General features: G+C 38.0%; 2 protein-coding genes, 1 long non-coding RNA gene, 4 other non-coding genes and 1 pseudogene across 17 annotated transcripts; 4 read left to right on the top strand and 4 right to left on the bottom strand.

Moving 5' to 3' along the window:
* Positions 1-67,113: 67,113 nt before the first annotated feature.
* NBEA (neurobeachin) lies at positions 67,114-740,530 on the bottom strand. 11 transcript variants are annotated; one of them, XM_027557425.1, is made up of 59 exons: positions 740,208-740,530; positions 646,919-647,150; positions 643,431-643,531; positions 643,094-643,189; positions 633,169-633,290; positions 631,209-631,335; positions 626,002-626,121; positions 623,886-624,032; positions 593,418-593,615; positions 592,559-592,692; positions 570,838-570,946; positions 562,699-562,851; positions 560,452-560,620; positions 559,942-560,021; positions 559,162-559,224; positions 558,968-559,065; positions 555,163-555,255; positions 538,251-538,359; positions 535,884-535,965; positions 535,532-535,655; positions 534,509-534,701; positions 531,591-532,601; positions 529,488-529,705; positions 526,940-527,093; positions 521,093-521,101; positions 517,756-517,936; positions 515,357-515,487; positions 511,448-511,555; positions 507,312-507,480; positions 505,781-505,876; positions 478,387-478,825; positions 467,011-467,147; positions 464,646-464,772; positions 453,639-453,766; positions 426,306-426,367; positions 406,968-407,032; positions 387,917-388,025; positions 381,729-381,895; positions 324,081-324,205; positions 300,916-301,059; positions 279,228-279,364; positions 196,097-196,214; positions 195,674-195,776; positions 187,856-187,971; positions 173,394-173,506; positions 153,000-153,140; positions 143,312-143,431; positions 132,306-132,458; positions 110,494-110,661; positions 93,685-93,747; positions 93,276-93,365; positions 90,318-90,510; positions 88,373-88,444; positions 86,043-86,198; positions 85,345-85,515; positions 74,641-74,742; positions 72,050-72,246; positions 70,786-70,937; positions 67,114-68,980 (listed from the first exon to the last, which is right to left on the bottom strand). In XM_027557425.1, the coding sequence occupies exons 1-59, from the start codon at positions 740,502-740,504 to the stop codon at positions 68,890-68,892; spliced, it is 8,883 nt and encodes a 2,960-aa protein (XP_027413226.1). In that variant the 5' UTR covers positions 740,505-740,530; the 3' UTR covers positions 67,114-68,889. The 11 variants fall into 11 exon arrangements, with proteins under 11 accessions (XP_027413226.1, XP_027413225.1, XP_027413223.1 ...); XM_027557424.1 differs by having other exon boundaries at positions 90,318-90,495; positions 466,993-467,147; XM_027557422.1 differs by having other exon boundaries at positions 466,993-467,147.
* MAB21L1 (mab-21 like 1) lies at positions 273,174-277,633 on the top strand. Its single transcript, XM_027557434.1, has one exon. The coding sequence runs from the start codon at positions 275,558-275,560 to the stop codon at positions 276,635-276,637; it is 1,080 nt and encodes a 359-aa protein (XP_027413235.1). The 5' UTR covers positions 273,174-275,557; the 3' UTR covers positions 276,638-277,633.
* On the bottom strand, positions 389,369-391,314 carry LOC113902316 (annotated as a pseudogene).
* Positions 551,682-551,753, top strand: TRNAY-AUA. The gene has a single exon. It is a non-coding gene; the product is annotated as a tRNA-Tyr (tRNA).
* Positions 740,531-780,730: 40,200 nt separating the features above from the next.
* TRNAC-GCA lies at positions 780,731-780,803 on the top strand. The gene has a single exon. It is a non-coding gene; the product is annotated as a tRNA-Cys (tRNA).
* A 93,534-nt stretch (positions 780,804-874,337) lies between these two features.
* Positions 874,338-874,409, top strand: TRNAC-GCA. The gene has a single exon. It is a non-coding gene; the product is annotated as a tRNA-Cys (tRNA).
* A 1,147-nt stretch (positions 874,410-875,556) lies between these two features.
* On the bottom strand, positions 875,557-875,628 carry TRNAC-GCA. The gene has a single exon. It is a non-coding gene; the product is annotated as a tRNA-Cys (tRNA).
* A 126,856-nt stretch (positions 875,629-1,002,484) lies between these two features.
* LOC113902318 lies at positions 1,002,485-1,007,021 on the bottom strand. Its single transcript, XR_003513753.1, has 2 exons — positions 1,006,645-1,007,021; positions 1,002,485-1,003,403 (listed from the first exon to the last, which is right to left on the bottom strand). It is a non-coding gene; the product is annotated as an uncharacterized LOC113902318 (long non-coding RNA).
* Positions 1,007,022-1,153,433: the final 146,412 nt, after the last annotated feature.

Consider the following 1,153,433-nt stretch of genomic DNA (forward strand, 5'->3'; position numbering starts at 1 on the left):
GGTGAGTCGTTGTGGGAGCCAACATGCTCCTTTATGAAACAGTCAAGAGGCAGTGAAGGGTTTGGGGTGGGGCGTGGCATACTGAGATGTATGCTTATAAAAGACCAGTAGAGGCTTGTGTGAAAGGGGACAAGCTTGGCAACTGAAAAATCATTAGGTGACTGGCAATATTTTAGGAAAGACATAGTGAAGTCCTGACATGTGCAGTGGTGATGGGGATGAAGAAGAGGCAGTAAGGATGTGTTTAGGAGGCCAAAGCAACCAGTGCAATCTACTTATTTCTCTGTGGTGATTTGGTGAGTGTGGCATGACTAAACAGGAGGGAAGATGATAGGGCCAGTGTGCTGGGGTGGGAGACCAGCTTGCTTTGGGATATATATATTGAGTTTAGGGGACAACCTGCAGAACAAGTCTGGGCTGCACACAGGGGTGAGGAAGTGCACCAGAAGTGGTATTTAAAACCTTAAGGAGCAGATGCCGCCACTGAGCAGAGTTAAGAATGCAAGTAGAGAAGAGGGCTGAGGAAGGCGCCCTCAGGTGGGGAAAAAAACAGGGAAACTTCTGGTTATGAATCAAGTCCTGGTCATCTGGGGCTGGTTGTTATAGAAGTTATGGCCTAACTTCCTGAACTGTCCCCGGGGATGGCGATCTGAAGCTTCCAACAAGTCTGATGGATAACAGGCTGGCTTCCTGGGGTTGCTCAGTGTACATAAAGGATTGGTTTCACGGGCTTGTTGCTGAAGGTTGCAGGTCAAAGTTATATTTTTATATATGGTCTGGTATTGTCCATCTGTATATTCAGTCTCCAGGGGTGCAGATTTAGCTTCTGGGAGCCTTACTGAAAGCAGTTTCAGAAATGCCAAGAGAGCAGACAGTACAGGGACAAACAGGAGGTGAGCACATACAGATATGTACGCCCTGCGCACATGCAGCATATGAGCCCCCTGCCCGTTCAGGGATATTCTGTTAAGAGCAGGAGTAATAAAAGGGTGATAAGCCTCCAAGAATGTTCAATCTTTAAAAGAATGAACTTGGACCTTGTTAACAGGATGAGAATAAGCCACCATGAAGGGGGTTGAAAATATCAGATGGCCTGGTAGATATCTCATATCTCATGCAAGACTCATATGGATCTCTAATTTCATCAGATCCAAAACTGAGCTCACGTTCTCTCTTGCTGCAAACAAATTTCATTCTCTGAACACCCTGGATTAGTGGGCACTCCCCTCCAACCAGACATCCATGTCATTGAATCACTAAGTTCTATTGAGTCTACCTTCTAAGCACCATCATGCCCATCTCCTGCTCTTCAATCCCACGGCACTTTGGTTTACAATCTCAATAATTTTCAGTTGTTCTATTGTGACAGGTTTAAACCTGGTCCTTTAAACCCCTGTCTGTCCTATCTTAAAACTGCTGAATTTTCTTTTTAAAATTCAAATCACCATATTTTTCTGCTTGCATTCTTTCAATGATGCCCACAAGATAAACAGCCAGCTTCTTAGGATGGCACTCATTCATTCTCTCCACAAACAGTTCGTAAGAATCTATGATGCACCAGCCATTGTGTTGGGTACTGAGTAATAACAGGAAACGAAATAATAATAGGAAACCAAATAAATCAACCCCCTGGTTCCTGAAGTTCACAGTCTAGTGGTGGATAGACATTAATCAGATAATTGCACAAGTGGCGTTTCAGCTGTGATGAGCATTATATAGGGGTACAATGAGAGAATCTGAGAGGGAAATTTGATGGAGACAGGAGGTCAGGGAAGGTGTCATGAGGTGAGATTAGAAAGCTGGGTAAGAGTTAATAGCAAAGAAGAGGGTAAAGAGCATTCTGAGACGAGTTTATGCAAAGCCTCAGTGGTGGAAGTGAGCATGCTAACTCAAGGGACAGTGTGGAGGAAGAAAGGTCCGAGACACCTGAGAGACAGGCTTGGTGGGAGATGGTGGTTTATCTTTATCCTCAGGGAAACTGATGGGTTTTAAGTAAGAGGTGGAGGTGGTGATGGGATCAAATGTTCATTTCAAAGAGATTACTCTGGCAGCAGTACAAGCTTTAAGAGGGTGGGGCTGAGCAGACAGGTAGAAAGCAGTACAGATAAACTCACTCTGGAGTGAGTGTGGGGATGGGGAATTGGGTGTTTAGGAGCTATTCTTAACAGGACTTGACCATGAGGGGTTTAAGCAAGAGCTGTTAGGGGTAATTTCCACTTTCTTGCTTACAGAAGGGATAATGGTCCCTCTGATTCCCTGAGTTAGGAAACTCTGGAAGAGAGCCAGCTTGAAGGAGGAGAGGTAGATGCTGAACTTAATTGTAGACATGTTCTTCTTGAGGCGACTCTGACACGTCCAAAAGACCTCGAGCGTGCAGTAGGATATGCTAGGCTGGAGCCCAGAGGAGACATAAATCTTCAGGCATCCCTACATGGGAACCCACTGACGGATGAGGATGCCTGAGACAAGTGTGGAGTAGGAGGAGAGGGTCCAGGACTGAGCACTTAAGAGCTTCAACCTACAATGGTTGGATAGAGGAGAAAATGTGTAAGAGAAGAGACAGAGAAACAGCTGGAGAAGCAGGCAAGACCCAGGAGAGGGCTGTATTGTGAAAGCCAAGGGTAGAGAGTAAATTAAAGATTTTTTTTTTAATGTTGGCAGAATTTAGCAATGCAGAGGTTATTAGGGATCCTTTAGCAGCATTTCTCAACCCTCTGTCATGGCAGAATGGAAAAGGATCCCTGCCTGATACCAAGGGTAGCCAAAAAAGGGTGGCGATTCCACTCCTAGGTGTAAATGGACATGTTATTACAGAACCGAGCAATTCCACTCCTAGGTCTGCATTGGAGAGAATCTGCTTTTCAATGCAGGGGACTCAGGTCCAATCCCCAGTTGGGGAACTAAGACTCCACATGCCGTGGAGCAACTAAACCCTTGCGACACAGCTAGAGAGTCCATGAGCCACAACAAAAGATCCCACGTGATGCAACAAAGAAGCCGTGTGTGCAACTAAGACCTGACACAGCCAAATAAAATAAAATAAATGAACATTAAAAAGAGTAAATTCTATGAAATGTGAAGTGAGACAGATCTTCCTAATCCTGCTAAGTGAGGGGCCTTTTGCACAGCTGGTAACTGGTCCTCTAAGTCCATGACACCTTGGCCCTCTGGTCTGACAAGGGACACCAAAATGCCAGTGCTCTCAGCGAAAACAATCTTATCTTGGTAATGTTGTTGTTTTTTTTAATTAAGACTTTTTATGACCCTTTTCTCTTCTGCCTCACCTGCTGCATGTGACACTCCCCTTCCTCGACACCTTCTCCTCCATTTCTACTCATCCCGTAAGAGCCCGTGAGTGCATCTCAGTCTCGGTGAAGACTGTGCCAACCTCACTCACCTCCACCCCAGCGACTAAACTGGGTCACCCCTGCTCGGGGCTCCACTGTATATTTACCACTGCTTATCATTAACTCTCATCTCCCTAGACGACGATTATATGTTTGCAGGCCTGTCTCGCCACACTGGAGCTTCTTGGGAGGAGCGCTCACCCGTGTTTTTCTATGTGTCACTTAGCACTGTGCCTAAAGAGAAGAGATGCTTAACAGATATTTTAAGGCAAAAGGATGGACTAACAGAGAGGAAGAATGCCTTAGGAAGCAACTGGGGTGTCAGTGAAGAAGAAAAAGCTTTCAGATTGTTGTAAGGTACTCTAGTTTTCTACATTAAAATAAAGAAACAACAATTACTGTCTATACATTGGCTAAAAGTGTGCCAGTGATGAGCATTCATCAGTAATGAACAAGTAGATGGTGGGAGTGTTACCCTACAACCTTCTTCAACTTAAGGGGTTGTTTATTTAGTTAGCATAAATCTGACTTTTAATAAGTTTTGTAGAAAGGATGTTTAGCAAGCAAATTTTACCCTGAGTACAGAGAAGTCAACACAGGCAGTGTCTTGATTCTCTAACATTTTGATGCCATTTTGATGTACTAATAGCTGCAGATAAGAACTGTACTGATCAAGTAAGAAGAGATGTTAACTAAATGTTAGCATATCTGGAACTGAAATAGTCAATTAGGATAATCTTTGGATAACAATTTCAAAAGACTCAAGCCCTAAACGAGGAATTATTCAGGGTTGATATTTTTCTCTTGGCAGTTAAAACGGCTGTATTATCAGCACTATCTTTTTTGTTTTGTATGTGTGCTCAGTCATGTTCAACTCTTTGCGACCCCATGGACTGTAGCCCACCAGGTTATTCTGTCCATGGGTTTTTCAGGCAAGAATACTGGAGGGGATTGCCACTTCCTCCTCCAGGGGATCTTCCTGATCCAGGGATTGAACTCCTGTGTCTCCTGCATTGCAGGTTGATTCTTTACTTGTGAGCCATCAGGGAAGCCCATTATTAACACTAGAAACCCCTGAAGCCAGAAACATAAAAATAAGACCCCACCAAGCCAGTGAGGCGGTCACCCCTAAGGGTAGTGGCTAGTTGAGTTACAATTTTATTGCTTGCAAAGATTAAGTATTAATACATCAAAAATTATTTTTAAATAAAAGGAAGACTTGTTTATTGCTGAATTTTGGACATCATAAGCAAAGCAAAAGAAGGGGGGGAAATTCCACCCCAATGAAGACTTTAACATGTGTCCTCTAGTCTTTCACATAAACAGGATTATCCTGCACTTACCTACATATAAGACATTCAGCTAATACTTATTGAGCACTTTAGGCAGAGGAGATGGTCACATAATTAAAACAAAGGGACGGAAAAGCCCTCTGTCCTGAAACTTGTATTTTACTTAGAGGGAAATATACATATAAGTATAAACATAATAAGACAATCATTCATTGTTTTTCACTGACTCTCAGACACCAACAGTATCAATCACCTCTGTTTGCATAATAAAACACATCAAAGGAAAGGCCATTCTTTAGGTCATTCCGGAGATTGGATTCAACTGATGGTACTTCTGGTCTCTTCTGAGATGACTTCTGCATCCACGGTCATCTGCCTATTATCGAGGGAGCTCTCCTGGCTGTCAGTTGGGGCAGGGGAGGCAATTGGGCCGATTGTTTCTCATCACCCAGCAGGCCAGCTTATAGGGCCGGAGCCAGAGTTCCAAAGGAGAGACGGGATATATACCAGTCCTCCACAGAACCAGGCTCAGAACTGGCCCTTCATTTCTGCAACAATGTGTTAATCAAAGCAGTCCACAGGACTGGGCAACTTTTAGGGAGTAGGAAAATAGAGGAGCTATAAAGTCACATCAAAAAGCATGGATACAAGGAAGTAACCAATCGCAACCATTTTTTGGAAGCTATTCATCACTGTTGACTGTAAGGTCCACCATCATCTCATTCACCACTATGAAAGATAACAGCTGCCAACTCATTGGAAGACATATGTGATTGTCAGCTGCATCTCAATTTCATAGATGTTTAACTGTGGAAAAAAATATGCATCACGAATCAATGAAAGGTGATAGAAAGTCATAAGACGATGGGAAGAATATAAAACCAGTAAAGGTGATGAAGCGTGCCGGCAGTAGGGACACATGATGGAATGGTAATCAAAGCAGTCAAAGGAGACTTTGCTGAGGTTTGAGCAAAAGCTGGAAGTAGGTGAGGAAGGAGACAGGCAGGTATATCTGTGAACATCCAGCAGAAAAGCCCTGAAGTAAGAGTTTGCCTGGTGTGCTCAAGAAATGGGAAACGAGGTTGGGGTAGGGAGAATAAGGGGCAAAGGAGTAAGAGATGCAATCCAAAAGCTAATGGAGAGGGCTGTGCAGGCATTTCCTGTGTCTTTGACTCTGAGTGAGACGGGAGGCAGTGAGCACGGGGGACTCCGTGAAGAGTTTTAATGCCTTCACAGATTCCCTCCACTGCTGTCGGAAATAACCTGTGAGGTGTAATACCAAGAAGATGAGTGAGAAGATGTTGCACTAATTCAGCTGAGAGATGGTAGTGGCCTGCTCTAGGATGATAGCGATGACTCCTGTGAGGCTGAGATTCTGGGTAGATCTTGAAAGTAGAGGGTCAAAGGACATCATGATAACTTAGACTGGCTGTGACAATAAAAAAAATGACATTGAAGTTCTGTCCTGAGCAACTGGAAGGACAGAACTTCCGTTTGCTGTTGCAGTAGCCACCGGTAGAGCATATTCAGCAAGTGGGTAGAGACAGATTTCTACTTCTTAAATTGACAGGATTGATTTTTTTATCTATTAAATATCCAAGTGTGTTTTAACCTTGATTTCTCATTAAAATGTCATGCAGGGACTTCCCTGGTGGCACAGTGGATAAGAATTTGCCTGCCAACGCAGGGGACACGAGTTTGATCCCTGGCCTGGGAAGATCTCGTATGCTGCTAAGCTCCCGCACCGCAATACTGAGCCTGAGCTCGAGTCCACGAGTCGCAACTGCTGAGCTCATGAGCTGCAGCTACTGAAGCCCACATGCCCTGGAGCCCACGCTTTGCAATAAGAGAAGCCACCGCAATGAGAAGTTCGAGCACCAAAGCTAGAGAGTAGCCCCCACTCGCCGCAACTAGAGAGAGTTGCACAAAGCAATGGAGACCAGCAGAGCCAAAAATAAACAATTAAAAAAAAAATATGTCATGCATATTGTGCTTGTTATTCAGTATTCTTCTACAACACCTTTTAAAAACAGCTGTATACTACTCCTTTTATGGATATACTACGATCTTTTTAATCATTGCCTACTGACGAACATTTAGATATTTTCAATAAATTATGAATACAAACATGGCTTCAAGTGAATAGGAAAATCTTTGGGTAGATCAACTATTTCCTTAGTATAAATACATCCAGTTGGAATTGCTGGGACAGAGAGCTTATCTACTTTTAATATACACGTGATCAAATCACTCTCCAGAGAAGTTGTATCAATTTATGTTCCCACCACAATGCATGACTGTTTTCTTAATTCCTTAAATGGGTCTTTATAGTCAGAGATTCAGATTAGAGAAAATATTTCCTGAGATGAAAACAATTTTACTCTAAATCCAACAAACTATTATGGCATACCTACTATCTCCTGGATGTGTGTCTTATATGTCTTGCCCTAGGCACAACTTTATTGAATTCCCAAAACCGCTAAACAATTATTAAGAACTGAGCCCAGAATCCAAAGTCAGAAAGTGACCATGTCAGGATGTGAACCCTAGGTCCAATGGCTTGTGTACTGAAGGGCAGCGACAACCTCGATGCATTGGGCCCACTGAGAGTCACAGGGCACCCGTGTGGGCCGACAAGAACAAAGATTAAGGAAACAAACACGCAGATTTCCAAAAAGAGCCCCATTATTCCTGAGGGTGGGTACCAACCAACATGCAAAACATCAGAGCGTGAACAGTAAAGATAGAATGAAGACAGAGGAGAACGGCTCACCCTGTGAGCACTGATATGCAAGTGCTGTTGAAAGAAATCAGCGGTTCAGGGAGCTGAGAAGAGAGCCTGAACATTCCCGCAAAGAAAAGAAACAAGAGCTTGAAGTCATGTCCTTCCATCGTTGTCCCACAGTTGTACAGAAGAGGAGAAACAAGACAGTTGGCCAGAAAATATACACTATGCGGTGAAAGGAAATTATGATGTAACCAAGGCCATGGAAACCAAGCCAAGAAGGCTGGGTGATTAAATTACTAAGGTTGAACCCCCAGCTGGGAGGAATCCAAGAGGAAGAAGGAGGTGTGTCCATATGTGTGAAAATAAGGCATTCCACTCATAGACATTTTCAGGAGGCCCTCAAAAGGCAAACAGCAACCACAGCGTGGTAAGACCAAAGTTCTGCTACACACTGCCAGGCATTTCAGATGTAGGAAACATTACGGATTAGGTGGAGGGGTGACGAGGCAAGAGTGAAATATGCTATTATATGGTAAAAGTTAAATAAAGAGTAACTCTGAGGAGGCAGACAGCTATAGCAAAGAAAGTTATGGAATCCTCTTCACCTTAGACGTGTCAGTGAGGCGCACAGGTCAGGGTCCTGCTGGGCTAAGAACGTGGTTCTGGGTCTAATCGTCTGCTCACGACCATGGCTTTCACCTCTACTGTGAGTTCTCAAAGGAAACGTGACCCTGCTGCCTTGATTCAAGGTTATTCTCAGACCTTTAATCTCGGGTATGGCAGTGCATCTTAGTCCAGCAAGAGGCCCAGGTGACAATCAGCTTTTTTTTTTTTAATTGAAGTGACATTCGCATAAAAATTAACCACTTTCCAGTATATAATTCTGTGGCATTAAGTACCTTTACAGTGTCCGGCAACCACCACCCTTGTCCAGTTCCAAAGGGCAATTAGCTTTTGCTGAGTTTAGCAGCTGTAAGAGCTATTTGCCATCTTGAACCTTCACCGCGTGCATCAGATGAGCTCATATATTAATGTGTGTTAACTTAATACAAGCGTCCCCTGTCTGTGCTTAGAACCTGAGCCAGACACTCGGCTCTGTTAAAACACACTTGGCGTCTGTTGCTGTTATTTCCCAGAGGTTTAAAACATGAGGCATGCTCTATAAATGAGGTAGGGAATGGTAGGAGAACAAGTCATCACTGTATTTTGTTCTTTTTCTTTTTGAGCTTAAAATAAAAAGCAAGACCAGTTACTTGAATGTTTTCCAGTGTATTCTAAACCATTGAAAGGGACCCTCTCACTATCTTTGTATTCCCTATACCCAGCAGACCGTGTTCATTCTGTTAAACAGAATGAACCATTCCGAACCATTCTACACACCCATATGCACATACTTCCTTCATAATACAGGAAAGCGCTGTTCTGTGGTTGGTTTTGGGTTTGTTGTTGTTGTTTTTCCTAAAAAAATTATATGTCTTATAAAAACGAACAATAATAAGAAACAGTGACAGTGAAAAGCTGGGTTTAGAGCTGGAAAGGACCTGAGAGAACATTTTATACCCTTAACTGACACGTAAGTCTATAGAGAACTAAAATCATGTCAGCCAGACAAGAAAAGCCATCTCCGCAGGGTTTCAGAACTCTCATGGAAAGTCAAGATCCACGTCTCCCCTAGTTTCCGAGGAAGAAAGCCTCATCCCAAAGGGGCCCCCCGCCATGGGAGTCTCGCTTGTTTGGGGGTTACGTTGGCAACCTCGCAAGCACTGTTTCACCAGAAGGAAACTGAAGCTGAAGCAGGTCGGGACGGAGAAGTGAAAGCCTGAGTCTGCTCTGTGCCCCGCCCTCCGGCCGGCCTTGTTTCTCTGAGGGGATTCCTCTGCAGTTCCATGGACTGGGGAGCTTTGCTGCTGTTGCTGTTGCTTTCAGTCACTAAGTCAGGTCTGATTCTTTGTGAGCCCATGGACTACACCACCCCAGGCTTCCCTGTCCTTCACTATTTCCCAGAGTCCCTCAGGGTGCCCCAGGGATGCTCTGAGAATCCAGTTCCCCGCCTCTGGGCTCCCACTCTTGGCCTGGCCCTTCTCAGAAGTTCCCTCAGTTCAGTTCGGTCCAGTCGCTCAGTCGTGTCTGACTCTTTGTAACCCCATGGACTGCAGCACCCCAGGCCTCCCTGTCCATCACCAACTCCTGGAGCTTGCTCAAATTCATGTCCATCGAGTTAGTGATTCCATCTAACCATCTCATCCTCTGTTGTCCCCTTTTCCTCCTGCCTTCAATCTTTCCCAGCATCAGGATCTTTTCCAGCAAGTCGGCTCTTTGCATCAGGTGGCCAAAGTATTGGAGCTTCAACTTCAGCATCAGTCCTTCAAATGAATATTCAGGGTTGATTTCCTTTAGGATTGACTGGTTTAATCTCCTTGCTATCCAAGGAACTCTCAACAATCTTCTCTAGCACCACAGTTCAAAGGCCATCAATTTTTTGGCATTCATCTTACAGGTTTCCCAGGAGGCAGGGAGGGTGGTCCGATATTCCCATCTCCTTAAGAATTTTCCACAGTTTGTTGTGATCCACACAGTTAAAGGGGGAGCTTTACAACAGAAATTTATTGTTTTCAAAATAAAAATAAATACATTTATTTTTCAGAAATGTATTTTCTTGGACTTTCTGGAAAGTCCAAGATTAAGTTGCCAACAGGGTGGTCAAGAAGCAACCATTAGAAACAGATGGGGAACAACACACTGGTTCAAAATTGGAAAAGGATTATGTAAAGGCTGTATATTGTCATCCTGCTTATTCAACTTATATGCAGAGTACATCATACAAAATGCCAGACTGGATGAAGCACAATCCTAGAATCAAGACTGCCAGGAGAAATATCAACAACCTTAGATATGCAGATGATACCACTCTAATGGCCAAAAGTAAAGAGGGAAAAAACAGCCTCTTAATGAGGGTGAAAGAGGAGAGAGACAAAGCTGGTTTAAAACTCAACATTGCAAAAATTAAGATCATGGCATCCCGTCCCATTGCTTCATTACAAATAGATGGGGGCAAAGTGGAAACAATGTCAGACTTTATTTTCTTGGGCTCCAAAATCACTGCAGATGGTGACTGCACCCATGAAATTAAAAGACGCTTGCTCCTTGGAAGAAAAGCTATGACAAACCTAGGCAGTGTATTAAAAAGCAGAGATATCACTTTGCCAACAAAGGTTTGTATAGTCAAAGCTAAGGTTTTTCCAGTAGTCATGTACAGATGTGAGAATTGGACCATAAAGAAGACTGAGTGCCTAAGAATTGATGCTTTTGAATCATGGTGCTGGAGAAGACTCTTGAGAGCCCCTTGGACAGCAAGGAGATCAAACTAGTCAATCCTAAAGAAAATCAGTTCTGAATATTCATTGGAAGGACTGATGCTGAAGCTGAAACTCCAATACTTTGACCACCTGATGTGAAGAACCGACTCAGTGGAAAAGACCCTGATGCTGGGAAAGATTGAAGGCAGGAGGAGAAGGGGATGACAGAGGATGAAATGGTTGGATGGCATCACTCATCAATGGACATGAGTTTGAGCAAGCTCTGGGAGATAGTGAAGGATGGGAAGCCTGGTGTGCTGCAGTCCATGGGGTCACAGAGAATCGGACATGACTTAGCAACTGAACAGCAGCGAGGGTTGATGTCTGGTGAGGGCCCTCCCCTGGGTTGCACATGGCTACCTCCTGTGTGCTCACTTAACTGTGACTGCTCCCCAGCGCATGCGCATGTGCACGGAGACAGAAGGAATGAGAGAGAGAGCGCAGTGTGGGGTCTCTCGTTATAAGGACACTAATCCTGTTGGCTCCAGGCCCCACTCTATGACCTCATTGAATCCAGTTACTTCCTTAGAAGTCCCGTCCCTAAACTCGGCCACACTGAGGTTAAGCTTTCAACATTTAAATTTTGGAGGAAAGGCACATATTCAGTCTATGAGGCAGGCATGCAGAACTTGTATGGCTCAGAGCAAGGGGCTGTTGGAAAAGCAAACAAGAATCCACATTCTAGACCACAAGGGGGTGGTTTCCAGGGCGGCCACAGTCCTGTAGTTGTGGTTTACCCAGGCAGTAGTGTAACAAGCTGGGTTTTGCTCAAATTTGGGTTTGAGTGTTTTGTTGTTGCTGCTATTTTTTTCTTTTTGGGGTTTTTTGCTTTTGCTTCTGGGCTTTTTTTTTTTTTTACCACAGCAAATATGTATGAGGTGGGCCCAGGGCCTTCTGCACTGCCACGGTAGAGGCAGAGAATCAACATCTTCTCCAGGCCTTTCCACCAAATTTGAAGCAAATGCCAAGTCTTTAGACACCAGGTCCAGGCCTGGAAAATCTCAGTGGAACAGATTCTTCCAGTCCTGCTAAGGGCAGATGCCAATTTCAGTAAAGGGACTTCTTCACAGCTGGTAACTGTGTCTCCAGGTCAGTGACACCCAGGCCCCAGTGGTCAGGCCCAGGAAGGGCCAGAGACAATGGACACCGTGATGCCACTGCGCTCAGCTAAAGCCACTTGGCAGAAGGCTGGTGACAGGCTTCCAGTTCACCAAGAGACAACCCTGACTTGACCCTTGGCCCTGTCCCTCCCATTTCAGTGGGGACTCCAGATACCAGGACAGGAAGCTAGGTGATTCTACTTATTTTAGAAAATAAAAACCTGGAAAGAAAAGATGAAGAGAGCTGTATTTACTCTCACATGTATGTGAAAAATGAGACATTCCCATCTCCCCACTGAGCATTTTTTGCCAGGTCACCCTCCTGCAACCAGAAGTGTCTGGAATCACTTTCCTAGTTGTCCTCTGAGTCTCTGCTATTAAATAGAGAACACGCACTTTGGAGGGGAGGATCGTTCCTTTGTGTAAAGAAAAGTTCCTTTTGGAGTAATCCTGAGTTCCTTCCTGGGAGTACTGGGTGCCTTTCCCACACAGTTCTTCATAAGCTCTTTCCAGGAGCTATTTCCACCTCTGGACACACACTGAGATTTTGCTCCCAGATCTGATGATGGTTTTCAAATGCCACATGCATTACTGAACTTAGTCCCTGCTTCGTAGTCTCCTCAGCCTTAAAACAAAAGCAAATCCTTTTCTTAGCCATTTCTAACCACAGTAATGTCTTTTGCACAATCGTAAAGATGGTTCTCATACAGAATACATTATTCTGATCAAATATAAAAAATGTACAGTGATGTCAAGCCACTGACTCAAAGACTAGAAATATGAAAGAGGAAGCATTTTTACAAAGGACTTTCATTTAGGGAAGCTAATAGAAATCCACAGACGTTGAACACATGAGATTGGGTTGAATACATGTTTTAAGACTATGGACTTTAGAGTCATATAGACTGGAGTTTGAGCTTGAGCTCTGCTGTTTACCAGCTTTGAGAACTTGAGCAAATTACTTAAATTCACAACTTTAGATTTCTCTTGGGTAAAAGTGAGATAGTAATTCAACCCTGCAATGCTGTTAAGAATTCAATGAGGTGATATTGTGGGTTTCCTTAAGCCACAGTGCATAGAGCAATCAGCTGGGAGCTGTTAAAAATATAAATGTCTAGGCTCCCATAATGGACTGAGTAATGCCCCTCCAAAATTTGTCTACTTAGGAGCTCAGAAAGTGAACTTGTTTGGAGAAGGGTCTCTGCAGATGTAATGATGGTAAGGATCAAGGTGAGATCATCCCAGAGTAGAGGAGACCCCGAGTCCTTATGAGAGACAGAAAAGGACCCAGAGAGACACAGAAGACAGAAGCAGAGATTGTACTGATGGGTCTACAAGTCAAGAAATCCCAAGGAGCGGGGAAAATCTGGGAGAAAGGCATGGGAGGATTATCCCTGTGAGCCTCTGAAAGGAACCAACCCCATGGACACCTTGATCTTGAACTTCTAGCCTCCAAAACCACGAAAGGGTATGTTTCTATTGTTTTAAGCCACCAAATTTCTGGTGATTGCTGACTGAAGTCCCAGGAAACACAGAGACTCTGATTTAGCTGTACTTCTGAATTCTGTGCAGGCACCTGCCATGTGCCAGCAAGTGTTCTAGGTCTGTGAGGGCTACGGTGCAGCCACACTTGGCCGCTGAGCACTTGACAGATGGCCAGTGTGGACTGAGCTGAGCTATGAGCATAAAACGTCATGGATTTCAAAGACTGAGCACAAAAAGTAAAAGGCCTCATTAATAATTTTTATATTGATCACACACTGAAATAATATTTGGGGTATATTGAATTAACGACAACAGATATATGTGCTTATATAAACCAGTCCATCCTAAAGGAAATCAGTCCTGAATATTCATTGGAAGGACTGATGCTGAAGCTGAAACTCCAATACTTTGGCCACCTGATGCGAAGAACTGACTTATTTGGAAAGACCCTGATGCTGGGAAAGATTGAAGGCGGGAGGAGAAGGGGACAGCAGAGGATGAGGTGGTTGGATGGCATCACCAACTCGATGGACATGAGTTTAAGTAAACTCCGGGAGTTGGAAATGGACAGGGAGGCCTGGTGTGCTGCAGTCCATAGGGTGGCAAAGAGTTGGACCCGACTGAGCAACTGAACTGATAAATTAGGCTAATTCCACTTGCTTCTCTACACCTTTAAAATGTAGCTACTAGAATATTTTAAATTACATGTGTGACTCAAGTTGTGTTCCTCTTGGACAGTACTGTTTCAGGCCCTGGGAATACTGTGATGAGCAAACAAGTCCTTGTCCTCAGGGGCCTCACATTCTAGCACTTTCCCCCAGGGCAGGACAATGGGGAGTGGTTGGGAACAGACTTCCCCTTGGGGGATGTGGTGACAGAACCTCGATTGTGGGACAGTTTCTCGGCACCTGCTGGCTTGAGGTGCCACGTCCCCAGCCTCAGGAAGCCCAGGGGACACCCCTCAGTAGGGACCCTAACTTCATTAAAGGCTGTACTCCCCACTAGCAGCGCTCTGATGAACCCTGGGCCGGATGTCAGTGACTGGCCCACGCTTCCTTCCTGCTTTCTGCTGGCTTGCTGGGTGCCAGGGAGCGGGCCAGACACGCCTTGTGTTGCTCACCAGCTTTGCACGGCCCACCTCCATCTCAGTCAGCACAAACTGAGGACAACGGTTTGCCCACTTGGTTTACTTACTAGTTACGTGAAAAATTAAAAAAAAAAAAAAAAAAAGGACAGAGAGTCCCTATGGTTTAAACATTGTGCCAATTCCACTGCAGAATTTATCTCAAAGAATTATTAATTTAAAGGTAAAGTTAACCAGAATTCATGGGAATACTACCTGCAAATATAGATAATTTTACTTCTTCCTTTCCATTCTGGGTGCGTTTTAGTTAATTTTCCTGTCTCATTTCCCCAGCTAGAACTTCCAGTACATATTGAACACTTCCTCATGGGAGGCACCGTGATTGTTTAATGTGCAATATTTCATTAAATTCTCTAAACACAATAAGTGTCATTACCAACCACATTTTATCAGCACGTTAACTTGGCCTGGGAAGGGTTAAACGGCCTACCAAGAGTACCCAGGTAGTAAGTGACTAGTCAGCTAGCAAGTGAGGGAGCTAGGCTTTGAAACAGTATCAGTCTGATGTCATAGTCCACGGTCTTAAGCTATCCTCGCCAGGCTGCCAAAGCTAAGCTTCCTCTCAGCCCAAGAGGAGCTCCTCCAACCTTCCAAAATCAGACAGGGCTGCAGGGCTCCAAATGCCTTTCCAGCGGAACTTGAGACCCAAATAGTTGGGCTGCCATGAAGACCATACTGCAAGTCTGACCAAACTGCGCTGTGTCTACCCAACAAGGGCCCTCTGCAGCCTGCGGTAGGGTCTTCCTAAGGACAAAGAAGGCACAGGGAGAAGAGGAAGGAAAATCCCGGAGAGAAGGGGCCTGACTCCCCGACATGTCTGAGGTAGTAAGACCAAGGAATGAAGACGCGCAAAGCGACAACTCTCTTTCCTGGCAGTACTGACTCTGAGTTCACTATGGCCGAAGACTGTCTTGATGTGTTTTGGCCATAAGAATTACAGAGACTATAACACATGTCCACACAGCTAAATCTAATGCACCGTTATTTCTGTCCCAGGAAAGGAAACTGATAAGCCCCGAGCAGCCACTTTCAACATCTGCTGTGCCTGTTTGAGCCACATGACCCTTCCAGCAGCCCTGTGGGAGAAGCAGCTCCTGTGCATTCGCTGTAAAGAAGAGGGGCTGAGGGCCAGAGAGGCTCCTTCCTCACCACAGTCACACAGCCAACCAGCGGTGCAGCCGGAGCCTGCGATATCTCCACTCTCACCTGGGACCCCAAGGTTTTGGATGGCTTCCCTGATTCCGTCCCCCGAGAAAGAAGAGATGACAGTCCACAGAGCACCACTGAAGACAGTCATCCTCAAACTGAAGCACAGGCCCCAGTCTGACCCTCTGCCACGGCCTTTCCTTCTGCTACCTGCATGTGGGTAATTTCAATTTCCAACTCCTCAACGTGCACGAGTTCTCTCCTGAAAATGGACTGGCCTGAGGACAAGTCTTTGCTTTTGTCCTTTGCCATCTCCACTGCCACCGTACACCTTCCTCTATTTTATAAAATAAAAATAAAATAAAAAACAATCCACAACCCCCAAATTTTACTATGCTGTATTTCCCCAGGTGTAAAAACCTCCAGGGCACCAAACAAAGAAACAATGAAAGACTTATAAATGCCCTCCCATCCTATTAATACGTAAATTCAGTAAACTTTTAGAGCTTTATGCTTATAATTATTTTTCAAAACTTGTAAAATCTTTATATTGCTGTGCATGTGTGGTCAGTTGCACCTGACTCTCTGCGACCCCATGGACTACAGTCCACCAGGCTCCTCTGTCCATGGGATTTTCCAGGCAAGAATACTGAAGTGGGTTGCCATTTCCTCCTCCAGGAGATCTTCCCAACCCAGGGATTGAACCTGAGTCTCCTTTGGCTCCTGCATTGGCAGGCGGATTCTTTACCACTGAGCCACCTAGGAAGCCCCATATTGTTGTGGTCAATTATTTATTAACAATTATAATAATACCTCAATTCAGAAGAAAATGTTGACACCTACAAACTTAAAAATATACATATATGCACACATACTTATATATACTTATCACAGAAATATGTGAAAGAGCTGTCATAAAACACAAGCACAAAAATATAATTAACTTGAATAGTTCTTAAAGAGAAGTAGAATGGAAATGCAAAGTTGAAGAGAAGTGTCTGTACTTGTATTTTAAAATGAATGCTGGTGGATATTAAATCATTCAGTTGGACACATTCAAGAGAGTTACTAAGAGCTATATTTTGAATTGTCAAATTGTACAATATGCCAGAAGTTACATCCTTTGCAATTACTTTGCAATTACTTATGATGAAAAACTTATGATGAAGAACTCAGAGGTCAACTGCATAATATGGGTGGGGTTACAAAGTTTTTCAAAATTATTTTAAAAGGAATGTAAGCCAAAAAGTTCACGGGTCATTGCTTTAGGATATTCTCATTCTCTGAAAACCGGTCCTCTATTAAAAGAAAAAATCTGTCAACCATACCCACCTACCCTTAGTTACTCTGCAACCGATGAGCATACAGGGAAACCAGGAGACCGCAGGGAAAATGCCCCACCCACCGGCCAAAAGAGCACCCAGGCCTGTGCTGTTCTCTTCCCAGGTGGCTTTGGAGCCTAATCCCTCGAGGGCGGGGATGCGCCATTGTGTCGGTGCTTTCTCACCATTGTCAGGACCGGCTCCACTCCTCAGAGCAGCCGGCGCAAACGATGCCTCACAGGTGTACAGCCGTGGAGCCCCGGACCATTTGCAAAGATCTTTGAAAGGCCCAATACTCTCTGAATGCAGAGCGCTCTCTTTGTTATTCCACCCCATTAGGTGTGTTTTCTTTTGTCCCTGACAAGCACAGGGCTTTAACTTCTGGGATATTGAATTTCCCTGGCTTCTGTCTCCTCCTTCCCCAGGCTACTGAAGAGGGGTGGTGGTCTTCTGCTTCCCACCCCTACTTGCCTGCCCCAGTTCTTCTCCTGGTCACGGTGAATTTGGATCTGCAAAAGCCTTGTATCAGCCTCAATTATTTTTTAATATAAGATAATATTGGTCTTGGCACCCAGGCTTGTCAGGAAGGCTCCCCTCAGCTTTCTCTCAGTGAACTGGTTGCTCCTAATCAGAGACCTCTCTTCTGTTGCTTTTTCAGCCTGAGCTCAATCTGGTGTGAACAGCCTTTCCTTGGCCTTCAGGTTCATGTTCTGGGCACAATTCGGGATAATCACATGCTTTGTCATTCTTCCTTATCAAATTCTGACAATACCTTGGGAATATGTGTTTTGGTAAACATTTCGAGGCCAGTTCTAGATTAGAGCGGGGTTTCTAGGTGGCTGATCACCTGAGGTTTTCCCAGAGAAAAACTGACTTTTCCCTGGATGACTTATGTGCTAGTTCTGTTTTTGGTGCAGGAGGGGCCTTAAATTATTAAAATGATGCATTGTGATAGGATCACAGGCCTGTGTTTGGATCCTGGCTTCTTCATTCATCAACTGATTTGGGGCCTCTCTGAACCTCAACTTTCCTATTTGGAAAATGGGAATAATAACTCCTCCTTTATGTGGATTAACCAAGATAATGCTTGTAAGCACCTACTTCCGTGCCTGATATCTAGTAAGTACCCAATCAATGGTAGCTGTCACTAAGGGGGTGTGTCCAACATAAGAGTCAAGATTTAAAAGGGTTCCTATTCCATTTAGAGGAAAATGTTAGGGCTTCCCTGGTGGCTCAGTGGTAAAGAATCCACCTGCCGATGCAGGAGACGAGTTCAACCCCTGATCCAGGAGGATCCCACATGTTGCACAGCACCATGTGCAACAGAACTACTGAGCCTGTGCTCTGGAGCCTGGGAGCCACAGCTACTGACCGCACGCACCGCAACCACGAAAGCTCGAGTCCCCTAGGAGCCCACGCCTTGCAATAAGAGAAGCCACTGCAATGAGAAGCCCGCACACCACGACAAAGAGAAGACCCGCTGGCTACAGTGAGAGAAAAGCCCGCACAGCAACAAAGACTTAACACAGTCAAAAATAAATAATTAATTTAAAATTAAAATATTAACGTCTCTTTCCTCAGCCAGATGCTGTGTGCTACTATTTTACTAATATTATCTTTTCATGATAGTTAAAATTCTCAATTGAAGTCTTTTCTATCCTTTTTTCTCCGTTGCATACTGAATTTTGTAGAATCCCCAAATTAAAGTAACATTAGCTTTCTTTTAACTGTTCTAAGCAAAATCATTTGTGTTATTTCTGGAACTCGAGTCTCTGTTTCAAGAGCTAGATTTTGTGGACTCCCCCTGGGTTTCCAGGAGTCCCCAGCCTGTAGAAATCCCAGGACGCTCTGGTCAGCGGGTGTGTATTCAGTTTTCAGAAAGCATCTGAAAAAGTTCCGCGTCAGAGATTGATGGTTCTCAGCTTTCAGCTTCGGTTTCTCTCAGTCTGAGGACCATTTGGATGTGGGCCTAAGAACATAGTCACACAATGTCAGAGTATTAGTATTAAGTAGGCGATGCCCCTCTTCCTGCCTCTCGGCCTCATTTAGAAGAACACGAGAAAATAAATCTAATCTTCTCACGGTTCCTTTGGGCCACACCACAGCAGGAATATTATATGATTCCGAGTTACTTATTAGAAATATTCCTATGGGTATCATGTTGAGGATTACTTTTCTAAGGTTATTATGGTGCCTGTATCATTAGGAAAACAAAGTGTAATTCTACCTGCTATCTCGTTCTGAAGGCGTCTTCTACATCTGGACAAAAACCAACGTCTAAGTCAGGGAGTGGGACTCTTATCTTCTGTTTCAGTCTCACTTTCTGCCACATTTTGGATGACAAGAGGAGGGTGGGGGGAAAATCACTTTCTCAAACCATTTGCTTCTAATAATAGTGTAGAGGCTTATCTCTTCTTTCAAAGGAGATGATGTGAACCCAGAGGGAGCTGAGCGTTTGAAAAGACCAGGGCCCAGAATAGAATTAAAAGTTTTGCACTTGCACTCATATCTGAACAGAAAATAAGAAAAAATGCCTGTGGAACTAATTCAAGGCAATGCCATGTCCGTATTGATGATCAGAGGACCGTAGTCACGGAGTCGCTTTATGGAACAAATCTGGAGAATGGAATGCCTTAGTGACCTTGAGTAAGTCACTTCACTTCTCTTCATCAAAACATCCCCTTCCTTTGGCTCTCTCTTTGTGTATTTGTTGTGTGTATGTATCAATTATCTGCATTTTGGTTTATCTGAGGCAAATCTTTCAAATCCATTGACAGCACTTAGCATTTAATTATTTTCCAAGTTGACAGCTCCCCTTTTCAGCAAGAAACACTAACATTTCAATTCCTTACTTTACTGACATGTCGATCCCTTCTAGTTTTCACTTGCTTTTTCTGCAGCATCCATCCTGGCTGGAGAGCCCCTTGCAACATAAATCGCGTTGCCATTTTTGCTCCAGGGACATTTGAAAGGGCAGTATGGCTTCTCCTGAAACATTTCAGGGCCAGCAAGAAAGCTCTGCCTCTCTCCACCCCAAACCCCAGGTTTTATTAAGGTATAAACAAGAGATGATATGGGAAAGGAAATCTCTTTCTAGCTCCTTCTAAATCAGTCTTCAAAGCAAGATTCCTTGCTTTGCTGGAAGTGAAATGTCCACAACACTTTCAAGCACTGGATCTGATTAAGAGCACAAACCCATTTCCAACCCAAACACCAGTGAGTTTTGAATTGCTTTCTCTTGGTGCAGAAAGCTGAGGGGGACTTCATTTGCATCCATACATTTCTGGTCCTTGAATTTGAAAGCCGTACTTTCTCTCTGCCTATGCAAACATAGCTGATGCTGACCTGTCCAAAAATGATAAATCACTCCTTGAATAGCTTTTGGAGAACCTGAAGAGGTCAACATTTCTCTACTCCCATGACTACGCCTCCTCAGCTACAACGAAGTAAGAATATTGTGCAATTATTTAGAGGAAATTCGGGGCCTTTGGGACAGTCGATCATATAATTCAGGCAAAAGTGGATTTGGGGCCCTGACATTTGCAGATAATTGTGCAACCCTCAGCTGTGTGAGCCGGTCCTAGGAGAGCTCCCACCTTCCACTCACCCCCTTTCTCCCAGCTTCACTTTCTGCCTCTTGATTAGTAATAAAATGAATAAATCAAACAGACCCTGGCTTGGCTCTTGTGAGCTATGCTAAGAGAAACGAATATGAAAACTGTAAAATACCAAAGTAAAGGTGTTCTCCTCAACCTCATTTCTCATTAAAAAAAAAAAAAAGACTCGTTCTGCAAACATGAGCTTCGAAGCTAAGGCTCAGCCCAGATGTTATTAAGTATAAATATTTATAAGACCCATAAAGATCCTGGCTAAGCTCAATTGTGCCTTAATGCGGCGAATGTTTCAAATTCGGCTCTTTCACTGTTTGAAGCCTTTAGAAGGCAGGATACAGTAGAAGACGCATTGCTGTTGGGGAGAGGAGGGGAAATTCTCTTTCATGTTTTATGGCCAGTTTTTCATTGAGGGGTATTGCTTTTCTCAGAAATCACTTCTCAAGGCCTGCCTTTTCCAAGAAGCCAGAAGAAAGGACGTTTGCTGCAGCCCTGACTTCAAGGGCCCTGGGTAAGGCACACACGTGATGAAACGTGCATCTTCCATGTAAACTGATGGAGGAAAGCCAGGGGATCTCTTTGTTCTAACCTCATTTCATGAACCATCCAGCAAGATCCTCAACATAATCATCCATTAAATGGGTGTGTGACGATGATAATAAATGGAGCACATTTAGCTCATGTTTTAAAAACTTGGATTTGGTTAACAAGAGCGTGCTTTTCCAAAAAGCAAAATTCTTAGCTACACTGTATAAACACCCCCGTTGGTAACTTTTAGAGGCATAAGCAAAAGAACTGTGGAAGTACAAGCTGTAATTTTGAGATGAAACAGTTCGAACTACATGAGCATTTGGAGTCTGGACTAAGAGTTTGGTCCCTCCAGGTTCTTGAACAGAGCTCAAAGTATGAAGTCCCTAGTTTTAAAATCCATTTGTTTAATGGGAAGAAAAATCTTCCTACATGTCTTGTGTACCTATGGACCGTGAAATGCCTTTGCTTTCTAAAACCCCTTTGGTTAAACTCATCACCTTAACACTTAACAACCTGGTGCATGAACTGTAAAAAGATTTAGAACTTAACAGGATGATTCATCTATGTATGGGAATGAAAAGAACTTTGGGTTACCCCTTAGGACGGGTCCTAATCTGTGAAAGGATCCCCCTGTCTTTGGGAAAGTCCTGAAGTTCTTTCAGAGCCAACTGGCCGCTGCCTGGTCTGGAGCCCCTCCCCCCACTGCTGCAGTCGGGGGTCTTCCTGCTGCTGAGAGCTCAGGAGTGGAGACCCTGGCTCCTCCCAGGCACTTGGCTTTGATGGCTTCTCCGTAAGTTCTCCAGGCAAGTCCACACCTCCCTCCCCTCCCCATTCTCACTGCTCAGCCCGTTTTGGCTACCGAACCTGACAATTAATGTTGACCCTGGAAACACTGACCTCCCCAGTGGAGGCCTTCATCTGCTGGGCGCATCTGGCAAGCGGTCAGTGGTGCTTACCTGGATTCCCTGATTAATGTAGATGTAAAGATTTTATCAAGGCTCCTGGCGGCCGGGCTTCAAGATGTAATCACAAAATCAATCCACATAGACTAACTGGGCATAGACTCACTAAGAAGACATCCCTCGATGTCAGGCACTTAATTAAGGCACCGCAGCTCCGCGGCCCCCGATTGATTCTTTTCTTTCCCTAACAGGTGATGCTGTTCCTCTGGGTGTGGACACAACCATTCTCCACTGGAGAGGACCCTGCTTTCGGAGCCTTGCAGTTTGTAGGAAGACCACCAGGGGGCACCTGCGCATCATTCCATTCCCCAGGGACTGGCTCAGAGACTGGGAAGATCCCTGTTCCAGGCTCCAGACGAGCTTCTAGAGGTAGCATCTGTTCTGCTGCATTCTGCTGGGCCCCATGGTTCTCTCTGCGCCTCAGGCATCCCTGGAGGACAATTACGAGATCCTCACCTCCCCTCTCTTTTCCTTCCCACTTACGGCACCATAGTGCTTGGTAGAGGAGAGGGACTGCAAAGAGCCTGCTGCTCTGGCCTGAGCATCTGAGAATGTCAGCCAGGTTTGGCCCACTTGACAAAGATGTTTCCTACTGAAAATTCAAAGACTTCGGCAATGGAGGTTACTGGCAGTGCAAGCACCTTGTGAAAAGTAGCACAGTTCAGAGATGATCAATTCACTGCCACTTGATGATGCTGAGCTCAGGCTGGGTAGTCCTGCCTGGCCTTGATGGGCAGGGCTCATCTGGCCTGATCTTAGCATGTTATCATTTAATTCCTCAAACATTTGCCAGGCACTGTGCTGGGGATACAATTGCCATACTTTAGTGATTACAGATTAGTGAGGGAAGAACGTCCATAGGTCTATAAAACAGAGTGCCTGGGCAAGAGCTGGGGGAGAAAGGCTTTCAGAATAGGGCACCATCTCGTCTGCCTCAGCCCTGGGGGATGAGTCATTGGACAGTCCCTTAGGCATCGGGGCTAGAACCATCCCCAGCATCTCTGTGCCTGAGGGCCTGGCTGCAGAAGGGCAATTCTAGTCCCCTGGAGCGACCAGGGGCAGGCAGAAACTCCACAGAAGCTCCGACATTCATCCAGTCATTAACACGGATGGAGCACCTGCAACATGCCAGGCAACAAAGCGAGTCCCAATAAACCAGGCTGGGACGGCATGCTTCACCGCGAGGCTCCTCCCCTGTGGTACCCGCGGTGGACACCGGGGTCGTGACTCCAGTCCAGGCTGGGGTGCCATGCCTCACCACACAACGAGGCTCCCCCACTGTGGTACCCGCGGTGGACACCGGGATCATGACTCCAGTTAGTCAAGCAGAATCCACCTGGTGCTGGGTGCGAGACAGCAACCCTGGAAGACCTCTTTGTTGAACTCGTGTCTTTTATTAAGCTGCTGAGATTTGCTTGAAACAACTGACCCATGTTTTGGAATTGGAAGCAAAGATAGTACATCATTTACTAGAGTGTTTTCCACGTCCCCATGCCTCCTCACAAAGGAGCCTCAGCCAGTGTGATCAGAATGACTCTGTTTTCAGCAGAGATGTTTTTCCTTTGCTCGATTCTCCTATTCTTGCTCTCTGGGTCCAGCCATTGGCCATCCTAGAGGACACTCTGCTGGGCTGGCATCTTGTTTTGAAAAATACTTATTTTTATTTATTTGACTGTGCTGGGTCTTTGTTGCAGCATGTGGCACTGCAACTTTTCTGTTTTAGTTGTGGCATGTGAGATCTTTAATTGTGGCATGCAAGATCTTTAATTGCACATGGGATCTAGTTCCCTGACCAGGGATAATAACCCAAGCCCTGTGCATTGGGAGCCCAGGGTTTCAACCACTGGACCACAAGGGAAGCTCCTAGGCTGGCATCTTTGACATGGGTTCAGGCTACTGTCACCAGACTTAGTCTCATCCACAAATGCAGTGGTCTAAAAAATATAAATTTAAATATTTTTTCTATAATTTTTAATTTCCACCTGATGGTCACAAACATATTTTCCATTTATTCTGATTCCTCTCCCCTTATTTCCAGGGTGGTGTTGAAACTCCACTAGTTGAATCTGACAAGTGTTGAGGGAGGCTGGAGGAAATTCAGTCCCTGAGTCATGAGTCGGTGAAGGTTCCCTCTGAGCTGTATACTCAGCCTGCCCACACAGCCCCTCGGGTTCAAGGCTGTCTTTGCCGAGCACAGACACAGCAGTGAGTTTCCTCTGCTGCAGCCCAGCCCAGTCTGCAGACCCTTTCCAGGGTCTCGACTTCGAGGGCTGACTCTGTCCAGAAAAATGGTCAGGGCAGCAATCCTGGGACTCTACTTCCAGTCCTGGGGAATGTTTTTTAAAGACACTAGAGAGGGAAAATCATTTTCACCCTTGAGGATTTGTCCTTCAAGGAACTCCCTGTACCTTCAGGTTGGCTTTGGAGGCACATAATGAGATGGTTGGATGACATCACCGACTCGATGGACATGAGTTTGAGCAAGCTCCGGGAGTTGGTGATGGACAGGGAACCCAGGCGTGCTGCAGTCCATGGGGTGGCAAAGAGTCGGACACGACCGACTGAACTGAATGTATTCTTAGTGGGTTCAGGCTTTGGGAAACTGAGATGGAGGCAGCTCTTCCTTCTGCCTTCTGCACTTTTTTTTTTAAAGAAAGTGTTAATTTTCATCAACCTTATTTCCATTTTTTTTGTGTAAGAGTCTGAGGAAGAACAGCTAAGACCCATCTGTGGTGGTTCCCCCCCATTCAGCAGTCTGAGCCGTGGGAGTTGCCATCCCACCTTCATCGGCCAGCTGAGCACTCTGGTCCTCGCTGGGGAACCACCAAACTGGCATAGGAGGCTCTGGGCCTGTGGACCCATCTGCGACCTCAGACCAAGCAGCAATACGGTCGGGAGGTGGTGCAGATTCCGTTCACTCTGACCCCCCTCCTCGGTCACAGCCCTTCCAGCAGCGACCTGCTCTGCCTTTTCAGCCTCCTCGGGAGCTCGGCAGAAGCAGAGGTGAGCTGTGACCTCCGTGGGTGTCCACACGGTGTGCTTAGCTTCCCCGGGCAGCATTCACCACATCAGACGCGCTGAGGGTGCTCCCTTGTGGTGGCACAGATGGCAGTGTCCGTGTGACCCAGGGCCAAGGCTGCGCTTCGCGGGATGATGGGGCTGGTTAATGGAAGAGCCCCCAGGAGAGGCCGCTGGGCAGTCCCTGGGGTCAGGAACCCACCAGAAGCCGTGGCTCCCGGAAGCCTGCCGGGATCAGATCAGCTTGCTGGCCAGTGTTCCTGGGGCACGTGGCGCTGACATCAGCCAGGTCTGCAAGGGCAATGGTGGCGCGAGCTCCAGCAGAAGCTTCTCCCAGGTCCACAATGTATTCATGGAAGCCCTTGCTTCTGTAGATGCACCCTTCCATTCAGAAGTCAAGGTCAGTGCCACCTGGGTGGGTTCCTGCTGTGAGGAATTTGAGGACATCTTTCTCCTAAATTGCCATCAAGGGCTCCTGACACCATGCAAGTTTCTCTTTAAGTTACCATGGGAAGCCAGGACTACGCTGTGTGGCTTCCTCTCTGGGTAGGAAGGCAAGGTGTCTTCTACATTTTTGCATTTTCCCAGGCTGCCACCCATACCCCAGGCCACACAGAGTAAGGGAAGACAAGGTCTGAGAAGGATTACCAGGAGAGAGATGAGTTAATATCTCAAAAATGTTACTCTTCCACATTGATGAGCTTCCCAGGTGGCGCTAGTGGAAAAGAACCCACCTGCCAATGAAGGAGACGTAAGAGACGCAGGTTTGATCCCTGGGTCAGGAAGATCCCCTGGGGAAGGGCATTGCAACCCACTCCAGTATTCTTGCCTGGAGAATTCCCTGGACAGAGGAGCCTGGCAGGCTGTAGTGCATAAGGTTGCACAGAGTCGGACACGACTGAAGCGACTTAGCATGCATGCACGACATTGAGGTGTTCTTAGTTTTTATCCCTAAACAAAGTTCCAAGTTCACTTTAAGAACCGTCTTTTATCTTCTGGTTTCATTTGCGGCCCCTGTGTGGCTCCACTGCCCGCTCTGCCAAAGGTCTGCTCCCAGCTTTACCGCTGTTCCTCTGACCCCATCCCTCAGTCCCTAACGGAAAATCTCAGCCCTTCTCTGAGGCAGTGACGAGGTGGATATGATGTAGCTTGTTGGGAAAACCACAGAATCTGTGCTCAGCTGATCCTTTACCAGCCCCGACGCCGCCACGCATCTCTGCGTCAATCAACCACCCCATACCTCCCAGGTTGCTGCCCCTGGGGAACATCACTGGGTAACTCGCTCATACCTCCCGCGAAGGGATTTGTTAGACTCTGGAACACCAAAGATGAAAGGCACAGGCAGGCCTGCCCTCAAGGAGCTTCAGCCACAGGAGGAAAGGGAACAAAACGTGAGATTCAAGGTAAGAAAAGGAGCTCAGTTTTGAAAACGTAATGTGTGACTGGCAGAAATTTCGGCAGCTGAGGCTGGGACCTTTAAGAGATAGTGATGATTTAACAGTGATGTGGGTCAAGCCACCACCACAAAGAACTAACTCATCTAATGCTGTCCATGTATGTCCCAGCCCATGTGATGCCCTGGTATCTTCACATACATCATCGCTTTGAATGAGGTTGTAGGTATCATTATTACCCAAAGTCAAATGTGAGAAAACCTTACACAGTTTCAAGAATATCTCCAGGGCCTTGAAGTTGATAGAGAGGCTAGAGTTCAAGGTCAGGCTGACGGGTTTCAAGTCCGAGCTCCTAACCAGGGTGCCACATGGCTTGCCCAGGTGACAGTGTTGTTACTCATGTGTCCCCATTGTTTTGTTGTGAACAATTTGGGGGGCCAAGTGCCAACCTGTGCTTCATGGAATATCTCAGAGCACAGGGCAGATGTGGCCTCTAGTCGGTGTCATCAACTAGCTGACGGCTTAAGCCTCCTTCTTCACCCTCGCTGTGAAATGATACCTTAGAACTTCAATTTAATTCCACAAAATGTTGCTGAACATCTAAAGAAGGTGGAAATGAGACTGTGATGCAAAGATAAATAAGACATAATCTCTCGTCTTGGGATAGTTCTGATTTATGTGTGGGGAGGAGAGAGAAAGAGGAATAGAAAACCACCAGACCCAGTCTGTGCCCTCGTACAGGGACTGAGAAACTTCTGGCCTCCAGGCCAGGTTGCAAAGCCACTGAGACCCATGGGAGCCTCCGTCAGATTTGGTGCACACCTGACTTCTCCACTGAGCACAGCAGGAAGAGTGTCTAGGACCCATGACACTTTCTGGGGCCCCAAAGCTATTTTTACTTTTCTTTTAAAATCAGAAAAGAATAAAAAGCAGTAATAATGAACCTAGCTTGGATTATATTTGTCTTATGCCAACAGAGGCATAAACAATATTATGTATTTAGTCCATTTCATAGAGGAAAGAGCCAAGGAAAGCTAAAGTGCCTGGGCCCACAACAGTCCTCATTTGACTGCCATGATGGCCCAACCCCAACCATTCAATGCACCCTGGATTTTATAGGCTACAGAGAGCTGTGCTTGACTTGAAGTGAATACTCTGAAACTTGTGATAATGTTTTATTGACGATCTCAAGAAGGGATTCAACATCTCAAGATCCAAATGTGAGGGGGAAATGATTTTAGAACCATGAAACTTTGCCTCTGTCATACCAGGGAAAGAAGATCTAATACCAGCATTCCTTCCACGGACCCCAGCAGTATCACTCTGATCCCTAGAATTAGTATGAATCAGTTGCTAAGAAAGCAGCCTAATCTGTTTCCCAGGCCTACTGAGGATGCAAAGCATCAAAAGCAAAAGCCACACTCTGGAAATGAGTGAGTAATCCATGCTCTCTGCTGGAGAATCCAGAAGGGAGTTTGCACCATCTCAACTGCTGAAACCTCAGTGCCTGTTGATGGGGGCAGCAGGCAGGCCCCCTAGCCCATGACAGCTGCTGGCAGGGGAGACAGGCTCTTGTTACCAGCCAGGGCCTCCCTGAGAAGACTGGGGGGCCTCAGAGGAGGTGCCAAAGCTGAAACCCAGAGTATACCAGAGGGGTGGAGAGTGGAATGCAGGCCCCTCCAAGCACTAGTCCCAGAGGTGGTGGGAAGGACAGGGCAATCAGTGGAACCCAGATATCTACGACCCGGCCTGGAGGACTGCCTGCTCCCCCAACATCTCAAAGGATGGTCCTGGGTTTTAAGCTTTTTTCAAAATCACCATGAGGACTTGGAATGTGGGAGAGGGCAGCTTAGACAACACCGAGAGGGCTAAGATCAGACGATGACTCATGATTGCAAATGCTGACCGAGTCTACCTCCTACCTGAAGGGCAAAGTGACATTTCTCATCCTTTCCCCAAATAAATCTTCTGTGCACAGCATTCTCTGAGGACCTCAAGGCCTGTCAAGGACTTGGCCCTGAGCTCATTGAAGCCACAGTAATTGCCAAGTTTTGCAGATGTTTGCACTGACTGCTTTATGTTTTGCAATATTCCAGAGCTGTTCCCAAGTGACGCGCATCCATTCACCAAGTTAATGCTTAATAAGAACGATCTACAAAGGGTGACCGAAAGATGAGGAGAGTGAAGACTGCCTCCAGTGAGCATGAACGAGCGAAATAAATAAATAGATGCCATGCTGATCCCAAAAGAAGGAAGGTGCAGGAAGGGGAACTTGCACAGCAATTCTGGGGAGCAGGTGGGGAAAAGGAGGACAATGTTTACTTGTGGACATGGGCATGTTTCTTTTTCTCAGGTGTGACGTGAGATCCCACCTGGGCTTGGGATGCTTCTGCCAAACTCAGGTTGAGATGAGTGTACAGATGAGTCACACTTGAAATATACAGAGATGAGCTATATCTGAAATGTACATGGATGAGCTATACTTGAAATGTACATGGATTGGCAGCTATACCTGAAATGTACACAGATGAGCTATACTTGAAATATACACAGAGGAGCTATACCAGAAATGTACATAGATGAGCTGCACTCCTCTGTGAACTGTGCAAGGTGAGCCCTTACAGAAACACGCATTGATTCCACAGCCAGGGAGGGATTAGTTCCCGGGGAAAGGAAAGTTTGGTTAACTCTGAAGGAAGCACAATGATCACAAAGCTACAGAAATGAAATAACCAGTCCTACTTTTTAACTTTTAACTTTTAACTTGCTTTTGTCTATATTGTCTCATTTAATGTTTGCAAAAATCCTGTAGGCACCAGTATTAGTATCTCTACAAAACAGAGAAAGAGGTTAAAGGATTTTCCTGAAGGTCAGTCAACAATTTAGTGGTATATTTGGGATTCAAAGACAGGTCTTTATTCTTTCCCAGTATTTACATGATATATAAAATGCTATATCTCCTTTATATTTAACATATATATATATATATATATATATATATTTATGTAATTCAATTCAGCTCAGTTGATCAGTCACGTCTGACTCTTTGCAACCCCATGGACTGCAGCATGCCAGGCTTCCCTGTCCATCACCAACTCCCGGAGCTTGCTCAAACTAGGGTCCATCGAGTTGGTGATACTGTCCAACCACATCATCCACTGTCATCCCCTTCTCCTCCTGCCTTCAATCTTTCCCAGCATCAGGGTCTTTTCCAATGAGTCAGTTCTTCACATCAGGTGGCCAAAGGATTGACATTTCAGCTGCAGCATCAGCATAATACATATTTTATATTGCAAGTTTGGGGAATTCCCAGGTGGTGCTAGTGGTAAAGAACCTGCTTGCTAATGCACGAGACATAGAGACATGGGTTCGATCCTTGGATTGGGAAGATCCCCTGGAGGAGGTATGGCAACCCACTCCAGTATTCTTGCCTGGAGAATCCTATGGACAGAGGAGCCTGGCGGGCTACAGTCTACAGGGTCATAAAGAGTCAGACAAGACTGAAGCGACTTAGCAACGCATGCACATGTTTTACATGTAGTATATGTAATCCTCACCTCTATCCTGCAGAAGTGGTATCATTATCTTCATTTAAAGATGGCAAAATTAAGGCTCAAGGAGTGAGATCATACAACAGATCTGGGGTCACAATTAATTTCACCAAATTTTAGACCTTGCTTTGTGCCAAGCCAGGGTTTTCTCAGCTGCCAACAAGAGCAAGCACAATTCAAGGGGGAAAAAAATGACCACAAGGTCTCAGACATCACAAGTTGAATTTTTAAAAATGTTTTAAAGGGCAAAATAATCGTCTGGTGCGTCGTGGGTTTTTTTTTTTTTCCTCTCCTGCTAACAGGCTGAATTCCATGTAGGAATGGAGCAATGCCATAATTGCACAGGATTGCAAATGTACGCTGGCTCGTTTTATTAATTAAGCAGGCCTGGATGCTAATTTAGTTGCTATGGACCACAGCTCCCAGGAGATGCACGTAGAGGCAGAACCTTTAAGGGGATTTATAGATAATGCAGGTGGGAATTTTTGAAGAGGAGGAATGTGATTGCACAATCATGTTAGCACAGAATCCAGCTACTTCGAGAGCGATGTCCATGGACTGTGCTATCCGCCAGCTGGAGGGCTTGGGGACGGATACCGGGAGTAATTATAACAACGAGAGAGCAATTTTCCTATAACTCTGGACCTACCCTCTTTGCAGGAACCCTAGCCCGCCTTCGTCCTTCGCATCTCCCCTGGGGCTTCAGGAGACTTGTCACCACAGTTCACACCAGCTTCCTCCTGCCCCAGCTCTCCCACCGCATCTCCAGTCTCTGAACCTGCAGAGCTGCTGATGCTGCTGGGGCCTGACGTCGCCCTGCAGCTGGAGGCCGCCCTGGCTGACCCTCAGCTGCCCTGTCCCTGTCTCACTCCAGAGACGGGCCTCGGGGGCAATCTTGTCTTTAACACGTGGCCTCCTCTGTTCCAGGGGTCACGGAAGACCGCCCAGAGCTCACCACGTCTCACGGAGATTTTAATGAAACAGCTCTTCTATTTATTTGTGTTGCTGCCTCCAAGGCCTGGGGCCATGACATCAGTCCCTGAGAGGGGAGGCCCGGGCTCAGGGGACATCAGGCTTTCTGTCCAGTTGCTTAGGTTCTGACACTAACCCGGCTTTTCTGCTTCAGTCCTACACTCTTCCCTCTGTTTTTTTCTCGGGCGTGTCTGAATCCTGGGGTGAATACCGTTTACCTTGCACCCTGTGGCACTTGTTAAAAGTAAACAGGTTTTCCCTGAGCGTTGGCAGTTCCACCAGAAGGAGAACAAAGGTCAATGCAGTCATACGGAATCTGATTAACACCAAGCCGCAGAAACACACCCCTGGATTAGATGCTTTCCCAGCTGCCCCTGCCCTTTGGACAGAGGAGCCGTTCTAGCTGGTGTGCAGGCAGCAGCTATGCTTAGCTCGCTGAGTGGGAATGTGTTAATCCACATTTCAAGTTAGGTTTGCCTATTGTTATTTTTTAATTATATGTACTTTAAGAGTGATGTTATCATTTGAATTTTAAAAAATGTATAGAAAAAAGTTTTATTACATTGGAGTAAAAGAAAAAAGAAATTTTAATCAGGTTTACAGAGGTATAATTTACATTCAATGAATTCCACCCTCTTTAGTGGACCGTGCGATGTGGTGTGCTGAGTCACTCAACTGTGTCTTGACTCTTTGCGACCCCATGGACTGTAGCCCACCAGGCTCCTCTGTCCATGGGATTTTACAGGCAAGAATACTGGAGTGGGTTGCCATTTCCTTCTCCAGGAGATCTTCCCAATCCAGGGATTGAACCTGTGTCTCCTGCATTGCAGGCAGGTTCTTTACCACTGAGCCACCAGGGAAGCCCCAACAAATATACAGGCAGCTATATAATCACCACAATCAAGCTTCCACTCCTTCCCACCCAAAGGTTTCCTGTGTCCCCTTGCAGTGAACTCCTCCCCTCTCCACCTCCAGGAAGCCCAGCCACTGCTTCATTTTCTGTGCTTTTAGTTCTACCTTTTCTAGACTGTCGTTATGAATGGAATCACACACTGTATCTGGTCTTTTTTTTCTGTTTTATTTCAGCGAACACAATGCCTTTCAGATTCATCCACGCTGCTGCAGGTACCAGGAGTGCAATCCTTTTACAGCTGAGTAGTATTCCTTTATGCGAACGCACTGCAATCTGTATATCCATTCCCCAGCAGATGAATATTTACATTGTTTCTGGTTCTTCTCTATTGAGAATCAAGCTGCCATGAATATTTTGTTTACAGGTCTTTGTAAAATCAAATGTTTTCATTTAATTTGGGTAAGCAACTCAGAGTGGGGTTGTCTGGCATACGTCAAGTAATACGTAGGACTATTTTTTGAAGAAGAGGGGAGTTCAAGAATGCCATTGGGTAGTTCATACAAGGAGTAAAATACCAAGGTGATGCATTTTAAGATAAAGTCAGCTCTGCCCTGGGCTCCATCCCACCTTCCAAGGTCTGGAGGTTAGTCAGTTTACTGCCTTACAGGTCTAGACACGAAGGGTGGGGCAGATAATTGCCATTATCTGGTGGCTCCCCCCACAATTTAGCAATGGGCAAGTACTTAAGCTCACCATGCTTTTGCTTCCTCCACTGTAAAATGAGCATTAGCCTACATAGATGTGCTATGAGCATTTAAAGAAGTGTGCATGTAAGACCGTAGAAAATAGCGGGTACCCAATAAACACTGCCTATTTAAGGTCTGGGGGGAAATCAGAACTAGCCTTTAAACTGAAAGATTAGAGCAGAGATCATTTGTCTTCCTCAAAAGCTCTGATATTTTGAATGAAATATGCTCACCAGACGATGTGACAAAGACATTTATTCATTTAACTCATATTCATGGAGTGCCTGTTGAGTGCCAGGTGAGGCTAACAGGCAAAGTCCCGTTCTCATGAAACTTAAGGAGAGGCAGGCAGAATGAAAGGTGTGTGTTATATTTAAGCACAAACGCTAATGAGCACAGTGAAAGCAAGGGGGTGGAGTGTGCAGCCCTTTCCAGCTTCTAATTCATCTCAGTTATGGACCCTGCATAGGAGGAACCAGAGACCAGCCCTTCCTGGTCTCCTTCATTCATTAATCATCAGCAAACATTTGCCTGATGCCCTTTAGAATCCGGCACTGAGGGCGCATATAGACAGGAATCAGACATCACTTCTCCTGCTGGGGAGTTTACAGCCTCGTAGGGGATGAGACCAGGATGAATATACAGCGACAGCTCCTCTTCCTGCTGGAACTGCTCTGATGAAAAGGATCATGAAACTTTGATGAGTCCACAAGAGAGGCAGCTGAGCACTGTTTCCGTTGGCCTAGATTTAACAACGGGATGATGCCATAGGGCCTAATGGCACCAACCTGCTGTTTTGGGTAAATGGGATCCACAGACGTGGAGGGCCTTCTCCTTGGGGTACCTGTGGAGAGGTTAAAGCCCCTGGAGGAGGAGGCAACACAAATCAGGCCCCTCCCTGCAGCCAGCTGGCATTTGCTAGAGACTTCCAGAGGAAACAGTATGAAAAAGCAGCAGCGCTGCTGTGCAGATATGCAATATGTCTTGGAAAATAACAACTGTTTCAGAAAATTGGAAAGGCACTGTGCTGAGAAGCCAGTTCCCATGCGGAGGAGTCATAGGGACTGACAGATCTGCCCTTCTCTTGGTCTAAGGCAGTGATTGGACAAGCAGTAGAGTTCATGCCACCTGGGTGTCCTGCTCCAGTTCTTACCTGGCTTTCAGCTGTGCCTATGGCTGCCTTTGAAGTGGCAGGCAGACTGCAAGCGGCCCTATGAGGGATCCAAGATATAGCCATGGGGCCCGCGGTTTTCAGCATCCCCGTTATTTGGGCACCCGTTCCTCCCCGACCCCAATCATGCAGTGCTGTGGGGTTACACATCACAGTTTCATACCCTCCTAGTCAATAGATGGTCATGACGTTTAGGCCTGAATATTCTGCCCCTTCCCCTGGTGGCAGAGGCTGGGTTTGGTGTGGTCTTATGACCTGAGCTGGGCCAGTTAGAGACTTTTCCTGGAACTTGTGAATTTGCAATCATGGGTGTGATGGCTTTATGGTGAACTACTGTCCTACACAACATTTCCCAGAATTCCCTCTCCAGTACGTTTTCAGACAGGGTGGGCTGCAAGGAATATTCTCTTCCAAGCATGAGAACAGGAGGGAAGCAGCTGCCACATACGCCACTTCTCCCAGTCATTCGATCAAACACTAACATGGGTGTTGCTGTGAAGGGGTTTTTCCCTTTGGACTTAAAGTCCTAGATCAGTTGATTTTAGGTTAGGGAGATTATCCTGGGTTGGCCTAACCTAGTCAGTCAGAGAAAAGAAAGCTTAAATCTGCCCAGGACAACAGCTTCCATCCGTGCCTGTAGGTCCAGCCTACTTCTGATTTTCCTTTCTAAAGGCCGCTCTTTATGAACCCACTAGGCTCCTGTGTCTATGCAATTCTCCAGGCAAGAGTACTGGAGTGGGTTGCCATTTCCTTCTCCAGGGGATCTTCCTGACCCAGGGATCAAATCCCAGTCCCTGCATTGCAGGTGGTCTCCTGCATCGTGGGCGGATTCTTTACTGACCAAGGAAGCGCCCTGTATGGGCTTAGCCAGCCAATTCCTCACGATAAATCTGTAGGGGTGTGTGTGGGTGTGTGTGTGGGTGTGTGTGTGTGTGTGGGTGGGTGGGTGTGTGTGTGTGGGGGGTATGTGGGTGTGGGTGGGTGGGTGTCTGTGGGGGTGGGTGGGTGTGTGTGGGTGTAGGTGGGTGGGGTATGTGTGTGTGTGTGTGTGTGTGGGTGTGTGGGTGTGTGTGTGTGTGGGTGTGTGGGTTTGGGTGTGTGGGTGTGTGGGTGTGTGTGTGTGGGGGGTGTGGGTGTGTAAGGGTGTGTGTGGGGGGTGTGTGTGGGTGTGTGGTGTGTGGGTATGGGTGTATGTGTGGGTGGGTGGGTGGGGTATGTGTGTGTGGGTGGGGTGTGTGTGTGTGTGTGGTATGTGTGTGGTGTGTGTGGGTAGTGTGTGTGGGTGTGTCTGTGTGGTGGGGTGTGTGTGGGTGTGTGGGTGTGGGGTGTGTGGGGGTGTGGGTGTGTGGGGGTGTGTGTGTGGGTGTGGGTGTGGGTGTGGGTGTGTGTGTCCTATTGTTTTTTCTGCGTGCCTGGTTGAATCCTGACTGGTACGACAAAAGACAGGGCTTTGTGTTTGGGTTATTATTGCAGAGTCTGCTAGTTGTCCTGAGTTTCTATTCTGTTCTCTTTTTATAGGAGAATCCTTGATTTTTAGCTTGGCTCATAGCTAGTCAGAGGTTCAAAATCCAAAAGGGAAGTATTGACCCATGAGAAATAAGAACATAAAGCCACAGAAAGATTTCCGTGCTAATATTTGTAACATCTTTTTTCATAGTAGCTAAGAACCAGAAACAGCTCAATTATCTATCAGGTAGTGAACAGATATATGGACCAGGTACATCTGTATAATGGAACCTTACTCAGCAATTAAAGGGAATAAATGCTATGTACACAAAAACAGGGATGAAGCTCAAAATCATTCAAAAAGTAAGCAAGCCAGTCACAAAAGGCTACATATTTGCAAGTCATATATCTGATAAGAAATTTATATGCAAAATATCCATACAATTCTCATGACTCAAAAATAAAGACCTATAACCCAGTGAAAAAATGGGCAAATAATCCTAGCAGACATTTCTCCAAAGAAGATATGCAAATACCAATAAACACATACAAAGATGGCCAACACCACTAGTCATTAGCAAATGAAATCAAAACCACAATGAAATACTCTTTCATATACACTGTGCTAAGTTGCTTCAGTCGTGTCCAACTCTTTGTGACCCCATGGACTGTAGCCCACCAGGGTCCTCCATCCACGAGATTCTCCAGGCAAGCATACTGGAGTGGGTTGCCATTTCCTCCTCCAGGGGATCTTCCCGACCCAGGGATCGAACCTACATCTCTTGTGTCTCCTGCCTTGGCAGGCAGGTTCTTTACCACTAGCGCCACCTGGGAAACCCTTTCATATACACTATGTTATGCTATGCTAAGTGACTTCAGTTGCGTCCGACTCTGTGCGACCCCATAGACAGCAGCCCACCAGGCTCCCCCGTCCCTGGGATTCTCCAGGCAAGAACACTGGAGTGGGTTGCCATTTCCTTCTCCAATGCATGAAAGTGAAAAGTGAAAGTGAAGTCGCTCAGTCGTGTCCGAATCTTAGCGATCCCATGGATTGCAGCCTAACAGGCTCCTCTGTCCATGGGATTTTCCAAGCAAGAGTACTGGAGTGGGGTGCCATTGCCTTCTCTGTCATATACACTAGGATGACTTAAAGAAAAGGGACAGACAATAGCAAGTGTTGGCAAGGATGCTGAGACACTGAGAATTGAAAATGACTACCTGTCTTCAAGGCAGAGAGAGGAAGTGGAGTTACCAACAGAGATAGGGAGTATTCAGAGGTCCTTTGTATTCCAAGAGAGGAAGGACTCCGGAGGAAAAGTCCACAGACAGCTGCTTCGGGTGCTGTCAAGAGGTCAGTGAGGATCCAGACCAGTAAATAAGCACAACCAACCAAGTCATCAATGTCCCCCAAGAAAGCCCCACTGACTGCACCACCACCATGATCTGCAGAGTTGTGGGGGCCACAGGGGAAACAAGAAGAACCTGAAGAAGTGGGCAGGACTGAATGCTGCTCTTTAGGAAGACCTGGATGTATTTCTGGGAAGAAAGGGTCTCCTCCGCAGAGTGCGCAAAGTGGCCACGAGCCAGCAGGATGGTGCGGGTTGGATAAGGAGTAGGGTAGCCCTTGGGGTCCTTTCCCAATATAACCCCTCTTCCTCCTTCTCTGGTAAGGATATTGGAAAGCTTAGTTTCTCTGGCTTAACAGCCCTTTGGTGTGATAAAAATAATTATCTGCTTTATTATAGATATAACTCATTGGATATAAGGAGGAAATGGTTTTACTCTTCCTAGTAACTTCTCTTTGATAAGGTCCATGTTGAATCTTCCTTTCTCATCAAGGGCCAGGTCCCTTCCTCACATGATTTTGACCAGATTGCATACATCTCCATCATTCCTGGTAACTAAAATAGTTTAAATTTGGCATTTAAGATTCAGTCTTTATTGTTTAAAATGTCTGCATTCTTGAACTGGAGGCATCACTGCTGTAAGTGGAGGAAGGGTGTGATGTGACTCTGAAATTCCTCCCGTCCAGTTAGAGCGCCCCCTGCCCCATATGGGAGCAGGAGGGAGGTAGGGTCTGCCCTGGTGACTGTCACGGGCTGTGCCCCTGGCCTCACGTGGCTCAGCCTGGTTCTGTCTGCTCTGCGGTGGCCTCCCCTGAGGTGGTTACCTCCATGTCAGTACTAGGGGGGTTCTTCCTGGAGAACTCTTCGGTTTCACCTCCACCCCCGAGAATCGTTCAGCCTCACCAGCAGGAACTGTTCCCCATCCGTTCTCCGCATGGGGCATCCAGTTGACCTTGAAATGCCCCTGGCTCTTGTGCATTCTGTAGCCCTGAGTTCTTTCATAGCACAGAAAACAATGGGCTCTTCTTCTGCAACCTATGAGAACTTCACTCTGGAGGCCAGGCTGGGCTTCCAAAGCAGCAGCATTGAGAGATAAAACATAGGATGCCCAGGTAAATCTGAAAATTTCAGACAAACAATAAATCGGTTTTTAGCATAAGTATGTCCCATGCGGTACTGGAGACAGACTGAAAAAAAAAATTATGCATTGTTTATCTGAAATTCAAATTTACTTGGGCATCCTATAGTCTTATTTGCTATTAATAAATCTGGCTGCTGTACTAAGAAGCAGACTGAAAAGGAGACTTGGATGCGGGAAGTTTGGGGGTGGTTATTCTCAGGATGGACACCCATGGGGGGAGTGAAGCCAGCAGAACTGGGCAGAGAAAAAAGTTCAGCTGCGAGGCAGTCACAACGAAAGACCTCGGCCAGCTCACCAGGGAGCTCTGGAGCTGGGATGGTCCTTGAGAATTGCCCTACACCGAGGGGAGCTGGCTGCTGCTTCATTCTCCCAAATGGATCAGTGGACCAGTCACTGGCTGTGGGCTGATTTCAGAAGGAGGCGTGACCCTAGGCAAGGCTGGGCTCTTGTACAAGAGGAAATCTGCACCTGAGAGGCTCAGCTGCGAGCTGGGAGCACCCAGCACTTCCGGTGTATGTATATTTCATCTCCAGTAAGTGGAAACCAGGTGCCTTTGGAACGCGTCCTACAAAGGGCTGACGTAGATCAAACAGCAACGAGTGGCAGGAGAATTCAAATTGTCGTGAGGATAAAGGGCAAGAAGCCAAAGTGAAAAGAAACTGCACTGCATTTGTGACAAAAACAATGATTTTCTTTCAGCCTAACACCCTTATCAATTGCATCAGGGGAATAAAACGTGTATGAGGACTGTGGTTTATCTTGGTTGAGAACGGTAAGGCTAAAGTGCTTGTACGGAGTTTGGTACCTCTTCACATTGAACCTTGGGGCTCCAGCAGAGTCCTCTGCCTGTAACAGAGGTGTGTGCCAAGCCCACATCCAGAAGCCAGGCCGGAAACCAGAGTGGGCTATCCCGGGGCATTGCTTCTCTCTGGAAGCCTGGCCTCTACCCCTGCCAGCACCCCCTCTGCTCTCCTCTCCTCCCTTCTCCTGGGTCAGCCCTGCGGCCCACTCACTTCCTTGCCTCTCACTGGCTCCCTCGTCCCCAGGCAGGATCTGTCTTCTGACACGTTGGACACGATTTTGGCTCAGCTCTGGCTAAGGACTCCAAGGTGGGGCCTCCTCCTCTGGTGTCCTGGGATGCCCCGCTTCACTTCCTCCAGCACCGCTGGCTCCACAGATTCGGCCGCTACACCCACAGCCGCACCCAGGTCTTGTCATCACCGAGCTGCTCCTCAGAGACGCTCCTCCATTAACCCACCCGCCGGTCGTCGCAAGCTCTGATTTTCCATTCTCTCCCTGTCTTCCTCCCCCAGCCTGTGTTCTCAGCTTGCAGCCCTGGGTCCCTCCCTAGATCACAATTCATCGCTGCAGTCTTGCTCTCACCTCAGCCTCCTCAGCCTTTTCCTCCCATCCCGCCCACTCTGGGCCGCCGCACCCCTTGGTCTCATCCCCTTTCCCCGGGCTGCTGGGGCTGCAGGAGAAATGCCCCCCGACCCCGTCTCCCTGCAGAGTCAGAGCCCCGGGGTTGGCTGCCTCTCAAGGCCCCTCCACAGGCCTCCCAGAGAAGCTCCCTCACTCCTTCAAGACCTTATCTGACCCCTGCTGCCGCCCACACCTGCCCCCCAGGTGCCTCAGAGAAAACAAGGGGGCCCCTGAAGGAGACCCCTCAGCCTCCTGCCACGCCCCCCCAACTCCCCCACACCTGGCCAGCCTCGTCTCTTCCCTCTTGTCTCGGGGGGCCCTCCCTGTGCCGTGCTGCCTTCCATCTGGGCTCCAAACCCTCTCTCCTCCACACTTTCAGTCTCCTGCTAATGATTTCCTGTCTCACCAGACCTATTCCTTTCTGCTGGCCCTGTCTGCCTTTTCTGATGTACAGATATACTCAAGACACTCTACGGCTTTAAAAGACATGATTGATGGACTTTAAACTTCTAAGAAGTGCTACTGGGTCTTCGTCCTATACTGGTTTTCAAATTCCCTACGAGAATAAGCGACACTTCAAGGGCCCATGTCCTCCGTCTACAGTTCACGTCCCAGAAATATACCTCCTGCTGCTGCCACGCCTTCCCAGTGATGTCTAAACCCTGGACTGTTTCCGTCTCCATCTTACTGGTCTCGCTTGCTCCAGTTCTTGGTTCTGTTCTCGGGTCTCCCCTGAGACTCTTCTCAGGCTGCTCTTCCGTGGGTTCCCCTACCTGTGACTGACCCTCAGCGTTGTCAAGGGTTCTCTGCTCCATCTTCTCCCCTCCTCTCTCAGCTCATGCTCATTTTCCCAGGGCATAATCCTCTCCAAGCAGGCCCTTGACCCACAAAGTGTCGTCCAGCCGGTCCTCTCCTGGGCGCTTCAGCCCAGACACCCAGCTGCTTCCGAGACTCCCTGCTTCAGCATCCCGGGTGGAGGGCAGTTCCTTAACCCAGCGCGGCCTCAACGCACAGTCTTCTTCAGGTAGGTCCCCCGGCTTAACGTTCACACCACCTTCTACCAACGGGCTCATAACCAGAAGCCGTGGAAGAGTACTTGATTCCTCCCTCTTTATATCTTGTCTGGACAGAAAACTAACACACCAGACTGCGGGCCACCACCTGAGGCCACCCAAGATGATACCTGGAGTTTCTCAAGCGATGTTCTTATACTATGACTCGCATCTGAGCATTCATTGCAGCGTTTGTTCATCCCTTCATTCTCTCCCTCACGTGTTCATCCAGCCACCAACCAGAGCTGAGCATCTTCCACAGCTGGCACTGTGTCTCAGAGTCCTCCCAGCCAAGAGCAAAGAGACCTGGAAACATGTTGTGTGGACAAGCACACAGGTGCTCAGCAGATGCAGATGAGAAAAGGATACAAGGATATCCTTGTACACACCAAGGATGACGCCATTTGCACATTTTCTTTAGAAAAGGTCTATTAAAATGCTCTCTCGATTACTCAATTGGCTTGCATACATGTGTGCATGCTCAGTTGTGTTGGACTCTGTGATCCCATGAACTCTAGCCTGTCAGGTTCCTCTGTCCATGGGATTTTCCAGGCAAGAAAACTGGAATGGGTTGCCATTTCCTTCTCCTGGGGATCTTCCCCACTCAGGGATCAAACCCATGTTTCCTGCATCTCCTGCAACGCAGGCACATTCCTTCACCACTGGGGAAGCCCATTTTAATTGGCTTATTTATCTTTTTATGTTTGAGTTGTAACAATTATCTTTATATTCTGAATACAAGTTCCTTGTCAGATATACGGTTTACAAATACTGTCTCCCATTCTGTGGGCTGTCTTTTTACTCTCTTGATTGTATTATTTTCAGCACAAAAGTTTTGAGTATTGACATAGTCCAGGTTATTCATTTACTATTGTCACGTGTGCTTTTGACATCATATCTCAGAAATCACTGCCTAACTCAAGGTCATGAACATTTACTTCATTCATTGCTTTAAGTGTTTTAGTTGCCTTTAAAGTCTGTGATTTTCATGTATATATATACATATATTTTATTTTTTGTCTGTGTTGGGTCTCAGTTGCAATACTTGGAATCTGTGTGGCAGCCCTGAGGCTCCCGTGTGTGGGCTTTGTAGCTGTACTGCACAGGTTAACCGCCCCACAGCACGCGGGATCTTGGTTCCCCAACCAGGGACTGAACCTGTGTCCCCTAAATCAGAAGGTGAATTCTTAACTAGTGGATCACCAAGAAGCACCCATGATTTTCTCTATTGTATAAGGTAAGGGGAGTCCAACTTCATCCTTTCCCTCACTTGAATTTGCCTTCGGTGAAAATTAGTAGACTATATGTCTGTGTATGGATCTATATTTGGACTAACAATCATATTCCATTGATCTTGATTACTCAGTCTTGATTACTTTATCTTTGTATTCAGTTTTAAAGTTGGGAAGCATGAGTTCTACAAGGTTTTTGTTATTTTTCATGGTTGTTTTCACTGTTCTGGATAGCTTGAATTTTCCTATGAATTTTAGGATCAGCTGGTCACTTTCAGCAAAGTAGCTAGCAGGTCCTAGAAGGTAATATAGGAGAAAACCTACCTGACCTTGAACATTTTAATGGCTTCCTAGGTACAACACCAAAGGCATGATCCATGAAATAAATAACTGATTAGCTTAGACTTCATTAAAATTAAACACTTCTGCTTTGCTAAAAACGAATGTCAAGACCATGAGAAGACAAGCACAGACTGGAAGAAAATATGTGCAAAAGATATCTGATAAAGGACTTTTATCCAAAATATCCAAAGAACTATCAAAACTCAACAACAGAAGAACAAATAACCTGATTGAAAAATGAGCCAAGGCATTAACGGACACCTCACCAATGATGTACAGATGACAAATAAGCACAGGAAAAGATGCTTCACTTTCTATGTCAACAGAAAAATGCAAGTTGAAACAACAATGAGATACTACTACACAGCTTTAAGAATGACCATGAACCAGGACACTGACAACACCAAATGCTGGCAAGAATGTGGAGCAACAGGAACTCTCATTCATTGCTAGTGAGAATAAAAAATGGTGCAACCACTGTGGAAGACAGTTGGGCAGTTTCTTAGGAAACTATACATATTCTTATCATGCTGCTGCTGCTGCTGCTGCTGCTAAGTCGCGGCAGTCATGTCCGACTCTGCGACTCCATAGACGGCAGCCCAACAGGCTCCTCTGTCCCTGGGATTCCATATGGTCCAGCAAGTGTACTCCTTGATATGCACCCAAAGGAGTGAAAACCCATATCTACACAAAAACCTTCATGAGGATGTTTATGGCAGCTTTGCTACAAATGGCTAAACCGTAGGAGCAACCAAAGTGTCCTTCAGCAGGTGAACCAATATAGAGGTTGTCAAACACTCAGACGATACAGTGTTATCCGGTGCTAAAGTGAAATGAGCCGCCAAGCTATAAAAAGACTCAGAGGAACCCTAAATACATATTACTAGGTAAAGAAACAATTAGAAAAGTCTTCATACTACACGACTTTATGGAGAAGGCAAAACTCTGCAGACAAGAAAAGATCAGTGATTGCCAGGGGTTGGAGGAATGAGGCTGTGAAGGCATGAATAGGTGGAGCACAGAGGACTTTTAGGGCCGTGGAAATACTCTGTACAATATCATAATGGTGGATATATGGCATTATACATTTGTACAAATCCACAGAATGTATAACACCAAGACTACACTAGAATATAAAGTGTAGACTGAGGATTACGATGTGTCAGTGTAGGGGCATCAGTTATAACAAAAGCACTGCTCTGGGGAGGAATGTTGGCAACGTAGGAGGCTATGCATGGGGGCAGGGCAGAGAATATACGGAAATTTTCTGTACCTACACTTCGATTTTGCTATGAATCTAAAACTTCTCTAAAAAATAAAATCTAAAAAAAAAAGTCATGAGGGATTTGGTAGATATTGCACTCAAGCTGCACATCAATTTAGAGAGTATTACTATCTTAATAATGTCAAGCCTCCTATTCCATAAATACCCCCTTCCATTTATCTAAATATCCTTTAATTTTTTCAACAATGTATTGCAGTTTTCAGTGTATATGTATTGTATCATCTCACTAAATGTATACCTAAGTATGCTATTGTAAGTGAAATTGTTTTCTTAATTTCATTTTCAGATCGTCCATTGCTGGCATATAGAAACACAGCTGGTTTTTGTATATTGAGTCTTTTTATGATGTAAGAGTTTTGGATTTTGTTAAATGTTTTGTCTGTGTCTATTGAAATGATTATGTGGTTTCTGTTCTTTATTCTATGGTTTATTACATAAATTGCTTTTTATATGTTGAGCCAACCTTGCAGTCTCAGAATAAGCCCCACTTGGCCATGGTGTATAATTATATATATCGCTGGACTTGGTTGATTAGTACTTTGTTAGGATTTTTGCATCTGTATTTATAAGGAATATTGGTCTGATTTTTTTTTTTTTTTAACTTGTAATGTCTTTGGGTGGTTTTGGAATTAGGGTGATTCTGTAGCATTTTCGCCAAAAATACATAACTAACTCAATGATGAAGTAACATCAGACATACCTAAATTGAGAACAATTGTATAAAACAACTTGCCAGTGTTCTTCAAAAGTGTGAAGGTCATGAAAGATAAAGGAGGCCAGGAAAAACTGGCCCACGTAGACTTGGCTGACATGACAACTGAAAGCAAAGCATAAGAGCAGATTGGGAACTGTAACATAAGAATTACATCAGTGGGCAATCACTGAAACTTGAAGGAGATGAGATAATAACATGGAATCAGCGCTACGTTTCTGATTTTGATAATTACACTATTTAGGGAGGATGTTAACATTTGGGGAATTCTTTGTGTTATTGTCACCAACTTTTTGATGTCTGAAATTATTACAAAATGAGTTAAGAATTATTTTTAAAAATGTAAGTATATGGGTATGTGGTGTCCTTGGTTCAACGAAGGAAAGAATGTGTTTGAGAGCCAGGGAGGCATGAAAATCAAGGCCGGAGTTCAGTATTTCTGGCAACAGCAAGTGCTGAGTGTTTCTGGAACAGAAAGTGTGGGGAAGTGGATGAGACCACTAGGAATGAGCACACCCTGAAGGCCGTGGGCAGTGTGGAAGGACTGGGCCTTGGGAGACCAGGGGGAGACTCGGGAGAGGAAGTGATACAAATGGGGAAAGTTACAAAGACTGGCCAAGAACTTGCAAAGAGAAACTCTGTCCAGGGATGTTAGAGTCTCCTTTTAGAATTTTACTGTAGATTAAAAAAAAAAAAAATCTAATACTGGAGAGGAAAATAAAAGGCTCATGTTTTGTATCTAGAACAATAGCAATGTTCAACCCCCAATTCAATCTCAAGAGGATTGAGCCATTTGCTTGAGGGGCAAGAGTTGAAATGTGGGCTTTAAATGTGTTACTGCAGGAAGGGCTGAGGTGGGGGATTTCCTCACCATGCTAATGAGATTGAATCTAAGGGTCTGAAGATCCAGTTTTTAGGAGCTGAAAGTCCTTTTACTGAGGATGGAGGAGTCTCATGCTGGCCTCTAGAAGAGACTTGAGGAAATATCTGTCCTTAGACAAGAACCAAGGCAAGCTGAACATGAGCTGCCCTGACTCTGAAAAAAACAGTTTGAGCAGAGAACTAAGGAGCTAAAAGGAATCATGGCCTGTAATGGGAAGAGCAGGGTAGAGAACGAAAAGCGAGGGGTTGTCCCCTCTTCAGCCAGATCCTTGGAGGTCCAGAGACTCCTGAAGAAAATGTTGAAACAAGCTCACATACGTTTTGCTGTATTTTAAAATGTTTATGTCCAAGAATTTTCCCCCCTATATTTCAACTATATCCACTGGGTTGAACCATATGAAATTGACAAGCCAGTGGCAGTGAGTTGTCAGGGAAACCGCATGTTAATATAAGACTAGCAATGGCCTGGGTAGGACACAGAGGAACGCAGGCAAGAGACAGTGAGAGCCTGAACTGAGGCTGAAGCTGCTTCATGGGTAGACTCCCCGGAACCTGAACACTTGACTGGCTGTTGAGAACTGGATAAATGAGAGTCAACGGAAGAGGAGATTCCAGAGCAAGTGACCAATGGAACAATGTACTTCTGCCAGGAGACACAGGGACTGAGAGATGCCAAACAGATCTGTCAATGAGGAGCTCTTGGAGACTGTTTCAGTTTTCTGTAGCCATTGTAATAAAATCCCATGAACTTGGTGCCTTAAAACAATACACATTTATTTTCTTAACGTTCTGGAAGCTGGAGGTCTGAAATGAGTCTCTATGGGGTAAAGTCAGGTTACCAGCAGGACTGGGTCCTCTGGGGGCTCTCGGGGAAAAATCTCTGGGGGTGGGGAGTGGAGGCATTGGTCATTGCGGTCTTGGCTTCCACTGTCACACTGACTTTTCCTCTTCTGCGTCCGATTTCCCTCTGCCTTGCTTTTATGAGGATGCTTGGGATGACATTTAGGGTCCACCTAGATAATCCAGGATAAGCTCCCCATCCCAAGATCCTTAACTTAATCACACCTGCAAAGTCTCTTTTGCCCTGTGAGGTGACACCCATGGCTCCCAGAGATTAGGATGTGCATATCTTTGGGGACTAATACTCCGCCTACCGCTTGGCAAGAATATTTCCCTGCAGCAGCTGGGGGTACAGCAGCAGAACACAGAGGCTGACAGATGGCTGGGGCCTGGGCTGGCGGCTCATCTGAGACTTGAGGTGGATGTAGGAGGGAAGATACCAGCCCCTGAGGATGGGTGAAGGGTAAGAGTATGCACAGGACAGGGAGAGTTAGCAGTCACAGCAGGCAGAGGGGAGACAGGGTGTGGGGAAGCTCAGAGAGGAAGGAGATTCTAGAAGGAAGAGGTCAGCACCATCAGGCACCACAGAGAGGATGAGAGAGGGACCGAAAGGAACCCACTGCTTTTGGTGCTTAGAGGCCACGGATAAACTGCTGGGGCAGGGGGGGATAGCAGGGTGTAGGGCAGGAAAGTTCATTAACAGAGGTCTGTATGGGAACACGAGGTGAGGCTGTGGAGCCACGAACATAGGCTATTTTTGAGGAACTTAGCTAACATGAAGATAGGAGCACAGTGAGGATAAGGATGGGCTTCTCTGCAGCACTGTTCACAATAGCTAGAACACGGAGGCAGCCGAGATGTCCATCGACAGATGAGTGGATAAAGAAGTTGTGGTACAATGGAATACTACTCAGCCATAAAAAGGAACACATTTCAATCAGTTCTGATGAGGTGGATGAACCTAGAACCTATTATACAGAGTGAAGTGAGTCAAAAAGGGAAAGATAAATATCATATTCTAACTCATATATATGGAATCTAGAAAAATGGTACTGAAGAATTTATTTACGGGGCAGCAATGGAGAAACAGACATAGAGAACAGACTTCTGGACATGAGGAGAGGGGAGGAGAGGGTGAGATGTGTGGAAAGAGTAACAGGGAAACTTACATTACCATATGTAAAATAGATAGCCAATGGGAATTTGCTGTACGGCTCAGGAAACTCAAACGGGCTCTGTATCAACCTAGAGGGGTGGGATGGGGAAGGAGATGGGAGGGAGGTTCAAAAGGAAGGGGATATATGTACACCTATGGCTGATTCATGTTGAGGTTTGACAGAAAACAACAAAATTCTACAAAGCAATTATCCTTCAATAAAAAATTATCCTTCCCTTGTGGCTCAACAGATAAAGAATCTGCCTGCAATGTGGGAGACCTGGGTTCGATCCCTGGGTTGGGAAGATCCCCTGGAGAAGTGACAGGCTACCCACTCCAGTATGCTGGCCTGGAGAATTCCATGAACTGTATAGTCCATAGGGCCGCAAAGAGTCGGACACGACTGAGCTACTTTCACTTCATTTCACTTAGGATAAGGATGAACGGTCCCAGGCTGTTAGGAATGGAGACAACATCCAAGTCTGTGAGAAGGCAGCTGCAATCTCAGCCTTTCAAGCTGACTAAGACATAGATGGACAAGGACATAGTCCCGAATGCTTCCACCCTTACTGCTAAGACGTTCTACTATCTTCCATGTGTACAGTCTTAAAGCTCTGTTACAAGAGCATAAAATGACCAAGAAAATTCTGAAGACATTCAGGTCTTTGTGCGGTTCCCTCTGGGCATGCAGCACCAGACAATTAGGAAACAGAGAGTTTGCAACCATGGCCCCCAGAGATGGGACGAGATGTGCTGGATGGGCAGCCAGAAAGATGCCCCTGTCTCTGGGCAAGAAGTTAGTAAGTCAGGGAAGAGTTCTTTCAAGAATAAAAGCTCTCTGTGTGCCCCTATGTGGGCAAAACACCTTTCTTTCTCTTTCTAAACACCCTTCCCTTTGAATGTTGAGGGCGCAGCAGATGTTTGAAAGAAAACAGGATATTCAACATTTCTCGTTAATCAGGAGAGAGCACAATAATTTGACCTTGCCTCTCTGGGATTAGTTTTCATTGTGCCTTTTAAAAACTGAAACAAGTCTTGTTTTTTAGTTTTACATCCCTTTCCCTTTCTTCTTCCTGGGTTTGCTTATCCCTCCTGTTCTGGGAGAGCTCTGTCTTGGGTTGTGATGGTTTGTGTTGTACTTTTACCTTCTGCTTTGCTCCCCACTCTCTTTATTCCTGCTCCCCCCCACCCACTTGTCCTCTCTTATCCCTTTGATTCGGGAGGAGCTGCTCCCTAAATATCTGAGAATGTCTTCTGTCCAAGACATGCCAGGGAGACCACCGGCATCCCTGCCTTCAGAGGGAAGGAAGGCCCAGGCCGGGCTGGCGCCCAGCAGGGACAGGGTGGCAACCCTCATCAGCCAGAGGCTGCGGGATCCCAGAAACACATTTGGGTCTGTCTTTGTGAAAGAAAATGATACTTCTGCAGGCAGGTGGTACTATTTTGGGGAACATTTTTATGTGCAGTTTAGAGTGCACATTCTATGCGCAGCTCAGACAGAAATAATCGGTTTAATGTGTGTCTGCACCATCATGTGGTCAAGCTGTAGGTGAGAGCAGATTTACACACCGAAATCAAAAGGAAATAGCGGGAGCCGTCTTCTGCTACATTCCTTGACAACAAATGGTCATGCGGTGGAGGGCGGCCAACCCAGTGCTCAACTCCTTTCTCTCCTTCCCAGAAAGGGCTTTGAAAGAAAAACTGGTTTCCAAGGTGCTTGACTGCATCTGTTAAATATAGATTTTTATTAACAGGGGGCACATGTAAACAAAGTCTATATAAACAGAAAGATGCCTGGCAGCAAGGGGGAGTATGCTCAGTGCAGGGAGTTTTTCTTAACATGAAGTGTACGGCAGTTTATGGGAATTCTTGAGCCAACATTTCAGTTCAGGAAGACATCCTGCTTCTCTGATGCCTGCTACAGAAGATGGTCAGACGGAAGACCTTAATTTCCATGGCACCGAGTGCTTGTCATTGTGTGTTTTCGTTAAAGAGAAAAGGGTTTGTTCTCTGAGGGGCCAGGATGCCAGAGGAGCCATGGTAAGAAAATAAAAACAAAACATACTAAGGTTCACTGCATAATTTTTCAGAAAGTTCAACTTGCAAATGAAAGAACTGTATTGAGGACTTTTTTTTTAAGTAAAAGTTCCACTGAAAGCAGCCACGTGTGCACACCTCAAGAAGGAGAAGCGCTTTCAGTCAAGCCACTATGCAGATCTACACCCAGGGTCACATTCAAAATATGTATGTGTCACCCCTTGGCTCCCCAAGCAATGAATCAGTGCAGACTCTGCAAAAAAAAAAAAAAAAAAAAGCAGCTGTATTGAGTCTTCGAGTCACCTTGGCCACAGCTTTCAGAGTTGGAGAGGAGAAACTTTGAGATTAAAGGGCAACATTTTCCCTCTGAAATGGAATAATTGCGATATGGGATTTGCGTTTTTTTTTCTCTCCTCCAAGTTTTGAAGAAAAACAATGTTCTTCCTGCTGTGATGAATTTATTCTGAGGTCTGAAAGGAAACCCGTGTCCCGAGAGGAGGCGGGTCCTGAGTCAGGAGGGTGAAGGCCGGCCTTTCAGCACATGTGTTCCCGTTTATCCAGGGGCGGCGCTCGGGTGTGAAGGGGGGAATACCCAGGGTGAAAAGATTCAAGGGGATCAAATTATTTTTCCATTTGTCTCAGAATGAAAGAAAGAGAGGAAATAAAAGGAGGAAGGAAAATCATTTCATTATGTGGTGATCCAGTGTAACCTGGGGTAGCAGGCGAGTGGCAACTTTCTTTTTCAGAGAAGCTCCCTCTAGGGTATCCTGAGCCTCCCAGGGTGCGGGCCAGCCCTGTGGAATCCAAACGCAGCAGGAGCGCGGGAACAGGAGTTGCACGGATGTCTACACTTGTCATCTCTCACATGACCTCTGGGCTACCAGCCTCCCTCACCCCACCTGGGTGGATGGGGTCAAGGGGAAAGAGGAAAGAGAAAACTGTTCAAGCGAACATTTACTACTTGGTAACATGTTACCCGCTTTACATGCGTGGTCTTCATCACCATCACCATAAGTCTGAAAAGCAGAGATAGCTATTGTTGTTTAGTTGCTAAGTTGTGTCCAGCTCTTTTGCCTCCCCATGGACTGTAGCCGCCAGGCTCCTCTGTCCCTGGGATTTCCCAGGCAAGAATACTGGAGTGTGCAGCCGTTTCCTTCTCTGGGAAATCTTCCCAACCCAAGGATCAAACCTGTGTCTCCTGCATTGGCAGGAGGATTCTCTACCACTGAGCCAACAGCGAAGCCCAAAGGAGAGATTACTGTCCCCATTTTAGAGGTAAGCAGAAAGTTTCAAATATTTCTGTGGGCTGTTTTCCAAGTGCCACAGTTGGCGATGGAGGAGGCATATCTGTTACCAGACTCAAGCGCTTCTTGGCTTTGATGCACTGACTTCCCGCCCGGTGGCCTTGGTATGTGAAATGGTGGTTCGAAGGTCCATTTAGCATCAGAGGATAAAGGCCACAACTGTTTCCCCCCACAGCTCACACGCTATTAAACGTGGGAAAGCAAAGACCAAGTGAATGTCCTCAAAGGGCAGGAATGAAAACCGCAATTAGGACTCATTTGGGGAACAGGAAGTGTGCCTTCCGGTTATTGCGGGGAAGGCTTAATGAGGCCAGTCCTAGGGGCTCCCTAATTCACCGGATAAAAGGTGGGGGCACAGTGATTCGGTGCCCACTGGTGATCAGCTCAGCGAGGCCCCACTGCTTGAGGCCCGCCCGCACCGTGACATTTCACACCGGCTGATGATCAGCTGCTTTGCCAACATTTGAATACACATGTGGAGTGAAAAGCCTCAGGCCCTGTGGCCTTTCCACCTGCCTGTCCCCTTCGTGTCCCCGCATCAGGGGTGTGGCACCTTCATACAGGAACTCAGCCCCAAGCCCTCCCTAAGCCCACCTCATCTCCCACAGAGCCAGGGACATGAGAGACAGTCCTCCTGGCCCCACACCCCAGAATCCATCAGGTGGGTCACAGGCTAGACTTCAGCTTGTCCTTGAGCATGGGGTCAGAGAGAAAGGTGTTCTGCACTTGGGCTCCCCATGACAGCGGGGAGAGGGGTTGAGAGAGCTCTCTCAAAGCCCAGGCCTCTTAGGAGTCTCCCACTTGCCTCTGAAGCTTAAATGTGGGCCTACTGATTTCTCCCGATCACAAGAAGCAGGGTCAGGAAAGAAAGACAGACAAGGAAGAGGAGGGAGGGCAAGCAGCAGTCATGTCAAAACAAACATCTGAACATCTAAACTCTGCTCTGAAGGGATGTCGACATGGCTCCACGGTTACTGGGTGAGAGAGGGGAGCAGGGCAGGCCCCAGGAAGGCTGGTCATGCAAGCTGGCCCTGCAGGCCAGCTCAAGCCCCTGCCTACCCTGATCACCAAGGAACAGACCGGGGGAGGGGGGAGGTTTTGAAAAGACATCAGGAGAGCCATGAAATGCAGTCACTGAGAGACTGAGAAATGAGGCCCTCAGGGTGGTAGCTCAGGGCCTCCAGGTGACGGTGACCTCTGCCAACTGCCTGCTGGGGTCAGGGGGTGGCTCACACCCACAGTACATGGCCACAAGCCACAGGCTTGTGTGGTCTAGAACCTTCTCCTCAAGATAACAGAAATAAGTGTTTGGAAAGAAAGGTGAATTGAGTGACAGCTCATGACCAGGCTTTGCATGTGTTACAGCAGCACCAGGGCCCCCTGTGGTCGGGTCAGGGTGATCCCTGTGGTCTCACCCACAGACACCGCCTCTGTGCCGAGACGCAATCTCCCAGAAGGATGACTGCGTGGGCACGGACCATGGGTCCGGGGAAGAGGGGCTGCTCCCAGACGCAGGAAGAGCAGCGGCTCCAGAATCTGTGACCCCAGCATTGGGGTGAAAGCCTGCCCCAGAGCCCAAGGCTTCTTGGAGACAGACGAGCCGGGAGGAACTCTGGAGTCCAGCACTCTCCATTCACGCATTAAAAACATGGCAGCTCAGGAAAGAGCTGCCCTGAGTTCAAGACCTCCTGAATATTTAGCTAGCGGTTCCCCAGTCATGAAGATGGAAACAGAATCCCTGCCTCTGGCGACTGTTATACCAATTGAATGAGACAGCACAGGAAACCACCTGAGTAGGCCATCACCCTGCAATCATCATTTGTCAGTATGCAGACAGAAACAACTAGGGAGACCCATAAAGGTCACAGCCCTTCCCCGAGCCAGTCCGTGGAAGGGCTGGGAAGGTCAGGGGTAGGCAGCTCCCAAGATGCCCACCAGATCCTCTGAGTATTCACAGCTGGAGTAACTCCCTCCCACAGTGTATTCACAGAAACAGGAGAAGTGATTTTATATTGGTTCCAAGGTGAAGGTATTAGTCGCTCAGTCGTGTCTCTTTGCGACCCCATGGACTGTAGCCTCCAGGCTCTTCTGTACATGGGGTTCTCCAGGCAAGAATACTGCAGTGGGTTGCCAACCCCTTCTCCAGGGGATCTTCCTGACCCAGGAATCGAACCCAGGTCTACACTGCAGGAAGATTCTTTACTGAGCCACCATATCACTTCCAAGATGAGGTTAGACGCGTCTGCAGCTCAGAGTAGAACGGTGGTTGCCAGGCAGGGGTGGGGAATGGAGAGGCATTTGTCAAAGGGTAGAAAGTTGCAGTCAGGCGAGGCAAACACATTTTGGAGAGCTAACTTACAACTCAGTGATGACAGCTGACAATACCATATCGCACGCTTGAAATTTGCTAACAGGGTAGATCTTGAATGTTCTTGCCCCCCCACCCCGAAAAGGGAACTGTGTGAGGTGGTGTTCTTTAACCTGCCTGCAGTGATCATTTCACAGTGTATACATGTATCAAAACAGTAAGTTGTACACCTTAAATACCTACAATTCTGTCAATTATACCCCACTCCCAGAAGGCTAAAAACCCCAGACTGTGGCTGCCATCTTAGGCTCTGTCTTGGGCAACCAGAACCCACGTAGACCAAGTATGTGGAATTATCGAGCCCCACACCCCCGCCCCAACATTTCTAGAGACGAGAAAGACTTTGGATTGGAGCTGCATTTTTTTCCTGGGGCCGCGGTAACAAAGCACTGCGCGCTTCAAGGAGTGAACAATGGAAATGCGTCGCCTCCCAGGTCTGGAGGCCACAGCCTGCGGTAAAGCGGTGCAGCCGGGCTGGCTCTTCTGTGAGGGACTGTCCTCTCCTCTCCCCGCTTCTGACGCCGCCTGCAGGCCCTGCCATTCCTTGGCTCGTGGAAGCATCGCCCTCATCTCCGCCTGCCTCTTCACAAGGTGTTGCGCCTGTCTGTGTCTCTGTGCCAACTTCCCCTTTTTCTAAGACACTGGTCATACTGGATTAGGGCCCACCCTAATAGTCTCATCTTACCTTGACTACCTCTGTAAAAACCTTATTTCCAAATAAAGTCACTTGCTGAGGCACTGGGGGTTAGGACTCCAACAGATCTTTTTTAAGGGTGGGGGGATGCACAATTTAATTCTTAACAGGGATTGTAGATTATTGGGATAAATTGAAGGAAGCCTTTCAGAATTACCCGGAAGTCCATGAATAATTACAGTGTCCAGATGGTTTTTACAATATGCCCTGGGCAGTGAAGGGGGCAGAAACTAAGCAGATCCCCTGGTGTTAGAGTGAGAAACCACATGATTCTTTCCATTTGGGGGCCTGCAAGAAAACAGCCCGTCTTTAATGGGTGATGTGGGCATGGTTTCCTCCCTCAATTAGTTTGCGAGGATGCTCTAACACTCCACTCCACGCTGGGCGACTTAAACAGCAGAGGTGTATTTTCTCGTAGTTCTGCAGGCTGGCAGTCCAAGATCAAGGTGCCAGCAGGGCTGGCTTCTCCTGACCCCTCTCCCCTCCGCTTGCAGATAGCTCTCTCCTGTGTTCTTACGTGCTCTTTCGTCTGTGTGCACACACCCCTGGGTCTATTTCTATAAAGACACCAGTACCATCGAGTCAGGACCCACACTAACAGCCTCATTTTAACTCAGACCCTTTAAAAACCCTTATGGCCAAATACAGTTACATTCTCAAATAGTGGGGGTTCGTTCTTCAACATATGACTCTGGGCTGGGGGGTGGGTGGTGGACACAAATCAGCCCGTAACAAGCAGCTACAGACGAAGGCGGTGTCATGACTTGTTGAGGAACAGGGCGGTAGTTGTAGGTTGGTCTTTAAGACAGGATGGCTGGCTGCCTCCAATCCCTGCCCTGGGGAGTCGGGGGGAGATTCCCAGATGGGCCTGTCTTTAATCCAGGCCACCCCAGAATGTCTCCTGACTTTTTAAGTCCTGTCCCAGCACCCCACCTTTTGGTGTGTGGGCTTTTCTGCATGGCAAGCTCCTGCGTCCATCCCCAGGTTGGAGGGATGGCTCTGCTCTCTGAGAAGGTCGTTCTTTGCTATCAGGGTGGAGCGGCCTCGGGCCCCTCCGGCCAAGCCAAGAGGACTTCTGTTTTGACTCTTCGTTTTCTCACATTTTCCCTTTAAACACAGCCTGTCTTATATCTCTCTTTCTTATTTTTGTTTCTAACCCCCTCTGTTCCTCTTCAATGTAATTTTAAAGTGAAAACACATGGCCGCAGACCCGCCTCTCCCCATTTACTCAGCTGTACCTACTTATTCAATTTAAACTGGAAGGCTAGTTTACAAACTTTCAAAAATAAGTCCTGGGCCAATGTGGAGAACTGTATAAACACGGGTCTAATTTCATTTCTACTTGTTTTTTTTTTTTTTTTTTGGTCTTTCTTGCAAATGACCTTCCTGGTATAAAAGCCAAAACATATGCATGCACACACACATACACACTTTTTCTTTCTGGAAGTTCCTCCTTGATTTTGAATTCTGTAACAAAATAAACAGGTCTTGAACAGAAATTGAGAGTTTTTAAGAGACAGTTTCCAACAAACTGTCAATTAACATTAGTGACATCATTCAACACAGTATCAGTTTAAAGGGCTTCGGGACAGAGTGTTTGAATGTTAGAAAAATGACTAACTGAGTAAGTGAATTCTGCTTTCTCTCCATGAAAGGCACATATAGACTAGTTTGTCTGTTAATCCTAATCCTTTTTAGCTTTTGGAAGAAAGAGGAAGGCAGTTTGGGAAATAGGGAAAAGGACATAATTTTTGGCAATATAGCTGTTCAATAGGGAAATAAGGAAGAGCCAGTCTTAAATGTTTAGCAGAAAATATAGCAAGGAGGAAATCTCTTTAGAAATAAAGAGAGTCAAAATGAGAAAATTAACCCCTGAAAAACTCTGGAAATCAACTCAAGTTGCTTTTTCCTAAAATGACCCGTATTGTAGTCACGCAAGTTCCTTGTCACACTCTTGTTTGCGCGCGTACAGAGCGATCAAAAAGTCCTGATCAACTACAGTGTTAGTTTTCTTTCACCTGCAGGGCTCAGGGCTATACATTTCCACATAAGATCTTATGTGACCCTCACAAAAACCCTCTTTAGGAACTTGCCCAAGATCACCGCAGTAGAGAAGCAGCAGAAGACTCAAAGCCATGTCTTACGAAGGCAAAGGGAAGGCTTTTCCTCTCAGCTGGGAGGTATACACAATCTGGGATTTTGTCATAGTCTCAAATGTCACAAACGACCCTCCATAAAACAATATTCTTTTTTTTTTTTGACTGCATTGTATCCTCCCCAAATTCATATGCTGAAGCCCTAACCCCAGTGTGACTGTATTTGGAGATGGGTCTTTTAAGGAGGCATTTCAGGATAAATGAGGTCATGAGTGAGGGCCCTTGTCCAATAGAACTGGTGTCACAGGAAGAGGTAGACGTCCAGCCCCCTCACCCGAGCACGTAGAGAGAAAAGGCCACACGAGGAGACAGCGAGAGGGCAGGGTCTAAAAGCCAGGAAGAAAGACAACAGCCCCGATGGCACCTTGATCTTAGATGTCGAGCTTCCAGAACTGTGAAAAAAGTAAATGTCCGTCGTTTAAGCTCCTCTGTGGTGTTCTGTTGTGCAGCATGAGCTGATTAACTCAGTTCTGTCGGAGACTCCTGGCTGAGGGCTATGTCCCTTCTAATACCCCATTGAGGAAACCAGATGCTTGTCCTTAATGGGGCCATAAATTTGTGAACAGAGGCCTCTGTGTCAAAATGTGGAGAATTTCTTGAATTTAAGACTTTGGGTAAGAAATGGAAACTTAGATGGCTGGACCCACACTTGGAAATGAAAACCATAATCACATAATGTAAAAAATATTACTAATATAACAGTGGGGTTATAAAACTAGCTTCTATTTCTTGCTTGACTTAAAAAAATGGGTGAAAATCCTTCACCAGGTGTGACCCAGGGTATCGCTGTGATGAGACGGAGGCTGTGCCGGCCCCACCCTCCTGCAGATCCACAGCGCAATGGCAGGCTTACATGTCACATGTGTTTTCTCGCAAGAGAATTCAGTCCATAGCTGTGTAATTGTTAGAGTTCGTAATTAGAATGCTATCTTATAAATAAATGTTATTTTTAAAGAGATTTCCTCCTGGCTATACTTTCTGCTAAACATTTAAAACTGGCTCTTCCTTATTTCCTTCTCAGGCAGCCAGATGATTCTCTCTTCAGACCTGTTGATAGTCTGCTCTGCATCACCAGCTCTTCCGCATGAGAGCGATCCCTGATTGGGGTCCATCAGAAAACAGATGCCCTGTTTGAGGCAAAGCCCTCCCTGTGTGATGTCATTTATCATCCCCCCACAAACACACATTCAGGGGTGCTGTTTTAAACCATCATGTGCCTGCTCTTGCATGGGCTACTCCCTGACGAAGTCCAGAGCAATAGCTGTTCATTCTTAATCCTGACTGCTTTACAAACAGCTGTGGAAAATAGAATCAAGGCTACCGCTGCTTAGTCACTGAGCACTTTCTTTTCCCTGGTCTTACAAGGTCTTCCCTCTGTGTACACGGGTCTCAGTCCTCCAGTTCTTGGTTTGGTAACAATCAGAAACAAAAATAAGCCCAAGCAGGTTGAAGGTAACAGATCAAATACAACACCCGAGAAGGTTCCCCTGAGTTTACTTCATCTAATTTTTTGTTTTGGTTTTTGCCTAAGCAAAACTTATAATGTACAACAAATGGCAAAGGGAAACCTGGAGTTTGAGTTTCTTCAAGATGGATCAGGGGTGCATTGGGCTGCAGGGCAGTTTTAGTAATGGTGGTTGTGGAAGGAGATATCCCCTGCAAACAATCCTCAAGGCTGACTTATCCAGGACAACTGTCCAGCCTGAGGCCTGGTCACCTTGCCCCATCTGACCAGCCACCCGAAACTGAACAAAGTCCCAAGGAAAGAACTTCTGTATTTATACTACTTACTGGCTCACTGTTTCTTTTTGAAACTAAGATTAGCAAGTGACCTTTGGGTAATAATATGTTTTCATAAAATTTACCTCTCTGGACTCATGACTCAGTTTTGACCTCCTTTAGCTTTTTTTTTTTTTTTTTTGCCAATCCCAGCATTTTAAGATGCTTTGTAGTGGGATGGTTTTTGAATAGCTAAACCTCCATATTGTAAACAACAACAAAAAAAGTCACAATTGTTTGCTCTGATTTTTGCCCAAATTTTTACCTGTGTTTACTCCTTCAATTATGTGCCTCTCCTTATAAGCTCAGAAGGTGATCTTTCACCCAGTCTTCTCCAGTGGTTACTCCAGCATCCCTGTGCCAGCATCTCCCCTTCCTTTTCATTTGCTTCGACAGCTTTCCCCCCTCAACTTGTGCCAGTTTTCTCCTTGGAACTTCGGGTCTGGATTTCTCATCACAGTATATAAGGAACAACTGGATCTCATTCCCAGACACACAGCACTTCCACACTACCTTTTACCTGCTGCAGAAAAGCTGGCAAGGACAATTCAACAACCATCTGCATTTCTTTCTGGCCTATATATGGATCAGACATTAATGCCCTTCTAAAATCTGCATTCTACTTACAAAAATCAATGGAGACTCAGGATGCTCTTACTTTGTAGATAGATGTTTGAGGTTCTGAGAAAAAGATTTTTTCCCCTCATTTTCAGTTTATAAATAAATGATTTGGTCTCACATTTGGATGAACTTATCAGAGGCCCCTTTGTCAAGTAAGTAGGAAGATGTTGTTCCTATAATAATGAATTGTGAAGGTTTTGATTTCAAAGTCCCTCCCATAAGAAACAGATACTCTCCAAGGAAAACTGGGCTCCTGGTAGTGGTGGAATTGTTCATTTTATTCAGCTCTAGTTTTTTTTTTCTGCTTCCAGAGGCAGGGCCAGGAATAACATTGTACGTTTCAAGGAAGTAGATTTTTTATAATAAGAGGAGCAAAATATTTCAAATCAGTCCAACCACAGGGTAAGCTCCCTGGGGAAGCTCTGAGCCCACCACCCCTCACAGGACCAGATAGGAGGCACTTGTGGGGAGGCTCATTAAGTCCATACAGGTGACAAGGAAGAAAATGAACTTTCATCACCAGAAAGACAGGGCTTGTTTCCATCTTCATTACAATGTATCAGTGAAACTTAAGAGGAAACCAACTTAAGCTTACCACCCAACAAAGGCAGGCACACCCTCCAAAAATCATTTCAAATCAGTCCCCAAAGAAAATCCACATGTTCAGATTTGGGGGACACAGCAGACAGTCTGCTGCCTCAGTCAGGTGTGCCCTGGGAGGCTCCTGAAGTCTGAGAGGCTGAGCTGGGCACGATGTAATAGCTGCTTTCAGAACCATCCAACTGGAGTCCCTTTTGTCTGTGCACCTTCTAAGAACCCACATGCTTCCTGAGGAGCCCCTGGCTTTGCCTGCACCCTCCCCACGTGAAAGAGCGACAACGAAGGAGAAGCAATTCCCCGAGTGGGAGGTCACTGCCTCTCCTTCCTCACATCCTTGTCTCAGCTAAAACCCCTATCTTTCAGATCTCAGATCCTGTCGCCACCTCCTCCAGCCAGCCTACCCTGGCCCCAAACCCAGGCAGGAGTCCCCCCTCTGCTCGCTGCTCTCTGCCCACAATTGTACTGAAGCAGCAGTGGCAAGTCGGAGAGGGCAATGGCACCCCACACCAGCACTCTTGCCTGGAAAGTCCCATGGACGGAGGAGCCTGGTAGGCTGCAGTCCATGGGGTGGCGAAGAGTCGGACACGACTGAGCGACTTCACTTTCACTTTCATGCACTGGAGAAGGCAATGGCAACCCACTCCAGTGTTCTTGCCTGGAGAATCCCAGGGACGGGGGAGCTTGGTGGGCTGCCATCTATGGGGTCACACAGAGTCAGACACGACTGAAGCGACTTAGCAGCAGCAGCAGCAGTGGCAAGACCAGCTGGCTTCTGGGATTCTGGCCTTCTATGTGCTACTGAAGAACAGGGTTGCCGGAACTTTCCAGAATTCAATCTAAAGTCATATTTATTTATACCTTGATGTATACTTGCATAAAATAGAGACATACTGTCTTTACGTCTCACGTTGAACAAAACTGCAGCTGTTGAGAAAGTGCACTGATCGCCTCCCTTCTTGGTTTCGAACCCTTCCCACAATATCTCCCTTTCATTCCCTTCTTTTTAATGTTTTCATGTCTCCTCAAAGCAATTTGGGATTCTAATCTACTTCAATAGGCTAGAGAATCATCTAGAATGAGGGTGGGGTAGGACACCTTTAAGCAAACAGGAGGAGGGTGTTGTGAGGGGATCAGGAGAGAGGATGTGGGGTGTGTGGGGGAGAGAAGTGGTGGAAGGCGGGGAGAGAAAGGGGAGTGAAGAGGGGAAGTTTCCAGACCCAGTTCCCAGGCTTCACCTGGAGCCAGACATCGCTCTTCTCCCAGAGAGGGGTTGCTCCCCTCTCTTCCCCTCTCCACTCCATCCCTGCCTGTTTTCCTTCTGAACTGAAGTCAGTCCCGGAGAGAGCCTGATTGCTCCTGCCCCGGACAATTTACTTTAGCCTGACCGTCTTTCCTGATCATCCTACATGAAGAAAGCAGCTGAAAAGACAGAGGAGCCTCAGGCTTGGCCCCACACCTCTCTTAGTGAGAAAAGAGCCCTGGGGACCAGCTTGGAAATAGTTATTTAACTGTAGGTGCAATAGTTCGGATACAGCTTATACATATCAGCACCAATCAGCACTTTCAGGATTCCTGCTACAACATAAGGAATTAGAGACCTGGATTGTCATTCCCCGCACTCCTCATAGCAGTCACGCCGGGGACTGGAGTGGTGAGTGAGCCCCGAGTCTCCCATGGCACTGCCACCCCTGCTCCGAAGCCAGAGCCTCACACAGACCTTGGCTACTGCAGAAAAAGTCACAATAACAGCTGCATTTGCATACATATATCCCCTCAGAAGATACTAACACAATACTGTAAAGCAATTATATTCCAATAAAAATTAAATAAACTTACAAAAAAAAAAAAAAAAACTTGCATCTGCCTGTGCTATAAAACCATTGCTCCTTTTATTTCTGGGTGACCCACATACAGAGAGGAATTATTTTCAGAGCTAATTGTGAGGAGAGCATTGCATGTGGCCTTCGACAAGATCGCTTCCCCCTCAGGCCTCTCTGTAGACAACAGGATTGGTGATGCCGCCTGATGTGACTGTTTTGAGGTGAGAAACTGCATTTCTGTCCCAGGACAGCGCACACAGGGCTCATAACCATCTGTAACTGGAGGTGCTCTGGTTCCCTCTTCTGTTTTTGAAACCACAGAAATCTGAAGTTCAGCTGCAGCAGCCGTGATTATCGTTTTGGTTACTACAGTTGCTTACTTCTTCAGTTCAGTTGCTCAGTCATGTCTGACTCTTTGCAACCCCATGAGTTGCAGCACGCCAGGCCTCCCTGTCCATCACCAACCAGACTCATGCCCATCGAGTCAGTGATGCCATCCAACCATCTCATCCTCTGTCATCCCCTTCTCCTCCTGCCTTCAATCTTTCCCAGCATCAGGGTCTTTTCAAATGAGTTAGTTCTTCCCATCAGGTGGCCAAAGTATTGGAGTTTCAGCTTCAGCCTCAGTCCTTCCAATGAACACCCAGGACTGATTTCCTTCAGGATGGACTGGTTGGATCTCTTTGCAGTCCAAGGGACTCCCAAGAGTCTTCTCCAACACTACAGTTCAAAGCATCAATTCTTCGGTGCTCAGCTTTCTTTATAGTCCAACTCTCACATCCATACATGACTACTGGAAAAACCATAGCTCTGACTAGACAGACTTCTTACTGTTCTCTATTTTAAAAATTTTTGCTATATATATATATATATTTTTTTTTTTTTTTTGGCCGCAGCACGCAGAACTTCCTGACCCGGGATCTAACCTGCGACCCCTGCACTGGAAGTGCGGGGTCTTAACCACTGGACCACCAGGGAAGTTCAACTGTTGTCTGTTTTAAAATTCCAGTGTATGGATATGCATTTTTGTGAATGTTATTATCCTCACACTCAGCCTGCCATTTCAACTATTCCATCTTCATTAGGAAGCCAAAGTTCTCCCATTTTCTCATACAGAAAAAAGACACACCAGCACAGAAACAAAACACTTTAAGACCCACGACGCCTCGGGGAGAACTAGCATGTGCTGAGCGCTCGGGGGCCTCTGGGCCATTCCCCGGCCAGGGGCACTGCTGTCCTATCTCCTTTCTTCTAGAAACAACCCTCTCCTGGCAACCCAGGCTTCTACTTTCCCCCGGGGCTTAGCCTCTAGCAGTGGGTCTTTTGACCAGCTCAGCAGTGCATTTACACAATGGTTTTAGTATATTTGATTCAATATCTTAGTCTTTCCATTTGGGAAGGAAGTATGGTCTACCACTTGGCCTGAAATAGAGGTGCTTTCTGCTACCTCACCGACAAATCACTCCTCTGTTTCAATAACCCAGAACTGGTTTTCTCTGCTTGTAAGAAACCTGGGTGATGGAGGGGAGGCCCCTTCTCCAATACCCTTGGGGCTCCCTCTCTTTCTGGTGACCTTGGGAAAGAAATGAGAGCAGGGTCTGCCGGTGGGGCTAGGATTTGGGACACTCGCACCCCCTCTATCTGGGCTCTGCAACCCCTCCTTCTGCCGCACAGGACCGGATGGAGGAAGGTGGACAGGGGCCCTCCAGGAGCAGCAGGGGTTTCTGACAGAACCTGTGTTCTCTGTGGGTGAGGCTGAGCCAGCGGCCTCCATGGCCTCCTGTAGTACATATGTATGTTTGGATCTAGCGCTGTTTAACCACCTGGTCAGAGAGGAAGTTAGCTTGGTTTCATCCGGGGCAGAAGCTGGCAACCCTGGCTTGTGATGCCTCTTCCCAGACTTTCAGGCCTGCTCTGCTCCTGAGGAGAGGTGCCAGGCTGAACCAGAGGTGGGTTTCAGGATTTTAGGAAAGAACATTTCAAACACATTTAGGGCATTACCTTTATCTGACCAGGGCTTCCACTTCCCTCATAGCTCAGTTGGTAAAGAATCCACCTGCAATGCAGAAGACCCTGGTTTGATTCCTGAGTTGGGAAGATCCCCTGGAGAAGGGATAGGCTACCCACTCCAGTAATCTTGGGCTTCCCTTGTGGCTCTGCTGGTAAAGAATCCACGTGCAATGCAGGAGACCTGGGTTCGATTCCTGGGTTAGGAAGATATCCTGGAGAAGGGAAAAGGCTATCCACTCCAGTATTCTGGCCTGGAGAATTCCACGGACTGTATAGTCCAAGGGGTTGCAAAGAGTCAGACGCGACTGAGCAACTCTTTACTTTCACTTTATCTGACCAAGACAGACATGAAAAATGACTATCTACAATTTCCACACTTTCATTTGAAAGCAAATGTTCAGCACACATAAAAGGCATCATCTCAGAATAAGAATAGTTGAGCAAGTTTAGTTTGAGGAGAAACTCAATCTCTGGCCTTTGATTTCACTTCAGACCAAGGCTATCTTCATCCTGGGCTTTCAGATCAGGCTTGGGAAGTGCTGGCCTAATTACACAGGGGAATACGAGGGCGGTCCCCTCCTCTGCCCCATGGCGGGAACAGAACGGACTGCAGCTGTTGGCACTGGCAGTGGGTGCTCAGGGCCTCCCTCCCTCATCCCACACTCTGCATCCCTGGGTGCTGGATGGAGGGTGGGGGAGGATGACCAGGCGGTTAAACAGCACTAGATCCATTAGAGGCGGCGGAAACCACTGGCTCAGCCTCACCCACAGAGAACACGGGTTCCATCAGAAACCCCCTGCTGCTCCTGGAGGGTCCCCTCTTCACCTTTCCCCATCTGGTCCTGAGAGGCAGGGGAAGGGCTTGCAGAGCCCAAGTAGAGGAGGTACAAGTGTCTCAAATCCTGGCCCCATGGGCAAGTCCTGCCCTCACTTCCTGACTTACTGCCTGTGTGGCTGGTGGAGGCAGAGGTCCTGACCTCTGGCCATCAGCAGCCTAGTAGGACAAAACAGATGAGTGGGTTGGATGACCTCTGAAGTCCCTCAACAACACACCTAAGGGATGCTCCCCTGGGGTACCCCCAGCCCCACTCCACCCCCGTCGCAGGCATAGCCTAGGGCTCTTCTGCTTTCAGAATAATCTCCATGGGAACCTCTTGCCATCAGAGGGGAGGGAAGTCTGTACAGAGGCATCCGAGTTTCTAACCATAGCTGTCTCTACCAGGGTTTTGGCTCTAACCACCAACAGGGAAAACAGTTTACCATCCAAAAGAATGATCACTCAGGGAAGAATAAGAATAAGAAGCTGGCTCTCCCAGCAGCGTTGAGTGACCTCCTGTTCTGTTTCTGTGTGATCAGGAAGGGGCATCGCAGAACAGAACTCAATCAAAGGGCATCCTTCCTTTCCTACTAGGTGCTAAACAGACCTGAGTCCAGATTTACGACTGCAGGTGGTGGCGGGAAGCTGCCGGCTCAGCCTCTCCCAGAGAGAGCAGAGATTCCATCCAAGAACACAAGCAACGCAACCCCTCCTGAGTTTTGGCCACGTCATAAACACCCTCCACCTGGTGCCTGAGGGCTTCGTTGTTCAGGGGACTACTTCACGGAGAGGCAGCCCATTATGATTTGGGAAGAACGCGGCACACCTGAAGAGCCGAGCCTCTGAGAGTCTCCATTACCTGCCCAAGGTCAGAGAGCAGGAGAGTTAGGGCTCAGACCCAAGTCTTCAGTTTTGTTTTGTTTTTGTTTTTTTTTTGCCTCCACATGACCCATGCATTTACTTATTCATTGGTTTATTCATTCATTCAATCGACATTTTCAAGGGCTTAGTCGGTTCACAGTCCAGTGGGGAAGACAGACACATAAATGACAGTGACAATGTGGCTGTGTGCTGAATGCCTGCCACACCAAAAGGAAAAATCTTGGCAGTTGAGTTGTCATGTAGTGGAAGGGAGATGTGTGTCAGTGAGAATACAGGGAGATGGTGCAAAAGGAGAGGCGTGTGCAAACAACCCTGTGAACAGAGAGATGGGTACCAGCTACATGGGGATGGGGGCTTCCTGGAAGAGGTGGCATGGTGCCAAGGCCACTGTAAGAAGGAAAAAAGTGCTCATCAAGATGGGACAGTCAAGACAGCGGACCTAAAAATCACAGGAGAAAGGGGCAGGTGAAGATCGTGGGCGCTGGCTAAGGACAGGACTGGCTCAGGGCTGACAAATTCAAAGCAGGCACAGGAGCCAGTGTGAGGCAGGATACATTTTTAACTTTTATTTATTTTTTAAAGGTTTTTTTTCTTGATGTGGACCATTTTTAAAGTCTTTATTGAATTTTTTTTTTTTTTTTTTTTTTACAATATTGCTTCTGTTTTATGTGTTGCCTTTTTGGCAGCCAGGCATGGGGGAATCTTAGATCCCCAGCCAGGGACTGAACCTGTACCCCCTGCATTGGAAGGCAAAATCTTAACCACTGGACCACCAGGAAAAGTCTCCATTTTTAAAAGTATACTTTTTTTTCTTTTTTCCGCCAGAAAAGGAAACAAACTTTTACTGGACCACTCAGTGAATGCTTACAAAGTGAATGAGCTGCAGGAAACACATGGCTGAGGAGTCCAGCACTCTACCACACACCCCCAGTGCCCAGAAACCCCCGTATGGCCCTTAATTAGTCACGACCTCCCATCCATAATCACAGTGCTCATTTCTGAAAGCACGTATCAGTTTCACCAGTCTTTGTACTTTATATAACATGGAGTCTGCACTCTCTTGTGATGGGGTTTTTAAGTCAACATCTATGTTTGATTACCAGGAACAAAGCTGCCAAGAGCATTCTTTTCCATGTCTTGTTGATGGATGGAAGTAGGGGTTTCTTTTGGATCTTTACCTAAACATGAGATCGTGGGGTCATACATAGGCTAGGAATAGATGCAGCTTTACCACCAAATTTGGATTTGTCACGTTTTTCTAAGCAGAGCCAGGGGCAGGGAATTGTATTAATTAAGGACGCTTTGATTTGTTCTCAAGCATCAAAAAATACAGCTTTGATCAACTTGGTGGGGTGGGGTGGGGGGAGTATTCATTGGCTATTGACTAAAGCAGGGGTCCAGAATTGGGACGCCTCTAAGAATGAGGGCAATTTGGGTGCCCAGGGACTCGTGGCTGGCAGACAAGTGTTCCTGCTCTGGCATCCTTTCACAGCTTTATTCTCTATTGCACATAGGCTTTCTCTACACAGTGGAGAACTGGTTGCTGGCAGGCCCTGGTTTCTCAGTGACAGGTTAGTAGGTGACAGTCCAGTGACACTGTAAGAAAGGGAAGACATCTCTCTCCCTAGCTTCAAAATACCAAAAAAAAAAAAAAAAAAAAAAATTGGTTAGGGGCTTCCCTGGTGACTCAGTGATAAAGATCCCGCCTGCCAATGGCAGGAGACACAGGTTCCATCCCTGAGCCGGGAAGAATCCCACATCCCTTGCACCACAGCTATTGAGCCTGCACTCTGGAGCTCAGGAGCCGCAATTTCTAAACCCACCTGCCGCGGCTCCGGAGGCCCGCGGGCCCTCGAGGCCCTGCTAGGCAACCAGAGAAGCACCAGCATGAGAAGCCCCGGCACTGCAACTAGGGAGGAGCCTCACTGCTCCCCGGCGACTAGAGACAAGCCCACACAGCAACCAAGACCCAGCACAGGCAAAACCAAACAAATAAAATTATTTAAAAAAAAACACATTTTGGGAAAGGTCACTGGTAAACCTACCCCTGACCAAGCACCGGGGTCAACAGAAAAGGGGGTGATGTGGTGGGACCAGGATGGAACCATGAGGTCCCAGGGGTTGAGTGCCAGGTTTAAAAAAAGTCACATGATAAGTAGGGGAGGAGGAGGTACCCCCAGAAAACCCACAGCAGATAAACAGGGAAAGCGACGCCAAACAGGTGAAAATGAAAGGCGCCCCCTAGACTGTGGAAGGCGACAGCCACCTCGCCAAAGCTCAACTTAGGCTTTAAAACACCCCAACGTAGAGACGATTAGCCCCATTTTAACTGACGAGAGAACTAAAAACTTACTTCCAGAGTGAGGAGTCGAATGACGCGACCCAGCCCTTCTTTGGTTGAAAATGCCCAGAATATGAGAAGCTCTTAAAACTCTGTTGGCGTCGCTTCTTCCGAAGGGATGAAAGTGGGCAGAGAGTAGGAGTTTAAGGCTTTGAATAGTCCTTCTTTTACAGCCTTGGGCACCGCTGGCATTTGGAAATTCCCGGTACCTTCACGGGAAAGGCCCCCGGCTGTGGACGCCTCCCGCGTTTTTGGCAGTCAACGTCTTTGCAGCAAATAATTATGCTGCATAATTAACTGGCGTAAGGCGATTTTGTCGTAAAAGATGACCTAGCTGACCGTCTGATACACAGAAAAGGAATCACGACAGTCGATGATTTGCCCCAAGTGTTACATTTCTTCTTTTCAAGCACATTATGTTGGAGGAGAAAGAGGCTGAGGGTCTGGAAGGAAGGTGCAGACTGGGACTCACATCTCCCACAAAACTCTGGAACTTCTATCAGCGGAGCTGTGGCAACACACCAGTGGAGCACACAGCAGTGTAGAGGCCTTTCACTACCCAGCACAGAGCTCAGTGACAAATATGCATCCTAGAACTTGAAAAGTGATCATCAGTACCTCTTTTAATGAAGCAAGAGACTTTATGGAAAAAGCGCAGTGCTGAATGAGGAAATAAATCAACAAGCAAAAAAAAAAAAAACAAACTACAAAATACTATGAACATAAGACTTAGGAGACAAGTGTTTAGGTACAGCCTCCAAAGTAAAATCAGTTATTTGAGCAGTATTACCATGAATCTACACACATTTTAAATGTATTAAAGTGTTTGTATTTTGCCATTACTTAAAAAAAATTTTTTTTTAATTAAAAAAAAAAAAAAAAGATCTGGTTCCTTGGGGTTGCTGGTGCCCCAAACCCCTGCCAGATGGTCAAGCCAAGCAGCTCAAGTTTCAGCAAATTATGGACCATCATTAGGACTCTAGTTCATGTTCATAGATGCTCTAGGCCTTTACATGAGGTGACACTGATTTCTTAAACTTGTAGGACAACATAATGAATGCATGTAAGTGAAGTGTCCAATGAAATGTGGAACAATCAGTGAATTCTTTGCATATTTTATTTTTCTTTTTTTGATTTCCAACTCACACACATCTGGCATATTTTACATCTTTGCAATAAAACATGGTTACAATAGCTTAAGGAATTTATATATCCAAAATATTTCACCATGATCTCAAGATGAAATGAACTTGTCTTCCAGATGTTCATTATCCTCCCAATTCTAAGCTACAAACTCAAGATATTGCTTACAGCCTGGTGATGAATAACTTAATCATTACGCCGATTCCCCAGAATTTCAGAATCTCATAAATACAAACAACAATGAAGAAGGAATTCAGTGCTAAAACTTACTAGTACAAGGTGGATAACAAATAAGTAATCACATCAATAAATAATGATATGTTTCTGGTGCAAAGTGCCAATACAAAGAACCCATTATCTTGTTTTATCTTTTTAAATAAATGACTGCAAGTGAGTGTAAGTTCTGAGAAAATTACATTCCTGTAACATGCCTCATAGCCCTACCGACACAATATGTACATCTATGACGATACGGTCACCAAATATACAAAGAAGAAACATGAATAAAGTGTATATACCCCTGGGTGTATAACTTGATCAGTACAATGTATGGAAAATCATTTGATAGCGTCATTTTATATCATAAAAGATGAATTGCCTTAGGCTAAGAATGTGGCTTTAGGTGAGAATTTCACAAGAACCTAAAAGAATAACTTCAGTTATTGTTATAATAAAGTCTGACTTATTTATTAAAGAAACTAAGCTATTCAAGAACCAAAGAGAGAGAAAAATTAAAAAACAGCAAAAAAAAAAAAAAAAAGTTAGCATCAGATCTCCTCCCCTAATGTACACACGCTAAGCCAGCAGGATGAGTCTGGAAGAGTTGTCCAGGAGTTGGGAAGTCATCACTAAGGAACTAACAATCGGGATTCCTATTTATACAATAAAACCAGGACCTCATCCCTAAGCCCCCTTTCTGCTGTGTCTTCAAATTATGAAGGGTAGGGCTGAATTTTCTTTGTATAAAGTACCCAAAAATGGCAAATAATGGCTTAGTATCCAAATGCTTTATGAGCAAATTTCACGTAGAGGGATGGAATTCAGATTAAAAAGTGCAAACTATATTTTGGTGAAAATGTGAAAAATTATCGATTGAGCCCAAATTCAATCCTTTCATACAAACGGTGTCCTTGGACAGATCTTACTATTCCCTACTGTCAGTGCGCCTGTTCCATCAAGACATAGGGATTAAAGAACATGCAAGTTGTAACTCCACAATAAAATTAAGAAACGTTTTGTTCTTTATACAAGGTTTTACTTTTACAAAAGTATCCCTTTAAATAAGATGCATCTGATGTACAAAGTATCAAACGTGGTTTTTTTTTTTTTCTTCTCAGCTTGAAAAGAGGCTGGAAATGGGATGCAGGTTAGGTTCAAAGCTTAAACTTTGTAACAACTGGACACAAGGTTCCTCAGAATTGTCAAAAGTCTCTTGTGACACGTCCTACCACCTTTTCTCAATAAACAACAATATATGAAATAATTACCAAAACATCTCCTAATTCATATAATTTACATGATATAAGCTTGCCTGGTAGCAGCTGGTGTTCAGTCGTGAAAAAACACACAAAGTAAAATGGCTGCTGACTACAATGTACAGCTATTGCTGGGTGTGATGGAATGTACAAACGGAGGTCGATGTAGACGAGTTTTTCTTCCACCAGAGATATTGCCTTTCCATGCAGCACTTGTGCTCTCAGCTTTAACTTGGCTTTTGGTTCTTCATTTGTCTTCAGTATCTGTTCTGATGCTCATAATGCCACCGATTAAAATCTATATTAAAAGCTACAATGCTACCAGAAGCCATGCCAGTGATCAGAGTCCTGGAAAAGCAGAGACAATAGTTAAGAAAGACACAAAATCACTGACATGGTTCTACTTTACACTAAACAATAGCATGATCTCAAAGTTCACCAAGTTTTTGTTTTGTGTGCCCTGAGACAGGATTAAAATTTATTCTTGGTTCTCCTGAGAGACGCTGCCTCAATCCAACACCTGGACCGCTGGACCAAGTGTTATCAACTTGACCCCACAGCTCATCAGATGAACACCTTTCTGAGGACAGCATCTTCACTGTATGTTTATCTGTCAGTTTGTAACTCATGTGCACGTACTTCTGTTTGAACATATCAGGGGCATTATAAAACACCAAGAACAACTGAAATTAGGGATGAGCTTGAAAAAGGAATAGAAACTTGACTAGTATCTTTCCTCACTCCTCCCGGGAGATGCTAACACGAATGCAGCTTTGTCTGTGCGCTCATCTACTAGAGAGTATATGAGAGGATGAGTATCTCATAAAGCCCTTCCTGCCCTCCGCACCCCTCGAGAGGAGCTCATCACTTCCTGTTCCTGTTCCCATGCTCCTGCCTCCCTCATATGTATTTATTATGATTATTGGAGCTTCTTGGGATTGGTGGTCTTGTTTTATCTCCTCCAGACTGTGCACAGTCCTTAATATATGATGGTGGCAGCAAATGTTTGCAACATGAATACATGAAAGGGATAAGAATGCCAGGGGAATCTTGAAATACTTAAGAACACAAATTATTTCAAATACTTTAGAAACATGAATCTATATACAAATAATTACACAGTAAGCCACTTCCATTTTTCACGAATATAGACTCTGCTTAAATTTTCTTAAAAAAAAGGTTGAGCTGCAGATCAAATATCTCTTTCCCAAACTAACTTAAATTTTATTGCTTTTCTTGATGACTTCAGGATCATTTTACTATAGTGTGAAGATACTTTATCATGTAAATCTTAATATTCATACTATTTTAAAACCAATACTTATAAAGAATACATATACACATAGTTGAAATGAGTTGCTTAATAAACTTTTCTTATTTCTGTTATATAGCAAAAATGAGAAATTATTTACCATATTAAGATCATATAGTTTTAATTTGTTTTTTAAATTTAGAAAATTTAGGCTTTGCATTCCAAATATTCATTTCACCTTATAATAAATGCAAAGACAAATTTTAGGAAATAACAAAATCCTGTTGCAAACTGAGGAATAACAGAAAACTATATTACTTTGTTAACATTCTTATTGATTCCTTCCAAGTAAAGATTACAGTATCTTAGGGCAATACATAAAATACCACAAAATAACATAAATGAGAGATGTGTGAATAAGCAAATGGGAGGTGAGACTGTTTCAAGTAACCAGTGCCTTGTATTTGTAAAACAGAGGCCAGCTGCAGTCTGCACTTTGCATTTGGCTGCATTTAGCTAGACCTATGCCTCAAGCCAAGACTCTGCTAAAAAAATGTGTGTCTTTCACATTATGGAAGCCAGGCAGGCCTGTCTGAGACCAGGTAAAGATCTGAGAACAGAGAAGTTGGTGGGGATAACTCTACGTCTTGGAAAGTAGATGAGTCTGTTTTTCTCCAGACTCATTTCTTTATTTTTTCCCCTTATTCTCTTCCTGTTTCCTTCTTACCAGTATCCTTTCCTAAAGTACTTACTCCTCTCCTCACTCTGCCCTTTTCAACAATAGTCCTTCTTCCATCTGGATGCTCGAGTATTTTTCATTGCACATTTCACCCTTGGTAAAATCTAAAGAACTTTCAATGACAACTCTTGACTGATCACATTTCTCCCCGACATGGCTCACCTCTGGTCATGGGATAAATCCATTGCTCTAATGCCAGCATCACAGCCAGGGTAAATGTACAGCTGCTTGAAGTCACAGGCCTGCCAGACCTCCACCACACCATTGTCCCCTCCGGTCACCAGGTTCTGCCCATCACTACTCAGGAGAATGGCCTTCAGACAAGGTAGAAAAGCAACCATTTCTTTCAGTGTTTCCCAAATGACCAGTGGTCACTACTGAAAGGCACTTGCCACAGGTCCCTTGTCATCATCATCTACTTTTAGCCATTTGTCCAAGTTTTCCAAAGTCTAACCCATAGACTTCCCAATGTAGAATTTATCAAAGTAAGTCTTACACAAAGGATCCTTTAAAACCAATTTAGGTTACAAAGTAACAGAAGTTCCAATAAGATTACCAATCTAGTCCAGAAAGAACTTGAGAATTAAGTAACATGATGTTTGTTAAGTTCTGAATACTAACAATGTCAAGACTTTTTAGAACAAATTGCAGAACACATTTCAAAACTGTTTTTTATAATGATAAACCAGAAATTCCAATTCATTTCTGAGTGATGGGCAATTCAGTATGTAATTTTGGTACAGGGTTTGAAAGATAAGTTTCTATGACAATAAACTCACTTTTAAGGTCAGGAGAGTGCAGTGTAGGAATAGCTTTTTGTCAGGGGAGTTTAAGAAAAATCTCCCTCAGGGTCTAGTGAGGGAGTGAGTGAAAGTTTCTCAGTCCTGTCAACTCTTTGCAATCCCATGGACTATACTGTCCCTGAAATTCTTCAGGCCAGAATACTGGAGTGGGTAGCCTTTCCCTTCTCCAGGGGATCTTCCCAACCCAGGGATCAAACCCAGGTCTCCCTCATTGCAGGTGGATTCTTTCCCAGCTGACCCACAAGGGAAGCCCAAGAATATTTGAGTGGGTAGTCTACCCTTTCTCCAGTGGATCTTCCCGACCTAGGAATTGAACTGGGGTCTCCTGCATTGCAGGTGGATTCTTTACCAACTGAGCTATCAGGGAAGCCCCCCTTAAGGGTCTAACCTCTAATCAAACTACAGCTGTCACCTTCAAAGTCTAATTCACTGAGTTAACTACTTGAGATTAAATGAACCCTGGCTTTGTTCAAAGCATCATCAATATGAATTTATATGTTTTTATAAACCAGTACACATTTACCTGAATACCCGAGAATTTCTAGTACGAGTCACTGAATGCAAAATAGTCAATCTTTAACCTCTTGGCTCAGTCCCTAGTTAGACTCAACATGCAGATTTACCCGTGTTGAATCGTTGATCTCCATTTGAGCCAAAAGTTTTCCGTTGATGCTGAAATTGCTGAATCGCCCTCGTTCATAGTAGATGATACAGTGGCCTTCACTGGAAACAGAAATCAGGCGTGGAAACAAGCAGTTTTCTGGTCCTTCGAGGGCTCTGAGCAAATCTCCAGTGATTGTGTGGACGAGGCAAGGGCCCTCTGCAGAGTAGGGAACAGCAATGGCCACTCATGTTACTCTCACAAACCCACAATTGGCACCTGAATATACACTCAGGTTTGTAGGAAGAGGCAGAAAAGAAAACTATGCTGGCAAGAGCCAAGCACTGATGTTAGATAGCAACAGACAACTGTTATGTGACACACACATGTGTCTTCCAAACTTTTCATTTGGTAAATACTTGCTCTTTTCCTTCATAGGATAATACTCATTAAAAGAGGATACAGTCCATACATTACATGAGAATAAAAGAGACTGTATGTCCCGCAAGTGTTCTCATGTGTTTAGAAAATTTTTCTTTACAAAGTTTGGGAGAATTATCAAAACAGTTGCTAAATTTCTTTAGTATCATCAAAATTTTAACACTGTGCCACATAAAGATACATTACTGTCAATGTACCTTTTCTATGGTCTATATATAAAATGTAAAAGGCAAAATTGAGAAAATTAATCAAGTAATTCAGACTGTAGGAACATTGTTTCAAATAAATGAAGAATGAGGCAAGAATGTAAAAGTAGTATGGGGAATGATTTATTTTGCTTCAACTGTTTCTCTCCCCCGCCTCAGGCAGAAACAGCGCTGAGATAAAATATTCACTGCTGCTGCTGCTAAGTTGCTTCAGTCGTGTCCACTCTGTGCGACCCCATAGACGGCAGCCCACCAGGCTCCTCTGTCCCTGGGATTCTCCAGGCAAGAATACTGGAGTGGGTTGCCATTTCCTTCTCCAATGCATGAAAGTGAAAAGTGAAAGTGAAGTCGCTCAGTCGTGTCCAACTTAGCAACCCCATGGACTGCAGCCCACCAGGCTCCTCCGTCCATGGGATTCTCCAGGCAAGAGTGCTGGAGTGGGGTGCCATTGCCTTCTTCAAATATTCACTAGCCAAGTTCATAAAAATAATTGGTTAATATAGTTTGGTATTACCTATCCAAGGCAATGGCACCCCACTCCAGTACTCTTGCCTGGAAAATCTCATGGATGGAGGAGCCTGGTAGGCTGCAGTCCATAGGGTCGCTAGGAGTCGGACACGACTGAGCGACTTCACTTTCACTTTTCACTTTCATGCATTGGAGAAGGAAATGGCAACCCACTCCAGTGTTCTTGCCTGGAGAATCCCAGGGACAGGGGAGCCTGGTGAGCTGCCGTCTATGGGGTCGCACAGAGTTGGACACGACTGAAGCGACTTAGCAGCATATCCTTTAGAAATACTCCAAAAAACTTTATATGAATTTTATTCCTATTTTTCAATCAATTGATTTCAGTAGATATATATTTTTCAAAACAAGTTATATTATGAGGCTATACCCAAATTTTTTCCTGATTACTAAAGTAATAGACGTGCATTCCAGAAAATATGAAGAATTAAAGAGAAAAATAGCAATCACTTGTAATATCAACCATCATCTATAGAAAGTTACTGTTTTTTCCCTATGCGTATTATGTGGCTTGTGTTTTCCTTTTCTTTTTTTTTGCTTTATAGAACAGAATGACGTTATACATATTACTACTAAAACAGACATTAAAAGACACTTATTGAAAATACCTTTTGTATTCCTCCCTGGGTTATTTACTCTTAAATACAAAAGCAAAGTGTCCCTGTGTGTTCAGACATCACATCTTCTATGTATAATAGCAGTCAGAATAAGGCCCTAGAAACAAAATCTGATCATCTCATCATCTTGCTAAAAACCTTCGATGGTTTTCTACTATGTTCAAAACAAACGCAAATTGCAAATCCTTATGCCTCGGGTCTCCCGCCTCTTCACCCTTCTGTCTCCTCACCTCCGTGGTGCCCTCAGCACACTCAGCCCCTCTGGTTTTCTTTCAGTTTCTCTTAAGCATTAGGCTCCTTCCTGCCCCAGAACCTTCCATGGAGAATTGGTATCTGAGCCAGAATTAGAATCGAAGTTTCCTGACTTCTCCCGAAGCAGTACTTCTTCCATAAAAAGCCAAAAGAACTAAGCCATCATATTTCCTCTCCCACCTACCCAACCTTGAGAAGAAAGGACTAGTGGAGGGGGTGGACCCAGGGCTATGTCTGGTGAACCGCCTGAGCCCCCGTGATCCCCTTGATCACGGCTCTCTCCCCCTTGGCTTCTGAACGTGATTTGTAATGACTGCATCAGATGCGTGTGCTACAGTTTGATTTACCAGTGTTCTGGCTAGAATGCCGGTGACCACAAAGTACTTCATAAAAATTTACATCTATCTTATATTAGTACTAGCAAATATTAATAAAACTAAACAGCTGCAAAGAACCTAGGGATTGCATTTGTCTACGGAAAGACTCCTCAAGGAAACAAATCACAAATCATGGTTAACTTGTGAAAACAGTACAGTTTTTAAAGACCTAAAATGAAAGAAATGTCTCCTGACCTTTAGCACCACTGATAACAAGTCCAAGTTCTGCACAGACAGAAACGCAGACTACTTCATGGTCATGGCCCGTGAGGACAGCTCTTGGAGCAGGATAGTCACCTGGAAGGGAACAACAGCAGTGAGTGTCCACAGACCAACAGCAGGAATGAAGGGTTCTACCATTAAATCGAACACTTAAAAATAACAATCATTAATGTTTAGTAAGGGCATTTACTATTAATAGCTGTGTGACCATGAGGCAGTTATTTAATCTCTCTGCTTTTTCCTCATCTGCAAAATGAGGAAACCTACTGTGCCTACCACACAGGAAGCTTTTGCTGTTGTTCAGTCACTCAGTCGTGTCCAACTCTTTGTGACCCCATGGACTACAGCATGCCAGGCTTCCCTGTCCTTCACTGTCTCCCAGAGCTTGCTCAAACTCATGTCCATTGAGTCGGTGATGCCATCCAACCATCTCATCCTCTGTTGCCGCCTTCTCCTGCCTTCAATCTTTCCCAGCATCAGGGTCTTTTCCAATGAGTTGGCTCTATGCATTGTGGCCAAAGTATTGGAGCTTCAGCTTCATCATCAGTCCTTCCAATGAATATTCAGGGCTGATGTCCTTTAGGATTGACTGGTTGGATCTCCTTGCAAGTCCAAGGGACTCTCAATAGTCTTCTCCAGCACCAGAGTTTGAAAGCATTAATTCTTCTTTATGGCTCAGCTCTCACATCCATACACAACTACTGGAAAAACCATAGCTTTGACTCAGGATGCTTAGATGATGGCTAAGTCAACAAATGTGACCTACTTATAACATCATGATAGTGGCGAGAAATACTTTTTTTTCTTCTGATTACTGTGAAGAAATAGAAATCAAGCTTGCCAAAACATAGGAGGTAGGTACAATTATTTTTTCTATTTTATAGAACTCCAAAGCTTTGAAAGGTTGTTCAACTTACACAAGTTCATATAGGAGCAAGTGTTGGAACTGAACCCAGAGCTAGGTAATTTTGCAACACTTGCTCTTACCCCTTTAAAAATGTTCCTTAAGATCTTCAACAAAACAGGCTATGGTGCTTTGATTTTTTTGGAGATGGGAATGGAAAGTAGTAAAGCAAAGAAGAGACAATCAGATGATCATCTTAATTCTCCATCTGACTTTGGTGCGATCCTAGCCAAGAAAGAGCAGCTGAATATTCTGCATCAGCATTCTGACTGCCAAGTGCTTTGCCCTCTGTACTGAGTGCATGCCTTCTAAGTGACAGGTCTTCTCAGCGGGTTAGGAGTTGGGAGTATAAAGAAGACGTACGCTGTAACCTGGAATTGCTTAGAACACATCCAACCACCATGGCACATCTTCCACAGGTTGACCACTGGAGGCACTCAACAATGACAAGTGTGAAGAACAAACGTGGGTGCACAGAGCGAAATGGGATTAAACAAAAAAGCAAAAAGAAAGAAAAAAAATCCACAAATGAATGGAGAGAAGCAGAATATTGGTGAATAAACTGCATGCCTGTAAGACTGTGAGAAGGGCCAGCAAAACTGTGAGGGCTTCTTGCCCAGCGACGTCTTGCTGGGAAAGTCATTCGGAGAAGCCACTTTCGAGATGGAGATGAGGGATTGCTACAGTCTCCGTACAAAAGTGTGGAGGAAAAGGAAACAACAGAAATGCAGACAGGAATTTTGGAAGGTGCATTGGGTATGCTGCCATCCTGGGTACAGTCTGGAGTGGCTGCTTTGGTACAAGGGAGAAGAGAGCCAGTGTCAGCTGTACAGGATAGGATATGAGGACCCAACAGACTCTGAAGTGAAACTCTGTTGAAGGCAGGGTGCTCAGAAGAGGGCCATGAAATGCTTATTAACAATTAACATCTGCCTATTCATGTCAGATCCAACAAATATTTATCAATGCCTTGTAATATCCAAACTATTTCCACTTTTCATTAACAACGTCACACTTATTAATGCCTTATATTGCCTCTTTAATTATTAAATAGTTCCAGCAAACTTGTATGATTTTGTTATTCATCTTGGATGTATTGTTTAGTTGATGCTACAATATAATTTCAGCAAAGAGCAAGTATTATACATAAATAAACCTTTGTGCATATATAAAAATATCATTATTTCATGTTGTCAGTATCATTTGACCATCACTTTTTCTTGCTTGAGAAGTCATGTTGTAACTTGGCCTTGTGACTGCAACTCTTCCAGAATTCTTGGTATTTATCAAATTATGGTCTGTGTATCCTGGGATCTGTGGCTATTTTATTGAGACTGAAAAGTTCTATGAAAAATTTTAAATTTCAGATTTACATTTTGATGATACTCTATATTTTTAACCAGTTGTAAAGATGAAATCTTTCTCCACCATCAAAAATCTATGCTGTGGCAATTAATAGTTGAAATGCACTTAAAGATTACGATGAGCTAATTAAGTCAATGTTTCTCAAACTAGATTCAAGGAGTCCAAGAACACATTCCTTAGAGTCAGAGATTTTTGGGGGGTTAGTAATAATTTTGTACTTTTTAAAAGGGGTCAGTGTATTAGAAAGTTTGAGGAATATTATTGTAGACTATTTTTATTGATAATTAAAAAATTCAAGTTGGTAGCTTCCACACAACTATGCGTATTTTCATTTGCTTTTAGATTAAAAACATTAATTATTTATTAAATATTTATAGCATATATAAGGTTAAGAAAATAAAATGAATTACCTTGTACTCACCCCCAGCTTAAAAATATAGACTATTACCAATGGCTTTAATGTCCCCTTTCTCATACCTTAGAAAATATTAAGACTTTTGAGAAAGTTCTGTATTTCTCTCCTGTTCACTCTGCTTCACCTGGTTGTTGGGTCTGTGATCTTTCCTTTAGGATGCCTGAGATCCTGCATGCTAGCCTGCTTTTCTCTGTGAACTCATACTTTTTTCTGGATCAGGCTGAACCCCCTCCTCCATCTCATCTCTCAGAGAGACGTCCTACACTTCCTGGGCTGCGATTCCCTCACTGTGAAGGAGGCGGTGGAGGAAGTGAATGTCCAAGGGCTGGAGCTTGTGCCCCGCTCCTGGGTCAGCCACTCCCCTGGTAATGATCCAGCCCTGGGCAGTGCTCTGATTCCTGCCCCATGTGGCAGGAGGGAAGGCTTCAATAGGTCATGCATGGAAAATTCTGTGAAGAAAGTACATAATGAAAGCGTTCTACCCAGCAAGGTACTCAATACTCTTTCCATCTGCCAATATCTCTTCCTTCAGACCCACTGGTGTTCTGTCTCCCCAAGAACTGCTCACTGTTTTCTGTGAGTTTCCTCACATCCATCAGCTTCCATTTTGTGTTTGAGACATTTCTTACCTAGATGGTGAGTGGGAAGGGAAGCTAAAAGCCCATGTTAGTCTGTCATTTGATTCTAAGTTTATGCTTCAAAGATGCCCTATGTTTCCTGGCAAAATGAGGATTAATTACTGACAAGATTTTATGTGTAATATCATCCTTAATTTTTCTAAGTGATTATTTTATCTTGGAGAGACTGATGAATTAAACATCTTACAATTATATATTTAATAAAATTTATATAGTTTTATAAACCTTTCCCCTATATGCCACAGAAAAAGTTAAAGGCAATCTAGTTCTATTGCAGGAAATTTTTAAAAATGTATAAAAATAGTAAACATATTCCTTAAGTATGTAATACATTTTCTATGAGGAAGTAAGTTTTTCCAAGGCTTACCTCTGATTTAAAAATTTTAAAATGTTTTATTTTTCATTACAATTTCCCCAGGTCATTTGAGTAAACTGCGAAACTTAACTATTAGAAGATTCTGTAGGGCCCCTGAGAAGCATGGTTTCCTGCTTTCAACTACAGAAGAGTAAATAACATGTTGTTCTGGGGTTTTGAGTTGGGGAATCTGCAGCGGCAGCGGGAGTGGGGGTAAACATATTCCCTATAATTCATTTCACTGCCAGGGACAGATGTCACCCACCCGGACAATCATTCACAATCCTAGAAATATTCCGTCAGTGTCACATCACAATTGATGGATGTAGCTGAGGGTCAAAGGGCGCCGTGCAGAGGGAGGTGCAGGTGAGACCTCTCCTCTGAGGACCAGAGCACCACTGCCCTCCTTCCAGAGTCAGTTTCTCAGAAGAAGAGCTTTCTGTGTGATGGAATTACGATGAATGAAAAAAAAGAAGTCCGATTTTAAGATTCCTCCTAAGCAAGTATTTGGAAAGAGCAAATATACCAGGCTTACAATAAACAGATTCCATCTCATTTTTATCACAAGTCATTTCAATATTTTTTAAATGGATGATGAAAAAAGTACAAAGGTATCCGATGCTGCTATCCACATAGAACTGACAAAAGAGCCTTTCAGCGTGATAGGCTGTGGCTTTCAGACAAGTGATCAAAGTAAAGATTACTCATGGTCCTTATTATTTTAAACCTCATTTACGGGACTACTGATATGCAGGAGAAGCTTGAGTTCTTCTACATTAGAGCTAAACAAAAACAGCAGAGATTTTCTGTGATCCTTAGTGTGCTTCTGCTGGAGTCAGAAAATGAACCTCCTGATGATATATGACATTCAGATTTTATCCCTGGCCTTTGTGGGGTCATTGCAGAATCACTGCAGAAAGTATTTTCAGTCATGTTTATACCTATATAAAAATGATGGATTTTTGACCTGAGTTTCCAGAATAAGAGATTTCAAAGGGTGTAGTATTTTCATCAGGGCTCTCTGATTTCAAGATTTATTTTGGAAAAAAAAAAATGATGCTAGACATCATTTTAGTCATGAGGAGTCCCTTCTTGAGACACTGTGTCCTTGGCCACCTGAGGGCCTGCTGCAGAGGTTTGTGGCCCAAGTACTAGAAACACCTGGGCCTGCATTTTCCACAGGTCACAAGGTAACCCACATAAAAACATTTCATGGGTTGGAAAAAGTCCCATGATGTGATTTCATTTTATCACGCACTCATGGAGTACTTGAAAAAAAAAAATAGACGATAGATATAAACCTATCTAGTCATTAAGTCTAAGTTATTCTTTTTCTTCTTCAGAGAGGGCACTGACCACATTTTCCCCTGAGCATTGCTGTTTCAGGGCAGATGTCTGTCCTTGAAGTCCTGAGCCTTCAAGACTAGGATCTAGGTCACAGTACTCAACTGTGCTACCATCCTCTTCCCCAAATAATCTACAGTTATCATCCGCCTGCCTTTCCCCAGGAGGTGCGATTCTGCATGGTGCCCAGAGATCCCGCTGGTATAGATCCAAGACACCTGGATCATGAGAGCACATTAGTCACGTCTGTTTCTTAGATTGCTTCTGGCTCAAGACAAAGACTCTTGCAGCCTCAGTTCTTTAAAGGGGGAAGGAAAAGCAGAAGCTGAGTGGCAAGCAGTCCTCTTCTTAGTCGAGAACCCTATTAAGTCTCCAAATGTTGGGCTGAGGGCACAGGAGGAGGTCTCCTGCAGAATGGGCCCTGTACTAGGGGCGTTACATTATGGACATTGTCTTTTGGTCCCCAGGAAACCCTACAAGGTAAGAATTATTACACACGTAACTACACCTCCTCTCAAAGTTATTACACATGTACCTACTATTACTACTACTAAGTCACTTCAGTCGTGTCCCACTCTGTGTGACCCCACACCTCCTCTCAAAATATATAATTATATATATTATACATATAATATCTTTAGGTTATTCTTTGTCTAAGCTTTCTTCATCCTCCATAGCACCACTGGTTAGTGGTGGCTGTGGAGCTGGGCACCAGGATGGTCATTTGAAAAGAAGGCTGGATGCAGACAAAGCAAGGGATGTGATTTGGCAGATGTTTAGTGATAGGTTGGAGCTGGCAGGAGTGTCAGTGTCCAGAGCTGAGGCTTACACAATGGGAGCCCAGGGAAAAGATGTGTGCACAGCTGGAGTCTCCTTTTCAATGGGCTTCTCATTTTATAGTTTGTTTTGCATAATGCTCAAACGTGAGCTAAAGCCTTGTTTTTCAAAAGTGAAATTGAAAAAGCACAATAACAAGCTCTTACACATATGACTCAAAGTGTATTCGTAGATTTGATTTGCAAAGATGAACAGTAAATTCTCTTTCAAAGTTTCCTGTTGCTATGATTAAAAAAAATGTCAACCAGCTCTCTATCCAGCACCTTGTATCTGGTATAGACATTAAAACCACATATTTTACAAGCAGACTGGATTTGGAGCCGAGGCCCTGATGTGTTTTAAGTGTCTGCTGAAGAGACAATGTTGACTTGCCCTCTTGTGACTATCTCGTTGGAAGCTACCGCACGTAATGAGAAATGTCAAGTCCCAAGATCAATGAAATTTGGGGCTCCAGGGATTCAATAGGAATAGCATTGATCCTTTTAAAGAACACCGGTCAGAGATGGGCTGTAATATATTGTAGAGAAGGGCTCAGGAGGATAAGCGGCCAAGTCCAAGATACCTGCCTGACAAAAAATTCAATCAGCTTTGAGCACAGATTGCCTGCTCCGCTCGCCTTCCTTTCAGGCGGTCGCCTGCTTCCAATTAAAGTGCGCAAATTAATTTTTATCACTTCCAAATTAGTTTCACAATTTGTGTAAGAGTCTGCTTCAGATCAAAGCGTGTGTCCTTCACATCTCTGCAATTCTGTTATCTCGTCAGGCACCTATTTACATCTACAGGAAAATTGTCTATGTTCGGAGTTGCAAGTTTGAAAGAGTAGCAGTGAATATTAGCCTGCAATATATTAATAAAACCAGTATAATTAATTCAACTGGAACCTAGGCCAGGTAGCCTTTGCATGTTTCTTTAACGGTCTGAAACTCTGTAATCATCTGCTTACACGTTTTCATTGTATTTGTGGCAAATTCATTAAAACTGTAAAGGCAATTAGAAAAAGATTTATTTATGAGATGTCCAAGTTAGTCACAACAATATATGTATTTGATACAATGAAGCCATTAACTTTTTCAAACTTACCTGAAAAAATGCAGAAACATTATTTTTTCCCTCTGTGACACCAATAGAGCTATCCATTAAAAAATAATAATGACAATGTAAAAGAAGCATACATCTATTAAAGTGCTTGGGTTTATCTTGAGGAAGTTTTAGTGATGTGCACATAAGGTGAGTAAATGAATCCTATCACATTATGGTGGTGTGCTGGATAAATATGATTCAGCCTCTGACATACAAAGCGAATTTAATGTCCACAGCAAGACCAAGTCCTGAATTCTAACAGCTACTGGGATATTACATTTCATGCTAGGACTTCCCTCTTCAAGTCTAGGTTAATATATACAACCCTTGAAACCTAAGGGCATTGTGTCACACACTTTAATATGAATTTAGACGTAACTAGCTTTTTGGTCTTGTGTAGCAATGCATTATGAGATAGAAAGCACATATAGCCTGATTCTCTGACCTGTGAATTGGTAGCTAGAACAGATTAAACTGAAACTGGAAAAAGAAAAGCTTTTCCCTTTCATATTGTGGGTTTTCTGATGGCAAAGACCCATGGCTGATCCCTGATGTGACAGTCAATTCAGTGTGTGCTTTGACTGCCTCTGCAAAAGGTGAATTGACCAACATATAAGGTCTCTCTAGGCATGCCTACATGAGCTGGGAGGTTGCCTTTTCTAACAGATTAAGTCAGTTACAAACCAGTCAAGTCGATCAACTACTAAAAATGACTTTTTTACTATCATGATTTTTACTATCCATGTGGCAAAAAGCTGAAATCAGTTTTTATATAATCATCCATCTGTGCCCAAGATATAACATTAAACATTTTGTAGATACAAGTACTTAGGAAACTAAATATTATCTGATAGCAATTCATGATTCATGCAATACTCAGTACACTTGATAATTCCAAGCAAGAGAAGCAGTTTTGTGACTCTTACAGTCTATATACATTATAATACAGACTTTTGGGTGAACCCCAGAAAACCAGAGACTTTGACTGCCCAGCCCTCCCAGCTGCTAATACAGTACCAGGACACAGCACATGTTCAGTACATGCTTGCTGCTTGGCCAATACTTTAGCAACTCATCCTGTTTAATCTAGAAGAGCATTTCTTCCCTTTTATGTTAAGGATAACAAATACAGTGGAACCATGCTATATATGCTCACATTAAATGTCTAGGAAAGTCTTGGCAGGGTGCGTTTTATGAAAGTTCTTTAGGTTTATAATGATGATGACAGTGTTTAATAAAAAAATGTATATCCCCACAAATGGAGACAATACTGTATATGTAATATTATGCAATAATTTCTTAGGGATAATCCTGTCTTTATTTAAAGCTTAAATAAAATGCTACATTTTAACAAATCTATCAGTCACAGTTTTGTTCTTAAGAATTAACATAAACATTCCTATTACACAGCTCCTACCATAGGAACTTTGAATACTCTAAATAATACTACATTTCACTCTTCTTGCTAAGTGATGGAGCAAAGATACGATCATTTGTCAACCATCATTTCGTTTAGATGATAATTAGAAAATAAAGTAGTTAACAGATAATTACTATAATTTAACATTTTTATCTCATAGCAGGACATTATATTATCTTCTCTACTACCAGATGGTAGTTTTTAAGAAATGAATTCTTTTTGGAAACATCATTTTCATCATTTCTGAGCTTCATTTTGAAGATGTTAATTAATTGGATTTAAAACACTATTTTGCTTCTTTATAAAGTTTTTTCTATCTAATAACTTCTAATTTGTATCAATAATAGATGGAAGATACCACACAGCTCTGGTGTTCAATTCAACTTCTCTTGTAATGAATGCTACACTAGTCTCAAAAAAGGAAATTTGGAAATATGTAAAAATACATTTAGACAAAATACATGTGATAATGTACCATGATTAAGAATAATAAAGTATAATAATAAAGTAGGTCAAATATATTTTACACACACACACACACACCACAAGAATCCTGTTAAAAGCAAAGCCCTTTTTTTAGGGATACAGTTTTAAAAAGAGTAAATGACTTATTAGCAGTTAGAGTATGATGTTTTGTATACTGTAGAACTGGTGGCTGATTAGTTGCGCTGGTTGGAAATCAAGCAACACTGAATATGTGTTTTCCTCAAACCAATATCTCACAACTTGGAGCAGAGGCTAAAATGTATAATTACACATACTTTCTCTTATTCAGTATCTACAGTCAGAGACACAACTTCATAATACACTTTCAGTCGCTTCATCTACTTTTCTTCACCTCTAGCTATGGGCGACAAGACTAAATCACCGGGTCATCTAAATCACCCGGTCATTCCTTCTCTCACTACCTTCATATACACATGAAGATTTCCATGCCCAGCTCTCTCACAGTTATACCTTGGTCTCCTAGACGTTTCTTTTTTCTCTATAGTATTTCAGTGGCAGGTACATAGTATTCCTGGGAAATTCTTAGCTCTGTTTCATCATAAATATTCCCAAACTCATGTTTTCAGAGTACTGTTAACATTGTGACCAATGTATGAATTATAATTGGAATAACCCTAGTTTAGGTACTCACCATTATTAACAGTTTACAGAAATCATTCTCTATTTTACAGGAGATACAAGCTTGGTAGTTAAAAGCAGTTATTATTTCTAGGAAATCTGTTATCTAGTTCCTCAGTCATTTAACAGTATTTATTGAAAACCTATAATGTGTGCAACTATGCCAGGAATCAGAACCTTCAGATGCAAAGAGAGGGTCTCATGGTGCGCTTCACAGCTTCCTCAGAACAACATTTCGCAGGAATAATAACTGCTCTTTCATGAGCAAAAGGTTCCTCGGAAAACATGTTTGAGAAACCATGTGTGCGTGTGTGTGCTCAGTCGTGTGAGACTCTTCGCGACCCCATGGACTGTAGCTCACCAGGCTCCTCTGTCCATGGGATTCTCCAGGCAAGAATACTGGAGTGGGGTTGCTATTTCCTTCTCCAGGGGAATCTTCCCAACTCAGGGATCAAACCTGTGTCTCCTGCATTGGATTCTTTACCACTGCACCAGCTGGGAAGCCCTTGAGAAACTCTGGTTTATACAAACATCAACAGACGTATTTGTGTGACACTTTCAGAGCTTACATAGAGAATAAGAGTATATATACTGTGTTTTCTAAAATTTATTTTACTCTGGAGTACCTCTTTTTTTTCCCTGTGGAATATTTTTGGGAGCACTGTTGAGTAAAAAACACTCAGGAATCACCCTAAACAAAGAAATCATCTTATTCAGCTTTTGCTCCCCGCCATGCCTAACCTGAGGGGGTACTCAATCACTGTCAAATAAATAAACAGAGATACTGACTATACCCCTGATAGAAAGCAGTAAGTGTCCTCAGGAGGCACAAATAAAGTGTATGGAATTTCAGAGAAGGGAGAGAATACATTCAGCTGAGAGAAATCACAGGAAGTTGAAAGGACCAGGTGACATGGAAGGAAATTCTGAAAGGATGGGGACATTTGGAGACCGGGGAAGGGCAGCTGGGCAGAGGGTCACTGGGAGGGGATCTGGGAGTTTCCTCAGGCTGAAGGTTACAGTGGTTGCTCTCTTTTTACACTTTGAATACAGCTATATTCCAATAAAGAATACAGCTATATTCCAATGCTATTTAAGCTTTCATATTTTAAGATCCTTACAACCCCAGCAAAAGTTATTAGGGAAATTAAAGGAATTTACAGTCTGATGGGACAATTCCAGACCAATACTTACTGCTGTTCGGGTTGTCCCCTATGATGTGGTGTCGCCCGCTCCAGTACCAGAGCAGAAGGGTGGCATCGCGAGACCCAGACACAATGTAGCAGTCCCCACCAATGTACGACTCAGACCTGGCCAAGCATGTCACCACGTCCCAGTGGCCGAATACAATCTGAGTTAGCTTCCCTGCAACACAGAAACGGCAGGTTGAATCCAATGGCTATTTTTCTTTCAATGGTAGTAAGCTTAACTTTACTCTACTAGATTTGTGGAAAGTGACTCTACAGACCTGCAAACTTACAAGGTAATTCAAATCTAGCTACAGATTTAGGTTCTTGAATCCCTTCTGAAAAAATGATACAAGAACGTCACTTTGGTTTTTTTTTAAGAAAAGAACTTATAAAATAACACAATCATGATTTTTTTCCTCCCAGGCTAGGCTAGACTAAGGGGAGCTTTAAGGCCTTTTACTGGATTTGATTTGGGGGAGGGGGACAGTAGTCCCTTTTGTCCCATGAACTCAGGGCTCAACTCACGTTAAAGTTCAGAATGGATGAAATTAGAAGCAGTCAATTACTTCCAATGTGGACATTTAATTGGAATCTTGGCATCAAGATGAAGACACCTACATTAAGAAGTATGACTTCATATGAAGCTTTAGGTGAAACAACGGGCATTCTGATGAGGATAAGGTATTTCATAGCTCAGTTTACCTGTTTCTGTAGAATAAACTCTGAAGCTCTTATCCCAGAATCCACAGATAAGAATATAGCGATTATCTGCCGTGACCACAAAACAATGTGCATTGATTTGTATGCTCTGGTCAACGAGGTCTGTGATCTGCCGTTTATTCACACCAGAGTTATTGGCTAAATGTAAAATAGATACAGGAATTTAAAGAGAGATTCTACAAAGAGTTTCACCAAGCACTTATAGAAGGAATACTTTTATGCTTCATTTATCTAGAAATGGGTTCTAATGCTATATGATTAAGATTTTAGCATTTCCTCATGAGGAATATAAACTGTTTAGTAGCAATGATTATTTATGAACCATATTATATATTTAAAAATTTGTTGGAAATTTAAGTAGTTCTTCCACTGATATGAGGAATTCAAGATGGGAATTTACAACATAATAAAAATATTTATATGCACTTAATTCAATAGATATTCACCCTGCACAAGTTCATTATTGACCAACAAGTTCAATAATAATAAGGAATAAATATTGTATGAAGTATGTTACATAAGGAAAAAATGTCTTCATATTTGCCCCCATCTGTCATTTTCTGATGGCCTTTATGATTCATGGGAAAAGAAGAAAGTAGGGATTTGTGCGAGGGGTGTTGTTATGTAGGTGGCCCCTCAGGGAGCTTTAAGTCAGCAGCTTTAAAGACCTGGATTGTCAACAAACAGAAGCCTTTCAAGAATGGGCTAGCAGGGGAGGAGGGGAATGAGAAAGATGGGAGAGGGGCTGGGGAAGAAAGAGACAGGCAGAGAGTCACGGGCAGCACTGGGGCTGAATTGAATAGAGTCAAGAACTGAGAGACGCCCTGTGATTTCCCCAGTGCCTGTCTGCATGCCAGCCTGTCCCTTCCTCCACACCGTCCTTCCAGGCCAGATCCCTGGGCTGAATTCTTAAACAGAAAATGCAGATGTAGAAGACCACCATCACTTCCTAACACCAATTAAATGTAAGTGTTACTATTTGTGGACATCGACTAACACTATAATAATAATTACCAGAGAAGGCAAAAAGTCAAAACAAAAAATTTTAAAAACAGCAAAGGAAAAGAAAATCAAAGGTCTGAGTCCCTTGAAAACTATGTAGTTGGTGCTTGATTAATAGAATACAGCTATTAATCTTCCACGGTTACATTCTAGCTGTACGTGAAACTGTTGCTATTTTTTTAGCAGAGAAACAGCTAGAAGCTGGAATCCACTTGAAAAATATTCCTTGTCCTAAGCATATATTCTCCAAGAGAAATATAAGTGCTCTTCTGTGTAGGAGTATAGGTAACTAACCTAAATGGCTGCCTTGCATCTTATTTCTGGGTTCAAAGACGGAGGCTGAATTAATCGAAGGAAAAAATACCATAAATTGCTTATGGCTTTATAATTTTTCAAACCACATTCTATTTTTTTCTTATTTAGCTCTCATATGATCCCATGAGAACAGGCAGAATGAACATTATTAGGAACCATCCTACAGATATGAAACTGAGGCCCAGAAAGATTAAGACACTTGTTCTGCATCACACAGCTAATAAATGTGTATGTGATTATTTAAAAATGGAGAGGGAAAGGGTGGGAAGATTTGGGAGAATGACATTGAAACATGTAAAATATCATGTAAGAAACGAGTTGCCAGTCCAGGTTTGATACACGATACTGGATGCTTGGGGCTAGTGCACTGGGACGACCCAGAGGGATGGTATGGGGAGGGAGGAGGGAGGAGGGTTCAGGATGGGGAACACATGTATACCTGTGGCGGATTCATTTTGATATTTGGCAAAACTAATACAATTATGTAAAGTTTAAAAATAAAATAAAATAAAAAAAAATACTTTGAATACTGCTGCAAACAGTTATAGCTCCTGAGTTTGCAATTCATATAAAATCTTAAATTAAAAAAAAAAATGCTTAGCTCTACTGAATGGAGATTTCCAGAAAAGTTATTCTTTAGTATCAACTTTCTTAATAATAGCTTTGAATCCTTATATATTTGAAATAATATAAAGTTGTTAAAGAAGAGTTGTGGCTGAAAGAAAGCACAGTTTGGAATTATATACCTTGTTTAGAACCAATCTAAATGACCTCTGGAAATACCAAGAAAATACCACAAATCATTATTTTAATAACAAAAAATTCTTAGATGACATGTTATGATTTGCACAGCTCCTTGATGGCAATTTGACATTATTTGTACATTAATTTGTGACAGCAAAAGTATCATTCAACTGTCATTTGTGATAAATAACCACATAGGAAACTGTGGATAGGCAGCATTTATGAAAACGTATTTTTTGTTGTTAACATACCAATTAGTGGATCCATTTCAATGGGAAGATGATGGGCTTGGTCCAAGGAGTAACCTGGAGCTCCTCTGAGGCCTAAAGATTAATTAAAAGAGAAAATGACCATAAAGTTCTCAGAATGGAGGAATTTCCTAATAAGCAGTGTTATAACAATTATACAAAATATGTATTTTCTTAAAAATTATTTGGTAAATTACTGTAAGAATCATTCAGTCACACTACGTGTTTTTGAAGACAAATCTTAAAAAAAGCATTACAACAGGGACTGTTGGTTTCCACTTAAGATGGAGAAAGCTGGGAAGAGTTGTTATCCTAACAACAGAAAAAGCTGGATAAAATAGAAGACGATAACATTTCTGGAATCCATCAGAGAGCTGAAATCTAAGTAAAGGGTTATGTCTACATGTAGAAATGGGTGTAAGCATGGGCTGACCTGGGCCAAGGCAGAGAGGAAGATGGGACTCCCATCCCTTCCAGCTTCTTTCAAAAGATGACAAGTCAACTGAAGGTACACAACTGAGCCACACCTAAATCTTAACCTAAAAGCTACTTTCAGAGGATTAATATTTAGAGCTTGACTGAGTTCTTTAGTCCTAATTTCTTACATGGGGTAACATATAAAAGTTTAGAACAACTCTAAAGAAAACAAAATTCAAATCTTCACAGCTTTCTCTCAGTGCAAAATATTTCTAGAGGCTAAGACTCCTGTGAATGATAAAGTCATATTTGGGTTGGTCTGAAAGTTCATTCAGGTTTTTCTGTAAAGTATTATGGAAAAACCTGAACAAACCTTTTAGCCAACCTCAGATATTTTTAAGAGATGTCTTCTCCATATTTCTGAGTGAATGGAAGTCGCTCTACTTCATGTTGAAAGTATTACCAATAACCATAAAACAGGGGTATTCAGAAATTCTTAGGAGATTAAGCTAAAAGTAATCTGGTTTTCCAGAGTGATGCAGAAGTCAGTAGAATTAAGATTCAGGTGAACTTGGTGTGGTTCAGCCATTCAAACTTAGAGACAGTGGGGATATTGAGGCTTCTACGGAGATCATATAAGTAATGAACTGGGCCAACTAAATCATTTAGTCACATCCACTGCTGTCCTGGCTGGATAAGTATCAATTTGTCGAATTTTCATGACAGAATTATATCACTTCAAGATGTACTGGCTGGAACCTTCAGGAATGAGTTTGGAGAAAACACACATGAAATGGCTAAACAATTTAGATTTTGTCTTCTCTCGGACTCAAAGCTCCACAAAGAGAGGGATGCTATTTGCCTTGTCCACTGCTGCACTCCCAGTGCCCAGGACCACTTGACACAAAGTGGTCATTCGGATATTTCCTAAATGAGTTAATCAAGTGGGAGAAAAAGGATTTGAAACCACCTAGATTCAAACTTGTTTTTGTTTAGTATGGGATAAAATTTGTGTGTTTTTTTTTTTTTTTTCTTCCCCTTGCAGGAGCAGGGTGGGAGGACCTGAATTATTTGTAGAACTGATTCAATTCATCAAATACTTATTAGATACTGATCCATTAGCCAAGCATTCTGTGAACGTCCCTGTGGCTCAGTGGGAAAGAATCTGCCTGTCAATGCAGACACAAGGGTTCGATCCGTGGGTTGGGAAGATCCCCTGGAGGAGGAAATGGTAACCCATTCCAGTGTTCTTGCCTGGGAAATCCCATGGACAGAGGAGCCTGGTGGATTACCATCTATGGGGTCACAAGAGTTGGACATGACCGAGTGACTAAACAACAACAAGCACCGCGTGCGGCACTGTAACACAGCAGCAATGAAGAAGGCAGACGAGTTATTTAGTGAAGTCTGGCAGTTATTTATTCTGCTGCTTTCTGTAGCTCATGTGGCACACTCGCTAGCCCTCCACACACTTACCTGAACCACAGCATTTTAGACCCCGCTAGTAAGTGACTCCCTTAGGCCCACGTACCTACTGTGTTGTGCCATCGGTTCACGGCAAACAGCCTGCTGCAGGTCACCGTCACCACCGCAGGGATGGTCAGGTGGGGGAGTGTGTTGGCCGCCACGTGCGTCACTGGGGAGTTTGACGGAAACTTCAGCACCATGATCACATCCTGCTGCATCTGATCTTTAAACATGAGTGGACTCTGTGGAAGGAAACACTGTTGAATAGAAAGGGAGGAGAGCAAAGAAAACAGAAGGAATAACAGAGTTAGTGACAGCATGGGGGAGCGTGAGATTAAAACAAGCTAGCGTGAGCGCAAGCAGGCAGCAGAGCAGTCGGCGCTCTGGTCTGTGAGGCGGGCACAGCCAAAGGAGCAGGCACTCCGCACAGCTGCTGGGAGAGGACCCCCAATTACTAATAACCAGCTGCAATTTAGGTGCTGCCAGACGATGGAAGAGGGCTTCCCTGGTGGCTTGCATGGTAAAGACTCTGCCTGCAATGCAGGAGACCTAGGTTCAATCCCTGGGTCATGAAGATCCCCTGGAGAAGGACATGGCAACCCACTCCAGTATTCTAGCCTGGAGAATCCCATGGACAGAGGAGCCTGGTGGACTACAGTTCATGGGGTTGCAGAGTCGGACATGACTGAGTGACTAACATGCTTCCAGAGATTTAAGAAGTTAGCTTAGAGATATGTCCACATGATGCAGTGTAATTTTTCAGTGCGGTTACACCACTGTGGTGGAAAGATCAGTCAAGCCAGTTCCCGACAGTGTTTATGTGAAATACGAAGTGAATTGATTCTTTCATCTTTTACCTGGATGATGTGGGGGCATGGCTACAGTCTAAATAATTAAAATTCCACAGCCTCCCTTGTCCGTGCTCCATGGGCACGTTTCTGCTGTGTCTCTGATGACCGTGGTTTAGGCTCCTTCCCGTGCTCAATGGTGAGCTTCCTGAGAGACAACACTCTCTTTGCTTTTTTAATCTTTGTTTCTCAAACATCTAGTATATGACTTGACAGAAAGGAGACACTATTAGTACTACTAGTAAGTAGTATGGTGGTGGTGGTTTAGTCGCCAAGACATATCTGACTCTTTGCCAACCCATGGAATGTAGTCTGTAAGGCTCCTCTGTCCGTGGGATTTCCCAGGCAAGAATACTGGCGTGGGTTGCAAAATACTGTACACATTATTACATAAAAGATAGATAAGAATGCTGGAAATAACCACTATTTAGCTTTCATGCATGTTTTCTAATTGTTCACTATTTTATGGAGACGTGTGTGTGTGTGTGTGTGTGTGTGTGAATTCTCTGCTACATAAACTTAAAAAGCTGATTTTCTTTATAAACAGTTCCATGCCAATTTAGCCTCTAACAATTTCCCCTAGGAAAGTAATGAGTTCTGACTGGGCATTTCTCCAGGGTAAATATTTTTTACTACTATTATTATTAAACAGAGAAAACCAACACGGGGATAAAACTCTTCTGCCAAAGCATTTCATAAAATAAAGTGTGAGAGAGATTCTCTTGGACAGTTTGTTAAAATGCTTCCTCTCAGGTCTGCAGGCCCCATGTCTACGCTGTGCCTGGGTGTGGGGCTGGGGACGGCACGCGTGGTGAAAGCCTCTCTGTTTGGCTGCATGTGAGGACCCACCTCAAGCAGCAGAGTTCATTAAACAGTGAAATTGCTCAGCTGAGTTACTGTATAGGAAAAGAAATGTTTTCAAACACACACATTTGTTTATGCTTCAGTAGGTGATGGACTACCAACCCTTTGACGGTATAGAGGATGCCTCGCCTCTGTACTGCCAATGCTTAATGTCATGCCTGGCACACAGAGGGGGCTCGATTCAAATGTGTAAAGTAGTTGACAGGATAAATGAAAGGTATGAACAATACTTCTATCACACAATAACAACCTGTACATTTGTTTATACATATATTATGGACCATGTTCCAGGGCATTTTACTCCAGTATGAGGATATCTGGTCCCTTGACAATTATCTAGAAAAGTTGATGAACTGTAATTCATGCTGCAAATACATTTTTGCCGTCAAGCATTTTTTTTTTCCCTCAGTAAAAGCTTAGTGGAAAATCACAGTGAAAAAGTAAGTTCTAAAGTAGTTTCTTAGAAAAATTTTTACCTTCAAATTAAATAAAGAAATGTTAACTGTTTGCTAAAAACTGAAAAGGGGTCGTATTCTTATGAAAATGGATCTTAAAAGATTCAGATTGAAATGAAAAGACTATTACTTCTTCCCTTGCAAACTGAGAATATAATGCCAGCTAACATTTACTGAGTACCTGTATGCCAGGGGCTGGTCTAAGTGCTACATACAGTACTGAGTCATTGCATTTTCAGGGCTGGTGCGATTTGTTACCCTCAGGCTACACAGGCTGAAATGTAAACAAAGAGCTTAAATACCTCGCCCAATTCATTCATTAGTTCGAGGCAGACATGGTACTTGACCCAAATCTGGCTCTGAGGTCCTTATTTTTAATCTATTTTCTTGACTGCTGCCATGCAGAGGCTGTATATTATCTTTATATTTCTTTCCTTTTCTTAAAATGAATACTTCCTCTACCACACTTTGCCCCCAAAGATCAAACCAGCTACCTTTAGATTGTGTTTCTTTTATATTTTTCATTCTAATTTATAAGTGTAACCTAATTTTGGTGCCTGTGTATATCTATAAGCCTGTATGTGTATGAAGGGGTTTATGTATATGAGCCAACTCCTAATAGAGAGGGCGGCGATTTTTGTGAATCCAAAATTGAGCTAGCTGAAGCCGAACTTAAAGGTAAGAACTATACTCCTTTTTCTGTTTCTTTCTAGGTAATCAGTATATCCTGAGGCTGAAGAGTTAAGCCAATACATCGAGAAGATTTAAAACGCTGCTAAAAAAATCACTATTTTATTTGAACTCTACTCAGGTACAAAGAAAGACAGAAATGTTCCGCAAGCTGCTACGTCTTACCAGGTGCATGGCAGAGCTCCGAGGCGGATGTGGCTCAATAAGCAACTGAGATGGCGTTTGTCCAAAGTTCTGTATCTGTGCCTCCATGGCCTGCAGGGGAAGGAGAGTGATTGTCACAATCAGTATGCATCAACGAGAGAGGTCAACACACTCTGACAACGCAAAGTGTATCCCAAGTCAGCCATGAAAAAAGTCCAGAAAATTCACCGGGTGCTCTTCTCCCAGGGTGCAGAACCATCCAAGTGTTAGTATTTTGTAGACAAGCTCTGCTTCTCCTTCCAAACATGCTTCCGTTAAGTCACTATTCTTATTTAGAAGCTGGGGTTAAATGTGGAAATGTTATCCTGTGAGTACATGCAAGCAGCTAGAGACCAGAGAACACTCTGAACACTAAATACAACACAAATACCTTAATAAAGTCCTTTGTAAGAAGAAACGTATGGGGATCTCTAATGAAATAAGCTTCTGGAATCTTAATAGGAAAAAAAAAGAATGAAACATAAAGTCCACTAAGGATACAAGATAAAATTCAAATAAGCATGTCTTCTAATCAATTAGAGAGTAATAAGTAGAAAGAACATTAAGACTTCTGTATAGTCATCAAATACAGCAAAACTTTCACTACAAAAAATACAGTTTAGTGTGCTATGCTATTCTAAGATATATTCTGAAATATTATCTATAAGCTATGAATTCATTCCTCTCAAAAATCTTCTGAAATTTTAGAGAGAACTAACCCAAAGAGGAAATAATTCTTGGGGCATCCTGACCTATGCAATATGCCATTAAAACCTATGCAATACGTCATTAAAACCTATGCAGATGAAAATATTAATGAGACTTTGTCATTTCCAATGAATATTTCTAGATTGCAAACTGTCTGAAGTGTGCAATACACCTTTTTGGTCCCTATGTCAAAGAGAAAATCTTAAAAGAGATTTAAGTATTTCTTCTATACATACATTTTACAGCCAAAAAATGCAATATATTAAACCAGACTAACAGAAATATTTTTCTGAAATATTATAAGCATTTAAGTCAATAAGGAGAAGCACAATATTTACTATGATTATTACTATTATTTACTATTATTATTACTCTGTTACCATGTTAATTTTTCCCCTAAAATTGTATGCAGTTTGGTGGCACATAAAAGTGAAATACGAAAGTCATTGCTGAATGCTTGGGAGTCAGGTAAGTTGGTAGATGACTCTTGGCACAGCCCTGCCACTAATCGTATCACTATCTTCAATTCTCATTTATAAAGTCTTTAAATTTAACAATCTGTCCTCCTGGACTGCATTTTAAGAAAATGTTTATCAATAAAAGTGTGAATTTTCAAATTTATTAGCAATATTAAACATGAATGCATCATTATCTGCCATATTTTAGCAAGTGCATAATGGGGCTTTGGCTCTTTATTTGCAGAGGCAACAGGATGAATTACTAAATCTCTTTAAGTACGGTCCAATTTTAATGTATACATTTATTTGCATGGTGTCCACTCACATGAGAACTGTGCTGCTGCTGCTGCTAAGTTGCTTCAGTCGTGTCCGACTCTGTGCGACCCCATGGACTGCAGCCTACCAGGTTCCTCTGTCCATGGGATTTTCCAGGCAAAAGAACTGGAGTGGGGTGCCATTGCCTTCTCCATGAGAACTGTGACTACCAACTAAATTGTGCTAACACAGATACCATCATACTTCATCTCCCCAAAGCAAGATTTATGATTAGAAAGGGGAGAGACTATTTCTGGTTAGGTTCACATTATTAACAATAAATTCTGAGAATTATTTGGGGGAAAAAAAAAAAAAGAATTGTATTGTTAAAAGTTGCCCTGGTTAGAAAATGTCCAATACCCAGCTTAATGCATCATGAACTAAATATAATGATATCTACTATTACTTGTGTTTTTACTCCTCCAGATAGAGGACCAGGGAGTGGGGAGGGAGACAGAAGTAAAATCAAACACATTTAAATTCCTAGATCAGTGCCCTGCATTTGAGTAGGTAGCTTTTAAATGTTCAAAAAGGAAGTGGATCAATAAACATGCTTTGCTTGACTTTAACTTTTTTCCTGAAGGGGAACTATTAAAATTATATTAGAAAATGTTATGAAACTGACTTTATTTCTAGAAATCGTCTGTACAGTTTGCTCTAGTGGGTCCTGCCACTCATCCTTTTGGATTGAGGCAGAGTATACATGCACATATATATATCTTAAATGCTTCAAATGGCATCAGGGTGAATTTTAAGTTGTACTCAATCTTACCTTTTCAATAAGTCAATCTGTTCCCAACATTCAACATTTATTTCTTTTAAGACAAAACTGAATTTCTCTTTCCTACGGTCTACATCACATGCTTTCATGACCTAAAGGTTCCTAGTTCAATATTTATCTTTTAGCTATCATGTAATCCTGTCCTCCAATAATTTCTTACCCTTTGAGTTTAAATTGATCAGACCTTTCTGATCTTGAAAAAGCATGTTGTCTAAGTCTATTAAAATGTTTGAATGGTATGTGAGCACCTACTGATTTTCTTGACTGGCTCCCCCACATTTAGAAAGTAATCAAAGTCTTCTTTTCACCAAGATGGGAGGTACTACTGCTGATTATCGTTATTGGGCAAGTGGAAATCTGTTATATTATTATTTGTATATCATTCTCTCCACTTTCATATGTTCAAAGATTTTGATATTTTTTAAAAAGTGATGCTGAGGAGAAAATAGTTTTCCATGGGCAGGTTGGGCTATGAACAGAGATACAAATAAAACTAGAGCAGAAAGGGGTGGGGGATTGATTAATTTTTATGGTGTCATTTCTCTGTTACTAGCTCATATTTTTGATTGCCTGTTTCATTTCTTTAAACATATTGAATCTTTTAAAAATAAAAAAGGGAGGGAGGTACTTTCTATGGGCACATGCCCAGGGATATACACAGTCCACACTGCAACTTATGAAGCATAAAGATTGAATAGTTGTTCTGATGGAGAAGAAAACACCTCCCTTCATGCTAACCTTGGGCAGGGTTTTAAATCCTTGCCAGATGTCCTAAATCATAATCAATGTCCTCCATATTCTCACAGCCTATCTTCCCCTTTATCATGGAACTCAACACAGAATTCTTTATGTGTGTCTGTTTGCTCAGCCTGCAACTCTCTGCAGGTTAAGGCTGTGATTTAGTCCTTCGAAAAATGTCTGAATACAGAAGTGGGGAAATGGTAGGGCATTTGGGCAAAACCGAAAGGTAGCCTGAAAAGAGAAAAGCACAGTAGCGAGGAAAACTTCAGAGCTCTTGATTCTTACAACTCAATACCACAGAAATAACTTAACGAACATCTTTTGAATGTTTACTCTACGCCAAGGCATACAAACTCAGACAGCAGACTGTCCCCCAGAAGTTTTCAGCCCACGAGGACATGAGATGAGGACATCAAGGTGCATGTTAGGGAGGATCATGGGTGAGGCAAACCCAGAGGGCCCGGGAGCCCCGGGGAGTGACAATCAGACTCAGGTGGAGGATGGGGGAGGGAGAGAAGGGCTGTAAGGACAGGGACTTCCAGAAAAAGAACAAGAGCTGAGGTTTGAAGGTTAAGTAGAAATTAGCTGGTCAACATCATAAAAAAGAGTTTTTGCTATGTGGATTTTTTTTTTTTTTTGCCATATAATGGAATTTTCCTAAAGACATCAAGTAAAAAACATCCAAACAACTACTAAAAGTTAATTATAACTTGGATTCTTTCTATATTATCAGAAATGGGATCTTAAAAAATTCAAAATATTTCTATTTCTCTATATATTGCTCTGCATGGGTCAGAAAGATAATGTTATTCATTAAGACATGTATTTATTTTGCACCTACCATTCTAGAGATCTCTGATACTCACCAAACAAAACAGATACAGATGACTACTCTTGTGGAGGTTACATTCTAGCCAGGATGTCACAGGGGCTTACGTTCAGCCAGATGTCACATACTGGCATCCCATGGGCTAGATTCAGCTCACAGGCACAGTTTCTACTTGAGTCAACATGTACAGGTCAGGAAATTTCATACAGTAAACGGGTTTTTTGGCTTCTCTCATAAGAATCAGAAGCTCCTGCGTGGCCCCATCATCATTCCTGTGTGGTAACACTCGGCTGGAGCACAGAGACTCCTTTTTAAGGCCCATCGCTCATGTGACCCGTGCATAAACTGCCACCTCGCCCAGCTTCAATAGTTTATGCCCTGCTTGACCACATCAGCATTTGTGAATCCTTTTAAAATCGAATACCAAAACTTTAGTTTATGTTACAAAAAATCTATTGCATTATGTATATTGTCTATTGCCCTTTTCAGTGAAGAAAGGATAAATTAACATTGCATATGAGAGCACATGAGTTGTGTAATACGTATGACACACACAGGTGTTGTACACTTGAAACACCGCAAAAATCAACTATACTTCAATAATAAAAAAAGAAACAGGTATGTTCTAAAATTAGAGGGTAAAAAGACTGCTTTTAACACCTTGGGGGAAGTTCTAAAACAGGAATTCTGCAGGGAAAGGCAGAGAAGGAAAAGGAAAATGTGAACCGAATTATGCTTAGGAGGACAATGTAAGTACCTCTGATTTCCAGATTTCATACACACACATGACACACAACTCAGTTTTACCTGCTTACATGGAATATAAAGCTCCTACTAGGGAAAGTTCCCATACACACTGTTTCCCTTTTGTCCTCCCTACTTTCTGATTGTTCCTCTCCTTAGTATTGTTTGGCTCTCTTTGTAAAATACTCCAGGACCCACCTGTCAAATTACAAAATTACCCCTGCCTTCAAGTAGCTCTCCTGTGTGTGCGTGCTCACTGCTCGGTCGTGTCTGACTCTTTGCAACCCCCACGGACTGTACCCCACCAGGGTCCTCTATTCACTGGACTGTCCCGGCAAGAATACTGGCGTGGGTTGCTATTTCCTCCTCCAGAGGATCTTCCCCACCCAGGGGTCGAGCTCCAGTCTCCCGTGGCTCCTGCAGATTCTCTACTGCTGAGCCACCTGGGAAGCCCCATCCAGCTCTCCCTTTTCCCACTTATTCTCAACGAGTTTTCTCTAGTCTTTCAACTTCCCCACAGGTCAGGGCACTGTGTATGGCGGGTGTCGGTGATGATACCACGTACCAAGGTGCCCAGTTGGGGGGTAAATGAGTGATAGAACTGACCCCGATTGCCAAAGAAAGGGGCCCTTTTTGCAATTCAACCTCCTGAACAGGGTGGCTTTTTACATTTGCATAAAGAGGCCCTACAGTTCAGTTCAGTCACTCAGTCGTGTGCAACTCTTTGTGACCCCATGGACTGCAGCACGCCAGGCCTCCCTGTCTATCACCAACTCCCGGAGTTTACTTAAACTCATGTCCATTGAGTCAGTGATGCCATCCAACCATCTCATCCTCTGTTGTCCCGCTATGTGCTTGCGATAGCTGTGACACAAGCTTTATTCCTCTGACCTGCTATATCTCTTGCTTAACTGTTTTGTTTTCCCTTCTTGCCTTTCCTCCCAAGAAAGTTCTACCTCCTATATGAACAAAGATACAAGTTTGGGATTAGAAAGAAAGAAAAGAAAGTGAAGTCGCTCAGTCGTGTCCAACTCTTTGCAATCCCATGGACTGTAGCCTACCAGGCTCCTCCGTCCATGGAATTTTCCAGGCAAGAGTACTGGAGTGGGGTGCCATTTCCTTCTCCAGGGGATCTTTCTGACCCAGGGAACAAACCCAGGTCTCTTGCATTGCAGGCAGATGATGCTCTACCCTCTGAGCCACCAGGGAAGCCCACGTTTGGGATTAAATCCTCAGAAGAGAGTGAACATGCTGTGGTGCATGTGTGTTGCATGTCTGCCCATTAATACAAAAAACTTCACAACCAAGGTACAAGGAAACGTGGTGACAGTTAAGGCAAAGTTCAGAATGATGTTCAAATTAATGGTAAATTCAAAATAAAAGACAAAAGTTAGGTGAACAAACGTGCTTTCTCCTTCCCTCTGTGTAGTCTGGTTATCTACTTACGCTTTCCCTGGTAGGCATCAGATAAACACTTTGATTATTCTCTTTTCCTTAGTGCAGATGAATTTAGCCCAGATATATTTTTCTCTGATGGAACCTTTACAAGTTCCAGTTTTTTTTGGCAAATGTTAATTTAGCATTGTCTTTCAGATGAAATGCCATCAGGTCTAAGTGCCATGAGAGAGACAGTAGGAAGAAGCTAATAAGGTAGGCTGTCAAATGACCTGTTTTATATCCATTTTCCTTGGTTGGTAAAATCTTTTAAATGGTTTAAAAAAAATCAGCATTTCGTAAAGTACGATAGGCTATGCTATCTATAATGCAAAATACCAGATTATGTTCAAATTACCAATTATCAGCAAATTTCAGAAAATTTAAGAAAAAAAAGTAAAAGCTTGGGAACACAGAAAAAGATTTTCAAAAAATTTAGTGTTGTGCTTATCTCAGTATACAGCTCTTATTTAGAATGATTTTAATGCTTGAGAGTGGATATTCTTTTTTTCCCCTTTGACAGAAAATACAACTTCAACATATAATACAATTAAAAATATATATGTGATTTTTATCACTCGGTTCTACCTACAATTCTACCAATTCTCTATCAAATAGGAAAAACATGGAATTCTGAAAGCCTGAAATGATAAAAAGAAAGATTACTTAATGGCAGAATGTATTTTAACTGATAAGCCTTTGCTTCTGGTTTATTGTTGCAATAAAACAAGATCATATAAAGCATTACTTTTTAATGCTGGAAAAATAGCAAAATAAATCAAGCAAATAATATCTGCACTTTATTATTTCTTGCCTTATAAACATTTAACTATATAAAAAATTAAAATGCTATTTTATATTAAACTGCTTCTAGTTTTTCACAGAAACTACAAAACAGAAGAACCAAGATGTTTCCTTTGTTTTAACAATCAACTGCATTAAGGCTAAGCCTATGCGTGCATGCGTGCTTAGTCACAAGTCTTGCAGGACTCTGCAACCCCCGGACTGTAGGCCGCCTACACTCGCAAAAGTATTAGAATATTTAAGCAAATATTTGATAACTCAAGCAAAAAAGGACCATATTTGTTTTAACTATCAGACTATGTTAGAAAATATCTGAGGGGTTCCAATTTGCTCATTTACTTGCCTCAGTGCTTGCTTTTATTTTTTTGGTATAAAGCTGATATATATATATATATATATATATCAGCAAATTTTTATATACAAATATGTATATATATATATATATATTCTTTTGGTATAAAGCTAATACATATATATACACATATACAGATACATACTGGAGATTTCTCTTCCTGCTGATTCCTACACTTCCTCCTTAGAATGATAAATTATAAGGATATTACATAATTGACTTAACAAATTAATGTGAAAAACACCATATCCTCTAGATAAAAAAGCTCTGTCTGGAACATCTAAAAAAATATATTAGGTCAGTGCCACAGGTGGCAAGCTCACTCACTTTTTCTCCTGAAAAATAAGTCAAATCAGGTAGAAAAATCCATGTATTTTAATGAGAAGGTAGTGGCTGTTCTACCCTGAATGCCTTAAATAAGTTTGCTCCAGAGTGGTGGCTCACTCAGGGCACAGAGAAGTGAACTGGATCGGCATCCTTGCCCCTGGGCGATGGTCTCCAAGGACCGCACCCCTGGTACTGGGTTGGCCTCTGACTGGTTGGGACGCAAGGTAGAAGGCAAAGCATTTATTGTGCGCCCCCTCATTGTCAGGTCACAGTTTGGCACTGGCTGTGTTGCAGTTCTCTACCTAAGGCCACAGGTTCTGCCGGGTGACCAATTCCCAGGGCTACTTCTCCTGCCAGCTTCTGGCAACAAGCTACCTCCCCTTACACCCTCAAGCCTAGGCCTGGTAACCAGATGTTAACCCAGGGGGCTTCAACTTCCCTTGATTATCTACTTTAATCTGCCCCACATTTTTGTAAATAGGACTATTTTTAAACTCTTGATTATCCCTTTAAAATTTGTTAAAACTGTGGTTAAGATTTACCACATAAAATTTCACAGTGTAAAATTTACCATCCTAACAATTTTTAAGTGTCCAGTTCAGCAGTGTTAAACACATTCATATTATTGTGCATATTCTCTAGAACTCTCTTTAGCTTGAGAAACTGAAACTCTGTACCCATCAGACAACTGCTCATTTCACCTTCCCCCAGCTCCTGGAAGGGTTTCCCTGATATCAAGGGCTTCCCTGATAGTTCAGTTGGTAAGAATCCACTTGCAATGCAGGACACCCTAGTTTGATTCCTGGGTCGGGAAGATCCGCTGGAGAAGGCTACCCACTCCAGTATTCTTGGGCTTCCCCTGTGGCTCAGCTGGCAAAGAATCTGCCTGCAATGTGGGAGACCTGGGTTCGATCCCTGGGTTGGGAACAACTCCTGGAGAAGGCAAAGGCTACCCAGTCCAGTATTCTGGCCTGGAGAATTCCATGGACTGTACAGTCCACGGGGTTGCAAAGAGCCAGACAGGACTGAGCGACTTTCACCTCACAGCTCCTGGAAACCACCCTTCTACTTTTTCTCTCTCTGATTTTGACTATTGGAAGCACCTGGAATCAAACAGTAATTTGTCTTGTTGTGACAGGCTTATTTCACTCAGAATAATGTCCTCAAGGTTCATTCCTGTTACAGCGTGCCTCAGAATTTCCTTCCTTTTTAAGGCCAAATAATATCCCATTATATCTAAATGGCATACTTTTTCATCTGTTCACCTGCTCATGGACCCTTGGATTGCTTCTACACTTTGACTGTTGTGAATAATGCTGCTATGAACATGGATATGCAATATATTTCTTTGAAATCTTGCTTTTAATTGTGGATATATAACCAGTAGTGAAACTGCTAGATCATACAGGAAGTCTCTCTTTAATTTTTTGAGGAACCTCTATATTGTTTTCCAGAGAGGCTGCACCATTTTACATTCTCATAGTACTCTCAAGGATTCCAGTTTTGCCAACATTGCTATTTTCTGTTTGTTTGTTTGACTGTATCCAACCTAGTAGGTATGGAGTGGCACCTCACTGTGGTTTTGTTTTGCATTTGCATAACGATTAGTGATGTTTAGACTCTTTCCCTGTTTTTCTTGACCATTTAGATATCATTTTTCGGAGTCTTCATTATCCCTCTGAAAGGGCAATGTGCTGAGACACATACAGCACACTGATGGATACAACTAGGATTAGTGTTCAGGTATAATAAATAAGAAAAATGCTGGCTCGCTTTTGCTTCATTTCCAAGTAGGACTGACCAAAAGGTGATTACACCCAAGTAAGATTTTTATTGAGGATTTAGAATATTTGAGGGATAAACACTGCTATAAGCTTCTTGGGGGAGACCATGGAGTCTTATTCAATCTATGCTTGTTAACCCTCAAAAAAAGAACTAAAACATTCTGTTCTGGATAATTTTCAGATTGACCTGGAAGCAAGAGTTTTAGCAGATGAGTTCTTAAGGATGCCCCCAGGTTTTTGGTTCTTTGCCAACTTTGGGTTTGATCATTCAATAGTACATAGTAGAAGACTCAGTCCAGAAATACTTAATGATATGTGAGAGGTAACAACAGTACAATATCCATGCCAAATTCTCCTTTGATGAATAAATTCACATAAAGCAAACTCTATGCTGGCTGATTCAGGAAATGGAGGAGGAAGGAGGTTGAGGAGAAGGCGGAGGGGGTAAGGGAGAGTAGTATCGGTGGTGACCTGCTTCACCACACAAAATAAATTCACTTGGAGTGTCTGATCATGGAAAGACAATAATGAGAATAATAAAGCTGAAATGGATTTGTTTGGTACATATAAAGATATGAAGACTAAGGTTCACCAGGTGTGGGTATAAACATTACAAAATGAAATCATACCCTTTGACTCAATTAAATTCAAATTAAAAATAGTACTGCATGTATTTGGCAAAACAAAATGCTCTTCTTTGACATAAATGGGAAACAATAATTTAGATATACTATACTGAGATCAAATGGCTATAAATAGACTCATTATCAATATGTTTAAAACATTTAAACATGAGTCCTAAACATCTAACTAAAATGGTTAGGTACTTAGCTTGAGTAATACCCACTTCAAGAAACTGAAGCATGCAGTATGTTTTGAATAATTGTTAATTTATGCTAAGGTAACAACTGTGTAATATAACTGAAATCTATGTTAATTGAAGATAAGGAAGTCTCTTCCAGCTATTCCTATTACAAACAGCAGGCTGCAATTTTCACCCTTCTTCCTTGTGTAAAATATGACTTTAGATGCTTGTAAAAGCATTTGCTGTTAATTTCTGAAAATCAATAATTAGCACTTCTCAGCACCACACAATAAAAATAACACAAAGAGAGAAAAAAAGCATACTTCACATAAATGACATACATCTCACTTTTTACTAAGTGCATTATTTATGCTTTTCTATGCACAATTGATCACTATGGACTAGCTAAGGACTGCAGTAATTAGAAGGAGAAAAGATAAAACTAAATTAAAAGATTTATTCACCAATCAAAATTAAATGTGTATCATTAATTTTCTTGATACTAATTTCTATATAGAAACTGTATTCTTGAATTATCTCAATGCATGCCTTATTGCTACAGATGAGAAGCACAACAACAGATACATTTGAACCTATACTCTTACCAGATTTAGGGATTCTTGTTGTTCCCAAAATGATTCTTTAAAAGTAAAAAAGACCCAATGTGTATTTCTATTCCAACAATTTAAAATGTATGGCTTTTCTTTCTATGTTAATTTGGCTTTTGAGTTTGTTAAGATTTTCAGCTCTGTAAAATTTCTAGTAATTATAGGGGGGGGGAATGAAAATGGTTTTAAGAAATATTTATCTGCCCTTTTGTTGATTATTTGTTATCATGCCTCAGAATAGTCGCCTAGGAGAAGAACCCTGAACATCCCCCATCTGAAGACAATTAGGCGTCACGGCACCAGTAAACAGACAATATTGTTCTACAACCCACTCAAGCGACCCAGGAGGGGTGGGTGTTAATATCCCTCGTCAGATCAAAGAGAGAAGTCAGAAATGAGGGAAAGTAAAGACTAGGAATAACAGATTCTCAGAAAGAATAGGCAATTATTATAGAGGCCATCAACGTTGTCATGATAAATACCTTCATTTACATGATCAAGATGAAAAGTGGGTTCATTTTTTTTTCCTTATAAATTTTATGAGTTCCTTTTCTAGGAAAGTCAGCATTGCAGCTGTTTTGGTTAAAGACACATTTGTCTTGCTGGTTCTTGACAGCCCTATCATGTCAGTTCTCTGCAGTAGCAAGGAATGTTTCAGCAAGAAAATAAAGTGAAAACTGAAGAGATCTATTCTACTTCCTATGGGCATATTTTCACCATAGCAGATCCAAAGGAATGCTTTGTTATCCCTGTCAGATTGAAGAAAGAAAGAAATGAAGAATATATAGTCTAAGACTAAGAAATACTGGTAACAGAAAATTAGACTAAAATAACCACATTTTTATGACTACTGGTAATATCAAAATGTATAAATAAATGCTGCATGGTCCATATGTTCTAATAATTTGCTAGCAAAACAAGCCTTTTATGGTAGACTTCTGTGTATATCTCTCTCACAGTCAAAGAGAAGTCATTTAAATCATTTTTCAGTTTGGCAGTGTTGACTACAGATATCATGATACAGAGAAATAAATTATTAAAACAGAAGTTCTTCCACAATACTTCATTTAATTATGTTTGGGGGCAGGAGTAATCAATGTCCAGTAGTGCTTCACGGTTTACAAAGTATTTTCACATATCTTTTCACATACAATCCTCAAGTACAGTCCTATGAGTTAGATATCATTTCAATTATCATATTTTAGGTGGTTAAATAAAAGTACATTAAAGTGACTCCCTTATGTCACTCAAATAATGATGCTGGGGCTGTGATATAATCTGTTATCTGATGTCCACCTTTCCATCATCTTTCATTGACTGCTAGGGATCAAACAATCATACTCTGAGGCAGACAGGCTTGACTAATTATACTCCTGATTATAACAGAGATAATTTTAAGAAACAATTTTAGAATATTTTTCACTCATTATAAGAGTAAAGGACAAACGAGAAAAAAAATGGCTGATAAAGATTTCTTACAGTTACCTTAAAATTTTCTCTACAGTTACTGAAGTTTTACTGAGTTAAAAGTTTTAATAAATTTAAAAGCATGAACAAATAGAAAATTTACAGTTTAAATTAAAATGGAAATGCCCATTAAAAAGCCTTTTACTTTTTAAAGAATTATTTTGGGAATAAGAAGAATATCATGTCTAAAAATAAGTAAGGGACCTCCCTGGTCGGCTAGTGATTAAGACTCAGTGCTTCCAATGCAGGCGGCACGGGTTCAGTCCCTGGTCTGGCAACTAGGATCACACATGCTGCAGTGGCACAGCAAAAACAAAACAAAACAAAACAAAACAAATAAGTAAATATTCTGTTATTTTAAAGAATTTTTTTTTCAAAATAAACTTGCTTGAGCCCTCTTCCTGGATGTTCTGAGATACCCTTGGGATGGAGGCAAAGAGGATGGAGAGTGGATGGAGCTAGGAGACAGTGGAGGGCAGGGAAGCCTGGCGTGCCTCAGTCCACGAGGTCGCAAGGAGTTGGACATGACTTAGCAACTGAACAGCAGCACAGTGCTTCCTACACTGTAATGCCTCAGGTCACCAGGGGATTTCCTAACATTCAGATTTACTAGGCTGTGTGGGGGCATTGCTGAGAGCAGAGTATGAGGGTCTATCTATCAAGTTCCCAGGTGATGCTCATTCTGATACTGTTGGTCTATGGACTGTATTTGAGTAGTAAGGAGATAGAAAACCATGGGACCAGATATAAACCAGAACAGCCTGTTTCTCATGTAGGTCATAGGATTAAGTTTCTTGGCCATCATTTGGGGAGTAAAAACATAAAGCAAATTACATAATTTTATTAACATGAAAAAATAAATATGAAAAACACTCATTATCATGCTTGAAAAATACTGCTTAAATAGTCAGATGAGCTCATCTATGGAAAAAAAAAGTGTCTAGAAGACTATGATAAAAGCTCAGGCTTAAGACAATTTAAATAATACCTAATATCCCCCAGATCTAGTGTTTACATGTTATGAAGAGCTTGGTACCAAAACTGTTCTGTCATGTTTCTGCCCAGAGGCTGTCATGATAAAGTTTATTATCAATTACTGCTTTACAAGTATAAAATAAGTTAAGCTGTCATATTTTTCTCAGCCAGAGATCCTAAGCTGTCAAAGAATGTCAATTTTAAATCTGACATAGAGAAGAAAATTATCTGTTATTCTGACCTCTAATTTCTTGACATTTTAATGCTATAATTGCTGTGGTTAGTGCTGCTTCATGATTTCACCTGTCAAGGAAGAATGAATCAATAATCTTAAGACATTTTTCAAATTTTAGCCCTAACTTCAAAGTTCTAGGTAGACTGTAGATGTATATATATGTGTGTGTGTGTGTGTGTGTGTGTGTGTGTATCTTTTCTATTCTCTTTTACAAAAGGGACATATGTAGATTTTTGTATATTAAATTTCTCCTTTAAATCAGCATTTGTTAAGGCATTAAAAATTATCTTCTTTAGGCTAGTTGGAGCTTAGTGTAAGATAACTGCCACTTTCTTTTGGTTTTATCTTTGTGAAATAGAGTGATTTCATATTTAAAAATACTGAAATGAACTTTGGGGCTTCCCTGGTGGCTCAGACAGTAAAGCATCTGCCTGCAACGTGGGAGACCCAGGTTTGATCCCTGGGTCAGGAAGATCCCCTGGAGAAGGAAATGGCAACCCACTCCAGTACTCTTGCCTGGAAAATTCCATGGATGGAGGAGCCTGGTGGGCTACAGTCCATGGGGTCGCAAAGAGTTGGACACGACTGAGCGACTTCATTTCACTTTTTACTTCACTTCAAGATAAACTTTATCAAATAAAAGGAATGCAATGAACTCAATAAAAGGCTCAACGTTTTGAACACTACTTTCCCCAAAAGCCTTTGTCTGATCATTTAGGTATAGAGCAACTCTCTCAAATCACAGCATCACAGAGCAGACCTCCTGGAACTCGATGTTGATGTTTTGATGGAAGGCAGTGTGCCCTGCAGAGAGCCTCCTCACTGCATAGGGGCAAAAATGACCACCAAATAATGATGATACTATACTCTGTTCCACCTATCCACAGGGTTCTTTCTTGTGACAATAGACGCTAGATGCTTTTATGCTGGCAAACATATGTTTGGTATTATCCCTTCTTTATGGACAAAGCAATGGAAGTGGAAGAACACTAAATGACTTGGCCACATTAGAAAGCTCACAGGATTCAGGCAGGTTCTCATCTTTGTAGTTTCTTAAATATTAATACAGAATTTATTTTGTGGAAATATGTTAGTTGTGAAGTAAAGGAGGTGAGCATGGGGAATGTGGAGGGGGCAATTAACTCCTATTCCTTGCAAGGTCATTTCATCTGTCATATCTGCAATGTCCTAAGTGCTTCCCTAGTGGTCTTAAAGAGATAAAGCTATCTTGATTTGACACAGGGCCTCTGGGTAGGATGGGCTTCCCAGGTGGCTCAGTGAGTAAATAATCTGCCTGCCAATGCTGGAGACATAGGAAACATGGGTTCGATCCCTGAGTCAGGAGGATCCCCTGAAGGAGAGCATGGCAACCCACTCCAATAATCTTGTCTGGAAAATCCCATAGGCAGAGAAGCCTGGTGGGCTACAGTCCATGGGGTCTCAAAGAGTTGGACATGACTTAGCATCTAAACCACAAAACACTGGGTGGGTCAGGGCCAGTGCTCTGCTAGTGTGTGTGTGAGCCCGTGCTGCCCGGCGGAAGTAAGGTAACAGTGTTCCAAGTACATGCTCTCTCACCTAGTATTTTAAGAACTGACAGAAAAGTTTTTCGGTGAGAGAGGTGGGCGAGGGGCTTAGGTAGGGAGGACATACATGGCACTGAGTGACTCTGGGAGCTTCTCTAATGGAACCTCAGTGTTCAGCAACTATGCCCTCAGACTGGGAAAGCTGGAACCCCTTCCCAACCTATTTTTTAATTTTTTAAATTACTCTCTTTCATGTAATGTTTCATGGAGATTTTCTACAGTTTGACAATTCTATACAGTTTTTTTTTTTTTTTTTTTTTTTACTGTCCAAAGCAAAGGAGTGTTACCTTGTAGTAGCAGGTATTTTTATAGAATTCAAGTAATAAACACTATATCCACATTTAAAAAGTCTCAATCCTAATTCCATTTCCTTTTCCTTTTCTCATTTATCTCTTTGTTCTCATTTAAATATGCTCAGTCACTCAGTTGTGTCTAACTCTTTTCGACCCTATAGACTGGGGCCTGCTAGGCTCCTCTGTCTGTAGGATTTTCCCAGTGAGAATACTGGAGAGGTTTGCCATTTCCTTCTTCAATTTAAGTTGGAAAGATCTGCTATTTTCAGTCAATTTTAATGCTGCTATGTTCTTTCATTATGCACAATATGCTTAAAATATTTTTATTTTGCTCAAGATGATCAACTTGCAACTTAAGGACAGCATATTATAATGGGTGGAATGTACACTAAGATATTCAGGAGCAAAAATGTTTATGATATTTAAAAGTCAATAAACAATCTGGAGTTGGTCTTGCCATAAAAGGATAAGCTACTGTAATTCTCTTCTTTTTCTGATTCTAAAGGTACTGGTTCTGAAAAGAAAATATAGTGGTAAGGTATTTATAGCACTGAGTATATGTTAAGGGTACATTATTAAGAGAATAATTAAGCTCAGAATTAGAATTCCCAGTTGTGAACAAACTAATCAGATTATTTTGTAGACAAAATCCCTTATTTCACCTACAAATGTTCAAGTATCTGGCTCTTTTCTCACTCATCCCTTCTCTGTCCCTATCTCCTTCTTCCAGCTTCAGGCAATAATTCCATTTCCTTGTGCATACAACATGGTAGAACACTACACCTAATAATATGCTTGCAATGTGTTCTCCAAATATTTAGCCCCAAGGGCTCAATGATCAAGGAGCATGAGGCTCTTCCCTTCCCTCTCCTCTTCTCTGCTTGAAGCCATACAAATAGAGTCATTTTGTCTTTATAGAAGTCTGTAAGAAATAACTTTATGGATGCAAATTTTTCTTTTAGAGCTTTATTTCCCAAATCTATGAGTTTTCCACCTCTAAAATTAAAAAATAAAAAAATAAAAAAGCATCCTAGTGACTGGAAATGTAGAAATGATTGCTTGTTTTGCATAGAGCAGATGGCAGATATCTGGTAGAATGGAAGACTGAGATACAGCTTCCTTGAAGCAAGACTCATCTAGCAGCTGTTGCATCTTCACTCTTTACACCTATCTGAAATAATTTTGTGCAACGTACAAGTGATTTAAATAATATATTTTATGAATATTTTCATAAAATATACTTATACACAAACTATAGCATATAATTCCCAACTGTTAGCTATAAAATTTCAGGTTGAGAATGTGCAGGAATAACATACTATAATCTCATCTATTTTACTGATGCATTTTTTGAGTATTTCGTCTAGCAGGCTGTAGTTCTGCTTTTATTAAAAAAAAATAGGTATTGGCAGGTTATTTTAATGTGAACTATTCATATTTAAATATTCAATGCTGCTGCTGCTGCTGCTAAGTTGCATCAGTCATGTCCGACTCTGTGTGATCCCATAGACAGCAGCCCACCAGGCTCCCCCGTCCCTGGAATTCTCCAGGCAAGAACACTGGAGTGGGTTGCCATTTCCTTCTCCAATGCATGAAAATGAAAAGTGAAAGTGAAGTCGCTCAGTCATGTCTGACCCTCAGCAACCCCATGGACTGCAGAGGTTTCTTTAATTTATAACACATAAGGCATTAAGCATTTCAATGAAGACGCTGAAATAAAATAAAAGAGGGATACTAAAGTGCACTGTGTATGTCTGCATTTCAGAAAGGAACTACATGGTAGCCTCATTACTTGTTTTGACATACAACACTCACTTTTCCACATTTGTCAAGAACTTGAAATCTATGTTTTATAAAATTTACATTGGAAGGAGATTTATGCAGGAGATGGAAAGCCAAGTTTGTGTTGAAGGGCGGCAGAAATTTTCAGAATCATATCCAACTTATTACCTACCTCCCTCAGCACAGGGTCAGTGATACTGTCCAGGTTCACAGAGCCTTCATAGGTTAGGTAATGAAAAACATTCAGAGCCCGGACTGCTTCCGGTCCTCTCTGCTTGTATCCAAATACAAGGTCAATCCACTGATGGAGTTGGCAAGAAACAAATTCACTTTCCAGGGCCTGAATCAGTCAGGAAAGAGATAAAGAGACCATGAAAATTTAGTAAATCTCCATTCTTAACTTGAAATATTCTATATAAATAAGTAGAATTCATTCTTTGCCCTCCTGTATTTCACCTCTATGTGTCAGACCTATTCTTAGAAATGACAAAGTATAATCTCTAATAAAACACAGACCTAAAAGAAAATTTTCTTTTTAACTATTAAACATACTCTTGACTTAACTGAATATGTGATATAAATTTTAACATTAAATAGATTTCTTTAAAAAGACACATTCATGTTTAAAAGGAATTTGAATTGCCTGTTTTAGTGCCATGCATAATAATTTCATTTTTAATTTTTAACCATTAGTTTCAAAGTAAACAATTTAATTAGAAACTTTGATATATATTTACTTTCCTGCCCAAAGTCTTCAAATTTACGTCTACATTACTAAAAGGGAATGACCTGATATGAGTTAACTCTGCTATTATACTGTTTAGGAACCGCTGGGTAATTTGGGGTATTTGCTAGCCAGTGGGAAATGAATGCAAATTACTGAGAGTTAGGGACGATAAGAAACTTCCAGAAAGAGTCAGGAAAAAAAAAGAGGCCTTTTCATTTCCTGAGAAGCCATCCAAGCGTCACAGAGGTGCCCTGGTAGGTAGGCATGCAGCCCTGTCGCAGCCGTAGTAGAGCAGTGGCCATCACAGTGTGGCTCACTATGCCTCTCACCTCCCACCCTCGCTCATCATCAGCTTCTTACTGATTTGAAGGGCACACCGATTTCAGCAACATGAGGAAAAAGCTGTAGCACTACCTTCTTAAATTTCAACTATGCAAAGCCACAGAAAACAATTTTTGCAATTACAGCTGTAACTAAATATGTGAATGAAGTCATTCTTTGGCTGCATGCCCCCTGATTTCGAAGGCGTTGAAACCAGCTTGGAATTCAATTAATAAATGGTTTCTTAAATTAGCCCTTTGATAATTATATTTCATTTTTTTAATCTAAAAAATATCTGAATGATACTTTTCAACTTTTCCTGTGATCACGTTTTTAAAAAATAGTTTATTTATTTACTTATTTTGGCTGTGCTGGGTCTTTGTTGCTGTGTGGCCTTTTCTCCAGTGGCAGCGAGGGGGTGCTACCCTCTAGTTATGATGAGTGGACTTCTCACTGTGGTGGCTTCTCCTGTCGCCAAGCACGGGCTCTAGGGCGTGTGGGCTTCAGCAGTTCTGGCTCCCGGGCTCTAGAGCACAGGTTCAGTAGTAGCGGTGCCCAGGCTTAGTTGCTCTGAGGCATTTGGGATCGTCTTGGATCAGGGATCAAACTGGTGTCTCCTGCATTGGCAGGTGGATCCTGGATCACATTTAACTAGTAACCTATTCCCATCAAACTCCCTTTTTATTTATTTCAAAAATTTTGGCATTTTGTTTATACCAGTGATTATGAATGTTTCTCATTCAGAAATATAAACAGATATTTTAAAAGGATAGCTTTCATACTAAAACTAAACTGAATTTCTATTCTCTGTATCTCACTGGACAAAATAGTTCGGACTAGAGAACAAGAAAAGGGACGAAAATACAAAAGATACATTGGTTACAATCCCATAATGATTATGTCTATCACATTGGTTTGGTCAATTTGTATAAATGAGAAGACAGTAATTATTCAGTGCATGTGCAATAAATGAAAGGAAGAAAAAAAAACGAATAAATGGAGGTTCATTATAGAGTAGCTATTGCACAAATCTGTTCACTGGAAGTCAAACAGTAGTGAAATTCTTTAAAGGAAGATCTTACCAACGTAATTACATAATTAGCTCAGCAGTGACCATTTCAAATCAATCTTGTAGAGACTACTAGACATATTTGGAAGAAAGGGTCAATGAAATTTACTGCATTTGAATAAAAAAATTATTGAACTACATGCCTAATGCAACTATGAGGGGTGAAAGCAATGATCACTGTTCCCTAATTTGAGTTTTAAAACATTTATTTAGCATCTCCAACTGCTTCTTTCATTTTCCTCTGCCATGGGCAATGCTATAAAGTGTTTAATGTTTCTCCTTTTGTTTGCATGTGTCTTTATAAAACATTATACACGTAATTTTTTTTTTTACATTTTTTTACACACAAACATTTTTTTGGTGTGTATTTTTGACTCACAAAAATGGAGTGGGGTTACAGATTTCATTGTTTCTTACTTTCTTCACTTAGCCTTGTTTTTTAGGATCTAGCTGTGTGGCTAGGCATAGCGAATCCACTGTTTTCAGGGGCTGCTCAGAACTTCCCCAGCAGTGAACACTAGACTGCCTCCAATGTGCTGTGACACAATGCTCTGTGACGAACGCCCACTCCTGCATCCCTGTCTGACTCTTTATGAGAATTTCTTGGGACTCATAAGCTGGAGCAGGACTGATACATCCCTGCACTAGATATGCATAAACTGAGTCTGAGTCATCAGTGTAGATTGGCTGTTTCTGTCCACTCCCTCAAGCAGTGCATGAAGGTGTGTCTACATGGCCACATCCCCACTGACAACTGGGATTGTCCAGGAGCTTAATATTAGCCTGTGTTACAGATTCAGAACAGTATCTCACTGCTGTTACAATTTGTTTTCCTCTGATTACTGAGGGGTTTGACATGTTTTTTAATATGCTGTCAGCCATTTGGGTTTCCTCTTCAGTACATTTTCTGTTCATGCTTTTTGCCCATTCTTTTCTGAAAGTTCCTGTCTTTACGTTTTTTTTTTTCCAGAAATTCTTTATATATTTCAGGTAGTAGTTTGTTGGCATCAAATTTTGCAATGCATTCTCCCAAAGGTCACATGTCTGTTAACTTTATCCATGTTGTTCTTTGTTGAATAGAAATTCTTAATTTGGAAACAACAAACCTTTTTTCTTTATGTTTATGATCTTGGGATTTTGTTTTAAAGTAACTAAAATAACTTTCTATATTCTGATGTGTCAGCTGTGTTATATTTATGGTTTTACTTTTCATATGCATGCATGCATGCAATAAGTTGCTTCAGTCATGTCCAACTCTGCAACCGTATGGACTGCAGCCTGCCAGGCTCCTCTGTACATGAAATTCTCCAGGCAAGAATATTGGAGTGGGTAGACGTGTTCTCCTTCAGGGGATCTTCTCAACCCAGGGACTGAACCTGTGTCTCTTACATCTACCTGAGTTGGTAGGTGGGTTCTTTACCATTAGGGTAGCCTGGGAAGCCCTACTTTTCACATACTGGCCTTTAATCTATCTAGAGTTCAATTTCACTATATGTGGCATTAGATCAGTTCAGTTCAGTTGCTCAGTGGTGTCCAACTCTTTGCAACCCTGTAGACTGAAGCATGCCAGGCTTCCCTGTCCATCACCAACTCCCGGAGCTTGCTCAAACTCATGTCCATTGAGTCGATGATGTCATCCAACCATCTCATCCTTTGTTGTCCCCTTCTCCTCCTTCCTTCAATCTTTCCCAGCATCAGGGTCTTTTCCAACAAGTCAGCTCTTTGCATCTGGGGGCCAAAGTATTGGAGTTTCAGCCTCAGCATCAGTCCTTCCAATGAATATTCAGGACTGATTTCCTTTAGGATGGACTGGTTGGATCTCCTTGCAGTCCAAGGAACTCTCAAGAGTCGTCTCCAACATCACAGTTCAAAAGCATCAATTCTTTGGCACTCAGCTTTCTTTACAGTTCAACTCTCACATCCATACGTGAAAAAACCATAAAACTGGAAAAACCATAGCTTTAGACTAGACAGACTTTGTTGGCAAAGTAATGTCTCTGCTTTTTAATATGCTGTAGAGATCCAGTATAATTTTTGTTACTATAGTAAGTCAGTTTTTCCAATACCATCTATTAAACAAACACACTTTTCTTAAGCAATGTGCACTGTCATCTTTAATGCTTGTATATTTGAAACAAAGATATAAAACTTCTGTTGTTTAGTTAATATAATATTCTTCCTAATAGAAAAAGCAATACAACCCTTCTTCCCTTTTGCTTTTTCCCTCTTCTATCTATCATCTACCCACCTATGTTCCCACCCTGACATTTATCTGTCTAGACATGTGTGTGTCCCCAGCTCTTTGAACCTTTTAGTTCTACTGTTATCTTAATTTATCTTTATGTCTTAGATATCTTAATATCTGGTAGATTCATTCTTTTAAGAGCCTGCTAAGCTATTTGTGGACCTTTATTCCTCCCTGTGGGCTTTACTGGTGGCTCAGTGGTAAAGAATACACCTGCCAATGCAGGAGACCTGGGTTCAATCCCTGGTCGGGAAGATCCCCTGAAGAAGGAAATGGTGATCCACTCCAGTATTCTTGCCTGGGAAACCCCATGGACAGAAGGAGCCTGGAGGGCTATTTCCATGGAGTAATAAAAGAGTCAGACATGACTTAGTGACTAAGCAACAACAATTCTTTCTTGTAACTTTCACAATAAGTGTATAGATACATCAAAATAATTTTGATTGGGATTATGATAAATTTATAGGTTAATCTGAGAAAATCGAGACTAGGTTTTCCCATCCATGGTCTCAGAATGTCTCTTTATTTAAACAGATAATTTTCTAAGTACTTTGTTACATACAGAAGTTAGTATTTTCTCTATAAAGTGTGGTGTTCCAAGGACAAAAAAACAGAAACAAAAACAAAAACAAACCAAGGAGGGCCTTGGGATGTAGGAATGGAAAAAACCAGACCCTATCATCCTTCCCTCCCCATGCTGTTAACTATTAATGAATTTCAAGTCCTCCTGAGCAGTATAACCTGTCTCCCTTCCTACCCCATCAGTTCAGTTCAGTTCAGTCGCTCAGTTGTGTCCAACTCTCTGCGACCCCATGAACCGCAGCACGCCAGGCCTCCCTGTCCATCACCCTACACCATAGGGAGAAGGTATTTGCCTTAGTCTTCCCCCACCCAGTATACGTGCCTCATACAATCAGCACATGATCCTCAAGACCCCTATCCTGCTCCCTTGTACCCTGGCTCTAAAAATGGACTAAGGACACCTGTTCAACGTTGGCTCTCCCTTGAGCTAGCTGGCTGTTCCAACAGCATCTTCCACTTTAATAAACTTTATTCCCTCTCATTCTGTTTCGTGTCTGGAAATTCTTTTCCAACCCGCGCATAGACCACAACATAAAGGACATGGGTAACTCTGGTTAAGTTAATTCCCAGGAAGTTTGTAAATTTTGATACAATTATAATATTTTAAAAATTATATTTTAAACTCAGTTATAGATGATGTAGTAAAATGATATTGATGTCTATAAGTTGATCATGTTCCTGGTGACTCTTACTAGTTAATATCTTTATTTTTTCTTATAGAATTGTTTTCAACTTTGAGAACTATATTAAACAGTGGTGACATGGGATATCACTATCTTTTCTCTGATCTTAAAAGGGTCAATGCAAAAAAAAAAAAGGGTCAATGCACACACACACATTTAACATAGATTTAGAGTTACTGGGTTTTAGATTATTATTACTTAGAATGATATTATTACCCATAGTTTTCACACTTATATCCATACATGAATCAGCCCTATTAATTTTTTCCTTTCCTTCCCTTTAACTACTTTGGAATCAAGATCCCAGTAGTCTCATAAAATGAGCTGAATGGCTTGTTATGTTTTCTAGAATTGTTAGGGGAAGAACACTGACTGAAACGGCCCTTTAGTAACCATTCGCATGAGTTGTTTTATGACAGGAGATCCTGGTAAGGAATACAGAACTAATAAGCCACCACCAACCAGAAGAGTTTGGGAAAGGTCAAAAGGAGACACCACGAGTCCGTCCACTTTCCAGAATCCCTCTCACTAGCATCCATCTTGGCTGAAAAATGCGTGAGCCACCAGGAAAGACTCTGAATTAGAATGATTGGCCAAAGACCACGCAGAAACTAATCCCATCACCATAAAACCCTAGACTGCGAGCCACGCGGCAGAGCTGTTCTCCTGGGTTCCCTTACCCTACTGCTCTCCACCCAGGTGCCCTTTCCCCAAAAAATCTCTTGCTTTGTCAGCACATGTGTCTCCTCGGACAATTCATTTCCGAGTGTTAGACAAGAGCCCAGTTTCGGGCCCTGAAAGGGGTCCCCCTTTCCTGCAACAGAATAATCTGCCTAAGAAAGGAATTCTTTATCTCTTAAAAATTTGGTAGAATTCACCTATAAAATAATATGGCCTTGGATATTCTGGGGGCTGGAAAGATTTACTATTTAAATTTCTTTAAGGTTTGTAAGGTCTTCTGGTGCCAATTTTGACATGTGATATTTTTCCTTATATTTATCCATTTCATCTCAGTTTTCAAACTTATTATCTCATGGCTCTCTACAAAAATCTTTAATTACATTAAAAAATTCTATGCCTGTACTTACTTACCCTATTCTATACATTAGATAGTTGAGTCAATTAATAAAGAAACAATAACTAATTTCGCCTCAGGTTTTTTTTTGGGGGGGGTTATAAAATTAAATGACAAAGGAATAATCAGGTAACAGATTAAACAGACGGTCTTATAGATTGTCTTGCTAATCACTGCAAGAAAAAGAAAAGAAAATCCAGTCAAAACACTTAAAAGTTAAGTCTGGTTCTAAATCAAATGTGTATCTAAGAACTGAATTTTAGATATCACATAATTAAAGCATAAAGACCTATCTAAAGTTGAAGCCTGACACTGAGATTAACTAAACTTTGAACAGTATTAATCTGTTAGTAAATACATGCTATATCTACTTATTTGTTCTCTTTAGAACTGTGTTTTCATGCATGAACCTATTTTGGACTTTGAAACAAGATTTTATTGCAAACACAATTGAAAAACAGAAAGAAATACTTGATTACTAAGCTATTAGGGTTATAATGGTCTTAATAGCTTGTTTTACTCTCTCCTTGCATATCTAAAAGCAGAAGCAATTGCTTTAAGCCCAGATAAACCAATTCCCAATCCATAATTCTACCCTGGGGATCTGAGAGGAAGGAAATAAAGAGTGAGATTTGAACCAGAGAGGATATCTCTTAGATGAATAATAGTTACCTAATTCTAATTTCCATATTGTCCCGTGGATATTAGATTGCACAGAATTCTTTCTCTGGTAGGTTTAGGACAAAGCAGTTCAGAAACTTATGAAAAAGGAAACGAGGCTAGTGGAATTAACTGTGAGGAGAGAATGTTATTTTCTTCAGAATTCTTCTATTTAAGAATATCGAATTTCTATTTCTTCTTCTAGACTAGAAGAGGAACATTTCCAAGCCCTTTCTTGTATTGCCTCAAAAATCTGCTTCTGATGCTGGAAAATCTAACCAGATAGAGTTGCATATATACTAGTGGACAACGACAAATTCATATTGCTACTTCTTCTGTAGTGTCTATGCTGGCTTCTCTTCATGATTAAATTGAAGTTATAGTAATGACATAGCGAAAGACTTATTTATTTTTTGGCTGCACCATGCAGCTTGCAGGATCTTAGTTCTGAAACCAGGGACTGTAATTATTTTAAATAAACATAACATCTGTTCAATTGCTAAATCATGTCCAGGTCTTTGAGACTCCATGGACTGCAGCATTCCAGGCTTCCCTGTCCATTGTCTCTCAGTTTGCTCAAATTCACGTCCATTGAGTCGGTGATGCTATTTAACAATCTCATCCTCTGCCACCCCCTTCTCCTTTTGCCTTCAATCTTTCCTAGCATCAGGGTCTTTTCCAATGAGTTGGGTCTTTGCATCAGGTGACCAAAGTATTGGAACTTCGGCATCAGTCCTTCCAATGAATATTCAGGATTGATATCCTTTAGGATTGACTGGTTTGATCTCAATGCTGTCCAAGGGACTCTCAAGTCTTCTCCTACACAATTTGAAAGCATCAATTCTTCAGCGTTCGGCTTTCTTTATGATCCAACTTTCACATCTGTAGATGACTACTGGAAAAACCATAGCTTTGACGATATGGACCTCTGTCGGCAAAGTGATATCTCTGCTTTTTAATATGCTGTCTAGGTATGTCATAGCTCTCCTTCCAATGAGCAACTGTTTTTTAGTTTCATGGCTGCAGTCATCGTCGGCAGTGCTTTTGAAGCCCAAGAAAATAAACTTTGCCACTGTTTCCACTTTTCTTCCTTCCATTTGCCATGAAGCGATGAGTTTGTTTTAAATGTTTATTTTGGAGGGCTTAAATTATTCTCTTACTTGATTGCTTTCTGGGTGTATAATGCACTGCATTATTTTCCATTCCTGCTAGCATGGTCCTAGCCTGAGCTCTCACTGCTCTCCACATGGGCTACTGTCAGCCTCTGACCTCCTCCTCCACTCCAGGTCCTGCACCCTGCTGGCAGAACAGATTTCTGAAACTATCAGCTCTTACTGTCATTCTTGATTTCAAATCTTCCAAGGCTCCTCCTAGCAAAACACATTCAGTGTAAACTTTCCCTGACCCCTAAGACCTTTCAAACCTTGATCCCACCCTCTCCCACTATTTCTTTAGGCTTCTAGATACAAATCCTTGGCTCCAGCAGCATAATTTACAGCCCTGGGCACATAGCAGCTGGTATGACCTCTGAACCTCTGTTGATCCTTTCCCCTTAACATGAAAGCATTTCATCCTGCTGCTGCTTTTTCAAGTCCGAGACATCCTCACTCAAGTCCAATGTTCATTTTCTGAGTTCTCCACCTCAGTCTATGAAGTCTTTTATGAATTTTTATGACACTTATCATGAGTACCCTCTTGTTTAATGTAGTAAATAATGTATACAAATTTACTTGTGAAAATCAATTTGCATATAAATTGTAAAGTGCTAGACAAAGGAATGGGGTTATTACTGATTAACACTTAATTGTTTCAAACAGGCCGCACGCACTACATCCTCAATTAGAATCAAAGCATTTGGAATGTAGAGACTGTGTCTAATACTTCTATTCCATTTCCTATAGCTCCTAATCAGCATTAAATAATAAATATTTATCGGGTGATTATTTAAACTATGGGAAAGATGTGTTGGTCACCAAAAGAAGGAAGGAATGTCAGGAAGTGAGGGTGAGTGGGAAAGAAATTCATTCACTCATTCAACAAATACTGATTGATGATCTGCGATGTGCCAGACATTACTGCAGATCTTAGGATTAGAGCCAAAATCCTTGTCAGAGAGAGACTGACTAAGCCCAAGATTATTAGTGAGATGGAGTGTATGTCGAGAGGTGATAAATGTTAAGGGAAAAAGAAAGTCAAGAGATATGTATGGATGGGAAGCGGATTGCTGATTTAGAGCAGGTAGTCATAGAAAGTGTCCTTGAGTTTGTGACAATTAAGGACTACAAGGAGGAAGTGAACTGTAAGGGCATCTGAAGGAAGAAGATCTCAACCAGGGGGACCATTCATTCATTCATCATTTATTCATTCCATATGGAGCACCTCTTATGTAACAGGAAGTGTCCCCAGGGAGACTTCAACAAACAAGGCAAGATCTCTGACCTCCAGCACATCCCACTGAAACGCAAATAATCAAAGTGAGCCAGGTCCCAACCTACAGCCCACCTACTGCATGCCAGGCGCCAGCCTTGAAGGATATACAGATGGATAAGTAAGGCATGTACTTAAAAACGATCACAGTTTGGTAGAAGATAAACATGTTGACTTGGGCTTTTCCTGATGCTCAAATTTCTGTTAAACCTGATAGGCACTAACCCCGCCCCCCCCCCCCACCCCGGCCCATTCTCCCCTTCCCCTCATCCTAGAAAGGAGCACCAAAATGCGGTGGCTCTCTCTTCGCTGCTCTAGCCATTATGACTCTGTACACCTGGCTCCCAACCTTTCTTTATCTGACTCTGTGAGACTAGAGAAATCTGAAGGAAAATGGCCACTGCAAGGAAGTTGCAGAGGGAAACTGTTGGCTCTAACTTAAAAATTCTCCAGAGCTGATCAGTTTCTTTCTACCTTCACGGCTACTGTGCTGGCCCAAGTCACCATCCCCGCTCCCAGTACCTCCAACAGATGTGCCTGATGCTACCCTGTGCCTGAAGAATTCATTCCCATAACTGCAGCCTGAGAGATCCTCTCAGAACACAGGTAAAATCTGACATCCACTTCCATATTTGTGATCCCTGTGCCTTGCGCTACTTCTTTTTTTCCACAGTACTGATCACCTGCTAAAACACCAGGTACCTTACTTATTAATTTCTGTTTATGGTCCATCTCTCTTTGATCGAGAGTAAGCTCTATGAGGGCAGAGATCTCTCTCTGTTCATTGGTACTATACCCCAAACACGCAAAATAGCACCTGGAGCTCTCAGAAGTTACCTGCTGACTGAGCGCTGACTGAGCCTGTCTGTTTACTCGTGTGGGTTCCTAGCTAGAGGGTGACCTTCTGAATGGCCACTGGCTCTGCTGGTCACACTTATGGCTCCAGAGCCCAGGGCAGTGTGAAGACTGGGGTAAATGAAGGGATCCCTAAATCAGGCTTTACTCTAGCTTGATTTAGAGTACGATTCATGAGCACATCTTCTCTGTGTTTTCCATCCTTGTTCAGAGCTGGTTCTCAACAAAGGTTACATGACCCGCAAACCCCCAGTTCTCAGAGATAAGGATGCTCTAAAGCTCCGAGGGATAAGGATACCCTATTCGTCCAGAGTGTCCTGGCTAACAGGTGGCAGGGCGGGCACTCACACACAATGTACCTAACACAATGGTGCTGATTTAGTCACTAAATCATGTCCGACTCTTTGGAACCCATGGACTGTAGGTTCCGCCAGATTCCTCTGTTCATGGGGTTTCCCAGGCAAGAATACTGGAGTGGGTTACCATTCCTTTCTCCAGGGGATCTTTCTGACCCAGGGGGGTTGAGCCTGGGTGTTCTGCATTGCAGGCGGATTCTTAACTGACTGAGCCACTAGGGAAGCCCTATCTATTTTTCAAGACTGCCAGTAATTCTTATGTTACGCTATTTGCTAAACTTCATCTTTGAGCAAGGTACAATATACCCTAAATGCCGATTTTCACCTATTACAAAAGACACTTTATAAAGGATGTAATACATTCAAAGGAGAACGCCATGGCATTGTGCTCTCTGCCTCAGTGCACCGCGCCTGCTCTGCAGACAACCAGGAACACACTGAGTGGAGGGCTGGGGAGATTAGCAGTGCACATCCATGGAAGCCCTTCTTCTAAAACAAATTTTAAGAAAGGGCAGATTATGATTGATGAACCCAGCATTAGGGTAATGTTATCAGAGATACTTTCTATTTCTGCCCTTTGTGAGGAGGTCAGATTATAATCATGTTAGAACTGAACACAGTGCTTTATTAATGTTTCATGAGTGCGTCGGTTGCAATCAGCCTAGCTTCATGTGGATAAATTAAACCGATTCTTGATGTATGAACTCAGTGCACTGAGAATTTATTGAAATGCCTACTCAAAGTGTCTCTATCACTTTTCCAGGTTTGCTAATGAAACCAAATTTTGAATGTCACAGTTCTTCAGTGAAACACAAAGCTTGTCACCATATTTACAAAATACAAACAACTGCAATCAATTGTAACTAAAAAAAATGGACTAAAAGAAACATATCATTAAAAAATCCAAGTACTGCTTCATTTAAAAAAAAAATAAGAAAAGGAAATGAAGCTGTCAGGATGTAAAGACTTCTACAAACGCATCAAATGCCTTTTTAATTGTTGGCATAGAATAATGAAACTGATCATTTATAATCAATGATATCTCTTTTTACAACATTATTTTTGTCTACTTTGCCTTGAAGTTGTTAACGACAGCTTGATAGAAGAAGGAGGGAATGTTCCTTTGTATGGATGCAGAATACTAATCCACACGAGAGCTGAAGGCCTTTTGTGGTAACGTGAGTGTCATTTCTTTGGGCTATATGACATTTTCATTTTTTACCTTACGCTCATTACAAAGAACTCCTTCAAATCACTGAAGATAATCCCAGTCCAAGTTATAAATATACTAAAGTACGTTTTCTCTAAACCCATTTCATAAGTACTAAATCCTGTATGAGCTTCAGAGCCAGTATAAAGACAGAAACTTTTAATATTACAAAATAATATTAAAAAATGGATGTTGTATTCATAGAATTCATGGAAAACTCATGAAAATTTAAATATTTCTATATTTTATATTACCACCCAGGCTTTGTATATTATAGAAAGATTCATCAGGTAAATATTTCTTCAGCAAAAAAGAAGAGAGGTAGATAGCTGCTTACGTTTTCCAGTTTTAACACAGATGACTATTTCTTCATAATATCAGTATGATCATTTCCCATCAGTATGATGGGAAAATGGACCAGAAGTTGGAGCAAAGGAAACTATGAACAGAATGCTGTTAAGGAAAACTTCAATTTAAAGAAAAGCAGTACAGGAGACCCTGAGACAGGAGAGCAGTTGTTAGACACACCAGCTACACTTGAAAGGTGTCTGGATAGCTCTGATGCATTGAGAATCTTCCTAGAGGCAGCAGCTTGGGTCTGGCCTTTGGCTCAATTCTGATACACCAAGAATGGTGGCTACAGACACAGAATCTTGCTGATGCGTGTGGTAGCTTTCCCTTTCTAGCCTATAGAGTCCCTTCAAGGAAAACCCAGGTAAAGAAGACCCAGAGAATAACCCATTCTCAAGCCGCCTACTGTGTGCTGGCTAGGCACTTCCTATAAAGGACTGACTCAACCTGGCACTGCCTCCTCGTGCCTCACAGAACCAAGATGCAGGCAGTTTGACTTTTCCAAATAAGCAGAATTTTGTGTAAAATCTTTCATTCCATGCAGAATAGGTTTAGTTCACAAGCTTTATGATATTCATTAATGCTTAAAAGATACCAAGAATTGTTTTTAAATAGAGAAAAAATATGGTGCTTTGCTTCTTTCATTTCTTCAAGAAACCAAGTTGGAACTTGTCATGTGCTCAGTTGTATTTGCTTCTTTGTGATACTATGAACTGTAGCCCGGCAGGCTCCTCTGTCCATGGAATTTTCCAGGCAAGAATACTGGAGTGGGTTGCCATTTCCTCCTCCAGGGGATCTTTCCAACCCAGCGACTGAACCCGAGTCTCTTTCATGTCCTGCATTAGCAGGCAGATTCTTTACCACTGAGCCACCTGTGAACTGGAACTTATTACTTATAATAAATATGTTTAATGCCATTTTCAGAAATGCACATGTATTTATTTCTCATATTTTAGTTATAAAACTTATTCTTTTGGAGAGAGAAAGCAAACGTTTGAGAAACAGTTACTTCACCATATTATACACAATCCTTCTAGTTCCTAGTACACTGAACATGAAGGTTGATAATATGTGTTTACAGTGATATTATACAGATTTATTTTGAAGAAGCACTGTATTCTGAAAATAACAAGTGTTGAAGAGGATATGGAGGGACTAGAACAGTCAGTCATACATTGCTAGTAGGAATGCAAGATACACAGTCACTTTGCAAACAGCTAATTTTGTAAAAAGCTAAACATAAATTTACCACATGACTCAGCAATTCTGAATTTTAAGTCTGAATTTTGCAATAAGGAGTTCATGATCTGAGCCACAGTCAGCTCCTGCTCTTGTTTTGGTGACTGTATAGAGCTTCTCCATCTGTGGCTGCAAAGAATATAATCAATCTGATTTCTGTATTGACCATCTGGTGATATCCATGTGTAGAGTCTTCTCTTGTGTTGTTGGAAGAGGGTGTTTCCTATGATCAGTGTGTTCTCTTGGCAAAACTCTATTAGCCTTTGCCCTACTTCATTTTGTACTCCAAGGCCAAATTTGCCTATTATTCCAGTTATCTCTTGACTTCCTACTTTTGCATTCCAGTCCCCTATAATGAAAATGACATCTTTTCTGGGTGTTAGTTCTATAAGGTCTTGTAGGTCTTCATAGAAACTGTTCAACTTCAGCATTAGTGGTTGGGGCATACAACTTAGATTACTGTGATATTTAATGGTTTGTCTTGGAAACAAACAGAGATCATTCTGTCATTTTTGAGATTGCACCCAAGTACTGCATTTCATATTCTTTTGTTGACTATGTGCTACTCCATTTCTTTTAAGGGATTCTTCCCCACAGTAGTAGATATAATGGGCTCCAAAATCACTGCCGATGGTGACTGCAGCCATGAAAGGAAAAGACACTTGCTCCTTGGAAGAAAAGCTATGACCAACTTAGACAGCATATTAAAAGCAGAGACATTACTTTGCCAACAAAGGTCCATCTAATCAAAGCTATGGTTTTTCCAGTAGTCATGTATGGATGTGAGAGCAGGACTATGAAGAAAGCTGAATGCCAAAGAATTGATGCTTTTGCACTGTGGTGTTGGAGAAGACTCTTGAGGGTCCCTTGGACTGCAAGGAGATCCAAGCAGTTAATCCTATAGGAAATCATCCCTGAATATTCATTGGAAGGATTCATGCTGAAGCTGAAACTCCAATACTTTGGCTACCTGATGTGAAGAACTGACTCCCTGGAAAAGACCCTGATGCTGGGAGAGATTGAAGGAAGGAGGAGAAGGGGATGACAGAGGATGAGATGGCTGGATGGCCTCACCGATGTGAGGGACATGAGTTTGAGCAAGTTCCAGAAGTTGGTGATGGACAGGGAGGCCTGCCATGCTGCAGTCCATGGGGTCGCCAATAGTTGGACATGACTGAGTGACTGAACTGAACTGAGCAATTCTATTGCTGGGTATAAACCCCAAAGAAAGGAAAAAAACTTGTCCATATAGAGACGTCCATTGGAATGCTCATAGTAGCATTGTTCCTAACAGCCCCAAAGTGGAAAGAACCCAAAAGTTCATCAGCTGATGAATGGATAAACAAAATGTGGAGTATCGTTATGAAAGAGAGGAACAAAGAATTGATATACACTATAACATGGATAGACCTCAAAAACTACGCTAAGTGAAAGATGTCAAAAACAAAACAACACATATTATATGGGTCTATTTAAGTAAAATACCAGAAGAGGCAAACCAAGGAAATTGAAAAAAGATTAATCGCTGTCTGGGGTTGGGGGTGGGCACAGGTTCTTTCTGGGGTAAAAGCAATGTTCTAAAATTAGATTTTGGTGATGGTCACAAAACTCTGTAAATATATTAAAAATCATTATACAAGTACATTTTATGATAAATAATGCTTTTTTATTAAAAGCATTTTAATAAAATGCTTTTTATTTTATTAAATAAAAATACCATTTTTATTTAAATATATATAAGGTATATATATATACCTTATATACCATATATAAGGTATTCCCACCTTACAGATGAGACATACGAGGACAAAAGATATCTCATAATTTGCTCAGGGCAATGAAGCTAGTAAATGGGAGAGCTTAAATTCCAGAGCCAGGGAACTTTTAAACCCCAAGTCAATCTCTCTCTAATATAACCACCTGGCACTTATTACGCTTACTCCTTGGAAGGAAAGTTATGACCAACCTAGATGGCATATTAAAAAGCAGAGATGTTTGCCAACAAAGGTCCGTCTAGTTAAGGCTATGGTTTTTCCAGTGGTCATGTATGGATGTGAGAGTTGGACTGTGAAGAAGGCTGAGCACCGAAGAATTGATGCTTTTGAACTGTGGTGTTGGAGAAGACTCTTGAGAGTCCCTTGGACTGCAAGGAGATCCAACCAGTCCATTCTAAAGGAGATCAATCCTGGGTGTTCATTGGAAGGACTGATGCTGAGGCTGTAACTCCAATACTTTGGCCACCTCATGCGAAGAGTTGACTCATTGGAAAAGACTCTGATGCTGGTAGGGATTGGGGGCAGGAGAAGGGGACGACAGAGGATGAGATGGTTGGATGGCATCACCGACTTGATGCATGTGAGTTTGGGTGAACTCTGGGAGAAGGGGATGGACAGGGAGGCCTGGCGTGCTGCAGGTCATGGGGTCACAAAGAGTCAGACAAGACTGAGTGACTGAACTGAACTGAACTGGCACTTATTAATTATCAGTGCCCACATGAAAACCTGTGTTCAATCAGTTCAATCAACAGCACGAGCAAGAGAAAAGTTGGTCCAACAATTTTTGCTACTTTGCTTGCCTGAGTGAAAAGATTTGTTTTATTTCACTAGTTTGGACCTGACTAGACAGCACTAAGCCATGCCTGTTGGGCAACCCAAGATGGGCGGGTCATGGTGGAGAGATTTGACAGAATGTGGTCCACTGGAGAAGGGAATGGCAAACCACTTCAGTATTCTTGCCTTGAGAACCCCATGAACAGTGTGAAAAGGCAAAATGATAGGATACTGAAAGAGAAACTCCCCAGGTCAATAGGTGCCCAGATTGCTACTGGAGATCAGTGGAGAAATAACTCCAGAAAGAATGAAGGGATGGAGCCAAAGCAAAAAGAATTCCAGCTGTGGATGTGACTGGTGATAGAAGCAAGGTCCGATGCTGTAAAGAGCAATATTGCATAGGAACCTGGAATGTCAGGTCCATGAATCAAGGCAAATTGGAAGTGGTCAAACAAGAGATGGTAAGAGTGAATGTCGACATTCTAGGAATCAGCCAACTGAAATGGACTGGAATGCGTGAATTTAACTCAGATGACCATTATATCTACCACTGCGGGCAGGAATCCCTCAGAAGAAATGGAGTGGCCATCATGGTCAACAAAAGAGTCCGAAATGCAGTACTTGGATGCAATCTCAAAAACGACAGAATGATCTCTGTTCGTTTCCAAGGCAAACCATTCAATATCACAGTAATCCAAGTCTATGCCCCAACCAGTAATGCTGAAGAAGCTGAAGTTGAATGGTTCTATGAAGACCTACAAGACCTTTTAGAACTCACACTCCAAAAAGATGTCCTTTTCATTATAGGGGACTGGAATGCAAAAGTAGGAAGTCAAGAAAGACCTGGAGTAACAGGCAAATTTGGCCTTGGAATACGGAATGAAGCAGGGCAAAGACTGATAGAGTTTTGCCGAGAAAATGCACTGGTCATAACAAACACCCTCTTCAAACAACACAAGAGAAGACTCTACACATGGACATCACCAGATGGTCAACACCGAAATCAGATTGATTATATTCTTTGCAGCCAAAGATGGAGAAGCTCTATACAGTCAGCAAAAACAAGACCAGGAGCTGACTGTGGCTCAGACCATGAACTCCTTATTGCCAAATTCAGACTTAAACTGAAGAAAGTAGGGAAAACCACTAGACCATTCAGGTATGACCTAAATCAATTCCCTTATGATTATACAGTGGAAGTGAGAAATAGATTTAAGGGCCTAGATCTGATAGATAGAGTGCCTGATGAACTATGGACTGAGGTTTGTGACACTGTACAGGAGATAGGGATCAAGACCATTCCCATAGAAAAGAAATGCAAAAAAGCAAAATGGCTGTCTGGGGAGGCCTTACAAATAGCTGTGAAAAGAAGAGAAGTGAAAAGCAAAGGAGAAAAGGAACGATATAAGCATCTGAATGCAGAGTTCCAAAGAATAGCAAGAAGAGATAAGAAAGCCTTCTTCAGCGATCAATGCAAAGAAATAGAGGAAAACAACAGAATGGGAAAGACTAGGGATCTCTTCAAGAAAATCAGAGATACCAAAGGAACATTTCATGCAAAGATGAGCTCAATAAAGGACAGAAATGGTATGGACCTAACAGAAGCAGAAGATATTAAGAAGAGATGGCAAGAATACACAGAAGAACTGAACAAAAAAGATCTTCATGACCCAGATAATCACAATGGTGTGATCACTGACATAGAGCCAGACATCCTGGAATGTGAAGTCAAGTGGGCCTTAGAAAGCATCACTACAAACAAAGCTAGTGGAGGTGATGGAATTCCAGTTGAGCTATTCCAAATCCTGAAAGATGATGCTGTGAAAGTGCTACACTCAATATGCCAGCAAATTTGGAAAACTCAGCAGTGGCCACAGGACTGGAAAAGGTCAGTTTTCATTCCAATCCCAAAGAAAGGCAATGCCGAAGAATGCTCAAACTACCGCACAATTGCACTCATCTCACATGCCTATAAAGTGATGCTCAAAATTCTCCAAGCCAGGCTTCAGCAATATGTGAACCGTGAACTTCCTGATGTTCAAGCTGGTTTTAGAAAAGGCAGAGGAACCAGAGATCAAATTGCCAACATCCGCTGGATCATGGAAAAAGCAAGAGAGTTCCAGAAAAGCATCTATTTCTGCTTTATTGACTATGCCAAAGCCTTTGACTGTGTGGATCACAATAAACTATGGAAAATTCTTCAAGAGATATGAATACCAGAACACCTGATCTGCCTCTTGAGAAATTTGTATGCAGGTCAGGAAGCAACAGTTAGAACTGGACATGGGACAACAGACTGGTTCCAAATAGGAAAAGGAGTTCGTCAAGGCTGTATACGGTCACCCTGTTTATTTAACTTATATGCAGAGTACATCATGAGAAATGCTGGACTGGAAGAAACACCAGCTGGAATCAAGATTGCCAGGAGAAATATCAATCACCTCAGATATGCAGATGACACCACCCTTATGGCAGAAAGTGAAGAGGAACTAAAAAGCCTCTTGATGAAAGTGAAAGTGGAGAGTGAAAAAGTTGGCTTAAAGCTCAACATTCAGAAAACAAAGATCACAGCATCCGGTCCCACCACTTCATGGGAAATAGATGGGGAAACAGTGGAAACAGTGTCAGACTTTATTTTTCTGGGCTCCAAAATCACTCAGATGATGATTGCAGCCATGAAATTAAAAGACGCTTACTCCTTGGAAGGAAAGTTATGACCAACCTAGATAGCATATTCAAAAGCAGAGACATTACTTTGCCAGCAAAGGTTCATCTAGTCAAGGCTATGGTTTTTCCAGTGGTCATGTATGGATGTGAGAGTTGGACTGTGAAGAAGGCTGAGTGCAGAAGAATTGATGCTTTTGAACTGTGGTGTTGGAGAAGACTCTTGAGAGTCCCTTGGACTCCAAGGAGATCCAACCAGTCCATTCTGAAGGAGATCAGCCCTGGGATTTCTTTGGAAGGAATGATGCTAAAGCTGAAACTCCAGTACTTTGGCCTCCTCATGTGAAGAGTTGACTCATTGGAAAAGACTCTGATGCTGGGAGGGATTGGGGGCAGGAGGAGAAGGGGACGACAGAGGATGAGATGGCTGGATGGCATCACTGACTCGATGGACGTGAGTCTGAGTGAACCCCGGGAGTTGGTGATAGACAGGGAGGCCTGGCGTGCTGCGATTCATGGGGTCGCAAAGAGTCGGACATGACTGAGCGACTGATCTGATCTGAGACAGCATGCTAAAATCCTTACTACCTCTATGTGATTCACTCAGCAAATATTTGGTGACTAAATACTACTGCAGGCACCAGGGCAGATATGACTGAGAAACTGAGAATCACTCAACTCAGAAATCACTCAGTACATAGTGGGTTCTAGGGTTGAATTTGTAGATGCAGTATCTTTACATTGATATCATAGTCAATATTCAAGTATGTGGGGCTTCCCTGGTGGCTCAGTGGTAAAGAATCCACCTGCAATGCAGGAGATACGATTTTGATCCCTGAATTGGAAAGATCCCTTGGAAAAGGAAATGACAACCCACTCCAGTATTCTTGCCTGGGAAATCCTATGGACAGAGGAGCCTGGTGTCTACAGTCCACAGGGATCACAAAAGAGTCAGACACAACTTAGCAACTAAATGACAACAATAACGAATTCAAGTATGTAAGGGTACTGTGGTAACTATGGACTACCTGTTCTAAAAATAAGCAGATTCTTAGAAACATGCATCACTAAAGAATAAATCCTTCACATTAAAAGATAAATTAAAGAGAGAAATCTCTTGCTTAAGAAGATAGTGTAAAACGACAACATATATCCAAAAGTACCAATTTATAGATTGAGAAGTGAGAGAAATCCTACAAAAAATTTAGGTACTACATGATATCACCTCACTTCCCAGGTGGCTCAATGGTGAAGAAATTGCCTGTCAATGCAGGAGACACAGGTTCCATCCCTGGGTCAGGAAGATCCCCTAGAGAAGGAAATGGCAACCCACTCTACGATTGTTGCCTGGAAAATCCCACGGAGAGAGGAGCCTGGTGGGCTACAGTCCATGGGGTCACAAGCAGTCGGACATGACTGAGCACACATGCGTGTGTACAAGATATTACCCCAGGATGAGACTAAATTACAGATGATCTATTTAGTAACTTTGAAGATAGGTTAAATGAGTCTTTAAACCGAGTCTACTGCCTCAGTACCAACTTTCTAGAGTAAGTATATTGAAAGTAAAATATGTCTTAGAGACAGAAAAGATAGCTCTAAAATTGAAGGCAGCATGTGACTGACTGACTGTGACAAAAAGAGACACAAAATCAGGGGTAGGGTAGAGGAAGGGATCATATATTTTCTGATCCTGTTTATCCAGAAAAGGCAAATCTTTATAGAGACAGAAAGTAGATCAGTGGTTGCCGAGGGCTGGTTGGAAGAATGGGGGAAATTGTGAGGATGCTAAAGGGAATTGGGTTTCTTTACAGGATAATAAAAATGTTCATAACTGACTGTGGTGATGGTTGTGGAACTCTATGAATAGACTAAAACCCATTTTTTTTAACTTTAAATGGTTGACTTGCATGGTATGTGAATTATATCTGTGTGATATATGTGAATTACACAGCTCTTACAAAAGAAGGGACTTGGGGATATATGAGATCCACTGTAATATGTGGGCATTATTTGGATTCTAATTCAAATAAATATACTGTCAAAACAAAATAAAACATATTTATGGGATAGCTGGAAAAAACTGGGAGTGAAACAGGGTTAAAAATATATTTTAGGTCATTGAGTTTATTGATCTAATTCTTCAATTGGCCAAGAACCAGAAAAAGAACACTAGAGAGGTTGTTTGGTAAATCAGTTAATTCCATATACCAAAACCACACTGAGACTAAAATCTCCTTAAATATGGATAAATATGTTAAAATCTATAAAATAACCACATGCAAACATTTTATCAATATCTACACATTCTTTTACACCAGATATCTGTCATACAGATTTAAAAAGCAGTGGCATTTTCTGTCTAAGAGCGTTTACAGTATGAGTGTTCTATTAAAGTCAAGGATATGATACTTTAAGGTATGTTTCACCCACTCCAGTGTTCTTGCCTGGAGAATCCCAAGGGCGGGGGAGCCTGGTGGGCTGATGTCTATGGGGTTGCACAGGGTCGGGAACAACTGAAGTGACTTAGTAGCAGCAAGGTATGTTTCACACCATACAATTTCTTACAGATAAATATGTTCTAAATGTACACTATTTTGTTTTGAATATTTTATGAGTGAAGAAAGAGAACAGATACAGCCAGTAGACAAAAATAAGGAATGGGTATTAATGTCAAGCATTTTAGAATATGTTGCATTAGTCAATAGATGCTCATCTGATTGTCTTCTCCTAAGGGAGCAAAGATAACTGAATTACCATTCCTTTATTAGTCCTCATGAAAGGAAAATCCACTTTACAATAAAGAACATTGTCAAAAGACAACTGTAAAATCCTTTCTTTTTTCTCAAAAAATTAACCTTGTATTTACAGATGTTAAATGAAAATTTGTTAATAGCTAAAAACATAAAAAAACTACAGAGTATTTTTTACTTCCTTGTGACTGCTCAAGAAAGAACAAAATTGCTCTTACCATCCTGTTGATTCGTACAAAGTCTTCAGGTTTTTTTGCCCAAGGGGGAAGATCAACATCATTTACCACTACTTCATCTTCTCTGACTCCAAGATTATATCCATTACTGTTGACAAACATCTCCGGAAGGTAATAGAATTCTGGAATTAGTTCCTGCCAGGAATAAAAAATGCAGCATATTAAACCACTTTAAAAATCAGTTGAACAGAAGTATTAATTTATAAAAACTATATAACAGAATTAATTTCTTCACTTAAATCCAGTATTTTATTACTTGATTCTATTCTTCATTTAATTTTCTTCATATAAGAGCCTAAGAAGATATTTTTCTTCAACAATATGCTTGACAAATTATAAGATTTTCAATCTTGTCTTGCCACGGATTACTTAAGAGAAATGGGTTACAGAATCAACAATAGTTCCCAACAGTATTAGTAAACAAGTATACAATGCCATATACACAAGTCTACGCTGTTCAACAGACTTTTCTGAATACTATTAAAATACCAAAATTTAAAAAAAGTTTAAAATATTGCTAATATTGTTTAAAAATCATGCAGCATCTTCTACTTTTCTTTTTGACTCCCCTGGCAATTACAATACATGAATTTCATGAAGAGACTCAGAGTTTCACTTTATAATTTGGCAAAATAAATTATTTTTATACCTACCACTAAAGAAAACTAAGAGATAATGCAACATACTAAGTTTTAAATATTCTGCATGTGCCACTTGAATAGTAAACTCTTAAACTGAACGCAAAGACAACTTGTGTTACTTAGTGTATGCACGTAGGACATTAACAATTGGGTTCAAGGCAAATTTGTGTTTGATGCACAATGTCTAGTATGTGGTTTGCACAAATTTAGAATAAATATGCCACAGAAACTGATTTCACAACCTTAAAAATTTCTGTTGTCCTTTTAAAAAACTGCAGGAAATGAAGATGAAAAACTACAGTTTTTACGTATACCATCAAAAACACGAAAATACTAATCTTCACAAATATCAAGATGAGGGTTAAATTAACTTTATACTGTGAAAATTATAAGAACATTTATTTGAGTAACATGTTCAACATGGATGGCATAGTAACCAAAATTTGCATCTCACTATGGGTACACAGGGATGCATAAAAACATTAAAAAAATCCCAAACTGCCCCAAGCCACAGAAAGGAAAATAAAAACTCCACAAAACAAAGCAAGCAAGCAAACAAACAAACAAAACAGAACAGACTCTGAGGTCTTCAAATAAATTGGATTCTTCAGCCCAAGAAATGCACATACACAAGCATTCTCTCTATGGGTTCTCATACTAAAACCAACATTTATCTGCTATAGCATAAGAGAATTTCCATGTGAGCAAATCCTCTGTGAGAAATTGACCCTTATCCATTCTTATGATGATAAATGTGAACCATAAGAAATATATAATAATGTTTACTTCTCCTGCATTATCAGAGTTTGAACAGATTCACATAAATGAATTTTCTGTATAAGCAGAGCTTAGGTTTTTAAGAATCCATTTCTTCCATTTAAACAGAAATTTCCAAAATCCATTACATAATCCCCAATATTTATTTATTCACGTAGTAAAGTCTGAATACCAGACATTTTGATGGGTACTGAGAAAACAAATAATGAACAGACATGGCCTTACCTTTGAGTGATTCATATTCTGGCCTATGGGGCAGATGTATGAACTGGTGGTTACAATACACAATAATAATGAAAGAAGTGCAAACAAGGCACGAGGGAGCAGGAAGGATAGAGCAGGCAACTCTGGCAAGTCAGAAAAGATTACACTGGAGATGGGACATTGAGTTTGATAAAGATGGGGAAGGGGCAGGGGGACCAGCAGGGAGTATTGCCAAGGAGTGGCAGGAACTGAGTATGCGTAGAGTGTAGGATATTAGGGGACAGATCAAGATAGAGGGATGAGGCATACGGAGTCAGATGAATAAGGAAGTTTTATGTCCACCTAAGCTGTTTGGATTTTGTACTGCAATAATTTTAAAGAAGAGCTATTGCCATGGTTACATCTGTTTTAAGGCAAGACACTAAGAGTCAAAGTAAAGAATAAAGGTGGAGAGGAGGGAGCTCAGGCACATAAAAAGGTATATAAAAAGGGTGGCTCAGACAGTAAAGAATCTGCCTGCAGTGCAGGAGACTGGGGTTCAATCCCTGGGTCTGGAAGATCCCCTGGAGAAGGGAATGGCTACTCATTCCATTATTCTTGCCTGGAGAATTCCATGGACAGAGGAGCCTGGTGGCTACAATCCATGGGGTCACAAAGAGTTGGACACGACTGAGCTGCTAACGCTTTCACTGTTTGAGAAAACATGGGAAATTAGTTCAAGATGTAGAACATTGCTATTTGAATGTTACCCGTTTTATATATGATACAGAGTAGAAGGAGCCTCCCAAATGGTCCCAAATGGGGAGAGGAACGAAAGCTCGCACAGTTGCTTCATGTAGAGGGTGATTTATATGTAAGAGGCTCACATAAGTCAGGGATTTCCCTTCTGTCTTTTGTTGGATGTTTGTGTTCATGTTCTGTGTCCAGAACTATACTACATAAGCTTTCTTAAGGACCAAGAGGGATATGCTGTACATCCACATGGATACGGCAACACAATTTATTTTTTTATTTAGACCGCCCAAAGAGTTTCAGTTTATCTTCAACTGTCTCGGTGCTCTCATGTTTTCCGTACATATTATTTCCCATTGTTTCCTGTGGAATAGGGTTATATAATATATATGGTTATCATTAACCTGCATGCCTCTGTAATACTATTTAATATTTCACTGAATGTTATTCAGTTATATTTGCAAAGGCATAAGAAGCCTAGGATTTTATATTAATAACAATTTGGGCAAAGCAGATTTTGAGCCTAATGTTGTGAGGTTTATATTTTGTTGAATCCCCCACAGCTTGTGGTGCTATACTCTGTACACAGCAGGTGCTCATTAAATATTAAACTGTTGAAGATGCTAGACAAAGTTATTTTAATATCACTAGAAATCCTCTGGGGAATATGCAAATGGTTGGAAGAATGCTTCAAGATAGGAAAAGAGCTAGTGGAGTACTCGATTAAACCAAAGAAAAAAGGATGCACGAAGAAATAAAATTTGCATCTCCTGATAGGATACTTTTGAAGCTTAAAAAATGTTATCTTGTTTATTTTAGTTATGCTGAAAGGTTCAGAAGTGGAAAAGAGTCCAATTTAAATTTTTGAAAAGTTGGTTTTAACAATGCTAGAAAAGTTGTAGCAAATCTGAAAACGTGGAAGACCAGGTCCTTTTCATTCTAATGAAATGAAATTAACTTTAATTTAAGTTAAATGAAATTTAACTCCAGAAAAAACGGGCTGGAAGCTGGCTGTCACCAAAGAGAACAAAGTGAGGCTGAGGAACCTCCGCCCTGATGGTTATTTAGGGAGGGTTCAACAGGAACACTTGGGAAGGCTTGAATTGTGGCCAATCATGAAAAAGTAGGACCATCAGGGCCTTCGGGATGATCCTTAAGTGAGACATTTTCTCCACTCTGGTCCTCATCTGGCCGACCAGACCATGGTCATAAATTAGGGTGTTAACTAAGATGTTGGTATAAGCTCTTGGTGGCTTGACATTTGACAGGATGAAGAAACTCTCCCTGAATCACTCTGTCAGTTACTTTTGGTTTTTTAGGATACAGATTAAAAAAAAAAAAAAACCACACAGACACATTTTAAAGCAATATGAAAAATTCCTGAGGCACGGCATATTTGTAAAACCTTGAAGCTCCAAAAGACCAAAGTTGCAGAGCTGGGGAATTTTTTTTTTTTTTTCCTTTTTCCCGGAGGGAAAGAAAGAGAGAGTAAACCACAAAAAGTCTAGGGAGAAGTTGCCAAGGTAGCTGAGTGGGTGCAAGTTTTTATGCCTTGATTTTATTGTTTTAAAATCTTGTTTCAAATGGCATTTTGATTTTAAATTTAATACATAAATACAAGGCATCTGTACATAATTTATGCTCACATTTATATTGCTTAAGACATTTATTTTTTAAAATTTCATGAATAATAGAGTTTCATCGCTGAGATTTAAATGTTAGGTCCAAGAAGATAATAATCACTATGTCTGGGCTCCAAGACAAGCAAAGAGCTGAAATGTCACATCTGGTCATTCAATCTTGAAACAGCAGGAATTATCATTTGTATCTTACTGTGTCATGCACTATTCTAAGAACTTCACATCTTTCTCTTAATCTTCACAAAATCTTCCTAGGACAGGTATCCTCATTCTTCCCACTTTGTAGAAATGAACATTAAGGTTAAGTGATTTGCTAATAACTATACTGCAAATAGGTGATAAAGACAGAAGCCAAGCCCAAACACTTTAGATCCAGGTCCCTGTGCTCACATTCTGGTTTTCCTTTTAAAGCAGTAACAACTCTGTATGACTTCATTCTGTTTTAATTTTCTGTGTAGCAAGTCTCCTTTTCTTTCTTTTTTTTTAAATTTACTTATGCTCCCGAGTCCTACTGTGATGGAAATTCCAGACACGGATCTTGTCTCTCTTGTTCACCTGTTCACCACTGACTTGTAAGAATGGTGCCTGACATATAAAAATGGTACTCAATACATATATGTGGAATGAAAAATAAATAGATCATTGCGATATGTTCATTAAATCCTGAATTTTTGCCATGAAATAGTGGTAAAAAGTTTTGAAAGCTGTGGTTTTCAAACTATGTTAGTTAAAGCAGTTACCTCAGGGCTACCAGTCAGTTGTAGTGAAAGGGAAGGCTGGCAGGCTGGCAGTTTGGGGACTGTCCCTTCCAGTGGGGAAGTGCAACTTTCTGTGCATTGGGATCAAATCATTCTGAGTTGAGATCCAGACTTCTTGCCAGTCTGGGCAAATTTCTTAAGCTTTAAGAAAAAAACAGTTCTTGATATACAAAATTGTGATGTATGTGTCACATACATCACAATTGTGTATGTGACAGCAACTAAATCACAGTTTGGATGTGAGGATTAAAGGGGGGCAACATGTGTGCAACAACACATTCCACAGCTTTATGCAAAGCACATTTTTGAAGCTATTCACTCAGTTGATAGAGTTTATCCAGTATCAAAATACATCCTGTAATCAGGTTTTTGTTTTTTTTTTAAAGTTCTGTCACTTTGGGTATTTATGTTTGAATGGATATCTATGTAGACATTTCAGATGATTTAAACGTTTTTATCAAATATTTAGACTAACTTATATGTAACCTAAGCTAAGCAGATGTATAAGTTACTTGCACTTCAGATTTTGGTTTTGTCCAAATGCACAATCAGATTCAACAGAATGGTATAAAGCAAACTGAAACTTACAAATTTCTAAGAATTAGTAATTTACAAAGTGTTTTCAACCATCCCTGTAACAGTCTGCTATCTGGCACGTCCATTTGCCGATTCCTCCCACAAAGAGGTGGACTCTATTCTCCCCACCTCTGAATACGGGCTGGCTACTTTCAACACAGAGAATGGGACAGAATGACACCCCAGGGCTTCCACAGATGCCTAAGGCTTGGCAGCTGCCTCGTTTGTTTCCTGAGAAGCCAACCATCACATAAAACTGTGTGGCTGCCATATGACTGGAAAGATTGTATGGACAGACAGACAGTCCTGGACAGTCCCTGACCACTTCGTCAGCTCAGATGAGGCACAAAACATGAGAATAAAGCCATCTTGGCCCGGCCAAGCCTCTCCAGCTCCCACTGAAGCACAGACCTGACTGGTTTCTACTGAGCCTTAACTCCAATTTCATGATGGTCAGTAAATAATAGTTGACGTTGTTTTAAGATGGGTTTGGGGTGATTTGTTACACAGTGATAGGTAACTGAAACAGAAATTGATGCCTGGGAGTGGAGTCCTGAAGTAATAAAAACATGTGGCATTGGCCTTGAGACAGGCAGGAGGCAGAAGCTGGAAGGATGGAGGTAAGGAGGTGAGGAGACTGTTGGAGGCAGGTCAGTCAGGAAGTTGCTATTGGAAGCAGGAGAAAATCAATGCATGGTTTGCAGTATGGGAAAAACTAACCTGATGCATGCCTGCAATCATTTCAAAGACAGAAAAAGACCTAATGAACTCGTGCTTCTGGTTAAGGATGTTTCTAAGCAGAATGTCAAAAGTGACCACTGGTTTCTTGTAATAGTATTTGTCGTTATTGTTGTTTAGTTGCTCAGTTGTGTTCGACTCTTTTTTGACCTGATGGACTCAAGCCTGCAAGGCTCCTCTGTCCATAGGATTTCTCAGACAAGAATACTTGAGTGGGTTGCCATTTCCTACTCCAGGGATCTTCCCAACCCAGGGACTGAACTTGTATCTCCTGTATTGTAGGCGAATTCTTTATTGCTGAGCCACCAGGGAAGCTCCTTTACTAGTACATGGATAAAGTATTATGAGCTATGGAATAACCTGCTCAGATTTAAAGTAGTACTTAGAGAAACACAGGGGCCTAGGACAATCTTGTCAGATTCTCAAAATTAAAAAAAAAAAGTTCAGACAAGGATATTCTAAGGTGCTGTAAGTAAAATATAACCATAGGTAAAAGGGCACCTGTAAAACCCTTTGTAACTATTCAGGAAAATTTAAGATAGCCGTTTGCAGGCCCACTTGGCCACAAAAAGGGATTCCAAGAATCTTATGAGCAGGCTCCTTCTTGAAAGAACTGGTGAGCAACAGTTTTTTTTTCTGATAGTGAACTATAATTTGATACACAGAAAAAATCCACGAGTTTTTAAAGTTGCTGCACCAACTTGGGCAAAAGAGGGTTTGGCCCCAACTTTCTGTGACCAGGAGTTGTACCTTCCATAGTAGCCCCTTTCTGAACAGAGTGTCTGTTGAGGTTTACCTGTTCCTGTCTCACCTCTGGGGGCTGAAAGTACATGGGACAGATAACTCGTCTTTTTATCTTCCAGATCCCCAAATTAGGAATTTCTGCACCTCATCTGTATCTGGACCTGATAGACATCATCAGCTACTAGATTTTGAGCCTGACCCAATAACGGGATGAGACTGTGGGGGATAAGCTGAGTATATTTTGTTTGTAGGAGGAATGTGAATTGTGACTGGAAAGAGGACTTAAGAACATTTTTTTCAAAGTTGACCACAACAATCCCATCAACCTCCATGTACTTCTGAGATGTGACTTTGCTGCTCATTTCATGGGGAAGTGGAGTCCATTTATCCTGTCCCTTGACTTGGGCTGGCCCTGTGACTTGCCTTGACCAAAAACAATACTATGGAGGTAACAGTACGTGACTTCCAAGCCTAGGCAATAAGTGGATTTGCAGCTTCTGTTTTTTATTTTCTTGGTAGGGAGACACCATGAAACAAAAATTGTGATGGTCTTCCCAGACAGACTATACAAAGAGAGGGAGGACCAGACAGTCCCCATCAGTTCCAGCCATACTTGCTAAGGCACCAGGCATGTGAAGGAAGTCATCTGGAACTTTTCAGACCCAGAGGAGCCAACCAATTTGACCCCACATGGATCAAGGACAAGCTGTACCTGAGGAACCTTATTCTGATTGCAGAACTCTGAGAAAATAAATGGTTGCATTAAAAAAAAATTTTTTTTAAGCCACTAGTTTTGAGGGGTGGTTTGTACACAGTAATTAATGATTAGAGTATGACTTGATCAGTCAATTACTCCAAACTAGTCAATGTGGCTGGGCTTCCTAGGTGGCGCTAGTGGTAAAGAATCCACCTGCCAATGCAGGAGACATCAGAGACGCTGGTTTGATCTCTGGGTCAGGAAGATCCCCTGGAGGAGGGCATGACAACCCATTCTAGTTCCTCGCCTGGAGAATCCCATGGACAGAGGAGCCTGGCGAACTACAGTCCATAGGGTCGCAGAGTCGGACACGACTGAAGAGACTTAGCACCAGCTGGTATGGCTGGATATGATTGTGAGATCATGCAGAAAAACCAAAGCAGCAGACCATCCAACGGATTAAGCACTGGGAATAACCGAATGGCCCTCAGTGCTGGTTCTGGCTCCCTCTTTACCTGCAGTGTGAACTTAGGCGAGTCACTTAATATCTGTGAACCTACTTTATGGAATAGGGACAATGATCTCTATCTTATGCTACTGTTTTGAGGACTGTATCAAATAACCAAGAAAAGAGCCTGTTTGAAAACTATTGAGAATTACTCGAGAAGAATGAACTCCCCTATTACAACTGGTAAGTGCACTCCTACAGAGTCACGTAAGGCACCAGCTTGCCTACTTAAAACAACAGCTCTTCTGTTTACTCTCTTACCATTGACAGATTTCTGTTAATCAGCTTCTCTTTAAGGAAAGAGGCCAAGTAGTTTAAAATTTCCTAAATGAAAAATAGTGCAGAAAGACACCAAATATTATTAAAGAAATGGCAAGATGAATATTAAAACAGGCATTTTGTGTCTGTAAATGTGATTTCTAGTATGTTTTAACAGCTATACTAAAACCCCATGGTACAGTTAATAGTATTATACGTGTCCCTCAATAATAAGAAAATATCCTCAAACAGAATTTCTAATTTACAAGCTTATGACAAGTTCAAGCTGCTGAGAAATTGGACTTGAAAGTATGTCTTAGAATGATAGAAGACCACTATTAACACTATCATAATTGTATACCTATTGCATCAAATCTGACATTCCAGTTTAATATATTTTTCTGAGAGAGCATACCATTTTATGGCTTCCTAGTGAAATCAAATCCAACCCAGACGTTTTCACTTTTCTAATATAATTCACTGCAAGGTTTTAAAGCCGCCATCTCTTTTCTTCCTTTTTTCCAAAGATTGATGCCCTGGCATTCGTTAATTCCACAAGAGCTCATAATGGGTCAATGAGTCAGTGGTGAGCACCTCCATTAACTGTATTAATTTACACTATGTCACCTTAATGACATTTTGTCACAGCTCCCTTTTCTGACATCTGCATAGCTATTCAAAAAGTAATATAACAACTTTTGAAGGCATTAAGGAAAAATTAGTATAAGAACTTCAGTAAGTTGAATGTCACTGTTACCAAGACTATGCTAGAGCAGAGAAATTTAAAAAAAAAAAAAGGTAAAAATGAACTGGTCTGACTTAACTCGTAAGATCTCTCTTTAGAGAGGTCACTTCACCGTGGCTCCTTCTCTGCCCAGCTTGCACTCATTACCGCAGGACAAGACCGACGCTAACAAAGAGAGAATAAAACCATTCCCTTTGTCCTAGTTCTCTTTTATACAAGACCTTAAATCTACATTAGGAGATACTGCAGAGGCATTTTTCTTTAGAAATATAAAAACACTGGTCCCGAGACTGACATGTAACTAGGCGAGATACCTGGTGATCAGAAGAATCAATAAAATTCTTAGGATAGAAGGTAAAGCCTAAAACTCTACCTACATACATAAATTAGGATGACTGACTCACGTGTGGGCTTGTGAGGGTGAACGTTTGAATGAAGCTGAAAAACCAAGTTTCTGTTTCCTGATGATGTCAAGAGTCAAGAAAATGGTGTCACGAAAACAAGCATTTTCACTTGAAAGTTTGATATAATATGGACACAGGTCTGAATTAAGATAATTAATAATCTTATGTATGATAGAAAGCCTTAAAATATAGATAAGAATATTTAATTCACATTTAAAATAGCTATTGAATGCTTTTTAAAGTTACTGTGTTAATTCTAAAAGCCTACTGACTCCCCATTTTATGTTAACTCTCAAAGCATTATTAAATAAGAAATGGATTCTCTTCTTGATATCATTCTTTGTAAATCAGTTTAAATGATGGTTTATGGATCTTTCAGAGTTGAATTCCTTAGTGAAATCATAAGTTTGATAGGAGGAAAATATGGGCCTTCAGAGTTTCATATAGTAAGAATGAATATTAAATTATCTTATTTCTAAATGTGAATACATTGTACATATAAACTAATATTCATTTATGCAAACTCTGACAGCAACAAATAAGACACATAAAGATGCTGCAGTTTACTTGGATCCATTCTTTTTGTTTTCTGCTTTGAAAGAAACTAAATAAAAGTTGTACTCATTCAATTTCTTATAGTTCAGTAACACTGTAACTGCCTTTTAAAAATGTTTGCAATAAAGCATAAACATGTAAATGACAATTTTTACTTTAATTCACTACCTTTTGTTGGATTAAAACACTAAATGGAATGATACTATAACATTTGTATATTCAGCAGCATGAGTGGCAGTGATGAGAAAAGTCTGAAGAAAAAGGGATTAAAATAAAAAACATATATCTATGTAATAACCGGATCATATAATCTTATCAGAAAAAAATGAGGAAAAAATTGAAGAACAAATGTATTTTAATGTTTTGAATGAGACTATTTTTTTAAAAATGAAAGTCCATACAAAGGAGTAATACATCTTTATATATACCAATAGGTAAGCCAGTAGAAACAGTAAAATGACTCTGCTCTCCGGCTGGCCCAGGATATTATGTGTGTGTTGGTTTAATCTAATGTGTATTGTTGCGTAGTATCCCCAGGCACAGTCAAGTAAAAGCTAAGGCTGTACAGAAAAGCCTACATTTTAAATGGGTCTTGTCATTAATGCTTTATTAATTGCCCCAGGCTACGTAAACCCAAAGCTGGGCAAGCTATAACAATATGACACATTAAGGTCAAATCCAATTCCTGCTGTGTTTTCTGGAATGGGCCAAATATTGAGTTAACAGCAGGAAAGGCAATTTATAGGCTTTTCTTTCCATCTACCGATTATTCGATCTAAATTAGATGGGAATTTTTTAAAATAACAAAAACATCTTAACTGAGTAATATAAAAGAATCTTGAGTCATTTTCTGTGACACTCAAAATTATTTTCAAGTTCCTCTTAGGTGTACCACATAATTTTAAAATATGATGGAACAAAGCTGCAGAATAAAGTATCTTATACACCCACTTAAACAAATAAAAATTTCAACACAGTTTGAAATTAATATCAACAAATAAAAGAGCTTACCTTTACATCAGAAGTATCTCTCTGACTAGTTCTCCAAGACCTCGCGACGGACGAGAATGTTCGATTAGGATGGTCAAATTTTCCATCATTTGCATTCAGGAAGAAGGTTGTGAAGGGTTCCTAAACGAAAAAAAAAAAATAGAAAAGGAAACCAATAATTTGACCCTTCTGAACACAACTGTTCTTTTTCTTTGTAAAACATGACTTTTTTGGAAACCTTTTGAGGTGGAAACCATTTTGAAACCCTTTTGATCCTGTCTTTTGAGGCAGGATCCTGTCAGGAGGGGCTGGTCTGAGTCACTCTGGGTCGCTCAATCACCTGTCACTCTGCAACCTTGGCAGCTTATGTTGCTTCTTGGCCTTCAGTCTTCTGATTTATAAAATGATGGAGTTCTAGTGCTCTGTGATTTTATGACGAATGACTTTGCATTGCTGTCAACATATAACTCAGATCTACTTTCTCATAACTAAGGCCACACATAGTAACACTGCAATAAGAAAATCTCTCTGACACTATGGTGTGAAAATTGCATAGGGGATGTCCATCTTAAGACTACCTGAAAGTCTCCTAAACTTACTATATTATGACTTGATGTTTCTAAAATGCAAATCTCCTTGACTGAAATCCTGCCATAGCTTTTCAGAACTCTTAGGAAAAAGCAGAAACTATTTGATTTGTCTTAAGAGAGCCTGAGTGATATGGAACCTGCTTAACTCTTTATCTCTTGCCATTCCCTTATTCACATCCTAGGTCTTGCCATGCTGGTGTCATTTCTTGTCCTCTGTATGGGATATTCCCTCTTCCTGCTACAAACTTTACCCTCTACCTCATCAGCCTGACTTGGTTAAGCTCTTCTTATCCTTTAAGTCTCAGCCCAAGATGTTGTTTCCTTCTGAAAGACCTCCCTTGATTTGCCAAGCTCTCCTATGTTCAAATGGCAACATATATTTCCTCTAACATCCCTGAAGAATTTGTGACTGTTTTTTGAAATTGATTTTTAAACATTTTTTACTGGGGTATAGTTGCTTTACAATGTTGTGTTAATTTCAGCTGTACAACAAAGTGAATCAGCTATATGTATACATATATCCCCTCCCTCCCACCCCATCACTCCATCCCATCCCACCCCTCCATCCCACCCATCTAGGTATCACAGAGCACTGAATTGAGCTCCCTGTGCTATACAACAGCTTCCCACTAGCTGTTTTACACAGGACATACGTCAATCCCAATCTCTCAATTCATTCCCCCTTACCCTCAAGTCCACCTTTCTGTTCTCTATGTCTGCATCTCTGTTCCTGTCCTGCAAATAGGTACACCAGTACCATTTATTAGATCTCATATACATGCATTAATATATATTTGTTTTTCTTTTTCTTGTCCATCTTCCCCACTATATGAATAGGTTCCAATGCTCCTTGGAAGAAAAGCTATGACAAACCTAGACAGCGTATTAAAAAGCAGAGGCATTACTTTGCCAACAAAGGTTCACATAGCCAAAGTTATGGCTTTTCCAGTAGTCATGTATGGATGTGAGAGTTGGACCATAAAGGAGGCTGAACACTGAAGAATCGATACTTTCGAACTGTGGTGTTGGAGAAGACTCTTAAGAGTCCCTTGGACTGCAAGAAGATCCAACCAGTCAATCCTAAAGAAAATTAACCCTGAATATTCATTGGAAGGACTGATGCTGAAGCAGAAGCTCCAATACTTTGGCCACTTGATGCAAAGATCTGATTTATTGGAAAAGACCCTGATGCTGGGAAAGATTGAAGGCAAGAAGGCGACAACATAGGATGAGATGGTTGGATGGCATCACCAACTCAATTGACACGAGTTTGAGCAAACTCTGGGAGATGGTGAAGGAAGCCTGGCATGCCGCAGTCCACGGGGTCGCAAAGAGTCGAACATGACTGAGTAACAACTACCAGATTCACTGTTTCATCTCCAACACTTAGAAGAACTCCTGGTACATCCAAGCTGCTCAATGTATTAAAACAATCTGCTGAAGGAATGAATGAAATGACACTAAAACAAATCAGATAGGACTAGATCAACTCCAGTCCTTCTAGTATTCTGTGACTATTACCTTACTGCAACATGGTGTCCATCATTAAGTACATATTCCCTTAGCAGGAAACCTAGGAATAATGTTATCACAAGGTCCTAATGCATTTAAATTTACTGCTTTTTTGTTATGTTACTCATCATAACAAAGATGAGTATTTATTTACTTTCCTATGGTTCAGTCCCTCTCTTAAATCTAGGATAAATGACATGTCACTCCTAGGTTCAATAACATTAAGAAATCTTTTCTACATATGTAGGTTTTATTTTCTTAATATATGATCTCTGTTCATTCTTTTATATCTGTAAAACATACTCTGTCTCTTTAAACTCCTCTTTTTGTCACTCATCGTAAAGTCCAGTTGTCCGGCAACAGCTATAAATATTTATATTCCTCAATATCTTCCTGAAATTTAGTATGGCTGGATGTCATCAATTTTATAACTTTGTAACATGCCACCAATTTTCATGTCTAATACTGAATAACAGAAAAGTATGGTGAAAGAGATAAGATGAAGAATGATATAACACTATATAGGTAAATTTTGATTTTATAAATAAAAATAGATTTTGATTTACCTCAAAATCAAATATGCATCCAGTAGGTCTATATTGTTGTTTTAAGATTTTAAGTGATTTGACAGACAAGTAGATGCCACCAAAAATAAGTATGGAAAAATAATTTAGGGATGTCTTTCACTAATTAATTTACTTTGTAAATTTTAGACTCCCTATTAAATATAAGGTAGTCAATGCAGCATATCTTATCACTAAATTAAAGTGGGGATAGAAAAACTCTAGAAATAGCAAGAGTAAACTGAATGAAATATGACAGATCTAAGTTTGAATCTTGGTGGAACCATTCACCTCTCGTAAGCAAGTTACTTAACCTCAAGTAGGTAGCAATATGAAGTAACCACATCTCAGTTCCTTCATCTGTGTTAACTGGGAATAACAATACCTGGCGGGTAATTCAGATTAAATAATATTGAGAAAGGCTGTAGCATCAGAGATGACACAGAGTGGTGACGATGATGACCAGCTTCATGCCTGGTGTCAAGTACCCATGTTGGGCTGCAGCCAGACTGACAGTTCCTTAGGTCTTATTCATCCCTCTATCCTTAGAGCCAAGCATGGTGCTTGGGTCACAGTTAGTGCTTAACTAATGTTTTTGAATATACATAAACATACAAGGTACTGCTGGGAGAAGGAGTATGGTTGGATAAGAGTAAGATACAGTTTTTCTAGTCAGTTTTTAACTACTAGTTTGACCAAAAAGTTGCATCTTCAGAATCCACTTCTTTGTTATTCTAGGATGCTGATGTAAGGGCATTTATGTTTTCTTTGTAGGTGGTAGGTAGAGAATAATTTAGAGGGATTCAAGTTGTCTTCATGATTTTTAACCTATTATAGATATGAATGAAGACCCATTTATATATGAAGAGTCTTACTTCTTATCATCAACCACTAAAAGCTGATCTCTACCCTAGCCTGAATTATCAAACCCTTCCTTAGTTCTGAACCCTTAGTGAAGTCATGCCAAGAATAAGTGCAGATGGGCACAGTGAAAATACACCTGAAATTGAAGAATTATTACTTTTGGTCATGAAGTTGATGAATCTGGTTGTACCCAAAACACAGAATATTGAAGAATTCCACATTTTTTGCTGTTCCACATAGCCTTTAAAAGGATCTGGTTAACAACTGTTTGAGGGTCACATACTTCTTTACTGATATATATTCTCATTATTTCCAAAGGCCTCCAGCTGCTACAGTGGTAGACTACTAACAGAAAGGGATAACCTATTTGTTTATAAGTGGGTAATGATCTTTCAAGCCCTGCTCACTGCAGAGATTACCTTTTTCCATGTGTTTCCATATTACCTTCAAGGCACAGTCCAAGGACCTTCTGTTTCATTTGATTCATGCTTGACTAACACAGAGGATCAAGCTCTATATTAAGTTTAAGAAACTTTAATATTTATTCACCTGACACACGTTGATCAAACCATTTTCAATGTGTATGCTCAGTCACTCAGACATGTTTGACTTTTTGTGACCCCCATAGCCTGTAGCCAGCCAGTCTCCTCTGTCCATGGGATTCTCGAGGCAAGAATACTGGAGTGGGTTGCCACTTCCTCCTCCAGGGGATCTTCCTGACCCCGGGATTGAACTCATGTTCCTTTCTTTCTATGTGTATATCACCATATTAGATATTTTATCATTCTTCTAGAAAATTTTTGCTTTGGAGATAAGGTGGACAAATAAACAGAAATTTCAGAAATTAAAATACTTGGACTTGTTGGGATTTAAAAACTTCAGGTTCTGTCCTGCAGTATAAACGGCTGATGGCAGACTTCTTTCTCCTGATTACATCTACCCTAACCTTCCAACTCTTCCTCGGGGACAGAAAGTCAAACTAGCCTGTCCTACATGGGAAGTACGAGGCCTATTGAATTAGGTCATAACCTTCAGTGCCTGCAAGGACACTAACAATCTGTCCTGCCTTCCAATGATGTGCAAAGAAAGTGAAAGAGTTACTCGCTCAGTCGTGTGTGACTCTGCGACCCAATGGACTATAGCCCGCCAGGGCTCCTCTGTCCTTGGAATTCTCTAAGCAAGGATACTGGAGTGGGTTGCCATTCCCTTCTCTAGGGGATCTTCCCGACCAGGGACTGAACCCATATCTCCTGCATTGCAGGCAGATTCTTTACCATCTGAGCCACCAGAGAAGCCCTCCCATGATCTGATCGCAGACAACTCACCCTTCCTGGGCCATCCAACTCTGTCACTCTTCCCCTCTGCTCTTTAGACAACTCCTTTATTTTTCTGTCTTACATGACTTCCACTCAGTCATCCAGAAGAGTCTTTTTTATACCCCCTCTGCCCTCTTCTTTCTCTTTGTTTCATTTGAAACAAACCTCATTCCTTGGTAATAGTGCCGGGACATAATTTTATCAAAGAAAAGATACATATACCTTGAAGTTATATAAAGCATAATAAAGACCAAAGGGAAGGGAACTAAAGTTATGAGCACTTTTTGTGCATGGCACTGTATTATCTCAGTTAACTAACTCAATCATCCCTATTATCCTTTAAGTGGGTGTAATTATCCCCGTTTTACATCTGAGAAAGATCACACTCTCTGAAATGGAGGAATCATTGTTTACACTGTGCTGTGTTTAACTTCAGAAGTTTATTTTCTCCCAGTGTTTTCAAAAGAAATCAGAAGTATCTTTTAGAATCTTCAGAAACCTTTGTGTTTCCCATACACCAGGCTCTTGTTTAAGAATCCTCATCTTTCTCAAAGTAAACATACATTGTCCGTTAAGTATCAGCAATCAAGAGAAACAGGATGGCAATATTCTATTCAGTAGCATTACATTTTGGTCTTAATTACAATGTTTGCATTAAGTGCTCTTACTCTTTTTTTTTCCCCACTACAAATATATACTGCCGAAGATATATTACAGTTTAAATAGGCTTTTGGGTAGGATTTCAAGACAACTCATAATTTATGAAGTAAGTCCCCAATTCTAAACAATTTATCAATTAACTTGTTGTACAACCTATTTAACTTCCTAAAAATTATGATTAAATGTTTGATAATGGAGTTTTGAACAGGTAGGTTGAATATACTGAATGTGGAACTGGAATAGGTTACTAAAGGATATAAGAGTCCAATTTAATTACTTCATTGAATATATTTTATATTCAGGGTAAGATTTAAAGCAAAAATATTCTAAGTAAAATGTGTCCTTTTATACTATTTAATGCTGAACAAACTCTAAAATTCTATAATAGTTTATTCATCATTTGCCCAACAGCAGGTTAGCAGAGAAACAGCTTTTTCAGAAACGTGTAATTTAGACAAGTGACTTTACTGGTGGTGTGTCTAAAATAATACTTTTAAATTTCAAGTAATGAGGTATATAGCTAATTTGCATTTTAAAGCAATTATTATCAATGTCATACTAAATATATTGACTGAAACTAATAATGAGTTTAATGACTTTGGGTCTAGAAGGCTTGAAAGATAAAGAAAAGATATTTATTTTAATCTATATTTTATTTTTATGAACAAATTTTCATTGACACAAATTTTAATGTATTTTCTACTTCATAAACTCCTTGAGATGGGAGTGAGGAAATCACAATTCCCTGGGCCATTAGGTTAAACACTTAGTAAGCTATTAGACTGTGATACTTCTATTTATAACAGTACAACTTGAGATGCATTGGCTAAATGAGTTCCCATAAAAGCAACCCTATAGATTTCTTCTTTCAATGCAGGTCACATGTGACTACTGAGTACTTAAAATATGGTGAGTTCAAGCTGACTGTGCTATAAATAGAAAATACATCTGGATTTCAAAGAATACCAAAAAAAAAAAGTGAAATATCTTATTTACAATTTTTATATTGGTTACATGTTGAAATTACAACATTTTGGATCTATTGGGCTAACAAATATATTTATGAAACTAATCTCACCTTTTTACTCTTACTCTTCTTACTTCTTGTTTCTTTTTACTCTTAAATGTGGCTACTAGAAAATTTAAATTATATACGTAAGTGGCTTGCATTACATTTCTGCTGTTCAGCACAGCTATAGACAATTCTAAAAGGGAGTGTGTAGGATAAACAAGGATAGCATTTCTGCTGTACCCCTGCAGAGAGTCAAATTTGTACTCCATTTCTCTAGAATAAGAAATACATTTAGGGGTGAATTATAATTTATTATTTGATAAAATGTTTAGTTTATCAGGGATAGAAGTGTTAACTTAAATCAAGCTGTTGATAATAAGCATTTTTATAAATTCATATTTAAATTCTTAGAAAACCAATTTTAGACTTATTTGATTATACAAAAGCCACTGAATATTTTATATATTTCAAAATACTATAATACATAATATGTATAATATACTGTCATATAATTCTCAAACCAACTGACTTGATAGTGGTTTTTTCAGAAATGGTTCCTGACTTGTTTTTAATCCCAAGATACCCTAAAAAGGTGTCTTACGCCTCCGCAGGGTGATGGCTCATTACAGCAATAACTGTTTCTTGCTTTTTGTTTTCTTGTTGGTCTATTTTTGAGCTCAGATAAAATATTTTACATTTATTGTAAAGGACACCAGCTGTTTGAAATCTTGACTGGTGAATTTTTGGGTTTCTGTGTTTAGTTTTGACCTGTGGCTGAAACTGCTGCTATAAAGTTCTCTATATATGTGTGACTGTAATTCAGAAAAGCCTTTATCTCTTTTTATGAGCATCTAGTTATTTTCTTACACCTGGAGAGAATTAATAAGTTATTACAACCCATAAACTAAAGGTGTTTTGTTCTGATTGGTTTATAGTGGTAAACAGACACGTATAAATCTAATATTCCCCCCAAATTAACAGAAAGTTTTTTAAAAATAGAACTTCTCTAAAGTCCTATAGTTAAAAAAATTCTTAAATGGCTAGCTCAGAAACATTTTTATAAAGGGATCCAAATTTACATAGTTAAGGTGAATTTTTGAACAAATTAGACAAACAACTTTGGTCTAAAAAAGTTTTATGTCTTTTCCTTTAGTTTATAATTATAGACTTTGTTTTTTAAAATAAGATTTGAGTTTGTTTCCTTACAGACTAAGCTAAACTTTAATTTCTTACGTTGGTTTAGGATTATGAAAAATATAAAACAGGCATCCAATTAAACTGAATCATAATTCTGACAAGCTTTTTTCATAACAGTAATTATTTATAGTACATTACCTACCATTAATTTACAAGTTACCTAAAACATACACATACTACATGTTTGTTATGAGTTCAATTTGCTTGAGGAAACTCTCCAAACCAAACTGTTTTTTTAGGCAGTGGGGAAAAAAACCCTTGTCAGTTGGAGATGCATTCCCTACTTTGTCAATGTGTTTCTGAGGCAAATCAGCCTCATGCAACAGAGTAGTCTGAAGTATATTTTGGTAAGAGGAGATAGCATTATATATATTGATTGTATTGACTGAGACATTTACTCCACAGTCATTTATAGTTTTAAAAATATCTGGCCATCTGACTCTAGTAATTGCTCTCAACTAAACTAGATTGAAGAGGGCAAAACCAAGGCAAAGAAATTTTGCTAAGATTTTTTGCATTAATATAGATGAGAAAGAAGAGGAACCTGAACTAAGGAAGTGCCAGAGTTAATAGAGAATGGAGATAGACTGTAGATGGTAGAACCTATCACATGTGATGTCAGACTAGATGTAAGGAGCTGATAAAATGGAGAAAATATCCAGGTTAGGTAACTGGGTGTGATAAATGAAGATTATTTAGATAAGTAATCAGTAGGAAACACCCCTGCACATTTATGAGTGAGATGAGAAATTTATTTTTGGAAATGTTCTTTATAGTACTGCGAGGTGTTCAGGTACAAAAATATAGAAAGACACAGAAATAAGCAAATATATTCATATCTTAGAAATTCAGGTTAGGAGCCCAAGAGAAGTGTCTGCAATAAGAGAGAAGCTGGCAGTCATCAGTTTAGAACTGAATGATATAGTCCAGATAACACATAGGAAAATCCTGGGGAACAGAAATATTGAGAAAAAGAAAACTGAGCATGAGATAGGGCAGGACAGTTAGAATGACAGGAGGGAAATCAACAGAGGATACTGTCAGAGGAGCCATGAGATGGAGAAACTTCAAGTGGGAGGAGGTGATCAATGGTGACACATGCTTCAGATACACCATGGAGCTCTGCCATGGTGCCCTTCACAGAGATAGTTCAGCAAAGTGGTGGGAGTGGAACCTGCATCAAGCAGGATAAAGACTGAATGTGGTGATAGACCAGCACAGTGCAGAACCGGATAGTACCTTGACTATGCAGGCGGAGACATGGGAAGTCACTAAAGAGTGGGTGGGGGCTGGGAGGAGGCATGTATGTATGTGCATATGTATGAAAGTATGTGTACGTGTAAACTGCGTGCTTAGTCGCTCAGTTGTGTCCAACTCTTTTATGACCCCGTGGACTGTAGCCCGCCAGGCTCCTCTGTCCATGGGATTCTCCAGGCAAGAATACTGGAGTGGGTTGCCATTTCCTCCTCCAGGGGATCTTCCTGACCCAGGAATCGAACTCCCGTCTCCTGCATTGCAGGCAGATTCTTAGCCTGTTGAGTCATGTGTAAGTATGCATTTAAAAGATTGGAGAGATTTGAATTTATTTATGTCTTAGGAGAAAGACAAAGCAACAGAAAGTCTTCAAAAACATTAACTGTTTTTAAAATACACAGTCTCATGAAGCAAGACTGGGAGGGCTGGGAAGAACGCCAGCCGGTGACAATCAGTGAGAAAGGAAACACTGGATATTAAGGACACAATCTAGGAGTCTGGTTCCTTTTGTAAATGGTTTAGGTTTAAGAAACTCAATCTATCTTTCTAACCCAATTTTGCAAATAAGGCAACTCATTAACAAAAAGGAATCAGGTTTTGCTAGTTTGGCATCTTTCATTTCTACTTCAGTGGTCTCTAATCTCTGCTTAAAACTAATAAGTATATTTGATTTTTATTTAATTTCCTTATATTAAATACTGAGATATTAAAGGCAAACTGTAACTTAATGAAGGCACTCACGATTCGAACAAGCCAGGATAAGGTGGATGTTGCCGTAGAATAATGTGTGTTGTAATGGTAGGGAGGACTCTGATCATCTTCCCAGGTCTCGTAGCGCTCCGCATAAAACACAGCTCTCTTTGGGTTCAAAGCACCGATCGGCTGTAAAAAGAGAAAAAGAAGCACTGTGTTTAATATAGTCATATTAGATATTCAACATTATAACTCTTTACTTGAAAGTATTTACTGTGAATTCATTTTAACAATAGACTATGTGTTATTTTGCATTATATTTTTACCAAATTTGATTTTGATATTGACATTTGATTTTGATAATCACTACATTTGTTAAAATTCACTCAAGAAATGATTTATGTATGCAGGGTTTCTAGGTTTTATTGAAAGTTTCCATAAACTAGATTCTCAGAGATGAGCCAGTTTAAACTGTTAAGGCAAAACCAGTATTTTGGTGTTATTTTGTCTACCTAACCACAGCCATAATGAATATTTAGCTTGATCACAGGAAATCGAGTGAGAAAGTGAAGAAGCAGTTGACCATGTGACCATCACATTAGAAAAATCTTGTCTTAATAGCCAGTTACCCAGAGTGTGAAAGACAGTAGTCACACATATGGAAACCCTGTTGGAATTTTAGTCCCATTATTATACAGATGTAGCAAGTATTCTTTTATTAAATTCACCTGGAAATCTGAGGCTGGTGGAAATAATCCAGACAATTCAGATTCCCTGGAAAGCATTGTGTTAAGGCCATTAAGTCTTGTCTTAGCAACACCACTACACTACTGATTACGACATTAATCCCTACAGTGGAACACATGGTAAAATGCTCAGGATACTACATATGTGTGTGTATATATATATATATATTTTTTTTTTTCAACAAAGTATATGTTAGTTGGACCATTGTCTCAAACTTCCCAGGACACCATTTATCAAGATTTTCTAACATGTAGTACTCACGATTTCAAATAGCAAACTGCCTTAGCTTAAGTTTTTGTCTGGTTTTGACTTATTGGCATATGGAACCCATTCATATAAACCTAATAGCTGCACTGCTTTGTTTTAGGTTGCATACTGTAAGAAACAAAAGTTTCTCTAGAAAGCAAAAGATGAATAGTATGTAAAATATATAATTCCTTTATTTCAAAATGTAATATTACTAGTTAGCTATGAAGTTCCCCCCAGGGCTTAATTTTAACAAGAGAAGTAGTAGAAAATTAGTGTTTCAGTGGAAGACAAATAATGTTACACAAGAGAGAAAGATTAATAAATTGCTTGTAAGCTTTTTCTTTGGGTCTCAGGGGACTAATTCAAACAATACCATGATGTCAGCAGTTAAAAAGTCTTTTAAAATTTTCATAATAAACTCTTATTTGCAAGGATTCTTATCCTGAATATTAAAACTATTTATAAATTATGTTATTTTTCCTTAAACTTAATTATGACTTAACAAAGACTAAATAATGTTTTCAAAACTTTGGCTTAAATATAGTTTTTAAATATTCTAAGGCTTAAACCTTATTTTCTGCTAAATGTTACTGCCTATCTCTCAAAAATTTTTTACTTGCATACAGAAAGCAATGTAACTTCATTAAATGTCAACAAAGTATTAATAATATTTAACATAAACATATAATTTTTTGGTAAAAGGGCAATTACTACAATAAAATTAATGTTGAGTTCTATTACAAATTAAAATAGTAAGTTGTTCATTTAAACTGGCCTATATATTTTATGGTATTCTCAGGTGGCACAGTGGTAAAGAATCTGCTTGCCAAAGCAGGAGATGTGGGCTCAATTCATGGATCGGGATGATCCCCTGGAGAGGGAAATGGGAAACAACTCCAGTATTTTGCCTGAAAAATTCCACGGATAGAGGAGCCTGGCAGGCTACAGTCCAAGGGGTTGCGAAGAATTGGATATGACTGAGCATGCATGCACATATTTTATACTTTTTAGATATGCAGATAAGTTTTTCTAATTCAATATTATAAATTATAATATAATTATTTTTTCAGAGCATTTAAATGTTGAGTACTTTATTCTGTCTTGAATAGGCTTATAGATCTTTCATATGCATAAAATGTCTACACAATCTCTCAGGATTGACCTTACCTGACACTGTTCTGCAAGGCCTCACAAAACCAAACCCCCAAAAGGGCCTCATGGCTCTTCTTCTAATCTTTTCCAGGCTTCCCTCAACTACTTGAAAGTAGAAAAAGTAAAAATAAATCTGTACGCTTTTTATTTTATTCAAGTTCCATCAAAGTCATTTTATTGGAGTGTTTTACAGAATAATATGTTGTAGGAAACAGCTGCCCTGTATTAAAGCTTATATATGCCTCCACGAGTAATTTCTTAAAATACATGTCTACTGTTGAATTTTCATCCAATGCATTTAGAAATACATTTTATAAAACAAGTATAAATAGTTTGGCTTGTACTTATTATTCTTCTATTATTTTACTTCAATCAAGAAGCAATACTTTATTTAAAGGAAAAATGCTTCAAAATATCTGTTTGGGAAATGAGTTTCATCACAGATGACATATCTTCTTATGAGATCCAAATAGATATATCTATCTATCTATGTCTATCCATCTGTTTGGCCTACGTACCAAACTATCTACCCACTTACTTACCTACCTATCATCAATCAATTAGTCACCTACCTATACCTATCTACTCAGTCACTCACTTGTCTGACTCTTTGTGACTGCACAGACTGTAGCCTGCAAAATCTCCTCTCTCCATGGAAATTTCCAGGCAAGAATACTGGAGCAGGTTGCCATTTCCTCTTCCAGGAGCCCGACCCAGGGATTGAACCTACGTCTCCAGCGTCTCCTGCATCGGCAGGTGGATTCTTTACCACTGCATCACCTGGGAAGCCCATACACCACCTACTTAACCCATGTATAAAGTGATAAGGCTGCAAATTTGTTACCCTTTTAAAAATTGAGCAACTAATGCAATGTCAATACCACTTGGATTTAGTAAATAAATAAGGTAGAATTATGATTTAAAAAACAGAACACCTAAAACTACACTTAATGAAATTTACACATTATTTTGCAATCTTTTTCGATTTTCATCATAACTACCATAGCAACAATCAGTTTTATTTTCTCTCAAACAGTAGGCATTTAGATATAGCCAGCTCTGGGCTTTTTAGGAATTCCCACATGAAATTTATAACTGAAAGTTTACAGCTTGCTACTAGATTTGCTATTTTGTCCTTGTGAATTTGTATGTCAAGTTGATGCTTAACATATTGCAGAAAATTATGATAATAACAATGCAAAATTTAAAATAATTTTACCTCTATACTTTATTATTATAATTCAAATTCTAACACTGCTATAAAGCCTGTATAGCTTGTAAAAAGCATTATTTTCAATATAAAATTGATGGAAATTACATGTGTAACATTATCATGTCTACATGAAACACTATAAAATTTACTGAAGAAATGCTGTTGAGGATTTTCTCTGCTCAATCACTTAATTTACCTGTTTTGAATACTGAGAGAGAGATTTGTTTCAGCAATAGTATCATAAAAAGCTTTGTTTCCTGATAAACTGTGATTTTTATTGTATGGGACAAAATTCCTGACAGATGCTTATGGAGATTTACATTACTAAAGGCTCTGAGAAATATTACTGTAAATAGCATTGCTTAACTGTGTCTATTCCTACTAGAACATCATCTTTCTTTTGTTTTGCTACTAAATGCAATAGAACTAGTGTCTGCTAAAAGGTACTTTGAAAAATTCTGGTTAGAATAATTATAGTATATATTTTTGATTGTTAACTTTTTTTTGGTTTCCTTTTCCTATTTTCTTTTCCCTTCTGTTCTTTTCAGTTCAGTTCAGTTCAGTCGCTCAGTTGTGTCCGACTCTCTGTGACCCCATGAATAGCAGCACGCCAGGCCTCCCTGTCCATCACCAACTCCCGGAGTTCACTCAAACTCATGTCCATCGAGTTGGTGATGCCATCTGGCCATCTCATCCTCTGTCATCCCCTTTTCCTCCTGCCCCCAATCCCTCCCAGCATCAGGGTCTTTTCCAATGAGTCAGCTCTTCGCACGAGGTGGCCAAAGTATTAGAGTTACAGCCTCAGCATCAGTCCTTCCAAAGAACACCCAGGACTGATCTCCATTAGAATGGACTGGTTGGATCTCCTTGGAGTCCAAGGGACTCTCAAGAGTCTTCTCCAACACCACAGTTCAAAAGCATCAATTCTTCAGTGCTCAGCTTTCTTCACAGTCCAACTCTCACGTTCATACATGATTACTGGAAAAACCATAGCCTTGACTAGACGGACCTTTGTTGGCAAAGTAATGTCTCTGCTTTTGAATATGCTATCTAGGTTGGTCATAACTTTCCTTCCAAGGAGTAAGTGCCTTTTAATTTCATGGCTGCAATCACCATCTGCAGTGATTTTGGAGCCCAGAAAAATAAAGTCTGACACTTTCTACTGTTTCCCTATCTATTTGCCATGACATGATGGGACCAGATGCCATGATCTTAGTTTTCTGAATGTTGAGCTTTAAGCCAACTTTTTCACTCTCCTCTTTCACTTTCGTCAAGAGGCTTACACTACCATGACAAAATAAATAAGTTACAGGGTTATATTGTACAGCAAAGAGAATATAGCCAGTATATATAATAACTTTAAATGGAATATAACCTATAAAAATTTTGAATCACTGTTTTGTACCTCTGTTACTAATATTGTATATCAACTACACTACAATTAAAAAAGGGATAAGAAAAAATAAATTTCTCATTAAAAAAAAAATTACTCTGTGGTCCTTGACTAAATACTATCTTGAACAAACCAATTTTTAAAGACATACAGTAGGTAACTAGAAAAACCTGACTATGGTCACAGTTTTAGATAATATTAGGGAAATACCATAAAGTTTTGTTAGGTGTAAAGATAGTATTCTGGTAATGGAGGAAAATGTATTTTTCTTATTAAAATATTTAGGGATAAAGTGTAATATTTTTAATTTACCTTAAAAGCACTTCGGTAAAACAAAAAAAAGCTAAAATGTTAATAATTAACATCTAGGTATTGGGTAAGTGGGTATTAATAACTGTTGGTGCTTTTCTTTTGAAAAGTTTTATAATAAAAAGTCAAAATAAAATAAAAATGGAATGTAAAAACCAAAAAAAATCTTTCAAATTCTAACCAATAGTGCTTATGTTTTAAGTTGTTCTTATTGATAAGAATGCTTTTAAATTGGAAATTTGTGGTTGTAAAATGTGTGAAAATTTTGGTCTCTTAAATAGATTAAATCTCCCCTTTGCAGTTTTATGCACACTATTAACTTGCTTAATATGGCCTTTCATCATCAGGTGAAATTCCGCTAATCACAACACTGTTCCCACTTACATTCTTAAGAAATGGAGTCTGAAGTAATGAAGCATTAATAAAAGGAAGTGTTAGGAATTATATTTTGTTGGCTTTAACCGAGTGTATTTCTTTTAATACTTTTTCATAGGGTGAATAAACACAATTAATTATATTATGAAAAAAGATAAACTTTGAGCCAAAGTTGCAATTTGATTAGCAAAGTTTATGAGCACGTTAGTACATGGGTTGGTTCCACATGGGACCAAAGTCTCTGCAGAGGGAGAGTGGCTCACTCCAGGCATTGCTGTTGCCTCCTCTGCTTCTATTTGACATGGTTGTCTCAGCGTTTAGGAAATGTGGAGAGCATCTAGGAGATAACGTAGTCAATAGGCATTTAATTTAAAAAAAAAAGTACATTCTACCTATTGTGGAGAAATTATAGGTAAGAAATGAGAAGGAAATACAACCTGTGTTAACTAGTACAATTTCTCCTAGAACTGTGGGGATAAAATGAGAAAATCTATGTACACTACTTTAGCACTATGCCTGGCACATAACAGTACATGTCAAATGTGGGCTGTTATTATTCAGTTCAGTGCAGTTCAGTTGCTCAGCCATGTCTGACTCTTTGCGACCCCATGAATCGCAGCACGCCAGGCCTCCCTGTCCATCACCAACTCCTGGAGTCCATTCAGACTCATGTCCATCGAGTCAGTGATGCCATCCAGCCATCTCATCCTCTGTCGTCCCCTTCTCCTCTTGCCCCCAATCCCTCCCAGCATCAGAGTCTTTTCCAATGAGTCAGCTCTTCGCATGAGGTGGCCAAAGTACTGGAGTTTCAGCTTTAGCATCAGTCCTTCCAAAGAAATCCCAGGGCTGATCTTCAGAATGGACTGGTTGGATCTCCTTGGAGTCCAAGGGACTCTCAAGAGTCTTCTCCAACACACAGTTCAAAAGCATCAATTCTTCCGCACTCAGACTTCTTCACAGTCCAACTCTCACATCCATACATGACCACTGGAAAAACCATAGCCTTGACTAGACGGACCTTTGTTGGCAAAGTAATGTCTCTGCTTTTGAATATGCTATCTAGGTTGGTCATAACTTTTCTTCCAAGGAGTAAGCGTCTTTTAACTTCATGGCTGCAGTCACCATTTGCAGTGATTTTGGAGCCCAAAAAAATCAAGTCAGCCTCTGTTTCCACTCTTTCCCTATCCATTTCCCATGAAGTGATGGGACCAGAGGCCATGATTTTCGTTTTCTGAATGTTGAGATTTAAGCCAACTTTTCCACTTTCCTCTTTCACTTTCATCAAGAGGCTTTTTATTTCTTCATCACTTTCTGCCGTAAGGGTGGTGTCATCTGCATATCCGAGGTTATTGATATTTCTCCCGGCAATCTTGATTCCAGCTTGTGCTTCCACCAGCCCAGAGTACATGATGTACTCTGTATACAAGTTGAATAAGCAGGGTGACAATATACAGCCTTGACGTACTCCTTTTCCTATTTGGAAGCGGTCTGTTGTTCCATGTCCAGTTCTAACTGTTGCTTCCTGACCTGCATACAGGTTTCTCAAGAGGCAAGTCAGGGGGTCTGGTATTCCCATCTCTTTCAGAATTTTCCACAGTTTATTGTGATCCACACGGTCAAAGGCTTTGGCATAGTCAATAAAGCAGAAATAGATGTTTTTCTGGAACTCTCTTCTTTTTCCATGATCCAGCGGATGTTGGCAATTTGATCTCTGGTTCCTCTGCCTTTTCTAAAACCAGCTTGAACATCTGGAAGTTCACGGTTCACATGTTGCTGAAGCCTGGCTTGGAGAATTTTGAGCATTACTTTACTAGCGTGTGAGATGAGTCCAATTGTGCGGTAGTTTGAGCATTCTTTGGCATTGCCTTTCTTTGGGATTGGAATGAAAACTGACCTTTTCCAGTCCTGTGGCCACTGCTGAGTTTTCCAAATTTGCTGGCATATTGAGTGTAGCACTTTCACAGCATCATCTTTCAGGATTTGGAATAGCTCAACTGGAATTCCATCACCTCCACTAGCTTTGTTTGTAGTGATGCTTTCTAAGGCCCAATGGACTTCACATTCCAGGATGTCTGGCTCTAGGTGAGTGATCATACCATCGTGATTCTCTGGGTCGTGAAGATCTTTTTTGTACAGTTCTTCTGTGTATTCCTGCCACCTCTTCTTAATATCTTCTGCTTCTGTTAGGTCCATACCGTTTCTGTCCTTTATCAAGCCCATCTTTGCATGAAATGTTATCATTTTGCTGTTATCATTACCCTGGATAATTCCTAAGAAAGTTAGTTTAAAATATCTTAGTGAAAAGTACTCAATTTTACATAAAAACAATAGAGGTAAAAATAAAATACCTTAAATCTTCATGTGTCAGTTCTAAAAGATGTCAAAGTGCTAAATAGTGGGGTGATGATGAGTCTGTAAGTTTCAAGATCATCACTACTCACTGTTCCATTTCAGCTGGGAAACAAGGTTCAAAGAGACTGACTCTGGCCTAATTTTGCCACAATGATGCTATATTTTAGATGTGACACATGGCAGGTGAAATAAAAGCACATACAGCACACAGGAGAAAAGTGCTCCAGCTGTTCCCAGTTCCTTTTTTAACAGGTTACATTTTTAAAAGTAGGACAGGCTGCAGTATTTTCACCTCTCTATCTCCCTTTCTGAAAGGATAGGACACTTAGCTAAATGGGAAGGCATGAGAAAAGAGGCTAAGCAGATTTTAGCATAAGCGGACAAATTAGGACTGGGTGGGGACTTCTGTGTAAATCCTTAAGGCTCCCTGTCACCCTCTATGTGTCCCCAACAAACAACAGTGGAGAAGAAAACAAACCAAAAATGTATCGCTATTTCTGTGTGTGTGTGTGTGTGCATACTAAGTCGCTTTGCTGCTGCTGCTGCTGCTAAGTCGCTTCAGTCGTGTCCGACTCTGTGGACCCCAAAGACGTCAGCTCACCAGGCTCGCCCATCCCTGGGATTCTCCAGGCAAGAACACTGGAGTGGGTTGCCATTTCCTTCTCCAATGCATGAAAGTGAAAAGTGAAAGGGAAGTCGCTCAGCCGTGTCCGACTCTTAGCGACCCCATGGACTGCAGCCCACCAGGCTCCTCCGTCCATGGAATTTTCCAGGCAAGAGTACTGGAGTGGGGTGCCATTGCCTTCTCCGCTAAGTCACTTTAGTCATGTCCAACTCCTTGAGACCCTATATATAGACTGTAGCCCGCCAGGCGCCTCTGTCCATGGGAGTCTCCAGGCAAAATAATGGAGCCTGCCATTTCCTACCCCAGGGACCCGACCCTGGAATCGAACCTCCCTGTCTTCTGTCTCCTGCATTAGCAGGAGGGTTCTTTACCACTAGAACCACCTGGGAAGCCCTTCTGGGTACTATGTTTCTGTGTTAGTCACTCAGGCAGGTCCAACTCTTTGCAACCTCACAGGCTGTAGTGTGCCAGGCTCCTCTGTCCATGGGATTCTTCAGACAAGAGAATGGCTTGCCATTCCCTTCTGCAGAGGATCTTCCCGCTCCCGGGAATGAACCCTGGTCTCCTGCATTGCTGGCAGATTCTCTACCGTTTGAGCTACAGGAAAGTCCTGGCTACTATAGTGAATGTGAATCAACTTGTTTCTTTGTCTGCACTTTTCGTGGTTTTTCTTCTTTCCAATTAGAAGGAAAGGAGCATAATACACAACCAGGTGAACTAAAAATGACTGTCAGCTATTCAGGGTATGGGCCAGTTCTTAACTGTCTTTTTCTTTCTACTGCCTGGCACAGAGTAGCTGTGCAATAAATGCTTATGTAATGAAAGAATAAGTTAATGAATACAATTATTAATTTGAAACTGGTGCCCTTTTGCATAGTACCCCTTGCAAATTATTGCCTTCAGTTTGGATTATTCCATGAGTTTGAAACAGTATCCTCTGCCCACAGGATTTTCCAGACAAGAATACTGGAGTAGGTTGCCATGTACTCCTTCTGCCTGGATCTTCCAGAAGCAGGTATTGAACTCAACCCCTTCATACATTGGCGGGTGGGTTCTTTACCACTAGTACCACCTGGGAAACCCAAAACAGTATCCAGATTTTGCCAATACATATCTTGTCTTAAGCAAAGGAAAAAAGGAAAGATATATCCATTTGAATGCAGAGTTCCAAAGAATAGCAAGGAGAGATAAGAAAGCCTTCCTCAGAGATCAATGCCAAAAAACAGAGGGAAACAATAGAATGGGAAAGACTGCAGATCTCTTCAAGAAAATTAGAGATACCAAGGGAACATTTCATGCAAAGATGGGCTCAATAAAGGAAGAAATGGTATGGACCTAACAGAAGCAGAAGATATTAAGAAGAGGTGACAAGAATACACAGAAGAACTATACAAAAAAGATCTTCATGATCCAGATAAGCACGATGGTGTGATCACTCACCTAGAGCCAGACATCCTGGAATGTGAAGTCAAGTGGGCCTCAGGAAGCATCACTACGAACAAAACTAGTGGAGGTGATGGAATTCCAGTAGAGCTATTCCAAATCCTGAAAGATGATGCTGTGAAAGTGCTGCACTCAATATGCCAGCAAACTTGGAAAAATTGGCAGTGGCCACAGGACTGGAAAAGGTCAGTTTTCATTCCAATCCCAAAGAAAGGCAATGCCAAAGAATGCTCAAACTACCGCACAATTGGACTCATCTCACACGCTAGTAAAGTAATGCTCAAAATTCTCCAAGCCAGGCTTCAGCAATATGTGAACCGTGAACTTCCAGTTCAAGCTGGTTTTAGAAAAGGCAGAGGAACCAGAGATCAAATTGCCAACATCCGCTGGATCATGGAAAAAGAAGAGAGTTCCAGAAAAACATCTATTTCTGCTTTATTGACTATGCCAAAGCCTTTGACCGTGTGGATCACAATAAACTGTGGAAAATTCTGAAAGAGATGGGAATACCAGACTACCTGACTTGCCTCTTGAGAAACCTGTATGCAGGTCAGGAAGCAACAGTTAGAACTGGACATGGAACAACAGACCGCTTCCAAATAGGAAAAGGAGTACGTCAAGGCTGTATATTGTCACCCTGCTTATTTAACTTCTATGCAGAGTACATCATGAAAAACACTGGGCTGGAGGAATCACAAGCTGGAATCAAGATTGTCGGGAGAAATATCAATAACCTCGGATATGCAGATGACACCACCCTTATGGCATAAAGTGAAGAAGAACTAAAGAGCCTCTTGATGAAAGTCACAGAGAGCGAAAAAGTTGGCTTAAAACTCAACGTTCAGAAAACGAAGATCATGGCATCTGGTCCTATCACTTCATGGCAAATAGATGGGGAGAGAGTGGAAACAGTGGCTGACTTGATTTTTCTGGGATCCAAAATCACTGCAGATGGTGACTGCAGCCATGAAATTAAAAGACACTTACTCCTTGGAAGGCAAGTTATGACCAACATAGTCAGCATATTAAAAAGCAGAGACATCACTTTGCCAACAAAGGTCCGTCTAGTCAAGACTATGGTTTTTCCAGTGGCCGTGTATGGATGTGAGAGTTGGACTATAAAGAAAGCTGAGCACTGAAGAATTGATGCTTTTGAACTGTGGTGTTGTGGAAGACTCTTGAGAGTCCCTTGGACTGCAAGAAGATCCAACCAGTCCATCCTAAAGGAGATCAGTCCTGGGTGTTTATTGGTAGGACTGATGTTGAAGCTGAAACTCCAATCCTTTGGCCACTTGAAGCGAAGAGCTGACTCATTTGAAAAGACCCTAATGCTGGGAAAGATTGAGGGCAGGAGGAGAAGTGGACGATAGAGGATGAGATGGTCGGACGGCATCACTGACTCAATGGACATGGGTTTGGGTGAACTCCAGGAGTTGGTGATGGACAGGGAGGCCTGGCGTGCTGCAGTTCATGGGGTCGCAAAGAGTCGGACATGACTGAGCGACTGGACTCAACTGAACCTTTTCTTAAAATAGTACTTATCCGTCAGTTTTGCAACAGAAGGCAGTCTAACAAAAACGATTTTCACATTGGGTTCTATGTTAAGGCGACCTTCAACATACATTTAGAACAGATTTCTTACTTGGCCGTAGCTTTTTTTGGCAGATGGTATATAATTAAACTTATACATTCACATTTTCATGTTCTAACCAGTTTTATATCATCAGAGTCAGCTACCAATATACTTAGTTTTGCCCATTTTTCATGTTTTGTTAAAGCCTGAGCATTAGGTAAATTACATGCTAATGCAAATAAAACTAACTTCATCATAGATATTGTTAATTTATAATGAGAAAGAAAGATAAAATGACCGTAGAAACTTGCACCACATTGCCTAGTTGAGCACTCCCTACGCTAACAAGGTAAATAAACCCTTTTCTATGTGGTGTGTCGGCGTTTGACAATATCAAGGGTGGACCGTTGAGAGTATTCACACTTCAGTGCATCCATTTGCATTATCACATTTCTAAACCTCGAGGCATTATCACTTCCTTTTTAAAGTGGCATAATAATTTGGGAAATAATGGTAATGGTTATCATCATCTGTCAATCAAACAACTCCTGTGTTAACAAAACATATTTTTTCCACACAATGAATGGGTGTGTGTGTGATGTCCTATGCTCATGTCAATATTAGTAAGATTTGGCTCTTGTGATGAAACTATTTCATTTATCAGAGGGCTTGACTGGGAAATAGGAAAATTCCATTTACACTTTAGTGAGCAAGGGGCTGTGCTTCATGTCAAAGCCACATAACCACTCTAATTGCAGAGTAAAATTCACGGGTGTATGTAGATAACTGAAACAGTGGCATATATCATGCTTTAAGGTAGATTTTGCCACAAAGTCACATCTCCATGAGGAAAATCTGTATAAATTTGGAGAAAAATCTCTACACTCAGTGTTGGTTGAGTACTGAAAAGATATGTCAATGATGGGTTGTTTCATTAGCTGCCCATCATGTCAAACAATACATATGACCTCTAACCTGCACATGTAATGAATAAAACTTGAACTTGTGATGTCTAATCTGAAGAGGGGTCTAATATATTTTACTGATGAGGAACTTACTTTAATTGCTCCTGTGCTCTTCAAATGTTTAGTTAAGTGGGTGAAGGAAGAGTAAGAATATTATAAATGCAATAAAATATTTCATTTAAATAAATGTGTATCTCAAATTTAAATAAACATTTAACTTCAGTAATTTGATGTTTAAGGCTTTCGTTAACTTGGAAATCTACACAGATGAAAAAACAGTCATTTATTGCATGAGAAGCATTTCATATTTTATTAAAAATTGTTGCTTTTGATTTTATTAAAATAAAATTAAATCGATCTTCATCACTAGATCGCTTCCAATCACGAACTCTCAACTGAGAGTTACAGAATTCTGCTTTATTGGCCCCTAGTCACTGAATGCCACTGTGTGTTGGGCATTATGACGGATGCCTTACCTACATTATTGCACCTAACTTACAACTCCATGTGAATACTGTTGTGTTCATTGTAAAGAAGAGGAAACAGAGGTTCAGAGAGCTTAGGAAACAAGCCTAAGTCTGCATAGCGGGTGAGAGAGCTACATTTGAAGAGCTCACATTCTTTCCATGTTCTGTTTATGACCTCTCTCTTTTCTCCTCTTAATTTTAATACCGATACACATAAAGGAAAACTGAAAAGGTGCGATGATTCTGGAGCTAGCCTTTCCCAGCAGCCAGTACAGAGAACAGAAACCTCCAGTATTCCCCTCTCTCTATAACTGAGAGCTGAGTGCCTGCTAAAGCCGACTTTGTGAAGAGTAAGAAAGCCATCTCCAACTCATATTGCTATCCTGCCCATGGCACTGAAGCCCCAGGGAAGGTATGTCTGGGGCAGACCGATTATTTTTATTTATTTTCTCATTTTTGGTTCTTGTCTGGATCCTATAAAAATATCATTACTAATTTTTCCAATGTGATTTTGTTGAGTATTGGTGGCAGTTTAGTTGCTAAGTCGTGTGCGACTCTTGAGACCCCATGGACTGAAGCCCACCACGCTTCTCTGTCCATGGGATTTTCCAGGCAAGAATACTGGAGTAGGTTGCCAATTTCTTTCTCCAAGGGATCTTCCCAACCCAGGGATTTAATCTGGGTCTCGTGCACTGCAGGCAGATTCTTTACCAACTAGCTACCAGGGAATTCCTGTTAAGTATTAGATGTGGCTTAAAAATGAAATAGCCATTGTTTTGTTAATATTGTCAGAACATTTTGGGGAAGTATGTAAGAAATGTATGTAACAGCTGAATTATGTACTTAGATCAGTTATGGGAAGAAACAGACCCAGGTGTACACAGATGTTTTACACCCTTTCCTAGCCCTCTCATTTGCTTCAGTGAAGCATCCAGGATTCCTTGAGAGAGAGATCCTTCTTTGCATTGAGAGTTAGATCTGGATTTTATGATACAAGCAATTTGTAGGAGAGGGGCTCTTTAAGAAAAGCAGCATAAAACTATAGATGTACAATTAAGGGCAAGTGATAAGAAGAGGCCCCTGAAACTTGAGGAGCTTTGAAGTTTAAGCTTCACTAGCTTAAATTAATTATGATAAATTTATTTCTGACTCCACTTAATGTCATATATTACAACCATTGTGTTGTTTAGTCACTAAGTCACACTCAACTCTTTTGTGACCCAATGGACTGTAGCCTGCCAGGCTTCTATGTCTATGGGATTTCCCAGGTAAGAATACTGGCCATTTCCTTCTCCAGGAACTCTTTCCAACCCAGGGATCAAACCCGTGTCTCCTGTACTGGCAGGTGGATTCTTTACGACTGAGCCACCATGGAGGTTCATATATTATAATTATTATTGTCGTTCAGTCGCCACATTGTGTCTGACTCTTCATGACCCCATGGGCTGCAGCATGCCAGGCCTCCCTGTCCCTTACCATCTCCCGGAGTTTGCCCAAGTTCATGTCCCTTGCATTGGTGATGTCATCCAACCATCTCATCCTCTGTCATCCTCTTCTCCTTCTGCCTTCAACCTTTCCCAGCATTAGGGTTTTTTCCCAATGTGTTGGCTCTTTGCATCAGGTGGCCAAAGTATTGGTGCTTCAGCTTCAGCATCAATCCATCCAATGAGTATTCAAAGTTGATTTCCCTTAATATTGACTGGTTTGATCTCCTTGCTATCCAAGGGACTCTCATGAGTCATCCCCAGCACCACAGTTCAAAAGCATCAATTCTTTGGCACTCTACCTTCTTTATGGTCCAGCTCGTACAACCGTACATGACTACTGGAAAGACAATAGCCTTGACTATATGGACCTCTGTTGGCAAAGTGATGTCTTTGCTTTTTAACACACTCTCTAGGTTTGTCATAGCTTTCCTAACAAGAGGCAACTGTTTTCTAATTTCATGGCTGCAGTCATCATCCTCAGTGATTTTAGGACCCAAGAAGAGGAAATCTGTCACTGCTTCCACCTTTTCCTCTTCTATTTGCCATGAAGTGATGGGGCCAGATGCCATGATCATAGTTTTTTAATATTTAGTTTTAAGCACAGCTTTTTCACTCTCCTCTTTCACCCTCATCAAGAGGTTCTTTAGGTTCTCTTTGCTTTCTGCCATTAGAGTGGGTGTTCATTGGAAGGACTGATGCTGAGGCTGAAACTCCAATATTTTGGCCACCTCATGCAAAGAGTTGACTCATTGGAAAAGACCCTGATGCTGGGAGGGATTGGGGGCAGGAGGAGAAGGGGATGACAGAAGATGAGATGGCTGGATGGCATCACCGACTCAATGCACATAAGTTTGGGGGAACTCTGGGAGTTGGTGATGGATAGGGAGGCCTGGCGTGCTTCGATTCATGGGGTCGCAAAGAGTCGGACACGACTGAGCGACTGAACTGAACTGAGCACATATCTGAGGTTGTTGATATTTCTCTTCATAATCTTGATTCCAGCTTGTAACTTATTCATATTATATGTGTAGTAAGCAACCTACTGCCAATTAGTTTGTTCTCCTTCATAACCAATGAACATTCCTTGAGAGTTAGGTCTGTATCTTAAAATCCTCTTAGCACCTTGGAAAGTTCCTTTTACACAGTAGCTCTGCTGCTGCTGCTAAGTCACTTCAGTCATGTCCGACTCTGTGCGACCCCATAGATGACAGCCCACCAGGCTCCCCTGTCCCTGGGATTCTCAAGGCAAGAACACTGGAGTGGGTTGCCATTTCCTTCTCCAATGCATAAGAGTGAAAAGTGAAAGTGAAGTCGCTCAGTCGTGTCTGACCCTCAGCGACCCCATGGACTGTAGCCCACCAGGCTCCTCCATCCATGGGATTTTCCAGGTAAGAGTACTGGAGTGGGGTGCCATTGCCTTTTCCACACAGTAGCTCTGTGTATACAAACCTGTAGTTCATTTGCTATTGTATAGATTACAGAAACTATAAAGAAGAAACTTTAAGATATAGTATATTTGACATTTTATGATAGTGAGTTAGTTTAAGCTCCCTTTCTTTAGGGTATAGGAATTCAACATTCCTCTTGTCAACTCTCAGCCTTGCACATGAGGAGACATTTTCTGGGATTTCTAAGAAAGCAAAGTTTCTTTTGTCTTTCACATGAGGAACTTGGTGAGATGCTTTCTTTGGATAGTTTGATATGAGTCTGGAACTGTCATGGTCATTTTGCTCCTAAAAGGGGATTTCCTGGAGCTACAGGAAGCTATCTAGTAGAGAGTGAATATGAAGCTCACAGAGGGGAAGGCAGAGCAGAATGGTGGAAAGAACTCGGTACTTGGTAGCATTATTTGCATCACTGGAAAAAGAAACCTGACTGAAAACTAAACCTTCCTCCTCTGAATTTTTTTTAAATTTAATTTAATTTTTTAACTTTACAATATTGTATTGGTTTTGCCATATATCAAAATGAATCCACTACAGGTATACATATGTTCTCCATCCTGAACCCTCCTCCCTCCTCCCTCCCCATACCATCCCTCTGGGTCGTCCCAGTGCACCAGCCCCAGGCATCTAGTATCGTGCATCGAACCTGGACTGGCGACTCATTTCATATATGATATTATACATGTTTCAATGCCATTCTCCCAAATCCTCCCACTCTCTCCCTCTCCCACAGAGTCCAAAAGACTGTTTTTTAGTTGTGAGAACCAATAATGTTGATTTACTGTTCAAGCCAACTGCTTAAGCTGGGCTGTCTGAAACCTTCATCAGAAGTCCTGACACAACTAGTATTTATGAAACCAATGCAATGCAGAGGTATAAAGAAAGAAAAGAAATAATCTGTGACTTTTTACAGGACTGTACATTTCTTAATGTCTTAACTTTTATGCAGTAAAGAACTAAAAATTAGTTGAGGCTCTAAATGTTTACTAAAACAAATTCTAAAATTTATTTACTGATAGAAATTATGACTTGGGTCCTAAATTTTGTGTAGGAAAAACTTTTGTTATTGGAGAGCTTTTAGAATGTTTCTGGTTAATACTACTGTTCAAATATTCCAAATATCCCTTGAATTTCTGAAGATTAACAGACTTTTCATTAAAAATTTTATTTGTAGCACTGGTTATAACTACAAGAATTTCATGTGCTCCTCAATGGTAATCTCTTCACTGTAATATTGTTGCATCATTAGAAGTTTTTCTTTCCAGTTATATTATTATGCTTCAAATATCATTTTCCCATTAGGCATATAATATGATATATTTTCATACACTAAAATCTTATTAATGATTTTTATACAGGATGGTTTCTAGTTTGTAGCCCATTTGTAAGAAGTTCCTATTAAGAAATTCAATTAAGCATGGGAAACAATTTAAGAATAATTTACTAACAGATCAAGGTTTTAATTTGCTACCATTTTCTATCATGTTATTTTGACAGAATGTAAAGAACAAATTGCTAAAGAATGGAACATAGAATTGGAAGAAAAAGTGATGTACCCCTTAAGAACCATGGGTTCAAAAGTTCACAATATGAAGGACTCTATGTTTGCAAAAGCAGTCAGCGTTCATGTCGCCTAATTTGTTTAGGCTGTCTGTTTACCTCTTTTATTTATCTAGCACTAAATAAAATTACGAGAGCACATGTGGGTCACAAAAGGAAAAGTTCTGGCAAAAGGCATACAGGTTACATAGATCATCTTTAAAAACTTGAAGAATGTTTACATATTCTAGTTACTTTAGAAATTGTGATTTCCTCATTTAACTTATCTTTTCTATAAGAATAAACTAAAAATCTATAATTAATAGTAAATATTTTACCATATGCCTTATCTCATCCATATTAATCAAGATGAAGGCTATATTTTCTTTGGTTGGGATAATGTTTCAAGAACCTTTGAGTCCAAGTGTCTTAGTGTACTTGAGCTTGCATTTTTCAGTCTGTTCCAGCCCACACTATACCTACTGCCATAATGCTGGATTCCCAGATTTCTGGTATCTGAGTTTTCCTCTCAGCTCTGGACTGGAGTCTCTCCAAGATGGCTAAGATACGTCTTTACTGACTCCTGTACACTCCTTCACCTAGGACAGGGCTTAACATACATACAGTAAGTGTGTGGTGTGTGTTGAATTAATGTGTGTGAATGTGTGTTGAATTAAAGAATGGACACGTAAATGGAGGAAAGAGAGGAACTTTGGTCTGTAAGCCTCCTTTCATCATAATATCCCAGTTGATTTCAAAGAAAAAGGGCTTTCTTCCCTGTGCTAAAAATAATCTGAAATACCCATAGCAGTAGTTAACTCATGAGGTTATAACACTATGTAACATGCTACATGACTATCTGAATGATAAAATCATTTTCTGTAAAATTAAATAAGGATGAACTATATTATATAGGGAACTACATGAGAGGAATTCTCATGTAAGATGCTATATGAATCTACACTATACATTTCATTGTGTGTGTATAAATATATATACATACACACATGTACATGTATACACACATAGTGTCTAATACATAGTGACTTGAATTAATGTTAAGTAAAACACATGTTAATAAGATTTTGTTAAAGAACTAATTTAACAGTTTTCACCTCCACATTTATAAGTTAGTTTGGTCTTGTTTTACATCTAAAGATTATACCTCAATCTTAGAAATTCATGTCAGAAATGCATACCGTTCAAACATCCTAATTTCAATAAGGATGTAACAGTGTATATTTATCATCCTTATTTGAAACTTGAAAGATAATTCAAAGTATATATCAATGATTTACTACATTATATTTATACACAATGTATTAGCTAATGCTGATATGCCAGGTGCTCTCAGTATTTTTACACTTACCAATTCAACAACAACCCTATTATTACTGTCCTCATTATACAAGTGAGGAAACTGAGGAAAAGAGAAATGAAATAGTTGTCTAAAGCTTCAAAGCCAGTAAGTGGCAGAATTAGGATCTGCCAGGCAATCTAGCTACAGAGTTCTTGTTCCTAACCTCTATTTACTGCTTCTCATGTACTTCCCTATATAATATAGTTCATTCTTATTTAATTTTACAAAAAATGATTTTATCATTCAGATAATCCATAATCAGATTTGCTTCTGAAGGGCAGGCCTTATGAATTCTGCCTGACTCTGAATACTTATTTGTACACAGTAAATGATTAAAGATTTTTGTTCAGTGTAATCACAATGGAAAAATTATTACTTTTGCAGCCATATTGAAATTCAATTGCTAGCACTTTTCTACCAGCTATGTGACTCTCAATAAGATGCTGGCTAACTGATCCCTTATGTCCCTGAAGTACCTATAACAGCACAGCTAAAATCAGCAATGAGCTAGCAAGTTTGATGGGAAGTCCCATAAAATATAAGAACTAGAGAGCGAAGGGCAGATAACATGGAAAAATTAGTACACAGGCTTCAGCCACAGGCTAAGAAACATTCCATATGTAATAACAGCTCATATTCATGAAGTGCTTCTATGATCCAAGAGCTATGTTACATTCTTTAAACGCACATGTCATTAGACCTCCACAACTGTATGAAGTAGGACTTATTCTCATATTACGAATGGGGATACTGAGGCAAAGAGAATGGCTTCAGCTCCCACAACTATAAGCAGGGACATAGAGAACTTCAACTTATGTGGATCTAATTTTCAAAGGCAAGAAAAAAAGGCAAGAGAAGGTGTGCTAAGTTAAAAACTGTCTGTGAGATTAAACTTAAATTGGTTATATTGCTCACTTTCCTGCCTTGCAGGGTTTATACTACACTTTTTCATGAGCTCTTTAACCTTCTCCCCGCCAAAACCAAAAGTATACACATATGCACATATGCCTTTCATGCTGTTGTGGAATACTAAACTAGACAACCAAGGAAGACAGAAAATCCAGAGTGGATGAGCTGAGGCTTAAAATGGCTAAACTATCTAAACTTTACGGCCTGGCTATGACTTTAGCTGAGGCTAGAGAGAAGCTTTTGGGGCTGAGTATCTAGTTCTTCACTGAATTTCAAAGAGTTTCATATCCCACATTAAGTTTTGTCTCAGCAAATGAGGTGAACGAACCAAAAATTGGCTTTTTATTCTTATCATTCATTATGTATTTTTTCTTGCTATTTTTGGGACAAATCTTCTTTTATCTTAACAGATCCTTGATAAATTAGTGTGTCCTACTTTCTTTTTCCTTATAAAGCTTCTCTCCAATGTATGTATGTACTACGGTTAAGATAACATGTCTATCATCTAAGAAATATATCGCATAAATTATTGGTCATATTTTGTACTAATTTGAAGTTTCTGGCCTGAACCTTTAAAACCTAGAATATCAGAACAACCTGTCCTTACATATGCTATTCCTCAAATAGCCATTTCATTTTGTCTATACTAGTACTAATTTAACTTCTTATAGCTTAACTCCTATGTTAAGGGTTGATGAAATTTAGATGCTGAGTGCAAAAAGAGGAAACATTCAGCTTTACCTTTCTTACAACACTAATTGAACATACATACTCTGGTAGAAATGTTTTTAGAGTATAGCCTTACAAAGAAAATTGACTTCTATGTATTTAAAAGTTACCTTTGATAGATCCCTGAAGTTTCCCGGAAGAGTCAAATCCAGCTCTTCTGATTCATAGTTTGTTAATACCCATGGAAACACGGGGTATTGGTTCAGATCATTGTATGTCCGTCCTAGTAAAGAAAGAGAGACATGAAATCTGTATACACTAACTGCTTAGGAAAGTGTTGACCATCTTTATAATCAATGAGGCAACTATTGCATTGCAGAAGTAACTCTTTTCTTTATTGAACTATGTATTTAATCAAAAGCACTTACAACAACGTGTTTCAAGTGAATTCACTCAATAATAATATAGAAGTAAGTAATGAGAATTACTTTTTTGTAAGATAACTTGAAGTGATTGCTAGCTATCTGTCATAATCAATCTCTCTTCTTCCTGGCCTAGACCATGTTTCTTAGGCTCCCTTATGAGTAGCTATGGCTGTGGGGCTTAAGTTCTAGTCAACAGAATGTGAAGACAGTTGGTATCGGCACCTCCAGGCTTGGTTCACTGCAACTTGGCACTTGATGCTCCATGTTCCATCTCTTTCCAGCTGTATGTGATGAAGATGCTTCTGTCACGTTGGAAGCAGAGCCTTGTAGGCCAAGCTCCCTGAAAGTGATCGTGGGGGAGGTCACCAGCTGGCCTGCCCACTTGCAGATCATGTGATGGTATTCTATTATACAGAGTATATATCTAAAAATTCTATTGCCAGCACACTGAATACTACATTGTGCTTCTCTTGACAATCAAAGTAGAGAATTTTCAAGTTAATGGAAGTACACTGAAGTCAGTATGGAAAAGCAATGAGGCGAATGTCAAGCACGCTTTTTTTCACTCCCTTAAGCTCACAAATTTTCTTTTCCTATTATGTTGTTTCAGTTTAGCGGGGAGCTCCTGAATGCTAGCTGAATATTTTTTCCTGTTTGTTTGTTTTTTAGTTTTAGACATAATAATTTTTGGGGGGTAGGATACTGAAGCCTGTGGGGCTGTGGCAAACTTAGGGAGAGCACAGCACAGGCTCACCCTGATTAAACTGATATTGAAATTACAAATGATCAGATGAAATTAAGAGAAACATGATTAAAGAAACAGGGTCCAAAGACAACTTTTGTTGGACAAGATTGTTTCTTGTAAAAATATGATATGAGAACATAGGACTTTCTAGATTTCCATTCAAGCCCATAAAAAATAGCTATTTCCCTGATATTAGTGATATGGATTTCACCTTGTACGCCTTGTTGCACACACCATATTAGTATAACAGTAGCACAGATATACATACATTTTCTTATCTATCTTCAAGAACTGACATTAAATGATACCTACTCTTGTAGCAATTGCTCATTGATTGTGAAATAGAAAAAAAAAACACATAATCTGAGGAAGAACTAAATCTGTTAACAATTATAAGCATGAAATCAAATTAATTAATTCACTGAGTAAACATTTTATTGGGTGATTGTTTTATCTGTTCTTATGTGAGCACTGAAGAATTGATGCTTTTGAACTGTGGTGTTGGAGAAGACTCTTGAGAGTCCCTTGGACTGCAAGGAGATCCAACCAGTCCATTCTGAAGGAGATCAGCCCTGGGATTTCTTTGGAAGGACTGATGCTAAAGCTGAAACTCAAGTACTTTGGCCACCTCATGCGAAGAGCTGATTCATTGGAAAAGACCCTGATGCTGGGAGGGATTGGGGGCAGGAGGAGAAGGGGACGACAGACGATGAGATGGCTGGATGGCATCACTGATTCGATGGACGTGAGTCTCAGTGAACTCCGGGAGTTGGTGATGGACAGGGAGGCCTGGCGTGCTGCGATTCATGGGGTCGCAAAGAGTCGGACATGACTGATCTGATCTGATGCGAATCTCTGCATTTTACAACAAAAATACCTATTGTTTTAAATGCATAAATTAATGTAGGTGCTTATCATATATGAAGGCAATTGAAAGGAAGCAGAATGTCACTCCCACTTTACATTTCCTGAAATGAGGTGAGAGTAACAGGATTTCCTCTTTGTTCTCTGCCATAGCACTGTCGCAGATGTGTTACAGCTAATATTTGCCTGCTTCTCCACTAGTCCTGTAAACTCCAAAATGTAGGGTCTGAGCTTTAAAAATAAAAAGCAAAACTCTTTTTGTTGAATATTCTGTTTGTCTGATGGATAGCTGTTGAAAGAATGAATACATACGTGATAAAAATGGGATAAATTGAGCCAGATTTTAAAATATGAACAAACATAAGCCAAATAAAGAATGGAAACTGCAGGACAGTCCTGTTGGAGGATGAGGACTGTGTAAAGGCACAGAAGTACACAAGAGAGAGAATGGCCTCGTGAGCATGCGTGTTAAACCACCAGAAGGGCATATTGGCAGCCAATGAATGTGCTTACTTTACATTTGCAAATAGTGATGAGAGTAAACAAGAATTTGGAACCTTTTAATTAAAGTTTTTCTTTAGCAGAATATGGAGACATTCTTCTAAAGCAGTCACTGTAAGATACACAATGTGAAATTCTAAGATTTAATATTATTACTGAGAGTTCATGTTCCTATTAATCTAGGACCCCTGATGACTCTCAGGTGTGTTTTCTACGCTTGTACATACACAGGGAATCTAGCCTGGCTGGGCAGAGCTATCTCTAGGGTTCTAAGTAGTTCCCTGCCATATTTAGAGCTCTGCCATTCTTTCAGTTACCATTCTCCTTAAAAATCTATAGATTTTAATGAAAGTGAGGTCTTCCAATGTAAGTGTATTTTCCAAGATTAATTTGATGTTATTTATGTAACATATTACTTATATAAATAAATGAACAGCTGAAAATTATATATATATTTTAAAAATTTCTGATGACATTTCATAACAAGGAAAAACTGTCAAAATAAAATAAATAAAATGCCAATTTACATTAACTCAGTACTTAAATGTATTGTTTAAGCACAAACAGCATAAAAATAGAGACCATACTTGAAGACACTGGCTTTTTCTAGAAATGATTTTCTAATAAAAGACATAATGCTATTTTTAGGAAAAAAATTTTAAAAAGAAAGTATACTCTTTACCACACACATACAAATTGATGGCTGCCAACAATCACAGCTCACCATACTTAACCTGTCCTGCATTTTTTGTAATTCACTTTTAATAATCTTTGGAAGATTCTTTAAAAATAAATGCTTAGAAAACTTTGGTAAGTTTTAAATTACTAAAGCCATTTAAAATCTAATAAATACAATAAACAATACAAATAGCTGTTCTGACAGTTACATTAAAATCTTTTTATATAAAAATCTCCACATAAAGGCTTTACAACATGGACAGCAAATATATATTCTTGATTTTAATTAAAAACTCATGATGTATTTAAAACCCTTATGGATGAAGTTGGTACTCTGGTATTTTCCATTTATAAGTTTTAGCCACAAATTAGCTATTTTATTAAACACCTTTGTGAAATGAAAAAACAACAACTGCTGTTTACAAAATTAACCAAAAAAGTGAAATATTTTCAAAGTAATACCTGTTAGGTTCTGGTAAATATAGGTATTTATGAATTTTTTTGGATAATTGAAATTTAGTAAATAACCTTGTGCTGTAATTGGTAGGGTTCCTTTCTTTTCCCAGTAGTAATAAGTGAAGAGCTTTTTTTTTTTTTTTTTTTTTACTAACTATGCTTATAAAGACTTATCTTGGAAGACGAATATTAAATATCATAAACTTATAATACTAATCTACTCAAACAATAAAAGTGAACACAGTAAATGAGATCTCAAAAACACTAGATATGTTTCTTCATTAAAAAAAAAAAAAACTTTTAATTAAACCATCCAATTTAATGTTTTTATATGGCACTTTAGTTTTGAAGGTAAAGTGATCTAGAGACAGCTGACAAAGAAATTATAACTGCAATTCCTTGGTGAAAATGTTAATGACAGCAAAATATTGTTTAATTAGATGATTGTAGCATCTGGATTAACACTCTTTAAGAGCGATGTTCCTGTGCTTGTCTGCTTCTTCACACTTTACAGACATTTTGTCATCTCTAGGTCATTAGGAAAGGATTTTTAATGATTTTTCTAGAAGCAAGCAGTTCAAGTTACATCTAATTAGATGACAATAATAAGCCCAACACATGCAGTGGCTAAATATATACATAATTAACCAGGGAGGGCTTGTACATCACAGAGGAAAAAAGTGGAAAATGCTAAACAGGAGAAAAAGGTTGGGGTTGAGGAAGTTGTGCTGAATTCATTAGCTGATCATATAAAAAACAACTCAGAAAGCTTTTTAAGAAACCTTCCAAACCTAACTGGATCACTTACATGAAGCTATGTTAGCAGTTACTCTATTTTTTTTTTAATGCCAGATTTTAACACCTTGTTCATAGTCTTATCTGATAAAGTACAAAATGAGGCATAGGCTGTATCTTTTGAAGCATAATAAACAGAAATTAGGTCAACTCTGGAAGTTAGAGGTTGAGCTCACATTTTTAGTCAAACTCTAAGCATCATTGAAAATCTTTCAAAACTTAATGTTCTTCCAGTTCAGTTCAGTTCAGTTGCTCAGTCGTATTTGACTCATTGTGACCCCACGAACCGCAGTACACCAGGCCTCCCTGTCCATCACCAACTCCTGAGAGTCCACCCAAACCCATGTCCATCGAGTCGGCGATGCCATCCAACCATCTCATCCTCTGTCGTCCCCTTCTCCTCCTGTCCTCAATCTTTCCCAGCATCAGGGTTTTTTCAAATGAGTCAGCTCTTTGCATCATGTGGCCAAAGGATTGGAATTTCAGCTTCAACATCAGTCCTTCCAATGAACACCCAGGACTGATCTCCTTTAGGATAGACTGGTTGGATCTCCTTGCAGTCCAAGGGACTCTCAGGAATCTTCCCCAACACCACAGTTCAAAAGCATCAATTCTTCAGTGATCAGCTTTCTTTATAGTCCAACTCTCACATCCATATATGAGCACTGGAAAAACTATAGCCTTGACTAGACGGACCTTTGTTGGCAAAGTAATGTCTCTGCTTTTTAATACGGTGTCTAGGTTGGTCATAACTTTCCTTCCAAGGAGTAAGTGTCTTTTAATTTCATGGCTGCAATCACCATCTGCAGTGATTTTGGAGCCCAGAAAAATAAAGTCTGATACTGTTTCCACAGTTTCCCCATCTATTTGCCATGAAGTGATGGGACTGGATGCCATGATCGTAGTTTTCTGAATGCTGAGCTTTAAGCCAACTTTTTCACTCTCCTCTTTCACTTTCATCACGAGGCTCTTTAGTTCTTCTTCACTTTCTGCCATAAGGGTGGTGTCATCTGCATATCTAAGGTTATTGACATTTCTCCCAGCAGTCTTGATTCCAGCTTGTGCTTCCTCCAGCCCAGCATTTCTCAAGATGTACTTGGCATAGAAGTTAAATAAGCAGGGTGACAATATACAGCCTTGACATACTCCTTTTCCTATTTGGAACCAGTCTGTTGTTCCATGTCCAGTTCTAACTGTTGCTTCCTGACCTGCATACAGGTTTCTCAAGAGGCAGGTCAGGTGGTCTGGTATTCCCATCTCTTTCAGAATTTTCCACAGTTTATTGTGATCCACACAGTCAAAGGCTTTGGCATAGTCAATAAAGCAGAAAGAGATGTTTTTCTGGAACTCTCTTGCTTTTTCCATGATCCAGCAGATGTTGGCAATTTGATCTCTGGTTCCTCTGCCTTTTCTAAAACCAGCTTGAACTGGAAGTTCACGGTTCACATATTGCTGAAGCCTGGCTTGGAGAATTTTGAGCATTACTTTACTAGCGTGTGAGATGAGTCCAATTGTGTGGTAGTTTGAACATTCTTTGGCATTGCCTTTCTTTGGGACTGGAATGAAAACTGACCTTTTCCAGTCCTGTGGCCACTGCTGAGTTGTCCAAATTTGCTGGCATATTGAGTGCAGCACTTTCACAGCATCATCTTTCAGGATTTGAAATAGCTCAACTGGTATTCCATCACCTCCACGAGCTTTGTTCTTTAAAAATTAATTTCTTTAAATTTCTTTAAAAATTAAAAAAACCTGTTGTTTTAAAATAGTTAAATAAATTTTACAACAGTTCTATGTGAGACTTTCATGTAGTTTTAAAGATTATGCTTTCAAATACTATTTAATGAGATGGGAAAAGTAGAATGTAAACCTTTAGGTGTAGCAGAATCCTAAAGATTACCACACACAGAAAAATCACCAAAATCTTAAATATGATATTTATGGCTAAACTTAGGACTGATGAAATTTTTAAATTATAATTTTGTATATTTCCATGTTTCTATAGTATATTTGTTAAATTTATAAACATAACAAAATAAAGGCCATGAAAGCATTTATGGGCCTTTAGGTGACTTTTCAAAACAGTATGTTTTCTGAATATTTGATAAGCTTCTTTTACTATGTGAAGTATTTTTACAAAATGCACATATATAAACTATTTATATGCAATTGTATATATATATACACATATGTCACATGAGGATCTAAAAATCTACATACTGTATTAATACTAGGACACTGCTGCTGTCTGCTTTAGTCTTATTTTTAAAAGAATCTATAATGGAGAAAAGACAAATTGTCCAAGTATGAGAGACCTCAAGAAACGGACAGCAAGAAATGAGTCATAAAATGTAATTCACATTTCATGTTAAAGTTATGGAGAAAAACGGTAAATCTGAGATTGCAAGAGAATTACTAGAATATTTTTTACAGAACATGTGGATTTATTAAGTCACATTACCCTATATTTTAAAAAACTTGAAGCCAGAAAGGGTTGTTTCATCTTCTCAATCGGTTTCTATTCTGTAACTCTTTTGTTTAATCCAGGAAATTTAAAGAATCCCTTATCCAGCGATTCTAGTGCATTCACATAATAGATTATAAAATCATGCCAACACAGAGTATGAATATTAAATTAGCTCAATTTGATGAGAGTTTATAGAGCAAAACTTTGACTTCATAATCTTATTGGAAAGAAGTGATACAGACATAAAATGTTAAGGGCACACTACCTTAAGTGCCAACATGCGTAGCACAGACAGTGCCACAGAAGGTGTGAATGCTATAGGAGATTAAGGCAATTATTGTAAAGTATTTCTTTTAAGAATATAGGTGTAACATGGTGGTTCTCCAAATGTGGACACTGGAGCAGTGGCATCGGGATCACCTGGGGACTTATTAGAAATAGAAACTTTTAAGCCCCACCCTAAACCTACTGAATCAGAACCTGTGTTTCAGCAAGCCCTCCAGATGATTCTGAGAACCACTCCATCCTGGATGTGGGGTTGGTGACTGTGTGGCTCGCGTCGTGGCTGGCGGCATTCTCCGGGAGTTGTAATCATCAGAAGAAAGCCCTCTCACCTAAGGTTCTAAGTCTTTCCTAGGAGTCTCCATCCACTGACTGCTAACTGTAGGAAACAAAGGCCTGGCCACCTTGCCTCAGGGCAAGACATCTCTGAAAGGTATCCCAGCTCCCGGTTTCCTGTGGGACCTGGTGAGGCCTTTCCTGCAGTTACTCTGGGGCTCAAGTTCTCCTGCTCTGTTCTACTTTCTTCACTCCCCTACAGACACTGATCCCAAGGACACTCTCCAATAAACTTCCTGCAAGCACATTTCTGTCTCAGAGTTTGTTTCTCTGGATCTGAGACCCAAATGAACATGTACCAGGATCTACATTAGAGATAATAATTCAAGGCCCAGATCTAGTGCTAGCATATCCCTATGGACAAAAGTCATGATGGTAAATAAACATCAGAAGTTCTTTTGGTGAAATACAAATTAAAAATGATTGTCTAAGAATCATTCATTTTTTTTCAGTCTTAAAAGCAGCTATGGATGAAGGCTGATGAGGTAAAAATTGAACAGCACCATTAATATCCTGAGACAGTGTGGTACAGAAGTTGAGTGATGCTCTACAGCTAAACCACCGACATTAGAATCTCGACTTCACTTATTACTTCTGTGATGTGGGCAAGTTATTTACTTCTCTGTACCTCATCTCCTCAGTGGTGAAATGGGGTTAAGGACCAGGGCTATTGTTAGGATTAAATGAGTAAATACACCTAAAACACTTAGGACCACTTAGTGGAAACACTAAAGAAAACACTTAATGGAAAACACTTAGAAGGAAACACTCAGTGTTTGCAACATTATAAATGTCTCAATAAACATTAACTTTTACCATTTTTTCTGAATGCTGCTATTAATATTAAAGAAGTGTTTAAAAAAGAAATAATAAGACTAAACAAAGAAATAATAAAAATATTTTTCCTAAATCTTGATATTAAGAGTAATTAAAGAAATGTTTAAAGAAGACTATGATAAAATATAAGCCAACCATTTGTTGCCTTTGGGTTACCCAGCAAATTAAATATAATGTGTCAATAAGAACACTGATAAATCTAAAGTTTCAATCAATTGACTTAAGTATTTACTGAACAATAACTATATCCCTAAAACTGTGCAATGAAACAACATGATTATTCAGTAGAACTGTGTTAGTCAAAGTGGTCCTGGTAAAGTTTAACATCTTTATAGTTCCCTTTATTCTAGGATCCTTTAGAGTCCTGCCTTTAAAGAACTTTGAAAAGTGTTCCATTAAGAAGAGATGAATGGATATATATGATATTCTCCACAATTCAGGAAAATAGGCAATTCTAGCTGCTTCCTAATCAAGTACTCAATAGTGGCTTTGGTGAAGTTTCTTTATAAAAGCATCACCCAACTCTTTAATGCTGGGTCAGTTCAGTTCAGTCGCATCCAACTCTTTGTGACCCCATGGACTGCAGCATGCCAGGCTTCCCTGTCAATCACCAAATCCTGCAGCTTGCTCAAACTTATGTCCATTGAATCGGTGATGCCATCCAACCATCTCATCCTCTGTCATCCCCTTCTCTTGCCTTCAATCTTTCCTAGCATCAGGGCCTTTTCTAAGAAGTCAGTTCTTCGCATCAGGTGGCCAAAGTATTGGAGTTTCAGCTTCAGCATCAGTCCTTTCAATGAATATTCAGGACTGATTTCCTTTAGGATTTGATCCTTTAGGTTTGATCTCCTTGCAGTCCAAAGGACTATTGAGAGTCTTCTCCAACACCACAGTTCAAAAGCATCAGTTCTTCAGCTTAACTAATGCTGGTGCTCAATATAAACTGGCTCCTCTACTTAGAACTTCAAGACTATAGCAAAGGAAGAATTTGCAGGAATACATGCAGGGTGAGTACCTCTGTATGTATTTTATAACTTTTACAGGTTGTCATTCTACTCTTATATGAAGGTTCATTTTATCCACATAATCATCTACGTATGACAAAATCCTTAGAATACATTTAAAGCCCATCTTTTTCTATGAGGCTTCCCTTGATTAGACTAGGTCATACTAATCTCTCACTTCTCTAAATTTTTATTACAGTTAACAACACTTGACTGCATGCTTTCTTGTATGTTCTACATGTGTTCATACGTAAATCTTGTTTTGATAATTAGATCTTAAATGGTTAGACCAATCATGGTTAAACTTTAAGCATAAGAACCACCTAGAAGGCTCCCTGCAATGCAGAGGGCTGGGCCTCACTTCAAGTTTCTGACTCGGTTGGTTTGAGAAGGGATCTGAAAAATTGTGTCTCTAAGTCCCCAGGTGATACAAATACTGCTGGGTGGGGGACCTACTTTGTAAACCACTAAACTAGAGTATATTACAGTGACTTCTACCTTCTGTATAATGACACTGTGCATTAAATTATTTACTTTTTTTCCCTGCCATACTTGTTACTACAGCTGTAATCCAATTTTTGAGCCCACATTTTCTTTTTTCTTGGAATGACTTCTGCTTTACTTTCTAGTGAATGCTTATTCCTCTTTCAATTTTCAACTTAAATGTTGCCTATGAGAGAAGCCTATGAAAAGACTACAAGAAACTTTTCCTGTAAGTATATTGCCTCCTGGATTTAAGACTTCAAATGAAAGTGAAAGTTGCATCCGACTTTGCAACCAGAATACTGGAGTGGGTAGCCGTTCCCTTCTCCAGGGTATCTTCCCAATCCAGGGATTGAACCCAGGTCCCCCACAATGCAGGCGGATTCTTTACCAGTTGAGCCATGAGGGAAGCCTGAGAATGCTGGAGTGGACAGCCTATCCCTTATCCAGCAGATCTTCCTGACCCAGGAATCAAACCGGGGTCTCCTGCATTGCAGGTGGATTCTTTACCAGCTGAGCTACCAGGGAAGCCCAATAACTTTGTATATTTTCTCATTATAATAATTATGACTTTTTGCTGGAATTGCTGGTATACATATCTGTTTTCCTGAGTATACCATGACCCCTTCAAAGGCAGAAACCATGCAGTGCTCTCCTCTGAAGTGTTAGTGCCAAACACAGTACATGCCACATAGTAGAAGTGTTCAGAATGATGAACAAGTCGATTTCATATCTAGAGTTCTAAAGGCTCTCCCAATAGCTCTTCCTAACTTTAAGGAATCTGATTTCTGATTCATGTGAAATACAGCTATCAGTTTAATTTTCTTAAAATTTCATATTGCATTGCCTTCTACTACAAAACTATACTGACTCCTAGATTCAGACTGTTTATAGTCTGGCTGTTAACCAACAGCTCCAGTAGTAGCCAAGCTGTGATACTCACGTCTACTGAACACAGAACACGTATTCAACTGGCAGAAATTTGTAAAGCTCTGTTCTTTTTTTTTTTTCCTCCCCAAACACATTCTTAAAATTCATCTGGTTTGCTTAGCTCTTACACCATTCACTATTTATAGCACTTATTCAACACTTAACCATCAGCTGTCTTAAAATGCTCCCTTATGTATATTTCATTCACCCGAGTAGTGGCAATGCTCTGATTCCTAAACGTAAATGTGAAGTTGCTCAGTCGTGTCCAACTTGTCATGACCCCATAGACTGTAGCCCACCAGGGTCCTCTGCCCTGGGGATCCTCCAGGCAAAAATACTGGAGTGGGTAGCCATTTCCTTCTCCAGGGATCTTCCCAACCCAGGGATCGAACCCAGGTCTCCCATATTGCAGGGAGACTCTTCACCTGCTTTATACTTCTTTTTACTCTATTGTCTACAATAGACAGACTTTCATATTTACTTATAATCATATTAAGGAAAATACTCAATACATTCTTTTAAAAGACGCCTGTGGTGTATACATTTTTTATGTCACCAAATAAAACAGACCACAATTATTCAAAAGAAGTTAGGAAGACACTCAAATTCCCCTTACTATCTGTGTGTCCTGGCTCAGAAACCCAAAGATTGTCCCAACCAGAAAGAAAAGCTCTGTCTATACTGCTCAGGGTGGGCTTGCCTGGTGGCTCAGACAGTGAAGAGTCTGCCTGCAGTTCAGGAGGCCTGAGTTTGATCCTTGGGTTGGGAAGATTCCTTGGAGAAGGGAATGGCAACCCACCCCAGTATTCTTGTCTGGGAAATTCCACAGACAGAGGTGCCTGGCGGTCTAGAGTCCATGGGGTCACAAAGAGTTGGAGACCACTGAGTGACTAATACTTTCACTTCATACTGGTCAGGGAAGCTTTTAGACCAGATCATGATGTTATCTCTATCAAGTCTGCAATTTTTCTAGAGTTAGACAGAGCAACTGCCAGAAAGCAACAGGCATGAGGCAGGTAGTGGTGACAGCTGGAACTGTGGACCACACTTTGGGAAATGTAGCTGACATAAGTAAGAGGCAGTGAGAAGGGACGGAGACTAGACGTGTCCTTTAACACAGCCAACTAGATAACACTCCATCCAGGACAGGCAGAGAGAATTCCATTTTAGAACAGCAAAACCTTTTAGGAAAAATGCCAGCTCCACTGGAAACTGAACTAGGAGTGAGGCATACCACCACGTCTTTCAGTTTTAATTCCAAAAGCTCCAAAAAGGTACCAGAATCTAGGGGGAAAAGTCATACGCTTATCCATGACATATGATAGACCATGAGTCTTGACAGATCTTTGAAGGATAGATAATAGAGAAACCTAACACAGGGAATATGGAAGAATACCACAGAAGGAAATAAAAGAGAACTTTATCCTGAAAAATCCAGGTAAAGATCCATGTGAAAAGTGAAAGTTGCTGAGTTGTGTCCAACTCTGTGACACCATGGACTGTAGCCCAACAGGGTCCTCTGTCCATGGAATTCTCCTGGCAAGAGTACTGGAGTGGATTGCCATTTCCTTCTCTAGGGGATCTTTCTGACTCAGGGATCAAACCTGGGTTTCCTGCATTGCAGGAGGATTCTTTTGAGCTACCAGGGAAGCCCCAAAGATCCATGTAGTTGAAAACAATATACTGTATTAATGAGAAGATTTTAATAAAAAGTCAAAACCCATCTTAATATGCAAAAATATATGGACTCCAAAAACAAGTGTTTCATAATAATATGGATTCTGGTAGTAAATTATATTGAAAAAGATAAGCAATGAAGAAGAAGTACATTGAGTGAAAGTTCTTATTTTGCATAGGACTGATTTAAAATGTTGATTCATTTTTTAGTTCAAAGGCAACAGAAATATATTTCAGAAACATTTTTTAAAAAATGTAAACATATCAGTATCAATTCTCTAGGAGAAGCAGTAACAAAAAGATTATGTTATAAATCTCTAAAAAAAGTAGGCAGAAATTTATTTAAATGGCCAAAGAAAAAAAGAACAGCGGGGAAAGCAAGAAAATATTACAAGCAATAGTATAGGACAAGATGATATAAGACTAAACATATCAGTTTTAAAACATATGCAAAGAAATATCAAACATGGCTACTAAAAGATTTAAAGTCCAAGATAAAGTTAAAACTTGAAATTTCACCTATGGTCTAAGACAGAAGTTGGCAGATTTGATATTCTATCCTTTTTTACTTTGGCAATGATACTTATGTTACATCATGCTGCTTACCTAAATATACTAATGAAATTAGGTTTTTTACATTTTAGATGTTTAAGCTCATTCTACTCTCTCTATGTATATAATATGTATTAATTAAATAGTATAACATATTTCCTTTATTTTTGAGTAAGTAAATAGGTTTTTTAAAAGATATATACATTGTATAGACTATTATGTGAATATATATAAATATGTCATGAAGATATGTCTATATAATGGTGATGTATGTATAAAGTATACAATAAAAATTAATATATGTAATAAAACAGTTCTTTGGTTGTACCTCTAGCATCCTATTTAACAAAGGCATTAATACTATAATATGTAGTAAATGATTAAAATGCAAAACCATTTTAAACAACTATTTATCCCTTTATGTCAACAAATTGAGTTATTTTGTCTATTTAATACATATCTATATCATCCATATTTAATATAAACCTATAGCACTCATATTCATACACATATAATAGATTATAAAAGAGCTATACTACACAGTTATCCTTTTAAGCAGTGATTCAGAGAACAGGGCTCTAAATCCACAGTTCTGAGCATTCATTCACAAAAAAAGAATAATCATACACATATGCTGCTGCTGCTAAGTCGCTTCAGTCGTGTCCGACTCTGTACGACCCAATAGACGGCAGCCCACCAGGCTCCCCCGTCCCTGGGATTCTCCAGGCAAGAACACTGGAGTGGGTTGCCATTTCCTTCTCCAATGCATGAAAGTGTAAAGTGAAAGTGAAGTCGCAGAGTCTTGTCCGACTCTTAGCGAGCCCATGGACTGCAGCCTACCAGGCTCCTCCATCCATGGGATTTTCCAGGCAACTGCATAGTTATATAAATTTATCTTATTGTAAAAAAAAAAGTTTTTGTAGAGCCTGATTTACAGAAGCAAACTCTTTGTAATTCAATGTGAATAAGGGCTTTGGAGCCTAACTTAAGAAAAAAAGAAACAGGTACTTAAATCTCATAGACATACTCAGCCACTGATGACCACTGATTTAGCAGAAAAATAAAACCACTACCCTCTGTTAATTTACAAGCATGGTATTGTTAAAGTTGATGGCAGTTACTCGTCATTCAGAAATGCAATCTGATTTTATATTTTCATTTGAAGATTTTTAAGGAAAAAAACATGTTGTAACCCAATCACGCCACAATCCAGGTGACATCTGTACTAGGCAGAATCCCGTTGTTATTCTCCTGTCTAGCTGCTACTGATGAGAATGACAAAGTAGTGAAATTACATTTTCCCATTATTATTTCCAGACACTCTCTGGCAATGGTTTGTTGACTCTAATAAACCTTCAGACAAAGCTGTCAGCAAAGGAAATGGCTGAAGGAGAGTAAGGAAAAGCCCCTTCAACAATAAAATGCAACTAAACCTTAGTGCTAGCTGGTATAGTTTCTGATAGCAATCTAATGTGAGTGCTTCAATATTTATTCTGATGCTGTTTTTGAATCCCAAGGAGAACAATGTATTCCATCAAGTCACATTATCGAGGATTTTGATGAACATAAACATATTATGAGATTAAAGAATGAGATGTCTTACCTGCTATAGTATTAAGAAACATCAAATATTCAAAGTTTGAAATTTCCCTTCTTTGCCAGCGCTGAGTCATGTTGGAAGATTTATAAAGCTGTCGAGGAGTGGCCAGTGATATCCTCCTAGCAATTAAGCAAATTATAACAATTTCTTTAAACTCATAACCTTTATAACTCAAATAATAACTAATATATGGATTTTATATAATTTGATATATGGTGTATCCTTCTTAGATAAATTACAAAAAACATTTTAGTTATAGAACTAGCAATATTTGAAAAAATCTATTACAGAGAAGATACACATATTTATTTAGAATAAATCAATATGAAAGCACGATTTGTATAACATTGCTCCAAGTGGATATTTTACAAGTCAACAAGAACAAAAAAGGCGAAACTGTACTCAAAATAAGTCAAAGTAGCTTTTAAACAACACAGCAAACTTACCCCATGCTAAGATGCTAGGTAGATGGTCAGGTAGCAGCTTATAAGCATTTGACTCAAACCTTATATAATAATGACCCCACTGAACTTTTTAAGCCTGTCTCCCCACAGAGTGTGCACATGAGCACAGCCTCTAACCACATGACACATAATCCTCTAGAAGGTCAAAAGCAAACAACTGAGAACTTTGAAAATAAAGGAATATCTTTGAAAATATAGGACTAGAAGAAGGAACATAGGAATATCTTAAGAGAGTAAGTCAGGAGAATTTGTGTAAATTATGAACCTTTGAAGGGATGTGTTTCTCTAAAAGCTGACTGATTTTGTGAAAGCATGATAAGGCTGAGTTTCTAAAACAATCACCACTTAACAAAGAAGTTCGCAAACGTTTTGAATTTATGCCACTTTTAGTGTCTCAGGAATTTTTTCCTGGTGCCCCTAGCCCAAGAGAAACATCTAACAGTTCTCCTTATTGAGTAGTTAGGTCTAAATAACTTAACACTTGAGCCATAACAACTTAGTAGCTGTTTGAGAATACAATATTCAAAAACTGAAAGAAAAATAGTATTTTATTTCCTTCTTAAATAACCACAATTACTTACTAAAGGGGTGCAGTGCACACCTGTTGGGCACTGTACAGCTTCTTAAACCTGGGAATCATACCTGACACTACCATTTTCATTTTCTGTCCCACATGAATTTTCATGGAGTGGCTGTTCTTTTTTTAAACCATAGCAACCCCTGAAAATTAGTTTCACAAAGCTAAGATGTCATCAAAAAGAATACAAGAATGCAGTGCCATCAAATGTTGAAGATTAAAACTAAGTTGAGCTGAGTTCGTGCAGCATTTGATAGATGCTGCTGTATTTCCTTTGGAGAAGGCAATGGCACCCCACTCCAGCACTCTTGCCTGGAAAATCCCATCAATGGAGGAGCCTGGTAGGCTGCAGTCCATGGGGTCACTGAGTCGGACAAGACTCAGCGACTTCACTTTCACTTTTCACTTTCATGCATTGGAGAAGGAAATGGCAACCCACTCCAGTGTTCTTGCCTGGAGAATCCCAGGGACGGGGGAGCCTGGTGGGCTGCCATCTATGGGGTCGCAGCAGCAGCAGCAGCAGCTGTATTTCCCTAAAAAAACGTAAAACGCCCTGCAGTAGGCCTGAGATTTCACTGTGATATCTGAGGGCTCCACGGTGGGAGCTGCGGACCTAAGACTATTTTTATCTCCCATGTTTTATTATCATGTTTACATTCACATGAGATCTTAATAACCATGGCAAGAGCTAAGACATATTTTGCTCTTTAGTTGCTAAGTCATGTCCAACTTTTTGTGACCCCATGGACTGTAGTCAGCCAAGTTCTGTTCATGGGATTTCCCAGGCAAGAATACTGGAGTGTGTTTCCATTTCCTTCTCCAGGGGATCTTCCCAACCCAAGGACTGAACCTGTGTCTCCTGCACTGGCAGGTGGATTTCTTACCACTGAGCCACCAGAGAAACCCAATATATAAGGGTTGAAGAAAATGAAGGACGAAGGAAGAATGGGAATAAACTCGGTGTGTCAAATTAAAATTTGAATTAAGAATTTAAAAAATAATTATGTCTAACTCAATGCTTAAAATGTTAACTTAATATTTTGTAGCAGCCTGGTCACATATTAACATTTTTGGAGCTTTCCTAGTTATATATACTTGAGATAATAGATCCTAAGGATTCCATAAGAACTATATAATCCTAATTGCAATGGTCAGGGGAATATATATTTCATACTTAAATACTATATCTTAGTACACTTTTCAATTAACTGGCAATATGATTTTCACAGGGCTACTAAAAGGGCTTCCAGATTTTAAGCCATTCCAGCACCACTATTCAAAAATTTTCCAGGCCAGATACTCTCACTTACACAATTATTTATGCTATAAATTTTAGCCTTGATCCTGGATTTGTCATAGCAACATGCTAAAATATTTTCTGAATTATCAATTAATAAACTATATTGACCCAATTTTTATTTGCCACTATTATAATTATGTGCTTAGTCCAACTTTAACTGTATTACTATTGTAATCATATTCTTGCTAATCTGACTAAAACTATTACCAGCAGTATGCTTAGTCTGCTAAAAGCAAAGTATAGAATAAAGTTGTAAATTTATTTGTTGACATTTTAAACCTAGAAAATTTAAGAAGAAAACTGCTGATACGGAAATAATCCTGAGCACCAAAAACACTCAAAAACCAAGACCTAACAAATTGTGATAAGGATAAATAATGGGACTCATGGGAGAAGGTTATCATGTCATTCTTAGAGTATGAAGTTGTGAATAAAAATACAGGCATACGAAATGAATTTAGAAAATCAGATTACTATTAGCAAGTTCATGGGAAGGACTAGTTTTTCCTGTTTACTGCTCTCTCTTTTCTACTATAAACTCGCTGAGAGCAGGAACTATGTTATACATACTGTTATGTCCTTAGCATTTAACAATACTTGAACTAGAGTGGGGTCTAAACCAAATGACTTGAGTTATTGGATTTCTATCCCTCAAAAAAATAATGGATAAAGACAGATGAAATTCAAAAAATAAATAAATAAATTCAATCATAAGAAGAAGCAAAATGGTAAATAGTAAATCAATAGGGCTGTTAAAAATATCCTAAAAACATTTAGACATTTGAATGAGTATAGTTGGTACATATTTGGGCTACACAAAAATGCTTTTACAACTGGGGAATAAGAAGTAGATAAAATTGCCTTCTGGAAAAAAATACTAAGTACTATAACAAATGGTAACCATTTAAAATCATTAACTCTATATATGCAACAAGATATATTCTTAGTAAGTAAAGAATCTAACTATACTCAAAATTTATTGATTATAATGACCGTCTGAATAGAAAATAGCAATACATTAACCAAACAATGGCAATCAGTATGGAGTCTAGAAAACGGACAAATTCTTTGTCAGTATTTTTCTATCATTATGCATGGGGTAAGGGTATTGCTCTTTTGACTAATGTGGACCACTTTGATAGATGACACCAAATAGAAATTAAGAGAGTGGGCTATGGTCTTGGGCAAGATAAGTAACTTATCTAAACCAAAAACTTCCTATCTGTAATATGGGATAAGAACTCCATTAAGGAACTTCCTTGTCCATCTGGTGGTTAAGGCTCCATGCTGCTGCTTCAAGGGGCAACCATTTGGTCACTGGTGGAGGAACTTAATATCCCTCATGCCACATGTATGGCAAAAAAGAAAGAAAGAAAGAAAAAAATTAAAAAAAGAAATCCATTAAGAATCCACATGGTTTTAAGAATTAAGGGCTGAGTGCCCCTCTGCCACGTGAGGACACATGGACAGGATGACCATCTATGAACCTGGAGTTGGGCCATCAGCAGACACCAAATCTGCTAGTGATCCTGGACTTTCTATCCTCCAGAACTGCCAGAAATAAGTGCCTGCTGTTTATAAGCTAAAAACTAATGCCTATAAACTTGAACACAAAGTATAGTCCCTGGGACTTGGAAAGTGCTCAGCAAATGAGACATGCATGTAAACTAAAAGGGTGTTCATTAGGCTCTGCTCAGTTCAGTGCAGTCACATCCGACTCTTTGCGACCCCATGGACTGCAGCACGCCAGGCTTCCCTGTCCATCACCAGCTCCCGGAGCTTGCTCAAACTCATGTCCATCAAGTCGGTGATGCCATCCAACCATCTCATCCTCTGTTATCCCCTTCTCCTGCCTTCAACCATTCCCAGAATCATGGTCTTTTCTGCTAGCTTTATGGAAATATTCCTTTTGTTCTAAATCTTTGCAATGTGATCTCTTTGGTGGGCTTGCCCAAGAAGTGGCATAAGTGATACATGAAGTCGATTTTCTGGCAGTATACCTGCCTTTGAGTTTGATCATTTTTGTCTGTTTGCTTCTAAAGCAGTCTCCTTGGGGCTTAGTTTAGGGTATATTCCCTAGCGTTTGATAAGTGAAAGCGAAGTTGCTCAGTCACATCCAACTCTTTTGCGACGCCATGGACTGTAGCCCACCAGGCTCCTCAGTCCATGGAATTTTCCGGGCAAGAGTACTAGAGTGGATTTCCATTTCCTTCTCCAGGGGATCTTCCTGACTCAGGGATTGAACGTGGGTCTCCTGCGTTGTGGTCAGACGCTTCACCATCTGAGCCACCAGGGAAGCCCTTGAAGCGTTTGATAAACTCTGCTTTAAACTGACAAACTGCTACTGCTAAGTCGCTTCAGTTGTGTCCGACTCTGTGGCGACCCCATAGACGTCAGCCCACCAGGCTCCCCCGCCCCTGGGATTCTCCAGGCAAGAACACTGGAGTGGGTTGCCATTTTCTTCTCCAATGCGTGAAAGTGAAAAGTGAAAGTGAAGTTGCTCAGTCGTGCCTGACTCTTAGCGACCCCATGGACTGCAGCCTACCAGGCCCCTCCATCCATGGGATTTTCCAAGCAGTAGTACTGGAGTGGGGTGCCATTGCCTTCTCCAAAACTAACAAAACCTGATGTCAAAGAAACAAAGTAAAGAATGGATTCCTTGGTGATTTACCAAGATACTCTCAGCTGGAAGACTTCTATTTGTAGGAGTCAGACATCATCCCTTCCCTTTGACAATTTTCTAAATGTAACAGGATCTTACATATCATACACTCTTTGTAGGTGTCTGTGTGTATATCTGTTTACCTACTCACCCAGCTCCCTACCTCCTTACCTGCCTACCATCTATATCTATGTGTGCATGCCCACATGCATGTGTATAGTGTATATGTGTGTTCACAGTCCACAAAGTGCATTCATTTTATGGTCTCAGGACTTTTGTTGAAATATCTTTCGTAAAATACTGTGCCCATTTTATAGCAGATGAGAACTTCAGTCTTCTTGCTTCATGTTATTCATTCTTTCAACATATATGTACTGAGTTCCTACAATCAGATCAGACCCTATCATTGTTACCCAGCCAGTAAGTGGCAGGTCTGAGCCTTGATTCAATGTTCTGCCAACCTCCATCTGCTACCTCCAAGGCTAAATATCACAGGAAATAAACAAAACTGAACTTATGAGTATTTTATTGGGAAACTTAATGAGTTGAGTCTTTGTGGGGAACACAAAGGGAGTAACAAAAAAGTGTCTTCAGATAGAATCTCCAGTTACTAAACATATGCTTTGTTTCCAGTTTTTCCATCAAGAAGAATAGCATTCCAAAAATCTGAGACTAAATGTGGTTGAAAGGAAAATTACACTCATAAGAAATAAGGAATATAGTAAAAGAGTTTCTGATTGTTTTAAATGATTTCAGGTCCTGAAAAGTAGAAGAATACCAAAAGAAATCAGAAAACTCTACTGGTAATCTTTGAAGAATCATGGTCATTGAGAAGTATGCCAGGAGGCAGATGATTATTCTTTAAAAGGAAAAAGTTAGGCCTATTTGTGAGTTCTTAATGTCAATTCCCGGAAAAATCCTTGACTTGATGATTAAACAATTTGTAGGTACTTGCGAAAGGAAGTAGTGATTACTAAGAGTCAGCTAAGATTCAGTAAGAATAAGCCTTGCAAAACTAACGTCATTTTTTTTTTGCTAGATTAAATGCATTTTTCTTTTGACTTGTATTTTATATAAGTACTTCATTGTCTACTAATGTCTTAGGTGAATTTTGTTGTTCAAAACAGCAAATATCCTGAGTATGTGCATACACGTCTGCGAATTGGTTTTACACTATAAGCTTAATATGAGAATAGAGACTTTGTAATGTAGGGTAACTCTAGTTGAGTAGCACTTAAAAGCACCTTTGCAATTAGGCAGTGTGCTAGGTATTGTAGATTAAAAGATAAATAAGACACAGTTCCTGTCTTTTAAATGTCTGTAGCCTATTTAAGGGGAAGGTAGACAAAGATTGGTTTTCCTTTCCATGCATGCAGTGCTCTGGAATAACTCCCAGGCACTTAATGATCTACATGGAAGACACTGTTGCTTGTCTGCCCAAAGCCGATTATTCTCCTTCTTCCTTAACAACACAAAGTGTATTTTTTTCAGATAGGAAGTGGCAGGGAGCTCAGAGGTATATTTTTCCTTGACTTGTAGGGGATGATTTGGCTTCACGTTCAGTGTTCAGTGATTGTTTGAGGGGCAGGAAGGTGACTCCATTCTGGGCAAAGGCACTTCTAAATATACTCCAATCTAAAACACAGAATTTCACGAAGTCCTTTGTGTCCTTCTCGTACTTGAACGCAGTTGTATGAAGATGTGGTATTCGGAGCAGTAGTGGTTATTTTGTGAACATGAGGCCAACTTAGAGTCCTGACATTACTGAACCTCTGAGCCAATACTGGCAACTCCTTTTTTTATGCTTTATATTTTTATTTATATATATATTTATTTTTGGCTGTACTGGGTCTTCCCTGTCGCTTTTCTCTCGTTGTGTGCGGGGACTGCTCTCCAGGTGTGGTTTGTGGGCCTCTCACTGTGGTGCCTTCTCCTGTTGGAGAGCACAGGCTCTAGGCACGCAGACTTCAGTAGCTGCAGCACAGGCTCAGCAGTTACGGCTCACAGGCTCTAGAGCACAGGCGCAGCAGTCGTCGTGCATGGGCTTAGTTGCTCCATGGCACGTGGGGTCTTCCTGGATCAGGGATCGAATTTGTGTCTTCTACACTGGCAGGTGGATTCTTGACCACTGAGCCACCAGGGGATCCTGTGGCAACTTCTTTTTAATTCCACCTCTTTAATAAAACAAACCTCCCACAACCAAAACCCTATTGGTTAAACCACTTTTAGTCAGTTATTCAGTTACTCGCAGCCAAAACCAACTAATTGATATTAGTGATACATAATTACTGACCATGTTTTCTACACAGAATAGTATCTTTGACTAAGTAAGATTTCAAAATAATGCATTTAAAATACAAAGATGAAAGATTCAGGAAATGATTATAACTACACCATAATGAATGACTCTTAATCTCAATAAACCCTAAGAGTTTTGTTACTGTAATGAAGAAGTCTTTTTACACAACTTTTATAAAAAACTATATGTTATTACACAACAGTTAATTACAAACATCATGAGGCTTTTGGTATGTCTTTCATAAGATCTTCAGCAAAAATGTCTTAACATGCTTACTATAAGATGCAATCAACTTTCTTAGTCATTTAAATAAAATTATGTTAAATAAAATTATGCCCTATTCTGTCATTCTTAAAATAGCTGTTTTCATAACCTCTTTCCCTACAAATGACCTGCAGAGGAAGACAATTCCTAGGTTTTCAAAATAATTACAATGGCTTAACTCTATTCAGATTTTTGTTGTATTTAGATGGAAATATGTTAGCAAACCATAGATAATGTGTAATATGATATAATTACCTGGCTTGTGGCAAACCATAGCTGGTCCCTACTCCAACCCGAGGCAAGCTATAGACGACTTTTTTTACTGTTGCTTGATCAGGGAAATTAAACATAACTGAAGCTGTGGCAAGAAGAAAAAACATGATTTAGAAAACCACAGGAGAGCTAACCATCAATTTCAGAAATCATTTTTCAAGTGCCTTTCATGATTTATTTGTAAAGGTAATAAATCTTCATGGAAATTAGATTTCCTTATAAGTTTATCCTAGGATTAACATTTTCAAACAAATACATTCTTTTTAAATTTTTATTTTTGCATTAGCAGCAGCATATCAAAGAAAGAAATACAATGCAAAAAATCAAGTCAGTGTCACATCATGTCAATCGTTAACATTCAAATATGAACAGCACGTTTTTAAAAAAATATTTAAGGAGACTTACTTCGGTTTGCCATAAACACTTCCAAAGCAGTATTTTGTAGAAGATAACGTCTTGAAAATACAGCTCGTATCTCGCTGAACATCCATTTTCCATGAAGTCCCTCAGTGTACGCAAGGACCTAAAATAAAGTTGGAAGGGAAGTGTCAGTCAGTGGAATATGTGTCTCAGACTTAGTCTGACAATACCTTAGTGCTGTATAAAATCAGTAAATTAGGGGTTATCTTCCTGAATTCATGATGTATCACAATACTGCCAATCATTTGATTCTGTATATTTACAAAACTTCTACCTCTCTAAATTTTTTGTACCTGGCTCATGTAGAAATGAAGGAACAAAGGAACAGAAAAGTTGTAAGTTCAAGGTGACCCTGTGACAAAATAGAAAATGTGTTATGCCTTGGTGGTCTTATATACGATTGGTTAGACCAGGTGGCTGGATATATATGGTTGGTGCTTTTCCAATGCCATTTTTCCTCCTTAATGGAAAACCATTTAGTCCTCAAAGTGGTCAACCCCAAGCAAGGGTTCATGATTGGTCTAAGCCTGAGGTCAATGAACATTTCTGGTAAAATGTGAAACAGTAAAAATTTTTAGGACTTGCAGGTCACCTGTCCTTCTCACAACTATTCAACTTTGCCATTGTGGTAGGAAAGCAGTCCCAGACAATGTGTAAGTAGGTGGGCACGACTCTGTTCCAATAAAACTTTATTTGCAACAACGGCCTGAATTTGTTCCTGAGGCCAGAATTTGTCTGACCTTTGATCTAAGATAGTGATGATAAAGTCATCTTTGCTTTCTCCAAATTCCCTTGCAACTGTAAGTAAGGACATGTGACCCAGAACTGGCTAATGAGAATGAAACCAGTCATTTGGGGATATTCTAGAAAAGCTGATAAAAGGTGTCATATGTAGCTGGCATACTTCTATCTCCTCCTTACTTGAATGGAGATGTAATGGCAGAAACTATAGAAGCAATTGTGTAGCCATTAGAGTAAGGCCAAGGGAATCCCAGGGAGGCTGACCCTAATACTAAGTTGCTGGAACATTCTCAGCAACTATCCATATGTGGACTTCTTGTTTCATAATACAGATAAATTCACATTTGATTATTCTGCGGCAGTCAAATCTGCAATAAACACATTTTTGGAGTTAACAGAGATAGAGAAGGACAGGAAAGTCTGGCATGCTGCAGTCCATGGGGTCACAGAGAGTCAGATACAACTTAGTGACTGAATAACAACAAAATGAGTATAATCTCAGAAACAAGAAGAGATCTTTCCATGAGAGCTATGATGGCACCTTTATACTAAAAGTGGTATGCCAGGAGGATGGGTGATTTTATGTCTACATATATTATATTAGACTTTATATATATTAGTGTGTGTATATGCATACACACATTAATTTATTTTTATTTTTCTCTTTGAGGACCATGATTTAATGGATATTGGACCTAGTATTATTTTCCATTAATCATATTACCGGTTTATTTTATTGAATATCTTTAGCAGGTATTCAATAAAATACCTTTTATTGATACCTATGGCTCACACACATAGAAGTTGGGTTGAGTCTAAGTGCTTCATGTAAAACTGTCTTACCAACTGTGCCAGTTATTCAATGATTGGCTCTCAGCTCTGGAGTCACCCTTAATTGCTTATCATGTGAAAATGAATCTGTGCCCTTAATTTTTCCTTTGGTAGCCAGGAGTATGTTGAGGTCCGTCAGGAAAGGACTCTGAAGAGACGATGCTGAGGCAAGGGGTTTTTCTTCCCCATTCTGTATGCGCACCTAGCAGGTCTCTGCAGAGCGTGGGCTTCTCCAGGGCCTGGCTCCTGCAGTGTGGGGTGGCTGACAGCACCGGTGACTAGAAGTTTTTTCCAGCACTTCAGTGCCCCAGGCACTTTTATGGCAACGTGCTCTGAGGAGAACCCTCCTATAAGGAGCTTCACCAATCCCTAGAGGGTGGTTTTCTGGGAAGTTCCAAAAGACAGAGCACCAAGCTCCCCTAGCAGAGCACCAGAGTGACTTGGTACCATGAAGGGCGCTATAAGCCATGTCCTCCCTACCTAAGTCGGGGGCCGCTGCTTGGGTTCAATGTCAGCTCAAAGTACAGTGGCTGCTCCTCATGTATCCTGTTCCTATGTTCTTTAGAGTTCTTTTTATTTCTTACTAACTTGTTTCTCCAAAATTCTACTAGAATTTATATTATAATTATTTCTATGTAACAGTGTTTATAAATTATAACACTTTCCCTCTTCAAATTGCTATGTGGCTTCTTTCTCTTGACTGGTTACAAACTGATATAGGAATTCAATCAGTTCTCCTCCGGGCTGGGACCACAACAGTCCGCAGGGGCCCTCAGGGACCCTTGGGAGCAAGAAAAAGGAAACTGAGATAATCAGAGGAACTCAGTAAAGCCTGGAGGTGAAGAGTAAAAGAGACAGAATAAAATTAAATTATTTTGCTAGCAAGTAATAAACAGCTTAGGCTTCCATGGAGGCTCAGTGGAAAAGAATGTGCCTACCAATGTAGCAGTCGTGGGTTTGATCCCTGGGTTGGGAAGATCCTCTGGAGAAGGAAACGGCACCCACTCTAGTATTCTTCCTTGGAAAATTCCGTGGACAGAGGAGACTGGCAGGCTACAGTCCACGGGGTCACAAAGAGTCGGATATGACTGAGCAACTAAATTAATATCAACAACCATAAACAGCTCAGGAGGCAAATTCCAGAAGATAGATCCAAAGTTCCAAGCTGTTTTGAACAAGGACAGCATCATCTGAATAAGCGGTATAGCCTCCATTCAGAGAAGCCAAGGAAAAGAAAAATTTCCTTTACAGTCACTGACGTTATAGTTAAGCTTTTGAAATCCTCAAAAGGGGCTGATAAAAGACAGTGCTCTGAGGCATTCATAATTTCCTTCCAGAAAACTCAAGAGAGCCAACAGTCCTTTTCTTTTTTTAAAGCATGTCACCTCCTACTTTCGCGTTTCCTTTCAGATTGATTATGGCACGAAACTCTCCTAATTTAATTAAAACTTCTCTTTTAAGTATCCTTTCCTGTGAACTGCCTTTCCTGGTATCCAGCTTAAGAGTTATCATGTACTAACCTCCAGTATCTCTTCTATGACATCATTTTATGTCAGTTCTGTGCATGGAACTTACTTATTTATTTGCTTTTTGTCGGTCCCCTCCCTGTGATGTGAAAGTTCCATGACAATAAGGTCCTCAGTCATCTTGTTTACTGCTCAATACACAGAGCCTAAAGCAATGCCTCGCACATATGTGCTCCATATACATTTGTTTACTGACTAAATCATCAAGAGAAACAGACAGATAATGCATATGGGGAGGGTTACAAAGAGATCTTACAAAGCATGTGCATCTGTGACTCCTTTGCTGAATTGGAAAGAGCTTTCCAGTTTCACCTTCAGACTTCTCATGTTTATTATCCTAATGTTGGAGCCTGCAAGAAGTCTCTCCTGACTTGAGATTTAATCAAGATCTAAACAAAGTGATCTAAATAGAATAACTGTTTCATATTTTCTAGTAGGTTAATTTGCACTCACAAGGAAATCTAGATTGGGTTATGTGCTGTGCTGTGCTCAGTCATTAAGTCCAGTCTGACTCTTTGTAATCCTGTGGACTATAACCCACTGGGCTCCTCGTTCCATGGGATTTCCCAGACAAGAATACTGGAGAGGATTGCCATTTCCTCCTCCAGAAGATCTTCCCGACCCAGGTATGGAATCTGCATCTTCCTGCACTGGCAGGCAGATTCTTTATCATTGAGTCACTAGGGTAGACTGGGTTATACCATATCCTGAAAGGTCTGTCTCCATAAAAAAGGATTCCTTCATTCTAGATGGGCTATGGAAGGTCTTTTAGGCTCAGGCATTTCAGTTGATTGACTTAACGCCTCTCATTTAAGAAAATATATACTGAGGTGTGTCACAGAATATCATTTGACACCCCTGTTAAACATCGGTTTCATTTCTGTTAGGTAATTAGACATTTTTTTTTGGTAGTGAAATTACTGCAAATAGGATGGAAAACAAAATATTTAAAGAAACGATGAAATGTTGAGATAAACCATTAGCATTCAAATAACTTCACTGATCGCCGTGATCGCCTGGGACTATACCCGTCCCCTTTCCTCTCCTCTGCTCAGATGCCAAGAGAAAGCTCTGAAACAGAGCATGAGGGTAACTAGAGAGAGTTTACTGACTCACACTCAGGGGGCTCATGGAGGCCAAAGTAGAGAGCTGTGACACTGGAGGCAGAGAGGCTAGTAAGGATGCTACTTTGGGCATACGATGAGTTTAATCAATTTGTATATGCTTCAAAAGGGCAAAAGAATATCATTTACAGTTGATTAAATACTGAGTTTATGGTATGTTTCTATAAAATTCTGGGCATCAAGCTTAGGTCTGAAATATGACTTGATACTATAAAATTGCCTGTATTTTATTTATACCTCCACTAGTTCCATCAGTTCAGTTCAGTCGCTCAGTTGTGTCCGACTCTTTGCAACCCCATGAATCGCAGCACGCCAGGCCTCCCTGTCCATCACCAACTCCTGGAGTCCACTCAAACTCAGGTCCATCGAGTCAGTGATGCCATCCAGCCATCTCATCCTCTGTCGTCCCCTTCTCCTCCTGCCCCCAATCCCTCCCAGCATCAGAGTCTTTTCCAATGAGTCAACTCTTCGCATGAGGTGGCCAAAGTACTGGAGTTTCAGCTTTAGCATCATTCCTTCCAAAGAAATCCCAGGGCTGATCTCCTTCAGAATGGACTGGTTGGATTTCCTTGCAGTCCAAGGGACTCTCAAGAGTCTTCTCCAACACCACAGTTCAAAAGCATCAATTCTTCGGTGATCAGACTTCTTCACAGTCCAACTCTCACATCCACACATGACCACAGGAAAAACCATGACTAGACAGACCTTTGTTGGCAAAGTAATGTCTCTGCTTTTGAATATGCTATCTAGGTTGGTCATAACTTTCCTTCCAAGGAGTAAGCGTCTTTTAATTTCATGGCTGCAGTCACCATCTGCAGTGATTTTGGAGCCCCAAAAAATAAAGTCTGACACTGTTTCCACTGTTTCCCCATCTATTTCCCATGAAGTGATGGGACCGGATGCCATGATCTTCGTTTTCTGAATGTTGAGCTTTAAGCCAACTTTTTCACTCTCCACTTTCACCTTCATCAAGAGGCTTTTTAGTTTCTCCTCACTTTCTGCCATAAGGGTGGTGTCATCTGCATATCTGAGGTTACTGATATTTCTCCCAGCAATCTTGATTCCAGCTTGTGTTTCTTCCAGCCCAGCATTTCTCATGATGTACTCTGCATAGAAGTTAAATAAGCAGGGTGACAATATACAGCCTTGATGTACTCCTTTTCCTATTTGGAACCAGTCTGTTGTTCCATGTCCAGTTCTAACTGGTGCTTCCTGACCTGCATATAGGTTTCTCAAGAGGCAGGTCAGGTGGTCTGGTATTCCCATTTGTTTCACAATTTTCCACAGTTTATTGTGATCCACACAGTCAAAGGCTTTGGCATAGTCAATAAAGCAGAAAGAGATGTTTTTCTGAAACTCTCTTGCTTTTTCCATGATCCAGCGGATGTTGGCAATTTGATCTCTGGTTCCTCTGCCTTTTCTAAAACCAGCTTGAACATCAGGAAGTTCATAGTTCACGTATTGCTGAAGCCTAGCTTGGAAAATTTTGAGCGTTACTTTACTAGAGTGTGAGATGAGTGCAATTGTGCTGTAGTTTGAGCATTCTTTGGCATTGCCTTTCTTTGGGATTGGAATGAAAACTGACCTTTTCCAGTCCTGTGGCCACTGCTGAGTTTTCCAAATTTGCTGGCATATTGAGTGTAGCACTTTCATAGCATCATCTTTCAGGATTTGAAATAGCTCAACTGGAATTCCATCACCTCCACTAGCTTTGTTCGTAGTGATGCTTTCTAAGGCCCACTTGACTTCACATTCCAGGATGTCTGGCTCTAGGTGAGTGATCACACCATCGTGCTTATCTGGATCATGAAGATCTTTTTTGTATAGCTCTGTGTATTCTTGCCACCTCTTCTTAAAATCTTCTGCTTCTGTCTAGTTACATAGTGTTCTGTAAATTTCAGGCTCTTCTATAATAACGCTTTAAGTTACTTTTTCATTTAGTCCAAGATATTTTTCTAAACCATAGAAGTACTTTCATCTAGACTTGAGGTTTGTGGTTTTGCTTTCTTTCTTAAGTCAACCTTTCCACATTATCTGATTTGTGCTTCCCGGGCTGTCCAAATTTCTTAATATACTATGAAACCAATCAACAAATGCTCAACTATTCAGTTTCATTTTCTGAAAAGATGAATAAAGAATTTTTATTACATCATACAGACAGAGGAGCCTGGTGGGTTAGTCCTTGGGGTCGCAAAGAGTCGGACACAACTTAGCACCACACACATAGGTCATAAACGGGAAAATTAAAGCATCTTGATCACAAATTTTATGAAGCTCTTGTGATTTCTTAAGTGACCACTGACCTGCTTTGAACTAAAGGCTTTAATATCCAAAAACAGTGAAGGGAGAAAGAGATCACACTGCTTTATACCCTGAGGTCTGCCCCACTCACTTGCCAACTGAAGCACACAGGACGCAATCTAAAACAAATGTAATAGAGACCCCTTGTAAACCGCTTCACCCAAATGTGTGCTTAACACACATTATTTGATGACTGTGTTGAAGAAAAATAGGGTTGCTGTGCACTCATGTGTATCAGACATGCATATTTGTCAGAAACATGGGTATGGCTGTCAAATCAGTTTCATCTTTTTTTCCTTTAAAGACAGTTAATATTGTGTGACCTAAAAAGTACTTGTTTTGTGATAGCTTTGGTGATCTCAAATCATCTGACTGCATATATGAGAAGAAGTATTTGGATATGAAAAAACTAAATTTTGCTTCAAGCTGTATTTTCTGTTAAGAATTGATGAGAATGATGCAAAGGGCTGGCTAGACATGCCCTGTTCAGTGTTCATCAGGTCATCATATCCAACAGACACTTGCAGCTTGAACAATTTAATTAAAGGGCTGTTAGTGCAATGGGAAACTGTAACCCCCATTCCTTTTATAATTCTGTACAAATTACCAGTGATTCTGGATGTAGCAAATATATTCAGGATGGAAGAGTACAAGAGTGGTTTTAGGTATGCATTCATGCACGGTCTTTTCCCTTTTGCCAGATGAATAAAGAGGATTCTAAGGCCCAGAAGAAAACCAGAACCACAGAGCAGAAGAAGCTCGGGTTCTAAATTGACCATGTTGTGGAAGATCATCTCTGACTGGCAGTCGAGGTCATGGAACATGAGATGAGGAAGTAGGAAGCAGCAAAAACGGCCAAATGTTTGGAACTGCCTTCTTCCAGTTCTCACTGCATGTCCTGGTGATACCAGTTCTTCATCAAAGGCATAGCGAGAATAAGATATAAGAAGTAACTAATTAGAAGTGTATGGAAAAAAGGAAACAGCAACACAGTGAACTATTCTCTTCTAATTGGGCAATGAATGATTTTCCAAGAGGTCAGTTACGTACATATGCACAAGTTAAAAGTGAGTTTTCAGATGCTTACCTTCTTAAAATCTATCTGCCTAAGGATGAATATGTGAGAGAAATACATGTTGTCTTTCCCATCTCTCTTTTCCCATTGCCATTCTCTAATTACAAAATGGGAGGGGGCTCTCTATGATGTATCATCTGGGGTACAAAATCTGTTGAGGGTTAGGAGCCTCAAATAAGGGACAATTCATTAGAAAGTGTATGCCCTCAATGACTGGATTTGAAAAATCTTTAAGTTAAATGGTTTCCTAATTCTTTACTTTCAAAGAGCTGAAGTTGGATCTAATTGGGTTGATAGTTGGAAGATAATTAAAGATACTTTTTGATGATAGATCCACTAGATGATTTTTAGCATACAACCTAGAAGTGGCACAAAAAGCTATATAAATGTGGCTGGAATAAAATGTCAATATCCTTCTATTTACTTATAGTTTAAAATTGTGAACAGCATTTTTCAACAGAACTACAAAAAAAGAAAGTTAAAAACTATAAGAGTTATCATTCACACTGGTCAGAATGCCTACCATCAAAAAGTCTATAAATAATACATGGTGCAGAGGGTACAGAGAAAAAGGAATCTTGCTCCACTGTTGGTGGTAATATAAATTGCTATAGCCGTTATGGAAAGCAGTATGGTGGTGTAAAAGCTACAAACAGTTAACATATGGTCTAGCGATTCTTCTCCTGGGCATATATCTGAAGAAAACTATAACTCAAAAAGATACATGCATCCCAGTATCTCTACAGCACCATTTATAATAGTCAAGACATGGAAGCAACCTAAATGTCCATCAACAGATGACTGGATAAAGAAGATGTGGCATAAATACACAATGAAATATTACTCAGCCACAAAAAAGAATGAAATCATGCCACTTACAGCAACAAGGGATTATCATACTAAGTGAAGTAAACCAGAGAAAAACAAATATCAGATGATATAGTATGTGGAATTTAATTAAAAAAATGATAAAAATGAACTGATTTTCAAACAGAAATAGACTCAGACATAGAAAACAAACATGATTACCAAAGGGGAAAGGGCAGGAAGGGATAAATTAGGAGTTTAGGATGAACACTTATACACTGCTATATATAAAGTAGATAACCTACAAGGACCTACTATATAGCACAGGGAACTGTACTCAATATCTTGTAATAACCTATAATGGAAAAGAGTCTGAAAAACAATATACATCTGAATCACTTTGCTGTATATCTGAAACTACCACAATATTATAAATCAACTATATTTCAATTTTTAAAAAGTTAGGGGTAGCTTTAATATTGATCCCTGTATTGTTTTAGCAATAAATAATATTCCTATGTAGATATACTAACCATCTCATTGAGATGAATTTCCCATAGCATTTTAACTTTTTATGTTTTGTAATTATTTTTCAAAGCTCACAATATATTTATGCTATATGGTTATAAGCTGATAATATTTCTAAAAACAATTTGTTTCAGAATAAAAATGTTAAACACTTAAAATTTTATGGTTTTAGGAATTTAAAATACTAAAACTTTAATTCGTTAGTGTATATGCTTTCTGTAGATTATTAGAATATAATGATCAATATACGACTTTCAAGCACAAAATACGTTTTAGAATAGCTAAGTTTGGAGGAGAGATCAAATGGAAATATTTGTTGAGTAAGAAAGAGGAATTACATAAAATGTCCACTTGAAAAAAGATTATTTATACATTTTAAAATGGATGTTGATAACAGCCAAATCATTATTTCTTTGGATATATTTGATTCTATTGGGCATTTCTGAAAAGTGATTATTTTTAAGAATTTTATTTTAAAATATCAGTATGTAGAACATGCTGGATACCAACCACATCTTTAAAAAAGGTTAAACTTATACAAAGTATTAAATGTTAACATGTGTAATATGTAAATTGTTTTATACATGTGTAACGTGTATAAAAGTTTTTTACAGGGTGGGTTAAAAAAATGTTAGAGGACAATTACAATGGACCCGTACTACACAATAAAGAAAACCTCAAATTTCTCATGGAAAAGTCTCACTAAATCTTTTTATCCAATTAATAATGAATAAAGTCATCAAAATAAAACTGTCAGGAGTAGGCATTATAATCAGTAAAATATAATATGGACCAAAAAATGATCACTTAGTCAAATCTTTTCATTAAAATTTAGATGGAAAATAATTAGTCCCAATGAAAATAAATAATTCATGTAATATACAATTAAAAATGGAAAAAGCTGAAAATGGTTTAACTGTGAAGTAAATGAAAATGATCAAGAAATTAGGCTAGCAAAAAGACAGTTTCCAGGAAATACATTTTCAATGAAAATTTTATAATATATACTATACTGTTATACTCCTGAGGTTAAATATTCATAAACACAGTCATCATCACTATATGAATTAAAATTACAGGGTCAAAATATCGTATAACTGAGAAAAATTTAGGCAGCTCATCTATACAGAGTTTTTCCTTTAGTTTTATTTTATTTGGCTATGCAGTGCGATATGCAGGATCCTAGTTCCCCAACCAGGGATGGAACCTGTGCCCCCTGCAGTAGAAGTGCAGTCCCGACCACTGGACCACCGGAAGGCAGGGAAATCTCTAGAGGGCTTTTTATTTAGCATTTTGCTCTAAGTCATCACTTTACGTACCTGCCTCTCCTACATTTAAAGCCTTACTAGGGTTCACCTCTCTTATAAGCTGTGAGCCCTCGGGCAAGTTAGTTCATTTTTAATTCTTCAGCTTCCACATCACAAGATGGAGGAAATGACAGTACCTAGACTCACAGGTTAGTTGAATGAGTTCTTTTTAAAAATGCTTAGTACAGTTCCCAGCACACAGGAAGTGCTTAGCAAAGGTTAGCCTTCTACTCTAATGCCTACCTTCTCATGTGCACGTGTAGACATACACACATATATGCACTGAGTACATCTCTGGTTTTAACCTTCAATAATGACACTGCCAGTGAGAGAGTAGAAAACTTGGACCACAGCATATGACCTTTAAAACTAACAGCCATAACTGTTTCCTTAGTGGCAGTTTGCATTCTAGAAGTTTTCCAAATCACAACTATTTGAGACCTCAGCTACCACATCCCTTGTTAGCAGTGATAACTCTAGGAAGTGAAAGTGAAAGTTGCTCAGTAGTGCCTGACTCTTTGCGACCCCATGGACTGTCCATGGAATTCTCCAGGCCAGAATACTGGAGTGAGTAGCTTTTCCCTTCTCCAGGGGATCTTCCCAACCCAGGGATCGAACCCAGGTCTTCCACATTGCAGGGGGATTCTTTATCAGCTCAGCCACAAGGGAAACCCAAGAACACTGGAGTGGGTAGCCTATACCTTCTCCAGGGGATCTTCCAGACCCAGGAATTGAACTGGGGTCTCCCACATTGCAGGCGGATTCTTTACCAACAGAGCTACAGTGTCTTCTCCAATTAGGCCAGCTCTTGCTCTTTTCATGATTTATCAATTGATTTTTTAGTGACTCTTATTTAACAAATATTTATTGATTGACCGTCACCAGACGATAGTGAATGAGAGGCAGAGTCCCTGTTCAAAGAGGTCATAGGCTCATGGGGACTCTCCAACAATGGGGAAGGTGTGAGCGGAAGCAGGGAAGGAAGAGGGTCTCAAGCAGAAGGAACATGTAAATACAGTGCCTTGGGGAATGGGTTCAGGCAGTCTGAAATACATACTGTCAAGAGGAGAGAGGTGAAAAATAACGTAAGAATGATGAAAGGTACATAGGGAACCAGGATGTGGGGGCTAAATCAAGTAATTCATGTTAAAGAGTTTGGACTTCTGATCTGAGAGCAATGATGAGCCCCCTTTGTTAAACAAAGAGGTGAGATGATTAAATTCAAACTTTGGAAATCACTGCTGTGACTACAGTTTAGAGGCTGTTTTGACTGGTGAAAAACAATGCTATTCTAATAAACTATACAAACATTATTTTATACTCATTAGTAGAAAGCCATGAACTCTTTCCAAAAGGTAGGATTTGTACCACTCCAATAATCTCCTTCACACTATGGGAAGTACTTTTAAAGTGATCTGTTCTATAACATACATCCCCGCAACTGCAGAGTTCATTAGAGTAGAGACTAGGTTGTATTCCTTATAGAATCAGCACATGAAAGGAACTCAGTCTATTTTGTTGAATAAAATATTGCAAAATTTAATTTACAAACAAACTCTGATTTGCAGTTGGAGTCCTCTGTGCCTCCTTCATCTTCAAAGGCATGTAACTCTCAAAATTAGGGTAAAACTCTCAAAATTTAAAAAAAAATATATATTGGCAAGGTTGCTTCATTTTTGTCCTACTCATGAATGTCCCCATATGTAAGTGTTATACATTTGGCTGTGTTTCATTTTCTCAAATTTGGCAAACTCTGAAATCTTGTATTTGTCCCTCTGCTGTAATTTTACACAGGGAAGGGCCAGAAGATGGAGAACTCTACAGTATTAGAAGGAAACTATTTTCTAGTTTCTAGTACTCACTTTCATTTCTACACTGAGCATATTAACTTCCCTGGTGTTACTCTGCATAGTGACAATTTTTAAAGCATTCATGCTTATATAGCTCCAAATAATCCTATTGGGTTATTTGGGTTTCTGGGTTAGTGGGTTTCCTTTGAATCAAACTGTTAACAGGGTATGACTTTGTAGATACTATGAACTGTCAACACAAACTGTTTTTCTCTTTTTGGAAGTATTTCTTATTTAAGTTTTTAGATACAGTCAGAAATGATACAAGATTAGATGGGAGAGCTGCAGTAATTATTGTTGTAGATGTAATTACGTCTGCAACGAGCAGACATAAAGGAGAAACTGCTTTTGACTAAAGATCTAATCAGGGTATAGAGAGAAATATTTGAAAACATTTTAACATTTTTTATTTTCCACTTTTTATTTTACAAATTTAAAACAAAAATTTAATTATGTATTTCTCATTTAGTGAGAAATGCATAGTGAAAAGAGGTGTTTTTTTTTTTTAAAGTTTAAAGGTAAAACCATTCTTTTTTCTCAAGTTGATGTTTATGTTATCCTGAAAACAAAACAAAACTGCATGCAATACAGATACTCGTGCACTTTTCAGTTCATACCATGAGGGCTTCAAACACTGGAAAAGAAATCTGGATCCCAGCACATCATGAAAATCCTAACAGAATTTAAAAAGCATATGTGCGTATGGGGAAAAAAAAAAAGTGTATGTGCATATGGAAAATAAGCAGGTACTTAAGAAGTGGTAACTGCTTGTACTAATAGTGGTATAAAACCCCATATTAAGCTACAAGGGGCATTACACCGAGCTCTTACATTCTAACCACCTTGATCGCTTTCCGCTCCAAATGTGCCATCTTCGGTCACGCTTCTGCACCCTTGCACATGGTATTTCTTCTGCCTGGCAGATCCGTCCCTAGTCTGTTCTTCTGATGAACTCCTATTGATACCTAAGCTCGAAGAGCCTGCTGTTCCCTCTGAGAGCCCTCTACCCAACTCTGACACTCACCAAACCATCATTATCATGGTTGATTTACTCGCTGGTGTCTCTTGCAAACCTGTGAACCAACTGATGGCTGGAATTCTCAATGCATCTCTGTGTTTTCACATGTAGCACAAGGCTCAGCACGGAGCACTCACTTAATAGTGGTGATTAATTATGAATGCTTTTACTGATATATATTTAGTAATACTCATACACAGAAAAGTTATTAATTTATTTGGCCTATATTAATTAAAAGCTATCACATTAAGACAGTCCAGAGTTGATTCCCAATTTATTATGTACCAGACACAGCATGAAAGATATCCCTTCCTGATAAGTTCCTTTTCACCATGTTGATTACCTGACCCTACCACTCTGGCCTTGGGGACTGAACCAGGATTGTTATCTAATATTAAAGTAGATACCGTGACTTCCCTGATAGTCCTGTGGCTAAAACTCTGAGCTCCCAATGCAGAGGGCCTGGGTTTGATTGCTGGTCAGGGAACTAGATACTTCATGCTGCAGCTAAAGAACCTGCATCCTGCAACCAAGATCAGAGATCCTGTGTGTGGCGACTAGACCCAGTGTGCACGCCTGCTAAGTACTCTCTCAGTCATTGCCGACTCTGTGACGCTATGGACTGTGGCCAGACAGGCTCCTCTGTCCGTGGGACTCTTCAGGCCAGAATACTGGAGTGGGTTGCCATGCCCTCCTCCAGGGGATCTTCCCAGCCCAGGGATTGAATCCACATCTCTTATGTTTCCTGCATTGGCAGGTGGGTTCTTTACCATTTGCACCACCTGGGAAGATCCAGCACAGCCAAATAAATAAATATTAAAAAGAATAAGTAGTTATCTAACTAGAACAGCCACAAATAGTGGCAGTGAGAACCCTGTCCATCATAGCCATGCTATTATGAATGCTGGCTGGCTGACCCCATCAGATAATCTTTTTTAATGATTTCAATGTGAGATATTCAGGGATAACTCTAGCAGGAGGGTAGGAAGAAGCCAAAAGATGGAGAAGACAGGCATCAGAAATCATAAGGCAGCAGGAATCCTGAAGAAGCAGAAGCCAAGACATTTTAAAAAAGATGAGCCTAGTGGTGGATGCAACCATCTCCTGCTCCAAACACATCTGGGACCACTTTGCTCTGCTGGCTCCAGTCCCATTGAGTTTTTCCCAGTCCTGGGTCCATACCATGCTGTTTCCTGTCACAGGGCCAATGCACATATTTTTCCCTCTCTGGAAATAGCCTCCCGCCCGTATCTGCCTACTTTAGTTCTACTCATCCTTGAGCTCTCTTGACTTCTTATTTTCTCAACTGACCTCTCCTGCTGGGTAAAATCACCCTATCACACGCTCTCATAGCACCACATGTGAGAGACATTCTCTTCAAAGTGTCATTTCGCAAATCTATTATGTAATTTATTAATGTAATTGCCTGTCCCCCTCCACCTTAATCATTTGCTTCTCTTACTACTATATCTCCTATTGCTCAGCACGGTGCCTGGCACACTGTAGAAACTCAATAAGTACTCTGCTCAATGATTAAATTTTAGGTGTATTTAAAGTCAGGCAGTCTGTAGTAGCAAAAATATAAACAATTGGCACCATAATGTTAATGGATGGCTGGGACTGAAGGGACAATTAAAAGACCCGGGCACTGGAACTCAGATGGAATTTCAGTTTTGCACAAGGCTTGAAGAGATATTCCCATTTGTATTTTACTATGGGACTTGCCTGGTGGCTCAGGTGGTAAAGAATCTGCCTACAATGCAGGAGACCAGGGTTTGATTCCTGGGTCAGGAAGATCCCCTGGAGAAGGAAATGGCAACCTACTCCAGTATTCTTGCCTGGAGAATTTCATGGACAGAGGAGTCTGTGTCCCATTTAATTTGCTATTAAGGTTTTGCTCTCCAGTAATAATATAAATAAACCAAATGATGTTATTTCCTCCAGATATGGAGGTTATTTACAGGTCTCAGTCCTAACCCCTTCTTAACGCTGCTTCCCCTGGTGCTCGCCATGGTGTCTGGCACACAGGTGGGGGCAGCTGCATGAAACTCCACTGCATGTTTCTCCAATACTCAGGCTTTAGTAAACAAATAAAAATGTAGCCTAGAGATGTCCACATAAACTAATTCATAAAGAGTGTTAATATATTTAGCTAATTATAAATTATGTCATGCAGTTAGCAAATTTTTTTTTTTTTTTTGTCAGAGGGGAAACATTCTTACTGGGTAAGTAGGTAGATTAGAAAGATCCTTATCCTCATAACTAATGCCATTAAGACTAGGGTGGGGGTATTCCACAGAGGAATAACAAATTAATCTAGATGAGAAGTAGGGAGAAAAAGACATGTTTATATACACATATGTATATAATTTTAATATTTCTATATATCTAATACACAGAGATACATGAGACAAACTATATTATTTACCAATCTCCTTCTATAAACACTGAGATACAGTAAAATTCTGCTTAAAAAAAACTCCAGAAAACAGCACAAATTGCTCTTTCTTGATTAAAAACATGATTAACCTCCCCCAGAGTACAGCTGAAACAATATGGAGATACTATTTTTATCTATAAGACTGGCAAAATCTAAAACTTTGATTGTGAGGAAAACAGGCAATCATATTGATGGGGAAAGTCCAGGTTAGTATAATATATTAAGAACATTCTGTCACTGCCTATCAAAAATGTCAAATACATATGCCCTTTAATGCAGCAGTTTCATTTCTAGGGATTTATCCTGTGGATATACACTCAACAAAGCAAGATGAAGTATGTACCAGATTTTTCACTGCAGAATTGTTATAATTAAAGAACAATGGAAAGAAGTGAACATGGGTGGGAAGGAGGAGGACACTAAATAAAAAAATATACATTAAATAAAATTTTTTAAAAAGTGTCAAATAAGCTTACATTATTTGAAATGCCTTTTTAAAGAAAAAAAATACAAAGTTACAAATAAAAATTAGCTATGTAAGTGAATAATTATTTAGAATGAAAATAGAACAATTACAACAAATACTGGAGGCTTAGAAATGGAGGTTTTTATTTCTTTTCCCTGAGGCGTCTTAAGGCAATTGAGTAAAGTGAGATCACAATACAATCCTTGGTAACTCTGATCTCTCAGAAGGCCCTGTGGAGTAAAGGGGCCTGATGTAAAAGCTTCGTTAGCTTGCAGATTACAGGAAGTCTATAAGCAAATATAGGTGTCTCAATGATGCATATACTCAAAAAATTTCTAGTTGCAGTAAGCTTACTTAATTTCTCAATATACATTTTATTTTTTAAAATGTGCCAATATAGATCAGAACTGTCAGCTACGCCTTAAACAGGTAATAACTTCCTTAAGTTTACCATATCTCTAACAAATCTTTTTGACATCACAAGCAATATATTTAGTATTAATATTAAGCACAATATTAATATTATGTAATTTTAATTAACATCGTGTTTTTATGTCATTTTTATTAATAGTAAAATACCTAATGCATGTTCAACATTATATTTCAAAGTATTTAAAAGATATTGGATAATTATGGAAAAATACTATTTTCCTGCCCATTAAAAAACAAACAAACAAAAAAAAGACCAATGCTTTCTTGCTCAAGGACTGATACGCCGGTGTTCAGTTGCTTTATAGTAGCTTTGCCTGAAAGCATTTCTCATGTGATGAGGAAAAGATATTTTAATGCATTTTGAAATAAAAACTCTAACCTCTAATAAATGTCTAGGCATCTAGGCATTAAAATGAAATTCAATGGTAAATCAAAGCTAAACAAAAATTACATTTCCTTAAACTTTTTAGCTCCAAGGTAAGGTTTTACAAAATAATATTAAAAAGAAAGTTTAATATATGATAGCTGACAATTTCAAACTAATCCCTAACTCTACTTGCTTTTTCTTTTCTGAACCGCTGAGGAAAAGTCCAATAGACAGCAGAAGATGAATCTCAGGTCCAGTACAAGCTTTTCAAGCCTAATCAAATGGGTGTAAAAAGATATATAACAAGATGAAAGTGCTTTGCTTTTACATATGGCAAAATAAATCGGTGAAAAGCTGAAAAAAGAAGTGAGATGTTCTGCAGGGGCAGGTTAAGTCTGATGCTAATGCTTACTTAAAATGGTGACAGTCTGGAGTGGTGAAGCCTTGCTGGGCTGCTTTAATTTCTCCCTGGAATAGCTCTCTCCCAACCTTCTGCAGCACATCAAAGTCTCAGGAGCTCAATTAAAATTGGATTATATTGAAATGCTCTATCTATGGGAACTGTGTGCTCACTAACACTTTTCTCTCAGTAATACTCCAGATGACAGTTGCCCATCCCAATTTAAACAGTTGTCATAGAGACGGGGAACTAAAGCAGCAGAAACTAACAATACAAAGGAAAGGTAAGGGCTAAGATTTCTGTGAATGAGGAGCTTGCTTTTTTTCAGCAACACTATTTATTACACCGATGACAAAGTACAAGAGACACAAACAGTATTCCATTTTGTGTCTTGCATGTGAATGGAATGATAACTAATGGTAGCACTAAGATTATGTCAACATACATAGCCAAGTGTTTTCTATTTGGGCATGTTCTGCTTTTACTAAAAATTAAAATCAACTGTTTTTCCCAGTGCAAAGCAGCTATCAGATACTGTGAGAGTAAAGGGACTACGGCTATCAAGCCTATGAAGATGCCAATATCTACTTCTTACGTGCAGGTAAAATCCATAAAGAATTATTTCTTGGCTAAAGATCTGTTTTCCTTGCAACAACACAGGTGTAGAAGTTTAAATTGGGGTTGAAAATGATAAAGCATGACCTGCATGCATGCATGTTTCAAATGTATACCAATTTTTAGTAAATCCAGTTAACTTTAAAAGGTGTCCTAATACTGACAAAAAAATTTTTCAAATTTGATTCTGTAACTTATTTCTGGTTTTAATTAGCAGGTATTCTATAATCTTCTATAATTTCTCTTCCTGGCATCAGAGTTTATCAACATGGGTGGAAAATTCTGTCAGCTCCCTAAAAGCCCAAGAATGAAGATAGCTTAAATTTCTGGCAGTTCTAAAGAGCAGTGTATTTGAGAGTGTAGGCTGCTACTAATGACACTATGTTCTCATGTAGATGGCATGTCTCTGGCACCAGGAAAACTCTTAACCTTTCTTGTAATTGGCTTATCGCAAGTCCCAAGGTTGTTTTCCAATCACTGTGCGGATCACCATGGAAATAAACCGACTAGTGCGATTTTAGAGTACTGTGTTTTGTTTTTTTCTTTTAAGATCTCAATACCTGGGGTTCTTTTTCTCTTGGGAAGACTCTGTTAGGATTTTGAAGCAGCAACAAGGCAGAGTGCACAAAGAGCAGGCCAAGAGGGAAGGAAACAAAAATGTGTCAGAAAATCTAAAAACCGCGCAGATCAAAATTTGTCAAAACAAGGCCCTGGTTTAAACCAACAAGGAGGGCCCCTACAGCTTGGGCCTTGACAAAGCACAGACTTTTTATTTATTTATTTATTTATTTTTAGCCCAGCTGTAGAAAACACCATCTAATGAACCTGTCTGGGGCGGCTGTCCCCATCCTGTCAGGCATGTCAGGAAATGACAAGCACTGGGGACAGGCCGCCGCCAGTCATAGACAGGCCTGCCAGCTGGAGAGTTCAGCCCCAATCTAATCACACCACCAGAAAATAACTTTCACGCTTTCAGCCTGACAGGATGGACTCGAGGAAAAAAAAAAAATAGGGCTGGAAACAATGCTTTTTATTTCAATTACGTATCATTTTTACGCAGTAATAAAAGGAAATTTACTAACACACACAATCCATGTTACTTTGTATTAATGCAACAAATTGTAAATGTCATTATTAGAAATGGATATAAAGGTACTTTGCTAATATGGACACAGAAAAAGAAAGGGAGAGCACCTCCATCTCTTGCCATACCTAGGCTACATTGTATTGGAAATTTAACATTGTTTTCAACTTGGTTTATTGATATCATAATCAGTTATCTTCAAAGAGTTTTCTTGTAGAGATCACTGGGGAGCAGTGGTGTTGATTTTATTTCCTGCATTTTGAAAACTAGTATGTATGAACCTGGGTCTCCTGCACTGCAGGCAGATTCTTTATGAACTGAGCCACCAGGGAAGCCCAATGTATGAAGAGAGAAACAGGATAAAACTATTTTCCAATGCATATTTATTTATATTAATAAATATTAATATGATTTTATATATTTATTTATAATATATAAATTTATATATTATTTATTTGATTTATTAAATTTTATTTATGTATTTATTGCATATTTATTGCATTTGTGATGTTGAAAGTGTCATTATGAATAAACACGACCCAATGAGGACATTATGACTTGGCTTGTGTTTATATTGCACAACTTGACACAAGGGACTAAAAGAGTTGTAAAAATCACTAATTAATTTCTGTGAATCAGATGGTCGTTTTAGCATCAGGTAGATCATCACATAAGTATGTTCATTTTACACATAACTATTGAAAGTAGAGTTACATGTAATATGTATAGGTCAACCCTTGGTTCATGATATGACCACTATAAATAAATGATTATATAATACAATACACTTTACACTCAGTAGTGTTTTTCACTCATATTTCCCATAGGGTAACTGCAAGCATTTGCATCAAAACAAAAAAGGCTCTGTGTGTATTTGTGTGTCTATAAATGCACAGAACAGGCTGAAAGTGCTATTCATTCTGATTGCTAAAAATACACTCCCACTTATTTTTGAAGTCATGAGTCACAATATTCAATTTAATGGTTTTAATATTACATTAAATATTAATATGTTTGAGATATGTTACTGAAAATGTCACTATTGAAAATACAAAGTTAGAGTCTAATAACTGCCATGTACTAGTTTGGCTGATTCAGTCAACTTAAGTGACCTCTGTGAGCCAGTTTCATCTATAAAATGGTGAAAATAGTGTCTGCCTCATGGGACTGTGCGGATTAGACAGTGTGCAGAGGGTATCCAGCACAATGCCTAGAACACAGTGCATGACTAACAAAGTTGCTACCGCATTTTACTTAAGAGAATCCAAAGAGCAAATGATACAAAATTAGGTTTTACTGTCTAAAAATAATACTCCCTATGGAGAGCAAATATGGGGCTGGATATTGATTTTACTGTATAAAAGACAAGTCTTTCATAATAGCCCAATCACACTGAAATCACAGTAAGTAAACAGAATGCAGCAACTGAGACCGGAATATGCCTAAGCTATGGTTACCACCCTTACTCCCGGCAAATAACCATGAGAATCTCAATGAATACAAGAGAATAGGACTAAGCTACTCTGTTCTAAGATAACCGAGGTGAAGTGGGCATGCATTAAAAATGTCACATTTTCTTATACAAAATACGTGTTTCTGACATATAATGACTTCACTCAAACTTTTGTGTATAATTTTGTCATTAGTTTGCTCAGTACTGTGTTTCTGGTGCACTATCTAATTCACTTCAGTCATACAGGAGTAAGGAGAGCTATGGCCTAATGACCTCAATTTTCACTTAAAGAAACAAATTTCCTTTTTGCAAAATAAGACAATTTTTCTCCTGTCAACCTTGTTTTAAAATATTAACCTTATTCCCATTACAGTAAATAGTCATATTTGTCATCCAGGTTTGCTTATAATTGCAACTTTATCAAGTTATAAAATATTGCTCCTGTTCTTACTTTACCTATCCCAAATAAAAGATGAAAAATAAATATTTTCAATGGATTATCTTTGCTACCATGTAAATGCGCTTAAAAATGTCTTCTGTATTTTTGTTTGGCATCAACTAACATCAAAATTCTCCAAGCCAGGCTTTAGCAATACATGAACCGTATTGCTACGTAATGAACAACTTCCAGATGTTCAAGCTGGTCTTAGAAAAGGCAGAGGAACCAGAGATCAAATTGCCAACATCCGCTGGATCATGGAAAAAGCAAGAGAGTTCCAGAAAAACATCTCTTTCTGCTTTATTGACTATGCCAAAGCCTTTGACTGTGTGGATCACAATAAACTGTGGAAAATTCTGAAACAAATGGGAATACCAGACCACCTGACCTGCCTCTTCAGAAACCTATATGCAGGTCAGGAAGCAGCAGTTAGAACTGGACATGGAACAACAGACTGGTTCCAAATAGGAAAAGGAGTACGTCAAGGCTGTATATTGTCACCTGCTTATTCAACTGCTATGCAGAGTACATCATGAGAAATGCTGGGCTGGAAGAAGCACAAGCTGGAATCAAGACTGCTGGGAGAAATATCAATAACCTCAGATATGCAGATGATACCACCCTTATGGCAGAAAGTGAAGAGGAACTAAAAAGCCTCTTGATGAAAGTGAAAGAGGAGAGTGAAAAAGTTGGCTTAAAGCTCAACATTCAGAAAACGAAGATCATGGCATCTGGTCCCATCACTTCATGGGAAATAGATGGGGAAACAGTGGAAACAGTGTCAGACTTTATTTTTTGGGGCTCCAAAATCACTGCAGATGGTGACTGCAGCCATGAAATTAGAAGACGCTTACTCCTTGGAAGAAAAGTTATGACTAACCTAGATAGCATATTGAAAAGCAGAGACATTACTTTGCCAACAAAGGTCCATCTAGTCAAGGCTATGGTTTTTCCAGTGGTCATGTATGGATGTGAGAGTTGGACTGTGAAGAAAGCTGAGTGCCGAAGAATTGATGCTTTTGAACTGTGGTGTTGGAGAAGACTCTTGAGAGTCCCTTGGACTGCAAGGAGATCCAACCAGTCCATTCTAAAGGAGATCAGCCCTGGGATTTCTTTGGAAGGAATCATGCTAAAGCTGAAACTCAGTACTTTGGCCACCTCGTGCGAAGAGTTGACTCACTGGAAAAGATTGATGCTGGGAGGGATTGGGGGCAGGTGGAAAAGGGGACAACAGAGGATGAGATGGCTGGATGGCATCACTGACTCAATGGACGTGAGTCTGAGTGAACTCCAGGAGATGGTGATGGACAGAGAGGCCTGGCGTGCTGCTATTCATGGGGTTGCAAAGAGTCGGACACGACTGAGCGACTGAACTGAACTGAACTGAACATCAAAAAAGAGAGCAAAACAAGGCAAATAGAATATGATTATAGGTTTTCTTGATGATGACTAGATACACTCTTTCTGGAAATCTATGGCCTGCCCTTCTGTTAAAAGCCATCATAATGGATGCACTTATTCTTGGAGTAAACTTACTGGATATATGAAATACTGAAAATTTGATAGAAAGTCTAAATTGAATATGATCAAATTACTATAATGCACCATAAAATAATGTGGAATTCCTAGGAAAAAAGGAAGAGAACAGAACCATGGTGGAGTACAACTTGTATCTGTAATGTTTTGTTTCATAAAAATTATTAAAAGCAAATATGGCAGAATTTTATAGTATGTTAAAGGCAGACATCAGATACATGGCATTGATTATATTACTCTTATTTTTTTTCTGTTGATTTATTTCACAGTAAGATAATTTAAAATATTAACAAAATGAAAAGTATTAAGTGTATGCTTTTATACCTATCTCTCTAAAGATGTGCCAAACATTTTCACATGTTCAACTTTATTTAGTCATCATAAAATCACTGTGTGATGTGTAGGGACAGAATTTCTACTTCCATTTTATCAGTGAGATGGAAAAGACTTAATGATGTTAGCCTACTTCCATTAAGGTCACAAAGGCCTGAATGCTGGTGTAGCTGAGACTACAGCCTCAGAGTTTCCATATAGAGCACATTCTCCCAAAAATATGGGCAGGTTTTCTCAAATTTATTTCATTAATAATATTTTCAATGATTTCTATAATAATTTAATGTATATCTTGGTAAACATTCAATGATATGCTATACAAGGCACTAAAGCAAAGCAACTATATTAAAAGCAATAAAATTTAATAGACTTCGATAGTAACTCACTAATAAGCATTAATTTGTCTTAAATTTTTTTTCTGAAACATGGTAGGACACCAAAAAAAAAGTAATAAATGTTGTGATTCAGCATAATACTAAATAAATGACACCAATTTTAGTTCTATATATAAAAATTAAAAAATGGATCCATATCAAGGATCAGAATACATTGTGCCCTACCTTTATAATGCTGTCTGAATAAAAGCCTTCTAATCATTCATCCAGGTGGTCTGTTCTCAAAACAGTACCTTGCCTGCTAATCAGGAACATTCAGATAAGTGCTTGCAGTTGTAATTCTTCAACATTGTATAAACAAGCCTTTATTGGGAAGACGGTTGTTTTCCACTTTTCCATGATATATAAACCAATATGTTCAATTATAAAATTCACATTATATACACTAATTAATGCTATGTTTAATAACGTGAAATAAAATCCAAGTGATGTACTATGGCATTTATGTTTTCCTTGGAAAATGTTCGGCTTAATTGGGTTTGCTAAGAAAGACAAACTCAATGTTGAAGTAAAGGAACTTAAAAATGACAATATGGTTCAATGACATAGACCTTACTACAGAACTTACTCTAACTGGAATAAATAATCTATGAATGTGTTGAGGATGGTCCTGGAAATGGAGCTCATAGGAAACACCGATAAGCACTTGTGGGAGTGGGAGAAGTGAGTCATAGGAGATGGGAGGAGGGAAGAGCGTTGGGGGCACTCTCTGTACCCCTTTACTCACTCACATGACATTGCTCAATGCTGATGGCTGTTTGGAACGTAACTAAAGGATTTGATTGGTTCCTTTGGAGCACAGACAAAAACAGAAGGATCTTTCTCTCTTTTAACTTCTAGCACAGTTCTTCCTGATGGACCCTGAGTTGGCTCCAACTGTGATGTAGACCTAGATGGAGCACGTGAAGTGCTGGAGTCTCCTCTCTGCCATGCCTCAAGGAAAGAGCTCTTATTAAAGACATCCTACCAATTAGCTTCATTGGGGTGATTATCAATCTTTTAGGAATCAATACATCAAAAGAGTAATGAGGAAACAATGAATATTAAAACATTACCATGGAATGTGATGAAAAGAGGCTGGAAATATAAGTTCTTAGTTTTAAATGTTTTCATCTAACAGAAAAAGAAAACACATTAATCAAGCATTCATTTTAATTTCAAAGAAAGAACATATCAAAGGAAAAAACAGAAAGAAATAAAAGTTAAAATAAAAATAAAATCAATATAAAGTTAAAGAGGTAAAATTCTTGAAAGTCTAAAAATGGTTCTTTGAAAAAAAAAAAAGTGAAAAGACACAGCACTTGGTAAGTATCTTTAAAATAGAGGGAGAAAAGAGTACACAAATCTAACAAGTAGGGTTGTAACAATGGATATAGAAAGATGCTTACAATTGAAAATGAATACTCTGAAAAACTATATTTTAAAATAATTTCTGTTTTACAATGTTGAACAACTCCCAGGAGAGGTAAGTATTGCTTGGATAGTAACTAACTGGGTGTCCACATCCGGAGGGGTTTCTTCCACCGTGAGTTTCCACTTCAAGTTACTGTCTCTCAAACCTGAGGTCCAGCCCAGACCTCCAGTGTCGAAGCTGAATGCCTCACAGGAAACTCAATGCAATACATCCCACCTGAAACTTAGTGAAGACCAAAGGTGTTAGTCACTCAGTTGTATCCGACTCTGCAACGCCATGGACTGTAGCCTGCCAGGCTCCTCTGTCCATGGGATTGCCCAGGTAAGAATATTGGAGTGGGTTGCTATTTCCTTTCTCCAGGGGATCTTCTCAACCCAGGGATCAAACCTCGGTCTCCTGCACTGCAGGCAGATTCTTTACCATCTGAGCCATCAGAGAAACCTATTTTCCTTAAAACTTGCTCATCTTTCTTAAGAAAAGTAAGCTTAAATAATTGATCATTCTGAAGTCAAGAATGAAATTCTGTGAAAATTAACTTTGTACTTTATGAGTTAGGTGATTATATTCAAAGTACCTAAATTCTTGAAGGCTTATATTTCTTATCTATCAAATAGTGAAAATAAGATAAAAATTCACAGAAACATTATGATGAATAAATAAAACAATGAATAGGAAAATCTCTAGCATGGTGCTTCTGTGCGAAACAATTGCTCAGAAAAACGTTAACTATTACAGTAGTAAAGTTTCCATTATTATCTTAATGGATGGCACTATTATTCATTAAATAATCAAAGATGAAAATCTGGAACTTATCTGTAAACGTTACTTTAATCCCTATCTCCAACTGATGACTAAACAATGTTGATTCTAGCTCTAAGTGAAAGTCGCTCAGTTGTGTCAGACTCTGCCACCCCATGGACTGTAGCCTGCCAGGTTCCTCTTTCCATGTAATTCTCCAGGCAAGAATACTGGAGTGGGTAGCCATTCCCTTCTCCAGGGGATCTTCCCAACCCAGGGATTGAACCCAGGTCTCTCACATTGCAGGCAGATTCTTTACCATCTGAGCCACCAGGGAAGCCCTCCAAAATAGTTCACAAATCTGCCCTTTCCTCTCCATTTCCAGGTCTAAAGCCCTCACTTGGCCGACAGCAAGTCTTTTAACTCGATCTATAATCTGTTTTGATCCATAGTATACCCTGTAAATTATGTGTATGGTGCACTCACTTCTCCCCAGTCATAGCTGATTGAGACCAGGGTGAACACCTGTTTCAGACACTAGACAATCAGATCCCCTCTCCTTGAAATTTGAAATTGGAATTTTAGTTTGTATTGGAGCAGAAATAAATTGTAGGGAGCCAGTGAGGCTACTTTGGGGTTTTGAGCAGGGAGATTTAGGGAAATCTAATCAGTAGAGAGAAATAACAACAGAGCAGAAGCAGAGACAAGAGACGACATGGCCAAAAAAGGAAGAAATCTAGACTCTCCAAATCTAGAAATTTAGGTTTTCCAACTCTCCGTTCCAGTCTCCCATCAAGCTCCAGCTGTACTTGTCATTGGATGTAATAAATCACCACTAACTGCTTAAAATAAGTGCTCTTTTAGTTTAAGCTAGTTTGAGTTCTATTTCCTGCAGGCAAATGATTCCTGAAAGTTTATACTTGTGATAATAATGGAATCAGGATTAGAACTTGTGTCTGGCACTTGGCTGCTTACATCCTATCAGATTCTATTTTCTCCTGTAGGGTTCTTGACTAAGAAAACACACAAAAATAATACTAATCAGGTGTAAAGCTAAGAACTTTAAAACAAGTAATAGCTGATACTATCCTCTCTCACTGCAAGGCTATTCTGACAAGAGTTGGATTGAAGAATTTACTGTGGATCTGAATCCAAAGCAAGGCTTCCACCACCCAGCATGAAAAGAAATTTGGGGGTATAGAGACCTGGATAGCTCTGTGGGGAAAAATGGCTGGGCTTCAAAAGAGACCTATCTCAACTTGATGATTCTACAGAAGAAGGTAGAAGAAGGCAGGCTGGCTAGCCTATCTTGAGCGATCAGTTCTGTCCAGATGTGTTTACCTCATGGGAGCCCTGACAATTTAACATTATACTGACCCTACCAGTAGTGAATTTTTATGGGTCATTGAATACTGCAAATTCTGGAAAATCAGAGTAGAAATTTCTTTCCTATGGGAACAAAACCAAGCAGTAGTTTCTTCTCTATGGACAAAGCAGAAATGTGAGGAAATAAAAGATCTCCCCTCAACAGAAGTCTTAGCAGTAAAAATTGTCCAGACAGAAAAAGTTGGGCTATGGTATGTCATAAATAAATCGTGAGTTTCAAGAGCAATCTCTCCAACTGAGGCAATAAAAACCCGCTGAAACCTCCAATGGACTTTATTCTGGTTTAAGAGAGAGGAGACTTGTGAGAAGTGTGAAGACTGTGTTATTTTCCCCTGCAGGGTCAAGAAGGAAAGATGGTCAGGACTAAAATAACATACAGCCATAGTGGAAAAGGGGAAGACCAGCTCCTGGAGCGATTGGGGCAAAGGATGGTGGTCACTTGGGCGGTGTCCCTTGGAGTCTGGTGGTCAGGATGTCCCCGGTTTATCTGCATCTGTGCTCCTGTAGCCCCAGACAGTCTCACCCACTCCGTATTACTGCCACCACTAGCAGACCCCTCCTCTTGGGCCCTTATTCTATTCAATGCCCCCGTCCTCAGTGCCACCAGAGTTAAGCGGAAGAAACATTTCAATCTGTCCGGTACAGGGAGAGACATGGTGCCTAATGCATTCTCACCACTGGAGCATTGGTTCACTTGGTGATTTTATCACTGAAGCATAGTTATACATGGCAACTGTATCACAATGAGGCACTTTAGGCTTGCCTTCTTAACTAAACAAATCATCAGATTACATTAGGCTTCCAAAAGTATACCGACTCTTGTCTATATTATACTGAGTGCTATTTTCAGACTTTTGCTCATATTACCTTTAAATGAAACTAATATCTTATTCATGGATGCCTAGGAAATCAAAAGGTAAATGAGATAGTATCACTATAAAAAGCATTTCTTTATAACTATTTGGGGATGCCAATGTGATAAGCACTATATTAAGCCAATTAGAGACTTGAATGATCTTACCTTTAAAAGACCATCAATTGAAATATAAAATTAGAATGAACTCATAGGTGCAAACAATTGACTGCAACTAAAGTCCTAACTTATCTGATATTAAGGAGTGTCATTTTGTGCACTAGGAAGCAGTCTAAAATTTTGAAATTTGGGTAATGTGAGACCACGAGAAAATGTCTACATTTCCTTCCCCAAAAGACTGGATTCAGAAACAGTTTATAAGAAAGGAAAAAAGAGGTCTTAATAAATAAGGGAAGTTTGAATTCTAAAAGAAAGAAATAAAAAGAAATTTAGGCATAACAACTTGGCAGGCAATTTGAAAGGCTAAGTAGAGTTGTCCTGGTACTTTGTAGATGTTTACTTCTTGTCTCCATCACTGAGCATCAAAATGTGCTAAGAGTGAGAGAGGAACTAAGTCTACTTCTTTTGCCATCTTTTATGCTTGACTTGGGCCAATGGTTTGTCTCTTACAGTCATCTGAGGGGCAGCATGTACAGTGGAAAGGGTCAGGCTCCATGAACTAGCCCACAAAACTCCTCTCCCAAATGGCAGGTTCCAGGCGACATTCTCCCTGACCTAACTGGCAAGGAAACCATGTGTACTCACACCAACTGGGCATTTGTACACGAAAAATAGAATGCTGTTTTTTATGCTTCTCATAAAGCCGCTGCTGCTGCTGCTGCTGCTAAGTCGCTTCAGTCGTGTCTGACTCTGTGTGACCCCATAGACGGCAGCCCACCAGGCTCCCCCACCCCTGGGATTCTCCAGGCAAGAACACTGGAGTGGGCAGGGATGTGTTTTTCTCTACATTTAATAAGTAATAACCATTCTACCCATCATCTGACATAATCATGACTAATGCTTCCTGCCTTCCCTAAATTGAGGCAACTGGATCAACACAGGAGTCAGAGTTAAGAATGCCTGTCGTATAGCACCTCTCTCACTAAGACAAGGACACGTAGAACCTAGTGGTACGGTGGAAAAGCATGGACTCGGGCATTAAATAAACTTCAGTTCCACTTGTGATTCTGTCATTTCACTGCTTTTGTGCTTTGCAGAAAGCAATTTGGACTCTCAGGGTCTATTTCCACATTTGTAGGATAAAAAGTACTGATATTTTAGGATTGTATAAGAATAAATAAATATAATAAAGCACCCTATATTTTGCTCTTTCCTTATCTCCATGTACCATCAATATAACTGTAAGGGAATGGTGTTGTGTTTAATAAATTTGATTCAAATGCCACATGAAAAGAGCACTATCTTCCTAACCATGCAGGCCACTTCATGAAGGCAGGTTCTTTACACTCAGGACTGAATAAAGGTAACTCTTTGATAATAAAGTGGGATGTACAAATCAGCATTCCAATGTTAATGTTAAATAATCAAAAGGTTAATATTAAATTTCAACATGAGAAAGTCAAAGCTCAGTCATGTATAAGGAAAAATAGTATAATGTAATATATATATATAATATATATAATGTAATTATAATATAATCATATAATGATATAGTATAATAAAAAGTATAATAGTATAAATAGCATAAAAGTACTCGAGGAATTCTCTGGTGGTCCAGTGATTAGGACTCAGTACTTTCACTGCTATGGCCCGGGTCCAATTTCTGGTCAGGGAACTAAAGTCCCTCAAGCTGTGCAGCGTGGCCTAAATAAATAAATAAAAATACTTGATTGCGATTGTTTGAGAATTTGATTTTATTCAAATTCAACAAATATTTATTTGGATTCTTGTTAGATTTCTTCTGTTCTGGAGCCAGGAAAACTTGGGTACAAATTAAGTGTATGGAGATTTCAGAGAGAAACAGATAAATTTAATGGTTTTGGGGGAAAACTTCTTATTAAAGAAGATATTTGATATGGACTTTGAAGGGTGCCTAGTCTTTAAAATGTGGAAAAGGGATGGAGGATGGAATTCAGCAGCCTATAAAGGTAGGAGAGGCTTGTAATGTTAGGTTGAAAAACATCAAACTAATTAAAACTGGCAACAAGGCCTTGGTGATTAGAAGAACGATTTCTTTTAAGGTCAGGAAGTGAGAAGAAAATTTAGGAAGAAAAATAAAATGATGCATTTGGTTTGGGATAAGCAAGGCATCCTGAGAGGACTCCCTAGGAGAGCAGGGAACTAAGACTATGGAGCAACAGCAAGAAAACAAGATGAGGAGATGTTTGGCATTATCTACACAAAAAGAGCTTAAAGCATGGAAAGGGATTAGGTCTCTAGGCTAAAGAATGAAGGGGACTGAAAAGATGCACCTTTGGGGATGAGACAGTCTATATTAAGGTCAAAGCAGAAAGAAGAGCAGCCAGTGAAAAAGACTTAAGGGCCAGTGAGTTAGTAAAAAAGTGCTTGAGGATTTGGGAAGCTCAGTGTGAAATGGTGTATAGAAACTGGAGACTACTAAGACATAAAAAGCCACTGAATTTAGATCCTGATAGATCTAAAATACAGGATAGATGTAAAAAGACAACAGGATTTTGACTGAATATATATATAAGATGCGTGTTCCTTCAGTTGTGTCAGACTCTCTGTGACCCCATGGGCTGTAGCTTACCAGCTACCCCTGTCCACGGGATTCTCCAGGCAAGAATACTGGAGTGGGTTGCCATGCTCTCCGCCAGGGGAACTTCCCGACCCAGGGATCAAACCTGGGTCTGTTCCAACTCCTGCATTGGCAGGCACGTTCTTTACTAGCGCCACCTGGGAAGCCCATATAAGATACAGTAAATACAAAGGAAAAGGGCTATGTAGTGTTTGAACAAATACGAGCTTTGGAGCCAGGAAAACTGGGTATGAATCTTTGATGTTTCAAAGTTGTGACATCTTTAATGTCAAACCTTTTCTTTTGCAAAGTGGTGATAATGATGTCTAACTTCCTTAGTTGTTGTGAATATTAAATTTGGATATCGTATGTAAAGTGCCTAGTACAGTGTCTGGTCATATTATGTGCTTGAAACTAACGAATGTTAGTTTCTTTTCACTTGCTCCATGGAGACCATCAGGCAGAGGATAATCCATTGAAGGGGCATTTAAGATAATCAGAAAGATAGATGTGAAAAGTAGTAAAACAGCAAGAATCAGGGTGTGGCATGAATAATACATTTAAAAATCAAATAAGGACTTCTCGGTGGTCCAGTGGCTAAGATTTTGTGCTCCTGATGCAGAGGGCTCAGGTTCAGTCCCTCGTCGGGGAACTAGACTCCACAACTAAAGAGTTTTCATGCTGCAACTAAAAAGATCCTGCATGCTGCAACTAAGACCTGACAGCTAAATAAGTAAATAAAAATAAATATTAAAAAATTAAAAATAAAAAAGGGAAAAACACTGGACCAGGTATCTGAAGATGTTGGTTTTATTCCCAGAAACATCATTTACCATGGAACTCTTTGATAAACTCATTTAAGCTTCTACTCAGAACTCAGCTTTCCCATTTATAGAACTGAAATAGAAATTCTAGTTCCACTGAACAAAAATGACTATTTTGGGGATCAAAAATAAGATGTATAAGAAAACAGTTTACAAACTATTACACAATAAAAAGTATTACTGGAAGGTATACACACCTAGCATTTGGTAGCATTACGGCTATCCATGTCTGCATGTGCATGCACACATTAAACTGTCAGTTGCTAGCTGGATATTAACCTTGAATGATTCTCACTTCTCTCTGACACCTGAATCCTAACCATTTGTTACTTTTCCTGAATATATAAACCCACTATGTAGACAAGGATGAAATTTAGGTTTTAGGTTCAGGTTCATAAATTAATCTCCAACTTTTGAGTATCTCCATTCAGTATATATTTAAACTTGTAATTTGGTCATCTGACTTTCCTGCAGGCTCAGTACAAAGAAATATAATATATTTTTAACATTTTTGGAGCATTTAAGATTAACTCCATGGCAGGAGTAAATTACAATCAGAAGGGAATTCAATGCCCCCAAAGATATCTTAGATTCCAGCAAAACACCTGTGTTACTATTTCGCAAACAGGATAGTGGTTTTTACATTATAATTGCATCTTACTGTGTGTGATATAATGTATCCTTTGGAATAAGTGACCAAATGCAAAGCTATAAGAAACAGGTAAAAGAGGAAAACAAAGATTGGAGTGTTTTAAAGTTTCGATTACTCATACGGTCATTTGATAAAAGGAATGTATTTACTATTATTTAAGAAACACATGCATTATGTGAATGGGAAATGTGCTTAGAAAATGAAAGTAACAGTCAAAATTGATTATAAAATATACTGTTTCCTTAACCTAATGTTCTCAGGACAATTAAGATAATAATCTAATGGGTTTTGAAGTGTTCCATCACTGACTGAATCTCTAAATTTAAAGGAGCAATTTTGGGGGCAATGAATGGAAAGATGCATTTCAAAATTTTATAATTTTTGTTTTTTGAAGGTATGGCAAATAATAAAAGTTGCTACAAAATAAAACAATAAATATCCCGGTTGCTTTTTGTTGTGTCTTCAGAATGTCCAAAAGACAATAGTGATTATGTGGTTTTTGATAAGGGAGGTGACTAAAAAGTGCCTTGTCAGTTTTCCATTCCTTGCCAGCTGCATTAAAATGCAGCTCTGAGCACCTTTTTTCCCCCTCAGTCTGGAATTTCAGAAGCAAAGAGTACAAAAGAGCTGATGAGCAATGAACGCTTCTCCCTTCCTCAATTAATCTTGTCTCTCTACCTTTGCTTTTGCTTTCCCTCTACATGAAGGTAATAATGACACCCTCATCCATTATCCTTTTATCCCTGTTATTCTCGTGAAATTGCTTAATAATATGTTACAGATTCGTCTTCACTCACATAATTCTTCCTGTCATTTGCAGTATATCATCCTACAAACATACAGCCCACTTTCACTGGCCGTTCTTTGAAGATTATTGTCAGTGACATCTTCAGGATGCGTTTGGAATCTGGAGCATCATTTCCGTTGCGATGGGGAATTACACTGACTTATCTGTCATTGCCAAAAGCACAACAAGCAATTCAGTGTTAATGCAAAGGTAACATGGGTTTTTATCCTGCCTCCAGAATGAGAGCTCTTGTAAATTTATGCTAATATGGTCCTTTTAGAGTTTAATAACCTCTTACCCTACTAGAAAAAGACTTACACATACACAAACACATACGGACTCACACTCCCATGTACCGGAAAGATAGCTGGTCAATGGGTAATTATGGATTTTCAACCTTTTTTTCATATTTGTGTTCATTTCACTTGGAATATTATATAGATATGTTATGGAAATTAGTATAAATGAAAAGATTACATTTCAATCCCTAGTACTCAACTATTTTTGATGAAAAAAAATATTTTAACCAAAAGAATTTGTAAAAGTTCCTCCACAAATGGTGTTTTAGTTAGCTTTTCCATCAAGAGTTCAAGACCACTACAAATGAGCAGTTTTCCCTGATTGAGGGTGGCATTCCAGAGGGACCCAGGCAATCCAGTGTGTGTGCCAAGTCTGACAACACATGACAAGCTGGTCGGCGTGCAGTAATTTGACTAATTATACCGGATTAGAGCATATTAATGCAAGCTGTTTTCTCCAGAGTTAATGACCTGCTGACTGGGTTCTGTTAGGCCCCACTAGGTCTACAGGCAGCTAAAAAACAAAACCCTGTTTTGTAAGCCCTCGTCATTTCACATCAGCAAATGAGTATATCAAACGATCGAGCAGCAAAATGTAAGCGACATTTGTCTGCTTGAAACTCCTGCAGCCTTCCCCAACTTTCCACCTCATGGGCTTCTTTTATATAAATTTGATGTCAGTTTTCTTTTTTCTTTTTAAAAAAAGGAGTAGCCAGGAAGTAAAATCTGGGAGAAAAAAGAAGTAATATGGGGAGTATGTTATTGTTGGAGGCATAGAGGCTGTTGTTTTGAAACAGGGTTTATGTGAAAAAAATTTAAAGTGGACATTGATTTTATTACACATCTATGTTCCCCGTAATAAGACTATGTAACAAATGATGATGAATGCCAAAAAAAGATGAATGTGTAATAAAATCTTTTCTATGCCTAATTTTATCTGAAAGATATTTCTGTTTCAAAGGGATTTTTAAGTTTTAAAAATGTGGCTGGATAATTTAATAATTATATAAATGTAGGAAAAGGTAAGATGTTAATATTTTTAAATTATTTGTCCATTTCTTTAAAATTAAGTCACATTTAACTCAAAACTAGCTAGGAACTTTAACATGTCCCTGAGTGTTAACATTTATATAATTTATGTTTATAATTTTTGCTTCTGAAAAGATATAAAGTGACTTATGGGAATATATAAGGTATTTGAATTGGAAATATATGAAAAACAAGGTCAAAAACAGAAGATTAATCTAGATGTAGGATTAATAATAAAAATGAAAGAGCACAGCAGAGTCATTTAGGCTTTCATTGTTTGGGCCACAAATTCATGAACTCCCCAAAACCAAGGGAAAACAAAAGAGGTAATAAATTCACCATAAAGTTAATAAGACAAAAACCAGTTCAGGAATAATTGCACAATTATTCCTAATCCTAAAGCTCGAAATAAACTTAAGTCAAGGGGTTTCACAAAAAAGGGCACTGTTCAGTATAATAAATAATGTTTCAACAATATCAACACACTGAATTTCAAGGCTTTTAGCATTTCCCAAAGCATAACTTAGAAAAATGACTCCTACAGAGAGCTTAGAGGACAGAGGCCACTCTTGACTTTTGAGGGAAAGGGGCTCATCCAGAGTTTCTGTGCAAGGGGCTGACTTAAAGGGCCAGGAGGTGCCTCCCCCAGGCAGAATCAATGGCAGCTAATCCATGCGTTTGCCAATACTCTGTGGTTTGGCCTGGCTCATGAGTATGAGCACAGGGAATCAGATTCCTGTAGAGAACTGGAAACAGGAAATGTAGAATGCACTGTATAACCGGCAGGAAGAACTGCAGCCGAAATGTGTCATGATGTAGTGAAAGGACAGGGGAGCCAAGATGGGACGGGGGCGAGTCTAAAATTCAAGTGAACCAAAGCTATGTCCAAGTACAGGAAGCTTACGTGTTGAAGGAGAAACGAGGATGTCTAGAGATGAGCAGACCAAGTGGTTTAGGAAAGACAATAGACAAGAGCAGTCCCTGGAGCTGACTTCTTGACTTTTAATATTCCAGACTATAAAAAACATATATCTTTACAATAAAGTTCCTGTTTCTGGAGGTAACTTGGAACAAAATCTAGTCCATGCAACCAAAGGATCTAACCAAAAAAGAGGTCAACACAATGAGCCAAGTAATTTCTGCTAACCAGGTTTCACCAGGAGTATAGAATATTTAGGAATGAATAGACTCCTCAACGGGCTTCCCAGGTGGGTTAGTGGGTAAAGAATCCGCCTGCAATGCAGGAGAAGCAGGAGACTAGGGTTTGATTCCTGGAGGAGAGCATGGCAACCCACTCCAGTATTCTTGCCTGGAGAATCCCATGGATAGAGGAGCCTGGCAGGCTACAGGCCATGGGTCACAAAGAGTTGGACACGACTGGAGTGACTGAGCACGCATGCACACAAAGTTCTTAACATTCAAGCAGGCTTCTATAAATGCTCTTTCACTCAGCCAAAATTTTAATTGATGTTGGGCGGTATGTGAAGATTTTGCTTCCCGCCATGTACCTATAGAAATTGAAAGCAACATTATATGCTTTCACTGACAGTGCAAGACACGGGTAAGTCTGACAAGCTCCTTTGGATATCTAGTGTTTCTTTTTTGTTTTTAATGCCTGCCTGAATAGAAGACCATCCCATTTCTGTTATGGGTAACCAGGAGCTGGGGCTAAGACAGATTTGAGAAAAGATGTCTGAGATCCCTCAAGGAACAGAGAAAAATCTCATCCTCAAATTTTTGTTGTATAGTTGCTAAGTAGCGTCCAACTCTTTTGTGACCCCATGGATTGTAGCCCACCAGGCTTCTCTGTCCATGGGATTTCCCAGGCAAGAACACTGCAGTGGGTTGCCATTTCCTTCTCCAGGCGATCTTCCCGACCCAGGGATCAAACCTGTGTCTCCTGCATTGGCAGATGGATTCTTTACCACTGAGATGCCAGGGAAGCTCCACAACTAATAGTCATAAAATTATTTGCTTAAAACAAGTAATAAATTAAGAGGGAGAGATAAAAATAAAAATGTTTATGTTGGGCATTAAGGTCACTTTTCAGCAAAGGTCTCCAAAGTCAGTGCAATTTCATACATTGCTTTTTAGTTACTTGACTATAGCAGCGATTCACAGACACTATTCTTTGGGTAATTCATTTTCACTACCACTACTACCCACTCCAGTATTCTTGGGCTTCCCTTGTGGCTCAGCTGGAAAAGAATCCGCCTACAATGTGGGAGACCTGGGTTCAATCCCTGGGTTGGGAAGATCCCCTGGAGAAGGGAATGGCTACTCACGCCAGTATTCTGACCTGGAGAATTACATGGACTTACAGTCCATGGGGGCACAAAGAGTCGGACATGACTGAGAGACTTTCACTCACATTCCAGGTTAGACCATCAAAAATTCTTTCAATTCACTCTCATACTAAAGTTAGAGTAATTATTGAGAAAAGTAAATCTGCTTAAAATATTTTACCAGCTTTCCCTTCCCAACACTTGATAGTAAAGTGTAAACTTCTCAATATGGTCTATATTCTCCCTCAAAATTTGGCACAATCCCTTTCTAATCTAATTCTTGCCAGCAGCCTATCCCTTACAGTGTCCCACTATACAGCTTCTTTCAAATCCTTGAATGTATCCTGTTCTGTTTCATCTCCAGGCCTTCATATGTAGTGGGCCAAGAATGAGCATGGAAGTCACACAGATCTCAATTCTATTGCCAGTTCTACTAATGTTTAGGTCTGTGATTTGGGGCAAATCGCTCAGCTTTTCTGAATCGCTATTTCCTCATCTGCCAATTTGGATTATAATATCTATCTGTAAGAGACTGTGGGGATAAAGTTGTGTAGGTAAGTATGCAACAAATGATAGTCACTGTAATTACTTTAGATCAGGGCACCAATCTATCAGCAATTAAGATCAACATCAGTGAGTTTGGGTCAAACATCAGGGAATCTTGATTATATTACAGTCAGTACTGTAACAGAAGTACTAAAATGGTCTTTGCAAACCTAGAATAAATTATTATGGAAAGGGATATAACTGTAACATGTTCACTCAGGCCATTTTTGAGTATTATACTATAAGAAGTACACTTAAAATTAAAGAATGCCCAGAAGAGGCTGGCCCATGTGGCAGCTGTGCAGGTGGTGAGAAGTGATAAAGTATTTTGAGGTAGTGATAATTATTTGCTGAGATTGTATATGTGAGACATGAGAGAGAGAGACAAGAGTCAAGCAAACTTCAAGGCTATGGCTTGAACAACTGGATTGCTAAGGTTACAAAAAAGGTTAGATGAGAAAGACTATAGGTAAAACAATTTTTTTTGGATCAGGTGCAGAAGGAAAGGAAAACAGGAGCTCAGAACTAGACAAGGCAAGCTCGATTTATCTATTAAAACAGACATCCAAGTACAAATGCCTAGTAGACAGCTGAGTATAATAGCCTGGAGGGTGACACAGAGATTCAGGACACAAATATACTTTGTGGATTTTTCAGAATATTAATGATATTTAAAGTCATATGACCAAATGAGATTACCTAGGGAGTAATTGTAAAATGAAAAAGAAGTCCAAGAACTAAGCACTGGGGATCTCCATGGTAGGGTGGGTAAGGAGAAAAGAAGATTCAACAAAGGAGACTGAAAAGGAGAAATGAGTGAGGAAGGAGGATAACCAGGGTTTCTGGAAGCCAAAGTAAGACAGTGAGTCAAGGATGAGAATGGGATAAATTATGTTGAACAAAACTGACACTGGTCTCCAGATTTGGCAAAAGGGAGATCACTGGTGACGATGACAAAAGAACGTTCAGTGAAGTGGTGAAAGAAAAGTCTTTTTTGAGTGGATTTAAAAGAGAAAGAAGAAATCATTGGGAACAGCTTTACAGGAAGAAAGTGTATAGTAGCTAGAAGACAAAAAAATAAGAGGAGATTTGTATTGGTATATACATTCAAGATGGTGGGTGGATAGTAAGAAAGTGTCCTGCAATGTGAATTTAGGCCAGATGACTTAAAAGTCCTTTTTACCTCTATGGTAATAGTTCTATAATTGAGAAATGGTTTGAAGTTAAATACTTTTAACTAGGAATCAAAAGAATGGACTGTTCTAGTTCTTCTAACTAGCTGTATGATCATCAACAAGTTATTTGGGGGCTTTATTTGCACTGAAAAATTGGAACAATGAAATAATACACTGCAAATTCTAACTCTAAACATTTAAGAGGTAATGTACTAAGAATTTATCTTTTGACTATGTTGCAGGGAATGAGTAAGAGAGTAGCTGAACACTAATGGGTTGAGCGTTAGGCATTTGCTAGTCCTTACACACTATTCATACCTTCCCAAGATCCTATGAGGCAGATCTTAAAGGTTCCAATTTTTGGATGAGGAAATTAAAGACAAGAAAAGTTAAGAGGTTTTATATCCAAGTTTGGCTAATTGTACAGCCTGAGTTGTTTTAAACATAACATCTTGATGTCACAATTCTGTGAAGTATTTCAAATTAGTACTGCTAAATTAATATATATGATTTCTCAAACACTTCCAAAACCTAATAAGACAGACCTATAAATCTTTCTAGGATAGAGTGAGTAGCCCATCCCTTTCTCCAGTGGATCTTCCTGACCCTGGAATCGAACTGTGGTCTCCTGCATTGCAGACAGATTCTTTACCAACTGAGCTACCTGGGAAGCCCATAAATCTTTCTAAACATTTTAAAACTGCCATAAATAATAATAAATCAGACACATTTAATAAATAAAACTGGAAATATCTGAGATATTCTAAAGAATTAATATGAATCTGGTTTAAATGATTATAGGAATTTACTTTCTCAACTTACCAGTTATTTAAATTTGAATTAAAATCAACTTAAAGTAAATATTATTTATATACACAAGTAAAACATTTATGAATAAAATAAAATCTGTAAATCAAACTTAAAGAATAAAGTAGAAAGTTTTCTATCATTAAAACTAATTAATTTAAAATCAATTGAATAATAATTAAAAAAATAATTTTTAAAGTTCTCTCATGCACAAAAGATTTCCCAGATACTAAAACTCACTAATATTGCTAAGATTATTTATTTTATTATATTATGTCTTAGATGAGGAAAATGTATTTATTAAGGAAATTTCCCCAAGAGGTAATGGAAATTGAAAGCCACATATTTTTAACAACATTCTATTTCTTCCACCTTGTACTTTGGCTATCCCTTCTAAGATGCAATCACAAATTCAGAATATAGCTTCAACTCCAGTTTAGGTCTAGATGTATTCCTGATAAAACAAGATTTTTTTTTTTTTTTTCGTGCACACTATATAAACCCTGGGAGCTCAGACAGTCAAAAAATCTGCCTGAAGTGCAGGAGACCTGGGTTCAATCCCTGGGTCAGGAAGATACCCTGGAAAAGGGAATGACAACCCACTCCTGTATTCTTGCCTGGAGAATCTCAAGGACTGAGCAGCCAGGTGGATGATACTCCATGTGGTCGCAAAGAGTCCGACACGACTGAGCAACTAACACTAGCACTAAATATAAATGAGGAGTTGAAAAGCTAATAATTAAAAGTGGATTAAACAATAAAAATTAAGTGATTATACTTTTAGTTCAGAACTCCTACTTCCATTTTTCACTCCCAATTCTCAAATTCCAGATGAATTGTTGTATCTAAAATTTGAGAGGAACCACAGAGCATAGTGAGTTAATCTTAAAGCAACAAAGGTCAAAGACCAAATATCTATCCCTGAAATAAGTTTGCTATTTCTAAGCCTAAATTAAAAATACTATGTATCTTTACATACTAAATCTTGTAAAAATTCAGTTTCCACCCAAATGTTTGGATTCCATGTGAATTTATCATGGTTCCAAATAAGAATATATATATTTTATTTACACATATATTTTGATAAGCACAGTAATAGAATAGAGTCTCATTGCAAAAGTAACTTTTAGAAATGTTTTTTTGAATTCTGATTTTTTCCCCATTCATATTCTTTACAATAATATATCTACCTATGTACGTATTTACTATTAAAAGTCAATTAAATTCTACAGTTTATTTATCTATTGTTAACTGGCCATTTGGATATCCTCTTTTGTCAAATGCATGTTTAATCTGTGCACATTTTTAATTGGGTTGCCCATCATTTCCTTACTAGTTTGTAAGTTGCTTTCATTCCAAGGATATGAGCTCTTTGATACTGCTTCATGAATAAGTCACAAAACTATTCGTATACTATCATTTGTCAACATACATCCATATGTATATAGATGTATATGTGAATATATATCCTGAAAAAGTATGGTATTATAAATGCCAGGTTTTACCTCTGGACTGTTAGATTATGGGCACTGTTAATTTTATTTTTTATGCTATTCTATATTACTTACATTTTAACATTTAGCAAGTATTATTATATTATGTGCATTAAAAGCAATAAATGCAGTCTGTAGGCTAACAATATACCTTTAAATTTATGCAGTCTGCAATTACACTGGGGACTAGTAAATATTTACATGAAGAAAATAATTATTTTAAAAAGGGAATCATCACTGAATCCATGAGGAAGACCTGTTATTGATTATTTCCTTGAAAGTTAAACAATATCATTAGCTAAACTTTTATACATGGAGAAATGGAATTTTGTAACTGTAAGTTTTATATGCTCATAAAACTTAAAATAACCCCAAACTTGACTTTATATTTTCTAGTTTACATTTCCTCACAGGGAAGATTTGAGAATTTATGGACCCTCCCCAAGTCTATCAGTAGGCCCAGACCTGGGGTACGGTATCAGATATGATCAAGAGGGTGCAGATATGACCAGCGGGGTGGCCAGGCTCATCTGCAGGGCATGCCATTCCACCACCGTGGACTTCAAGCCCTTCAGGTGTGGTCACTGGCTATGCAGCTCGGAAAAGAAGAGCACATGCGACTCACAAGTGTATAGCACTTGCCTCCAGCACGTGGCTGGTAACACTGGGGATTTCCAATCTGTTTCTCCATGGTTAGAAAATAAATCATGAAGTAAACCTCATGGAAAGAAGAAACAAACAAAATACCAGAGAATATGTAACCAAGAAAGACATACTTCAGAAGTCACTTGCTCTTTTCCCATCTGTGAACACAGCCTAAAAGTACCCTAACACTTCCCTTTGATATTATAATTATCTATAACCCTCTCAGATACTTTTTTCTACATGTTCTCTCATTTAATGTAGTATCAATAGAAAGTTTCACTATGGTTGTATATGCTGAATTGAAAGTGTATGTGCAAATTTCAGGTCTTTGGAATGAAAGTAAATAAAAATGATTTCTGTATAGCAAGGTGTCTTCCACAAGTCAACTCAAAGTCGCTGTCTCAGGAAAATCTTCCCTGAACTTGCTGACCGGATCACATTCCCCAACAAGTGTACATTCAACGGTCATAAATTTACATATATTTGGGTGCTTATTTGATTTATTCCTGTCTTCCCACTTCAGTAAAGCTCCAAAGAGCAGACTGGCATTGTTTTAGCTCTCTCTACTATTAGACAGCCCAGTCTCTGCACCAGTAGGGCATTCAAAATATTTTAAATTAAATACATAAATAAGTTTTTAACGGTGTGAAATTTTTATGAAAATGTTATTTTAAGATCAATCTTTACAGACATACACTTGTATGTGTGAGTATATACACATGGATACACAGAGCACTTCGGAAGTGTGAACATTAAAATTCGCTGAAGGAATCTGAAATTTAAAGGAATTAACAGGTTTTCTTTCTCATGTTGGAGGCTCTGGTGATGAACAAGAAGTTGAGGAAATGGAACTCGACATGGAGTACATGGGTTCAGAATTAAATGATTTGTAGAGAGCAAGAATTATATCCACCATCTACTACTTTTCAAGAAAGGGAGATGTGTATTCAAAAGCCACAAAACACACACAAATGGTGAAGTGGGTCATTAGTGCTGGAAGCTCTGTGTTTGCAGCCACTGTGGTCCAAATACAAACAAAGATGTAATCGACTGCATATAATCTAGCCTGATTGCTATTTGCCAGGCTGGCTCTTAATTCTTAGCAAGTCAGAGACAAAGCATGTAAAAAAAATTAATGGAGAACCCAAAATAATATTCTGGAGGATTAAGAATTATATCATCCTGCCAATTTTTTTTTTAAGTTGGAAAACTATACTATTAGAAAGCAGCAAAATGTTTTATATTAGACCCTCCACTAAACATTTAGCTGGTATTTTCCACACAGTAGTCCAATGACAAAGGGTAAGCGGTAAAAATGTGCTTCTGAGAGTTTTAAACCATATTGTACAGAAGTCACATCAAATTAATACTGAGGACCATTTAGGGCTTTTATTCTGAAAAGCTTTTGAAAGGGGATTAAACTATGAAAACTCTCATGATACTAAAGTACCTATTAATGGGTTGAGGAGGTAAGAAAGGAACAATGAAAGTGTTATTTTTAGATAAATCTTTACTTTTTGTGTAGCAGCACAAAGCTTTGCAGAAGGGCTCAGCAATAGTTCTCTAGCAATATCCCACGCATGGAGACGCTGATTAGTGGAATTCTGTTGCCTTTTCTTTTTAGAAATAGGTCATTTTCTTTACATCGATGCATTAGAGGTAGAGCACATTAACTAATATACACATAACTTGGTATGGACAAACCCAAACAAAACGTTATTCTAAGTATTTCAATCTGAGGAGACCCTCAGGACTCTTTTTTTTTCACTAGGACTCTAACAAACAACTCCCTTAAAAAAAGGAGTTTCTACCCTCTCTGATAGTATTTTACAGAATGAACAATTATGTTTTCAAAAGAAGAAGTAGGAAATAGCTTTGAGGAGTGAGAACATGAACCTAGATAGTTGTCATCTCATCAAAAATAATGAACGCTCAAGAGGCTGCAACTTCCTGTCTCCCAGCCATTGGTCCAATCACAGCAGGCTACCGAAGAGAGATTAGCAGGCGAGGAAACCGTCTTCTCCATCAGCCCCAGCCAGCACCTGTAACCGCCAAACAGCTATCGACCAGTGGACCTGACAAGGTGACAACCCCAAAAGACAACTGGAAATGTCTCCGCTTACTCACTGAGCTTCCCTTGGGTGCAGCCCGGGGTGGGGTGAGGGTGCCGCATCTGCCCCATTGCAGCCTTTCCTGCTCCACCCTGACACACAGCCTTGCCCTCACACAACAGTCTTGGCTAATGATGCAAACATGAAGTGTAAAGTCTCCTTAATTTGACCCTTGTTAAACTCCTAATTGGATTGAAGTGGGCTCTGGGTGGAAAGCAACCCTGGATTATTCAGGGAAACTCTTACCAAATGAAGCCCAAATTACAAAAGGCTGCTCTGGATGCAGGACATCACAAAGAATAGGCAATGAACTGCAGCTGTCACTTAACTTAAAAATCTAATCAATTGCCTTTTTTTAAAAACAGGTAACTTTTAGAACAGTTTCTTCATTGTGATACTCTTCAGAGGACGCTTGACCCAAATTTAATAAGCTGCTATTACAGCAGAAGAGCAGCTGTAGCGCAAACACTGTCGAGTGATACTGTGCATTCAGAGCCTTAATGATTTTAAAATGACTACAACCATTGCTTCATTCATGAGGAACAAAGCTCGGGCTCTCTGCTCACAACGTCTTAACACAAACTGTCTGAGCAGACAGCCTTCATTTGTCCTCCCTGCACCCCCGAGGTCAGCCGCCTGGCCGAGGTATCTCAACAGTTTAATTGTATTTCTTCTGGGTGAAGTCTGGGTGAAGAAACTTAGGCGTCCTTGTATATGAAACCTCACTTTTCTGCAAGGAAATATACAGCTTAAGTACAGAGACAAGGGGGTGCAGGATATGCAGACAGGTGTAAAACATGAAGTAATTATAGAAGCTCAAATTAGTTCTTAGGCCTGAGGCAAAAAAGAGAACAGTGCCTTGACAAAAGGGAATAGCAAATAAGGGTAGCAAACAAAAAATGGCTTGAATGTGTAAATTAGCAAGAAAAATGAGACAGAAAAGCAGCTTTACTCTACCATTATTCCCCACATGAGAACAGAGCAGCTGAACGTGATCAAGAGAGCTTTGGAGGAGAGAGGCAGGCATCACCACGGACTCAAGCCAGAGAGTGGCAGCTCCGTGCTCTCTCGTCAGTCACTCATTATGTGCTGAAGTGCTCTTGAGAAGTGCCTCTTATACTTGACCTATCATATTACTTCTTCTGTAAACACATAATCCCCGCTTGTTAGGTGGTGTCAACACTAGCATTCATTCACCATGGTTGTCTTTTTGTGAACAGACACTTTAGAAGTGCTGCCAAAACCCCAGAATTGACACCATAATAAAACAATTCGAATTTCAACCAGGTAAACAGATCTTATGCTCCTTCTGTAAAGAGCAATGTAAAAAGCATTACAGCAATTTTCTCTCATTTGGGGAAAAAAACAAAACCAAAACAAAATTGCTTGCTTATGGCAAGGCTATTTTTTTTTTTTAACAAGTGATTAATTTGGGATACAGATTCAAAGCAGAGATAATACCTCATCTTAAACTGCTTGGTGTGGTCACATCAGTTCTACTAAACACTATCTTTAACAACAAAACAGCACATGAGTCTCAACTACAAGGTCATGAACAAATGATTTGTAGTATCAGAAAAGTATGTCTATATGCCTCTTGTACCAGGCAGGGTTGACCATAAGATACTAGAGGAAAAACATTAATGGACCATTTGCTATGCTATGTGTCCATTAGTGAAGACAGATGATCATTTAAACGACAACAGAAATTAAACATTTAATGTAGCTTATTGACAAATATATTTCTAGTATGTTTACATAAATATTCTTAGGAAAATTCAGATTCGATGCAAAAATACTTTCAGGGCACATGTGGATAAGGTAAATAGTCAAGGAGAAAGTATAATTTATTAAAGAGATGGGAGCACTTTGTTTTTGAACTTCTTTTCTTCAAATTATCTGGAAGGACATTTGAAAAAAATACTATGTAATTCTGTCTCTCCCAGTGCTTTAAGAAAAGTATCTCATCATCTAACACTGTTACAGCCATCTCTAAGATAAATGAACCATGATGTCTTCAGTGGCAGTAGTGGTGTGTCAGTGTGGCTTATTTTAGCAGGCAACAGAGACTCCTGCTTTGGCCCCACTGCTCTGGGTATTAGGTAGGAACCAACTTGCCCAAGGGAGGAAAAAACTGAATAGTGATTAGCAGTTATTTGCCACACCTCATGGAAGGTATTTTGGTAATTCTTACTGAATACATAAAAGACAAGATGTGCAATGAAAGGTTTTCAACCCAGGAAGGATGGAGTGTTACAAGTATCTACCCCCTACCTCAGCAGTAAATATCCACATAAGCAAGTAATTCTTAACACCAGGAAAATGTCTGCTTAATATCCCTGATGAATTTCCTACGTGAACTTTTATTTATATGACACTTAAAGAATAGAGTTTTTGCACAAAACAAAATATGCTAATATCTACAATGTTATAAATCTATCATTAAATAAAGTGGCTCCTAAAATAACAACTGTGTGCAGGAAAAGAAGTACAAGTAAATAAAACAACATATTCAAGGTAAAAAGAGCCACTCTTACAAATAAGGTTTAGTAAGCCATAAACAAATGTTCATTTTGAGTGAATTTTATTTTAAATAGACTTCTCTTTAAATATTTGGTAGAAAATTAATGGAAAAGCCTAAGTGTACTTATTTATGTAATACCAGATAAGACCATAGATAATCTGAAGTCTCCTAGATATACTTAAGACTTTAGATTTCTCTCAAGAGAAATCTCATCTCCCATCATTAAAAGAGACAATAAACCACTATATTTTTCATTTATGAGGTTCAGGGTGCTATCTAAATTGATGGGTCAATAGTTAGAAAAGAGAAATGACTAAAAGATGCTATACCCAGACTTACACCAATCTTCCTGAAATGTAAATTAACCTCATGGGTACGCCAGACAATTTGGGAGCTACCTTCTTCAGCACTCAAAGGACATTAAGTCGTTCACTGGAAGAACACAACGCTAAAGGAACCCCATAGTATAAGAGAATATGCCTAACTTATGCTAGGAGTGTAACTTACGTTCTAGGTGAATGTTGTAAGTGAAACAATTTTTCGTATTAAAATATTTTTGAAAATTCTACTGTCAATGTCTTAATGAAGAGAAATATAGAAGTTAAGAATGGCAAAATTGATCTACATTTTTCAGTCCATTCACATGTATGTGTCCACACATGCATGCTCAGCAGGGGCATTCCTCCATTCCCCCACAGAATCCTGACTGAAGAACTCTGAGAAATAAAGTTCACGACTTACAAGAAAATCTACTGGAAGTGACTGTGGTCTTTCATACTGTTAATTTCTGTACAGTCAGAATGTTTGAAGATTTTACATGGACACACCTAAACAAGTCAATTGTTACTTAAGTAGTTCACAGTTTGAATGATTAGAACATAGATTCTCTCTAGAAATTCAGGCAATTAAGGACTGGGCTTGATAAAGGTAAGGAAAAGATCCCAAACATAAGGAAAGTACATAAGACTTTATTTTTAAATTAGTTAAATTTATTTTGGGGGGGACATTATTTTGAGAAGTTCAGTAGACTGCATCGTGGGTCTAAGCTCTAGACCTGACCATGGGTGGGACAAGAAAAATTCCTAGGGATTTTTCTTGATTTTTTTAGAAAAGATGCTTTATAAGAACCATATAAATCTTTTAACCTTTCTGGGAATGGAACCTTTTTAAAAGCATTGTTAACCTTGTGTACGAGACAGCAAAAGAGACACTGATGTATAGAACAGTCTTATGGACTCTGTGGGAGAGGGAGAGGGTGGGAAGATTTGGGAGAATGGCATTGAAACATGTAAAATATCATGTATGAAATGAGATGCCAGTCCAGGTTTGATGCACGATACTGGATGCTTGGGGCTAGAGCACTGGGATGACCCAGAGGGATGGTATGGGGAGGGAGGAGGGAGGAGGGTTCAGGATGGGGAACACATGTATACCTGTGGCGGATTCATTTTGATATTTGGCAAAACTAATACAATTATGTAAAGTTTAAAAATAAAATAAAATTAAAAAAAAACAATCCAAATAGAAGAAAAAAAAATAAAAGCATTGTTATAGATTATTGCTTAATTTCTGATATAGGATTCTAAAAACGCATTTGAAGGGACACAATATATGGAAGTACAAGACTGCCTATATCTTATTGGAAAGTACTGTTAGAATAGTCTTCCTTACTCTGTGCTATAACTTCCATCCATTGGTTTTACTTGTATCATCTGGAAGATCAAATATAATTATACTCTCTATTATAAATGACAGACTTTGTAGAGAAAACTACTTTGGTCCTCTGTGTACCATCCAAGTTAGTTTCTTAGGCTAAACTAGCCTCAGTTCTTTCAAGTGTCATGACATGATTTCCTAATCATTTATGAATTTTTCTGTCAAAGCATTCATTAAATCAGGTTTGCGTCACTTGTAGATTGTATTTAAATTTAATTCCACTATGTCAGAGAAGATTCTCTGTATTATTTCTATCCTTCTAAACTGAGTCTATTCTTATGGCCTAACATATGGTGTAGCCTGGAGAATCTTACACTGGAACACTAGAAAACAATTCTGTTGTTGGGTGGAATGTTCTTCAGAAAACCATTAGGTCTGGTCAGTTCATGGTGTTACTCAAGTCTTCTATATGCTTGTTAACCTACTGTCTAGTTAGTTGACTCACTATTACCAGTGGAATACTGAAGTCTCCAACTATTACTGGAGAACTGTCTGATTCTCCCTTCAGTGCTGTCAGATTTTGCTTCATGTATTTACGGCTTCGTGTTAGGCACAGAAATATTTATGATTGTTATACCTTCTTAAGGCATTAACTTTTATCTTTATAAAATGTTTCTCTTTATCCCTAGTAATATTTTTTTAGTTAAAAGTATATTTCTTCTGATATCAGTACGGTCATTCCAACTCTTTTATGGTTGCTGTTTGCATGGTATACCTTTTTTTCACCTTTTTGAAAAATTTTCATCCTATCTGTACCTTTGAGTCTAACTGGGACAAAGCATACAGTTGATAGCATATAGTTGTATGCAGATAGCACATAGTTAGATCTTGTTGCTTTAGAAAAAAATCAGTCTAATAGTTTATTTCTGATTGGACTGATTAACCCATTCACATTTAATGTTATGGTTGACATAACTGGATTTGCAACTGTCTTCTCTATGGCTCATGTCTATTTTTCTTCATCTGTTTCTCCTTTACTGCCTTTACTCACATTAAGTAAACAGTTTCTAGATCAACATTGTAATTGCTTTAATGATTTTTAAAACTATATATATTTGAGAGCTTCAGACTTTACAATATACATCTTAACTTATCAGAATACAAATTTATTTTTTAAAAAAATTAGATGCTACTTGCTTACCTGAAGGATTTGAGGCACTTTTAAGTTTTCTCCTTAAGTGTTTAACACTTCTCTGTTAACAATGTTGAATAAGAAAGTGCAAAGTACAAAACTTCCTAATATTTTGCTCTTATCTGCTTTTCTGACACATCTCACATTCTCCATAATTTCTTAAAAATGATTGGTTTTTCAGCCAAACTTACAAGTTCTTTTAGTACCCTGATATCATGAATTCATTTCAAGTGATCATTACTTTCTCATCATTTTCTTATTTAGCATCAATTTTATTTTTACTCTTAACTGTACTTATTATATTCCTCCTAAAGATATAAAGCTAAATACATAGAGTTGTGCTGAAAAATATTTAATAGCCAAAGGTTTATTTTTAAAATGATATATCATAAAGAAATCTTTAAAAGTATAAAACAGATTGTTTCTAAAAGAATAATTATGGGGGAAGGGATAGTTAGGGAGTTTGGGATGGACATGTACACACTGCTGTATCTAAAACAGACCTACTGTACAGCACAGGGAACTGCTCAATGTCATGTGGCAGCCTGGATGGGAGGGGAGTTTGGGGGAGAATGGATACATGTATATGTATGGCTGAGTCACTTTGCTGTCCACCTGATACTGTCACAGCATTGCTTGTTAACTGACTATACACCAGTACAAAATACAAAAGTTTTTTCTTATAAGCATCCTTGGAAGAATACACTCAAACAGATTTGACTATAATCCAAATGATAAAAATGTGATTTACTGTTAAATTTTCAGGAATACATATACACTGCATATGATAAACTATACCTTCAAAGATAAATCTGCGGATGTTTTGTGCTGACCTCAAAAATTGAACAAAGTACAGAGAACTGAATGACTTCAGATGTGGATGGGTATAAGAAGATTTAAAGATCTATTCTAATGCTCTCATCATACAGGGCAAGAAACTGGACAGAGAGATTAATGAAATCCATTAATAAAGGTCAGATAGTTCATTTGTAAAAGATCAACCCCTGGAACCCAAGTGTTCTTCCTAGTCAAGGTCTTTACTCACTCTACTGTGAAACTAAAGGAAGCTATGTATTTTATAACCAAAGACTTGAAGGAAAAATATTTGGGGTAGTTTTACAAACCTAAAATGAGCCAGATATAATTGGTTTATACAGAAATATCCTGAGACACACTTTGGCAGCATCAGATACAGATAAAACTACTGGTTTAAGACAAAAAAGATGTCCTCTTCATTATAGGGGACTGGATTGCAAAAGTAGGAAGTCAAGAGCTACCTGGAATAACATGGAAGTTTGGCCTTGGAGTACAAAATGAAGCAGGTCAAAGGCTAACACAGTTTTGCCAAGAGAATGCAATGGTCATAGCAAACAACCTCTTCCAACAACACAAGAGAAGATTCTACACATGGACATCACCAGATGGTCGATACCAAAATCAGACTGATTATATTATTTGCAGCCAGAGATGGAGAAGCTGTATACAGTTAGCAAAAATAAGACCGGGAGCTGACCATGGCTCAGATCATGAACTCCTTATTGCTAAATTCAGACTTAAATCGAAGAAAATAGGGAAAACCACCAGACCATTCAGGTATGACCTAAATCAAATCACTTATGATTATACAGTGGAAATGACAAATAGAATCAAGGGATTAGATCTGATAGACAGAGTGTCTGAAGAACCATGGAAGGAGGTTTGTTACATTGTATAGGAGGTAGGGATCAAGACCATCCCCAAGTAAAAGAAAGGCAAAATGGTTGTCTGACAAGGCCTTACAAATAGCTGAGAAAAGAAGAAAAGCTAAAGGCAAAGGAGAAAAGGAAAGATATACCCATTTGAATGCACAGTTCCAAAGAAGACATAAGAAAGCCTTCCTCAGTGATCAGTGCAAAGAAAAAAAGGAAAACAACAGAATGGGAAAGACTAGAGACTCTTCAAGAAAATTAGAGCCACCAAGAAAATATTTCATGCAAAGATGAGCACAATAAAGGACAGAAATGGTATGGACCTATCAGAAGCAGAAGATATTAAGAAGAGGTGGCAAGAATACACAGAAGAACTATACAAAAAGATCTTCATGACCCAGATAATCATGATGGTATGATCACTCACCTAGAGCCAGACATCCTGGAATGCAAAGTCAAGTGGGTCTTAGGAAGCATCACTACAAACAAAGCTAGTGGAGGTGTTGGAATTACATTTGAGCTATTTCAAATTCTAAAAGCTGATGCTGTGGAAGTGCTGCACTCAATATGCCAGCAAATGTGGAAAACTCAGCAGTGGCCACAGGACTGGAAAAGGTCAGTTTTCATTCCAATCCCAAACAAAGGCAATGCCTAAGAATGTTCAAATTACTACATGATTGCACTCATCTCACATTCTAGCAAAGTAATGCTCAAAATTCTCCAAGCCAGGCTTCAACAGTATGTGAACCGTGAACTCCATATGTTCAAGCTGGATTTAGAAAAGGCAGAGGAACCAGAGATGAAATTGCCAACATCTGCTGGATCATCGAAAAAGCAAGAGAGGTCCAGAAAAACATCTACTTTTGCTTTGTTGACTACACCAAAGCCTTTGACTATGTGGATCACAGCAAACCATGGAAAATTCTGAAAGAGATGGGAAATACCAGGCCACCTGACCTGCCTCCTGAGAAACCTGTATGCATGTTAAGAAGCAACAGTTAGAACTGGTCATGGAAAAACAGATTGGTTCCAAATCGGGAAAGGAATACGTCAAGGCTGTATATTATCACCTTGCTTAATTAACTTCTATGCAGAGTACATCATGAGAAACGCCAGGCTGGATGAAACACAAGCTGGAATAAAGATTGCTGGGAGAAATTTCAATAACCTCTGATATGCAGATGCCACCACCCTTATGACAGAAAGTGAAGAAGAACTAAAGAGCCTCTTGATGAAAGTGAAAGAGGAGAGTGAAGAAGTTGGCTTACAAGTCAACATTCAGAAAACTAAGATCATGGCATCCGGTCCCATCACTTCATGGCAAACAGATGGGAACACAATGCAAATAGTGACAGATTTTGTTTTTTTGGGCTCCAAAATCACTGCAGATGGTGATTGCAGCCATGAAATTAAAAGACAGAACACTTTCTAACACCATATACAAAAATAAACTCAAAATGGATTAAAGATCTCAACGTAAGACCAGAAACTATAAAACTCCTAGAGGAGAACATAGGCAAAACACTCTCTGACATACATCACAGCAGGATCCTCTATGACCCACCTCCCAGAATATTGGAAATAAAAGCAAAAATAAACAAATGGGACCTAATTAACCTTAAAAGCTTCTGCACATCAAAGGAAACTATTAGCAAGGTGAAAAGACAGCCTTCAGAATGGGAGAAAATAATAGCAAATGAAGCAACCGACAAACAACTAATCTCAAAAATACACAAGCAACTCCTACAGCTCAACTCCAGAAAAATAAATGACCCAATCAAAAAATGGGCCAAAGATCTAAATAGACATTTCTCCAAAGAAGACATACAGATGGCTAATAAACACATGAAAAGATGCTCAACATCACTCATTATCAGAGAAATGCAAATCAAAACCACTATGAGATACCATTTCACACCAGTCAGAATGGCTGCCATCCAAAAGTCTACAAATAACAAATGCTGGAGAGGGTGTGGAGAAAAGGGAACCCTCTTACACTGTTGGTGGGAATGCAAACTAGTACAGCCACTATGGAGAACAGTGTGGAGATTCCTTAAAAAACTGGAAATAGAACTGCCTTATGATCCAGCAATTCCACTGCTGGGCATACACACTGAGGAAACCAGAAGGGAAAGAGACACGTGTACCCCAATGTTCATCGCAGCACTGTTTATAATAGCCAGGACATGGAAGCAACCTAGATGTCCATCAGCAGATGAATGGATAAGAAAGCTGTGGTACATATACACAATGGAGTATTACTCAGCCATTAAAAAGAATACATTTGAATCAGTTCTATTGAGGTGGATGAAACTGGAGCCTATTATACAGAGTGAAGTAAGCCAGAAGGAAAAACACCAATACAGTATACTAACGCATATATATGGAATTTAGAAAGATGGTAACGATAACCCTGTATACGAGACAGCAAAAGAGACACTGATGTATAGAACAGGCTTATGGACTCTGTGGGAGAGGGAGAGGGTGGGAAGAATTGGGAGAATGGCATTGAAACATGTGAAATGTCATGTATGAAACGAGATGCCAGTCCAGGTTCAATGCACAATGCTGGATGCTTGGGGCTGGTGCACTGGGACGACCCAGAGGGATGGTATGGGGAGGGAGGAGGGAGGAGGGTTCAGGATGGGGAACACATGAGAAATAAAGGTTAAATTTTTTTAAATTAAAAAAAAAAATAAAAAAAACAATGAAAAAAATAAAAATAAAAAAATAAAAAAACCTAACAATGCACCTAAAATAAAATAAAATAAAATAAAAGACACTTGGTCCTTGGAAGAAAAGCTATGACCAACCTAGACAGCATATTAACAGCAGAGACATTACTTTGCCAACAAAGGTCCATCTAGTCAAAGGTATGGTTTTTCCAGTAGTTTTGTATGTATGTGAGAGTTGGACTGTAAGGAAAACTGAACGCCGAAGAATTGATGCTTTTGAATTGTGGTGTTGGAGAAGACTCTCGATAGTCCCTTGGACAGCAGGGAGATCCAATCAGTCCATCCTAAAGGAAATCAGTCCTGAATATTCATTGGAAGGACTGATGCTGAAGCTGAAACTCCAATACTTTGGCCCCCTTATGTGAAGAACCAACTCATTTGAAAAGACCCTGATGCTGGGAAAGATTGAAGGCAGGAGGAGAAGGGGATGACAGAGGATGATATGGTTGGATGGCATCACCGACTCAATGGACATGAGTTTGAGTAGGCGCTGGGAGTGGGTGATGGATGGGAAAGCCTGGGGTGTTGCAGTCCATGGGGTCACAAAGAGTGGGACATGACTGAGCAACTGAACTGAACTGACCCCTAAATAGATTTTCATATATCAAGGTCTTTTAAAACTTACAAATCCCCTAGCTACATGAATATATTTAAATACACTCTAGTATCTCAATTGTTGATAAAAGTTTTTAAATTGAATATCTTAAAAATATTCAAAGCATCAAACTAAAAATGATTTTGTGAGGCTGTCTTTGGCTTCCAATATTTCAGCAACCCCTCTCAAACTCGTTTGTTTGCTTTTGTGCAACTTGTAGGGACTCAGCCTGTTTTCCTCTCTATGCTCTCATTCTATCCCTTGTGGGTTTTCTTCCCCAAAGGTTCTTCTTTCTCTCTCTGTCCAAAATCTTGTCATCACTTTTCAAGAATTCAAGATTCATTACTTTCAATATTCAATCTATTCCAAGTTTAATCTTGAAATTATTTGATTTCTTTGAATTCTATCTGTCTCTTTCTATGGCCATATTCTGTTTCAAGTTCTACTCTGCGTCCTACCTTTAAATTATTTCATTAACTCATCTATCTAGGAATATTACTTCATCTTCTCCTCACTCTCATCTGGGGCTGCCAGATAAAGTACAGGATGCTTGTTCAGACAAACAATGAAATGTTTATCTAAAAAATACATTTAACTGGAAATGCTGTATTCTCATATGCTAAGATTTTGGGTAGAGATGGAAAGAAGGGGGGAGTCCTGTATTTCCATGTGTTAAACCCCATAAGATGTCCAGTTTCTTCATCACCCCATTTTCTTTCAATTTATCAATCTGACTATACTTTTTTCCCCTCTAGTCTAGAACCAGTAGTCTATCAATCTAATTATGTGTCTTAAATATTTTCACATCCTTATCCTTCAGCCATAAGCTCTCCCCAAATTCTTATTCAAGATATATTCTGTTACTTAGTTTCTCCCCTCTTTCCCTTCTGTATGGCTGAGTGATATGGATCATTGACACCATTACAAATTTATGATTTCCATCACGGTGGTTCTTTCCTCTTCCTCCTCGATCTTTTACTTCTTGACCAGTGTATTATCCCCATTCTTCTTAGTGATGATTTAAACATTCAAGACCCTCCTTAACCCTTACGTAAGGCCCAGTGTTTTCTGTCACCAAGAGAAAATTGAGGCCTTGTTTATATACTCCATCAACTGTTTAAACCACTATCTATAAACTTATCTCTATCCATAGTTACCTCCCATAATGCAGCAGGCTCCTCCTCATATATTGCTAGACCTTACCTGTCTGTTTCAAGCCAAGGTCCTCATTCTCTATTGTTACCAATACATACGGCATGCAGGAAATGAAATGCAATACTAACAACTGTGTGGAGTTTACCTTCAAGAAAAACTGAGCCATCTCACAATTGTAGGCTCAAGAGAATGATACCATTTACTTCTCTGGGTTTAGAGATAGGTCTCCAAGGATGAGCCCCCTTGTTTTCAAATTTTAACTTCTCTTCTATTGCTCCTCTCTCTAACCCATAAATACGTGCAGGTCTCTTTTAAATTTTATTCTGCATCACTCCATAATTACCACCATATCTCTTACATTTCATGTCTATCCAGACCCCTTGAAAGCATATTTTACGCTTCACTTACTCCAATTTACTCTTCAACCCCACTGTAATCTGCCTTCTATCTCTGTGATTCTGCTGAAAGTTATGTGGACAGACCCAAAACTTTTCCTTTTACTTGACCTCTATATAGTAGCTTAACTGTTGTCTGCGCGCTTTTTATTAAAACTCCCTTGTTTTTAGCTTTTAGGACGGTCCTATCTCTTTGTCATCTTCTTTACTTCTCTGAACATCACTTCTCATTCACCTCTTCTGGGGCATCTTCTTCTGTCGGTGATGCTCAGGATAACGTCCTTGGGCTAAGCTCACTCTATACTGTTACTGGCCACTTTCAAGCAAGCATGTCTCTAAGTATGAAAAATATGATTCTAACTACAGAAAATAGTATAATGAATCCCAGACCTTTCTCATACGCTTTAGAGAAAGTTTATGTGTGTGTGTGTATATAAAATCTGCCCTCTTGACTCTTCCACCTGGATAAACCCACAGATCCATGGATAAACCTGAACTCATGATCTTCCCAGAAAACCTGCCCTTGCTCCATATTTCTGCATCTCAGTTGGTAGGGTTTCTGTACTCCAGTCACTCAAGGCAGGAACTTGAGAATTATCTCAGGTGTACTCAAATACTCTTTCATGATTTCTCTGCCTTCCTCATGTAGATGCTTTTCACAGTGGAGAGATGAGCTACATATCCACTACATCAGTTAGCACGATGCTTGAGAACAGTATAGAAAGAGAAAAAAATTAAGCTCAATAAATGTTTGCTGACAGGATCGATTCCATCCTTCAGTTTTCGCACAGAAAGCTTTCTTAGCTTGTGTTTCCATGCCCCTCCTTTATGATCCCTAGTAATTCCTCCTCTTCTAATCACCTAGTATTTCCCTCTGAATTGTTACTATGTGCTCCGTTTTTTATAATCACCTTTGGCCTGAAAGCTCTGTGAAGGCAAGAATAGTATTACCAGGGCACAGTAGAGGGCTCAGAAGATAATAAATATCTGAGAGTTGAATGACTTAAGAAGTTCTTTGCATGAGTCTTCTGCAGGCGATTTCAAAACAATGTTTTCCACATTCCTGATCTAATGTTTAGAAAGCATTACAATTGCATTTTCCTCCCTTGCATTCAGGAGCCAGGTGATAAATTTAAAAATTTTCAAATACTGCTTACACATGTGTTTAATACTAGAGATATCATGATTCATGAATACTGAAGATTTATTATTATTTATTTCAATCTCTCTAAATTCTCCTGAATGAAGATACTTAGTTGGAATGAGTGTCTTCAGGAAAGACTAATGATTAAAAAAAAAAAAAAAAGTTCAGAACTGCCAGTTTTGGCAACATAAGGCAGGAAAGAACCCAGGAATTGCTTCCTTGTTGTCTTATGACACCAAGATAACAGTAGTTGAATGAGATGGCTATGCAGAGTATTAACCTACTAACCAAATTTTGGTTTTTAATAATTATCAGGAGAGAAAACAGAAGCCAGCCTGTTTGTTCAATATGCCAAATATGTTTGTTACATACATCATGGGTGAAATGCAAAGTATGAAAGTTTGTCCAGTTTACTTGTAATCAGTCTATCGATGAAATGGCTACTAAGATCACTGTCATCAGTCTTGCTTATAATCACTAAACCTGCCCTAATATTATTTCTTCTTATAATTTTTATACCTTAAGATTAAGAAATGTTTTATCACTCAACAATATATACTGATCATCTACTCTGCAATAGTCCTTTTCTAGGCATTGTGAGGTAAAGGTAAGAAGACTGGTGAATTTTTGCTTGTCATCCAGGAATTCTGAATCCATTTTGGGGACAAAAGACATCTACAAATTTAAATTACTTTCTAAAAAATAACACTCATCTATACTATACCAAAGGGTGTTGCTGGTGGCTCAGACAGTAAAGAATCTGCCTGCAATGCAGGAGACCCAGGATTGATCCTTGGGTTGGAAAGATACCCTGGAGAACGAAATGTCAACCCACTCCAGTATTCTTGTGTGGAAAATCCCATGGACAGAGGAGTTTGGCAGGTTACAGTCCATGGAGGTTGCAAAGAGTTGGACACAATTGACTGACTACCTCTTTACTTTATACTGTCAATGGTAGAAAGGCTGATATACAAGACTACTGAGATGGAAAAAACCATTTTTACTCAGGAAAATCACAGAAAGGATACATTTTGTTTTAAGGAAGGAAGGAATGCAATTCTGATAGGTTGAAGAGAAAGAGGTAAAAAGGCAGAGAAAAGAATGGAAGAACTACATTTAGAAAATAGTATATAGTAGGGAAAGCAAGGACAGGTGTCAAGAAGTTAATATTAGAACACTGCTGTGGTCCGATAGTGAAGCACCTTGAAGATCAGAGAGGCATTTTTCCTTTGCTCCCTCACTTCCACCCTCTTCCTTTCATGAGGACTGGGAGTCAATCTAAGGCTTTTGAACAGGGATGTAATATGATAGAAGTTGGTCTGTAAGAAAGTCAACATTCTTCAGCAGCAGCATTCTTCATGATGGCCTAGAGAAGGGAAAGACAGAAAGAGGGATACACAGTCCAGTGACCAAGTGATAAAGACCTTGAACTAGAGTGATGGTAGTATGGATGACAAGAAGACATGTGAAAGATTCTAGGTGAGAATGAGAATCCACAAGACTTGGTGATTAAGAGAGCATCAATATGTTAGAGAAGGAACAAAGGGCAAGAGAGGAGTCAGCCACTAGGATGTCAAGTCCTTGAAATTATATGTGACTCAAGTCATTGACAGAAACAAAGGAAGAAATGAGAGATAGTAATCCTCAAAAAAAGCTTTTGACTTAAACTTGAGAGGAAGATGGTCCAATAACATGGGGAGGACAGGAATATCAATTTGGAAAATACCTCCCAGGATGTAGAAAATGACAATGATGAATTAACAGAAGTCAGGACTGGAGGTACAGATTTGTGACACATCTCCACAGAGATGATGGTTCAAGCGCTATAACCATAAAGCGAGATGAAGTGAAACAGCATACAACTAAGCCCTGAGCAATGTGGATGTTAGGCGTGCCAATCCCCAGCACAGTCAAACAGCCATGTTTCGACTCTCCACAAACTTAACAATAGCCTGCTGCTGTCCAGAAGCCTTACTAATAACATAAACAGTCAATTAACACATATTCTGTATGACCTATGTTTTATATATTATATTCTTAAAATAAAAGAAATTGTTATTAAAAAAATCATAAGGAAGATAAAACAACTTATAGTATATAAAAGTATTAATTGGAAAAAAATCCATGTATAATTGGACTAACATACCTCAAATCTGTGTTGTTCAAGGGTGAACTGTGCTCATATTTGGCAACATAACCTTGACAGGAGAAGCAGCTAAACTGTATACTCATATTTAGGAAGTTAGAGAAGAAAGACAGATGGCAGTCAATGGTGAAAAATCAGTGCGATAAGAAGCAAGATAGGATATGAATGCAGGTAGTGGGCAGAGCAGAACAGTTATGTGCATGGATACTGAAGTCACAAGAAATGGTTTCATGACCTAGCCCCAGACAGAGGACCTCCAATACCTATTCTAAGCTTTATTTTTCTTATCTCTAAAATAAGACTACAGAACCTACCCCTCAGAGCATTTATTACCACCTGACATGTCACAGATGTGTTTCCTTGCTTATGGGTTTGTTAACTTGGTGTCTCCCCACTAGCACTGCAAGCTCCATTGTGCAGTCTTGACTGTTTTCAGCTCTTTAGAAGGTGAGACATGCTTCTTGGAGCCACAGGAGAAATCCTACTCAACCAGGTGCTGCACACATCAAGTTTTTAGCAGGGACTTGCACAGAATAACCATTCAATAGCTGACATTATTCTTTTTGTCAAGAGAAGAAAATTTCCAAAAGGAGGAGGAGGTCAACGGTGTCAAGAAGTCAGTCAGATATGTGAATTAACAGGTTGCGATGCATTTTTTTCCCCTTAGCATTATTACAAACATAACATTCAGCAGAATTAAATGATCATCTCTGATTATTCTATCCCTCTTTCCATTTTCCCCCCCTTGATTGAGCCCTTCTTTCCTTCTTCCCTTCCTTTATTTAAGCAGATATTTATTGAGCACTCATTATTAGATGGGCAGTGTTTTAGATTCTGGGTATGGTAGCAATGAAGAGACAAAATCCTTACCCTCATTAGAGCTTAGATTTAAATCGGGGTGGGGGAGACATTAATCAAGATAAATAAGTAAAAGCATATGTTAGTGGTAAGCAGTAGGAAGAAGGCCCAGAAGGGAACAGAGTCTGGGGGAGAGAATGCTGCCATTTTAGGTTAAATATCTGAATGGCCTGAGGGGAAAAGGCATGTAGATCAAGGAAGACAAGTCCCACAGAGGAGCCAGCACATGCCTGGCCCCCATGTGAGTGGCTGCCACGGTGCTTGGTGACATCAGCAGGTGATAACATCAGAAAGAGAGGTGGGTGAATCAGAGTGGAAAGGAGCTGACTGAAGGACCAGTAGGCCATTTTAAGGATTTTGCCTTTTACTCTAAAATGGGAAGCCACTAGGGAATTCTGCACTTATGGATGTCATGAGCTGACTTTATTTTTCATGGATCTTTCAGCCATGTCAATAAAAGAGTGGAAGGGGATAGCAGGACTGGGATAAGGAAGGAAGCCAAGATGCTTTGGGTGTAACTAACAATACACCTCAGAGATGATGCAGTGTATTGATACTGAGCGGGACTGAAGCTATATAAAGCTGGTGAGAAGACTGGTTCTGGTAAGATTCGCTGATGCCACTGGGTGTGGGATACAAAAGCATGACAGGAGTCAAGATAGCAACTAAGATGTTGGCCTAACTAACTGGGAAAAAGGAGTTACACTTAGTAGGGCAAAGATGGGGCTTCCCTGGTGGCTCAGACAGTAAAGAATCCACCTGCAAAGCAGGAGACCTTGGTTCAATCTCTGGGTTGGAGATCCCCTGGAGGCAACCCACTCCAATATTCCTGCCTGGAGAATCCCCATGGACAGAGGAGCTTGGCAGCTACAGTCCAAGGGGTCCCAAAGAGTCGGACACAACTGAGCGACTAAGCACAGCGTAGCACAGGGCACAGATGACGGCAGGAGGGGCAGGATGGAGTTGATGAACAGTGGCTCAGTTTGGCTATGTTGTGTTTGAAATGTATCCTGCAAGCGTGAGAAGATGTGGGGGAAACAGCTGGATGAATGGGTTTGAAGTTGAGGAGAGAGATCTTGGCTGAAGCTATATGTTTGGGAGTCATCAATGTATTTTACAGGGGAATACAGCATGAGTAATCATCAGACGACCATCATATCTACTACTGTGGGCAAGAATCCCGCAGAAGAAATGGAGTAGCCCTCATAGTCAACAAAAGAGTCCAAAAATGCAGTACTTGGGTGTAATCTCAAAAACGACAGAACGATCTCTGTTTGTTTCCAAGGTAAACGATTCAGTATCACAGTGATCCAAGTCTATGTCCCAACCAGTACGCTAAAGAAGCTGAAGTCCAATGGTTCTATGAAGACCTACAAGACCTTATAGAACTAACACACAAAAAAGATGTCCTTTTCATCACAGGGGAATGGAATGCAAAAATAGAAGTCAAGAGATACCTGGAGTAACAGGGAAGTTTGGCCTTGGAGTACAAAATGAAGCAGGGCAAAGGCTAAGAGTTTTGCCAAGCGAATGTAGTGATAATAGCCAACACCCTCTTCCAACAACACAAGAGATGTCTCTACACATGGACATCACCAGATGGTCAACACCAAAATTAAACTGATTATATTCTTTCCAGCCAAAGATGGAGAAGCTCTATACAGTCAGCAAAACAAGACCAGGAGCACTGTGGCTCAGATCATGAACTCCTTATTGAGAAATTCATACTTAAATTGAAGAAAGTAAGAAAAACTGCTAGACCATTCAGGTATGACCTAAATCCCTTAAAATTATACAGTGGAGAAGTGACAAATAGATTCAAGGGATTAGACATGATAGACTGCCTGAAGAACTATGGACAGAGGTTCGTAACATTGTACAGGAGGTGGTGATAAAAACCATCCCCAAGGAGAAGAAATGCAAAAAGGCAAAATGGTTGTCTGAGGAAGCCTTACAAATAGCTGAGAAAAGAAGAGCAGCTAAAGGCAAGGACAAAAGGAAAGATCTATCCATCTGAATGTAGAGTTCCAAAGAATAGCAAGGAGAGATAAGAAAGCCTTCCTAAAAGATCAATGCAAAGAAATAGAGGAAAACAATAGAATGGGAAAGACTAGGGATCCCTTCAAGATAATTAAAGATACCAAGGGGACATTTCATGCAAAGATGGGTACAATAAAGGACAGAAATGGTATGGACCTAACAGAAGCAGAAGGTATCAAGAAAAGTTGGCAAGAATATACAGAATAACTATATAAAAAAGATCTTCATGACCCAGATAACTTTTCCTTGGAAGAAAAGTTGTGACAAACCTGAAGAGTGTAATAAAAAGCAGAGACACTACTTTGCCAACAAAGATCTGTCTAGACAGAGCTATGCTTTTGCCAATAGTCATGTATGGATATGAGTTTAGTCGCTCAGTTGTGTCCAACTCTTTGCGACCCCATGGACTGCAGCATGCTAGGCTTCCCTGCCCATTACTAACTCCCAGAGCCTGTTCAAACAAACATCCATCGAGTCAGTGATGCCATCACCACAGTTTAGAAGCCACCAGGGAAGCATGGAAGTGAGAGTTGGACCATAAAGAAAGCTGAGCACCGAATAATCGATTCTTTTGAACTCTGGTGTTGGAGAAGACTCTTGAGAGTCCCTTGAACTGCAAGGAGATCCAACCAGTCCATCCTAAAGGGAATCAGTCCTCAATATTCGTTGGAAGGACTGATGCTGAAACTGAAACTCCAATACTTTGGCCACCTGATTTGAAGAACTGACTCATTTGAAAAGACCCTGATGCTGGGAAAGATTGAAGGCAGGAGGAGAAGAGGACGAGAGAGGATGAGATGGTTGGATGGTATCACCGACTTGATGGACATGAGTTTGAGCAAGCTCAGAAATTGGTGATGGATAGGGAAGCCTGGCGTGCTGCAGTCAATGGGGTCACAAAGAGTTGGACACGACTGAGTGACTGAACTGAACTGTCATCCACTCATTCAGCTATGATGGAGTATGTGCTGTATGCTATCAAAACAACCATAGAAATCAACCAATTCTTCCATCAGAAGCACAGGACAGATGATATTAATTTAATAATTCATTTAACAAATATTCCAGAGAAGGCAATGGCACCCCACTCCAGTACTTTTGCCTGGAAAATCTCATGGATGGAGGAGCTTGGTAAGCTGCAGTCCATAGGGTTGCTAAAAGTTGGATATGACTGAGCATCTTTACTTTTACTTTTCACTTTCATGCTTTGGAAAAGGAAATGGCAATCCATTCCAGTGTTCTTGCCTGGAGAGAATCCCAGGGATGGGGGAGGCTGGTGGGCTGCCGTCTGTGGGGTCGCACAGAGTCAGACACGAATGAAGTGACTTAGTAGCAGCAACAAATATTTACCCAAGCAATATGCTAGATAAGCTCAGGGATCTAGAAACAAAATGAGTTGGGTTTGAACCCTACCTCAACAGTTACTATTTGGACTTGGGTAAAAAGGTTAAAAGTAGTCTAAGCTTTTAATACGTATCAATTATTTTAATCTATGCCCCAAATCTATAATGTAGATATCATTATCCCTATTTACCAGTGAGAGAACAAGTTTAGGGTAAGTTTAAAGGGTTAAAAGGATGACTGAGAAAGTAGGATCTAGGCAGAACTTAGCACAGTCTTAGTATAATAAGTACTCAAGTATAATAAAAAACTCAATAATAACTAATTTTATCATTCTTTATCTGTTTTATTTATTTATTTATTTTTGGCCATGACATGTGGCTTGTGGGATCTTAGTTTCCTGACCAAGGATCAAAGCTGGTCCCAGTGAAAGTGCTGAGTCCTAATCACTAGACACCAGGGAATTCCTACTTTGTCTCTTTTCAAATACTTAAAAAGAAAAAGATGTTCTCGGAGCCCAGTAAGTAACAATGATCTCCAACTTTGCCCTTCAAGGTTCTAAAACATGCTGTTTGAATGTTTAACTCACTTTTTGGCAGACGGTTAGAAATGAAGAAGCCTAATGCCCAAGGTCGAGGCATACAGTTAAGACTAGCATTTATAAATGGTAGCACTAAATATCTTGCAATGAGATTCAGGGACTCTCCAACTGGTTCCTAGGTCAATACTTAGGTAGTAGAGTGGGTATTTTAGGTATTTCAGTGCATCTAATCAAGTGGTACTTGCCTTAAAGGTATTTATTATCTGGGCTCTACAGTACAGTGAATACTAAATACTGAGATCAATAGATAAAACTAGTAATTCTTAACAGCAAATCCTGCTATTGTTTCTAGAAAACAGGAGAATGAATAGGACATAAGCTACAAAAATGACCTACCTGAAGAGACTTCAGTGTCGTATTTACTGAATGTAAGGCTTTAATAAAGTTGTAGCTTTCCTGTGTTGGCAACTGTGTCTGTCCTCATTCTAGTATGCCCTCAGTAAGCTACCAGAACTTAACCTGCACAACAAAAGTGCCACTCATTGAAACAGTTATAACAGGAAAGGAAAGCAAGTTGATGGGATTTAAAGTGTTACAGGCCACTGAATCACTGACTACTTGGTGAGGGCATGTAGAGAAATGTCATTCTCAACAATGCTGGTACAGTGAAGCCATATTAATGAAACAGTTTTGAAACATGAAGGCTATTCATAAGGACTTTTTTACAATCTTCTGATTTCATTGGGAAATTTAATCCAGACAGAGGAATCTTCCATTAATGATTTTCCATTATTTTACTTGTGGGTTATATTTCCCAGTGGTACATTTTATTAAGAGGCTCTTATCACTTGATGTTTTCAATCCTATTATCTACTCACGGGCACCATAAATATATTGAGATTCAAACAAACAAAAGACGGCCAAGACATGGCATTCCACTCAACACTGGGGACTAACAATATAAACTTTTACCCTGAAACGTGTTTCTTAGCATTTAAAATACCTGATTCATTTTTAATGCACATCAAATAAACAAAAATAGAGTAGCTGTATCAGCACAATGCTAGGAAAAAATGAGTGGTATAGGTTATGACTTGGAGAATGTTTTTGGAATCAGACAAGAGCCTGAGAATAAATCATTTACAGAATGAGCTGTGTTCCAGGCTTCATTAGTTCTGATTATCCCCCAAATATGCTCAGCAGAATGCAGTTGGGTCAGCTGGGACTGACACACAATAACGCAGGCAACTTACAAACTCCTCACAGCACGAAAGAGCTCATGAAACACTGCTCGTGCATTTAGAGTCATGTGATAACACCTCTTATTGCATAAGCCACCAGATGAAACAGATGGGGCAGCTCTGCACTTTAGAATGTCTCTTTTGTAAAAGCATGGGACTTCCCTATTCTCCATTTGAGACACAAACTGCAAGAAAGCTAAATCTGAGGCAGGCTTGCTTTGCGTTTTATTGTCTAGGTGTCACAGCAATAATAAGTAAAGTATTAATAAAATATCCTCATTTAGAAAAAAAAAAAGTTGGCAAACAAAAATCTCTGCCTACAGTTAGAGAAATTCAAGACTTTAACACAATCACCAAAAAAGTTAATATATATATTTTTTATAGTTCATGGTAAAGACACATGGGAAACTTTCAGATACCATTAGTAGACAAAAAGTTTGTTGACAAAGTAAAATTGATAAATATGTCAAAATATATAAAGTACACATTTTACATAAATGGGGGTTATTGGCTATATATTTTGACAAGGTCATGAAAAACAAGTATTAGAATTTCAAGTGTCTGGCAAAAGAAGTAAACAAATAAAAACTATCAAAAGGCTGTGGACTGTGTAATCTATTAATGTAATCTATCTACAAATCTTATTAAGTAGATAAGCATCTTAGTATACCTAGGCTGAGCAAAAACAGTATGTTCATTATAACTAAATTCTGTTTTGCTATGAATGTTCTATATGTAGCCTAGGACAAATTTTAGGAAAGAACTGTTATGCTTGTTAATTCATATTTAAAATAATAACAAATTTATTGTAAGTCAAACCATGGGAAAAAGAGCTAAAAATAGTGAGATAAAATGAGCTGGATAAATAAAAAGAAGTCATGAACTTAGGACCCCACTGTGAGCTTAAACAAATGAGATATCTGTTGACACACATCTTGGCAACTGTACCAGAGTTACGGAGGATCCCAAAAAGGGTATAATTGCCTTGTTTCACTTAACAGAGGTCTATTCTGTATTCACCAGTCCACTCCAGATGTAATGAATTCTAGGCTCCACACTTGATGGACAAGAATGGCTTCTGAGTGATGAGGTGCTGTAGGTGTGATGTCTGAAAGGCCAGACTGTATTCAATTTGATACCCTAAATTCTGAGTTTAATGGACTTATTTCCATTAAAGGGGCAAGACCATACAGAAGGCATCAAAACGTAAAAGTGTCAGACACTTTTGGTTCAATATTAGGAAGAGCATTCTAACAATCAGAACTGTATGTAAGTGCGAGTATCCATCTGCGTAGAAAACAAATTTCTCATCAACAGGGGTAAAAACAGGCTGGATGAGCACTTTGTAGAAATGTCATAGAGAAGATCCAGACAGTTAATGAGGAGGCTTGTATTATATTCTCCTCTAATGTTCTCTCCTGCTCTCATACAAAATGCCTCCTTATGAGGTGGAATTAGTTTCTAACTCCCAGCTGTAATTGGTTGGTGTGTCTATGTGTGTGTTATTCGCTCAGTTTTATCTGACTCTTTGTGATCCCATGTAGCCGCCAGGCTCCTTTGCCCATAGAATTCTCCAGGATTCTATTCTGGAGTGGATTGTCATTCCCTTCTCCAGGGGATCTTCCCAACCCAGGGACTGAACTCAGGTCTCCTGCATTGCAGACAGATTCTTTACTCCAAAGCCATGTCTGAGCCACCATGCAAGCCCCTTAAATCTTAGTTGTTGTTGCTTGGTACATTTTAATAAAATGATCACTGTAAAATTTAAAATTTACTACATACTAGTATATATAGTTCTTACATACAGTGGAATACTTACAACATATTAATCATTACTATTTACTAGTAATTATAAGTAATTCTATAACTAAAATACAGATAGACCATTTATAACATCAGATATATCACTGATAAAAATCCTGTAGTATCTATACTAAAGAAAAGCTTTTATTGAGGAATAAAAACAGTCTGTATTCAGACAGCTTTCTTGAAATAATTGCATTTATTTTTTTTTTAATAATTGCATTTAAATTCATGATAAAAGGAGTTTTCAATGTGTCTTGAATTGAAAGATGTACAATATTGTGGCTTATATAACTCACTGATGTCACAGAGTAAAACCATATGTATAAAAACAGTATACAGATAAGTAATTGTGGAAGACTTATTTTTCCTCGTCATTTTCATAAAGATATATCCCATTAAACTTAGGTTGGACAATGAAGTGGTTCTTAGGTGAATTAGTCCAATTTGATATTTATTAGATAGTCTATGCATATTTCCTAAGTAGTTTCTCCCTAAGGAATAGATTGATATAATACCATAAAATGAAAATCTGTAACATAAAAAGTGTCTGAATATTAACTTATTAAAAACCTCCTAAAAAGAATGCAATCTTTAATAAAATTAATCAATCATATTTTTAATGTAAACCTAAGTCTGCAGCTTCTCTTCAGAATAACACTTACATCCTAGTTGCTGTTTAGTACTAAGTTGAGTACAACTCTTGTGACCCCACGGACTGTAACCCACCAGGCTCCTCTGTCCTTGGGGTTTCCCAGGAAAGAATACTGGAGTGGGTTGCCATTTCCTTCTCCAGGGGATCTTCCTGACCCTGGGACTGAACCTGTGTTTCCTGCACTGGCAAGAGGATTCTTTACAACTGAGCCACATGGGAAGGCCCTTACATCCTTATTGTTGTTATTGTTCAGTCACTAAATCATGTCTGACTTTTTTGCGACCCCAAGGACAGCACCACTCCAAGCTCCTCTGTCCTCCACCATTTCCTGGAGTTTGCTTAAGTTCATGTCCATTAACTTGGTGATGCTATCCTAGTTCAGTTCAGTTCAGTTCAGTCGCTCAGTCGTGTCCGACGCTTTGCAATCCCATGGACCACAGCACGCCAGGTCTCCCTGTCCATCATCAGCTCCCAGAGTTTACCCAAACTCTTGTCCATTGAGTCGGTGACACCATCCAACCATTTCATCCTCTGTCGTCCCCTTCTCCTTCTGCCCTCAATCTTTCCCAGCATCAGTTCAGTTTAGTTCAGTCTCTCAGTCGTGTCTGACTCTGTGACCCCATGAATCGCAGCGTGCCAGGCCTCCCTGTCCATCATCAGCTCCCAGAGTTCATCCAAACTCATGTGCATTGAGTCAGTGATGCCATCCAGCCATCTCATACTCTGTCATTCCCTTCTCCTCCTGCCCCCAATCCCTCCCAGCATCAGAGTCTTTCCCAATGAGTCAGCTCTTCACATCAGGTGGCCAAAGTACTGGAGTTTCAGCTTCAACATCAGTCCTTCCAATGAACACTCAGGACTGATCTCCCTTAGGATGCTAACATTATCTCTGGGTATAGACAGGACATACATGTATGTATTCGTGCATCAGATCAGATCAGATCAGTTGCTCTGTCGTGTCTGACACTTTGTGACCCCATGAATCGCAGCACGCCAGGCCTCCCTGTCCATCACCATCTCCTGGAGTTTACTCAAACTCATGTCCATCGAGTCAGTGATGCCATCCAGCCATCTCATCCTCTGTGGTCCCCTTCTCCTCTTGCCCCCAATCCCTCCCAGCATCAGAGTCTTTTCCAATGAGTCAACTCTTCGCACGAGGTGGCCAAAGTATTGGAGTTTCAGCTTCAGCATCAATCCTTCCAAAGAACACCCAAGGCTGATCTCCTTTAGGATGGACTGGTTGGATCTCCTTGGAGTCCAAGGGACTCTCAAGAGTCTTCTCCAACACCACAGTTCAAAAGCATCAATTCTTCAGCACTCAGCTTTCTTCACAGTCCAACTCTCACATCCACACATGACTACTGGGAAAACCATAGCCTTGACTAGACGGACCTTTGTTGGCAAGGTAATGTCTATGCTTTTCAACACGCTATCTAGGTTGGTCATAACTTTCCTTCCAAGGAGTAAGCGTCTTTTAATTTCATGGCTGCGGTCACCATCTGCAGTGATTTTGGAGCCCCAAAAAATAAAGTCTGACACTGTTTCCATTGTTTCCCCATCTATTTGCCATGAAGTGATGGGACTGGGTGCCATGATCTTAGTTTTCTGAATGTTCAGCTTTAAGCCAACGTTTTCACTCTCCTCTTTCACTTTCATCAAGAGGCTTTTTAGCTCCTCTTCACTTTCTGCCATAAGGGTGGTGTCATCTGCATATCTGAGGTTATTGATATTTCTCCCGGCAATCTTGATTCCAGCTTGTGCTTCTTCCAGCCCAGCGTTTCTCATGATGTACTCTGCATAGACGTTAAATAGGCAGGGTGACAGTACACAGCCTTGATGTACTCCTTTTCCTATTTGGAACCCGTCTGTTGTTCCATGTCCAGTTCTAACTGGTGCTTCCTGACCTGCATATATGTTTCTCAAGAGGCAGGTCAGGTGGTCTGGTATTCTCATCTCTTTCAGAATTTTCCACAGTTTATTGTGATCCACACAGTCAAAGGCTTTGACATAGTCAATAAAGCAGAAATAGATGTTTTTTTGGAACTTTCTTGATTTTTCGATGATCCAGTGGATGTTGGCAATTTGATTTCTGGTTCCTCTGCCTTTTCTAAAACCAGCCTGAACATCTGGAAGTTCACAGTTCACGTATTGCTGAAGCCTGGCTTGGAGAATTTTGAGCATGACTTTAGTTATATATATATGTTAAATGCTAAGTTGCTTCAGTCATGTCCGACTCTGTGCAACCCTACTGTAGCCCGCCAGGCTCCTCTATCTATGGGATTTCCCAGGCAAGAATACTAGAATGGGTTGACATTTCCTACTCCAGGGGATCTTCCCAACCCAGGGATTGAACCCATGTCTCGAGGCTCCTGCATTGGCAGACGGATTCTTTTCCCCCAATACCCCCTGGGAAGGATGCACACACACAGACACACACACACAGTATACAGTCTAGATTCTGTACTGCCAAGTGCAGTCGCGATCAGACAGCCCTTGGTCTACAATTGCTTTTATGACCCTTGGTAAGACACTTAATCTTTCTAAACCTCAGTCCCTTCATTTGTAAATGGGAACTAATACTTGTGAAGATTAAAGGAAATTAAATGTTCATTAAGTAGTAGTCCCTAGTCCTTATCACCCATCTCTCAAATCATTGAATTATTTTAAGTATCAGATGAATAAATGCATATAAAAGTCTTTTATAAATTGAAAAGCTTGTTGCAACTGTAAGGTATTGCATTTGAAACTGTAAAGTATTGAATTTAACAGGCAACATACCCCTGCACTACATTATGGTTAATAGTATTCATTAACGTTTTCAGCATGTAGTAGATGCATCATAATATTATAAATTTCTGCAGCACAAATCAGCAACTTAGAAGAAAAGATCAAGTTTGAAAACAGAGAAAACAATCATCAGTAACAAATATTCTCTATGTAATTTTGTTATAATCCATAGAATTTTAGAAAAATATATCATTTATCTGCAATGGGCTGGGCCTGTACATATAACAGGAGAACAGAGGCTTTATCATGCAGGTGAAGAAAAGGAAAACAAAAATTTTTCCCCAAAATTTCACTAGCCTGTTTTCTAGTCCAAACAATCTGGATAATTTTATCAATAATTCACACTACTTGAGTTATATTCAGGGTTGACGCTCTAGTGTGGTTATGAAGTATATCTTTCCTAGACTTTCTGATTTAAGAATATCAGAGCCATTTAAGGGTAAAGCAACATAAATTATTTAAAAATTGGAACATTTTCTTAAAAAGTGAGCTCATGTAATTTGATAATGCTCTGACTTTTTAGTTTTAAAGATACAGATATTGAAACTATCCCAGCTGATAATTTCATTCTGACATGAGTTTAAAAGGTTAAGTTACTCTCTGAAGAAAGGTAATCTGGTTGCCTTTCACGGCAGCCTGCAAGCTCTGCAATCTGCATAGAGAGGGGCATTTGTCATCATTAGCTGAGCTGTGACAGCTGGCACCCAGGGTGTCCCAGAATCAAGGGGTGGCAGAGACACTCTTGGTTTAGGTTGCCATTAAGTGTAGCAGGTTTCTTGAGGATCAAGTATATTTTATGAAAAGCTTTGTGATGTAACTAACAACAGTGAACATATTTAGATTTTCCATAACATGGATAATACAATGATAGCACATAATTAGCAGGTTGCCTCTAGACAACAAGATGCCAGATTACAGGATGAATAAACATCTACTGCCTGCCACTTAGAGGGGGAGAATTGTTTCAGCACCCAAATAGCTCCAGCAGAGTGGTTTTTTTTTTTTTTTAAAGGCTACATTAAAGTGATCAATTGATTATGTATATTTAAGAAAACAGACTGAAGATAGAAAGTATACTTCTCAGACATGTTTTAAATTTGGTTGTAAACAATGCATAATGTCTTAGGAGTGAGCTCAAGTATACACACTCAATATACTACACAACCTTTTGATAAAATGAATATGAAAACTAAAATCATTTGCACAGATGAAATCCTCCAACTGTTGGAGGTATGTACAGTTGATAAAACATATTTTAAAATATTCCTCGGCAAAAGTTTAAAACCAGAATCTTTTTACCAAATGAGTGCTACTAGCCACGGTCTGAAACAGTTGTGGTTAATACACCTATAAACTAGTTTTCAAATTTTAACAGTTTATAAGCATGTTTGCTTCATACAGTGCAAAACATATAAAGCAAAAAGTAAGATTATATTAAGAAATAGGTTGATCAGATCTTTGAAAAATAAGAAGGCTACAATCCCTTTAAAAAATCATCAATGCTTGGAAACATAATCAATAACACTAGGTTTTATATTATTATGTAAACTAGTTTTCTACAAATAAAACTAATTTTTGTGTTAATGTAAAATCTATGCAAATACATGCAGTCATTTATCAGGAAAGCTGACAAGCATTCCATATTGGAGGGGGAAATGAAACTGCCTCAAGAATAGAGGCAATTAATTATTTCTGTATTTTTTCTTCTTCTGTCTTGAGGCACAAAAGTTATCCATCCAGTTAAAACAGCAAATGAAATAAAGAGATTTTTTTTTATTTAAACACATATGGCTTTTGCCTGCAATACTGATCACCACAAGGTCTACAGATGCCCGTGGCTAAATTGTACACTGGCAGATGCACACAGGGGAAAACTGTGGTAATGCAGCGTGGAAAGCAAAACAAATGAAGAACTGAGTCTGCTAGTAAAAGGGGGAGACAAACCAACAACAACAACAGCAAAAACCCAAACCCCCAAATCAAAAAACCCACATTTTTCCTCCCAGTGAGTTATTCGTTTATCAAACACAGGTTCATGTTGCAAAAAAAAAAAACCAAACACGTGACCTTGGTCTGCTGCAAAAAGTGAAAACAGTTTTAAGTAAGTGAAGGCGTTTTTCTGTATACACATGCACATGATGTATGTGAGGGACTGTATGTGAGGGACTGAGCAATATATTTTTATTTATATGGACAGGATAACTAGTAATGTTTAAACTTCTCAATTTTACAATTAAAAGTGTATGACATTCAAAACTGCCACAGTATATATGACTGGATAAATACTGTTGGACCCTTTAGTTATTATTACTTTAAAAATCCATTTAGCTGCAATCTCCTAAGGTATTATTGAAAACTATAAGGGTTATTACAGAATAATCTTGCAGATGTGATATTAAATTCTGGTGGAGACAAGAATCCTGTATTTAGAGGCTGCTTCCTTTTAACAGGTTAACATAAAAATGTATAGAAGCCAATTCAACCTTTTACTATCTGAAAGACTGTGTGTGTGTGTGTGTGTGTGTGTGTGTGTGTGTGCGTATGAGCAGGCTATTTTGCAAACCATAAAAAGAGTGTACTTCCTAAAAATGGTTTAAGATTATTAAGAAAGCAATAACTTCTTTCTTAATAGGCCTGTAAGCATGCATAACATTAAAATTCCTATTGTAATTGCCAAATTAAAATAGAAAACAGAAACCATTTAAATAATTTTATATCTTGAGGGCAGAAAGAGAAGACTAGTTGTACTATTCCAAGTTGTAAAAGAGCAAAATACTTGAGAGGGCATCATTATCAATGAAGATGTTGGTACTATTACAATTTAAGAATTCTTTGTTTGGAATATTTATAACTATTTAAATTTAAATGGCAATGTATATTTATACAAAATTAGGATTTGAAGCATATGTTCCAAGAATATGTATATATTAATGAATATTAGCTCTAGTAAACCCTTTGGCATCATCCCCCACCATCAAGGGAGGATTAATTTACTGAAAATGTAAGGTAATACACAATGCAAATGTTGAGAGATTTACTTCTCCAAAGACATAAAGCTAGTAATGTTACAAATATTGCTAACTTACATAAGGAACTTAATATGCATTTTGATGTGTAAACTGTAAACTATACTCCTAAATCTAATATATATATTCATGTGAGCATAACAAATATTACCAGTACCTGTGAAAATGAATCCTTTACTAACCATTTAATGTCACATAGTAAAATTAAACAACTTTCATGTAAAATAAAAACTGTTAACCTATTGCCTGTGTATCTGAAATAGCACTTTATATTTTGAGTCTATTTTGGGACTCTCTGATTAAAACTGGTCTTAAAATAGAATCATGATTAAGATAATAAGTTCTAGGGGAATAACTAAAGGTGTTTATAGTCTAAAGTTTTTTGATATAAAACTAAAACACCCAGATTCATTATAAATGAATCATAAAATTTACGAGTAAAAAAAAATTAAGTGCATGAAGCAACTTCTTGTGTCCATGGAAATGTTCTATGTGCCAGATGTTATACAACTCTATACATTTGTCAGAACTCATAGACTGGAACATTCATATTGAAAAAGCATAGACTAGAACAGTACATATGCAAAATATGCATAATAAACCTGACTTTCATAATAAAAATGATTTCCCATAAAAATAATAATGCTATAACTTTTTCCAGTAGGTTCACAAGTTTTTATCAGAGACACGATGTCTTACAAATTCTTTATGTCCTTCATGTTTTTGATTTGATCTAGATGTTTAGATAAAACAAACATATTGAGATTAAAAAGTAGTAAGAACTTATTAGTACTCTTGACTTGATATTTTTGACAAATCACATGGAAAAATTGTGCTTTCATGAAAATAGTACACAGAGTACTAAATAATAGTAATAGTTCAGATAAGTATACTAAAATGTATATTACTAGTATCATGAAAGCAATTATACGGAAGTGGAAATTAAATATTATTTAGGTGCTCTACTCTCAGAAAATGGTTATAATCTGTATCAGTATGTAAAGTTATCCAAGAAATTGCTATTCATAAACTGATTTCCTTTTTTTGCTATAAAGTATTTATTTTATTTGATATATGTGACAAAAGGTAATAGGTTTTACTAATGCAATTATTATTTTAAATTATTACTCCAGTTAACTGATCATTAAAAAAAAACCCTATTTTAGAAGAACTACTTTGCTAATTAAGAAATAAGCTCCAAAATTGTAAATTAGTAACAGAAAATGTTACTTCAGACATGCAGTCACTATAAGCTGATTATCTACATCCTGTATTCTAGTCTCAAGGTTACGAAGAATGTTTTCAGTGGCTAATCACATACAGTCTGGACAGTAATGAGAGGTATGCAATCCTGGATGACCCACTACAGATGGACAGATTAACAGACGCTAATCACATCTGATTCCATTGTTTTCTCTAAGTGCAATAAAACTGTACTGTACTAAGAGTACTGAGGATACAGCCATATGCATGAATGTCTATAAATCCATGTCAGTGATGGTTTGAGGAATACCTAATTTTCATATATTCATATGGAGAAGAATCACGAGTCCATTTATGTCACAACATGTTTACTATATCCAAATTAAAAACATAAGTTGAAATCTAGTAAAATGAATTTAAATTTTACAGTTTATAAAGATAATGGTGACTTTCTAAAGGGTCAATGGGGAACTGGAATGTTGGAACACTCCGTAATACTCATCAATAAATGACTGATTAACCTCACTACCCTTAAATGTTTGCAAACAGTTAGAGATCACAATTCATTGTGAACCATAAGAAAATCTTTTGGTTGATAACCCTGCCCCTTAAATTTGTCAGTTTACAGATACAACTTAAAATATCCTGCATCTCTGTGTCTACATTCAAAATAAGTGAGGAAACTGAGACAATGATCTGAATAATCAAGGCTTAAATTTATTTTTTCTACCAAAAGAAAGGTTTTGGCCAGAGTTATCCAGAATCACTCAAATGTGCAAATCTAGCAGTGGTGATGATTCTGGTTAAGTACACTTCCAAATTCTATTTTTAATCTCAAAATTACTTTCAACATTTATTAAGACCAATAACAAATTTTCTAAGCAACAAAGTAAGCAAAAAAAAAAAAAAGAGTACTCCCTGCTACCATTGTGACTGTATGATCATGTATTAGGGGAATGAGGAAAACTGAGGCAACAGTCTAGAATATTCAAGTGAAGAATTAAGAAAATAATTTTTAAATGTAACCACAATTATCAAGATACTCTGGTTAAAGAAAAATAGGGTCTAAATCGTGCCAACAACGATCTCAATTCTCTGCTCTCCTTTGCCATAGACGATATTAAAATATGAAATAATTATTTTAAGAACTCACTGAAACTTTTGAAGCTTTCAAGCTATTTTGTTTCAAGTATTCTTACATAAGGAGTCACAATAGAAAGAAAGGTATAGATGCACCATCAAATCACATCACCAGAAAAACTCCGTCTATTTTTATTTAATGTGACACATAAAGAAAATCCTGCACAAATATCTGTCTTTAATTTCTCCAGTGTTAAAAAGGAAATATATTGTGTCTGGCAGAATGAAACAGATGAAATAGCCTAGGTGCATTTTAAAAAAAGAGGAGGTGGGTTCGGGGTGGGGGTGGTGGGGGCAGGGGAAGAAATCAGATGTGTACAATGAGCCTTCAAAACCACTCCAGCAGTAGGGATAAATAATTTAATAAACTCAACTTCATATTCTTTTTATCTCCCCAGTGTAATAAGCACATATTAAAAAAATAGAACTTTATATTCGTGAATACTTGTGAGTAGAATAGCAGCCAGCAGATAATGAAAAAACAGAACAGTATCTATCTGTGCATTTAATATGTGTGTGCATAACCTCTAACTAACAGATACATTTTTCCAGATGAAAGGTCACAATTGCTTAAATTTATGAACATGTAATTCATATTTAAATTAAGATAAAAAAAAAGAAACCCTGCATTCCTACATTTCTCAACATAATAGAGTTTTTCTTTAATCTAATGGGGTGTCTCTTTGCCCATTATTTTGTGTGTCCCATATAAGTTATGTAGGTTTACAGAAGGGAGAATAAGTTACCTACGAAATACCACTTTAGAAAAAAGTTATTTCGCCACTGTTATTTTAAATGCTTGGAAGTAGTAAGGATCACAATATTTAATTATTTTATATTCATTAACATTCCTACAATTTTTGACAATGGTGTGCTTGTGATTTTCTCCATTTTTTAAAAATAATAGAACATTCTAAATCAAAGCCACCTAGTGAACTAAGTGAAATGGAAAAGTCAAGTTGGTTAGACCTTAATATCCCAAATACCACTCAAATATGAGCATCTCAAACAATCATTAAATCCTGAGATTCTTGGGGTCTTTTCTTCAATTAGGTCAGTTTTCTTCAATTATCATTCTATTATTAGCTCTTGTCAAAGATGTCTGCACAGCATATCAATGAAAACAATTAAGTATTTATATCCTGAAGCATTGGACACACACAAGCTTTCATTCTAATACTAACTACTATGATTATGTTTATAGTGAAAAAAATGTATATATACAAGACTGGTGTCATTAGAGCTGTTTTATGAACTTTTCACAAGTAAATAAAATTGATTTTAAGCTATTTCCGTGCATTACACAACCATATAAAATAATTAGTTCCATAGGTCAAATGATATTTTATAAAAATTACTTTAAAATTGTTAAATACATCGCTCCAACAAATCAGATCTATCTCCAAAGCCTAGCTGAAAATCAGCAGAATTACACAAAAGCGTACTATATATTTTAAGTTCCTCTCCATAGGTCATTTCAATTAAAAAAAAAGGTGGGGGGGAATAGAAAGCACACTCCTCAGAACAGTTTAATTTTCCCTTCAACAATGAGAGGTGTCTGAGATCACTGGAAGGATCAGCTACAGAAGGCAATTCATTTCACGTGTTCAGTGTAACAGAAAATCACGGTGTTGCAGCAACAAGCAATACTTGCGCGGGAGTATTATTCTAGGGCGCCCAGTTCACCCGCGGTGATGAGAGCGGGTGGGTGAATCCTATGTTATGTAAATCACTGTCAGCTCCCAGCGTGAAGGGTGCTGAAGGAAGCAGCTCAGGAAACACGGTCCCAGCGTCCTTGAAGCCCAAAGACTTCACTTCCCGGGAACACGCTAGGACTAACGAGTTTTTAGTCCTTTTCTCACCATCCATTTTTCTTCTTCAAAGTGCAAATCGTTAGTGAAAAGGCCTTGCTTACACCAATTAGTTTGCACAAAGTGCTTTGGCGTTTAGCTCTGCTTTAACCCAATTAAGCCGCACAGTGAGCCCCGAAGATGCGCCACCTGCGCGCCTGGCTCCAGCGCTACCGCCCGGCGCGCCTCGAGTCCTTCGAGTCCGACCCACCCGGACGGCCGCCGCCGCGGTCCCCCGAACGGCCTCGGGGCCTCCGAATCCCAGGCTGCCTCAGGTCTTCGGCAACTGGGGGCATTTGCAGGTGGCCCAAGAAAACAACGGCCACTCTGACCTGAACCCAAGGGAGAGCGCGCTGGGCGCAAGGGCCCCGCGACCCCGGGACCAGAAAGCGCGGGCTCGGCCGCGACCACACGTGCGCCCGGGCGGCGGCGGGGAGCGTGGGCAGAACACTTGCAGCAAACGTGGAGAAACCCGGGACCCTTAATAAGGTTTTCACATACCACATAAGAGCGCACACACAAAACCTATGGGACATGGAGCAGATAGAGGAAAGAAGGATGGTCAGGGAGCGTAGGGCCGCGGGACCGGCAGGGAGCACGCGGGACCTGCACTGGGTGGGGACAGAGGTGGCTTCCCCCAGAGACCACCGGCACATCTTCGTCTTCGTGGCCGCAGGTTCCCCGGCGGTGACTTGCCTCCTCTTCCTTCTCTTCCAACTGCCAAAAGGTAGTATGCGTTCACCCGCCTCGGTGCCAAAGTAGGGAGGGGCTGGCGGTTACGCCCAATCCCTGCTCCTAAAGGGGTGCAAGGTTCTTGGGGAACAGAGTAGGTGGATGCTGTGGGCCCCGAATCTAATATACTGTTTTAAGCTAAATCGGAATCTACCACCCTTGGATAACAAAAAGTATGATGCTGTACCTGTGCAAAGAAGAAAGGAAAAAAAAAAAAAAAAAATTCAAACGCTTGAGTAGAAAGTGGGAGCCCTGAACAAGATCTTGTTACAAGTGGCTCTGAAAGAAAGTGACTACAAACCTGTTCCAGGAATTATAGGATTTTGCTGGAAATAGTCTTAATTCAAGGTAGGGTGTTAAAAATCTGCCTAGGTTTAAAAACTACAGAACCCCTAAGTAGTATTTCTTCCACTTCCAGTACATCAAGCACGCAGTTGGTACCAGCAGGGGGGAAAAAAAGCTCTACATAAATCCATTTTGCCCTCCTTTTTTAGATTCCCAAATTTAAAAATATTGATTTCTTTCAAAGTTTTTTTTAAAAAATGATGTAAATTTTAAAATCCCAGGTGACTGCAAATTAGTTTTCTTTAAAAATCTTAACCATTTCCCTTAAGTCATTGCAATATTATAAAATCAGAAGTCTGCTGTCAGATGACCACTAAAGATCCCTTAGGAGAAAAGATACATCCTAAATTAACACATCTGTAGACAAGACAGAAAGCCCGAACACATAAATTTTCAGGATAGGTATCTGCCCCTAGGTCTCATCTCCATGACCTCTCCTGAACTGTCATGTATTCAAACACACCTCATTATGAACTCACATTAAGATAATCTCTGAATCTCAGAGAGTTTTCTTTCACAGATATGTCTGCCAGTGCGTACAAAAAGTTAGTGTCCTGGTTATAATGTTGGGCAAGTCTATCAAAGTACAAAGAGGACTGCAGATGGGGGGAGGGGTGTACTAAACATTTTTTAAACATCCCAACTTAAACTGGAGTAGACAACATCTAACAGCAATCATTTTCAGATTCCTTTCAACAACTTCAAATGAGGAGAAAAACATAGGTAAAACACTGCATAACATAAAAAAAAATCATTCTAATATGGGAACATCCAGAAAATTACACTGGTATCAGTCCATCCAAAACCAGCCTGCATATACACTGAAGAGCAAACTCCCAACCTGCATTCAAAAAGACCTCCAGGATTAACAGGCGTTAATTATCTCACTCTAAATGCAAGTTAGTGACTTTTGTTTTAGAAAACCCCATCTAATTCACCAATTGATGGATGACCATTAGTACACCTGTATTTGCATTTCGTTGGTTAAAAAGACAAGCAGGGTTTTTCAGCACAGAAGAGAACCACTTTGCCAAGTCTTTTCAAAACGTCAATATGCTTCAATTAATACCAAAGCTGAGAGATTCCTCCTGATTTCCAAAACTGTCTAGGTGGCCTGGGTGGTTTTCTGCCCAGCAGCAGCCTCCTACCTTTAGTTTGTGTGCCTATATCCAAGAGGGGGGATTAATTAGCCGGGCTGGAGCTGACGGAGGCTGTCGTGACGAGCCCAGTGGCGATTGGCCGCCAGCCTGCCTGGCCCTGCCTTTATAATTTCCACACGAGTGCATCTGGGCTCTTAAGACAAACCAACAGCAGCTTCTTCTGACATATACACAGGCGCACACTCACCCCCGACGCACACTCAGCACACTTTTTCTCCGTCCGATTCACAGCCCGGCACACACCATGATCACGGGCAAGCGTAAATAAATACGGAAAGGGTTGATTATTTTGACTACTGGAAGAGCTTTGCTGGGTCTCACCGCAACTTTTGTTTTTATAACTGAGGTGATCTCTGCACGCGTTTCTCTCACACAAGGAAGGATTCTTTAAAAGAGGAAGAGAGACGGAGAGAGAGAGAGAGAGAAGGGGTGGGGGGAGAACAACCTTTCACTTTAAGGCCGGCTGGGCTCAAAGATAAAAGGCAGGGGAGAACAGCGCGAGGGAGTCCCCGGCCGCCGCCGCACTTCGGAGAGACGCTTCTGGTACAGTTCCGAGCGCCGCGGCCCGTTTCTCCACCGAAGTTGGCTCCAGCTCTAGCAGCCGCGTTGGATCCCACAGCTTACTGCGAGACTCCGGTGTACAACCCGGATCTCTGCCCCAACATGATAGCGGCCCAGGCCAAGCTGGTTTACCATCTGAATAAATACTACAACGAAAAATGCCAAGCCAGGAAAGCTGCCATTGCCAAAACCATCCGGGAAGTCTGCAAAGTAGTTTCCGACGTCCTGAAGGAGGTGGAGGTGCAGGAGCCCCGGTTCATCAGCTCTCTCAACGAGATGGACAATCGCTACGAGGGCCTCGAGGTCATCTCCCCCACCGAATTCGAAGTGGTGCTTTACCTTAACCAGATGGGGGTGTTCAACTTTGTGGACGACGGCTCGCTGCCCGGCTGCGCCGTGCTCAAGTTGAGCGACGGCCGCAAGAGGAGCATGTCGCTCTGGGTGGAATTCATTACTGCCTCCGGCTACCTCTCGGCGCGCAAAATCCGGTCCAGGTTTCAGACGCTGGTGGCTCAGGCGGTAGACAAGTGTAGCTACAGGGATGTGGTAAAGATGGTGGCGGACACCAGCGAAGTGAAACTGAGGATCCGAGACAGGTACGTGGTGCAGATCACCCCGGCTTTTAAATGCACCGGGATCTGGCCCAGGAGTGCTGCCCACTGGCCACTTCCCCACATCCCCTGGCCGGGACCCAACCGGGTGGCAGAGGTCAAAGCGGAAGGGTTCAATCTCTTGTCCAAGGAGTGCCACTCCCTGGCCGGCAAGCAGAGCTCGGCCGAGAGCGACGCCTGGGTGCTGCAGTTCGCGGAAGCGGAGAACAGACTGCAGATGGGGGGCTGCAGGAAGAAATGCCTCTCCATCCTCAAAACCTTGCGGGATCGTCACCTGGAACTGCCGGGCCAGCCCCTTAACAACTACCACATGAAGACTCTGGTTTCCTACGAGTGTGAGAAGCATCCCCGGGAGTCGGACTGGGACGAGTCCTGCCTGGGTGACAGGCTGAACGGGATTTTGCTGCAACTCATCTCCTGCCTGCAGTGCCGGCGCTGTCCTCACTACTTCCTACCGAACTTAGATCTGTTTCAAGGCAAACCTCACTCGGCTCTAGAGAACGCTGCCAAACAAACGTGGCGACTGGCGAGGGAGATCCTGACCAACCCGAAAAGTTTAGAGAAACTTTAGAGGACAATTTTAATCGAGAGCCGAAATGTGATTATACTATTCATTCTGAAAAGTTCTCATGCAGTGTAAACTTCCTGTTCGATTCCTATCTAATATTCCACTCAGCAGTGCAAACAATCTCTTCCTTCAAAAGGAGTGCTAAGGCAACCGCTTAAGGCATCATCTCACCCACCCCTTCAAGGGGAGAAAAAGTAGGGAGAGCAGATGGAGAACACCCCAAACCCACAAGTATTAGAAGACTTCTTTACAAAGGATTTCCTATCGCCCTTGAAAAGTACACAGGAACACCCGGAAAACAGCCTGGCTGTAACGCAAGACCGCTGTGAATGCTAACTATCAGAGGATTATAGCAATCTTGGCTGTGAGTAAACATGATTTGGATATGCCATCTGAAGGAAAAGTGTAATGTATATTTTGATTTGTAACAAATATTGTGATCTCACATTGTCTTTGAAAGTGTGGATGTTGGTGTTTTGTGATTTGGTGAACAAAAGTTAAATTGGCATTTTGGATGTTCCAGACATTTTCCACTAACAAAGATATAATTTAAAGGTAGATTTCCTCCTGGTACTTTTATCTGTCTTTAAAAGTGTCTGAACTTTAAAAAGTTTACATTTTGTTTCAAATATATTGCTTGTTCTATTTCTAACATTCCATAAATATACTTGAAATGTTATTTAAATATATTCAAAGAAATTTGAATTCAGCTTATATAATAACGCTTGAATATCTGAATTATATATTTGAAAAATGCACTTGAAATACACTGGATAATTACTTTTGTGATTTAGATTTTAATTTCTGTTGCTGGTTTTTATTTAATTAGAAGCTAATAAATGAAGTAAAATAAAACTTGTTGTGTCTCACTTTAAATTGTTTTCCTGTCAAAAGATGTAATCCTTAAATTTGAAAACTGAACCACTTGAATATTTTAAACATTTTGAGAAATATGCTAATGAAATAATTAAAAATAAAACCTTAAAATATTGGCAAAAAGCTCTTTTTGTATAGGTACACAATATAATGATCTACTGTTAGCTTCTGACTTACTTATAAGACTATTCCATTCGACAACAGAAACAATTTAAATCTACCTTTGAAAGCCTGCTATTTTGGGTTAATTATTTATGTAGAATTTTTGACACTATAAGGATGAAATATGTCATGACAGTCATGGTTGCTGAGTTAAAAATCAGACAAACTCCGAGAAAAATGAACTTAACAAAGTCCTAATAAAACTTTTGAAATTTGTATATGAAAACTATGCTAATAAAATGAAGATAATTTCTGACCTAATATATGTCAAACCTTATTTTATGCAGTAAGGGTTCCAGGCAGGATAAATTAATCAGAAATCCAAAATTACCGTTTACTTCATAGAGCAAGCCAATGATAAGAGCATAAAGACAAACTTTAAATGATTTAAAATCAAATGCACTACATTCAAACTCATTTTCAAAATTCTATTCTTTTGGAGCTAGAAATAAAAGAAGTCCTGTGACTATCCTCCAGAGTATTTTAAGAGTCAACACGTCTGGGAGGGGCTAATCACCTATGGGCCCTGGTTAGTTAATTCAGGTGCAGGTAAATTTGAGACTTTTAATTGCTATTCCACAAATAGCATTTTATAATGTTTTGCTTCTATATATAAATTAAACACAAATAATAAAGTTTTGGATCTTTGGGAGTATTTGTTTTTTGCTATTTTAGAACAACTGCCTCTGAAAAATACTTTAAAGGCAGATTTTTGTAAAATGATGCTTGTTTATCTAGCATGACTTATGTTCTTGAATTGATAGCCTCAGGAAAAAAAAGTTTACAAATGGCACAGTAACATAAAAGTTAAAACAACAATGGAATTGATTTCAGAAGAAACTTCAGAGGTATAGAGCTGCTGAATACTCAGGTTTTAAGTTTTACAAAATAAAATATAATAAACAAATACTTATGCATTTCAAATCATCCAAATATATGTTGTCCAGCACTACAACCACAGAAGACCTCATCTTTAAACATCTGAGCACCAATACATACTATGTATACACATTTTAAAGCAACGCTTCTCGGAGAATCGATTTCTCTTCTTAAATTCACATATAAAACGCATTCTTATTTCAGGAAATGAAAACTGGATGTAATAATAGAGATGAATTTATATCTAAATGCCCCTCCATAGTTTTCTTACAATCTTTTAATAAACAGTGATTCATACTTCAATGTATACTTTCGGAAATTAAAAGTGACCTTAGTAAGAAATTCCATGAGCCCTTTCCCAGTCTTCCCAGAGAATCTGAGATGCTGTACCCCAGGGACTTGGGAGCAACTGGCTTCACTACCAAATCTGCCCAAGTGCACACAAAGGCACTAGCACAGAGAAACTGTTAAAATGTAATAACAGGATTTAAGATGGTTACTATATTCTCCAATCCCATAAAATAGAGCAAGTGTTATTTCACTCATTTCATTTTCTATGAGGAGGATGGGAATGTGCTCCCCTCCCCCACTGTCATTTAAAACCAAGCAAAATTGAAAACCACTTCCTGCCTGCCACAAAGTCACCAGTACTGCACACGGAATCATTTTAACTCACTTTTGTGTCGATCTTCTTGAAGGCAGGATCATCCTCATCTACCTCGAAGTAGATTTCGGTCGTGGTGATGGACAGAGTCCCCTTGGCCACTACCACAGGAGCAATGAGCTGGGCAGGAGTGCTGAGAACCACTGGACCTGAAAGAAGAAGGCACCAGAGGAGTCAGGCTGTGCCTCTTTGCCCTTGCTTGCTCCCTCCCGGAAGGGCACCTCAGGTTTTTAAACATGCACTGAAAAAAAGTGTCTATATTATGCGGCAAGCTCCTTTCATGTGAGATAGGTCTGCTTAGTTGTTACACATTCTTATAACCAGACTGGAGATAAATAATTCTATAAAAACCCAAGAGGTCTCAAAATCGAATAAGTGACCCTCACTAAGCAAGTTTGCAACCTCTGCCTAGAAATCCTACATGGTTAGTGGGGCGCTGACATTAACCAACTTAAAAGTGCAGAATGACTCTCTCAGGCCCTGATTTTCCATTGAGCACGCACGGGCTTTCCGTTCGGAAGAGACGCTCAGGGCAGTCAGCACGGTCCCCAAAGACCAGCCAACGTGTAAATCCCGTCCACTGGGCAGCAGCGGCCCCCCAGGATGGGGGGGAGGATGTGAAGAGGTACAGGTCTAATATGTAAACCCCACTGCACTAACGGGTTTGCATCTTGCAGGAAGGTATCCCCACGCGCACATCGATACACTCGCAAAACGCGGACGTTAAATACATTGTTTATGCAGAAAAGCAGGAAAATTGTAGCAGTGATTTTTTTCCTCACCTGTAATAAGCCAAACATTATGAAATTGTAAGACGACTGAACAAAACGATTCTCAGAAGAGCATCTGCAAAGTGCCCTTTCTCAACTTTGGGGACTAGAAAAACTAAGCTTCAGTAAAGAGATTTTTAGAAAGTGTGCCTACTAAGGTGCTTACTTCGAATTCCTTCCACCTGAGTTAAAATCGAAAATTAAAAATCTTACGTATTAGAATATTAATTCAAAAGGGGAGGGGGTTACTTAACTGCCCCTTTAAGATTCCCCGTAGAGCGGGGACATTCTTCGCTCCCCTCAAGTCTGTACTTAAAATATAGACTTAGAAAAAAAAAAATGTATTCGTTATTCTGTAGCCAGGGCTCATTATATTCCCTTCTACCCCCGCACCCCCCTCACCCCCAACCCACCCTCTCCAGTACACACTTAAATGAGTCACAGTAACAGTAGAGGGAAAGGAATGAAAAGGTAGGTCCCCTGCGGCCGCTCAGGCCCGGGCCCCTCGCGAGCAGCGGCTCCTCGCGGGGAGACCCGTTCGCACCGCCGGAACCGCGGCGAGCAGGCCGGGCCTGGTCCCCGTCCGAGTGCGGGGACCGCGGCGGAGCCCACGATTCCAGGGAGCGGCACACGCCGAGTTCACGACCATCCTGCACAAAGCCGGGCGTTTCTGCTGCAGGAGGACCAGGGAGGAATCGGCCGGCTGTCGCGCTTAAAGGGCGGGGGTTTGGGGGTGGTGGTGTGTGTGGCTGTGGGGCAAACTGGGTGTCAGCCTGCATCCCGGTCGGGACCGCCCGCCCGGGGCGGGCTCACGAGGAGCCCCTGCTTTCACTCTGCCGCTTCCCAGCCCCTTCAAGCCCGCAGCCGGGGAGCCCTCCCGGCCCCGGCTACCGGCGCGGGTCTCCGGCGGGCAGCTTCCGCTGGGGCCGAGCGGAGTCAGGGGTCCGCCTTGGCTCCATAAGGTTTTTCTTTCCAAAGGGCTAGGCGGTCGATCTGAAGCGCCACTTTAAAGGCTCATCAATCTTAATCTAGGTTGCTCAAGTAATTATGCCCGAATCTCTTGTACGATTACAAGTGGATTTGGGTTTCTATTCCCCAGGCCCTCCTTTGTGTTTATTGGAGGGTCTGCGCGCGCGCTCCTCCGAAGCCCCCCGCGCTCCGGCCGGTTAGAACCGCTCCCTTAACCCTTAAGCCGCCGTGTCGCTCGTTTGGAGGCCACTCTTCGTACTTCTCTTCGGTAGAAATCCGGGAGGTTTACTCTTGACTGGGGCGAGGTGAGAAAGAAGGTGACCTGATTCACCTCGGAAACTGTGTCTTCCTACCCATCCTTGGGCCTTGATGAACCTTAAGCAAAGTCCTCATTCTAAACACGGAAAGCTACTGATCTCTGGTTTCATAGAATATTCTGGTGTTTGGAGACGATGAATGGTCAAAAACATTAAAAATGGCGAACTGCTTCGTTCTCTTAAAAAACAGTTTAAAATATCCAAACAAATTGGAAAAAACGGTAAAAATCATGATACCCGTTATTAAAACCACAGAAACTGATTGACCGAAATAGACGGTATTTTAATTACACAATTAATTTTAATTACGAATTTTAATTACACAATTCTGTGAACTTTTAACGGGGAACACATTTCCGCTACCTGTTTCTCTGACTATCTGAAAGGCGGCTGCGTTTCCTTTTGATTTTACTCCAAACGCGTTCTACTGAATTGGGATTTTTTTTTTTTTTTTTTTCTGGGGGTCGGTGGTGGGCGGTTATAAAAGGGCTTCGAACTGGTCCTTCTTTAAGAAAGGCACTCATGAAATATTCAGCTTTAATAGTGTGTCATTTTTACCCCTGTCCTTTGGAAATCTCCAATTACAACTTCCAATTCCATAGCATGTTTAAGGAGCGCTGAGTCTTTTTGTTGTAGCCTTCAGGGAGCAAACCAGCCGCAGAGAGAACAGAGTTAATCCACTACAGCGATAACAGAGAGGGGATTATGTTTTAATCCCCTTTGGGGGAGCCTCTGGATTTTAGGGATCCGATATTAAAATGTTTACATAAGGCAAGGTCACAAACCAGCACCCAGCATCTTCCAAGTGGAAGATCTGGTTATTTGGAAACCTTGGATTCCTTTCCAAATAAAAATAGTTCAGAAAGGGCAGCACGTCTAGACGTCAGAGTGATGTGGCAGATTCTGTTCTAGAAGATAACTAGATACATATTTAATCTGTTGGGTGTAGGGAACTGGGGACTGGATGTAGATCTATTCATGCTAATCAGTACCATGGCAATAAAAGGATCCATTGTATCAAGGTCCTCAGGCACACACAGAAGTAAAGTGATGGATATTAAAAGATAGTGAAACAAATGGATGGAACCAAACCACCCCCCTTTTTGTTGCTACATCCAGTGGTTTAAAGTTTTACCATCAAAAGTGCTAACTAAAGGAAAAATAAATGTTACTTACCTTTTAGAATTGGCAGTATAATGTCTAAGAAGTATTGATCCATTACTATTTGAGAGGACAGGGATATGACTTGCCATTAATTTAGATGCTAATTTAAAATCTGAACTAGAACAAAGATTACCCAAGCACAATGGAAACTCTTAAGAAGAGTTAACTTCTCTTTAGAGCCATGGGATCTTTATTCAGTGGAGGGGTAGAGTAGAGTAGAAAATACATATGTTTTATATTTAGGAAGGGAACTATTCATCAAATATATATTTAAAAGTAGAATGTTAAAAACCACTTGTGGGTTTGGAGGATTTTACTGAGAACAAAATTCTAAGCCTAGAAGTCATGATACATCAACTTTTAGACAGAACTTTACAGTTTACACAGGTCTTTTACATTTTTACTTAACTACTAGTTCAATAGTCACAATTTGGGGGCTATGGATGTATCATACCCTCCTGCCAAAAACCACCAGGAACACAACTGGAGTTGAGAAGGTGGTGCTAACTGCTCACTGCTGTGAGGGAGATAGGAAGGAACCATGAGATGACTAGGTAAGAGGGTTCAGAAAGGACTTGCTGTAGGATCAGAGCTCTGGTTAAGTGATTTGGGGAAGGGTTCAAAGAAGAGCTTTGCTCTGGATTGGGCTCTGTCAGGATTGGCAATAATTCTGTGATTAAGCTTAATCTTATTTAGGACTAGACCTTCCCTGGTAGCTTGGATGGTAAAGACTTTGCAGTGTAGGAGACAGGGTTTCTATCCTTGGGTCAGGAAGATCCCTTTGAGAGGGAAATGGCAACCCACTCCAGTATTCTTACCTGGAGAATTCCATGGACAGAGGAGCCTGGTGGGCTACAGTCCATGGGTTCACAAAGAGTCGGACACAACTTGGCGACTAGACCTAGGCTAAAACTGTGATTGATAGAGAAGAAGCAGTCACTCCTATAAGGAGTAAAGGAGGATGTTAATGTTCAGGTAAGTTGTATAGAGTGATCTTGCTTTTGTCTGTGCTTAGACAAAATTATAGTGTTTTTTTACCTCACATCATCATGTGGACTTGTCTGATGCTGGTGTTCTGTGAGGTTGTTTAGGTCCAACAGGAGAACACCATGACTGAGCTGTGAGCCCCAGGCCAGCTCCCAGTGATCCTGAGGCCTCCTTGTAAGGGTCAGGCCAGTTTCCTGAGGTCAGAGGCTGCTTTTCTCTTCCTCAGATTCAGGAATTAATCATTTTTTTAAGGGAGAGAGTCAACAGCATTCCAGCTATTAAAAGTCAATTATGGTGATTAAATTCTCAAACTGCTAAAATTCTTACAAGCTTCAATATAAAGCAAGACAAAGAATATATATATATATATATGGACAAGGAGTTGAAATTCAATTAAAATTGGCATTGTTACAATTATTGATGACTTTTAGTTGGCAAAAAATATACTTAGTGTACATGAAATTATGATGTATTTTAGAGTCACTTGAATATTTTCTAAACTTAGTTTAATATTAATGAAAGTTTTATTAGCTATATGGATTTACTCCAATCTCAATTACTCTGAAACCACATGTTCAATTTGCTGTTGGAACACGTAAAAGACCATTATTTGGGGATAATAAGCATTGACTAATCTTTGTAAAATTACTAAACTTACAGTCCTGCATTATTTAGAAGAAGTAAAACTAATGTGAGATTCTTTATATTTAGTGGAAAAGGATATCATTCCAGAAAATTTTAGCACAAAAATATAGTATGTAAAATTTTACAAAAGCTTCTATAGTGAGAATAGAATTTGTAGGACAATAACTCACGGCAGGAGTGACCAAACATATCTAAAATATTTATTGCTGCTTTGAACTTATTTTTAAGTAGGGCACTACCAATTTAAAGGAATGTTTACACCATATGATTACATGAATGAAATGTTTAATCTCAGGGAACTGAAGACTATGAGAATATGAGAAAGCTGGAACTTTGTTTTGGAATCCTAGGAAAACTTTAACCATTAAGAAAATGGAGGTGTTTGTGTATGTGCCTAAGGGTGAGGGCAATTAGGGGTGAATGCTGCAGAAGATCTGAGTTTCCTACTACCCAGAGTTTCCTGGGTTTCAAGCATTTGAAATGCCTCAAAAAAAAAAAAAAAAAGGAAAGTAACAAAATGTCTACCAGTGACGCTTTTCTTTAAATGCAGAAAATATTGATAGTGGTCCAAATATATTACCAGAATAATGATGCTCTGAGATTTTTCAAAAACTTTTCTTGCAGGGAAAAGAATTCCAGAATATTTTTGCTTAAATCAGGAAAATATAACTTGAACAACTCATAGCATACATAACCCAAGAGTAATAAATTTGCATTCCAGCATTATCACCTCCTTCCCTAACACACACACACACACACACACACACTCCCCACACTACCAATTATGAACACTCTATAAATCCAAATTTTATACAAAACTCACTCTACCCAAGAAATGGCCTCTTTGTGCTCTTTGGCGACTTTTTGAACATAAGTGAAAGTCACTCAGTTGCGTCTGACTCTTTGTGACCCCATGGACTATACAGTCCATGGAATTCTCCAGGCCAGAACACTGGCATGGGTAGCTGTTCTCTTCTCCAGGGATCTTCCCAACCCAGGGATTGAACCTAGGTCTCCCACATTGCAGGCGGATTCTTTACCAGATGAGCCACCAGGGAAGCGAACCTAATCTATCCTTAAGTTTTGAACATAATCTATCCATAAATTGAGATGAACAATAACCAATCATCCCGCTGTGCAGTGTCTTCCTTAGATTGTTACTGTGTAAAATGAGACAGATGCTTCAAAATACACATGAGTCTTTTCAGAGGTGAGCAAACCTACTTCTGGTAAAACTCAGCTTACCAGAGTCTGAAGCAGAAACAGAAACAATGGAGCCCTCTATATAAGATAAACTGAAGACTACATTTTAACAAAATATCTATTCACCATGGTAGAACATCTATCTAAAACCCCATTTAATGTGTTTATAATAAACAATTTTATAAGTCCTAAGAGATAATTTGATAGGCCTTAACTTTAGTTAACCTATCATTTATGTTTGTGATTCTTTTGTAGACCCGATAACTCTTTATGTTAAAATGAAACCAACAAAAACCAGTGCATTTTCGGCAAAGACAACTCTACAGAAGGAACAGCTTACAAAGCATATATACTCTAAGTAAAATATTCCTGAATTATTTCCCAGCATAAACATATACTAAAAAGCAGTGATAATTTCAATGTTTGTGGGTGATAATTTGCTCTGCCTTTTGATTCACTAGGTGAGCCAGCTGAGAAAACTGTGATTCTAGTTATATCACGTTCAGTACAACATATGGAATCCATTCTTCGGTTTCTGGAAAGGTACTGACTCTTTCATGGCACTAGGATATCATTTAATGATCAAGAAGAGTAACTTCCTACTAGATTGGATGAGTGAATAAACTGGGGGACATGATTTAAATCTACTGGACCAGGATGACTAAGTCTTTGCACCCCTTGGTTAGAGGACTGACTTGTTTTTACTTTTTCATGGTTTCCTGGGCACATCTTTATTGCAGCACTTAAAATGCATCAGATGTCTGCATTTAGAAGGCCGTTTCTCCCATTTGGCATAAGCTACTTGAAGACAAGGGAATTATTTTCTCTCAACTGAATACAGAAAATGATAAACATCTTTGTTGCATTTATATATCATAGTAAAACGGTCAATTAAAATAACAGATTACATCTTTTATATTTTTCTGGAATTGATTTCAAGTTGTTCTTTAAAAATATGCTGGACTTTGCATTTTATAGAAGAGATCAATTTTAAAATATGCTCCAATAGGAGTTAAAATGCAGCTGGTCATTCCAGCTATATATACATATAACATGCATACTATTATTTTTTAAATGACATAATTTTATAACTGCCACATTTTTCCCAGTGTGTAAGTTGTTTTCTCTTTGTAAATTAAATACCGAGACAAATGTTGAACTCATTTAATTCATTCATTCATGTAGCTAGCAAAAATTATTCAATTATTCACTGTTTCAAGCACTGAGAGAATGCAGTAATGTATAAGGTGTGGATCTTACCCACAAACCGCTTAAAATACATAGCAAAGATAAGAAATATATAGGAATAAGTATGGAATAAAGGAGAAAGAGTTTACCTAAGCATTGTTAAAGCACTTGACATGTATGAATCTCATTTGTTCCTCGTAACACACCAGCAGATAGGTACAGCTATGACTTCCATTTTACAGAGAGAAAATGAGACTGGGAGCTGAAGCAACTTAGGGAAGGTCACTCAACTTGGAAAGGGCAGAGACATGATTCAAACCTGGTGACCTGACTCCAGGGTATTTACTGGTAAGTATACTGCCTCCCGGGCTTCCCTGGTAGTTTATCTGGTAAAGAATCCACCTACAATGTGGGGGACCCCAGTTCAATTCCTGGGTTGGGATGATCCCCTGGAGAAGGGATAGGCTACCCACTCCAGTGTTCTTGGGCTTCCCTGGTGGTTCAGACAGTAAAGAATCCTCCTGCAATGCCGGGAGACCTTGGTTTGATTCCTAGGTGGGGAAGATCCCCTGGAGGAGAGCACAGCAACCCACTCCAGTATTCCTGCCTGGAGAATCCCCATGGAGAGAAGAGCCTGGTGGGCTACAGTCCATAGGGTTGTGGAGAGTTGGACTAACTGAAGCGACTTAGCATGGCACAGCAAGGCATACAGCCTCCCACCAAGAGCAGAACATAAAAATACTAAAAATCCTATAGACAGTCACCGAACTGTAAGATTTCCAGTCTCTTGGGGAGGATGTGGTGGGGCCAGGTGAGGCAATGAACTGAAGTGAGTTGTGATGGATGGATGGGTAGGATTCAGATAGGTGGATGTACAGGGAAGAGTGTGTGAGCAGGAACAGAGTTTGAACAAATAGGGCGGGATACGCACAGGAGAAAATCAGATGGGACAGCAGTTAATAGATGTGAAGGGGAACAGTGCTGGATGAGACTGAAAAAATACATGTAGCCTTGAATGTCATATTTTTTAGGTTAAGGAACCAAAGATTAAAGCTCAGGTATCACAGTGTGGAGCAGCAGTGTCTGTCCTTTTTTGAGCTCACGCATCTCTTGAAGATGATTAAATATTTGGTCCCTTCCTAGAAAAATCCACATATGAACATTCATCCATCCTGACTGCATAAAAGCGAAGTACTCATATTTTGCAGAAAATAAAATTCGGTTATTTATCTTGATGTCCTCCTCTATCTAAAGATCTTTCTGCCTCTGTATTTACTGTTATTTCTTTTCCTCCAGTTTTCTTCAGGAAAAAAACTGCTCATCCTCAATTTGAACTTTCGTACTGTTCAAGTCAGGTACTCTCTCCACCAGGCTATCAGTCCTACCCTCCCCCACTTCTGCTTCTCTCTTATCTTGGTTTCCTCTCTTTAGTTAAGCTTCTAGACACCAGTTTTTACCTCTTAGTTCATCACTCCCATTCACTGCTTTTGTCTTCACCCTCATCCTCTACTTAGGCCAAGGTGTTAGGGACCTACATGTTAATTAAAATGCTAAAGGCTTGGAAAAGTCCTTCCATTCATTAAAAAAAATAAAAAAGAAAACACAATCTGTGTAACGTTTTATTTTTAAACCCAGAATTTCCTAAATATATTTAACTACATATTTTCTTTTTAGCATATTTCAAAATAACTGTGTTCCAAGGAATATCAGTTTGAAAATTACTGAGTCAGAGTTCCTTGATTTCTGCAGTATATTACAGACGAAACTCATGCTTATTGCACTTTATAGAGAATTTTTTTTTTTTTTAACAAACTGAAGTTTGTGGCAATCTTGCATGCAGAAACTCTTATCAGCACCAATTTTTGCAACAGCATTTGTGCACTTCAAGTCTGATTGTCACCTTTTGGTAATTCTCATAATATTTCAAACTTTTTCATTATCATTATATTTGTTACAGTGATGTATGGCCAGTGATCCTCGATATTACTACTGTAATTGCTTTTGGCCACCATGAACCCCACCAAGATTGTGAACCTAAGTGACAAATGTTGTGTTTCTTCTGACTGTTCCATTGACCAGCGCATTCTCTTGCTTTTCTCCTTTTCCCTGGGTCTCTCTGTTCTCTGAGACACAACAATATTGAAATTAGGCCAATTAATAACCCTACATTGGCCTTGAACTGTTCAAGTGAAAGAATCAGTCATAGGTCTCTCACTTAAAATCAAATGCTAGAAATGATTAAGCTTAGTGGGGAAGACATGCTAAAAGCAGAGATAGGTCAAAAGCTATTCCTCTTGTGCCAAAGAGTTAGCCAAGTTGTGAATGCAAGGGAAAAGTTCTTGAAGGAAATTAAAAGTGCTACATCAGTGAACACATGAATGATAAAAAAGGAAACATCTTTATTGCCCATTGGAGAAAGTTTGAGTGATCTGGATAGAAGATCAAACCAACTACAACTTTCCCTTAAGCCAAAGTCTAACCCAAAGGTTCTAACTCTCTTTAATTCTATGAAGGCTGAGAGAGGAGGTGAGGAACTTTTTCAGAAAAGTCTGAAGCCAGTAGAGGCTGAATCATGAGGTTTAAGGAAAGAAGCTATCTCTGTAATATACAAGTAAAAAGTGAAGCAGCAAGTGCTAATGTAGAAGCTGCATCAAGTTTTCCAGAAGGTCTAGCCAAGATACTTAGTTCAGTATCTTGAACAACAGATTTTTTTTTTTTTTAGATGAAAAATGACCGTCTATTGGAAGAGGATACCATCCTTCTAGGACTTTCAAAGCCAGAGAAGTCAATACCTTAAGCTTCGAAGAACAGGTTGACTCTTGTTAGGGTCTAAAGCAGCTGATGACTTTAGGTTGAAACCAATGCGAATTTGCCATTCTGAAAATCCTAGGGCCCTTAAGAATTATGCTGAAACTATTCTGTCTGTGATCCGTAAAATGAACTAATGAAGCCTGGATGACAGCACATCTGTTGACAACCTGGTTTGCTGAATATTTTAAGCCCAATGTTGAGACATACTGCTCAGCAAAAAAAATTCCTTTCAAATTATTACTGCTCCTTGACAATCCACCTGGTTACCCAAGAGCTCTGAAGGAGATGTACAAGGAGATTGATGCTGTTTTCAAGCCTTCTAACATAATGTCTATTCTGCAGCCCATAGATCAGGGAGCTGTTTTGACTTTCAAGTCTTTGTAAGAAGTACATTTCATAAGACTGCAGCTGACATAATAGTGATTCCTCTTATGAGTTTGGGGAAAGTAATTTGAAAACTTTCTGGAAAGGATTCACCATTCTAGATGCTATTAAGATTTGTGATTCATGGGAACAGATAAAAATGTCAACAGGTGTTTGGAAGAAGTTGATTCCAGCCCTCATGGATGACTTTGAGGTGTTCAAGACTTCACTGGAGGAAATAATTGTAGATGTGGTAAATACAGCAAGAGAACTAGAATGAGAAGTGGAGCCTGAAGATGTGACTGCAGTGCTGCAATCTCATGATAAAACTTGAACAGTTGAGGAATTGTTTCATATAGATAAGCAAAGAAAATGGTTTCTTGAGATGGAATCTACTGCCTGTAAAGTTGCTGTGAAGACTGCGGAAATGACAACAAAGGATTAAGAATGGTACATAGGGACTTCCTTGGTGATCCAGTGGCTAAGACTCCACGTTCCTAGTGCAGAGAGCCTGGTTCAATCCCTGGTCAGAGACCTAGATCCCACATGCCCCAACTAAGACTCGGCCCAGCCAAGTAAATAAATACATACATACTTTAAAAACAAATGGTACATAAACTTAGCTGATAAAGCAGTGGTGGGGTTTGAGAGGACAAAGCTCAATTTTAAAAGATTCTGTTGTGGGCAAATGTGATCAAATAGCATTGCATGCTACAGAGAAATCATTTGTGAAAGGACGAGTCAATCCATGTGGCAAACGTCACTGTGGTCTTATGTTAAGAAATTGCCACAGACACTCCTGCTTTCAGCAACCACCACCTTGATCAGTCAGCAGACTTCACATAGAGGCAAGACCCTCCACCAGCAAAAAGAGTATGACTAGCTGAAGGCTCAGATGATGGTTGACATTTTTTAACAATAATATTTAAAAATTAAGATATTTTCACTTTTTTAGACACAATACTAGTGCACACTTACAGACTATAGTATAATTTAAACATTAACATAATTTCTATGCACTAGGAAAACAAAAAATCACGTGACTTGATCGACTCCAATACTCGCTTTGTGGAACAGAACCTACAATATCTCCCAGGTGTGCCTGTATTCTCTCCTGTTCTCTTTCTTCCTGACCTCCTTCTTGGTATCCCTGAGATGTTGTCCTTTGTTGGCCAGTTAAACCTTATGTTCCACAGGGGATCTGACTTTGGGCTGCTGCTCTTCTCTTTATATATTCTTACTTTCCTTCGGTGATCTCAGGGGTTTAAATTATGAATTCTATGCCCAACTTGGCTCTCAAATTACAAACCTTCATATATATTAGAAAAACTCAGATATCCAACAGACCAGGATGACCAGTCATCTTCATTTCTCTTTCCCCTAAAGCCCTGCATCTTTACATTCCCAAACACATTTAATAGCTTCTAGATAATTACTTCTCCCAGGCCAGATTCCCCTCATTCCTACTCCTCACAACTGATTAATTATCATGGTCCCTCACATCTGACCTCCTCCGTGTTGTTCGAAGCTGTCCCCTTCTCTTTCTTCTACCACCAATTTAGTTCAAGCTTTCATTACCTCTGATGTGGGCAACAAGAGCCTCTTACCTCAAGTCTAGACATCCTAAAATCATAATCAGCACAGTGGCCTGAGTGATTTTTTTAAAATTAATTAGTTCTTTCCATTGCCATGCTTAAAAATCATTATTGTCTCACTGTAGCCTTTAGGGTAAAATATAGGGTCCTCATGGCACAAAATGCACCACCTGTAACCCTGTCAATCTCAGCTTCAGAGATTTCTGCCTCATACTTTGACCTGAATAACTGAGAACTAGTGTAGTTTCACAGGGAAGGTGATATTTTAGCACGTGATGTTCACATGTTGTCTGTAAAAACTCCAAATTTTAACTTATGATTCCAGACTCAAAACAGGAAACATCCATTCTAGGAAGGCTTTCCAGAATACACATGGTGGTCAAGGGCCCTGTTTTGTGTTATCATGGTTTCCTTTGATTATCTAGGACGTTTTTTTTTTTTTTTTATTCCATTATCTGTTCTCCCACTATACTGTAAAGTCTTTGAAAACAGGAACTTTAATCATGTGTCTTTTTACCCCAAATACCCACCATAATGTCTTACACACAGTATATGTTGAATATTTTATATTTGTTTTGCTTGGATAACCACATCCAACGTGAGTCAAGTTAGGATCTGACAACAGAGAATAAGGACTCAAATAGGTCCTTCCAGCTCTTATCTTTATTGTGTGTGATGAATTTTGACATTTTCTATTTGAATCTTTTCTCTTTTATTTCATTTACAAAAACACTGGTAATAGTTCAAGTAATTGATTTGCTAACCCATCAATAGGTTATAACTTAGGATTAAAAAAAGAAAACAGTGATGTAATAGATGAATAAGGGCTTTTGGTGAAAGAATGGGTTCACTTCTTGGCCCACTTATTTGTTATGTGATCATAAATAAACACCCCAAAGTCTGACCCTAAGTTTACACATCTTAGAATGAACTGTAATACCTAATTCATAGAGTTGTGAAGTTTTCAGCCTGTAGGGCTGTTTTTTCCCTTATGCAAATTCTATCTCCCAGCATCATTTGCCCATCTGCACTTACTCTTTACTACTTAACTAGCTCATCCTCTCCCCACACCCTGAAAACTGCCTGGTGAATACAGACTTATCCACACAATCCATTCTTAGATGCAAGATTTATTTGTGTGTGTGAGTGTGAGAGAGAAAGATTTTATTTTTTCACACTTCTCATTTTTTACTGGGGTATAGCTGATTAACAATGTCATGATAGTTTCAGGTGAAAAGTGAAGGGACTCAGCCATACTTTTTAAGAAAGTTTTCCTGATATTTGGTTCTTAAGGTTCCTATTTTAGATACAAATTGAACATATTTAGCCGCTTCATCTGCTAAAATATATTTAGCTGTTTCATCTGCTAAAAATGAGGGGAAAATTCAACAGAACTTTTCAACAAAAAAACACATAAAACATTACTATTGGTCTTCTTTTGATCAATAAAACTGCCTAAACTCTTTGTCTGGAAAGAAGATTTTTAACAATACTTAGCCAGCAAATTCTGCCTGACTTTCTCTTCTTTTTTGCTGATACAAAGTTCTAGATTTATATTTTATTGGACTGATGCCTGAACTGATGGAGCAGATTTTACTGGAATAACTACATAAAAATGGATTTCCATGTAAAAACTTATTCTTAGTGCTATTTATGTTGGAGATCCTTCTGCAGGCTGTGACTCTGGCTCCGAAGCACTAAGTCATTGAAGCAAAATAATTAAATCAATAAAATATTTTCAGTATGCAGAAAGACTTATTTGTCCTTTTGTATGGCACTGCTCTGAGAAGACAATGGCACCCAACTCCAGTACTCTTGCCTGGAAAATCCCATGGACGGAGGAGCCTGGAAGGCTGTAGTCCATGAGGTTGCTAAGCGTTGGGCATGACAGAACAACTTCACTTTCACTTTTCACTTTCATGCATTGGAAAAAGAAATGGTAACCCACTCCAGTGTTCTTGCCTGGAGAATCCCAGGGACGGGGGAGCCTGGTGGGCTGCCGTCTATCGGGTCCCACAGAGTCGGACACGACTGAAGCGACTTAGCAGCAGCAGCATGGCACTACTCTAAATGTGGGGGCAAAATCAGTTTTTCACCTAATTGTGAATTAGTGCCAAATTCTTTCAGAGGGAGCACAGAACACTCTGGAATGAGGCAGTGATACCATAATGAAACCACCCCTTCCTCTTTTTCAATTAACTAAAACCCATAGTCTGACATTGGGAAAACAGTTTTGTTATCTCACACTTTTTTCCTCCAAGTGTGACAAACGAGGTGACCCATACATTTTCAACAAGAGAATAAAATTCACTCATTCGTACACTTAAAAAAAAAACAAAAAACATGGCATATTGAAACATTAGCTTCCTAGGAGAGAGATGGTACTTGAATTGAGTTGCAAGCTGCCCCTATTTTGCATGTTGGTGGTATATGGTTTAACTATAGTTTATAGTTTAACTATAAATCTGAAAGAGATTACTTTGTGGGATACTCTCCATACAGCGAAAACAGTAAAAAATAAAAATAGGTCTCATCTAAAATGCTTTATTAGAAAGAAAGAGATCTCATCACAGTGGTCTTGAAAGATCTACAGCATACAAAGAAATGCTTATTCTTAAAATTAAAAAAAAAAGATGCAAGAAAATTATATATGATCGGAATCATGGTTTATGTGTAATAAACATAGTTGAATTATATCCTTTTATATTTTAAATTTACAGAATTTGATTGGTGGGATATCATTACAGTTAAAAGTACCTTAAAAGTGTTTTTATAGACTACAGAATCCATGGTTGGAGGAGACACATACTTTGGCAGATAAAGAGAGATGGATATAGTAAAATGTTTGCAGACTCTAAAATGGCCATGGAGACACTAAAAATAATTAAGAAAGGCTAAGAAAGATAGATATTCAAGGTGAAGCTTTCACTGATTTTCACAACTCTTCAACTGAATTTAAAATTAACGTAGAAGTTTAAATATTTTAGCTTTGGTAAGAAATGAGCATATGTTAACACTGTCTCTAAGATCTTTGTGAATTCTGTGTTTGAAACTGAACACGAACCCTTTGGGTATACTATTTATGAGTGCAAAGCAACTTTCTAATTCCAAGAGAGAAAGACTTACCAGGACTCATGAGGCTTTTTCAACATCAAATAGCTTTTACTAAACAACATTTTGATGAGTTAAGTGTGACTGAGTCGGGGACATATGGATTAAATTTCCCTTAAAATACACATGGGTTTAAAAATTAAGGAAAAAATCCTGAGCAAAAAATAATGCTTTTCAGAGAATCTAGCATGTTTAAAAACTATTTTCCTTTAAATACAAATATCAGGTTGACTACAGTCTAGTTAGACTTTGTAATTAAAACTACTTAATTATAAATGCCAGGGATTTAAAAAAAAATATTAGTTCTATCGGGAAAAGAATCTTCATTAATTCTACTTGATTTGAGTTGTGTGGAATAGTTAGGCCTAACTCAAGCAGACAAGATCTGAGTCAGAGTTTATCTCCATCTATGAAACACTGACCTTGTTTTCATGTACAGAACTTATTCTCTTATTCCATTAAACAATTACAATATTTTTTTTTCTGTGATTTCAGCTCATACTCTTTTTTTCTTATTTAAATAACACATTTCCTTGAAAAAGTCTTCAGTTTTAGAATTCTGCCGTTCCTTTCATTTTATTATTATAATTGTCTAGAATCTTGAGTTCTTCCTTCTTGTTTGCCCTATGTTTTGCTTTACCTTCCTTTCTTAGCTCAGTTTTTAGGTAACCTTCACTTGCTATATACACAACTTTGTCTCTGGGTGCTGAACATTCCAAGTTAGAACACTTAAAGGCCTAATTATCTCTCTGATCATCTTAATTGTCTACTTTCACTTACCTAGGGTAGACATACTCTGTACCATAATTTCCTGGTTATTTGATTTACTGAAGAGTGGAAGTAGAACTAATTCTCCTGATGACTTTCTTCCCTATCAGTTTCTGAACCCCAGAGTTCTACATAGTCACTAAGTACTCAAAAGGTGTTAATAAGTAAGTAAATGAGTACATGAAATGCAGTCAAGTAGATTTAGGGAGGTAGGAATGGTCAAACTTAAAAAAATTTCTAAAAAACTGGTGTAGGGAGTCAACTATACAGTGATGGAAGATAATTAAAATTGTGAAGGTGAGTACTTTATATGTATACAGATGTTGAATTATAATGCTGAATACCTGAAAATTTCATAATTTTAAAAACTCTAAACAAGTTTCTCCCCCATTCACATTTGATAATTGCTTTCATTTTGAATTGGTAGAACAAAGACTGAAAGAAATGCAAACAGTTCTACCAGTTAACACTGAGAAAAGCAGTCTGAACAACCACTGCCCAATAAACATCAGTGGAATTGCACTGGGAACTGTTATGAGCATTAAAGGTGAGCCATGCGAGGAAGGTGACTACATTCTACTTTTCTTAGGTCTCCTACTTAGATCTAAACTTTTTCTCAGTCTTAAATTCACATAATGTATTTCTTATAAATTTCAGATTCTTGATTTTGGTTAGAAAGTGTGTGTATGTGTGCACCTGTGTGTAAAGGATTGTAAATCTACCACCTCACCACTTTGAAAACCTTCCCTCCCAGAAAAATCCAACCCCTTACATTCTAACACTTCTTCCTCCTAATGCTAGTTTCCTGTACTAATTATAATTACTCTTTTCAAAATATTCAAAGCAACATTATAGTCCATTGGTTACAGGACATGTTTTCTATGTGGTAGAGAAAAACAATTTTTTGATTAGGAGTTCACAGGGGTATCTTCATGTTAAAAATGGTGGAACCTCAAGAAACATTTAGTTAAAGTGACATAATTCCTGGAAATTGGGATGGAACCAAGATTAGCTTAACTGTAGGTATTCTTACTCTGGAAAAGTCAAGTGATTATCTGAATGAATGAATCAGTATGAACATATGATCTGATAATTCAAGCCCCAAACACTTAATTTCAATAGCTTAAAAGAAGTTTTATTTTGTCTCTTGATTTTGGTATAAATTATCCAGTAATTATCTCAGCTTTCCAGCTTACGTATAATGAACTTTTTCAATGGGAACATTTTAAGGGCAAGTAATCTTTTTAGACAATTTCCTCATGGTTCAAAGGTACAAGGGATATAGTTGCTAGTGTTACAGTCTAAAAGGAGGGAAATATACAGAAAAGCATCTGCAAAACAAGGCTTCAGTAATAAAGTGTCTTGAGAGTAATATAATCAAAATTTTATGGGTTAGCTATAATAAAAAGATAGATAATAACCAGCACTGGGAAAAATGTGGAGAAACTGGACCCTTGCACACTGCTGACAGGAATATAAAATAATGCTGCCACTTTGGAAAGCAGTCTAGTAGTTCCTCAAAAAGTTAAAAATAATTATTTGACCCAGCAATTCCATGCCTAGGTATACACCCAAGAGAAATAAAAGCATATGTTTGCATAAAATGTTGCAAATGAATATTCACAGCAGCATTGTTGTAATGGCCAAAAGATGAAAACAAACCAAATGTCCATAAACATTTGATAAACAACGAAGGATGGATAAACAAAATGTGATACAGTCCAACAGTGGAATATTATTCACAGTAAAAAAAGACATACACGTTACAACATGGATGAGCCTTGAAAACATTATGATAACTAAAAGAAACTAGTCACAAAAGACTCCATATTATATGATTCCACTGACATGAAATGTGCAGAATAAGCAAATGTATGGAGACAGAAAGCAGGTTAATGGTCCTCTAGGGCTGGAAGGAAGGGAGGGAAGATGAGAATTTTGGGAGGAATAGCTAAAGAGTATGAGATTTCTTCTTGGGGTGATGAAATGTTCTTAAATGGTGGTGATGGTTACATAACTGTTAATATACAAAAATCATTAAAATCATTGTGCACTTTAAATGAGTCAATTGTATGGTAACAGAAAAGTTGCTGCCAAAAATTATTATGGGAAGCTAAGATTGGCTAGTGAGTATTTCATAAAGTATTGTATTTAAGTAGGTATTTTAAAAGGGTAGAGATTTTGATAACAGGAGATAAGGGATGGTGTACTGCAGAGATGTATCAAGGACATTTTGGGTGGAAAGAGAAGTCTGAACATTGGTGGTGTGGGCTTGCAGAAAATCTTTTCAGTTATTTGACATTAAGTATATGGGTGGATTGTTGGTAATAATAGCTTACATACACACAAAACATTTTTCTACCACTTACAGAACTGATAAAGCATAAAGGACCATTGTCATTAACTCAGAATTCCCTAAATTAGCAAAATTACTAACATTTGGAAGCAATAATAAAGGAATCCACATGCATTATAATTCTATTATGTAAAATATTTCTATTGTTTTACAAATATGTGACAGAATTACTACTCTAAAAAAAATGAAATACATTTTATCAGTGGGAGAAAAGTCTTTCGATCAAGTAAATCATTCACTTGTCAATTCACATAAATTTGAGTTAATTTTAAATTTTACTCAACAATTGTTTGAAGAAATAACTTGCCAAATTAAATTTCAGATGAAAATAAATGAGATTTTAGATTAAAATCAGTTGAATTAAAATAATTTCAATGTTTTAAGTAAAAATATAATTAGTAAATTGAAAATTTTAGTTACATAGGATATCTTAGGTACTAATTCACATTGGTCAATCACTATAAACTAAAACAGCAATTTAAATAAATTAAGTTAGGTGTTATTGTAATTACTGAATTGATTGACATAGTTCTATATTATAATCATATTAGCCATTTGCAAAATATGTAATAAATTGAGCAATTAATAATCACACACATTTATTTAACTTGCCTCTTGAGATGAACAGCTTGGGAAGAAAAGGAACTAAAAGTGAAATAGAAAATTGTTGACATTTAAAACTGAAGAACTTTGTCGACATTTTATCTTTATTAAAACTAAAAGAAAATGGAGAAAACATGAGAAAGGGTCAATATTTAAATCCAAATGTGCCAAAAATGCTCTGTCAGATTTTAACTTACAAGATGATTTGGGGAAACCCATATATAAAGGTAAAATTAATTACCAGGCTTATTCATAAACTTTTAAGTACAGTATACTAGGAGTCCATAAAAATTGAGTTATAAACCAAGGATCTTGTTCTACATCATTTTAGAAGAGTCTTTAAATATATACACATATTTATTTAAATATACTACTTGGTTCATTTTAGTTCATGCCATATACTATGAATTTCTAAGGAAGTATATTATATACTTCTTAACCTTATGCAAGCTACTTACATTTGTCTTGGCCTCTATATCCTGATTTGTAAAATTCAGGTAATATAGGTTATTATACATGAAGCTCTTTGAATACTGACTGGTTTCTAGCAAGACATGCTAGCTATTCTTACTCTTTTTTTTTTTCCCTATAAATAAAAACTGACCCTAAGAAAGGCATTATTAATGAACAAATTTTAATTTCTGAGACAGAGATAACAATTATTTGGATCAGAATTCGTTAGAAAACAAATTATATATATATGGTTTAAAACTTATTAACAGCTGATTTTTTGAACCTAAAAATACTGGTTTGTAACCAACTTTCCAAATTATTTTTCTGTAACATTGTCACTATCACAGCAGTCCAGATTAGTAAACAGGCTTTAGTATTTACAAAATGAATCTATGAGGCACCTACAAACTATACAGATGCTTTCTGTGACCCTTACTTCTCGCTTCACAAAACATCCATACCCTACTTCTTTCCTACCGCATTCAGAGATCAGGGTCACATCTGTGCACTGCTGATTTAAACATGAACACTGAAGATCTGGTAGAAGATCAGTGTTTTAGGACACTTTGCAAGGTTTTTCAGACAATGGATTCTACAGAGACTACTAGTTAGGACCAGGTAGAAAGTAAAGGAACAAATTTGCTCAAAGAAAAATCTGTTTAAAAGACAGAAGTGGGAGGAGTACTGAGAGAGTGAATTGGTCAAGGGCCGCACAATTGGATTTTTAAACAATTTACTTCAAGTCTACTTTCTTTGTTCTTCAAGTATTTTAACTTAAGGTTATTTTGAGAATTTTGCTTATAAGCATAAATTAATATTAATAATTACTCTGTCTACTATTAAAAGAGAGAAATACAAAGGAGTTATTAAACTTTATCAGATTTTGCCTCTGGTATTACTGGGCAGATCTTATCATAATAAACTTCAAGGCAGTAGCCAGATATGTATTAACTACCTTTAGTGGAAACTGAAGTCCAGAGATGCTAAACTAAATAACTGTATAATTACTGAACATATCTGTGAGGATATGGGAATGAGGTAAGACAACACATTATCTAAAAATGTCAGGAATCATGTTTGTGAATATTCACCAGTTCATTAGGATCAAGAGTAAGACCGGAAAAACAACAAAAAAAAATTGTGGCAAAAAGAAATAATGACTTCATTTGTTTAAATTGCCAAATGGCCTCAGATAAAAATCTCTGAAGTATTTTTAAAAAGTACAAAAACAACAGAACCAAAACTTGAACATTTACTTAGGAATCTGAGGCAAACACTGGTTCATAGACTTAAGAGTAGTTTTGAACAGGACAAATCATTTTCATGATACAGAATTGCTAATAACATAGGGACATCCAAGAACTGATATTAGAACCGCCTTATTAAACATTTTCTAGGAGAGGGACAATAATGTGCTGTCTCCAGTTTACAATCAACAATAACTTCTCTTGGTAAAATGAGAGTTTTCTAACTGGCAGAAATATGGTTGGAGACATTCCTAAAACATGCCAGGTAATTTTTGGCACACTTCTAGAAAAAGGAGCACTATTTTATAAATAGAAGGATGATTATAAGTCCACTTCTCTGTTGCCATCTGCCACTCCGAAGTTGTATGGGGTGAAAAAGCAGAATAAAGGTTAAGACTCAGCCTCTTTTGAGACTCTAAAGCAGGAGTTTTTAGTCTAAGATCCAGGATATAATTCCACACATTGGTTTCCAGGGATCAGTGAGCTCTCTGTACAGGACTGTATGGGTATCTTCATGAAATAATCTACTTCCATCGGATTCTCAAAGTGGTTTAAAACCCCAAAATGGTTATGGGCCAACACTAAGACATCTATAACCCATCGGGCCATTGATCTGCTGCTCTGAATTGACCTTAGACGAGCGCCAGAACAGAGTGAAAACTGAGAATGGGCATGCAGTGAATGTTTTGTAGTAATGGGGATTAGTGCTGTGGGAACACAGAAAAAACAGTAATGGGGAAGGAATTCCCAAGAGTGACAGCAGGGACGAAATGGCTAATTCCACAGTCACCTGGTTGAAGTAACTATTTTCATAGCTGTTAGCATGTTAGTCATAGGTTAAATTACCATCGTGTTCCCCTTGCCACCCTCACCCCCAATTATTTAGGCAGTTAGTGAGAACAATTTGTGCTCTCCATTATTTTTTCTATATTAAAAGTTGCTCTTCATTACACAGAGAGTAGATGCTATTCATTTATCATTAGCCTGATGTGTAGTTTCCTCTTTTCAATATTAGAAATGAGATAAATTATTAACATTAAGATGACTGAGCACTGTTCTAACCACTGGCACAAGCTTATTCACCAGAAGATTGACCTCAAATTCACCAACATCATGTGCACTTATTATAACAAAAAAAATAACAATTTACCTGCGAGATTGTCGATTTCTTTCTCTTGGAGTAGACTGACCGCATCGTCATCTCCTTCCAGCATAAGCTCTGTCTCTGCATTCTGATTCACTATCGCTTGACTTCTGAATGTTTTCTTTGACTTTACCACGTCTTCTTCAGTCCCTAATCACAACCAAAATATAGTAACTTAGGTCACTGTGATTGTTTTACTTTCAGTAAGTGTTAGAGAAAAAGCTATTACTTTCTTATAGATATATACTGCATTTACATATTACTTTCAACTATAGAAAAAAAATGTACCTTTTGTATTTCATTTGTTCTAAATAACTCTGTGAGAAACGCAAGGGGTGTTAATGTTACAGGTGAGGAAACAGGCGGAGAAAGCTACATGCATGGTTGGGAACCTAGAACTTGGCATTCTAAGATCACTGTACTTTCTACAAAAAAATCTGTACTTCACCACAAACTAGGTTTTCTGATCCATAAAAGTTACACACGTTTACACAATTACACTTTAGTGTGAATCAGATAATCAACTGATCAGATCATTCACAAAAGTAGATAAGTATGAAGAAAACAAGAAAGCATTCACATCTGAAGGGAAAAGATGTAGGCATAAAATGTAAATACTTCACAACAGCTATTTCCTTAGCAATGAGGAGAAGGGGATGACAGTGGATGAGATGGTTGGATGGCATCACTGACTTGATGGACATGAGTCTGAGCAAGCTCCAGGAGCTGGTGATGGACAGGGAAGCCTGGTGTGCTGCAGTCCATGGGGTCTCAGAGTCAGACATGACCGAGCAACTGGGCTGAACTGAAATTAGCTGTGATATCCTTATTTTGATATATATAAAGTAGTACAAGGGCTTCCCTGGTGGCTCAAGGGTAAAGAATCTGCCTGTCAATGCAAGAGATGCGGGTTCAGTATTCCTGAGTCGGGAAGATCCCCTGGAGAACAGAATGGCAACCCACTCCAATATTCTTGCCTGGGAAATCCCATGGGCAGAGGAGCCTGGAGGGCTACAGTTCATAGGGTCGCAAAAGAGTTGCGCAAAACTTAGCGACTAAACAACAATGAAAGTAGTACAAATGGCTAAAATTCAAACACACAAAAAGTAACTGAGAAAAATTAGTTGGCCTAGCATTAACATGTTAATCTATGTGAATGTTAGAAATTACAATACATTTAAATGTCTCATGGATTTGACTCTTTAACAAATACTTCAATATTTAATTCAGACATCTGCTTTGGCAGGTGATAATGAATGTGAAATTATCAGAGCTACAAGTAAATTATATATATATATATATATATACATATATATGGCTAAGAAATACCTATATTTCATGTCACCTGAAGTTGGAATTCAATATGGAGGAATATGGTTTAATTTACTGTGTTCCTGCTTTAGTATTAGGGTATAGGGTTCAAAGGGCAGCATTAACTAGAAAAGTATCTTCACATTTCATTTGGTGTGCTGCATATATTCCTGAAATGAAAGTCGCTCAGTTGTGTCCGACTCTTTGCGATACCATGGACTGTAGCCTGCCAGGCTCCTCTGTCCATGGAATTCTCCAGGCAAGAAAACTGGAGTGTGTAACCTTTCCCTTCTCAAGGAGATCTTCCCAACTCAGGGATCAAACCCAGGTCTCCCACATTGCAGGCAGATTCATTACCGCCTGAGCCACCAGGGAAGCCCAAGAATACTGGAGTGGGTAGCCTACCCCTTCTCCAGGGGATCTTCCTGACCTGAGAATCGAACCAGGGTCTCCTGTATTGCAGGTGGATTCTTTATCAGCTGAACTACCAGGGAAGTCCATTTCTGAAATGGAGGCATAATAAATCATTGCTATATAGTATTTTTGTATCATAGTTTCAGGGGATGCTATGGTTTTGTGTACAAACGTACTTATTTTCCAAATCTTGTCATACCTTTGGCCAAAAATCCAGTGAACAATGAATACTTTTGGTTAATTCTCCTAGTCCAATATAGGGATTTCCAACAGTCCTTCCTGTCTACTGATATTTGCTCAACCATTTCTTGGTTAAGCATCTAGCTGTGGTAAAACTTGCACTGTAAACCAAAGTGTTAGCTTCTTTCTTTGCAGCATTCACAATTCTTTTTTTGTTAGCTATTCACGGCCAGTTCTGTTTGCTAAAACATTAACAAATTGACTCAAAGGTAGCCCACAGAGGAGTAAAAAATACATGTTGAGGTACACAGTCATGTCACAGTAGCACTGTGTCATTAGCTGAGAGATATACTCTGTCATCCTAGCTTTTGTCGGACACGACTGAGTGACTTCACTTTCACTTTTCACTTTCATGCATTGGAGAAGGAAATGGCAACCCACTCCAGTGTTCTTGCCTGGAGAATCCCAGGGAAGAATCCCAGGGACGGGGGAGCCTGGTGGGCTGCCGTCTATGGGGTCGCACAGAGTTGGACATGACTGAAGTGACTTAGCAGCAGCAGCAGCATTTAGAGAGCCCAGTTTAAATACAGCGTAACAGTATAAAGTAATGGATTGTTAAATATATCTTTCAATAAACATGTAAGAAAACAAGCAGTACTATTAGAGATCAATGCTGCTTGGAAGGTGAGGAGACTTAAATGGGTTATATGTGTAGTCTTCTTTCATTGGCCCACAGATGATTCTCATTTCTGGAATAAAAGATTGAGGACTGATTACTGAATGCTCCAGAACCTCATCTTTATTTCATTTAGAGTCCTGGAGATATAAAGCCAGCCCAACAGTGATCTTCTGGGGGCAGCTCTCTATATGCTGTTTGTTGCTTGCTTAGTATCTTAATTTGAGAAATTCGAAGCTTGCACCTTTTGGAACAAAGAGGCAAATTCAAAGATTAACAACCAAGAACTCTCTCCTGAGTCCTTTATAGCCATATGTCTACTAGACATCTTTAGCTGCATATTCCTAATTCCACATTTCCCTAAATGAACGAATTATCTCTTGTTCCTTCACCTCCTCCTATTTTGATCAATACACTTCATTAAGCCACAGACACATGATTCACCCTGTAAGGTGATGCTCTCAACTGTAATTCAAGCCATCATCATTTTGGTTTAGAAGGCCTTGCTGCTGCTGCTGCTAAGTCGCTTCAGTTGTGTCCAACTCTGTGCGACCCCATAGACGGCAGCCCACCAGGCTCCGCCGTCCCTGGGATTCTCCAGGCAAGAACACTGGAGTGGGTTGCCATTTCCTTCTCCAATGCATGAAAGTGAAAAGGGAAAGTGAAGTTGCTCAGTCACGTCCAACCCTTCGTGACCCCATGGACTGTGTTAAAAGCATTCCTTCAATAAGGTATGTTCTCTCCTTCCTCTGTCCATGGGATTTTCCAGGCAAGAGTACTGGAGTGGGTTGCCATTGCCTTGACAGCTCCCTTATTTACACCATCCTTCATACTTTTGTCAGATTATTATTTTATTTCAACACTAATAACTTGAAAATATTTTCCTGCTTAATATTATTTATTAATTCCTCCAATCAACAACACTCAATACAAGGCTTATACCCTAAGATAAAATCTAAGCTCCTTAGTATGACTGATTAAGGCCTTTTATCCTCTCATTACCAGTTTTGTTTAACCTTTTCTTACTTTCCCATGAGCAATACTGAACCATTTACAGCTTCCAGAATATGTCATGCTTTCTTGGATCTCTTTATCTGTGTTAAAAGCATTCCTTCAATAAGGTATGTTCTCTCCTTCCTCCTTTGTTTGGGTAATTTCTACTTGGCCTTCAAAACTCACCTCTCTTGGGTGCCTTTCCTAACCAACCCATACTTTTGCAGTCTACACAGAACTCAACCACACTGAGTGGGTGCTCTCCCTTATGAGTATGTCTTCTCCTCTGGGCTGTAGCTTCATTCTGCAGCATCAATGCCTGGTACTAAGCATGTGTGCCACAAACTTGCTGAACTGAAGTTCAAGTCTACACATCCCGAGTTCCCCTCTCTGAATTCTTTAGGTAGGTCTGTGTGCTCTTTCCCTATACATCCATCATATCTCATAAGTCTTGCTACTACAGTAGTTACATGTATTATAATTGGTTGTGTGCTTGTTATCTCCACAGAGCCAGGAAGCTCCTTCCTTGATGAGTAGAAACATCATTCTGCCTTGGTATGCCCAGTTCTCAGCACACTGACTAGGTCAGAGCAAGTTCTCATAAATACTGAATAAATGAATAAAAGTTACCTCTGGATATCTCTTAACCTGAAAATCCCAGGATGTCTCAGAGATTCTTGGTGAACTGCCTTCAGTTTGAGAGATAGTTGAAGAATCTTATGTATTAACACAAAAGGGAACTTGGTTCTTAACAAGAAATAGTCAATAACCTCCTTTATGTATGCATGAGTCAGCTTGATAAAGTAAGTTTTTGCTCATATCACAACTGTCTGTATTCTGCTTTGTCTTTAAAAAAAAAGGCTTTACATTACTCTTGTTATTAAAATTAAAATTTACCAATAAGCAAATTGCAGTTAAAGGAATGTGAGCTCTCAAATGTATATTAAGCTTTCAGTGTTACCCCCTCTAGTTTTAAAGCAGCAAAACAATTGCGTGTTTAAAAGATATGTAGTAAATGAATTCCTACCAACACACCAGAACTTACCATCCCTGTTGAAGTATTATCAGTTTGCAGCTCGGTAAACTTCCTAATTTTATGGTACTGCACCAAACATTTATCTAAATTAATGTGTATGAGATCCAAAGGTGCTTTTCAATCACAATATCCTTTATGAATTAGACTTTCATTTATCAAAATTACAGGCAAAAAGAGGTAAGGTCTCAAAGGGCTGTCTCATTACAAGGCTTATAAACACTGTCCTTAGGAAGAATTGGTTTAACACCCAACAAATCAAAATCTGATTGGGAAGGGAATTTATCTGAGATCATCTATCTTCAGAAGACAAGTTGGACTGAGAGCACCTCTTGGCCTCTTTAGCCATTCATCAAGAAATTAACGAGCGAGTACCACAAACCACCAGAAAGCCTTAGATTCGAAAATGTGAATTATGTGTAAACCTGGACAGGATAGACATATATGCTTATTTTCCAGGAAAACATTAAAATGCCGTAACATTTGAAAGGTTTCAAAATAAAAAAATCCCATCAAATTATAGATTCAAGAAGTCAAATCCAAAATTAAACTTAAAATATTTTCCACATCATATTACAAATGCAGGAAACTATCCTATACACATTAGATTTCTTAGTATGTAAATATGCTTACAGCTCTGTATGTGAAAATGTTATCTAATATAGTACATGGCATTACATGACCCTAAATAAAGCTCCTCTCTCATAATATTTCTCTTAATAATAAGGATTCATATGAAACAAAATATATATTAAAAGTGAAGTTAAGAAAACTAAGATGTTTCTAGTTTTAGTACTGTTACCTATACTCTAGCATTACTATTATAATATAATAATAATTATCATTTAAAAGTTTTATTGTTATTTTAAACAAGTGTAAGTTAAAATACAGAAATCAGACACATTAACTTATCTTGATAATGTTCAGAGAATATGTCTAACTGGAAACTCTGGGCAATTAAGGCAAATAATTTATTTCATTTGCCCATCATATCTTTTTCTACTGATAAACAGAGGCAGTCATTGTACAGAAAAGTACTATTCAGTAGTTTATTTCTGTTTAAGGAGTTATTCTATAGTCAACTCTAAAATATCTATACTAATAAGGAAAAAATTAATTTATAATAATAGGCAAACAATAAATAAATATCTATACCAATAAGGAAAAAAGTAATTTATAATAATAGGTAAGCAATAAATCATGTCTGTTTTGCTAATGCACAAAGAAAAGATAAACCCACAGCAAGCCAATTTTAGTGTGGCATGTTTCTTATCAGTTTTATATTATAGTTATTACTTATTCTGCATTTAATTTTCATTTATTAAAAATACATGGATGTATATATGTATCTATCTACCTACCTACCTACCTATGTATCTACCTATATTATGTATATTTACTCTGTGAGAATCTCTTCTCAATGTTATTTGATCTGTACAATTTAAGTATATGGTCTATAACTCATGATCCTCTCCCTGCCTATTTAATCTCACTAATTTGCCAATTTGACCTCTTCACACCTTGTGTTCCCCAAGAGCTGAAAGCTTTTGTTACCAAACATGCCACACTGTTTCAAACCTTTAAGTATGACATGTGGAGTTTCTCTTACATGGAATTTGCTCACCTGCTTTGTTCTTCAAGATTCAGTTTGATTACTCTCTTCACTGCACACATTTTGTATCTTACATATAGTCCCAATATACTGTTGTTTTTGATATTTTTTCCTAAGGTTTTCATTTAGGTGTACTCTTAATTAGATTTTTATTTCCAGTGCAACAAGTGTCAAAAAAGTGGCAATCAATAAATATTTGTTGAGTGACCACATGAAAATAAATATATAATCAGTATATTAATCATTTTATATGTACAGCACTTCAGTTTAGTTCAGTTCAGTCACTCAGTTGTGTCCGACTCTTTGCGACTCCACAGACTGCAGCACGCCAGGCTTCCCTATCCATCACCAACTCCCAGAGCTTGCTCAAACTCATGTCCATCTGAGCTGGTGATGGAGAGTTCTGACAAAACGTGGTCCACTGGAGAAGGGGATGGCAAACCACTTCAGTATTCTTGCCTTGAGAACCCCATGAAGAGTATGAAAAAGTACAGCACTTAAGTTACTTTTCTCTTTACGTCCTTTACAATTTCCTCATACATGAGGAAGGTGAACTATGTGATTTGCAATTCTTTCCTTCTTTTTTCCTGTAAGCATCCATTAAGAACATACTAAAAAAAAAAATACAGACCAATCTCCTAACTTCAGTTTCCTAGGCTGTTGGAAGAGGACTAAGTATTTACTAAGTGAACTCTTAAAGGATAATTGCAGTGTTAGAATGAGACAATGGATGCTGAAATACTTTGAAATGCATGAATATTTTTTATACAGTGTTAGTTGCTCAGTTGTGTCCAACTCTTTGTGACTGTAGCCCACCAGGCTCCTCTGTCCGTGGGATTCTCCATGCAAGAATACTGGAGTGGGTTGCCATTTCCTTCTCTAGGGAATCTTTCTGACCCAGGGATTGAACCCACATCTATCACATCTCCCATAATAAGCTCTTAATGTTTTGTTAAAATGTTGAGAAAATAACAAGAGTATTAAAAAGAGTTTACTAAGTCTTTAATTTAAAACTGAACAAGGATACAACCAATTCTTTATTGATTACAACACTGCTGCTGCTGCTGCTAAGTCACTTCAGTCGTGTCTGACTCTGTGTGACCCCATAGACGGCAGCCCACCAGGCTCCCCCGTCCCTGGGATTCTCCAGGCAAGAACACTGGAGTGGGCTGCCATTTCTTTCTCCAATGCATGAAAGTGAAAAGTGAAAGGGAAGTCGCTCAGTTGTGCCCGACTCTTCGCGAGCCCATGGACTGCAGCCTTCCAGGCTCCTCTGTCCATGGGATTTTCCAGGCAAGAGTACTGGAGTGGGGTGCCACTGCCTTCTCCTGCCTAAGGTTTATGCAAAGGGGGAAAAATGCAGGCTGATGTGAGGATCAAAAAACTCAAATAAGCTACCAAATGCATCTTAGGTCTTATGAGCACAATACCCAGCAGATACTGATTATTCAATAATGGTTTCCCTTCCTTCAGTTGGGATTAATCTTCCTATCACCATGCTGTTGTGATACTGTTTGTATTCATTACAAGGCAGTATGAGACTTCAATGCCTCCATTAGACCAGATACTTCCTGAAGACAGCAAGGACAGCATGTAGGCAGGTACCAAGAAGTGTTTGTAAAGTTGAAGAGAGTGTAAATAGCTTACATTAAAAATTGTTTTCCCTCAATAATCATATCATTCACTTAAAGGTATTATTAAATAAAATGATATAAGAATCAATATATTTGAAATTTGTTTTTGATTTTGAATAGAGGCATCTTATGAATATAAATATTTGTAGTATCTTACATAAGGAAAAAGTCGGACACGACTGAGCGACTGAACTGAACTGAACATAAGGAAAAAAAATGCTTTCTCAACAAAGTTGATATCATAATTTGTTTTACAGAATTATATAGATGATCCACATAATACATAATTTTCTTCCATAATTGGAAAGAGATGGAAAGAATGGAAATTTCATCTCATTTTATCTAAATATATGAATAGGAAATTCTAACATTACTAAACATCTTAAAATCAGTTTAAGATGGCATTCATTTTTGGGGAAGAAATTCTTTTCAATATATAGCATTTCACAACATTTTTAGCTTAGAAAATGTGTTTTGACAAAATGGACTAGGACTATTAATAACATATGATACTTTGGCAAATTTTAAAATAGAGGTTGTTCTTTCTCATTAAAGTTGAAATCAGAGCAAGAAATACCTTTACAGAATAGTGCTTTTAGTAACTCCAAATGGTATTATTTAATTTCCACTTTAAAAGAAAAAGACTTTAAGATAAATATACCTCTCAGCTGATTACATGAGATATGGTGGTAATATCTCATGCAATAATACATATGAATCAATCTATTATAGAGAAGTTTACAATTTTGAACATTTCAAAAAAGATGAAAAAATGCTTTTTGTTGTATTGAGAAGCCTACCGTTCAAAAATATTTTATGCCAATCTTAATGTGACATAAAAGCAGCAGATACATACATAGAACAAACTTTACTATAACAATCATTTACTAAAAAAATACATAATTCTCTCCATAAATAATTTAAATTCAAAATTAAATTTTGCCTTTGACTTTATAGTACAAATATAGCATTTCCTTTCTTAAGAAGCATGAATGATGATGACAGAGAAATAAAGATTTGCTAAACACCAAGGACTGAAAAAATACTCTTCTGTACAGAATAGGATTAAAGGAAAAACAGCCTTTGTAACAGAAAAATCCCAGTGGTGAACACTGTTAAAGTGACACTGAATAAAAACACTATTGGAAAGAATGACTGGAAATCTCAGGATCTTTTTTTTCTCCTTTATATCTGATGCTGAGTCAGGAGCCTTGCTTTATCAATACAAAATTATTTTATGAAAGCATATACTTTCATAAGTGAAACAGACTGTTTCTATTCAAATAGACAGTTCCCATCTGTTGTTTCAAACAGACTTTAAATAAAAAATCTGAAGTTACTGACCACAGTTAATAAATATAGAAAAAAAATCTGGACAGTTTAGACTCCTTCCTTAGTTGTGGGTATTTTAGTCTGAATGCACTGGATTTAATCATGGTTCTTACTTCATTTTTGTTGACAGAGAATATATTTTATAATCCAAAATAGACACTATCTATACCACCATAAAACTACCAAGAAACTAGTTTCAAATTTACAATGAATTTGATTCAGAAATGGTCATTCTTCCCTGAACTAATAATTGATGCTACTATTTATGGTCCATCTAGCATATCATTGTATCACATAAAATTAGAGTACAGCATCCTTTGTGCTTTTACTAGTGAAATGAGTAACTTGTGCAGCCTCTGTTTTAAACGAGATATAAACCTTATATCTGCAAGTAGGTTGTTCTCTGAAAAGCCCCCCAAAAATATTTCAGTGGCAGGATAAATATGCAGAATTAGCAATATGGGCATTAATTAAGATGGAATGTTGACAGATTATTCTTCTAAGTGGTAAGTTCTTATTCACATTAGTTGTGCTTGTAAACGATTTGCTAGACTATAAGAAATAAAATGGCTACCTAACATCAACAGTTATTGCTCTGTGGAAAAGGACATCAAGGACACTTGCAAGTAAAAGAATTGGATCAATATTAACGTGATTTTCATTTCATGCTTCCCCAACTCCAGTAAGCTGACAATATACTCTGATTATGTGAACTGCCTCAGAGTAACACAGAAGAGGTTATTAGAGCAAGAGGTGGAAATGGAATGCACTTTTTATATTGACAGGCCTGCTAATAGAGTATACTGATTTTCAAAGACAAGCAGTGCATTTTTACAATTTGGTTCTGACAGCAAAAACGGAATTTCATTTATTCCTAATTCAAAATATTTATATGTAAGCAGTATTTCTTACAGCAGACCAACAAAGGGGATATTCATAAACAGCATTTTTTAACAAAAAATGCAATTAAAAAGGTTCAAGAAAATATTGTTGAATTTAAGTGCTGCATGCTAACTTAACAATCTTCTTAATGCAGTGAACACAGAAAACTGCTCTATGCTTTTTAAAGGAAATTTGATAAGTCCTACTTTATACATGATGATAAATAGTTTTTTTATTCATGTTTTAGACTGAATATTATGTGGTAGGATTCTGATTAATCATTAACTTAGGGTGATTTCAGAATATTTTAAATAGGATTTCATTACATTAAAAATCACATGGCACACTTGTGGGAAAAAAATGCTAAAACATATAGAAAATTTGGGCCAGTCTGGAACCCTCTAAATAGCATAAAGCAGAGAGATAATGGATTATTCACCTTTGTGACTTCTTGAATAAATAGCATAGTGTTTGGTCCCTATGTTAAAAAGTATGCTTAGAAAAAGGTCAGCAGGAAATAAGTATGTCAAAATGGTAAAGGCAGCTATCTTCACATGGTTGTCTTTGAGTGCCCTTTTCCTCCCTTCTTTAAATTTTTTGAGCATTATCTAGGTTTTCTACAATGATCATGTTTATTTTCAGGAAAGAAGGTAGGGAAGATGAAAGGCAGGGGAAAATACATAAAAGAAATTTTTCACTATGAGTCTAGGGTAGATGGCAGATGAGTGGCAGAATGGAAAAGTTTTGTAACTCTTGGAATGAAAGAAAAGATGAGCTGGACAACTTGAACAGGGGCTGAGAGGGTGGGGAGACTTCCTCTGGCAGTGAATGGAATTAACCTGGGGAATGAAGCTTGGTGTTTCTTTTTTCAGATCAGTCGCTCAGACATGTCCGACTCTTTGCGACCCATGGACTGCAGCACGCCAGGCCTCCCTGTCCATCACCAACTCCCAGAGTTTACTCAAATTCATGTCCATTGAGTCGGTGATGCCGTCCAACCATCTCATCCTGTGTCACCCCCTTCTCCTCAAGCCTTCAATCTTTCCCAGCATCAGGGTCTTTTCTTTCTTAAGCCTTACATAAAATTCAGTGTGGCTATTTTACTTTAAAAATATGAGAAATGGGAATAGGAGATGTTTTGGATAAATAAGCAACTGGCTCGGAGACGTGGGAGTGTTAGACACTTCAGCTGTGTCCGACTCTTTGTAACCTCAGGGACTGGAGCCCTCCTCCAGGCTCCTCTGTCCATGAAATTCACCAGGCAAGAATGCTGGAGTCGGTTGCCATTTCCTTCTCCAGGGGATCTTCCCGACCCAGGAACTGAACGCACTGTAGATAGATTCTTTAATTTTTTAAAAATAGGATAGTTAAGAGATGGTGTTGGTATAGGTTGTCTAAAACACTTTTAAAAACACCAAAGATATTTTAAATAATGTTTTTATAAATGACATTGAATGCACAGTCTGTGAATGACTGTCAGTTCATCTGTACTGAGAAACCTATGTGGATGACAGACTAGACCAGTGGGCCAAATTCAGCAGATTAACTTTAGAGAGTGGAAATGTTCAATGAGACTCTTGTACTTGGAAAATTTCAAATGTATCTACAGCAACACATTGTCTAGGAAAAGAATGGTGTTTAGATTGAGATTTTGCACTATATAAAATTTATTAGTTAAAGCCTTCATAGGTGGGTCAGTGGCAAAGAATCTGCCTGCCAATGCAGGAGATGCAGGTTTGATCCCTGTATCAGAAGATCCCCTGGAGAAGGAAATGGCAATTTGCTCCAGGATTCCTGCCTGGGAAATCTCATGGACAGGAAAGCCTGGTGGGCTACAATCCACAGGGTTGTAAAACAGTTGGACTAACTTAGCAACTGAACAATAACAAGCATTTATTAGTTAGCATGACACTTAATTTCTATGCTTTGTCATTTTCCCAAATAAAAATACTCTTATGCTCTGCTGACAAAGTCTTTCACAGGATAGCTCCAAACAGCCTTTTCCTTAACTCCCCACACTATCTTTTTGTTCCCCAAACAATTCATGTTGTGTTGTGTGGTCCCTTTGTCCATGTTGCCAACATTCCACTTACTGGCTTGGGAAGATCTCCATTCATCCTTTTAAGTCTAACTAAAATTTATTTATTCAATCAGACAGCCTTATTCACTGAGTTTATGTAACGTTTTTAATATACTTTGATGAAAACATTTATCATACTCTATTTTAATTATTTATAAATGTAATTTTGGGGTACATTTTATAAAAATTAGTCTAAAAATATGGGCAAGAATATGAGCAGTTCCATGCCACTCAGCAATAGATCTATCGATATAATTTTGTTAGCTCCTTATCTTTGGTGGCTTTTGACTCACTAGGTGGAAATAAAGTACAGACATAAAAAAAAACAATTGCAGAATTTGAAAATACCATACTTATAGACCTATTCCATATACTGTCATGCTTCAGTGTGGTCATTGAAAGGATGAATATATGTGTTAAAATGCTGTATGTATATTTTGAAATATCAAGGAAAGATAAGAAAGCCTTCCTCAGCGATCAATGCAAAGAAATAGAGGAAAACAATAGAATGGGAAAGACTAGAGATCTTCTCAAGAAAATTAGAGATACCAAGGGAACACTTCATGCAAAGATGGGCTCAATAAAGGACAGAAATAGTATGGACCTAACAGAAGCAGAAGATGTTAAGAAGAGGTGGCAAGAATACACAGAAGAACTGTACAAAAAGATCTTCACGACTCAGATAATCACGATGGTGTGATCACTCACACTCACCTAGAACCAGACATCTTGGAATGTGAAGTCAAGTGGGCCTTAGGAAGCATCACTACAAACAAAGCTAGTGGAGATGATGGAATTCCAGTTGAGCTATTTCAAATCCTGAAAGATGATGCTGTGCAACTGCTGCACTCAATATGCCAGCAAGTGTGGAAAACTCAGCAGTGGCCACAGGACTGGAAAAGTCAGTTTTCATTCCAATCCCAAAGAAAGGCAATGCCAAAGAATGCTCAAACTACCGCACAATTGTACTCATCTCACACTCTAGTAAAGTAATGCTCAAAATTCTCCAAGCCAGGCTTCAGCAATATGTGAACCATGAACTTCCAGATGTTTTAGAAAAGGCAGAGGAACCAGAGATCAAATTGCCAACATTCACTGGATCATCAAAAAAGCAAGAGAGTGCCAGAAAAACATCTATTTCTGCTTTATTGACTATGCCAAAGTCCTTGACTGTTTGGATCACAATAAACTGTGGAAAATTCTGAAGGAGATGGGTATATCAGATCACCTAACTTACCTCTTGAGAAAACTGTATGCAGATCAGGAAGCAACAGCTAGAACTGGACGTGGAACAACAGACTGGTTCCAAATAGGAAAAGGAGTACGTCAAGGCTGTATATTGTCACCCTGCTTATTTAACTTCTATGCAGAGTACATCATGAGAAATGCTGGGCTGGAGGAAGCACAAGCTGGAATCAAGATTGCTGGGAGAAATATCAATAACCTCAGATATGCAGATGACACCACCCTTATGGCAGAAAGTGAAGAAGAACTAAAGAGCTTCTTGATGAAAGTGAAAGAGGAGAGGGAAAAAGTTGGCTTAAAGCTCAACATTCAGAAAACGAAGATCATGGCATCTGGTCCCATCACTTTTTGGGAAATAGATGGGGAAACAGTGACAGAGTTTATTTTCTTGGGCTCCAAAATTACCACAGATGGTGACTGCAGCCATGAAATTAAAAGACACTTACTCCTTGGAAGGAAAGTTATGACCAACCTAGACAGCATATTAAAAAGCAGAGACATTACTTTGTCAAAAAAGGTCAGTCTAGTCAAGGCTATGGCTGACTATTCCAGTAGTCATGTATGGATGTACTATTCCAGTGGTCATGTATGGATGTGAGAGTTGGATTATAAAGAAAGCTGAGCGCCGAAGAATTGATGCTTTTGAACTGTGGTGTTGGAGAAGACTCTTGAGAGTCCCTTGGACTGCAAGGAGATCCAACCAGTCCATCCTAAAGGAGATCAGTCCTGGGTGTTCACTGGAAGGACTGATGTTGAAGCTGAAACTCTAATACTTTGGCCACCTGATGCGAAGAGCTGACTCACTTGAAAAGACCCTGATGGTGGGAAAGATTGAGGGCAGGAGGAGAAGGGGACAACAGAGGATGAGATGACTGGATGGCATCACTGACTCAATGGACATGGGTTTGGGTAGACTTCGGGAGTTGGTGATGGACAGGGAGGTCGGGTGTGCTGCGGTTCATGGAGTCACAACAAGTCGGACACAAGTGAGTGACTGAACTGAAGTGATACCTTGAAATGAATGAACTGTTAAGTAAACAGCAGCAATTAAGTACATGAAATTGTATTAATATGAATGCTTTAAATGAAATGGTTGAAAGATATGATTCCTGCCCTCAACTTATTTTTTTATCTCAGAATATAAAATACCTAAAATGAAAACATTTTCTGATAACTTCATAAGGTGAGCTACTACCAAGTACAAAATATTGATCCCATTCAAAGAAGTAAGTTAGGCTTTTTTATGCTTCCATGTCTTGGAAATTTCTGTTCTTAACTCTGCTGCTTCTGATAAATTCCTAACCTTCTCTCAAGTCAGTTCATAAGTAACTATTTCAGTGAAGCTGATTCCAACCCACTATCCCCAGAGTTATCCATCTTCCTTCCTTTCCTTTATGAAGTACCACTTCCCTCTATGAGAATAGCTTATTTCTTTCCATTATACGAGGATTTTTCAACCTTGGTACTACTGATGTTTTCGGCTGGATTTTGTTGTCCTTTTGATGAACTGTCTGGTGAACGGTTGGGTATTTTAGCAGCAGTCTTAGTTTCTACCCTTTAAACAGCAGGAACACAGGCTGACTTTCATCCCTGCTGAGAATCACTACACTAAACTAAGTGCTGTGAGGAGGTAGAAACTGTGTCTCAGCCTCTGAACCTTGTACGTCGTGCATGCATGGCACGTGGAAGATACCTGATAAATGCTCTCAAATGAATGAAGCTACCATCTTGAGTCAGTTTAAAGCCTTCCATCTAAAGCTTCAACATAAAAACAGGGGAGTTGTTAAAACCTTGGTTGTCATGAAAATGTTCTTATATGAAAACTTTAAAACGCATTTTATAAACATATTTTATAAGACAGCATTTAAATAATCCATTTTAGTTCTTTTAAGAGACTATAAAACCATGAGGTAAAGATGAGATTATATTAAAATGTGCACTGGCATCAAAAAGAGCTGAAAGATGATTCCATGTATGTCTTTCTCTCACTCATACAAAAGTTACATCATTAATTTTTCAATAAATTATTTTAATAATAATCAGATCATCTATTTCATTCAGGTATGAAGATTTAATTAATAATACACCAACTAAAATGAACTTATCAATGAACAATTATAAGATGTCTGCTAGAGACAATATGGTACAAACAATCGAGACCACTAGGTTAAAAACTCAAATAATCTTTTCCGACTAAGTGTAAAGTCTTCAAAAAATTGAAGTAAAAAAAAATGAAGTCAGATAATTTGAAGTTCCTGTCTCAACAACCGTATATAGCTGCATTAGTATTCTTTAAATTCTCAGTGCTTTTCTTGTTTCTTGAATATTGCAAGTAGCACTTTACAGTAGTCATGCATATACCATCAAAACTAATTTAATTCCAGATTTATTACAGAGCTGCTTTTTCTTCATCAAGGTCATATCATGATGGCTTCACAAGCTTGGATAAACCAGGTGCTAAGTGGACACATCTCTGAGGAACCTAAGGATGTTCTCATTTGCAGTTCTCAGCATATCTTATTATTTATTGCCAAAGAAATGACTGATTAACTTTGTCATCTTTGCTCCAAGTTTTTTTTTTTCCTCTGGCTAAAGCAGCCTGCCGTCCTCTGCGATGACTGATAAGACCTATTTAGGATGATGTCTTTGATCACAGACTTGGGGGACTCTGAGATCTTAAGCTTTGATGAAACATTGTTCCACTATAATTTCATGGAAGGGAAAGAGAGTCCAAAATGATAATTGACAGTCAACAAGACAACCAAACTTATTAAGATTTTAACTATTTTTTTGACAGCATAAACTTTCAGTGCCAGAATCTGTCTAGTTTAGGTTTTATTTTAATATACAAGCAATACATAGAACACTCCTATTTCAATCACTTGCTTATTAGCTAATTTGCCCTAAAGAAGAAAGTCCAGCAGATCAAAAGATGAATTTATAGTTTAAAATATTTTCACTATATTCTTCCATTGCTATGGTCTGCAAAATTCCTTATAATCAATTAAATTTGCACTTGAATGAGATTTTGGTATTAGAAAATACTGAAATAGCACATTGAGTACATATGAAATTAGAATATTAAACACCAGGAAAAAAATTACATGCCTCTAGGTTTTTATTAATCACATTCCAACACCAGAGGCTGAAAGTATATCAAATCACACCAAATCTTTTGCACATGACAACCTCATAAATTATTCAACTCATTAGTATTACTAAGAAGCATGAAAAACTCCATCAGTGCTAAGGAGGTTTTCCAACTGAAAAAGGTCAACCAAAAGTTTCAATAATGAAATGCAAGAAAACACTTTTCAATGTAAATATGAAATAATTCTCTTTTATGTCTCTTTGAAAATATATTCAATTCTGATTATTTGTTCATTTAAAAGAAAGTATTGCTAACACATTTTATTGCTAATGTATTTGTTTTGTGGCTCCAAATGAATTACCTAAAAATAATGTCATGAAATTTAAATTGCAGCTGTTTCTGCCCAGCACACGAAAGTTTAAGTATAATTTAATCTAAAATGTTTGAATTGAAGGAAAAGTCTACTGATTCAAAACATATTTATTAAAACATTAACTCTGCAAATTCAGTTTCACTTCTGTTATATTGATATAGGCTCACATTCTTGAAACATAGTGTACTACACGAACAGAGAGACATGACCAGTGATCAATCTCAGGGACTGCTTTGATGGCCATGTAAATAAATATTCTCTATTTAAATAATTTTAGGTTATTCTTTCAGCTTGTACAACTTGGTTAACATTCTGAAAACTTAGATCACTGATTCAAATACTTCTAGCCATACTTAACATTCCAGTCATAAAATATCCTGTTGTTCCTAAAACAATTTTGTTGCCACAATGTAGATGAACAGAAAAAAAAAAAAACAAAACTGACTATAGATTAAAGCTGACTTTCTCTGTGCATTTAATGTTTAACTTTCAAGACAGAATTTGAAATACTGCAATTATTTAATACAGAAGAAGAAATAATTGAATTTCAGTTTGTTCTAGAAGCTCTCTCAAAATTTGTAGGTTTGTGCTATATTTATACCCTTCATCTACATCTACACAAACCAAAACATTAAATCATTTGGATGTTAGTCTACACACTGCCAGACTTTAAGGTACTTAAAACACATTTAAATGTTTAATGGCAGGCAGAGTGGCCAGATGATGGCCTGAGTTTTGTTAGCTTTTATGAATGTTCTGGGAAAATGTGAATACAAAAGCTTCCTTTAAAATATACAAAATATGTTTTCAATTAAGTCTTTCAACATCTATTTTCATTGAATGAAGTGCTTTGTAATAATTACTGACATTTACTTCCTATTTCTTCTGAAGAAATACTTTATACATAGGTTAGAAGGCACAAAAGTGTTTGGGAGAAGATACAGGACTATGTTCCTGGCCATCTGTAATTCCTCTTTCTACTTCTAGGTACAGATCACTCCAGGGAGCACTTTTCACTCACCTCTTCACATCCTCCATACTTCACCTTACTCCCCTACCCTCTACCCACTTCCTAAAGTCCTCCGATGTGAAGTTGAAGAGGAGTCTTCTAGAACTGTTTCTGGAAGTAGAATCGTTTGAGTTCTTTTTTGTCTTCTACTACCCATCCTAGGGGCTTCCCAGGTGGCTCAGCGGTAAAAGAGTCTCCCTGCAATGCAGGAGATGCAGGAACCATGGGTTCAATCCCTGGGTTGGGAAGATCCCATGGGTTCAATGCCTGGAGAAATCCATGGACAGAGAGCCTGGCGGGCTACAGTCCATGGGATCACAAAGAGTTGGACACGACTGAGGCGACTGACCACAGAACAGCACACTCTACCTTACCTCCAGGAGTGACTACAAAGTAGACCTGGTATGGGCACCATGTAGATGTCCTGAATGCTTCATGGCATACATGTGGATGCATAACATAAAAACATACCCTACCTTCCTTTTATCAAAGAATCCAACTCAGGAGGGATAATAGGTTCAGAATATTTCCAATGATCTACTATTCAAAATTCATAAACACCTGTCATGCTGTGCTAAGTCGCTTCAGTTGTGTCTGACTCTCTGTGACCCCATGGACTGTGTAGCTTACCATGCTCCTCTGTCCATGGGACTCTCCAGGCAAGAACACTGGAGTAGGTTGCCAGGCCCTGCTCCAGGAGATTTCCTGTCCCAGGGATCGAACCTGCATCTCTAATGTCTCCTGCATTGGCCAGGAAGTTCTTTACCACTAGCACCACCTGGGAAGCCCTCATAAATCACTATATATTTTAAGACACATTTATACTACACAGATGTTTACTATCACCTATATCTTTCATCTACTTAAAAATCAGAATTTTATATTTTATTTTAGATTCATTAATAGTGGTTACTGTATTACTAAAATACATGACAATCTTAAAAAGGTGTTAATAAAAAAAAGTTTATTTCTGATAAGGATTGACACTGGTTTAGCAAAACAGACATTTTACAAATTGAACATACACAATAAGGCATCCATTTTTATAGAGAAGGAAAATAAATATTTTTCTAACAAACCCTTTATACAAGCAACCTGTAGAATGACAAATGTGGTATAATGTGAATCCTATACAAATGTGGTATTGGCAACTCAGTGTCACTAATAATATCACGCCAGCTCAACCTCTATTACATATTGTTTTAAAGACCTATATATAGAAAACTATAAAACACTGGTGAAAGAAATCAAAGAGGACACTAACAGATGGAGAAATATACCATGTTCATGGATTGGAAGAATCAATATACTGAAAATGAGTATACTACCCAAAGCAATTGATAGATTCAATGCAATCCCTATCAAGCTACCAATGGTATTCTTCACAGAGCTAGAACAAATAATTTCACAATTTGTATGGAAATACAAAAAACCTCGAATAGCCAAAGCTATCTTGAGAAAGAAGAATGGAACTGGAGGAATCAACCTACCTGACTTCAGGCTCTACTATAAAGCCACAGTCATCAAGACAGTATGATACTGGCACAAAGACAGAAATATAGATCAATGGAACAAAACAGAAAGCCCAGAGATAAATCCACACACATATGGACACCTTATCTTTGACAAAGGAGGCAAGAATATACAATGGATTAAAGACAATCTCTTTAACAAGTGGTGCTGGGAAATCTGGTCAACCACTTGTAAAAGAAAGGTTCGATGCATGATACTGGATGCTTGGGGCTGGTGCACTGGGACAACCCAGAGGGATGGTATGGGGAGGGAGGAGGGAGGAGGGTTCAGGATGGGGAACACATGTATACCTGTGGCAGATTCATTTTGATATTTGGCAAAACTAATACAATTATGTAAAGTTTAAAAATAAAATAAAATTAATTAAAAAAAAAAGAATGAAACTAGAACACTTTCTAACACCATACACAAAAATAAACTCAAAATGGATTAAAGATCTCAACGTAAGACCAGAAACTATAAAACTCCTAGAGGAGAACATAGGCAAAACACTCTCTGACATACATCACAGCAGGATCCTCTATGACCCACCTCCCAGAATATTGGAAATAAAAGCAAAAATAAACAAATGGGACCTAATTAAACTTAAAAGCTTCTGCACATCAAAGGAAACTATTAGCGAGGTAAAAAGGCAGCCTTCAGAATGGGAGAAAATAATAGCAAATGAAGCAACTGACAAACAACTAATCTCAAAAATATACAAGCAACTCCTACAGCTCAACTCCAGAAAAATAAATGACCCAATCAAAAAATGGGCCAAAGAACTAAATAGACATTTCTCTAAAGAAGACATACAGATGGATAACAAACACATGAAAAGATGCTCAACATCACTCATTATCAGAGAAATGCAAATCAAAACCACTATGAGGTACCATTTCACACCAGTCAGAATGGCTGCCATCCAAAAGTCTACAAGCAATAAATGCTGGAGAGGGTGTGGAGAAAAGGGAACCCTCTTACACTGTTGGTGGGAATGCAAACTAGTACAGCCACTATGGAGAACAGTGTGGAGATTCCTTAAAAAACTGGAAATAGAACTGCCTTATGATCCAGCAATCCCACTGCTGGGCATACACACTGAGGAAACCAGAAGGGAAAGAGACACGTGTACCCCAATGTTCATCGCAGCACTGTTTATAATAGCCAGGACATGGAAGCAACCTAGATATCCATCAGCAGATGAATGGATAAGAAAGCTGTGGTATATATACACAATGGAGTATTACTCAGCCATTAAAAAGAAAACATTTGAATCAGTTCTAATGAGGTGGATGAAACTGGAGCCTATTATACAGAGTGGAGTAAGCCAGAAAGAAAAACACCAATACAGTATACTAACGCATATATATGGAATTTAGAAAGATGGTAACAATAACCCTGTGTATGAGACAGCAAAAGAGACACTGATGTACAGAACAGGCTTATGGACTCTGTTGGAGAGGGAGAGGGTGGAATGATTTGGGAGAATGGCATTGAAACATGTATAATATCATGTATGAAACGAGTTGCCAGTCCAGGTTCGATGCACGATACTGGATGCTTGGGGCTGGTGCACTGGGACGACCCAGAGGGATGGTATGGGGAGGGAGGTGGGAGGAGGGTTCAGGATGGGGAACACATGTATACCTGTGGCGGATCCATTTCGATATTTGGCAAAACTAATACAATACTGTAAAGTTTAAAAATAAAATAAAATTAAAAAAAATACATATTGTTTTCAGATGTTTCTAATTTCAAATGAGATGAATTCAATATGAATTGATGAAAATGCCTAAATGGATGTATATAAAATAAAGTTTTAAAAATTTTAAATTCATATTATAAAGCATGCAGTTTTAAGTAGATATTTTTAAGAATTTCTTTTGTAGGACATAAAGGTAACAACTCATTTTAAGTTGCTGTTAATTCCTTAGGTATCAGAATCCTTAGGTGATTTTTTTTTTTTGAGTTGATTAAAGAAATCACCTGCAGTACAAGTCAACTATAATATATATATATTATATATATATATATATATATATATGTTTTAGCACTGTCTCTCTTGTAGTTACTTTTACTGTATAGTATTATTTTAGGTATAATAGTTTTTGGGCTTCCCTGGTGGCTCAGACTTCCCTGGTGGCTCAGACTTCTGCAGTGCAGAAGACTGGGGCTCAGTCTCTGGGTCAGGAAGGTCCCCTGGAGAAGGGAATGGCTACCCACTCCAGTATTCTTGCCTGGAGAATTCCATGGACAGAGGAGCCTGGAATCCTCACATATTTATTTTTGTTGTGATCCTCAGTAAACTATATCAATTCACAGACTATTTATACAGTAAATTTTCAAAGCTGTGTACATTTTCTATTAAGGTTACATATTTTCTCTATTTAATCTATCAGAACATGAATTGCATCCTCTGCTACATATTATTAAGGTAAATTTTAAAACACATGGCTCACTATTGTGTGTTGGTGTTGTTTTGTCACTATGTAAAGTTCAACTCTTTTGTGACCCCACAGACTGTAGCCCACCAGGCTTCTCTGGCCATGGGATTTTCCAGGCAAGAGTACCGGAGTGAGTTGACATCTCCCACTCCAGGGGATGTTCTGAACCAGGGATAGAATCCTCGTCTTTACCACTGAGCCACCTGGGAAGCCCCATGGCTCACTTATTACTCTCAAATAAATTAAAAAAAAATAACAAAAATCAAGTGACTGTGAGAATAAAAATAGTTAATAACAAAAATATATGGACAGTATTCAATTACAGTATTTTCCAAGGGTATGTGGTTTATAAAACTGTGACATGATCAATCAAACTTAAATTTCTTAGACTATTTAAAATTAGGTGCACAGACAGAATAGCCCTATGTACACTTTTTGGTGGACAGAAATCTAAAGTATTTAGATTTTTTAAATTAAATTTATTAATTTTAATTTTTATTAAATTACAAAAAATTTTGTAATTTAAAAAAATTGTATTTTTATTAAATTTTTATTTAATTACAAAAGCAGCATTTTTATTAAATTACAAAAAATATTTTGATATTTACTATTTTATTGCACATTTTATAAAGGACAATTTAGGATGCAAGTCTACTGTAGTGTGATAGCTCATGCTATCTTTAATATAGGATGGTATTTATCAAACTTTATTTGCAGTTGGAGGATTGTGAACTTACATGGGCATATGGAGGCATTATTTATTTTATTAGACTGAAAATGATAGAATAGAATAGGGTTAAAATAGAGAATGCCATATAGTGAGATTATTAATAAGATATTTAAATACTCAAGTATGTGCAGGTATATGTGTATATACATAACAGTATACATGTTTGTATATATTTTTCATGTATACTCACACAGTGTACATATGTACACATACCCACACAAATTATACATAAAAATATATAAATTTGAATACACAGTTACAATAGTAAATTTTTTAAGTGAAAAAAATCTGAAAGACCAAAGTTTGAAACATGCTGAAAAGGAAAATGACTCTACTCTTGTTTTAGGCTCTGTGAGAAGGTGGGGGGTAATAACCAATTATGTAAAGTCTTCCTAATCTATTACAAAGAAGCTGAAGAGTCTAACGTACATCAAGTGGGAGAAATACTGGGTTAACTAAGTGTAACCTAAATGATGCTGCACAATAAAGTAGAATGTAACATTTTTGACTTACGACATGGAGAACCTGAAAAGGTGCTGAAAGAAAAAAGAACTATCAACCACAGAGAGTCACCTCACATGGAGGAGCATTCCAGTGTAAGAGGCACCAGTACTCACCGTACTCTATCGCAGCTTTGAGCAACGCTTCAGCATGAGTGGAGCCAAAGGCATTACGGACAAACCGTCTCCTTCGACGAAGATCATCTTCCCAGTAATCCAAACGCCAAAAATCATGCAATTGGCTAAGAATGGGAACATGAAAAATAAGAATGATTATTAATAATGATGTATAACTGGAAATACACTTTTTTAAGTTATATGAATTAACAGACTGTTTACACAAAAAAATTTAAAAGCTTTACACACTTTCTTTTTATTAGGATTAAATATTATCTGGAGACCTGGGTTCAGTCTCTGGGTTGGGAAGATCCCCTGGAGAAGCAAAAGGTTATCCACTCCAGTATTCTGGCCTGGAGAGTTCCATGGACTGTATAGTCCATGGGGCTGCAAGGAGTCGGACATGACTGAGCAACTTTCACACATTCAACCCCTCAAGAACGTGAATGGCATTATATATTATATATTATGGTAAATCTAACTCTTAATAACGAATACAATTAAATCTTTATTTCTTTAGTCTCATTGGAAAATTAAGGTAACTTTTGAGATATTTCTGTTTTACAACTGCATTTGTATACTTATGTTTTCTCTGCAAATGAACAAACTTAAAACAGTAACATTCTCATATTTTAGGCATTATAACATTCAGGTCTGCTTTCCATACAATGTTCCTTCTTTTACTAAAAACATTAATCACTGGGAGTTTAGAACAAATGCAGCATCAAATTACAAGTATTAATGGCATAGTTTGCATTCTTTTACACTGTTTTTAACAAGGCTTGTAAATCACAGGATAGACCTCACTACAAATAGTTTGCAATTTAATGACCATGGTTTCTTAGTAACTGAATTAAGAACTATAAAATATTGCCCACTTGGATTTGGTGGAACAATGATTAAAATAATGTGCTGAAATATTCATTGAAATAATTCCCTACTGCCCACAGCAACCTAAGAAAAGTGCAATTTTATCCATTATTAATAATACTGAATTAGAGCTGCAAAAAATTCCAGTATGTGGTAATTGTCTTGGTAAATTATTATTCTAACGCTCACAGAGTCCTTGGATGATTTTACAGCTTTCAGCTAATATAAACCATTAACAATCATGGCCATCATTGGGTAACACTGTCTAAACTATGTTACACTTTAAACCAATATTAAAAATCTACGTGATATTAGAGAAAACAACTGAAATATATTTGTTGTATATTGATGGAACATTTTACGATATCACTTTTAAGTTCAATTTAGTTTTGTAAACATTAGTGATAAATGCTGCTGCTTGAAAAGTCTGTTTCTCTCTGTATAATACTTGGAGACATATACTCAAAAGATAATATCAACATTCTGACTTTCCTGAGCATCACCACTCATAAAAACATATAAAATGCTTTCACAGAAGGTTCAATTTCAGTTTTTACTTTGATATTTTATTATACGAGAACACTGTGCTTGATTAAGGCAGAAACCATACAATTTGCTCATCATTATCTCTCTAGCACAATGTCTGGCACATACTATGATTTTAATAAGCATTCAATGAATTAATTTAAAACAATTTTTGTTACTTTGAAAATCTGCAGAAAATCATATTCATTGAGAACAAAAATTTTACATTTTATGGCTATTTGATTTTTTCTATAACTTAATTGTAAAAGGACATATCAATATAAGGGATACATAAAAACATTAAAATTATAATCATTTAAAGTGTATTTTAATATACTTGTTTTTCTAAACATATTATTTTTCTGTCACAATAAGGATTACCTGTTGATTAATTATTACAAATAGTGTACCTCTGTCATTAATTTAAAACAGGATAATTTCTTTCCCTACAAACGCAAATTAATTCTAATAGTTTGAGGAAGACCACTTGCTATACTGATTTTCCTTAAAAGTATGTTAAATTTAAGTAACCAATTTGACGTGCAGAAACCTGATATCTGATGTTTTCGCCAGTTTCTAACCACAGACATACTTTCCTCTATTCGTGCAATTAAATGTAACTTAAAAATAAATTGGATGATACAAAACAAAAATAACAAAATTCTGAATGGAGCATGGAAGGCAGACAGGTTAAGGACCACAGGGCCTGAGAACAACAAAGTGGTGAGTTCCTCCCTGGTTTATTTTTTTTGTCTCAGATACCCTAGATTTAGAGGCAAAGAAGCTAGCAATCCAGACAGGACAACAGGTACAGAAACAAAAAAAAAAAAAAAAAAGGAAAAGCCCCATAAAAGCATGTTTCTCTAGCAGAAAGATGAAGAAAAGGGCATCCAGGAAGACAGGAAACTTGATGACAATTGCTGTACTCCAACCAAACACCATAGAGAAGCTATGTTCCCCACAGACACACACTAGCAGAGGATGAGTAGAGAATGTAGATCTGAAACCTCATGATGGTCTAATGGGGTGCCCTCACATCCACACTGGGGTGGTGATATCAGAGAAAGTGAAAGAAGGAGCCAGGACTCTCATCTCTGCTGGTTGCTGACCAGGTGCCCCACCCTCAAGGGGTCAGTGGAGAACACGTGGAGAGCCTGCATTTCCTTCCCCTATGGACAGAATGAGGCATCCTTCTCCCTTTCCTATGGGATGGTATTGGAAGGAGGCACAGTAGAGTCAGGACTTCTACTACTAACGGAAAGCAATGAGGCTACCCCCCCAATAGTGGACAGCATGTGGGGAGCTGGAACTCCCACCCCTGGCAAGCAGTAATAAAGAGTTGCCCACTCCCTCGATGTCAGTGGAGGGGAAGTGAGGAACCTAGATTGCTATCTCCACCTGGTGGTGAAGAGGCTGTTCTCCCCACCTGCCCTGGTGGAGCGATGTAAGAGAAAGTCATCTAAAATAGAAGAGTTAAATGAGATAAAAATATCTCAGAAAATAATAACTTAAAACATGTTTCAATTTCAAATTACTTGTTATACCATGAATCTGGAAGATCTCAAATGGAATGTAAAAAAATCATCAATAGATGCCAATGCTGAGATGATAAGGATATTAGAATTTCCTGACAAGGATTTTAAACCAGCCATGATGAAAAAGGCTAGGCTTCAGTGAGCAATTAGGAACATACTTGAAAGAAAAAAACAGGGAAAGACTCAGCAAACAGTTCCAGCAAAATAAATAAATAAATAAAACAGATGATATAAAGAGGTACCAAATGGAAATTTAAGAACTATTAAATATAGTGAAAAAAATAAAAACCTTAGTAGATGGGTTTAACAGAAGAATGAAGGGGACAGAAGAAAAAAAATATTTAGTTAACCAGAGGATAGAACAATAGAAATTAACCAATCTGAATAGTAGAGAGTAAACAGACTGAAAAAAATTGAACAGCGCCTCAGAGATTTATGGATTACAACATCTAACATTTGGGTTATTGGAGTCCTGGAAGGAGATGAGAAAGAAAGCAGGACTAAAATAGAGTCTGAAGAAATAATGGCTCAGTACTTCCCAAATTTGAAAAAAAGAAAAACATAAATGTGCATAGATTTATGAAGCTGAGTGAACATAAGAAACACACAGAAGCACAGTAAACCCAAAGAAATATTTGCTAAGACATGCTATAATTAAAGTTCTGAAAAATAAGGACATAGGAAAATGTAAAAGGCAGCCAGAGAAAAATGACATCTCTTCCATAGAGGTAAAGCAATTAGAATGACAGCATATTTCACATTCAAAGCTATGGTGGTCAGGGGAAGTGTAAAATTTTTGCTATGTGCTAAAAGCAATGTCAACCCAGAATCCTACAAACAGTGAAAATATGCTTTAGGAATAAAGAAGAAATGAAAATATTTTCAGACAATGAAAAAGAATTTGTCAGTCTCAGAACTAGTCTAAAACAATGGCTAATGGCAATCATAAACACAGGGAAGCAAAAACAGGCTTTACTTTTCCTCAAGTGTTCTCAAAATTGAGAACACAATTTTGCTTTTGAAGCAAAAATTACAACACTGCCTCATGTGGCAGTTGTGCCTGAATTGTGTACAGAGGTAATGTTTAAAACAAATATAAATGAGTGAGGGTAAAGTGATGTAAGGGTTTCACTGATGGTTCAGCTGGTAAAGAACCTGCCTCCCAAAGCAGGAGACACAAAGAACGTGAGTTTCACCCCGAATCACGAAGATCTCCTGAAGGAAATGGCAACCAACTCCAGTATTCTTGACTGGAGAATTTCACAGACAGAGGAGCCTGGTGAGCTACAGATCATGGGGTTGCAAAGAGTATGATATAACTGAGTGCACACACACACACACACACACACACACACACACACACACAGGTAAAAATTTCTATACTTCACTTGGATTTGTAAAATGACACCACAAGTAGACTGTGATGAGCTATGTAGATAGAATGTAATAATTAGAGCAACCTGATTATTGAGCTATGGATGGAGGTTCATGACATTATACAGGTGACAGGGATTAAGACCATCCCCAAGAAAAAGAAATGCAAAAAAGCAAAATGGCTGTCTGAGGAGGCCTTACAAACAGCTGTGAAAAGAAGAAAAGTGAAAAGCAAAGGAGAAAAGGAAAGATATACTCATTTGAATGCAGAGTTCCAAAGAATAGCAAGGAGAGATAAGAAAGCCTTCCTCAGTGATCAATGCAAAGAAATAGAGGAAAACAATAGAATGGGAAAGACTAGAGAGCTCTTTAAGAAAATTCGAGATACCAAGGGAACATTTCATGCAAAGATGGGCTCGATAAAGGAGGGAAATGGTATGGACCTAACAGACGCAGAAGATATTAAGAAGAGGTGGCAAGAATACACAGAAGAACTGTACCAAAAAGTTCTTCATGATCCAGATAATCACGATGGTGTGATCACTCACCTAGAGCCAGACATCCTGGAATGTGAAGTCAACTGGGCCTTAGGAAGCACCACTATGAACAAAGCTAGTGGAGGTGATGGAATTCCAGTTGAGCTATTTCAAATCCTGAAAGATGATGCTGTGAAAGTGCTGCACTCAACATGCCAGCAAATGTGGAAAACTCAGCAGTGGCCACAGGACTGGAAAAGGTCAGTTTTCATCCCATTCCCAAAGAAAGGCAATGCCAAAGAATGTTCAAACTACCACACAATTGCACTCATCTCACACTCTAGTAAAGTAACGCTCAAAATTCTCCAACCCAAGCTTCAACAATATGTGAACTCTGAACTTCCAGATGCTCAAGCTGGTTTTAGAAAAGACAGAGGAATCAGAGATCAAATTGCCCACATCTGCTGGATCATCAAAAAAGCAAGAGAGTTCCAGAAAAACATTTATTCCTGTTTTATTGACTATGCCAAAGCCTTTGACTGTGTGGATCACAATAAACTGTGCAAAATTCTTAAAGAGATGGGAATACCAGACCACCTGACCTGCCTCTTGAGAAATGTGTATGCAGGTCAAGAAGCAACAGTTAGAACTGGACATGGAACAACGGATTGGTTCCAAATAGGAAAAGCAGTAGGTCAAGGCTGTATATTGTCACCCTGCTTATTTAACTTCTATGCAGAGTACATCATGAGAAATGCTGGGCTGGAGGAAGCACAAGCTGGAATCAAGACTGCCAGGAGAAATATCAATCACCTCAGATACACAAATGACACCACCCTTATGGCAGAAAGTGAAGAAGAACTAAAGAGCCTCTTGATGAAAGTGAAAGAGGAGAGGGAAAAAGTTGGCTTAAAGCTCAACATTCAGAAAACGAAGATCATGGCATCTGGTTCCACCACTTCATCATAAACAGATAGGGAAACAATGGTAACAGTGACAGACTTTATTTTCTTGGGCTCCAAAATCACTACAGACGGTGACTGCAGTCATGAAATTAAAAGATGCTTATTCCTTGGAAGGAAAGTTTTGATCAATCTAGACAGCATATTAAAAAGCAGAGACATTACTTTATCAACAGAGGTCCGTCTCATTAAGGCTATGGTTTTTCCTGTAGTCATGTATGGATGTGAGAGTTGGACTATAAAGAAAGCTGAGCGCTGAAACATTGATGCTTTGGAACTGTGGTGTTGTAGAAGACAAGAGTCTTTTGGACTGCAAAGAGATCCAACAAGTCCATCCTAAAGGAGATCAATCCTGAGTGTTCATTGGAAGGACTGAGTTGAAGCTGAAATTCAAATATTTTGGCCACCTGATATGAAGAGCTGACTCATTTGAAAAGACCCTGATGCTGGGAAAGATTGAAGATTGGAGGAGAAGGGGACAACAGAGGATGAGATGATTGAATGGCATCACCAACTCAATGTAGGTGAGTTTGAGTAGACTCTGGGTGTTGATGATGACCAGGGAGGCCTGGCGTGCTGTGGTCCATGGGGTCGCAAAGAGTTGGACACTACTGAGAGACCAACTGAACTGAACTGAATTATTGAGCAACCTAATTAGAGCAACACTAAAAAGCTATACAAAGACATATGTTAAAAATGACTATAGCTAATGAACTATCAGAAAGAGAAATTAAGAAAAACCCCATTCACAACTATGTCAAAAAGAATACCTAGGAATAAAATTAGTCAAAGAGGTGAAAGACCTGTATGATGAAAACAAAGACACTGAAGAAAGAAATTGAAGTAGAGACAAAAAAAATATTATATTCCATGCTCACAGATTGAAAGAATTGATTCTGTTGAAATGTTCCTATTATCCAAAGCAATCTACAGATTCAATGCAATCTCTATCAAAATTACAATGGTATTTTTCACAAAAATAGAACATAGAATCCTAAGATTTGTATGGAACCACAAATGGCCCAAATAGACAAAGCAATCCTGAGAGAGAGATCGCAAAGCTGGAAGTGTCATGCTTCCTGACTTCAAACTATATTACAAAGCTATACGAACCAAGACAGTATGATATTGAGATAAAAACAGACACACAGCTTAATGAAACAGAATAGAGAGCCCAGAAATAAATCGACATATTTTTTTATCTCAGTTAATTTATGGCCAAGGAGACAATACACAATGGAAAAAAGACAGTCTCTATGAAAAATGGTGCTGGGAGAACTGAACAGCCATATGCAAAAGAAAGCTAGACCAACCTTACATGATACATGAAAATTAACTAAAAATGAGTCAAAGGCTTTAAAACGTAAGACCTGAAACCATAAAACTCTTAGAAGGAAACACAGGCAGTAAGCTCCTTGATATCTGTCTTGGCAATGAGTTTCTGAATTTGATATCAAAAGATCCCTTGCTGGCACTAGTGGTAAAGAACTTGCCTGCCAGTGTAGGAGACATAAGAGACATGGGTTTGATCCCTGGGTCAGGGAGATCCCCTGGAGAAAGACAAGGCAACCCACTCCAGTATTCTTGCCTAGAGAATCCTCACAGACAGGGGAGACTGGAGGGCTGCAGTTCATAGGGTCAGAAAGAGTTGGATACGACTGAAGTGACTTAGCACACATCGAAAGCAAAGGCAGTGATAAAAACAAACAAGTGGAACTAAATCAAACTAAAAAGTTTCTGCATAGAAAAAAATCAATAAAATGAAAAGGCAGCCTACCAAATCAGAAAAAATACTAGGGAACCATATTTCTATATCTGATGAGAGATTAATATCCAAAATGTATCATGAACTTGTAAAACAAAACAACAAAAACACCAAACAACCTGATTGAAAAATGGGCAGAGGATCTGAATAGACCATAATAATAAAAACGTTTTCATCTGTAATTTCTAAAATCTATTATCTTTTTTTTTCTTTTTTTTGAGGGAAGTGGGAATTGAGAAAATTCAGATATTTATTCTCTCATTTGTTCTTCTGGTATTTTCCCTATTTTCTGTGTGGAAATTATCTTGATATTACTGAGAGTCTGGTCTTTGATCATTTGCAGGATTTTCAATATTTGAACAGACATAAACTCTTTAAAAAACCCCAAAGTTCTGTTTCCTTTGAATCATGCTTGTTTTTCTGTTTATAATTTAAAGATAGTGTGAGTACAAGACAGGTATTGAGAGTTGTGCTTTCAACTCTGAGCAAAGAGTATCATCCATTAAAATGAATATTCACTTATTTTGTTCTCTCCTTTCTTCAATGTTTTCATTCAAAAATATATTTACTGAGTACTTATCCTGTATTAGGCAATGTTCTTGGTGTTGAAGATATATTTTAGCAGATTAATATGTATAAGATATATTCCTTTCCTTTTATTCTCACTCATGTTATTCATCCTGCTTTCCCACTGAAATTGAATATGTATTATTGACGCTTTAACTAAATCACTCCTCTATCACACCTCTTATTTAATATTTCAATAGATGCATTTAGCTATATTCTTCTGTAACATGTGAACTATTCCAGGAAAAAAGATAATAGAGACTACTCTAATTTTTAAATTTTTAATTCAAATTTTAAAATTTTAATTAAAACATAATTAACTTAAAAAAAATTAACTTTAAAACTACTCTAAGTTTTCAGTAAGTTTTAACCCTAGATGTGATTAATAATTTGCAAGCACCATCAAAAATTTTTACTCTGTGATGTACCTATTTAGGTGACTAAATTTTGAGTACTCTAAGAGATTCTTTTAATACCTTACATAAGGTCAACAAGCACTTCTCTTCTTGAAGGAGCGCTCATTTAGACTTCCTGCACTTGGAGAGCAGTCAGGTGGACACACAGCGGACCCACCGTGCCATCGCTCTCATGGTTGTGCAGGTAGTCATGCTGCACTGAAATTTCACTTGTATGTGCAAGTTTATAGCAGCTATGAGCTCATGTGTGAAAGCTCTAATGATGTCAGCTGGGAGGATGAATGTGCTATCATACGTACTATTTCCCAATATTTATATATTTTGGTCCTTATAGCTTTGTTTTGCCTTTCAAGACTGACTGTAGAAACACTGAGCATTATATATACATTTTATTCATGATTGTGATTTTACAAGTATAGTACATAATTGCCAGAAAAGAGGAGGTAAAGAGCCAGTAATTAACGAAGGGAAGATTCCCAGTTAGGTTGTATTATGATAATTAACGTCACTATCAATGTAACACTGTTCACTAATTGGAATTTGGTGTTATTTTAGCACAAACAGGGTTCAGGAAGCATCACTTTTCTCCAGGAAATTTCTGATAGTTATATTTTAGACTTATTAGAATGCACTCAATCTTCTTAAAAAGGATATCCCCCCTCCCCATCCCCGACCCCGGCCAGGAATCAATCACCTTCCTAAGCTAGGAGGAAAAATGAATTTACCTGGTGAGGCATAATTGAACAGTTAATTGGTTACTTGATATTTGATAACAAAAACTATCCAGCGGAGCAGACAAAAGAGTAAAAGGAACAAAAGAATACTTTGCTAAACATACACACAAAATACAGTCAGAATTGAATTTTGGCTTGGCTAGAGAACTGGTGGTGATCACTTGAGCTCAAGGTTTCTGGGCATGACGTAATTCTGTCAAGATCGACCAAAAACACAAATGCTAACAGACTAATAGTTAAAAATTGTTATCCTTTCCTCCTCCAAACACACTGTAGATGGCATTCCTCCATCTGTTTGGAAATAAAATGTCAGATGTGAGTCACTTCCAGACAAAAGTTTTAAGAGTCAGTGGGAATTTATTGTGTTCCCCTCCCTTTGTCGTAGCCAACAAGAAAACAAGCACTGATGTGGAGTCTCCATCATTTTCCATCCCTGAGTGCCTTCAATGTGCAAAGCTTCCCTATTGTCCCAGGCTGAACATGTAGCATGAAGGAAAAATAAACCTTAATTGTGTTGAACTGAGATTTGAAGGTCCTATGTCACTGTTATCTAACTCCAGAACTGAGTAAGCTCCTAGAATAATAATACTTACAGAAGGGCCAGTATTTACTGAGAGATTATGGTATTCCAGGTACTTTTCTAAGTATTGTGTATGCATTAAGTCATTTACTCTCCATAAATTCTGAACATTTTACAAGTGAAGAAATGGAGGTGCAGAAAGCTGAATGGAGCGCCCAAGATTAAGCAACCAGTAGGTGGCAGAAGTATCTGTCCTCACCCCAGCTGACTTCTTAGCTTACACCACACTGCCTCTAACAGTAGAGAGAGCAACCAAGAAATGAACTATCTTGTGGCTATTACTCTGAAAGTAATGTCCGACTTCTGTCGTGTCCGACTCTGTGCGACCCCATGGACTGTAGCCCACTAGGCTCCTCTGTCCATGGGATTCTCTAGGCAAGAATACTGGAGTGGGTTGCCATTCCCTTCTCCATAGATGAATATAAAGACATGATTCCTATCTTTGTGCAGTTTGTAGTCCATTTCATAATGCAAATAAATTTATAAGTTTTTTTTTTTGTAAGTGTTAAAAAGGAAAGAGATGAGATAAATTCTCTTTAATAAAAATGGGGGAAACAATTTACTGTATAAGTGGATGTGCCAGTACACAAGCATGACTATGCCAATGAAACATGATAACAAAGTATGTTGGAAAAACAAATTCTGTATTTATTGGCACTTAGTCCTCCTCCGTAAGAAAAATCATCAACCTTTTATTTAACATGTCTGGTGTGCTATTGAGTTAATTCCTAGTGATCTACACTACATCAATGTTATGTGTGTGTACACACATGCACTCTAAAGTATAAATCAACATAGATAAATTTGACCTATGTCTAGCTGTTAGTACTGTTCTGACCCTCCTATGTATTACTAAGCACTTCTCCCAAAGTTTCATTTCTCTGACACTTTTACATCCTCTCTGACCTGAGGCTGTGTATTATATTTGGTGATTTAAATGACAAAGTGATTGGTGATACTTCTAAAAAATGCATCCTTCCTGTCTTTGAAAAGTGTACCCTCGCATCCTGACACTGTAAAGTCAGTATACAAAGCCAAATCCTAGACTCTGGTCCAGGGTTTTCAAGCCAGGCTAGTTTGTTCCCTCACCCTGCATTACTGAACCTGAAAAGAAAGACAGGATTCCAAATACATCACGGGGGATGCATTCCAACGTCTGTCCATGTCATTTGTTCCCATGCATACCAGTGGGGAGTAGTTACTGTGAATGATGATTTTTGAGACACTCTCTGAAACATTTTGGATTCACAGAGAGGGAGACAGTGACTGATGAATGTATGGGAATTAAACCAGGCTTCCAATTAAATTTAATGAAGCTTTAAATGAAAAAAAAAAAAAAGTGAATACTATTAACCTGGTTGGGAAGATTACCTGGAGTAGGAAATGGCAACCTGCTTCAGTCTTCTTGCCTGGAAAATTTCATGGACAGAGGAGCCCGGTGGGCTACAGTCCATGGGGTCGCAAAGAGTCAGACACAACTGTGCAGCTGAGCATGCACACACATGTAGATTGCACAAGCCATACTTAATAATGAGAAAAGCCTTGTTAGCAGCCAAATCGAATACCTTAAAGGCATGAAGAAGAAAGTGGGTAGGAAAGTCAACTTTTTGCTTAAAATTTTGTTTCCATTACAGGTTTCTTACTTTAATCAGAGTTAAGTCTAACTTTCTCTTAATGTTGCTACTCTTCAGGATGGTTCCATGGTAGCTTATGCTACCCTCTCCCTTCCATTTCCACTGTATTGTTTACTGCAGTGACAATCTGTTGAACCTCTTTTCATCTTGTTTGCTCCTAATTTACATTTTTAATAAAAAAAAAGAAAAAGGTAGTATCATTTGGTTATAGTATAACAGTATAATCTTAGTCCTAGTGCATGAAAAGTAAAAGCTTTCAGCATAAAATACACTGCACAAGAAAACCCTTAGTTTATTCAAGGTGACCTTTGAAAAGCCACAGTGATGTCGCCCAGTAATTTTAAAGAGATATATTTATACTGTAAATTTGAAGGTAGCCAGATATCTATTTGATAAAGGGCAGAACAAATCATTCAAGAAAATATCACTCTGTCCTTAAAGTAATTAATCATATCTGATGGCTTATATTTCTTTATTATTTATTATTGTTGAATGAGAAGTCTTCTAATCGAGTACTGTATGTTTTAATTGATTCTCTAATTTGCATTTTGCTTTCTTCAGGGAAAGCAGTTTTTTTGAGGACAAAAATGTTATCCTTTTGCTTTTCGGGTGCACCAACGCTCCTTATGAGCCTGTTTTTTCGGTATTGTAAGGAATACAGTGGTTTTGAGTCTTTAAGGGATAGTTTTCCATGTGAAAATGAGATGAGAAAAATAAGCCCATAAGCATCTGGTCAGGTTCTCTGTAATTTTGGAAGACACGAGAGCAGCTACTTTAGGTGTGGTGTCCAAGAAATTGGGCTCAATTCTTACAAAATACTTATTTACAATGTTTGTAAATTCTGAATCTCCACTAAAGGAAGAGGAACAAATACAGCTGTCGAGTATCTAGCAGAGAGTTAGAGCTGGTTCTTGAGCTTTCTGTAACCAAAAGCTGAAGATGAAGGGCCTCCCCATTGGAGTCTTATTAACTCCTTTCCTGTAAGGGTTACCTTTACCAACGAGGTTGACCGGGTGAGATCAGAAGAGGTGTTCAGTTCAGTTGCAGAGTTGTGTCTGACTCTTTGCGACCCCATGAACTGTAGCACAACAGGCTTCCCTGTCAATCATCAACTTCCAGAGCCTACTCAAATTCATGTCCATTGCGTCAGTGATGCCATCCAACCATCTCATCCTCTGTCATCTGCTTCTCTTCCACCTTCAGTCTTTCCCAGCATCAGGATCTTTTCCAATGAGTCAGTTCTTCACATTAGGTGGCCACAGTATTGGAGTTTCAGCTTCAGCATCAGTCCTTCCAATGAATATTCAGGACTGATTTCCTTTAAGATGGACTGGTTTGATCCCTTTCAGCCCAAGGGACACTCAAGAGTCTTCTCCAACACCACACTTCAAAAGCATCAATTCTTCTGCACTCAGCTTTCTTTATAGTCCAACTCTCACATCCATACATGACTATTGGAAAAACCATACCTTTGACCTGGCAGACCTTTGTTGGTAAAGTAATGTCTCTGCTTTTTAATATGTTGTCTAGGTTGGTCATAGCTTTTCTTCCAAGGAGAAAGTGTCTTTTAACTTCATGGCTGCAGTCACCATCTGCAGTGATTTTGGAGCCCGAGAAAATAGTCTCTCATTGTTTCCCCATCTAGTTGCCATGAAGTGATGGGACCGGATGCCATGATCTTACTTTTTGAATGTTGAGTTTTAAGCCAACTTTTTCACTCTCCTCTTTCACTTTCATCAAGAGGCTCTTTAGTTCTTCTTCACTTTCTGCCATAAAGGTGGTGCCATCTGGGTATCTGAGGTTATTGATATTTCTCCTGGCAATCTTGATTCCAGCTTGTGCTTCATCCAGCCTGGAATTTTGCATGGTGTACTCTGCATATAAGTTAAATAAGCAAGGTGACAATATACAGCCTTGACGTACTCCTTTCCTGATTTGGAACCAGTCAGTTGTTCCACGTCCAGTTCCAACTGTTGCTTCTTAACCTGTATACAGATTTCTCAGGAGGAAGGTAAGGTGGTCTGGTATTCCCATCTCTTTAAGAATTTCCCACAGTTTGCTGTGATCCACACAGTCAAAGGCTTTGGTGTAGTCAATAAAGTAAAAGTAGATGTTTTTTGGAACTCTCTTGCTTTTTCGATGATCCAACGGATGTTGGCAATTTGATCTCTGGTTCCTCTGCCTTTTCTAAAACCAGCTTGAACATCTGGAAGTTCATGGTTCATATACTGTTGAAGCCTGGCTTGGAGAATTTTGAGGATTACTTTGCTAGTGTGTGAGATAAGTGCAATTTTGCAGGAGTCTGAATAATCTTTGGCATTGCCCTTCTTTGGGACTGGAATGAAAACTGACCTTTTCCAGTCCTGTGGCCACTGCTGAGTTTTCCACATTTGCTGGCATATTGAGTGCAGCACTTTTACAGCATCATCTTTTAGGATTTGAAATAGCTCAACTGGAATACCATCACCTCCACTAGCTTTGCTCGTAGTGATACTTCCACAGGCCTACTTGACTTTGCACTCCAGGATGTCTGGCTCTAGGTGAGTGATCACACCATCATGGTTATCTGGGTCATGAAGCTCTTTCTGTGTATTCTTGCCACCTCTTCTTAATATCTTCTGCTTCTGTTAGGTCCATACCATTTCTGTCCTTTATTGTATCCGTCTTTGCATGAAATGTTCCCTTGGTGGCTCTAATATTCTTGAAGAGCTCTCTAGTCTTTCCCATTCTATTGTTTTCCTCTATTTCTTTGCACTGATCACCGAGGAAGGCTTTCTTATCTCTCCTTGTTATTCTCTGGAACTCTGCTTTCAGATGCATATATCTTTCCTTTTCTCCTTTGCCTTTACCTTCTCTTCTTTTCTCAGCTCTTTGTAAGGCTTCCTCAGACAACCATTTTATCTTTTTGCATTTCTTTTTCTTGGGGATGTTCTTGATCACTGCCTCCTGTACAATGTCATGAACCTCTATCCATAGTTCTTCAGGCACTCTATCAGATCTAATCTCTTGAATCTATTTGTCACTTCTACTGTAAAATAGTAAGGGATTTGATTTAGGTCATACCTAAATGGTCTAGTGGTTTTCCCTACTTTCTTTAAGTCTGAATTTGGCAATAAGGAGTTCATGATCTGAGCTCAGAGGCAGAGAGGCAGACTTGCGACAGCCAGAGCTGGAAGGCAAGGGGTTGTTACAATCTCAGCCCCAGAGCCAGCATCTTCCACTAAACTGAGAGCAGGGTCCCAGCTGCTAACCACAGATTCCTGAGATCCTGGATGATTGACATCTACCAGGAGGGTCGCAGCCTGAGATCAGCTATCCAGAGGAGACACACGGCACACCCGGGAAACTAAGTGGCCGGGACTGGGGATGCGATTAAAATGCACGGTACACCTAGGACAGCGTGCTCACCAAAAACTTGGTCGCCTGAGCTGCTCAGACCTGAGAAGGGCACAAAACGCATGCCCAGCCCACAGAGACTGAGCCAGAACTGTGTCTGAGGGTCTCTTGTGGTGGTTTGGGTCAGCAGTGGCCTGCCACAGGGGCCTGCCACAGCAGACCTAGGCATGGCATAAGCCCTCTTGGAGGAGATCGTGATTAACCCCTCCATAGAACCACCAGAACTTACAGAGGACTGTGGAAACAGACTCTTGGAGTGCACAAACAAAACCTTGGGGGAACCAGGACCCAAGAGAAAGGAGCAGTGACCCCACAAGAAACTGACCCAGACATGCCCATGAGTGTCCAGGAGTCTCTGGCAGAGGTGTGGGTCAGCGGTGGCCTGATTGAGGGTCGGAGTCACTGAGTGCAGCAGTGCCTGCATGAGACCTTTTGAAGGAGGTCCTCATTATCTTCATTACCTCCACCATAGTTTGGCCTCAGGTCAAGCAACAGGGAGGGAACACAACCCCATCCATCACCAGAAAATTGGATTAATGATTTACTGAACCTGGCCCCACCTATCAGAACAAGACCCAGTTTCCCCCTCAGTCAGTCTCTCCCATCAGGAAGCTTCCATAAGCCTCTTATACTTCTCCATCAGAGGGCAGACAGACTGAAAACCACAATCTCAGAAAACTATCCAAACTGATCACATGTACCACAGCCTTGTCTAACTCAATGAAACTATGAGCCATGCCGTGTGGGGCCACCCAAGACAAACAGGTCATTTTGGAGTGTTCTGAGAAAACGTGGTCAACTGAAGAAGGGAATGGCAAACCACTTGAGTATTCTTGCCTTGAGAACCCCATGAACAGTATGAAAGGGCAAAAAGGTATGACACTAAGATGAATTCCCCAGGTCAGTAGATGCCTAATATGCTACTGGAGGAGTAGAGAGATAATTCCAGAAAGAATGAAGAGACGGAGCCAAAGCAAAAACAACAACCAGTTGTGGATGTCATGGGTGATGGAAGTAAAGTCCGATGCTGTAAAGAGCAATATTGCATAGGAACCTGGAATGTTAGGTCCATGAACCAAGGCAAATTGGAAGTGGTCAAACAGGAGATGGCAAGAGTGAACATCAACATTTTAGGAATCACTGAACTAAAATGGACTGGAATGGGTGAATTTAACTCAGATGACCATTATATCTACTACTGTGGGCAAGAATCCCTTAGAAGAAATGGAGTAGCCATCATAGCCAACAGAAGAGGCGTGGTTCCAGCAAATAAGTGGAAAGCTTTTATGAAAAAATAGTTTAAAGGACATCTTCACTTTTATAACTTTCGCTTTCTATACCTTTTCACTTTATTCACATTTGTTAAAAAACAGTGGTTCCAACATCATGAACAATTAAATAAGGAGGCAGGACTGGAGAGTAGAGAAATCAGTTCCAAAAAGAAAAAAAACAAAAAAGAACTTTATTCAATGAGCTCTCTGGGACACACATGATTAGCAAATCGGGTGAACTGAATTTTCACTCTTTGTCTTTGCTTCTTTAACCAACTTTTTTCTGACTCATTCTGTATTTATTACTTATTTTTGGGCAATAGCATACAAGCTTTTTGGTGCAACTTTCCACTCCTTTATGAATTTTCTTCCTTTTCCAGTAGAGCTAGCCTCAATTTAAAGAAATCTTAGGGCAGAAATAATTACTTTTATCTTAATTAGGCAAAGTGTAAAGTTACTTATGAAACATTTAATTCTATAAAGCAATTATCCCACTTGAAGAAAGGAGATATTCTTTCATCTTAATAATTACTGCTGTGGTGGATAGGCTTAAATTTTAGAAATAATTAAAAATTATGTCCCATAAGACTTCAGAAATTGATCACTATAAGAAATTACACAGGAAAGAATTTGCTTAACTTTGAGGAAATTCTTATGCTAAACTGTACAATTTTCAATTATCTTTAAAATTATATCTATTACTGCAAAGTAAATGTTTTCAATAACATAAAAAATTTCATATAAATGATATATTAGTTACATAACACTTACATGCCTGGTATTATTTAAAATGAAGTTTATGATTTCACTGTTACATTTTCTAAATCATGGTTCATTTATAAAATGGGGATAAATAAATCTACTTTATAGAATTGTTGCAAGGAAGGCATTTAGCATTTGGCCCTGTGCATGGTACACAGAAGTAAGCAGCAGTAGCAGGAGGCAGAATAGTTAGAAATAATTTCAAATCCAGCCTTGCCTCTCACTTAGGTAAATGACAGCTTGTCTTGAGTATTAGTTTCTTATCTATGTGGGAGTAATAGTTCTCATTAAAGCTCTTTGTTCAGTGCTTGCTACAAGTCCACCAATAAATAATAATTATATCAGCTCTTATACAAATTGGATAGTTATGTATTTCTATTAAACAAGTTTGCCAGAAATTCAGATGTATTTTTGAAAGGTCTAGCATTTTTTAATCCAACACCTAACTGTAGTGACAGTTATGCAGAAGTAATAAACCTTTTATCATCCTCTGCAGGGTCCCTGGAGTGTTCCTCTTTCCAATATCATCACCCATACTGCATTATCTAGAACCTTGGTTTCCCTCAGAGTGTCCCCCAAACCTGTGCTGTTCATTCCTAGTCATACGCTTTTCTTTTCATTTAAATGTACATGCTCATATAATTAGCAATTAATTGTGCATTATTCTTTGCGATGTTTCGCATCGTTTTGTATCATATACCATTATTTTCCAGAACAGTCTTGCTTGTAAATTTGGCAATTAAATATTTGACAGTATTCTGGTAGATCTCAACTTTTCATTTCTTCGTGTATTTATACCTCGACTCTCTTACTAGACTGTAAACAGCAAGACACCAGTTTCTAATTTACACAGCTTCACAAGTCTACGGTACTTTAGAAGAGTTTGCAAATAATAGGTAAGAAATAATGCTTGTTAATTTAATTGTTCCCTCATGGTGTTTTCATGTAATAAAATTAGATTTAACTTAATTTTTCTAAATTTTTATTTACTTATTTATTTTTTGGTTGCATCTGCATCTGCACGGCATGTGGGATCTTAGCTCCCCAACCAGGGAACGAACCCATGCCTTCTTCATTGGAAGTACTGAGTCTTAACCACCAGGAAAGTCCCTAGATTTAACTTTTAAAACAAAATTATAACAGTGACAAGTCTTGAAAAGCAGAGCAAAGCTACCAATTACTAATCATGCTAATAAATTTTAACAAAACCATACATGGTTTTTTGTCTTTTACACTAATACACACTAAGTGGGGTGGAAGAAGTTATCAAAATCTCTTAGAGGGTAACATGCTTAGTAGAAGGAATGATTTGCCAGTGACATATTTAATCCAAATAGAAAAATAGAACAGCAAATTTAAAACATGGTGACAAATTAGTGAGCTTTGTGAAATTTGTTTTATGGTGCATGATCATTTCAGTAATCAAACACAAGCTGGTCCATTTGTATTTGATTCATTCTGTTATTTGTGAGGCATGCCAAGAAAAATGTTCTGTCCAAAAACAGTTATCTAACACATATATTTTAAATTAATTGAAAAAGTATGGTTACTTGTTTCACAATTAACTTTTTATTTACAAAAGCTCTTAACTCTGTTGATACTCAATTTTGCCTGTTCAGAAAACAACCAACCCCACATCCCCCCTACTTTCTTTTCCCTATATCAGTCCTTAAAAATATGAAACCATTTTTCCAAGTGATCTTCCTTTCTGATTTATATTTGTCACACTAACAGAGAAGAAAGCACCTACTAGTTGCATAAAAATACAGCAAACCTTTCATAATATATTTACCTTAATTCTCATTAATACAGATATTAATAAATATTTTAAAACTGTATTCACAATAGAGGAATAATTATGTCACTATTTTAAAGCTAATATTTAAGAATAACATGTAAGTTTGAATTCAATTTTAGTGTTCAGATAAAATGTTTTTCCATAGGGTAGCATAACACTTGTGTTTATATAATTTAAGTATATTTAAATGTTCACCTCAGTGTTGATCATTCAGTTATTAGAATTATATTTAAATTTTCTATTAAAATATAATATTTGAAAATTTTCTTATTCTTTTTTTTTTGAGTGGCTATAAACTATTTTACCAATTTGGATAAGTTTCTTGAGTTAAATTTTACTTTTTGTTTGACTCAATTTTCAAAATATAAATGGCTTATGTAAATTTAATAATTAGGACACACTAAAAAAAGATTTGTTCTATACATCCTTTAGTTATGGATGGACAGTTATTACTCAGTATTTAATAAATTTCTTATTTCCTCCTTTACATAAAGGTAGTTTATATGCTTAAAACAATAACATAATATCATGACTAGGAAAACAGCACCTAGCTCACAATTCACTAATCTGTATCTATTGATTTGACCTTCATTGGAGGTTATTTTGAATATAAGTATAAATAATGAGGATAAAATGATGTAGAGTTTAGTTGATAATAAATGACTTCTGTCTTCCCTAAAACCATATTCTTTCTAAAATAGACTGATATGATTGATTAATGAACTACTTAAAGATGGCAACAACCTTTTGTAAAATATTGAAACATTCTTCTCCTACAATTGCCTCAAGATAGAGGAAAAGACTATTGGCAAATGTTTTAGAATACTGTTCCATATAGAAAAAACTCAATTAACAAAATGTTTAGGGGTTCTAGTGAAGAGTTTTCTGTTTAAGTGGAAAGCTGCATTAAACATCCCAACTCAACATCCAAAACTCATTTGACCATGTAATACTTTACTCAAGTAACACTTCCTGACAGCCCTTGGGTCATACTTTGGAATATGTTGTAGAGATATGGTGATTTTTCATTTAAAACCACTAGGTTCTATAAGCCAGGCACTGTTCAGTACGTTAGCTCACTCATGAAACCTCCCACTTGCTCATGAGGACAGAGACTTTTCTGTCTTGATCATTGCTATATCCTCAGTCCTTAGAAATAACCTGTATTACAGTGCCTGTTTTAAATGACTACCATCCTGTAGTAACTGTGTTAAGAGTGAGGCTAACAAAGGTCAGTAAAGAGTATTTTCTACTTGAGAAACTTACAGCCTTGTGTAAAAGAGGACAAAGGTATGAACAATTATAATATAATAGGGTGAGTGATGTCTGAATGAAGTGTTCTGAGGGCAAATGAGAAAGACTTATGAATTTGCCTGGAGAGGTCAGGGAGAGACGATGCTAGCAATAAGGCTTTAAACAATAAAGAAGGATGGACCAGGTGAATAAGGAAAGGGGTGGTATGGATTCTGTGCTGCAGTCACACGAAATAACCCTAAGGTCTCTAACTCTAATAACTGATTTCTTAGTGATTTTCTCCCTTTTTTCTAACACTGGAGTGCTTCATAAATAAGTGAATGGATAAATGAATTTTGGTTCAGTGAGACTTGTGATTATGTCAAACATTCCATAGTTTGAATCCCACGCAAATCTTCCCAGGGAACTTTCCAGTCTATAAGTTCCAGATTGGAAGTGGTGATATATGGAAAAGAAAGGTTACTGTGAATTTGAAGCAGAAGCAGAAGGAAGGACTGAGCCAGATTACAAATAGCATCTAGGCCTGCATGCAGTTTAATCATCTTCAGTGTTCTGAATTCTGAAGTTTTCCCCCACTCATTGTCTTTCCCAAGACTGCGCTATGATGCTTTAAAATTATATAATTTTTCTTGCTCTGAAGAAAACATAGCATGTTATATGTCTCTCTTTACTTTTTTGTGACACTCTTTGAGCTAATGTTTTCTGAGTAGCAAATATGAATCAGGCATCATATTATATTCTACAAACATATCATTTAATCCTTACAACAGTTATATAAGGTATATATATTAATCCCAAAGTTCACAGATAAGGAGAGGGAGGGTCAAGAACCCACACACCAAGCCCAACCAGGCAGATTCAGTATTCAATAAACACATATTTAATTTAATGACTATTTTAGAATAGGCACTATTTCTAGGAGGTAGGGATACAGTAATGATTAATACTGAAAAGGTCTCTGTCCTTATGGAATTTACATTTTCATACAGGAAACAGACAATAAGTACGCAAAAATTAGTAATAAGAGTTATGATGAAAACAGAGTTATGGGGTTTAGAGTGACTGTATTACACACAGTCACAGTCATATTTAGGGAAATGCTCTATTGGAAGGTAACATATGAACAGGTATCTCAGTGATGAAAGAATCCTGTCACCCAAAGATAAAAGATAACAGCATTCTAAACAGTAGGGAGAGCTAGCTTAGAAGGCATCACATTGGATATGAGCTTGCATGTTTTAGTACAAAAAGGATGTTAGTGTGACTTACAATTATAAGAGGACCAAATGTGCCCTGAAATTAGGCAGGTGCAGGATTATTTAGTGTCTTGAAGGAGTCTCTGGAAGATTTTAAGAAAGGAGCAGTGATAAGAGCTGATTTACCTTTATGTCATTATGGCAGCTGTGTGAAGAAAAAAATGATCCTAAGCTAGTGTGAAAGCTGAAAAGCAGTTTAGGGGGATGGTGGGAAAGCTGAGATGCAAACAGTTGTGGTAGGCAGCATTGGAATTTGAGAGAAGACATCAGATTTGGGATATATTTTACAGACAGAGCCAATAGGACTTGCTAACATAATACAGAGGCAGAGGAAGGGTACTGAGTGGTGAGGGAAAGACAAGAATGAAAAATCACTCCTAGCTGGAGGTGTAAGCTCCCAGCAACAAACTGAATCTTTCACAGATAACAATCATTAAGATCACAGCAAACCGGAAACAACAACCAGAGAGCTGTGGAGAGTAAAGAAAAACAGTGTGATTTTGGCAAAGTGTTAAAACTAAAGAAACTGGTCAATATGAGGTGAGGTCTTCATTTCTGAGGGTTTGTCTCCAGGGCAGCTACAGTCATGGCATCTATGCAGGGTGACTGAAACTCTGATAGAAAGCTTGCTCCTGGAAATAGGTAGAACAAGGAGCTTGAGGTGGACTGTTGGACAGTGAGGTGGGAACTACTGAAAAGAGAGTGCCTGAGAAGGAGAATGCCAAATTCTATATGTTTAAATCCTTTTCAAGTCTTTTGCTGGATCATGAACCATAAGACAGAAAAAAGCAGCATGAACTGAGGTCTGAGCCACAACCCACTGTAAATGTGATAGACTTTTCACTGTTTGAGTCTAATCTAGTTGTTGTTGTTCAGTTGCTAAGTCGTGCCCGACTCTTTCGAACCCCACGAACTGCAGTACACCAGGCTTCCCTGTCCTTCACTATCTCCTGGAGTCTGCTCAAACTCATGTCCATTCAGTCAATGATGCCATCCAACCATCTCATCCCCTGTCGCCCCCTTCTCCACCTGTCCTCAATCTTTCCCAGCATCAGGGTCTTTTTAAACAAGTAGCTCTTTGTATCAGATGGCCAAAGTATTAGAGCTTCAGCTTCAGCATCAGTCCTCTCAATGAATATTCAGGGTTGATTTCCTTTAGGATTAACTAGTTTGATCTCCTTCCTGTCCAAGGGACTCTAGAGTCTTCTCCAGTACCACAGTTCAAAAGCTTCAATTCTTCAGTGCTTAGCCTTCTTTATGGTTCAACTCTCATATCCATACATAATTACTGGAAAAACCATAGCTTTGACTATATGGACTTTTGTCAGCAAAGTGATGTCTCTGCGTTTTAATGTGCTGTCTAGGTTTGTCACTGCTTTTCTTTCAAGGAGCAAGTGTCTTTTAATTTCGTGGCTGCAGTCACTGTCTACATTGATTCTGGAGCCCAAGAAAATAAAATCTGTCACTGTTTCCAATGTTTCCTTATCTATTTTCCATGAAGTGATGGAACCCGATGCCATGATCTTCTTAGTTTATTGAATCTGAGTTTTAAACCAGCTTTTTCACTCTCATCTTTCACCCTCATCAAGAGGTTCTTAGTTTGTCTTTGCTTGCTGCCATTAGAGTGGTATCATGTGTATATCTGAGGTTGTTGATATTTCTCCCAGCAATCTTGATTCCAGCTTGTGAGTCATCCAGTCTAGCATTTCACATGATGTACTCTGCACAGAAGTTAAATAAGCAGGGTGACCATATACAGCCCTGACAAAGTCCTTTCCCAATTTTGAACCAGTCTGTTGTTTCATGTCCAGTTCTAACTGTTGCTTCTTATCCTGCATACAGGTTTCTCAGGAGACAGGTAAGGTGGTTTGGTATTCCCATGTCTTCAAGAATGCTTCACAATTTGTTGTGATCTAAACAGTTAAAGGCTTTAGCATAGTCAGTGAAGCAGAAGTAGATTTTAAAAAAAAATTCCCTTGCTTTTTCTATGATCCAACGGATGTTGGCAATTTGATCCTCGGTTCCTCTGCCTTTTCTAAATCTAGCGTGTACATCTGGAAGTTCTGTTCCTAAACTGTTGAAGCTTAGCTTGAAGGATTTTGAGCATTACGTCTGTAGCATGTGAAATCAGCACAATTGTGTGGTAGTTTGAACATTCTTTGGCACTGCCCTTCTTTGGGATTGGAATGAAAACTGATCTTTTTCAGTCCTGTGTCCACTGATGAGTTTTCTGTATTTGGTGGCATATTGAGTGCAGCACTGTCACAGCATCATCTTTTAGGATGTGAAACAGCGCAGCTGGAATTCCATTACCTCCACTAGTTTTGTTTGTAGTAATGCTTCCTAAGGCCCAATTGACTTCACACAGAATGTCTGCCCCTTGTGGTTATCCAGCATTATGGTAACCCAGGTCATTACGATCTTTTTTGTACAGTTCTTCAGTTTATTCTTTCTACTCTTCTTAATCTCTTCTGCTTCTGTCAGGTCCTTGCTGTATCTGTTCTATATCATGCCCATCTTTGTATGGAACGTTTCCTTGTTATTTCTAATTTTCTTAAAGAAATTTCTAGTTGTTCCCATTCTATTGTTTTCCTCTAGTTCTTTGCATTGTTCATGTAAGAAGGCTTTCTTTTCTCTTCGTGCTATTCTCTGGTACTCTGAATTCAGTAGGGTGTATCTTTCTCTTTCTCCTTTGCCGTTCGCTTCTCTCCTTTTCTCAGCTATGTTTAAAGCTTCCTCAGACAACCACTTTGCCTTATTGTATTTCTTTTTCTTGGAGATGGCTTTGGTCACCACTTCCTGTTATGAACCTCTGTCCATAGCTCTTCAGGCATTCTATCTACAAGCTTTAGTCTTTTGAATTTATTTGTCACCTCTACTGTATAATCATAAGGGATTTATTTAGGGATTTATTCATACCTGAATGGCTCACTGGTTTTCCCTATTTTCTTCAATTTGAGCCTAAATTTTGCAATAAGGAGGTGTTAATCTGAGGCACAGCAGCTCCAGGTCTTGTTTTTGCTGACTGTGTAGAGCTTCTCCATCTTCAGCTGTGAAGAATATAATCAATCTGATTTCGGTATTGACCATCTGTGATGTCCATGTGTAGACTCATTTCTTGTGTTGTTGGAAGAGGGTTTTTGCTATGACCAGTGCGTTCTCTTGGCATAACTCTATCAGCCTTTGCCTTGCTTCACTTCATACTCCTAGGCCAAACTTGTCTAGGTATCTCCTGACTTTCTACTTTTGCATTCCAGTTCCCTATTATGAAAAGGACATCTTTTTTTGCTAATAGTTCTAGGAGGTCTTGTAGGTCTTCATATAATCGTTCAGCTTCTTCAGCATTAGTGGTTGGGGCACTGACTTGGATTACTGTGATTAAGACCTGTTTTAAATCCTAGAAGGAAAACTCCTATTCTCATTTGTCACAAATTTAAGCAAATGCAGAGTATCTGTAATTTATTTTACTTCTCAATAATATTACTCAGTATACGCAAACCTTATTTTTTGTGTGCTTTATTTCATAAATGAAGAAATCATAATCTTATTAGTCTACTAGAGTCCCTCTAAATAAGATTAACAAAAATTCTGGATATAATTTATGAGTAATGGCATTTGCAGAAAAGTTTATTTTTATTGATTTGGTATAAAACATACAAGAGCAACAGTGTGCTTGTGACCACTTCTATCAAACCGACTGCTGTTATTTTGGGGTCTCTTCTACAAACAGATTCTAGCACCAACAAAGATTAGAGTCAGATGAATGAAAATGGCATCAAAAGTGATATGGATATAGCTGAGATCTGAGGGAAAATTCAATTCAGTCATACAGAAAATTAATTTACAAAACTGACATACATAATTATACTTGAAGAAGATTTAGTAAGAACTAAGAAATAACTTTATGATGGCCTGGTTTGACAATTAATGACAGATAAAATCTTCAACTAACTTGTGTATATTTCTCAATTTCACTTTTCTGAATATTGAAGTCTAATTCTTATAAAAATTATGGGGAGAACAGCAATTTCCCTCTTGGAATTCCTTCATGTTCCGCATTTCCACACTTCTAATTTACTTATCTATATATACCCATGCATCTATAATTCTTGTTTATCAATATAAATCTATGTAAAGTATCAGCATACATACATATACAAACATATAATATTCTTTAAACAAAGCTTGGTATTAAATTAATGAGTTAAATTTAAAAAACAGAGTAAACCTGTAGAATTTATAATGATTTTGTATATTTTAAACCATCCTTGTTATTCATAAATTCTTTCTAAATCATGTCTATTCTCTTTATATCACTTCCCTAATATCTATGTTAACTGGCATATAACTGCAATTTCAAATACCCCCACTCATACAACATACATGAAACTCAGTACAGTAATGAAGAAAAGAAGGCTAGGCATATCCTTATACTAAGTTACTATTTCTAGAAACCTTTATGCTATGCTATGCTCTGCTAAGTCGCTTCAGTCGTGTCCGACTCTGTGCGACCCCATAGACGGCAGGCCACCAGGCTCCTCTGTCCCTGGGATTCTCCAGGCAAGAATACTGGAGTGGGTTGCCATTTCCTTCTCCAATGCATGAAAGAGAAAAGTGAAAGTGAAGTCACTCAGTCGTGTCCGATTCTTAGTGACCCCACGGACTGCAGCCTACCAGGCTCCTCCATCCATGGGATTTTCCAGGCAAGGGTACCAGAGTGGGGCACCATTGCCTTCTCCAAGAAACCTTTAAACTAAATGCAAAAAATTTTATGGTATATAATGAGTGATTTAAGATTTTTCAGGTAAGTTGTAGGAATAAAAATACTTCCTACTTTAATGAGGTACTTTGCATAGCAATGATATAAACAAAATAACTACGAATATTGTTAACATGGCATATAAAAATTAGAGATGATATGATTTGAAATTCTTCAAATAAATATAAAATCTAAAATTAAAAAGTGGTGCTTCCTTTGCTGCTTTGGTAAGAAAATTTTTTTCTAAAAAATATTCTTGAAGACTTATGTTCAAGATACCTATTCATGCACAGTACTTGCCAGGTGATCTTTGCTTTCAGAAAGTTTAAAATCTCTAAAATGACATTAATATCCCTTAGCCTAGTCCCCTACTTCAGAAGAGCCAGTTTGTTTTTTTTCCCCTGAATTTTGCCTTCTACCTACCCTGACACTTCATTGAGTGCTTCATTCTCTGCAGACAAAGATTCCCTAACTGTTTCCTTACTCTAGTACTAGTTGCTAGCCTGGAAAATAACAGGAAAATTCATTTTACTGAATTCTATCATCTTTCAAAACATTGCATTCTGCATTTTCTTGTATCTGGCTTCAGATGGACAAACGTCTCAAAAGAAAGAATGTTTTTAAATTCTGTATCTTTGCCTCTGAGGAATTAGGAAAGATAAAAAAATACATCTACTTTGAGCTCTAACAATATTGATTTTTATAGAAAAGATATTAGCACAGAATAGGTCTTAAATCTGACAACCCCTGGATATTTATTTCTTTAGGACTGTTTTTACCGCAATTGGAAGAAAAATTACAAGGTAACTAGAAGTGATTCAGTTAACAGACTCATCTTATATACCAATACTTTTAAAAATAAAAAACAAATTATAATAAAAAGCCATCTAAGGCAAGATACTGTACGAATGTAAATTCTACAACAAAGATTACATATCAACAGTACTGAGTGCTACTTATTTCTGAACCTCCTGTCTTTCAGAAAACACACATATACACAGAAACCCTACAAAAGACACAACCATAGAGAAGACTAGAAGACAGGTTATTTATTAGAAAAAATTGCACCCTTAGTCACAAAAATTACTAAAGCAAATGAACTGAGACAGAATAATAAAATTAGTATAGCTAGCATTGAACCATTTACCAAAAAGGACCACTTTATCTGTGCTCTTTTCTTTTGCAGAATCCAATAAACTGCCATTATATTCCTTCTAAATGGTTCCATTACAAGGATTCTATAACAACAGCCTAATCTCTTGATAATTATAATAAATGCTTGTAATCAAAGAAGGAACCATTTAAAATATGAAGGAGAAAGGCTGTTTTCCATCAAACTCATTGTAGTTCCGTGACCTGTGAAGCATCCAGCTACAATACAGCTTTCTCTCCAGTTTTGTTCAAATAAATATTTAAGAAAATACTAGATCAATGATAATTTGGATTGAAGTATTTCCGCATTTTTTGTTTCAAAATTTCAAACCGTGTTAACATTAAGAATAAAAGGGCTTCTTTGTCTAGAGTTTAAGTTTCCAGAATTTAAATGGTAAAATGATTTGATTAGATTTGTTTCCTTTGTCGGGGAACAAAAGCAATAGTTATTTTAGAAAACTGGAATGATGAGCGGTTCACAATGCTTATGGCTTTGAGGAAGTATTATTTTCCTAGAAGACAGCACATCTCAACACAGAAGTTGGGGCTCTATTTACTTGAATAAACAATGATTTCCAGAGCGCACAGAAATAGCTGAAGGCTGATAAAGTTACGGGAAATGACTATGCATGATCAGAATGGCTTTCATCTGCATTTTGTTAGGCCAAGCATTGATTTCACTTTTCAACTGTGAACAGCAAGAGGCCAGCTGTGGCCAGAGTGGGAGCAAACTGTGAACCAGGGATACACTGGAGGGGGAATAGTTTAAAAAAATAAAAAGTAAGACTTTTTAATAAGTCTTAGCAAAAAAAAAAAAAAAAAAACTACTTGTTTTAAACGTTTGGAGAAATATATATATAGGGATTTCCACAAACTGTCAAGAGTGGTGAATCTAATTTATGACAAAATGAAACCTTTGTGCTCAGCTGTGGGAATAAACAGAATTATGAGGAGAAAATAAACAAAGAGAAGGAAAATATAAAATATACTGCCTTCAAGGCAGAAACAACTACATTTTACTTGGTATTCCCAGTTGTGGTAAGAGGAAATTTATGACAGCACACTGAAAGCAAGACTCCCTTTGTGAAACCTTTCACATCTATTTAACTAAGCACAATCATTGAAAATGACCTTTATCCAAACCCTTCACAGGAGTCTTTAAATGATCTAAAATGACTGCCAGATATTCTTTAAATAATATTACTTAACTAAAAGTCATTACCCAGGGGCAATATTAAAGTACTGGAAAGTAAATACAGATCTATTTTTGGCAAAATATAACATAGGCTTAATGAAAAATTGGTAACACATTAAACATCTTTGTCAAAAAGCTAATGAATAAAACAAATTATCTGAGTTTTTCAGAATTGGTAGGGAATATATGTTTTTCACACAGAAAACATCTTACTTGCCTCTTAATGAAGATAAGCATGATAGAAAAAGAATCAAAAAATAGATTAATGATACTTACAATTGTAAAAAATTAGCCATATACCCAGAGAAGGCTACTAAATGAACTAAATTTTCATACTTGCTAAATACATTAAATTTCAGAAAACTAACAGATATTTATTTAATGACTTCTCTTATTGTCCTAAGTGTATAAGATCTGACCATCTCTATCTTTTCTCTTTTTAATTTACATTTAATGGCAGATCAAAGGCTACCTAGTAGACTGGTAATGGCCTAAGGATAAGTAAAATAGGTCAGGAATAACTGATAGTTGATTAGAAATGTGTATACTTGTGAACCCCAAAATATGAAACAATTTCAAGGCTTAATAATGTACTTCTGTTTCAGTTAGGAAAACTGGACATGCTCTGAGGGTGGGGGTAGAATTTCCTCTATTAAGAAGATGATTAGTTCAGTAAATCATGGCTTTGAGATAAAGATGATTACTATATCTCCTTGATGGGAAAAGGAGAAGGGTATAGGAGGTTCATTTCACCACAAAGCAATTATGGTGAGCCGGAACGTTACCATTTATCATGGCTGAAAGATGACACTCACTGTTAGCCAAGGGAAACTGCTACTCAAATGCTCCCATTGAGATCAATACACCATGCTTTTTTTCCCCCCTAGCAAAAAGTAATTATACAACAGAAACTTCACAATCAATACTTTCTCAGGGTAACTTAAAATCGGCTATAAAGGCATGAAGGTATGGCGGTATCAGCTGTCACTGAAGTCTACCCCATTAAATCCAAATTAAGACTGTTTTTCTGTGTTGTTAATCAAATCATTCCCAGTGTTATTTCAACTCCTCAATACTGGTTCCTTAGAAATAAAGTGTCAGGTTTTTCCTGTGTTTTGTTACTAAAGCATACCAAGTTACTATCGACTACATAACAATATAGGAAAGTTGCCATTAATTAACCCATTAGTATTTTTCAAGGAAATTAAAAAAAAAAAGAAAAAAAAATCAATTCACATGGAAAAAACAATCAGTGTCTCTACTCAGTAAAAACTAAAGTACCTCACTGGAAGCATGTTTCCTAATCTTGCAATTGAGGTTCTGACCTTCTCCGAACTTCTGAGATCCTTAAGGAGAACAATCTACAATTTCAAAATGTGCAACCCAACTTTTCTAAAGATAAACAATCGTTACAATTAGGATGGCAGATCTTAAGGTGATCATATATATGCTTATTTACACACATGGATCAAAATAGGTGTTACAATCATTTGAAAATCTATCCAAATGTCAATTTGACAACTGCCTTCTGTAAGATAGGGCTTAGTCTTATAAACCAATCTAATATATCAGAAAAGGTTAAAGGGCATGGAAAAATCACTCTTTCAGTGAAAAAAATTTTGACATCCAATTTTCAAGCTGATTTATCAGTGGAAAGCTAAAATTGATAGGTTGCCATTACTGGGGAGTAGTGTGTCTAAGAAAGCTGTTACAAAACCTCTCGTTTTGATTTAGCCACATTAATCAATACAAACCTATACTGTTTCAATTTTTAAAACATTGATCTTCTGCGTAAGCTTAGTACAGCCACATTTATCAACAATCATAAAAAAACTCTATATATTTTTAAACAAAGGTTCAGAAAATAAAAAGATCAAATGAAATTCAAGTTTATTTGCCTTATTGGTTAATCATTATTACCAAATATTGTTTAGTTAATCAAGATATTGAGGGTTTTTTAAATTTTTTTTAGGAAATAACTGTTACTTTCACTTTGTTCTCAATTTTAACTAGTCCAATATCATTGCCTAGGTTTCTTAGTTAATTTAGTCTTACTTAAACTTATCCTAGAGTTATTCTATCCTAAGTTATTTCTAAATACTTACAATTAAACAGATAAAAATTATAGAGTGAATTATTATTTACTATAGAAATATGTTTACTTGTTAATGAACAGCTGAGAGTGACAGTCAAGTGACAAGGAATTTCAGAATGTGTGGTAGAAATATTATGGGGGCACAGTAGTCTTAAATATTTCTGAATTCACAACTATATAAATGAAAATTCTGCTAGTAAAATGAGAATTTTGCTCAAAGTCATCCATTGTGTTCTGGAAGATTTAAAGTAGAAAAAGTAAAAGTCAATACATTTTGTAAATAAAGTGCCAGTGTTGTCACACACTATTAGTATTTTATTGTAAGTGCTATTTAAGTATCTAGAGGAAAGGAGCAGAAGGAAATATTATTATGGAAAAATCCTGCCTTTAAAATTTTTTCCACAATAAAAACATTCAAGTTATATATTTAGAAAATATATACTCATATTAAAAGCTTATCACATTTACATAATTTTTTATGCATACCTGAAATACCACTGCATTTACTGTGGATCTCTATAGAAAACTATATAAAACATAAAGAGAAATGGAAAAGAGTGGGAAATGATGTGAATCATACATGTTAACTGTTATTTATTAAGATGCCCTTTCCACATGTGCATATCATTGTGGTGAGTCTTATACAAAGTCAGATAAATGGATTCAGTCCCTGCCTACTCAGTATGAAACAGATAACATCAGAAGAGATTTTATTGTATTAGACACATACCACAGATAAGACATTTCCAACTAACATGTTAAATAAAAGAAAATATTAATTACTTAAAGTTTCAAACCCAGAAACACATGACTTGTATTTTTTAACCAGGTAGAAGTAAACAGCTGAACAAAAGAAAAGAAAGACAAAAATTGGTTATTATAAAAACAACTGTAAAGTTAAAACAAGAACATTTTAAATTTATACCATATATAATAAAAAAAGAAGTACTCTGTAGATAATATATAGATACACTCATGCCAACCTTCATTTATCAAAGTTTAAATTAATAAAACTGAACTTCCACAGAACTTACTAAAAATTTTAATACAGCAAAGACTCAGAAAGGTTTACCTGAAGAACAAAAATAATGTTTGAAGAAGAAGAAAATGTACTTCAATCAATGCAGGGTTTCAGACCTAGAGTATCTAAGCCAATAGTGGCAGAAATATATTTTTGAGAGGAAAAGGTAAAAAAAAAACAGATGAAATCTTTAAACTGAATTCTGTCTGGTGATCCTTAAACAAGCCTCATAATTAACTTTGGGAATGGTACAATATTACGTTCTTATCTCTCTAGAAAAGGTATCCATTTTCAAAATGGACATGGTTGAAAATAAGTAATTTAAAAATGTCTTACAATTCTAGGGTTGTAGGTGCTAAAATACTCTGATTTAGAAGAAAAGCATAAATAAATTTGAGTAATGACAAAAATAGTCTGTAACCGAGTGATTAAAATACTCCTCTGATTATGTATCAGGTACTTCTGGAGATATATTACTCTTACATATCTCAAGGATACTACTTAATGCCTTAGAGATGTAACTTACCACTTAAATTAGGGAGAATTTATTTAGGTATAAAAATTGAGGATAAGTAAATACTCTTTAGAACATGACAAAGGACTCAATAATAAAGTGCTAATCCAGGTGGTGCTAGCAGTGAAGAACCAGCCTGCCAATGCAGGAGACATAAGAGACATGGATTCGATCCCTGTGGCAGGAAGATCCCCAGGAGGAGGACATGGCAACCCACTCCAGTATACTTGCTTCAAGAATCCCATTGACAGAGGAGGCTGGTGGGCTACAGTCCATAGCATTGCATTTAAAATTGATATTAATTGTGTTCATGGTTTTTCTATTTTCTGGCATTTGCTTGCTGTGTTACTCACTAAGCCATGGTATGCTCTGCCAATCAGTATGTTTGTGACTGGGTTTGGGTTTTAGAGTCTCTGTTCTTTTCAATCTTTATCTTAGTCATTTCTAGACACCACCTGGGCCTCTGTGCTAGATTTACCCCTCTCATATGGCCAGCCCATCATATCACAGGCCAGTACCAATCTGACTAGCTATTTCACCACAGCCCCAAACATGGAAGAAAATACCCGTTTATCTCCAACATAAAAGAATATGTTTAAACAAGAACACACACACGTCTGTATCTTTTCCTGAAATTATTTTCCCTATTTATTTTTTTAAAACACTAGTAGAAATGTTGTCAACATTATTTTTGTCATTAAGGTCAAATTTTATGAATATTTTTAATAATTTTCAACTTTCCCAACTTTTATATATTTACTCTCTCTTTCTACGTTTCTCCCAGCAGCAGAGAAACACAAAGTACGTCCTGTTTACTACAAGCTGCTGATGGGCGAGGAGAATGCCCATACCAGGACAAGTCACATCTAGCCACGCCTGACCTGCTCACCGCAATGGTCTCTCAGTGGCTTTCTTCTCTGTCCTTTCCACTCAGCCTGGAAGTTCACTAAAAAGTGGTTTTTCCAAAGACACACTGATGATTCCTTTGAGCACGTGAAGTGAAGTGAAAGTTGCTCGGTCATGTCCAACTCTTTGCGATTCCATGGACTATACAGTCCATGGAATTCTCCAGGCCAGAATACTGGAGTGGTTAGCCTTTCCCTTTTCCAGAGGATCTTCCCAAAACAGGTCTCCTGCATTGCAGGCAGATTCTTTACCAGCTGAGCCAAAAGGGAAGCCCAAGAATACTGGAATGGGTAGCCTATCCCTTCTCTGGCAGATCTTCCCAACCCAGGAATCAAACTGGGGTCTTCTGCACTGCAGGAGGATTCTTTACCAACTGAGCTATGAGGGAAGTCATGTGGAGGCCTGCAATTCTCTGAAATAAGACTCAATTCTTACTTCCACTTTAAGGAACCATGTCTGTTTTCTCTGTGGCTCAGCAAGTAAAGAATCCACCTGCAATGTGAGAGACCTGGGTTTGATTCCTGGGTTGGGAGTATCCCCTGGATAAGTGAAAGGCTACCCACTCCAGTATTCTGGGCTGGAGAATTCTACGGACTGTGCAGTCCGACTCGCAAAGAGTTGGACATGACTGAGCGACTTTAGACTGAACGACTTTCACTTTCACTTCTGTTCTATTTCCTCATCCCCTCTAAGTAAAGCTATTTAAAGTTTATACAGAGGGCTAACAAACACATGAAAAGATGCTCAACATCACTCATTATCAGAGAAATGCAAGTCAAAACCACTATGAGGTACCATTTCACACCAGTCAGAATGGCTGCCATCCAAAAGTCTACAAGCAATAAATGCTGGAGAGGGTGTGGAGAAAAGGGAACCCTCTTACACTGTTGGTGGGAATGCAAACTAGTACAGCCACTATGGAGAACAGTGTGGAGATTCCTTAAAAAACTGGAAATAGAACTGCCTTATGATCCAGCAATCCCACTGCTGGGCATACACACTGAGGAAACCAGAAGGGAAAGAGACACGTTTACCCCAATGTTCATCGCAGCACTGTTTATAATAGCCAGGACATGGAAGCAACCTAGATGTCCATCAGCAGATGAATGGATAAGAAAGCTGTGGTACATATACACAATGGAGTATTACTCAGCCATTAAAAAGAAAACATTTGAATCAGTTCTAATGAGGTGGATGAAACTGGAGCCTATTATACGGAGTGAAGTAAGCCAGAAAGAAAAACACCAATACAGTATACTAACGCATATATATGGAATTTAGAAAGATGGTAACAATAACCCTGTGTATGAGACAGCAAAAGAGACACTGATGTATAGAACAGTCTTATGGACTCTATGGGAGAGGGAGAGGGTGGGAAGATTAGGGAGAATGGCATTGAAACATGTAAAATATCATGTATGAAACGAGATGCCAGTCCAGGTTCGATGCACGATACTGGATGCTTGGGGCTAGTGCACTGGGACGACCCAGAGGGATGGTACGGGGAGAGAGGAGGGAGGAGGGTTCAGGATGGGGAACACATGTATACCTGTGGCGGATTCATTTTGATAATTGGCAAAACTAATACAATTATGTAAAGTTTAAAAATAAAATAAAATTAAAAAAAAAAGTTTATACACTGATTAGACATAGCTTGCTTTTGACTGACATTATTTTAATTTCTGACTTTAGACAATATATCACAGTTTCTTTGATTCCCAATTGTGACAGATCTTAAAAATTCTACCAGTCATCTAAACTCTCTCTCATTTTAATGCCACCTAATCCACCTAACGCGGGCAGTCTTCCTGGTGGGCAGTTTTGATCAATGCTTACTTATTGCTTCTATAAGCTATGTCTAAACTTCTCTTCTACTAATGCTCTTAGAAATTCAAATCTCTCTTAATCTGTAAGGTACTGCTACGTACAATCGCTTATAAGGAGGTGAACATCCTGCCGGCATTAATGTGTTTAAGGACATAGGACAAAGCAGCTACATTATGCATCAGTATCTGCTGGTCCCCAGATTATAGAAAGGCAGATGACACAAGAGAATCATGTGCTAAGGTACATTGTTCAAACCAGACCAATTACTCGTTTCTAGTACAAGTTCAACTGAAATACAGCTCACAAAAGTCAAACTAGGGGCTAAACCAAAGTTTCCTTTGTTGCCAAAGTTAAGTATTTTCATTTTCAATTTACTTTAACTTATGAATTTTCAGTTCATATTAAAAACTAAGATGTATTATTAGAGTGTATATTATTAATAACTATATAACTTTTGAAAATGTAAGCCTATTACAAAATTGAGATAAACAGAGAGTGAATGAGAAAGGAAGAATGCCTTACTTCCAGGCTTATGAAAGAGTGATAATAACAATTCAGTTATTTTCTCCATTAATTAATTCATTATACATATCATTGACCATTTTTATATGTAGTAATGTCTTCTGAAATATATAATTTACCTCCCCAAAGATATTATGCTACATAAAAATAACAACAAAATTATTCACTCCAATATCCTCTTAGTACTTTTTTTCTCCTTTAATGTTTCTTGTACTTCTGACTCTAAATAAGGGCTAACCCATGTGATGCTTAAATATGTGTTAAAGAAAATAGAATTACATGATTTGCTTTGAATATTAAGATTAAAAAGGACAGTACAAAAAAGGGAATATGCAACAGCATTTTCATCATCCCTAATAAAACCTGTGGTCCTTGACCTCTTTTTAAGAAAGCTTTGAGTTAATGGGATAAAGAAGTCAGCATGAAGAGAGTCTATAGGCTTCTGGTATCATGACCACTATAGAAAAACCCTGTTATCATGTCACCAGAGTTTTAGTACTAAATGATAAATATCCTGGCCAGTACACCCATAAGATGTTTCCCGTCACATTCATCACCCAGAGGTACTATATTGCCTGTTTCCTTTTCTCTAGTGCCCTGTGACCTCGTTTTAACATTCAGTATCATATGACATGAATGCCTATTATATCTGTCATGGCTAAAGAATAATTGCTTTCCCCCTCCCACTTCTCATCAATTTGATTTTACAACTGAGCATTATATATGGCATTATATATAATTAGACATAGAAGAATACAATTAAAAAAGACAAGAAACAAACTATTCTTATGAATATAAAGTCACACCACTGTAATAATTAGTCAAATAAACTAGTTTGGAAGGGGTGGAAAATTTCATTAAGGATCAAGACGATTACATTTTTTCTTCTCATGAACTCGAGTTCTGATGTTGTATCACCACAGGCAGGTCATGACCTCTCAAGACTTATTTTCTTATCTGGTAAAATTGAGTTGCCTTCACATCCAGGTCTAATCTTTCACTGGGCATTAAAGATCTTCCTTGATTGAATCTGAACTCTCTTGGAGTCTTATCTTTAACTACTAACAGTTTTGTACTTTATTCTGGATCATTTACTGTAATGAAACAAGCCTGGCTTTTTCAATTCTGTGCTATTTCTTGGGACTGCAAAGATGAACATTCATCCATTTCTTTATAAAATATACAATCTAATCAATGCTTCACTTAACTGTTATTAAATATTGCTTTATGTTAACATTACAATTACCTAAGAATCGGTATGATCTCACAAACTAGATTACAGCTCCTTGGAGCTGAGACTGAGACTTACATATCTTTGTATTCCACACAGTACATAGCACAGTGGCCTGCTGTGTGTCATATCATTGCATAGTTGTTTAACATTTATTAATTTGGATGGAAGAATGTATATATTCTCCCAAATGACGTATTAACTACCAGTTAGCTAACAAAACACCAATCCATGTCCTAGCACACTGCCAGGCACTTAAACTCTTGAGAAGTTGCTATTCTGAAAAAGCCATTAACCAGCTTAATAATCAACCTTTGGTATATAAGTTTAACATTATAACACCAATCAACTGAATCACTACATTAATAGAAAAAAAAGAAGAAAAATCATATGGGCACTATAATAAATCAGGAAAAAACACTGACAAAATTATTTACCTATTAGGATAAAAAGTTTTTAACAAACCAGTATGGAAAGGGAAGGGAAGGGAAAAGAAGTTCCTTTTACTTGATAAAGAATATCTACAAAAAGCAAACAATGCACCCTATGGCAAATATTATGATTATGGCAAAATATTTAAAGCCTTTCCCTTGCCATTAAGAACAAAGACAAGTATGTCCACTATCACACTTCAATTCATTCAACACGTACTGGATTTCCTAGGCACTGTAATAAAGTAAAACAAACTAAAAGGTATGAATTTGGGAAAATGCAGACCAAGACTATAATTCAGTACATTTTACTTCTACCTGAATGTTCAAAATGAAACAGACAGAAAATACCAACTGTTGGAGAGAATGCAGAACAACTGAAAACTCTGGCAAACTGTTAAGCAGTAAAGCTAAACATAAGACTATACTTGCTGTTGTTTAGTCTCTAAGTCATATCCAACTCTTCTGCGGCCCCATGGACTGTAGCCCATCAGGTTTCTCTGCCCATGGGATTTCCCAAGCAAGAATACTGAAGTAGGTTGCCATTTCCTATTCTACGGGATCTTCCAGACCCAGGGATTGAACCTGTGATTCATGCTTTGCAGGCAGATTCTTTACCACTGAATCACTGGGGAAGCTAAGCCGGTATTATCATGTGGCAATTCCAATTCAAGGTACATGCCTACCAGAAATATATTTATTTCTTTATCAACAAATAATGGAATTGAAACAAACATATGAAAATGTTCATAGCAACACTATACATAATAGTCACCATCTGTGTAATCATAAATAAGTTCAGGTATATTCACAAATGGACAGACTACTATGCAGCAATGAGAATAACCAATTATACACGCAAATGTATCTATTGTTTTTCAAGTTATTCTCCCCTTTAGACTGTTATATAATATTAAGTATAATTCTCTGTGCTAGTTGACTCATTGGAAAAGACTCTGATGCTGGGAGGGATTGGGGACAGGAGGAGAAGGGGACGACAGAGGATGAGATGGTTGGATGGCATCACCGACTTGATGGACATGAGTTTGGGTGAACTCCGGGAGTTGGTGATGGACAGGGAGGCCTGGTGTGCTGCGATTCATGGGGTCACAAAGAGTCGGACATGACTGAGCGACTGAACTGAACCAAATACAGCAGGTCTTTGTTGGTTTTCCAGTTTAATTGCATAGACCGCCTTAGTTTTTGAAAATTCATTGATATTTTTCATTACAATATGTGCACTTTTACTATATTTTAAAGTTAAAAAAATTGCTAATTATTTTAATGCCTTTTGTTTGCTTTCTTCTTTTCTGCTACAGTAATCTGTGGTCCATACCATTTCTGTCCTTTATTATACCTATCTTTGCATGAAATGTTTCCTTGGTAGCTCTAATTTTCTTGAAGAGATCTCTAGTCTTTCTCATTCTATTGTTTTCCTCTTATTTCCTTGCACCGATCACCGAGGAAGGCTTTCTTATCTCTCCTGGCTATTCTTTGGAACTCTGCATTCGGATGCTTATATCTTTCGTTTTCTCTTTTTGCCTTTAGCTTCTCTTGTTTTCTCAGCTATTTGTAATGCCTCCTCAGACAACCATTTAGCCTTTTTGCATTTCTTTTACTTGGGGATGGTCTTGATCACTGCCTCCTGTACAATGTCATGAATCTCTCTCTGTCCACAGTTCTTCAGGGACTCTGTCTATCAGATCTAATTCCTGAAATCTATTTGTCACTTACACTGTAAAATAGGAAGGGATTTGATTTAGATCATACTTGAATGGTCTAGTGGTTTTCCCTACTTTCTTCAATTTAAGCCTGAAATTTGCAATAAGGAGTTCATGATCTGAGCCACAGTCAGCTCCCAGTCTTGTGTCTGCTGACTGTATAGAGCTTCTTTTCATGCAAAGATGGACACAATAAATGAGAGAAATGGTATGGTCTAGCAAAAACAGAAGACATAAAGAAGAGATGGTAAGAATACACGGAAGAACTATACAAAAAGATCTTCATGACCCAGATAACCATGATGGTGTAATCACTCACCTAGAGTGAGACATCCTGGAATGAGAAGTCAAGTGAACCTTAGGAAGCATCACTACGAACAAAGCTAGTGGAGGTGATGGAATTCCAGCTGAGCTATTTCAAATCCTAAAAGATGATGCTGTGATAGTGCTGCACTCAATATGCCAGCAAATGTGGAAAACTCAGCAGTGGCCACAGGATTGGAAAAGGTCAGTTTTCATTCCAATCCCAAAGAAGGGCAATGCCAAAGAATGCTCAAACTACTGCACAATTGCACTCACTTCACACGCTAGAAAAGTAATGCTCAAAATTCTCCAAACCAGGCTTCAACAGTATGTGAACCATGAAGTTCCAGATGTTCAAGCTGGATTTAGAAAAGGCAGAGGAACCAGAGATCAAATTGCCAGCATCCACTGGATCACTGAAAAAGCATTAGAATTCCAGAGAAACATCTACTTCTGCTTTATTGACTAAGCCAAAGCCTTTGACTGTGTACATCACAACAAACTGTGGAAAATTCTTAAAGAGATGGGAATATCAGACCACCTGACCTGCCTCCTGGGAATCTGTATGCAGATCAAGAAGCAACAGTTAGAACTGGACACAGAACAACAGACTGGTTCCAAATCAGGAAAGGCGTACATCAAAGCTATTTAACTTATATGCAGAGTATGTCATGTGAAAGGCCGGGCTGGATGAAGCAAATGCTTTCCAAGCACTGGGCCAAGAAAGCAATTTAAAATCAGTCTGAGACAACTGGAAGGTTAAATATCTGGGATGGATAAGTAATCATCACTGGGCTCTGAGTTTGAGGCTTATTCACTGGAAAAGGTAAATTTTAACAAGGTTATGAAATGAGAGATGGCACCTTGCTGCTTCATGACAGTTCAGATGTAAAAGCTTGGAAGCATTTGAACTGGGGGAAATTAACCAACAAAATTATAGGGAATAGAGATTAACGCTGTAGAAGAAAAGGATATCCTGTCAAACCCTAATCCCCACAGTTTCTTCTTATTACCAGCCTCATCAGTTTAACCTAAATGGACCTTTTAGTTCTTCACTGGCAGGGGATTGGATTTTGCCATTTGCCTTCCTCCTCAATCACAGATCAGTACTTAAGAAGCTTCGTCCTCTACCTAGCAATTTACCATCTCTGCTACTGGTCCATGCTGCTCCTTAGCTGATACTCCTTTTGATCAACATCAACAGTCCTACCACCACTGTAGATCACTTCCACAGGGGTAGGAAAATCTGTCTCTTCTCTTAATCTACATCGAGTTAAAATATAACTCTCTCCCTGCCAAAAAACATCCAAAACCAAACCAAACAGATCGACCCCAACCTGCCAACAAACAAAACATCTCACAGCAGATACTCAGTTCTTATCAGTGCTTTCCCTATTGATTAATTCTTTAAGGAAATATGAAACAAAGGGTATCTGATAGTCATAGCCTTTTCATTCCCATAGAATTTATCCTCTCACTGGGAAGCAAGTGCACCTAAACATTTACTAGGATGAAATGCTGGACAGCGGCCTCAAAACAGGAGATCTCCAGGCTGCTCAGTTGGGAACAACACCATTAAACCTAAGCAGGCTTATCACAACTTATCTCCCTTTATTGGAGCATGTGCCCACAACTTCACAACCCTTTTTCCTAACTACTCCGCTACTCTTAATCTTCCTCTCCTTCAACAGTTTCACCATCTGGAAGGGAGGAACACCCCATTCCTTCTGTCATCAGTCTCCCCTCAAGACTTTTGCCTCCTGGTGACCATTCCTCAGTTCTTGCATAATTCTAGACAACTGGGATAATTTACAGAATGAATGAAAAGTAGGGGGAAAAAAAAGAACAATGAACCAAAGGACATGTGTGACAGCAAAAAGACTTGTCTTTATTCTAAAATAAGAGTTGCCTTGTGCAAACTTATGTTTTATGAATAACAGTAACATTATAATTATATTGTCATTAATGTGATGGAAGTTCTAAATAAGGAGAAAATTCAGGCTTATAAAAATGTTTACAGACACTTGAAACACAGTAGGCAAATGAAATTTAACTAAATTTAAAATGAGAGGAACAACATTTTTAAAAAGTGATGAAGGTTTCTCTGGAATGATTGCAACATTCAAATATAGCAGCCATATCAATGAACAAATGCCAGACAGCAACTTCATAATGCTTAAGGGCTCTGTGCTTTACAGCACTACCCGTAATGGAAAAGTTAATGTAGCATTGAATAAAAGTGAGCTGCTCAGCTGCTGCAGTAAAATCTCTAGATCATGGAAATAATGGGCCATTCCCGCACCACCCCCCCCAAAACAACAGTTTAAAAAATAAAAAGAAAATTTTTAAAAAGTAAAAACAACATCAAAGATTTATGACTTATACTACCCAGTGAATCCCTGACAAATCATATGCCAGTTAGATTTCCCCTCAAAACACTTTAAAGGTAAAAAATATTTAACAAAGAGGTGTTGTCTTTCAAATATTCAAGAATCAATAGTTTATTAAGAAACCGAAAACAACAAAAATATCATTCATATTAAACTACAAATTAAAAAATTAGGAAACATGCCTAACATTTTCCCTAAACATTAGGCCTAAATATGTTAACTTTAGTAATTTTTAAAAAGCTGCCTCAAAATTTTAAAACCAAAGGCTGAATTTCTGACTTTACAGCATAGTTGGTGATATTTTTCTCTTAGAAAAACTTTATTAATGAACAATACTCTCCAAAGGTTTATTTAGGAAAGTTATTTCTACTAAATATTCTAGATGTATAAAACTATGCATACTGTCATGTATTTCTATATATTTGTAAAAATGCTTACTCCTTGGAAGGAAAGTTATGACCAACCTAGATAGCATATTCAAAAGCAGAGACATTCCTTTGCCAACAAAGGTCCGTCTAGTCAAGGCTATGGTTTTTCCAGCGGTCATGTATGCATGTGAGAGCTGGACTGTGAAGAAAGCTGAGCACTGGAGAATCGATGCTTTTGAACTGTGGTGTTGGAGAAGACTCTTGAGAGTCCCTTGGGCTGCAAGGAGATCCAACCAGTCCATTCTAAAGCAGATCAGTCCTGGGTGTTCTTTGGAAGGAATGATGCTAAAGCTGAAACTCCAGTACTTTGGCCACTTCATGCGAAGAGCTGACTCATTGGAAAAGACTCTGATGCTGGGAGGGATTGGGGGCAGGAGGAGAAGGGGACGACAGAGGATGAGATGGCTCGATGGCATCACTGACTCGATGGCTGTGAGTCTGAGTGAACTCTGGGAGTTGGTGATAGACAGGGAGGCCTGGCGTGCTGCAATTCATGGGGTCGCAAAGAGTCGGACACGACTGAGCGACTGAACTGAATGCCAATTACTAAATGCTTTCATTTAGATGACAGTGAGAAGTATAAAAGAAAACCATAAGGTAAGTAATTAGAAATCAGACTGGTAAAGATATGTTTGCTGCTGCTGCTGCTAAGTCGCTTCAGTTGTGTCCGACTCTGTGCGACCCCATTGATGGCAGCCCACCAGGCTCCCCCGTCCCTGGGATTCTCCAGGAAAGAACACTGGATTGGTTGCCATTTCCTTCTCCAATGCATGAAAGTGAAAAGTGAAAGTGAAGTCACTCAGTTGTGTCCGACTCCTAGCGACCCCATGGACTGCAGCCCACCAGGCTCCTCTGTTCATGGGATTTTCCAGGCAAGAGTACTGGAGTGGGGTCCCATTGCCTTCTCCGAAGATATGTTTAAGTGTCTGTTAATATTGTGGGCTTAAAATATTAATTTCTTAATAACCACTAGATAAAATGTTGCAGGATAGTGTAGAATAGGAATAGTGTGCGAGTGCTCAGTCATGTCCAACTCTTTGCAACTCCATGGACTGTAGCCTGCCATGCTCCTCTGTCCATGGAATTCTCCAGGCAATAATACTGGAGTGGTTTGTCATTTCCTACTCCAGGGGTCCTTCCAGACCCAGGGATCAAATCCATGTCTCTTGTGTCTCCTGTACTGGCAGGAAGATGCAGTAGGATATTGTTTTCTAATTTATCTAATTTATATTCCACAATTGTATGAAATAGTTATTATGTTGTATTTTATAAATGAAAAATATTGAAGCTTGGAGAATTTAGGAAATTTACCAAAGTTACACAAATATTCAGCTCTGGAGATAAATTTTACTCAAGTCTGAGTCCTTGAACGTAATACTATCTATATAATTATTTAATTAATACTTATAAAGCATGTAAGTATTTTAATAATAATATAACTTAAGTTCATGTAATGAACTTAAATTTTACATTTATCAATTTAGTTTATTTTTCTTATGTTCAAAGTTTAACAAATGATGCACTGAAAATTAGAATTCTGTTAAACACACAAAATATTGTAGTTAATATATTCAAAATATTCTGAATTATAGTATTGCTCATTCTTTCTATATTGCAAGGTAAAAAAAGAAAGTCAGAGGTGGAGGCTGAAGTAAAGTCCTTATTTAGTACTTTATCCAAACTTAATAATTTCTGAAACATTAGCAAATAAACCTAAATAATATTATTATTCTTTATTGAGTACATTTGGTAACATTTCAGAATCCTTTGGGACCAGTTATAGGTACTTTGAACTCCTGCATTCATTCATTCTTTCATTCAATTACCTCCTCACTTACTCAGCAATATTTATTTACAGACCACCTCTTACATGTCAGGTACTCTGATACATACAAAGAACTTTGGCTCCTGAGGAACTTGGGGTTTGGGTAGTAAAGTAAAAAGATAAATATACATGTATGGCAGGGATATAAGCCAAGTAAAAATGTGTTAAAGAAGCGAGGAGGAAGGAACTAAACCAAAAATGTAACACTTAAGTTCAATCTTCTCCACTTTAAGCTCTCACAGACGTCAAGTAAATAGTTGGAAATTCTAATCTGACCAGGTGGCATTTCAACAAGTCAGTCTGTGGACAACAAACACATGCTGGGATGGTCTGAGTGTTTGATTCTGGGCAGAGGCTGGAATAGCAAACCCTCCTTAACCATACTTTCTAGCCCTAGCATCTGAAACCCAAAACACACTGAACTGAGTTGATATACTACTTTTTAGGTGTAATTTAAGTATTTTTGGATTTTTTAATATTTAAGACGTTATCCTTTGGGGAAATATGGGGTAAGGAGTGAAATAATCATAAGAATTAAAATAACTAACATTTGTACTTACTGTTTTTAACCATCACAACCTACTTAAGAGCTGGCTATATCAATAATAATGTAAATTTTAAATGTGAAAAAGAGATCAGAGAGGTAATTTTAAAATATTTGGAGTACAGAATGTTTTGAAAGATGAAACAAAGAATACTAATGTAAAGGGATTTATAATATATACTCCGAATAAAAACAAATAATCTTGGGTTGCAGGACGATGGATGAAACTGTAATTTCAAAGTGAAAAGCATTATTAAAATGGCAGGGCTTCAAGTTGGACAGAATAGATATTGAAGAACCTCAAGAAACACAAAGTGACAAATGTGAGGTATTTTATTCCTCTAGGTCCTGAATTATATATACCAAAATTAGATGAGCAGAGAGTAGTCACAAAGGTGCTTTGTGGAGCATATGTTAGGTTGTATTATAAGATGACTCATTTTATAGATCAAATGAGTTACCAAAGTTGAGGGTTCATCAAAACGATCTGGGAGATGGTAAATAAGCAGTAATTAGGTTAAACCAGAAAAGAAAACTTTACTTCTGATATGGATTTAAAAGACCTATATGTGACACAGAATTACATAAAAATTAACTGATTTACCAATTTTACTTTAAAGTAAGTAGCAACTATTCCTTCAGGGAACAGTGCCCTTGAACATCAAGTTAGTGCCTCTGAACTAGCAATACTTGAAACCAATGCTCACATAACTCGGACCATGACACCATCAAATCTACTGTAAGGTGAAAATTGTAATTATCACTCAATTATTATATTTGTAATGACTACTCTTAAAGAAGTTAACAAGGTATTTTGCTACTTATCTTTTTCATATGTTAACTTACTGCTTAATAATGTACCTTAAAGTACACTAAAACACACTCAGCTTCTCAGCTGATAAATCTAAAGCTTTAAAAATGCCTGTGTGATGGTTTATATTTGGCATATTTTATTGCCTAGCCCTCAAATGTCTTTCTTCATACAAAAGTCAGCCGTACTCAATTTTAAAATTTATATTAAGATTCAAAAGGCATAAAAACCCTCTTGATGGAATATCCCATTCCCTGGCTCTGAACTGCATCTTCATCTGTAGAGTGTTTGACTGCAATTTGGTAACTATTTACTGAATAATGGTAACACCAAAGAACTCCACTTGAAAGAAAAGAGTTTCTGTCTTACTGTCTACAAAGAGATATTACAATTTGTAGCTTCTACAAAAATCATATGAATCAAGTTTTTAGGGCTTATATTAGCTTGAAAAGCTCTTAAAACAGTTTTTCTTAGGGCTCAGTTGTCTATACCTAAAAGTAAAGGAGCTGATTATATCTTTAATGATACACATCAGCCTTTTCTTCATGGAAGATTGTTTTCAACTTGATGCTAATGGCCTAAGATTCAATTAGTAAAGATACATGATTCATCTTATTTTTCTGGGGACTTGTATCATATCAGTAATTGGTCTTTCCTGACAGACTTCAGGGCTTCATTTTCTTTGTTTCCTTCCTGAATTGCTACTAAAATGCTTATGGGCTTGTTTTACAGATTTTTATATTTCTAAAGTAATATTATAAAAATATAAATACCATGCTTCCCCCACAGAAGAATTCTCCCCACAGATTTTACATTATATAGCACACATTTCAAGTTTAGAATTTATTATTACCATGCAAATTGGATTAATAGTAGCCAAAGTACCAAATCCTATTTGAAAAGAGGATTAAAGGTTTTACCATGCCAAACAAAACTGACAAAAAGTTTTTTACATATGAAGTTGGTAGGAGACAAATGTAAACTAAGATCATTGCAATAAGAGTATTAATAACATTTACTTTCACAAAATGTTGAACAAACGTTGGATTTTCTTCTGGTTGTGGAGATGGTCTCAGGTATAGACTTTTAGTTTCTTCCACTAATTATCCTAGGGCCACACTTTTTTTTTCCTTCTTGAATGACTCAATACCCTCAATTTTTGTTTTTGTTGTTTTTCAGAATGCCTCACTAGTTGTTTACAAAAAAGTGGGATAAAACAAACAGATAAACAGACATTAAGACTTTATGTTTGAGAAACCATATAATCTCAAATATTAAAAAAAGTGCATACAGAAAAAAACTAACACAAGGATGTGATACAATGAAAACACAGTATAGGACAAAGCTATATTAAAACATCCTTGTAAAAACCAACCTTATTATATTAACATTAATAATCTTAAAATGCCAAAAAATGAAACTTTAAAAAATAGTCACAATATGTATATTATTTGCATTTATTTTCTTTTTTTCTTAATGAGTATTAGATACTGAAAATACTATCTGAAAATAGAGTACAAATTACAATAAATAATTATTTTCTAGCATTACTTATTAGAAAAAGGGAATGGTAAAATGCATCTGTAGTATCACTATCTGGGCCACATTTATTCCATCACAGAGTTAATTCCTAAAGCTGAAACAATCATTACATTTTGATGTTCATCTGTTTTATTGAACTACAACATGGGAGATTTATGGGAATGCTATCATGTCAGGGTCACAAGATTAAGTGAACAGTGATGACAGTAAATAAGCCATTTCTCTATATTCCAAAGGGTTTAACTCAGTTACTTAAAATGCCATAAACATAAATAGTCTTCTCTCTCTACATTGTATTTGTGACAGATGACTTCAAAATACAGCACTCTAGGGCAATGGCACTTTCCAACTAAACAGGCAACCCTTGTTGACAAAAGACACAAAACGACTTGTAAACACAAATATTAAAAGCAATTTCACATTTTAATCCATAAAATTTTAGTGTGCATAAAATATAGAGCAGTATCACTGTAAACTACTCATTTATAAAAGCAAAAATGATGTAGTTATAAAAAGGGTATTTGCTGAGGAAAATATTGTTCAAATTCAAATTCTTAAATGTTTGTAAGAATGTTTTCATGTCATTTCATGAGTTTCAAAAAGTCAATGAGTTTAACACATTATTTTAGGGAGTGTAGTGATATTTAAGTAAAAATATCTAAAATATCTTTAAAAAATATCAAAAAAGCACGCTTATAAAAACAGTTACCTCAAAGGCATCCAGAGAGTTTTCTCAACAGCCTAATAATGTACTATCGCCAATGATTCTTACAAAATTGCCACTGCCAAGATAACAGATGCTACTGCCTGAAAAATATTTTCTACAGTTTGGTATATGAATATTTTAATTAGCAGCCAAATAAAGGACTGAGGTACTGTGATAAACTTAATTTGACTCTAGGCACTTATTTCAAGTGGTCAAAAAATTTTTAACTTTATGCTATTTGAAGGTCAAGGAGAAGTTTTGTTACTGTGGAGATCCAAAACATTAATTTTTATTTTAAAACTAATTATGAAAAAAAAAATAAAACTAATTATGTCAATGCCTGAGAAAGTGTCTAATTTTTGTGAGTTTTATTATTTTATATTTGTTTATTGATTTTCTTCATTATTTTCATTTGTGTAGATTATGTCATTCTAATGTTATATGACAGAATGTGGTCCACCGGAGAGGGGAATGGCAAACCACTTCAGTATTCTTGCCTTGAGAACCCCATGAACAGTATGAAAAGGCAAAATGATAGGATACTGAAAGGGGAACCCCCCAGGTCAGTAGGTGCCCAATATGCTACTGGAGATCAGTGGAGAAATAACTCCAGAAATAATGAAGGGATGGAGTCAAAGCAAAAACAATACCCAGTTGTGGATGTGACTGGTGATAGAAGCAAGGTCCGATGCTGTAAAGAGCAAGATTGCATAGGAACCTGGAATGTCAGGTCCATGAATCAAGGCAAATTGGAAGTGGTCAAACAGGAGATGGCAAGAGTGAACATCGACATTCTAGGAATCAGCAAACTAAAATGGACTGGAATGGGTGAATTTAACTCAGATGACCATTATATCTACTACTGTGGGCAGAACCCCTGAGAAGAAATGGAGTAGCCATCATGGTCAACAAAAGAGTTCCAAATGCAGTACTTGGATGCAATCTCAAGAAGGACAGAATGATCTCTGTTCATTTCCAAGGCAAACCATTCAATATCACAGTAATCCAAGTCTATGCTCCAACCAGTAACGCTGAAGAAGCTGAAGTTGAATGGTTCTATGAACACCTACAAGACCTTTTAGAACTAACACCCAAAAAAGATGTCCTTTTCATTACAGGGGACTGGAATGCAAAAGTAGGAAGTCAAGAAAGACCTGGAGTAACAGGCAAATTTGGCCTTGGTTACGGAATGAAGCAGGGCAAAGGTGAATAGAGTTTTGCCAAGAGAAGGCACTGGTCATAGCAAACACCCTCTTCCAACAACACAAGAGAAGACTCTACACGTGGAAATCACCAGATGGTCAACACCGAAATCAGATTGATTATATTCTTTGCAGCCAAAGAATAGGGAAGCTCTATATAGTCATCAAAAACAAGACCGGGATGACTATGGCTGAGATCATGAACTCCTTATTGCCAAATTCAGACCTAAAATGAAGAAAGTAGGGAAAACCCACTAGACCATTCAGTTCAGTTCAGTTGCTCAGTCGTGTCCGATTCTTTGCAACCCCATGAACCGCAGCACGCCAGGCCTCCATGTCTATCACCAACTCCTGGAGTTCACCCAAACTCATGTCCATTGAGTTGGTGATGCCATCCCGCCATCTCATCCTCCGTCGTCCCCTTCTCCTCCTGCCCCCAATCCCTCCCAGCATCAGAATCTTTAATGAGTCAGCTCTTCGCATGAGGTGGCCAAAGTATTGGACTTTCAGCTTTAGCATCATTCCTTCCAAAGAACACCCAGGACTGATCTGCTTTAGAATGGACTGGTTGGATCTCCTTGCAGTCCATGGGACTCTCAAGAGTCTTCTCCAACACCACAGTTCAAAAGCATCAATTCTCCAGTACTCAGCTTGAAGAAAGTAGGGAAAACCACTAGACCATTCAGGTATGACCTAAATCAAATCCCTTATGATTATACACTAGAAGTGAGAAATAGATTTAAGGGCCTAGATCTGATAGATAGAGTGCCTGATGAACTATGGATGGAGGTTTGTGACACTGTAGAGGAGACAGGGATCAAGACCATCCCCATGGAAAGAAACTCAAAAAAGCAAAATGGCTGTCTGGGGAGGCCTTACAAATAGCTGTGAAAAGAAGAGAAGTGAAAAGCAAAGGAGAAAAGGAAAGATATAAGCATCTTAATGCAGAGTTCCAAAGAATAGCAAGAAGAGATAAGAAAGCCTTCCTCAGTGATCAATGCAAAGAAATAGAAGAAAACAACAGAATGGGAAAGACTAGAGATCTCTTCAAGAAAATTAGAGATACCAAGGGAACATTTCATGCTAAGATGGGCTCAATAAAGGACAGAAATGGTATGGACCTAACAGAAGCAGAATGTATTAAGAGGAGGTGGCAAGAATACACAGAACAATACAAAAAAAGATCTTCACAACCAAGATAATCAAGATGGTGTGATCACTCACCTAAAGCCAGACATCCTGGAATGTGATATCTAAGCAGACCTTAGAAAGCATCACTATGAACAAAGCTAGTGGAGGTGATGGAATTCCAGTTGAGCTATTTCAAATCCTGAAAGATGATGCTGTGAAAGTGCTACACTCAATATGCCAGCAAATTTGGAGAACTCAGCAGTGGCCACAGGACTGGAAAAGGTCCGTTTTCATCCCAATCCCAAAGAAAGGCAACGCCAAAGAATGCTCAAACTACTGCACAATTGCACTCATCTCACACGCTAGTAAAGTAATGCTCAGAATTCTCCAGGCCAGGCTTCAGCAATATGTGAACCATGAACTTCCTGATGTTCAAGCTGGTTTTAGAAAACCATGGACATGGAACAACAGACTGGTTCCAAATAGGAAAAGGAGCATGTCAAGGCTGTATATTGTCACCCTGCTTATTTAACTTATATGCAGAGTACATCATGAGAAACGCTGGGCTGGAGGAAGCACAAGCTGGAATCAAGATTGCTGGGAGAAATATCAATAACCGCAGATATGTAGACAACACCACCCTTATGGCAGAGGTGAAGAGGAACTAAAAAGCCTCTTGATGAAAGTAAAAGAGGAGAGTGAAAAATTTGGCCTAAAATTCAACTTTTAGAAAACGAAGATCATGGCATCTGGTCCCATCACTTCATGGGAAATAGATGGAGAAACAGTGGAAACAGTGTCACACTTTATTTTTTGGGGGCTGCAAAATCATTGCAGATGGTGATTGCAGCCATGAAATTAAAAGATGATTACTCCTTGGAAGGAAAGCTATGACCAACCTAGATAGTATATTCAAAAGCAGAGACATTACTTTGCTGTCTCGTCAAGGCTATGGTTTTTTCAGTGGTCATGTATCGATGTGAGAATTGGACTGTGAAGAAAGCTGAGAGCTAAAGAACTGATGCTTTTGAACTGTGGTGTTGGAGAAGACTCTTGAGAGTCCCTTGGACTGCAAGGAAATTCAACCAGTCCATTCTAAAGGACTGGTGTTCTTTGGAAGGAATGATGCTAAAGCTGAAACTCCAGTACTTTGGCCACCTCATGCGAAGAGCTGACTCATTGGAAAAGACTGTGATGCTGGGAGGGATTGGGGCAGGAGGAGAAGGGAATGACAGAGGATGAGATGGCTGGACGGCATCACCGACTCAATGGACGTTGAGTTTGAGTGAACTCCAGGAGTTGGTGATGGACAGGGAGGCCTGGCGTGTTGCAATTCATGGGGTTGCAAAGAGTCGGACACGACTGAGCGACTGAACTGGACTGAATGGTATGTAAAGCATTTTATAAATTATTTTACTTTGGAGAGACTGACAGGCTGTTAAAGTTTTCTCTCTCTCTCTTTAAGGGAAGATGAACTTTGATACTTCTAAAGGTATTTGCTGAATCTGGTAATACCACTTTGGTCTTTTCCCCATTTGGAATATTCTCCCAGCTTCACATTCTTTTCCTTTCATTTACTGAAGACTCAGAAGCTGCTCACAATTTTCCTTTCCATCCCAAATACTGTAATTATATGTCAAGGTTGTATACATCATGCAAAATACCGAGCTGGATGAATCACAAGCTGGAATCAAGATTGTCAGGAGAAATATCAATACCTCAGATATGCAGATGACACTACTCTAACTACAGAAAAGTAAAGGGAACTAAAGAGCCTCTTAATGAGGGTGAAACAGGAGAGAGAAAAAGCCAGCTTAAAACTCAACATTCAAAAAACTAAGATCATGGCATCCAGTACCTCCACTTCATGGTAAAAAGAAGGGGAAAATGTCAAAGCAGTGACAGATTTTCTTTCTTTGGGCTCCAAAATCACTGCAAGTGGTGACTGCAGCTATGAAATTCAAAGATGCTTGCTACTTGGAAGGAAAGTGTGACAAACCTAGATAGGATATTAAAAAAGCAGACACATCACTTTGCCAACAAAATTCTGTACAGTCAGAGCTATGGTTTTTCTAGTAGTTGTGTATGGATGTGAGAGCTGGACTATAAAGAAGGCTGAATGCCAAAGAATTGATGTTTTTGAATTGTGGTGGTAGATAAGACTCTTTAGAGTCCCTTGGTGGAGAAGGCAATAGCACCCCACTCTAGTACTTTTGCCTGGAAAATCCCATGGATGGAGGAGCCTGGTGGGCTGCAGTCCATGGGGTCACTAAGAGTCGGACACAAGTGAGCGACTTCACTTTCACTTTTCACTTTCATGCATTGGAGAAGGAAATGGCAACCCACTCCAGTGTTCTTTCCTGGAGAATCTCAGGGACGGGGGAGCCTGGTGGGCTGCCGTCTATGGGGTTGCACAGAGTCGGACACGACTGAAGTGACTTAGCAGCAGCAGCAGAGTCCCTTGGACTGCAAGGAGATCAAACCAGTCAATCCTAAAGGAAATCAACCCTCAATATTCTTTGGAAGGACTGATGCTGAAGCTGAAGCTTCTATACTTTGGCTACTTTATGCAAAGAGCCGACTCACTTAAAAAGACCGTGATACTGGGAAAGATTGAAGCCAAAAGTAGAAGGCCGCAGAGAATAAGATGGTTAGATAGCATCACTAACTCAGTGGAGATGAATCTGAGTAAACTCTGGGAGGCACTGAAGGACACGGAAGCCTGGCATGCTGTAGTCCATGGGTTCACAGAGTCGGAAGTGACTTAGCGACTAAACAATAACAATTCAACTTAAGTGCCAAATGCAAGATTCTATCCTTTCAGTTTCTTGATCTCATTATTATGATTTTCAACTTGACTCCACTTAATTATTGTATTTTTATGACCACATTCTGGTTGTGTTAACCTGTTCTTATATATTTCTTAAATCTTAAAATCAAACATCTGAGAGATTCCCATAGTTTCAGTTCACTGACTCTTATTTTCTTGACTCCATTATTTTCTGTGTATCAGTCCCCTGCTTTCTTTACTTGCTTCCTTCCTTAACTATTTAAATTATCACTTATCACTCTATCACTTCAATCACTTTCTTATTTTTAACTTAATATGTTTACTCCTTTGCCTTGATGAAACTATCCAGCAATAAACAACCCTGGAAGTAATGAATTAAAGATAATGTACTTTTAAACCTATTTAAAAATAGAGCTTAATAGTCACAGATACAGTTCTTTCTCTTTTTGGCTATTGACAGAATATAAGAAGTTTCTTACATATTTTAAAAATTTACAATTAGGCTCCTTCCTTTTATTTGGAAGGAAATGGAGTACAGACCTTGTAATCTATTGTAATCAAATGTTTTGCTGTATCAGAGAAAACATCATGTGATACACTCAGAGAAGTTGGGAAAATAATTCAAAATATAGTATAATTAACTCAAAATAAAATCCCACTACCCTACAAGAATCCATATTATAACAACTTTTGGTGGTTGGAAGAAGAAAACATATAGATGTATTGCTGACACGATCTGTTGAGGGACAATGTGTGTACGTGTGCTGTATGGGGAGTGGAAGATGAAAGAAAGAAGTAAATCAAGGAATAAGAGAGATGAGATTTGTTGGGGATTGGAAGTATATATTTGGCCATGTCTAAGAAGTTCATCACATGCACGAACAGTGACCTACTGTCATATGGAGCTCTATTTTCTTCTTTATGGTAGACTTTTCCATTAAAATATGATCTGGGCAAGGCAAACTCAATAATCATCTTCCCATCTACACCACTTCTTTCAGTGTTTCTGAGTTCTAAGAATGGCACCACCATTACCTGGTGAGTGATGACAGCAACCTGGACAACATTCTTGATTCTTTACTAACCATTTAATCATCAAGTCACAATGACATTACATAATTTTAGATGTATGTTTTCTATTAAAGTGGTTAGAATCAGTGATCTAAATTAATTAGAACACAATGAGTTGAATGTTAAAGATTCAAGTACCCAATGTTAAAGATTTCCAAGTACCCAAGGAAAATGAAAATCTGTTCCATGGTTACAGAACCTAGAGTTCAAACAGATGGTTGCAAAAAAGTCCCAGCCAGGGAATAAAACGGATCAGAAAACTAAGCAAAATCCCCACTACGCTGTATGCCAACTTCTCCAAAATAAGCAGGGTTTTGGATCTAGAAATCTGAGGCTATTTTTACCTTCTTAGCAGATATGAGATACTCCTTTTAAAAGGCAGCTGAACTATCCCAGAAGACATGCTGGACAATGAGTCTTAAGGGAAGAAGAGACTGAGGTATCCAGGGTTTGGGTAGTTTATTGTAAGACTAAGAAGATGATGTAAGAAGAGGGTCCTGAAAGTGAGATGGTACATTTACTTCCAATGAAAGGGCAGGAACATGTGCAGCTGTTCCCCAGGTACTACAGCTCGTTGTATTAATGCAGAAACTAAAGTCTAATTTTGTCCAGCAACAGACCTGCTTTTAAGAATAAGAGTATCTCTAGAGCCCAGAGTAAAATGAAGATCCAGAGCTTTACATTAATAAGATTATCAGAATCTCAGCATAATCCTTGAGTGTGTGGGGCCCTATTAATAAATAAGACTGAGTTTTCCAACTCCCATGGAAGGGACTCAGGGCAAATTAATTCAGGTTTAAATAAAATCTGAGTACAGTGGCTATAGTTCATACCCATTATAAATGGCATCAGTAAACATTTTAAGTCAAAGGACAGAGAAATGGAGCCAGGAAGTGAAAGTTAATACGACTGTTTCAAAATATTTCAAATCTAGACTTTGTTTCAAAAGTATATGTATGAAACGAGTTGCCAGTCCAGGTTCGATGCACGATACTGGATGCTTGGGGCTAGTGCACTGGGATGACCCAGAGGGATGGTATGGGGAGGTAGGAGGGAGGAGGGTTCAGGATGGGGAACACATGTATACCTGTGGCGGATTCATTTTGATATTTGGCAAAACTAATACAATTATGTAAAGTTTAAAAAAAAAAAAGGTATATGATTTTCACTTGAAATACTACCTGCTCACTCCTTGCTTTATGTTTTAGTGTTAAATTACATTACTTTAAGTTAATATTTTGTGCTTATAATGCTGATTTTGGGTTATTTCATTACTTTGATTTTAAATTATTGATAGAGTGAGAGAACTCTTGATACAGATCAAGTCTTGTTTTGGAAGTGTAGACTATCAGATTGAAATCCAACAACTATGTCCATCCTCTCATTTGAACCTGTTATATTTATTTATATAACTTTTTAGAAGCAATGGCATGCTATTCTATGAAGTTTCATAGCCATTAAATGAGAATGAGTTATGATACGAATATTTTTTATTTCTAAGCAGGTCAATTTTTTGGTCATCTTAGATTTCACAGTATTAACAAGATCACAATTAATATTAATAGATTGTTTCTTCTACTTAGTGCTACCAACATACTTGTCAATACAACTTGTAATGTATGTTTTTAAAAAGCTCTCAAATTCTAGTTTTTCCACAGGGAAGAAATCAAGATCAATAACATTATATGAATTCAAAAGTTAAAATATGTTAGAGCCAATGAGCAGCATAATTGAGTCAAAAGATAAAATTAAAAGGAATTGTATGTTAAAACTAAACATTTTATATAAAACAGGAAGTAGAATATTATAGAGATGAAATTCCTTCAGATTTAACATATATTTAATAACAAGAATATATCTATAAGTGGTATTCAACCTCTCCACTGAGGAAACTACAAGGCTATTGGAAGAGGCAGGCACATCTACATTGCTATAAAACAGTAAGTGATATACCATAGACAGTTGCAATACAGATAATTATCACAAACTATGAGGAATCAGGTTTACAAAAGATAGAGAACCCAGGAAACTCTATAGAAAGGGTGACATGTGACCTCAGCTAAAACAGGTTGACCATATTTTCCTATTTCTTCTAGTATATGTCTTCATAAAGCAGCCAGACTAATCTTTTTAAACATAAATCAGATCATGTTACCCTTCTGCTCAAAACCCTTCACTGTTTTTCATGCCACTTAGGATAAAGTCACAAATCCTTGTGATCTACAGGACTTTAAATCATCAGGCTCATATGTTCCTCTCCAGCCTCATCTCAAGACACCACCCCCACCACTCACTGAGCTGTAGACATAGAACTCCCCTTTCTGTTCATTTTATTATCTCTATAGTCTGAGTCTTTGTAATGTTTGTCTCCTAATGTTCTATATTCCACACTTTGCTGATGATTCCCTTCTCATCCCTCAAAACTTGGCCTAAACTGACCTTCTTTGAAAAAGTCTTTGCATCTATTGAGATAATCATATGGGGAGGGAGGAGCGAGGAGGGTTAAGGATGGGGAACATGTGTGTACCTGTGGCGGATTCATGTTGATGTATGGCAAAACCAATACAATATTGTAAAGTTAAAAAATAAAATAAAATTTAAAAAAAAGGAAAAAAAAGAGAAAAAGTCTTCCCTGAAATCTCTAATCTAAAATAAAGATTCTCTGTTACACTCTTTCTTTCAGAGTACCCTATATTTTTCTTTCCTAACGTTTGCTGAATTTTGTTATTAATGTTTTATTTCTATAATTATTTGTTTACTACCAGCCCCTTCTACCAGACTATAATTTAATTATGTGAGGGCAGGCCAGGCTTTGGTGCTCAGCTGTTTCATCAAATACTAGTCTAGATGTTGCTGTGAAGGTATTTTGTAGGTGTGATAACATGTATAAACAGTTGACTATAAGTAAAGGATATTATGCCCAGTAATGTGGGTGGGACTCATCTAATCAGTTGAAGGTCTTAAGAGAAAAGACCTAGGTTTCCTGGAGAAGAAGGAATTCTGCCTCAAGACAGAAATCCTGTCTGTGCTTCCAGACTGCCAGCCCAGCCTACAGATTTCAGATTTGCCAGGTCCCATAAGCATGTGAGCCAATTCTTTAAAATAAATAAATATCTATATATCTATATTCATATCCATACCTACATCTATATCTGTATCTTATATATATTCTGTTGGATCTTTTCTGTTTGTCTGGTGAACCCTGACTGATACAGTCTGCTTCTACTTGTAAAACTGTGTGATACTATACAGGTTTCACTTAAACTCTGAAATCTTCAAATTTCTTTATTGTAATATGAAAAAAAAAATTCAGTATCAACCTTAATAGAGATTTTCTGAATGTTAAAAAAAAATCTCATTTAACATTCTTAGTATAGTGCCTGGCAAACAATAAATATTTAATTAATGTTAGATGTGGTGGTATTGTTATTATTATAAGAAACAAATATCTAGAGTTAGCTATTTTTAAAGATGTTTATGTTATAATATTACTTTAAATTCAAATAATAAAGTTTTCTTAAATCTATCTTATACTTGAGATCCCAGGACAGTTGATCAACTATTATCCTGGCCATATTCCAGATGTTCTCTCTAGCTAACAGAATCACTTCTACCAGAATTTTTATTAGTGTCCTTTCCACAGGTAACCAACCCTTAAATTCTGCCAGACAGAGACTGGATAAAAACATTCAATGAGATAAGACAGTCCTAATATATATAAATGAAGGACCTTAGCAATCTAAATATAGTGACCTGACTCACTACTATTTTTCTAGAAAACATTGTGCAGAAGAAAACAAAACAATTTTATACCCACAAAATTTTAGTAGAAAAACACTTTATTATTGTCTCAAAAATAGCCTAATTTGAGATGAAAACCTTTCCTAAGAAAAAGTGAATAGAGAAATATGAAATAAAATATTTTTAAAGAATGTTATTACTTCTCCATAATACATGCTTATATTATTACTTATATGTAAGCAAAATTAAGAATGATATAAATCTAATAATTTGAAGAGTTGACTCTAAAAGATTAAAAACAAACCATTTCTACACTCTTGCTATATATGAGAAATGATAGTCTAAAATACTTGTCTAAACAAATTTTGTATTGTTATACATAATTATAAATTAGAAATAACTTCCATTAGATTACTTGTAAAAGTTTAGATTTTCTTTTAAAGCCATTCTAAAGAGTCATTAAAAAGATTTCAGGAAAAAAATTAAGCAATTTATAATACTTTAAAATAATAGTCTATGAGTAATTTTTAAGTTTATAGTTATTTTTTATTTATAACTTTTAAAATTAACCTATGAGTTACTCTTTACTTCTAGTATTTTTTTTTACAACTCACCTATGAGAAACCGCTCCCCATGCACCATGCTTATTTGTGAGAATGTTCAAGATTTTCTGTTTCAACTGATTTGCAGTCACGTGGTCCCGATGCTTTGCGGCACTTATGAGATGGTCACACATCTTCTCTTCCTCTCTTCTATCAGCAGCATATTGGGCACACTGTGACTAGAAGAAATACCAACAGTGCATGATAATACACCTCTATCTATATAGGAAAGAAATGGTATCTAGCCTTGAATTAAAGGGTAATCATTATCAATTCAATTTTTAAAATTCAGATAATATAATATTTTGAAAGATATTCTAGTATATATGTATGTGTATATATATATGCATATACATATGGTCACTTTTTAAACTGGTAAAACTGTGTTCTTTCTATGTGTTTATACATAAAGTGTATGGAAAGCAATTTGAATGTTAATAATCTGGGTCTCTCGCATTGTAGGCAGATTCTTTACCATCTGAGTCCCAAGGAAAGCTCATTAAGTAATATTATCAGATAATTTATGACTTTTAATCTACTTTCCAATTCTGAAATTCTGATTTTAACATATTCTAAAAGTGAGCATTTTAGAAACAAAATAGTTTATCAAAAATACAAATCTACTTATTATTTTACCAATACAATGTTGTTGTTGCTGTTTAGTTGCTACGTAGTGTCTGACTTTTTGTGACCCCATGGATGGTAGCCTGCCAGGCCGCTCTATAGATGGGATTTCCCAGCAAGAACACTGGAGTGGTTTGCCATTTCCTTTTCCAGGAGATCGTCCCGACCGAGGGATTGAACCCAGGTATCCTGCATTGGCAGGGGAATTCTTTACTGCTGAGCTACCAGGGAAGCCCCTAATATAGTATATAAGTGTTCATTGTTCAGTCATGTCCAGTTCTTTGCCACACCATGGACTGTAGCCTGTCAGGTTCTTTTATCCATGGAATTCTCCAGGCAAGATTACTGGAGTAGGTAGCCATTCCCTCCTCCAGGGGATCTTGCTGACCCAGGGGTTGAACCCAGGTCTCCTGAATTGCAGGAAGATTTTTTTTTTTTACCATCTGAGCCACCACGGAAGCCCAATATAGTATCAGCTCAGTTCAGCTGCTCAGTTGTATACAACTCTTTGCGAATCCATGAACTGCAGCAAGCCAGGCCTCCCTGTCCATCACTAACACGCGGAGTCCACCCAAACCCATGTCCATTGAGTCAGTGATGTCATCCAGCTATCTTATCCTCTGTCGTCCCATTCTCCTCCTGCCCTCAATCTTTCCCAGCATCAGGGTCTTTTCAAATCAGTCAGCTCTTCACATCAGGTGGCCAAAGTATTGGAGTTTCAGCTTCAAAATCAGTCCTTCCAATGAACACCCAGGAATGATCTCCTGTAGGATGGACTGGTTGGATCTCCTTGCAATCCAAGAGACTCTCAAGAGTCTTCTCCAACACCACAGTTCAAAGCATCAATTCTTTGGCACTCAGCTTTCTTTACAGTCCAACTCTCACATCCATACATGGCCACTGGAAAAACCATAGCCTTGACTAGATGGACCTTTGTTGACAAAGAAATGTCTCTGCTTTTTAATATGCTATCTAGGTTGGTTATAACTTTCCTTCCAAGGAGTAAGCGTCTTTTAATTTCATGGCTGCAGTCACCATCTGCAGTGATTTTGGAGCCCAGAAAAATAAAGTCTGACACTGTTTCCACTGTTTCCCTATCTATTTTCCATAAAGTGATGGAACTGGATGCCATGATCTTCGTTTTGTGAATGTTGAGCTTTAAGCCAACTTTTTCACTCCCCTATTTCACTTTCATCAAGAGGCTCTTTAGTTCCTCCTCACTTTCTGCCATAAGGGTGGTGTCATCTGCATATCTGAGGTTATTGATATTTCTCCTGGCAATCTTGATTCCAGCTTGTTGCTTCCTCCAGCCCATCATTTCTCATGATGTACTCTGCATAGACGTTAAATAAGCGGGGTGACAATATACAGCCTCGACGTACTCCTTTTCCTATTTGGAACCAGTCTGTTGTTACATGTTCAGTTCTAACTGTTGCTTCCTGACCTGCATACAGGTTTCTCAAGAGGCAGGTCAGGTGGTCTGGGATTCCCATCTCTTTCAGAATTTTCCACAGTTTATTGTGATGCACACAGTCAAAGGCTTTGGCATGGTCAATAGAACAGAAGTAGATGTTTTTCTGGAACTCTCTTGCTTTTTCCATGATCAAGAGGATGTTGGCAATTTGATCTCTGGTTCCTCTGCCTTTTCTAAAACCAGCTTGAACATCTGGAAGTTCACGGTTCATGTATTGCTGAAGGCTGGCTTGGAGAATTTTGAGCATTAGTTTACTAGCGTGTGGGATGAGTGCAATTGCGCGGTAGTTTGAGCATTCTTTGGCATTACCTTTCTTTGGGATTGGAATGAAATGTCTTACTTAAAAATGTTATGTTCCTGATAATTATATATAAATCAAAACTGTGCCATTTAATAGTGTTCCATGAGAAATGCTGGACTGGAAGAAACACCAGCTGGAATCAAGATAGCTGGGAGAAATATCAATAACCGCAGATATGCAGATGACACCACCCTTATGGCAGAAAGTGAAGAGGAACTAAAAAGCCTCTTGATGAAAGTGAAAGTGGAGAGTGAAAAAGCTGGCTTAAAGGTCAACATTCAGAAAACGAAGATCATGGCATCCAGTCCCACCACTTCATGGGAAATAGATGGGGAAACAGTGGAAACAGTGTCACACTTTATTTTTCTGAGCTCCAAAATCACTACAGATGGTGACTGCAGTCATGAAACTAAAAGACGCTTACTCCTTGGAAGGAAAGTTATGACCAACCTAGATAGCATATTCAAAAGCAGAGACATTATTTTGCCAACAAAGATTCGTCTAGTCAAGGCTATGTTTTTTCCTGTGGTCATGTATGGATGTGAGAGTTGGACTGTGAAGAAGGCTGAGCGCCAAAGAATTGATGCTTTTGAAGTGTGGTGTTGGAAAGGACTCTTGAGAGTCCCTTGGACTGCAAGGAGATCCAACCAGTCCATTCTGAAGGAGATCAGCCCTGGGATTTCTTTGGAAGGAATGATGCTAAAGCTGAAACTCCAGTACTTTGGCCACCTCATTCGAAGAGTTGACTACTGGAAAAGACCCTGATGCTGGGCGGGATTGGGGGCAGGAGGAGAAGGGGACGACAGAGGATGAGATGGCTAGATGGCATCACTGACTCGATGGACATGAGTCTCAGTGAACTCCGGGTGTTGGTGATGGACAGGGAGGCCTGGCGTGCTGCGATTCATGGGGTCGCAAAGAGTCAGACACAACTGAGCGACTGATCTGATCTGATCTGACCTGATGCCATAAATGGCAATGTGGTAGAGAAGATAGTTTAGGAATTTAGAGTTTCATTCAATTTCACACTTTATGTAAATTCTTTTTTCTCTGTATTCAGTTTTATATTCATAAAATAAAGGGCTAAAACAAGATTTTCTCTACAGAGTATCTTAGCTCTGGAATTTAGTGTATTCAAAGTGTCGTTGAATGATAACTACTCTCTTAATCTTCTCTACCTAATAATCAGTTGTCCTCTCAGCTATATGTATTCAAGTTCATTGGTATTAGAAACATAGGCAATCTTGTGTATCAAAAAGGTTCAATACAAACATGAACATGTGATGAAACATCTCTTTAATCCTAAGTCTTTTTTGTATAATGATTTACGTATAGAGTGACTGAATATTTTAATATTATCAAGTATTAATATGAGTCATATAATTATAAAAAAGTTTTATACATCTAAAATACACATATAATGAGTTCACATTCATTATTACAAAGTAAAAATCCTTCATGGAAGGTATATGAGCATAATCCTTTCAACTATCTCTAGATTTAGACTACCAAAGTCATGTCTTCCAGAGAAATAATCCTTCAGTAACCTAAGAAGGATTAATTCATTTTCCAATTTATCTTTTTGTACAGGGACTCACCAATTAGTACAATGATCTGTCTCCATAATGAGGTTAGTATTTCATTAGCTCATTGGAGAGTAAAATTAAATTTTCATTTTTCTTCCTTAACAATTACAGTGGTTAGCCAAAAAACTTAACTGTTAAGTACCCATCTCAAATTAAATATACTTTTTTTCCTAATTACAGGCTTATATGGGAGATATAGAAATTCCTCAAGAAGTCCTAGTATAAAATGTTATGGCTTTTATAAAATCTATTACAATTTAAAAGTGGAATATGTTTGGTAAACTACACATGCACACAGATACACACACATCAATGCACTTTATTAATATAGCTTTAACCTAAAAGGAACAAATAGAAAATTTGGGTTAAAAAAAACAATGCACGCTCATTAAGTAACAATGATAATACTCTCAAAATTTGGTTTACATCAGTATTTTATGTGTACACAATCTAAAAACACTGAGTTGTTCACATTCCGTTCACAGCATCTATACCTCCTTTAGCTGTGTGTCCTTAATCAGAGAGATCTCATTTTCACCAAGATGGTGAAAATGGTATTAAGGGTGTGTGAAAACAATCTTACTCTTTAAATGTATAAAGCACGCATACACAGTACACAAACAAATAAACAGCATATTGGCTATAATTATAATAAATCATGGTAGGGGCTGATTAGGGTGACAACTATTTAAAAATTTTCCTTAGGGGGACAATAATGTACAAAGGTTGTAAAACATCACTCTTAGCTTAGTATCATCTTGGTTAAATATATGTTAGAGCTTGTAATTAAAATCTGATGGCTTGAAAATGTATCTTAAATGCTTTCACATGTCAAATATTGATCTGCTTATATCCCCACAAAATAACTTGCTTTTCTTAGTAGAAATATGATCAACTCAAAACTGATTCTGCAGGGAATTCAGTTAATATTCTAAACCTTATTACTAAAAGAGGTCAAAAGTCAACTGAACATTGCTATTTTGTCTAGAGTTCTGACATATCTTATACCTAAACATATTATTCAAAGCAGATAACTTAATCTTTTCTCATCATCCAGATTAGAGTATGATACCTGATTTGTAAAGATTCGATGTTATTTATGGTTGGAAAGATACAAAACTTCATTCTGACAAACACTTAACTGTTGATGTATTTTTATTAGAATTTATATTTTTTTCAAATAAGACTGCTACAATCCCATATGACAGGTGTGTGGTGTCTCATTTGACAAATGAAGTGGATATTATGGTTATTATAACAAAACAGTTATTTCTGCCTTATTTTCAGCGAGGTAGATCAGAGATCTCTAGACCTATATCAACCTGCATGACTAAGACAGCTGCTTTATTGAGATAAAAACCTCAAAACTGGAAATATGGGTTCTAGCTTCCAGTTGCACGACACTTGTTCATATGCTGTATCAGGAGCATAAATTGGTGGACTTAGGTATTATTTTCAAGGCCAACCTAAGTCTAACACCAGGTCACCTAAATATTTCTGAAAATAAGTTTATTGAATCAGGGTAATATGTCAAATAATTATTGACACGCTAGAAATATAAGAATAATATTTATTTTAAAAACTATTAGTATGTACTATGTACTACTTGGAATACCTTAAGTTTTTGAATATAAAATAGAAATGATAGTTTGTTCTTTATGCAAATTATAATTTGTGCTTATGAAGATTTCAAACTATTATGTTTCCATATATACATACAGATCTACATATACATCATATATAATAGGATTGCTTCATTTGTTAATAAAGTATAAATTATAAAAATAAAATATGAACTAAAATGATCTTTGGTCACTCTAAATAGAGATGAATACATTATTAAATAATAAATTAGAGAAGAGTAAAACTGTTTCTTCACATAACCACTATTACACCCATATCTAATGGTGTGTAAACTATGCTTAAAAATTACTAAAGGAACTGCACTGTAAAACTGTATGTGCCTTTAAGAATAAGTTAGAACAACCTCAGTCTATCAAGTGGTTAAGCATAATGCTAGAGTAGTCTTTTCATATTGCAAATGAGGTAATAAGAAATAAGTGCCCTGTCTGACATTTACTAAAGCTTTTAAAAACAACTGAAATGCCTTCAGTGAAACTTTCGTCTCGAAAAAAAAAAACTTATATAAGGTTACCATTGGTGACAACTGACTTGTAAGAGAAAAGCAGAATTTAATTCACTCCCAAAACCTTACCTCAAACTCTGCATGTTTATGTACATCCTCAGCTCTCTGTCTGTTCAAAATAAACTCAGCTTCATTTGCAACACGAACTATATGGTCCTTCATAGCATGGCATAGCAATCTGAAAAGAAAAATACCTTTGGAATTAATATTAATAACTGTGCAACTCAACTTTTTTCAGTAATCAAATTTCAGTATTGTAAATATTAACTATGCATAAATTTTAGATAAGTCTAAATCATACAATTACAAAATATGCTATTAAACTGTTTCAGCAATGCCTTTTAAATATAGTGTGTCTTGTGAACAAATGATTCAGTTAATTTAATAAAGTTATTAAACACAAGAAAAACAAGGATTCTGGACACTTTTAAAATGGTTAAAACAACAGAATTCAATGTCATGAAAGTAAAGTTTTACCCAAAACCTGGATAATCGTACGTTAGAAAATCTAGACTGGATTCTTAACTTTAATTAATATAGACACTAGGACTAAATTACATCTAAAATTCACTTATATGCTCAGATCCTTAATTCTAAGATAGAACCTTCCTGAAACAAATTCTGAGGAGCAGTGAGTTCAAGATAGTTTCTCACTAGAAATCTTACAAAAATCTATGTCTGTTCTGACATAAACTTGGTTATCCCATGGTGAGATTTGGGTTAAATTGACTGTCACTCTAGGAACAGCAGAACTTCCTGGCCATATGACGGAGGCCTCACTTAAGAGGAACGCAGGCACATTCCAAAGGGAATATTGTCTAGTTTTCAGGATGGATGTTAACAACTTAAGTTATTCAAAGAACATAAGAGTAAGGGGAAATCTACTAGAAGCCATAATACTTGGCTCTAACTTGGAAAGTGGCTCAAACACTTCTGTAAATAATGTTGGAGGGCAAACAATCATACAGATAGTCTTAAATTTAATCACTGAGGAAGCTGGGAAAATAAAAGAAGTTAAAGACTAAACTTCCCAACTATTAACTTTTGATGACCTCATTGGTCTATATTTTATAGATAATCTTCAAAAGAGAAGAGGTTGGAATCTTTGGTTCAGTGGCTTTATCTAGTGCATGAAGGCTGAAGAAAGCCAGGAAGAAATCTAATATGTGTGAATTAGTGCAGATTATATTTAAATAGATTAACAGAAGACAGCAGGAAGGGAGAGACTCAGGGTCTGGCTGGTTAATAGGTATTATACCATTCTTAGCAACAAAACAGTGGATGACCAAAGCCAAGAGGCATGGCGGCAGAGCAGGGGATGGGGTAGGAGAGATTCATGCCTCAGATACACCAGAGAAAACTGTATTGGTTGTCTGAAAGTCTGTCCTCCCAGTTCTTCACTGAGGAGTTATACATCAACTAATGCATGATATGTTTGTATGTGTGTTTTTTTTAAAGCATAAATTTATTAAGATCCATTTATATAGTGTTTTACAGACCAAGTATACACACACACACACACACACACACACAGAATCCTCAACATTCAGGCAATCAACACTATTCTCAGAAGTGCATTGTAAGAAGACAGACTTCTTTGCCCTCATCTCCTAAAATGACACTTCTGTTTATACTCCTAAAAATGATGAATTTACTACACCGCCTCTCAAGAACAATCCCGCTGAATCCCAAAGCCTCTTCAGAGGGTGAAGAGAGATTAGCAGAGAACCTTCTCCACAACACAGTGCCACACCCAGATGGGTAGTGCAAGAGACACAGAAATGGCTTCAAGGAGTGTATGCCCAATAATGGGGCTGTGAGGAGAGGCTGGGGGCCCTACAATACTGAATGGCTTCCAGGGCCTCTTATTCCTCCTCATCTTCTCATGCAGCCATGGCTCCTGGAGATTTAGGCTCCGGGAGTACATCTGGCACCTTACTAGGTGCTTTGCCTAAAGCCCCTATGGTGATGTCAAACAGAATTCTGTCAATTTCTATTGCTGCTGCTTCTTTCATTTCTTCTTGATTGCCCATGCTTTCGAAAGTGTCCTCTAACATCTTTTCTATGATCCCAGCCTTCATCGTCTCTTTGGACAGCTCCCACACGGTGGCCTGGATTTCCAAGATCTTCACAAGATGCTGCATGGCCTTCATCACCTCTGTGTTCTTCTGCAAGAGAACCAGCCACTCACACAACTGTCGGCTGGTTCTTCACCCCTGTGAGCACGGAGTTCATGTGCGCTTTGGATGTACAGAGCTTGCTCATGGCCTTCCTTGACCTGAATCATCTCCTTGGCCAGAACCATGCAGACATCCTTCTGATCCTTTCTGGCAGCATCATTCATAGACTGTTTCACTTTTTCTTCTTCTCTATGGATATCTCATATCTGCCCGTCAACGACTCTCATTTCTTATCTTTAGTGACCATTCACTGACCAGCTCTTCCGGCGGCTTCTCCTGGGTTTTTCCAAATAGCCCCATGGCGAACTGAACTGAACTTGCACTTCCCAGCTTTCCATTCCCTGAGCCCAGGCAGGTCACAGGCAGCTGCTTGGGTGGGGCCATTGAGAGGCATGTGTGATGTTTTATTTCCATGCCTCTACTTATCTGACTCTTTTAAAGGGGAGCTAAAAATCCCCAAATCTAAGATTCCTTTAGAATCTTCAATTCTATCTCACTTCAGGAAGTCACTCTATTGGCCATAATCAGCTTCACATATTATATTTTTAAGCTCAAATAATCTACTCTGTGTCACAGTCACAGATAAGAATCCTAACCTCTCTCTCTTCCCTTCACTTGTCTCTCCCTGGTTCTAGGCAGAAAAAAAAAAAAAAAAAAGACTTACAACTTCCACTTCTGTGATCCCTCTGTTTTCTCTTAGTCCTTCATCCACTGCTCAATTTATTTCCTTTTTCACTAACTTGGATCCCGTGATTCCACATTTTAAGCATCCTCTTGCAGCACCTTCACTCAATCCGTGATCTGTGCTACAGCTGCTTAGGAAATATGTAACGCTAGGTAAAGATGGGGGTATCCCTTCTCAGTCCTACATCTGGACCTCTGAGGAAACTTAAGTTGACTTTTCTAAGCTAATTTTGTTAATGCTGTATTCCTCGTCATGTGTGGTTATTTAGGTCTCTGTTTTTATTAATTAGTGGAAGTTAATGATTAGAAAAAAATTTCTTTAAATGCCTAAATCTAAAAAAATCTCTCAGACTTTCTCAAGGAGCTGCGTGTATGTGTTGACAGTCCTTGAGCACTCAACCAGGCAGGTTTCAACCCTACCTTTGTGTTTACTTCCTGCTGCCACAGAATCTTAGCATCCACAGGTGAGAGTCTGGAACTTTCTCCTCTTTCCAGAGCATGAAAACTAAGCATGTGCAGGGCCCTTTAGAATTTCAGAAGTATGTCCGAGCTTTTCAAAGTGCTGTGTACATTTTGGAGAAGGAAATGGCAACCCACTCCAGTACTCTTGCCTGGAGAATCCCATGGATGGAGGAGCCTGGTGGGCTGCAGTCCATGGGGTCGCTAAGAGTCGGACACGACTGAGCGACTTCACTTTGACTTTTGACTTTCATGCACTGGAGAAGGAAATGGCAACCCACTCCAGTGTTCTTGCCTGGAGAATCCCAGGGATGGGGGAGCCTGGTGGGCTGCCATCTACGGGGTCGCACAGAGTCGGACACGACTGAAGTGACAGCAGCAGTGTACAATTTCACTCCCCTGCTGTTCCTCTCAAGCTTTTCGGTTTGTCTACCATTGGCCTCAATTGTTCTCTATCACCTCAGGCAATGGCAACCTAAGATACTGGCCTATAAAGGCCTTCAACAAACACCCTCAGTAAAGCAGCTTTCTTTTCACACTGGGCCAGTTCCAAGTTAGGCAAAAGGAATCTTTTAACCTATTCTTCCAGGGAGTCACTAGACAGATCAAAAGTAAGTGATTAAAATTCTTTGCTAATGATGTCTATTTCCCTCTGGCAGAGTGGCTTATAATGTGTGCTTTTTTAATTGTTTCCTTTGAACTGGGAAGCAAAGGTTGGCACTGGAGTTAAGTTAAAATGTCACAAAATTACTGCACCATCACACCCCCTAATAGTTTTTGAAAATATTTTTGTTGTGTATACAATTTTTGAGACTTTTTTCTTCAAACATTGAAAGTATTATGTCCTTATCTTCTAGCTTTCTTTGTTGCTGTCATTCTACTTTCCCATTTTTCTAAATGATCAGTTCCTTCTTTCTGGGTGCTTTTACCTCTTTATTTTTGGCTTTGCCCAGTTTCAGTACCATGTGTCTAGCCTGGGTTTCTTTTTATTTATCCTACTTGAGGTACACTGTGATTTTCATATTACTATATTTTTATTTTCAATCAGCTTTTAAAAATTCACAAACATTATCTTTTAAAATATTTTATTTCACCTACTGTGTATTTATTTTCCTTTTTCAATTCTGATGATTTACAAATTAAACTTTCTTATTCTACCTCCACACCTCTTAATATCACTTTCATTTTTCATTTCTTTCTCTTTCTGCATTTTGGGTAAAAATCTCAAAAACTATTTTTCAAGTCAGTGTAATTCCCTTCATCTTTGTATAATCTGATGAATCATTAATACACAAGAGTTTTTCCAAATTGTATTTTTAAAATCTATGAAACTGTTAGTCACTCAGTAATGTCTGACTCTTTATGATCTCATGGACTGTAGCCTGTCAGGCTCCTCTGTCCATGGGATTCTTCAGGCAAAAGTAGTGGAGTGGGTTGCCATTCCCTTCTCCAGCAGACCTTCCTGACCCAGGGATCAAACCCAGGTCTCTTACATTGTAGGCAGACTCTTTACTCTCTGAGCCACCAGGAAAACCTTAAAAAAAAAAAAAAATATATATATATATATATATATATATATCCCCCAAGGACTATCAAGATTAGAATTAAGAAATTCAGGAAATAAAATAGTACAAAACCGAATGAATAAAAAGAGACCATGGGAAGCTTTGAAAAACTGAGAGGTGACAGAATTTAAGGCTTTCCTGAGCAACCAGGAAAGCCATATTCATATTCATCCTAGGGGTAGGATGTGAATGTTCTACAGCAGAAGATAACCCTCACTGCCCATTCAGCTTTATTCACTCTTCAATCTGTTGAAATCTGACTTTAAGATCATCCTATATTAAGCACTAATCTTGTCAATTTTATTTATTTTTAATCTGCTTCTTTATTACTTAAACATTGTTTTAATTCAAGCCTAATCATCTGTCATCCAATTACAACAGCCCCCCGATTTCTCTGACTCTCTCAAATCTTCAGTTCCTCTGTTACATTTTTCGCTCTGCCACTAGTGTTATTTACACTTCTTGGCTACTTTTATTGACAAGATAATAGTTAAACATTATACATAGACATCGGTCTCGGAGAAGGCAATGGCAAGCCACTCCAGTACTCTTGCCTAGAAAATCCCATGGATGGAGGAGCCTGGTAGGCTGCAGTCCATGGGGTCGCTACGAGTCAGACGCGACTGAGCGACTTCACTTTCACTTTTCACTTTCACACAATGGAGAAGGCAATGGCAACCCACTCCAGTGTTCTTGCCTGGAGAATCCCAGGGACAGCAGAGCCTGGTGGGCTGCCGTCTGTGGGGTCGCACAGAGTCGGACACGACTGAAGCGACTTAGCAGCATAGACGTCGGTCTACTTTTCCAACTTTTTTTTTTTTTAACTTTTCCAACTTTATCTACTGCCTTTTCAGTATATGTTTTTTTGTGTTTCAGAGGACATAGTTCTTTTAATGATTCATGCAACTTCAGGATTTCTGTATGTGCTACTTCTTTGTGGAACTCTTACCACTCACTCCTCTCCATACAACTAAGAGACCTTGTCCCAATTTCTCAGATGTTCTGGGAATTATATTTATCACGCTGTCTTATGGACTTCTCCCCCTCTTTTTTCCTTTTAACAAGTCTCTCTTAGACTGTGAAGTTCGTTAAATGAAGTACAATCCCTATTCATCTCTGTATCCAACATGATTTGCATGGTAGCTGTTGAGAAACATGGACTCACCAATAACACATGACTAAATGGAAAAAATGACTGAATGAATTCCTGAGCAGGTTATGTAGGAAGGAGGGGAAAAGAAGAAATATAATTTTAATGATAAATTAGCTTAACACTATAAAATTCTATTATATATTTAGCACATAGAAAACGTGTAAATAAAAATATCATATAACTTGGTAATTATGGAACATTTTCTTCCTCAGAGTATCTGTACAACACAGGAAGTAAATGAACTGGTCTTCATCTTCTACTCTAAGTTTATTTTTCAAAGGGACTAGAAAAAGAAAACAATTTGTTGAATCCCATTCATTCTTCTTCTAGAATGGAGCTGTCATAGATACAGGAAAGCAATCAGGGAACAAAACAAAGCATTCTCTTCCAAATGGAATACATATCATTATGGCAAGTTCTGTTTACTAGGAAGTCTCTAATTCTATGCAATTTGTTATAATTTAAATTGTTTTTCATTGATTAGAAGCCCTGAGATCCTGAATTTTAAATATAAATAGTTTCTGTTGTTTTATTGAAAGAAAAAATGTCAACAGAAAAGGCAAATAAATCTTTCATCCTCTATAGATGAATGGGAGAACAGAAGGAAGAACTAGTTTATTTTTAAATTCTGCTTTTTATTAATGTTATAAATTTGGACAAATAATTTTCCATGTGTCTTAAGTTTTAGTCTTCTGATTAGAAAATGGGTGTGTAATGTCTCACATATCCTAAAAACTAGAAGAAATAGTACATGCTCAAGCTGTAAGATTAGATTTTTAGATCCTGATTTAGTCAAGAAGACAGGTCCTTATCAGAAGAGAAGTGGCCACACAGTGTAGGAGCAGATGTAATACCTCTGTGTTAATTTCAGTGGCCCCAGAATGTAAAAGGAAAGGCATAAAGTTTCTGGTGACACTGTAAGGAAAAGTTTGACTGAATCAGAAAAGTTCAATTTCTTCCTGTGATTTTTTTAAAGACTATTAAAAAATCTGGAAAAAAATACGATTCTCATTTTTCAATTTAAATAATATAAAGTTCAAAGGAGATTATAATTTTTAAAATAAAATTATGTCCATATTTGCTTTATTGGATAATAAAAAACATAAAGGTATTTTTTATTGTTTTAAATCTTATTTTCACAAAAAAAACTAGAGTTGATTTTTTTTTTTTTTCTTTTTTTAATCCTACATAGTGTGCCTCTATCTGTTTAGGCCCTAAAAGAAGCCTTCCCCAATCATTACTGTCTACAGGAACAGGTCCTTCTTCTACAGTCAATGCAATTTTTATACCATTTTTTTTGCACGACTTATTTATAATGCCTGTGACATTTTGAACTGTTTAACATTTTGTGCATATAAACTCTAACTTCTCAATTACAAATTACTTTCAGATGAAGACCAGATGTAAAATGTATTTATATCACTGCTAACACTATTTAACAAGTATTTTATAGCATTTATTCAGTTTTTTTTCCTGTATGTATGGTAATTATATAGAAATTAAGAATGTCAGAAATACCTGTACTGCTATTACACTATTTTTGGTAATTAGAAAATAACTAATCCTTTTAGCTTGGACTGTGACTCTTTACAACAGTCATGCTATAAAATAAGTATTCTGTTTTTCCACACATTGTTCTGTAGAGAGCAACTGAGGGATATAAATCGTCTGTGTTGTCACCTTATGAATATGGGAACTAATCAGCCTATAATCAAAGCATTGAAGCCATTACCCAGACACCTTGGGGAGAGTTCCTAGACTAAATTAATGGCCAGGCCATGACTATGTGCACACGTGCTCAGTTCCTCAGTCGTGTCTGATTCTTTGCAACACCATGGACTGTAGACCACTAGGCTCTTCTGTCCATGGTACTATCTATACAGGCAAGAATACTGGGGGAGCTGCCATTTCCTCTCCCAGGGGGTCTTCCTGACCCAGGATTGAGCTCATGTCTCGTGCAACTCTCACACTGGCAGGCAGATTCTTTAACACTGAGCCACCTGGGAAACCATGCCATGACTGGTTTTTTGAATCCTAGCTGGCATTTGCTTGTAGTAAGAAAGAACAATAAAAACAACAACAAAACTATGTCTTTAGGAAAAAAGGAACAGGAAGAAATATGGCACTGAAATGACTCTACCAAAAATAGGGTACCTTTCCCTTTTCATTGTTTTAAATGTATGAAACCATTTGTGTCTTATGAAATAAACTACTTCAGTTCAGTTCAGTTCAGTCGCTTAGTTGTGTCTGACTCTCTATGACCCAAGAATTGCCCCACACCAGGCTTTCCTGTCCATCACCAACTCCCGGAGTTCACTCAAACTCAGGTCCATTGAGTCGGTGATGCCATCAAGCCATCTCATCCTTTGTTGTCCCCTTCTCCTCCTGCCCCCAATCCCTCCCAGCATCAGAGTCTTTACCAATGAGTCAACTCTTCGCATGAGATGGCCAAAGTATTGGAGTTTCAGCTTTAGAATCAGTTCTTCCAAAGACCACCCAGGGTTGATCTCCTTTAGAATGGACTGGTTGGATCTCCTTGCAGTCCAAGGGACTCTTAAGAGTCTTCTCCAACACGACAGTTCAAAAGCATCAATTCTTCGGTGCTCAGCTTTCTTCACAGTCCAACTCTCACATCCATACATGACCACTGGAAAAACCAAAGCCTTGACTAGAAGAACCTTTGTTGGCAAAGTAATGTCTCTGCTTTTGAATATGCTATCTAGGTTGGTCATAACTTTCCTTCCAAGGAGTAAGCATCTTTTAATTTCCTGGCTGCAATCACCATCTGCAGTGATTTTGGAGCCCCAAAAAATAAAATCTGACACTGTTTCCACTGTTTCCCCATCTATTTCCCATGAAGTGATGGGACCAGATGCCTTGATCTTTGTTTTCTGAATGTTGAGCTTTAGGCCAACTTTTCCACTCTCTTCTTTCACTTTCATCAAGAGGCTTTTTAGTTCCTCTTCACTTTCAGCCATAAGGGTTGGTGTCATCTGCATATCTGAGGTTATTGATATTTCTCCCAGCAATCTTGATTCCAGCTTGTGCTTCCTTCAGCCCAGCGTTTCTCATGATGTACGCTGCATAGAAATTAAATAAGCAGGGTGACAATATACAGCCTTGACGTACTCCTTTTCCTATTTGCAACCAGTCTGTTGTTCCATGTCCAGTTCTAACTGTTGCTTCCTGACCTGCATATAGGTTTCTCAAGAGGCAGGTCAGGTGGTCTGGGATTCCCATCTCTTTCAGAATTTTCCACAGTTTATTGTGATCCACACAGTCAAAGGCTTTGGCATAGTCAATAAAGCAGAAATAGATGTTTTTCTGGCACTCTCTTGCCTTTTCCATGATCAAGAGGATGTTGGCAATTTGATCTCTGGTTCCTCTGCCTTTTCTAAAACCAGCTTGAACATCAGGAAGTTCACGGTTCACGTATTGCTGAAGCCTGGCTTGCAGAATTTTGAGCATTACTTTACTAGCATGTGAGATGAGTGCAATTGTGTGGTAGTTTGAGCATTCTTTGGCATTGCCTTTCTTTGTGATTGGAATGAAAACTGACCTTTCCAGTCCTGTGGCCACTGCTGAGTTTTCCAAATTTGCTGGCATATTGAGTGTAGCACTTTCACAGCATCATCTTTCAGGATTTGAAATAGCTCAACCCGAATTCCATCACCTCCACTAGCTTTGTTTGTAGTGATGGTTTCTAAGGTCTGCTTAGATACCACATTCCAGGATGTCTGGCTCTAGGTGCGTGATCACACCATCGTGATTATCTGGGTCATGAAGCTCTTTTTTTGTACTGTTCTTCTGTGTATTCTTGCCACCTCTTCTTAATATCTTCTGCTTCTGTTAGGTCCCTACCATTTCTGCCCTTTATTGAGCCCGTCTTTGCATGAAATGCTCCCTTGGTATCTCTAATTTTCTTGAAGAGATCTCTAGTCTTTCCCATTCTGTTGTTTTCCTCTATGTCTTTGCATTGATCACTGAGGAAGGCTTTCTTATCTCTCCTTGCTATTCTTTGGAACTCTGCCTTCAGATGCTTATATCTTTCTTTTCCTCCTTTGCTTTTCACTTCTCTTCTTTTCACAGCTATTTGTAAGGCCTCCCCAGACAGCTATTTTGCTTTTTTGCATTTCTTTTACATGGGGATGGTCCTGATCCCTGTGTCCTGTACAATGTCTTGAACCTCCGTCCATAGTTAATCAGGCACTCTATCAGATCTAGTCCCGTAAATCTTTTTCTCACTTCCACTGTATAATCATAAGGAATTTGATTTAGGTCATACCTGAATGGTCTAGTGGTTTTCCCTACTTTCTTCAATTTAGGTCTGAATTTGGCAATAAGGAGTTCATGATCTCAGCCACAGTCAGCTCCCGGTCTTGTTTTTGCTGACTGTATAGAGCTTCTCCATCTTTGGCTGCAAAGAATATAATCAATCTGATTTTGATGTTGACCATCTGGTGATGTCCATGTATAGAGTCTTCTTTGTGTTGTTGGAAGAGGGTTTTGCTATGACAAGGGCGTTCTCTTGGCAAAACTCTATTAGCCTTTGCCCTGCTTCATTCTGTACTCCAAGGCCAAATTTGCCTGTTACTCCAGGTCTTTCTTGACTTCCTACTTTTGCATTCCAGTCCCCTATAATGAAAAGGACATCTTTTTTGGGTGTTAGTTCTAAAAGGTCTTGTAGGTCTTCATAGAACCGTTCAACTTCAGCTTCTTCAGCATTACTGGTTGGGGCATAGACTTGGATTACTGTGATACTGAATGGTTTGCCTTGGAAATGAACAGAGATCATTCTGTCCTTTTTGAGATTGCATCCAAGTACTGCATTTGGGACTCTTCTGTTGACCATGATGGCTACTCCATTTCTTCTCAGAGGTTCTGCCCGCATTAGTAGATATAATGGTCATCTGAGTTAAATTCACCCATTCCAGTCCATTTTAGTTTGCTGATTCCTAGAATGTCGATGTTCACTCTTGCCATCTCCTGTTTGACCACTTCCAATTTGCCTTGATTCATGGACCTGACATTCCAGGTTCCTATGCAATCTTGCTCTTTACAGCATCGGACCTTGCTTCTATCACCAGTCACATCCACAACTGGGTATTGTTTTTGCTTTGGCTCCATCCCTTCATTCTTTCTGGAGTTGTTTCTGCACTGATCTCCAGCAGCATATTGGGCACCTACCGACCCGGGGAGTTCCCCTTTCAGTATCCTATCATTTTCCCTTTTCATACTGTTCATGGGGTTCTCAAGGCAAGAATACTGAAGTGGTTTGCCATTCCCTTCTCCAGTGGACCACATTCTGTCAGACTACTTAACTCTCACCAAAGCTAAAATAATGGTGCCTAGAAGGAAAGTCCATTTGAAGTTGTTCTCAGAGGTACTAAAAAAAACCTAAATACATATATATATATGCATATATTTTTAAAATATGGTCTAAATGTAATTCAGATAAAATTTATGATTACTAATCTTGAAATAATTTCCTTTTTACTTGAAATTTAGCCATTATTAAATGGGAGCTGTTTATCTTAGTTTTCAGTAAATGTATTATTCATTGTCAATATCTAAATTTAAGTCTATAAATTAGCAATACTGTTTAAGATCTATACATTTTGTAAAAGCACAGAATTTTTTACCTGATTTATGAAGCTCATATGTTTAATAATTTACTAATATTTAAAATGAATAACTGAATAGTAAGAAAAAAGTATAAATAAGGTATTACATGAAAAAATATAGAGGGAACTTTGTTTTTTAGGCAGTTCTATGGTTTCTTGGTTCAAAATCAGAATCTCAACTCTAAGAAAAAAGTTTCTTATAGAGTCTGAAGGTGCTGGTTTTTCAAACATGTGCTTTGCTGTGCTTAGTTGTTCAGTCGTGTCCGACTCTTTGCGACCCCATGGACTGTAGTCTTCCAGGCTCCTGTGTCTATGAAGATTCTCCAGGCAAGAATAATGGAGTGGGTTGCCATGCCTTCCTCTAGGGGTTCTTCCCAACCCAGGGATCAAATGCGGGTCTCCCGCATTGCAGGCACATTCTCTACTATCTGAACCACCAGGGAAGGCCAAAAATACTGGAGTGGGTAGCCTATGTCTTTTCCAGGGAAACTTTCCCATCCAGCAATCGAACCCAATCTCCTGCACTGTAGACAGATTCTTTACAGCTGAGCTACCTGGGAATCCCCTTTTTAAAACATAGTTTTTGCCACATCAAGGACACGAAACAAACTCAAGCAAACTAAAGCTTATTGGTTCAATTATTAAATAGCATTTGTTAAATTAAAGAGGATATTAAAGTTTAGGTTATATTATCAGTAAAAAATTATACTTGAATGCAATATGCTTCTCTTCTTCAAAATGTAAGAAATGTAAGGTATGTATTTTCCAGATTTTAAAAAACAAACCAATAAATTGGAATCTCATGAACCATAGGTCAAATTCCATGCTAAACAAGAATATATTCTGACTTGTCATGAATATTCATTAATTGTATCCTATACATTTCCAAAAGAGTGATAAAGGTTTATTTTAGGCAAATGATTAATTTATTTCAAAAGATTACTCAAGTTCTATAATTTAAAAGTCTTTCTTATTTGCTTTATAGTTCAATTCATATTTTAATAATTTAAAATCCAATTATTATTGCCAAGATATTATAGGCAATTTTACATCCCATTAACCTTGCTTTGTTTTAATTATAAAGATCCTTTGTTAGATTCCTTTAAATGATCCAGTTTATAATTTCAGCCTGTCCTAGGGAGTATTTTAATTCAGCTGCACATTCATCAACTGTTTTTGTCCTGTTAATTGTAGACAACTGCACAATTGCTTTCTCCACCTATGATTGATGAATTTTATTCACGAGTGTAGATGTTAAGTAGCATAAACATTTATAACAATTTCCACTTAAAGATTTTTATCTTCATTCCCACAAGGACAAATTAAAACTGATATTTAACAACCAAGAGAAAACATTTTATGCATGTTTCATTTTACAGTATTAGCAAATGTTAAGAAAAATGTTGCATTTCCATGCAAATGTGCTAAAAGTGTATGCAAAGAATCTAACATGTGCCTGGATATAGTGGGCATCAACAAATATAGGCCAGATAAACAAAGCAATATGTCTTTACTATAACTACATCCCAACCATTTAAATATGATATTTTTTTGATTTGGAACTCCCAGTTCAAATTTATGAAAGAGAAAAGTTTAAATTGAAAAGGAAAGGGCCAAAGTAAAAATAGGAGTCAGCAAAATATAATATGTCATAACAAAAAATAATAAAAAAACTTCTATTTTTAAGGTGCCAATATTACTGTAGTTGTAAAAAAAATGTCATATATTACTTCCAACTTTCAGAGAAACTAGGCAAGATGTGAAACAATATCAGAGGGAGATTATATTACATGCCTAGTTTATCAATAGGAGAACTGGTATTTGAACCTTGTATAAAGAAAGTATTTTGAGACAATGCTACTGAATTGATAACTCAATAATATGGTCAGGGGAGCCTCTCTGAGAGTGTGACATTTAAGCGGATTCTCAATGACGGGTAGAATCAATCATGTGAAGATGTGGGGAAAGAAGACTCCCAGCAGAAACAGCAGTAAGAGCCTGGCCCCAGGTTTTCCACTCCACACACTCTCTCTGAGCACCACATTTGCATCCTTATCCCCCACTGACCGCATGCAAGCTGAGAACTCCTGAATCTAAATCTCTACATGAGCTGTCTCTTTGGGCTTCCCAAGTGGCTCAGTGGCAAAGAACTCACCTGCCAATGCAGGTGACGTGGGTTCGATCCCTGGGTCAGGAAGATCCCTTGGAGGATGAAATGTCAACCCACTCCAGTATTCTTGCCTGGGAAATCCATGGACAGAGGAGCCTGGTGGGCTACAGTCCATGGGGTCAGAAAAGAGCCAGACAAAACTCAAGGGACTAAACAACAAGAGCTGTCTCTTTGAAGCCTGACACCCAAAATCTAAGACATCAATCTAACATTTCTACTTGGAACTTTCATAGGTGCTACGAATTCAGAGCATGTGACTGCATGCTCAGTCGTGTCTGACTCTTTGAGACCTCATGGACTGTAGCCTTCTGGCTCCTCTCCTCATTCCAGGCAAGAATACTGGAGTGGGTTGACATTTCTTACTCCAGGAGATCTTCCTGACCCAGGGATCAAAGCTTTGTCCTGCACTGGCAGTGGTTGGTGGTTTAGACGCTAAGTCGTGTCTGACTCTTGTGACACCATGGAGTGCAGACTGCCAGGCTCCCCTGTCCATGGGATTCTCCAGGCAAAAATACTGGAATGGGTTGCCATTTCCTTCTCCAGAAGATCTTCCCAACCCAGGGATCAAACCCTGGTCTCCTGCATTGCAGGCAGATTCTTTACCCACTTAGCTACAAGGAAAGCCCTAACGGATTTATTTACTTATTTATTTTTACCACTAACTCCACCTTCGAAGCCCATGAACTCAGTGTAACCAAAAATAAAAACATCTCTTACTCAACCTACGTCTCTCTTTCTGTATTGTTCTAAGTAAACTACACTATTGTAAATTATCCAGCTCTTAAACAAGAAAGCAAAGTACCCATGATTCCTTCTGTCCTCTCTACCATTCAATCTATCAGCAGTTCTGTAGATTTAATTTCTAAGTGTTCTGTTGTGTGTTGAGTTGCTCAGTCTGTCCAACCCTTTGTGACCCCATGGACTGTAGCCCACCAGGCTTCTCTGTCCATGAGATGGATTCTCCAGGCAAGAATACTGGAGTGGATTGCTAGGCCCTCCTCCAGGGGATCTTCCCAATCCAGGGATTAAAACCAGGTCTCCCCCATTGTAGGTGGATTCTCTACCACCTGAGCCACCAGCTACTTCAAACTTGTCCACTTCTTCCATCCTCATAGCCACTCTTAGTTGGTTTATGACACCATTCTCTTCAACGAGATTCTGAAATTTCAGACAGCTATCTCGCTTCCAGTCTCCAGCCCCAGAAATCCATTTGTCACTCTGCAGATTATGCCAAACTTCTTCCATCCTTTACACTCCTGCATCCTTAGCACTACTTACAAACCCCTTCATGGTAGGATTCTTGCCATAAAGGGATGACCCTGGCCTCTCTGTGGCTGGCACACAATATGCGCTGAAACAGCTGTTTGCGTGACTGAGAAGAGCTCTCCAGCAACACGTCTTGCTGGCTCTCACCAATAGGCTTTTGCACTATACTATTCCCTCAGTCCAGAATTTTATTCCTACTTTTTTTTTTTCCTTTCATCTAGCCATGTCCTAATCATTTCTCAGTTCTCAACTAACATGGTGCTCTGTTTACTGTACTATACCAACTCATGAGCGCTCAGTCGTGTCTGACTTTTTGCGACCCCATGGACCCTGCCAGGCTCCTCTGTCCATGGGATTCTCTAGGCAAGAATACTGGAGCGGGTTGCCGTTCTTTTTTGGCAATAGGGCCTCCTACTTTCACTCTTTTTATAGACTAATTTTAAGAGCAGTTTAAGGTTCACAGCAAACTTAAACAGAAGTTACAGAGATATCCCAGATGTCCTCCCCAACTTATTGTACTCTCCCTCATTATCACTAATCCCCATTACAGTGGTTACATTTGCTACAAATTATGAACCTACATTGATAGACTGCATTATCATCCAAAGTCTACAGTTTACATGACCATTCATGCTTTGTGTTGCATATTATAAAGGTCTGGAAAAATGCAAAATGATATGTATCCAGTATTACAGTATCATACAGGGTCGATTCATGCCCTAAAAATCCTCTGTGCTTTGCCTATCCATCTCTGCTTCCCCTTAAGCCCTGGCAACCACAGATCTTTTTACTGTGTCCACAGTTTTGCCTTTTCCCATAATGTCATATAGTTAGAATCATACAGTAGCTTTTTCATATATTGGATTCTTTCATCTTGAAATATGGAATTAAAGTTCCTTTATGTCTTTTCATGGCTTGATAGCACATTTCTGTTTAGCACTAATTAATAAATACTCCATTGTCTTAATGCATCAGATAAATAGGTAGTTATTTATCTATTCACCTACTAAAGTGCATCTTGGCTGTTTACAAGTTTTAGAAATTGTGAATAAAATGATTATAAACACCACATGCAGGTTTTTGTGTGAATGTAAGTTTCTAATTCCTTTGGGTAGTACCAAGGAGCATGGCTACTGTATTGCATGGGAAGACTAAGTTTAATAATGCCAACCTGTCTTCCAAAGTGGCTGTACCATTCTGCATTTCCACCAGCGAAGAATGAGAGTTCCTGTCACTCCACAGCCTGAGCAGCACTTGCTGTCGCCAGGGTTCTGGGTTTTGGCTCTTTTAATAGGTGTGTAGTAGTATCTTACTGTTGTTTAAATTTCCGTTTTTCTGATGACCTATGATGTGGAACATCTTTTCCTTTGCTTATTTTCCATCTGTACATCTTTTGTTTAGGAACTTGTTAAGGTCTACGGCTCATTTTCTAATCAGTTTTCTTATTGCTGAGTCTTAAGAGGTCTTTGTATACTTTAGATAACAGTCTTTTATTAGATGTGTCTTTTGCAAGTATTTTCTCTCAGTCTGTGGCTGTCTTCTCATTCTTGCTACTGTCTTTTGCAGAGCAGAAGTTCATTTTAATGAAGTCCAGCTCATCAGTTCTTTCTTTCATGGATCATGCCTTTAGTTTTAGAACTAAAAACTCATCACCAAACATATCATCTAGATTTTCTCCTTTGTATCTTCTATGAGTTTCATAATTTTTCATTTTACATTTAAGTCTGTGATCCACACTGAGCTAAGTTTTGTGAAGAGTATAAAGTCTGTGTCTGCATTTATTTTTGGACATCCAGTTGTTCCAGCATCATTTGTTGGAAAGATTATTTTTGTTTCATGGTATTGGCTTTGCTTGGATGCACTTTTTGAAAACCCTGACATTACCACCAACTGGAGAATGCACCCCTCCAGACTAGGTTAAGTGCTCTTCCTTCTTCTCAGATTAGTACCTGTAACATCGGACCCTATCACAGCACCCTTGTGTTACTGTATGTGCTAGTCTGTTTGTCTTTCCTCCAAAATTTAGAAACATGTTTGTCTCATTCACTTCTCTATTCCCAGTGCCCATAATGGTGTTTGGTATATGAAAGTGAAGTCGCTCAGTCAGGTACAACTCTTAGCAACCCCATGGACTGTAGCCTACTAGGCTCCTCTGTCCATGGGATTTTCCAGGCAAGAATACTGGATCGGGTTGCCATTTCCTTCTCCAGGAGATCTTCCTGACCCAGGGATTGAACCCAGGTCTCCCACATTGTAGGCAGATGCTTTACCATCTGAGTCACATATAGTAGGTGCTAAATAGACATTTGCTATGTTAATATATACATGAGATGTGATTATATATTTATAGCTAGCTATATTTCACTATTTGTTCCAAAATCATTTTTACTGGAGAAACTACTGATATAAAAATGGAAAAACAAACCTAAAATGGCACAAAGAATATTATGATGAGCATTTAGAGGTTTTCCTGGATTAAATTAAAAAAAATTATAACTACTTTCTATAATTCCAACTCCTTCCCTAAATCAAAATAAATGCCAAACACTACCAATGAATAACAAAACAGTTTCAAAAGCTAAAAATCTCTACTAGCAAAATTTTCACTCTTCTTCTTTTCCAAGAAATAACTATAATCTTAATCTTACAAGCTAGAGGTTCAATTTGTTAACTCTTCAAAATTCCTGATAAACAGCATAATTTTCGTTTTTTACTTCACAGCTGAAATGAGTTAGCAAAACTAGCATTATGTGAAATGAGAGATTTTATAACTCATATGACAATGAACTGCCTGAACAAATAATTTTTTTCTATTTTTCATTGCCTGAACATGGATAATAATTATTATCAATTATTTTCGCAATAAAGTTTTATAAGAAGTAGAGTATATTACTATGTTTAAAATGATTATGCTATAAAAGAAAACTAATATTCTCTTGTATCTTTTGCTTGGCAGTAGGGCAAATTTCATTTTAATATTTAGAGTTGTAATGTTATGACTAAAAATAACTCAGTCATAAAATATCTAAGTGAGAAATGCATAGTAAGATGAATTGTTGTAAAAACAGAGGCTATTTCTCAGAATATAAAACATTGATGGAAAAAAAACCACTAAATTGTATTTAACTTTTTTCAAAATAGGTATTTATAGCATATACAACATAGGTTTCAAAGACTACCCTGTAAAATATTCTTTCATGACACCTCTTTTGATAAAGGTAAGTTTTACATACAGTAAAATTATTTCCTTATTAATATAATTAAATATGGTTTCAAATGAGACACAGACTATGCCAAATCTTCAGGCATTATTTTCCAAAGAACACACTCTGTCACAGATGAAACTCAAGTTGTAAGGGATGCAAGTCTTTGGCTAAGAGAAGCTATACATGTCAGGATGTTGTCCGTTACATCTGTCTTACTATATTCACTGCCAATAAAGTATAGGAAAAATCATAATGAACGACAGTTTATCATAAAAGTGATAAATGCAATAATGAGCTCAAATATAAATCTCACCATGACATCATTTTAACAATGGTATAAACATGTTCCTAGCCAGACCACTGTAGTTCCTACATTTAACTTCTCTCGCATTTTTACTGGGATAGCAGAGAGCATGATATGGTCGAATGAAACTACTTCATACGAACTGAGACGGGCTGAGGGAGTAAACACTGAACACGGCTTTGAGAACAGATGGAGCAGCAGATGGGACTGCAGGCTGGGTTCACTTGATCTGTGTAAAACAACTTTACTATTTGGTAAGACATGGCTCAGAACTCACACAAATCTTACAGACTTTGTCCCTTTATTTCATACCTGCTTCCCCTCTCCCAAATGAAAATTGCTAAACATTTTAAACTTTGTTCCTTTAAGGTATAAGTACCTGTGTGATAAATCATTTAACTAAAATATATTTTGTTACATATTTTTGGAACAGATGGCAGGAAAGAGCAGTCACCCAGTGGAATAAAATGTACACTGACTAGTTGTCTAAATACTGTACAATTAATTACCTTCCTTCATTGATGAGCTCAATAAATGCAAGTCCTGCATTCTTCTGAATAGAATTTTGCCATTCCTAAAAGGAGAGAGCAGACCACGTGTAAGAAAAATGAGCACGTAAATGAAAGTTAACATCTGGTTTAAGGATCATGTTGATGCTAATAACTTCCATGTGATATTTCTAAATCTTTCTAAAAGATTGTTAACAAATGCTATTTTCTGAGAAATGAGAATTTTAAAAGCAATCCTTTACTGTTTAGTTAAAAGGCGCTTTTGAATTCCCAGTGATGCAGACTGAGATAGAAAGTGAGGTCACAAGAACAGATCCTCACTGTGACAGTAAAATGTTGCTTATTTTACACTCTTTTTATGGCATATTTAGAATATGTTTTAAAGAGCTTTTTGCTTATTAATTTATTCCAGGGACTTTAATTTTCTTGGTCTTTCTAATATAGCTGGCAAATTTAGTTTTTTAGATTAAAGATTATACCCCTTTCAATGATACTACAAATAAATATTTGCCTAATAAAGTTTTATTAAAAATCCTTATTGATCAGTCATGCCACCCATCTATAGAGTTTTCCTCCATGATTTTCTACTAATTAAGTGTTGGCCATGACTATGGCTTTTGGAAACACAGTCTCCATGTCACTCCTTCACTCTGTTCCTGATCTTGTTTCCTTTTAAAGCTTTGAACACATGCTGGGAATAAGTGTGGTCCCCCAAAGTAGGTAATTGCTTTGTAAATATTCTCTGTTCTAAGTAGTTCTGTTAAGAAATAGAACAAATCATGAATCTATATTTCCCCAGGAGACAGAATCAACAACTTGGAAACAGGGAGGTGATAGTCTGAGGACAGGAATGATCTAATAAAAGCCTAAATGACTCTGTTTTCAGCAAAGCCATTGTGTTTAAACGCTTCCCAGGTAACAATAGTGGTAAAGAAGCCACCTGTCAATGCAGGAAATTCGGGTTCAATTCGAGTCAGGAAGATACCCTGGAGAAGGAAATGGCAACCCACTCCAGTATTCTTGCCTGGAAAATCCTATGGACAGAGGAGCCTGGCGAGCTCCAGCCCATGGGGTTGCAAAGAGTCAGACGTAACTGAGCACATTGTATTTTAGCTGCCATAACCTTTATCAAAATGATAAGATCTTTGTTGCACTGTATTGAACTTATTAAACCTTTCAAATAATTTTTGTTGAAAACAATTATAGGCAACACTTTTCTCTACATTTTAACAAAATGACTTATTGCTATCCTCATATATTTTGCATTAATTGAGGCACAGCATTAAGTCAAAGTCTCCAAAGAAGAATAAACAGGAAGACCTAGGCTGATTCTTGGGAGCCATTCACATTTTTAAGATTAGAAAAAGAGTAGTTGAAAAGGACAAGAAAAGATCTAGCAAAATTAAGAACAGCTGCAAAATATTAGAAAACATCCATGTACATACATTGGCTCAGGAAAACTGAAAAATACAAGACCCTTTAATCACTAACAGCATTTTTTAATAATAAGCTAAAAATATTATTATATGTGAACTGAAAAATTAAAATATAGCAAACCACAAAATATATGAAACACGAAAGTGAAACTACAAAAATAAAAAAGACGTCATTCCAGAGGAGGGTAAGGGACGCTCTGGTGGTGGAGTCGCACCAGAGCCAGAGGATGGCCTGAGAGCTGGTGCCAACTCAGGCTGAAGAATGGGCCCAGGAGTTGGTGCCTGAGCTGGCTCTAGCTGTGGAGAGACTCCAACTCTGGTGCTGGTGCTGGATACAGTGCTGAGGTTGGCACTAGGTGTGCTGTTGACCCTAGTTCTCTCTCTGGATTTGGTGCCAAACTAACTCTAGCTCAGACAGTAGTGCTAGAACTGGTTGTGAATTGGATCCAGTTCTGGGACTGATTCTAATTCTGGCACTGGTGCCAGGCCTGGTGTGAGAATTGCTGAGAGAAATGACTTTAGACAACTATAGATCTGGAACTGATGTCACCTCTAGAGCTGAAGCCAGAGCTGGCGTTAAAAAGGAGCTGGTAAGCTAGCTGGCTCTAGATATACGGGTGGACCTACCTTTATTCCAGTGCTAGTGCAGGCACTGGTTCTAGCTCAGAGGTACTGCTGGGACTGGTTCTAGTATTTGCTATAGCTGTGTAGTGCTGATGGAGTTGTTTGACAGCTAATGATGGAACTACCCCTACCTCTGGAGCTGGCTCCACTTACATAGCTGGTTCTAAAGAGAGAACACGGTATATTTCTCCATCTATTAGTGTCCTCTTTGATTTCTTTCACCAGTGTTTTATAGTTTTCTATATATAGGTCTTTAGTTTCTTTAGGTAGATATATTCCTAAGTATTTTATTCTTTCTGTTGCAATGGTGAATGGAATTGTTTCCTTAATTTCTCTTTCTGTTTTCTCATTATTAGTGTATAGGAATGCAAGGGATTTCTGTGTGTTGATTTTATATCCTGCAACTTTACTGTAGTCATTGATTATTTCTAAGAATCAATATAGTGAAAATGAGTATACTACCCAAAGCAATTTATAGATTCAACGCAATCCCTATCAAGCTACCAACAGTATTCTTCACAGAGCTAGAACAAATAATTTCACAATTTGTATGGAAATACAAAAAACCTCGAATAGCCAAAGCGATCTTGAGAAAGAAGAATGGAACTGGAGGAATCAACCTACCTGACTTCAGGCTCTACTACAAAGCCACAGTTATCAAGACAGTATGGTACTGGCACAAAGACAGAAATATTGATCAATGGAATAAAATAGAAAGCCCAGAGATAAATCCACGCACATATGGACACCTTATCTTCGACAAAGGAGGCAAGAATATACAATGGATTAAAGACAATCTCTTTAACAAGTGGTGCTGGGAAATCTGGTCAACCACTTGTAAAAGAATGAAACTGGACCACTTTCTAACACCATACACAAAAATAAACTCAAAATGGATTAAAGATCTAAACATAAGACCAGAAACTATAAAACTCCTAGAGGAGAACATAGGCAAAACCCTCTCCGACATACATGACAGCAGGATCCTCTATGACCCACCTCCCAGAATATTGGAAATAAAAGCAAAAATAAACAAATGGGACCTAATTAACCTTAAAAGCTTCTGCACATCAAAGGAAACTATTAGCAAGGTGAAAAGACAGCCTTCAGAATGGGAGAAAATAATAGCAAATGAAACAACCGACAAACAACTAATCTCAAAAATATACAAGCAACTACTACAGCTCAACTCCAGAAAAATAAACGACCCAATCAAAAAATGGGCCAAAGAACTAAATAGACATTTCTCCAAAAAAGACATACAGATGGCTAACAAACACATGAAAAGATGCTCAACATCACTCATTATCAGAGAAATGCAAATCAAAACCACTATGAGGTACCATTTCACACCAGTCAGAATGGCTGCGATCCAAAAGTCTACAAATAATAAATGCTGGAGAGGGTGTGGAGAAAAGGGAACCCTCTTACACTGTTGGTGGGAATGCAAACTAGTACAGCCACTATGGAGAGCAGTGTGGAGATTCCTTAAAAAACTGGAAATAGAACTGCCTTATGATCCAGCAATCCCACTGCTGGGCATACACACTGAGGAAACCAGAAGGGAAAGAGACACGTGTACCCCAATGTTCATCGCAGCACTGTTTATAATAGCCAAGACATGGAAGCAACCTAGATGTCCATCAGCAGATGAATGGATAAGAAAGCTGTGGTACATATACACAATGGAGTATTACTCAGCCATTAAAAAGAATACATTTGAATCCATTCTAATGAGGTGGATGAAACTGGAGCCTATTATACAGAGTGAAGTAAGCCAGAAGGAAAAACATAAATACAGTATTCTAACACATATATATGGAATTTAGAAAGATGGTAACAATAACCCTGTGTACGAGACAGCAAAAGAGACACTGATGTATAGAACAGTCTTATGGACTCTGTGGGAGAGGGAGAGGGTGGGAAGATTTGGGAGAATGACATTGTAACATGTAAAATATCATGTAAGAAACGAGTTGCCAGTCCAGGTTCGATGCACGATACTGGATGCTTGGGGCTAGTGCACTGGGACAACCCAGAGGGATGGTATGGGGAGGGAGGAGGGAGGAGGGTTCAGGATGGGGAACACATGTATACCTGTGGTGGATTCATTTTGATGTTTGGCAAAACTAATACAATTATGTAAAGTTTAAAAATAAAATAAAATTAAAAAAAAAAAAAAAAATAAAGAGAGAACACAAAACGAAAGGATCTCTATTTCTATTTTTTCCCGTCCATAGGAAGGGAAACTATTTTATGTTCTCTGAACCCAAGCAAAAAAAAAAAAAATTATGGGTTTAGTCTATCTTGCTCTTCTGCCACCTCTAACTGTCCTGGTCATCCTTTCTCAGACATGCTGCTGCTGCTGCTGCTAAGTCACTTCAGTCGTGTCCGACTCTGTGCGACCCCATAGATGGCAGACCACCAGGCTCCCCTGTCCCTGAGATTCTCCAGGCAAGAACACAGGAGTGGGTTGCCATTTTCTTCTCCAATGCATGAAAGTGAAAAGTGAAAGTGAAGTTGCTCAGTCATGTCTGACTCTTCTCGACCCCATGGACTGCAGCCCACCAGGCTCCTCTGTCTATGGGATTTTCCAGGCAAGAGTACTGGAGTGAGGTGCCATTGCATATCAAACACTTATGTGACATAGGATTTTAAGATGAGAAAAGCTAAAATGCCAATTTTCTAACACACAGTTTAAAACTTGATAACATAATAGTACTTTCCATATGTCTCTGCAACTTCATTTTTGTATGTTTATATGCATATTATATGATTAGATTTTAGATATTGAATCATTGCAGGAAGAAGCACATTTTATTCATCTGTGGTAACCACAGAAACAGAAGAAATAGAAGATGCAAACTGCACAATGACTATATACAGCATTAAGGCAACAAGAGTTCAATTCTGAAGTTTAGTGATGTTAGATGGGAAACAGAGAAAAAAGATCTTACATATGAAATTTATATTATGTTTAAAACATTATAAATATACATTTCCCAGTATCTTTTTTCTAGTTCTAGTAGTTATTTGCTTGCCAAACATGAATATTATATTTTCTACGACAGAAGCCGACTGGTTACACTTTAAGGTTATATAGCTTGGGGTACAAGAGTAGTTTTCCAGGCCTGGTCTTTAGTAAGGACCAAAGCAGAATTCACCTAGTGTGAAGATTTTCAAAATTTCACATCAACTACAATAATCAATTTGGACAATTTTAATTTATTAAGTCAATTTCTTTTAACTACATTAATTAATATTTATAAGGCTAAAAAAATGTTACCAGTTGTCTTTCCTTAAGAAAGTGAGTTTAATTTTTTTTATTTTTCAAATTGCAATATGAGATCAAAGTCCCAGACAGAAGACATACTAAGTCCAGGTCATACATATTCATTTATATGATGTCTGAGAGGAAAAAACAAAGCCATATAATTTAAAATTGTAAGTAATATAAGAAAATATAGTAAATATGCATTTTAAAACATAAGAGCATAGAATGCTCCTGTTACGGTGGATGGCATGGGTTACAGCTTGTATCACCCCTTTATCCACTGCACCCCAGGGTGCTACTTCAATAGAAGGCTTAGAGAAGTAACAAGCCGTAAAAGTAACAATAAAACTAGATATTTTAAACATAAGTTTTTAAGAGTTTAAAATCATTGTTTTCTGGAATCTTGCATGAGACATTTATTTTAATCTCTATTGTTACGGTGAATTTTAAATATACCTCATAAGGGAATGTGGATATTTCTTTACTTTAAAAAACGGTAAATGAGAGAGAAAAAGGAAAAACAGAATATTTCACACAAAATAAAGTATATTCTCTCAGAAAATGTCAAGATCGAATATGGTTTGTTTGTTTGTTTTTAAATTTATTTGGCTGTACTGGATCTTAGCTGCGGCACGGAGGATCTTCGATCTTCGTTGCAGCATACAGGTCTTTAGTTGCCGCATGTAAGATATTTAGTTCCAGCATGTGGGATCTAGTTCCCTGACCAGAGATCAAACCCAGGCCCCCTGCATTGGGAGCGTGGAGTCTTAGCCACTGGACCACCAGGGAAGTCCCTTTAATGCAGGTTTTAAGCTTGTTTAATGATTTCTGAAACGACAGTTGTGCTAGTAGTGAAGTGAAGTTGCTTAGTCGTGTCTGATTCTTTGCAAGCCCATGAACTGTACAGTCCATGGAATTCTCCAGGCCAGAATACTGGAGTGGGTAGCCTTTCCCTTCTTCAGAGGATGATCTTCCTGACCCAGCTGAGCCACAACAAATAATCAATTTTGAGGGCATCTTTAGTTGAAAACTCTAAACTCCTTGAATTGTCAGCAAAATATGGTATATAGTATTTGGTGGTAAACAAGAATGTGTAAGTGGAAAGAAAAAAAATGAAATGTGAAGTAAAAAGTAACCCATAGGAAGTGTAACAAATAGCATATTCTCCTATTCTGTAAATGAGTCTTTAGATTTTACTCCTATGAAAAAGGGCAATACTATAACAATAATTTATGTTGGCAAAGCAAATATCAAAGTGTGTAAAGAAATAATTTTAAAACTTTGGAAATGAGAAATGGATCAAGCCTACATCATTATTTTCTCACCACTTAATATTACTTTTATTACTCATGGAACATTCGCTCTGAAATATAATTATCTATAATTTGTAGTGGTATCTCACACATATGTGTCCCCTCTAGATTATAAACTCATTTATAAAAAGAAAGATCTTATTTTATCCAACTATGTATATGTAATAAGTAGCAAGTGACTGGCATACTATACATACTCAATGTATTTCTGTTGTTGAATTTATTTCTCTAAAATCTATAGTATCACAAATCCATGAGTTCTGACTGAACTAACAAAAAATCAACAGGACTGTTGCTAAAAAGCACCAGTCATATCAGAATAGCCTCTGAAGATATGCCCAGGCATCAGTGTTATTATATTTTAAAGCTTCCCAAGTGATTGTGACGTGAATTTAGTGCTGAGAACTACTGACTAAAGTCATTCTTCCCTCTCAACAAGACTGCACACACACAAACCTCAAAGTTCCTAACTCACCAGCATGGAGTGATTTAGATATTATAAAGTGATGTGTATATTTCCTTTCAAATTGTTCAATTATTTAAACTCCTTCTACTTATTTGTAAAGTAGTATATTATTGTATCATAACTACATCATAATTATTGTAGTGTCCACATCCCTTATTACTATGGCCCTTTTTAGCTCTCAGACAGTATTTCATTCCCATAATATGGTATTTGTGTAAGACTGAAAGTGTTACCTTATAATGAGCATGTAAAAAAATGAGTAATGAATGAGGTTATGCAGTGATTCTATTCCTTTACACTGATACACATTTGTTTCTGCATTTCAAAATGTATTTCTTAAATGCATGTTGCTGTGTAACTGATTTTAGAAGTTTCAAAAGAATTATTAGGGAGGACCTCCCTGGCGGTCCCATGCTTTCAATACAGGGTAAGGGGCTTTGATCCCTGGTCAGGGAACAAAGATCCCATATGCCACCTTGCACAGCCAAAATTAAAAAATAAAAATTAAGTAAAATACTGAAAGGGGAGATATTAAAAGCTTTGTGACAAGAAAAGTACACAACATATAAAGTACACTGAGAGTTAAGAAATAGGAGGTAGCTGGACAAGGAAAGGACACTTTAATCACTGTCCCAAAACAAAGTAAATGAATACATGAAAATGTATACAAAAGGATAATAATAATAATTCATTGTCATCTCAACAAAGTCAATTTCTTGGCAATGACAGGAAAAAAGTATACTCAAAAATCTTAGCTACAAAATCATTCCAAAGTTTTCTGCCATTTGAGAAAACATACACTCACTCACTTGCTCCACTACTGAAGAAAATGAGCAGCCATAAGAAAAGGTGTAAATTAAACGTAGGCATCAAATTTTTATCCTCGTGGGGAAACATACTAAACTGGGTTTGAACGCGTGTTGAGAGCTGTCAAGTATAGACAGGTTTGTCACAATTTTTTAACTCTTCTACGTGGATGCATAACATTTCCTCAAGATGAAGGACTTTTTCAGAGATTTGGATATCAAGTTAAGGATCCTTTGAAACTAAACACTTTGAAGACAAATAGGTTCCAGAAGGATGACAATGAAATCCCCATGTTCTCTTCACAATCACTTTATGGCAGTTAGATAACACAGTAGAAATACTGGACCCTGCACATAATTTTTCCCCCACCAGTGTTTTCTCCTCTGTATCAATTCAGTGCACAGTTTCCATTGCCTTCTGTTTTGTATATAATTAAATTAACCAAGTTAATGTCCTTAGAGACTTAATTCATTTCAAATTTCTTGAAAATAAGGGAAATATTTCAAGGTAAAAATGGGAGGTTAAACTGAGATCTTGTCTTTTGGAACTCCAGAATCAGTTTTTACTTCCTATATCTTTAATGCCTATTTATCATTAGTTGCCAATAAAAGAAATAGGTAGGTTCCTCAAAACAACTTTATAACAAATGTTCATTATAACTGGCATGCTTATAATTCTGTTCAATAAGAAAAATTGTTAAGTACAAGGACTGAAGTAAAAAAAAATACTATGCAGAGAGAAAAACAGAGATGAGTAATGTTTTCAATGAATGCAAAATAATGGAAAAATAAGCAAGTACTCAAAGTATAGACTTTTAAAAAAATTTTCATTGCTTATTTTTATGAATAGTTTACAGAAAGCATTGTAGGAAAACCTGAAAGTAAGAAATGAATAATCAATGACTAGTACAAAGAGATTATTTATATGGAGGTCAATAATAGAAAAATCATTAGGCAACATGGAAATATATCTGGTTGATCACTAAAAGAAGAGTTGGTGTACTGTACAAAGATAATGAGGTTACGTAGGATCTCAGTAGATTGCTGAATTGTGTAGTAAAATTACTACAACTTTTAATAATAAATAATCTTATGAATATATACATATACATACTTATGTTTGTATTCATAATGAAAAATAATCTAGTTTGGTTTACAATATATATTTTTAAACAGCATTTTCTATATCTATGAACATATACAACATATAAGCAAATTTATATTCAGCTGAACTTGAGAGGATACTCCTTCTTTACTGCCTGCTACCAGAAATGATCAGAAGAAATAAAGGAAATGCCAACTTTATTAAATAAGAGAATGTTTCATATTTTAAGATTTACATAGGTAGGAAAAGAGTAAAAGCTAGAATAGGGTTTTAGAATGTAGTTTTGAGAAAAAAGAACTTTTAAAACTTAAAACCAATAAAACAAAATCCTACTGGTCTATAGTCAATGAAATAACAAGGAATGTCTTTCTCTAATATCAATGATTAATGGTAAAAAAATGTTACATTTAACAGAACATGTAAGAGCGAAGTCTTGACTGATATACTATTTTATCTTAAATTATATAATACTGTTCATACCACTCGATGATCATCTTTCAATGTTATGTTTTTCTAGAGCTAAGAATAGGTGTATCAGCACAGTGATGCTGAAAACTTGTTAACTTGAGATACTTGGCCAGAAAAAATAAGATAAATTAAAATATGAATATAAGAGAAATTATATCTTTAGAATTAAGAGCTCTAGACTGTATGGGACTATCATAAAAGTGCTGGGTATTATTATATTAAACTATGATGCAAGTTTAGTTTGTCAAATATGTTCACAGATAAACCAAAGATAAAATAGACATTTAATGTTTCTCAAGATGTATTTTCTGAGACCTTTTATATACTAATACTTTGTGGCTAACTTCTGTACTTATATAGAAGCAAGAAACCATTGAGAAAATTTCCTTATTTTCAACAATAAATAGGGAAGCAACCATTCAGGATTGAGCTGTTGATGCTTCATTGTCTGCTTGGCTTATTCACTCTCATATAGCAAACATGTAGTGCACACTATCTCAATTGACATCTTGGCAAAATAATAAATTATCCCATTTATTTATATATATATAACTTAATTATATACAAATTATACCCCAAAATACCTCATAGCCATTATCTATGCTACCATTTAAAAATAGAAGGAAGTTCTAGTATTAAACCTGGAATGTTAAAACCCTGTTTGTGCTTTATTACCATGAAGCAGAGTTATGTACATTACAGTAGAATATTTTATATTTATTCATGAATAACAATGCAATTATAGTTGGATAAGCCATTAGAATTTTAGTGTTGCACAGAAACTGATGTATTGTCTGTCCTTTTTACTCAGGGCAAGAATCTTTGACACAATTAGCTGATCTTTGCTTGAAGACCTACAATATTCTGGACTTCTGGAATACCTAGTTCTATTTTTAGACTACATTAACATTTAAAAAAACACAGATGTTCATATATGAAGAAAGAGCTGTACTGACCAATACAGAATCTACATCACATGCAGCTATTGTAAGCACCTCAAATGTGGTTAGTGTGACCTGATAAACGTTCTAAGTATTAAACATATGCCTGATTTGAAAGGCTAAGGAAAAAAGAAATGTAAAATACCTCATTTTAAATACTTTTATATTGATTACATGTATGCTGAAATTATATTCAGGTTACATGAAATATACTACTAAAATTAATCTCACCTACTCTTTTTTCACTTTTTAAAATATAGTTTTAAAAAATTTAAAGTCATATGTAGCTCACATCATATTTTGATTGGACAGCACTACTCTAGATTATCAACTGGGAAAAGTAATTTGTAAGCTATTGCTGTTACAACAGCAATTTTTGCTTATACTATTAACAATTTTGCATTTATGTGTAGAAATATAATTTGAAAGGATATATATTAAATGATAATTTTTTACTACTCCTGGGTAGTGAAAATATGAGGTAATAGGAAATTTTATTCAAACCTCTAATACTTATTTTTAAATTGTGCTTAATTTTCAGGGACTACTTTTGCATTAAAAATCATCATGGGCATCTATGCTCAACTGATTTTCAACAAGAGTACCAAGATCTGTTGATGGGGAAAGGATAGTCTCTTTAGCAAATGGTGCTAAGAAAAATGGATAATCATTTGCAAAAGGATAAATTTGGATCCCTATACATACTGGATATAAAAAATAACTCAAAATGAATCAAAGATCTAAATTGAGGTCCTAAAGTAACAAAACTATTAGCAGAGAATAAAGGGGGAAATCTCCATGAGCTTGAACTTGGCCATAGGTTCAAAAACATATCAAAAGCATAGGTAACAATAACAAAAGTTGATAAACTGGACATCATTAAATTAGAAACTTTTGTGCATCAAAGGACACTATCAAGAGAATGAAAATAAATAACCTACAGAATCAGAGAACATTTTTGCAAGTCATATACTTGATAAGGATTTAATGTCCAGAATAACACTTTCAACTCAACGACAAAAAACTCAATTAAAAATGAGAAAAGATTTTAATAGGCATATGAAAAGATGTCAACATCACTACTTATCAAGAAAACATAAATAAAAATCACAATGAGATACTACTTCATTCTTATCAGGAAGGGCTATAATTTAAAAAACAACAAATAAACAAACCAAAGATAAAGAGGGAGAGAGACAGAAAATAATAAGTGTTGGAGAAGACATGGAGAAAATTGGAACCCTGGTTTATTCCTCATAGAAATATAAAATGATACAGACTTTGTGGAAAACTTGCAATTCCTCAAAAAATTAAACCCAGAATTACCAAATGACTCAACAATTCTACTCAATTATACACCTGATATCTAAAGGTATAAGCTTAAAAGAAGTGACAACAGAGACTCAGATAACTTGTAGGTCAATGTTAATAGCAGCATTATTCACAATATTCAAAGAATTAACTCTGTAAGTAATTAATAAATACCTATACTAGGTGCTATACTATACTATACTATCTATAGTATAGATAATAAATATCTATACTATACTGCAAGGTGTGGATGGCGTGGTAAGGAGCAAAACAAAAAACATCACTGGCAACATAAAAATAAAATGATTTTTTTATGGTGTAAATGTATAGCATAATTAAAATTAATAACATTCATAATGCAACCTTGAAAGACTCTAAGGCTTTGTCATCCTTAAGTTTAGTCTTTCTTTTTGCATAGTTTAAAAAAATTCTACAATTCAAAGAGATATCAATGTGAAATAAATATACTGATGAAACTATACAAAACTTATTTTCTCCATTGGCTGAATGAAATGCTTCCAGTAATGAGGAATGGTTGGCATGATGCTTACTCTAAAGGAAACTCCAATGTAATAGATAAAGAATATCATGCCTTTATCACCTATAAGAACATCTAATTAAAACATGTAAACAGGGACCTATATTTCCTGTCTAGATATATGTATTTCAAATGTAAAAGGGAAGGACGGATTGATTAAAATCATATAACAATAAACCTGAAAAGTTTCATGAAAGAAAAGAATTTGAAATAACTGGGAAGATATGAAGTAATAGTAATAATTCTGAATTTTATATTTTGATAGTGGTAGTGGTTACATCAATATAAGGAATAAAATAGCACTGATAGGAATGAAATAGCATACACACAAATGAATGCATGGAAAGGATAGTGAAAGCTGAAAAATGTCTGTAATCTAGTTAAAAGTATTATACCAATATTGATTTCCTTCTATTGACACTGTATTACATTTATATAAGATGGTGCTATTGGAGAAGGCTGGGGAAAGGGTACACTGGATTCTGTGTACTATTTTTGCAACTTCCTATGAGTCTACAATTATTTAAACAACAACAACAAAACCACAGAAAAAAATGATCATGAAGAAATGTGCAAGCAAAGAAAAAGAGGACAAATAAAATTACCTACTATAAAATATTTTATATAACTTATTATAAAATAAAGTATGTCTAAGTACAGAGGATTAAATGGAAAAAATCCACCAAAGAGCAAGAGAATATACAAAATGGAAGGATAATGAAATATATACTGCTGTTTTCACTATTTTTCAAATTGTTGTAATGCTCCTGAAGAATTTATATAATGTAAATACACAAAAATAAAAATTAGAAGAAAACAAACAAACCCAAACAGGGAAGACAGGAAAGGGGTGGACATTGTATCCAAGTATGGAAAGGAGTTTTAGTTCAGGGAAGTGGTCTATCAGTATCCAGGGAAATCTGTGTACCTCAGAATATACTATATTCCTTCTCCTGTGTCACAGACACTGTAGCACTCTTAAAGACTATCTTGCAGGAGGCCAAGGCTTACCAATTTCTTTTTGTCCCAATTTTGGCAAAAATTGATGAGAATTCATACATAAGAAAATAACTGTTGTTTCTCTGATATTAGTACCATTTTCACACAAATGAGCCCAGCACTGAAGTTTAGCTGTCATTTTCCTTCTGTATTTATAATTCTGGTTGGATATGAACTAATCATTATCAAGGATTGAAGTGCTGCATCATGTACAAGTATCATACACATTAAGGTAGCTTAAAAATATTTTATAATAGAAAAGTGATCAACTCAAACTATACCTGCCAATTTTTCCAGAGTTGAAATAAAAGAAATCAACAATAAAAGACCCCATGCTACTGCTGTTGCAGTTCAGTCCCTAAATCCTGCTTGACTCTTTGTGACCCCGTGGACTGCAGCACACCAGGCTTCCCTGTCCTTAACTACCTCCTGGAGTTTGCTCAAAATCATGTCCATTAAGACCTCATGGAAGTGATCAAAAGTAATTGAATTCCATGCTCTTTAAATCTTTGATTACATTTTCATAGAAGATGGTGTAAATAATTGGGTAGACAATTATTGCTGTGATTGCTCGGTAGCATTCTCCCCAAGACACATTAAATAAACATTTTCTGATTACAAATACTTAGTAATACTTTGGAGAAGGCAATGGCACCCCACTCCAGTACTCTTGCCTGGAAAATCCCATGGATGGAGGAGCCTGGAAGGCTGCAGTCCATGGGGTCCCTAAGAGTCGGACACGACTGAGCGACTTCACTTTCACTTTTCACTTTCATGCATTGGAAAAGGAAATGGCAACCCATTCCAGTGTTCTTGCCTGGAGAATCCCAGAGACGGGGGAGCCTGGTGGGCTGCTGTCTATGGGGTCGCAGAGTCGGACATGACTGAAGTGACTTAGCAGCAGCAGCAGCAGTAATACTTTAGTAGTAATACTTACTAAAAGCTTTTTTCTTTAGAATGTATACATTTCATTGTATAATTTTCTCCCTATTTTCTAATAATTGAAAGTGATTATTATGACCCATATTGAGAATGGTCTATATACGTTACAACATTTTCAATTTCCTACTTAACTTTTATTTATATTTAGGATATATTAAAAGTTTCTGGCAATAAAGATGATACAACCATATTAATTCCAAAAATCTTTAAATGCCTGATTTGCTCCTTTAACTTTGAGATGACATTATACCACAGATAAAAGCTGGGGTTAGGTTAGGCATGGTCCAGAGATAAAGGTAGGGATTTCTTAGATATTCAGGAATAAAATAGTGGCTTTATTCCTTTAAAAAACACAGGCAGAAATGGTAACAGGAAACAACACGGACTATTAAAAGTATTTACAAGTGAGATGTTTCTATCAATCTCAACTCTAGGCTATTAAGATACTATAATCTTTTATATGAGGAACCACTCTTTTGAGATGTACTGCATGGAAATGGGTCTACCTGTATTACAAATAAACCCAAATAATCACATGTCTCCTACTTAATTTCTGATACACTCCAAAATGAGCTGGTCACTGGTCTGAGCACATACAGGTTCATTTCATTTCTCTCCAGACCTTTGTTTAGACTGAATCTCCTTGCCTGCTTAGGCTGTGTAGAAAGTCTATTAACTTCAAGAGGTACGTCTTTAGTCCATCTTATTAAAGCCTTTCATGAAAATCTTATTTTTATAGTTCACAGTATCAATTTTCTATACCACATATAGTTATCACTTGATGATACTCAATTTAAAATATCAAGCCATTACTTTTTATTCTTCCTTCATTTTAAATTCAGCTAGACTAACAGGCAAGTTTCATGGAGAACACTAGATTTTAAGAAATAGAAAAATATATCAACAGATCTTTAATAGAGATTACAAAGCTAAAATAGAAAAAGTTGTAACTAAATAATTCAATGTGACATAATTTCACCATGATAATTAGTAAGATTTCATATTTTCAAAGATGCTTGAAAAAATGTAGTTCATGTATATTTTTCTTAAATTTATCACTTTATTTTAAACACCAAAAACTCTTTAAATATTGAGTACTTATGAAGAAATATTCTTTTGCAGGCCTCTATATTCATCTTATCTATGTCTTTGCACCTCAGTCTTAGGTTTATTATACTTAGAAGAAGAAAAGTATGTCTTTTCCTCTGTACCATCTGATTAAACTGTATCAAATTGGAGAAAAAATTTAAAAAAAATTAAAAGTTCAAAGGCTAAATCATTTAAAAACAGGAAGATAGTTCTTTAGTTGTGGTTCCTTTTGTAAGTGCTGTGTTTAGAAGTCCTGGGTTATGGCCTTGATCACATCAGGGAAGTCACTAGAATTCTTTAAGTATATGATGTATTTAAAAAAGAATAAAGGCAAACAAGACCACAAAATATTTCATGTTAGTAACTTCATACACAGATCTTAAAGAGACTTGCAAGGCTGACTTCTACTTTATGTTACTTATATATTTTGGGGTTTCTAATGAGAATAAAAATGATTTATTAAGCATACATTTGCTTAATCAGTGTTTCAAGTCAGAAAGTACTTAAATACTGAGACATATTTTTTTTTACATAAAAGTCTCTCAATTTATAAAACATTTTTTATTGACATATAAGGCACAGAAAAATGCAAGTGACATCTGCTAAGCTTTACTTATGAAAACTTAAAGAAATCCTATGGGATAACATCACTCAATTTTTCCTGGAGTACCTCTGATGGAGACTTCCTAAAAAAAATCTGGAAATAATTAGAAACTATTATAGTACCTTAAAAAGTTTACTTGAAAACTAAATCTGCTCTTCATCAAAGAATATAATACATTCAGAATAATGTAATGGAAAAATAAGGTACATATACAGAATAATGAAAAGCATCTCAACCACATCTGATTGTGAAACTTAAAGAAGTCGACAGAGGACAATAGTAGACCTGTGAGATACTGAAGAACTCTGGAGGAAACACTATATTCACTGATTAAGCACTGACTTTTCAAGACACTTTATATTATTTTACTCCAGTTCATTTTACTCTTAATTTTTAAAAAAGATACTACTAAGTACATTTTAAAAACAAATTGAAAGAAAAGAAGAATAGGTAAATCTTGAAATTTACTTTTATGTCATGAGATTTATAGGAAGAAGAAAACTCCATATCCAGTAAAAAAATGTTTTTGAATATCTGTGGAACAGTTAATGCAATATAATGATAATGCTAATAGCACCTTAGAACTTAAAATATGTTTTTCAAGAGACCTAAAATTCCACTGGCATGTATGTGCCTTAGAGTTTAAAAGACTGTCCATATGAACTGAATTATCCTTGACAAGTACCTTCAGACACTTGTAATATGATCGCATGTAAATTTAGACCATATTTTGCACACAAACCACTGGCAATAGTAAGTTTATTCAAGAGCTCAAGATAAAAAGAAAAGAAAAGCTGATAGACTTAATAATATGTGGTAGTTAACATGAAATTTCCGAAATCAAAAGCATCAAAATAAAGGCATCTAATGAAAGAAAAACAAATGCTGTGAGAAATGCTGCTTTTTCCTTTCCTTTTTCTGTTCTTCACTACCTGTTTTCTCCAAACAAAATGTTATCTTTCCATGTTTTATCCAAATTTAGAGAAAAAAAAAACAAATTCTAAACAAATAAATAAACCAGAAAATTCCATTTGCATTGAAAACTTATTTTAACCAATAATTAAACCACAGTGTGGATAACATCTTTGTTGTGTGTTCCCACTGTGGGAAAAACTTACTCATGCAGTCCATCAAGATAGTTATTCATTCAGATTTCCAGATTAATACTATTTTATTAGTACTAATAACTGCTGATCATAATAACATGGAGTTATATCAACATGTGCAAAGGGCTAACTGTAAAACAGAAGAAAAACAACTCAAAACTCTGCTGTTCTAAGAATTCCTCAGGATTGCCTCTGCCTTGGCACCAAAAAAAAAAGCCTACAGAACCATGCTAATTCTATAGGGATCAGCTCCATTGTCAAAGAAATGCATTAAGGTCTGAAGGAGAGAACTCAGCCATTGGACAGAGCTGCTTGCTAAGCAATCTCCACAGCACCCGCACCTATATTTATCTCTCTTTATCAGAAGTCTGCTACTGCTATGTTGTCTGGCTAATGGATGAAAACAGGATATAAATCATCATGAATTTGAGTCGTGGAGAAAATGGCAGATTATTTTAAGAAATTCTGAAGACATGTCCATTTTTTGTGTCCTCAAAGCCAAGGTTTTATATATCTGTCCAACAATGAATGATCTGCAAAAGATGTTTTTATAAGCTAATTTTAAAGTAGAACAGTGAATTATTCCCATCTGAATTGCATCAAAGGAAGATTACTGATTTATCAGTTATTTCTTTAAAAATATTTTGTGGAAAGTACAGTTTTTCAGCTTAACAGAAAATGAAACAACTGCAGCTTGTTTTTTTTTTTTTTAATAAAGACTTTTAAACCATTTAAACAAGGTATTTTAAATCAATAAACCACTTAAATATTTAAAATGCACTGAATTATTTTAGACATTCAACCTAAAGATCAAGTTGAGAGACATGTTTATAATACAGCTTTGCTGAAACACTGAAAGAAAGTGCACTGCATAGAGAGCTTAAATTTCTCACTCTTCCTTTCAATCAATAACTGAGGCAAAGTTTCATCTCTAGGGCCCTTAATGGCAGGAATTCCTGGAGCCAGCAAATGAGTAATGTTAAACCTATGATTAGATGATGAGGCCATCAAAGACACTAGACCCTAATGCTACATTCTTCTTTATTTTTCTGAACTGCAGTGAAACCAGGAGCTAAGGAAGAAGGAATTTTACATTATTTTCCCCCATGAAACCATTTCTTTCAACCTGGCATCATCAAGAACCTATGAGGTCCAGACAGATTTCACAGTGTCTCTCGAACTCAGGACTCTGGCTTTGGGTAACAATTCTCAAATGTCCTGCAGATGAACTCCTGCCAGGGATGCTGTTTCCTTTAACATCTTCCTTATTTATGTATCTGGATGAAAAGTGGAAAATGGATCTAATGATATCCCTATGAATATATTCTTGAAGAAAGTAAACCTGAAGACTGAAAAATAGGTAAGTTTTGGTTGTTTTACTTTTGTTGATGCTTTAAAGGATTGGTTGAAGCCCTATTGCTATTTATTTGGAAGTTAGTTGTGATTTTAGTCAGACCTCAGGTCAGTAAATAGAAACAGTATATATAAATTTTCCTTTCTACTGAGGAAATTAGGATGTAAAAACTACTTATTACAAACATACATAAGTTCTTTTTTCATTCTCATATTACAAAATATTTAATACTTATGTGAAAATCAGGACCACCAGGAGACTTGGCAGAGCTGGCGAGAAGAAAGACCATTAGGTCCTATTTTGGTTATCAGAAAAATGTTACATACTATTTTCTTCTAATTGCTTAAAAAAACAATAGCCAGAAATTATAATTCTATTTTTAATTCTGATTATTAAAGATAAATAGTATAAGTAGATTTTTAGATTTTATACTGAAATATATAAATTACATTAAAAAAGGGAAAGCAGCAATGTATCATATCAAAAATCCCTCACTGATCAGCTGTGTTTTATACTCTGGCTATTGCATTAGAAAAACAACCTCCAGTTTGCGTTATCTCTAATAGTGAAAAAGAAACCATATTAATTAACAATGAACATCAAAATTATAAATACTACTCTATAATTTAAAAAAGATGGATGTAAAGAAGGGTATCAAAATAGCTATAACAAATTATATATATATATATATTTGCAGAAATTAAAAAATAAGGAACAATAGAAGGCTAGGTAAGATGGAAAATAAGACAGCTAACAGGAGGGGAGAAGGCGGGAGATTAAATCAATATTTGCATGGTAAGATCATTTACATAAATACATATCTCTATTTTCTTCATCTATGAGATAATAGATATTTTAAAATACATAAACATATACATATTTATTTACATCCATTCTCCTGTTTAATGACATAAAGCAATCCTCATGTAGTTTAATGTAATCACATGATTAAGATTTCATACCTGAGAACAAAGCAGCATAACAAGCTCAACTACAGATGTGCTGGACTTCATACAAACGAGGCCTACAAAAAAGAAAGGTTAAAATAAAATGAAATAACAGTGGTAGAAATCATCATTCTAAGTTAATTCATTATATAGTTTTAACTTATAAAACATTATTAAAAAATAGAATTCCTAAAGTAAAATGAATTGAGATACTCAGTAACACATTCTTATAGCATTAATTTCAAAATATACAGATATTTCAAGAAGATATGAAAAATACATAAAAATTGACCTCAGACTTGGGTTATTTATTTGGTCAGGGCATTTCTTATATTTAAACAAGGCATGTGTAGCTTTCAAAACTGATAAGCCAGTTAGAGCTCCTTTTATTCCAATGACATTTACAATGTGATTGTCTCCAGAAATATAGAACAATAATCACTGAATATCTATCTAAATTTTCTTCCAAAAGACAAAATTAAAATAATTTTTACTTTATTATATCTACCCATAGGTTTTCAATGGTTAAATGAATTTTGAAATATTAAAAAAATGAATTTCTCATACAATAAGCATGTTATACAATACTTATAAAATAAAATATTCCATTGTTCTGCTTCCAAAGTCTCTGAATAGAAGTCAGAAGTAAAAAGAATTCAATGTTATAATGGCTACTACTCATTGATCACGTGCTATGTGCTGGGTACTGTGTTAAGTGCCTTATGTACAAACATCTCCTTTAGTTCTCATTATATTTTGTGACATACTATTATTATTACCATTCTACAGGTAAGAAAATACTCTTCTTAAAAACAGTCTAAATGTTGATTATATATATTATTCATTGACTTTTTTTCCATTCAAAGGATGACTGCTGTATAAGAAGAGAAGGCAGGTCATGATTGGGTAGTATTTTTAACATATAGAGAAAAATGTAACCAAGGATTAATAACAATCTCTGGAGGACAGTATGTTAATCATGATGTTTGCTAATTTAAAATATATTTTTAAAAGTTTTTAACTGTTTCTAAAATTAACTAAATTAATAGACTCATTTTTCTTTTTATATGAAGACAAATATAATCAGTAAAAGCACTGCATAATGAGAAATGCCATGCTACCAGGGAAGCCCGATCTTACATTAGCTGTTGCTAAATAGCTAGCTAAAGTGAACCAGTTATTTTTTCCTTCTTAAGGTGATTTCAGTAAAGAGTCTCAAATGTCTTCCAGACACTAGCACGTATATTTATTGTAGGGAGTGGATAAATACCCTTTTGTGCCCATTCTGCTAACAACTCTACCCTTAATGTGCAGACCTACAGAACAAGTTGTAAAAAGGCACCAGTATTCCATTTTATCAGATCTTTGGGCAGACAGCTAACTAATGAAATAAGAGGCAGATGTGAAAAGCTCATTTAAGAGACAATTGTTGTAATTGATCAGCGATTCTAATGCTCAGGAGCTAGAGTCAGAAAGATTAATGGGACGTTTATCACCTGTTGGCTACTCAACTATTTGAAATTCAGACAAAGAAAAACTAAGTAGAAGGCCAAAGAGCTATGCATAGTAGAAGAATTAAAAAATTAAAATTTGTACTGCATATCAATTTAGATTTTAGACTGTAAGGCTATATAATGAAGTATTAGGTTACAAGGCTATATAATGATTGATTATACAAAGAATTATTCATCATATATTCTGTGTACTAGAGTTTTGAAATACATACAGTTTTTACAAATCAGAAAAAAATATGCAGTTATATTCATTTCTCACAGACTAATTTTAAATGAACTTCTAAAGAACTGCATGTAACAAGAATATCCATATTTTTCCCCAAATATATACTATCATTCCATAATAAGAAAAATATAGACAAATGCTCCGTCAATGCTTTTGTTCAAGGAAGTGATAACAAAATGACAGGATAGTGAAACTGCAATTTGATAAAAAGTATTCTGGGAACTTTGAAAATGGCCATTGTGATTTCAGGTCACTATATCTTTGCACCTTTACTAATGAGATGTAATTAGAACGAACAGAATGATAATGGACCCTCTTCAAATTGAAAAAAAAAAAGAAACAAAAATGAAAACCTAATTTTGCCATGAGAACACAAGCAGAGACAATTTTGGAAGGGTCATCACCTTTCAAAAACTTTATAATCATTTTGGTTGGCACTATTTCTAAGTGTCAACAAAAGTATTACTAAGACAAATGGATTTTTATTAGAGATATGCACTGAAGATATCTAGAGATATTGAGACATTTAATAGAGCTATTGAAAATACAAACACTGACGACAGTATCCTTGCACATTCTATAAATAATAAAAGCACTTATTTTTGAAATTTTAAGGTGAAAGCAATAAATGTGATTTTGTACAACTTTAGCCATAAGCTTAAGAAAGCCAAATTTATCTAGCAATGCTACAAATAACTCAGGCTATATATGCATAAAGCAAGTATTTTACAAGCATATGTCTCAAATGAGATGTGATTTTGTTTTCCTTTTTGTATCTGGCAAGAAATTTATCATCAAATCAACTCATTTGAAAACCCCTTGTATGAGTAAAGGACAGTGTTAGCACTCAGGAGTATAAATAATACAACAGTATCTACATCTTCCTAAGGGCTCCATCTTTCAATTCAAATCTAAGATTATCTAACACTTACAAAGAACTTGATCATTTACAGGTTGCATTTATACATGCTGTTTTATTTGATTCTCTTAACAACTATTTGAACTAGTTATTATTACCTCATGTGGTAGGTTAAAAAATGAAGGGATTCAGTGACTAGCCCAAGGTGTTTCATTCAGTCAGTGGTGGAACTGGAACCTGAATTCAAGTCATCTAACTCAAAAGCCCATTTCTCATCTGCTGCAGAGCTGTTTAAACAATTTGATACTAAAACAATTTGATACTAACAGGATAACAACATGTGACAGTGAGAAAGATCATAATGGTTAATTCCATCTTGGGTGATTTTGACAGTTTTCTAGGAGAAGATAACATATATGTTGGTCAGATGTGGGAACAAAAAGCTTAACAAAAAGTACAGAGGGAGCAGAGGACCAATAAATCCTGAGAAGACCTTTCTAGTAGCTGGGCTGATCAAAATATACACAGTGTGAGAAAGTGGGACTGGAGGGTTAAGATAAAATTCAAAGATTATATATCTCCAACTGAAAGAAATAAAATTACACGTTTTTGAAAGTTAAGAAGAAGAATATAGAGAAAGGGATACAATGGGAAATGATACTAAGGATTAGTTATTTCTATTCCATGATGACTTTTCTCACCTTGTCAATTAAGAAGTAGGCCCCAAGGGAATTAAACTTATGTGCTCCTCCAACAAATACAACAAAAAGCCACCTTTATCTGCAGATATATGCTAACCAGAATAAATATTCTGACTAGAAACAATGATGGAATACTGTATATGAACTATGGATAGAGGTTCATGACATTGTATAGGAAACAGGGATCAAGACCATTCCCATGGAAAAGAAATGCAAAAAAGCAAAATGGCTGTCTGGGGAGGCCTTACAAATAGCTGTGAAAAGAAGAGAAGCGAAAAGCAAAGGAGAAAAGGAAAGATCTAAGCATTTGAATGCAGAGTTCCAAAGAATAGCGAGGAGAGATAAAGCCTTCCTCAGTGATCAATGAAAGGAAATAGAGGAAAACAACAGAATGGGAAAGACTAGAGATCTCTTCAAGAAAATTAGAGATACCAAGGGAACATTTCATGCAAAGATGGGCTCGATAAGGACAGAAATGGCATGGACCTAACAGAAGCAGAAGATATTAAGAAGAGGTGGTAAGAATACACAGAAGAATTGTACAAAAAAGATCTTCATGACCAAGATAATCATGATGGTGTAATCACTCACCTAGAGCCAGACATCCTGGAATGTGAAGTCAAGTGGGCCTTAGAAAGCATCACTACGAACAAAGCTAGTGGAGGTGATGGAATTCCAGCTGAGCTATTTCAAATCCTGAAAGATGATGCTGTGAAAGTGCTGCACTCAATATGCCAGCAAATGTGGAAAACTCAGCAGTGGCCACAGGACTGGAAAAGGTCAGTTTTCATTCCAATCCAAAGAAAGGCAATGCCAAAGAATGCTCAAACTACCACACAATTGCACTCATCTCACATGCTAGTAAAGTAATGCTCAAAATTCTCCAAGCCAGCCATCAGCAATACGTGAACTGTGAACTTCCAGATGTTCACGCTGGTTTTAGAAAAGGCAGAGGAACCAGAGATCAAACTGCCAACATCCGCTGGATCATGGAAAAAAGGAAGACAGTTCCATAAAAATATATATTTCTGTTTTATTGACCATGCCAAAGCCTTTGACTGTGGATCACAATAAACTGTGGAAAATTGTGAAACAAATGGGAATCCCAGACCACCTGACCTGCCTCTTGAGAAACCTATATGCAGGTCAGGAAGCAACAGTTAGAACTGGACATGGAACAACAGACTGGTTCCAAATTGGAAAAGGAGTATGTTCAGGCTGTACATTGTCACCCTGCTTATTTAACTTCTATGCACAGTACATCATGGGAAATGCTGCGCTGGAAGAAGCACAAGCTGGAATCAAGATTGCTGGGAGAAATATCAATAACCTCAGATATGCAGATGACACCCTTATGGCAGAAAGTGAAGAGGAACTAAAAAGCCTCTTGATGAAAGAGGAGAGTGAAAAAGTTGGCTTAAAGCTCAATATTCCAAAAACTAAGATCATGGCATCTGGTCCCATCACTTCTTGGGAAATGGATGGGGAAACAGTGGAAACAGTGGCAGACTTTATTTTTCTGGGCTCCAAAATCACTGCAGATGGTGACTGCAGCCACAAAATTAAAAGACACTTACTCCTTGGAAGGAAAGTTATAACCAACCTAGATAGCATATTCAAAAGCAGAGACATTACTTTGCCAACAAAGGTCCGTCTAGTCAAGGCTATGGTTTTTTCAGTGGTCATGTATGGATGTAAGAGTTGGACTGTGAAGAAAGCTGAGCGCTGAAGAATTGATGTTTTGGAACTGTGGTGTTGGAGAAGACTCTTGAGAGTCCCTTGGACTGCAAGGAGATCCAACCAGTCCATTCTACAAGAGATCAGTCCTGGGTGTTCCTTGGAAGGACTGATGCTAAAGCTGAAAGTCCAATACTTTGGCCACCTCATGCGAAGAGTTGACTCATTGGAAAAGACTATGGGAGGGATTGTGGTCAGGAGGAGAAGGGGATGACAGAGGATGAGATGGCTGGATGGCGTCACCAACTCGAAGGACATGAGTTTGAGTGAACTCCAGGAGTTGGTGACGGACAGGGAGGCCTGGCGTGCTGCAATTCATGGGGTTGCAAAGGGTTGGACACGACTGAGCAACTGAATTGAACTGAACTATAGATCATAGTATCTTACCAGTGTAAAGTGAATTCAAAAACGTGTTGAAAGATAAGGTTGGCTAGCTGACTGGCCAAGATACATGTATTTGATAAGATGAATTAGGTGGACAAATTTGAGATGGTCCAGACCCATGCAGCAAAAATTTGCTGGGTCCAGATCAGTAAAGGACCATTCATGTCACTGGCATTTTTTTGGGTTTCCATTTACTAGGGGTGAGAAATCAGCTTCAACTTTTAGAAACAGCAAGAACAAAACCCCCACCAAATCCCACTAAACTGTAAAATGAATGTTAAAAGTTTGCCCTTTGGGATACAACCGTCTTTCTTTAATACAAGAAATGCTGACACTTTTGTTCAATGTTTGAGTCTGACTTCATGTATACACAGAATTACAAGATCAAGTTTACATGCTTTAAGACAGTGTGGAAAAATTCCATGTCTAACAGGATGCCCCCTTATGGCGGGAGGTGAAGAGTACGAGGTGTTATGGTGACAAACAAGGAGTCATACTTGGAGGTGGGACTCATCTTCTAAGGACCATTGTTTTCTTTCAGCAAGGGCCCTCTCCCAAGGGAGAAGAGCCTACACGTCTATGCCTGGGGCAGTGCTCCGAGTATATTCTCAGTAAACTTTAATTAAAAGAATAAATCTAAAAACCACCATTCACTGAGTAAATAAATAGTTGATGTATATTTATATAAATGTTGGAGAAAAAAGATTTTAAGGAAAAATAAGAGTATTCTTTTAAGAACAAGAGCCTAATGTATTAAAAAAGCATTTATTGAGCATTCTGTCTTATGTGCCAGATACCAGGCCACGTGCTAAGTTTAAAAATAAGTGACAAAAGTGGGACAGTTTATATAAACAAATAATCATGACATAGACTCTTAGGAGATACACAGAGACAACAGAGTGTTAGACACACAGAAAGGGTAGTGAGCAGCTCTGCCGAGGAGAATTCATAGGGACTGTGACTTCTGAGTTGCATGATGCTAATCGTATAAGCAAAAAAAGGGGGAAAGTCATCCAATTTAGTTTTTAAATAACTTTCTAATGATTTTAACTTTTAGAAGTGCCCAAATTGTGGCTTCCCAGGTCACTTGGCGGTAAAGAATTCACCTGCCAATGCAGAGGACATGGGTTCGATTCTTGAGTTGGGAAGATTCCCTGGAGAAGAAAATGGCAACCCATTCCAGTATTCTTGACTGAGAAATTGCATGAACAGAGGAGCCTGGTGGGTTACAGTCCATGGGGTCACAGAAACTTTGATATGATTTAGCCACTGAGCACCAGCACAAAACTTAATAAGGTCAAAAACTTATCAATTATCAAACTGAGAAATTAGTGTGGCTTTATAACTTAAAACTAAAAAATCAAAATTAAACAAAAAATTAATATTAAATTAATATTAAACATCCTTTGAAATACCAATAAGGGTCTGAATTTGTATTATTATTGCTATTAATATATGTCTATGTAGTATTACATACTATTTTAATTGGACACTTCAAGATTTGCCTATATGTTTCATGGAATTTAAAACTGTATAACTAGAAACAATGCATAATATTACCTTCAAGAAACAAAAATAAAATTAAGTTCATTTCCCTTTTTAAAATGTAATTAAACAATTACAGCTTATTTTTATATTTAGACTATAAATTTTAATTGAAAATTAAAAACACTATTTTCAAAATACTACACAGACAATGAAAGTTCATTCATTCAGTGATTTACTTTAGTTTACATAAATATTAAGCTAAGACAAATTTATGGCAGTCTTACTCTCTTTAAAAGAGGAACATAACTGAAGTCTGGAGGTATTAGGGCTAGCACACATTTTCTGTAAAGGCTCAGATAAAATATATTAGGGTTAGGGTATGGCGTCAGGTGACAATAATAAATTTCTGCTACAACTACTCAACTCTGCCACTGTATTGCAAAAGCAGCCACAGACAATACATAATCAAATGAGCTTGGCTGTCTTCCAATAAAACTATTTCCTCATTCCAAGGTTTGTTCATGTGAGAGAGAGAGACAGAGACAGAGAACACATACATATGCACACATACTTATATATATATCTTCAAATTTTTAAGCTATAGGGGAAAATATTTTAGATGTAGACATTTTATAATTTCAAAATCCAAAAAAGCTCTGGAAAAAATCTTTCTTGCACGATTGTCATAACCTTAATCATCAGCCATGGCACCCCACTCTAGTACTCTTGCCTGTAAAATCCCATGGACGGAGGAGCCTGGTAGGCTCTAGTTCATGGGGTCTTTAAGAGTTGGACATGACTAAGTGACTTCACTTTCACTTTTCACTTTCATGCATTGGAGAAGGCAATGGCAACCCACTCCAGTACTCTTGCCTGGAAAATCCCATGGATGGTGGAGCCTGGTAGGCTGCAGTCCATGGGGTATCAAAGAGTCAGACATGACTGAGCAACTTCACTTTCACTTTTCACTTTCATGCATTGGAGAAGGAAATGGCAACCCACTCCAGTGTTCTTGCTTGGAGAATCTCAGGGACGGGGGAGCCTGGTGGGCTGCCGTCTATGGGGTCACATAGAGTCAGACATGACTGAAGTGACTTAGCAGCAGTTACAAACTTTATTCTACTTAGTGTGATTAATAGTGTGACTATCCCTACATGTTGCTGTAGATATATTAATGTGCTTAAGTAACAAGTTAATCCAGGCTCCCCTAAAGATGCTATGAAATACATGTACAAGCACCTATTACTCTTCTTAAATTCTAAAATATCTGAATTACAGAATATATCAGGCTCTAAGCTATTAAAATATAAGAGATGTGAGTTTGTTTTTTAAGTCAGAAATCAGTGGTACTTTCACATGAAATATTTTCAATGATTCATAAAGAAATTAATATTAATTTTAATTGCCATCTCAAAGTAATTTGATATTGCATCTTTTCCCATGAAAATTCTGTATGTTCAGGACTAAAAATCTGTTTCCATATGAGAATAGTTGGCTAAGTGCTTTTAAATTATAAATTTAGAATGTTTAGATTGCTCAGAGACAAGACTAACTGTAATTGTAGCTACATAATCCCCTGTCATTTTGACTGACTTATTGAAATAAACTCTAAATTGTTTTTCATTTGTTTATTTTTGGTTTTGGTCATTGTATTTACACAGCCTAGGAATCTTATTGACTGTGAATATGTTTTCTTTAATATCGTTTTGCTCCTGCTAAGAATTTTTGCATAGTGATAAAGTTGAAGTTCCTAATATTCTTTCACAGATAACTCTTCCGTGGAATGATAGGTTACAATAAAAAAAAAAAATGAACCTACATAGATATTTCCTCCTGCTTGCTGAAGAGAATATTCGTATGGTACTATTATTAACACCTATAAAATATGAAACACTGATGTAAATTTACTCTTTTTTACTTATGCTTTAGAAACCATGTTTGTGCTAGCCTATCAAAAGTGCTGCATCAAGGGAAATATCTTGGAAAATTCTTGGTATTCAGTGTCACTTTTTGTCTCCACCTGACTTTCACTTCTCTTTGTACATCCCACAGAAATACTATTTTACATTTACACATGCTAAACAATAGATTATAATTTCCAAATCACTTGGGATCAAGTTTTGAGTTGGCTGTCTCTTGAGATATTCTCATTTAAACTACTTATTTTAGGAACTATAAGTAAGCCACAGAGATGACGGTATCTTTGACCTCAAGGAATGAAATCCCAGTTACAAAAATAAGGCACATAAATATATGTATATAGGTGTCCACAGAGAATATTATACAAAAAAAATAATACAGTACTATGCCTCCAAATAACTTAAAACAACTATTATTTTAAATAGAGGTCTTCATTAAATACTGTTACCTACAGTATTAGACTCAAGTTTTCACTACAGAAGTAATTGACCTGAGTGTCTTGCCCTTTTCTTTAACTTCCTGATTTAATCACAACAGCAATGAATAAGGGTGAAATAAGGGAAATAAGAGACATTTTCACTATCATAAATCATCTGGATCCTGCAATTCTCTTTGGGTTAAATTTAATTATAGAACCAATTGTTATTCCTGTATCACTCCTCTGCAACAACGTTCTTCTCTTCTCCCTGTGCTCCTTCAAATTCCAAAAGCCTCAATTAAATTTTAAAACTACTAAACTATGTCTGCTTCAAATTTTGACATTACCTTAGAGACTCAGATCCTGAATAATTATTAAGAATAATACATATATATTTAACCATGTAATTCATTTCAAGAAATATTAATAATCAAGAGAAAAAAGCAAGACATTTATACAATTAAATCACATGAATAGAGTTGAATAAAAATAGCTATACCAATAGCTAGTTATGAAAAATGAAACAATAATTTATATTCTATAAAATGTGGGCTCCTCCTTTTAAACACAGTATGTATAAGTGAATAATTTCTATATTGACAGTTCCAAACTATCCAAATTCTGACTTTCATTTATCTATATTCTTAAATAAATATATTTAATAATTTTAAGTTCTCAAGTTTAAATAAATTTAAGTTTAAAATTGCTTTTTAATAAAATACACCTTTAAGTTCTTTATTTTTGTATTCAGAAGAACACTGGCTCATTTTCTTTTAAATATTTATGTAATACACAATGGAAATACTATGAATTCCTTTTCTTAACAATGGATTCAAAAAGTCAAAGATAAAAACAAGAAACATAATTAGTAAAAGAAAATTATTTGATAAATATAATAGTTAAGGCATAAACAAGGAAAGAGAGGGTATAGTTTAAGGTAGGCTCAAGTAGAGGTCAGTCAGATGAAACTTACATATTTTCAAGAGTACATTAACTCTATCCAATTATAGGCTTAAACTGTCGAAGCGCTCTTGAGAAAACAAGCTAGAACTTCAGAAAACTCATTTGTGCTCAAAGCAATAAATTCTCAAATTTGACCCAAGCAGAATCTTCTTTACTAAATCCTCCATTTCAAACAAAATATCAAATAGAGATGAGTAATCAGTCCAATTTTATTCATTCTTAAGAATAAAATAAAGCTTTTGTAACATGGAAGAACTTGAAAATTCCTTCAATTTTAAAATTCAATGTTTTTTTTTTTTTAAGATACTGCCAAAAGTCATAGAAGTTATTCTAAGTATATATTCTGCCTAAGTAATAATTTAGAGAGATTATATGCCAAAAATTATATAATCAAAAAAGGATAGATCACTAAATTAACAAGATTATTTTACCCATACCAGAAAACTCTATATTCAACTCATGTGTGCATGCTAAGTCACTTCAGTCGTGTCCAACTCTTTGCGACCCTATGGAATGTAGCCCTCCAGGCTCCTCGGCCAGTGGAGACTCTCCAGGCAAGAATACCGGAGTGGGTTGTTCTGCCCTCCTCCAGGGGATCTTCCAGGTCCAGGGATTGAACCAGAGTCTCCTATGTCTCCTGCACTGGCAGGCAGTTCTTTACCACTAGTGCCACCTGGGAAGCCTATCCAATTCATACCTATCCGCAACTCAGAGTCAAATTATATACTTCTGTAAGTACCAGAATACAATCTGATAATAATAGAGAAGTCAGGGTGTGAAATGCTCTGTCATTAAAATAAATAACAATTCAACATAAAATATTACACCCATTTATTAAAGTAAATGGTGTTTTTATTTCTTCTAATTTTTGCCATAATAGAACTATTACAAATAACAGCTGCTTTTTGAAATTGTATGAATTGGGAAATCTATGAAGTGAGATATAATAAATGGTAATAAAAAATATCTGACAAAAAAGAGCTAGTCATTCCCAAGAATTAAAGACATTTCATGATTCAGTTGTAAAAACAACATTGTATACTTACTATATGCAGGGCACAGATATGAAACAGATACGTTCCATGTGCTAGAGAATCCTGCATTCTAATGGAGGACACAGCAGACAAACTCATCAGTTCAACATGAAGAGAACCGTTATCTCAGAACTATTATGGGATGTTGACTTGGTAAACAAGATAAATGATGTCATTAAAGTAATTCTTACTGTGATATAGGAAAAGGGTGAAATTGAATAAGAGGAAATATTTAACCTAAACCTGCTCCAGTATTCCTGCCCAGAGAATACCATGGACAGAGGACCCTGGCCCACTACAGTCCATGGTGTCACAAATGCTCAGACACAACTGAGCAACTAGTATACACAGACACGCACACACAGTGTGCAGTTATTAACTTTTTTGGAAAAACTGACTTAGAGATAACTCTAAGATAAAAAATCACCAATAGTTCGACTTGTAAAACAGAATTTATTTAATCTGATATATAAAAACACCCATTAACAGAGTATCAAACCTCAAGATTTCTCCATGTATCAAAACAAATACATTAATAGAAAGCAGAACTAAAGTGAGAATACTTGCTAGATTATATGTTGCAAAGTACAGCTACTGAAATAATCTGTATAACTTTTTTACATAATCAGTTTTCAAGTTTAAATAATATCCTTGATTAGAAGATTATGTTCGGTTGGGCTTAGTGTAATTGGAATAACCCTATTGAGGACAGAGAGAACAACATTTTAGCCGTAGATAATAACATGTGTATCATGAATCACAGGTCATATTTCTGTATAGAGGAGGAGAAAATAATCCTCCAGCAGTTAAAACTGGTATAACAAGTCTAAATTGTAGCTTTCATGGATTCTATTATGCACAATAAAGTTTATATTTGCTTTATATGCAATAAAATAAATTCTGGATGGATAGATAGATAGATTTAAAGGATTGATTCTACATGGAAAGGCAATGTATATTCAAAAGGAAGTAAACAAGTTACCCAGGAAAATAAACTTCAAAGGAACATAAGGGGGAAAACGCTTAGACCTCTGGTAAAAGTCCACAAAGGTAACTATTTTACTGGCTTAAGCAGAGCTGAAACAGAAAAATATTTTCACACAATCAAAATCTCACCATGTATAAAAATTATACAATTTTGGTTTTCATTATTATACAATATAAAAATTAAAGATGACATCAATATTCCACTGATCTTTGCAATAATGGGACAAAAAATAGTTTATAGTACTACAATTTCTGAGGGATGTAATGAAATAAAGTCTGTTTGTAAGAAAAATAGGATGGTACAATGTGAGTTCTAAAAAACAGTTACAAGAAACCAAAGATTCTCACTTGGCAGATGGGAAGATTTCTGGGGAAAGAGTTACTGCAGAAAGGGCTTATTTCTCTTGTGATCCAGGGCCCACCTAAATCGAGGCAACTCTACATAAATGAAGGTCATCTGTAATGTGGAAACTGTGTTTTGATACCTGAGAAGGACAGACTGGAGACTGATGGTCAGGGGTGACATGCCCTGGGGCTGACCTCAATCTCTGAAACTAGAGACACTGAACAACATATCTGGACAGCAGAGATCATGGACCAAGAAAAAATTTGCCCATGTACATTCTCTTTAGTTGTAGTGATGTTTAAAATACGATGTAGGTAGATGTTTTAAATTATTTGAATATTAGTAAGAACTAATTGGTTTGTTAATATTATAACTTTTCCTGAGCTCTCAGAACTAGGCAATTTTATTAGCATTATAGAATTCTTTAATCTGGATCTAGTTTTTAATTAACTCAAAGAAGATCTAAATTGAAAATCTCAAGACATGGCTTTAGAATACAAACTAAACAGCTGCATACTCTTGAGCTAAGATATCTGCCTTTACTGATACTAAAGTTCTTTACTGGTAAACAACAGATTAGTGATTTTGAAACTTTTTGTTTTTTACTACAATAATTCTTCAGCACTCAGCTTTCTTTATGGTCCAACTCTCACATTCGTATGTGATTACTGGAAAAACCACAGCTTTGACTATACAGATCTCTGTTAGCATTTCATGTCTTTGCTTCTTAATATGCTGTCTAGGTCTGTCCTAGCTTTTCTTCCAAGGAGCAAGAGTCTTTTAATTTTATGGCTGCAGTCACCATCTGCAGTGATTTGGGTGGTGGTGGTGGTGGTGCAGTCACTAAGTCATTTCTGACTCTTGCGATCCCATGGACTGTAGCCTGCCAGGCTCCTCTGTCCATGGAATTTTCTAGGCAAGAATACTGGAGTGGGTTGACATTTCCTTTTCCAGGGGATCTTCCCAAACCAGGAATCGAACCCGGGTCTCCTGCATTGCAGTTAGATTATTCACCCACTTAGCTATGAAGCCTAAGAAAATAAAATCTGTCACTGCTTCCAATTTTTCCCCTTCCATTTGCAATGAAGCAACAGGACTAGATACTATGATCTTAGTTTTGTGAATGTTGAGTTTTAAGTAAGCTTTTTCACTCTCTTCTTTCACCCTCATCAAGAGGTTCTTTATTTCCTCTTCACTTCCTACGTTTAGAGTGGTACCATCTGCATACCTAATGTTGTTGATATTTCTCCTGGTGATCTTGATTTATGCTTGTGATTCATCCAGCCCAGCATTTTACATGATGTACTCTGCATATGGGCTTCCCAGGTGGTGCTAGTGGTAAAGAACCCGTCTGCCAATGCAAGAGTGTTAAGAGACGTGGGTTCGACCCTTGGGTTGGGAAGATCCCCTGGAGGAAGGCATGGCAACACAATCCAGTATCTTGCCTGAAGAATCCCATGGACAGAGGAGCCAGGCAGGTCATGGTCCATAGGATCACACAGAGTTGGATATGACTGAAGTGACTTACCAGGCATGCACACTCTGCCTATAAGTTAAATAAACACGGTCACAATGTACAGCCTTTCCCAATTTTGAACCAGTCAGTTGTTCCATGTAAGGTTCTAACTGTTGATTCTTGATTCACACATAAGTTTCTCAGGAGACAGGTAAGGTGGTCTGGTATTCCCATCTCTTTAAGAAATTTAAATTTTGTTGTGATGCACATAGTCAAAGGCTTTCGCACAGTCAATGAAGTAGAAGTAGGTGTTTTTCTGGAACTCCCTTGCTTTTTCTCTGATTCAAAGAATGTTGGCAATTTGATCTCTGGTTTCTTTGCATTTTCTAAAACCAGCTTGTACATCTGAAGTTCTCAGTTCACATACTGCTGAAGCCTAGCTTGAAGGACTTTGAGCATAACCTCACTAGCACGTGAAATGAATCAGTCTTATCATGGCAAAGGGGCTTGCTTAACTCAATGAAGCTATGAGTCATGCTGTACAGGGCCACCCAAGACAAATTAATAGCAGTGGAGAGTTCTGACAAAATATGGTCCACTGGAGGAGGGAATGACTAACCACTCTAATATTCTTACCACGAGATCCCCATGAACAGTATGAAAAGGCAAAAAGTTTATGATACAAGAATGTAGAAGGGTCAGCCAGGCAAATACAGGTAAATGGAAAGCATTCCATGATCATTACAAAAGAATTCAAATATGGAAAGACTTTTCTGAAGCCCTCACATTCTTTAAAAGTCAGAAATATATTGACTTAATTTCATTCCCTAGCTATAATGTATAAAACATATAATCACCATGGGAAAAATTAATTTATCTGATATATATATATATATATATATACATACACACACACACATACAAAGTATTACTGAAATGTATATAAGGTTTTATATTTGTTGGCTTTATAATTAACTGAAATTAAAGGATTATATAAATAATCAAATTATTTATATAAATAATTTATATAAGTATATATATTCATACTATATAAATAAATATAAATAAACAAATTAGCCTCTGTTTCATTACCTGGATCAACCCCTCTAGCAACTGGCATGCAGTATACTTATATATGGGAAATACACTAGTCCCATTGCCAGATGCTGCTGTTCCATAATTGACAATGATAGTCAATTGTTATTCTGTAGGAATTCTGTCCATAATTAACTGAATTTTACATCCTCCCTGATACCTTGGGCTATAGAAGCTAGTGAAAGCTCTCCATGAACCTATTAAAACAGAAGCAAAAAGTAATATTCTCAAGCTTTTAAGTAATAATATAATATCATAAACTTAAAAGAATATTTATATTTCATGATCCAAAACAATCAGAATTCAATTTTAAAAAAGAGGTGGATTTACCTTAGAGCAACTGAAGCATACAGAGAGCCATCAAGCTACTAAATAATCTCAGGATAAACACTGCAAACTAATTACATATTATAACTATATTATGTCCATAATAAGAAAATAAAGTGGCTGAAAAATATAACCACTGTAAGTGCTCAGCAGTATATTTCCTCTTTTAAATTTTCTAATTTACTTTTTCTTTCCCAATTATTTATTTCTTCAATGTGCATAAACATCAGAGAAAGGATGAAATGATAAAAGCCTGTAGTGATTTCAAGCTTAGTTTATGGAGGGTTCCATGTAGTTTACCATATATATAAACACTGTATCTAAATCAGAATGTAGGCAATTTTCACAATATAAAAACAAATTATTATTATGCCTCAGTAAAAACTACATGTGTAGCCTCCAAAAACAGACTTGTTATTAGATGTAACATGTTTCATGGAATATATAGACCATTTCTTCTCATTGTTTATTGATTTAGAGCATCCACATGTACTGATTTGCCAAGATCATCCAAGCTGATGCCTGCATGAGTGTAATTTTAAATATCCGCTTTTTCTCTTCTAAAAATGTTCTGTTTTGCATGAAAATTTGTATGAATAATTTTATTAGAACACAAGACAAAGCTATTTTCTTTTTAAATTATATTATTATGGAATATTGGAGAAGGCAATGGCACCCCACTCCAGTACTCTTGCCTGGAAAATCCCATGGTTGGAGGAGCCTGGTAGGCTGCAGTCCATGGGGTCACTAAGAGTCGGACATGACTGAGTGACTTCACTTTCACTTTTCTCTTTTCATGCACTGGAGAAGGAAATGGCAACCCACTCCAGTATTCTTGCCTGGAGAATCCCAGGGACAACGGAGCCTGGTGGGCTGCCGTCTATGGGGTCACACAGAGTCGGACACGACTGAAGCAACTTAGCATAGCATAGCATGGAATATATGATATAGGTAGCTACAATCTATTATTTCTTGAAACAAAAATACTTTCCAAACACCATATTAAGGTTATTGTTCCATAAACTGTGGCCCACCAGGCTTCTCTGTCCATGGAATTTTCCAGGCACGAATACTGGACTGGGTTGCCATTTCCTCCTCCAGGGGATCTTCCCAAGCCAAGGACTGAATCTCTCTTGAGTCTCCTGCACTGGCAGGCAGATTCTTTACCACTATGCTACTTGAGAAGCACCCCATATCAAGGAATATGATCCATTTCTTGTGTCTGTGTGCGCACGCACATACACACTCAGTCACATCCAACTCATTGTGATCCCATGGACTGTAGCCCGCCATGCTCTTCTGTCCTCCACTATCTCCTGCACTAAACATTTAGTTGTTATATATTAGTATTCTTTGACCTGCAACAGTTTGCAGCTTTCTTTTACGTTAAAACTTCCTGTTTTTCTCCCCCAAGATGTCCTTCTCCACATTAAAAAAAAAAAAAATTCCCTATGTTTAAATTCAAGCTATATTATTTGGCAAATAATACTCCATTTCAAGGTCTACTTCCCTGGTAGCTCAGACGGTAAAGCGTCTGCCTACAATGTGGGAGACCTGGGTTCGATCCCTGGGTCGGGAAGATCCCCTAGAAAAGGAAATAGCAACCCACTCCAGTATTCATGGAAATACTGGAAAATCCCAAGGACTGAGGAGCCTGGGGGGCTACAGTCCATGGGGTCCCAAAGAGCTGGACATGACTGAGCGACGTCTCTTTCCTTTCCCTTCCTTTCAAGGTCTACTCTTGATTTGTATGCTGCTTTCATATTTCTTATCTCTTTAGAAAAGATGCAATTCAATATGCTTTTACTCCTAATTTCTCTCCTGGGAGATTAGGAAATAATATTATCTCTGACTGTATCCCTATAGTATACTACAAAATACTTTATGTAGTATCTTATACATACCACTACATTTGATATACTATATGTATCATATTCAGCAAGTCCTTTTGGTAAATAAAGTTTCTCTGAATTTTCATCAGTCCTTAACTTTATACTGCTGCGGCTGCTGCTAAGTTGCTTCAGTCGTGTCCAACTCTGTGCAACCCCATGGACGGCAGCCCACCAGGCTCCTCCATCCATGGGAATTTCCAGGCAAGAGTACTGGAGTGGGTTGTCATTGCCTTCTCTGAACTTTATACTAGGTTGTTGGAATACGGTTCCAGTTTAGCTAGCCAATGAGTATATGGTGAGAGTCATAAAAATTCTAGTGAATGAAAAAATAATACTAGTTTGAGGGCTTTAGTAAAACCATTCTCCTTGACAAATCATGTCTTCTTTAATCATCTTCATCAGCTAAAATGAGATTCCCATATTGCAATACAAAACTTAGCAGTTTGAAACTTTTTACTTATGATGAGAGTATAATTTCTCCTTTTAGAGGATATTATTTTCTTGTTAGAAGTTACCTATGATGGAAAAATATTTGTTAACATATATATTTCACATATATCCATATATTAACTATCTCCTGCACCCTCCTTTGTGTGTATCTAGTTTCCAACCCTGTTTCACAAATGTATTCACTGCTGTGCTGGCAATGAATTTCATTATCTCTAATTGTCTGTAAAAGTCTTCATTTTCCCTTCATTTTTGAAGAGTATTGTCGCTGGACAAAGAATTTCAGGTTGGAAGTCTATCAAAACTTAAAAGATGTTCCATTATTTTCTGATTTGCATAATTTCTGACTAAAAGTTGATGATAGTTTTATTTTGAAATCATGGTTTTTCCTGACAGTGATCTCAAAATTTTAACTATAGGTTAAAATTGACTGTTTTTACTTTGTGTGTAACTTTCTGTGAGATATAACATATATATTGATCCATGTATCACCATCATCCCAAAGAATCCCTTATAATATTCCTTTACAATAACACCCTTTCCTACCTATAAACCCTGGTCAACACTGATCTGTTTTGAGAATGTCCAAAAAATAAAAAGGAAACATAACATACAGAACCCCTGAGATGAGCATTTCTTTCACACAATAATGCCAATGAGATTCAACCAAGCAGTAAGGTTTACCAACAGTTTGTCCCTTTCTTCTGCTGTCTGAATCCACCACAGTCCTTTTAAAAATAAAAAACAAAAAACTCACTGAAAACCATTTTCTCCAGTTTTGGCTATTCCATGAATATTCATGTAAAGGTTTTTGCATGAAAGTAAGTTTTCATTTCCTAATGTCAAGGAATGGGATCACAGGGTCATATAACTGAATGTTTAACTCAGTAATACTCCCAAACTGTCTTCCTCAGTGACTGCCATCATGCAGTCTCAAAGCCATGGATAAGAGTGTCAGTTGTTTCAACTTCTCCCCAGCACTCGGAATTATCATTTTTTTTTTTTACTTTAGTCATTCTTCTATATGTTTGTAGTGCTCAGCCAACCTGGTTTTAATTTGCATTTACTTTCTGATAAGATTGACCATCTTTTTATGAGCTTATTTCACAGCCTAATGTGATCTTTTCTCAAGTATCTGTTCAAGCCATTTTTAAATAAGTTGGTTTGCTTAATATTGATGACTACTTTTGAAATTTTCTCTTGAAACCTGGTTTTGAATAGTTTAATTATGTTGTTCCATGAATTTTTTTGTTTTTTCCTTTGTGTTCATCCTGACCAAGGTTAGTTGAATTTCTTGGATCTTAGGATTTGTAGTTTTCAAATTATTTGGCTGTTATTTAAAAAAAAAAAAATACACATACACCCATATCATCTTAACTTCCTTTTTCTTGGACTCCAATTTTATGTATGTTAAACTGCTTGATTTATCTCATAGGCTCCTATGGCTCTGTTCCCTATTTATTTAGTCCTTTTTTCCCTACTTCAGTTTTTAAAGATACAATTCTATACTTCTAATTCAGTATTATTGTCTTAGTGTATAATAAGCCATTAAATCCATCAAATGAATTTTCCAGGTTAGTTACACTGGGAGGGCAAGTCTATTTCCTATGATTCTATCATAAAAAATTCAAGATCACACTAACTCTTTTAGAATTTTCCGTCAAAATATTACACTATTGCATCTTTCTTCCTGTCAATAGCTTATAAGTAAGTAAGTGTTAGTTGCTCAGTCCTGTCTGACTCTGCAGTCCCGCTGACTGTAGCCCACCAGGCTCCTCTGTCTATGGAATTCTCCAGGCAAGAATACTGAAGTGGGTAGACAGTCCCTTCTCTGGGAGATATTCCAGACCCAGAGATCGAACCCAGGTCTCTTGCACTGCAGACAAACTCTTTACCTTCTAAGCCGCCAGGGAAGTCCTGCCAAAAGCTCTTATAGGACATTATACCAGGTGGTGATAGCGGTAAAGAGCCTGTCTGCCGATTCGGGAGCCATGAGAGATGCGGGTTTAACACCTAGATTGGGAAGATCTCCGGGAGGAGAGCATGGTGACCCACTCCAGTATTCTTATAAGGAGAATCCCATGGACAGAGGACCCTGGGGAAAACAGTCCATAAGGTTACAAAGAGTTGGACAGGACTGTAATGACTTAGCATGCATATTCAACTTCGATTACTAGAGAAATGTTAATCTTGACTAAAGACTGTTATTTCATGATCTTCCCATTTTTGAAACTAGTACAGTGAAGCAAAACAGGATCTTATGCATTTAAAGTAAAATTCTTAAACATATGCAGTATATACTATGTAACAGACACTCAAAGATATTCTAAGGTCATGTTCAGTTTAGTTCAGTTCAGTCACTCAGTCGTGTCCGACTCTTTGCAGCCCCATGAACTGCAGCACGCCAGGCCTCCCTGTCTATCACCAACTCCCGGAGTTCACTCAGACTCACGTCCATCGAGTCAGTGATGCCATCCAGCCATCTCATCCTCTGTCATCCCCTTTTCCTCCTGCCCCCAATCCCTCCCAGCATCAGAGTCTTTTCCAATGAGTCAACTCTTCGCATGTGGTGGCCAAGTTAGATTATAATATATGAAGGCAATCTGGCTGTCAATGTTGAGTCAAGTGATACAGCTAATCCAACAGGCAACAAGGTGGAATCCTTGTTGATTCCTATGAAAAACTCTTTTTTGAAGATGTTATAAGTATGATAATCTGATTTTCTTTCAATTTATGTTTTTATCTAGATGCTCAGAGTGGTTTTGTTTTGTTTTCTCTAAACTTAGAATTTTACATTCTAGAATTTTACTAGAATGTATCTCAAGGTTGGTCATTTAGGTAATTTTCTCAGATATTCAGTGTGCCTTTTAAAATATATATTTTAAAACTTTTTTTTAATGCTAAGAGTTTCTGTGAATTACTGATCCCATTATCTTTTATTTTTCTGTTCTTTGCTTTGTTTATCTATTTTGGAGACTCATATGAATGTTGAATATTCTACATTTGCCCCTTTCACTCTCATCTTTTCTCATCTCTTTAAGTCACTATTTTTTTGATATTTATAGTTTCTCTTTTTACCTTATATATTTTTTTATAGGCTTATCTGGTGAACTTATTTACTTCTTTATTTCTTCTAATTTAATTTTAATTTCTAAAATTATTTTTCCCTTTATTTCTAGTTCTTTCTTAATTCCTATCAGTACATCTGTGGGTTTCTCTACATTCTGATATAAATTACTTCTTATCCTATATAATTTCCTAATGTTTATTAAAATTTTTCATCTTTTTTTTTCCTGGTATTTAAGGCTTTGAGGCATTTTCTACTTCCTCTCATTTTTCTTTTCCTAAAATATGGTATTTTGTTCCTTTTTGTTACTATTTTTTGTGAAGTTGGGTTATCTGAACTTTTAGATCATTTTTAAATAGATTTTCTTTTCCTCTTCAGATTCTAGAGATCTCTCTTGTTTGTTTTTATGTAGTTTATTTTTATTTTTTTGTTTTGTTTTTCTTTTTTAATTTAATTTTATTTTTTAACTTTACAATATTATATTGGTTTTGCCATATATCGAAATGAATCCGCCACAGGTATACATGTGTTCCCCATTCTGAACCCTCCTCCCTCCTCCCTCCTCATACCATCCCTCTGGGTCGTCCCAGTGCACCAGCCCCAAGCATCCAGTACCGTGCATCGAACCTGGACTGGTGACTCATTTCATATATGATATTATACATATTTCAATGCCATGCTCCCAAATCAACCCACTCTCTTCCTCTCCCACAGAGTCCAAAAGACTGTTCTATACATCAGTGTCTCTTTTGCTGTCTCATATACAGAGTTATTGTTACCATCTTTCTAAATTCCATATATATGCGTTAGTATACTGTATTGGTGTTTTTCTTTCTGGCTTACTTCACTCCGTATAATAGGCTCCAGTTTCATCCACCTCATTAGAACTGATTCAAATGTGTAGTTTTGTTTTTTTTTTTAAATGAGTCTACTTTCTGAGATCTATTAGCTCTGTCTGTCTTCCCGGTTTTATGTGGATGTTTTGTCTCTTTTGTTCTCTGTTGCTCAATTTGGATTCTATTCGTAGCAGTTTCTCCTCAATGTGGGACTTTGTCCTGGAAGAGAACTCTGCTTGGGTCAATTTTTCATGGTGTTTAGATGCTCTCACCCCTTCTAAACATACCAGGGAACCCCTGGATTCATCTCCCTGTTTTATCTGCTGTTTTCAAACTGGCCTTCTGGCTTTTCCAGTCAGTAGCTGTACAACACCATATTCTTCAGATGTTCTCTTGTTTCCCACAATCCTATCCAATTCATCTGCTGATACCGTGTATATCTCCTAGTTATAGCTGGATTGTCCCCCCAGGCTACTTTAGGGTTCAGTAGGATACACCGTCACCTGGTTTTGATGTAAAGGTATACTTGTTGTTGTAGTTATTGTTTTACTATTCACTGTTCTGCTCATCGAGGAATTCAGGGATATTTAAAAACTAAGGCCCCATTGCCATCTACCATAATTTGTCATGTACTTTTTTTGTATTATTGCAATTTTAAAAGTGGATAACTACTGAAACTATTTTAATTTGTAAGTTCTGAATTAAACATACTCAAGTTTTTCTAATTATGTGGGCATATTGTTACTGTGAATAATTCAAAGGTGACGTAAGTTCTTTGAGTAGGCTCATTTCTTTCATAACATTTCAGTGATGTTCTTAATTTAAACTATAAATATTCTTATTATATAATTTTAATAACATTTATCAGTGTTACTAAAAGTATAGTAGATACTTTAGTGACATTTCCTGCACTGCTATTATCCCTTCCTAAGATGTTTCAACTTAAACGCTGCTTCTAAGGTGGGTTGTGTATTACGTCCACCCCAGTCTTAACTATAACAGGGATAGACACCTAACCCAAGGTTGAGCCATTCAGATTCTCTCATGATAGGAAGTGACTCTAGTCAGATGGTAAAAGAAGTTTATATTCAGGCACATTGACAGTCAAGTATGGGGTGCTATGCTGGGCCACATCCTGATGACTAAGAAAATGAAGTTAGTATGAGAAAGAAGTGAAAAATTTGAGTTGATAGAGACAAGCAAAGATAGGAGGATATAAAGCTGCCTTTAGAGGTAAAGGGAGTAGCCCTGGTTACTGACTCCCTGTTCCCCTTTCTAGGCTGCCTCAAGTCTATCTGTATTTCATTTCCTGTTTCTGGATGCTTATGAGACTAACTGCTGTATCCACATCATAATTAAATTATATGTAATGATCTTGTGAGTTCTCAACCAAATATAAATAATGCTCACAGAATGTAACAGTGATATTCAGAGCCACTCTGTGCTGTTGTGGAATAAGACAGAGTAAAGAGCACTAGGCTAACATACACAAACACACACACATGCCCACACTGAAACATCTTCTCTTCTAATTAACTTGGGTGATTACTGCTTCTTTATTACTATGGCAACTCTAGACTCATGGTAGTTCTAAGACCTCCTGAATAAAAATTACAAAGATCTAATATCAGCACTCAAACTACAACTGGACTTTCTTCCTTAAATCTTAACTCAAGATTAAGCTTACACTTATAGGCTGCTCTCAACTCTTTAAGAAAAGGCTCATGGTTCCTCTGAAGTGAATCCTCCATTGCTCCTTAAGATAAATAAAACAATTTTGGATCAAAGGTTGTTCTGTCATCTTGGGCTGGTATATTTTGATACTTGCATACATACCTACCCTAACTTCTGCATATTAGTTTGAAAATTGAAAGGCTATTATTTTTCTTAGAAAAAGTTCACCAAGCTCCTAAAAGTTCATACTAAAAAATCCTTAATTATTGCCAGGAGAAACACACACAAACACACACACACATCAAAAGCTATGCAAAAACAGCAAATGTTAAAAAATGAACTTAAAAGATGTGAACAACGCTGATTACTCTAGAAACATACAATAATAAATTTAACACAGTTCAACTAATAAAAGTAATAGACAAATTAAGAAAATAAAAGGATATTATTTTGACATGTGTTTTAAAGGACATAGACAATATAACCTACTGATAATTATTCTGTGAGAAAAACTTAAATGGAATACATGTGAATTAAGAAAAACTGAATATAAAACAACAAAAAAAGATGCAATTCAAATATATTTTATGATTATTTGAAATTAGGAGTAATTGCTTTCTCTTTTCATAAGACGCTAAAATATCCTCAGTTACCTAAATCCAGTTTTGTTCCTACCATGTACACATGATGAGATCAAAAGCATTGAGATTTATTCATTAGAAGGATTATTTTTAATATTCAACAGCTACAAGTAAGATATTCTTATCATGTAACTCTTCTGCTCTTCAGGATAGTTTGACAGTTTTTCTCCTCAGAGGAGAGAAATAATGTACCAAACTATGGAAAGAGGGGAAATGGAGCAGAGGGAAAAAGAAAGAATGATCAAGAATACATGTTCAAGAATGAGAACATGACAGGATACATAACATCCATAGGCTGGGGTAGAGAGCAAGAACAGACTTTGTGTACATAGAGGAGCCATCTCATGGGTGTGGATGATTGATCAATATTGGGAATTCTCACCACAGAACACAAATTTTATCTATCTCCCCTTATTTTATTTTCAAAACTTACCTCTATTAAACATTATCAGTAACAAAAATAATGTTCTATTCAAGTACAAGAGAAAAAGATACTCAATATTATGTACAAGAATCTAGGCTAGGCAATGTTAATAAAACCAATAAAATACTTCCTATTTACAAATGAAGATAATTTTATTAATACTATATAAATAAAACAGCAGAGAAGAATAGACGAGAAGGCATCAATTTGGCATAAGGAATCTGAAGCAGGACTCAATGGATGAGAATAATTTTGAGGAAATAAAACCATAAAATGATCCAGTGCAGAAGAAAGAGTTATACAAAAACAAAGAGATGGGACATCTGTGACTCACTGAATGTTAAAGGAATGTCTTCTATAGCAAAAGGACAGAGACTAGTTGAGTCTGAAAAGGAAGGTTATGACTAAATTGTGAGGGATACCAAATGTTGTTCTGGAGTACAGCAGAGAATTCTAGATTTTTTTTGATTGTTCAGCCTAGCAGAAATTTGGAGGACTGTACCTTAACATGGTCAACTTGCTATTTTGTCAAGGAATGGCATTTACAAAACAAAACTCAAAACCGAATAATCTCCCATTTGCTATCATCATTTTATTAAGAAAAATAATTTTAACGAAAAAGGAACATTAAATCAATATAGTTTTAAAAATTGGATATATTAAAATTTATTGGATGTAGAAAAGTGAAGAAATAAAATTATATTCTGCTAAGTAAACACAAAGTGAACTTTGAATATATAACTTGTTCTAATGCTTCATTTTTAGCATAGTTACCTTTTTAAAAAATGCAATAGGAATATTCCTAATGCTCTTTCAACTCAATTCAGAGTTTTTGAGGTAAACTTAGGGAAGCCCATGAAAAAAACCTCGTAATTACCAGAGTATTTCTCCATCTTCTCTGCAGTGCTGGGAAGAAATAAGAAACAGACCAGATGTCTGACCATAGAAAATTCTGGAAAAGGGGGCTGGCTACATATGGGGGGTTCTGACTGACCAATGTAGAGCAGTTAAAGGTCATCTGATAGTAATTCCTTAGAACTTAAAATTGTCACAAATTATCATTTAGAAACCAATAATGTAAGCCTCATAACTTCAAATAATTCATTCCTTCTTTGCTTTGGCTACTGAAAAACAGTGCTGAATTTGTGTCCTAATTTTAGTAACAGTATAGGATCCATCACTAACATTACTACATTACTAACTTTATTCCATGTTTTGTTTAGCATGTCTTTGTTCACTATTTATGATTTTCTTTGGTAAATTTGTAGTCATTTCTGGAAAATATATACATAGGAAAAAATATTTGGGTAACAAGGAAACATTTGAGATTTATTTTTCAATAATGCTTACTGAATTTTTTTCTTATTATAATTATAACATGTGTTATAGGGTCACTGCACTAACCATTCTTTTGACCTAGGACACTCTTCTAGTAAACTGCATGGCTTATCTCCTTTAAGTCTTTGCTGAGATGTAACTTTTTCAATTGAATAATTTAAAATTAATCATCCTTCTTTAAAACTGCAACCTAATCCTGAGTACTCTTGCCTGGAAAATCCCATGGACGGAGGAGCCTCGTAGGCTGCAGTCCATGAGGTCGCTAAGAGTTGGACACGACTGAGCAACTTCACTTCACTTCACTTTAATCCTGACACTGCTATAATCCCAATTCCCTATGATGTATTAGTACTTATCATTTTACACAGCACTGGTACCACCTTCTAATGTGCTATCTCATTTAATTATTTAGTTTGTTTAGTGTTTATTTGTATTTTCTCTTTGATAGAATATAAGGTCCACAAGGCTCTTTGTTATTTACTAATATATTCCAAGTATCTAATAGCACTTGGTCTAGAGCAAGAAGACAACCATATGACTCTATTTTAAGAGCTTTATATGCATTATTTAAAATTTAATTCACACAAGTTCTCTATGTGGGAGTACTATCATTGATTACATCTTACAGAAAGAATCTAAGCAACAAAACGGATTAAGTAACTCACAAAGGTCATATAGCTAAGAAAGTAGTGAAACAAGGATTTAAATTCAGGTTATTAACTATTATTGTCTCCACTAATAAGAGACAGATTGTGCAAAAGCAATTAAGACAGTAATAGAACAGGTACAGAAAAATATCTACAGTAAATAGGAAGTGAAAAGCAAATATATATATATATATATATATATGCAAACATATATGAAATTTGCTTATTATAAGTCTGATAAATCCAAGGAATAGCATCTAAAACCATCATTTACTTATAAGATATCAACTAGATATTGATTACCCCTTTCTGAAGCTCATGAATATTTATAAGTCAAAACTTCTTTTTAAAGAAATAAGGCTTAAGACAACCATATTTTTCAAATCTCCTAATACAGGTGCATGTATTAAATCTTCCCAATAGTTTATTTATCTTCTTTACCTTCTCACTTCATTTAAGCTGCTACTGAGTAGAAGATAACAGCTTCATCAATTCCCAGTTAAGTATCTTTATATTTTCTCAGTTAAGGACTGTCATATTACATGCTATTTGTGACTAAGCAAAGTCACTTAAAGAAATATCAATCTTATAGTTAAAAGGAGATTTTAGACATCATTGCTTAGCAAATACGCAACCTAAAAAAGGATATATAGCAGCCCTAACAGATTGAGATTATAAGGGCCAGAGTTTCCCTTTCCAACAATTTTTCAAAGTTTTTCATTCTGTTATGAGCACTGATTGTGAAAATACTCTATGTTTTTTAATAAATAAGGAGAAAGCATACATGAATATCTTACTAAAATGTGTGGAAGCAATGTCTTTTTATTCTTTTGGCAATAAATATTCCTTTAGTAACACAAGTTAGGTCATGATTAATAGATACATTACAGGAAACTAAAATAATCAGAATATAGAGAGAAATCATACCTTCTATCAATAGCTCTTGTCCATGACTGCCAAGAAGTGTACGAGATAGGAATGGGGCAAAGTCTACAAAAATTTCACGAAGAAGAGGAGCAACTTTTTCTAAAGCTCTTTCAAGTTTTGCAGTGATGCTGTTGAAATTAAGACATAAAGACTAGTAAATATGGTTCAATATAAAACTTCAAATAAACTTTACTTCTGAATTAAAACCTTTAAAAAAAGTCACAAAAGTCCAGTTCTGACCCACTAAACAGTAACAGCTTCATGTAGAAGGCACAATGTAGAGTTTCACATTAGTCACAAAGCTACTCAAAAGGCCACAGCTAAATCATAATGATTTTACTGTGAAAAGGAACCAGGGTCCTGTCACCCACAAGAGCCACAGATACTGGCCATAACTCTAGGAGTTTCAAGAAAAGAAGCTGCTATTTGTCTGCTTTGTCTATCCTCCTGTTCACCAAAGAAAAACTGTTTCGAATACCTACTATATGAGTCACTGTGAAAGTTACAAAGAATAAACTCTTGTTCTCAAGAGTTCCCTGAAAAGCTGGACAAATAAAGGAATAACTGGAATTCAGTATGACTGAGCTGAATTGCTTTGCCAAAGTAGGTATTTTCTATATCATAATAAGCCCACTCACTTTTTATTTACCAATCATTACATCATTATTTATATTGTTGAATATTAAATGTCAAGTTACATGGCCTTACATAAGCACTCTCTGATATTCTTGAAAGTACCTTGAATAGGATATGTAAAAATAAAAACATGGATAAAGAAAATAATTCTGCTGAAAAATAAATTCTGCTCAATAATTCTGCTCAAATAAATAATTTGGTTATATCTAAATATCTTTCTTAGAAGTAAGTGCTTTAGAGTAAGAATGCTTGGATTGGAAGGTTGACTTCAATGTATGCTACCCAGGTGACCCTGGGACATCAAACTTTCTACACTGCAAAATGAAGATGATAACTCTACTTCCCCACTGAGAGTTAATGAGCTAAGGCATGTGAAATGCACAGAAAAGAACCTGACATACAGTGAGAGGTCAATAATGATAGCTCTTGTAACTGTTACTTTGAATAAAACACACCTATACTTACTTATATAAAATGTGACTCATATATTTGAACCAAAACAAAATCAATATAGTAACCTTAGATAAGCACACACTTTTCTACATGGATGACATATACAGTAAGGAATTAAACCATACTTCACAATAATAAGAGTTCTTCCACAGTGCTAAGTTATATTTTTGTTATATATGAGAAAACCATAAATGACAAAAAATTAACCACAAAAAAATGTGCAACATGATTAACATTTAAAATGAAACTATTTTATTAAGTGAATAAAGCGGAATTATGGAATAATATAGGATAATAATAATAATATCCTATATAATAATAATATCCTATATAATATAGGATAATATAGAATTATATAATAAAGGATACTTTCTTTCCTAACTTGGAATCAGCATGATCTGAACCCTCTCTTTGTGTACACAAAGCCTCACCATTAGCACTGCAATCTAACTTTTCCTCCTTTTATATGGGTCAACAGCTTTAGAGAAATAAGAACTCAGGTTTAATAACTTAAAGAGAATATCCTGGAGGAAAATTTTTAGGCAAGAAAAAGGGAAATGGTGGGGTTTGCAGACGTGCTAAAGATAAAGAGCTTTCAGTATTTGCCCCTACTCTGTTACTCTAGGAGTAAATACCTACATTAGGGCAAGGGTTCTCAATTTCTCAATCTTTATTCAGTGTATTGCAGAAACATCACTAAGAAAGTCATCTTTCTTTAAAAAAAAAAAAAGAAAGGAAAAAAGCACAGAAAGAAATGAAAGATACTGAATATTATCTTCAAAGCATTAAAATAAAACAGTTGCTAACCTAGAATCTATTCTGGTTCAAAATATCTTTCAAAAAATAGAGGTGAATTTCAAATATTTCTAGTTAAAAAAAAAAAACGGAAAGAATTCATGAGTGGCAGGCCTACACTAAATGAAACAAAAGGAGTATGGAAGAAAGAAAATAATAGCACATAGAAGTCAGACATTCAAAAAAAAAATGATGAGCAAGAATAAATGATAAACACTTGGGTAAATATAAATACATATTGACCGATAAGACAGTAATTGTATTCTCTTGAGGCATTTAAAATTTAACATGCACACACAGAGGCATATATATGTGTAAATGTGGTTACAAAATTTGGACTAAATGAAGTTAAGCTATACTGAGATCCATGCATTGCCTGGGAAGAGGACTTAGATAATCAAGAATTAATGTTCCAATCTGGAAGATGATCACTTAAAACACTGTTTCTCAAAGTGTATTCTCAGCAGTACCAAGATCACTTAGTGTAATGGTTAATTTTATCTGTTACCTTGACTGGACAACAGGGTGGCCAAATGTTTGATTAAATATTATTCTGGGTAAGGTCTGTTAGAGTATTTCTGGATTCGATGACAATTTGAATGGGTAGACCGAGTAAAGCAGACTGTCCTCCCTAATGGGCCTGTGCCTCATCCATTCAATTGAATATGTAAATAGAACAAAATGCTTGATAAGAGGGAACCCCTTCTACCTGAGAGCTGGTCTTTGCTGGCCTTCAGACTCAACTGAAACATCAACTCTTCTGGGGTTTTGAACCTCTCAGCTTTCAGACTAGAACTTATACTATCAGGCCTTTAGACTTGAATTAGAACTACATATTGGCTCAGCAATGTGTTTTAATAAGCCTCCTATCTAACTCTGTTGTATAGAGATGCTTAAGATCCATTGCACTAAGCAAAAGAAATAAGGTATAAATTCAACCTACAGTTTCTTGTTACTTCTCTATAGTGAGTATTTCTTAATGGCAATATGAATAAAACTGATTAATCACTGCCAAGAATTGGAAGGAAGGGAAGCAGAAAGCAAACTCTTAATAAATATTAAGAATAAAAAGGAAGGACTTTCCTACAGACTACATGAATGTTAAAATAATAATAACAGAATATTGTGAAATATATTATAACAATAGAATCTACCAAAGGTCGCACAAGACAAAATAGAAAATCTGGGGATAACTGTAAAAATTTAATTTATAAACTTTTCCTCAAAAGGAAATCTAGAATCAGACATCTTTGTTTGTGAACTCTACCAAATATTTTAAGAATAAAAAAACAAACAAAACAAGACAAATTTTTAAAAAATCATATGCAACCTCTTCAAAAGATAAAACAGCTGAATATAACATCATAAAAAGATTGGATTTCTTTTAGGAAGTAAAGGTTTGTTTAACATTTTTAAAATTAAAAGTCATTATAATAGACCACATTAACAGAAAAAGGAGGAAAATCACATGGTCATCTCTATTACTCCCCTCCAAAAAGAGATAAAATTTAACACTCATAGTGATGGTAACTGAGTTAATTATAAACACAAGAGAATTATTATATTTGATAAAAGTATCTTTAGTAAATAGGAAACATCATTATTAATGATGACATATTCATAACTTTTCATTTAAAGTGAATAAAAGAATGACTGCTCTAGTCACTTCTATAGAAAACTGTTCTGGAGGTACTAGGTGATACTAAAAATAAAGAAAAAGAAATAAAAATGTGTAAGAATTTGTGTAATGGGGAATAAAACTGTCAATATTCAAAGATCAAATGACTGTGTACATATATGCTTATTTAGAGATAATAATGGATAAATTAGAAAAAAAATAAAGGTTTCATGATATTAGCCCAATATATTGAAACAATATATATACTGGAAAACAGTTAAAATGAAATTTATACAATAAACAGATTTACATTAAAAATATCAAATTCCACTTTTCATCTTAAAGGGGTTAAGAGTCTACAACTACCTCCCATGCTAACAACAAGAAAATTTTACAAAATGCAGAGAACAACTATTTTCATACAAAATGCAGGGTATGAGACCATAAATTCCGAGGAAAAAGAAATAAACGACATGAGTCCCATCATCACTCAGATTTCCTACATGGAGGTATTTCAACAAGACTAAAACTGTAGTTCAAGGAGAACAGAATATGTAGGACACAGCACCCACAAGGAAGGTGTCATGGAGAGAACAGCAACCTTTGGCTGAATAACAATCTCTGTATGTGATATCTGAAAGCTCCCAACGTTAGAAGAGAACAACTTAGAAAGAACAATTATGGAAGAGTCATAACAGACATCTGCCTCCCAAACAGGGCCTAGAGACTTCTGTAGACACACTGAGCATTTTGGAGAAATCCAGCATACTTTCTAAGCATGGCAAAATTAGTCCAAGAATAAAGGCCATTCTAGATATGGAAGAACAGTTTTTTGAACAAATAGTCCGACACAAACTGGACTTTCATAATCAAAAATATAAACCTGGACACAGATCTCCGGAGAAGGCAATGGCATCCCACTCCAGTACTCTTGCCTGGAAAATCCCATGGACGGAGGAGCCTAGGAGGCTCCAGTCCATGGGGTTGCTAAGAGTCGGGCACAACTGAGCGACTTTACTTTCACTTTTCACTTTCATGCATTGGAGAAGGAAATGGCAACCCACTCCAGTATTCTTGCCTGGAGAATCCCAGGGACAGAGGAGCCTAGTTGGCTGCCGTCTATGGGGTCGCACAGAGTCGGACACGACTGAAGTGACTTAGCAGCAGCAGCAGCGGGACACAGATCTCACCTCTTACATAAAAATCAGCTCAAAATGGGACCCTGACTTAAAACTAAAACTGTTACTGAACCCACAGAACTCTATAGACTACACAGGAAAAAAAATCTTTGGGACTTCGGGTGAGGTGAAGATTTCTTAGACAAGACACCATGATAAACTAGACTATAATAAAAATTCAGCTTTCCTCTGCTACAAAGAACATAAAAATAAGCTATAGTCTGAGAGCAAATACTTGGAAACAACATTTCTGAAAATGTACTTGTACTAAGAATACTGAATGCACAAGACTCAAAAGTGAAAAAGCACTCTAATTATAAAATGGGCAAAAGACAAAAACAGACATTCCACTGAAGAGGACATACTAATAGCAAATAAGCACACAAAAATATGTTCAGAATCATCCATTAGGAAAATTCAAATTAAGACCACAATGAGATATCCTTATATACCTACCAAAATGGCCTACAAAAAAAAAAAAAAAAAAAAGATAAAACCAAATTCTGATAAAAATGAGGAGAAACTGGACTATTCATATGTTGCTTGTGGGAGTTTTTTAATAAACCTGAATAGGTACTTACCATATTAGCCCAGTAATCTCACTCTTGGGCACTAATCCCAGAGAAATGAAAACATATGTTCACATAAAAATAAAAAGGTTTATTGTAGCCTTTTTTTTTTTTTGGTACTAGCCAAAAACTGGAAAAAAACTTGAATGTTCTTTAGAGGATGAATGGCTAAACAGTCATACATCCATATCATGAAATATTACTCAGAAATTCAAAAGAAACAACCCATTAAAACACAATGACACTTGGATGGTTCTCATGACATTACACTGAAAAAGGTCAATCTTCAAATTCACTTCTGAAACACTTATGGGTCAAAGAAGAAATCACAGAGAAACTTAGATAAAATACTGAAAATTAAAACAACATTAAATTTGTGAAATATAGCTAAAATAATGCCTAGTGGAAGTGTTATGGCTTTAAATCCTCATAACAGAAAAGAAGAAATCGAAAACCAAAGAATTAAGTAAGCGCTTGGCAAGTATTTTCTACAGAGGGTAAGATACAAAATATTTTAAGATTTTAGGCAATGTTATCTCTGTTGCAACTACTTAACTCTGCCATTGTACTGTGAAAGCAGTCACAGGCAATACATAAACAAATGATGTCACTGTATTCCAATAAAAGTGTATAAAGTATATGATGACAGGCAGATTTGGGCCCTGGGTGGTAGTTTATAGACTCCTGATCTACTATCCACCTTAAGACTCTAGAAAAAGAAAATTAAGCAAACCTGAAATAACTAAAAGGAAATTTTAAAAAAATAGAATTTGATGTAATTGAAACAGAAAAAGAAGTAATGAATCAAATACCTACTTTCTGGAGGGAAACTACAGTATTGAAAAATCAATGGTACTCTACTAATGCTAAAATGAAAAAAGGCATAAAATATTAATAACAAATTCAAAGATGAAAGAGGAAACATCATTAGAGAGTTCCTACACTATTTTAAAATAATAAAATTATGAAAAACTTTATGACAATAAATCTAACCATGTAGATAAAATGGCTGAATTTTGGTCACAAGTGACCAAAACTGATGCAAAAAGAAAACAGAAAATCTGAATAGTCATCTACCCACTGAAAGAATTTAATCTGTAAAACATTCTCAGTAAAAAAAAAAAAAAAAATTCCAGAGATTGCTTCACTGGTGAAATCTCAAACATCTAAGAATAAATAACATTAAAGCTAAAAATAGTTGCAAAGACAAGATGGTCAATCTGAATGCAGAGTTCCAAAGGACAGAAAGGAGAGATAAGAAAGCCTTCTTAAGTGATCAATGCAAAGAAAGAGGAAAACAGTAAGATGGGAAAGACTAGTGATCGCCAAGAAAATTAGAGATACCAAGGGAACATTTCATACAAAGATGAGCACAATAAAGGACAGAAACTCATCAGTGGCCTGGACTGGAAAAGGTCAGTTTTCATTCCAATTCCAATTCCAAAGAAAGGCAATGCCAAAGAATGCTCAAACTATCCCACAATTGCACTCATCGCACATGCCAACAAAGTAATGCTCAAAATTCTCCAAGCTAGGCTTCAACAGTATGTGAACAGTATGTGAACCAAGAACTTCCAGAAGTTCAAGCTGGATTTAGAAAAGGCAGGGGAAACAGAGATCAAATAGCCAACATCCGTTGGATCAGAGAAAAAGCTAGAGAATTTCAGAAAAATATCTACTTCTGCTTCATCAACTATGCTAAAGCCTTTGACTGTGTGGATCACAACAAACTGTGGAAAATTCTTAAAGAGATGGGAATACAAGACCACCTTACCTGCCTCCTGAGAAATCTGTATGCACGGCATGAAGCAACAGTTAGAACCAGACATGGAACAACAGGCTGATTCCAAATCGGGAAAGGAGTACGTCAAAGCTGTATATTGTCACCCTGCTTATTTAACTTAAATGCAGAGTACATCATGTGAAATGCCAGGCTGGCTGAAGCACAAGCTGGAATCAAGATCGCCCAGAGAAATACCAATAACCTCAGATATACAGATGACACCACCGTTATGGCAAAAAGCAAAGAACTAAAGAGCTTCTTGATGAATGTGAAAGAAGAGACAGAAAAACCTGGTTTAGAACTCAACATTCAAAAACCTAAGATCATGGCATCTGGTCCCACCACTTCATGGCAAATAGATGGGGAAACAATGGAAACAGCGAGAGACTTTATTTGATTGGGCTCCAAAATCACTGCAGATGCTGACTGTAGCCATGAAATTAAAAGACGCTTGCCTTTTGAAAGAAAAGCTACCACCAACCTAGACAACTGGAAAAGGTCAGTTTTCATTCCAATCACAAAGAAAGGCAATGCCAAAGAATGCTCAAACTACCACACAATTGCACTCATCTCACATGCTAGTAAAGTAATGCTCAAAATTCTCCAAGCCAGGCTTCAGCAATATGTGAACCGTGAACTTCCATATGTTCAAGCTAGTTTTAGAAAAGGCAGAGGAACCAGAGATCAAATTGCCAACATCCGCTGGATCGTGGAAAAGGCAAGAGAGTTCCAGAAAAACATTTATTTCTGCTTTATGGACTATGCCAAAGCCTTGACTGTGTGGATCACAATAAACTGTGGAAAATTCTGAAAGAGTTGGAAATACCAGACCACCTGACCTGCCTCTTGAGAAACCTATTTGCAGGTCAGGAAGCAACAGTTAGAACTGGACATGGAACAACAGACTGGTTCCAAATTGGAAAAGGAGTACATCAAGGCTGTATACTGTCACCCTGCTTATTTAACTTCTATGCAGAGTACATCATGAGAAACACTGGACTGGAAGAAGCACAAGCTGGAATCAAGATTGCCAGGAGAAATATCAATAACCTCAGATATGCAGATGACACCACCCTTATGGCAGACAGTGAAGAGGAACTAAAAAGCCTCTTGATGAAAATGAAAGAGAGTGAAAAAGTTGGCTTAAAGCTCAACATTCAGAAAACGAAGATCATGGCATCTTGTCCCATCACTTCATGGCAAATAGATGGGGAAACAGTGGAAACAGTGTCAGACTTTATTTTTTTGGGCTCCAAAACCACTGCAGATGGTGACTGCAGCCATGAAATTAAAAGACGCTTACTCCTTGGAAGCAAAGTTATGACCAACCTAGATAGCATATTGAAAAGCAGAGACATTACTTTGCCAACAAAGGTCCGTCTAGTTAAGGCTATGGTTTTTTCAGTGGTCATGTATGGATGTGAGAGTTGGACTGTGAAGAAAGCTGAGCACAGGATTGATGCTTTTGAACTGTGGTGTTGGAGAAGACTCTTAAGAGTCCCTTGGACTGCAAGGAGATTCAACCAGTCCATCCTAAAGGAGATCAGTCCTGGGTGTTCATTGGAAGGACTGATGCTGAAGCTGAAACTCCAATACTTTGGCCACCTGATGAGAAGAGCTGACTCACTGGAAAAGACTCTGATGCTGGGAGGGATTGGGGGCAGGAGGAAAAGGGGACAACAGAGGATGAGATGGCTGGATGGCATCATCAACTCGATGGACATGAGTTTGAGTGAACTCCGGGAGTTGGTCATGGACAGGGAGGCCTGGCGTGCTGCGATTCATGGGGTCGCAAAGAGTTGGACACGACTGAGAGACTGAACTGAACTGAACTGGGTCATCTTGACATCCATATCACTTCTGCTTCATAAAATTCACAAAACTCAGTTCCAGATGAACTATCCATCTCAATATGAAAAGCAGCCAGAGGATGAGTTGGGGAAAATTCAGGCAAAGATCTCGTCTACAACACAAAAAGCATGAAAACCCCAAAAACTTGATAAATTGAGTTTCATTAAAATTTACAGCCTCTTTTGATGAAAACAGATTCCACAGATGATAAGAAAAGCCACAGAATGGGAGAAGGTATATACAAAAAACATATAACCATCAAAGGGTTCATTTTCAAAATGCATAAGGAGAAAAGCCTTTACAAATTAAGGAGAAGACAACTCAATGTTTTAAAATGAGTAAGAGATTCAACAGAGAAATCACAAAAGAGGAAAACCAAAGGACCAATAAATATTGGTCCCTTTGTCCATGCCAAAAAGTCCCTTCGAGGAATTTACAACTATCTAAGATAGTTAAGATATTATGTAAGATATTACAATATATGATATTACATAAGCTATTACAATGGATAAGAAGATGCTCAACCTCATTAAGTACCAGAAAAATACAAACAAAATACAATGGAATGCCACCGACTCAGTGGACATGAATTTGGACAAATTCCAGGAGACAGTAGAAGACAAAGGAGCCTGGTTAACTGCAGTCTAAGAGGTGGCAGAGTCAGACACAACTTACTGATTGAACAACCGCCACCAGCACTATGCTTTCACCAAAAGGCAAAAATGGAAGTGACAATAAGTAAGTATTGTTACAGATTTAACGAATTACTCTCGTAAGGTGCTAATTGAGTTTAGTAAACTTGTATCAACCACTTTGGAAAACATTTGTCATTATCCAGTAAAACTGAACAGACACATATGAACCAGCAATTCCACTTAGTTATTTACCCAACATATATGCATACAAATGTGTAGTATACCTAAGAGTAATGTATAAACAGCATTGTTATGTAAAAAAGTAGCATTACTTGTAATAGTGCAAACCTGGAAAATTTCAAATACCCATCATCAGTAAAACAGATTAATAAACTGTAGTATATACCACTAAGAAATAAACATGAACAAAACTATTGCTACATGCAATACAGATAAAATCTCAGAAACATAATGTTGAACAGAAGAAGGCAGAGACAAAAAGAACCCATACTGTGCAATTCCATTCATATAAAATTCAAAAAAGACAAAACTAATCCAGTTTCAAGTCAGAGTGGTGGATATGAAGAAGAGCAAGAATAGAGTCAAAAAAAGGCACATAAGATGGGGGCTTTGAGGTACTTGCAATACTCTGTTTTTTGCCTTGAGTGGTGGTGACACAACATCATTCTTTCACTGAGCTTTTATAGTCTACATTTGTGTGATACTTGAATTGAGAACATGAATAAATGTGTGTGTGTATGTGCAATTTTACATCAAGCATGTGGGCCAATCTCTTCTAGGAATGTTCTTTGATGTATGCATGCTAAGTTGCTTCAGTCATGTCCAACTCTTTGCAACCCCATGGACTGTAACCCATCAGGCTCCTCTGTCCATGGGATTCTCCAGGCCAGAACACTGGGGTGGGTTGCCATTTCCTCCTCCAGGGGATCTTCCCAATCCAGGGATCAAACCTGACTAACCTGACTATCAAACCTGACTACCACTGAGCCACCAGGGAAGCCATGTTGTTTGATATGTTACTACAAATCATTTTTATCTATTTATCAAGATACAAAAGATAATGTTTGGTGATTCTACCTCCAGTTATATATGTTACATATAACTGTATTCTGAAAGCCTATATTTTAAACTCACCACCCCACCACATCTTGTCCAGTTTTATTATGTGCCCATGTGCATGCTTCTACCTTACATGACACTGTAACATGTGCTATATGACAGTGGATTATAAATTCAGGAAACAGATCTTGAAAACCATTCAAGACTTCTCAGTTTAGACTCTGAAATATAATAAATGATTTTTACATAATGAATAATTATCTAAAAATATCAAAACAATGAAATACATACTTAAACATTCTTAAGAATTCTTAACTGTATCTTTAAACTTAATGAATACTGTTTCACTCTTTTTTGAGGTGGAAGGAAGGGAGTAAAATGAGTGAAAACAACAATTAGTTATGAATACCTCATGTTTTCAGCCGAATCTTCTGGCATTGGAGCAACAGTTTGAACAGCTGGAAGGTTTTTGCTGGTAGCACCATTCACAAAACTAGAAGACGAGGAAGAAGACGAAGACCCCGAATCCACGGCACCTGTTCCCAAAATAATAGTTTTTAGTCTTAAATACAAACTTATTGAACAAAATAATTTTCATTACATCATTACTGAGTTTGAAAAAAAATTCATCTGAATTTCAAAATAGAATTAGGCCATTTAAAAAATCATTTGGCCAACAGTACATTAATAACTATAATTATTAAAAATAGCTATTGCATTGAAACAGTTTATTTACTTATATTATGCTAACAAAACTACAGATTACAAATGGGGTATAAATAAAAGACATCAACAAATGAAAACAATTTTAGATAAAATGAGTCTGATAAAACAAAGCAAATTTAGATGTGAAAATACTATCTGCTTTTTCATTGCTATGTTGTTATACTTTTAGTTTTCATCATTTAAGATATAATTAGCAATAAACTGTCTCAACATAAATTTGTGGCCCTGAAGCATCAATGCTTATTTTAATATGATAGCTTAAGAAGGACTATAATAAGTATATTTGTACCCAATTTTAAAATAACGAGTTTCCTCAACGATATGAAGATGCCATTTTAGAACAGATTTTCCTATATTACACCATATATTAAATAGCCATGGAGTTGAGGGACATCTAGTGTTCCTAAATGTTATCTTTATCTTATCTTACATTAATATCCATAAAACCTGGATTTCACAACAACACTTACACAGCACGTTTGTGCCAAAATCTAAACTAGTTTTGGGTCCAGTTTAGATGCTGACCCTCAGGTTATTTGTGTGTCTGTTTGTGTATCTATATATATGTATTTCTAAGGAGGATATTCATTGCCTACATTTTTATTGTAATATATGTTTTATACTATGACTAGACCTCTGGCTACCATCACTTTCTAAATCTATTATTAATTCATAGAATAGAAATTCAAGGAAAATATCATACCTTGTTTCAAATAAATATAAAAAATAAATTATTTGCTTTTTACTCATAAAAGTAAGGATTTAGTCCATAAACACCAAATGCAGATTTTTTTTTTCCTACTACACTGGCATATTTTAAAGTTCTTAACACTTTCCTGAGTTTACATTTTGCTAAAAGGAAAACATTTTTATTCTTTCCTCTAGAAAGCAGAATGAATATAAAGAGTAAGGCTATAAACTAAATAGAAAAAAAAAAAAAAACTTTATATAAGAAGTCTTCAAACAAGTTAGAAATAAATACTTGTTTTAGTATGTATAAATCAAAGATGTTTTGTTCTTTAACACAATGCCATTAATGATGTTTATTTGCTAACATAAATATGCTTCATAGAGTACGTTCTACTTACTACAACCCCATAAATGTGCTGTTCATGATGTGTCAGGACTCAGGTGGTATGATAAACAAGATAAATACAGAAAGCACAAAGAGCTATGAAATTAATAAAAATGGGAATAATCTAAGTAATGATAATAGATGGAAAAGTTCAAGGCTATACAGTTTGGAGAAGAGAAGGCTACTATAGTCAGGGAAGGAAAGTCAGGGATCATCTTGCGTTGTGTAAATACCTAAAATGGAATCACAAAGATTTGGGTAAGGATTTATTTTGCTAATAATCAACAGGAGCATTTCTGGAAATTTACAAAAAAATAAAAAAGTTATTTTAGGCAGGCTTTTAAAAATTGTAGTGATTTGGAATTTTTCTGTTTCTAGAATTTTTAGGAAAATGTTGGACAATGAATGGATATAATTGTAATCTAAGTATATAAATTAATACAATGTCAAACAATGGTTCTTATTCACATGCAGTTTTTGTTAAGTTGAGGCTCTTGCATATCGTCAAGGTTCTTAGGGGAGCTTTGTGAAAAGTATATATTAGGTTTCAACCAGAAAATGTTACTAAATCCATTTGCTGTCACTAATATATATAGTATATTTTAATATTCTTGATACAGTTTACTAATTTTTACATATCAAATGTCAGTGTTCAAATTATATTTTGGCTTTGCTCCCCAAATATCCTTAAGCAATCTGAGTTCACTATGAAAGTAAACAGCATCTTGTTTTGAGAAGACTCAAAACAAAACCCATAGTGTTCTCAAAAGTGCCTAAAAAGTTTACCCTAGAATTACAAAATCTGAAAACATGAAGAATAATCTTCTTAAAGATTAAGATAATCTTAAAATAATCACAGTATTTTAATTTTTAAGATCAAATAAGCAGAAAAAATGAAGATACAGAAAACAGAAAGAAAAAGATGAAGTATCACAAAAATAGATAAGGACAATACCTGTTGTATTAATCATACTTTTTGGTGTAGCTCCAGTAGCAGCAAATATATTAGAGGTACTGCCTGTTGGCAGTCCACTTCCAGCAGCAGTGGCTCCTACAGTGGTTACAGCTAAACTACCTGGAGGTGGCTTCTTAACAGGGACCACAACACTCCTGCAAAGAAATGATGAAAAATAATACAATGTCTAAGATGAATTCTAATCTTCTATTGGCAGATACATGTAATCAACATTAAATTATCTTTTAGAAAACATTTTTTTGATGTGGACCATTTTTTAAGTCTTTACTGAATTTGTTACAATATTGCTTCTCTTTTACATTTTGGTTTATGAGATCTTAGCTCCCCGAACAGGGATTGAACCTGCGCCCCTTGCATTTGAAGGTGAAGTCTCAATCACTGGACCACCAGGGAAGTCCTATCATCAAATTTTCTCCTCTTTCTTTTTCCTTTTTCTGATTGCAACTTCATTGGTGAAAATAATATAGACAGTAAGGATATACTGTAAAGTGTTAACTATTACCATTTATTTGGCAAATATTTACGTAGAATCTAGAATTTGGACATCTTTTTTAAAGATGACATGTGGTCTATAATCATGACCTTAGGAAAATGTGAAAAAGGTGTGCTCTGGTTAGAATATTTTTCATATATGTACATAGGGATTTTTTTGTAAATATACATATATAAAGTGTCCATTGTATCTCTATTACATTCTAAATGTGGAAAATAGTCATAAAAACATTTGAAAGCCAAATTCTGAACTTCTTCATAGTAAAGCTAAATATTAAGGCAAGGAGTACGGAATAACAAACTGGTTCAGTGGTAAGGAGTCTGCCTGAAATCCAGGAGACATGGGTTTGATCCCTGAGTTGGGAAGATCCCCTGGAGAAGGAAAAATACTCCTATTATTTTTTTTTTTTGGCCTGAGAAACCCCGTGGACAGAGGAGACTGTAAGGTTACAGTTCATGAGGTCGCAAAAGAGGCAGACATGACTTAAGAGAATAAACAACAACAAACAATAAAATTAAACTTTATTTCCCTGAATAAAATTGAGTTGTTTTTCATAATAGGGATACTATTATAATGAAAGAGAAATGAGAGGATACACTGGACATTCGGTAAAAGATCTCTTTAGTTTTCAAACACTGACTTTGTGAGCTTAGGAGTTGAAAATGTTCTCGTTTCTTTAGCATACTTAAATGAATTTCATTAAAAAAAATTCTGAACTTAACATTTGTGTTAACCTTAAATAATAAATAGATGTGAAGAGTCAATTTAAAAGACAAAGAAACCATTTCTTTAACATAATAAATATTTTTACTTTCTTTCAGTGAAGCTTCATCTTTCTCAAAGTTTACAGTACACCAATTCTATTTAATAAATACTTTCAAGCATTACTCACTTATTTATCTTGAAAGTAGATGTATGAGTTATTTTAAGTTCAAATATAATGCCTGAAAACAAGTGAATGTCAGAAAAAATATATCCAATTTAAATTAGGTCTTTTTAAAGTACTGTCTCTGAGACGTTATTTTATTTTAGTTTTTTGGCTGTACCAGGCCTTTAATTGAGGCATGAGGGCTCTCAGTTTTGGCATGCGGGGTCTAGTTCCCTGACAAGGGATTAAACCCAGGCCTCCTACAATGTGAGCATGGAGTCTTAACCACTGGACCATCAGGGACGTGCCTAAAATAGACCTTTTAAACTAGGTCTTTTAGATTGTAAAGAAAAATTTAATTTTCTTATTAAAAAGCTCTATTTAAAGGAAACTGTATCAATGGCTCATTGACAAGTCTATGGTTTAAACTTCTTTAATACCAACAATTTTTAAAACAAAAATGACTAATGTAAAAAAATTTAAATTTATAAGGATTATTATTTTCAAATTCAGGGCATTTAAAATATTTTTGTGACCATAGTAATTATAATGTTAGATAATTTTAACCTCTGCCCTCCCAAATTCTTCCGTTAGCTCTTTCTGGATACTTTTTTCTTTTTTCCTTAATGGATAGAGTCAATTCATTAGACTCAACCTTGTACTTTCAACTATCTTATTAAATTTCCAAAAGCACACACTATGCTTTCAATCCCTTCATTGACCATTCCTGATCAAACACTTTATTTCACTGAGAGGTGGTGTGACATTATGGAGAGTGTATAGGATGTGGAGTTAGAAGATTAAGGCTTGACAACTAAATCACTTCAAGCTACGTGATATTAAATTTCAGTTTTTCAGTAAAAATGGAAAGGCAAATATGATTTATTTCACATATACCTGGATAAATTAAATGAGACTGCATTTAAAAGAACCATGTCAAATTAAGAGATGTCCATTACCAGATGAATGGATAAGAAAGCGGTGATACATATACACAATGGAGTATTACTCAGCCATTAAAAAGAATACATTTGAATCAGTTTTAATGAGGTGGATGAAACTGGAGCCTATTATACAGAGTGAAGTAAGCCAGAAAGAAAAACACCAATACAGTATATTAACGCATATATATGGAATTTAGAAAGATGGTAATGATAACCCTGTACACAAGACAGCAAAAGAGACACAGATGTATAGAAAATCTTTTGGACTCTGTGGGAGAGGGAGGGGGCGGGACGATTTGGGGGAATGGCACTGAAAAATGTATAATATCATATAAGAAATGAATCGCCAGTCCAGGTTCAAAACAGGATGCTTGGGGCTGGTGCACTGGGATGACCCGGAGGGATGGTACGGGGAGGGAGGTGGGAGGGAGGTTCAGGATGGGGAACATGCGTACACCCATAGCGGATTCATGTTGATGTGTGGCAGAACCAATACAATATTGTAAAGTAAAAGAAATAATAATAATAATTTTTAAAAAAGAGATGCCTTATAAATGTTAATAATTGTTACCACTTTCTAAATTGAAATAATTCTGTGCCTATAAGGTAAGGTATTTATTTACAATGATATACACAAAGATCAACAGAAAAGAAACCAAACTAATATTTTGGATTTATCGTCAAAACTCTTTCCTAAACTTATAAACTATTTCATTGACTAGCTAGCAAGAAAACAAAGTTATCAATTCTTGATTTGAAAAGAAGTAAAATTATCATTTTTCCCCTAAATCTTTCATTAAAATTCCTATGGATAAAATAAAGAAACACAAACTGATTGATAGTGCTATGAGGTGTATTTGTAAATGGTACAAAAAAATATATATATAGCCAAAGTTTCCTGATTAACTGATCATTACCAACTTCGTACAAACTCTCTGTGACAAGGCATCTTGTCAAGAACTGAAGCTCTGAGATGTGTATTAATAAAAATGAGTTATATGAATAAGGGAAAAGAATTTCATCTCAACAACTTGTACTGATGGTTTGTAAATAAATGCAAACAACATTAAATGTCTTCCTACTAAAACTTCTGAAAACATCTGATTTAATATTAGCTGACATTAAAGCCTCCAGACACTTCACTGACAGCAAATTCAGCAGTATAGTAGTTACTACAACATGGGATATAAATAGAGTACACAGTGACTAGAAGCCTGGTTTTTAATGTCAGACATATCTGAGTTAGAATTCTACCTCTAAGGTATCAAGCAAGTAAATTCTCTAAGCCCCATTCTCCATACCCTTAAAAATGAGACTCATAATTGTTTGCACCTTGTAAGATTGTTACAAAGATAAAATGATATACTATTAACACATATCAAATGTTTAGCATTTTACCTGGAACACTGTAAGTGGTCCAAAAAGCTTAGCTATCATTAGTACTGCTATGGCTCTCAAATGACACCACCCTTATGGCAGAAAGTGAAGAAGAACTAAAGAGCCTCTTGATGAAAATAAAGAGGACAGTGAAAAAGCTGGCTTAAACATAACATTAAGAAAGCTAAGATCATGGCATCTGGTCCCATCACTTTATGGCAAATAGGTGGGGAAACAATGGAAACAGTGAGAGACTTTATTTTTCTGGGCTCCAAAATCACTGCAGATGGTGACTGCAGCCATGAAATTAAAAGATACTTGCTCCTTGGAAGAAAACCTAGACAGCATATTACAAAGCAGAGGCATTACTTTGCCAACAAAGGTCCATCTAGTCAAAGCTATGGTTTTTCCAGTAATCATGAATGGATGTGAGAGACTATTAAGAAAGCTGAGTGCTGAAGAACTGATGCTTTTGAACTGTGGTGTTGGAGAAGACTCTTGAGAGTCCCTTGGACAGAAAGGAGATGCAACCAGTCCATCCTAAAGGAAATCAATCCTGAATATTCACTGGAAGGACTAATGCTGAAGCTGAAACTCCAATACTTTGGCAACCTGATGCGAAGAACTGACTCATTTGAAAAGACCCTGATGCTGGGAAAGGTGGAAGGTGGGAGGAGAAAGGGATGACAGAGGATGAGATGGTTGGATATCATCACTGACGTGATGGACATGAGTTTGAGTCAACTCCGGGAGTTGGTGATGGACAGGGAAGACTTGGGTGCTGCAGTCCATGGGGTCATAAAGAGTTGGACACTACTGAGCTACTGAACTGAACTGAACTGATGGCTCTCAAAAGTACTGATGCAATCTGGGTCTACCACAGCAACAGTATCCAGAGTGAAAGAAGCAATAATCCTGATATATTGTGTCTGTTAGACCTCATAAAATCCTATGTGCAGTTTTAGACACCATATTTCAAGAATAACAACAAAAGCATCATGTTTATAAAAGAATAGTTAGAATGACAGTAGATCTAGAATACAGGTCGTGTCAGTCAAGAAAGACTGAGAGTCTAGATAACTATAATAAAAAATCTTAAAGATCTTAAAAAAAATCTTTAAGATTGCCATTAACTAGTTATGTGAATTTTGTAAAAAGGATACTATTTTATCTGCACAACTCAAGAACTGTCTTAAGTGTAAACTGAGATAGTGAAGATAAGAAATGGCTTTTAAATAGTGACTTAATAAGACAAGTGGGTTTTATAATTGCTCATGGATTTTAAAACAACTCCTTTCTTCTTTCCACTTGCTCCCTCTTTTCTATAACACTTATTGAACACCGAAAGGTTAAGGGAATTACAACTACACTGACAAGTCAGGAGATACATAAGACAAGTTAAGACATAATCCATGCCTTAGAGATACTTGAAAAAAAAAATAGAAGAGACAAATAAATCAACTGTTCAACATATTTCAGTAACCACTCTGATTAGAGTTAGGCACAGGAACTTTCAGAAACATAAAGGATGAACATTATCAGGGAAGAGTAAGCTGAATCAAAAAGGATCAGTGGGATTCAGCTAAGAAGATAAAAGTTCAATAGCAAAAACTTCTTAAGGCAAAGAGATATGAAAAATCATAAAAGATTGAAGAACTGTAAATAGATCATTATAGCTGGTGAAAGGTGACGACTTTCTATTTCAACCTAAGAAGTTCATCTTTTATTGTGTAAGAACAAGATATTATTTAGAAATCTTCATGAGATTTACATTTAAGAAAAACATTTCTAGCATAAATGTGGAAGGTCCATTTGGTGGGCCAACACCTGGAAAATAGTGAGGCCAGCTGGAAGATAACAGAGGGAACACACTTCAGGGATGCCAAGAGCTTAAAGTGAGGTAATAGCTTTGAAAAAGGCCTACCGAATCTTTTCTGGGGTTCAGGTCTTTTAGCCAAGTTAATAGTCATCTACTACTTTTTCAAACTAATTATAAAGCTATCTCATTTATTCCAGGATTTTCATACTTTATGGGACTTTCTGGAAACAATGTATTATTTTCCATGTTGGGAAACTGAGTCCCAGAGAACCAAAGAGAATAGATAAGGGTCACACAACTAATTATAAAGAGATCCACTACTAAGAGCCACTTCTCCTAATTTCTATATTATTACTTTAAAAAAAATTTTTTTTTAATTTTTTAATTTTTTTAAATTTATTTTTTTAACTTTACAATATTGTATTGGTTTTGCCATATAACAACATGAATCTGCCACAGGTATACACGTGTTCCCCATCCTGAACCCTCCTCCCTCCTCCCTCCCCATACCATCCCTCTGGCGTCCCAGTGCACCAGCCCCAAGCATCCAGTATTGTGCATCGGACCTGGACTGGCGACTCATTTCATATATGATATTATACATGTTTCAATGCCATTCTCCCAAATCATCCCACCCTCTCCCTCTCCCACAGAGTCCAAAAGACTGTTCTATACATCAGTGTCCCTTTTGCTGTCTCGTATACAGGGTTATTGTTACTATCTTTTTAAATTCCATATATATGCATTAGTACACTGTATTGGTGTTTTTCTTTCTGGCTTACTTCACTCTGTATAATAGGCTCCAGTTTCATCCACCTCATTAAAACTGATTCAAATGTTTTCTTTTTAATGGCTGAGTAATACTCCATTGTGTATATGTACCACCGCTCTCTTATCCATTCATCTGCTGATGGGCATCTAGGTTGCTTCCATGTCTTGGCTATTATAAACAGTGCTGCGATGAACATTGGGGTACACGTGTCTCTTTCCCTTCTGGTTTCCTCAGTGTGTATGCCCAACAGTGGGATTGCTGGGTCATAAGGCAGTTCTATTTCCAGTTTTTTAAGGAATCTCCACACTGTTCTCCATAGTGGCTGTACTAGTTTGCATTCCCACCAACAGTGTAAGAGGGTTCCCTTTTCTCCATACCCTCTCCAGCATTATTACTCTTTTTCTAACAAGTTTTACTGACATTAGACATTTATCTTGAAAGAAAAAAAAATTAAACTATGAAGAAAAAATAATTATTTCTGATTTTAAGGTGATATTACAATTTACTGAAGCTCATTAGAAATTGCAAGTCTATCATTTTCATGATTTATTAATTGCTACTTTGTAAAATATTTAGAATACCTTTTTTCTTTGGAAGGAATGATGCTAAAGCTGAAACTCCAGGACTTTGGCCACCTCATGAGAACAGTTGACTCATTGGAAAAGACTCTGATGCTGGGAGGGATTGGGGGCAGGAGGAGAAGGGGACAACAGAGGATGAGATGGCTGGATGGCATCACTGACTCGATGGACATGAGTCTGGGTGAACTCCGGGAGTTGGTAATGGACAGGAAGGCCTGGCGTGCTGCGATTCATGGGGTCGCAAAGAGTCAGACACGACTGAGCGACTGAACTGAACTGAACTTTGTAAAATATTTAGAATACCAATAGAAAAATAGGATGTATGAAAAACAACTATTTCATTAATTCACACTTTAAAGAGAGATGCCTTTTTCAACTCATTGAACTGTCTGTGGAAATGTCAGGAGAGAAAAAGGCAACAATATTGGGAAAATTAGAATACAACCATGCTGGGTCAAAACTGCATCATCTGACAGCTGGCCTTAAATACTATATCCAGGGCACTTGGAACATAATAAAAGGTGGGATTTCAGTAGCTCGGTATCGTTGAAACTTTGAATTGTAATGGTTGGCAGAGTATTAATCAATTTAGATTACATTTACCTGCTCATCCTTTAAGTGATATGATCAAAATACTTAACAAAACATTAGAAAAGTATAAAGACAGAATTTGAAGTACTCAATAATTATAAGTTTTTATATTCTTACTTAATTCTAAGCTTAAAGAAATCAAGGTAGGAGGATTCCATCATTTCTACAAAAAATTTTTTTTATTTATCCTAAACTATCATTCTTAGCACTAATATTTAAAGCACTGATGTTAAAAAAAATCTATAGGGAAAATACTTAGACAAAGCCTATACTTGAAGTTTAGTAATATGAAGGCTATCTATATTGTTTTTTAATCAAATAGTATTTATAAAATACTTTTTTTCCTCCAGAGATTTTCTTTTTCAGAGAATGAAACACTGGAAAGCAAGGATACTAAATGTTTTAGGGGAAAAATACAAACTACTTCACTTAATCATATCAAACCCAGTAATTCAAACATAAGCAGGTCTTTAAAATCAAAAGGGATGAAGTATACACCATAAGATCATTGTCTATTAGTCAGAGAAGCAACACAATTACAAGCTTTGGATGATAACCAAGATGAAAAACAATTTTTTGAAATATAATGACAGTTAAAATGTATGGAGACAAACATATTGTCCTCTGCCTTTTTTTTTTGTCTTTTGTCCAAACTAAGGGGGTGTCTCAGGAATCCTGGGGAATTAAGACTGAGCTAAATCACAGATATATACACCAAATTGTCAAAAGATTAAAAGCATTTGGATATGCAGGATTAAATTTTAGTTTAAAAGATGTGGTAAAACGTAATGAATGGTTTTAGAGAAAACTGTTCCCTCAATCTAAAAGTTACAGTTGCTGTTACTAATACATTAAAAAAAAAAAAAAACACAGCTCAGCTAGACTATTTTAAAAACTATACATCTATACAGAAATCTATCAGAAGAAATAGAATTATTGAGGAACTTTGCAACTATACTCTAAGTTCTATTATGAGATTATTAAACTGTTCTCTTAAAAATAAAACCGTAAGTATTTATTTTTGCTTCGTAGTAATAGAACAGTAGGAAAGTTCTTATAATTTCGTTATCACACTTGCTCTATACATACGGTGTTCCCTCTACAGAATAGCACTAATGGATGTCTAGCAGTTTCAGTGCTCTACAGTCATAAATATAAATTTGTTAGGGTCACTCAGTGAAATCAAAGACATATACTTCAATCTGCACAGATGATGTCTGGAGGAAATGAAAGAAAAAGAATCAGTGCTTTCCATATATGCAGATGAGAATATTTATATGATGTCTCATAATACAACCTGATGGAAGATTTAATACTAAAGGAAAAAGGTTTATTTTAGTTAAGTCTAAATGTTTCTAAATTTTGATGTTACAATTTACCTAATAAAAATGATATTACAAACTTCAAAATGCTGAAATTAGTCAAAATGCCATCCTAAGTGAAGAGAAACTCCATATGAAAAATGTAATTGAATGTATGACTCTTATGACATCAGTTGTTTTAGGAAGTTATTCCCAACTTACAATCTAGAGAAAATATAAAGAATGCTTCGCTAGCATGTTTCCAAAAGAACCAATAAAATATTGGCTAAATCAAGGAAAATCCTAGGTGATTTCCACTGGGATTGTATAATATTATGTATGATTTAGTTACAAAGAAATGAGCAACTGAGTTTATAGCTATTTTCAACCAAAGATAAAAATGAAAAATACATTATTGGTAGAGTAAGACCCAAGATAATTCTGTGTTTGAAACTAAAAGTATTCAGGACTTTGCATCTAAAGTCTGTCTTCTTGGATCCTATTTTCAAGGAACTCAATCTGATGCTAAAAGACATGTCATAACTTGAATTTCAGATTTTAGTGCTTCAGAAATATGTTTATATGCTTCATAATGTAATTATAGCTACCTTAAGACAGATAACACTTTAAGGCAAATGGTAGCAATATATCACAAATATAATTGAAAAATGCAGTTGTCCAGAAGCACTTGTGGGGATGATGTCTCTGAAAAGCTGCTCAAAGCTCCAGAGTTTGAAGTTAAATTTTTGATGTTGTCACTCTCAATCTATTGAATGGCTGACAGACAATCAAACCCGTCTGGCTGGCTGGCAGCTCATTTTGCTGGCAGGTGGCAAACAATTAGACACACCAATTTGTGCCTCCTGATGACATTAAAGCATGAAACTAAGTTGTATGCAGGGCCTAGTGATTTGTGTGAAAGCATTTCAAAAATAATACTCTTTGCCGTGGCAACTCATTTCAAACTGCCACCTCCCATTATGGCTTTGAGCGGTGAAGACGACAGACTTGAGTTACGTGCAGTGCAAGGCCGCTTCTGTTCAATCCGTCATCAGCGCCCCCTGAGACCTCAATCCCCTCCTTTCATCAGTATCACCTCATCATTTACATTTGATAGTACTTGAGCTACTGCATATATTAACTACACTGGAGACCCTTCTCCTAAAAAGAATTGGAATACGCTTTGTGCTCCACGATTTCATTTCTACTTATGCAATTTTGAATAATGACTGCACTCCCACTGCATTTTGCACAAATGCTACTAAGAACAAATGGAAAGTTCTATTTTTTGTAAAGCAATATCCTCAAAAGTGTAATAAATTTTGAGTGGCTAAGAATATTGGCACTCAGGTGACAGCTTTGTTAAGTTTTAATGAAAAAAATTGTCCTAACAATAATCCAAATTAGGAAAGATTTTACCTAATCTTTATTTCACTGGATTCTCTTATACAAATCACAATATTTCTCTTTTTCTACTGCTTATATGTTAACAAAATTTAGATACAGAACTTTAAAAGGAACATAAAACTTAAGATCCCAAATTAAACTATTATAACAGTTATTTATAGATAGATTTATAAATATATACAATTAAAAATACTTATGTGGTTATGCTTATATAAATTCATTAGCACACATACACATATCTCTTAGGAATGCAAACTAAATATGAAATGGCATAGCGAATATCCAAGGAACTATATGAATAAACCTCTAAACTACTAAAAAAAGAAATAATTTCTTATATCCCTGCTTTTTTAGTTGTTAAAAAATGTCTGATACTTAACACATTTTACCTTATATGACACATATTTGCAAAGATTTTATCTCCTTTAACTACTGTAGGTGCACAGAAAACAAAACTGATTCTCTCTTTATATCTGACATGATGACTAATGTCATTTATATTTTCACAATAGATTTTCAAAAAGTATCTGTAGGACACTGGTTAAAATGTTTATAAGCAATTTTAAAATCCTATTTATGTATAAAAAAGATAATGCACCCTAACTGAAAATGCCTTTTTTGCCACACCTCAACCCCTAAACTCAAAAAGTACTGGCTCTAACTTGGACAAAGCAGTTTATCTATTTTAGAGAAAACAATATGGAATAGAAACTGCATTCTGACTGTATATTTATTTTGACATTACAGTTTAAGAAATATCTGATTTACTTACTTTTTTCTCTTTAAAACAAAAAACAATTACTTGTCGATTACCTCACATATATGTATATAGCTATAAACATATATGTATACATATATATATATATGTATGTACATAATATAAACACACACATACATATAAAATCACTTCTCCAATGTACAGTAGTCACTTGATGATAGGTCATAATCAGAATCTGTGTTACCCTATTTCCAATTCAATGTGTCATCCCCCATTTCATACTGAAGCCCCTTTTTTGAAACATATAATTAAAATGTCTGACTATGAGATCAATCAGGTTGGCCTATCACTTTGATAGTCTTTGTGATAAGAATCTACAGTAATAAACATGTTTGCAAGATCTGCCTAATTTTTTTTTTTTTTGCCTAATATTTTTAAATTAAACAGACACTAATTTTCCTTCTATACATGGAGCACTGTGAATAGTAAGTTCAGAACCTACCTGTCAAAGGAATGAAACTGCATAGGAAGAATAGCTTGCGCTTCTCTCTTCAATGCTGGGTCTGGGTATGGGACAGGCTCAGGGCCACATTCTGCAATTTCGACTGGGGCGGCCACGAGACTTTTCAGTATTTCCTTGACATTGATGCCTTTGGTTTGACTTATGCTAGATATCGATGGTGCAGACTTCAATATTTCACTGGGGTTCTCGGTCAGGCTTTCCTGTGACTTTTTCACTTCATTCGACAAGGTGGATAACAGTTCACTCATAGCATCAGGGCCTGTGCTAGTCTCTAATTCTGCCCCATTCAGGATGTTAGCCACTTGCTCCTCTCCAATTCCTGAATCGGTATGAGGAATGGAACTTTCTAGATGAATATCCTCACCAGGGGTTGGTGCTTCTTTTTCCTTTACAGTGTCTGGGAATGCAGCAGGTGTTTCTATAATGATAGAAATCAGTTTAAACAAAATGCTTCACAAGTGAAAACCCACCGTTATTAATAAAATATACTCACAGAAAAGAAAACCTGTAAGAAAAAAAAACTCTGCTAAACGGATGTGCATAACAACACAACTTGGTTAAAACATATCACCTATATACACCTGTTATTTTATTCAGTAAGCATCAACAGAGCCCTGTTTCTTTTATAAATCATCTTGCATGTCAAAAGTGATACTTTTATAAACATGGAGAAATAATTCCTACTATAATTTCTTATAACGGCTTATAAATACTTATATTAAGCTCCCTTTTATCCTTTCATTGTCAGCTACCAATCATGCAAGATAAATTATACTCCTTTAATATTTTCCTTAAAATATGAAGCCATTTTTATATCGTTTTTGGTATTGCAATAACCAGTAATGAAATAACTAATTGAAAATTTTAAACTAAAGGTATTTTTTAAAATTATGTGTAATACATAAAATTCTAAGAGTTAGTTGCAAAAAGCATGTCAAATGATTAGTTCAAAAGGATAAATGCTTTAATAATAGAATAGTGAGCCTTGAGAATTTAACCTATATGTGCCTTTAAGAACAATTATTTTGGAATATTCATGATGATTCTCTATGAATAAACGTAAATTTCAATATGTGGAAATCGAATCACAAATATATATGTATGAAAACATATATAGTATTACCAATTAAAATAGATAAAAAGAAAAACATCTTTTAAAATCTTAAATCCTTATCAAATCTCATTATACAAAGGCCACTATAATAAAATATTACCAAATTCTAAATGATGACGTTGAAAAATTTATCTAATCTAGTATAGTGGAGGAATTTCCTGGTAGTCTAGTGGCTAAGATTCCACACTCCCAATCTTGGGGACCTGGGAACAATACTTGGTCAGGGAACTATATAGATCCCACATGCTGCAAAAAAAAACAAAAAGGATCCTGAGCACCACAACTACAGATCCCGCATGACACAAAGACTGAAGAGACCCAGGAGGCAATTAAGACCCAGTGCCATCAAACAACAGCTTCACAGGTGGCTCGGTGTTAAAGAATCTGCCTGCCAATGCAGGGGATATGGGTTCAATCCCAGGATCAGGAAGATCCCCTGGAGGAGGACTGGCAATCCACTCCAGTATTCTTGTCTGGAGAATCCGATGGACAGAGGAGCCTGGCGGGCTATATAGTCCATGGGGTCAGGGAGTTGGACACACCTGAGCATGCACACACCGTCAAATAAATACTTTTTTAAAGTATCATGGAAATAGTAATAGTATTTAACTTAATAAAGTTATGCTGAAGCAGAAAATAAGATACATATGTAGATTACTTGCACTTCATGCATAAAATAGATATTTAGTAAATGGTAGCTATTTGTACTACTTTACTAACTAACAGTTATTCTTTATAAAACAAGAAGGGCAAACTAAATTATTTTGATCTCTTTGAAATTAACATTTGTAAGTTCTATAAAACTAACCTTAGGTGTTTTGCTGCTGTTATTTGTTTAGAATTTTATTGGACAAAGAAATTAAAAATATACATCTCTTACAAGTCCATGATATACTGTAATTTTCCTCATATTTATGAAATAGCTTTTAGTTTTGCTTGCTTGCTTAGGCAAGGGCTTTATTACTACTTTGTAGAATATGATAATAGTATTAAGACACTGGATGAACAAAATGAAAGACAGGTTGCTCTTAGTTGTTCTCAAGGTTAAAACTTAACTGCATAAAGTATTTTTAAGAAGTCAGAAAATTTCAGTAGTATTTCTGGCAAAGCAGTAGAGAAGGAAAAGGGTAAGAGGTAAACATAATAATTTCACATTCTTAAATAAATCCTTGTGACAGACGATTAAGACAAAGTAGAAAAACTATATCAGGAATAAGAAGGACAATAAAGAATCAAGATGCTTCTGGAGTATCAAGCTGAAGAAGAAAAAAAAAGGGAGGGGGTATCTCACTAACCAAAAAAGCACGTGAAAAAGAAGCAAGTTGTTCAGGAAGATAATGAATTAAATTTTGAATGAATTGAGTCTGCAGAATCTATGGGACATTGATATCTGGAAGTCAAGAAAATTATAGCTACGTATTTGGGGCTCATTCAACCAGAGGTGGTAACTCAGACTTTGAAAACTGTTGAAATTACCTAGGAATACAGAATGAGAAGGTGGTTAAGCCAGTTATTTCCACTCTTACAGAAACTACTGAATTTACTAAATTTATGTTTAATCTATAGACTATACATTCACGGAGAGAAAACAGTTACAGTAAAAAAATCAGGACGGAATTAAATAGCAGTAGTGACATTCCTATACTAGTAAAACAGAGAATGTAAACAGAGAAACAAAACAGAACTCTAACAATAAAATATCACAGCGGAATAGCTACTAGCCTGGGCTAAATTTTCTTACAGAGTTCAACTGCCACAAGACATTCAGTCAAGGATAGAACTTAGTCTAAATTTAGCTCATTTATAGATTTGGTCTACAGGTTTGGTTTTACTCTAAACGTGTTTCAGAATCTTATGATGTGTTTCACATCAAGAGCTAGACAAAAAAGTAAACTTTTCAACTCAGGCTAAAATATAAGCATTCTGTTAGCATATAAAATATCTAAGAACATAAAATCTTTGATTTGAGTTCATAAAGTACCATATAAAAAGATTTCTTTCTACTATCTATAGAGCTTTTTGCTTTTCTGTTCAATAGACTCTCTCACTAGACAATTAAAATTAATAACTCAGTAGATTGATACATAGAACTTCAATGTAAATCTTGACTTCTTGATTATAAAACAATTAAAAGTTTATTAAATTTGAATATTAAAATATTTTCAGATGATGCGTCAAAATATTATTGTTGTCCAGTCACTCAGTCATGTCCAACTCTTTGCTACACCATGGAATGCAGCACACCAGGCCTCCCTGTCCATCACCAACTTCCGGAGTTTACCCAGATTCATGTCCATTGAGTCTGTGATGCCATCCAACCATCTCATCCTCTTTTGTCCCCTTCTCCTCCTGCCTTGGATCTTTCCCAGCATCAGGGTCTTTTCAAATGAGTCATTTCTTCGCATCAGGTGGTCAAAGTATTGGAGTTTCAGCTTCAACATCAGTCCTTCCGATGAATATTCAGGATTGATTTCCTTAGGATGGACTGATTTGATTTCCTTGCAGTCCAAGGGACTCTCAAGAGTCTTCTCCAACACCACAGTTCAAAAGCATCAATTCTTTGGCGCTCAGCTTTCTTTATCGTCCAATTCTCACAACCACACATGACTACTGGAAAAACCATAGCCTTGACTAGATGGACCTTTGTTGGCAAAGTAATGTCTCTGCTTTTTAATGTGCTGTCTAAGTTGGTCAAAGCTTTTCTTCCAAGGAGTGAGCAGTCTTTTAATTTCATGGCTGCCATCACCACATGCAGTGATATTGGAGCCCAAGAAAAGAAAGTTTCTCACTGTTTCCACTGTTTCCCCACCTATTTCCACGAAGAAATGGGACCGGATTCCATGATCTTAGTTTTTTGAATGTTGAATTTTAAGCCAGGTTTTTCACTCTCCTCTTTCACTTTCATCAAGAGGCTCTTTAGTTCCTTTTCACTTTCTGCCATAAGGGTGGTGTCATCTGCATATCTGAGGTGATTGGCATCCCTCCCGGCAATCTTGATTCCACCTTGTGCTTTATCCAGCCTGGCATCTGGCATGATGTACCCTGCATATAAGTTAAATAAACAGGGTGACAGTATAGAGCCTTGAAAGACTCCTTTCCCAATTTGGAACCAGTCCATTGTTCCATGTCCAGTTCTAACTGTCGCTTCTTGACCTGCATGCAGATTTCTCAGGAGGCAGGCAAGGTGGTCTTGCATTCTCATCTCTTTAAGAATTGTCTATAGTTTGTTGTGATCCTACAGTCAAAGGCTTTAGCATAGTCAATCAAGCAGAAGTAGATGCCTCTCTGATATTCTCTTGCTTTTTCTATTATCCAACAGATGCTGGGGATTTGATATCTGGTTCCTCTGCCTTTTCTAAATCCAGCTTGAACATCTAGAAGTTCTTGGGTCATGTACTGTTGAAGCCTAGCTTGGAGAATTTTGAGCATTACTTTGCCAGTATATGAAATGAGTGCAATTGTGCAGTATTTGAACATTTTTTGGCACTGTCCTTCTTTGGGACTGGAGTGAAAATCGACATTTTGCAGTTCTGTGGTCACTGCTGAGTTTTCCAAATCTGCTGGTATATTGAGTGCAGCACTTTCACAGCATCGTCTTTAAGGATTTGATATACCTCAACTGGAGTTCCATCACCTGTACTAGTGTTGTTCGTAGTTATGCTTCTATGGCCCATTTGACTTTGCATTCCAGGATGTCTGGCTCTAGGTGAGTGATCACACCAATGTGGTTATCTGGGCCACTAAGACTTTTTTTGTATAGTTCTTCTGTGTACTCTTGCCACCTCTTCTTAATATCTTCTGCTTCTGTTAGGTCCATACCATATCAAAATATTTACACAATGATAACAACCTTAATTTTATTTTTACTGTAAATGATAAAAGAATTATTTCAAAAAGATGCAGTAATTTAGATATTTCATAAGAATTCTATTCAAATACATAGGTTTTGTAAAGCATAATTTGTGATGTTATTCATGTAGAAATGAAAATAAACACCAGTGAAAAATTTTATAATAATAACTGCAAATAGAAAACAAGTCAGGCATGCATGCTAAGTCACTTCAATTGCGTCTGACTCTTTGTGACCTCATGGACTGAAGCCAGCCAGGCCCTTCTGTCCATGGGATTCTGGAGTGGGCTGATTTCCCTTCTCAGGGGATCTTCCTGATTCAGGGACTGAACCCGTGTTTCTCTACTCTCCTGCATTAACAAGCTGGTTCTTTTTCACTAGTGCCACCCACAGGTCAGTATTCAGAAAACCTACCTTGATTTCCTGTTATTCATTAACCTTTTACAGAACATGCTCTCAGAAGATAGCATAAACTTCAGCTTAAAATCCACGTTTCCAAAATGTTCTTTCCACACTGTGGTACTTTGAGAATTTAACCCAAGTGATTTCAATAGAAGCCATGCTTGAGCAGCACACAAAGTATAAATGATTGCAGCTGTGCAAGTTGTATTACTGACAGGAGACTTGTAATTTTTCAGTAGTTCTCAACAGTTTCTATAGCAATAGGCCATGTCAGTACACAAAGGAGAAACATTCCCAGCCTAAGTGATCTTAACCTGGTCAGAAACAAGCAGTTGCGTGCCAGATGCCTCCTTTTCTTACTGTCTTTCATTGATTTCCATTGAACCTAATGACTTCATCTAATGCATTTTGGAAAATATGGGGTTAAGTTCAGCAAATGACATACTTTCTACATGGTGACCTCATTTGTCACATTCCTTCCTCCAAAAAAAATTTCTTGTTTTACAGTGATGTATGAAGTGTTTCTATATTTCTTACTTTTTCAATTACTCAAGTTGCTATTTTCCAAACAACCTTAAAAGTAATAACATGAAACGAACATACAGCTTCTTGCTAGTACAGGACTAAAAATTACATTAAGATTAATTATTTGATTTTCATATAGCAATATGAAGTAAACTATTCACATTCGAGTAATTTAAAATGAACTAAAAATCTGTATGTAACATACATGGATCTTTTACTATATTAAATGCAAATTAGGTAAACTGCTTCCATTGTGTAATTGTAAGGGATTTGATCTAGGTCATATATAAACGGTCCCGTGATTTTCCCTACTTTCTTCAATTTAAGTCTGAATTTGGCAATAAGGAGTTCATGATCTGAGCCACAGTCAGCTCCTGGTCTTGTTTTTGCTCACTGTAGAGAGCTGCTCCATCTTTGGCTCCAAAGAATATAATCAGTCTGATTTTGGTATTGACCATCTGGTGATGTCCATGTGTAGAGTCTTCTCTTGTATTGTTGGATTGAGGGTATTTGCTATGACCAGCGTGTTCTCTTGACAAAACTCTGTTACCCTTGCCCTGCTTCATTTTGTACTCCAAGGCCAAATTTGCCTGTCACTCCAGGTATCTCTTGACTTCCTACTTCTGCATTCCAGTCCCCTATAATGAAAAGGACATCTTTTTTGGGTGTTAGTTCTAGAAAGTCTTTTGGGTCTTTATAGAACTTTTCAACTTCAGCTTCTTTCAGCATGACTGGCTGGGGCATAGACTTGGACTACTGTGATACTGAATGGTTTGCCTTGGAAACAAACAGAGACCATTCTGTTGTTTTTGAGCTTGCACCCAAGAACTGCATGTCGGACTCTTATGTTGACTGCGAGGGCTTCTAAGGGATTCTTGCCCACAGTAGTAGATAAAATAGTCACTTGAGTTAAATTCGCCCATTCCAGTCTATTTTAGTTCACTGATTCCTTTACTTCCGTCACCAGTCACATCCACAACTGGGTGTTGTTTTTGCTTTGTCTCTGTCTCTTCATTCTTTCTGGAGTTATTCCTCCACTCTTATCCATATTGGTGCCCATCCATATTGGGCACCTACTGACCTGGGGAGCTCATCTTTCAGTGTCATATCTTTTTGCCATTTCATATGGTTCATGGGGTTCTCAAAACAAGAATACTGAAGTGGTTTGTCATTCCCTTCTTCAGTGGACCACGTTTTGTTAGAACTCTCCTCCATGATGCATCCATCTTGAGTGTGGCTCTACAGGGCATGGTTCATAATTTCATCGAGCTAGACAAGGCTGTAGTCCATGTGACGTTTGATTAGTTTTCTGTGATTGTGGTTTTCAATCTGTCTGTCCTCTGAGGGATAAGGATAAGAGGCTTAAGGAAGTTTCCTGATGGAAGAGACTGACTGTGGGGGAAACTGGGTCTTGTTCTAATGGGCGGGGCCATACTCAGTAAATCTTTAATCCAATTTTCTGTTGATGGGCCAGACTATGTTCCCTCCCTGTTGTCTGACCTGAGACCAAACTATGGTGGAGGTAATGAAGATAATGACAACCTCCTTCAAAAGGTCCATGCACACACTGCCACACTCAGTGCCCCAGACCCTGCAGCACCCACCGTTGACCCACGCCTCCACAAGGGACTCCTGGACACTCACAGGCAAGTCTGCATCAGCCTCTTGTGGGGTTACTGCTCCTAAAACAAATCCCTTATAATTATACACTAAAAGTGACAAATAGATTCAAGGGATTAGATCTGATAGACAGAGTACCTTAAGAACTATGGACGGAGGTTCATAACATTGTACAGGAGGCAGTGATCAAGACCATCCCCAAAGAAAAAAAAAATGCAAAAAGGCAAAATGGTTGTCTGAGGAGGCTTTACAAACAGCTGAGAAAATAAGAGACTCTAAATGCAAAGGGGAAAAGGAAAGATACACCCATTTAAATGCAGAGCTCCAAAGAATAGCAAGGAGAGATAAGAAAGCCTTCCGCAGCAATCAATGCAAAGAAATAGAGGAAAACAATACAATGGGAAGATCTCTTCAAGAAAATGAGAGCCACCAAGGGAACATTTCATGCAAAGGTGGTCACAATAAAGGACAGAAACGGTATGGACCTAACAGAAGCAGAAGATATTAAGAAGAGGTGGTAAGAATACACAGAAGAACTCGACAAAAAAGACCTTCATGATCCAGATAATCATGATAGTGTGATCACTCACCTAGAACCAGACATCCTGGAATGCAAAGTCAAGTGGGCCTTAGGAAGCATAACTACGAACAACACTAGCACAGGCGATGGAACTCCAGTTGAGCTATATCAAATCCTTAAAGACGATGCTGTCAAAGTGCTGCACTCAGTATACCAGCAAATTTGGAAAAATCAGCAGGGGCCATAGAACTGAAAAAGGTCAATTTTCACTCGATTTACAAAGAAAGGCAACGCTAAAGAATGTTCAAATTACCAAACAACTGCACTCATCTCACACACTAGGAAAGTAATGCTCAAAATTCTCCAAGCCAGGCTCCAACAATATATGAACGGTGAACTTCCAGATGTTCAAGCTGGATTTAGAAAAGGCAGAGGAACCTGAGATCAAATTGCCAACATCTGTTGGATCATTGCAAAGCAACAGAGTTCCAGAAAAATATCTACTTCTGGTTTATTGACTACGCCAAAGCCTCTGACTGTGTGGACCACAACAAACTACGGAAAAATTTTCAAGAGATGGGAATACCCGACCACCTGACCTGCCTCCTGAGAAATCTGTATGCAGGTCAAGAAGCAACAGTTAGAACTGGATATGGAACAAAAGACTGGTTCCAAATCGGGAAAGGAGTACATCAAAGCTGTACATTGTCACCCTGCTCATTTAACTTATATGCAGAGTACATCAAGTGAAATTCCAGCCTGATAAAGCACAAGCTCGAATCAAGGTTGCTGGAAGAATTATCAATAACCTCAGATACACAGATGACACCACCCTTATGGCACAAAATGAAGAAGAACTAAAGAGCCTCTTGATGAAAGTGAAAGAGAGTGAAAAAGTTGGCTTAAAACTCAACATTCTGAAAATTATTATCATGACATCTGGTCCCATCAATTCCTAGAAAATAGATGGGAAACAATGGAAGCAGTAGGAGACTTTTTTGGGGGGAGCTCCAAAATCACTGCAGATGGTGACTGCAGCCATGAAATTAGAAGACACTTGTTCCTTGGAAGAAAAGCCATGACAAATCTGAAAAACATATTAAAAAGCAGAGACATTACTCTGTCAACAAAGGTCCAACTAGTCAAAGCTATGGTTTTTCCAGTAGTCATGTATGGATGTGAGTTTGACTATAAAGAAGGCTGAGCACCAAAGAACTGATGCTTTTGAACTACGGTGTTGGAGAAGACTCTTGAGAGCCCCTTGGACTGCAAGGAGATCCAACCAGTCAATCCTAAAGGAAATCAGTTCTGAATATTCATTGGAAGGACTGATGCTGAAACCCCAATACTCTGGGCCACCTGATGCAAAGAACTGACTCACTGGAAAAGACCCTGATGCTGGGAAAGACTGAAGGCAGGAGAAGGGGATGACAAGGATGAGATGGTCGGATGGCAACATCGACTCAATGGACATGAGTTTGAGTAAACTCCGGGAGTTTGTGATGGACAGGGAAGCCTGGCATACTGCATTTCATGGGGTCCCAAAGAGTGGGACACGACTGAACTGAACTGAACTGAACTGAGGTAAACTGCATAAAAATTAGCAGAATGCCAAAGAGAAAAGAAAATACAGAGCCCAACCACTCTACCAGTTATTCTCTTTTGATCTTCAGTTCCCCTAGCTTTGGCCTCTTTATATGCAGATCAGTATCTCCTAAACAGCCAGGTATTATCTTTGAGAACATCACATACCCTAATGTGCCACATCCAATCTGTTATCATATCCTATCAAATTTTACTTCCAAAATATGTCTCTTATTTACCTTCCTGTTTAATCTCTACTGCCACCACCCTCATTCTAAGCCACAGCATTTCTTACGTAGAAAGCAACAGCCTCCAATTGGTTTCGTCAGTTTTCCTCCCTGCTCTTCTATTCCCTCACTGTATTCAGAATACTTTGTACAACTATATGATACTTGTAGTAGGCAGAACAATGCTCCCTCCCTTCCAACGATATCCACATCCTACTCTCCATAGCCTGTGAATATTACCTTACATTCAATGTAAGGGCTTCGAAGAGACCATCCTGAATTACCCAGGTGGACTCAATCAAACTCCAAAGCAGAAAGTCTTTCCTGGTTGTGCCAAGAGGAAGATGTGACTCCAGAACAGTCTGAAAGATGCCCTGTTCTTGGTTTCAAACATGGAGGGAGAAGGAAGAAGGCCATAAACCAAAGAATATGAGTAGCCTTGGGAAGCTGGAAAAGACAAAGAAAATGGATCTCCTCAAGAGCCTCCAGAAAGGAATGTAGTCTTGAGGACGTCGTGATTTTAGTCCAGTTAGAAGTCCATGTTAGACTTCTTATCTACAGTAATGTAAAATAATAAATTTGTGTTGTTTCAGGTCAGTAAGTCTGTGGTAATTTGTTATGGCAGCAATAGAACACTAATGCAACACTCCTCTGCTTAGTTTAAAAACCACAATCTTGCAAGCCCTACATGTTTTAGTTCCTGCCTATCTATATAAATTCATGGAATGATTCTCTTTCCCGTCATTCTTGTGTTCCATTCACATATGTTTGCAAAATATGCCAAGGAATTCCTCAGAAAACGCAGCCACATATTCATCCTTCGTTTCAAAGTTTAATATTGCTTCCTTGAGGCTTTTTTTGAACCTTAAATTCAGTCAGTTCAGTTGCTCAGTCGTGTTCGACTCTTTGTGACCCTATGGACTGCAGCACTCCAGGCTTCTCTATTCATCACCAACTCCCGGAGCTTGCTCAAACTCATGTCCATCGAATCGGTGATGCCATCCAACCATCTCATCCTCTGTTGTCCTCTTCTCCTGCCTTCAATTTTTCCCAGCATCAGGGTCTTTTCCAATCAATCAGTTCTTCATATCAGGTGGCCAGAGGATTGGAGCTTCAGCTTCAGCATCAGTCCTTTCAATGAATATTCAGGATTGATTTCCTTCAGGATGGACTGGTTGCATCTCCTTGCAGTCCAAGGGATTCTCAACAGTCTTCTCCAACACCACAGTTCAAAAGCATCAATTCTTAAGCGCTCAGCTTTCTTTATCGTCCAATTCTCACATCCATACATGACTACTGGAAAAACCATAGCTTTGACTAGATGGACCCTTGTTAGCAAAGTAATGTCTCTGCTTTTTAATATGCTGTCTAGGTTGGTCATAGCTTTTCTTCCAAGTAGCTAACATCTTTTAATTCATGGCTGCAGTCACCAACTGCAGTGATTTTGGAATCAAAATATAGGCAGCCTCTAAAAGCTAGGAAAGAGAAGGAAACAGATTCTCCCTTAAAGCGTTCCAAAGGAATACCATCCTGAAAACACCCTGGTTTTAGTTCAGTAAGACCCAGTTATTAATGAGGTTATTAATGTTTTTCCTGGCAATCTTGATTTCAGCTTGCGCTTCATCCAGCCCAGCATGCCTTATGATGTATACTCTGCATATAACAGCCTTGATGTACTCTTCCTGATTTGGAACCAGTCTGTTGTTCCACGTCCAGTTCTAACTGTTGCTTCTTGACTTGCATGCAGATTTCTCAGGAGGCAGGTAAGATGGCTTGGTATTCCCATCTCTTGAAGAATTTTCCAGTTTGTTGTAATCCACACAAAGGCTAAACTCAAAGGCTTTAGCATAGTTGATGAAGCAGATGTTTCTTTGGAACTCTCTTGCTTTTTCTATGATCCAATGGATGTTGGCAATTTGATCTCTGGTTCCTCTGCCTTTTCTAAATCCAGCTTGAACATCTGGAAGATATCAGTTCAGGTACTGTTAAAGACTCACTTGGAGAATTTTGAGCATTACTTTGCTAGTGTGTGAGATGCGTGCAGATGTGCAGTAGTTTGAACATTCTTTGGCATTTCTCTTCTTTGGGATTGGAATGAAAACTGACCTTTTCCAGGGTTGTGGCTACTGATGAGTTTTCCAAATTGGCTGCCATATTGAGTGTAGCACTTTCACAGCATCATCTTTTAGATTTGAAATAGCTCAGCTGGAATTCCATCACCTCCATTAGCTTCGTTCATAGTGATGCTTCCTAAGGCCCACTTGATTTTGCACTCCAGGATATCTGGCTCTAGGTGAGTGATCACACCATCATGGTTGCCTGGGACATTAAGGCTTTTTTTTGTATAGTTCTTCTGTGTATTCTTGCCACTTCTTTGTAATATTTCTGCTTCTGTTAGGTCCATAGTGTTTCTGTCCTTTATTGTGCACATTTTTACATGAAATGTTCCCTTGGTATCTCTATCTTGAAGAGATCTCTCATCTTTCGCATTCTATTGTTTTCCTCTATTTCTAAATTAAATTAGGTTTCTTCTTTTGTATGGTCTCATGAAAGCGTTAGTCACTCAGTCGTGTCTGACTCTGTGGCCCCATGGACTGTAGAAGTTCAGGCTCCTATATCCATGGAATAAGAATACTGGAGTGGGTAGCCACTACCTTCTCAAGGGGATCTTCCCAACCCAGGGATTGAACCCAGGTCTCCTCATTGTAGGCAGATTTTTAAACATCTGATGTACCAAGGCTCATAATACTGTGAAATTTTATTTTTTAGAGTGCAACATAGCTTGCAATTATATTATTTAATTGTGTGGTTTCTAAAAGTCTATCTCTTTCACAAGAATGGTACCTTCATAAAGATAAAAACTTAGTGCCCACTATTATGTATATCCAATACCTAGTATGTAACAGGAAACTATTTATTCAGCAAATATATACTGAATAAATCTTAAAGTAAACGGAAAGAAAGATTAAATTAGAAGATTAAAAAAAAAAAAGAGGTGGCAGGCTTTTGTTGGTTTCCTTTACTAATATCGAAAGCAGACATTTATTTTAAAGAGTAGAAGTTTTGGAAAAATATTTGCTAGGAGTAACTGAAAATTACATAATTTTCACCTCTAAATAATATAAAATATATAGTGTATCTGACATCAACATGTAATTAGAACTTGAATGTAACTATTTATTTAAAAATATGAGTTTAATTTCTAGGTATTAATTAAATAAAAACTGCGTGGTAAAAATATTTGCATATAAACTGTTGGCATATCCTTCACTGTTTCCTTTGTATACAATTCTAAGAGTATAATTAGTGGGTTAAGGATTATGAATATTTTTATGCTATGTAAAATGCACATATCTGCATTCTTACCCTTCAAAATTTTACCCAATTTGAAAATTATGGGGGGAGAAGCCAAGATGGCGGAGGAGTAGGACGGGGAGAACACTTTCTCCCCCACAAATTCATCAAAAGAGCATTTAAACGTCGAGTAAATTCCACAAAACAACTTCTGAATGCCGGCAGAGGACATCAGGCACCCAGAAAAGCAACCCAACTCTTCGAAAGGAGGTAGGAAAAAATATTAAAGACAAAAAAAGAGACAAAAGAGGGAGGGACGGAGTTCCGTCCCGGGAAGGGAATCTTAAAAAGAGAGAAGTTTCCAAACATCAGGAAACCTTCTCACTGCCGAATCTGTGCCGAGCTTTGGAAGCACAGAGGGCAACATAACAGGGAGAAAAAATAAATAAACAATTAAAACTCGCAGATTGCGAGCCCTACAGTAACTCCCCCAGCGGAGAAGCGGCGCAGACCCCTGCATCCGCCATTAGCAAGCGGGGGCTGGGCAGGGAGGCGCGGCGCGGGCTGCATCGCTGAGAGTAAGAATCTGGCCTGAATACCCTGAGCACTATCTGAGCGAAATAATTTGGGCTAGCAAACCAGACTGTGGGATATCTACCACGCGAAAAGCCAGCCCTAACCTAAGACCGCCAGGCCCGCGCACGGAACAAAGGACTGAACAGAGATAGCCGGCTGCAGACCTTCCCCCTCCGGTGACAGGCAGCCAGAGCTGGAAGGGGGCAATCGCAGCCCCAGAGAGACATTATCTATAAAACTGTAAGCAGGCTTCTTTGCTAACTAAACTTCTTGGGGGTCTGGACGGTCAACATCTGCCTGAGAAGGTGTACCAGTTTTACACCCAGATAACCGAGTGGCGGGGAGGCGATAAGTCGCAGCATTGGCACTCGCCAAACACCTCATCACCTGAGCTGCTCGGACCTGGGAAGAGCACAAAACGCAGGCCCAACTGAGTCTGCGCCTCTGAGGACTACCCGAGTGCCTGAACCTGAGCGGCTTGGACCTGGGAGGTGCATGCAACCCAGGACCGGCCTCGGATTGTTCCTGGCGGAACAACCTAGAGCCCGAGCAGTGTGGGCAGGGTGGCTACACGTGCCGTGAGCGGGGGCAGACCCAGGGTGGCTGAGGCACTGCGAGCCCACGCCAGTGTTATTTGTTTGCAGCATTCCTCCCTCCCTCCCCACAGTGCGACTGAACAAGTAAGCCTAAAAAAAAAAAAAAAAAAGTGTCTTCCACCGTCCCCTTTGTGTCAGGGCGGAAACCAGATACTGAAGAGACTAGCAAACAGAAGAAGATATAACAGAGGGAAATGCCTTGGAAGCTACAGGCAATAGATCAAAACCCTGTGGTTACTACGGACTACATAGGAAGGGGCCTATAGATCTTGAGAAATATAAGTCTGACCAAGGAACTAGCCAAAACTGAACTGAACCCACAACACCCACAACAAAACCAAGAAAGTCCTAGACATATTTTTATTATTTTTACGATCATTCTTTCTTTAATTAAAAAAAAAATTTAAGTCCTCTATTGTTCCTTTAATTTTCACTTTCATAACCTATTACTTTGCAAAAAAAAAAAAAGACCCTATTTTTTTTTCTTCAGAAAACTTCATATATATATATATTTTATAATTTTTTGACCTTGTTTTTTTTTTTTTCCTTCTTTTCTTTAACATTGTATTTTTGAAATTCCAAACTCTACTCTAGATTTTTAATTTTCGCTTTTTGGTATATGTTATCAATTTTGTACCTACAGTTTTTTTTTATATAATCTCTGTGACTTTTTTTTTTTCTTCTTCTTCTCTGTTTCTTTCTCTTCTTCTTTTATATAACATTGTATATCTGAAATTCCAAACTCTACTCTAGATTTTTAATTTATGCTTTTTGGTATTTGATATCAATTTTGTACCTGTATTTTCTTTATAATTTTTGTGACATTGTTTTTGTTTGTTTCTCTCTTTATTTTTCTTCTTCTTCTTTTTTTTAACATTGTATTTTTGAAATTCCAAACTCTACTCTAGATTTTTAATTTTTGCTTTTTGGTATTAGTTATCAATTTTGTACCTGTACTTTCTTTATAATTTTCGCGACCTTGTTTGTTTTTGTTTGTTCATTTTTTCTCTCCTTCTTTTCCTTCTTCTTTTCTTTAACATCGTATTTTTGACATTCCAAACTCTACTCTAGATTTTTTAATTTTTGCTTTTATGTATTTGTTACCAATTTTGTACCTTTAAGAACCCAATCTTCAGGACCCATTTTTCACTAGGGAGCGAGATTACTGGCTTGACTGCTCTCTCCCCCTTTGGACTCTCCTTTTTCTCTACCAGGTCGCCTGTGTCTCCTCCCTAACCCCTCTCTACTCTACCCAACTCTGTGAGTTTCTGTGTGTTCCAGACGGTGGAGAACACTTAGGGAACTGATTACTGGCTGGATCTGTCTCCCTCCTTTTCATTCCCCCCTTTTATCCTTCTGGCCACCTCTGTCACCTTCCTCCTTCTTCTCTTCTCTGTATAACTCCGTGAACATCTCTGAGTGGTCCAGTTGTGGAGTGCACATAAGGAAGTGACTACTGGCGAGCCCACTCTCTCCACTGATTCACCTCATCTCATTTGGGTCACCTCTAACTCCCTCCTCCCTCTTCTCTTCTACATGTAACCCTGTGAACCTCTCTGAGTGACCTTCACCGTAGAGAAACTTTTCATCTTTAATGTAGATGTTTTATCAATGGTGCTGTATAGAAGGAGAAGTTTTGAAACTACTGTAAAAATAAGACCGATAACCGGAAGCAGGAGACTTAAGTCCAAACCCTGACTCCAGGGAACTCCTGACTCCAAGGAACATTAATTGACAGGAGCTCATCAAATGCCTCCATACCGACACTGAAACCAAGCACCACACGAGGGCCAACAAGTTCCAGGGCAAGACATACCAAGCAAATTCTCCAGCAACAAAGGAACACAGCCCTGAGCTTCAAGATACAGGCTGCCCAAAGTCACCCCAAAACTATAGACATCTCATAACTCATTACTGGACATTTCATTGCACTCCAGAGAGAAGAAATACAGCACCACCCACCAGAACACCGACACAAGCTTCCCTAACCAGGAAACCTTGACAAGCCACCTGTACAAACCCACACACAGTGAGGAAACGCCACAATAAAGAGAACTCCACAAACTGCCAGAATACAGACAGGACACCCCAAACTCAGCAATTTAAACAAGATGAAGAGACAGAGGAATACTCAGCAGATAAAGGAACAGGATAAATGCCCACCAAACCAAACAAAAGAGGAAGAGATAGGGAATCTACCTGATAAAGAATTCCGAATAATGATAGTGAAATTGATCCAAAATCTTGAAACTAAAATGGAATCACAGATAAATAGCCTGGAGACAAGGATTGAGAAGATGCAAGAAAAGTTTAACAAGGACCTAGAATAAATAAAAAAGAGTCAATATATAATGAATAATACAATAAATGAAATTAAAAACATTCTGGAGGCAACAAATAGTAGAATAACAGAGGCAGAAGATAGGATTAGTGAATTAGAAGATAGAATGGTAGAAATAAATGAATCAGAGAGGATAAAAGAAAAACGAATTAAAAGAAATGAGGACAATCTCAGAGACCTCCAGGACAATATTAAACGCTACAACATTCGAATCATAGGGGTTCCAGAAGAAGAAGACAAAAAGAAAGACCATGAGAAAATACTTGAGGAGATAATAGTTGAAAACTTCCCTAAAATGAGGAAGGAAATAATCACCCAAGTCCAAGAAACCCAGAGAGTCCCAAACAGGATAAACCCAAGCAGAAACACCCCAAGACACATATTAATCAAATTAACAAAGATCAAACACAAAGAACAAATATTAAAAGCAGCAAGGGAAAAACAACAAATAATACACAAGGGAATTCCCATAAGGATAACAGCTGATCTTTCAATAGAAACTCTTCAAGCTAGGAGGGAATGGCAAGACATACTTAAAACGATGAAAGAAAATAATCTACAGCCCAGATTATTGTACCCAGCAAGGATCTCATTCAAGTATGAAGGAGAAATCAAAAGCTTTTCAGACAAGCAAAAGCTCAGAGAATTCTGCACCACCAAACCAGCTCTCCAACAAATACTAAAGAATATTCTCTAGACAGGAAACACAAAAACGGTGTATAAACTCAAACCCAAAACAATAAAGTAAATGGTAACGGGATCATACTTATCAGTAATTACCTTAAACGTAAATGGGTTGAATGCCCCAACCAAAAGACAAAGACTGGCTGAATGGATACAAAAATAAGACCCCTACATATGTTGTCTACAAGAGACCTACCTCAAAACAGGGGACACATACAGACTGAAAGTGAAGGGCTGGAAAAAGATTTTCCATGCAAATAGGGACCAAAAGAAAGCAGGAGTAGCAATACTCATATCAGATAAAATAGACTTTAAAACAAAGGCTGTGAAAAGAGACAAAGAAGGTCACTACATAATGATCAAAGGATCAATCCAAGAAGAAGATATAACAATTATAAATATATATGCACCCAACACGGGAGCACCACAGTACGTAAGACAAGTGCTAACAAGTATGAAAGGAGAAATTAACAATAACACAATAATAGTGGGAGACTTTAATACCCCACTCACACCTATGGATAGATCAATTAAACAGAAAATTAACAAGGAAAAACAAACTTTAAATGATACAATAGACCAGTCAGACCTAATTGATATCTATAGGACATTTCATCCCAAAACAATGAATTTCACCTTTTTCTCAAGCGCACATGGAACCTTCTCCAGGATAGATCACATCCTGGGCCATAAAGCTAGCCTTGGTAAATTCAAAAAAATAGAAATCATTCCAAGCATTTTTTCTGACCACAATGCAGTAAGATTAGATCTCAATTACAGGAGAAAAACTATTAAAAATTCCAACATATGGAGGCTGAACAACACGCTGCTGAATAACCAACAAATCACAGAAGAAATCAAAAAAGAAATAAAAATTTGCATAGAAACGAATGAAAATGAAAACACAACAACCCAAAACCGGTGGGACACGGTAAAAGCAGTTCTAAGGGGAAAGTTCAGAGCAATACAGGCACACCTCAAGAAACAAGAAAAAAGTCAAATAAATAACCTAACTCTACACCTAAAGCAACTAGAAAAGGAAGAAATGAAGAACCCCAGGGTTAGTAGAAGGAAAGGAATCTTAAAAATTAGAGCAGAAATAAATGCAAAAGAAACAAAAGAGACCATAGCAAAAATCAACAAAATCAAAAGCTGGTTCTTTGAAAGGATAAATAAAATTGACAAACCATTAGCCAGACTCATCAAGAAACAAAGGGAGAAAAATCAAATCAACAAAATTAGAAATGAAAATGGAAAGATCACAACAGAAAACACAGAAATACAAAGGATCATAAGAGACTACTATCAACAATTATATGCCAATAAAATGGACAACGTGGAAAAAATGGACAAATTCTTAGAAAAGTACAACTTTCCAAAACTCGACCAGGAAGAAATAGAAAATCTTAACAGACCCATCACAAGCACGGAAATTGAAACTGTAATCAAAAATCTTCCAGCAAACAAAAGCCCCGGTCCAGACGGCTTCACAGCTGAATTCTACCAAAAATTTAGAGAAGAGCTAACACCTATCCTGCTCAAACTCTTCCAAAAAATTGCAGAGGAAGGTAAACTTCCAAACTCATTCTATGAGGCCACCATCACCCTAATACCAAAACCTGACAAAGATCCCACAAAAAAAGAAAACTACAGGCCAATATCCCTGATGAACATAGATGCAAAAATCCTTAACAAAATTCTAGCAATCAGAATCCAACAACACATTAAAAAGATCATACACCATGATCAAGTGGGCTTTATCCCAGGGATGCAAGGATTCTTCAATATCCGCAAATCAATCAATGTAATACACCACATTAACAAATTGAACACTAAAAACCATATGATTATCTCAATAGATGCAGAGAAAGCCTTTGACAAAATTCAACATCCATTTATGATAAAAACTCTCCAGAAAGCAGGAATAGAAGGAACATACCTCAACATAATAAAAGCTATATATGACAAACCCACAGCAAACATTATCCTCAATGGTGAAAAACTGAAAGCATTTCCTCTAAAGTCAGGAACAAGACAAGGGTGCCCACTCTCACCATTACTATTCAACATAGTTTTGGAAGTTTTGGCCACAGCAATCAGAGCAGAAAAAGAAATAAAAGGAATCCAAATTGGAAAAGAAGAAGTAAAACTCTCACTATTTGCAGATGACATGATCCTCTACATAGAAAACCCTAAAGATTCCACCAGAAAATTACTAGAACTAATCAATGACTATAGTAAAGTTGCAGGATATAAAATCAACACACAGAAATCCCTTGCATTCCTATACACTAATAATGAGAAAACAGAAAGAGAAATTAAGGAAACAATTCCATTCACCATTGCAACGGAAAGAATAAAATACTTAGGAATATATCTACCTAAAGAAACTAAAGACCTATATATAGAAAACTATAAAACACTGGTGAAAGAAATCAAAGAGGACACTAATAGATGGAGAAAAATATACCATGTTCATGGATTGGAAGAATCAATACAGTGAAAATGAGTATACTATCCAAAGCAATTTATAGATTCAATGCAATCCCTATTAAGCTACGAACAGTATTCTTCACAAAGCTAGAACAAATAATTTCACAATTTGTATGGAAATACAAAAAACCTCGAATAGCCAAAGCGATCCTGAGAAAGAAGAATGGAACTGGAGGAATCAACCTACCTGACTTCAGGCTCTACTACAAAGCCACAGTTATCAAGACAGTATGGTACTGGCACAAAGACAGAAATATAGATCAATGGAATAAAATAGAAAGCCCAGAGATAAATCCACGCACATATGGACACCTTATCTTTGACAAAGGAGGCAAGAATATACAATGGATTAAAGACAATCTCTTTAACAAGTGGTGCTGGGAAATCTGGTCAACCACTTGTAAAAGAATGAAACTAGACCACTTTCTAACACCATACACAAAAATAAACTCAAAATGGATTAAAGATCTAAACGTAAGACCAGAAACTATAAAACTCCTAGAGGAGAACATAGGCAAAACACTCTCCGACATACATCACAGCAGGATCCTCTATGACCCACCTCCCAGAATATTGGAAATAAAAGCAAAAATAAACAAATGGGACCTAATTAACCTTAAAAGCTTCTGCACATTAAAGGAAACTATTAGCAAGGTGAAAAGACAGCCTTCAGAATGGGAGAAAATAATAGCAAATGAAGCAACTGACAAACAACTAATCTCAAAAATATACAAGCAACTCCTACAGCTCAACTCCAGAAAAATAAACAACCCAATCAAAAAATGGGCCAAAGAACTAAATAGACATTTCTCCAAAGAAGACATACAGATGGCTAACAAACACATGAAAAGATGCTCAACATCACTCATTATCAAAGAAATGCAAATCAAAACCACTATGAGGTACCATTTCACAACAGAATGGCTGCTATCCAAAAGTCTACAAGCAATAAATGCTGGAGAGGGTGTGGAGAAAAGGGAACCCTCTTACACTGTTGGTGGGAATGCAAACTAGTACAGCCACTATGGAGAACAGTGTGGAGATTCCTTAAAAAACTGGAAATAGAACTGCCTTATGATCCAGAAATCCCACTGCTGGCCACACACACTGAAGAAACCAGAAGGGAAAGAGACACGTGTACCCCAATGTTCATCGCAGCACTGTTTATAATAGCCAGGACATGGAAGCAACCTAGATGCCCATCAGCAGATGAATGGATAAGAAAGCTGTGGTACATATACACAATGGAGTATTACTCAGCCATTAAAAAGAATACATTTGAATCAGTTCTAATGAGGTGGATGAAACTGGAGCCTATTATACAGAGGGAAGTAAGCCAGAAGGAAAAACATAAATACAGTATACTAACGCATACATATGGAATTTAGAAAGATGGTAACAATAACCCGGTGTACGAGACAGCAAAACAGACACTGATGTATAGAACAGTCTTACGGACTCTGTGGGAGAGAGACAGGGTGGGAAGATTTGGGAGAATGACGTTGAAACATGTAAAATATCATGTAAGAAACGAGTTGCCAGTCCAGGTTCGACGCACAATACTGGATGCTTGGGGCTAGTGCACTGGGACGACCCAGAGGGATGGTATGGGGAGGGAGGAGGGAGGAGGGTTCAGGATGGGGAACACATGTATACCTGTGGCGGATTCATTTTGATATTTGGAAAACTAATACAATTATGTAAAGTTTAAAAATAAAATTAAAAAAAAAAAAAGAAAATTATGGTGCAGTTTTGCTTCAACATAAATGTATTGATTATTAGTAGACTTTTTACTTTTTTTTAAATCTTTTATTTTATATAGGAGTATAGCCGATTAACAATGCTGTAATGATTAATAGCAGATTTACATAAATCTTATTTGTACTTACATTGCGTGTTAACTGTTTAGTTTTCTTTTTTAATATTTTTTCATCACTATGATACATTCTTTTAATTGATCTGCAAGAACTTTTTATTTACTAAAGCTTTTATTTATTAACTTTTATCAATATAAACTTTTTTCTGTTTGCATTTTTTCTTTTAATTTTGTTAATATTTTTAGAGATGCAGAGAGATAAAACTTTTTAGCTGTATTTTTACAACTTCATATTTTGATGTTATGATTTAAAACATCTTTTCTTATTTAAAATATTAATTTTAATTTTCTTGAATGATGTTCAGTTTCCTTTTTAGCTTTATTTATTTTTTCTTTTACTTTTTTTTAAATTTTATTTTATTTTTAAACTTTACAATATTGTATTAGTTTTGCCAAATATTGAAATGAATCTGCCACAGGTATACCTGCGTTCCCCATCCTGAACCCTCCACCCTCCTCCCTCCCCTCCCCTCCCTCTGGGTCATCCCAGTGCACCAGCCCCAAGCATTCAGTACCGTGCATCGAACCTGGACTGGCAACTCGTTTCATACATGATATTATACATGTTTCAATGCTATTTTCCCAAATCTCCCCACCCTCTCCCTCTCCCACAGAGTCCATCAGACTGATCTATACATCGGTGTCTCTTTTGCTGTCTCATACACAGGGTTATTGTTTCCATCTTTCTAAATTCCATATACATGCGTTAGTATACTGTATTGGTGTTTTTTTTCTGGCTTACTTCACTCTGTATAATAGGTTCCAGTTTCATCCATCTCATTAGAACTGATTCAAATGTATTCTTTTTAATGGCTGAGTAATACTCCATTGTGTATATGTACCACAGCTTTCTTATCCATTCATTTGCTGATGGGCATCTAGGTTGCTTCCATGTCCTGGCTATTATAAACAGTGCTGCGATGAACATTGGGGTACACGTGTCTCTTTCCCTTCTGGTTTCCTCAGTGTGTATGCCCAGCAGTGGGATTGCTGAATTTTAATACATGCAGAATTTATTTAGCATGACATATGAAATAAGTATATAAATTAAATTTTTTTCAATTGGCTACCTCATTTGCTAATCCTACCTCTTGCCAAATACTTCTCCTTAAATTTGGTTAGAAAAGTTATACTCATCATATATGAGATACTCACACAAATTCCAGCCTGATTATCAACTGCTTATGCCATACATCTGTTCTTATACAAGTAGCACAATACCCTTATTTAGCACAATTCCCTAATTATAAATTATTTAGCACAATACCCTAATTATTAAAAATAATTCTTTTCCCTGAAAATAAATTGTTAGAGGAAAACTATACAATGTATTTATGTTTAAGTTCACTTAAATATTAATGTTGTTTCAAACCTAATGTGAAATAATTACCATAAAACTTCAATCACAACTAGGACATGTCATCAATAAAAATTTATTTTCTGTTTTTAGTGTTTATTAATTAAATACATTTTATGTCTACCATCAGTATTAAACTTAAAAAAAAAGTGTTTAGCATTCTCACTGGCTTACTCATTTACTTGACAAATATTTTTATTTTATTTTATTTTTTAACTTTAAAATATCGTATTGGTTTTGCCATATGTCAAAATGAATCCGCCACAGGTATACATGTGTTCTCCATCCTGAGCCCTCCTCTCTCCTCCCTCCCCATACCATCCTTCTGGGTCGTCCCAGTGCACTAGCACCAAGCATCCAGTATCATGCATCGAACCTGGAGTGGTGACTTGTTTCATATATGATATTATACATGTTTCAATGCCATTCTTCCAAATCATCCCACCCTCTCCCTCTCCCACAGAGTCCATAAGACTGTTCTATACATCAGTGTCTCTTTTGCTGTCTCGTATACAGGGTTATCGTTACCATCTTTCTAACTGTATTAACTTCCAAGTGTCATGCTAGGGTTAGGGATTACCTTCTTCAAGCACACATTCTAATAGACAATTAAACAAATAAATAAACTGTATAAATTCAAGAAAGGAAATAAAAAGGATGCTGTGATAGAAAATAAGGTTATTGTGGGTGGAAGCTACTTCGCTATGGTAGCAGGGAAAGCTTCTGTGAGGAGGCGATGACCTTTAACCAGACACCTGAAGAATGAGTACTCTCCAGTCATATGAAATATAGGGAAGAGAGCCAAAACTTAGAACAACAAACAAAGATCACGAGGCAGGAAAGTGCTTGGCATAATTAAAGAACTAAGTTAGTTTGATTGTGGCATAGTGAGCAAAGGCAAGAACCACATGAAATGAAGTTACGAAGGTTGTGATATTTTACTGTAAATGTTATGAGAAATGTTTTATGTTAAAAAGAGACATAACTTCATTTATATTTTAAAATGAACTTCAGCAAAACTATAAAAAAAAAAAGAACAAAGATTAACAAGACAAGAGGTGAGAAAATCACTTAAGAGATGATTGTAGTAATCCAGGAAAGTCAGAACCAGAGTACTCTTGCCACAATTAAGACATTTAACTTTGTTCACAAAACTATAGGAATTTATTAGAAATTTTTAGAAAGAAAAATCATTATATTGGCTCTATTAGAAAAGATTATATGAATATATTATATTAAATATAAATTATACTTCATTACATTATTTTATTTTATATAATAGTGTTACTTAAAATTTTGTCATCAGTAACAGACTAGAGACAAGTCCAATGAAGAAATTATACAATTCTCAAAGAAGGGCTATGGCTTTGAACTGAAGAACTATCGAAGATGAAGAAGAGAGAGGCCAAAGAGCTAGTTCAGAATTTTCTAAAAGGCTTAATCATGAGGGAAAAAAAGGGAGTGAAAAGTGAAGGAGCTGAAAAATAGTCCAGATCAGTCGTCTCAAAACAGAAAATAAAGCACAATAGCTTGTATTATTTGACTCCATAGACATAAATTTAAACTTCAATAAATATCATCAGAATGAAGGTAACATTGGGAAAAAACACAAATATTATCCATGTTGTTCACTGAGAGTGTGTGCACAGGTGATCAATCTACACAAATGTCATTATACTTGTAACTTTTTCAGTATATATAATAAATAAAAAGTTTTAAGCAAAGAGTGATTCCCCCAAAGAAATGTCTCTATAAACAATTTGAACAAATATTGGGAATATAAGTACTTAAAGTATATAGTGTGATGAACTTTTGCTTGTGAACTTATCTACGTAGAAATGGCAATATTAGTATTCATGGGAATAACATATGGCTTGTCTATTTTTGTTTTGTTTCAATAACATGCAGAATGGAGAAAGCTATTTTACAGAGGTATGTTGACAGAATGAGAATTCCGAGAGCTCAGAACATGTATCTATTTTACAACTTTTATCCAAAACGAAGCTAGAAATACTGTATCTTCAAAATACATCCTCAATGTTCATCAACACTCAATTCCAATAATTTATATTATACAGTTATAATCAAGCATAAATATATTTCAATTAAAGATTTCATTTTAATAAATGTCTTAATTATGAATCTTCTTTTAATGAAAAATATAAGATATTCTATCAAATACATAAAATGACAGGAGATAACTTTCCAAGATGAGTAAAATTAAGATCACTTAAAGATTGAGATACTTTACTGGCAATAACTGTCAAATATTAAATAGTATTATTAAAATAATTATTACTAAACTATGGAAAATGTTGTAGAAACTGCATACTACCAAAATTATAACTTTTATTTTTGTCCTTTAATCTATTCTGATACATGCTGCAATCTCTCCTGCTTGAAAGTACTGAGTTCATTTAACAAATATTATATGTCTGACAAAGAAGCCAGCCCTATTACATATTTACAACTGGAATGAAACTATTTTCTTATCTTGCAAAAATACTATGAATTGACTTTGCATTTCCAACATCACCAACAGAACTTTTCTTCTTAATAACCACTGCATGACAGCATGCAGTAATAGTCTTTTATGATCACCTTCCATATTATCACATAATAAAGAGAAGAGGAAATTCACCACATCAGCCTTAAAGTAATTCAAAATTTTAAAATACCCTTAAGACCTTTGTGCAGTTCAGCTAAAATTGTTTCATAGCAAACCTTTCTAGATAAAGAAAGCAGTGCACAGATATTCTGATGCAGGCTTCTGAATCTGGTTAACTACTCCAGAGCATATTCCAGTCACTGAAGTTAACCTTTTAGAACAGACTTCTACACAAAACAAACTCCAGACAACAATCCATCTAATCTAGTCTAATCCTTCTTAGTTTATACAACTCAGATACTTTTTGTAAGCACCAAAATCTGAAAAGAATTTTTTTCCTTTATATTATCATTATGTTCAAATTTGCATTTATAAAAAAAATCAGTGCATTCAAATTATACTAAACACTTTGCTGCTTTATTTGTTCTATGAGTTGATCTTCCATATCATTAGCTGATGGATGAAGACACCGGTGATCATCTGGAGCTCAGGTACCTTCTCTAAAATTACTCCTGTTATTGGCAGAATTCAGTTTGTTGATGTTTGTAGGCTTAAGTCCCCCACTTTCTTGCTGACTGTTAGCCGGGAGGTACTCTCAGCTTCTACAAGGCAATCTCAGGTCTTTGCTGTTCAGCAACAAAGAACTTTCTTTATGTCATATCCCTTTCACACCAAGGTGCTCTCACAGCCTGTTCTAAACAAGCCAGAGAAAACTCTCAACCTTTACAGGGCTCCTGTGATTAGGTTACTTGAGCCATCTGTACAACTGCCTTTTCTTAAAAGCAACTGTGCTAACATATACTATATAACCTAGTCACAAGAATAAAATCCATCATATTCCCTGTGCCAGGAATTATACAGAGTGTGTACACAGGAAAATCCTGGGTCGGGGGTTGGGAGCAGAGTTTGGCTCACCTTTGTTCTTCACAGAATAATCTCATGTTAATCTTAACCAGAGACATCATTCTGGCTGTTTTATTTTTCATCTCTGAAACTTTCAATTGGTTCTTTAAAAACGCTTTCATTTTTCCCTGTATTATGTTAATTTTTTCCCTTAGATTGAAAAACATCATGGACATACTTAACAATAGCTGTTTGAATGCCCTGATCTGACAACTCTGCAATATGTATGTATCCCTTCTCAATCTGCTTCTGTTGACTGATTTTTTTGTTTCCAGCTTATGCATCACATTTTTTGTCTTTGCACACTTAACAAATTTTATTGAATGCTTAATGTTGAATAATTGCATTGATTGAAGAATTTTTTGAATTCCTTTGAAAAGAGTTGGAATTTTGTTCTGACAGAAAGTTAAATAATTATAGATCACTGTGATGTTTTTGAGGCTTGTTTAAAATCTTTTTACTTGTCATTCTACAGTAGCCTTCATTTTAGAGCTAATTCGGTCCCATTAACATGGTGGGACTTTTCTGTGATCTCTTCTGCATGCCACCACTGTGCATCTTATTATCCATATAATTAGGCAGCCTTAATTTGAAGATGATACTTAAAGAAATACAAGGGAATACAAATATAAAAACTATTTTGCTCTCAATAGCCAGGTACAAATACAACGTATTATATCTCCATGAAACCTGAGCCGTATGCTGAGATGTCTATAAACAACTACATTAATGAATGGTTATTGTATAACAATTGATGAAATTTAAGAATACCCAAACAGGTCAGGAGATGAGGTCAATATTACCTTTGTAAAATGAGTGGGCAAAGCTCTGCTCGGGAATTAACTTGGCAAGGAATCCATGGTTCAAACTTGGATGAGGGATAGATGGTATGACCACAACTGTGGAGAAAATCATGGAATCAAATTTGAGCCAGCATGTAACAACCTGCAACACGGTCCACTGAAGATCCAAGACAATTCTATATCACTGCAACATGCAAACAGTACTAGCAATAAAGACTGTGTCTCTGGAGGAAGGAAAGAAGTTATGTGTTAAGGGAAAGGAAATAACATACTTGTTAAGTAGAGTCATTTGCAACAAACACAGAGACATACAAACACACAAGAAAATCAGAACTGGAAGGTTTCACTAAAATATTGCTTGCTTTATACATACATGACTGAACGCATTAAAAATGAAGAGACAGTTGATTAACATATAGAGTCTCTGTGTTTTAAATGGTTGAAACACAGAAACTGGAGTGTTAGGATAACATTTAACTTGTCAAGTAAGAAGTTAAAAGTAAGATTATACTACAAAGAAATACCACGTTTATATACTCAAAATAAATACAGCATGCAACAATAAGGAATTAAACACAATCTGTATTTCCACACAGAAACAAAAAGTAAATGAGATATGATATGAGTATGGAAAACAAAATGCAGAGATTTGACCACTAATTTCTACTCGTTTTTTAAAATATTCAATAAATGTATATATCATATGCATTTATTTAGGAAGGATAATTTCCATTACAAACTAATCTAGTGGTACATGAAATAATCACTGGGCTGCTAAGGCAACACTGCAAACAATAGAGAAACAACCTTGAGGTAAACACTGGCAGGAAATGCAATAGACAAAAGGCGTCCTGTGATATTAAAATATTAGTTGCCAAAAATGTATCTATCATTTCCAAGCAGCGTAAACAAAGCTAATAATACATGAACTCCTACAACATAAGCATCTTCTATAGATGAGAAAGATAACATGACCCAAAACGGTTCACTGCTGTCTAGAAATTTCTGACTTTAGTCGATGCAACTTTGGTATAAAATTCAGAATGTATGTTTGTTTATGATACATCTCTGGCTGAATATTTAGCTACTGAATTAACTACACATATTGAAAGAAAGAAAGGCAGATGGAAAGAAAGAAAGATGCTACTGAGCTTGGCTACAAAGATTTCTAGTTTGGCTTACTGTTGGTTTTGAACTACTCTATAAGGACCTCCTACTTTCATATGTTTATAAAGGTTAAAAATAATACATTTAAAATATATGAGTTATTTGTATATTAAGTAGTAGCATAAATGTTTTATGCTAATAAACAGAAAAACTAAACCCAAAACCTTGATAAAATGAGAATATAGCCAATATCATTCTACATTTTTGTGTAATTAAACAAGATTAAATTGGCATTTATATACTGCCTACTTATAAATACTTGAGATGATTATGAATAGAACCAGTTTAAATCTAGATGTAAAAATTAAATAAAAAGGAGATAAATGATGATGAAAATTCAAATAATTAGACAAATATTAAGTACCTGTACTTGTTGGTGAATTTATTTCTTGTCTGATGTTTCTACCTGGTTGGCTTCCAGTTCTTGCAGTCTCTCGCTGGGGTTCTAAAATGTCACGATACTTGGAAACCATCAGAACCGAAATGAAGTAAACAACAGCTAGAGCTAAGAACTGTGCCTGCTTGCTATCATCCTGCATAAAATGAAAAGGTAGTTTTGACACTCAAAAAATTTTAAGTTTAAGTTCTCAGAGTATAAGAAACTATTCCTGTTTTATTTTCTTTATGGAGGAAAACATACGACATTTAACTTTTGCTAAAACTTGCTAAGTATATACTGTTAGTATTATCTAAGTATATATTAAAAAAAAAAAAAACAACTCCAGAAACATATCATCTGATTTATAGGTTGAAATATAATTTAAAAAATGAGAATGTTAAAAATTTGCTGAATATGCCACAAAATTTATTATTTATCCTCTTCACTAGTATCTATTACTTCTATAACATCAGAGAATGCATATTTATAAGATATGCAGATAGCACAAGTTTGAAAAGAATAATTTAATGTCTGGCTAAAAACATCTAGAGTTTCAAATACTATAGCTGAAAAATAATAACAGAATAAAGTTACTATTGGACTACAGATACAATTCTAACATATCACTACCTGAGCAGGAAATATGAGTAAAATAAGGGAGATATAAAAATCAGGGAGCATAAAGCATGGATTTTATACAAGTTCAATATGGCAGCTTCAGAAAAAGCTAATGCAATGTTTGACACATGAACAGATAAAAATAAATAACAGCCCCACTATTCTGTACTGGAAAAATAACCTCATTTTTCCAGTGCAGGATTGGGAGCCAATATTTAAGGGTCCAAATTTCAAAAGCTCAATGACAAAATGAAGTTATTCCAGAGGATAGCAGTGATGTGGTAAAAGATCTGAAAAAGGCTGACCATATTAGGATAAAGAGATAATATTTATTTATTTCTTTGAAGCAGAACTGCATATAACCTTGAAAGCTCTATCGAAAAAGCCTAGGTAATTATCCTAGAGGGATAAAAATGTTAAATGACCTCTAAAACTATTTGCAGATTAGACTATATTTAAGGAATCATAAATAGATGGTTATTAAGCCTTTTTTCTAAGTTAGGTAAAAGTGATGCTTCAAACCAAAACTGCAAGTAATTACCATGGCCCAGAGATAAAACAGAAATAAGGAAAACAAACATGCATTAAAGTCTATTAACTCTATAAACAGTCACTTTACATTTATTACTTCATTTCAGCACTAGGTGAACAAGACTCAAAATTCATGTGCATTTGTCAGAAAAAAAAAAGCAAACAAGAAAGATGACTTAATACTCTGAAATAGAATTAGTATAGGTAATGGAGAAAATGACCAAAATAGATTACATTTGTTCTGAAATATTGTGAATTTAGTGTTTCATACTCTGTGGGTAACAGACAGCTTTTAAATACATTCCTTTTCCTTAAATACCTAAATTTTAAAATCTCATATGTTTGTGAACTTAAGGCAACATAAAGTGACTTGAACAATTCAAAGGTTAAGTAGAAATCTTATAATACCTACAACTGACTTTAAAATATAACAATTCAAAAATACTTTCAAATTCTGGAGATTATTTGAAAGAAAAAAAGCCTTCCTTGGAGTTTATGAAATATGGTGGTAAAAGAGACAGAATGCTCTGCAAAGGCCTAATTTGGGATTCTGACTCTACTTCATACTAGCTGTGTGATCTTAATGTTTTTCAGTCTTAGCTTTCTCTTAACCTTTTACTGAAAGCTGAGGGTAATATATATGTGTCTGATACACAGTGTAAATTGAATGAACACAAGTTATGTTACCTCAGTGATGTTTGGAAGGAACACCTGAACATTAATTCCCTTCCTTCAGGAAGAAAGCTAGTAAGAACCACTGTAGGGTTATCCAATATACAATAGTTACAAAACATCTATAGATATTAGAAAAAGTATACAATCCACTATAATAACCTGATACAGAACTTACTAACAATTTAAATGCAATGTCACACAACATAAATTCCTTCTATGTTAGGTCTGAGTGAGTTTCTTGGAGATGAAAACATGATCCATGTTTAAATCATCTATCATTTAAAAAAAATTCTTCCACAACACATTTTTTTTTTTCCAGGATAAATAATTCCCATTTCTGAATGGTTTAACTGTTCATAAGTATTTTCTTCTACGTCCAGATTATGCAGATCCTTACATCAAGATTTTTACACTATTAATGCGTTTTATCTCCCATTTTAAAAACTACTTTACTTTTATTAATTAGGAAAGCAATACAGGTTTATTATTAAAAAAATTGAAATTTTAAAAAGTACAAAATAAAAAGTGTTTACCTAGAGATAATAACTGGCAGCATTTGGGTGCCTTTTTTTAAATAAAGGTGAACATGTGCATGTATGTATACGTGACACACAACAATGCAGTATTTGTGTAGTCTAAGTACTTTTGTATAGTGTTTCTTTCCCTTACAATATATTATGAGTGTTTTACATGTCACAAAGTTTCCCTCAAAAATATGATTTTAATAGCTACATAACTTCTTGCTAAATGAATATACTGTGATTTATTACGCTCTGCGTTGGATATTTATGACGTTGCCAATTTTCCTGAGGACAGCTGTGATAAGCACATGAGTAGAACCAATGGGTCATAGGCATCAAATTTATAAGAGCTTTAGCACAATGTAAAAAGCTATTTATAAAGTTTATCCAATTTGTACTCCTACCAGTGATAAATGATAGAACACTTTCAGTATACCTTTGTAATGACAGATACTATTATTTTAAAATTTTAGTTTTTGGTAAAAATATCTTGCTGCTGCTAAGTCGCTTCAGTCGTGTCTGACTCTGTGCGACCCCAGAGACGGCAGCCCATCAGGCTCCACAGTCCCTGGGATTATCCAGGCAAGAAACTGGAGCGTGTTGCCATTTCCTTCTCCAATGCATGGAAGTGAAAAGTGAAAGTGAAGTCGCTTAGTCGTGTCCAACTCTTAGCGACCCCATGGACTGCAGCCTACCCGGCTCCTCCATCCATGGGATTTTCCAGGCAAGAGTACTGGAGTGCGGTGCCATTGCCTTCCCCGAAAAATATCTTACTCTTGTTTTAATTTGCATTTCTTTGACTACTAGTTATAATGACTTTTAAATCATATGTTTATCACCTTATTTTCATATTTCATATCTACTGCCTATTTTTCTGTTGGTATGGTTGCAATTTTCTTAGTGATTTATAAGAACTGATATATATTAAAAAGAATGTAAATTTTTCTATTATATATTTCTACCATGTAGTATGTATTAAATATTTTAACCACTTTCTCAAGTACAAAGTACTCTATCCAAGTTATTATTAAATGCAAATTTAAAATATAAATGTCTATGTTTCATAAACCATCAGTTAAAAAAAGTAAAATAGAATCCAAAATTGCTGATAAATAGCAACTATAGTAAGAAGTACTACCAACATTCAGTCTGCTGTGAAATGCTATGGATGCTTCTACACAATTTGTGGAAGGGCCAATCTTATTTTTACTTACTTTGAATAAGTGATCATATAATTGGAGGGGTCTATGAAATTGTATCCTTAAGCTATATTTTCAATAAGCTTTATTAAACAACCTTTCTAACTCAAATTCCCATTGGTGTCTCTATTTCCAAATGCAGATTCTTCTCTCAAAAGTAATTGCCACCAAAAGTAATTCCCAAGAACATCTTTATGAATTAATCTCTTTTACCAATAATATAAGGAACATTGATAACAACAAAATATTCAGAACCTAGAGATGGAGCAAGGAATACTAAAAGACAGGAATTGTTATTCAAGATAAAATCGGTTATAATCTTCGAAGTTATCTTCATTCTTAGTATACATACAAATTAACTATAATTTTCACATCATTAAAAAATAAAGTGAATAAGCTTTCAGAGAAAGCAAAGCTTAATCATTTTACAAACAGAAGCACATTATAAACCTACAAGCCCTGACACTAGGACATTTAGTTTTAAAATGCAAGTTTCCTATGAAATTTAAATTATTTTATACAAATTACAGTGAAAAGTTTTCTTTTTTCTCTGGGAAATCAAGCAGGCATAACTCACCACATCCCGAAAGACAACTGCACGAAGGCGATTGATATCAACATCCTGAAGAAGCCTATCGGGATCCTTAATTGGAGAAAGGTTACCTGGAACATTCTCTAGTGGAGTCTTAAAAAAGAAAGAGAGAATTGTGAAAAAATAGTATAATACAGAAATTTATATTAATTTCTATTAATAATACCTTCAATTTTGTAATTAAACTGGCCACACACTTTACCTTCTCTCATCACTGAACAATATTTATTGACTGTTCTCTTCTACTTTTACCATGGTTTCACTTACTAGTGTTCTTGTTCTTCATCTGCATAGCTACCGCTATAGATAAAGAAAGGCTGGAGGACTGTGGCAGAAAAAAAGACTAAACTTTTACTCTGGGCTCAAATCTCTCCTGTGCAACCTCAAATTTGTTACTAACTTTTTCTAGGCTTTACATTCCCTACCTCTAGTTAACAAGCCTCTTTAAGTCATCAGGTTCATTTATTCGTCATGTTTTCATAATATATGAGATTATTATATTACATTATTATATGAGATTTCATCTGTGAAAACATTCCATGATCCACAAAAAGTCAAAAAAGGTAAGCAAAAAATGTTTTACTCATGGCCTTAATATTAAAGCTGGAAGACATTAAAGATCTTTACCACTAAAATCCTTTTTATATCTGAAGACACAAAAATCCACAAATTTTAGGTAACACGTCACACAGTAAACTCGTAAGACAGTCAAGATCCCTAAACTCAGTCAAGTACTTTTTCACTTACAAAACATAAGAATTGTGTGAATTAAATCAGATAATATATGTGAAGTATCAAATACAACTCCTGCATATAAAAGTAACTCTATTTAATAATAGACCTCCTTCTATTTTCTATAAACCTCAATTACACTATTCCCCTCTTAAATTAAAATATTTGATTCTCTTGCAGCACAAAAGCATACACTATTTAAAGGCGGATAGTTACTTTACTTCCATTACAATTCCAAAACTTACCAGCTATATAAGCTTAGGTGAGCTTGGCTTTAATATTTAAATAATAGGCTAATGATCTTTATCAAAGGATAATTAAAGAAATAATATACTATTTACAATATATCTGAAAAAATTACATATATTTTAATCTACATACTACTTTATAGTTTACAAAGTACTTCTATGTCCATAATCTAATTAGAGATGTGTTTTGTAGGAAAATCTTATTTAATACCTCCTTTTTAGAAAACATAAAAAATGAGGCCCAAGGAAAATGTGTGGCTAATACAAGTCCACTCAGATTCGTAACACATTGAAATTATTGTTAACTATGGTTTACTTATTCAAGTGCCACATTAAAAATGCATAAAAATAGGGAAACAACTCTCACAAACTGGGTTCACTGATTCTCTGTTTTGAAATATGTTTTCTTACCAAGTCAACTTTTCCTCTAATAGTTCTATATCCATAATTTATAATCTAATTTTCATTGCTAAGGTTCTTGCTAAAAGGACTGACTAGCTCAATTACCATGAATTTCCTGCTCATTGAGCTTTTCTGTCCATATTCTATCATCAGTGTACTATTAGGTTGGTATACAAGTAATTGTGGTTTCAGACCATGAATTTTAAATCATTATAACTAGGCTCAAACACATCTTTATTATTTAAAACAGGAACCATTACAATCAACATATTTTGCCAGCAAGAAATAAGTTCTGCTTATTTCTGTAGCATAAAAATATGTGTTCAGGATTCGATGAACTCTTGGAAAAGTTTTCTGCCTCTTGCTGGTTGTGGAACCGGTTTTCCCTGCAAAAAGCTGTTAAGAGGCTTGAAGAAGTGAGGTGAGAAGTCAGGTGAATAAGGCAACTGAGGCAAAACTCTGAAGTTCAATCCATTCAACATTTGAAGTGTTGGTTGTGCAACGTGTAGTCAGGTGTTGTTGTGGAGAAAAACTGGGCACTTTCTGTTGACCAACACTGGCTGCAGGCGTTGCAGTTTTTGGTGCAGCTCATTGATTTGCTGAACAATTACGTTTGCACCAACCTAATACTTGGTTTGACAGGCTTGAAAAGTTCCCTATTATGTACTGAATTAACTATGGTCACCTTTAAGATCTAAGCACTCAAAACTACTAACTTATTTCATGACATAAATATTGATTGGTTAACTCCTAGAGAGAAGAAAGGAATTACCATTAATTAAATGCTCACTTCATTTCTCAAATTACTAAGTACTTTAACATATTACTGTTTTTTATTTAATTCATACAAACACCATACAAATTAAGATATATGTCCACTTTAAAGACTGGAAAATTGAGGAACAAGAGACTATGAAATTTGTTTCATTTCACAAAACCAGTAAATGGTAGAGGCAAGATACAAACTCCAAACTGTTTGATTCTAGAGTTTGTGCTCTTTTATAAAGTATTCACAATGCTATACACAATCTGCAATTGAAAAGATGTAAAAGATACAAACACACTCAAGTAACGTAGTCTCCTGTGCCTACACAAATAAGTAGAAGCAACACTGCTAATGTGTTTGCATTTAATTTTCTAAGCAATGGAGGCTTTGTGGAGACTTGTCAACAGTAAAATATATGGTTTAATTATTCTAGGAATGTGTCTCTAACAGTAGTGAAAAAGAAAGAGGCTATAATACAGATACACTAAATGTGTGGTTGTTTTGACTGAAAACTGCAAAAGTTTGAAGCGACAGAATTTTTGTTAATAAATTAAACTCTTCATACCTTCACTAATTGAACCTTCACTAGTCAGTGTCAAACATCTAATTACAAGTACCCTGAGTGGTAAGAGACATACTAGGTTTTACAGAAGTATCAAACAAAGGAACCTCCTCTAGACTGAGTTGGCAGTGAAGGTATTAGAAAACATTTTACTCAAAGTTGAACTTAAGGTAACACCAAAAGTGGAACATATTTACTGGGGTGAAAAATAAGGATGGGAACCTGAAGAAAAACAAAGCTATGTAAAAGTTAAAAGGTTAAAAAAATTCTTCTGATGAACTGAATGAAGTCTACAGTGTGACTAAAATAAAATAGTAAAAGCAAGGGTAAGAGATTCCAAACTGTAGCTGAAGTAAGCAACAAACATACAGGACCTAAAAATCATTACTGAAACTTTGGAAGTGATGCAAATGGTCAAATCAAATACAAACACATGTTGCTGCTGCCGCTGCTGCTGCTGCTAAGTTGCTTCAGTCGTGTCCGACTCTGTGCGACCCCAGAGACGGCAGCCCAGAAGGCTCCCCGTCCCTGGGATTCTCCAGGCAAGAACACTGGAGTGGTTTGCCATTTCCTTCTCCAAAAAACATATGTTAAATAGAGCTAATTTAGAATGACAATCACTGCTGCATTTTGAAATACTGCATACCACATATTCATTTCATGGGCATTCAATAATTTTTGTTGAATGCCATGGGAATTCTATCCCCCAAAGCATAACCATTTAAAAACTGCATTATTCATACACTGAACTCGGTGAAAATTTAACTACTGAAGCTAGTAATAGTTAAGAACTTTTCAGTGCTATGAACTGATATAATCTTTATAAGAATCCTATGAATTAGAAATGACTAGAATCTTCCTTTGAAAAATGAAAGTGTTAGTTGCTCAGTTGTGTCTGACTCTTTGTGACTCAATGGACTGGAGCCCATCAGGCTCCTCTGTCCATGGAATTCTCCAGACAAGAATACTGGAGTGGATAGCCATTCCCTTCTCCAAGGGATCTTCCCGATTCAGAGACTGAATTCAAGTCTGTGCATTGCAGGCCAGTTCTTTAGTGTCTGAGCCACCAGGGAAGCCTAACAATTTGAAAGAAGAGAAGCCAGCACTGGAGATTCCTTGTCACTTTGTGCTCACAAACTTAAAAAAAAAGTAAATTATATTTAACTTAGAAAATGTTTAATTACCTTGGAAGCTGCTGTGGCAGTCACACCTTGGGGAGCTTCTTGAGGTTTACTGCTTCCATGGGAAGATTTGTTCCCTCTGTCTCTCTGTCTCTGCCGACATTCTAAACAGTTTCTCACAGCAACACAGCAAACTATTTTAAAAAATGAAAGCATATTATTAATATAAATTGTTGACTCTGATACTGTTTTTAAAAGTTGTTTGGTTCTATTTTTTCTTTCAACTTTCACCATCCCACTATGGTTCTTAAAATCAACCAGATCAATAAATATTTTTAATTAGAAAATACAGTAATGAAAAGCACACAAAAATATTCATGTAATTAAAAAAGTGAAAACAAATTACCATAAACTATCAACCAACTCAAGAAATACAACACTACTAGGATATTTGAGGCTCCCAATATATCCTTCCTATTCTATCACCTTCCATCCTTCAAAATTCTTAAATGTATGAATTAAAATTGATTAAAAACATACTCATATTTGATGATTTTTAAAAATAATAATTATCTGCCCATAATTTGACCATCTTAGTGACTATACAGAGCACGGCTCCCCATTTTAGGCAATAATAATGAGGTACTCCATACAGCCAAGTCTGACAAGTGCCAATATCAACTTGTTTTCATGGTGGCAAAGTCACCTTCATCAAGCAGCACATTCAATAATTACATACTCGCTTTCTATTTACTTAATTATTATAAGAAGCAGCAAAGCATAGTAATAAATAGTATAGATTTTGGAATCAGTCCACATAAACTTGAAATCTGGCTTTGCCACTTATGAGCTATGTGATCTTGGGCTAGCTGCTTCAACTACCTATGCCTCAGTCTCCTCATGTGTAAAATGAGTATAAACAAAATGACTTCCTTAGAGGACTACCCTGAGGATTAGCTGGATCGATATATGCAAAGTGCTTAGAAGAGTAAACAATATATATTGACACATAATTGTTTACCTCATTATTACTCACATAAAAATTCCCTGTGAATGATAAAAACCAAATCTGCTAAAAATTATCATTTTAAAAATGAAATCAGCAGTAAAACTTAGGAATATATTCAGAAATAAAAGTTCTCAATAACCAAATAAATGCTGTTTTTAAGATATTCAGGCATTAAAAAATATTTCTCTTTCTCACAAAGCTCAATCTGTCAGCTATTATTAAATACCAGTGGAAATGTCCATATGGCCCACAGTAAATAATCCTACACCTCTTGGCTGAAGTTATCCATATGGTCAATCCTTCCCTAATAGGATATGAAATGATTCGTCACAAGAAATACAAAATAGCAGTAAAAAGTAGATTTATTCCACCATTCTTAAATCAAGTTCTTATTCCTTTCTTGGATCAGAAACTTGTACCCTGAAACTATACATATGAAGATTTTTACATAACTTTAAAAATAATGGGTGAAAAGAATACACGTAAGAACATCCTATCAAATGCCTGACTTTCTCATATCCTCCCTGTTCACACTCTAAGGCAAGTATGAAAACAGTAGCCATTTTTGTCTAAAAACAGTAGTTGTCTGGTCCCCTGTAAAGACTAAACAGTAAAATTAAATTTTGCCTTTATAAAAGGTAAAAGATGTAAGAATGAATACTGCCTAAGGAATTGGTCAAATTTACCAAGAGTTTTCAGGGCTAAATTTTATTTGTAACACAAGATAGCAACAAAAAAATCATAGCTATAGTAATATCTACTAGTATTAAATGTTCATTCCAAAAAACAGTGAGACTGGCATAGTCAATTTTATCCTTTAGCATTGTTTATAAAGCTACGCTATTGGTTTTCTGATGTATTTGTGGGCCCAAGATAACCAGCCTGTGTATTCATTTACAGAAAAAAAAAAAAAAGAATTCATAAATGGATTTACATTAAAATCACTTCAATGAAAAATGCTATTGTCCTACTGATTTTGAAAGAGCTCAAAATATATTCAACATTGACTTTATTTCAAATTTCATTGTTGTTCATTCGCTAAGTTGTGTCTGACTCTGCAACCCCACGGACTGTAGCACACCAGACTTTCCTATCCTTCACTCTCTCCCAGTGTGGTCAAATTCACAGTCCATTAAGTCAGGATACTATCTAACCATCTCAATCCTCTGCCACCCCCTTATCCTTTTGTCTTCAATCTTTCCCAGCATCATGGTCTTTTTCAATGAGTCAGCTCTTCGCATCAGGTGGCCAAAGTGTTGGAACTTCAGCTTCAAATTAGAATCCATTAAAGATTTATTCCATGAAATCTCCAATGTGATATTATTTTTTTTTAATTTAGTAATTCTACATTACATAATCAAATTGTATCACGGATACTTTATGTATCACAGAATATAAAAAAATGATCTGTAGGTAATTATTTAACATGCACCATTATTTTTAACAGACTTACCTAGCCTTAGGCACTGTCGCATTAAACCTCCAGAAGACATGTTTTTTTCAGCTTCAATCTCACTAAAATTTAGAGAACTGGCAAATACAAGTACATCAACCATAGCCATCAATCGGCTGAGGAAAGTTACTGCTGTTTCAGCTGACATGCCTTGTGTCACTTCAATATTTTCCAATTCCGTCTTTAAAAAAGTAGATATAAATCTTGTTTAAAATTTGGAAATATAATACATGCACATACATACAGCAGCTTAACAGTAGTTTAGTATATTTAGTATATTTTGTAAACAAAATAAGCTATAAATCATAAAGTAATTCCATGTAGTGTAAGAGGTGATTATCAAGTTTACTAGCTTAGCTATGAATTAACTTCAAATAAATAAAAAATTTATTTTTAAAATCAATGTTAGATTTAAATATCATTACTTTAAACACTACATTCCAAACTTAAGATCATTTCATAAAGACACTTAGAAATAATCAATGTAAATATTTATACTAGTTTTGTTCTAAGTTTATTAACAAAGACATGCAACTCTTTTTTCTTTCCTAAAATCCTCATTCTTATTTGTAAAAATATGCTAATTTTTCTTTCCTATGAATGTATGATAATATGAAAGATATATGGCACTTTCATTTGATATCAAAGGGAGACAACTGTCAATGGTCCAATTAGAATACATAATAATTTCTTATCCATTTCAGAATAAATGAGTATGAAACCACTAGGTACCTCGTATGAGTAACAAAAATTTAGGGTAAAAATACTCAAGATCATGAATTCCTCTACCACTATTAATCAGTGACACTGGCAATGAGAAGAATTAGTAGCATTTTAGACTGGCAAAGCTGTACTTTCACTAAAATACTGTCTATGCTAAAATATAATTTTCTGCTTTGGAAGGAAATGGTACAAAGTATTCTGTTTTGTAAGATATATAACTTTGCATCTTACAAGCAATAGCAATATTTCTTCTTTTATTTTTTATTGTATGTTGTGTAAGATTTTAATTATTTTGGTTCATTATGATGCTGCTGCTGCTAAGTCACTTTAGTCATGTCCGACTCTGTGCGACCCCAGAGATGGCAGCCCACCAGGCTCCGCTGTCCCTGGGATTCTCCAGGCAAGAACACTGGAGTGGGTTGCCATTTCCTTCCCCAATGCATGAAAGTGAAAAGTGAAAGTGAAGCCACTCAGTCGTGTCCGACTCTTAGCGACCCCATGGACTGCAGCCTACCAGGCTTCTACATGCATGGGATTTTCCAGGCAAGAGTACTGGAGTGGGGTGCCATTGCCTTCTCCTGGTTCATTATCACTAGGCCTCATTTTCTCAGTGCCTCAAAAACAGAGAAAAGTAAGAAATACTTTATAAATAAAAAATACTACTGTTTAAATCATCTGAAAACGGGCAAGCTAGCCATACTGATTAACTTTACTTTTTCACCAAATGATAAATTCAACTACAAAGTAAGCATGTATTATAGGTATCTGCTCCTATTTAATGCTCCATTTGACACTATTCACACCCATCATTCTACACAGACATACACCCACTCACATTAACAGGGAAATATCAGCAGGAAACATATTAAAAAACAACATCTTCAACACTTCTTGTTTAAAACATGGGTAAGAAAAATGATAGCTGACTAGAGTAAGCACTTATATAACTTCTGCCACTAATTCACTTCAGTTGTGTCCGACTCTGTGTGATCCCATAGATGGCAGCCCACCAGGCTCCCCCGTCCCTGGAATTCTCCAGGCAAGAACACTGGAGTGGGCTGCCATTTCCTTCTCCAATGTATGAAAGTGAACAGTGAAAGTGAAGTCGCTCAGGCGTGTCTGACGCCTATCAACCCCATGGACTGTATAGCCTACCAGGCTCCTCCGTCCATGGGATTTGCCAGGCAAGAGTACTGGAGTGGGTTGCCATTGCCTTCTCCCATTTATATAACTAAACAATTATAAATGGGTTATAAAAAAGAACAACCTTTATCCTTTCCATTTAACATCAAAATATTGTTAAAACATTCCCTTTAAGAGGAGCTTGGAAATAGACAATTTTTTTTCAACTGTTCGTTTATAACATTATGCCAATTCAGCTTCTATGGCCTAAAGAAATGATTAATTTCATTACTAGGATGTTTTTAAAAATAAAGATGTATTATTTGCCAGCACTTCACTAATATACAGCATCATTTCATAGCAAGAATTAAAAATCTGTTATCATAATACAATAAAGGCAAAAAATGAAATTTTATATAAAACTTCCTTTTAAAATCTGTTATCAACATAAGTGTTTTACAATGGAATGGAAGATCTGGCCATTGCTTCGGCCTATTAGCATTCTGAAAACTTTCAAAATATTAGAATTTTAGGATATCTATACATGGATTCCGGAGAAGGCAATGGCACCCCACTCCAGTACTCTTGCTTGGAAAATCCCATGGACCGAGGAGCCTGTTAGGCTGCAATCCATGGGGTCGCTAAGAGTCGGACACGACTGAGCGACTTTGCTTTCACTTTTCACTTTCATGCACTGGAGAAGGAAATGGCAACCCACTCCAGTGTTCTTGCCTGGAGAATCCCAGGGACGGGGGAGCCTGGTGGGCTGCCGTCTATGGGGTCGCACGGAGTTGGACACGACTGAAGTGACTTAGCATAGCATAGCATAGCATACATGGATTCTCAAATTCTTCATTTTGAACTAGGAAAATTATGGGAAATCTAACTTATTTTATTAATTAATGATTTTATTTTGAAGTCTTTTAGAGTCTATAAAGTGTAAACATCAAAATATTCAATTTTAAATTAATAAATTATGTACAGAAATTATAAAAGCATTATTAATCATCCATGAAATTTGCCAAACTGCTATTTTTGACCAAACAAAATAAAATTTTAAAATAAGTATTCTTAACACAACTAATAACCATAAAGGAAGTTCCCATTAATTCTAATTAAAAGCAATTTATAAATATGATGAAATGTTATATAAACATAATATAGGTCTAAAAATAAAGAACATCCACATATGATTATTATTAAATCTTAATATATATTCTATCCAATTTTCTTTCAGTGGCACCAGTTAAAATCTGATGGTACATATGACTGAAATATTATTGTTTTCATTATATTATGACAGTTTAGTCTAAAGATTAGTGTGAATAATAACATAAATAACCCTCTGTTGAATCTTCCAAATATACCAAAAATGTGCCTAATGTTAAAGATGGTATGGAAACTCAAAATATAACCAAGTGAAAAATTTCATAAATAAGCAAAAATAAAATTTAAAACTGAAAACCTGAAAAATTACTAAAGTAATACTAACCTTAGAACCCTGGACATGCATTAGACAAAACAGACAACAGACCAAAAAAAATACAAGAAAAGAAAATCGTTAAAATTAAATGAAAATACAATGTAAAATTGAAACACAAAATAATATATTAAAAAATATATTTGATTATTTTATTAAAAGCAAAAATACTCATAAGAAATATTCATTTTATAAATTATGTATGATTAAGATTAAATATCAAATAGACTTCTATTTATTTTTTCCATTAGAGTAACTTCCCAAATAATACATATGTAAATAAAGTTCATATATTATAAATATGAAAATTCTATTTTACAAAATAAATATCTTTTCCTAAAAAATGACCAAGGAAACATTTCAATAAGCAAACTGACATAATGTCTCTGTAAAAGCCCTAACTTACTATCAGTTTAAGCAGAAAAGACTTAGAAAAATTAACTATACCAATACCTTCTAAAATTTTCATTAAGGAATCATGCTATTTTGTTTCCTAAAATATTTGGAGCCCTTCTTATAAAACAAAATCTCCAGGAATTAGTAAGATACTAAAATATTTGAGTGATTCTAACTTAAAAACCACTCTCCTTTGCTAGAAAAGAACTTAGATACACTAAACAAGACTGCATGTGAACTAAGATAATCACAGAGACTTTGTACCAAGTTTCAGAGTATTACTAAGAATTATATTCAGGATATTTTAAAAAACTGGATAGAATTAAGTTTCATGATAAAGTCAACAACTGTTCTTAATCTTTGATTTTTGCCATCATATGTAGGCATAAATTTCTAAACACTATTTTCAAAGAGTGGGTGCTGTTCTGTGCTTAGTCACTCAGTCAATTCCAACTCTTTGCGATCACATGGACTGTAGCCAACCTGGCTACTCTGTCCATGGGATTCTCCAGGCAAGAATACTGGAATGGGTAGCTAATCCTTTCTCCAGGGAATCTTCCTGACTCTGGGATGGACCCAGGTCTCTTGCATTGCAAGTGGATTCTTTGCCGTCTGAGTACAGGAGAACATTTAAAAGCATTCTGAGAATACTGAAGTATAGTAAGTGTTATGAGATAAATAAAACAAAACAAAAAAATTGTTAGTGGTTTTTCCAAATTTATTAGCTACATTTTCTAATAATGGCAAGAAAAAGTAAAAAACTAAAACTAAGTCCTTATCTTTATTTTTTGCCAGAAATGGTTGCTCTTCATTCTTATGATTATAAAACTATTAGGAAAGGCAGAAATATCAATCTTTATTATTTTTCTGTAACAGAGAATGAAACTGAATAAAATTCTAAACATTCAGTATGATTGACCAAAATGGTTGACCACAACCCTGAAGTGATTATGCAATTTGTAGCTGATTTATGCTCTTTGTTTATCTTCTTTTTTTCCCTCCAATTCCTTGCTTTCCATTCATGACCAACTTGGAACAAAGTGTGAAAATAAGTGAGAGGATTCAACTGACTAGTAATAGTAACATTAACTTCAAAATCTCAAGAACAGTTAACAAAATAATGCAGGCTAAGTTGCTTCAGTTGTGTCCAACTCTTTGCAACCCTATGGACTGTAGCCCAGCCAGGCTCCTCTGTCCTTGGGATGAACTCTAGGAAAGAATACTGGAGTGGGTTGCCATTTCTTCCTCCAGTGGATCTTCCCAACTCAGGGATTGAACCTGCGTCTCTTATGTCTCCTGCATTGGATGGCAGGTTCTTTGCCACTAGAGCCACCTGGGAAGCCTGAACAAAAATAATGCTCCTTCCCAAAACCAGACTAGTCAAGCTACACACTAAGAGTTTTAAATTTCTTTAGCTGACTATTTAAGTTCAATTATTGTTCTAATTTGAAGACTTGCAACTATTTTTGTAATTTATTTTCTATGTAACTTATTTTCTATGCTACATAACATTTTACATAATCTAGATAAAACTGAAACTCCAATATTCTTCAAGTTCAAGGTGTCAGTATAACACAAATAATGTGTATCTATACTCTTTTTTTCCTTAAAGTTTCCACTGAAGTATTTCTCTAGAAGTAAGATTAAGCAGCTGAAATTTTTTCATGTGATGACACTACTACAGCAATACACAAATGCTATCCTTAGTATGAGTTATGGTATTCACATAAGGTCCCAGGGCAAAAAATAGACCACCTCTATACCAGTGCCATGGAGACAGCAGACGAAAAGATTACACCATTTTACTTTTTGCCATCAAAGTGGATCACCCATAATAAGTAACATGGCTCAAATATCCTATTTTAAACTTCAGAATTCTACATTTGACAGGCTTGTTTTGTAAATGGGAAGATCATTCTATCATGATACAATTCTGAATAAAAAGCTCCAAAAGGAAGTAAAAGAGGGAAACATTCAGGAAGAGCCTTCTCCATCTAGTGACATTACCTAACTTAAGTGTCACAAGTTCCTGTGGGGTAAGTAAAATTAGCACTGTTAAAATGAAGAAATTAAGGCTGACATCATATCTAGTAAGTGGTAGAAGCCAGGTTAAAATACAGATTTATCTTATGCTGGAATGCAAATGCCTTCAGTTATATCCTAACCGGAAAGAAAATCGTGTCTGAATCTTATTGATTATTGGAAAACAAGCTTGTTTTTGATGAAAAGGAGTAAATTATTTGAGATACACACTTATACTGAGAAATAGAAAAGGTATCTTCCTGGGTTGAGCTTTTAATAGCGATTTATAAAGAACACTTAGCATTCTACTTACCCATTCCAGATTGCATACAATTTCAACATTAGATGTGTCAAATGCTAAAAAATTTAGTTGGGTGCATGTGAAAAAGTTACATATCTTCTAATAAAACATAATGACCACAATATTCAGTGAATTTGTTGAAATTAACTTTGATAAATGCTCATTAAGTCAAATGCAAGCTCTTATTTAATAGGAAACCTGGATTTATCTTACACTCTAACTACTAAATTTTAATGAATTTTTAATTTAATGCTTTACACTGAAACATTATACTATGGTATTTGTATTTTAGGTCAAAATGGTGCCATAAGTCAGTGGTCAGCAACCTAGGACCCACAAATCAAATATAAATAAAGTTTTATTAAAATACATTCACATTTACTCCTCTGTGTTATGAAATATGTCTGCTTTTGCAAACAGCAGATTTAAGTAGTCAGACAGATACTGCATAGCCCCCAAAACCAAAAATATTTATTATATGATCATTTATCAACCACTGCATACCAATATTACTCATACTTATTCCTTAGATACATATCTGTATATAATACATGAGTATTTTTAAAAACTCCACAAACCTAAACAATATTACAGATCATTCAAACATTAGTTTCAAATGTCTCTATCTCTCTTCATATATCTAGGATTGAAATTCTAGGGTATCCATGACAACGCTTCCCCCTTTGGTAATATGCATATTGACAATGTTTCCTTTTTGACTTATTCCATCCAGAATTCTCTTTCAGCTTTTTATATTAATATTTTAAATCTAATTTAAAGAAAGTTAACACAATATTGTAAATCAACTACACTCCAATAAAAGTTTCTTTAAAAATCTAAGTTAAAAAGCTCCATGTCTTTAGTTTTAATTTCTTCCTTTATTCAACATCCTCCTTGCTCACTTTTCCCACTATTACATTAAAATTTTTAGCAAGAGAATTAGGCAATCAAGGAACAGAAAACATTACTCAAAATTGGCACCATGTTTTCTCCCAGTAGGAAGTGGGATAAAAGGTTCTTGATATTTCTTTTAAGGAAGCAATTCATTCAAAGAATATAAAGTTAGCTGTGCTGTAGAAGCAGGTACAGGTGCAATCAGTTAATCAGCCAAAATAGCAGAAATACAGAGACAGAGACAATGAAGAAAAGTTTCTACAATTGAATGAATTCCAAAGTCTATTGAAAACAGTCTAAAGAAATAAGTACTGTAGTTTTAACTTCTGAACTATGGTAGTTATAACTGCATAGGTAATAATTTTGGAAGTCAAAATATCAGTGTCTTTATTATACATTCATTATAAAACAAAAAATGAGCAAATTTTGGTAGTATATTATTTAATTCATAATGTTTATTAATACTTTATTATTTTCTCTATCTTGATGGAGATCTTCTAGTTTAGAAAACTCATAAATATTTCAAATTTATAAAACTTTTCTTATCTACTGCTAATTTTATATAAAGATCGCTTCTGTTCTACAGAAGATTTTAAAACAGTATTATACTTTAAAGTAAATTTCAATATAACTTTTTAAAATTTCCTGATAACAATGATAATACATAAACATAAAAAAAGTATATGATGTAGAAAAATCCCAGGATGAAACATTAAGTCAATCTTCAATGGACAGAAGAGGCAAAAACCTCTTCCTGTCTCAATATTAGAATGTATTCTTAACATCACATGCAACTCTCAATTTACCAGAATTTGGTATAAGTTACGGGAGGAAATCAGAGATGAAAGAGAAGGGATGGTATGTTACAGGATATCTGCACCCTTCCCACACCATCAGCTGTTTTTCTTCCTGACTCTGTTTCCTTGGTCAGCTGCTAATTTCATGAAGGCCCTAATTAGGACCTGTTCTGTTGCACTCCCTCCTGAACTAGCCTTCTTGCCTTTGGAGACTCTTGAATAAATTCATGGATGAAAGAGAAATATATGTGTGAGGCAGAAGTGTGCTGAGGATGTATACACTCTTTTGCTGCTAATATTTAAGTTTCAGTGCTGCTTCAGGGATAATGACAAAGGGAGAGTGAGAAAAAGTCATGTAGAAAAAGCTTGTTAATGATGAAATAAAACCAGACATCAGTTTGGAAACACTGCCTCAACAAGTAAAAGACATCCTAATAAAATGGCAAGTTTCTCTCTGGAAAAGTGATCTATTTTGGGCTTACGGATGAGTTTCCAATATGGCTGCAAGAACACAGTTATTAATATGAGAAGCATATTCTCGCCCATCTGATCAGTTAGCTATGGAGCTTGTTTTTCATTATATGAATCAGAGATATATTTTTAAATGATAACTAAAACACTTAATTGTTTATCTATTATATGTTAAATGACATATAAATAACATTGAATATCTTTCAATTTATGTTAATAGATTCTGATGTCTTACAAAGAGAAAGTCTATATTTTTAAAAAATAAATGCTGAACCACAAAATCATGTCAGATAAAAATTCTAAAAGATGTCATATGACTAACATAAAGTTCTTTGAGATTTTTAAGAATTACCAAATTTTTCAAGTACAGAAAATGTTATGACATTTATAGTTTTTCTATTTGAGGTACCTAAATTTTAAGTAAGAAACACTCTAAGAATTCATCTGATTCTCTTTTTGAAGCAAATTACTGGCTTCAAGATTAAATCTCAAAGAATAGAAATATAAAACTACTATAAATAGCTTAAAAATAATATTTTAAGCTAATCATATAAGACTGAATATCTAAAGATGTCTTTTTCCTATTTTAGATTCATGACTCTGTTATATAATAAATACGTACTTGTATTCCAAAATTTAAGATTTACATAACAAGAATTTTAACAGTTTATTTTAATGTAGATTTGAAAAGATAAACAATATAGAGAAAATAAAGTTAAACCATTTATGGTTATAGCTCTAAGTTACATTCATCAAAATTATCAGATAAATATTTTCATAAATACACACAGCTGAAACCCAACACTGACAATTAAAAGAAGTGAGAATAAAAATGTATGTAATTTCAAATTATATGGTTAAAAACTTCTCAGGTGAACAAGTCTTGTTAAAATCCATGTTTATAGTACAGAACGCCACTGACATGCTCTGATAATGTAATTATAAAACATAACCACTAGATGGAGTCAAAGTACTTACAGTTGGTGATGTAGCAGCAGAGAGCAAAGGTAGAATTCCTCCACAAGCAATGATGATGTTGTCTACCATTTGGGAAATGAGGTGAATTGTGTTATGTACAAAAATAATATTTTCATTGCTATTGACAAAATCCATCACAGACTTTGTGGAATGGCTAAAATAGCAGAAAAACAAAACACAAACAAACATTTCTTTGGTTTAAGAATAAAAAGTTTACAACTTATTTTTAATGTCATTTTTAAAGTGAAAAATAAGAGCTAGGCAAATTTAAAATGGAGTTACTAGAAAAGAAAATAATTTACAACAATTTAGATGTCATATTACCAAAACCAGCATTCATCTCATCATGGATTTTTTGTGAGTCCAAGCATATTAACTTATTATTTTATTTCTGCTTAAAACACTACAGTGTCCTAATTCGACTCAAAGACACATGACTAGGTCAATGAATTTGGCTGAAACATTTATTTTTGCCAAAAGCTAGTTGTTTGGTATTGAAAAGCAGAGGAAGTGGATAGTTAGCTGACAAATTGTTGTATCACCAGACCGCAGCTCCAGCTTTGACCAGACATATTGAAAACATATACTGTTAGTCACAGAAGTTACATGACAGGGTAGCATAAATGAGTCAGTAAAAATTCAAGTACTTACTGAATAAAAAATGGAAAAGACCTCAAAAGTCAGCAGTGCAGCTTTGCCATACAAAACATATAATACTGATTCCCAGAAAAATACATGCACTGCTTCAGTTTGATTGTAGATCAAGAATATGAACTATTCTCTAACAGAAAAAATTTTACTCCATGATCAAATTTAAGTCAATGATTCTAACCTTTTCTGAATTGCAAAACATCATCTATAATATCTTAGATCTCAGAATGATTTCCCATGTCCTAAAAACTAAAGTGCTATCTATCATTTAAACTTTTTAAAAATTTTGTTAAATTACACAAAATTATGTCTGGGGAATTTTATGAGAGTTCATGAAATAAAGCACTGAAAGACACACATAATGTTAAGAGAAGGAAAGTTGAGTATCACTCACTCAGCAGCTACTAAAATATAACAGGTAGTAAATTATACAATGTCTCTCCACACATTGATACTCATGTTAATAGTAACGTATTTCACGGTATTCCAGTCTCCTTATTTACCATCCCCCCCCCCCCCCCCCCCCCCCCCCCCGGGTATCTTACCATGTAACATTAGCAATGGAAAGACCATTGTTTCTATCATGTAAGTAGACTACGGACAAATTAACCAAATAAAATCAGAACTAAAAACTGTCTATGGCAGAGGCTGATTTCCTCTGTAAAGTTATTTCTTTTTCCCTGCTAATGTGATGTAGATTTTGTTCTATTGCTGAGCTACATCAGGTACAGGAAAGATTGGTTTCACCACAGCTACTGTGTTTGTGAGCAGCTAAAAACACGGCTACTGTGTTTGTGGAGGCCAATCATTATAATTCCATTCCTGTCTTCTGGTAATTGACTTAGAGAAAACATATGATCCAGCTGACATATGAGATATCAATACGGAATTTCATGAGGGGATACACTTAGAAAAAGTAGAAGAACAGAATAGGAGGAAGTGGAGGAGAAGAAAAAGGAGAGAGAGGAGGAGGAAAAAAGACACAAGGAAGAACAGGAAGGAAGAATGGGGTGAGAGCCACAGCAGAAGAGTCCTGCCTTCTAGTTGAGGGAAGTTTCCTAGGTTGAATTGATTCTGGGAGCTGAAGCAACCACCTTGAATCTTCGAAGGATAACCAAGAAAAGCAAAGGAAGTTATTTGCGTGTTAAGAATATTGTGCCACTGATTTTTTGAATCGCTGACGGTAGGGTATTGCTATGTACAGCCATCTGCTTCCTAATTTATCTGCATGAACATATGACATTTCAAAACTGATTAATCTGTTGCATATGTGCTATTACAAAATAAAACTGGAAGTGAGGCAAGGTAATTTTAACATTCATGTAGGCTTTGTTTTCTTTTTTGAAATTTATTCAATTTATTTAAACTGAAAAACATAAAACAATTGAACTTTTTTATGTTATTTTCTTTCAATGATTATATCTGAAATGATGTCCACTTACCACTTAAACAGTACAAGCTCTAAAAATGATGTCATAAGTGATTTTAAAATTTTAGCACTATGTGTTAAATCTTATTACCAAGAATAAATGTAGTATATGACATTAATTTTAACATCGAAAGATAAAAATGTAGAAATTTATCTGAACCAGTATTGAACCTTTTTTTGTTTCATTCTCTTTTGTATATAGAATAGGAGATGGCAGATGTCAAAGTTTTGCTTTTTAATCAATTTAAGCCTAAATTCTTGATTAGTTTTTAATGTGAACCACCCCATAGTCATAACTCTTATGAAAATATTTATGTTTCTACAGAAACTCCAGTGTTCTTTTGAATACATTTGTGAGATTTTTTAATGATATAATTTACTTAATAATCAGGTAATTTCACTAATCTAAAATAGTCATTTTTTTTTCCACTAAAAGTAGTCTTATTTATAGAAAAGAAACATTTCTACCTCCTCCAAACATGTACATCTGTTTCTAATGCAAATAGCAAATCGGTGAGAAGTCGCTGGTGCATTGGAGACCATTTAAACTCAGGAATACGAAACATTGTAGTGCGTGGCCCTGGGCTGAACTGGCGCCGCTGTTCCTCCGTCATTGGCATTCCTCGAAATCCTAAATCAACTCGGAGATCTCTGTCCTGTTGTGTGATAGACCGACCCTGAACAGCCTAGAGATGGAAAAGATGGACTTTTGTATCGTGCAAAAGAAATGTCTGATTTCAAAATGAAAACAGTTAAGTACGGTTAAGTGAGCAAAGCTTTTGCATATGACTTTAATAGATTAGTATATCTGCTCTTATCATTCACCTGGTAATTGCTTGCACAGGAGATTTTCTGACAAGAAAAGGATACTATTATTATTTTTATTCTGTTTCAGAAACTAGACAAGGCAATCCAATACTTAAGTTTAACATCAAAGTTCACACTGAAAACCAGGTCCTCTTTTGCCCTTTTTGAGCCTTTACATTAGACCACATTCCTTCTTTATGAAAGTGAGCAAATACTCAAAGTGAAAAATACTGGATATATATCATCAACTAATTATAATCAGAAATACAAGATTAAAAGAAATATTACTTGAACAGATTCAAGTTAACTTCAAAGTGAATTTCACTTACAATATTTCAACTGAGAAAAACAAATGTCTTTTATAATTTAGAAAACCAGACAAAGGTCTGTGAACTCAGAATGAAAACCAGGCAAACCTAGTATTATTAAGCTCAGTAAACAATGTACCATGGTTTCCTTTATTTTAAACTTGGGCTTAATTTAGCATTTTCATTCCTCTGCTAATTATCACGGTAGCACAACTGCCACAAAAATACAAAACGGCAGTATTTAACAGAAAATAAAAATACCTTTTCCACATACAGAATATATTTTCAAAGATTCTTATTTGAATACAAAGACACTAGTGAGGTGAGGTACAGTGTACTCTTTCTAACATAATGCTAATGGACACATGCTAAATTATTCTTTGATATTAAAAGGTGAATGGAAAACCCAGGCAACAGCAACAAAAACCAAGTCACTAAGGGTAAAAATTTCTTCAACTCTTAAACATAAGGTATTATTTAGTGGCAAGTATATACTCAAAGCTTAACAATTAAAATTCATATCAGAAAACATCATCTGTTTCTAGCTTTAGTATGGTGAGGCCCAACTGCAGCACCAACATTTCCTCACTACCAAGCCTGAGAGTCTTTAATTTTCTCATACAAATCCCCATACATGTGGCTATAAGGAAAACTCTCACTGCTAATTGCAAATTTTCTCAGCCATGTTGTCTGCCTTACAGGGCTGCCATGAGGATTAAATCTGAAAACATATGGCACAGTGCCTGGAACACAGTAGTGAAGTGAAAGTCGCTCAGTAGTGTCCGACGACTCTGTGACTCCATGGACTGTAGTCCGCGGGATTCTCCAGGCCAGAATACTAGAGTGGGTAGCCTTTCCCTTCTCCAGGGGATCTTCCCAACCCAGGATTCAAACCAGGTCTCCCGCATTGCAGGCTAACCTGCTGAGCCACAAGGGAAGCCCGGAACATAGTAAGCACTTGATAAATAACAGTTCCCTTTTCCCTTTCCTGTTCATTTCATTAATTAGGTTAATATGGACTCCAAGTCCTCTTCTCTATAATTCATAGAACAGGGTTGGACTTGAAGCTTAAAAGGTTAAAATTAATCAAGTATTCAGAATGAAGATCTTGAGTGCAAATGTGTAAAAGTAGTCACAGAGACAGAAAATATTCAAACTGGTAGAGACCTTAAAGGTCATGTTTCAATCTGGCACAAGCTCTTCTTGTACTATATGAGAAAATTCAGGCCCAGAGAGGTTGAGCAAAGTTATACACACAGAACGTGGTAGAGGTGGATATCTGATTCAGATATTTTGAATTTATTTTATATGTAAACCCACACCACTCAATTCCATAAATTATTATTCTACCATAATTAAGTATAAACATGGTGTGACTGATAAGAAATTACTCTGTTTTGGTGCTAACAACTCCGTATGTCTTCAATGAATTTTGCGCACATAAAGGGTAACTTACTTGCGTCGTGGTGGTGGTCTGGATTTTACGGATTTCCTTTCCTGACTCTTTGCCATCGTCAGATCTCTCAGTGTCTGAAATTATACTTCCTGCATCAACATTTGGTACAATTTTGCTACCAGAAGATTCCGTTTCCAGGGTCGTAGCGGTCATTTCAGCATATTCTAACCCTTTAGATGATGATGCTAAGTCTCTGTCAGAAATACTGCTCATTCCATCTGAAGTTGTATGGATCTTGAACTCTTTTTCTTCTATTATACTTGATGTACAAGTCAAGTCAACACTACCAGTCATGTGAGCAAGCAATCCAAGATCATCACCAAGATGTACTTGAGTGTCCTGAATATGTGGAATAATGTGATTGCTAGAAAGTTCAGGAAGGAGTTTCTCCTCCTGCTTGGGTATTTTATCAAAGAGAAATGATGTGCTACTGTTGGGAAGTTCATCCTTCTCATCCGCTAATGTTATCAATGGACCGTTATCCTTTTCTTCATTTTTTTTAATAATACCAACACTTCCATGTACATTGTTCTGGAGTTTCTCAACAGCAGCACTATACACATTATCCAACAAAGACTCAACCTCCACAAGAGCACCATTCTCTCCACCTACTAAAGTCTCTGGTGATAAATCCATATCATCAAGCTTCACTTCTGTTGCTTCCACTTTCTCTGCTTTTATGTCAACTAAAAGATCATGTACTTCCACATGCACACCACTTCCTGGTCTATCTGAATTCCCAAGAATATCATCGGGCACTTTTGTTGACATAAGCAAGTCTCTCGTGTCTGTGCTGACAGGGTAATCTGTCTCACTTTCTGGGCTCTGGCTTTGTGAGAGGTCCTCTATCTCTCGAATTTCCATTCCACCTTTTGCTCCTGTTGTCTGTGATGAGAGACCAGAGATGGTGCTCACATTTCCCTTCTTTCCCTTTTTAATGTTTTCCTCCTCTTGTCTCTGATATTCTTCATACATTTTGGCTAGGTATTCCTTATGTGCTTCATAAGTGACCTTAGAAATGGGTAAAGAAAACACTTAAAGGCATTTTTGTATATGTTAAAAGAAAAAAAAAGATATAAACTTATGATAATAGCAAAAATGGTATCAGTAATTTTAAGGTATCAAATATATATTAATAACCCTAAGACAAATGCTTAACTTCATCAAATAATTAGAATATCATCAAAATAGTCATATATGATTTATTACATGATTTGTCAATGCACAGGTAAACTAGCATTAAAGATTTAAATAAAATGATATCTTTAAGTGAAGTATTTCAATGTTATCCCAGTTAATATGCCAGCTGAACTCCTACATATTTTATTTATTTGAGCTAAAACAGAATTGGCTAATAATACACAATATCCAAAGTACCATGGTGTGTGAGTATGTGTGAGTGTGTGAGTGTTTTAGTCACTCAGTCATGTCCAACTCTTTGCAGCCCCATGGACTGCAGCTCGCCAGGTTCCTCTCTGTCCATGGGATTTCCCAGGCAAGAACACTGGAGTGGGTTTCCACTTCCTTCTCCAGGGGATCTTTCCCACCCAAGGATCGAACCCAGGTCTCCTTCACTGCAGGCAGATTCTTTACTGTCTAAGCCATCAGGGAAGCCCCAAAGTACTATTACTATATCAATATTCACCGTATATTAAAAAAAAAAAGTGTGTCTATTGCAACAAGTGAGGTCAAAAAAATAACACATATTTATAAATATATAGCTATAAAACGTTAAAACATTGCATCTTTATAAAGACTAGTTTAATTTGTTACTTTATATAGTCTCGTTTAGGAATAATCAGTACACAGTGTAGCTAGAAATAATATATAATTCTCACACAAAGACTTGCAATGAGTTTCCCCATAAAACACTACTATCAAACTTATTAATGCAATGATAAAAATGAGGCGCTGATATATTATACAATATAAATTTATCACAGAATAAAGGTCTTTAAAATTTTTAATGTTTAAAATACTGTAGACACATGATGATAATTTATATTTAAAATGACCGTATAATAGAATTTAAGGTTGAGATCTTGCTTTGAGGATTACCTTAATATAAACCCCCTTTATTTTACAGAAAAAAAATCAAGTCCCCAAAGTAGGGCTTAGCAAACTATGGCTCATGGATCAAATCTGCTTATTTCCTGTTTGGAATACAGCCGTGTTCAAACTTTACACATTGATTATGGTTATTTTCACAATGCATGACAGAGTTGAGTAGTTGTTATTAGAGGATGCACAGCCAACAAAGCCTAATAACCACTATGCAAAGGGATTAAATCAGTTTCCTAATGCCACAAAATTGAACTGTGGCAGAGATTGGATCAAAAGCCAACTTCTGACACCTATGCTTTTCCTATGACACCACCACATGATGAGAAATCTTAACTGAACTTCTGTACTCTACTATGTACATATTCTAAATTTTAATTCACTACTTCCTTTTCCCCCAAATCAGACAATATTTAAAATATAAACAAACATGGATTCTTAGGATTAAAAATAAAGATTATGCAATTAAGAACAACACTAAACTTAAGTACTTTAAATGCATTTATTATTCACTTAAAAACAATTTCCAATTTAGAAAGGCTTAAAAAGTATGTATCAGACTCTATTTCATGAAACATTCTTATAAGACCCAGTATAGATGTTTGAGTTAAAAGACTCAGACATAAGTTCCCAGATATCCTATAAAACATATGTGGGGGTCACATCTAGAGTGTAAAATTTAATTATAACAGGATCCCTAAAATACAGAGAAAAACAGAAACAGAGCAGAAAGAAAATTGTGATAAAGGAATCAGCCATAATGCAAGATGCCCACAAGATGGCGCCAACAGAGTGTTTACAGACATTTAATACACAGCTGAAATCCTGGTGGTGTAAAATGTTAAATCCCTTGTTACCTTGGAATGGGCTATTGAGAGTGTATCCACCCAGACTCTCCAGCCTCCCCATTCATATTTTATGGCATGATACAAAAGAATCCGGAAGATATTGTAGACCATCTCTGTGATCTTCTGTTCCTCAGAATTTTTAGGATTGATATAGCCAAGAGAAAACATCCAATCTTGCCACACTGAACACTGCAATAAGCATCTTGTGAGGTGAGGGGGGAGGGGGGAGAGAAACTCATTAAAAATTCTTAGATTATATTAGAATTTACTATTTGAGATAAATAGCAAAAATATGATCTGACTTAGGTAAATCAAAGTATACAGTTATTCTGCACATTTAATATTTTAACCTGGAATGACTTTCTCCATTTTTCTACCTAGATAAATCCATACTATAATTTAAAATTGCTTTCCCAACTCTTCCAGTTAGATTAGTTATTGTTTCCCTACTCCCTCATCACATGTAGTACTCACAATGCACTTAACACATTATAAATTAATCATCATTTCACTGTTATCTTTCCCACTAAACTGTACCAAATAAGATGTACACCAAGACAACCTGTGTAGCACAGTGCTTTATATATGGCAGACATTCAATCAATATTTGTTAAATTTAACTCATGCAGGAACCGTGGTTCCAAATTGTACCTCATGTCCTAGCCAACCAATTTAAAAATACATGATAATCAGTTACCAGACCACCTTAAGAGAAGCGCAGATGATCTGAGTAAATCCAACATAATTTCATTTAAAGTACTGTTGGTGGTAGACAATGACCAGGAAAAGGAATTGTACATTTTAAATAAGGGGTTTGGTGTATGTATATTCATATATACAATTAAAATATATTACCCATAAAGTTAAATAAAATTATATAAAAATAAATAAAAGTAAATGCCTTTTCTAATGATTAAAAGCATTAGCAATATAGGATATGTAAATTTTTTCTTTGCAAGAGACTGAAAATAATGGAGAGAAAATAAGATTAGTTATGGGATAAAGCTTTGTTATTGTATTCAAACTACTCACCTTCTATTTTCTCGGCTGTTACTAAAAAGTTTTATCATATCAGATAAAAATAAACGGCGAACTTCCATGAGTTCTGCACTTGGTGTAGAGTTTTTCAACAAAGTTGCCACCACTTTAAGAATCACTGAAAACAAATAAAAGTTACAGTAAAGATTTATAACTGCATTGTATTTTCTGCTCAAATAGTATTTACTGATTTTCAACTAAATGCTTAGCATGATGGTAGGCGAGTTGTAAATGCCGTTAAGTTAAACTATAAATGCCATACCGACTCACGTGGTTGGGAAAAGTTTTGATTTAGTTTCACATGTTACCATGTTACTACTGCATTAAAGAATTGCTTTTTGCTCACTTGGATTCTGAATTTTCACTGTAGAATCTGGCTCTGGATGTGGTTTGTGTACAACTTGAGTACATACTTGCTCTGTCAAAATCTGAAAGACAGAAATTGAATTTCATTAAGAAAAAAAATTCATAATTGCAAATTATAGATATACAAAGAATCTGCAAAAAATGTCTATTTGTTCAAATCAAAAGAAATACATCTTTTAAAGGGTCTACCAGTAAATTCCACATACTTCTAAACTATTTTAACTCTACAGTCTTCAAATTTTGTTTGTTACAAATACAGACAAAACTAAAGCCAGTATCTATAGAAGGAAAGATTCATTAGGAATTCCAAGAACAAATTCTGTTTGAAATCACTTTTCAGTGCACATCTTTAAAACGTTTAAATTGGGGACTGTAAACATTTGGCTGTTGTCATTAAAAAAAAAAAAAACTTAGAAAATCAGTAAATAAGAAAATAATGTCTGAGTCTGGATCCCAACTTCAAATGAAGAAAGATAAAGAAAAAATCTTTATAAAAAATGTGGCTCATTGTCATTAACCAATGAGGTGTTTTTTTGTTTTATTTTTTCCAGTTTTAATTAATTTATTTATCTTTGGCTGTGCTGGGTGTTTGTTGCTGCACATGGGCTTTCTCTAGTTGCGGTAAGCAGGGGCTACTCTTCATTGTGGGGCATGGGCTTCTCATTCCGGTGCTTCTTTTGTTACAGAGCATGGGCTCTGGGTGCCCAGACTTCGGGAGTTGCAGCCCATGGGCCCTAGAGTGTAGGCTCAGGAGCTGCGGGGCATGGGCTTAGATCTTCTAGGACCAGGGATCGAACCCATGTCCCTGGCATTGTAAGGTGATTCTTAACTACTGGACCACCAGGGAAGTCCCCCAATGAGTTTTTTTTTGTTAAACTTCTTTTAAGTAACAAGAAATTACCAAAGTTAACCATAGAAAGGAAAAGACAGAATTCTAAAACATTTACTGCCTTTTCTACTAGCACCCAAGCTCTATGAGTACAGGATTCCTATACATCCTTTTCACTGCTACATTCCTAGCAATTAGCAAACTGCCTAACACACTGCCCATAGTCAGTAAACATCTGTCACAGTAAAGAATGAAAAATCATATATAAATTATGGATATATGATTTTTCACTATATTTTAGGCTATACCCTGTGTTTACCTCTTTTCTTACATATATTAAAAAAAACAATAAATTATATTTAATAAGGATATCACTTTATATTATGACTTAATTTCATGACTTAGGTTAACACACTGAGTTTTGAATGAAACTTTTTAAATAGTTCAACCTAAAGTAATATAGAAAACTTTGAGGAAACTATACAAGTTACTTGAGAGCTTAGTTATACATCAGATCAGATCAGATCAGTCGCTCAGTTGTGTCCGACTCTTTGTGACCCCATGAATCACAGCACGCCAGGCCTCCCTGTCCATCACCAATTCCCGGAGTTCACTGAAACTCACGTCCATCGAGTCAGTGATGCCATCCAGCCATCTCATCCTCTGTCGTCCCCTTCTCCTCCTGCCCCCAGTCCCTCCCAGCATCAGAGTCTTTTCCAATGAGTCAACTCTTCGCATGAGGTGGCCAAAGTACTGGAGTTTCAGCTTTAGTATCATTCCTTCCAAAGAAATCCCAGGGCTGATCTCCTTCAGAATGGACTGGTTGGATCTCCCTGCAGTCCAAGGGACTCTCAAGAGTCTTCTCCAACACCACAGTTCAAAAGCATCAATTCTTTGGCGCTCAGCCTTCTTCAACTCTCACATCCATACATGACCACAGGAAAAACCATAGCCTTGACTAGATGAACCTTTGTTAGCAAAGTAATGTCTCTGCTTTTGAATATAGCTACTTATAAAAGTTGGGGATGGAGAGTAAAATAATCAAGAGACAGGGATGGATGGCCCTTTCAGATCAGAAAAAGATCATGACATCCAGCAGTGGCATTTTTCTTACATTTCTGCTCAGACTTAAAAATAACAAAAAAGAAGATAGGATGTTTACTTAAGTGTACTACTTACTTAATGTGTATCAAAAAGGTACTGACTGAAAATTAAAAATAACCTACTGTTATTCAAATAATAAATACAGGGCACAAGCATCCCTCTTCACTCCCATACTTTTATTGAAACAAACACTTTGCTGTTTAAATACTCAAACATACGTGCAACATAGGAAGACTGCCAAATAATTGTACGTGGATATGTTTTAAAACAAAGTTTTTAAAATGTAACTATGCGTTCATTATTTTTTAAGAATTACTACCTTTTTAGATTAAATGATCAACTACTATTTCAATCACATAGAGAGTTTCCACTGCATACGTTTAAAATTCTCATCACACATGTAAAAACTTTTACCTCATAAAGTGTGTTGTATGTGGTCACAGTCACAGTGTTTGTGTGCAACATCAGCCTTTCTCCAAGAAGAGTGAAAAGGCTGTGGGTATGCATGATTTCAACTTTTCTTCTGAAGAAAAAGGGAGAAAAACATCATACTATTAAACACACAGGATTTTATAACCATATGACTTTAGGATAAGTAGTAAAATCTATAAGCAGATACAGAATTACAGAAGTAGTTATGTTTACTAACTTTCACCTTCTAAAATAAATGACAGTTTATAGCATAGCTGCCTTCTAAATTACCAAGACTGCTACTTAAACACTTCTCAAAACATCTGCACAAACTGAAATGTTAGGTATACAAATTACAAAATATTGTATAAATGTTGACAGCTGTAATTTTCAAATTTCTAATAACTATTTAGGAGTTATTATATTATGCTAAATTATTGGTTTCCCTTAACACACAGAGCACAAATTTTTCAAAACCTTTCTGTCCAAATTCTATGAAATAATCTATGTAAAAATTTAATAACAAAAATTTTAAATTATGGTTAAAAATGAATACAAAGCAAAGTAATTTGGCAGAAGTAAAGGAAACTCAATACTGCTTGTATTTGTGGCTCATTTAACTGCTCCTCCAAATCCATACCTAGAAGTTTTGTTGTTGCTCAGTTGCTAAGTTAGTTGCTAAGTTGTGTCCAACTCTTTGCAACCCCATGGACTGCAGCACAGCTCTATTAGAGATCTCCTGGAACACTTTCTCACCTCTCATTCACATCACTTTCTTACAGGTCTGGATCTGGATCTTCTTGGCTTTCAACTCTCAGTATTTCATCTCTTACATTGATTTTCCTTGTTGTTTGGATTTGGCAACTATGACATAAACTGACTAGATAATCACCAAACTTTTGTTCCTTTTTTCCTGAGCCCATAGCTGTACTGTAATTATAGTCTCTATTGCAGCTGGGTGTGGCCACTAAACTGAGTTCTAGTCCATGGAATTTGAGCAGAAAGTTTGTGGGTCAATTTTAGGTCTAGCCCACAGGAAAAAACTCTTCCCCATAGAAGCAACAAAGAAGCTTTACAATAAGGATGAAGAGGTACCAGATGAAAAGAGCATCGCTTGAAGAAATCACCTACTACGGATACCCACTTGGCTCTTAAGTGAATAAAAAAGAAACTACTAGTGTGGTAAGTTACTAAAACTTCACTGTCTGTAACAGGAGCTTTCGCCATCTTAACTAATATAGAAATCAAATAATCAACCATTTATCTGGACACCACTCACCAGGAAATGCTCTCTTCCATTACCCTTCTAACTACAATACACAACACAAAAGAGGTAGGACAGCTGATCCCCTCACCCAATCCTCCTCAGCCCAGACAGCAGAATTACCTAAACCCAAGAGGCAGCTAGGGCAAGTGTCGAACGGCTATGTTTGCAAAACATGGACAGAAATTTTTTAGATTGATATAACTGATTATTTTTGCTTTTGTTGTCAAATCCATAAAACCACTGCCAAGACTGACGTCAAAGAGCTTACCTCCTATGTTTTTTGGTGTAATGCTCAAGTCTTTAATTCATTTTGAGTTATTTTTTCTTTTTTGAGATAATTTTTATCTAATGCATAAGACAGAATTCCAGTTTCATCCTCTGGCATTTGGTTGTCCAGTTTTCATGAATCTCCGCCCATAGTTCATCAGGAACTCTATCAAATCTAGTCCCGTTAATCTATTTCTCACTTTCACTGTATAATCATAAGGGATTTGATTTAGGTCATAACTGAATGGTCTAGTAGTTTTCCCTACTTTCTTCAATTTAAGTCTGAATTTGGCAATAAGGAGTTCATGATCTGAGCCACAGTCAGCTTCCAGTCTTGTTTTTGCTGACTGTATAGAGCTTCTCCAACTCTGGCTGCAAAGAATATAATCAATCTGATTTCAGTGTTGGCCATTTGGTGATGTCCATGTGTAGAGGCTTCTCTTGTGTTGCTGGAAGAGGGTGTTGATCAAGACTATCCCCAAGAAAAAGAAAGGCAAAAAATCAAAATGGCTGTCTGAGGAGGCCTTACAAATAGCTGTGAAAAGTGAAAAGCAAAGGAGAAAAGGAAAGATATAACCATTTGAATGCAGAGTTCCAAAGAATAGCAAAGAGAGATAAGAAAGCATTCCTCAGTGATCAGTGCAAAGAAATAGAGGAAAACAATAGAAGGGAAAGACTAGAGATCTCTTCAAGAAAATTAGAGATACCAAGGGAACATTTCATGCAAAGATGGGCTCAATAAAAGACAAATATGGTATGGACCTAACAGAAGCAGAAGATATTAAGAAGAGGTGGCAAGAATACACAGAAGAACTGTACAAGAAAGATCTTCACGACCAAGATAATCAAGATGGTGTGATCACTCACCTAGAGCCAGATATCCTGGAATGAGAAGTCAAGTGGGCTTTAGGAAGCATCACTATGAACAAAGCTAGTGGAGGTGATGGAATTCCAGTTGAGCTATTTCAAATCCTAAAAGATGATGCTGTGAAAGTGCTGCATTCCATATGCCAGCAAATTTGGAAAATTCAGCAGTGGCCACAGGACTGAAAAAGGTCAGTTTTCATTCCAATCCCAAAGAAAGGCAATGCCAAAGAATGCTCAAACTACTGCACAATTGCACTCATCTCACACAACAGTAAAATAGTGCTAAAATTTCTCAAAGTCAGGCTTCAGCAATACGTGAACCATGAACTTCCAGATGTTCAAGGTGGTTTTAGAAAAGGCAGAGGAACCAGAGATCAAATTGCCAACATCCGCTGGATCATGGAAAAAGGAAGAGAGTTCCAGAAAAACATCTATTTCTGCTTTATTGACTATGCCAAAGCCTTTGACTGTGTGGATCACAATACTGAGGAAAATTCTGAAAGAGATGGGGATACCAGACCACCTGACCTGCCTCTTGAGAAATCTGTATGCAGGTCAAGAAGCAACAGTTAGAACTGGATGTGGAACAACGGACTGGTTCCAAAGAGGAAAAGGAGTACGTCAAGGCTGTATATTGTTACCCCACTTATTTAACTTCTATGCAGAGTACATCATGAGCAACACCGTGCTGGATGAAGCACAAGCTGAATCAAGATTGCCAGGAGAAATAATAACCTCAGATATGCAGATGACACCCTTATGGCAGAAAGTGAAGAAGAACTAAAGAGCCTCTTAATGAAAGTGAAAGAGGAGAATGAAAAAGTTGGCTTAAAACTCAACATTCAGAAAACTAAGATCATGGCATCTGGTCCCATCACTTCATGGCAAATAGATGGGGGAACAGTGGCAACAGTGCCTTACTTTATTTTTGGGGGGGGTCCAAAATCACTGCAGATGGTGACTGCAGCCATGAAATTAAAAGACATCTACTCCTTGGAAGGAAAGTTATGACCAACCTAGACAGCATATTCATAAGAGACATTACTTTGCCAACAAAAGTCTGTCTAGTCAAGGATCCAGTTTTTCCAGTAGTCATGTATGGATCTAAGAGTTGGACTATAAAGAAAGCTGAGTGCCAAAGAATTGATGCTTTTGAACTGTGGTGTTAGAGAAGACTCTTGAGAGTCCCTTGGACTTCAAGGAGATGAAACCAGTCCATTCTGAAGGAGATCAGTCCTGAATATTCATTGGAAGGACTGATGTTGAAGCTGAAACTCCAATACTTTGGCCACCTGATGCAAAGAGTTGACTTACTTGAAAAGACTCTGAGGCTGGGAAAGATGGGAAGAAGGCAGGAGGAGAAGGGGATGACAGAGGATGAGATGCTTGGATGGCATCACCAACTCAATGGACATGTGTTTGAGTAAACTCCGGGAGTTGCTGATGGACAGGGAGGCCTGGCATGCTGCAGTCCACGGGGTCGCAAAGAGTCATTCACAACTAAGCGACTGAACTGAACTGAACATGGTCCAGTTTTCCCATCATTTACACCAGAGATTATTTTTTCCTCGTTGTTATGTCTTGGCTCCTTTGTCAAGAAGTACTGGTGATGTATGTCAGCTGTATTTCTGGACTATTTTGTTCCTTTGATTCAAGTGTCTGTTTTTATGCTAAGACTATACGGTTTTGAATCAGAGAAGGCAATGGCACCCCACTCCAGTACTCTTGCTTGGAAAATCCCATGGACGGAGGAGCCTGTTAGGCTGTAAACCATGGGGTCGCTAAGAGTTGGACACGACTGAGCGACTTCACTTTCACTTTTCACTTTCATGCATTGGAGAAGGAAATGGCAACCCACTCCAGTGTTCTTGCCTGGAGAATCCCAGGGACGGGGGAGCCTGGTGGGCTGCCATCTATGGGGTCGCACAGAGTCGGACACGACTGAAGTGACTTAGCATAGCATACGGTTTTGAAAACTGTAAGTTTGGATTATAATCTAAAATCAGGAAATGTGATGCCTTCAGCTTTGCTCTTTCCCAAGAGTGCTTCAGTTATTCAGTGTCTTCTGTGGTTCCATAAACATTTTAGAATTGTTTGTCTATATCTGTAAGGAAATGCCATTGTCATTTTGATAGCAATTGCATTCAATCTGTAGATCACTTTGGGTAGTATGGGCATTTTAACAAAATTCATTCTTCCAAACCATGAGCATGTATATCTTTACCTTTGTCTGTGTCTTCAACTTTTTTTTTTTTTTTCCTTATCAATGTCATAGTTTTCAGTATACAGATCTTTCAATTTCCTTGGTTAAACTTATCCTTAGGTATTTTATTCTATGAAATCTTTCATTCTTTCTATACACACTTAACCTCCTTTCCTATTTGTCATCTTTGTTTCTAGGTGCTCCTTATACATATTTCTTCTAGTTCACCAATTCTTTCTTTTTTTTTAATTTTATTTTATTTAACTTTACAATATTGTATTGGTTTTGCCATATATCAAAATGAATCTGCCACAGGTATACATGTGTTCCCCATCCTGAACCCTTCTCCCACCTCCCTCCTCATACCATCCCTCTGGGTCATCCCAGTGCACCAGCCCCAAGCATCCAGTACTGTGCATCGAACCTCGACTGGTGACTCATTTCATATATGATATTATACATATTTCAATGCCATTCTCCCGAATCATCCCACCCTCTCCCTCTCCCACAGAGTTCAAAAGACTGTTCTATACATCAGTGTCTCTTTTGCTGTCTCGTATACAGGGTTATTGTTACCATCTTTCTAAATTCCATATATATGCGTTAGTATACTGTATTGGTGTTTTCTTTCTGGCTTACTTCACTCTGTATAATAGGCTCCAGTTTCATCCACCTCATTAGAACTGATTCAAATGTATTCTTTTTAATGGCTGAGTAATACTCCATTGTGTATATGTACCACTGCTTTCTTATCCATTCATCTGCTGATGGACATCTAGGTTGCTTCCATGTCCTGGCTATTATAAACAGTGCTGTGATGAACAGTGGGGTACACATGTCTCTTTCCCTTCTGGTTTCCTCAGAGTGTATGCCCAGCAGTGGGATTGCTGGATCATAAGGCAGTTCTATTTCCAGTTTTTTAAGGAATCTCCACACTGTTCTCCATAGTGGCTGTACTAGTTTGCATTCCCACCAACAGTGTAAGAGGGTTCTCTTTTCTCCACACAGTCTCCAGCAATTATTGCTTGTAGACTTTTGGATCGCAGCCATTCTGACTGGTGTGAAATGGTACCTCATAGTGGTTTTGATTTGCATTTCTCTGATAATGAGTGATGTTGAGCATCTTTTCATGTGTTTGTTAGCCATCTGTATGTCTTCTTTGGAGAAATGTCTATTTAGTTCTTTGGCCCATTTTTTGATTGGGTCGTTTATTTTTCTGGAGTTGAGCTGTAGGAGTTGCTTGTATATTTTTGAGATTAGTTGTTTGTTGCTTCATTTGCTATTATTTTCTCCCATTCTGAAGGCTGTCTTTTCACCTTGCTTATAGTTTCCTTTGTTGTGCAGAAGCTTTTAAGTTTAATTAGGTCCCATTTGTTTATTTTTGCTTTTATTTCCAATATTCTGGGAGGTGGGTCATAGAGGATCCTGCTGTGATGTATGTCGGGGAGTGTTTTGCCTATATTCTCCTCTAGGAGTTTTATAGTTTCTGGTCTTACGTTTAGATCTTTAATCCATTTTGAGTTTATTTTTGTGTGTGGTGTTAGAAAGTGCTCTAGTTTCATTCTTTTACAAGTGGTTGACCAGTTTTCCCAGCACCACTTGTTAAAGAGATTGTCTTTAATCCATTGTATATTCTTGCCTCCTTTGTCAAAGATAAGGTGTCCATATGTGCGTGGATTTATCTCTGGGCTTTCTCTTTTGTTCCATTGATCTATATTTCTGTCTTTGTGCCAGTACCATACTGTCTTGATGACTGTGGCTTTGTAGTAGAGCCTGAAGTCAGGCAGGTTGATTCCTCCAGTTCCATTCTTCTTTCTCAAGATTGCTTTGGCTATTCGAGGTTTTTTGTATTCCATACAAATTGTGAAATAATTTGTTCTACCTCTGTGAAGAATACCATTGGTAGCTTGATAGAGATTGCATTGAATCAATAAATTGCTTTGGGTAGTATACTCATTTTCAGTATATTGATTCTTCCAATCCATGAACATGGTATATTTTTCTCCATCTATTAGTGTCCTCTTTGATTTCTTTCACCAGTGTTTTATAGTTTTCTATATATAGGTCTTTAGTTTCTTTAGGTAGATATATTCCTAAGTATTTTGTTCTTTTTGTTGCAATGGTGAATGGAATTGTTTCCTTAATTTCTCTTTCTATTTTCTCATTATTAGTGTATAGGAATGCAAGGGATTTCTGTGTGTTGATTTTATAACCTGCAACTTTACTATAGTCATTGATTAGTTCTAGTAATTTTCTGGTGGAGTCTTTAGGGTTTTCTATGTAGAGGATCATGTCATCTGCAAATAGTGAGAGTTTTACTTCTTCTTTTCCAATTTGGATTCCTTTTATTTCTTTTTCTGCTCTGATTGCTGTGGCCAAAACTTCCAAAACTATGTTGAATAGTAATGGTGAGAGTGGGCACCCTTGTCTTGTTCCTGACTTTAGAGGAAATGCTTTCAATTTTTCACCATTGAGGATAATGTTTGCTGTGGGTTTGTCATATACAGCTTTTATTATGTTGAGGTATGCTCCTTCTATTCCTGCTTTCTGGGGAGTTTTTATCATAAATTCAAATCAATAAAATTAGAAATGAAAATGGAGAGATCACAACAGACAACACAGAAATACAAAGGATCATAAGAGACTACTATCAGCAATTATATGCCAATAAAATGGACAACGTGGAAGAAATGGACAAATTCTTAGAAAATTACAACTTTCCAAAACTCGACCAGGAAGAAATAGAAAATCTTAACAGACGCATCACAAGCACGGAAATTGAAACTGTAATCAGAAATCTTCCAGCAAACAAAAGCCCAGGTCCAGATGGCTTCACAGCTGAATTCTACCAAAAATTTAGAGAAGAGCTAACACTTATCCTACTCAAACTCTTCCAGAAAATTGCAGAGGAAGGTAAACTTCCAAATTCATTCTATGAGGCCACCATCCCCCTAATACCAAAACCTGACAAAGATGCCACAAAAAAAGAAAACTACAGGCCAATATCACTGATGAGCACAGATGCCAAAATCCTTAACAAAATTCTAGCAATCAGAATCCAACAACACATTAAAAAGATCATACACCAAGTGGGCTTTATCCCAGGGATGCAAGGATTCCTCAATATCCACAAATCAATCAATGTAATACACCACATTAACAAATTGAAAAATAAAAACCATATGATTATCTCAATAGATGCAGAGAAAGCCTTTGACAAAATTCAACATCCATTTATGATAAAAACTCTCCAATTCTTTCTTAAGTACATAATCTGTTTAACATGTCCATGGAGTTGTTAAGTTAGTACCTTTTCATTTCCAGAAGTTATTTTTGTTATTTTTTTAAAAGCTAAATAGCTTGTTTCAATATGATCTTGTTTCTTAAGAATTTTAACTCCTATTTTGTTTGATATTCATTTTTGGCATATGAGAAAATGTTCCTTACTTTTGTGTACTGAGCTACACATCTGAAAGGAATTTTGTAATATTTTCCTCAACATTTTTAAGTTTTTACTGGTACAAAGTGTTTCAGGGTATCTTTTTTACCCATCTTGTTTCTTCTCCAATTATTCTTAACAGTCCTGGTAAGTCTCCTATGCCTTTATATTTTCTCTCATTTTATGTTTTTGGTCCATGCTTTGAGATCTTCAGTTTACTAATTTGGGTGAATACAGAAAAATAATAATTTAAAGAGGCAGAATGTCACCTTTGGTAGTCTACTTGAATTTCAGATGCACTTACAAGAAATAAAGTTGAAAGATTCCATCAAAGCTTCCACACTAGTTCTATTTCATTGAGTACATAACTTGATTCCCTCTTACCTCTTGTCTCTGTCTTTTATGCCCCTTCAAATGAGTTGTTATCTCCTGTTTTCACAATGTTGCACTCAGATCACCCTGGTGTGAATTTTATATGAAGTCCCTCCCTGAGGTTGTTGTAAGGCAAAGATCCCTCTAAGCACACTGATCTGAAGTATGTAACTTATCATGGTGTAGGTCCTGAAGCCAGCATCCTAGTACTCCAATATCCTTTTACTTACAATCTCCATCTACTTTTACAAGTTCAAAGACAAGGAAAAATCATCCCATCATTTCAGGTACTTCTTGCCATTCTGATGGTAACTTACATAGAAGTCAAAGTTAATATGCCTTGGAAGGGGAAGACAGAGGAGAGGAGAGAGAATGGAAGGCAGAGATCACTGAGATCAAGATTTGCTGCTTTTTAGTCTTTAACTTAGGCTACTAACATACTTCATTAGCTGTTTGTCAGTACCACGGGAGAGGAAAAATCCCTCACAGACTGCCATTTTTACTCTACTGGTACCCCAACAGAACATCAAGACTCATTTATACCTATCCAAGTACCTACAAAAGTCAACATTTTGGTAGAAGAGAGCCAAGCTTGGAGTTTAGAGTAGATGAGGAGACAGCTTTTTTTTTTTTAATTCTTTTAACTGCTGTATCCCCAAAATCTGCACCAGTACTTTTTACTAACAGACAATAAACTGGACTAATTTCAACTAGTCCAAAAAAGAAAGAAGCAATTAGGTTAAACAACTGTCAACATGTAACAGGCACTTGCTAGAATGAAAAACTAACAGACAGCATTTTGATTCATTTAACTACCAATAGTATACTTTTTGGAGAAGGCAATGGCACCCCACTCCAGTACTCTTGCCTGGAAAATCCATGGACAGAGGAGCCTGGTAGGCTGCAGTCCATGGGGTCGCGAAGAGTCGGACACGACTGAGCGACTTCACTTTCACTTTTCACTTTCATGCATTGGAGAAGGAAATGGCAACCCACTCCAGTGTTCTTGCCTGGAGAATCCCAGGGACGGGGGAGCCTGGTGGGCTGCCGTCTACGGTGTCGCACAGAGTAGGACATGACTGAAGCGACTTAGCAGCAGCAGCAGCAGTATGGTTTTGAGTGAAATTATCTTTTAGAATCATCCAAAAGCAACAGTGTTTGAAATTTAAGACTTTAGACAAACATACTTGGTTGAGAAACTTTTATTTCCACAATAAATATTCAGTAACATGTACTTTAAAAATTTTAAGCTGAAATAGTCATAGTTTTACTATGGTACAACATTGGGCATTTTGATCATCTAGTTGAACCATGTGTCAGAATTCTGTCCTGAGAGTAACTGTAATTAAGCCATTTTCATGAAGGGCCAGTTTGGCTTTCTATTCAAGCACATATCAAAGAGAAGGTTACTCAATTTTCTATGTCTTTTTATTTTGAAAATTCTTAAGATTTATAGAAAAGTTGAAAGGATAGTACAGAGAGGTCCCTTATATTACTTACCCAGCTTTCCAATATGTTAACATACCTAATCATGGTACATATGTCAAAACTAAGAATGAACACAGGTATATTATTAACTACAGACTTTACTTAGATTTCATCATGACTTTTTTTTTTTTTTTTTTCCTGTTCAGTATCCAATCCAGAATACCACTGTACATTTAGAACTTCTGGTCTTTAGCAGGTTCCCATCCATTGTGTTTCATGTCTTTCAACAGTTTTGAAGAGTATTGGTCAAGTATTCTGAAGAATGTCGCTCAACTGGGAGGCATATGATGCTTTCTTATAATTAGACTAAGGTTATTTGTTTCTTAGAAGAATACCACAGAGATGAAGTGCCCTTCTCATCATATCGCATCAGGGAACATGCTATCAAAATGACATATGACTGGTGATGTTAATCTTATTCAATAGTGAAAAACTCAATCAGATTCCACTATTTTTTGGAAGTTAGCCAGTAAGTCCACCCCTCACTCAAGGAGAGGGGGTTTAAGTTCCATCGTCAAGCAGTGGGAGTAACTACATTTATTATTTGGAACAGACTTCTCAGTTTTTATGAGAGATGCCAAATCTATCTCTAGTTCAGCTCACAAAGTATATGGATTATCTCCCAAGCTGTGTCCTAGGTACTTACAGAAATCAAAAACTCAGTAGAGACGACGCCACCTAGACTTCAGTTTAGTTTCAGCCACAGACACAATTCCGCTTCACTATAGAATGATTCCCCCATACACAAATGAGATGCTGACTTTGGGTGGTATCTTATTTTTTAACAGTTTTAAAGATGTCTCTCTTAGGATTTTAGGTATATTAATTACGGCACCTATTTCCTGAAACTAATAGTGTTTTGTTTCAAATCCTGTCTCATGCTAGTAATGATTAGATTATAGTAAAATCATCCCATTTCTATTTGAATACCACTAGTGTTTCATATTTATATTTGGTGTCAGGTACATAAGATATCATAAGGAAGAAATATTCTACTTTTATCAAAATAGTTAACTTTTTGTTAACTATTCAAATTAGCATGTAGCAATATGCTGTGAACTCTTTATATTTATTATATAGTATATATTTTAATGATAAAGGTCAATGAGGGAAGCGGTATGATTTTATTCATTCATAGGGATAAAAACTGAGATTCAAAGATGTTTCTGAAACCACTCAGAAAACACACGGCTAAGGTAAGATCCAAACCTAGGCAGTCCAACTTGAGAGCCAATGAACTACGTGTATATTGTTAATCAATTATATCCATTAACCATCAAGTTGTATATGCTTTAAGTGTTTTTTTTCTTTTTACTACTAAATTTAATTTCATAACATTGATAGGAATTATTTAAACTGTGTAGGTGTATTTAAGCCTAGTCCTGCTCCATCATTCTCCAATAGATAACTCATTTTAACTAATCAGTCATTGATTCTACTTAATTAATTCCATTAATAATGTAATTCCTGAAAATTCTTTCAAGATTTTAAAGGCGCTTTTTACATTCAATGGTTGCAGTTTTTTAAAGGCGCTTTTTACATTCAATGTTTGCAGTTTTTTAAACAATTTGTTCCTGAAAAATTGTTTCTATAACTAACATTAATATGATTAAAATATTAACATAATCTATATATACCTTCATTTCTACCAACTCCCCGTTAGAAACCACCGTTCTTGATTTATTTCTTATGAATTCGACTAGACTTTCTCACTGCAAATATAATAAGTACTATGTTCTCATGTTCTCTTTCAACAAAAATAGCGTCTATTAATAATACATATCCATCTTTACTATTTATTTTTAATCTTTTAACAATATAGTTGTTATATCTGTATGTAGAGACTTAGCTCATTGGTCTTATAACTACATAGTATTCCATTTAATAAATGAACTATAATTTATTTGTTAACAAATTCCCCCATTAATAGAAATTTAAGATTTCTCCTAACATTTACTATCATAAACAAAGAAAAAATGAATAACTCTGAATAGCTATCATTTCACATGCCTGCAACTGATGAATTGTTAGGTTAAAAAGTACACGTATTTGTAATTTTGACAGATATCAATGAAAATAAACTGCACTCCATATGGGGTTATACTAGTTTATGCTCTAGTTAGCAATATGTGAGATGCTTGCTCTTCCCATGTGTCTTGCTAACAGAGAAGGATGCTGAATTTTGAGATTTCTATCCATCTAATACATGAACAATGTGCTTAGTTTTAGATTATATTTCCCTTACTACAGGTAGAATTGAGCCACCAGGGAAGCCCCAACAGGTAGAATTACATTTATATATATATATATATATATATATATATATATATATAATATATATATTCTACTAGAGGTAGAATTTACCTCCTTTCAAATACAGTTGTGCCACATGTATTTGCCTCTATAAATTGTTCACTTACATACATCCTTGCCTATTCTTCTACTGGGTTGTCTTACCAATTTCTAGAGAAAGCTCATCATGCAAGATTCTTTTAACTTCCTCAGTTTCTATACTAATTAAGAAAATTATCACTGATTTTGTACATTCATTACATTTGCCCTTTCTTCAGTTGCTTAGCGGTTAGCTAGCCATTTTTATTACAATTTTTAAAAAATCAGATTTTAAATGATTATCTGTCTTTTAAATCTTTAATTCCTACTTTCTAATTTATTATTTCCATTTATTGTAATTCCTTATCTAATGTTTATGCTTTAATTCTTTTATTCTGTATTTCTTTTCTATTGTTTCATAGCTATGATATTCCTCTAAGTACTTCTTTGCTGCTGCTGCTAAGTTGCTTCAGTCGTGTCCAACTCTGTGCAACCCTATAGACGCAGCCCACCAGGCTCCTCTGACCCGAGGATTCTCCAGGCAAGAATACCGGAGTAGGTTGCCATTTCCTTCTCCAATGCATGCATGCATGCTAAGTCACTTCAGTTGTGTCCAACTCTGTGCGACCCTATGGACAGCAGCCCTCCAGGCTCCTCTGTCTACAGGATTCTCCAGGCAAGAATACTGGAGTGGGTTGCCAGTTCCTTCTCCCAAGCACTTCTTTAGCTGTATTCAATGGGGTTTTGAAGTTGTTTTCTAAAAATTCTGCAATTTCAGTGTACTTTCTCTTTGACACAAAAGTTGTTTAATAAATTTTAAATGTCTAGGAAGAAGAAACTTTATTTTTTTAATTTTATTCCTATTTTCAATTTTGTTGCATTTTAACAAGAAAATCTTGACCGTTTTGTCTCTCTGTTTTGGATTTTTTTCTTTGACCCTACTACACCCTACCATGTCCAGCCTCCCTGGTGGTTCAGATGGTAAAGAATCTGCCTGCAATGCAGGAGACCCAGGTTTGATCCTTGGGTTGGGAAGATCCCTGGAAAAGGGATGGCAACACACTCCAGTATTCTTGCCTGGAGAACTGCATGGACAGAGGAGCCTGGTTGATTACAGTCGATGGGGTGGCAAAGAGTCAGACATGACCGAGAGACTAATACTTTCACTTTCACACCAAGTCAAATTTTCATTCATGGACTTCCCTGGTGGCTCAGATGGTAGGGCATCTGCCTATAATGCAGGAGACCCATGTTCGATCCCTGGGTGGGGAAGATCCCCTGGAGAAGGAAATGGCACCCCACTCCAGTATTCTTAAAAAAAAAAAAAAATTTTCATTCATGTTCCATAAGCACTTGGGAGTTACAGTCTTTATTAATGTGGTACCTACTGACTTCAAGCTATATTAATCAGATTTACTTTACTATTTATATTCCTCTCCCTTTTGCCTTTTTATGGGCTGGGGTGAATTAGAGTTTGTTTCAATGTTTTAAATTATTAGTGATTATTTCTCCTGTAATTTCTGTTTCATTAAAGTTTCAACCTTTAATATTATAAAGTATCTTTGTTTATGTTGTTTATTGCTTTTTGGCTTGAATTCTAACTTGTCCAATAATAAGACCATGATTCCTGATTTTTTTCATTTGTATTTATGTATTACAGTTTTGGGTTTCCCAGGTGGCACTAGTGGTAAAGAACATGCCACCAATGCAAGAGACTTTAAGATATGTGGATTTGATTCCTAGATAGGAAGATCCCCTGGAAGATGGCATGGCAACCCACACCTTAATTCTTGCCTACAGACTCTCATGGTCAGAGGAGCCTGGTGGGCTATGGTCCATGGGCTCACAAAGAGTCGGACACAACTGAAAGGAGTTAGCATGCATATGTCACGTTTTATGCTTCTTGAATTTTATAGATTTTTAAAAATCATCCATTATATGCATTGTTCTCAGTTTTATTTATACAGTATTTTTTAATATATTGACAGCGTTACAGTTTTCTTTTTTTCATCTTTTCTTTTTCTTGGCTGCATGGCATTTGGGAGCTCAAGTTTCCCAACGAGGGACCAAACCTATGCCCCCTGCATTGGAAGCACAGGGTCTTAACCACTGGACTACCAGGGAAGTCTTGATGAGCATTACAGTTTTAACTGTTCATCTTTGTTGTTATAAAGGAATAAGAGGTCCTTTATGTGTAGGCAGTTCATGTATTTCCCAATGATGGGCAATGATAAAATCTCCATATTTACTCAAATTTTCCTCTCTCCTAAAGCATCAAATTTTATTCAATAGGCCTACATTTTTATTGTCAGCTTACATGGATATCCTTTGATTCTTTGAACTTTGTCTAGTTTCCTCCTTTCCCTAGTTCTTTCTCAATTCATTATAACAATAGAATTTCTACCTTATTAGGGCATACAAAAAGGAGATACCAGTCTGTTATTTGTTTAAGTCTTAGTTTTACTATTAAATTAATTCAGTGTTCATCAAGAGTACTTGGCTGTAGTCTGTCCAGTCAGTCCTAATTGGCTGAAATTAACCCCTAGTAATTTTCTCAAGAATTATTCAGAAAAACAGTTCCTTACATGATTAAAAATTGTTTGGCAGCACACTTTTATGTAAAGGATACTTTGGTTTCCATTTTCTTGAGTACTTGACAGTTACTGCTTTACATTTTCTACTGATGGTTGTCGTAGACAAGCTGAAGCCCAGAGTAACTTTTTTTCCCTTTAACTTGTGAATGTTGAAAAAAGGACTTAAAAAAATTATATTTAAATCCAATAGTATACTTTTCTACAGACCATTTCAAGAAAAATGTTCTTGGTACACAGCATATACCCTTTAATATGGATGGCAAGATCTATATTAGAAGCTCACTGAATTATAGGTTTAAAAACACTTGTGTAGTTACATTGTTCTGCTTTTCTTATTTGGAAACTCTATTTACGCTGTTTATGTTTTTGGAATTTCTATGTCTTCTGTATGGATCATTTCCTCTTTAATCCTTCTGAACTCTTTTATATTCATCCATATAATGCGCATCCATATATTCCATGCACATTATTTGCTTTGTTTTCATTTTTATCTTCCGTGTACCTTACTGTGCTATCCACAGAGTTTCTCTTCCTTGAGCATCTTCCAATTTCATTTTTGTGTGTGAGTTTTTCCTTCCAATTTGTTTGAAATTTTTGTTAGCTCATGATTCAACATTTCAAAGTTATTCCATCATTTCTTCTAACTTCGTAAATTTCTGCTTTGGAGCTTCCCTTTCTCACAAGAAATTCTTTCTTACTTTTTAAACTTACAGTAAAAATTTTAACTATATTTATTGTGTACTTCATGGCAATATTTTCCAGTGACTATTCGTCATGTACTGGTTAGTTCTGCTTATCGTTTCCACATTTCTATGTTTTAAAATGTGTGTTTCTTGACAATTTTTAAGAGCTTGCATAGAGGGAAGAAGCCTTTATTAATTATTCCCAATCAATTTCCTATTCTTAACCAAAGTTAAATGCTGCTAAGCTGCTAAGTCACTTCAGTCGTGTCTGACTCTGTGCGATCCCATAGACTGCAACCCACCAAGCTCCCCCGTCCCTGGGATTCTCCAGGCAAGAACACTGGAGTGGGTTGCCATTTCCTTCTCCAATGCATGAAAGTGAAAAGTGAAAGTGAAGTCGCTCAGTCGTGTCCGACTCTTCGCGACCCCATGGACTGAAGCCTACCAGGCTCCTCCGTCCATGGGATTTTCCAGGCAAGAGTACTGGAGTGGGGTGCCATGAGCCATATCTCTTGAAGTTAAAACTGAATATGCTCTCACTCCTGGTATTCTATCACTTAGTAAACTTACAGTTCCTCAAGTACACATTACTCTTTTCTACAATCCTGGCTTTGTTGAACTATTCTCTAGATCTATAATATCACCATTCTCTCTTAACTATTGATTTGGTACCAAAATGAAAATAATATTTACTTTTCTAGACTATTTAGCATGTTAGACATGTTTTATCTGAATGGTGTGAAATTTTCATTAGTATTATTGATCACTCTCCACAGTTCAAAATACCAAAAAAAAATTAGCAATTCAAAAATTCTGAGAGGAACCCTATCCATCGTTGCTAAATGGCAGTATTTGGGCTCATTTGTATATAAAATGGACTTATACAAGACTATTCATGCACAGGACAACATAGTATGAAAAACATTCATTATATCAGCAAGTGATTTTTGTTTATTTTTTTCTCAGCAAATGATTTTTAAAAGTGTCTAAACTCTGGACTTTGGGGAAAAAAGGAATATTGTAGGATCTTCAAATCACAATAAGCCTCAAAATTAGAAAATAATACAAACAGATATTAAATATTGACTTAGCTGTCAGCAAAACCTCAATATACATATTTGCCTGTGTCAAGAAAGCTTTCATTGAAAGCATATCCCCATGTCCTTTATTTTATTTGATGAAATATGTTACATTATCTTTAAAAGCATGCAACAGGAATAAAGTAAATTACTTAAGTGTGAGAAACTGTTAAAAAAACATTCTTTTATAAAATGTTTTTCTTTTTACCATAAGAAGTTATTTTCATTGTAACATCATTCCAATCAAATTTACGTGTTACTAAACCAGTAAAAACACAATTTCAGTAGATACTTCTATAATTCATTATGAAAAACATCAACTTACTTGTGACCTAAATGCTTCAGAAAATATCCCAGAACCTTCAGAGCTTGAACCCAAATACTTTCACTTTTAGAGGCCAATAATTTGTAGATTACCCTAAAATATATAGAAATAAATGATCTTTTGAGCACATTTGAATATTAAAAATATAAGCACTGTATACTTTACAAGGAAATTATAAATGTATAAAACATAAAATATCTCAGAATTTTAAATTCTTTGAAAAAATTTGAAAACTAGCATATTAGTTTTCTTTATATTTGAACTTCAAATACATACTCAAAAGGACAAAGCAATTGGTTGTTCATAAGTAATGCCTCCCAGCACATAGAATATAATTTTCAATATTAAGACTCATGCTCAGTTAAGCCACATTTCTTCTTCTATTAGAATTTCCCCTAACATTTGTACTTAATGACCTTTTTTCCTGGTTATGGCTAATTGGACCAGGGGAGTACATACCTGCTCAATTTTTCTTTTCTGAAAATTTGGAATAAGTTCTGAGAAACAATAGCTAATCTTTGTTGGGCTCTTGAATTAGGAAATGATTTAGAACAGAAACGGTAGGACAGCCTTGCTCTGTTCACAAAGGCGAGTCTATATACAGAAGAATAAAGCAGCTATATAGGAAGTAGCAGAAAAAGCAAACTGGTTTCCTCAAAGAGTTTCAATTCTTGGTTCCTACGCAAATGTGTTGTACAACAAACTAACATATGACCTAACTTACAATCCCTTCAAATAATATTTATATGTACTTCAGAAATTTTATCTCATTTTTTTCCAAAAAATAATTTTTTTTTCCTGTAAGGTGTGTGGATACTTAGTTGCTCAGTTCTCTCCGATCTGTTTGCAAAGTATAATTTTCCTATCATTTCAGGGACAGTAACAGAGAAAAACAAATAATTGAAAGTTAATAACATCTATTTTAAATTGTTTAACAGTAGCTTATACTATTAAAAACAAAATAATATATTGTTGATAATACTATCTTATTACTCTACTGAAGAATAGATGAGGAGAAGAGTGATTACTTCCTTCAGAAGATAGTTTTTTAGAAAAGCCTCAAGTTATTAGCATTAGTCACTCAGTTGTGTCCGACTCTTTGTGACCCCATGGACTGTAGCCTGCCAGGTTCCTCTGTCCATAGGATTCTCCAGGCAATAATACTGGAGTGGGTTGCCACTCCAGTTCTTGCCATTCAAGTTCTTAAATGAATGTAAATTTACACTGAAATATACTTTCAGACTTATTAAGGACCAATATCAGTAATGAAAAAAAAAAAAAAAAGACAAGTATGAGAACAGAAAAGTTATTATTTTGTCATTGATGTTTTAGTCACTAAGTCGTGTCAAATTCTTTTGTGACCCCATGGACTATATGCAGCCTGCCATGAGATTTCACAGAAAAGAACACGGGAGTGAGTTGGCACTTCCTACTTCAGGGATCTTTCTGACTCAGGGATCGAACCTGCCTCAGATGCACTGGCAGGTGGATTCTTTACCACTGAGTCAACTGGAAAGCCCATAGAAAAGTTATACATTTCAAAAAAAGAGAAATATTCAGGGAATCATAAAAAGAACATTCAATAGCAAAAATAATCTTGAAAACAAAAGTAAAACCTCACAGCATAAAAATGTGACTCTACTCAAACATGTTATCAGAAACTCCACAGAATTCCTATTCTCTAGGAATAACTTTGAGTTTAAGGGATAAAAAGGTATAAATACATCTGAGATCAACAGAAATTATGATTTAACATTTGAAACATGAAAGATCTTAGGCCATCAGACATCTATGCTACATAGGATTTTTTTTACAACCAAGTACTTATTTAAAAAATAATATGAAGAATGAATAGGAAATTTACCAATGATTCAGTTAATGACCGTTTACTTACAATATAATCTGATAGGTGAATTCTAGTTAATTTGCTTTAGCCTACTATATTCAGCCAGAAAATGATGTAAAAAAGAAACTGTCTACAATGGCACCCCACTCCAGTACTCTTGCTTGGAAAATCCCATGGACGGAGGAGCCTGTTAGGCTGCAATCCATGGGGTCGCTAGGAGTCGGACACGACTGAGCGACTTCACTTTCACTTTTCACTTTCATGCATTGGAGAAGGAAATGGCAACCCACTCTAGTGTTCTTGCCTGGAGAATCCCAGGGATGGGGGAGCCTGGTGGGCTGCCGTGTATGGGGTCGCACAGAGTCGGACACGACTGAAGTGACTTAGCATTAGCATACTTTTCTTTAAAGGTTTTGAGATACAAAAATATTACATTTTTTGATGCTCAGTTCAATGTTGTATTACCACAAGGTTTTCTTTAAGCCCAGTTTAATATTATCAGTATTAAATTAAGTGCAATCTTTGTGTTCACTTCTTAGTATGTATGAATTATAATTAATCAAAAATTTCCCCAGACATAACTGTTACCCTTTAGTTCCTATTTTCTAGGGTATAGATTTTAAAATTTTATACCTAATATATCTATTTTTTCAATATTTTAAACAAGAACCTACATTCTCCACATTCTTTTTAAAATGAAAAACTAAAGTAGCAAATTTTTCATCTTTGTGATTGTTTTTAACATACTGGTAACAAACAATGTGACATGTCCAGCTGGTATCAACTATGAGAAACATGATTGTACCATATGAAATTGCTACTATTCAGTAAAATCACTAAGTTTCAGCAATTTCATAGAGTTCAATCTCACAGTAAAATATACTTGTAGTTGTTACTAATGAAATGTATAATTTTATTATTCAAATAGATTAGCAACCCCATGGGTTGTAAACTCAATGGGAAGAGTGATGTCACAAGATGGATATCCACATAGAAATAAAGTGATGGCTTCTCTAACTTGAAAAGGAAATCCTTCAAGATTATAAAGTTGTTATTTGCTGATATAAATGACCAAGTAAAAGAAGCACTAATAATATAGTCTTTTGACAGTTATTAATATATTCTTTCCAAACTCTTTTTAAAACCTGTGAAAGCTCACTGAGTTACATGTGGCATTACCTAGATTTCTTATTTATACAAATAACTCAGATTCCAGAAAAAATAAGAGAATCCCTAAGAGGCTAGGTTATAGGTTTAACGTACTTAAGAATACTAACCAAGAAACTGTTTTATTCATATCTACACAATTACTTTACAATCAACATAACTAAAGTTTTCAAATTCTTCGGTTTTGGATTCTAATTCAAAAACATTTCATCCCCATCTTCCCATCACACTGCCATTGTCCTGGCTCATTATCCCTAATACTTAGGAATAAAATAATTTCTCTACTGGTCTTGCTACATTAGTTTTATCCCTTTCCAACTCATTCTCCACATTGCTCCTTGGAAAAATAGAAATCTGCAAATCATTTCTATATTCAAAATTCTTTAGTTTTCATGACCAACAGAAAAAATTTAAAGTTCTTACCATTTAATGGATCTTTCAACCTGGCCACTCTCTACCTCTTGAGCCCAAACTTAGAATTTTCTAGAGCTTTCTTTAGCTGAAATATACCATGTGCTCTCATCTTTTTGTCAAAAAATTTGCTCTTTCAACTTCTTGAAATGCCTTTACTACAGTAACAATTACTCTTTTTTGAGACTTGAGACCCATTTTCTATACATTTCATCAGTTTCCTGAGTATTAGGAGGATTAATAACAGCTTTCTCCATCTATTCCCTTCTTATGTGTAAGATTTTTCTATATATACCCAAAAGTTAACTGAATAGGATTATTCTGGGAAGCATACGTGTACTAAATTAAACTCTACTAATGATACTTATATTATATTCATACCTTATTCCATTTCTTTGATCAAAGGCTGGTATCATTGATGCTGGGTGTTCTGACATTAAAGCCACTAGTAACTGTAACACATCATGAATATTTTCATCCTGCATAATAAGGATCATCAATATTTATTCAATAATAAATGTTTTTTAATGCATTGAATAAAATTGTTAAAATGGAAGACCCAAACCATATCCTACCTCATGCATTGTAAGCAGGTAATTTAATATACTCTGAAGTTCATCTTCCTTGACCCCTCGATCCTAATTTAAAATATATATATATTTAATTTAAATTTAAAATTAAAACTTTAATTAAAGACATACATCAAATTAATCATTTTAAAATAAAATATAAACTACTTAAAAGTAATGATGCTTTAATTATAATACTCAGATACTTCATAACCCATAGGCTATATCAAATCAAGTTAAATAAGTAAATACTTAGAAACGTATATTCGTCTAAAATTGCTAATATTTGATTGAATTCACTATCAAAAATATTATATTTTCTTCATCTAAGTATATTCAATCAGTATTTTCTAATCCCATATTCTTTTCTTAAAATGATGCAAATTATAATAAGACTTTACAATATCAATTACTGTGTATTTTGCCATTATTTTCTATATATCTTAATCTTTAAAAATCCTACTATGATAAAATATGTAACATATGACTTCTCAAACAGAAACACAGATGATTTTCTAGAATAAAATCTTCATGCTCAATTTTCATGCACATATTCCTTGTCTGTTTTTGTTACATCCCTCAGTATGGAGACTTTCAGAGAATATTTAACACAAAGTTTAATGCAAAGTGAAGTTCAACAAGAGTTAATACTAAGATTTATAGAATATTGAAAGTAATTCATGAATTGAAGGTAGTTATTACTGATTTTACAATATTGATTTAAACTCTGGCAAAAATTCTTTTCACTTAATATACTGCAATTATGCATTATGTAAAACTGTTTACCTTTAGTATAAGCTGTTTCAAGAAAAGTAACATAAATGCCCGCAGTGATATAATTTCTTTTTGTGATGGCCGGGGACCATCTAGAATAAAACAGAAATCAAAAAAATAAACCAAAAACCTCCATCATTGTTATTATTAAATAATAAGCTCAATGAAATTATATTGTGATATTATGGAAAATTTAAATTATATACATTGCAATTATAATATAAATTAGTAGTAATTCTGTACAGTTTCAACAGTAGAGAATATAAAATTTCAGATTGTGGCAATTTCAAATTGCTTACTAATGTCAGATTTGGGAAAAAATTATTTTTTTTAAATTATAATATATTACTATACACTGATAAATTATAACATCTGTCTTACATGGATACAGTTCCCTACTTTTATTAACTTAATAAATTCCCTTTTCCCCCTCAAATCAAAGTTTTCCCAATATTTCTTCATCTAATTTCTTTCCCAATTTCATCACCATGGCACAACTTACATAGGTAATACTGTACTTACCTAAACCTTTGGGTGTAATGCCACTACTATCAGCAGGATTAATGACCCAGTAGTAATATTTTAGTGTATGCATAAGCTGTAATACTGTTCCTACTCTGCGTATGGTGGTGTAAATGGTAGCAGTTCCAATAAATTCAGCAGACAAATAGGTGTATAGAGAAAGCTGAACCTAGTACAGAATATTAACAAAGCATTAAAATAAATTTAAAATGCCTCAAGTGCTTACATTAAAAATATACATTCTATTCTAATTTAAATGTAAATCTATATAAAGGCTGAGAAAGAATCATCTATTATGAGGTTAAAAATAATTATTTACTAAGTGTTATTTATATTATAAAGATAATCTGCAATCAACATATTCTAATAAAATTATTTAAAAAGCCAGCTAGACTAAAGCCCTTAATCAAAGTACAATGTAGCAGTTGAAAGGAACATAATATCAGTCAGCTATATCATATTTAGAAAAATTATACATTGTTGTTATAGACCCTAAAAGTTCATGTAATTTCAAATTTTCTTAACCTATTGTCACAGTATCAGAATCTAGCATGTAAGTATAAAGACAACAAGTTTAACCACCCTATTTAAAGAATGAACAAACACCAGGTTTGACTTTTACCACAATAATTAAAATGACAAACCATAAAAAAATAGAATTTTGAAGTTATGTGGGAGACTTGAAAATTACAAAAGGCAGCTCAAAATGTCCCTTGATTTCTACTAGAATAAAAGAGAGCTAAATTCAGGTATGCAAAATAATAAAAATGTTATGCTGATATCTAAAAAATTATGAATAAATTTCTTTTAAAACAAATATTTTTACATATCATGATATCATGAAAAAAAATCTATGCTCAAATAGAATGAATTTTCCAGCCACAATGATGACAATTATTGTGATATAATTAGTTATCTGGTACTTTTTTCTTTTCCTAATCTTAACAATCATTGTACCAGATTTTCTTTCTTCGAAAGGTTGTAAGTCACTATCTAATGACTTCAGAATGCATTTATTAAATCAAGCCTAATATTTTAATATTTTTAGCATTGATTTTTCAAGAGTTCCTTTTACATTCTGAATGTTTTTAATCACTATTTTCTCCGGTTATGTAACTATCATAAAAGATTTACCAACTGTTAATATTATCCCACATCTGCTTCCTTTATTCCTATTATATTATACATATAGATGTATAAATATATTTTGATAAAACTGTTTTTTTGATGAAATGTTTGAAAGGAGGTTGTTAGCATTCAGACACTTCACCACCAAATATTTCAATGTGAATCTCCTAAGAATAAGGCCATTCTCCTACATAGAACATAATATAATTCCTCTACTCAGTAAATTTAACACTTATGCAATACTAATATCTGAATCAAGGCTAATATTCAATATTTCCCTCTTTTCCCAATAGTTTGACATTGTAAAATACCTCCTAATCTATCATTTTGGAAAGGCAATGGCACCCCACTCCAGTACTCTTGCCTGGCAAATCCCATGGACGGAGGAGCCTGGTAGGCTGCAGTCCATGGGGTCGCGAAGAGTTGGACATGACTGAGCGACTTCACTTTCACTTTTCACTTTCATGCATTGGAGAAGGAAATGGCAACCCACTCCAGAGTTCTTGCCTGGAGAATCCCAGGGATGGCGGAGCCTGGAGGGCTGCCGTCTATGGGGTCGCACAGAGTTGAACACGACTGAAGTGACTCAGCAGCAATCTATCATTTATTTATTAACATCATCTATGGAGATCATTTAACAAAATCCTTAATTTTGATATTATCAAATGCATTACTTAACCCCCTAAAAAGAGAGGTTTGGAAGGTCTTAATTAAGAACCTTTTGGCTATCATCAAACTGTAAAGGTATCTTTCAACAATTTCTCCTATAAGCTTTATAGTTTTACCTCTCAAATTTTGGTCTTAAGTCTAAGTGGGTTTCACCTTTAATAGGTTAAGAAATACAGGTTTGATATTTTTTTAGCAACCATCACCACTATCTAGTTCCAGAACTTTCTCATCACCCCATTAAAAAAATATAATTTTTAACTATAGTTCCACTTATTTTAATATTTGAGTATTTACCTTTTTGATTTTAATACTGCCTAATATGACTGCTTCAGACTGACTATAACATAAATTGAAAAATTTCAACATTTTCTACTCAACAGTTTAGATCCAATAACTATATATTTATAATTTATAATATTAAAATAAAATAACTGAAGTTAAACAGTATACCTTTGCAGGTGTATGTATCCAGATGGCTGGGTTGAATAAAATGTGATCACAAAGCTGCTTCAGCAAAGGTGCTCCGTGAGATAAACCATCAAGGTATTTTGCAAACGATAAAAACTGCTCCAGGACAGCTCTAGTTATATGAACTCTTGATGACTAAAGAAAGAAAGTAGAAATTCAAGCTCATGCTTTTCATTTAGTACTCAGGAAATATGTATGTTTGACAGGTATGCTTCTTGGTACTGAGGAAAGACTAGTTAACAAAACACAAAACTGGAAAAAATAAAAATAACTTACATTCTAATAAAAGAGAAGACAAGAACATCCAATAAACTTAAAAAGGTAAAACATGTAACATGATAAATATAACAAGTGTATGAAAAGTGTGAAAAAAGAACATGAAGTGAATGGAAAATGTGTGGAAGGGTGGTTTAAAGAGATTTTACTGAGAAGGTAACATTTAACTAATTTGAAGTATAAGGCTAGCAGGCTAGCAATGATTTTGTATTAGTAGGCTATGTGACAAAACACAGACAGTGAGATCAGCAACAGTCTGACAAAATTCAAACCAAGCCTTAGAACATAACTTTAGATGAAAACTTCGTAAGATGGAAGAAATAATCCTAAAAAAATAACTTATTGCAAGGGGGAGGTAGACAAAGATAAATAAATATTTGAGTTACAAAAAAGCAGATTGGTCACTCATTTTAAAGGAACTTTAATACAAAAAGTAATACTACTTTAAAATTCTAAACTATTTTAACCATGGATAGGGGAATAAGGCTATGGTTTTTCCAGTGGTCATGTCTGGAGGTGAAAGTTGGACTGTGAAGAAAGCTGAGCACTGGAGAATTGATGCTTTTGAACTGTGGTGTTGGAGAAGACTCTTGAAAGTCCCTTGGACTGCAAGGATATCCAACCAGTCCATCCTAAAGGAGATCAGTCCTGGGTGTTCACTGGAAGGACTGATGTTAAAGCTGAAACTCCAATACTTTGGCTACCTCATGTGAAGAGTTGACTCATTGGAAAAGACTATGATGCTGGGAGGGATTGGAGGCAGGAGGAGAAGGGGACGACAGAGGATGAGATGGCTGGATGGCATAACCAACTCGATGGATGTGAGTTTGAGTGAACTCCGGGAGATGGTGATGGACAGGGAGGCCTGGCGTGCTGCAATTCATGGGGTCGCAAAGAGTTGGACACAACTGAGCGACTGAACTAACTAAACTGAACTGAGGGGAATAAAATTAAAATAACAGACAACCCTGTATGCGAGACAGCAAAAGAGACACAGATGTATAGAAGTCTTTTGGACTCTGTGGGAGAGGAAGGGGGTATGATTTGGAAGAATGGCATTAAAACATGTATAATATCATATAAGAAATGAATCGCCAGTCCAGGTTCGATGCAGGATACAGGAAGCTTGGGGCTGGTGCACTGGGATGAACCAGAGGGATGGTATGGGGAGGGAGGAGGGAGGAGGGTTCAGGATGTGGAGCACGTGTACACCTGTGGCAGATGCATGTTGATGTATGGCAAAACCAATACAATATTGTAAAGTTAAGAAAAAAAATAACAGAGCAATAGTTAGAACCTATCTTATAGATCAGATTTTAGCCTATAAAAATTGTCATGTGTCTATAAAAACACTTAAGTGATATAAAATCAGATTGACCATTAGGAACATATTCATTTGAGGAACTAATTCATAATCTGGAAATAAGCTTTTAACTTCTCCACCTAATTAAAAGATATGCTTAGAAGCATCAGGTGGGTCCTTTAACATCATTAAAAAAAAGTTATTTTGTTCTTCACAGCAATTTATACTGTTGGGTAGCTTTTTAAATTCGAAAATTTATCTTTAGGACACATTTTTCTACAATTGTGCTTTTTTATTGGCCACACAAAATCCTACCAGGCATAAAATGAAAGTTCTTCAAAAGCATGTGACCTTTACCTATAAGTATGCAGTACTTATTCTGTCTACCTTGGATAACTGTTATTTACATATCTTTCTTTCCTGATATTAAAAAAGGATACTATCTTATTCATCTTTTAACTGTCTGGAACCTGCCATAATTCTTCACTAAATGTTTAACTGAATTCATGTCAAATTCAAGAACAGAGTAAGAATAAAACAGATAAGACAAAACACTGATCAGAAGAGGATAGAAGGATATCCAATTTTGTTTTAATGTTTTAACTAAGATAGATTGAAAATATTTTTAAACTATGATATTTGTTTTCATTTTGTCAAGGAAAGCTATTTTAAAAAGAGACTTATTCTTGGATAATTTATAGTTAGTTCCTTAGTCACTCAGTTGTGTCCAATGCTTTGCAACCCCATGGACTGTATCCCACCAGGATCCTCTGCCCATGGAATTTTCAAGGCAAGAATACGAAGTGGGTTGCCATTTCCTACTCCAAGACAATTTATAGTTATTAATCTGTAAAGTGCAAGCTCTGAAATTTAAACTATATGATGTTACTTTTGTGTGGTAACTGAATACCTAGTTTGCAAGAAGTGCTATATAAGGGGTGAATAAACACATTTGGAAGTATAATCTGGGAAGCTAGAAAAAACTATTTTATTGTAATATCTACTCCAAAAAGTTATTAAGCCAAATAAGAGTGATGAATGTTAGAGAGAGAAATTGCTATGCAGTAAAAAGAGGTCTTCCCCACACTTAAAGCAGCCCACAATGAAATGGATTGCTAGAAATGTTTTTAAAGAACCTCTTCTATCTCCCTCTCTCTCTCTCTCTCTCTCTCTCTCTATATATATATATATATATATATATAAATATATAAATATATAAAACATGCATCATATATCAAGCAAACTATACATTGTGGGAAATTATTTTAATTACTAGAGGTGTATCATAACGTAGTCGATCTTCATTACCCATTTAGCTCCTTATGGACACCAAGATCTATCATTTATGTGTATTATTATTGTTGTCAGAGAGAGAGCATCAAAATTTTCACAACATTAAGTTCAAAAGAGACCGAGACCTAAGCTGATCAGTCAAACTGGAGGGAAGGATCTTCTTCAGTAATTGGGAGAAAAGAGCTCTCTCCACTTGGATGTGAAGGCTTATAGCACCAAGTCGGCCCAGCAACTCTATGACCACAAAGAATAATAGCTACAAGCACAAAAGCATAACTGTAGGTAGCAGTAGAGAGAGAGAGAAAAACCTGGTCTCTGATGACATACATAATTGAGACTTAAGCTAACCCTGAAGTCCAACTTACTGGATATGTTTTTCTGGCTGTAATGAATTATTTTCCAACCTTCCCCATCCTATTTCTGTGCTTCCAGTGGGTTTGGCTAGTTGAAGACTCCAGCAGGAAATTAAAGGATAGGAAGAAAATGAAGTCTGGGACATTCATCTCCCTGGCTTCACCCCTTGAGGTCAATACATTATATTCCTTTATTAAAGGCCACACTCTAGTCAGGTATACTTCTCCTATACTTAAAATATCTTTCTATTTGAATTGTGTTTTAAACATACATTCCTCTCATCTCTTCAAATGTTGATATTTCCTTTAACAATGCTCAGAAATCATTTAAAGAGCCTTGTATTAAATGCTTTCAATAATCAAGTTTGAGCACAGCATCTGTTTCCTAACAAGACAACTGATAAGCCACCTATCACTAGACTTCCAGTTACACTAGCAAGCATATTCCCTTAATGTTTAAGATAATTAATCAAATTCTTATTAACCACAATAAAAATACTGAATACATCAAACTGCCTCCAAGTTTTTTTTCAAATTCATATTTTGGCAAATAAAACAAAACAAAAATACCTTAAAAGTTTTTCATGAAATAGTCTAAACATAATGAATAAGATGGCCTCTCACTAGACTATTTTCTTTAATAATTAACTTGTATCTTCTAAAACAAGGAGATAAAGCTAAGTGACAGTTAACCATTAACTTGTTATTAGTTGATAAATAAAAATGGAACTTTATTATCTACACTACTCACCTAACAGATGATTATTTGAAAATAAAACAGGTGAACATTAATATAAGAAAAAATAAAAAGTTATTCTTTTACCCTGATGCTGGGAAAGACAACACAAAAGAAGAAAAGGGTGGCAGAGGATGAGATGGTTAGATAGAGTCACTGACTCAATGAACACGAATTTGAGCAAACTCTGGGAGATAGTAAAGGACAGGGAAGCCTAGAGTGCTGCAGTATATGGGGTCACAAAGAGTTGGACACAACTTAATGACTGAACAATGACAACAATTATTTTATGTAATCAGATAAATACATAAGCCCTTTACATTTATTTAATTCAATTCAACAAATACATATAAAAGAAGACATACTTTTAGGTAGAAGATACAGCAATAATATGCAAAAAATGTTGTCCCTGTTTTCATGAAGCCAAGGCATACACTATAGCAGAAGGAAGCAGAAAACAAAAAGTAAAAAAAAAAAAGCCAGATTGGTGCTATAAAAATTAAGCAGGGAAATAATCATTGATGGTTAGCAAAGGAGTACTAGTCTATTGAGTTATCAGAGAAGACTTCTCTGATAAAGTGTCATAAGCAAAATCCTAAATGACGTGTAGAATCAAGCCATGTGGATATCTACAGAATTACCAAAGCAATGTGAAAAGAAAATGCAAAAGTCCTATGAAGAGCTCATGCTTACTATTTTAGTTTTTAAGAGAAAGCTCTTCAAAGAGGCCTTTGTACGGTCAGTGTGGCTGCAACAGAGAAAGAAAGAATGAGAGTGGTAAGGGATATGTCAGAGGTAAGAGACTTATGAATTTACTTTGAGAAGGATGGACTAGAAGGACCTGGCACATTTCAAGACTAATCTGATTGCAAGCAAAAAATGGACTGTGGGTAACTAGTGGTGAACGATGATGACAGTGTGAATAAAAATGGGCATAAAAACAAGTAGAGGAGTATTAATAAATAGCTCCAGTACTCTTGCCTGGGAAAATCCCATGGATGGAGGAGCCTGGTGGGCTGCAGTCCATGGGGTCGCTATGAGTCAGACATGACTGAGCAACTTCACTTTCACTTTTCACTTTCATGCACTGGAGAAGGAAATGGCAACCCACTCCAGTGTTCTTGCCTGGAGAATCCCAGGCACAGGGGAGCCTAGTAGGCCGTCTATGGGGTCTCACAGAGAAAAGACACAACTGAAGTGACTTAGCAGCAGCAGCAGTCACTGATTCTGGATATGTTTTGATACTAAAACAACACAGTATGCTGCCAGAAGGAATTCTGTGTGTGAAAAAGAGTCAAAAAAGAATTAACATTTTTTATCTGAACTACTTGTTGAAGGGCAATACTGCTAACTGAGACAGAGAAGAGTAAAGGACAAAAGATTTGAAAGGAAAATCAAAGGTAACAGTTTGGATAATTTAAATCTGTGAAGCTTATTAAACATCTAAGTGGAATCAGATTCAAGGGAGAGGCTGGTAGTTGGGGATACACATTTGAGTATAAGCATCTGCAGTATAAGGAAAGCTAAGGGAACCCTGAGCTCAATCAGAGTACAGTGTAAACAGAAAAGTGACAAGATTTCTAGGATTAAGCACAAGGATACCACAGGCTTTAAAGTTTAGGAAGAAGGACTAGGAGAGAATTAAAGGAGGCCAAGGAGATAAGAAGAAAGCAAAGAAATAATGTTGTTACAAAATGCAATTGAACAAAGCAGTTCAAGAAGGAAATAATGTTAAACTAAAATATCAATAAGTCAAATAAGACTTAACATTGATATGTCATTTTAAGAGAAGCATAAGGATTAGAATGGGAATGGATCTATGACTACATAGGATTCCAGGAATATAAAAATATTTAATTTTGAAAATCAACTAATGTAACTCAGTAAACTAAGAAAAAAATATAGAAAAATCATAATTATCTCAAATAATGTAGAGAAGGAGTGATGCTAAAGCTGAAACTCCAATACTTTGGCCACCTGATGCAAAGAGCTGACTCATTTGAAAAGACCCTGATGCTGGGAAAGATTGAGGGCAGGAGAAGGGGATGACAGAGGATGAGATGGCTGGATGGCATCACTGACTTGATGGACATGAGTTTGAGTGAACTCCGCGAGTTGGTGATGGACAGGGAGGCCTGGCGTGATGCGGTTCATGGGGTCGCAAAGAGTCGGACACAACTGAGCGACTGAACTGAATGCAGACAAAGCATTTGATGATTAAGAGTGTGAAAAGGCAAGTCACAGAGGAAGAGATATTATTGATGCATATCCAATAAGGACTCATATCCAAGATATATACAGAATTCCCATGAACCAATAAGAAAATGACCAACAATTCAAATGACAAAGTGGAAATACTCTGAATAGGTATTTAGCAAAAGAGCACAACTTAAAGGACAACAAACATGTGAAAATGCTCAACTTAATTTGTAATCAAAAAAATGCATATTAAGACATAAAGTGATCCACAGAATAGAAGACTATCTTTGCAAATCATATATCTAATAAAGGATTGGGATATAGAATAAAAATTTCCTACAATTCAGTAATAAAAAGGAATACCACAGTTTTTAAAAATGGTCTTTGTAATAAATATTTCTTAAAAAATACACAAATGCTCAACATCATTTAGACATCACAGAAATGCAAATACAAAAGTGATAAAACATTTCACATCCACTATGATGGCTAGAATACTAAAAAAAGTCAGATAATAACAAAGGCTTCCAAAGCTGTGAAAAGACTAGAAACCTCATACACTGCTGAAGGACTGTAAAATGATGGAGCTATTATTATTAGTCTAATGTTCTTTTTATTTGATTTGAAGACTTTTCACAATATTTCTAATTTTAAGCTAAGTTTTAAGTGTACAAGTGAATGCTCACTTTAAAATTATGCTAATAAGCTCTCAGTAAATCGATTAAGTATATTTAAGAGGTAGTTCCTGATAGTGATCAGGAACAGCAGTGTCACAAAGGTATTTCATAATATCTAACTCCTGTCAAATGTAATTTAACACAAGTCTTGAAAACAGCTCTTAATACTTCAGACATAGGAAAAGAGTATTCTATTATTAAAAATAACTAAATAGACTTAATGAAAACATTAATAAATTTACTGAAAAAATTATCTGACTAAAAAATGCTGTCTATGATATTTTATAATTTATTACTCCTCTAGCCTTCAAGAAACAAAAGTACTTGTTTCAAAGAAAACACAGAAGAATTTTAAATGTAGATCAATCTGAGGTTAAAAAAATATTTCCAAAAGACCTCTAAATTTTATTTCTCAAGAGAAAAATAAGTTTATTTCTCTTAGTTCAGGTCTCACCTCTATTATTTTCTTGGATAGTTCCATTTACAAAGCATCTGAATGTCATATGAATGTTAATGATTAACTCTTAAGAAGAGGTTTGGGAGCACTAATGATGGTGATAGATATTTCTTAAGGAAAGAAAAAAACTTATTTATGAAATATCACTTTACTGTTTGAAGGAAATCACATGGTACAATCAAACTCCTGTGAGACCATTATCAGAAACTCAGCACTCATTGCCATTATAGTACAGTTGTAACTAAAGCAAATGTCATTAAAAAAGCAGGGCATAAATGACACACATAGGAAGAATTAAAGTGATCTAGTTTGCACTGTTTACACTATGTATTGATTAGAAAAAAATGCTACTTTAAACATTCAAATATATTAAAATCAGGGACAAAGCAAAAACTAATGTTTCTGTTGCTACCAAATATAGGTTTTTGTTTACTACCTTAAAACTGAGAAAGAAAGCAAAAAGAAAAAAAGTAAATCCACTTAAAACTAAAATTGATAAAATGTGTAAGAAACTTGGTTTGAATGCAAAAGACAGCAAAGAATCAATTAGAAAAATAATTAAGAGAAACATTTCTAAATTTGAAGACAAGTAGATGAAATAATTTTTCTTTAGTTTCTATTTTTATTCAAAATTTCTTTATTATGTAGATTTCTAACACCCAATTTAGTGTCTATACATATATTCAAGTACATAACTTAAAAATATTTGTGAATTAACCAAATATATGACCTCTGCAGTCAATGTAAAGGGGAGACTACAGAAAAAAAGTATAATGAGTGACTGTCAGTGGTCCATCTGTGTAAAGCCATCAATACATTTCACTTACCTTTTCAAGTAAGTAGCCAATGACTAAAAAGCCTTTTCCACCCAGCATCTGTTCTTGCATGGCTACTGAACTTTTAAGTAGTTCAACCAGGAATGCCAAAAGAGTAGCACTGCATGTAAAGTACAGATAATTCCATTATGTCACCATCAAATATTGATCATAAACACAATTTTATTAATCTAAAAGGTAACAATCATATTCAATTTTAATCTATTTTGCTGTTATCTTAGGTAAGAATATTTCTCACAAGCATGAAAAAAATAAGGTTTTATATCTTTAAAATTAAACATTATATAGAAACATAACTATGGAGTTATTTTACATTCCAAGGTAAAATATCTAAGTTTATCTTTATACATATATATTCCCTGAAGTAAATCTTACATAAGAAACATACTTTTCCATAATAAAAACTACCATGATATTCTTTTGAAGCCCATGCTCTCTTAGAAAATTTAAAATATTTTAACAATATTATTTTGGTCACCTTTTTTTTTTAAATAAACTTTTCATTTAGACCTATTTTTCAAAAACAACTTATATATATATATACACACACATACATATATTAAAATATCTAGAGAAATATGCAACATATTACTTATGTCCCATATATGCCCTCAGGAAAATTCATGAGAGCAAAGAAAATAAGATGATTTATGTCATACTGAAATAAAAAGTGACAACTGATGACACAATGTATACACAAATACATAAAAGCACAAAAAGATATGTGCCAGACAAAGATAATGTACTTGGTATGTCTGTGGAATGAAGGAAGAAACAAAAGAAAAATAAATGATTGCATTACGTTAAGCTTTGTTAATGTATTACTTCACAAAATTACACAATTTTCAAATCAGCAGCATTGATACATGGCAGCATTCCTAATCAAGAAAATATATACTCTTCATAATATATCTTTGTTGTAGTTTATAATAATAAATAACTCCAAGCCAAACTTTATCAATACTTAAAATAATATCCACTTACACTGGTTTATAGTATACCCCAAATTGTATATTTAGATTTATATAAATTTCTAAATATATTTTAGATTCACAATTACTCATTTCTACATGAAATTAAGAAAATTTGGTAACGAGGAAAATTTGAAGACTCAAAAGGAACTAAAGTTATTCTATTTTCTGAAGTTACTCTAGTTCTTCAGGTTTCTATAGGATTAACACCACATTTCTCTGATAATGGGGCTATTTTTGTTCAAATCAGAAATATTCTCATAAAAAGAGTCAATAGAAAATTAGCATCATTATTATCACTATAAAAATTGATAGTTTAATGGAAAGCCTGATATAAGCTAGATAGTATATATTAAATATTTTAAATAAAATACTTTGTTTCAAGAAATTAAATTCAATTATATTAACTGGTCTTCTGTCTTTAAACCACATAAAAGAAAATAGTAAACTAGTATTGCAAATCACTGATATTCTTGTACTTTGTCCTAAAGTCAAAGATAGATATTTGTAAGAAGAACACAAATAGCAAGGAATCCCCTGGGATTTTATTTATTTATTTTTTTAATGTTTCTGTAAAGAACACCTATAAGCAATCTAGTCCATTTTACATGAATTTTATCAATAGTCAAAGCCACTTCACAAATAATTGCTTAAGCATTAGCACACATAATAGGTCTGCCTAAGTGTCTGAAAAAAAATAAAGAAAACTATTGCATAGAAATTATACAATTTCCTGACCTGTTCATGGAATTCTTACCTACACATGAGTTAGTGCTTTAGTGGGAAAGAACAACTAAAATTCCTAAACATCAGCACTGCCAAAAAGAAAGACTAGAAATGCCTCACCATGGTTCCTATGGTCCATGAAATAAAATACAAAGTAAGTATTTCTTACAATAAATCACGCTCCTATACGGAACTATACAAAATGACAAAGATGCCCTAGACGTTCTTATTCTTTGATGTCAAAAGGAACACTCTTTCTCAAACTAATGAATTAATTAAGACTTCTAAACATGGTGGAGTTCCCTTACAAAATGAGAAATATTAATTTTATTATTCCAAAATATTAACAAAGACAAGCCATATAATGTTAATTTTACTTCAATTTTAACTATGACAACAACTGAAAAGTAAAACGCATTCACTAACAAAAGTATTTTTAATTTATACCTAAAACCCAATGCAATAGCAATACTACATCTTTTCAAAAATATCTTTAAAATAGGTATATTTGACATGGTGGACTTATTAGTAAATAGATGGCCATCTTCGAAGAGGTACATTTTCAAACATAATTTAACAAACTTACCAGTAACTAAAATGCATCGGATTGCTTCAGGGCTCACAATAAACTTGCAAAATTCTGTGTACTGCCATACAAAATTTCTCTCCATTCTTGCCTATTTCCAACTCCCCTAGATACAAAGGCAAATATAAAGGATACTTCAGCCCATTCCTATATCTCCTACATACCACTTCCTGTCTAGACACATCAGTTCATCTGTAGAGGATCTAAATATTTAGGATAAACCAAAAAGCAAGTATTTGTATCAGCCAAAACTAGTATACACAAGACAGAACATTCTTTTGAAAAGTATAGCAATACCCAGAAACAGATTTTCACAGGAATATTTTATTTGATAGAGAAAAAGTAAACTGATTTTTACCTCAGAAAGTCAAATTGCTAAACTTTTCAACAGATAGTACTATAACATGTTCTGTAAGTAGTGATTCTACTTCAGGAATGGTTAAGGGTTTTTAATACTGTCTTCTTTTAAGGAAAATGACACTAATAACCTACAGGGTTATTTCTTCAAAATAATTACCATCTTTGGATCCTTAATGAATTTTAATTAAGAAATATTTATTTCAAATATACTAATAAAGGGCTAGACCTTAAGCAAAAATGAAGGAAATAATATGATAATACCTCTATGACTGAGCATATTAATAATCTCTTTACTGGTCCACATTATTAAGAATAACCACAATAGTCTTGCCCCATAAATAACTGATCATAATAAATAACTATGTATAAACATGACTCATTTTTGTTACTAATGAAAAAATATGTACTACCTTTAGGAGTCATTAAAATTTATGTCAATATAGATCTTGACTTTATTTTAATCTAACAATCCATTTCAATTTCTTCATTATTTTTTAAAAAATAACTAATGTAGATAATTCATGTAATGTGATTTCAATTCTTATTATCTTGAAGGAATTTTACTATTTAAATATACAATATATCATAAAGATAGACCTAAAATATCTGAAATGAGTAAGACTGAATATATAACCTAAGTTCAATTCAAAGACAGTTCTTTGGGTACAGGAAACTGGCTTCTCAATTTACGTTGTACTGAAACAATCAAATTACCTCAGCCAGATGGGCTTTTTAAATGCATTAAGAAGAATGGAATTAATAATGTAAAAATTTGAAGGTTCCCCCTGAAATTCAACACCCTCTCCACTTACATAAGGGTGTTTTTAATCTCTTAAGAAACCTAACAGGCAAAATAACTGTCAGAATAAATTCAGAAATAGATTACGTTCTAACAAGATTTAAGGTACCTGTAACAGAGGAAAATCTTTTGACTTTTTCATATGCTTTCATCTTTTGGGTAGCCCAATCTACTACTGAGAAACACTGAAATCTTGCAAAAGATGAATACATATATAAAATATCTAAAACATAGTTTCTATGCTACTTCTTTCACTACAAAACTCTTCCAAGATGAAAGCGATCCTAGTAGGAATAAAACCGTAAAAGAAATCAACTCAAGTCCATACCCAAAATAATTTCACACTCAACATAATTAATTTCCAGTGATACATACAAAAAACATCCCACAAGTTAGAGGAGTTAAATCCATTCACAGTTCAAAATTAGAAAGGTCTAAACCAAAAGTTTCTAACTCCAGGTACTTTTAGCAGTCACTTTTGGACCAAATGTTCCTGAAGATGCTATCTCAAAAGACTGCTACCTAACTGGCTACTTAGGCAATAAACCCTGATACACAAATTGTCATTCATCAATTCAGACATCAAATGGAGATACATGCTGAAATAAGTAAAATACATTTATCTTCAAAGTCAAATAAGGAAAACAGTGAAATGTGGGACAGCAAAATGTGAGGACAGATGAAATACACTGGGGAGCACATGAAATCCTTAGACCCTAAGCCATGGAATCTCTCCTCAGTAATTTCTACCTTTTCTTTCAGCTTCAGGACTGAATTGCTATCACTGTCTTGGTTGTCAGGGAACATTATTTAAAGGCCCTACTAAATATTAGTCAGGCTATTACACGTTTTTACCTTTCTTGCTCTGGTAACAGATTTTAATTTTATGTTTCATCAGCCTATTTTGTTTCTGACAAGATATATTAGAGCAAAAAAATAGACATTTGTAAAATTGCAACTGAAATCTTTCAAAGTCTGTCTTATGAAGAAAATGAAATTTTAAAATTTGTACATGTAAAGGAATAAATTCCAAACCTCTTATGGCATCATTATGTGTAAGTTTATAGCATTTACCAGAATTTACATTGTATGACAACCAAATAGCCTTTTGATCATCTCTGTTCACAGTTCTCTATAAACAACCAATAGGTATTTATTAAAAGGTTCCAATGTAAAAAAAGATAATGCTTAAAGCCTATGTGTAATTTAATTTCAACCAAAGGATGTTCACAATGCTGTAAATGTCCTAGACTTTTACAAAAGCTTTCTGGGCATGTTACAAGTGGGACCACCACTGTATATGTAATCCATGAATACATGCGAAATTTAGAAATTTAATGATGAAACTCCCTAATACCTAAGAACTTCAAAGCTTCAAAGGAAAAATAGAGATAAATTATAAGGATGAATAAGTGATCTTAACTATATATTCATATGCTATGCCTTTCAAGAGTAAAACATGCAAAGCAGGGAGGCCAAATAGCCAGGTTCTTCTCCTGATGCTGGCTCTACTTTCAGCCAAGCCCCAGCCTATTTTACAGAGGTAGGATTAAAAACATACCTTGTAAGTGCTGAAACCGCCATAAAATAAAATAAATATTAAAACAGCTAGCTACACAGAAAGGTGAAATAATTATTTGATAGTTAAGCTTCACAAACGTTCAAGAATTTTCTATCCTTTTCATAATTTATTTCATTTTTAAATGATCTTAGTTAAATCAACTCCTTTACTTCTTTTCTGTGTGTTTGTGTGTGTATATAACATGTTACTGTAACTCCATCACAATCAAGATAAAAACAAGTTTGATCACACACAAAAAACTCATTTATCCTTAGACCTTTACAGTCACATTCTCCCAACAGCCAAAACAACCTTGGATAGCTACTTGTCTCTGATAGTGATATAGTTTTGACTTTTCAAGAAATGTTATATATATATATAGAATCATACTGTATGTAATCTTAATATGTACTTCTTTACCAAAATATATTGTCTGAAAATCATCCAAATAGTTACATGTATCAGAAGTCTCTCTTTTTTTTTTTTCTTAACTTTTAATTGATGAAGAGTATTCCCTTGAATGAACAGACTATCTAAAGGGCACATCTGAACTGTACCTGTGCATGCTAAGTCGCTTAAGTTGTGTCTGACTCTTGCCGATCATATGGACCATACCCTGGCAGGCTTCTGTCCATGAGATTCTCCAGGCAAGAATAATAGAGTGGGTTGCCGGGCACTCCTCCAGGGGAACTTCCTGACACAACCCAGGGATCAAACCCGTGTCTTTTATGTCCCCTGAATTTGCAGGCGGGTTCTTTACCACTAGTGCCACCTGGGAAGCCCGAATTGTACCAAGATTATGGCAATTATGAACAGTTGGACTACTATAAACATTCACATAAAGGTTATTGTGTGAACACTTTTCACTTATTTTCTCACAAATACAAATCCAGGAGTTGAAAGTTGTTATATAAGTACATGTTTAACTTAATAACAAACTGCCAATTGTCAGAATGGCTGTACCATTTGCCAATGCCACCAGTAATATGTTCCAGTTGCTCTTCATCCTTGCTAGCACTTGGCATCATGCATATTTCATTTTTTTAGCCCTTCTAAAAATGTTCAGCTACATCTCAGAGCATTTTAAATATATCTGATAAGAATGTTAAACATTTTTTCATGTGCTATTTTGACATCCTTATATCTTCTTTGGTGAAGTATCTGCTCAAATCTTTTGTCCATTTTTTAAAACTGGATTTTATGCTTTCTTATTAATAGGGTTCAAGAGTTAGTAGTCTTGATATACGTCCTTTGTCAAATAAGTGATTTTCTATCATCTTCCTCCAATCTGTAAAAGGTCTTCTCATTGTTTCTTTTGTAGAGTAGAATATTTTAACTTTGATGAAGCCAGTGTCAAATTTGCCAGTCTTTTTCTTGTATATATCACACTTTTGGGTCATGTCTAAAATGACTTTGTCTAGCCTAGATCACAAAGATTTTCTCCTATGTTTTCTCAAAAAGTCCTACAGTTTTATATTTTACATTTACGGTTGATATTTGAGTTAGATTTTATTAAGGCGTGAGGTTGTAGTCAAGATTCATTTTTAGCATACAACTATCTTTCCTCCTATACGGTAGATTTCGCACCTTTGATAAAAACCAAACAAACAAAATTAAGAGTACCTATTTTAGTTTTAAACAGAAAAGACTTCAGGGGAAGGAAAATATCAGAGATTACGAACAGCATTACCCAACGTTAATGGAGTCAATTTTCTAAGAAGACAACATCTAAAGTGTATATACCTAACAACAGAGTTTAAAATTATGTAAAACAAAAACTGATATAATAAGGAGAAACAGATGAAATCATTATCATAGTTGGAGATTTCAACATCCCTATCTCAGAAATGGACAACTAGTGGTTAGAAAACCAGTTATGACTTAGTTGAACACAACAATAAACAAACAGCTGGAGATAACTGACAACTATATACTACTTCATTCAACCACAGCAGAATAAACATTTCTCTCAAGCTCACATAGAACATTCACTAAGATGGACTGCATTCTGGGAAACAAAACACATGTAATAAGTTAAAAATAATGGATATTACACAATTTACTCTCAGATTACAATGAAATTAACTAGAAACCAGAAAGACTTTAAACAGAAAGACAAATGGAAAATCCCATAATGTGAACATTAAACAATACACTTCTAAATAAAACATGAGTCAAAGAAGAAACCTTGAGAGATATTAAAAATATTTTAAATGAAGAAATGAAAATGAAAATATGACTTATCAAAATTTGTGGAATAAAATGAAAGCAATGATTCCTGGGAAATTTATAACATTGAATGCTGTGATACTGTGATTTTAATAAAAAACATCTATTTGTTCTTGGCCCCATTTCTGGCACAGAGCTTTGACACAAAGCTCCCTTTAAATTTCTTTAGGGAGGGGAGCAATAAAGGTGTCTTTTGTCATGTTAGTGAAGTGACCTTTAGAATTTACTTAAGGATGAAAGCTAGTTGCCAACCTGCCGCAGCTGCTGCTGCTGCTAAGTTGCTTCAGTCATGTCCGACTCTGTGAGACCCCATAGACGGCCTCCCACCAGGCTCCCCCATCCCTGGGATTCTCCAGGCAAGAACACTGGAGTGGGTTGCCATTTCCTTCTCCAATGCATGAAAGTGAAAAGTGAAAGTGAAGTCGCTCAGTCGTGTCTGACTCTTAGCGACCTCATGGACTGCAGCCTACTAGGCTTCTCCATCCATGGGATTTTCCAGGCAAGAGTACTGGAGTGGGGTGCCATTGCCTTCTCTGAGTTGCCAACATAGCCAACCATATAATCAGAGGTTTGGAACTTTCAGTCCAGTCCCTCCCTCCTCCCACCTATTTACCTCCAGGGAGGGGAGAAGAGCTGGAGAGTGAGTTCAATCATCAACAGTCAATGATTTAATCAGTGATGCCTATATAATGAAGATAACATTAAAAAAAAAAAAAAAAAACAAGAACAAGAGATTGGGAGAGATTCCAGGTATGTGAATAAAAGAAGATGCTAAAAGGTCTGGCACGTCTGGAGAGGGAATGAATGCTCTGTGTCCTTTTCGCATAGCTTGCCCTGTGCATCTCTTCCATTAGGATGTCCATCTGTATCCTTTATCATCCTTTTATAAAGGACTTTATAAAGTCCAGTAAATAAAATGTTTCCCTAAGCTCTGTGAACCACTCTAGCAAAGTAACAGAATCCAACGATGGGAGGTTGAACTTCCAGTTTATAGCCAGTCAATAAGAAGTACTAGTAAGGATTTGGACTTGCAATTAGCATCTAAAGTCCAAGGAGGAGGCTATCAGAACCTACAATCTATAGTCAGTTGGTGAGAAGCACAGGTGATAATCTGGACTTGCAACCAGCAACTAAAGTGAAGAAAGCAAGTCCTGTGAGACTGAGCCCTCAACCTGTGGGATCCGATGCTATGCCAGGTTTGAGTGTCAGAACTGAGTTAAATTATACAATACTCAGCTGGTGTCACAGAGAATTTCTTGGTGGAATGGAAGGAAAACCACACTTCTGCATGTTGAAACAGGGGTGTTCATACCTCTGTAATGAGGTAATTTTTAAAAATATATTTTAAAAAAAAGACCTAAAATCAATAATATAAATTTCTAACTTAATAAGCTACAAATAAAGAGAGTAAATTCAATCCAAAGTAAGAAGTAAAAATAAATAATAAGAATCAGAGTATAAATCAAAGAAATTGAAAATAGGAAATCAATTAAAGCAAAAGCTGATTCTTTAAAAAGATCAATAAAATTGATAAGCTTCTGGTCAAACTAACAGGAATAAAAAAAGAACAAGACAGGAATACTAGTATTAGAAATAAAAGAAGAAACATAGCCACACATCTCATGAAAAAAAAGTGTGAGCAATTCTATGCTGACAGACTTGAAAACCTAAATGAAATTCAGAACCATTCTGCCAAAAGTCACACAAGAATAAACAAACATTTTGAACATATCTACATCTATTAAAAAAACTGAATCAACAATTAATAAGCAGAAATCACCAATCCCAGATGGGTTCATTGGTGAATTCTACCTAACATTTAAGGAAGAAATTATACCAGTTAGTTCTCTACAGATTTTTCAGAGCATGGAAGCAGAGGAACTATTTTCCTAACTCATTATATGAAAAACTACAATGAGTTAGGAAAAACTATCACTCAAATCAAAACTAGACAGTCATAATAAGTACATTCTAGACCAATATCTCCCATGAACAAGTAGGTGAAAATTCTCAACAAAACCTGACCAAACTGAATTTAAACAAGATAAAAGAATCATACACCATAACCAAATGAGATTTACTCAAAGTATGCAAGACTGGCTCAAGATTCAAAAATCATTTTATGTCATCCAACACCCATTACAAAGTGTCCCTGGTGGCTCAGTGGTAAAGAACATGCCTGCCAACACAGGAAACTCAAGTTCGATACCTGGGTTGGGAAGATCCTCTGGAGAAGAAAATGGCAACTCACTCCAGTATCTTTGTAAGGGAAATCCCATGACAGAGGAGCCTGGTGTGCTACAGTCCACAGGGTCACAAGAGTCAGACACGACTTAGCGACTAAACGACACCAACAACAATTACCCATACAGCAATATGCTACAAAAAATTCTCAAGTTCATACCTACAGATGTAGGAAAAGCACTGGACCCAATCGAACAGCCATTCATGATAAAAACTCTCAGGGAACTAGGAATAAAGGGAAACTTTCTCAACTTGATAAAGACTATAAAAAACCTACAGGTAATGTCATATTTAATGATGAAAAATTCAATTTTCCCACTAAGATCAAAAAGAAAGCAAGGATGTCCCCTCTCACCATTCCTTATCAACACTACACTGGAAGTCTCTGCTAATGTGATAAGACAAGAAAAGGAAATAAAACATATACAAATCGGGAAAGAAAACACAAAACTGTTTTGTTCACAAATAGCATGATTATCTATTTTAAAAATTTGAAATAACTGATTAAAAAAAAAAACCCTCCAGGAACTAATAATCTATTAGTTCATTCATTGCTGGTAGGAATGAAAATGGTACAGACATTTTGGAAGAGTTTGGAGGTTTTTTATGGGACTAAACATACTTCTACCAGATAACCCAGCAATCATGATCCTTTGTATCTACCCAAAGGTGTTGAAAACGTATATATACACAAAAACATGCACACGGATATTTATAGAAGCTTTATTTTTAATTGCAAAGACTCAGAAGCAACAAAGATGGCCTTCAGCAGATGAATGGAAAAATAAACTGTGATACATTTAGACTATATTTAGTGCTAAAAGGAAATGAGCTATCAAACCATGAAAAGACACGGAGGCACTTTCACTGCATATTACTAAATGAAACAGGATAATCTGAAATAGTTGCACACTATATCATTTCAATTATATGACATTCTGGAAAAGGCAAAATTATGAAGACCATAAAAAGATCAGTAGTTGCCTGGGGACAATCGAAAGGGTAAAACAAAAAATAAATTTGGGGAAGTGAACATACTTGTTATGATATTATAATATGGCTATATGCCATTATACTTTTTTCAAACCTATAAAATGTATGGCACCAAGATGAGGCCTTAAATATGGAGTTTAAGTGATTATGATCTATCAAAATATATTCATCCTTTTTAAAAAAGATGTTAAAATTTTGGTGACTGACACCGATAATAGGGGAGGGTATGTATTTGTGAAGAAAGGGAGTATATGAAGATCATTTCTGCTACTTCCTTTCAATTTTATTATAAGTCTAAATTTTTCTGAAAATTAACAAAAATAAAAATCCACTTAAAAAAAAGAATGTCAAAAGTAACAGAAAATGAAGAACAGGTTATGAGCTTCTATCTGGAGGAGGCTCAGTCTGAGATAATTTCCTCATGGTTTGGGGTATATGCGCCTAAATATAAGGATGCTAGAGAAAAACCTCTGGGTGTTTTCCATCCTGGTAATAAGACCATGAATCCAGAAACAAAATAAAATAAAAGTCAATAAAATTACAATACTAAATTAATTAGAATAATACCATATTAATTATTTTATTAAAGATTATACTTATTGCACCTAAGGTCAACATATCCACAGGAGGGAATAGGAAGAGAGCAGAAACACTTGGGAGTTTAACACACAGTTTCCACCAGAAATATTGTGTGCTTCTGAGTATGAACTGTGAATATTCAGGCATATGGTAATTTTTCTCAGAAAAGCTAGTGATACTTATGTTAGTTTTAGACTGTATGAGTATCATAATATCAAAATGAATGAAACAATTTACCTTATTTCAGAAGCAATGTAAAGACATAGAAAAACTAAAAGAAATGAATGTTATTCCATGCATAAAATAACATCTTCAATTACAAAATATTATTAAAATGTTGAAGAACAGAGAATGTGGATATGCAAACTAGAGGAAAATTGAGGCAACAAATGCATAAAGATGTGACCGGTTGCCAAAATTCCTGAAATTAATAATTTGTATTTCATTCCTTTGCCAAAACAATGCCTTTCTTTGTTTGTTTCTGGTCAAATATAAAGCAGAAGCCTTCCTTTACGGCAGGAAAAATTCACAAAGCAAAATTATGTGTTGTAAATTAAAACAGCACAAAATAACATAGCACTAAAAACAAATTTCAGTAAATGTAAAGGAAACTTTTTATGAAGGAATTATTGTAGAAAAGCGATCATTTATGGAAAACACTTTAAAATGGGCTGTAGAAAAAAAGCTTATTTGAAAAGTCAATGTAATCAGACATCGTAAGTCTGAAAGAAATAAAATGTCCTTTCTTGTTGATAGCTGACAAACCCATTAAACTGTTAGATGTACTACAAACTGTATTACCAGATATTTTCTGTAAAGGATCCACTGAGTAAAAAAACTTTGCTGACAAAGAAAAGGTTATTTGAACATTACACTATATTTTCCCTATGTTTCAGGCAGAATACTGTATTTTAATTTTTATTTACAGATTAATTTCTACAATAAATTCAATGTAAATTCCATTTTACTCTACTTAAATCTCACTACACAAATTATTATTTGGTTTTCCTCCTTTAATAGTAATAGGTGTGTGTGTGCTGTTGTTGCTATTTTTTATAGTCACTGAGTCATGTCTGACTCTTTTGCAACCTCATGAACTATAGCCCACCAGGCTCCTCTGATCACGGGATTTCCCAGGCAAGAATACTGGAGTGGGTTGCCACTTCCTTCTCTGGAGGATCTTCCCAACCCAAGTATTGAACTCCAGCACTGTCAGGTACGTTCTTTACTACTGAGCCACATGGGAAGCCCCAATAGTGGTATGCTGCTACTGCTAAGTCACTTCAGTCGTGTCCGACTATGTGCAACCCCATAGACAGCAGCCCACCAGGCTCCCCCGTCCCTGGGATTCTCCAGGCGAGAACACTGGAGTGGGTTGCCGTTTCTTTCTCCAATAACGGTGGTATACATACATCAAATATATTTTCTGAGTCTGTTTTGCTTCAAAGAACACTTTCATTACCAATTTTATAAACTTAAAAAAAAAAAGCCAAAATAGCAAATATGCATATAAAGAAGTGAAAGATATATATATTCCTAAGAAATATACAGAAAATAATTCTACAGATACAGAGTCTTAAATGTTTAAATACTTCTGGAAACCAAAATGATAATAATTATATTCTATATATACAAACAACAACCTCCATAAGGGACAGAACCATTACACACAAGAACTGATTTCACTTCTTTAACCTATCAGTTCCAGTGAAACATATGTAGAAATATTTGATATTATATGTATAATAGGCACTTTTCCCTGAACTAAAAACCAGAAAACATGGTCAAAGAATTTTTATATCACTTTGAAGTGTAAGTGGAAATTTAGGTTGTTAAGACATTGAAATGCTAAAATTTTCAGGTAATTTTGTTAGTTGATATATGACAATGATGTTAATCAAGACTTCAAAATGAAAATTTAATTATTAAAGGGGCTATAAAATTCAAGAAAATTACTGGAATATCTTTGGCTAGCCAGATATTTTTTAGGGAAAAAAATCGATTTACACCCACTGAAGAAACGAGTCATAAATATTTACCTTACAAGAGTATTCTTAATTATAAGATCATTGACACAAATGTTTTATGGGATTTGCTGAATTTTTCATAGCTTATATTTGATTAGTCTATTAAACAACCTGTATTGTAACTAGAAACAGAAAGAACACTTTTCTGATAAAAATATTTACATAATTACAAGAACTCATTTACATGATCACTTGTGGTTGGTTTTTAGTTTATAAAATTTGTCAGTTAAAAATAGCATTAAAATACATTTTAGTAATACAAAATTGCATCACATCAAATAGACTACCTACTATTCTCTGAGGAAATAAAACTCAATAATGCTTACTATGTACCAAAGGCTCCTTGTGATAGATATTTTATATATTCTATCTTACTTTAATTGATATTACTATCAGATAAAGACTGCATTACTAAAATCACTCCACATCTTGCAAAGGTGATTCTTAAAGAGTTAATAATCATGGCAGTTCAGAGTGAGAGTTCTGGAATCGGGCTTTCAGAATTGTAATTCTGGTCCTAATCTGCCACTTAATCTCTGTGACCTTTAACAGGCATGAAATTTTTCTCTCCCTTATCAGCAGAGAGGATTAAATGAGATATTATAAACAGCTAATGGCATACAGTAAGCTCTCAGTAAATGCCTTGGGTTAGTACTACACACCCTCAGATAGCCCCAGCACCTAAGAACAGATAGCTTAAAACAGAATACAAGTTTGAGCCTTAGTCTGCCCTAACAACAAAAGATGCATAACACTGTCTCTAAAAAGAGCTACTCAGTGTATTTTTAATCCTTTGATATACAAAATCCTACTTATATCTTGTGCCAGTAAACAGGTATTTTTTCAGAACACATTATTCCTAAGTCAAACACATGGGGAAGATTTGTTTTGCTTTCTATCATCTATAGAATTCAGTAACATGTACTCAAAAAAAGAAGTTGGCGGCTAAGTTGGAGAAGACAGGACATTATTTGTTAATGTCTTGATATACGATCATTCAAATCAAAGGAATATGGTATTTTTAATATACAGACCCTTCGTTACACATAAAATACAGAAGCCATGATTATTTCAAGATTGGAATTATACTTCTTGAAATCATTTATTAAATATTTGTTCATTATTTACTCATTATATAAGTATTTATTAAACCTTTAGTGAAAGGCAATTTGTTTAATTATTGCTCTCGATGACCGCTTGACAGAATGGGATTGAAAAGTCCAATACAAACATTATTAATCCATGAGAAATGAAAAACCTTCCAAATAGCTTTCATCACCGGCAGAATTACTCAAGGTGATGATGGTGATTGAGAATCATTATGAATAGGATGGAATCACTATAACAACTCTGCATAGATGAATTAGTCAAAAATATCACATTAAAAATACTGTATGTGTTTTCAAAAGCTATCATTTATTACATTTTTAGTTCACTTTTTGTTTGTTTTACAATAAAGGCTAAACTACATGTCAAAAGAAAAAGCAGTGAAAAATCTTACTATTGGATATTTAATGGGGATGCTAATGGGGTAGCTACAAAATCTAAAAACCAGCTAAAGAGCACCATCGCAAATCCTTGCAGGTATTTTATAACTCGGTATTGGCTTCCAAACATGGGTTAACACATTCCTCACTTTTAAACCACTATCCTAGAAAATGGATACAGTTCACAATCAGTTTTAATCACTACAACTGAAATTCAAAGTATGAGTCCTACTTCATCACTTAAATAAGTAATTTTCCATTGTAAATAACATCATTGGTAGAACAGCTCAAACAGAAAATAATATGACTCCTACCATAACAACCAATCTCTATGCTTGATGAAATATATTTGAAATATAAAACCATAGTATTAGGATAATCTTAAATAACCCACTGTCATCCGAATAACAAACCCAGCACATATTCAGTGCCTATTGTATCAATCTACATATTTTATTGCATTTAATAATCTAGTGAGTTATTATTATTCTAATTATATAATGGTAGAAACTAAAGAACAAAATAGATAACACACTCAAAGTTGTATTAATGATAAATGCTATATAACACAACACTTCAAAGCAATTATACTGCAATAAACACTTTTTAAAATAATCATTGTGCTGTTGTTCTTCTTCAGTCCCTGAGTCACGTCTGACACCTTTAGACCCTATGAACTACAGCACCCCAAGCTTCCCTGTCCTTCACCATCTCCTGGAGTTTGATCAAACTCAGTGATGCCATCCAACCATCTCATTCTCTGGGGCCACTTTGTCCTACTGCCCTCAATCTTTCCCAGCATCAGGGTCTTTTCCAATGAGTCGGATCTTCACATCAGGTGGCCAAAGTACTGCAGCTTCAGCATCAGTCCTTCCAATGAATATTCAGGACTGACTTCCTTTAGGATTGACTGGTTGGATCTCCTTGCAGTCCAAGGGACTCTCAAGAGTCTTCTCCAGCACCACGCTCAAAAGCATCAATTCTTCTGCACTCACCTCCTTTATGGTCCAACTCTCACATCCATACATGACAACTGGAAAAATTAGCTTTAAATATACAGAACTTTGTTGGCAAATTGTGTCTTTGCTTTTTAATACTCTGTCTAGGTTTAGGTTTGTCACAGCTTTCCTTTCAAGGAGCAAGTATCTTTTAATTTCATGGCTGCAGTCACCATGTGCAGTGCTCTTTGAGCCAAAGAAAATAAAATCTGACACTGTTTCTACTTTTCCTCCCATCTGTTTCCATGAAGTGATGGGACAGGATGCCATGATCTTAGTTTTTGAAAGCTGAGTATTAAGCCAGCCTTTTTACTCTCCTCTTTTACCCTCATCAAGAGGCTTTTTAGTTCCTCTTAGCTTTCTGCCATTAAAATGGTATCATCTGCATATCTGAGGTTGTTGGTATTTCTCCTGGCAATCTTGATTCCAGTCTGTGCTTTCATCCAGCCTGGCATTTCACATGACGTACTCTGCATATAAGTTAAATAAGCAGGATGACAATATACAGCCTTGGTGTATTCCTTTCCCAATTTGGAACCAGTCTGCTGTTCCATGTCCGGTTCTAACTGTTGCTTGTTGACCTGCATACAGGTTTCTCAGGAGGCAGGTAAGGTAGTCTGGTAGTCCCATCTCTTGAAGAATTTTCCACAGTGTGTTGTGATCCACACAGTCATAGGCTTTTCTATAGTCAGTGAAGCAGGAGTAGATGTTTTTCTGGAATTCCCTTGCCTTTTCTATGATTCAACGGATACTGGCAATTTGATCTTTGGTTCCTCTGCCTTTTGTAAATTCAGCTTTTACATCTGGAAGATCTTGGTTCATGTACTGTTGAAGCCTAGCTTGAAGGATTTTGAGCATCACCCTGCACACATGTGAGATGAGCACAACTGTACAACAGTCTGAATTCTTTGGCACTGCCTTTCTTTTGGATTGGAATGAAAACTGATCTTCTCCAGTCCTATGGACACTGCTGAGTTTTCCAGATTTGCTGGAGTATTGAGCCCAGCACTTTAACAGAATCATCTTTTAGGATCTGAAATAGCTCAGCTGGAATTCCATCAGTTTCACTAGCTTTGTTCGAGTAATGTTTCCTAAGGCCCATTTGACTTCACACTCTAGGATGGTTGTTTCTGGGTGAGTGACCACACTGTCTTGGCTATCCAGTAAGACCTTTTTGTCTAGTTATGTGTATTCTTTCCACCTCTTCTTAATCTCTTGTGCTCCTGTTAGGTCTTTGCTGTTTCTGTCTTTTATTGTGCCCATCTTTGCATGAAGTGTCCCTTCAGTATCTCAAATTTTCTAGAAGAGATCTTTAGTCTCTCCCATTCTATTGTTTTCCTCTTAAGAAGGCTTTCTTCTCTTTCCTTGCTGTTCTCTGGAACTCTCTTCAGTTGGGTACATCTTTCCTTTTCTTTCTCTTCTATTTGTAAGGCCTCCTTAGACAACCATTTTGCCTTCCTGCGTTTCTTTTTCTTGGGGATGGTTTAGGTCACCACCTCCTATACAATGCTATGAACCTACTCTGTCTGCCAGATCTAATCCCTTGAATGTACTTGTCACCTCTACTGTATAATCATAAGTGATGTGATTTAGGTCATACACTGGAGGTTTTCCCTATTTTCTTCAATTTAAGCCTGAATTTTGCAATAAGGAGCTGATGATCTGAGCCACAATCACTTTCAGGTCTTGTTTTGCTGACTGTATAGAGCTTCTCCATCTTTGGCTGCAAAGAACATAATCTGATTTCAGTAATGACTATCTGGTGATGTCCATGTGTAGAATCATCTCTTTTGCTAGTTGGAACAGTGTGTTTGCTATGACCAGTGTGTTCTCTTAGCAAAACTCTTGTTAGTCTTTGCCCTGCTTCATTTTGTAGTCCAAGGCCAAGCCTGCCTGTTACTCCAGGTATCTCTTTGACTTCATATTTTTGCATTCCAACTCCCTATAATGAAATGGACATCTTTTTTTGATGTTAGTTCTAGAACGTCTTGTAGGTCTTCAAAGAACTGTTCAACTTCAGCTCCTTCAGCCTCTGTGGTTGGGGAAGAGACTTGGATGTTGCACGGTTTGCCCTTGAAACAAATCGAGAGAACCAAGAGCATCTGTCATTTTTGAGACTGCACCCAAGTACTGCATTTTGGGCTCTTCATTGACATGAGGGCTACTCCATTTCTTCTAAGGGATTCTTGCTCACAGTAGTAGATATAATGGTCGTCTGAATTAAATTTGTCTATTCTGTTCCATTTTAGTTCACTGATTTCTAACATGTAGATGTTCGCTTTTTCCATCTCCTACTTGTATGCTGTATGCTCAGTTGCTTCAGTCGTGTCCAACCCTTTGCAACCCTACAGACTAGCCCACCAGGCTTCTCTGTCTCCTCCTTGATCACATCCAATTTACCTTGATTCATGGACCTAACAGTCCAGGTTCCTATGAAATATTGTTCTGTAGAGCACTGGACCTTACTTTCACTACCAGACACAGCCACAACTGAGTATCATTTCCACTTCTGCGCAGCCTCTTCCTTATTTTTGGAGCTATTTCTCTGTTCTTCCCCAGTAGCATACTGGACACCTATCAACATGGGGGGCTCATCATCAAATGTCATATCTTTTTGCCCTTTCATACTTATCATGGAGTTCTTGAGGCAAGAATACTGGAGTGGTTTGCCATTCCCTTTCCAGTGGACCATTTTTTGTCAGATGGCAATAATAATAAATAAACCTGGGGTTTGAATTCAAGTTTTTCTAACTTGAACATTCACACTAGTTAACAACTATAATATGTAGCCTTCATGATAAAACAAAGTCATAAATTTCTCCTGTACATACAAAGCCTATTTTTAAAGGCTCTAGAAAATAATTTCTTCAATAAATTATTTTAATATTAAGACTGCAATATATACAGTAAAACTCACCAATGATTAGAATAATAAATTATAGTGTCAACAGAAGTGAGACTTACATAAACAATAAAATGCTTCATAAATCAGGCTACTGAGTGGAGGAAAGTACATGAAACTAAGATGTTTTAGCTTGAAACATAAAAGGCAAAGAATTAACTTACTTCAGAGCTTATCTCAATTTTTCCAAAAAGTAGTCAAGAATTAGACAATATTGCAATTTGGGGCATATGTTTATTATACAAAAAAACCTTTTCTAAAATAGGCATATATAAAATATTGTTGAAGATTTTTAAAGTTCAAATAGATTCTCATTCATCTGTGCATGCCTGCATGTGTGCTAAATCATTTCGTCATGTCCAACTCTGTGTGATGCTATAGCCTGTAGCCAGCTGGGAATCTCTATCCATGGGATTCTCCAGGCAGGAATACTGGAGTGGGTTGCCATACCCTCCTCCAGGGGATCTCCCCAACTTAAGGACAGAACCCACATCTCTTTAAGTTTCCCGCATTAGCAGGCAGGTTCTTTACCATTAGCACCAAGGAAAAGGGAAGTTGCTCAGTTGTGTCTGACTCTTTGCGACCCCATGGACTGCAGCCTACCAGGCTCCCCCATCCATGGGATTTGCCAGGCAAGAGTACTGGAGTAGGGTGCCATCACCTTCTCTGATGGAAAGCCATCCCTATTCATCTACAAGTTTAAAGTTAACTCCAGTACTTTGGCCACCTCATGCGAAGAGTTGACTCATTGGAAAAGACTCTGATGCTGGGAGGGATTGGGGGCAGGAGGAGAAGGGGACAACAGAGGATGAGATGGCTGAATGGCACCACTGACTTGATGGACCTGAGTCTGAGTGAACTCTGGGAGTTGGTGATGGACAGGGAGGCCTGGCGTGCTGCGATTCATGGGGTCTCAAAGAGTCGGACACGACTGAGCAACTGAACTAAACTGAACTGAAAAATAAGATAACATATCCTATTTTAAATTCTCTTTCATATGAATTTAAGATGTAGCCCCAAATTAAGGAATTCTATCAATCCTTGTCCTAAAGCTAACAATTTATGTTCTTCAAGTAGAGGGGTATGTTCCATTTAAAAATTTTTTTCAACGTTTTAAAAACTGAAAGACAGTACTACCACCAAAATGGTGGCCCTCCAAACTTTAAATATAACAAAAGACTTCATTACTGATACACACAAATGTCAAAAAGCCAACCTCAGACATCAAGAGCTTTGAAGTAACTAATGAAAAACTATTAGATAAGAATTCAAAATAGCACATAAGTGAACCACACGGGAGGGCTGAAATACATACCCAAAACAGGTATGTATTATTACTGAAACGGAAAGTGATACATTTCTTATTATACTTTTTTTTATTGGCCATAAACTAAGAACATATATATCACTGAAAAAATTAAAGTTATTGCATGGAAAAATTAACATGAATGATATAAAAGAACTAAAAACAAATCCAAATGAAAATCAGAAAGCTGATCCTTTATACTACCTTTTACCTGTTATAAAATAAATACAATTTAAATATCAAAATATAATAAAAACACTAAAATGAGTTTTGAAAACAGGATACAACAAATAACCATGTCCTTGGTCCTGGTCCTTGGATGAATGGACCAGATACCTGTTAAATAGTTTTAGCACTGAGATTTTATAACTATTCAATAATATAAATTATTGTAATCATTTTAGGTGTAACATTCAAACTGCATAACCTTTCTAATTTTTCTGCATGAAGCAAATAGTGATTTGCTTCAGGTTAAATATTATATATTATAATCATAATAATTATAATATATTATAAATATAATTATAATATATTTCAGGTTAAAATAATTATGGACTTAGTATTAATTCATAAGAAATATTTAAAGTACACATGAAGTTTTCTAATTGCTATTTCACTTCTAACTTCTTTTCATAGCACTTACTAGGTTTTAAATTACTGATCATAATGTGTCCTAGTTCACTTAGATGATAAAGAACAAAACATTTGCATTTAAATTAGGACTGGGATTTAAAGTTTCATTTTTCAACTAAGCTGATCTACTTCTCAGTAAAATGACTGAAGATCTGATAGCAAAGTAATATCTCAGCAGGACATGGCCTCCATACTCATTTTCACATGAAATGCTAACCATTACATTATACTGATTTAAAAAAAAAAAGAAAAAAAGCATGACCCATGGATGAGAGCTGAGTTTTGTAAATGTACAGGTCAGATTTAGATTTAGATTTATACTTTACATAAAGATGGTCCCAATATAGGGACAATACTAGGAGCAATATTAAGACAGAAGTTTGTTAATAGCTAATTTAAATAATTAATATGAAAAATCATGTTACATTTCAAGACCTCTAAATTTTTCCCATCTTAATTTCATTCACTAGTTTTTCTATCAATTCAAAATTGGATGATCCATAAAGAATCTCATGTATATATGTACATATTAATGAAGCATTTCTATGTTACTGTTTAGTAAACTAAATTAATGTTTACTTATATAACTTTCCCTTTAAATTCTCCAAACATATACAGAAATAGTTAAACTATTTGTGTAATTCACATTTAACTTATGCCATAAATGATTCTACAAAATAAGGTTAAATTGGAGTTTAATACATGAGGTATTTTTTTAATTAAAAAAAAAAAGAAATTATAAAAATTGCACATGAAATAAATCTAATTAGAAATTCTGAATATATAAAACATGGATATGCCACTGGTTAGATTTAGGCTCTTAAACATAAGAAAAAAAGCTAATTTCAATTAACATTGTGCTAGTATTATGATACTAGCATTATAGAATAATACTAATATTTAGGATATAAATTGTATAACCGTTATTAAATACTATTCTTGAGAATAAACTTTACCCTAGTAATTTTGTTTAATCTGACAGGATTTCACCAACAATTCGAACAATGAGCATTCATTTGCAAAGGGAAAGGCCAGGACTGACACTTTTCCTACTTCATATTATAATCATTATGCTATACCTAGTAAGAATTTTTTTATTTTTTATCAAGGAAGTCACTCCTTTGTGGTTATAAAATTTGTCAACTTTTTTTTTACTTTGCGTAAATATATCTGCCTTAATCCTAAAGAAACTTTATTAGCATTTTAAGGATAAAAACCACTATTATAATATATTTACATAGCACCAAGGGCACCATGCATAATCTAAACAATTAAAAAATACCATAAGTTACATATTGAAAGAAAACTTACCAGACAGTGGTTTCCACTTGACTGTCATTGAGCTGCCGGTTGTCTAGTTGTGCAAAAAGTGGGAAAAGCACTTGAATCCCTCCAATTGAATGAATTGCACTATGAATTGAATGTGTAACTATAGCTTTTACATCCTATGTTCAAAAACAAAAATGCTTATTAAATTTTCTAAAGCATATTATCACTATTTCCTTGTTTCAAATAACTTTGTAAGAAAATTAATTAAAATAGATATTTTTAAATCAATTTTTTAAATTTTAAATCAAAATAATATAATTTTATACACATTTAAAATAAAAATTTGAAATATTTTGACAATCACTTAAATTTAAAGCTTAAGTTGAGAGATTTTTACACTGAAAATATGAGTGTCTAAATCAAAATATATTTTAAAATAAGAGATGCTATTAATACAAAAGCACTCAAGTAATTTTTATTAGGGAAAAAATACTTACAGGAAAGTATTTTTATATTTACAATTATCTATTTACTAATTTACTGATTTTATTTCAAAGGATAAGAAACATAAAATACAACAGAAAAGACAGATTTCCTACTAAGGAGACAAATCCAAGGTAAACTATACTGCCAAATAAAATGCAGAAGGCAACAACACCGTTCAAAGAACTAGAAAACCAAAAAAGAAAAACAAACAGCAACTGGAGATTTACAGGTGAGCAATGAGGGTTCTTGCCTGGAGAATCCCAGGGACGGAGGAGCCTGGTGGGCTGCCGTCTATGGGGTCGCACAGAGTGGGACACGATTGAAGCAACTTAGCAGCAGCAGCAGCAATGTATAAAATGTAAAATAAAGACACAGTGTTGATGAGAACATTAAGACTAAGCTACTATTCACCTACCTGGAGCATTAGAGCATGTGGGGAATGCACAAAGATCGAAGCGTTTTCCTTTGGTGATGATTCCAGGCATAGTTGAGCATCAGTGGCTTTAGCGTTATATGTAAATGCAATACTACTTGCAAGTTTCCCATCATACAGAACCTGTTTATGATGTTCTGCTAAATGAATATCACTTTCAGACTTAAACTTGAAGGTGCTCTGAAAAAATAAAACTTAAGTTAAACACTCTTTAAATGAAACATAAAAATCTCAAGTTTTAAAGCAGAAAAAAATTTAAGATACATGATTTGTTGTGACATTTCCATGTGTTGGGAACTTGTCAGTGGCATTATTTTGTTATTCTCACCTCAGTTCTGTGAGTTACAGTTTATTATGCTAATAAACATCTTCATGTTATCATTTTTACTAAAATTGTGATCATATATAAAATAATTTTATTAAGATATTATAAGGTCAGATGGTATTAAATGTAAATAGGCTTTTACTTCAACAATTCATAACATAAATTAAAATTTGTCTTGTTAACACTTTCAAAAGCATGTATAGAAGTAAACAGTGCCCGGCACATGAACTATTAATAGAGAAACAACACTATTGGTTGAGACTAAAGAAAGTTTATTCACAAAAATATGTCTTTATTACAAACAGTGTATCAAGATAGTGGTATCAATGCTATTCTACAAAAAATCACAATAGCCATTTCAAAACCCAGAAGAAAAGTTCATGTTATCACTTTAAATAAAGGACAAGAAATAAAGGACTACAATAAGAAAAGTATGGTTAGAAAAAGTTAAAATTTCTCTGCAGGTGTATAAAACTGACAATGATAAATACATTTAACCTTTGCAAAAATCACATATCAGTATCCCATCACTTTAAGGCAAATAGATGTGGAAACAATGGAAACAGTGACAGACTTCCTTTTCATGGGCTCCAAAATCACTGCAGATGGAGACTGCAGCCATGAAATTAAGACACTTGCTTCTTGGAAGAAAAGCTATGACAAACCTGGACAGCATATTAAAAAGCAGAGACATTACTTTGCCAACAGAGGTCTGTCTAGTCAAAGCTATGGTTTTTCCAGTAGTTATGTTTGCATGTGAGAGTTGGACCATAAAGAAGGCTGAGCACTGAAGAATCGATGCGTTTGAACTGTGGCGTTGAAGAAGACTCTTGAGAGTCCCTTGGACTGTGAGGATACCAAACCAGTCAAATCTGAAGGAAATCAGTCCTGAATGTTCATTGGAAGGACTGATGTTGAAGCTGAAACTCCAATACTTTGGCCACATGATGCAAAGAACTGACTCACTGGAAAAAACCCTGATGCTGGGAAAGATTGAAGGTAGGAGGAGAAGGGGACGACAGAGGATGAGATGCTTGGATGGCATCACTGACTCAATGGTCATGAGTCTGAGCAAGCTCCTGGAGTTGGTGATGGAAGGCCTGGAGTTCAATCCATGGGATCACAAAGAGTCAGACACAACTGAGTGACTGAACTGAACTGCATGCAGATCAAACATGTCAGGACAAATTTAGCCAATTATCTACAGTTTTCTGAACTACTACTGAAAGAGTCTTACTAACTTGAACCTGGATGCAAATTGTTCATTATTAGCATGTCAGAAGACAGGAGCAGCATGAAAAATGAAATGTGTGTGTATGTTGCTATAGATGGTACCTTTACTTTTTAAATGTATGCATGTCTATATATTTGAATATTAGACATAAGGTAAGAAAATGTCACTATTTTGGATCAGATCTTTTGCTATCTTCTCAATTAAATGGGATGTAGAACATTATCTCTCATTTCAATGTTTCCTAATTTAATCATTTTTATAACTCATGGATTCATACAAGATAGAGGTAACAGGTAAATTAAAATCTGAATCAAAGACTCTACTTCAATTCCTAATGTACTAAATAGGTGACATTATAACAGGAAATTGAAACAAAAAATTCTTTTAAAAATATTTTAATAAATATATGTGCTAACTACTGGCAATACAAAATCCATGTAATTGCCTCCTTCACTGATTGCCTTAGTGTTATAAAATAAATACTTTATTATGTATGTCAGAAAAATCATAAACGGTCAAAATGTTTAACATCTGAATATTTTTAAGATGCTATTTAAAAAATTATTTTGGAGTACAGTTGATTTAAAATGTTGTATTAGTTTCTGCTACACATCCACTTTTTTTTAATGCATTCTTCCCATACAGGTCCTTATGGAGCCTTGAGAAGGGTTTCCTGTGCTATACAGTAGGTCCTTATTAGTTATCTATTTTATATATAGCAAAGTGTATATGTCAATCCCAACATTTGTGTTTTTAACACCTTTTTAGAGTAAGATTTAACAAATATGTTAGAATTTTGACCTATTTTGTGAACCAAAGATCAAAAGCACTATTAATTATTTTAGAGTAAAACCAAAGAGCTAACTTGTAGAAAGGAGAAGGCGATGGCACCCTACTCCAGTACTCTTGCCTGGAAAATCCCATGGGCAGAGGAGCCTGGTGGGCTGTCGTCTATAGGGTCACACAGAGTTGGACATGACTGAAGCGACTTAGCAGCAGCAGCAGCAGCAGCAACTTGTAGAAATAAAATTATTTGAGGGAATTTGAGAGAACGGTATATAGAACACTGAGACACTGGGGAACCTGACCAAATAAGTAAAGACTACAGGAGTTGGATAAGATAAAGGCAAACTGTAGGACAATCAAGTAGAGAAGTGAAGTCTCTTTATGCTGTTAATAATATACCAAGAAGAGCAATATGTAAAGGATGGGAATAGCAACTGGAAAAAGAGCAACATATGCTCTTAGTAGAGGCTACATTAGGATTTTTTTAAAAATTTGGCATCAAAAGCAAAGACAACAAAAGCAAATATTAACAAGCGGGACTACATAAAACCACAAAGTTTCTGCACAGCAACAAAGAGGAAAAGTGAAAGTGAAGTCTCTCAGTTGTGTATGACTCTTTGCGACCTCATGGACTGTAGCCTAACAGGCTTCTCCATCCATGGGATTTTCCATGGACAAGAGTACTGGAGTAGGTTGCCATTTCCTTCTCCAGATCTTCCAGACCCAGGGATTGAACCCAGGTCTCCTGCATAGTAGGCAGATGCTTTACCGTCTGAGCCACCAGGGAAGTAAACTAGGAGAGAATATCTACAAATCATATGTCTGATTCAGGTATAACCTAAATCAAATCCCTTATGATTGTACAGTGGAAGTGAGAAATAGATTTAAGGGCCTAGATCTGATAGACTGCCTGATGAACTATGGAATGAGGTTCTTGACATTGTATAGGAGACAGGGATCAAGAACATTCCCATGGAAAAGAAATGCAAAAAAGCAAAATGGCTGTCTGGGGAGGCCTTACAAATAGCTGTGAAAAGAAGAGACGCTAAAAGCAAAGGAGAAAAGGAAACATATAAGCATCTGAATGCAGAGTTCCAAAGAATAGCAAGAAGAGATAAGAAAGCCTTCCTCAGCGATCAATGCAAAGAAATAGAGGAAAAGAACAGAATGGGAAAGACTAGAGATCTCTTCAAGAAAATCAGAGATACCAAGGGAACATTTCATGCAAAGATGGGCTCGATAAAGGACAGAAATGGTATGGACCTAACAGAAGCAGAAGATATTAAGAAGAAGTGGCAAGAACACACAGAAGAACTGTACAAAAAAGAGCTTCACGACCCAGATAATCACGATGGTGTGATCACTGACCTAGAGCCAGACATCCTGGAAGGTGAAGTCAAGTGGGCCTTAGAAAGCATCACTACGAACAAAGCTAGTGGAGGTGATGGAATTCCAGTTGAGCTATTTCAAATCCTGAAAGATGATGCTGTGAAAGTGCTGCACTCAATATGCCAGCAAATTTGGAAAACTCGGCAGTAGCCACAGGACTGGAAAAGGTCAGTTTTCATTCCAATCCCAAAGAAAGGCAACGCCAAAGAATGCTCAAACTACCGCACAACTGCACCCATCTCACACGCTAGTAAAGTAATGCTCAAAATTCTGCAAGCCAGGCTTCAGCAATACGTGAACCATGAACTTCCTGATGTTCAAGCTGGTTTTAGAAAAGGCAGAGGAACCAGAGATCAAATTGCCAACATCTGCTGCATCATCGAAAAAGCAAGAGAGTTCCAGAAAAACATCTATTTCTGCTTTATTGACTATGCCAAAGCCTTTGACTGAGTGGATCACAATAAACTGTGGAAAATTCTGAAAGAGATGGGAATACCAGACCACCTGATCTGCCTCTTGAGAAATCTGTATGCAGGTCAGGAAGCAACAGTTAGAACTGGACATGGAACAATAGACTGGTTCTATATAGGAAAAGGAGGATGTCAAGGCTGTATATTGTCACCCTGCTTATTTAACTTATATGCAGAGTACCTTATGAGAAACGCTGGACTGGAAGAAACACAAGCTGGAATCAAGATTGCCGGGAGAAATATCAATAACCTCAGATATGCAGATGACACCACCCTTATGGCAGAAAGTGAAGAGGAACTAAAAAGCCTCTTGATGAAAATGAAAGTGGAGAGTGAAAAAGTTGGCTTAAAGCTCAACATTCAGAAAACGAAGATCATGGCATCCGGTCCCATCACTTCATGGCAAATAGATGGGGAAACAGTGGAAACAGTGTCAGACTTTATTTTTTGGGGCTCCAAAATCACTACAGATGGTGACTGCAGCCATGAAATTAAAAGACACTTACTCCTTGGAAGGAAAGTTATGACCAACCTAGATAGCATATTCAAAAGCAGAGACATTACTTTGCAAACAAAGGTCCATCTAGTCAAGGCGATGGTTTTTCCAGTGGCCATGTATGGATGTGAGAGTTGGACTGTGAAGAAGGCTGAGCGCCAAAGAATTGATGCTTTTGGACTGTGGTGCTGGAGAAGAATCTTGAGAGTCCCTTGGACTGCAAGGAGATCCAACCAGTCCATTCTGAAGGAGATCAGCCCTGGCATTTCTTTGGAGGGAATGATGCTGAAGCTGAAACTCCAGTACTTTGGCCACCTCATGCGAAGAGTTGACTCATTGGAAAAGACCCTGATGCTGGGAGGGATTGGGGGCAGGAGGAGAAGGGGACCACAGAGGATGAGATGGCTGGATGGCATCACTGACTCGATGGACGTGAGTCTGAGTGAACTCCAGGAGTTGGTGATGGATGGGGAGGCCTGGTGTGCTGCGATTCATGGGGTCGTAAAGAGTTGGACACAACTGAGCGACTGAACTGAACTGAAATGAACTGATAAGGGGTTAATATATAAAATATAAAAGTAACTCACACAACTCAACAGCAAAGAAACAATTCATTTAAAACACAGGCAGAAGAGGTGAACACACATATTTTTTCTGAATATGATGTAAAATAGATAGCCCAAAGGTACATGAAAAGCTACTCAAAGTCACTAACCATCAGAGAAACACAAATCAAAACCACAATGAAGAGTATTATCAGAAAAACAAGAGATAATAAACGTTGGTGAGGATGTATAGAAAGGCAGAGAATAACAAGGATGTTCACATCCAAAGATAAATAAATGAACAAAGAAAAAGTGGGATATATGTACATTGGAATGTTAGTCATAAAGAAAGTATGGTATCTTGCCATTTACAACAACATGCATGGGCCTTAAGAGCATTATGAAAAGTAAAATAAGTCAGACAGGAAAAAAATATATGATCTCACTTGTGTGTGGTACCTAAAAGAAAAAAAACAAACAAACAGCAAGTTCACAGATACAGAGAACAGACAGATGGTTAGCCAGAGATAAAGGAGGTGGTGGTGGTGTTCAGTCTCTAAGTCATGTCTGACTCTTTGTGACCCCATGGGCTGCAGTACACCAGGTTCCTCTGTCCTATACTATCCTCCGGAATTTGCTCAAATTCATTTCCATTGGGTCAGTGATGCTATCTAACCATCTCATCCTCTGCCACCCCTGTTTCCTTTTGCCTTCAATCTTTCCCAGTACCAGGGTACTTTACAATGAGTCAGCTCTTCCCTTCAAGCAGCCAAAGTATTGAGGAGTTTCAGCTTCAGCAATGAATATTCAGAGTTTATTTTCCTTTAGGATTGACTGGTTTGATCTTGCTGTCCAAGGGACTCTCAAGAGTCTTCTCCACCACCACAATTCGAAAGCAATTCTTCAGTGCTCAGCCTTTTTTAGGGCTTCCCAGGTGGCACTAGTAGTAAAGAATCTGCCTGCCAATGCAGGAGATGTAAGACACACAGGTTCAATCCCTGAGTTGGGAAGATGCCCTAGAGAAGGAAATGGCAACCCACTCCCATATTCTTGCCTATAAAATCCCATGGACAGAGGAGCCTGGAGGGCTACAGTTCACAGTAGCCAAGAGTCAGACATGACTGAAGCAATTTAGCACAGCCTTTTTTATGGTCCAACTCTCGCATCCTTACATGAGTAATGGAAAAACTATAGCCCTGACTATATGGATCTTTGTCAGCAGACTGATGTTTGCTTTTAATGCGCTTTCTAGGTTTGTCATATCTTTCCTTTCAAGCAGCAATCATCTTTTAATGTCGTAGCTGCAAGTCATGGTCTGCAGTGATTTTGGAGCCCAACAAAATAAAATCTGTCACTGCTTTCATTGTTTCCCCTTCTACTTGCCATGAAGTGTTGGGACTGGACACTATGATCTAAGTGTTCTGTGTTTTTTTTTTTAACTTTGAGTTTCACGAATTTGGGGGGGTGGCTAAATTGCTGAAAGGGGTGAAAAGGAATAAACTTCCAGTTATAAAATAGGAATGTAATATACAGCAGGGTGATAGTGTATGGTATATTTTAAAGTTGCTAAAAGAAAAAAATTTTTAAGTTTTTATTACACACACACAAAATTTGTAACTATGATGATGGATGTTAACTAGAACTTATTGTGGTGATCATGTTGCAATATACTCAAAATATACAATCATGTTGTACACCTGAAACTAATATATTTCAATTGTATGTTAATTTTTCTAAGTTAAAAAAAAGGGGAAAAAAGTTTTGTAGAGATTTATACAGCAAACAAAAGACGAGATCATGAGTAGAATTAAGATTCTTCTGCACAAACACTTATGTACTGGGCGTGCATACTTCAGCTATCTTGAGTATCGTTGGTAAATGCTGATTTCTCAATTATTCTGTTGTAGCCAGAACCAGTGGGAAATATCTAAAAGCGTCACCAGAATTATTGTTCATTATGAAGCATAAGTCAATATAAGGTGCTGCTGCTAAGTCGCTTCAGTAGTGTCCGACTCTGTGCGACCCCATAGATGGCAGCCCACCAGGCTCCCATGTCCCTGGGATTCTCCAGGCAAGAACACTGGAGTGAGTTGCCATTTCCTTCTCCAGTGCATCAAAGTGAAAAGTGAAAGTGAAGTCGCTCAGTCGTGTCCGACTCTTAGCGACCCCATGGACTGCAGCCTACCAGGCTCCTCCATCCATGGGATTTTCCAGGCAAGAGTACTGGAGTGGGGTGCCATTGCCTTCTCCCAATATAAGGTAGGTCTATCCTAACCCTATTCCCAAATATCTTATAAAACATTTTACCCAGGAAGCATGTACCCAATGATGAGATTATTCTGATGTTCTAGTTTTTTGTTTTTGCTTTGTTTTCTTTTAAGCACAGCTTCCTAGAGGAGATTTTGCTTCCTAATTACAGACTTTGCTTATTAGTGCTTTTTGAATATAAAATATGGGCAATTCTGACAAATCTATATAAAAACTCTACTTTAGCTAATAAATCAAATACAAATAGGCCCATTAGATGATTTTCTGCTGGTTTCATTGGGATCCTTCAAATACGGTATTGCTAACAGACTCATTTTTTTTTTTCAGCTCCAACTGATATTCATTCTTCCAATGTGAATTAATATAAATAATGTTTACTCATAAATGTTTGCCAAAACAGTAAAATGCATGAAATAATAATGATTATAAACAACATGCTACCTAGTGTTCACTCATAATCAAGCATTTTAATTTAAAAATGAATCTTAAAATATATGCAACACCAGCAAAAACACGGCAAATTTGTTAACTCTCCCCTTACTAGCTTTCAATATAAATTTATATTTTAAAAATTTATTTTCCTAAATAAAATTCTATGCTTATGGAACAAAAATAATTAAGTCTTGAAATATCTAGAAAATAGAAATTAGAAGTATAAATAAATGTACTTCAAAAATTCTCTAAAAAGGCAGCATGTAAACATGTTAAATGTTATACAATCCTCAAATTGTCTCTTAACATGTCAAAGTGTGAAGGTATAAATTATACAACTTCCTAATTCCGATGAGCTGTCATATTCACTGTTCTTAATGCAGAATGACATGAGCATCTGACCCTTTGGAGGAGAGAGGAGGTAAGTAACACAGATAGTAAAACTCTTGAGGAAAGAGCAGATGAAAATTGTTTTTAGACCACACACACTGTTGTATCTAAAATTTTGTAGAATTTGAACCTGAAATTCTTTTCAAAGAGCAAGATAAACCAAAGTCTCAGCCTGTAACCGAAATTCATGTTGGAAAACCATACTTTATTGATTCCAATACTTAAGACAGTTTTTAGTTTACCATGCTATATACCACCTAGAATTTCCAATGGAAATTCAAGCTTCAAGAACAGCTTACAAATATTCAATTAACTATAATCTACTATTACATACTGTTAAACTTCTGACATTGTATTTATTTTATCTGTAAAACAGCCCATCTCGGGTAAAGATTGCAATAGCCATCTTTGTTTTCTTCGAAAGCTCCACTAAGAGTTGTTGAGTGAGTTACTGCAGTCACTACAGAAACTGGTATGGAGTTTTCTCCAAAAATTAAAACCAAAACTTCCATGTGGCCCAGCAACTTCACTTTTGGATATATATCCAAAGAAAACAAGAACACTAACTAGAAAAGATATACACAGCCCCACATTCACCGAACATTATTTACTTTAACCAATACATGGAAGCAAACTAAGTATCCATTGATAGATGAATGAATAAAGATAAGATGGTATTAATTATTTCATGGGGTCGCAAAGAGTTGGACGCAACTGAACGACTGAAATGAACTGAATTATTCAACTATAAAAAAGAAGGAAATCTTGCGATTTACAACAACATGGATGGACCTTTAGGGGATCGAAAGGGAAAGTGTATCCATGCTCAGTCATATCCGACTTTTTTCGACTCCTTGCGACCCCATGGACTGTAGTCCACCATGGTTTCTCTGTTCATGGAAATCTCAAGGCAAGAATTCTGGAGTGGGTTGCCATTCCCTTCTCCAGGGGATCTTCCTGACCCAGAGATCAAATCAAGGTCTCCTGCATTGCAGGCAGATTCTTTACCATCTGAGACACCAGGAAAGCCCCTTAGAGTATTAAGTCAAGTGAAATAAGTCAGAGAAAGACAAACATTACTCATACGGAGAATCAAAAATTGAGGCCTACATACAGAGAACCGACTAGTGATTGCAAGAGGTAAGTGTAAGGGATGGGAAAGTGGATGAAGGTGGTCAAAGAGTACAAACTTCTAGTTATAAGATAAATAAGTTCTGGGTATGCAATATACCTTATGATCCAGCAATCCCACTGCTGGGCATACACACTGAGGAAACCAGAAGGGAAAGAGACACGTGTACCCTAATGTTGATCGCAACACTATTTATAATAGCCAGGACATGGAAGCAACCTAGATGTCCATCAGCAGATGAATGGATAAGAAAGCTATGGTACATATACACAATGGAGTATTACTCAGCCATTAAAAAGAAAACATTTGAATCAGTTCTAATGAGGTGGATGAAACTGGAGCCTATTATACAGAGTGAAGTAAGCCAGAAGGAAAAACACCAATACAGTATACTAATGCATATATATGGAATTTAGAAAGATGGTAACAATAACCCTGTGTACGAGACAGCAAAAGAGACACTGATGTATAGAACAGTCTTATGGACTCTATGGGAGAGGGAGAGGGTGGGAAGATTTGGGAGAATGGCATTGAAACATGTAAAATATCATGTATGAAACGAGATGCCAGTCCAGGTTCGATGCACGATACTGGATGCTTGGGGCTGGTTCACTGGGACAACCCAGAGGGATGGTATGGGGAGGGAGGAGGGAGGAGGGTTCAGGATGGGGAACACATGTATACCTGTGGCGGATTCATTTTGATATTTGGCAAAACTAATACAATTATGTAAAGTTTAAAAATAAAATAAAATTAAAAAAAAATTAAAAAACAAACAAAAAAAAGAATGTTGACTATAGTTAATAACAGTATGTTTGAAAGTTCCTGAGAGTAGATTTTAAAAGTTCTCAATACACACAAAAATTGTAACTATGAAAGGTGACAGATTTGTTAATTATCTTTACTGTGATAAATCTTGCAATATATACATGTCAAATCATTATGCTCTACACATTAAAGTAAGAAATTTGTTGTTGTTATTGTCTAGTCACTAAGTCATGTCTCACTCTTTGCAACCCCATGGACTGTAGCCCACCAGGCTCTGTTGTCCATCCATGGGATTGTCCAGGCAAGAATACTACAGTGGGTTGCTATTTCCTTCTCCAAGGGATCTTTCCAACTCAGGGATCGAACCCGCATCTTCTGCTTGGCAGGTGGAATCTCTACCACTGTGCCACCAGGGAAACCCAAACTAAGAGAAGTTATGATAAATTACATTTCAATAAAACTGGACAAAAAGCTTTAAAAATTAAAAAAGAATATCATATTGTCTGTACAGTACAACGGAGTTAAAATCTGTAGCTTCAAAACCAGTTAGACTTGCATCTGAATCTCAACGCTATCACCTACAGTTGTGAAACCACCCACAAGTTATTTGCCTTTCATCTGCTACACACCCAACACACAAAATACTATAAATAAAGCACTATAAACAATACCTGGTACTTTTAAAGCCAAATGGTAGCTGCTATTATCACTATATCCTTTTCTACTTAATACTATACATCTTCTATGTTAATTTTTCTTAAACATTACTCATAAAACATTCACCATAAACTTTATGGTAATGGCATAATATATAGATGACAGTGAAATTCAGGTAACTGACATAGCTGCTAATTAGGCAAAATTTCACTGAGTAGAACCTTAATCAATCAAACTGGAATTACTTAACACGAATATGAGAAAATGTGTCACAACACTGCTAAATGCAAGAAAACTGTTTATCTAATTATTATATGAGCAGAGGCATGTTATTTTCTAACACTAATCTCTGAAACCTTCACAGGCATCAAAAATATAGTCATTTATCATTGAATTTATGTTAGGATAACATACATATGACAAAATCTATTCCTTTCCCCAGACTCATTATGTGACAAATGTTGCTGATATTAACATAGTAATGACATTCCAATATTCAAGGAATCACTTTTCCTGATATACAATTAAGAGAATGTTTCCACTTATATAATGTACAATGATTTTCTCTTCAAAATGAATAAATAGTCCATCTGAATTCATTAAAAAATTAGCATCCAAACTCTAATATCTCCAAACATCTCAAGGCAAATACATAAATAGGATTAAACCATTCTCCTGCTAGCGATTTTTTGATAATTCCACATTAAAGGAAATTATTTTGATATTCAAAGCCTTCATCAACTTGGTTTCAGCTTACAGTAATCACTCTCACATTCTACCACAAATCACTCTATCTACTCTCTATTTTGCTTTGCAGTCACACCTGATTATGGAACAATCCATAAACATATCCCTTGCTTCTATCTCTTCATTCATGCCCACTGTCCTGCTCTGCCTCTTAAATTTATTTTTTCAAGAACCCTAAAAAATATATTTCTCTATGAAGAGTTCCTAAATCTTCTGTAGCTGGAATTAATCATCATTCCACAAAATGTTAATAGTATCTGCATTATACTTTCTTTGTGGTATACATACCAATTTTTAATTACAAATGTTTACATATACAATTATTCTCATAATAAAGTATAAGCTTACTCATTTTTAATCCCCAAAGCTTAGAATGGTTCATTGAATAAAACAATTATTTAATATGTTATTTAATTTTACTCAACTACATGCCCTGCATGCATGCATGCTAAGTCGCTTTAGTCGTGTCTGACTGTTTGCGACCCTATGGACTGTATGTAGTCTGCCAGGCTCCTTCATCCATGGTGTTCTCCAGGCAAGAATACTGGAGTGGGTTGCCATTTCCTCCTCCTGGGGATCTTCCCACCCAGGAACCAAACCAACGTCTCTTATGTCTCCTGCATTGGCAGGCAGGTTCTTTACCACTAGTGCCAGGTGGGAAGCCCAACACATGCCCTACAATCATGATTACCAGTCCCTGATAAACAAGAATGTAGAGAAAAGAAAAGATTATATAGCCACAACTGTGCCAACAAAAAGGGCAAATGGATTAGTATAGAATATTTCAATGAATGAAGACAGTACTTCAACATAGCTTAAAATGACCCAACCAATCAAATCCTAAAATTAAGACAAAATATCAAATTAGCGTAAGTGCCAAGTAAGAATCATTAAGTACAGATATGAAACCACTCATGTCCTTTGTCCTACACTGAACTTTTAATGAATTTAAGTAAATTTAAGTAAAAAGTTATGCAACAGTTATGCACTGAATATTTAATGAATTTAAGTAAATTTAAGTAAAAAGTTATGCAAAACTTCCACTCTGGCTCATAATCACTACTTTTTAAAAACAATTTTTGTGAAGCAGTTTAGTGATACTTCTTTCCCTTTTTTGTTTGTTTTTTGGGGGAGTATAATTATGTATAATACCTATGTATCATAGGTATCATTATAACTATGATGCTTATGAACTCAGAGCCTATGGTTTCTAAAAATAATGACCGAAACAAAATACTGCAAATGTATAAATAGCTTCTCCATGTCTGCATTTTAACATAGCTGAAATATATGTACATTCCATTATCAGATAATAAACCTTTACTTTCATTTTGTTCATAGAGCTATCAAAGTAATCAGAAATGTTTAATATAGTCTCTTGAAAGTTATAAAATTTTGGGAGGGGAAATATAATGTAAGATGTCTAATAAAACCTAGCCTTACTTGGGAAAACAATGGTCTTAATTTTTTCAATCTGTTATATAAAGATCATTATTTTGTAGTTTGGCTTATAGCAGCAAAACAATTTCATATCATAATTAATTGTATCATATTTAAAAAATATGATCCAATTTAAATGACTGTAAACATATAATCAATCATGTAAATATAATTGTCTTGACTTAATCCCATTTGTGGCATTCAGATCACTACCAACTAGTCAAATAATAAGCTGATCTATGCATAAATATAAATATTTATTGCATTATTACTTTAAGAAGCATTTTTAAAAAGAGAATTATTATATAAAACGATATGAGTAGGATGGGGATGAGAACAAGGAATGACTGTGAATAGGCATGTGAGATCTTTCTGGGGTGGTGGTAATGTTCTAAAATTGGATTGTGGTGATGTTTGCACAACTCTATAAACATAGATAAAATAATGTGTATACTTAAGAGGAGAGAACTGTAAATTATATGTCAATAAAACCGCTACATATGTTAACAATAAAACATTCAAGAACATTTTGCACTAATTATTCTCAAAGGGGGATTCCCTTGTGGCTCAGATGGTAAAGAATCCTCCTGCAATGCAGGAGAGCTGGGTTTGATCCCTGGGTTGGGAAGAGACCCTGGAGAAAGGAAAGGCTACCCACTCCAGTATTCTGGCCTGGAGAATTCCATGGACTGTATAGTCTATGGGATCGCAAAGAGTCAGACATGACTGAGCGACTTGCACTTTCACTTTCATTCTCAAAGGAGTGACATATGATGCAGCTTTCTTAAATATAGAACACTTCAGTATAATATTTCAGTATGGAATATTACATGAAAAAAGAGGACAAGATACATTCTTTTCAAGGACACATGGAATGACTAGCAAAAAGAACACATTTGGGTTCATAAAACAAACTTCAGCAAATTTCCAAAGACTAAAATCATATGAATGAAATGCATATATTCCTTGAAAAGTAAAATTAAAAAGCATTCCAAGAAATATAAAATATGAATTCTCTGACATTTGTTTAAAAATCTGTATTTATGTTTTAATTTCTATACAGAGAACACTGTAGGCTGGAACTTCAATGGTGAGTTCTTACAAATACTGAAGAGAAAATTAAAAGAAGAAGATTGAATGTATACAACAGTCTTTTGGACTCTGTGGGAGAGGGAGAGGGTGGGATGATTTGGGAGAATGGCACTGAAACATGTATAATATCATATATGAAACAAGTAGCCAGTCCAGGTTCTATGCACAATACTGGATGCTTGGGGCTGGTGCACTGGGACGACCCAAAGGGATGGTATGGGGAGGGAGGAGGGAGGAGGGTTCAGGATGGGGAACACATGTATACCTGTGGCGGACTCATTTCGATGTATGGCAAAACGAATACAGGATTGTAAAGTTAAAAAATAAAATTAAATTAAATTAAAAAAAAGAAGAAGAAAATTGAAAATGATACTAAAGTAATCCATGTAGTCAATAAACAAACAAGCCACAGAATGTGAACAAGGCTCTAGTACCCAGACATGCAACAATATATTACCTAAAAATGTCTGCTTTCCAACCAAACATCAAGAGAGAGAGAAAGAAAGAGGAAAATATGACACATATATGGAAAAAGAAGCAGGCAACAGAAACGGCTTGTGAGAGCAGCCCAGATGTCAGATTTAACAGAAAAAGATTTCAAAGAAGCCATTAAAAATATGTTCAAAGAACTAAAGGAAACCACAATCAGAGAAGTAAATACAGTTATGAAAAGGTCACATTAAACAGACGGTATCAATTAAGAGATAGATAATGCTACATAGGAAAGTGAAGTGAATAAATTTTAAGGGTTCTAATCACAGGAAATTTTTTGTCTTTTTTCTTTTTTTTATATCATATCTGTATCAGAAGATGGATACTAGCTGAATCTATTATAATAGTAATTTCACAGTCTATTTAATCAAATCACCATGATGTATGCCTGAAACTTACTCAGTGATGTATGCCAAATACTTCTATATAAAACTGGAAAAAATTAATAAAATTAGTATTTTATTAAAATAACAGTAAAATTTGTATTTTAAAATAGTAATATAATTAAAATTCAACATTATTTCTTAAAAGAGAGAAAGATACTATAAAAACAATCCAAATAGAAATTCTGGAGTTGAAAAGTATAACTGAATTGAAAAATTCTACAGAGGGTGTGAACAGTAGATGTGAAAAATCAGAAGAATTAGCAAATATAAATACTGATTATGCAACCCAAAAATCAGAGATGAAAAATACTGAAGAATGATCAAAGTCTCAGAAAAAATGGAGGAAACAAGTGTATGAACATATAAAGAAAGAGAATATCAGAGGTAGACAAGAAAGAGAAAAGAGAGGCAAATATTCAAAACCTTAATGGATAGAAGTTATCAATTTATTGAAAAGCACTGTATTACTCATTCAGCAAGCCGATGAACTTGAAGAAGAATTAAAGCAAGGAAATCTGCTAACAGAAAAGTCGTACATAGTAATGCTGAAACACAAGGAGAAAATCTTAAAAGCAGCAAGAGAAAAATGACTATTTACTTCTCATCTGAAAAAATGGAGGCCAGAACACAGAGGAATAAAACATTCAAAGTATTCAAAGGAAAAAAATAAAAATCAACCAAGAATTTATATCCAGCAATCTGAAAGGAAAACAAGATACATGCCCAAGTAAATAAAAACTGATATAAAGGGCTATTAGCTGATCTAAGTTCAGTTCAGTCGCTCAGTCATGTCAGACTCTTTGCGACCACAAAAACTGCAGCACGCCAGGCTTCCCTATCCGTCACCAACCGCCGGAGCTTGCTCAAATCATGTCCGTCGACTCGGTGATACCATCCAACCATCTAATGCTCTGTCATCCTCTTCTCCTCCTACCTTCAATCTTTCCCAGCATCAGGGTCTTTTCCAATGAGTCAGTTCTTCGCATCAGGTGGCCAAAGTATTGGAGTTTCAGCTTCAACATCAGTCTTTCCAATGAATATTCAGGACTGATTTCCGTTGGGATTGACTGGTTGGATCTCTTTGCAGTCCAAGAGACTCTCAAGAGTCTTCTCCAACACCACAGTTCAAAAGCATCAATTCTTCAGCACTCAGCTTTCTTTATGGTTCAATTCTCACATCCATACATGACTACTAGAAAAACCATAGCTTTGAATAGATGGACCTCTGTCGTCAAAGTAATATCTCTGCTTTTTAATATGCTAAGTTGGTCATGGCTTTTCTTCCAAGGAGCAAGCGTCCTTTAATTTCATGAATTACATAAACACAAGAAATAACAAAGAAAGTCTGTCAAGCTAAAAGTAAAGAGCTCAGACAGCAATTTGAATTGACATGAAAAACAATGAGCATCAAGTAGTCATGAAGTTATAAAAGATGGTAAAAATGTATATTTATTCTCCTTTATTCCCTCTTAATTGATTTCAAAGCAATTTTATAAAATATATATACATTATGTGTGCTTTTGCCTATAACATAAAAATGTAATGCATTTGCTAATAACAACACAAAGGAGGAGGGTGGAAAAAGCCATATTGAGCTAACGAAGTAAGTTCAGGTGGTAAATGAACAAATGAGGGATCATCATAAATAAAAAATGAGCTTAATATAACAAAATCTATAAACCAGTTACTTTTCCTTTCTTGACTTCCTTAAAAGACATATAAGTATATAATATAATAATTAGAATAATGTAATGTTGGGTTTGTAACCAACACTGTAGTATGTACTACATATAACAATTTAACACAAAAAGCAAAAAACACAATAGACCTATAAAAGTAACATTTCTATATCTCACAGTAATTAACTTGGTATAAACCTGAAGCTGATCCTAAGTTAAAATTTAAGTGGCAAGTACTACAGCAAACATTAAATAAATAAGGCCAAAAAAAAGTGAAAAAACAAATGAAAATGCTACAGTAAAAAATAATCATTTAATTCAAAATAAAGCAGTAAAGAAGGAATAAAGGAATCAAAAGAACATAATGCATAGGTAACAAATAAAATGATGAATGTAAATTCAACTATATCAGTAAAATTAAACGTGAATGGAAAAACAATACAATCAAAAGAGAATATTATTAGACAGGATAATAAAACAAGATCTACACTGTGTTGCCTATAGGAGACATACTTCAGATTCAAAGTTGAAAATGGATTCAAAGTAAATGAAAGGGAAAATTTATCAATAAATCACAAGCTCCAATAACTGTGCTAATATCTGAGACAAACACTTCAAAAAAAATATTACTAGATATAGAGAAACATTTAATAATAATAAAAGAGTCAAACCATTAGGAAAATGATAATATATGTGGACCTAACAACCAAGCACCAAAATACATGAAGAACTTGACAGGTAAAAAGAAAGAAATAGAAAAGTTGACAGTAACAGACGAAAACGTCAATTCCCAACTTGAATAGTGGAGAGAACAACTAGGCAGAAGTCAACAGAGAAGAGAAGACTTGAACAAAAATATACAGACTAAGAATTATAGGAAAAATTACTAGAGAATAAGACAAACAAACAGCAGAGAAAAATACAACAAAACCAAAAAAGCTGATTCTTTGTAAAGATCAAAAGTGGCAAACCTGTACCTAGACTATTTAATATGTTAATATTATCATCTCAAGAGGTGATCATCTTAATAAACACAGAAGTAATTGACAAAATCCAGTACCTTTTATTTTAAACTGTCCAGCAAAACAGGAACAGAATGAAGTTATCCCATTCTGATAAAATGCATCAATGGAAACTTCACAGATAACAACACATTTAATGCTAAAAACTGAAAGTTTTCCCACTAATATCAGTAACAAGACAAAGATAACTGTGCTAATGTTCAATCTTATACTAGAGATTCTAGATAAGAAAAAGCACTCAGAAAGTAAGAAGTAAATGTATCTCTATCTGCAGATGACATAGCTTTGTACATAGAAAATCCTAAAGAATACACACACACACACAAACACAAACTATTAGTGTGAATAAATTCAGCAAGATGCAGTATACAGAAATGAAACACAAAAATCTACAGTATATATTAGTAAAGAAAATCCAAACATAATATTTAAAAATAACTCTGTCTTACAACAGCACCAAAATAATAAAATACTAGAGAATACATTTAATAAAAGAAGTCCAAGAATTCTGGCATTTGACTTATGGCAAAAAGTACTAAAGACCCTCTTGATGAAAGTGAAAGAGGAGAGTGAAAAAGTTGGCTTAAAGCTCAACATTCAGAAAACTTAAGGTCATGGCACCTGACCCCATCACTTCATGGCTAATAGATGGGTAAACAGTGGAAACAGTTGCAGACTTTACTTCCTTGGGTTCCAAAATCCCTGCAGATGGTGACTGCAGCCATGAAATTAAAAGACACTTGCTCCTTGGAAGAAAAGTTATGATCAAACTTGACAACATATTAAAAAGCAGAGACATTACTTAGCCAACAAAGGTCCGTCTAGTCAAGGCTATGGTTTTTCCAGTAGTCATGTATGGATGTAAGAGTTGGACTATAAAGAAAGATGAGTGCTGAAGAATTGACGCATTTGAACTGTGGTGTTGGAGAAGACTCTTGAGTGTCCCTTGGACTGCAAGCAGATACAACCAGTCCACCCTAAAGGAGATCAGTCCTGAGTGTTCACTGGAAGGACTGATGCTGAAGCTGAAACACCAATACTTTGGCCACCTGATGCGAAGAGCTGACTCATTTGAAAAGATTCTGATGCTGGGAAAGATTGAAGGTGGGAGGAGAAGGGGACAACAGAGCATTAGATGGTTGGATGGCATCACCGACTCAATGGACATGAGTCTGAGTAAACTCTGAGAGTTGGTGATGGACAGGGAGGCCTGGCGTGCTGCAGTCAATGGGGTCGCAAAGAGGCAGACATGACTGAGTGACTGAACTGACTGAACTGAAAAAGTACAAAACATCTTTGAAAGAAATTATTAAAACAAATAAATCTAAAGCCATACATGTTCAAGGATTGAAAGACTTACTATTGTGTAGTTAGTAAATGTCCCTTAATTGATCTGAAGATTCAATAGTATCTCCACAAAATCCCAACTGGGTTTTGTTGTTACTGTTTTGTTATTTTTGACCCCAGAAATTGACAAGCTGATCCTAAAATTCATGTGGAAATGACAGAGATCCAGCATTTCCCAATTTCAAAATTTACATGAAATGCCCAGAATAGGCAAATCTATAGAGTGACTGCTTAGGAATGAGGAAGACTGAGAGAATAAAAAGGTGAGAGCTAAAGGGTACAACGTTTCTTTCTGAGATGGTAAAATGCTCTAAAATCCCCTATGTTGATAGCTGCATTACTAAAACCACCGGATAATTCAGTTTTTAAGCAAGTGAATTGCATATATGTAAATTATACCTCAGTAAAGCTGTTACACAAATAAAAACAAACTCATGAATGCCGGAGGAAGGGATAGTTAAGGACTTTGGGAAGGTCATGTGTGTACACTGTTGTATTTAAAATGTATAACCAACAAAAACCTATTGTATAGCACATGGAACTCTGCTCAATATAATGTTCCAGCCTGCATGGGAGGTGGTTTTGGAGGAGAATGGCTACAGGTATATGTATGGCTGAGTCCCTTCACTATTCATCTGAAACTGTCACAACATTTTTAATTGGCTATACCCCAACATAAAATGTTTTGGGTGTTCAACAAAAATAAAAATAAAAATTTTTAAATGGAGCTCTTTTCCTCTTGCTATTTTCCCTGCCTTCTGGAAAATTCATAAAGCTAACAGGAAGGGCTAAACAAGGTAGGAGTTGGCACTAGGAGGAAAGATGAGGAGTTGCAGTGGCCAGAAGCATAGCAGAGCCCTGAGCAAAGTCAGGAGCATAACCACACAAGGAAGCATCATGGTGTCAAAGTCCTATAGAGGGGAGGAGGGTGTTCACCCAACAGAGTTATCCAGGTATGGGAGACAAAGACTAAGAAACTGTTTTATTGAGCAGACAAAAGATACATTATATATAACCGCTGTGAACTAGATAATTTTCCTATAAAGGGCATTATGGGTCAATTAGCAAAATTCTAACGGGGTCTGTGAATTAAATGGTAGTAACACACTGATGTTAGAAATCCTGTAAAAGAATGGTCTTGTTTGTATAAACACAATAGTCAGGGAAGACAGGGCATTATGTCTGCAATACTTTTAAATGGTTCAGGGGAGAAATTTATCTTACTACTGTGCTTGTAATTTTTCTGTAAGTTTCACTTTCTTTTCAAGTTTAAGAATGAGAAAGAAAAAAGGATGAAAATTCAAGAGATAGTGACAAATATTAAAGATAAGCAAAGTAAACCAAACAAGTATAGTCAAGTCTCTGAAGAAAACAAAAGCAATGAAATAGAACAAACAGTAAATAGTATCAAAAATTCCTTGTAATACAAAAACATGCAAAACTGCATACTGAAAGTGCATATCACTTAACTAAGAAATCAACTCAGGATAGCCAAGACATATCCAGCAAAATTGCTGAATTCAAAGGAAGAAGTTAAAAAGAAATAGTCCTTTGAACAAAACACTTTAAGCCAGAAGAAAATCAGTAACATGTTTGAGTGGTACAAAGAAATGTCAGTCTAGATATAGCCAAGCAAATGGCTATCAAACATAATGGCTCTTGATAAACTAACACGGAAATGTAGCTCTCAAAAACATTATTCTGAGTCCTTCCTGAGGAATAAGCTATATAATTAGCTTCAGATAGGTAAAACAGAATGGGCTCCCCTGGTGGCTCAGACAGTACAGAATCCACCTGCAGTGCCGGAGACCAGGGTTCGATCCCGGGGCTGGGAAGAACACTTGGAGGAGGGCACAGAAACCCACTCCATTATTGTTGCCTGGAGAATCCCCAGGGACAGAGGAGCCTGGCGGGCTACAGTCCATGGGGTTCCAAAGAGTTGGACATGACTAAGCGACACAGCACAGCACAGGCAAGACAGATCAATGTAAGGACTGTGATGAATATCAAATATATACTTATAAAACTATGACTAAGAATTTAAAAAGAAGGAGAATAATATGTAATACATCAAGGCTGTATATTTTCACCCTGCTTATTTAACATATATGCAGAGGACATCATGTGAAATGATGATGCAAAAGCTGGATGAAGCACAAGCTGTAATCAAGATTTCTGGGAGAAATAGCAATAACCTCAGATACACAGATGATACCACCATTATGGCAGAAAGCAAAGGGGAACTAGAGTCTTTTGATGAAAGTGAAAGAGAAGGGTGAAAAAACTGGCTTGAAACTCAACATTCCAAAAATGAAGATCGTGGCATATGGTCCCATCACTTCATAGCAAATAGATGGGGAAACCATGGAAACAGTGACAGACTTTTCTTGGGCTCCAAAATCACTGCAGATGGTGACTGCAGCCATGAAATTAAAAGACGCTTACTCCTTGGAAGAAAAGCTATGACCAACCTAGACAGTATATTAAAAAGCAGAGACATTACTTTGCCAACAAAGGTCCATCTAGTCAAAGCTATGGTTTTTCCAGTAGTCATGTCTGGATGTGAGAGTTGGACCATAAAGAAGGCTGAGTGCCAAAGAATTGATGCTTTTGAACTGCGGTGTTGGAGAAAACTCTTGAGAGTCCCTTGGACTGCAAGGAGATCCAACCAGTCCATTCTAAAAGAAATCAGTCCTGAATATTCACTGGAAGGACTGATGTTGAAGTTGAAACTCCAATACTTTGGCCACGTGATGCCAAGAGCTGACTCATCAGAAGAGTCCAGTGCTGGGAAAGATGGAAGACAGAAGGGGGTGGCAGAGGATGAGAGGGTAGGATGGCATCACCAACTCGATGGTATAAGTTTGAGCAAGCTCCAGGAGATGGTGAAGGGCAGGGAAGCCTGGCATGCTGCAGTCCATGGGGTTGCAAAGAATTGGACATGACTGAGCAACTGGACAACAACAACAATAATATGTAATAACTACATGACTCACAATGTAGCTAATCTCTTATATTTAGTTTTCTAGGACTGTCATAACAAAACACCAAAGTCTGAGTAGCCTAAACAACAAAAACCTATTTTCTCACAATTCTGGAGGCTAGAAATCCAAGTTCAAAGTGTTAGCAGGGTTGGTTTCTTCTGAATCCTCTCCCAAACCTCTCTCCTTGGCTTGTAAATGGCCCACTTTCCTTCCTATGCCTTAACGTGGTATTCTGTGAGTGTCTATATCCTAAGTTCCTTTGCTTATAAGCACAATATTCATATTGTATCAGGACCCACCCTAATGACTGCATTTAACTTTACCTCTTTAAAGACCCTATCTCCAAATATAGACACATTCTGATACTGGGAGTTGGAATTTAAACATATGAATTTTGGGGGAACCACAAGTCAGCCCATAATATACCTCAAAATTTAAAAATGGCAAGGAGAATAGAGAGAGTATATGCAAAACAAGGTTAAGTGTTTTCAGTTATTAGTAGAATAGTGTTGGCATAGCTATTCTTAGATTGTTACTTGTGTAATTATGGGCTTTTCTAATTCTATAACAATATGTGTACTTGCCACAAGAACTCTCGAAGTGGAAGAAAAGAGATACATATTTAACTAAGAGGTCAAGACAAATTTTACATTTCCCATTAATAAAAACTAGGGATTCCTGGAGTAACGATTGACTTCAGGGCTGAAACAATAAAACGTTCAGGATGAGCCAGATATGTCGTCATAGGAAATAGTAAGGATGTTATGAAAGACTAGAGTCATGTCAAAAGGACTAAGGGACCAACTAGAAGGGATATGAATTGCACAGATTTGGAGCAATCTGAACTTCTTAAAGAAAAACACAGTAACTACAATTGGTTGAAACACCTCAAATACACTTAAATCTCTAACCTTATAATGACACTTTAAAAAATAGTAATTGGACATCTCTGAACAATGAGGAATGACATTAGATTATATTATTTCCCCTGAGAGAACATTAGGTAGCTTTATTAATCAGAGTTGGCAGAGGAGAAAGTTGTTAGTACATTAACTAGATAAAAATCTGGTAGAAATTAACCATTTTATGACCAATGGGTAACAATTATTTGACTATGGGAAATAAGATTCTGCTGAAGGCATTGCACTGAAGGAATAAAACTAGAACTTTGGAAGAACATACAGAATAGTTTTCTTTCCATTCATGGAAATTCTAGCATTCTAAATATACTATAGCTATTAAGTAATATGCCTGGTATTTTAAAGCAAATATACCTTAACAAATATGACCAAATGAGTGTTGTATTTTGCAAAAGAGTTCTCTCAGAACTACTTACACATATATTCCAATACTCAAAATATTCATTATATCTAGGGTCTTAAAAATATTTGCAGAATCTAAAGAGTTTTTAAAAGACCTTAATTAACAGGTGCTTGCAATTTGTGGACATTTTTGGAAAAAAATCACATCGTAAACTTTTATTACAAACTGAAAATGAGGTTCTTAAAAATCTCAACTTGAATGGATATGAAAGAAAAACTTTTAAAGGTATATTTAAAAAACAGGCTTTAAAAAAACAAACAACAACAACAAAAAACAAACATGTTTGTCATCACTGAAGAGTCTTTAGGTAAAGATAATAAAAACTCGAGCCTGCTCAGGTAATGTAGTGCAGGTAATAGTTCTACTATCTGGTTATGGGATAAAAGATGGCAACCCACTCCAGTACTCTTGCCTGGAAAATCCCATGGACAGAGGAGACTGGTGAGCTACAGTCTACAGGGTCATAAGAGAGTTCTACACGTAAGAGAGTTATACAAGTTAGCCAACTAAACAACAACAAACAAGGGCTGAAAAGCAAGTACTTGAGGTCTGAACAACTCTCATTCATTTCTTGTTGCTGAAATGCTGTATTCATTTCTTCTTGTGATGAGATTCCTGCTTCTGTGCGCAGTTATTGAAGATGTAAGGTGACCAGGGCCACTGCTCCTGGTGGTACAGCTGGTCGTGCCAGGGCCTGGATGCTCATGGTTGCAATAATGACTGAGGCCAGCTGAGGCAGCTGAGGTTCTTGGGGAGATGATGATGCGACTCGGGGCTTTCCGGAGTTGGCTTTGCACTCCCACTACCAACTGAATTCTATAGCATTTTAAATTATATTTCTGAAGGCAAACTGTCATCCTCAAGGGGTTGATTTAATTTTGGGAAAAAGAATAAAATAAAAGACCTGAAGCCATCATAAAACCATCTTTCATCAAAAATACAGTTTATCTCTAAAGTAATGAGAACTGTTTCCTTGTGTCACTTAAAAACTAACCCTGCAGGCAATTTCAGAAAAGAAATGCAATTAACTTGAAAAATGGTAACATATTTTGAATATGCATATATCTTCCAAAACTAACTGGCTAAAAAGGAAAATCATTTTAAATATTATAGTTTAAAAATAGTTTCTCTATTTTACATAGCAAATTTATATAACCATACTTCATAGGCACATTAAGTACCAATTACTCAGAGGTTTTTATTTCTATAAAAATTTAATTTACAAATGTATTGGACATAAATATATGTGTAAGACAGCAAAAGGAAGTAAGAATGAGATCAGAAAAAAAAAAAACTACCTATAAACAGATCCTCAAAAGGAAAAAGTGATGGAAATGGAGTAGAGAGATATTACAGTAGATTCCTGTGATTCCTTGTGGATTCTAAGGAATTACATAGCTGGCAACAGAAGAAGAAAAACTGATCTTTAGGATTGAGCAGGTATTTCTGCCATGGGCAAGGTCTGGTTAATGCATAATGCAGATGGACAATCATACTAAAAGGGAGAAAGGAGTTCAGAGAGCAGAGAAAAATCTTATGTTTAAATTTTTCTTGTCTTACCTTCGTACGTGAATTTTTAATTCATCATTTTGCATACTAGATTTCAAGGTTGCACCCATACAACTCTTTGGTTCTTGATCCCTCCATCTTTTCTACCTCTCTTCTAACGTTGCTATCAATCTATATCCAAGTTCATTCATATCTCTTTCATGTCCATGTTCATTTCTCTTTCTGGCAATAGGCAAAGACTGGATTTCTTTTTTACCTTAGATGTATTTTTCAGTTCCAAAATTTCCATTGATATTTGTATGTTGCAGTTGATAATTTCCACCTATTAACTCATTACAAGCACTTTTTTTTTTACCCTATTAGTTACAAAAAGTCCCCAAAAGTCCTCATGTGATAATTAAACAATTCTAGGTTATCCTGGAGTTGGGTATGTGCTAATTTTCTCTTCCCTTGAAAATAAGTCACACTTTCCTGACCTTTCATAGGATGAATAATTTGTGATGATATGCTGGACATTTTGGATATTATTCTGTGGAGACTATATTCTGAAATATCCTGATGCTTTTGTTTCAGGGGATCATTTCCTCTTTTAGGTATGATTACAGACTGTCATTTTTTCTATGTGTGGCATCTCAGATGTCAGTTCATTTCTTGAACTGTTATTTACAATCTAGTATCCATTTATCATGATCATACATGGTTTCATGGGTCAGCCACACACTTCAACTGTTTTCTTTTAGTTGTTGTTAACACAGAATTCATACCCTTTTATGACTGCCTCTTTTCTAGGGGCCCATTACTCATCCTGTATTGCTGGTTACCCCAATGCTTGTTACCTTATATTTTCTGGCCAGGAAGATTGTCTATCAAGATAAAAAATGACGAACTTAGCCCATGCTGACTGCCTGGTTCCATGTTTTGACTCTCCTCTAAAACTTGCCTGCTTTATATTCAGTCTCCAAGGCTCTGATGTCTTCTGCATTACGTCCAGACTTTTTATATGGTTATCTGTGGGAACATCAGTTTCTTAGGAACTTTCTCTTCCATACAAGTACTGAAAAATCTCCAAAGTGACTTTTAATTCTGATGGTTGTCTTATACATTTTCCCCTATCACTTAGATCTTAATCTTAATATAAAACACTGTTAAAAATCATGATGCTACCATTTTCTTGAATGACAGAACACAAAACCAAATACTGAAATATACAGCAAATAAAGATTGTTTGTCACATGTTTATTTCACAATTAGGAAATCTCCAGTAATGATTATAAAATATCTAAACTTTGTAAACATCTGTTTTGCAAGTTTATGTCAAAATGCCATCTTATATTATAGATGACTCCATAACCTTGCAAACAATTCAATAACCACAATCAAATGGAGCTCCAAAATCAATCTAACTCAGAGTGAAAAGTGAAAGCTGCTTAGTCATGTCTGACTCTTAGAATTCTCCAGGCCAAAATACTGGAGTGGGTAGCCTTTCCCCTCTCTAGGGTATCTTCCCAACCCAGGGGTTGAATCCAGGTCTCCCAAATTGCAGGCAGATTCTTTACCAAGGAAGCACAAGAATACTAGTCTGTAGCCTATCCCTTCTCCAGAGGATCTTCCCGACCCAAGAACTGAACTGGGATTCTTTACCAGATGAGCTACAACTTTACTAAACTACAGAAAGTTACAGTGAGAAATTCTGTCTTCCATGAATTACTCACAAACAATGATTTATTTAATTAACCAGTGATATCCTACCTCATTTACTGTTTACCAAAGATAACCAGGTACAAAATATTCACTGACAAGTTACAGTGCTTAAAACCAGGCATTCCAGATAAAGAAAATTACCTAGCACTCTAATGATCTACAGATGAAAATCACTTGAGACAGGTTTCATGGTATAGATGGTGTGAAGACATTATTTGTGGAGAGAATTAACTTATTTATTTCAAAGCCCAGATGTTGACATGCTATCTACATTAAGCTCCAAATCACAGACAATACGGTCTGACTATTACAATGCTTTCCGTGGTGTCTCTTTTCTGCAGACATTTTGAGGCAAAAAAATACAAATATTGTTATTATATAACAACTAATGATATAAGCTTCATTTTTAATTTAAACCAAATGCCAACTAATTAATATACCCTACCAAAATCTGATTGATTATACTGTTTGCAGCCGAAGGTGGGGAAGCTCTATACAGTCAGCAAAAACAAGACTGGGAGCTGACAGTCAGCTCCCAGTCTTGTTTTTGCTGACTGTAGCTCAGATCATGAACTCCTTACTGCACACTGCAGACTTAAATTGAAGAAAGTAGAGAGAACCACTAGACCATACAAGTTATGACCTAAATCAAATCCCTTACAATTATACAGTGGAAGTGACAAAGAGATTCAAGGGATTTGATCTGATAGAGTGCCTGAAGATCTATGGACAGAGGTTCGTGCCATTGTACAGGAGGCAGTGATCAAAATCATCTGCAAGAAAAAGAAAGGAAAAATGGTTGTCTGAGGAGGCCTTACAAATAGCTGAGCAAAGAAGAGAACCAAAAGGCAAAGGAAAAAAGGAAAGTGAAATGGTGAAAAAGCTGGCTTAAAACTCAACATTCAGAAAATTAAGACCATGGCATCCGGTCCCATCACTCGATGGCAAACAGATGGGGAAACGATGGAAATGATGACTGGCTTTATATTCTTGGGCTCCAAAATCACAGCAGATGGTGACTGCAGCTATGAAATTAAAAGATGCTTGCTCCTTGCAAGAAAAGCTATGACTAACCTAGACAGCATATTAAAAAGCAGAGACATTACTTTGCTGACCAGGATTGGTCTAGACAAAGCTATGGTTTTTCCAGTCGTCATGTATGGATGTGAGAATTGGACCACAAAGAAGGCTGAGCACCAAAGAATTGATGCTTTTGAACTGTGGTGCTGGAGAAGACTCTTGAGAGTCCCTTGGTCGGCCAGGAGACCTTTTCAGTCAATCCTAAAGGAAATCAGTCCTGAATATTCTGAAGCTGAAGATGAAACTCTAATACTCTGGCCACCTGATGTGAAGAACTGACTCCTTAGAAAAGACCCTGATGCTGGAAAAGACTAAAGGCAGGAGAAGAAGGGGATGACAGAGGATGAGATGGTTAGATGTCATTAATGACTCGATGGACATGAATTTGAGCAAGCTCCAGGAGTTGGTGATGGACAGGGAAGCCTGGCATGCTGCAGTCCATGGGGTCACAAAGAGTCGGACACAACTGAGCGACTGAACTGACTGACTGACATACCTTAAAATTTCCACTGCAACGCACGACCCCTTCTCTCTCAGGAAGTGACTTTGCCTCCTACTCACCAAGAAAACTGAGACTATAATGTATGAGCCACCTCAGCTTTGCCCCCTGTCGTAACACAATCTCATCTTCATTTGCATCCTCTGTACCCTTCCTTAATTTTCTAAATTTCCAGAAATAAAGTTTCAATGTCAAAATTTTTGCAGGTGCCTGTCCTGATGATATTGTACTTTTTAAATTCACAAGTTGAGGAAGTACACACACCCATGAACTTAAGAGTCAACCTTCATTAACAATAAGGAAACCCACAGGCTAAGCCTAGAGACTGGGAACTTTCAAAACTTAAAATTTTTTTTAGGAAATGCCCAAAAGGCATTTTCTTTTTCTTTCTCTTTTTCTTAATGCATTACTTTAATTCTGGGAATTTTTTTTGGGGGGTCGGGGGTACATGCCACACAGCATGTGGGATCTTAATTCCCCGACCAGGGATTGAACCTGTGCCCCCTGCAAGTGGAAGCATAGGGTCTTAACCATTGGACCACCAGGGATATCCTGAGAAGCATTCTCTTTTAAAGGTTCTGACTCTGATGCAGATAATGACATATACTCTATTGTTACGTTAAGGTTCAAGGAATATATTCTTTATCACATGAGTACTTGCATATAGAACAAAGTGACATAGAGTTACTACTTATTTTCACCGCTGGTATAAAATAATGTGATAAGAAAGAGCCACATGACAAACTGCTAAGTTTGTAAAGTAGTTCAGAACAATATTTGCTCCTTTCTGAAAGAGAGAGTTAATACCTGCTCATGTTTAATCTTTTCTTTTTTCCTTTGCTGCTAATAAGGTCCCATCAATTCTGAAGTTTCACTATAGCAACCACACTGGATTTATGGCTTTCATAGCTGTATTTTATTTTCTACTTTATTCATATTTCACTGGTTTGTCACCTGACTTAATATCATTCTGTTAATGCCTGAAGAAACCAGCTTCAAATATTTATATGGAATAAGGAAAAGAAGTATGAAAGGAAGGCAAGTGGCATATTAACTCAAAAATTTGAATTATAGAAACATTTCCATGCAAATTCAACACATGGCATAACTAGGACTCAAACCCAGCAGAGTACTCATGAAAGAAAAAGTGGCTGTAACAAGCACAAATTCACTTCTGTGGATAGCAAAACAAATAAAATGGACAAAAGATGGCAGCAAGTACTGTCACTTTGACAGAGAAATGAGAGCACTATTGTCATTCAATATTATTATGGTTATTAAAATCACTGGGAGCAGAAACATCTTTTCATAAGGGTAAATTCAAACTGTCACTTACATGTCCAATATAGAACATAAAATTTTAAACAGAAATATTAATGCAAAAATGCGAAGGCAAAAGGAAAAATATTTTTAATGTTTAGTACTCCCTTTCCCATAGCACAATCTTCACACTGATTATTTAAACACCAAGTTTTAAAAAGGAAAAACAATTCTTCCATGAAAGATCATCAGAATTATAAACACTTTGAATTATACTGTAGTATTCTCTCTCAACTCCATACAGTTTGGGATATCACAATTCCAAAAGTGACTTACACAAAACTTATATATTTCCCCAGCCAGGTGTACTGCCCATTAAGAATGAATTCATATATGTGAAAGCAATATCTTGCTTAAATAAATCTTTGTTTTTAAAGTCAAAAAAACAAGAAAATATGGTAAATCACACTAAATAGTCTTGCAAAAGTACAATATGCACTAGTCTGCCCACTTCCATGCAACAGCAAAGAACAAACAAAAAAATAGACGCTAACACTGAGTAGTTTCAGCTACATGTAATTTTTTACATCATTTTCCTTCAAAATCATTAACTATTCTATTTGGGTTATCTCTAACATTTCATTTGTTCATAATATAATTCATATATTTTATAATTTGAGATTTCAAATATCATGTTAAGCAATATGGTTTTACAAAAGTTATTTAAGAATTATGTCAACAAAAGCTCTGGCTTCATCATTAGAAAACATTCTAAAGAATAAAAAAATGTTCAGGAAGGGAAGGGGAAAATAGTTAAAAAGAGAAAACAACACCTTTGAAACAAAATGAAACAAAATAATGACTCAGTTCCAAAATACCGAAATGACTTTTAAACCACATTTAAGAAAACCTATCATTATATACTATATTGTGTATGGTATTTCACCTTTCACACCTATAACTTTCCACAGAATTTATAATAAGATGATCTTCCTACCTTATATCCAGGTCCTAACTGATGAATTGCAAATATCTGTGCAGGGTTGAGGGCTTCACTGAACACATACACGGCACCAAGTTGACCACAGAATACCCTATTTGCATCAGCAGTTTCTGAAGATCCGAGAAAGCACTTGTCATAGCTCTATTTTTAAAAAGTCATAAAAAAATCCAATGTTTTATTTTGCAATGACAAAATATTTAAGGATATCTGCCTTCATTGTAAGTAATACCATAAAGCATAATAATAGTAACAGAAAAAACCAACAATTAAGACTCTATGGATTATTTAAAAAATAATAAAAAAAAACTAAAGATTTTTTTGGGGAAAGTTAATCAGTCAAATGTTTCATATTTATTGGCAAGCAAACAATGACTATTCTATAATCACTTGACCAACTTTCCAAATTCTACAGTTAAAAGCAAAAGAGCTTAAAACTATTTATTTACAAAAGTATAACTTACTTTTTAAACTATAATGATTTGTAATTGTCCATAAATAGTTACCTGAATCAAAAGAATGACTCTCAAATTTAACCATAAACACACTGGACGAAAAATTTTAAATTCTACTTAATTTCTCCATTATGGATATATTTCTCTATTTCTCTACCCTAAGTTAAAGACACAAAGAAAAATCACTTCCTTCTCCTAGATGAATTGGTATAACTCAGAATCAAATAAACAATAATGATCAAAATCTGCTGACAAAAGCAGATGGTATTATCCAATGCTCTACATCTGGGGAGTTTAGCATCTAAAAAACCAAATTTAACAAGATCCTTCCCACTTCTAATTCGTACATCTCACCTAACTCGTGGCCCCATCTATCCAGACCAGCGAAAGTAGTCACTATTCACTACCCATCCTCACAGGTTATTCTGCGAGGAAGACATTATATATGTATGGCATCCCTTTGATGCCTCAATAATATAACTAAAAAATTGTGAAAGAGGTCCAATGGAGAAACTCCTCATAGAATACCTAATCGTTAATTAAAAGTACAGGAACTGAAGAACTGACTACATAATGTATGTGTGCATGTGTGTGTGTGTTATTCTCTAGGCCTCTCCATTTCTTGGAATATTATTGCAAATAATTAAAAAATCAGTCTTTGTTTCCTTTCTTTTTAAAAATATGACTATAGAGTCAATGGCAGTCAACAAAATCACCCTACAATAAAAAGACAGTCCCCTTTGGAAGGCAAATATGAAGCAGAATTTTACTGAATATTCTAATTTTGGAAAAAAACTATTCTCATAAATATGTATTGACTATGACCCAACTATAAGTTTCTAGGACAGAATAAGCAAACTATTCCTATAAAGGAATAGATAGTAAATATTTTCAAACTTTGCAATCTACAACTTGCTTCAGTCACAGATTCTTTTTTGATTTTTTTGTTTGAGCCTTTAAAGAAAAAAAAAAACTTTAAAGAAATATAAAAACCAAGATGAACTTTTCACTTCTGCCCCAAAGCCTTTGCATTCACGTTTCCACTGAATGGGATATTTCTTGCAAATACCCACATGGCTTTCTCTAGTCTCATCACTAAGGCCATCTCTGGATGATCTGGCATCTCCCTTCCCTACACCTACATTTTCTATATTTGTTCCCACTTAACCTTTCTCCACAGTATTTACCACCATTTATCTAATAAACAATATTAACAAACTATTCATATTGATTCTATTTAAGGTACTCCTTTCACATCAAAATAAAGTATAAGACACATCTTTTAATGCTTAAGATTCTGAAAAGAACAGAATATTGCATTTAAATTTTGACCTAAAACTTAATAATCTGCCCAACCGATTTTCTTTTTTTTTTATCACTGCTAAGTCGCTTCAGTCGTGTCCGACTCTGTGCAAGCCCATAAACGGCAGCCCACCAGGCTCCGCTGTCCTTGGAATTCTCCAGGCAAGAACACTGGAGTGGGTTGCCAGGTCTTTTAGCCATTTCATTATTAAAAATTAAGGCAAAATTCACTTAATAGAAAAAAACTTCAAAATAAAGCTAGTGTCTACCAAACAATTATATTATTCAATTCATGCTATAAGCAGTAATATATCAAAGACTCAAATACATTAAAATATAGATAAATAAAAACTTACATCATTTGTGTTAACATGCCAAGCCATATCACCATAGGATACCAGCTGTCCATTAACATAACACCGAATTTCACTGTTTCTCCAACGATTGTAAATGTGGACAATGCTGATCATGTACCACTTAAATGAAAAATAAGGAAATCAATATGTAATGTTTGGTTATTATTGATTAAAGGCAATCATAACATTTATCCCACACTACAAAAAATTACTTGAAGGAATATTAATGATAATCCACTATGAATACTTCAAATTCCCTCTCCCATTTCTCATTTTACAGATGAAAGAAATGATTTATAGAGAATAAATGTATGATGGAAATAGAGCAAGAACCTTTGGAGCCCTAGGCTGATATTCCTTTCACTATATCAAGATCCAAAAATTGGGGAAACACAATTATATTTGTTGTCATTCATTTAATAATATTTGCAGTGTGTCAGGCACAGTGACAGTTTTAGATCCTAGGTCAAGATTTATTTATTCAAGATTCCCTGGAATTTAGGGAGTAGTGGAAGGACCCATACATTAGACAAGTAAATGAATACAGAATTATAAAACCATGATGATGACTGTGGGTGGAAAAGGACATTGTAAACTGAGAAAGAATAATGTAGGATTCTACTTTGGATTGTATAGTCAGGCAAAATCTGTCAAAGGAACACCATTTTAATAGCTATAATAATATTGAGATAATTTCAATTTCACAATGTAGAATTATTAAATCTAGGAGTAATTATATTTTCTAACTAAACAGTGTATGACTATAAATTAAGAAACAAGAAATAAGTTTATACTGACCTCTAATTTTATAGTTACTAGTGTCAACAAAAAGCACTCTGACATGAGATGGTTTAAGTTCTCTAACAATTTGTGAATCTAAACCTTAGTCTAATTCAGACAAAAGCCTGCTTCAGATAATTGTGTATTACAGATAATATGTAAACATTATTTCTAAACAACAGAAAAATACAAATGATTTACAGATGTTTGAACAATTTTGCTTTCACCAGTAAGGAGGGATTTAGACTCATCCCCCCCCCGCCACAACATAAAAATATAAAACACAAACTTTGTTCTTCAGATTACTTAAAAACACTATTCAATTATTTGACATAAAATTATTTATTACTTTGTATGATATTTATAAAGCCATAACAGTAATTCTCAACCACTAAAATATTATTTATTTCAAGGTACCTGAAATACTTTGAACAAAAATTAATTTTCCTCATTTTGATTTACAAAATAAAATAGTGCACTAAAAAACTCACAAAATAAAGTACCACAAAATGACATTCTTCCTTAGTTACAAAAAAATGTCAGGTCAACTGGAAAAGGTCAGTTTTCATTCCAATCACAAAGAAAGGCAATGCCAAACAATGTTCAAACTACCACACAAATGCACTCATCTCACAGGCTAGCAAAGTAATGCTCAAAATCCTCCAACCAGGCTTTAACAGTACGTGAAACGTGAACTTCCAGATGTTCAAGCTGGATTTAGAAAAGGCAGAGGAACCAGAGATCAAATTGCCAACATCCGGTGGCTCATCGAAAAAGCAAGAGAGTTCCAGAAAAACATCTATTTCTGCTTTATTAACTATGCCAAAGCCTTTGATTGTGTGGATCACCAAAAAATTGTGGATAATTCTTAGAGAGATGGGAATACCAGACCACCTGACTTGCCTCCTGAGAAATCTGTATGCAGGTGAAGAAGCAACATTAAGAACTGGGCATGGAACAACAGACTGGTTCCAAATCGGGAAAGGAGTACATCAAGACTGTATATCATCACCCTGCTTATTTAACTTGTATGCAAAGTACATCATGAGAAATGCTGGACTGGATGAAGCACAAGTTGGAATCAAGATTGCCAGGAGAAAAATCAATCACCTCAGATATGCAGATTATACCACCCTTATGGCAGAAAGAGAAGAACTAAAGAGCCTCTTGATGAAAGTGAAAGAAGAGAGTGAAAAAGTTAGCTTAAAACTCAACATTCAGAAAACTAAGATCATGGCATCTGGTCCCATCACTTCATGGCAAATAGATGGGGAAACAATGGAAACAGTGACTTTATTTTTGGGGGCTCCAAAATTACTGCAGATGGTGACTGCAGCCATGAAATTAAGATACTTGCTCCTTGGAAGAAAAGTTATGTTCAAACTAGACAGCATATTAAAAAGCAGACATTACTTTACCAACAAATGTCTATCTAGTCAAAGCTATTGTTTTCCCAGTAGTTATGTATGGATTGAGAATTGGACTATAGAGAAAGCTGAGCACTCAAGAATTGATGCTTTTGAATTGTGGTGTTGGAGAAGACTCTTGAGAGTCACTTGGACAGCAAGGAGACTCCAACCAGTCCATCGTAAAGGAAATCAGTCCTGAATATTCATTGGAAGGACTGATGGATGAAGCTCAGGCTCCAATACACTGGCCACCTGATGCGAAGAACTGACTCACTGGAAAAGACCCTAATGCTGGGAAAGATTGAAGGCAGGAGGAGAAGGGGACGACAGAGGATGAGATGGTTGGTTGGCATCACTAACTCAATGGACATGAGTTTGAGCAGGCTCTGGGAGTTGGTGATGGACAGGGAAGCCTGGCGTGCTGCAGTCCATGGGATTGCAGACTCGGACACAACTGAGTGACTGAACTGAACTGAAGTGCAGTATCACTAAAGAATTTTAGGCAGGAAAGTGAAATGATCATCTCCATAGCTTAGGAACATAACTGACAGCAGTGAGGAAGTGAGACTGTTGGGACTAAGAGCTGTTGTTGTTCAGACGCTCAGTTGTGTCCAGCTCTTTGCTACCCCACAGACTGGAGCGTGCCAGGCTTCCCTGTCTATTATCTCCTTGAGCATGCTCAAACTCATGTCCATCGAGTGAGTGATGCCATTAAGATAAAGGCATCGGTAATTCTAAAAGGGGGGGACAGGAAGTAGCTAACAAAACTGACTGGAGGTGCTAATTTTAAAAAGGGAATCTAAAAAGGTTTCCAATTTTTCACTTAAATGGATAGTGGTAACCAACTTAATTAATTAATAAAGTTAGCCAATTATTAGCCAGATAATTAAGTTTGGAATTTGCTTTTGGTCATAACATCAACATGTATGATTAAATGGGTGAATAAATAAATAAATACACAATTTAATGAATGATCTCAAAATGAATAATACTTATTTATAAGAAAATAAACTTTTCTATCTTCTTTCCTTAGGAAAATCAAGATGTACTCTACAGATGACAGACAAGTGACTTTTTGAACCAAAAAAAGCCCAAGTTTTGACTTGATAGTTTTTGACTAAAGGAAACAGGAATAAACTTGGAGAGTGTATATGTATACTGATACTATAAATGTACACTGAGGTCTGCCTTTAGTTTGAGACTCAAAAATAGCACTATAAAAGAAAGATACTAACAGGAACAATAAAAAAGGCCTATATTAAGAATTCAGTAGAAAAATATAACATGATATTTACACAAATATCAATAGTAGTTAATATGCATTGAGCACTTACTACATATGAGGTAATATACTAATCATTTACATTCATTTCCACAAGTTCAAACATCTGGTTAAGTGATAGCACTAGGAAAACACTTCTTGATAGTCTAATTAAACTTCTTAGGAGGAAGGATAACAACTTAGCTAGGGTATCACCTGAAAAAACTAAACAAAGGGAAAAAATAAGAGAGTGGAGTTATCTTGACTGATGTAACAGTAAGAACCAGCCTGCCAAAGTTGGAAATGTAAGAGCCACAGGTTTGATACCTAAGTCAGGAAGATCCCCTGGAGAAGGTCATGGCAACCCACTCCAGTATTTTTGCCTGGAGAATCAATCCCATGGACGGAGGAGCCTGGCAGGCTACACTTCATAGGGTTGCAAACAGTTGTACACCACTGAAGCGACTTAGCACAAAATCAAATACTTATGATTTTCAAGATTTTATAAAAATCTTTACAGAAAGCCTTTCAAGACCCACTTCACTCCCTGATCCTACAAGATATATGTACATACACACACACACACACATATATACATATACATATATATATATAGAGAGAGAGAGAGAGGGAGACTTGTTACAAATAGGAATGTATTTTTCAAAAGGCAACAATGTAAAAACAAAGAAAGAGAGAGAAAAGAGAGAGAGAGAACAATCAGGTTAAACTGCTTTTTATTAATTAATGGTAATTTTATTTGATTCTTAAGTTTTCTTATTTCTACTATTTGAAGCACTGCTTCTCAAACCTGTCTGATGAGAAAAATCATATAGAGCATTTGTTAAAAACTCATATTCCTGCCATGAAAATAAGTCCAAGATCAGTATTTCTAACAAATTCCCACTAAAATTCAAAATAATTTGGCACATTTGACAGATACTGCCTAGGTCTCATCCCAAATCTAATAAATTAGAATTTCTAGAGGACAGTCAATGAGACTTATATGAAAATTAGTGGGATCTGTATCCAGAAAAAAAGAAATCCCCTTCTAATGTATAAATTTATTTAAAATCATTGCTTTCAAGCTATTTTCTAATATATTAATAAATTATTGCTAAATTGTCATTCTTTAATAGAAATAACAATTAAATTATCCCTTACATAAGGGAAAACTTTTTATTAGACTTCTGTAAAAAATAAAGGTATATATTTGAAAACCCCATTCAAAATAGTATTTTCTTCAGTATGTGGCACAACACACATGGAATAACAAAAGACAAAGAAAAAGAAATGAAGTAGTCCCTCCACCTTACATGAGTTCCAAATCTGTTAGGTTGGGTTCCTGAGGATATGGGGTAGAATATGCCCTGAAACTGAATAAAACTCCCTGAAAAAAAAAAAAAAAGAAGATCCACAAAAGCAAGGGTGTTGTTTGTTTTGTTCACTGTCATCTCTCCTGTGCCTACAACAGTGTCTGACAGTCAGTAAATATGCACTGAGTGTTCACTGAAAGAATGTCACAGCAAGAGAGAGAATGAGAGAGTGAATGAGAGAATCAGACACGGCAAGAGGTCAAGAAACTGGTTTATGTCAAAAGTTAGACATAAAAGTAGAAAGAAAATGCAGACAGAGATAAGAGATAGGAGTCATGAAAAAACCAATAAAAGAGAATATTATGGAAGTCAAAATAGGTAAGTTTTAAGATAGTGGGAATGGTGAACTGCATTACTCTCAATAGATGATTTACTTATACATACCTTGCGTGGCTGAAAATCATATTTCACACAGTGCTGAAAACCTTTTCCTTTGGACTTCAGTGATGTAACGATCAAACAATTGCCAACAAAATGAGCAGAGTAACCAACTCCTTTACTAGTACGAAAACTGCAAAGAAAACTGAAAGTAGTATACTATCTTCTGCTACAAAGAACAATATACCTGAAGATTACTATTATATAAATAATAAAAAACACAATTATAAAAATAAAACTTGTATACCTATAGAGTAGAAAGGGTATTACAGGTACCAATAAAGACTAAAACAGGAAAACTTTAGAACTAAAAGAAGAAATTTAAGTTGGGAAAATAGAAGACTATAGAATATTTTAACATTTCAATTTCACAAATACATAAAAACAAATTAATGGTCAATAAAAGGCTACCAAGTAGATTTCGTAAACTTTCAATGACCACCTGGATTAGCATATATAGAAATCATATACACAGTTAATGTTTCAAAAACAACTTCCTCTTTAATTTTACTTTATCTCTGAAAACAGCTTACAAATTTACAGAAAAAGTGAGAGCCAAGTTTGGAAAAAAAGGTAGGTAATCAAGCAAAATCAACCAAAAGAGTACATGTACTGTCTAAAACAGAAAAATAGAAAAAAAGATGTGACTAAGATAGAGTTATTTTCTTCCAGAGAAATACTCGTCCAGCTGTGAATTCAATCACACATAAAAACCTGTAAATGTTCTGACAAATGACAGTATTACTGCAATAAAAGTATGATCTCCCAAAATGATCTTTTGGAAGTTTAACCCCATTTATGTTTGGAACTTCAGATGTCCGTTAAAACTCTCTCTCATACTATCCATACATACTATCCACATGTAATCTTTCTGTAGTAGAGTCTACAACCTATCAATAGCTCACATTTTTCAAAACTCACATTTCTGAACTAGTCATATATAAAAAGCACATAAAATATTATGCTACCATTAAATCCTACATGATAGGTACTATTATTATCCTCATTTTACAGCTGAAGACACCAAAGTACAGGATAAACAGTGAGTGGTAAAGGCAGGACTTAAACTCAGGCAATCTTATTTCAGAGCACTGCATTAAATGATGTAATACAAGTAAGCACTTATAATGCCTAGTACATAGTAAGGTAATAAATGAAAGTTTGATGTTCTTGTGACTTGACATTATTGGTAATCTAAAATGACCAAGTTCTGAGTCTTACAGGTGAACTGTTGGGATGATCCACCCATTCTGTTAGTTATCTACTAAATAATCAATCTTATCTAATTATAACATCACATGGTTATCCGGAGAGGGAAATGGCAACCCACTCCAGTATTCTTGCCTAGAGAATCCCGTGGACAGCGGAGCCTGGTGGGCTGCTGTCTATAGGGTCACTAAGAGTTGGACACGACTGAGCAGCTTCACTTCCATGCACTGGAGAAGGACATGGCAACCCACTCCAATATTCTTGCGTGGAGAATCCCAGAGACGGGGGAGCCTGGTGGGATCCTGTCTATGGGGTCGCACATAGTCGGACACGACTGAAGCAACTTAGCAACAGCACATGGTTATCAAAATCAGTATTTCAAAGCATATCTTAATTATGCTCACAGAACCATGTAAGTGAAAAGGCAAAGTGAAAGATATCTGAGAGTAGTTTGTTTTTCATTTTCTCTTCTCGATCAGCATCTTCACTCAGAACATTCAATTGATATGTGCAGACTCGAGACAGAAGGTCTGTAACACTTGATTCTTAAAATGGAATTAAGGGGGAAAAAAATAGGGCAGATAGCCTAGAATCAACGGCAAAAAATGAATAAAATAAACTGACATAACTGTATCTTCATAGGTTTAACATATTTATTTACTTATTCTACATACTATGTTGCCTTGACACTCTGTTACATATTTTTAAAAATTGAAATGCTTAAGACAAAAGTACTAAAATTAAATATATCACTTACCAATAAAGATAAGGTTTATCCTTATCAACATTAATGTTATTTAATGGATCCATACGAAACCAAGTATTTAGGGTGAAGCCATTCTGATAAGGCCACTTTGCAATAGGAGGCAATGCAATTGCCTACAAGATAATGATAAAAAATAGGAAAGTATCAGTTAAAGAAAATGTGACAGTAACTAAGGTCAAGTATGGCTTTCACAGATTAAAACACAATGAAGGTATGATTATCAAAGAATCATGGACAAATATAAAAATAGAAATTATTATCTTATTAAACTAATCTATTAATATTCCTTGTTCACAGGTATACATGTGTTCCCCATCCATTTTGATATTTGGCAAAACTAATACAATTATGTAAAGTTTAAAAATAAAATAAAATTGGAAGAATAAAAAAAAAAAAAAATTAAAAAAAAAAAAAAAGGAAAAAAAAAAAAAAAATATTCCTTGTTCATTATAGAAGCATTACACTTTCAAATAGTCAATAGATAAAGTTTCATCTCTAAGTTATATAGTATGGTTCAAACTGTACTCCAATAACACCTCCTTCAATTTCACCAATATACAATCCCTTACACATATGCTGTAAAATTTTCAGTTTTCAGCTTACATTAGGTTTTCAGTAATATTTTACTTGATAAAAGCTGAATTTTCAATCAAAAAACAATTGTGTTAGAAATTTTAATGGAATCAATATTGAAGAAACAGAAGTATTAAGAAATAACACTAATACTGAAATGAAACAAAGAAGGGGAACATGAGGTTTATCATTCAGAAACTGAACCATTGAAATTTATGATCAAAAAGGACTCAGATCCACTTACAAGTAGGAAAGGAAATAATACAGTATTCAGTTGATAATAGTAACTAAAAAAAAAAACAAAAAAAACTAGCCACTCTCGGGAAAAGAAATGAGAAAGCAATATATTACTTGACCTGAAGTCAAGAAATATCTAAGTGGATTCACTTATCTTCCTATGAGATATCCAAATTCCTTCACATAAAAGATAAGTATCCTTAATTATTTTATTACTGATATGTTCCTCCAAGCAGATCCTTCATATCGCTGCTAATGAACTCAATCAAATATAACACACAGCTTCCATATTAAATATCCTCTGCATATAAAATAAATTCTAAGTTTCTTAAGGTTACACAAGGCTCTTTACACACTGGCTCCAACAAATCCTTTCAATCTTATTCTCTTCTAGTGCCTTACCTTACATCCCAAAATATATCTGAACATACCAGCTGTTTCAACAGTTACATGTTCTGATCTGTTACCTGTTCCCAAGTTTGTACATGATGCTACTTCTGCCCGAAACACAGCCTCCAATAAGATCCCAGTCAGTCAGTTTAGTCAGTTCAGTCGCTCAGTCGTGTCCGACTCTTTGCAACCCCATGAATCGCAGCACGCCAGGCCTCCCTATGCATCACCAGCTCCCGGAGTTCACCCAGACTCACGTCCATCGAGTCAGTGATGCCATCCAGCCATCTCATCCTCTGTTGTCCCCTTCTCCTCCTGCCCCCAATCCCTCCCAGCATCAGAGCCTTTTCCAACAAGTCAACTCTTTGCATGAGGTGGCCAAAGTACTGGAGTTTCAGCTTTAGCATCATTCCTTCCAAAGAAATCCCAGGGCTGATCTCCTTCAGAATGGACTAGTTGGATCTCCTTGCAGTCCAAGGGACTCTCAAGAGTCTTCTCCAACACCATAGTTCAAAAGCATCAATTCTTTGGCGCTCAGCCTTCTTCACAGTCCAACTCTCACATTCATACATGACCACAAAGAACCATAGCCTTGACTAGACGGACCTTTGTTTGCAAAGTAATGTGTCTGCTTTTGAATATGCTATCTAGGTTGGTCATAACTTTCCTTCCAAGGAGTAAGTGTCTTTTAATTTCATGGCTGCAGTCACCATCTGCACTGATTTTGGAGCCCAGAAAAATAAAGTCTGACACTGTTTCCACTGTTTCCCCATCTACTTTCCACGAAGTGATGGGACCAGATGCCATGATCTTTGTTTTCTGAATGCTGAGCTTTAAGCCAACTTTTTCACTCTTTACTTTCACTTTCATCAAGAGGCTTTTTAGTTCCTCTTCACTTTCTGTCATAAGGGTGGTGTCATCTGCATATCTGAGGTGATTGATATTTCTCCCTGCAATCTTGATTCCAGCTTGTGTTTCTTCCAGTCCAGCGTTTCTCATGATGTACTCTGCATATAAGTTAAATAAGCAGGGTGACAATATACAGCCTTGACGTACTCCTTTTCCTATTTGGAACCAGTCTGTTGTTCCATGTCCAGTTCTAACTGTTGCTTCCTGACCTCCATACAAATTTCTCAAGAGGCAGATCAGGTGGTCTGGTATTCCCATCTCTTTTAGAATTTTCCACAGTTTACTGTGATCCACAGAGTCAAAGGCTTTGGCATAGTAATAAAGCAGAAATAGATGTTTTTCTGAAACTCTCTTGCTTTTTCGATGATCCAGTGGATGTTGGCAATTTGATCTCTGGTTCTTCTGCCTTTTCTAAAACCAGCTTGACCATCAGGAAGTTCACAGTTCACATATTGCTGAAGCCTGGCTTGGAGAATTTTGAGCATTACTTTACTAGAGTGTGAGATGAGTGCAATTGTGCGGTAGTTTGAGCATTCTTTGGCGTTGCCTTTCTTTGGGATTGGAATGAAAACTGACCTTTTCCAGTCCTGTGGCCACTGCTGAGTTTTCCACACTTGCTGGCATATTGAGTGCAGCACTTTCACAGCATCATCTTTCAGGATTTGAAATAGCTCAACTGGAATTCCATCACCTCCACTAGCTTTGTTCGTAGTGATGCTTTCTAAGGCCCACTTGACTTCACATTCCAGGATGTCTGGCTCTAGGTCAGTGATCACACCATCTTGATTATCTGGGTCATGAAGATCTTTTTTGTACAGTTCTTCTGTGTATTCTTGCCATCTCTTCTTAATATCTTCTGCTTCTGTTAGGTCCATACCATTACCCCTCAATTCCAGGCTAATACAATTCTCTCTTGGGAAGCTCTCCTGAACTTCACCATAGCCTAGTTTCTTGTTTCATTGTTTTCCCATAGGAGTTAGTCCCTAGCACATAGCACTTAGTAGCTTGTTGTAACAAGGTACTTTTATGTATACCAAAGAGTTCCTAAAGAGTCAGAAATACAGTTTATACTCCCAGCATTGTGACTTAAGACACAGAAAACATTCAATATGTGATCACTAAAAAATCTCAAAGTAGCAAAATGCCTACTGCATTTAAAAAAAAAAAAGGAAAACACACATACAAACACATAAATGGAAACATACTATTTGAAATGAAGACTGAAACCTTAAAAATGAAATGCAAGTTTTCCAAATATGTCATGTCCTTTCAGATTTTAATACTAAGCAATTAGTCCATTTTGTCAATATAGCTTTTTTAACTTTTTAAAAAAGGAAAATGTTTTACTGAATTTTTTTGTTTGCTTGTTAGTAAAATGTAATTCTTGCCAAGTGGATGAGATGGCTGGATGGCATCGCCGACTCCACGGACGTGAGTTTGAGTGAACTCCGGGAGTTGGTGATGGACAGGGAGGCATGGCGTGCTGCAGTTCATGGGGTTGCAAGAAGTTGGACACGACTGAGCGACTGAACTGAACTGAACTGATACATCCATAAGTTTCACTAAACCAGACATCACCTACTATAGCTGCTTCAGAGTACCAAGGTAAACAGGAGAAATATTTATTGAGGACATTGAATGGTGATTCTACAGAATTATAAAAATAACTTACATGTACTCATTTGTTCATAATGCCTGTGGAACATAACAGGCACAGGGTTAGATTCATGGTTTCCAAACTCTTGCCATGATCAGCTTACCAAGTGCACTTCCATATCAGCAACAGCAAGTCATGACAACACTGCCACTGCAGTATTAATAAGCATTCAGGAGGGCAGCTCACTCTTTCTCTTTTCCCCCATTACTCCACATATCCAAGCAATCTCTTACTTCCAGCCAATGGCCCCAGCAGTTTCTATTAATACATCATCAGTCTCATCATATGGTCTACTGAGCTCTACATCAGAACTTAGACAATGCATTGAACTAAGAGATGCAAGAAAGAAATTGAATTGAACTGCTCTTCAAGTTTTCCAGAACTATTCTTCCACCATGGAAAAGACATGTGGTACTCATTTGTTACTATCCAAATGGTAGGACGGAAAGAGTCCTAAATCACATTCAGTTGCAAACATCAGTGAACTAAATACAACACAAAAAAGAAAAATCTCACTAAAGAAAAATATAATAAGTTTCAGTGATAATGATATGACAATAGTCTTTGGTCTTGCTTCCCATATTATATGATATAATAACATTCTTTGGGGCTTCCCAGGTAGCACTAGTGTAAAGAATCCACCTGCCAATTCAGGAGATGCAAAGGACACGGGTTTAGTCCCTGGGTCAGAAAGATCCCCTGGAGTAGGAAATGGCAACCCACTCCAGTATTCTTGCCTGTAAAATCCCATTGACAGAGGAGCCTGGCAGGCTACAGTCCCCGGGGTCACAAAGAGCCGGACACAACTTAGCGACTGAACAGCAACAATAATTCCATAGATAAATATGGATCTTTATTTATGGCCAATCTCTTCAACAAGATGGTTAACTCTACTCAAGGACATTCTCTTAAATTTATTTTTTATTACATGTATATTCTAAAATTATCTTTTATTGAAGTATAGTCTTAAATTTAATAAGTAACAGCTAGAAAAAATGTTTTGGGGACCCAAAATGTCCCATTTCTACAGGGTATGACTCAACTTCCTGTTCTTACTTATGTACCAACCAAAGTCTTTCATAAAGTACACTTTGTATCCCTAGTTTTTTTCAACTCTTTAATGCATACATGCTCCTTTAATCAGTGCACAAAAGCTAACTTTGTGAGATGACCGCCTAATATGGAACTCAGGTTCATTCACTCCCAAATCATTCAGGCCTAAATACCCATTATCCCATGGTGATAATGGCATCTCCTTTGGACTATGTCTGTGATTATGGACTTAAGCTGCTTTCACATTTGTTCCATACTTCCTTCTACAATATTTTGGTATCCATAAATAGGGTCTCTCATTGTGTCCAGTGAGTCCACAAAACTCTGAAATCTGTATCCCTCACTGCCTCCTAGACTGGTTGACTCCAAAATTTACATTTCTGTCTCATTTCGCAAAAATCAAATGGAGAAGATTCTGATGTTCAGATAGGATGTGTTCAGTTAACTATTTCAATGAATATAGAAATGTACTATTTCTTAAATTAAGCAAATTCATGAAATAGATAATAATCATGAAAAACAAATCTAAACAATATATTCATAAAGGTGACAGGGCATATAAAATGTAATCTTACATTTATCATTCACCTTCACACAAAGCACTGAAAAACTCATTTAACTCTCTGTAAATATTACCAAATTGCTCATATGGAGGCAACAAAACTCATAGAAAGTATCTCCACAATGTGAAATACAATTCAGAAGGCCTAATATGTTATTTTGGTCATTTTGGAGGGAAAGTAAATGGTATCATGATTTTAATCATCTAAAGGCACCAATGTGAGCAGTGGTCCAAACACTATGTACTTTTTTATTACTAAAATGCCACTGGTTCATGCTCATTCAGAAACAGATCATCAAAACACTGTGATAGGAAGGGTTTAAAATCAGCTCCTATCTAAATTTTTCAGCAGTTCAACAGCAGAAGTAACATATTTGATAATTAGCCAATTTGTTGTTAAATGAAATACTGGATTTAAGATCAGGCAAATTCTTAAGGTTGTGACTCTACTTTAAGGCTATGAACAATGTTTACACTGAGGAGGCTTATTACTTAGTTTCCTTAACTGACAACAGCAGTAATGTCACTTATCTTGTACAGACTGTATGACTCAAATGAAATAATAGTTATAAAAGTTCCAGTTCCTTCCCTACTTCCTCCTTTACACAGAATATACCCTTGATCCAAACTACTCTTTATGAAAATGAGTGATGCAGGGAAAACCAGGAAAATGGGAATAGATAGTATAAATCAACCAATATCCTATGAGCAAAAACAATTCAAACATATACTACGAATGACATTAAAATTATCTCTGTGCGTGTTCTGTGTATGTAAAATGTATTGCATATTGATAGGTAATTGATGGCCAAATGGCTAAAAACATGATGAACTGCAACCATACTAAGGCAATTCAGGCAATTTATTAAACCAGAGTCATTCATTAGCTTTAGCTAAACTTTGTCAATTCTATATATAAAATAGGAACTTGCTTATATTTCATTCAAAACACTTTGCTCTTCTTTCCCATACCTTAGACTGAAACCTATCAGACATCAGATCAACAACAGTTCTGTAAAGTGTGTTAGAAGTATGTATGTGTGTGAACAGAACTATTATATCTAAGAGAACCCTCACCCACTTAGGGACAGTGACAGTATTTTCTCTGCAGATTATATATGTTCCACTCTAACAAATAGATACGTAAAATGATTGACTTCCATCATGTAATTTTTTTTAAATGTTCCGATGTTTTGTTCATAGTTGGTGAAACTGTAACTTAAAAAAAAAGATTAGTAACAAAATATTCAGGAAAAAATATAAAATTAGGAGAATGGCTAAAAAAATGGGAGATTACAAGAACACTGAAGTACTTAAAATAACCAAAGAGCAATAAATATTTACATGATGTTTCACAACGTTATAGTGCTTAAACAGTACATTATTTCATTACAGGCTCACAACCCCTATTCCATTATAAAAGTACTAATCTTTTACATGAAAGTAAGCCAAGAAACATTAAAGACTAGTCCTCTACAATAATGAACTAGAGGATTCAGAAATCAAAATTTGTTCTTATAGCCAAAAATTCCACATATGCTCTACAATATTACCATATAGATTGAGATGATTAAACCAAGAACATTGAAAGAGCTATTTCTTTGAAAAGAGGAACAAAATGGAAACACCTCCAGCTAGACTTGGGTTCTATCCCTGGGTCAGGAAGATCCAAGGAAATGGCAACCCATTCCAATACTCCCTTGCTTGGAGAATTCCATGAACAGAGGAGCTGAGCAGGTTACAGTCCATGGGATCCCAAAGAGCAGGACATGACTGTGTGACTTTCACTTTCACGTTCCAGCGAGACAGACTGAGGGAAATTACAGTAACAAGAATGGAAGAGGAGGCATCACTACACATCCTACAGACATTAAAAGGATAATAAGAGGATACGATGAAAATTGTATGCCAATATATTTGATAACTGAAATTAACCAAAAGAATTACTTGAAAGACACAAAACTACCAATGTTCACTCAAAACAAACAAAAAACTTTCCTATATCTATAGAAATGAAATTCGTAATTTAAAACCTTCTCACAAACAAAATCCCAGACCCAGATGGCTTCAACAGTGAATTCTAGCATACATTCAAGAGTGTGTGTGTGTGCATGTGTGCTAAGTTGCTTCAGTCGCGTCTGACTCTTTCCCACCCTATGGACTGTAGCCCGCTCCTCTGTCCATGGGATTCTCCAGGCAAGAATACTGGAGTGTGCTGAGTGCGTTGCCATGCCCTCCTCCAGGGAATCCTTCTGACCCAGGGATCAAAGGTGCGTCTCTCACGTCACCTGCACTGGCAGACGGGTTCTGCACCACTAGTACCACTTGGGAAGCCCACATTCAAAAGTAAGTATTATCATACTACACAAACTCTTCAATAGAGAGAAATGAATACTTCCCAACTCATTTTACGAGGAAATGAGCTTATGATTCTTAAGATCACAAATGGAGAAAGATTTTACAGGAAAAGAAAAATGTATCCTCAAATCAATCATAAAAATAACTAAAATTTCTTAGTAATATATTAGCAAATCAAATCCAGTATTGTATGAAAAGGTCATTACACTGCAATCAAATAGATTTTTTCCTAGGAATGCAAAGGTGACTTAACACTGAAATATCAGTTACTGTAACTCACCACATTTATAAGATTAAGAAGAAGAACTATATAATCATTTCAATAAAATCAGAAAAAGCATTTTACAAAATTCAACAATGATATTAACATACTGATGGTGAAAAAAAAATGCCCTGCAAATATGAATAGAAGTGAATTTCCTCAACCTGATAAAGGACATTATCTTAAAATGTAATGCTAATAGCATATGCAATGGTGAAATATTTAATGCTTTTCCTAAGACTAAGTCAAAACTCTTATGATTACTAACTGTAGGTCCTAGCCAGTGTAATAAAGTATGAAATGCAATTAAAAGGTATCTATTAAAACTTGCTAGGACAAGTAAGTAAGTTTATTAAGGTCTCACGATATAAGGTAAACAATAATAAAATTTTGCATTTTTACATATTAACACAAAACAATATGGAATATTTCTGAATGAATTTAACCAAAAATGTTTAATACTTGCATGCTAAAAACTACAAAATGCTGAAAAATCAAAAGAAAATAAAACAAAGGGAGAAATATACTGTGTTTCATGAGTTGGAATATTCAGAACTAGATCCACACAAAAATGGCCAGTTTTCAAGAAAAGTATCAACATAATCCAAAGTGAAAAGAACTGTTGCTTCAACAAATGGTTATGAAATAATTAATAGTCACATGTTAAAACAAACAGAACTTAACTTCCAATGTTCCTTTACACCATATTTTAAAAAATTCACACAAAGGGATCTTTGTGCGATCCTAACATAAGACCTAAATATAAGAGTTAATATAACCAACTTTCAGTAGAATGCAGAAAAGAAAAAACCCTATAACCCAAGAATTTATACCAATTCTTAGACTACAGACAGCATATGACATAAAAGAAAATTTTACTTGAACCTCATCAAAATTAAAATCTTTTGCACTTCAAGAAATATTGTTAAGAAAATAAAAGACAAGCATCAGATTGGGAGAAAATATTTGACAAATGCATTTCCAAATTAATTTATATCCCAGATATATAGTGAACTCTTGAGATAACAAGACAAACAATCACATTTTTAAAGTGAACAGAAGATTTGAACATAAACATTACAAAAGATTTAAGAATAGCCAATAAATACAAGAAAAATCCTCAATATCAGCCATAAGGGCAACACAAAATTAAAACTACAATAAGATACCTTTATACTACCATTTACAAGTCTCAAATTAAAGAGACAGGACTGAACTGAATGAACTGAATATCCAGGATGCATATCAACTGAGATTTTCATATACTGCTTATGAGAATGCAAAGTTTTTCACTACAGAAAGCAATTTGCATGTTTATTATGAAACGAAATATACACTTAATAAGAAACCCAGCAATCCCACTCTTATGTATTTACTCAAGAGATAAGAAAACCCCTGGAAAAGATCTACATTCAAGACCTAATAGTTTTACTTATAATAACCAAAAACTGAAAACCCAAAAGTCCATCAACTAGTGAATAGAAAGCTGAAGTATATATCCGTAAAATGTAATACTACTCGGAATAAAAGGAATAGAATAAACCCCTGATAATCTATTATAAAATGGATAATCTCAAAAGCATTAAGCTAAGTAAAAGAAGGCTGACAGAAAAAGACTTAGATACTATGTGATTTGATTTATATGAATTTTTAAAAAGGTAAAATTATACAAACACAAAATAAATCAAAGGTTGCAAAGGAGAGGACCAGGGAGAGGGAACTGGCTTCAAACAGACAAGGAAATTTTGGTGAGTAATGGAATTGTTCTAAATCATGACTGTGGTGACAGTGAAGGGATTATTATTCAAAACTCATCAAACTGTACTTTTTAAACTGCTGAATTGACTGTGGGTAAATTATGGCATAATAGAATTGACTTAAAGTAAATTAAAACAAACAAGTATTTAAAACTTACCGCAGCACTACAACCAGGGAAATTGAAAAAAGTATCAGGACCATGTCTTTGTGGCATCTGATTAAGAACGGATAATAATTTTACTGCATGCCTTGGCTAAGGAAACAAAAAAGAGAAATGTCACTGTACAAATTTAACAAAAATATCTAATATATCACCTTAACCATCAGACTGTTTTCTAACTAGACAGAAAATTATTTTTAAATCATTTACTGTACTATTTAAGAGGAACAATTTCTATTACCAATTTAAGTTTATAGCTCTCTAGAGACAAACTGCTGAACATTAAGTATTAATGCACTGATACTGAATACTTTTCCCTTTGACCACAGCTTACCCAGATTCCACTTTCTCCTCGAAGCATGCTGAACAAAAGCTTCAGTTCCTTGACAGTGATGCTGTAGCTGGCAAGAACCCCCAACATATCAACTAGAAGATCTTCAAAGGAAAATAAAGTTATTCTGAACTCTAGTCATAAGCTGTCATCTGTCAAGGTAATACACTTTTAGAAAGAGCAAAAGTTATCTCGTCATTTCTACATATATATTGGCATCCATTATAGCCAAATAACCTCATGAATAGCCATTCAAATTAACAATTATCAATCATCATATAAGAAAAAAATACTTTAAAGACTTTTTTCCCCACCTGGAATTACGATTTCAATTAAGTTCTCTTTGCAAAGTCATAAAAAAATGATTTTATAAATTCCCAGAATATACATACATACACATAAATCTGCTATATGCAGGGAAAGACAGGCAAAAATATGCAAAGGTACAATGATTTAACATTGTAAATTTGTTATTTTCAAATGAAAACTGATGTTTGACCACATTTTGTTTTGGAATTATCTACTCTTAATAAAATATATTCTTGAAATATCCCTTCGCCCATCAGCAACAATTCTGAGTACTCACTCCTTGCCTGGCATCATTCCAAGTGGTTTACAAGCATTAACTTCACAAATCCCTGTAACAAGCTTAAGTATTATCATTAACCTCTTCTAAAAATGAGGAAGTGAGGCACAGGTAACTTAATTCCATTGCCAAAGCACACACTCTAGTAAGTGGTACAGTTAAAATTCAAACCTAGGCAATATGTCTTCAGAGCTCTGATTTTTACCCACTAGTCTCCAAATGGAAGCACCATTTCAACCCCTGACTAGTGATATCCATTATGACAATGTATTTATGTGCATATAAGAGACATAACGGCTCACTACATAATAAGAAAAAAATTATACATTTAATCTCTTGTCTCTGATTACTTTCTCATCTCTATACACTGTGAGTCATAGTACCTTTATGAGTCATTCTGTGCAAGATATTAAACATTTAAATCTACATATCTCAATTTCTAAAGCATTTACTAAGAATTCAGATACTACACAAGTTATAATAAATACATATAAACATTATAAGAAGCTTATCATCAATTAATAGTTTAGGTTAGGATAAACTGAAATAATTAGTTATTGATATATACATTATTTAATATCACAGATTAATAGCTGAACTTTGAGATTTTAAAAATATTTATTATGTATGTATTTCAAAATAGAAATGTAATATGGTTAAGTCATCAATAAACTGACTTACTCATAACACCATTGTAAATAAGCAATCTCTATGATAAAACTGTGACTGTGGATATGCCATTTTAAAGAGACATTTTTAATGAAAGATCATTCATTATTCAAATAATAAAAATGTCCAAAGTTACTACATATTAGCCAGGTGATCTATTTCTAAGAAAAAATTCTAGATAAAAACCAAGCACCTTAAAACCTCAAGTTAATATTAAGCATTTTAAAGCAACTAGCTGAAATGGCAAAATCTTCATCGAAGATTTCTTTCAGGTATGTCTACACATACTACAGTAAAAGAATTGTATTTCCAAACCTTTATCTCATCTCCTATATACGTCACAAAAAAAGATCTACTAAATTTGCATTTAATTACATAATTATTAAAATTTCTTATTTATTATACAGGTAACATAAGCACCTCAAGTATTAATTTCACTATAACAACTCTTCTTTTCTCATACAAGATTTTTAAAGAAGAAAAAATACTATGAAAATATACTATCAATTTACAACAGATGTTTAAACACCTTCTAGTGATACCTTCAACATTATTACATGAAAAGAATCTTGTTTAATGTAGCATGTTACAAAATACTCAGAATGAAAACTTAGTAGAGTTTTGGTGGTTACTGGGGCTTCATTAGTATGTTATCTAGATTCTAATTTCTCTACTGAAAAGTAAGGTAGAGGAAATTTTTCTAACACTTTTTTAATGTTTAAATAACAAAAAGTGAAAAATTTGTGTTATCCATACTATTAATGAGAATAAGGGATAAGGGAACTAAGAGGCTTTATATAACAGAAAATGTGAAGATATGAGCTTCTTGGTAATATCAAGCTTACTATCACCTTACTTCAGTGCTCATGAATTATGTACTCATGAAGTATGTTCGTAATTGTGGCTCACTCTCTAAAATGTACTCTATAAAGTGCACTTTATTTACAAAAAAGAAAGAAAGAAAAGGGAAAAAATTTTAAGGGTTTAAGCTCAGATATGAGGATTTAAAGATCAAATGATGTTCTATACAACATGTGTACACGAAATTTATACAAATAAATTCATGCTAATGCTAAAATTTAGCGAAATGGTACCATATCTCCATCAAAAATACCTTTTAATTTTGATTCTTATTTTTCAAGTTAACCATCAGTAACCAAGACAGAGAATGCTAAATTATTCTAAATAGAGATACATGCCACCTTGAAAGCAATTACAAATGATTTTAACATATTCTATAAGAAAAACAAAATTGTGAAATATTGTTTAAATTTTAAAAAGCATTGATCTTTGTTCTTCATTCCTTCTTTCCTGTTTAATATTTTGTTCTACTGATATTAATACTAATTATGCATAAAGCAACACATTATAGAGGATTTTCTGGTGTTTGAATTATTTTTAAGGATCAGATATGATCAGATATTGTGAGGAATTATACTAGCACTTTTAGAATTATGAAACCTTTTCATGTCAGAAGAAAGTTAGGCTAAAGACTCATGGCTTAAGAGAATCATCACAAACTCCTTATTTTCTGGGAATAGCTGGTGCTCTGGTACCATCTTTCAAAATATTTTTACTTAAGTGCATTTAACCACAGGGAAATGGATTTGCAGGTGAGTAAAGGACTGATGATGAAGAATTACACATATCAAAATTATTATTTCAAATAACACATAACAACACAAAATTATTAAAACTTTTATCTTGAAATTTCACTCAAATTGTCTAATCCACAATGTCTGCATTTAAGACAAAAGTTCTTCCAGAAAATATCAGAGTAAGATTGACACTTTCAAAAATCACAACATGCTTGTCCTAAGGCTTTTAGCATTTCCTGTTCCATAAATGTCAGACTGAAGAAGATGGAATTCAGAGAATTTTTAATAAAGTACTAATTTTATAGAAATGTAATATGTATTGTAGTATTTTAATTATGTAAAAGTTTAAGTTCTACATCGAAAGGTACTGTTCCTTTTTCTGATAGATCTCAGAGCACTTATTCCACATTACTCAGATTTTCTAAAACCTGGAAAACCAAAATAGTAATTATATCTGTCTAATAACAGAAATCATCTTTCATTCTTCAGGTTTTCTCTTAATATAAAAGGCACATTTCCAATACATCTTGACTTATCTATTTTAAAACAAAGTAGCTTCAACAAACGTATATTAAACTAGAGAATAAAAGAAGTATATGAACATTTAAATTATACTTTCCTATCAGATAATCCCATACCTGCTATCATGTCATCTACAGCACTCATTTTCAGCAATACTTGCTCAATGAGCCCAACTTCTGTACTAGTCTGTAAATTCCGAACACTTTTTCGTAGGATGGCTGTAAACATGCTCCATATTTCTGCTTGACATGTGACATCACAGTGTTCCAAAAGCTCTGTCATGCACGTTATGCTCTCAGCATCTTGGATAATAAAGTTCATCTCCAAGTCAAATTCTCCACCAACCAGCTGAAAAGAAACAGAAAAAAATTACTAATGATAATATGAGAGGTTATATATACAACAAAACAAATATTTAGCTAGCAAAAACATATTAGGAGTCTAAAAAATTTCAAGTTTTCTAGTCAAAAACTAATTTTGATTAAAAAAATGTCACTACAGATAAGTGAAAGGTACTGTAAGAAATAAAACTATTTAAGAGATTTTTTTTTTCTTTCAAATGGGAAAAGGCAATTTCAAATCTAGAAGAATAAAGCAAAGTAGAACAAATGACTAAGAGGTAAGTTCCGGGACAAATCTTCTTAAAAAAGGCACTGAGTCTGAAAAGGGATAAATCCTAGAAGATGCAGATCACTAAAGATGAATGTCAAGGCATGGAAACTCATTATCTTTTATATTACTAGACTGACAAAAAAGATGTAACAAAAAAAGAATAACTGGGTCTAATCTCCATGTATAGAATATGAAGAAATGAGAAACTATATTAGCAAACTTATAATAAATGTTGAAAAAATTAATGGTAAAATTGTTTAAAAGAGAAATACCTAATATCCAGTGGTACTTAAAAAACAAAAAAAACATGTAAACTGGGAAAGGTGGCAACATATTTGACTTGTGACATTATGCTAAGTGAGTCATAAGTACTGCTGTCCCTCCTAAATGCTCCTTTAAGTACCGTGACAGACAAATACACATGGAATAAAAGATATGATGATCCTCTTAATTCTATACTGGTCAAATCACACATGAATAAGTTTATACAGTAATCAGTACCACTTTTAAGAAAAATATTAACAACTTGGATATCTTTTGGATCTAGAGAATAGGAAATTTAGGCAGAAGCTAACAGGCATATACAAAATATGTGACAAATTTGAAGTCATTTATTTCCTCATTCAATAGATATTTTATTTATTAAAGACTAGAACTTCCTGTTCTAAGAAATAGAAATATATCTGTGGACACAAAAATCCCATGCACTAACAGTGCTAAGTTCTAGAAATAAAAATGTATATTTACATATATTCTATTTTATTCCAAAAAAGGTTGAGGTTGGCTTACAAATTATATAAAGTATAAAAGAAGACAAACAGTGAGTAGCTGAGAAAGAGGAAATAAAGGAAGATAAGATTAGGGACTAGAGATTAGACTCAAGAAGTGGAATTAATTTTCCATCCATTAAAGGTGTTCATTAATACAGATGGATGAGCACATAATATAATATAGATGGGAAGATAATTGCAATAATAACAACACTACTTAACCTTATTTAACTTATATGAAGAGTACATGATGAGAAATGCTGGACTGGATGAAGCAAAAGCTGGAATCAAGATTGACAGGAGAAATATCAATAACCTCAGATATGCCAATGACATCACCCTTATGCCAGAAAGCAAACAACTAAAGAGCCTCTTGATGAAAGTGAAAGAGGAGAATGAAAAGCTGGCTTAAAACTCAACATTCAAAAAATGAAGATCATGGCATCCAGTCCCATCATTTCATGGCAAACAGATGGGGAAACAATGGAAATAGTGACAGACTTTATTTTCTTGGGCTTCAAAATCACTGTAGATGGTGACTGCAGCCATGAAATTAAAAGATGCTTGCTCCTTGGAAGAAAAGCTATGACCAACATAGACAGCATATTAAAAAGCAGAGACATTACTTTGCCAAAAACGGTCCACTGAGTCGTGTACTGTATGGATGGGAGAGTTGGACCATAAAGAAAGCTGAGCACCAAAGAATTGATGCTTTTGAACTGTGGTGTTGGAGAAGACTCTTGAGAGCCCCTGGACTGCAAGGAGATCCAACCAGTCCATCCTAAAGGAAATCAGTCCTGAATATTCAGTGGAAGGACTGATGAAGAAGCTGATTGGCCACCTGATGTAAAGAATTGACTCACTGGAAAAGACCCTCATGCTGGGAAAGATTGAAGGCAGGAGAAGGTGACGACAGAGGATGAGATGGTTAGATGGCATCACCGACTCAATGGACATGAATTTGAGTAAGCTCTGGGTGATGGACAGGGAAGGCTGGCATGCTGTACTTCAGGGGGTCGCAAAAAGTTGGACACAACTGAGCGACTGAACTGAACTGAACTTCATATGTCATTTAGAACTTTTCTAAGTGCTTGACAAAGAACTCTATTATTATCTTCATTTTAAAGGTAAGGAATCACAGGTACAGAAAGTTCAAGCAACATGAAAAAATTTCACAAAACTAGTAGATAGAGAACCCAGGACCAAAATCCACTAAGTCTTTCTTTACAAAACTTCAAAAAAGCAATAAAATCTCATTTAAGAACATTTTAAAAGTCTTCTAAAATTTAAGAGTTTAAAAACAAAGTATTCTCAAATTGTGAAATATTATATGCTGCATATATTATTTTCTTTGTAACAGCTCCAAAATTCAATTTTATAAGAGACTATAACCTTATGCTGACCTTTTACTGAACTAAATATTTTGTCTGGTTAAACCTTGGTTTTACTTCTACATGGCAAACAATTTCAACTCCTCCTCCTATTTCTGGTTTATTAACAAAAATAGCTATGAGGAAGGTTAAGAGGTTGGCTCTGAATTCAGACTTCCTGTTTGCTGACTTTTGCTGTACCACTCACTTGCTATGTGACCTTTAATGATGCTACATCTCTAAGCCTCAGTCAATTCATCTATAATATGGGAATAAAAGTTCCTAGCTAATAGCCTGTTGTGAAGATTAAATAAATAAAGTAGCTGGGTTATAAGCACTTAGTAACAAAGTCAGGAGCATTCAATCAAGGAGTTAAAATTAGATATTACTTACTCTCTAACCCCAACTTTGAGGTAAAAAAAGCAGTCATCTGACCACATACATCTAAAGTACAAAGAAACAGCCAGTGTAACCTTTATGTTTCTGGTAAATGATAAATTATTATGGACTGTGTACTCCCTTAGATATTACTTGTCAATCTAGCAAAACAAACTCCAGCAACATTTTAACTATGCCATCTTCAAACCAAGAACTGCTTATTTATTCATAGTTATATATCCAACTGACTTGTGTCACTACTGTCAACTTGTAGACCTATGATCAGTAACTCAGAAGAGGTTCTCAAGAAGCAAACCATACAGAGAAAAAAAGTAGGTTGAAAAAGAATGACGTGGACAACTTACTGACTGAACTAAAAAAAGTAGATTCCAAAGTTTAATTCTGTGAGCCTCAGAATAAACGTATGTAAAATTAGCATACACTACAATGGAAGAACACTGACAAATTCTTCAGACTGATCTCCTTAATTAGTTGTAAATGCTTATATAGAATCTAGTATAATCAAGAAACATTATCAAATGTATAAGTAGAAGAAATGGGCTCAGTAGTAAAAAAAAAAAAAAAAAACAACTCTGTTTTTAAAGGAATGAACAATTATAATGTTTAATTCTAACAATCAGGCTATTATGTGAAGCCTAAGTTTCCATCTTTCACAATTAAAAAAAAAAAAGCCCCTTTCTACACATCACTTAATTACAAAAAAAAAAAAAAGTTACAGCTCCTTGATTTCACTGCCAGAAACTGTAACAATATTTACTATATGCGTTATAACAGAATGGACGTATGTTTTCAGATGGTCTTTCTAACCCTATTAATTTTTAACACATTAGTGTTAACACATTAGTATTAAGGAGGCTAACTGCTTATAACTATAATTCCACCATTAGGGAGATATTATAGTTCAGTATTTATCAAAGAATACATACAATAAAAAGTAGAAACAATCAGTCTTCATTATTTAAACAATTCTTTAACAACACTATGAGGAAAAGACATAGTTGCCTTCAGAGAAGGAAACTGAAGATAAATGAGGGTAAGCAATATAAACAAAGTCACACATGAGTTAGGTGGCAGATCCAAACTTCTAATCTAGACTAAAAAATGTAATGAAATGCCTTGTTATGAAGTCAAGGGTATAAACTTAAAAAATAAATCTGGGACATGTCATAGTAGCTCTATGAAAAAAATCAGTGCCTTAAAACCTCAGATTTGCAGATGACACCACCCTTATGGCAGAAAGTGAGAGGAACTAAAAAGCCTCTTGATGAAAGTGAAAGAGGAGAGTGAAAAAGCTGGCTTAAAACTCAACATTCAGAAAACGAAGATCATGGCATCTGGTCCCATCACTTCATGGGAAATAGATGGGGAAACAGTGGAAACAGTGTCAGACTTTATTTTTCTGGGCTCCAAAATCACTGCAGATGGTGACTGCAGCCAAGAAATTAAAAGACGCTTACTCCTTCGAAGAAAAGTTATGACCAACCTAGATAGCATATTCAAAAGCAGAGACGTTACTTTGCCAACAAAGATCCGTCTAGTCAAGACTAGGGTTTTTCCAGTGGTCATGTATGGATGTGAGTTGGACTGTGAAGAAGGCTGAGCGCCGAAGAATTGATGCCTTTGAACTGTGGTGTTGGAGAAGACTTGAGAATCCCTTGGACTGCAAGGAGATCCAACCAGTCCATTCTGAAGGAGATCAGCCCTGGGATTTCTTTGGAAGGAATGATGCTAAAGCTGAAACTCCAGTCCTTTGGCCACCTCATGTGAAGAGTTGACTCATTGGAAAAGACTCTGATGCTGGGAGGGATTGGGGGCAGGAGGAGAAGAGGACGACAGAGGATGAGATGGCTGGATGACATCACTGACTCGATGGACGTGAGTCTGAGTGAACTCCAGGAGCTGGTGATGGACAGGGAGGCCTGGCGTGTTGTGATTCATGGGGTCGCAAAGAGTCGGACACGACTGAGCGACTGAACTGAAATGAACTGAACTGAAGAATGGTGTATGGGTAAAATGAAGAAAGACAAAATGATTTCTGTGGGTAAGAAATGAAACATTCAGAGATAGTAAATCACAGTAAAGAAAACTGAAGGCCCAATTACATGAAAATTGGCAATAAAAAAATAAATAACTAAGAAAATAAACAAAATATTCTTTTTTAGTTAACTAAATTGTGTTTACATTAAAGCATAAAAATTATTGTATAAAAATTTAGAATATAAAATCATGACATGGAAATGTACTATCTTCTAAAAGTTCTATGGTTTATAATAACTAGCAATTCAAGTATCTTTTATTTTTTGAGTCTTAAATATCTTTATTTTGAAAGATTATTAGTTAGGATTGTAAGAATAATTCAGTTTATGTTAATTAGATCAAACTGGATAATCATTAACCTGTTGGATTTCTTTGCAACTCTGTGGATAAACTCTAAGCTAGATAACATTGCTTCAGTTCAGTCGCTCAGTCGTGTCCGACTCTTAGCAACCCCATGGACTGCAGCCTACCAGGCTCCTCCGTCCATGGGATTTTCCAGGCAAGAGTATGGAGTGGGGTACCATTGCCTTCTCCTCCCAGTCCCTAGCTACTATCATTAAGAACATTTCTGTAACGCCATTTCTCATTTCATGTAAAACTCTTTTTAAAACAAATATTTATTTATTTGGCTTGTATCCAGTCTTAGTTGTAGCGCGTGCGTGCTCCAGTTGTGGCAGGAGGGCTTAGCTGCCCCATTGCATGTGGTATCTTAGTTCCCCAGTTGGGAATTGAAAGAAACCATGTTCCCTGCATTACAAGGCACATTCTTAAACACCGGACCACCAGGGAATCCTTTAAAACTCTTTTTAATGTTATTGCCTATTCATGAGATAGGGCTCTCTCCCAACTTCTAATTTTAACTTGCATTAAGCCTCCAAATGACCAATCTAGACAGCATATTAAAAAGCAGAGACATTACTTTGCCAACAAAGGTCTGTCTAGTCAAAGCTATGGTTTTTCCAGTAGTCATGTACGGATGTGAGTGTTGGAGTCAATCCTAAAGGAAATCAGTCCTGAATATTCATTGGAAGGACTGATGTTAAAACTGAAATACTGAAACTCCAATACTTTGCCCACCTGATGCGAAGAACTGACTCCTTAGAAAAGACCCCGATGCTGGGAAAGATTGAAGGCAGGAGAAGGGGACAAAAGAGGATGAGACAGATGGTTGGATGGCATCACTGACTCGATGGACATGAGCTTGAGTAAGCTCCGGGAGTTGGTGATAGACAGGGAAGCCTGGTGTGCTGTGGTCCATGGGGTTGCAAAGAGTCGGACATGACTGAGTGACTGAACTGAACTGAAGCCTCCAAATATCAGTTTAAATAGCACTTAATGCAGAAAGTCCTCCTACTAACTACAAACAGAGCCTTTCCCTGAACTCTCATTACAACCTATCCAAATCTCCACAATCATTTCAGTATATCCCAGATGTTTACAAATTTTTTTCTAACCCTCACTTCACAGTAAGCTTTGTAAGGGTAAGGACCGTTTCTTATCTATCAACCTTATCCGGATTACTGGCACACTGACAAACCTATGCAAATTATTCAATATTTAACATGGAATGAAAAGATGGCCGAATGAGAGGAAGAGGGAAGGAAGCAAGCTTGCAGGAGGACTTCACGAATTCATGGTCCATCATCAGGTTGTAAGCCAGACTTTCTACTACCATAATCCACTTTTCTCTTTCGGCAATGAATTGCTCTTAATGCTATATAACTTTTAATATTCCAGCAATGATCACAAAGCCAAAGAAAACATTTCCTCCTTCTTGTTTATATCCCTTGGTTGCCTTACTTTTTCTTCTTTTATCACTTAGAAAATATGTAAGGTTTCACAGGTAAAATTTAGAAGACATTATTGTCTAAGTAAGAGGCTAAGTATTCAGCACACAATTTTTAGTTATTAAAATCAGGCTTAAATATATTTTCACTTCCAGTTTCTATTTTCAAGTGAAATCAGTTACAACATCTTCCTTTGAAAAAGAATGTTGGAAATGATGTCACCAAAAAACAGCAGACTGGGCAGTTATGTCCTCCTAAAAAAAAAGAGAGAGAGACAGAAAGAAACAAACACACTAATGATCTGGAAAAACTGGCACATTAACTTCTGAAAATTTCTGAAATAAAGTAAAAAATGTACAATAAACAAAGGAAGACTTGGTTAAAAAGAAGTTATCGTTTTGTGGTGAGAAGCACTATCCCACCTTCAATCTCCGCAGCCCAGACTTCAGTAGTTACAAGGACTCCAGCCTGCACCATGGTGAAGGCTGCTAGTTCCAAAGGGAGCACTAAGGACCTTATTCTCAAAGAACTGTGAGTCTAAACCTGACTGGCAGCTCCGTCAAGGATAGACCCAAAGAATTCCCTTTGCTTTACCCAACTCATAACGTCTCAAGAGTTAGGACACTTTTGCTAAGAGCATTTAAAGTCACACATATTACCTGCAGCAGTCTGGAGCAAGACAACACTTGACACAAGCAACAGACAGATATAGAAGCCTGGCAAGGAAGATATGGGGAAAGAAGGCAATTGTGGGTATACGGTGGATAATGGGTAATCCAGAAAGCCACATGTATGCCCAGGGCACGTCACACATTCAGAAAAGGCTTACAAAGACTTTAAGATTTCATTTGTAGCTGACCTTTAGGTTCTACAATAGTAGAAGTAAAAGCTATGGCAGAAATATAAACAGCCTAAGTATTGAAGAAATCTCCAGCACAGAAAAAGGAAGATAATTATCTTTTTCTTAATAGCACTAACAACCCACAATATTAACTACAAACAAAAGAGAGTAAGGAAAAGAATTCAATTTTCAGTTTCCACTTAACAATATTCAAAACGTCCAATTTAAAAAAAAAAATTATGAGACACACAAAGTGACAGGAAAGAATGGCCTATCAAAAGAAAAAAAATAATTTTCTCTTCAATATCTGATAACAACCTTTATCTTATCTCCATCCTCTATTCTGTCTTTCAGCTTACATTTTGTTTTCTATTAGTATACAGATGTCTTCTACTCTTAGCCAATCAAATTACTTTTAGAAATTATAAAGCTCTTGAATTAATATTTTCTAAAGAATTGATCTTCAGTATAAAGCTATGCTCAGTTGCTTCAGTCACGTTTGACTCTTTGTGACCCCATGGTCTGTAGCCCACCAGGCTCCTTCTGTCCATGAGATTTCCCAGTCAAGAACACTAGAGTGGGCTGCCATTTATTTACTCCTGCAAGGGATCTTTCCAACCCAGGGACTGAACCTGCATCTCCTGCATTGGCAGGTGAATTATTTACCACTGAGCTACCTGGGAAACCCCATACATGTATATAATTTTACAAAGAAAGAAAAAAGTGAGAAACAAGATAATGAAGAACCACCATTTTGTGAACATGTTATGTCTTGAGTAATTAAAGCATATAGCCTCATTTATTCTCATAACTCTAAGATGAGAACCTCAAACAAGGCAACTGAGGTGAGCATAAGTTAAGTAAGCTTCCCAAGGTCCCTAAGCCAGTGTCAGCATCAGAATTCTCTTTTCAATATCATAAAAAATTAAGAAGTATATCATTACCAGACAGATCATCCACAAGACATAAATATGTATTTCCACCAGTCATCTACCCTTCCAGATATGGTGCTACACATTAACATGTATAATAAATGACTTTCAGCAAAATGTTCAGTAAATAACAGAAAAGCACTTTATAATTTGGACATGAACACAATAAAAATTAATGATCCTATACCCAAAAAACCAAGGCAAGAAAAATAGAAAAAAAATTGTTTTTTCCTGTTTCTTTCCCACCAGGCCTCTCTACAAGTAATTTATATTGACGATCTTTCTGTGGTATAGAAATAACTATACCCAAGAGTACAACAATTGCTGCTACAAATACCATCCATAAAAACTCTAGGGAAGGGAGGAAAAAAACAAAGGGAATGACTATCACACAGTAAGTGCCTTCTATAAAGTATGTATTAAACAACATGCACTTTATTAAAAGCAGTACAACCATTTTTTTATAATTGTTTTGTCAGACTACACAAGCAAAGATGATAAATACATTGAGCTAGCAAGGAGCCAGTTGATGTTTGAAGGAAAACTAAATCTGTTAAATGCCAAACTACAATATGCCTTTAAATTCTAATTCTCAGGCAAACACTGAAAACATTAATGTATTTCATAAATAAAAAACAAAGTAAAGACTTCTGCAGACAAATAAAAGCTGAGAGAGTCTGCTGCCCACAGACTTTTACTATAAAAAAAATGTTAAGGTAAGTTCTTTCAACAGAAGGAAAACAATATCAGATGGAAATCTGAAATGTCACAAAAAAACCAGAGAGAGGCAGAATTGTTAAGATTGTTGTTAAATACAAAAGACATTCTTTTTTCTCATTTTGAAAACTCTTTAAAAGAAAACTATCTAAAGCAAAAAATAATAATACATTAAGGAATTTGTAACCCATGAAAGTAAAACCAATGACAGAAAGATTACAAATGACAAGAAAGGAGAAATGTACATACACTTTTAGAAGATATTCATACCCTATACTTGAGGTAGTATATTATTTGAAGGTACAGAGTGATAAGTTAAGAATGCATATTGTAAACTCTAGAGAAAACACTAAATGTGAAAAGAAAATAAATACTAGAACCTTAACAGCCACCCCCTTAAATAAGACATGGATTTTTTTTTCCCCCAATAAATACTACAGTACTACAAGATCCTCTCAATTGGTTGAATCCTTGAAAGCAGGCAACCTGGATACAGAGGGCCAACTATGTGACTTGAGCATCCTCAAATTTTGGTATCCAGAATCAATCCCTCATTGTCAATCAACTTAATTTAATTGTTGGGCTTCCCTGCTGGTTCAGATGGAAAAGAGTTCACCTTCAATGTGGGAGACCTGGGTTCAATCCCTGGGTTGGGAAGATCCGCTGGAGGAGAGCATGGCAACCCACTCCAGTATTCTTGCCTGGAGAATCCCATGGACAGAGGAGCACGGTGGGCTATAGTCCATGGGGTCTCAAAGAGTCAGACACAACTGAGTGACTAAGCACAATCTAACTGTTGCTAAGTCACTTCAGTCGTGTCCGACTCCGTGTGACCCCATAGACGGCAGCCCACCAGGCTCCCCCATCCCTGGGATTCTCCAGGCAAGAACACTGGAGTGGGTTGCCATTTCCTTCTCCAATGCATGAAAGTGAAAAGTGGAAAGTGAAGTCGCTCAGTTGTGTCCGACCTTCAGCGACCCCATGGACTGCAGCCTACCAGGCTCCTCCGTCCATGGGATTTTCCAGGCAAGAGTACTGGAGTGGGATGCCATTGCCTTCTCTGATCTAACTGTTACAGAGGCAAATAAATCACTCTATCAAGCAACATATTTCAAATACACATCAAATATTCACCAGAATGAGAATATCCTGGGCTATAAATGAATTCTCAATAAAGTTTAAAATTTAGAACACAGCGGAATTAAGTAAAAAATCAATAAAAATACATAACAGGAAAAAATTAACAAAATATCTGGAACATTATTCTAAGTAAACTGTGGGTCAAAGAAGGAGTCACAAGGAAAACTACTTTTTATCTCTATGAATAGGAAAACATAACACATCAACATTTATGGGATACAGTAAAAGAGTGCTTTAGAGAAATATGTAGCATTAAATGTTTATGTTACCAAGGGGGAAGGGGAAATTGTATTTGAACCCACATCTGTGTGTTCAATGATGTCTGACTCTTTGCAACCCCGTGGACTGTAGCCCGCCAGGCTCCTCTCTCCATGGGGTTCTCCAGGCAAGAACACTGGAAGTGTGTTGCCGTGCCCTCCTCCAGGTAATCTTCCCAACCCAGGGATCAAACCCAGGTCACCCACACTGCAGGCAGATTTTTTACTGTTGGTGTGAGATTTCAAATTAATCACTTCTGCTTCTACCTTAAGCAATTAGAAAAACACAATTGAAAAAGACACATTCACCCCCAATGTTCATTGCAGTACTATTTACAATAACTAGAACATGAGAACAACCTAGATGTCCACCAACAGATGATTAAAGAAGCTGTGGTATATATATATAATGGACTACTACTCAGCCATAAAAAGGAACACATTGAGTCAATTCTATTGAGGTGGATGAACCTCGAGCCTATTATACAGAGTGAAGTAAGTTAGAAAGAGAAATATAAATATTGCATATGGACACATACATATGAAATATAAAAAGATGGTACTGATGAATTTAATTTCAGAGCAGCAATGGAAAAACAGACATAGAGAAAAGACCTATGGACACGGGGGTAGGGGAGGAGGGAGAGGGTGAGGTGTATGGAGAGAGTAACATGGAAATTTACATTTCACAGATGAATTCTATCAATTACTTAGAATGACCATCATTTTTGCACAATAGTTTCCTCAAATTTTAAAATGAAGGAACAATTCCAAACTCATTTTGTGGGCCAACAATATCATGATAATAAAAACAGAAAACTATGTCAGGAAGAACAACAAAAAACTATAGCATAATAACCCTTATGAACATAGACAGAGAAAAAATCTTAACAAAACACAGCAAGTCAAATCCAGCAGCACGTTAAAAAAAATAAAATAAAATAAATTATGTCTTCATACATTTTATCCCAGGAAAGGAAGTAGGTTTTACCAATGAAAAAATGAAACACTGTAATTCAATAGATTCACAGATAAAGAACAAAAGTCCCATTATCATTATAGGAAATCATTTGAGAACATACAAAACTATTCATTAAATAAACTTTTAGCAGTAGGGGTATAGGAACTTAAACTGATAAAAGGCATCTATGACACATCTACAGTAAACATCATACTTAATGGTGAATGAATATGCACTTTTTAAGAATAAGGCAAGATTTCCTCTCCAAACACTTCTATTCAGCATTATACTGGATGCTTAAGCTAATGTAAAATGATAAGAAAAATAGATATATAAAAGGCATATAAATTGTAAAAGAAAAAATACATATACAAATCTTGTACCGGTCTCCATGGAAAATCCTAAGGAATCTATTCCAAAACTTACAAATTAATAAAAATTTTACTAAATTCTCAAGATTTAAAATCAATATACAAAAAACCTTTACATTTTTTATACAGGCAGAGAACAATTAGAACAATAAATTCGAAAGGAAGATCACTTGAAAAAGCATAAAGCAGGGGCTTCCCTTGTGGTCTAGTGGCTAAGAATCTGCCTTGCAATGCAAGGGACACTGGTTCGACCTCTGGTCTAGGAGGATACTACATGCTTTGGAGCAACCAACTCTAAGCACCACAAAGACTGAAGCCTGTGCACCAATGGTCTGTGCTCCACAACAAGAGAAGCCACAGCAATGAGAAGACCAAACATCACAAATAGAGAGCAGGCCTTGCTTGCCTCAAATAGAGAAATGAAGACCCAGAATGGCCGAAAATATATAATTCAGTTCAGTTCAGTTCAGTTCAATCGCTCAGTCATGTCTGACTCTTTGTGATCCCATGGACTGCAGAACGTAAAGTTTCCCTAACCATCACCAACTCCCAGAGCTTACTCAAAACTCATATCGATCTAGTCCATCCAACCATCTTAAGCTCTGTCATCCCATCCCCTTCTCCTCTCGCCTTGAATCTTTCCCAGCATCAGGGTCTTTACTAAGGAGTCAGTTCATTGCATCTGGTGGCCAAAGTATTGGAGTTTCAGCCTCAGCATCAGTCCTTCCAATGAATATTCAGGACTGATTTCCTTTAGGATGGACTGCTTGGATCTCCTTGTAGTCCAAGGGACTCTCAAGAGTCTTCTCCAACACCAAAATTCAAAAGCATCAATTCTTTGGCACTCGGCTTTCTTTATACTCTAACTCTCACATCCATACCTGACTACTGGAAAAAACATAGCCTTGACTAGACAGACCTTTGTTGGCAAAGTAATGTCTCTGCTTTTTAATATGCTGTCTAGGTTGATTATAACTTTTCTTACAAAGATCAAGCATCTTTTAATTTCATGGCTGCAGTCACCATCTGCAATGATTTTGAAGCCCCAGAAAAGAGTCTTGAGCTCTTTCCATTGTCTCCCCATCTATTTGCCATGAAGTGATGGGACCAGATGCCATGATCTTAGTTTTCTAAATGTTGATTTTTAAGCCAACATTTTCACTCTCCTCTTTCACTTTCATTAAGAGGCTCTTTAGTTCCTCGCTTTCTGCCATAAGGGTGGTGTCATCTGCACATCTGAGCTGACTGATATTTCTCCCGGTAGTCGATTCCAATGGGTGTTTCATCCAGTAGAGCATTTTTCATGATGTACTCTGCATAGATGTTAAATAAGCAGCGTGACAATATACAGCCTTGACATACGCCTTTCCCATTTTGGAACCAGTCTGTTGTTCCATGTCCAGTTCTAACTGTTGCTTCTTGACCAGCATACAGGTTTCTCAAGAGGCAGGTCAGGTGGTCTAGTATTCCCATCTCTTTAAGAACTATCCACAGTTTGTTGTGATCCACATAGTCAAAGGCTTTGACATAGTCAATAAACCAGAAGTCAATGATCCAACAAATGCTGGCAATTTGATCTCTGGTTCCTCTGCCTTTTCTAAATCCAGCTTGAACATCTGGAAGTTCTCAGTGGACATACTATTGAAGCCTGGCTTGGAGAATTTTGAGCATTACTTTACTAGTGTGTGAGATGAATACAATTGTGGGGTAGTTTGAACGTTCTTTGGCATTGCCTTTCTTTGGGATTGGAATGAAAACTGACCTTCTCAGTACTGTGGCCATTGCTGAGTTTTCCAAATTTTCTGGCATATTGAGTGCAGCACTTTCACTGCATCATCTTTTAGGATTTGATATAGCTCAACTGGAAATCCATCACCTTCATTAGCTTTGTTTGTAGTGATGCTTCCTAAGGCCCACTTGACTTCCCTTTCCAGGATGTCTGGCTCTAGATGAGTGATCACTCCAGCATGGTTATCTGGGTCATGAAGATCTTTTCTGTACAGTTCTTCTGTGTATTCTTGCCATCTCTGTATAATATCTCCTGCTTCTGTTAGGTCCTTACCATTTCTGTCCTTTACTGTACCCATCTTTGCATGAAATGTTCCCTTGGTATCCCTAATTGTTTTGAAGAGATCTCTAGTCTTTCCCATTCTATTGTTTCCCTCTATTTCTTTCCATTAATCACTGAGGAAAGCTTTCTTATCTCTCCTTCCAATTCTTTGGAACTCTCAATTCAAATGGGTATATAGATGGTGGAGTAAAAGGACCTACGCTCATCTTCTCCTGTGAGAACACCAAAATTAAAACTTTCTGCTGAACAACTGTCAATAAAAGAATGTAGGATCCCACCAAAAAAAAGACATCCCACATCCAAGGGCAAAGGAGAAGCCCAGGAAGATGGTAGGAGGGAAGTCATGTTTAAAATCAAATCCCATACCCACCAGAGATGCTTGGAGGGCTCAAACAAAACCTTGTGCATACCAGGAGACCCCACAGACTGACAAGACCTGCCTTTGAGTGTCTGAGTGTCTCCTGCATAGGTATGGGTCAGTGGTGGTCTGCCACAGGAGCAGTGGTTTTGAGTGCAGCAGACCCAGGTATGGCATAGGCCCTTTTGGAGGAGGTCGCCATTAACCCCACCATAGAGCCACCAGAGTTTACACAGGACTGAGTAAACAGAATCTTGGAGGGCACAAAGAAAACCTTGTGCCTACCAGGACCCAGGAGAAATGAGCAGTGACCCCACAAGAGATTGACTCAGACTTGCCCAAGAGTGTCCAGGAGTGTGGGTTGGCAGTGGCTTGCAGCAGTGACCTAGGCACTAAGAGCAGCAGTCCTTGCATGGTACCTTTTGAAGGAGGTCACCATTATCTTCATTACCTCCACCATAGTTTGGCCTCAGGTAAAACAACAGGGAGGGAACACAGCCCCTCCCATGAACAGAAAATTGGATTAAAGATTTACTGAGCATGACCCCGCCCATCAGAACAAGACCCAGTTTTCCCCTCAGTCAGTTTCTCCTATCAGGAAACTTCCATAGGCTTCTTATCCTTCTCCATCACAGGGCAGACAGAATAAAAAACAAAATCACAGAAAACTAACCAAACTGATCACATGGACCACAGCCTTGTCTAACTCAATGAAACTATGAGCCATGTCATGTAGGGCCAGCCAAGATGGATGGGTCATGATGGAGAGGTCTAACAAAACATGGTCCACTGGAGAAGGGAATGGCAAACCACTTTAGTGTTCTTGCCTTGGGAACCCTATGAACCATATCAAAAGGCAAAAAGATATGACACTGAAAGATGAACTCCCCACGTCAGCAGGTGCCCAATATGCTACTAGAGAAAAGAGGCGAAAGAACTCCAGAAAGAATGAAGAGACACAGTTAAAGGAAAAAAAATACCCAGTTGTGGATGTGACTGGTGATGGAAGTAAAGTTTGACGCTGTAAAGAGCAATACTGCAAAGGAACCTGGAATGTTAGGTCCATGAATCAAGGTAAATTGGAAGTGGTCAAACAGGAGATACCAAGAGTGAACATCAGCATTTTAGGAATCAATGAGCTAAAATGGACTCGAATGGGTGAATGTAACTCAGATGACCATATCTACTACTGTGGGAAAGAATCCTTTAGAAGAAATGGAATAGCCATCACAGTCAACAAAAGAGTCCAAAATGTAGTATTCAGAGGCAATCTCAAAAACAACAGAATGATCTCTGTTTGTTTCCAAGGCAAACCATTCAATATTACAGTGATTCAAGTCTATGCCCCAGGCAGTAATGATGAAAAAGTTGAAAATGAATGGTTCTACAAAGACCTACAAGACCTTCTAGAACTAATACCCAAAGGAGATGTCCTTTTCATCATAGGGGACTGGGATGCAAAAGGAGGAAGTCAAGAGACACCTGCAATAACAGGCAAATTTGGCCTTACAGTACAAAACAAAGCAGGGCAAAGGCTAACAGAGTTTTGCCAAGAGAAGGTGATGGTCAGAGCAAACACCCTCTTCCAACAACACAAGAGAAGACTCTACACATGGACATCACCAGATGGTCAATACTGAAATCAGATTGATTATATTCTTTGCAGCCAAAGAAGGAGACGCTCTATATGGTCAGCAAAAACAAGACTGGGAGCTAAATGTGGTTCAGATCATGAACTCCTTATGCCAAATTCAGAATTAAATTGAAGGAAGTAGGGAAAACTACTAGACCATTCAAGTATGACCTAAAGCAAATCCTTTATGATTATACAGTGGAAGTGACAAACAGATTCAAGGGATTAGATCTGATAGAAAAGAGTGCCTGATGAACTATGGATGGAGGTTCACGACACTGTAAAGGAGGCAGTGATCAAGATCAAACTCAAAAGAAAGAAATACAAAAAGGCAAAATGGTTGTGTGAGGAGGCCTTACAGACAGTTGAAAAAAGAAGAGAAGCTAAAGGCAAAGGAGAGATATACACATTTGAAAAATATATAATTAATTAATTTTAAAAATTAATAAGAAAATAATTTTTAAAAATAGCATAAAACATAAAATACTCAGAAATTTATCTAAATATTTGTAAAGTCTACACATTTAAAACTAGAAAACATTCCGAAGATTTTTATCAAAAGAGAGAACTAAAACCTAAACAGAAATAGAAATGCATCATTTGTTAATCCTACTCCAGTTTTTCCATACTCCAAATCAAAATTGTGACTTTTTGTCAGAAATTCACAAGCTGATCCTAGAATGCACATGGAAATTAAAGGAGATTATAATAGCCCAAGGGCTTCCCAGGTGGCCCTTGTGGTAAGGAAGCTGTCTGCCAACACAGGAGACTTAAGGGCAGTGGGTTTGATCCTTAGGTTGGGAAGATCCCTTGGAGGAGGCAACCCACTGCAGTATTCTTGCCTGGAGAATCCCACAGACAGAGGAGCCTGGCCGGTTACACTCCCTAGGATAACACAAAGTCAGACACAACTGAAGCGACTTAGCACACATGCTTAACAGACCAAATAAATCCAATGCAGAACAAATTTGAGAGGTCCTAAACTACTAAATTTTATGACAAAGTAACAAAAAGGAAGACAACGTGGTATTGCCATTAGAATTAACATCTGATTAATAGAACATTACAGGAAGTCCAGAAATAGACACACACAAATCATATCAGTGGATGATCAGTTGACAAAAAACAAGATATCAATGATAAATGGTCATTATTTATTAACAGGAAAAACTGGACACCCACATGCCAATAAATGAACCTTGACTTATACTTTACACTATTCACAATGATAGGAGTTAAGCCTATAAAACATCTAGAAAAATTTCTTTTACTACTTTAGATTCAGTTCAGTTCAGGTGCTCAATTGTGTCTAATTCTCTGTGACCCCCATGGACTGCAGCACGCCAGGCTTCCCTGCCCATCACCAACTACTGGAGCTTGCTCAAACTCATGTCCATCGAGTCAGTGATGCCAACCAACTATCTCATCCTCTGTCAATCCCTTCACCTCCAGCCTTCATTCTTTCCCAACATCAGGTCTCTTCCAGTGCCTCAGTTCTTCACATCAGGTGGCCAAATATTGGAGTTTCAGTTTCAGCATCAGTCCTTCCAAGGAATATTCAGGACTGATTTCCTTTAGGATGGACTGGTTGGATCTCCTTGCAGTCCAAGGGACTCTCAAGAGTCTTCACTAACACCATAGTACAAAAGCATCAATTCTTCAGCACTCAGCTTTCTTTATGGTCCAACTCTCGCATACATACATGACTACTGGAAAAACCGTAGCTTTGACTAGATGGACTGTTGTTGGCAAAGTAATGTCTCTGTTTTTTAATATGCTGTCTAGGTTGGTTATAGCTTTTCTTCCAAGGAGCAAGTGTCTTTTAATTTCATGGCTGAAGTCACCATCTGCAATGATTTTGGAACCCATGAAAAGAAAGTCCACCTCTGCTTCCCCATCTATTTGCCATGAAGTGATGAGACCAGATTCCATGACCTTCGTTTTTTGAATGTTGAGTTTTAAGCCAGCTTTTTCATTGTCCTCTTTTACTTTCATCAAGAGGTTCTTCAATTCTTCTTTGCTTTTTGCCATAAGGGTGGTGTCATCAGCATTATCTGAAGTTATTGATGTTTCTCCCTTCAATCTTGATTCCAGCTTGTGTTTCATCTAACCCACCATTTCTCATGATGTACCCTGTATATAAGTTAAACAACCAGGGTGACAACACACAGCCCTGAAGTACTACTCCCTTCCCAACTTGGAACCAGTCTGTTCTTCCACGTCCAGTCCTAAATGTTGCTTCTTTACGAACATACAGATTTCTCAGGAGGCAGGTAAGGTGGTCTGGTATTCCCATCTCTTGAAAAATTTTCCACAGTTTGTTGGGATCCACACAGTCAAAGGTTTTGGAGTAGTCAATAAAGCAGATGTTTTTTCTGGAATTCTTTTGTGTTCTCTATTTTTCACCAAATGTTGGTAGTTTGATCTCTAGTTCCTCTGCCTTTTCTAAATCTATCTTCAACACCTGGAAGTTTTTGGTTCACATACTGCTGAAGCCTCGCTTGCAGAATTTTGAGCATTACTTTGATAGCATGTGAGATGAGAGCTATTGTGCAGCAGGTTAAACATTCTTTGGCATTGCCTTTAAATTAGGTAGATACTCTTTGGCATTACTTTAGATTAGGCAGATATTTTTAAGCAGGCAACAAAAAGACAAACTACATAAGATATATTGCTAATTCAGAATTCTGCAAAATTAATTTACTGTTTAGAGAACAGGAGATCATGTATCTGATAAAGGACCCATACCAGAATTTATAAAGAGCTCTCACATGATAATAAAAACTCATTTTTTCAGTAAGCAAAGGATCTAAACATAAATTTTAAGTAGATATAAAAGTGTCCTATAAGCACAAAAAATGATGCTCAACATCATTTGTCATTAAGAAAATGCAAATTAAACCCACAGTAAGTAACCACTATGCACCCACTAGATTCAAATCAAAAAGACTATACAAAGTGTTAAAGAGAATAAGAAAGAATTAGAACTCCCCTTGTTTCTTGTGCGGATACAAAATGGCATAGCCACCTTTGGAAAACAATTGATCAAGCTTCTAATAATGTTCAACACACATTTACCCATATGTCCCAGTAATTCTACTATTAGATATTTACCCATGGGAAATGAAATATGACCATGCATTTTACTAATAGTCACCAAATGGAAACAACCTCACTGGAAACAGCTAGAAACAAGACTCTTCTGCTAAATTTTAATTTCATTAATTTAATAAATTCCTGTGTAGCTAATGTGACCAAAACACTATACCAGATCTACACTTCCTTTGACCCTGCCTCTTTCTACCACCACAGAAAGATCTTATTAAAACATCAGTGTCACTCCTTTAGCCTTTCAATGGCTTCCCACTGCTCCTGTTACACAATATAAGCTCTGTCCCCCAGTTTGTAAAACCTTAACAAATCTCAATGTCTACCTTATGGGCTTCATCTGAATCACATTGTTCTTCCATTTTGTCTCTACAGACTCCAATCACCCAGATTTTGATCAGTTCCTCAAAAGACCTTGTTTCCTCCAACTCACAGACGTTTTGCTCACTGTTTCCTCTGTTTGCAGTGCTCTTTCACTATTTCTTTGCATGACCAACTTTTTCTTACTTTTCAATTCTCAGTTTGAGCTGCCATCTCTTCAAAGAGGCATTTACTGGTTACTCTACCTAAGGTTAAGCCTCCATCATTCTATATTGAAACACATTATTTCATTCGTAGAACTAATTAAGACCTGCACTTGATTTACATGTATTTTATCTGTATCTCATAAAAAATACAAGCACTGAAGGACAGAGGCCGAGTCTTGCTCTCCATTATACATCCTAGTGCCTACCTCAGTGTCTGGTACATAAGGTAACTTTCACTGAAGAGGTCCTAGAAATTCAAGCAACTGATGAATCAATTACTACAAAGTGTATTTCTCAATTAGACACAGTACTTACTCCATTACTCACCATAAAACTTAAAAATCCCTTCACAAATAATTTTCGTTATATATTTTACGTGTGTGTATAAATATATAATTTTCATTATATATTTTACGTGTGTATATTTTACATGTGTGTATACATGCACACAAACACATATGGCAGTGTCTGTTGACAAAGAAATTATGCAGAATCAGCCACATCTAAGACTAACTCACAAAAATTATATGACAGCATAATGCATTTCATTTCTAACTTTGAAAATTCTAATCATAATAATGCTTGAATATTTGAGGGTTTTAAGAGCTGATGACTTTGATATAAAAATATAACTTTAATTATTTGCCTCAGGAAGGGCCGAGAAGAGGTACCCCGAGTCCAAGGTCGAGGGGGAGGCGGCCGAGAGGAGCTACCCTGCGTCCAAGGTCAGGGGCGACGACAAGAGGAGTTACCCCGCATCCAAGGTCAGGGGCGGCGGCCGGGAGGAACTACCCCACGCTCCCAAGCCCGAGGCCAGGGGCGGCGGCACAGAGGACCAACCCCATGTCCAAGGAGCCGTGGCTGCACAGGCGCAGGAGGGCCTAGAGGAGCTGTCGCACGTTGAAGGTCAAAAGGGGTGGCGGTGAGGAGATAGCCCTCATCCAAGGAGCAGCAAGCAGCTGCACTTTGCTGGAACAGCCGTGAAGAGATACCCCACGCCCAAGGTAAGAGAAACCCAAGTAAGACGGTGGGTGTTGCAAGAAGGCATCAGAGGGCAGACACACTGAAACCATACTCACAGAAAACTAGTCAATCTAATCACACTAGGACCACAGCCTTGTCTAACTCAATGAAACTAAGCCATGCCCGTGGGGCAACCCAAGAGGGATGGGTCATGGTGGAGAGATCTGACAGAATGTGGTCCACTGGAGAAGGGAATGGCAAACCACTTCAGTATTCTTGCCTTGAGAACCCCATGAACAGTATGAAAAGGGAAAATGATAGGATACTGAAAGAGGAACTCCCCAGGTCAGTAGGTGCCCAATATGCTACTGGAGATCAGTGGAGAAATAACTCCAGAAAGAATAAAGGGATGGAGCCAAAGCAAAAAGAATACCCAGCTGTGGATGTGACTGGTGATAGAAGCAAGGTCCGATGCTGTAAAGAGCAATATTGCATAGGAACCTGGAGTGTCAGGTCCATGAATCAAGTCAAATTGGAAGTGGTCAAACAAGAGATCGCAAGAGTGAATGTCGACATTCTAGGAATCAGCGAACTGAAATGGACTGGAATGGGTGAATTTAACTCAGATGACCATTATATCTACTACTGCGGGCAGGAATCCCTCAGAAGAAATGGAATAGCCATCATGGTCAACAAAAGAGTTCGAAATGCAGTACTTGAATGCAACCTCAAAAACGACAGAATGATCTCTGTTCGTTTCCAAGGCAAACCATTCAATATCACAGTAATCCAAGTCTATGCCCCAACCAGTAAAGCTGAAGTTGAACAGTTCTATGAAGACCTACAAGACCTTTTAGAACTAACACCCAAAATAGATGTCCTTTTCATTATAGGGGACTGGAATGCAAAAGTAGGAAGTCAAGAAACACCTGGACTAAAAGGCAAATTTGGCCTTGGAATACAGAATGAAGCAGGGCAAAGACTAATAGAGTTTTGCCAAGAAAATGCACTGGTCATAACAAACACACTCTTCCAACAACACAAGAGAAGACTACACATGGACATCACCAGATGGTCAACACCGAAATCAGATTGATTACATTCTTTGCAGCCAAAGATGGAGAAGCTCTATACAGTCAGCAAAAACAAGACCAGGAGCTGACTGTGGCTCAGATCATGAACTCCTTATTGCCAAATTCAGACTGAAATTGAAGAAAGTTGGGCAAACCACTAGACCATTCAAGTATGACCTAAATCAAATCCCTTATGATTATAGAGTGGAGGTGAGAGATAGATTTAAGGGCCTAGATCTGATACAGTGCCTGCTGAACTATGGAATTAGGTTCGTGACATTGTACAGGAGACAGGGATCAAGACCATCCCCATGGAAAAGAAATGCAAAAAAGCAAAATGGCTGTCTGGGGAGGCCTTACAAATAGCTGTGAAAAAAAGAGACGCTAAAAGCAAAGCAGAAAAGGAAAGATATAAGCATCTGAATGCAGAGTTCCAAAGAATAGCAAGAAGAGATAAGAAAGCCTTCTTCAGCAATCAATGCAAAGATATAGAGGAAAACAACAGAATGGGAAAGACTAGAGATCTCTTCAACAAAATTAGAAATACCCAGGAAACATTTCATGCAAAGATGGGCTCGATAAAGGACAGAAATGGTATGGACCTAACAGAAGCAGAAGATATTAAGAAGAGATGGCAAGAATACACAGAAGAACTGTACAAAAAAGATCTTCATGACCCAGATAATCACGATGGTGTGATCACTCACCTAGAGCCAGACATCCTGGAATGCGAAGTCAAGTGGGCCTTAGAAAGCATCACTACGAACAAAGCTAGTGGAGGTGATGGATTTCCAGTTGAGCTATTTCAAATCCTAAAAGATGATGCAGTGAAAGTGCTGCACTCAATATGCCAGCAAATTTGGAAAACTCAGCAGTGGCCACAGGACTGGAAAAGGTCAGTTTTCATTCCAATCCCAAAGAAAGGCAATGCCAAAGAATGGTCAAACTACCACACAATTGCACTCATCTCACACTCTAGTAAAGTAATGCTCAAAATTCTCCAAGCCAGGCTTCAGCAATATGTGAACTGTGAACTTCCTGATGGTCAAGCTGGTTTTAGAAAAGGCAGAGGAACCAGAGATCAAATTGCCAACATCTGTTGGATCATCAAAAAAGCAAGAGAGTTCCAGAAAAACATCTATTTCTGCTTTATTGGCTATGCCAAAGCCTTTGACTGTGTGGATCACAATAAACTGTGGAAAATTCTGAAAGAGATGGGAATACCAGACCACCTGATCTGCCTCTTGAGAAATGTGTATGCAGGTCAGGAAGCAACAGTTAGAACTGGACATGAAACAACAGACTGGTTCTAAATAGGAAAAGGAGTACGTCAAGGCTGTATATTGTCACCCTGTTTATTTAACTTATATGCAGAGTACATCATGAGAAGCACTTGGCTGGAAGAAGCACAAGCTGGAATCAAGACTGCAGGGAGAAATATCACTAACATCAGATACGTAGATGACACCACTCTTATGGCAGAAAGTGAAGAGGAAAAAGCCTCTTGATGAAAGTGAAAGTGGAGAGTGAAAAAGTTGGCTTGAAGCTCAACATTCAGAAAACGAAGATCACGGCATCTGGTCCCATCAGTTCATGGGAAATAGATGGGGAAACAGTGGAAACAGTGTCAGACTTTATTTTGGGGGGCTCCAAAATCACTGCAGATGGTGACTGCAGCCATGAAATTAAAAGACGCTTACACCTTGGAAGGAAAGTTATGACCAACCTAGATAACATATTCAAGAGCAGAGAGGTTACTTTGCCAACAAAGGTTCGTCCTAGTCAAGGCTATGGTTTTTCCTGTGGTCATGTATGGATGTGACAGTTGGACTGTGAAGAAGGCTGAACACCGAAGAATTGATGCTTTTGAACTGTGGTGTTGGAGAAGACTCTTGCGAGTGCCTTGGACTGCAAGGAGATCCAACCAGTCCATTCTGAAGGAGATCAGCCCTGGGATTTCTTTGGAAGGAATGATGCTAAAGCTGAAACTCCAGTACTTTGGCTACCTCATGCAAAGAGTTGACTCATTGGAAAAGGCTCTGATGCTGCGAGGGACTGGGGGCAGGAGGAGAAGGGGACGTCAGAGGATGAGATGGCTGGATGGCATCACTGACTCGATGGACGTGAGTCTGGGTGAACTCCGGGAGTTGGTGATGGACAGGGAGGCCTGGCGTGCTGTGATTCATGGGGTCGCAAAGAGTCAGACACGACTGAGCGACTGAACTGAACTGAACTTAATGTAACTACATAATGAATGATGTTTTTTGAATGGATGAATAAAAGGTCACCAGGATTATACAAGAAGAAAAAACATCCAACTTTCATTTTTTTATCTGAATTTCAAATTTCTGTCATAAATATACCAGTACTTTGTGAAAATATATATAAAACGTACGCACATAAATCATTATGTATTTTTGTGGTCAAGTAAGGTTATTTTGTAAGTTCTCTAAAACAGCATAGAGAAGGACTTCTATAATACATGGATTTTTATAGTATACATTCTTCTATATATAGAAAATCTTTAAATGTTAAATTAAATTCTAAAATATTTTTGCAATTATAATTATTCTAATCTTAATTCTGAAAAATGTTGTCTAAGACTTTGACCATAGTCAAAGCTATGGTCATTACTGTAGTCATGTACAGATGTGAGAGTTGGACCATAAAGAAGGCAGAGCACTAAAGAACTGATGCTTTCAAACTGTGATACTGAAGAAGACTCTTGAGAGTCCTTTGGACATGAAGAAGATCCAGCCAGTCAATCCTAAAGTAAATAGACCCTGAATGATCACTAGAAGGACTGATGCTGAAGAGTTCAAATATTTTGGCCACCTGATGCGAAGAGTCAACTCACTGGAAAAGAACCTGATCCTGGGAAGGACTGAAGACAGGAGAAGGGCAAAAGAGAATAAGATGCTTAGTTAGCATCCCTGGATCAATAGACATGAGTTTGAGCAAACTCCCAGGAGATGGTGAAGGACAAGAAGCCTGGTGTGCTGCAGTTCATGGGGTCAAAAAGAGCCAGACAAGGCCTAACAACAACAACAACAATTATATCATTTAATATGACATTAGTTGTTACAGAGCAGTATAATGATTTATTTCACATAAAAGAAATCTAAAAACTAATACTGAAAAAGAGTAAAAAGTACTTATAAACACTGTTTGTTCACTTTGGGTTTTTATTTTTTAAGAATTTCTAGCATCAAATAAAGAAACCAACAAATAAACAGCTGAAATCATATTACAAAAATACCAACATTTTAAAGTAAGTTTGTACCTATAAGACAAATGCAATAAAACTTCAATTTGTAGAAGAAAAATAAAAACATTTTGAATAAAAAGGAATAGGAAACAATCATTTTTATCATGTTCCATGATCACTTTTCTTACATCTTTAAATTTTCTTGGAATTCTAGAACTTTGTAAAATTCATTAATTACATATACTGTTGGGTTCATTTTACAAAAACAAAGTAAAGCAAGCAAACAAAAAACATCATTGCAGTGTATTACTTCAAGTCATGGGTTATCAGTATTCAGCTACTACTCAGAATACTCTAAGTAACACAACCTTGAACTCCTCAAGGTTTCAACCTCTCTCTTGCCAATTTCTTTCCCAAGGAACAAGCACACAATCTCTATAATGTATGACAAATTAAAACAATGAAGAAAAAATTAACTAAACCTAAGAGCTGACGTTCAGCTGAAACAGAATACATTTATATAACATAAAACACATCCCTCAGAACTTCAACTTCTTGGAAAAAGACGATCATCATCCATTCTGCAACACATCATGAATTGAAAAAAAAAAAAAAACTAAAAACTATCTCCCTAAAATAAAATTAACTACTCTCGTAGTTCAGTCATAAACCCTTGATGCCTTCACATTACCTTTGACTGTTCTGCTTTTTTCATGTCAAGCCCTAGTATTTCATCCTTATTCATACCTGACTCAGACCTCCTTAATTTTCCCTAGCTCTCACACAAGGTATTTTCAAAATCACTTTTTTGCCTTCTTGCAATATCTTCCTACTTCAAGTCACCACTGCCAAATTAATCTTTCTACAACAGCCCTTAGATCTTAATAATCAGTTTCTCAACAACCTTTTTACTAAACGAACTTTTATTTCTTTAATATTTGAATATCTAAGTTATCTGAATTATCTGAATTTATTAGGAGAAACTCTTCTCACACAAGTACTCATCAGGCACAAACTGGTAAAATGGAAAACAGCTAGAGCCCTGCTTTTAAATCAAAGCTCTGCTAAAACCTATGGGCAAAAGTATACTTAATTTAGTATGGTAGGTACATCAGGGTATTTCTCTCCCAAACCTCAGTTTACACTTCTTGATATATAAGGGAATATGCCAAAATTACATGTTTTCTAGATCTTCTAGTTCTACGATACAATGTACTACAACCTCTAATTGAGAAACCACTGTGATGTATGCAACAGCTATGGTATATATCATAAAATAAGGAAAGAATTTATAATCTAAGGACCAAAGTGGGTAAAGTCATTTTTAAAGACTGCAAGTAAAGCAATGAATGAATTCCAAAGGTTAACTGATGAGGTAAAAGCTAAAGAGATGATTCACTAATTCAAAACTTCTCTTTGAAAGATATAAAAAATATGTCATTAGAGTAATAAATATTAAACTTTGATTCCTACAATTCACAGAAGTTGCATGAAATAAAAAGTTTTTCACCAGTAACAACCAAGACAGGAACGTGACTTCCCAAAGGGCTGTTTATATCCTAATAAGAATGAATTCCTCCTTTAAAAGACTTTCAAAAAAAAGCAACAAAAACATAAAAAATAAATGATTCAAACATTTAACTTAAGAGGTTGAAAAAAATTTTAAAGCAAGTAAATAATGACAAAAGAAATTATAAATGGTAAAGAAGAAGTCATTTCATGGGTTCAGTTCAGTTCAGGTCAGTCGGTCAGTTGTGTCCGACCTTTGCGACCCCATGGACTGCAGCTTGTCAGACTTCCCTGTTCATCACCAACTCCCAGAGCTTACTCAAACTCATGTCCATCGAGTCTGTGATGCCATCCAACCATCTCTTCCTCTGTCATCCCCTTTTCCTCTCTCCTTCTATCTTTCCCAGCATCAAGGTCTTTTCTAGTGAGTCAGTTCTATGCATCAGGGGGCCAAAGTATTGGAGTTTCAGCCTCAGCATCAGTCCTTCCGATGAATATTCAGGACTGATTTCCTTTAGGATGGACTGGTTGGATCTCCTTGTAGTCCAAGGGACTCTTGAGAGTCTTCTCCAAAACCGCAGTTCAAAAACATCAATTCTTTGGCACTCAGTTTTCTTTATACTCCAACTTTCACATCCATACACGACTACTGGAAAAACCATAGCCTTGACCAGACAGACCTTTGTTGGCAAAGTAATGTCTCTACTTTTGAATATGCTGTCTAGGCTGGTCATAACTTTCCTTCCAAAGAGTAAGCGTCTTTTAATTTCATGGCTGCAGTCACCATCTGCAGTGATTTTAGAGCCCAAAAATACACTCAATCATTGTTTCCATTGTTTTCCCATCTATTTGCCATGAAGTGATGGGACCAGATGTCATGATCATCTTCTGAATGCTGAGTTAAGCCAACTTCTTCACTCTCCTCTTTCACTTTCATTAAGAGACTCTTTAGTTCTTCTTCACTTTCTGCCATAAGGGTGGTGTCATATGCATATCTGAGGTTACTGATATTTCTCCCATCAATCTTGATTCCAGCTTGTGCTTCATCCAGCCAGGCCATTTCTCATGATGTACTCTGCATATAAGTTAAATAACAGGGTGACAATATGCAGGCTTTACATACACCTTTCCTGATTTAGAACAGTCTGTTGTTCCCGGTCCAGTTCTAAATGTTGATTCTTGATCTGCATACATATTTCTCAGGAGGCAGGTCAGGTGGTCTGGTATTCCCACCTCTTTAACAATTTTCCACAGTTTGTTGGGATCCACACAGTTAAAGGTTTTGGCATAGCCAATAAAGCAGAAATAGATGTATTTCTGGAACTCTCTTGCTTTTTCAATGATCCAATGGATGTTGGCAATTTAATGTCTGGTTCCTCTGCCTTTTCTAAATCCAGCTTGAATATATGGAAGTTCACAGTTCATGTACTGTTGAAGCCTGGTTTGGAGAATTTTGAGCATTACTTTGCTAGCGTGTGATATGAAGTGCAACTGTGCGGTAGTTTGAATGTTCTTTGGCATTGCCTTTCTTTGGGATCGGAATGAAAACTGACCTTCTCAGTGCTGTGGCCACTCCTGAGTTTTCCAACTTTGCTGGCATATTGAGCGCAGCACTTTCACTGCATCATCTTTTAGGATTTGAAATAGCTCAACAGGAATTCCATCACCTCCACTAGCTTTGTTTGTAGTGATGCTTTCTAAGGCCCACTTGACTTCACATTCCAGGATGTCTGGCTCTAGGTCAGTGATCACACCATCGTGGTTATCTGGATCATGAAGATCTTTTTTATATAGGTCTTCTGTGTATTCTTGCCACCTCTTCTTAATATCTTCTGCTTCTCTTAGGGCTATACCATTTCTGTCCTTTATTGTGCCCATCTTTGCATGGAATGTTCCGTTGGCATCTCTAATTTTCTTGAAGAGATCTCTAGTCTTTCCCATTCTATTGCTTTCCTCTATTTCTTTGTATTGATCACTGAGGAAGGGTTTCTTATCTCTCTTTACTGTTCTTTGGAACTCTGCATTCAAACGGATATATCTTTCCTTTTCTCCTTTGCCTTGAGCATCTCTTCTCTCAGCTATTTGTAAGGCCTCCTCAGACAACCATTTAGCCTTTTTGCATTTATTATTCTTGGGGATGGTCTTGATCGCTGGCTCCTGTACAAGGTCATGAACCTTCGTCCTTAGTTCTTCAGGCACTCTATCAGATCTACTTCCTTGAATCTATTTGTCAGTTCTACTGTATAAGGGATTTGCTTTAGCTCATACCTGAATTGTCTAATGGTTTTCCCTACTTCCTTCAATTTAAGTATGAATTTGGCAATAAGGAGTTCATGATTTGAGCCATAGTCAGCTCCTGGCTTTGTTTTTGCTGACTGAACAGAGCTTCTCCATCCTTGGCTGCAAAGAATATAATCAATCTGATTTTGGTATTGACCATCTGGTGATGTCCATGTGTAGAGTCTTCTCTTGTGTTGTTGGAAGAGGGTGTTTGCTCTGACCATCACCTTCTCTTGGCAAAACTCTGTTAGCCTTTGCCCTGCTTTGTTTTGTACTCTAAGGCCAAATTTGCCTGTTACTGCAGGTATCTCTTGACTTCCTACTTTTGCACTGCAGTCCCCTATGATGAAAAGGACATCTCTTTTGGGAGTTAGTTCTAGGTCTTGTAGGTCTTCATAGAACCATTCAACTTCAGCTTCTTCAGCATACTGGTTGGGGCACAGACTGGGATCACTGTGATACTGAATTGTTTGCCTTGGAAAAGAACAGAGAGCATTCTGTCATCTTTGAGATTGCATGCAATTACAGCATTTCAGACTCTTCTGTTGACTATGATGGCTACTGCATTTCTTCTAAGGGATTCTTGCCTACAGTTGAAGATATAATGGTCATCTGAATTACATTCACCCAATCGAGTCCATTTTAGCTCACTGATTCCTAAAATGTTGATGTTTACTCTTGCCGTCTCCTGTTTGACCACTTCCAATTTACCTTGATTCATGGACCTAATATTCCAGGTTCCTATGCAATATTGCTCTTTACAGCATCGGATTTTACTTCCATCACCAGTCACGTTCACAACTGGATGTTGTTTTTGCTTTGGCTCCATCTCTTCATTCTTCTGGAGTTATTTCTCCACTGATCTCCAGTAGCATATTGGGCACCTACTGACCTAGTGAGTTCATCTTTCACTGTCCTGTCTTTTTGCCTTTTCATACTGCTTATGGGGTTCTCAATGCAAGAATACTGAAGTGGTTTGCCATTTCTTTCTTTCATGGGTTAGAAAATAGAAAAAATATAGATCTCGTAAATAAATCCATAATGTGATTCATAGGAGAAAATGAGTAATATAGTAATATACAATCCTCAGACAAAAAGAGAATAGACTCTGAAAATTAAAATTTAAAAGAGAGCTACATTAAAACAGTAAATTTTTCTTTATCTCAAGAGACAAATGTTCTAGCTGTGTTAATAAATTTACATGGAGAGAAAAGGAATAAAAATGTTTCTAAAACTGTAACTGAGTTGTAGGCAATCTTTTCATCTTTACATACTTTTGACTCTATAAATTTTCTAATAAGAAAATCTTTTATTTTTACAATCAGAAGAAAAATATAAGCTGAGGAGAGGGCTGTAATAACTGTAATTATCAAGATTTGTATATAAACACTAGACCATAAGCTCCCTGAAAACAGGATTCACATTTGTCTTATTAATCAAACCATAAGCAGCACCTATACAGTATGCACTGTAATACTGAAACTATTATGTACCTACTAAACAAGCATTTAATATAGTTCTGTGATCTTAGTACATTTAAAATGAGATATAAAATAGTATTTACATTTTTAGAATTTTCAACTTTATACTTTTTTGGCCTTTTTGATCAAAGAATTACTCCCAATTCTCCCATGAAAATGAGGTATCCTTTACATAATCAGAAGCAACCCTAATGCCATTCAACTTTCCACCTCCAGTTCCACTCTGTAATATCCTAAGTCACTCAGTCATGTCAGACTCTTTGCAACCCCATGGACTGTAGCCTACCAGGCTCCTCTGTCCATGGGATTTTCCAGGCAAGAGTACTGGAAAGGGTTGCTATTTCCTTCTCCAGGGCATCTTCCTGACCCAGGGATCAAACCTGTGTTTCCTGCATTGTAGGCAGATGCTTTACCACCTGAGCCACCAGGGAACTCACCATAATATTCTAAGCAGTCCCTTCCTTATACAATTTCTCTTCATCCCCTAACATGTCAATTTATCAAATTCTAATCAGAATATAAAATAAAAGCTAATTAAAGGAAGGTGATGTAGTCCAAGGAAATACTGATTAAGGATGCCACTTAACCAAGAAGAAAAGGAGCAATACACTAACACAAGGCTAAAAATCCACTATTCTGTTTTTATATGCTATGTAAAAAGTGGTTTTCACTGACCCACAGTTGATCATGACACAAAGCCTTCCAGCTGGGCCAACTTGGGACCAACGCCTGACTCTACAGCTCACTGAATTCATGGCTTGGCAAGTAAATTCTTGATATACCACCACCTACCTCACAGGTACATTGGTTGATTAAAGAAGCTATTCCATGTTAAGTACCCAACAGTAACCAGCTTAGAACAGGTACACAAAAAACGCTTATTTCCCTTATTTTTCCAGGATGAGATGGGCAGCCAGGAAAAAATAAGGAAGGAAAAGGAAACTTACCGGTTTACATGGGAACAACACTCATGACATTAACTTCATTAGCATCATGTGCTAATCAACAGATCTAAATGACAAGTGATTAATACTATTACAAGATAAAACTGCAATATTATTTAAAAAAACAAAATTACCAAAAACTTTAAGAGATAGTAAAATATAGGAAGCTCCCAGGGCTTGCTCAAACTAATGTCCACTGAGTCAGTGATGTCATCCAACCATCTCATCCTCTGTCATTCCCTTCTCCTTCTGCCTTCACTCTTTCCCAGCATCAGGGTCTTTTCAAATGAGTTGGTTCTTTGCATCAGGTGGCCAAAGTACTAGAGTTTTAGCTTCAGCATCAGTCCTTGCAATGAATATTCATTACTGATTTCCTTTAGGATGGACTGGTTGGAGCTCCTGGCAGTCCAAAGGACTCTCAAGAGACTTCTCCAACACCACATTTCATTTTTTTTTCATTTTTTAAAATTTATTTTAGGGAGGAGCCAAGATGGCGGAGGAGTAGGAGGGGAGAACACTTTCTCCCCCACAAATTCATCCAAAGAGCATTTAAACGTCAAGTAAATTCCACAAAACAACTACTGAATGCCGGCAGAGGAAATCAGGCACCCAGAAAAGCAACCCAACTCTTCGAAAGGAGGTAGGAAAAAATATTAAAGACAAAAAAAGAGACAAAAGAGGGAGGGACGGAGCTCCGTCCCGGGAAGGGAGTCTTAAAAAGAGAGAAGTTTCCAAACACCAAGAAACCTTCTCACTGCCGAATCTGTGCCGAGCTCTGGAAGCACAGAGGGCAACATAACAGGGAGAAAAAATAAATAAACAATTAAAACTCGCAGATTGCGAGCCCTACGGTAACTCCCCCAGCGGAGAAGCAGCGCAGACGCCTGCACACGCCCTTAGCAAGCGGGGGCTGGGCAGGAGGCGCGGTGCGGGCTGCATCGCTCAGAGTAAGAATCTGGCCTGAATGCCCTGAGCACTATCTGAGCGAAATAATTTGGGCTAGCAAACCAGACTGTGGGATATCTACCACGCGAAAAGCCAGCCCCAACCTAAGACACCGCCAGGCCCGCGCACGGAACAAAGGACTGAACAGAGATAGCCGGCTGCAGACCTTCCCCCTCCGGTGACAGGCAGCCAGAGCTGGAAGGGGGCAATCGCAGCCCCAGAGAGACATTATCTATAAAACTGTAAGCAGGCTTCTTTGCTAACTAAACTTCTTGGGGGTCTGGACGGTCAACATCTGCCTGAGAAGGTGCACCAGTTTTACACCCAGATAACCGAGTGGCGGGGAGGCGATAAGTCGCAGCATTGGCACTCGCCAAACACCTCATCACCTGAGCTGCTCGGACCTGGGAAGAGCACAAAATGCAGGCCCAACTGAGTCTGCGCCTCTGAGGACTACCGGAGTACCTGAACCTGAGCGGCTTGGACCTGGGAGGTACATGCAGCCCAGGGCCGGCCTCGGATTGTTCCCGGCGGAACAACCTAGAGCCCAAGCAGTGAGGGCAGGGAGGCTACACGCGCCGTGAGCGAGGGCAGACCCAGTGTGGCTGAGGCACTGCGAACGCACGCCAGTGTTATTTGTTTGCAGCATCCTTCCCTCCCCACAGCGTGACTGAACAAGTGAGCCTAAAAAAAAAAAAAAAGTTTCCCCCACCGTCGCCTTTGTGTCAGGGCGGTAACCAGACACTGAAGAGACGAGCAAACAGAAGTTATAACAGAGGGAAAAGCCTTGGAAGCTACAGGCAATAGATTAAAACCCCGTGGTTACTACGGACTACATAGGAAGGGGCCTATAGATCTTGAGAAATATAAGTCGGACCAAGGAACTAGCCAAAAATGAACTGAACCCACAATACTCACAATAAAACCAGAAAAAGTCCTAGATATATTTTTACTATTTTTACGATCATTCTTTTTTTTTTTTAATTTTTAGAAAAAAAAATTTTTTTAAGTCCTCTATTGTTCCTTTAATTTTCACTTTTATAACCTATTACTTTGCAAAAAAAAAAAAAAGACCCTATTTTTTTTCTTCTTCAGCAAACTTCATATACATATATTTTATAATTTTTTGACCTTGTTTTTTTTTTTTTTTTCCCTTCTTTTCTTTAACATTGTATTTTTAAAATTCCAAACTCTACTCTAGTTTTTTAATTTTAGCTTTTTGGTATATGTTATCAATTTTGTACCTATAGTTTTTTTTTATAATTTCTGTGACTTTTTTTTTTCTGTTTCTTTCTCTTCTTCTTTTATATAACATTGTATATCTGAAATTCCAAACTCTACTCTAGATTTTTAATTTATGCTTTTTGGTATTTGATATCAATTTTGTACCTGTATTTTCTTTATAATTTTTGCAACATTGTTCATTTTTGTTTGTTTGTTTTCTCTCTTTATGTCTCTCCTTCCTTTTTTCTAACATTGTATTTTTGAAATTCCAAACTCTACTCTAGATTTTTAATTTTTGCTTTTTGGTATTAGTTATCAATTTTGTACCTGTATTTTCTTTATAATTTTCACGACCTAGTTTGTTATTCTTTGTTCGTTTTTTCTCTCTTTCTTTTCCTTCTTCTTTCCTTTAACATCATATTTTTGTAATTCCAAACTCTACTCTAGATTTTTAATTTTTGCTTTTATGTATTTGTTACCAATTTTGTACCTTTAAGAACCCAATCCTCAGGACCCATTTTTCACTAGGGAGCGAGATTACTGACTTGACTGCTCTCCCTCCCTTTGGACTCTCCTTTTTCTCCACCAGGTCGCCTGTGTCTCCTCCCTAACCCATCTCTACTCTACCCAACTCTGTGAGTTTCTGTGTGTTTCAGATGGTGGAGAACACTTATGGAACTGATTACTGGCTGGATCTGTCTGCCTCCTTTTCATTCCCCCCTTTTATCCTTCTGGCCAACTCTGTCTCCTTCCTCCTTCTTCTCTTCTCTGTATAACTCCGTGAACATCTCTGAGTGGTCCAGTTGTGGAGTGCACATAAGGAAGTGACTACTGGCTAGCCCACTCTCTCCACTATTGATTCACCTCATCTCATTTGGGTCACCTCTAACTCCCTCCTCCCTCTTCTCTTCTCCATGTAATGCTGTGAACCTCTCTGAGTTACCCCCACAGTAGAGAAACTTTTCATCTTTAACGTAGATGTTTTATCAATGGTGCTGTATCAATGGTGCTGTATAGAAGGAGAAGTTTTGAAACTACTGTAAAAATAAGACAAATAACTGGAAGCAGGAGGCTTAAGTCCAAACCCTGACTCCAGGGAACTCCTGACTCCAAGGAACATTAAGAGACAGGAGCTCATCAAACGCCTCCACACCGACACTGAAACCAAGCACCACACAAGGGCCAACAAGTTCCAGGGCAAGACATACCAAGCAAATTCTCCAGCAACAAAGGAACACAGCCCTGAGCTTCAAGATACAAGCTGCCCAATGTCACCCCAAAACCATAGACATCTCATAACTCATTACTGGACATTTCATTGCACTCCAGAGAGAAGAAATACAGCTCCACCCACCAGAACACCGACACAAGCTTCCCTAACCAGGAAACCTTCACAAGCCACCTGTACAAACCCACACACAGTGAGGAAAAGCCACAATAAAGAGAACTCCACAAACTGCCAGAATACAGACAGGACACCCCAAACTCAGCAATTTAAACAAGATGAAGAGACAGAGGAATACCCAGCAGATACAGGAACAGGATAAATGCCCACCAAACCAAACAAAAGAGGAAGAGATAGGGAATCTACCTGATAAAGAATTCAGAATAATGATAGTGAAATTGATCCAAAATCTTGAAACTAAAATGGAATCACAGATAAATAGCCTGGAGACAAGGACTGAGAAGATGCAAGAAACGTTTAACAAGGACCTAGAAGAAATAAAAAAGAGTCAATATATAATGAATAATGCAATAAATGAAATTGAAAACACTCTGGAGGCAACAAATAGTAGAATAACAGAGGCAGAAGATAGGATTAGTGAATTAGAAGATAGAATGGTAGAAATAAATGAATCAGAGAGGATAAAAGAAAAATGAATCAAAAGAAATGAGGACAATCTCAGAGACCTCCAGGACAATATTAAACGCTACAACATTCGAATCATAGGGGTTCCAGAAGAAGAAGACAAAAAGAAAGACCATGAGAAAATACTTGAGGAGATAATAGTTGAAAACTTCCCTAAAATGGGGAAGGAAATAATCACCCAAGTTCAAGAAACCCAGAGAGTCCCAAACAGGATAAACCCAAGGAGAAACACCCCAAGACACATATTAATCAAATTAACAAAGATCAAACACAAAGAACAAATATTAAAAGCAGCAAGGGAAAAACAACAAATAACACACAAGGGAATTCCCATAAGGATAACAGCTGATCTTTCAATAGAAACTCTTCAAGCCAGGATGGAATGGCAAGACATACTTAAAATGATGAAAGAAAATAACCTACAGCCCAGATTATTGTACCCAGCAAGGATCTCATTCAAGTATGAAGGAGAAATCAAAAGCTTTTCAGACAAGCAAAAGCTCAGAGAATTCTGCACCACCAAACCAGCTCTTCAACAAATACTAAACGATATTCTCTAGACAGGAAATACAAAACGGTGTATAAACTCGAACCCAAAACAATAAAGTAAATGGCAACGGAATCATACTTATCAGTAATTACCTTAAACGTAAATGGGTTGAATGCCCCAACCAAAAGACAAAGTCTGGCTGAATGGATACAAAAACAAGACCCCCACATATGTTGTCTACAAGAGACCCACCTCAAAACAGGGGGCACATACCGACTGAAAGTGAAGGGCTGGAAAAAGATTTTCCATGCAAATACAGACCAAAATAAAGCAGGAGTAGCAATACTCATATCAGATAAAATAGACTTTAAAACAAAGGCTGTGAAAAGAGACAAAGAAGGTCACTACATGATGATCAAAGGATCAATCCAAGAAGAAGATATAACAATTATAAATATATATGCACCCAACACGGGAGCACCACAGTACATAAGACAAATGCTAACAAGTATGAAAGGAGAAATTAACAATAACACAATAATAGTGGGAGACTTTAATATCCCACTTACACCTATGGATAGATCAACTAAACAGAAAATTAACAAGGAAACACAAACTAAATGATACAATAGACCAGTTAGACCTAATTGATATCTATAGGACATTTCATCCCAAAACAATGAATTTCACCTTTTTCTCAAGCACACATGGAACCTTCTTCAGGATAGATCACATCCTGGGCCATAAAGCTAGCCTTGGTAAATTCAAAAAAATAGAAATCATTCCAAGCATCTTTTCTGACCACAATGCAGTAAGATTAGATCTCAATTACAGGAGAAAAACTATTAAAAATTCCAACATATGGAGGCTGAACAACACGCTGCTGAATAACCAACAAATCACAGAAGAAATCAAAAAAGACAACAAAATTTGCACAGAAACGAATGAAAATGAAAACACAACAACCCAAAACCGGTGGGACACGATAAAAGCAGTCCTAAGGGGAAAGTTCATAGCAATACAGGCACACCTCAAGAAACAAGAAAAAAGTCAAATAAATAACCTAACTCTACACCTAAAGCAACTAGAAAAGGAAGAAATGAAGAACCCCAGGGTTAGTAGAAGGAAAGAAATCTTAAAAATTAGAGCAGAAATAAATGCAAAAGAAACAAAAGAGACCATAGCAAAAATCAACAAAACCAAAAGTTGGTTCTTTGAAAGGATAAATAAAATTGACAAACCATTAGCCAGACTCATCAAGAAACAAAGGGAGAAAAATCTAATCAATAAAATTAGAAACGAAAATGGAGAGATCACAACAGACAACACAGAAATACAAAGGATCATAAGAGACTACTATCAACAATTATATGCCAATAAAATAGACAACGAGGAAGAAATGGACAAATTCTTAGAAAAGTACAACTTTCCAAAACTCAACCAGGAAGAAATATAAAATCTTAACAGACCCATCACAAGCACGGAAATTGAAACTGTAATCAAAAATCTTCCAGCAAACAAAAGCCCAGGTCCAGACGGCTTCACAGCTGAATTCTACCAAAAATTTAGAGAAGATCTAACACCTATCCTGCTCAAACTCTTCCAGAAAATTGCAGAGGAAGGTAAACTTCCAAACTCATTCTATGAGGCCACCATCACCCTAATACCAAAACCTGACAAAGATCCCACAAAAAAAGAAAACTATAGGCCAATATCACTGATGAACATAGATGCAAAAATCCTTAACAAAATTCTAGCAATCAGAATCCAACAACACATTAAAAAGATCATACACTATGACCAAGTAGGCTTTATCCCAGGGATGCAAGGATTCTTCAATATCCGCAAATCAATCAATGTAATACACCACATTAACAAATTGAAAAATAAAAACCATATGATTATCTCAATAGATGCAGAGAAAGCCTTTGACAAAATTCAACACCTGCTTATGATAAAAACTCTCCAGAAAGCAGGAATAGAAGGAACATACCTCAACATAATAAAAGCTATATATGACAAACCCACAGCAAACATTATCCTCAATGGTGAAAAATTGAAAGCATTTCCTCTAAAGTCAGGAACAAGACAAGGGTGCCCACTCTCACCATTACTATTCAACATAGTTTTGGAAGTTTTGGCCACAGCAATCAGAGCAGAAAAAGAAATAAAAGGAATCCAAATTGGAAAAGAAGAAGTAAAACTCTCACTATTTGCAGATGACATGATCCTCTACATAGAAAACCCTAAAGACTCCACCAGAAAATTACTAGAAATAATCAATGACTATAGTAAAGTTGCAGGATATAAAATCAACACACAGAAATCCCTTGCATTCCTATACACTAATAATGAGAAAACAGAAAGAGAAATTAAGGAAACAATTCCATTCACCATTGCAACGGAAAGAATAAAATACTTGGGAATATATCTACCTAAAGAAACTAAAGACCTATATATAGAAAACTATAAAACACTGGTGAAAGAAATCAAAGAGGACACTAATAGATGGAGAAATATACCATGTTCATGGATTGGAAGAATCAATATAGTGAAAATGAGTATACTACCCAAAGCAATTTATAGATTCAATGCAATCCCTATCAAGCTACCAACAGTATTCTTCAAAGAGCTAGAACAAATAATTTCACACTTTGTATGGAAATACAAAAAACCTCGAATAGCCAAAGTGATCCTGAGAAAGAGGAATGGAACTGGAGGAATCAACCTACCTGACTTCAGGCTCTACTACAAAGCCACAGTTATCAAGACAGTATGGTACTGGCACAAAGACAGAAATATAGATCAATGGAACAAAAGAGAAAGCCCAGAGATAAATCCACGCACATATGGACACCTTATCTTTGACAAAGAAGGCAAGAACATACAATGGATTAAAGACAATCTCTTTAACAAGTGGTGCTGAGAAATCCGGTCAACCACTTGTAAAAGAATGAAACTAGAACACTTTCTAACACCATACACAAAAATAAACTCAAAATGGATTAAAGATCTCAACGTAAGACCAGAAACTATAAAACTCCTAGAGGAGAACATAGGCAAAACACTCTCTGACATACATCACAGCAGGATCCTCTATGACCCACCTCCCAGAATATTGGAAATAAAAGCAAAATTAAACAAGTGGGACCTAATTAACCTTAAAAGCTTCTGCACATCAAAGGAAACTATTAGCAAGGTGAAAAGACAGCCTTCAGAATGGGAGAAAATAATAGCAAATGAAGCAACTGACAAACAACTAATCTCAAAAATATACAAGCAACTCCTATAGCTCAACTCCAGAAAAATAAATGACCCAATCAAAAAATGGGCCAAAGAGCTAAATAGACATTTCTCCAAAGAAGACATACAGATGGCTAACAAACACATGAAAAGATGCTCAACATCACTCATTATCAGAGAAATGCAAATCAAAACCACTATGAGGTACCATTTCACACCAGTCAGAATGGCTGCTATCCAAAAGTCTACAAATAATAAATGCTAGACAGGGTGTGGAGAAAAGGGAACCCTCTTACACTGTTGGTGGGAATGCAAACTAGTACAGCCACTATGGAGAACAGTGTGGAGATTCCTTAAAAAACTGGAAATAGAACTGCCTTATGATCCAGCAATCCCACTGCTGGGCATACACACTGAGGAAACCAGAAGGGAAAGAGACACGTGTACCCCAATGTTCATTGCAGCACTGTTTATAATAGCCAGGACATGGAAGCAACCTAGATGTCCATCAGCAGATGAATGGATAAGAGAGCGGTGGTACATATACACAATGAAGTATTACTCAGCCATTAAAAAGAATACATTTGAATCAGTTCTAATGAGGTGGATGAAACTGGAGCCTATTATACAGAGTGAAGTAAGCCAGAAGGAAAAACACCAATACAGTATACTAATGCATATATATGGAATTTAGAAAGATGGTAACAATAACCCTGTGTACGAGACAGCAAAAGAGACACTGATGTATAGAACAGTCTTATGGCCTCTGTGGGAGAGGGAGAGGGTGGGAAGATTTGAGAGAATGGCATTGAAACATGTAAAATATCATGTATGAAATGAGATGCCAGTCCAGGTTCGATGCACGATACTGGATGCTTGGGGCTAGTGCACTGGGACGACCCAGAGGGATGGTATGGGGAGGGAGGAGGGAGGAGGGTTCAGGATGGGGAACACATGTATGCTTGTGGTGGATTCATTTTGATATTTGGCAAAACTAATACAATTATGTAAAGTTTAAAAATTAAATAAAATTTTTAAAAAAATTTATTTTAATTGGAAGCTAATTACTTTACAATATTGTGGTGGTTTTTGCCATACATTCACATGAATCAGCCATGGGTGTACATGTGTTCCCCATCCTGACGTCCAATACCACGTTTCAAAAGCATCAATTCTTCGGTGCTCAGCTTTCTGTATAGTCCAATTTAGTATATGTTTATTTCATACTACCCGTCCCTAGAATGTCACCACTATGAGACCATAGACTTCTCTCTGCTTTGTACACAGTTATACGCTAGCACCTGGCACCTATATGTCATTCAATAGATACTCGCTGAATAAATGAATTCAGCTGTTCAGGAAAATTTATGGAGCCCACCCCCACCATCATCCCCCTGAGAACTAGAAAATATAAAAATATTTGAAGACATCAGGATCTCTGAAGACAATAAAGAATTCAATTCCCAAGCCAGATTTAGAGAGGAAGAAAGCTCAGAGAAGTAAATAACCTCAGTATTAAAGTTATTTTTCCCCTGAAGCCAAATGGTCACTGCAAAAGAAATAAGTGAAAGGCTGAGAACCTGAACATATATTTTCACCTACCTCTGGAAATAGTGAGACAAAAACTAAGGTTCAGAATCTTACAAGGGAAGAATCTTTACAAACAAGGACCTCTTTCTTGCTATCATGAAGAGCTACTAACCAGGGGTAAGGCGGAAAAAAATATAGCCCACACATACCAAGTAAAAGAAGTCAGTCACAAAAGACCACCTATTGTATGATTACGCTTAGAAAAGGCAAATTCACAGGGACAAACAGTAGATCAGTAGTTGTCAAAGATGGAGAGATGGGAGATTCGGAGGTAAACAGTCTCTTTTTTGGGGTGATAGAAATATTCTGGGATTAGACAGTGGTAACAGTCATACAGCACTGTAAATATACTAAAAGGCACTGAATTGTATCCTTTAAAATGGTTATGGTGAATTGCTCAATGTGAGTTTTATACCAATTTTAAAAAGAAAGAAACAGAAAAGCCCTTGCAGAGATGAAACAGAAATTCAAACCATCTCAATTCCTAACTGCATTATGACAATCTGAGACTGCTAGGGTCTCAAGCCTGGGTGCTTGCCTAAAGCAAAAGTAACCCCTGGAGGATGACAACAACACACAAAGCCTCAAATTAGCTCCACAACTTTTTATACACTTTATTCAGACCTTACACAAAAATAGCCAGTCATAAGAAAAGATGGGAATGAAAGCCAAGAAAAATAAGAGACATATATGAAGCAAATATATTTTTGTTTTTAGTGCCTAAGCCATGTTCAACTCTCTTGCGATACCATGGACTCTAGCCACCAGGTTCCTCTGTCCTTGGGATTTCCCAGGAAAGAATACTTCAGTGGGTTGCCATTTTCTTCTCCAGAAAATCTTCCCAACCCAGGGATCTACCCCACGTCTCCTGTATTGCAGGTGGATTCTTTATCACTGAGCCACCCGGGAAGCAAATACAAGGAGTTATGAGACTCATAATTTAAACCAGTTTTAACTAATGTGCTCAAGGAAATAAGCAATAGGATTTAGGATTTCAGCAGTTAATTGGAAACTATAAGACTATAATATGTACTTTCTACAACTGAAAAATAAAATAACTGAAATAAATGACTTAACAGTGAGTCTTATAGCTGACTACAAACAGCTGAAGAAAGAATTAGTGAACTGGAACATGCTTGCAAAAAATGCAGACATATGCACAGAGTAAAATAAAGATTAAAATAGATGAGGTGGGGGGGAAGGATATGAAATGAAATTAATAGATCTATTATATGGATAATTAGATCTCCAGTCAGACAGGTGGCACTATTTAAACACACAAAGGTAGAGGACTTTTCAAGGCTTTTTTAAAGAAATTAAGCCATAGGTTTAAGAATCACTTCTATCATTCAGTTCACTAAGAAAATCACACCTGTGCACATCAGAGAAAAGGTGCCAAAAATATACAAAGAAATATCTTAAAAAGTAACCAGAAGAAGCACATTATCTTCAAAGAGGTAGCAAGATACTGTTTTAAAACTGAAATAAAAAGTCAGAAGATATCAAAACAAGTCATTTTATCTTCTAAGTGAGGAGAGAAAAGAACTATCATTTTTTATCTATATCCAGAAATACATCCTGATGCCAGGAAAGACTGAAGGTGGGAAAAGGGGGCGACAGAGGTTGGATATGGTTGGATCGCATCATCGACTGAATGGACATGAGTCTGAGCAAACTCTGGGAGATAGTAAAGGACTGGGAAGCCAGTCCATAGGGTTGCAGAGTCAGACATGACTGAGCAACTGAATAACAAGAAATACATTCTTCAAAAATCAAAGGAAACTAAAACAGTTACATACACACATAGGCGACAGAAGAATTACAACTTAGGGAAAGGGTAAAAATATGGGTAAATCTAAATAAATATTTATTATATATATATATATATATATCCCAGTAACAACAAAGTCAAAAAAGGCTTAAAAGATACAAAAGATTAAAATAAATAAAAACAAAAGCTCTAAAGCTGGGAGAGAGATAAAAAGAATGGATTTTATTTCACCCTTTAATAAATCAAAGATATACATTATAATTTCTAGTATAACCACTGAAAGGGAAATAATACACTTCTAAAACTTAATAGAGGGGGTGAAAATAATTTTAGAAAGTAAATATAAAAGTCAATAAGCATGAGGAAAACATGCTAAACAGGCAAGAAAAATAGAAAGCTAAGAGTAATATGATATGACTAAAGCCAAATACATCAGTAGTTACATTACATGTAGAGAGATTAAACACTCCAATTTAAAGATGAGGACTGTCAAACTGGATATATTTTTAAGAACAAAACAGTCAACTAGGTGCAGCTTACAAGAAATGAAAAAATATATCTTAAACATGAGGAACAGCACAGAATAGAATCTGTGGGAGATACGAAATGGTGCCTGTATTCCAGAAGTTTAAAATGTGAACAAGATAATTCATAAACACAAAACAAAGTATAAGACAATCATGCACACACATTTCAAGAAGTATAACTCTTTTGCATTCCTGTCGTTTCCCTGCCTAACTTCTTCTCTAGTTTTTATCATGTCAGTTCCCTCAGAAAGTTTTCCTTGATTCCCTTTAATGAGGTTAGCTAAGTGTTCCTGGTAGGTACTTCAACACTAACTGTAATTATCCATCACAACAATTATCACAGTGTAGACTGTTTCATAGTCTGTCACTTCCACTAGAAAACAAATTCTGTAAGATCAAGCACCCAGAATCTACTGGGTCAAGAACTATACTGGGTCAAGAACTATGAAAAAACTATGAAAGGTCTGAGATTTTGCCCTACTTGCAAGCTAACAAATTAGCCTGCCCATTTCATAAATGCTGGCAAAAGCCAGAGGCTACTGGGTCAGAGACAGGGCATTCTATTACTCAAGCACAGCAGGCTGTATGAGCTTCAGGTATGCATTGGTTTGCTCTGCCCTCCAAAGTCCCATAAAGCTGATGCAGAGAGAAGCCCAAGCAGTTGCTGCACACACAGAAACTCCAATCTTTCACAGGGGTTGCTAGCAAGCCTGACTAACCTCTGTCTTAGAGGGAGACATCTTCTTTATTATGGTTAGGAAAAGAATTTGCCTTGTGTCCTAAATATCTCCATCAAGTATGTTTTCTATACAAAAACCCATGAAAAGAATGAAAAGATTCAAAGATTTAAAAATTATTGAAAAAAAACAATGATACAAAATATGCCCCCCAAAATGGAGAACTGTCTTCCAAAATATAGTTCACTATTTTATACACAATAATTAATTGCCTGACACATAAATGGTAATCAGTAGTAGCAGAATGCATGACAGATATATAATAAGTGAAGCAATGAAAAACTGGGAAAAACAATAATTGTCATCATAAAACATTAAATCATTTTGAATTCTCAAGCTTTCTTAAAATAAAGACATTAGCTATATTTTGATTCTACCATGTGTATAACTGCATTATGTCAACTGCAAAGTCACACTGTTTGTTCTATTACTCTCTTTTCAGATGAGAAATTTCTAGGCAAGCACTGGTTATTCTAATTTCTATTTATTTTCAATCTTCAACCAGATAATACCTTTATGATGTTATATACTCACTTGGAATGTCATGACCATTTTGTTCAATGATAGGACTTGCTGAAATAAATAAGCTAAGTGCAAATCAAAGAAATGCACTGATAATTTCTGCAGAGGCAAAAATATAGAGATATCCCTAACACACAAGAATTGCTTCTCAAACGGGATATTATGGACCTAAAAGGCATTAACAAAACAAGAAACTATTCAAGAGGAAACAACAAAGCATAGTAGTGACATATCCAAGTTCAGTTGCGTACTCTTCAGTTGCAGCGTTTTGTTTTTGTGTGTGTGCTTTTATTTCCTTTTTCATCTCAGCAAAATATTTCAAATATCCTGCAACTCAAAAAAGATTTGACTAGACTTACGATCTAAAAGAGAAGATAAAGCATGCTCCTAAGTCTAAATCAGACCAAAATTCAACTTAAGAAATAAAATGTACATGGATGAAAATTTTAGGGTGTCATATTCCTGAACCATATGGGAACACACAATCACAAACTTGGTGGAATCAAAATCATTTATGGATTATGAACCCAAACATAATCATTTAGTGACCCTCTTTATTCTCTTTATCTTGAATTCAAATTTGTGTACTCTTTAAAAAGTTGCTTAATTTTTGGTAAGGGGTGGTGAAGAGGAGTGCTAATTACCTGGCGCATCTTCTTTTTACCAATTACATATTTGTTGTAAAAAGCATACACCGGAATTTCCTTTTCTTCCCCAAAGTATAATCTCAGTCATATACGGTTAGTTTTTCTTTTGGGGGCGGGGGGGCGGTGTGCAGGAAGGAGATGGCATGTAGCACATGGCATGCCACAGTTCCCCACCCAGGAATGCAACCTGTGTCCCCTGCAGTGGAAATACAAGCCTTAACCACTGGGCTACCAGGTAAGTCCTCAGTCATGTACTATTATATACACTCCACTATGACTTATTGACACCTTAATTTTTTTCTATCATCTTTGTGCTTTCTATTGTTGAAATAAGTTTCTAGGTCCAGGATGGAGTAGTTTCTGCCCACTGCCACATCAGCAAACCAAACTTTGGTGCTCCTATAGATGCTTCCTTTGCCCAAAATAGCAGTATATCCAGTCAGTTGAACCCCAGATGCAAAGTCAAGGCTGGACTCTATACTTCTTTCCTCGTTCCTCAGTCTTTCTAAATAATGATAGATATGCATCCCCAGCAATCATGCTTCGTTTCTACACTGCAGCTTCCAGTGCTCTATAAAAATCCCTCTGGTCCAAATCCCTCCGGAGAGTTCCACAGCTGTGAGGCCTCTGAACTTACTTCTTCAACCCATGCACTGCTTTCTTTTGAATAAAGAATAAACCCATTAAAAAGTTGTTTTAGTTTTGTCATTTGATAGTATCTATCCTCTTGAGAAATCTGTATGCAGGTCAGGAAGCAACAGTTAGAACTGGACATGGAACAACAGACTGGTTCCAAATAGGAAAAGGAGTTCGTCAAGGCTGTATATTGTCACCCTGCTTATTTAACTTATATGCAGAGTACATCATGAGAAACGCTGGACTGGAAGAAACACAAGCTGGAATCAAGATTGCCAGGAGAAATATCAATAATCTCAGATATGCAGATGACACCACCCTTATGGCAGAAAGTGAAGAGGAACTCAAAAGCCTCTTGATGAAAGTGAAAGTGGAGAGTGAAAAAGTTGGCTTAAAGCTCAGCATTCAGAAAATGAAGATCATGGCATCCAGTCCCACCACTTCATGAGAAATAGATGGGGAAACAGTGGAAACAGTGTCAGACTTTATTTTGGGGGGCTCCAAAATCACTGCAGATGGTGACTGCAGCCATAAAATTAAAAGACACTTACTCCTTGGAAGGAAAGTTATGACCAACCTAGATAGCATATTCAAAAGCAGACGTTCCTTTGCCAACAAAGGTCCGTCTAGTCAAGGCTATGGGTTTTCCTGTGGTCATGTATGGATGTGAGAGTTGGACTGTGAAGAAGGCTGAGCGCCAAAGAATTGATGCTTTTGAACTGTGGTGTTGGAGAAGACTCTTGAGAGTCCCTTGGACTGCAAGGAGATCCAACCAGTTCATCCTGAAAGAGATCAGCCCTGGGATTTCTTTGGAAGGAATGATGCTAAAGCTGAAACTCCAGTACTTTGGCCACCTCATGCAAAGAGTTGACTCATTGGAAAAGACTCTGATGCTGGGAGGGATTGGGGGCAGGAGGAGAAGGGGACAACAGAGGATGAGATGGCTGGATGGCATCATTAACTCGATGGACGTGAGTCTCAGTGAACTCCAGGAGTTGGTGATGGACGGGGAGGCCTGGTGTGCTGTGATTCGTGGGGTCACAAAGAGTCAGACACAACTGAGCGACTGAACTGAACTGAACTGATCCAAGGTTTTCTATGAATCATTTTTCTCCTTTCTTGCTGTTTTTGGACTGAGCTGTTCAGTCTTAATACATTGCATTATGATCAGAAAATACTCTTTTTATTATCTCCATTCTTTGTAAATCAGAGTAATTTTGTTGGCCTCTATCCTGTTCAAAATTCATTAACATTCTGTGTGTGCTTAAAAAGTAAATATAGTACTTTAATGTCATGGCTTATAATTTGCTATAATCAAGATCCACTCTTGATCATATCTTAAGGTAGTCTACATACTTGCTTATTTTTCATGAATATGATCTATCTTGGATGAAGAGGGAAGTGTTAAAGTCTCTGATTATTAATATGTCTCTCTCCCTGAACATATTGTGTGTGTGTGTGTGTGCACGCGCTCAGTCATATCTGACTCTTTGCAGCCCCACGGACAGCAGCCCACCAGGCTCCTCTGCCCATGGAATTTTCCAGGCAAGAATATTTGGAGTCGGGTGCTATTTTCTACTCCAGGGGATCTTCTCAACCCAGGGATCACAACAGTCTCTTGCATCTTCGGTACTGGGAGGCAGATTCTTTACCACTAGTGCCACCCGGGAAGCCCAAACATATTGTAGCTTCTGCTGACAGATGATGTGAAATAATTCTTTGATTTATAATAAGGAATTTATACACTTGACCCTTTAACAACACAATGGTTATGAGAGCCAATGCATCATGCAGTTGAAAATCCACATATAATTTGTCAGTCCACTGTATCCCTGGATCCTCTCTAACCAAGGTTCTGTATTTTGAGCTTCAATTCATCACACAGTGTACTATTATTATACTCTTTCCTATTGAAAAAAAAAAATTCACATCTAAGTGGATCCATGTAACTCAAATCATGTAGTTCAAGGGTCAACTGCTTTCTGTCTGTCTTCATTCCCAACAGGGAGCTCCCAAAACTTGACATTTTCTAAAAGAAGAGAGCAATAAATATCTTTTGTCATGTTAAGGTGATGTGGGGAAAGCCTTTAGGTAACCTAAGGTGGGGGACTGGTTGCCAGGGGGACCAACCACAGATCAGAAGGTTGGAACTTGGAATCCAGCCCTCCCATCCTCCCACCCTCTGGGGAGAAGTGTGGAGGTTAAATTCAATCACCAATGGCTAAAGATTTCATCAATCATGCCTCTGTAATAAAGGGTCCATAAAAACCAAAATAATGGGGTTTGAAGAATTTCTGAGTTGATAAACACCTGGCAATTCAGGGGAGTAGTGCAAAGAGCACAGAAACTGCACACCACTTTCTCCAAACTTTGCCCTATGCATCTCTTCAATCTAGGAGTTTCTGAGCTTCTCTAATAAACCAGTAATATAGTATGTAAAATGCTTCTCTGGGTTGTGTGAGCAAGCTTCTCTAGCAAACTAAGCAAACCTAAGGAAGGAGTTTGTTAGAACCTCTAATCTTCCAGCCAGCTGATCAGATACAAGAGACACATGGTCTTACAAGTAGCATGAGGTGGGAAGGACAGCAGTCTTGTAAAACTGAGCCTTTAACCTATGGGACCTGATAGTATTATCTCAAGTAAACAATCAGAATTAACTGCTTGATGGTATGGGTGAGGGGAGGGGAAACTACATCAGAATTGGTATTAGAAAGTGAATTGGTGTCAGAATGTAAGCTCATGACAGAGGTGGGATTTGCTAGAATGGCCTAGCTCAGGGAAATGTGGCTTAGGAAGAGAAAGGATGAAAGTGATTCTGATGAACAATCTATGATTCTTGGGTGGCCACGTGGTCAGCCATGATATGGAGCAGAAGCTGTTCTGTAATTACTAAAGGAAAAAGTTACCAAAGGAATTGAGAGACAGCTCCCTAGGAGCTGGTTCACAGGATGCACAAGGAAATATAAACTAATATGAAAAAGATGAAATATATAATTTTTTGGTTATCATTATCTATAACAGCTAAAACAAAATTAGGAGTGCCGAGTTGGACACTGACAGACCAAGTTCAGATTTTTCCACCTGGGCACAGGCCTCAAATCTGCTGCCCAAGGGAAAAATTATGCAGGACAACAGAAAGCATCCCTAAGACCCCTGGTCACCACAAAGAAGAGGTGGTAGAGTGTGAAGGATTTGTTTAATTTTGTAGATCAGTATCATCAGGTTCCTAAGGAAACTTTACTGAAATGGATTATGAGAGTGACTAATTTAGGTCTCTCTGGTTGTGAATGAGGAAGAGTAAAAGAGCACCACTACAGAACAATCACAGGTTTGTGATTCAGACACGTAAGAGATTATTCCTGAGAAAACAACCAGTATGGAAGACTAGATTTTTTAGAAAGCCACTGTAAGGTCTGATTTCCCTGAGTAAAGGGAATCATCCATCACAATCTATAAATGTCAAGCGGAACACCCCAGATGAAACAGCTGATATACTCTTCAGGCAAGCCATGTTGGACTGGCCTATAGGGATACTCACCCGCTGAATATACCCATTATGAATATCATCATAAAAGCCTTTCTTTGTTAAAGGGGCCCTTTCACATGAGTATCCCGTGTATACCTTATTGCCCATGAACCAAAACAGTTCCAGGAACTTTATCAAATTTGCTGACTCATCTTCCCCTCATAGGTCTCACAGATGCTAATAAAAACATTAGGATAATCAGAGAAGAGGCCCAGGGGAGAGTCAAGGGACTCTTTCCAATAAATGGAAATGTTTAATGGTTATTAAGAAATAAGGTGAATAAAGCAACTACTGATAGGAATGAAAAAAGAAGAATGACAGAGGGAGAATCACAGGACTCATCTCAGCAGGATGCAAAGTGTTTGGAGGTTGTTATGAAATAGGATAAACAAATAGGTTATCCTATTTAACCTATGATAGGTTAAAAAGTTTTTAATACAGTCATTTACCAAAGGCTAGGTGAGGTAGAGACCCCGGTCCCCTGCTGGCCTTCTAACATTAAACGGCCTGAAACAAATCCATCCTATTTACCCTAGTTTGGAAAAAATTTAAAGTCAGAAAGCAGAAATTACAATGAGAAACCTGACATGCAACATCCTGGGACAGTGGTTCAGCAAATTATTCAAAATAAAGACTGAAAAAGGGCAGGGTGCCTTGGCTCAATCCCTCATAAGAATCAAAGCTTTCTGCACAAGAGTAAGTAAACTGATAAGGGACAGGAAAGATAAGTTTTCATGAATGATAGCTCAGTTGGTAAAGATTCTGCCTGCAATGCAGGAGACCCCAGTTTGATTCAGGAAGATCCACTGGAGAAGGGATAGGCTACCCACTCCAGTGTTCTTGGGCTTCCTTTGTGCCTCAGCTGGTAAAAAATCCCCCTGCAATGTGGGAGACCTGGAATTTCCCTGGATTGGAAAACACCCTGAAGAAGGGAAAGGCTACCCACTCCAGTATTCTGGCCTGGAGACTTGCATGGACTGTATAGTCCATGGGGTCACAAAGAGTCAGACACGACTGAGCGACATTCACTTTCACTTTCTACAAGAGTTTTGTGAACTGTGGTAGCGAAACCCCTTGCCTAAGTCCTCACTTGGGCTACAATTATATTGAAAGCATGTAAAATGTAATGGATGGCATGATGTGGAATGAAAGTTGCAATGCTAAAGCAGCTATTACATAATAAAGTTGTATCAACTTCACCTGAATGTCTTATGGAGATGGATGTTCTATCTGGGTGACGACACCTTCCTCTACCAACTATTGTAAAACCAAAAACCAGGGAGGAAGACCTATCAGTAGTTGCTGTTGTTGTTGTTCAGTCACTCACTCAAGTCAGACTCTTTGCGACCCCATGGACTGCAGCATGCCAGGCTTCCCTGTCCATCACCAACTCCCGGAGCTTGCTCAAACTCATGTCCATTGAGTCGGTGATGCCATCCAACCATCTCATCCTCTGCCGCCCCTTTCCCTCTTGCCTTCAATCTTTCCCAGCACCAGGGTTTTTTTCCAAAGGGTCAGTTCTTCATATCAGGTGCCTGAAGTAATTTCAGTTTCAGCTGCAGCATCAGTCCTTCCAATGAATCTTCAGGACTATTTCCTTCAGGATGGACTGCTTGGATATCCCGGCAGTCCAAGGGACTCACAAGAGTCTTCTCCATCACCACAGTTCAAAAGCATCAATTCTTTCGTGATCAGCTTTCTTTACGGTCCAACTCTCACATCCATACATGACTACTGGAAAAACCAAAGCTTTGACTAGATGGACCTTTGTTGACAAAGGCCTCTCGTTTTTAATATGCTGTCTAGGTTGGTCATGTATTTTCTTCCAGGGAGTGTCTTTTAATTTCATGGCTGCAGTCACCATCTGCAGTGATTTTGGAGCCCAAGAAAAGAAAGTTTGTCACTGTTTTCCATTGTTTCCCCATCTATTTGCCATGAAGTGATGAGACCAGATGCCATGGTCTTAATTTTCTGAATTTTGAGTTTTAAGTCATCTTTTTCACTCTCCTCTTTCACCTCCATCAAGAAGGTATTTAATTTATTTTCACTTTCTGCCATAAGGGTGGTATCATCTGTCTACCTGAGATTATTGATATTTTCCCAGCAATCTTGATTCCAGCTTGTGCTTCATCCACCCCAGCATTTCACATGATGTACACTGCATATAAGTTAAATAAGCAGGGTGACAATATACAGCCTTGATGCACTCCTTTCTCAATTTGGAACCAATCTGTTGTTCCATGTCCAGTTCTAACTGTTGTTTCTTGACCAGCATACAGGTTTCTCAGGAGGCAGGTAAGGTGGTCTGGTATTCCCATCTCTTTCAGAATTTTCCACAGCTTGACACAGTCAAATTGTTAGCGTAGTCAATGAAGCAGATGTTTTTCTGGAATTCTCTTGGTTTTTCTATGATTCAACGGATGTTGGCAATTTGATCTCTGGTTCCTCTGCCTTTTCTAAATCCAGCTTGAACATCTGGAAGTTCTCAGTTCACATACTGTTGCAGCCTCACTTGGAGAATTTTGAACATTACTTTGCTAGCATGTGAGATGAATGCAAATGTGCAGTAGTTTGAGCATTCTTTGGCACTGCCTTTCTTTGGGATTGGAATGAAAACTGACCTTTTCGAGATCTGTGACTACTGCGGAGTTTTCCAACTTTGCTGGCATTATTGAGCGCAGTACTTTAACAGCATCATCTTTTAGGATTTGAAATAACTCACCTGGAATTCCATCATCTCCACTAGCTTTGTTCGTAGTGATGCTTCCTAAGGCCCACTTGACTTCGCACTCCAGAATTTCTGGCTCTAGCTGGGTGATCACATCATCGTGGTTATCTGGGTCATTAAGATCTTTTTTGTATAATTCTTTTGTATATCCTTGCCACCTCTTCTTAATATCTTCTGCTTCTGTTAGGTCCATACCATTTCTGTCCTTTATTGTGTCCATCTTTGCGTGAGATGTTCCCTTGGTATCTCTAATTTTCTTGAAGAGATCTCTAAAGATTTACAGGAAAACTGGTACATTTGAACAAGCTTTATATAAAGTGGCTGCACCCTTTTACTTGACTTTATTACAGGGACGAACATTGTATCTGACTGGGAAACGCTCCCGTTAGGCATGTAAATCCATGTTTCAAAGTAAGATTAATTGAACATGCTAAATGGGAACTAGTAAAACTGCTTGAGCGTTCGTGGTGTGGAACAGAAGCTAGAGTGCTAGAAGGGACAGGTTCTCTGTATAACAGCAGTATATGCAGCAAACTGGGGCTTAGGGCAAACGTCTGTGAGCACCTCTCAGCAATGACTACTGGGACTTCAGACTGGAGAATTTCCAATTAAGGGGCATTTACTATCCTGCCACTGGACATTATTAACTGAAGCCACCCCTATGACTGAAGGACATAAAATGATCTTGAATCGTGAAACAGCCATAATGTCTAGGATGTCTGAGAAACACTCTAATGGGGAAGGCCTATCCAAAAGAATAAAGTAACAAACTGGACATGGTTTATCTAAGACCATGCTGCCTGGGGAATGCAAGGAGGAGATTCTCAGGAGTAGGGAGCCTTTTTTCCCTAAGACTGACTCTGCAACTGTATGAGGAGTTGCTGGATTCCACCATCACTTTGGCAGTTCCCTATAAACAGTTCTTAACTGACCTACAAAGAGCTGCTTGGCAGTTCCAAGGTGAATGGACAACATCCTATCTGGATGGCCACCACTCTGATCAAAGATGATACAAAGAGATCAGTCTGTTGTGCTGAATTGCATACTGTTTGCCTAGCAGTGATGGAAAAAGTGAACAGAAGTAAAAAGCCCCTATGTTTGGGTTTTTACTGACACTTGGGTAGTAGCCAATAGCCTTGGCCCTATGGTCAGGCAGGAAGGCAATGGAAATCTGACCTATTTGAGCGATGCCCATATGGGCCACAGCCCTAAGGAAATCACTACGGGAATTTGAGTACATTAGGGTACATTAGAGTAACACATATTGATGCCCACCAGAAAAACTCTCTTCTAGGTGTACAGGGTGACTGAAATCAACAAACAGGTCTCCCCCTGTACTCACTCAAAGTGGCCCCCTGGACCCGTGTAATGAGTACACATTGGGGCACTGCGGCAATGACGAGATGTGCTGAATCTATTAATAGACGTGTTCCTCTTGCACCCTCTGAAGCACAAAGGGCCAGGAAGATCCGTTCCATCGGCCAACAAGAGGGAAAAAGACTGCAGGTGGTCATGTGGCAAAATGTGGGATTTTGGTGCTGATCATAGATGGCAAATCAGACTGATGCCAGTAGCCCTGGGGATGCCAATGGATCTTGACAGGAATAGACGCTGACTCTGGGCTGGGTTTAGCTTAGCCTGTGGTAGATAACAAATCGAATACTATAAAAAACCAGGACAGGTGACACCACACCAACTGTACAGCTCACAGTCATTTCTTCAGACTAAGGAATATACTCTACAGCCCTAATGTCCAACCACGGGCAGAGAGAAACTATCAATGCACAATTAAAACACAGATTGTATAAAATGGAGGAAATAAAGGCATGGAGAAGGGCTTGCTTACACACCTTCACAAGTGTGTGCTCACATTCAAAATATACTTATGTATGTGTGTGTTCAGTCTTGTCCGACTATGGACACCTGCCAGGGACCCTGCCAGGCTCCTCTGTCCACGGGATTTCTCAGGCAAGAAGGCTGGAGTAGGTTGCCACTTTCTTCTCCAGGGGATCTTTCTGACCTAGGCATAGAACCCATGTCTCTTGCATCAGCAGGAAAATTCTTTTACCACTGTGCCAGCTGGGAAGCCCCAAGATGTATACACACACACACACACACACACACACACACACACATATATATTCTCTTATAATACCTGTAAAATGTTTACAAAGTGTCTAAATTGTAGTAAGTAGTAGTTTTTTTCCTAGCCAAATCGAATGTTAGCAAGTTTATCTACCTTTCCCCAAACAGGACCAGAACCATAGCTTACTACTTTGTTCTCCCCTACACTTGCTCCTCTTCCAACCCCCATGTGATTTTTCCAATCATATTTAGGTTTAACAACATGTTTTACTGCTTTCTTTGTGCATCACTACATCCTGTATCCAACTATTTTATCTCAGTTCACTGCTCTTCATGCTGCTGCTACTGCTGCTGCTAAGTCGCTTCAGTCATGTCCAACTCTGTGTGACCCCATAGACGGCAGCCCACCAGGCTCTGCCGTCCCTGGGATTCTCCAGGCAAAAACACTGGAGTGGGTTGCCATTTCCTTCTCCAATGCATGAAAGTGAAAAGTGAAAGTGAAGTCGCTCAGTCGCGTCCGACTCGTAGCGACCCCATGGACTGCAGCCTACCAGGCTCCTCCGTCCATGGGATTTTCCAGGCAAGAGTACTGGAGTGGGGTGCCATTGCCTTCTCCGGCTCCTCATGCTAGAGTACATCATTATTAAGTCTTTCAGCAATGATGAACGGACAGGATAGTTTCTAAGTTCCCGAATGATGGAAATTGTCTTTATTTCTATCCTATTCTAAAATGTTAATCTGTCTGGCTAAAACATTTTTAGATTCAAAGTCATTTCCCCAACCCCTTTTATCAGTGCACTGTCTTCTGGAGTAACAATGTTGCTGATAAGAAATGTGCTGTCCTTCCATCTTAGTCTGAGTCATCTACAGCTTATCTGTTGATATTTTAAATACATGTAAATGTAGAGACAAAAAGAAAATAGATACAGATATATCCACGGGTGGGCATCACAGTTTAACATGCATTGCCCTGATTACTAGTGAATGTGAGTACTATACAACGTCTAAGAGTTTGGAATTTGAGAAAGATTATCTGTGTTAAAATTTAGACACTGACACTAACTGGATGTATAATTTTAGGCAAGTTATTTATATATTGTGCTCAGCTTCCACAACTGTAACATGTGGATAGTAACAGTCTAACTCATAGTTTTATTGTGAGGTTTAAGGAAGATAGTCACATGAATGAACTCAAGGCCATGATAAAGAATTTTTTAAAAAATAAGAAAAATTCACTGCACTTGGCTTCCATTTTTAGAAAGCATATTTAAGAAATCAAAACTAAACAGTAAATGGCTGAAGTGCATATGTGTGTGTGTGTGTGTGTGTGTGTGTGTGTGTGTGTATATAAAACCATGTAAAATAGAGTGATAAACAGAATAATCACATTAGTTACTCAGGAAAGTGGGACTGGGAAGTAACACAAGGGAAGGGGAGCTTCAAGAATATTGATATTATTCTAGATCTTAAGTTGGAGGGTGGGTTCCTTATTTTATTAATATTATTGAGAATGATACATGGATGAAGAATAGAAGGTAATTACCAAATGTATAATATACAAACTTATTTTACAGCAGGACATCTAACCACAAGTCTTATTATGCATTAGAAGAAGTTTTGGGGGCAAATACAAACAAAATTAAAAACATTTTAAAATTTAGAGACATTAAGATAGGAGATAAGATTGTAGAACATGCATTTCTAATACCCTAATGAAGATGAATATGTGCTTCCACCTTATCCTTCCCTCTGCCCAGCAATGCCAGGCACACTTACAGCTAACACAAAAATCATATAGATAAATGTTTTATGGGATTATCAAAAAATAAGAGTGCCAAGGTCAAATAAGCCAAAGATTCTCACATATGTACCTAACTGAAACAGTCTTTGATCAGATCTGAATTTGATATAAACAAGAATGAAGTAAAGAAACTTAAGACACCAAGTGTCTCAATGAACACAAAAGCCAGGTTATTGGAAATGGAACATGGAAAGGTATGTTGATATCAGAATAGGTAATTGTAACATTAAGATTTTTACTATTTTTTTGTTTTATTTATTTGGCTACATAGTTGCCACAGGTGGGATCTTTTAGTCATGCAGCACATGGGATCTATCAATAGCTCCTTGGCCAGGGATGGAACCTGGCCCTCTGAATTGGGAGTGTGGAGTTTTAGCCACTGGACCACCAGGGAAGTCCCAACATTAACATTTTTAAAACAACCATTCTGGTGATTCCAAAGTCTGATGTCTGGCCATATATGCCAGATGTTAAAGTGGCATGAAAATACAAGCTGATGGAATAGCATCAGAGGCCTGCTACACAGGTGACATTTCCCTATGAGGTGAATTTATCCATGATGCTTAGGAAAGAGGTAGGTTACAAAGGAAAACGGTGAGCCATGAAACAAGAGTCCTAGACGGATACCCATAGGCTAACAGATAATGGCAGTAAGTATAGAAGTAACTATGATAAAGCAGGTATAGTACAGATTTCAAGGTGAGAAGAGATTATTGAAAGAAGGTGATGAAAAGGGGATCTGGAAGCAAAATATCTACAGAATGCCAAGTTCTTTGCTCATCTTGAGGTATACTAGACTTGAAAGAATGAAAAAGCACTTAAATTTCAGGTGAAGTTAAAAAATAAACTTTAGTTTTTCATAAAATAGATTATTAGACAAAAGAGTATGGTAAGTTTGAGGGATATCATATCTGTAACCCACAACTTGTATTATACAGCACAAATATATTAAAATAACTATATTCACAGGCAAAGATTTTGGGTATATTAGCTTAGTTTGGAAAGCAAAATATAATAATTACCATTTTGGAAATAACAATAAAATCAAGTTCATACACCAATGTGCAATGGAGTCAGAGCATCAGCATTTTAAACCTGAAAAGTATTTTATTACAGACTATCTACTCCAGCGGCTCCCTTGATGGAGACCATAGGCTTTTACACAGTAAAATGGACAATGTTCAATCTACTTCTAATACTTTACAAAAATCTAACATACCATATCCCCCCCATAATTAAAATTGTATCTGCTAACCTAAATATCATCTTTCTTTGTTCTTCATTGGGTACAGATAAATGCAGTGTTGTTACATTATTTACCTCACAGGAAATCAGATTTTAATATTTAATAAAATAATTTATTAGAAATGTGACAGAAGGAAGGGTAAGAAAAGGAATCTTTCGTGATTAAAAAAAAAAAGTTTATGAAACTCCTACAATAGGTATCAACAACTGCAGGAATAGATAAGTAGAACATCCAGGCTTCCTACCTTGCAGAAACAGTGTTCTTGCTTCCACACCTCTTTAAATATAGAATGTAAATAATGGCATCAATGAATACCAAAGTGTTTACAGCAATTACTATGGAGCAATGAGATTACTGGTAATTTTTCTTTCTTTTTTTTTTAACTTTTCAGACCCAGTTTATTATAGTATAGTCAAAGATCCAAAGGATTTCTTGGCAGTAGGAATTTTTCACTTGTTTTATCTTTTGTTTAATTTTTTAACTTTTTATTTTATATTGGAGTATAGCTGAATAACCATGATGTGATAGTTTCAGGTGGACAGCAAAGAGACTCAGCCATACATATACATGCATCCATTCTCCCCATTAATTTTTAATTTCTTTTTCACATATATTTTCAAAATGATCTATAATGAAAATATACACTATTATAATCAGAAAATACAAAAATACACACTTAAGAGTGACCTTTCCCCAAACCAAATCTGTTAAACACACAAGTCATGTCCAAAAGCATGATTTTCCAATGTGCCCTATCTTCCATTCACATAATTTCTTGATCATATTTCCTTATTTATAAATTAAAGACAACAGTTTTATGTTTCACTACTTTTGTTGTGACAATTGAAAAGAGCAAAAGCAAAAAAATTCTTTAGCAGATCACTTCTAAAACCAAGTTAATTTTCAGTTCAGTATAAATCCCATCATGATCAAGATTACATATACATATAATTCTTTTAAAGGCCCAACTCCTCTGACTACTATTTCAGGTAGCAGTATTCATTTCACAAATATTTATCGAAGTCTAATATTGATAAGGGCTTCCCTGGTCGCACAGGGGTAAAGAATCAGCCAGACAATGTAGGAGATGCAGGAGATGCAAATTCGATCCCTGGGTCAGGAAGATCCCCTGGAGGAGGAAATGGCAACCCGCCCCAGTATTCTTGCCTGAAAAATTCCACGGACAAAGGAGGCTACAGTCCATGGGGTTGCAAACAGTCAGGCACAACTGAGCCACTGAGTACGCAATATTGCTAAAACTTCAACATAGTATGGCAAGTTAATAACCTGGGAAGAAAATCAAAATAAAACAAAGAGTAAAAGCTATACCAATTTTTAATTTTATATAATTTTATATTTACATAAAGTCAAAATTAATCTAAATATTCAAGAATATTTCTCTAAGTAGCGGGTTATTTTTTAGGTCCTCTAGCAATAACCACACTTTGTAAATTAACTATGAGTTTGCACTTCATTTTAACATTTCAGACAATGTTATACAGCCAAAGCACTATACAGTTAGAAGTGCACATAAGATGTGGATCTCAGTTCTCACATCATCTCAAGTTAATAATGTGATCTTGGGCAACTCAATTTATCTATGGTTGAATCCCTGCTTTTCCAAACTCCAACAGTACAGGTAACAAAAGCTCAGGTGCAGAGCTAAATCAGTCACACCTAGCAGAGTAACAGGACCCAGGTCCCACAAGCAGGTAAGATTATCTTGCTTTTGTGTGTTTTAATTCAGATATTCGAAGGAAATGGCAAACCACTCCAGTACTCTTGCCTGGAGAATCCCATGGAGGGAGGAGCCTAGTAGGCTACAGTCCATGGGGTCGCAAAGAGTCGGACAGGACTGAGTGACTTCACTTCACTTCACTTCAAATATGTGAAGGGGAGAAAAGGTAAACTTTTAACTTCGAATCCTCTTTGGGTTTAACTAGTTCTAGAAAAGAGATTCTGCTTTGGTTTCCTCACTTAATTATACTCTCCTTGCCAGAAGATCAGGGGCAAAGAAAACATAGAGCTGGGGTCCCTAACACCTAATAAGCTCTCAAAAGTCCCTATCTCTAGGTCTGTGCATATATCTCTAACCACTGACTGAAATTCTGTTTCAACTTATAATAATTCTTCTTTGTAACCATTAAACTATTAACTACTCAAATAAAAACATCATTTGTGCATACTACCAACCATGTCAGAAACTCTGGGTAACAGAGCCAATCTAAAAATCTACTTAAATGCACCAAAACCTCAGACATGGTAACGTGAACTTCCAAGAATGTGCCAAGAAGCAAACTTATCATTTCACATATTTCAACTGAATTCCCTGTTGCACAAGATCTCTCACTATGCCAACTCATCTACATGGTATCTGGTGATCAAGACGTATAGGAATAATTGTAATGAAACCCTTTTTCTCATCTAAAACAGTAAAGGACAGATTTTCTCCAAAATCAAGAGATGAAAAAATTAAGAACAAAAATATGGGAAATGTAGCTGAAAATAATAATTAAAATTTATTATACATATAAAAATAAATTTCAGTAAGTATTACGTTTGGCTCCAAATTAGAATATATAAGAAATAATTCTTTTGAAAACTGTACAGTCCTTTTGTAAAGCCAATTTCAGTATGCATCAAGAGTTTAAAAAAATATTCCATCACTTAAAAAAAAGTATTCCATTACTTTGACCAAGAAGTCAAGCTCCAAAAATATAATCCTAATGATGGAAACATATTCATGCACAAAAATGTTCTCTGTAGCATATCTTTCATACTCAAAAAGTGGAAACAATTTTAAATACCACAAAATAGAAAAGTCATATATATGTATTATATGTACAGTTAAATATTACATATCCATTCTAAATTTGACAAACTATATAAGAAATAAATATTCATAATGTTAACTAAAAAAGATTTAACTTTATATACACAAACACACAATTACAATTATACAAATAAACATGTTCTCTGTATTAGGTTAAAATCTAAAAGAAAAACAACAAAAACTTTAGCAGTTGTAGTATTTCAGGGATAGAACAATGAGCCATCTTGTTTCCTGTTTATCCAATTTCCCTGTAAACTGTTACATTGATTTTAAAATAAAAATTCTCATGATATAATCAAAATACACAAATTTCATGTGCGGATATATTCTTGGGAGTCTATACATAAACACAGACACACACACACATATATAGACTTCAAGAATATAAAATAACCATTCAGCTAAAAGAAAAACATCTAAAATTGAATAGCTTTTCCCTATTTCTATACTGTACATAGTATTATTTTTGCATAACGTGAATTCTTTTCATCAACAGCATGTCTATTTGCATCTTACAAACATCTTTTACATCCCTATAGGGAAGGAAAAGACAGGAAAGTATAAGTGAGATCTCATAAATTTTACAATTTACTTGGGTATACATAACACAGGCATAAAACAAATCTAAGAAAACTTTAAACATCAAGACATAAAGTAGTCACAAAGTTGCTTTAATGCACTTTGATACCAAGCGGCTGTATTAGTTTGCTAAGGCTGTGTTAACAAAGTAACACAAACTAGGTGCCTGAAATAACACATCTATCCTCTCACAGTCCATAGGCTAGGAGTCCAAGACCAAGGTGTCAGCAGAACTGCTTCCTTCTGCAGTCTGTGAAGGAAAAATCTGTTGAGGCCTTGGCATACAGATGACCATCTTCACATTATCTTCCTTGTGTCTCTTCATATCATCTTCCTTCTATGCATATCTGTCTCTGAGTCCAAATTTCCCCTTTTTATAAGGACATCAATTATGTAGGACTAGAGTCCACCCTAATGATGGCATTTTAACTTGATTCCATCTCTAAATAAGGCCATATGGCTAAGATTAAGATTGCCAGCCTTTTTTTTTTTTTGAGGGGGTTCAGTTCAGTGGCTCAGTCAAGTCCAACTCTTTGCAACCCCACAGACTGCAGCACGCTAGGCTTCCCTGTCCATCATCAACTCCCACAGCTTGCTCAAATTCATGTCCATCAAGTCGGTGATGCCATCCGACCATCTCATCCTCTGTCGTCCCCTTCTCCTTCTGCCTTCAAACTTGCCCAGCATCAGGGTCTTTTCCAATGAGTCAGCTCTTCATATCAGGTGGCCAAAATATTGGAGTTTCAGCTTCAGCATCAGTCCTTCTAATGAATATTCAGGACTGACTTCCTTAGGATTAACTGGTTTGATCTCCTTGCAGCCCAAGGGACTCTCAAGAGACTTCTCCAACACCACAGTTCAAAAGCATCAATTCTTCAGCACTCGGCATTCTTTGTGGTCCAACTCTCACATCCATATGTGACTACTGGAAAAACCATAGCTCTGACTAGACGGACCTTTGTCCACAGAGTAATGTCTCTGCTTTTTAATATGGTGTCTAGGTTGGTCATACCTTTCTTCCAAGGAGCAAGTGTCTTTTAATTTTATGGCTGCAGTCACCATCTGCAGTGATTTTAGAGCCCAAGAAAAGAAAGTCTCTCACTGTTTCCATTGTTTCCCACCTGCCATGAAGTGATGGGACCAGATGCCATGATCTTCGTTTTCTGAATGTTGAGTTTTAAGCCAGCTTTTTCACTCTCCTCTTTCCCCTTCATCAAGAAGTTCTTTAGTTCTTCTTCACTTTCTGCCATAAAGGTGGGGTCATCTGCATAGCTGAGGTTTTTGATATTTCTCCTGGCAATCTTGATTCCAGCTGGTGCTTTATCCAGCCCAGCATTTCACATGATGTACTCTGCATATAAGTTATATAAGCAGGGTGAAGATATACAGCCTTTGAGGGGGTAGGTGAGTACAGTTTAACTCATAGCACCACATCTTTGCTGCAACATTCCAAACGTGTACCGACACGGTAGAGGCTGCCTTTTATTCTGTCTAATGCCTATCCATTAGAGAGAGTGAATTCTTAATTTTTATTTTGTTGTTGCCATTGCAGTGTCTCATCTAGAAATTATATTTGGGGCAAAGGGAATATGGTGATTTTATTCAGTCAATCCTAAAGAAAATCAACCCTGAATATTCACTGGAAGGACTGATGCTGAAGCTGAAGCTCCAATACTTTGGCCACCTGATGAGAAGAGCCAACTCACGGGAAAAGACTCTATTGTTCTCCTCTGTCTGAGGAGAAAGGGATGAGAGAGGGTGAGATGGTTGGATGGCGTCACTGACTCAATGGACATGAGTTTGAGCAAACTCCAGGAGATAATTAAGGACAGGGAAGCCTGGGATGCTGCAGTCCATAGGGTCGCAAAGATTTGGGCATGAATGAGCAACTGTACAACAACAATGCATATCCAACACAGAAAAAGAAAAAACAAACAAACAAAAACAAAAAAACCTAGAAAGAACTACTGCTAATTGTAAATACTGACTCTCAAGGACATTGTGGATGGCTGTTACTTCCTAATATCTTGAAATTTTCACTGAGGGAATTTTTTTTAATTATAAAATGTTTAATTAAAAAATATTGAAACTTCACTGGTCTCTGACCCCAAACCATTCCTAATTACAAAATCTGGTAAAAGTCTCCTCTTTGGGACAGAAGTTTCACAGGCTTTGGTTCCTCTCTGCTACTATGATTTTCTAGACAGAATATGAACCATGGATAAGAGTTTGAACAGTTCAGACAACATGAGATGTTTTATCTCAAATTTCAAGCAAGATCAACTCTCACTTTTAAAAAGTGTATCTCATTTTTAGAAGTCCATTATGACTAACATATACTCACCACCATATATAAAGCAGATAACTAATGAGAATCTACTATATAGCACAGAGAATTCTGCTCAATGCTCTGTGGTCACCTAAATGGGAAAGAAATCCATAAAGAGGGGAGATATGTATACATATAGCTGACTCACTATGCTGTATAGCAGAAACTAATATAACATTGTAGAGCAAATATACTCCAATATTTTTTTAAGTTAGTCCATTATGTAAGGCACATTAAAAAAAAAAAAAGAGAGGGAAAGAAAAAGTGCAACACTCATGTACTGCAGACTGCTGCTGCTACTGCCGCTAAGTCACTCAGTCGTGTCCGACTCTGTGCGACCCCATGGACTGCAGCCCACCAGGCTCCTCCGTCCATGGGATTTTCCAGGCAAGAGTACTGGAGTGGGGTGCTACTGCCGACACATGCACACATTTGCTCTCAGGGACCTTACAATAAAAATATGCGTTTATGGTTAGATGGCATCACTGACTCAATGGACATAAATGTGAGCAAACCCTGGGAGACAGTGAAGGAACAGGAAGCCCAGCATGAGCAGTCCATGAAGGCACAAAGAATCAGACATGACTTAGTGATTGAACAACTAATTCTGTATGACCCACTGAAACTAGCAAGTACTTTAAATAAAACTAGGCAATCACAACTGGAAATAGCTAAGAGGTCTTACTCAAGCCAGCTGTCTTTATTCAATGAAATATTTTAAACTAATATTTTCCTACTTTCTTCTTAAAAGATCTTCAAAAATGGATTGTCAACACCCTAACTTCCTAGAATATTCTTTCTATGCTGATTTCACCCTTAATCATCAAAATGTGCTTAATCTGAAATAAATTTCCCCTGTTGAAAGATGTATTTTTTTTCATCCATCACTAAAGTAGATAATAAGTGATTAGTACAAACCCCTTTCATGTCATTGAAATTTAATAGAGTCATCCTCTCAATTATTTAACATAAGCCATCCAACATTCAACCTATTTTCATAACTTAAACTATGTGACCTTATGCTTGTTTCTACATAAATTTTCAAAAAAATCATAACCAAAACTGGGTTCAAACAGCTAAAAACAATTAAAACAGCTTAAATTTTTTAATATAATAAAGAGTATAGAAAAAATTAACATACCTCTTATTTACAAACATCTTTTTTTAACTAAGTGAAAGTCAGACATAATGTTATTCACTGTACTTCTGAGTGTGTACTGGACACCATCTACATAATAAGCACAAGAGCTTGATCAGCACTTCAGTCCAGCTCAGTTCAGTTGCTCAGTCATGTCTGACTCTTTGCCACCCCATGAACCGCAGCACGCCAGGCCTCCCTGTCCATGACCAACTCCCGGAGTTTACCCAGACTCATGTCCATTGAGTCGGTGATGCCATCCAACCATCTCATCCTCTGTCATCCCCTTCTCTTCCCGCCTTCAATCTTTCCTAGCATGAGGATCTTTTCAAATGAGTCAGCTCTTTGCATCAGGTGGCCAAAGTATTGGAGTTTCAGCTTCAACATCAGTCCTTCCAATGCACACTCAGGACTGATCTCCTTTAGGATGGACTGGTTGGATCTCCTTGCAGTCCAAGGAACGCTCGAGAGTCTTCTCCAACACCACAGTTCAAAAACATCAATACTTTGGCACTGAGCTTTCTATATAGTCCAACTCTCTATATAATCCAACTCTCTATATAGTCCAACTCTTACATAGAGTATCTTTCCAACTCTCTATGGAAAAACCATAGCCTTGACTAGACAGACTTTTGTTGACAAAGTAATGTCTCTTCTTTTTAATATGCTGTCTAGGTTGGTCATAACTTTCCTTCCAAGGAGTAAGCACCTTTTAATTTCATGACTGCAGTCACCATCTACAGTGATTTTGGAGTCCCCAAAAATAAAGTCAGGCATTGTTTCCACTGTTCCCCCATCTATTTGCCATGAAGTGATCTTAATTTTCTGCATGTTGAGCTTTAAGCTAGCTTTTTCACTCTCCTCTGTCATCACTTTCATTCACTTTCATCAAGCGGCTCTTTAGTTCTTCACTTTTTGCCATAAGGGTGGTGTCATCTGCATATCTGAGGTTATTGATATTTTTCTCAGCAATCTTGATTCCAGCTTGTGCTTCTTCCAGCCCAGGTTTCTCATGATGTACCCTGCATATAAGTTAAATAAGCAGGGTGACAATATACAGCCTTGATGTACTCCTTTTCCTATTTGGAACCAGACTGTTTTTCCATGTCCAGTTCTAACTGTTGCTTCCTGACCTGCATTCAGATTTCTCACCAGGCAGGTCAGGTGGTCTGGTATTCCCATCATTTTCAGAATTTTCCACAGTTTATTGTGATCCACACAGTCAAAGGCTTTGCATAGTCCATAAAGCAGAAATATATGTTTTTCTGGAACTCTCTTGCTTTTTCCATGATCCAGCGATGTTGGCAATTTGATCTCTGGTTCCTCTGCCTTTTCTAAAACCAGCTTGAACATCTGGAAGTTCATGGTTCACCTACTGTTGAAGCCTGGCTTAGAGAATTTTGAGCATTACTTTACTAGCATGTGCTACTGCTAAGTCACTTCAGTCGTGTCCGACTCTGTGCAACCCCATAGACGGCAGCCCACCAGGCTCCCCCGTCCCTGGGATTCTCCAGGCAAGAACACTGGAGTGGGTTGCCATTTCCTTCTCCAATGCATGAAAGTGAAAAGTGAAAGTGAAGTCACTCAGTCATGTCCGACCCTCAATGACCCCATGGACTGCAGCCCACCAGGCTTCTCCATCCATAGGATTTTCCAGGCAAGAGTACTGGAGTGGGGTGCCATTACCTTCTCCTAGGTGCGTGCAATTGTGTGGCAGTTTGAGCATTTTTTGACATTGCCTTTCTTTGGGACTGGAATGAAAACTGACCTTTTCCAGTCTTGTGGCCACTGCTGAGTTTTCCAAATTTGCTGGCATATCAAGTGCAGCACTTTCACAGCATCATCTTTCAGGATTTGAAATAGCTCAACTGGAATTCCATCATCTCCACTAGCTTTGTTCCTAGTGATGCTTCCTAAGGCCCACTTGACTTCACATTCCAGGATGTCTGGGTCTAGGTGAGTTATCACACCATCGTGATTATCTGGGTCATGAAGATCTTTTTTGTACAGTTCTTCTGTGTATTCTTTCCACATCTTCTTAATATCTTCTGCGTCTGTTAGGTCCATACCATTTCTGTCCTTTATCGAGCCCATCTTTGCATGAAGTGTTTCCTTGGTATCTCTGATTTTGTTGAAGAGATCTCTAGTCTTTCCCATTCTATTGTTACTGATAGGCACTACTCATAATATTGTAACTAGGGATCATACTCAAGCAATATGACAATAAATCTCTAAAAGCAGTTCTCATATATCTTGGTTATTTAGTTTCAGAGATTTACCTCCTCACTCTGATAATAAAACAGGCAGGAATAAATTTTTCACCCTAATTTTCAAAAATGTACTTCTCCTTGAAAATCAGCTAAGCGGAATTCCAAATAATCAATTCATCCTTGGATTTATTTATTCACCATCATTCATTCACGTTTAATTGAGCAAGGGGCTATATGTAAGGGGTTATATTAGGTGCTCAAAATACAGTAACAAACATAAAACACTCTTGGCGTCAGAGAGCTTAAATTCTAGCCCTGAAGCAGATTACTGCAAGTTTATCTGGTAGACTATGAATTAACTTTAAAAATTTAGCTGAGATCATTGGGAGTGGAGAAAGTAACGATGGGAAGATGAAAGAAATGAGGAAAAGAATCTCAGGCAGAGATATTAGGATTTATCAAAGTCTTAGAATAGGAAGAACCTCTAACAAAAGATGACCAGTGTGGCTGGCATGCAGAAAGCAAGGACAAAGAGGAAGGAGTAAAGAATGGAGGAGGAGGAGGAGGAGATGATACTGAGGGGTTACTGGACCATGTGGGGGCTTAAGTCATACTGAGAATTTCCAGCTTTAAGTGCAATGGGTAAGCACTGAAGGATACTATTCCTCTTTCAAATACCTCTTTATCAAGTCAGAAGGTTAACACTTAAAGATTTATTTCATTTAGTTCCTTTTCTTCTCATTAATGGACTCTGGATTTCAAAATTGAGTCGACTTTCCCCAAATGGAAGATTACAATTTCCTCAGCTCTCAGTGACAATTTTCTGAGGATCCCAACAACTGTTAACATAGACATTTAATCTAGCCCTTAAGATTAACTGAGAACTGTCAGCAAAAGTAAAAGGTACTAGCAAGCCTCTGCTGAAAGTTATGTACAAATAAAACAATCCCTGATGCAAACAGTTGCATTAAAATAAACTAGCTGATCACAGACCTTAACACTGTTGACTGATCAATTCACAAACAAAAATTAATTCTTACTGGAAGCTTATCACTGTGATCTATGGGTTACAATATCTATCAGCCGTCCCAGCTGTCCCAGCTGTTTGAAAAGCTGACAGATTTCAGGACCAGTATCAGAATTCCATGGACAGAGGAGCCTGTGAGGCTATAGTCCATGGGTCTCAAAAGAGTCAGACACGACTGAGCAATTATCACATTTATGTTCTAGCTCTCACTCCTCCCAGTTTCTGGGTCATTACAGTGCTAATCTGAAGTATTTGTAGAACACAGAGGAAACTGTCCAATTTATACTGGAATTCTGTAAATCAGCACATCAGAGGGGCAGTAACCCAATTATCGAAGTTGCAGAAATCTCAGACATAATAGGAGAAGGAAAGACAGGAGAAGTTAAGAATGATTTTAAGATTTCCAACCAGACCTGGCTCTGTGTTTCACATCACTCTTTCATCTTTAAATTAAAAGTGATCTCTGAAAACACTGTCCATCTATCTTCCCTCCCCATTTTCCTGAAAACACGTATTAAAGAAGTTTAGCAAAATGTTAAATGTACCATCGATATGCTGGGTATATGTGTGTTCACTGTAAAAAGTTTCCAATGCCATCAGTAAAGACTGATTATCAGAGGCTAGTGAACCAGCAATAAATCTTATCATTAACAAATATGACCAATCCACAGCCTTTCTAAATATTTCTCTAACCTATTGTTACTAACTTTTTGATCAGCATTGCTTAGAATATGCCCAAGCACAGATAAGAACACTGACTAAAGAACAACTTTACATTATATGTGTATCCTTCTCTACTTCCGTCTCTCCTTCCACAGTGACTAAATCTCTAGTTTTTGACAAGCACAGGAAATATGAATCAAAAAATCCTGAACCTTGTGAACCTTAATCTAGAAAGGAAAATGACTCCAATCTTCAAAACAGATTAGAATTGTTTAAAGTATTGATTAATGATAGCATCTATTCTGTTAAAGATAATGTTGTACAATCTACATTCACTTATATACACACTGAAATCCACAAGCACAGGCATGCAAACAAGTGGAGGAGGAGTAAAGAAGCAGAGTGGTACTAGGTAATATCTCTAGAAGAAAATACCACAACCACAAAGCCTCAAAAATCTGAATTTTATTTTCCAGAAGAGAAAGCAGCATTGGATAGTTTGCAACAGGCATCAATGAATAAAAAGATTAGCTTTATGACTCTGGTCACTCTTCATGTTGTGACCTAACATTCAATGTCTTCCAAGCTCAAGCCTCACTTTAATGTTCACATCATCTTGCATGTCTCTTCTTTACACCACTTTCCCTGAGGCTCACTCCTCAAACAAGCCTCAAACATTTACCTCATCTCAGAAAGTTTATAAAACTAAGGAAATTTGTGTCTACTAGGAAGAAACAGACTTCTAAAAGGATTGGGCATCAGGCAATCAACTTTACCTGCAGAATCTTATTTTCTCACATGTGGACTGTAGACAACAGGACTTTGTCTCACAATGTTACTGTGAAGATTATTAAGTTTAGCCTCCTGCATAGACCATTGGATAAAAATTATCATTATTCTATTATTATCTCCATATGAGCCTACTTCAGTACCAACAATGTTTAATAGTTAAGTCAACTTAAAAAAATACTTCAACTGAAGCAGCAGGTGAATAAGTTATTCATGTGTTACTGATTCACAGAATATTGCTGTTGACCCATACATATAAATTGTTGTTGTTTAATCGCTAAGTCGTTTCCAATTCTTTTGTGACCCCATGGACTGCAGCCTGCCAGGCCTCTCTCTCCATGGGATTTCCCAGGCAAGAATACTGGAGTGGGTTGCCATTTCCTTTTCCGGGGGATCTTTCAAACCAAGTGATAGAACCTGCGTCTCCTGCATTGGCAGGCAGATTCTTTACCACTGAGTCACCAAGGAAACCCATAGATACAAATACTTTTAAGTAACTTTTTATGTTTATGTAACATAAACATAAGTAACTTTTTATGCCTTTTTATGTTTAACAATGATGCTACTAACTCATCTGTGGCTATTGACAAAAAAACCAAATGAGCTTCCCTATGATTCTTCTGAATTTTGCTTTTATTTCAGTCCTAAAATATTACATAAATTTCCATCACCTTCATTTTCATCAACATTTCTGCATGGCTTCATGAAGGTAATTCTTTCCACTCCCTACCCTAAGCTAATAGTTGTATCACCTAATCACATGAATGAAAGCCAACTGGAACCATACCATCCCTATTATAACAGTTCTGCTTTTCACCCAATTTTCCTCGGTTAGAGGCCTTTCCAAATGTTCATCTTCATGAAAATTTGAAACTTCATATATACTAAGACATAAACAAAACAAGAAGAGAAGTTGAAAAACTGTTAATAGCATGACTATTCATTCCATTGTGAAAGGAGAGGAAACAATTCATACTCTGGCAAACAAGAATAAAAAAGAAGGGAGAAACCAAAAGTCTTCAATACAAAAGTCCATGCCTTGATCTGAAATACACAGTAATAAGTGTGATTTCCATTGTCTCACTAGACAGCTCTCATAATGTGGAACTTGCATAGGCTCCCTTAGTCAAAGGTATAAAACGCAAACCCAAACCCAAGGCTCTAGTTCTTTTCACTAAAAAAAAAAAAAAAAAAGAAAGAAACCAAAAGGATGGGATTCAAAATAAAAACAACAGAAAGAAAACAGCATTCCAATAGCAAAAGACTACACAAAATATCACTAATCAAGGAATCCAATAAAAATCATGGTTAATCAACAGAACAACACCTATCAGCTGTTACCCAGCATGTAATATTCAAGCCTACCTACTCATATTAGCTAAAAGGAATTAAACATCTGAGAAGAATTTTCTCAATTATTAAAACATATTAGTAATCAATGTACATAAGTGGAAAATTTCCTTGTTCACTCACCAAGCACCTTAAAAAGGTCTCTCTATAGGTAGTGCCACTGAATTATACAAATTTTCCCTAAAATTACATCACTAGGGTTGTAAGGTATCATTTAAAAATTCTATAAAATAGTATATCAATTAAAACTTGTAAAGAAATAAAAGACACAGTTTAAATGTCATCTTGCAGAAGCCTTTCCTGTTTTTCTAGAGCAAGGGTCTTCAAACTACTCCTAAACGTCAATTTCAGCTTGCTGCCTTACTGTAAATAAGGTTTTACAGGAAAAGTCATGCCCATTCATTTACATATTGGTTAAACCTGCCTATAGCATAATCTAAAACTTATATATTTGATCTTTGCCCTCACAGAGCTTTGAAAATCCTTGAAATTTCATGAGTGATAGGAATTTATTTTTCTATTCACAATTAGCTTCTTTTGATCATACCTAAAGTTACGCTAACAAGTGACTCAAGGTGGGGAAACTCAAGTTTCAAGAGAGGGGATGTCCAATGAAAGACCAAGCACGTTATTAGAGGGTTGGAGACTGAATTCTGTCATGTGGCCATCATTAAATCAACCATCCTACACAATGAAGACTCCATACAAACTCTTGAACAATGAGGTTCAGGGGCTTTCTGGGTTAGTCAATGATGTGTTTCTGGGTACAGAAAGGGCATGGAAGCTCCGTGTGCCCACTCCAATACCTTGTCCTAAATCTCTTCCATCTGGCAGTTTATGATTTGTATCTTTTACAGTAAAACTGCCAGTGAGAGAGTCATTTCCTAGGCAGGTTGATAGGGAGTCTAGGGGTCCCCAAAGAGAGAGGGGTCTGGAATTCTCAAGGAGGAAAAAAGGACAAACTTTTTTTCTTTCTCCACATTCCTTAGGATTATATACCAATAATGTATCCTGCCTAAGGACAGTCTTTGGATTCAACCTTCTGTTATTTTAAAAAGTTAATTATGGGAGTATACCTGGTCTTTACAAGGATGTATCTTGCCTGAGGACAGTGTTATCTTAAAATGTAAATTATGGGAGTAGGTCGGAGGAGGTCTTTACAACCTCCAGACATTCTTTGGATTATATAACCTCATTATTAACACTAGCAAGGGGGTACTCTTTCTGCCCCCTTCTGATGCCTATGTCAGAAGCTTTCTCTATCTCCTTTATACTTTAATAAAACTTTACTACACAAAAGCTCTGAGCGATCAAGCCTCGTCTCTGGCCCCGGATTGAATTCTTCTCCTCCGGGGCCCAAGAATCCCGGTGTATTCGCGTGATTCAACAACAACCTTTCACCAGTACAGTGCTTTCCTGGGTTCTGTAAGTCATTCTAGCAAATTAGTGACCCTAAGGGACTACTGTCACCCAGGCCAAATTCAGGTAACCCCATTTACAGATGGTATCTGAAATGGAGGCATTCTTATGGGACTAAGCTCTTAACTTGGGGTTTGTGTTAACTTCAGGTTATGTCAGAACTGCACTAAAGTCTGCCAGAAAATCAGTGTTGGAAAATTATGTATTTTCATTTAAATACTGGTTATGACTGCATTCCTATTACAACTACAGAACTGAGTAGTTGTGATAGACACCATATGGCCTACAAAGCCTAACATACTTGCATCTTTATAGAAAAAGCTTACCTACTCCTAGATGGTTTCTCACGACCTCCTCTTTCAACATTTTTGGTCCATATCACTAACACATCACCTACTCCATTTGTATATTTACATGTATATATACAGTTGATTCTTGAACTGCATGAGTTTAAACTATGCAGGTCTAATTCTATGTGGGTATTTTTCAATAAATACTATACAGAATTACAGGATCTGCAGTTGGCTGAATCCCCAGATGTGGAACTATAGGCATGGAGGACTAACTGTAAAGTTACATGCAAGTTTTGAGTGCTTGGCGTTTGTACACCCCTAATTCGTTGGAAGGAATGATGCTAAAGCTGAAACTCCAGTACTTTGGCCACCTCATGCGAAGAGCTGACTCATTGGAAAAGACTCTGATGCTGGGAGGGATTGGGGGCAGGAGGAGAAGGGGACGACAGAGGATGAGATGGCTGGATGGCATCACTGACTTGATGGACGTGAGTCGGGGTGAACTCCGGGAGTTGGTGATGGACAGGGAGGCCTGGCGTGCTGCGATTCATGGGGTCACAAAGAGTCGGACACAACTGAGCGATTGGACTGAACTGAATCCCCACACTGTTCAAGGGTCAACCTTGTTCTGTTTACCTATTTCCCCTTAGAGATTACTACTTTTCATTAACCATTCTATCTTTAGAACCAACTTCCTGGCATATGGTTGACTAAAGTTTAATAAAAATATCTATTTCAAAAACAAGCTTCTTACAGTATGTTTCTATCCTAGTGCATCTTATCTTCAACTTTAATAAACAATTCTCTGTTCTGGCTCTTAAAAAAAAAAGAAAAAAAATACTATTTAAAATCACAGAGTAATAGCATGTTAAACCTTGAAAGGCCCACATATTATCATCTAACCTAATCCTTATTTTCAGTCAAGCAAAGTAAGGTCTATGAAATGTAAACAACATTCCCAACTAATTAGTAACAAAGACAAGATTAGGATCCAAGTCCAAAATCAGTATCTTTTCACTAACAGCAGTGAACCTTTCTAACACCACACACAAAAAATAACACAAAACTAAGTTTTGTTCACTGGAAAAGTACTTTATTTCAAGCTATTTAGAGTACCAGCCAATGAGAAGTCAACTGAATCAAACAAGCATTTACACACTGCTTCCCTCATCAAGAAAGTCTTTAAAAAAAAATTAAAAAGTTATTATGGGGGGAAGGGAAGCATTTGAAATAAACAGTGTGCTTACTGACAAAATAATGTATATTCTGTCACAGGCTCTGTATCTCATTTTAGACCACAAACATTTTCACAAATATTTAAACCTGATCTGTGGCCCACATTTTGAACTGTTTTTGTTTAATTGCTAAGCAGTGTCCAACTCTGCTACCCCATGGCCTGTAGTCTACCTGGCTTCTCTGTCTATTGGATTTTCCAGGCAAGAACACTGGAGTGAGTTGCCATTTCCTTCTTCAGGGGAAGATACCCTGATAGAATCTGAGTCTTCTGCATTGGCAGATTGTTTACCACTGAACCACCAGGATTCAAACCACACTTTGAATACCAATGTGCTAAATGAACATTCTGTACAGCAGGAGAAATTTAATAATACAATGATATGTCATATATATAATTCACATCCACAGTTCCCACACAAGAAGAATACAAGAGAAAATAACATCTTTTCAGATATATTATATATGAATATACATATATAAAGTACATACAGTGGGATACACAGACCTAGACATTGATAGACACATAGACTCAAAGAACGAGAAAGAGAAACAGAGGGTCAGAGAGATGAAATACTTGCTTCAAGGTCACAAAGCCAAGGCAGAGCCAGAATTTGAATTCAGATCAGTCTTATCCCAAAAGTCAAGCTCTTTACAGAAAACCAGGATACCAAGACTGGTTTGACTCAAATAGTATTTACACAGTAATTTATAAATCTAAACACAGGGAGTCAAATATATTAGTTCAGTTATAAAAGTCCTAAAAGAAGCAGGTACAAGATGGAGCAAGAAGCAGCATCCACAAATAACACACTTGACCACTGAACACGCTGTCCTCTCTGACCAATCCTGTTGTTTCACGATAGAACCACAGACAGCTACTCAAAGAGTAAGATAACACTGGTCTATCTCATCAAATCAGCTTACATGGAATGAACATATTGCTTTGCTCATGTCTCTATTGCCAAAATGTCTTGCTGCACACTGCCCAAAGTTCTCAGCTACAAATACACAAAGTTTCACTTTTCCCAAGTCCTAAATGGGGACAGGAATGCCTCTGTCATCCAGTTCTTGTACTAAAGGATAACTTTGTATTTCTTTTATTCTAAGGAATATTTTTCACATTTTAACATTTCTGAAATCAACATATAACTCATAACAGATACATATTTTTAACGTAGTTGTGTTTTTTATTTCTCCATCAAGACGTGTTACTAAATCAGTCAACAATCTAGCAGTATAACTAACAAAAATGGTTTTTAGTCACCAAGTCGTGTCCAACTCTTTGTGACCCACAGACTGTAGCCCGCCAGGCTACTCTATTATTTTTATTATACTGGTACAAACAAGCACCAGATGAACCTGGTTTGTTTTGGAAATGGCTACATTATAGAACTTTTCTTTATATACTTATATACAAATATACAGGTTTAATGCATTGTTTTTTTGTTTTCTTCTCCCTAACCTCTGTTGACCTTGACCTTGACATTGACTTTGCCAATTGAAGTTTTGCCATGCAGTTTTGCCAACCATATTACATTTCAAGAATGTGACTCCTAAGGGTGTTGGGAGATTGATGTATATAGAAGGCACTAATAGAACACAAAAATGGAATTGCTTAACTGCCTCAAAAGTTAGAGAAGGATCTGCAGTAGAGATAGAAACCTAAGCTAAGTCCAAAAAGATAGGCAGAAATCTGCCAGAAAAAAAGTACTCCTAGAAAGATGTTAACTACTTTATAATGTGCCAATTTAAATTTCCAGATCTGGAATGTCCTTAACTCCACTCTATTTACTCAGCAAACGCCTGCTCCCCTTGAAGCCAATTTCAAGAGAATCCTCCACTTGAAGTCTTTCCTGACTCCTGCAAATAGTTCATCACTTCCTCCTCTCTGATACTGTATTCTAATACATACTTCTACTCAAGGTCACAAGAGAAAAACAAAAGCAGAGCCAGAATCTGAATTCAGATTAGTTATACCACAAAGGTCTGATCACATAGTTGTTTTCTTTTCTTTTCTTTTTCTTATTTATACAGTGGTCCCTTTTTCTAGAATTTGAAGTCCTTAAAGAAAAAATCATCTTTCCAATCTCACTCTGTCCCTAGGTTTGATTATACTATCCCTAAGTATGGATCCTCCAGCTCCTAACAATTACCTAGAAATAAAAGTATGTTTAAATTAACCTCCCTCTTATCTCCATCAAGTATGATAATTATTGCTATTATTAAAGTAAAGATCTCAATTTTCTACAAACACTGCAGCAGATATAAAACTATAATTAACTAAAGGAAAGAGTTAATTATTTTAGTCCACTGTTTGGACGAGAGGTGACACCAGTAAACATGAAATGCCTTTGAATGCATAGACAAAGGCATACGAGAATAAAAATATGAGGGAGACAAGGAGGAAAAAGCTGAAGAGAGGAAAAGGATAAAGTGATTCAAAGTAAGAAAATAGGGGCACTGCAAAAGGAACATATTGTAACTTCTCTGTGCCTAGGTTTCCATATCTGAAATCAAGATAATCTTTGAAATCTTAGCAAGATAAGCACTAGCATTACAGAACTTTAGTATTTTAGTATTCAGTTATGAGTCTTGTTTAAAATATGGTATTCCTGATAATTAGTACTGAAATTAGCAACCTAAATACAATAGAGAACTCTTATCATGATAGATAAACCTCCATGAAGCATGTGTGTGTATATATATATATAATCTGCTCTCTACTGTTCTTGCCTTGAGAGTCCCAGGGACAGGGGAGCCTGGTGGGCTGCTGTCTATGGGGTTGCACAGAGTCAGACACAACTGAAGCAATTTAGCAGCAGCAGCAGCATAGAAAGGTTAAGGTTACTTCTGGATTTGTGGTTTTGGTAAACAAGGCATACATGCATTTCCATAAAGTATATTTTCATATAAATTTTTAATAGTTAACTTACAAAAAGCAGTTGTTTAATTCATTAAGAAACTATCCAGCAAATTTTATAAGCAAAACATGTTAGAAATAACTTCATCCAACTCTTATAAAGCAACTCCAACTCTTATAAAGCAACTCCATTTTATTCTGCTTCTTAAACTCTGTAACAATGTCTACAACTTGCCTTCCAAAGTATTTGCTGACAATAAAATGCATTTTAATTTGTTGCAATATTGATTTCCATGAATTATTTAGGCAACTTTTACCAGGGCAGGGAGAACAAGTTTTTCCCTAGTGACTTGTGGTTTTTAAATTGTTGCTATTAAGTCAATGCATTAGTTAGGTTGAGGTTTACTGACATATAACAGGAAAACCCACAATATGAGTGTCTCAGACAATATAAATATTATGTACATGTCTGTATGTCTAAGTATATTCAGTATATGAATACATAGTATATACACGCTACACACACATGCATAGGCATACATATTTCTCTTAAAAGAGAGAGCATGCTAGAGTATCTAATAGTTTCTTCCTATACTCCCAACAGTTCATCAACTTTTGAGATGTCCCCTACAAATCAATGCTGTAACTCAGAGCCAATAAAAATATAAAGCAAGCCATGTAATTTAAAATTTTTTATTAGCTACATTGAAAGAAAAATAGAAAATAAGCAAAATTAATTTATATTTTATTTAACACAATGTATCTAGAGTATGATTTCAGCATGTAATAAATATTTTGAAATAATTAATGACAGTTTTACGTTTTCTATACCAGCTCTTCAAAATCAAGTGCACATTTTATGCTTATGGAACACTGAAAGTGCTCACCTAGCCACATGTGACTGGTAGCTACCATATGACTGCACAGCCCTACACAGATCAGGCCATCTTCCAAAACTCAACTCAAACATCATCACTTTCATGAAGTCCTCCCTTGATTCCCTTGGCACATTTCTCCCTTCGGTGTCACCCCCTATTCGCTAATTTACTTCTATCACAGAATTTACACATTTCATTGCCTGCATTTTTCACTCCCTACAGTGCTATCAATTCCAGGGTGGGGACTGTGGTCATGATCATTATATCCTCAGAGCTTAGCATCACACATGGTTTAAGTATTCAAAAAAGTATCTGTGGAATAAAGTGGTTATGGGGTCAGATAGGCATTAAAATGAAAATACATTATTTCCTTTATATACAAAGATAATAAATTTGAGCTCCAGGATACAGAATGCATTGTAACAGTGATCTAAAACCCCTATATTTTTCACTAGAAAAATCTCTCTTGTAAATGTCTATTTCCCATATTTTCTAAGCAGGGCATCTTCAATTTATTTCAGAGTATGGCAGCATAATTTTTCAATGTAATTGGGTGCAGCTGTCATTCTGAATGACAGTTTGTCACGCAGTAACTAAAATACATTAGTTTACCTTTCAGTGTGTAGATCACTAATAAGGTTAAACATTATTTTTAGAATTAAAAAGCCCAGGATAATGAAAAAAACAGTAGATCTGACTAAAATCTATTTGCTCAACATACTTCCTATCAAAGTATCTAAATGAATATGTTCACATAGAAAAATGCTTCTTCGTAGCTACTCCACCCACTCCTAAAATAAGGCAGTCATCCTAAAAAATGAATGTTTTTGATCCTAAAGCCCAGGATGAAAAAATGCTAATGGTTCAAAACAACTCCAAGACCACTCAGGCAATCTTGTTGAACTGTGACCAATTAACGTAGTCAGTCCCTGAGTGGTACTAATGAGACCAAACTAATGGGTTATATTTCCATTTGAATCTAAACTTAGAATATAGTCAATGGTTAAAAGACTGCACCTACAGTCCCACGCAATTAAGGTCTGCTGTCTGCCAGGTGGGTAACAGCAATGAAACAAGCAGATTAACAGATTAACACGCAAAAAGAAAAAGGAAAACATAAAATTGACACCTTAGCATATTTTATTAATAGGCTCAGAAACTCCAAAGAAAGGAAAATGTGAAAAGTCACACTTTGATAAACATTAATCATTAAATCTCAACTCTTAAAAATCATGAAAATATACAACTTTATAAATAGTTGGAGGAGTATTATATATAACATTACTTGACTTAGTGTCTGACAATTTTTTTTTTAATGTTCTTTCAATTTTGTAATGTTGGTAATGAAAAAACTGTAATTTGATTTGCAGAAGGGAAAAACCACTATCCTTAAGGGAGGGGCGGTGCGGGGGTGGGGGGGGACAGGATTTCCTTACAGAGGAAGAAGTTTAACAAAACAGTACTAATACGAGACCAGTTAAGCAAAAACAGCTTATTCATAGCGATCCTGATACTGAACTGTATCAGGAGCACTTGAATTTTCTTCTAGATTTTAGAAAACCATTAACTGTACTTTGATAAAATGTTAAGAATTCTGATTTTATAAAACTAAAAAAATTAAAAGTAACTTTCAACACCCTCAGTTCTGTTCATCTCTTCACCTTTTCTCTTACTGATAAAACAAATATGTAAACAGAACTCCTGAAATAACTCACTTAATTGGACTCTAATAAATTTTACCATTTCCCCTGGGCAAGCTTGAAAGGGCTTTAAAAAACATTAAGCCAATAAACACTCATGGAATTAAAAAAAGATGTGGGGCGGATTTCTACAAGAAGAAATAAAGCTTATCTGACTGTAGTTTGTAGTTAACATTAGGGACACAACCATGGAAGGACTCCCTCTTTCCCTCTGTGTGGAAAGCTTTTCCACTCCTGCCCTTTTTATCCTGGGAAACAGTTACTTGTCCTTCAAGATGCAATCCAAAGTCATCCAACCAATGATAACTTTCCAGACTCCTCCATGCAAAGGCAGTGGAACCATTAATATCTCCAGAGCATTTTGTTAAAATCTTTATAGTATCACTTTTTGCCAATGGAATCTGTGTGTCTTTTCCTTCCTTTTCCAGTACTGAATGTTGAGCTACTGAAGGCAGAGACTATAATTCCTTGTTATATTCCCAATGAGTATCTTGACTCTGGCAAAAGAATCCTAGGTTAGGATTACTCAGTAATTTATTTAATCATCATTTCAAATGATCTGAGGGTGTAAGAGTGTTTTTTTTAAAGTATGCGCCTTGATGAGAGTTGTAACCTCAAAATGGTCTGAGGCAAAGTGGAACTACAGGCACAAAGATAAAATTAAAAAAAAACAAACAGTGGACTGAGAATCTAGGTGATAATTCAAATTCGGTGAAAAGCTGTGGGATCTGACCCAACTGTTCTTTCTTCACCTATGCAAGTGACAGAGTCAGACTATTTACCAGATCTGAAGACTCTACGACTGTGTGCGTACATACACACATACACATATCCATCCTCCCCTATGACTCCATGTATGCGTGTGTGTCAGGTTATTCACCAGATATGAAGACTCTATGATTCCACACATGTGTATGTGTGTACATACACACATACACACATCCATCCTCCCTTCTCCTCAAAAAATAGAAAAAAATAAAAGCCGGTATGTTAAAGCAAGAAGTAAACACAGAAATTAGGAGAACCAGAATAGCCTAGAAAGAAAAGATTCATACCCAAGCCAGAAGTGACAAAAACAAGCAAACTATATCAAATGTGAAAAAAATCCTCATTCAAAGAAACTTCACTAAGCAGCACTAAACTTCTAGATTTTATGTTAAGTACTCAGGATACCAAGGTGACAACACTCTGATCTCGAGGGATTCAGAGTCTCTATGGCAGTCCAACAAGTGAAAACAAACAATTAAAATAGATCAGGCAATCTGAACTACTTTAAATCTGAATTGTGTACAAAGTGTGATGGGAGAGCACAGGATAGGAGAAAGCGCTTTTAGGGGGACATCAAAGAAGGCATTACTTAAGAGGGGGATAAGAGTTAATTCTTGAAACATGCGCAGGAGTTCTTTAGACCAAAAAAAAAAAAAAAAGAAGACAGGATGACTTGAGAAATGCAGTGATTGTTTAGCAAGTAATAGTCAAGACAGTATAACAAAATAAACATTCTTCCACTGATGACTCATATTTCATAAGCTTTAAAAATAATTTAAATATTTAATTTAAATTCAAGGACTTTTAAAGGGTAATCAAGCTACAAAAAATCATTACAAATCAAGTAAAATAATTCTATGACATTTTATAATAAAATACTGCTGATGTAATTAAAGTTGCAAGCACTTCTCTTTTAAAATACCAGACTTAGTTTAACCCTGAAAGACAATGACTATTTTTATTTCATTGAAGAGTTTATATTCCAGGTCAAGATAATAAGATAATGCATATTATATACTAAATATAGTGCTTGGCATGTAAAGATTCAGTAAGTATTAGTTATCACTGTCATCATCATTATTAAAGCACAACTTAGAACCTCTAGCTTTGAGTCTAATTTCTGCAACTAAACAGATTTGCAACCTTGAACAAGCCCCTTAATTTTTGTCATAGTTTAGTTATGATATTGGAGAAGGTGATGGCACCCCACTCCAGTATTCTTGCCTGGAGAATCCCAGGGATGGGGGAGCCTGGTGGGCTGCCGTCTATGGGGTAGCACAGAGTCGGACACGACTGAAGTGACTTAGCAGCAGCAGCAGCAGTTATTATATTAAAGTATAGTTATTTCAAATATATTTATTTGAAAGGGCTTTATTTCAAAGGGCTTGTTAGAGGATTTTAAAAGCATGAGGTATGAAATCAAACCCAATTTTATAAATGCCAATTCCCTTTCCCACACGTGAGAAGTTTTAAAATAACACTAGAAATACTTATGTGCCATTTTTAAATCAGCTGTAGCTTATTTCTCTTAGAAAATGGAAGTAGTTTCTAAAGAGGAAAATATCTAGACATCTACCCTTCCATAGAATTTTCTATTAATCAGTGAACTGAAAAAAGAGAATCAATTATTGGAAATGGTATCACCTAGACTCTATTATAACTCCTTCTATAATTAATTCATCTGTTTTATCCAAGCAAACATGATTTATGCAGTGGTTCATCTGATTAACACTAAAACATAACACATTTACTTTATATAAAAATATCAATGCATACTATTTTCTTTTTCATAGTAGTATCTAAAATATCCACACTTTGCCTAGTGAAAAGTTGTACAAATGAAAGCTAGTTAACATTAATAATACTGTATAATCAGTTCCCCCAAACTCAAAAATTAAAAGTTCACAATGTAAGTCATTAGATCATTTTGTATACATATCCATCAAATTGTCCTGCATTCATTTTATTTTCTGTGGACCGAGTCCTCTATGGGCAGCATTTTTTACCACAGAATCAGCTCACTGAAGCTGGCTGGTCCCTCACCTTCCAGCACCATCTCTTCATGTAATGCAGTGCTTTGGGATAATTTCTAAGTAGCTACATTTTGTTCAAATAATGCAGAAGACTACAGTCTTTGAATCTGAAGGCCTGAGTCCAAGCTATGGAAACTAATACCTGGACACCTGACTAATACTTCATATTTCCTGCAGTCTTAGTTTCCACATTTGTAGAGAAGAAATTGCACCTGAAAAGGAAGTGCTTCTGAGGATGAGTTAACACAGCACAATTCTGTAAGTACCCTGTAATCAGTTAAGAGCTATTAAAAGATAATTCTTACACTAATATTATTTTCTAAAACAACTGATCACAAAATATTTTCTAGTCCCCCACCTTGCCTCAAGGTTTGTTACTGAAAAAAATTTCTAAATATTTAAGCTAATACTCCAAGAGGGAGGTATTATTTACCCAAGATCACCGTTCATGTCCTAGTGCACATCCACGCGTGACATTCAGCTGTCAAGAAAGCAAGAGATAGCAGGGATTCTAGGCAAAGGAAGCTGTCTGTGTTCCTTCATCCTATTTGTTCCCCAGTTTTTCATTATGATAAAAACCCCAGACACTGTTAAAGACTATGCAGGATTCAGGACAAACTCCTATGTTTCATTAGGAGATTATGATCTGTAGACACTTGAGATCCTTTTTCTGACAGGTTCACCAGCTCAGGTACCTCAAGCTAAAACAGAACTCAGTTAGATCATTATTTTCTTTCTATGATAAGATGATCATCAGATTCAGGATAATAAAAATAACAATAGTAAGTACTACACAAAGTTAATTTTGTACCAAGCACATTACACAAATTAATTCATTTAATCTGTGCAACAATCTTATGACGTAACCCCTTTATACATAAGGAAACTGAGGTAAGTAAACTTTTAATAGCAGTATAATATTTCACAACACAGACTTAAAATTACCTAACCTTTTCCCATTGTTGACCATATACTTATTGCAGAGTTCTATTTATATCATTTAACCCTCATACTTGTCAATAGGCAATTTTTCCTTAACCTAAAGAATGAATGATGAAGCAGACAAAACTGTATACAGAAAATTATAAGACACTGATGAAAGAAATCAAAGATGACATAAACAGATGGAAAGATATTCCATGTTCCTGGGAAGGAAAAATCAATATTGTGAAAATGACAACATTACCAAATGCAATCTACAGATTCAATGTGATCCCTATCAAATTACCAATGGCATTTTTCACAGAACTAGAACAAAAGATTTCACAATTCATATGCAAACACAAAAGACACCGAATAACCAAAGCAGTCTTGAGAAAGAAGAATGCAGCTGGAGGAATCTACCTTCCTGACTTCAGATTATACTACAAAGCTACAGTCATCAAGACAGTATGGTACTGGCACAAAAACAGAAATATAGACCAATGGAACAAGATAGAAAGCCCAGAAATAAATCCATGCACCTATGGGTACCTTATTTTTGGCAAAAGAGGCAAGAATATACAATGGGGCAAAGACAACCTTTTAAATAAATGGTGCTGGGAAAACTGACCAGCTACATGTAAAAGAATGAAATTAGAACACTTCCTAACACCATACACAAAGATAAACTCAAAATGGATTAAAGACCTAAATGTAAGACCAGAAAATATAAAACTCTTAGAGGAAAACATATGCAGAATACTCAATGACATAAATCAAAGCAAGATCCACCTCCTAGAGTAATGTAAATAAAAAAAAAGTACACAAGTGGGACCTGATTAAACTTAGCCTTTTGCACAGCAAAGGAAACTATAAGCAAGGTGAAAAAGACAACCCCCAGAATGGGAGAAAATAATAGCAAATGAAACAACTGACAAAGGATTAATTTCCAAAATATATAAGCAGCTCATATAACTCAATACCAGAAAAACAAACAACCCAATCAAAAAGTGGGAAAAAGATCTAAATAGACATTTCTCCAAAGAAGACAGATGGCTAACAAACACATGAAAAGATGCTCAACATCGCTCACTATTAGAGAAATGCAAATCAAAACTACAATGAGATATCACCTCACACTGATCAGAATGGCCATCAAAAAATTTACAAACAATAAATGCTGGAGAGGGTGTGGAGAAAAAAGAACGCTCTTGCACCGTTGGTGGGAATGTAAATTGATACAGACACTATGGAAGACGGTATGGAGATTCCTTTAAAAACTAGGAATAAAACCACCATATGACCCAGCAATTCCACTCCCAGGCATGTACTCTGAGGAAACCAAAATCGAAAGACAGACATGTATCCCACTGTTCACTGCAGCACTATATACAATAGCTAGAACATGGAAGCAACTTAAATGTCCATTGACAGATGAATGGATAAAGAAATTATGGTACATATACACGATGGAATATTATTCAGCCATAAAATGGGAAGCATTTGAGTCAGTTCTAGTGAGGTGGATGAACCTAGAACCTATTATACAGAGTGAAGTGAGTCAGAAAGAGAAAGATAAATATTGTATACTAATGCATATATATGGAATCTAGAAAAATGGTACTGCAGAATTTATTTGCAGGCTAGCAATGGAGAAACAGACTTAAGAGAACAGATTTACGGACATGAGGAGAGGGGGAAGAGAGAGTGAGATATAGGGAAAGAGTAACATGGAAACTTACATTACCATATGTAAAATCCCAAAGTTAGCCAATGGGAATTTGCTGTATGTCTCAGGAAACCTAAACAGGGGCTCTGTATCAACCTAGAGGGGTGGGATGGGGAGGGAGATGGGAGGGAGGTTCAAAAGGGAGGGGATATATGTATACCTATGACTGATTCATGTTGTGGTTTGACAGAAAACAACAAAATTCTGTAACACAATTATCCTTCCATTAAAAAATAAATTAATTAAAAAAGAATGAAGGATTAATGAAAAGAACTTCTTAAATTTCTTGATGCATATCAGGAAAATTTCATTAAGAACAGCTGTAACATTTTACAGACCCTATAACATCATTTAACATTATTTTAGCATGCTGATGAACACTGGTAATTTTCTTTTTAATCATTCCTTTTTCATGGTATCTCAGTATTACCTTATGTTCTTATTTAGTGAAGATGAATTATTAAAATAATCTGCAATGTCTCTTTTTTTTTCCTTCAAATTTATCAAGCCCTCTGCCAAGTTATTATTTTTCTTAAGATTTGCCTGACGATACCTAATACCTAAAGTTTTTTCTTTTAATTTTAATTCTAAGTATTAGTTAGAAATCACTGGGATGCAGCAAAGAGAACCCTGATTCAAAATAGCTTAAGCAAAACAAGAAATGTATTGGTCTAATGCACTGAAAAGCCTGGTAATATAAGTGACTCAAAAGGCTCCAAAGATGTCATCAGTAATCTCTCTCTTGGTTCTTGGAGCCTGTATGATAGCACCATCCTCAAGCATCCTCTGCCTTCATTGTACCAGCATGCCAGTCAAGTCTAGACTTACAGTCTAACATCTTAGCAACTCCAGTAGTGAGCATCTTCTTTCTCCAGCAGAAGGAAAGGAGTTACAAAGCTTTCACAGATGTGCAGGTAGATATTTAACCATAATGTTACTGATGGGCCAAGTATAGTCTCTGTTTCTAGTTCAGGAAAGCAGAAAGGAGTCCAGGGAAAGCTCAAAGCACGCAAACCAAACATCAAGAAGAGAAGACTTCTCAAAGGAGTATCAAAAATTTTAGAAGGGATGGATGCTAGGAAGTTAAAATCAATAGAAATCTGTAACATTCTAGCCCTTGGATCCTCAACCACCTATACATTCATTTCTTTCCATGTATCAGATCAGATCAGATCAATCGCTCAGTCGTGTCCGACTCTTTGCGACCCCATGAACCACAGCACGCCAGGCCTCCCGTCCATCACCAACTCCCGGAGTTCACTGAGACTCACGTCCATCTAGTCAGTGATGCCATCCAGCCATCTCATCCTCTGTCGTCCCCTTCTCCTCCTACCCCCAATCCCTCCCAGCATCAGAGTCTTTTCCAATGAGTCAACTCTTCGCATGAGGTGGCCAAAGTACTGGAGTTTCAGCTTTAGCATCATTCCTTCTAAAGAAATCCCAGGGCTGATCTCCTTCAGAATGGACTGGTTGGACCTCCTTGCAGTCCAAGGGACTCTCAAGAGTCTTCTCCAACACCACAGTTCAAAAGCATCAATTCTTCAGCGCTCAGCCTTCTTCATAGCCCAACTCTTACATCCATACATGACCACGGGAAAAACCATAGCTTTGACTAGACGAACCTTTGTTGGCAAAGTAATGTCTCTGCTTTTGAATATGCTACCTAGGTTGGTCATAACTTTCCTTTCAAGGAGTAAACGTCTTTTAATTTCATGGCTGCAGTCACCATCTGCAGTTATTTTGGAGCCCAGACAAATAAAGTCTGACACTGTTTCCACTGTTTCCCCATCTACTTCCCATGAAGTGATGGGACCGGATGCCATGATCTTCGTTTTCTGAATGTTGAGCTTTAAGCCAACTCTTTCACTCTCGACTTTCACTTTCATCAAGAGGCTTTTGAGTTCCTCTTCACTTTCTGCCATAAGGGTGGTGTCATCTGCATATCTGAGGTGATTGATATTTCTCCCGGCAATCTTGATTCCAGCTTGTGTTTCTTCCAGTCCAGCGTTTCTCATGATATACTCTGCATATAAGTTAAATAAACAGGGTGACAATATACAGCCTTGACGAACTCCTTTTCCTATTTGGAACCAGTCTATAACTTCTTAAATACCATGTTTAACAATATTACTGTCTTAACTGTAACAGAAAATGCACCCATTACTTCATCATGGGTGGGAAGGCAGGAAGGAAGACAAAGAAAATGCCAAGTTACTGGATTCAACAAGTCTGAAGTGTTTGTATTATGAATATTATTCTCGAGCAGGTCCAAACATGAATTTTTTGGTGGTACCTCACAATCTCACAATGTATATCTATATAATAAATGTAACCATCCCCCATGTAATTAATACACAATGGTAAAAGAAACAATAAATAATCATAATGCCCACTTAGAAGAATGGAAAATGTAAATATGGAGGAGATAATCAAGAGGACATGACCGTCAGCTGACCCATGAGCTGGATCTGGGCAATCAGAGGCTCCTCACCCCCTCCCCTGTCCTTCAAATGTACACTCTGCCTACTCTTCCCACAGTGGGAAAGAGCCTTGAGAGCAAGGTGGTATTGAAACCATCTGGATGGTACAAATGACTGAACTCAGTTAAGGCCTCTGTAGTTTAAAGATTCTGGTAGGCAGGTGTGGAGACCATTCATCTTGTGGTTGCCAAAGACAAGCCTTACACATTCTCCTGCTTAATAAACCTGCCAGCGACCAATTTGGAGTCTCTGCCAGAGACCAATCTGGTCTCCCTCTTTTCTTTGATATCTCCTTGCCCTCTGTGCAATATGGACCAGTTCACAAACCAACAGTAAACATATCATGGTTATTAATTCAAACCAATAGACCATATACTACTGATCAGAGTAGCAAGAATTGCCTGTCGTAGCAATGGAGTCTCTTGATCAACCAATCTGGATGCATCACCATCATCATGGTGGTGATGCACCACCGCCTCAGAAGACCTCACTTGTCCATTATCCTCTATGGCCTCAGATCTTCCTTCTAGCAGCTGTACTGTTTTAGTAGCCCGCTTCCTCTTATTGAGGCTGAGAATTGCCTTAGACGTAAAAAGAATACAAGACTTTGTTTACCAGGCTTGAGGTTATCCTGGAAATAGTGCCCCTAAAAGCTCAATAAACTTTTGGTCAATTTACTTCAGTCAACTGGTTGAACTAGCAACCAAAGCCAGAGATCTTGTCAAGATACCAAACTGTCTTTTAAGTTTCATAGCAATACTGAATCTCATAGCAATAAGCCTTCACATTACTCACCCATTAAAAGCCTCTGTTTAATGATTTTCCTTGAAGCAATGTGAAATAATATGCTGGAAGAGGAGGTACAGCTACTCTATCATTTGTTCCCTGGTTGGATCCTTTTTCAAAACTCTTTAGTAACTGGACTGTTACTTTGGTCAGGAGACTGGGACTAGAATGGATGAGGTGCTTGAGAAAAGCTGTAAACCAGAACTTTGCCTGAGTTTAATTTAAACTCCTGTCTTTCCTCTTACTAATTTTAGTACAAAGTTAAAAAAAAAAATTAGAATTTCCAACCTTCAAGATTCTTGATTTTCTGATTCTCTTAGATGGCAGCTATAGGCAGAAAAGGCCTCTCTTACTTGGAAACACAATCCCTTCTTCCCTCTCTTCTTCCAAGCATGCCAGCTTGGACCAAAGAAAATTCCTTTCTTATGAGGCAAAAATTGGCCAAAACACTTGAGAATCCCTAAAGTTCCAGCCTCAGCAGCTCTATGGCCAAAGACAACCCAGGTAACAACCCAGGTAACAATTGAAAGAGCTGTTTCATAATTCCTTAAAAGGAATTGCTGGGGGAAAGCAGTCCTCACTGCCTTGCACTCCATTTCAACGTTCAGGATCTGTTCCCACATTGTCCCATTTCCAGTTATTAATGTCTAAGCTAGCAAGGAAATTTTTCCAAGTGACAAAAATGCAATTTACGCTGATTTGAAAGTAATAACAATAAAAAATAATAAACTTTACAACAGAGACGTTAACGGTTAGAAGATGATCACCACAGACAAAGAACTCCAGGTGCTCAAGCAGCATCAAGATACAGGTCTCTGGGGACCTCACTGGTGGTCCAGTGGTTAAGAATCCACCTTCCAATGCAGGGGACAAAGGTTTGACCCCCGGCAGGTGAACTAAGATCCTACATGCCTTGGGGTATCTAAGCCCAGGGCTCTGCAACTACTGAGCCTTCAGGCCACCTCTAGAGAGAAACAAGGATCCTGGAAGCTGCAACTAAGACCTGACACAGCCAAAAAGTAAGAAATATGTTTTTTTTAATTCTTAAAAATATATATATATATTTCTCTCTCTTGGCTTCATACTTGGTCAAATTCTAACATAGGTCAATTCTAACATTTGGTCAAACCCCACAGCTATAGAATGGGTCTACCAATTCAACAACCCCAAAAGGAAGAATTTCAGTTCAAGTCCTGTGACTGATCCTGTGGCTCCCCTCAGATTAAATGCTCACCTAGGAAGCAGTCATGGTGATTCTGGACATGTCTGGGTTATACACCAGCCCATGTGAATCCATCTGAACCAGCTGAACTAAGAATGGAGGATGAGTGGTTCATTTAAGGAAAGTGGGGTACTATTACCAAAAAGCAGAAATGTATGCAAGATAGACAAAAAAAGAAATGTCCACTATTCCTGGTAACATGACAAATAGTAACAATATTTTTAATTTCTATTCAATGCCATATATATATATATATATATATACATACACACACATAATTTACTTAAAATAACATGTTCTTAGTTATGAGTGTATATATCTGACAATATATACCAAAAAACAATTAACAGATTCTTATTTATTCTAAGACATCAGTTCAAAATAATATTAACTTAGAGAGTAATACCCTACATAGAAAACATTCATATATAGTCAACAAATATTTCTAATTGTAAGAACAGGAAATACATTAACTTTATATGAGTCATTTATTTCAAGATCTTGGATCCGGACCCTACTGCTGAACAGAATTTCAGAAACTTGCCCTCTACTGCCTAATAATGGTGTCCTGTACATTCTCAAAATTCACTTAACTTATCCAAGAGCCAGAAATACCAAAAAAAAAAAAGTATACATAACATAGCCTTCCGCCCTCACAGAGTTCACAGCATAGGCAATGAAACATGTATAAATAACTAGAGACTAAATAGCATACACAAAACTAGAAAATGATGGTTGTATCTTTGTATAATAAGGAAATATGCTGACACTGCACAAAATATCACAATTAGAGGCAAGAAATGAAAAAAAACCTATTAAACTGATGCAAACTACTATTAAAGTAAATAATCAAAAATGTGGACAACTGATTTTTACAATACTGCCACATCAGTGATCCAAAATGGAAGCTGGAACCAATAAATTTGACACTGTATTTGGAGAACGTAGAGCAAAAGATGAGAGAACCTTGAGATACATTTAATTAACTACAAAGTATTTGCCAAAAACTGACGAGCAATACAAAAAATACTTATTTAAAATTACTATAACTTGATCACAAACTCATAGAACACATTCTACTTAGTGGTTAGTTGTATTAATACAACTAAATTAATATTTTAAAAGAAAACTTCAGAACTCCTCAGGATATTGAAATTCCCAATATTTACATACACACTCAATTTAGTTTTCAATACCTAATAATAAGAATAAAATATAATTCAAATTAATGTGAAAGGACTTACATATGAACATAAAATGAAGGAAATTCTATTTTAATATAAATAAATGTGGTTCTGTTGATATTAAGGGCTTCCATGACTCAAAAATCCAACTACATATATTTAAAAGAAATTTAGTTCAAAAGCAGAACACATCTTTTGTTCGTGAAATTATAAATATCTTTAAAATTAAATTATTCTGATTATGAAGCTGCAGATGAAAAAAACTCTAAGGAATAAAAGTCACTGTCACATTCAAGTACAGAAGGGAAAATCTTTTAAATTTCTTTTTAACAATAATACCACAATCCATATATCAAGAGTAGAGAGGAACTTAGCCCATAAAGTCCCCTCAAAGTATCTTATTATACTTTTAATACAATATACAGTATACCACTTAGAATGTAAAAAAAAAATCAAAGGAAATGTTTTCTACCATTAAAGATATACTAGTATATTGCATGATTTGTGAAAAAATCAAATCCTATAGATTTATACTACCTAAGGCAGCAATTCCAAAAAATAAACCTATTGTGAATTAAGTAAACATTAATGTTGCATTTTATCTGTTCTAAAAATGTTTGTATTAAAATCTATAATAAGATACTTTCATGTTATAAACAAAGAACATGTTATGTATACACAGAATTTACTTCAAGGAAGTAAAAACCTTATATAAACATATATTGTGTTTATAAAGTAAGCAACGGATTAAGTAGTATGCCTAGTATACCTGTTTCATAATTGAAACAGCCAACAAAATTCCTTTTCTATAGCTAAATGCTCTTATTCTGCCACATTAAATAATACCTCCCAAAGCCAAACTTTGTCGATGATCAGTTTTTTCCATTGGTAAAGCTGTGATGCAAAATCCTTGACAATATACTTTCACTGTAATTTATTTACAAATTAACTTACTCATATCCCTGATCCTATCCATCTCATATTTGAACGTTTCAAGTGAACTATAATATCATCATACAAATACACTCATCTACAGTGGAAATTACTCATTTTATTTCTCATTCCATTGGTGATTCTTCAACAAATTCCCATAATCCATCTAACAGTGGAAATGGATCTCTACCTCTGGTCAAAAAAGGACCCAAACTTACAACCATGGCTGTATTAAACTAGTCTTATATTTTAGTGTAAACTTCAACTTTGCTCTATAAAACTTTTAATTCTTTGGGTAAAGTATGTGAGAAACCTAAAAACCAAGTATTAGTAGTTTCATCATATAAAGAAAAAGAATATACAGGACAAAAAATATTTTGACAAAGGTGGCTGAGACAGGGTTTTAAGCCAGGAACTGTTTTGTTTTCAAGTTTCATTAGTTCTTCCTTTCTTTTCTGTCATAGAAAGCACTGTGATACATATTTCATTATTCCCAACTACATTTTAATCTAATGTTTTAAATTAAGATCATAAACAAAAACAAAAAAAAAACAACCTCATTTTAAGAGACATAGAGGCTTCCAACCTTTAGCAGGTCACAGAGAGCCCTAAATTGATTTTACTGATATACTCATTAAGTAAACAGAATTAAGTTTGATGATTATTTTTAAACATATTGATCTTCAAATATTTTCTCAATCAACAAATTTTCACATGACACTTTCATCATGAGTATATGGGAAAGATAAAGCACTAAACCTTCCATTCCAGAAATATTACACTGCAAATGGCTAATGTGCATTCCACAACCAATATACTTAACAACTTAATAGTAATAGATGCTTTTGTTATTCTTTTCCCCCAAAGTTTCTATCAACTGTAGTCATTAAGTATGTACAAAGAAATTTTAAACCTGATTTTTAACGGCCAAAACCAATGCAGTTACATCTTAAATGGATTTGGGGATGTACCATGTCAGTATTAACTTATTTCTGGTTACTCTAATTAAGCTTACCAGTAAAGTTAACCTTTAATAATGTTTGCATATGGAGACTTCAAGCCAGATTTTCAGTGCACTGAAGATAGTTAAAATTCTTTTTTACCTCAACAGAAATATTTCACTTCCTTTCTTAACCTACTATATATCTATAGAACCCCATCTGTTAAGAACTGATCCAGCATACATTCCTACTGCTGCAGAGTCCAAACTGGTTACACATTCAAATCAGTTTCCAGCTTGTAACAGTCTCTATTGCCTCTTCTCACAGAAAAATGTATTAGGTAAGCATATAAATACTTCTTAAAATAACCTAAAATCACATCATCTAAGGTAAAAATGGTATTAGAAAACTGTTAAAAAAAACAAAAAACTTTAAATGTTTTCTTTTAAATTAACAGAAGAACAGTACCTGCTAACCTACTAACATATTTTGAGATTTCATCTCTTTAAAAAAGGCAAGTACTGACCTCCTATTGGCTGCTGGTTAAAATTAAAATGTCCAAGAAAACAGTATTTCTATTAGCGTTTTGAAAAGAATTTGGTTATACCAAGGAAGTGACAGTCCCCCAAACTTATACTGACTTTCTTGTGGTGATTTGTTTGAAGGGTACACAGAAGTACAAAGAAATGTTTGGTACTTAAACAGTAATAAATATAACAAAGAAAAGTCAGATATTTTCCTATCTTTCACTTGACACCCAAGCAAGAAAAAAAAAAAAACAAAAAGAAAAAGATAAAAAACAAACAAAACCCAACATCTTTAACTTTTCTGTACATTTAAGAGGTACATATACCATAGACATTATCTAATTCCTGTCTCAGGGCACTGCTGCTGCAGCTTTCTTTCAGTTTCCCAATAGATCAAATAAAAATAATTGCTTAGCTGAAAATTCTGACTGCATGGGTGTTATCAAATCTCCTTATAAGCATATTTTTATATTCCTGTGACTCCACATCAAATACAATAGTCAACTGATTGCTCCTGATTTAAGCCTTGCCTTCCAAAACCCAACCTGACATTTTGTCAAAGGCTAAATATTGCAGAGGAAACTGTTTAAAAAGCTGTGCTGCAGCAAAAACTGCATTTACAAGGCATTAAAAAAAAAAAAAAAATGAACTAATCTTAAATGAACTAGTCTTATTATCCGAAATCTATGATTCTCCTCTCTTTAGTTCTTCCCCATGTCTTTCCCTGACATCTTGAAGATTCTTAGCCTCTCCGTAGATAGATATCGCCAAACATTAAGTCATACACAGTTCTGCAGTAACTCTTTCTTATCATGTAAGAAACCAAAGCCTAGGACTGAATTTAACACCTTTCCTCTGGTCTTTAGCCACATGCCACGCTCTCTGAAGGCAACCATAGAAACCAACCTGTATGATTAGGTGCCCCCACATTTTAACACCTCATGTGCACAAAAAAATGACTACGAGGTCAGTGTATTCAGGGCCGTATTACAAAGAAAGAAAGGCTACCTAAAAAGAGATGCGGGCGGGGGTGGGGGGGGTGGGGGAGGAGAAACAGACACAGCACTCTCCAGTACAGTCTGGGAATATATTTAAAAGCAGATGCAAAACTGCATCATTTTCCTCCTCGTTCGAAAACATCACAACCCAGCTGCTCAAGTTGGAGCTGACGTGCTTCTCACGTTTCAGGAGCACCGGGGAATTTAGGCTCCAGGGGCAAGGCTTTCATCCTGGGAGAGCCACCGCACCGACAATTATAAGAGTGTGGCAGGAAGGACCCCAGAGAAAAGGAGGCCTTCCTCTCCCCGTGACCATAAACTCTCAAGAAGACCCAAACCCTGTACGGCCAGGGACGACTGACGACTCGCAGTCATGAAAAGTGATCCTAGGCGGTGTGAAGTTGGGCACTGCGCTCAGGCGGCAGGAGAGGACCGGAGGAGAGAACGGGGAGGTGGCGTGGCTCTGGCAGCGAGCAGGCAGCTCACCCGCTGGGCGATACCCGCTGGACGATCTGTGCTCGCGGGGACGCGCTGCGTGTGGGACCCGGGGAGGGGGGTGCAGGGGTGGGAGCCAGCGCCTGGGGAGGAAGGCAGGCCGTGGCGGGGCTGGGAGGCAGATGGCGAGCACGCCTTTCCCCTTACCAGGTTGAGCACCGTCTCCACGATGTCCCTGTTGCTGACCTCTCCGACCTGTATGAGTCCAATCAACACTGCGAATTTCATCCGGATGTTGCGGATCGGCACCGAAGGGTTAATCATCCCCGCGGGCAGCACCACCGAGCCGGAGCCGGACGCCCCCCTCAACTCCCCTATCCCGCTGCCCCCGCTGCCACCGCCGCCGCTGCCCCCGCCGCCTCCGCCGCCGCTGGCCCCGACGGCGATGAGCCCAACGGGCTGAGGCTCGAGCCCCGGGCCCGGGCCCGGCTTCTCGCTCGCCATTTGCCCCCCTCCTGACGAGAAGGGAAGAGCCGAGGCGCCGCCGCCGCCGGTACCGTTATACCTGCCTCGGCCCCCGCCCCCCGGCCGTCGCCTCGGAGCCCCAGCATCCACCAGCGCCGCGGCGCCGGGCCCGCTCCCCGCCTGCGCCTCGACCCGGCCCGCTCCGACGCCCTCCCCGGCGGAGGCGGTGGGTTATTCTCAGGCTTATTCCCGGCGGTGGCGGCGCCGCTAACCGCTGCCCGGCGAGCGGCAGTGCCCGCCCAGCAGCTGTGCCGCTGCCGCCGCCGCTGCCTCCTCACGCTCCCCCTCCCAGTCCGTCCGGCCCGGCCCGCCCCCCGCGGAGATGCTGCCGCCGTTCGGAATAACCCTGGGGCGCGAGCAGCTGCCTGCGGCGCTGGCCGGCGCTGAAGCTCAGAACTGTGACTGCCGCCGCTGCTACAGGCGCCACTGTTGTTGTGAAGCCCCGACGCCGCCGCTCACTCCGCCATGTTGCCGCCCCCTGCCTGCGGTAGCGGCCACTGCGCCTGCGCAGAGCCTCCGGGGGGGCGGAGCCCTCGTGCACCCCCTCTTTCGCCCTGCCCTCCTTCCCCTTCCACCCACCCAGCCCGACACCCCTCGTCCCTCCCCCAACCGCCCTGAACGGATAGACAGGTGAGCAGGTGCATGGGGACCGCTGCCAGACACTGGGGCGAGCTGGCAGAGGCGGGGCGGGTGGTGGTTTCCTCAGAGTTTTTCCCTTGAGGGTGGACTCTCCCTGTGGGGAAGGACACCCGAGTGTGTGTCTCGCCTTCGCTGCCACCTCCTTATTCCCTCACTATCCTCTTGCTAGGAAGAGGTTCGTCATCTTCGTCGTCGCATCCAGCAGCTGCTACAGCCAGTGCCACGTGCCTTGTAAGGTAGGGGAGTGGCAGACGACCTCTTTCTGCCCCCTCAGGCCCTTCCCTCAGTCCTGTCCGCCTGCCCGCCTTGGAATTACCCAGTGAAAAAAAGTGGCTGGCAAAGCAGAAACGAACGCACTGTGGGGAATAATCCTGCATTGTCGGGGGAAGGATACAGATGGAGTATAATGGGTCTTTTTCTACAGCCATCAAAGAGGCTGACACCTGCACACACAGGCACGACTTAAAATAGAACTTGTCAAACAGTGATCCTCTCTGGATGGAGCTCTGAACAACAAACAGTTCTTGAACTCACCTCCCAGATTAAAAAGGCTGCACCGTGTGACACTGTGGGGTAGTAGGTGGTGGGAGCGACAAATCCCACATTTAAAAAATCCTTAATGATCCTCAGGTATGACGCCAACTAATGATGCGCCCCTTTTTGTTAGGCATGTACAATTCAGAGGATTTTGAGAATTATCTTAAAATATAAGTAATTCTCTGCCAGTCTTAATTTGTGGTTAAAGTAATAGATTTCTGTGTCTTCACGTATAGAGAATGAAAAAAAAATAGTTTTACTTTTGAAAATTAAAATGTACACAACAGTCTTGCCGCTCGTGTCGAATTAAAACTAAATAGGCAGGACTAGTGTTTATCTCAAAATGAAGGATGTAATTTTTTTTAATATTTCATGAGGTATACCCTTTTCAATAGAAATATATTGTCAGACACCAGAACTATTAGGTATCTTGAGGTATATTCAAATCATTTTAACTGTCAACTCAATTGAAAATAGTCAATATACAAATCTGTCATAATCCGATTTGTTAGTGCTCATGTTTAATTGGATTGGCTAGTCAAGTTAACTCCTGGGTTATTGGGATGCATTAAAATTCTGAAGTGCCATAAGTCATGTATACCAAAATTCCTCAAGACCGGTGCTTGGATTAGTCCTTGATTGTGTGCTTCTGTTTAAACTTTTCCTGAAGTAATTGAATTATTAAAATAATTCAGCAAAAATTTCTGAAAGAAATGGTGATTGGTATGTCCATATAAATTAAATAGCAAGTGAATTATAAAATGTTAGAAACATTGAAAGCAACCTCTAGATCTTAATAGTGTGACTTAGATATGCTGCCATAGAAAAATCCTGTGACGTATATCCACCTATTTCCTTTTATATATCCCAAGTGAATAACATCTACTTTTGCAAGCACTTTTTTCATGTGCAAGTTTAAAATGATATATCTATCTTATATCTGTAAATCCAGATTGAAAGGTCATCATACTAGCTTCTTTTTACCCTGCTGTTCAATATGACAGCAGGTTCTACTTCTTGCTACTTTTAGACTTTAAAAAGTGTTCACCAGTTCCCTGGCAGCTCCTTGAAGTCGGTGTGGTGTGGTGGAAAGTACACAGGCCTTTGAACCACACTCACAACTAACCACCTGTGCAGTCTCCTCAAGTTATTGAACTCAATCTTCTATTCACCAATAGGGGTGAGATTATCTATCCCACAGGGAGTGAGAATTCAATGAAATAATTTCAACTCAGCAGCCAGCATATAGTAAATATGTCCTTGTACACTTGATATACAGGAACAATCTGTGTTGAATTACCTATAAACACTTGTAAGAACAATTATAACCACATGCAAGTCTTTATAATTGCAGTTACATGTACTATAGTTTCAGTACTGCCCTCTGAAACATAAAGTTTTGAAAATTCAAGCAGGTCTGTTTCCTTATAGTCAACAAAGCCTCTTTCTAAGAAAGACATAAATAACTTAGCATTTGCATTAACAGTATTTTGAAATATAAAAGAGATTACCTATAATGTTCATTTTTAAGTCTCCAGATTAAAAATATTTTATGTAGTAAATGTCAATTGTGTATGCATTCATGCTTTAATAGATGCATACCCATACTTCCAAAGGACAGTCCTTCAAAGATAAGCCCATGAAGCTCTGAGTTTCAAGAGGCAATACTATGTAGTGGTTACGAACATAGGCTCCAGACTCAGTGGAACCTGGGTTTGGATTCCAGTTTTGCTACCCACTTATCCATGTGATCTTGGGCAAATGACTTCTCTTCAAAGCCCTGTTTTACCCAACCCAAAGTAGAGATTGATAGGATTAAAGGATGAAAGGAGCTAATACATTTAAGGTATTTAACTTAGTAGCAAGTGTCAATAAATAATGTTTCCTTTCTCTGGCTGTGGGAAAAGACTACACTGTAATTATTTGTGTGTCTCCTGCACCTTGTATGTGACCAGAAAAAAAAAGAAAACAGCAGTTGGCTAGGCTAAATGTTCCCATTCCCTTCAGCTGTCCTTTAAAAAGCAAATTTCTTTGCTTTCCTCTAAGTTTTATCTGAACAAAGTACTCCAAATCCTAGTTGAATGTAGACAGTATAAAACAGAGGGAAACTCTTACCCTGAACCTCCATCTTTAGAAACAGATTTTCTGTTAATGTATCCCAAAGTTGAATTAGTTTGCTTTGGTTTGGTTTGGTTCTGGGTTTTCCAGAAATATAACACCAGTGGTTCATGTAATGCACAGTGATTCATACTTTATGTGTAGTAGGTTCTCAAACAGTTTTGGTTCCAATCCCTTCTTATCTGAAAATTACTGTGAACTGAAACAGCAGAGTTCTGTTTTGTTGTTGTTTTGCTTTGTTTTGTTTCTAGCCATTCTGCTTCTAGGCAGCAGCACATATCCAGTAGGAGCTTTGCAAGTAGATTTGGAGATAGCAAGTGCAGAACTGTACATATCTATTTTAGATTTAATTTTATTTTATTTAAATTCTCTATTTAATTTTCTATTTAAATTTAATATGCTAGGAATTTCTTAATCCTGATTATATCATGCAAAAAAATTATCTTCTTTTTATTATCTTATTATCTGCAAATCTGAGAACAGTCCTTCTATGTCTTCATCCAAATATTTTATCAAACGGGATAAAAACAGCTCTGTAGTTCCTAGAAACATTCTGATTGAAGTCACATTTTTCAAACTGTGCCTCCCAAGCCAGTAGTGAGTCATGAAACAGATTTACTAGGTTATAACCAGCAGTTTTCTTAATGAAATATAATAGAAAAATATAGACTGAAAAACATGACAGTGCATCCATTTTTTAAATTATGCATGTGCACATACTACATATATGTATGCTTACTGGATAATATGAAAAATCTATTTCATACTGCAAGTCATTGTCAAAAAGCTTTAAAAACACTGATTTAAGTTGTATATAAACACCTGTTTGGCATAATCCTTCAATTATTAAATAGTTACCATCCTGTGCTGAAAAACAGGCCATATTTCTCTAACTTGTCCAACAGAATATCGTAAGGGACCTTGACAACTAGTTAGTTGAAGTCTGGATACACTCTGTTTCTCTGAGCAAAATTAAAGTGAAAATACATAGATTTATTATCTACAATTATAGAATTATTATCAATTTTTCCAACATCTGTTTCACAAATAAGAAAATGTTTTTGATTTGATAATGGGACTTATTGCTCTCTTTCTAATGAATGAGTCATTCCATAATCTCACCTACAGGTAGTATTAAACTACTTGCTATGGATTTTCAAGAATTTATCTTCTCCTCCTCCCTTTGGTGCTTTAATCCTCTGGCAAATCTCATTTTCTACAACTCCTCAAAGATGTTTGAGAGTTGCTAAGTGATCTAGTTTTGAGATCTTTCACGATCAACGGATATAATTTGTCCTGCCTTGGGGACCTGAATCTGTTTAGACTAGCTGGATTCCTATTTACAGTTTCTTCACCAAACTTAAACTTCTATTATTAGTTCTACCTTTCACTCCATTACTTTTAATCCTAAACAGAAAACAGACACATAGAAATTCAATATGTATTAATAAGTCTGATCTAGTTTGGGGGTGACTAAAATGATGCAGATGGTGACTGCAGCCATGAAATTAAAAGACGCTTACTCCTTGGAAGGAAAGTTATGACCAACCTAGATAGCATATGCAAAAGGAGACATTACTTTGCCAACAAAGATCCATCTAGTCAAGGCTATGGTTTTTCCTGTGGTCATGTATGGATATGAGAGTTGGACTGTGAAGAAGGCTGAGAGCCGAAGAATTGATGCTTTTGAACTGTGGTGTTGGAGAAGACTCCTGAGAGTCCCTTGGACTGCAAGGAGATCCAACCAGTCCATTCTGAAGGCGATCAGCCCTGGGATTTCTTTGGAAGGAATGATGCTAAAGCTGAAACTCCAGTACTTTGGCCACCTCGTGTTAAGAGTTGACTCATTGGAAAAGACTCTGATGCTGGGAGGGATTGGGGGCAGGAGGAGAAGAGGATGACAGAGGATGAGATGGCTGGATGGCATCACTGACTCAATGGACATGAGTCTGAGTGAACTCCGGAAATTGGTGATAAACAGGGAGGCCTGGCGTGCTGCGATTCATGGGGTTGCAAAGAGTCGGACACGACTGAGCGACTGATCTGATCTGATCTGATCTGAAAATGATGCTTACCAGCCAACAAATATCTGAGCACCTACTGTGTGCAAGAAAGTACACTAGTTGAGATGCATATTTTCAAATTTCCCATTTAGAGAAATACTGTGTTTATGCATGGAAAGTTAATCAGCAAGTCAACACATTAAAAATATCAAACAGAAATAATAAATACTCTTGAATTTCAAAAGAACTAGACATGCAAACACCCTAAGGTTCATATACACGCTTATACATCCACATAAATCTACATATAGATGCACACACACACATACGTACTCAACATCAGATTAGCCATACCTCTATGCATTCTTCCTTGGCAGTTTGTCTAGCATGCATTTCATTCTTCATTCGAGTGAGATCGTGCTCACTTCATACCTGGTCCCCTTGTGTCCATACACTCACTCTTGTTCAGTGCATCATATACATAGGTAATTTTCCTAGAGCTCTACCTTGATGGACAGATTGATGTGGTTCAGAATTGTAAGTGTTTTTATCATATTATCTTCTACATGCATACATATAGAAGAAAAAAAAAAAAAGCTCAAAAAATCATGTAATCCTCTTTGCCTTGTAACAAATTAAATCCAGAGTCCTTATCTTGGTACCAGAGACCCTTCATACTTGACTTTAGCTTACTTTCTTATTTTACCTCATTCTGTTCCTGACAGGAACCCTATAACAGTGGCTCCCAACCTCTTTGCATGTGTGCAACTCTTTTCATCATTAAATTTACAGACTCCTAAACTCCTGCCTCAGAGAAAGCAATGGCAATCCACTCCAGTACTCTTGCCTGGAAAATCCCATGGGCTGAGGAGCCTGATAGGATGCAGTCCATGGGGTCGCTAAGAGTCGGACACGACTGAGCAACTTCACTTTCACTTTTCACTTTCATGCATTGGAGAAGGAAATGGCAACCCACTTGAGTGTTCTTGCCTGGGGAATCCCAGGGACGGGGGAGCCTGGTGGGCTGCCGTCTCTGGGGTCGCACAGAGTCAGACATGACTGAAGCAACTTAGCAGCAGCAGCAGCAGCAAACTCCTGCCTGAGACTTATCCTTCTAATATCCATTGATTGAGAAAAGTATGGTAAAAGTATTAACAATTTAATATGCTATTTAAAAATGTTTACATTTAAAAAATCATAACATCTACATATAATTGAAACACAATTGTGGGTTGCATTGTGTCTCTCAAAAAGATATGTTTAAGTCCTACCCTCAGTATCTGGGAATGTGACCTTGTTTGGAAATAAGGCCATTACAAATGTAATCAAGTTCAGAGGAAGTTATACTGGAGTTATAACCTCATTATAACTAGGAAAGATTCATCCTTAGAGCCTTCAGAAAAAGCATGACCCTTCTGATACCTTGCTACTTCTAAACTCCAAAACCGGGAGGGAATACATTTCAATTATTTTAAGCCACGTATTTTATGATGTTTTGCCACAGCAACCCTAGGAAACTAGTATACCTACATACAACATAAATATGTTTGATACTTATTCTGTCCACAAACAATGCCTACTATGTAAATATTTGTGGATCATTTTCAATAATTCTCAAGTCCCTGGGTTGGGGAAAAATGTTTTAGCCAACCCCGAACTACTTTATCCCCAGTTAATACATTGTGCTTTTATATTTCAGTGTTTTACTCGTATTTGTCCTTCTGTCCATAGCACTGTCCTCCTCATCCCCCCTACTGAAATTCTTACCAGCTGAAATGCCATATTTGTGAATACATTCAGAATGCAACCTAGAGAAAAATGATCTGAAACTTTCTACCATTCCCAGCATTAGAAAAAAAAAAGATTCTGCCTTTTTTCCCCCAGGTAGCATAGGTTGGCACATTTTTGCTTAAATAAATTAATAGTTTGCATCCTCTCAGACGCATTTGCCAAGAGTGAGGAATTCACATAACAATATATGTAGTCACCTAAACAGTCTTCACTGAAAATTTTTTAAATGTACATGAATAGTTATTTCCATACTAACAACATGACCAGTAAGTTTCTCTTTGGTTTTTACACAGTGGCACCCAGTGCATTGTCATCATTGTTGTGTTTGGTATGCATGTGTTATAGAAAGACAAGTATGTTAAAGAGTAAGGTTCATAGTTGATTATTTTTAATAATTAAAGCTGTCATATCCTGTTCATCTCCTATCTACCATGCATTTTTACATGTATTATTTCTAACTCTGACTTCAGTTCTTTAAGTAAGGTTTTATTGTCTGCATTTTTCAAATGAGGAAACTAGTGTGAAGAGGAGGTATCAGTTGTGCAAATCATAGTTTAGGAAGTGACAAAATTAGGATTCCATCCCACTTATGGCTGGCCAGTTCCTCAGGTGTATTCAGTATTCCTCAAGGCCACATTGGGACCTAGAATGAGGTCCTTGTTTTATTTATACCAAATTTACCAGACGCAAGATAAGGAGACTGGGCAAGTTCATGGAAAAAACAACAAAGTCATCATGGTTTTACATGTTTTGGTGAAAGCACCCCACCAAGGGATGACCTTTTATTTGTTTGTTTTTGTTTTAGTTTATTTGCTGCCTGGGCTGTTTGTTGTGGTGTGCACAAAGCTCTCTAGTTGTGGCACGCAGGCTCTAAAGGGCACAGGCTCAGTAGTCTCCATGTCTTGGCTTAGTTGTCACATGGGCTTAGTTTCCCCAGAGCATGTGGAATCTTAGTTCTCAGACCAGGGATTAAACCCATATCCCGTACACTGGAAGGCAGATTCTTAACCGCTGGACCAGCATGCTAGTCCCAAGAGATGATCTTTAGAGTCAATCTGATTGTATTGTCTTTGTGCCTATAAAGGTTCAGAAAACTCTATTAGCCTTTTTGTTTCCTGGGAATCACTTTAATTCTAGACAAAAATTACTTGGAATAAATAAATTGTTTTTAATTATGTTCATTAAGTTTAACCAAAATTTAATTGCATGGTTCCATTGATATATCACTCCTTATTATGCTTTTCTGGCAAAGATTTTGTTGTATGTCTAACTAACCATTAATCGCCTAGTCCCTGTTGAAAGTATTATTATCATTGTATGTCTATATAATCATAATTTTTTTTAAAAAAAAGCACATACTCTGCCTAGAAAGAGGGAAAGCATGCTATGAGGAAGTATCCAGGAGTTCTTTAGAATAGTTACCTCATTAATAGGATCTCTGCACAATAAGAGAGGGATCTTTACCAACTTTAGCCCAATTGAGAAGCAGCGCATAGATTCAATCTGAGCCTGATCCTGGTGCATAAAACTTTAGATTAGAACCTTCCTCTAATGATGCCGGCAGCCACAGATTAACCAGTGGAAGAATGTCTTGAAATAACCACCTCATTAATCAGTTAACAGATAGTACATGGAGACAATCTGAGGTTTATGTTTCGATATTCTGTAGCTATAGTATATCTCTCTTAACAAACACAAGAATCAGGATGAGAAAAGAAATGGAGAGGAAAAGTGGAACAGATTACCAGGACTGTAGCTTTTCCCTGGGAGTTGAATCTTACACATTTTGGGGAATTTGTTATATACAGCCTCTTTGTTGTTAATGTGAAAATGAATCTTAAATAGCACAGATAATCTTAAGGTTAACAGATATCTTAAGAGTCAAGATGCTTCATCACATTCAGTATGTTTGGGTATCTGTTAAAGCACTATAAATGTGTATATCAAACTTTATTTCTGTTTGGCTAATCTAAGTCTGTGAGAAGTAGATGGAATGTTCTATGTTGGCCACAGCTTTGTCATGGGTTTCTTTGTTTCCGTTAAAACAAACTCAACGTGATTTCTTTTGCAGTGGCGAAAGACAGAGCATGTTTCGGGGCTGTTTGCATTCAGTGAAGCATAGAAAGATGATGGCTACATGATTCGCCCCCATAATTAACACCATGGTATTTTCTTTCATATGCATAACAGAAAACTCACATGGTTACCTTATAAAATAAGACATCTTATTTTATAAACATTTCAATATTTTTTGTTTTACCATTTGCATCCTAATCCCAAGTAGTCCTTTGAAGTAGAGTGGCTAAAGGAAGGGTTTTGAAATCAGATAGATTGGGTTCATGTGCAAACAAATTGACCTTGAACCTCATTCTGCACCTGTAAAATATAACTACCTCACATATATGGAGTTTTTAAATAGATTAAAGATATATAACATTTAGAACAATGCCTATAATAGGTACTCAATAGATGGTAGAAATTGCAACTATACACAACACAAAAAGACAGCAGAATCTTGAATTTTCAAATTATGTAATGGAGTACACTAATATCCGCTTATTTTATCTTTATTCATTGACCTGATTTTCCCTTCTTCAGAGAGCTAATAGAACAGCATTTTCTTTTTTAGTTTTGTTAAATAGCTATACACATTCTGTATTTATAAGAATTCTGACAATTCCCCTTTCATACTTAAACGTTGTATCTCTTTTAAGTACTTAACACCTAATTAGCAATATATCTTTTCTTTGTTTTTTCACTAGCCATGGAGATAGAAGGCATATTATGAAGTGGGGATTTTTCTCTGAGACTTTGCAAAGATAAAATAGCCAAAAGAATAAGCAAATAATAATAAGGTGATCCTTCGTGATTTACTAACCCACACAAGTAAAATGTCTACCAAAATATATCTGAAGGTTTAAACCCAAATTTTGTCCTGTTGTTTCAGTATCTGATTCTCTACTTCTCATTTTCACTCAATGTTTGGTTATTGCTTTCTTTGTAAATAAAGTTTAGTATTTTGAATTAATACCAAGACAAAGATATTTTCCCTGACTTTCTTTTTTGAAGAGACAATGGGATTTCATGTAATTAATTTTTTCAAATTATTTCTTAGTTATGTGTGTTTAATTTTGACATAGATTGGCAGGAACCCACAACACTAATGACGTCATTCATATGCCACAAACTTCTCAGCAATTCCTAAGGTTACCCACATAGCTTCCAGTTATTAAAATGTGAGTTGACATTGGATATTTTTGTATCTCTACTTTCTTTTCCTATTTGCTAGTTCTTTGGATTGTCCTAACCTGGAATGTTTATAGAATTCATAATGTCTTTTACATTGCCTTGATACCTTTACTAATGTCTAAACTGAAAATGTCTTATATTGAATCACTGTAAAACATATATTAACTTCTCATACGTAAACAATACTGTTAATTGTTTTGAAAGCAAACCAGAGAGATATGGTCTCAGCACTCTAGAACTGTAAAATATAATCTATTTGATTTTTAAATAAGCAAAATGCCAAAGGAAATATAATCATATACGACACAGTTTAGACCAAGAGGTGCAGTGAAACTTAGAACTTAGCAACTATAAACATGAAATAGTGTAACTGAAACATCAATCCTTTGAGCTTTGTGACCATGTACTATTCAATAAGCATTAAGTGAAAATGAAATTTCATGTAGACTAATAAATTAATAAGAACTTATTCCTCCAATATTATTACATAAACAAGTAGCAACTCTAATATTCATTAGATACTTCAGAAAGCATACTAAAAAGTCTGAAATAATGGAACTATGAAACAGGACAACTTAAGAGAGACATTATCTACTTCTAACAGTGCATATTTATTGTTAAATAACTAAAAGAAATTCTATACTTAATAGATGGTATATCTGATGGATAACAGACATAGATGTCTGTTTGATAAGGTAGAAAACTTTTCTCAAAAAGTTTAAATTAGCCAGAAGTTTGGGAGAAATACATTGAATTTATGTATCTAATAGATTGTCTTCATTCACTAAACACACAGTATAATTTTTTTAAAGCCTAGAAGAAACTAAACATAATCTTCCTTACTGCATGTAACTGTTGAGTATGTTGTACAAGGTGTAGATAGTTCAAAGCCACAGAAAATAGAGCAATGAGTAAGACAAAGTCCCTGTCTTTATGTTATTCATATTCTACAATGGACACTGGCAATAAATTAGTAAAATTTATATAAATAATATGATTTCAGAAAGTGTGCTTTTACATTATAATTACTTTTATGCACAAAAAAATGGTGGTGCAGCCATTCATTATGTTTTTTTTTTTTCCCTCACTAGTCAGCAGCTACTTGAAGACAAGGACTATATCATTCTTACAAATAAAACCTTCAGCAATATTTTGTGATCATTGACTGATACATGGTAAGTACTTAATAAATGTTTGGATAAATAAAAGGATGAGGAAAGAAATTAAAAATAGAAATTTTAATAATTCAATATATTCAACAATGTGAATATATTCAAGATTTAATTGGCTCAACTATTGAAGAAATAAGAGTAGGCTTTTAAAATCTGAGTAAAATCATTCCTCTAAAGTATTCTTAAATTATTTAAAACATGAATTTTGAGGAGGTTAAGTTCCTTAAAACTAGTGTTCAATTATTGAATTGTCACTGTTTAGTAAACTCTTCAACCTCTTTGAGTCTCAGTTTCCTTACCAATGAAATGGGAATGAACAATGCTTCTTATATAATGAGATTATTGTAGTCTCACAAATGATATAAATTGTGATCCTGCTTTGAAAAGTACAGAGTATTACAGTGAAAACAATAGCATGAATTCTGACAGATATCCGAAATGAGGACTACTTTCTCAGTTCTGGGAATACAGGCAGTAGTGAGTCATGAGTGTATATTCAGCAGGAAACTGGTTTTGTTTGAGGAGAAGGAAGTTCAATGCCAAAAGCTAGTAAATAGTCAGAATTAAATGGTCAGGAATCAAAAGCCACAGTGGGGGCAAACTTGAAAAGGAAAGTTGAGGCAACCGTGAATCCTCAAGAATAGAGGCAGAAAGCAATCCAGAGGTGGGCAAACAGTTGAGTCAGGCAACACTAGTGAACAAAAAAACCTAGGTAATCTGGGTCCATCATCACACTTAGATGCCTGTTAAAATGTAAGTTGGTCTAATAACCATATATGTAACACAGAGGTTGATCCATCCACTGAAAATATATTGGGTATTGGTGACATCAAAATACGTTTATATTTGTTGTTTGTATATAAACAAATAAATGTCCATATCCAAAATTATGCAGAACCCAGATTACCTAGTTTCTAATGAAGATTATATATTAGTTCAAATATATCTATTCACATATGAATGGCTTTTTTCCAAATTAGCTGACATTTTCAGAATTGTACTTTAAAAATTGAAATATTAGAAAATTTTAATGCATGAATTTGCAGTCATTCTTGGACTAGACATTTTTGGAGTCTACTTTTTGTAAACTTTTGGAGTAACACTTTTTGGCTATTTCTATAAATTACTAAATACATTCTGACTTCCTAGAGATTTTAATGTGCTTTTTTTCAGCTTATTTGGAAATGCACATAATATGAAATAATATATTACAGGTGGTCATCAACAGTTCACTAATTGTTTTATTCTTCAAAGCACGTAGTAAAAATATACTGGTTAAAATTTCTATGAAAAATGATAATGCACAAGAATCCTATGACTATGTTTGCAAAGATAATTTTTCTTTAAAATTTTGTATTTTTTTTCTTTTTAACTTTTACAGTGAAGTTTAATTTGATTAAAGAACTTTAATTCATGATTTTATTGTTTTTCTTTCTTGTATTTTGCTCATATTGAGAAATGGTGGTTCACTGTTGTGCTAGATTTTAAATTAATGCATATAAAACAAGAGATATTTAATTAGGGTCATCAATTTTCCACATATTATGGATTTCTGTGACTGAGGAGAAATATAACTATTTTTACTGCATCAGCTTCGCATATAGCAAGAATAATAGCAAGAACAACAACAACAAAACATTTATAGAATGCTTCCCTTGTGCCTGCACTTATACTTAGTCATGTAAACCTAGCATTTACTCGTCTGTATTATGGCATTCATTATTATCAGGGAAGATTTCTATCCCTGGTGCTGAAACTGCTTTGTGTAGTCTTAGTGGTTGAAGAATGAAACAGTTTCTTTAGATGTACCCTTTCATTGAAATTATGAACTAGATAAATGTTCATATCTAGAAGGAAGTATTAAATTTCATCTGTGTTAACATCTTGATGAATAGTTTTCAAATCAATATATTCTGTTTATTCTGACTGTTTTATCTTTGGAAATTTTTTTTCCAGAGGATAATCAGTAGTTCAAAAAAAAGTTAGTACATAGGACATTGAGAAATCAGTAAATGTTCCAGATATCAAAACATATTAATACCCACCAAAAACTTGACTTTGTTCATGTCAACTAGCATTTTGATTTAATGTGTCAAAATTAAAGGATTTGTTTTAGAAATAAATACATGCAATCAAATTCCCTAACTATATTACAGCCCACTTGATTGCAGGTAGTTAGTGCTTATTCAACACTGAAAATAACTTAGAATTATGGCAAAATGGGCTTTCTCCAAGAGAATTGCTTTGTTAATCCTGAGTCAGGGTAACAAATCTGGACAGCTATTCTTTTATATGTTCCTGTAAATAGAAGCATGTAAAATGTTGGTACAAGTTCTTCTTGGACAGGTAAGCCCAGAGTAAATACATTGGCACTGTTCTGTTCTGACTGCGTCACCTGCATTTACGTGCCCACTTGGGAACTTTGGGAACCAAAGAAGTCTGTGCTGGGAAAGCAGCATCTGCTTCTGCTTGATGTGGCCAACCAATTTTGCCTTCATTACTAATAAAATCATAAATGTAATCTAAACTTTTTGTGTGTTCTCTCTTTTTGTGAAATTATACCTAATCTGAAAGTATTGTGTTTGTGTGTGTTGGGGATAGTATATAAAAGTTGAACGTGAATGAAGTTAAACTAGTTATTAGTTTTATCCTACAAAATGTTGTGTGTTTTTTTTTTTTTCTATGAATAACTTTGTTGGTAACAATAAATTTCCTATTTTTAACTTTAAACTTCAAGCAAGAGTTTCAGGGTCACTCTTTCAAGCAGAATAGTTCCTGTATTTTGTGCCTGAATGAGTTAATTTCTTTTACTGTTTTCGCAAGACTTGACTTTACTATATAAGCATCTTTTTCAAAGAATACTCCTCCTCCTATATTCCTTATTTCTGCAGTTGGCACCTCCAACTCCTCCAGTTTACCTCTGCCATCTAACTGTTTAGCAGGTCCTACAAATACTAATTCCTGAGTATTTTTTAGGCCTATCCTTCCTCTTATCACTACTTACTTAAGTTCAAGTTCAAATCCTTATGGTACCTTCCCTTGATTATTGCAGTAATCAGAGTCAGTCTCCTTGACTCACATCTCACTTCTGATCTATTCTTTGCACTGACATCACAAAGATATTTTTAAATGAACTGAAATTAATTTTATAAAAAACACATATACACATAAACACACTTGAAATCCCTCAGTGATGTTCCTAATTATGTAAAATAAGAGGCATTTTATGATCAAGCCCTGACCTTTCAACCCAGACTTGTGTCCTGTCACTGTTTCCCTTGAACGTTATATCCCAGCTATTAATATTTCAAAACAATAATGCATAATATTCATGGGTCCCAGCCACTATGTAAAATAACTTACTTATATTATGTCGGTTAATCCTCAAGAACTATATTAGGTAGGTCCTATTATTATCCATACTTTATAGGTAAGGAAAGAGAAGTTAAAGTCTTCTCTTACTGATTTATACATCTAAGAAGTACAGCAGCTGGGATTTGAATCCAGGCAGCCTGTCTCTAGTGTCTACAATGGCTTTCTTTTGCTAAACTTGGAGTTCCTAATCTTGATGTTTCTGACAAGCCTCTGTGTCTTTCACATGGTCTTTCCGTTGTCTGGAAAGCCTTTCCCAACTGTATCTGCCTATCTGCCTATAGGACCAATGCTTGTTCCACAAGACTTGACTCCAACTGTCCTTTCTTAGTGCAGGATGCTTGGGGCTGGTGCACTGGGATGACCCAGAAGGATGGTACCAGGAGGGAGGTGGGAGGGGGATTCAGGATGGGGAACCCGTAACAGATTCATGTTGATGTATGGCAAAACCAACACGATATTGTAAAGTAATTAGCTTCCAATTTAAAATAAATTTATATTAAAAAAAAAAGTTGCTGTCTTCCCAGATAGGGTTAAAGTCTTGGCACCCATGGCACCTTGCAAAGCTCAGGGAGACTACAGAAGTTTAGTGGACAGAGTACAATTGTAATGTGAGACAGACCTAATTTTGATTCATGGCTCCATTACATATTGGTTTTCTGACTTTAGGAAAATCACTTCAGCCCTCTGAATGTTAGTTTCTTTGGGGATTAATAATGTTTTTTCAGGGAGTTTCTATAAGGGATACTGCTACTGCTGCTAAGTCGCTTCAGTCATGTCTGACCCTGTGCGACCCCATAGACAGCAGCCCACAAGGCTCCCCCATCCCTGGGATTCTCCAGGCAAGAATACTGGAGTGGGTTGCCATTTCCTTCTCCAATGCATGAAAGTGAAAAGTCAAAGTAAAGTCGCTCAGTCGTGTCCAACTCTTAGCGACCCCATGGACTGCAGCCCACCAGGCTCCTCCGTCCATGGGATTTTCCAGGCGAGAGTACTGGAGTGGGGTGCCATTGCCTTTAAGTGAGTTAATTTTGTGAGGTGCATCTCCCACAATGACTAGAGCGTATTAATAGCAAGAGTTCATTAGTTTCTTCAGTACCCTCTTCCACTGTAGCCCTCAGAACCTGCGTGATGGTTGTTCGTGTCCTCACTTGCCTGTGAGCCACTTCCCCTTTCACTGATGGCTCTGGTAGGCCCTAGTGAAACGTGAAATGAGCAAATGAACAGCTGAATGTTCAATACCTAGTGACATGATTACATGAGTCCTTTTGTTCATGTTGTGGCTTGAAAATTAGTATGCTTAAGAAATAACAACTGGCAAAGAAGAGAAACTATATAGTATCTAGAACTTTTTCCTTCTAATAAAAAATATGACTGTGATCTCTTTGATTTTGTCTCAAATTTTATATAAAAACACATACTGATCTCAGACCAGTATAACATTAAAAGATTATGTGATTTTTAAAAATCAGTTTAATAGTCTTATGGTCTTAGAATAGAAAAAAAGAATATATATATATATATATCTCTCTCTCTTCAAATATGTGATGCTGCTACTTTTCTGAGACTACTTATTGTTTTATTTTTTAAAACATCTAATACTGTCTGATGTGTTGGGTCTAGCTGTCTATGATTAAGAGAAAAAAGTATTCCAGGGACAGCTCCCCAAGGTTTTGAATCATGAGATATGAAAGTAAAAGTCAAAGAAAGCAACCTTGGTAAACTGAGAACACTTCTTGTTAATGTTTCTTACATCAACTTATATCCTCCCTTCCTCTTACATGTTTGATAGACATTCAAGCACTATGTATCTGTGAGTTTTTAAATCCAAACCATTTAACCTTAGAAAATGCTCACAGATGAAAAGACACAGAAGGTCATTCTAAATGAACAAGTAAATGAACAAGAACAAGTAAGAGCTCTACAGAATTAGAGATCATCATAGCTAGAGTCCAGACAGACTTAATTGCTTCCAGAGGAGTTAAACCATAGATAATCAGGTGACAGATTGCAATTGATCATGATTTCTAAAAATAATTTTATGTAAATTACCTATGGTAACACATTGCTATTTGAATTATTTGAAAAATGAATAGCAGGTCCTCAGAATAGCCTGACATGTAAGTATATATAGTAAGAGCATGGGTTTAGGAGCAAAATTTTTATGAAATTACCTGTCATGATTTTTTTCAGTAAGATTCTTCTATTCTGTTTTCTGAAAATATCCATTACATTCCTATTATAAACCTTGTAGGAAGTTAAAAGAAAGCCTCTTCTTTTCTTTTTTTTTTTGTTTCCTTGAAGTTCCTGCTCTCCAGTTCTAGGAGTTAAAAATAGTCAGAAAACCTCATCTTTAGTTCTAGAACATTTGAGTGCAGGGCCAAGACAGGCTGTGAAGTGTTGAACTTCATGATCTGAGTTCCTTTCTCCTGATAGAGTCCCATTATCCCTTATCTGATACATGCCTTGACGAAAATGGAAGATGAGATAGAATGCACCCAAGTTCTTTTCTTAAGTATACAAAAGGTCATTAAAATAACAGAAGAAACACAAAGCATTTACAAATGTAAAAATGCACAATCTCAGTTCTCAAAGAGTTTATGTTCTAGTATTATGTCGGTCTCTCTTTTTATTAATAGAAGCTCAATTTTTAGGTAGTTTCCTGGGTTCCGGCACTAAAGATTGTACTTCTTAGCTTCTCTGCAATTACTATGCCAAGAGACCGTTAGTCAATTAAATGTGAGCAGAAGTGAGGTGTTTAACTTCTAAGACATACCTTTAATGGCATGTCCCCTCTCCCCTTTCCATTGGTTAGTGGGTCTGTTAGCAAGCTGTCTTAAGACACGCAGATGAAGGCAAGGTGACATGCTAGTCAGAGAGAAACAATAAGAAGCCTGATCCTCTGATGACTTCGTGAAACAGAACTACTTCCATTGTTCATGAAACAATACCAGCTTGGACTGTTAAGTGTAAAAGAAATAAACTTCGATCTTACGAACTTACGTTAGATTACACATTTACAACATTAGTCATAGCTATATCTTAATTAATATGACAGGTTTAATTAAGCATTGTAGTAAAAGTGACAATTCACTAGAAAGGCTATCATAAAACAGAGGATTCTCATAAGTTTCCTTTTTTTTTTTGGAGAAAGTATTATTCTAGACAGACTAGAAAATTGAAAAAGAGCACAGAATCATTTACTTCCAACTTTATAAATGTACTTGATTAATTTCAAAAAGATATCTATGCTACTGAAATGTATGTGTGTACATACATATTTATGTTACTGAATTTAATAAAATAAAGACAACATCCAAGTCCTTAATCTAATGTAAATTAAGGAATGAGGAACTCAAAATGTAAGAATAGCTTTTTTTGTGTCATCTATTGTATTCTTTTTCTGGGAGTAAAGCCAAGATTTATAATATGAGGAATTGCCCTCTATGAGGTAAAATTGATGAAGATTGTAACATTTCAAATAGCTTCTGGCTTTTCTTGATTTCTTATCATGGATCTGTCTAAACTTCTTATGTAGTAATACTGGGTTATAAGCAGTGGTCAATAGTATTGTTCAAAATTGATTCTTTTATATTTATTGAGCACGCAGAGTATACAGGGCAGTATGCTAGGTGTTAAAGATTCAAAGGTAAATAACTTGGCTCCTTCCATCAAGGAGCTCACATCTAATGGAGGAGACAGAATATTAATAATTATGAAACAATGATAAGAAGTAGTATGAAGGGAACATAAATAAACAGACCTAGTCAGACCAAGGTGAAGAAAGGTAGGAAGTCTTCTTAAAGGAAAAAATAACTGAACTGAGTCTTAAAGAAAGAATAGATATCATCTATGTGATAAGTCACTGCAGTCCATGGGGTTCCAAAGAGTTGGCCACTGTAGAACATGCATAGAAAACAATTGTTTTGGGAGGATATGGCATGTGTGATGGCCTTCATGTAGCTAGAACATACTGAGAAGAAGGTGTCTGAGAGACGCTTAAGAGATGAAGCTGAAGAAGGATGAAGAACTGAGGCTATGAAGAGCCTCTATATCTTGTTGAAGTATGTGAATTTTATTCCTGATTTCAATTGAGAACCATTGACTTCCTCGCCACCCGTGGAATAAGCATTCTCAAATACGCATTTTAGAAAATCAGTTTGACAGCAATAAGAAGATGAATTGGAAAATGCAAGCCTAGAAGTAGACAGATCAGTTAGGAGACTATGAACAGGTCTAATGCGATATTAGGAAGAGTAGAAAGACTGTGTGATCTTGTTTATGGAGATTTAAATGCAAATGTACATACATTGTGGTAGAATTAACAAGACTTGATGGCTCATTGAATAAGGATGGATGAGGTGGTGAAGAAATAAAGGAGGGGGAGGATTCAAGGTCATTCATGGGATTCTTGATTGAACTAATAGTGTCTTTCATAACCATAACATATCCAAGAAATAGAATCTGGGCAGGTCCTATGGTGGTTCATATTTAGAGGTTTGATAATTTTCACATTTTGCTAAGTTGGAAGTGACTGTGGATATCCAAGTGGAGCTGTAGATGGGCAGTTATCTACATCAGATCTGGAGCTCAAAGAGTTAACTAGGCTGGGACTTGGACAGAGAGAAGATTCTGGAAATTAATGTGGCAGTTGTTGTTAGAAGGTGAGGGACTTCCCTGGTCCACTCACAAAGGCTCCACACTCCCAATGCAGGGGGCCTGAGTTCGATCCCTGCTCAGGGAACTAGATCCCACATATTGCAGCTGAAGACCAAAGATCCCATGTGCTGCAACAAATAACTAAACAAGTGTTGTTTTGTTTTGTTTTTTTTAAACAGATGATATGCCTGGATGGGAAGTTTTTATATTAGGGTAAGCAACAATGATTCAGAATAGGAAACATGGAGCTAAAAGCAAACCCACTTTTAAATCCTGTGACAACTTAGTCTTTGGGAAAATAGCCAACTTCCGCTTGAATACATTTCAAGAGAAGCAATGCCTCCACAGAGGAAAGGAACTTTTAATTAAAGCAAAGAAATGAAATGAATATCCTATAATGTTTCTGGAAGTCACAGTGGAAAAGTTGGAGAGGGAAGAAAGTTTGATTTAGAAGTAAGGCACAGAGAGGTATGGAGATAAGAGAATGGAGATGTTTCCAAAAAGGCAAGATTATTTTGCAGTTGCCTATATGTTCCCTGATAGTTTTTAGGGAGATATAACCAAAGGGCCTCCAAGGGAGTAATTACAGTGTCTCCAAATATATCCTATTTTCTGTCTACAGAGTACAGAATAAGTTAATTTCCTAGAAGCCTTCCTGCAGGAAGGAATTAACTGTTTTGACTCAAGGCAGGAAACTCTATGTCAATAACAGCAAACCTATCTCTGATGTCACTGTAGGGAATAGAAAAATTTCACTTTGAAAACAAAGTAAAATCTTTTCTACAAACAATACTGACCCAATGTCAATTTTAGGGCTCATCTTATAATTCAGAAATGCCTTTTGAATACCACTTAACTGTGCCTTTTTCAGTGAAAGTAATGTGCTGCCTTTAGGGATTGATTTCTCAGTGAAATCAATGAGAAATCCAGTGTCTATTTGTCAGTAAAGATATGTGAAATTTGATGGGTCTTTTGGGACTGGACAACCAGTTAAAAATTCTAAAGCAAAACTAAGTGGAGCATAGATGCCAAAAATCTCAAGAGATCTCTGAAGAATGAAATGTGAAAGATGGAGACGAGAGAATGCTGGCATAGACCTGAACTTCCTAAAGAATATAGTAATGGGATATTATACAAAGAAACCAAAAACATTAGCACATTAGCACTTTTTGTTACCAAAAAGAACAGTTTAAAAAGTTGAAGAAGGATCTTTTAAAAATATATAAACAAATAAATGAATGCAATTTGAAAAAATATCCTTTTGGTATTTTAAAAAAATCAGTCTTTCGTAGCTAATGCCTCATTGCCAACCCTTTGACGAGTGCTGATTTCAAAATTATTATTATTATTTTTAAAAGGTAAACATTTACATATGTAAATTAGGAGAGGACATTTTCAAATTATCAAATTTAATTTTATTAAGTGCTTGGATCTACTTATGAATATGCATTCATAATCTGAGATTGGTATCTAAGGACCTATCATCCAAATGATTTATTTATACAGCCTCCCAATATCTGTTGTGGGCTACAGTGTACATGTGCTCACCATCTCCTCTGAGAATCCAATATGCCTCTGATCATCTGTTTTCTCATTCATAGGTAGTAAACTATAGCCCTCTTTTGTTAGAATCATTAAAGAAGAAATATCACTTACTTAAAGTAAAAGACCAACTTAAAGGTAATCCTTTTGTCACAGTAAATGGGTTCACCCTAGCAACTCTAAAGTATTAAGGAATTTAACAACAGTTTAAAAGTGGGTAACACAGTTTGAGTCCAGACTTAACTAGGCAATTTACAAACTGTGCTGTTAGGGTGTTACAGAGCCTTGGTCACATCTTTCTGGGAGGCAGCAACAATTGTCGTGCATATGGTTCTTTCAGATGTTCTGTTTTCCTATTACTGTAGAGATGATTCTTGAACCTGAGGTAATGGCATGCCTATCTATATTTTGTTAGTATTCGTGGGCAACAGTAAATAAGACAATATCTTAAGATCCTATACAAAATTCATTCTATCATCACTGAAGTTATAATCACAGAATGTCAGCTGTGGAAATAAAGGAAAGCAGGGTTCTTGAGTTTTAGCCTCAGGATTCACTTAAGTGAGAAGGTAAGTCACCACATCAGCCTGTATTTCTCAGGGTGCAAAGCCAAATTAGAGTAAATCAAAAAGTTTTTGCAAATGTTCATTGCAACATCTTCTCTGTACCTGGCAATGACCTACTTCATTTATTCAGTCAGTAAATACTGAAAGCCTACTTGTTCCAGGCACTAAGGGTCTAGCCTAGTGCATAAGCCCTAGGAGTTCTCTGCTCTCATGGACTTAGCTAATATATACGGGGAGCAGATAACAGGTGAATAAATGTAACAAGTGACAATATGTGTGATGAAAAAAACAAAGCTATAGTAAAAAATTACATCACTATGAAAAATAAAAAAGCATAAAATGTTATTAATTGCAGCATATGTTTGGCATCAGAATAAATAGTTTAAAATGCCCATCTTAAAAATGGAACTAATGTTCGAAAGGAACATTTAAATTTAACTTAAAATAGGTTTTTATTTTTGTTAAAGAGCTAAGTTGAGAGCAGTATAAACTAAGAGAAATATTTTTTAATTGAAAGATTAAAGCAGAAATAAACACCAAATAACTGACAATTGTAGTTTTTAGAGTCTATAAATGAATGGTTAAAATATAGCAGAAGATTTATAGGACTGGTGAAAATAAATGTAAAAATTCTTTATATAAGCTATTAAAATGGCTAGCTACATGATCCTTTATATTTAGAAACTGCAATTTTATTTCTGGATCTTCTAATACTAATGATAAATAACTAATGCTGTTTTTTCTATTGATAATTTGTATAGTATATTATTTGTTTTCTTATATATTTTTACTGAAATAGAATTCACATGCCATAAAATTGACCATTTTTAGTGTAGTCACAACCTTGTACCCCCATCACCACTATTTCAGAACATTTTTATCAGTCCCCCCAAAAAACTGTGACTTCATTAGAAGTCACTCCCCATTCCTACAACCCCTGGCAACCACTATTCTGTTTTCTGTCTCTTTGGATTTGCCTATTCAGAACATTTCATATAAATAGAATTAAATAATGTATGTATGGCATTTTACACCTTTTTTCTTTACTTAGCTTGTTCTAGCATCTTTCAAGATTTTATTCCTTTATATGGTCATACTTGGGCTTTGCAGGTGGCTCAGTGGGTAAGCAATCCGCCTGCAATGCAGGAGCCCCAGGTTCTATCCTTGGATTCGGAAGATCCCCCGGAGGAGGGCATGGCGACCCACTCCAGTGTTCTTACCTGGAGAATCCCATGGAAAGAAAAGCCTGGTGGGCTACATACAGTCCATAGGGTCTTAGAGTTGGAAACGACTGAAGCAGCTGAGCATGCACACACACATGGTCATACTGCTATTTCATTACTGATGTCACTCAAGTGTCTCAGCAGTTAGCTTCATTATGAAAACTTTTTTGATGCTTTCTTAGCCAAACCCCCATACAGTAGCCCTAAGCCTTACTTACCTATGGAGGCTGAACACTCATTTGATGTTATTTAAAGAACGCTAAGCAATTCCCCTGTAAAATTTATCTTCCCCACCTTATCTATACTTCTTTAAATACCATCGCTAAAAACCTTCCTGTTGTCTTAACTACTTTGAAAATACAGATACCCTTTAGAAGCGTATTGAACTGTAATTAATTATCAGTTGATTAGCTCAGTTTCTCCACTGACAGTAAGCTAATAGTGCTGCTTAAAAGTTGTGATTTTTTTTAGTGGAGGAAGGAATAAGATAAAAATAATTTTGGAGTAAGGTGCTTTTCTGAAGCAAAAGTGGTCCAGAATCTCTGAGCATCTGATAAAAGGAAATGATTAGTATTTTAATTCACCCAACAGTCATTTATTGAACCCCTGCTTGAATGGTGTCAAGCCTTACTCTTAGAACCGAGGACTTAGAGTTTTATCTTATTTTAAGCAACCACAGTTTTGTACAGGAGGCAGACATATAACCAAGTCTAATGCAGAGTATTGAGTGCTGGAATAAATGCTTCTAAAAAGAACTAAAGGACTTCCCCGGTGGCACAGTGGGTAAGAATCCACCTGCCAATCCAAGCGACATGGGTTCGATCTCTGGTCCCTGAAGATTCTACATGCCGCTGAGCAACTAAGTCCATGTGCCACAACTACTGAAGCCCACCTGCTTCAACTACTGAAGCCTGTGTGCCTAGAGTCTGTGCTCTGCAACAAGAAAAGTCACTGCAATGAGAAACCTGCACACGGCAAGAAAAGTAGCCCCCACTCGCCTCAACTAGAGAAAACCTGCACGCTTCGATGAAGACCCAGCACAACCAAAATAAATAATTATTTTCTTAATTTTATAAAGAGCTACAAAAGCCTAGGAGAAGCTAAATCAGATTGAAGTGGAAAGGTAAAGAAGGTTTCCTGGAAGTGACATGAGAAGAGATTTTTAAAGTATGTGTTAGCTAGATGGATAATGAGAGAAAGGCATTACAGATGAAGGAAGCAACAAGGTAAAAAAAAAAGCTCAGAAGAAAGAAACCACAGGCTGTTTTCAGAAATGTGAAATAGAACAATACAATCAAAGGGAAGGAAAGAGAAGGATTAGAAGGATGGTCATAAAGACAGGCTTCCTGGATGGCTCAGATGATATCCACCTGCAATGCAGGAGACCCAGGTTTGATCCCTTGGTCAGGAAGATCCCCTGGAGAAGGGAATGACTACCCATTCCAGTATTCTTGCCTGGAGAATTTCGTGGACAGAGGAGCCTGGTGGGCTATAGTCCCTGGGGTCACAAAGAGTCAGACATGACTGAGCAACTAGACTAACACCCTCAGTCAGCTAAAAAAAGTCAGCTACTATCAGTCAGCTACTAAAAGTCAGGAGTTGCTTGGGATGTGCTAGGCACTACCATACATGTTTTACATGTCTCCTCATTCAATCTTTCCAGCAATCTTATCTCATAAGTGATATCATGTATGTTTTCAGATGGAGGAAACCAAGGCATGGAAAGGTTAAGTTATTGTCTACATTTCCACTGCTAGTAAGTGTGATGCTGAGTGTGAACTTCTCACCATTGGATCTTGATGGGCCTTGTGTGCCAGTCTGAGGAGTTTGGCCTCTATTCTGAAAGTGATGGGAGCCCAAAGGGTTTGAAGCAGGAAAGTTACCTGATACGAACAGATTTATAGCTCTAGAAAAATCACTGTGGAGACTGGGCAGAGAAAAGGGTAGGTACAGCCTAGAGAGAGCAGTACTCCGGGCAAAAAGTAGTAGTGAGGGCCTAAGATCATACAGTGTGATTGGCAAGCAGGAAAAAGAGCCCTGACATATATTTAGGAAGCAAAACTCAACTCTTAGGAGATGGAGATAGAAGGAACAGATAGAATGACTGGGTTTACTAGGTCATTAGGGAAATGATTGGGCCTTCAGTGAGGGGAATGCAGAGGGAGTAAAGAAGTTTTAATTCATATTGTATAGGAAGTGAGTAGAAAACGTTTAGTTAGAATTGTCAAACACAGAGCAGATGCTGTGGGTCCAGAGCGCAGCAGTGATGTCTGAGCTGAGTATAAGGAGATGGAGACACTGGGTCTTAAGCTGTCATTGAAAGAGAGCGGAGACTTAAACATGGTGGCCAATGAGAACATACGTGGACAGAAGAGCACAGGACAGAAAATCAGGCCCTAAAGCTGTGGTGGCAGCGTCGCTGAGGCAATCACTGGAAGAGCCTGCTTTTTAAGAAACTGAAAAATGATCAGAGAAGGAGGTGAACAGCTAGGCATGCATGGTGTTACTAACACTAAAGGCGAGTTTTAAGAAGGGGGAGGACAGCAGTATCAAATGCCACAGTGAGGTCAAAGGAGGCTGGCATTTGAGGTCAAAGTGTAAACTGTTATTGAATTTAACAATGTGAAGATAAATGATGACTTTACTGAGAGGACTTTCAGGAAGTGGAGTCAGATTGCAACAAAGAGTGAATATGAGGAGAGGGAGTGAAGAAAGTGAACATAGAAACTCTTACTGTGCAACATGACTGTGAAGAGAAAGAAGGTCAGGACAGGGGAAGAAAAAGAGCATTTGAGTGGATAGATTTATTCTGACCATGTGTCTAAACATGGGAACCATATTCTAAACCTTCATTTTTAGTTTTGCAGCTATGAGTAAATAAGTAAGAAAGGGATGTGCCATTTCAAGAGTTTGCTAAAGCAACAGGCTCTGCAGAGCCCTCTGTTGCCTTTGGAGCATCAAGGACCCTGATGAAATAATAGCGTGAATCAGGAGAAGGCAGAGATCACCTTCAACTTCCCCTGGAACCAAGCTCAGCCTGGGGAAATTCATAGGCTACTGTGGGCTTGGGGTCAGCTAGGGACGGTAGCTTAGGTCTTGGTTGCATTGCCAAAACTCTGTAACAAGAGGCTTCCAGTGGAGACAAGGCCTCACATCCTAAATCTATAGGGGTAGACCATGTGCTAAGGATTCGCCTTAGAGGACCTGCCCAACCAGCCTGATATAACTGATAGGGTTCACATGCCTCACTGATAAGAAGGTCGTTATGTCCACCTTCCAATGTCCCTTATGCCACAGTGGGACATGGACCTGGAGGGGGCCTTGGCTTGAGGCATGAGCGGGCCCAGGGCCCAGGTGGCTTCATTTCTTTGTTGGTTGATGGAGGCTTGGAACCATGTAGGGCAGTGGCTGAAAGGTGGTATTTGGCCTGATCTCGTTGGGCCTTTTCCAGGTTTGCCTATTCTTCCTGGTTATTGAAAATCTTAAAGTCTAAACTTAAAAGGTCTTGTTGAGGGGTTTGAGGGCCTTCTGCCTTTTTGCAAGTATGAATGGCTGGCTCAGAAGAATTAGGGATGAGTGTGGCAGGGTTGAAAGTAGGACTGCCTTCAAAGAAAAACTTGAGATTTGAGAGCGGGACATGAACTCCAACAATGCCTTCTGCTCCAGCTACTTCCCATAAAGGGAGGAGTGGAGCAGGGGAAGGAGCAGGGTCCTGCAGTGAAGTTTCCTGTTTTAAAGTTGTTCAGATCGGGCATGGGGAGGGGATCTAGGGAGGTCTGGGTAAAGCCTTGGGACCTTCAGGGTAGAGGGTGGGGCTGAGGTCTCAGAGCTGGGGAGGGGGGTTGGCACAGGCTGGCACAGGCTGGGGAGGGGGGTTGGGAGCTGCAGTGGTGGCTTGTGGTGGAGGCCTGAGCTTGTGAGGAGGGAGGGAGGAGGGGACATAAGGTGGAGGTTGTGGAACTGGATCTGGAGTGGCTGCAAGGGAATTGGGAGCGCTTAGGGGGTGGTTGTGCTGTGGTCGGAAGAATTGAAGGAAGAAGAAGAAAAGTCTGAACAGGGATCCGGGAGACATTATATTAGAAGGATGTGGCCCAGAGTAGGCTAAGAGTATTTGAGAAGTAGAACAGGATTCACAGAGAGAGGGTCGAGAGCAGAGTGAAGAAAACCTGAACCTAAGGGATTTCTAACCACTTGCTGTTGCAGCAGCAGCAGTTATCGAGGTCCCATAGAGTATTATAATCGAGAGTTCCATTTTCTGGTGATTGGGACCTTTTATCAAGTTTGTATTGAGGCCAGACGGTGTTAGAATAGTAAATAAGTCTTTTTGGTCTTATCTCCCCTTGGAAGCCCAAGGCTTTCAGGTTTCGGAGAAGGCATCCTAGAGTAGATTTTGAGGGCTGGGACTGAGAATTTCCCATTGTGGCCGAATAGGAAGGGTAGACAAGGGTGAGATAAAGCGAGGAGAAAGGTCTGAGAGAAAAGGCGTCCCCATTCTCAGGACTTTCTCAGAGAGTAATAATAGTCTGCTTTGAAATGAGTGTCCCCTGTTTCAAAGTCAGATGGGACCCAAGGCCAAGGGCCGGCGGGTGTTGGGATTCTCCCGCCTCGTGCTAGGACCTGGAAACGAGGAGAGAGAGAGAGGATCCAAGGGAATGGGATTTCACTTACCATTGTAACCAATGGATGGAATGTGGGTGGATGTGGGGATGTCAGTCCAGCAAGGCAAGTGGAAAGTCCCATCCCAGAGCTTGTCTCCGTTTCTTGGCAGAGTCCAAGGGTGGGGACCACCCAGTTGTGGTAGATCTTCCCTCTGGGGTTTCAGCACCAGAATGTAAGAGTGAGTGCAGAGAAAAAAAGAAAGAGCCGGGCAGTCAGGCAAGAAAAGGGAAATTTATTAGAGGAAAAAGAGAGGGTGATTGGCCCTTAAGGAGAACCAGTGTCCTCCCTTTCTGACAGAGTTCTTCTTATAGACTGAGCACCTTATAAACAACAGAAATTTACTTCTCACAATTCTGGAAGCTGGGAATCCCAAGATCAAAGTACTGGAGCATTTGATGTTTATTGAGAAGCCGATTCTTGGTTCAAAGATGGCCATCTTTTCACTGTGTCTTCACAGGATAGAAGGCGGGTAGAGGGCTTCTAAGGTCTCTTCTGTAAGGCTGCTAATTCCATGCAGGGGCTCTGCCCTCACGAGCTAATTACCTACCAAAGGCCCCACCTTCTAATACCATCACATTGGGGATTAGGATTTCAGCATATGAATTGGGGGGGGACACAAACATTCAATCCATTGCAGAGGAGGAGAATTGTAGGCAGAGGGAACACTCAGCTGGACAGTGACAGGTAATAATAATACCTGCATTGGATTGAATATTTGCTGGAGAGGTACTCAATTTTAAGTCAGAAGCATTTGGAAATTTTATTGGTCTAGACTAAGTTTTCTGTTAGACCAAATTTAGTTTTTCTGCTATTGAGAAATAATGGGGCTTGTCAAAGGAAAGATGGGGTCATCATAAAAATAGAACAGGCTTTGTGTTTCCACCAAGCTAATTGGTGACATCCAGGCCATACTCAACCACACCTGCTGTTTAAAGTTGCAGAAGAGCTTATAGAGCAGGTTAGGGTGCTGCCAGGAGGACATGAGTTTGAGCAAATTCTGCAAGACAGTGAAAGATAGGGAAGCCTGTCATGCTACAGTCCATGGGATCACAAAGAGTTGAACACAACTTAGCCACTGAACAAAGCAATAAAAAACAAGAGAACGCTAAAAGTCTGCCTCTCAGGAGGTCGGGTCTCTCTGTGGCCAGGATCTAGTCAGTCGCTTCTACTTCATGCACGGGTTTGTTTTTCTCATAACTTTCTATCTCATCTTGTCCACATTTGGTATTCCTCTCTCAGTTCAGTTCAGTCGCTCAGTTGTGTCCAACTTGTGACCCCATGAACCACACGCAGCACGCCAGGCCTCCCTGTCCATCACCAACTCCCGGAGTTTACCCAAACTCATGTCCATTGAGTCGGTGATGCTGTCCAACCATCTCATCCTCTGTCGTCCCCTTCTCCTCCTGCCCTCAATCTTTCCCAGCATTGGGGTATTTTCCAGTGAGTCAACTCTTCACATCAGGTGGCCAAAGTATTGGCATTTAAGCTTCAACATCAGTCCTTCCAATGAACACCCAGGACTGATCTGCTTTAGGATGGACTGGTTGGATCTCCTTGCAGTCCAAGGGACTCTCAAGAGTCTTCTCCAACACCACAGTTCAAAAGCATCAATTCTTCAGTGCTCAGCTTTCTTTATAGTCCAACTCTCACATCTATACATGACCACTGAAAAAACCATAGCCTTGACTAGACGGACCTTTGTTGACAAAGTAATGTCTCTGCTTTTTAATATGCTATCTAGGTTGGTCATAACTCTCCTTCCAAGGAGTAAGCATCTTTTAATTTCATGGCTCCAGTCACCATCTGCAGTGATTTTGGAGGCCAAAAAAAATAAAGTCAGCCACTGTTTCTTACTGTTTCCCCATCTATTTCCCATGAAGTGATGAGACCAGATGCCATGATCATAGCTTTCTGAATGTTGAGCTTTAAGCCAACTTTTTTACTCTTCCTCTTTCACTTTCATCAAGAGGCTCTTTAGTTCTTCTTCACTTTGTGCCATAAGGATGGTGTCATCTGCATATCTGAGGTTGTTGATATTTCTCCTGGCAGTCTTGATTCCAGCTTGTGCTTCCTCCAGCCCAGCATTTCTGATGATGTACTCTTCATATAAGTTAAATAAGCAGGGTGACAATATACAGCCTTGACGTACTCCTTTTCCTATTTGGAACCAGTCTGTTGTTCCATGTCCAGTTCTAACAGGTTTCCTGACCTGCATACAGGTTTCTCAAGAGGCAGGTCTCACAGTTCCTCTCTGGATTGTGCCAAATTCTCCCTTAACCTTCGCTTCTTAACACTCTGACCCAAATTGGGATCCTCTACCTCTCATGGGCTCCCTTAGCATGCCCTGATCATGTACACATCAGAGTGTATTTTAAATACCTGTTTGCCGATATGTTTCCCTCTCCTGACTTAATACCTTTAGGGCAGGAGAATAATGCTGTCTTCTTGCTTGTTCCAGATGATTCCACTCTCTTCTGTTACCTGCCTCAGCCTCATAGTTATTCTTCCATATTCATCGGGGTGTTCTCACCTCTGGCTATAGATCTTCCTCTCTGGTTCTAATCCTGGGGGACTTCAACAGCATTGTGACTATTGGAAATGGAAAGACTAGTGAATGGAAAGTCTTCACCTCCAAATTTACTGCCATCTTTCTTTATCCCACATCCTTCCTTCCCAGGCTATAGACTCTCTCCATCATCTGGAACTGCTCCTTTTACTGGAAGGCAGGACTAGATTGAGTTCTCACTCAGTCTGTCCTGGTAGCAAAGTTGAGGTTGACTGGATCAAAGGTTAAGCTGAATTGGAAGACAGGCTTATCAAAGGTAGCACATGGCATGGCAGCCTGGGGAATTGGCTCAGTCATCTTGTTAACAGTGGATGTTATATTGGAGCAGCTCTTTGAGGACTTGTGGCATGTGTTTTGACTGGCTTTTGCTTGGGGTAGTGGATACTGGCAAGGTGAATTTGTTCTTGGGTGGCCTTTAAAAGGGCTCTCCAAACGGGAGACATATCCTGGATTCCTCAGTCTAACATACGAATGTGTAGTTTGCTAGAGTGGTCATAGCAATAAACCACAGACTGCATGGCTTAAAACAATAGAAATGTATTTTTCATCGTCCTGGAGGCTGGAGGTTCAAGAGAAAGGTGCCATTAGGATTAGTTCCCGCTGAGGGCCATAAGTAAAGAATCTGTTCCGGGCCTCTCTCCTTGGCTTGTAGATGGTCCTTGTCTTTTTGCCTCTTCACATGGTTGGCCCTCTGTGCATGTGAGCTGTGGTGTTTCTTCTTATGACATCAGTCATATTAGATTGGGGCCTCACCCTAATTGCCTTATTTAAATGAATCACCTCTTTAAAGACCTTTAATTCCAAATATGATTACATTCTGAGGTACTGAGGGTTGGGACTTCAACATATGAATTTGGAGAGGGGGAGACATAATCCATTCTCTAATAAAGAACAAGGTTAGAACAGAGCAAGTGCTCATTAGTTATTCCTTGAAACTTTTTTTCATGTTATTTATATTCTTTAGTTACTTTTTTTTTAAACCATTGGAGTGAATAGGATATTAAATGAAATACAAAGTGGAAATCTGCTTAACTGTGAAATATACTCTTTGTAAACAAATTTCTCAATGAAAGTTTTGATAGAATCAAATAAAGTCACACAAAAAATTAATCAGGCCAGAATTTTTTTTTTTCTTTTTAATTGGAATATAGTTGATTTATGATGTTTTTGGAAGTTTTACATATTTTTGAAAATGTGGATAAATTTTGATATTGTATATGTGTGTGTTAGTCACTCAGTCATGTCCAACTCTTTTTGACCCCATGGACTCTAGCCCGCCAGGCTCCTCTGTCCATGGAATTCTCCAGGCAAAAGTATTGGAGTGGATTGCCATTCTCAAGTCTCCAGGGGATCTTCCTGACCCAGGGATTGAACCTGAGTCCCCTTCATTGCAGGCAGATTCTTTACCATCTGAACCTATTACTTATCACAAATTGCACTTACATTGGTCTAAGAGGTAAATACTGAGAGAATTTTCAAAGGGGAAATATCATGATTCTCAGACAGATGTAAAACACTGTGTTAAAAATCTGTTAATTCATTGATCAGTGACAGAACCAGGCAGATGCTGCAAGCAGTTCAAAGAAAGATCAAAAACAAGTACATTTCTAGATCAGGACAACTGAAATGAATGTACCAATGGAGAGAAAACTGTTTTTTCATAGGTTGGAGAGTTGATCCCAGTCCACCTGTGTGCCTACAAACAAGAATCATTTTACAGTGCTGTCAGCACCCTCCACATTACAGATTTTGGGGGAAAAAAATTCTCCCATAGAATCAGAATCAAGTAAGTGGGAGAGCATGCTATCAATAATGCACCATTTTCTGTCAAAATTCAGGCATCAACATCATGTTGGTGGGAAAGCAACTTTACAGTTGTGGGAAGAAGCTTTCTCATATCAAACACTTTGATCATGTAGGGTGTAAAATCACATATAGACCCTCTACTGTCTTCTGCATTTACTCAAAAGTTTATTTTAGTACCAAGTTAGCATTTATTTGAAACTGGGAGTTCGTTGACCTTCCCTTATTTTGAACAGCGTAGAGGATTTATTATATGGAAAACAGAATGAATTAACAGATAATAACATATCTGATATGTTTTGTGTTTTTTTCACTATTTTCCTGTAAAGAAATTCCTTCTGAAGTTCAACACAATTGTATGTATGTTTAAAAATATTTTTCTAAACACCCAAATACCCTTGCCTATAAGATATTCTTGCGGATGATAACATTTTCAATTATTTTCTTGGTTTTGGTCTCCTGAGCAAGAATTAAAACTCCAAAAATAACCATCTTTTAGCCTGCTTTCCAGTGTTGCTTTTTATTGTTCTCTTTAAAATAAAATACTTGAACCTTGTATTAAAGAGCATTCTAATGCTGATGGAACTCATCTTGGTAAATTAAAATCAACTCAAAAAGATGAAAATATTTGATGATGTGAAACCTCATTGATCTATAGTAGTACTTTGCTGTGATATTTTTACATCACAAAAACTGAATAAATTATGCCTTAGGTGTGTGGCTGATAGATCAGAGAGATTGCCCTACTCCTTTAGAAATGATAGTGTTAATGTGGTTTGTGTGTCATGAATTACACACCTGCAAAGTCAACTGGTCCTTGGCAGGCCCCCGCCAACCCATTCTTTGAAAGTCGGCACCTATTTTCCCAGGTTCTGGGAACGTGAGAGAGATGAACCTAAAATGACAAGCTAAGGAAATACGGGCAGCTGAAAACATTTATTCTGCCACCCTCAACATAACCATCAAGTGGATAATCTGGCTGAGGCGTGGCAAATACATGTCTTATGGACCACCATTCAACATTGATAATTCACACAATACTTTTTCTGCTGACCCAGAAATAACCTCAGCATCCTAAGCACAATGCTCAGGGCAGCCACTTAAATCAGAGTTGGCATGCGATTTAGAAATTATTTGCCATCCTTGCTCTGTCTCTTGATTTTGAATTTCAGTCTCCGATGAACACCATGAAATAGGCAATAACTGATGGGATGTAGAATGTGAGCCCTTAGGCAGAACCCAGGCTGCAGACAAATTTGATCTGGCCTAATTCAACAGCACTTTTGTTTGTTTTTTTTGATTTACTAGTTCCCAACAGTAAAACATCAAGAAATGTCTTAGAAATACTCAGATTTCTATCTTTCCTTCAAAGGACAGATTTGGCAAAACTTGACTTTTATTGCAGTCTTGCAGCCACTGACTGGATGTGAGAATTGGCTCTCCCCTCAACATTGCAAGCTCCCAACTTTGCCCCAGGCCCCTCTCATCCAACTTGGCTTTTTTACATGATAAACTTTGACTGCCCTTCCTTGTTCTTCTGTGACTCTTAAGTGTCCGAGGCTCTTCACTCTGATCTCCCAGAATTTTCAGCCTAAAAAGCACAGGCGCAGGATCTATAAGCCCTCTTTCGCATTAAGGCGGCTTTGGAGGTGAGGAATGAGAGCAATAGGAACCTCTGTAAATTACTTTCTTCCCCTGTGGTTCAGGCCATCAAAGTAGGACACGGATTTCTCAGCCAGAGCCAGAGTCCAGAAGGCCAGGATCCCCTCAGGTACTGAATCATTTCATTTCAGTGAGATTGGCATGAGGTCTGTCACAGCTCTCAATGAGGTGTCGCCTCTAAGCAATTAGGAACACAGTGGGGGGTGGGTGTGGGTAAGAAAAACCAAAATAGATCCAAAAAAAGTTTAATTATGGTCTATATATTTAGGAGAAATAGATATGAAATGATTGCTTTTAAAGTAAACTGGCCTAAGCTGCAGAAAAAGTCAAAGGCAGCTTCTAAAACCCTCTGCGTGCTAAGCAGTTTTTTTTCTTTTTTTAATATAAATTTATTTATTTTAATTGGAGGCTAATTACTTTACAATATTGTATTGGGTTTGCCATACATCAACATGGATCCACCACGGGTATATACGTGTTCCCCATCCTGAACCCCCTTCCCACCTCACTCCCCATACCATCCCTCTGGGTCATCCCAGTGCACCAGCCCCGAGCATCCTGTATCATGCATCGAACCTGGACTGGTGATTTGTTTCACGTATGATATTATACATGTTTCAATGCCATTCTCCCAAATCATCCCACCCTCGCCCTCTCCCATAGAGTCCAAAAAGACTGTTCTGTACATCTGTGTCTCTTTTGCTGCCGCTTATACAGGGTTATCATTACCATCTTTCTAAATTCCATATGTATGTGTTAGTATACTGTATTGGTGTTTTTCTTTCTGGCTTACTTCACTCTGTATAATAGACTCCAGTTTCATCCATCCCCCTCATTAGAACTGATTCAAAGTATTTCCCCTAAAGTCAGGAACAAGACAAGGGTGCCCACTCTCACCATTACTATTCAACATAGTTTTGGAAGTTTTGGCCACAGCAATCGGAGCAGAAAAAGAAAGAAAAGGAATCCAAATAGGAAAAGAAGAAGTAAAACTCTCACTGTTTGCAGATGACATGATCCTCTACATAGAAAACCCTAAAGACTCCACCAGAAAATTACTAGAGCTAATCGATGAATATAGTAAAGTTGCAGGATATAAAATCAACACACAGAAATCCCTTGCATTCCTATATACTAATAATGAGAAAATAGAAAGAGAAATTAAGGAAACAAGTCCATTCACCATTGCAACAAAAAGAATAAAATACTTAGGAATATATCTACCTAAAGAAACAAAAGAACTATATATAGAAAACTATAAAACACTGGTGAAAGAAATCAAAGAGGACACTAATAGATGGAGAAATATACCATGTTCATGGATCGGAAGAATCCATGTAGTGAAAGTGAGTATACTACCCAAAGCAATCTGTAGATTCAATACAATCCCTATCAAGCTACCAACAGTATTTTTCACAGAGCTAGAACAAATAATTTCACAATTTGTATGGAAATACAAAAAACCTCGAATAGCCAAAACAATCTTGAGAAAGAAGAATGGAACTGGAGGAATCAACCTGCCTAACTTCAGGCTCTACTACAAAGCCACAGTCATCAAGACAGTATGGTACTGGCACAAAGACAGAAATATAGATCAATGGAACAAAATAGAAAGCCCAGAGATAAATCCACGCACATATGGACACCTTGTCTTTGACAAAAGAGGCAAGAATATATAATGGAGAAAAGACAATCTCTTTAACAAGTGGTGCTGGGAAAACTGGTCAACCACTTGTAAAAGAATGAAGCTAGAAAACTTTCTAACACCATACACAAAAATAAACTCAAAATGGATTAAAGATATAAACATAAGAAGTTCTTAAGACAGCTCAGGGATCTCAGATGCAATATGGGTCAAGAAAGCTTAAGAAAAAGAGAAATCTTCCCTGGTGACTCAGCAGTAACAAATCAGTCTGTAGTGCAGGAGACGCAAGCAGGAGACATGGGTTCAAGACATGGGTTGAATCCCTGAGTCAGAAAGATCCCCTGGAGGAGAAAATGGGAACCCACTCCAGTATTCTTGCCTTGAGTATCTCATGGACAGAGAAAAGTGGTGGGTTACAGTCCATGGGGTCACAAAGAATCGGACACAACTGAGTGACTGAGCACATGCATACTTTAATTTTATATCACATTTTTCTCTATTTGAGGAAACTTTAGTTCTGAGAGGTCTGAGAGCTGTGGTTTCTGGTTTCTTCGAGGGCTCCCTTTACTGCAACTCTCTCTTCTTTTAGGGCTTTGCATGATGTCTCAAAGCTCTCATCATGCCACAATAACATTCCCACCTCCCTTTCCTTCTTTTTCTTGCTAGTGCCTATAGTTATCTAATATATAACATCTAATATACATTACATCTAATACATCTAATACATCTAATATGTATATATTATGTATATATACATATTAGATGTAATATGTATTTATTTTTATGGTTTCTCTTTTCATTTAAGGTTAGTTCCTTCCACCAGCTAGATAAGTGGAGAAACTTCTGTCTTCCTTGTTCTCTGATACATCCCGGACAGAGTTGGGTACATCATAAGCACTCAGTAAACATTTGCAGAATGCTGTGAAAATTGCTTGGATGCAGTAATGCCAGTCTCACAAATTATGAGTTTTATCAGGTTTCCCAAGTTCCATAAACTTCAATGAAAACTAGAGCAGGGATGACACAGTGTAACTCCCCAGCCTCTCAAATTTCATTATTTAAAAACTGCAAAAAGTTTTCCTTAGGTGGGAGATAGACGCTCCAAGCAGCTTCCAGGCAAACTGTTTCTTTATGATGGAGATAGACATCTTTAAGTTACTCAAAGGTAAAGAAAAGTCTTGGAGTCCAGATGTGGGTCAAAGGAGCTTACAGTGCTTTGGGGATGAGAATAAAAGGGCACAGTGATTCAAGGCAGTGGTACCACTTGGTTTGCTTGAAGGAGAAAGAGACTGGAGATCTTTTTTGTGGAGACAACATAGAACATTATAAAACAAATCAAAACATAGGAGTGGCCCATATTAACCTCTGAAGCAGGGCTTATATTTTATACTTATCCCAACTTTTTCTGTAGTTTTAACAGAAAGAAAAACTAGCCAGCAACAAAACAACCCTTCTGTGTACATGGTGATGTAGCTGGGGCCTGAAGCTGCACCTTGGTAAGGCAAGTGACTGTACTCTTAACTTGTTTAAGAATGGGCTTAACTCAGTAACTGAGGCGCCCAGCATCACAGCAAGGAAGGGATGACAGCTGTGCTGTGCTCTAGGTAAAAAAGGTTGCTAGGTTGAAAAAAATTGCCTCTAAATTTACTCATTAATCCTACTTGGAGAAATATATGAACATGAATTATTTTATATTCTAGATGATTATCATTTAGTTTCCAAACCTGGAGCACCAGGCAGAGTCTGTTGGAGGACTGAAAGATACTTTGGAAGCGATGTGTCCATCTATTTTAATACACTGTGCAGTGATCATCATAAGAGGTTAACAAGAAAAAAATCAAGCATGACTATAGAAAAAAAATTACTGTATTCTGTGGTGCCAGTCTATGACATTCTAAAAAGATAGTACAGTGGGAGAAGTAACACATTATGGCATCAGATTATTCCTTATTTCTGCCTATAGTAAAAAAAAAAAAGAAATAGTATCTGTTGAAAAGGGAAAATAACAGAATCCAATAATATAAGTTCCAACAACAATGAAGCCTTTTCAAAACTCCGTGCCTGGTGAACAAATATTGCAACTCCAAAGGGGAAAACAGATTTAACAACCTGGAAAAGAAACCTGTGATGCCTGAGATAAGTAAAGAAGGCTGAACTGTGTGTGTAAATGAACTGACACATACTCTTTTTGAGAAGTAGTTAAGGAGAAAACAAGGATTGTAGAAAAAGATCAACTGTGACAATGAAAGAAAAATTCTAAACCAGTTAATACTATTGATGAACTAAAAATATTTCTGGAGGCTGTGAAGAGCAGTAATAAAGCAAAAATGAACCAAAATGTCTCCCATCACGGATAAAACATATAAACTAATTATAGTACAAGAGAAAATGACTGGCCTAGTAAATAGGTTAAGGAAATTTAGTATACAAATATAGGTAGCCGAAAATTCAGTGATGTAGAAGTCTCATTTGAGGAATAATTAAATTTTTTTCTTGAACTGGACCTTTTAAAAATACCATCAAAGACAATAAAATGTTTTTGGCTATATTAACTGAAACATAAAAAAGCATTAAGGTAAGACTGAAACTTAAAATGTGGTTCAGATAACTGATACAAACTTGTTACTTAAAAATACTTTACTGCCAGTTTTATATGTGAAGTTACGGATACTCAAATGATAAAGAATGCACCTGCAGTGCAGAAGACCTAGATTTGATCCCTGGGTTGGGAAGATCCCCTGGAGGAGGGCATGGCAACCCACTCTAGTATTCTTGCCTGGAGAATCCCCATGGACAGAGGAGTCTGGTGTGCTACAGTCCATGGGGGTTGCAAAGAGTTGGACATGACTGAGTGACTAAGCACACATGAATACTTAAGAGTTCATGTGAGAAATTGTCAAGTGGGGAAAAAGACTTTAGAATTATAATTGTCCAAAGAGTAATGTCATACTACCTTTTTGTGTGTAGGAAGACAGAAAAACTCAAAATGGGAGGAGAGGGAAAGTTTACAGCAGAAGCTTCTACAAAATATTCATGAAACATTCTTTCCTGCACTTTGAAAATCACAGTATGCAGTCAAAGAAAATGTTGACAGGAAATGAGTTCTGTGTGTGAAGGACATGGAGCCAAAAAAAGTTGATGAATATTGGTTTTTACACAAGAAAAAATAAGCAGTAAATAATCATTAAAAACATATGTTTTGTTAACTATTGATATGTAAATTAAATTTTAAGATATAATTGAATTGGCAAAGTAAGTTAAATAAGATTCATGATTTTAAAAGTTTGTGCATATGTAGGTCAATGATATTCAGAAGCAATATGAAAATGTAGCTTAATTACATATAACTTTTAAATTCACATGTGTGTATATCTTTATAGAGAGGTGTGTATAGGTAAAGATATGTATATGCATATATGTGTATATATACATACCAAATTGCCAACATCCGCTGGATCATCGAAAAAGAAAGAGAGTTCCAGAAAAACATCTCTTTCTGCTTTATTGACTATGCCAAAGCCTTTGACTGTGTGGATCAAAATAAACTGTGGAAAATTCTGAAAGAGATGGGAATACTAGACCACCTGACCTGCCTCTTGAGAAACGTGTATGCAGGTTAGGAAGCAACAGTTAGAACTGGACATGGAACAACAGACTGGTTCCAAATAGGAAAAGGAGTACATCAAGGCTGTATATTGTCACCCTGTTTATTTAACTTATATGCAGAGTACATCATGAGAAATGCTGGACTGGAAGAAGCACAAGCTGGAATCAAAATTTGCCAGGAGAAATATCAATCACCTCAGATATGCAGATGACACCATCCTTATGGCAGAAAGTGAAGAGGAACTCAAAAGCCTCTTGATGAAAGTGAAAGTGGAGAGTGAAAAAGCTGGCTTAAAGGTCAACATTCAGAAAACTAAGATCATGGCATCTGGTCCCATCACTTCATGGGAAATAGATGGAGAAACAGTGGAAACAGTGTCACACTTTATTTTTTTGAGCTTCAAAATCACTGCAGATGGTGATTGCAGCCATGAAATTAAAAGATGCTTACTCCTTAGAAGGAAAGTTATGACCAAGCTAGATAGCATATTGAAAAGCAAAGACATTACTTTGCCAACAAAGGTCCATCTAGTCAAGGCTATGGTTTTTCCAGTGGTCATGTATGGATGTGAGAGTTGGACTGTGAAGAAAGTGGAGTGCCAAAGAATTGATGCTTTTGAACTGTGGTGTTGGAGAAGACTCTTGAGAGTCCCTTGGACTGCAAGGAGTTCCAACCAGTCCATCCTAAAGGAGATCAGCCCTGGGATTTCTTTGGAAGGACTGATGCCGAAGCTGAAACTCCAATACTTTGGCCACCTCATGTGAAGAGTTGACTCATTGGAAAAGACCCTGATGCTGGGAGGGATTGAGGGCAGGAGGAGAAGGGGACAACAGAGGATGATATGGCTGGATGGCATCACTTACTCGATGGACATGAAGTTGGGTAAACTCCAGGATTTGGTGATGGACAGGGAGACTTGGCATGCTGCAATTCGTGGGGTTGCAAAGAGTCGGACACGACTGAATATATCAGAACTGATCTGATATATACACATAGAGAAAGATATTTTCTGGTTAGAAAAATAAGTAAACAACCCTTTAACCACATTTTAAATTCTACTCTACTAATATTTATTTTTCCTTGGCACTTTTCTATTCCTTTCTTTATGTATGAGGTATAATCCTGAAAGTGATACTACAGAAAAGGAGGACAAAGAATTGGGATGAAAATATCACAGGGCACTAAAATAACTCCACTACTGTTTGGGCTCTGGCCATGCTGGCTTGACTCCTGAACATGTTTCCTTGAGGCGAGTGTCCCTGAAATGCTCTGGGGAAAACTGGAGATGGTTTAAAATCATAGCCTTGAAATTCATCCTAATCACAAATTTGATCTTTTCAAAGAGAACATGCTCCTGAAGGAATTTTACACATGGTAGCAGACTTAGAAGGCTTCCAGGTGGCTCAGCTGGTAAAGTGTCTGCCTGCAATGCAGGAGACCCAGGTTCGATTCCTGGGCCAGGAAAGATCCCCTGGGGAAGGAAATGGCAACCCACTCCAGTACTCTTGTCTGGAAAATTCTATGGATGAAGGAGTCTGGCAGGCTACAGTCCATAGGGTCTCAAAGAGTTGGATACGACTGAGCAACTTCACTTCCACTTTTTCATCAGATTTAGAAAGCTTTTAGTGATAAAGCAATAATTCAAATGTTAGTTTGAGGTGCATTCTAAATGGTGACAAATGTGGAGAGAGGGGAATTGAAAAAACCAAATAGAATCTAATAATTTATGATAATAAATTTCATGAAGGGGACATAAAAAATGGAAGAGATAGAGCCATTCTGAGGAATTATTTATCTGCTGTTTCAGATATATTGACTATATGTGCTGTTTCCAGATTTGAGTTCATCTAATCCAACCAGTCCATTCTAAAGGACATCAGTCCTGTGTGTTCATTGGAAGGACTGATGCTAAAGCTGAAACTCCAATACTTTTGCCACCTCATGCGAAGAGTTGACTCACTGGAAAAGACTCTGATGCTGGGAGAGATTGGGGACAGGAGGTGAAAGGGACGACAGAGGATGAGATGGTTGGATGGCATCACTTACTCGATGGACATGAAGTTGGGTAAACTCCAGGATTTGGTGATGGACAGGGAGACTTGGCATGCTGCAATTCGTGGGGTTGCAAAGAGTCGGACACGACTGAGTGACTGAATTGAACTGAACTGAACTGAAGACTTTGTGAATTTAATTCTTACAGAAATTTTCCCATAGTTTTAAAGTTTGAGAAAATTAGCTACCTGTTTTGACCAACTCTTCATTGCAAAAAAATTTTTTTAAATTCTTTGTGAATTTACTTCTGTCAATTACACAAGATACAGCAAGAGTACCGTTTTCTTAAATAAGAAGAAATAATTGTCTGTATTACAATAGGAAACATGGACATTATGTTCTTAAAATGATACAGATATTGTGTTATTGAAAAAGTAAATAGTGCACAAAATTTCTAAACAAAGCAAGAATCTATAATGGTCTTAAAAGTGCATCTGCTATATTTTAATACAACTTTGATTCTGTTTTGTATCTGTCCTTCAACTTGGAATGAGGATGCTCTGTGGGTAGAAGAGATACTTATGGAATGAAAATTAGAACAAATGAAACTTCCTGCAGATATCTTGGAATGAAAGGAGTCGAAGGGAAAAAGTTAGTTTCCAAAGAACTACAAAAGCATGCTTATCCTGCTGAGGAAAAGATTCATGGTTACAGATTATGTGTTTGAGTTTGAAAGTGCTAAGCAAACCTTAGCGAAAATGTAGGAATATGGTCCAAAGAGATTTAAAAGGAAATCTTGAGTCATAAAAGAACATTGAGGAGATTCATAAAGAAAGACATGTAGTAACAAGTCATAAGATGAAATTTGTCTGTACCATCAACACATATGCTCAATAAAGTCTCCTGGGAATTTTATAGAAAATGCAAATTACAGTGGAATTTAAAAGCTAAAAAAGTTGAAATAATTATAAGAAAAAAGGCAAATGTGAACTGCTGTTTGATACACGAGGAATAGTAGAGATGGGTTTCTTTGTTCTTGTACCAGAAACAGCTTCAAACACATTTTATGGCTTGCATCCGTTGCATTTGGGGTAGAGTAGACTGATGCAGTCCATGGGGTCACCAAGAGTTGGACACGACTGAGGGACTTCACTTTCACTTTTCACTTTCATGCATTGGAGAAGGAAATGGCAATCCACTCCAGTGTTCTTGCCTGGAGAATCCCAGGGGCAGGGAAGTCTGGTGGGCTGCCGTCTATGGGGTCACACAGAGTCGGACATGACTGAAGCGACTTAGTAGCAGCAGCAGACTGATGCTCAGCGCTGAAGAACTGATGGAATATTTTTGTCACCTGATACGAAGAGCTGACTCATTAGAAAAGACCCTGATGCTGGGAAGGATTGAGGGCTAGAGGACAAGGGGATGACAGAGAATGCTTGGATGACATCACTAACTCAGTGGATATGAGTTTGAGCAGACTCTGGAAGATAGTGAAGGACAGGGAAGCCTGGCCTCCTGTAGTCTATGGGGTTGGAAAGTTGGACACGACTTAGCAACTGAACAAGATTGATGCTTTTCTCACAGAACAGGGAGCTTGTTCTGGGATCCAAAGACCTCAGCTCTTTGCTGTTAGCTGAGCCATTTGGTTCTGACCTTTGTGAATTTTCATCTTAAAGTTATAAAATGAAGGAGTAGGGCTAGATGATTTCTCAGTTTCTTCTTGAATGCAGTTCTGAGTGTGTTATCTTTAGTTCATTTGACTAAACTTGAATAATGACCATGTTAAGAAAAACTGATGTGGCCAGGCTGGATTTTGTTCGTGAGACCAATAAAAAGATCCTCAAAAAGAAGGCTCTTCATATTGCCTTCTAGAGTCAGTAATGGTTCAAGAATATTTTTCTTTTCAAATAATCGTAGAAGTAAATTATGAGTTCTCTGCATGACACAGTACTTAATATAACCATTTAGGTTATTCCGTTGCAAACTCTTTCACCCCCAGCTGGTTAAACCTCTCTCAATCCTTTCTGGTGGGGCTCCAAGGTTCAGTCTTCTGGTATTTAAAAATCAAAACTGAACACTGGCAGCCACTGATCATGAATTGAATTCTTTGCATAGATCCTAAAATCAAACACCATACTTGTTTTCATCACTCAGATCTTTTAAGCTGGGTCAAGTTTTATAAGAAGGTGTTTTCATTTAGCCTTGACTCTTAAAGCTCCATCAAAATGCCCTGTTCTCGCTGGCTTCCCGGAGCTCCTAAATTTGTGTTGGTTTAGTGCTTGCTTGTTTTAAGTTTACTCCCGCTGATATTCTCTTCCACAAACACACATGAAGGAAGCTTGTTAACATCCTTGTCCTTTCCAACAATCTCAAAAATCCCTGCTCTGTTAGTATTATCTTCCTCCACTCCCAGTGGCCTGATTTAGTCATCATGAAAGGATGAAGAAGGCAGTTCAAATGCAAATAGATAAAAGTCAGGGTTTAGATCATTACAGACATTGAACTAGAAATTTGACTGATCTTCAGTCAGTCAGTCAGTTCAGTTGCTTAGTCGTGTCCGACTCTTTGCGACCCCATGAATCATAGCACACCAGGCCTCCCTGTCCCATCACCGACTCCTGGAGTTCACTCAAACTCATGTCCATCGAGTCGGTGATGCCATCCAGCCATCTCATCCTGTCTTGTCCCCTTCTCCTCCTGCCCCCAATCCCTCCCAGCATCAGGGTCTTTTCCAATGAGTCAACTCTTCGCACGAGGTGGCCAAAGTACTGGAGTTTCAGCTTTAGCATCATTCCTTCCAAAGAACACCCAGGGCTGATCTCCTTCAGAATGAACTGGTTGGATCTCCTTGCAGTCCAAGGGACTCTCAAGAGTCTTCTCCAACACCACAGTTCAAAAGCATCAATTCTTCGGTGCTCAGCTTTCTTCTGATCTTACTTATAGCCAAACATATGTGTTTGTCAGTATATAGAGGGAGAAATGTATTAGATCTTTAGGGAAACAACTTTGTGTGGCATTAGGTTTTGAGTGACATTTCTGGGGTGTGACATCACACTGAAAAATGTCCCCCAGTACAGTACATTTTTGAGTCTACAGTCCCCTCAATATGAGTTAAGGACAGAGAGCTCAAGTGGAACTTAGTGAAAGAATTTCTGGGGACTAAGACAAATATAAGCATATGAAGTTTTGTGTGATCTGATCTGGCCTAATCGACAGAAAAATGGACTACTCTTCCAACATTATTCCATTTTTGCTCTCTCAGCTAGGGTTTTGGTGTAAGTTGGGCAGCAAACTGTTTGAGGTTACTCAGGTATGTACCTGTGATCCCTAAATATTATGAAGAGGATTCCACACTTGTTCAAATTCCACTCTTTATCTCCCATATACTTCCTCTCCTACTGCAGAGCCGTCAGACCTATTTCTCTCAGAGTTCTTTCCGAAAAACTTGTTTTCCATTCTTAGCCTCTGTACCTCTTTTCTAATTTTGCACCATTGAATAACAAATAATGAACCTGGCAAAGGCAGAATCCTCCTAGAAGGCAGGGAAGGGGGAATAGATAGACAGGATCCTTAGCAAGGTTAGTGGTTAAAAGCCAGCCTCTTATTAATTTTTATTCAATCACACATACATTATCTTTATTAAACTTTATAATGCTGTAGTGTGACATGTATTGTTTTTCTGTTTACATGCAAGAAACAAAGTTTCCAGGAGTTTACAGAATTTGCTCAGAGTCTCATAACTAGAAACTGTTTCAGCTGACATTGTAAATCCTGGTCCTGTAAGAGCCTAGAGGGCAAGTTTTCTGTGGGACTGGTTAAGGTCAAATCCATTCCCTGTAAAGACTGGATTAGCCAATGGTAATGCTGATACCCTTTTAACAAAATGGGTGGACAGGTCCTGACTCAGGATCTCACTAGTTTCAATGACTTGACTGCTTACACATAGGTTTAGGAACCTTCCACATACATACAAACCTAAATGAATGCAATGTATAGCAGAGCACTGTACAATTATCACACATATACTCAATACAGAAGTCATATCACAGTCTTGCATTTTCCATTCAGGCATATTAGCAAAGATAGTTCCATGTTTAGGGATCCTCAAGATCACTCAGTTTCAGTGATTTGCTAAAAGGGCTCACAGAACTCAGAAAAACTGTACTATTCATAGTAATTGTTTATTGCAGCCAAAGGATACAGATTAAAATCAGCAAAGGCAGAAGGGTCACAAATTGGAGAGGAGAGACCAGAATCAATTTTTGGTTGTCCTTTCCCAGTGGAGTCACTTGGCAGAGCTTAATTCTCCCAGCAATGACACGACAGATACACACAGTGCATTGCCTATCAGGGAACTCACTCAAGCATTAATGTCTAGAGCTGCTATTGCAAGTTGGTCAAATCAGTCAATCTTAAAGGAAATCAACCTTGTATATTCATTAGAAAGACTGATGCTGAAGCTGAAGCTGCAACACTTTGGCCACCTGATGTGAAGAGCCAACTCATTGGAAAAGACCCTGATCCTGGTAAAGATTGAAAGCAAAAGGAGAAGGGGGCAGCAGAGGATAAGATGGTTAGATAGTATCACTGACTCAATGAACATGAATTTGAGCAAACTTCACAGTGAAGGACAGGGGAGCCTGGCATGCTGCAGTCCATGAGGTCCCAAAGAGTTGGATAGGACTCGTGCATATGACTGACTTTAGTTATTTCATCTCTAGCTCCCCCCAGAGGTCATACTGACTCAGCATGGCCCAGACTCCCACTATAAATCACATTGATCAACTATCTGGCAAGTCCCAGAGCTACAGGTATATAAACAGTCTTATCAGGCAAGATATTTCAAGAGTCTAGAGGATATCTCCCAGTAGCTGGTCAAGGGCCATTAATTTTTTGGAAAGTTACAAGATTTGAATATCCCAAACCTGCTAACTTAACTCTTTGGGGAAGTCGCTCAGTCGTGTCCGACTCTTTGCGACCCCATGGACTATAGCCCACCAGACTACATCCATGGAATTTTCTAGGCAAGAGTACCGGAGTGGGTTGCCATTTCCTTCTCCAGGGGATCTTCCTGACCTGGGGATCGAACCCAGTCTCCTGCATTGCAGGCAGACACTTTATTGCCTGAGCCACCAGGGAATCCCTAAACCTAACTTTTTACTGCACAGTTAAGATAAATCTAATAGGTATATGCAGAAATAAATTGAAATAGAATTGGCCACCTAAAATGTAGCTTCTTAGAGAAATTTTAATCACTTAAAGAGTAGGTGATTTGGGACATAAAATTTTATTTTCCAGTAGAAAGTGTTACTCAACACAATAATTAAGAGAAAGTATAATCTTTCAGAATATTTTATATTTGTAAGAAAAATCATTCAAAGCCAGAGTTTAAATAGATCAGTGGTTTTAAAAATTATGGTTCAAGGTTCCTGAGTCACCACTGGATTCGGAAGTTTTGAAAATGGGACTTGTTGGGTGAATGGGTAGGCTTTTGAGTGCCTGATGTTCTTTCAACCAGAGCAGCTGTGTTTCAAACTATTTTCCTGATTTATATTTCTGGGTAAAAGCTCATCTGAATAAAAGGTTTAAAAATGCAAAACAGAACTGAAAACCAATTGTTACAGGTTTAATTGTGCCTCTCAAAGACATTATATTGAATCGGAACCTTCAGTGCCTCAGAAAGTGACCTTTTTTGGAAATAGGGCTGTTGCAGTTATAATTAAAATCAAGATGAGGTCATACTTCAGTGGGCAGTATGGAGTGGGCCCTTAATCTAACCTGACTGGTGTCCTTGTAAGAAGAGAAGAAAGATGCTCAGGGAGAAGGCAGTCATGTGAAGACAGAGGCAGGGACAGGAGCAGCTGCAAACCAAGGAGCATTGAGGAATCCTGGGAAACACCAGAAGCCAGAAGCAGCCAGGAAGGATTCCCCTCTCTAAGTTTCAGAGGGAGCGTGGCTCTGCTGATACTTGGATTTTGCACTTCTAACACTCTGTACTGTGAGACAATAAATTTTTGTTGTTTTAAGCCACCCAACTTGTGGTGCTATCTTACGATAACGTTAGAAAACTAATGCACTGACTAGTCTGATTTCATTCAACTGATCGAAAATTAAGAGGTTAGGCAGCTTACTGAAGACTGAGAGTACCAAAGAGATCTACTGTGTATCTGTTCAAAAAATATGCTGTAAATCTGTGTGTTTTAAATGGATCACGTTATTTAGTTAGCAACAACAACAAAGTATATTTTCATAGATAAAACTCAAGGTTTCTTAAGTAGTCTTTATCAAATCATCATAAAACACCTTAAATATATAAAATTTTTGTCAATTATATATCAGTAAGTTTGGGGAGGGAAGACATAGCCTGGCTGATAAAATTAAGCTCCTGAAAGCAGTGCAGATTTTTGCAGCTGCAATTGAGAAATGGAACTATGTATCAGTTTTTCTGGCCTGAGTTAAAAGAAAACCGGCTAGTAGGTTTTTAATACATTCAAGTACTCATTCATTATTATTTTCACTAGAGGGAAAAGAACTTGGTGTGGGGGTGGAAGTAGAGAACAGCGTTTTCAATAGTTGACTTTGTTTAGTGGAATAAGCAAAGCATATGCAAGAAAAAAGAAAGTCGTAGTCCTTAATTAGATGTTACTCAGGAGACGTGAGTTTGATCCCTGGGTCAGGAAGATCCCTTGGAGAAGGGCATGGCTACCCACTCTAGTATTCTTGTCTGAAAAATCCCATGGACAGAGGAGCCTGGAGGACTACAGTCCATGGTGTTGCAGAGTCAAACATGACTGAAGCAACTGAGCACAGTAGCCCTATTTTCGCTATTTATCAAATCTTAAACTTAACCTTTGAATCAATTACCCATGACTATATTGCCATCCAGCCCAAAACTCAATGGCTTAACAGAAACAATGTACTGTTGTTGTGTCTGCAGGAGGTTAGTCTTGGCTGGAGTGTCTCTGATTCAAATGTCTTTCAGGCTCCTTAGATCAGCAGGATGGTGTTAGAGAATATTTTTCTCATAACAATGGAAGAAGTAGGTGTAAGAGGGCAGTGAAAAAGTGAGCGTGAAGTTTCTTAAGGCCTAGGCTGTAGGCTGGCATACTGCTATTCCAGCCCTGCATCGCTGGGCAAAGCAAGTCATGTGATGTGTTAGTTAGCTAGGGCTGCTGTAGCAAAGTACTGTAGACCAGATAGCTTAAAACTATGGAGATTTATTGTCTCACTGTTCTAAGCATGAAAGTCCAAAATCAAGGAATTCCATTAGACCAAACTCATCCATTTTGAACACTCTGGCCATCAGAATTTTTTTGTTTGTTTGGCTGTGCTAGGTCTTAGTTATGGCGGGAGCCGTATCTTCTATCTTCACTGTGGTACATGTGGATTTTGAGTTGAGGCATGTGGGATCTAGTTCCCTGGCCAGAGGTGGAACCTGCATGAGGAGCTCAGAGTCTTGGCCACTGGACCACCAGGGAAGTCCTTGGGCATTAGAATCTTAAGGCAGTGTGAGAGAGGCCATCAGGTCCTGCTGTTCATACTTAGAAATTAAAAGAGCCTAACTCAGGTTTTTATGAAGAAACCAAAGAACGTGTTAATAAGACTATAGCTCCACCATAAGTAGAAGATTGGGAAAGATAGCCCCAATATTTTGTAGTACTGCCTGTTGAGAGTCTTTTTTCTCACCCCTTGAATCTTGCTTAAATTTGTGGAAAGCGGTGTTGTTTAAGTTCTGGATCTTAGGACTCCAAAGTCTTGCAGCTTTCATCTTTGCTATCTCAGAATGTTCCCTAAGACCACCATGTGAGGAAACTGATCTGTATGCTGCAGGGTGAGAGGCCGTGTGGAGGAGAACCATGGTTGCCCAGGTGATAGCCCATGACAGCCAGAGTCATGTCAGGGTGGCAAAGTGTAAAGTTCTGGTCCCATCTTAGTCATCTTTGTGCCCTACATTCTCTAGTCTCATACCAGCTGCCCCCAAATCTCTGCTTCAAGCTATGTTTTATATAAATGATAAGAAAGATTTTACTGTTTTCCTTTGCATGAACTCAAATTATAAAACTTTAATAACAAAAATTTTAATTGATTGATTGATTTGGGAAATCCACTTTGAATGAAGGGTGGCTTCCTGAAGTTTTCTGCTTTGCTAACATGAACAGGCAATTCTGTGTTCCCTCCACAAGATCAGCACACTCTTCAGTTCAGTGTTGGGAAGGGCATTTATGCTCTTGGAGAGAAGAGTAATTTCCTGTTTGTTGTCTGAGCTGGAAAAAGATGTCTTCTTGTGCCAAGAACATCACATAGATTTCATCTTGTCTGATAATTCTGATTTGTGGTGACTGCCTGGAATAATATTAAGAAATATTGCAAAGCCACATCCAGGTTCAGTTATAAATGATTGACAGTGTCTTTCCTGGAGAGGAAATAGGTGCTTGGTACACCTTCCATTGTATTTCCTACCGTTGGCCATGGTACTTACTCTGAAAACAATTAAATGGCTCCTTTCCTCTAAAAGTAGCAACACTAAGGGATTTCTGTTTAATCACTTTGTACCCAGTAGGCATAGTTTATAAAGTTATATTAGCTAGCCTAGATAGAGCTTAATAAGATTCACTGATAACTGACATCATTAGAGATAGTAATCTCATCTAAAGTGTAAAGGCTATTATTTTGGTCATTCTTATTTATGCAGTTTCTTTAACAATCATGTATAATGGTTACTTATTTAATCCATGGCAATATTTTTTGCAATAAACAATATTTTTAAACTATAAAATAAAGCTACAATGATAAAATTGCAGAAGTCTGTAAGAGTTAAATTGAGAGGTGAGGGTTAGCCAACTATGGCCAATGGCTAGTGGGCCAAATTCAATCTGCCACCTGTTTTTTGTTTTTGTTTGTTGGTTGGTTGTGCCAGGCAGCATGTGGGCTCCCCAATCAGGGATCAAACCTGTGCCCCCTGCAGTGAAAGCATGGAGTCTTAACCTCTGGACCACCAGGGAAGTCCTATCTGTTTTTATAAATAAAATTTTATTGGAATACAGCCATTGGCCTATGGCTGTTTTTGCACCAGGATAAGAGGATCCAGTAGTTGCAGTGGAGACCAGCAGAGTTGAGTAGCTGCAGTGGAGACCTTATAGCCTGCAAAACCTGAGATATTTGCTATCTGACCTACTACAGAAAAAGTTTGCCAACCCCTGATGAATTGAAATGGTTAAGGAGCTAATGCTTATTAACTGCTTTCCATATTCAGGGAACTGTAATGGACATAACCCTTTGATGGGCTCTTTCCTACTTAAAAATGGTAGCACAAGAGGTGTAGCCCAAGTAGTGGTTTTTAATCCTGTCTGCATATTAAAATTAACTGAGTAGAGTTGTTAAAACTATTAAAACTGGGATATGACCCATGTGAGATATGCATATTTTTGAAAGCTGCTCAGCTGAATCTGATGTGCTATAAGGTTACAAAGCATTGATCAGGGTTATAATTTTATATTTCAGCTGTTTGCTCTTACAGAGGTTAGATGGTCTAACTAGCCTGTTTGATTACAGTGGTTCAAATATTATAGAAAGTAAATCTGAAATAGCTTAACAAAATGGAATATAAAAATTTCCGGGAATGTCCGGTACTAATTCAGACTGAGCCATTTTAAAGTCCCAAGCTGAAAGAATTTTTGCTGATCCAATTTTCTTTTTTGTAAAGCATCCACAAATCTCCAGATTCAAAACTAAGAGTCAGGCTAACAAAAAAGTTATTTAAGTCTATTTTTTGTGTGTGTGTGCCTTACTTTCTTAACACTCTTGAATCATTTACTTCAGAAAATAAATCCTGATATAGTTATATTCTGTCTTGCAGTTAGAAATCTTGTTCACATTGAAATACTACTTAGAAAGTACTTGAAAAATTGGGTAGAATACAAGAGGATTTAATTTTGGCTAGATAAAGACAATTTTTTTCTAGTTCAACATGTGGCAAATTATAATGGGTATCCCAGGAATAGTGGCTCAGGAAGCTCTTTCACAGCTCTGGTTCTAAGGATATATATATACACTCCTTGTCCTGTTTAGTGCACCACTGACTTTTTATGAGTTTAAGTAGTAATTTAGATAACAAATTTTTTCATAGACATCTGAAAGTAAGACTTCTGTGAATTGCTGGAATTACACAAAGGCAGAAGTTATTTATAGATGGAGAAACTCACACTTTAACATGCTTATTCCAAAGATGTATCTTGAGAATTTCCTAGGCAAGTTAGTGCACCAATAGTAAAAATTATACATTTATAATTTAATTTTTACCAGCCTAGCAACTAGTTCAAGCATATGTGTAGATGAAAATTTCCATCCATTTTGCCAAATCACACTTCATCAATCTGAAAAATCTGTCTTGGCCACACCCACCCTATTTGGTGCCAGTTCTCTTCACTACTATGTTCTTCTTCACTACTATCTTCTCAAAGCCTGAAATTTCCTCTCCCATAAAACTAGGAAAACTTGGAAATCTCTTGGCTAGAGATATTCTTACAGATCCTTAACGAAATTCTGATAGATTGTAATGATGAGAAGAATCCATCTTATTTTTCTTTTAAATCATGCTCTCTTTATACTCTTCTTTTCTTACTTTCTGTGGAATTGGCAATGCCACCATGAAAACCAATCTGTTCATCATCATCCGAGAATATCTGTTTTCTTCTGAGACTAGTTTCTCTTTAAATGATGCATGCATTTTTCTTTGCAGAAGACTGCAAAATCCTGGGTCTGCTTCCCTAAAGTGTCTCTATCTTGGAGCAGGACCTCAGACTGTATCAGAAGTAACATTCTCCACAGTGAGAGAATAACATTCTCTTAGTGCATATATATATATATGTACTGTACATATGTGTTCAATTGCTCAGTCGTGTCCAACTCTTTATGACCCCATGGACTGTAACCCGCCAGGCTCCTCCATCCATGGGATTTTTCAGGCAAGAATACTGAAGTAGATTGCCATTTCCTTCTCCAGAGGATTTTCCAGATCCACAGATAAACCTGTGTCTTCTGCATTGGCAGGCAGATTCTTTACCAGTGAGCCACCTGGGAATATATGTGTGTGTGTGGTGTGTGTACATATATGTATATGCATATATATATAAAATTTCTTTTTTATATACTCTTATTCCCATTTTTAGAGAAAAAGTACTAAGAAGCACAGTGTAAAAAAGCACAGTGATAACACAGGAAAGAAATTTGTATTTATTTAGTATCTAATATATGCAAAGCCTTGATAAGCACTTCACATATGTTATTTAATCGTCATAAGAAATCATCATACAGGTATTGTTTCTATTTTTACTAATGAGTAGGTAGATTTTCAAGGTCATAAGCTGCTAAACAATCTGTTTTTTATAGTCCTATGTAACTAACAAGTGATCAATTAACATTAATTATAAATCAGTGGATTCTTATTTAATGAGCTCTTGCTCATTAAATTTGGAAATCACTTTTCATTTTTTCATATATGCCTCAGGATGCATCACAGGCATTTATGAATGAGTAATTTCCACCTCCATATGAGGAATGTGGTAACTTTCCAAAAATATCTACATACCCAGAGTAGCTTCCCACCACCTCCTAAGAGTAAGTTAGGTCTCTTTATGATGTCAACCCTCTGAAGCTAAGTCCTTTTTCTTTAGTTGAAGGGTACAGCTTTGAAAATGACGGCAGTTTGATATCTTACAACTTATTGCAGTTCTCTGCAAGTTCAGACATTTTCTGCAGCAAACAGAAAGTACAAATGTAGCTAAGTGTTAATTAAAAAGAACATCTTGAGTGTAAACATTAAAAATTGATCACCTTCTGTGAGCAATTTAATTTATGAGCATTAACATTTTCTAAGCTGATGTCTTGAGTTTTACTAGAACATCTCTTGGTGCATAATGAAGGGAAAGAAGGAAGAACCCTTAACACGAATTTATTTAAATTCCTTTCTTCCTAGTCCGGAGAAGGCAATGGCAACCCACTCCAGTACTCTTGCCTGGAAAATCCCATGGATGGAGGAGCCTGGTGGGCTGCAGTCCATGGGGTTGCTAAGAGTTGGACACGACTGAGCAACTTCACTTACACTTTTCACTTTCATGCATTGGAGAAGGAAATGGCAACCAACTCCAGTGTTCTTGCCTGGAGAATTCCAGTGACGGGGGAGCCTGGTGGGCTGCCATCTATGGGTCGCACAGAGTCGGACACGACTGAAGCAACTTAGAGGCAGCAGCAGCAGCTTCCCAGTCACAGTGGGTGTGCAAATTCTAAGGCCAGAGACATGGCTACTTCAGTGTTGGTTTAACTGCAGCAGCTGAAGAGCAACGGCATCCCAGTGTCCCTGGCCCCCCACTCCTCGTGTTCGGATTCACACCATCAATTCTGCATCGTTGTAATTGTTTTTGGCAAAGTGGCAGACCTGTGGAGTGGCTCTGACAGCTTTCCTTTCGTTTTGGGTTATACTAAATCATTAATGAGTGCATTTATTTATTGAATTTTCAGCTTGTTCAGTAAGGTGTAGCAGAGTATGCATATGAGAGAATGAAGAAAAGAATAAATTAAGTTTCATCACCAAAGTCAGCCAACTATCTCCGTGAGCTTAATTAAGGGAATAATTTTTCCCTTTAGTTCCAGAGTCTGTTTTCAATGTCAAGATCTGGATGCTGCATTTTGAAAATATTACTAAATACAGTTAGTGTCATCAAAAATGAGAACTCGGGGGAATTTCTTGTGGGTTTCTCTTTAGGTCCCTTAACATGTCCTACCTTTTATTAAGTCCCTTCCCTAGTCCTGGCAGTCTAGTGACTCTGGGCTTTTCTGATGCTCCCTGCTTGCTCAAAGCTCCATGCAGTCATTCTATACATGTCTTCTTCCCTCCCTCCCTCCTACTCCTCCAAAAATTCACTGATTCTCTACTCCATTCCTTTAGCATTTCATTCTAATAGGAAATCTGATTTATCTATGGCAGGTATGAGCAGTTGACAATGACTCTTCAAGGAGGTACAAAGGTGCCTGCTTTTAAAAAGTGTTAAGTGACTTCAATTTTGAGAGATGAGAAATCTTCAAAATCCTATTGTGTAGAATGTCTTAGAACTGAATCTGCCATGTCTTTTTTCATGCTTGACTGTTGTATGGTCAAGATGAAAATAAGTTCATAAAAATTTTTTCTTTTTAATTTTTAAATTTTTATTCATTTATTTTTGGCTATGCTGGGTCTTCATTGCTTTGCGGGCTTTTCTCTAGTTACCACAAGTTGGGGCTACCCTCTAGTTGTAGTTTGTGGACTTCTTATTGCAGTGGCCTCTTGTTGTGGAGCATGGGCTCTAGGGTGCGAGGGTTTCAGTACTTGTGGCCCTTGGGCTCAGTAGTTGTGGTTCCTGGGCTCTGGAGCACAGACTCAATAGTTGTGATGTACAGGCTTAGTTGCTCTGTGGCATGTGCTGCTGCTGCTGCTGCTAAGTCACTTCAGTCGTGTCCGACTCTGTGAGACCCCATAGATGGCAGCCCACCAGACATGTGAGATCTTCCCAAATCAGGAATCGAACCCATGTCTCCTGTATTGACAGGCATATTCTTTACCACTGAACCACCAGGGATGCCCCCTCAAAATTCTTAACTAAATTTATCTTACAATAACCAAGAAGGGATTTCAGAATGGGCTTGGAAAAGAATTTTAGGTACCCCAATATTCATCGCAGCACTGTTTATAATAGCCAGGACATGGAAGCAACCTCGATGTCCATTAGCAGATGGATGGATAAGAAAGCTGTGGTACGTATACACAATGGAGTATTACTCAGCCATTAAAAAGAATACATTTGAATCGGTTCTAATGAGGTGGATGAAACTGGAGCCTATTATACAGAGTGAAGTAAGCCAGAAAAAAAAACACCTATACAGTATACTAACACACATATATGGCATTTAGAAAGATGGTAATGATAACCCTGTATGCGGGACAGCAAGAGAGACACAAATGTCTAGAACAGTCTTTTGGACTCTGTGGCGGCGGGGAGATGATTTGGGGGAATGTCATGGAAACATGTATAATATCGTATAAGAAACGAATCGCCAGTCCAGGTTCAATACAGGATCCTTGGGGTTGGTGCACTGGGATGACCCAGAGGGATGGTATGGGGAGGGAGGTGGGAGGGGGGTTCAGGATGGGGAACACATGTACACCCATGGCGGGTTCATGTTGATATGTGGCAGAACCAATACAATATTGTAAAGTAATTAGCCTCCAATTAAAATAAATAAATTTAAATTAAAATTTTGCTTCATGTAAAAATTAGGGTAATATTTTAATGAAGATATTGTGTTTCAGTGTAATATGTGATCATATGTGTAGCAAATTATAAGATTTAAATCTTAAAATAAAACTCTACCTAATAGCTCATCAAAATAAAAGTGTATTGAGTGCTGATGGCCTCTGGCTTATTTTTAGCAGGTAACTTAGTGGAGGGCTTGCAAAGGTATAATTGTTGGTGTCATTCTTCAAACCCCAGCACAAAAACAAGACAGTATCCAAGTGAAATTCTAGTGTACTAAAAATAAAATGAAGTTTGAAAGAGAGAGTTTAGTTTTATTACATTGTCAAGAAAATAAAGTGAAGTAATTTATTTTAACATAAACTTAATCATCAGTGAAATTTTAAAATAAATAGTATTTTAAATGTTTCAATCCAAACTAAATATTTCTTTGGAATGTTTTAGGGTAATGGAGCAAAAAATGAATTCTGTTTCCCAAATCCTACAGCTTTAAGGACCACTTTCATAGCAGTACAGAGAATATATCATTAAAAAATGGTGGCAGTTTTATGTATTTTATTTTGGCTCTGGACTCTTGTGTATTTATGAGAAGAAGGAATGTGGATAAAAGAGATCTTTCTGTTCATTGTCTGATGAATACCTATGTGTGACTATTGCCATAACCATTTCCAGATATTTTTTCCAAGTTTCCAAAAAAATATGCATTTATCTACTGCATTAAAAAATTATTTAAGGTTCTTAAAAAGTCTGATTATACTATTAACTTATCAAAAATTTGCATATGAAAATTAAACTCTAGCTAGATAATAAAATTTATGCTATGATTTTAATTCCTCAAAAAAGATAATCACACAGGTTCATAATTTCCCACTGGGCATTTTTCACTTGGCATCTTAAGGGGCTAGTACTGATTATAGTGGCATTGACATGATGGGTCTGGATTCAGGGAGAGCAGGAATCAGAAGTGTGCATCATTGTCAGAATGACATTCCAAGTACCAAATCAATCACTTTGTAGCTGATCAACTTTAGAACACCACTGCAAAATGGGGATAGTAACAGCCATTTCACAGAAATTGCAGGAGGAGCACAGGAAGCTATGTGAGGAACTATATTATGCCAATTAGTTATTATAACCTGGAAAAGAGTAAGGGAAAAACAAGACAAGTCAATTTTGTCCTCCCCACCACCCATCCCACTAAACCATCTTGGTCAAGGATTATTTGTGCCTCCAACAGACAGTTATACAGAACAGCTGATACTGAACAATGAGGATACTTTTCAGTTGTGACTGAAAGCAATTCATTAATCTTAAGGAAAATAAAAAAAAAAAAAAAGGAATTCATTGGTTCACGCAACTAGAAAGCCTTAGAGATGCCGGAAAAGATGTCATGAGGAATCTTCTTCTTTTTCAGCATTTCTTGGCTCTGTTGTCCTCTGTGGTGTCTTCATGCTCAGGCAAGCCACCCCCAGATGGTGGTGAGAATGGCCCCAACAATTCCCAACCTTGTGAAGTCCCTTTGTGCTTGAGATCTCAGAAGGGCAGAGACTCTCAATTCTCTTATCAGTCTAGGGACTGTAAATCACCGAGGGTGGGTTTTGTGCAACAGCCTCCCCCTTCACCCCTAGGAAGAGAAGGGACAGTTCCTAAAATAAGAGCATCCAAAAGGGTGATGGGCAGACAAAAGTTGTCTGATACCTAGTACTCTGGTTCAAGTGAAAAAAAAAATAGACCGTATTCTATAAGGGGTAAAGAGGAATCTCAGAGGGTTAGAAACAGGAAATGAGATACAACAGGGCCACAAGGAAATTGGAACTGCAAAGTCTCCCCTACAGCTAAGTGGGGTTGGGTTTCCCACTTTTCTGTTCTTATAGTATCCTGAACTTTCCCTATCATAACATTTGTGGCATTTATCAAAATCAGTTCCTCTCAGTCCTTTTTGAAGATCAAGCCTATGAAGGCGTGGGCTTTTATTGTCCCATCTGCTGTTGAATCCCTAGCATCTAAGGTAATGTGGGGATCCTAGTAGGCTTAGCAAATATTTGGATGAGTGGATAAATAAATGAGGTTGCTCACTTTGTCTCTCATGGATAATCCATCATTCATGTACATCTGCTCCATTTATACGTTCTTCCTGCTATACATTGGTGTCTTTGTTCTCTTGTATATACTTATCATTGGCTTTGCCCTGGTATATCAGTAATTTGACCCTGATTTTGCCTGTTCTTTTGGCTCTAGAGTCTCTCAGTTTCTCAACTGTAAACTTAAGGAGAATAAGAAACATTTGGGTCATTGTCCATGCTTTATCTAGGCAACTGCAGGTGGGGGTGGGGCTATGTTGTCACAAACTATGTAGGGCTGCATAACCCGTCTCTTCAGCAAGGGCTCAAATGATCCATAGAGGAAAAGTGATATAATCAATTTGTCTCAAATCAGATTTTAGTAAATGAAACATTGCCATAAGTCATATTTACTAGCTCCCAAAAGGTCACTTTTCATTCCAATCCCAAAGAAAGGCAATGCCAAAGAATGCTCAAACTACCGCACAATTGCACGCATCTCACACGCTAGTAAAGTAATGCTCAAAATTCTCCAAGACAGGTTTCAGCAATATGTGAACCGTGAACTTCCAGATGTTCAAGCTGGTTTTAGGAAAGGCAGAGGAACCAGAGATCAAATTCCCAACAATGCTGAATCATCGAAAAAGCAAGAGAGCTCCAGAAAAACATCTATTTCTGCTTTATTGACTATGCCAAAGCCTTTGACTGTGTGGATCACAATAAACTGTGGAAAATTCTGAAAGAGATGGGAATACCAGACCACCTGACCTGCCTCTTGAGAAATCTGTATGCAGGTCAGGAAGCCACAGTTAGAACTGGACATGGAACAACAGACTGGTTCCAAATAGGAAAAGGAGTACGTCAAGGCTGTATATTGTCACCCTGCTTATTTAACTTATATGCAGAGTACATCATGAGAAACGCTGGACTGGAAGAAACACAAGCTGGAATCAAGATTGCTGGGAGAAATATCAATCACCTCAGATATGCAGATGACACCATCCTTATGGCAGAAAGTGAAGAGGAACTCAAAAGCCTCTTGATGAAAGTGAAAGAGGAGAGTGAAAAAGTTGGCTTCAAGCTCAACATTCAGACAGCTATGATCATGGCATCTGGTCCCATCACTTCATGGGAAATAGATGGGGAAACAGTGGGAACAGTATCAGATTTTATTTTTCTGGGCTCCAAAATCACTGCAGATGGTGATTGCAGCCATGAAATTAAAAGATGCTTACTCTTTGGAAGGGAAGTTATGACCAACCTAGATAGCATATTAAAAAGCCGAGACATTACTTTGCCAACAAAGGTCTGTCTAGTCAAGGCTATGGTTATTCCCGTGGTCATGTATGGATGTGAGAGTTGGACTCTGAAGAAAGCTGAGCGCCGAAGAATTGGTGCTTTTGAACTCTGGTGTTGGAGAAGACTCTTGAGAGTCCCTTGGACTGCATGGAGATCCAGCCAGTCCATCCTAAAGGAAATCAGTCCTGGTTGTTCATTGGAAGGACTGATGCTGAGGCTGAAACTCCAATACTTTGGCCACCTCAAAGTGTTGACTCATTGGAAAAGACCCTGATGCTGGGAGGGATTGGGGGCAGAAGGAGAAGGGGACGACAGAAGATGAGATGGCTGGATGGCCTCACCGACTTAATGCACATGAGTTTGGGTGAACTCTGGGAGTTGGTGATGGACAGGGAGGCCTGGCGTGTTGCAATTCACGGGGTTGCAAAGAGTCAGACACGACTGAGCGACTGACCTGACCTGAATTCCCTTAAAAGCCATAAGTGGTCTAGTGTCTTGAATATTATTCAGGGCTACTATAGGAGGTAGATCTTTCATGTATCATAACTATGACTTTTCCTCTCATCTGTTCATATATTAATAAGTGTTGGTAGTTCCTGCTGAGGCAATAGAGTCTAGACTCTACTCTCTAGATGTAGAAGAAGTTACATACTGACTGTCCTTGAGAACCTTACAAGGGAATCATTCATTCAGTCAATATTGATTGAGCTTTGAGTTCCTAGAATATGGTAGGAGCCATGCAAGAAAGTGGGGGTGAATGAGATAGATAGTCCCTGGTTTGCAGAGTCCCTGGTTACCTTAGTGGGAAAGATAAACAATTAAAATAATTATTATAATATTCATGAAAGCCGTAAAAGAGAGAAAAACTTTAAGGAAGCAAATAAGGGGCGGACTTAACTTCAGCTAGGGGACTAGGGAAGTCTTCCTGAAAAAGTGGAGTAAAGGTGGGCATGGGAAGAGGAACAAGGACTTTATAAAAGGAGAAAACTGGAATGATCAATATTTCAGGCACGGAGTCGTGTGAAGAGGAGTAGAGGAACTGAAAGGAAACACACAACGCACACATGCCATATAGTAATCAGGGTTTCAGGAGAGATACTTTTATTTTAGAAAAAGATATCCCATTATGTGTAGCTTTGTTGTTATGCTTTTCTCATTTACTATGCATTATGGAAATTGATCCAAATCAATTGGTAAAGATCTAATTCAAATGAATACTTTTAATGACTGCTTACTATTCCATGTTGTGGATATGCTGCAGTTTATTCAACTCTTCACAAATGGGTGGGTCTTTCTTTGATTCCATCTTTTGCCACTAAAAGAATACTGTGTAAACATCATATTCTTATATGTACTGGAAATTTTTGTTTCCTAGGAGTGTTGTTTCTGGACCTAAGATGCATGTAATTAAAAATCATACAATAGTGAAAAGCTGAACGCTTGTCATGTAAGATCAGGAACAAGACAAGGATGCTCACTCTTCCCACTTTTATTTAGTATAGTACTGGAGGCCCTAGCCAGAGTGCTTAGACAAGGAAAAGAAATAAAAGACATCTAAATTGGGAAGGAAGAAGTAAAACTATCACTGTTTGCAGATGACATGATATTAGATGTAGAAAACTCTAAAAATGTCACCAAAAAACTGTTAGAACTAGTAAGTGAATTCATTAAAATTGCATGATACAAAATCAGTATACAAAAATCTGTTGTATTTCTATACAGGCATAATGAACTCTTAGAATAATTAAGAAAACAATGGCATTTACAATTACATAAAAAGAATAAAGTAAATTTCAGGTGGTGACTAAAGAATCTGCCTGCCAAACAGGAGACGTGGGTTTGATCCCTGGAGAAGGAACTTGCAACCCACTCTGATATTCTTGCCTGGGAAATCACCATAGGAGCCTGGTGAGCTACGGTTCATAGGGTCACAAAGAGTTAGACATGAAAACATGTAAGATGTTAATGAAAGAGATTGAAGACACAAATAAATAGAAAGATATTCTGTGCTCATGAGTTGAAAGAATTAATATTGTTGAAATGCCAATGCTGCTATAGTATTGGCCGTAGTTAGTATCTCATATTTGAAAGTTGCTATGACAGTAAATCTTAAAATTTCTCATAAAAAGAAATGAATGGTGCACTTACTGTGGTAATCATTTCACGATATATAAAAATACTAAATCATTATGTTGAACACCTGAAATTAGTATAATGTTATATGTCAACTTTTTTTGTTGTTGTTGTTGTTTAGTTGCTAAGTCGTGTCCCACTCTTTGGGACCCCAGGGACTGTAGCCCGCCAGGTTCCTCTGTCCATGGGATTTCCTAGGCAAGAATACTGGAGTGGTATGCTGTTTCCTTCTCTAGGAGATCTTCCTGACCCAGGGATCAAACCCAAGTCTCCTGCATTGCAGATGAATTCCTTACCGCTGAGCCACCTAGGAAGCCATATAGGTCAACTGTGTGCTCATTCGCTCTGTCGCGTCCGACGCTGAGACCCTTTGGACTGTAGCCCATGAGGCTCCTCTGTTCCTGGGATTTTTCAAGTAGGAATACTGGAGTGGATTGCCATTTCCATCTTCAGGGGATCTTCCCAACCTAGGGATGGAACCTGCATCTCCTGAGTCTCTTGCCCGGCAGGCGGTTTCTTTACCGCTGAGCTGTTGAGGAAACCCCATATGTCAACTATCAGATCAGATCAGATCAGATCAGTCGCTCAGTCGTGTCCGACTCTTTGCGACCCCATGAATCGCAGCACGCCAGGCCTCCCTGTCCATCACCAACTCCCGGAGTTCACTCAGACTCACGTCCATCTAGTCAGTGATGCCATCCAGCCATCTCATCCTCTGTCGTCCCCTTCTCCTCCTGCCCCCAGTCCCTCCCAGCATCAGAGTCTTTTCCAATGAGTCAACTCTTCGCATGAGGTGGCCAAAGTACTGGAGTTTCAGCTTTAGCATCATTCCTTCCAAAGAAATCCTAGGGCTGATTGCCTTCAGAATGGACTGGTTGGATCTCCTTGCAGTCCAAGGGACTCTCAAGAGTCTTCTTCAACACCACACTTCAAAAGCATCAATTCTTCGGCGCTCAGCCTTCTTCACAGTCCAACTCTCACATCCATACATGACCACAGGAAAAACCATAGCCTTGACTAGACGAACCTTTGTTGGCAAAGTAATGTCTCTGCTTTTGAATATGCTATCTAGGTTGGTCATAACTTTCCTTCCAAGGAGTAAGTGTCTTTTAATTTCATGGCTGCAATCACCATCTGAGTGATTTTGGAGCCCAGAAAAATAAAGTCTGACACTGTTTCCACTGTTTCCCCATCTATTTCCCATGAAGTGATAGGACCGGATGCCATGATCTTCGTTTTCTGAATGTTGAGTTTTAAGCCAACTTTTTAACTCTCCTCTTTCACTTTCATCAAGAGGCTTTTGAGTTCCTCTTCACTTTCTGCCATAAGGGTGGCGTCATCTGCATATCTGAGGTGATTGATATTTCTCCCGGCAATCTTGATTCCAGCTTGTGTTTCTTCCAGTCCAGCGTTTCTCACGATGTACTCTGCATATAAGTTAAATAAACAGCGTTACAATATACAGCCTTGATGAACTCCTTTTCCTATTTGGAACCAGTCTGTTGTTCCATGTCCAGTTCTAACTGTGGCTTCCTGACCTGCATACAGATTTCTCAAGAGGCAGGTCAGGTGGTCTGGTATTCCCATCTCTTTCAGAATTTTCCAGTTTATTGTGATCCACACAGTCAAAGGCTTTGGCATAGTCAATAAAGCAGAAATAGATGTTTTTCTGGAGCTCTCTTGCTTTTTCGATGATCCAGCAGATGTTGGCAATTTGATCTCTGGTTCCTCTGCCTTTTCTAAAACCAGCTTGAACATCAGGAAGTTCATGGTTCACATATTGCTGAAGCCTGGCTTGGAGGATTTTGAGCATTACTTTACTAGCGTGTGAGATGAGTGCCATTGTGCGGTAGTTTGAGCATTCTTTGGCATTGCCTTTCTTTAAGATTGGAATGAAAACTGACCTTTTCCAGTCCTGTGGCCACTGCTGAGTTTCCCAAATTTGCTGGCATGTTGAGTGCAGCACTTTCACAGCATCATCTTTCAGGATTTGGAATAGCTAAACTGGAATGCCGTCACCTCCACTAGCTTTGTTCGTGGTGATGCTATCTAAGGCCCACTTCACTTCACATTCCAGGATGTCTGGCTCTAGGTCAGTGATCACACCATCATGAATATCTGGGTCGTGAAGATCTTTTTTGTACAGTTCTTCTGTGTATTCTTGCCATCTCTTCTTAATATCTTCTGCTTCTGTTAGGTCCATACCATTTCTGTCCTTTATCGAGCCAATCTTTGCATGAAATGTTCCTTTGGTATCTCTCATCATACCTCACTAAAAAAATAATATACATATAAATTGCCCCCCACATGCTAGCATTTGTATTTTCACCAATTTGGTTGGAAATTCTTTTTTATAACATCCCTAACAGCAATGGATATCATCAACTTTTTAAGTTATTATTAATTTAGTGATTGTTAGTTACTTTATTTGTAGTTCTCTCAGTTGTTTGGAAGATAATGGTCCTTTCGTATGCATACTCAATTTTACTTTCCAAACTGTTATTAGCTTTTCCTTTTAAGCATAACTTTTTTATTTCAAGAATCTTTATTTAGCATATATTTTGCCCATTCCCAGTTATTATCTACTTAAATTTAAATATGCATGTTGCTAGGTAAACTTTCATTGCTGTTTCTTTCATCTTCATCTTTCCTTTTCCTGCAGTCTTTCTTGTTAATTTACTGTCTGGTTGTTGATTTATCTCCAGTATGCTTCATTGGGAGTTCTCTGAATTTCTGCTTTTGGGCAAATATTTTTCCTTTGATCTGGTTGGTGTATGGCACCTTGAATGGCTTTAGGATTCTTGAGTTCTGTCCTTTACTCTCCATCAGTTGAAAGTGGTGTGTCATTTTCTGGGTCCCTCTGTTGTGTGTAGATGAGAAGCCAAGCTTTTCTGATGATTTGTTTTGAACTTAATCTTTCTTTCGTAAAACTCTTGTAAGAATTTTTCGTTAAGTTCAGGAATTTTACCTGCATATGCCAAAAGTGTGTCCTGCTGGGAACTTAGCCCTTCACATCTATTCTCTTCCATCAACTCAGGGACATTTTTTTTCTTTTATGTACATAATTACTTCCTCTTCTGAATCTGTAACTTTTTTCTCCTGGAATTCCTGGAATTATGTCCCCTGGATCTGTCTATCTAGCCTTATGTTTTCTTTCATAATATCTAGTCCTTTGTAATTTTTTTTCCCCTTTTTTTGGTCCCACTTGATGTTCTAGATTACTCATTTAGTTCTCTTTTTTATCTTTTAAGTATGAGAATCAGAGATTTTCTTTTGCAGATGTCCTTTTTAGGGGAATATGTGATGAAATTAAATTTCTTTCATGTACTGCTATTACTGTTGTTGTAATGACAGGCAGTGGTGGTGGTAATGGTAGTAGCAGCAGTAGTAACAATAGTAGTATTTTGGTTTGGATTGATATCTGTCTTCTTTTACAGTTCCATTTTTCTAGAAATTCTCTCCTGGATTTTTAAAGATTTATGTATTTATTTATTGGCTGTGATGGGCCTGTTGCTGCTGACGCAGGCTTTCTCTGATTGCGGAGAGTGAGGCCTGCTCTCTAGTTGCAGTGCAGAGAGCAGGGCTTCTTATTGCAGTGTCTTCTCTTGTTGTGGAGCACGGGCTCTAGGCATGTGGGCTTCAGCAGTTTTGGCTCATGGGCTCTAGAATGTGGGCTCAGGAGGTGTGGTGCACAGGCTTAGTTGCTCCGTGGCATGTGGGATCTTCCCAGACCAGGGATTGAACCAGTGTCCCTTGCATTGCAAGATGGATTCTTAATGACTGGACTGCCAGGGAAGCCCTCTTCTGGTGTTTTAACCAAACTTCTTCTCCTGGGTTGTTGTGACTCTCTTGGATAGGTTTCTTGTTTTCTTTGCCTTGCAGCTGGGTTATGGGGACTAAATCTCTCTCCTCCTAGGTCCCTTTGGGTTTAAAGGCAAACACTTTGTCTCAGAGGCAAAGAGGATTCAATCCCAAGGAATTAGTTGTAAGGATGATATGAAATTCAGCTGTATAAAACTTAATGTATTCATTTCTAAAAATTCAGGAGTAAGTACCAAATAATTTCCCACTTAAATATTATTCTCGATGTGCCACTGTGACTGCAATTGTGATAGTTTTTATCTGTATATTACAAGCTCCTAAACAAAGCAGTGACTCCAGGGGCCATCTCCAGTCCAGCCTTCACTGCTAACCATCGAGGATGGGCAGTTCGCTGACCTCAACATGCCCCAGTTTCTTTATCTTTAACAAGGGATAATAATACTTGTTCTACTTCCCTCACAGAGTTGTTGTGAGACTAAAGCAAAACAACAGAACAAATTTAAAGTGGTATAAAATATACAGTGTTGATGTTATCATAGAACATTGGCTGAGTGCATTTTAAATGGGAAAATGCAAAATTCTTTTCTGTGTGAGGTTTCTATATTTTATGGATTTACATTCTACTATTAAAGTCTTCTTACTCCTTTGTTTTAACTTGAAGAGAAAGAAAAAAAAACTAATGTGTGGTAACTTTTTGCTAGATAGCAAGTACTTTTGTGCAGATTGTCTCAAAAAAGTGAGGATTGTTCCTGTTTCACAGATGAGAAAACCTTAGTCAGTGCCAGGGTGAAAATTTTAACTCTCTTCTCCTGACTCCCATGACATGTTGGTACTTGTTTACTGTCACTGGAGCCCAGGACAGAAGCTCCCTCACTCTGATTTCGGCTGCGCCCTGCTATCGCTGAGCTGATGCACATTTGTTGACATTTGTATACACGGCTGCTTTAGAACTGCTCTCTAATTAATGTCATTACGTCTCATCTTCTCAGTCACACCCTATCTTCGTTTCATGTCTGTCTCCTGCCTCTCCTACACTGGCAAACTTAGTGAATAACATTTCTATACTTGGTCTCTCCCTTCTTTCTTTTGCTCTTTCTCCACAAAGCACTGTATGTTATTTATTTTCTATCTTCATTGAAGCTGCTTTCTGCAGGGTCATTAGTAGCCTCTGTGTCCTTTAAACTAATGAACACTTCAGTAATTATCTTACTTCACTTTTCAGCACTACTTTATAGCACTAACACTCTCCTTCTCTGACAAATTTCTAGAAATTTTACTCCCCTGGTTTGTCTCCTCCCTCCGTCTCCAGTAGAATTTCCCTGCCTTTTCCAAAGGCTCCTTTTCTTCTCTAATATTTTTAAATATAGCCGTCCCTCTGGGTTCTGGTTATTTGTGCTCAACTTATTCTCTCAGAGAGATTGTAGAATTGAAAGCTATATGCTGATGATACTGGAATCATTTTATCCACTCCAGATTTTAGTTTGGCCCTCCAAACACGAATGTCCAAACTACTGGACATCTCTACTTAGTGGCCTCTTGGGTGTCTCAACTTCACAAGGTCTACAATTAAACATCCTGTGTCTCCCTGTAAACAGAACTGTTACCTACCCAACTCCTTAGATGAAAAGCTTGGAAGTTTTTTTTTTTTTTCCTCTCTCCCTCATCACCCACTTTAAATCATCCCCCAGAATCCTGACCAATAGCTGACAGGTCTATTTTTTTCTTTTCATCATTGTAGTCACCACCCAGTCTAGACAACCTTTGCCTGCTTACTGTTTTGTTTCTCCCCAATTCATTTTCCATTCTATATCCAGAATGAGCTTCCTAAACTACAACTCTAGAAGGAACCAGCAAGCAGGTGGGGGCCTAGATGGTTCTTTCAGATCCAGATAGAGAAAGTTAACACAAACATCAGCTATAAGCAAGGTGACAAATTCACTCAGCTGTGGTTGAACGCTAATTAATGAAAGGCAATGTGATTGTTTTGATGAATTTTAGTTTGGATACCATGGAGTGAGGCTATGGGAAACTAGCCAGATAGGGATGCAGTGCTGGACACCACCTACAACACAGATGTGTGTTCTATCTCTGAATCAGGAAGATCCCTTTGAGAAGGAAATGGCAACCCACTCCAGTATTCTTGCCTAGGAAATCCCATGGACCTAAGGAGCCTGGTAGGCTACAGTCCATGGGGTTGCAAGAGTCAGACACGACTTAGCGACTAAACCACCACCACCACTTAATTTAGTCTTAGAAACTCAAGCATCACTGACTCCCTAGCTGCTTGTTAACATTCTAATTATCAGCTAACACCTTCAGAGGAATTTGTACACTATCCTCTGGAAGAGAGACCCAGTAGGAAGGATGGTCTCCTGTCAGGTTATACATCTTGCATCTTGTACTCAATTTATCCTCACATATCATGTCCAGGAGGACAGTAATGGAATATTTTCATATTACAAATGTGGAAATTCTGAAAAGGAACAGAGAAAATGGCTTGTCTCATGTCACTGCTGCTGCTGCTGCTAAGTTGCTTCAGTCGTGTCCAACTTTGTGCGACCCCATAGACGGCAGCCCACCAGGTTCTGCTGTTCTTGGGATTCTCCAGGCAAGAACACTGGAGTGGGTTTCCATTTCCTTCTCCAATGCATGAAAGTGAAAAGTGAAAGTGAAGTCGCTCAGTCGTTCCCGACTCTTAGCGACCCCATGGACTGCAGCCTACCAGGCTCCTCTGTCCATGGATTTTCCAGGCAAGAGTACTGGAGTGGGGTGCCACTGCCTTCTCCGGTCTTATGTCACAGAGCTCACTAAATGGAGAGCAACATCTGGGCCGTTTGTCCCTGACTCTCTGAAGCTTAAAGTTGCCAATTCTGAGACTAAGCCTCCAGGAACAAGAAATTCAGCCATGAAACCACGTTCACATGCTTCTTCACCTGGTAATTACTTTTTGTAAAGACATAGTAGCTTTAAAAATATCAAAACCAGCTCCAAGAGTGGGCATGACTCAGCAGTACACAAACTAGTAAAAAAAGAAAAATGTCATTAACTATTTTGAAATTTTAAAAACTCACCATAAGACTGGCACTTTCAAATGTAGTCATTATTTCCAGGCCCTTGGCTATTTATACAGACAAAAATTGATTCTTTTTTAAAAAGTTGTTCACAGAAATCTTCTTTCAATTTCTTGGATTTCCATAGGAGACAAAGGTCATATTCTTATTCATAACCAAGCTTGAAGAGATTTAGAATTCACCTGCACTGAGATATTCCTAACTCTCATAATACATGTACCTCCTGGAAAAAGAAATGAAAGCACCTAAAATTTATTGGCCTGTGTTTTTATTCCCTACCTCCTGCCCCTTTCCCCAGAGCGAATATAACATCCTGTTAAAAAAAAAATTACTTGAACAATTTGAAGATCTAAAAAAGAAATTAATATAGAACCAATATGTGCTTAATGTAGAAAATTTGATAAATACACAAATATTTTAAAATCCAAACCAGATCACCCTAGGATCACAATCTGAAGATTACCATGGGGTCACAGTGAAGTGATTTTGCACACACACACACACACACACACACACACACACACAGTACCTGTATATGCTGGTAAATGCTTGTGATCATACCGCATGTTCTACTAGGAACTGCAGACACGGTGCATGTGTATGACTACTTTCATGCCTAGGGCAGATATTAGTGATCACAGACCACCTTACCTATCTCCTGAAAAACCTGTATGTGGGTCAAGAAACAACAGTTAGAACTGGATATGGAACAAATGGTTCCATATGGTTCAAATTTGTGAAAGAAGTACAACAAGGCTGCATATTGTCACCTTGCTTATTTAACTTATATACAGAGTATATCATGTGAAATGCTGGACTATATGAATCACAAGCTGGAATCAAGATTGCTGGAAGAAATATCAACAACCTCAGATATGCAGATGTTAACACTCTAATGGCAGAAAGTGAAGAGGAACTAAAGAGACTCTTGATGAGGGTGAATGACAAGAGTGAAAAAACTGGCTTAAAGCTCAACATTCAAAAAACAAAGAACATGGCAACCCAGTCACATTTCTTCATGTCAAATAGAAGGGTGAAACAGAAACAGTGACAAATTTTATTTTCTTAGACTCCAAAATCACTGTGGACAGTTACTGTGGCCATGAAATTAAAAGACATTTGTTCCTTGTAAGGAAAGCTGTGACAAACTTAAACAGCATATTGCAAAGAGAGACATGAGTTTACCGACAAAAGTCAATATACTCAAAGCTGTGGTTTTTCCAGTAGTTGTGTTTGGATGTGAGAGTTGGACCATAAAGAAGGCTGAGCGCTGAAGAAATGATGCTTTCAAACTGCAATGCTGGAAAAGACCCTTGGACTACAAGAAGATTAAAGCAGTCAGTCTTAAAGGAACTCAACTCTGAATATTCACTGGAAGGACTGATGCTAAAACTGAAGCTCCAGTACTTTGGCCACCTGATCGAAGAGCTGACTCATTGGAAAAAAACCTGAAGCTAGGAAAGACTGAAGGCAAAATGAGAAGAAGGCAGCAGAGGATGACATTGTTAGATAGCATCACTGACTCAATGGACATGAATTTGAGCAAATCCAGGAGATAGTCAAAGACAAGGAAACCTGTCATGCTGCAGTTCATGAGGTTGCAAATAGTCGGACATGACTTAATAACTGAACAACAAGTAATATTAAGCTGCCATTTTTTTGAGCCATTGTTTGTCTGTTATTTAATCCTAACAATCACCTTAATGTGTTGGATATTGTTATCCTACTTCTAATATCCTGAAGCTCTAATTTGCAGAGTTGTAAAAAGCCTTTCTAAGAACATGTGGCATTTCAAATGATATGCAAAGAGTGACTTCTCAGTGCCAGACACTGTTTTAAGGGCATTATCTCATTTAGTCACCATAAAAATATTGTCAGGCCAGTCTAGGATGGAGGAACAAAGATTAAGTATATTTTTTCAGGTCATGCAGAGCTGGAAGGTGGTATACCTGGGATTAAATCCCAGATTCACAAACTCCGTAGGTCCCTTGTCCTCGCTCATCAGTTATTGTGTTAAGATGGAAGTGGCAGAGGTGAGATTCAGCGCCATCTCTACTGATTCCAGAGCCCATGCTCTTGAACCAGAGATGCTCCCAGATGTGGAGAGTAATCAGTGACGTATTGCAATCACTTGTGAACTGTGTAGCATCTCATTAATACTTAATCACTAAAGTATTGAAGTTTGTGAATGCTGTGTTTTTAAAATCAGAGTGAATTAAAAGTTCCTTTTTTGTGGCTATCCAAATTTCTTATCTTTATAAAAAAGAAATTTCATATTTCCATAATGTTTGCTTTTCTTGTGGTTAAGAAACATATAATGTGTTATCTGTCTTCTTGACAAACTTGTAAGTTTATAGTGGCAATACTATATCATTATATCATGAACCATATCATAGCAGATCTCTAGATTTTGTTCAGGTTGAATAACTGAAACTTCATAAAGCACTGAACAGCGACTCTTCATTTCCCAATCCCCCAGCCCCTGGCAAGCACCATTCTACTTTCTTAGAGTTGGCTACCGTAGATACCTCATGTAAGTGGAATTATACATTATTGATCTTTCTGTGACTGGCTTATTTCACTTCTCTTAGCCATTCAATTATACTTCCCTTATGAGGATGTTACAAGATTTTTTTGAGTGCAGGACTCTGATAAATGTGACTTTAAAAAATCAATGCATAGCATAAAATATATAAATAACATTACATAGAATGTGTGCTCAGTAAGTTATTATTGAATAGAATTTTAAAATTTAGTATTTGATACTTTCCTATAATCCATTACATATATACATATGATTTTATGTGATGTTCATTCTTCCTTTTCCTGTACTTAACACATGGTACCAACATGAAAATTTCCTGTAAATCATAGGAGACATGACATAGAGAGGCTATTATCTTGGATACTCTGAACACTGTATTTCTTATAAATAATTTTCTCTTACAGCTACACAAGGAAGTGGTCACTGGAGTCACTAGAGTCGGAGAATAGAGATTGGTGACCTGTTGACTGGATCATTGAAGCTTAGATGAAAAAAACCTACTCACGTGCTCATAGTCACATTTTCAAAATTCTAAATTAATATTTAAATTTGTCTTCTCTAAGGCTCATACATGAATTTTCAGTTTTCACATTGATTCTTAGTTTGATTTTACAACTAGCTTTAACTGAGAAAGTTTGAGAATATTTACCAAGAGCTCATTCATGTGGAGGAATTAACCTGAAACCTTGTTGTGATATCAAAATAAAGCTCAAGTATTATGAATTTTATTGTTTAGTCAATGGTTTTATTAGCCAGTTTTTCACTTTCAGTGAATGGGTCTTTGAGTTTGAAGTATGATTTGGTAGGTCATAATTTTGGTTTCTTCTCTGTATTCTGAAGTCAATGCATCTCTATCTCACCCTCAAACAAAGTGGATATATCACTTTTATTCTGAACACATATGATTGCTTTGAATTGTTAAGCTTTCTAGAAAACATGTAATATATATTTAGCTCTGTACAGTTAAGAATTAGCATAAATCTTACATCTCATGCTTTAACAAATTTATGAGCATGAGTAGTAAAAGGGAACCTGGGGTGGAATTGGAGAAGGCATTGAGAAGTGAAATAAACAGGCTGTTGAAGGACAAGAAAATTATATAGAGGTTAGATTTTAATTCCAAGTATTTTGTTATGCATTGCCATCATCATGGCACAGGACTTTTCGGAGAGGCTAAAGTACAAAGTTACTCTGTCTGGGCTATTGGTGATTTCTACAGTAACTGAATATACAGTGATTATTGTTTAAAGCTAGTTTGTGTTCTTGCAAAGAAAGTCTTGAAGAGTGTGAAATATTCTGGCCATCTATAACACTAGGTTGTGCGTTTGTGCATGTGAACACACATATATGAACAAGTTATAAATGAAGGAGAAAGAGGCTCATTTAGGAGACAAAACAACCTCCTAAAATGTTTCTTAATAATTTGTCCTATTGGGGCTGGACTCAGATTTTTTCTGGTCTTCAATAGTTTCCATTAACTTTTCAATTTTGTTTCTTTTATTCTTGTCCTTCAGTTTCAAATAAGTGGTTTTTTAATTCAATTGAATTAAATTGTCCTTCAATCCACATTTCTCCATCAAATCCACAAGGATATTGTAAGAGACTTCTTACATGTCTTGCTCTGACATAAGTTCTACAGTAGTTAGAATGCAACTTTGCATTTGCTCTTAGACTGCAAATAATAGAAAATTTACATACCATTCAACTGACTTGAATGGTAAAGATATGTATTATCTTAAGAAGCCCAGATTTGAAGCAGCTTTAGGGTTGGTTCCCTGGAGAAGGAAAATGGCAACCCACTCCAGTACTCTTGCCTGGAGAATCCCATGGAGGGAGGAGCCTGGTAGGCTACAGTCCCTGGGGTCGCAAAGAGTCGGACACGACTGAGCGACTTCACTCGCTCACTCACTCACTAGGGTTGGTTAATTCAGCAGTTCATTGACATAAAGGATCTGATTTCTTTTCATCTTTAGGTTCTACCATCTTTATTATACTGGCTTATCTTTAGGCTATTGTTCCTCTTGGTCACAGGATAACTGCAGAAGTTCCAGGCATTGCACCTGGACAAAACACTCTCTATTATAAAAGCATATCTTTTTCTGTGTCTTTTGTTTTATACATCAGTGTAGAGATCTACAGAGTAGACTTCTATCTTATGTTTCATCGATCAGATTACACCACATACCCATTTCTAAGGTAGTCACCAGCAAGGGTTTTTCACCATGATTAGGCTAGAGTACTCAGCATTTACTCCTTGGGAGAATGGCATTGAAACATGTATAATGTCATATAAAAAGTGAATCGCCAGTCCAGGTTTGATGCAGGATACAGGTTTGATGCTTTGGGCTGGTGCACTGGGATGACCCAGAGGGATGGTATGGGGAGGAAGGTGGGAGGGGGGTTCAGGATTGGGAACACGTGTATACCTGTGGCGGATTTGTGTTGATGTATGGCAAAACCAATACAATATTATAAAGTAATTAGCCTCTAATTAAAATAAATAAATTAAAAAAAAAGGAATTAGATTATACTTCATAAGCACTTGACCATAAGGAAGTAGGATAGACAAATGACACGAACCAAAAACAGGGATCTTCCAGGAAGGAAGATATTATCAGTTTCTGCCTATTTCTGCACAGTTCTTTCACATGTCCAACCTTTGATTTGGTCAAAGATTTATACTTGAGACACCAGGGTGCATATGGGAACATTTGAAAAAAAAAAAAAATTAGAATCAGAAGTCTTTCATAAAAGGTAGAAAAAGAAAAAAACAAAAACCCCACAAAGCAAAGAGCTCCAGTCAAACAAAAACAGATTCCTTCCAAGTGTGGAAATTCAGACTTCAGTGAGTAGAGATGAGGTCAGTCTTGGTCCTTCAAAATTTATGCCATGTTGGAAGCTTCTTCCTTCACATACTGGGTAAGGATGACCTTGTTGAGTGTAGTTACACACTGACCAGGAAGGATCAAGATTGTCCAGGGAACATTGGGGACCTCTTTGATGTCTCCTACAAATTTTGAAAGAATAATTCTACAACTAGAAAGTCAGTTACTTTTTTTTATGATAATGAAAATGAAAAAGCAGGCATCCATGTGATTTCAGCCTCTCATTGGAAGCTGAATGGTTGCTGATTGCTAGAAGCTGAATTCTATTTTATTTACCTAGTATTACTGTTGTTACTAGGAAACCATGCTTCATAGTTTTGCACTTTATTATGAAAAATAGAATGTCCAATTATTGCAAAGGTATCTTGATGTGTGATTTAGCCTTATATTTAAAACCTCTATGTGTTTTTCAGAAAGTTATTTTATAGTGAATTGGCTGACGCATATTTAATTTTTTTCAAAATTATTTATATCCTCCTCTTTTAAGCTGATTTATGTTTTACAGCTTAGGCAGTTTATCTGTTATTAAAAAATATTTGCAAAACTGTTCCAGAATTGAGGAAACTGTCTAGTGAGTCACTGGATGGTTTTAAAGTCATTGTTATAAATCTCTCTACTTGGTTACTATGGAGCTTTTTGCCTATAAGTCCTAAGCAAAATTCTTCAATGAAAACTGCATGGACCCTGAAAGTTTTACTGTGTTAAGTGCAAAATTTATCTGTTCTATCTGATTTATCATAGGTGGCGCTAGTGGTAAAGAACCTGCCAGTGCCATTGCAGGAGACATAAGAGATGTGTGTTAGATCCCTGAGTTGGGAAGATCCCCTGGAGAAGGAGATGGAAATCCACTCCAGTATTCTTGCTTGGAGAATCCCATGGACAGAGGAGCTTGGCTGGCTACAGTTCATAGGGTGGCAAAGAGTCAGACACTACTGAGCGACTAGCACTTTCACTTTCTTTCATCTGATTTATAGTGATATATATTGCAGCCGTGAAATTAAAAGATGCTTACTCCTTGGAAGGAAAGTTATGACCAACCTAGATAGCATATTAAAAAGCAGAGATATCACTTCACCAACAAAGGTCCGTCTAGTCAAGGCTATGGTTTTTCCAGTGGTCGTATATGGATGTGAGAGTTGGACTGTGAAGAAAGCTGAGTGCCAAAGAATTGATGCGTTTGAACTGTGGTGTTGGAGAAGACTCTTGAGAGTCCCTTGGACTGCAAGGAGATCCAACCAGTCCATCCTAAAGATTAGTCCTGGTTGTTCATTGGAAGGACTGATGCTGAGGCTGAAACTCCAATACTTTGGCCACTGCATGTGAAGAGTTGACTCATTGGAAAAGACCTAGATGCTGGGAGGGATTTGGGACAGGAGGAGAAGGGGATGACAGAGGATGAGATGGCTGGATGGTGTCCCTGACTCAATGCACATGAGTTTGAGTGAGCTCCGGGAGTTGGTGATGGACAGGGAGGCCTGGCGTGCTGCAGTTCGTGGGGTCACAAAGAGTCGGACACGACTGAGTGACTGAACTGACTGATACATTACAATACAGTATACCTCTGGGAAACTATTTTATAAGACTGTATGAATGTCCATATCTCTGTTGAAATTCCCTTTAATATTGCAGCTGAATCTGTCATTTTCCAAACGTACTCTTCAGAATATTTGAAGAGTAAACTTATACTGGTACAGTAATAACAATGAGTGATATCTTGGATTTATGTTTTTCTTTCAGAAAATTATCTCACTTGATTTCATGCTTATAATGCTACTGCTACTGCTAAGTCACTTCAGTTGTGTCCGACTCTGTGTGACCCCACGAGTCACACAGTCGTGTCCAACTCTGTGTAACCCCATCTGGTTACAATGAAGTTACAGTGGCATTGGACACTTATGTGCCAGTCTGTGAATAAAGATCTGGTATCAGGGTTTGGATTTGCTTGTCTGGCTTTTGTTTGCCTTTTTATATTGAAAGAAGCATTGGTTTTTCAAAATATAAACAGCAACGGTATCTCTTCCAAGCGGTTAAGGCAGTTGCTTTTGATTAAGACACTTTTTTTCTAGCCTATCAGTACATGTGTAGTCATAGAAGAACACTAAAATCTGACAGATATATTTAAAATTTGAATTTGCTCCCTTGCTGCTAGGCCACTGAAGTATGAAGAACAGAGTCAGGGATTCAGAACCTTTAGTATTAGGAAATGTAGGCAGCAGAATTGAAAATATTAAAGGACAGTTTTTCAGCAGGTGTATGTGTGTGTGTATGTGTGTAATGGATTATACATATTATGATTTGACTCCCTATAAATAGATATAGGAGATGGCTATCTGTAAGAAAACCAAGAAACATGTGGCATTGTCTTTGGGACTTTGTTGTGGTCAGAAGCCAAAAGGGCTTTAAGGAAAGTGTCAGTCGGATCCACCAGTGTGTTGAGAAAAGGGTCAGCAGATGCCTAAAGAGGTCAGGTGGGATGATGGTGGCAGAATATTCACATCACATTCTTTCCCAAACTGCTTAAATCCAAGAAAAGAAAATTACTTAGATTGAGGCTGCGTTTCAGTGGATAAGAGCAAAAATAATGTTACTCTTTGGGTTCTGAGCAAAAATAGCCCACCTTCACTGCATTTCTCATTTTGCTAGCAATTCTTATCTTTTCAAAATAGTGTTTCTTATATGATCCTATTTTATATCTTAAACAGCCTACTGAAGTAAGCAGATCAGCTATTGCTGTCTCATCTCGTTTTAAGACAAGCAGATCAAGAGGTTAAATAAGAAATGCAAGTCACCCAGTTCTCTAAGGACAAAGGCAGTACTAGATCGCGTTCTCCTTAGTCATGATCCCACAGAAGAGGGTTTCCTGTAGTGGGTGGTAATTTAAGAGTTGCTACCATTTGCACAAGGGCAGGGATAGTCCAAGGGGCTGGAGAACAAGAGATAGGCTAAGCAGGTTCCATCTGACTGCCCCTTGACATTCCTCTTTCAGAACACACATTCTGGGAGAAACAGAACGTTGTGATTGTATTTTGTTTTTCTTTCCTGTCTTAGCTCTTTGTATTCTGAGTATAATTCCAAGTAAATATTTCAGGTTCTGGAGGGTTGGGTTTTGCTCCAAGAACTTTAATATTTGATGAGTCTGGAAACTGAGAATTTGATAAGCATACAACACAGGTTGCTATTAGATTGGGTTTATACTGTTTCCCTAAAATTCATATTTAAAGGTGAATCCTAGATACAATTGACTGTCCAATTATATGTGATTCTTTCTAAATAGGAAGAACCCACAGAGGAGGAGAGGAATAATTTGTGGATGAGTCTTCAAAGCAGGTACCGTTTACAGGGCACCTGTTTCTTTAAAGATAGCTGTAAGAAGACAGATTGCAGGCTATTTTTTCTTTTTTAAAAAAATTCTATTGAAGCTTAGTTGATTTACAATGTTGTTTTAATTTCTGCTGTATAGAAAAGTGACTCAGTTAAACACACACACAAACACACACATTTTTTTCATATTATGTTCTATTGTGGTTCATCACAAGATAGTGAATATAGTTCCCTGTGTTATACAGTAGACCTTTGACCTTGTTGTTTATCCATCCTATATATACTAGTTTGCATTAGCTAATCCCAAGCCTCCAGTCCTTCCCTCCCCTAACCCCCCCTTCCCCTTGGCAGCCACAAATCTATTCTCTATGTCTGTGAGTCTGTTTCTGTTTCGTAGATATGTCCTATTTTAGATTCCACATATAAGTGATATCATATGGTATTTGTTTTTCTCTAACTTCATTTATTCGGAGAAGGCGATGGCAGCCCACTCCAGTACTCTTGCCTGGAAAATCCCATGGATGGAGGAGCCTGGTAGGCTGCAGTCCATGGGGTCGCTAAGAGTCAGACATGACTGAGCGACTTCACTTTCACTTTTCACTTTCATGCATTGGAGAAGTAAATGGCAACCCGCTCCAGTGTTCTTGCCTGGAGAATCCCAGGGATGGCAGAGCCTAGCGGGCTGCCATGTATGGGGTCCCACAGAGTCGGACACGACTGAAGCGACTTAGCAGCAGCAGCAGCAGCAACTTCATTTATTATAATAATCTCTAGGTCCATCCATGTTTCTGCAAGTGGCATTATCTCATTCTTTTTGTGGCTGAGTAGTATTTCAATATATATGTACCATATCTTCTTTATCCATCCATCTCTTGATGAACATTTAGTTTGTTTCCATGTCATGGCTATTGTAAATAGTGTTGCTATGAACACAGGTGTGCATGTAATTTTTGAATTATAATTTTGTGTGGGTATATGCCCAGAAGTGGGGTTACTGGATCATATGGTAACTCTATTTTTAGCATTTTAAGGAATTGCCATACTGTTCTCCATAGTGGCTGCATCAACTCATTTCCACTAATAGTGTTAGAGTGTTCCCTTTCTCCATACCCTCTCCAGCATTTGTTATTTGTAGGCATTTTAATGATGGCTATTCTGAGTGGTGTGAGGTGGTACTTCACTGTAGTTTTGATTTGCATGTTTTTAATGATTAGCTATGATGAACATCTTTTTATGTGTCTGCTTGCCATCTGTATGTCTCCTTTGGAGACTGTCTATTTAGGTCTTCTGGCCATTTTTTGATTGGGTTGTTTGTTTGTTGTTGTTGTTATTGAGTTCTATGAGCTGTTTGTATATTTTGGAAATTAAAGCCCTTTTCTGTCACATCATTTGCAAATAATTTCTCCCAGCCCATAGGCTGTCTTTTTGTTTTGTTTATGGCTTCCTTTGCTCTACAGAAGCTTGTAAGTCTGATTGGATCCCATTTGTTTATTTTTGCTTTTATTTCTGTTGCCTTGGGAGACTGACTTAAGAAAACATTGCTATAATTTATGTCAGAGAATGTTTTGCCTACATTCTCTTCTAGGAATTTTATGGTATCCTGTCTTATATTTAAGTCTTTAAGCCATTTCGAATTTATTTTGTGTATGCTGTGATGGTGTGTTCTAACTTCATTGATTTACATGGGGCTGTTCAAATTTCCCAGCATCACTTGCTGAAGAAACTGTCTTTTCCCCCTTGTATCAGGCTGTATTTTAAACCTCTGAAGTGATGCAAATATAGTAATAATTATCAAAGATTTTTCAGTTCAGTTTAGTTCAGTCACTCAGTCGTGTCCAACACATGGCAACCCCATGCCTGCAGCACACCAGCCCTCCCTGTCTATCACCTGTTCCCGGAGTTTACTCAAACTCATGTCTATCAAGTCCGTGATGCCATCCAACCATCTAATCGTCTGTCGTCCCCTTCTCCTCCGCCTTCAATCTTTCCCAGAATCAGAGTCTTTTCAAATGAGTCAGTTCTTCACATCAGATGGCCAAAGTATTGGAGTTTCAGCTTCAGCATCAGTCTTTCCAGTGAATATTCAGCCCAACTCTCACATCCATACATGACTACTGGAAAAACCATAGCCTTGACTAGACAGACCTTTATTGGCAAAGTAATGTCTCTGCTTTTTAATATGCTGTCTAAGTTGGTCATAACTTTTCTTCCAAGGAGCAAGCGTCTTTTAATTTCATGGCTGCAGTCACCATCTGCAGTGATTTTGGAGCCCTGAAAAATAAAGTCTGTCACTGTTTCCACTGTTTCCCCATCTACTTGCCATGAAGTGATGGGACCAGATGCCATGATCTTAGTTTTTGAAATGTTGAGTTTTAAGCCAACTTTTTCACTCTCCTCTTTCACTTTCATCAATGAAACATACTGAGAAGTCTGAAATAAGGAAGGGTAAGAGGTAACCCCTTGAGCTTTGGATCATCAAAAAACTACAAGATAGTTTCTGAACTATATTAATCTCTTTAGTTTTCTCTTTTACTGGAGGATTGGGCCACTACTTCTCCACCCTCCTAACTTCCCATAACATGCCCATCCTGAGTGTTTTTTTCCATTAACGTTGGTACCACCTATGGAATTTCTTTTATCATTTGAATAATCAAAATCAAATCATGAATCACATGCCTGGCAGCCTTCTGTCTTAAGGAGTAGCACCAGCAGAGCTGGTGAGCAGAACTCTGGCCTCAGAGCAAAGGAGATGCAGCAGAAATAGTTACATAGGCCTTGGAAGGGAATCTGCATGAAATGATGGCATCTGTGAGAGAGCACTTTGTAAACTATAAAATGTTCTGCAAATATGAGGCTTTACATAAATCAGTCTCAAGAAGTTGGCCTCAGAGTTCAGGCACTGTCTATACCTTCTGAACCCATTGCTTACACATGCTGACACTGCAGTGAAAATCAAATTTGAAGACAGTCACCATCAGTGATAACTATATTAAGTGAATTAAGCTAGTGGCATTTGCTGAAAATCTCTGAAGGACAATGTGCTATTCTCAACATGCTATTATTTGTTTAAGTAAAAAGGCAAAAGGAGAAGTGGGCAGCAGAGAGTGAGATGGTTGGATGGCATCACCGAATCAATGGACACGAATTTGAGCAGACTCTGGATAATAATGAAGGACAGAGGAGCCTGGTGTGCTGCAGTCCATGGAACCACAAAGAGTTGACTTAGCGACTGGACAACAAAAATGTCTAAAGTACCTCAATCCCAAGGGAAATTTATGGAACAGTTTGCTTGCCCATCTTTTACAGAAGAAAAAAAAATAAGATGCAGAATGTATACCAGCCTTTCATCTCCCACCCCCTGGCCCCTTTGGATGGACCTACTGTCTGTGTGACCGTGCCTCCCCTGGCTGCAGGTATTGGGTCAAGGTGAACCCCTGGCTCAAGATTGGTCCACTTATTGCTGGCCAATGACCAGAGACATGAGTGGATGGTCTGGCCTGTAAAGATGAGTTGCGACCATCTGATATTCTTTGGGCAGGGAACCAGCAAATCCAGCAGAGAGTCACTAACTTAAGGATCTATAGGCCTAAAGAGGAAGCTGCCCATTATGATCATGTTTAAGATGGATAGAGAAGCCAAACAATAGGAAGGAGAATGACAGAGGTGTTCTAAGATGCACAGGAGTGGTGAGAGAAATGAAGATAAGAAAGTGACTGCTGGGACTTTGGTGGTGGTCCAAAGGCTAAGACTTGTGCTCCCAATGCAGGGGTCCTGGTTCAGTCCCTGGTCAGGGAACTAGATTCCCACATGCTGCAACTAAGAGTTCAAATGCAAGGCAACTAAAGATCCTGCATGTTGCAATGAAGATCGAAGATCCTGCTGCCACAACTAAGACCTGGAGCACCCACATAAATAAGTAAATAAAAATGAAAAAAAAAAAAACAAAGTTACCTTGGAGTCAACCCATCCTCTGGTCTCTGGTTGGGTGTTTTTTCTTGGTTTCCTATAATACTTCACTGAATTTAAAATAAATTCTCTTTCTTTCTTAAGATAGATGGAGTGATTTTTTTTTTTTTATTTGTAGTAGTGTTAAGTAGAAGAGAAAGTTTATTGCTGGAGATTATCTGCCTAATAATTGGATCTAAAATCAGGCTTACATGACCTTTCAGATTCTCCTATCTCAAAGCTCCTTATTTTCTCCCAAGAAACTTTTTCAGCATTTTCTAGGATCCTTCTGAAAGTCTCAAAGAATAGGTCAGATTTTGTGGATTCCAAGAACTATAACATCCCATTAATAGAGAGAGCTCAGAGCAACCTTCAAATTAAACCATGTAGGCAGTCACCTACTTTGTTAATGAACATTGCTGTTTCATTGGTTTTAAGGTAAGTATAATTTAGATCAATGCCTTGAAGAAACACTGTAAAATTATCACTTGGAGCGCCTCTCATTCTCTTTCGAGAGCAGCCTCCATCTTCACTGTAACAAGTGTGCTTTTTCTAGAGAGACTGTGCCTGCAGAACTATTCAGGTGTAACATCGTAGGCTCCTGTATCACTTTTGTTGTAATGTAATCCAGCTTGTATTTATTCTGCTTTACAATTAACCTGGGGAAACAAAGAGCAGTTGAACTATTGGAATGAATTAAGCCTATAAGAATTTTTATCTTAAGAAATTTATTCCGAAATGTACTTCTTTAGAGTTCTGATGTATTTGAATCAAAGATTTGAGAATACTAAAGTCACTGTCAGTTATCACCAAGGAATGCATTTAGAAATATTTTTCAGTTGGGTGATCACAAAAGAAATTTGACATACATTTAAAAAGCTGTCAGTTTATAATTTTGTAGTTATCACCAAGGATAAAATACATCCTAATTTTAAATGGCTGAGTTTGTTATAGAAATCAATTTTGTCATTGTCTTTTGGGTATTGCAAATACAAAGACTGTATTAAAGTCAAGTATTTATATAATCCATATAGAATTCTAGGATAAACCAGATTTGTGAATTTGTATGATGCAAACATTAGGTATGTGTCTATGGAGTTTGTAGATGATTGGTAGGATTGTTCTAAGTCCTTAGTCACCTCCCATATCTTTCCATCCATCATTCTGAAAATGAAATGGACTATGACCATCATCTATTGTGTAAGAATGATTTAGAAATCATAGTGACTGCATTCTCCAGTGTGCATGTGGGGAGTTTCTTCTTGGATATTTAAAAGCATTAAAGTTCAATATATTAAATGTAATTTTATCTGAATTAAAAAAAAGAAAAAGAAACAGAAGCAAAACTTAAGAATTTTCTCTACTTCAGATAAATGTTTTCTCTTCTTCCTAAGAAGTTGTACTGTTTCTTCAGAGATTCATCTGGCCTCTGGTTCAAGATACAGGTCTAAATATTCCTTTATTCACATCTCTCAGTAAATTTCATAGAGATGCTAATTAAAATACATAAAAGGGAACAGAGTCATGATTAGCTGTGAAGAAGGTGATGTAGGCTGGGGCATCAAAATACTAAGCAGTTTGGCAGAGAATTTCTGAAAGAGAATGATGGGATTATTCTGAGGAATAAACTAGACAGGAGGGCATTTCATCTCACACATGCACTGAAGTCTTCGGTGGAGAGTTATCCCTTGTAAGGAAGAATGGTTCCTCACTGAGAGTCTTGGAAACAAGCATACAGACAGAATGAAAGGTGCCAGGAAGGACCCACTGAAATGACGAGTGGAAAGGACATCTTCAGAACAAGTGTGCTAGTCTTCCCTCTTCCATCCTTCTTACTTTCCTCCATCATCAATATGCAGAGTTCCTGATCTCATGTGTTTATCCTCAGACTAAATTCAAAGAACTGTACATTAAAGAAATTAATTGCTGTGTTGAGGTGTAGGATTGGTTTTGGCACAAAGGATGTAGCCCTTACCATTTTAGCTTGATCAGAGAGGCTGGGGGTTGGGTGTGGTCCAAGTATAAGTGTCTGTTCTATCTCTGAGCACCTCCATGAAAGACTTGCTTGCAGCCAGCCTCCCATGAAAGGAAACAGACCTTTGTACTTGCAGGGATATGCCATTCCAGCTACCTTCATTCATAAATATGAACGGATGTCTCAGGACTGTCAGATATTTGGGGAAATAAATAGCACAAGAAGAAGCAGCAAAAACAAGTGGCCTAAAAAGAAACTGATGAATTTTGGACAGCAAATAATTTTAAAAATCATTTACTTGATAATCATTTACCAGATGTTTCCTAAATATCCAGTGTGTTCCAGAAACTGTTATAGGCACTTGGGCATATCAGTGAATGAAACAAAGATCTCCACTTCATGGAGCTTACATTCTAGCAGAATAATTTATGTATAATATCATTTATTAAAATAAACAAAAGGAATATGTAATGCATATAAGATGGTAAAGATGCAAATAGAACACATAAAATAGTGTAAAAGGGATAAAAGTATTGTGATGGGGCAGAGTGAGTTGTGGTTTTAAATAGTTAGACCAGGCATTAATGGGAAGATGCCATTTGAGCAAAGAATTGAAACTAGTAAGAGAATCAGCCAAGATTCCAGAGCTTTTTAGGAGGAGGGGACAGTAAGTGCAAAGACCCTAACACAGGAGTTCATCTAGTATCCTTTCAGATAAGCAAGGATGCTTCACTTCTGGTTGCAGCAAAGGATTGAGGCAGAGTAATAGGAGGGAAATAACCCAGTCCAGGCCTTGTAAGGCCTTGTAGGCTTTTACTCTGAAAAGTAACTCTGAAATGGAAAGCCCTTGCAGAAAAAAAAGCAAAGAAGTTACATGATCTGACTTCACATTTAAAAGGATCATGATGGCTGCTATGGGGAGGGCAGGGCTGAAAACAGTTCAGAGGCTGTTGCTGAAATCCAGGGAAGACATGATGATGAATGGGACTAGGGTGTTAGCAGTGGGGATGGTGGAAAGTGGCTTATTAGAGTATGTTTTGGAGGTAGAGAAGGCAAAGAAAAATCATACCCTTGTTTAACGGCTACAGTGACCTGATGGAAGAAGTCCAAGCTCAGTTACCAGATGACATGAACCAATAGAACAATGACAAAAACTTTATCAAAAAAGTAATGAAAATCTTCACAGAGATGCAATAAGATCATAGGAAGGACATTTATGGGCATTAAAAAAAAACTGTAATTTTTCCAAAACAAAAAATGAACTGAAAAAAATATAATTCACTGCTGAGAGTTACAGAAGATAAACAAAGGAAATATCTTACTCTGCAGAGAAAAACAAAATAAAAATTAAGATAGATTTGAAAGATAGGTTCAGGAAGCTGAACTTGTGAATATAAAGAAGCCCAAATGGTGGAAAATATCTAGATTGAAAGGCAGTGCAAAAAATTAATTTGTACAGGAAAATTTCCTTAAGCTTATAAAAAGGTGGAAAAAAGGCTTGACATCATATATTGAAAGGATTTACAAGACCCAGGTACACCAAGACTTATTCTAATGAAGTTTCTGAATTTCAGGAGTCATGAGAAAATCTTTTATTTCTAGATTCAAGGAAAATTACTCACAGAGAAAAGGCAGTTAGCATCAGATTTCCATTTGCTACAGTGAAACCTGAAAGATAATCTTTTGGGAGAAATAGACTGTGATCTAAGCTTTAAATACATTGATAAGATATTGCTCATCTTACAGATCCACTAGAGGACATGAACACTATCTGAAGAAAACTCTTAGGAAAGAAAACTGCCAACCAGGAAAATAGAGTGAATTTCACTCAGTTGTTGTTTAGTCACTAAGTTGTGCCTGATTCTCTGTAACCCTATGAATTGCAGGATGCCAAGTACACGAGTCCTTTACCATCTCCTGGAATTCACTCAAATTCATGTTCATTGAGTCAGTGATGCTATCTAACCATCTCATCCTCCACCACCCCCTTCACCTTTTGCCTTCAGTCTTTCCCAGCATCAGGGTCTTTTCCAGTGAGTCAGCTCTTCACATCAGGTGGCCAAAGTATTGAGCTTCAGCTTTGGCATCAGTCCTTCCAGTGAATTTTCAGTGTTGATTTCACTCCATAGATTATGTAATTAAGAAAAATTGGAAGATATTAGTAATTATGATGAATATAAATATTTCTTCTCTCAACAAGAATAAAATAAAGTCAATTGACTATCTACCTATCTATCCATCTGTCTACCTCAATGGTTGTCTATCTACCTACATCAATAGATACTGATCATATTACTGAAAAAGGACAATGCAAGTGCTAAGTAAACTTTAAAATGGAAAATACATGTAATAGAAGACTAAATGACGGCCTGCAGCTGAAATTCTGAACTATTTTGGCAAAATCCAGAAAGACGTTGAGTGCAGAGCTAGGGAAAGTGGGCTAGAGGTGGGAGGTAAAGGCAATCTCAAGTTTCATTTCCAGAGTTGGGAGAATGTTGGCGAACACTTTGATGGAAGTAATAGTTGTTGCATTTTTATGTCATCAGCCAAAGTGAAAAGCATAGGAGAATTTACAAATTAATGTTAGTAGGTAGGGGGGGATAAAAATAACTGATGCAGACCAAGAAGTAACAAAGTGAATGAAAGAAAATCACACAGGATAAAAGTAAAAACATAAAGAAGATAGAAGGTAAAATGAACTATATTACTTTTCAAGATAAGAAAAAACTGAATTTACCTATCAAAAGACAGAGAGCAATAAGTTGGGATGGAACAATAAATCCAGGTATATGTTGTTTTTAAAGAATCTACCTAAGTCAAAGTGACCAAGAAAAGTCAAATCTAAAATCTCATTTTAAAAGACATATATAATATTCCTTGCCTTTCAGTCCACCAAAGGTTTGAGCTTAACAGAATTCCCTTGAGCTGTTCAAGACACCCGAGCAGTTTCCATTTGAAGAGAAATTCTGGGTACTAAATCTTCATTGGGAATTCTAAACGATCTGATCAAAGGGTACACGAACTGAACTGATAATTAGCCAGAGTTCCTACAGGTGAGAAAAGCAAAGAAGAGTTAAACTATGTCATTTTAGTGAGAACCTTCGTTGTCAGTGTGTTCCACTAAAAGAGAAGATTCTCCTCTGGGCTTCCACCTTCATATATTTTTCAGTATAATCAGATTCAGATGAGGTTTTGGAATTTGTAATTTTTGTAAGCTCCCTGGTGATTCAGAAATGCAGTTGGGTTTAGAAATGATTCCTCTAGGCTCAGATGCAACCTATATTAGTGTTATATGATACAGTGAATACAGAACAAAAACAGCACCAGCTTGAATTGTACTCAAAATTACTTACATATGAGTAGTCTTGACAATCCCTGAATATGGCCTTTGGTTGAGGAGGGACTCTGGGTGTCTTTGGCCTGACAGTTGACAAGGTACCTATGCCAATAGGATCAGGCAGCCCTTAAGGTCAGAGAAGACTACTTCAGTTTCAGATAATCACTGTTAGCAGGTAGAAAACCTCTATACCATATTGATTAAATTAATTTTTCTTGCTCAATGGCAAAATTCTAAAATCAGGAAATACGTGTCACAAGTTAGTATTTGCTATCTGTGCTAGCCAAATGAACACTGACAGGATTCTCTATTGAAGGAACCATTGCTACTTCTCAATGAGTTCCTTGACATGCTATATAAAATGCATTTTAATTATGTTTCTTTCTTTGGTCTTTGCCCTCTCAGGCTTTTTACAAAAAACAGCAGGAACCTCTACAACATTTGATGTTATTTTTAAGATGCAATCCAAAAACTAGTTTGTTTGCCAGCATGCAGTAGTGTTACAAAATTATACTTAGACTATCCAGGGATATTTTTTAGGGAAAGATCTATAGTCTAGCTGTCATTTAGTTTCAGGCTTAGAGTAATGGAAGGGGATAAAGTAATGCATAACTTCTTCCTGTCCACAATTTTCTCCACACTGAGGTCTTATGCTTCTAACAATGACTATAAAACTCTGGCTTGTGAGTCCTTCAGTGTCAAAAATTCTGTAACCTTCTCAAACAGCAGTTCTCCAACCTTTTGTGCTTGCTTCATACTTTTGATAACTAGACTTTTTCTCAGGCACAGTTAAGAGATTTACATATTCAAAATGGGATATTTTCAAGGTGTTACCTGAGTTATTTATTGTTCTCACAGAGATCAATCTTAGCATCAAAAATAGTAGGACAACCAGATATTATGTGCCTTCTGATATGCAATATGAAATTCACAGCATCACCTACAAAGTATTCTTGCCAAAAATGCTTAACTGAAACTAATCAAGCTTTTAGCTCTAACTTCCAGTTTATAGAAAATACAAAGGAAAGGAAAAGGGAGTTAAATGATACTGTATCCACACTCCCTTTAGTCCATCATATAACAGTGTCTTTCCCTGCAGCTTCAAAGTCCTCCACCTTATCTCTGTTCATTGTACTTTACTGGCAAAACCTTGCTTTGGTTAAATCTAACATTCCATTCTCTCAGCCAACTGCATGAGCAACAGTTTATGGCTGAGAGAAAGCACACAGCCCTGCTGACTGGTATCATTTTGAATCTCTTACCACAAACCTCAAGTGAGCCCTTGGGACTCCTTGGCAATTCACTGTCCTCAAACCTCCTAAACCACTTTCCTCTTCTTCACTCACAACTGATCAGCTCGCTTCTCATTTTACTGAGAAAATGAAAGCAGTCATCAGAGAATTTCCTTGCCTACCCACCACAAAATCTGTTCTTCTACTTTCAGCTTTCCCATAAATTCAGTCTTTCCTTTTCAAGGGTTGAATACACTTATTGTGCTCCTAGGTAAAGCTAACTCCTCCCTTTCGGCCCCAATCAGCACATAGGGACATTTTCCCCTGCAACTTTCCCTGTTTTTTTAATCTTCCAAATTTCCCTATAAGCTGGATTAGCATCAAGAAGACTGTAATATTTTTATCCATTAATCCTGTTGGCCTGTTACTTCACACTGTAGCATATTTCTAGAGAAGGCCTTGTGTAAATCCAGTGTATCAGCTTCTTCAGTTCAGTGCAGTTCAGTCGCTCAGTTGTGTCCAACTCTTTGCGACCCCATGAATTGCAGCACGCCAGGCCTCCCTGTCCATCACCAACTCCCAGAGTTTACCCAACTCACGTGCATCGAGTTGATGATGCCATCCAGCCATCTCATCCTCTGTCATCCCCTTCTCCTCCTGCCCCCAATCCCTCCCAGCATCAGAGTCTTCTCCAATGAGTCAACTCTTCGCATGAGGTGGCCAAAGTACTGGAGTTTCAGCTTCAGCATCATTCCTTCCAATGAACACCCAGGACTGATCTCCTTTAGGATGGACTGGTTGGATCTCCTTGCAGTCCAAGGGACTCTCAAGAGTCTTCTCCAACACCACAGTTCAAAAGCATCAATTCTTCGGCGCTCAGCTTTCTTCACACTGACCTGCCTCTTGAGAAACCTATATTCAGGTCAGGAAGCAACAGTTAGAACTGGACATGGAACAACAGACTGGTTTCAAATAGGAAAAGGAGTACGTCAAGGCTGTATATTGTCATCCTGCTTGTTTAACTTCTATGCAGAGTAAATCATGAGAAATGCTGGGCTGGAAGAAGCACAAGCTGGAATCAAGAGTGCTGGGAGAAATACCAATAACCTCAGATATGCAGATGACACCACCGTTATGGCAGAAAGTGAGAAGGAACTAAAAATCCTCTTGAGGAAAGTGAAAGAGTGAAAAAGTGAAAAAGTTGGCTTAAAGCTCAACATTCAGAAAACGAAGATCATGGCATCTGGTCCCATCACTTTATGGCAAATAGATGGGGAAACAGTGGAAACAGTGTCAGACTTTATTTTTGGGGGCTCCAAAATCACTGCAGATGGTGACTGCAGCCATGAAATTAAAAAACGCTTACTCCTTGCAAGGAAAGTTATGACCAACTGAGATAGCATATTAAAAAGCAGAGATACTACTTTGCCAACAAAGGCCCGTCTAGTCAAGGCTATGGTTTTTCCAGTGGTCATGTATGGATGTGAGAGTTCAGCTTCTTAACCTCCTATTTTTCCTACCTCATCCCTGCCCCCCAAATTAAAGAGACTAGTATTGTGAACATCTACACCACTGCTGCTCAGCTTCAGAAGTAAAATGTTACACACTTAGAGCTTTTCTTTTCTCTCTCCTGGATCACAGTTCCCACCCCTGAACCCAGAGGCAGCTCATGTGGCAACAGGAAAACTGGGATACTCATTTCCTCTGCTGCGGGAAACATAGTTGATGATGTTCTTAGATGATTTTCTTCTGAATTTACCACTGTATTAATTCCCCCAGGGTGTTCCCAGTAATGATTGTACCTGGTGGGGACACAGATTCAGGCCTGTTTCTCTCTGTTGCAAAATGTCCATGAACAGTGACTGGCTTAAGCACTCCTCACCGCCCCTGCCACGCCATTCTTACGTCCCTGGTACAGGTGAGTCTCTCACTCGATCCTTCTTCATCGCCTGTCTCCTTTCGCAGGTACCAATCTTGCCTTGGAGAGGGAGGGTTTTCCTGATACTCCTGCTTCTTCTCCTTCATCCTTCACAGCCATTTTCCCTAAAAGTTTTTTGACATCTAGTCCTATCTTGGAATACCAAAGTACCACAGACACTATCCTGATTTTTGGTGTTTATTATTTTCATGTCTGTTTGTCTTTCTGTCATATATATACATATATATATATGACAGAATAATATATATGACAGAAATATATATATACATTATATATATAATATATATGTGTATATATATACACATATATATATTTGCTTTCTTAAAAGCAGTTTTATTGAGAGATACAATTCACATCCCATCCAATTCACCCATTTAAAGTATACTCATATATTATTGTTTTAGGTTATTAAGCTTTGTACATAGCTTTTATAGCTTGCTTTTTTCACAATGATATTTGTTTAAGATTTATCTATGTTATATAGCTGATAATTCATTTTTACTGCTATATTAATATATTATGTAAATACATTATATTCATTCATTAACCTGTTAATGCACATCTATATTGTTCCAAATTATTGCCCTTGTAATATTGTAATGAAGACTCTTTTATCTGTCTCCATTGTATACTCCTATAGTTTCTCTGTGATATACAGGAGTTAAATGCTGAGTCATAGTGTATGTGCATGTCTCCAAAGTTGTTGTTTCAGTTTGTACTCTTACTAGCAGAAAATGAGACATCATGGTTCTCTGGATTATTGTCATCTATTGATTTGTCAGATTTTTTGGTTTTGGTAATATAATGGATGAAAAGTATCTTGCATGTGTGCTAAGTCACTTCAATTGTGTCTGACTCTTTGTGACCCTATGGATTGTAGCCCACCAGGCTCCTCTGACCATGGGATTCTCTGGGCAAGAATACTGGAGTATGCTGCCATGCCCTCCTACAGGGGATCTTCCCAACCCAGAGATTAAACCCATGTCTCTTATGTCTCCTGCATTGGTAGGCAGGTTCTTTACCACTAATGCCACTTGGGAAGCCCAAAAAGTACCTTAATATGGTTTTAATACACTTTTCCCTGATTACTAGTGAGATACAGCATATCTTATATATTTACTGGCACTATGAGTGTCCCTTTTTTTGACATATCTATTTATTAATAATACATTTGTCCATTTTTCTACTAGGTTGTTTGTCTTATCAACATTTGAATTCTTTATATATTCTGGATATCAATGTTCTGTCAGTTATATTCATTGCAAATATATTATTCCAGGCTGTGACATGTCTTTTCACTTTTTTACAGTAACTTTTGAATCACAGAAATATAAAATTTTAATGTAGTCAAATATTTCAGTCTTTTTCTTTAAGCTTCCCTTTGTCTCTCCCCTTTCTTTTGGTATGTCTAGTTCCAGAAATTCTACTCTATCTTGACATCATAAATGTATTCTCACAATTTATTCCGGAGGATTTAAAATTTGCCTTTCACATTTAGGATTTCAGTGTATCTGGAACTGATTTTTGCGTATTGTTACATAACAATTCAATTCATTTTTTCCTATTCGAATAACAACCCAGTGTTGTATGTTGAGTAGTCTATTCTTTCCTTGCTGATCAGAATGCCATATATCAAGTATCCATATATTTGGATATGTTTATGAGATCTTTATTCTGTTTTATTGATCTGTTTGTCTGTTCTAGCACCATTATCACACCTTTTAAAAATTATTACAGTTTTATGAGTCTTGCCATCTTTTTCTTCAAAACTGCCTTGACGCTTCTTGATTTTGCATATCCATACAAGTTTAAAATCAGCTTGTGATATTCCATGAGAAATGCTGTTGAGAATTTGGAATAGCATTGAAGTATCCAATTAATATGGGAAAAAATGGGCATCTTGACAAAACTGACTCTTTCTACACATGGACATGGTTTATCTTTTGATTTATTCAGATTTTTAATTTCTTTCAATAAAGTTTTAAAATTTTATTCCTAAACCCCTTATATTTTTGTTGCTACTGCGAATGGCTGTATAAAAAATATATACAATTTCTTTCTTTGTACCTGTTTAACCTTTAACTCTATGTCACAATTTGAATAAAACAATATCCTGTCCCAGGTATATTCATTGCAAAATTTTCACCTATCTTAGCAAACACACACTCTTCCTCTAGTCATGACTAAATGGTAACTATTCCATTCCAATTTTTTTCCCCTGAAGTCCTGTCTGTTGCATCATAATCCCTTTAACTCAACATTTTATTTTATATAAAGCACTTTGACTAGAAACAAAAATAGAGTTTACATAATAATCAAATTTGGTGGCACACAAGTGAAGGACTGTCTCTTTAGAATGTTATCTCAAAGAAAATATTTTCTATGGTAAAGTCTCACTTCTAGGTATGTTAAGACCACAGAACTGAGAATAAATTTTTCTAACTTAAACTGACACTATAGGAAAATAGGATGTATTTATTTTCTGGCTTTGACTTAGTTGTCTGAAGACATGATATCAGCTGATAGAAGGAAAATCCCAGGGTGGTCTCTTTGTTTTATGGACAGTCATGCCCTCCGCAGGGCTTCCCAGGAGGTGCCATGATAAACAATCTGCCTGCCAATGCAGGAGATGCAAGAGACAAGAGTTTGATTCCTGGGTTGGGAAGATCCCCTGGGGGAGGGAATGGCAACCTACTCCAGTATTCTTGCTTAGAAAATTCCATGGACAGGGGAGCCTGGCAGGCTACAGTCTATGGGGTCACAGAGAGTTGGAAACGACTGCACACACATGCTTAATGCACAATGCCCTCAGCATTGTATCTTTGTAATCATATTGTAGTTGGCCTGTGTGTTTACTCATACCATGACTGAAATGTGCAGAGAAAAAGTAATTTGGTTCCTCAACACTTTACTTCCTGAAACAGATCTAATCAGTGTCGTGAACCCTTCTGTGCTGCAGAGAAAGTCTTAAACTGCCAGGAGTGAGTTCTCTGTGGCTTCCGGTTTAACTCAATGTTGTGTTTGGTGTGGTGTCTCTGCTTGTGGCATTGGCATTGCATATGTGCTCAGTTGTGTCCGACTCTTTGTGACCCCATGGACCGTAGCCTGCCAGGCTCCTTTGTCCATGTGATTCTCGAGGCAAGAATACTGGAGTGGGGTGCCTACTTTACGGGATCTTTTGACCCAGGAATCAAACATACATCTCCTGCAGCTCTTGCATTTGCAGGTGGATTCTTTACCACTGAGCCACCTTTGTGTGTGGAGCATGAGTTATTTTAATTGTGGATTTAAAAAAAATTGTTATGAATTCCTTTCTATAAGTGTTTGAAAAGGCTGTTGCTTGTATATAAATGTTCAGACTTCCTCCCTCTGTGTGACTGTCCTGTTCGTGGCTCTGTGGACGTCCTTCTGTTACCTTCTGGCTCCCTAGTCACCTATGCCTTGATGCTGTCCCTTGTTTCACTGGCCACACTTCCACTAGTGGCCTCTGCTGCTGACCTTTTCCCTGGACTCAGTGGTCCCCTTCTGCTGAGGGGTCCCAGTTGAGTTTCGCAAACTCCTGGGTCTTTCTGGTGATGAGATCACTTTGTCCTTGTTGTAGCAACTCCCTCCAGGAAGTTTCCTGGTCCAATTCTCTACTACTTTGCAGGCACTTCTGAGTCTTTCCCATGCTACGTGGAAGCCAAACACAACCCAGGGTATTAACTCGGACTTTGAGCTGAACTTTGCTAAGTGGCCACTGCCAGCTCCTGGGGCTGCCCCCAGAAGAGGGGTACTGAGGGCACTGAAGAGGTAGTCCCTTTTCTTTCCTTTAAAGGTATTTTTGATATAGGCCAATTTTTAAAAGTTTTTATTGAATTTGTTGCAATATTGCTTCTATTTTTATGTTTCAGTTTTTGGCTGCAAGGCATGTGGGATCTTAGCTCCCCAACCAGGAATTGAACCTGCATGCCCTGCACTGGAAGGCAAAGTTTTAGACACTGGACTGACAGGGCGGTCCCAGGGTAGTCACTTTTCTAAGGCTACAAATGTAGCATGGCGAAAATAGTCTCTCTGCTTTTGCCTTTGCCCTCGGGATCTCACTGGCATGTTGACTCAGGCTAGGGTGTGGGGAGACAGGAGCAAAAAGTGAGGAAACTCCTGTCAGTCGTGTGACTGCTTTCCTCCCTCTCCATGTCTTTCTTCCCCTTTCCACACACCCCTTGAGTTTCCTGTCCTTTTCTGATACTGGCTTTCCCTATATCATATCTCCTTCTTTGCTGTGGTCCACCTGGCTTTGGGCCACAGTAGTAGTTGAATTTAGTAAGCAATTTCTGATGATAGGAGATACAAAAATCTTACCAATGTTATGTATGCAAACAATAGGTTTAGATTTTTAATTGTGTTTTTATTAAAATAGCATGCTAGGTGTCTTAAAGATCTTTTTTTAAATTTTATTTTATTTTTAAACTTTACAATATTGTATTAGTTTTGCCAAATATCGAAATGAATCCGCCACAGGTATACATGTGTTCCCCATCCTGAACCCTCCTCCCTCCTCTCTCCCCATACCATCCCTCTGGGTCATCCCAGTGCACCAGCCCCAAGCATCCATAATCGTGCATCGAACCTCGACTGGTGACTCATTTCATATATGATATTATACATGTTTCAATGCCATTCTCCCGAATCATCCCACCCTCTCCCTCTCCCACAGAGTCCAAAAGACTGTTCTATACATCAGTGTCTCTTTTGCTGTCTCGTATACAGGGTTATTGTTACCATCTTTCTAAATTCTATATATATGCGTTAGTATACTGTATTGGTGTTTTTCTTTCTGGCTTACTTCACTCTGTATAATAGGCTCCAGTTTCGTGCACCTCATTAGAACTGATTCAAATGTATTCTTTTTAATGGCTGAGTAATACTCCATTGTGTATATGTACCAAAGCTTTCTTATCCATTCATCTGCTGATGGACATCTAGGTTGCTTCCATGTCCTGGCTATTATAAACAGTGCTGCGATGAACAATGGGGTACACTTAAAGATTTAGCCTATACCCTATATAAGGTGGGGCTACTCAGTTCAGTTCAGTTCATTTGCTCAGTCGTGTCTGACTCTGCGACCCCATGGACTGCAGCACACCCGGCCTCCCTGTCCATCACCAAATCCTGGAGTTTACTCAAACTTGTGTCCATTGCATCGGTGCTGCCATCCAACCATCTCATCCTCTGTCGTCCCCTTCTCCTCACACCTTCAATCTTTCCCAGAATCAGGGTCTTTTCAAATGAGTCAGTTCTTCCCATCAGGTGGCCAAAGGATTTCAGCATCAGTCCTTCCAATGAATATTCAGGACTGATTTCCTTTAGGATGGACTGGTTGGATTTCCTTGCAGTCCAAGGGACTCTCAAGAATCTTCTCCAACACCACAGTTCAAAAGCATCAATTCTTCAGTGCTCAGCTTTCTTTATAGTCCAACTCTCACATCCATACATGACTACTGGAAAAACCATAGCTTTGACTAGATGGATGGACCTTTGTTGGCAAAGTAATGTCTCTGCTTTTTAATATGCTCTCTAGGTTGGTCATAAATTTTCTTCCAAGGAGCAAGTGTCTTTTAATTTCATGGCTGAAGTCACCATCTATAGTGATTTTGGAGCCCTAAAAATTAAGTCTGTTACTGTTTCCACTGTTACCCCAACTATTTGCCATGAAGTGATGGGACCAGATGCCATGATCTTAGTTTTTGGAATGTTGAGTATTAGGCAACTTTTTCACTCTCCTCTTTCATTTTCATCAAGAGGCTCTTTAGTTCCTCTTTGCTTTCTGCCGTAAGTGTGGTGTCATCTGCATATCTGAGGTTATTGATATTTCTTCCGGCAATCTTGATTTCAGCTTGTGCTTCATCCAGCCCAACATTTCTCATGATGTACTCTGCACATAAGTTAAATAAGCAGGGTGACAATATACAGGCTTGACGTACTCCTTTCCTGATTTGGAACTAGTCTGTTGTTCCATGTCCAGTTCTAACTGTTGTTTCTTGACCTGCATACACATTTCTCAGAACGCAGGTCAGATGGTCTGGTATTCCCATCTCTTTAAGAATTTTCCACAGTTTGTTGTGATCCACACAGTCATAGGCTTTGGCATAGTCAGTAAGCAGAAGTAGATGTTTTTCTGGAACTCTCTTGCTTTTTCACTGATCCAACAGATGTTGGCAACAGATCTTTGGTTCTGCCTTTCCTGAATCCAGCTTGAACATCTGGAGGTTCATAGTTCACGTACTGTTGAAGCCTGGCTTGGAGAATTTTGTGCTTTACTTTGCTAGCATATGAGTTGAGCGCAATTGTGCAGTACTCATTATGATTATGAGGCTACTAACACTGTGTTAATAGGCTGTTGTGAGAATTCAAATGAAAAAAGCAGTGGACAGAACCCTTGGAGAAGGCCTGGCTTGTAGACTCTGGCTCAGAACTGGCTCATTGCTTCTCTCTCTCCCTAATGGAGTGTTATTATTTTTTTTCCTAGAGCTTGAATTGTTTTAATTATGGATGTTTTAAAAATGTTTGTTATTAATCCCTTTCTATAAATGATTTAAAAGCCTGCCTCTCTTCTCTGTGCACTTAGTTAAAAGCTTTTTATCCTTAATGTAGGCTCCCTAGAAGGAAATGTTTGAGAAAAGAACCGTGTGTAGGAGATGCCAAGAAGCTATTACTGGTTAAGTAATCTGATACTTAATATGATTAAGAGCTATCATCTTACCAATCACCACACATCTTTATCAGTTAGTAAGAAAATGCATTATTTTCAATATGGAAAAAAAGATGAGAGGGAAGTTATGTGCTTTTCCCCAAATCAAAGCAAACTGAATATTAGAACAGAGTCAGGCTTCCCTGATTTATAATCTGGTCCTCTGGGACTTTACTTCTATAGGAAAAGTCTTGAATTTGGCCCATGTTTGAACTAAACAGCAAAAAGATCATTTTAATGATTTTAGAATTTGGGGCTGGATAATACTTATTTTTAATTTTAATATTAGCAAAAGTGAAGAATATCTGAAACTATTACAAAGGAGTAGTGCTAGACACTGGAGAAGGCAATGGCACCCCACTCTAGTACTCTTGCCTGGAAAATCCCATGGGCAGAGGAGCCTGGCAGGCTGCAGTCCATGGGGTTGTGAAGAGTCGGACATGACTTCACTTTCACTTTCACTTTTCCCTTTCATGCATTGGAGAAGGAAATGGGAACCCACTCCACTGTTCTTGCCTGGAGAATCCCAGGGACGGAGGAGCCTGGTGGGCTACCGTCTCTGGGGTCGCACAGAGTCGGACACGAGTGAAGCAATTTTGCAGCAGCAGTAGCAGTGCTAGACACAATTGCCAAGTTTTGTACTTGTGCACATCCCCAGGAATTCAGTTAAAAGCATTTCAAACTTAATGTAATCTATAGAAGAAAATGCTGGAAAGAATTCTGTATAGGAGATGCCATAAAGTTATTGGTAAGGAATAGCTCCAAGAAAATTGAAAGTAGGCTTTTAGAGGTAGTAGAGTTTGAAAGAAGCAGTGAGTGTATTTACTCTCTGTTAGTTGAAAGCAGTCAATGCTAGACTCTGAGATTCCCTGAGGGATTTGATTTTTCTGCTTAGTGAGAGTAAATAGGACTAAGAGGACAACTGTACTACTTTGCTAATTCTTAAGGGAAAGATGTTTAACTCTAAATTGTGAAGGTAGAACAGGCATTGAGATAAGCATTCAGTGTTGCTGCCTCTCCTGCAGCGTGGAGGACAGATTGAATTCCAGTGACTAGGGTAGGTCACTCAGAATAATTCAGTATTCATTCATTAGTCAATCATGTGTTTATTCCTTCAACAGATTCCATGCTAAGTGCTGACGGTATCAAATAAGACACCGGCTCGTACTCAGAGGATGAGTTTCTGCCGTTGCAAAGATTATATGGAAAGGGGAGGTAAGGGTGTTAAAAGAGAACACCTATTTGAAATCTTGTAGCAACCTCTGTGGCCTCTGGTTGTATAGATAGAATTTTTGGCATATTAGAAGGGAATTCTGGACTCTTTTGACCAATCCAAGGGGAACTTTAGGTACTCTCATGGTACAAAAGAGACCTCCAAGTTAAAGATGTTGAATCAGGTAAGCAGAGAACATTATGAGTAGTTATGTGACTGGAATTCCCACTTCAACTGGAATAACTTCTTTGAGAGAGCAGAATATACATGGAGTGACAACTCCAGCAGACTTCTGACTCATGGGAGAGCTAGTACTAAAATATTTCTATTAACCAGCAAGTGATAAAGAGGGACACTTATTCTAGTACATTGGGGAATATTAGGTGGTTATAAATATCTACAGATAATATATAATATTTATTTCATTTTTAGTCCTAGTTAAAAAAAAAATCCTACTAGGACTTCCTTTGGTTTCTGAGTAGCAGCTTGGGAAAAACCCAAGCATGATACTGCTATACACATGCAATAGAATTTTATGTAGGGAAGCTATGAATGTGGACTATAAATTTGTTGTTGTTCAGTCACCAAGTTGTGTCCAACTCTTTGCAACCCCATGCACTTCAGCCCTCCAGGCTCCCCTGTCCTTCAGTATCTCCCAGAGTTTGCTCAGATTCATATACATTGAGTTGGTGATGCTATCTCAGCATTTCATAGCTATTAGTGATTGCCCTCTGCTCTTCCCCAGTAGCATATAGGATACTTTCCAACCTGGGAGTCTCATCTTCTGGTGTCATATCTTTTTGCCTTTTCATACTGTTCATGGGGTTCTTGCAGCAAGAATCCCTGAGTGTTTTGCCATTCCCTCCTCCAGTGGACCATGTTTTGTCAGAACTCTTCACTATGACCCCTCTGTCTTGGGTGGCCCTGCACGGCATGGCTCATAGCTTCATTGAGTTAAGCAAGCCGCTTCGCCACGACAAGCCTGTGATCAATAAAATGTCATAAATTCCTTATTCATCCATCCATCTATGTAGTCATCAATTCATTGATAAAATATTTATCAAGCTCCTCTTCCATTTCAGGCGTTTTGCCTACCACTGGAGATAGAGCAGTGAACAAGATAGATGCACCTTATCTTAAGAAGTGTATGAAAAAAAAAAAAAAAAGAAGTGTATGGTGTTGCCTCTTTAACTATTGGATTTAGTGGGATTGAAGAAAAAACACATGGAATCCTTTTCTTTCAAGGTCCATCTATTGCGGTGGGTGTAGAAGTGAGGGCTGTACTATTCACAGAAGATTGTTTCTCTTTGCCCTACTCCAGCCTGTTTTGTGAGAACTCAGAATCATCTTCTAAAAGTTAAGCACGACCTCAGGAGTATCTTCTGCTGTTCCACCTAGAATTTACAGTTTTTCCCCTCTTCTCCAGATTATTGTGACAGTCTTTTATTTCTGCTAATGTTAATGTAGCAGCTCTGTTGCCTGCCATTTCCCTAATACCTCCAGTAACTACCCACCTTTCTCTCTTCTACCATTTTCCTCTTATTTCTCTGAGAAACTAGAAGGTATCATAAGACATATCATCTTTCTAAAGCCAAATCAACCAGTCTCTTAGTTATAATGGATGGACACTCCTGTTCTTTTTTGAGGAAGCTTCTCCACTTGAGCTCTGGATCCTCTATTCCCTCCCTTCTCCATCTATGCAGGAACTTGGCTCCAGCAGTAATCTGTTTTCTCTCCTGTGCTTCTCTCTCTCTCCCAGCTCATTCCCACCAGTGTGGAAGCATAATACATGTGAAGTACTCAAGGCAGAGCCTGTGAACACTAAAGGCTCATACATATCATCTGTTAGTATTGCTATTACCATCATCTTCTTCAGAATCATTCACATTGAACTTTGTCATAGTGATATGTATCAGGCCTCCCATATCAAGTCTTGAAAAAATCTGCTCCAAAGATTGTCATCAAGACCAACATTTAGGTGCTCAAAGATGATGAAGATGAGAAATGAGCTCTTAATATTTTCTGCCTTTTTGTAAAAAAAAAAGATAGGAAGACAGAATGAGCTGACACCACAAGATGTCTATGCTAGCATGGTGGTTAATGGGGAGAGTGCAAGTGAAACAGTGTAATTTAAAGTGTTTCCACATGACAGTTTATGGAGAAATCTCAAAAGTGCAAGTAGGAAAATAGCTCAAAAAAATCCTTAGCTCAATGAAAAGAGGGATTAGTTAACATGTCAATTAATTATTGAGAGTTGGTATAAATATAGGGCATGACTTTTCAAGGTTGCTCTAAAAGATAAGAACACACAGAATTCTTTTTTTTCATAAAACAAAAGGATTTGTTAGTGTGCTTTTATTGTTATTTACATGATTAATACTAAAAAAATGACTTTTCTGGAAAAAGATGGTTTCGTTTCCATTGTTAATTTTTAAGTTTTATTTGAGGTTTATATCTTCGAAGTCTCCTGATGCTCGTATGTTGAAAGCTTTGGAACCCATGTGGAATAGGTTAGAAGGAATGCCAAAACTTCATACAGTGGAGACAAGTGTATAGATTAGGAACCCACAAGACTGGTGCTCTGAGAATTCACCCAGCAACAAGATGATTCCTATAGTGGAAATTTTTATTTTTTACAGCTTAGTGTCTATTCTCCCTCCTGGTGGTAACAACATCACAACTGTGCTTTGAAGAATCACTCCTCTTCTGTTCAGTTCAGTTCAGTCACTCAATCGTGTCTGACTCTTTGCGACCCAGCAATGAAAAGAGGGATTAGTTGCTGCTGCTGCTGCTGCTAAGTCGCTTCAGTCGTGTCCGACTTTGTGCGACCCCACTGACGGCAGCCCACCAGGCTCCCCCGACTCTGGGATTCTCCAGGCAAGAACACTGGAGTGGGTTGCCATTTCCTTCTTCAATGCATAAAAGTGAAAAGTGAAAGTGAAGATGCTCATTCATATCCAACTCTTTGCAACCCTATGGACTGTAGCCCACCAGGCTCCTCCATCCATGGGATTTTCCAGGCAAGAGTACTGGAGTGGGGTGGCATTGCCTTCTCCAGGGATTAGTTAACATGTCAATTAACTATTGAGAGTTGGTGTAAATATAGGGCATGACTTATTAAGTTAAAAGGCAGTAACAAATCCTTTTGTTATATGAAAAAAAAAAAAAAAGAATTCTGTGTGTTCTTATCTTTTAAAGCAACCTTGAAAAGTCATGGTTGGATCTCCTTGCAGTCCAAGGGACTCTCAAGAGTCTTCTCCAACACCACAGTTCAAAGCATCAATTCTTCGGCGCTCAGCCTTCTTCACGGTCCAACTCTCACATCCATACATGACCACAGGAAAACCCATAGCCTTGACTAGACGGACCTTTGTTGGCAAAGTAATGTCTCTACTTTTCAATATGCTATCTAGATTGGTCATAACTTTTCTTCCAAGGAGTAAGCATCTTTTAATTTCATGGCTGCAGTCACCATCTGCAGTGATTTTGGAGCCCCAAAAATAAAGTCTGACACTGTTTCCACTGTTTCCCCATCTATTTGCCATGAAGTGATCGGACCAGATGCCATGATCTTCGTTTTCTGAATGTTGAGTTTTAAGCCAACTTTTTAACTCGCCTCTTTCATTTTCATCAAGAGGCTTTTTAGTTCCTCTTCACTTTCTGCCATAAGGGTGGCGTCATCTGCATATCTGAGGTGATTGATATTTCTCCCGGCAATCTTGATTGCAGCTTGTGTTTCTTCCAGTCCAGCATTTCTCATGATGTACTCTGCATATAAGTTAAATAAGCAAGGTGACAATATACAGCCTTGATGTACTCCTTTTCCTATTTGGAACCAGTCTGTTGTTCCATGTCCAGTTCTAACTGTTGCTTCCTGACCTGCATACAGATTTCTCAAGAGGCAGGTCAGGTGGTCTGGTATTCCCATCTCTTTCAGAATTTTCCACAGTTTATAAAACATCTTTTAATTTCATGACTGCAGTCACCATCTGCAGTGATTTTGGAGCCCCCCAAAATAAAGTCTGTCACTGTTTCCACTGTTCCCCCATCCGTTTGCCACGAAGTGATGGGACCGGATGCCATGATGTTAGTTTTTGGAATGTTGAATTTGAAGCAACTTTTTCACTCTCCTCTTTCACTTTCATCAAGAGGCTCTTTAGTTCCTCTTCACTTTCTGCCATAAGTGTGGTGTCATCTGCGTATCTGAGGTTATTGATATTTCTCCCAGCTTGTGCTTCATCCAGCTGGGCATTTCGCATGATGCACTCTGCATGTAAGTTAAATAAGCCAGTCTGTTGTTCCATGTCAAGTTCTAACTATTTCTTCTTGACCTGCATACATATTTCTCAGGAGGAAGGTCATGTGGTCCAGTATTCACATCTCTTTAAGAATTTTCCATAGTTTATTGTGATCCACACAGTCAAAGGCTTTGTGTAGTCAATAAAGCAGAAGTAGATAACTGTTTTTCTGGAACTCTTGCCTTTTCAATGATCCAATGGATGTTGGCAATTTGATCTCTGGTTCCTCTGCATTTTCTGAATCCAGCTTGAACATCTGGAAGTTCACGGTTTATGTACTGTTGAAGCCTGGCTTGGAGAATTTTGAGCATTACTTTGCTAGTGTGTGAGATGGGTGCCATTTTGTGGTAATTTGAACATTCTTTGCACTGCCTTTCTTCGGGATTGAAATGAAAACTGACCTTTCCCAGGCCTGTGGCCTCTGCGGAGTATTCAAAATTTGCTGGCATATTGAGTGCAGCACTTTAGCAGCATCATCTTTTAGGATTTGATATAGTTCAACTGGAGTTCCTTCACCTCCACTAGCTTTGTTCATAGTGATGTTTCCTAAGGCCCACTTGACTTCTCATTCCAAGATGTCTGGCTCTAGGTGAGTGATCACACCATCAAGGTTATCTGGGTCATGAAGATCTTTTTTGTGTAGTTTTTCTGTGTGTTCTTGCCACCTCTTCTTAATATACTCTGCTTCTGTTGGGTCCATACCATTTCTATCCTTTATTGTGCCCATCTTTGCATGAAATGTTCCCTTGGTATCTCCAATTTTCTTGAAGAGATCTCTAGTCTTTCCCATTCTATTTCTTTGCATTAATCACCGAGGAAGGCTTTCTTATCTCTCCTTTCTATTCTTTGGAACTCTGCATTCAGATGCGTATGTTTTTCCTTTTCTCCTTTGCCCTTAGCTTCTCTTCTTTTCTCAGCTAGTTGTAAGACCTCCTCAGACAACCATTTTGCCTTTTTTTATTTCTTTTTCTTGGGGATGTTCTTGAAAACTGTCTCCTTTTTTTTTTTAATTTTATTTTTAAACTTTACAATATTAGTTTTGCCAAATATCGAAATGAATCCACCACAGGTATACATGTGTTCCCCATCCTGAACCCTCCTCCCTCCTCCCTCCCCATACCATCCCTCTGGGTCATCCCAGTACACCAGCCCCAAGCATCCATAATCGTGCATCGAACCTGGACTGGCGACTCGTTTCATATATGATATTATACGTATTTCAATGCTATTCTCCCAAATCATCCCACCCTCTCCCTCTCCCACAGAGTCCAAAGACTGTTCTATACATCAGTGTCTCTTTTGCTGTCTCGTATACAGGGTTATTGTTACCATCTTTCTAAATTCTATATATATGCATTAGTATACTGTATTGGTGTTTTTCTTTCTGGCTTACTTCACTCTGTATAATAGGCTCCAGTTTCGTGCACCTCATTAGAACTGATTCAAATGTATTCTTTTTAATGGCTGAGTAATACTCCATTGTGTATATGTACCACAGCTTTCTTATCCATTCATCTGCTGATGGACATCTAGGTTGCTTCCATGTCCTGGCTATTATAAACAGTGCTGCGATGAACATTGGGGTACACGTGTCTCTTTCCCTTCTGGTTTCCTCAGTGTGTATGCCCAGCAGTGGGATTGCTGGATCATAAGGCAGTTCTATTTCCAGTTTTTTAAGGAATCTCCACACTGTTCTCCATAGTGGCTGTACTAGTTTGCATTCCCACCAACAGTGTAAGAGGGTTCCCTTTTCTCCACACCCTGTCTAGCATTTATTGCTTGTAGACTTTTGGATCGCAGCCATTCTGACTGGCGTGAAATGGTACCTCATAGTGGTTTTGATTTGCATTTCTCTGATAATGAGTGATGTTGAGCATCTTTTCATGTGTTTGTTAGCCATCTGTATGTCTTCTTTGGAGAAATGTCTATTTAGTTCTTTGGCCCGTTTTTTGATTGGGTCATTTATTTTTCTTGAATTGAGCTGTAGGAGTTGCTTGTATATTTTTGAGATTAGTTGTTTGTCAGTTGCTTCATTTGCTATTATTTTCTCCCATTCTGAAGGCTGTCTTTTCACCTTGCTTACAGTTTCCTTTGTTGTGCGGAAGCTTTTAAGTTTAATTAGGTCCCTGTCTCCTGTACAATGTCACAAACCTCCATCCATAGTTCTTCAGGCACTCTGTCTATCAGATCTAAGCACTCTGGCTCAGATCATGAACTCCTTATATCCAAATTCAGACTTAAACTGAAGAATGTAGGGAAAACCACTAGACCATTCAGGTATGACCTAAATCAAATCCCCTCTTCTACTGCATTTAGTTAATAGTGATGGCTGTCTTCCTCTGGTCAATGGGTGGGCACATGTCCCAAGCTTAGCCAACCTGATGCCTTTTCTCTGGGCTTGAAGCCTTGCAGAATGTGTTCAGAGTAAATTCACTCCAATGATTCCCACCTGAAGAGGTTGTCCTTTCATTCCTGCTGCGTCAGATGCCCAGTACAGCTCTGGTTTCTGGCCTTTCTGAACTTTGGTTCTTTAGAATTTCCTTTTGCTCTGTGAGCTACTCAGCTTCTTTCCAATGTGTTTTCTCTTTTCTTTCATTAAAGATGCAGAAATGATTTGTGTCACTTGCAACTAAACAACACTTACTGATACACATCCTCAACCCAATTGAGGGGACAGCTTGCAGTGCCTCTGGATCACAGTGTTCATGGGGGTATGGCTGGCTGCCTTCCTCATGAAATGGTGTTTGTTTTCTGGGGTCCAATTTGAGATGTGAAACTAGATGCAGTTTTTATGACTTCTGTCTGAATTGGAGAATGGACCCATCCTATATTGGAAGTAACCCAGAAATAGGCACTTTGATATTTGAGGAGAGTGGGAATGAGTGTGGGAGAACCTGGCAAGAGCTATGAAGAGGCTTCCCTGATAGCTCAGTTGGTAAAAATATCCTCCCACAAGGCAGGAGATCCCGGTTCGGTTCCTGGGTCAGGAGGATCTGCTGGAGAAGGGATAGGCTACCCACTGCAGTATTCTTGGGCTTCCCTTGTGGCTCAGCTGGTAAAGAATTCGCCTGCAATGCAAGAGACCTAGGTGTGATCCCTGGGTTGGGAGATCCCCTAGAAAAGGGAAAGGTAGCCACTCCAGTATTTTGGCCTGGAGAATTCCATGGGCTATATAGTCCATGGGGTAACAAAAGTCGGACAGGACTGAGCAACTTTCACTTTTTCAGGAAGCAGATTCAGATACTAAATAAACCATTTGGAGTTCAGGAGAGTGCTTCAGTTTCACTGGAAAATGAAATTCAGTCCTAAAACAAAGGCAACAGAAAATTAATAACGTTACAGCTTGGGAGGCACAATTCCTAGGGCCCCCTCAGACTCATCAAGTAATAGAATTAAGGAAGCAAGACCAATTCAAGAATGAATCAGTTGGGGATAATGGGTACCTAGTGGAATGATTTAAGGAGTCACATAAAACTGAAACCTACATTAAAAGCCATTCTTTCTCTGGCAGTGATGAGACTGTGGAGAATTCTTTATGGGTGAGATGAATGTCTCTTCCTCTGGGGTGTTTTCCCTGCCATTTCCACTTTTCAATCTCTCCACCCTGTGTTGGTTGTGATGCTCCTACCACGTGTCCCAGTGGTAACCTCTACTTGACCTGCCATGTTATTTACTTGTCTCCCCAAACAGACTGTCAACTTCACAAAAGAACAACCATTTTCTTTCTTCACTTTTGTATCCTCAATGTCAAGCACAGTGCCTGACACAATAAAAACGTGCTGAATATTGAATAAGCAAACAGGAGCTAAGGAGTTTATCAGAGAGGTAGAAGGAGATTATGTGAAAAGCAAGGCAATGAAAAACCTTATTACTTCTTGTTGTATTATATTAAGTAATGTATTTACAAAGTACTTTATCTGAGGTCAATTGTAAATGATAAAAATAAGAGGTCTCCTGGCAGTAATTATGGGATTTTAAAGTAATAAAGTAAAACTTCTCTAAAGCATGTTAAATCTTTTCACACAGGGTATTTGGTTTTTACTTAACCAGGCCAATCAGCTGCTATATGTAGGAAAGTGTTTTTCTTCAAAATGACATATAACAATTGTAATAGCACCTATTAAAGTGTTTTATACATAATAGTTGTTCAGCAGCTGTTTGTTGACAGAGCAATATATTCAGCAAAATTGGCCTCTTTTTGTAAAACACTTTTAAGGCTAAAAGTATCTACTCACTATTTAATTTCATAATAGCTCACATTACAGCAAAAGATTAAATGAGAATGAAAAAGAAAATATGCTCTCTCTTTTCCTGATACAAACTTTGTGTCATAAATTCCAATGAGATCTGGATTAAAAACCGAATTGCAACACATCTTGTCACCTGACACAAGAAAACTTGTGATGAATTTTAACTGTACACATAAACTGTGTTAAAGTGTTAATCCTACATGAAAGAACAGCTCCATTTACCCAATGAGAGTCGCTTTTTCCTCTTGTTAGAAAATAAAAGCTTGTGATATTTGAAAAGGTAGACTCTGCCAATGGACTTTTGTCTCTATAAATCAACATAGACAGTGATTCCTTGCAAAACAGGTTTCATGTAATATTTATGTAATCTGCACATGACCTTGAATGAAAGCAAGGGTTAGAAGAAACAGTGTTCTTATTGTTCAACAGAATGCTTCTTTATTTTGTCAAATATTACTTACTCAGGTCATATGCAGATTTTTTTGAACTGAATAACAGTTGTTTACTTCAAAGCTAGGCTGTAGGAAAGTATGGCATTTCTTTTTAGAATCAGTTCTATTTTATCTTATACTTGTGTAGAATATTTCTTTATAAAAGCAAAGAGGAATACCAGCAGCAAAGCTGGATACAGGATGAATGTGGGTAAGTAGAACATTAAAATGTCCTCTGACCATTCATGGCCTTGATTCTGGAGAAAGTCATGAAAGCAGATGGAGAAGATCAGATGTCTGGTTGGCAGGGTGCAGGTTGCTGTGTTTGATAAGTGTTAGTTTGCTCAGTCGTATCCGACTCTTTGCAACCCCATGGACTGTGCCTGTCAGACTCTTCTGTCCATGGAATTTTCCAGGTAGGAATACTGGAGTGGGTTGCCATTTCCTCCTCCAGAGGGTGTTTGATAAACATGTACCCTCATCTAATTCTGCAGCTTCGTAGGAAGTCTGTATAGTAAGGTTAGGCATGTAGAATTTATTAGCTATAAGACTTTGGGCAATTCATTTAACTTCTTTGAACTTTTCATTCCACATAAAATGAAATAGAGAATCCTTACCTGCATTGTAACGTTTCTACCACCTTTGTTTCTTACCACTCCCTTCGTAGGTTCTAACATGCTAAGTTCCAATCATGTTCGACTCCACATCATCTCCTTTTCTTTTCTGGATAAGACTCTTTGAAATGACCTTGTTTATGTGTTTGTTTTCCTTCACTAGAATTTAAGTTTCGTGATAAGAGAGGTCATTGGTATTATTTTTTTACCATATACTATGTCCTAAAACAATTAATTGGTACATAAAAACAATTAGTGAATTACTTGTAGGTATATACCCAAAGGAAAATTGAATGTGGGGATTCAAACCGATACTTGTACACATATATTCATAGCAGCATTATTTCCAGTACCTAAAAAATGAAAGCAACTCATGTATTCCTAAACAGATGAGTGGATAAACAAAATGTGATCTATTCATAAATATTATTCAGTCCTAAAAAGGAAGGAAAATCTGACACATGCTACCTGGATGTAACTTGAGGACAGTGTACTAAGTGAAGTAAGCCAGACACAAAAGAACAACTACCGTCTGATTCCACTTATATGAGATACCTTAGAGCAGTCAAATCCATAAAAACAAAGAGTGGAATGTGGTTGCCAGAGCTGTGGGACGGGATAATGGGGAGTTGTTGTTTACTGTATGCAGAATTATAACTTGGATGATGAAAGGTTCTGGAGATGAATGGTAGTGATCATTGCACAACAGTGTGAAAGTGCTTAATGTCACTGAACTGTACACTTAAAAGTGGTTTGGGAACTTTTACATTATAAGTATTTTATGACAGTTTTTTTTTTTTTTATGGTGAACAAGTCAGTGTGGAGGTCCTTCACACAAGTGTTTCTCGCCCTTGGAACATGTTCTCTGTCGTTTCTCCACTCCTGGCATTTCCTCCCCTTCTGCCTCCACCTGTCAACTCCTAGTTGTATATCAGCTCAGCCTTGGTCGAGGTTTCTTAGCTACAGCTCTATTGACATTTTGGATTGAATAATCTTTTTCACAGGACTGCAGGTAGCCTTCTAGCCACTAGAAACCAGTAGTACTTCCCACCTTTCAAAAGACTGAGATGATCAAATATATCTTGATACGTTAGGAAATGTCCCACAGGTGGGGATGCAAATAAAACTGCCACTGGATGAGAACCACTGGTTTCGAGGTTACTCTCACTTTCACTGGAAGTCTGGGCTAAGAGCTGATTTTGTGCATCTTTTCTACTTTAATGCTTCTACCCTGCCCTACACCACTCTATTCTACTCTGTACTTTCCTATCATGATATTTATTACATTCACTACACTGCCTCTGCACTGTCTACAGGTACTGTAACTATGCTGTGCTGACCATCATTCCTAACACAGCACCTGGCGTGTAGTATGTGCTCAACATACAAATTGTGTTTTACTTATTCAATTTGGTTCCCACATCTTCAAAATGGAAATACCTGATTGTTTCCCAGAAATGTTAACATTGTTTAATAAGAGAAGCACTTTTTTTTTTTACAAATTACAAAGAACTGTTTAGAAATGATTTCACATTATTATTGCTGTAATAAAAAAAAATTCACCCAGCTCTCATCTACCAGAGTTTTATCCTCCTAACCTCTAACACTTCCTGTAGTTCCCTTGCTGTACTTAAACAGTACTATGTCTTACATAGGACATAGTGTTAGTCGCTCAGTCGCGTCCAACTATATGTGACCTCATGGACTATAGCCGACTAGGGTCCTCTGTCCATGGAATACTCTAGGAAAGAATACAGGAGTGGATTGCCATTTCCTTCTCCATAAGATCTTCCTGAGCCAGGGATCAAACCCAGGTCTCCCACAGCGCAGGCGGAGTCTTTACCATCTGAGCCAACAGGAAAGACTTGGATTATGCAGTGAGTCAATGACTGAATTGGGATACAGTAAGTTCTATCACTAAGCATACTTTTATCTTTAGAAACTCAATCTGGAAAAAAAAAAAAAAAGAAACTCAATCTGGGTATATAAAAGCCATGCACTGGGAATTCACTACAAGATTGCTTATTTGGGGCTTGATCTTTGGAAAACAAAAACTTAAATACAGGTTTAAAAAAAAGAATTTGTTTAGACTTGTGAGTTTTTACAAAAATGTTCTATACTTAATATGCCTAAAATAGATAGCTTAATTGCTGTCATCAATGTGCTATAAAGATTTCAAATTCAAAATTATGTTCAATTTTTTCTGATAGAAATAATTTGGAATTATGGTTTCACATCTGAAAGAGATTTTTATCGTTATTGTTGTTAGTCAGAGTCAGTATGTGTTGTTATAATCACAGGGTGCATGTTCCTATACAAATGAAAAAGAATGCAGTATATTCCAAATCACAAGCTAAACTAGAAGAAACATATGTAATAGTAGAAAAATTTAGAAATCATGATGTACTAAAAACAGAACAAAACAACCACCTGAAAAGAAGAAAGTAAATAATATTTTTGAAGAAATAATCTTATATTTTGTTAACTAAAAGCTAAATTTGAATTGCTTAAACAGAGCAATATGGAGGAGTTCAGATAATAATTTTGTGCCTGCATGCTCAGCTGCTCTGTTGTGTCCAAGTCTTTGTGACCCCAGGGATTGTAGCCTGCCAGGCTCCTCTGTCCATGGAATTCTCCAGGCAAGAATACTGGAGTGGGTAGCCATTTCCTACTCCAAGGGATCTTCCCAACCCAGGGATCAAACCTGCCTCTCCTGCATCTCCTGCAATGGCAGGTGGATTCTTTACACTTGCCACCATTATATCCCTTTTATTTTTTCCTTCTATCTGTTCATTCCTCCTTATCATTTATTAGGCATTTATGGGAGAGGAACTGCAAAGTTGTTCACTCATCGCCTACTCTAATCCCCTTTTTAGCATTTTATCTGCCTTACACCTTATAATAGCTTCTTTTTTGCATAACCAGCTTAATTGGATACAGTGTTGAGCAACTATGGAATCTGATGGACAACATCTGTGATAGGTACTAAACGTTAAAAAGTGGATTTATGCCCAAATCTTCATACTCACTAATATTCCTCCTGGAGCACTCTAAAGTCTTGTGGATGAGGCAAAAATAGGCATGTAAATAACAGCAAAAATGTATTTATTATTTTACTTTTTAAAAATGTTTTAAAATACATCTTAAAAGTTGCTTTCCATTTGTTATTACAAAATATTGGCCACATTCTCAATGTAGTACAACACCTCCTTAAGCCTATATTATACCCAACAGCTTATCCTCACTTCCCTCATCCCTACATTACCTCTACCTACTGGTAACCACTTGTTCATTGTCTACATCTATGAGTCTGCTTCATTTTTGTTATACTCACAAGTTTGTTGTAATTTTAGATTCCATATATAAGTGATATCGTACAGTATTTATCTTTTGTCTGACTTATTTCACTTACATACTGCCCTTAGAGTCCATCCATATTGCTGCAAATGGCAAAATTTTACCCCTATTTATGATTGAGTAGTAGTCCATTATGTGTGTATATGTTGCTGGATCATATGGAAGTTCTATTTTTAATTTTTTGAGAAACTTCCATACTGTCTTACACAGTAGTTACAACCATTTTACATACCCAAAACCAGTGTACAAGAGTTCCTTTTCTCCACATCCTCACCAACATTTGTTAGTGTTCTCTTGGTAATAGCCATTCTGACAGGTTTTAACATTCTTTGGCACTGTCTTTCTTTGGGATTGGAATGAAAACTGACCTTTTCCAGTCCTGTGGCCACTGCTGAATTTGAATGTTCAAACTACCACACAATTGCACTCATTTCACACACTAGCAAAGTAATGCTCAAAATTCTCCAAGCCAGGCTTCAACAGTATATGAACCGAGAACTTCTAGATGTTCAAGCTGGATTTAGAAAAGGCAGAGGAACCAGAGATCAAATTGCCAATATCTGTTGGATCAGAGAAAAAGCAAGAGAATTCCAGAAGAACATCTACTTCTGCTTCATTGACTAGGCCAAAGCCTTTGACTGTGTTGATCCCAACAAACTGGAAAATTCTTCAAGAGATGGGAATACCAGACCACCTGACCTGCTTCTTGAGAAATCTGTATGCAGATCAAAAAGCAATAGTTAGAAATGAACGTGGAACAACAGACTGGTTCCAAATTGGGAAAGGAGTACGTCAGGGCTATATATTGTCACCTTGCTTATTTAACTTGTATACAGATTACATCACGTGAAATGCCAAGATGGATGAAGCACAAGCTGGAATCAAGATCGCTGGGAGAAATATCAATAACCTCAGATATGCAGATGATACCACACTTATGGCAGAAAGTGAAGAGGAACTAAAGAGCCTCTTGATGAAAGTGAAAGAGGAGAGTGAAAAAGTTGCTTAAAACTCAACATTCCAAAAACGAAGATCATGGCATCTGGTCCCGTCACTTAATGGCAAATAGATGGGGAAATGATGGAAACTGTGACAGACTTTATTTTTTAGGGCTCCAAAATCACTATAGATGCTGATTGCAGCCATGAAATTAAAAGACACTTGCTTCTTGGAAGAAAAGCTATGACAAACCTGGACAGTATATTAAAAAGCAGAGACATTACTTCGCCAACGAAGATCCGTCTAGTCAAAGCTATGGTTTTTCCAGTAGTCATGTATGGATGTGAGAGTTGGACTATAAAGAAGGCTGAGTGCCGAAGAATTGATGCTTTTGAACTGTGGTGTTGGAGAAGACTCTTGAGAGTCCCTTGGACTGCAAGGAGATCTAACCAGTCCATCCTAAAGGAAATCAGTCCTGAATATTCATTGAAAGGACTGATGCTGAAGCTTCAATACTTTGGCCACCTGATGGGAAGAACTGACTCATTTGAAAAGACCTGATGCTGGGAAAGATTGAAGGCGGGAGAAGGGGATGACAGAGGATGAGATGGTTGGATGGCATCTTCGACTCAGTGGACATGAGTTTGAGTAAACTCTGGGAGTTGGAAATGAACAAGGAAGCCTGTCATGTTGCAGACCATGGGGTTGCAGAGTCGGACACGACTGAGTGAACTGAACTGATTCTGACAGATGTGAGTTATATCTCATTGTGGTTTTGATTTGCATTTCCCCGATAATTAGTGATAAAATAACAGTAAAATTTAATAGATGTTGTGGGCTTTAAAAAAGTGAGAACAACAACAACAACAAAAAAAGAACAGTGCGCTAGAAGTGTAATTGGCTGTGAAGGGTTGTTGGACTGAGGAAGGTTTAATGGGAAACTTAGCATTAGATCTTTAAGAATGAATATGTCAGATGAAGAAAATGGAAAGTTATTTTGATGAAAGAATAGAATGTTCAAAGTTATGGAGTGATGATGCTGGATGGGGCATTCAGCAAAGTATTAAAGAAATTTTGTTCTATCAGTATAGAATTGATGTCAGGGATATAAACCTAGGGAAAAAAAGGTAGGGCTTTGTATGTTAGACTTAGGAGTTTGGATTTGAGGATTTTGAGCTAGGGAATAGCATATGTTTCAGGAAGATGACTTGGGCAGCCATGCGTAGAATAGATTTGGAGAGGTCACTATTAGAGACAGAATGCAGGGAAGATTTAAGACACTACCGCAATAATGCAGGGGAGATATGGTAAGACTGTGGCACATGGAATGGAGAGGAACAGATGGATTAGAGAGATACTGTAGTTGCTGGCCCATGGTAGGAACTCAATAAACATTAGCTGAATGAAATACAAGGAAGAAAAGATGAACAGAACTGAAGAGTTCTTGGCTTGGGTGAATAAGAGGAAGGGAATGGGCTTTTTATTAAATGCACAGACAGTGTGCCCTTGTACTGTTAGTCTCTACCTTATTTCAAGGCAGAAAAATGTGATAGTCAACGTTATAAAATATTCACTTACTTTCCTTCATCTGTTCATTCATTTATTCACTAAGTATTTGTTGAGTTCTGTTGATGTGGTACCAACCCCAGCCAGGCATTGTGGATTCCATATTGACTCAGCCAGTCTGGAGGGAAGGGCAGACATAAAGCAAATAAGGCTAGAATAAGTAATTGTAGTCAGGATGAGCATTTTGAAGGATAAACCAGTATATTATGTGACAGGGAAAGTTTAGGGATATATGAGCCAGAGGGGGAGGTGATGTGGAATAGTGGGCATTATTGGTGTAATGAGACTAAACCTGTTTCTGAGAAGGGGTGTGTCTTTACAAATCCATCATTTCATCCAGATTTCATAGAAGCCTTTGTTCTTAGGTCTTTAAGGCTATGGTGTCATTGTTGGAAATCTTTCTCTATACAGGGCAAATCTACCCATTCGTTCTGCCTTCTGCCATTATCACTAGAGACTTTTCTGATTAATTACTAACTAGCAAGTGCATCTCTAGAACACCTCACTAAGTGATAACGTATTAATGAAGATGAATTCGAGGTCCTACTCACACTTCTTGAGGGAAGTAAGCTGGACTATGCTAACAACCAATCCCATTCATCACTTTCTGTTAGATGCATTGTGTGATTTAGATTTTTTTTTCCATGGGGATTCTTTCTTACATTTAAAAATAGATATTTTCTCCAGATAAAGGAAATGCCTTGCAATGTGCAGTGCCACCACCATGCTAATTTAAAGAGAAAGGCTGCATGGATTACTAGGTAGAACAATGGCACCCCACTCCAGTACTCTTGCCTGGAAAATCACATGGACGGAGGAGCTGGTGGGCTGCAGTCCATGGGGTCGCTAAGAGTTGGACACGACTGAGCGACTTCACTTTGACTTTTCACTTTCATGCATTGCAGAAGGAAATGGCAATCCACTCCAGTGTTCTTGCCTGGAGAACCCCAGGGACGGGTGGGCTGCTGTCTCTGGGGTCGCACAGAGTCGGACAAGACTGATGCAACTTAGCAGCAGCAGCAGCAGCAGCAGACCAATATATTGGTCTTGGCTATCACTTCGTAAATGACACAGTCGTCTCTAGGTGTATCAAATTAATTGAAGAAGCCTGAAATAAAGTACAATATTTAATTGGTCTAGAGCAGTGTTTTTCAAACTAGATTGAAACTCATTAATGGCTTGTGAAATCAATTTAGTGGGTTGTGACCAGTGTTTTTTAAAAGAGAAAACAGAATAAGAAAAATAATGGAAATAGCAGAGAATATTGCCTATAGAGAGAATAAGTAATACTTTGTAAAATTTCCTTTTCAGGGACTTCCTTGGCTGTCCAGTGTTTAGGAATCCTTGCTAATAATGCAGGGGGTGTGGGTTCGATCCCAGGCCAGGGAACTAAGACTTGCATGCCACACTGTGCAGCCAAAAAAATCCCATTTTTATTTCATATGTATATACATATTTTATACACATTTGTCCCTTGGTATCCACAGGGGATTGGTCACAGGATCTCTTGGATACCAAAATAAGCAGATGCTCTAGCCCTTCACAGTTGGTTCTCTGCAGGTGCAGAACCTGTGGATATGGAGGGCCAACTGTACATTCTATTGTACATGCATATTTGTAACATGCAAAATATGTATATATATATATATATATAAACTTATTTATATCCATATATACTAGATCAATACATAAAACATCAAAGAAATTTTAAAGCCATAGATCTGGAGAAAAGGGTTCTAGAAAAAGCCCCCTTCAGTCAGATCTTCCATTAACATACCTATCCCAGATTAATTTCTTATTACTTACAGCACATTGAAAACTACTGAAACTATTGGGATGAAGAATTATTCACACGTTTTAGCTCTGAATGAATGCTGCATAAAACAGGGAAGTAAAGGTATTCTTGGTTTGATAAATAGATTATTTCATATACTAAGTAAAGGTGTTCCAAACTCTAAAGGCTTATTAATTTTGTTATTTAGAAAGAGTTTTATTTCTTTTTACATTTAAGGAATTCTGTATCAAATATATGAGAGATTGACTCATTTTCATAAGTATATTAAATATAGTAACCTGGAAAGATCAGGGATTCAGACTTTAAGTTCTTTTTTTATACCTGACAACAGATTGGTTTGGGATCTATGAATATTCATCATGAATGCCTTCTTTATGACCCACATTTAATCATTTATAAATAGAAATACTATTATTTATTGTGTTTATGGAATGTTATAAATAGTAATTTCTTAACAGAGCATTTAAAGATTTACAATTTTCAAGGCATAATTGTTGACATTCCTTTCCATTTCTACACTATGTAAAAGACAAGCTTATGAATAATGTTCTATTCTATATTGCTATGGACATTCTCCAAAGACTCCTGCTTTTGATTTCATGCAGAATTTACTTTGTTACTTTGTAACATTGATCCCATCATTTCCACTCTTCACTGCCTGGTCTCAAACTCAGCCTTCCGAGACAACAATATAGCCTGATAAACAAGTGGCTCTTTCTCTACAAATGCCCAGGATTTTTTCTATTCCATAGGATACAGACACTGGCCATTTCATACCTTCCTAACACTTATTTTAGAAATATTGCTTCAGACAGGTTTCAGATGGGGCAACCTTATCACCATTTGATATCAGATCCACCCTGACCAGAGCTGATTGCAAGAGGTGGAGGCTCAGGAACTGAAGCAATCAGAATGGAAGAAACATCAGGTATGAAAATAATTAGTCTTGTAGAACCAGGGTAAGAATCTGTACCATGGAGAACCAGAACTACCTGCCTGTCAATGATTCAGGAAAGAATAATCAATAGCTTTGAAGACAAAGCTAGAAAACTAGAGACCAGAGCAGAGAAGCAGAATGGAGGGAAGCCACGTTTCTTTGAGAGATGCAGAGCCATCTTGGTCTTCATCTTCATTCTGACTCCCAGCCCTGTGTGCACTTAGATTTCATTCTCTGGAACCTGTGAGACCTCTCTTTATTTAAGCTGCTGCTGCTGCTGCTAAGTCACTTCAGTCGTGTCCGACTCTGTGCAGCCCCACTGACGGCAGCCCACCAGGCTCCCCCGTCCCTGGCATTCTCCAGGCAAGAATACTGAAGTGGGTTGCTATTTCCTTCTCCAATGAATGAAAGGGAAAAGTCAAAGTGAAGTCGCTCAGTCGTGTCTGACTCTTAGCGACCCCATGGACTGCAGCCCACCAGGCTCCTCCGTCCATGGGATTTTCCAGGCTAATTTTAGTAAATTCACGTTTCTAAATGTGCTCTGATTAAGACATGTCCCTTTGTTCAGTTTTCCTTGTTTCTCTCCCAACCCAATCCCTTCATGCTGTTCAATTCTGATTCTTTCTCTGAGATCCACAACCATCTCATTTCTCCAGTACTTTTGAAATTTGTCTATAAAGTCCTATTTCTGTCATCCCAAGAAATATTGGCAATGATAAGCAACCGAAATGAAGCAGAGAAAATGACTATTTCAATAAAAGTTGAATTGAAACATATGTAAAATTTTGAATCAGACAAAAAAGGCAGTCAAAGCCCACCACTTATTCAATATATGATAGTAAAACCCATATTTTTGTTTTAGTCATTTATCTCCAGGTATTTCATAAACATGTTGCTTTCCAATCAATCTGTAAAATTTAAGATGTATTTTCTACAAAATAAGATGTGTGGAACAGTATAGTTTTCAGTCGAGATAGATTTCTTTCTAGAATTTTAAATTACAGTGACTTTGGGCAGGACTTTGCCTTAAAAAAGGAGTTGAATTGATACCAAAATTAAATGGTTAGTATCTTAGATTAGATTTTTTCCTCAATAAACAACCCACCTCCAAGAAATGGTTTAATATTGCTCAATATGTTGATATTTAGTAAGTATTTAAAGATATTAGCTTTATAGAAATTTTGTTTCTTTTGATCTAAACACATACTCATTATAATTACCATCAACATTTTTAAAACCCTGACATTTCAGTAGTTTTTGTGGCTTGGCAAACATTAAGAGATAACTTTTAAAAATATCTAAATCTCCTGTCTTAGCATTTAAGAAAGATTAATAATGTTCAATAAAACTCCATATATAATCAAATTATAGTAATGATACTCATAAAAAGGACAGAGTTTTTAATTCATTCATCAGATTCTCTTCAACTATTTCAAAGGTCTTAAGTAATTATGTTATTAGTTATTCTATTCAGGCCATTTCGTGAGGAATATAGAAGCAAATTATTTCTGGGAAAAGACACTGATAAAAAATTTACAAGATACACACTTTCCACTAAGTAGTTGGTCCTCATTCTGCGGCTTTCATTGGTCAAAAATTCTGTGTGCTATACCTGCATTTATGAGAAGAATCTACCTTAGAAATTCTGAATTCAGATTTCGGTTGTGTCATAGACCTTGTTGCTGTTTAGTCACTAAGCCTTTTGTGACCCTATGGACTGTAGCCCCACCGGGCTTCTCTGTCAATGGGATTTTCCAGGCAAGAATACTGGAGTGGGTTGCCATTTCCTTCTCTAGGGGATCTTCTTGACTAAGGGAGTGAACCCAAGACTCCTGCATCTGCAGGGAAATTCTTCGTCACTGAGCCACCTGGGAAGCCCATCATAGACCTTATGTATAGTCAGTATTCTTTTTCTCTTTTTATCTTGATTTATTCCTCTATATAGTGACTAAAACTAAAATCTATTTCTCTCACATGATAGCAGGTGCTTTGATAATAAGAAATATGAGACAAATGTTAAATATCTGCATCGAACTATAAAACTGAGAAAAGAGGTGGTTTACTGTTGTTTGCACGCTAAAAAAATGTTTGCATTTCTCCTGTGTGAAGCACAACTAACATACTCAAAGGAAGTAGGTGGGATTAAAAGCAGTACATACACACAGCTAGGGATTCCTGAAGCAAAGAGCTATTTGCAGATACTATGCATAAAAAAAAATCATCATATGATCTGTTGAGCTAATTTTATGTATTTTCTCTGCACAGTCCTTGATTACGAAGTCAAGAGGACACACCATTGTTGTCTTTTGAGTATCACTAGTAAAAGTAACTGGAATTTAATTTCAGAGGATCCTGAGTATAGTTGGTATTATAATAGATCAATGTTGAAATGAGCTTTGAGTATGAGACTGATGAAGTCCATTATACCAGCATACCTAAAATAATTATTCTACTCTCAAGACCACATTTCAGAAGAACTCACCTTATACATACCAAAGGGATAGAAACAGCTGGGGACTGTCCTAATTCATTTGCATTCATTGCAAAAATCTGGCCATCATTATAAAGCATCCCCTTACCCAAAGAAAAGAGATGTTATCTTTGTTGCTGTTCCATCCTGCTTATAAGCATATCATCCTGGATTGTATCTCTCTTCATCATCATGCAACCTATAGTCTTCCCGGTACTCTGTCCTTAAAGAGAATACTGTATCGACTTATGAGATTTAGAAACTATTGAGTGTAACTGTACAGACCTGTTTGTGTGTTTATTCTGGTGAGTGCTGGTGACTAAAGGGCAGAGGTGGGCACTCTAACCACAACTAGTACTTAGTAGGCACTTAAAAAACAATGATGATGGAAGCTGAATTGTGCTGATTGCAAAGATGCCTGGAGACAGAAATGTCTAGAGTGGACTCTTGACTTTGAGATTATCTTCTAGTGTTTACTTTTATTTGTTTAGTTATTTTAAAATAATTAAAATGATTATACTTGGCAGCGACAGAATCCTGTTAACCACAGCCTTTTTCACATGAAGGAGAGAAAATACATTTGCTTTGCCTGTTTAAATTGATAGCTGTGAGCTTACCAAAGGACAAAACTGGAATTCCCCTGAAGCAATAAATATTGCTGTGGATTAAAGAAAGAAGCATTGCTTTTCTTAAAGTGCACCTTTATAAATAGAAAGCGGATGCAGTAACAGCAGAGTTGAGATATTACTCTTTCTGAGAAGGGGAACTCAGAGGCTCCACAGCATCAGAATACAGAGATTAAGGCAGAAACGGGGTCAATGTGGTCAGAGCTCGTTTCTTTAACAGGACATACAGTAGTCCAGTGGTCATAGGCGCTGCTCCATTTCCATGATAAACATGTAGACATATTACCTCCTATGGACTTCCCAGGTGGTTCAGTGGTAGTGAATCTGCCTACCAGTGCAGGAGACACCAGAGGCTTGGGTTCAATCCCTGGGTTGGGAAGATCCCTTGGAGAAGTAAATGGCAACCCACTCCAGTATTCCTGTCTGGGAAATCCTATAGACAGAGAAGCCTGGCGGGCTACAGTCCTTGGGGTTGCAAGAGTCAGACAGGACTTAGAAACTAGACAACAAACTACTAAGGGTTACAGAAGAGAACTCATTGCCAGGTCACCTTTGTTCAGACACTTCAGTGTGTTCCCAGGCTCTGACGATGAGTGTCTTGAAATGACTATGAACTGAAAGAACTGTCTGGTAACCAACATGCAAATAAGCACCCCCAAAATTCTTCCCCTGGCAGAATTCAGTGTGGGTTGCCCGGAGTGCTTATTTGAATGTCAATTCCTGGGATCTTCCTGCTCACTTTATTTCACTTGCTGGCTGGGTTTTAGTTCAAGAGTGAATTGGAGAGCATTACCGTAGAATTGTTGTCTTCCTTTGGTAATTTGCTATCTTTGGTAATTCACCCCATTACCTTTTTACTCACTTGTAGGTTGTACTTCCTAATAAGCCCTACAGCCTTTCCAGAGTCTTGGGAAAACCATGGCTGTTTCCCAAAAACTGTTCTAGTGTTCTCCTCCCATTATTTTATGGCAACCCACTCCAGTATTCTTGCCTGGAAAATTCCATGCACTGAGGAGCCTGGTAGGCTACAGTCCTTGGGGTCACAAACAGTCAGATGTGACTGAGCGACTTCACTTTCACTTTCCCATTATTTTACTATTCATTATATTTCAAAAGTGCTCGCTGTGGGGAAGGGAAAATCTTTTCTCTATCCTTCTAGGTTATTTGGCTGGTCAGAATTAAGTGAGCATGAGAGAGATCAACAGGAGAAAATAAAATTTAATTATTTGTGTTTGAAGGCTCCATAAGAATATGAGTCTAAAGCAGGCCAGGCAACTGAAGCTTCTATGCCATCTGAGAGAAAGAGAAGCAGATAGGGGTTTGGGACTTCAAAGGGAAGGGAGACAATTTATAGGAAGATGACGTCTATTAAAAAAACAAAACAAAACATGCACAATGTAAGAGTTGTGAGTAAAGTTTTATTCGGGGCAAGTTGAGGTAAAAAGCATGGGAGAAAGCCTGTCAAATAGCTCTGAGGAACTGCTCAGAGGAGATATTGGGGGAGGTCTCTATGGACATGATTTTAGTAAAGGATGTGTACATGTAGTTAAGCACACATTTAGGCAGAAGGTTGAGGCCAGTCACAAGAATGTTACTGCTAGTCATGAGGAACAGATATCTCCTTTCATGATTTTACTGCTTTTCTGGATATGAGAAGATTCAAGATATTGGGCTCATAAATCTGAAAATATCTACCTGAAGGCCTGTTCTGCCAGTTTCTCCCAGACTACAGAGTGCTTCATTCTGACCTCTTCCCTGAACACCTTTCAGAGTGTGTTGAAGGTCAGCAGCTGCAGTGCCTAAGCACTCTATTCTTGTAGAGCCTGATGACAAGTGATACTTCTTAGTTGGCAATGAAAAAAGCAAATGTTTGGCAAACAAATGATTTCCAGGCCACACAGAGACAATGGGCAGATACAACACTTTGAGCAAACAAAATGCTTAGTTTCTCCTACAGTGCCACATCTAGTTCATATTATGTTTCAGTACTTTATGGTGATAGTTCTTCCTGGAACAGACCTTTTATATGAATTATTTCAGGCAGTTAATGGGAGGAGATGCTTTTGTTTCTTAAAAAAACCAGCCCCGAATAATCATCAAGTCAAAGAGAAATATTTAGTCATAGTAAGTTTTGTTAACCAAATAATACATAGCTCTGGGGTATCTCTTTCTTTGTTTTTTTAAAAACTATTACCATTCCTTTTATTTATTTATTTAAAATATTTATCTATTTGGCTATGCCAGATCTTGTTTGCCCCACATGGGATTTTTAGTTGTGGCATGTGAACACTTAGTTACCGCATGTGGGATCTAGTTCCCAACTAGGGATCGAACCTGGGCTGCCAGCATTGGGAGCACAGAGTCAAGAGTCTTTGCCACTGAACCACCAGGGAAGTACCCTCTAGGATGTGGAGCATACTTATTGCCATATCTCCAATGATTGAATAATCCCCAGTCACATCACTAAAAATGATGGACTAATTGAAGATTGCTCCTGCTCCTAATACTATTTATTTATGCGTATTATTCTTCTAGAAAAGATTTGAAGAGTTGTGTCATTTATGTATGAGTAATTAAGTATATCAACTGTCCTTACTTGAAGTGGTCTCTGGCATATGTTTTCATTGTAACTTTTAGAACTGTTTCAGCTAAAGTTTTGTCTCACACCTTGTGAAACATATATTTGATCTTATCCCTGGTTCCTGGCACAAAACTTCCAAGCACTTGTAATTTCTTTAGAGATAAGGCTGAGAAGAGAATGTTCTGTTATTCACAATAAGCCCCTCTCAACCACATCTTAGTTTGTGCTAATAAAGTGACTCTTGGAGGATGGGACCTGGTTTCCAGAGAAACTAAACATGCAATTAGATGGTTGGATCTTTTAGCCCCACCTCCCAGCCTGCCAGAAGAAGAGGACTGGAAATTGTCTTCCTCTGTCTGAATTATTTCACTTAGCATAATATACTCTAATTAAGTCCATCCATGCTGTAGCAAATGACAAGATTTATTTTTCATGGCTGAATAATATTCCCCTGTGTGCTATGCTAAGTTGCTTCAGTCATGTCCAGTTCTTTGTGACTCTATGGACTGTAGCCTGCCAGGCTCCTCTGTCCATGGGATTCTCCAGGCAAGAATACTGGAGTGGGTTGCCATACCCTCCTCCAGGGTTTCTTCACTACCCAGGGATTGAATCTCTTACATTGCCTGCATTGGCAGGAGGGTTCTTTACCACCAATACCACCTGGGAAGACCCTGTGTATATAAATGCAACCTAGTGACTATCCACAGTAAGTGGATAAAGAATCTTCTTTATCCACAATGAAATATATATATTAAGAAGATATATTTTAGGTTTCAATTTTGGGAAGGCAAAATATGAAAAGTTGTTAGGCGATTTGAATGCTTGGTTGAGCCAGAATGGGCTTCCCAGGTGGCTCAGACGGTAAAGAATCCACCTTCAATGTGGGAGATCCTGGTTCAATCCCTCATGCAGGAAGATCCCCTGGAGGAGGAAATGGGAACCCACTCCAGTATTCTTGCCAGGAGAATTCCATGGACAGAGGAGCCTGGTAGGCTACAGTCCATGGGGTCACAAAAAATTGGACACAACTAAGTGACTAAGTCACAAAAAGTTGGACACAACTAAGTGACACTTTCACTTTTTTTTGAGCCAGGATTATGGGATATTTGGCTATCTAAGATCATGGGATGCTTAAATACCAAAGTGACTATAAAATATTTTAAAAGTAAGTCTGGAAAGTAACTTGATTGGAAAGAACCTTAACTTTCTCCTAAATGAGAAATGTTTGTTTTCTTGAATAATCAAAGAAATAATAAACATAATCTGTGAAAATGAGTCTGTAATACAGAATTTTTTCCATCTAGACAGAAGATAAAAATAAACTTTCATGACTATTTATCAATACCTAGTCATAATCCAAGACAAATTTTTTCATTTTAACAGAAAACTAAATTCTGGTTTTACATTATTATAATATTTGATATAAAGCTCTTTTTGAAAATTTTATAAACAAAACTATCAAACTATAGCCACCTCTGACCAGGATGAATAAAATTCCCTTTTACTGAACCTCTGTAACTTCCTATTTCCTATATAGTCTTTATAGTACAGGTTTTCAAAGTGGAAAAATATGAAAACATTCATAAAACACTCCAAATATAGATTCTCCATGCCATCAAAAAATAAGAGATAAAAAGCATATAAACTTATAGTTATACTTAGTAATTAATGCTTCAGTGAGTATTCCATCTTACTTGGAAATGATCTGGTATTTAATGAATATCCATTAATTTATTCAATTTAATATCAGTCCAAGATTTTAAATTATCTAAAAATCTTGGAAGCTATCATTTAGCTGACATATTATAAAATATAATTAATGTTGAAATAAAGTTATTAGAATAGTGATTTAATTTGATTAAACACATATTCACATTATTCAAAACCTTAAACAATTAGTAGAAATAATGCTCAGTTCAGTTCAGTTGCTCAGTCCTATCTGACTCTTTGCAAATTCAGCACGTCAGGCTTCCCTCTCCATCACCAACTCCCAGAGCCTACTCAAACTCATGTCATCACATCAGTGACATGTCATCGCATCATGTCATTGCATCTCATCCTCTGTCGTCCCCTTCTCTTCCCACCTTCAATCTTTTCCAGCATCAGGGTCTTTTCAAATGAGTTGGTTCTTTGCATCAGGTGGCCAAAGTATTAGAGCTTCAGCTTCAGCATCAGTCCTTCCAATGAATATTCAGGACTGATTTCCTTTAGGATGGACAGGTTGGATCTCCTTGCAGTCCAAGGGACTCTCAAGAGTCTTCTCCAACACCACAATTCAAAAGCATCAATTCTTCGGCGCTCAGCTTTCTTCATAGTTCAACTCTCACATCCATACATGACTACTGGAAAAACCATAGCTTTGACTAGCTGGACCTTTGTTGGTAAAGTAATGTCTATGCTTTTTAATATGCTGTCTAGGTTGGTCATAGCTTTTCTTCCAAGAAGCAAGCGTCTTTTAATTTCATCACTGAAGCCACCATCTGCAGTGATTTTGGAGCCCAAAAGAATAAAGTCTGTCACTGTTTCCATTGTTTCCCCATCTATTTGCCATGAAGTGATGGGACCAGATGCCATGATCTTAGTTTTCAGAATGTTGAGTTTTAGGCCAACTTTTTCACTCTCCTCTTTCACTTTTATCTAAAGGCTCTTTAGTTCCTCTTCGCTTTCTGCCATAAGGGTGGTGTCATCTGCATATCTGAGGCTATTGATATTTCCTCAGAAGTAATGCTAGCTTATTGAAGTAGTGCTAGCTTATTCCATAAGTAAGCCTGTATGAATGTAAGAAGAACATACCCAAGTAAAATAAAAATGTAATCTTATATGATTCTTAAATGATGATATCCCAGAAAAGATAAAACTGTTTTTACCAAAACAATATTAGTCTCATTTGCAAAAACTTATCCAAATTATGTGAACTTGAATTCTTAAATTACTTCAGTTAATTTCATTAAAAATATCTTTTTTAGCTCACTAAAATTATTAAAAGATAAGTTTCTTTCATTTCTCAGAATTTTATTAATATTCAATTTATATAAATACCATTTATCCCTATAAGTCAATTAAAATAGAGCTCCTTTAATTGGAGAGACTGTTATCTAATTTATGAATCTTACACACTCACTCAACAGTTAAAGGTCGTTGTAAATTATAGACGTATAAAGATTCAGAAAAGATATATAATATTTGTATAATATTTGAAAAAGAGCTTATTATAGCTTGAGTTTTAAAATTTCAGCCATGGGTCAAACATACATATAGAAATACAAAACTCACAAGTTCAGATATTCACTTCCCATTGGGCATGACATTCTCAAATGATTTGAGCTCAAAAGAGGAAAATAGACAAACAAATGTCTTGAACACATCTCTTCTTACAATTCAGATCAAGAAAGTGAATCCCTTGAACTTATAGAAGCAATGGAGCTAAGAATTGTTTTATACTTTGAAAAGGTTATGTAAAAAATGCTGATTATGTGACACAGACTCTCTGTGGCCCATAAAATCGGAAATATTTACTATCTGGCCTTTAACAGAAAATGCTTCCCTACCCCTGAGACTCAGTCAGAGGCCTCCAAATGGTTGCAGAAGCATTTGGACTCTTGTCTTATGAAGGCACAAGAAGCCTATTCAGTTTTTGAATTTCTAAAACAACCTCTGAAGCCTACATCAGAACAGTAGTTTCTAAAATTAAGGTTTTTCCTTCTCAAGAACTTAGCTGGTTTGAGAGTGAAAAATAAATGCTTCTTAAAAATCAAGAGAGATGTTGGTACCATAACAATTTCTTAGAACAGGGATAAAGACTCATTTTGCTATGGCCCAGGGAAATCAAAAGAATGTTGGGTTGTGCCTGAGTAGGAGGTGTGTCCTGCCTTTAGAGGAGGTCAATGAGCCTAGAAGGAGGAGAACCTGGTGACCTCTGCTCTCAGGAAGATGGACCAGTGCCTGCAATCTGCCTACATTTGAGATGACAACTTCACAGTATCTGAGCTGAGGCATATGGTGAGCTGATCCTCACTTGGGTGTGAGGGTCTCCTTCCACAGATGTCTATAATTGCCTGTGGATAACTCAGCAGAAGATACACCCCAAGATTTAGTGGTTGTCATTGCTTAATCACTGCCATGACTGACTCTTTGTGACTCCATGCACTGTAGCCACTAGGCTCCTCTGTCCATTGGATTGAGTGGGTTGCCATTTCCTTCTCCAGAGGTTCTTTCTGGCCCATGAATCAAGCGCAAGTCTCCTGCATTGGCAGGTGGATTCTTTACCACTGAGCCACCTGGGAAGCCTAACACTTTTTGGAGCCCCATTCAAATTGCCTATGTGCATACCCCCACTTTTTAATGGCCCAAAACACAGAGGTTAGAAATGGGGGTAAGAAAACTGGCTTTAATCCCAGAAAGATGATGACAGTGCAGAGGACAAAATGCATGTGTATATTTGGGTAGGTCTGCACAACAATAAAACCTAATCCCATTATATCTCTGGTAAAAGGAGGATAATAACCTCATACAGTTGTTTCAGAGATTAAATGAAATAATAAGTGTAAAACTCTTAGCATGCAGCCTGGCACATGATCAGTGCTCAGTAAATGATAGTTAGTAGTATCATCTAAAATGACTTTCTAAATTAAATTAGGGCCGTAGAAAGCCTGGGAAATGGCACTTTACATACACAGAGAAGCCTTCATTGAGTTGCATTCAACTCAGTCTCACAGTCAACATATAATATGTGCAAGGCACTAAGATGTGTGGAGGAGACAATGGTCATAGACACAGTCCCTGTGCTGGACAGGGGCTTCCCAGGTAGCCTGGTGGTAAAGAATCTACCTGCCATTGCAAGAGACCTAGGAGACGTGGGTTCTATCTCTGGGTTGGGAAGATCACCTGGAGGAGGAAATGCCAACCCATTCTACATACTTGTGTGAAAAGTCTCATGTACAGGAAACTGGCGGACTTCCATGGGGTTGCAAAAGAGTCAGACACGATAGTGGCTCAGCATGCACCACCACTGTACTGAATGGAGTAGGGTCAAAATATGTTTTAAAACAGTTTAAATAAGACAGTATGAAAAAACTGCCATGAAAGCTATATAATTATTTCAACAAATTAAGAACTCTTTAATCTCTCTAGCACTTTCTTTTCTATCTAACTAGTTTCTATTTTCCTTCTAATGTATTTTTCTTAAAATTCAAAAGATGTATTTACTAATGAGAATATTAATCTATCTTACACATTTATTGGCCATACTGAGTGATTATTTATGGGCTTTTAAATAAGGATTATCAATAGACTGGATTCTTCTCAAAAGTGTATAGATTGCACTTTATAGATGACCTGTAAGAGTTAAATATCTACTTTTTTCTTACTTTGTCACAGTTAATAGTTTTTCAGCTCAAATTGTGAGAAGGGTTCTAGAAGAGTATGATTACAAAACTGATGAAAGAAAGAAATTTACAGTGTGACTTGTGCTGTCTATGGTCACCACACAATGCCAGAAATAAAAATTATACTTTGGTGGAAAATTAAGTACTGTCAGTCTTCCTGGCTGTCTTCCTGTCACTCTACAACATATTCTAGAATGTTGTCTTTGAACTATTTTTCAGGGTTTGTAAACTGTAGGTAATTGACAGATATGTAAACTCTGTCTTGTCCAGCAGACTTCCTTGCTCCTTGAGAAAAACCAGTTTTGTCCCCATTTACAATTTGATTCCTTTATTCCCTTAAGTTTGTGCTTTTTATATTTCCTTTGAACTGGTTATAACATGTCTGAGTTAAAGAAAAAAAAATATGCTTATGCTTGTTCAAATGGTAAGGAAGACTTTTTTCAGGACTATTGTGATAAATGTCAAGACTATTGAGATACTGGGCTCAACTCCAAATACAGCAAGTGAGTGAAAGTTGCTCAGTCATGTCTGACTCTTTGCGACCCCATGGCACCCCACTCCAGTACTCTTGCCTGGAAAATCCCATGGACGGAGGAGCCTGGTAGGCTGCAGTCCATGGGGTCGCTAAGAGTCAGACACGACTGAGCAACTTCACTTTCACTTTTCACTTTCATGGATTGGAGAAGGAAATGGCCACCCACTCCAGTATTCTTGCCTGGAGAATCCCAGGGATGGGGGAGCCTGGTGGGCTGCCGTCTATGGGGTCGCACAGAGTCGGACATGACTGAAGCGACTTAGCAGCAGTAGCAGCAGCAGGACTGTACAGAATACTGGAGTGGGTAGCCTTTCCCTTCTCCAGGGGATCTTCCCAACCTAGGGATCGAACCCAGGTCTCCCACATTGCAGGTGGATTCTTTATCAGCTGAGCCACCAGGGAAGCTCAAGAATACTAGAGTGGGTAGCCTATCCCTTCTCCAGTGGATCTTCCTGATCCAGGAATCCAACCGGGGTCTCCTGCATTGCAGGCAGATTCTTTACCATCTGAGCTCCCAGGGAAGTCCAAATACAGCAAAAACAGCTGGGAATTTATAGCCAAACAGCTGAGTGAGCAGATGAACAATGAAAATTTACTAAGAGTGGATTTCAAGGGTAGAGGGATTCTTTCTAAACCAACTTAACAGGATTATTCTTGAAGGCAGGCCAGGGTTATCAGATATCAAGGATGGAGATTCTAAATGGATTCTTAGTAAAACTGGGCTATGCAGGTTCATCAGGGACTAAAGGTTGAGACTTAGTTGAAAATAAGACTCAGATGTCATGGAGAGAGATTCACATAATGAGTAAAATAAACATTTTAAACACATATTCATGTTCATATGTTTATAAGAAACATGATTCTGCGTTTTCTGAAAATAATCTTTTAACACAGACAAAACATTTCTTATGGTGTTTAACCACCACATCCAGGACATATATTGATGGAATTTATTTTTAAAGAAGCTCTGAATTCTCAACATTATGGAAAAAAGAAATATCTCAGTTTTTATTAGAAAACACTAAAATATTAAAGGAATCTCTTATAAACAATAGAGCAACAAATACACCACATTATTTTTCTTCTAGAGAGCCACCACATTTAACAAAATTAGGTTTAATTAAAAGAAGAAAATAAAACGGGAAGCTACTGCATGTAACTTGAATATAAAGACATTCATATAAGATGAACATTTCAGGAAATAGAAGGTCTTAAATGCTGATTATGCCAGTTCCATTTAGTAAGAAAATAGTTACCATGGAAATGGTGAGTGTATATGGTATTTCACTTCCACATTAAGACAGCTTCTAAAAGGAATGCATTTAGTGAACACTTGTTCTTAACACTGTTTGAAAGTAGCAGTGGCTCATAAAAAATGTGACAATTTCAATTTAGATTCATTATATTAGTAAGTCTGCTTGTTTTTTTCATTTCACGATAAAATAATTTGAATAAACCTGACCTGTTTTAGGGGTTTTTGTAACCTATATACATTATGTATTTTTACTTCCAGTCTAGGGCCAGAGCGCCATTTTGGTCATAGGTTTTCTTTAGAATATCACATTTTGGGGCGCAATTCTACTTCTAGCCTGCAACATTCGCATATGGCTAATCAATTTTACAGTGTAAAGTAAATCAGAAAGAGCAAAACAAATATCATATATTAAAGCATATATGTGGAATCTGAAAAAATTGGTATAGACAATCTTTTTTATAGAACTAGAGACACAGATATAGAGCACGAATGTATGGATACCAAGGGGGAAGTGGGGGTGGGATGAATTTGGAGATTGGCATTGACATATATACACTACTACTATGTTTAAAACATAACTAATGAGAACCTACTCTATAGCACAGGGAACTCTACTCAATGCTCTGCAGTAACCTAAATGGGAAGGAAACCCAAAAAAGAGGGAATATATGTACACGTATTGCTGATTCACTTTGCTGTACAGTAGAAAGTAACAGAATATTGTAAAGCAACTACACTCCAACAATTTTGAAAAAATTTTAAAAAATTATGTTTGTCCAAAGTCACAGAACACTTAGAATATGGGGACCTGGATTAGGAACCTGGATGTCCTGAAGGTTTCCAAATTTTAGGTTCTTAAATTCATGGACTCAGTTACTAATTTCATATCTCCACCCTTGCCCAGGGCTGGTCATGACACCAGTCTTAAGCTCTGGCCTGGCTGAAGCTGGCCCCAGTCCCCGTGTCCAGCTGCAGGCTCCCCCGCCTTCCCAGCATGCTGCTTCCATCTGTCAGCAGCACTCAGGTTCACCGGGCTTTTCCCGATCTCTTTATGTTACACCCAAAAACAACCACTCATCTTAACCAAGAAATGTATTGATTCTGGGTAAGTAAGTATCAATAGCTATTAATTTCATGATTCTAGTTCTAATGTACCTTTGGGCATAAGGATGGATTGTTTAAAGTGTAGCTTCTCTGACATTCTGTGTATCTTTAGAAGGCTGTTTTAAATATTTATAAGTACACACCAAGTTGAGAGATCAGTACTGTATTAGAAACCAGAAGGATTTTAATTCTAGCTCTGCCACCAATTAGCTAAGTGACTTGGGTAAATCACCTCCATTACTCCCAGAAAATAAGAGGACTGGAATACTCCTTTCGCGTATTTCTAGCATGAACATTAAGAAGGCTCTAGACATCAGAGTAGAAAAAAAGACGCTAAAAATACAAGCCAAAGTCTTCAGCATCCAGATTTTTCTAGCATGTGATTTCTATTACTCATTCCATAAAAGCAATTAACATAGTCTTGGGCTCATGAATAATGTTTGAATGGTTGAAGAATGAAGGGGACAAAATCAATTTACTTCCTAAATATATCTTGAATCTGTCACTTCTAAATCCGTGTTGTCACTGTCCTACTTCAGCCATCACTTTTTTTTCCCCCCACCCAGCTGCCAGCTAGCCTCTTATGGGGTCTTTTTGCCCCTATTGCCATATCCCCTTACACTCATACTCCATGTGACCATCCACGTGCCAGAACCTATATCTGCCTCCTGCTCATCAAGCATTTTTTTCCTCAGTACATTTAATATGCTACTCAGCATCTCTCCAACCCCAAATCCTATTCCCATGCTCCGTTTCATTGTGGATACCAGTACCTACAGAGTCGCCAAGCATGAAAATTCTGTTAGCAGTTCTTAAGTCAGGCCTTGCACGAGTCAGCCTGTCTGGTGTCACTCGAGCCCACCCACAGAATAAGACTCAGTTCAGTTCAGAAGCAAAGTCTTTATCAGAGAATGGAGACATGTGAGCGTAAACGCTCTCTTGCGGTGGCATCAGGTGGTGGGCAGGGCGGCTTTTCAGGGATCTAGTCAGCGAGGAGGAGCGGGGTTCGGGCCTGGCCCCGCTGTGCAGTTCCTGCCTCCCTTCCAGGATCGCGCAGCCTCTCTGCACCTGGCCTGCCGCCATCTTGCCTGAGAGCTGTTTTAGGCGCTTGTACACCCCCTGAGGAGAAGGCAATGACACCCCACTCCAGTGTTCTTGCCTGGAAAATCCCATGGACGGAGGACCCTGGTAGGCAGCAGTCCATGGGGTCGCTAAGAGTTGGACACAACTGAGCGACTTCACTTTCACTTTTCACTTTCATGCATTGGAGAAGGAAATGGCAACCCACTCCAGTGTTCTTGCCTGGAGAATCCCAGGGACGGGGGGGGTGGGCGGGGGGGCCTGGTGGGCTGCCTGCCGCCTATGGGGTCGCACAGAATCAGACACGACTGAAGCGACTTAGCAGCAGTAGCAGCAGCACACGCCCTGAGGTGATGTGCAGCCCAGCCGGTTCATACCAGGAACTTTGGTTTGAAGCTCCAGGTATTCGGCCTCTGCACGCCCCACCTTATAAGCCAGTGGAACTAAGCACAAAGGAAAAGGGGCGGCGGTGGAGTGGGGGTGGGGGGACGGTTAGACTTTATCTTATTACCCGAAACCTGTTTTTATTATTTGGGATTCGTTAAAGGGCTTTGCCATTGACAACTGGGAAGTGACATTGACTGTTTTCTCACCCCAGCTCTTTATCTATGATCAATTCAGTTAATTCTGTCCATCCTTAATATCTTTAAAATGTTCCCCCCTCTCTTGTCCACTGATGCTGATTTCACTAAAGCCACCTGGGTTTTACAGTAGCAGCCTCTGAACTAGAGACTGGCTTCTTTAGTCTTGGCCCCTCTTTCCTTCTGTGAAGGTGCACACAGGTGGTCTCCACTCTAGATGGATCGTTACTCCCATAAGCTGTAGAGAGTCAAAAATTGTCTTACTCTGCCTTTTCTCTATAAAAGTCTCTGCCCAGTCCCAGTTGGTAGAACATTCCTAACCACTTCTGGTTTGGTGCTGCTGGGTTGAAATTTATTGTTGCTCAAATAAACTTTTTCAAAAAATAATTTTTTGGCTGCTCCGAATCTTAGTTATGGCACGCTGAATCTTAGGTTTTCCTCATTACATGCAGGATCTTTTAGTCCTTGGCATATGGATCTAGTTCCCTGTTGTTATTGTTGTTCAGTTGCTTAGTCGTGTCTGACTCTTTGTGACCCCATGGATTGCAGCATGCCAGGCTTCCCAGTCCTTCACCAGGGACCAAACCTAGGCTCCATGAATTTGAAGCGGGCAGTCTTAGCTGCTGGACCACCAGGGAAGTCCCTGCTTAAATAAGCTTTGAACTTTGAACACTCCAGAGTTCATCTTTTAATAGTGGCAAACCGAGGGCCCAGACTCTGGCCACTCTGCCTCTGGAGCCTCATTCTCCTGTGCCTCCTAGCCTTAGACTTGATGTTTCACCCCCGTAACTCTGAGTAGTTGTTCCAAATACAGATTGTTAGATCCTGTCTTCTAGGTCTCTGCTCTATTAGGACTTGCTTCCTATACCTCCTTTAGTCCTCAGCTCAAGTGTAGCATCTTTCAGGCTCTTCTCTGACCTGTCCTTCCTCCTCTTTTAGGTGCTCCAGTTCACACTTCCACCATGCTCTGTTTGCATCTCCAGCATTGCATTCAGCATCCTGGATGATATAATTGCCTGCTTTTTTAATATCTTTCCCTGACTGGGTTGTGTGCATCTGAAGGCAGGGACTGTGTTCTGTCTTCTGATGGAGGAATAACCTTTGGTTGGGGACTGATTGCATGTGGGATGGTGGAATTGCCAGGATTTCCATGTAGAAGGAGCTGAGTTGAGAGAGGGGGTTGGGGAATAAGATGAGGCTAAAATGTGAGCAGTGGCCAGACTCTGAAAACTTTCCAAGCCGTTGTCCATTTCTGAGTTATTTTTCCTCTTATTAATAGGCATTGTTTGGCTATGCTTTTCCAGACAAAAATGAAGCAGAATATAAATGCAATGTTTTTTGTTTTTCTTTCACAGAAGCAAAGAAAGTGATTTATCTCTTCATTTGGGGGGGAAAAAAAAAAGATCAGCTAACAAAGGGAGTGGTTGTAAACAATAGAATTAATTGCCTCTCCTAGGACTATTATTTGGTATCTATTTAAGGCTACTAGATTTTATTTTAATTACTCTGTTGTATACTCTATTTGCATATATTTGCATACCTCTCAGTGATGCCTTTAAGGAATCTAAGATGACTTCAGCTGTCTACAAGCCTTGCCTTCAGAGCTTAAAAAAAATAGAATAGCTCACAGAGAACAAAAGAAAGTGTCTCAGGGCAGAGATATGTCAGAACATCAAGGGTTCTCCTCTCAGTATTGTGAACCCAAGATCACATGCCCAATACACAGCAAGGCCAAGCAAATGAAAAAGTCAAGAGTTCGGAGTGCAGAAAGGTTTTTTTGCAAGGGCCACACAAGAAGAGCAGGGAAGCTGATGCCCAAATCAGCTGAACTCCCCAAAGAGTTTCAGAGAAGCATTTTAAAAGACAAGGTGAGGGAGAAGAGTCTTAAGGTGTGTGATCAGTTCTTTAACAATTCTCCGATTGGTTGATGGTGAGGTAACAGAGCATTGCCAGAAGGGTTAACATTATCAATCCTCAGGCTCCACTACGTCTGGGGGCTACAGGCTCATGGTCTTCAAGTAGATTACCTAATTATTTCTGGTACTCTTTTCACAAGGTATGCTAGACTGAATAATGGGTTCCCAGAGACTTTATATCTAATCCCCAGGATGTAAAATATGTTACCATAAAAGACAAACTGGTATTTGCAGACATAATTAAATTAAGGTTTTTGAAATGGAAGATTGTTTTGCATTATCTGATTGAGACCAGTATTATCATAAGGATTATATAAAAGAGAAGGGTATGTGGTGTGATAATGGAGGCAGAGATTGGGGTGATATGCTTTGGATATGGAGGAAGGGACCATAAGCCAAGGAATGTGGGTGGGCACTAGAAGCTGAAAAAAAGAAGGGAATTGTAGTCTCCCCTCAGAACCTCTAGAAGGAACCGTCCCTGCCAACGTCTTGATTTTAGCTGATTGAACCTTGCTTTGTATTTCTGATCTCCCAGAAATGTAAGGGGGGTTGTATTTGTGTTGTTTTAAGACAAGTGGTGGTGACTTGTTACAGTGACAATAGCAAATACATAAATTAAAGCAAAACAAATCTTTGTGATTTTCCAAGTGTGCGAGCGTGCTCAGTTGGGTCCAACTCTTTGCAACCCCGTGGACTGTAGCCTGTCAGGCTCCTCTGTCCATGGGATTTCTCAGGCAAGAATACTGGAGTGGGTTGCCATTTCCTTCTCCAGGGGAACTTCCTGACCCAGGGATTGAACCCCATGGCTCAAAGGCAGATTCTTCACCACTGCACCACCTGGGAAACCCCAGGACCCTCTGGAAAACACCAAAGTCAGTTTAGGTGTAAAAAACACTTTGAATTTTCTCCCCATTTTAAAATCTGATACTGAAAGGAAAAAGTCAGAAGTTTGGGGAAATTTGGTCCCTTATTAACAGAGTAACTTCCAAAGTGTCTCAGTGGTAAAGAATTCTGCTGCCAATGCAGCAGATGCAGGAGACTGGGTTTAATTTCTGGGTCAGGAAGGTCCTTGGAGGAGGAAATGTCAGCCCACTCCGGTATTCTTGCCTGGGAAATCTCATGGACAGAGGAGCCTGGCAGGCTACAGTCTATGGGGTTGCAAAGAGTTGGATAGGAATAAGCATGTATGCACACAGACATATGTATGAATACATATATGTGTCAAACTTGAGTTGTATATATACACACACACATATATGTAATCTTTGCTTCTGCTTATAGTGCAATGGGCTTTTCCTTGAAGTTGTATTATTCAGGGTTTCTCATATAATATATATACATTTATACATATAAAACTATGCTTTCTGACAAATGTTATATTTTATCTTATTAGAAATTACCCCCAGAAAAGAATTATCCACGTGTAACTAAATCATTTTGCTGTAGAGCAGAAATTAGCACATTTTAAATTAGTTGGACTTAAACAAAATTTGGCTTCCCTGGTAGCTCAGATGGTAAAGCGTCTGCCTGCAATGCAGGAGACCCAGGTTCGATCCCTGGGTTGGGAAGATCCCCTGAAGAAGGAAATGGCAATCCACTCCAGTATTCTTGCCTGGAAAATCCCATGGATGGAGGAGCCTGGTAGGCTACAGTCCATGTGATCACAAAGAGTCAGAAACAACTGAGTGACTTCACGTTCACTTTCCACAAAATTTAAAAAATTATCCAGATACCCAAAGATTATTTATTAATTAACCCAATTTAATATTATCTTAAGTTCTTAATGTTAACTAAAGATCTTGAATATTATGTGTAAATTGGTATATTATAGAACACAGTCACTGATGACATTAAACAGATTTAATTATCAGAATTGTAATTTAATTTGTTTAATTTGTTACCAGAATTTGTTTAAATTAAATAATTTTATGTTTTTTATAACCCCAAATTTTATATGAAATATGTTGTCTTGTCCGAACAGTAAACACATAGGAGTTTTGAGGACTTCAGATGAAATTGTTTATTCATGAGAAAAAAAAATAGAAATCTATTGTTAAATGTTTTCTTGTATTATAGTCTACATAGATAAAGTCAGGGAGAAGATATATAGCTGCTTTTAAACTGAAGTGGTCAAACAAGTCTAATATGTCCAAGGATTCACTTTGGTTACATAAACTTGGGTTTTTACATAAAAATGCTTCTCAGCAAGCAGTTTTCCTGTTAGCTATTTGTTGGTTTGTGGATTTGGGAAATGAATGATAACATATTTAAAGTATTAGAAGTTTAGTTTACTTTCTGGGAATTCTGGTAATATTACATTTTTGTACAGGCTTATTATTATTTATAACAATCAGAACAGAGCTCCTTTGTGAGGTTTTATAATCTATTTTGTTAATACTTGCCCAGTGTAGTTACGTATTTGAGACTTAGGCAACAAGAGGGAAGTGAAAGTGAAGTTGCTCAGTCGTGTCCGACTCTTTGCAGCCCCATGGACTGTAGCCTACCAGGCTCCTCCGTCCATGGGATTTTCCAAGCAAGAATACTGGAGTGGGTTGCCATTACCTTCTGCGAACAAGAGGGAAAGAAAAGTGAAGTCTCTCAGTCATGTCTGACTCTTTGTGACCACATGAACTTCAGCCTACCAGGCTCCTCCATCCATGGGATTTTCCAGGCAAGAATACTGGAGTGGATCGTCATTTCCTTCTCCAGGAGATCTTCCCAACCCAGGGATCGAACCTGGGTCTCCTGCATTGCAGGCAGACGCTTTACCATCTGAGCCACCAGGGAAGCCAAACAAGAGGGAAAGATGTTCTCAACGACAAACAGCTGGTCAAATAGCTTGACTCTCCAGTTCTGCAACATCAGCCATAGGTCAAAAATCACAAAACACAAGTGGACACTTTAAAAAACTGATTTGAGCTTGCCAACAACTCGACAAAGAAATGAATATGCCAGCAAACCAGATTTTCTGCTTTTTTCCTGATCTCTATCATATGTTTGGGAATCTTGTGATAGGACAACCCCCCTCCCCACCCCCACCACACACACAAACTGCCAAAATGTTATCTTTAAAATTTTAAAATATTACTCTCATACAGATATGGACTAAATGCATGTAAAAGACTTATTTAATTCATTGGTAAGGGAACCAGACAAGTGGTAAAGCTGGTTCAAAATGCATTTGAGGCAAAGTGCATTTAAAGGCAATGAAGAAAAAAAAAAAAAAAGATTGCCAGGTAGATACAAAATTGTTTTATAAAGTGCAATAAAGGTATAATCTTTGGAGTTATTTTTTTCTGCACAAAAATCATTTAATTTCTATAAGATAAAAATCTGATAGTCACAGTTTAACTTCATAGCATCTGAACCCTAATTAACAGTAAATGGTATGACAAAGGTACAGTCCCATGGACAATTAAATATTCCCTTCATGGGTCTATCAGACAATGGTTCAGTATAACAGTGAAACAGGACAAGCAACCTTCCTTTTTCCTCATTTTGCAATTTTTTAACTTTATGAGTATGATATTCTCCTGTAGTTGGCCCCAGGGAACTTACACAGAAATGTAGATTTCCACTGTCAGAAAGGGAAGGTCTCTCTAATTCATTCAACAAAAATATTTGACATGTATTTAGTGCTAGACACTGTCCTGGGCCCAAGAGTATAGCAATAAGCAAATCATTGCAAAATATCTCATGGTCCTTACATTCTAGTAGTATCCCTGGTGGCTCAGACAGTAAAAAAAAAAATCCACCTGCAATGAGGGAGACATGGGTTTGATCCCTGGGTTGGGAAGATCCCCTGGAGGAGGGCAGTAGGAGGAGACAGATTATAAGCAACAGGTGGCTACATGTTAGGTGGAGACTGTTGGGGTGTTGAGATGTGTGACAGTGTCAAATGATGGAAAAGTGCTAAGAATCAAGCAAGAAGTGGGAAAGGGGAATGTTACCATTTTTAGGAAACACTCATAGAAGTGACACTTGAGTGGATATAAAGGGAGCGAGGAGGACTGGTGCCAAGGTTGGGCACAGGGAGATGATGGAGTTTGTATTGTGCTCCCTCGGAGAGAAGGATGTGAAGAGGGAACTTCTAACAGTCAGGTATGGACTTAGATGCCATTTCAGAACTTTGGCGTTATTGCATGTAACCATTGGGTGGTCAAATACTGTGCAATAATCATGCATAATAACCATTGTATGGTTCTAAAAGTTTGGCCTTTACCATGGCTGATAAATTTGGGGCTCAGTTTTTGAATCATAGATTATATTTGGTTAATTTTTAATGATAAAGACATTTAAGTGATAAAATAATTATTATATTCCTTTAAGGATTTTTAAAAATGATATAATGTCATAGATGCTATTCCACCTCCTGCTTTAAGCTCTTTTGGGAGAGAAAAAAAAATGCTACATCATGTTTTAGTCTTTTCTTTTCCTTTATAAGCCTGTCTGGAAAGTGCCTGTCATTGATTTTGATCTGAAAAACTCTATCTTTTTTCTGTAACTTAATTTCATTTCTACAAAAGAAAAGTACCACTTATAATATTGTATATGTCATGCAGAGAAGAGTAGAAATATTAATTGCCAGTGCTTCAGTCTAATTTGTGCATCTCTCAGAAATGTCAGTAATAGGCAGCATGCATTTCTGAGGATGGTGAGTCAGCAGAACAGAGAGCGCTTAAATAGAAACAACCCAAGCATGTGATAAAAGGTACTCAAGGGTGATTGGCAACCCTGGTAGGATGGTGCACCAGTTAACTTGATAATATGAAGACACCCAGAAGACTGTATTACCTTGGAAATACTAATGGAACCAAGTAGTCTTAAAACAGGCCCTTTATGTCATTAAGGATGATTTTTTTCAGCACTACCACATCACAGGCTCTGCAGTATTTTGGTAGTAACAGATCTGAATCAGCAATGCAAGGGGAATTTCAATTTTGGTTAAAATTCCCGCTTGACCGTAACTTCTTCTCTTTTCAAATCAAGTTGAGTCAAGTTATTTGTGTATGTACACAGTTAGAAACTCTTTGTGGGCAGCTACTGCCTTCATAGGTGTACTGGCAAAGTTTGCAGATATGAATAACAGCACTGTCTCTGAATCTCATGCCACTCATGGACACTGATCATGACAGTAACTGCTACTGAGTTGCCATGTGCACAGCACCAGACACTGTAAGAAGTGCTATGTAGATGTACTCTTATCTAATCCTCTCAGCAACTTTAGGACTAAATCTTAAAGATAAATCTGTTACTCAGAAAATTAAAATAGATTGTCCAAAACTATGTGGCTTTGTGTAAGTCCTAAGCTTGGGGTTTGAATTTTCTTTCTACCATGCTAGTTACTCTGCCCTCAGATAATCTTTTCAGTTTTTCATAAGAACCATAATAAGCAAATGGAAATGTTTAAAATTCTTCATGTATTACAATCTTAGGTTAAAGTGCCAAATAAGGTCACACATGGAAAGAAACTTTAGTGTAGATTGAAAAATGAGGACTTTTTTACTTTTATAGCTCTGTCCCACTTAGAATCACTTTTCATCTAGTAGGGGAAAAAAAGCAATTTCATGAAGTGCTAATTATAATCAACTTGCATCTGTATAAGGACCTTAAGCCCTCCTCTTGCATATTCCATTATATAATTCCCCCCTTTCTAGGCCTGACAGCACTGAAAAGATTTATACCTGGACTTGTAGTTCGATATACCGGTGAAAACATATGATGTTTTTTCCAATTTCAAATTTCTTCTCTTTTCCTGAATATTAGTTTATAGAAGGGCCTTGCTATGTACTGCGATACATATCAAATTCAACTAAAAATCAGAGTAAATCTCAGGTTCTTTCTGCATGTGAGAGAAGTCTGCTTCTTCTGTTGATTTTTTCCTAATAGGGTTACAGATTTCAGTAATTTTTTAATTGAGGGGAAGAGATCAAATATCTTATTTCTTAGCTTTTCTTTTCATAATCCAGATATGCTATAGAGGCTACTGGAATGGTTTTTACCACTCAGCACAAATGTTATAGCTTGATGCAGTTGTTTTTGCTAAAGTATAATGGCCTTTACTGCCCTAAAACCACTTCACTAAGGTTCAGAGAGGAAGCTTTTTCCCCCCAGAAACAACTTTAAAAGGCACTCTGTGATTTCAGTGGTTAGGGGCCAGATTAGTTCCCAGAAGACATAAATGGAAACAGCTTTTCCAGAAGCACAAGTCTCCATTCTAAGGAGTCCTGGCATTGTTACTTAGGTAGACTCAGACTTACTACTTCTTATGTTGTGAGAGATACCAGCTCGATGGTAGTACCTCCTTCTATGTGGGCCCTATGCCTAGAAGATGCATCAGTCAGGATTCCTTGTAAAACTGACAGCACACCCATATAGGGTAACTGAGGAAGATTTAATGAAGGGTCTCATTTCCAGTGTGTAACTAGGATTAGGAAATCCATAAAGGATGGTGAAGGCAGTCAATAGGAGGGGTATTTACTTGTGCCATGGCCTGTGGGGGCAAAGGGAAGGAAGTGACTATTAGAACCTGGAGCAATATAGCTATAAGAAAAGTCCCTGAGGAGGAGCTGTGGCCTCAGCAGAGCAACCTCCGCCAGCTGTGACCTGGGAGCAGGGAGCTGGGGAAGTAAGTACCTGGTCCCTGTTCTGCTAGCGTGTTCTGACCCCTTATTGGTGCTTCCCCTTGGCTGGGTCTAAATGGAAGCCAGATTAAAGACTTGGGTGAAACAACTAGGTTAGTGGATTAAAAATGGATATGTGACTTCAAGGATGGCTGTTCATTCATCCATTTATTCAAGGAAATATGTATGTCTGTTGTTTTGTTTTTCCTGGTTACCTTTTGGCACACTGATGATGAGCACTGGCATTACAAAGACACAACCTTGCTTTCTTGAAGCTTACCATTTTATAAAGGAAGGCAGATAATCAGACAATTAACCAACAATGAAGTTACAGCATAGTGCTTACAGCAGAAGTTTAAGCAAAGTGCAACTGAATCGCAATTAAAAAGAGGTGTCAACTGTCAGTTCTCCAAAAAGACCTGTTGACTAAGCAATGTTTAGTTTGGTAAAAGTGAAAGTCGCTCAGTTGTGTTCGACTCTTTGTGACCCCATGGACTATACAGTCCATGGAATTCTCCAGGCCAGAATACTGGAGTGGGTAGCCTTTCCCTTCTCCAGGGGATCTTCCCAGCCCAGGGATCAAACCCAAATAAAATGAGTTTATTAAACATAGCCAAACTATCAGTGTCCAGAGTTTTTGATATAATAGTTTCGGGTTGGTAAGCACACAGTGAGTTGATGAGTGAGTCTTGATGAGCACTCTGTCTTGATATGTAAACTACTTGAATTGACTCATTGTTTTATCTTATAGGAACAAATATTTCCTGGAGGAAAGAGCAAAGTTATTTTTGCTTCTGAATATTTTTTAACATAGGAAAAAGAAAATATTTTTGGTTCCAGGACTATTTAACAAAGACAGTAAATTAATTCAATTTCAGTCTCAGAATCGAGAAAGAAAGTAACATTTATTAAACACCAGTTATTAACCAGGTAATACTGCATGCTTTAGTCTTCACTCTAGCCCTTAAGAGTTAAGTGGTATTATTAGTTGACTCATTGCAAATGACCCTGATGCTAGGAAAGCTTGAGGGCAGGAGGAAAAGGGGGCAACAGAGGTTGAGATAGTTGGCATCACTGACTCAGTGGACATGAGTCTGAACGAACTACGGGAGGTAGAGAAGGACAGGGAAGCCTGGCGTGCTGCAGTCCATGGGGTCACAGAGAGTTGGACACAGCTTAGCAACTGAACAACAGCATTCCTGTTTTATAGATGAGGACAGTGAGACTCAATTACCCAAGGTCACAGAGCAACTGAGAGTGCCAGGAATTTACTTTCCTGTGGGAGTGGAGAGTTGGGGAAAGATAATAAAAGGAGAGAATATTCTAGATGACCTCAAAGATACATAAGATTGCAACAATTGGGGAAGAGAAGATGGATAGGAATGGGGAGAATGAATTCAGGGAAAGGAAACAGTATGAATTGTCTTCACCCCAAGGTGTCACAGTGCCTAACACGTTTTAGGGAAGGCCTGCAGGTTTGTGGAAGATTGGTAAGAGGCATGAGGAACCCATGTAATTAGAATTAGGGCTCATGAAGAGAAACACTTTTCTTCATCTCCTTCTGTTGCTTTTGTTAAATAGGGACTTTTACCAGCATGTCCACCTTCTCAGGACTGGATTGAGGATGTAGCTTAAACTTGAACTTCCCAAGTCCTCAAAGCAAGGGGTCACTAAGCTGGTTAGTGAGATGGGGTGAAGTTCCCTGTGCTTTGTGGGCTGGTGTCTTAAATCTAGCTCTCTCGCTGAAAACGGTGGCCTGCCTTCTCTCCTGCCTTTGCTGCATTAGCTGCTTATTTTTCTATCCCCAGCTTGGAACAATGGTTGTATCATGTTAAATGTATACCTTCCATGATAAACATTGATTCAATGAGTGATTAAGTAAATATATGGAATGAAACATAACCATTTTGGGGAGTATTATTGGAAACAAGAATGGTTGTGAATAATTTTGTTCATTCCAAACATACCTGTTTTCTTATTCCTTGTAGACTTCAGAGGACTTGAAGAGATTTCTTGGTTTTCTATTTTTGTTTCTTTTTTTTTTTTTAAAGCATGAGTTTGTGATACTCTTTCATTGTTAACCTGAACGGATGTCACTGTTGGCTTGTTCCAGAGTGGATTACAGGCAACTAAAAGTAAGCTAGGTGTCAGAAATGATTGCATTTGAAAATTATCCTGGTTCTTCCCCTGAGTCATGGAATAAAGATCTCGCTCCTTGAAGTATCTTTTTAACCCTCCTCCTTTTTCTTTCCTTTTCCTTCCCCTTTTATGTGGCAGATACAGAGAGACGTTCACAGGCATTCTGCCTCTGTTCTGTCTGTCTCTCTTCCACACACACACACACACACACAAACACACTTGGGCAGGTCATTGATAGAGAGCATCTTCTAGAAGCTGAAGCTATTTCTCTGCTTTCAAAGTGATGAGTCTCGTTGAGGCTAAACAGGGGCTGGAAGAGGTTTGAGTTTGCAGGGTAGTGGTCTTGTGTTTGGGGCTACACTTTACCTTGACCAATTGAACATCTTTGACCCTTTCTTACATCCGTTTGTTTTCCCCTGTCTGGTGGAATAACAGATCTGAATGTTCATAAAACATAGCTGTTCATTTTCAAAGTAATTAGTTTATGTTCCAGGCATAACTAAAATTCGATCAGATAATTGCTGGTTGACAGCATGTATACCCAAAGGTGATTTAGTCTGGTTTATCTTTTATTTTCAAGAACTAGTCATTTGAATATAAACCTTCGTAGAATGTTTAAGCCACCAGCATGATTCTTCACTAAAGTTCCAAATAAACGATGTCTCTCTGATGTTTGTATATGGCAGAACCAATACAATATTGTAAAGTTTAAAAATAAAATTTAAAAAATAAAAAATAAAATAAATAAAACTGAAAAACCAGTTTAAAAAAAAAAAAAAAAGCAGTAAAAAATGAACCGCAGGTGATTACCTGGTCAGTTTTACCACATTGGGATGAATTGTTCTAAAATTAGTTTTATATCAGTCCTTAGGAAGATAAATTTAATTCTTCCTCTCCCAAATGTGTCTTAATAGCTTTATAATCCTAATTCAAGTTTTTCATCACAGGAAGATAAATATATAGTATGTATCTTTTTCTTTTTTTTTTTAACAAACCTACATTTTAAAAATCCATTTTAAATGAATTAAAATTTGCAACTATGTAAGTAATTTGAACAACAATTTTGTTATTTTGTTTACCAAAGCAGATGGAAACAGTTAATTGTGAATACACTGGGAAATGAGCCATTTCCAATTCAGACAGGTAATCATAGATATTTGGGAAAGATGTTTGCCAAACCATGATAAAAGGATAGTACCAATCACCAAGCATCATTTTTACTTAACTAAGGCAATAAAATTATGTTTTCTGACATAAATTTATACAGAACCAGCATATCTTCATTTGGCCTTAAGCTGTGTTAGTCACAACTATTATCCATGTGGGTTTTATAGGTATTTTCAGGCTACTTTTATTTTTCCTATTTTATAGAGGAGAAACCAAGATGCTCATCTGTTATTTTCTTCTCGATCTTGTTTCTGAAGAGTCAGACTCACAATTTGAATTTAATGGGACTCTCTACCTCCTATTGTGAAGAAAGGTTTTCTAAAGAAATAAATTAATTCTAAAGAATTCAATTCATAAATTAAAATTTGTGAAATTTCTGAAATCAATTAAACTGGAACCTTAAGTGTTGAATAGGGCTTAGTGAGTTAATGGCTTCTTGTGACATATTAACTTGAAAGAAAAGTACTCAAAATGTACAACATAATTAGAAATTAGTGTTTTATCCAGTTTGGGGAGTTTTAGAAAATCCTAAATGAAAAACCTTCCACTGCACAGTGAAATATTGTTTGCTGTAGATATAAATATGGGTAGAAATATATTTGTTTACTATATTGAGTTTTACATATTTTAAAGCTTTATTTATTTGAGGTATAGTTGAAATATTAGTTTCAGGTGTACAATATAGTGATTACACATTTTTCAAGGTTATAGTCCATTTCAAATCATTATAAAATGTGGGGTATATTTCTTGTGCTGTGCAATTTATTCTTGTAGCTTATTTATTTTATACATGATAGTTTGTCCCTCTTAATTCCCTACCACTAGTTTGTTCTCTCTCTGAGTCTATTTCTGTTTTGTTACATTCATTCATTTTATTTTTTAGATTCTACAAATAAGTGATCATGTAGAGTATTTGTCTTTCTCTGTCTGACTTATTTCACTAAGCACAATACCCTCTAGGTATTTTTGATGGAAAAGCATTTTCTTTTTTCCTTTTTTTTTTTAAATTTATGTATTTTTTTGAGGCTAATTACTTTACAATATTGTATTGGTTTTGCCATACATTCTGTCATTAAAAATATTTATTTTTAATTATGTTACTCTATTTTTGTTTTTTTGAAAATGTACATGTAAAATTACAAAAATTTAAAACTACACAAAAATAAAAAACAAGGCTTCTTTCTGCTACATTTCAAAATTCTCAGCTCCCCTTCTAGAGTTAATGACTATAATAAATGGTCTATCATTTAACAAAATTTTATGCATATATAAGTGTCTATCCACATTGTTTTCTTTAAACACAAACTATTAACATGCTATACAAACTTACCCTTACCTTGATTCTTTTGTTTAACCATTTATCTGAGAGATTGTTCCATATTGTCTTGTAAATTTTGTTTTGGGCTACTTTTATTTTTGCAAGATAAAAATCTTATTTTTTATCTTTTTTTAGACAGCTACAAAATATTCTCTTGTATGAAAGAACCCTAATTTATCTAATGTGTCTTCAGTTTAACAATCACCTCAGATAAATGAACAAGAAGACTTTCATATTTTTTTTCTTTCTCTTTCTTACTTTTTCATGTGTTGAGGCTTGGCTTGTCCTGACACTTGCATCACCCCTCTGCTCTACTATGCCTCAGCAAACAATTTATATGACATGTGGTTTACTTTTCCACATTCCCACAATCTCAAATTCTGTTTGCAAGCTTACTTTGACAATGAATCGAGGATTTGGGATCTTTGTGATAATCTGTTGAAAACTAAGTTGAGGTTCGTCAGTCCAGGAGTCTTGAGCCGCTGTGTCATTTAAGTCATTTTCATTCTGTCAGTCCTGCCCAAGAGGAATTCAATATTTTCCCATGACAGTCTCTGTCTGGATAAATAATCTAATCCACACAGTTGTTAATAAAATTGCTTATTTATTGTATTGATGAACTTTGTCAGAGTCAAAATATAAATATCAGTAAGTGAATGCTCAAGTTATGAAAAAGCACTGTAACCTATTCTTCAGTTAAGCAAAACACATTAAGTATCTGCAGTGTTACTGGTAATAGGCTAGGTATGGAGGTGCAAAGACCTCCTATGTGGTGTTAATGGTAAAGAACCCGCCTGCCAGTGCAGAAGACATAAGAGATATGTGTTCAGTCCCTGGGTAGGGAAGATCCACTGGAGGAGGGAAGAATTCATGCCTGGAGAATCCCATGGACAGAGGAGCCTCGTGGGCTACAATCCATACGGTCTCAAAGAGTCAGACAAGACTGAAGCAACTTAGCACACACCCATGCATAGAGAAACAAAGATAAATGGAGTATGGTTTTTGCCCTCAAAGGGCTTGCATTAGATTTCAGCAATAGATATAAAAAGAGACAATGTCTTTTCAAAGGTGGAGGCTTGATTTTTGCATCATGCTATTTTCCATGTATTGAAAGCTTGCATACATCAAAAAACTGTGTTAAAACAAGGTAACTGGGGTCTACTTGGATTATTTCAACCACTTCAATGACTATAACCCTCTAGCTCAGACCTAACCTATGGGTAGTGACCTTGAATGTTACAAGTACACTATGAAGCATGCTATCTTATTTGTCTCTCTGTCTCTCTTTTTGGGCTATGCCAGGTTGTTTGTGGGATCCCTGACCAGGTATCAAACCCAGGTCCTGGCAGTTAAAGCAACAATTTCTAACAACTAGACACCCAGGGAATGGCCTGAAGCATGGTATCTTAGAAATCACAGAGCAGAAAGGATCACAGACCACAGGATTTATTAAATAAACTTAACACACACAATAATATCAAGAGTAAAGAGATAGAGTAAGTAAACGTTCTTAGATTAGGGTACAAGCAGATGGAAAGACCATCGTATCTAAGACCTGGAGTTCACAAGGCTCACGTATCCTCTTTTCCTCTCTGTCTCTCTTTGCCACTGTTGTCCTCCTTGCTCATAGTATGCTTGTGAGGACCAGAGTTGATGATTGAGGTGGAACTTCACAGGTAGTAGTCCTGGGCCATGTATATACTTGTTTTATTAGAGACACTCAAGACCAAGGAAATTTGGACATCACAGTGAATTGTCAGCCTGCTAAATAGCCATGGATCTTATGTGTGATTACAAATAGGTGTAGAGTACTCGAGTCATCTGGGGTAGAGTGCAAATGGGGCCAGAATGACATACTAGATGTCACCAATGGATGACCAAATTTGAGGGTGACATAGTATTCATCCTGAAGTTGGCATGATTTGGTCTTTTCATTCCTTTCCACCTCCAAACAATCTTGTTTATTCTATCATGGTTTTTATTAATCAGTTGTTGGCATGTCTTACAGGTTGCTAACTTGCCGTGTATTTTAACATAGCACATGAGTTCTACCTATGTCTCATGAGAAACTTGCTTACTTATTACCTGCTTGCTTATTATGTACATATAACATAGCCTATAAGTTTTACCTATTTTTTATAATTTATATGAACTATATTTAACATTTCTTATGGGTTCAGACCCTCCCATTTGTTTTCTTATCTTCTATAGTACAATTGAATATTCTCCAACAATATGGGAAATGCACATTTTGAGACTTTGTTCTTGAATTCCAATCTCATTTTGTATATGGGTTTTGAGACTCAAGTTCAATAGTTCCAAATTGGACTCATCATCTTTCACTATAAATGCTTCCTTGAATATTCTACAGTGATTGTTGACATGAATTCTCACCTTAGTCTTAAAATTCTCTTTACGTCTTCCCTCTCTTTACCAGAATCAACAAAGAATTTGCTTTTACCCTAAAATTATCTCTTTTATCTTCTATTTCTGATGTTCCTAGGCTTTTCAACTTGCTGACAGCTTTATTTTTCTGCAATACAAGCTGATTCGTAGCTACTTGTTCAACCTTCTCCCATCTCAATCCCTCCCCCAGTATTACTTGCAATTTTTCCTACATACCATGCATATTCATACCTATGAGTATTAGCATATAAAATAGTAAAAAAATTGAAATAATTATAAATTCACAGGAAGTTGGATAACTGACATAGGTCTTATTTATGTATGCTTCATCTATTTTGCCCCAGGTACCTGTTTTTTCTATGTTTGGGATATCACTCCTTCCCTTAACTGATTGACATATTAACATTTAACCAACCTTCTTTTAATACCCAGCTTCAAAGTCATAAAGCTTTCCAAACTTCACCCCACTGTTGCTGAATTAATCTACTTCTTCCTTAGTGCTGAGTTTTTCCCACATGGCATCATAACTATCTTCTCTGAGAATCCATAACATCTTTGAGAACAAGGACTGTGTTTTATTCATCTTGGAAATCACAGGATGTAGCTCAAAGCTTGGCACATATTAAGTCCCCAAGGCTTCAGTGATACGTGAACCGTGAACTTCCAGATGTTCAAGCAGAGGAACCAGAGATCAAATTGCCAACATCCAATGGATCATCGAAAAAGCAAGAGAGTTCCAGAAAAACATCTATTTCTGCTTTATTGACTATGCCAAACCCATTGGCTGTGTGGATCACAATAAATTGTGGAAAATTCTGGAAGAGATGGGAATCCCAGACCACCTGACCTGCCTCTTGAGAAACCTGTATGCAGGTCAGAAAGCAACAGTTAGAACTGGACATGGAACAACAGACTGGTTCCAAATAGGAAAAGGAGTACGTTAAGGCTGTATATTGTCACCTTGCTTATTTAACTTATATGCAGAGTACATCATGAGAGACGCTGGGCTGGAGGAAGCACAAGCTGGAATCAAGATTGCCGGGAGAAGTATCAATAACCTCAGATATGCAGATGACACCACCCTTATGGCAGAAAGTGAAGAAGAACTAAAGAGCCTCTTGATGAAAGTGAAAGAGAAGAGTGAAAAAGTTGGCTTCAAGCTCAACATTCAGAAAACTAAGATCATGGCATCCAGTCCCATCATTTCATGGCAAATAGATGGGGGAACCGTGGGAACAAAGTCAGACTTTATTTTTTTAGGCTCCAAAATCACTGCAGATGGTGACTGCAGCCATGAAATTAAAAGACATTTACTCCTTGGAAGGAAAGTTATGACCAAACAAGGCAGCATATTAAAAAGCAAAGACATTACTTGGCCAACAAAGGTCCATTTAGTCAAGGCTATGGTTTTTCCAGTGGTCGTGTATGAGTGTGAGAGTTGGACTATAAAGAAAGCTGAGCACCGAAGAATTGATGCTTTTGAACTGTGGTGTTGGAGAAGACTCTTGAGAGTCCCTTGGACTGCAAGGAGATCCACCCTGTCCATCCTAAAGGAGATCAGTCCTGGGTGTTCATTGGAAAGACTGTTGTTGAAGCTGAGACGCCAGTACTTTGGCCACCTGATGCGAAGAGCTGACTCATTTGAAAAGACCCTGATGCTGGGAAAGATTGAGGGCAGGAGGAGAAGGGGATGACAGAGGATGAGATGGCTGGATGGCATCACTGACTCAATGGATATGAGTTTAGGTAGGTAGGCTCTGGGAGTTGGTGATGGACAGGGAGGCCTGGCGTGCTACAGTTATGGGGTCACAAAGAGTTGGACATGACTGAACTACTGAACTGAATAAAAATATTGTGAATTTGCTAGAAATTATATTTTATTTCAAGAAAACAGGATGTAAAAGTACAATTGTACAAAGCAGATGCATTTAGTAGGTGGTGTTTTAGTAAGTGTTAGTCCCTTAGTTGTGTTTGACTCTCTGGGACCCTATGGATTGTAGCGTACCACGTTCCTCTGTCTGTGGAATTCTCCAGGCAAAAATATTGGAGTGGGTAGTCATTCCCTTCTTCAGGAGATCTTCCTGACCCAAGTTTGAACCTGAGTTTCCCACATGGCAAGCAGATTCTTTACTGTCTGAGCTGCTAAGGGATGTTATTGCAGATTCCTTTCAATATGATATTTCCTGGAAAATTTTAAATATAATTCAGTTTCCAAAAAAAAAATTACTATTATGTTCATGAGTACATCTATTGAATAGTATGTGATAAATGTTGAAGAAGTATGCAAGTAAAAAATCCCAGCCTAAATTTTGGAACCAGTTTTATTCTCTGTCCTTCCTTTCTGTTACAAAGATGTAGTAATAACATCACTTCTGGGATCAGGGATTCTTACTTTCTGCTCTGTTGACTCCTGTCTCATTCTCTGGGAGAAAAGTTGCATGTGATCTGAATGTGTGTTGACTTCTCCAGGCTCTGCATGTGAATGAAGAGGCCACATGAACATGGTGACCTGTCCCTCCTCAGAGTCTCCTAAGCTTTGTCTCACTAGTGGCCTTGATCAAGACTTCGAATCTTCTCCCTCTCTAGCTACCCCAGCAGTTTAGCTGAGGGAAGCTGCTGACTACAGTGGCTGCATCTGGCAACCCATTTGCTGTGCTGGGGTGGTGGGCACTTTCTGGCTGCTGTTCATCCTTATCCTATAGCTTCCATTGCTGCACAAAGGTTGTGACAGAAACAGTAATGCACACCCATCACGCGCACCAAAAGTGTTTGTATGAACAGCTTTTAAAAAGGCATTACGTTGACATTGCAGTTAAGATTGTGATGGCAGGAAAATGAGGAAGAAAGTGAAAACAAGACTGCGATATAGATAGAGGAAATAGGTAAATGTGGTACTTCTCATATGCGTGCTCACTTCCTTAGCTGATGAAAATCTTGCCAAACAACACACCACCCGCCCTGGCTGGCTTCACTACATCTTAGCACCTGGTCATATCTCTGAACTCTGTTGGAGTCATATTCTCTCCCTTGTTAACAATATAAACTCAAATTTATATCCAACGTCTCATAAGTTTCTTCATAAAAAAAAACATTTTCTTCCCTTTCTGAGGAAGGTTAGACCTAATCCGTGAGTCTGGTTTAGGCTATCTTGTCCTCTCTATTTCTTGTGTCTTTTCCAACTACACTTTTCCCCAGGGCTCCTGGAAACACTCTTCTCACCTCCGAAAGTGCAAATATGAAAAGCCCTCATGTCAGGCATGGTAGGAAGATCCTGCTGTAGGTTGGTTAAGTTTGAAGTTTAAGGAGGGAGGGTTGTTTTCCCCATAATCGCGATCCCTGTTAATGAACGATGCATGTTCTAAACATTTACCACAGTGTCTTTTGTCTTTGTTCTCTCACTGAATTAAAAATAAAGTATGGATTTTTTTCAAGACAAGTGAAGTTTTTTAATTCACCAGAGGATTAAAAACAGAGAAGAATTGCACTTCATGTCCCCCTGTTGACTTTAGGAGCAACTGGTGTTCGGAAATGATCACACAGGCATGTCTACTTCTGGGCACTGAAATTACTTTTCTCTCTTTTCATTCCCTGACATCTTAGAAGGGAAAACAAGGACTTTTCATCTGTTTTGGGACAAAGAACTGATGGAGTGAGTAACACAGCACTTTTATTCTTGGCAAGACTTGACATCGAAAGAGCAGTGGGAGATAGCTTTCAAGTGGGCCTTAGGAGAAAATTCAAAGGACTGTGTTTCTGCAGGGTCAAGTATCTCTATCCTGAGAAAATCATTCAAAACAACAGGGCTAGAGGCAGTGGGCACTGTCACTCGCACATGCTGTTAGCTGTCACATTCTGTTCTGTTATGCAGAAGACCTTACAAGAATAGTGATTCATCGAATAAAATAGTTCATTAAGATAAAATTAGATGGTCAGGAAAGTAAGTCAGCATTTTAGAACTGTTACAGTAAAAAAGTACTTTGTAATAGGTTTTAGAATTCATGTCCTAAATAGTATTATCTTGATTGCCTGTGGAGGGCATATCAGTTAAGAATCTCATATGTTTTTGCATACAAGCCTTTTTTCCATCTGTACCAAGCTAGTATCCTAGATTGATTATGAAGGTGCAACACTAGAAAAATAAATAATGTAAGGTGCTAAATTTTTGTTCTTTGAATGAGGTTATTTAGGTCAAATTTCATCCTAAGTTTAGTTATTGTATCTCACCTGGGCATCATTCTCTCATTGATTCAAATAATTTTTTAGTCATCTGTTTCCTTCCCAACTTACAACTAATACCACATCTTAACTCTACCTGCAAACATAGTCTTGTCTCTGGAATGAATGAAATTAAAATGAAAAAAAAGCAAGGAGAACAAGAGAATTTGGACATTTTATTTCTGTATTTCTTAATAGATTCCTTAAAGTAAAATCCATATTTCACAGTTAGACAAAATTATTTTTTAATCCCATTGAAATATCCAGTACACAATTTACATTTACTGATTGCCAGCGTTATGGTAGTAGGTTTCTCAGAAACCCAAAGCTGATAATTGTCTCTGAGGAAGAAAGTACTCTGAGATACTCAAGATCCATAGAGAAACAGTGAAATGTCTTATAAAATTTTCTTCTAGTAGTTATATTAAAAAAGCTAAAAAAATATATTAATTTTTAATAATGTATTGAATTCAACATATCTAACATTATTTCCATATATAATCAAAATGTAAAAATGGAGACACTATATTTTATATTTTTTATTATACCAAGTTTTCAATATTTAGTATGTATTTTATACCATCTAAATTTGAACTAGCCACATATCTAGTGTTCAGTAACACTTGAAACCACATGTGGTTAGTGGCTACTATATTAGACAACACACTCAGAGATAGTAAGGGTAATAAAATTGGTACATGTTCTAAATATATGCATAATTATAATTTTAAAACATTTTATGCTTCCCACAACCTTGGCTTTTCTTAAAATACATTTTTACAAATTAGATTTTGAAATCTCATAGGTGCTAAGGCATGTTATAGATGATGGGTATGTAAAATAAATTTAATTTTAAAATATATTTTTAAAATATGGGTATGATGTATTTTTTGTATTTATGAACACATACCAACTGAATTTCTTTTATTAATTTTGATCTATAGATCCTTTTTTACAAAGTCTTCATTATATTTCAATGGCCTAAAGTTTGACTCAATTTTTCTTATTAAAAATGTATTGAAAGAATGAATTCAAGAACCAAGCATTTTTAGAGCCAGCATTACAAACTTTTCACTGTTAGTTGGATGTCTATTTTGACAGGTGTGGTTTTTATTTGCAGTTAGAAATGCAATCATTTTCTTTCTTTTTATTTGACTGCTGTTGAGATAAATGCAGCATACTCTACTTCATTGGCCTCACTTTTTTTCCATCTGAAATTCTGTTTAAGTCAGATTCACCTTTGAAGACTCACACTGACTCATCTCTAAAATTTCTGCTAAAATAGACCCCTACCATTTTTGGATTTAATGTAAACAGTCTGGTTTTCTTTAAATATTTTAGATATATTTTCTTTAACAGTGAAAAAAAGTCACTGTTCTAAGTGTCTTTGAGGTCAGAGAGTGAACTTGAACTTACAGGTAGTGAGACCAGAATGTGGGAGTCAGGCACTAAATTTGGAAGTGAACAGAGCCAACAACCAGAAGATTGTGCCTTATCCCACTGGTTTTCCTTACTTACCTTTGTGATGCACTAATTCTTGTGAAGCAATAATATCTTTTCATGAAAAATGGTCCTGGGATTAAGTGGCACCGAGGTTCGTCTAGTCAAGGCTATGGTTTTTCCTGTGGTCACGTATGGATGTGAGAGTTGGACTGTGAAGAAGGCTGAGTGCCGAAGAATTGATGCTTTTGAACTGTGGTGTTGGAGAAGACTCTTGAGAGTCCCTTGGACTGCAAGGAGATCCAACCAGTCCATTCTGAAGGAGATCAGCCCTGGGATTTCTTTGGAAGGAATGATGCTGAAGCTGAAACTCCAGTACTTTGGCCACCTCATGCGAAGAGTTGACTCATTGGAAAAGACTCTGATGCTGGGAGGGATTGGGGGCAAGAGGAGAAGGGGACGACAGAGGATGAGATGGCTGGATGGCATCACCGACTCGACGGACGTGAGTCTGAGTGAACTCTGGGAGTTGGTGATGGACAGGGAGGCCTGGCATGCTGCGATTCATGGGGTCGCAAAGAGTCGGACACGACTGAGCGAGTGATCTGATCTGATCTGATCTGATCTGAAGTATAATTACTAGGGAGAGGAATGAGGGGAAATAGTTCTTTGACAGAAAATACTGTATCTGGATAAACTGAAAGAAAGATGTTGAATATTAAAACATAGATGTGACAAACTGCCATACAGAAATAAGAAAAAGTGGTATCTGAAATTAGTTCACTTAGAGTTCGTGTGGCTAACGTCTTTCAAGACAGGGGCCATCAAACTTTTTCTGTAAAAGTCCAAATAGTAAGTATCTTTGTGGACCATATGGTGTCTGTCAGAATGAATCAGCTCTGCTATTGTAGTTCAGACGGCAGCCTTAGGCAATTACAAATGAACATGGCTGTGTTCCAGTAAAACTTTATTTACAAGCAGGTGCTTGGCTGGATTTGACCCATGTAACTCCTGTGTAAGAATATGTTGGTAGCTGCACTGCAACTTTCACCTTCTTGGATACTTCTTGAAAATATCCACATAATGGATATGGTTTCTCCTGAATCACATTTCCCACAATGAGACACATTTCTTATCCCAAAGTAACTATTTTATAACTTTTATAGTTAGGTTATGAATTTGGCTGCTCTAAGAGAGATCTGAAATTATAGTGGCTTTAAGCAAGATAGAGGATTATTTCTGTCATGAGTAACTTTCCCTAGAAGTGTATAGCTCATATAGTGATTCAGGGTGTCACCTTATCTTCATCCCCATACATGGCTCACCATCACCCAGTCTGCCTTTGGAAGGAAAGGTAAGGCTACAACCCGGAAGTTGGTCACATCACTTCTGCTCAGATCTCACTGGTCAGCACTTAGCCAAACAGCCCCATCTAAAACTGCAAGAAAGTCTGAGAAACAGAGCAGTTATTCTGGCCAGTCATGTGCCCAAATAAACTTCCAGAACTCTTACTACTACAGAAAAGATGAACAACAATGGGGAGGGCATGTAGCTGCAACTAGCTTTTCTGCTTAACTCTTATATTTATAGAACAGTTTAGGGCCTGAAAGGAGATACTTACACTTTAAAGTTACTGTAATTCATGTGACAGATTATATGCTGTTGTGTTATTTGAGGATAGAGACTGTCCTAAAGTCTTCAGGCATTTTTTGAAACACAAATGACAGGGTATGTACTATACTTGGTTAAAATATTGTTTTACAGCTTATGTAATGGCAACTATCTTGCATATGCTACTTCTTTTACTGAGTCTATGATACACATTACTAATAAATCTTAGCATTCTTTCCCCTTGAACTCAGACTTGGCCTTGGGCTCCTCTGTATTCTGTTCCAACCAGGTAGAGATGGCATTCCATCAGCAGTTTATTTGTTCTTCTTGCTTAAGGTTACAGCATTCTTCTTTTTGTATCTTTGACACCAATCTTATCTGCAGACAGTGGTGTGACAATAAATAAATGAAATGTTGTTTTTTGTCTTCTTAAGTCAAATCTTCATCCCTTAAATTTTGTTTAATTTTCATCTTGCTTTTATTTCCAGACTATGCTTTATATTTCATTTTATATAACTAATTTTATTCACACAACCAGAATTGGAATAATTTTATTCAACTTCTTAATTTTTTAAGTAGAAAAAACTGAAACTCAAAAAGATGAAAGGACTTACCCATGGGAACACAGCTAGATAGTGCCAGCATTGAAACTAGGTTTCTGAATCCCTACTCTGCTACTCTAGTGCTCTCCTTTTGCCAAGATGAAATCAGTAAGTGACAAGAATATTTAAAAGTCAGGAATAATTATAGCACTAATTAGATAAGACTGATCAATATCAGAACTTTAATTTTTCAAGTTTCTATTTCTTGCATCTGTAGGTAAGAACCAACATATTTCATCATTTTTTTATGTAAAAGAATTGGTACCCTAAGCAATCCTTGCTCTAATGTTTGGCTGCTTCTAGAACTTTTCAAATTTTGCAAAATGGATTTGACGTTGTGAAAAGTAGGATTTGAAGATTGCTTTCTAGTACATCCTCATTTTAGTCTATAAAGAATGATGCTGCTGTTCTTTTAACACCTGAACATTTCCTGCTTCAGTAAGTAAGGTGCCTTTATGTGAGATTCAAAGAACTGACTTTTGTAGAATATTTTCCAGAGTAATTTATAATAGTGATTTTAAAATTTGTTTTAGTGTATTTTGAACCATGGGTCTATCAGGTTATGTTGCTTCTCATTTTATTCAGATCTTTTCATGCATTCAAAATTGCTTGTATTCTCTCAGGCAAGGCTGTCCACTTCACTTTTCCTTATGTGCTAACAGTTTTTCTCAGCAGGTGTGCTGCTGCACCTGAAAACCCTCATAAACAGGCAGGTGAAGTTATAGTATCTTATTGTTTCAAGGACAGAAAAAAAAAATCAGCAAAAATAAGTTCAAGACAGAGAAATCAATTATAGAGCAAGAAAATCTAACTACAGTGTGCATCTAGGAAAGTATACTTAAAAAAACATATTTTAAAATATGGACTAAGTCTTCCCATTTAAACTTTGAGTCCTCTAAGTTCCAAAAATGACGACACTTTTGCATGACAGAGAAAATTAGTCTAGTACAATAGACCAAAAGAAATTTTGATAGATCAAAATATACTAAAAGTAATTCTGAAGAAGTACTTGAAAGCAATGAAACTTCATGAGTATAACCGAAAGACAGAACAAAATTCATTCTGATGGAGCTAATCCTTGAGCTTACCTCATATTCCACACTTTGAGAGCATACTGCATACTGAAACCATGCTCAGGTAAATCTGGAATGCCTGCTCATCATTTGGACACCTTCCCTGGATGCATGGTATATACTTTTACTTTTTTGCTTCCAAGTTGGCCCAACAAAAAAACCTTTCTCAACAGATAAACAGTGACTTACAAACAGTCCATGTGACTTTTCATATAAGCAATGACTTACAAGCAGACCATGTGGCTGTTTTAGTGGTTCCTTTATTTAGTAAATATTTAATGAGCATTTACTATGAGTTAGATGCCATGGAAACTTATGTTGGAAAAGTCAAAGTTGTAGCCCTCAGAAATTCACCATCTAATATGCAAGATAAATAAATGAACAAATCATTTCTGGACTACACAGCCAGTTACTGCGAAAGCAGGGAGTTTTGCCCAAGTGTCGACAGAGGAGATGGTTGGAAGCCGTCTTTAAGGCTTCAGGGTTCATGAAGTGGAGAGGGTAAGACAAAGAATTCAAGTTGAAAGAAAGATAAAGTAATGGGGGTGCAATATGGCCTTTTGGTTGTTTGGTGTGGCAGGAGTGTAAGGTGAGGGGGAGGGTGTGGCAAGGAATTGCATTTAATAATTTATCAGATATTGAACAACTCTTTCACTTGGGCTCTGTGCAGGGACTCTTTCACAGATATTTTTTAACATCTTTATTAAGATATAATTCACATACCAGAAAACTTAAAATATTCAATTCAGTGGTTTTTAATATATCCAAGTTATCTAACTGTTAACATACATTTTTTCCTAGTATATGTTAATAATATTTTTTTCTATAACATTAGGTTATTGATTTGAGATCTTTTTAAAAATATATGTGTTTACCGCTATAAATTTCCCTCTGAGTACTGCTTTCTCTGCATCCCATCCATCTTGGTATATTGTATTTTTGTTTTTATTCATACTAAGGTGTGATCAGTAAAGGAACTGCAAAACAATGAGTAATGTAACAAACAGGAAGAAAGGCAGAGTATTTAGGTAGCAACAGGGGTAGGGGGTGATGCTGGAAATGTGAGAGAATTCCTATATGGTTATATCTAGCTTCTCAGAGAAATACAAGTTGAAGTCAACAGTTAAAAGAGTGGGTTGGGAATATTGGAGGTCAGAAAACAGACAAGATGGGCTTCTTGGAGAATGTGGAAAATTTGCTTATAGGAAACATTAGGTTTACTGGGCACTTTTTGGTACCCATTTTGAATTCAAGAGGAGCCCAGTCAGCAACACTGTGCTCATTTTCTGAAGGCCAGGCTCCCAGTCGGTGGAGAGTTCAAGTAGAGTCAGTTGTTTTCCCAGGTGAGTGAATAAAGGATCATAAAGTATCAATAATAATGTGTTAAATGTGCTTCATCACACATATACAGATCCAGACACAGCACACACAGACATGCACCCCCCACACCACACTTATTCACATACATACTACACTGCCATATGCATGCCTACACACTCATACGTATCACACTTATATATATATATACCCTCACCACACTTAGAACTAGCCCACTTAATTTTTGCAATAACTCCCCAACAGCATTTTACTACTATTTTTGAAGAATGTGATGATTAAAGGGTGCTTGTAGTTTCCTCTGTGTGAATCATTCTCCCCAAATCCTTCAAATGTTTTAAACTTGATTACGAAATAAAGTAGAGCCAGTGTTAGGATTCTGTTATGTCCATTTGAACCACTTCTTTGGTGAACTTTGCCTTTGGAATTTTGTCCTCTGACGCCTACTACTCTCCCAACTGTCCTAGGATCTCCTCGTGCAATGAACTATCTCCAGATGCTCCTCTCCACTCATCCACCATCTCTACCCACTCATCAGTGTCCTTAGAATTCAGGCTCTGCTCCTCACTGTCTGTGTGATCAACTTTGTAATATGAGAGCAATACTAATTCATTATGAGGATTCAAAAATAGAATGCAGGGACATAATATGTATTCAAAAAATGCCGGATTGATCCTTCTCTCTCAGTCTCAATATTTCTTTACCTGTTGTACCTGTCCTCATCTTATTTCCTCAAAGATCTTCTTTTAGCTAAGCATTTTTTACTAGTATAATTTAATTCTTTAATTTTTGATGATAGAATTGTAAGTTTATAGTGTTCTTCTGGAAATAATGTCAGAATCTGTGTGTTAGTCACTCAGTTGTGTCCATATCTTTGGGACCCCATGGACTATAGCCCACCAGGCTTCTCTGCCCATGGAATTCTCCAGGCAAGAATACTGGAGTGGGTTGCCATTCCCTTCTGCAGGGAATCTTCCTGACCCAGGGATTGAACCCGGGTCTCTTGCATTGCAGACAGATTCTTTACCATCTGATCTACCAGGGAAGTCAGAATCTATGTTGACTCAAATGCAACTTCAGGTGGGCAAAAGCATTATATTTGGGGCATGTGGATTTTTTCACCTGATTCAGATCATGCAGAAGAACTGACTTTGATAATCATGAGTTAAACTGTAACATTGAACACATTTTTTTTTTTCTTGCCCTGGTTGTTCAGGTACTTCATAAGTAAAATGAATTATTAGGTCTTTCTGAAATATCTTTGAAATGTCACAGGTTTGTTCTGTTTCCTAGGATTTTTGACAATGTAGCAGAAAAACATTGCAGTATCATAAAAAGGTGTTGTGTGACTGGCATAAACTCAAAGGACATTTCTTTAAAAAGCATCCCCTAGGGAATGAGATTGAGACCATTGCTCTCACTTCACTTTTGGCTCCTGTGACACTGGCTGTCACATCTGCTGTCCAAGTCCCAAGTTGTGAGTCATTTTTGGTCTCTAAGGACAAAGGATTTTAGATAAATGCACCTCTTTGACTAGTCTGTTTTTCCTGCAGTGATTATAATACACTGTTTTATTTTGAAAACAATACTAATAACTAAGGTTAGTCCTGAGTGGGGCAGAAAGTAATAAAATGAATGTATTCCTGCTTTTTAGAAGTTGTAAGATTGAGTACATTAGCTTTTTGTGATCCGTGGCATAAAATTGTCAAGAGGCAAAGCTGAGAATTTGTTTTCACCTTTCACATTTCCCTTTTATTCCTTAGTTCTTAGAAATAGTGACAAAATGTAGTCAGTGACTTTGTGTATATTGGCAAGTGCAATTAATACTACACTTAAACTGATTAATCTGCTCATAATCTATGCAGAATACAACCACCCCCATCGCTGGCATTATAGTCATGTGGTATTATGCATGCAAAGCTATGTTCCTATGGTTTTGATGTTATGGGAAGTAGCAGACTGTTTTCTTAATTCTCATAAGTTGAATTTCCCCCTAAAGACTCATTATGAAAAGGCATGTTGAAACGTATGGTGTCATTCCAAGATTGTTCTCACTCGGTGACAGGCAACAAAAGGAGAAAAACGTTTTTGACAATTTCTGAAATGTGATCATTAGAAATCACTCTCTGAAATTAATGAGATGCTAGAGAAAGCCAAGAGCTTAATAGATCATATCGTGTGTGCAACTTGATGAGGGTTTTAAATGGGAATGTGATTATTTGCCAAATGAAAGCAACAGTTTTCATGATCAACTACTTTCTCACTAATTCTGCTTAATGAAAGTTGAGCAGATCTACAATGATAAATATTGAAATGATTAAAAAAATTCTGACCCTGAGGAAATTATTTGTAATTAACAACTAAAATTTTAGTTTTACTCACCTAAATAGTCTTCTATTTATTTTATTTATTTTTTTTTTTGAGACGAAATATTTAAAAAATCAGCTAGAAGGTAAATCCTCCCACCCAAACGACTGAGTCTCTCATTTTAGTTCCTTGTTTCTCCCCATCTGTTGACTCTTGGCATTTCCCTTTGCTGCTTCTGGTCCCCACCTGGCCCCGTCGTGATTCTTCTGTTGAGCGTCTGTCTCCATGGAGACCGACTGCTCACAGGGAGGAGCCCAACACAGCATCCAGCCCTCTACCTCACCGGACCCCCTCGGTGGATCAGCCTCGGTCTGATCACGGTGTAGAGGAGAGACGTTACCTCATCTTTAGAGGAGCATAAATGTGTTTGGGACCTAAATTCCTCCCGCTGTGTGGGTTCTGAGACGCAGCTCGATAAAGCCCTGAGAGGAGAGCTAGGGCGCCATCTGTTTCCCTCGCATCAGTGTCAGGAGAGCCATGATGATTGTCGGAAGGACGCAAAGAGGAAAAGAAGATGAGAGAGAAAAGAAAATTAAGGATTCTCTGACAAATTTACAGCAGCAACCCAACTGTGCAGGGGAAAGGTTAACTAGAAACTCCGAAAAAAAAAAAAAAAAAAAAAGAAAGAAAGAAAAGCTAACTGTATATACCTCTGTAAAATACACCATTGTTACAAATACAAAAGTACTAAAATTCATTAAAAAAAAAATGTGTACCTTAATGGTTAGAGGAACTAGGCCATTAAAGAATGTCAGAAAAATTGCTTATTTTACAGAAAAGGCACACTGGTTTATAGGAAAGCATAAAATCACTGAAATTCTGTTGTTGGGCTGTGTCTTACACTTTGAACATTCAAGCCCTTGTATTAATATTTGTTTCTACCAACAGTAATATTTCTTACACAAGTATATCTGGAAAGTTTTTTTTTTTTAGTAGATTTTTAAACCTGAATAAAAAGCTGTAATTGCCTATGTGATAGATACGTGTTAAAGTTTAAATTAAATACATATGGTAGACATTGAGTGAATGCCACTTATAATTTCAGGGTATCAGAATCACTATGATATTGGAGGCACCAGAACTGAGAGACAAATTCTTTTGTCTTCTAAACAAACTTGTGTAGAAAGACATTATTACCTTCCTGGTGTGCAGTGATGTCTCTGGACACCTGGATGAATCCACGATTTGATTTTCAGTCACTCCATCACACTGGAATTCACTTCCAATTTGCAATTATGTCTCTGAATCACTGCTTTTAAATTGGGTATTTTCCTACAGTATAGATCTTTACCTTCTAAATATACAGAAAGAGACATCTATAAAAACAATAGTGAATAACATTTTTTATTTCTTTATGGTTTATGGAGTCTCTAGGAACATACCTGGCTTCAGCTGGATCTTGAAGGCTGAGAAATGGGAATAGTTATAGTAACCAAGGTTCAGAGAGGTCAAGTGATTTGCCCAAGGTCATATAGCCAGTAAGTGGGAGATCTAAAACCCAGTTCTTTTCACTCCAGTGCCTGTGCAAGCCTACATGCTAATTAACAGTTTGCTAATGGTAAGCCTAGATACTTTTTCTTTAAAGAGTCACTCAGGTGTTAGACTGTAAATCAGTGTAACAAAACTAGGGAACAAGACAGGATTCTGTCATTCTCTGGGAATGATTCCTCAGTACCTTTGTCTGCTGTGCACTTTTCAGTATAAAGAGAATCCAGCTGTACTCATGCACTGCAAGACATAATACTACCTATGAGTTTTCTAGGAATGAAAATAGAAAATCTCTTTACTTTTAGCACTGTTTCTTTGGTATTTATGCAATACCTGCTGAAAGCAAGTAACCTGAAATAAGTGGGCCTTAAAATCCTAGAATCTAACAAAGCTATTTTTCTCCGTGTTGAAAGGAGTGTGTGTTACTAAGTTAGTCCTGTTTAGATGGGCTTTTGACTCCGCGAGCTCGGAAGCCACGTGGGCTTTTGTGATTCTGTAAGCTATCTTGGGCTAGTCATTCTCATCATCCCTGTGCTCAGTAGTGCCAGATAACAATAAGAAGGCCTGTCCAATCAGCCAGTGACTCATAGAGGTCATTCATCATTTCGTGTTCTCACTGTTAATAATTTAGCAAACGTTAATTAAATATTTTCAGCACCAAGTGTTGTGCTCACTACATATAAGAAAGGATAAAACATTGTTCCTAGCATTAAAGATCTTACAGTCTAGTTAAATTTGCCACCCATATGAACTATAAATTCTGCTACTAATGGGCTGTTTCTGAGATTTTGAAAAAGAGAAGCTGATACACTTGGAAGTCATTTAAACCTGGTTATTTAAAACCATACAAACTGGGGCAAACCTAGGAAAGGGTTCCTATATGTTCACCAAACTGATCGCCACTGCTAGCCCACCTTGTAAAATATGATTGCATCATTTCAGGATGAAGAGTAATGCTGATTATTGGCTAATTTGGGCTCTCTGTGCTTCATTATCAAGTGCTCTTCCTGAGAGCCCTGTATTTCCTGGTTTAAGTGTGGCTGATGACGTACTTGTAACCAGGGGACTCAGTTCAGCCCAAGTGCTTCTCTCGGAGTAACAGGGAGCATGCCAAGTAAACAAGCACTTGGCTGTGCTATGTCTGAAGGAAGGAATGCAAAGATTAATTCACTGGCCCTAATATCTTTAATCCAATGATTCACAAACAAAATGATGCCATTTGAATTTTAGTAACTGCAATGGTACAACAATTATTGACTTTTATTAGCATGTAATTAACCCTGTAGTGTGTCAAGATGACAGTAGTAATTTTCTGTTCACTCAGAGTTGCTCATAGACCTCCATATAACCAGTTGTGTTATTTTCAAGGATATATTCATTCAATACTCTGATGGTCAGTGTCAACATTTGTGATCATGTTGACAGCTAACAGTGATAGGTATGCTTATTACATTTCACAGCGTAGTTGTTTTAATCCTCAATGGATTTAAAGTTCTGAGGCAAAGGTGGAGTGTGTGATTGGAGATAGCAATGGAGAGGGTGTGGGGAGAGTTGGGCAGTCCATCAAGCCAGTACTCCCAGGTTCAGGACTCTTTCATCTGACCTGTATGACTGTCATTCCAAAGATGATTTGAATCAACCTACCATGCTTCCTTATATGAAGCCTGTCCTGAATGATGCAGTTACCTCTCTCCATGTCAGGTCTTGTCTATTCCAGGACTGTCCATTGCTGAGTTCGCCAAAGCATTTTTGCAGTCTTCGTCACTGTCACGGCGAATCTTCTATCATGTCCACACGGATACCTGCTCTAGGCCACTGCCAGAGTGTGAAATAGTGTTGTTACAGGGGCTCATAGCTGTGTGTGTCTCTGGCGAATGGGTACCTCTCTTCCCAGTGTTCCTCTTCTTCTGGTCTCTGAACTCTCAAAGCATGACACACCTCATGAAGTACCCCTTCAGGGCAGGAATCAGACCACGCCTGCCTATGTTTTACCTATGGTACATTTCAGTGCCATCTTCAAAGCTTAAGGCCATTAAAGTAGGGCAGAGGCCATGGGTCTGAGCTAGGCTGCAGGAGACATGTCTTTTCTCTCTTTTTTTAAAGCCTGTCTTTCCTATTGTAGTGGCCACTTTCACTTTCCCTATCATCCCTATAAGGTGAGTTTCCCTCCTTCCCAAAGCTTGGGACCTTACACAAATAGGTAATAAATTTCCATAGTCTGTATATGAAGGAAATGGCAATCCACTCCAGTACTCTTGCCTGGAAAATTCCATGGATGGGAGCCTGGTGGGCTCCAGCCCATGGGGCCGCAGAGTCAGATACGACTGAGCGACTTCACTTTCACTTTCTATATGAACCTGAGCCACACATACTGTTCAGAGGAAGCCAGACAGTTGTTTTTATCAGTAATGGTCCCAGTGTTCACGAGTGTGTAAAACACTGTTAATAGTCATAGAATAGATTGCACATTATTGGCCTTTAAGGCCTTAATTAAACCTATCTTTGCACTCAAAGCAAGTAGCAACTGGTTCATATATCTACCTAAAGTTTGTCAAATTCTTGAAAATGATTCTTTTGGGATCATTTGATAAAAACGAGCAGAGATGGTAGCTCAAGTTGTTTTCTGGGTAATAGATCTTGTTTAGGCTTTTTTCCCCCTAGTGCAGCTTGAAAACCACCTGACAGTAATTAAATTATTCTAACAACTCACTCCCACCTCCCACACATATTTTCTCCTTTTGTTTTGTTATTTGGTGGTGTGTGCAATTATCTTCTTTTAAGAAACAAGCACAGCCGCCCACAACTACACGCGTTAACTGTGAATCTGAACTTGTGGCAACGGGAAGGAGGCATTCTTTTCCCTTTTCCTCACAGGTTGTAAACTGGTTATTCACATTTTCTTTGATGAGAATTTTAAGCACCGAGCTCTGTCTTCATAAGCACATGCAGCAGATGGTTGGGAATATTGTGTGATAAGGAAAGCTAGCCGATTTCTGTAGTTATTTTCACCTCCTGAACACATTCCAGAGAAATGCAATGGCATATTTTAGGGCGTGTCTTTACAGGACCTCTTTCCTTAAATATGAATATAATTTGCTGATCTGTTCACTTTAAGATTAGGATTCATCTGGAGGATGTCTCTGCTGTAAGTGATCTTGTAGCATTTTCATATAAAATTAGACTTCTGTCGAAAGCTCTCCTGGGTGTTGCTGCCTAGGAATTAACCCAGCTGTTCCTTCTCTTCATGTAGGCAGACTATGAGGCAGGAGGGAATGAAGCACAATATTTAGATGACCTCTAATGACCTCCATGCACTTTATCTGTGTGATGAGATAATCTGTGTAGAGGAGAAAAGACATTTTCAGGTCTCTGACTTGCTCTGTGAACTAACTTCACTGTTTACTAGCTTGGGGGCTTCAGCCATGCTTCTTAGACTCCATATATTTCTGTAAAATGGAAAAAACCATTACTATTTCCTTGGGTCTGTGAGGATCAACAGACATTAGGGGGTAAAGCCTTTTTTTTTTTTTTTTAAATCAGAGTGCTCAATGAAAAATAGTGACACTCCTGGACAAATGATATAGAAATGTGAATACACAATCTGATTGGTATGCATGAGGGCTTTCTTTCTTTCTTTCTTTCTTTTTTAAGATTTTTCTTGATATGGACAATCTTCAAAGTCCCTACTGAATTCATTACAATATTGCTCCCACTTTATATCTTGGCCCTTTGGCCATGAGGCCTGCAGGACCCCAGTTCCCAAACCAGGGACCGAACCCACTACCCTTGCACTAAAAGGCTCAGCCTCAACAAGTGGGCCACCAGCAAAGTCCCTGCATGAGGACTTTCTTTCTGCAGAAACATCTCAAACATCTCAAAGTCCTCTGACAGCCAGCAACGCCCTGTATGGTCTCAGCTCAACTGAAAATGCTTGTTGGCCTTATATTGCTTCCCAATATACTTCCTTGTCTCCAGTTATTGCTTTCAGAGAGCATGCAGGCTGACAAATTGACTCCAAAGTTGTAGATTCAGGGGCTGCTGCTAAGTCGCTTCAGTCATGTCCGACTCTGTGCAACCCCATAGATGGCAGCCCACCAGGCTCCGCTGTCCCTGGGATTCTCCAGGCAAGAACACTGGAGTGGGTTGCCATTTCCTTCTCCAATGCATGAAAGTGAAAAGTGAAAGTGAAGTCGTTCAGTCGTGTCCGACTCTTTGCGACCCCATGGACTGCAGCCTACCAGGCTCCTCGGTCCATGGGATTTGCCAGGCAAGAGTACTGGAGTGGGGGTGCCATTGCCTTCTCCAGATTCAGGGGAGATTAGGGTAATAGACTGTGGGAGTCAGAAGAGAGCTCCCAGTGGGAGAGATGGTGGTAGTAGCCAGAGCATTCAGGCTGACAAATTGACTCCAAAGTTGTAGATTCAAGGGAGATTAGGGTAATAGACTGTTGGAGTCAGAAGAGAAGTCCCAGTAGGAGAGGTGGTGGTAGTAGCCAGAGCAGCAATAAACCTCCAGGGAAGCAATGGGATAGACTACTGAGTGGTTAACAGATCACCCACTAATTTGGCATGTATGAACCACTGGTGTATTCAACAAACAATGGGTTAGGACAGTATGCTATTTTATTATGTCACTATTTCTGTTTATGTAAGCAATTTTAGTATTGTGTGTTTTTGCTTGTGTGTTTAAGATATCCAGGTCTTCTCATCCCATGATTTTTATGTATATTTCTACCATTTGCATAAAGGATTTGAAATTTTCTTTATTTGGATTTATCCATTTACCTATATATGTATGTACATATTTTATAAGGACAAACTACAACTTTTTGGAGTGTGATTTATATTCTTTGTAAAGATTTGCCCTTGATCTTACTCTGAATATCCAAATAAGGTTTTAGATAAACTCTGGTAAATTTATTTTTAATTATTTCATTTGTATAGAAGTTTTCATGTCTCCAGTCCAATGACTGTATATATAGATTTTTACATTTTAAATGTTTGGATCAATTTTAACTTTGGAGAAGTAGTAATAATTCATCCATTGAAACATCAGTATTAGAGAGAAAGGATCAGTTGTTTTAAAAAAAAGGCAAGAGTGATTTAGAAGAAATAATAAACCAGAAACTTTTTCTCGCTCAAATAATGATCAATAAATTGATGCAAATACTAATTCAAAGAGAAAAGAGATTGTGGTGGAATTAAAAGTTTCTATTTCCTGATGATATTTCTAGCTTCAGGTTTATTTGGAAATAGTCCACTTTTTTGGTTTGTTCAGTGTAAGTTTCCTGTTTCCTATGCCCCTGAATCAGTTAATGTTTTTAAGAGGCCACTATCAAAATGCAAATAGATTTCGCATTGTAAATGAACTCCTTAGGTGACTTAGGCAGATAGAGGATGACCTCAGTGGTCCTAGACTAGAAATTGTGAAGGATCTTAAGAGTGAAGTGTTAGTCACTCAGTTGTAACCAACTCTTGACAACCCCATGGACTATAGCCCACCAGACTCCTCTGTCCATGGAATTCTCCAGGCAAAATTACTGGAGTGGGTTGCCATTTCCTTCTCCAGGGGATCTTCCTGACCTTCAATCCTGACCTGATTGAACCTGGGTCTCCTGCATTGCAGGCAGACTCTACCATCTGAGCCACCTGGTTTATAATTCTAGTGCTACACTGTCCAATACAGTAGCCACTAACCAAGAATATTGAAATGCGTTGCCATTTTCTATGCCAGAGGATCTTCCTGACCCAGGGATCCAACCCATGTCTCTTGCATCTTCTGCATTGGCAGGCAGATTCTTTACCAACTATGTCACCTGGGAAGCCCCTTACCAGTGAGACTGGTCTATAATTCTTGTGCTACACTGTCTAGTACAGCAGTCACTTGAAAAATGTGGGCATTGAAATTTAAATTAATTAAAATTACATTTAAAGTTTAATCATCAAAGAATCTCTTTCATTCAGTCAGTTCAGTTCAGTGGCTCAGTCATGTCTGACTCTTTGCAACCCCATGGACTGCAGCACGCCAGGCTTCCCTGTCCACTGCCAACTCCCAGAGCTTGCTCAAACTCCTGTCCACTGAGTTGGCGATGCCATCCAACCATCTCATCCTCTGTTGACGCCTTCTCCTTTTGCCTTCAGTCTCTCCAAGCATCAGGGTCTTTTCCAATGAATCAGTTTCTTCACATCAGGTAGCCAAAGTTAGGCTACAGTTTTTTAGAATATTTGGAGGCATTTTTATTTCTATTCATGCTGTCTCATTTCACTCATTCATTCAGCAAGTATACATTGAGTGCCTAATATGCACCAGGGGATACAGCAGAAAATGAGCAAAATTCCTGCTTGAAAAGAACGTCTCCTTTATTAGAGGTAAGCAGACAATAAACTGAAAAAAAAAATTGGTAGAATACATATTGATAGTAGTATTAGTACTGCTTTAGCTAAAGTTTTGCAAATTTCCTTAATATTTGGCTTCATAGAATACAGTTAGATTATCGTATTTTCTACTGCATTCAGTCTGCTGTGATATGTTGTTTTGGTTGAAGTATATGAAGAAAATCTATTTTTACAGAGATATGTTCTTGGAAAAGGGAAGTGTTTTCAGATAATAGTGGATATTCTTCTTTGATATTCTACCAGTATTTATAAGTAATAATTCTTTGGGACTTACCCTGTGATCCAGAGATTGATTCCTTCTTCCAGTGCAGGGCGAAGGAGTTTGATCCCTGGTCAGGGAACTAAGGTCCCATATGCCACAGAGTGTGGTCAAAATTTTTAAAAAGTTAATAGTTCTTCAACGTTATTTTCAATATCAATTCAAAATATATTTGAGCAATATAATTTTATTGAAACTGTATCAACAAACTTTTCATACTCTGTTTTACTAATACTCATTGATCTGTCTCATGCTGTGAATACATCTTTATTCATGCCTAATTTGACAACATCATGAAGTGGTCATTTGGAAAATATTGAATATTGAGTTATGCAGATTTCCAAAATGGTATGATGCATTTTACTGTATAATATAAAAAGCACATTCGCTCATATTGCCACCAGTCTTATCAAAAAGTTTTCAACTATTCAGAGGCTCTCAAGCCCCAGTGGCAGATACGCCTTTTCAAAAGTTCTGATTTCCCCAAAGAATCTTCAATTTTATCATTGGCATCAAATTTCTGTGGTTCCTTTTCCTTGAAAAGTGACAAACTCATTGTTCATTTTTCAGGAGAATACCTGCAAATAGCCAATACCAATGATGATAGTTTGTCTATCAATTATTCTTTTAAGTTAAAATGGTCTTCCTTGGAGAAAGTGGTTAGTTGAGCTTACCACAAAAAATTGCACACGTGTATTTCAGCATTTAACAAAGTATTTTATTTATGTTTTCTATTTTATCATCTAGAGTCTTACAAAAACATGAACTCAAAGGTTGATATTTAATAACATTAAAATTAAAAATCGATAGTGATTCATTAAGGGCATTCTTAAGTGAAAACTGGCTCCCTCTCCCTTACTCCCTCCCACCATGAGTGTGTGGCAGTGAGAAATACAGATCAATAGTGCAGTTTTGTACCATTGGTTGGATTTGTGTTAAGAACAGTTTTCTTGGCCATTGTTTTTTTGTACCATCTCCGTAAGCAACAACACAGTGAAGAAGTCAAATATTTGAGTATTTTGTAATTTTTTTCCCTTGAAGTGATAGGCTTACTTTGTTGGACTGTCCCTTTCCCTGTAAGGTTCTTGGGGACTGCAGTGGAAGGTGAGGTATTGTCTACTATTGAATACATTTTCAAGAATTTGATGGTATTTTAGTTGTGGGGTGTGAGAAAAATAGCGGAGGCAAGGAAGACTCCAAAACTGATACCTAAATAACTAGTGTTCTTATTTGCTGAGAATGAGAAGATGGAAGGAAACAGGTGATGGAGTGGTGATAAAGGAATAAGGGTAGAAAATTTGGGCTGGGTACAGAAGATGAGGAGTTAGGTATTGAACTTTCTGCCTTGGGAAAACTTGTTGGCTAGGTTTTAAATTTTTTATTTCTCAGTTTTGAAAGCTGGAGATTTATGGTTTATTCTGACTTTTAAGCATCTGGAGCATTTTTCCGATCTTTTACAAGTTTGTGGAAATCATCTGACTGCTCTTCATAGCTAGTGTAGCTTTCTTAGTTCTCTCTTTAAGAACTTTGCCTTCATTTGGAAAACTCTTTTCTTAGGACTCTCTATAGAAGTGGTTTATAATGCTAGTATTTGGGCAAAATAGCCCTTTGGGAAGCTGACAACAGTTTGTGGACCTCCAGTTTACTGCTGGTCAGTTTTAATGTTAACCATTCAAAGTTAATGTCAGACTCCACAAGTTTAAGGGCACAAGTCCCCACAAGGCTGTCCTCACTTCGTATGTCCATTCCAAGTTTGGAGTTCCCAGGCAACCTGTACTTTTAACCAACTGGCCAAAAATTCAGGAATTTTTATAATTCACCAGAACAACTCATAGAATTCAGGGAAGTGTTAACACTTAAACCAGTTTATCATAAAAGACACAAATGAGGACCTGTCAAATGAAGAGATTCATGGGACAAGGCTGAGACAATTTCAAACACAGTTTGCACTGTCCTCTTCCCGTGAAATGAGAATTCATTACTTCCTGGATATTGATGTATCAGTGTGTTCAACAACCAGAAAACTAGCCTAAGTCTCCGTGTCCAGAGGTTTTACTGGTGCTTCAGTACATGAATTTGATTGATTGAAGCACTTGTCATAGGGCTGAACTCGGTCTCTAGCTCTACTCCCATCTTCAGAGGTCAGGCTGGGTTAAAGCCCCAGTCATATGGCTGTTTGTTCTGGTGAGCAACTCCCATCCTGAGTCATCTCATTTAATGTAAACTAAGGGGTGATCTGGGGGCTCATAAATAACAAAGATAATGCCATCACTCAGGAAATTCTGTTTCAGAAGCTCCATGCCAGAAACCCAGAACAAAGAACAAACAAATTCTTTATTATAAAACAAAACCCTCTTCACAGAAAATATCTCAAATTTTGCTTAAAATGTCAAGGGTTAATGAATACCTGTAAAACCCCAGGGTAAAAAAATCCCTGGTTATAGAGTTGAAGGCAGACTTCTCTAATGCAGAGTTGAGGCCAGCACCCAATTCAGCCTTAAACTTAATAGGTGCATGAAAAGATTTCTAAGCTTGAGGTGTAAAAACAGCCTTCAGAGAGTCTTAGGAATGCTTTTACTAATCCAACCAAATCCAACCAAGGATAATTTCAAAAATATTACTAGGATTTTTTTTTTTTTTTTTGCTGTAATACGTAGGTTAAGAGAAAATGCTATTTTGTAGGACAAGCTGTTGGAGGGAACAGAGGTGTTTAGGAATTCTGATTGATCTAAATATTAAGGGATACAGAGTTTCTGCACATGTTGCTTAAGATTAAGCCTTTACAGCAGGATTCATTGTAACACTGAGTTTAACAACCCCACCTGAACAGACTCTCCAGCTCAGTTGATCAGGCTTTCGAGGCATTCGGTATTTTTTCTGATTTATTATAGAAGGAATTTTTGGTAAATGAGAGAAGACTGTTCTTTCTTAGCGAAGGGATTGCCTCTGACTTGAAAGGACCTTTTCTTAAGGTGACTTGTGTTCGGAATCACGGGCATTGTACTCTCTAAGCTTATAGGCCTCATGGCAGTGTTGAAAAAGCTATGGTGTTAACATAGCTGTACTAGCCAAATTCCAGGCCAGCTAATTACATTCTTTCTATCTTAAATTCCACCAATTTTCATAAACTCCTGTGAGATAGCTGTTTTTAAATACTTACTAATTTTTAATTTTGTATCTTGGAAAACAGACACGCTACACATGCAAGGTGAGGTAGAGAGTGAAGGTTATTATCCTGGTCAGATAATTGACGTAATGTTGTTTTAATTTAGCTGTAATTACAAAGATAATGAGTTTACTTTCCCTATTTTATTCTCTCTCAAGAAAAGGGTTCACTCTGTCAAGATGTGTAAGATAAATTCTTTCAAAATTTATATAATTATATATAATATAAAAAGAAAATCTTAAGTATACTGTACTCTGTTGAGGTGAGAAAATTGCGGTTCAATTTAAGAGGAGGTACTTGTGTGAATTGTATTATGAAATAGGTGCTTGCTGGGGCTCAATTGGTCAATCTTGTATTAGTTGTATGGAAGTGAGAATGGTTCTCAACATCTGCTTTGTTGATCAGGATTTTAATGATTCTACACCTCTTTAATAAATAGAGATAAGCAGAATAGTCCTTTCAAGGGCATTTCTGAATCCCTTTAAATTTATCATGTTATGAGAAATAAAATCATTTATGTTCAGGGAAATATATTTGATTATTCTTTCCTTTTTTTGAATTTTAGAAGGATATTGTGTGTGTTCAGTTCAGTTCAGTTCAGTTCAGTTGCTCAGTCGTGTCCGACTCTTTGCAACCCCATGAATCGCAGAATGCCAGGCCTCCCTGTCCATCACCAACTCCCGGAGTTCACTCAGACTCACGTCCATCGAGTCAGTGATGCCATCCAGCCATCTCATCCTCTGTCATCCCCTTCTCCTCCTACCCCCAATCCCTCCCAGCATCAGAGTCTTTTCCAATGAGTCAACTCTTCACATGAGGTGGCCAAAGTACTGGAGTTTCAGCTTTAGCATCATTCCTTCCAAAGAAATCCCAGGTCTGATCTCCTTCAGAATGGACTGATTGGATCTCCTTGCAGTCCAAGGGACTCTCAAGAGTCTTTTCCAACACCACAGTTCAAAAGCATCAATTCTTCAGTGCTCAGCCTTCTTCACAGTCCAACTCTCACATCCATACATGACCACAGGAAAAACCATAGCCTTGGCTAGACGGACCTTTGTTGGCAAAGTAATGTCTCTGCTTATGAATATGCTATCTAGGTTGGTCATAACTTTCCTTCCAAGGAGTAAGCGTGTTTTAATTTCATGGCTGCAGTCACCATCTGCAGTGATTTTGGAGCCCCAAAAAATAAAGTCTGACACTGTTTCCACTGTTTCCCCATCTATTTCCCATGAAGTGATGGGACCAGATGCCATGATCCTAGTTTTCTGAATGTTGAGCTTGAAGCCAACTTTTTCACTCTCCTCTTTCACTTTCATCAAGAGGCTTTTTAGTTCCTTTTCACTTTCTGCCATAAGGGTGGTGTCATCTGCATATCTGAGGTGATTGATATTTCTCCCGGCAATCTTGATTCCAGCTTGTGCTTCTTCCAGTCCAGCGTTTCTCATGATGTACTCTGCATATAAGTTAAATAAGCAGGGTGACAATATACAGCCTTGACGTACTCCTTTTCCTATTTGGAGCCAGTCTGTTGTGTGTGTGTATGTGTGTGCGTAAAAGAAGTCACTTTTAGTGATGGTAACCTCCATCTCTCTTGCCTCACTCTCTTTCTGTTTACTGTGCCCCTCTGCCCTTGCAGCCCAAGACTCTACATCCATTGACGTGGAACTTGCATTAGAGATCATGAATCTTAGTTGCCACAGGGTCTTTTCTTGTAGTTAATATATACTGGCTATGTTTTTTAGAGGATGTTGACATATATCCACATGGTATTTTCATGATGACTAGATTATTTGATCTGAAGAATAAAGGTTTCATACTAATGTAGGAGTCACATTTATCCGTAAGAAATGTAACATGCATCTCTTTTGGTTTTACACTGACAGACATTAATATAGACTCTTTGTTTGCATGTTTATCCTAGTGATGTTGCTGGCTCTCCTGGCATTCTGTGTAACTGAGCATCACAGTGGTAGAACAGTCATGAGTTAACTCACGTGGACTCATGAACCTGCTGGTGGTGGATAGCCTACTGCTCCTGCTGAAAGGGTATTCTATTTTAGGGAATTTTTTTTCTCATTTCTATGATCCAATTAAGTATGATTCTAAGAAGAGTTAAGATATGAGTTATTTTTCAATTATTTTTTATTAACTTCTAGTCATTTATTTTCTTAAGCAGAAAGAAACTGTTCTGCTGAACATCATTTAGGGGGCTCATGGCACCCCACTCCAGTACTCTTGCCTGGAAAATCCCATGGATGGAGGAGCCTGGTAGGCTGCAGTCCATGGGGTCGCTAAGAGTTGGACACGACTAAGCGACTTCACTTTCACTTTTCACTTTCATGCATTGGACAAGGAAATGGCAACCCACTCCAATGTTCTTGCCTGGAGAATCCCAGGGACGGGGGAGCCTGTTGGGCTGCCATCTATGGGGTCGCACAGAGTTGGACACGACTGAAGTGACTTAGCAGCAGCAGCAGCCTCCCTCTTGGTGTTACTTATATTTCACCACTATTTTACTATGTTACTTATATTTCATTATTTTGTTGCTTATATTTTATTAACTAAATTTAAGTTTTTAAAGGCAAAGATGATAACATTTTAAACTCATATTGCTTTAAACTTAGCTACTGGTAGATACTTCAGTTCACTTCAGTTCAGTTCAGTCATGACCCCATGAATCGCAGCACGCCAGGCCTCCCTGTCCATCACCAGCTCCCGGAATTCACTCAGACTCATGTCCATCGAGTTGGTGGTCATCCAGCCACCTCATCCTCAGTCATCCCCTTCTCCTCCTGCCCCCAATCCCTCCCAGCATCAGAGTCTTTTCCAATGAGTCAACTCTTCACATGAGGTGGCCAAAGTACTGGAGTTTCAGCTTTAGCATCATTCCTTCCAAAGAACACCCAGGCCTGATCTCCTTTAGAAGGGAGTGGTTGGATCTCCTTGCAGTCCAAGGGACTCTCCAGAGTCTTCTCCAACACCACAGTTCTTACTAATTGATGAAACAGATGACTTGAAAGCAGGACTTTCAGATCAAATAAAATGAAGATATAATTGTAAACGTTATCATAAGAGATAGAAAATTTTTGTCAACACAATTACTTGATGTCTTTAAATCACATTGTATGCTCTGAACACCCATAAATTAAATACTTGCTCTAAAACCTTAGGTGTGCTAGGAAATCTAGTGTCAGATTTTTCCAGTGCTCAGAAAGTTAAAAAAGTATTTTGGGGATTCACAGTATTAAATGCAATAATGGCATCTGATGTGCTTTTAAGTTAGAAAAATCAAACATCGAAATTATTATTTAAATCTTGACCTTTTAAAAGTGAAATTTGAGGGTTTCTATGTGTATGGTAGGCAGCCTTCAAGGTAAACTGCTGTGATTCTAACCTTTTAATATTTGTGATCTTGGGTAATCATTTCCCTTTGAATATGGATTGGAGTTACTGAGTCACTTCTCATGAATAGCATATAGCATGAATAAAATACACTTCTGAGGTTAGTTTAAAAAAAAAAAACAAAAAACCTGTTGCTTACATCTTGGGTTCTCTATAGATCTTTGTTGCATTACTTCCTCTGGAGGAAGCCAACTGGCTACTGTGTCATGGGGCAGTCCTGTAAAAGGGCCCAAGTGAGCAAATTTGGAGTGGGTCCTCCCCTTTTGAGCCTTGAAATGACAGAATCTTTGGTCAAAAACTTAGCTGTAGCCTTAAGGAGAACCTGAGCCTGAACTACAATACTTAAGCTATTCCCAGATTCCTGACCCTCAGAACCACGAGATGATAAATATTTGTTGTTTTTAGCTGCTAAACTTTGGATTAACTTATTACACAGTGACAGATAACTAGTATAGTGCATGCCCAGTTGTTGGGAGAGAACAGTCACAAGCAGCAAAAGACAAATTAGACTTTGTGAAAATTAAAAGCAGTTGTACATCAAAAGACCCTATTAACAGAGCAACAAAGAAATTACATAAAGGGAGAAAATATTTACAAATTATGCTTAAGATACAGGATTAACATCTGGAATGTATATAGAACTCCTAAAACTCAGCAACAATTAGTATGGGTACTATTTAAAAAAAAACAGAAAATAAAAAGTATTGGTGATGATGTAGAAAAATTGAAACTTTTGTGCACTATTATTGATGGGAGTTGAAAATGGTGCAGCTGTTGTTGAAAACAGGATAGTGGTTCCTCAAAAAATTAAAAATAGAATTACCATCTGACCTAGTAATTCTGCTTCTAAGTATATAGCCTTAAAAATTGAAAGCAGAATCTTGAAGAGATATTTGCACACTTGTGTTCATTGAAACATTATTTCTATCAGCAAAATATGGAAGCAACCTAAATGTTTATTTATGGATAAATGAATAAGTAAAATATGGTATATACAATAAATGTACCTTTAAAAGGAACAAAGCTCTGACATATGCAACAAAATGGATGAAACTTAGAGACATTATGCTAAGTGAAATAAGCCAGTCACAAAAACAAAAATACCGTATGATTCCACTTAGAGTAGTCCAAATCATAGAGATGGAAAGTATAATGATGGTTGCCAGGGAATAAGGGAAAGGAGATATGGGCAGTTATTATTGAACGGGTACAGAGTTCAGTTTTGCAAGATGAAAGCATTCTGGAGAAGAATGGTGGTGATTGTACAACATTATGAAAGATGAAAGAGTTGAATTCCACTCAACTGTATACTTAAAAAGGATTAAGGTAGTAAAATTTATGTTAATGTCTATTTTACCACAGTAAAAAATTGAAAAAAAAAAAGAACTCTATAAATACACAGTTTATTTCTTCTTGAATGAACTTTGGTATTGTGTCTTTCAAATACTTTGTCCATTTTATCTGAGTTGTTAAATTTATGATATTTTCCTTTTAGCATTGTGAAATCAGTAGTGATATCACCTCTCCTATTCTTGACAATGGTAATGTTTGTCTTATCACTTCTTTCCTTATTTGTATAGATATTTTTTTCATTTTATTGATCTCAAAAATATGTTTTTCTTTGTTTTCTATTTCATTGGTTTCCACTCTGATGTTTATTATTTCCATTCTTCTGCTTACTTTGACTCCATTTGCTCTTTTATTCCTCTAGCTTATTAAGATAGAAATTGAGGTCATTGATTTAAGATCTTTCTACATTTCTAATACACAGTTCTAGTACTATACATTTTTATTTTAATGGCAACCTACAAATTTTCATATCCTGTGTTTTCCTTTCCATTCAGGTCCAAAAAAAATAGTTTCTGTATTCCATTTGATGTATTCTTTATCCATTTGGTTATTTAGAAATGTTGTTTAGTTTACAAATATTTGGAATATTCTAGAGAAATTTGTTATTGATTTCTATTTTTATTCCATTTTACACAGAACATACTTTGTGTGACTTTGATAATTTGAGTTTACTGATACTTGTTTTAACAGTCAGAATATGATCTGTTTTTGTAAGATTTCTTTATGCACTTGAAAAGAATGTGTATACTATTGTTTTTAAGTGGTATATTCTAAATGTGTCAATTAGGACAGCTGGTTGGTGATATATTTTCTATCACCTTGTTCCTGGTTATTGTCAGAGGATATGGAAATCTCTGCTTTTAATTGTGAATTTTTAAATTTCTTCTTGTGGTTTTTTTTTTTTTTTTTTTTTTAACCAGGTTTTCTACATATATCTTGAAGTTTGTTTGAATTTTTCTGTCCTTCTGGAGATTTATTGCTTTAACATTGTAAACTGACCTTATTTATCCCTGAAAACCACTGTTTTCTCTGAAAAAGAGAGTAATAAATGATAGTAACAGAGTCACTCTGGCTTTCTATTTGGTTAGAATTGGCATGCTATTCCTTTTTCTGTTTTTTACTCGCCTATTTGTATCTTCATGTTTAAAGTACATTTCCTATTGGCAGCATACATAATCCTTGCCTTTTAACTGGGGGAGTTTAGGCATTTTACATTTAATGTGATTATTGACGTAATTAGGTTTAGATCTGTTATCTCAATTGGTGAAGAATCCACCTGCAATGCAGGAGACCTGAGTTTGATTCCTGGGTTGGGAAGATCCCCTGTAGAAGGAAATGGCAACACTCCAGTATTCCTGCTTGGGAAACCCGATGGACAGAGGATCTTGACAAGCTACAGTCCACGAGGTCACAAGAGTCAGACACGACTTAGTGACTAAACCACCACCACCAGAGCTGTTATCTTACTATTTGTTTTTTATTTCCCTATTTCTTCTTTTCTTTTTTTTCAGGAAGCTAATAATGGTGTATAATAAAACACCAGTATAGATATATTTGTGTAGAATTAGCCAATATTTAAATTGCTTTGTATTTTCCAAGTGTAGTCATAGCTCTTCCTGGAGAAGGATATATAGTAAAGAAGTAGGAAAGTGTACCTGGAATTGTATGTAGAATGTCTTTTTTATTTGTTTCTATATTTTTATTGTTTTCACTACTAAACTACCATATGCTTCATAAAAACCAAAGACTTTTGTCTGTTTTCTGTTTATCTAGCTATCCCTAGCTAATATTAGGTGAAAAATAAATATTTGTTTACTGACAGACTAAAAGATTCTTAGGAGATCACCTAATCCAGGTACAGTAAAATGAGAGGGAAGCCAGCCAACAGGTGCACATTTCTTAGGTATTTAGTGTTCAGTTCAGTTCAGTCGCTCAGTCGTATCTGACTCTTTGCAGCCCTATGAACTGCAGCATGCCAGGTGTCCCTGTCCATCACCAACTCCTGGAGCTTACTCAAACTCATATCCATTGAGTTGGTGATGCCATCCAACCATCTCATCCTCTGTCATCCCCTTCTCCCGCCTTCAATCTTTCTCAGCATCAGGGTCTTTTCCAATGAGTCAGTTCTTCACATCAGGTGGCCAAAGTATTAGTGTTTCCACTTTAGCATCAGTCCTTCCAATGAATATTCAGGGCTGATTTCCTTTAGGATGGACTGTCCAAGGGGCTCTCAAGAGTCTTCTCCAACACCACAGTTCAAAAGCATCACTTCTTCAGCATTCAGCTTTCTTTATAGTCCAACTCTCACATCCATACATGACTACTGGAAAAACCATAGCTTTGACTAGATGGACTCTTGTCAGCAAAATAATGTCTCTGTGTTTTAACATGTTATCTAGGTTGGGTATAACTTTTCTTCCAAGGAGCAAGCGTCTTTTAATTTCATGGCTGCAGTCACCATCTGCAGTGATTTTGGAGCCCTCAAAATAATGTCTGTCACTGTTTCCATTTAGTGTTAGAAAATCTAAATAAAAGCATGAGGAAATGCAAGAACCTAGAACTGGCAAAAAAATTGCAGTCGGACTTGCTACGAACCTGTGAAGAGAGCAAGAGATATCAGAAATAACATATGAGAGTGCCTACAAAGCTGCTTGAGTGCTCTTCTCCTTTACAAACTCTTCTGATGATCCATGGCCCAACTACCAACACAGTGCATCGATTGCTCTGAAATATGTTCATTTCTCTATGAATTTAGTGAAAATTTATTGAGTGCTTTTTTGTTGTTGTTTCAAGATTAATGAAGGCTTATCACAGCCTAATAAGGAGATAGATATTTCCATATGTAAATAAATTATTTTAAAGCATAATGAAGAGGGTAGTAATGGGTGTGTGTGTGCATACATCTGGGATAGAACTATGGAAGACAGGGAAGAAGACTACCTTTTCCAGGGTGGCAGATCAAAGAAGATCTTCATAGAGAAAGTCTTAAAAAATGGGCAGGAGTCTCTAAAGTGAACAAGGCAGTGAATGGTACCATAGTAAGATAAAAGAAAATATGAAAAAGCCTAAGGACATGAAGCACCATGGCCTATTCAAGTTAAAACAAAGAGATTCAGAGAAGAACTTTAGGTCTGCTACTTACTGCCTGTGGATACTTGACCAAGTTACTTAATATCTCAGAGCCCCACTTCTTCCAACTGTAGAATGGGAATAATAATACCTGCCCTGTGGTGATATTATAAACATTAAATGAGATAAACAATTTAATATTTTATCTCTCATGTAATTGATGCTCCATAAATGGTCACTGTTATTGCTACAGATATTTCTAATACTACCATTTCTGTTAGTATCGCTGGAGCATAAGGCATAAAAAGGGAGCAAGATTAAACTGGAAGGGTAGGCAAAATCCAATCCAAGAAGAGCCTCATATGAAAGAACTGTAGCTAGATATTGTGGCTACTGGGGAATATGTTCTTAAAGAATTTTATCAGAGGATTAATATGTTTTGAAAATGCCTATTCAGAGCATTGCTACTGACACCAATATACAGGAGTTGATTGGGAGATAGTGAGGAAAGTTGGAAAATATATCAAATGTCAAAAGAGTTAGCTCTTAATGAAAAAATATTTGCCAAAGATAAGTACGAAGTAGATAGTTAAAGACTGAGCATGTAGTAGGCCAAATACAGCAGCAGCAGCAGGCCAAATACATGTAAAAACCAGACAAGCACATATATAAAAAGATTGATAGATAGAATTTCAGTGTTGACTTCTATTCAATAGATGATTCACAATTGTCCTAATATCTCTTTTCAATAGAATTACATCAGTCACTTATTCCTATCATATTTTCTGCCTCCTCCCGTAGCCTCTCTCCCTCAATATAAAAAGATACACTGTACTATGCTATATTGGATGTTTGGCCACTTCTAATTGTAAAGTTACACTTAATCAGAAATGCTGGATTCACACTGAAGTAATTGACTGGCTAATTACTCTTCTGGGAATGTGGCCTTAGATTAATCATTATAAATACTGGGAAACCAGAGAAGCTTACTCTTGCATCCAAAACAAAGAAGAAACAGTATTATTTTTATGGTTTTAGCTTCCCTCACTTTCTAGATGCTGCAGCTGTGTCCTCATTGTATTTTATAGCCAGAAAAAAATCACCCCTCAGCAGTTCCTATAATTTCAAATTTATAACTATGTCCAGGGTAATTCACCCGTAAGCCAACTAGAAATAAAAATAGAGGAGATAGGCCCATCTGTTGGAGTGATTTTTTAACTGTAGAAAACATTTTCCTTTCTTTAAAAGCAAAGCTGTAAAATCTGTATAAATTCCAATTCATAAACCATGAAACTCTAATTTTTCCACTTTTCTAGTCACTTTGAGTAAATGATTTTGCATATGTAGGATGTCAAAAATCACCAAAATGGTCCAAGGGAGTGTAAGAGATTGATTTTAACTACATGAAAATCTTCTAAGTGATGGCAAAAGATTCTTCAGGTAAATTAGGACCATAAAGAATTCTGTATTGCTTGATACTGAAAGATCTGTATCTTTAGTTAGTTCCCCCCCGCCCCTGCCCCGCCACTTTCAAGGGAGCTTCAACATCTTAATTATTTTTAGTTAACTATATGTTTCCTTAGTAATTGAAAAATTAAACTTCTTTTCTTAAAAATCTTTTATCTCTATTCATCAAATAAGTTGTCACTTAGAGATTCTGATAGGGCTATTTAAATTACTCTGGTAAAGCCATTATTTAAGGAGAGAAATACCTTATCCTGAATAATTCAGGCAAGAGTAATTGTTTTGTTTGAATGTTCTGGCTATGATTCTATCAAATTCCCTCTTACTCTGCTTGCATAGAATGAACTTTAGCTGGCAAAAAAGGTTTTTTATTTTATGGAGAGTGTAACCTTGGTTCTTTGTGTGATAAATCCAAGCGTAAGGCATTTGGAGTAGTCACCACTTGTGCAGCAGAAACTACTTTGTTCCAAACCCACACACCTGCATTCTGTGAAAACAGAGGTTTTCCCATAGAACACCACACAGTGGCAATGCTTTCACTTTTCACAAGCTGGTAAAAGCACACACAATGAAGCACAAGTGCTGTACAGATAATGCCTTACACCACCACATAGTCCTCTTCTCAGTGAGATAAGCTGGAAGGCTAGGAGCCTCCAGGCAGTCATACTACAGTTATACCCAAACCATTTTGCGAAAGTAGAGTAAGAATCAACACTTTTTAATGCAACTGTCATCACTACTCCGAGGCATTCCTAGTGTTGTGCTGTGTCCTACCAAGTGAAGGGATCTGAAAGAGGAAGAATCTTTAGTGATATTTAAAGCTTATAGCTACTGAGCAGTCATGGAGAGTGATTATATTTTAATCAGATTGTCTGCTTCCCAAACCATTTGCTTACCAGGTTGCTTCCACCATATTTTGCCTTCTTTTTTTTCTTTGTTCTTTCACGTATTCACCCATTTAATAAATATTCTAGTGCTTCTATAGATTGAAGAGCTCAGAATGTGTTAGTGGAATTCAAGAAAGATCTGAGGAGGTGTGGTTTCTCTTTCCTGGGTAATCAGAAAGATAACTGGACTGAGAACAGTTGAGTTTGCATCATGGATTGAACTTTAGAAACTCCGCTGAACACTTGACTTAAACATAAGCAGACATAGAGTGAACTGTGGTTCCTGTAAGGGCTTGACTACGTGCGTGGCTTGGGTGTCAGAGGCAAGCCTCCCTCCCCGGAAGTCAGGAAATTGGCAGGTAGAAGGATGGACTTTAAGACCGAAAACGTTGGTGAAAATTCTGCCAACTTTCTAGTCTGCCTCAATCCTTGGCAAATTGCAAATAAGAGAAATGTGTCCTCAGCATCTCCTAAATGTTTGTCCTTTCCTCCTTTCAGGATAAATTCTTCCTGGTTCTTAAAGTCAGTTGAATCGCACAATTTTTTCTCAGGTAAGAGTTGATGTCAGTTGATATTATTTTTACTTTGGTGTGAATTTAGATCTCTCGGTACTGTTTGCATTTTAACAGGTGTTCAAAAATGAAAGATCATCTTTTATTGAAGGAAAATCAACAATAAATGACTCTATAAGGAGACATTTTGGGATCACAGTCCATTCCAAACAATAGCAAATGTGTTCTTTACGATAGGCCTAAGATTGCCCTCCCTGCATCCCTCATCGATGGGTTAGTTGGTAAAATGGGCTTAAATTTCCTTCTCTTTGAAGTGAAGCCAACCTGTGGGATCACATGAGACCATTTGTATCTTCTATCAAGCAGTGTTTGATGAGAACTATTCAATGAAAAGCATTTCTGAGTTAGTACAAAATATATGATTTGTCATAGATCTAAAAATAGTGGCAGAAATGTGTTACCAGAATGCCTTCAAGTAAGAAATGATTAATTGTAATTAGAAAACAAACCATGTACCAAGCACTCAATCATGAGAAATCTTATAGAAAAGGAAACCTCTATTAATAGGACATAATTACACATGACACTCACACACCTGTTGTTCCATTTATAGAATCCTTTGTCCTCTAAAATGTTTCTCTGGTGGCTCAGTGGTAAAGAATTTACCTGCCAATGCAGGAGGTGCAAGAGATGGATTTGATCCCTAGGTCAGGAAGATCATCTGGAGTAGGAAATGGCAACCTGCTCCAGTATTCTTGCCTGGAAAATTCCATGGACAGAAGAACCTGGTGGGTTATAGTCTGTGTGATTCGCAAAGAGTCAGACATGACAAAAAGACTGAGCATGCATGCATGTTGTCCTCTAAAGAATGACTGGAGTGATAGTATATATTCAGCAAGAATAAAATGGGAAATTGTAGCATTCTAGTTGGTCGTGACTTATCAAATGCTTCTGCATGAAATTGGTTTCCTGTAATAGCAGTTCTAACCTTATTCAGTTGCACAAAAACTCTCTCATGTGCTACTTCATATACTAAGAAACCTTGTGTTTGTGCGGTCATTTGTGTCTGACTCTTTGTGACCCTGTGGACTGTAGCCCATCAGGCTCCTCTGAATTTTCCAGGCAAGTGTACTGAAGCAGTTGCCATTTCCAATTCCAGAGGATCTTCCCAACCCAGGGATAGAGCCTGAGTCTCTTGGATCTCTTGCATTGGCAAGCGGATTCTTTACCCCTGCACCACCTGGGTAGCCTGAAACGTTATGCCTTATTCGTTTGTATCCTTGGTGGCATTCAGAGGGCTCAGAGCTTAGATGTTCATCTAGTGTCTCTTGAAGGCTGAATAAAAGTATGAATGTTGAAAAGAGTAAAAAAAAAAAAATGTGTATGAGTAGTTAGAGAATTAACATGAGGAAAAAAGAAGAGGCAGGGGATTAACACAATAAATACAATTAATTCTACCTACCTTAAAACTTAATGTATCTCCATAATTATCTAAAGTCCCTGAGGTGGAAAATCTCAAAGAGTTTTCAAATAAGTGTCTTAGGATGAATTCTGGGTGAGAATTATTCATAAGTAACTAGATTTACAATAGTCAGATTATTCTTTCTTCTTTTTCTTATACATATAATTTATTAACTTCTCTCAAACTAGTAGTCAACCACCAAGTATGCATTTTACATTTTCAGTTTGCTTAGCATAATATGGACATTGTAATATCCGTTCACATAAAAAAACGGTTTCTATTTTGAGATGCCCACACTACTTAGAAAAACAGGAGCAACACAGGTCAAAGTAGAAAACAAGAGAAGGAAAAGAGGGTTTGAAGGGCACTTTTTTGGATAGCCCTACCTTCTCTTACCAATGGCTTTTCTAGAAAGTCAGGTCCCTGCAACACTGATCTAATTTGAAGTATCAGAAATCATTAGGACAATAGAGTTGTTGGGTCAGAAACCATGCTGACTTTACTTGCCACTTTGGCTATCCAATTTAAACTTTCCAGTGAAGTTTCATCTCCTTTATCATCATAGTATTTTGTACACATTGTAACTTCAGGTTCAAAATAAAAGACTATCACAAAAGGGATGCCGACACCCAAAGAAGAGTATGAGGCTCCAGTTCTTTTCTTTACCATCAAAATCAGAGCCATTGAGACAGATAACATATCAAGACAGTGTGACAAAGGGATGCAGTAGTTAATCTGTAAGCTATTTTCCTTCTCATTGATTGGATTTCCTGTCTTCTTTAACATGGATCCTTTATCTTCTCTCTCCCTCCCTCCCTCCGTTTAAAATGTATATTCAGTTCAGTCGCTCAGTCGTGTCTGACTCTTTGCGACCCCATCACCAACTCCCGGAGTTCACTGAGACTCACGTCCATCGAGTCAGTGATGCCATCCAGCCATCTCATCCTGTTGTCCCCTTCTCCTCCTGCTCCCAATCCCTCCCGGCATCAGAGTCTTTTCCAATGAGTCAGCTCTTCGCATGAGGTGGCTAAAGTACTGGAGTTTCAGCTTTAGCATCATTCCTTCCAAAGAAATCCCAGGGCTGATCTCATAGCAAACCTTGATTTTCTGAATTTAAGTATCCCAAATGTAAATAATATACTGATCAAACCTCCTAATAATTTTCTATCAAGTAACTTTTTATATCTCATTATATGAATTTGTATACCATTTTCCTGAGGTTTTTATCTCAGCAGTAGAAATATCAAAATACTAAGTGAATAATATATAACTGAAACACTATGCCAAATGCCCAAATCAATACAAAATAGTGCACTGAATATTGTAACAAATTGCTAGTGGTAACCCCCAAATAGATTCCTTCCTTCTGTTGCTCAGTCTCCTTGGCCTTGTAAAGCTCCAACTATGAAATTAGTGATTTGAGCCCTGGAAATTCAGGATCCTGTGATGCACATCTTGGAGAGGTCCTTGACAGTTTACAGAATTGTAAATTTCTGAGGGATTATTTATCACATCATCAGAGTCAACATTCTACACCAGCTATTAGATTCAGCTTCTTCTACTTTAAGAAAATGGACCTGAAAATGTTATTTTCTGAATGTTCAGTTGGAAATTATTTCTGTATTACAGACTCAACAGGTGTTTGTTAACTACTGATTCTTCCTTGTCTCACTTGTATCTTTATTTGGTGTGGTGGAAGAACCCACAGAAGAGCATCTAGGCTTTCTGTTGTTTGTAACTTTGTCAACTGATTGAACTAAGACCTCCATGGGAATAAGACACAATCAGGGAAAAAGTCATATAAAATTATGTGGCACTTACTGTGTTTGCACTTGGAATTCAAGGAAGAAAATGATGTCAATTTGTGAAGTCAGTACATGCTGTGCAGAGAGCTTTGGATCTAAGGTGTATCTTGAAGGATTGGCAGAGTTTTGATAGGCAGAAAGAAGGAAAATAATCACTATATGTAGAGAGATTGTTGGTGGGAGTGTAACTGGCAATGACCAGAAGGCATAGGGAACGGGGTGAAGAATGTACTAACTGAAGGAAAACTGCCTGTTGGAGGCTGTGGAAAATCATTTCAATTGGCAGGGTTGTGTCTAATTCGTTAGCATTGAAATGTAAGCTGAGGAACTCAGGAGCTGCAAAAAAGGAGAGACCAGAGGTTACAAGGAGAGAGGTAGCAAGTTGTGTAAACATAAGACCAGAGTGGCAGATGGAACAGTGGCTAGAAATCAACTAAAAATCACCGTTAACAGGCAAGGTACTGTGTGTAATAAATAACCAATATACCATGCTGTGCACCAACTTTGTCCTTTTGTTTCACAATGATTTATTTGTTATATCACCACCCTCATTATCTAAAACAGAACACTACAATTTCATATACCATCTGTGAGCTCCAAATGGTCATAATTAACAATCACAAATGTTCTAAAAAGGTGATATGCTAAAAATAGCCTTATCAGGCTTGTCAGCAGGCTGCTTCTGTGGCTACCGTGACATTCAGTGACAGAAAGACTACATTTTGCTATGCCTTTACATGGTTATATTTACTACACAGATTATAAAACTATGAAAACATGCTTTTCTAATTATACACCTCAAGGCTTAATATTTTGACTAACGGTCAATTAGGGGCAAAAACATCAAGATCACTTCAAAAGTAAGTTTCCTTCAAATGAGATCTGGCTACTGTAATATCTAGAACATAGTAAATATGCTCCAAAATGCTTGTTGAACGTAGGAAAAATGTCAGCCACTTGGGTGTATTTGTGGCATATGTGAAGGGCCGTTACATTGCTCTGTCATCAAAGATTTCCATTCTTCATGATTCCTAAGGAGAGCTCAACAGAGACATCATGTTTTGGTGCTGAAGGAGAATGAGCCTTCTTTAGAGTATGCACTGGAGATTCCCTGAGAAGCTCAATGGTCTCAACAAAGTCAGGATTAAGAGCCTTGGGTTTAATTTTCACCACTGAAAATGGCCATCTTTATTGTATGCCCTTATGGCTGTCTAAACTGTTACAGCCATCTAGAAAAGCAATGAGCAAAAAAGTGTATATCATTTAATTGAATTAAAGGTGCAACCTATTGTAAGGTGCACCATTATCTTATATACTACTTGCTGCTGCTGCTGCTAAGTCGCTTCAGTTGTGTCCGACTCTGTGTGACCCCACAGACGGCAGCCCACCAGGTTCCCCCGTCCCTGGGATTCTCCAGGCAAGAATATTGGAGTGGGTTGCCATTTCCTTCTCCAATGCATGAAAGTGAAAAGTGAAAGTGAAGTCGCTCAGTCGTGTCCGACTCTTAGCGACCCTGTGGACTGTAGCCCACCAGGCTCCTCCGCCCATAGGATTTTCCAGGCAAGAGTACTGGCTACTACTGCTGCTAAGTCGCTTCAGTCATGTCCGACTCTGTGCGACCTCATAGACGGCAGCCCACCAGGCCCCACCGTCCCTGGGATTCTCCAGGCAAGAACACTGGAGTGGGTTGCCATTTCCTTCTCCAATGCATGAAAGTGAAAAGTGAAAGTGAAGTCGCCCAGTTGTGTCCGACTCTTAGCGACCCCGTGGCCTACAGCCTACCAGGCTCCTCCATCCATGGGATTTTCCAGGCAGGAGTACTGGAGTGGGGTGCCATTGCCTTCTCCTATATACTACTTAGAGAAAATAATTCAAATTAAACCATGGCACAGTGCCTCTTTCCAATTAAACAACATTTTGTATATTGAAGAGCTCTTTTAGACTTATTTAGCATAGTTTAAAAAATGATTTATCACTTGTTCCTTTTAGAAAGGAAATATAAATGAAACTGCTTGGTTAAAGCATTCCTGAAATACTTCCCATTCATGGTCTGATTCTTCTAAATGACTTTTGACTCACATCCATAAATGCATATGTCAGAAACCTTGATGATGCAACAGTTCTTGAAAGAATGCTCCATTGTTTTCTCTGGAATTTTTCTCCAATCCACCAACAGTTTTAGTGCTATCATTTTGTTGTTCTTGCTAGAACTGTCTAGACACATCTCAAAAGCATCCAGAACTAACATGCTTGATGGGTTACTTAGGTTCTTTGGGGCTTCTTTGATGGAATTTAATCACTCAGGTGTCACAAATAATTATTTGGGGCAAAGTGATGTTTATTTAGGGGGTGATTTCTTACTCTAGATTTTATTTTGCTTTACACTCTTAAGTTTGGAACCAAACTTTTGGCCATTGGCAATTTAGCATAACAACACAGTAATAAACCACTCTTTGTTACTCAAACTCATGATTTTGATTTCTTGATTTCATTATATTCATAATATAATTTCTAAGCATGTCAAAGAATACTGGAGTTTCTCTAGGGTTTTCTATACTTGTCTAAATTCAATTTCATGTTTTTATCAATTAAATCATTTTATTGAAAGTTAAGTAGTTCCTGTTCAAAATTAGAAGACAAAATAGTGTTTGGTGCCTTAATGCTAGTCCCATTGGATGCACAAATCAATCACATCAACCTCTCATTGCTTTGAATTTTCCTTCATCCATCTGATGGTCTGAGCAATTTCCTCTCCCTTCACATATGTTGCTTAGGTGTGATTGTCAGTTCTTTTCCATTGTCTCAGTAACAGAATGTAACACAGATTCATTTAGTTGTGGGTGTTCTTTTTTAGTTCCTACAAAGCACTTGATTATTGTTTTTTGCAATAAAATACAGAATTTCAGTCATTCTTCCAATGACAAAGTTTGGCTTTACTAAGATCAAACTTGTGTTCCATTGCTGTTTCCATTCCTTCCTTCATATATAGCAGCTTTTCATGTCAAAGCTGAATCATAGTATGATCTTCCTAAAGATATTTTACATGGAAATTCAACTCATCGTAGTTATCGATCAGCACATATCACTTAACAGAAGGGACCACAACATGAACAACTCTGACCAAGTTTGTACAGGCACAGCTACATCACAAGTGACCAGCAGCTATTACAGGATACAATCAATGTCAGACTTACACTGGGTGAGAAACCTCCTGAGGAAAAGTAAAACTTGACCCACATTCATGTTAGACAGATTGGGTGGGTCTAAGAATGGGAGCTGGGAGATGAGGATGGGAGTCAAGCAGTAGAGGTCATGTTGCAAGATGCAGTGGCAAAGGCCCTGCCCTGCCAGGGGAGCTTTCCTGTGAGTCCTGGCTGTATAACCAGACTCAGACAGAGTGACAAGGCATATGGGTTAGGGGAGAGGACTCAGCAACCCTGCTGTGTTGGTCTTCCCACCTTATCTAAGTGTAACACAGAGGAGAGAAGGCTTGTGCTCATTTTTGATGACCTGATGTAGTAATAAAAAAAAGATGAAGAGCAGCTGTGGTCTTAGATGGACAGATGCTTGTAGAGTAAAATGCTGGCTTGTGAGATCACCTAGGCTCAGAAAGAAAAAGATTACTGGAAGCTTGCACTAATTCAGGGATATAGGCACCTGTCAGGGACTGTCCAAATATTTATTATGCAATTCTTGTATGCAAGGTATTGTACTCTTAAAAATACTGAAATTCTTTCATAGCTCTAGCAAGGGTATAGATGTAATGTGGCCTCCTCCATAACCATGGGATGGTGATGCTAAACAGGAGTTACATGACCTGTTTCAGTATTAAATGTCTTAGAATTTACAAAGAGATAGCAAAGAAATGGATTTTCCCATTCCTTTCTTTTTAGCTCATACCTCATAGATAGATTTTTCCCTTTCCTTTCTTTTTACCTCATAGATAGGGCTTACCTCCAGTTAAGTCCTAAATTTGTTTTTCTCTAGTTTTATTGAGATATAATTGACACACAGTGCTGTGTAAGTAAGTTTAAGGTATATACTGTGAAATAGTTACCCAAATAAGTTTAGTTACATCCATCATCTCATATAGATACAAAAACAGAAAACAAAAAAAAAGAAAAAAAATCTCTTTCTTTTGTAATGAGAACTCTTAGGATCTACTCTGTCAACAACTTTTAAATATATATTAGTGTTAACTATAGTCATCATGTTGTACATTAGCACTTGAAATATGGCTAGCATGACTGATTTTAAACTTTTATTAAATTTAACTTTAAATATCTATGTGTGGCTAATGGTACCAAATTGGGCAGCAAGAGCAGGGTAACAGGCAAGTATTAATATATTAATCTGTAAGGCTTCCTTGGTAGCTCAGTGGTAAAGAATCTGCCTGAAAATGCAGGAGATGCGGATTCGATCACTGGGTCGGGAAGATCCCCTGGAGAAGGAAATGGCTTCCCACTCTAGTATTCTTGCGTGGAGAAGCCCATGAATAGAGGAGCCTGGCAGTCTTCAGTCCATAGGGTCGCAAAAGAGTCAGACATGACTTAGCGATTAAACAACAATATTAAACTGTAAGTTCAGGAGGGCAGTGTTTACACGTGTCACTGCTATATTCCAATGTCTTTCATGGTGCTTGGACTATCAGAGAGACTTAGCTCACCATTTTATCTTACTCTTGGAGACATACTCAGAGTAACAAGTCCTCAGTCTCTTTGGGGATAAAGATTTTTGCTAAGTATGGTAGACAGTTTTTGAACTTCTTCCAGCTCAGTTATCCTGGCAGCAGATGTGTGTCTCAAGGTGAAAGAGGTTTAGATCTATCTGTGGAATTTTTTTTCATGATTGTCAGTCTTCATCTTTTGCAGTTTCTCTGAAAATAAGCCATAAGATAAACATGTTACATTTTTGTTCAATCATACTAGTCTTACTGACATGGCAAATTGAGATTTTTTTTTCTTATCTTTTAATCTGTTACAGTCACTTGTATTTTATTAAAGGTAGTTTATATATGAAGAAAATATTTTTATGTTTTGTGTTCAGGAAACCTGCACAGTCCCTTAAAGAAGTAGAATTAATTAGTTCTAGTTGTTGAGATCATTGTGAGATATAATTGGTAGTTAAAGTTAATCTCCTATGACAGCTGTGGTTTACCACATCATGGAACACACACAATCTTATACCACAAACAGTTTAAACAGTTTCCTATAGAAAGCAGTCTTGTGTCAACTTTACAAATCAACAATTCTGAGAACTCTTAAAAGAAATCCTTACATATTAGGAAAGCTATTTTCCTTCCTTAGAAAACAGGCTGACACATACATTCAACTTTAAAATGGCAAGTTAAATAATGGATATACTTTAAATTTAAAGTATAAATTAAATAATGGGTTTACTTTAAATTTAAAGAGAACAAGTATGTAAAATTTCACTGACGCTTACCTTATCTGTCCAATAAGACATTATGGCCGGCTAAGCATGTAGCTTTTCAAAGAATTTGTTTCAACCATATTTCATTGTTTCAGAGTTTCATTGAATCCATGAACTTTCTGGTTTTAGTTATACTTTTAAAGTCAAGGCTCTGTAAGATCTGGGAGAAACATACCACAATAACTAAAAAAGAGTACAAAGAAAACAAGAGGCAAAACACACTCAGTAAATGCAAACAAAATGAAAACAGGAATGATACTACAATTTTCTAGAATGTGGAATCCAAATCTCAAGGAATTATTGGGGTATAGAGGGTTATAATATAATAATAAAGAATATAAGCTACAAAGGTATTATCTTTGTTTTAAACTTTTGTATGACAAATAATAAACCAAAAAAAAACCCCACAAATAAAAATAAAACCCCAAAATACAATGTCCCAGAAACATAAGAACTTGATAAAGCCATCATAGTGAGTATACAGTAGTATACTTGAAATATATTTGAAATTAAGAAGAAGGAAATATCAGATCAGATCAGATCAGTCGCTCAGTCGTGTCCGACTCTTTGCGACCCCATGAATCTCAGCACGCCAGGCCTCCCTGTCCATCACCAACTCCCGGAGTTCACTCAGACTCACGTCCATCGAGTCAGTGATGCCATCCAGCCATCTCATCCTCTGTCGTCCCCTTCTCCTCCTGCCCCCAATCCCTCCCAGCATCAGGGTCTTTTCCAATGAGTCAACTCTTCGCATGAGGTGGCTAAAGTACTGGAGTTTCAGCTTTAGCATCATTCCTTCCAAAGAAATCCCAGGTCTGATCTCCTTCAGAATGGACTGATTGGATCACCTTGCAGTCCAAAGGACTCTCAAGAATCTTCTCCAACACCACAGTTCAAAAGCATCAATTCTTCGGCCCTCAGCTTTCTTCACAGTCCAACTCTCACATCCATACATGACCACAGGAAAAACCATAGCCTTGGCTAGACGGACCTTTGTTGGCAAAGTAATGTCTCTGCTTTTCAATATGCTATCTAGGTTGGTCATAACTTTCCTTCCAAGAAGTAAGCGTCTTTTAATTTCATGGCTGCAGTTACCATCTGCAGTGATTTTGGAGCCCAAAAATAAAGTCTGACACTGTTTCCACTGTTTCCCCATCTATTTCCCATTAAGTGATGGGACCAGATGCCATGATCTTCATTTCCTGAATGTTGAGTTTTAAGCCAACTTTTTCACTCTCCTCTTTCACCTTCATCAAGAGGCTTTTTAGTTCCTCTTCACTTTCTGCCATAAGGGTGGTGTCATCTGCATATCTGAGGTGATTGATACTTCTCCCGGCAATCTTGATTCCAGCTTGTGCTTCTTCCAGCCCAGCGTTTCTGATGATGTACTCTGCATATAAGTTAAATAATCAGGGTGACAATATACAGCCTTGACGTACTCCTTTTCCTATTTGGAACCAGTCTGTTGTTCCATGTCCAGTTCTAACTCTTGCTTCCTGAAGATAAGTTTTCTTGATTCATAGTAGGGATTTACCATAATTTTGAAAACTATTCTGCTAGTGATGGGTTTTGGGTTTTCAGTGAACATATTTATACAAATATCTTTGTGCATGTGTGGAATATCTCTCTGACAGATAACAAAGAGGTGGAGTTTTGAAGTCAAATATACCATGTAGGACAAAGTCGGAATTGACAAGGAATTGTCATGAAGTGTGAAAAGTAGACCTAAATAGTTGTAAGGAACTGAGATTGGGGATTTTTTTTTTTTTTTTACTGCAGCACAACTTTGAAATAATACAACATCTTATTTTACTCTAGAAACTAATAGCAACCTTTCTAATGTTTCACTGTGTAGTTTCCTGAATGCTTCTGCCAGTCACCATTATCACATTAGCTACTATAATTAAGGAAAGTCAAATTCACTTGAAAGTGTTATTTAATTCATTTATGGTATCTTATCCTGTATTTCCCTAATCAATTAGTAGTAAGATATAATTCCTCCATCATGAAAGTGAGGTGAAATTTACTAAATGTTTTTTGTCATATTTCAAAATGATCTATGAGTTTTTCTCCTTTAATCTGTTCATGTAGATTTTCCTAATACTAAAACATCCTGAAATAAGCCCTACTTAATCGTTGTGAATTAATATTTAATAATAGGCTGAATTTAATATATTAATGCTTAGAGTACTGTATATTTATCCTGTATTCTTCAGTCATAATTAGATTATTCTTTACTTTGTTCTTGTTCAGTTTGGGTATCTGGCTTATGTTAGTCTTGGAAAAAATATTTTCCAATTTCCTGGAATAGTTTAAATATGACAATAATTATCTATTCTTTGAGAGAGATTCCTTCTAGCATACAACTACTTATCAACTTTTCCAGTGTTGTCTATACTTAAAGACCACATTGTTGTTGTTGTTCAGTCGCTAAGTCATGTCCAGTTCTTTGCGACCCCACGGATGGCTGCACACCTGGCTTCCCTGTCCATCACCATCTCCTAGAGCCTAGTCAAACTCATGTCCATTGAGTCAGCGATGCCATCCAACCATCTCATCCTCTGTCGTCCCCTTCTTTTTACATCAACTGTAATACTTTGTATTTCCTGGAAAAAACTTCAAAGTTTATAGGTTTTAATATGTAACCTTTTAATACATTTTTACAAAATGTTGTATTTGATTTTCTCTTTAATTCAAATATTAGAAAAAAATGTCTTCAACTGTCTATGGTGCTGGGCTGCTTCATATACACTGCCTCTCCCATCCTTTTGTTTAAAACTCCATTGTCAGAGAATGAAACCTCCAATATTTATTAACACAATAGTTCCAAACATTTAAAGTATGAAATTCTCACTTTAACCATAAAAAAAAAAAACTCTATACACTTCTTGAAATGGAGAATTTGTATTTTAATACTTACTAATTGAGAAAATGTAAGTTTAGATACTGAAAATGAATTTACTAGTTCTTTGAAATTCATACGAATTTATCTAATCACAATGGAACCTAATACATTTGAATGGCAGTAGTAGTATTTATGTGTAAGGGTACTATTCAGTCTGTCTGCCAGGAGTCTGATACCTTGACTTACAGCCCTCTTGTAAGAGCTGCTTAGCCCCAGGTCCTGGGCCCACAGGCTGAGAACTGCTGTTCTGATTTCTACTCTTTGTTGAGTCTGCTTACCTGACTCCTGTTGCTTATGTCATTCCTTGGGCTTGAATGTTCTCCCTCCGCCTACCCTTGACCCCAGCTTTACTGAGATATAATTGACATATAAAATTATGAATTTAAGGTGTAAAATATGTTGATTTGATGCATATATACTGTGAAATGGTTACCATAGTACCATTAGTTAACGCTTCAGTCAAAACCACATGATGACCTTTTTTTTGTAGTGAGAACATTTAAGATCTACTCTCTTAGCAACTTTCAAGCATATAAAACAGTATTGTAAACTATACTCATCATGCTGTACATTAGACCCCAGAATTTACTCATCTTGTAACCAAAATTTCCCCCATTTCTAGTACCTGTCTCTAGTGTTTGACTTTTTTAGATTCCATATGCAAGTGAGATCTTACAGTATTCATCTTTCTCTGATTTATTTCACTTAATTCAATGACCTTAAGTTCCGTTCATGTTGGGTTCTTATTTTATGAGGAAAGAGTTAATCCCTATATTATTTAGGCCACTGTCATTTAAGTTTTCTGGGAATGAAGTTCAAACCATCAAAAATTTCAAGAATTAAACCTCACGTGCATCTCTGTGACTGTATGCACAACCTACTTTAGAGGTGGACTGGGGTGCCATTTGTGAATGACCAAACCCAGAGGTAACCCCGTCTGCTCACCCAGGTGTGGTCTCCCTGCACTGAGCTCTCTAACATCTTTCATGCACATGGCTAGTGGATTCTGTGTGTGCTGCAGCTGGCACACCAGGAATTACAGTATTTTAAATTGAGTTAGTTTCGTTATATTAAAAAAATAATGTCTTTCTTTTCCACAGTTTGTTGTGATCCACACAGTCAAAGGCTTTGATGTAGTCAATAAAGCAGAAGTAGATGTTCTTCTGGAACTCTCTTGCTTTTTTGATGATCCAACGGATGTTGGCAATTTGATCTCTGGTTCCTCTGCCTTTTCAAAATCTGGCTTGAACATCTGGAAGTTCACAGTTCACGTCCTATTGAATCCTGGCTCGGAGAATTTTGAGCATTACTTTGCTAGTGTGTGAGATACGTGCAATTTTGCCATAGTTTGAGCATTCTTTGGCATTGCCTTTCTTTGGGATTGGAATGAAAACTGACCTTTTCCAGTCCTGTGGCCACTGCTGAGTTTTCCAAATTTGCTGGCATATTGAGTACAGCACTTTCACAGCAACATCTTCTAGCATTGGAAATAGCTCAACTGGAATTCTATCAGCTCTTCTAACTTTGTTTGTAGTCATGCTTCTGAAGGCCCACTTGACTTCACATTCCAGGATGTCTGGCTCTAGGTGAGTGATCACACCATCGTGCTTCTCTGGGCCTTGATGATCTTTTTTTATATAGTTCTTCTGTGTATTCTTGCCACATCTTCTTAATATCTTCTGCTTCTGTTAGGTCCATACCATTTCTGTCCTTTATTGTGCTCATCTTTGCATGAAATATTCCCTTGGTATCTCTAATTTTCTTGACGAGATCTCTAGTCTTTCCCATTCTATTGTTTTCCTCTATTTCTTTGCATTGATTTATGAGGAAGGCTCAGAGAAGGCGATGGCACCCCACTCCAGTACTCTTACCTGGAAAATCCCATGGACGGAGGAATCTGCTAGGCTGCGGTCCATGGGGCTGCTGAGAGTCAGACACGACTGAGTGACTTCACTTTCACTTTTCACTTTCATGCATTGGAGAAGGAAATGGCAACCCACTCCAGTGTTCTTGCCTGGAGAATCCCAGGGACGGGGAAGCCTGGTGGGCTGCCATCTATGGGGTCGCACAGAGTCGGACACAACTGAAGTGACTTAGCATAGCATAGCATGAGGAAGGCTTTCTTATCTCTCCTTGCTATTCTTTGGAACTGTGCATTCAAATGGGTATATCTTTCCTTTCTACTTTGCCTTTCACTTTTCTTCTTTTCAGAGCTATTTGTAAGGCCTCCTCAGAAAACACTTTTGCCTTTTTGCTTTTCTCTTTCTTGGGGATGGTCTTGATTCCTGCCTCCTCTACCATGTCATGAACCTCTCTTCATAGTTCTTCATGCACTCTGTCTATCAGATCTAATCCCTTGAATCTATTTGTCACTTCTACTATATAGTCATAAGGGATTTGATTTAGGTCATACCTGAATGGTCTAGTGGTTTCCCCTACTTTCTTCACTTTAATTCTGACTTTGGCAATAAGGAGTCCATGATCTGAGCCACAGTCAGCTCCCTGTCTTGTTTTTGCTGACTGTATAGAGCTTCTCCATCTTTGGCTGCAAAGAATATAATCAGTCTGATTTTTGTATTGACCATCTGGTGATGTCCATGTGTAGAGTCTTCTCTTCTGTGTTTGGAAGAGGGTGTTTGCTATGACCAGTGCATTCTCTTGGCAAAATTCTGTTAGCCTTTGCCCTGCTTCATTCTGTAGTCCAAGGCCAAATTTGCCTGTTACTCCGGGTATTTCTTGATTTCCTACTTTTGCATTCCAGTTCCCTATAATGATGGAGAAGGAAATGGCAACCCACTCCAGTACTCTTGCCTGGAAAATCCCATGGATGGAGGAGCCTGGTGGGCTACAGTCCACTGGGTTGCAAAGAGTCGGACATGACTCAGTGATTTCACTTTCACTTTCCCTATAATGAGAAGGACATCTTTTTTGAGTGTTACTTCTAGAAGGTCTTGTAGGTCTTCATAGAACCATTTAACTTCAGTTTCTTCAGCATTACTGGATGGGGCATAAACTTGGATTACTGTAATACTGAATGGTTTGCTTTGGAATTGAACAGAGATCATTCTGTCATTTTTGAGATTGCATCTAAGTACTGCATTTCAGACTCTTTTGTTGATGGAAATACTAGACCACCTGACCTGCCTCTTGAGAAATCTGTATGCAGGTCAGGAAGCAACAGTTAGAACTGGACATGGAACAACAGACTGGTTCCAAATGGGGAAAGGAGCACATCAAGTCTGTATATTGTCACCCTGCTTTTTAACTTATATGCAGAGTACATCATGAGAAACACTGGGCTGGATGAATCACAAGCTGGAATCAGGATTGCTGGGAGAAATATCAATAACCTCAGATAGCAGATGACACCACCCTTATGGCAGGAAGCAAAGAAGAACTAAAAAGCCTCTTAATGAAAGTGAAGGAGGAGAGTGAAAAAGTTAGCTTAAAACTCAACATTCAGAAAACTAAGATCATGGCATCTGGTCCTATCACTTCATGGCAAATAGATGTGGAAACAATGGAGACAGTGACAGACTTTATTCTTTTGGGTTCCAAAATCACTGCAGATGGTGGCTGCAGCCATACAATTAAAAGACTCTTGCTCCTTGGAAGGAAAGTTATGACCAATCTAGATAGCATCTTCAAAAGCAGAGACATTACTTTGCCAACAAAGGTCTGTCTAGTCAAAGCTATGGTTTTTCTAGTTGTCATGTATGGATGTGAGAGTTAGACTAGAAAGAAAGCTGAGCGCCAAAGAATTGATGCTTTTGCGGTGTTGGAGAAGACTCTTGAGAGTCCCTTGGACTGCAAGGAGATCCAACCAGTCCATCCTAAAGGAAATCAGTCCTGAATATTCATTGGAAGGACTAATGCTGAAGTTCAAACTCCAGTACTTTGGCCACCTGATGTGAAGAACTGACTCATTGGAAAAGGCCCTAATGCTGGGAAAGATTGAAGGCAGAAGGAGGAGAAGGGAATGACAGAGGGTGAGATGGTTGGATGGCATCACTGACTCAATGAACATGAGTTTGAGTAAACTCTGGGAGTTGGTGATGAACAGGGAAGCCTGGCATTCTGCAGCCCATGGGGTCATAAAGAGTGGGACACAACTGAGCCACTGAACTGAACTGAATGTCTTTCTTAGACTTCTCACTTTTTTAGTGGGAAAAACTGAGGTAATTGTTTTGTATGTCAGATAAACATTTTATTGCATATATGCCTGAATATATATTCATATATGCATGCATTTTATCTCGTGTTTTGAGTGATACAGAATTCTAGTTTCAAAAATTAACACTGCCACCCTCCTCCCTTCAATTTGAAGATTTTGTTTCTTTACCTACTTGATAGCAATGCTTACTGGCTATTATTATTAGGATCCAGTGTTTCTGATGAAAATTATGGTGTAAATCTGATTATTATTTCTTTAAAGAAATTTGTTTTTCACCTTTTTCTTGGGAAGCTTTTCAGTTCTTTTTTTATCCTTACTCTTAAATTTCATGAGGATAAGATCCGTTAATCTTGCCTACACTTTCCATCTGAAGATGTCTGGGTTTTCCCATAGCTCTAAGCCTAGTTTTTGCCTATCGGCTTCAGTTCTAGCTCAGTTCTAGTTCAGTACTTTAAGTTCAAGAAAGAAAGTAGGCCAACACATGTTGCCACAGAGAGAAGTTGTCAGAAATCTGAATTTTCCTTGTGGTCAAGAGAGAGGTTTTAGATTGTGTAAATAAGAGATGTCAGTGGGAAGGTAGGGAATCATTTCAAAATCTGGCAGCACCAAGATATAGGGGATAAGTGTTTACCTGAGAGTCATGAAAATCAGGTTCTAGGCTTGTCCCTACTTAATAAAATCTGGAATGGAGTTCACTTCCTTTATCTACAAAATAGAAATGTGGAACCTTGATGACCTCAAAGATCCTCTCCAAGGGTTCAAAGATCTACTCAGTGGTTCTCCTTAAGGGAATTTCATCCTCACTAGGGAGAGTTTTGGGGTCACTTTTGGCATTTAGTATGCAGGGGCCAGGGGTAACAAGTATGTTTGAGTAAATGAGAAAAGCTTCCAAATGAAAGAATTGTCCAGGAAAAAGTAAAAGCCAGTGATGTCCCTTTGGGAAATACCGTGAGAAATAGGAACAACTAGCCGTGAAGTGATTTCTTCTGCTTCCTGGCTTCTCCTATCCTAGCCCTTTCCTGCACGAGTGGGGCATGATGGAAAAACCCTCGTGGCTGACAGAGCAATCTAACTTTGGCTGCAGATGAAATGTGCTCCTTCTTTGTCTCCCAGATTGCTGGAATTGAGCCACTCTCTCTCTTTGACTTTCTAGGTCGGACAGATGTCTTTCTCCAACGATCAATAACTATGCCCCATTATAAGCTTGCATGTTTTTGTGTAATTTTTCTGATCCATCTGGTTATGTTCATCCTATTATACCCACTTTCTTCAAACCAAAGACTGTGGAGAACAAATGTCGTTCCCCATGGCTGAAATGGAGAAGACTCAGTCTAAAAGGCCAACTCTTACTACACAGAACCCAGGGAATATTGAAATGGTTTAGGTGTAGGAGGCCTCTAAGTAGGACAAGGCCTGGCATAACGATTTTACATCTGCTCTGCATACCTGAGAGGAAAGACTTCAAATTCGGTAAAGCAAAGCACAGAAGATTAAGAGCTACTGAGTCTCACCTTTACTGCATTTTAATTAGCTTTGTAACTTGTATTGACTTAAGTGTAATTTGAAGATTCACTGTTTTATCTTGAAATATGTGTTTTGTATGTAGAAACCTGCTACTAACTTGGCTCAGATCCTCCTTAGAGACAGATTTTAACTGAAACAGGTCATTCCAAGCGAAATATTATTTTTCAGGAATAACTAGTACAACTTTCACCATAGCACAATCTGAGATTCAGAGAAGTTTGGGAGGAAGCAACTTATCTCTTGCTCATTTGCTTCAGATCCACCTGGGGCGGCCCTGGCCTTCTGCACATTCTCTAACTCTGGATCTTGCTCCCATGGGACCTTGATCCCTAGGGATTTGTATTTATTTTCTCTAAATCCTTTCCCCTTTACTCGCTTTTAATTTAGTTACACTTAACTGCCATGGAGATTCCTTGGTGGCTTAGACAGACGGTGAAGAGTCTTCTTGCAGTGCGTAAGTCTGCATACTGTTTGATCCCTGGGTCGGGAAGATCCCCTGGAGAGGGAAATGGCAATCCCACTCCAGTATTCTTGCCTGGAGAATCCCATGGACGGAGGAGCCTGGTGGGCTACAGTCCATGGGGTCACAAAGAATCAAACATGACTGAGCGGCTTCACTTACTTTAACTGCTGTATTTTACCAGTGTTGAGTTTCATCTCTCAAAACCTTGGTCAATTCTGTTTTTCTGTCTAAATGCTTCACTCTTCTTCCCTATTCTGTGTTTAGGTAACTTCCACTGGTCCTTCAACCCTCAGTTCAGGAGCCATCATCCCAGGAAGTGTCCCTTTCTGTTCCTAGACTTGTCTCTATTATAAACTTTCTCTAGGTTTGGTCTCTAGGTCCATATAGTTAAGGCTATGGTTTTTCCAGTAGTCACATACTGTTGTGAGAGCTGGACCATAAAGAAGGCAGAGCGCCAAAGAAGTGATGCTTTTGAACTGTGAACTTGGGCAAACTCCGGGAGGTGGTGAGGGACAGGGAGTGCTTGCTGCAGTCCATGGGAGCATGAAGAGTCAGACGTGACTTGGTGACTGAACAACAACAAAGTGTGGTCTGAGAGAATGACCCCAGGAAGACCTCTTACAAGTGCAGACTCCTGGCCTGTATCCCATTCTTGCTGAATCAAAAGTCTGGGTGGGACCCAGAATGCACAGTTTTCATAAGCTACTTAATGTGGTTTTGAGTGTGTTTCTCTTTTTTAAAAATATTAACTCATAAACCATTTGAGGGGAGTTGTGGCATATTGTTTACCTTTGTATCCATAGTATCTAAACAGCACCACACACATAGTAGGTATTGAATACAATTGCACTAAAATGCAATTTAAAACCCAGGTTTGAGTCCTGGCTCTACCATTTGGTAGATATGGGGTTGGGACAAGTTATCAAAAGCTTATGACCCTAAATTTCTTAAGAAATAGAGATGATAATACCTACCTGTCAGTGCTTTGTGATGAACATGAGACATATATCATTATCAGTCTCATAGATTTTTAGATTTGAAATTTCCAACATTAAGAGGCTAAGAGGAAACTCCTAGGAGTGGAGGGATTTCTATGAAATGACTTTTCAAAACATTGTGTGAATTGAAAGTTTTAACGAATAACCCAGAACTGAAAGGATTGACCTGCTTGGTTATCCCAGTTCTCTTGCATTGATTTGCTGGACTGGTGATTTTCTAGTTCAGCATTTCTGGTATTCAGTCTTTCCAGACAGTTAAATGCTGGTAAACAAGGTGTTTATGTCTATACCTACTGAGCTGTTTGCCTACTGTCTGCAACTCTCTTATTTCAGCAATGCATCCATCTATCCATCCAATCAGTCTCTGTTGAGCATGTACATGTTCAAAGTGCTATTAATTATAATAGCTACCATTTTTTTCTGAGCATCAGTGATGGAGCAGCTACCATGTTAAAAATTTTTATGTACTTTCTCTCAATTTTCATAGCAAGATTATGGTACAGTGCTGTTATTTATTCTTATTCTACAGAAGAAGATCTTAAGCATACACTTGCCCAAAAATCTTATGGAAAGAAATGATGGAACCAGGTTTTAAACCCAAATCTAGAATAAGAAGGCTCTTACCCTAGAGCCCTCTCTAGGGTAACTGTTATAATAACTGTTATAATACCCTGCTTCCTCTCACTTCAGTGTCCTTAAATCATATGCACCTAGGAAGAAACATAACAGGAAGAAACACCGCAGTGTTTGCAGGAAAAAACATGTCAATGACCAAAAACAAAAAACAAACAGAAAACAAAATAATTCTCTCTTGATTACAAAGATCTCCTTTCTCATTATTCTTCAGGAAATTAACAAAGTCAATTTTTTGTCCCATTTGTGCAGGCTTATATCTGTTTTGACTTTGTGTTTCATATTTTGTTTAGTTTCAACTTTAGAGAATGGTAGAGACACTTTTGTCCTTTCAGTTTTCAATTCTATAGCTTTTGAATGCTGTAGCTGTGTTTCTCTAAGCACTACTGAATGGTATGGCTCTGAAATATTAAGCCAGTTCCAATTTTCTCCCTAAGCCCAGTTATTACCCCCACTATTACAGTTGAAAATGGTTCCTTAGAATTTTCACCAGAAGTGGTGTATCTGTTCTTGATCAGATTGGTCCTTCACGGTCGAGGCAGTTTTTTGATGATTGTCTTAGTAATGCCTTGTTCACTTTACTAAGCACCAAACGTTGTCAGCCACTGGGGATTTCTGAAATGTCACAGGGATGATTAACACCTTGTCTTCTGAATTCTGCATATCAAAATTGGCTCTAAAATGTGAAACATTACTCAGGTGTGTGGCATTGCTTTTCTCTAATAGATTATTTAAAGCTTTTATCAGTCATGACAGATTGAAAGGATGAGGTTATCTTGTAAATCTTTAGTACAAATTGAGGCAATAAATTAAAACACCATAGTGAGCAGCTTTCATACTGGCTTAAACAAATAATTAAATGATTATAGGCAGAATGAACAAATCCACAGGTTATTATGAAGTATACAGGAAAACCAATATATTACATTCTAAAGCTTGCTTAAAAAAAAAATCAGATTTTGTAGTAAAGTGGTTTTTAAGTATTTGAAGCTCTGTGGAATAAAATAAATTAATTTGCAATCATTATTTTTCAAGGGAATGATAAGAAATGAAATAAAAATGCTAGATATTGATATATGCTGAGGAGGAAAAGAACTATAATCAGTATTTATTGAACACTAATGAATGTTCAGCACAGTAACTTAATAGGGCATTAGTAATTTATCATCAAATTTCAAAAACTTGTGGACTGGAGGGATGATTGTAGATTAGAGGAAAAAATGCCTAGTCCTTAAAGTTTCCCTATAAGAACTAGTCACAGTTGAACCATTCCTATAGAAATCTATAATAAAATTTTGGTTTTTATTTTAATGTTTTCATGATGAACATGCAATTAAAATATATTTGATATTTATGGAGGCGTAATCACTACCACAGGATTATCTATTAATATTAGTGATTGTAAGATTAATGAGATTGTAGGATTTACCTAGTTCTTGTGTAAAAAATAGTCCAGTGACATTGGCTATGAATATTCTTCTTGATTTCTGTTGTAGATCTTTTTAGCATGTAAACAAATGCTTTTCCAAAATAACTCAGACTATATTCTTCATCCCTATAAGAACAAGTCAGACAGAGGAAAGTCTGGCATGGCTAATTTTAAGGCTTTCTATCAAACTCAGTGCCATGAATAGGATGGTAGTGCTAACCAGCAGGACAGTTACTTCCATGGATAATGACATAAAGACATCTTCATGGTTTCAGAAGAAATTATCTCTAGTTTATAAATGAGGGAACATATTACAACATGCAGGGGGTGGTTGAGGCTTCCATGGTAGCTCAGTTGGTAAAGAATCTGCCTACGGTACAGGAGACTCAGATTCAATCCCTAGGTTGGGAAGATCCCCTGGAGAAGGGAATGACAACTGGCTCCAGTATTCTTGCCTGGAGAATTCCATGGACAGAGGAGACTGGAAGGCTACAGTTCATGGGGTCCGAAGAGTTAGACATGACTGAGCAACTAACACTTTCACTCAGAGGGTGGAAGAAAATAAACAGATTTATTAATGCATTAGTTGTGATAAATATGCAGTTTCCAGAGGTACACTGATTTTGTACATATATAAGTTTTTCATATGTTTTTCATATATATGATAGTCTAAAGGAATATTTTATATGTTATTTCCACATTATACCTTTAAAAATATTTCTGTGGAGAAAAACTTTTATATTTGAATAAAAATCTGTTTTACTAAGAACTTGCAGTGAGTTTATGTTATGCAATTAGCTTTGTTGCTAGGCAGCCCCAATAGCAGTTTTGATGTGTAATTTGCTTAAAACTATTAAAAGGGCTCTGCTGAAGTTTTGAAACCAACTGAATTAGCTGCAGAGAACGTTAGGTGTTGCTATTTTAATGAACTGAAGCTTTGCGTTTGGGATTAAGTTTAGTGAAACAAAATAATTTGGCACTTTGGGAACTGAAATCTGTTGAGCAAAGTTGAGAGGAATTTAGCATTCACTCTTATCTCTTGGGGCATCCTAACCTTCGCCCACTAGTGCCTACTCCATATCTTAATTCAGAAACACTTTTTTCTTAAAAGTGCACGCTGTACAACTTCTGCTCGGAAGCGTTTCCTCTGTTTATATCTGCTCTGTCCTTGCTTTCTTCACCCCATACAGTCAAGTAGTGGACATTATGATGAGGCAGGTCAGGGGGCCTCAGGTCTTCCCCCAATATGTCTGGCCGGCTCCCATCTTACTGGTTGGAAGGCCATCCCAACGTCTTGTACAGTTTTCACCTCTGTGACCAAGCCTTTAATCTGATGCTTGATTTAGACTTTTAAAATTCTGATTTGCTAGAAAGTTATCTTGGTCTCCTATAAGTTGTTATTTTGAGGCCTAAAACCCACCTCCCTCACCCATGGGCTCACCTTCCAGAATCCTGACCCAGGTATGATGGCCAGAGTTTGTATATTCCAGTTGTAAAATTAGAGAGCTTCTCTTTGCCTTATTCTAGAATGAGATTTCCAGATAACCCTTGGCCTTGGGTGATTTAAAACCCCTGCTAATACAAATTCTAATCTGAATGGCACTTGGAAGACTGCTCAATAAATCAAAAGAAACTGTTTCCTCCTTTAGTTTCTTTTTGAGTTTATTTATTAATTTTTTTTTTCTTAACAGCAGTTGCAAGAATTACAGACTACCTGCTTACTGCTGGTCTGGGATGTGGCTGCTTAAAGAATGAAATCTCATGACCTGCTGTGGTTATACCCAGGTGAGGTGTTTGAGTATATGCTTAGTTAAGGATGTGAATATATTATTTCTTTAAAAATTACTTTATTATACTTCTGAGTTTTCTTGTGAAAAGGAAAAATAAAAAGCAAAATATGATTCAGGCCTTTGAAAAAATACAGCTTGAGTCATTTTCCCATGATTACCATAATTCTGATGGTAATTGTTTTATATAAAATTTTCATTTTGCTTTTGTTATCATATATTCTGTATCACAAATAATTAGATAAAAAACAGGAGTCTACTAAATGATTTGTTTCTGGATGCATGTGACTTAGAACAGTGTTTGATTTGTGGAGTTGATGAATGTCAGAGTATTTTAATTTGAACAAATCAGGGCAGAGTATTCAGATTTGGAGATGAAACTCATGCAATGCTTGATACTCCAGTGATTCATAATAGTAAGTTAAAGCTTTTATTTCTAAGAGTGTAAAATTTTATTTCTATTAATGTAAAAATTTCCAGTATGATGATAACTTAGACTACAAGCCATTAGCATCTCAGTTAAAATTCATTTATCAGATTTTTTTCCAACATAAGAGTTGTCTGAGATGGAATAGTACATACAACTGGAAAATTTTGAAAGGAGCACACATGAACTAATTTACCAAATAGACTCACGAACTTAGAGAATGACTTTATTGTTACCAGAGGGGAAAGGTGACGGGGGACGAGGTCATTAGGGAATTTAGGATTGGCATGTATACATTGCCATATTTAAAATAGATAACCAACAAGGAGCCACTGTAAAAAAAGAGGTGGGGGGGAATTTTACCAGTAGTTTCACATTTTATTCTTATCCTTCAGTTCAGTTCAGTCACTCAGTTGTGTCCGACTCTTTGCCACCCCATGAATCCCAGCACACCAGGCCTCCCTGTTCATCACCAACTCCTGGAGTTCACTCAGACTCACATCCATCGAGTCAGTGATGCCATCCAGCCATCTCATCCTCTGTCGTCCCCTTCTCCTCCTGCCTCCAATCCCTCCCAGGGTCTTTTCCAATGAGTCAACTCTTTGCATGAGGTGGCCAAAATATTGGAGTTTTAGCTTTAGCATCAGTCCTTCCAATGAACACCCAGGACTGATCTCCTTCAGAATGGACTGGTTGGATCTCCTTGCAGTCCAAGGGACTCTCAAGAGTCTTCTCCAACACCACAGTTCAAAAGCATCAATTCTTTGGCACTCAGCTTTCTTCACAGTCCAACTTTCACATCCATACATGACCACTGGAAAAACCATAGCCTTGACTAGATGGACCTTTGTTGGCAAAGTAATGTCTCTGATTTTGAGTATGCTATCTAGGTTGGTCATAACTTTCCTTCCAAGGAGTAAGTGTCTTTTAATTTCATGGCTGTAATCACCATCTGCAGTGATTTGGGAGCCCCAAAAAACAAAGTCTGACACTGTTTCCACTGTTTCCTATTTCCCATGAAGTGATGGGACCAGATGCCATGATCTTAGTTTTCTGAATGTCGAGCTTTAAGCCAACTTTTTCACTCTCCTCTTTCACTTTCATCAAGAGGCTTTTGAGTTCCTCTTCACTTTCTGCCATAAGGGTGGTGTCATCTGCTATCTGAGGTTATTGATATTTCTCCCGGCAGTCTTGATTCCAGCTTGTGCTTCTTCCAGCCCAGCGTTTCTCATGATGTACTCTGCATATAAGTTCAATAAGCAGGGTGACAATATACAGCCTTGACATACTCCTTTTCCTATTTGGAACCAGTCTATTGTTCCATATCCAGTTCTAACTGTTGCTTCCTGACCTGCATATAGGTTTCTCAAGAGGCAGGTCAGGTGGTCTGGTATTCCCATCTCTTTCAGAATTTTCCACAGTTTATTGTGATCCACACAGTCAAAGGCTTTGGCATAGTCAATAAAGCAGAAATAGATGTTTTTTGGGAACTCTTTTGCTTTTTCCATGATCCAGCAGATGTTGGCAATTTGATAGGAAACCCCAAATATGAAAAAAAAAATCTACTTTCAGTACATAAAAAGAAACAGAAGGGTATCCTTACCCTCTTGTTTCTTTTTATGTACTGAAAGTAGATCTTTTTTTTTTTTTTGTATTTGGGGTTTCCTATAACATCTTTCTTTCTTCTGTAAAAGATTGAAAATCCTTTAATGCCTACAGTAAAAAATGGACATGACTCATGGTTTTGGGTTCATGTAGACAATAATGAACTTTCCAATTTGGGCAAATTTTGGCTTTGTGTTTTTAGCAATTAGCGTTGTGTTATAATTTTTTATTTAGCTATCTGTTTCCCTATTATTAATGAGGGAGACCTGGGTTTGATCCCTGGGTTGGGAAGATCTCCTGAAGAAGGAAATGGAAACCCACTCCAGTATCCTTTCCTGGAGAATCCATGAATGGAGGAGCCTAGTGGGCTACAGTCCACGGGGTTGCAAAGAGTCAGACACGACTGAGCGACTTCACTTCACTTCCCTATTATACTGTGAATTCTTGTGAGCGCATGGTTGGTAGGAAACCTGTTACATCTAGCATAGCACTTAGTCCCATAGTATTGATAGATGTCTAGCAAACATTTTTCCAAATAAATTTATTTAAATGCCAGGCAAATGAGTCAGAGTAATTCCACTCTTGAGCTTATTTTCCATTGAAAATATCCTCAATGGCAAGCAAATACACTGGCCTCTAAAATATTCTTGTCCAAAATATCTGCCTATAGCAAATCAGCATCATCTTTAAGTTGGTGGCTTAGTTGTACTTCAAGAAAACAGCTTTATGATATCATATAAATATAAGCAGAACTTGATTGTCTAGCTTTTGAAAGTGTGGTGGATTGCCTCTTTCCTTAAAAAGTGAATAAATCATCACAACCTCATAAATCTTAGTAATCAGTTCCCCTCCTAGTTTAAAGAATTTTCATGAATAGCTCGCAGGGGGTTCATTAAACAAGGGTGGTAGAAGAGAAGTAGGTAAAAAAAAAAGAAAAAGAAAGCTAAAATGAAAAGGGTGTGGGTAAGCCATTGTATGCCTAGCTGACATGGATGTAACATGGTTTCTGTGCTATCTTTGACATGTGGAATAAAACTAGCCTCCCAAAAGGAGACTTTTACTGGTGAGTGGTAAGTAGATGCTTGTTGCCAGGAAAGAATGCTTCCTGGCTCTCTCCATTGCAGGGCTCTGGATGGGTGACTTTGGGGAGTTTTTATCTTCGTGTCTGGAAGGAACAACTACAGGGAAATTGGAACCTAAAATTTACCTGATGGATAAATCACCCAAGGCCCAAAGCATATTTTCTTTTTTTGTTGTTGTTCTTAAATTTATGTATTTATGTATTTTTGGCTATGCTGGGTCTTCATTGCTGAGTGCAGGTTTTCTGTAGTTAGCAGCAAGTAGGAGCTACTCTTTTGCTCTGCATCATGTGGGGTCTTCCCAGATCAGAAATTGAACCCATGTCCCATGTACTGGCAGGTGGTTTCTTAACCACTGGACCACCAGGGAAGTCCCTTCAAAGCCTTTCTTCTATGTTTACACTTGCCTTTGGTGTCATATGGACTTGGGTATAGAAATGTATGCCATGTGATGTCATGCAATTTGTATGCAAAGAAAGTTTTCCGGTTGTTTTTGTTTTGTTTTGGTGTCCTTTTGAATCTGTGTGCTGGCTGTTGCAAAGCTTATTCCTCAGAAGGGAGGAAGAAGAGAAGGTATAAAGTGCATTTTCTCTAATGATATTCCTCATCCATTTTTCCCCTTTGATGTCGCACCCAAGTCCATTCAACACCAAACATGTTTGAATTTTTCTTATAAGTGAAAACTTAATGTGTCTTTGGTGGTCACTGGCTTATTTGTAATGCTAGCAGAATTTAACTAAAAGACGGCATATTCAGTTGAGTATGGGAGGTTTCTGTTTATGCTAAAGTGACATGCTTTTGTCATTCAGTCATATTCATTAAACAAAAACTAATTTTAAGAGCCTGTTTATTATGTGTCAAATCCAGTGCTAAGCATTGAGATTTGAGATACCAGCAGGAAAGATTATATTTCTGCCATCCTGGAACTTCAAGTCCTGTGAAAAATCACAAACAAGTACTGGATAATTTAAACAATTTAGTCTGCTTTGTTTAATGACGTACCTCCATACTTTCATTACTGACTGATGTATAATTGGTGCTCAGGAGATGTTTATTAAATGAAGACTATCTATGAGGTAAATGCTATAATGAGGAAGGAAGGAGTGCCATGGGATCAGAGAAGTCTTCCCCCACCCCAGCTTTATTGATGTTGGCAAATACAATTGTAATATATTTGAAGTGTACATTGTGATGGTTTGATACACCCACTCACATACACACATGTATTATTTTGTCCTTTTGATGATAGCCATCCTAATAGGTGTGATGTAGTATCCTATTGTGCTTGAGTGAGCATCTTTTCATATACCTGTTGGTCATTTGTATATCTTATTTGGGAAAATGTCTATTCAGGTTCTTTTCCCATTTTTAAATTGGGTTTTTATTTTTTGCTTTTGAGTTGTAAAGAGAGTTCCTTTTATACTTTGGATATTAGCCCTTTATCAGATATATGATTAGCAGCTATATTCTCCCATTCATTAGGTAGCCTTTTTTGTTTTAATTGCTTCCTTTGCTTTGCATAAACTTTTCAGTTTGATGTAGTCCCACTAGTTGAATTTTGCCTTTTTTTCCTTTGCAATGGTGAACTGAAAATGTGCCCAGTTAAGACCATATAATGATGTTTCTATTGATGGAAAGAAAAAAGTGAAACTGTAGCTTGTAACTGTGGTACAAGCTAGGGCTGCACATGGTCTCATCTCTGCATAGAACTGCATGTAAATTGTAGTCCAACAGCCAAAATTATTTTAAAAGGAGTTTTTATACTTGACTCTCTTAAAGAACATTGAAAAGAATCCAGATTATGTCTTCAAACAGAGTTGGAAAGCTTCTTTCTCTCCTCACATTTTTTTGTATTTCACAGCTGTGAACCATGAGGTGACATCCACTGTAAAGATCACACCTCTCTGACTGCTTTTTTGATGTCTGAGACAGGGACAGTATCAGATTGGTCAATTTGCTGATTATAGCTCATCAGGTGTTCACAGAGACATTTTCTATCCTCACTGTCTGTCACATTCATCTAGAAATCCCATTGTTATTTATGTCACACACATGCACATATACCCACACTCATACAGACATATTAATCAATTAATGATTTGAGTGTGATGTGATTTATCTATTTGTATATATTTGATATTGTGAAATATATCACACATAGGTCTTGAAATGATTCAGTAACATTTCTGCCTGGACACACTGAGATTTAAAACAACTTCTGGTTCCATTTAATAGCAACAAAATCCATAAATCTTCATAAGCAGTGAAGTGTAATGAAGGTTGAACATTTTAAAAATCTTTTATATCATTGCATCAATGAAGGGAAATGCGTAAGACTAGAAGCAATTCATGCCATATGGTTGTAATAAGAGAGGCACTCCAGAAAAAACAAAATTAACAACAACAAATGGATCATTCAGGAGCCTGTACAAAAGGCAGAAGTCAGATGGGTCAGGGGAAATACCCATAACCCCTCACCTCCAACTCCTGCTTCTCACTAATACTGATCCCAGCCATAGGTTCTTGCCCACATCCTCAAGAAGCAATGTCAACTGAACTATTTCTGTTTCTCTTCTCCTATTTCAGGGGTAAATGTATACAGCCCTTAGCCCTCCTAAGATATCGTGCATGCTGCACGTTGACAGGAGATGAAACTACATATAGTCTCACATAAAGATACAAACAAATGCCATATGCTTAAGAGGGACTCTGACTTTCTTCTTGGTCAAAGTATATTTAAGACATATGACAAAATTTGAAGACATTCTGCTATGTGATTTTGCCAGACACAAAAGGTCAACTAATGCACTTATATGAAGCGCCTGTAATAGTCAAATTCATACAGATAGAAAGTAGAGTAGTGTTTGCCAGGGTAAACTTGAGAAGGGGTAACTGGAGAGTTTTTATTTAATATGTATAGACTTTAAGTTGATGAAGACATTCTGGAATTGGTTTGTGTTAATTATTACACAGTAATGTGATTTATTTAATGTTACTGAACTGTACACTTAAAAATGGTTCACATGGTAAATTTTATGGTATGTGTATTTTGTGCATGCATGAATGCTAAGTTGCTTCAGTTGTGTATGACTGTTTGTGACCCTGTGGACCATAGCTTGCCAGGCTTCTCTGTCCATGGGATTCTCTAGGCAAGAATACTAGAGTGGGTTGCCATGCCCTCCTCCAGGGGATCTTCCTGATCCAGAGATCAAACCCACATCTCTTATGTCTCCTGCATTGGTAGGTGAGTTCTTTACCACTAGTGCCACTACCCACACACAAAAAGACAGTGCAGGGCAAAACTAACCATTCAGTATATTTGAAATATACTGAATATTCTGGAGCTGGAACAAGTCACTTCCACTCAATCACCAGAGTACAGGCCATGAGAGTTCAAAGGAGACTTATTAATATGACTTGCCTTCGTCATCTGTTGCATCCAGGTGCTCCTTACAGACGGCCCAGACACCCTAAAAGAGAGGGACCAATCAATGCAGGGGCTTCTGAGTTGAGTGCTTATCTCACTATTAAACATCAACCTCAAAGACAAAAAAATACTCCAACATAAATATATCATTTGCCTTTGTTTATTTCACATCTACATAAATTAAGAGGCTAAATGATATGCGAAATATTTCATTGATAGAGTATTAATCACTAGATAATACACACTGTGAAAACAGCTCATCAGAATCCATTAATGTTTTATTAATCCCATTTTTGACGCGATATTTTTGATTTGAAAAACAATGCTCTCTTTCAGCATCTGGTAACACTCCAATGCACTATACAAAACCTGTGGGGAGCATTGCTGCTGCTGCGGCTAAGTCATTTCAGTCATGTCAACTCTGTACGATCCCATAGACGGCAGCCCACCAGGCTCTGCCGTCCCTGGGATTCTCCAGGCAAGAACACTGGAGTGGGTTGCCATTTCCTTCTCCAATGCATGAAAGTGAAAAGTGAAAGTGAAGTCGCTCAGTCGTGTCCGACTCTTCGCGACCCTGTGGCCTGCAGCCTACCAGGCTCCTCCATCCATGGGATTTTCCAGGCAAGAGTACTGGAGTGGGGTGCCATTGCCTTCTCCACGTGGGGAGCATCAGACACCTTACGTAGAGTTTTCCCTGTTTGGTGTTACAGGTACTCCATGTGTTGATGCCATGATTGTGAATTTCCTTCTACATTTTTTACTCTAAACATGATTTTTCAAAAGATTCAGTGGATCACAGTTTCTAGCGTCAAAGAGTTACAAATCAGAAGTCTAGGCAAGAAAAGTCAATATTTCTTTCTCTTAAAAAACTTGTTTGACCCACAAAGTGGAAGGCTGCTAGAGTTTGGCTGGCTTTCCTAGTTCCTCCACTGTTTGTCTTGTAGGAAATCTTCCTGGAGACAGCAATGTTTTCCCAGCTTCTGTTTGCTTATTTAAATGCTAAACCAATCCTTTAAGACTTATTGGAAGCCCTGTCAGCACCATGACCCCTTCCTGATTAGCCTAACCTCTTGCAGTGTTCTTGTACAGCATTTATTTTCAGAACCACTCCCTCAGAATTATCATTCACTGAACTTGCACATGTGCTTCTGTAAGGATGTATGTGTGTTAGCTTCCAAGGTGGTCCCCAGCGATCCCCACCTCCTGGTTTTCACACACTTGTGTGGTCCCCTTCCACATTTCATCAGAGCTGGTCTGTGTGACTACAGCCCGTGGCAGGAGTGATGGTATGTCACTTCTGATATTTGAATGTAGCTTCCACCTTGGATGCCTTCTCTCTCAGATTCTGCTCCTCAAGCAAAGCCAACTACCATGTCCTGAGCCACTCAGACCATCTGTGGATAGAGCCCTGTGGTAACTGAAGTCTCTGGCAAACAAGCAGGCAAAAACCGGAGGCCTGACAACAACTATGTGGTTGAGATTGGAAGTGGTCAATCCCTTCATGGATTAGTCTGCGGCCCCAGTGGGTATCTTCTCTGCAACCTTCTCAGATACTTTGAGTCAGATTCACCTGGCCAAGCTGGTGTCAGCTCCTTGTCCTACAGCAACTGTGAGATAATGAATGTTGATCTACCAATTTGGGGGTAATTTGTTATGTAGCCTTAGATAACTAAGTATTTTATCTCCCCAGCTAGACTAAGCTCACTGAAGGATTCCCAGCTTTCTGATTCCTCATGGTGCTCACATTTATCTATTCAACTCAAGATAGAAAGATAGAAAAGTATTTTTTATCTACCTGCTTAAACTTTTTCACAGGTACCAACTATTCTGAACAGTGCCTGTGAGGTCAGGAGGAGAAAACTGGCCCTACTAATGCTGTTCTAATATGAATGGGACAAGTTAAAGATAATTATTTGAACATGGGCCTAAAACTTAACAGAAGCTGATGTCTAAACCCTGATTTAGAAAAGAATCTATCAAGTCAACATGTTTCAAATCTTTTGCTTCCCTGAGCTCTCTGGAGGTCCCACATTGTCCTCTTCTGCTGCTGGTTCTTTCGCAGGCACTGCTGTCATTAACCTGCTCTGAGTACTCTGGGTTCTGCAGCCCTGATACTCTCAGCAGAGTCACATCACAGATTGAACAATGCTTGGCTCTGACCCATGACTTCCATTGCTTCCTTCTTTGGTATTGGCCCTATGATTTCAGATAAATATAACATCACAAGCCTGTTGCAAAAGGAGGAAGAAAAGAAAACACACCATTTTATAGAAATGTTGCAAACTAAAAAATTGAAGTGTCTTCCCTCCCACTCTCCTTTTGTCCCCCATGCCTGTTCATCAAGGTGCTTTGGCAAGAGAGATATTTTCGGATAAACAGTAATTGGTATGAGGAACACGTGCTGATATTCTGCATCTATGAGATATAACTATTAACAGATGGATGTTATTTATAAACTCTTGCATGTTTATCCTGGTTCTTTTGAACTTTTTTCTGAGTCTGTCAGCTGCTGCTGTTGGGATAATTAATTACACAACCCAATTCAGTTAAAAACTTTGAAATGTACATTGTCTATATGATCTGCATATTGAGTCCTCTTGTTCATGCTGTCCAGTGTTTTAGATGCCGCTCATTGCCTAAGACACACACACACACACACACACACACGCAAATACACATAATGTGCCAATTAGTTTTTAAAACTTCATTTAGGTTTTCCTTTCACTATAGTCCTTCTCTTTTCTAAAATCTATTTTTTAATGTTTCCCTACCCCCAGCCATACCTGTTTCAACCTAAAATAGAACCAATAAAAAAATTTGGCCTAGAACGTCATACATGTTTTTATTTTGTTTTATTTATTTATTTGGCTGTGCTGGGTCTGTGTAGCGCTGGGGCATTGTCTAGTTGCAGCAAGTGGGGGCTACTCTTCCTTGCGGTGGTTTCTTTTGTTGCGGAGCACGGGGCTTCCGTAGTTGCAGAGTGTGGACTCAGGAGTTGTGGCATAGGGGCCCCGTTGTGCTGCAGCATGTGGGATCTTCCCAGACCAGGGATCAAACCTGTTTCACCTGAATTGGTAGGCGGATTCTTTACCATCGGACCACCAGGGAAGTCCTATAGAATGTCATACGTATTTTTCAGTGTTTTAGTAAAGTAATTTAAAAGCATTATTAAATAATTTTGGATAATATGGCTTATAATAAGGAAACTCTTGGAGCAATTAGGTTTAATTGAATCCAAGATAGCTTTCTCCTCCTAAACAGGAGAATGTTTTATAACCAATAAGCAAGTTGATCATTTGTCCAGAACTTCAAGGGAGCAAGGGAAGGAATGAAATAATGAAGGAAAGTAAGAGAGAGAGATTTTATGACTACATGTGAATAGTGCTACAATCCATACAGTGGAGCTTGAACTCCCTTTATCAACACTAAAATCCAATGTCTATCTAGCTAGGACAAAGTAAGTTAGGTTGGAAGAAGAGTACTTAAATGCCACAGAAGATTGGGAAGGGTTGAACCAGTTCTAACTGGCACTTATTTGCCAGTTGAAAACAAATTCCAAATTCCCTCCTTTTTGAAATTTTCAAAGAATATCAGAGGAATTGCTTCTAAGTTCATCTTTCTCTCCAAATGTCTGTAAAAAAAAAAAATCTTAAACTATTGCTAATGGAAATGGATTTTTAGTCAGCAGGAATTCGGAGTGCTAAGTCATCATCAAAGTTGCCAGTAGGGTAAATAAATAACCACATAGATGAAAACAGGGTGTGATGTGTTAAATATATCTTTAGAAAACAATTTTAGTCATACTCTTAAAAATATTCTGCATCCATAAAATTCATTACCTAAGAACCAGTTTTTAATTCTATCTTAACAGTGATGTGCTTTTTCCCCTCTTAAATAGGAAGTTAAGCAGCTTTACAGATATTCAGAATTAGAGCACATAGGAAATAAATGGGTGTTTAAAAGTGGCCAATGGGCTCACTTATACTCCTGGGCAGGTAGGGTAAGAGTGCTCGAAATTATTCCTATTGGCCAAAGTCCATATATTCATGTTTAGTAATCTAGAGCTGAAGCACTACATAGATTCAGATATTCTCATAAAGGTTCATAGTCAACCTTTATGATTCTGAGATTTGAGGATTCTCTTATTCTGTAGTAATTTTTTATTCTTTAATACTTCCATAAAATTGGCCCCTAGTTTTTCTATCAAGTTTGTTCCTGAGAACATACAGATATTTAGTGCATTTACTTCTAAATACTTACAGCTACACTGTTTATATACATTTGTGTTATGGTGAGGATCTTATTGTAACTGGTTTACCTTAGTACATACTCTGCAGCCAGGAGAGGGAAACTTTTTGTGAGGTCTCTCCTTGGAAGATTTTTGGAGAAGCAGTGCATTAGGACTTCCCTATAGCTCAGATGGCAAAGAATCTGCCTGTAAGGCAGGAGACCTTGGTTTGATCCCTGGGTCAGCAAAATCCCCTGGACAAGGAAATGGCAACCCACTCCAGTATTCTTGCCTGGAGAATCCCATGGACAGAGGAGCCTGGTGGGCTACAGTCCATGGGGTTGCAGATTCGGACATGACTGAGTGACTAACATACACGGTGCATAAGAGGCTAAGAGCATAGGTTTGGGATTAAACAAGACTGCTAAGAGGAATGGAATGTAGGGTTTAAGAGCATGGGTCTTGAAGTCAGACTGCCTGGTTTCAGCCAAATTCCAGCTCTTCCAATTATGTGCTGTATGATCTTGCATATTTCATTTAGTCTGTTTGTGTCTTAGTCTCCTCAAATATAAATCGTAAATTAATCATAGTATTTGTCTTATAGAATTACTTTACACACAAAGTATTTAGAGCAATGTTTCAACACACTTAGAATGTAGTCAGTTGCTATTTATTATTGTAATTGTTATTATTAACAGTTTCACACTCCAGCTTCATCACATACCAATATGATCTTGTGTAATGGCTTAACCCTTCCGTTTGTCCATCTATAAGACGAAGATTATAAAGACCTGTTTCACAGGGTGGAAATTAATATTAGAGAAAATACAGAGCAGAGAACACAGAACTTGGACTATGTAAGTGCTTCAGTTCAGTTCAGTCGCTCAGTCATGTCCGACTCTTTGTGACCCCATGAATCGCAGCATGCCAGGCCTCCCTGTCCATCACCAACTCCCAGAGTTCACTCAAACTCACGTCCATCGAGTCAGTGATGCCATCCAGCCATCTCATCCTCTGTCGTCCCCTTCTCCACCTGCCCCCAATCCCTCCCAGCATCAGAGTCTTTTCCAATGACTCAACTCTTCGCATGAGGTGGCCAAAGTACTGGAGTTTCAGCTTTAGCATCAGTCCTTCCAAAGAACACCCAGGACTGATCTCCTTTAGAATGGACTGGTTGGATGTCCTTGCAGTCCAAGGACTCTTAAGAGTCTTCTCCAACACCACAGTTCAAAAGCATCAATTCTTCGGCACTCAGCTTTCTTCACAGTCCAACTCTCACATCCATACATGACCACTGGAAAAGCCATAGCCTTAACTAGATGGACCTTTGTTGACAAAGTAATATCTCTGCTTTTTAATATGCTATCTAGGTTGGTCATAACTTTCCTTACAAGGAGTAAGCATCTTTTAATTTCATGGCTGCAGTCACCATCTGCAGTGATTTTGGAGCCCTAAAAAATAAAGTCTGACACTGTTTGCACTGTTTCCACGTCTATTTCCCATGAAGTGATGGGACCAGATGCCATGATCTTAGTTTTCTGAATGTTGAGCTTGAAGCCAACTTTTTCACTCTCCTCTTTCACTTTCATCAAGAGGCTTTTGAGTTCCTCTTCACTTTCTGCCATAAGGGTGGTGTCATCTGCATATCTGAGGTTATTCATATTTCTCCCAGCAATCTTGACCCCAGCTTGTGCTTCTTCCAGCCCAGTGTTTCTCATGATATACTCTGCATATGTTAAATAAGCAGGGTGACAGTATGCAGCCTTGACATACTCCTTTTCCTATTTGGAACCAGTCTGTTGTTCCATGTCCAGTTCTAACTGTTGCTTCCTGACCTGCATACAGGTTTCTCAAGAGGCAGGTCAGGTGGTCTGGTATTCCCATCTCTTTCAGAATTTTCCACAGTTTATTGTGATCCACACAGTCAAAGGCTTTGGCAAAGTTAATAAAGCAGAAATAGATGTTTTTCTGGAACTCTCTTGCTTTTTCCATGTTCCAGCGGATGTTGGCAATTTGATCTCTGGTTCCTCTGCCTTTTCTAAAACCAGCTTCAACATCTGGAAATTTACGGTTCATGTGTTGCTGAAATTTTGAGCATTACTTTACTAGCTTGTGAGATGAGTGCAGGTGTGGTAGTTTGAGCATTCTTTGGCATTGCCTTTCTTTGGGATTGGAATGAAAACTGACCTTTTCCAGTCCTGTGGCCACTGCTGAGTTTTCCAAATTTGATGGCGTATTGAGTGCAGCACTTTCACAGCATCATCTTTCAGGATTTGGAATAGCTCAACTGGAATTCTGTCACCTCTACTAGCTTTGTTCATAGTGATGCTTTCTAAGGCCTACTTGACTTCACATTCCAGAATGTCTGGCTCTAGGTGAATGGTCACACCATCGTGATTATCCAGGTCGTGAAGATCTTTTTTGTACAGTTCTTCTGTGTATTCTTGCCACCTCTTCTTAATATCTTCTGCTTCTGTTAGGTCCATACCATTTCTGTCCTTTATCGAGCCCATCTTTGCATGAAATGTTCCCTTGGTATCTCTAATTTTCTTGAAGAGCTCTATAGTCTTTCCCATTCTGTTGTTTTCCTCCTTTTCTTTGCATTGATCGCTGAGGAAAGCTTTCTTATCTCTCCTTGCTATTCTTTGGAATGCTTAGTGAGTGTATATACTCGTGCATCTAACTTCTTCAGTGGCTCCCTAACTATGAATGTGTGGCCTAATGTGTTTCTGAGATTCCTGACCAGTGAGTTTTCAGGATGAGACTGAATTTGAGCTTTACAAAGGGAAAGGTTCTTTATCAACTTTGAAAAATCAAGATATGGTTTTACTGTAGTTGAGGAGACTCTGAGAAAAACCCCTTTCCCTAAGCTAGTCAACCCCAGTCTGGCAAAGAAATCAGAATGCTGCTGAGGAAGAGGCTGGTAAGTAGACTGTGGAGAAGGTATATTCCTTTCTCTCCTGTAGTAAGTTTCACATGGAAAGTCATCGTGCCCTCAGACAATTGTTTAACTGTGATCATCAAGGACGGGACTCCACGGGGTCTCCTCCAAGTCCTTGAGACCCTTTAGGGCATCTCTGAAGCCAAAACATTTTTGTAACATGTTAAGAGATTATTTGCTTTTTTCACTCTCCATCATGTGTGTATAGTGGCATTTTCCAGAGTCTGCATGATATATGATGATGATATCATTCTGACAGTTAATAGGAATTTCCAATTAAGTATTTTGCATTTCAACATTTTCTCAGCTTTAATTTCTATTATAGTAAATATCAATAGATATAACTCAGTTTAAAAAGCTCTTTGAGGTCCTCAATAATTTTGAAAGTTGTAAGGGGTACTGAGACCAAACTGTCTGGGATGTTTACTCCAAGAGGGGACCATTTTATTTCAGAATGGGTCCATTCTCTAGCTTTGGTCTGGAGGTATTTTATGCCTACATACTCTCCTGCATCACTGATTCTTTACTTCTCTTTCCCCAGATTCTTATGAAGATAAGACTTGTAGTGTTCTGTTGAAACCTTCCTCTCCTATAAATTACAGTATAGGTGATTAATGCCATTTCCTCTGACCACAGTCATTTTTATGCCTTCCTGAAACTGCCCGTGTCATGTTAATTGAACTGCAGCCACATTCTGGTATTCCTGAATGGATTTTGAGTTCATTCTGTTCCTCAAATCATCACATATACAATCCACCTCTCAGGGTGGGCCATTTGGTTTATGTTCCTCAAACTTAGTCCCAAAGAACATCCTAGTCTTTCAATTTCTAGGTCTTTTTAGTGGAGCTTTCACCACTCTACCTGCTGTGCCTGCACATGTGTACTTAGTCGGGTCTGATTCTTTGTGACCCCATGGACTGTAGCCCATCAGGCTCCTCTGTCCATGTGATTCTCCAGGCAAGAATACTGGAGTGGGTTGCCATTCCCTTCTTCAGGGGATCATCCTGACCTAGGGATCAAATTTGCCAGGCAAGAATGCTTGAGTGGATTGCTGTTGCCTTCTCCAGGGGATCTTTCTGACCCAGGGGTTAAAATGACATCTCTTGCGGTCTCCTGCATTGTCAGGTGGATTTTTAACCACTGTGCCACCTGGGAAACCCAACAGTAAATGCTTAATAGGAAAAACAAATACGGGATTTGTTAAAATTGTTCCAAGTTAAATTTGGTGTTTGTTCTTTGCTATCATGTATTGATGTAATCACTAAAGCCTGGTAGAATTATTCACGCACATGAAATGACATCTGGAAAACAAAGCCATGTTACTATTCATTTTAACTGCTTATAGAAAGCTATTAAAGTGAATAATTTGAAGAGCTTGGAAGTATTTTAATACTGTATGAGGCAATCATGCAAATTAGTAGAAGCCTATAGGTCCTGGGTCAAATTGGATAAGGCCCGAAAGAAACTTGATTTTGAACAAATACAAATTTTAATAAATCTTAAAAATATTGTCTACATTTATTGACCATAGAGGCTTGCTTTAGTTACATGTCCTTGCCTCTAACAGTAAATTACAAAGACTAGTAAAATATAACAAGGCTCATGAATTCTGAATTTTATTTTTCTATACTGCTGCTGCTGTCACTTCAGTCATGTCTGACTCTGTGTGACCCCATAGATGGCAGCCCACCAGGATCCTCTGTCCCTGGGATTCTCTAGGCAAGAATACTGGAGTGGGTTGCCATTTTCTTCTCCAGTTTTTCTATACTGCCAAGTTTAAATACTTAATTGTGCACATGATCATATTTTATATTCAAATGAACTTTTTGGAATGCTATACTAGAGGTTTTCAGATTTTCTCATTTCAGCTCTGATTATTAACTCTATACAAATCTCAATTTTTAAAAATTTAAAGTAGAAATAATAACCCCTTCCCTCATCAGATTAGGTGGTCATCGAATTATTCATAAAGTGTTGTAAACACTAGTGGCCTTCTTAAGGTCTCCCTGTGAGAGCATAGACTTAGATTTGGGTTTAAATCCTGGTTTAACCTTTGACTGGCTTATTGGCTATGTGGTTTTAGATCTACTAGTTTCTCTGAGCCTCAGCTACTTCACTGGTAATATGAGAATAAAATGCAACTCAGGAAAAAACTCTAGTTCCTCATAAATTTATCTGAAATAGTTTTGGGTTACTTACAGAGGTGCCACGGGTACCCCATGAAATGTTACTCTTACTTATCTGGGACTCCGCATTTCCCTCCTTTAATCTTTTCCTTCAAGGAGGCAATGTCTCTCATGGTTGCAGCAGATACTGATATATTATTATCTGTTCAGTTCAGTTCAGTCGCTCAGTCGTGTCCGACTCTTTGCGACCCCATGAATCACAGTACGCCAGGCCTCCCTGTCCATCACCAACTCCCGGAGTTCACTCAGACTCACGTCCATCGAGTCAGTGATGCCATCCAGCCATCTCATCCTCTGTTGTCCCCTTCTCCTCCTGCCCCCAATCCCTCCCAGCATCAGAGTCTTTTCCAATGAGTCAACTCTTCGCATGAGGTGGCCAAAGTACTGGAGTTTCAGCTTAAGCATCATTCCTTCCAAAGAAATCCCAGGTCTGATCTCCTTCAGAATGGACTGGTTGGATCTCCTTGCAGTCCAAGGGACTCTCAAGAGTCTTTTCCAACACCACAGTTCAAAAGCATCAATTCTTCAGTGCTCAGCTACTGAGTGACAAATTGCCTCAACATTTTGTGGACTAAACAGTAAACATTTAGTATCTCACGGAGTATATGGGTCAGGCATTCAGAGGTGGCTCAGCTGAATGCTTCTGGCTCAAGGTTCTTCATGAGGTTGCAATGGAGATGTTAGGTGGGGCTTCAATCATCCAAAGGCTTGAGTGGGGCTGAAGGGTCTGCTTCCACGATGGTTCATGTGCAGGGCTGGTGACAGGAGCCTCAGTTCAGTGGTGGGCTGAAGCTGGCTCATTATTGCTTTTAAAAACTAATTGTTAACATCTAAGAATTTTGCAAGCCAATTGTTAAACACAGCCATTAAAAATTAAACTTTGTAAAATGTATTTTTGAGAAATGTACTAAAAGTTAAGGTAATAAATCCTCAAAAGTACTCACTCAATTTTTCCTTTATTGATGCCCTCGTGTTTCTTTAGGTCTTTTATATCTTTATGGAGGAAATAATATATTTCTGTGCCCTAAAGCACATATCAGTCTCATCCTATCTCTGAATTCAGTGACATTATGTTGGTTGCTTGAAATCAGTCATGGTGGAAGCATTTATATATAGATATCAGCAAGCACTACAAATAAAAACCTGGTTTATTGTATTATTGATTGTTTAGACTTTAGAAAGTATAATTTGTGCCCTGTACATCCTTTATAATGGTTAAATTATGTGTGTGTGTGTGTGTGTGTGTGTGTGTGTGTGTATGTGCACTCCATTGTATCTGACTCTTTATAGCCTCATGTACTGTGGCCTGCCAGGCTCCTCTGTCCGTGGATGTTTACAGACAAGAATACTGGAATGGGTTGCCACTTCCTACTCTAGGGGATCTTCCCGACTCAGGAACTGAACTTGTGAATCTTGCATCTGCTGCATTGGCAGGTGGATTCTTTACCACTAGTGTCACCTGGGAAGCCCATAGATATATGTATTATAATATATATGGTATATATATATATATATATATAAATATATATATATAATATGTATATATGGTATTGAGATATTATATATATATGGTATTGACAGTATATAGAGAATAAACAATCCGCCTGCAATGCAGGAGACCTGGGTTCGATCCCTGGGTTGGGAAGATCCCCTGAAGGAGGGCATGGCGACCCACTCTAGTATTCTTGCCTGGAGAATCCCCATGGACAGAGGAGCCTGGTGGGCTACAGTCCATGAGGTTGTAAATAGTCAGACACAACTGAGTGACTAAGTGCACACACAAACACACACATATATATACATATACATATAAATAAAATATATGAGTCAGGGAACATTGCGGACCACTTTGGAGGCCGACAGCTAGTCTGCCTTTTAGCCCCCAATGATTCATGTCTCTTCCATATGCAAAATGCACTCACACACCTCCCAGCACGCCCTCAGCTACAATTTCAGATTGAAGTCCAGAATCCCATCATCTAAATCATGCCCAGATATAGATGCACCTCCTCATGTATAGTTTTTGAAGTGTAACTCCTTGAGTACAATTGTGCTTTATCTGAATGTTTATGAACCTAAAGAGGCAAGTTTTTTTTCCCTCTAGCACACTGAACAGACAATGGTGAGAGATACATAAGGTAACTGCTAGAGAAACTCCTGTTTAAAAAGGTAGAAAACAGGAGGCACAGAAGTGCCAGTGGCCTGAAGCCTAACCGGGCACATTTTGGAAACTGCTAGATTAGAATGTGGTTGTACCTCTCTGTGGTTCATGGATCTGCCCTCCAGGCTCTAGTTTCTGCCCTCTGAGTCACTCATCACTTTCCATGAGAGGTAACTCAAGGTTTGCAGCTGAGTAGCTTTCAAGCCTGATCCCTGCAACTTGAATTTTGAAAGACTGAAACCTTTTCTTTTTCATTTTGTGCTGTTTCTGCCCCATTCAGTCCAGGGTAGCAGTGTTTCTGCCAAAATAATTGTTCTAAAAATTTTGTATGTTCCTTATTAGACAGGAAGCATGTCTGCAAATCTTTTTGAGATAAGTCCCTCTGTACCTCAGATTTCTGCTGAAATCTCTGAGGAAATCCACCCTAAAGTTTCTTAGAAGCTCTTCTGTGTGACTGAACAGTTCTTTGAGGCACCACATCAAATGTATAAGACGATATTTTCCTGGAAATGTCTTGGACTTCCCTGTTGCCTGGAAGCCATTTCTTAATTATAGCATTGTCAGTTACCTGGAGAGCCTAGGGATTTCTAAAGCCAGAAGGTCCTTTTTCCTTTTTGTTTGTCTTTCCTTTAGCGTATCTCTCACTATAAGTGGCAAGGAACTTCCAATGTATTAAACACCTGCATTGATATTGGTTAGGTCATCCCATTTTACATGGTACATTTTCTGCTTCCTATATAACCACGGAGAAGGCAATGGCATCCCACTCCAGTACTTTTGCCTGGAAAATCCCATGGATGGAGGAGCCTGGTAGGCTGCAGTCCATGGGGTCGCCAAGAGTCGGACACGACTGAGCGACTTCACTTTCACTTTTCACTTTCATGCTTTGGAGAAGGAAATGGCAACCCACTCCAGTGTTCTTGCCTGGAGAATCCCAGGGACGGGGGAGCCTGGTGGGCTGCCGTCTATGGGGTCACACAGAGTTGGACACGACTGAAGCGACTTAGCAGTAGCAATAGCAGTATATAACCACACAGGAAGCAGTGTCACTAAACTTGCTGATGCTGTATAGCAGTATCCCTTTAACTCCAGTTTCCAGTGACTTTTTTGTACATCTCCTTTCAGCTTCAGCCTTGACTCATACCTTCCTCAAAGGCATTCTGACTTTTACTTGTAGTCTGTTCAGCACACATGAGGCTCACACTAATACTCTCTCCAGAGTCTTTGCTGCTTCTGTCCACTGCCTTTTCCAAAGCCATTTCCATATTTTTAGTTATTTGTTACTCTGATGCTCCACTTCCAAGTACCATAGTAACACAATCAATAATATTATCTATTGCTATGTAATAAATTACTCTGAAACTTGGTTACTTAAACTAGTAAACATTTATCTTTTCACCATTTTCATGGTCAAGAATCCAGCTAGTTTGGGTAATTCTGGCTTGAGATCACTAATGAGGCTAAGGTTAAATTTTTGGCTTGGGATGAAGTCAACTGAAGGCTTGACTGGGGCTGGAAGATTTGCTTCCAAGATGGCTCACTTTATAGGGCTGTTGGCAGAAAGCCTCAATCTGTCACTGGCTTTTTGGCAGGAGCTCTGAGTTCCTCATCACATATCCTATCCACAGGGCTGTTTGAGTGTTCATGGCAGCTGACTTCTTACAGAGCAAATGAATCAAGAAAGAATAAAAAATATTAGAGCTGAAGTGTCTTATGATCTGTGAAACCAGTTGAATATTGTAGAAAAGTCAGTTAAAACACTGACTTCTACAATATTCAACTGGTTTCACAGATCAATTATATTTATTCTACATGGGAGGGATTATACAAGGGCATGGATACCAGGAGAGAGAGAACTTTGGAGGGGTACCTTGGAGGATGACTCTTACAGATACCCAAATCAGCATCTATGCCACAGATGTTCACTGACTATGTCTTGCCATTGAGACTTCCCATATTGATCAGAGCTCTATACATTGGAGCTGCACTAGGTGCCTGGGCTGAAGCTGAGGATTCTTGAAGTTGAGATTGTTGATGCTTCTTAGATAACACAATGTACATAAAGCACTCAGCACAGTGCCTAGAGCCAAATAAGTGCAGCAAAAGTAATGTTTTTCTTGTCATTCCTATTTTATTAAAGATTCTGAGTCAATTCCTGACCCAGAAATACAACTAGTAGCTTCTGGCACAGATATGGAGAATAATATTGCCCTCTCCGTGCCCATTAAAATTGTAAGAAAAAAAAGCTCAGAGCTTTTGTTTCTACTTAACACCTCTCATAGTCCTTTGACTGAATCTCTGGTGAGTTGGGCCTGTGGACTATCAGAATAATGAACACTGTACTTCCCTTTAGTCCAATGACTGGCCTCTACCTTTGAATAAAATTTTAGCGCCTCCCACTTCCTTTCCACTTTCCCTAAAAATTAATTGTTGTCACCACTTATTTCCAGCTGGTGTCTCTTCAAAGATTCCTGCAAGTAATCCCTAGGCGCTTCCCTCTAACTCCAGGCTTGCTGGTACATGCCCGAATCATGTTTGTGCTTGGGCTGGGACACTTTCCGCTGTCAGCAAAAGAAGCAGCTAGAAAATGGGGGTCAAGGTGAAAGCTAAGCTTAGGATAGAAAATTCTGAGTTATCTGAACAAGCAGTGTATATTCTCAAGCTAGGGAGCTGGTTCTTTTTTTTTCCTCATCTTTAGCTTACCTCCGAGTAATCATAACTAACCCCAAAACATGATTAATATCATTGTTGGATATCATTTTTTGATCACATTTGTTGAGGCAAAAGGTATTGCCTTGAAGTAGATTATCCTGTTTGATTTCTGATGAAAATTAGGATGAGAACCAGGGAAGTGTGGAATTGTTTGAAGACTTTGATGCTTGACATTAAAAAAAAAATTCTTTCTCAAAGCACAGTTGTTCAATCAAGGTAAAGGTTTTTGTTCAATGCATTACTTACAAGACAGGTCAGGTACATCTTTTCAGAGTTGTCTTGTCCTGTGTATGTCCCACCACTGAAAACTTGAGTAATACTGTTTTCTGAATGCTTTATGAAGCCCCACATGCAGACACCCTCTGAACTGGAATCACCTCCCAGGAAACAGATGGACACTGGCATTTCAAATATAGTAACGGTGGCCACATAGAATGCAGATTATGGAGATAAAAGCCACCATTATTTAAATACTAAAATAATAAATTATTTCATAAAGCAACCTAGACTAGCTACAATGGGGTAATATTAGAGGAAATTAATTGTTATGATGAACTTTGACACAAGGACCATGATTTATTATTTGGCCTAATAATTTTAGGTGATTTGAGTCCAATAAGCCAGGGGTTTATCAACTCTTTACATTGGCTCTCTGGAGGGAGTATGTGAGGTGGACTGGGGCATAAAGCCTTGAAGTCCTAGGGGAAGTGGGTGAATAGTAGAATTTCAGGAAAAGTTGGGGAGAAATCACGAGGCTAAAAAACGGAGTCTAGAGCTCTATGATGAAGTTATAGAGGGAAAAGAAAAGCTGGGCAGAAACAGGTATATAAAAGCTGTAGGCATGTAGGAATGATAAGTGGTGATGGATGCCTTATTTAACTTGCTGGTCTGTGTAGATTCATTTGTTTATCCATTGACTCACTCATTCACTTGTTCTTGCCGAACATTTTCTGCACAGCTGCTCTGTGTCAGATACTGAGCAAGTTCTGCAGAGCCAGTCCCACTACTTCAGGCTTCCACCTTGACTAATATCTGTCAAGCCTAGTTCAAGGTATTGCTCATTCATACAATCAATACCTTATATACCAAATAAAACAGCCCGCAGCCATCCCTCAACAGCAAAGTGTGTGTGCTTTTGAACTTCAACACCCAGTAGAGACACACACAGAGAAAGAGAGGGTGCTTCAGATCCATTCCTTTTAAAAGTCAGGCTTCAGGTAGTCCAGCCTATTTCATTCCTCAAAGGCAAAAGGATGTGTGAAGGCAAAGAAAAAGAGGATAGAACTCTGAAAACATTACCTGGGGGGGTTACGTTAAACCAGCTGTAGCAGAGGAAGCGTGGCTGATCTTTGCTCTTGAGGGGACAGAGCTGATTTTCAGCCTGTACCTCTCAGATGATTTTCACTGCTGACATGGTTGCAGGTTCTCTGTCAAAGGCAGATGGCTTGCTGGAATACATTTTACTTTCTACATACCTTTCACTAGCATTAGCAGCCCTGTGGGTGTGCCTCCTACTTCTGCTTTTCTCACCCCAGAGGAGTGCAGTAACAGGTGCTCCCAAGCAGTCTGTTTTTCTTCTTGGCAATATATGACTTTATTAAAGATTGTATAAAAAAGGCAATAGGGAGGCAGAATCAAAGTCATAATTTGGCATAGCCACTATACTAAAGCAGACATGAATCTTGCTTAAATATTTTCCAAAAGTAAAAGGAAATATGAGAACAATTCAAGCCCTCCAGCCCTCATTCTGTTTAGAAAGGGAGCTGCAACCCTGGCGATAGAGGGAGCCTGCAGGCAGAAATAGCCCTGAAGTCTCACACCTACGCTGTGGGGGACGATGAGCTGCAGCCCTTGGAAATTGTCATTGTTACAAAATGACAGCATGCAAATTAAAAAAAGAAAAACTATTTAAAATGTATTGTAGCTAATATTCTTTGGGTTTGTATTTTAGTATTGTTATATTTTGAAATGCATGGAAAAGTTTCTCTATTTTGAGTGTCAGTTTTGCTACTAAGCTAATTATCCTTTAATTGACACCTTAATAGTATTAGAGAAGCCTTAAAGGGCTGTCCAGGGTGGAGAAAGCACAGCTTGTAACTATTCTGCAAATCTGAGTATCTAACCACCCACACTTTATAACCATACACTTTATTTAATCATACTTTTCTTTTTCAGAAAGGTGCTTAATTTGAACTCAAGCAGCTGAAACAGTTTCATTATTTTAGATAAAGTTTGGTCTCTTTTCTTTTGTTTTTAATTACCTTGTTGAACATTATGCAAGTTAGTGTATCAAAAACAGTATTGGTCTCTATGTATATGAGACAAAGTGATTATCTCTAAACTTGAAATAATTGAGCATTTTGAAAGAATTGCTGTGCATTTAATTATATTTTACATTAATCAGTAAAATAAACTGTGAAGTTTTCTGTACAAATCTCACATTAATTATTTGATAAGGTTGAGGAAAGCTTGACCCAGCTGAAAATTGGAGTCAAATATCTGCCTACAGTGATTATATTAAAAGAAGGAGGGAAAAAAAAATCCCAACATTTTAGGATGTAAGGCTTGGAGGACTTCACGGTTGCTTAATTTTGCTTTTTTTTTTTTTTTTCCAGATAGAAATGTACCTTAGGCAAACACAACTTGTTTTTGGTAATTTTTCTGCATTGGTTTTCTATGATTAAATGTTATTCTCCAGCTATTTCAGCTAATTATCATTGTCTCCCCAAAGGCTGATGAAACCAGGAATTTGAGCAGAATTAGGCTGATTTTACTCCATGGCTTATTAGGCATCCACATGCATGTGTTACTGTCCTAAGTACTGTATCAAGCAAGTTAAATAGCTATTATCCCTGCCTTCCACATGGTCCTTGCCGAAGATTTACCAGGGCAACCTGCCGAAGTGCAGGAGAGTATAAGCAGCTATACACCCCTTTCCATGTAGCCTATGCAGGGAGAGTCAAGGTGTGAAGAGAACGTACCTCATAAAAACTGAGGAAATATTGACACTGTTCATCTCTTTGAGTCAACTCCACTTTGAGTCATCTCAGTTCTTTGTGTGGGAGCATAGGTTGGTACACGGGCTGTTTGGAAGGAGGTGGACCGAGAGAATTGTCACTGCTGTCATTTCATCTGCAGCAGGATTATCCACATTTTAGCCTCTTGTCTCTAGGCTCCTGCTGAGCTCTGATGTTTATTTCAGGTAGCATGCATCCTCTATTCTCTTTCTTTGTGGTATCTATTCTGTGTATTGGGGAATGATGAAAATACTTTTTGAAGGGAATAAGTAACTTTGCTTTTTTTCATTTTGAGTGGCACCCGTTGTTGCCTTGTATGTGGTGAGTCATCAGAAATTCACAGTCCTCAGAGCAAACACATTTAGAATACAGAAAAATGAATTGAAGGCCTATATTTTGTTTAATCACTTTTTGAAGTGTCTACATTAGTAAATTTAACTATCTTCCCAGTCCAAATTATAGTGTTTATGGATATCAAACATCCCGAATGGAAAGAACTCAATAATAACCTAAGTAAAATTTTTGAAGTGATCTGTGGCTCTTCCCCTGGATCAGCAGGTCCTTCTTCAGAGTTTTGAATTTAATTGGCTTGGGTAAAGTCCAGGCATCATTAGGTTTTTAAAATTCCCACGGGGATTCTGATACAGAGCCAAGTTGAGAACTACTTTAGAAGAGTAACTAGATCAGACATTCAGAATATAGAAGACCAGAACAAATAAATACATTTTCTGTTACCCTGATTAGTAGGAGAAGTCTGAGAAAGATTTGCTAATTATATTTTTTAAATTCCATTAAAATTACTATGTAATAAACTTCTCGCACTCCTAAACTGATTATCTGTTGTATGTGATTTCATTTTGTTATGCTTAAAACAATGTAGCAAAATTAAAGGAATTAAAAATAAAAATTTAAATCATGTTATAATTATATCACCTGTAAAAAGTCAGTACCAAAATCAGATTGATTATATTCTTTGCAGCCAAAGATGGAGAAGCTCAATTTGGTCAGAAAATCAAGACCGGGAGCGGACAGTGGCTCAGATCATGAACTCCTTATTGCCAAATTCAGAATTAAATTGAAGAAAGCAGGGAAAACCACTAGACCATTCAGGTATGACCTAAATCAAATCCCTAAGTATTATATACTGTAAGTGACAAATAGATTCAAGGGATTAGATCTGACACACAGAGTGCCTGAAGAACTATGGACGGAGGTTCATGACACCATACAGGAGGAGGGATCAAGACCATCCCCAAGAAAAAGAAATGCAGAAAGGCAAAATGGTTGTCTGAGGAGGCCTTACAAATAGCTGTGAAAAGAAGAGTAGTGAAAGGCGAGGAAGAAAAGGAAGGATATACCCGTTTGAATGCAGAGTTACAAAGAATAGCAAGGAAACATAAGAAAGCCTTCCTTAGTGATCAATGCAAAGAAATGGAGGAAAACAACAGAATGGGAAAGACTAGAGAGCTTGTCAAGAAAATTAGAGATGCCAAGGGAACATTTCATGCACAATGGGCACAATAAAGGACAGAAATGGTATGGACCTAACAGAAGCAGAAGATATTAAGAAGACGTGGCAAGAATACACAGAAGAACTATACAAAAAAAATCTTCATGGCACAAATAACCACGATGGTGTAATCACTCTCCTAGAATCAGACATCCTGGAATGTGAAGTCAAGTGGGCCTTATCACTATGAACAAAGCTAGTGGAAGTGATGGAATTCCAGTTGAGCTATTTCAAATCCTAAAAGATGATGCTGTGGAAGTGCTGCACTCAATATGCCAGCAAACTTGGAAAACTCAGCAGTGGCCACAGGACTGGAAAAGGTCAGTTTTCATTCCAATCCCAAAAAAAGGCAATGCCAAAGAATGCTTAAACTATTGCACGATTGCACTCATCTCATACGCCAGCAAAGTAATGCTCAAAATTCTCAAGCCAGGCTTCAGCAGGACATGACCGTGAACTTCCAGATGTTCAAGCTGGATTCTGAAAAGGCAGAGGAACCAGAGATCAAATTGCCACCATCCACTGGATCATCGAAAAAGCAAGAGTGTTCCAGAAAAATACCTACTTCTGCTTTATTGACTATAAGCCTTTGACTGTGTGGATCACAACAAACTCTGGATTAAAGAGATGGAAATACCATACCACCTGACCTGCTTCCTGAGAAATCTGTATGCAGGTCAAGAATCAACAGTTAGAACTGGACATGGAACAACAGACTGGTTCCAAATGGGGAAAGGAGTACGTCAACACTGTATATTGTCACCTGCTTATTTAACTTTTATGCAGAGTACATCATGAGAAATTCTGGGCTGGGTGAAGCATAAGCTGAAATGAAGATTACCAAAGAAATATCAATAGCCTCAGATATGCAGATGACACCACCCTTATGGCAGAAAGAGAAGAGGAATTAAAGAAACTCTTGATGAAGGTGAAAGAGGAGAATGAAAAAGTTGGCTTAAAACTCAACATTCCAAAAACCAAGATCATGGCACCCAGTCCCATCACTCATGGCAAATATATGGGGAAACAATGAAACAGTGACAGACTTTATTTTTCTGGACTCCAAAATCCCTGCAGATGATGACTGCTGCCATTAAGTTAAAAGACACTTGCTCCTTTGAAGAAAAGTTGTGACCAACCTAGATAGCATATTAAAAGCAGAGATATTACTTTGCCAACAAAGTCCATCTAGTCAAAGCTATGGTTTTTCCAGTAGTCATGTATGTATTTGTGAGTTGGACTATAAAGAAAGCAGAGCACCAAAGAATTGATGCTTTTGAACTGTGGTGTTGGAGAAGACTCTTGAAAGTCCCTTGGACTTCAAGGAGATCCAACCAGTCCATCCTAATTGGTCCTGAATATTCATTGGAAGGACGGATGCTGAAGCTCAAACTCCAATACTCTGGCCAAGGTTGGATGGAAAAGGTTGAAGGTGGGAGGAGAAGGGGATGGCAGAGGATGAGATGGTTGGATGGCATCACCGACTCAATGGACATGAGTTTGAGTAAGCTCCAGCAGTCGGTTATGACCAAGGAGGTCTGGTGTGCTGCAGTCCATGGAGTTGCAAAAAGTCAGACACAACTGAGCGACTGATATGAACTGAACTGAAGAAGTCAAGCCTTTTTCTTTACTCCTGATTCCCTTATATAGGTGTCATCATATGCGAACTACACTTATGTATTCACTTTGCTGCTTAAATCAAAAGATGTGTTTTGTTTTCCTCATCAGTATGTTTATTACATTGTATTGTAATCATTTATTTACTTCTCAGTTTCCTGTAATAGACTATCAGAGTTTCATGAGACCAAAGAAACTTTTTCTTGCTCACTCTTAAGTTCATAAGGCTTCACACATCCCTGGTGCACGTAGTGGATAATATTTGTTAAATAAACTATTTTTCCTCCATATGATTCATAATAAATGAGTTAAGTCAATTAAAGTGCTCAGAATAGGGCCTAGAACATGAAAAAGTGCACAATAAATGTTGGCTGTTTTTTCATCTTAATGAATTGTAATTCTGCATAATATTCTCAAAGTATTGTTTCTTGAACATTTCTTTGCTTTTGTATATTTGGGGTCTTCCCAATTTTTCCAACATTGTAAATCAGATTAGATGATTATTTTCATGCATTTAGTTTATTTCTTCTTTCTGATTATTTTCTAGGATAACTTTTTCAGAAGTGGAATAACTAGATCAATGAATAGATCGTTTTTATAATTTTGAAAAATGGTTGCCATGTTACTTTAAAAATACTTATTATGGAAAAATTTCAAATATATGAAAAGTAAATGGGACAGGATAATGCACCCCTATGCATCAAGCATCCAGCATCAATGGCTATCAGCTTTCTACGATTGTTTCATCTATGGCCTACCCTAGTTCCCCATTGAGAGCTATACTCCAGTTTGTTTATCCAGTTACTGTTTGATGGACACTTGAACTACTTCAGTTCGGCTGTTATGAGTAAAATTATGGTAATCAATCATGTAAAACTTTTCATTTTGATAATGTATTTTCATTTTTCTAGTGTGGAATTTTGAGTTGTGCATTTAAGAAAACTCTTTGGTTGATAAGAAACTATACAGTCTTTTCCGAAGTGGTTAAACTGTCTCATAGTCTCATCAGCAGTGTATGAAAGTTCCAGTTGCTCTATATCCTCAACAATGCTTGCAGTTGTCAGACATTTTCAATATTAGCCATTCTAGTGACTGTATTGCTATTTCATGGTTTCATTTGCAACTCTCTGATGATGATGATCTTGAATATCTTTTCATGTTCCTTTTGGTCATTTGTTTGTCCTTTTTGTAAAGTAATTATTCTGATCTTTTTCCCCTTTATCTTGAATTTTTGGCCTTTGTATTATTGTTGTTGTTTAGTTGCTCAGTTGTGTCCAACTCTTTTCGACCTTGTGGACTTCAGCATTCCAGGCTTCCCTGTCCTTCACTATCTCCCGGAGCTTGCTCAGACTCCTGTCCATTAAGTCAATGATGCCATCAAAGTTTCTCGTCCTCTGTCATCCACTTCTCCTGCCTTCTATCTTTTGCAGCATCAGAGTCTTTGCCAGTGAGTTGGCTCTTTGCATCAGGTGGTCAAAGTATTGGAGCTTCAGCTTCAGCATCAGTCATTCCAATAACATTCAGGACTGATTTCCTTTAGGATTGACTGGGTTGATCTTGCAGTCCAAGGGATTCTCAAGAGTCTTCAACACAACAATTCAAAAACATCAATTCTTCCGTGCCCAGCCTTCTTTATGATCCAACTCTCACATTCATACATAACTACTAGTGAAACCATAGCTTTGATTATATGGGCCTTTGTTGACAGAGTAATGTCTCTGCTTTTTAATATGCTGTCTAGGTTTGTATTATGGGATTTGTTAAATATTCTATATGTGTAGCCTTTGTTGGAAATATGTACTGAGGATATTTTCTTCTGGTCTTGTGTCTCCTTGTCACTTTGTTACCAATGTCTTTTGAAGGTCAGAAGTTTTTAATTTTGATAAGATCCAATTTACCGAAGTATTTTGTGCTTTATATTTTTTGTGTCCTAAGAAGTTCTGTGATGCAAAAGTTGCATGAATTTTCTCCTGTATTCTCTTCTAGAAGCTTTATAGTTTGGGGATTTATGTTTTAGTCTAGAACCATTTAGAAATAATTCTTGTGTGCTGTGAGTAAGCATTGTTCTTCTTTTTAAAATATATGTATCTAGTTGTTCCACTACTATATATTGAAAAGATTCTTCATTCCCTTTGGCACTTTTGTTGATAATCAACTCACCATGTATGGGTTAATGTATTTGAATGTGCATTTATTTATGAACGGAATAGTTTTATGAACCTTCCCTTGCATCACCTAGATCAGCAACTCTCACCATTTTGTTATTCTTATTTCGTTTTTGCTTCCTTCTTCTACTACTGTTTATTATTTTTGATAGTCTTTTTTTGAGATAAAACGTTCATACATTTCTTTTAAGTGTTTTATAGTTTTAACTTTAATGTTAGGTCTACTGTGTGTGCATGCATGCTCAGTTATGTCTGACTCTTTGAGACTCTATGGACTGTAACCTGCCAGGCTCCTCTGTCCATGGGATTTCCAGGGAAGAACACTGGAGTGGGTTGCCATTTCCTTCTCCAGGAGATCTTCTTGACTCAGGGACCCAACCCATGTTCCTCGTGTCTCCTGCATTTGCAGGCAGGTTCTTTACCCAGAGAAGCACATACATATGGGTACCAACAGCATCTGTGTAGGAGTATTTCTGAGAACCACACCAGCAAAATTTCCATCATTTTCCTCTCATAGCATCATATATGGCCCTGGAGACTTTGGCTGCTGTTTTGCCACTCATTTCTTTACTTCAGTACTTTTGCTATCCTGAGATAGCAAAGCCTTTCTTGTTATTATGGAGACAGTTGAAATTATTCAGCATTTAGTTGGTTAATATTCGGCTTTTTGATGTGATACATATACAGATAAATGATAATATATTTGATCTGTATATTTAAGACGTCTTGTCAATGAGTTGTAAGTGATTCTAAATTCATGATGGTTTTTAATGGCTCTTAGATATCCAAAGCTAAATATGGAGCATTAAAATTTACAGGAATCTGTTGTACAGGCAGCTAAACTAGATATTTGTGAAATTGTTAGCTTTCTACTTGGTGTGAGACTTGACCTAGCAGCTTTCATCATGAACTCAACTTCTCTAGTGGACAACAGGAAGCACTTTTGATTGTGCAGGTCTCTATAGGAATTTCTGAGTTCGCTTTGAATGAGACCGAAAATAGAATGTTGTGTTGCTGTGAATAAACAAGGCAACTGTAGCACTTCTTCTGAAGCAATATCCATTTAAAGGAGACTGTCATGTGCACAAGTGAGCATTCAGCTAGAGTTGCTCTATATTTTTATCTTTTTAGACTTATTCAGATTTCTGAAATGTGGGAACTGAAGTGGAAAACATTTCTTGATAGGCTTACCTGCATTTCTAAGTGTCTGAAACATCTGAAGTAACCTCAAAAACTGTTAAAGCATATGAAATTGCTTTATAAATAGTACTGTTCTATACAAATTTTAATTATTAATATTACCACAAAAATTAATCTCCAGACATTGATTATAGTTGAAGATAAATTATGCCTGTTTCATTTAATAAATGAAACAATTTGACTTAAGAGTTGCTAAGAATGAAATAGTTGGTGAAAATATAGTTCAGAATAAACCAGTCCAAAATCGATACTTGAGATACACATATTTATTTTATTAATGGATATAACTAAACAGAGAAACTTTAAATAGGTTTAATCAAAACATGGTCTCACGAGAGCAGGTATGAGAGGTTGTCCAGGAATAATGTCTGTCTGGCCATGTGAGTTAGCTCAACAAGCAAAAGAAGAAACAGAATAAGAATCCAGTTTAGAAGAATGACCTATACGTTGTGAGTTTCATGTGAATTCCATTTTCCTCCTTGATTGTAAACTTGACACTGCTGTTTCACTGCTGGTTGAGGTAAATTACTACCACAGAGGTCAATGTTAACAAATGCACTCCTGGTATTTTTCTCAGTTCTCGTATCTAGAGCATGGATGTGTGCTCAAGTCGCTAAGTCATGTCTGAGTCTTTTTGGCCCTGTGGACTGTAGCCCAGCAGGCTTCTTTGTCTATGGGATTTACCAGGCAAGAATACTGGAGTGAGTTGCCATTTCATTCTCCAGGGGATCTTCCCAACCCAGGGATTGAACCCATATCTCCTGTACTGCTGGTGGATTCTTTACCACTGAGCCATGTGGGAAGCCCATGGCTAGAATAGACATTTCTATTTCTCACGGAGCCTACATTCAGACTTCTAAATCTTCTAACCTCTCTACTTCAAGAACCCACTATAAATGGGTTAGCTTTGGCATATAAGATAGAAGTTTTTTTGTTTTGTTTTGTTTTAGGTAACTCTCTAAGGCAGTGTTTTCTAATATTTATTTTATGAAATATTATTTGTATAGGATGTTAAAAGTTATTATGGGTAAAAAAGGATTCTATGGACAAAAAATTTGGGTGACTTTGGGTTAAACCATGGTAAATAGGACTCAAGACTTCTCGGAAACTTTCATAAAATAATGTGTATTTTTGCACACCTAGAGAGGGTGATGGAATTTAATTAAGTAATTTGAATAATCCTAACTTTCCCCCAACAAAGTTTCCTGCAGATCCAGAGTTTCTAAAATATTCATTGTGGGAAAACCCATTTAAAGTTTTATTGACTGACTGTATAGAGCTTCTCCATCTTTGGCTGCAAAGAATATAATCAATCTGATTTCGGTATTGATTCGGACATCTGGTGGTGTCCCTGTGTAGAGTCCTTTTGTGTTGTTGGAAGAGGGTGTTTCCTATGACCGGTGTGTTTTCTTGGTGAAACTGTATTACCCTTTGCAGTGCTTCATTGTGTATTCCTCTGTCAAATTTGCCTGTTACTCCAGGTATTTCTTGACTTCCTTCTTTTGCATTCCAGTCCCCTATGATGAAAAGGACATCTCTTTTGGGTGTTAGTTCTAGAAGGTCTTGTAGGTCTTCATAGAACTGTTCAACTTCAGCTTCTTTAGCATACTGTTTGGGGCACAGACTTGGATCCCTCTGATATTGAATGGTTTGCCTTGGAAAAGAACAGAGATCATTCTGTTGTCTTTCAGATTGCATGCAATTACCGCATTTCAGACTCTTCTGTTGACTCTGACTGCTACTCTATTTCTTCTAAGGGATTCTTGCCCACAGCTGCAGATATAATGGTCATCTGAGTTAAATTCACCCATTCCAGTCCATTTTAGCTCACTGATTCCTAAAATGTTGATGTTCATTCTTGCCATCTCCTGTTTGACCACTTCCAATTTGCCTTGATTCATGGACCTAACATTCCAGGTTCCTATGCAATATTGCTCTTTACAGCATCGAACTTTACTTCCATTACCAGTCATATCCACAACTGGGTGTTGATTTTGCTTTCGCTCCATCTCTTCAGTCTTTCTGGAGTTATTTCTCCACTGATCTCCCGTAGCATATTGGGCACCTACTGACCTGGGGAGTTCATCTTTCAGTGCCCTGTCTTTTTTTCTTTTCATACTGTTCATGGGGTTCTCAAGCCAAGAATACTGAAGTGGTTTCCCATTCTCTTCTCTTAAAATGATTTTAGTTTAACATCATTTACAAGCAGTTGTGCTTTTTAGTTAAGCTGAAATGATATAGAAATTAGTACTAGAAAGTGGTACTAGAGGAAAAGAACCTTAGAAAATGTGGTGAGGAAGTCTCTAAAATGTAAACCTTATCTTATGTGTCACATATTTCTGAAAACCAGATCCAGAGACTAATTCAATGGGTGACAGAATTGCAATTTATCTGTAGGTGATGATCGACAGTGGCATGGCAGTGACCCTAGTGGACTATTTTATGTGGCACACCCTTCCCACCAAGGGCTTCCCTTGTGGCTCAGCTGGTAAATAATCCTCCTGCAATGAGGGATTCTGGGTCAGGAAGATCCCCTGGATAAGGGAAAGTCTACCCACTCCACTATTGTGGCCTGGAGAATTCCATGCATTGTATAATTGGTGCGGTTGCAGAGCGTCAGATGTGGCTGAACGACTTTCTTTTACTTTCCCTACCAAATGAAAAGAAAATAGTAATTCTTAACTTACATACTTAGTGGGGCACCGTTTGCCGGATTCCTATGTAATTTTCTAACCACCATGTTTGAAAATAAGATTTAGAGATCATTTTACCTGTAATAAACCTTGAAAAATATATACATCTATAAAATTCCAAAAAAGATAATGTCTAAGGTCAGGGGGAAACTATATGTCATAAAGGACTTTAGGCGATTGGATGAACAACTCAGCTTGCCATACTGAAGATGTGACCAATACAGGGGAGCCTTGGACACTGAATGCAAAACTGTAAGTGACAAACCAAGTGAGCTTAATAAATGGATTTTGATGATAAAGTTCAATCTAAGGGTTATATTGGAAACATTTAATGACTCTAAGTAATATTTAAAAGTGAACAAGGTAAAGCGTGGTGTGCTTTATAATGGAAAAGACATGGGGTTTGTTGGAGCCAATCTTGGCTCCAACATTTATTAGCTGTGTAATTTTTGACAAGGTACTTAGTTCCTTCACTGTAAAAATGGAAATAAACCTACCTTGCAGGGTTTTTCGGAGAACGCAATGGCACCCCACTCTAGTACTCTTGCCTGGAAAATTCCATGGACAGAGGAGCCTGGTGGGCTGCAGTCCATGGGGTCTCGAAGAGTCGGACACGACTGAGCGACTTCACTTTCACTTTTCACTTTCATGCATTGGAGAAGGAAATGGCAACCCACTCCAGTGTTCTTGCCTGGAGAATCCCAGGGACGGGGGAGACTGGTGGGCTGCCATCTGTGGGGTCACACAGAGTCGGACACGACTGAAGTGACTTACCTTGCAGGGTTTTTAAAGAAGATTAAATGAGGTAAAATCTGAAACTGCAGATGGTAGGTGCCATAGCATTTCTCTCCCAAAATGATTGCTCAGTTTTCTTCCTAGGTATTATTTTAGGCAATTAGGGAAGAAACTTAAACCTTTAGGCTAATCAGCTAAATCAGTGCTTCTCAAACCTTAAAATGCATTTGATTTACCTAGGATCTTGTTAAAATGTAGATTGCGCTTCAGGAAGTCTGAGGAAGGGCCTGAAATTCTGCATTTCTAACACACTCCAAGGTGATGTCAACACTGCATTCTGCAGACCTCTTTGAGTAGCAAAGACCCAAACCATGGCAACTTCCGTTATGACACAGTGAAATTGTCCTTGGTATGAAAATTAATAAACAGAAACCACATTTAAAATGGAGTTGGGAAGCCAGAAGGGGAAGCTCTCATAAACTAAGAGAACAATTTAAGACCCTTCAGGAAAAGAAGAATATCTTCATCTCCAGCGGGAAGGAGGTTACTGCTATTACCACTCAGCAGTAGAAAAAGAAAACTTCCTCCTAGCCCAGCAACAGCCAAGACAATGAGAGCCTGTTACAACTCAACCAATGAAAAGCTATTACACTTTGAACTCCCAGTGTCCTCCAATGGGCTTTTTGTTTATAATATTAAGCCTCTCCCAAATCCCCTTACCCATTATAAAAGAAAGAGTCCTTTTTTCTCCAGACTTGTCTGTGATTTGCCATAAATTACATTTTCTAGTCCTTGTTATTCCCTAATAAATCCATTTTGCTGGTATAAGTAGTGTCTCTTTTGTTGTTTTAAGTCAAAATTTGGTAAAGACTTGGTGCAACAGGAATGGACTGGCTCCAGTTCAGATCAGATCTTGCAGTATAGTCTGTTTGACTATTTGGCTATTATTTTGATCACTATATAATCTTATCCTTTGGGTGAAATGATGAGTACTTGATTAAATGGGTCAGAAAGTCATCCAAAATTTAAACAGACACTATATGTAAACTGTATGTAAATCTTAGCTCTCAGTAAAAAAACTGAAACAAAGAAATAATCTTGTGATATTCTCTGCCACTCAAATCAACTTTACCTGGTTTATTGGGGGTGGGCGGGGTTAAAATAAAGAATTATGCAGTCAAGCTGAGGTTCTTTTGTTTTTTGTCCTTTGGTAGTGATGCAATCAAGACATTTATAAAGTATCAGTTTACAAAGACCCAGTTTTAGTTGAGACTCAGTAATTTTGCATTGCAATCTTTTTATTTAATTTTTTTCAAGGGCTGAGTTGCAGAACACTGGTAATACCAACTAATTTCATGGTTCCTGATTGAACATAAGGCTTTAATTCAATTGTGGACATTTAAAAGATATTTTAAACAGCAAGCACAGTGCAAATTCTTCATATTCATCCAGAAATGAGACATTGTTATTTATAATAGCTGCAAAAAGATTTGCAATCACCTAGTCATTAGGTTTTTAAAAAATCTATCACACTGGAGGAGAAGACTTAATTCATGCAACGTAGGAAGAAAAAGATTACTGTGAATTGAATTTTTAGAGGGCAGAGATTACTAAGAGGAAACCACAACCCTGACTGTGAAATAATCATCTTAAAACTATGAGAGGCACGCAAACTCTATAAATATGAATGGATTGATGATTTCATGAATCTTTATGATTTTTATTTATAATCCTTTAAACTTTCATCTTCTACCTACATTTTGTCCTGGAAAAAAAATTAAAGTAAAAGTGATATTTAAAAAGATAGCTAAGGACCAATTTCCAAATGTATTCAACAAAAAAGATATATACATATATATATATATATATATATATAGACACACAGTAAATTGCCTATCTGTGGGCCTACAGTTGTCTAACAAGCACATACCTCAGCCATGCAAGTGTAAGCAGAAACCCTCCATTTCATCACTCAACTTTTTCTAAATAATAAATATGAAGCTTCTCATAGGTAGCAAACTTTGTGTGTGCATGTGTGCTCATTTGCTCAGTTGTGTCTGAGTCTTGGCAACCCTGTGGACTATAGTCTGCCAGGTTCCTCTGTCCTTGGGATTATTCAGGCAAGAATACTGGGGTGGGTTGCCATTTCCTCCTCCAGGGGATCTTTCTGACCCAAGGATCAAACCCATATGTCCTGCATGGCAAGTGGATTCTTTACCTCTGAGCCATTGGGGAAGCCCTAAGGCCAGCATTCTCTTTTAGTTCTGTTGTGGAGGTCTTGATGTCAATTTAACTTTCAATTACCTTTAAAAGTAAAGTTTAAAAATAAAATAAAATTAGAAAAAAAAAAAAGAAATTGGTACTTAGATGTGTAATGTAATAAAACTGAGAATGCATGTTGTATCATCAAAAAAAAAAAAAAAAAAATTCTAGCTTCAAATAAGGAAGTAATGTTAAACCTTTTGGTTTTGAAAGGAAGTCTTTAAATAACCCACCAACAGAAAAGTGTTTTGCAGTTAAAAAAAATAAGCCTAATGAAAATAGAGCTTTAAACATTTTATTAATAATGGTGACATGATTCCAGTTTTGAATTCTTAATGCAGTTTTTCACTGTGCATTCAGCACTGTGTAAAAGCCAAGCAGCATCCAGTTCATTCAGTTCCTAGTCCTTCTGTCATGGAAAGTGTAGTGGGAAGCATATCTGAATAGCTGGTTTGAGGCGGAACCTTGGGTGTAACTGCACCTTCCTGGATCATAACTTCCTTATATGTGAAACAGTAGTGTTGGTGATGATAAAAGTGACATAGTTAGCAAGTAGTAAGGTAGTAATAAGTTAATGGTAAGTCATGAAGTGAGGATGAGAACTGTGTTCAGGTCTATACTCCACCACTGTGCTATCCTGACTCAGGTGGACCAGCTGATATGTGCAACTCTAAATAGATGTAAGACTATATTTCCATTTCTCCAGGCAAATGCCTACCCAAACCATTAAGCAAGATGGTTTTTCATCTTATTTTTTTAAATATTTCTAGGGAGACCATTAGAATTATTTTATATCGGCGCAAAGTGGATTAATAATGTTGTTAGTTTCAAGTATACAGCAAAGTGATTCAATTATATATATACATGTATCCTTTTTCAAATTTTTATGAATATTAAGCAGAGTTCCCTATGCTATACAGTAGGTCCTTGTTAGTTATGTATTTTAAATATAATGTTGTATACATGTCAATCCCAATCCAAGGATAGCTTTTTTAAAAGTATAAATGAAGACTATATATGCCCCAGTTATGATGAAAGTGTTGCTTCATGTTTAAATATACTCTTTGACACAGTTTTAGCACATTTCCTTAAATATGCCTACTTATAATTGTGATAATGTGTTACATATGTGAAAATGGGCTATCTTATATCCTGTCTTTCCTAGTACAAATATTCCCAATATTTTCATTTCATGTCTTCACAAATCCATGTCTTTTCTCATAGCTTTGTGGTATCCCCTTTTCCTCACCACAGTTTTCCCTCATTCCTCTAATCTATTTAGTTAATATGTACACACATTTAAATGCCACTACATGTCAGGGACTGTCTTGGATGCTGGAAATATCAAAATGAATAATTTCTCCAGAAATCATTAGAGGCCAATAATCAATAGATGAGTAAGTGCTATAATGTTAAGCATGGCGATTTCATGTGAGAGAGACTATACAAATATCAAAAGGAAGTACTTTTTTACATTCACTGGAGTGTAAAAAATAGTTCCCCCTAAGAGAGAATGCTTGAGATAAATATTGAAGGAAGAAGAGGAGGAAGGGCATTCCGAGTAGCTGAGGAATCAGGCACACACATGTGTCAACAAAAGAGGCCCGCAGAGCGCAGTGTGCTCAGGAAATAGGTAGTGGCAAAGGCTGCTCCCAAGAGCTTGGGTCAGGAATAGCAAGAAGTGAAGATGAAGAGTTGAATTCAGGGAATGAAAGGCTTGTGTATTCAACCAGCAAATTTGAACTTGACTCCCAACACTCTGGAGAACAGTGAAAGATTTAAAGCATGGGAGTGATATGATCAGATAGGCATTTTCTAATAATCTTCTTGAGAGAGAAAGGGCTAGGAAACATCAAAGATGGATCAGTGAGATTTTCCTTTTCTGTATTAATAGCTGTACTGAAGCTAGTTTCGACATCAGCAGGGAAATTTCATTCAGAGTACACTCTCTGTATTGAAATAATTACTTCTCTGATTTAATCAATTTTTCCTAGGTTTAGTGAGATATAATTGACATACAACATTGTATAGGTTTAAGGTATACAATATAATCATTTGATATATGCATATACTGCAAAATGACTGCTATAATTATGTTAGTTAATCTGTCCGTCACCTCAGTTTTCTGCCAGTGCCTTTAACTAGTCCACCCAAGGGGAAACCAGCAGGCAGGGCTGGTGAAACAGTTGATAAAAGTCAGCCTCCCAAGGCTAAGCAGGGCAGGGAAGGGTGGAAAACTGATCTAGAGAGGAAACCAGAAAATAACCAGCACAGTATAATTGAATATTACACACGGCCAATTTGCTCTTCAACCTTCTCCAATATGACTTCATCTTCCATATGCCAGGAAATCAGGTCTTGTCAAGGTCACCAACATGCTCAAGTTGCTGAATGCAAAGAACACATCTCTTCCTTTATCTTGACTTCCAGGAGCATTTTGCACAGTTGCCATCCCTTTGGCATAGTTTCTGTTTCTCTATCCAAAATCTGAGTGCTCAAAAGCCTCAGACAGAGGTCTAGCCAGGTGTGTGTGGCATGGTGCTTATCTAATGTAGAGGCATTCTTAAGTAAAAAGATACAAAATTATAAATACATAATTAACTATAAAAGTAAATATCTCTTCATAAAGAGAAATTGCAATAATTTTTAAATGTTTATAAACCAAAAACATCTTAAAATTCTTAAAAAACATTTTTAATTAATTAGCTTTAAGACATGCCTTCATAGTACTTTTTCCCTCTACAATTTTGCCTGGATGTTTTTTGGTCATCACTTTATATGACAGTGATTTTGTATTATTTTCTGTAGAGAGACTAGAAAAATAATGCAGTTATTTCTTTTGGTTGAACAGAAATTGTTTGATATTACGTGTAGCTTAGTGACTTTTTTCCAGCTCTGTATCATTATTGGTAATACCATATAAAGTTTTAGGATAGTTAACTTGCATAACTTCAATCAAGTTTCTTTTGTATTTAAGCTGTAAGATTTTATGACACTTCAAGTCTCCTTGTAGAGTGATTAATTATAATTACTGTGAAATGACAACATTCATTAACCATTTGTCATCAGTATCCTCCTCATGGTGAGGTAGAGTGAGATTTATATTATCTTGTACATTCTTAGTATTTTGCCTCAAATCAGCAAGAGCTTTAATTCCTTTCCGATGTGCTATTAAGATTCACTTCTTGTCCTTAATAGGATTATCAAACAACATAAATCCTATTCTTTGCTATTCTAAATTTATCTTTTCCTCCTAATAAATAACTGCTCTTAGTGTGATATATGCATATATTTTTTTTAACCATTTGCTTTTTTAGATTAATTTGTATTGATTTCACCTCTCATCTTTATTGTTTTTGTTTCAGAGTCCATTAATAATTTTACTTGGACTTACCTTTTAATTCTATAATTAAATAAATTTAAAGACAGCAAAAGAAGGAACTCTTCATATGAAGCTCAATTCAATGTGTAGTTTCTCAGTTATTTCTCTTAAGATGATACAAATGTCTTTCATTCAGAATTGTAGTTAAAATGCTGTGTTGGAACATTAGTAACTTAAAAAAAACTTTTTATTTTATATTGAAGTATAGCCAATTAACAAGGTTGTGATTGTTTCAGGTGGACAGCAAAGAGTCTCAAGTATACATATATATGTATCCATTTAAGTAACTTTTTGAATAAACTTTTTTGGTTCTTGTTTATGTTCAAGTTTCTCTTTCAACTCCTCCACAACATTTTAGGGTGTTTAGAATATCAGTGTATCTAGGTTGTAGGGCTTGAACAGCTTTGTAATGGAGACATTGTCTTGTTACATTTAAATTTTTAACAATCAAAGTGAGGTATTCATAACTGTTTCAACCTGCTGAATAGTCCAATAGTATTAGGTGATGTGGCAGCAGTTTTTTCTCTAGAGCAATTAAGGGAATAAGCTGTGCAAGGTATGTATTATAAATACTTATTAAGGTTCTTAAAGTGTGTTTGCAGCCCTTTGTCCTTACTTTTTATATAGTTGCATTGTTATATGTTTTATATAGTTGTCTTGTCATATGACCACCCATGAACTGTGTAGCTCAATGTCAGGTTAAAACTGCCCAGAATTTCTTTCACTTTGTGAACTCGAGAAGCATTTTATGTTTCACATGCCTTCTGATGGTGAAAAAAATAAGAATTGCCATGGAATTTTTCCCTTATAAAAGTAGGGCATGATAATTGCCAACTGACCTGTGCTTGTAACAACCAACATAGAATCTCTAAGTAAGATGGTGATTAGAGTGTTCCTGTAAGCTGTTCCTATATAAAGATAGTAAAAAGTTCCTATATAGAGATGGTAAAAAGTAAGTTAACTATACAATAAAGAGGCTATGAATCACAGAAATATGGCTTACTGAACCTACTAAATATATTCATAATTCTACCTCCCTTTAGCCAAGTTCCAAAAAATGACCTTGTCCATCCCAATACTACTTGACTAGGTAAAATAATTGCTAAGGTCAACTCAGGTTCTTGGAAGGGGCCAGAGTGAGTTTACCGACTTTGGGACTCAGTTATTGGTCAGATTTTCTTTTCTATTGATTTTCTTTTCCTGATCTGTAAACTTATCCAGTCCTAAGATTTTAAATCCCTCTATATTCCAACATATTTCAAATTTGTAGTTGTATATATAGTCAACTGCCAACTTGACAATTTTATTTGAATGTCTAATAGTCATTCCAAAATTAATATTAAATATTTATAAAATGCAGATTTTGATAGGTAACTCCTCAACCCATTCCTACACCCCCATCATCCTTGTGCCCAAAGTAACCCCCTTCCCAGTCTTTCCTTCTCCGTATATGGTACCATCATCCACTTAGTTGCCAAGCCTCAAAAATAGGAGTTATCCTTGATTCTTTATCTTCCCTCTCTTCTCTCCAATAGTAAGTCCTGTAAGTTTCACCTTCAGTGTATCTCAAATTATTTTTCTCTCCATCTCTAGTTCACTACCTTAAATCAGACTCCTATTATATCTTACGTCTTGATCTTCCACTCTTGACCTTTTCTAATATGTGAATTGGATTATGTTCCTTCCCTGCTTAAGACCCTTCACTTGGCTCCTTCTTCCTTCAGATAATGAAGCCCTGGCTATTCACTGTGATTTGCAAGGTTCTGTTCATCTTCTCATCTTTCCAATCCCATCTCAGTTTACTCTGCTACGTGCAGTCGTGTCCCACTCTTTGTGACCCCCTGGACTGTACCCACCAGGCTCTGCTATTTATTCAGTAAGCAGCAACACAGTAGGTTCTTCATGTTTCTTAAACATACCAGGTCCTTTTCTGTTTTGAGCTCTTATTTTCACCTTGTGGGTGGAATGACTTTTGCTACTTCTTTTCATCCTTATTTTTCAAATCTCAAGGCAAAGTTCACCTCTGCAAGGAGGACTTCTCTTAGTTGTTTCTCTGAAGCAGCCTCCCCCAGGTACTCTATTGTGTCACTCTGCCTGTTTCCTTTATTGCACTCAAACCGTGATTATCTAACTCATTATTTCTTTTTTGTTGACTGTTTATTGCAGAAGAATGTAAGTACTATGAAAGCAGAGGCTTGTACTAACTTGCTCACACTGAATCCTCAGAGCCTAGCTTAGTGCTCATGTCTAATAAGGGCTTAATAAATGGTTATTAAATGAATGAAGGCATACTCCTTATTTTCTTCCCTGTAACTTAAGTGGCATAGTTTTTGCTAGCTCATAGAAAGGTGAGAATTAGTGGGATCAATGCTTTCATGAACATAATGAAATATTTTCTTTTTCTGACTAAGTTTGTGCTCATTTTCCTTCCCTTCTCCTCTTCCTTCTTAAGATTCTGGGTCCATTTCCCTCCCACTGTTCTCTCCTCTAAATGTACACATTATCAATGTATTACTATAAATTGTCAGTAAGCTACATTTCTAGTCCTTACTTTCATCCTGAGGACAAACCTGTGTTCTGAAAAGATGTGAAGTGGAATTAAACCTCTCCTTCAAATAAATCTGTTTCTTCTTTTGTGTTAATAAAGTCAGCATTTCTCTGAATTACTCAGAGTGTTGTTCTCAACCTTCCTCTTTCACCTCCTAAAGCAAAGTGGGTAATGGGACTGTTGCTCTATCTTCCCAATATACTTTGGATTTGTCCAGGCCTTCCAGTTCCTAGGGCTTCTAACCAAATATAGAACCTTACCATCCAGGACCTGAGGTGTCAGGCCTCCTAACAAGCCTTTCCAAATTCAATATTTCATTTGATCAGAATATTCTTCCATTTACTGCCCAGATCATCTCTTCAAATATAGTCACTGATACTACCTTGCTTGGAAATCTTTGAAGTTCCTTCAGCTTCAGAGTAGAAACCAAAACTTCAGCAAATCCTTCAAGGCACTCTGAAATCTTGTTTTAATACATTTTCCAGTTTTCCTGCTCATGATAATCCATTGCAACTGCATTCAGGGCAGTGGACACAAGTTATAATCCCTTACTATTTGAATCAACTCATGCTTTACTCTATGACAGGATTATCTTCTTCTCAAATTTGTACCAGTTTAAAGCTTATTACTTTAAAAGGCTAACTCAAAACCACCCTAAGTCAAAAGCCATCCCTAGTTGGCTTTCATCTGATATTTGCTAGTTTACTCTGAAAGCTCTTATTGCATTCTTCTTGTATCCTGTTCTTTTTAACCCCTTGGTTTTTAAAATGACAGCAGAATACAAGTTCTCAAGGCAGTCTAACAAAAAACTCAAAAATTGAACAAGTAGATATATTTCCTCTTCTCTTCCTTCCTCAATCCCATTTATTCACTAGAGTAAACCAATGGCAAGTATTACTTTCAGAACTTTTTCCAGACACTGATAAACATATATCATTTTAAAAAATATTGAATGGATGCTAATAGACATATGACTCCATAATGTGACTTTTCACTTGGAAATATTTATTGGACACCTTTCTTGTCAGCAGAGAAGGATTTAGCTTCTCCTTTCCAATTGTGTCACTATAGATGTTGCAGAGACAACTAATTGTCTTCCAGTAGCTTTATTTTTCCTTCCATAGTAATCAAATACATGAGTGTTACCCAGGCACATGTATATTAAGAATAAAGGCCACATTTCCAACTTTCTTATAGCCAGATATGGCCATGTGAGCTAGGTCTAGTTGATAGGCTATAAGGGGAAGTGAGGTGTGTAACTTCTGAGAATAATCCTTAAGGGGAGATGTGTATGTTTCTCCTTCTCTTCCTTCCTTTCTGCTGGCATGAATGCAGATGAGATGACTGGAGCTGGAGCAGCCATCCAGGTCTATGATAACATTGGCAATGGAGGCTGTAAATGACAGATCAACAATGTGAAAGCTTGGGCCCTTGACTCTGTAGAAAACCCTCCAGTTTTGAACTGCCTATTCTATATTTTTGTAAAGAGACAAAAATTTAAGAATTTTTTAAAGAAAAGTTAATCTTGTTAAGTAAGTCTTTGTTATTGTGAATTTTCTTCCCATTTCATTTGAACCTAATCCTTTATAAGCAGTTGTGCTTTAAATGATTGCATTTTGTCCATTATTTATTTATTTTTTTCTTCCCTGTTAGACCCTAATATCTTTGAAGGCTTACCTATGGCCTTGTTCATACTTGTCTCCCCATAGAACCTAGTACAGTGTCTGGTATATGGTCAAAGCTCAATTGGTATCTGTTAACTTGAACTAAAAAGATATTTGAAAGAATAACATTTCTGAACTACAATGACAAAGTGGACTTCCCTCATTTTTTAATTAATCCCAGAACCACTGCCACAAGCAAGTTGTTTCTTATGATTAAGAATATGTTTTAACTTTGCAACAGTGCTGATATTGATAATTAAAATATTTATTTTAGTAGTGCCTAAAGAATTTTGCTTTGTTTTCAGATCTGTGTTATTAACTACAACTTACTTTTTCAAATAAATTTGTCTCATAAATGTTTATGTCTTGACAGTTTCTGCTATAAAATAATAAACAGCTGATAGCTTTTGTGTGGAAATGGAAGGTTGGACCGAATCAGTCATTTTTATCCTTTTGTTGGTCAAAAGTAGGAAAACCATATAATTTAGCACCTAAACTAAATGCAAGCTGCGACAAGATCTGTTTGTTATAGGCCTCTATAAGAATGTAAAAAAAAAAAGGGTGGTTTTTATTTTGGAGAAACACACACACTTGCAGCCTAAAATTTTCATATAATTTGAATGGTGCTTGATCGCACTGCTGCTGCTGCTGCTAAGTCGCTTCAGTCGTGTCCGGCTCTATGCGACCCCAGAGACGGCAGCCCACCAGGCTCCCCCGTCCCTGGGATTCTCCAGGTAAGAACACTGGAGTGGGTTGCCATTGCCTTGTCCAATGCATGAAAGTGAAAAGTGAAAGTGAAGTTGCTCAGTCGTGTCCGACTCTTAGCGACCCCATAGACTGCAGCCTACCAGGCTCCTCTGTCCATGGGATTTTCCAGCCCAGAGTACTGGAGTGGGGTGCCATTGCCTTCTCTGAGCTTGATCACACTACAGTTTATCTGTTGAAATATAGGGATCTCCTACAGGTTTCTTTCATTGAGTTAGACAAGGCTGTAGTCCGTGTGATTACATTGACTAGTTTTCTGTGATTATGGTTTGTGTGTCTGCCCTCTGATGCCTCTTGCAACACCTACTGTCTTACTTGGGTTTCTCTTACCTTGGACGTGGGGTATCTCTTCATGGCTGCTCGAGCAAAGTGCAGCCACTGCTCCTTGCCTTGGAGGAGGGGTATCTCCTCACAGCTGCCCCTGCTGACCTTGAATGTGGAGTAGCTCCTCTCCGCCCTCCTGCGCCCGTGCAGCCACTGCTTCTTGAATGTGGGGTAACTCCTCTCGGCTGCCACCCCTGACCTCGGACACTGGGTAGCTCTTCTCGGCTGCCGCCCCTGACCTTGGACACGGGGTAGCTCCTCTCAGGTGCTGCCCCTGACCTCGGACGTGGGGTAGCTCCTCTCGGTCACCGCCCCTGACTTTGGGTGGCCCTGTGGGGCCAAGACGGGCAGGTCATGGTGGAGAGGTCTGACAGAATGTGGTCCACTGGAGAAGGGAATGGCAAACCACTTCAGTATTCTTGCCTTGAAAACCGCATGAACAGTATGAAAAGGCAAAATGATAGGATACTGAAAGGAACTCCCTGGGTCGGTAGGTGCCCAATATGCTACTGGAGATCAGTGGAGAAATAACTCCAGAAAGAATGAAAGGATGGAGCCAAAGCAAAAACAATACCCAGTTGTGGATGTGACTGGTGATAGAAGCAAGGTCCGATGCTGTAAAGAGCAATATTTCATAGGAACCTGGAATGTCAGGTCCATGAATCAAGGCAAATTGGAAGAGGTCAAACAGGAGATGACAAGAGTGAATGTCAACATTCTAGGAATCAGTGCACTAAAATGGACTGGAATGGGTGAATTTAACTCAGATGACCATTATATCTACTACCGTGGGCAGGAATCCTTTAGAAGAAATGGAGTAGCCATTATGGTCAACAAAAGAGTCTGAAATGCAGTATTTGGGTGCAATCCCAAAAATGACAGAATGGTCTCTGTTCGTTTCCAAGGCAAATCATTCAATATCACAGTAATCCAGTCTATGCCCCAACCAGTAATGCTGAAGAACCTGAAGTTGAACGGTTCTATGAAGACCTACAAGACCTCTTAGAACTAACACCCAAAAAAGATGTCCTTTTCATTATAGGGGACTGGAATGCAAAAGTAGGAAGTCAAGAAACACCTGGAGTAACAGGCAAATTTGGCCTTGGAATAAGGAATGAAGCAGGGCAAAGGCTAATAGAGTTTTGCCAAGAGCATGCACTGGTCAAAGCAAACACCCTCTTCCAACAATCAAGAGAATACTCTACACATGGACATCACCAGATGGTCAACACCGAAATCAGATTGATTATATTCTTTGCAGCCAAAGATGGAGAAGCTCTATATAGTCAGCAAAAACAAAACCAGGAGCTGACTGTGGCTCAGATCATGAACTCCTTATTACCAAATTCAGACTTAAATTGAAGAAAGGAGGGAAAACCACTAGACCATTCAGGTATGACCTAAATCAAATCCCTTATGATTATACAGTAGAGGTGAGAAATAGATTTAAGGGACTAGATCTGATAGAGTTCCTGATGAACTATGGAATGAGGTTCGTGACATTGTACAGGAAACAGGGATCAAGACCATCCCCATGGAAAAGAAATGCAAAAAAGCAAAATGGCTATCTGGGGAGGCCTTACAAATAGCTGTGAAAAGAAGAGAAGCGAAAAGGAAAGATATAAGCATCTGAATGCAGAGTTCCAAAGAATAGCAAGAAGAGATAAGAAAGCCTTCCTCAGCGATCAATGCAAAGAAATAGAGGAAAACAACAGAATGGGAAAGACTAGAGATCTCTTCAAGAAAATTAGAGATACCAAGGAAACATTTCATGCAAAGATGGACTCAATAAAGGACAGATAACATACCATTCTGTTAGGTATGGACCTAACAGAAGCAGAAGATATTAAGAAGAGGTGGCAAGAATACACAGAAGAACTGTACAAAAAATTCTTCACGACCTAGATAATCATGATGGTGTGATCACTCACCTAGAGCCAGACATCCTGGAATATGAAGTCAAGTGGGCCTTAGAAAGCATCACTACGAACAAAGCTAGTGGAGGTGATGGAATTCCAGTTGAGCTATTCCAAATCCTGAAAGATGATGCTGTGAAAGTGCTGCACTCAATATGCCAGCAAATTTGGAAAACTCAGCAGTGGCCACCAGGAAAAGGCCACCTTTTCCAGGTCAGTTTTCATTCCAATCCCAAGGAAAGGCAATGCCAAAGAATGCTCAAACTACCGCACAATTGCACTCATCTCACATGCTAGTAAAATAATCCTCAAAAATTCTCCAAGCCAGGCTTCAGCAATATGTGAACCGTGAACTTCCTGATGTTCAAGCTGGTTTTAGAAAAGGCAGAGGAACCAGAGATCAAATTGCCAACATCCGCTGGATCACAGAAAAAGCAAGAGAGTTCCAGAAAAACATCTCTTTCTGCTTTATTGACTATGCCAAAGCCTTTGACTGTGTGGATCACAATAAACTGTGGGAAATTCTGAAAGAGATGGGAATACCAGACCACCTGACCTGCCTCTTGAGAAACCTGTATGCAGGTGAGGAAGCAACAATTAGAACTCGACATGGAAAAACAGACTGGTTCCAAATAGGAAAAGGAGTACATCAAAGCTGTATATTGTCACCCTGCTTATTTAACTTATATGCAGAGTACATCATGAGAAATGCTAGGCTGGAAGAAGCACAAGCTGGAATCAAGATTGCCGGGAGAAATATCAATAACCTCAGATATGCAGATGACACCACCCTTATGGCAGAAAGTGAAGAGGAACTAAAAAGCCTCTTGATGAAAGTGAAAGAGGAGAGTGAAAAAGTTGGCTTCAAGCTCAACATTCAGAAAACTAAAATCATGGCATCTGGTCCCATCACTTCATGGTAAATAGGTGAGGAAACAGTGCAAACAGTGTCAGACTTTATTTTTTTGGGTTCCAAAATCACTGCAGATGGTGATTGCAGCCATGAAATTAAAAGACGCTTACTCCTTGGAAGGAAAGTTATGACCAACCTAGATAGCATATTCAAAAGCAGAGACATTACTTTGCCAACAAAGGTCCGTCTAGTCAAGGCTGTGGTTTTTCCAGTGGTCATGTATGGATGTGAAAGTTGGACTGTGAAGAAAGCTGAGGGCCGAAGAATTGATGCTTTTGAACTGTGGTGTTGGAGAAGACTCTTGAGAGTCCCTTGGACTGCAAAGAGATCCAACCGGTCCATTTTGAAGGAGATCAGCCCTGGGATTTCTTTGGAAGGAATGATGCTAAAGCTGAAACTCCAGTACTTTGGCCACCTCATGCAAAGAGTTGCCTCAGTGGGAAAGACTCTGATGCTGGGAGGGATTGGGGTCAGGAGGAGAAGGGGACTACAGAGGATGAGATGGCTGGATGGCATCACTGACTCGATGGACATGAGTTTGGGTGAACTCCAGGAGTTGGTGATGGACAGGGAGGCCTGGCATGCTGCGATTCATGGGGTCGCAAAGAGTCGGACACGACTGAGCAACTGAACTGAACTGAACTGATAGGTTTCTTATAGATTAAGAAAGAACTCCTGAGTAAAATTACCCCAAGTTCCTGCATTAAAATTCTGTAACTCCATTAATCTAGTATGCTGACAATCTGAGTCATTTATAGCACCGATTCTGGACAGTTTCCACTCTAAATACTCAGCCCTTACTACACATCCACACCTGGTGTCTCTTCATGAGACTTTACACTTTACATATAAGATATAGCTTCTTGCACAATCACCCACGGAAGAAGGAGAGATTGGACTAGCCACTGCAGCAGAAACTCTCTGCCAACCTAAGGAACAGTGCTGCCGAATGGCTCAGTGGAGTTCACCAGGTGCTCCCCAGCCCATGGTTCCTGACTGCCCTACACCCCAGGTCTTAGTCCTCCTGAAATCCCTGCTCAGGGTAGCTGTCAGACATAGTAGGTGTGAGTGATTGTCTGTGCAGGTGGAACATGGTGCCCAGTCACAGTATTGGTTAAAAAGCAAGTGCAAATGTGTATTTTTCAAATGCATATAAAATCATGGACTCAATTTTCATTTGAATAGAATAAAGACATACTGGCAGTTAGAAAAGTATTTAGAAAATGAAAATCAGGATGACAAAGGAAGGAGTAACTTTCAATTTCACAAAGGGAAAAAAATAGAAAGGAGAATACACCTGAATGAAATCCAGTATATAATGTGGCATAGAGATGGTTATCATTTGAGAAGGTTTGAATCCACTTTATTACCAAGGCAACCATCAAATTATGGACTTGGAAAACAAGAAGGAAAAAGCAACAATAATCAGAACACCAAAACTACAAATGAGAAGGACAATTTGTATACAGGTATGAATTTAATGAAGAAAAAAAAACAAAAAGCTGCTTTGTTCAAACTAACTTTTGTTGGTAAACAAAAGAAAATGTATTTGGAAAAATTAACATTCCCTTCTGCATTTTCAGAAAATTTCAGAAAAAATACACAAATACCATTCAAACTATATATTAACTCCTGATGAATTCATGGTAGGGTTTTGTTGGGCCTTTCTTTCAAAGATGTGGGTATTTCATACACAGTGATATTTGATATTTAAAGCTCTCAGTGTGATAAGTATCTTATTAAAGATACTTCTTTCCTCCAGAAGTTTGATTTTAATTTAAGCAAGTGGACAGATTGAACAACGTTTTTTCTCTTCTTTGCTTTTGTTAGGAGGCACTTAATCAAAGAGATTGATGCTAAGCATTTAAGATAAATTTTGCATGAGAATGTTGACTAGTTAATTTCATAAGGAACACAGTGAAAAGCTAATGGAATGTTAAAAGTAATGGTCATCACTTGGTTTTTACTGAAAGCTAAATTAAGGTGCCAAGTATATGTATTTACATAAAATTTACATCAGCCTATGTAGAAAACACAGAGTTTTTCCCAGATGTTTTCTGAACTTCTTAGTTTTTCTTTTTCTTTTCTTTTATTCATTCCAACCTGGATCTTCAATCTAGTATGCACCCACATACACACCACACATATATACACTTACAGTGGTATAGGAAGAAATGATAGAGGGTAAGATATTAACTTGAAAGACACAGTGCTGTAGGGTCAATTTGGAGAACAATTCTATAATTTTGTATTGTTGGATCTGGTTCAGGGGCTGCCCAATGCCTTTTAATGGTAGCCTTACTAATATTTTAGTGACATAGTCATGGCTGCTGTAACAGAAGTACCATGGATTGACTGATTTTTAAACAACAGATATTTATTTATCACAGTTCTGAAGCCTGGAAGCCAAAGACCAGGGCGCCAGCATGGTTGAGTTCTGGTCAGAGCCCTCTTCTGGGTTGCAGACTTCCAGCTGTGTCCTCTAGTGGCAGAAAGCAGAGAGAAGCAGTCTCTCTTGTGACTCTTAAGAGCATTAATACATTTTGAGAGGGCTCCACCCTCATGACCTCATTTAATCCTACTTAACTCCCAAAGCCCCACCTCCCAATAACCATCCCATTAAGTGATTAGGGTTCCAAAATACGAATTTGGGCAGGGACACAAACATTTAGTCCATAGCACGTGTTCTGTGTAGCATCCTTATTTTCTTGTCAGAGTTCTTAGTGTCCGATTGCATAGAGGAAACCCACTGCAAAGGCAATCTGCAGTTCTGATGACCAGAAGCTCACAATCCCAGTGATGGAAATATTGTATTTGGGAGATCTGAAAACCCAGACTCTTCTGTGGATAGCTACTGTTTCTACAGTTGGACTAGTAAAATTCAGCTGAGATGGCAGAAAACTGCTGAAAAACAATTGTCAGTGCTACCCTGCACCCGCTTTCTCTGGTTTGTATCTGTGCCACACGGGGCCTCCCTTGGTTCCTGACCCAGTTTCTCTCCTAAACTTTGAGAAAATGCCTGTCCTGGGAGTCAGCTTGCCACAAGGACCATTGCTGTAAAAAGCACCCCTCCATCCCTTCCACCCTGTCTTGTTCTACATAGTGGGCAGAATAGAAATCCCACTGCCCCTGACATTGAACAATTCTTTCTCTTTTGAAATGTCCTCAAAATAGAACATTTGCCCCCGCCTCCCCATTGTAGCCAACGAGGGACTGTCACATGTACCTGAAGACCAGTTAGAAAATCTGCCACCTCCAAAAATCCCACCTCAACAGAATGCTTGCCAATCACACATGCTCTCAGTATTTGTTCTTTTAACTTCCATAGAACCTACACCCCTGGACCCCTACTGAATCAAGAACAAGGGCAGAGCTGGGTTCCTTTACTGCAAGTTTATGAATCATCAGCCTTTGTTAATTTAATAAGCCTTTGTTAATAAGCCTTGGACTTCTTAGTGCCTTGGACAGCTTCAGTTCTGAGCCTGGTCGTTATGTCAGTTTTCATTTTAAGTCCTGGGTATTTATATTGTCACTGTACTTCTCTTCTGGGATTGGTACAGATATCAGAGCCACCGTGGCTTGGGGTCGCAGTTAATGCAGCTGAGAGGAATCAGGATCCACATTAGCTGGCCAGTCTTAGTCTAAGGGGGTGGGGGTGCTGGGCTGTTTCTCCAATCCCCTTGTTACTGTTTTCATGATGGCTCCTTCCTGTGCAAGAGGAAGTGTATATCCTCCAGGCTGGTTTTATGATCTTCCTAATTCTATTCTGTGAGCTCCGTGGTATGTTTTGATGAAATCTTTCTGACTACATTGGCCTGAGTTGGACTGTTACGCTTGCCAGAACCCTTCAGATAGACAGTCTCTTTGAAATAAGAATGAACTCAGTGTCCACTGTTCTTGGCCTCATCAGGCATGCTGCTTCCTGAAAGTGCTGACCTCTTTCTTTAGGAAGCTTGATAAGCATTTATTCATATGATGGGACTGTAGGGAGGGTGGAAGCAGAGACTGTGATGGACAGAGCAGTGTGCAGAAGGGGCACGCAATGGCTTTGAGACTTCCTTGAGTCTTGTTCTGCTTCCAGTAAATGCAATCTGAGGGAGTGGAGTGATGAGGAGGAGTCTGAGAGCTCGGTATAGCATTAGGTGACTTTCCCATATGTGGATTATTTATCTATTGAATGTGGTATTGATCTTTTTCCAGGTTGGCAAAAATCCCAGGGAGAAAAATTTACCACCGAAGATGGTGCTGGATCATTGCTTTCAGAACGATATCCATTTTTACAGGCTCCTTTGGAATTTTGAAAATACTCAAATAGAACTACTGGTTTCTAGATCACTACAGCAGTGAGATATTTTACTTTGCTTTGGGAATCAGAACTGTGGTTCATTAATACTTTCCTTAAGGCTGAGAATAAGAATTTTAACACCTGAGGCTGTATTCAACTCCAGATTTGCATATATTACATGAGTGATAACTAAAATTGCTCTAAAAATGTATAGTCACAGATTCAAACCAAATCGTGTTTATGATTGCTTTTTTATCTGTGAAATATTCAGGATGTGAAAAGAAAAGGCAACTGAAAATAAGTGACCACAATTTTATTATTATGCATTCATTATCATGAGTGTATCTTAATTACTTTCCTTTATGTATTTCTGAAACCAGTTGATTAAATATCCAGGTTTTTTTTTGTTTTTTGTTTTTGTTTTTTGGTTTGATTTTGGAGAGAATCTTGATTTAAGGTAAGATGAAGTTAGGAGAACAAATGTGTGGATACCAATGGGGGAAGGAGGTGGGGTGGATTGGGATGTTGGGATTGGCGTATATTCAGTACTATCTATAAAACAGATATCTAATGAGAACTGACTGGATAACACAGAGAATTCTACGTAATGCTCTGTGGTGACCTAAATGAGAGGCATATCCACGGAAGAGGGGCTGTATGTGTGCTTGTGGCTGATTCACTTCACCATACAGCAGAAACTAACACACTGTGAAGCAACTATCCTCCAACAGAACATTTTTTTAAAGAATAAATTGAGTTGGAAAGTTTCATGTTGGTTAACTTATATAGTCTGGTCTATAAAGATTCACTTTTTAAAGGGGGGATTATTGAAACAAAGAACTTGCATTTGATTATTAGCTTGTTTGGATTTTGTTATGAGACTAAAAAAATGTTCTTTAAACCAGCACGTTTACTTCCTCGGTATGAAATAGCTCAGTTGTGTTTTTACTTTTCAATCACATCTTCTTGTTTAAACCACTAAAGTGAGAGAGCTGACAAACAGAAAGGACCTGGCATTCCTGGAAAGTGACAGTGATATCCTCAACACTGTTTTGTTTTTTTTTAAATAAAGATTTTGAGCATAAGTGCAATGCAGTGCTGCGTATTAAGTGGCACAGGAATTAAGCATGATAAGTTGTCAACTTTCTTGAAAACACAGATAAGAAAGATTTTAATTTAATGTATTTTTGGAAGATGGGGGCTGTATAGTATTTGTCTCTGTATATCAGGCAGTGGGCTACTACTGTCTGACCTGTAGTTTGCACTCAGCAAGTACTTAAATGAAGGATGTAATGATCCTTGGGGATGTAGCGTATGTCAAGTTTTTCACCTTGCTTTTCAGACTCCCCCCGCCTTTTTTTCTTTTGTTTTAGTGATTCATTCAGCAAAAGTGGTTTGAGGGACCCCTTTGTATGAGGGACATCAAAGGTGGCATTGAACTGAAGAAGACTCTGTAGTGAGATCTCACACGGTGTTGGTCATTTGGGAGGAGGGCATCTTTGTCAGGCTTGTCAACTGCCTTTGAACTAGCTGACCCCTCACTGATCAGTTTCCATGTGAGATGTTGGAAAGATGACAGCTGTAGGAAAGTGGCTAGTAGGAAGGGTCCTGGTTGTTGAGTATCACCTACTCAGGGAGCTGGTGTGCTTGAATTTGAATAACCTTTGCCACAGAAGCACCAAGAAAAGTGATACAATGGGATGAGAATAAAAAAGTTTCTGTGAACCAATGAGACTGATTAACCGGGAAGAGGAGATACTAGTTGACACCAAAGCCTTGATGAGCACTCAATCTCTTCTGTGAAACCAGTATTTCTTTGATTACAATCTCTTGAAAAGTGTGGGAGTCCTCTTACAAAGACTGTATTAATTAATAGCAGAGCATGTTACTAAGAACATTTGTTAAGATTTGTTTATTTTAATCAACTAATAAAACTCAAGCAGAACAAAGACCCAAATCAGGTCTTTTATTAAAAAAAAAATTTCCAATATTATTGTTTATGTTGAACAGACTCTTAATTTGAGACCATCTAAAAACTGTGTCTTCAGCATAATCTGTGGATTGAAGTAGAGTACATAATTGCCAACAAAGGTCCATCTAGTCAAGGCTATGGTTTTTCCAGTAGTCATGTATGGATGTGAGAGTTGGACTAGAAAGAAAGCTGAGTGCCAAAGAATGGATTCTTTTGAACTGTGGTGTTGGAGAAGACTCTTGAGAGTCACTTGGACTGCATCCTAAAGTCCATCCTAAAGGAAATCAGTCCTGAATATTCTTTGGAAGGACTAATGCTGAAGCTGAAACTCCAATACTTTGGCCACCTGATGTGAAGAGCTGATTCATTGGAAAAGACCCTGATGCTGGGAAAGATTGAAGGCGGGAGGCGAAGGGGACAACAAAGGATGAGATGGTTGGATGACATCACTGACTCAATGGACATGAGTTTGAGTAAGCTCTGGGAGTTGGTGGTGGACAGGGAGGCCTGGCGTGCTACAGTCCATGGGGTCACAAAGAGTCAGACACAACAGAGTGACTGAACTGAACTGACCTGAACATAATTGTTTATTGAATGTTGTTGTTCGTTGTTAATTTGCTAAGTCATATCCAACTCTTTTGCAACCCCATGGACTATGCCCATCAGGCTTTACTGTCCATGGCATTTCCCAGGGAAGAATACTGGAATGAGTTGCCATTTCCTTCTCAAGGGGATCTTCCCCATTAAATAATGTAATTTTTGATTGGCATATCTATTTACTAATCTTTCAGGGGTTCTTTCTCTTGTTTGAATGTACATTTTCTTTTGGTTTCTTCTGATTTATTTTTCCTAATTTTTATTTGTTTTCAGTCTGTTGAGGCTGACTAGTCTGAAACCCAAACTCATCATTTTCCGTCTTTGTGCTATTTTCCAACCTTGCTATTTCTTTACTTTCTTAGTCCTTAAAAGATCTGTGATCTTCTACCTACTCTGAGCTCAAAAGTCATTGGGAAGCCTCTTGTGTTTTAATTCCTCATATCTAATCAGATTTCGAGAACTCCAGGTAGTGCATCCAAATTGTTTTTGCCCCTGCTCACTTCTTTTCATTCATGTTTCTAACATCCTGCAGCCTCACTTCCTCTTGCTTGGACTATGAAAGTATGTTGACCTATTTCCAGTAACTTCTTTTTCAGTTCCATTTTACATGTTAAAATTAGATTAATCCATATAAAACAAAGCTGTGATCATGTAGCTTCCTGCTGTTAAATTTCCCATGACACTTTATTGATGTAACAAAACAAATACAAATTCTTTAGACTGGCACCCTGGTCTCCACATTCTGGTCTTCTGTCTCTCTCTTCTCAGCTTTATTTCCTACCATTTCTGGAAACATCCTATATTCCAGCAAAGCAAATCTCTTGTTGCTACAGGACTGCACTGTCCGATGCTGCAGCCACTAGCCTTTAGTGGTGAGAGAACGCATATACAGATGTGAAGACCACATATGAAAATAGAACTCTGACACACCATCTGCAGCAGATAGCCCAGAACACCAGCCCGTGATCTACTGTAACCAGCTTGTTGTCTATATGTCGAAACTATAGAAAGTCGGACCTCTATCACTAGCAACACTCCAGGAAGCTGAACAATAACCCCTGCAACAGTAGCGCCCCCACAAACCAGAACTTGACTCATAACTGACAGTTTCTCTCTTTTTTGTCTCCATTTCCAGCATAGGACAAATCAGAGAAAGCCAACTGTGTACCCCTAACCAACCACATAGGTTGCACCACTTCTAAATGCCTGCACCTTCCCCAGGCTGACAGCCTCCAGTCAGGGCACACCTGAAGCCTTCCTTCCCTTTTTTCTACCATAAAGCTCTCCTGCTCCCCTGCCTGCCTTTGAGCGTCTATAAAATGCAGAGTGTAGACTGACAGTGTCTGACTCCCTTGTTAGAGCAACCTCTGTGTAAAGAGACTTAGCCTGTTCTCATTTGGTTGGTCTTTGTTTATTTCCACAGTGGCTAGTTAATTAAAATTATATTAAATGACAAGTTCAGTTCCTCAGTTGCACTAGCTAAATTTAAAGTGCTCAGTAGCCCCATGTAACTTGTAACTATTGTACTGGATGATGTAAACATGGACCATTTCCATCATCTCCAGAAGTTTCACTGGACACTCTATACATGCCTATGGTTTTCCCACCTCATGCTGCTCCTTCTTGAACTGCCTTCCTTCTACATGTTTACCTGCCGAACTCCTACCCGGTCTTCATGACCTAGCTTACTGTTTCCCTCAGGAAGCCTTCACTGATGCCTCTATTTAGACATCACCTCTCATTTCCTGGATTATACCTTTCTGTTGGCACTTTTCACAGTCTTTCTTCTCGATCAGTGATCTCTTCTGTCATGCTATCCTGCTGTATTATAATTACTTTATCCTTGCAGGCTCTCATGCTTCCTGTGGAGTAACCCCATGGTAACTTTTTTTTTTTTTTTTTGCTTAAATTGGTTTGTGGAAAATAAAGGTCAGATTTAATTACTCACTTTAAGAAGCCATGGAATGACAGATAGAACTGAAGTTTATATTTTATTTGGGACATAGTCTGTACAAACACCAGTGCACATGGCTTTGTTCTTCCCTTTCTGACTCTGCTTCCGTTATCCTTTAGACAGCTTCATTTAACATCAGAAGGATGTTTATAAAGTTAGCTGGGGACCATCTCAGAGTCTCCCATTGTTATTTCTCAAAAGTTGTCTGAGCCTTCAAAAGTCTTAGAGTAGCAACTAGGAAGGAAGCTAGAGGTCTACGATTCCCAAAATACTCTTGGAATGACTACCTTTTAATAATGTCTTTAACACACCAGACATATTCATGCCTCTGTGCCTTGCTCATATTTTCCCCTTGCCTGAAATATGAGCTCAGAATTTCCATCCTTATACCACCTCTGTGCCTGGTGAACTTCCTTCATATGCGAAGTTAAATATCACGTTGTGAAGCCTTTCTCACTCTCATTAAATGGAGTCACTCCTTTTTCTGTCCGTTTATCAATATCTGCTTGTGTGTCTCTTTATTCTCAATGTGGTGGATAAATGTAAACCCTGACTCTTAAAGTAATACTACTAGGACAAGTACACATGGCCAGTGGAAGGAAGTTAGTCCACTTATGTTTCTTTTCAGGATGGGAGCATTGCTGCTGTATTTGAATAAAAGTCACCACAATCCCTAGAGAAAGCTCTAGTTTCTCTCCTTTCACCATCAACCTAAATCCAAGGATTGTGAGCTCCTAATTTCCTAAGTGGGGCTAGGGAACCCTCTTTACAGTTTGTGTACCAACAGAAATGGTGTCTGGGAGAAAGCTTTGCTACGTACTGGGTGCCTAAAGTTGTGAAATATCCAAGAAGCAGAAACTGACTAGAGTCAGTTTCTAACAAATTGACTCGAGTTCTAATGAACTGACTAGTCAGTTATTCTAACAAATAATTATTTGTTAGAGGATTTGGGATATCCTGAGGTAAGGAGGGAGACTGTGATGTTAGGTCATAGGTGAGGATGGAACTTAAAGGGGGAGACAGAAAGAAGAATAGAGTAAGAGAAGAAACTGGACCATCCATGTGGGGCACCTTTGAAAGAAGAGCCTCTTCCTTTTGAGGTTGGAGAGAGTGGGGTGCTCACTGGCATAGTAATTGATCCCATCCTTCACCCTCACTTCTCTCCTCTGTCAGCGTTTGGAAACATTACCTGAACCCTTCAACAAAGAAATACCTAACCCCTCATAACATGTTTACTCATGTTTGTGCAAGAAAGCGTTCAGAATGAGTAGGGGTACCCTGCTCTGCTGTTCATCCAACAGCAGTCCACACCCTTATTATGGGCTATTGGGTGCTAGGCCGAAAACACTCAGCCAGAGGAATAAGAAAATTCTCTTTTATGTTAACAAGCTCAGGTGGTGCTAACGAAAAGGAAGATTCTTCCTCTTAGAATAATTATTACAGGGTCACAATAATTTTTCATTAATTTATTCAATAATATTTGGAACAAATATTTGAAAAATTGTTGGTGTAAGCTAAGCAAGGAAAGCAGATGCTGTATCTTATCTTTCTTTGAATCCCGAATGCAGCCTGTGTCTCTGATACATGGTGGGTGTTTTTTTAAACAATTTACAGAGGGATTTACCGAACCTGCTGATTTATGAGACTCAATTGTTGGGCTGGAAGTAAATGCACTAGCTATTCCATTGTGTGTGTGTGTGGGGTAATATGAGAATTTCTTTTTCAAACTCATGAGCTTTCTTTCTTCAGGCTGTTGAAAGAGATATGGATTTAACTTGAAAAAGCTATGGCCAAAATCCTCTCATGAAGACAATTATAGAATTATAAGATCTCAGAGCCTCGAGAATCTCACGACCCACTTATTCCCATACTCTATTTTGTGAATGAAGATACTGAGATTCAAATAGTTTTCATGGAGCTTTTAAAATGCGAAAATATTCTATTAGAGTCTTGCCAGCTGCCCGGTTAATTTAAAGGTTTGGGCTTCGTAGTTCAAGTTCCCATTCAGTTTCTCAGTTTCTGAATGCTTCCCACTGGGACACAGGTCTGGGTGTGGCGCTCATTACTTCCCATCCTTCCATCCTGCTTCTTTCAGCCCGCTTACCTAGAACTCAGCTCACTCCCATCTCCACCTCTTCCTCTACTGCTAACTCTGGAAGAAACACACATTCAGCTCAAGGACTCTAATTTCTCCATGGAGAAGGAAGGATTTGCGGGGACCCAAAAAGTTAGGGAATGGCTCCCGGTGGGTGCCACATTGTCTCTGTGACTGCACTTGCTGCAAAGTGTCATAGGTTGGACCACTAGAAACCCCAGAAACCGAAAAATGCCACAGACGTGGGGAAGACTTTGGCTGGGGGATCTCTTGAGAAACTTTTCTGGGTGATCTGCCTTTTCAGCATTTCTCCATCTACCCTTCATCACCTAGCTCCCAATGTCCCTCAACAAACTGAGGACTTCAGGGAAAAGAGTGTCATTTAATTATGAAAACACATAGTTGCTTTTTCCCCCAAACTAAACATTTCTGAACAATAAAGAAGTTTTTGAAAGCCATGGCAGTGTTTTAAAAATGTCTTATTCATTTTACCAGATTAATCCAGAGTTGATATAGGTTGTGCAAAGAAAAAGTGTGAGAAGCTGATCTACATTAGTGATGTATAGGAGTTGGAACATAGATCTGACCAGACAAGGTTCCACTTTCTTTTGTGATTGTTCTGGCATCCAAGTCTGAACTATGACTTTTCCCATCATTTTGGGGAATGGAGAGTGGGCACTTGTGTCTTGGCTCAAAAAGAATGAACAGGGTAAACTACTGGCTCTTCTTTCTGCTTCAAGTTGCAGAAAATCCAACCAATAGTGGCTTAAACAAACTGTGGTTTATTCTCTCATGGCAGGAATCCTGGAGGTGAGGGCGAGTAGGGTCATTTCAGTGGCTTGTTGATTTTGGAGACCTGGCAGGAAAACTTTTCCTTGACCAAGTGAGGTCTGAATGGTGGTAGTTGGGACCTGCGAATTAATTGACAATCTGGAGTTTTCTTCAGAGTAACAAGAGAAAATGTTATCATACACTCATGCAGCAGCATTCTATAAAGAGAATCTCTTTGAACAGCCATGGGTAAAGGTTTATATACTATCAGCATAATAAGGGCATGTTGGTGGTCAGAGCTTCTGTGGGAAAGTGTGGGAGGTTCTTATAAGGTTTGTGACACATTTTCACAATTCTCATCCAGGTGCTGGTGCGAATGGTCATTATCCTGCCTGGCTGGAAGGTCCCTGGAGGGGGATTTGTGGCAGCAGAATTCTCACATTCTCTAGGTGCTGAGGGTAAGTCTTCTCTCTCTCTCTCTATCTCTGGCAGCTGAATTCTCAGAGAGCTCTGTTAAAACAAAGTTTAGAGAAACTTTTCTCAGCTGCTGTTTGTTCAGATGTTTTCATTTTGAAGTATGGCTGTCCCTCTGTAACCGTGGGTTCTGCATGCATGGATTTAACCAATCTCAGATGGACTATAGTGGTTTTCAGAGTTTTGAATGTTGTGGAGTTTTTCCACTCAGACTAAAACTTGATCAGGGAGTCCTGATGCTTCTCAAGCTTTCTCAAAGCTTGAATGTAATGTATGTGCTCATGTCTGAACGTGAGCTTTTAGGTGATAGGTCACCATGGTTAAAAGTAAGATTGTAAAACTACTTCTGTATCCAACAGGGCCATTATAATTATTAAGAGGATCATTTAGGAAGCCGAGGATGCTTTGCATTCAGTTTGAGGTGATATTTTGGTAGGATTGATAGGGGTCCTTTGGGCAAATGTTCATTCTGTGGATTTTGAGAGAAAAAGAGAGGTGATCTAAGGTGCCTGCACGCACAGAGGGAGCAGGCCTGTCGTCATGAGGATGCTGGTCGGAAACAGACTCCTCCCACGGGAGATGGGGAGAGGAGGAACAGCTCTGCAGGCTGGGACATGTCTCCACCCTGGCCTCTTGAATCTCACCTTGGCTTCTGAGTGTCAACTATCTCACTTGTAAAATTATTTATTTTGAATGAGATAATGTGTGAAAATGTGCAGAGTAAACTATGAAAAGAAATTTTTCATGATTTCCCAGTACAAGCATGGGCAGAAAAGAGGTTGAGTGAGTTATTTGGAGGGGTTCGTTCAGCCCTGAATAGGGGTCCTCACTGCTTGTTACTGTCTTTCCAAGAGCAGTTATGACTCCTCCTGTGTCCTCATGGCTCACCCTGCAGTACAGGAAGCTGGGTCCTCATTAGGAGGTAACTTCCCATTATTGACAAAGAGTCTCTCCTTGACCAACCTTCAGTCAGGCTCCTCTGAATCTTCTCCCTAACTAAACCTCAACTCTGGGGCTTCTGTGTTTGTCTTGACATTGCCTGATTTTAGCAAGAGTCCTGCTAAGTTGATTTAGCCAGAATACTCCATCCCCGATATCTGATCATCCTTGATATCTGATTGGGTTCCTCACCCCCACCATCCCCCAGGTGACATCTGATCACCATGGCCTGCCTTGAGCAAGAATCCTGGTAGGCTAGTTTAGCAATAATTGCCCTCTCTCTTAGTAATTTTCCATTTATTGACCACCAGCCTCACCTCACTCCTTGGCTGTAAAACCCCTACTTCTTGTTCTATTCTGACTTGAGCCAGATCACTGTCTCCTCCTGCAAAATCCCACTGCAGTGATCCTCACACCTACTGCCATGGTCCTGTATAAAGTCACCCATACCATTCTTTAGCAAGTGTCATAAAAATTTTTTTTCTTTAATGTATTCTCTGGGACAGCAATGTTGTATCTTATTTCATGGACCAATTTGTTGTAGGTAATTTTTTCTCCCAGCTTTCCTAGCAGAATGTATATGTGGAGTGACATAAACTTTTATAACTATTTCCAGAGAGGAATATAATTTGGACTATTTGTTCCTTATGTTTGGTGTACTGGTAAAGGAACCAGGCAATAGAATGTGAAATTAGTCTATTCTTGGGACAGTAAAACTCTATAAAAAAGGAACACAGGGATATGCCTATTCAGATCTGCCTGTGGGAAAACAAATCAAGATGGAGTGGCCGAATGTGAATTGCTTCATCTAAAAATGACAACCATTTTAGTATAATATGGGCTGGCATCTTTGTCTTATAAGCCTTGGTTTAAGAATATTTACAACCAAGTGGTTCCAGAGTCTTAAGGGATTTTACTTCCCTTATATTCCACAGGTGTTGGTTTTGCTACCACTGATTTCTGTAACTGTCCTCAGCTCTACTCAGCCCAGGTGGACTATGGTTTCACAAATTTTAGATGGAGAATATGTTCCTAGTTTTCATTTTATTTCTGTTATCATGAGGCACTTTGGACAAGTCTCAACCTGGGGAAACAGCTCATTTTCCTGCCATCTATTGAGTACACTGATATTAGGAGAGGTAATGGCACCCCACTCCAGTAATCTTGCCTGGAAAATCCCATGGACAGAGGAGCTTGGTGGGCTGCAGTCCATGGGGTCGCTAAGAGTCGGACACGACTAAGCGACTTCACTTTTCACTTTTCACTTTCATGCATGGGAGAAGGAAATGGCAACCCACTCCAGTGTTCTTGCCTGGAGAATCCCAGGGACGAGGGAGCCTGGTGAGCTGCCGTCTATGGGGTCGCACAGAGTCGGACATGACTGAAGCAACTTAGCAGCAGCAGCAAGAGAGATTTAAAAGATTTTGGGGGGCAGGTATGTGTTGCTCATTTCCAAACCTCGCCTTGTCCAGTAAATGTTGGGAGGACCTGAAGATCCATATGTTACTGGAGAAAGCACTGGAGTGGGGAACGCTGCCATTCAAAGACACTTCCCTGTCACCCAGCCATTTTATATTTACAAACGGAAACTAACACAAGACTGTAAAGCAACTATGGGTGTGGATGTGTTTGTTCAGTCTTGTCCGACTCTTTGTGACCTTAGGACTTGAGCCTGTCAGGCTCCTCTGTCCATGGGATTTTCCAGGCAAGGATACTGAAGTGGGTTGCCATGCTCTCCTCCAGGGGATCAAACCCATTATTTTATGTCTCCTGCATTGTCAGGCAAGTTCCTTACCACTAGCACCACCTGCAAAGCACCTATACCTGCGTGCGTGCTAAGTCACATCAGTCGTGTCCAACTCTGTGCATACCCATGGACTGTAGCCCAGCAGGCTCTTCAGTCCATGAAATTCTCCAGGCCAAAATACTGGAGTGGATTGCCATTTCCTCCTCCAGGGGATCTTCCTACCCTAGGAATCGAACCTGTGTCTCCTGTGTCTCTTGCACTGAAGGTGGATTCTTTACCTGTTCAGCCATCAGGGAAGACCCTAGGAAGCAACTATACTCCAATAAAAAAATTTAAAAAGAATTTCAAAGGGATAACTTCACTTAGTATAGATTCAGCTCTTCTAACTGTAGGTGGAAGAGACTAAAGCCCACTAAATAATTTTTTTTTAACTTAAAAATTACCACAGAAGTAAATTTTCTTTCAAATTACTGTATTTGCTCATGATAATGAAATCAATTCGTATGCTTAAATCTGTTCTAATTCTTAGCTGCTTTTGTCTCTAAAACATACTGATACTTGAAACAAAGACTTATCCATCTTCATGCTTACCTTCCAGTTTGAAATCGTGAGTACATCAGCAAAGCTCTCCTCATAAACACAAGAGACTCAGGAAAAGTCATGTTGATAGAAGCCCCTTCTTAATAATTTTTGGAACATGAAAACCGAAAAATGTCTGTCAGGAACAAGGTCAGCAGCCTCATTCTTTATGTTCTTTGGTGGCTGCCTAAGTGATATTAAATCAGAGCTCATGCCTTTAAAGCTAGCTCATGCTTCTGCTAAGGAGGTAATGTGGCTCTCAAGAATTTCTCTGTGTCTGTGAATTGCACTGGAGGCCAATCAGCTTCACCCTTCCAAGTCTCCTAATTATAGGCTAAATATGGGAAAGTAAATCTAATAAGGGATCCCTCTCCTGGTGCAGTTATTTTTAGAAATGTATTTAGATGACAGGGATTCTATTCAAGTATGCCTATTATGTTTAAAGGTGACCTTAGGGAGGGTGTGGGTCTTCATTATTTCTCCACAGTAGAGCCAGCCTTGTGCCGGTGCAGTCAAGCTGTCACACCTGGCTCTCTGTGATCAGAGAAATGTCAGGAGACAGAGTGACACTCACAGGCCCTGAGAGCAGATCCAACCCACGACCTTTGCCTCATTAGCAGCCTGACCCAACCAATCAGAGAACAGCCTGCCTTTGATTCTGTAGCACAGACATGGCTGTGACAAGGACAGTGATCACCTCCTTGGTGTGACTCCAAGAGGAAGTCCTGAAGTGCTTTGTCAGTGCCGACCACCATCATAGGATGCCTTTCACTGTGTGTCTTTCTGCCTTTGTGGGTCTCATTCTCTCTTTAATTAAGATGCCAGGATGCTCAAGCTATTCACTGATCTTATGTAAATGCAAGCAACTTGAAATCTCCATTTTCTTATTCTCAGAAATGCATCAACTCCTTGCAGATATGCACTGAAATCCAATTATCTAGATTTTCAGATTTGTTTTTAATTTTAAAAAAATTAATTGTTCCTTTAAAAGGATTCTGGACTTACAAAATATGTAGCAAAATAGTACAAAGAATTTCAATATACCCTTCACCTTACTTCCCCTAATGTTAACATCTTATGTAATCTTAGTTTAATGATTGAAACCAGGAAGCTAACATAGGATACTCTTAACTAATCTACAGACCTTACAAAAATGTTTCTAATTGTACCACTAGTATTCTTTTTCTGACCTAGGATCCAGTCCAGGTTTACACATTATATTTAGTTTTCCTGATTTCTTAGTCTCCAATCTGGGACAATTTCTCAGTCTTTATCTTTCCTGACTTTTGAAGAATATCATTCAGTTATTTTGTAAAAAGTTCCTCAATTTGAGGCTGTCTTTTCCTCAGATCAAATTCAAATTATAGATTTTGGTAAGAACTTCACAATAAGTTTCCTAATATGTATGAGTTCCATTCCGAGAGCACTATAAGATGATTAATGAAAACATAAGAATAATACTTTTAGCAGGTATATGTATGGTAACATTTCTAACAGGTATCTCTTCATGGAGAAATACAGAACATGAAAAAATAAATCAGGATGTCTGTTAAACATAGAATAGATTGGCGATTATTTGTTTTAAAAAAATGGAGATTCTATACCACTTCAGACTTTTCCTGATGTAAGACAATGGGAAAAAGAAACGTACCATTCATTGTATTCTACTGGGCTGTGTATCTGCCAGGTCATTTATGAGGATTATAATGCATATTCTCAACCATTTCAGCTCGCTCTTCCTTTTTATTCTGATTTGGTCACCCCCTTTATCTGTTTTTATTACAAGGCTGAACAGATCTGGTGTGGCAATCAATAAGAATAATAACAACAGTCACATAACTGCCAAGACTTCAGAAGAAGCTCTGACTTCTGGTGAATCCCATGTCCCCATTTCCCTGCATCCCCTTTGAGAAACAGGTTCTGTTTCACAAGGCAGTTCAGGGCACCCCACATATTGTGAGGCAGGTTAGCAGTTGCTGGTGGAGGAAAGGAACCCCTTCCCCCAGTGTTCCAGCATGCTGTGTGCTTAATATTCCATGTCAAAGACAGCAAACTTGCCGATCATAAGACGTTGTGAATATAGTTCTTTCCAAGTCTCTGGGTAGATAATCATATTGTTAGTTATTGGAAATCTGATACTCTACCTAAGTGTTTATTAATAGGCAGGGCAGTCTTGCTTGCTCAAAAATAGCTAAAAGCTCTTTATAACATGTTTAAATGGAATACAAACCAACATTTATAGAGTGGTTAAATGTAATTCAACTCCATTAGTAAAATAACATGCTATTTACAAATAAAACACTCAAATCAACTGTGGTCTACAAAATTCTCCACACCCCTTCCTATCCCTTTCTCCTTTTAATGTCCTCTTTGAACATTATTTGAAAAGCATGCCTAATTGGTCTGAACCTAAACAAAGCTAGATTTCCCCACCTTGTTTCCTTAAAAAAAATGACTGTACTTTTTCTATTTAATCTGAAGCTGTAATAAGAATGATTATCAGTTACCAAGTAGGATTACATAGCATTTGTCACTTGGTCAGGGGCAACACTAGGAAAAAAACAGCCCATGTAGTAATGTGAATGTGCTACCCAGATCATGAACAACTATGCATCTCCAAGTCTTCCTGCACCTTTAAAATGGGAGACAAGGGAGTGGGTATGGCTGAGTTGAATCAAGAGAGGGGTGAGGGAAAAAAGGAAGATGTTTTGCTGTGGCCATTGGAGGCTCTCACCCCACTGGCAGACTGTGACCTTGACTTCCTGCCAGTGTCCTGCACGGGCTGCATCCATGTTGCTTTAACACATTCCAGTCCTTTCCCTGTTCCAGAACTGCATTTGAGTGCTTTTATCTTGGGAAATTGACTTACCAGTTAAATACGGTAATCGATTCCAGTTTAATGCAGTGGCTATAATAGATAAGAAGCCCAGAAAGAATAGCCATATTTTTATTTTATTTTTTTTTTTCAGACATTGGCTCACATTTATTTAAACTGTCATGGGATGACTTTTTTTGTGAGCAGATTCCAAATATTTGTTGCATACTTAAATCTTGGATGGATGTCAGTAATGCAACAGTACATTGTACTTGAAGGAGTCAAAGGTGCATACAAACATTAGCAGAGAGCAGCGCTGGATATTATGGTTTAGCCTTCCTGCATTTTAGATCTTTTTTTTTTTAATTTAATTTTATTTTTTAACTTTACAATATTGTATTGGTTTTGCCATATATCAACAGTATTCTTGGCAGGAAAAATAATGACTGAAGAAAAGGGTGTATTACTGTGACATATGGCTTACCAGGTGGTGCTAGAGGTAAAGAACCCACCTGCCAATGCAGGAGACATAAGAGACACAGGTTCAATCCCTGGGTTGAGAAGATTCCCTAGAGGAGACGTGGCAACCCACTCCAGTATTCTTGCCTGGAAAATCCCATGGACAGAGGAGCCTGGCAGGCTACAGTCCATACGGTCACAAAGAGCTGGACATGACTGAAGTGACTTAGCATGTAGCATGGCCCCATTGACGATGTCTTTGGAATAAAGCTATTTTGACAATTGTCAAATAAATAGCAAAGTGAAAAAAAGAATGTAAAATTATACATATGCTGTAATCATGACTCCAGAAAATAAATTAGTGCATATGACTATGATTGGGAAGAAGCACAATAGAATGTTAAAAATTTCATTTCTGTGTGGTAGGGAATATTGATGATTTTCATCTTCCTTTAACTTTTTCTTGTTTCCCACACTCTGTATTAATATAATAAACATGAATGCCTTTTCATAATAAAGCAAAATGAGTAAACTAAGACACATACACACATGTACATGTCCTGAAAATGTATTTGAAAAGGACTTTTAAATCATACAAACTACTGGGTTTATTTGGAGACTGAAATTCCTGTTATAATCCCACTTTGAGTTGATAGCATTATCTTCAGGAGGATCTCATTTTAAAATATAACATGCTGCTTCTAGAAGGTAATATAAATCCATTAACATCTCAGAAAGAAAAATGTGTCTAATTTTCTGGCCTGGGCAGACTGCAGAGGGCATGAACCTAAGGGCATGGGAGACATATTTTGATGGAGAAAAGCCCAGGACTTGGAAATTTTTGGCTGGTTCTCCATGCAAATGCTTGGGAGGAAGTGACACTGAAGAAGAAGTTTTCAAGGTAGAGAAACATGGTCTGGCCTATGGGAAGGGTCAAGGGGAATGAGGTGAGAGGAACAGCCAAACTAAACTTGCTCTATGTTTTATCCTCGTTTCATTCTGCAGCAAACACGCCTGTTCATAACTCTGTGCAGATATCAGTTTCTTTAGAATGAATCCCTGAAAGTGAAAATACTGTATTAAAGGGTATGGATAACCTAAGACTTTCCATAGTCAATTTCAGGCACATTCTAGGTAAAAGCACTATGTAATATGTGCCAGACGGAGAGCACCTAACCCTGAAGAATTTCCATGCGACTTTACACAAAAAGGAAAAGCCAGCCACTCCCCACACTCTCTCAGGACTTTCAGGAGGGCTTCAGTAGTTGCACAGGGAGTTATTTTGAAGTCACTTACTCTGAGTAACAGATGGAGCTACCTGAACCTGGAAGTGAAACACGCCATCAACCAAGGTTCTAAGGAACCAGCTCCCATCTCAGCTTGCACTTTCAAACAGACCTCTTTGTTTACAGCAGTTGAATGTGGCTGTCTACTAGGGATCAAATTAACTGAAAATAAGCTCTGGAAGGCTGACAGCTTTAATTGTCATTTAATAGACCCATTTCCTAAACTCCCTAATATCTTGTGTTGATTGTGATTGTCAAGGGTCCCACGATTAAATCTAATTTAAATTGATGCTCAATTTGGCCAGGATTGAAGAACTACTGGGTGGCAATTGTGCAACATAACTGGGTAAAATTCCTTTCATCTGTCGGTGGTTAAAAGTATTTGAACTTTTATGCTTAAAATACAGCCCATCTGGAATCCTTAAATGAAAGCTTTAATTCTCAGAGAAAGGATTTGAAGGTCTCTTTGTCTTCCGCAGAAGGCTTTAAAAGGCAGTCTGCAATTAATTTATGAAATCACGGGCAAAATAAAATTCTTTTTTAAACCAGATTCTAATAGGCTCATATCTCAACCTTGGCTTGGTAGTGTTTAGGATGAAAGGATGCTGGTTATTTGTATGCCCTCTGGGACACCTATGATGATCTGGTGAAAAGAAATTATAATCCTTCAGCCATTCATGCTTGGAAGATTACTTGCAGTAGGCACATACATTATCCATGTCATGCTTTCCTTTTGGGGAATGTTCAAAGGTTATTACAATAACCAGCAAGTGTATAATGGATCAATATTTGCTGCACTAGTCTTTTTGGTGGTTGTTGCTCTTTCCCCTTATTCTCTATTAGGTTCATCCATATCAGTTAAAGAAATCTGGATATATGTTCTTCACATAAGGTATCCCTCTGCTCTTCCTGACAGAGGGATAGGCAGATGCCAGGCACACTTTATACAACTTGAGGTTCTCATTAAACCTTTGCACAAGATTGAGTCCTGTCACATAAATTAATCGAGCTTCTCTGAAACCTCCTTAAGGATTATGTCCCTTTTATTGCCAGCAGTCCCAAAGCAGGTTCATTACAAATATGAATCAGACAGGAGACACAGTTGTATGTGCACATCAGAAACCTTAAGGCTGTTGATTCTGTTTTAGAAAATGTGGTACTTCATCCATGACAAAGGTGAGAAATGATGTCTCCGAATCCCTAGCACATGTCTACACCTCAAAATTCTTGGTAATGACAGTTAATTGAAAAAGTCACCATTGGGTGGAAAAATCTTTTGGGGATCAATACATTGGTACAGTTGCCCAAAACTGGGGTTAATAAACCATCCTGGGTTATAAGAAGGAGATGATGTGGTGGAAAGAAGAATGTTTGATATGTATTGTCTAATATGGAAGATAAAATGAGTTTTAAGATGATGGTTCACATTTTGGGATAATGCTTGATTCTTTCTGTTTCTATATGACCTTTATTCTCTTTCACAAAGTGCCAATTGTGCTCTAGATATAAAATCAACAGAATTTGCTGTGATAAAATTTCTTGCCCTCAAATTTGCTGATTGGAAAAGAGGCTAGCATACAAAGGGACATGTTTCATTTTTACTTATGTAAATAATGATGTAGAAAATAACACTGTGAATCTGAAAAATTAAACATTTTTTAAACTTGTGAAAAAACCCTTGATGTATCCCTCTGGTTGAAAAAGATATCCTAGTTTCTTTTTCAAGATTCGAAAGCAAGGGCCATGAGCTGGAGCTATTTGCTCATTTGAAGTAAATTGCCTTGACAGTGCATAAGAGAGAGAAGTGCACTGAGATAATTGGGTTCAAAACAAGTGTTTGCAGAGTGGAGACAGGAAGCTTTTCGTACAGGTGAAAAGATGTATATATGAATGATTGGGTTAAAGGTCGACTTTGGGAAAGGATACAAATAAGGATCATAATTTTATGATGAGCATAAAAGGGAGAGAATATTTGAATGTTCACTCGGGAAGCACAGTTCCCTACTATGTGCACAGCTGAGCATCTGGTGGAATTCAGGCATCTGCCACTGCGGGCACCATAGTAGGAGCCCCGTCAACATTCCTTACCCAACTTTGGTGCATGGTTCCCAACCACACTGAGGGCTTTCTCCCTCAAGCATCTGGCTTTTCCCTCTTCCTTGGCTCACATCCCCTTAGCTACACTCTGCTTCCTGGAATCACTTCCTAAGTAAGTTACTTGTACTCAAGATTTTTCCCCTGACTTTTCTTTGGAGGGAATCCAAACAAAGATACATGCAGAATAGATTCATGATAGAGAACAATTGAGGGCATTTTTGTAAAAAAAAAAAAAATTTGATCATGTTTGATTTACATTCAGAAGAAAAGAGTTTATTGGAGCTGTAAGTATTTTGATGAATGATGGTGAGGAAAAGTCATGAAGGGAAGTATTTAAGGGAAATAACAAGATTTACTCCCAGAGTGGTCATGAGGTAACTGATTAACAGGTTGCAGTGGAAGGTGATTCTTAGTTTGGGGTATGGTTACAAAGTTTGCATCGTCAGTAATGATTGGTGGGACTTCCCTGGTGGTCCAGTGGCCAAGACTCCATGCTCCCAATGCAGAGGGCGCGGGTTCAGTCCTTGGTTGGGGAATTAGATCCCAAATGCTGCAGCTAAGACCCAGGGCAGCCAAATAAATAAATAAAATAAATATTAAAAATAATGAGTGACGATGTGAATAGGAAGAAAATAGTTGGGAGGGAACCGTACAAGGAATGAATAATTGTGTTTAGCATGTGAAGTCCTTAGAATTTCTGATGCTTCCCCTCAATGGGCTGTATCATTGTATTCTTTCCAGTGGAAGTGTTCACTTGTACAACTGCAGCTATATATTTTTTCTTTTCTTTAGAAAAAGACCAATGTGGGAAGATGAAGGCAAGGAAACCCAATGTTCTTGGGTTCCTAAATGATTTCTAAGGCTTCCCTTGTGGCTCAGCTGGTAAAGAATCCAGCCTGCAATGTGGGAGACCTGGGTTTGATCCCTGGGTTAGGAAGATCCCCTGGAAAAGGGAAGGACTACCCACTCCAGTATTCTGGCCTGGAGAATTCCAAGGACTGTATAGCCCTGGGGTCGCAGAGTCAGACACACTGAGTGACTTTCACTTTCACTTTCAAATGATCTCATTGTTTGTAATGCGTGTTTGTTTTTTTCTGCCGGCCTCAAACATCTCAAGAAACAAACAAAAAGTGCCTTATTACAGAGCAACACTCGCTCAGCGGTTCAGGTTGACAAGGACACCTTAGAGCTGTTTCTTCTGACTTCGTATAGTTGGATCCTCTTAGCATTCAGTGATACTGAACTAGTGATTCTCATTAATCTAGGGGTTTTTTGAAGCTGATGATACAGTGTTTCTTATAGTTTAAAATTCTTTCTCTACTTAGCCTTTTTACACATTTACAGTTCTACTCTGGATTAGTGAGGGTGCTGCCTTTCTGGAACCATCTGAATGAGTTTATAACCCGTAGGGCCCAGGTCTGCTTTCAAGGTTATGCGTTGAGTTAGGAGATGACAGGATGACAACAGAAAAATGGAAGTGCTTTTCCCCACCAGCCTCTCTCACCATCTGATGTGTGGAATTTTTTCCAGCTTTCACAGCTGAGGCATTGCTAATTGTTGAATTTGCATTAAGATTGTAAGCTCTGGCAAGCCTGAAATTCATTTTGGCTCATGTCCTCAGCCTCATTCCACAAATAGTATCTCCAGCTCCAAATGCTGAGGCCAAGGGAGAAGCTCCCGAGGAGTGTAAGGCAGTGTAAGACATAACTTTGGCCTTTTCTTATTGTAGACGGATGCATTTGATAAAAGTAGAAAAGAATTCAAAAACTTAGAAAATGTTCCCTTAGCAATACCTTTCATGTGTCATTTTAAACCAAAATTACTTAACATTCTGTGGGGGAGGGACTGATTTTCTGTTCATTAGGAGCAATTTGGGCAGAGGGAAAATTAGTTTTTTTTTTTGGCGGGGGGGCGTGGATTTTGATCATTTCCTTCCAGCTTCTTTCAGTTCTAGCCAACAACTCAAAGATGGTAGCTATGTGGGAGGTCGATCTGTGTTTAAATCAACACTGACTCAACATATATCCAAGCCTTGCTTCAGAATTCATCATGTGGTGATAGCAAAAACAATTTCAAGGGTAAATGAACATTTTTTGAAGGTGGGGATTTTTTGTTGCTGAAAATACTGCATTAAATGATTATGCTTCTCTGAGTTGTAAAGAGCTAATATGGACAGGTTTTTACAGTGTGAAGATTTTTTTCTTCCTATAATTTCAGTTGATTTTACTAAAAATGGAATAGGGAGTGTCAAAGGGAGGAGTCAAATTGCAAACCCACTCCCACTTTTTCCCTTCCTATTAATCACATGCAGTCACTTTCTAGAGAGCAATTAGGATAAGCAACAATTTCGTCATCTTAAAATTAGCTTTTAAGAGCATCCATCTATATTCAGAGATTTAATAAACACATCTCAGCTCAACCACCTACATCTACCATGATATTATAAAATGTGATCCCTTCTCCTCTGCATTTTCCCTAGACTGATGATTATTTTATTTTCTTAATGAATGAAGAATGCCTTTAGATGTCAGTTATCAAATTGGCAAATAATCCTGTTTAATAGCCAAGAAAAGAACAAAGGAAAAGACAGACTGTCCCCTCCTCCAAATGAAAAATTCAAAGAAATATGTTTGGTTTGATGAATTCTGAGAGGAAAAAAATGTGAGACCAATAAATCACTGATTTTATTGCATGTTTTGAATTTTGAATTGTTTTGGGATAATATGGAAGCAATTGCAAACAACTGGAACAGTTCAGTTCTTAAACAATTTGCATATAAACAGGAGGAAAAAATTATCATACTAGAGTTATTTATTTCTTGATGAAAAGAGCAGAAACAACATTAAGACCTTGTGATCAGTTTTTCCAGATGCCTGAGTTTATAGTATAAATGTTTACATTGAGGGGAAAGAACTGATTTTGTAACTCTAACTTTCAGAACTTAGATTGGAGTTAGAATTGGGGGGTGGGTAAGAGGGAGGTGTTAGAGTCTTTGTGACCCTGTAAACTGTAGCCCACCAGGCTATATATATATATATTTAAGTATATGTATTTGTGCACACACACACACACATATATATGTATATGTATATTTAGTCATTCAGTCGTGTCCAATTCTTTGTGACCCCATGGGCTGTCTATGAGCTTCCCCAGTGGTGCTAGATGGCAGAACCCATCTGCCAATGGAGGAGATGTAAGAGATGTGGGTTCAGTCTCTGGGTTGGGAAGATCCCCTGGAGAAGGGCATGGCGACCCACTTCAGTATCCTTGCTTGGACAATCGCATGGACAGAGAAGCTCTGTGAGCTACAGTACATAGGGTCACACAGAGTTGGACACAACTGAAGCCACTGAACACGCATGGATTGTCTATACGCTTATGGCTGATTCATGTTGCTGTATGGCAGAAACCAACACAACATTGTAAATTGTCCTCCATTGAAAAATAATAATAATACAAAAGGAAGCAGAATTGGGGAGTGGAGGTGGGAAACAAAGAATATTACAGGTTATATGTTGCTGTGTGATAAATCACTCCAGACCTGAGTGATTAAGCCGCAGTCCCTGTATCATCTCTCATGATTGTTAAAATACGGTAGTTCTACTTATAGTTTTTGGAGTAAATTTTATATTATTTCTATAGTGGCTGAAATTTCCATTCCCATCAACAGTGTAGACTTTTAATGATGTCCATTTTGACAGGTTTAGGTAATATCACATTGTGGTTTTGATTTGCATTTCTCTAATACTTAGCAATGCTGAGCATCTTTTCATGTGCCCGTTATCCATCTGTATGTCTCTTAACACACTTTTAATCTTGCTCTGTTTGTTTTTAGAAGAAACTGTAAATAGGTATTTAAATACTCTTGTTTACATTTAACCTTCCAAAAAGTAGTACTCTCAGAATTTAAAACACAAGGGCTATTTTAAGTGCTTTGAATGATGGGAACAGATTCTTTTCTCTTAGGCTGACTGTATGGGGGACTCAGGAACATTTGCTGTTCTCTAGATCCATCCATCTACTCTCAGATTTAGCTGGTACTTGAGGTCTGACTTGGATAAATTGGGAGCAACATTATGATGAATCCCCATGCTTATTCCTTAGATGAAATTGGTTCTGAGCTGCAGTCAAAATTAGGAAAACTTTTGAGAGTCAAGCTTTGGGTCCAATGACCTTTTTCTGCATCCTCAATGTTAAGGTCCGGCTAGTGGGTAAGGGTTGTGGCTACAGAGTAAACTGATGAGAATTCTAGAAGAATCTCCTCTCCTGCCCCAGGAGTTTCAAATCGGCCAAGTGGTTCCTAGGGTAATACCAGCTTTTCTTTCCTCAGGCAGTTCAGTGAGATAATGCAGTGTCTATAAATGATAAACAGTTAGGCACAATTTAGGTATCATAGTAGCAGCAGATTATAAGGGAGAAAGTATAGCATTTGGAATCAGAGACCCAGGGATCCAATTTTAGCTATATCACCTAACGACTGGTGAGCTTGGTGATGCAGGTTTGTTTTTTTCTTTTTTAAATTTTAGGTTCATAATTATAAAATGGAAGCGTGACTATCATGGGTTGAATTATGTCCCCTCCTCCACGAATTCATAGGTTGAACTTTTAACCTCCAGTTCCTCAGAATGTGAGTGTATTTGAGATATATCTTTAAAAGGTAATTAACTTAAAGTTTTATGGATGGGGTCTAATGCTATATGCTGTTGCTGTTTAGTTGCTAAGTCATGTCTGACTCTTTGTGACCCCATGGACTGTAGCTCGCCAGGCTCCTCTGTCCATGGGATTTCCCAGGCAAGAATACTAGAGAGGGTTGCCATTGCCTTCTCTAGGAATGCAATATGACTGGTGTTCTTATATGAAAAGAAGATTAGAACACAAATGAACACAATGCATAGATGAGATACCCAATGAGAATGGCCATCTACAAGCCAAGGGGAGAGGTCTTTGAAGAAACCAACGGTGCCAACATTTTGATTTTGGACTTCTACCATCCAGAATTTTGAGAAAATATATTTCTGTTGTTCACATTGCCTTGTCTTTGTTACTCTATTATAGCAGACCCAGCAAACTTATGCATTGCCTTTGGAAAGGTTTTTAAATATTCAAATCACTGTGTAAATATAAAATTATTAGTAAAACAATATTTGTAGCTACTATCCCAAATATTTGGAGACTGAAGGAATTTGAGAATTGGGTAGATTCCACAAAGTTCCCAGCTATGGAGATTTCCCCAGAACATCAATAATCAGTGTGTCAAAGGGTGTTTCTTGACTTGGGCTCATTTAGTAGCAAAATGTGATGGAAATGGAGGCATTTCCTAATTCTGGCCAGGCTATGAAACCCAGAAAGAAAGTAAGGAAGCTCTTTGTTCTGTGGTCCTACATTAGTTAATGGCTGTCTTTCAGCCCAGAAGGAGAATCTAGTTCCCTCTGTATCACTCAGAATTCCCAAGAGTAGCTGAGCTAGCAGCCAGTTTCTAGGAAAGAATTTGAGTCATGGGACGAAAGTGTGGTTATTATTTAAGAAAAGGGAATCACCTCAGGTGATTTGTAAGAGACAGAATAAATACACTAAAGTCTGGGTGCTTATTTTTATTTGTGTTGGATAGAAGTAATTTTTTTTAGTCTATACTTTTCAACTCAGTATTTATTTAGTCAAGCTCCTGGAGAGCACTGCCCTGAGAGCATTATGGGGTAGATTGAATACACTAAAATCACCAGCCCTTTCTTTGAAGTCGATACAACATAATTTGTGTGAGACAGGCTGAAAGCAGCCAGGCAATTGTGCACTGAGTTTGCAAGGGAAAGAAAAAAAGTATGTAAGATTAAGTTCGGAGAAAATTTCTGTACTTATGTCTTTTAGTCTGAGAACGCAACTTTTTAGAGTCTGCATGGAGGAGTCAGTCATTCACTATTAAAAAGACTTGGAATCCATATTTAGGGTGTTCACAGCAGATTTTTAATTTAGTATCTTCTTCCTCCTTCTATCCCCCACTCTCCTAAAGGAATGTTATAATTTCCATGTACAAGTTTTCATGAGCTCTGACCCCACTAAGAGAATTATAATGATGAAAACCTTGGCAAAAAGGATTATCAACTCGGAAGCAGGGTATGAAAAGAATAGATTCTTCAATAACTTTTGTATGACACCCAATTTGTAAGTTTTTTTTTTAAAGACAAAACTATGAGGATTAAAGCACTCAATTTGATAGCAATGAGCAATGCAAAAATTATAGTGAATTGGAACAAATTATCATCAGTGAAATGCTTTGATCAACCTGACATGAAAGCCATTTGTAACTATAAATGGTTCCTTATTAGGCAGATTAATTGTGTTGATCTGTTTTGGGGGTGAAATTTAAGGTAGGTAATGATGGTAAACATTAGCAAAGGAACCATTATCCTGTAGGATTTGTCAGGGCATTTCACTTCTATTAATATCACTTACACAGAAGCAATCATTTCATTAGGAATTTTATCACTAAATTCATTTTTTTTTAAATGAACCCTTTAGGGGGAAAAAATGAGTTAAAAGTGCTTTCAAAGAGGAAGTGCGTGCCAGCGTGTGCTCAGTTGTGTCCAACTCTTTGTGATCCCAAGGACTGTAGCCTGCTAGGCTCCTCCGTCCATGGAATTTTCCAGGCAAGAAATATTGGAGTGAGTTGCCATTTCCTACTCCAAGGGATCTTCCCAACCCAGGGAACCCATATCTCTTGGGTCTCCTGCATTTATAGGCAGATTTCTTACTGCTAGTGCCACCTGGGAAGCCCTTATAGAAGAAAACACAAACTTTCATTAAAAAAAAAAAAAAAGCATTTCCAAGTTAGAACTCATTGAGATGAGGGCAAGGTGAAATACAGGGGTGAATTACTCTTAGGAGAGAGCAGCAATGGTAGAGATTTAGGAGAGATTTAAGCTGGACGTTGAGGAGGCTGGACGTGGCTCTTCCTATATCTGTGACTGAATCTGAGGCAACCACTCCTTCCGCTAAGGAAATATCATGATCATCTTCCCCTTCTCCTTCCTCCTACATCTCTCCTTACTCAGTCAAGACGAACAGTGTGGTAGATGATTTTCATGGCTTTAGAAGATATACTGTAGTCTCAGGCTATGTACAAAATGCCTGGACCCATTACAAGTTTTCGCAGAGTTATTAGAGGCTGCTGGTGCCAGCCCACCTTGAAATGACTTCGGACGAGTGGGCTGTAGGTCTGGAGCAACAGACCTGTCGAACAGTGGCACACCAGTCAGTACAGCTGTTAAGAGGTGGGATGAGCCAGTGTGGTTGCTTTTATTTCTTTTGAATTCCTGTTAGCAGCAAGGCCCATCTCCATTTTGGTAGTTGGGTGCAAAGGGACAGTAGGGTTGTCTTCGGTTCAATTCAGTTCAATCGCTCAGTAGTGTCCGACTCGTTGCCCAGGTCAGTATGGGTGTCAGTAGAAAAATGCTTTCTTAATAAAGATTTGCTTGTACCTTGCCTAACATGCTGCTGCCCAACACATGTTTTGGTGAGCAGGTTGGAAGAACAGGAGATGATATGAGCTCTGTCGTAAGTATCTTGGGTAAACACCTGGATGTAACTTTCCCAGGGAGACTGGGGGGACACTCTCTGGAAACGGGGACACAGTGATGAGTTTAAGTCCTGTTAGACAACTTTCTAGGGTACATGCTCAGAGATTCTTAATGCATATTATTGCTTTACTCTTACCACAAATAAATATGTGTTATTTTAGAACACTGAGAAAATACAGAGAAACAAAAGTGAGATAATGAGTGGATTGAAACTTTCCACCTGAATAGAAGCACAGTTTACATAGAAGTGTCCATTTTTCTGATCTCTTTCTTTGCATGTACATTTATACATATATACACAGCAAATACAGATTTACCAAAATGTGATTGTTTTATTATAAACATTGTTTTCAATGGTTGTATAATAGTCATTCTAAGATGATACCATAATGTATTTAAACAAGACTCTATTGTTTCGTATTTCCATTGTTTCTGAATTTCTCTTAGTATAAACCACATTTTCCTGAATATTTATATAGATAATTACATACATACATCCATTATTATTCCTTGGGATGAATCGAAACATGTATAATATCATGTATGAAACGAGTCGCCAGTCCAGGTTCGATGCACGATACTGGATGCTTGGGGCTGGTGCACTGGGACGACCCAGAGGGAGGTTATGGGGAGGGAGGAGGGAGGAGGGTTCAGGATGGGAAACACAGGTATACCTGTGGCGGATTCATTTCGATATTTGGCAAAACTAATACAATATTGTAAAGTTTAAAAATAAAATAAAAAAATAAGATAACTAAGAACTTCTGATACATATAACCAAATCATCATTCTAAAAATTTGCATCCAGTTATCATGCATTGAACACACATTTACTAACTGAGCACTGCCTAAGGCTAGGGTTGTGCTATGAGATGAGGATTAAGCAGTGACTAAGACAACACACAGAGAAGGCAATGGCACCCCACTCCAGTACTCTTGCCTGGAAAATTCCATGGATGGAGGAGCCTGGTGGGCTGCAGTCCATGGGGTCTCTTAAGAGTCGGACATGACTGAGCGACTTCACTTTCACTTTTCACTTTCCTGCATTGGAGAAGGAAATGGCAACCCACTCCACTATTCTTGCCTGGAGAATCCCAGGGACGGGGGAGCCTGGTGGGCTGCTGTCTATGGGGTCGCACAGAGTTGGACACGACTGAAGTGGCTTAGCAGTAAGAGAACACAGACCCTGTCCTAATAGAGACATCACTAAGTATGTAAACAGCAGTATTGGATGTCAGACAGGGGAGACCCAGGGACTACCGGGGCTTAAACAGAACCACACAGAGTTTCCAACAGTGTGTGGGTGTGCCTGTGTCCCTTAGTCCCGGCCAGTGTGTTCTAGTATCACTTCACTTGTGTTGTATATTGAAGTTCACAGAAACGAAGATCGTGGGTAGAACTATGCTTTGCATTTGTCTATCTATACAGTCTAACATAGTGCATGATACAATCTTTTATGATCCCTGTCTCACTTAGAATTCAATCTTTTGAAGCACCTTGTTCAAAGATTTAAATTTAATAAACTGAATCAGCAACTGGGGAGGGAATAGTTTCTCAGGTTACAGAGCCCAGCCATCTGCTTCCAACCCCACTCTTCCCTCAGAGAATGTCAGGCATCCATCTGTGGTGGTGGTGCTGGGGGGACTTTTGATCATCTTTCTTTTAGGGAATACAATGAGTTCATTATATTTTTCTTTTCATACAAGTGTATGTTTTCCCTCCCTAGATTGTGAGTAAGTTAATGAGTTGTATTCACAGTTTTGGGATGCAGGAACTCAAAGTTGCTCAGAAAATGGTTGACTGAGTGACTGAGTGACTGACTGACTGTCACTTGGCTGTTTTACTGCTGCCTGATGACATTTGTTAGGACTTTGGGTTTAAGTTATAGAATTCAGATGTGCTTAAAGAGGCTATTAAAAAAGTATTGAGCTTGTTAGTTTAAACATTCCTCTCAAGTTCTCGTTTTCCTTAAAGTCTTCCTTTATTGTCCCAGGGTAGAGGAGGACAACTCATCATCATTTTAGTGGCATAGCAGGCTTGGGGAGAGGTCTTAGAGTCCTATATAAGGGAAGCCTCAAGCGGACGACAGATGGAGAAACCCGTCCCTATACCAGGCTGATGGTGAAAAGGAGAGAAAAGACTGAGCTGGACATTTGCCCAAGAGGGGCAGGTGTGCTAGGGAAATCGAGGGAGGCACAGAGGACAATGGTTTTCTGTGTGATACCCCAGGAAGCTGCAGAGGCTGGGCCTTAGAGGCACCCTGTTGCCAGAAGTTGAAGTCTCAAGGAGAAAGCAGCTGAGGCTCAGAGTAGAGTGTTCTGCAGCCACTGAGAGGCAGAGGAAGAGGTGCTATTGGAGTGCAAGCAGAAAGAGGCTAGACCATGGATTACTCCAGGGGCTGCAGCTGTGCATGTTGTCAGGGTGTGAGCAGTGGTCAGATGGACAAAAGACTCCTACCAGAGGCCAGAGGCGCCATGGAGCACTAAGAACTTCTGTGCTCCAGAGTCCAAGGCCACATGAGCTCTGTTCCCTTATTACCCAATACCATTAGGACGGAGCTTGCAGACATAGGAGTGAGCGGTTATCCCAGATTAGAGAAAGTCAAGTACGTTTTCTCTCCTCGAAGGCCAGACAAAATTTCTGTTTTCTCTGCATATGAGTTGAACTGTGAACAATTTTGCCACTTTTTAGATTAGTTCATCTGTGAGTGGGAATTTATTGGTTCACAGATTCCAAAGGGTTATAAAGGACACAAACTAAGCTGTGAAAAGTGTACGGTCTAACCCGGAGGCAGGAGCTCAGCTTTGTTCTCTTCTAATCTCTGCTTTGTCCACTACCGACCTGCTTTCTCACTATGAATCAGATCCTCCACATGGGGAAGCTTTATATTCTATAGTTTAACCATTAGAGGAAGGGAGGTCTCCCTCAAGGTTGTTTTCCTCTCAAGTTCTAAATCCCAGGGAATGATTGTATTAGTCTACAAGTCGGGGGTCCCATGTGGAACAAATATCTGTATAGTCTGAAGAATGTTATTTCCTTTACTTTAAACATTTTTAAATGTTTTATCTTTATTATTTATTCGGTTGTGTTGGGTCTTTGTTGTCATGGGGGATCTTTCTTGTGGGCCATGGACTTTCTAGTTATGACACGGGCTTAGTTACTCCTGGACGGGTGAGATCTTAGTTCCCTGACCAGGGATCAAAGTCATATCCCTGGCATTGCAAGGTGGATTCTTAACCACTGAACCAATAGGGAAGTGCCTGGCAGGCGGTGTTATTTTTAATGTTCCTCCCTGCTCTTGGGTCAGTTGCCTGATGCTGAACCAGCAAACTATGGTTAAGCAGTGAGGATCGCATAAGTCCAGACTGGTTCCCATGGTGGCCGTGTATTGGAGGGACAGTTCCCAGAAGAGGTAAGAGTGAGGGTGATGGTGAAAGAAAGTGCCAGATATCCACCAACATGACATCACCCCTCTGCCACCATGTATACACTCCCCAGGACATTCTTGTTTCCTGGGGGAGAAATGGTATATTTGCAGACTCCCTCAGGAAAGTCCAGAGTAATCATACCGGCCTCCAAAATGGACCCAGTGATACCACACACGTGGTTTTACCCCATGTTGAATGCAGACTGGCCTGTGTGATAAAAAAAACAGTGAGGCGGATGGAATTATGGCTTTGCAGGCTGGGTCATAAATGGCACTGTGGCTTCCATTTGCTCTTACGGGTTGCTTGGTCTGGTTGTCAGGACACTGAACAAGCCCCGGGAGAGGATTACATGGAGAGGAGCCAAGACCTCCTACCACTCAGCAGCACCAACATGTCAGTCCTGTGAGTGGTCATCTCGCTAGCTGATCCTTTTGTCTTCAGATAATTGCCCTTCTGACTACCGTTTCATGAAGGACTCTTACAAGTCAAACTGCCCATCTAAGTTGCTCCCAAATTCTTGGCCATGAAAAAATGGCAAAGATAATAAGTACTTACTGTTCTTTTTTAAGGTACTAGGTTTTGGAGTAGTTTATTATGTATGATTAATTAATGTCATGTTCCCAAACCAGGCAAATTAGGGTAAACCTTCCAGGCCTGAAGTAGGCATGATGCCTATCTAACATGACTCAAATAGAGAGGAAATGGCCACAGAAACCTAGTTATTTTCCTTAGATTCTATAGCTAGTCTATTAAAAAAAAAAAAAGAATACAGAAAACAAAGAATCTCTGACATGTGTTTTTCCTGGTTTGCTAATACCGCTGGAACACTGGGAGAGGAAGTATTAGCGCGGTATATTGAGAGAGGGAGGAAGAAAATAAGAAACACTGGAAAAGTATTTAGTATCTCTGTGTTTTCATCCCCATTCTTTGTCAAGTCATTAAGCCATTTCTGCTCCAACCTCCCTGGGTGGCTGGAGGATCATATGAGATAACAAAGGTGGAAGAGCTCTAAATATTTTCTGCACCTTGCAGATTATCACATGTCATTGTCACAATTGTGAGGACAAAGTGTGGATGTGGGTTAGAATTAGAAACTGGGGAAGAGAGAAAACAGAAGAAATACGTGAAAAGCTGCTTATTTTTCCACCTAAGAAGATGGCCTCCTGATAATAGGAACACATTTTTAGGCAATTTTGGATATTACCTTATTATGATTTGGGAATATCTTTGTATGTCAAAATCTTTGTGTCAGATCTCTCCAGTTGCAGAGTTGGTAACAAGCAGATTACTAACAATTCTTTGTTTGCTGACACACTCCTGACATCCCCCAGCATAAAGCAAATGCAGCTGGGTGTGAGGGTCACAGCTCTTGCTAATCGCGTGATGCTCACTGATATATGACTTCACCCTCTGAATGTGTTATCTGTATCAGTCTTCCCACAGGGACCTCATACCTCAGCAGGTATATTTCATGAGTAGAGGTGTAACTGATGAATCTTCTAATTTTATAGTCTGAAATGGGATGATAAAATGGTAGATTTATAGATATTGTTTCATTGTGCACAACACTCACGTTTCTTATTCCCATCTGGTGTGAAGAAAAGAAATTTGCTCTCCCTTTAAAGTGTCACGCTGTTAAATGTATGTTGCTTAAGATTTTGAGCTGAAGCAGAGCTGCCCACCAGCATAAAAGATACGGTGCTGTGGGCAATACTTTAATGCAAGCAGAACTTAACCTAAGGCGTTTTATTGCCATTGCAGTTGTTTTTTTTTTTTTTTGGAAGGGGACAATAAACCTTTATATCCTGGTTTATTAACAAAACTTGTCCTCAAATTAGGATGGGCTTTCTTAGATACACACCTGGCTGTCAATTCTTACCCAAATTTCATGCTATTAAGTGTGCAGACTCCTCCATTGTCATAGTGTATCAGAAATTCTGCCCAAGGAGTACATTTTCAACTGCAGCCTTATCAGGCAGCCTTCCTATGGCCATGGAAAATGGCTTCTGATAGATTCCAAGGAATTGAAATTGCAAGCTTCTCTCTTCTGAAACCAGAACCAACATTTCTCCCCAGTACCTAACAGGGACTGCCGTCCTGATTCCACAGATTCCATAGAAACACTATTTTTTTTTTCATGCATATGCTTCAGTAGTAAGCATATTCTCATTAACAAGTCATTTCTTTTATGAGAGAACAATTAGGCATTCATCTTACAATAGATGAGATACACACACACACACAAAATGAGAGTCACAAAGGAGATGAGAGAGGAAAATAAAGGAAAAAGAATGTGTCTGTGTTATTCAAAATCTCCGCATTCAAATGATATTGGTCTTTACATAACTAACAGTTAAAAAAAGAAGAAGACAATGCAAAATGAATCTGTGAAAGAAATGTACACAAAGGAGTGATAAGTATCAAAAGGCAAATCGTCTTTTTTGGAGTGGAGCAGTAGAAATGTCAGGTAGCAGCATTTGTCACTTTATTAACATCAGTGTATACATTTTTTTTCCTTGACATCAGTTGATACTGCTTTATGGTTTTTTACTTCTCACTATTTCATTTCCTAGCACTTTTTCTTTTCTGGATCTGCATCATTCTGAAACCTACCAAATTTTACCTTAATATTGAAAATGACAAGACCTTTTCCGTGTAAAAATAAATGATTAAAAAATTTTAAATTGCATGTTTTCAAAAATACTGTTAAGCAATTTGAGGGCATGTAAATAAAGCACAATTAGGATCGAAAGGCTAATTGTTTTCAAAGGATAAGAGAAAGAGAGATGTTTTTATTAAAATTATAATGATGCAATTTTGTTCCTGCTAATAAATGAACTCCGCATTGCCCCTCCCCACCCCAGTCCTGTAATTGGTTCATCTATTCCTGCACAGCTCTGACCCTCATTGTTTTATAACAACTGCAATATTTCAAATGGAAGCTGAAGATAACTGGCTTAAAGGCTATTGTGAGGTAAGGAGAAGGGAGGAATGTAAGAAAAGATTCTATTTTCAGTAGTTAATTTAAAAAATGCAGATTCCCAAGTGTTGCTTTCAAATACCGTTTTGCTATCTTGCCCTTTCAGTAGCTAGCTGCTGCAACATGCTGAGCTAATTCCTAACTCTTGAGCTCCGTCACTATATGTTAAAGCAGGGGTGGACCCTGTACATTTGGTCTGATTTCTATGGCACACGGTTTATGTGTGTGTGGAAGAGCACATGTATATGCATCCTGTTTACTTTTCTTAGAATCTGTAATATATTTAGACTCTCATTAAATAGCAGATTATGTGCTGTGTGTTCCTGTGGGTGTGCTTCAGAAACCATGTATATTGACTAAGGTACTCAAGAACTCCTAAGAATGTATCAAGTTTGAGGATGGGCATATGTCTTTCAAACTTTCCAGAATGTTTGAGTTTGTTTCTTTATTAACATGGCAACCCACTCCAGTGTTCTTTCCTGGAGAATCCCAGGGACGGGGAAGCCTGGTGGGCTGCCATCTATGGGGTCGCACAGAGTCGGACACGACTGAAGCGACTTAGCAGCAGTAGCAGTATGTTATTAACTGAGGTAAAATTAGTACATAACATTACCCAAGACCCAGGTGTACAACATTATAATTTGACTACAAAGTGATCACCAACCTAAGGTCCAGTCACCATCCATTATCACCCCTTTCACTCACTTTTCCCTCTTTCCAACCCCTTTCCCCTCTGGTAACCACCAAGCTGTTCTCTTTGTCTATGAGTTTGTTTTGTTTGTCCGTTTGTTTTCTTTTTAGAGTCCATACATGAGTGAAATCATATGATCTTTGTCTTTCTCCATCTGACATTTCTCTTAGTATGCAATGGCAAGATTTCATGTTTATGAGGCTAAGTAGTATATCCCATTGTGTGTACGTGTGTATATTATATATATACATACACATTACCTTTTTTTTTTTTGGAGTTTTTAAAAATCTTTAATGTTGTGGATAAAACTTTAGCTATCACACTACCTTTCCTTATCCATTCATCCTTTGATGGATATGTTGTTTTCATATCTTCGCTGTGGTAAATAATACTGCAGTGAACATGCGGTGCACATTGTCTTCTCGAACTTGTGTTTCCGTATTTTTTGGATATAATCTCAGAAGTGATTCCACTAGCTAGATCAGCCAAATACTGGATCAGTATTTTAAAGATTAATTTTAAAGCACAAGATAATGTTATTCAAATCCTCCCTTAAGGATTTGCAAACTCATAAATATTTAAATAGGGAAAAAACTCTATCACTCATCTTATTTTTAATAAAATAATTTGGAGACCAGGTGGCTCAGTAAAGCGTCTGCCTGCAACGTGGGAGACCCAGGTTGATCCCTAGGTTGGGAAGATCCCCTGGAGAAGCAAATGGCAACCCACTCCAGTATTCTTGCCTAGAAAATTCCATGGATGGAGGAGCCTGGTGGGCTACAGTCCATGGGGTCACAAAGAGTTGGACACAACTGAGCAACTTCACATTTTTAATAAAGTACTAATGTACTTATTATGTATGTATATATGATAAATAATATCTTCAGAGAAAGAGATTTAATAGCTCTTTTTCTTGTTACATGAAGAAATAATCTGGTGTTCCCTAAATACTGGTGTGCATTTCATCATTTTCAATCCCACATATTCACCTATTGGTTTTACAAGGGACTTTTGAGAGATCTCAAAGTGATGTTAGGAAGATAACAACAAAACTTAGCAGAGAGTTATTAAGGAAAAAGAATAATAAATAATTAAAGATGGAAAGTATTCAGCATTTATTTTGTACCAGGCATATTTTATATTTACCTACCATCTCATTTGACACAAATTATGTGTAAGTGTTTGCTCAGTCGCTTAGTCGTGTCTTTTTGTGATCCCATGGACTGTACCCACCAGGCTCCTCTGTCCATGAGATTTTCCAGGCAAGAATACTGGAGTGTGTAGCCATTTCCTCCTTCAGCGGATCTTCCCAACCTAGGGATCGAAACTGTGTCTCCTGCATCTCCTGCATTGACAGGCAAATGCTTTACCAATGCCTTGCCTAGGAAACCCATAACTTATGTAAATTTACTATAGTTTTCACAAAATTTCCATTTGATATAGAAACACATTCATGATGATTAAGAAGCTTGATCAAAGATAAGAATATAAACTGGGAGAAATGATAGTGACTTGGGAGGTAGGGTCAGAGAAGTCTTGTTAAGGAGGCAGCTGTTGGAGAGAGTGATGGGGCGGGGGATGGATGAGATGAGTTGCTCTGTGACGTGTGCTCTGACTTCCTCAGAGTGGTGGACATCTCTCATGTAAGAAACGTGATTGTGCATCATCTCACTGGCTGCACTGGATTCTACTTTATAGTTGTGCCATGACTTTCTTCCCTTCATTCCAGTACCTACTGCTATAAACAGTGCTTTAGGGAGCTGCCTTAGTCACACATACAGAGCTCTCCTGATTATTTCCTTTTGATCAATTCCCAGAAGTAGGATGGAGAAGGCAATGGCACCCCACTCCAGTACTCTTGCCTGGAAAATCCCATGGACAGAGGAGCCCGTGGTCTGTAGTCCATGGGGTCGCTAAGAGTCGGACACGACTGAGCGACTTCACTTTCACTTTTCACTTTCCTGCATTGGAGAAGGAAATGGCAACCCACTCCAGTGGTCTTGCCTGGAGAATCCCAGGGACGGGGGAACCTGGTGGGTTGCCATCTATGGGGTCGCATAGAGTCAGACACGACTGATTCGACTTAGCAGTAGCAGCAGCAGAAGTAGGATTATATAGTCAAAATGTGTAGGCATTTTGTGTAAGCCCCACAATTCTACGGGCTTCCTAGGTAGCTCAGTAGTGAAGAATCTGCCTGCAATACAGGAGACCTAGGTTTGATCCCTGGGTATGGAAGATCCCCTGCATAAGGAAATGGCAATCCACTCCAGTATTCTTGCTTGGAGAATATCATGGACCAAGGAGTCTGGTGGGCTCTGGTCCATAGGTTCAAAAAGAGTCAGACATGACTGAAGCAACTTAGCACACACACATAGGCACTACAGTTCTACACAGCCCTCTGTGCCTTGTAGGTGGCAGCAGCAGGACTCCAACCAAAGGCCAGGTGACCCAGGGCAAGGTTCCAGCCACCAAAAGACTCTCCTATAATCCATTGGAAGCCCCTCCACAATCTTTTTTTTTTTTTTTTTAATCTTTAAGTATTTGCCAATATGGTACTTAGAAATTTTGCAAATCCTTATTACTCTTCTCCAACATGCCCAATCCTGAAGTCATTATTTTCCCCATTAACCAAAAAGGAAAAAAATCTTTTTCTTGTTTATTGTTACCACCATCCATTCAGTCGTCAAGACTAGGAGTCTTGTTGGCCTCTCTCCTCCTGTTCACCAGGCACATCCCATCACCACCAAGTTTTGCCCATTCCATCTTCTGTCTTTGGAATTTGTCCCTCTTTCCTAGCTCTGCTAACAAAGACTTCCTGCAGGTCCTTATCATTTTCATATGTCCTGTATTCAATAATTCTTGTCTAGAATTACAAACCTCCACGCTGCCAGTGAGAGGTCTTTGTAAGAGAAAATATATGGGAAAGGATCATGTAAAACCCCAGCTTGAATCCCTTCAGTGCTCCCCGTTGCCACAATCCCTACAACATCAAGTGCAGACACTGTAATTAGGTGCGTTGGTCTTCCACAGTTTGGCCCTGTGTTTCTGCACTGTGTCACTCCTTGTGTCAGCCCCTATAGTATTTCCAGTCTCCAGAGAGCCTTTGTGCTTTGGCCTTTCCTGAATTTGCTCTGTGTGGTGAATCTGTATCATCATTTAAGACAGGGTTCATGCTTATCTTACGCTGATGCCTTCTGTGGCCTCGTAGAGTCGTTGCTGGGCACCCTCTCCCTCATGTCCTCTGTGTACCTTGTGCACCTCACCATCAGAGCAATATAAAAGGGATTTTGTTTTCCTTAAAGCCAAACACTGAATCTTGTCTGGACAACAGAAGGAAGAAATGATGTATATTCTTTTGGTAAATTTATCATGAGAGGATAACAGAAGTACCACTGTCATCAGGTGGTTGTGAGATAATGCGTGTGAACCCCTCGCTGCACATATGGCTCACTGTAAACACTTGATATCTATTAATTATCATTGCTCTTGTTACTGTGATTCATTCAAAAAGACTTCTGATCCAATGGAAATTGTAATAAGAGGGACAAAACAAATTTACAGTGGGCTAACAGATGAGTACAAAAAAGCTGTAGAATAAGAAAAGGGATGCGTCTTTCCTATATGATATCAAATAATGTTGCTGATTTAATATGGAAGGTAATTTTAGGTGTCTGAGATAATAGAATGAGAATAATAACCCTGATTTTGGTAATAATAACAATATAAATAATAAGACTAATAGTCATTCATTGCTTACTCTGTACCACATCATACCAGACTAAGTATTTCTTATGAATTGTCTCATTTCATTTCCACAGAAGCCTCTCAAAGCAAGCATTTTTGTCCTTTTTGACAAATGAGAACCCCTGAAATTTAGAAAGTTAATTGTGTTGTTTGAGCTTCCACAACTGGACACAGCAGAAGAAGGGTTTGAAGGAGGTGAAATTCATTGTAATTACACCAAGCCCTCAGTGCTCCAGTACTTGACCTCTGAATTAAGCCTCTTTTGTAACTCTGCCCTCAGTCTTTATGTACAAAGGTCCTTCCCCTTGGAGACTGATAAAAGACACCTCAACTTGCAGCATCTTTTCCTTGAAGAAAATCAGGAATCACCTCCTGGGTGATGATCCATGTGCACTTTGAAATATGTTTTTGAGAATTCTAGGGGACATATGAAGAATTTGAATTCTAAGTTCAGCCACTGAGAGCTTTAGCATTCCTTGTGATTTGTGGTTTGTATTACCAATAAAGTAGTTAGACAATGGATACTATAGGATTGAGAAACACTGCCCTAATTTATTTATTTTTTTTTGTCATTGAACACAGTCATAAAAGCCACCTGTTACAAATCAAAGCTACCCATCTTTGACCCACTGGAGTCATCTTCTTTTTGATGTATTGAATTTGAGGTATCTAGATACCAATATTCAGGACCAATAGGCAGTTAGAATTATAAGTCTAGACCTTAGATATTAGGATATCATCAATATATAGAAGTCATAAAAATGGCTAAGAGACTCAGGTAAAGCATATAGAATGAAAAGACAGTGGAAGCCAGGATATATAAAACTCAGGTGAAAGTGAGCTGATGGTCCTAAGACTTTATATTTGGTGAAGAACACTTACTCTTCAGAGATTCTCTTAACTTTGGTATACACAAATCATTTTACTTTTGTGTACCCTTGTCACTCTTACTGCAATCCCTAATTCCATGGCCAAGTCTAAATATGTATTTACAGTTACTTCTAAATTCAGCTACTGAAAGTCAAGTGGGAGCTGATCAGAGCAGAGTCTGAGATCAAATTCATTTGTGTATGTGTGTGTGTGTGTGTGTGAGAATTTCCTCTGACCCAGTGATTGATAATGATTACTTAGTGATAGAATGATGATGATGATGATTATGGAATAACATGCCATTTTAGCTAAACTAAGCCTTTCTCTCTTCCTACAGAGATAAGGTTCTGCATCTCCTTTTGCTGTCACCCTTACTGATATCTCATGCATCTTAGACTATCATCACTTTGACATTCTGTCACTGCTGTGTGCCATTAGCATCCTATTCCATAGCACTCGAGGAGAATCTTGACTGCCCTGTGAATTGACCCAGCAATTTTGGCCAAATGCTTTAGGAATGCTTTTGTACATTATAAACACATCAATGGGAATGTTGATGTGATAATGATGAAATTATCATTCTCTCCCTTTCAGTAGCTTCCAGAAAGCCACTCATATGGGGATGCTTCCCATTCTAAGGTAAAGCTCCTGCCAAGTCCCTGCAATGTTTGGGCCCCTGAGATCTGGGCCAAGAAATGGGTTCAATACCTTTGTCTTGGTTTTTGTTTCTGCTTATTCAACAAGAGACATAAGAATAGTATTACTAAAACCCTCTAAGATCTTTTGCTGTTCAGTTGCTCAGTAATGTCCAACTCTCTGTGACCCCATGGACTGTAGCACTCCAAGCTTCCCTGTCCTTCACCATCTCTTTGCTCAAATTCATGTCTACAGTCAGTGATGCCATCCAACCATCTCATCATCTGTTGTCCTTCTCTTCCTGCCCACAATCTTTCCCAGCATCAGGGTCTTTTCTAATGAGTCGACTCTTCCCATCAGGAGACCAAAGTATTGGAGCATCAGCTTCAGCATCAGTTCTTCAAATGAATATTCAGGACTGATTTCCCTTAGGATTGACTGATTTGATCTCCTTGCTGTCCAAAGGACTCTCAAGAGTCCTTTCCAACACCACAGTTCAAAAGCATCAATTCTTTGGCGCTCAGCTTCCTTCATGGTCCAACTCTCACATCCATACATGACCACTGGAAAAACTGTAGCTTTGACTAGACAGACCTTTGTTGGTAAAGTAATGTCTCTGCTTTTTAATATGCTGTCTAGCTTGGTCATAGCTTTTCTTCCAAGGAGCAAGTGTCTTTTAATTTCATGGCTGCTATTATCATCTGCAATGATTTTGGAGCCCAAGAAAATAAAACTCTTTCCCCATCTATTTGCCATGAAGTGATGGGACCAGATGCCATGATCTTAGTTTTTGGAATGTTGAATTTTTAGCTAACTTTTTCACTCTCCCCTTTCACCTTTATCAAGAGACTCTCTATTTCTTCTTCCCTTTCTGGCATAAGGGTGGTGTCATCTGCATACCCGAGGTTATTGATATTTCTCCTGGCAATCTTGATTCCAGGTTTTTCTTCATCCAGCTCATCATTTCGCATGATGTACTCTGCATAAAGTTAAATAAGCAGGGTGACAATATACAGCCTTGACATACTCCTTTCCCAATTTGGAACTAGTCCATTTTTCCGTGGTACTAACTGTTGCTTCTTGGCCTGAATGCAGGTTTCTCAGGAGGCAGGTCAGGTGGACTGGTATTCCCGTCTCTTTAAGAATTTTTCACATTTTGTTGTGATCCAAACAGTCAAAGGCTTTAGCATAGTCAATGAAGCAGAAGTAGATGTTTTTCTGAAACTCTCTTGCTTTTTCTATGATCCAGTGGAGAAATCAAACTGTTGGCAGTTTGATCTCTGGTTCCTCTGCCTTTCTAAATCCAGCTTGAACATATGGAAGTTCTCAGTTCACGTACTGTTGAAGCCATCTTGGAGAATTTTGAGCATTACTTTGCTAGTGTGTGAAATGAGTACAATTGTGCTATAGTTTGAACATTCTTTGTCATTGTCTTTCTTTGGGATTGGAATGAAAAATTTCCAGAATAGTATTACTAGACCCCTCCAAGATCTTTACACTTAGTGAATTTACAGACATTATTGACATTAGAAAATTCCTTTTCTCTCAGATGAAAGTTCCCACTTGCTAAAGATTGCATGTGTTGATCATTCACATGAACTTAAAAGGTTGTAATGGGGGAATAAAAGAAAGTAGAATCAAAACTCTTGCCTATATCTCCCACTCCAAGGAACTACCATTGAGATGATGCTACCAGTTCCTAAAAACTGACTCCTTGACTTCTCTCTGATGACAGAAGTACCACTCAAGTATGGTCATCAACCTTTGAGTTTCGTAGTGTCTATGGGTTGGAATATGTGTTGGGAGTTTCAGGAAAGAGGAGGTCAGATCCAGAAGAAGCACTCCTTTTTACTAGAGGCTGATACCTATTGCAAACCATGCAGGTGCTGTCACTGGAGTTTTAATCTAAAGTTTCAGAATTTTATTAAGAACCCTGCTTATTTAACTTATGTGCAGAGTACATCATGAGAAACGCTGGGCTGGAAGAAGCACAAGCTGGAACAAGATTGCCAGGAGAAATATCAATCCCCTCAGATATGCAGATGACACCACCCTTATGGCAGAAAGTGAAGAGGAACTAAAAAGCCTCTTGATGAAAGTGAAAGTGGAGAGTGAAAAAGTTGGCTTAAAGCTCAACATTCAGAAAACTAAGATCATGGTATCTGGTCCCATCACTTCATGGCAAATAGATGGGGAAACAGGGAAACAATGTCAGAGTTTATTTTTCTGGGCTCCATAATCACTGCAGATGGTGATTGTAGCCATGAAATTAAAAGACGCTTACTCTTTGGAAGGAAAGTTATGACCAACCTAGATAGCATATTCAAAAGCAGAGACATTACTTTGCCAACAAAGGTCCATCTAGTCAAGGCTATGGTTTTTCCTGTGGTCATGTATGGATGTGAGAGTTGGACTGTGAAGAAAGCTGAGCGCCGAAGAATTGATGCTTTTGAACTGTGGTGTTGGAGAAGACTCTTGAGAGTCCCTTGGACTGCAAGGAGATCCAACTAGTCCATCCTAAAGGAGATCAGTCCTGGGTGTTCATTGGAAGGTCTGATGCTAAAGCTGAAACTCCAGTACTTTGGCCACCTCATGCGAAGAGTTGACTCATTGGAAAGGATTCTGATGCTGGGAAAGATTGGGGGCAGGAGGAGAAGGGGACAGCAGAGGATGAGATGGCTGGATGGCATCACTGACTCAATGGACATGAGTTTGAGTAAATTCCAGGCATTGGTGATGGACAGAGAGGCCTGGCATGCTGAGATTCATGGGGTCGCAAAGAGTCAGACATGACTGAGTGACTGAACTGAACTGATGCTTTCTTTTTATCACCTGTGATCTTTCCCTGTTGTATACCTGCTTCTGGTTGTTGGGAAAAATACACTAGGGTTGCCCTAATATTAACTATATTCATGGATCTAAGAAGGATCTCTATAAAGATTTAATTCTGTGTTTTCAGCTTTGATACTGTTATCTAGAGCAAGACTCTGAATCTCTCTGGACTATTGTAGTTTTTTCTTCAGTAAAACAAAAGGGTGAAAAGTAAGAGAGCAAAAAGATTCTGACTTTTTTCTTTTGTACATTCATTCATAAAATATTTAATGAAGGAGCATGAGGTATATCAGTAAGATACAGACCAATCCACCAATAAACTTCATTGTAGAGCAGAAGAGAGAGACCTATGAACAATGGACACACACATTATGTGACAAATGCTGTAGTAAGGTTATTACTATACTAGAGGATCACATTTTCCAGAATAAATTAAATTAGGATGACATTTGGGAGGATTTTCCCAAAGAAGATGTCAGTTGGGTAGGGCTTTGGACAGTGATTAGTGTTTGATCCAATGGGATTGTGGGGAAGCAATTCCAGACAGAAGAAAGAGAATAAGCAAAGTTTCCGCAAGTTTAAGGAATGATGGGCCCTTAGCTTTTACTAAATCGAATGCATGGATGATGGGGGGTGGCATTAGATGGAATGCGAAAGCATTACAACACAGAACCATAGGGGCATTGAATGCTACGGTAAAGAATGTAAGAGAATGGGAAATGAAGTACTCTTCTTCCTTATTGTTTTTCTTCTTTTTTTTTTTCCTCTTCCTTATTTTGAAAGCAATATGACAGTCACAATTCATAGAAACCAAGATAATTCTTTAAAGATAATAATTCTTTGTTGGGTTACCTCTTAATGAAAAATAAAGAAGAAGAAATATGTATCATATTATCTTGAGTGCTCCGTGGATTCAGAGTAAGTTGCCTCTTTCAAATGGTTGCCTCATCTGTTAGTGTTTACCATGGTTACTGGTGTTTGGTTTGGCTCTTGAACTGTCCTGGCATTGATTCATCTTCCCAGACAGCTGCTCCTTTGAAGCATCACTGCAAGAGACCTTTGCTACTTATCTAGACAGTGTACACTTATCCATCAAAACATAAATAGCACCCAAGTAACCTGCATGTCTGGAGGCCAGAGGCTGCTTTCCCATTGAAGATCTGCCAAGCTTAGAATGGCCAAATTCTTACTGAGCTCTCTGAAACTGCAGAGAGGGACCCCAACATGAAAACTTCTGCTTCTGCTCTCAGTCTTTTATATACACCCTTTACTACTCTAGTTAAGAAATCTCTACAGGGGTTCCCATGACCACAAAGGTACTACGCTGAGGTACTGTACTTGCTCTCAGGCAACCGAATAGGATTTTCCATTGCTTGTCTTCTTCCCTACTAGCATTAGAATTTTTTTGCTTTTTTACCACCCTTCACCACGAAATGTTCAGGCTTGAAGTTTCTCATTATTCTAATTATTGAGTTCCTTTTCTCATGGGGTCTGAGAGGGGGTCTATGAGGATAGTCAGTGGGTGTCTTCTATTCATAGCCTCTGGATCAGAGCCAGGAGGGAGATTGATCCTAGGAATTTATGCAAAATCTTCAATAGGGCTTGTGATGCATCAATCACATTTCTCAGGATGCCTCAAAGGTGGTGAGTGTGACTCTTTCTGTGGTTCATGGTCTCTCTCCCTTTCCAACGAGTGCCTGGCTAGCAATCAGAGAGATTTGGCAAAGCCCGAGAGGCTGAGTGCCACCAAAACCAAAGAGTTTCTGGTTCAAATTTGTTTTCCTGTTAGGTGTTGCTGGGAGACCCATTCCCTTCAAACCACTGCCAACTATGTGGACTCCAGCAATTTGGTAGAGCAAAGAAATTTGTTGGCAAGCACAGAACAACAAATTGTTGGCTAATAGCAAAAACTGGAGATGACTCTATTAATGGATCCAGCAAAGTCTTTTGTCAACTCAGTGAGAAGTCTAATCTAAATCTGAGAAGCTGGACCTGTAACAGGGACAGAGAGCACAGGCAAATTGCAGAAGACAGAGGATATTTTTCCACCATTAGGAGCTGTTTGTTATTTGGAAAGGACTCCCAGGCTTAGTACTCATTATGGAAAACAATGATGTGATTGGATGCTTACAGCCCAAGTGCTTTGAGAAATGGTAAGGGAAGAAAAACACGTAGACCGTATGCTAGCATCTGCCCTTTGAATTCACAGACTTTTCTCACCAGTTTCTTTGACAAAGAAGAAAGGATGTCATGATAATGAAAATGTGTCATTCTGTGAAATGAGATGGAGTAGGAGTTAGATGTTGATAATGTCAGTTCTCAGAACATATCCCTGTCACTGCCTAACCAGCTCTACACATTTTTTGTGTATCTTTTGATGTATAATGTCACTGTGTTCAAAATGTTATATGTGTGGATATGTATCTATATGCATACATTTAGATTAGGCGTATCTGAATTTTGTTGGATCCTTACAGGAAAAAATTGTTGATTACCATTTGTTATGGAAATTCCTCACCTTTTATTAATTTATTAAACTATATCAGTAAATATTTATTGGTCATTTAGTATGTGTTCAGCTCTATATTAGGTGGTGAGGCTATAGCAGTGGACAAAATTAAGTAAAAATTCCTATAATCACAGAGGTTATATTCTCGTGCAAGGAGAGGAATATAAGCAAACATGTAAGTAAAATACATAGTGTGTTGATAAATAATAAGTATTAAGTAGGAAAATAATGGAGAAGGCAATGGCACCCCACTCCAGTACTCTTGCCTGGAAAATCCCATGGATGGAGGAGCCTGGTAGGCTGCAATCCATGGGGTCGCGAAGAGTCGGACACGACTGAGTGACTTCACTTTCACTTTTCACTTTCCTGCATTGGAGAAGGAAATGGCAACCCACTCCAGTGTTCTTGCCTGGAGAATCCCAGGGACGGCGGAGCCTGGTGGGCTGCTGTCTATGGGGTCACACAGAGTCGGACACGACTGAAGCGACTTAGCTTAGGTAAATAAAGCAGAAAGAAGGGGTGGGGTATTGCAATTTTAATTAAGGTGGCGAGAGAAGACGTCACTAATTAGGAGTCATTTGTACAAAGATTTGAGGGAAGTGAAAGAACAATTCATGTAAAGGAAGAGTGTTCCAGACAAAGAGAGGTGCAAGTTCCAAGGTCTGGACTGAGCCTGGAGCACTCCTGAGACATCTGAACAACAGCAAGGAGACCAGTATAGCTGGGGTGACATGAACAAGAGAGGGAGAGCAGTAAACATCAAGGCGAGATCAGAGGATTTCCCCAGGATGAGTGAGCCATGGTGGGACATTGTGTAGGGCTTGGTAACCATCCGCAAGGACTTTGGCTTTTATGTAAGGGAGTGAGAGGTGATGGAGGCCATGACTTAAGTCATGTTTTAAAGGAATCATTCAGGCTGTAGCAAGTCAAGCACAGAATGAGAGAGAACAATTACAAAATTATTGAAAGAAGCTAAATGAGCGATAAGGGAGGCATAGGTCATGGTGGAAGCAGAGGAGGTGTAGAGATGGAGTTGGATTCTGAAGATATTTTTAATTTGGATCAAGGAGTTGTTGGAGTAGGCAGGCACCAGGGACAGACTTTGGGAAAAGTTGAGGGTAAGTCTCAGAGAGGGATGTTAGCAGTCAACTCTCAAAAGTGGAAGTGAAGTCACTCAGTCGTGTCTGACTCTTTGCAACCCCATGGACTATAGCCTACCAGGTTCCTCCATCCATGGGATTTTTCCAGGCAAGAATACTGGAGTGGGTTGCCATTTTCTTCTCCAGGAGATCTTTCCAACCCAGGGATTGAACCTGAGTCTCCTGCACTGTAGGCAGACACTTTACCATCTGAGCCACCAAGGAAGTCCTGAGAGCTGGGGAAATCAGTGACTTTGATCTGCTGGACATCTGGATACCCATTACGTCTATTTCTATACCTTCCAGGGAGGTAACCAGAGTTAAAATTGTTATTCCCATTTTACAGGTAAGAAAACCGAGATTTAAAGAGATTAAATAGCTTAGTCAAATTCTCAAAGTTGCAAAATGATGCATCTAAGTATTAAATGGGTCTTCTGATGTCATGTCCTGCCAACACTCTTTCCTCCATCACATAACCCACCACCTCCTTGCCACAGGTATCTACTTCCTAAATAGAAGACCAGATTCCCCCTGCAGAGTTGAAATGCCTGCTCTTAGAGTGAGCTGCTGTGATTAAACTGCGTGTCCTTGTGTGTGTCAGCCTGAAGATCTCTGTCCATGAGCGGAGGCATGGGCTGGAACACACCTGTGTGTGCGTGTCATGGAGTGGGCACCTTGCCTCCTCCTCAGTCCTTCCCCCCTCCCTCTTCTCTCCCTTCCTCTCTTTCTTTCTCTCTCTCTGTCTTCCTTCCTTCCTGCCTTCCCTTTTTTCCCTTATTTCCTTCCTTCCTTCCCTTGCTGCTGCTGCTGCTGCTGCTAAGTCGCTTCACTCGTGTCTGACTCTGTGCGACCCCATAGACAGCAGCCCACTAGGCTCCTCTGTCCCTGGGATTCTCCAGGCAAGAACACTGGGGTGGGTTGCCATTTCCTTCTCCAACGACCCAGAGGGATGGTGTGGGGAGGGAGGAGGGAGGGGGGTTCAGGATGGGGAACACATGTATACCCGTGGTGGATTCATTTTGATGTTTGGCAGAACTAATACAATTATGTAAAGTTTGAGAATAGAATAAAATTAATTAAAAAAAAAAAAAAAAGTGAAAGGGAAGTCGCTCAGTCGTGCCCGACTCTTAGCAACCCCATGGACTGCAGCCTACCAGGCCAGCTTGTAATAATGAGAACTATGTTTTGTCCCCAGCAAACTACTAACCGCTGTCTATGCATTTCCCCATTTATTTGTTATTGAAAGTATGAACAAAAAAGCTGCTGTAAGAACCTGAATATGGATCCTTGGAAGGGGAGTGACTTGAAGTAGGGGAGGGTCTCTCTTTGAACCTGTTCCTGCAGGGATGCCTGTGGAGCATTTTGCATGAAAGATACAAGGTTTTAGGTCAGAGAAATCCAACTGGAGACAGATTTGAGAGATTCTGAACATGTTCTTCTAAATGTTTGCTTCCTAAACCTCTGACTGGTAATCCATGAGCTAGTTTCCTACTTCATTTTATCTTTCCTGTTGTTTCAAACTGTGAGTAAATGTAACGAACAAGAATTGCATTTAGGACAATCACAACTTTGCCTCTCACTCCTCCTTTAAGCTTTTTCAATGGAGGTTTCCTTCTTCAGATGCTGGATGGAGATGCTGGCAGATTCCAGCATCTGGGATTTTAAAGCATCATCCCAGTATCTGGGATGATAAAGCATTCTGTTTATTTTTGGAAAAAGCACATTCTTATGGTGATTTGGGGTTTCAGGCATAATCTCAATTTCAAACACTTAATGTCCAGTCAAAGGTATTACTCAAGAAGTCTCCCTTGGTTTAACATCAAGGAAAGCATCAGGCTTTTCCTGACACATACATGGGCCAATGGCTTTACACTCTGGGCCTTGCAGATATTAATAGCTGTCTTTTGTCCTGTTTAGGGCCATACACTCTGTAGGTTCTGGTGTGGGCCCTCTCACCTGAAATCGTCGTAAGAAAGCATGAGTCTCTATTCTTGGTGGTCACCTGTGGTTCCTTTCTCAGCTCGAGGCATCATTAGGATCCCTACCCCATCTCCCAACAACCTCTTTCTGCAGGTGGCTCCTTGCACCTTCTGGTAACTGTCAGTTGGGACAGGACCCAGGTACTCACACCAACACCCTGTGTCCTTCAAGGCCCACGTCTGACCTGGCATAGAAATGTGGCCATGGTACCCATTGGCAGGGTGGTGTGTTGCCCCGCTTCCCAAACCCTTGTTGGATTTCCTGTGCAGGAATCAGACCACACCTATAGTTGTCTTCAGCTTCCTCCAGTGAGAACAGGTGGCTGGTTCCTGCACTGTGAAGTTTCAGGGGAGACAGGCCAAGTGCTCCAGGATGATAAAGAGCTGTGTGCCCCTGAGAAATACTCTTCCTCTTCCTGCATTGAGGAGGAGAATGAGGCTTTGGTAAAAGAATGATGAGAAATCACCCTTTTTCCAGCATACTTCTCTGTTCCTCACATACATGAGTAAAAATATCCTAAGCGAGAAATAAAGGCAATAGGAGGTGGTTACTTAGGCAGCAAATTTGAGGGAGGTCAGGGAGCTTCTGGAGGAAGGGTGGCTATGATGACCCCCACAGGAAGGAGCCTTGGAGAAGCTGGAGGAGGGAGCAGAAAGTGGGTGCTGTCACTTCCTCCCATTACTCATTGATTCCTTTGCCTCACATAACTTGGGGTGGGGATTCAGTGCTTCTGGCTTCCTGCCCTACTATGTGCTGTGACATCCCTTAAGATGTGGGATGCTCATGTCCCAAAGTGGCATCCAATAATGAGGAGACAGGTGTGGGGCTGGAGATGGGCTGAGATGCTCACTCTCAGAAAGTCCTCCTCATGCCTGTAAATTATGCTTCTCCATAACTGTTAATTAAAGGGAAGTAGGTAATTTTGTGAGTGGAAAAACCACTCTCAAATGCAAAAAAAAAAAAAAAATCGCTTATAAGATTCCAAGAATTTAAGCTTGCGAGTCAGAAATTTCACACCCAAAATGAAATTGGCGAGAAGCCCAGAACTCGCCATTTTCACTTTAGGTACTAAAATTCTCACGTGGATATACTTAAAGAGTAACCAGGGTATTAAAATGTCCTTTGGGCTTAAGATTTATATACATATGATTCACTGGCATGGTTATTTACTTAGCAAATAAATTCAGAGTTGGTTTTGTTATTTTGGAAATGTCTAAGAATCACACATTTATTTATTTCTAAGACAGTTTATGATCAGAAAGCATTGAGATTCTTACAAAGAAGATGTATATAATTAATGATCTCTTGGCACGCTTTCACATCTTGCATATTCTTTGTGAGAATCAAATATTACAGTGTTTTCCTCTAACTGGATGTGCTAGGATCTTAAGTGGTTAAGTCAGTTGAATAAGAGAATCTTAGAAGCTTAATCCTCTCCATTACCATTGGATATGGTAATTAAACATTTGTTACACACCTATAGAGGGTTGTGAACTACATCGTATAAACTGGCAGGGTCTGTTCTCCATATCCAGGAAATACGTACATATATACACACCCTTGGGCTTTCCAGGTAGTTCTAGTGGTAAAGAACCCACCTGCCAATGCTGGTTTGATCCCTGTTTTGGGAAGATCCCTTGGAGGAGGGCATGGCAACCCAGTCCACTATTCTTGCCTGGAGAATCCCATGGACAGAGGATTCTGGTGGGCTACAGTCCACAGGGTTGCAAAGAGTTAGACACAACTGAAGCGACTTAGTGAGTATGCATGCATAGGCACCCATACATGCATGCTCCACAGAGGCAATAAGCCTTTTAACAAATATAGTTGAGTCTCATCATTTGTGGACCCTGTATTTGTGAATTCCCCTACTCACTAAGATTGATTTGTAACCCCCAAATCAATATTTGCAGTATTTTGTAGTCATCTCTGGACATGAACAGAGCAGTGTAAACTTTGAGTTGTTGGGGGAGCATGTTCCCAGCTAAGGCCTAGCACAATGACATTGTCTCTGCTCACTGTGGACACATGTCCTTTTCACAGTCTAATCTGTGTCCTGTTTTTGCACTTATATAATTTTTATTGGTGATTTCAGTGTTTACAAGGCCCCTGGATGTAGTACTGAAGAGCTGTCTAAGTGTCCTAAGTCTGTGAAAGCTGGGATGTGCCTTATGGAGAAAAGGGTATGTGATCGATAAGCGGCTTCAGACATGAGTTATAGTGTTGTGAGGTCAACATTAATGAATCAATAATAGATATTAAATGAGATGCCTTAAACACACTTAAAACAAGGTTTTGTGTTGATTGGTTGATGCAAATGTGTGACTAGAGGCTCCTAGGAACCTAAATGTATCTGCCTTAGGAACAGTGCTTTAGCATCATGAATGCTGTGTTTATGTCAACTTTATAGATCAAAACTAATACAAATAACAAGAATCAACTGCATCTGGTCTCAAATGATATATTCCCTTAGGTATGCCGTGTCCTTTGCCTACTGGATTTCATTCATGTACTTAAGTAAGTCCTGTTTTCACTCAACACAATTTTACTAAGGGCTTCCTATATGCCAGGCCCTGTGGACAGTTTTAATTCCAATCCAAAAGAAAGACAATGCCAAAGAATGCTCAAACTACTGCACAATTGCACTCATCTCACACGCCAGCAAAATAATGCTCAAAATTCTCCAAGTCAGACTTCAGCAATTTGTGAACCGTGAACTTCCAGATGTTCAAGATGGTTTTAGAAAAGGCAAAGGAACCAGAAATCAAATTGCCAACATCTGGTAGATCACTGAAAAAGCAAGAGAGTTCCAGAAAAACATATATTTCTGCTTTCTTGACTATGCCAAAGCCTTTGACTGTGTGAATCACAATAAACTGTGGAAAATTCTGAAAGAGATGGGGAATACCAGACCACCTGACCTGCCTCTTGAGAAACCTATATGCAGGTCAGGAAGCAATAGTTAGAACTGGACACGGAACAGCAGACTGGTTCCAAATAGGAAAAGGAGTACGTCAAGGCTATATATTGTCATCCTGCTTATTTAACTTCTATGCGGAGTACATCATAAGAAACGCTGGCCTGGATGAAGCATAAGTTGGACTCAAGACTTGCTGGGAGAAATATCAATAACCTCAGATATGCAGATGATACCATCCTTATGGCAGAAAGTGAAGAAGACCTAAAGAGCCTCTTGATGAAAGTGAAAGAGGAGAGTGAAAAAGTTGGCTTCAAGCTCAACATTCAGAAAACTAAGATCATGGCAACTGGTCACATCACTTCATGGCAAATAGATAGGGAAACAGTGGAAACAGTGTCAGACTTTGTTTTTTGGGGCTCCAAAATCACTGCAGATGGTGACTGCAGCCATGAAATTAAAAGACATTTACTCCTTGGAAGGAAAGTTATGACCAACCTAGACAGCATATTAAAAAGCTGAGACATTTGGATGCTTGGGGCTCGTGCACTGGGACGACCCAGAGGGGTGGTATGGGGAGGGAGGAGGGAGGAGGGTTCAGGATGGGGAATACGTGTATACCTGTGGCGGATTCATTTTGATATTTGGCAAAACTAATACAATTTTGTAAAGTTTAGAAATAAATAAATAAAGTAGAGAATATTTCCATCACCTCAGAAAGTCCCCTCATGATCTGTTTTCTGTCACTATAAATGAGTTTTTCCTGTTTCCAAGTTTCACATAAATGGAAGCATGTAGTATATACTTCTGTATCCAGTTCATGTGGCTCAGCATAATATTCCTGAGATTTATCTATGTCTTTGTGCGTGTCGGTATTTTGTTCCTTTGATGGCTGAGTTGTATTCCATTGTACAAATATGTACAATTAGTTGGTCCATTCACCTGTTGTTGGAGATTTGAGCTGGTACCATTTTTCTGCTATTGTAAATAAAGCTCACATGAAAAAAAAAAAAAAAAAAAAGCTGAGACATTACTTTGCCAACAAGGGTCTGTCTAGTCAAGGCTATGGTTTTTCCAGTGGTCATGTATGGATGTGAGAGTTGGACTATAAAGAAAGCTGAACACCAAAGAATTGATGCTTTTGAACTGTGGTGCTGGAAAAGACTCTTGTGAGTCCATTGGACAGCAAGGAGATCCAGCCAGTCCATCCTAAAGGAGATCAGCCCTGGGTGTTCATTGGAAAGACTGATGCTGAAGCTGAAATTCCAATACTTTGGCCACCTGATGCAAAGAGCTGACTCACATGAAAAGACCCTGATGCTGGGAGGGATTAGGGGCAGAAGGAGAAGGGAACGACAGAGGATGAGATGGTTGGATGGCATCATCGACTCAATGGACATGAGTTTGGGTACACTGTGGGAGTTGGTGATGGATAGGGAGGTGTGATGTGCTGCAGTCCATGGGGTCGCAAAGAGTTGGAAACAACTGAGCCACTGAACTAAACTGTGGATATCGATGATAAAATTGGGGATTGAAAACAGCCACGATCCCTGGCTCACGTGGAAAGACAGGGTGTAAATGCACAGATCAGTATAGAATTACAAAGTGTGATAATGCTGTAAAGGCAGAGTGGAGAGCCTGGGGGGAATGGAGTGAGTATCAGAGAGACCTGTCATCACCTTGCAGGATTAAGGCGTGAAATTCAAGCTGAGGCCCAAGGCAGGCAGAACAGAGTCTGTGTATGGAAGTGGATGAGATTCCCAGGCAGCGGAGGCAGCACAGACTCCATGGCTGGAGGGTCTGTGGCACCCCCGGGGAGCTGAAGGCACCTAAGTGGCTGGAGCATGGGGAATGAGGAGGGCCTGGAGCGGGCTGTGGCGTGGAGGTGGGCAGGGCACAGGCGTAAGCAGGCTTACAAGATTGTCGCAGGCTCTGGTTTTTAGCTAAACATCCTACATCAGTCATTAAAAAGATTTTAAGCAAAGACATGATCAGATTTGTATTTTAAGTGATCCCTCTTGCTGCAGAGGAGAGAAATAGATTGAGGAAAATGAGGAGCCTGGGAAGTCAGCTCTTGTATAAGTTCCTGCACAAGATGGTGGTGACATGGGGTGAACTGGTGTGGGGAAGACAGAGTGGGAGTGTTGTTAACTGTCAAAGAGGTAATATGGCTGTTATTTTCAACAGACTGATCAATATTGAATCGCAGCAGGTGCAAGAGACTAACGATGACACGTCAGATGCCAGCCATGTGCGTGTGGTGTAAGAGGACGACACCATGTGATGCTCCCCTGCCCTAAAGCATAGAGATTTGTGAGGCTCGCGCATAAATATGAGATGTGGAGCTTCAGAGTTCCCACATTTGCATGTAATTCGCCTCTAGAATGGCTTTCTATGAGTAAAGTGGTTTTTGAGAATGTGATTAGAAAAAAGATACAGGGATATGCTAATATGACCTTTCCCCCTGATATTTTATAAAACAGTACAAACACAGATAACAAAATGTATATTTAAAAATGTCCTGGCCATTATGAATTATTATATGATTGAAACTGAAAATACTGATTTTATATCTTACTTCATGTCATGGCACCACTTTATTTTACTTTCTGATATGTTCATAGGTATAATTTATGTTGATCTATTTTGGGGATATTTTTCTTCGTATCAATAAAAAAATTTTAAAGGCATTTGATGTTCTAAAAAGTACTTTCCTAATTGTTTTATGAAGGGATAAAAATAATTCAGTCTTTAAAATCTGAGGATTAATGGATCTGTGCTTACATGAGATAATATCTACCCAAAAAAAAGTATAGGTTGGCATTATTTTGAAACTATTGGTTTGGCCAAAAAGTCTGTTTGGTGTTTTCTGTTACATCATATGGAAAAACCCAAATGAACTTCTTGACCAACCCAATATTTTGTTTTCCCATCTATTCTGTGCGTTGAATGGATATGTAATCTTTCCCTTTTGTGTTGAAAAACATCCAGAGAGAGGTCATTTTTACAGAAAGTGTTTGTGATCAACAAGTTAGATGGACAAGCTTACAAAGGAAAAATATTGCTCAAGATCTAAGGTTTCCACCTCCACTTTTATTTCTCTTGTCAGCTTACTAAATATTTAATTCAGTTGCAGGACCCCACAAAGTTCTGGAAATACAAATGGGAAAGGAACATAGTCTTTGATCTTTAGAGTTTACTAGAAGAGATGGACATGGAAACTAACCAAACCTGATTATTTACTGGGGAAAGTTTCCACAAGCTGTTATGACAGCACAAAAGAAGAAGAACTATCAGGATGGTGTTCCAGAGGAAGGGCCAGTGAAGGCTTGAAGGTGGAGCTAGGATTGAGCAGACTGGGATTGGCCAGACAGATGAAACACCATGTGTCCAAAGTAGGCAGGGGTTAAAAATATAGCATATTTGGAGAATTGCAAGAATTTAGATGATAGTTATGAATGAGTAGAGAAAAATGAAAATCTCATGTCAGATGACTTTTTCATTCCCCATTGTGCATTTTGGCATGGAAAATTGTGTTGGCTGTGCAAGGGGAGACATTGTGAATAAAGTATTTGATATAATTTCCTTTAATTTAATTAGATAATGAAGAGTGTAGACAATAGAATAATGCATTTGGACTTTTTATAATTAATTTAGAAACCTTATGCCTGCTGGGATGCAGATGAAATAATTACAGGGATCTGAATCTCTTAATAAATTGCTTTCACATTTTTGAGTAGCCTGAAATATCCTCTGTAAGCATGTCTATTTTCTTCTTTCTCCTCTTTTGTTCCTTTCTTATTCAAGTTCAGACATAGTAAAGATCATTATTTACCATCTTTAGTTTTAAAGGTAAGACAGGTTTCACAGGTGGGAAGAGATCATGCTTTTTAATGTTAATTTATTCTTCAATTCAGTTCAGTTGCTCAGTTATGTCTGACTCTTTGTGACCCCATGGACTGCAGCACGCCAGGCTTCCCTGTCCATCACCAACTCCTGGAGCTTACTCAAACTCACGTCCATCGAGTTGGTGATGCCATCCAACCATCTCATCCTCTGTCGTCCCCTTCTCCTGACTTCAATCTTTCCCAGCATCAGGGTCTTTTCCAATTAGTTCTCCATATCAGGTGGCCAAAGGATTGAAATTTCAGCTTCAGCATCAGTCCTTCCACTGAATATTCAGGACTGATTTCCTTTAGGACGGACTGATTGGATCTCCTTGCAGTCCAAGGGACTCTCAAGAAGTCTTCAAACCATAGTTCAAAAGCATCAGTTCTTTGGCACTCAGCTTTCTTTATAGTCCAACTCTCACATCCATACATGACTACTGGAAAAACAATAGCTTTGACAAGATGGACTCTTGTCGGCAAAGTAATGTCTCTGGTTCCTTATAACTTTCCTTCCAAGGAACAAGCGTCTTTTAATTTCATGGCTGCAATCACCATCTGCAGTGATTTTGGAGCCCAAAAAATAAAGTCTGTCACTGTTTCCATTGTTTCTCCATCTATTTGCCGTGAAGTGATGGGACCGGATGCCATCATCTTAGTTTTTTGAATGTTGAGTTTTAAGCCAACTTTTTCACTCTCCTCTTTTGCTTTCATCAAGAGGCTCTTTAGTTCCTCTTTGCTTGCTTCCCTGGTGGCTCAGACGGTAAAGTGTCTGTTTGCAATGCAGGAGACCCGGGTTCGATCCCTGGGTTGGGAAGATGCCCTGGAGAAGGAAATGGCAGCCCACTCCAGTATTCTTGCCTGGAAAATCCCATGGACTGCGGAGCCTGGTAGGCTACCATCCATGGGGTCGCAAAGAGTCGGACACGACTGAGCGACTTCACTTTCACTTTCACTTTTGCTTTCTGCCATAAGGATGGTGTCATCTGCATATCTGAGATTATTGATATTTCTCCTGGACATCTTGATTCCAGCTTATGCTTCATCCAGCCCAGCATTTCTCATGATGTACTCTGCATACAAGTTAAATAAGCAGGTTGACAATATACAGCCTTTCATTCTTACAACATAAGAATTGAAAATCTCCCCCACATAATATTTCTTACTATTTTAAAAAAATTATATCTGATTCCAAATTATCTCAGATATAGTCTCTGTTTGAGAACTACCTGCCGGTAGAAAGTCATTTGTTCATGAGATTTCTAAAATCGAGCTTTTAATGAAGAGCATACAGATTACTTTAAAGGGACTATTTCACAGAAAGCAATACTGAGTATTAACTAAAAACCATTTAAGATAACTATTTAAACACCTGCCCTGATTATAAAAGTTGAAGATCTTAAAATATATTTCATGCAAAGTGTAGGTCTTTTCATATTAAAAAAAATTCTGTTCAGGTTTATTATTCTAAAAGGTTTTAGGTTTTTCATTCCAAATTGGATTCAGATCAAACTCCTAAATAAGTGAAACATCTTTTTTTCCTTCTATAATCTGTTTTCACTCTGAAGGCATTGGTTTCCTTGGGTTGGAGTTGTTTCAACATCTTGAAATGAAACGACTAATTAGAGTGCTTTTGTTTTTGGCCAGGAGTCTTTCTTTTCCTCTGGCTGGAGTTCTGACTTCTTTAGGTGCAGCCAGCACTGTGTATTCCCACTTCCAAATTTTGGTGTAGAAACTACCATTGGTTGAGCAACAAAAAATATATGAATCAAGTTTCTGACAATTGTTTATTTATCTTTCCCTTGTTGTTCAGTCGCTAAGTGGTATCTAACTCTTTGCGACTCTATGGACTGCAGCACGCCAGACCTCCCTGTCTTTCACTGTTTCCTGGAGTTTGCTCACTCATATCCACTGAATCGGTGATGCCATCACCCATCTCATCCTGTCATTCCATTCTCCTCCTGCCTTCAATCTTTCCCAGCATCAGGATCTTTTCCGATGACTTAGCTCTTCGCATCAGGTGGTCAAAATATTGGAGTTTCAGCTTCAGCATCAGTTATTCCAATGAATATTCAGGGTTGATTTCCTTTAGGATTGACTGGTTTAATCTCCTTCCACCCCAAGGAACTCTCTAGAGGCTTCTCCAGCACCACAGTTTGAAAGCATAAATTCTTCAGCACTCAGTCTTCTTTATAGTCCAGTTCTCTCATCTGTACATAACTACTGGAAAAACCACAGCTTTGACTATATGGACCTTTGTTGGCAAATCGTTGCCTGCTTGGTACCCAACAGGACATATGCCAAGAAACTATAATCACTTTCTCATAGCTTCATACCAGTCAGGCCCTATAAGAAAAATATCAACTCTATCAACTCTATGTAGTATCTTCTGTTCTGTGTTTATGAATGCTATTTGGAGAGCCTATATTTGCCAAGTTTTGAGGCTCTCATACACTTTGGTATTATTTCTTACTTTCTCCCCCTGCCACTAGACATAAGCTTCTTTAGGGAGGACCCACTCTCCTGCTCACTGTTGAATTCCTCCTCTAAGTCATAGCGTCTGAACATGATTAAACACTAAAGAAATAGTAACTGAGTGAATGAGCATGGGGGTCAAATAGACAAAGTCCCTCTGTTCAAAAACAACACAGACAAAAGAGGACAGGGGAGCAACAGAGGAATTCATAAAAAAGTTAACAACGCCACAGGTATACCCGTGCTCCCCATCCTGAACCCTCCTCCCTCCTCCCTCCCCATACCCTACCTGTGGCAGATTCATTTCGATGTTGGGCAAAACTAATACAATATTGTAAAGTTTAAAAATAAAATAAAATAAAAAAAAAAACAAATATTAAGACACAAAACAATTAAAAAAAAAAAAAGTTAACAACGAACCAATGACAGATCACTTCCTGTGTGCTCAGGAGGGGATTCCAGGAAAAGATTCACAGAGAAGATACTGTCTTAATATCACTTTATGACCGTGTTTAATTTGAGGTGTTCCAGAGACATGAAGGGGAGATATGCAGTGGGTTTGGAGCTCAAGATAAAGTCTTTTAATGTGAGCTCCTTGCCTAAACTTCAATTCATGTGTGTGTGTGTGTGTGTGTGTGTGTGTGTGTGTATTTTTATATATATATATATAAAATGTGTATATGTGTGTTTGTGTGTGTGTGTAAAAATTTCCAAATACAGTGTTTTGGATCCTATGAAGACTAAATAAATAAAACACAATTTGTAGACTGATTAGATTTGGCTTAAAGAACATCTTATACACAATTCAGTAGAATAGTTTAAAACTGTTCAGTTAAGAGAGTGCAGTGCAATTCTTTCAAGAAATTCCTCAAAATATAGTTGTCCCTTTAAGAAATCTGGCCATGGGTGACTGTCTTATTCTTACACCATTCCTTGCAACAATTTATTCTATGTGGGTAATGTCAGATATTGGTAGAGAGGATTTGGGGAGTGGTATCCCTATTTTTTAAGAACTTACAATATAATGTGCATTTTTATATATTAAACATAAAAGGACACAAAATAAAGAAAGAAAAAGCATTGCAAATAAGTTTACCATACATAATGGGCTTCATAATGTTAAAAACAATAAAGAGTGAAGAGTAGCAGCAGCTCAGAGAGTACAATTGCTTTGTGCATGCTGACCAATACAGAAAGCACTGTGGACTAGTGGAGCCTCAGGAGCTTTCTCAAGAAGAGAATAGTTTGGGGAGATACGAGTGGGCAATGGCTGAGTTTGGAAAAGTGAGGAGGTAGGAACTGGGTTGCCAGTGTTGAAGGGGAGATAGAATGTAATTGTGTCCAAAAGAAGCAATCTAGGGCAAAGAGGAAGTGTTTGGGCACAATGAAGGTAATCTGTACATTGTCTTTAGTGTAAATCACGGTATAAATATTCAGTAAATACCTCTTTTTTCCCAAGAAAAGACTGTTGCAATGGTTAAAATTGAAAGTGTTAGTTGCTCAGTTGTGTCTGACTCCTTGCAGCCCCATGGACGGTAGCTTGTCGGGCTCCCCTGTCCATGGGATTCTCCAGTCAAGAATACTGTAATGAGTTGCCATTCCCTTCTCCAGGGAATCTTCCCTACCCAGGGATTGAACCTAGGTCTCCTCCATCGCAGACAGATGCTATACTTCTGCAGGTAAACCACCAGGGTTATAAATCTGCTTATCTAATCAAATCCTGACTTTGAGATGTCATTATTTTAAAATATACTTCTCAGGTAGGCTCATTAAGCTTGACAGAGCATGACAGTATCTGTCTGAAAGTTCCCCTCCAGGTGCCTTGTGCTAAGTAGATGTATTTATGTTTTGTTTCAACATGGGCACCCTGAGATCTCTTTATGTGGGAGTCTTGATAGTTGGCCTCCTCTGGTTATGTTTTCACTGGAGAATCCAGGAAGTACGGGAACTAAGTCCTATTCCAGTGACCTATGGAATATATGCTATGTTTGTCTCCTCTGCTGAGATAGTCATCAATTATGTGTGCTCTAAATGCATACTAATCTTTCCTTTAGAAGAAGGTTAAAGGATGTCAACAGCATGCCTCTGTGCTCCAGCTCATTACGGAGAATGAAAAATCTCTAGAGATGATAAAAAGAAAAGAATTCAGGAGCATCATAAAAATATATTCTAAAGAAGTAAGCATGAGTACTCAAAAAATCAATGCCGGTGTTAAGCAGTACAGCAGTGAATGAATGTGATGTTGGGGGAAAAGACAAGGAAAAATATCATCACCAGTACAACATAACAGAACTCTGCTTGAGGAAACAGTGTGCTGCTTTTCTGGGAATAAGGGTTTCTAAGTACTATTAGTGAGTGAGTGAAATCCTGCTAGCACCTCAGGAAGAAGTTACTCTCCCCACCTCTTCAATACACATATACACAGTGATGGATGATGGTGGATAAATCTATATCAAGAAATATGTAAGAAATAAAAGTGTGAAAGTGTTAGTCGCTCAGTAATGTCTGACTTTTTGCAATCCCACGGATGGTAGCCCGCTATGCTCCTCTGTCCGTGGAATTCTCCAGGTAAGAATACTGGAGTGGGTTGTCATTTCCTACTCCAGGGGATCTTCCCAACCCAGGGATCAAACCCTGGTCTCCCACGTTGCAGACAGAGTCTTTACCATCTGAGTCACTTGGGAAGTCCTAGTTATAATATAAAAGTATATTAAAGAGAGCCTGACAAAACCTAACGGCTTTCTTATTTTCATCTACCTGATGCATTTGCTTTCTGTGTACCCACTTGAGAATGCATGTTTCTGCAAAAATGAACTTATGGTATATTTCTAGTTATTTGGAAGTTCTGAATAGAAAGCTGGTGGACTTAGATGCATAGAGCATGTTATTTATTCCTCTAAAGTCATAACACTGAAAAGAAGATAGGAAGATATAGGAAGTAGGATATATGTTAGAAAACAAATGAATTTGGTCCTCTCATGTGTGGTTTATGATAGCAAAATGATAAGAAGTATTCCATGAAGACTGTGAAGAAAATGTTGTTCAGGAAAGGAGCTGACTGAGTCTCTTGAGAGCAAAGTCCTATTTTATTCATGCCTGCATCTTTAGCATGTAATACACTGCTCTACAAATAGTAGGGGCTTAATACTGAGGCTTTAAGAGGTAGAAAGAAGAAAATGTTAGGCCAAAGAAATCACAATTCTATAAGTGATAATACATTAGAGATAAAAAAAGACAACACAAACTAAAGTGCAAGAAGAGTCCAGTTATTCTCATGAGAAAGCAGCAGAGAAACTGGTCAAGAATAATAATTTATGGCCAAACTTGTTTCCATGTAAGTGCAGAACAATGAGGAATTCAAGCAAAATGAGCTTGAAACGTTCATACAAGGAAGCAGAGGTTATCTGATAGGTATCAGTATGTTTCAGTGAACCGAAATAGAAGACAACATACTGTTCCAAAGAAATACATTTGATACGGACCAGGGGTCTAGCAGAGCAAAACAAGAACACAGATAATTCAGATCAATAGTGTGTCTGTGCAGAGGATGTAAAGATACAAAGATGTCTAAGACTTAATATTTGATATCAAAGAATTTACAAGCACAAGGGGAGATGGATACGTAAATATTTAACTAAAGAAGAGATAAGAATTGTAACTGATATGCCCGGAGGGCTCTGTATTCATTTCCTGGAGCTGCTGTCACAAAGTACCACACACTGGGTAGTTAAACAACAGAAATGTATTGTCTTACTGTCTTGGAGACTGGAAGTCTGAGATGAAGGAGTGGGCAGGGCTGGTTCTTTTTGGGGTCTGTGGGGTAGAATCCGTCCTATGCATCTCTCCTAGATTCTCATGGTTTGTTGGCAGTCTTTGTCACTCCTTGGCTTATAGAAGCACCACTCTGATCTCTGGCTTCATTTTCACGTGATATTCTTCCTGTTAAATGTGTCCATGTCCAGATTTCAGTATTTTCAAGGTTAGCACTTACACTGGTTTACATATTATTCTCATGCCTGCAGCCTTACTTGATGATTTACTAAGCTTGTTTCCAAATGGGGCCCCATGCCTTGGGGCTGGGAGTTAGGACTCCACTAGTCTTTTGGGTGACATAATTCAGCCTATAACAGGCCATAAAAACATTGCAATCATGGTGGCATATAGCACAGCATGTCCAACTTGGTGTGGGATAATAAAAATAGCTTTAAAAATTGTTTTAAAATACAAAATTGGCTCAAAGGTAAGGAAAAAAGTGATTGGACACGGGGAATCCTGCCTATTCAGTGAAGAAATTGAATTTTTAAAATACAACTTAGTTTATTAAATTGGGCTAACCATTTTATAGACCATGGCTATGGGCCAGAAACCAGATAAACAAAACTGATAAGATAGTCACCATCTCCAGAATATCTAATAAATTCTTCTTATTTTTTTTTGGCAGGGGTGTAGAGCTCAGTACGTAGAAAGAAGAGTGCAACTGTGAGTGGAATTAATTCCTATTACCTGGAAATAAGGGAAGAACTTGCTACTGACTGTAGGGGAAATTAATGAAAACTTAGGAGAACGTGACCACATCATTGAGAGATTTTTATTTTTTTTAATTTTTTGGCCTCAACCATACAGCACATGGGATCTTAGTTACCCCACCACCAGTGTTCAAACCCAGGCCCCCCGTATTGGAATCATGAAGTCTTAACCACTGGACTGACAAGGAAGTCCTTGAGCAATTTTTGTACTGAGAGAAAGAATGTTAGATGTAATCAGACATACCCCACACTTCAAGAAAACAGATGTTACAAAGTTCAAGGAGAAAGTAGTTATAGTTCTATGACCAGAGGGAACCATAGGATGTTAGAAGTCTCAGTGCTGACAGCATCTTCCCATGAGCTGTCCCCAACTTGGTGAGGTGCCCAGCAGATTATCTGTCTCCCTCCCAACCCTGGGACTGACTTTCACACCAGCACTTGGGACATGGTAGGGCCTGAATCCATCCTTGCTAAATGATTATAATTATGGACCTGTTATAAAAATAGTGTGGAACACACACACAGACATAGATACAAAATGACATTCTGACATGAGATTTTGGAAGTTGAAAACCGTTTATTGGCATATAAAAACTTTAAAAAGTGGTGGTTTAGTTGGTTGTCAGGTGTGCATTCCTAGAAGCAGAATGTATGGTATGGGCTTTGGTATTTGCCTGCCTGTTTCTGTAGGATCTGTATTACCTTTGTTACTGTATCCAGTGTTACTCACTGTTAATCTTCCATGCTGTGGCCAGAGTGAACCATGTGACACCAGTTTCTCCCCACTGCCTTCAGACTAGGTGTTTACAATATTGACTCCATCTAGCCTCTAGCCTCTTGTCCAGTCATAGTGAGCAACATGTATAAATCAGTTTTACAACTCTGCCTGTGTTCAGGCTGTTTATTATTGTTGTTTAGTTGCTAAGTCATGTCTGACTCTTTTGTCATCCCATGGACTGTGGCCCACAAGACTCCCTGTCCATGGGATTTCCCAGGCAAGAATACTGGAGTGGGTTGCCATTTCCTCCTCTAGGGGATATTCTGGACCCAGGAATTCAACCCGTATCTCTTGCATTAGCAGGTGGATGCTTTAGCACTGAGCCACCTGGGAGGCCCATGCTCATGCTCGTCCCTTTCTATCTTTACAGATTCACACTTAGTCCCCTTTCATGATTCCAGAAACTTCCCTGAATTCCCAGCCTGGGAGAAGTGCCAGTTCTAACTCCACAGCATCCTGTGTATAACTCTAACTCAGCAAGGCACCAAAATGGTCTCTGGATGTGTCTTTCCATGCCCCTGGCAAAGTTCAAGCTCCTTGAAGAGACGGGCATGAATTTTCACTCTTGTCGCCACACAATGGTGAGCACCATGTGTAATGCCAGGCTTCATATATGTTGAAGTTTAATACTCATTACCATGGAAATAAGCTCACTATCTGTGCTGATGGGCCATAACACACACTGCCAACAATCGGTTCGTTGATGAGAATTGACAGTTTGTGGCAAGGAATATGTAATAGACGGTAGGCTTTTCAGAACATTCTGTGAATGAAAGCTCGTAGGTGGCATCAACCAGAACATTGTGGTCCAATGTCAATGCTCAATAAGCCTTTGTTGAAATTGAATGAAATCAATCATTTATTTAGCCATTCATTCAAAAATCTTTTATTCAAATGTTGCAATGCCCCAGTACTGGTGCTGGGGAAATCAAGAGATAAAAGTCGATACAGATGTGTAAGCAAAGCATACTATGAAATGAGTGTTATAATAATTTTCTGCGTAGTGTGCTGTACAGATACATAGGAGGAAGAAGCTACCTGTGTCAGAAAGCATAAAAGCAGATGTATGGGTTGTCTGCCTGTTTTCTCTACATGCATTTTCTGTCCTACTCTTCTCTGTAGTAAAACTCGGGGAGCAATATTTCCCAGGATCCCTTGCCTCCTGGCTTCCAGTGAAGCCAGTAGGGAGGCAAGGTGGAAAACGTGAGGGTCAGATGAGGAGATAAATCACGGTCTTTCTCCGTCATCTCTCTGCTCAGCGTGGGGTTTGCAGCACTAACTGCTGAGTCTCCTGCATGGCTGCCAGACCTGCTTGGTAAGCCAACTGTTCCAGCTTCCTCCAGGTGGCCCGGCTCCTTGGCACTGGAAACACTGACTTCTTCCTATAAGCTCGTGCTTTTTCTAGTCTCTTGGCTGCCACGGCCCCCACCCCTACAGGCTCCTTGGCTTTTCCATCACCTGTGAAATCCATACCCAACAATAAAGTCATTGAAACGCCTTAGGTGCTGTTTCCTGACTCAACCTTGGCTGATTCAGAAACTTCTCAAAGAAGGGCATATTTTAAAAATATTTTCATTTATTTACATGGCTTGCTGGGGCTTCTCTGATCTTTGCTGTGGCATCTTCATTGCAACATCAGGGATCTTTAGTTGCAGCATCTGGGATCTAATTCCCTGAACAGGGATTGAACCCAGGCCCCCAGCATTGGGAACTCAGAGTCTTAGACCCTGGACCACCAGGAAGTCCCAAAAGAAGGGCATATTTAAAAGCTAATGGAATGGGGCAGTTTCTAGAGATTTCATCCCTTTTTATATCAGTGCTTAATATCCTATTGTTGTCTTGTTGATGCTGTAGAGAAAATTTTAATTTTCCTTGGACTCAGATTTCTCACCTAAAGAAAAACAGAAAAATGTAATGTATTTCGCCATCTTGGAATTTTTTTCACTCATTCATCCAACATATTTTGTGGAAGATCTACTCACCAGAGGTTCCATACCAGCCCTGAGGGTGATAATCATCATCACGACAGATACGATCGCTGCTCCAGAACATCACAGACCAGGGGATGAAAGGTGTGTGCAACACAGTGACTTAGAAGATGCTGACTTCAATAGCAGTGCCTCAGTAGTCGTATTTCCTTTAAAGCACCCATTACCTTTTCAAGTCAGTGTTAGTAAATGACCATGTAACTGTTTGAGGATCACAAAGCATGTGGAAATGCTCTCATTAAAACTAGATGGAGACCATGGATGCTTTTAGTCCAAGGAGTTTTATAAATGAAGCTAAGAGAGGTGTAAAATGTATACTGTTTTAAATAACCCAAAAATGATTTGTTGTAACCTTCTTAATCAACAGACCTATAATTAGGGAATAAATGTGCCCTCTTTGTGACTCAGTCCCCAAGTGAAATACGTTTGGCAAGAATATCTTTTCAGAAATTGCTTTGGTTCAGGAAGTGCTTGTCATGCTTTATATGCTAGGATAGGTTCTTTTAACATTTAACAATGAATGATTATTTCAGAGGTATGAAGGATGAACTTAATCAGTTCTTTATTCTGTAAGTGGGAAATCAAATTCATTACATTTTGATCAGAAGAAATCTTATTTTTACATACTTTCAGAATATAAATTTTAATATCCTCCAGAAACACATTTCAGTGTCAGGAAGTTTTTTCCATCTTGTCTAAATCTTCTAGCTATTCTTAGCAAAGATGAAGGACAATTGGCTACAATCCTTTGTATAATAGACCAAGATTATAGCTATATATTTATTCACTCTTTCATTCAACATGTTTTTATTGAGCATTTACTAAAACTAAGAGCCAGACCCTGGGAAAATATTTAGCAGAACAAAAGTGCCTCAGCCTTTTAAATTAATTTTCATGCTCTAAGAATCTTTGCTTTTTTTTCCCTTAGATCAATTTTTACAACCGTAAATTTCTATTCCTATCTGTTGCATTTACATGCTACATGCGATAGGACAAGCCAGTTACACTATGTAAAATAAATTTCCTACATCTGTACAGCGGGGATGATTGTAGTACTTACCACGCAGAATTGTCTGAGGCTTGAATGGGCTAATAGATGCTCAACAAACATTAGGTCTTACCATAGCCGTTATCATTTCATTGGAGTCTCTCCAGTTGTACTCTACAGTCAATACAGCCAATTCAAGACATGTAACTATTTAAATTTAAATTCATTAAAATTAAGCATAGTTAGAAATTCAACTCCTCAGTTGCTCTAGTAAAATTTCAGATGCTCAGTAGGGACATGTAACCAGTGCTAACCATATTGGATAGTATAGCAAATATGGAACACTCCCATCATTGCAGAAAGTTCTGCTGGACAGTACCTCAAATGAGAGAGAGAGAGAGAGAGAGAGAACAAAAGACATTGTCCCCAAAGATATCAACTGGTGCACAGAATGAGTAAAACCTAGAGCCAGCCTTATTTCTGATTGCTTTGCTGCAATTACCACCTATTCAGATAGTCATTTATCTGTTGTGTCCCTTCTGAGGAGCTCTATAAGACAGCATTTATAAACATAAGTTCTGGAGTTAGGTTTCTGGAGTCTAAATCCTGAACCTACTACTCACTAGCTGTGTGATTTGGGACAAGTTTTTAACCTCTCTGTCCTATATTTTCTGCATATGAAGTAGAGACCATACAGTTCCTATCTCATGAGTAAATCCATATAAACCACTGGGAATGGTGTCTGGCCATGCTAAACCTTCAATAAAGCAATATCAGTAGTAACTCTCAGGCATGTGTAGTCTGTACAGTTTCCACAAATGCTGAGCATAGCTAGCCTTGCCAGATTGGGAGCTATTTTTAAATTAGTTCCTCCACTTACTTTTTCTGAGTCTCAGTTCTTTTTCTTTCTTTTTTTTTTTTTAAATATACTACCCAAGGATGTGTTGAGTGTTAAGCAAGATAATATATGTAAAAGCAAAGGCATGTTGTAGGCATTTAATAATGTTATTTCCTTCACAACTTTTTAAAAAATTAGAACCACTGGATGGTGTAGGGCGTTCTGATTTCCCTCCAAGGTTATCTAGCCTCTCATGTGGACATAAAAGAGAGAGCCCTGTAAGATAACACACAGATTTTGTGAAGCAGATAATCCATTTTCCTTCCCAACATTCTGATTCTTATTTTATGGGCTCTTAGGACAACTCAGATTGTAGTACATTTTCAATGACCTAACCAAAAGAAGGGATAAATGGAGAAAATAATCTAATATGACAGATAACCCAAACCATGGATGGATGCAAAGAATTATTAATATTCATTTATTTTAAAATGTTTGCTGATTCAAGGCATATTTATCAAAAGTCTTCCAGGCAAAGCATTGTATTGGTGCTATTTGTTTCAGGAGAATTTTGGCAGCAGGTTTACCCTAGCAGTTGTTTTCAGTTCAGTTCAGCTCAGTCGCTCAGTCGTGTCCGACTCTTTGCAACCCCATGAATTGCAGAACGCCAGGCCTCCCTGTCCATCACTAACTCCCGGAGTTCACTCAAACTCACGTCCATCGAGTCAGTGATGCCATCCAGCCATCTCACCCTCTGTCGTCCCCTTCTCCTCCTGCCCCCAATCCCTCCCAGCATCAGAGTCTTTTCCAATGAGTCAACTCGTCGCATGAGGTGGCCAAAGTACTGGACTTTCAGCTTTAGCATCATTCCTTCCAAAGAAATCCCAGGGCTGATCTCCTTCAGAATGGACTGGTTGGATCTCCTTGCAGTCCAAGGGACTCTCAAGAGTCTTCTCTTTAGTTTGGACTTAAATTTAATTGATTTACATCCCGTAAACACAGGGCAACTGATGTTAGAAGATGAGGAAGCTTAGGGAAGAGTGGTAACAGGAGAGAGTACAGACTGAGATTAGAACACCACTCTATCTATAGCTTGTATGTAATTTTATTTGTAAAAGGATGACTTCTCAAGAAGGAAAGGGTGTGTGTGTGTGTGAGTGGGGGTGTGTTTGTGTGTGTGTGAGGGGGTGTTTGTGTGTGTGAGTGTGTGCTCTGTTGTGTCTGACTCTTTGTGACCCTATGGACTATAACCTTCCAGGCTCCTCTGTCCATGGGATTTTCCAGGCAAGAATACTGGAGTGGGTTGCCATTTCTGTGGGGCTTCCCAGGTGGCTCAGATGTAAAGAATCCACCTGCCAAACACTGGTTCAAACCCCTGAGTCAGGAAGATCCCCTGTAGGAGAAAATGGAAACCCACTTCAGTATTCTTTCCTGTCCATAGGATCACAAAGAGTCAGACATGACTGAGCGCACGCGCGCGCGCACACACACACACACACATACAATGTATTAGTTCTTCATGAGCAGTCCTTTCAGCCTCAGAGATCTTGATGGACATGTCCATGTGACTGAGCACTGCCCCCTCTTTGTACGCTGCAGTGATGATCTTTAGTCAGGTTCTTCCAGTGGGCCATGGATAGAGTACTGAGCACAAGGCACTAGTTACACAGTGTGAATGTACAAGAGTGTCACGTGCTAAAACAATATATGCAGACTTGACCAGATCTCCCCCTTCTTCACATGATTCTCTTCTGCAGTGGAGGCTGGCAGGAGCAGCCAACTCTGCAAAGAGAACACCAACCAATAAGCAGCAAAGCCTTTTCTCTATGATGTCTTTAAATTGGTCCTGGTAATTTAAGATGAAAGTATCTATTTGTTGGATTTAAATGTAGGTCTTATCTACTGGTACATCAAGCAGATTTGGGAAATGAAGGACCACAAAACCGCAGCACACTGATTAAACATGTTTGGGGCTCAACAGGAAAGCATTTGAAATCTATGAAGTGTGGCTTCAGATATCAGAGCACTTTGGAGGCTGAGAGGATCAAGTCCCGTTCTCTCCGTAGTAAACCTGGGTAGCATTGAAAATATAAACTCCAGAGCATTACTTTCTCATTCAGTATCCTTGCAACTAAGAGAGTGCATGGACCAAGAAGGAGGGGTAGTGATAAAATGTGGAGTTTGAGGGGAGAACATTGATGGAGAACTTGTGCGCCTATGGTTAAGAGAAAGTAAAAGTTGTTCAGTCGTGTCTGACTCTTTGCAACCTCATGGACTATACAGTCCATGGAGTTCTCCAGGCCAGAATACTAGAGTGGGTGGCTGTTCCCTTCTCCAGGGGACCTTCCCAACCCAAGGATTGAACCCAGGCTTCCCGCATTGCAGACGGATTCTTTACCAGCTGAGCCACTGGGGAAGCCCAAGAATACTGGAGTGGGTAGCCTATCCCTTCTCCAGGGGATCTTCCTAACCCAGGAATCCAACCCAGGTCTCCTTCATTGCAGGCTGCTGAGTCACTGGGGAAGCCCCACCTATGGTTAGGGAGAGACATATTTACATTTTGGCATTATTATCGACAAAGTTAGAGATGAATGGATGAACACGATTTGATATGCTGTTTATGTTCAGTTGAAGGCTCAGTGTAGAACACTTATAATTAGTATATTTGAAAACATGTGGTTTTGGACATTTTTCTCTTTCACTGGTGAAGTGCATGGGGCAGAACAATTAAGGGTGCCAGTAGCCCCAGAGACTAAGGGGATATTCTTATTTTTTCTCGAATTCCCCCTAATCAAAATGCTTCTTCTCTTTTACTGTCTAATATCACCAGTGTATCAGGAAACACACATATCCATGATCAATCCTGGATCCAAATAGGATAAAATGAAATGAGTTTTTTTTTTTCCTCCTGTTCAAAAATCCTTTTTTATTGCACAGTGAAGAAATAAATGTCTACCAAAGGAATATGAAGAGGAACTAAGAGGGGAATCTAATTGCCCACTTCAATCACTCCCACACAAAATGCCTGGGTCAAGGATGAGCAGGCAGAGCAGCAGCATTTTGGCAACATTTTTAAATAAAAAGCAAGGCAAAAAAAAAAAAAAAAAAATCCAGCAAGAGTTCTATAGAAAATGGAAGACAGCTGTTGCATTTTCTCCAGCCTGCTATCACTTTCAACCAGACCCAAGACACCCCAGCTCTTGGCTTAATGAATCATTTGCTGTTTTTGATGGTGGAGGGAAATGGGGCTCATTTGTCTACTGGTCTCTTAGCCAGGGAGCAAAGTTACCCCCAGAGAAGTGGAATGCCTATCAGTTGAGGAAAAGAACCACTTGAGGGACCAGAATGTGAATTATTTCTTATTGTTTCCTCCTCACTAGCTTTTACTTTCATTCTAAGGAAGGTTTGCACAGAACCCCATTCTGAATCCATTCTAACCTTACAGCACCCACATTCAAACTCATAGTAATGAAATTATTTTGAGTTGTGTTCTAGTCTTTCCTTAAAAATCTAAGCTCTCATTCAAATAGTTTATGAGATTCCTTTCCCTCCATGAAGCTGCCCTGGATTAATTAAAACATTCACATTATCTGAGAACCTCAGGGTAAAGGTTACCTGAGGAAGATTTCTGGGGCTTAGGTCTAGCCCAGTCCTGAGCAGTTGAGACCAGAAGGATAAGAGCCACTCAAAGAGGCAGAGAAGCCAGAGGTCAGTTTTGAAAATCAGCAGAGTTAGTCTTGAATGAAATTTAGATCTGTAGTTAAGACACAAGGCTGGGACCAAGACTCTGAAAAGGCATACTTAAATAAGGTACCTGCGTTTAATGCTGTTTAAGAAGACAAGGTCAGGACATTGACCTTGAAAGAGATGAATTCCCCAGGGTCCACCCTTGCTGGTGTCTGGCTTCAACATGTGGTACTGGAGTATCAGCCTATAGGGTTCTTGAATGGCTCAGGTTACACTAAGTACTAATTTATGCATTCTCTGTTTTCATGTATAACTCTGGTAAAACCAGAGGCTTCTGCTTCTCAAGGAGGTCAAGTTGGAGAGGCTCAATTAGTGTCCAAGCAGAAATAAGAAGAAATTGATTTTTTACCTGCATCTTTGAAAGAACTTTCAAGGGGATCTGATTCCACCACATTGGTCTTTCCTTTTCCTTTTTTCCCACCTCTCCACTAGCCTTTTCCATAACGAACTCCAAACTTTCTGCTACTGCTCAGCCTTAGAAGGCTTTATACCCTTTGCCCTTCCCTGCCTGAGCCGTTTATAATGTATATTGTGAAATCTGTCATTTGTTCTTACAGGTTTCCTCTCAATCTCCTGTTCAGCCCTTCTCAACCCATTCTCCAGACTATACATCAGAAAGATCTAGGACCTGGACTAGCCTAGCCTTGTTAAAAGGCTCAGGTAACCTTCGCCTTGGCCCTAAGGATCTCAGGTCGTTGGGAAAGCAGGCAGCAGGCAGTGGCTCATTAGAAGGTCTTCGTTCTGACTCAGATTTTTCTCTTTTGTGTCCACTCATATGGATTTTCTAGTTTTTAATGAACCCTGCTTTTCTGACTCCCATAAAATAGTCTGTTCCATCACTGTGACCTTTCCAAATTTAAATTTCCAGAGAATAAGGTCTAACATATTAGGCAATTTTGAATCACTTATAGTGTGATGCTAATAAGCTGTTAATGATTAGAATGATGGTGAAGAAGACTAGATCTAAAATGACTTAGAGAAGAGTTGAAATAAGAGGCTGAATCTCACTGGGCAGATGTCCAGCGGAGTCAGCCGTACTAGGAGGGATTGAAGATATTTGTATATCACTCAACTTCTTTTTTTCTTTAAATGTATAAATTTTAAAAAATTTTTATAGTGCTGTGTTGGTTTCTGCCATTAATGATCTGTTCATAATACCACACTCGTTTTCAGGACATGTGTAAGGACATACCATGTAGAGGCAACCTTCTAAAGAATAAGGAACATTTAAGGGGGGTATTAATGATAGATATCATTTAGTGAACACTCAGTATATGTTAGGCTTTATTACCTAGGTCTGATAGTTCTCATTATAACCTTAAAATATAGCTACTTATCCCCATTTTACAGTTATAGAAACTAAAACTCATTTTGAAGAATTTTTCTAAGGCCATGCAAAGAATAAACAACAGAACGTTAAATTAAACCTATGCTTCCTTCCCCATTTAATATTGATGCATAAATGCATCGACTCATACCTTGCGTATATGCCTCATGTGACTACAGGCACTAGATATAGGACATGTCTAATATATCTATAGAATCTATTGTTGTTGTTTAGTCACTAAGTCATGTCCAAATCTTTTGTAACCCCATGGACTGTAGCCCACCAGGCTCCTCTGTCCATGGGATTTCCTAGGCAAGAATACTGGAGTGGGTTGCCATTTCTTTCTCCAGGGAGTCTTCATGACCCAGGTATTGAATCTGTGTTTCCTACATTTGCAGACATATTCTTTACCACTGAGCCACCAGGGAAGCCCCATAGAATCTGTAGCTGTACAATTACATATGTATATATACACATGAAATAGAACTGAATGTATCTATTTGTATTCAGTTATACCAGACTGAAATAGAACTACTAGGCAGTAGAAGGTGGCGGATTGGAATTGTTGTGACCAGAAGGACCAAATTTCATCTGGAACAAAACTTGGCTTTAGAAGAGTTTTTTGAAAAGATAGAATTATCAACCTTTTGGTTTAACCTGACATGCTGTCACTGCAGTTACCATGTCATTTTCTCATGTAGTGTGAATTTGATAACTAAATTTAAGGAAAGAGTTTCCCATTTAACTTAAAGATGTTAAATGGAAAAAAAAAATGGGGCAGATAAACTTGGTTTTTAAAGTGTGGGAGAAGAAAAAAATCAGAGTGTGGAATGTGGACTCCAGGGAGAAAAGAAAGGTTCATGTCTTAATTCACTCATATATCCCCTTAATACCCAACACACGGCAAGTTCATTGCTGGGGAGGAGGATACAAAAGTCTCCATCATCAGGGAGCTCAGCCTCTGGTGAGTCCATGATGAATAGGGCGTGGTTTGTGCTTAGTGATCTCAAGCCATGGGAATGCAAAGGAGAGAGCAACTCGTTTTCTTGATAAAAGGAGGGATTGGAAGGAAGGAAATTTTCTCCTATCTCAAAGGATGTATGGGCATTTTAAGAATGGAGAACAAAGAACAGCACAGGTCTGGCTCTGAAGGGAGATCTTGCATGAGCAGAGGCAGGGAGGTGAGTAGGAACTGGCAATACACTGGGAAGAGCAAACTGGGGGTGTAGTTAGGTAGCTGAGTACTTGGGGGTTGAGGATAGGAATGAAGAGAAGGAGAGCGTGGAGAAAATAAATCTGTATGTGTACTAGTTTAGGTTCTTGAGGAAAACATGAAAGTTGTCTTTTCTTTGGACCACTATTGGAAAGCTGATATAGCTAGAGGAGTATTTGTTTTCTTTAATAATTGGGCTAAACTGTCTACCTCAGGCAACTGAGGAAAAAGCCTAGCAGTAGGATCTTATGGCTGCAGTGACAAATTACTAAAACAATGGAATTTTATTCTCTTGAAATATTGGAGGCTAGAAATCTAAAATGAGTCTTAGGGTCCAAAATCAAGGTGGTGGCAGGGCTGTTCCTTAAGGAGGCTCCAGGGAAGAATCTAGTCCTTGCTTCTTTCAGCCTCTGATGGCGCCAGCATTCCATGGCTTAGAATTCAGCTTCTGCTCTGCCATCATAGGACCTTCTCCTCTGTGCTCATATTTCTCCCTTTCTCTCTTATAAGGTCACTTGTGATAACATTTAGTTCATCAAAATAATCCAGGATAATCTCCCCAATTCTAGATCCTTAATCTAATCACATTTGACTAGTTTTTTGTTTTTTTTTTTGCCATAAAAGCTATTAATCACAGATTCCAAGGACCAGAACATGATATCTTTGGCAAGTTATTCAGACTACTGTAAGCATCCTGGCCTCCTGGTTCTCTGATCCTTCCCAGAAGAACTGTTTGATTCTCCAGACACTTTTCTTGCCGTCTTGGGCTGCAGCTTTCTCAGAAAGTGAACTCTGAAGCTATCTGAGCCACTATCAGCCTTGAGATCTCTATGCCTTCTGTGGAGGGGAGAATCTGGCTAAACAACCTTTGGATGTTTAGGGTTTGAATTAAATAACATTGGGCAGAGAATAGTTGCAATGCAGCTCTGACAACTGAGAAATGCGAGCAATAAAATATCAGCATACATAGAAGGTGCAAAGTGGAACAGCTTGAAAAATTAGTTGGATGCTGTTGATACAGGACCAAATAACAAGAGTAGTGAACAAAGAAAGGGCAGCTCAATGGACATATTTCTGCAGACACCAAAATACATCTTGCCAGTTTAGCCTTGGAGCCATCTTCTTTTGTTGTTTTTCCACACCCACGTCCAATCTGGCAAGTTAGCCTGCTGGTTCTCTCTCTATATATTGCTGTGTCTATTCTCTTTTTTTCTCTGCCCTTGTTTATATCTGTGCTTAGCTCTGACTCCCCCTACCTGACCCATGAAAACCTAAGCTTATTTCCAGCACTCACCCCTCCCCAGGAACCACACCAGTCACATTTCTCTCTCTGCATATTATCTTGCTGGTCTCTTCTCTGGTTTGGTCCAAATGATGAATCCCTATCATGTTCTCCATGGACCCTTCTTTCTTACCTTTATTTCAAGGCATGGTCAACCTCCCTGTATTGCCTAGGTTTTCTTATCTCACAGTGTTTGTCTTTCTTTTCAGCCATGGCAATTCATGGGTCACATTTTCTGCCTTCCACATCTCTGGACTTAGCCCACCATCCTCTAAGCCCATCAACACTGGTTAAAATAACCATTTTTCTCCCCTAATTCTGTGATTAAATGGAGAACCAACATAGATCAACCTTACAGCTTCAACAAATGGAATACAGGGCCCTGAACACTTTCACTCTATACCTCACCAGGAGATAGTGAAATTGAATGATATATGACACAATAGCTTAGAATAATGTGAGAATGTAGCAAGAACTCAGTAAACATTAACAGTCATTGTTATTGTTATTAGCTTAGTTTCTCATTATAGATCAATTCTTCCATGCATTCAGTTCAGTTCAGTTCAGTTCAGTTGCTCAGTCGTGTCTGACTCTTTGTGACCCCATGAATCGCAGAACGCCAGGCCTCCCTGTCCATCACCAACTCCCGGAGTTCACCCAGACTCACATCCATTGAGTCAGTGATGCCATCCAGCCATCTCATCCTCTGTCGTCCCCTTCTCCTCCTGCCCCCAATCCCTCCCAGCATCAGAGTCTTTTCTAATGAGTCAACTCTTTGCATGAGGTGGCCAAAGTACTGGAGTTTCAGCTTTAGCATCATTCCTTCCAAAGAACACCCAGGACTGATCTCCTTTAGAATGGACTGGTTGGATCTCCTTGCAGTCCAAGGGACTCTCAAGAGTCTTCTCCAACACCACACTTCAAAAGCATCAATTCTTCGGCACTCAGCTTTCTTCACAGTCCAACTCTCACATCCATACACGACCACAGGAAAAACCATAGCCTTGACTAGATGGACCTTTGTTGGCAAAGTAATGTTTCTGCTTTTGAATATGCTATCTAGGTTGGTCATAATTTTCCTTCCAAGGAGTAAGCATCTTTTAATTTCATGGCTGCAGTCACCATCTACAGTGATTTTGGAGCCCCCGAAAATAAAGTCTGACATTGTTTCCACTGTTTCCCCATCTATTTCCCATTAAGTGATGGGACCGGATGCCATGATCTTTGTTTTCTGAATGTTGAGCTTTAAGCCAACTTTTTCACTCTCCTCTTTCACTTTCATCAAGAGGCTTTTTAGTTCCTCTTCACTTTCTGCCATAAGGATGGTGTCATCTGCATATCTGAGGTTATTGATATTTCTCCCAGCAGTCTTGATTCCAGCTTGTGTTTCTTCCAGTCCAGTGTTTCTCATGATGTACTCTGTATATAAGTTCAATAAGCAGGGTGACAATATACGGCCTTGACGTACTCCTTTTCCTATTTGGAACCAGTCTGTTGTTCCATGTCCAGTTCTAACTGTTGCTTCCTGACCTGCATACAGGTTTCTCAAGAGGCAGATCAGGTGGTCTGGTATTCCCATCTCTTTCAGAATTTCCCACAGTTTATTGTGATCTACACAGTCAAAGGCTTTGGCATAGTCAAGAAAGCAGAAATAGATATTTTTCTGGAACTCTCTTGCTTTTTCCGTGATCCAGCAGATGTTGGCAGTTTGATCTCTGCTTCCTCTGCCTTTTCTAAAACCAGCTTGAACATCTGGAAGTTCACGGTTCACGTATTGCTAAAGCCTGGCTTGGAGAATTTTTGAGCATTACTTTACTAGCGTGTGAGATGAGTGCAATTGTGCGGTAGTTTGAGCGTTCTTTGGCATTGCCTTTCTTTGGGATTGGAATGAAAACTGCCCTTTTCCAGTCCTGTGGCCACTGCTGAGTTTTCCAAATTTGCTGGCATATTGAGTGCAGCACTTTCACAGCATCATCTTTCAGGATTTGGAATAGCTCAACTGGAATTCCATCACTTCTGGTAGCTTTGTTTGTAGTGATGCTTTCTAAGGCCCACTTGACTTCACATTCCAGGATGTCTGGCTCTAGGTCAGTGATCACACCATCGTGATTATCTGGGTCGTGAAGATCTTTTTTGTACAGTTCTTCTGTGTATTCTTGCCACCTCTTCTTAATATCTTCTGCTTCTGTTAGGTCCATACCATTTCTGTCCTTTATCGAGCCCGTCTTTTCATGAAATGTTTCCTTGGTATCTCTAAGTTTCTTGAAGCGATCTCTAGTCTTTCCCATTCTATTGTTTTCCTCTATTTCTTTGCATTGATTGCTGAGGAAGGCTTTATCTCTTCTTGCTATTCTTTGGAACTCTGCATTTAGATGCTTCTATCTTTCCTTTTCTCCTTTGCTTTTCGCTTCTCTTCTTTTCACAGCTATTTGTAAGGCCTCCCCAGACAGCCATTTTGCTTTTTTGCATTTCTTTTCCATGGGGATGGTCTTGATCCCTGTGTCCTGTACAATGTCACGAACCTCATTCCATAGTTCATCAGGCACTCTATCTATCAGATCTAGTCCCTTAAATCTATTTGTCACTTCCACTGTATAATCATAAGGGATTTGATTTAGGTCATACCTGAATGGTCTAGTAGTTTTCCCCACTTTCTTCAATTTAAGTCTGAATTTGGCAATAAGGAGTTCATGATCTGAGCCACAGTCAGCTCCTGGTCTTGCTTTTGCTGACTGTATAGAGCTTCTCCATCTTTGGCTGCAGAGAATATAATCAATCTGATTTTGGTGTTGACCATCTGGTGATGTCCATGTATAGAGTCTTCTCTTGTGTTGTTTGAAGAGGGTGTTTGTTATGACCAGTGCATTTTCTTGGCAAAACTCTATTAGTCTTTGCCCTGCTTCATTCCATATTCCAAGGCCAAATTTGCCTGTTACTCCAGGTGTTTCTTGACTTACAAATCAGTTATCTTTGTAGATCCATTGTTTGTAACTTTATTTGTCTAATTGTCCTTTTCTGTAGCAAATCCATGTCAGTATAGACAACTTTTGAATGTAAGCCCTACAATTCAGTCATCAATGTTTTGATTAGTGTCTGGCACAGGATAAAGCCTTTAGGAAGATTTATAAAATATTATTCAAATATTATTCTTTAAAAAAAAATTGAAAGAATCTATTGATGCCTCATGTCACCTTCATCACATGCTTTGCTATGTGCTTAGTCACTCAGTCCTGTCCAATTCTTTGCAACCCCATGGACTGTAACCTGCCAGGCACCTTTGTCCATGGGAGTTCTCCAGGCAAGAATACTGGAGTGGGTTGCCAGGCCCTCCTCCAGGGGTTCTTCCCAACCCAGGGATTTAACCCAGGTCTCCTGCATTGCAGGTGGACTCTCTACCTTCTGAGCCACCAGGGAATGCTTTAATTGTCATTTTAAATCAGAGTTACAATATGCAGAGACTGGAGAAGGGACAGTTTATTAGGAGGATATCCACTGGCAGATGGGACTAAAAGTGTTCTGACTTGATTGGACTACTTGTCCTCTTGACCAACACAAACTCTTAGAGGCAAAAGGATGGTTCATATAAGCAAGTTGAATTTTAAAAATAGTTTCCATCTTCCTAATCCAATGTGTGAGATTATTACCTGCCTGGGTAAAAGAAGACCTGTTTAAAACTATGCCAGATTAGACCGTTCTTCAGGGGTGAACTGAGTATTCTCTTGATCCAAATCTATCAATGTATAGCCCTTCTGCTTCATCTGTACTCACTTCATAAGAATGCATTGCATGCTCTTCCAAAGAAGTGTACTTCGATGTCCATAGGAGGTTGTTGTTGTTCAGTTGCTCAGTCGTGTCTGACTCCATGCAACCCCATGAACTACAGCACACGAGGCTTCCCTGTCTTTCCTATCTCCTGGAGTTTGCTCAAACTCAGGCCCACTGAGTCCATAGGAGGGGAGGTGTAGGAATATTGGAAAAGAAACCAGTCAGAAAGAAAAGAAGGATTATGTCCCCCTTACTCACCAATGCGTGTCATTGCATAAATGGATGGATGAGTGAATGAACAGATGAATCTGGGGACCATAGAGAAGATTTGACTCTCTCATTGAATGTGAGAAGGTGATTCTTCCATTTTGTCCCTTACTGAGGCAGGTCAGATGGAGTACAGCTCCTGAGGCTCCTCTCTCTCTGTAAAAGTCTGCCTTGGGCCTGAACGCTTCCTAAGATTGGGGGTAAAGCTGGGAGTGTCATAGCTGCTCCATCTTTTCTCTTCAGGCTCCACAGGGGCTAATTTATTATACACTATCTCATTAAGCCTTTATTCTAATGCAGTTACTATGCCTTTATTTTCTCCTTAATGTGCAAATTATGAAGATTGCTCAGAATGTGAAAATTGGCCTTTATTTCTCTTGCAAAAAGTTTCCATACACTCAACAGCTCTTTGCAGTGTTATTTGGAACTACCTCCAAGGCATTAAAACGCCAAGAGACCTAACAATCTTTCTCACTCCTTTCTGCACAAAATCATTACCTCTTTTTTTTTTTTTTTTACTGTAAAAAGATAATTCTGTATCATCCCCAGCAACAGTTGGACACATTTATGGATGCAGGGTAGTAGCCCATAGTGGATTTTGCTATGATTAGCCACCTGGCATCTACGTAGCTTTCCTACTTGGAGAGAATCCCATGGAGGCTGAAGAAAGGCAAATATTCCCTTCCCCAGCTCCTTGGCTGCTATAAAGTGAATGAATAAATAAGCCTGGCCCATCCCATGTCCTCACCAGGGTATTGAATCCAGAGCCTGTAATGTAAATAGATGGGAAAGACCTGGATGTCTTGCTGTGCCACTGACCATGGTACCCTGGGTTAGGTCGCAGGGTTCCATGTCAACAGGCCTCCACAGTCAGTATTGGTCATGGTGTCCACATCCGTGATGATCATGTGCAGTGACCAGCAGCAACGGCAGCAGCATCCTGACCAGACTCCTTAACAGGTATGGTTGGGCTGTATTTCTGGCTGCCTGGACTTTAATGGTTTTTCATGACTTTTTCAAACCTGGTTCTATAGACTTCTCATTGATACTAGAGGAGGATAGTCTTCCAAAAAGTTTTTGTGTTTTTGGTACTAAAAATGTGGTACCCAACTCCTACACACTTATAATTAAAGAAAAGCTCCTCTTAAAACAACCCCAATAAAGTATATGAAAAATGTAGATTTACAGACCTGATAAATTAAATACTAATTATGTCTCTTAAAGATTTTCTATAAATTGTTAACTTCTCCCTGTGAATTCTGAATAAAGTAAGCAGTAGACAATAAATTAGGTAAATATGGCTATCAAAATAGATTACAAGAGGACACATTGTTTAAAAAGCATGTGGATTGCAATGGCTGTTTTTGGTTATATCAGAGTCTGAGTTTGTAGGCAGGGAGAACAGTTCTGAATTCTTGAGCCTTGAAGCTTTTCTGGAGCCCCCAGTCTCCACAGAATGAATGCTCATAGGTTTTTCCTCTTAAGCTTGCCTTCTGGGTCTGAACCTCTCCAGTTCAGCTAACAAGATCATTCTGCCTTTAGAAGGAAGCACTGCATTATCTAAGGTTATGTTAGAAGAAATGGTGGTAGTGGGTAGTGACATTTACAATCAATTTTAGAAGCACTATCTTGCTTGATTTGCCTCCATACTGTGTGGATTTGTTTCTGTTTGAAACATATGTACTTTCGACATTTCACTGTAATCAAGGAACCAAAAATAACTTGTAAATGGGCCTAGCATTTTTACTCCAGGTGTGGATTTGTTGTTGTTGTTGTTGTTTGTTTGTTTCTGTCTTCAGGCCATGGTGTAAGAATCCACTTGGCTGATTAAAGTTTTGTTACAATGTCAGATGATATGCATCCTGTTCCTGCACCCAACTAGTTGATAGCTTAATTTTTAAATTAGCTCAAAGATAGACTTTTAAATGGAAATCAATGGTGAAAATGAAGAAACATTATTACCCTAGTAATTGATAACACTTCACTTTATTACATGAAAAGTTGAAAGTAGTGTGAACAAGAGTAATAAATGGAAAGTAGTGTCTATATTTGGCACCCCACTCCAGTACTCTTGCCTGGAAAGTCCCACGGATGGAGGAGTCTGGTAGGCTGTGGTCCATGGGGTCGCTAAAAGTTGGACATGACTGAGCAACTTCACTTCCACTTTTCACTTTCATGCATTGGAGAAGTGCTGGGGTCCAGCCCCCGTGGATCCAGGGAATTCGAAGTGGGGGCGGCGTTGGCGAGGATCAGGAAACAATTGCTTAATTAAATTTTAATTAAAGATATAAAGAGTGGTTAAATAAGGATAGCTCAGTGAGGAAATTCAATGGAGAAAAGAGGCTGATATAAGGATAGCTCAGTGAGGAAATTCAGTGGAGAAAAGAGGCTGAATAATTCAGCCAGAAGGTGAGAGAAAGAACGACATGGGGAGACCAAGTTTCAGTGAACAAGGCCCGCACTTTATTTTCCAAAGTAGTTTTTATACCTCAAGTTATGCATAGAGGATAATGGGGGAAGGGGTAGAGTCATGCAGTAAGCCAGGCTTTCTTCCTGCAAACTTATCATATGCAAAAGTTTAGGTGATTTGCATAATCTTCTGGCCCGGAGGCCTGTTAACATTTTAAGACCCTTTCTTCAGAAAACTTATTTTTCTCTAAAGGTGATTAGTCAAGTGCCACCCTCCAAAAGCATTAGATAAAGTTGCATTCCTACAGGGCAAAGGTGTGGTGGGCTATAACAAGAAAAAGAATTAACTCAAGGGTCCAAGGTTACAAACATTAAAGCTACTACTTACACCAATTATATTAATCAATACACTGCCAGGGACACAGCAGGTAAGGGATATGGAGACTTAGCAGCAAACATTGGCCCAACAAGTGAAAAATCCTTCACCAATACAATTTTTAATCAATCTTTTAACTGCTCAAAGGAATCTGTATTTAGACAGTTTAGAACATCTCATGCCTCTCACAGTTGGGAGGCTCTGAACAATCACATGTGGCCGGAAAAACCTATTCATGCAGGCTAGAGGACTTCCACAGGAGTTTGTAGGTTGAAACACTGTCACACCCAGGAACTTTATTAACTGGAGCTGTAAGTTAACTCTTTTTTCAGAGAGAGGTAGTGGGGGACAGCCCCCCCGTAAAGTCAGAGGTGTAGGTGAGAGCACAAAGCAGAAAATAGGCAGACTCTGGTTTTGGGGGTAGATGCTCGAGAATTTCCAGGGGGACTCCTGAGGCTCAATCCCGCCTTTGCGTATGCCGAGCCTCCTTCCTCATGACCTTTGCCACAGGCGGAGCTCCTGCTCCAGGCAGAGAAGGAAATGGCAGCCCACTCCAGTGTTCTTTCCTGGAGAATCCCAGGGGTGGGGAAGCCTGGTGGGCTGCCATCTATGGGGTCACACAGAGTCGGACACGACTGAAGCGACTTAGCAGCAGCAGCAGCAGCAGTGTCTATATTACTCATGTGTTTTTAAACTAAATGATCCCAGATTTTGAAGGGGAAGTAAAAGAGAAATTCACTAAGCTCTGATTACATTTCTCCAAATCTACATGCCTAAGAAAAAGTTCTTGTTAAAAAAATATGCAAAAAATGCATACACCTGGCATAAATAGTCACATTTTTATGTCCAAAGAACTTTATTTTGAACTTTAATTGTGCTCATATGCTGTGCTATATCTGTGCTGAGTGTGCTCAGACATGTCTGACTCTTTGTGAACCCATGGACTGTGACCCATCAGGCTCCTCTGTCCCTGGGATTATCCATGCAAGGATACTGGAGTGAGTTGCCATTCCCCTCTCCAGGGGATCTTCCTAGCCCAGGAATTGAACCCTTGTCTCTTGCATCTCCTTCATTGGCAGGTGGGTCCTTTACCACTAGTGCCACCGGGGAAACCTATGCTCATATATCTTAAGACTAATATCGACTAATTTAAAAAGATATTGAATTGATCTTATTTGAGAAGCTTTAAGGGCAGATTTGGGTTTCCCCATTGGCTCATTGGTAAAGAATCCACCTGCCAACTTGCAAGAGACGCAGGAGACCTGGGTTCGATCCCTGGGTCGGGAAGATTCCCCTGAAGAAGTAATGGCAACCCACTGCAGTATTCTTGTTTGGATAATCCCATGGACAGAGGAGCCTTGCAGGCTATAGTCCATGAGGTTGCAAGAGTCAGACACGACTGAGCATGTACACATGCACACGCATGCACACATACACACACAGGCAGATTTGACAATTCTGGAGTCTTTCCTTTTTCGTGATTCAGAATGATTAACTGATTCATTTCTGAAACCTAACCTTTTTCCATTAAACCATTTCATGCCTTCCAAGCACTTTTTACAAAACTTTGTTTTGGGTACCTTGAAGTCATCAGGTGAACACATTCTTTAATTCCTTCCCTGCTACATATCAATTCCCCCCTCCTCTAAATTCCGAGCAGCTCAGGTGTCTCCTGCTCTCCAGCATCTGCACTGTGAGCACCATGCCATCTACACCCCCGGACTCTTCTGGCAACCACTACTCTTTTTACTTCAGTCTCTCTTTTCTACTGACATCCCACCGTCTTGTCCCTGCCACTCACTCTTAACATAGAAACATATACTCAGCTATCTCCCAAGTGAGAGCAAAAACATCCAAACTCAAAACATCAACATTTTATTGAGTCCGAAACACCCTCTCTGTTAGCTCTGTAAAGGACAAGTCCACCTTGCTGTCTGTCTTTTTTATTTCACTCTTACTCTGACTTCCAGTCCCACCTGCTCTGAAAAGACTCTGATGAGATCTTGATTCCTCACATTTCACCAGAGCTGGTAGATACGTCCCGGTTCGTATCTCACTAGATCTCTCTGGCCTTTAATCCAAGTTGCCATGACCTCCACTTAAAAGTCTCTTACATTGGCTCCCTTGGCATTTTTCTCTTGAGGTCTTCATCCTTCCTTTCTGGCCTCTCCTTACCACATTTATAGATTTACTATTTCCGGATAAACTTTGATGTGGCTCAAGGATTATATTCTTGAACCTGCATACTCCTCATTGTATTTCCCACCAAAGCCCATGGTTTCTGATATTCTAATGACCCCATAATAGATATTGTCTCTTTAGACCTTTTTGCTGACATCCAGACTTGTATTTCCCATCATGGTTGGACAAGTCCAAGGCTTTATTGCATTTTACTCCAGACCTACTTTGCCTCCCCCAGTGACTCTCAAGGAAAAAAAAAACAAAAACAAAAAAAACGAGAAACACCTAAAACATCTTTAGACAGTTTCCGGTCACAAGCTTTGTCCTGATCCCACCATGTTTCTGTCTGTTACCTAAGTCTTACATTCTGCTTAGGTGACATTCTCTCTGATCCACAATCTCTTCTTTGTCATTTAGCGCTAGTCTTAGGCCATATTCCTTCCCCTCTTGATCATCCTAACAGTCTCCCACAGATGGTGTGTGTTTCTTCTCTTACTCCCTTCACTGCAGTGCTCTCTGCTGCTGCCATAGGGGGACCTTCTGAATCACGAAGCTGCCCGAATGACTCTTCTGTTTGAAAGCTGTCACGGTTCATCAGAGCTCTCAGGGTTATTCTGGACTCTTCTCATTACTCTGTTTACTGTTTCCTATAGTGTTGGATTCCAGGAATACTGAGGGAAAGGAAGAGAGGGGTTTTGTTCACTATCAATTTACCAGAGGTAGATAACACCACACAGTGCTTCTCAGAGTTGTTTGGATAAGGAATCTTTTTATTTCCCAAAGATAATGTCAGAGTTCTGAGAGTCTATGTAACACATTTTGGAACATCCCCTTCCAATTTTGTTTCCCAACACTTGCCTTTACTCACTGTACTCTAGCCAAATGGAGACTGTTGAGGTTCCCAGAAAATACGATACTCCCCCTCACCTGTATGCCTTACACAGGCCTTCCCTTTGCCTAGAGTATCTTTCCCTGAGTTATTAATCTAAATAGCTCTGTTTTTTCAGGATGAGCATCACTGCCTCTGAGTGTCCTTCCTTGCTTTCCTTCCTCTTCGGTGTCTGATTTTGAATTTCCTCCTCTGTGCATCCATTAAACTCATAGTATATACAGGATCTACCTACATCCGACTGTATGACTTTGTCCTATTTGACTTTTGTGGCATGGGAATCTAGATATTGTCTAGCACAAAGTAGATGTTCAGTAACAGTTTACTAAATTCACAAATGAGTTTATAGATCAGATTGGAGAAGATGAAAATCTGACCCAATGGGACATCCTTGTGGAAAGGTTTGTGATCAGGGCAATGGCTGAAACCAGGTGTACATGTCTCAGAAAGCTGCATCCTTCTGGAATGGAAGGAGAGGAATTAAAGAGGGTTTGGGATGTTCTGGATACAGAAGAGAGGGAACAAGTGCACGAGCTAGACTGGTTCCTGGCGTCCCTGGTAATACATAACAGGTAATTTAACAGAATTAGATTTTTACATGGCTTTTTCCTGATGATAAAAGCTGTATATAGTTCATTGTAGAAAATTCAGAGATCATGGAAAAGCACCGGGAAGGAAAAATAATCCCATTGCTCAAAAAGGATCTTTGTTAAGATTTAAGGTGAAGTTCCAAGTCAGACTCAACAAAATTCAATCGTAGTGTGGATATTAATATGAGGTATGGTTTTCTTTATTTAATGATATGCTGTAATCATTTTTCTAGGTCATTTTATATCCTTACACAACTTGATTTTTTAATAACTGTGCGTTCTATTGTATGCTACCTTTAACTTCAGTTTAATGATTAATTATTGTTGAACTTTAGGTTGTTTAAAAATTTTTACTACTTTAAATAACATTGTGATGAATATATTTATACATAAGAAATTGCTGTGTCAAAGAGTTTGTTTATTCCGATGGTTTTGATTTGTACCACCAACCTGTCCTCTAGACAGATGATGTCAATTTGTACTCTAATCAACAAGATATGAGAATCATAATTTTCACTTAATCTCATCAATTGGATTCCAAGGAAAGTCCTGTGCTATTTGTGAGATGAAAAATGTTATCTTCTTTATTTCAGTGGTTTTTGTTATTAATGATACTGTAAACTTACTCAATTATCTTTTTAACCATTTGTATTTATTTCTTTATAAATTGTCATTTGCCCATTTGTATTGGGATATATATTTTGATTTTACTGATGAAGATGTAATGAGGTTTAACTTTTAAATTATATTTTGAAACACAGATTAGTACTATTAAAATCATTAATGATAAATATTACAGGTGTTCTGAATCTACAAAATTAGCTATCAATGAGTTCTTAATAATAAATAGATGGCAGTCATTTAAGTCTTTGCAGTTCTCAGGAATGAAAATGTGGAACTTTTGATCAGATTGTCACTTCCCCCTCTTCTGGGTTCTCAGAATATATTTTAAATCACACTGTATGTACTCTTTGTGTGTGCATCTTTGTGAAAGACCATAGGCTTGGATTCATAAAAGAGCTGAGTTAGAATTCTTGCCCCGTTTCTATGAGTTTGTGAATTTGAAACTCAACCTCCTTGAACTTGTTTTCTTTTTCTGTAAAAGTAGGTGAACAAATCTTTGACATTGGGTTAGTGTTTAAAAATGAAGTGAGATACAAGAGAGAAATCTAGGTTAGTAGTTAGAACATAGTGGATGTACTGTAATGAATCTAACAATTGATTCTGTATCCTGATGGTTGACTGTATATGGTCTGGACTAAAGAATTATGCATGAGCTTTGTGAGGAGCAGCTGAATAGCATAAGGGACTAGTTGAGTCACAATGGGAAAATGTTTAAGACTGATTTCTAGGAGTCTGTGAGGTGACTGAGCCTCTGAGAGTGAAATGAGCATGCAGAACTTTCCATTCAGAGCCTGTGCCCTTGCCATATCTCATATATTTTATTTTTTTTAATTTATTGTTTAATTATTTTTTTAAATTTTTTGGCTGCATGGCATAGCATGTAGGATCTTAGTTCCCTAACCAGGGATCAAGGCTACATCCCCTGCATTGGAAGCATGGGGTCTTAACCACTGGACTGCCAGGGAAGTCCTGGCTCATATATTTTAAACCAACTTATATCTATTTTCTAACCTGAGTTCTCTGCCTAATAATCTAGTTTCTGTGAGCAGCGTCACTTTGGATCTGTCTCTGTTTCCATCCTCTTAGTTAATTCTCTCGGGCTTTTTGAAATGTTTGTTAGTGTCTCCCCTTTTCTCTTGCCATTTCTGCTCCCTCATTGAGGCCCTCATCAATTTTGATCTGGGTAAATGTGAGCTGCCGGCTGATGGGTGGCTCTGGCTTCAGTGTCTCCCAACTGCAGCCCATTTGTGAAGTGATTCTTCATCATTTATCATACCAAATCCAAGCCCTCTTGTTCTTTTAAAGCCCTCTCTAATTTGGCTCCGATGCGCACATTCAGTTCAGTTCAGTTCAGTCGCTCAGTCATGTCCAACTCTTTGTGACCCCATGGACTGCAGCACGCCAGGCCTCCCTGTCCATCACCAATTTCTGGAGCTTGTTCAAACTCATGGCCATTGAGTCGGTGATGCCACCCAACCATCTCATCCTCTGTCGTCCCCTTCTCCTGCCCTCAATCTTTCCCAGCATCAGGGTCTTTTCCAATGAGTCAGTTCTTCGCATCAGGTGGCCAAAGTATTGGAGTTTCAGCTTCAGTATCAGTCCTTCCAATGAATATTCAGGACTGATTTCCTTTAGGATGGACTGGTTGGATCTCCTTGCAGTCCAAGGGACACTCAAGCATCTTCTCTAACACCACAGTTCAAAAGCATCAATTCTTCAGCACTCAGCTTTCTTTATAGTCCAACTCTCACATCCATACATGACTTTGTATACAACTCTCACATCCATACAAACCATAGCTTTGACTAGATGGACCTTTGTCGGCAAAGTAAAGTCTCTGCTTTTTATCCGATATGCACATGTCCAATATGCATGTTTGATGGTAACTCCTCATAGTATCCAACATGCCTTTTTTGTCCTGCAGAACACAAATCATACTTGTTTTTGACCTCCCCACCTCCACCCTGGTGCTCTTTTTTCCCACTCCCATCAGCCTATCAATATCCTGACCAATCTTCAGGGCTTAGCTTGAGATCTTTTCTCCGTGAGTCTTTCTCAAATCTTTCTCTTACTTCTCTGAATTTCTGTTTCCAGATAATTGGTATGTTTAGGGTTAATGGTTTTGTGTGTATTGGTTTTCCCTCTACAGCCCTGCTGTGAAAACTCTGGATGGAATGCTTATCTATACACATCTCTAGCCTTCCCAGTGCCTGCCCAGATCTGGCTCAGCAGGTCCACAGAACCCTCTATTTGTGAAGAGGACGTGGCTGCCACGAGTCAGCCACTGACGTCCACGCTCATTGTGCCTCTGAGCCATCACTTAAACTCTTGCTGCTGGGAATTCTTTCTTCCTCTAGCACTTCCTGTGCAGTCCTGGAAGATCTAATGATCTTTCTTTCAAACAGTAGCTCTGTTTCTCTTTATATTACTCATGATTTTTACCCCAGTGTATAATGATCTCTGCCCTTATGTCACATAGCACAAATCATCAACTCTTTTTTCAACATAACCATATGCTGTTGGTTATTGTAACATCAGAGCTTCTTGTTTGGTAAACTGTGAGCATATCCTGCCTTGAGAATCCTGGGCTGGGGTTATTCCTTAGGTTCCCCCTTCCACTCCCAGTCCTGGGAATTCCTCAGCTTTTCTCTTCTCTTTGCAATAACCCCCACCCACTTTATATCTTGGGTTCTCCTACTACTTGCTGAAGACTTAGCTCCTGGTATCAGTGCACACAAACATATAGATTATTTATACTTATAGGATCCAGCTGAAGTTGAGGGGAAATACAAGGGGATACCCTTGTATTTATTATATGAATATAATAAATAAGCTACAGAAATACAAGATATAATCAATATACTTATAACATCTTGCTTATAATTTTGGGTATTTTTTTGCTCACTGGGTTCCCAGAAGTCTTGCTTGTCTCTAGCATTTGTCTTAGAATTGAATAATTTAGTTATTTCCACAGTGATCCACTGTGTATCAGGTACTGAACTGGGAGCTAGTGATGAGTCAGAAACGATTCTTGCCATTGACCTATAAATATTCTCAAATCCTTGTATTGGAAAAATACCAGGTGCTCTTTAAACCCCTTCATTTATTCAGAGTCTGAAACCTAGGTCCTTAAGTCCCATTTTTCCATGAAGCTCTTTGGTCCTAAAACTATAATTAGAAGGAGAATAGGCTTTAACTAGAATTCCATAGTTGCAACTTCAGTGTGACTATAAAATGATGACACTGATATTTTAATAAGAATGGTACAAGCTAAACACACACATGAGATTTATCATTTTAAGTAATTTTCTTGAGAGGCTACACATTCATTTTTACTGACGTTGCTGTTGCTAAAAACACATTTAGCATCTTTTTTGATATTGTTTCCAAACCCATTTGATCACCATTTAGCAAATTATACCCAACACATTTTAGCTGCACCTAATTTTGTGTCCTAAATAATAGACTCTAGTTTAATAACAAACCTTATTTTTCAGATTCAGCTTGGAATAACTTTTAGCTTTTTCCAAAACATATACATGCATACCTCCCAGTTGATAAAGATTTGGCACTTTAGGACAGATCTCCCCAAAAATGTGCTTTTGTTTCTAAAAACAGACCCTCAAATGTAATTCTCAGTAGGTTCTGAGCAAGGGCAGAATGATTAGAATTATATAAAGCTCCCCACGGGGACCATTTTGATTGACAACCCCATGTTAGGCTGGGTTACCTGGAAACAGACTTTTGAGATGTAAGATCACTTTCAGAGTGGTATTAGAGTGGTATACTGGGTGATACTCTTGGGAAATACAGTCTTGGAAAGTTAGAAAAGTAGGATTCAATAGAGGGGAGAAACTGACCCTCAGTGTGGTTGTTACATGGAAGTAAGAATTTAGGATTCTGAAAACCCATAAAAATTGTTCTATTCCAATAGGTCACATGTTCTAAATGTCCTTCTAATTGTACAGAAGACCAAGACAACTTAGTAAGGAATTCTGTTTCATGAATAAAATATAAATTGATGATCTGCCAGTAAGCTTCTCGTGTGATAGTTGTAGGCCTACTACTGCAAATAGAATTACGCCATTTAATAAAATGGCCAACAAAGGGCATCCAGTTAGGGAATCCCAATGTAATTTACGTTTCTTAAATAGATTGTAATTATATTATAAATACAGGAATTATTTCCTAGTTTCCCTACTTAACACAAATCGGCCCAATTTCATCACTTGAAGTATATTTTGATAACATTGAATCTACACTAGCAGGTTTATATGGAGAAAGGAATCCACGCTAATCAATTAAATCAGACTCAGTCAGTGCCTGAAGAGTAAGGGGCAGCTGAATTCCTGCCTTGGAGTTAGCATTTCAGTACAATCCTTAGCCTTGACAGATGCTTGCTACTTCTTTGTCCAAATAGGAGCTGAAAGAATAAATGAACGCAAGTACATTGTTTTATTAGTTTCACTTTACTCGCAAACAAGAAAGAGAACCTTGGAAGTTCAGCCTGCACTTTTAGACTGTGTAGGTAGGATTCTCTGTTAGAACATGTCTGGCTAAATGAGCACAGAGGAGCCTTAGTCCCTGAATTTGATAAATCAGGGTTTTGTCTGGACTGCAGGCTCTTCCACCATCTACAAATTCCTCTTCAAGTCCCCTTCTAGCTAGGTCCCTGTGCTTCCACATAACTGCATACACCTCTCTTGCAACATTTAGGCATCTGTGTGCGTGTTTATCTCCCCCATGGGATTATAAGCTACTCAGCAGAAACAGTATCCAACTACCTTAATTAGGTAGTAGGAGCTTTAATATCATCACTTTGTAGATGAGAAGGAAACATTGTTCAAAGTCTCATGGCTATTCAGAGATGAAGCCAGGATTTAAACTCAGGAAAGTATAACTCTCCTTATGCCTGTCTGTGAAGTGCTCTGCCCTAATCGTGTCTGTATCTCCATTAATGAGAAAGCACCTAACCCATATGAACCCAAGTCTCCTACATTGCAGGTGGATTCTTTTACCACCTGAGCCACCTGTTTACATCCCCCCAGTGAACTGATAACGGATAGTTTTTAGCGCTCCAGGTAATTCAGTGGCCTCTGTAATAGACTTATCTTTATTGAGGAATGTAGAATTTTTTGTCTTAACCAAGGTTTAACCCCACACAGACAATCCAGCAATATCCTCCGTCCCTTGTCTAACTGCTGAGACATAGAGACTATGATTGACTGTCAGGAAGTACCCTTCCAACCTGTAATGGGATCCCTCCCTTCCTTTTCTCTAGAGTTGGAAATCTCAGGGGAGAGACTTCCTTTGGGAGAAGAAGACAGGTAAAAATGTAACTAGTTATTTGGTACCTGAGTTCCACTTGGCCTTTCAAATCATTCATTTACATTTTTTAAAAATTCCCTTTCCCTATTGGGAAGATTACCAATGACAACCATGCTAAGAATGATCCCTGATACATTGCTGGGAGAGCATGTGAATAGGGAGTGTTCATGTTAGTTCTCTAGTATAAATTTTGCTGTCTAGACTCCTGACCTCATATTGAGTGGAGAGGCTGATGCGGCTGAGCCCAAGATGAATAAAAGCACCATAATCCTGAGAAATAAGTTGTTATACAAACTGTTGGTAGCCAAAGGATTCCCAAATCTACCTGCTCTTATCATGGTTACTAAGGACACTTGGGTGGAATACCTCAAGTCTTGGGTGGAATCACCTGGATAGAGCAGTCAACTGGTCTACCATAGTGTGACAATATTTCAAAATAAAGAAATAGCAGCTAATTGATTTCCCATTGAAACTAGACTCATTGGGCTGCAGATCACATTGGTGCAATGGTTTTTCTGCCAGTTTGCTATAGGACATACTGAACTTCTTAGTTTTCTATCTCATTATCACTGCATTTTATGCTGCTTAGGTAGCAGAACTTCATGACAACTTATAAGGCTGATTGAGATCTTTGGGCATCTGTTGGTTTCTCTGGCACAGGCTTCAATATAACCCCACACAACCTCAATCCTCTACAAAGGCGTTATGCCATCATGATTGCCCCACGTTGTGTCTGTTGCAGTGTCTAAATTATTTGCCTACTCTCTTTGTATGTGAAAGAGGATGAGGGCTGAACCAGGATGAAGGATGTATTACAAAAACATAGGAATTATTTCCTAAATGACAATTTCTAGGACTTCTTAATATTTCTAAACTTTTTAGTTGAAGGTAACTCCCTGATGTATAAAAGCATATCCTGACACTAACTTACAAATGTTTTATACATTATGGTACAAAACGATACTGGATGTGTGGGGCTGGTGCACTGGGACGACCCAGAGGGAGGGTATGGGGAGGGAGGAGGGTTCAGGATGGGGAACACAAGTATACCTGTGGCAGATTCATTTCGATATTTGGCAAAACTAATACAATATTGTAAAGTTTAAAAATAAAATTAAATTAAAAAAAAAAAATAGGGCCCTAGCATAGACTACGCCCTGGAAAAAGAAAATGCATATTTAAATTGAAGACATCAATGGAAACAAGACATTCAACAAAGACATTGTATAAGTTTCCAGTGGTTGCTGTAACAGATGATCACAAATTTAATGACTTAAAGCAGCAGAGATTTATGATCTTATAGTTCTGAAGGTCAGAATTCTGAAATAGGGCTTATGGGGCTAAGATCAAAGTATTGGTAGCACTGCATTCCTTCTGTAGGCTCTATGAGAGAATCCATTCCTTGCCTTGCCTAGCTTCACGAGGCAGACCACTGTCCTTGGCTCATGGCAACATCCCTTTGACCTGTACTTCTATCATCATCATCATCATCATCTCACATCTCCTTCTCTATCTCTACCCCTCCTGCTAACCTTGTGACTGCATTTGGCTCACCAAGATAATTCAAAATAATCTATCTGAAGATCTTGAACTACATCTGTAAAGTACCTTTTGCCACTACATGGTGACATATTTGTGGAGGTGCTGGGGATTATGGATGTCTTCAGGGGGTCATTTTTTTTCTGTCTACCATGGATACTATTGCTTCTGGTGTTAAATAAAGCTTCTAGTTGGGGAGATAAAAGATATGATCTTTTGCATTCCCAAAAGACAGAATGAAGATCGTTAGTAAAATCAGTCATTTCGCTCTCTATGTCTTGTCACCTGTTGTCAACATCTTCAGTGACTGATGACTTCTGTGTGTCACTTTTTGTATCGACACTCTTTGTGTGTGCACTTGCTTGCTTATCTTTCTCTTTTCTTAGCTATGAACAATAATTAAGTACTGCACTGTGCACATGTCCACATGTGAATGCATAAGCCCCACAAGAGCATTATTACAGGGACAAAAGGGAACTCCCTTCCACATGGACAATGCTTTCATGCATGTCTTTGAGCTGTTCTTCAGAAATTAAGACCTGCCCCCCTCAGGTTGAGGATTGTGACTACGTGCTGACCACAAGTACATAGACCCCGGACTGATTGGAGTGAGAAGGTGAATGATTAAGATTTTGGAAACATCAACACCATCCTATTATCTCACCACCAATCAATCAGAAACAAAAAAGTCCATGAGGTGCAACCCTTACCCCAATTGTTGCTTTTTAAAACTGTTCCTTGAAAGCCATTGTGGAGTTTGGGTCTTTGAGCATTAGCTGCCCATTCTCCTAGCTTGGCACCCTTCAATAAATGTTGTTCTTTCCTTAATCATTTGAAGGGAAAAAAAGCTCCCTTCTGAAGCATTTGATGGTAGCATCTGTGGTAGCCAAGAGATCTTACAGCTTGAGATTTCTCCAGTGTTGGAAATTGTTTAGGTTGGAAGTAGTTGCCTTTCATCCTCAGACTCATGGCTAAGAATCCTGTCAGACTAGGTTAGAGTTTCTGGAATTTTCAGAGCACATTGCTTTATAGTGACTCTTCCGTTCCTAGAATATCTTTATCTTGTCTATCTCTACTCATTTATTTCACAGCTCTAGGCAGAATAGAAGCTGGTTAAAATCTCAAATATCTTGTTTTTTTTTTTTATAAATGAATTTTAAAGTTCTAGTTACATTGATGACACAAAAATATAAAAATCAACACATACATGTATATGAGAATGTTCTATTTATGTATGTAGTAATTGTACACTTCAATAAGACTCAATGATTCATAGCAGTTATCAGAAAGAAGCACAAATATGAATCTTGAATCTTCTAAAAGATCTCTATGTTTTCCCTTAAGGGAAAACTGAGTTTGTTTTTGCTAAGTAGTATTTTCTTTTTGTTTTATATTATATCAGATTTATATAATTTACAGTTTTCAAGATGTTCATCAAATATCTAGTTTTCAAAAAAACTAAGTATTAATTTTCCCTTTCGAAATTATGAAAGTTCTCTAGAATATTTATGGTGTAGAATAGTAAGAAATGGAATGCAATGCAGTATGTTGCGTTCTCTATTATTCAAAGGTCTTTCCTCAGGCAGAAGCTTTGGATACTTTGTGATTTTGTGGTAGAGTGCTTAAAACCATTCTTTGGTTTTCCTATTTGTAAAGTGAAGAACACTGTTTTTGTTTGTTTTTCAGAATAATAATTTGAGCAAGTTCATGAGGAAAAAAATTGCAGTAATAATCAGCTGTTTCAACATGCTTTTAAAAAATGAAAGATTAATCAAAAAATGGATTTACAGATTCTTTGAAAGCTAAGAGATCTGGAGTCTGGTCCAGGTAGAAGATGGTTCACCAGCAAATAATGCAGAATGTTCTGTGGTTTGTTCTCTGATGGCAGTAAGGACTAAGTGCTAAGATAGTGTCAAAGCCAAAACGCCTCATTTTTCTGAGTAAGCAAAGGAAAACTTCAGAGAAGTAGTTTATTTGAAATGTCTTTAGGTCTTTTTTGCTATTTCAGATACGGATATTACTGGGGAAGGATGCTGTGGATTGACAAATCAGCCAGAGGGGTGAGATGGAACTTTTTTTTTCTCATATAGATCATAAAGCTGTTACAGGCATGATAAAGAAGTGATACAAGACTCTAAATATATGGACATGTTTTGAGAGTATCATTCTGCTAAAAGTGGAACAGCTGATAAGCTTATGCCTATTTTTGCTGGCAGGTTCATCATTTATAGGCAGTAAAGAAAGAAAAATGTTGGTGAGATAGCTTGTCCAATTTGAAAAGTTTTCCGACTTTGCAGAAGAAATTTATCAGATGATTTGATGACTGCAGTTTTGCTCAATAATAAACCACAGACTGAAGTGTCAATTGAACCTAGATTCAAATCCAAGACATACCATTTACTGGCTGAACTACCTTGAACAACTTAATTCTTTGAGTCCTCAATTTTTCACTTGTGTAATAAGGAAAATATTAATTCAGACAACATAGAATTGCTGTCAGGCTTAAACAAGATAGTGCTTATCAAGTGCTTAGTTCACAGTAGGCACACAAAAGTTTGTTATTATTAGGATTAAAAATAACTTTAGAAAGGGATAAATAAATGAAGCCTGCATAGACCCTTGCTATGCTGTCTTCCTCAAGAACATTACGTAATTTTGCAACCTAGATGCCTGGCATAAAAAGGAGGAACTGTCTTTGAGGAATAACAATCAATCATCTGTTAACAAGACTAACATGTATTTTAACCCTTCTGCTGCAAATTAATCTGAAGCTTTGCTAATAAAATTTGATTTTTTTTCCTTCTTTTAAAACTTGCTGTGAATTGCATCTAAATTTACATTAAGTCGGCTATCAAAATCTTCCGCTTTTATTACAAAGACTCTTGTAGCAGAGGGAGAGAGTTTAAATGCATAAGGGATGAAGTAGAATAATGATTTGGGGCATATATTCTGATAATTACTACTTCCTTTCCCTAAGCTCCCCTGCAATAAATGGACTATCTTTTAAAACTTCATTAACAGGAGATTATAAATTTTAATGGTGTATGATAATTTTACCTTAATTTTAGTAATGTATTCCAGGTATCTGTTCTTCCTATTTTCCTTGAAAGATCCTCATGATTCAAAAAGTTCTTTAAGAATTGAAGTATTATATAGCATTGGTACCAAATGCTTTTATATTTTAATTCTCATGTAGGAGATTATTAAACCATTTACTACTGCAAGTGAATCAACAGATGAGTTTGTTCTTACACAAAAGCAAATTCTTTTTATCAACTTTAAATTTTTAATAGAAATTAAGGCTTTCTCTGCAGTGCATGTGGCTTAGTGGATAATGCACTAAGAAAATCTGGCAACCAGTGTTTTTAACCAGACCTAAGTGCGTAAATTGCCTGGGCTATAATTCAAGAAAACATTTGGGCCATTTTAACATTTAACAAAAAAATCACATTAGCAATGAATAAGCTTTCATGCTGAAAATGGCAGTTGTCCAATTCAGAGACCACCAAGGACAAAATGTTGATCTTTCATTCACTGGTTTGGCAACTAACCTTTGTAACAGTGACATTTTTTTTTCACTCTTTCTGAACATGTTTCATATTCAGTGATGTTTTTAAACCTCTGAATTTGAGGAATGTTAATATACTGAAGCAATTAAGTAAACAGATTATTCAATTTTATGCAAAATCCATTTCCAAAGTTTCAGAAAGAGTCAAAAAGCTTTCCTGGGACAGTCTTAGGTTTAGAAGTAACTTCTAAGTAGGAAAATAGAAATTTCCTCCCCAAGAGAAGTTGTCCTTTAAAACTGTCAAGAATAAACAAACAACAACAATTATTCTCTGGTTCTTGCTTCCTCAAACTCTAATAGTTCTGCAGATTGGGCCTGTGGGACACAAGAAGCCTCTGCATTTTCTCTAAGTAAGAAGTTTCGGATTTAACTTCATACTTGAAATTGTTCTTCCTGTCTCATCATGTTATCAATTATACCCTGAGACATTTTTCAGCTTCTGTTTAATTGATTCCCATATTCTTCTATAGAGACTGTCACTGACGATCAATTTCTCCAGAGTTTAATTTAAAAAAAAAATTTTGGGGGGGCAATTTTCAATGGAGGATGAGTAGGGGAGATGAAGAGAATGGCAACCCACTCCAGTATTATTCCCTGGGAAATCCCATGGACAGAGGAGGCTGGCGGGCTATAGTCCTTGGGGTCACGAAAGAGTCAAACACGACTTAGTGACTAAACAACAACAATGGGTAGGACAGGATGACATTTTAAAATATGTTATTGTGAATCTCTACTTCAATATTATTTTATATCCAGCTGATCCAAGAGTTGAAGATGTGACATTTATAGCTTTGAGGGTATTTATGTACTTTGGGGTTACTATGTACTTCAATGTACTAGCTCGGGGAGAGGACAAATTAAGATATTAAATAATTTTTTAAAAAAAGAACTAGAAGGTTCATTTACCTTTTTCTCAGCCAGTGCATTGGCCCTCATGAGTTTTACCTGTGGAGAAATTAGGTGGCACATTGCTTTAGAATAATCTTGCCTTGTTCTCCACTCCCTTTCCTCTCAGCCAGTCTGAGGACTCGATGTCTCCTGTGACCTCAGAGCATCCATTCTCTGAAACTATTTTCTGCTTCCGCTGGGAAGTATGATATGGAGGGAGTTCTGGTATATCATACAGAGACTTGCAGTTAGACAAGTTGGAATTTCCTTGATTTTTCTCATGGTAAAATGAGTGTCTCGGAGGAAAAATGTTTCTGTTACCCTCTTAGTTGCTACTTGGGGACTGCAATTTAAACTAACAAAAGGCAGATTAACAAGAAGAAAAAGCACACAACTTTATTAATTTTTACATGCACAGAAATTCACAGAAAAAAAAATGGAACTCAAAGAAGGGGTTATACTCAGGGGCTTATATATCCTTGTAGCAAAAAAAGGGGATTTGGGCTTAAAGGGTCAATGAATTATGGGGGAGTGACTAGGAAATAAATGGGGCAACTAATGGAAAAAAGGGGTTATTTTAGTGAGGTTTATTTATGCAAAAACATTTTGATGTCAGCTGCCCCTTCTTCAGTGAGAATTTTGATCTCTTATTGGGGGAGGAGGTGAGAAATGAGGGGGGCTGAAGTGGGAGGTACCTTCCTCAAAGGGAAACATGCCCTGCTTTTAGGCAGATGAGAGGAGGGCAGGGAACTCTTCTGCATCTGTTGATTCTCAGTTGCCTTCAGCTCAAAATAATACTTATGCCAAAGTGGCATGTTTTAGGGTGGCCTGTTTGGTACCTGTCATGAGACTAATTGTAGATGGCTCTTCAATAGATGTCACATTCCTTCCCATTCAACCGTCACTTCACTGCCCCCATTCATTTCTTCTCACATCTTTCTCTCTTGGCTCAGATAACGTCCTCAATGTCCTTGTCTGGTTTCCTCATTTTCTGTGGTCAGATTTTTCTGACATTGAATCCTACCCTTCTTACCCTACTTGTGTCCACAAATGAACTTGACTTTCTCTTCCTTAACTGGATTTGCTGGGCTTGATATGTGACCTCAGGCCACGCCTGACCATCTGGACTCCTAGGTCAGTGACGCCCGCCCACTTCTGCAGCTGTCATTCAGTATAGATTACAAAGTCAAGGACCAGGGTTGCATCCTGTCAAAGCATCTGCATCTATGATGACATTATCACCTGATAAGAGCTTGTCAGTGAAAGCATGTTGAGATACTTTTGAAAATTATTTGACATGTATTATCAGTCTTTGTCACCAGCATTAGTTTTTTCTTTCTAATCAAATAGCTTTCAGCTCATTAAATTATGTTCAGTTCTCTCTTATTTCTCCATAATTAGTTATGACCAAGCCCTCTCAAATTTTCTTCCATGTATTTCTTACTTTAGATAGTTCTCTTCTGCCCTAGACCATTGTCACTTCGCCTTATATCTGAATATTGCTTTTAGTATTTACCCATTTGATTTTTAAAATCTCCCTCCATTCCACTTTGCCAAATTGGTCTTAATATTGCTACTTTGGTATTTTGCTATCCTACTCAAATACTTTCAATGGCTCCTTATAGTCTAAAAGATAAAACCAAACTTTTTTTTTTTTCATGTAAGATGTTCTACAGCAGGAATCCTTTCTTTCTATCCCTATTCTTATCTCAAACTTCATTCAGAATTCTTTAGCAAGGACTCGTCACAGTTCTTAAAAACAGTACATGACCCCTGGCATTTGCATCTCGTGGCATTTCTGCCGTTTAATTTCCATTCTTCCTTCAAATCTTAAATTCAGTGCTTGCTGACCACTCTTCTGGTTGGTCTGAAATATACATAGTTTATACCCATTGCCTCATATACGTAGTGAGAACACCCTCTTTGTCATTTAGAAGTGCCCCAGCTTGGAGGAGAAGTGGGATGGTCACTCTACTTCTGAATCTTTCCTTTTCTATGCCAAACACAGTGATTATTTGCCTCCTCTGAAATCCACTGGGGCTTTCCTGACTAAAGCTCTGCTATAACACATAGATGCTACTGCTAAGTCACTTCAGTCGTGTCCAACTCTGTGATCCCATAGACGGCAGCCCACCAGGCTCCTCTGTCCCTGGGATTGTCCAGGCAAGAACACTGGAGTGGGTTGCCATTTCCTTCTCCAATGCATGAAAGTGAAAAGTGAAAGGGAAGTCGCTCAGTTGTGTCCGACTCTTCGCAACCCCATGGACTGCAGCCTACCAGGCTCCTCTGCCCATGGGATTTTCCAGGCAAGAGTACTGGAGTGGGGTGCCATCACCTTCTCCGATAACACATAGAATACACCATAAAAATAATGTGCCTACTGTATGCTAAAGGCTTTAATATACTATCTTTAATCTATGATCAATTAAATCTATTTTCAGATAAGAAAAATACAAAGAGCAGTTTTCCGTAACTTGCTTCTCAGAGACAATGCTAGAAGAATTTTGGTTTACACTCGTGCATGAGCCACCACAGTGTTGGCAGCTCATCCTGGCTTTCCCTGGATTGTCCCAGTTTGAGGACTGAAAATCCCACATTGCAGGAAACCCGCGTGGTCCCTGGCAAACCGAATGGTTGTTCTTCCTCCCACCACATCTTCAAGACTTCAGCTGCCTTGAATACACAATAGACATTCCCATTGTGACTCCCCAGCTGTGTTAGAAATACGCCCGTGATACACAGTCCAGGGCTTTTCCTCCATGCTTTCCTCCAAGCCTTGAATGATGCTCCACTGAAATGTCACGTTGCTTTCTCCCAAGCACTGGTTCCTGAGTGTCTTTGGTTTTTACAGTGACAGTGTAATTATCTTTGAGGAAGAAATTATGTCCTTTTTGCTTTGTGTCCCCATGCTGCCAGCTCTGTGCTTGGCCTGCAGGTGATGAACACATGCTTGCTTGCTTAGTAGGAAAGCTTGATGGCCTCTGTTTTCTGAACATATGGGTTTAAATGGCAGCCTGTTAAATCCTGCTTCAGTGTTGTAAACAATCCTTTCCCTGCACCACTTTTGATGTCTCCAAGAATATCTTTCAGCACACATAGGGCACTGCCCTGTGGCATAGCTACCAAGGACACATAAGTACCATTGTGTACACCCCTTTCCTGGCCTTTCCTGGTTTAAATGCCTATGATAGTTCTGTTCCCCTCAGCCTCCTGATACTTAGCCTGAGAGAAATCACCCCTTAGGTAATCTACTAACCTCAACATTCATGAGAATAGAGATAGTGAATTATTGAGCAGGTTTAAATTGGAGAATTTATGGAGAGTTTCTGACCCAAAGGAGGATTTGATTTCTGTCCATTTTGGGGGGGTAAGCCTCCTTTGATGGTGTTTGTTTTTTATGCTAAGTTTAAGGGCTGCTTTAAATGAACCCTTTCCTTCTGATATAATGCATCTCAGACAGCTCTGCTGCCTCCTTTCTCCCTCAAGCACAGTCACCGGCTTTAATAAAGCCTAAGGCTGCAGGGAGGTTTTCCGGTCCGTTTCTGAAACTGCAGTTCTTTTTGACCTTTCTTTTTTTTCTTGTTGTTTCATATGGAAGTGTAGTTGATTTACAGTGTTGTGGTAGTTTCAGGTGTACAGCAAGGTGATTCACTTACACATATATCTATTCTTTTTCAGATTCTCTACCCATATAGGTTGGTGCAGAATATTGACTCTCAGAGAGTTCCCTATGCTGTAGAGTAGTAGGTCTTTGTTGATTATCTATTTTATATATAGCAGTGTGTATATGTTAATCCAAACCTCCTAATTTTTTCCTTCAACTCCCCCACCTTGGAACTGCAATTCATGCCTCCTCTTTTAGGCCCATCTTTGCTGTACCTGTTGCATCCCCATAGCAAATCAGATCATCTTAGTGTATGTGGGGATATGTGTTTGTCAACATTACAAGTTCCATTAACTTGTTAAGGATTTTTTTTTTCTGATTTCATTACTGTGTCCACAAGGGTTTTTATGCAAACCACCCACCCATCTGCACCTCATCAGAAATTACCGATCTCAGAGCTTGTTTCATATCAGTTAAAGAATGTATATTTTGAAGCTCATCAAAAGGAAAAAAGCCATTGTTGAAAGATGGTGCAGTCAGCAATTGTCTTATTATACCAACTCTGCCTAGAAGTTGAAATAATCCTCTTTATCTCTTCAAATGGAGGTGGACAAAGGCTATTAACTTTCTTTTGTCCTTATGTCCCTTCACCTATCCTTTTAAAATTTTTATTAGGTGCTTTAGTGTGTGGGTTGAAATCAATAGAGGACAAGCTATTAAAAATTATTAGTCGGCTGTGGCTCCTCACTAAATATTAAAGCAGCTTGGCAGATCAGCACGTACCTCTAGGCATTAGGCCTGAAAGAAATAATGGTCCAAGCAAATAGACACTATAATCCAAATAGAAAATATGGCCAGTGTGCTGCTTTGGGTTTCTTTTGGCTGCTGTTGTTCACTGTTAACATTATTCCAGTTTTTGCTTTTATTAGTGTGAGGAGACGGGATGGGGAGCATTAACTGTAGGAAGGATCCCTTTTAAGGAGACATTACATCAGGAACTAGCTATCAAAGCAACTGGGGAGAAATAGAAAACAGGTGCAGAAACAGGTGAGTGGAATATTGCTTATTACTGCTCTGTATTAAGTGCCTGGGAGAAATGGGCAATTTTGCTGGGTGCTGTGTGCCTTGTATTCTAGAAGGACTGGTAGACAACCTGTTAATGCAAACTATATGGGAAAGAATGTCAACTGAGAAGCTTAAGGCACAGGTAGGGCTGTGTAGGCAGAAAAGTTATGTTCTCGGGTGAATGAAGGAACCAAGAGCAGAGGGAGGCTGATTCTGTGGGCACATACTTGAAGCTAGAAGATTCTGTGTGAAGAATTAGTTCTAAGACAGGGTTGGGGTCACCAGAAAGACTTGGATAAGACTGGAATACCCAGAAGTCAGAATTTGGCTTTAAATAAAAATTCCTTTACCTAACATTTTTATTCTTTGTAACTTTAGATACACAAGTCAGCATGTCAAACCTCATTTCTGTTGTTGTTGTCGTTCAGTCACTAAGTTGTGTCTGACTCTTTGCAACCCTATGGACTACAGCATGCCAGGCTCCTCTTCCACTGTCTCCTGGAGTTTGTTCAAACTCATGTCCATTGAGTTGGTGATACTATCTAACCATCCCATTCTCTGTCTCCCCCTTCTCCTTCTGCCCTCAATATTTCCCAGCATCAGGGTCTTTTCCAATGAGTCAGCTCTTTGCATCAGGTGGCCAGAGTATTGGAGTAAGGAGCAAAAGAAAATAGACAAACTCTAAGAATGCACCTCTAAGTTTTTCTACTTATGAAAGTTCAAGAATGAAATGGTATCTCTTGGGTCCCTATGGATGAAATGAGGAATTTATGGCTTGTCATTCTGTTTCCACCACAGTTAACACCCAGACTTTTCTAAGCTCATGTGGGGTGTGGAGCCAAAGATTACATTTTGAACCGTGTTTCTTTATTGGGAAGAATTTTTTATGTTTACATTCTGCTTTACCATTTGTAACCACATTTCCAAAGTTACTGATGTTTAACTCAGTTTAACTAGTTCATAGCTTACATGACATTCCCCATTTGGAGATTCTTAAATTTTGTTTGGTTTTTGGTGAAATGAATTACATGAAGAAGTTTTCCTTAGGAAATTATGTGACAGAGACTGTCTTTATACATAAATAGCAATTTGGCTGGGCTTAAGGTTTTTGACTTCAGATGTTATCCTCTCCATGGTGTCGTATGTATTGTTCTGTCTTCATCCAGCCCTTCATGTGGCAGATGAGCGCTCTGAGGCTCACCTAGCTTTTTTACCATGTGCATACTCTTGTTGATGTGTATGATAGTTCTGTTTTATCTCTTAAGTATAAACATTACTATACAGTATTGATAACTATTTTCATTTCTAGAATAAGTAATGGAGGATGTGTATAAGGCACTAGGAATAATCCGGAGTTACACAAAACAATAGAATCTTATACTATGAAAAGAAAGGAAGGACTGATGGAAACTGAGGGTCACACATAATAACCAGGTAGAAGAAACCCCCTGTACTAAGTTGTACAATGTTAGACTAGCCAAGTGTCTGAAAAAGAAAGCTGGGCACCTAGAATGGTTCTTGTGAGGTAAAGCTTCTGGATGATTCTATTGGTAATAAAAAGAGAAAGATATGTCATATAATGAGAAATAGTGATACACAATAAAGTAATTATAAAACTGAAGCCAGATATAACAAAGAAGAGAGGAACATTTATGTAGAAGGGGGAAGTTCCAGGGAGGGAGCTGGAGGTGGAAACGGGGTAGGGGAAGAAAGAACTGTATTTCTCTTGGTACGTACGTCAGATTTTCTATCTTGTCATTGAGTTTCTGCCAAATAAATTGAGAGGCAAGAGCTCTTGGGTGGAAGCTATTCTGAGAGTTATTAGATTCAAGGGAGCACCACATATGAGTTAACTGAAAAGTACTCTTTCTAGTAGATCTTCAGCCCTTTTAGTAGTAAACTTTATGATGCCTCATCACTAGCCAAAGCACAATTTGGAGACAGGTCAACATCTTGTGGTATTTTTCTTTTATCCTTTCATTTAGAACCTCACAAAACAAACCAAAGTGTGCTGTTGAGAAATTCTTTCAATCTGCCAAGTTAGCTTTAAAAGTTAACCAAGAAACATTTCCTTCAGATATCTCTGATTATTCTTTTTTTTTCTTCCTTGATTTCCACATTTACCTTACTCTCTCTCACTCTGTTTATTTGCCTTTCCCCCTGCTTTACAGGAGATCATCTTGAATTTTAATTCTAGTATCTAACATATTTATTTAGAATCCTTTCTTATTTCAACTTGTTCCCTATTTTTTTCTTATACTTTTATATGTTATTTCTCTTTATGGTTTTCTGTTCCTTTTCATGGAATGTGATATTTTTTCACTGAGGACACAGTAGTCTTCAAAGTTGGACTGTTTTCCTTAATAACTTATCCTCAAAAATGTATCCTTTCACTGAATCTTCCAGTGCCTTTATTAATCGGAATAAGCTAAACTGTACTTTTAATAACAAACAACTCCCCATTTTGGGGGCCTCATAGCAAAGTTAACTTCTCATTTCAGTGGCTTAACTATGGGGTTTACTTCTCACTCATTCAAAGTTCACTGCAGAAGGGGTCTTTCTCCAGGGGCTTGTCTTCCATGCGGGAACTCACTTCCCGACACAGTGAAGTGACTGTGGTCCCCACCAGTTCCATAGCAGGGCACGAGTCAATGCTCGGTCTGGTGCTGGGGCTGCAGGTGCAGAGAATTCACAAGTGAATTATGACTTGAAGTCATGGTGAAGAAAGCAGGACTGGAAATACAGGAAGTTCTTAGGTATGGGGAATAAATCTGAACCTTGTGATAAAACACTTGAGGGTTTCAGGGTGCCCGCATAGCTGTGTTTATACTTTATCAGGAAATTAGCAACACTGGTCATACATGTTGAAAAAACTGAAGAACCTAGAAGAGAAAACGGCTGAAGTTTTATTTGGTTATAGAATAATAATCCTGAGAGTGGTCATTTGTATGGCTACTTGGTATTTACATCTGTTTGCTGTATAGCAAAATAAACACTATGCATGTCCTCAAATTAAGGTCATCTTAACTGTGTAAGCTGTCTTTGATTAAACATCCCACAGGTAAAGTCTCAGGGTTGACAGTTCAACAAATCGAAGTGAACATTGACATACATCATTCATTTTGTCACTGACTCACGGTGTTTTTTTTGTCTTCCAAGTTTTGCACGAACAGCATTTGTTTTCTCTTCCTAGATACACCAGAAACAAACTAAAGAAGAGTTACATCTTTCTTTTGTATTCTTACCTAATACCTAGAAGCCTCTCAAATACATATCCAATAAACAAAAGAATGTGGGTAACAAAAATTAATTTTATTGTTTGTACTTTGTTTCTTTTACAAATAATTTTAACATCCCTCTTGAAAAGTCAAAATAAACATCTTCTTAATAATATCTATTAATTAATAGAATATTTTTGGATGCAAAGCAGCAAAACAGACTTCAGATATTATTCATTCTAGTTCCTAGATTCTGTCTGGATTGAGTTGTATTAATAGTTTTAAGCCAGTCAGTTAGTTAAGCTAAAAAGTAAATCACTTAGAAATATTATTTTCAGCTCTTCCTAATGCATTACCATAACAACAGTTTTGCAATTCTCAGAGATCGTTTGCCATGGACTTTGAATTCAGTATTTTTTGGTTTGCCTTTGCCAGTTCTTTTGGAATAAATCACTATGAAAATGAAAGTGTTATTCACTCAGTCATGTCCAACTCTTTGTGACCCCATGGACTGTAGCACACCAGGCTCCTCTGTTCCTGGGATTCTCCAGGCAAGAATACTGGAGTGGATTGTTATTTCCTTCTCCAGGAGATCTTCCCAATCCAGGGATCAAACCCAGGTCTCCTGCATTGCAGGCAGATTCTTTACCATCTGAGCCACCACAAATCACTATATCTGGATGCTTTTAGGAAACTTTGTTTATACATCACTTGTAGTCATTATGTCTTACATTTAGTGACACATTTTTATGATATAGCAAACATTTTGACAACATTTGAACTCCTTAAAGACAGAGGTGTTTGTTTTTGTGACTTGGTAAGTATCAACTGACTCCTGGAGTTCACTCTTGTAGGCGGTGTCCTGGCACAGGCATGATTATCTCAGGTCTTTCAATTTGGTGACCAGTCTTTCTTCATTGTTGCTGCTGCTGCTGCTGCTAAGTCGCTTCAGTCATGTCCTACTCTGTGCGATCCCATAGACGGCAGCCCACCAGACTTCCCCACCCCTGGGATTCTCCAGGCAAGAACACTGGAGTGGGTTGCCATTTCCTTCTCCAATGCATGAAAGTGAAAAGTGAAAGTGAAGTCACTCAGTCGTGCCCAACTCTTAGCGACCCCATGGACTGCAGCCCACCAGGCTCCTCTGTCCATGGATTTTCCAGGCAAGAGTACGTCTTCATTGTTATCATGACTTTAATTTGAAAAGATTAAAGTTTCAAATTTAAGAAGTGAACTATGAATCAAAGTCTATTTCTGAGCAAACTCTGGGAGATAGTTAAGGACAGAGAAGCCTGGAATGCTGCAAAGAGTCAGACACAACTGAGTGAGTGAACAACAACAACAAATACAAATAATTTTTGGTAAAATGTATTGTACTTTGAGATTATATATAATATGAGCTATAATGTCATATACATATGAATAGAAAATACTTAAAAATTTTATATTTGTAATATCCTATTTCTCGTATATCTTACTTTCTTTGATTAATATTTTTATGAAATGTCACACTTTTCTTCTCTATCCATTTTCTCAAGTCCATATTTTTATTATATTTAAGCTCCAAGTTTTAGTTCTGTTTTAAATATTCTACTTCTCGAACCCTCCATTACAGTCTCCTGTCCACGTATCTTTGCTGACTGCTCTTATAGTTGACTCCCAAGTTCCAGGGTCATCTCTTCAGCAGGATGTGTCCTGACCCCTCATCCAAAAATCAAAATCTATCTTTAGTCCAGTCACCCGATCACAAAGCCCTGTCTTAGTTTCTTTACCCAGGAAGGGTATAAGAAATTACATTAATATCTTTGTTGCTTTGCTTATTCTGTATGTCCCCTTCCCCAGAAGCCCACACCCCAGAATGCAAAGCCCACGTGAGACAGGCCCTGCCTTTCTGGTTTCAGGACTAATGCTCAGAGCCTGTTACACTGTAAGCTTTCAATATGTGTTTGTTCAGTGAAGGGAGTGTAAAATCATGTTTCCTAAATGTCAGTGAATCTGAAAGGAAATGTTTGAATTTATGGTGAAAAATGGGTTATCATAAATGATAAACCAACCACACACCAGAAGCCTCCACTGAAGAAATCCTATTAAAATAGATGAAGGCCTGAGGGCTTCTGTGGGTGGCAGCTGCTCTCATTTCAAAATAGGCCTAGTTCCTCCTCCAGCCAGAAGCCCTCAATGCAATCTCTCCCCCATAACTCCTTCAGCCTGTAATCCTTTCTGACGAAATTCCTTGCCTCAGCCCAGTCCAGCAATATTTCTTTCATGGCTGGGCTGACTGCCAATGGCCCAGATAAAGGCGGAAACCCGAGTGGAATATTTTGTTCTGGTATAGCTTTCACCTTCCAGCTGCTCCATCTTCCAGGAGGAGGGTGGTCAGTGCTTGACGCGGAGGTGGAGAGGTGTTTTCCACATCTTAATAGTATGTCTGAGATAGACCAGGGATCCTTTAGCATCCTGGGAGGAGCCAGTCTTCCTGAAATCCTGGGGATGTCAGAGCATCCCCAATTGTGCCATTCACCCTTCAGCTGCTTAGTGATAAACACAGTTTTATTACTCATGCTTGAATTTCTTTTCCTGATCCGGACTGACTTCCAGGAGCCTTTGAGTAATAATGACAGAAAGATAAGTTTCTTCAGCCTTTCACATGGGCATCTCACTGGCATAAAGCAGTGATCAGAGGCAACTAATTCCTCTGACTTCAGCACAGCTGAAATAAAGGCCATTTGGTGTCATCCAGTTGGAAAAATAGCGTTAGGGCTCTTGAGAGAGTGCAGAAGTTTGAATGGTGAAATTTCTGCAAGTGGTCAGGTCAGTTTAAGAAAGAATTTCTCTGGGGTCCCTGTCCTGGATATCTTGCAGGAGGGTTGGAGGTGTCAAGTGAATGGAGGCGGTGGGGAGGAGAAGAGAGAGATGACAGAGGGTTATGAACTTGGCTGCTGATGAATGATGAATATCTTCATATCTTCCTATCTTTTCTTAGGAGTGGCCACTTTATAATTCCAGGCTTTCCTAAGGTCTGTTTTATACATTTATATTTTGCTCGATCCTTATGACATTCTCCAGGTACTATTCTCGGGGGGATAAAAGGCTAATTTGGGTTTCTTCTGCTACTCAAGTAACTTTTTTTCCTTACAAAATTACCTTCTATCTGCCCTTCTCAAAAAATGCGAGCAATCCAGATATTGTTGAGATCCTTTTCAGAGAACTAACCTCTCTAGGTTGTTAAACTCTTCAAGCTCCTGGAAAAATAGACTACTTTAGATGAGGTCTACAGGGCTGTTGAATGTGTTAAATCTACTATAATTCCCACAACTAATGATTTTTATAGAAGCCTTTCACTTGCATCATTGTTTGAATGAATAACAAAGAGTGGGGGGGTGGACAATGGACTCAGTTGGTTGTTTGCCCTCGTGCATAATAATACATAAAACCAAAGACCTGAAGGAAACATTCTGAGATAAAAGCTCCATTCACAGCTTCCAGGGAAAAATTTATTCCAAAACCTCAAGACATGAAGTCGACTGCACTTAACAATCTCCATAAGAAACTCTGCCACTTTAATATATGCTCCAGTGTCTTATCAGTCCTTACAGACAGGTGATTTTTCATGAGCCCAAACATAAATAATTCCAAAACTAGGTAAAAAATGTTATTGTCTGCTTCACTCATCCACGTAGCTTCAATTTCTCGAGAAAGTGATTGGCATCTACTAGGCACTAACTGGGACAAGTAGCTCCGGAGAAGGCAATGGCACCCCACTCCAGTACTCTTGCCTGGAAAATCCCACGGATGGAGGAGCCTGGTAAGCTGCAGTCCATGGGGTCGCTAAGAGTTGGACACGACTGAGCGACTTCCCTTTCATTTTTCACTTTCATGCATTGGAGAAGGAAATGGCAAACCACTCCAGTGTTCTTGCCTGGAGAATCCCAAGGACGGGGGAGCCTGGTGGGCTGCCGTCGTCGATGGAGTGGCACAGAGTCGGACACAACTGAAGCGACTTAGCAAGAGCAGCAGCAGCATCAGGGACAGGTAGCTCAGCAGTAAAGAACCTTCTTGCCATTGAGATTTGGATTCAGTCCCTTGGTCAAGAAGATCCCTTGGAGAAGGAAATGGCAACCCACTCCAGTATGCTTGCCTGGGAAATCTCATGGACAGAGGAGCCTGGCGGGCTGCAGTCCATGGGGTCGCAAAAGAGTTGGACAGGAATTAACGACTAAATTACAAAACTAAAAGGCACTAACTAAAATCTTTTGAATAAATGAATAAAAAAACTGAATAAATATGTTAAAATTAAGTACAGCAGATAAAGTGATGTAATTGTTCTAGTTACAAAGTATTATTAAAAACTTATTCTATCAGTTGGAGAAGGCAATGGCACCCCACTCCAGTACTCTTGCCTGGAGAATCCCAGGGATGGGGGAGCCTGGTGGGCTGCCCTCTATGGGGTCGCACAGAGTCGGACACGACTGAAGTGACTTAGCAGCAGCAGCAGCAGCAGCATTCTGTCAGTTCAGTTCAGTTCAGTTGCTCAGTCCTGTCCAACCCTTTGCGACCCCATGGACTGCAGCACACCAGGCCTCCCTGTCCATCATCAACTCCCAGAGTTTACTCAAACTCATGTCCATTGAGTCAGTGATGCCATCCAACCGTCTCATCCTCTGTTGTCCCCTTCTCCTCCTACCTTCAGTCTTTCCCAGCATCAGGGTCTTCTCCAATGAGTCATTTCTTTGTATTAGGTGGCCAAAGTATTGGCATTTCTGCTTCAGCATTAGTCCTTCCAATGAATATTCAGGACTCATTTCCTTTAGGATGAACTGGTTGGATCTCCTTGTAGTCCAAGGGACTCTCAGGAGTCTTCTCCAATACCACAGTTCAAAAGCATCAATTCTTCAGTGCTCAGCTTTCTTTATAGACCAGCTCTCACATCCATGCATGACTACTGGAAAAACCATAGCCTTGACTAGATGGACCTTTGTTGGCAAAGTAATGTCTCTGCTTTTTAATATGCTGTCTAGGCTGATCATAGCTTTTCTTACAAGGAATAAGCATCTTTTAATTTCATGGCTTCAGTCACCATCTGCAGTGATTTTGGAGCCCAAAATTAAAGTCTGTCACTGTTTCCATTGTTTCCCCATCTATTTGCCATGAAGTGGTGGGACCAGATGCCATGATCTTAGTTTTCTGAATGTGGTGGAACCAGATGCCATGATCTTAGTTTTCTGAATGTTGAGACAACTATTTCACTCTCTTCTTTCACTTTCATTAAGAGGCTCTTTAGTTCCTCTTCACTTTCTGCCATAAGGGTGATGTCATCTGCATATCGAAAGTTATTGATATTTCTCCCGGCAAACTTGGTTCCAGCTTGTGCTTCATCCAGCCCGGCATCTCTCATGATGTACTCTGCATAGAAGTTAAATAAGCAGGGTGACAATATACAACCTTGATGTACTCCTTTCCCTATTAGAGCCAGTCTGTTGTTCCATGTCCAGTTCTATGCATAGTGCTATTTAGGCACTGTATGAATTTAGAAGATATAAAAAGTCTTTTAATCCCTGGTTCTATTTCTTATAACATAAGAAGGATATATCTGTACACACAAGTAACTCCAATCCATAACAGACTATAAAAGGTATTATCACTGTAATCCATAATATACTGAGATAGCATGAAATGAAGCCCTGTAGTTGTATTAAGATGAATAAAGATGGCCTGGAGATAAGATTATGATCAGTTTTGAATTATTGGTAGGATTTGAAGGTTGAAGACCCTTCTATGTAGAGATGATGCCCAAAACAAAGGCAGAGAAATAGGAAAATGCAAAATTGGATTCTGAAATAGTGAGCAATCTGGCGTGCCTTGAGGGTCATATATGTCTACACGTGTCTGTCTGCTGGTGTTAATGATGAGGATGGCAGAAGTGGGTGGGGGTAGGCTGGAAAGGCTTGCTGGGGTCTGTAAAGGCAGAGAGTTCAGAGTAGAAAAAGATCATTCATGTCACATAGTACTCCATTGTAGGCGATCTGGAATTTTTGTCCATTTCGCCTACTGTTCTGTGCATGGCCTCTGGAAGAGTACCTAGAACATAGTGTGTGCTGGGTAAATGTTTGTGAGTGACTATGAAATACTATTATTCTGAGGATGGCAAATGTAAGTCTTGTCTTTGTGGAACTGTTCAACTCTCATTTTGTTTACATTTTCTCTATCAAAGAGACAAAATTCAAACTGGAAATGTAAAACATTATCAGTAAAGGACACATAAAGCCAGGATGGTAAAATAACATCTAGAAGGTTTTAATAAGCTCAATATTATTGACTTTTGAAAATTATTGGACTATTGAAAAATGACCTATTAGGTTACTAAAATAATTTCAGATATAATTCCATAACTACTGTCAATGATTTTTTGAGAACTCATGGAGAATAGCAAAGGTAACAAGAAAATGTATGGGCTAATATTAGCCCAGTTCTTAAGGGCAAATTCTGCAAAGCAATATGCTAAATTTTGGTTCCCGTCTAAATTAAAAAATTCTAGATTATTACTAAGTGGTTTATTTGTAAGTGGGGTTGTTCATTAGAGTAGTTACTGTGCCACTCCTAGGTTGAAGGTGATAGGAGAACTAAGGATGAGAGATAGGCCACAGATTAAAGTGTGTTCTAGCATGCACTTTCAGAACATAGGAGTGGTAAAACCAGCGTGGTGTGTAGTCATTGGAAATGAAGGGGGTTTTCTAGTCCAATGGTAATTAATCAATCAGTAAGACACTAATCACATTGTAAATGGTCTAAATTCTGCAAACATAGACTGTAGCTGTTAAAACAAAGGGTAATCTCTAATTGGAAATTACTACTGAGCAAATGCACACATACATAGTACCTAGGCACAGAAGCTAGAGTCAGACTAATTTAAACTAACCCTTAATATAGCTTCAGCTGTTACCCAGGCTTCGTCACAAAATCCCACTTTTTGGGTTATCTTGAGATTCAAATAAGGTAATTCTTGGAGAGTTCCAAGAAAAATGCCTGACACAGAATGAGGACTTGATTATGAGCAACTTTTAATGCTACAATAAAAATTGAACATCTTTAAAATTAAATCTTTATAAAACTTCTATAATTAGAAAAGAATAAATATCTTATTTTTCATGAATTAAAAAGTGGGAATTAAAAAAATTCTTATTTTTCAAGAATTAAAAAGTAACAGTGAAAATATTTGTTGATCTCTAGAGTTCATATGGGGCTTCCCTGGTAGCTCATACTTTCAGGCAAGAAACATCTATTAGGCAACTTCTATGTGTTAGTACTCCCCTAGATACTAAGACAGAGAAGGCAATGGCATCCCACTCCAGTACTCTTGCCTGGAAAATTCCATGGACGGAAGAGCCTGGTAGGCTGCAGTCCATGGGGTCGATAAGAGTCAGACACGACTGAGCGACTTCACTTTTACTTTTCACTTTCATGCATTGGAGAAGGAAATGACAACCCACTCCAGTGTTCTTGCCTGGAGAATCCCAGGGACGGGGGAGCCTGGTGGGCTTCCGTCTATGGGGTCCCACAGAGTCGGACACGACTGGAGCAACTTAGCAGCAGCAGCAGCAGATACTAAGAATGGAAAGACACTAAGACAATGTACTTATTCTTAAGGAGCTCGATATAGTGTAGAATCTGATCATTGTATCAAACATAAGACCTAAGATACATTATTACGTATATTTGTTTCATAACTATCTCTGTTAGACTGTAAGCTCCTTGAGGGCCAAACTATTTCATTTTCATGTTTATATTTCTGACACTAGAATACAGCCTGTCACATAATATACACAGATAAAGGAATGATGACATCTCGTCACGTAAAAATGAACTCCACCTTAAATACCTTGAAATACATACTATGATAGAATAAGCATTCTTTAGCTGCATATCTGAGCTTGAAAGAGAGAAATGAAATTCTTCAGTTGCCACCACTAAAGGTGGATTGGGAAACCAGAGCTGAAAACTCATTAGCTGATGCTTCAGCTACTCTGGGTGCTGGTGCTGGTCTCAACAAAGCATTTAGGCTTTAATGCCAAGAGGCACAGGGGTGAATTACTAAAGAATGGACTTCAGGGATTTCCCTGGTGGTCCAGTGGTTAAGACTCCATGCTTCTAATGCATAGGATGTGGGTTCGATCCCAGTCAGGGGACTAGGAGCCCATGTGCCTCCAGCTGCGGCCAAAAAAATAAAAACAAAACAAACAAACAAAATAAAATTAGGAGAAAAAACTCATTTAAAAAAGTGAATGGACTTCATAAGGAGGAAACTGAATCCAGAGGATCGATTGCTAGGTAAGAAACAATCGTGAGCCAAGAAGATGGTAAAGATGGGTGAATGTAGATACACATTGATTGTATAAAATATTAGCCGATGATGATTAATCTGGGATAGGCAAGAGAATTGAAATGTTGACACAAATGGTATGTGAGATGACGAAAAGATACTTCCCTTTCTAGAGGAAGAGATCAGATCAGATCAGTCGCTCAGTCGTGTCCAACTCTTTGTGACCCCATGAATCGCAGCACACCAGGCCTCCCTGTCCATCACCAACTCCCCGAGTTCACTCAGACTCACGTCCATTGAGTCGGTGATGCCAGTCCAGCCATCTCATCCTCTCTCGTCCCCTTCTCCTCCTGCCCCCAATCCCTCCCAGCATCAGACTCTCTTCCAATGAGTCAACTCTTCACATGAGGTGGCCAAAGTACTGGAGTTTCAGCTTTAGCATCATTCCTTCCAAAGAAATCCCAGGGCTGATCTCCTTCAGAATGGACTGGTTGGATCTCCTTGCAGTCCAAGGGACTCTCAAGAGTCTTCTCCAGCACCACAGTTCAAAAGCATCAATTCTTCGGCTCTCAGCCTTCTTCACAGCCCAACTCTCACATCCATACATGACCATAGGAAAAACCATAGCCTTGACTAGATGAACCTTTGTTGGCAAGGTAATGTTTCTGCTTTTGAATATACTATCTGGGTTGGTCATAACTTTCCTTCCAAGGAGTAAGCATCTTTTAATTTCATGGCTGCAGTCACCATCTGTAGTGATTTTGGAGCCCAGAAAAATAAAGTCTGACACTGTTTCCACTGTTTCCCCATCTATTTCCCATGAAGTGATGGGACCAGATGCCATGATCTTCATTTTCTGAATGTTGAGCTGATGATGATCAAATTTAGACATTGTTAGATCAAGCACAAAAACAAAAAATTTAAAGGTAACCTTTAATAAATAGTTTATCTAAATTTCAAACTAATACAGAATAAAAAATTAAAACAATAACTGATAAAAGGTAGAAATGAAGGAAAAACATGGTAGATTGAAAGCATATTGCACTACGAGTCAATAACAAACATCAGTAGTCTTCAAAAACAAAAAAAAAGAAAGCTTTAAATAAAATGGTAGAAATCAGTCCAAATCACAAATTTTAAATAAAATAAATGCTAATAACATAAATTTGCAATTAAAAATAGAGATTTTACAGGTAGATTTCAAAAATCTGGAATATGCTCTTTAAAGACACACACTTAGAAAAGCTCAGAAAAGTTAGAAAAAATGGAGGAAAATAGATCAAAAGGAATTGATATACTTATGCTGACATATTTTTAAGTGAAAAGGCGTAATTGTATATAATAGGCTTTGAGTGAACTGAAAGTCGCTCAGTCATGTCCGACTCTTTGTGATCCCATGTACTATATAGTCCATGGAATTCTCCAGGCCAGAATACTAGAGTGTATAGCTATTCCCTTCTTCAGGAGATCTTCCCAACCCAGGGGTCGAACCCGGGTCTACCGTACTGTAGGCGAATTCTTTATCAGCTGAGCCATCAGCAATTATAATTATAAGGCTTGCTGCTGCTGCTTATGCTAAGTCGCTTCAGTTGTGTCCAACTCTGCTCGACCCCATAGACGGCAGCCCACCAGGCTCCCCCATCCCTAGGATTCTCCAGGCAAGAACACTGGAGTGGGTTGCCATTGCCTTCTCTGATTATAAGGCTTATGTAACTTGTATTTGGAATTTAAGGATATATTGCACCGGTGAGGAATTACATTTTTTCAGAGCAAAAGCCTAGAGTTTTTCATAATTTCAACTCTGGGTATGAATTATGGTCAAATATACTAACAGTACTAAGAATAGTAGCTAACAGACAGTGATAATAACTAGCATTATCTGCCAGCCACTATATAAGTACATTTTATTATTTAAAGTTTGAAACAATCCTGAGATAACTATTCTTATTAACGCCCATTTTAAAGATGGAGAAATGGAGCTTTCTGGAAATCAAGAGATTTTCACAATGATATAAGCCAAACTGACATTCAAACCTGTGCCTATCTGACTCCTTAGTGAAAGTGAAAGTCAGTCAGTTGTGTCCAACTCTTTGCGATCCCATGGACTTTAGCCTGCCAGGCTCCTCTGTTCATGGAATTCTCCAGGCAGGAATACTGGAGTGGATAGCTGTTCCCTCCTCCAGGGGAATGCCACTGACCCAGTCAGCCTCTTTGTGTGGAATCAGCAGAAAGGCACCTCTTCCTCCTGGGGATGAGGAAGCCCTTGCCCAGGTAATGTGTCCCCTGTCCATCCCACTTTACACAGGGGGCCATAATTTGTGGTGGCTGAGGGAATAGTTTGATCCCAACCCAGGGATCAAACAGGGATCTCCTGCATTCAGGTGGGTTCTTTATTGTCTGAGCCACCAGGGAAGCCCAAGAATACTGGAATGGATAGCCTATCCCTTCTCCAGGGGATCTTCCCAACCCAGGAATTGAACTGGGGTCTCCTGCACTGCCGGTGGATTCTTTACCAGCTAAGCTACCAGGGAAGCCTGTCTGACTCCTTAATAGTGCCTTTAATCATGATGCTCTGTGGCACTGGTGTGCACAGAGACCTCTCAGTAGATGTGCGAAGAGCCAGGAGACAGGTGGGGGAAGCACAAACTGGATGTGAAGATCCCGTGCATCAGGTGCTGTGATGAAATATTCACCTAGAATTTGAAGGATCTGAGAGAGAAGGACCTTGTGGATTTTAGAGACCTCTCTTTCATCTGGAGAGCTCAGAAAGCTGGAGGCCATGGAAGGCTGCTGGGATGGAAATGTTGAGGGCCAGCAGTCAACTCACTTTGTTCTGAAGCATCCCGCTATTCCCTCAGCCACCACAAATTATGGCCCCCTGTGTAAGGTGGGCTGGTCAGGGGACGCATTACCTGGGCAAGGGCTTCCTCATCCCCAGGAGGAGGAGGTGCCTTTCTGCTGATTCCACACAAAGAGGCTGAATGGGTCAGTGGCATTTGGGGCTGTTCCTTTTAGCCCTGGGAGCCCAAGCACCAGGAGTATAGCCAAGTCCTTGTCTTTCACACACATAGACTTTCTTAAATATTTTATTTAGCTGCATCAATCTTCATTGGAGCATGCAGGATCTTTTCGTGGTGGCCTGAGGGATCTTTTTTGTTGTGGCATGCAAGATCTTCTTATAATCGTTACAGCATGTGGAATTTAGTTTCCTGACCAGGGATCGAACCCATCCCCTTGCATTGAGAGCTTGAAGTCTTACCCACTGGACCACCAAGGAAGTCCCCCTACTCACAGACTTTTTAAGGGTCTATAAAGCTGCTCTGAAAATTTATCTTAGCAGGATACCTAGAAAATTTTGCTTCTATTGTAATATCTTAAAAATGGATGTCTTCTGATTGGCATAAATCCATTCAGGCCCTCCTGGATTTCCCAGTGCAAATGTCTAACATGTTTGAAATTATGGTTGTCTCAGACAGCAGTGAGTGCCACTGAAAGCATCTTCACCATCAGTCATTCAATGGGGGAGAGATTTTTAGATCGCTCATGCATCTGGCCTCCTTTCCTGACCCCATTTTTCAGGTAGGAAAATAATATAAGCCCCCTTCCTGACGCTTGGGAGCTCTTTTTTAGCATTTCAATTTCTACCTTTAAGGTTGTCTAATTTCATACCGAGCACAAGTTCAACACTTGTCTCTGTCACTCCCCTTCATTTGGTTAAGTGCTCGTTTTACTTATATGTCTGTGTCTTCACAATTTATTTTCCTCCAGAGGTCAGGGAGGACAACGTCATTCACTAGTTCAGTGAGTAATTCCTAGATGCCCGTTATATGCCTGGCAGTCTTCTAGTTTCTGAGGATACTATGACAAACATGGCAGTCATGTTCTCACCAAGCTTACCTTTAAGTTGCAGCCAGGGAGCAAGTAAATGTGCAAACATACACTATATGAGGTGATGAAAAAGGCAAATGTGATGTGGGAAATAAAGCAAGGATAAGTGGATAGGGAGTGATCAGGTGGGCAACATAATTTTATGTTGGGTTTTCAGGGAGGATCTTCCTGATATTTAAGAGAGAAAGGAGAGATTGAGCCAGGGGATGTGGAACATGTGTCATGTGGGGAAAGAGCATCCAACAAAGACAAGAAGAATTACTGAAGTCCTGAGGCAGGAGCCTGCCTGGCATTTCGAGGAAGGATATGGTGGCTACTGTGCCTGAAAGAGAGTGAGTGGCAGGAGAGTAGAGTGGGGGTCCAGGAGGGAGCCCATCACCCAGGGTGTGTAGAGCATGGGACAAACTTCTGCTGTAAGGGAACCATTTCACTGTTTCATTCCTAGCTTTAATGTTGAATCTAAGTTCAGTTCTACAAGCCTCAGATTCTTCATCTTTGATTTCTCCCTCTAATGAGATACAAAACCATGGGGATATTTCAGCAGAGTAATAAGACCCGACTTAACTCTTAAAGATTCCTCTGGCAATAGATAAGCAATGTTTATATCCTCCACTGGATGAAGCATATTTTCCACATAGTAGATTTATTAAATAAACACAGTAAAATAAAGGGAAATTCTGATTTTTGAGGGTCATTTTTATGTACATTTATTTTTGATTAAACAGCAACAAGTACACTGATATTTAAATTAACTCAAATATTTATTATTAACATATAGCAAGTAGTAAACATCAAAACAAAAATAATGAAGATTAATTTTTCCATTTTTTTAGTCCTTCACTCTTTATTTATAAAGTAGTCTTACTATTCTAGGAGATAATATTTGAGATGAATAAGTGGTTACCCTATCAAATAGAAAGGCTGTGTTCAATTATTTTTAAAAAAGGTTATCAATATCTGGTGTGCATCACAATGAAGTCAAAGATTGAAAAATAGAGCTCTAACCATATTGGAAAAATAATATGTTATTGTTGTTCAGTCGCTAAGTTGTCTTCGACTCTGCGACTCCATGGACTGAAGCATGCCAGGCTTCCCTGTCCTTCACTATCTCCCAGCGTTTGCTCAGAAATCATGTCCGTTGAGTCGGTGTTGCCATCCAACCAGTTCATCCTCTGTCACCCTCTTCTCCTCCTGTCCTCAGTCTTTCCCAGCATCAGGGTCTTTTCCAATGAGTCAACTCTTTGCATCAAGTGGCCAAAGTTTTGGAGCTTTAGCTTCAGTCCTTCCAATGAATATTCAGGATTGATTTCCTTTAGGATTGACTGGTATGATCTCTTTGCTGTCCAAGGGATTCTCAAGAGTCTTCTCCAGCACCACAATTCGAAAGCATCAATTCTTTAGCGCTCAGCCTTCTTTATGGTCTAACTCTCACATCTGTGCATGACTACTGGAAAAACATAGCTTTGACTATATGGACCTTTGTCAGCAAAGTAATATCTCTGCTTTTTAATACACTGTCTAGGTTTGTCAATGGCACCCCACTCCAGTACTCTTGCCTTGAGAATCCCATGGATGGAGGAGCCTGGTAGGCTGCAGTCCATGGGGCCGCGAAGAGTTGGATACAACTGAGCAACTTCACTTTCACTTTTCACTTTCATGCATTGGAGAAGGAAATGGCAACCCGCTTCTGTGTTCTTGCCTGGAGAATCCCAGGGACGGGGGAGCCTGGTGGGCTGCCGTCTATTGGGTCACACAGAGTCGGACACGACTGACTCGACTTAGCAGCAGCAGCAGCAGGTTTGTCATAGCTTTTCTTCCAAGGAACCAACTGTCTTTTTATTTCATGGCTGCAGTCACCATCCACAGTGATTTTGAAGCCCAAGAAAATAAAATCTGTCACTGTTTTCACTTTTCCCTCTTCTATTTGCCATGAAGTGATGGGACTGAATGCCATGATCTTAATTTTTTGAATGTTGAGTTTTAAGTCAGCTTTTTCACTTCCCTCTTTCACCCTCACAAGAGGCTCTTTAGTTCCTCTTCATTTTCTTTATTAGAATGTTATCATCTGCATATATGAGGTTGTTGGTATTTCTCCCAGCAGTCTTGATTCCAGCTTATGATTCATCCAGTCTGGCATTTCGCATAATGTACTCTACATATAAGTTAAATAGGTGGGATAACAGTATACAGCTTTGTCTTACTTCTTTTCAATTTTGAATCAGTCATTTGTTCCCTGTCTGATTCTAACTGTTGCTTCTTGGCCTGCATATTTCTCAGGAGACAGATATGATGGTCTGGTATTCCCATATCTTTAAGATTTTTCCAGTTTGTTGTTTCAGTGGTACATGTACTGAGAACTTCCATATATACAAGCTAGATTTAGAAAAGGCAGAGGAACCAGAGTTCAAATTGCCAACATTGTTGGATCATAAAGAAAGCAAGCAAATTCCAGAAAAACATTTACTTTTTCCTCAGTGACTACAGGAAAGCCTTTGATGGTGTAGTTCACAACACACTGTGGAAAAATAATATAATCTTAACTATTAATGACCATCAGTTTTGAAAATATTGATTGTGTACATTTATACTCAATTTGAGATTCAAATAGAAAATTATTTCATTCCTGCTTTGCTCGACCCGGGGTGATATATCAGAATACCAAAATATTTTCTCTTTTGATTTTTTGACAATACTTTTATTCCTGTACACTTAGAAAACTTATTAGAATTGAAAGTAAAATATGTGTGCCCCAGGAAGGTTGTTTGAAAATTTTGATGATGTTTTCTTTGAACTGACATCTAAGGAATTGCCTTCTGGTGGAACATTTTTCCCATGTTACTATATTCTCAAAATATTTTCTTTTAATTAATTTAATTCAACATATATTGATTTGCACAGTTTGAATGTTTATTTTATATTAAAGTAGGAGTGCAGGTAGAAGGTTAATGAAAGAAAGCAGTGATGGAGAACCAGCCAGCTAGTGTTCCTCTGAGAAAGAAATTTTAAAACAAGAAACAGTCAATTAGATTTCACGAAGACTTGTCAAAAAACATGCTGCCAATAAACTGTGGAAGTGCAAACAACAGACTGCTGAAGCCAAGAGGAAAGAGATAAGGCTGGCAAACTTGCTGACTGTGCTAAAAAGAGCTGGATGGATTAAATGGAATAAAAGCTTTTCAAATATATTGGAAAAAAGATACAGAGCACCAGAGAGGAGGCCTGCAAATGAATAGGGAGGGAGAAATCCATGTTAGTTAAAGTGACTCAAGACTGAACTGCTTTTAGAAATCTGTGTCTGACAAGGCAAACACACTTTGGGCAATTGGGATGTAATGAAGACCTGGTTTATTAGAAAATGACTTAGGCAGTCAATGGATTTTCTGCATACTAATGGGCAAAATTTCAAATCCTCAAGCATGCCTGCTGCTACCTGTACTAAAATGTCTATAAAGTAATTTGTCATCTAAGCTACTACCTTTATCCAGGAATGAAACCTGAATCTACCTTCAGCTCCTGAACATCTCTGTGAAGTTAAAAAAATTAAATAAAACTTATGGTACGGGGAGGGAGGAGGGAGGAGGGTTCAGGATGGGGAACACGTGTATACCTGTGGCAGATTCATGTTGATGTATGGCAAAACCAATACAATATTGTAAAGTAATTAACCTCAAATAAAAATAAATAAAAAAAGAAAAATAAATACATTTGAAGAAAATAAAAACTTATAAAGTCTCAAAGGAGTTACAAAAATAACAGAGTATTAAAATGAGTTTTAACCCTCCTCTTACCATCAGCTTCCCCAGGCTATAGTAGCCTCTATCTGCATCTGTCTTCTGATCTTTAATAAGGATGATTATACTCAGTTACCAACAATATATGGCTCAAGAGAGTCTCACATGTGTCTGAAACATAATGTATTTGTGAAATACACAATTAGGAAAGAAAATAGACTTTAAGTCAGTAAGAATTTAAGTTGAGTTCAGTCAACCCACAGAGGTAATGCAAGTAAGTGGTTACTGTCTGTGTAACCTATAACAAATGATTTAACTGCTCTGGACTTCCTTTTCCTCATTTATAAAATTAGACTTCACTATTATAAGGATTAAATAAGGTAAGGCACGCAGTGCTCAATAATATCAACTATTTTCATCTAGAATCTTCCTAGACTCAAAAAGAGAATGACAGAATTCCAAGACTACATTTGTACAGTGAGCTTATAAGAGTTGGGCTTCAAGCATGTTTTAAGAATATAGCAGCTGTAAATAGAAGTTGAATCAATGAAATATAAACAATCAATGTTGCATAGCTTGGCATATGTCAATAAACTTCAAAGGAAAAGATTAAGCGTTGAATTGTAACTTATTGTTCAGTAGGAGAGCTGGAAAGTGCGGTGAGACCGATAAGTTGCTTTCATGTTTGGCAGTCATAGGAGGGATCACGAACTCATAAAAGTCATAGAGATCTTGAGCTGTTAACTGGTCGAGTACTAATGTAATCCACATTGAAGGCATTAAATTCTTTGTATTTGTCTTTCCTACACTTGTCTACTCAGGAAGGTAGTACTGAATGACTCTCATAATGATTAATTCACTTGCTTAAGGACACCCAGGGTTAGAGGCAGGGCAGAGCGCCGAACCCAGGTTCTCACATCTTTGTTGGCCACAAATCATACATTTTGTGGTTGGGAAGCCCCTTAAAAGATACAAGAAAGAGTATTCCTTGCCACTGACAGCAGGAGCCATTGGTGGCCTCAGAACTTGAGAGCTCAGGATCAGCAAAACTTAAGCATAATGCACTGGGCTAGTTTACATGAATCACACCAAAGAGTGACTGAGCTTTTAACCGGACACTGAGAGAGAGCTTAGTCATATGAAAGAGAGTCAGATACGGTTTTGTGCCATGAAAGCTCAAAGTCTGGAATAATATTGTGTTACAATTGGGGCCAGAAACATCCATTCAGTCGCTCATTTCATTCATTCATTCAGCATATATTTATTGAAGTTCTACCATGTACCAGGCACTGCTCAAGCACCAAACACAGGAATAAAACAGACATAGGTCCATGACTTAATTATTAAGTCTGTTTTCCATCAGGGAGAGTGGGTACTAGATGATACATAACGTGACTGTCTCATTGTATTTGTGGAATTTAATTTACGGAGGTGACTGAGTGATGATATAGAGAAACTAAGAAGATTTTGTTTACTCACATTTTCTGAGAGGCGGGGACACACCATGCCATGCAGGGTCACCTGAGGAAGCACCAGTGCCATTTAGGAGACGGAAAGGCAGAGCTTTCATTGTGTTTTCCATGGAAAAGGCAAGGTAGGACAGGGTAAACATCTTAAAACTGACTAGTTTGAATATTTCCTGCAGACTTTGGGATTTAGGGTTTTCCCTGGTTATCTGATACTCAGCCCTTGGTTGATTAGTTTGCAAATAGAAGTCCTGGCTGAGGACTTTATTATCTCAAGACTTAGCCAAAACTGGCAGTTTCTCTCTAGTCAGTGAGGCCACAAATGCCAGATCATCAAGAATATGGAAAATAAGAAAATGTGATTAATGTAATTGACCCTATGGTGAATGGATGCCAAAATAAATGTAGAATCTAAGAAAACACAATTAGAACAATTATAAATAAGCAAAATTTTCCAGTATGTTATAAGGTGGTAAATATACAGAGAAAAGGAAAAAAAATTAGAGCTTGGCATAAGATTTAGGAAATGTCAGTGTGTGGCATATAAATAGATCACAGTGTTAAACAGTGTGGTCTGATAAGTCTCATGGAGAAGGTGAGACTTAAGGAAAGACCTGAGTCAAGACTTGCCTCCCAGAATGCGTGCATGCTCGGTTACTAAGTCGGGTCCTACTCTTTTGAAACCCCATGGACTGTAACCCACCAGGCTCCTCTGTCCTTGGGATTTCCCAGGCAAAAATAATGGAGTGGATTGCCATTTCCTACTGCAAGAGATCTTCCTGACCAAAGGATCAAACCCATGTCTCCTGCATTACAAGTAGATTCTTTACCACTGAGCTACCTGGGAAGCCTGAATCAGATAAAGAAGTGAGGAAAAATCAGGCATCAGGAGTGAATTCTGGGTCTCTGGTTTGTACATGAGGAAGGAGGGTGGTGCCATTTACTGAGACAGGGGACAGTGGAAGAGATCAGGTCTTATGGTGAAGACCATGGGACTGATTTTGGACATAAGGCTACTGAGATTCCTTTAGGGCATACAGAAAGTCCCTTGGACTGCAAGGAGATCCAACCAGTCCATTCTGAAGGAGATCAGCCCTGGGATTTCTTTGGAAGGAATGATGCTAAAGCTGAAATGCCAGTACTTTGGCCACCTCATGCGTAGAGTTGACTCATTGGAAAAGACTCTGATGCTGGGAGGGACTGGGGGCAAGAGGAGAAGGGGACGACAGAGGATGAGATGGCTGGATGGCATCCCTGACTCGATGGACGTGAGTCTGAGTGAACTCCGGGAGTTAGTGCTGGACAGGGAGGCCTGGTGTACTGCGATTCATGGGGTTGCAAAGAGTCAGACACGACTGAGTGACTGATCTGATCTGATCTATGAGGAGTTCAAGTAGGCAATTGGTTTCATGGGTCTGACCTTGGAAAGAGGGATATAGCCTAGAAATATAAATATGCAAATTACTTGTTTATATATGTGTAGCTGCTGAAAGGACTTGGGTCAGATTTCCAGGAGGGAGAACATAGAGTGAGAAGGATAGTCCAAAGCCTGGAGTATCTGACACTTCAAGTAAGTAGAAAAAGATGAACCTGCAAAAGAAATAGGCCCCCAGTGTTCTCTGGACTGCACACTTCAAGATCAGCCCAGGAGAAAGAATGAACACATGAAGAGGATTCGTCCTCTGATTACACTGATTCAGTTGAGTTCAGTTCAGTCGCTCAGTCGTGTCCGACTCTTTGCGACCCCATGAATCGCAGCACACCAGGCCTCCCACTTCCATCACCAACTCCCTGAGTTCATTCAGACTCACATCCATCGAGTCAGTGATGCCATCCAGCCATCTCATCCTCTGTCGTCCCCTTCTCCTCTTGCCCCCGATCCCTCCCAGCATCAAAGTCTTTTCCAATGAGTCAACTCTTCGCATGAGGTGGCCAAAGTACTGGAGTTTCAGCTTTAGCATCATTCCTTCCAAAGAAATCCCAGGTCTGATCTCCTTCAGGATGGACTGGTTGGATCTCCTTGCAGTCCAAGGGACTCTCAAGAGTGTTCTCCAACACCACAGTTCAAAAGCATCAATTCTTCGGCACTCAGCTTTCTTCACAGTTCAACTCTCACATCCATACATGACCACTGGAAAAACCATAGCCTTGACTAGACGAACCTTTGTTGACAAAGTAATGTCTCTGCTTTTGAATATGTTATCTAGGTTGGTCATAACTTTCCTTCCAAGGAGTAAGTGTCCTTTAATTTCATGGCTGCAGTCACCATCTGTAGTGATTTTAGAGCCCAAAAAAGTAAAGTCTGACACTGTTGTCCACTGTTTCCCCATCTATTTCCCATGAAGTGATGGGACCAGATGCCATGATCTTCGTCTTCTGAATGTTGAGCTTTAAGCCAACTTTTTCACTCTCCACTTTCACTTTTATCAAGAAGCTTTTGAGTTCCTCTTCACTTTCTGCCATAAGGGTGGTGTCATCTGCATATCTGAGGTTATTGATATTTCTCCCAGCAATCTTGATTCCAGCTTGTGTTTCTTCCAGTCCAGCGTTTCTCATGATGTACTCTGCATATAAGTTCAATAAGCAGGGTGACAATATACAGACTTGACGTACTCTTTTTCCTATTTGGAACCAGTCTGGTGTTCCATGTCCAGTTCTAACTGTTGCTTCCTTACCTGCATACAGATTTCTCAAGAGGCAGGTCAGGTGGTCTGGTATTCCCATCTCTTTCAGAATTTTCCACAGTTTATTGTGATCCACACAGTCAAAGGCTTTGGCATAGTCAGTAAGGCAGAAATAGATGTTTTTCTGGAACTCTCTTGCTTTTTCCATGATCCTGCAGATGTTGGCCATTTGATTTCTGGTTCCTCTGCCTTTTCTAAAACCAGCTTGAACATCAGGAAGTTCATAGTTCACATATTGCTGAAGCCTGGCTTGGAGAATTTTGAGCATTACTTTACTAGCGTGTGAGATGAGTGCAATTGTGCGGTAGTTTGAGCATTCTTTGGCATTGCCTTTCTTTGGAATTGGAATGAAAACTGACCTTTTCCAGTCCTGTGGCCACTGCTGAGTTTTCCAAATTTGCTGGCATATTGAGTGCAGCACTTTCACAGCATCATCTTTCAGGATTTGGAATAGCTCAGCTGGAATTCTATCACCTCCACTAGCTTTGTTCGTAGTGGTGCTTTCTAAGGCCCACTTGACTTCACATTCCAGGATGGCTCTAGATGAATGATCACACCATCATGATTATCTGGGTCATGAAGATCTTTGTACAGTTCTTCTGTGTATTCTTGCCACCTCTTAATATCTACTGCTTCTGTTAGGTCCATACCATTTCTGTCCTTTATCGAGCCTGTCTTTGCATGAAATGTTCCCTTGGTATCTCTAATTTTCTTGAAGAGATCTCTAGTCTTTCCCATTCTGTTGTTTTCCTCTATTTCTTTGCATTGATCGCTGAAGAAGGCTTTCTTATCTCTTCTTGCTATTCTTTGGAACTCTGCATTCAGATGCTTATATCTTTCTTTTTCTCCTTTGCTTTTTGCTTCTCTTCTTTTCACAGCTATTTGTAAGGCCTCCCCAGACAGCCATTTTGCTTTTTTGAATTTCTTTTCCATGGGGATGGTCTTGATCCCTGTTTCCTGTACAGTGTCATGAACCTCATTCCATAGTTCATCAGGCAGTCTATCTATCAGATCTAGGCCCTTAAATCTATTTCTCACTTCTACTGTATAATCATAAGGGATTTGATTTAGGTCATACCTGAATGGTCTAGGGGTTTTCCCTACTTTCTTCAATTTCAGTCTGAATTTGGCAATAAGGAGTTCATGATCTGAGCCACAGTCAGCTTCTGGTCTTGTTTTTGTTGACTGTATAGAGCTTCTCCATCTTTTGCTGCAAAGAATATAATCAGTCGTATTTCGATGTTGACCATTTGGTGATGTCCATGTATAACGTCTTCTCTGGTGTTGTTGGAAGAGGGTGTTTGTTATGACCAGTGTATATCTTGGCAAAACTCTATTAGTCTTAGCCCTGCTTCATTCCATATTCCAAGGCCAAATTTGCGTGTTACTTCAGGTGTTTCTTGACTTCCTACTTTTGCATTCCAGTCCCCTATAATGAAAAGGACATCTTTTTTGGGTGTTAGTTCTAAAAGGTTTTGTAGGTCTTCATAGAACCGTTCAACTTCAGCTTCTTCAGCATTACTGGTTGGGGCATAGACTTGGATTACTGTGATATTGAATGGTTTGCCTTGGAAACGAACAGAGATCATTCTGTCATTTTTGAAATTGCATCCAAGTACTGCATTTCGGACTCTTTTGTTGACCATCATGGCCACTCCATTTCTTCTGAGGGATTCCTGCCCGCAGTAGTAGATATGATTACACTGATTAGACTTGATTAAAACACCTCTTCTGGGTTCAAACTCTGAGCCTGCCACTCCCATCCAGGAAACCGGACTGAATCGAAGGCCTTTTGCCTACTACCTAAAATATCCCATTGTTTGTAAATGAGGCCTTCAATAGACCTCTCTCTACTAAGGATGACAGTGAAGGTCTGAGGGCCCTTGAGGGAACCCTCTTTTCTGTCCTCTGCAAGACATTTCCAGATAAAAGTGTAAGTGAAAATCGCTCAGTTGTGTCTGATTCTTTGCAACTCTATTGTAGCCACGTGTTCCGGGAAACAAACTCACTCACAAGAACGATGCAGATAGTGAAGTGCAGTTACACTGGCGGGCCCAAGGCAGAGTCTCCTCTTAGCCAAGGACCCCAACCAGTTTTTGTGAAAACCTTATATACCCTAAGTGTAGGTGCCCAAATCCATCTCCCCAGATTCCCTGAAACTAGTCTGAACAAAAGAAGAGAAAGATACAATCAAAGTTAACCCGTAATTCATACGCCTTAAGCCTAGGTAGTTAACAGTGGACAATTATCAATAGGCCTGTGGTCATACCCCAATAAGCATAATAGAATTTATGATTCTATTTGGTTACACAGATAATTAGGGTATTCTTTTAGGCAATGGAGAGTTTAGTATGAGCCCTGGGGATCTTCTATCTGGGGTGTCTGGTTTTCCAGTTGGAATGTCGTTTCCATAGATACTAGGCATATAGCTCAAAGTCCACAGTCCGGTCCAAGATGGAGTCCTGCTTTCAAGATGGAGCCTGTTCTGTCTGTTTCCTCCTCCACATGGACTATATATAGTCCATGGAATTCTCCAGGCCAGAATACTGGCGTGGGTAGCCTTTCTCCTCCAGGGAATCTTCCCAACCCAGAGATCGAACCCAGGTCTCCTGCATTACAGGCAGATTCTTTACCAGCTGAGCCACAAGGGAAGCCCAAGAATACTGGAGTGGGTGGCCTATCCCTTCTCCAGGGGATCTTCGTAACCCAGGAATCCAACCAGGGTCTCCCGCATTGCAGGCGGATTCTTTACCAACTGAGCTAAAAGGAAGGAAGAAAGTCTGTCTTCCCCATTGAGGTGATAATGTTCTCTTTGAACATTTTCAGCTTCTAGACCCATCATGACACTTTTTCTTTGTCTGCTTCCTCCTGGGACAGGAGAAGATTAAGTTGGACATTAAAACAATCAAAACATAGACTTTATAGGCAGACAGACCTGGTTCAAATCCCTAGTCTACAATTAATTTAACTACGTGAAGCCTGGATTTCCTCATTAATAAGATGAAAGTGATCATACCTACCTGTTAGATTCATTATGAGGATTAGAGAAGACAATATGGGTTGTGGAATAGGAAAAATTTTATCTTCTACCCTTTTAGGTTCTATAGCTGGTCCAAGAATTAAATTGACATAAAGCAGATAAAGAGAAGGGGAAAAAATTTAATTATGTATGTATATGCAGGAGTTTCACAAAGATATGAGATTTGAAAGGCAGCTAGGTGATTGAAACTTATATACCATACAGATCTAAGGAAATTGATGGGGCTTTGGTGCTTCTGGAAGCAGAAGAGGCAATTTGAGGGAAGATGAGAGAAAAAGTATGGAAAACAAATGTTGCCTTGTTATTCAGATAACTCTCTCAAGTAGAAAAAAAAAAGTATTCTAATAGTAGCTCTCTTCCTGCAATAGGTACCCCTTCTAATGGAAATATCCTTTATGAATGTAGATTTCTTCCACAAACTCTTGTAGGTAGTTAAGAGGGAAATACTTTCTCTGCATCTGTTGTGTCCTGATTGCTTTCAGCTCAAAATTATCCATATGCCACAGTGGTATATTTTGGGGTGGCAAGTTCTGAACCCCTTCAGGGAAAAGTGCTTTATTTAGCACAGTGCTGAAATGTGGTATGCGTTCAATAAATGAAAATCATTACTTTATTCTTAACATCCATTCTGATTTCTCAGCATTTTCATTCAGTCTGAAAATTGTCACTGTTGTAGAAATGAAAGGATAATATAAAACAAAAGTCAATATTCTTTCACACTGAAACATTTTGGAAGAGTGGGAGGAAGAAGCACCATGAAACCCTATTTTTTTTTTTAGTAGCAGATTTATTCATCTAAGAGTTTTGTTCACCAGCTCACATGTGTATATAAACCAACCTGTCAACAGGTACGCATCTTTCTGCACCAGAAGTTCATGGTTACATGATCCGTGCAGAGGGGCCATCTCTGACCCAAGCCTCTGGGGAGAACCTCCATGGAAATTTGATTGTAAAATCTCCAAGCCCTGATCTTCTTGATATCTCTTTTATAACACCCAAACAACTTTCTGAGTTCTTTCTACCTAACATATATCATTTTATAGATGATCATTTTACCAGTTGATCTAGCAACATCCAAGTCTGTTCAGTCTGGCTTGACTCTATTAACCAGTACTAGGTCAGTGATGGAATAACTGATATTCCGGAATCTCCTCAGCCTTGTATGAAGTGGTCCCAATGCTTGTCTTTCATTCTTTCCTAGTCAGATTTCAATTGCAAGAATTAATTTACTAAGTCATGTTTTCAGCTAGTCTCCAAAAAATCATTCATTCATTATTTTCCCAGACTTCCATGCTTGGTTATAAGCATAGGTACAGTTGTTAAATTGTTATTCCCAAATCATTGCTAATAATTGGCAATATGCTCTACATTGTTCTGATGGTTTATCACCAGTGATCACTTGCTACCATTGCTCTTGTAAAATTAGTATAAAAATGGCTGTTAAAATCATTTGGCTTAGCTGTAACAATTATTTCTCCTTTAGCCTTCTTTTTAGAAGCTCTAACTAATCAGATATAATCTTTTTTTTGTAGCTGAAGACACATAAAGTAGTGTTCCATTCAGATTCAAATTTGATTTTAAGCCCTTTGAACTTCTTTCCCATTCCTATTGACTGACTATGAAATGGCTATTTTATCTTCTTTTTTTCACATCTGCCCAGTCTTTATGAAGCAGTCTCCAGGTAGTGACATAGTCTTGAACGGGGACCTACAAAAGTAATGAAGAGGCAAAATGTAATTTTTCTCTAAAATATTTTAATATTTATTTTTATTTATTTATTTGGCTGTGCTGGGTCTTAGTCGAGGCATACGGGATCTTTAGTTGCAGCATGCAAACTGTAGTTGCAGCATGTGGGATCTAGTTCCCTGACCAGGGATCGAACCCTGAACCCGCTGCATTGGGGGCCCAGAACTTTCTTTAGTCATTGGACCACCAAGGAACTCCCTCTCTAAAATACTTAGGCTTTGGTATCAGAACTCCCTAGTATGTAACCTTGTATAAATCACTTAACTAAAACTCATTAATAATTAGACAAGAGAACAGTTCTTCTAACGTCTGAGAGTAGTGGAGGATATTCATTGAGGAATGTAAGTTGTAAGGGCCTTATATACCCGTAAATTGTTACTGGCCAACTTTCCTTGTAATCAATATACTAAGAATTTAAATCACATACACATATCATTGTAGTCTCTACATGTTTTTTATTAGGTCCTTCCCTAATTACCTATGTGGCCCTCCCTTTAATCATTACCTTCCATTATTTCTGGAACAGATACAAATGAACTAATAGAACACAAGAATCTTCCTGGCACATGCACATATGGGATTTTCCCTAGTACAGATTCTGTTAAGGATTAACTACAAAGAAATTCAGAGACAGAGAATCTGCTTTATACTACTCTGTGTGTTTATTTTAGACTTCTGATTAGCCCATTCCCTTATGCTGGTTATTTTCATCCCGATTTCTCTCTTAAGCTTGTGGTTTAGAATTTTCCCTATCATTAGTTTTCCAAATGTAGTCACTTTCATCATGAGAGATTGCCTGTAAATTAAGAACAAAACAATGCTCAATTTACCTGTAACTCTTTTCCTTACTTTTTCCATTCATCTTTTCCTCATGAGCTTTATTTGCACCCTTCTCTTAATGATGCTTCATATTTGAACAATGCTTAAAACATTCCCTCTACTACAGATGACTGTTGAATGGGAACCTCAAAACAATAATCTGATGAGGTATGTAAACGAGGAATGACTATTAGTTGCTTTGTTTTGTGAATAAAGAATCTCAGTTTTCCTTTTTGCCTTCTCCATACTGGCAGGCTGGGGATTAGAACCTCCTTTGCTGACATCAAAATAATGTCTTTAACTAGATATAACATTGAGCCAAAATATTTACCTCTCCTTTTTCCAGTGTCCTAATTTATGAAAAAAAGGAGGTAGATTTGATGATCCCCAAGGGCTTCCCAGGTGGCACTAGTGATAAAGAACCTGTCTGCCAATGCAGGTGACACAAGAGATGCAGGCTTGATCCTTCGGTCAGGAAGATCCTTGGGAGGAGGACATGGCAGCTGACTCCAGTATTCTTGCCTGGAGAATCCCATGGATAGAGGAGCTTGGCAAGCTACAGTCCCTAGGGTCGTGAAGAGTCGGGGACACGACTGAAGTGACTTAGCACATAGCACACAGGTCTTTTTAGTGCCATTATCCTTAAAGTTGGGGTCTAAGCCATAAAATATTTGTTGTGCCCTTATGTGTAGTGCTTCTAACTCCAGAGATACAAAGAGTTTATAGTATGCACCTTGTCTTCTGATAGCTTATAAGCCACCCGGAGGGTTATCAGATGCTAATGTGAAGGTAGTTAGAGATTCAAGGTCAAACCTGCTAATTCCTATATGACTAACACACACAAACAAGTGTTCTAAGAGAGGAGGGCAGTTACTGTGTCTCCATACTGTTGACTAATGGATTAGCAGCTAGAACTTGCAGTTTCAAAAAAGGGAGAAATCTCTCATTTTAATATTGGCTATTGGACAATATTGGGATTTCCCTGGTGGCTCAGTGGTAAAGAATCCACCTGCCAATGCAGGAGATGTGGGTTCTATCCCTGGGTCAGGAAGATCTCCTGAAGAAGGAAATGGTGACCCCCTCCAGTATTCTTGCCTGGGAAATCCCATGGACAGAAGAGCCTGGCATGCTACAGTCCATGGTGTTGCAAAAGAGTCAGACACAACTTAGTGACTAAACAACATCGAAACAACAGGACAATATTCAGGAAACAAATTGCGTCTGTTGATAAAAGGAGAAAGTGCACGTAAAAAGTCAAACAGAAGGCAAAACATGGAGTGGTGCGAGCGGTGCTCATTCAGTTCAAAACTAATGCAGAATTTATCATGGAAAATCTATAGCAAAAGACCTCAATTTTTTTTTTCACTTGTTTCAGAGTTCTGTATTTATTGAACAGTAGAATGAAAATAAAAATCAAAGCAAAGCTGTAAAAGAACAGAAATATGCAGGCTAATGGACAGTTTGTCTGAGGGAATAGCTTTTAGGACAGAAATTTCTCTGTGTGTAGTTTTCCTCAGAATTTAATGTTTTTAAAGATGGTGCCCTGAGAGTTACCATGACAACCTGTAGATATCATCTTTCAAAGGCTAAGGCTATAGATCTCAGCTCAAAGTGTTTTGTTCACACACTTTTACAAAAAGCCTGTTGATGTGCTATAGATGGAATGAACAAAACATGGGACGCTCGATGCTATTATGGGCCATTTCTTTACAATATTATTAGTATGGCTGAAGAGTCTTCTAAAATGTTGAAGAACACACTTCCCTTCCATTTCACAATTACCTTTCAAATCTGAAGCATCCTTCATTTTCAGCTTTTTATTGAACTTCTCTCAAGACAAGGTGAAACTAAAGGCTAAAGCTCATTTCCTGTTTTGTACCTTCTTTTAAAAGGGAGAAAAGATCCAAACATTGTTAGTGATACTTCAGTTTCAGAGCTGTTCTTTGTTCTTGGGCTGTGTTTTCTCAGGATAGTATCCTTAGTAATGGTGGTGGTGGTGGTTTAGTCTCTAAGTCATGTCTGACACACGATCCCAAGGACTGTAGCCTGCCAGGCTCCTTGTCCATGGGATTTTCCAGGCAAGAATACTGGGGTGGGTTGCCATTTACTTCTCCAGAGGATCTTCCCAACCCAGGAATCAAACCCAGGTCGCCTGCATTGCAGGCAGATTCTTCACCTACTGAGCTATGAGGGACACCTCATCCTTAGTAACAAAGCTGAGCAAAGACTAACAACTAATTTATAGTTGTGAAAAAAGGAACTGGAAAGTAGAAATGAGGTTAAGAGTTGTTTGCTGTCACAATTATAGTGAAGGTGAATACTTAGGGTGGCTGCCCTCACAAACATTCAAATTCAGCAAATTTCTCTGACAGAGTAATAATTGCCATGATGTGTCATTAATACGTTTTCATCAATGAAACGCTGGGGTGGGAAATTGAGATACTTTGTAGAGTGATTGAAAACAAATATCGTCAACTAGTTCAGGCAAATGAAACATTTAAAAAACCACTATTTCAAAAAATATTAATAAAGATGTTGATAATTCTTGTCACTTGGTGTGATTGTCATGTAAGCAGTCTAAAACTGTCACTTCTCCTGAAGTTTTGGGTGAACCGTGAACTTCCAGATGTTCAAGCTGGTTTTAGAAAAGGCAGAGGAACCAGAAATCAAATTGCCAACATCCGCTGGAACATGGAAAAAGCAAGAGAGTTCCAGAAAAACATCTATTTCTGCTTTATTGACTATGCCCAAGCCTTTGACTGTGTAGATCACAATAAACTGTGGAACATTCTGAAAGAGATGGGAATACCAGACCACCTGACCTGCCTCTTGAGAAATGTATATGCAGGTCAGGAAGCAGCAGTTAGAACTGGACATGGACCAACAGACTGGTTCCAAATAGGAAAAGGAGTATGTCAAGGCTGTATATTGTCACCCTGCTTTTTAACTTATATGCAGAGTACGTCATGAGAACACTGGGATAGAAGAAGCACAAGCTGGAATCAAGATTGCCGGGAAAAATATCAATAACCTCAGATATGCAGATGACAACTACCCTTATGGCAGAAAATGAAGAGGAACTAAAAAGTTTCTTGATGAAAGTGAAAGTGGAGAGTGAAAAAGTTGGCTTAAAGCTCAACATTCAGAAAACGAAGATCATGGCATCAGGTCCCATCACTTCACAGGAAATAGATGGGGAAACAGTGGAAACAGTGTCAGATTTTATTTTTCTGGGCTCCAAAATCACTGCAGATGGTGATTGCAGCCATGAAATTAAAAGATGCTTACTCCTTGGAAGGAAAGTTATGACCAACCTAGACACAGCATATTCAAAAGCAGAGACATTTCTTTGCCAACAAAGGTCTGTCTAGTCAAGGCCATGGTTTTCCAGTAGTCATGTATGGATGTGAGAGTTGGACTGTGAAGAAAGCTGAGCGCCAAAGAATTGATGCTTTTGAACTGTGGTGTTGGAGAAGACTCTTGAGAGTCCCTTGGACTGCAAGGAGTTCCAACCAGTCCATCCTAAAGGAGATCAGTCCTGGGTGTTCTTTGGAAGGACTGATGCTGAAGCTGAAACTCCGGTACTTTGGCCACCTCATGTGAAGAGTTGACTCATTGGAAAAGACTCTGATGCTGGGAGGGATTGGGGGCAGGAGGAGAAGGGGACAACAGAGGATGAGATAGCTGGATGGACATGAGTTTGAGTAAACTCCGGGAGTTGGTGATGGACATGAGTTTGAATAAAGTCCAGGAGTTGGTGATGGACAACAAGGCCTGGCGTGTTGCGATTCATGGGGTCACAAGGAGTCGGACACGACTGAGCAACTGTACTGAACTGAACTGTACTGAACATGGAGCAGAGTGGCCTGGATTTTATTGTTTTCAAAGCTTTTGCCTACAGGATATTTTTTTGAACTTATGAGGATAGATTTGGATTTCAGATGTCACATGGGTATCTGAACCTTGCCAGACCAGAAGCACTATGTTCAATTGGTCACTGTCATTGATGGAGTGATGCATTAATTGTATCACTTTGTAAAAACATATTAATACATCTCCAGCCAATAATGTATTAAGTTCTTGCAGAGGCCTAGTGTTTTGTAGTTTACAGCAATGATAATCTCATGCTTTAGGGATGTTGAATTATTTGGTGAGTGTGAAATAATTTTCCCTTGTTTGTAGTTAATCTTTGGGTCATTATTGTTTTTCTGCAATAAATTCTAAACTATTTAAATATTGAGTATCCAATATGTTCTGTTTGTAAGAATAATCTCAAGGATATATTACATAATAGCTCTCCAGGAACTTAATGAGAACAGGTGAACAGACATAATTTGGTATAATTAATGTAGCAAAAAGGCCTTATTAGGTGTTTAACTAATGTGACTGTTGAAGCAATTGAACTGATTTTAATAGGCTTTGGCATTGTTTTAGTGTAAATCGGTATTCATGAAAGTTAATGGTTATTATGTTTTTACTTATGAGAATTCACTTAACAAGTGGTTTTTCAAGAATAAATTATCTTCATGAGGCAGAGTAAAATTGTGCCCACCAAAATCATTCATTTAGTTACGTGAAGAAAGGCTCACAAAGAAAAAGCTGCATTCCGTTTCAAAAAGTATTGTTACTGAAAAATTAACAATGAATAAATTAGAAGAATATATTTAAGATAATTTCCAAAATTCAAACTAGTGAACGTTATGTTACCAAATTGGCAAATGCTGCCAAGGTTACTGAAAAAGGCAGAGTAGTATTAGGTGAGATGAAGCTGATAGCCTGGCATCACCTCCCTCTCCTTTTCTCTCTAATGAAACTTCAAAACAACAGTGCAGCATAATAGAGTCACTACATATAAGTGGCCTGACTAACTATTGGAGAAAAAAAGCATAGAGTCAAGTATTGACAATAACAGTTTTTAGTTTTACTTTGAATTCTAACAGGAAACAAGATTTTTACTTTGTCACTCATTCTAAATATCCACAAGAAATATCACTTGCAATTATGAAGTATATAAACAATATGTTTGCCATCGGCAAGCTGAACAGTTAGTTCCATCCTGTGAAGATGATAGGAGATTAACAGACATTATGGCTGAGAAAAAAAGGCTTCAGATTTAATGGGAAAGAGGAGTGGCCCTGTGTTTGAAAAAATATTTTTACATTTTCTGCTTATAAAAGTTATACATGTCTGTTTTTGCGATTGTGGTTTTACTCCCTTTCTTTTTTTGTTTTTTCTTTTTTTGCTGTGCTGTGCTGTGCAGCATGGGAAATTTTAGATCCCCAGCCACTGATGCAACCCGTGTCCCCTGAATTCGGAGCGCAGATTCTTAGCCACTGGGCCACCACCTTTTAACTCTCTATCTTGGCAGCAGCTTGGGTATTTATCTGGGAACCCGTCTTTTCCTAATTTTCATTTCACTCGGTCTAGGTGGCTCTCCCAGAGAGCCTAGGACAGGGCACATAACCTGAGCTGACCAAGTGCTTCATATCCTCCTGACATGCAGTCAGTTTATTTTGAGCACAGGATTCAATGCAGATCAATCAGAATGGACCATAGGAGTTTTGCTGGAAGTGTTGACTAGAACATGGAAATATTTAGCTCCAGAACTGGGACCCCCAAAGGAGATTCTTTCTGAGAAGTAGCCAACACAAGAAGTACAACTTAGAAGAGAAATAGAATCCTACTAGACTCCTTTAAGCCCCTGTATTTAGCCAAGAGGCAATGCCTGTCCCAGAACTTTGTATCATTAAAACAAATAAACTTTTTTTGTCAAGTTAGTAGGACTGAGCTACAGTTGGAAAAATCCCAGTAGATACACTTCTTCAGTTCAGTTCAGTTCAGTCACTCAGTCGTGTCCGACTCTTTGAGACCCCATGAATCGCAGCACGCCAGGCCTCCCTGTCCATCACCAACTCCCCAAGTTCACTCAGACTCACGTCCATCGAGTTCGTGATGCCATCCAGCCATCTCATCCTCTGTCGTCCCCTTCTCCTCTTGCCCCCAATCCCTCCCAGCATCAGAGTCTTTTCCAATGAGTCAACTCTTTGCATGAGGTGGCCAAAGTACTGGAGTTTCAGCTTTAGCATCATTCCTTCAAAAGAACACCCAGGGCTGATCTCCTCAAGGGACTCTCAAGAGTCTTCTCCAACACCACAGTTCAAAAGCATCAGTTCTTTGGCGCTCAGCTTTCTTCACAGTCCAACTCTCACATCCATACATGACCACTGGAAAAACCATGGCTTTGACTAGACAGACCTTTGTTGGCAAAGTAATGTCTCTGCTTTTGAATATGCTATCTAGGTTGGTCATAACTTTCCTTCCAAGGAGTAAGCGTCTTTTAAATAGCTTCTTAAAAATTAAATCAACTTTGATTCAATTTTTATGTATTTACTTCCTATTCTTTTTCTTATCTTACATAAACAGACTTTGATTACAACTTTGATGTATTTTTCCATTATTTTTCTTATCCTTGTTTATAACATTCGAATCTTAATGTTTGCAAATTCAGAATTATTTTTGCATATATGGATATAAATAAATGTTTTTACATATGGACATTCCCAGATGGCACTAGTGGTAAAGAACCCACTTGCCAATGGAGGAGATATAAGAGACAGGGATTTGATCTCTCAGTCAGGAAGATCCCCTGGAGCAGGGCATGGCAACCCATTCCAGTATGCTTGCCTGGAGAATCCCATGGACTGGGAAGCCTGGTGGGCTATGGCTCATGGGGTCACAAAGAGTCAGACCCAATTGAAGTGACTGAGCATGGATGCACACATACATATTTTACAAAATCACACTGAGATTAATTAATAATTTTATATCCTTGTTATGGCAACCCACTCCAGTATTCTTGCCTGGAAAATGCCATGGTCGGAGGAGCCTGGTAGGCTACAGTCCATGGGGTCACAAAGAGTCGGACACGACTGAGCAACTTCACTTCACTGTTTTTGTTTTTAGCTAGCATTGTGTCATGAGCATTTCCCCATCTCATTAACACAACTTTTAATAGTAAAATGATATTCAATAGTACAGGCATATCTTGGAAGTGTTGCTAATTTAGTTCCAGATGACAATAATAAAGTGAACAGTGTAATAGAGTGTGTCACATAAATTTTTTTTGGTTTCTCAGAGCATATAAAAGTTATGTTTACATTACACTGTAATTTATTATATGTGCAGTAGTATTCTGTCTAAAATACCAAGGTACATGCCTTAATTAAAAATACTTGATTGTGAATAAGTGCTGTCATCTGAACCTTTGTGTGCTGTGTGCTAAGGCACTTCAGTCGTGTCTGACTCTGCAACCCTATGGACTGTAGCCCACCAAGCTCCTCTGTTCATGGGATTCTCCAGGCAAGAATACTGGAGTGGGTTGTCTCTAAGCCAATTGTAATTTTTGCTGCTGGAGAGTCTTGCTTCAGTGTTGATAGCTGTAGACTGAACTGGGGAGGTGGTTGCTAAATATGGGAGTGGTTTTAATAATTTCTTAAAATAAGACAACAATGACGTTTACCGCTTCCTTGACTCCTCCTTTCACCTCATTGACACCTCCTTTCATAGTTTCTCTGTAGTATGCAGTATTGTTTGATAGCCTTTTGCCCACAGTAGAACTTCTTTCAAAATTGGAGTCTATCTTCTCAACTCAACTGAATGTATGTAATATTCTAAATCTTTTGTTAGCATCTTTTTTTTTTTTTGGCCATGTTTACAGCTTGTGGGATATTAGTTCCCTGACCAGACCAGGAATTGAACCCCTGCTGCCTGAAATGGAAATATAGAGCCCTAATCACTGAACTGCCAGGAAGTCCCCCAAGAAACTACTTTCTTTGCTCATTGACAGGAAGCAACTCCTCAACCATGAATGTTTTATTAGATTGTAGCAATTCAATCGTATCTTCAGGCTCTATTTCTAATTCTAGTTATCTTGCTATTTCTTACTACATCTGCATTTATTTCCTCCACTGAAGTCTTGAATCCCTCAAAATCATCCATGAGGGTTATGTTGATATTTTGACCTCTTTTAATGGATCATAAATGTCCTTAATGGTAAATCCTTTGCAGAAAGTTTTCAGTTGGCTTTGCCCAGATCCATCAAAGGAATCACTATTTGTAGCAGCCATAGCCTTATGAAATGTAAGCTAGTAAGACTGAAGATCAAAGGACTCCTTGATCCATGGACTGCTGAATGGAGGTTGTATTAGCAGGCACAAAAACAACATTAGTCTCACTGTACATTATCAGAGCTCTTGGGTGACCAGCTACATTATCAATGAGCAGTAACATTTTGAAAGGAATTTTTTTTTCTCCCTAGTAGTAGGTCTCAAAAGTGGGCTTAAAATATTCAGTAAGCCATGTTTTAAACAAATGCACTGTCATTCAGGCTTTGTTCTTCCATTTATACAGCACAGGCAGATGTGAGTTAGCATAATTCTTAAGCGCCCTAGAATTTCCCAGGATGGTAAATGAGCATTAGATTAGACTTAAGTCACCAATTGCATTAGCCCTTAACAAGAGAATCAGCCTGTCTTTTGAAGCCAGGCACTGACTTCTCCTCTCTACCTATGAAAGTCCTAAATGCCATCTTCTTCTAATTTGATTCTTTCATCTACACTGAAAATCTGTTGTTTAGTGTAACTTCCTTCATTAATGCTAGATCTTCTGGATAACCTGCCATAGCTTCTACATCATCACATGCTATTCACCTTGTACTTTTATGTTGTGGAGACAGCTGCTTTCTTTAAAAGTCAGCTGATAGTCTTTTGGAAATTCCCAGTATGGAAGTAGTTGTTTTTCTCTTATTTATTATAAGACTCTTCATCTTTTTTTATTATTATTTTAATTATAATGTTTCTTGGTGTGGACCTCTTTTTTGGGGACTCTCTGTGATTCTTGAACATGAATAACTGTTTCCTTAGGTTAGGGAAGTTTTCAGCTATTATTTATTCAAATAATTTTTCTTCCCTTTTCCTCTTCTCCTTCCAGGACTCCTATAATGGGAAATGTACCAAGCTTGATGTTGTTCCAGATATGGCTTAAACTATCCTTATTTAAAAAAATTTTTTTTCTGTTAAGCTTGGGTGACTTCCACTGTCCTTTCTTCTAGTTTGCTGGTCGGTTCCTCAGTATAATCTAATTTACTATTGATTCCTTCTTTTGTTTTTTTATGTCACTTCTCTTCCTGAAATTTTGTTTTGTTCTTTCCCTTGGAGTATATTCTCCTGTCCTCTCATTTTGCCTAATCCTCGGTATTTATTTCTATGTGTTAGGTAGGTCAGTTACATCTCCACCTTGGAGAGGTTGCCTTGTATAGGGAGTGTCTTCTGTGGCCCAGCACACTGCTCCCCTGGCCACCAGAGCTGTATGCTCAAGGGGTGCCCCTAAGTAGTCTGCCTGGGCCCTTTGCCATGGCAGGGTTGACTGCTGTGGATTCACTGACAGGCAGGGGCGAACCTGTTCCAATTGGCTCTGAGGCCCTGCCTTGTACAGTGGCTGCAGGCCTCCTGGTTTGTGGGCAGACTCCCTGTGTGGCTGCTCTGTGACATGCCTGCTGGTGGGCATGGCTGCTGCCGGCCTGCTGATGGGGGTGCCTGGGAGGTTCGCCATCTTGAATGGTTGCATTTTATGGTTCCCTGAAACAATTACAATAGTAACATCAAAGATCACTGATCACAGATCACCGTAACAAAGGCATAATAATAATAATAATGGAAAAGTTGGAAATATGTGAAAACTACCAAAATTTGACCTGTAGACATTTCATGCAAAGATAGGCACAATAAAGGGCAGAAATGGTATAGACCTAACAGAAGCAGAAAATATTAAGGAGAGGTGGCAAGAACATAGAACTATGCCAAAAAGATCTTCCTGACTCAGATAACCACGATGGTGTGATCACTCACACTCACCTAGAGCCAGACATCCTGGAATGCGAGGTCAAGCAGTCCTTAGGAAACATCACTGTGAACAAAGCTAGTGGAGGCGATGGGATTCCAGTTGAGCTATTTCAAATCCTAAAAGATGATGCTGTTAAAGTGCTGCACTCAATATACCAACAAATTTGGAAAACTCAGCAGTGGCCACAGGACTGGAAAAGGTCAGTTTTCATTCCAATCCCAAAGAAAGGCAATGCCAAAGAATGCTCAAACTACTGCACAATTGCACTCATCTCACATCTCACATTAGCAGAGTAATGCTCAAAATTCTCCAAACCAGGCTTCAGCAATACGTGAACCATGAACTTCCAGATGTTCAAGCTGGATTTAGACAAGGCAGAGGAACCAGAGATCAAATTGCCAGCATCCGTTGGATCATTGAAAAAGCAAGAGAGTTCCAGAAAAACATCTACTTCTGCTTTACTGACTACGCCAAAGCCTTTGACTGTGTGGATCAAAATAAACTGTGAAAAATTCTTAAAGAAATGGGGATATCACCACCTTACCTGCCTCCTGAGAAGTCTATATGCAGGTCAAGAAGCAATAGTTAGCACCGGACATGGGACAACAGAATAGTTCTAAATAGGGAAAGGAGTATGTCAGGGCTATATATTGTCACCCTGCTTATTTAACTTACATGCAGAGTACATCATGTGAAATGCCAGACTGGATGAAACACAAACTGGAATCAAGATTGCCAGGAGAAATACTGATAACCTCAGATACGCAGATGACACCACCCTTATGGCAGAAAGTGAAGAAGAACTAAGGAGCCTCTTGATGAAAGTGAGAGTGAAAAAGTTGGTTTAAAACTCAGCATTCAGAAAACTAAGATCATGGCATCTGGTCCCATCACTTCATGGCAAATAGATGAGGAAACAATGGAAACAGTAATAGACTTTATTTTTGGGGCTCCAAAATCACTGCAGATGGTGACTGTGGTCATGAAATTAAAAGATGCTTCCTCCTTGGAAGAAAAGTTATGACCAACCTGGATAGCATATTGAAAAGCAGAGACATTTCTTTGCCAACAAAAGTCCATCTAGTCAAAGCTATAGTTTTCCCAGTAGTCATGCGTGGTTGTGAGAGTTGGACCATGAAGAAAGCTGAATGCTGAAGAATTGATGCTTTTGAACTTTGGTGTTTTAGAAGACTTTTGAGAATCCCTTGTACTGCAAGGAGATCAACCAAGTCAGTCGTAAAGGAAATCAGTCCTGGGTGTTCATTGGAAGGACTGATGCTGAAGCTGAAGCTCCAGTACTTTGGCCACCTTTGGCCACCTGATGCGAAGAACTAACTTGTTGTAAAAGACCATGATGCTGGGAAAGATTGAAAGCAGGAGGAGAAGGGGACGACAGAGGATGAGATGGTTAGATGGCATCTCTGACTTGATGGACATGAGTTTGAGCAAGCTCCAGGAGTTGGTCATGGACAGGGAGGCCTGGTGTGCTGCAGTCCATGGGGTCACAAAGAGTCAGATATGGCTGAGTGACTGAACTGAACTGAACTGACCTATAGACACAAAATGAGCAAATGCTGCTGGGAAAATTGCACTGACAGACTTGTTCAATGTTGGGTTGCCACAAACCTTCAATTTTTAAGAAGCATAATATCTGTGAAGTGCAATAAAGCAAAGTGCAGTAAAATGAGGTCTGTCTGCATTTGTAAGCCACAATTAATTTAAACTTTACATTATTTTTTAACATTTAGGCTATTTTCATTTTATTAATGCCTGGTTTGTTTATGTTACTGGTATGTACATCTTTGTTCAACTGTCTGTTTCTTTAGGTTGGTTTCCCAGCAGGAGCATTGTTGGCCTAAACTGGATGCATTGTTAAGGACTATTTGTTTGTGTGTGTGTGTGTGTATGTGTGTGTGTATAAAATGGTTTTCAAAAAACTTAAATACCGAGTTATATTCCCAAGAACCTTGTCAAACTCAGGCATCATTATTTCTTTTAATATTTACTAATTTAATAGTAAAAAATGCTCTCATATTATGTACTAGAATTTTTTAACTATTGGGAGATTGAATATTTTTTCATACAGTATTTTTCCATTTCTTCTGTGAATTGTTATTCATGTCCGTTTTCCATTCTTTTAAGTGGCATTTAAGTTCTTTCCTTTCTTATTGATTTTAGGCTTTTTCAAAATCAGTAATTGTGATAAGTAGTGTTATACTGTTAGCTGTTTTAATACTACTGGTGCATCACAAATAGAGTCCTGGGACTCTGGGCTCCCCTAATTCCAAACTAACCATGAAATAGGTTTTTCTTTCCTAAAAGTAGCAACTGAATTAGTTTCTGAAAACAAAAACCACAAAGAAACTTTTTTTTTTTTTTTTGTAAAACTGGAGGTCAGGTGATAAGATTGGTACTGATGGCTAAAGCATACAACTTCGGTGTGGTTGCCTATTATTATTGATTTAACTGCACAAAGGCAACTTGTGTACTATTCATTATGTGGCATTTTATCTCATAGTTGCGATTTTTACTTAAGGCATTTATTCAGTGTGAAATCCTGCTGCAGGGTTTAAAACAGCTCTTTCTTCTCATAAACTGTCATCTACCAGCCTGCAACTTTATTTACTAGAAAGAAAATATACTTTTCTGAAAGTAGGGTTGATTTTTTTTTCCAGAATCACAGCATAACATCTTATCAATTCTTAACTCAAAATGCTATTTCCTCATGTTTCGATGTTAGATCATTTCCTGGGTACAAGAGATAGGGAACCAACTTCTAAATTCAAATGTACAAAATCTCTAGTTTTGGAAAATCTGTTTTATTGGCTGAGAGAGTAAAGTTGGCATTGGATTTTGGCTGTGTAGTAAAGAAATCTCAATCTCAAGAAAAGAAGAAGAAGGAAAAGAAAGAGGAAAAGGAAGGGGAGAATGAAGAGGAAGAAAAAGAAAAAGCTTGCTCCATTAAATTTTTATGAAAGGCAAAAAAAACTCAACATATTTTTCTTCTGATGAAACCTTCATTGCTGACAAAAATTTGCTAATTTCGTAATGATAACATGTATGTAAACTGCTGCCGTGAAATTAAAAGACACTTGCTCCTTGGAAGGAAAGCAATGACAAACCTGGATGTGTATTAAAGAGCAGAGACATCACTTTGCTGACAAAGGTCCGTATAGTCAAATCTATGATTTTTCTAGTAGTCATGTATGGATGTGACAGTTGGACCATAAAGAAGGCTAAACACCAAAGAATAGATGCTTTGAAATTGTGGTCCTGGAGAAGATTCTTGAGAGTCCCTTGGACTACAAGGAGATCAAAAAAGTCAATCCTGAGGGAAATCAACTCTGAATATTCTTTGGAAGAACTGATGCTGACGCAGAAGCTCCAATATTTTGGCCACCTGATGCAAAGAGCTGATTTGTTAGAAAGATCCTGGTGCTGGGAAAAATTAAAGGCAACAGAAGGTGGCGGTAGAGGATGAGATGGTTACATAGCATCACCAACTCAGTGGACATGAATTGGAGCAAACTCCGGGAGACAGTGAAGGATAGAAGAACCTGGTGTGCTGTAGTCTATGGGGTCACAAAGAGTCAGACATGACTTAGCAACTGAACAACAACAAATTTCTATAAAATATATCTCTTGTAATACTTTTTTGAGCCCACCTCTAATTAACAATCTGAAAGTGAAAGTGAAGTCGCTCAGTCGTGTCCGACTCTTTGCGACCACATGGACTGCAGCCTACCAGGCTTCTCCGTCCATGGGACTTTCCAGGCAAGAGTACTGGAGTGGACTGCCAACTCCTTCTCCAGGGGATCTTCCCAACCCAGGGATCGAACCCAGGTTTCCTGCATTGCAGACAGACACTTTACTGTCTGAGCCACCAGGGAAGCCAGTTTAAAAAGTGACAATCATTTTTAGCATATTTAGTACTGTTCCCTCATATTTAGAAGCATTAATGTGGTTATAACATGTTTCCTCAGTGTTAATTACCGTAAAACCTGAGCACTCTTCATTACATTTTCCTCACCATTTATTTTGATACCTTCAGTTCAGTTCAGTTCAGTTCAGTTCAGTCGCTAGTCGTGTCCAACTCTTTGCGACCCCATGAATCTCAGCACGCCAGTCTTCCCTGTCCGTCACCAACTCCTGGAGTTTACTCAGACTCACATCCATCAAGTGAGTGATGCCATCCAGCCATCAATCCTCTGTTGTCCCCCATCCTCCTGCCCCCAATCCCTCCCAGCATCAGAGTCTTTTCCAGTGGGTCAATTCTTTGCATGAGGTGGCCAAAGTACTGGAGTTTCAGCTTTAGCATCATTCCTTCCAAAGAAATCCCAGGGCTGATCTCCTTCAGAATGGACTGGTTGGATCTCCTTGCAGTCTAAGGGACTCTCAAGAGTCTTCTCCAACACCACAGTTCAAAAACATCAATTCTTCGGTGCTCAGCTTTCTTCACAGTCCAACTTTCACATCCATACATGACCACTGGAAAAACCATAGCCTTGACTAGATGAACCTTTGTTGGCAAAGTAATGTCTCTGCTTTTGAATATGCTATCTAGGTTGGTCATAACTTTCCTTCCAAGGAGTAAGCGTCTTTTAATTTCATGGCTGCAGTCACCATCTACAGTGATTTTGGAGCCCCAAAAAATAAAGTCTGACACTGTTTCCACTGTTTCCCCATCTATTTCCCATGAAGTGATGGGACCAAATGAATGTTGAGTTGATTCAGATGAACTCTGAATGTTGAGCTTTAAGCCAACCTTTTCACTCTCCACTTTCACTTTCATCAAGAGGCTTTTTAGTTCTTCTTCACTTTCTGCCATAAGGGTGGTGTCATCTGCATATCTGAGGTGATTGATATTTCTCCTGGCAATCTTGATTCCAGCTTGTGTTTCTTCCAGTCTAGAGTTTCTCATGATGTACTCTGCATATAAGTTAAAAAGCAGGGTGACAATATACAGCCTTGACATACTCCTTTTCCTATTTGGAGCCAGTCTGTCGTTCCATGTCCAGTTCTAACTGTTGCTTCCTGACCTGCATACAGGTTTCTCAAGAGGCAGGTCAGGTGGTCTGGTATTCCCATCTCTTTCAGAATTTTCCACAGTTTATTGTGATCCACACAGTCAAAGGCTTTGGCATAGTCAATAAAGCAGAAATAGATGTTTTTCTGGAACTCTCTTGCTTTTTCCATGATCCAGCGGATGTTGGCAATTTGATCTCTGGTTCCTTTGCCTTTTCTAAAACCAGCTTGAACATCCGGAAGTTCACAGTTCACGTATTGCTGAAGCCTGGCTTGGAGAATTTTGAGCATTACTTTACTAGCGTGTAAGATGACTGCAATTGTGGGGCAGTTTGAGCATTCTTTGGCATTGCCTTTCTTTGGGATTGGAATGAAAACTGACCTTTTCCAGTCCTGTGGCCACTGCTGAGTTTTCCAAATTTGCTGGCATATTGAGTGCAGCACTTTCACAGCATCATCTTTCAGGATTTGGAATAGCTCAACTGGAATTCCATCACCTCCACTAGCTTTGTTCATAGTTGATGCTTTCTAAGGCCCACTTGACTTCACATTCCAGGATGTCTGGCTCTAGGTGAGTGATCACACCATCATTATTATCCTGGTCGTGAAGCTCTTTTTTGTACAGTTCTTCTGTGTATTCTTGCCACCTCTTCTTAATATCTACTGCTTCTGTTAGGTCCATACCATTTCTGTCCTTTATCGAGCCCATCTTTGCATGAAATGTTCCCTTGGTATCTCTAATTTTCTTGAAGAGATCTCTAGTCTTTCACATTCTGTTGTTTTCCTCTATTTCTTTGCATTGGTCTCTGAGGAAGGCTTTCTTATCTCTCCTTGCTATTCTTTGGAACTCTGCATTCAGATGCTTATATTTTTCCTTTTCTCCTTTGCTTTTCACTTCTCTTCTTTTCACAGCTATTTGTAAGGCCTCCTCAGACAGCCATTTTGCCTTTTTGTATTTCTTTTCCATGGGGATGGTCTTGATCCCTGTCTCCTGTACAATGTCTTGAACCTCCATCCATAGTTCATCAGGCACTCTATCTATCAGATCTAGTCCCTTAAATCTATTTCTCACTTCCACTGTATAATCATAAGGGATTTGATTTAGGTCATACCTGAATGGTCTAGTGGTTTTCCCTACTTTCTTCAATTTAAGTCTGAATTTGGCAATAAGGAGATACCTTAGTTGTATTTATTATAATATCTGCTAAAAACTCCTCTTTGGAAAATTAAAAGGCATGCATTATGAAGAAATACAGAATCTTTTCTCTCTCATGATTTCAGCATATATTTTGACACTAGTCAGCTCAGATGGAATTTGATATCATTTTATCACATATATAATATGTATGATACTAATGTTGTATATATTTTAGTTTAACATTTTTCTGAGAAGATGATAGATGAATAACAATTACATAACAATGTGAGAAATGGTATTAATTCTTTAAAGGAGAGGGAATTGGAATTCATGAAGTCAAAAAAGACAGAAATGCTCATTTTCTCCTTAGTGGCCTCAGGGCTGTTGGCTTTCTTCTGCTTCGGTCTAGAAGTACATCAGGGTCTAATTTCCCCTGAACAGTCAGAAAAGAGGTGACCAGAGATGTGAAGAAGTATGCAGTGGTGATGCAGATAGATGTGTCGAGAAGAAGCAAGGCTGAGACCAGATGAGAACATGGGTTTATGGGAAAATGGAAAGGGGTCTTATGGGGATGGAAGGGAGAAAGACCTAAGAGAATGCAGAGGTAGAAGATGGGAAGACTCGAGAGGTCCGACCAGATGCTCCACAGACGGGCAAAGCCCTTGAGGAACAGTTATCTAGAGGTCACTGCCTCCAGTTCAGCTGTAGCAGGACAAGCCTTGACTGTCTCTACTTCATTCACCACACTGCTGAATCTTATTAATCTTACCCTCTTTATACATTGCAGGTCCAATCCTCTCAAAGCCATCCTGACGCCAGTGCAGTTCTGGCCTCATTGTTTCATTCCTGGGTGACGTCCAGGCTCTTGCTCTCTGAGCCATGGTTCTTTCTGCACCAGAGACCTCTTTCTAAACCACAGATTGTATCATATCACCCCTTATTTAAAATCAATTTGGGTGGGTGAAAGACTTAAGTAGAAATTTCTCTGAAAAAGATGTACAGATGGCAGTAATTACATGAAGTCGCGTAATCACCATTACAGTTATTAGGGAAAGAAAGTGAAAGTCACTCAGTTGTGTCCAACTCTTTTTGACCCCATGGACTACATAGTTCATGGAATTCTCCAGGCCAGAATACTGGAGTGGGTAGCCTTGCCCTTCTCCAGGGTATCTTCCCAACCCAGGGATTGAACACAGGTCTCCTGCATTGCAGGCAGATTCTTTAGCAGCTGAGCCACAAGGGAAGCCCAAAATACTAGAGTGAGTAGCCTATCTCTTCTCCAGCGGATCTTTCTGATCCAGGAATCGAACCAGGATCTCCTGCATTACAAGCAGAGTCTTTACCAACTGAACTATCAGGAAAGCCCCAGTCATTAGGAAAATACAGTACCACAAAGGGATACCTTTTTATCTCATTAGGATCACTATTATTAAAAAAAAAAAAAAAGTATAAATATTGGTGAGGATGTGAAGAAATTAGAAACCCTTGTGCATTGCTGCTGAGAATTTAAATTGTCTTAGACACTGTCAAAAACAGTATTAGATTCCTCAAAAGTTAAGCATAAAAAATTGTCATTTAATCCAGCAATTCCACTTCTGGGTATATACCCCCAAAACTTAAAGCAAAGACTCAGATAGTTGTACACTCATGTTCATAGCAGCATTTATTGACAATAACCAAAATGTGAAAGCAACCCAAGTATCCTTTGACAGATGGATAAATAAAATGTGGTATATGTATACAATGATATATTATTCAACCTTAAAAAAGAAGGAAATTCTGGCATGTACTATAACATAGTGAACCTTGAAGACATTCTATTAAGTAAAATGTCAGTCACAAAGGACATATTTGTGTGATTCCACTTATGTAAGTTTCCTAAAGTAGTCAAACTCCTGGAAACTGAAAGCAGAATGGTGGCTGTTTCCAGGAGATAGAAGGTGGGGGAATGGGAAGTTATTGTTTAGTGAGTTTAGAGTTTCAGTTTTAGAAGATGAAAAAGTTTCTGAAGATAGATGGTGGTGAAAGTTGTACAACAATGTGACTGTATTTATTGCCAATGAATTGAACTCTACCCCTGAACCTAAAACTGGTTAAAATGATACATTTATGTCACATATATTTTATAATAATTATTTTCTGGATTCTCATTAGTTTTAGAATAAAATCCCAGTTTATTAGCATAATACATATATTTTTCATGTTATGGTCCCCAGCTCATTTCTCTGGCTTGTCATTTGTCACTTAGCCCAGACCCTAATGCTTGATGCTTTGTCCTATAAGACCTAGTTCAGCCTTTATCGCCTTCTCTGGCAAATTTTCCATGACTCACACTCATACTCCCTAATACTAATTCCTGCCCTCATTTTGATTGGTTGAGCCTCTATCATAGCACTCCATATGCACTTTCCTCTAACAGTAAGTTTAATTTTTATAAATTTGTTTTTATCAGTAAACCCCTGGTAGGTGGTCAGCTACTTGGGAGGAGAGACTTATTTCTGTTGCTACACTGCTTGCACTGTGGTCTCATAACTTGTAGAAACTTCATATAAGTTTGCTATCTGCTTGAAGGAATGAAGGTGATTGGGGAGGACAAAGAAATTCTTCAGTTTGAGCTAAACTTTTCATCCCATCTATATAAATGGGTATAATAATAGTAACCACCTCTTGGGCTCTTGGGAGACTTATGTGACATTGATATTTGTAAAACGTACAGAACAACCTGACATATAGCAAGTCTTCAGTAAATGTTCATTTGTATTATTGAATGACCTATGAAACTTAAAATGAATTCTCACATCCCTTTTAAAATAAGGATTTCCAAAGGGAAATATGGGGTAGAAATTGGCAAGGAAATGTCAGAGATGGTAACTGATTGTTCCTGGGGATCCCCAGCCCAACCTGCCCCCCAAAGCTTGTATTCAGAACTAGTCAGAGGCATGCCTACTATATGTGAGCATGTGGGTGGTAGTACCTGGGTTGGGGGCAGGGGCGGGAGTGGTTCCCATTCCAAACCAGACTTTCCTGATCTGACTGTGGATCAAGCCATCCATTAGCCTGTCAGTCCTGATGATATCCAGCCTCTCCCAGAGGTGGCTCCTCCCTCTGGTGGAGTGGGGACTTAGGAGAATGACCTTGGAGGCAATTGCCACCTCCCACTTGGTGATTACAGCTATGCCAGGCAATCTGAGCCCCCTGTCCAATCCCACTCCCAGGATGCAACTACCTCAGGTACTGCCCAGCAGCCAGAGTTTCCCTTTAGGTCTTCTCCATCACATCGGAATAGTTTCTTGAGTCTGATGATGAATGAAGAATACGTCAAGTTTATTTTTCTCATTTGTCCAATATGTGCAACTAAATATATATCAAAGTGATGTGTATCAAAGAACATTTTAAATAAATTACACTATGATTTAATTGGGTTACTTTGCCCCCTTGCCCAGTTGGAGCTCAAGGAGAGTGTGCCATATATGAAAGTATGTTTTCCATGTGCGTTAGAGGATGTTGATTTATTTCTACAAGAAATAAGAGATCTTGGGAAAAAGGGGTGGCTTTACCTGAAAACATGCAGGGAAGCATTCAGGGAGCTCAAATGTAACAGCAGAGAGTTGGAAATGCTCTAGCCTTTCAGCTAGAATGGAAGACGGTACCATGTAGGGACCAAGAGAGTGAACATTTTATAAGATCCTGTGGTATTACTGATTTCTCAATGATTGTTTTACTAACACAATTAGAATACAAATCTGAAAGCAGAAAGGGCCTGTGTGCTTAACTTTGGGGCTGCAAAGAAGGAGGAAATTAGCTGTTGGCATCATCTGTGTAGAATGTGTGTGTAGGAGTGCCCAGTGTCAGTTACAAAGTGAAGACAAAAGTAGACTGAGTCCCGACCCTTGACAAAGAGAAAGTGAATCCAAGTGGCCTTAGGGCTTAACTACAGAAGGACACACTTGTGTGTTTCTGAGGTGAACACAGACAGGCAGTCAGCTCAAGAGCAGACCGTGGCTCTGTAAGAAAGCGAGAATATGCCTGTGGGTATTTATGAAACTTCTGGTGGTAAGCGTCTTTCATAGTTTGACCTGTAAGCTGTGATTTTAAGGAAATGTGATCACATGTCCCTATAATTTTTCATTCACACTTTTTATGGTGGCAAAGGCCGCACAGTTCACTCTCCTGTTCCCTTCGTAGGACCCCTTAGGCGATGGTGCTCTTCTGACATCCCGTGTGCAGGCAACCAAAGGTTATTGGGAGAAGCAGCAGCGTGTGGAAGATAGAGTTGAAAAGAAGGTGAAACAAAAGGCAGCAATAGTGTAGAAATTTCAATTTGGATGTGTCCAGGAGCTATTGCAAAGGAGGCTGCTCAGTCCAGGGAAGGGGCCACAGGGCTGGTTCACATCCTGCTTTTCACTTGACAGCTGTCATCTCTGTTCAACCTCAGATAATCGAGAGAGCAGGGTATGACATGCTTTCTTTTATGATCCAGGTCATTGTTCCCCTTTATCAGTAGGGACGTTGACCATAGTTATATCTGGTGCTGTATCTACTATGATTTAGACTCTGTCTACATGAACCTAGACTAACTGGGTCACAGTGAAATTTAGTAAGTCCTGCAGCCAAAGTTTTAGCACATTGTGTGTATGTTAAAGGTAGGAAAATGGGTCAGTAAAATGCAAAATAATAGGAGTTGTCTAATTTTCTGATATTAATATGTTTTCTGAATAAATCAGAATAATAAATCCTATAATCATATTTGTTATGCCTACAGCTCTGTTTATTCAGTATTTATATGAAAACTTAAGATTTATATTGAAGCATTAATTTGACTACTGTCAATACAAAGTCAAATTTATATGCACAATTGAAAGATTAACTACAGAATCTAGTGTTAAGAAATTTTTGTTTTTGTTGCTCATGTGATAAATAAGCTTTTCCTTCTTGTTTCTTCAGATATTAGTATTGCTTTTGACTTACTTTTTGTGGGTTCCCATGATAACTCAGTTGGTTAAAGAATCCGCCTGCAATACAGGAAACCCCGGTTCGATTCCTGGATTGGGAAGATCCCCTGGAGAAGGGATAGGCTACCCACTCCAGTAGTCTTGAGCTTCCCTTGTGGCTCAACTGGTAAAGAATCTGCCTGCAATGCAGGAGACCTGGGTTCGATCACTGGATTGGAAAGAGCCCCTGGAGAAGGAAAAGGCTACCCAGTCCAGTATTCTGACCTGGAAAGTTCCATGGACTCTAGTCCATGGGGTCGCAAAGGGTTGGACACAATTGGGTGGCTTTCACTTTCACTTTCGGTAGTTGTTTAGTCACCAAGTCTTATCCAACTCTTTGGCAACCCCATGGACTGTAGCCTGTCAGACTCCTCTGACCATGGAATTTTCCAGGCAAGAATGCTGGAGTGGGTTGCCATTTCCTTCTTCAGGGGATCTTCCTGACCCAGGGATTGACCCCATGTCTCCTGCATTGTAAGCAGACACTTTACCACCAAGCCACCTGGGAAACCCACTTTTTATAGTACATATAGATAATTTAATGTCTTAAAAAACACGAGTTTTGATATATTTATATATTTATGCACATTCTTGAAATAAGAAATTATTATTCTTACTAAAATATAAAAGTTTATTAAAATATATGTAATTTATTAAAATATAAAATCCTTCTTCAGGATTTTATCCTCATACATTTAGTGCTGAGTCAGAGATTTCTTACGGTCTATCTTCTTTTCCTAAAATAATTTTGAATCCCAGAAAATCAAAACAATCAAACAAAGAGAAGAGTTAAATATGTGCCTAAGTGTGTTTCCAAATCATCTGAAATAGAGAAAAGGGACAGTATTTTGTAGTCTCAGATCAGAATCTGAATCTCTAACACTCATATCATATCATTAGCTTAAATAATAGAAAAAAATTCAAAAATACTAAAATTTAGAATTTTCTGAAACTTTTTTGGAGATAAAAATTATAGAACATTTAATTATAGAACATTTTGATTGTTTTAATACTCAGTGGGAACTAGCATAGATTCAAAGGACAAACAATAGACCGGGGAGAAATATTTGCAATGGATATAGATGTGATGTTGTTGTTGTTCACTTGCTAAGTCATGTCCGCCTCTTCATGACACCGTGGACTGAAGTACCCCAGGCATCCCTGTCCTTCAGTATCTCCCAGAGCTTGCTCAAACTCATGCTATTTAACCATCTCATCCTCAGTTGCCCCCTTCTCCTTTTGCCTTCAGTCTTTCCCAGCATCCGAGTCTTTTCCAATGAGTCAACTCTTTGCATCAGATGGCCCAAGTATTGGAGCTTCAGCTTTAGCATTAGTACTTCTAATGAATAGATGTGATAGATAACAGGATATCCAGTGTATTTGCTCTCCAGCAGCAGAGAGATCTTTATAATTAAATCACGTCATTCTTTTGAGGAAAACCTTCACTGGCTTTCAGTTTTGTTGAGTAACAGCCAGTGTCACTACTGTGACTGAGGAGGTCAGCATCATCTCGCACCTTCTTCCAACCTTCATCACTTGCTCTCCCTGCCCTGCCCTTGTTCACTTTGTCCTAGTCACACCGGCCTTCTTGCTGTTCCATGGATAGATCAAGCATGTGCCATCTCAGGGCCCTTTGCCTGTGCTGATCGGGCTCCTTGAGATGCTTTTATCAGTGTGGCCTTCCCCAAAACCCTACACAAATGATCAAACCTTTCCCACTTGGACTGTATTTACATGGCTTTTTTTCTGCATAGCACTTTGATATATTCCTCCTACTCTTGCTTATTTGCTTTTAGTTTGTCTCTTGACCAGGAAGTAAATTTTGTGAAGTCAGGGTTTGCTCACTGCTCTATCCCCAGCCCACAGAAGTGCCCTGGGTATAGTCTGTGCTCAGTCTTGTTTGAACCAAGGAATCATACCATATGAAGAGCTTCTATAAAGTGATGAGAAAAAGATTAAAATCTAATGGAAACATAGATATAAAACTCACAGAAGAAATCTAAATGGTCAATAAACATATGGCAAATGCTTAAACTTATAGAAGTAAGGGAATATACAGTAATAGAATGATACCATATGTTTACCCATCAAATTGTCAAGAAGGTTGAAATGCAGTAACATCGAGTGCTGCTTAAATATGCAAGCCATTGGGCTTTGCCCTACCTTGTTGGTGAATACATGAATTGCTACTACATTTTGGGAAAGTAATCCACCAGTATTTGTTAAAACTAAATATGTAATATTGGCGCATAGTGAGGTCCTGAGGCCCAGAGCTTAAATTTCATTAGCTTCATACATTTTAGCCTTTTTTCATTATTCTTCCGGAAAGATGAAAGAAAATTAAATAAAAATAAAGAAGTCTGTGTAACCAGGGCTTTGAAACTGAAGCTTCTTTAACTTCCCAACAAATCGTCCTCCATGGTACCTGCCCTTTGAACCAGCAGTCCCACTCCTGGGAACATCAGCTGTAGGAATAAGAGTTCCAGTCCATAAAAGATGTATATACAGGCTATTTACTGCAGAATAATTTATAGCAGAATAGGAATTGGCAATAATCTTAATGTATTAATAATGAGAATTTCAAATGAATATAGTACATCCATTCTATAGATTATTATTTAGTTCTTTAATATAATATCTATTATATATTATGTAAGAAAACATAACTATAAAATAATGTGTATAATATAATCCAGTTTTTATATAAGCAATAGAGTAAGCAAAAACAAAAAGAAGAGCAACATCACATTTGTTCATCTGTATATATATTTATATAAATGTGTGTGTATGTGTGTGTGTGTATCTTTGTAGGAGCAGAACACATATATGGAAAGATATATTAACAATGGGTACCTCAGCTCAGGATTGGAGATGAGAATGGACGGGGGGAATGAATAATAAATTTTTCTTTATATATTCTAGAATAATTTGACTAGTTTCAACAATGCATTCATGTTTTTCCAGCTTTATTGAGATATAAGTGACATATAACATTAAGTAAGTTAAATATTTAAAATGTGTTGATTTGATTCAATTATATGCTGCAAAATAATTACCACAATCAGATCAGATCAGATCAGATCAGATCAGTCGCTCAGTCGTGTCCGACTCTTTGCGACCCCATGAATCGCAGCACACCAGGCTTCCCTGTCCATCACCAACTCCCGGAGTTCACTCAGACTCACGTCCATCAAGTCAGTGATGCCATCCAGCCATCTCATCCTCTGTCGTCCCCTTCTCCTCCTGCCCCCAATCCCTCCCAGCATCAGACTCTTTTCCAATGAGTCAGCTCTTCGCATGAGGTGGCCAAAGTACTGGAGTTTCAGCTTTAGCATCATTCCTTCCAAAGAAATCCCAGGGCTGATCTCCTTCAGAATGGACTGGTTGGATCTCCTTGCAGTCCAAGGGACTCTCAAGAGTCTTCTCCAGCTCCACAGTTCAAAAGCATCAATTCTTCAGCGCTCAGCCTTCTTCACAGTCCAACTCTCACATCCATACATGACCACAGGAAAAACCATAGCCTTGACTAGATGAACCTTTGCTGGCAAAGTGATGTCTCTGCTTTTGAATATGCTGTCTAGGTTGGTCATAACTTTCCTTCCAAGGAGTAAGCGTCTTTTAATTTCATGGCTGCAGTCACCATCTGCAGTGATTTTGGAGCCCAGAAAAATAAAGTCTGACACTGTTTCCACTGTTTCCCCATCTATTTCCCATGAAGTGATGGGACTGGATGCCATGATCTTCGTTTTCTGAGTGTTGAGCTTTAAGCCAACTTTTTCACTCTCCACTTTCACTTTCATCAAGAGCCTTTTTAGTTCCTCTTCACTTTCTGCCATAAGGGTGGTGTCATCTGCATGTCTGAGGTTATTGATATTTCTCCTGGCAATCTTGACTCCAGCTTGTGTTTCTTCCAGTCCAGAGTTTCTCATGATGTACTCTGCATATAAGTTGAATAAACAGGGTGACAATATACAGCCTTGACGTACTCCTTTTCCTATTTGGAACCAGTCTGTTGTTCTATGTCTAGTTCTAACTGTTGCTTCCTGACCTGCATACAAATTACCACAATAGCATTAGCTAATGCCAGCAACCCATCACATAATTATTTCTTTTTTTGTGGTGAGAATATTTAAGATCTACTCTCATAGAAATTTTCCAGTATACAGTATTACTTGCTATAATCACTACCTTGTACATTATAGCCCCAGAAGTTGTTAATCTTGTAACTGGAAGTTTGTACACTTTGACCAACATCCCCCATTTCCTCCCATGTTCCAAACCCTGATAACCACCACTCTACACTCTGTTTCTATGAGTTTAGTTTTTTGTTTTTTTGTTTATTTTAGATTCTTCATGTAAGTGATATTATGCAGTATTTGTCTTTTGTTTGACTTAGTTCACTTTGCATAATGTTTTCATGTTTCATCCAAGTTGCGAAAAATAAAGGATTTCCTTCTTTCTCATGACTGAATACTATTTCATTGTATGTTTATGCATCATATATTCTTTATCCATTCATTTTTTGATCAACATTTTGGTTGTTTCCATATCTTGGTTATTGTGAATAATGTTGCAGAGCACAGAGGTTTAGTTGGTCTATTGGAGATACTATTTTCATTGTTAGAAGTGGGATTATTAGATCATATGATAGCTCTATTTTTTAATTTTTTGAAGACCCTCTTATTATTTTCCATAGTGGCTATACCAATTTACATTCCAAGCACCAGCACACAAGTGTTCCCTTTTTGTCTATTTGAAGTCAGGGGAATGAACCAAATGATCTCTCCAGTCTCTCCATGGAGTTCTATGACATTGCACATGGAGAATGAATCTCATGAGAAGGAGGACTTTAACCCAACTGCTATGCTTCTCTGATGAAGAACGAAAGGGCTGTGAAGAGTCAGAGACATTTAGCTAAGTGGACCAATTCTTTACTGATTTGTTGACTTTCTGGATTTTAAAATCCTAGACCAGGCAGTGCCGATAAAATTGTTAACTGCTGTAAATAACTACCCATGTGATTTTTATGGGATTGTTGTCATGTCAGAGCTTTTAGAACTCAGGAGGTGAGTCTGCAGATCTGAAGTGGCTCTTGATCTGGAGAAGGGGATAGAATTGCAGGTCCTCCTGAAATCCTCCCCATATCGCACATTTTCTCCTCTACCTGTCACCTGTTCCTTTTTACACAGCAGGAAAATAACAGTCTTCTGGACCATCAGTCTTGAGTTAGAGGTTATTTCAAAGTCATCAGCCATGAAAATGAAATTGTTTACCCATTTTTCGTATGATGTCGCTTTCAAACTTGTTGATTGAAAAAGAAGGAAAAAATCATGACCTAAGTGAACACAGGAGAAAGACAGGGGGATAGAACAGATGATATTTATGACTGACTGAGAATTTCAATCTCAGCAACTAAAATGATGAACTTGGGATCACTGGAAATGGAAATAGTTGACTTAACAGATGGTAGGCAGCTCTTGTCAGAGAAGACTGTTCTGAGCATGAGCCTAATTGAGTAGTTTATATCTGTATAAATTAACATTTTTTAAAGCTGTAATATTCTCAGGAGAATATTCAGGATAAACATTTAGCATTTTCTAGGTCTCCTTAGTGGAAAACTTATCATTGGGCAAAGGTTAATTCCATCAGTTCAAAAATATACATTGGAAATTGAAGTGAACCATGATTTGTCTTTAAAATGATACAGAAATTTGATAGCTGAAGATGTACACTTTTTCTAGCTCTCACAATGTTCTTCTGTCAGTTCTGTTGTTTGAACAGCTCCTTGGGGCAAACATCTGCCTACTTGAAATCTTATTAGGAAAATAACTTCATTTAAATCTTCCCTCATAGCCCTCATGCAAATTTCCGTGTACAGTCAAGCAGATGAAGGAAAATTAAAGCAATTAGATATGCCTAAATTAAACTAGTTTTTTATTTGTAGGTATATTCTATAATAATATTTACATATAACTACATGCTTAACACTAAATATCTGTCATTTTCTTCTTTAAATTCTGAAGACTGGTCCAACTAAAGCTCATGTCATTTTGTATTGGGCCTAGTTGTTCCTGGGAAATGTAAAACTAAACATTACTGATAAATGGGCATGTAGAAGTCCAAGTGTAGGACTCACACAACAGAAAAACAACAACAACAACAACACCTTTTTATTTCTAAGAGAATAAAATCATGTAAGGCAGAGAAACAAACAAAACTCTGCTGTTGTCAGACCATTGCCATGAGACCGAAGAGAAATCCATAGCAGACTTGTACTACTTGTTTTCCTAAGAATTCTTGGGCTCAACAAAAAATTAATTAGTAATGCTTGTCATCTGAGCACTGAGTAAAATTCAAATGATTGCTCTTCCTATATTTAAATTTCAACAGAAATGATTTATCCATAGTTATTCAAACAGAATAGAAGGACATAAAATAAAATGCCTCCTCCAACCCTTAAAATCCTCACCAAACCCAAGTTTCATTGCTGAGAAGGCACAAGTTTTAATCTTGTCTGTTTTGGTTCTTCCAGTGGCTACCTCCTTATATCTAAGTCAGGTAATAACAGCAATATTTCTTTCTTTTTTTTTATTTTATTTTTAAACTTTACAATATTGTATTAGTTTTGCCAAATATCAAAATGAATCCGCCACAGGTATACCCGCGTTCCTCATCCTGAACCCTCCTCCTGCCTCCCTCCCCTACCCTCCCTCTGGGTCGTCCCAGTGTACCAGCCCCAAGCATCCAGTACCGTGCAATATTTCTTGATGCACTTTAAAAAGTTAAACATATCCAGTAACTTCCCTGTATGAAAGCTGAAGAAGTCAGCATACTTAAGTTTCTCTTTCCTTCTCCTCCCACTTCTCATGTTTTTGTTATTTATGTTATAAATTTAGGATTTTGTGTTGGTTACCTCTATAGCACTAAATAATATACTCACCCCTTTCTTCATCCATCAACTTTAGACAGTACCTCCAGACACCCATTAGGAGAAATATGGCTTCATACATTCCTCCAAAGAAGAGTTCCACTACTTTTACACTGACAGAGTTTCTGGTATTTATATTCCATTCTCCTCAAATGAGAAGGGCCGGAAAAACTCAAACCCACAGGCTAGTATCTCCAGCCTTTCATTGGTGGATTATAACTTTTTGAAGAGCAATTTCCCAATTTTAGCCTGGAGGGAGGTAAATACCACTGGTAGGCACCTGAGAAAGCAGGGGGAAAGAGGTGGATTACTGGCAGGATTCTTTCATAGACAGACCTTCAATTACCACCAGATTTTTGCCTTACTTTCCTTTTCTTTTTGGCCAAACTGTAAGACATGTGAGATCCTAGTTACCCAGAGATTGAACTTGCTTCCCCTGTATCTGAAATGCGTTGAAAGTGCAGAGTCTTAACCACTGGACCCCCAGGAAATCCCTTACCTTACTTTTTACTCCCATTCTCTTGCTTGCCAGTATAGAGCTTTGAGCTTCTATGACCTTACCATGAAGAGTATCCATATTTTTGATGCTAAATGGGGACTTTTTGCATTCTTTTCTTATCCACAGATGTTCTGAATATCCATTAAAGTTCTGAAATTTTATCAGATTTTGAACATTTATCAAACTCTGGATGATTGATAGACCCACTCTCATTCTCAGTGGTATTACAAATCCATGGCTTTTGTAATTCTTTGAGAGGAAAGGAAATGAAACTTGTGTACTTGGCCACCATCTCAAATAGAAAATCACTATCTCTTATTGTAATATTTTGCTCTTTAGCCAATACATTTAAATCTCTTTTATTTATGCATGAATTGGAATCAGTGCTCTTCTGGTCATACAGCCTCTGTTCAAAGACATGGGACGTCTTTCCAAGAAGTCTTCACCCTTCTTGGTTTATCAGCTCTCACTGACTCAGTACCAAAACAGCTCAACTACAGCCTTGCTTCCTCATGAACTCTTTACTCCAATCAAACTGAATTGCTAGCCATTTCCTGAAGATAATTTTAATTTCCTACTTCTGTGCTTTTATTCTACTGTTCTCTTCACCCTGCTCCCCCAACACACTATGCTTCCCCACATCAAATAATCTGCCACTCTCAATGTGATCTAGCCTGCAGGAGTGCAAGTCAAAGATTAGCTGCTTTGCTAAGCTTCCTCTGACCTCAACCAGAGGTCCATGACTTTATTAAGTCTGTTTTCCACTGGGGAGGGTGGGTACCAGATGATAAGTAATAACATGATTTTCTCAGTGTATGTGTGAAACTTCAATTTATGGAGGTGACTGAGTGATAACATGGAGAAGCTAATGCCATTGAAAGAAGATTTTGATTATTCACATTTCCTAAGAGAAGGAGCCACTCCATGGCACACAGGGCCACTGTGATCTACACCCTTCCTCACAGGGAGCAGGGTATATGTCTTGATTATGTTGGGATTTTCTAGGGTTGGGATAACTAGGGTTTGCAGATTTCTCACTGGAGGAAAATATCTTCTTTCTATTTCAGAAAATATCTGCTCCCATACACTTTCTTAATTTCTCTTCTTTTTAGGATCCAGTGTGAAAAACTCAGCCCATTTAGGGTGTACTAGTCTTGTGATAGTAGAAAATGAATAATGGAAGTGCTACATGATGGCTTTATAAGGTTCTGCTATAAAGGGGCATTACCACTTTCTCTTACATTTCATTGCTAAAAGAATTCACATGGTCAAGCCTAATGTCAAACAGAGCAAAACAAGGGAATTGTTAGGAAAA

This window comes from Bos indicus x Bos taurus, chromosome 12 (assembly GCF_003369695.1).
Source record: "Bos indicus x Bos taurus breed Angus x Brahman F1 hybrid chromosome 12, Bos_hybrid_MaternalHap_v2.0, whole genome shotgun sequence".
NCBI classification, from domain to species: domain Eukaryota; kingdom Metazoa; phylum Chordata; class Mammalia; order Artiodactyla; family Bovidae; genus Bos; species Bos indicus x Bos taurus.

Coding starts and splice junctions, on each gene's coding strand:
- MAB21L1 (XM_027557434.1), top strand. CDS start 275,558: ATGATAGCGGCCCAGGCCAAGCTGGTTTACCATCTGAATAAATACTAC.
- NBEA (XM_027557422.1), bottom strand. CDS start 740,504: ATGGCGAGCGAGAAGCCGGGCCCGGGCCCGGGGCTCGAGCCTCAGCCC. Junction 643,190..643,430: donor GAGGAGAAAGTGGAATCTGG/GTAAGCTGTGGT, acceptor TTGTTTCCTTAG/CCAAGGCATGCAGTAAAATT. Junction 153,141..173,393: donor ACTTCAGGGATCTATCAAAG/GTAACTTTTAAA, acceptor CTCTTTTTACAG/CCGATCGGTGCTTTGAACCC.